This window comes from Elgaria multicarinata, chromosome 7 (assembly GCF_023053635.1).
Source record: "Elgaria multicarinata webbii isolate HBS135686 ecotype San Diego chromosome 7, rElgMul1.1.pri, whole genome shotgun sequence".
Taxonomy (NCBI): Eukaryota; Metazoa; Chordata; class Lepidosauria; order Squamata; family Anguidae; genus Elgaria; species Elgaria multicarinata.
In genome coordinates, this window is record NC_086177.1 from 27,462,558 (window position 1) to 28,615,990 (window position 1,153,433).

The 1,153,433-nt window shown below is 44.6% G+C and overlaps 8 protein-coding genes across 10 annotated transcripts; 5 read left to right on the forward strand and 3 right to left on the reverse strand.

Annotated features, from left to right (window-relative positions):
• Positions 1–15,978: 15,978 nt before the first annotated feature.
• Positions 15,979–48,772, forward strand: ZCCHC2 (zinc finger CCHC-type containing 2). Its single transcript, XM_063130008.1, has 14 exons — positions 15,979–16,421; positions 16,602–17,031; positions 20,200–20,305; positions 21,037–21,113; positions 22,891–22,962; positions 25,046–25,158; positions 27,312–27,406; positions 29,580–29,663; positions 31,727–31,784; positions 33,308–33,440; positions 34,979–35,043; positions 38,455–38,549; positions 42,417–42,545; positions 43,860–48,772. The coding sequence occupies exons 1-14, from the start codon at positions 15,979–15,981 to the stop codon at positions 45,326–45,328; spliced, it is 3,369 nt and encodes a 1,122-aa protein (XP_062986078.1). The 3' UTR covers positions 45,329–48,772.
• A 62,242-nt stretch (positions 48,773–111,014) lies between these two features.
• PHLPP1 (PH domain and leucine rich repeat protein phosphatase 1) lies at positions 111,015–299,766 on the forward strand. The gene is made up of 18 exons (XM_063130009.1): positions 111,015–111,827; positions 112,098–112,626; positions 200,733–200,929; positions 208,228–208,353; positions 222,514–222,680; positions 238,603–238,749; positions 242,600–242,830; positions 247,214–247,416; positions 252,517–252,577; positions 256,018–256,113; positions 260,952–261,107; positions 273,930–274,130; positions 277,029–277,191; positions 279,804–279,934; positions 287,061–287,165; positions 289,980–290,174; positions 294,635–294,863; positions 297,343–299,766. Exons 1-18 carry the CDS (start codon positions 111,015–111,017, stop codon positions 298,492–298,494), a joined length of 4,902 nt encoding a protein of 1,633 aa, XP_062986079.1. The 3' UTR covers positions 298,495–299,766.
• A 3,908-nt stretch (positions 299,767–303,674) lies between these two features.
• Positions 303,675–783,865, reverse strand: BCL2 (BCL2 apoptosis regulator). 3 transcript variants are annotated; one of them, XM_063130276.1, is made up of 4 exons: positions 594,366–594,380; positions 326,857–326,979; positions 319,917–320,068; positions 303,675–304,411 (listed from the first exon to the last, which is right to left on the reverse strand). In XM_063130276.1, the coding sequence occupies exons 2-4, from the start codon at positions 326,961–326,963 to the stop codon at positions 303,720–303,722; spliced, it is 951 nt and encodes a 316-aa protein (XP_062986346.1). In that variant the 5' UTR covers positions 326,964–326,979; positions 594,366–594,380; the 3' UTR covers positions 303,675–303,719. The 3 variants fall into 3 exon arrangements, with proteins under 3 accessions (XP_062986346.1, XP_062986347.1, XP_062986348.1); XM_063130277.1 differs by lacking the exons at positions 326,857–326,979; positions 594,366–594,380 and adding an exon at positions 782,256–782,342; XM_063130278.1 differs by lacking the exons at positions 303,675–304,411; positions 319,917–320,068; positions 326,857–326,979; positions 594,366–594,380 and adding exons at positions 630,516–631,493; positions 782,256–783,140; positions 783,409–783,865.
• Positions 783,866–833,664: 49,799 nt separating this feature from the next.
• On the reverse strand, positions 833,665–867,264 carry KDSR (3-ketodihydrosphingosine reductase). The gene is made up of 10 exons (XM_063130279.1): positions 867,007–867,264; positions 852,828–852,917; positions 851,050–851,106; positions 846,931–846,996; positions 846,703–846,798; positions 844,238–844,429; positions 842,806–842,889; positions 840,888–840,971; positions 837,062–837,163; positions 833,665–835,998 (listed from the first exon to the last, which is right to left on the reverse strand). The coding sequence occupies exons 1-10, from the start codon at positions 867,142–867,144 to the stop codon at positions 835,888–835,890; spliced, it is 1,020 nt and encodes a 339-aa protein (XP_062986349.1). The 5' UTR covers positions 867,145–867,264; the 3' UTR covers positions 833,665–835,887.
• Positions 867,265–874,952: 7,688 nt separating this feature from the next.
• On the reverse strand, positions 874,953–922,932 carry VPS4B (vacuolar protein sorting 4 homolog B). Its single transcript, XM_063130280.1, has 11 exons — positions 922,644–922,932; positions 915,680–915,791; positions 913,953–914,103; positions 912,809–912,876; positions 905,777–905,896; positions 903,460–903,616; positions 896,501–896,649; positions 896,192–896,273; positions 894,977–895,196; positions 892,359–892,496; positions 874,953–877,323 (listed from the first exon to the last, which is right to left on the reverse strand). The coding sequence occupies exons 1-11, from the start codon at positions 922,665–922,667 to the stop codon at positions 877,222–877,224; spliced, it is 1,323 nt and encodes a 440-aa protein (XP_062986350.1). The 5' UTR covers positions 922,668–922,932; the 3' UTR covers positions 874,953–877,221.
• Positions 922,933–962,526: 39,594 nt separating this feature from the next.
• Positions 962,527–981,655, forward strand: SERPINB5 (serpin family B member 5). The gene is made up of 7 exons (XM_063129752.1): positions 962,527–962,637; positions 969,267–969,444; positions 971,671–971,808; positions 973,470–973,587; positions 977,121–977,263; positions 978,278–978,445; positions 981,045–981,655. Exons 2-7 carry the CDS (start codon positions 969,277–969,279, stop codon positions 981,435–981,437), a joined length of 1,128 nt encoding a protein of 375 aa, XP_062985822.1. The 5' UTR covers positions 962,527–962,637; positions 969,267–969,276; the 3' UTR covers positions 981,438–981,655.
• An 11,034-nt stretch (positions 981,656–992,689) lies between these two features.
• On the forward strand, positions 992,690–1,003,020 carry LOC134401261 (serpin B11-like). The gene is made up of 7 exons (XM_063130010.1): positions 992,690–993,098; positions 994,526–994,636; positions 995,398–995,517; positions 996,713–996,830; positions 998,586–998,728; positions 999,346–999,501; positions 1,002,564–1,003,020. The coding sequence occupies exons 1-7, from the start codon at positions 992,913–992,915 to the stop codon at positions 1,002,966–1,002,968; spliced, it is 1,239 nt and encodes a 412-aa protein (XP_062986080.1). The 5' UTR covers positions 992,690–992,912; the 3' UTR covers positions 1,002,969–1,003,020.
• A 50,613-nt stretch (positions 1,003,021–1,053,633) lies between these two features.
• Positions 1,053,634–1,071,794, forward strand: LOC134401394 (leukocyte elastase inhibitor-like). The gene is made up of 7 exons (XM_063130290.1): positions 1,053,634–1,053,815; positions 1,059,237–1,059,368; positions 1,063,163–1,063,306; positions 1,064,144–1,064,261; positions 1,067,070–1,067,212; positions 1,069,858–1,070,019; positions 1,071,411–1,071,794. Exons 1-7 carry the CDS (start codon positions 1,053,648–1,053,650, stop codon positions 1,071,792–1,071,794), a joined length of 1,251 nt encoding a protein of 416 aa, XP_062986360.1. The 5' UTR covers positions 1,053,634–1,053,647.
• Positions 1,071,795–1,153,433: the final 81,639 nt, after the last annotated feature.

The window sequence follows — 1,153,433 nt, forward strand, 5'->3', positions numbered from 1 at the left end:
ATAGTATCTTATCTTAATAACATAATCAAAATTAACATACAAGTGCACCCCCCACCTCGGGATCTCATTCCTGATTCCAGAATCTCATACTTCCTTCTGCTGGTGGTTTCCCACTTCCTTTAGAAAACACAAATATTAGGAACTGTTTCCAAATTCCTTCAAAATCATTTTATTTAGCTATACCTCTTCTCCATTTAATATTACTTGTCAATTTATCATTAATAGCTATATCCCATACTTCTTTATACCATTCTTCAATAGAATATTCCCCTTGAATCTTCCAGTTCCTAGCTACAATCAATCTTGCTGCAGTCAACAAATTCGTTATCAGTTCCTTAATTTCCTTTTTACATTTAAAATCTTCTTCAAATAGTGACAGCAATGCAACTTTTGGTGTTCGTTCTATCTTCATTTCCACAATTTCTTCAATCTCCAAAAACACCATCTTCCACAATTTCTGAACATAGTTACATTCCCACCACATATGCAAATACGTTCCTTTAACCCCACAACCTCTCCAACAATTTTCTGATTGCTGATTGTTTCTGTTAAACCCCCTTTTAAAGCTATCCAGATTGGTGGCCATCACTACATCTTGTGGTAGTGAGATCCATAATCTAACTATGCGCTGTGTGAAGAAGTACTTCCTTTTATTTGTCCTGGATCTCCCACCAATCAGTTTCATGGGATGACCCCGGGTTCATGACATTATGAATACCACATGACATTCTGATTAACAAACTAGCTAAAAGTGGGCTAGATGGAACAACTATTAGGTGGATCCACAGTTGGCTACAGAATCGGACTCAAAGAGTACTTATCAATGGAACCTTCTCAAACTGGGGAGAGGCAACGAGTGGGGTGCCGCAGGGCTCAGTCCTGGGCCCAGTGCTCTTCAACATTTTTATTAATGATTTGGACGAGGAGGTGCAGGGAACGCTGATCAAATTTGCAGATGACACAAAATTGGGTGGGATAGCTAATACCCTGGAAGACAGAAACAAACTTCAAAGTGATCTTGATAGGCTGGAGTGCTGGGCTGAAAACAACAGAATGAAATTTAATAGGGATAAATGCCAAGTTCTACATTTAGGGAATAGAAACCAAATGCACAGTTACAAGATGGGGGACACTTGGCTCAGCAATACTACAAATGAGAAAGATCTTGGAATTGTTGTAGATCACAAGCTGAATATGAGCCAACAGTGCGATATGGCTGCAAGAAAGGCAAATGCTATTTTGGGCTGCATTAATAGAAGTATAGCTTCCAAATCACGTGAGGTACTGGTTCCTCTCTATTCGGCCCTGGTTAGGCCTCATCTAGAGTATTGCGTCCAGTTCTGGGCTCCACAATTCAAGAAGGACGCAGACAAGCTGGAGCGTGTTCAGAAGAGGGCAACGAGGATGATCAGAGGTCTAGAAACAAAGCCCTATGAAGAGAGACTGAAAGAACTGGGCATGTTTAGCCTGGAGAAGAGAAGATTGAGGGGAGACATGATAGCACTCTTCAAATACTTAAAAGGTTGTCACACAGAGGAGGGCCAGGATCTCTTCTCGATTCTCCCAGAGTGCAGGACACGGAATAACGGGCTCAAGTTAAAGGAAGCCAGATTCTGGCTGGACATCAGGAAAAACTTCCTGACTGTTAGAGCAGTGCGACAGTGGAATCAGCTACCTAGGGAGGTTGTGGGCTCTCCCACACTAGAGGCATTCAAGAGGCAGCTGGACAACCATCTGTCAGGGATGCTTTAGGGTGGATTCCTGCATTGAGCAGGGGGTTGGACTCGATGGCCTTGTAGGCCCCTTCCAACTCTGCTATTCTATGATTCTATGATTCTAGTATTTTGAGAGGGAGAAAAATGTCTTCCCATCCACATTCTCCATATCATGCATAATTTTATAGACCTCTATCATGTCTCACCTTAGTGTCCTTTTTTCCAAGCTAAACAATCCCAGTTGATATAACCTTCCCTCATAGGGAAGATGCTCCAGCCCCTTAATCATTTTAGTTGCCATTTTCTGCACTTTTTCCAGCTCTATAATATCCTTTTTAGGTGTGGTGACCAGAACTGTACACAGTATTCTAAGTGTGGTTGCACCATAGATTTGTATAAGGGCAGTATGATACTGCCCATTTTATTCTCATGTACTGCTGCTGCAAAGCCAGTGCAAGGTTAGATTTATTTATTTTTATTTATTTATTTATCATACTTATACCCCTAATTAGATGGAACTTTTCTGCATTATCTGCCATTTGTGGGTTATTTGGAGGGATGAATGCTAGCGGAGGAGGGGAGTTTATCACCACTGGCAACTTGGTGAGTGGATTTGTGGAGCCCTGGCCCAAAATGCAGTGAAATAGCTGTTGATCACGAGCCAATTGCCCATAATCTTCCACCCTCTGCATCATGTTTGCTGCATGCCTTCTGAATCTGCACTCTAGGAGTAACCCCAGCATAGCCTTTTGCTGGACTGTCTTACAGCTCACGAAAGTCAATTGGTCTAAGATAGCAATGCCCCACTGCACTCAATTGTAAACAAGCCTAAAAATGGACAGCACCTAGCCTAAAGCTATGCCCCGGTTTATATTACCTAACCAGCATAATAGGCAACCCCTGTTCCAGGGTTACTGTTGGGCCATTCTGGATATTATGTAAAGCTTTATGTCAGGTTGTGTGGTTACAGAACATGCCTATTGCACTTGCCTGATTTGATGGGCAAGACATCCTCCCCACTTTCCCATCGGGGTTTTAAAGAGTAAAGTGGTCAGTCTTCCTCAATGGTTGTGAGAACACTACAGATGTACTCATCTTGAATGAAGGACAGACATCTGGAACAAAGAACATGAAAACACACAAAATTGTGCACATGCTTTATATACCTTTTTCCTTTTGAACCTGGAGTGAATAGAGGCATATAAAATGTGTTTGAGGTAATTGTACGTTACTGCTGCATCTACTTTGTGCTGGTGATTGCAAGGACAGAATCAAGGAAGTGGAATTTATTTCATAATATATGGAATAAAAACGATTAATATTATAAAGTGCAAATGAGGAGTATAAAATGCACATGTTGTTCCACTGAAATATGAAGATCATTTGTATCTTCAGTATGCTACAGATGAGTCCCAGGGGGAAAAAATTCTGCCAGTGCTGGGTTCCCTGTTGCTGGCTGTGAAAACTAAGCCCTTCCATTTTAGTATCAGCCAGGAGCTGCCCTCTACCGGCCTTTTCCTTCACTTATTCAGCTGAGGCATTACTATCCACTAATAAAAGCAGCATATTGGGGCTGGGTGCCCTCCCTCCTCTCTCACTGTACAGCAGCATTCCCATGAACATGAGTGAATAAGGTTAGGAACCTTTTGGTGAGACATTCAGAAAGGTGCATGGCTCATTTCACACATTTTAAGAACAGGAATTTATGCTGCTGTTTGTTTCCTCTGAGTGAGCAAAAGAGGCCAAAGGCAAGGGGTGGAACCAGGAGTTGTGTGTCCAAAAGGATTTATTATTGCCAATATAATATTATTATGGCAATAATAAAGCCTTTCGGACACACAACTCCTGGTTCCACCCCTTGCCTTTGGCTTTTTTTGCTCACTCGTTATCTGGGGTTTCCTTTCTCTTTCGGCTATGTTTGTTTCCTCCAGACAGATCGCATCCACTGACGACATAGGAAACTGCTTTTAGATCAGACTTTCTAGCTCAGAAGTATCTACTCTGATTGCCTGTAGCTCTCCAGGGTCTCGGGCAGAGGTTTTCTCTATTGCCTGCTACCTGGTCCTTTTTCAAGTGGAGATTTCAGGTACTGAATTTAGGATTTTCTGCATGCCAAGAATGTGCTCTACCACTGAGCTATGGGCCTTCTTTAGGGATATTGCAGAATTTTCCTGAATACAGATTCCTGTAGAATTGCTAGATTCAAATCCAGAGAACTTGCCTGTCTCTTTAAAACCTCACGGCTGCAGCTTCTCCTGCATCACCCTAATCCTATGACCAACTTTTAATTTTTAAAAATTATGATGCAAGTGACAACAACCAGACCCCTTGGCATGCATGGCTAATACAGTTCAAGCTCAGTTTCACAAGTCCGCATGCTATTCCATATGCTGCTGTAAAACAGTCTGCAATGTATATGTAAACATACTGACTTACACTAATGATAGATGAGGCTATGAAATACCTTTGTTTCCATAACTTTCCTTCTGGCATCTAACATGTGAACAGGCCTGAAAACTTTTAATACAAAGCTTTTGATCAATTGTGATCAACTGTGGTGTAGTGGCTAAAGTGTTGGACTGGGAGTCGGGAAATCCGGGTTCTAGTCCCCACTCGGCTGTGGAAACCCACTGGGTGACTTTGGGCCAGTCACAGATTCTCAGGCCATCCCACCTCACAGGATTGTTGTTATGAGGATAAAATGGAGAGGAGGAGGATTATGTACTCCACCTTGGGTTCCTTGGAGGGAAAAAGGCAGGATATAAATGCAATAAATAAATTCAACATATCCCCTCACTCCTGATTCTTTGAGTGGTTTTTTTTTTTAAAAAAAAAACAAAAACACTGATGTGCCACCTGAAGTTTTTGTATTAAAAATAATTTACACAAACTGTAGTTGAGAGTGTAGGAAACACCTCTTCTAATACTTTTTTATTTTGCAAAACATACGTGCATTATCTAAAAAGGAAGAGTAAACTCATCTCCCCAGCAGAACTATTTGGTTCATATGCACATTTATGTAGATCTCATTATTCTAATTGATCAAATTTAAGTTAATCATGTGCCAATCCTATCTTTAAACCACATTTTAGCTATATTTACTTTTTACTAAATGCAGTTCAGACAAAGCAAATGTACTATGCACCAACTCTTGGCACAATTTGTCTTGGCACAATTCTGTCATACTCTTGAAAATGGTATGACAGAAAATGTCTTTCGATTTGGATTTATACATACTATTTGAATTCAGCCATGTATTTTAGATACAGTTTTTGGCTGAGAGAAATTGCTCAGCAGGGATTTTAAGCAGATTTGTCTGGTGTTCTGTATACACAGCATGAAGAGCTCAAGACACATGTTAAAAGGCTGAGAGAGAAAAGAAGGGAAGAACTGCTCTTATCTCAAGTTATTACAAAACATGTATTCAGGGAATGTGGCAAATGTAATTAACCGCAGTAAGTTTCCATTAAGGAGTCTATGTGCTGTACTCATTTATCTCCATTCTAACTTGGAGAACCAAATTCAAAGGTAAGGCACAGCATCAGAATTAACAAAAATGAAAAGAAAGTGTTTCTGCACCCCAACTCCCCCCTCCATCCGAACGGATAAAAGAATTACATGGCTTATATATTTTTTCAAATTATTTCCATAGGTAATAACTATTTTTTTAAAAAAAAAATCTCCAGGCAGTTGCCACAGTATAAAGTAATGCTCAGGATATGGTAACAGTGAACAGAAAAACGTGCTTGCTTTCTCATGCTTGAATTCAATAAATTAGGTATGCCTAAGAGCTAAACAACATGTAGCATGAAATGGATCATTTGGAGATGAATTAATATTTTTAAACTAAATAACGGAGGGGAGGCATGTTCAAGATTGGGAACAGGATGTGTGAAAATGTGATTTTTTAAAAACCATTTCCTCTACACCAGTCTTAATTTAAAAAATAAATCCTCCCCCTAGCAGCTGAGGCCTAGCTGCTAATTGGAACGGGAGAGAAGCTTTTACTGGCAACAACTCTGTATAGGATTGGATCTTGAAGACTGTGGTTCATGTGATTTACAATCCAATCTTTTGGATTGCTCAGGGCTCAACAGTGCTGAGACCTGGACAGACATGTTCACAGCTAGGAAGACTCGCCAGACCGAAAAAAAACATGATTGCTTTGGTTGAGACTATATGCATATGCCTCCAAGAGATGTGACAAGTCTATTAAGGCTGGCCTTAGTCACTTAAGGATGCAATCCTATGTAGCTTTAGACAGAAAAAAAGCATGCTGGGAGTTGTAGGATTTTCTGTCTAAACATGCACAGAATTCCACCATTTTCCTAAGATAAGCAAACACACTAATTGCAGCCTTTCACTCTAACAGGATCCCTAGCCCTACTGGCTCCTTTCTTTTCCCATTAGGATCCTTTGCCTTGTGCCTGACCTTTCCTCAGCTCCTACAATATTAGGTCACTGAAAAACAAAATCTAAGGCAGGGCTGCTCACATAAGGGACGTTCACAAGAGCCCCTCCAAATGTATCGCCAATGTGTGGGCAGTGGAATTGCACAATGTGCACAAGCTCCCTAGTCTCACTACCAAAATCTGCACGTTGGAAGAAACATTGGCCCAAGAGGAACCTATGCATCAACAGTTCTGTGCCGGGGGAACCCCTAGGGTGACCATATGGAAAGGAGGACAGGGCGTTGCATAGAAAAGGGAATTTCAGCGGGTGTCCTTTGCATGCATGCAGCACCTGGTGAAATTCCCTCTTCAGTACAACAGTTCAAGCTGCAGGAGCCCTGCCCTCCTTTGTGTCTGGTCACTCTAGTATAGCTCCTGCAGCTTTAATTGTTGTGATGAAGAGTGAATTCCACCAGGTGCTTTATGCCTACAAATGACCCCTGCTGAAATTCCCTTTTCAATGCAACTGTTACAGATACAGGAGACCTGTTCTCCTTTCCATAGTCACCCTAGGAACCCCCAATTTTTCAGGGTTGCCACTGGTGTTGAGAGCCATACACGCTTATAGCTGTACATCTATACAGGCACCCACTGACATTCCACTTGGAATGTCAAGAGGCAGTAGCCACACTGTCACGGACCAGGGCCCTGAACCCTCCTCTTCAGAGCATTCAGACCCCTTGTTCTCAGAGGAAGATGGTTGATGGTTCAGGTAGAAGGCACAGCTATGGAAAGACGTCATGAGGCTTCCATCTCCCCAGGACACCTCTCCAGAAATGCCCCAGGAGCCGGTTTCCCTGCATCTAGAGGAGGGTTGCATTACTATTTATTGTTCATTTATTTACAATATTTCTATTTATTTACCATCCTCTGACCCTGAGGACTCAGACCAGGAGGAAACTAACATGCCATAGCCACTCCCACCTCATCACAGCCTGAGCTTGTTAAGACAGGACAGGCCTCTTTAAGAGACAAGGCTTCCATCAACATGGATGTGAGGCCAACCAGCCTACCTCCAGCAGCACTTCCATGTTGCTTAAAACGGTACAGATGAAGGCATTAAGAGTGGGGCTGGTGAATGCAGTCCCTCTGCTCTCTCCACATGTAGGCTATACAATTGGAGTGAGCTCTTGCGTAAATCCTTACAGTAGCTGGTTCTACGGGACAAAACAAATGGGCTTCACTGAGCTAGGCTGTCAGTGAAAAAACCTTGCTGCCCTCACAAAACTGGAGTCACCAAAGGAGCAAACTACAACTGAAAAGTTGTGGTGGGAGGCAGCAGAATACACTTCCTAATTTAGAGTCGCCAAAAAGAGGTGGTTGTATTCCTTCTCCACTGCTGTCTTCAAAAGACCAGACCTCTCTACACTCCTGTTTTATTTCACAAGACAAAAATAAATGTTATTTGCCTCAAAACAGGCTAGATTGGTATCTTCTATATACCACCTACTGCTCACTGACAGATAAACCAGATCCATAATTAAAGAATGGGCTGTAACAGGGAAAGTTTATATTTCTGTCAGGTTGCAGCATATAGCATCCCCTAATGGCCTGCTTGTGGAATTGTTACTGAACTCTTGAGCAGGGCCGGATCTACACTATTGCTTTAAAGCGCTTTATAACAGTTTTAAAGCGCTTTAAAGCAGTTAAAGCGCTTTATAACTGTTATAAAGCGCTTTAAAGCAGTAGTGTAGATCCAGCCCAGGCCATATAATTGGGGCCAGCAATTAGCTTTACTGAAAGAGGGTAGGGTGACCATATGAAAAGGAGGACAGGGTTCCTGTATCTTTAACAGTTGCATAGAAAATAGAATTTCAGCAGGTGTCTTTTGTATGTATGGGGAACCTGGGGAAATCCCCTCTTCATCACCACAGTTAAAGCTGCAGGAGCTATACTGCAGGTATACTGTGACCAGATTTAAAAGAGGGCAGGGCACCTGCAGCTTTAACTGTTGTGATGAAGAGGAAATTTCCCCAGGTTGCCCATATATACAAATGACATCTGCTGAAATTTCCTTTTCAATACAACTGTTAAAGATACAGGAGCCCTGTCCTCCTTTTCTTATGGTCACCCTACTTTATGAAGGGAAGGGAAGATGATTTTATATTTATTTATTTATTTATTTCATTTGTATACCACCCTATATCTGAAGCTCTCCGGGCGGTTCACGTAAGAGAAAAAAAACACTTAAAAACAATATACAAAAATTAAAAACCACAAAAACATGCATGTATATTTGAAACCACTATAACAATTTTAAAATGATGAGCCCAAAAAACAGACCCAGGCTCATTACATATTGCTAAATGCCTGGGAGAAAAGTCTTGACCTGGGGCTGAAAAAAAGACAATGTCAACACCAGGCAGACCTCATCAAGGAGATTGTTCCACAATGGGGGGGGGGGGGCACCACAGAGAAGGCCCTCTCTCTTTTGTTGCCACCCTCCAAGCTTCCCTCAGAATAGGCACCCGGAGGAGGACCTTAGATGTTGAACGTATTGTTTGGGTAGTTTCATGTCGGGGTCAGGTATTGTGCTCCCAAGCCGTGTAAGGCTTTATAGGTTAAAACCAGCACCTAGTATTGGGGTAGGAAACATACAGGCAACCAATGCAAGTGGGCCAGAGTGGGTCTTATATGCTCGAACCTTCTGGTCCCGGTTATCAATCTGGCCACTGCATTTTGCACAAGCTGCAGCTTCCGAACCGTCTTCAATGGCAGCCCCACATAGAGTGCATTGCAGTAATCTAATTTGGAGGTTACCAGAGCGTAGGCAACTCCAGACCAGTAGTCACATGGACAGGGAGCCTGCAGAGGGGGATGGAGTTCCTATAGACCACATCACACACACCCCTCCCTGGTCCTCAGGTCTACCCTGATGCTGAACCAAGTACTCCAGTGGGCATAGCTGGGAAAGACTGACTCCTCCCTGCTCACCCACCCAGGTCTTGGTTATACATGCCATATTGGCTGCTTCATCCACAATTAAGTCATGAATGAGGGAGGTCTTATTATGCACCGCAGCATCCGGAGGCCTGAGGGCTGGCTGATTGGACAACCAACAAACCTGGGGGTGGGGGGAGGACCAGAACAAGGCACAGCTGTTAACTGACTGGGCCGCATTCCTCTTACCTGGCAAGTCCTCACAATGCCATATCTCCCTCTACCCATCATTACATTGATTGGGGGGCCCTCACATCCCCCCACTTGGCCCTGTGTCCTCCCTCTCAGGCACATAGCTCAGCCTGGAAAAGCAGGTAGGCAGCAGGAGCAGCAGCTGACTCCCCCCCCCCCCCGCAATAGGCCTCCCTCCCCTGCAGGCGATGGCTCTCCCACACCCCCTCAGCCAGCCAGCTTGTATATCCCTCCCAGGAAGGGAGGGGGGGCGATGATGAGCCAACTCTTCCCCCTCACCTGGAGTAAATGGCAAAAAAGCCCCATAGCCATAGCTATCACCCCTCCAATATCTCTTCCTTGTTTTGGAGCAACCAACATAGACCAATTTTTAGTACTGGGGCTTCCTGTTGCTGATAGTAGGGGATTCCACTCAGGCCCAACCAAGAGCCAAAGTTTCCCACTTCTGCACATACTACCATTTCCCTATTGCCTCTCAACACACCTACTTGGAACAGAAACGAGCCCCATCCACATCAGTATGCCTCACACTGTAAATGTATATGCTTATAGGTCCTATTGATTTATATGGAACTACTTTCCAAGTGAACATACTCAGGACTGCAGCCACAATTATGTGTTTTGCTTTGCTTTTTGGATGAGAGTCAAGTTGGGCATTAGACTTCCAGCCAAGCATCAAGTTATTTCTCCAGAAACAGCTCTGAGTTTCACTTTCATTTAACAGTTACTGCAGCAGTTTAAGTTTCATTTCTCTTTCTATGCATATGTCCACTCCCATCAAAAAAAGGGCACATCCCTTTTCTTCCCCATTCAATTCCCTTTTAACTCTTTGAGTTGTTGAGGAAAATTAATATACTCCCCAAATTCTGGTGCTTACTTTTAAAGCCCAATATGATTTATTGCCTGGTTCCCTAAAGGATTTCTGTTCCATGACATAGGTACCTGTGTCCAGAAATCTGAAATTGACAGGAGGCCTTTGTGGGCTTCCAATGTTTTGTGAGTGGTAACCACTGAGAGGGCCTTTGGAGCACTGGTGCCCCTTCTCTAGAATGTTCTTCTCAGCTGGGAGGCTCATGTCTTCTCATGCCTTTTTAGTGTCAGAAGACCTTTCTATTTTCTCACACCTTTCTAAACATCAACTGACAGCACCATCTTGCATGTTTGAACATGTAATCCTGCAAGTTTACTTAGACATAAGTCTCCCTTATTTATTTATTTATTTATTTATTACATTTTTATACCGCCCAATAGCCGAAGCTCTCTGGGCGGTTCACAAAAATTAAAATCATCATAAAACAACCAACAAGTTAAAAATACAAATACAAAATACAATATAAAAAGCACAACCAGGATAAAACCACGCAGCAAAATTGATATAAGGTTAAAATACAGAGTTAAAACAGTATAATTTAAATTTAAGTTAAAATTAAGTGTTAAAATACTGAGTGAATAAAAAGGTCTTCAGCTGGCGACGAAAGGAGTACAGTGTAGGCGCCAGGCGGACCTCTCTGGGGAGCTCATTCCACAACCGGGGTGCCACAGCGGAGAAAGCCCTCCTCCTAGTAGCCACCTGCCTCACTTCCTTTGGCAGGGGCTCACGGAGAAGGGCCCCTGTAGATGATCTTAAGGTCCGGGTAGGTACATATGGGAGGAGGCGTTCCTTCAAATAACCTGGCCCCAAACCGTTTAGGGCTTTAAATGTCAATACCAGCACTTTGAATCGGGCCCGGACCTGGACTGGCAGCCAATGAAGCTGGAAAAGGACTGGCGTAATGTGATCTCGCCAGCCAGTCCCTGTTAGTAAACGGGCTGCCCTGTTTTGTACCAGCTGAAGCTTCCGGACCGTTTTCAAAGGCAGCCCCACGTATAACGCATTGCAGTAATCCAAACGAGAGGTTATCAGAGCATGGATAACTGTAGCTAGGCTATCACTGTCCAGATAAGGGCGCAGTTGGTATATCAGCCTAAGCTGATAAAAGGTGCTCTTTGCCACTGAGTTCACCTGTGCCTCAAGTGACAGTTCTGGATCGAAGAGCACCCCCAAACTACGGACCCGATCCTTTAGGGAGAGTGCAACCCCGTCCAGGACAGGGCAAACATCACCTTGCCGGACAGATGAACCACCCGCTAACAGTACCTCCGTCTTGTCTGGATTGAGTCTCAGTTTGTTAGCCCTCATCCAGTCCATTACCGTGCCCAGGCACTGGTTCAGAACAGTCACTGCCTCACCTGGGTTTGATGAAAAGGAAAGGTAGAGCTGGGTGTCATCCGCATATTGATGACACCTCAGTCCACATCTCCGGATAACCTCCCCCAGCGGCTTCATGTATATGTTAAACAGCATAGGGGATAAAATAGAGCCCTGCGGAACCCCATGGCTTAGGAGCCACGGCACAGAGCAATAATCCCCCAGCACCACCTTCTGGAATCGGCCATCCAAGTAGGAGCGGAACCACTGCAACGCAGTACCTCCAACTCCCAGTTCAGACAACCTATCCAGAAGGATACCATGGTCGATGGTATCGAAGGCCGCTGAGAGGTCCAGGAGAACCAACAGGGTCGCACTCCCCCTGTCTCTCTCCCGACAGAGGTCATCCCACAGGGCGACCAAGGCAGTTTCCGTTCCAAAACCAGGCCTGAAACCCGATTGAAATGGATCTAGATAATCCGTTTCATTCAAGAGTGCCTGGAGTTGTCCTGCAACCACCCGCTCAAGCACCTTGCCCAGGAAAGGGATATTAGCCACCGGCCTGTAGTTGTTAACATCTTCCGGGTCCAGATTAGGCTTCTTCAGGAGTGGTCTAATTACCGCCTCTTTTAAAGAGGCCGGCACCACTCCCTCTCTCAAGGAGGCATTTACAACCTCCTGGACCCAGCCGGCGATCCCCTCCTTATTTGATGTAATGAGCCACGAGGGGCAAGGGTCAAGCACACAGGTGGTCGACCGGACTTGGCCAAGCACCTTGTCCACATCCTCGGGCCTCAATAACTGAAACTCATCCAATAAAACTGAGCCAGCTTACTCCACTGAACACTTACTCCCAGTGCCTGTTTACCCTACCCTGTGCCTGTTTGCATTCTCTTCCCCTCCTTATTGTTTTATTATGATTTTATTAGAATGTAAGCCTATGCGGCAGGGTCTTGCTATTTACTGTTTTACTCTGTACAGCACCATGTACATTGATGGTGCTATATAAATAAATAAATAAATAAATAAATAAATAATAATAATACTCCTAGTAAATGTGTCCAGGATTGCAGCCTGAATTTCTTTGTAGTCTTTTCTCCTGATGCTTATGTATGCTTTTATCGACATCTCTGCTATTTTAGTATTTTATTGTTATGAATTTGTTTTATTTTTTAAAACTGTTAAAAAGGGTATAAAACTAAAGAAATATTCAACGGTAGTTATGTTGACTGTATGATGATGTTACACCCAACACATGGTCATCACATCTAGAGGCAGGGTTCCAAAAAGCTTATGCTATAGTAAACACCTTATGGTGCTTCCAGACAGACAGCTCCTAGTAGTGCCAGTCAAAAGACATGGCATAGCTGTTCTATATTTCTCTCCTTAATTAGGGTGGCCATATGAAAAGGAGGACAGGGCTCCTGTATCTTTAACGGTTGTATTGAAAAGAGAATTCCTGCAGTTGTCATTTGTATATATGGAGAACCTGTGGAAATTTCCTCTTCATCACAACAGTTAGAGCTGCAAGTGCCCTGCCCTCTTTTAAATCTGGTCACTCTAGTATAGCTCCCTTTTCTATGGAACTGTTAAAGATACAGGAGCCCTGTCCTCCTTTTCATATGGTCACCCTACCTTAATGGATTTTCCGTGGTAAGAAAACTCAAGTGGTGGGAAAACATGGATTACAAACGGATGACAGATTCTGGATTCCACCCGCTAAAATTCCATGAATGAGGCAATGCTTGCACAATAAAAGCCTTGTCTAGAAGAACCATTAGACTTCGAGTTGTCAAAGGTTGTTTTGCCATTTGATGAGGCAGACTGATAGCCATTCTACATACATTTTCTTGAATTTTAGACTCACTGATTTCAGGGATTACTTCAGACTAATGCTTACAAATATAACCAATTATAATACCGTATTTCTTCGATTCTAAGACACACTTTTCCCCCATATAAACATCTCTAAAAACGGGGTGCGTCTTAGAATCGCAGGTGCAAATATTATTCTTAGAATCAAAGCTTTTTTTCTGTTGGTGGTACTGAAATTAGTGTGCGTCTTACAATAGATGGCGTCTTACAATCGAAGAAATACGGTAGTATTACTATTACATATCACCCAAATCTGCCTAGTATGTGCCTGTTTATTTATTTAAAACATTTATGCTCTGCCTTACCTCCAAATAGTTCAAGGCTGCTTACAGCAAGTCAGTAACTATTAAAAACATCCCAATTTAAAACATAGCAGAAGGGTACAGTCCAGTTGAAGAGGCTTTACTTTTTGGAGGCAGAAGTAGCATGAGAAACAAATAGGAATGATTTCTCCTCTTCATTCTCTACAATAGTATTTTTCCAGGAATATTGCTGTTAACAGAAGAAAAGAGAGGCTGCATTATATTTTGCAGCTAGTAACATGAGCCATAGATAAGAAGCAAATGACCTATTATATTTTTGCAACTGTAAAAGGGTGCCATTTAGGATTTTGTGCCTCAGACACCATGGGTATGTCTACACGAAGGGTTTGCCCCGGGGTGGATTCACAATAGCGGCAGATCATCTACATAATGCGGCCACCATTGCGAAGCCATTCAGGGGCAAACCCCAGAAACTCCGCTAGAAAAAAGTTGGGCACTTACCCCGACTTTTTTGGCAGTGGAGGTGTGTCACAGCCGATGGCGCCCCTTGATTGGTTGCCATTGGATGGAAAGGGAAGGAGATGGAGCTCAGGAGAGCCCTGGGACCCATGGTAAATAATAATTAAAAAATGGAGGGGGGAAGAGAGGAATGGGCCCCATGCCTCTGTAAAAATAAAAATGGGTGGGGGAAGGGACAGGCAGCCAGAGGGAGGTGAGGTGGTTTGGGGGCCCTGCGTCCCTCTCCTCATCACCCTCTGGCTGCCTTGTTCCTCCTACATCCCTCCTTGTGCTCAGATCAGCGCGGTAAGTTCGCACTTGTGTTCCTTCCCATGCAGATGCCAGGAAGGAATGCAAGTGCGGGAGCCAGGCACCTCGCAGTGCCAAAGCACTGTCAAGACGGGGCCATAACGGCCATGTTTGCACAGAATATCCACAAGAATCCTGCCTTATCACAAATAAGTGATGTGCTTGTCAATGCAGCACATTTGATTCTGTTTGGCTCTTCCCACTAGCGTGACCGGCTTCATAAACCACAAAAAGTTTTTTAGCATATCATCTGAAATAGGGATCCTAGTTTGTTTTCTCCACAAGCCAGGATTGCAAATCACGGTTTGTTCTTGGTTTACTAATCCTGGCTTGTTTGGGAATAACTAGCCATGTTCCCCATTTGGATGACACACTAAACAAACCTTTCCTGGCTTTTTTTAGCAGGTTGTACTAGCAGGAGCTTGTTCGCAGACTTCATTCCATGCAAATACAGCCACTGTTTGAGCCAGTCATTGTATTAGAAAAGTTTTTTTTTTTTAGAAGAACAAGACATATACGTTTATATTTTGTAAATATGTAACACTGTGCGCCATTTGCTTAAGGAGATAAGGCTTGCTTTTTGGAAATATTGTACAACGCCTAAATAAATGTATTTTAAAATTAAAAATTCCTTCCTGTCCATAGGATTACAACCACAGGCACATTTCTTTGGAGAGTGGAATCCTATGTATTTAGATAATGCAGTTATTCTTTAATAAATGAATTGTTTTTTTCTAAGGTCTAGGAAGGCTGTAACTATTAGGCATCTGAGCTATTTTCTAGCTCTGCTTTTTCACAATTAAAACCATGCGGAAGCATAATGTCTACTCAGAAGTAGGTCCTCAATGGGGTTTAGCCCCAGGTAAATAACTATAGGAGCTTCCGTTATATGTCTTTGAAGTGTGACCTACATCTCATTTTGCCCCCTGTCCATGTGATAGATGTAATGACTACTTGGAATGTCCATAATTAATTAGACAGGAGTTGGCCGCCGTGACTGTGGTTTCTCTAGGACCCAGGGGGAAGCTCGCCAACGAGGGCCGGGTGGTCAACACGAAGCTCTTAGAACAGGGCGAGGTGACGCAATTCGCGAACCTACCCTCTGATTGGCTGCCGCGGGACATTCTGCTTCTATCCCGCCCTCTCCTGTCTCTTACTTCCCCCCCGCCCGTCTCCCCCGCCTTCTTCCTCTCGTTCCGTTCAGTTCGCGCCCGTCGAAGCGAGGGGGGGAGGGTGAAGAGCAGTATTCGTGACCTGCGCACTTAAGTCCTCCCTCCATCTGGCTGTTTCGCTCCCCCCTCGCCCGGCACGCGGGTCTTCACGCGCTCCCTCAAGCCGCTGAGAGGAGGCGCAGGAGCGGCCGCCATTGCCGCCCCTCCAGCGAGCGCCGTTGCAAAAGCGCCCCTGCCCTGCCCTGCCCTCAGCTCTGGTTCGCGCTTCCCTCCTGGGTGGGAGGAGGAAGGCGATGAACGGCGGCTCTTGACGACGACAGCGGCGGCGCTGAGCCCGCCCCGTTCGCTCCCTTCCCCCCTCCCTTCATCTCGAGGATGCTGAAGATGAAGCTGCCGGTGAAGCAGCAGCAGCAGCGGCAGGCGATGAGCCGTAAGGAGGTGGAGGAGGAAGAAGAGGAGGGAGCGGCGGTTGGAGTGGCGCCGAGGGACTGTGGCGGAGGCGGCGGCGGTGGCCTTCCCAGTCAGCCGCGTCGGAGCGGGGCCGGGTCAGGGGCAGCGGTCCCGCCTGGCGGCGGCGGCGGCCCTACTTCGCCGCCGCCACTCCTGCGCTGCCTCTGCGGCTGCTCAGCCGGAGGCGCCCGCGAAGCGGTCTACGAGTGGTTCGGCCTGGCGCTGGGCTCGGCTCAGCGGCTGGAGTTCGCCGTGGGGCTGCTCGACCTGCTCAACCCGCTGGAGCTGCGCTTCCTGGGCTCCTGCCTGGAGGAGCTGGCCCGAAAGGACTACCACTGCCTGCGAGACTCCGAGGCCAAAGCCAACGGCGCTGGCGCGGCTGCAGGAGCCGCCGCCGCCGCCACCACCCTCGACGCCGCTGCCCCGGCAGGAAGCAATTCCAGCCCCCCCGCGACCGGCCAGCAGCAGCAGCAGCAGCAGCTCCTACTCCTCGCAGCGCCGCCGCCACCTTCTCCCCCGGGTGCTGCAGCTGCTGGTTCGCCCCCTCCCGCTGCTCCTCTCCCCCCGCTGGGCGGCAGCGACTTCCGCGACCCGGCGGCGCGCTCCAAGCTTATCGTCTACTTGGCGCTGCTGGGATCCGAGAACCGCGAGGCTGCCAGCCGCCTCCACCGCCTCCTGCCCCATGTGGACGCCATCCTGCAAAGCTGCCGCTCCCTCGGCCCGCTGCGCCCCAAGGAAGGCGGGCAGGAAGGCGAGGAGGAGGCGGCGGCGGCCCCCGCGACGGGGCCCGGGCCGGTGGAAGGGGGCCTGGGGCTGGTGGCTCAAGAGGAGCTGCTGTTGCTCTTCACCATGGCCTCCCTGCATCCCGCCTTCTCTTTCCACCAGAGGGTCACTCTCCGGGAGCACCTGGAGCGGCTGCGGAGGGCCCTCTGCCGGGACGCCGAGGAGCGGGACGGCTTCGCTTGCCACGCCAGCCGGGTAAGGGCACCATCCCTCGCGCGTTGCGGCCCCTTCGCAGCCCCTGCCTGCCGCTTGCTGGACCCGACCCTTCCTGCCACCATCTCTACTGCTTCTGTCGGCCAGGACCGGCTCCTAGAACCACTTTCCCGTGTGACATAATACGGTATAGAGTCGGGGTTGGCGACGGCAGGCCCACCGCGCTCCCTCCCCGTATCGAAGTGGCCCGCATTACATTAGCTGCTTGACGGGGATCGGGTGGGAAGGCAGAGCTGATTCTGCGCGTTTGTGAATCAGCCAAGTCCTTAGGGCTGCCTACGTTTTCCATAGCGTGGGGTACTAGAAGGACAGGAGGCTCGTGGCACCTTAAACTAGCGGGTGCATCCTTCCAAGGTGGTGTGTGTGTGTGTTTGTTTTCTCTCTAACAGACTTTCTTCCCTTGTAAAAAAAAATCTATAGAAAGGGGGCAATTTTCGTTTTCTCAGAGCCCTCCTAACTCACAGCTGCATTTAAAAAGCTTACTTTACTGTTTTTAAAACATTCTCTATTTTCACTTATTGTTAGCCAGTTTGGAGGCAAGTGGTTAGACAGAAAGGCAGGATATAAATATTTTGAATGAATACATATTTCTGGACTTACGGCTATAAAATTAAGAGATTCTGTCAGCAATTTCAGTTTTTAGGCTTTGTCGCATATGTTTAGATGGGTGTAGAAATTGGGGGCACAGGTTCGCTTTGGAAAGCTTAATTCAGGTCACGAGGCACACTTGTGTGGGTCTGAAATACTAACCTCCATTAAAAGTTTATTTTTATTTTATTTATTACATTTCTATATCGCTCAATAGCCGGAGCTTTATTTATTTTCTGTTCTTTCTTAAACAAGCTCTGTTGCACTGTTGAAGGTATATAAGTGCCAGGGTGCATATATGTAGGCAAGAAATAATTTCCAGCAGTGCCTTCCAGGGTCAAATCAAAGGTTTATCTAATCCAACATCTAGTTTCCAGTGGTGGCTAAGCAAGATGCCTCAAGGTACAGGCACACTCATTCATTCACAAACACATACACCCATTCACACCCTCCCTCCATTCTATTCTGTTTACTTTCTCTTTCTCTCCATCTTTTTCCTCCATTGTGTGAATGATACTTTTTGTGTGTGTGAAGTTCAGTTGCTGGGGGTGGTGGGGAGCCTGGACTGACGGTTCCCCACACCTGCTGTAGTGGATAAAGAGATACTTCTAGGATCATCCAGTCTCACAGGTGGATTCATGAAAAAGGGCACGTGCCAGAAGTATACAGAGCACTCCCTGCATATTTTACACAGTGTTGAATATCTCTAGTGTTGAATATAATGATTGAAATGCTTAGACTGCACATGTTTGGAAGGTCTTGAATTTGATACACATAATTTTAACTTTACTTAGATTAAGCTGTTGCACTAAGTTAAAAAAAATGGCTGTCTTTTGCTGTTTGTACCACATTAAAAAAAAACACCTCTCAAATGAAATAGTGAATTATAAAAATGTTCTCAAACTTTCCTCTCAGTACTTTTGTATTAGACACGGTTTTGGCAGTGTTACACCACTTTGCTTCATGTGTTTTTGGAATGGAAGTTGGGAGAGAAAAATCGCTTGAGTTTATTTTGTTTTGGTTAATAAATTTCAGTTTTGTTGTATAAGTAAGAAAGCTGAGGCATGTTTTCCAACATAATATGCTGGAGAACATAACCCACCATCTTACATCTCCTACTGAGGTTGCTTCAATTATCCACTGTGTGTTGTTTGGACTAGAAAGAAGTTCCAATCTCTAGCAAGTTCCTTAGCACTACTGTGAACCATGGGTTGTTGTGGAACTGTGGATTGTGTTGTGTGAACGCAGCCACACAAAGAATAGTTTGTTAACCATGAACAACTGACAGCTTGAAACCCAACAAAGCATGGATTTGCTTTGTGCTTTGTTCTTGGTTAACATAGTATGGTTTGTTAGAATGGTTGGGTTCACACAACAAATGTTCAACAACAACTCATACTTAGCCTTGAGTGTGGATGCCATGTTGTGTGAACACAGCCATCATGGGTTATGCAAAGGGCATCATATATCTTTCTTGCTGCCTGCCAAGGTGCCCTACCCCTCTCACTGCAAAATAAGGGTCCCTAGCTGCTCTCATTGTCTTTTCCCATTAATGCCTCTGGGCCACATGTGGGGCTCAGCAACATTCTTAGGAAATGAAGATGGCAGGTTTCTGCAGGCTGATGCTTTTACCTGCAGTGTGTCCATTTTGTGTTGGTTCCCAAGACAGTTTCCCAGATTGCCAAATGGCCCAATAATGTTGCCTACTCTTGCTTTAAGGGATTGTTCAAGGACATTTTGTAAAATAAACCAAGTAAGTGTTTAATAAGCAGTTTTGAAATTAGTGTTTTTTCTCTTAACATTTAAAAGTACCTGTTAAACTATTACAGCAAAAAGAGTCGCCATCTGAAGGCAGACGCTTGACTACAAAAATTTGTGCATAATAAATGTGTTATTAGATGGCGCAAGACTTTGTCTTTAAACTTTTAAAGTGAATGAATGAAGTGCAACTCAGAATCTAGTGCCTGAATTTGCTTTTCTTTTTTCCCCCTCCTCCCTCTCAATCCCCTTTCCTTTTGTGTCACGTTTTTTACATTGTAAGCCTGTGGGCAGGTACTGTCTTAAAAATATTTTTGTAAGCCGCCTTGAGAGCTTAAAAACATGATATAAAATACAATATAAAAGCACAAGCAGGATAAAATCAGGAGCAGTGCAGAAAAACAAATTTAAAACAGCCAAGTTAAAATTAAATTTATAGACTGTTAAAATACTGAGAGAATAAAAAGGTCTTCACTTGGCGTCTGAAAGAATATAGTGTAGGTGCCAGGCGAACCTCCTTAGGGAGCTCATTCCACAGCCAGGGTGCCACAGCAGAGAAGGCCCTCCTCTTAGTAGCCACCTGCCTTTGGCAGGGCCTCACAGAGAAAGACCCCTGAAGAGGACCTTAGGGTCTGGGCAGGTACATCTATTTATTAAAAATCAGATTTTTAAGTAGAGATCTGAATTGTTGATAGAGCATTTTGCTATTTTTTCACATGCACATTGTTTACTATTTCCGCTATTTGTTTTTTTATGTTGCTAAATTTTGTTTAACGTTTTGCTTTTGCTTTTTCCTCAATTTAGAATTTTCCCCATAACTGTATGCCAAGAAATGAGAGCAGTTTACTTGAACAAAGAGCAGCACATCGTGATAAGCTTATGGTGGCCTCCCATAGACCACAGCAAGAAGGTATGTATGTAAAATCTCAGCTTTTAGGACATTAAATACTTCGCAAAGTTCTTTCCCATCTTGTGTCTTCTGCACACTTTAGAGAATATGCTCACCATGGCAGGTATGGTACCACCTCTGGTGAGTCTGATGAGCAGCCAGTGTTCCTCCTATCTTTGAAGCCTCACAGGTTGCACAGTCATCTCTGCCAACTCCAAAATTGGGAGAAAGCCTGTGGATTGTTTGGCAGCTGTGTAATAAAGTTGCCTAAAAGCTTTAGCTATGTAGTGCCATTCCTTCCTCCTCTGCTAGTGACTGTAATTTTTGGCATGGCCCATAAGGACTGGCAAAAATTCTTGACCTTTGGCCTTCTGAATTCCAGTTACTTCATGTTGTGGGGTTGAAACATTTCCACGGCTATATTTTTTCACAGAAAACTTTCCATTGTTAGAAGTACAACTGGAATTGACATAATGTCCTGATTAGCCCCACCGTGGCTTAATTTGCCCACAGAGGCTGCCTGCAGGCGCTATTTTGCATGGCACCCAATGGTGCTCAGCTCGCCATGACTTGTTGGGTCGTGCGAACCCAGTAGACAATGGTGTGTTACTGGTACCTAGAAATCTTATTAACATTCTTATCTCTACAGTATATGGCAAAATAGTTAAGTACCTAATAGACATATTTTAAACCTAGGAAAGCACTTGTGAACTACTGTACATCTTCTCATCTCTAGTTTGTGTTTCTTTCAGCTGTACATATTCAGAAGATAATGCTGAAATGTGCCCCAAGAAAAAGATCTGACAAGCATCTGGAGTATACTTTCAATGTAAGCCATCAATGTGTGGGCTATAAATATATGTAATGCAGTTCAAAGTTCTTTGGGTATAAAATATTGTCATACGAGCTATGTTGGCACATAATACTAACCCATAGTTTAGCACTATGTGCATAAGTAGAAAGGAGCAAGTGCAAAGTACTGGGCTTGCATGCTCCCCACTCATCTTCCTGCATGGCGAGTGGAAGGAAGAAAGCAGGATTTCATTTTGCTATCGTCGAGTCCTGGCTAGTTGCATGAACCAAGGATTGTGGGTTATAACATACCACATTTTTTACCTCCTGAACCTCCTGGGCAGGGTGTTCCAGAGAAACCCCACTTCCAAGATGTTCTTTAGGAACCTTCTATTGATTGCCGAATGACCAACAAGACCTCTGAAGATCTTAAAGGTTGGCTGGATATATATAGGGGCAGGCGCTCTGCTAGGTATCCTGGTCCTGAGTTGTTTTGGGCTTAGTATGTCAACAACATAACCTTCACTTAGTAGCTAATAGGCAGCCAATCCAGTTCTATTAACAGGTATAATGTGAAGATGGCTGGGTATTTCCAACCCAGGTACAAAGACATCCCCACATAACATTATAGTAATCTAGTCATGAGGTTTCCAGTGCATGAATTACAGTAGGCTATTCCTATCCCTGAACAGATGTAGTTGTCGCACCAGCCGAAGTTGGTAGTAAGCCCAGGTGAGGTCACCTGGGCCTACAGTGGCAGAGATTGATGTAGGTGCACCCCCCAAACTACAGAACTGTTCATTCAATGTTGTAGGTTGGAGGGTAAAAGTTGTTAGCAAAACACATGCACTTCTCTGCCTGTAATTTCTCACCTGTAATACCACCTTGCTGGGCAATAAATACAAATGGGGCATTCACACTTTGCCTCTATACAGTAGGAAGTGAAAAAGCTGAGTCTTACTTGCCACTAAAAACAATGAATGGCTACTAAGCCAAGCCAGAACTTTTGGAACTTTGGCCGCTTTCTTGTATATGAAGAAAGATGTGAGAGAGTATAGTGGGTTGCATGGGGATCTGTAGAAGTAAATGTGTATTACTAAATAGAAAAAATCTTGTTAAAATGCCAGGTGGATGCTTTCACCTAATCAAGCAATGCTGCTCTGTACATGGATCCACAAAATTGGCCCTGTATATAAATTAGCCCTCAGTTATTTTTAGCAGCTTGTATATTCACCTTGTTTATAGTAAAACAGAAATCAAGTGTAAAAATCAAGTTTCTGCAAAATATTATAGAAAGTATCCACTTAATGTGAAAGCTCTAAAATATTCTAACGGATAAAAACAAGTTTTTCTATTCTCTGATTTTCATAACTTTTTATTACAAATTTTATTGCAAATTACTTGATACATGTTTCAGAGAAATTATTGTAGTGTGTCCATTTTAGAAGATAAGATAACAAAATATGAAATGAGCCAGCATTGGAATGAGACCCAGAGTTTTATTTATTTATTTATTTATTGCATTTCTATACCGCCCAATAGCCAGAGCTCTCTGGGCGGTTCACAAAAATTAAAAACATTCAAAGTATAAAACAACAGTATAAAACCATAATATAAAATACAATATAAAAGCTCAACCAGATAAAAACAGCAGCAATGCAAATTTGACTTAAAATAATTGAGATATTCCTGAATGCCAGAAACTCTTACTTCTATATGCTTCCTTGGTCACATGGTGCTTTAGCATCAAATGTATCATACTTGTCCTGTAAAAGCTAAGTATTGCTATATAATTGTATTTGTTTTCTCATTAGGTGATCTGGTCAGATCATAATATAACCTCTGTAAAAAAAACTCACCAGGAATTACAGGAATTTCTATTAAAAGTAAGTATTCAAAAGAAATTACATAATAAACATAGGCAATTTGTTTCACTGTACAATGCTATTGAGTACTTGATCCGTAAGCCTGACCCAAATAAGTGTTGATCTATCTGTGACCAAGTTCACACAACCCGACAGCCCACCATATCTTAATTTACCTATGGGGGCTGTTGTGTCGTGCTGAGCATCCACAGGCACCCAGCTTACCATGGCTTGCTGTGTCATGTGATCCCAGGTGGCAGGAGTTGTTTGAGGTCTAGACAACCCTCAGATAACCCTAAAATGAGCACATGACTTAAAAAGCACATACTGTTTTAACTCAGAGATGTTGTATACCTCTTGAGTTGGTGCTTGGTTACAGAATGCTGACCATTTTATTAAGATTGGCTAGAAGCAGTAATTTTGAATTGGCAAGTAATAAGTTTACATTTGGTAAATGCTCCTTCTTTCAGCTGTAACCACAGAAGTGCACAGTCCAGTTGTATACAACCACTATGTCAGAGAGCAATTCGGGTTTTTTTTAGGAAGGGATGATAGCACTGAGAGTGCTATAGTATGTAGGGATGTTATAAATGGGGAAACATGTCTGTATTAGGAATGCAGGGCTTGTGGTAGTAGAAGAGGAGCTTCCTACTATATAGAGAACATGATCGGGGGGCACTATTTTATTTTTATATCTGAATTCACTTTTGGTTAATTGTGATGTAGGGGGAAGTTAACAAGTTGGTGATTACTACAATATTAAAAGTGTTAATTTTCTTAGAGTTGTCACTGCAGTATGGCTGATTTGGAGAAGACATTGTCTGATGGACTTAGAAAATAACTTCTTAAACAATCCTATTATGTATTAAGAAACCATCTCTTAAAATAAAATATAATTAAAATGATTTTGTTAATAGTAATTTTGGTTAGTTCTCCATAAAAATGTGTGGGGAGTATAATAGCTATTAATAATGATCAAAATGTTTTCTGGTATCATTAAATTGTTTATTGCATTATGGTTGAAATGGAATTTTAGATCAAACCCCGGAAGGAGTCTGTATATTCAATTCAATGTGTGTATTCAATTCCATGGGAATGTCTAATTACTAGGTACTGAAAGTACGCTACCTTACTCTAAAAATGTAAGACACAAATTAGAACTGAAGATGTCTCTATCTTGATCGTTCCTGTATTTTTAAGAGCATTCTAGACATGGGAATGATGCTGGAATTTTCTGGCGTTAAAGATATGTATGTGTAAAACAATTCTGAAAAATGCAAAATCCACTGGAGAACAATTTGAGAATTTGGTTTCAAATATAAAATCTCACTACTAGTTAGTTTCCAAACAATTTGTTGTACTTTTCTATGAAATGCCAAATTTCATGTAGCCCACAGCATTGACCTACTGTGGTGGCTCCACCCCCTTCAGTCCTGAGTTGTTCCTTGCAAGAGATGGGAATTGTTCAGGGATTCCAAAATGAGTCCCAGAGAGAGAAGAGCACTTTGAAAGTACCAGTCTGATGGGTGTCTCTGCTCAGGGGGAGAGGGGAAGTGTAGGGAGAACAGGGAGTTCTGAATGGTCCCCACTCATGTGTAAAAGGGGAATGCCAGGGCACTTGGGTACTTTCATGATTATAGTGGCACCTGTACACCATTTGGGCAGGCCCTGGTGCTGGCTCGGGAAGAGGAGAGAAAGGGTAGAAGAGAATAGTTCTGTCAGTCACTGGGTAGTGTTCCCAGTTCACTTTTCAAATGGGTTACTGGCCTTCCACAGAAAAAAGAATATGTAGAATATGCACAGGATGAAAGCTTCTTTCCTGCCTGAAAGGGTTTTTACTTCTCATCAGAGAGTGGCTAACTGTGTTACACTTGAATTGTCTTAATTCAGGGTTAACATCTGGTTTTAGTTCTAGTCTAAAAAAGAAAAACAAACCTGAATAATTGATGTGTGTATTTCTGGGATGGGGCAGAGAGAAGGTCTGATAGTGCTGTTCTAATTGGAATTGGAGCTGTGAGGCCTTGCCTTTTAAAATATTTTTTCATGACTGCTTTGATACAAGTTACTTTTCTTTGCCAATAACTAACATTAGCCCTCTCATCAGCTTCCAAAGGATCTTTCTTCTGAGGCATTTGACAAGACTATTTTAGGAGCATTAAACCAGGGGTTCCAGAAGCAAGAAGAAAGGCGACACCCAGATTTAGAACCTATGATAAGGTAAAATTCTGAGCAATGAACATAATTATTTTTACTAAAAGACCTAATATGACTAGATTCTATGATTTCCCATATTCTTTATGTAGTTATTCTATATAACTAACCATCTGCATAGAAGGCTGACCACGTTAGTTTATTGGTCCATCTACTTCTTTATTAACTACACAGTATTGTCTATACTGACAGGTGGTGGCTTTCCAAGGTTTCAAATGTCCCAGCTCTACCAGGAGATGTCAGGGATTGAACCTGAGATCTTTTGCATACTGAGCATGTATTCTGCCACTAAGCTACAGCCCTTCCCACTAATCTGCAACTACAGAATCCAATAGGCAAGAAGTCAGTGAGTCAGCATAGCTATAGTTGCTTTTCATAACTCAAACTGGTGCCTCCAGAACTTTGAGAGTGCCCCCCCCCACACGCACGCACACACACTTTTTTTTTAATGGGGGAAGAAAGGGAAAAGTGAAACATTTTCCACCCCTCACCTGCTAAACGAAAGGGCAATCATTACTTTAAATAGTTTTCCCCAGCTTCCCGTCAGCTCCAGCCACCATGGCCAATGGTTAGGAATGCCGGGGCGTTTAATTCAAAACATCTGGAAGGCACCAAGTTGGTAAAGACTGGCTTAAACATCAGTAAGTAGAGTGGTGGCTTAGGGTTTATCGACATGGAGTTCCTGTGTTTCTGGTTAAGTCCTTCTATTCAAGGACATGCAGGAAAAATTCCTGGGCCAAAAACAGGGTCACTTCTCACATGTATTTAAACTGTACCCATAAAACTTCCTACATGTACACCTAAAAATGGTTAGTTGTACAAGGTTGCAAGTGCAAAAGAGCGTGCAAGTATGTGTGGGATCATTCCTGCCATCCCTACAGGGCATGCTGGCCCTACTTCCACATACCAGGTAATTCATGTGTTGGATGCAACACTTACATTGTACACATGTAGAACTTATGGACTGGGCCTGGGCCTAAAATGCATGCTGTTCAACTCAGTACTTGGAAACCACTGTGCAGTTTGGGCTGATGTGCATTAGATTTCATTCACATAGGCACTCCACAAATTTATTACTTTATTTATTTAAGGTGGCTCACACTAAAAGTTAAAAACAATACATTAAAATATAGTTAAGAATCATAGAACAACACCAGAAGATTATGTGAGAGCCGGTGTTTAAAATCGGTTAAATGCCATCTATCTATCTATATATCAGGGCTTGCTTAAAAGCCAGGAGGGCAAGGAAAACTCTTTTGGAAGTAGGGTGGCGGAGGTAATTTCAAAGATGTGAGATCGCAAACACTGATGTCTTATCCAACCCAAGAATGCCCAGTGCCTAGAGGCAGATGGGCATGTCTGGAGAGTGAGTGTGGTCCTCATCTCCCGTCACACATAGAATCTTAGCATCTCATTCAAACTGGTCCAGTATCAGTTGCAAATGTAACAGATATTCGTTCATCTCTGTATAATACAGGTGTTTATATGCCAAACACCTCTGTGCTACACATTCGGAGGCATGCAAAAACTTTTTTGTTACAGCAGGCTTTTTAATGTATTGGTTTTATTTATTTTTAATCTGTTACTGTTTTAGAAATTTTAAAATGTTTTTAATTTTACTGCAGGTTTAATTCTATTTTAACTTTTGTAGATTTATATTTATATGTTTTAATGTACATGTTTTAATCTTGTAAACCAGTTTGAGCCCCAGTACTGGGAAAAAGGTGGGAAGCAATAATAATAATAATAATAACAACAACAACAACAACAACAACAACAACGAGCAAGGGTTTGAACACGATGGCTTTATAGGCCCCTTCCAACTCTACTATTCTATGTTTCTATGACTACAGCTGTCCATTCTGTGTGCATGTGATGTCAAACAGATAATATGTGAAGTGAATTTTGTTCTGGGTCAAGAGTTGGGTTTTTAACATAACCCTAGATTCATGTCCCTCTGTGCTCCACCCACATAGGGTATGGAATAGAAAAGGGTGGAGTCAGATTAGTCATGGCCTGTCCTTCTCTTTTTCCCATTCTGTGTGATTTGAGTTTGAAGAAAATGTTCATTGAAATGATTAAAAAGTAATACCAATCTATAGTGTTAAATTAACCTTAGTTGAATTCTTTAATATAAATGTATTTCCATATATTTTTAGGCAGCTGTTTTCAACTACATCACAAGCTTTTCTGCAGAATCAGAGAGTAAACAACTTCTTTCAGTCTCTGTCCTCGGAATCTTTGCATGCTCACAGTAAGAAATCTAATTATTCTAATTGTATTATGAACTCATGTGAAGTGATAATGAGTCAGATAAGCTGACATGCTTACGTTTAAGAGACATTTCCATTGACTTCAGTGGGACTAAAGGTTAAATCCAAATTCTTCACTTTGGCTTGAGTTGTAGATCAAATGCTCTTGGTTACATCGGCCTGAGGATAGTTGCTTTGTGACACATTCAATTTTTGTGTGAGCAGAAGGCAGTTTGTACTTCCCCTGCTTCAGTCCCCCGTACCCCAGTCCTTTGGATAGTTGGAAGGGTGGTATGGGGCTGTTGTGGGAAGGTGGAATTGCCTGAAATTTGATGAAGGTTCTGCAGGGGAAGAGAAAGATCATTTGGACAAGCTGCTTTCCACTTGCATTACCATTGGATACAACCATAAATTTTCAATGCTGCAATTTTCTTTTATCCCCAGTTTTAACTTTTATGTTTCACACACACATACACTTTGCATGGAAGCTATGGATGCTCTAAGCCCTTGTTCCTGCAGACAAGGAGTGGGGAACATGTGGCTCTCTAGATGTTTAGCCAGTATAGCCAATGGTGAGGGATGATGGGAGTTGCAGTCCAACATCTAGAGGGGCACACATTCTCCATCCCTCCTGTAGAGCAGCAGTACAGGATATGTTCTACTTGGTGTAAGAACAAAGTCATCAGTTATTGGCTCCAGTGAGTGCCATCATGTGCTTTATTACTGTATTTCTTCGATTCTAAGACACACTTCTCCCCCCCCCCAGTATAAACATCTCTAAAAACGGGGTGCGTCTTAGAATCGCAGATGCGTTTATTATTTCTTAGAATCAAAGCTTTTTTTCTGTTGGTGGTACTGAAATTAGTGTGCGTCTTACAATCGATGGCGTCTTACAATCGAAGAAATACGGTAGATCAAATTGACTGGTCTTGCCTAGCACATGACCTAAGAGGTACTTACCAGAGTTCTATCAGGGATGATCCTTAATGATTACATACTTATTCTTCAGCTCATTAGAGATGGCACTAATTTATTCAGTAGGTGCTACTTCATGTATACTAAAATTGAATTCAAGTGAGCCGCTGACTGCAAAGAGTTAAGAGGAACATACAGAAGGACAATTCTAGCCTTTTTTTTTTTAAAAAAAAAACACCATTTGCCAGATTTGGATAATTAGCAGAGGAAAAGAAGCCACCATGGCTTCTTTTCCCTGGCCCATGTATGCTGCTCATGCACCTGCCATTTCCCTAATTGTCCTCGGTGCAGCACAGGTTGCCATTTTGTTCAAATCAAGTGAGATGTGCGTAGGAGTTTCCAAGCCACCCAGTAACCCCTACAATAAGCTATTGTTTGAGGAGTGGTTTTGAAGCCACCCTTTCCGCACACTTCCCCGGGTTTGGGTGACATGGCAACCTGTGCCATTATGAGGGTATTTAGGGAAATGGCAGAGATGGTGAAAAGAAGCCATGGTGGCTTCTATACACAGCCACTGTTTCAATTTTCAGAGTCATCAGTGGATGTGTTGCCACTGACTGATGCATTGGAATGAAGTTTTAACTGAAGAGAATTTGAAATAGAGAAGATGCAGAAGTATCTATATGTGCTTTCAGGGTGCTTTTTGAAGCTTTCAAAATGCTTTTTGTTTTGTTTTTTCAAAATTGTTAAATTGTCAACATAAGCTATAAACGGATACATCTGAACGGTATCCAAAGTCTTATGTTTGCATGTGTCAGCTTGAATGAAAACGAAGTGTGTCAACTAATAGGAATATATTATGGAATGAATACTGAAAACAAATGGCAAGTGTTAGAATAATAGTGTTTAATGAATTAGTCTGAAGGCCGTATTAGAGATAACAAGATAAAATACATTTAAAATTCCATATAAAATAAACATCCTAATAGAACCATCCTTTCGGCTCCTTACCAAGTTTAGGTGTTAATTTATTAGAGAAAGGTGACTTCAACTATTGTTGTCATTTAAATATACCATTTTCTTCCATTGTACCTTACAAAGTCAGTCTGATATTAGTGTCTTGGAGGAGATGAATGCAATTAGTTGCAAAATATACTCAGTTGCCTTAGCTTCTTTCATAGTTCTCTACTAATATAGCTGGCTGTTCTAATTTTGCTTTTGAAGTAATGCTTTTTGAAGTTGTTCACTGTTACCTTTTAGATAACTTCCAATCCACTCTGAAGACATCTAAGATGCCGGAGCACTTCAAGGAGGACAGTTCAGAAGCTTCAAGTCAGGAGGAAGGTAAGCCTTAAAATTTTGGGCTGTCATAGTAGTATACTTCATTTTGTGAAAGTACAGAGCATCAGGGGTGAAAACTACTGGGAACTGAAATACCAATGAATATTTCTACACTGCCTCATCAAATATTTGAGGTGAATTTTGGGGAAAGCATACTACTTTGCTCAGATACCTGAGCAAAAGACAAAAAGATACCTGAGCAAAGGACAGAGAAAACTTGACTGTTGTACTGCATTCTAAGTGGGACCGCTCTTGAAAAATGTTCAGAAACATCCTGTCCAGAAGGTAGCAAAAAGGATACCAGGGCATGTATACAAAGTATCCAATAAGAGTACTGGGGCAGAGAGTATATAATAGTTAATTTTACATTTAACTTCCCTGGTTCCTATTTGTTTTCCAAGCTTAATTCAGAATGTTAGTTTTGATATTTAAAGCCCTAAATGATCTATGACCAAGATACCTTAATGATCACCACCTCCACTACCTTTAATCATCATTTGATGCCTTGCTCTATACACCCCACCACAGTGCATGGCCACGCAAGGCAGGATCTTTTAGTGGTGGCCCTGACTCCCTTCCAGGGGAGATCTGCTTGGTGTGAGCTCCTATTAAATCAAAGGATCCCAACTATGGGGTGAGTCATCAGAATGCTGCTCTCTGACTCACTGACCCTTTTTGGCCTCACAGCACCTAGCCTAGCACTCTATGGCCACAGCTAGACCTAAGGTTTCTCCTGGGATCATCCAGGGTTCGCCCCTGCCTGAGCACTGGATCCCCTGTGTGTCACCTAGATGAACAGGTTTGACCCCTGTGCGATCCAGGGATAAACCTTTTCCCTACTCCTTCACTGCTGCCACCATTGAGCATTGTACCCAACCTTAGATACTCTTAAGAATCCACTCCAGTTTATGAATAAGTAAGGTTATGCGGTTACAAAGCTTATGGTTTCATCTGTTTCAATGCTTGTTTGTTTGATACAGTTTCATTTGCAATCCTGCCTACTCTACCCCGTATTCTACACTCTCTCCTCCCAATCATTCTGTTCTCAAAATAATAAAAGCTGTTGTTCCTACACTCTCCCTAAACCTTTCACAGACAAACCCCAAATCTTAACTTCAACAGACCCTAACTCTCTCCAGCTCTCTCACATACCATTCTACTGCTTCCCTTAACTCCTCCCCCTCACTACTAACAACCAATCCAGATCTTTGAACCACCATCCAATCAGCATTCACTTCACATCCTCTCCACTCTCTCCCACTAGATTTAACTACTTACTACTTATTTGCAGTCCACACAGCACTTACATCTTAAAGGGCAACTATAATTTAGACATTACAATATACTTATGTCATATAAATTGGCAACAAACAGTAAAACATGTACAATACATGCAGTCAATAACAATCTAAAAAACAGCAAGAACAGACTGGGAAAATGGGTAATATTTACAGTTGGTCTTAAGCTTGAGAGGGAGAACCCCATAAGAAATGCCAAAAACAAGCCAAAGGCAAAGGGGTAGAAAAAAAGGATATTTAATACAATAAAAGAACTTCAGCGCATTTGGACCCTCACGTCCTTCCTCGGGGTAATTTGTTTGAATATAAGGGGTATCATCTGCTTCATAACCCCCAGTCTCCTCTGCTATGTTCCCCTGAAAGCTTGAGAAGTTGAGCTAAGGTTGCTCAAGATCATGAACAGCGGGGCGTTCTTCGGATATCTTGCAGGGGTGGGGAATGAGGGACAACAGATCCTAGGCCTTAACAGATAGCTTTTCTACCTGATACTACATGGATCAGGGATTTGCCAGCTGATCTTTTCAGCACTTGATATACATGAAGGAGAAGAAATCAATATGGTACACTGAATCTAGGCCATGTCGGCTTTTAAGGGGGCTACCAGCACTTGGGTTGGCTATAGGTTCGAATAAAATAGTGACATACAGAATTTATTTTCAAAGTCTTACTCTATATAACCTCTTGGGGTTAAAATTCAGTGGAGGATGATTTTTGGTTTAGTTAAAGCTAATTTAATCAATAATGTGTATTTTCCCCTTTTCTATCCAGAAATGATACAGCACACAACGATTCATAAAAAACATAATGGGAAATGTCCTGTGGCCAAGTAGGTGTTAAATTTATGTGTGTTATACTTTTTCTCATTTAAACATTCATTTAACACTTGATTCCTGTCAGAAGTTTAGGATTATATTCACAACCTGTTAACCTAGGATTTAAATTTAGGCATCTCTAAAATGAGAATTGTTAGTCCAGAAGTTGGGAGACATAACCGGAGAGTTCTAGTTTGCAGTGCAGTGCATCATGTGATCTTGGCAGTCACAACTGCTGTGAACTGAACTCTACGTCTGAGGTATCGGGTGAATGGAAAAGTAGTGCAACTGAGAACTGAGCTTCTGACAGGAGGTTGTGAATGCAAATACTGGGGAACATCTTGTGATAATTTGTGAATCTGTCTCTAGTTTCAGGAACATTTTGGTGCAGTATATACCTTCGACACACATTGGTTCAAGCAACTTGAAACAGGGTCACTTGAGGAACAGTTAACATCAGCAAGTGTTGTTAGGAAGTTTGCAGTGAGCTATGCTGCCGCAGCTTTGCAAGTAAATAGTGTGGCTGAGTGCCTGACAATCTATGCAATGCATGAGCACACTTCACTAGCTTTCATACCCAGCATCTCATCTTTTCAGCTTGGCTTCGGGGCCATCCCTGATGTGGCAGTTCATATTAGTTTGGCTGCAACTCTCTTTAATCAGGAAAAACACATCAGTCTTACTGATGCATATTTAGACTGGGTTCAGACAACACAATAACCAATGGTGGTTTAAATAGTCAACGGTTGGTTATTTAACCCACCATGAATTATTGTGTTGTGTGGAGAGAGTTTTTTTAACCGATGGTTGGTTATTTGGCCGAAATAACCAACTCTGTGCAGAGTTGGCTATTTGAACCATCATTAGTTACTGTGTTGTGTGAAGGGCACCGTTGGTTATTTCGTCATTCACAGAGTCACAAGGCAAGAGCAGTCAAAGTGGTGGCTGCCACTCTAGTCCTGCTGGCAGGATAGTTTTTTCAGCAGCAATGGCTGATGGGATACTAGTGGGAGGACTGTGGAGGATGGGGATGGGTGAGTCAACTCAGTGTGGATTAATAGTCAACTCAACGCTGATCCTAATCCACACCATGGTTGATTATTATCATGTATGGGGAGTACCCCCTAGATAAACAACTGTTGAGTTGATTATTACCCCACCATTGACTATAGTGTTGTCTGAACGCAGCCTTACTCTCTTACACATGCTTGCTATGCTATTTTTATAAAGGCTACTCAAATTTGTATGTGTTGCTGCCTGCTTGCAAGATTGTTACAGTTAAAAGGCCAAGAGGCAGAATAACAGTGCTGAAAGGGATGAGATCACGTGGATGGACAAATGCAGTTGCTATGTGCCCCCCAATCAAGCAGATCAGTGGCACTTGCCATTTTGTGCTAGAGTAATCTATAGACAAGAACATGGTCTTTGAAATCTAGCAAGCCCAGTGGTCTTGGAAAAAGTGCATTTTGATTTCCCTGGATGAACTTGCAAGATTGGAGATACCTTCAGTCACAGAATCTTATGTCTTTTATACCAGCACTGGTAATACGAAATGTTCTTCACTGGATGGCTTTGACATAACACATTCCGAACACAATGGTGTGGCAGATTGGAGAAGAAAAGGCTGTGCTCTTCAGCAGCACCCAGAGCATTGTACATTACTTGATCAGGTATTTTATTTTTTATCCCAAAAATGCAGATTAATAAATGGTGGCAGAACTTCATATTAAGAGGCATGTGACTTCCAACTCTCATTGAATTCATGGGCTTCATTTTTAATATTACCTTTTTTTCCCAGTAGGAATTTATTTTTAGTGATTAGTTGCATTACTTTTCACAACTTAAAGAAGGGATGATTAAAAAAAAATACACCTGCAGGCTGAATGACAGATGCTTGGGGGCCATTTCTTAAGGGGATAAGGCGGTAGGGCAGTGGCCTTAGGGGAGCTGGGGGACTTGGACTTTTGGACCTTTTGCATTTTTTCAGACAAGGGCACGTAACAATCCATAATTAAGATGTGAGCCTTTTTATTCTATTTTTGCCATGGGCAGTGCTATTCCTCACCAGAAGCAGTGATGCCTCAATCAAACCTAGTGTGTGAGCCTATAATATGCTGCTTTTGGACTGTGTGAACTTGTGTTTGCCGTCACATCTTTCCAGGCTATTGGAAGAGAGAATTGGTACTTCCATGAGGATCACATTGCTGTTGTGATATGCATGACAGTAACAGCCTTCAAAATGGTGCCACTGTCTGAGCACTGCCAAATTGCAAGTAGCTCCTGCGTGTGCTCATGAGGGGATTAAATAGGAACCAGGTTTCACCTGAATTTTGAGATACAAAGTAAACTGCTTAAAGCAGTGTAAAATCATATCTGTCCAGTGCTGCAATGTCTTTTCTCAGTATCTACATAAATTTATTCAAGTTCTGCAGAGATAAGCTATGAATTAATGTATGCAGTTGCAGTGGAGTGCTTCTTAAACAAAATGGTAAGTGCGATTCTAAACAATTTGTGCACATTTGGCTCCCACTTAGTCAGTCTTGGGGCAGTATCCAATATGGTTCTCCTGTGCACAGCCAGCACCATTGGTTCCAATCAGCGCATGGTCAGCCCCACAGGTCCTGGTCTGCAAGCTGCCCCTATCGCTTGCGGTAGTGATAATAGTGCTTCCAGACGCAAGCCCCAAAACAAGCGGCAGTGCTCTTTTCTGGAAAGGATGGGTCATGCCCCTTCCAGAAATGAGTGTTTCCGCTAATTTCAGGGCTTGCCCCAGGAAGCGCTACTGCCCACACTACTGCCACAAGGGGCTGCTTGCGCACCAGGACTGGTAGGGCTGGCTGTGTGCAGACTGGAACTTGCAGTGACGGCTGTGCACGGGAGAACCCTCTTGGATACTCCCTCCACTTCCCCGATATATCTGGGCAATTTATTGTGACTGAACTATTTACCTCACGTTTTACAAACCCCAACCCTGAAAAATAACACCAAACATTGCTACTCAAAGAGCACCAGGGAGAATTTTAAAGAGTTGCGTATAGGTAGCAGGCTACAGCTGTCTTCGCGGTTGCCCATTGTCTCATTCTAAACTGGTAACATTACATGTTGGAAAGGTAACAATGTCTATGCTGTTCCTTTGGCCTAAGTGAAATTGTAGAATTTTTTTGACCTCTGAAATAGAAAGCTTCTGATCTGGAATTTTGTCATTTAGCATACAGCGGAGAAGAGGAATTTGCCTGCAATAAGCAAGAAGAAAGGAAAGCTGCAACCAGAAAAGTAGGTTTTAATTTCACATTTAAAAGAACCTGAATATTGCTTTATTAGCAACAATACAGCTATTATAAATGAAATCAAACGTGTAGGAAAACTGAACATTTGTAGGTTTCTTTTTAAAAGAATTAAATCCAGTGTAACTGATTGTCATCTACAATTTTAGGATGACAAACTAAACACATGTAGATTGTGGGGAGCTACAAAAACACTAAATTTAATTTGGAATTTGTAGAAAGTGTCCTCCCTTTGCTCCAGTTCAGAAATGTTCCTGACATTTTTAAATAGTGAGTGTCTTGGTAAGGCAGGATTTGGGCAATTCCTAAAGGAATTACCTGAAGCTATACTTTGCTTCATTGGATGTATTTTGGGGTTGTTAAAAGAATGTTATCCTAGGTTTACCGTGACTGAACTCTTTTTCAGTCACTGATTACTCTCAATGATTCAGGAGTTGAATCCAAGGTTGAAATAGAGTCTTGAGGCCTCTTGATACATCTCCCTTGTTCAAGGCGTGAGCATCTCTGACAACAACAGTGTTGTCAGAATCTTTAACCCACAGTCACAGTACATCATGACAATTAATGCTCCCGGAAGAGAGTAAGTAAGGAGACAGGAAGCCAGGTTTTACTACCCAGTTTTTACTACTTGAATACATGGTTTATTACAGAGAGAGGCAAAGAAAATACATATGCAGGATTTAGCTTAGACTGACAGAAAGTGGGTTGGATCATAAAGAAACAGGTGCCTCGGTGAACCAGGCAGGAAAGAAGAAAGAGCAGTAAGTATAGAGAAGTTTGAGAGAATTGGAACTTCTGCCAAATAAGAGAGAGCTATGGATTGGCAAGTGGGGAACTGAACTGGGTAGTGGAAGGTGCCAGGATAAATAAGAAAAGATTTTTTGCCCCCAGAAAAAGTCATTCTTATTGAGAAATATAGCAATAGACTTCAGGAGAAGGGGGTATTAAGAGTTTAAAAGCAGTGAGGAAATGGAAGAGAGAATGAACAGGGTGGCAGCCATGATGCTGATAGTACATAAATTTGCCCTTAGAACCATAAGGTTGAAGAAATAAAGATAAGTTCTTAGGTGATACTGGATGCTATAGCTTTCTGTAGGCTGCACATTTCTGTAGCTATAAACCTTTCATTGTCTAAACTACAAAGTTATTCATATATTTCAGTTTTAATTGAAATGTAGTGAATTAGGCAGCCATTTTTTTATTTTTAAATTTTTATTTTCTCAGTCTTTCAGTGTCACCAAAGACTAGTCTATGCACCAAACTATGTGTTATTTAATGTTTTATCAATAACACATTTGGTTTCATAATATATATCATATAGATTCTTTGGCATTGCCCAAAATAAATTTCAGTTGACTGCCATTTTGTAATTTTATACTTCTTTTTTTTTTTGGCCGCATATCTGTACCCCTTAAGATATGGGGGGGGGGGAAATCTCTCATATCTTAAGGGGCACTATTGGGAAGGAAAATAAACCATAGTAGCTTATTTCTCCAGCTGCAGCAATACCATAATTACCCTCACGGGGCACATTTTTTCCAAACCTGGCAAGGGGGCACGGCAGGTGGGTTTACAGATCACCCCACATCCGATGGCTTGTTCTAGGGTTGTGGAGTGCTTTGTAACCTACCCTCACCATGTTCGGACAACACAACAAACCATGCCCTGAGAGGGTAATTAGGCAGCACACAAGCGGTATGCATGGGGCAGAGAAATAATAAGCTATGATGGCTTATTTTTTCTTCCCCAACCGTGCGACATCTGGCCTTTGTCTTTCAGACTCACTATAGAATTAATCTTGTGTACTCGTGGTGCACAGATGCAGGCTTGTTACCTAGCGAGATAACTATAGGTTTCCAGACACACACAAAAATATATAATGTATATATAATGTTACTGTATTACGTTAATATAATTAAAATACCCACAGTAGTAGCGTTAATAGTTTTAACGCTTTTGGCCTGGCCAGCATGAACAGTTTCTTTGAAGTGCTTCAGCCATGATCCTAATTATCATGAACTTTATTACGGTCACTGTCCAGACTTTACACATACAAAAAGAGTAGGGAGAAATTACATACAGATTTGAGAATTATGCAACAAAATCAATTCTGGAGAGTCCTCTGTGTGCCTCTGTGGCCCTGAAGCAATGAAGGAGTGCATTAATTTGTAATCTGGTGTTAAGCAATATTTCTCTAATCTCTCTATAAAAAGAACAACGGAGTAGAACATGGATAACCGATCCAGTTCCATTGCTTCCACATGGGCATAAGTGATTAGGAAAACTGATTTTCTGAAACCTCTCCTGTAACAGAGCAGATGGCAGGACATTAAATCTTGCCAGAGTTAGTGGATGCCGATATTTGGGGATGTTAAGCATTGAGAAATATTTTGCTTCTGCCATTCCGTAACTCAAGTTAACGCCTACAAGGAGATGGGAGCAAGTTCTATCTGCTGGAGATCTTAAAACGTGTAGGTCACTGTGACAGAAGAGTTTTGGCCTGTTTTGCTTCCATTATTTATAGCAACTCGGGCATAAGCCCAGAGAGTTGATCTTATTCCAGAGTAATTCCATCCACTCAGTGATATATGGGTCATTACATATCTTGTGGAGATAGCCTGAAGAACTAGGGCCATACAAGCAAATCCAAAATTTGAGTGCACTCAACCAAGCTCTTGAAGTGATAGACTGTAGACCAGTTTCCAACAAGAAAGCAGGTGTTGCCACACACTTTGGGAGACCGAGGATAGAACATTCAAAAGTTGCTTGTACAGGTTCTATTGAAGGGTTAACAGCTTTGATCCAATTTGTAATTCCATATATCAGTTGCATATGGGGTTTGGCCTTAAAAACTTCAAGTGCAGCGAGTACAAATTGACCCCTCTGGTATAATAGAACCATATTATTGGTTATTACTCTCACCCTCTCTGCAAAGACCAATTAAGTGTTTTATGAAAGTATATACCCAAATATTTTTTAGCCAGAAACTTGTTCAATGTGGTTGTCATTCACAGACCATCCAAAGATCTTCTTGTGTGTTGAAAAGTCCAGCACTTTCAATTTATCGTAATTAATTCTTAATTGGATTGGTTTCACAGTAGCTGGTGAATGCTGCTAATTTCACCCTGGTTTGTGAAATTAGAACAGCATTATCTGCGTAAAGTAAAATGGGAATCTTTGAATTAGCCAGTTTTAGAGGATGAGAATAAATTATATTCAAAGCAGTTGGTAAATCACTTAAAATATTAAATAAAAATGGGGCTAAAACACAACCTTGTCTTATACCCCTAGTTGATACTATTGGTTTGGACCAACTGCCGGTGGGATCCTAATTATATGCCTCATGGTACCATGAGAGAATTACCAATTCCTTTTGTCAAATGTTTGTATTCCCATACAGAGATAAAGTAAAGAGATCTGACACCAGATTAACCATCAGAACTAACTGCGTAAGAGTTGCAGATGCTCACCATCTCCACCCAGCATTAGCAAAAGGTAGGAAATGTACTTAAGAGACTACAAGTACAATGGAGCTTCTCGTAAGAATTTTGTGTAGATTTATACAGTAAGTGATGTATTCATCCAATATGCAGTGTTCTCGAGGTACTCCTGCATTTGGAGATGCCCCTTAATCAAAATCTAATTTCCATCAATGAAATGTATGCTGATTCTACAAAAATAAATACCCCAAATTCTTCTGCGTGGTCTTTGTGCCATTAGTTCCACATATGGATTCTGCAACTATATAGAGCCAACTTGGGACCATTCCAGAGCTTCATCCAAGCTGCTGCTGCTCTAGCCCCTCTGCTCCAGCAGAGATCTTATACTATTTGTACATGCTTTGAGGGACCAAATGGGCACCATCCCATCCAGTTACCTTCTGATCACTACAACGGCTGAGGGAACTTATTTAGGGGGGACTTCTCTTTAGTGAACTATTCAACTGTTCATTTTTTCATTAACTAAGGAGGCTTTCCTATTTCTTATTCTAGCTAAGAGGGTAACAGCTTTATTTTATCAGTGATTCCATCTAGTTGTGTGCCAGTAGCACAATGGGAGATGTTCCAAAAAGTGCCATGGCTTTCAAAGTGGTGTCAAAGAAAGAGTACTTATTTTGGATGGATATGACCAGTATTTGGTCAATTTCTGGTAATATGGGGAACCATATACACAGTGTGCCTTTACCAAGACAAACTAAATCAGCCTGACATAACTGGTATTGCACTTGGAGCCTTGCTCTGAAAAAAGGCAACGTAGCTCTGAATATTCTTAAGGACCTCTGTTTGATCAGAATCTCACCACTGCCTCCCACTAAAATCGCCAACTTAAAGAGGTTCAAAATTACCAGACTTACCCAACCTAGTGCCCTCCAGTGGTCATGCTGGCTGGGGATGATAGGAGTTAGTCCCACGTATCTGGAGGACACCAGGTCAGGATAGGCTGCATATCACCATCCAAATCTGTGAAATTCAGGGTTTGAATTGGTGAGCTGTGCTTCTGCTGATCCTCTCTAGGAGTCACAGAGGAGGAAATGTCATGTTGAGCCACTGCACTGATCCCTTCTGCCAGCGTTCTCTTCTTCTGAACTAGATGACTAGGTTTATTTGGAAGACCTGGTTCTCAGCCAGTAGTCCCAAGTGACCTCCCCCACAATTCTGGACTCACGCCTCAATGATAGGACCATCAGAGTCCACCTTGCCAGAACAGATCCTGGAAAGACTTGAACACCTATTGCAGGAGGTGGGCAACTTCTGGCCCTCCAGATGTTTTGGCCTGCAACTCCCATCATCCCTAGCTGATGATATAGCCAAAGGTGAGGGAACATGGGAGTTGTAGGTCAAATGTTGCCCATTCCCACCTACTGCATCTTCCTAGAACACCCCCTCATGCACCCTCTCCTGTTGCATTTGATGTTCAAGTCTTATAATACTTCTCAGGGAGCAGAATGGGAAAAATATCCAGGCATAGTATCTCTTAAACAGTTTGTTCACCTCATCTAGAAGATAGTCTTCACTTTGACATTTTTATCCCACTATGTTTTTGGGACCATAAATGGCAAGAGCACATAGGTTATTGAGTTAACTCTTGCTGGAGCTGGAGTTAACGCATCCATTTTGCTCCTCACATTTCCTTATGGTTCAAACCCTAAGTATCAATCAGTCATTGGATGCATACCAAGATGGATGACTGGAACAGATACTCTTATGTGGATTCTGTCTTCAGGTCTGCACTGACAAACCCTCGGTGTCATGAAGTTTATCCTTAATACTATGGATTTGATAAACTCTGATAGAAGCATGTGTTATGATTGACCCCTTCCTTCAAGGCCTATCCAGTACTGCATGCTCATCATAAGGAGCTATGGAATGCCCATCATTAATCTTACCCCAAATAAGATTTAACAGGGCTCCAAAAGAGATAGATCAGTGTGATTTTTGGGTCTTGGTAATGGTTAAATTTCTAAAGAAGCATTGGGAAAGCAGTTTTGTGATTACTTTAATAACCCTCTAGATAAAATGGCCAGTGTTGATGATATTTGGCAGTCTGAATTTTTGCAGAAATAAAGTTCTATCTGTGGCATCTTGTAACAAGATAGGAAATAAAAGTCTCTCTTGGACCTAAAAGCAGTAAAGGTCCACCTGATAACAGCAGTTCTACTATCTCCACCTCTTAATGCTGCAATCCGAACATCCACTACAGCAGTCCCAGTGATATTCTTTTGATCCTAATAATTCCAGATCTTGCAGTAACTACAATCTTGGCATGTTTAGCATTAATTGATGCCTCTTCAACACCAAAGCCTATGGGTGGAGCAGAACATTTTTTTATTTTTTTGCATAATCTAGGTAGGTCAGTGTACTCTGCTCTACAATCCTGTTTCTTTCCATGCATAGAGACAAGCTCATGCTGTAACTTGGCTTTGCTTTGCCTTTCAAAGGTGATCTCTGACTTCCATCGGCCAGCTCCCCGCCTCTCCCCGCATTTTGTTTGCCATCTAGTGTGATGAAAAGTTCTGGAAAACATGGAAGCTTGCACACAATTTGATTGTAACATTTTGGTTGACCTCATAAAGATATTGCTGTAATAGGGAAATTGATTCCCCCCCCCTTATAGTCAGCTACTTTTGCCTTTTGTTAGCTTTCCTGATTCCAAGGAAGTTTCGCACACACTCTAAATGTGTGAAGAGCTCTTTTTTGGTAGACGTCATGTTTTAAAGAAGAACAACTTTTTCATTTGCTATATTAATCCTAAGAATGGTTTGTGGTCCCATTGAAGGCTAGTTGCTATGATAAAACATCCGTTATAAACTTGTCAAGTAACTGGTTCCATCTAGAGTTGAGGGGTAAGCTACCCCGAGAATGGCTGTACATGTTAAGGAAAGAAATACCTCTTGAAAAGGCAAACTTCCCTGCCTATGCCTTCCACCTTCATCAAATATGCACTGGACATACTTAGGAGAGTTGGCAAAGCATTTGGCAGAGTGATTCTTCACAGCTTCACACCTCTTCATCGCCTCTTCCAAGTGTCAGCAAGCCAATTACCCTTATGTGAGACTGTACATAGGCAATGAAGAAAATCAGTTTGCTTAGCTGTAACTCATGTTTGTCGACTGCTCATCTGCTCAGTCACGCAGTTACCTCTTGCTTTTGGAAGAAAGATCTGTATTGAAATTGTGAGTGAGAAGGCATTCTCTCCTCTTAAGGCATGTGTGTCAGTAATAAAGACATTTCCTCACAACAAGAGGGGCAAAAGAGTTGGCTCCCCGGCTAGCATGCTAGAATGTTCCTGGAGTTGGCTCTGTAGGGCTGTATAGATGATGACCTAAACTGTAGCCAACACAACTCATTCAAGGGCAAAGATGTATGACAGGGATATTCAGAGTTTGCTAGACTGAACTGAGGTCATGTATTTTGAAAATTGCCTAGTCCTGAATCTAAATAATCATGTATTAAGTCCATGCACACAAGGGAGGCTGGTTTTTTGCCCTTGAACACCAGCTGTCAATGTCAGTTAGACTGTTTTTGAAACAGAGAAAACTTTCAAAAGCATTGTTATATGTTAGGGAAATAAGCTGTTTGAGGAGAAGTTTTTTTAAAAAATCCTGAGCGTGCTGAAGTCCTTTGTGTCTAGTGTAGATCTTGGAATCTTAGCCATGAATTCTGTTATATTGCAACTCTGGTGTTGTGCAGTTTTAACGGTTTTTATGTTTGCTATTAGATAATGCAGTATTAAGTAGAACTGTGTTCAGAGGGTTGGGAACTCTGGTGTCCAGGGACCAGGTAAAAGCTTCAGAAGGATGCTAATATACATATTAGTTGATGGTGTTTAGCAGTAACCATGCTGATGTGAAATCTCTTCTAGATTCAAATTTAGACATTACAGTTGGACATGACACATGTGGAGAAACCTCTTCAGAGAGTTACAGTTCTCCTTCTAGTCCACGTCATGATGGAAGGGAAAGCTTTGAAAGTGAAGAAGAAAAAGACAGAGGTTGGATTTGTGTATTTTAAAATAATACGAACATATAGAATCCCTTTAGTGTGCATCTCCTTTCATTTGGATTGGTGTATCCAGGTAATAGACACCAAGAATAGACTTAGCAACCTAACTGGCAACAAGTTGGTATACTATAAATTCTAAATGGAGGTTCAAAATCTGGATTATGCTACAAAGAGGGAGAGACTTGCTATTAGATCCTCTTCCCCTCTCCTTCCCCACCCCTCTCCTTCCCCACCCATTTCAAACTAAATCATTAATATCTTTGAGAAAACAGCAATACATCTTCAGAAAGATTCAGAACATCTTGCTACAATATAACCTGCAACCAAGCTTGCAAAATTCTAAAATATAATACTGTATAACAATGTTGAGAGTGGTTTCAAATACTTAATTTGAAACCATTATTCGAGAGGTGGCCATTCTATATAGCTACATCTTTTACATCTATCTTTATCAATGTTGTTAAAAGCTCTTGCTTTATATTTATCTTCTAAAGTAAACTTAATTTAAAATCTGAACATAGATGTCCGTGATGGGCTTTTAGCTTTTCTTTCGCAGGGATTCTGAACTGCCTTGCCTGTTCTTGAATTGATGTAACTTGTTAAAAGTTTATATTGGCTAAGTTCGGATGACACGCTAATCAACTGGGGGATGGTAATAGGAACAGAATGGGAAACAACCGTTGATTAACGTGTTATCTCAACTCAGCCATTGACTTGGTTTACATGACACAGCTACAATTGGCTTGCCATGACTTACTGTGTTCTGCAAATCTAGGCAGTAGGGATTGTTCAGGGTTTAGACAACCCTCAAATAACCCATGGTTTGTTTTAGGGAGCTTTGATTATTGGGCGGCAAATAAATAACCCTTTCTACCTTGTGTTATACCATACGAAGCTAGGCACGTGTCATAATGCAACAGCCCCCAAGGTGGGCTGTCGTGACATGCAAACATCAACATTATGTATTAAAATCTTTAAAATATAATTTGGCTTTTCAATACTACTTAAAAAAAATAATTGCTTTATTTTCAATTATTTAAAAACACAATGGATTCATAACTACTTTATAGCTTTTTCATTTAAATGGTAATGGAAGATAAAGCTATTGAAGATGGTTACTTCCTGTAAGCAAATAATGGGAAATTGCAATACTGCCTGCACTAATCAGTGTAAATTAGAACCTTAATCTTTTCCCCCTTCACTACTGTGGAATAATCCTTGTGATATTTAAAGCTGGGGTTTAAGCTTGGGAAAGATGGGTTTTAGGAAGTTGAATTGTTTAATGATGCCCTATTTTCCACAGACACAGACAGCAATTCTGAAGATTCTGGGAACCAAAACGTGTTGAAGTTTGCTGGTTATGGTGCTACAGACCTCAATAAGCCACCTACACCGATTTCAGTGAGATCAGACAATCGAAACATTGTAGAAGATCCTTTGAGTTCACCATTTCAACACATTTCCTTTATGCCTGCCTTGCACTGTGTGGTGCTCAATGGTGCACCGAAGCCTGAAACAGTAGTTCCGCCACCCATATCTGCTGATGGAAAAACATTGGGAATGGTGGTTGCAAATTCAGCTCCTGTTGGAATGGGTTCAGCTGGTGAATCTGAAAAACACATTGAACTTCTGTCGTCCCCTTTGCCAGCCAATTTCGTCCCACCCACAGTCCAATCTGGTAGCCCTGCATTGCATTTATCAATACACAGAATGAAAATATCCTCACCACAGGCATCATCTGAAAGCTGTGCAGTTAGTGGACCCCAACAACAAACAGGAAACTTAAGTATTGGATCACCAAACACTGCCTTTATCCCAGTCCACAACCCAGGTAACTTCCCAGGACCTACGGTTCCCACTACAGAGCCAATCTCAAAACCTGCACCCCATATGATGGGCTTGAATCAAATGGTGCCTCATGTTGAAGGAAACACAGGAGTGATCCCTCAGCCTCCCAATCTAAAAGTAGTTGTTCCTGCAGCTGGTCTCTCCACAGCACTTCCACCAGCTCCTTTTACTGTACCAGTGACTCTTCACGCTACCAGTGTGTTGCCCAATCAAAGTACAACCGTGCTGAACACTGTGGCATCAACACCACCACCTCCATCATCTGGTTTATGTGTTAGTCAAGTCCAGCCTAATGTTCCTCCTGCAATACCTACCCATACACCAGGTCCTGCACCTAGTCCGAGCCCTGCTCTAACACACAGCACTGCGCAGAGTGACAGCACATCCTATATTAGTGCTGTTGGAAATACGAATGCTACTGGCACTCTACTGTCTCCACAGCAGTTGGGGTCTGGGCCTTGTGGGTCTTGTGGTCGCCGATGCAGCTGTGGGACCAATGGAAATCTTCAGATTAACAGTTACTTTTATCACAACCCACTTCCTGGACAAGTCTACAGAGTTCCACCTTTCGTCCATGTGCAATCGTTTTGCAGTAACTACCTCAACCAAGCACATCAAACCAATGGAACACAAATTCCTTTTTACATGCCTCGCGCCCCGTATGCAAATGGGCTGATGCATGACCCAGTAATGGGGAGCCAAACCAACTATGGTATGCAGCAAATGGCAGGATATGGGAGGTTCTATCCTGTGTATCCAGGTCAAAGTGTAGTTGCCAATACTAATGGAGCAGGTCCCAAGAAGAATGGGAATGTGTCCTGTTATAATTGTGGTGTTAGTGGGCACTATGCACAGGACTGTAAGCAGTCATCTATGGAGGCCAGTCAACAAGGTAATCATAACTCCCAACACAGTTGCTTCTAAGTTCACTTAGCTTATATTATTGGCCAGGCTGCCCCCATTCTGCTTTCTGTGAATTGTATGACTGTGTGTGTGTGGGCGTGCAGGATTGACTGTAAAAACATTTAGTAGTTTGTAATAGGTCCAAATAGTTATGTTGTCATAACAGAATGATGTAATGGAAGTCATAGATAAACAAGCAAATTGGACCATATGGCAGCAGTTAGGGGGGAAGCAACCCAAAACTTAGTGCATTTCCCTGGTTTATTAGAATTTGTGCTGCCAAAATGTGACTCTGTATCTCTTTAGTGTTACATTTCAAAGGAGTCCAGAAAAAAACACCTGGCTTTCAAAATTGATACTTCACACATGCTTTATATGTTATGTGCTTAATTAAAAAATAAGCAGGTCACTCATTGTACCTATGCATAGCTAGATCTTGTTTTCTTCCTTCCTCCCTACAAATGTGACTGACCAGAGACATTTTCAAAATATAGTTATGCATAAGTGTGAATAAACCGTTAAAATCAAGGGGTGCCATCAGTTTTATATCTTTATTCTTATTAACGTTTGTAATTGTAAAATGTATCCATTTCCACCCCCTCTGGTTTTTCTGGTGTGTGTTTTAACTGGTGAAACTTGAACAGAAAAGACCAACTTGGTAAGATAATAATTTGAAGCTATGTGCTCTATAGTAGTCTTAATGAAATCAATGGAATTGCTCCAAGAGTGTAAGTTGAATATAGTGGACTTTTACGGACCTAATACTATGAGAAAGAGTCTAGTCTCTTCCCAGGCTCACGTGCTACTGGCTCTTTCAGTGTGGCCATGAGGAGGAGTCCAGTTTGCTGTGTCATCAAAACCCAGAGAGACTGATTAGCCTTTATTCCGTTAGTGGAAACAAGCCAACTTCAAGCTGTACTTTATGAAGCTGGGTTGTTTTCACAAACCATAGTTAAGTTTAACCACAGTTTAGGGTTCTGATGACACCACAAGTAATCTGAAGTAGAAGCTCAGAATTCCTCCTTGTAGCTGTACTGGAGGAGGAGAGGATAAGGGGGAGCGTGTGAGTCCCAGCAGAAGGCCAGACTTACTTTTATAAAACTAAACCATAGTTTAGCATTATTTCTGAATGTAGCCACTGGTCTGGTTTACACAAAATGACAACCCAGGTTTTTTAAAAAATAAAACTGGATTATCATGAACAAGCCAGTGTGCTAACCCCTGTGGCTTGTTCAATCCCACTCGACTCCTCCTGCTAGTAGCAGCAGCTAAACAACCAGGACTGCTGTCTATTGTGGGGTTCAAACCCAGAACTGAGTTGTCTCCCCTGACAAGCCAGATCTGGAGCCCACTTTATTCTCTGGAGGAACCAACTGGGAGTGATCAAGCTGCAGGGAATTTAACTGGCCCACTGTGTGCTTGTTGGTGGTTCAGGAAAAAAACCCGTCATTTTCCTTATTTACAAACTGACTTCTAGGCAGGCTATATAGATATATAAACCTTTGGATAATAGAATAGCATTTTCGGAAGGGTTTTATAGTTGGGCTTTTATAGTTTTTTCTCATAATTTTATTAAGTGTAAGCAGTGACTTAGTAAGTTCTTTTTCCTGTTCTAGGCACTTACAGATTGAGATATGCACCTCCCCCACCCCCTTCTAATGATACGTTGGATTCTGCTGACTGAAACCAAGTAAACATTGCCTACATACCAAAATGAAGGTTGGGAAATTTGGGGAATTCTTTGGATTTGAGAGATTCCTTGTGTGTGTTTTATGTTCTGTTGCATTTTTTTTCATTGCTCATGAACGTCTGTTCTAATACGAAAGAAGAAAGTGGTTTTGCTCCTTTTCTAACTTGCATAAAGCATGTTGTTATCTTGGCCAATCAATCAAAAGAGCATTTGAATGAATAGACTTTTGCACTGAAGACTGGAGACATGCAATGTTTGCTCCATTTTATATATAAAAAAGAAAGATCATTTAACCTCTGACTACACTGGTTGAGCAGCCATATGGTTGAAAGGAGAAGCTGAGTCATGCTCCCAAAAGTCACCTTTCGCTTCCCCCTTTTTCTTACGCTGCTATTCTTCTCTCCCACCTTTGCTGAGTCTACCTATCTCCATGGGACTGGATGGATGTTCACCTGTTTAAATAAATCCTGCCCATAACTCTAGTAAATACCTATGCTTGTGAACAGATGGGGGCATTGCTTGCTTTTCTTAAGAGATTGAAAATTCACAATATATACAGCTCTTATGTGCCTAAATGCAAGAGAGAGAGAGAAAATCGGCAAGGTTTAAAATTGTGTGAACATAGCAGATTTCTGAAATGGAAATATGTTGAACAATTTTACTTTTGTTGTAGTGTTTTTTTTTTAAGCCTGTTGGTTCAAAGTGAGTAACTGGTATGAATGCCTTAGTTTGTGTGTTTGAATTTGTAATGGAAGTTGGCAGCAAGTACCTTTTTATCAAACATATTCTACTTTGTCAGTACAAAAGAAACATGATTAAGATTTTAACATCTTCCCCTTTAGGCTATTACAGTGTTGTGTTTAGAATGTAAATGATTTATTTCAATCTGGACAAAAACCTGTGTGTATTCTAAAAATTGGTCAAGTATTTGTATACTAGAACCAGTCTACCAAATAGCAATGTCACTTTCTTATGACAATTTACCACTGTGTGATCACGATATAATGTGAAAGACTCCAATGAGTGTGAAGATTGATCATGTTAGTGTCATATCACTAAGTTTAACGCTGCTGTATCTTCTAAAAGCCAAGGTGTACTAAATTGCTTCCAGGTAATATTTGATTTCTTAAGTGCACTGAGTTTATGTGGAAGAAAACTTACAACTGCTGAAATCAACACTGAACTACCACCATTTGTGTACCCATAGGTATCACAATTCATAGCAGAAATGTAGGTTTTACTTATTTAACAAAATAGATATGCAGCAGATGGAAACCAGTCAAAACATTTTTGATTAATTCTAATTGCTAAACAAGAAACTTGAAGAAACTTGATTTACATTTCTTCATAGATAGCATTTATATTTATAGCACCAATATATTTTGAAAGTGAGGGTGTAAAGGGGTAGATGAGAGCTTTAATTTAAAAGAAAATTAGCATAGACATTATTTTCGTTTAAAAAAATTATTTGCTCGGTATGTTGGACCATATAAAAATGAAATAACTGTTTCTGGGTTTAGTGAGGGTGTTCAAAGCACCAGTGGACTTGCATTCTCAATTATCTGCCAGTTTACTTTATGGAACTTATTTTATGATTTAAGATACTGTACTGTAAATAGGAGGTATGTTGCCTTCTCTTTATTTGTATGTTTACCATATACTTTGATATTTGAAATGTTATGTACTGGAAAGGTCACTTATATTTCTAGAAAGAATGGATTTTATGCAGCATTTTTTCCTTGGATTAACAGCAATAAAAAAAGAAAAAAAGCATATGTTTGCAAATACTGTACTTAATTATTCATGACAGTGAAATTAAAGTGCGTTACCCATTTCTTGTAGTAAGGGTTGGAGAGTTGTAATCATTTTAGCATGCACCAAAGATCTCAAACTTGGAAGGAAATTATTCAAATTATTTGGGAAGGTAAGAATGACTTCATAACTGAACTTGTTACTAGCTCAGAGTGGGTTGGAAATGCCGGAATAAAATGACTGTCTCATTGTTTAAAGGGATACCAGTAGTGTTGGAATGCAGAAGCCCTGCATTCTGCATTCTGCATAGGTTACAGCTGTTGGTATGGTAGTACCAACCCATGGCTGATCCACCACCACTTCTAGTTACATAATGCATCTTCTTCCACATTGTTAAGATATACTGTGTTGCTATGAACCACACTGGTTACCCATTAATGTGGAATAGATGGACTGTATAATGTCCATATAATAAGATTGTATACTATGGTATACAATATAACTTTAACCATAGGCAGTGGTTAAATATCTTCCTGGGACAAGCAGAGGAACATCTATAAGGCAGTAGCAAACAACCACTGTGAGTAACACATGAAATGAACCTTACTCTAGATTATAAATAGTAAATTGCAGAGCTTATGCGGGAAGACTAGCCATGATTAAAAACACAACAATATGGCTACTCCTGGCAAGTTGTTCCGTACAGTAATGGTGCATATGGATTTAGTGACCTCTATTGCATCACTGTAAACTACCAAAAGGTGCAAGCCAATTGGACCACCTGAATTAACCAAGCCCAAACGATTCAGGGTAGAGCAGCCACTGAACATTTATTTGTCTTACTTTGCAGCATGTATTGGGCTCAAAACAATGAATAGTTGTATATCCGAGGTTTGGCGTAAGGATTTTTTTATTTCATGTTTGCATGCAAAATGTGAAGAATTGTGGTTCTACCCAAAACAGTGGGTAATTAAATTCAGGTAGTTTTGAATTATGGTTTCAAAATGCATCCTGTGAGCGAGGGCTCTGGTGAAGAGGGGTTGGAATTCCCTGGTTCTCATCTCTGTTTGCTTTGCAGCCTCAGGCCCTTCTAGGTAAGAGCGAATACTGGCCCATCAAGCAGCTTTGTGGTATATGGATTCTGGCAGTAATGTGTGTGGAAGGTCTTCTTCCTAGAGTGAAGCCTGCTAGGCAGTGTGTTCTCCTATTTGTCCCTGCGCAGTAGGTTGGCCATGCTTACTCCACATGAGGAAAGAAAGTGCTCCGCTTAGGCTTCTGCTTGGCCAGCCTTGCTCAGCTCATTGTTCAAATGATGCTGCAGAAGCATGGGTTGGAAGAGGGAGCAAGCAGGAGACTCATCTAGGCTTTTCTGGCTCTCCCTGCCCACGCTAAGCCTGACTGAGATGTCTCCTGGCAAGCAGAGGTAGCTGCAGGAATCCACTCTCTGTCTGACCACTCATTCTCTGTGAGGCAATGCAACTTCCCCAAGTTCTGCTCACACTGACATTCTGGGATTGGTGCACCAGAAGCTGAAGCAAGTCAGGTGCTAAACTTGACTTCTGGTTTCACTGAAAATGTTTGAGGCCCACAAAAAGGCAAAATGAACTACTTGCAATATTAAGCCATGGCATTGAGACAATTTAGCATCTGGAGAGGAGTGCAAAGGTTTCTGTGCACAAATAAAAGCCCACATATTGACTACATGGTTTTGCTGCTGTGCTTAGGTATATTTATCCCCCAACTAGGAACTCAAACAAGTGTTAACTGACTTGACTGTTGCAGCTCAATCTGTTTTTGGGTTTTAAAATCTAGAAGACTTGAACTGTTCTGAGTAAATATCCTATACATATTTGCTTGGAAGGGAACCCAACTGATGAGTTGTATTAATTTGAGTGAGCACGCATAAGGCCAGGCTGCGCAATAGGTAATATGCTTGTTTCTGAACGGAGCAAACTAAATGGTAGCAATACTCAATTGGACTTGGTAAACCAGAGGCTAAGAATTTTCTGGTCAGCACAGAGGCAATGGACAGAAGAAAGGATGAAAGTAAAATTCTACATGTAAACCTTGTGCCTGCAACACACATACATTTCCTTTAGAAAGAAAGGAGTTACAATAACCAACATAAATGGCAGGATTTATATCAGATGATGCAGGAGCAGAACATATGCATGAACTCATAATCAATTTCAGTTTGAATTATGAAAAACATTAATTAGATTAAGGTTTGGGGTCATTACACATTCAAAAATTGTGAACCTAATAGATTCAACTTCCAAACCAATTCCGAGTCTTGGCAGTATCCCTTCCTTCTCATTGAGTTCAGCAGTGGCAGAACCCCAAGCAATGCTTTCACTCTTCCAGAAATTGACACACTGTCAGATGCAGGTGGGTAAGTGTCTTTGGCTGGCTGTAACCATCTGGAGAAACTCCACATGTTTTACTAGGTCAATGTGCAGGCCTGTGGGTAATCAAATTACAGCTGGCTCTTTTGGCTGCATCTAATGGACTAAAAGCCAATAGCATCATTTAAAAGTTGTGGCTGTTGCGGTTCAGGAGCAGGTGAAGTTGTATGGAAGAAGGGAGATAGATGCTATTGTGAGAAAATGAGCTGCTTACCTGTGCCATCTCTGGCTACGTCATCAATATGGGCAGTGAGGACTCTTCAACATCTTGCTAATATTACACTACCGACAGGCAGCACAAGGCAAATCCTATTAAATGATTTGTGCTGAAAGTTTGCTGGAATCCACTTTTTAATAAACACTTTGGTTCATGAGTTCAGTGGGGAAAGTTCTAATTTCTATGAGTAATAAGACAATAGCCTGTGGTTCCAAACTGGAGCCTATTCCTATTGTGCCAAGGTATGTTGGATTTAACTGAAGCTGCACAGAGCTGAACCTTGACACACGAAGAACAAAGTTACTGAGATTCTGCAGACGTCAGGAAAGGAGGGTCCTGCTTTCAGACAAAACTTGGAAGCACCACTGGCTCCTCTTCTGACCCCTCCTTAAAATTAAGCTGTCAAGATAATCAAATTGCTTAGCACCATTGTAATTTTCACTAGTACAGTCTGATCTTATTTTCCCAACCATCTTGACATAGGTTGTTCAGAAAAGTGTTTAGACCCATGCTATTTTTCCTGGTATGTTTCCTGTTGGAAGGGGCTGGAGAGATGTCATTTGCCAAAACATCCTTGTGTATTTAATTGGTTGTGATGTTCGCTTATTTATGTAAACTACTTGCATACTGCTTAATATCTTAAGGTTGCTAAGTGGTTAATTGTGATGTTTGCATTTTTCTTGGGACTTGGTACAAGGTAGGCAGCAAGTACACTTGAATGAAACTTGATCTATGGTCTCTAGTATTCACTAAAGAGTGCATGTGTGTGTTTATTTAATACAAATAAGTGTACCTAAACAGATCCTGGAATAGAAATGTCTGCACTTCGTTATTTCCCTTTCCAGGATAACTCTTGAAATAATTTTTAATAAAAAAAAGAGATCAGAGGCCATGTATGGAAAGGGTATTATAGAACAAATGCTGCAGTTCAAGTTTTCACATTGCCCCAGATATAATACTGGCTTGCCTTTATTGAAGCTAATAGGTCCCAAGAGATGTACGCACAGGGGTGAATCATCCCTTGTCAGAAATTGAGAGGTGGAGATGCTGTGGATAGGACAGAGAACTTCAGGAAAGATTTAGGGAAACAAAAGCATCCTGTTGACTGGAAGGATGAGTGGGATGTTTTTAACAGAGGCTTTCAGATGAAGAGATGGCCAGAAGAGGAAAAACAAAGTTACAGCAGCACAAATGTGACTGCCAGAATAGCAGTGGCAGTCTTAGAGTATACCCTTGGAGTATACGCAATGGGCTGAGGAAGCTTAAATTGGTGCTGGGGTGTTGGCAGTGTGGTTCCTAGGTACTACTCTAAAAACACAATTTGCACTTCATTTTTAAATCTTGTATTCTGTGTTGGTGTTCCATCAAATGCTATCTTCTCTTTAACTTTGAATCTTGTATTTTACCTTATGTAGAACGCACACTGTCCCTTTCAAGCCTAGCCGTCACAGAACTGCTAGTTTTCCATAGCAATTGTTCCTTCTCATTTTTATTTCAAAATCAATCCCAGCTTTCCTTTTGAACTCACTAAAGTATCTTACTTCAAGTGCCCTGTGTCGTGTTGCTTGTACTGCTTCTCTTTGATAGCTGTATCTCCCAACAAGTCAAGCATGATCTATTGCTGTTCTAAAGGGCGAGTAATATCCCTTGATATTTGCAAATTTTATTCTATTCAGAAATAGGCTTCTCCTATGCTCCACACAAACCTGGTTTTGTTTGCTTGGATGTTTGCATATTCCCCAGAAATTGTTTCATCTCTGCTGAAACATTATTTTTACAGCTGGCTGTGCCTTTGATATAAAGACACGTTAGGAGTTCTGAGGGACAGAGAGATGGGGGAGATCAACAGCTGTGTGATGATCAGCAAAGGAGTTTCTTTAGAGTTGCAGTGGGGAGTTGGGGGTGGAGGCAGTGGGGAGGAAGAAAAGGTGGGAAATCTTAGCAAAGCAAGAAATGGTGGCAATGTACATTGTATTAAAGCATCCACATAAAAGATGAGGCACAGCTCATTTTGAAAAGGCAGACACATGAACTTTCCCAGGGCTTTCTTGAAAATGTGTTTTAGTGCTGGTGTTGAAGTAGGACCTTGAGATGAACTTGGGAAGGGGTGTAGCTCAGTAGTGGAGCACCTGCCTTGCACGCAGACGGTCCCAACCTCACCTGGTGACAAACTGCAGAGCTGTTTCCCCGTCTTTGTGGAGAGTACAGAACTAGACGGGCCAATGGGGTAACTTGGTATAAGGCAGCTTTCTGTGTTCTAGTAGGTTATACAGCAAAGTGTAATTGGCTGTAATCCAAAAAGGCACCATAGTTCTTTGGAAGCATTGCAGCAAGGGGAAAGACACTGCCTAATCCATCCCCCTGAGCCTATAACTGGATTTGTTTCAGTGTTGTGCTGTGACTAAAATGATCCTTTCCCTTGGAAGGAATGGCTGTACTATCGAAGAAGATGGACTAATGGCATGACTCCATATAAGACAGCTTCTTATGTTTCTGGTCCTATCTGTAAAATGGGGCATAAGACCAAAATGATGCAAACCTGGACTGTGTGTAATGTCTTTGGAGTTACTGCACACCTGTAGCTTGTCAAATTGGAAGCACTCTCTTCCTTTGGCAGCTGTGTGACATGCAGAAATTCAACAGGTGAAGCATTTCACTTCATTGCACTTTAATATTGGACAAAGCTGCTCCTGCTACCTTTCTGCCCGACACTCAACACAGCTGGTTTCGTCTGTGCACTCCTTGCCTGTAGGATACTTATGCTTCCAATAGCCTGGGCCCTTTAAAAAAACAACAACAACACCTGTGGCTCATATGAAGTCACAGCCCAGATCCTTAGTTTATTTTCAATGGCGGGAGCATCCTGGAGAGGAATTCTCATGTCAGCTACTGCCCAATTGAGGGGAGAGTTGACTCCTACTCATTTCCCCTGCAGCGCCTTTTGACCTTGAAATTTTGCTCCAGAGGGCTGGGGACTCTGGAATGAGGCTGCAGAGGGAGAATCAGCAAAAGCTGCCTTCCACCAGCAGGTTCCTCTGCTGTATCTCAGTCTTGTCCATAAACAGAAGGACTTCTGCCATTCACAGATGCTTATCTAGGATCCACGCCCATGTTTCTGATTTCTCAATACATGTTGTAAGACATGAGGCAACAAGCAATTTTCTTCATGCACAATAGTCGCTAACAATTGAGAGGGAAGGTGAGTATTGATTAACAAACGCATGTTTGATGGGCAGGATTGATGGGAGTTGTAGTCTAACATCATCTGAAAGGTTGCAGCTTCCCCACCCGAAGTCTATTGAGTCAAATGAATCTTCTATAAGAATACGGTAGTTTGTAAGGCTTTATTACTTGAAATCTACCAGGCCAATTTTGCTCATTATTTTTTTTTAAAAAAAAGCTAAAGCTTGAGCAGTGTAAATGTGCAGAAAATTTTGAAAGTTCAAAAATGTTCAGAGCTCAAGCTTTAATATCCAAACAGTATGTTTCTGTGTCGTGGCCATGAGCTTGAGGTGGTTGGGGAACTACAGCTCCCACATAGCTCCACACCACGTAGGCCTTGCAGGGAGAAAAACATAAAAATGGAGGGGGGGCCTTGTGCTCTGCGAGTCGAGCCTGCACTTGAAGCGGCCATATTGGCAGCAGGGATGGTGGTGGAAGTGGCAGCAAACGCTCTGAGCCAGCAGCGGCAGAGGAAAAGACACATTTTAAAATGTGGGGGAAGAGGGAAGGAGGTGGGCTTGAAGCCTGAAGAGAAGAAGTGAATGTTGTTCAGCAGCAACGGATGTGAGAAAGCAAGGCCCATAAGTCCTCAGTTGTGTTGAAGGAAAGTAACCTCCATGCAGATGCTGGAGGACTAACGTAGGAGTCAAGGAACAGTATGTTTCGCCCTACTCAGACTACTAGCGCCCATGTTGACATGGAGTTTTACACTAGTGCTTGATAGAATATTTAATCACATGGTGAGTCTGGTTGTACTTACAGTTCCTATTAAAACACCTTCAGCCACTCCTATGTGGCTAAGGCAACCTTTCCCAATGTGGCATCCTTTGGATGTTTTGGACTACAGCTCCCTTCAGTCTCAGCAAGTATGGCCATGGGTTGGGGATTTGGGGAGTCTGAAACATCTCGAGGGCACTACATTAGGGAAGGCTGGGATGAGATATTATAGGAGATGGGAGGGAAATGTATACCAGAGAAGAGGGATGAGCTCCAATGGATTGATTGCTTAAATCTGCGTATATTTGCATATGAATAAAAGCAACAGTTCTAAGAGAGGGAAGCATATTTTCTCTTTAGATTATGTATGCACATGTCACAAAAGGCACCATCTTGGCATAGGCATCCTGTTCTGGATGGGAGAAAAGGGGGGGTGCCACCCTGCTCACACACAGTTGAACAGGCACCTTTCTCCTCTGTTAAAATCAACTAAACGTTGCAGCCCTATCTATTCATTACACTTGCATTCCTCCAACGACCTTGGAGAAGCTCTCGATATGGTTTTTGGATCCTCCCCCACCTGGAAAGTTTATGGAGCTCGAACGTGCTTAGCATCAGCACCAGCAGGACACTGTGTGTGTTAAGATGGTTCTCTGGGCCACAAATCATATGTGTACGGCCCCAGTTAGCTGAGGTATAAGAAAAGCAATTGCACAATATATTCCATCTGTTTATCCAACTCTGCCTTGAATCCAGACATGTTCTTTGCTCATGCAAGCATTCGGGGGAATCTGCTCACAGATTTCTCATATACTGTATTTATCAAAAGCAATATGAAATTGCTCTGTAGATACCTTTCTGTGGCAGAAGGGAATCTGCGCCAATATACAGGTAGGTCTTTATGGCAAATAATTCCTCAGCAGTGCACTGCAGTGGCAATTAAACTGCAGCGCTAGTTTGTCTATTCACCTGAGAGCTATTAAAAGGAAAGGTCTTGCACATTAAACCCAAGGCTAGAGGACATCTTTAGTTCATTCTGCTTTTCTAGAGAACCCAGATGACAGCACTACCGGGCCATTGTATTGCATCTTTTCTTTGTTACCCTACCATCTTTCTTTTCTCAGAATTGATTTGTGGTCAGTTTGTTATAATCAAAACGCAATTGTGATACTACACTGTCCAATGAGGCCTGGCAAAGCATTATTGTGGCCTTTCAGAGCATCTGTCACTTTAATAGACAGCTTCCTTCTTGCCCCTTTCATCCAAAGGGGCTACTGACCCTATATTTTGCAACTGTGTGATATATATTTTTTTAAAAAAATGAGAGCAATTCTTCTTGCTGAAGAAAGTAAACCAGCAATTGCCGCTGTCCCTGGCCCCACAGGGAAGAAGAACTGACTCCCTCAGGGTCAATTCTGAATGTGAATGAAAAAGAAACAATTAATTACAGGTGTTGAAGCTGCTTTTTAAAAAGAAAGGGCAAAGAGGAAGCTACTCATTAAAGAGGCTATCTGGGAGAAACCAGGGCCCAATCTACATGGAAATGTTTTCAGAAGCATTTTCAAGTTATATTCAGATTTTCACTAAATCACTTTGGCCCATCAGGGGTACAGGAAGCAAGAAAAGCAGAGTATATGCTACCTATAAACCCGCTCACACGGGTCAAACGCCACTTCAAACCAGGTAGGGTGGGTGTCCTGAGAGTAGAACTGAACCTCATAAGTATTTCTCGGTGGATAAGAGAGACTTGCTCCCTGTCTCTTTCAATGGTCTTCTGCTCAGGGAAGTTTAATGGAAGAGATGAATTACATTCCCATAGTTTATCCTATACCGCTCCCCTCACATCCACCATGGGAACATGGTGAGCTTACTTCCAAGGATGCACGCTTTATATTAGGTCTGTAAGGCTGCATTCCTTGACCAGGAAGTATGCCCTCATTGAACTCAGTAGCACTTACTTTTGAGCAGACACATCTAATTGTGGATTGCATTATAAGGCTGCACTTTTATCCACGGAACCCCATTTGAACTTGGGGCTTTGCTCTTCCTCTTCTGAAGGAAAGAGTCTCTTTTCCCCATTTTAAATCCCCTCCAACTTCGGTTTGAAGTACTACTCCCCACACTATTAGTCATTGCAACACTGGAGAGTGACTTTCTACGCCAGTACAGCTAAGGGCTCATGTACACCAAGCAGGATATTCTACTCTGAGAGCGGTATATAAAAGGTAGGATCTACACTACTGCTTTATAGTGGTAATGAAGTGCACTGACAACTCTTGGGGCCCATAACACATCTACACCAAGCAGGATATAACACTATGAAAGCGGTATGAAAGCAGTATATGGTATGTGTCAAGGGCCCCAACAGTTGTCAGTGCACTTCAATACCGCTATAAAGCAGTAGTGCGGCTCCTGCCTTTTATATACCACTTTCATAGAGGGATATCTGCTTGGTGTAGATGAGCCCTCAATTGTACTAGTGCAATATGTGCTATTACAGGACTGAGAAGTAGCAACTGTGGCTTGTTAACCACACTGTGGCTACGCAAACCGGGTCTCTTTCTTTTCAAATGGAAAGTTAGATAGCTGATGAATGAACGTGTGCTTCAGTGGAACTAAATTCTGCCATTTGTCCCATGGTCGTAGCCAGACAGCAAAATAAGCGGCTCTTATCTTAAATAGCCGAAGTGTAGAAATCAATAAATGTAATAATCTGATGTAATTATGGCTGCTGTCTGCGGGCCACTTGAAATGGATGCTGCTAAAAGATGATGTATAGATTTCTTTCGTTTACCTCTGAGTGCTCTAAAGCCTAATGAGGCTGCTTCAAATGTAAATTAACCAATTTCTCTTCCTTTTGAGCAGGCATTAGTGTGTGTCTTGGTGTGAAAAATAAAATAATAAAATGATAACAGTGGTCACCATGTGCCCTTCACCCACACTCTGAACTCACCTCTTCAACTTGCCATCACAGTTTCAAATCGTCAAGTATAAAACATGGTTGGGGTTCTGCTGGAGCTGTTGGGTCTGTCTCAGCCAGGCTAAGGGCCCCTAAGACTTGGGGGGTTTTCAGGTAAATTCTCAAGGCCTCTAGGTGGCAAGTTTAAATCTTGGGTTCACTGGCTAATCTCAAACAACTACTTTTGAATCATGGGTCACATTTCGCAGCAGTATTTTAAAAATGACTTTTAAAAATTTAACTCTTCATTCTGAAACAAGAGAGTGCAGCCTGTGGCCTTCCAGATGTTGTTGGACTACAACTGCTGTCATCCTTGCCTTGAAAGCCATTTTCTTGGTAGGAAGTCGGGGTACAAATCAATCAATCCTTCCCCGGTGTGTGGCCGATTGGCCTGGGCGAGGGTTGATGAGTGTTGCAGTCCAACATCAGGAGGAGCACAAGTTGCTCACCCTGTTCTAAAAGAAAGAAATATTGTGTAAGACACAGATGAGGAATCATTGATTCATGGGACTAATTTGGCCCGTAGTGGTTCCCATCTGGTCTGTGGAAGCTCGGGCTCCTTCTGTAGGCCCTTCCCCTTTCCCAATTGGTCTTGTGGCCACCAGGGGCTTGGAGAGGAAACGGAGTTTCCCCATGTGGCCTCTCAATCACAGACCATGGATAACAAGGGGATTCTCTTCTCAGTTGGGGAGGGGATCGATGTGCTTAGTGACGGACCCTCAGCAGGCATTTGGAGGAATTCCTGCAAGTGCCAGCCGAGTGCCCTTCGCTTGCCCTTTGCCTTCCTCACAGGGGGAAGGCGAGGGATGAGAAAATCTGACTTCCTGCCCAAAGCACCAACTGGAAGATCTGTAGCTGGTGCTTTGGCCAGGGATCTGATTAGTTCAGGGGGTGGGGCCAGCCCCTGATGTCACAGGCAGGGCCACACTTCCAAAAAAGATTCTGGAGAGGAAGTGGCACCCAGGGGGGAATAATAATAATAATGATGATGATGATGATGATGATGATGATGATGATGATGATGATGATGATGATGATGTCCTGAGGCTTACAAGCTCATGGACACAACACAAAAGGAAAAAGGGGTGTTTGGGGAGGGGAGAAAGCAAATTCCAGCAGTAGTTCTTAAACTTTAGGACCAGTTGTGATGGAACCAGCCTGATGGAATGGCGGGTGCTAAGTGACAGTTGAGGAAGAACCAAAGGCAGCAGGTGTCTCTAAAAGGTGTCTTTAAACAAGCATTTTGTAGCACCCTCGTAACTGGCCGCTCACGGATGCTTGTGGGTTCTACTGATGATACTGTCAGCCTCCTGTGCATCTCCCGCTCCATTTTCCTGTTTTAGCGCTAAAAATAAAACCTCAGCAAACCCAACTCTTCTGGGATCTATCAAAGTTTGTTGGGTTTTCTTGCCATGTGCAGGCAAAGCTGCGCTAAAAAATGCCCACTAAAAGGCACTGTCCCATTCAACTGCATTGGGGCTGTACTAGCATGGTTGCTACTCCCTTCCTTGTGTAATTACAGCTCATTGCAGAAGTGGAAGAGAAGCAGGAAGCAGAGCCATGGTAAGGGAACTCGATTCCTCCCTCCACCCCCATCTGAAAGAGCTCTCAGTAGAGCTGACAGAAATAGCCCTAGCTTGCCTTACAGGGTCATTGTACGGATTACAACTAGATAATGCTTGTGAGGCATATTGAATACTTGCAAGCGCCTTGCAAATATTAATTATTTTCCTTCCCTTGCCTTCCCCTGGTTCATGTTATGGTGTCACTGTTATCGATTCCTTTACGATCTTCTCGACAACAGCCCTTTTTTAAAAAAAGGAAAATGAGATTCTGGAGAGGCAATTGGGATTCTAGAAGCAGAAGAAGCTCAGTGCTTAAACACTTTTCTGTCTGCCATTTTCCCACTCCAAATGTCCACCCCTTGAAGAGGAAAAGCTGTGGAGAAGGATAGTTTGGAGCAGGGAAATGGCAGCTGGGGAAAAGGGTTAAACACCTCTGCATTGCCACTTCTTCAGTCCCAATTGATTTTTCAGAAGTATATTTTCCTGTGTGTGTGTGTGTGTGTGTGTGTGTGAGAGAGAGAGAGAGAGAGAGAGAGAGAGAGAGGTTTTTTAAAATAAAAAAGCTGTAGCGATAATGTGTTATGTGTATCTGTGTGTAATGTCTACTTTGGCCCTTCAGGTGGCAGTAAAGGCTCCTTCCTACTATTTTTCTGATTGCCCACCTCGAAGCATTTTTACTTGTTAACAAGGGTTGTCTCCGGCTATACTTTTCCGTGTAGTGTCTAATTTAGCCCTGAGTCAACACATTCAACAATATAAGGGGGTAGAGGCTTGGGGTGAAAGAGTAGACTGTAATACTTCAGATCCAGAATCACTTTTTTTTTAATGCTCCCACATAAAACCCCCACATAATGTAATTACCAAACTAGAACACCAGGAAAATGAGTGTTCTCCCAGTAAGGTGTGGAGAATGTGGATAGGGAGACATTTTTCTCCCTCTCTCAAAATACTAGAACCCCGGGTCATCCCATGAAGCTAATTGGTGGGAGATCCAGGACAAATAAAAGGAAGAAGTACTTCTTCACACAGTGCATAGTTAAATCACGGAATTCACTTCCACAAGATGTAGTGATGGCCACCAATTTGGATGGCTTTAAAAGGGGGTTGGATAAATTCCTGGAGGTGAGGGCTATCAATGGCTACTAGCCCTGTTGGCTGTGCTATCTCTAGTATTCGAGGCAGTAAGCCTGTGTGCACCAGTCGCTGGGGAACATGGGTGGGAGGGTGCTGTTGCACCATGTCCTGCTTGTTCCTCCCTGGCCAATGGCTGGTTGGCCACTGTGTGAACAGAGTGCTGGACTAGACGGACCCTTGGTCTGATCCAGCAGGGCTCTTCTTATGTTCTTATTCTACTTACAGGGAGTTCTGTGTTGTTGTTTTTTAAATAGTAAACTGTTCAAGAATAATATTCCTCTATAGCAGGGGTGGGCAACTTGTGGCCCTCCAGGTGTTTTGGCCTACAACTCCCATCTACCCCAGGCCAGCATTGCCCATGGTGAGGGCAGATGGGAGTTGTAGGCCAAAATATATGGAGGGCCACAAGTTGCCCACCCCTGTGGTTACATTTATTTATTTATTTATTTATTTATTTATTTATTGTATTTCTATACTATCCAATACCCGACACTCCCTGGTTAGTTCAACAAAATTAAAACCACAAAGTGCAGCATAAAAACTGTATAAATATAGAAGTTTAAAACTATAGCATAAAAATACAACCAGAATAAAACCTAGCAGCAATGCAGAGATTTAAAATACAGTAACAAATTTAAAACAGCCAAGCTTAAAGGCTATCAGTCTAAAATGTTGAGAAACTAAAAAGGTCTTTACCTCATGCCAGAAAGAGTACATTGTAGGCAAACCTCTGTAGGGAGTTTATTCCACAGCCAGGGTGCTGCAGCAGAAAAGGCCCTCTTCCTGGTAGCCACCCACCTCACGTCCTTTGTTCGGGGCTCCCAGAAAATGACCCCTGAAAATGATTTTAGGGTCTGGGCAGGTACACATGGGAGGAGACAATTCTTCAGATAACCTGGCCCCATGCCATTTAGAGCTTTGAATATTAATACCAGCACTTTGAATTGGGCCCGAACATGGACTAGCAGCCAGCGTGCAAGGACCCTGAAGTGTAAAAGTCCACTCTACCAGATCAGGAGTACCACCACCCCATCCTGCAGCTGAATATATAGATTCAGCCCGAATGATCTCCACTCTGTGTGTTACCTTCTGATGACAAATAATAAGGTGCAAAGTAAAGAAGAATGAGACCCTGCTATTGGGCAGAGTGTAGTGGCTACTTCAGGTAACTGATGTTGGGTGTCACGAAAGGACAGCAAATTCTTAGTTATTTACTTTTATATTTGTTGTATTTTTACTTCCAAGGAAAGGAACATGTGGAATTTTCTCCACAGTGTCAAAATAAGTCGGTCTGCTTTGCATCATATGCACCTTGTTTAGGGGAGGGGCACTTTTTGCTATTCCGCCTCTGCCTCTCAAATGCCTTGGCTCGGTTCTATATGTGAAAATGTAACTGCTATCCAAAATGCTTCTGTGTGGTCAGATTTCCCCACAGCTGTGTGGTCAGAACATCCACCATTAGCCACATCATGAAAGTCCTCCATGCTAAGACATCAGAATTGACAACACCCTGACAGGACCTGCTGATTATGCCTGGCCAGGACTTCCCTTAAAAAATAAATCTCCAAGCACCATTGAACAGCTGGGTTGAGCTTCCGTATTAATTTCCCATAATGCCCAGGAGTGGTCTTACATCAGGGACATTGTGTGAAATTAAAAAGGTAGCTAGATGCAGCTGTCTGGCATTGTTTAGAGTGCTGTGGTGGCAGCCAAGTAAACCTTCCAGGAGTTACCAAAGGAAGAAGGAGCCCAGACGCATTCTGCCGAGGTGGCCCCCCTCAAACCTGGAGCCAGCACTTTTGTGATAATTAATCTGTGGGGCTTATTGAGTAATTCATAACCAAGGGAAAACAGCTGCCCCACAAATCAAAGTGGTTTTGTACTGGAAGAGGAAGAAAAAATTATTTGGACAAATGTTAACAGCTTGTATTAACCATCCAATCAACTAGAATTGTTTTAAACCAAGCTGAAGACTGTTTTGTATGTAATACTGTACAGTGCGACCCGATGGGGGAAGGCCTCTTAAGTGTATAGCGGAGATGAAGAACCTTTCAGCCCATGGGCCGAATTCCATTTTGGTGACTGCATTCCAGGCCTGAGTTTCTGCACCCCTAGTATACACCTAAAACTGTTATGTGTAAAGTAGCCCTAATGGTTCGAGAGGTTTTTGTGTGTAATTTGTGCATTCCTTGCTAGGTATGGATAAATAGGCTGCCTAGATTCTACATCTTACTGCTGCTTATTGCAGACAGCAATCCTAACATATTCCATGAGCATTTTTGTCATTAAGCCACTGACACCACATGCTATGCTACTTCCTGCAATGCACATGCTGCCTAAAGAGCTTCAGAGAAGGGAGCACATGACAAGCTATTATGTGGTGCTCAGATGAGCTGTTATGTGGCTTGGGACTGTGGCACCCATAGGGGGGTCCTGTGCACTGCAGATGGTAGATCAGGTTTTCTAGTGATCTTCAGTAGATGGTCAAAAGGCTCTGACCCCTATTTTTTTTTTAGCAGCAGCAATGCGTGCGCACACACACATATGTATGTACATATTAATTAACTTAGGAATGCTAGGTTGTTTGCTTTATCATCCACAATGCTTTGTGAATTGTCACTGTGTATATTTTACATACATTTAAGATAATAACTGTTCATTTGTATTTTTGCAACTTCTCTCTGACTGGGTTCACACAACACACTAATCTACACTCAGTAGTTGAGTGTGGGTTGTTGTTGAACCATGGGTTGTTTGTTGAACTGTGGGTTGCATGTTGTCTGCATCCAGGACATTTCCCACAGGGTGCTTGTTAACCATACAGTGTGGCTTATTTTCTTCAACAAGCCACCTTGAGATCCCATGATTTGTTGTTCAGAGTGGTTAACAAGCCACACCACGTGGTTAACAACCAATGCTGTGGAAAATGTCCTGGGTTTGGATAACACACTAACCAACAGTTCAGTGAACAAGCCGTGGTTCAACAAAAATCCACACTCAACCGCTGAGTGTGGCTTAGCGTGTTTTGTGAACAGCTCCATGGTTTATTTCCCTCCTCTCACATCTGCTAAGCCACACTCAGTAGTTGAATGTGGGTTTTTGTTGAATGACGGGTTGTTCTCTCTCACACACGCACACACACACCTGTATATGAATGCATGAGGACTAAAAGTGGGGATAGGGTTCAGGGTCACAAATGTCCCACCTGGATGAATGTCCCACTTGAATGTTCATATCTGCTCCACCCTGACATTTCTGCATTTAGCGTGATGCAGGCTTCTATGTGTGTCTGATGAATGTATTCAGAAGCCTCTATGATTGAGAACCATACTTAATGAGGTTTCCTGATCATGCATTTAAGTGCGTTCACCCATACCTGCACAGAAACCCCCTTCAGACCTTCATGCCAAACATATAAAAGTCAGGCATGGAGTGGACCTTTGAAGCCTGTGTGCCCTCTCCCCATTCCCACTTCCATCCCTCATGCATTTAGGCCAGTACCTCAGCAGGGCAATTAATGGTGAGAATTACATTATTAACCATGGCCATTCACAAAACAGTCATTCTGGTTTCTCTTTATATGCCTCGTATGCACATAAAGACAAACCAGAATATGGATTGAGTATAGATGGTGGTTGAATCATGAGTTGTTTTACATGTGAACCCTGCCCTATGCTTTAACTATGGGTTGTTAACCATGGACAACCTAGTAAAAGAACCCCATAGCTTGTTGTTCAGTTGTGAAGTCTGGGTTGTTCATGGTTAATAACCCACAGTTAAACTATAACACAGATTTTGCATGTAACGACAACCCACAATTCAATTGTCGTTACGTGCAAATCAGACCAATGATTTAAAAACCAAACAATTTTTTTTAAAAAAAAAAACTGTTTCAAGTCACAGCCATTTTGCATCTGGCTTCAAATAGTTTCTTTGAAAAACAAAATAGATCCTACAGGTCTCAGGTCTACTCAGCTTTAATGTACTAGATCTAGAAAATCCTACTGGGTCATTGTTGTGAAAGCCTGCTTTTTTCTCCCTGTACAAAATCACCACCTCCCATGTCCTCCCTCTCCCCACATCCCAGTTTCCAGATGCGTATTTTTTCTTCTAAACATGCCAGGGGCAGTTCTTCAGGAGTTTGTTACGTGCATTTATGCCTACTATGTCATTTAAACTGATGTGGCTCTTTGTTTTATTTGTAATCTATGCTCTCTTCTTTTCATTACACCATGGAGAAAAGAACCTTTAGACCTGCCATTCTGTTGGATAAAGACCTTATCTGGTTTAAAAAAAACAATTCAGCTAATTTTAAAAGGGAAAAGAACAAAGTTTAGAGAGAAACAACCCTGCTATAAAGATGCAACAACTTTGATAACATAGCCGATGGAGAAAGGGGGTCATGTTAAATACATGGTTGCCATTTCTGTGGGTCATTTATTAACCTTTGGGTGGGGGACCTGTGTCAAATTAGTGCATCTCACACCCTTCTGAGTTGCTTAGTTTGGTCTCTTTACTTATTTTAGTCCACTAACTGGAGGATTCCATTTGGCGCTATTGGAATGGGGGGGGGGTGCATAGAAAATTCCACAAGCTCATCTTTCTTCCCATCCCTTCCCAAACTGGGGGCAAAGATCTGAACTGCCATAGCTTCCTCCAGCAAATTCCAGGACTGTGTGTCTCAGAAAAGGTAAATTATGGCCCTGTTCAGAAGGCACCTTAAACCACAGCTTTAACCATAGTGGTTAAGCCAGAAAGCAGGGCCCTGTTCAGAAGACACCTTAAACCACAGCTTTAACCATGGTGGTTAAGCCAGAAAGCAGGGCCATGTTCAGAAGACACCTAAAACCATGGCTTTAACCACTTGTTCTCGTGATCCGATTCCTTCTCGCGTCTTTATTAATCTTATTCCTGCTATCCTCCCTTCCTTGCTACATATTATTAATCTTTCTCTGTCCTCTGGTTCATTTCCTTCTGCTTTTAAACATGCTACAGTCTCTCCCATTCTCAAGAAACCTACTCTTGATAGGCTATCTCTGTCTAACTACCGACCTGTCTCTTTGTTGCCGTTTGTTTCAAAGATCCTGGAGTGTGCGGTCTACTCTCGCTTTCTTGACTTTCTTTCTAGTAACTCTGCTTTGGATCCTTTTCAATCTGGATTCCGTCCTTTGCATTCCACTGAAACAGCCCTTACTAAGATCACCAATGATCTCCTTACTGCCAAGTCTAAAGGCCATTATTCCGTTCTTATTCTCCTTGATCTAACTGCAGCCTTTGACACGGTTGATCATGATCTTCTCTTAGATTCCCTTCATGACCTTGGATTTTGTGGCTCTGTCTATAACTGGTTTGCCTCCTATCTAGCGGGTCGCTCTTTCAGCGTGTTGACTAATGGCAGCTCGTCTTCCTCCTTTCCCCTTTCAGTAGGGGTTCCGCAAGGCTCGGTGCTTGGCCCGTTGTTGTTTTCCTTATACATGTTGCCCTTGGGCAAGCTTATTCAATCTCATGGCCTCCAATATCATCTGTACGCCGATGATACACAACTATATCTGTCATCTCCGGAACTTTCTCCTGATGTTCACGATCGTATCTCGGCATGTCTTTCAGATATCTCAGCTTGGCTGCTTCATCGTCGCTTGAAACTTAACATGGCAAAGACTGAATTGCTTGTTTTTCCTCCTAAACCTTCTCCTCATCTCTCATTCTCTCTTACTGTCAATGATGTTACGCTTACTCCGGTCAAGGAAGCTCGTAGCCTTGGCTTTATATTCGACTCCTCGCTCTCCTTTATTCCTCATATTGAGGCAGTAGCTAAATCTTGTCGATTTTTCCTGTATAATATTGCCAGGATTCGATCATTTTTGTCTGTCTCTTTTGCTAAAACGCTTGTTCATGCACTGGTTATTTCACGGTTGGACTACTGCAACCTTCTTCTCTCTGGCCTTCCTTCTTCTCACATCAGTCCGTTGGTTTCTGTTCACCACTCTGCCGCAAAGATCATCTTCTTGGCTCGCCACTCCGACCATGTTACTCCGCTTCTGAAATCTCTTCATTGGCTTCCAATTCACTTCAGAATCCAATATAAACTTCTCCTGTTAACCTTCAAAGCTTTTCACGGTCTAGCTCCTTCCTATCTCTCCTCTCTCATCTCACACTATTGCCCTGCTCGTGCTCTTCGCTCCTCTGATGCCATGTTTCTCGCCTGCCCAAGGGCCTCTACTTCCCTTGCTCGGCTTTGTCCATTCTCTTCTGCTGCCCCTTACGCCTGGAATGCTCTTCCAGAACATTTGAGAACTACAAGTTCAACCGTAGCTTTTAAAGCTCAACTAAAAACTTTTCTTTTTCCTAAAGCTTTTAAAACTTGATGTTGTGCAGACTTCTACTGTTACTTTCTACTGTTAGTTTTACCCTACCCTGTGCCTGCTTACCCTACCCTGTACCTGTTTGCATTCTCTTCCCCTCCTTATTGTTTTACTATGATTTTATTAGATTGTAAGCCTATGCGGCAGGGTCTTGCTATTTACTGTTTTACTCTGTACAGCACCATGTACACTGATGGTGCTATATAAATAAATAAATAAATAATAATAATAATAATAATAATAATAATAATAATAATGGTGCATAAAGCCTTATTCACTGAGGTTAAAACCGTGGTTTAAAGTTTCTTCTGAAACAACCCGGCTTTCTGGCTTAACTACCATGGTTAAAGTCATGGTTTAAGGTGTCTTCTGAATAGGCCCTATGTATGCAGCAGCCACCCTTGTGTTCCCCTGGGGTCTTCTGAAGTAAACATGTAGGCTCTGATCAACTAGTGACTCCGGATGGGGGTCCACACACCCCACCCATATCAGAAAACTGATCTAGCCAGGTCAGCACTGCAGTAAGGAAGGGGAGTTTGCACAGGTGGAAATAAAACGCTGCTTCCTTACATATCTCTAACCCTGAAGTGGGAGCAGTAAAGTCTGCATAGTGGGCAAATGCCAGAGAGCTCTGTAGCCGTGATGTAGTGGTAAATTTTCATATGCAAGTGCTCATCATGACAGTTCCTTTACCCACGCCCCCCCACCCCCCACCCCACTGAGAGTTAAAAAATGCAGGCAGCTACGTTGATCCATAACAAACCAATTCTAGCAATTTTCATCTCGATCAGAAGTGGGTCTTTTGTAAAGCTGTGGGGTCTTATTTGCCCATTCACAACACCAAGTGATTCCAAGCTACTTTGTATTACTTCGGCTATGGGGCGGTATATAACTGAAACAACAACAACAAAAACACTACAGGGATAGCTCAGAACTATACATTGTTGCTGGGAAAATTCATTTCCCGCCCAGCTACTGTGAGGATTGAAGCTAAACTCCGAGAGAACAGGGAATTTTGAGGGTGGTGCCTGGCACTGACACTGTCCTCTTTTTGGCGCCAGGTAAAGACCAGCCTCTGTGTGCCCACCTGTTCAGTCTTCTGTCCAGTTGATGGGCACAGTTCTTATGGTTCATTATCCTTACACTGGAACTGGACAGGACAGTTCTTCAAATAGAGGACTGTCCTCTGTAAAGCATGACACATGGCCCCCCTATGCCCCCCAACAGGGCAGCCACTCCCATTTTGTCCCACCCCCTTTCCCCCGACTGCCAATCACTTGGTGATTTCCTGTCTTTTATGCAGGTTTTTCTCCATTCTAAAAGTTTGAGATGCCTTTCCTAAGACTTAAGGCTAGATCTACACATTGAGTCAAATCATTACAACCCCATCATGGTAACGCTACATCTCTCTTGCACATTTATACCTCGTAGTACACACACTGACATTTGTTGCGGTATTTTGGATAATGTGGAATACAAAACAGGAAATAACATGATGAAAGCGGTATATGGAATGTGCCCCAACTGTTATCAGTGCACTCCAATACTGCTCTAAAGCTGTAGCACAGATCTAGCCCCAGTTACTGGCATAAGAGCTTTAAGCTAAAATATGCAGGTATTTTATGTTTTAATTTTTGTATTTTTGGCCCCACCCACCCCTAGAACGCAGGACCCGAGAGCTCCTCAGATTCAACACCCCTTCTTTAATTTATTTATTTATTTCATTTCTATACCGCCCAATAGCTGAAGCTCTCTGGGCGGTTCACAAAAATTAAAACCATGAAGAGCATAATAAAACAACCAACAATTTAAAAACACAAATACAAAATACAATATAAAAAGCACGACCAGTATAAAACCACACAGCAAAAATTGATATAGGTTAAAATATGAAATTAAAACAGCAGAGTTTAAATTTAAGTTAAATTAGGTGTTAAAATACTGAGAAAATAAAAAGGTCTTCAGCTGGCGACAAAAGGAAAACAATGTAGGCGCCAAGTGAACCTCTATGGGGAGCTCGTTCCACAGCCGGGGTGCCACAGCAGAGAAGGCCCTCCTCCTAGTAGCCACCTGCCTCACTTCCTTCGGCAGGGGCTCACGGAGAAGGACCCTTGTGGATGATCTTAAGGTCCGGGCAGGCACATATTAAGAGCTGCATTGTAGGACAACATTCATCTGATGCAGCTTTTCTAACATTTATTTATTTATTTATTTATTGCATTTATATATTGCTCATAGCCGAAGCTCTCTGGGCAGTTTACAAAAGTTTAAAACAGTAAACATCAAAAACAAATTGGACATGCTGTAGCAGAAAAAGCAATACCTGTTGAATTTCTGCCTGTCATCCAGTTTTTAAAGGCACAGACATAGCCTCTCTTAGGGGGAAAGTAGCAGCCATGCCTCTAATTCTTATTTTAACAGCACACAGAGGTGAAGGTTGAAAGCTGGAAAATGGCACCTTCACAGAAATCTGTATGGCCAATTGCTTCCACCACTTCATGTTAAGGCCAGTAAATGTGCTGGAACAATACAATAATCACATTTCTTAAATGGAGGGTTTGGTACCTGCTATGCCAAGGGCAAATATTTTTCTTTATAAGATCTTTCTTTCTGTCATTCTGTAATTCCATTAGAAGATTAGTGAGTTGGCAGACACTTCTGTTCTAATTGGGAACAGTTTTGCTCTCTTGTAGCCCTGGGAGAGTTTCAATTTCAAGTATTTGAAATTTCTCTCGGAGGGGGCACATTTTTGGGGGGAGTGCTTCACTTTTAAACTAAAACAGCAGCACACAGGAACAGACAGAACAATTGCGACTTGGATCCAGAAGTGTCTAGCAATATATTGCAGGTTGCCACCTTTCTCGACAGGTAAAAGATTTTCCTGCTGTGGAGATGCAGGGATCCAGAAGCCTCATCGATGGAATTCTATCACATTGCTGTTGAATGCATAGAAGCTCAACTGGAAGGAAAGGAAAACGTTCTAGGTATTTATTGTACAGTGTATATATTGTACAGTGAAGATAGTAGTAGTATCCTATGGCTAACATTTGTGCAAGCAACACACCCCTTAATTAGGGTGACCATATGCGCTTTTTATATTGTATTTCATAATTGTGTTTTAACCTGTTGGGTGTTTTACTGTGGTTTTAATTTTTGTGAACCGCCCAGAGAGCTTCGGCTATTGGGCGGTATAAAAATGTAATAAATAAATAAATAAATAAATAAATGAAAAGGAGGACAGGGCTCCTGTATCTTTAACATTTGTATTGAAAAGGGAATTTTAGCAGGTGTCATTTGTATATATGGAGAACAGTTAAAGCTGCAGGTGCCCTGCCCTCTTTTAAATCTGGTCACTCTAGTTTAGCTCCTGCAGCTTTAACTGTTGTGATGAAGAGGGAATTTCACCAGGTTCTCCATATATACAAATAACACTTGCTGAAATTCCCTTTCCTATGCAACTTGTAAAGATACAGGTCCTCCTTTTCATATGGTCAACCTACCTTAATCCACGGGTGGCAGCCCACTCTTGCCCTATGCCTGGCTGATCAGCTATCAGCTGGGTGAGAGGAAACAGATTACTGTTCCGGTGCTGCTATTATAAGTGGGATCTTGCTTGGAATTGATCAGATTTTTCTATAAGAAAAGTGAGGGCTTTAACTTCACCCCACCCCCACCCCAAGAGATCCTGCTGCCAATAGTAGGAAAAAAGTGATCTTATTTATTAATTTATAATTATTGTAGATGTTAAAGATAGAACCTTCACATTCAGAGGCAGTGTATCTGTGATAGGGATCACTGGAAAATCAACAGGGTATTTTTTTTGTCATGCCTTGCTTGTGAGCTTCCTAAGGGGCATCTGGTTAGTGGAGCGAGAATCCGCTGATTCTAAATGGACATTTGATCCAGTAAAGCAGCTGTCATCTTTTTATCCTTATTATAGATTAGTCACAGGATGGAACTGGTGTGTGTTAGAGCTAGTCTGGATGAGAATTTGGGATACCATGAAAAAGTGTAATTCACTGTACTAACTCAAAAATTCCAACTGTGAACTGAAATATTGTTATGATTTGATTTGTAATTTAGAGCAAATAAAAATGGTATGTTGAAATTAAATGCATGCTATCTATTTCACCATATTTATTGCTGGGTGTGTATTGTGAACTCTTTAACTTTTTGGTTCCTACCAGTGAAAAAGAGGGGAAGAAGAGCTTTCCATTCGCTTTCTGGCCTGCATGGGTGGAAGCCAAATTTTCTATCTGCATTCATTGTAATAATCTGGGTGCAGAAAAGTGTTCCTGTTCTGAAAAGCAATATAGAAGAAGAGCAGGCGCAATAATCAAACCTAGGTGTCCAGGACCAATAAGGCTCCTGGAAGCAAGGGCAGGTTTTGAAACTGAAGTAATGTGCAGTTACCCATCAATGCCAGAAATAGGGGTGTCATCTGTGCAAGGGGCCTCTGCAGCTGTGTCTTCAGCATGCAAGAATTAGAGAAGCAGGTAGTGGAGGCTGATGGCTCCAATTTCGGCAGGGCTGTGATTCCATTCTGGGTTTTAGTTGGAACAAGCCAGGCTTCTGAAGAAGATATCCAAGATGCTGAAACGTAGCGCCAAAATGGGTTCAGCACCTTGGATATCTCTTGTAGAGCTCTGCCTGGTTATGACAGAACCCAGAATGGATTCACAGCCCCACCAAAATCGGTGCCACCAGCCTCCACTGAAGTGTTTTTTTTTAAAAAAAAAACCAAGGGAGATTGTTATCACCTGTTAATTGCCGCAGATGAAGCTGCCTTCCGGGCACAGCCAGAGGCAGTTTGCAAAGGTGGCAGTCCGAAAATCAAAAGGAAGCTTCTGCTTCTCTTTTTTTCTTTTCTTGCCAATTAAGCCACATCTTCATATATTGAGCATAGTAGAAAATACTATGGAAATTACAAACAGGAATCAAGTATGTGCTTAAGAGCAAACATCCCTGTTTCGATGGTGCGGATTGCTGTACATCGCTTCTCCTAGACAAGGCACAGAGCAGGTACGAAAGAGTTGACTTCGTTGTCCCGTTTTCTGTGGCTGAGCTTGAATTATTGCAGTGGTGGGGAGGTAGTGGGCCCCCAATAAAATACACAAGTCCCACCCTCTGCCCTCAGGTTTAGCCAAATCATTGCCCCACCTCACATACTTTAGCTTTCTAAAACAGTAGCCAAAGGGGACGTCACAGAAGCCAAGGCCCTGGACCCCCTGCAATTCCAGCACTACTCTTTTGTTTATGTGTACAATGTTACCAGGATATTGGCTATCGCCTTATGGCTTTCCATAAACTGTGAGTCACATGACCAAAACAGTCAACATCGTCTTTTTATTGTCCCATAATCACCCCTCCCTGTAACAGTAGCTGACTTTAGCTAACGATAACGTTAACTAATCTCTGTGATGTGCAAAGTGTCATCCGTTGGGTTCTGAAGATCTAGCTGCCCTTAAAGGCACAGGAGCAGGCCAGGATGGTGGGACGTTGGGTGTGTTTGTGGTCAATTGGCAATCCCGAATTCAGCACATTGATGCTAATGAATTTTGTAACTGATAGATGAATAAAAGAGCCTTTTATTCATCTATCAGTTACAATTACAAGCGAAGTCAGACCAGTATTAAAATAGCTCTTGTTAACACTTGCAATCTAAACTTCAACAGTTTCTCTTCAAAAGTGGCTTGATTTAGTCCTGCTGTTACTAGCTATACTTGTGCCATAATAAATAAAACTTTTATCTCGTGGTTATTTGTGGCCTGAAGCAGGAAGAAAATTACGCGAAGTTCTAACAAGTGTATCTTTACTGGAAACTCCTTGTTTGATTTGTTAAAGAAATTGAAATGGTGTATGGTCTTATTTTAAAAAAAATGTTTTCAATTCCATAATTCGTTAAATTGTTTGGTTCCGTGTTTTCCTTTCACGGTTCATGATGCTGTTTCTGTATGTCAGATATGGTGGGTGGTTTGCTGCTTATATTGGCTGTTGCACCCTTGACAAATAATGCAGGCAGGCGACTAGAGTGTGCAACGAAAGAACTTAACCAAGCTGTGCAACTTATATGGAGCTGCTTAATACCTGCTAGCCCATCTGAGGGTGGCCCATATGCAAAAGAGGGCTCCTGTACCTTTAATAGTTGTGTAGGAGACAGAGTTTCAGCAGGTGCAATTTGTCATGGAGGCTAGGCCTGCTGAAATTTTAGCTATAGCGCTATTAAAGGTGCAAGAGCTTGCATCTGGTCTTTAGCATAGCGTCAACACTGTCTGGCAGTGGCAATCCACATTTTCAGGCGAGAATGTTTCCCGATCCTATCAGGACCTGTCAGGGATTGAGAGTGAAATCTTTTGTATACAAAGCATCTGTTCTAGCCCTGAGATACAACCTTCTCTAGTGATGGTATGAAATTAGGCTATTCTCTTTCCTTTACTTAAGCCCTATTCAGATGTTCTACTTCCTGTGTTGTATGAATGTGTAGAGAGAGGGATGCTCCAGCCCTGCCCCTCCTCCATTGTCACATCTGTTGTCTTGTATGTGTGGAGGGTGACAGTCTGAACAGGAAAACCTCCTGTATCCACAATTTTGAAGCATGGAGGGGAAGAGTGCACAAAGTACAAGTAAAACAAGGAGCCACATCAGTTTAAATGACACAGTAGGCATACATGCACATAACAAACTCCTGAAGAACTCCCCCAGGCATGTTTACAAGAACAAATACGCATCTGGAAACTGGGATGTAGGGAGAGGGAGGACATGGGAGGTGGTGATTTTGTACAGGGGGAAAAAAGGCTTTCACAACAATGACCCAGCAGGATTTTCTAGGTTTAATACATTAAAGCTGGGTAGATCTGAGGCCTGTGAGATCTATTTTGATTTTCATTAAAAAGAAACCGGAGGTCCACTATTTGAAGCTTTGTTTGGTTTGGAGAGTGAGGGAGAAGACTCAATTTGGACTGGAGATGTGGCCCAGGAGAGGGTTTATTTTAGCCCTCCCCCCATGCTGCAGCTCTCTCCCAATCCAAATGCCCTCACTCTCTCCCCATCCTCACCCCCATCCTATTGGCTGTGGAGAGGAAAACATATAGGCCCAATATATGGGTGCTTTAAGCAACAAACAGTCTTCTGGTACCTTAACATAATACGGCACAAACTTTTATGGACTAGAGCCGACTGCACGAAAGTCATGAAGTGTTAAATATTGTCACTTGCCATTTCAGTCTTCCAAGGACATTTTCCTGTTGAACCGAAGGCTGCCATTCTTCAACAGAGGAACTTTAAAAGAAGACTCCAGGTCTGTAAAGGAAGCATCCAAGTAGGATTGCTGAAATTTGGTTTTATTTGTTAAAGCTGGAAATGAGACAATGATTTCCTGTCCCAGTAGAAGTACTGATTAACATCGCAAAGCTAGAATGATGATCACCAATTAATGATGAGGTAAATCGTCACTATACTCACCTTGTGTTCATTTAAGCTTATGTAAAATCGTCACGGTACTTTTTGTTTTTCATAGTCATTTGGCCCCTCTGTGTCAAACTTTTCCCCACTATATACATGTATACACAGAAACTGCCAACAAAGGATAACTGTTGACACATCTGAAAGCTTATGCCATAATAAATAGGTTCTGTGTTCTAGGTGCCTCAAGGCGCTCTCTCTTTTTCTTTCTGTTTTGCTGCAACAAACTAACATGGCTACCCCTCTTGAAGGTTTTGGTATGGGTTCCTATTATTCCCCCACCTGTCCATAGCTAATGGCAGTTCCAATTTGCATCAGGTAATAAGTGCAGGGGGGGAAGAGTAAAATGCACCCTCACCATGCCACAGTCCCAATCTCAGTTCAGGCCTCATAGTGGTGCATTTATTAAACAAACAAACAAAACACATTTTTGAAAATGCATCTACAAAATTTGACATCCCTTCTGGTTTGACCCTCAAAGCAGGAAGCAAAGTGTTCCACAGATGGTTGTAGTTAGGGAAACAGTTCCACAGAACAGCAAGTAAGGCAAAGAAATGTAGAAAAGCCCAATTTTATATTATCACTGTAAGAATTTGCACAGTTTAGTAAAGTTCCTTCGTTGCATATGCCAATCTCCTGCCTGCATTACTTATACAGATGCAATAGCAAACGGTCCATCAACAGGCCCCCTCCGCATGACTGCTTTTAGCCAGAACAAAAAGATCTGCTAGAGACACATTCATGCATCTTCAACATCATATCTAGATTAACCCTGAGACATTATCTCTAGATGGTATTCATCAGTATGGAGAAGTCACTGTACAGGAAGGTAGCTTTAACCATCTTTTTTCAATGATTTACTGTTTTCTTCTCATGCCTCTATTTTTTTTAAGTACCCAATTTCCTCTAGTGAGATAAACAAAATTAAGCTGTAAGTTGTGTGGTGAAAAATGCTTCCTTAAATATAAAGTCCCTTACTTGATAGACATTTTGATGCATTAGGTAACTGCAACTTTGGCCTGATCTACACCAAGCAGGATATTACACTATGAAAGCAGTATGAAAGTGGTATATAAATGGCAGGAGCTACACTACTGCTTGAAGTGCACTGACAACTGTTGGGGCCCATTGACACACACCATATACTGTTTCCATACCGCTATATCCTGCTTGGTGTGGCTCCTGCCTTTTATATACCACTTCCATACCGCTATATCCTGCTTGGTGTGGCTCCTGCCTTTTATATACCACTTCCATACCGCTATATCCTGCTTGGTGTGGCTCCTGCCTTTTATATACCACTTCCATACCGCTATATCCTGCTTGGTGTGGCTCCTGCCTTTTATATACCACTTCCATACCGCTATATCCTGCTTGGTATAGATTAAGCCTATAAATCTCCCTCTGGCTCCTTGAGTCCCAGTTTACCTCACACATTCTGAGTGTTTTTATGCTACTGTGTGAACTCTGCATGGTTCCAGACAGTCAGTTATACTGTCTGACATAAGTAGTTGGGTTTTCTTCTACTTCCTTTCCATTTTCCCAATGCATCCCTCTAGTTTAGGGGTATGTAACATGGTGCCCATTGGAACCTATGTCTCCCCAGACAACTTCCTTGCCATCCATGAAGGGGCTGTCAGCTGCTGCCATCTTCATTTCCCACAAATGTTTCTAGGTTACATGGTGGGATTCAGACATTTTTAGGAAATGAAGACAAGAAAGAGAGAGAGTGGAGAGAGGGAGGGAAGGAATTACTTGGCTGGCAGAGGGAAGGGAGAGAAAAGGAGTTTGCCTTCTGTAAAAAAATAGGAAACCATAAATAAAGTTTTCCAATATTTTTATGCATATACATAAAAAGAAGATTTTAATGCATTCTTCTAAATGGGGTTCACCACTTCTCCACTTACAATCTTATCTCATTCTTTTTAAATTGATAATCATCTCTTTATTGCCTTTCTGTACCAGATCGTCTATAATATAATCTGGTGGTCCTGCCCTCTGCTGGCATGTGGCCCTTTAAGTACTGGTCTGCGGCCAAAAGTAGCTCTATATATCCCAACACAAACTTCACTGGTGGTATCAGTAGAAAATATGAGGGTGATGGATATCTTAAAACATAAAGTGTCTCTACGTTAGGGGAAACTGTGTTGTTTACCGAGGGCTTTTGTGTTTCCTGGTTCTTTGGCACAATTCTTACAGGGTTGTATTATACAGGAGGAGGGGTCAACAAGGGGTTGGAATTGAATACTTCCCCTCCATTCAGTTCTATTGCGTTCTATTGAGACAGCTCCATCTAGTGGCAGAAGTTCCTGCTGTTTCCCAGCTATTACCACTTTAAAAGTGGTTCTTTATCCTGGGATTTCCAGAGGATTCCGTGGCAGATGTCCTAGTTGTGACATCATGAAATCAATCAAAAAACATCTGAGTGGCCTATCATGAACGTGCAATAAATTGCTCTTTTAGAGGAACTCATAGTTTAAAACAGGGGTGGGCAATACATTGCCTGCAGGTCTCCTGCAGACCCCATTGACCTCTGCCACAGCTGCGTCACCAAAATTTGCAAAAGAAGTGACTGTTTAGCACTATGGAGTGGTAAACAGGTCAAAATTAGCCTGTTCTCAAGCTAAATTTGACCTACTTAGTGCTCCAGAAAGATCGAATTTAGCTTGTGTAAAAGCTAAATTTGACTTCTTTACCTCTGTGTAGTGGTTTTCTGCTGAATTTCATGGGGGGGGGGTTAGTCTCTGGCAACCCATGGAATTCTGCAAACTGGCAGCAGGAGTATGTCCCACAGGTGGGTGTGAGGGTGCAGAGGGGGCAAAAATCACCATGCCCCATCTCCTGAAGTTGCCCATCCCTGGTTTTAAGACAAATATACTGTATGCATTGATATGCATAAATTTTAACTTTACAATTCTTACAAAATATATTTGTAAACTTTTAAAAACAGTTGAAAACCTTTTCAGAGGTTGGGGAAGGTGTATTGGTGGTGTCACAGGTGCTGTCCAATAGGCATGAACTACAGATGCTTTTTTCTCAACATACCAGAAACTTGCAGAATAGTTTTCGTTCTCTCTCTCTCTCCCTCTCGCTCTCCCCAGGATGTTACATTGGAAACAGTAAGCAGCTGCAGACCTACCATTCTGAGAGCCTCAGGGTTTGGGGGGCCCAGATCCTCTAAAATGGACAGTACTCATTTGATGGAGTAGGATGTACTGTCTACATTTTTTTTATTTAACCCAAGATAGTGTGATAGACTGTCATTTAATATATCACGGAAATAAAAATAGGGAAAGAAAGCTCCGCTAAATCTGTATCTGTTAGGTTCCCTTTTCCCTCCACCTCCCTCTGCTAAATAATTCAGAACTTACTTCATTTTCCATCATTCATAATTCTTCACTTGGGGGGAAAAGGGCAGGAGCAAGGGGAGGAAGCATTGCAGGTGGCCGGACATTGTCTTCTGTAAGGTCAGCCAAGTGTCCTCTTCACTCCTCTTGTTGCTGAAAGCGATGCAAATGTTAGTCTTATCAGAATTGGGACAATGACAAAAAAGTAATAACCTGCCATTCCGTAAAGATAAAATATTGTCCTGATTGCTTGGATGTGTGAAATTCATGTTTCAGCACAATCAAACATATGCCTCCTTAATGCAGGAGCGTGAGACACATCTGGGAATATGTAGCTATGGTTCCTGGAGTAAACAGCAATTTTTCTTCTCTGAATTATTAACAAAATGTGTTTCTCGACAGCCAAAGAGGGAAACATTCTGTGTGCATGTAAGAAAGAGAGAAATGGCCTTTCCAGATGTGTTTTCTGCACAAACAAAAATTGTGTAGTGCTTCCTCAGTTGTTGCGGACCACTTTCTACAAGCAATTTTGTCAAAAGGGAACAGTATTTTCCCAAGCACGCAGAACACAATTTTTATTGCAGTGAAATTTGATTTTTGCTGTGTCCCATCCCCTGGCCCGATCCTGCTGGCACACACTAATATTTTGATTGTGGTTGTGAGTGCTGCCTGGACTATAGTTGTGTGACTGTAATAGGCACCTACTGGTTAGTGCCCATACCGTCAGTACTGATGAATAACTTAGCTCCTCTCTTCAATAGCATAACTTAATATATACTTTTTAATCTTCAGAGGCACACCTGAAGGAGTGTGAGCTTGCTTACCTATTGAAATGGCCTTCAGAAGTCTCTTGTATGCAGGGCCAGCCCAATACAAGGTGGTGCATCCCTTCCACCCCACCCCCATTGCAACTACAGAAGCTGACCAGACAGGCAGTTGAATCTTATTTCAACATTGGTGATGGGACAGCATCCTCCACTGCTCTAAGAGCAGCAGGCTTGTTGGGGTGGATGAGTGTTTGCAGGGCAGGCTATGCAGCACACAGAGCCCTGTCTTCCCACACCTCACAGCTGCTTTGTGTCACAACTCTGCCTGGTGCCTACTTGTTCCCCATTCAGACAAAGGCTGCAGCGCAGCAGTAGCAGTGGCACTAGCGTGTGTCACAGGAGCAGAGCAACGCATCTTCATACACAACACCTACTGGAGCGTTTGTTTCGGATTGGCTGCCTCTCTACTTACTCAATCAAGTTGGGGGCCTTTCTCAATGCATTGGGAGAAGATGTCTAGGTGAGTCACCCAGCAAGTCAGCCAAGTTAGTAATAAGCAGATATCACCACTGCCAGTTCAGGAGGATGGGAACTCCTCAAAGGAGGCCACAAACAGATGTTTCCGTCCCGATGCCAGGTCTTTTTTGGCTTCTATCTTCAATTTCCCCACTGGAGTTGGTATTTAAGCATTTTTCACTTGGCCACCTAGGGCCACTAAAGACCACCCTCAGGACAATCTAGAAATAAGATGACCTCCCTTTTCTACAACCAGCTTGGCTTGAACCTCAGGTCCTTCGGGACTCTTGGGAGCCATGGAATGTTCATGTATCACAGCTGTAAGAGCTGCAAGTCTTGCATTAAATGGATGAAGAAGCAGGAAATATATCAGGATAGAACACATTTTTTGGAATCCTACTTCCTTCTCTTGGGTACTCCAAGACTTGTATTAACCTGTTCCTGATTTTCAGCTAACCTAATGGAAGTGTTGCTGCAGCCCTTCCCAACTCCCAATGTTCACTGTATAATAATCAACGCTATTTGTAGTCAAGCTAAGAAACTCAAGGGTCAATACTGTAAGTTACTCTATAGGTACAGCTCAACCTTATTTTGGGTTTTTGAACAGTACTCCAATACTGGGTATTAGAATTGCAATCATTATTTCTTAATGATTTTAAACAAAGCATCCTAACAATGACATCTTTTAGGAATTTCAAGGTTTCACAATGAAATGATTGACAATGGCTCAGTTTAGACAACACATTTTTCAATGGTGGTTGTAGAACTCCACGGTGGACCTATTTATTTATTTAGAATATTTATATACCGCTCCCCATTGAAAAATTTTGGAGCGGTGTACAAGATAAAATGAAAATAAAAACAGACTTTTTACATCACCGTTGAGAAATGTGTTGTCTGGAGGGAAAAGTCCATGCAACAGTGGAGGCTTTTGGGAAAAATACTCCATGCAGAATATCCACACTGTGCAGAGGAGAGTTCCTGCACAATGGTTGTGTTGAGTGTTGTGTGGCGGGCTCTTCCATTAAGTTGACTTTTCCCACTGACTACAGAGTCTCCTGGTAAGTGTGGTGAAAGGAGGGAGTGTGGCTTTAGGAGAGCCACCGGGATTGTTTTTTTACAGCAATGGCTGATTGGATGCCATCAGGAGGACTGGGGGAGGAGAGGATATGTCCCGTTGCCTTTTACCCAATTCTATGGGAGCCCACAGTCACACAGCAGTGGAGTTGGAACATGTTGTGTCGGGAGTACCTAATAAAAACTCGACCGTTGAGTGGAGTTTTCACACTGCGTTGACTTACGTGTTGTGTGAACTGAGCCGTTTTAGGTGATACCATAATGAATGTTAAGAAAAATACTTGGTACCAAATAGTATTCAAAATATCAAGGGGTGGAGGGAGAAAGAAATTCTTAAAAGTTAAGTTTTAAAAATTCAAGTGCTTTGCTGTTTGGCATACCTTGATTTGTTTTGATTTCAGTAAGACTCAAGTATTAAATTATACATTTGTCGTCAATATAAAAATACGAAACACCATTACTTGTCATCATTATCTGCTGCTTCAAGGACCCTGTTTTTTCTGGGAAAAATGATGTTCTGGCATTTTTTGCTTTATCAAAGTAATGCCAAAGAATCAACTGCCAAATATTTAAATCAAATCTCATTTGTATGGCAGATCTCAATATTCCATCAAATTGAATATTTCACAGAATATTGATATTTGCCATCCAAATATTGGGAGAAGATCTGGTGGATATTTGACAACAAAAACTCACAGAGGAGAAATTTGGAGGAGAATTGTTGGGAGAAAATTCACTTCAGTTGTAACCAGGATGTCTTTTCAATCACAGTATTGTATATCACTGTGACAGATGGGCAAGGAGTTCAGTGTCTAGGTCACTTCTGAACTGCTACAATTTTTTAAAATCTTTTAGGGGAAGAAAGTCCTAATGGCCACTTCTTGTTTTTAAAAACAACAGCATTTTTGTTTATTCTGGACTATCTTTATTTTATTTATTTAAAATATTTCCAGGCCACCTTTCAGCACTCTCAATAGCCAATTCATCAAATGCATGGTATATTATGGAGAGTTTCAAGTTTATATACAGTACATGTGCTACTGCTGCTGGTGCTGGTATATATGTACATATGTTTGAAAGAAACATAAACAGATTAGAAGGAAATTAAATGCAAAAAGTGCTGACCGTAACAATCGCATTATTAACAGTGGTCATTTACAGTGCAACTGTTGCTGACAACACAAATATCATAGCAATGGGTCACCTAATTTACACATGTGATATGATAAAAATCCTTTATCCTTATTAAAGATAGAATTAAACACTTTAATTTCCTTCTGTCTTCGCTGTTTACAATTCTTCCTCCCGCCCTGCATGTACTGTATATAAATTTGTAATTCTCCATTATACTCCTTGCATCTGATGAAGTGGGCTATTGTACCATGTAAGCTTATGCTAGAATAAAGTTTAACAACTTTTAGGTGCTACAAGACTTCTTCTTCTTCTTCTTCTTCTTCTTCTTCTTCTTCTTCTTCTTCTTCTTCTTCTTCTTCTTCTTCTTCTTCTTCTGCAATAGACAATCATGGTTGTCATTTTTGTTTTAAAAGAGCTTTGAGGTATTATTAACAAAATGAGCACATGTAAATTTTTATGTTTGATTTTTAAAAAATGATTGTGATCTGCTTTGGGGGGCATATTTTCACATGTGATAGAAATATAAATAATAAATGTATGATTTACCTTTTCAGCTCTAGTAGTGTCACCTGTCAAACTAAAGATCTCCATGTGAGATTGACCGTGTTTATTAAGTAATTAATAGCTATTTCACATGGCATATAGATTACACAATACTATATATTCTGTATTGGCATGAAGCATGTACTGTAATTATACCTGGAGTCCTTAACATTTTCAGCATCTAATGAGAGGTACTGTATGATCTATTTCAAACATGAATGAAACAGGCCTGGAGTTATTCTGTAATTAGAAACCACTTTGTCAACATCACTGACAGGGTTGTTATTTCCTAGTTAGATATTTGCAAAGTAAAAAATGAACTGGACACTGGATATTCTGCCTCATAGACTGCATTTAGTTTCACTTCCAAAAGACTGATTTAACAACTCTTTACATTATAGGGTTTCATGCCTACAAACACTATGTTAGCAATCTAGAGGACATTTCCGACCCATTTAAATTGGGATGTTTAAGCTGTTGTTTGTTTCTGGGATGTAAGGCTGGGTGGGTGGAGGCCAGCGGTTTTCTGAAAGAAAATCCTATCCCTTTGGTGGAAGGGATTTTCTCCCCTGCTGAGACTTAAGTAGGTAGGAGTTTGATCCTCAATCAAGGTCCTTCTACTAGCAACTTTTATACTTTATAAGAAGCCACAAAAGATGGTTGTTTCACCAAAACTAGACTATAATAAAGGGTTAGAAAATAAAGAACTGTGAATATTATGAATAATAATAATGTAATCATAATATACAGTGGGTTGGATCCAGGCTAAGGCTGCAATCCTATATATACTTGCCTAGAAGTGAGTCCAATTGAATACAATAGGACTTATTTTTGAATACCCATGCATATGATTGGACTGTAAGTCAGGTGAACTTAGGTCCCATTGATTTCAATGGGAACGAAGAGTAACTAACTAAGGCTACGATCCTATGGTCCCATGGGAGAGTACCTTAGGATCCATAGGATAGTTCAGCTCTCCCTGTCTGAAGGTTGGGGAGATACCATCTACCCTTGGAGGGAGGGAAATTACTCTAACCACTCTACAAAATTAGAACAGGAAGAAAGGAGAGAGAAACATGGCTCCTTTCCCCTTCCTTCCAGCCTGCTGGCATGAGAGTGACAGGGCACTGGATATGGCGGATCGGCTCCTGTTGGATCTCTCCAGTTTGGTAGGTAGAATTGCTCTCTCAGTCTGGGTCCAATCCAGTATGAATTCAAACTTGTCCTCCTCTCCTGGTGCAAACTCTGCAAGAGTAAAGGGAATGAGCAAATTCTGGGATTAGGCAGGGTAAGGAGGGATTGTCAGACTTCTTACCATAAAGAACTTGCGGACCAAGTCTGGCATTTCCTTTCCACAGTTGCTAGCCACCTCTGCACAAGAGAGCCAGTGGTCAACCAAGAAATGAACCATATGGAATTCCATCCATCCCCTTTCTGTTCCCTGCAGTTACTGAATTATGTTGGAAGGAACTGAGACACTCTGAGGGGAAAGGAATTTGGATCTGAACCAAATTCTTTTGTTATTACTCATATCGGTTTAATGATCACTAATATCTGGGAGAAATTAAACCTATGATGAAACTGCAGTTGAGTCACCTCAGAACAATAATTCATTCAGTTCTCAGTTACTCTGTGTGTATGTCTGCTCCTCCCCATCCCCCATCTTATGAAGTCTTCACCCTCTTTTCTGTTCTTATCAAACAAGAGGCCACGTCTGGTTTTAAGCATTTTGACACTGTTGGCATAGGACTTTATTAATTATTCATTTACTGTAGTTTTATCCTGGTTTTCAGACAATTATTCTCTCCCAAAACAGCTCATACCCGCTCATAACTATTAAAAAAGAGGCAGCCTTGCTGTCAAGTGTACAAACCTAAAAAGATAAAATGTGTTCTAGACCAATGCATCTAGAGGGCACCAGGTTGGGGAGGCTGTATTAAAATATTCCCCAGTCTTACAGTTTCTGACATCGCACTTATCCCAAACTGCATTCACATGAATAAACAAAAATGACATTAGGTACTGCTGAATTAATTGTTCAGAAAAGTGAAGGGCTTTCTTTCTATACTGTTCATCTCTGTGCCTTTTCCCACAAGGAGAAGCAATGTGGTGCAGAGTGGTTAGAGTATTACACTGGGACTCGGGAGATCTGGGTTCAAGTCCCCACTCAGCTATGAAACTCACTGAGTTAATCACTGACTCTCAGCCTACCTATTTTACAGGCTTGTTGTGACAATAAAATGGAGAGGAGGAGACTCATATATGCTACCTTGGGCTCCTTGGAGGAAAAAGTGGGATATAAATGTAACTAACAAACATACAAAGGAAGTTATCTAAGACCTGACCCACTTAAAAGTAGCAAACACGTATATGGGCTGTACCAAGTGACTTCAGACTGCAGTTGTGTGGGGTGGGGTGGGGGTCACACCATTGAATGCTCCACTATGCAAGAAAAGAAAGGGGAAAGCATTTTACATGGAAAATCAGATGTCAAGGAAGAGAATTCTGGTCTAGTCTTCTGCCTCACATCTTGTTTTCTATATAGAGTCCAGATCAGCATTCAATCAGCCAGAAGTGGTACAATCCAAGCACAGGTTTATCACGGTGTGTGGTAGGTCAAAGTCACATGAAGATACTGAGTTGTATCCAATGGGGCTTAAATTAGATTAACATCGGATACAGCCCACTGCAGATTTCTGGAACATACTGTACTCCAGGAATGGGGTACAGATGTTGTTGTACTACAACTCCTTTCCCCCTTGCTCATTGCCCATGCTTGCTGGGGCTGATGGGAGTTAAAAACCAACAACAACTGTATGGCCACAGGTCCCCCAGCTCTGCTTTATTGAAGTAGTTCAGGAACTAGCATTAGCTGTTATTTTTATAATGTATTAGTTTTATATGTTTTTAATCAGTTTGTGTATTTTATAGTATTTTTATATTTGATGTTGTTCCCCGCCTTGATCCAGAGGGAGAGGCGGGCAATACATTATCATCATTATTATTATTATTATTATTATTATTATTATTATTATTATTATTATTATTGAGACCATGTACACTTCTCTTTCAAATGAATTCTGTTGTATTCTATTGTCTTCCTTACTCCTGGCCAGCCTACCATTAGGTAGTGTGAGGCAGGCAACTAACCACAAGGGGCAGGTAGTAGGATACCATTAAAGACAAACAAACCTAAGCTCCATTTGTTTGTCTGCATCTGGCCATGTCCTCTGCTATCTCTTAAGTGAGCGCCCAATAAGAGATAAAGAGAAAGCCAGAAAGTATTGGAAAATAAAATAATAGGAAGCTTGCTAGCCTACATTAAACTCTTGGAGGAAAGTACTCACAAAACATAGGGATCATCTGGGTAGATTCAATACACAGCATCTTCCTATGGTCAAAAGGAGCTGAGAAAGGAATCTTAGTCCATTTTATGGTGTTTAGTCAGAGGGCGAGGCATCCTAGACAAACAGCACTGACCAATCAAATGAAGAGGAAGTAGTTAGAGAGTCTCTCTTCTCACCTTTTGGGATCTAGGAGATGAGCTAAAAAGCTGTTAATTAAAACAGATATTGCTCTGATTATCCCTGGCAGACTTAAAACATCAAAAGGCTACCCTTTTGTGATTTGGAAAAATGGGGAGAGACTTGGGGTTGTCTGGGTGGAGTTATAGATGCCAGGAATCTTGCAAACCAGTCCATACTCCAGGAAATAAAGCCAGACTGCTCACTTGAGGGAATGGCATTAAAGGCAAAACTGAAGTACTTTGGCCACATAATGAGAAGACAGGATACCCTGGGGAAGAGGCTGATGCTAGGGAAAGTGGAAGGCGAAAGGAAGAGGGGCCGACCAAGGGCAAGATGGATGGATGATATTCTGGAGGTGACAGGCTTAACCTTGGGGGAGCTAGGGGTGGCAACAGCCGACAGAAAGCTCTGGCGTGGGCTGGTACGAATAAACAGCAACAAAAAAATTTTCAAGAGGCAAGATGCTGGAATGGCAGGCCTGTGTCACAACCATTGAAGCAGTTAGCATACGAATGATACAATAAAACCGAAACAAAGACTCTTGTGGCACTTTAAAGACTAGCAAATTTATTCTGGTATAAACTTTTGTGGACACTCTCCATTTCACCAGATGCATGAAGGTTTAACCACAAATTGGCAGATTTATATATATATGCTGGGCTAGAGGGTGCGGAAAATATGAACTGTGTTGGCAGGTGGAATTCAAATGCAAGTTGTTCACAAAGTGTTGATGGGTGATAACACAGACATCATTGCTAGTGGTGAGCTGATTAACATACTAGTGTGATAAAAACAAAAAGAACCTTTGTGTTTATTCATATCACAAGAAATAGAGTTGAATTTCTTGATGAATTGTACTTCAGCAATTTCACATTGGGATCGGCCTTTGAATTTGTTTTTGTTCAAGAATGGACATTTGAGAGTCATTGATATGGGCCAGTTTTGCACATAAGGCACTTCCTAAACAACCCAGAGTTCCTGGCTCAAACAACCCAGGAATTATTGTTATGTGTGTACTGGGTCTCAGTGTTCTGGAAAGTTGAAATGTCCCCCCACTGATTTCTGAGCATTGGAATTCCTGATGTCAGATTTGTCTCCATTTATGCTTTTGCATATAGCCTGGCCCGTTTGTCCCTTGAAGAATGCAGTAGTGCATTTCTGACAAATTATGGCATATATTACATTGGAAGCTGAGATGAACCCTGGTGTTGTGGGTGGCATTGTTAGGTCCTGGAATAGTGTTGCCAGAGTAGATGTGGGGACAGAGTTGGCATCAGCCACAGGGTCTGGTTCTTGTGTCTATATCTCCATTGCAAGGTGTGTTGTCGCTGGTGAATAACTTTTTTGGATTGGGCAGCTGTCTGTAATTAAGTACAGGCCATCCAGGACAATAGCACCCCCCTCTCATAGGCCTTGGGTGATAGGCTTGTATTCGCTTACAGACAACCACTCAACCTAAAGAGGATACTCACTCACAAAGCTCACCATTGCAATTGAAACAACCACACCATTTCTGAAAGGAGCTAGAAAGCATTTGAAATTATACAGTAAACATGGCTCTGGGATCCTCTGCCAATCGCAGGGTGAGTATTTCCTGCACGTTCTCTGGTGTGCAAAAGCATTTCAAAAAGGCTGCAGGGAAGATGCCATCCGTCTACAATGTAACAGGTTGTCCTCAACCCAAGTCCCAATGTTCATCCACTTATCCACTTATATTTCATTGTCAGCCTGGAGGCTATTGGATTCCTCGCCAGCTCCTTTCTCAGTTGCAAACTCTTCCTGGGTTGCATTCCCAGAGTCACTACTGGGATTTAAGGGTGCAGCTAGACCGGAGTCCAAGTTGATGTCTTGTGTGGGTGGGGAAGGAATGAGAAACTGAAGCAACTAGATTTCCTTGGCAAATGTGCACAGTACATTCTTGGTACAGAAGCCTGTAAGAAACGGGCATACCAGGATATGCAGTATCATCTGGAGTAGTTTCAGGATCATGACCTACCTTGTTGTTTTTAGGAATAACCATGAAGCATTATCAATCTTTGCACCTGAAGAAATGTCTGGTTGTGAACGCATGTAATGTGTGTCACTTGTAAGAAGCAACTGTTTAGTTGTCTGTGGCTCAAACCTTCACCTATTTTCTCTGGCTCCATGTCAACATCCTCATTCTGTTTAACCCACAATGAGCAACAAAGCATTTAAATGATGTAAACAAACCTAGTTCAAGACATGGAAAGAAATCACGAGGAAATAACCATGCTAAGATCCCCCTGCTGTTCGGAAGCATCTCTCTTTCCCTAAAGTAGACTGCATAAATATTGATCTTGCCGTCGTGTGCCCTAGATTCATTTGCTTGGGCATTAATAAATATGTTTGAAAATGAAACCAATCTGGTTTTCCTCCAAGCAAATATATTCAGTTTTGCAAGCACAATGAATCCTTGAATGTCTTGGCACTTGATTATGTAACGCACACAAAAGTATTATTTGTAGCTACCCAATATTTAAAAAGCACTTTCATGACTTCCTATACAAACAATGCTAACCCTAATCACATTGCGTTTCAATTCATTCTTCCCTGACTAGAGTAGGGCGTAAAGTAGGGGAAGGAAATGTCAGGCCTGGGGTCTAGATTCATCCTTCCTGGGATCCCTTCCACGGATCCCACCCCTTTTCTCCCCACCACAGATCATTGGATGGCTTCCCAGTTTTTGCCCAGCTGTTTCCCCATTCTAAAAGGTTGAAATGCCTCTTCAAAGGTTTAGTTTATTTATTTATTTATTTATTACATTTTTATACCGCCCAATAGCCGAAGCTCTCTGGGCGGGTCACAAAAATTAAAACCACAGTAAAACACCCAACAGGTTAAAACACAATTACGAAATACAGTATAAAAAGCGCAACCAGGATAAAACCACACAGCAAAATACAGAGTTAAAACAGTAAAATTTAAATTTAAGTTAAAATTAAGTGTTAAAATACTGAGTGAATAAAAAGGTCTTCAGCTGGCGACGAAAGCAGTACAGTGTAGGCGCCAGGCGGACCTCTCTGGGGAGCTCGTTCCACAACCGGGGTGCCACAGCGGAGAAAGCCCTCCTTCTAGTAGCCACCTGCCTCACTTCCTTTGGCAGGGGCTCACGGAGAAGGGCCCCTGTAGATGATCTTAAGGTCCGGGTAGGTACATATGGGAGGAGGCGTTCCTTCAGATAACCTGGCCCCAAACCGTTTAGGGCTTTAAATGTCAATACCAGCACTTTGAATTGGGCCCGGACCTGGACTGGCAGCCAATGAAGCTGGAAAAGGACTGGCGTAATGTGGTCTCGTCGGCCAGTCCCTGTTAGTAAGTTAGTTACCAGCAGTAAGAACGTTCAGCTAAAATATACTGGTATTTCTTTGTAATTTTGGCCTCAACCTTTTGCCCTGCCCCCTTTGCCTTTGGTCCCGCCCATTACTGGAATTCTGCCCTCTGAAAACTTCTCCAGAATTTGTTCCCCCCTAATATTTATATACCACTCTCCATTCAAAATTTCAGAGAAGTGTACAAGATAAAATAAAAAACAGAATGAAACACTTTAAAATAGATTTTAAAAGAAGCAAAATGTGCAGTGAACCATGGCTGGCTGTTAAGGAAAGGCTTCCTGGAATAATGACATTTTCAGGAGGCGCTGAAAGGAATACAAAGTTGGTGCCTGCCTGTCCTCCAGAGGCAGGGAATTCCATAGCGGGGGGGGGGGCTACCATGCTGAAGGCTCTTCCCCTGGTGGACTCCAATTGGAAGATGGGTCTATGGCCTTAGCTGGACATAAGGATTATCCCAGGCAAATGGAGGGGTCATCCCTGCCTGCTCCCAGTATTCCCTGTGTGTAATTTAGATGTACAGGGATGACCCTGGGACAATCCTGGGATATAGGCCTGGTCTAGCCATGGCCTATGTGGAACCACCAGGAGCATGCCCTCGAATGACATCAGTGACTGGGCAGGTTGATAGGGGAGAAGGCGCTCTCTCAGGTATCCTGGTCCCAAGTTCTTTAGGGCTTGAATTTGGCTGTGGTCGGGGTTGAAACAGCTCCCCAACCACTGGGGCAAAGTTAAATCTTTTTCTTGATTATCTGCCATGTTCGTTCATTGAGGCAGGGTCATCCCTATCATTAGGCAGATTGATTAGATTGTGAACCGCCCAGAGAGCTTCAGCTATTGGGCGGTATAAAAATGTAATAAATAAATTAGATTGTCTCAGGTGACAGATACAGATGTGTGTGTTAAGGGGTGGCATTGAGGGCAGAGCTGCACTCCTTAATCTAATCTGCTGCCTTCAAGTGTGGTGGTGGACAGTGTCCTGCCACCAGGGTTGGCGAGTAAAATTCAACTACCAGTCTAGTTGGCGCCTGTATTTGGAATTGTCTTGGGCTGGCCCTGTAGAAGGATGAGCACCTGGTGGTCCACGGATCAAATCCAGCCCCAAAGGAATTTTATCTGGACCCCTAGTGACCCTACCAAATTTTAAGCAAGGCGTGGAGAAGACTTGCTTAGAATTTTATTCTTATGAAAAAGGAGGAAGGAATGATTAAAGTGTCAACTACATCTGTCTTAGAATCTAAAATGTTACATCTCTCTCTGGATTTTGAATTGTTATGCACCCACACCCCACTTCCGAGTGGTGAGGAGTTTCAGGTGTCCCAGCATTTACTCAGGGTTCAGTAATTTTAGATTAGAACAAGGTCCCTGGAGACTTATTTACACATATATACAGGTTGAACATAAGGTGAGGATCTACAGCATTAACACTCCAATAGATGCCTGTTCTCCATCAGATGTCCATAGGATTTCCTGCAGAAAACAAAGACATCTTTCTGCCTCCTTTTCAGTTAAGCTCCAGCACACACCATTACACATTCACACAAATGCACAGCTTGATTCTATTGTTCTCACCCCAGACTTAATCTGCACATTCCTTAGGGAGGGTGAAAAGAAATGGAAGCCCTGTTCTAGAATAGTCTGTCTCTGGTCATCTCTGACTGAGGACAGCCACCCCTCTCGTAATCTCCATAACAGTAGGGGATCTGCCAGGGAAAACATGTTCAACCCGTTTGATCCATTCTTACACTATTTTCACAACCAGACTCAGAGAGTTGAGGGGGAACCTTGAGAGATCATTTAGACTAACCCCAAATCCATCATGCTCTGTAAAGCTTTGACCCTGCCATAGCACATGTGCTCTGTAACTACAGAGCTCTTACTGTTAGATTAAGGGTGTAGAACCTCTTTCAACCCAAGAGCTGCATTCCATTTTGGAAAAGATTCCGGCAGCTCCATTCCAGTGGTGGGGGCAGGACCAAAATGCTACATAGTTTAGCTGGTTACTCCCAGTAACTCAGCCTTAGGAGAGGCATTTCAACCTTTTAGATTAGGAAACAAGCTAGGAAGCTAGGAAACAAGCAAACAATTGGTGGTTGATGGAAAGGGGGATGGACCAGGAGAAAGGGCGTGGCCTTCTGGGGAACTGTGGAGGATGGAATTGGGCCTCCCAGAAGGGCTGAAATACTTTACCTCTGTTTTAGATGGTGCCAACTTTTATTATATTGCTTGTCACTCATGAAGAGATCTGTTTGTTTGGCAAAATATTTTTCTAACCACACTCTGGAGAAGAGAGTGATTCCCAGGAAACCAGAGTCTGTTTATTCTAGATTGTTCAGGAGTCTTTGGCCAAATTTGCTGATGACACCACAATTTTTAGGGTGGTTAAAACAGAAAGAGCTTGTGAAGAGCTCCAAAATGGCGTGAAGAGTACGTCTTCACGCAGGGGATAGGTAAACTATGAAGTTTGCTAGCACAAGATGTGGATGGCCACCACTTTGGTTGGCTTTAAAAGGAGGTTAAACGCATTCATAGAGGATAAGGCTATCAATGGTGACAAGTCATGATGGCTATAGGTTACCTTTAATAGCAGAGGCAGTATGCCAAAGAACACCAATTGCTAGGGAACATTAATGGGATGGTGATATTTCACTCATGTCCTACTTATGGGCCTCTCACAGGCAACTGGTTGGCCATTGTATGAACAGAATGCTGGACTAGATAGGACTTTGGTCTGACCCAGCCTGGCTCCTCTTATATATTTAGCTTATTAAGTATTTAGCATCTTCTGTACCCACTTCTTTAAGTCTTTTAGTGTCTCTCTTGAGAACGCCGACTGGTTTTTCAGGGAACTGACCCAACAATACTTGTAGATTTATTATTACAAAAGTGATGGTGTTCTGCAACAAAAATGTACAGCAAGGGGTGCTGAATAACTAATGCATTTTCCTAATGTATTTGGGCAAAGGTCATTTGGCTGAAACAATACTTCAAAATTAGCTCACAACCCTGCTGCAATATAACAAAATAACAGCTTATTTGCCACTCTAAAACAAACCTTATAAATATATGGGAAGAGTGCAGGAACACCTTTTCTTTTCTTTTTGGTGCGGCTGCACCAGATCCATATACGTACCTCTGGATAAATTACCCCCATGTAATGATTTATCTCTCATCTGAATTGCCTCTTGTCTGAGAGTGATAAATTTTTTGCCAGACTTGGAAACAACATGAGGAGGTCTGGGGCAGGCCTACTATTGATTGCACACAAATATGCCATCTGAATATGACTAATGAAACCAGGCGATGCCGTGTCCTGCTATTTTTGCATGCCCAGCCTTTTCTTAAGGGTCTCCCATCCCTTTCCTTGATTAAGAAGCTGGAAAGGAAGCCACACAATATTCAAACCCTGAAAGAGAAGGGGAGGAGCAGCTGTTCCTGCTGTATTTTGCCTGCTGCCAGAGTGCACAACTTAAGCAGCTCCAAGGACCATTCTTCCATTTGCACCTACACAGGAGAACCACACCACTATAGCCCTATGCGGGCTTCTGAGAGGATCATCAGACTGAGGAGGGTCATTGCCTACTGCTTCTGTCCCACAATAGGGACAGGCAGCTTTATCTTTCTTCACACGGGGAAGAAAGAGGAAGCAAGCAACGACCACGTGGCCCATCCAGTGTATGTTTTTATCACACGGCTTCTCCTGCCCCCGGCAGGAAATGGTGGCAAGTTTTGTTATCGCCCCCAAAAAATCAGATTTGATGAGGCTCATTTTGTGATGGAAAAAAGAGCAGGAGTAGGAGACACGGCAGCGTCAAAATGCCCCGCGAACAACCATGAGTGGCCAGTCATGAGTGTGCGATAAAACGCTCGTCTGAAAAAAGCACTAAGTCTTACACTTGTACACTGTTTCCATGCCCCTCCTCATGTTCAGTGCAAACACCTGTTGCAGGGAGCCTTTTGTACCTGTGGAGGCTCACCCTGGGATACAGAAAAAGGAGGGTAACACAGCAGGGGGCAGAGGGGGCATGCTCATTCTCACTCCCCCTCCTTCCATACTAGAGTACATAAAACGTAGAAGGCGTGAATAGGGCTTACGTTAACCACAGGACAGCATTTTTGCCACACTGCAACTGGGTGTTTTATTTATTAATTATATTTCTAGTCTGCCCAATAATAAAGTTCTTTTAAACCTATTTTCTATACCACATGGTGCACACAATCATGTTCCCCTCTACACTACCACAGATCTATCTCCTGTTACCCATGGATCTCTCTGCATCCCATCTGCTTTCCCCTCTTTTTCTCTCTGCATCCATAACCTCTCTTTGCACCATCACAGGTCTCTCTCTCTCCATAGCCTAATTCGTTACCTTACCCTTTTTATCTCAGACATATTCACCCTGCCTGTATGCACTCCTCCTTGTTTCCACTCATTCACTCCATCTTTTTGTCCCCACCCCAGAGGTTCCATTGCATCCATTCCTGTGGTTCCAGCTTTCTTCCTTTAGTGTGTGTGTGTGTGTGTGTGTGTTTGTGTGTGTTTGTGTTTGTGTCTGTCTTTTGTTGTTCTGTTTCTGTGCTCCTTTCTACCTCTATTTCTCTTCACAGACATTTGTGGTAATAACACACAAGGCTTTCACTCTCCCAGCAATTCACACCCCTATAGAGAGCTTCTTTAAATGAGCACGCGTCATTCTGCCTCCTGTGCACCTCCCCCTTCATTTCCTGGTTTTAGCCTTAGAAAATAAACCTTAGAAAACCCAACTCTTGTGAGATATATCAACTTTTGTCAGGTGTGCAGACAAAATTGTGCTATGAAATGCCCACTAGAGGGCGTTGTCCCATTCAACTGCATTGAGCTGTACAAGCAATATGGTCGCTGCTCTCTTCTTCCTATATTTACAGCTTGTTGCAAATACGGAACAGAGGCAGGAAACAGCCATGGTAAGGGAACACAATCCCCTCCCCCCCATCTGAAGGAGCTCAGAGTCTCATATGAACCTAAGCCATGTAGAGTGACTGATTGCAACAGGCTATAGCAAATCAATGGAGTGCCTCTGACTCCGGAGATAGAAGGAGTAACATTCTTTTATCGTCCACCTCACATTTCTGAGTAGGGTGGCCACTTATGCATTGCCAAAAAATAAGAAATGCATAACAAAAAGGAGGACAAAAGAGGACACAGATTTGCATAAAAATTGCCTACATTAAATTATATGCATAGATACAAATTTAGGAATAAATAATCTAATTTAAATAGAAACCAAATACAGTGGGGAAGAGTGTGACCAGCTTACCTGTGTGCCTGAGGTCCAGGTGCTAGCTGTTAAAGTCAGCTTGAACGCCCCTGCTCTCCTTTCTTAGGATTCTTTATTATCGTTAAACCAGGCTTGGACTGGACAACCCTTCAAAGAGAGGGTACCTTCAAACAGAGGACTTCCCTCTGCAAAGTATGTTACATAGCCATTCTTCCTATGGGATTTGCAAATCAGGCCCAGAGAGCTTCGGCTATTGGGTGGTATAAAAATGTAATAAATAAATAATAAATAAAATAAATAAATATGCCAAAACAGAGGTGGGAACAGGCTATAAGGAACAGGTTTTTGGAATCTTCTCCCTCCGCCAGGGTTTCAAAGAGTCAGGGAGGGGTCTGCATATCTATCAGGCTCTGCAGATAGGGATGTTATGGGAGGATCTCAAATTCATCTCTGGGAGGAGTTATATCTGTGCCCACATCTTCGTGGTGTGTGTGTGCATGTGTGTGGTTCCTCCTCCACGTTTTACCATCTGTAAATGACAACTGGGGAGTGGGAGGGATCCCCCATTAAATTTATTTAATTTATTCCCCACCTTTCAGGATGCAAGTCCTTCCCATTTCCGCTGGGTAGGCATGTTAGTCAAGTGCAGCAGAAATAACAAAGTGTCGTGTGGCACCTTAAAGACCAACTAATGTATTCTGGCAAACAACATCAAAATGCATTGATAAAATTACACCGAAGAATAACTCCACATATAAAAAGTCATCAAGATTGTTGCTGTTTGAAGGCCCCGTGTGTAGCGGAGGGGGGCAGATCAGCTGGCAAAGGAATGGGTGCCTGGAGTTCTCCTTGCCTGCCTCTCTTGCTCTCCTGGAATCCTTTGCACAGGACAGTTCTGTGGGCTACCCCATTAGCAATGAATTACTCCCATTTTAGTCACACTGATAGGGAGTGTGAGGAGCTGCTTAACTGGGGTAAGGGGCAATTTAGCACAGAGATACTTTTTGAGATTACTTTCCCTTTAAGAGCCCAGCCATGTTCAAAATCACAGTGGCTAAACGGACATTAAAATGATCACTTCCAGCACAATCCTATACCTTTTAAAAACTTTATTTAATTTTATTTGCATCAACGTCACCGCCTATCACCATCATCATCATCATCAAAAAAGCATATGCATTCACAATACCTGTTCACAACACAATCTTTAAACCTGCCTGCACAGAATCATGAGTTCGTTGGGATTTACTCCCAGATAAATGGGTATACGATTGCCGCAAACATGAAGTATGAAGATAAGGAATCTTCCCCCAGAGATCGCAGGTATTTTATCACTATTTGCCTTAAGCAGGTTTGGGGGTGGAGGAGCTGCTCCCTCAGTGTGAGTAAGTTAGGTTGGGGAAGTAACTTGGCCGGGATGAAACACCCTTTCAGTGATCCCTTTCAAGATCCCTATCATGCTCACAGTTATACATAAACAATGTTTGTTTGTTTGTTTACTTCAGGGTCACTGATGGAAATTATAGTGATCTTGCAAAATCCACCCACTCAGCCAAACATTTTACTGCATTAACCAAAGGTCACCACAATTCCTTCTGGAGATAGAAGTTTACTTACAGAAAGAAAATAAAATTTTAAAGGATTAGAATTATGACCCCACCCTTCCCAATAGCACTTGTAACCTTGAGTAATTCTTGGCAAAAAGGAGGGGTGAATATGCCTTCATTATTGAAATATGAGGATTGTCACTGATGAAAGTTAGAGACTAGATTTTAAAAAAAACAGGAATAGAATGTCAGGAGCAGAATAGTCAATATCCATATTACAATGTCACTTTACGGTATCTTAAGAAAGATTATAAGGTCAAGACATTGAGGAACTCATGTGCTAAAGCAATTTATGAGGGATGGGCTAAACATACAGATAGGATCACACCGGCTTTATCATTGTTTATATCTTCTATATACAATAAACAAATTAATCAGAGAGAGAGATTTAAGGAGATATTGCTGCTTGGTAAGATAGAAAGGCATGTTCTATCAAAGAAGGTGTGGATGTCATCACTTTTGCACATGTGCAGCAATGGATAGTCCCAGGCCAAATAAGACTGTTCAACATTTCAGATAAGTTATGTGATCCAAGCACTTCTAAGGAAAGACAATCCACTTAGTGAGATACCACAATTTGAAATGCTTTTTACAGTCCCATCTGGTAAAGGCTTCATAGCAAAAGTTTATGCAGTCATAAAGGATATAAAAATCAGGATATCGGGTGGGGGGGAAATGGGAGAAAGATATTAGGCAAGGTTTTGTCAGCAGAGGTTTGGCTCTGGATATGAGATAACACCAGCAGAAATTTTAATAGCAATGAATTTAAAGCAAAGTATGTTTAAAATCAGGCTCTCGATAAAACAGAGTATTTTACCAATTATTGTTTGAATGATAACTATGTGTCACTCATAATCTATAGACTTAATTCTGTTTTAAATGGTCCACCACAAATGGCCATGTCCAACAGTACTATTCACAAGATAATTTCAGAATTTATATAAAAAATAATTCATAGTGTAGTGCAGGCAGTGTGGCCAAGTAAAGGGGCAGAAGTTTAAAGTTGTATGGTGAATGTCTTCTTCTTTCAATCCTGTCAGTGTATCTCTATGTCTGTATGTTTAACCTCATTCGGAGATAATGTCAAGACTAAATTTGAGGCCCTGTGAATTGGACACCCATGCCAAATGGCCCTCCTTCCCCCTCCTTCTGGTGATAGGCCCTGTTTAAAATATTATATCAACGGTACTTGACATTGTAAAAGATAAAAAAGATCAGAACATCATAGTTGCTGGAGGTGTGGATAATTAAGAGCAGATTATTTACACATCTGTTGGCTTTGTGAAAAAAATAGTCATATTGGGGTAGTATTTTACGATGACCTGGTCCTCACATAAGGACGAACAACCCAGAGTTCACAACCCAACAACAAAATGTGGGTTCTCTTCCTGTGTTCTTTGTGGTAAACAACCCATAATTAAACCGTAGTGCCGGGTTTGCATGTAATGTCAACCTATAATTCAACAACAGTTCATACTCAACCCATTTTTGGGGTTATTGTTACATGTGAACCAGGTTTATATGTTGAGAAAATCATTGGCTATAGAATATTGGCCGATCCATAGTGACTTTTGCTAAATTACCTTAAAGATTATGTATAGGATTGTGATAAAGAAATGCTTATTAATTTATTTATACCTGGTTTATACCCCCCCAAGAAAAGCCTTCAAAAATGAATGTGAATAAATACATCTCATTGAGAGAACCTATTACTTCACTTCAATTGGTTTTTAATGTTCCCTTCCTTTCTGAATCATGTGGCATTTTCTACTTTCCTCACCTTCTTACAAATATAGGATAGCCACAGATTTATTTGGGTGGGAGGGAAGATTTTGAAATGTTAGTCTTCTCTTCCGTCCCCTGTATGCAAAATGCTGTTGAGTTAAAAACTGGAGCCCTGTTGTCCAACTTGTTTTAATCACAGAGCCGTGGGTGGATGTGATGCAGTTCCAACTCTCATTAGGTTACAAATGAAAATGAAGCAAGCAAAGTGATCTCCCGAGAAGCCTTGTCCCGTTGATTAAATAACCTAATAATTCAATACTACTCTCATTAAGGATGGCCATTTTTCTTTACTATGTTATTGTTTAGCAGGACAGTGATACAGCTAGGTAATTTTAGACCCTGGAATTAACAGTCTTATGCCCCCACCCCCTTTTAGATGGCCACATATATTAATACAGTTGTGAAGCATAGAATTAATATTTATCTTTCCTGTCCTCACACACCATTCCATGCTTTACAACTGCTTCTACATTCAAAGCCTGATATGCTAGAATGTTCGCCAACCCTGATTTAAAAATAAATAAATAAAAATTGATCTGAACTTGTGCAGTTTTGCATTTTAAACTAATTTAAATCATAGCACCATCACAACTACTGGAATAAAATGGAGTTTGCTTCTGATGCTCTCATCACCTGCCACTCTCTGGGTGGTCATTCCCCACCCCACCCCCTTCAGGGGGTGGAATTTGGCCCCAAGGTCCAACCCTAGATGCACCACTGTATCAGGGGTATTTGTAAGTAATTATCAAGATTTCCGTGCCTGAGGAACCCAGAAGCCTCTGATTTCTTTATATTCTGGAGCACTAGAACCCTGTGCTTAAGAAATACACACATAGAAATACAACGCAACCAAAAGTAAAATAAATAAATGTTTTCTATTTGTTCCATGTGTGCAAATTGGGACCAGTAACAACATTTTGCAGTGCTGGAATGCTTCTGTTCAGGATTCCATACGAAGTTTTAAAAGAAGATGACATTATCCTACAAAAAATGAAGCAAACCAAACAAAATTACACAAGTAACAAAAATGGAATTGGGATAGTTTCACAAAGTATATCGCTATCTAATGATTAAGCTTCATCCCTAGAGGATCAAGACAAACACTGGCCCTGTTCAGACAACATGCTAAACCATGATGGTTACATGTTTTAAGCTAAACTTGATGGCTTAGCGTGTCATCTGAACCATGACTTAGTGGCTGTGTTCTGACAACAGGATAGTCAACTGTGGGGTAATAATCAACTCAACAGTTGTTTATCTAGAGTGTACTCCCCATACAACATGATAATAATCAATCATAATGTGGATTAGGATCAGTGTTGAGTTGACTATTAGTCCACGCTGAGTTGACTCACTCATCCCTTGCCTGTTCTCCCCTCCTCAGTCCTCCTGCTAGTATCCCATCAGCCATTGTTGCCAAAAATCTATCCTGGTGGCTGGACTACAGTGGCAGCCACTGCTTTGACCCCTCTTGCCTTACAACTCTGTGGCTGAGGAAATAACCAATGCTGCCCTCTACATGACATGATAACCAATGGTGTTTCAAATAGCCAACTCTGTACAGCATTAGTTATTTGTGTTGGTTATTTCGGTAAAATAACCAACTATTGGTTAAAAATCTTCTGCCATGCAACATAACCCACAGTGGGTTAAATAAGCAACCTTTCAAACCTAGTTATTGTGTTGTGTGAACCGTTCCTAACCATGGTGGCTATATAACCATAGTTTAAACACACTCACTAACCACTTGCTGCAAAAGGGTTAGTGGCCTAACCATGGCTTAGTGTGTTATGTGAACAGGCCCACAGAGTAACAAAAGGAGTCTGCTGTGAGTATAGAACAAGACAAGCAACTTTGCTTCTGGGAATTGTAGGACCTTTTTCTGTTGAACCGTGCATAGGATTGCACCTTCAGTTGATTATTTTCCTCTAAAGATTTTTTGTACTTCTGCAAACATTGACTCTGTTCAGATGACAAGCTAAGCCACAGTGGTTAAGCATTTTGAGTTAAATAGGGCTTAGCGTGTTGCGTGAATCATTTCTAACCACAGTAGCTACATAACCACAATTATTTTCATTTATAACATTTTTATACTGCCCAATAGCCGAAGCTCTCAATTATTTCAATGGGATTTACTCCCACATATAGGATAGTTGCCTAAAACATTTTATCCCACCAAATCTTTGTTTTGAGTTGAGTGGCTGTACAGTTTTCTTCTGCTGTTTTAATAAGTTTTAAGAGTTCAGAGGAGGGCAACCAGGATGATCAGGGGTCTGGAAACAAAGCCCTATGAAGAGAGACTGAAAGAACTGGGCATGTTTAGCCTGGAGAAGAGAAGATGGAGGGGAGACATGATAGCACTCTTCAAATACTTAAAAGGTTGTCACACAGAGGAGGGCCAGGATCTCTTCTCGATCCTCCCAGAGTGCAGGACATGGAGTAACGGGCTCAAGTTAAAGGAAACCAGATTCCAGCTGGACATCAGGAAAAACTTCCTGACTATTAGAGCAGTACGACAATGGAATCAGTTACCTAGGGAGGTTGTGGGCTCTCCCACACTAGAGGCATTCAAGAGGCAGCTGGACAGGCATCTGTCAGGGATGCTTTAGGGTGGATTCCTGTATTGAGCAGGGGGTTGGACTCGATGGCCTTGTAGGCCCCTTCCAACTCTGCTATTCTATGATTCTATGATATATGAGTATGTGAGCTGCCCTCCATGCTTTTTAGGAAAAATGTGAATATAAATTACACTCATGCAAATTTGTCCATGTTATGCCAATAGATACTTTTCATTTGGACTTTATGTCACATCTGTGCCTGTGTGGTTCTATTGCATAATGAAAAATTCTTTGACTAAATGGACATTGAAAGACATACAATGATATGGCCCAGAATTACCCAGTACAGATGCTACTAGTAACATAGCGCAGATGCTGATATGATTATTTCAGTAGCAATCATCTCTCCAGTCCATAATTGCATTCTCACAGGTCAACCATGCATCCCAAGTGTCAGTGTCCAACACAAACCACGTAAGTTAAGTTCTGCATAGTTATGCAGGCCAATTGTACAGCAGGCCTGAGGACTTGTGCCAAGGAATACACAGCCGCCGTGCTTTATATTTAGCTGCATCCTGATGATCTAGGCCTTGGTACACCTAAACAATCTTTTATTTTTAGCTGCATCTCAAATGCATTTTTAAAATTACATCATGGGATATAATCCAAGCTGATGCATTTGCTTACAGAATTTGCTTACTCTGGATAGTTGTCGAGCTCCGTTGCATTAAGGAATGAGTATGTCTTGCTAAAAATATATGATGTGATGAGAATCAAATGATGAGAGCTTGGATAGTAATATGATGTAACAACTATATAGCCAGACTGCAATTGAATGCAAAGCTATGGAGATACTGACTTACGATCAAGTCAGTGCTCACATTATAAAGCCACACATGGAGCAAGTATATACATTGAAATGTGGATTGGGTTATCCATCTGACTTTGCTGGAGGTAACCGCAGCAATTAATATAACATTTTATATGTATATGTTTATGAGATCACACTAAATAGCAATCCCATTGCCATTAACGCACAGGAACGAAATGAGGTTACAGTTGCATTGCGCTGGCCCTCAGAATGGCAGCCCATGTTACATTATCTCCACCCCCTTCCCATAACTTTAAGGCAAACTTTCCAATGATATTGTATCATCATCACGCCATGAATATCACTAGTTGTCACTCAGTGGTGCAGGGCCAACATCCCAGGTGTGCTATAACAACACAGAGAGGGGTAGGAGAACTTGACATGAGGTTGTGGTATTTGGTGGCAACCCCAAGTTGCTGTAACATCTAATTGATCCTAATATCTTTTGATTTGTTTGCTTCCTGGTATAGTATTGTGAATCTTTCACAAACACTCCCTAGAAAGCAACCCTATGCCCCCTTGATGGTGTCTGAGGAACCATAGGATGCGGCAGATCTCCTCCCCCAAGGCCAGAGATGGAGATCTGATCTCAGAGGAGGGGATCTAATTGTGAATCTCCTCTCACAACACCCCAAGCCCCTCCTAAGCTCCATGGTAGGTTCCTCTCCTGATGCTGCCCTTGTAATGCCAAACTAAGGAAGGGAGGAAATGGGTGTGTTGTGGGGAAGGCCAGTATGTGGGGAAAAGAGAGGTCCTTTACCTGCTGGGTCCATATTTGTCTCAGCTCCCACTCCCACCCTGACCAAGGTGAATATATTAGACAGGCTCAGAGGCCCACCTATGTGTTTTCTGAGGATGAAGAGGCCATAAAAGCCTCTGTTTCTCTTCTGCCTTGCTGAGCTCTTGCTGGAAGGATTTAGGATGGACAGAGGGCCTTCGAGAACAGAGCCCTTGGTCCTGTGGGTGTCTGTCCCATGGATTGCCCCCTTGCAGTCTTTATTTTCTATAATTTGTTAGGTTCAACTCTGTGTGTGTGTGTGTGTGCTGTGACTGAATGAGTTTTACTCAGAAAATGGCTAGAGAAGTGCCTGCATGAACAACCATAACGAAAGTTTTGTGGCATCTTAAGGACTAAAAGATTTATGGAGGGATAAAACTTCATGGGCCAGAGCCCACTTCACTGGAAGGATGAAGTGATCATTTAAGTGGCCAGATAGATAGATAGATCCTGAATACAGAGAGAAGGGGGCAGGGAAGTCATTTTACAAAGTGAGGTCAAAAAGTCAAGCAATGTGAAAGATAGCAGTAGGTGTGTTACAGTATTGTGCAGAGCACAAAATGAATACAGAATCCAATCAAACAGCAATGAAGCTTTCTTCCATTTCATTTTTAAGATGGATTGGCGAACATCCATGCAGGCACTTTCCAGAGAGGTAGCCATGTAGGTTTTTTGCAACAAAACTGACACCTCAAAAGACGAATACATTTACTGTAGCGTACGCTTTGGTGGTCCAGAGTTTGCTTTGTCGGATGGAAGTAGGTACCAATATGTGTGTCTAGTGTTAGTTTTAGAAATAGTTTTTATTTCTTTTTAATAATATTGTAAATAATTTTGGATACACATTGTACAGAAATATTTTAAATAAATAAGTACATAGTATACAGAGAAAGAAGAAGTGTATTTTTTTAAAAAACATTTTTACCAAAGTGAGCCCAAAAGGCCAAGCAATATCAGAGATAGCAGTATGTGTGGCTCAGTACTATGCAGAACACAAGTGAATATAGAATCCAATCTAATGAGTGCAAGACCCAATCAGTGTGTCTGTGACCACAGCCAAGTGGTGGTGATTAATAGTCGAAAGATCAATAGTGTCACTAAGAACATACGAAGAGCCATGCTGGATCAGACCAAGGGTCCATCTAGTCTAGCACTCTGTTCACTCTGTTGGTCCAGCCATCGGCCAGGGACCAACAAGGCAGGACATGGTACAACAGCACCCTCCCACCCAGCAACTGGAGCACTCAGGCTCACTGCCTTGAATACTGGCAATAGCACAAATAAACACCCAAAGAGGAACAGTTACATTCTATAGTGAGTTAGCCATCTCCAGTCCATGGTAGGGTTCATTAGCAACTAAAGAATGAAAAATGCAATGCCTAAAGTGGGGCCACATCTAGAATACAGGATGTCAAGAGCTGGGAAAGATACAGAAATGGGCAACCAAAACTGTCAGGTGCTTGGAACACCCCGTTAAAATCAGTGATGTAGTGGAGACAGGGCTCAAAGGGATGTGGCACTGCCACTTTTTAAAATTTTGTATACTTTTTAATGTTTACCATTTTTATTTATTTATTTATTTATTTATTTATTACATTTCTATACCGCCCAATAGCCGAAGCTCTCTGGGCGGTTCACAAATTTTTAACTGTTGTAAACCGTCCAGAGAGCTTCGGCTGTGGGGCGGTATATAAATGTAATAAATAAATTAGCAGGGATGTTAAGTTCCTTTGTCCCCCCCCCCCCCCAATTTCCTATATTGTTCATGTTGCAATGCAAAGTGTTTTGGAGTGGCTTGGTAGGAATGGGCCATTGAGATCCATTCACTTTACAAAAGACCTGCTCACAATGGAGCTGAACATTGCTAGAAGTGGTATGTTGACAAGGATCGACAAAGCTGCCTGCAGTTTTGGCTTCTCCTTGTGGGCGTGGGCTATGGGGACTCTCATAATGAGTGCCTGCACTTCAGAATTTACCACTACACCACTGGATACAATATGGCTACACCCAGTTAGATCATCTGATTGGGCTGTGTGTGTCTCCTCCGGCTAAAGTTATACATCCAGCTTTCACATGGATATAAGCTCTTTACTGGACTGGCTTTAATATGTGTTAGCTTGTTGGAATGGAAGCACCATAACAGGAAGATGACCAGCTTGCCTTGTCCAATGTATTACTGTGTTGCCCATAAAAGGTACTATACCTGTGCTGTTGCGGCAATAAAAAATATGAGGGCTGGAATACTAGTAAGAGAGAAGAATATCTTATGAATGCTGGCCTGGCCATACCTATTGTTAAGTAGAGGACTAGCTAATGGCCCCAAATGGCCAGTGGGTATTTTCTCAATAGCTAGGAAACAGCTAGTTCTGAATGGAGGAAGCCAATCAGAAAAAAAACCCCAAAGAACCCATAAAGTAAGTGAGATCTGGGTATGCTAAAAACACACAATTGAACCAGGTATAGAAGGAGAGAGTCTGCAATTGAGGAAGGGAAGAGCAGAGAAAATTAGTGAAAGGCAATAAGTCTCTCAAGGTACTGGGTACCTCTTCTCCAGGATTTAAAGTGAGATAGTGGATTTGCCATTATTAGATTGTAAGCCTATGCGGCAGAGTCTTGCTATTTACTGTTTTACTCTGTACAGCACCATGTACATTGATGGTGCTATATAAATAATAATAATAATAATAATAATAATAATAATAATAATAATAATAATAATAGAAGTGGTATACTGTCCGCTTTTTTCACAAGACTTACACCTTCACCAGTGCTCTGCCTGAATAGTAAAGTCAAATATTGCAGAAATGCCAAAAGTTTCCAGTAATCTCTTTCCAAAGGAAATCAAACCTGAGTTAGTGCTAGAATTTCTCACCATGAAGCAGGGAGTATTTGAGTATGCATTTTTTGGGGGTACTTACTAAGTACAGTAGGCATTTTTAAAATACTTTATCCTTAGGACATGTAAGGAAAAATGACTAGGGCTGATTCTGATGAAAGATGTTTTCATACACTGGCTACTTGCCTTTAAATCCATTATTCACTGCATCTAAATAAATGTGTGCACCACCAAAATCTCAACTTCAATGTCTTTTTGAGTGATAACTTATAAAATAATCAACAGTTACCAGTCGTTCTTTGAAGGAAAGATTGTCATTAATATATTATCTTGGACCCTATATTGCAGTGACATGACTGAGCAAAAATATAAACAAGTGTGTTCTTAACTTTCACTCCCACTGATTAAAACAGACTCCCAGTGATTAATCAGCTATACATAATTAGTGCCATTCTATGCACATATATACTAGAATGGACAGTTCAATGGGACTTACTCCCAGGTAGATGCATATAGTGTGGCAGCCTTATGGTGCAATCCTAGATATACTTTCTTGTGAATAAGTCCCATTGAACTTCTGAGTAGACATGTAAAGGATTACGCTGTCAGATGAATCATAGAGCTGGAAGGGGGGCATTTAGGCCTCAATGCAGGAATCCTGTTTAATGCATCTCTGACAGATAGCTAGCTGTCCACTCTCTGCTTGAATACTTCCAGAAAAACTACTTATTGATGATTGCAACCCTAATAACTAGTATAAATGCAGAGGGCAGAAGAAATCTTGTGTTCCCCTATCCCTACTTGGCGGTATACCTGCGATTCCCATGATTTCAGTGGCACTACAGCTCACACAGTTTAAGTGTCCTCAGAATTGCAGCCAATCTTTGCATTAAGTTATAGCCAGCCATGTTTTGCTGACTGAAAACATATTTAGAATGCTTGTTGGAGAGCAGTTCTTTTTCTGTCTCCTGTAATGATGATGTCTCTTGCTTGTTGCCAATATCTCTCACTTTAGGACAGAACGTAGCATTTTCGAACAAACATTTGGCAAAATGTTTTACTGCAGCCTTTACAAAATGATAGTCCGTAGGAGGAAACGCACACAGCTACAGGCAGAAGCTGCAGTTATTAATCAATCAGTGAACGGTGAACTCTGCAGACTTCCTCTAGAGGAAGATCTGAAAAGGACTTATGATTCCCCTGCATGTATTCCAAGAGGCATTTTTTTTTGCTAATTAATTGGTGGTGTCTTGGTCAAGTGGGAAAGGCAATAAAGGTTGGGGTTGCACTGATATATATATATTCTTTACTCAGAATGAATTTTATATGTTTGCTCATATTTTCATATATCGATATTTTTGCATTACCTGGCATCATAGACATCAGGGGTGGGGAAACTCATTCAGCCGGAGGGCTGAATTCAGTTTTGTAGATGCTCTTGGGAGCTGCATTCCGGTGGAAGGTGGGGCTGAAGATGAAGGCAGTGGGTCCAAAAATACACACATACACTGAATAATACCAGTTTATTTTAGCTTAAAGCACTTAGTGCCAGTAACTAAGCCCTTTAGAATAGGAGAAAAATGCACAAACTCCAGGAAACCCCAAACATTTGGTGGTTGGGGAAAGGGGTTGGGCCAGGGGAAGGAGGTACAGTCATCTCTGGGGCCCAGGAGGACAAGATTTGGACCCTGCCCGTTGAGGTTGCTCACCCCTGCTATACATCACAATATTGTTCAATAGAAGCAGTTCCTACCTTTCATTGCTGTCCATTACTATGACTCTTTTCCCCAAAGTTCTCAGTGGAACTTTGAGATTGTCCACACGTGCATCTTTACGATGATGCAGTGGTTCTTAAAGTTGGGGGGCAAGCTGTGCTTTGGAGGGTGAGAGAATACCTGGAAAAATGTGTGTATAATTCCAGGGAAGCATAGGACCCTGAGGCAGATGGTGTCTTCCTTCCCTACTAGCTAAGAACTGGGTAGATTGAATGCCTTCTGGCAGTAGGCAGGGTGAAACAATCCAGTTCAGGTGCACTGGGCGGGGGGGGGGGGATATAAATAATCGAAGGCAGGGATTGATTTCTGAATGGTGCAGCAAGACTTCTGAAAGCAGAACCACACATTTTAGCAATTGCTTGTTCCAACGTATGTGTTTGCTGAGCAGGACTGGCCCTACCATTAGGCAGAGTGAGTTGACTGCCTCAGGTGGCAGATGCTGGGGGAGGGGGCAGCGGTGACAGCTTACAGGCTGTTCTTCATGAACCCTCTGGGTGTTACCCATTGTTGGAGGATAGAACTGTTTACATTCCCACACAACCTGTCCTGGCCCCCCACCTGCTGCCTCAGATTTGGTGAAGGGCACTATCCCATTGCCATTTGAAGTAAGATTAATCTACCAATCCAGTCAGCTACTGTATGTGGACTGAGGAGGTGAGGCCATCTTGTCCTTTGCCCCAAGCAATGAAATATCTTGGGCTGACCCTCTAACTGAGATTTTGGGCCAGTTCACGCAATCAAATAAGCTAAGGTGGTTTGTTTTAATCCCTGGTGTGTACCAGCTGCCATTTCCCTACTTACACCCCCAGGTGCAGCGTTGTGTCATCAAAACCCAGGCAGCATGGATCATTTGAGGGGAAAACAATCCTCAAATAACCCGACAACACCCCTGCCACCCACCTATAGATTCTCTACTGCACGTGCTCCCTACACCTGCAGCCACATTGACATGGTTCTCATGATCCATGGGTTATTTGAGGGTTGTTGACCCAGATGGTGGTATGACATGACAAGCTTCAAATGGCACAACAAGCTGCATCCAGGCGGGTAATTAAGGAAATAGCACCCAGCATGTGCCAGTAGATGCTGGGGATCACAATAATCTACTGTGGTTTATTTAAGCCATGGTGGATAGTTTTGATCATGCGAACCAGGTCAGTGTGACTGCAGGTGTAGGGAGCACATGCAGTAGAGAATCTGTGGGTGGGTGGCATGGGTGTTGTGGCTTGAATAAGCAGTTTGGCACCCATGGGTACTGCAGCTTGTTGTGGCATAAATAAACCATGGTGAGCTGAGATGGTTGTGTGAACCAAGTTTTCAGGGGGCTGGAGGGGCTGCCATGGGAAGGAGAGGTGGGGATGGTCCACTTCCACCAGTGCAGTTGATCCAGCATAAGTCTGCTTCCAATCCAACATGAGTTCTGAAGCCTCTTTTACCAAGACAAATGTGTCTGAGGCCTGGGTGTTTCTGAACCCTTATACACACCAACTCATTTAATAACTTATTATTACAACTACAGCCTATATTCTCTGGGACAGAAACAGACATTGTCCCTGTGGCAGGTTTCCCCTGCCTTGAACCCCACCTCTGTTCCCTTCCCATTTTGCAAGCCTTGTGCTGACCCATTGCCTCTGAAAGAAAGGGTAGACGAACATCTGCATTACAGCACAATCTTATGCATGTCTACTCTAAACTAAGTGCCACTCAAAAGTAAATGCTAGATATTGTAGGAATAAAGATTGATGAGACACCAAGAGTGGCATTACTATCTCTATATGGAGATGTAAAGTGTACCAAAGAAACTAAAGAATTGATAACCAATTTGCTGACTGCTGCAAGATTAATTGTATCAAGGAACTGGAAGATTCAAAGAGACTATTCTATTGAAGAATGGTATAAAGAAGTGTGGGATATTGCTATTAATGATAAATTGACATGTAATATTAAAGTAAGAAGAGGTATAGCAAAAACGAATGAATTTGAGGGGATTTGGAGACAGTTCCTGGTATATGTGTTATCTAAATGAAGTGGGAAACTGCCTCCAGAAGAGGTCTTAAGGTTTTGAAATCAGGAATGATCTCGAAGGGAAGGGGGAGCACTTTGTTTTCTTTTTGATTATGTTTATGGATAAAATTATATGCTAACAGTTAAATAATCAAGTAATTGGTTATGTATTATGACATGTTTATGTGTGAGATGTTATGTTGATGTATTTTATTTAGTGTTTAATAAAATTATATTAAAAAAATAGTAAATGCTAGATAATGGATATAAGATTTCAGCCTAAGAGTTTCAGTGCTCTGTTTCAACTTTCAGAGGCAATAAACCTATGTACACCAGTTGCTGTGGAACATGGGTGGGAGGGTGCTGTTGCACTCATGTCCTGCTTGTGGCTGTCCTATTAGCAGCTGGTTGTCCACTTTTGAACAGAATTTCACATCGTTGTTGTGGGAATGAAGTAAGTATATATGTATAGGACCGGCCCAAGACATTTTGTTGCCTGAGACGGAATATTGCAAAGTGATGCTCCCCACACCCTCGTAGTACCAAGACTGGCCAAGTTACAGCTGAAATTAAAAAAAAAAATCCCCCAAGAACCTTTCCCTGGGAGTTAAAATGGATGAATAATAAATTAAACAAACATAATAATCTGGTGCCCTTTCATCACCCTCCAAATGAGCTACATAAGGGAGCCGCTCACTCTGCCTAATGGTACAGCCTGTCCTGATTATTGTAAACCAGTGTTTTCCATATTTCTGATGGGGTTGAGACACACTTTTGCACATTTTACTCTTATTGCTGAAAAGGGTTTACTTTGACAGTATATAAGGCAGGAATGGGGGAACCATTTTCCTGTCGAAGTCATATCTGAGTGGCGTCAGATTTGGTGCTGGGCATTCCCAGGATGGTTATCCTGGGGGAGTTCAGCAACCATGTAGAGTGGCCATAGCTCACTGGTAGAGCACATGCTTTACATGCAGAGGGTCCCAGGTTCAACCCCCAGCATCTGCAGATAGGGCTGGAAAAAATCCTGCCTGAACCCCTGGAGAACTGCTGCCAGTCAGAGTCGACAATACTGGGCTAGATGGACCAAGGGTCTGTTTCACTATAAGGCAGCTTCCTATGTTCCTGAAAGCTTCTGCATTCCAACAGTGGGTGTGGCCAGGGCTGGAGCCAAAGTCAGCCAGGGTCCACATAAAACTTGGCTGAGGTCTGCATATGGCCCTTGGACTGCAGATTCCTCACCTGTGGTATAACAGAGGTGAACAATAACAGGGTATATATGCATGAGGAGTGAGAAAACAAAGCCAGAAAAGTTAATCATAGGAATGTGGCAGGCAGACTCCAGCATAATTGGGCTGATGGGTTGTTTTAATTTATTTTCCAAAGTGTGGTAGTGTGCCCTGACACACAGTTTGTGAATTATTGTTGAAAATCCTGTCTGACCCTTCGCCACTGAAGAAATATTAGCAAGCTGATGAAAACCAATAATCACATCCATTAGCTTAACTTAAGTCCCATTCATTTCAAAGAGACTAGTCTAGGTAGGACCACCGATGGATTTCACGTCTGTTTACAACTGAAACAAACTTCCCTCGACCTCTGCGGTGCATTCAATGCTTCGGCTGTGAAGTATAAACCTCAGGCCGTTTTGTGAAGTTACGCTTTGCTTCCATTAAACGAGTCCCTACTTGACAACCTCTCTGGACTGTTACGTGCGGATGTTCGAACCCGCACAAAATCCTATGCAATTATACGTAGAGGTAAAGGGCGTCCAGGTACGGAGAAGAGTCAAGGGCAATTGCAACACAGGCACTAGGAACGGCAAGGGCGGGGGAGATTGGGCGGCAGGAAAAAAACGAAGAAGGGAGCGAACGCTTTCTCTCCCGCCCAGTAAATGTATGCGTGATGGTTTATGGGAAGTGTAGTCTACACTTCTCGCAACTTGCGGGGCAGGGCTGAAGCCGAGAACTACGTTTCCCGGCCACCCTTTCAGAGCTCGATTCCTTCCCACTTTTCTTCATCTTGGGCGCAAATTGTCACGTTTTGTTTATCACTGGAGCTCCGCCCTTCCCGACCTCACGAGGGATGGCGTCACCGCTCATGAATATTGAGAAGGCGTCCGAATGGCGTTGCTAATATAGGGAGGGAACGAGCAAGAGGAAAAAAAGAGAGAGAGATTACACCCCTTAGTGGGGCCTGCTTTAATTAATATTCATAAGGAGCCTCCGAAGGAGAGGCCAGGCTGGGTGGGAGGGAAGAAGGAGGAGGAAGAGGCGGTGGCGCTGCTGGCCGGCCGCGGCTACTGATTCTCTCTCTCCCTCTCGCAGTCCCTAATGGCGCTCGCGACAAGGGCGGCAGCAGCAGCAGCAGCTGTGCGGCGGCGGGGCTGAGCCGAATGGAACGCGGAGACACCGACGGAATGTTCGCAATGGCTACATAATCCCGCTCCCCCTCCCCCCTCCGGAACGCGGCGTGTCCGGGCGTTCTACAATGGAACCTGCGCAGCAACCCCAGCATGGGAGCCGAGAAGCGCCGCCGGCCCCGATGGTCGCCAAGGGGGAGCGGCCGGGCAACTTGGGCCAGGCAGCCCCCGGCGCCGAAAGCAGCGGCGGCATAGGGGGACCCAGCACACTGGAAGGCGGCAAAGGAACAGCCGCCACTGTCGTAGCACCGGCGGGTGTAGTCGGGGGCCAGCAACAGCCGCGGCGAAGAAAGCGCGGGGCCGTGGCTGCTGGAGCCGGCTGCGGTGCTTCGCTCGCCCTGGCGGCCAACGGGACTCCGGCGGCGGCTGTTCCCAGCGGCGCCAACTCCCTGCTGTTGCGGAGGGGACGACTGAAGAGGAACCTCTCGGCCGCCGCCGCCGCCTCCTCCTCGTCGCCGTCTTCCTCCTCCTCCTCCCCGGCTGCTCCGGCCGCCGCGGCTGCCTCGCTGGGCACCCGCAGCTTGGATCGGAAGACGTTGCTTCTGCTGCCCAAGCCGCCTCGGCAGCTCCAGCCGCTCCAGCCGCCCGAGCGAGACTGGGTGCGGCGGGACCTCCAGCGGGGATGCGTCCATGTCTACTACTACCACCACCACCACCATCACCACCACCAACAGCGGGGCGGCGGGGGCGGCGGTTGCTACCTGCTGCCGGTGCTTTGCACCCTGGAGACCACCGCGGCCGAGGTGGCGTCTCGGCTCCTGCAGCTCGGACACCGGGGAGGAGGGAGCAGCGCCGTCCGGGTCTTGGGGAAGGCAGCGGCGACAGGAGCGGAGGCTCGCCTTCCCCATGAAGGAGAAGAGGACGACGACGACGAGGATTTGGCAGCAGAACCGTCAACCGCCCCCGGCGGGAGAGAAGACCCGATGGAAGCGTCGGCTTCTCCGGCGGGCAGTCTAACCCCGGCCCCGGCCGGGAGAAGGCCGCGAAACCGCCGAGGGACCCCTAACGGCTTGGGGGGCGGGGAGGCGTTTCCCCGGCCCGGGCGCCTGGCGCTCAGCGGCGGGGAGAGCAGCCGGGCCGGGGGCCGGCCCAGCCTTTCGCCCTCCGATTGCAGCCCCGGACGGGCCTTCCCGCCGCTGCCCCCCACGGAGCTCTACCTGTCGGGCCCGCCGCTCTCTTGCCCATCCCTCCTGGGGGGTTCCGACACCGAGAGCTTCAGCCCCAGCGCCGAGAGCGCCTCCGACCGGCTGGATCCCTACAGCGGCGGCGGCGGCTCCTCGTCCTCTTCGGAGGACTTGGAGGCGGACCCGGCTCCGCCGGCCACGGCGGACGAAGAAGGGGAAGGATCGGGGCCTGGCAGGAGCCAGCGGCGGCGGCCGGGCGACCTGCCCTCGGTGCGCGCTGCGGACACGCGGGCGGGGAGAGCTTCGGGGGAGTCCCCCGGCGACGGCAAGGCGCTGGCGGGAGATTCCTCTCCGTCCGGGGAAGCCGCCTTTCCGAAGCCGCCGGCGGCCTTATATGTGCAACTCCATGGGGAGACCGCCCGCAGGCTGGAAGCGCACGAGAAGCCCCTACAGATCCAAAACGACTACCTCTCCCAGCTGGGCTTCCGGGACCTGTGGCGGGTGCAGGAGGAGGGCATGGACTCGGAGACGGGCTGCCTCATCCGCTTCTATGCAGGTGGGTGAAGAATGAATGGGAGGTGTGTGTGTTGGGTTCACTGGGGCGTGTGAATAATCCGTTACCGGCCGGCCGGCCTGCTCGTGGGGTTGTTACTTCTCTCTCAGTCTAACGCACAGGAGTGGAGGAAAGGAGGAGTTAAATCGGATCTCTTGCAGCTGCCCTGTCTGAACATTTACTACAGAATAATTAGCCCGATGGAGAATGAGTGTGTGTGTGTGTAGGCAATGTGTCAATGTGGGAAGCGAGAAGTTAAGCTTCGGGGTGTGTGGGAGTTTTGGGAGAGGACTGCAATCACGTTCTGTGATGCACACCACTGGTAAATGCTCATGATGGATTCTCCTGTCCCCGTGTTGGCTTTGTCAAGCTTTGGAAGCTTTCCAAGACAGAGGTTAGAAACGTTTGGGTTTTGATCCCTTTGTCTTCCTTTTTCAGACTGTTTGTAATTGGATAAGGAACATGGAGACGTAATAGTAGCTTTCTTTCTTTCTAAAGATTACTTAGGGAAGATCTTTTTAAAAATATAACCTTTTATACATTGAAACCTGTTTGCTCTTCAGGTGACTTTTTTTGGGTGCAGGTACCTTTAACAAATGTGTGAAGGTCTTTCCTCTGAGATTTTCCTTGTGCTACAATAAGTGGAGAAGATGAACTCCATTTGAATTGGGGTAGGGGTGGACTTGCTTCTGTGTAAATGTGGTTAGGATTGAGATACCATTGTATGGAACTACTTTACAAACACAACACCGCCCCCCCCCTTTAGGTGTAGCAGGTGAGCTTTACTTGTGAGGTTGCTTTGTTGGTCTTAAAAGATCAGACCTAAATCCCTTCATTGTGTTTTTTAATTGATACCTGTTTCTCTGGCCACCTGCGCTGGAATGAGCTAGTCATCTTTCAAGTTGTATGTGGCTTTCTCCTCTGGCCAAAATACATAGGGGAGACTTGTAGGTGGAAAGAAGGGTTTTTTGTTCCCTCATTACAAAAATGGCTTATTCCCAGTTTGTCATACATGTTGCTTGTACAGGGCAAAAGTACATACACATGGACAAACTAAGCCTTAGATTTGTCTGAAATTACTGGCCTGGTTCAGACAACACGCTAAATCATGCTGCTTAAACACAAAATGTTTAACAGAATGTATTGACTAGGGTGACCAAATGAAAAGGAGGACAGGGCTCCTGTATCTTTAACAGTTGCATAGAAAAGGGAATTTCAGCAGGTGTCATTTGTATATTTGGGGAACCTGGTGAAATTTCCTCTTCATCACAACAGTTAAAGCTGCAGGTGCCCTGCCCTCTTTTAAATCTGGTCACTCTAGTATAGCTCCTGCAGCTTTAACTGTTGTGATGAAGAGGGAATTTCACCAGGTTCTCCATGTATAAAAATGACACCTGCTGAAATTCCCTTTTCAATACAACTGTTAAAGATACAAGAGCCCTGTCCTCCTTTTCATATGGTCACCCTAGTATTGACCTTAGCATGTTGTCTGAACCAGGCCACAGAGCCTTACTGTATATAATGTATGACTACCTATCTTTTGTAAATGGATGGGCTTAGAAATCTAAGGCCAAAGTCCAGAAGTCAGCCCAGGCACTCCTGGGCTTGTGTTTCTTTAACCCCCTCCCCCCCCCCCCCCCCCGCTGAGTGGCAGATGGTAAGGAGCTCCTAAATAGGTTAATATGTCATAGAGGTCTCATCAAATGAACAAGACACTCAAAACATGCACTCACAACCCCTTCACTGCCTGAGTGCAAGTCCTCGGGCTAACCTGAGGTTGTGTGTACAGTTCCACCATAATTGCATGAGCGCATTCTACTGAGATGGTTGGACTTTACAGTTATGTGCAGTTAAGGTTGCCTCCTTAATAAGGACCAGAGACAGGGTTTTAGTCTGTGAGTGTGACTGAATAGGGTAGATCTGTGTAACAATTAACACAAGAGTACCCAAGTGAACCTTAGTTCACAAAAACATATGCCAGAATAATTTTGTTAGCTGTTAAGGTGCTGCAAGACTTTGTAGGTGATGACAGTGTTAGGTTCATGTGTATGACTGTTATAGGGGTGTCCTTAACTGTCTGAAAATTGCACATAGGAATGTGAATCATGCTCTAAATGACTCTTTGTATAGGAGAAGGAGAAACTGTGCTGTAGCATAATTGATCTTCCTCCTGTTAAGGCTCAGTAGATCTGGGGTTAAACTGGCTATACTGTGCAAAATGTGAAAGGCAAAACCTACACCTCTGAGCAAGCCAAGCTTCTTCTGACAAAAGCATGTGCTTTGATTTATTGAACTACTTTGGAATGTTGACATCCACAGAGGTGAATCAAGCCCACCAGCCTTTTATTTGTATTGAGAACCTGTTGGGTTCCTGATCATCTCCCCTGTTTTTTTCAGTCCCACTTCCAGGTGGGCTGATAGGTGAATCCAGACTGTGGCTGCACTGTATGCTCCTTGGAAATTCTCCTTTTAATAAGCTTCCTTTAAAGAATTGGGTTTTGTCTTAATAATAAGGCAGCTTGTGGCCCTCCAGCAGTTACACCTCCCATTATCCATCACCATTGGCTGTGCTGGCTAGGGCTGATTGGAGTTGTTGGCCAACATATCTGGAAGGCCATAAACTTGCCCACTTCTGGTCTTTACATAGATTGCAGAGAGTTGTAGAACAGGAAGCCAGGGTTCCAAATCTCATCTTGCATGTGTATTCATATGCAACTGATAAGATCTTCATATCTGAAATCTCAATGGCTTTCTCTTGTATACTGCTTTCTGTCCTATAAGCAGCTACAAGTATTGAGGCATTCTTTCACTATCTGTTAGAGGACCCTTTGAAGTAATCGGTAATGATGGACAGTGTGGCATAGTGGTTAGTGTTAGACTAGATAATGCTTTTGACCGCCATTATTAGTACCTCATGCCAGTCTCTCATCATAACCTAACTTACATGGTTGTTCTGAGGAGAAAAAAAAGGTGTGTGTGTATATATATATATATATATATATATATGTATGTATGTGGGGGTGGGGGAAAACTTTGTATGCCTCCTTGAGCTTCTTGTGAGAAATATCTATTGTTATAAGCTATGCCTGTATATCTATTGGGATATGCTGTGATCCCAAGTAATCCTCACCTAGCAAGACTACTCCACATGGTGTGAAACTTAGCAGTTGCTTGAATTTGTAGGCTTTTTCAGCTGATTAGTAGCTATTGCATAGTTGAATTATGAATATGATTTTTTTTTTGTCCAGTACATAAAATCCTTTGCCTTCTAGAGAGATAACAAATAAAATAATTACCTCAGTTGCTTCTGTTCAATTTAGTGCACATACGGGCATCATATAGCTTGCAGATGAAAGAATTTTGGCTATAGGTAGGGGTTGCTGATGCAAACATGCATCAGACTCCTGTACCTCTTTAATAGTAGCACAACAGTGGGGAGTTCAGTAGCTGTAACTACCAAAATTCCCTATACCCAAGTACTGAAGCTTCAGAAACCACATTCTCCTTTCAATCTAACTCTGTTAGTATGTGGTTGTGATGCTCCCAAGTGTGGATTTCACTGGCCCATTTAAAACTTGCTTAAAATAGCTGCATCCTATGGACTTAAGCGCACATGGGAAATTTTGTTTAATAAGTATTTTTACCCTCTTGCTTACTCTGCCAAAGAATAACTGCAGAGAGCTGTTTGCCTTTAGGTAGCTGCAAGCATAAGTTTAAAAGCTGTGGCTAGAGGTAATTCACCAGAATAAGGGACAATTTGCTTGTTATGGCAGCAGATCTTGAGTTAATTAACCCACAATTTGCTGAGATGCATGTTGCATGTGAAGTGCTTCTGTTTTCTCTTAACAACCTCCGGTCAGCCTGATTGCAAGTTGTGAGTGTGATGTACAGACCCAGACAACTGGATTGTTTGAGGGCTAAGGGACTGAACAGTTAACCCAGCAACACACCATGGGTTAACTGTTGGGTTGTATTGGAGGTTTTTTACAGATCCTCAGTCCCCTCACTCTGAAACGCCCCTTCCCTCTCCGATCCAGGAATCCAAAACATCCAATGTCCCCCAGACACTATCTAGGGACCGTAAGATTGCTCTCCTAGTGACTCTCTATTAAGGAATATTAGTATTCTTCTTGCTCTGTTGGAGCTGTCTTCTTCTGTTATTATTATAATTTATTTATCACTTGCCATCTCAAAAGACCTCTCTAAGCAGTCTCTGAATGAGGTGCCAGTTTGGAAGAACTGTCCATTCCCATTAACTGAGATCTCATTATTCAAATTGGGTACTTACAAGTATTAAAAGAGTTATAAAGATATTTACTGTTTTATTCCTGAGTCTTAGTCCTGTTTTTAATGCAGAATGAACTGTTTTGTTTTTAGAATCAAAGAGGTGTGCGCGCACATGTTAACCTAGAGACTTGTGTAACCTTTATTATAATGTTTTAGGAAGAAAAGGACTCATCAAAGATGAACTTTCCACTGCAAAATCTATTTATAACCACCAACCATGTAATACATATCATGACTTATAGATGTCATTCAACTTTGAACTGCTTGTTCAGCTATAGCTGTCTAGCTTTACGCAAAATGAGCAATTCAGATTTCTCCCCCACCCCCACTTTGAAATTCTTTATTTTTCAGGATGACCTGACTTAATTCTAGGGATGTTTTTGTGTCATGAAAAGGCTATATAGTCTGACAATGTCCTATTTTAGTCAGAATGAATGATGACTTAAATAGGTGCATGCTTTCAGTCATTCTCTCTTACGTGGCAGGCTTGATTTCTGAATTGCTCCGACCTCTCTTTCTCTTTAGCTTAATCCTCATGCAAATAGGTTTTTCAATGAAACTAGCAGTAAACAGCTTTACATTGCACAAGTTAAACTATGGAATTCACTGCCACAAGATGTAGTGATGGCTACTAATTTGGATGGCTTTAAAAGGGGGTTGGATAAATTTCTGAGGGAGCCTAGCAATAGCAACTAGTTCTGATGGCTATGTGCTACCTCCAGTATCAGAGGCAGTAAGTCTATATACACCAGTTTCTGGGGAACATGGGCAGTAGGGTGCTGTTGCACTGTGTCCTGCTTGTGAGTCCCTGGTCAACAGTGAGTTGACCATTGTGTGAACGGAGTGCTGGACTAGATGGACCATTGGGGTGATCCAGTATGGCTCTTCTTATGTTCTTAAGTGACTTCATGTATAGCCCTTATGGCAGCGGTACAAAGTCTCAGACCTGGGGGCCAAATCTGGACTGCCTGAGGACCCATTCTGGCCCTCCAGGGATCCCCTCTTGCCTCTTTCTGTCCAACCTTTGGTTTCCTTGTTTTTGTGCAATGTTCTCCCCCTTCTAAAGGTTGAAATGCATCTCCCAAGGCTTAGTGACTGGCAGTAAGAATCTTAGGCTGAAATATAAGGGCATTTATGGATCTGTCCCCTTTGTGTTTGACCCTGCCCAACACTGAAATATGCCCCCTCCCCCCCCCAGAGCTTCTCTAAAAATAAATTTCTCCTCGGGCTAAAAGACCTTCAACGCTACTGTCTTCAACCCTACTGCCTAGTGCAAGGCAGGCAACTGGTGGTCCTTGGCCTAATTTTATGCAACCGTTGTCTAATTATCATAGAATCATAGAATAGTAGATTTAAAAGGGCGCTATAAGGCCATCAAGTCCAACCCTCTGCTCAATGCAGGAATCAGAGAATCACATTACAAAAGTCCTCCACAAGCAATCAGCTCAGATCTCTGACAAGAATATTTTGTCTTTGTCAGGACTCCCTCACCTCAGGCCTTAGCTAGACCTACCTTTTGTTCCGGGACAGAGGAGGGGAGATCTTGTGTTGGGATTAACGTGAGATCTCTCCCCCATTTACACGTAAGGCACGACAACCTCAGGAAGAGAGGCATTGCGCCCGCCAGGCTCAGCCCAAACGGGAGAGCTATATCCTGGGGCAAGGGAGGGATGATCCCTCCCTGATCCCGGGATCCCCTGTGTGTCATGTGGACGGATCTAGCCTGGTCTAGCTAAGGCCTCAGACTCCTTTTTACCTTTCTCTTTAAAGAATCCTAACCGTGAATGCAGTGGGTATACGGCTGCCCACTCAGTGGATTATTTTTCCTTTCTGTTACCACCTCTGGGCATCACCCTTTTACTCTCCCACTGGTTATGTGATTCTCTGACCCTTCATGGTCCCACAGCAATCAGCTTGGCACTCTGTGCTCCTTTTTATTCATCCTTTTTCTTTACCGCTGCTACCATATAACTCAGTACCTTATCTCAGGTAGTTAAAGAATCCAATCCAGTGTGAAACAAAATATCTTTTATTTAACAAGAAGTAAGTTCATGCATTTTATCAATTTTGTGGTTTCATTTGTTTCAGTACTTGGTTGTTATAATGCAGTTGTCATGTGTCCTTGCCTACTCTACCCTCTGAAGTCAAATCTAACTCCTTTTCCCTCTTATTCCCACAACAATAAAACACAGACCCTACACTGATCTAACCTCTTCAGCACACTAACCCCAACGCTTTCTCCCTCCCAACTACTAACTACCAACTAACTGTCATTCCCTTCACACACTTGAAGGCAACAGCCAATCAGCATTCACTCCAACTTTCTATTCGCTCACTCTCCCTCCCAACAGAATTAACCACTTACTAGCCTTACCATACAAAGTCCAAACAGCATTTACATCACAGATAAATAGCATAAAACAGTGAAGCATCACATCCTTCCCTTCAGTAGCCCAATGAATAGAGAGGAAATGGGGCATGGGGGGGTGAGGGGGTGGCAGAAAGAGAGAAGTGGTGACCATGCCTGGTTTGGAGTCTAGCATTGAGCCCTGAGGTAGTTGACAGAATAAAAAGGTTACCTGCTCATCTCAGTCTGTCTGCTAGCTGGTGGGCAAAATTGCTAGATGCTGCTGCTGCTTTCACTCCCTCTCCATCCTTCACTGTTAATGCTGAGGTAGTAGGCAGCCTTCCAGAATGGGCTCATCAACTTCAGTGTTGAGTGCACAAAGTTACTAGTAGCATCCCATTTTTTAACACTATGGAAGTCTGTTACAATAAATGTCAAATCCACTTGATGGTGTAGAATGAGCACTTACCTGTGATATCAGACTCCTCGTCTTGAGGCATTTGTTCTCTGTTTGACACACCACCTTTGCGAAGTCAAAAAGTATGTTTCTGCTGTCCTCTCCTTTCTGTCTGCAGTGTGCAAGTATTTGACTCTTCACAGGCGACAGCAATAGCATGCGAAAGTGTTGTATTCTGGCTCTAAAGCTGTGTTTGTAAAGTTGAAGGAGTTACCTGCATGAAAGACATTTCGCTCAAAATCTCTGATGCTCTGCTTCTTGATAGGAAGTTCATGAGTGACTTTATATATAATGTTATATAGGTTTGCATAAACATTACTTATTTTAAGCTAGAGACCCAGTATTTAAAGCTTATTCTGTATGACCTGGGTTTGTGTTAACTTTATGTAAATGTGTTAGCTTTGTATTGATATCTAGTATATTTGTTAGCTGTTTGTTTTGTGTTAGTATGATGACTATATACAAATAAACAAACTTGATCTGGTCTGATGCTTCTTCGAAAGGGCCCTCATTGGTTTCAAGGAGAATAAGGTTAAATTCTGTTCCTTATGCTTCATTAGGTAGTGAAAGCTTTGAGTTTGGGGAGAGAATGGATGAGCAGTGAATAGCTTAAGAATGATGTGTTTCTAGGTCAGACAGTGGAATAGATAGACCCTGAACACTAATAAGGTAGCATTTAATAGGGCGTCTTCAGAGTACATGGTGATCAGTACATTAGTGTGTCTGGGAATTTTACTTCAGGTCTTCACCTTTCCACAATCTTCAAAATATTGTAGTTTTAACTTAACCATAATGACCTTTTCACCAGTATTGTGGCTGGATTATTTTTATGTACGTAATGGTACTTGATAGGAATTCGTAGTTCAGTTAGAAGCCTGATTCTGGAGCTGGGAGACAGAGTAGTTCAGGTTTAGCAGAATAATCCAGAAACTTAAAGAGTGGCTGTGAAAAATTGGCCATTTGGTACCCCATTGCTACCAAGTAAATGGGGAAAAATTGAGAAATAGATTTCTTAAATCTGACCACCACGATAGCAAATGTGGTAATCATTTTGCCTGTCAGTGGGTTTCTATCCTGCCAATTTATTTACTTACTTATTTTAGTTTTATTTTATTTCTAGACCACCCAATAGCCAAAGCTCTCTGGGTGTTTCACACACACACACACACACACACACACTGATGGGGGATGTAGCTAACAGTCCTTCCTCACTTTCTATAGGGAGTTAATCTTTTACATGACACACACAGTCATCATAAAACTTCAGCAAACCCTTCCTCCTAATACACGATTGGTATGATAGTAGTGAGCTTTTTAGGCCTTTGGCATGGGATGAACAAAGAATGATTTTAGAAATTATTTTAAAAATTAGTTCACATCACTAACAAAATTGTAGGCCAGTGATTCTTAACTCCACCCCACTTAGCTCCCCTAGAATAACACAGAGGACAAGACTTGTAGTTCTCCCTCTGTCCTTAGTTTCACTGAAAGGATGCTGGGTTGAACATAGTCCCTCAGCTGTCCCTCACAATGGACACTGACCTCCTTGTGGTTGGTGTACTTTTTCTGGACTCCTGAGGTCTTCCTTCTTGTTACTTGAGGGTCAGAGTGCAGCCAAGAAGAGGTCCCATTTGTGTTCTCGTCCTGTTTCGTGAAACCAGCTACCTTCTGCTATCATTATGCCCAGAAACTATCCTGAAGAACCACCTCTGGAGTCTCAGCTAATCTTCTGCCCCTTCTTAGACTCTCCTTTTTTGGATGTGGTCGGTGTTGACCACCAGATTTAAACTGTTCCAGCTGATCACTGAAACTTTGGAACTTCGCTGTACATGCAGTTTCACTCCGGTCTCTCCGACCAATAACTTGCAATTCCTCAATATTTGCCCTTCATAAGCCAGGGATGGGAAACCTCTGGCACAGAGGCCAAATTTGGCCTAGCAAAATGGCTTACCTAGCCCGTGGCGCCTCAGACAAGATCCTTTCCTAAAGCCCTGCCTCAGGGAGAGGGGGCAGGAGACCTTTTGCTCCTCTGTTGCCTTCCCTGCATAGGGAAGGCAATAAAGGAGTGAAGATGGCTACATCTTCTTCAGCACTCTGTTGCTTTCCCTGCAATGAAGCTAGCACTTCACCGGGCTTCACTTTGCCTGGCCTTTCCCTAGCTGGGGAAAGCCCAGGTGGAACAAAGTGGCTTCCTCACTGAGGTGTCAGCTGGAGGAGTGCTCTGACTGGAAAAAGCCTGAGGGAACAAAGCAGGCTCCACAATAAGGCGCCACGGCCTGCACTTCAGCCAGGGATCCAATAATATCAGGAGTACCATCATAGTTGGGTCTCTGCCCCTTGATGTCATCTGGCCTGGGAGGGGCAATTCTGACCCAAAATGGTTCGACAACTCGGTCAATGACAGCCAATAGAATATTTGTAAATGAACTATCAAAACTTGATCTTTGAATCCTCCTGTCTGATATATAAGCTGGCAAATCTTAATTGTAAACCATTAATGTCAGAACGGCTTCTTTGGTAACGACAGTGACAACTTTACTGGCTGTTGGGAGGTTGCCAACAGTAGGCCTCAGTTAGTGGTAACCTTTTCATCTCTCCCAAATAACCATTACAAATACATTTTTAGAAATGAATTTATAAATTTTATATGACAGTTTAAATATCTTTTTTTAATCTCGCCTTACATCTTCCTTTTTGAACTCAAATTATAAACTTGTAGAACATTTAATTTCTCCCAACAGTCTTAATACCTCTTAAAATTTAATAAATGGAGACAAACGAGAGATCACAGTGAGCAAAAGCTGAAAATGAGTGTTTTGCTGTCACAACTTACTAGAGATTTCAGAATAACGTAGGCGTTTGCCAAATAATGTTTCATCTGAAATGAGGATTTATCTGTTACAGGGCTTTGGGGTATCTTAGTTGATATTTGAATGATCTTGACTATAACAATTTGTCTTGTGTAATTAACTGGGAACCAGTGTTGTCCTTGGAAACGTGGATTGCTCTTCTGTAAGTTTGCCTGTGTGCTGAAGTCTCCAGTGCCAGTTGCACATTGTCTTTAGCTTTTATCTGATCACTTCATGGCATCCACATTTCTTAAAAGCAGCCTTCCTGAAATCTATAGTGCTCGATAGAATCAGCCTTCGCTCTTATGCTTCTTGACTTGGAAATCCAAGCCTCTAAGACATGACCGCATTAGTTAAGATATGATCTCTCATATGTTTGGTGCAATATGACCATTAGGCATAATGAGGCTTGCTAACTCTTCAATTGGTCCCTATATTATTGTTACTAACCCCCCCCCCCCGCCCGAGAAGGATCTATCTTACTTTGAAACCTCTTCTATAGCTGTGTCTTTTTAACAGCAATTTGATATGCAGTGGATGAATTCAGATGATGATTTTACCAAGTCAAGCTGTGCATGTAGTTACATAGCCTGGAAGTGGAATTATACTACTTTCCCAAATTTCTGATCAGATGCAGATGTGTGGGTAAATGATTGTCTCATCATGTGGATAAATGCAAACTCTGATAAATTCTCCTGGCAAATGGTTGCCTATGTTCTCCCAATGTTTTATCACCATGCTATGAAAAGCACCCATTCACTTCTGCAGACTAAGCACCGGCTCAGAACAGGCTGTTTTTCGGATCAGTTGGCAATCCCCTCCCCATTCCTATCTGCTGGTCGGTTTTATATATTTATTTCCTTACATTTATGGCCTACTTTTCACTCTACAGCTCTAGGGTACACACCTATTAATAAAAAAATGTAAAAGAGTTTGAAATGTGATTTAAAAACTCAATCCAAAAGATGGCTTCATTCCAGGGGCAAAGCAGCATAACCTCTTATCAGTCTTCCATTTCCAAAGGCCTGAGTAAAAGGTGCATCTTGATTTGCTAGTGAAATGCATATGATGAAAGTGCCAGATGCACCCCAGAGGAGAGGGAATTCCACAACCTTGGGGCCACCACAGTGAAGACCCTTTCATGCTCCACTGCCCCATAAACTTCTGAGGGTGGCGATACTGATAATGGGGACTCTTCTGCTGATCATAGCACCCAGGCTCTTCTATAGGGCAGGAGGTGCTCTTTCAGTTATTTGGGATCCATGTCATTTAATGTTTATATGTTAACACTGGATCAGCTTAAAACTAGCTGGAGAAGAATAAGGGCCTAAAACTGAAAGTAATTTGATTTAGAGGTGATGTCACTTTTTTATTGGATTGTCTTCAAAAGAACTTCTGTTGAACTCCTTGGACTTACTTCTTAAGGCACATGGTCATGATTGCAGCCATTAATGAATACAATACTCTGAGAGAAAATGGGTTGAGTTCTGTTCTTTCTGTCCAGTTTTGTCCAGTTTCACTTTGCTTGGGCTGTTAGTCATATCTGTTAAGAGCTGCAAGGCAGTCTGCTTGGTTGATGATTCTTTTGCCTTTCATCATTGGACACTATTACTTGAAATTTTGTAACAACTCCCCTCTTGGTGATAGTGGCATTGATATACCTCGGAGCTCTCTATGCAATTAAAATATCCATCTGTTCTGCTTAGAACATTAGACGCTTCATACAATCTGTCAGTGATGTACGGCCGCATGAAAGCCTTCAGAACAGGGTAAAAGAGAACTCAAAAGCTCTGATCCAGACATTTCCCACCATCTTTGTGCTCACTTTTTGTTTACTGAACAGTGTTATCTTATTGGCTAAGCTGAAACACTACTGTGTAATTCATTTTTCCTATTAAAAAGGAAATTTGGATGAAGTTTTGCCTTACAAGACCATTGCAAAGCCAAAATTATCTGGAAATGTACTTTTTCTGAGTTTGTTTTAACATGTGTTTTGTGGGGGGAGACGGAGCTTGACCTGTTGAAACAAATGTGTATAAGTCTGTTTCTGCTGTATTTGTTCTGTGTTACAAGTGCTAAAGTAGCACTCTGCTTTGTTGTTTGGAAACAATGGTTCAGTGTTCTGGAATCCTTTCCTGAGATTGTCAGTCTTTCATATCTTGACATTCTATGAATGTCTACCTCAATAGTCTAAATAGAGGGGAGTGAGAGAGAAACTTTAGATTTATGCACCGCTTATTTTGAAAATGTGGTATGGCAGCAATGAAAGTAGATGCAATGGGTTTTCCGTAGAAAGCCATTGCACCAGTTTATGCTATTGGCATGCCGCTAGAGGTCTTTTATGTTAGTGGTATGTCAATAGCATAAGCAGACGGCAATGTTGGATACTGCCCTATATATAAATATATGTCACCCAGTTTAGATGGTCATCTAAACCATGGTTTCAGCTTTCCTTAACCTTTAGATGTTTTGAACTATGCCTTCCATCATCCATGACAATTAACCATGCTGATTGGGGTTGATGGGAATTAGACAGTTGTTAGACAATTGGGAATCAGGAAGTCTTGCTGATCTATTGCCAATTAGCCAGATATCTACCAGTAGATTCTAATCTGCTTTCTGTCTACCATGAGTGGCTTATGCCTACTCAGTGTGTGAAAGGGAGCACTGATGTTGTAGTATCTGGTGTAACCTCTGTAGAATAGCAATTTGCTCCTCTAGGATGGAACAGTTGTCACTTTAACCCACTTGTGGGCAGCAACATTCTGTGAGCAGGAAGTGACTAATAACAGTGCTTTGTTCATTTTGAAATTTCAAGCGGATGTTGGGTAGGTGGAATAACTATTCCAATTACCACTTCCTTTTCACAAACACTTCTGTGATAAGTAGAAATACTACAGGGTGCCTGTGTTGTGCAAGTATTCACCCCATATCCCAATTAAAAATACTAATGATGCAAGCCTTCCCTGATGAATTCATGGTTGACCTTAGCCTTGGACCTGGGTTCATATTTAACAGTCCTATCCATTGGGCCACACTGCTTCACACGTTATAGGGTGGATGGATTTAAATCACTGACTTAACTCAGCAGGAACACTGATATTAATCAAATTCCACATTGACACCTTTTCATATGTTTCCTGAATAATGGTTCATATCTGACCACTAAACCATGTTAATTTATAGCCAAATAGAGTATTATTTATACTGTTTCATTTTTATGAAGAAGCAGGCTTTGTATATCTTTTTCTCACTGTATATGTTCTGCATGCTTTTCTCTTTTAGCCATAGAGGGAATGCCTTAACCCCCCCCCCCCCCCGCCATAGGGTCTTTTGTATGATTAGTGCCCACGATAATTTGAGGTTAACAGTTCCATTGAGTTCAATGGGGCTTAATCCCAGGCAAGCAGTTATAGGGTTGCAGCCTAAGTATGGGAATACAGGACTGAACACTGCACAATTTTGTCTTTTTTTTTTTCCTTTCCAGTGTGGATTCACTCTGTCTTGACTCAGTCTTGCCCTCACAAAAACAATGTAGACAACAGAAATAAAATGAGCTAGACCCTGGTCCCTTCATATGAGGGAGAAACATGCTGGCAGAGCAACCTCAGTGAAGATCTCTGTGCTTAGCAGTTGATATTTATTTATTTATTTAAGGATTTTTATGCCGCCATTCAGCCAAAAAAGGCTCTCACAGCAGCTTACAAAAGTATTTCTTGACAGTCCCTGCCCACAGGCTTACAATCTAAAAGACATGACACAAAAGGAAAGGGGATTGGGAGGGAGGAGGAGGAGGAGGAGGGGGGAAAATATCAGAGCCTCTAAAGGAGAAAGATTAAGGAGGCAATGTTGATTGACCAGCTGAAAGGATGAGATGAAACAAACCATGATGTTTATTAATTGGCTGTTGAATACATAATCTTTTCTTCCCTCACTGAGTTTTGGCCTGTTTCTGATTGGCTCTAGCTCGTTTTATAAATGGCAACTTGATGCACTATCATTGGTCATTCCTTTTGTTTTAGAGTTGTTACGTGATGTGCTCTCATTAGACCCATATACAAACTTGCACATGTTCTAATGAGACTTACACCTACTTATAAAGAATCTTTTGACATTGGCAGTAGAGCGTCTGTGACTAAGTAAGGCGATTCTTTCTCAAGAAATTTACAGCACTGAAGGGGATAACGCCACAATGGCACATTTATTGAGGATGAAACAAATACAAAGGCACAAGCTAGTTTTGGGGAAATTAGCTGAGCAAGTAGAGGCTTAGAAGCAGTTTCAAGACTGAAAAATAGACTTTTTGAGACTTAAGAGCATACACACACACATAGACAACAGGGGAAAGAGTAGAGGGAATCTTTAAAGGCAGTATACCTTTCCTTGGGCTGCAGCCCTTTCCTGTACACCAGAACTGGGGAGAGTTGCAACTCTTGGTCTTAAGTGAAGAGGAAAAGAATACAGCCAGGCAAAGCACTCACTCATGGCCGCTTGCTCTTGCAAGTTGGCATCTGTAGTATGCCCTGTGTTTCTGGTTTAAGAGACAGAGAGAGCTTTCTTCCCCCTAACTTGAGGTTTTTTTTTGAGTGTGATCTAATCTAAAGATCTACTTGCTATGGGAACAAAAGAGGGTGATTTGGGATGATGGCTGTACTTGATGCAGCCTGGAGTTCAGCAACAGGGCTACATTAGCATGTGTATAACCAGGTAAAACTCTTGCCATCCAGCATTCATATTCTGCTTAGTTTTACCCCTACCTTTGTCTCTGGGGAATGCATTTGAAGAGGTCTATCAGGAAATGGTTACTTGACCTAGGCCTTCTGTGAATGCTCTCAGTCTGTAGGCGGGGTTTTGGGTCGCTTCAAAATGGAGTCAGTACTGCTCACAGAAGCTACCTTGTAACAGAGTGCTGTGTCGTACATATCGCCATTGCCTATATATTGCCAATGTATTTTAATGTATTCATTAAAAATGAAATGCCCGTGATATGATTATTGATAGGCTAAAGCATGGTTTGATGGTTATTAGACAGACTAGTACAGATAATTTTATTAAATAAAAAGGACATGACTATGTAGAGAGTGTAAATATCCATAGTTGAGAAATGATCAGATTGGTTCTTTTCCATAGAAAAGCTTCCTTTAACATTGGCCCTTTCTACACCTAAGGATTATCCCAGGAAAATGGAGGGATCATCCTTGCCTGCTCCTGGGATCCCCTGTGTGTCACTTGCATGCACAGGGATGATCCCAGGACAATCTCTGGAAAAAAGGAAGGTGTAGAAGTGGCCTCCGTGTATCTGGCAGAGGTTTTGATTCAGTTTAGAGAGTAAGTGTATGGCTAATATTTGTATATTCAGATTATTTATTGCTATCCTAGTTATTAAGAGAAACATAGTATTTACATTTTAAAAAGCTATTACATTTTTTGAAAACCCACCTTTTCTGATTTTTAAAAAAACATCTTTGACTTTTTTCTTTTTTATAGCCACTGTGCTATATTCTCTTAGAGCGCAATCCTATGCATGTTTAGACAGGAAAAGATCCCAGTTTACGCTGGGCGTTGTATGACTTTTTCTGTCCAAACGTGAATAGGATTGCTGTCTTAAGTAACTCCACTGTCTTAACTTGGCCCCACTCCACCAGCCCATAAACACGGAACAACATTCCTAGCCAGCCTGTATATTTGCCCATGTGATTTTAGTCTGTGAAACACAATCTGAAAGTCCTGAACTTTGAACTAAAAAAGACATTGTAGAGCTGGGGGGAAAACAGCAGAAAGGGGGCAGCTAAAATGATAAAGGAAGTTCCCTATGAGGGAAGGTTACATCAGCTGGGATTATTTAGCTTGGAAAAAAGGTAAGTGGAGACATGATAGAGGAGTACAAAATTATTCATGGTGTGGAGAACGTGGATAGGGAAACATTTTTCTCCCTCTCCCATAATACTAGAACCTGGGGTCATCCCATGAAGCTGATTAGTGGGAGATTCAGGACAGATAAAAGGACGTACTTCTTCACACAGTGCATAGTTAAACTATGGAATTCACTTGCAGAAGATGTGGTGATAGCCACCTGTTTGGATAGCTATAAAAAGGGGCTGGATAAATTCCTGTAGGAGAAGGCTATCAATGGCTACTAGTCCTGATAGCTATGCACTACCTCCAGTATCAGAGGCAGTAACCCTGTATACACTAGTTGCTGGGAAACCTGAATAGGAGGGTGCTGTTGCACTGTGTTCTGCTTGTGGGTCCCTGGTCAACAGCTTGTTGGCCACTGTGTGAACAGAGTGTTGGACTAGATGGACCCTTGGTCTGATCTAATATGTCTCTTCTTATGTTCTTTAAATGCTTCAAGCCTTCAAGTTGGTCCAACTTGAAGGCTTCCAACTTCAAGTTGGTCCAATGCTTCAAGCCTTCAAGCTGGGAGTAGGAGGATTTTTTTCCTGTCTAAACTTGCATAAGATTGCACCCTTAGTCAGTGAATTATGTAAGTTGTAATTGATGATCACTTATTTTTGTATGTATTTGCTTATGATAAATATAATAATTTAAAGCATAGTTCTTATGTTCTTATGAAGAAGCAAGAGCTGGTATTGGGTTAGATAGAGCCATTTCCATGAGATGGAAAGCTGAAATGAATGCCCATGTTTGATTAGTAGGTGATTTAATCTGTGACTGTGACAGAGCTAGAAATATAATAGTAGTGTCCATCCCTCTAAATTCAATGCCCAGCTTTGGGCATCATTTTGTGATGGCATAGTGCTCCATTTATTTATTTTTACCATAGCGTTTGAAATACTTGTTCAGCAGCAAGCCAAATCAATTATTTGCACTTGAAGGCCAGTGAAACGGAAGAATCCACACTAGTTACTAAAACCAATTCCTAAGTTACCTTCTTTAGATGGTGATGAACATAGTTAAGAACATAAAAACAGCCATGCTGGATCAAAGAGCTGTGTGGTTGGCCACACAGTGCCAACCAGATACTTCTGGGATGTCTACAAGTCGGACATGAGTGCGTATACCAGCAACTGGTATATTGGAGGCATACTGCCTCTGATACTGGAGGTACCAGCCTTATCCTTCATGAATTTGTCTAATCGCTTTTTAAAGCCATCACTTCATCTCATAGCAAATCCCATAGTTTTAATTGAAACTATGAAAAAGTATTTTCTTCCATCTGTCCTGTATCTCTTGTCCTGATGGGGTGGGGAACCCTTCTGGTCCCCAGTACTTGAAAGCTGAGCCCATTCTCCATTTCACTGTTTTTCTGCTCTTCCCAGGCAAGTGAAAATAGGACTCACCTTGACTCTTTCCAGTATTAACACTCAAAACAAATCTTATCTAATAAGAGGAAGCCTGATGTTTAGTAAACAATATTAAGGCTGCAACGTGAGCTGCATCTAAATTGGAGTTCTCATTATGCATGCTCGCTGCTAAGATGATTGCTTGTGGCTTTCTGGCCATTTAGTCTGTCTTTAAAAGCTCTTCATTATGCAATTTGAAATAACGAACATATTAATCAATGCTGCATCACTCAAGTTGATTTGTTCTTTGCGCAATGGAAGAAATGATGCTATTGTGTATGACATACTCAAGTGGTCAGTTCACTTCCTGAATCCCCAAGCATAAAAGTAGCTTGCACTTAACCGTAGAACCATTGGATAGTAGAGTTGGAAGGGGCCTAGAACGCCATTGAGTCCAACCCAGAGTAGTGTTAGGTGATCCTGTTCAGACAATAGGCTAAGCCACAGCAGTTAAGCATTTTGAGCTAAACGTTATGGCTTAGCATGTTGTATAAACCATGACTAAAGCATGTCATGTGAGCCATTCCTAATCATAGTGGCTACATAACCACGGTTTAAACACATTCACTAATGATTTGCTGCAAAAGGGTTAGTGGCCTAACCATGGCTTAGCGTGTTCTCTGAACAGCCCTGATGTCTGCTGGGGTCTCCTCTACATACTGCTGTAGGATTTGTGTCAAAAAGTGCTCCTTTATTGCAGAGGTGTTTCAGCCTGAGGGTTGAATTCCATTTTGGAAAAGCACTTGAGGGCTGCATTCTGACAAGGTCAAAGGCACCGAGATGGGGCACATTGTAGCTTAAAGCTTTTCCTGCCAGTAACTAAGCCTTAGGAGATGCATTTCAGCCTTAATGACAGGGTGGGGGTAGGGAAACTGCACAAAAGCTGTGAAACTGTCAAATGATTGGTGGTTGGGGGGAAGGGGTGTGGCCTTTTGGGGACCCTAGCCTGAGGTTCTCCATCCCCGCTTTATTGCCATAACATTTCCTGTAAGTGCATTGACTATGCAACGTCTTCTTTCTCTCCCCCTGCTATAATGCAGCATTAATATCATCCAAATTATATGAAATTCTGAGGGGTCATCATGTTTCCATGGGGGACAGCAATGGAGCAAGCACTTGAGCTTAAAGGACTGCAGTTCATCTATTTTAATAGCATGTGACCATCATAAATGGCATATTTGTTCTTGTGCAGATTGCAAGAGATGATGTTTAGCTGAACATCTTGCACTGTTCTACAATATGCCTATTTTGAATTTTTATGTTTTTAAGAAAAATCCTATCTTAAGTGGGGCGGGGGGTGGGGAGGACAAAACAAAAAGACTGGGGAGAAGACAGTTGCAAATATCCAACCAGATTTATGGTCCAAGGTAAAACATAAACACATCTATAAATGCCAAACTGTGAAATGAAAACGGTTGGTTGCTAAACAGGCGAATGGGACCTGCACAATTCATTATCTTTGATAACCAAATTTGACCTTCCTGATCTGGATGTTTAAAATTTCTCCTGCCCTGAAATATTAATTTTGATTGGTTTCCTTGATTCTAATCCTATAGTACAGGCAGGCAATTTATGGCCATTGATATGTTGTTGGACTGCAACTTCTTTCATTCCTCACCATTGGCTATGCTGGCTAAAGCTGATGAAAATTGTAGGCCTCCAGATGTATTGGCCTACAAGTTGCCCACCCTGCTTTTAGTGTCATTTGCTGTCGTTTTCAAACTTGTGTGCAGTCATGTGGGTTTTAGAAACTCAAGTGGGAGGTAAGTCCTTTGAGTCTTGTACTTTGAAGCAATATTAAAGTGATTGAAAGTGGGGCGACCTGTAGACCACCAGGGCCATATGCAGCCAGTTTCAAAAGTCCTCTGCAAGCAATCAGGTTGGACCTCTGGCAAGAATTAATTGCGTCTCTCTTGGCTTTTGATGGGGAGGAGGTGGGGGGAGAAGGAAGTCCTCCCCCCACATCCACTTTTGGCTCTGGCCCCGTCCACCATTGCCATGCGTAGTGATTTCTTAAAAGTTTTGAATTGGAAAAAAAATCTCAGAAAACTTTCCAATTTTCAGTTTGCAATGGAAAACTTTCTGTTGCCCTCAAGTTGGGGTGGGGCAAATTGTAGCCCTCCAGATATTTGGCTTACAACTCTTATTAACCTTAGCCAGCATACTTGTTGGTGACAGGTGATGGGACTTGTAGGCCAAAACACCCGGAGGGCCACAAAATGCCTGCCCCTGCCCTACAGAGTGATCTAGTTTAGCATGCTTATTTTACTTGCATTAGTATGCAACAACCCCTCTTTTTTAAACCTGGTTTGCATGATACAGCCAGCTCATTGTGGGTTATTTAACCAAAGGTGAGTTGTAGTGTCTGTTGGGTGTATGCAGCCACCAGTTTGAATATGCAACCCCCAATTGGGATGATTAGGGGTCTGGGCAATTGGAGTCACACTGTGTCTTGTGGACTTGTCTATCGTGGGTTATTTGAGGGTTAAGCAATTTTGCATAGCCTTCAATTAGTAGTAGGTTATGTGAGGGTTATTAAGCCTCAAACAACCCCCGGGATGGCTGGTTTTGCATGACACAGTGGAAACCCTTGCTGGAGGTTATGTATTCAAAATGGTGGTTGTATGCGTTTGGCACTCACCGTGGCTCATCCTGTATTAAATAACCTCATGATGAGTCAGCTGTGTTGTGTGAGCCCTGTGTCTCAGCATACCATAACTATTTGACTTTAAATATTTGGGGGAAAAAGATAAAGCACACTTAATGTGATTTCAACGTTATATTGTGGAGATGTTTTTAATGGAATACTGAATTAGCTGAAAAGCATTAATTACAACTTTGAAATTGCCAGGCTGGCCTAATATTATATTTGGAATTGGCACCATTTCATTGCTACTGATTAATTTGGGAAGTGGAAAATTTTCGGCAGAAAAATAAATCACCTGAAAGTTTTCCGCCTGACACCACTTGCCAGTGCTGCCCCAAGCAGATTTTCCTTGATGAAGGTAAAAAGATCCCCACCCCTGTTCTATTGTAATAAGGAGAACTCCTAATAACAGTTTCCCAATCATCTTCAAATCCTGGTTATGACCGCAGCCATGGTTAGTGTTAACCAGAGTTGAAGTACATACAGATGTAACATTAAGGTTACTTAAGGTCATTGTGGGAAACGAGCATAGTTTTGCTGTTTTCCTCCTTGGAAAAGGAATAATATGTATGATTCCCACCCTGCCTTTCCACATAACTCAATTCATATTTTTGGACAAGCTATTAAAATTCATCTTGTGGCTAGCAGAGTAAACTCATGAAACAGAGATGTTGCAAAGATTCTTATTCCATGTGCTTACTCCAAGGGCTCTGAACAATTGATGTTTAAGACCTGTGGTAAAATGAGGATGCATCTTGCACTTAAAGTGGATTAGCATTCATCTTCAGACTTAGTCCCATTTAGATCTGAGAGATTAACATGATATATAGTGTCTGTGGTATGTTTCTGCTTTTATATATCACAACAGCAGGAGCTATTGAGAGTGTCTTGCGCATTAAGGTTTTTCTTCATGACTCTTGCGACAGCACTTGGCTAGATAAATGTGTACCAGAAGGCCTGAGCTGCTGCAGCAAAACCCAGGGCTTTTGTAGCTGTAATGAATTAAAATCCTGGCCTATAAAAGAACGCCACAAACTAGAATGTTCTTTCTAGTTTGTATGCTCCTGGTCATCAATGACTTTCTGTTGTCTAAAAACAGGGTACATGCTATTGTACACTCCTCTTTTATTCTCCAAGGCCCAAGAGGGCCATGGAGATGGGGCAGGGATGTGATGTCCTCAGACTGCCTTTAGACCAGTTGGTGCTCCCTGCTTTAGCATTCTTGCTGTCTCCCCTCTCATTGATTCAACTTCTGGATATCTTATTTTTAAATGGTGCACAATTTGCAGGCATAATTCACCTCTGGCATGCAAGATGATAAATTTACTTGCATGGATCTGATAGCACTTGCCATGCACACATCCTTTGAATGGGCACTAATGGATGATGATGATGATTGCATTTATATCCCGCCTTTTTTCCTCCAAGGAACTGAAGGCAGCGTACATAATCCTCCTCCATTTTATCCTCACAACAACAACCCTGTGAGGTGGGTTGGGCTGAGGGTGTGTGACTGGTCCAAAGTCACCCAGTGGGTTTCCATGGCTGAGTGGGGACTAGAACCCATATCTCCCGACTCCCAATCCAACACTTTAGCCACTACACCACAGTGGCTCACACATAAAAATGTTGTTTTATGTATGAGGAGATGTTTAACAGAATGGCTAGCACAATGCTGGCCATAAAGGTCATTGCTGTCAGCTTTACAAGTCCAAAGAGCCACTTCTTTGAGCACCTTGTCCAGGAAGGGAATATTCGCTTCTACTCTGTAGTTGTTAGCATCTTCACAGTTGAGGTTCATTTTCTTCAGGTGTAGTTAGATTATTGATTCTTTTAAAGAAGCTGAGACCACTCCCTCTCTAAAGGAGGGATTAACAGTCCTGCTGGAATTAATAACAGGAAAAGGTTAAGCGCACAAGTAGTTGGCCAGATTCAGCGAAACACCTTGCCTTCAGGTTCCAATAACTGAAAGTCATCCAATGAAACTGGATCAGATGGTGCTCTGGACACCTCTGCTGATGACACTGCATTAACCGCAGAGTCTGAGTGAAGATGGATGGGAGTGGCTTTAGCCTTGATTTGCAAATGTATCACAGTATGCTACCAAGGGTTCTGCCAAATCTCCCTTTGGGCCAGATTGCAAAAGACTTTGCACCATTTTAATGCCCCCCTCCCCATTGCAGAGGGATAAAGACACTGGCCCCGTTCAGACAGTACGCTAAACCATGCTGCTTAACCACAAAATGGTTAATGGAATGCAATGCATTCCACTAACCATTTTGTGGTTGAGCAGCATGGTTTAGCGTGTTGTCTGAACGGGGCCGGTGACAGGCTAAACCTCAACAGAAAATGATTGAACTGTGACCAGGGAACAGATGCAAATGGCAGCCATGAAAAGACGCACATAGGAAACTGCTTTCAGAACCATTGGTCCATCTAGCTCAGTATTATTGACACTGACTGGCAGTGGCTCTCCTGGATTTCAGGCAAGATTCTTTCTTAGCCCTATCTGGAGATGCCAGGGATTAAACATATTCTACAAAATATGTGCTCTACCAATGAGTTATGGCCACACCATGTGGATGCTGAACTCCCTCAGGATAACCATACTGGGAATCCCCAGCACCAAATCTGAGGTCATCTGCATCAACTCAGGCAGTTAGACTGCTGGGCATCAAGGTGGGTGGCACCTCAGAGGAATTCCCAATCTATCTTGGGAGTCCAATGCAAGGTAGGTAAACTCCAGATTAGTATCCAGCCATACCGGAGGCTTGGAGAGTGCTGGAACTCCTATAAAGACACTCAACACTCCCCCTCCCTGATCTCCCAGCCTTTGTTGATACTGTGCTAAATACTTGGAGGTAGGGGTGTATAGCCGAGAGAGACTAACTCCTTCCAGCTCCCTCACCTGCTGAATTTCTGGGTTCTCTCCCTCTCCCCTTTCTGGCTTTCACATCTCTATTTATCTTAATTGGACATATAACTAACCCACTAATCCTACAACAGTAGAGCTAGCTCCAGCAATAAGCTGGAGGTCGAAGCCTTGTGCAAACACTTCTTTATCTCCTCCAAATGTTGATCTGTTTTGGATATGGTTGGTTTTAAAAGCTAACCATGTTCTCATGCTAATCTCTTGTTGGTGACTTGAGCACTTGTCGATTCAGTGCCATAGGAATGCTGCTCCATTTATTTATTTATTTATTTATTTCCTATTTAATATTAGTTTTAGGTTGCCTTTTAAGAGAGGAACCCCTCGTAGGGCTAAAGAGATTTAACCAGCCTCTATATTGAAAAGAAAAACCTGTGAGTATATAAGTACTGGATTATCAGAAGGTGTCTACAAGAGATTTTATGACTCCGTTCGCACAATCATATTTTATTAACCATGGGTTGTCTGTGAGTGCGTGGGAGCGAGCGAATGTGCTGGTTCTCAACTGCTTGCCCACTTCTGCTTTATGAAACAACCCAGGAATGTGTTTCCAATAGAACATAAGGTATACTGAAGTATATAGATCGGGTTTCCCCAAATGTGTAGTCCAAAACATCTGGAAGGCACCATCTCCCAGCATTCCTGACCATTTTCCATGCTGGCTAGTGCTAGTGGGAACTGAAGTCCAAAACATTTGGAGGGCGCCAGGTTGGGGAAGGCTGACCTATGTGTTAGCTTTAGACCTCCTGTAGCTAAGGCTAGCGTGTATGTGCTAGCCACAGATAGCTGAGAAAAGAGGGGTGCAGTGATGGTTTCACTGCAGCATCAAGTGCAAAGTTCTCCTGCCTACCCTACTCTACGCGGCTGGAGAGGAGGAGGATTCCTTACCAGGCTTTTCCTATATGCTGGGCAATCTTGATGTGCATCAATCAGCTTCACATTCCATGACTGCATCTGTTGGGTAGTCCAAGCAGCTGCTACAAATGGACATCCCTTCCTCTTGGTCTAGTTCAAATCTGTGATAGTAAGAATTCCTATTGCTAAATGTTCTCATTATCCCGCATTTTTCCTCCAAGGAACCCAAGGTGGCGTACATAATCCTTCTCCTCTCCATTTTATCCTCACAACAACAACCCTGTGAGGTAGGTTGGGCCGAGAGTCTGTGACTGGCCCAAAGTCACCCAGAGGGTTTCCATGGACGAGTGGGGACTAGAACCCAGATCTCCTGACTCCCAGTCCAACACTTTAGCCACTATACCACACTGGCTCTCATACACACTCGCCCTTTCCCTAACCTGGTTCCCTCCAAATGCTTTGGACTTTAGTTCTCACTAGCCCATCAAGCATGGTCAGTGGTCAGGAATGCTGAGAGTTGTAGTCCAAAACATCTGGAGGGCAAGATGTTATAGTCAAAATATTTGTGCTTAATTCTATACAGAGCTATTGGAGTTATCATACATTGAGCAGGCCTGCCTTATGCTCTCTTGTGGCTAAGTTTACTCTGCTCTTCAAGAGCATGAAAGTGGCACATAAAATGGTACTGTTTTGTATGTGTATAACATTGAAAAAATATGAGCATTCTATGAAGACAATGATTGTAACTAGACGTTGGACCATTCTGGGTGATGCAAAAAAGGTTCTGCCCCTGCCCCACTATTCATTTACTTTGTTTGCTGTGACTCCTCATTTCTGAGTCTCTTAATTTGTTTTGTTCCTTTGTCCAACTTTTTGATATAAAAGTATTTAACTCTTTAAAAAAAAAAAAACTCAGAAAGTGGCAAAGTCCCACCCTCTCCCCATACCCTAGAAATCATGTCAACAAAGCCTGGGGATAGATTATTATTTTTTGGCAACATCGTCTACTTCTGTATAACTCTTTAAGTGTAAGTGGCAGGACTTGAAGGTAGCACAAGCCCTGAGAACAAACACTGAAAAGTTGAAGCTAATGAATTGGCAAGCGCTGAATGTCACTGTTTAATTGCACGGTGTTGGAAGAGAGAGATTCCCGTTTTTGGATTGTAAAGCAAGAGTGTACCTGTCTTATTTGCATACCTAACTATGTCATGCATTAAATCACTTTCTGTGTGGCTGCTGTATCGGGCTTCCTGTCATTCAGCAGTCGTAAAAGCGGTTGAACTCTATAAACCAGGCATGATGTTGAGGCATGCAGGGGCAGCTATATTATTAGAAGCCTTCTTGAACTTTGTTACGTATGCAGCGTTTCAGCCTTGTGCTATACTGGAATTACTCCTGTATTGCAATAATACATCATAGATATGGCTCACTTCATGTATTGGCATGCAGTTATCCTGATTATGACTACAACAGGGTCCATTTTGGAGAGGGATGCAGAAACTTAGGCCAAGGGCCAAATTCAGCTGTCCAGGGTTCTCCAGAAGGCCATGCCCTCTCCCCCCCCCGCCCACTAGTTGTTTGTTGGTGTCCTGATCTTTGTGCAGTCCTCCATCTCCATTTTTAAAAAGTTGAAAATGTCTCTCCTGAGGCTTAGTTACTGGCAGTCAGAGCTTTGCTCCTGGGCCAAGTTTAAACTTGCTCCTGGACCAGGTTTAAGCTTGCTTGTTTTCATTAAAAACAACAACAGCAGCAGAGGTATATATTGTTTGGTTTTTGTGAACCGCCCAGAGAGCTCCGGCTATTGGGCGGTATAGAAATGTAATAAATAAATAAATAAATAAATAAACAAACAAACAAGTCTTCCCTGACTGAACAGCTATGATTTTATTGCCTTAATTTGATTTTAAAAAAAAATTAATGCTGTATTTTCATTCTTTTCTTTTTCTTTTTACTGTTTGTCATTTAGGAAACCTATTAGATATAGTGGTATATAAATCCTGTAAATAAATAAAATAAATATTGGCAGAAAATAGATTTTTCTTTCTAAACTGAAGAAATGGAGAGTCATAGTTATGTTGAGTTTAAACTAGGATATTAAATGCCTAATATTGTATTAGTAATAGGAGTGTTAAATGTCCTGCTTGACCTCAGGTAGAGTGTGTGTGTGTGTTTGACTCACAGGCAGTGTGGGATAGTTATGTTGTTTTGCCACTAATAGAGCAGCTTTGTGAACCACTTCCTCATGTTTTAGGCTAGCTGTCAAAAATGGTTTCTGGGAAGTTCTGATTCTTCTTGTTGACCCAGTTGAATTTGTTGCCATCGACCCTTTTCTTTTTCTTGGCATCTGCAAAGGGTCAGATCTCCCTCTCTCTTTGGAAACAGGAAGCTGAAATTCTTGGTCTGTTGCCTTGCTGAGGGGAGAGAGAGAGAGAGAGTCTGGAAAGTAGCGCATCAGGTCTGCAGTCCAAGAGGTCTCCCTCAGATCTAGAGAATGCTCCAAGAAGGGTCCGTCTTGTTATGTTGTGCATCTTTTGAGCCTAGTATTTAGGAACATGGAATTGAGAACTGTGAGTGGAAGACTTAGTGGCAGGAGGGTGTTCACAGCCTTTTTGGGCAAGGGAAGGACACATCGTACAGTTCGGAATATTCCAGCAAAGAATCGTGAACCCTCTCTGTAAGTTTCTTCAAACCTACCTTGACTTTTTTTTAAAGAAAAGGTTTCTGCAGGCATGCGATAATAACATTGTCTCAAGGAAAAGGGAAGAGTGTCGGGAGAAGTCACTGGTAGGCTTGTTCAGCACAGACACTTGGGAAAGGCCTTTTTTCATTTGTATGCTGCCTAATTATATTATCAAATAAAAGGCTGAATCCATTAAATAGCCCGGCCTTTGTGAAGCCTCTGAATTGCTTTTAATTTAGCGGCTGCACAGAAGCTGAATTCGGGGCATTCATAGGCCTGTACTATCTCCTTGACTAGCTGCCAGGTCTATTCATGTTGTTCTGAGTGCAGGAAGTTCTCACATTCATTCAGGAGTGGACAAGGGGGAGGGCGGGTTGAGCTGTAAGCAAGTGAAGGCCTTTTAATAGGGGCGGATAGGAAGAAATGGAGTTTAAAGGAAAATTTTCAGTGGTTCCTTTGGACCTGTTTACAAACTGCTCAGCCTGTGAGTAAATTTTGGGCATCCAGAGTTGAAGTCTGATGAGGAAAGAGTTCTGTGGAGAAAGGAGAAGGTTCAGAGAGCAAGTCTAGTCAGGGAAGTCTGGAGGTTTGTAGCATGAAGGGGGGAATGTACCACCCCAAGAAGAGGTGGTAGGGGAACTAGGCTGTGTGTGTGTATGTCTACTCCAGAGTGTGCTGAACCCAATCCGCACCCTCTTCCCCCCAGCCACTGGTCCTTTGGTAGCTTCCTAGCTTTTTCAGTTTGTTTCCCATTCTAAAAGGTAGAAATGCCTCTCCTAATACTGGAAGTAAGAACTTTAAACTAAAATATGCTGGTATCTTGGCTCCACCCCTGAGCCCAGCCCACTAAAAGTAAAAGGAATGCGTCCCCCTATGAGCTTCTTTGAAATTGAATTTGGTCCTCAGTCTGAAAGAGCTTAGACAGCCCTGCTCTACTCAGTGGTGGGATAAGTGCACTCTGCTCATGCTCGGGGGCATTTTGCTCCATTTGTGCTTAATATGGCTCAGGATGGTGCTGATAACCAACGCTGGGACTAAGCCCCAAGGAGTACATGGCACACCTGGCCAGTTGTCAGAAGGGGAAGGGAGGAAGTGAAAAAGTTTTAATGTTGCCAAAATCTTAATGCAGATTCCTTTTTGACCTGTTGAAGGCATATAATTCAAAGAATGAAATTTCAATTTAGTACACAAATCCTACCTTGTTGGGAAATGTTCTCTTTGAATATTTTGATGCATTGCTTGTTGTAGTAACCACTACCAAAGAAATCATGAAAAATTAAGGAAACCTTCCCTGAACTTGCAGCCTTTCTGACTCGACGTTGGCCTCTGCTGATCGATCAACTGTAGCCTTAGTTGGTCCGTCTGCCAGTTTAGAGCTCACAGCCCTGATAGAAATAGGCTTGCAGCTTCATTTTTGTAACCAAGGTGCTATGCAATTTTAGCTTTAACCGTCCTAATGTGTTATCATGTCTGGAACTGAAATAGAACATACTAGCCAAAATAGGACCAATAGTGATCTGCTTTTGCTTGAAAGCCTTCCTTTTCTGCCTCCACGCCCCCCTCCAAATCCACCCTCAATGCTGGCCAGTCTCCAGCATTTCCTTCTGAAGGAGAGGACTGGTTTTGACACACCCTATAGAGTACTGGATAAGATGTAGCCCTTGTGAGTATTTTGTCTGTTCTCTTACTTCTGAGAGTTGGCTGGACGTTGGGGATTGGTTTTTTCAAAACAAAACACAGGATCATTAATTTGAATGAAAGCCTCAGCAGGCCCAGTTTAAATGTTGATTGTCTCTCTAGTTTCTTAGTAGCAGCGTGACTGAGAAAGTGTGCATGCATGGAAATTTGCATCTATTCTCATCATTTGGCACTCAGTGAAACATTCTTTTGGGATCATTCTTATAGGAAGAGGTGAGGAAATGTTATTTTGGGGAATGTGTAAGACTGTATCCTGTCCACCCACTATAATTATAGCTGTGTATGAAAGCCTTCCCTAGCCTGACTACAGCTTCTGTCATCCCCAGCCAGTAGGACTATGCTGGCTGAGGATGATGGGAGATGTAGTACACCATATCTAAGGTGGGCAGGTTGGGAAAGGCTGCTATAAAACTTACATAAATAAAATAGTCTTCAGTACACCTATCAAATGGTAACTGCTACTAACCTAAGGCAAGCTCTCCTGCTTGGGTGCTGCTGTGGAATAAGATACACAAGAAGAGGATACACAAGTAGAAAATCTGACAATTTAGTTGATATATGCAGTGAATAGTGGATTCTTATTTATATATGCTGGCCTAGAACCTAATGAGATATCACTTGTTGTTTTTAATGAGAACATGCATATTTGAAGTTTCTAGTCCATGTATAGGAGGGGATAATTTCTTTTAAAACTTGAAGGGCCATTTTTACTAAGGACATAGGCAGATATGATGAAAGAGTTCTACTACTAGAGCAAAGATGGACTCTGTGAGCCTCTTTTTTTGGTTGATCCAGGTTGGTTATCTATACATCTTCTTGCGCAACATGTCTTATAGGTAGGATTATGTGTACTTACTGCCTGGGTGGAGAAATATCAGTTCTACATCATTAGAAATGAAATTATGCAATAAGCAAATCATATACAAATCAAGCCAATTCTGAATGCTTCTGTTTCTCCTAGTCATGAAGAGTGAACAAGGGTTTAATCCGAACGACTCCCCCCCCCCTCTGAAAACAAGAAGCCTGGCTGAGTTGCCCTCTTGCTTCAAAGACTTCATCAAGGCATTTCACACATACTTGCTTTCAAGCCGGGAGGAAAGGCAGAATATAAATGAAACCAATAAATACATCTCTGCATAAGGGCTAGGAACTTGCTTTCCACCAGTTCCTAAAAAGTGTAAAAGCTGAGACTTTTGGGATGCTGAATTCTGTGCTCAGTACTAAAATCTTCTTGGCTTGAATTGTGGTTTATAGCAGGGTGTTGAAACTCAGGCCTCCGGGCCAAATCCAGCCTTCTTGGGGTCCAAATCCTGCCCTTTAGGTTCCCCAGTTGGCCATCTCCCCCTTCCCCAAGCTACTGATACTTGGGTGGTTTCCTGGCTTTTACAGTTTCCTCTGTTTTAAAAGGTTGAAATACCTCTCCTAAGGCTTAGCTGCTGGCAGCAAGAGCTTTAAGCTAAAATACGTTGGCATTTTTTATAATTTGACCTCAACCTCTTTTTCACTTGGCCCTGCCCACCTGTGGAATGTGGCCTCTTCCCACTGAGAGCCTCTCCAGAATGGGATTCAGCCCTCTGGCTGAAAGAGGTTGGTACCCCTGGACTACAGTAATAAGGGGGCATTCCTGGGCTGTTTTCTAAACCAGACGCAAAGCAGAAGCAGTGGGCGAGTGGGAGGCAGTGCACTCACTCATTCTTGCAAGGTGACTGCATATGGGTTAAACAAGCCATGGGTTGTGATTACGTGTTGAAACCTGTGATAATGTCTCTTTTTTGCAGGCTTCTCCTCTTTGATATTTACAACTGTTTGGTGAGACTGGATTTGTTTTGTGTGTATGTGTGCGTGTGCACGTGCGGAAACATGCCACTGATCTGTCTAGTAGGAGTATTCCTTGAGCAGTCTCCACTGCAAAATTTGCACAAATGCAGCAGTGCTATTGACTTCGTGGCAGCAAAGTCATGTGCATCTCTTTCGAAAATTCAGATCAGCAAAAGCTGCTGCCACCAGGTTTTTTAGACAGTTTTTAGAATTCTCTGACCTGGTTCGCACAGTTGACACAGCCCACTGTGGCTTACTTAAGCCATGGTTTGCGGCGGTGCATGGCGGGCAGGATTTGCATATTCACTGCACAGCCATGACTTGTTGTGTCATGTGAACCCAGGTGGCAAGGGTTGTGTGAGGGTTAAACAGCCCTTGCACAACTCCCGCCTCTAGGGTTCAAATAACATGACAAGCCACAGCTGGGTGCTGAATACTCAGAATTGCTGTCCGCATGTGCCAGCACATGCCACACCGCACTGTGGCTTAAATAAGGCATGTTGGGCTGTTCTATTGTGCTAACTGGTCCTCTAGCCAGAGAGGTCCGCTAGCTCCCCAGAGAGGTCCGCTTGGCGCCTACACTGTACTGCTTTCGTCGCCAGCTGAAGACCTTTTTATTCACTCAGTATTTTAACACTTAATTTTAACTTAAATTTAAATTTTACTGTTTTAACTCTGTATTTTAATCCTATATCAACTTTGCTGTGTGGTTTTATCCTGGTTGCGCTTTTTATACTGTATTTCGTAATTGTGTTTTAAACTGTTGGGTGTTTTACTGTGGTTTTAATTTTTGTGAACCGCCCAGAGAGCTTCGGCTATTGGGCGGTATAAAAATGTAATAAATAAATAAATAAATCTATAATTCTAGATCAGCCTTCCTTCAACCTCGTGCTATCCAGATGTTTTGGACTACAACTCCAAGCATTCCTGACCCTTGGCCATGCTGGCTAAGGCTGCTGGGAGTTGAAGTCCAATGTATCTGGAGGGCACCGGGGTGGAGAAAGCTGTCCTAGATGGTACATATACTTACTTGAAGATCAATAGTTAACAGCTAAGTGAAATCCCATCTCTTCCTCCTTCCTCTTCTTGCTCCTTCTAGCCCGTAAATAAAGGGAAAGAAGGGAGCAGGACTGAATAACAATTCTGCAATCTTTAGAGAACTATAATCCAGTGTGTAATGATCCCTATGGGCTTTCTCACAACTCTGCAGAGCCTGAAGCAGAGAGCGATTGGATGTCCTAAAGTGTGTGGAAATTGCTGAGCTGGTGAATGTCCCATGCAGTGAATTTTGCCTGTGACTGTGTAAATGCTCCTGCATATAAAGTGTCAAGGCTGCAGCTTGTCGCCTCCTCTCTTGCCTCATGGGTATGTTACTTAACTTCTCATGGCTTGAGGAATTCAAGAGGAATATTTGGCCTGACTATTGCAAAGCTATTGACTTGGATCCTGACAAGCCCTGACAAAAGGGGTGGGGGGGGGGGCTTTCCTGACCTCTCTTCCTCCCTGCAGCTGTTCAAAAATTTCTCCTGAGCGCTTTTGAATGGGGTGGTCTGTAGTGTGGAGGACTGAGAAGGAAGTGGGGAGTCACACCAAATCACTTGGAAGGTATGAATCCCCCCCTCCCCAGTACCACAGTCAACCCTTTTCTCTGAATGCTTCTCAAGATCTAAAGTGTTCTCTTCTGAGGGAATGTGAAAGGTTTTTGTCTGGGGCAACATTTGGCTCATGTGTCTATGCCTAGGTATCACTTGATGCTGCAGGTGTTAAGTGAACTGGCCCACATTTCAAAAGGATCCCAGGTAGTGGTGAGCTACAAGCTTATGACAGACATATGATGTCTTAGAGCATTGTCACACACGTGAACGGCACCGGATATCTCTCTGTGACTGCTTCACCATTTGTCTGAATCCTAGGAGCTACCATGGTGTTTTGACTGGCGTTCTGTGACTGCAATATATATGCTCTCAATGGGACTGACTTCTATGTAGACACGTGGAGGATTGCACTGTAATACCTGCTCATTTGCTTTCAACAGTAGTTAAATTCTTGGCCTGAAGGGGTAGTTTTTGCTACTTGAAATGGAAGTTAGCATTTACTCATCTGTAATAATTTCTAACTCTACATATAAGCAAGCAGAGCGGCTTAAAAACAACAACCGTGTTTTCCTATAAAAAGGCTAATTAGATTCTTGCTTATAGCTATTTTGTGTGAAGGCCATGTTGCAACTTTTATGTGGTTTAAGAAAGGCTGGTCAGGGAGATCTTTTCCTAACTGGAAGAATTTTTTTAAAAAAAATTGTTTTAAAAGGCTCCAAGGGTTATTAATAAAAAGCCAAGACTAAGAATATCAGCTGTTTCACAGCTCACGAGGGGATTTAAGAAGGACCAGGGGGAGGGGAAATGTAGATTCAAGGAGAGATTACAAATGTAATAAACCCTGTTGCCAGGCAGCCCAGGAAATTAGATCCGGCGTTCCTTGAAAACAAGAATAAATTGGGTGTTTGATTTTTTTGGAGTGGTGGAAAGAACACAGGAAGGCAGGCGTTGAATACTACTTTAAAGCCCCCACTTCCTACTTGATACTTAAGAGGAAAATGTGGTCTAGGCAGACTGAAGAATAATCCCCCAAGCATCTAGGAAAACTTGTGTAAATATGATGGAAATATGATGTCAGTTGACCATGTTTTTTTAAAAAGTCTCTTTTTAATGGCATTAACATACTTTTAGTATCCTATTTCTGTTCTCTCTCCCCTCCCCCCCGAAAGACGGTGCTCTCTGCTCAAACTATGCCTAGAGAAAAGAAGCATGCAGCTGCCGTGAAGGCTGTGCAAATCATGAGCTAGCAGATCTTCAGATGACTGACAGTGACTTATATATATATATATGTGTTTGTGTGTGTATAAAAATTTGGGTAGCATTTTTCACCTCTCTCCAAATGTGGGAAAGAGAGAGAGAGAGAGAGATGAGACCAAAGTTTGTTGGATATGTTGGACTTGAGATACTTTGTCTTTGTTGTCGCATTTGGGCTTAACAGCTCCCAGGCAGCTCTTCGTATCATCTTTAATTAGGCTTAAATATCATCATGAAATCACATCAAGAATTAATGCGTTGGTCTTTTATCCTAAGAGGGTCAGTTTCCATAGTGAAATGACCGTGGGCGGGTGTGTCTTGAAATCAGCACTGCAGCTGGACGGTCACATTTACAAATATGCCTCATATCATCAGACCATGAGTCCCTTTGTTGTTGACATGTTGTGTCATCTGACTGGTGCTGGTTCTCTGAGGACCCAGGCTGAGCTGCTACCTGATGCCAGTGATTTTACCTGTGGTCTTAGGTATACTGAGCTCTGGTTTATTGGAACTGTAATGGATGATAAAGAAAATCACGCTATTAGCAACAAATAATGTCTTCTACAAGACTTCAGAGATGGTCCTTTCTAGAGCATGGTTGGGGAACCCTTTTCAGTCCAAGGGTTGAATTCCACCCTGGCCAAGGTCTCAGGGGCCATATGCCATCTCTGGGCAAGACCAAAGGCAGACGTTGCAGAACCAAAATGTGATTCTTACCTGTCTACTCAGAATTAAGCACAAGCAGCTTGTCTACGCACAAGTAAGGAGGACATGGCTACTCACACATTAGCAAGAACGAATTACTCAGCAGCACTTTCAAATAGCATCCCAAACACCAAGCCTCTGCATGTCTACTCTAAAAGTAAGCATGCGCAGCATGTCTACTCACAAGTAAGCAGGGCATGCCGAGAAAACAAGCAAAACTGAATCACTCAGTAGTAGTAGTATTAATTACATTTATATACCGCCCCATAGCTGAAGCTCTCTGGGCGGTTTACAAAGATCAAAACAGTGAACATTAAAAACAAATATACAAAATTTAAAACCATAAAAAGCATAAAACAGACAATATCCATTTAAAACAACTATTCTGGGGTCCGTTTAAAAACTCGGCATATGCTGTTAAACGCCTGGGAGACGAGAAAAGTCTTGACATGGTGCCAAAAAGATAGCAATGTTGGTGCCAGGCGAGCCTCGTTGGGGAGATTGTTCCATAACTGGGGGGCCACCACTGAAAAGGCCCTCTCCCTTGTTGCCATCCCTTGTTGTAGCTTCTTCCCCATACTCCAACCAATGCTCTTAACTCCAATCAGCAGCTGATTGGAGATAGGAGCTTTTCCCTGCTGGGATAGGGGTCAGGACTTGGGGAAGAAGCTGGCGGGCTGAATGGGGGACCCTCATGGGGCGTATCTGGACCATGGGCCTGAGGTTCCCCATGCCCACCCTAGAGGATTACAGTACAGAGAACCACTGTAGCTCATACTGGAAGCCCCTCCTTCCCAGAGCAAATGCAATGGTTTTAGTGGCGGAATCTTGTACGCTAATGACCCATGCCAAAGTAGTGGTTGTTTGTATCAGGCTTCCTCTTGAGCCTTGTATTACAACACATTGCCAATAAGTGAAGCTAGGCCACGTGGCTTGAGGGTGTGTGGGAGGGTGGGGTGTGTGGGTAGGCGTGGAATAAGTTCCTGGGAAATTTTCTGGGCTTAAATCTTCTTAAAGGAAGGTTCAGGAGCTTGCATGATCGTGATTCCTAGAGGGCTGGGAAGCTAGACACCATCACTGCTGCCATGGCTGTAGGATGACCCCTCTTGCAATTATTTAATTTCTTTCCACATTGCCTTTTTGAAAACCCACTAATGTAGCATACAAATAATTAAAATAAAACCATAATCAGATTTTAAAAAAAGAAGTAAAAAGCCAAGTTCAAAAGATGTGTCTTGAGCCCCTTCCTGAATGCAAAGCAAGTGGGGACCACTTGCAACTCCAGAGGGAGCACAAAGTTTGGGGTGCTCACAGTGATCCTTTTTACATTTTATTATGGGGAGTATATCGTATTTCATAGTGTAGCAGAAATGCTGATGAGGCATTTAATAGAAGGCCCTTAACTACCACTTCTCATGGTGCTAGAAGATTGGATTGCCTGTGTTGCTTCCTGGGATCAAAATGGACACATTGGTAAGATTCTTGGTGTGTGTGTGTGTGTTTCTTGCTTGCCTCTCTCCTTGAATGTCTGTTGCCGCAACAGAATAGCTCTGTAGGAGAGGTAACTACAGCCATCTATAAACAAACCGTTCTCTATTTCATGGCCTGCTCCACACGTATTGAGGGTTAATGCACGTAGCAAGGTGGAGTCTTCATAGGGTGTATGAAACTACACTTGGTGTTCATGAACGAATGAATAATAAGGCCAGTGACAGTCATTTTGAAACTGGCTTACGTTTAATAGATTATAATATTGAGTCATGAAGGGTGGGGGAGACATCGTCAAAGTTCAGACAGAAGCGACTGGAGTGGAGTTCCCTTTATCATGGTCACTGCTAAACTTCCTATGCAAGGAGCAAAACAGCAGAGTCCCAACTGGAGTGTGTTGAGCTTGGCAGGTCTTGTGAAACCGTTTCCTGAAGTGGGGTCTCTGGCCATCTTGGCTTGGGTGGGGCATAGGGAGCACTGGTAGGCCTAGCCTGAAAGGTCAAGATGGCAGCCCTGTCTGTTGCCTCTGTAGCACTAGAAACGAATTTGAAAAGAAAAGGATGGGACTGCCACTGGTGAGGTGCAGCTTCTCTTCCGGCTACTTCCGTCAACTTTCCCTAAGTGTGTGTAGTGATTTGTAAGGTACAGCTATAGTTTTCTGACCTATCCAGACTATCTGGACAGGAGTTTTCAGAAGGGCCGAATTAGACAAGATGTTTCTTTTATTTATTTATTACATTTTTATACCGCCCAATAGCCGAAGCTGTCTGAGCGGTTCACAAAAATTAAAACCATAATAAAACAACCAACAGGTTAAATGCACAAATACAAAATACAGTATAAAAAGCACAACCAGGATAAAAACCACGCAGCAAAATTGATATAAAATTAAAATACAGAGTTAAAACAGTAAAATTTAAATTTAAGTTAAAATTAAGTGTTAAAATACTGAGAGAATAAAAAGGTCTTCAGCTGGCGACGAAAGCAGTACAGTGTAGGCGCCAGGCGGACCTCTCTGGGGAGCTCATTCCACAACCAGGGTGCCACAGCGGAGAAAGCCCTCCTCCTAGTAGCCACCTGCCTCACTTCCTTTGGCAGGGGCTCACGGAGAAGGGCCCCTGTAGATGATCTTAAGGTCCGGGCAGGTACTTATGGGAAGAGGCGTTCCTTCAAATAACATGGCCCCAAACCGGATCTGGACTGGCAGCCAATGAAGTTGTAAAAGGACTGGCGTAATGTGATCTCTCCAGCCAGTCCCTGTTAGTACATTGTTTATTCTCACGTGTTGATTTTCGTTTGACAAATAGCTGCCATATGGACTAGGGAGCCAGATTGGTACTGTGTGTATGTATGGGTGGTGGTTTTTTTAGCTCTTTGCCCCTGTTGTGGTCCTGATTGCAGTGGGGTGGGGTGTCCCTGTGGTTCATAACGCGAGGAAAGCTCCCAGTGGTACCAATGGCAGCTTTCTCTCCCATTGAGAATAGCAGGCATTTCCCCCCCATAGTCCCGATCAGGGTGGAGCTAGGGTGGGGTGTCTGTGCAACAGTACAAGGCAACAGTACAAGGGTGAGCAACAGTACAAGGGTGAACTACATAACAAACAACATGTCTTGTTTGTCCCAAATGTCTGCAATGTAATGCGGCCAATAAAGTTAATTTTGGGCAAATCATAGACATAGATGGAATTGTGGGAAGCACTTCAGGTGTAGATCTGTCTCTCTCTCTCTCTTGCCCCCCTCCCAACCATTTGAAAGTTAGCTGGCTACTCCTGCCTAATTAGAAAGCGTAGGATTTTTCTTGTACAATTTGAAATGATTTCCCCCCCAAGTGTATTTATTAGTTCAGGGAATGTAATTTTTTGTGGGTTTTCTATTAAACTACATTTCTGCGTTGCTTTCTAAGGCTAAACTAGATGCTTCTTATCTTCTCTTCCCCCGCCCCCTTCTTCAGCAAAGCACCTTTTTGCTCTCTGTGATATCTTTAATTGGTGTAATTAGCTTTGGCTAAATGACCTAGTGAACCATAAGGTGAATACCCATGTCTTACATAATTGTGCAGGATGTTCGGCCAAAGTTGTAACCGTGTCATCACCACTGAGGATTGTTGGGTTACATTCTCTCCCACTTGTCTCTTGCCCATTAATGGGGCTGGGGAAAACCCACTTGAATTAAGAACTTGTCAGGAAGCGGCTTTTTAGTTAAGGATTGAAAGATGTTTTTTTTTTTACCATGTATCTTTTTCTGTTCCCCTTTTGCCGTTAAGATGGGGCCGGGGGGACGGGACCTGAAGGGAAACTGTTGGTGTGAACCTCCCTCCCCCAGTGCAAACCAGGGGTAAGAGCAACATCTACTCAGTCCTATTGAAAGTAGTTTAATTGAACAGAACTGCATTGAATGGGGTGACGGTGCAAGCCATTGCAATTATAAGTACACATAGAATCCCAGAATCCTAGGGCTTAGCTACACCAAGCAGGATATTCCACTATGAAAGTGATATATAAAAGGCAGGAGCCACACAACTGCTTTATTTATTTATTTATTTATTTATTTATTTATTTATTGCATTTCTATGCTGCCCAATAGCTGGAGCTCTCTGGGTGGTTCACAAAAATTAAAACCATTCAAAATATAAAACAACAGTATAAAACCATAATATAACCATAATATAAAATACAGTATGAAAGCTCAACCAGATAAAAACAGCAGCAATGCAAAAATTACAAATTTAAAACACCAAGTTAAAATTTATTTATAGACTGTTAAAATGCTGGGAGAATAAAGGCATATAATGTAGGTGCCAAGCGAACCTCCTTAGGGAGCTCATTCCACAGCCGGGGTGCCACAGCAGAGAAGGCCCTCCTCCTGGTAGCCAACTGCCTCACTTCTTTTGGCAGGGACTTGCGGAGAAGGACCCCTGAGGATGTCCTAGCGGTATTGAAGTGCACTGACAATTGTTGGGGCCCATTGACACATACCATAGATGACTTTCATAACACTATATCCTGCTTGGTGTGGGTCCTGCCTTTTATATACCACTTTCTTAGTGGAATATCCTGCTTGGTGTAGATGAGCCCCTAGAATAGTAGAATTGGAAGGGACCTATAAGGCCATCAAGTCCAACCCCCTGCTCAGTGCAGGAATCCACCTTTAAGCATCCCTGACAGATGGATACATGGTGGATAAAGCTCTAACTCTGATGGCTATATGCTACCTCCAGTATCAGAGGCAGCATGCCTATGTACATCAGTTGCTGGGGAACATGGGTAGGAGGGTGCAGTTGCACTCAGGTCCTGCTTTTGGTTTTCCCACAGGCAAGCTGGTGGGCCACTATGTGATCAGAATCCTGGACTAGACGGACCCATGGTCTAATCCAGCATGGTTCTTATGTCCTTATATATGTCTACACTGATACATGCATGCAGTTGTTTTTAACAAGTGTGTGCATTAGTGTATTATACCATACATGTGTATGTTTATGTGTGTGTACACACACATGCATAATACAGTGAATATTCGTAGGGAGAATACTGTTCTTAGGAATGCAGATAAGGGTTGAGTTGTATGACCATTTTAAAATCATAGTGACTCGAATAGCTTGGCTGTGGTCGAGTGCAGACAAAACCTTCCTGGTTCCTAACCATAATTAAAAGATCAAAAGTGTGCTGTACACTTAGGATATTCCTCTCTCTCCCTTTGCATGGATTCCCTCTTCCTTTCTATAGTGTACTTGAACTATGGTGTAGTGTTTGGTCTGCATTGGGTTGAGGCATAATTAATACCAACCAGGATTACCCTTGCCAAACCCATTGGAAACCCTTGTTTCAAAGGTTGTGTGCTCTTGTTCCGTGTTAATCCAGTGACCTATAAAATAACCTTCTTTGCCATGGGTTCAGCTAGGATTTGATCACCAACTGTGAATACCGAACTTTTAGGCTGTAGAGGTCACGATTATTACTGGTTTTTAATGAGAGAGTGTGTGTATGAGTGTATGTAGCAGATTATACTGTAGATGAATATATTTTGATATTGGATACACCAAAAAGAATATTTTCTTTTTGCTGAGCAATACTGATTCATGGTGTTAATCATGCTTAGCTGATGCAGACCAAAGTCTATACCTAGGGAGGAGGAAGGGGAGCATACTGTTTACTTTACTGTACCTTTCTGTATTTTATGTTTTACTTCATTATATATGACTTCGATTTCACTCAAAGTAGAGTGATTTATAAATTCTATAATAAACAAACAAATAAATATAATAATAGAAGTCCACCATTTTACTACTGATCTACTGAATATTGCCTAAGGGCAGACTTGTGAAATCTACTTTGTTTTTGTATTAGAACTTCCAAGAACTCCCAAGCTCCACCAATCAGTGCCTGGTGCAAAAGACATCCAGTTAGAATTAAAGCATTCTGAGCCCAGGAATTTGTTTTGATTACCAGAACTGAACAGAACACGGAAGTCCCTCAACTCAAAAATCCACTCCTAGTTATCACAAGCTTCTTTAATTTTAGCAGTATAATTTAGAACAGTGGGGGAATCATTTTGCTGCTGCTGCTGTTAAAGAATTGAGAATCAATCTACTTCAAATTGGCCAGAGATCCAGATCTGCCCTGCCTAAGGTAGGGGTGAGCAGAAAGTAGATCTCCAGATGTTTTGGACTTCAGCTTCTAACATTCATGACCATTGGCCATGCTTCTGTCCAAAACACCTAGAGATCTACCTTCTGCCGAGGATATTGGGTATGTTATGCCTCCACGCGGGCCTGGGTGAAATGCTCTGTATCTTCCCCCACTCCACTCCAGAGGCAGTAAAAACAAGTATTTGTGTCCAATTTTTAGAAGAAAAGAGGAATTTTTTTTATTTCTCCCTCCCCCCCCTTCCCGGTTTGCTGGCCTTCCACTTGCACTTCAGCCTCAGTAGCCACACAGACATTGAAAAAGAAACCGCACAGTTACATATAATGTATAGTTGCGTGCTGAGTTCTTTGTATACTTGACACTTAGGCAGCATGAGCAGCCTGACTTTCTGGCATGGATCTTTCTCCCAAGTGTCCTTGCAACCTTGTGCCTTTTATACATGCAGGACAATATACCCACTGATGTTCTTTTCTTTTCTTTTTTCAAAAATAATATCTTTTGGAAAGGATTTGCTAGCCTCCAGTGAGTTTTCTCTAGGGTATCTCTGAGGCCTCCTTGTATTGTCTCTTGTGTAGGTATTTTCTATTCTCTTTTTCCCTGGGCAGGTAGCTTGACTTTTGAAGGAGAATGTCTCCAGACAGGAGTCTGCTTCCTGTTGGTTTTCCCCCTAGTTCTCCCTGGAGTCCAGGTGGATGCTGCTGCAAGCTAACGAACCAATTTGTGCCTGGGCACAGTGCCATCCTACCATGTGGATAGAACAACGATCAGCCAAAGTAGGCTCACGTCTGAAACAGCTGAGAATCCTGGGCAGGATTTTCATGACACCACTTTATTGATGGAGCTTATCACCTCTCTGAGCATCCATGTCTTAAGGTTAAGGGAATTTGTTGTGCACGATTCTCTTCATCACCTCTGCCTTGGTAGCTGGCTGCATGAAAGCAAAGTAGAGAGTGGTCATCGTTTTTCTTTGTTCATTGAAGATAGAAGAGATCTTTTGGCTAAAGGGGCCAAGGAGGTCTCCTTGCCTTGGTGGCTTTTTTGCATGCTCCCCACCCCCCTTTAAAAGAGGAATTGCACTCCTTGGCTTTTGAGTTTTTCTCTCATGTTGGTGTAAATTGAGTTGGGGGACCCAGGGGGGGGGGAATTTATTAGTTCCTTCTAAAAAAAATAGCTACTTAAGGTTATCTTGCTTCTAACTCTATGGTGATAAAGAGATTTCCTTGAAACACACTGGGAACAATACAGTGGTGTAGCTGTCTCTTATTTTGTTTGCTTTTCGTTTTTACAGTTGCGTTTTGAGGCTCTTATAGGGAATTCTGTGGTCCAGCTGTTGGACTACAACTCCCATCATCCTCCCATCTTGCTGGCTAGGGCAGATGGGAGTTGGGGCCTAGCAACATCTGGAGAGCCACAGATTCCTCACCTTTTGTGTAATTGACGTATTTTCCCAGTTTGGATGTAATGGGGGAACTCAGGCTTAGTGCAAGTCACAATTTTCATGCCTAATCTGGTTGCTGATGGGAGAAGAAGAAAGAATAAGGGGAGAAAATTGTTCCCAACTTCATAAACCATGGCTTATGAATCCTGGAATGATTGTCTGAACCAGGCCAATGAGGGCTAAAACAGGCATTACTTTTAACTCTGTGTCTAGCAGCAAAGTCTTTTGTTCATTTTACCTCTAGAGTAAGTGCAGGGCCCCCAATCCCCCATGCTAGAGTCCTGATCCAGATCAGGCACCATGCATCTACTTTTGAGTAAAAATCAAGCGCAAGGGAGACATAACTGCTAGACACAGAAGTAATGTATGTTTTGGTCCTTAGAATGGGCGGTGAAATGGAGTTTCATCTGATATGTGGGAAAGGACAGAGTTTTCTCATGCATTCTCTTCAGTTCTAACTACCAGTATTAAAAAGGGAGAATCCCTGGAACTGCTATGCATATTTCACGCCTCCTTTTCCCAACAAAATCTGTTTAGTTATATTTTCTGTTCACAGAAAAGCAAATAAGATGTTAGTGATTCTTCTCAGATGAAAGAAATGGCCTTTTAAGAGGGTTTGTAAAGAAGAATGTCCACATTTGGACTACCTCGCAGTTTTTTTAAAAATTAATCTACTTCTTTCAAAATGGGTATAATGGGATTAGAAATGGCTTTGTTATCTTTTTAATGTACAGTCGGGTAAATGGCACACACTTCATATAAGGAGAGGTGGAAAGACATGCAATTCAATCCTTTGCATGTTTACTTAAAAGTAAGTCTTGCTGAGTTTAGTTACTAGTGAAGTGTGTTTAGAATTTAACTTTAGGCTCATGCAGCCTATAAAAATGGAAAGTTAAGAATATAACAAAAAAAAAGTAGGTATTTGATAATGGTATATGAAGTAATTACAGCCTTCTTGAAAAAAAAGGAAAAGTTCTTACCTGTGGTAGTAAAGAGAGAGAGAAGAGTATGTTGGACAGTTAGTTTGATCTAGCAAGTTATTCTTTTTGTGTTGTTAAAATTTATTTAAGCTACTTGGATTGTGTGCATGGTGGTGGTAGTGGTTGTGGTTCTGTGTGTGTGTGTGTGTGTGTGTGTGTGTGTGTGTGTGTTTTCCGGAAGTAAATCAGCCTTTGGCCATGCTGACTGGGGATATTGGGAGTTGTAGTCCAACACATCTGGAGAGCACTGAGTTGGGGAAAGCTATGTAATACCTTCTCTCAAATTGTTGGCTTCCAGTTGTTTTCAACGATGTGGTAATTAGTGATCTTACCATGATAAAAAATAGTGGGGTCATGTTCTTTTGTTGAGACTCTTCTTCAATATCAAATATGGTCAGCTGAACTGGGGTATCTTATATAACATATTTAGCTTCACAAAGAAGGGCTTCTTGCTGGATTGAAGCTCAGGTGCAGGTGATGTATGATTTCCCCTGATGTAACGGAAAATGATTTGAAGAGAAATGTTCAGTGTTTCCAAACCCTACATTGTCTTGATTGCACTGTAAATGGTCTCTCAGATTGTGGAACACCATCTGCTTTCATTTAAAGATGGGTGTCCCCAGAGCTCTTGTTGGAGATAAGGAATTTTATGCACAAGGGTGTGCCCCTCTATTTGACCTGGCTAGTACTTACTCAACTTTCTGTGAAATCCGAACTTCCTTTCCTAACACCTGTACTTTGGAGAAAAATAACAGAAAAATGTCCAGATTCTGTAACTTGCAAAGTGTTTAGTAGTAACCAAGCCTGCATATTTTTTCAATATGATAAGCTTTATGATTGCTGCAATTATGAGAAATTTAGGCTCATCACAGACTTTGTAATCACACAGAGGTTACTTTGTGTTTGTGTTTATATTTATTTTAAATTGGAATTTAATTCCAATTAAATTGTTTAATTGGAATTAAACTTTTTTTTTTTTTTAAATCTCTTACTAAATATGACTAAATTGCTTTGGGCCTCTTCGTCTTGCTCTCTTGTGTGCCCTCACATACACATTTTTGAAAATAGTGTGTGTAACTTTCTTGAGTTATGGAAGATTATGAAATCTTGTCTTTGAGATGTTGACTCTTGGGTGAAGTCTACCACTGGAAAACAAATGATGGTGGTGATGATGATTAAAACATAGATTATGCATATGAAAATCTTCCTGCTTTTCTCCACTAACTTTGCTGACATGCTGTGCTGGCATTTTCCAACTATGCCTTAATATGTTTCTGTTCTGCTGAGTAAGTGCATGATATAATGGGGGATAATTCTATCCTTTGGTTCCGTGTTGCGGTACGGGCTTAAGCTTAGTCATTTTTCTAAGTAGGTTGAAGATGCTCTTCATGCTAAACAGACTGATATTAATGTCAGCTTTGAAAATGGTAGCTGGGTGTCAAACTGCATGTTACGTTAATTGTGTAATGTGTACCTGACCCCAATCTTTTTCTTTACTTTAGCAATTGTGTCTATTTTGTTTCCCAAAATCTGACCTCCACCCACCCACCCCACGCATGCAGGCATTAAAAAGAAAAATATGGATTCCCAATTGAGATGTCTTATTTTTTAAAAAAATCCCCACATGATGGCAGAAATTTCAGGAAGCAAACTGGAATTCAGGGATTTCTGCATGGCCTAGGGAAAGCTGAGCATGTTCATTTATTTTCGTTATTTCTAGGTCAAGCCCTCCTATGCTGCCTTGCTAAGATCACTGGGCTGGCTGCTAAACCCATAGCTAACCCTATCCATTTCTAAGCAGCAAGACCAGTCTTGACGTGGGGTGCATCAGAGCACATTGAGGGTGAGGCTTACAGTGGGACAGAGGGCAGAGCCCTTGGCAGGATGGAATGGCTCTGTATCTGACTGGCTCAACTCATAAGCTGTTGTTTGCTGGACTCCCATGTTTATGGCTAGGAGGGACACTAGGTTGCCCGGAGGCTTTTCATCAAGATGAAAGAATCTCTTGCTTTTCCTCCCAGGTTTGACAATTTGAGGCTCTTGCTGTTTGCCACCATTATGATTTATACGACATCTGGTTTTGCTTTACTGCTGTTTTTATTGTTAGTTTTGTGTTTAATTTTGTTGTGATTTATATTTATTATTGTAAGACACCTTGCATTCAGTTTTATCAGAGAAACTTGGGAAATAACGTACTCCCATCTTTGCGCTGGTGGCAAATTGATGGCGGGCAGTGGCTTAGTCAGTGCAGCTGCTCATCTGGGTATCTTGAGTTTTCAGGAATGTTGGCAGTGTGTAGCTTTGCTAGTGTTGGTTTTGCAGGGCTTGCTCTTTCCGTGCCCCTCTCTCCATGCCCCTTACCCTGAATCAAACCATTGCTCCATCTAGCAGCGAAACAGAGCAAGCGTGGGGAATATATGGCCTTCCTCGTGTTGTGGGACTACAGCTCCCATCAGCCAACTTAGCCAGTAGTGAGGGATGATGGGAGTTGCAATCCATCAATATCTGGAGGGACCCACGTTCCTTGCTGTCCTTGAAATAAAGGGATATCTTTGAATGAGTGCAGCAATGGCTTGGCACTCATTATATTCATGATAATTATTACATATTACATTTTTATCTTGCCCATCCTCCAAGGAGCTCATGCTGGCAGTTGTAGTATTCCCCCTCTCCCCCATAGTGCAGCTCAGTGGTAGAGTAAATGCTTTGCATGCAGAAGATGCCAGGTTTGATCCCCGCCAGCCCCAGATAGGGCTAGGAAAGAATCCTGCCTGAAACCCTGGAGAACCGCTGCCAGTCAGTGAGGACAGTACTGGGTTAGGCAGACCAGTGGTCTGACTCAATTTAAGACAGCTTCCTATGGTCCTGTGCTACCCCACATTTCATCCTCATGCGAACCCTGTGGGGTAGGATTAGAATGAGGAATGTTGACTGACCCAAGGCCACCCAGTTAATTTCGTGGCGTTCTTTGTAGGGGTTTGAACCCAGGTCTGCCTAGTCGAGCACTCTAATTAGACTTCTCCAGCCTGCTGCCTGTTGGACTACAACTCCCATCACTCCCACACAATCATGGGCATACTGTCTGGGCATGATGGGAGATGTATTACAACACTTTCCCCAGGCACAACTTGGGGAAAGCTGCTCTAACCAAAGTACTGGTTCATACATAACCACTAAGTTACGTGGCTAAGAACAGACCTAGCTCAATACCCTTCCCAGAGGTCTTTTCAGGGATGAAGCTGCTGTCCACTCCTGGATGAAACAGGGCGGTGTAACTAAGCTCATTGACTTGAATGTCTCATGATGATGCTAGCCTTGGCCCTGCTTCTTCCTAGTATCCCTTTGCCTGGATTCACTTTGAATGGAGGTATGCCTCTCTCCACCGTTCCTTTTCACAGACTGAGTTTTCTAGCCCTTTTCTCATGGCATCCCAGTTTTTGTCAGCGCCGCTTGCTGTGCTCTTAGATAAATGCTTCATTGTAACACTGATCACAACAAACAGCTATTGTACCGCACTCTTTTTTTAGAATGAATGTCTTCTGTGTTCTCCCAGTAGTAGGGGTAAAAAGGGGACGCTTCAGTCCTTAAGAGCAAGCCATTCTCTGTCTTTCTTGCCATTGCTTCTTTCATCTTATTTCCCCCCTCCCTCTTCTCACCAGGACGGCTATCTGCTAGGCTTCCAATAAATACTTGTGCATCTAGTGCGTTGCACTCTCCCCTTTGTGTGCTATGAAATGTGTGGCAACTGGAAACGAAACCTCTTTTTTGTGAACAAATTGCTACAGTGGCAGACAGAGTGTCTGTTCTTGCCGGAGAAACAATTCTGTTTTGCAGGATTCTATTTTGTTGCGAGAATCACTCAAACATATTTATACCCGGGCGTTCCCAACCAGATACGTCCTTGCCCCACCACAAGTATGCCCAAGCTTCTGTTTACCCCAGTGGGCACAGCAAGCAAGTGAAAATGTTAATACAGCAGTGAAGTAGAGCAGCAAACCATGGGCCACTATATTACTCCAGTTAAAAAAAAATCTCTTTCTATACATGCATTGTTTCATAAAATTTGCAATACTTAATGAATGACTCCAGATGTTTTGGGCTACAACTCCCATCATCCCAGGTAGCAAGGGCAATGGTCAGAAAGAAAATGAGTTGTAGTCCAAAACATCTGGAGGGCACCAGGTTGGGGAAGACTGGGCTACTGTATCCATTAAGTTGGCAACTTCAAACTTGTAGTTAACCCTTTTTACCCCCAAATGACTATCCCTAGGAATAGTGCATATATTTATAATAAATTGCAGCTCTATCTCAAAGTCTCTCTCTGTAAGTAGGGATGGGGTATGATAAACTTAAAAGTATATGTCATCCAGTTATTTTAGACCAGGGGCGGGCAGAAGGCAGCTCTCCAGATGTTTTGGACGTCAACTCCCAGCATTCTTTACCATTGACCAATGCTGGCAGAGGTTTCTGGGAGATGAATAGCTGAAAGAGGCTCAACACCTTTTTGGGGGTGGGTGGGTCTGCTTCAGTTTGTTACAACTGCTCTAGTTCCGATGTATAAAATCTTTATATCGGGTCAATCTCTGCATGCTGTGACTCCCAATAATTTATCAATAACAACAACAAAATGCTTTTCCCACCTGAATTCGGCAGCTCAAATGAAGAAAGGTTGGCATGGGGTAACCTGGAGTGGATTTTTGTGTGAAAGGACTGTGAGCTCAGTTTAGTTCTGCTACTGAAAACTAATTCCAAGGCTCAGAATGTGCTCGGGGCAATATTTTCATTTATTTATTTATTTGTAACATTTATATACCACTGAATATAGTAAAACTGGACAAGTCTGAAGTCTGCCTTATATAACCTGATCACATCATTAAGACAAATTAATATGATAATCCTGTTTCTTCACTTCATGCTTTCCGTGTGTGTGTATGTGTGTGTGTATACTGTAACTGTCCAATCTGACTGGTCCATCTGACACAACCATCCTTTTTGCTAGGAATGCCAGAGGATTTGTGTTTGTACAGCCAGCTGCACCCCAAACACCACATTGTTTTAGATGTGATTCAAGGATTATTGTGAGGAGGCTGAAATGGTTGAATAACTTTAGGAAGCTAAAGCCCAACTTAGAAACTTTTTTTTTTAACGTAGCATGTTCTTATATAGTCCTTCCATAGTAATTCTGAGCTCTTGCCCTAATCTCGTCTCTCCCTTTCCCACTTGAAATTCTCTCGTCTCCAAGTGTTGGGTGTATTTATTGGCTAGATCCTGTTGTGCCACAATCCAGCTGCCTTCCCAGCATGGTCCTATCTCATGTACTGATAAATGCTTAAGTAAAATGGATGCAGTCTTCTGCTATGTGATCTCACTGCTTCCGGAAGCTTCACTCCTTGCTTCTCCCAATCCCCGCCCGTCAACCTCTCCTCCATTAACTGACAGGTTTGCAGTTGTACACTGTGGCTGGCTCTCACGTGGTTGATAACAAATGATCCTTAATTGCCATGTGGAGTCACTTCGTCATCTGTGGCATCTGGCAATCAGCCTATCTAAAATGATTTCTAGGCTGCCATTAAGGGTGGAACCCTCTCAAGGAGACGGATCTGTTCTGGTTTTTTTTTCTCAGCCAAGTCCTGCTGCTATAACCCTTTTCCCTTTCAGTGGAGGCTGGTGGTTCTGATATCACTGTGCTCTGGGTTTCACTCAGAACTCAAAAGGAGCTATCCAAGGTGCGATTTACTGCCCCACTGACATCTGAACCACTAGCCTCCACTGCCCCCTTATGCTCAGAATGGGGCAAAAACAGAGTGAAAACCAGGAAATGGCCAAATGATCAGTAGTTGTGGGGAAGAGAAGGAGCTGAGGTTGGGGAAGGGTCATGGCCATCTGGAGAACTCTACAGAGTGGTCCAGATTTGGCCCCTGGGCCTGAGGTTCTGCACCCCTGTCTTAAATGTTACATTGGGGCAAGTACAGATGATTTTAAGACCTTGTTTATGTGTATGTGCAACAGTGTGCCTGATTTTGTGGAGAGATGGGGTGAAGGAATATACATAATTAGAGTGGCATGGAGGCAGGGGGCTTCCATGCCCCTGCGAATAATGCATAAAATGGCACTTGTAGCAACTTCTTATGGTAATTGGTAAATGGACGTCTGTGTTGACTTGAGTTAACCTGCTCATCAGGATAATAGCAGAAGGCAGCAGAAGGTCAGGTAGTATTGACATGGATATCTAATCTGTACCTGCCTGAAGGAGGATTGCTACAGAGAGTAGGAAAGAAAATAACTTTCCTCAAGCTATTGAAAATAAATAAATAAAAATATGGTGGAAGATTGAACTTCTGAAATCTCCTCCTGTGACTTTTCAAGCAGTTCACTTTCCTTTGTTTTCCTGCTGTTGCCTTCAGATTAAAATAAAAACCAGGAAGCCAAACTCCCTTGATTTAAATATATTATTTGAAGGCAGGCTGCAGCTTAGATTTGAATCTGGCTGCAGAAAGCAACCCAAAAGTAAGTCTGCAAAGAGCCATCGTGAGCCTCGAAGGCATTGACCTGACTATCTAGTGAGCCATAAAATAGACAAGGGATGGCATAGGTCATCAACTTTGCAGAAAGCAAATGTGGAAATAAATCTAGGCTGACCTCAAAGGCAGTACTTACATGGATGTGTGTGAAGCTACTGTGTGTGTGTGTTTACGTGTGTGTGTACACAAGCTAAAGCCGTGAAGCATAGAGTTTGAGGCAAAACAAATAGGATAGCTGACTCCTCACCCCTTTCCCTCCTTAGGATGGTAAAACATGCCAGATGGCATTTTAACACTCGTCTTCAAAACGGGAGCAGTGAATTTATAGACTGGGAAAGAAAATAAGGCAGTTGCCATACATCTTATGTTGCTCTTGGCTAGTGGTCACTAGTTTAGAAACTGGCTATGGAGTGAAAGCAAACAAGGGAAGGGGCATTCCTCCATGGTAGAGCCCGGATTTTGCATGCAGAAGGTCCCATGTCAGTCTCGTGGCATCTGCAACTGAAAGGATTTGTGGCTGCAGAAATGGGAGTGGCCTATGTAGCACAAGTTCCGGAGAGCAGCTTCTGGTTTTGCGGTAGGCAGTGCAGGGCGTTATGATGGGTCTGCCTTGGTTTAAGGCAGGGGTTGGCAGCTCTGCACCTGCCAGCTGATCTGGGCTACAACTCCCTTAACTATTGGTCATGCTGGTTCGGACTGTTGGGAGTTGTAGACCAAAACATCAGATTGCCTAGCCCTGGTGTAAGGCATATCCCTGTCATATAAAGCCTTTGGGGAAGTAATTTCATAGAATTAATTGCAATTTGGAGGTGCCATAAGACCAAGGCTTTAAAAATGATTTAGATGTTAGTATCGATCCACCCATGAACTCTCTCAAAACCATGTTGACTTGGTCAAGTAGTTCTACTCTTCTGCCTTAATGATGTTGAAATACCTGGTCTTGGATCTCATGTATTGCAGCCAGCCAGAAAAGAAAAGGATCAAATCACTTGGCTGAGCTCATTTTCAAGTTCCTGTATTCAGAAGCCTCCCAGATTAATATTTTAGTAATAACTTTTCTTCGTAGAATACCTGATCCTAGAACTTACTGCTGCGTCGTTGTTGTTGTTGTTGTTGTTGCCACCGCTTCTTAAATATTTATTTATTTATTACATTTCTATCCCGCCTTCTTTCCTCCAAGGAACCCAAGGCAGCGTACATAATCCTCCTCCATGTTATCCTCACAACAACAACCCTGTGCGGTAGGTTGGGCTGTGAATCTGTGACTGGCCCAAAGTCACCCAGTGGGTGTCCATGGCTGAGTGGGGAGTAGAACCCAGATCTCCCGACTCCCAGTCGAATACCTTAGCCACTACACCAACTGGCTAGTTTATACCACACTCTTTTAGTTTTATATTGGGGTGCTTTCAGGGAAAATTAAAAACAATTTAGGGGCTGGTATTTTACTAGTACCAGATAATGCACTAACTGGACCCTAATGCAAACGCACCGTGCAAAGAGGAAGACATTTTTTTGGCAGGGAGGATCGCCCAGTACCTAACCTAGCTCTAGTTGCTACCATAGATGCTGCTTTGAGGTACTTTTCCCTTCAAAAGTATGTGTGCTAGTGCTTGAATGATGGTATGTATGGTTAGATACTGACAAGGCTCCCCCCACTACCCCCGGCCACCCCAGTACCGCCTGACAACATGCAGTTTACTATCCCGAAACTGACTGACTGGGACTGTTTATCCTATGCGCACACTTAACTTGGAAGTGATTTGTTTAAATCACATCCAAGCTTAAATTGCCTTGGGTAGGTGCCTTCCCAGTAATTTTAGGACATTAAAAAAAATGTAAAACAGGTTGCAGAATCCATATTTTTAAATGGTGCAGAATGCAGCTCACCTTGGCACAGAAATGTTGGGGTATGTTCGTGGATGCAAAAATATACACAGCCTCAATGTATTGCATGTAATGTACGCAATTTATGAAATAATCTCCCCACTGAGGCCCACCTGGCGGCAGCACTAACATCTTTTCAGCAGCAGGTTAAGCCTGTCCTCCACTCCCAGGTATTTAATGGCAGATGATAGGGCATTTATTTGAACAGGTCTAAATATTTTATTGAAATTATTTTTAGCTGTTTAAACGGTTTTAAATTTTTGTATATTTCAATTTTTATGCTGCATTTTACTTTGTGAATTGTTGTGAACTGCTCAGAGAGCTTCGGCTGTTGGGTGGTATAGAGATGAAATAAATAAATAAATAAAATAAAAATAGGTCTTTGTTTAAAAAGAGTGAATCTTGAGTGGCTTGTGGAAAAGGATACATTACTGCTTCTGAACGACAAAACATTTTAAGGATGCTCCATTCCTATGGGACCTTCACATTTGAAGATCTGGTTTCAGTAATAAAGGACATGAATATTGAGGACTAATTCGAAGTGGCAACATCTGTTTGAGTTGGGTGGAGTTCTGTAGATCAGAGCTGTACAATAAATGTATAGTTATTTTCTGAGATTTTAAAGAAGTGAATAAACAGATTATGGGATTTAGTATTATGATAGCACATGTTGCATTGGTTCTGTTGTCGCTACCGTAATTTTAAAATTGAGGATAATTGCTTCAATAAATCTGATTTTGCCTGTTTACATCAGATCAATTTTAGGGTATATAAAAACAGTGAGCATGAGTTTCAGTGGATTCAGTGGGAAAGAAAAGAGCTATGCCTAATTTTTCTACTAAAATCAGTGGGCTGTAAAAATGCTTAAAACTTTGGCTGGATTATGTTTCCAGCCTGTGTGTTTAAATGAGATTTGAATTTAATACAAACGTAGTAACGGCTACATTTAAATTGAATGCATGGCTCTGTCATACAGATTGAGTTGAACAGGCTTCTTTTCTCTGTAAAGAAAGAAGCATGAGAGAAACATCTGCCTTTTGAGCTTAAGTGTTACAAATGGAGAGTGGTATATAAATATTGTAAATAAATAAATTAATGATAATGATAATTAATAATAATGTCACAGGCATTGGGATCCTGTTATAGCCTCCAGAAGAATATCCTCCTATGTTTCACTAGGATTATCCCCATAGCCTTTGTGGCAATTCCTTATTTTATGTCTTCAAACTGAATTCTGAAGTGTGGTCAGTTCTCAGAACTATAATATGTACCAACCAAACAATAGCACTTTTCTTCAGGAAAAAACGCTGACCTGCCTACTGGTTCCCCCCAGCATTGCTAGATTAAAGTTCTGGGCATTTTGCTGTTGAGTAACTTATTTTGCTTGATTTTCTTACATGCATACAAAGAGAGATCCAATAACTTCAATATTCCTTTTAAAGGCCAGGAGCATAATTGTGAAGTATAAAAGGCAAGTGGACTACATCTGCAAATGTTTTGCATTACCTTTTTAGGTGTAGTTTATAAAGACCCTGTTTATTTGAAAACCGATATGTTTTTGTTGCTATAACCAATTAGTATGCGCTTCTTGTTTAGGAAAACATCTGAATTATAAAACGGCAAACTTCTTGTTTTCATTTCGTTGGTCTTTTTTCTTGGTATGCTAAAAGAAGAAGGTAGAAATGTGTATCTGCCTTGCAGGAGATACATTATGAATTAAAGGAAGTCCTATGGAAATATTATTCTTTACCCTTTCAGGCACATGTGTGTTCAACACAGTAGATGAGTTGCATTTCATTTTTATAGCTGTTGGGCTTTGTGTGTGTGAAGTGTCTTAAAAAATGTGTCTGACAAAACGTGGGAAATTTTGGTAATTGGTAGCTTTCCTTTTTCTCTCTGATTAAAGATCGCTAACTGATATTTTTATTAATCACTAAATTATTGTCTAGATGATAGCTAGGGACTTTGATCGCATGCCAGTGGCATGCAGTGTGTTCTACCAATAAACAATTAATTACAGTGCAGCATTCTGCCAATGGTGATGTAATCACTGCTATACAAAGAGCCTTTAATGTTAACTGTGGCGAGAGAAATTTGGAAGGGAAGCTTTGGCACACAGTTTTATAAGATTTTGAAAAGGGTGAAAAGCCCTCCCTCTCCACTTCTCTTGTACTCGGTTTCCCCTCTTGTTTGCAAGGTACTATTGCAAGTCAAATACTTTTCTCAAATCAAGTATATATCACAGTATTTCAGTTGGTCGATCACTGGGCCATTATCTGCTCTTTGTGTATATCCCCTCCAAATGAAATTTAGTCTGATCGAGTCATCGTCTAATTTCCGGGTTCCCAGGCTTTTTCATGTGAAACCCCTCCTACTTAAAGAAGACTGAAAATCCACCAGTTACTCTGCTGAACTCTAAAACGATGCATGTTGAGACAAAAAACAACAACAACCCAACTGGTGGTTACCGACCAAGAAAGAGATCTTGGGGTTGTGATGGACAGCTGGATGAAAATATCAACCCAGTGTGCAGCCGCGGTCAAAAAGGCAAACTCCTTGTTAGGCATTATAAGAAAAGGAATTGAGAATAAAACTGCCAGTATCATACTGTCTTTATACAAATCTATGGTGCGACCACACTTAGAATACTTTGTACAGTTTTGGTCACCACACCTAAAAAAAGATATTTTAGAGCTGGAAAAAGTGCAGGAATGGGCAACTAAAACGATCAAAAGACTCGAACGTTTTCTCTATGAGGGAAGGCTGCAACAGCTGGGATTGTTCAGCTTGGGGAAAAAGGAGGCGAAGGATAGACATGATAGAGGAGTACAAAATTATACATGGAAATTATACATGGGAGACATTTTTCTCCCTCTCCCATAATACTAGAACCCTGCGTCATCCCATAAAGCTGATTGGTGGGAGATTCAGAACAGATAAAAGGAAGTACTGCTTCATACAGCTCATAGTTAAACTATGGAATTCACTACCACAAGATGTGGTGATGGCCACCGATTTGGACGGCTTTAAAAAGGGGGTTAGCCATTGATGGCTAAGTTCAATTTGTAGTATCAGAGGCAGTAACCCTGTATATACTAATTGCTGGGAAACCTGAACAGGAGGGTGCTGTTGCACTGTGTCCTGCCTGTGCGTCCTTGGTCAACAGCTTGTTGGCCACTGTGTGAACAGAGTGCTGGACTAGATGGACCCTTTGGTCTGATCCAGCATGGCTCTTCTTATATATTCTTATGTTCTATCTCTGTGCCTGCTCAGCCAGAATGTATGGAGACCTCTGATCTATGTTGTTGCTGCCTGCTTTCTCCCTCTTAAGTGGGTATCCTCACTATTGTGTTTGCCCCTTTGGCTGAAGTGGATGGTATACACTCAGGGTGCTTCCAGACAGACGGCTTGTATCACTAGCAGTCAAAAGATAACATGGTTTAACTCTTCCATCTTCCTCTCCTTATTTGGTAAGACAAAAGGATGAGAGATGCCGTGGGAAAACACAGGTGCATTACAATTGGAAGATAGAGTTGTCTGTACCCCCCTGTAAAATTCCATGAATGAACCAGGATGATTACATGATAAAACCCTAATCTGACTGGAAGCAACCTACTTAAATAAATAAGTAAATAAATAAATATTGGAAGAATGCAAATGAGCATAATGTTGAAACTGGATCTAGGTGCAGGTGGTCCTTCAAATTATCTGATCCTAAGCCATTGAGTGCTTTAAATTGGTACTGAATTCTACTGGCAACAGGTGCAGCTGGATGAGAATCTGTGTTTTGTGCTCTGATTGCTAAGCCCCCATAAGCAATTGAAGATCTGCATTCTGCACCACCTGATGCTTTCAAACTGTCTTTAAAGGCCGCCCCACACAGAACACTTTACAGTAGTCTAGACTGGATGTTACCAGGGCATGGATGACTGTACCTAGACCTGCTTTCTCCAGATAGAGACGCAGCTCACAAGCCAGCTGAAACTGATAAAAGGCACTCCTGGAAACTGATGACTCCATATAAAAACCAAGTCTAGGAGGACCCCTCCCAAAAATGGCACACTTTGTGCATCTTCACCCAATGCCAGTTGCATATTTCCATCCAGATCAGTGGGTTTGCCCATCCACATTCCCTCCATCTTAAATTGTTACCAGGGTTAAACCTCATCTTGTTCGTTCTCAGCCATCCCAGAACTCCCTCCATATACCTGTTCAGGGTTTCCACTGCCTACCCACCCCCGGGACTAGTTGGAGGAAGCAAGAGGTACACCTGTGTGCCATCTGTGTATCAGTGATACTTTAGCCCATGACCAGACTACACAAAGTCCTGATCCTTGCCTTGATCCAAGGAGTGAACCAATGAATTTCCCAGTCTTGCTTAAACAGGTTTCAATCTTCGCTGCTTCTTATTAATGTATTTACTGAAGCCATCACTCGGAATGCTGATTTCCCCCTTTGCTAAACAGTCTTCTGAAGAGCTTTGTGGGATGAAAGAGAAATGGTCTCTTGGGCATCATTTAGTGGCTGATGTTTAGCCGCCAGGCCCTTCTTAAAAGCTACTTAATTTTTAATAGCTGTTTATATATCTGCTGATCATTCATCTGGATAGATTTGTTATTTAAAAGAACTTCTGAAATCCATTGGAGGGAATAAGTAATGAAAAGGACAGAGCAGCCAGGTAGAGGAAAGGGAACCTGCTACTTCCAAAGCCCTCGTTCATTCTTAATTTCTTCTTTTGAGAGATGTGAAATGCTAATAGATGCAGGTCTTCATTTCTGAACCTGGTATAAGGAGGAAGCAAGTTGGTTGTGCAGGGTGATCTAGACCTGGTAGTTAACTTTAACGGTGCTGATTTCTCCTTCTTTTCATTAGTATTGGTAGGAATCCTAGGGGACGAGGGAAGAAAAAACCATTTCAACTGCATTGCAAATCACTTATGCCAGCTTTCCCCAATTTGGCGCCCTCCAGATGTGTTGGACTGCAAATCCCATCATCCACAGCCAACATATCCAATGGTTATGAGGGAGGACATGGGGCTTACTAATTAAACAAAACTGGAGAAAGTGGTAGTCGTGCTGGTTGTTTATTTATATACCACCCTTCATTAACAAATTCCAGGTGGTTAACAAAATTGAGATAAAAACCCACAATAACACAGAGAATCTAATACAGCTAGGTATTAAAACTAGGTTTTAAAATCAGTAAAGGCTTGGTTTGCTGCTGAAATGCCATCGGGTTGGTTCCCTTAGTACTGCAGAGCAGAGAAAATACCAATTGGAGGGTTCCACAGCTGAGAAGGAACTGAGTATATTTAGCCTTGAGAAGAGAAGACTCAAGGCTAAGAGGGGATAGGATAGCACTTTTCCAATACTTGAAAGGTTGTTGCACAGAAGAGGGCTGCAACCTGTTCTCTATCATCCAAGGCTGTAGGACATGAAGTAACAGGCTTAAGTTATACGAAGTTATTGATTTTGGTTGACCATCAAGAAAAACCTCTTTACGGTCAGAGCAGTCACACAATGGAACCAAGAGCCTACAGAGCCATCTGCCATGGATATTTTAATTTTAAACTTGGATTCCTGCACTGAGAAAGGAGGTTGGATTTGATGGGCTGAATGAGCCCTTTCAGGTTTTTGATTCGGTGAAAAGGCCCTTTTCCTGGTTGCTGTTGCACAACTGGCCTGATCTCTAGATCTCAATAAACAAGCAGGTTGATATATAAGAAGGTGCTCCTTCAGGTAACTTGGCCCGAAGTTGTTTAGGGCCTTGTATGTCCCATCACATCACCTTGACCCAGCAACATATTGGCAGCTCGTGCAGTTCTTTGAGCAAAGGTGTTGCACACTCGTGGTAGGCTGTCCCAGTCAACAAATTAGCTGCTGAGTTCTGCATGTTTCTTGACTTTTTTGGATTGACGTCATTGCCAAGATAAAATATATATCCCCCCTCCTGCAATTGTAACTATTTTATATTGAATTACTTACACAAAATTATCTCAAGATTGGTTCTTTAAAAAAAGGTTTTGTTGTCAAGTTAGTATCGCTGAATTTGCTACCTTTTGAATTAAAAACAATATTTTAAGGTGCAAAAATCTTGTAGTGAGTTACCCTGAAATATATCCACTGCCACAACCTACAACATTATACAACATATTAAAAATTCATCTATGAAATTGTCATGACCATCTGAGATGGAAACTACATTCAGTTGAATTCTGGCAAACCTTCCATCTTAGGTTTATATTGACAGGAGCACTGACAGGAGTGAACCTCTTTGTTCACTGAATTGATTCTGGTCCTCTCTACCCAATCTCCCCACCCTTGTTCCTTTGGGTCACTTTGCAAATAGCAAAATCCAATTCGAAATGGTGCATGTTGGTTCTTGGTGTTCCCCTTAAATCATTCAGATGGACAGGACTGCTGCCGGATTACTGTAGGAATTGGACGTGTAGCACAAGGATATTGGGATGGAGAGATGTCCCATTCCTCCACCATATAACAAAAGCATGTGTTCGCCTTCCCCAACTTGGTGACCCTCAGTTCCGTTTGAGTACAACTTCCATGTTCGCCAGTCAATACGGCCAATGGCCAAGATAGCTGGAGCTGATGAGAGTTGTAATCAACATGTCTGGAAGGTACCAAGTTGGGGAAGGCTAGTGTATGAATTAGCTTTAAGAGTGTATTCATGATGACGTTGCAGTTGTTGCTGTAGATCTTGTACTAAGGGAGTATTAAAAATATTCTAGCTGATGTTGGCAGATGTAGTACTAGCTTGTTCAGTCTGACTCTTCTTCACCCACACCCCACTTTCAATACAGAGTCATTATTAGGTCATTTTGCGCTACAGCCTTCCAATGTTTTGGTGGCGAAGTTATGGAAAACTTCTCAGTATTCATTCCCTGGAAGTGGAAAAGAAGAAAAATCAGATCGCAATTCTGAGCAAATGTGTTGAAAGGGCTGAGTGCATGCTACTACTTAAATTTTAAAAGGGAAGTTGGAAAGACATGGTCTGGATCTGAAGGGCCTCGAAACCAGTTCGAGGCAGGAGGAATTATTGTTGTTGGTTTCCCCCCTTTGAACAATAATTCTTCTTTGTTGCAGCTGTTAGAAGTTGATATGAAGTGTGTGTGTGTGTGTGTGTGTGTGTGTGTGTGTGTGATGTTTAAAAGAAGAGGGGAAGAAAGATTCCATTAGGCAAACAGCCTTTTCTAAACTGGTGCCCACTGGATATTTGGGTCTACAACCCCCATGCAAAGGTTGGAGAAGATTGGCCTAGCATCTGAGCCTTAGTAGCTCTTTAGACCATGTCTTTTTTATGATCTAAAAGTTCCAGAGAAGGATCAAGTATTTTGAATTGGTTGAAGTGCATTTTTTCCTCTTCCTCCCCTTAGGAGATGCTCTTAAGGTTCTCACGCTCTTGGCCCCGCCTTCCCTGTTTTTATCATTTAGCAAATCTGTTCCTGATTTTTGTCAGTCTGATGCTACCAGTTGAATATAGTCACGCATGAGGAAGAAATGAAGTGTGCATGTGCTGGCTGATCCGTTTCTTACGAGCAATGAGATCATGACTTCGCTGCTGAAACTGCATGCAATGTGGTTGCCACAGTTAGAAATAGAATGCAAAGTGGTTGTTATCCACACATGACCTCTGCCCCTGAGGTTTGCAGGTTCTTCTAACGAGACAATTTGATTGCACAAATTGTCGAGGAGAAGCTTTAAGGAATCTTTTTTTAAAAAATAAAGGAAAAAAAGGTGAATCCGGTGCATTACAGGATATTTTCTTCTATGCTTCCCTCCTCCGCTGCAAGTAATTGGTTCATCCTTCTATTTTAGAGTAGAAGTTAGGCTTTCAGGATTATCCATGATACAATAGTGGGTCGAGAATATCAGTAATAAACGGAGAGGAGAACACGTGATCCCAATTTTTGTGTGCATGTGTTAATGGGCAGGTGCGGGATCCAGAAATGCCCGTGGATACATCTAAATCCCTTCCTTGCACATCTGGAACCATTGTTGATTTCTTTACTTAGGACTGCAGCTCCATGCACTATTCCCATGTGCTACTTTACAGCTCCTTTTGCTTTCAAAGCTGGGTTTTCGGGTGGTGGGATCACCAGAGGCTGCATTAAGAAAGGAGAGTCTGAGGAGTTTAAGTGCTGCAAGCAGAAGTGTGTGTGTGTGCATGGCTCTTGGAATCTTGCTCCAAATGTGTATCATTAAAGTAGTTTCATCTGAAATGTTTTTGATGGTGGAATTGTTCCTTGTGTAGCTTCATTCGTGATTGTGGCAGCCTTTGCTAACAGACTAGCTGAGTTCATACAACATAACAGTGTGGCTTATCATTGAACTGTGGGTTCCCGTGTTGTGTGAACCCAGCCACAGTAACAAACCATGATTTGTTAATCATGAACAACTCACAATTCACAACCAATAATAAACCATGGATCCTTTTCGTGGATTGTTCAGGGTTAATAAACCATCGTTTGTTGGTGTGGCTGGGTTTACACAACACAACATCCCACAATTAAACAACATATTGCTCTTTGAGTATGGGTTGTCGTGTTGTGTGATTCCAGACAGTGGACCAGTTTATATGATCAAATGAGTCACTATGGCTTGTGTGGCGATACCCACCTTTCTGTCCCTTAGGTATGTCTGAATTTGTATGTCTAGCGAGTGCGGAATGTTTGACTGAGTGGGTGTGGCTAGTGATGCGGTGAGAGAGGGGGAGGGAGGAGTATAAATAGGTTGGCTGAGGAGATTGCGAGTTTAGGTTAGTTTAGTTTTGGTTTTAGTCTGTGGTTTTAGTCTGGCTTGTGCTTCATGAGAGTGTTTGGTGTGTGAGGAGTGAGAAGAGATAGGATTTTAAGGGACTTGGGATTGTTGTTTTAAATATAAAAATAAGCAGGTTTGATCTAAATTGAAATACCAAAGATCTGTTCAATTTCAGTAAACTTTACTTTGTGTTCCGTTACCACAAACCACGTGTCAGCTCGGATTTGTTACCTGCTATATTACACAGAGTAAAAACATCTAACAATACACCTGCAGTTCAGTACCTCAACAATAGAACCTATTTTTCAAAACCCTTGACCTTGTTGTGCTGTTTTTACCCTTTCCTCAGGCTTCTCAAGAGGTGGTGCTTGGCTTGAGAAGGGTGTGCTAGGCAAGGCCTTCTGTGTGAGGTCGGTGTCGTCACAGCTTGTTTTACTCCCGGTGCTGGGTGTCATTTCCCTAATTACCTGCTGGGCATGGCTTGTTTGAAGGGAAACAACCCTTAAGTAACCCCAGAACAGCCTGTGGTTTATTTCAGGGTTGTTTTCCCTCAAACAAGCCCACATGCATTGGGGATTACATCAAACCACCATGATTTAAGCCATGGTCATTGACAGTACTGAATTAGCCATGCTGTTTCCCAATCAGTATGGCTCCACATCCACTTTTCTGCTAAACTCCTACACTACTAATGAACATGAGCCACTTTTGATGCTGCCATTTGCAATACAGTCAAGCTTGCAGGTTGACTTCTAATGTGATCATTGTAGCTTTAATTTTATTGTTGATGATGTGTGGAAACTACTGGCCTGAGAGGACAGGAACTGTAGTCCAACATTTAGAGACCCTGGGTTGGGAAAGGCTGCTTCAACCCCTACACAACATTGTTGTTTAAGATATAGAATAGAAGCTGATTATCTGACTAAAGGGAGTTATTTTATCACAAAGGGGCACTAGGGCAGAGGTGAAGAACCTACTAGGTGTGTATTGATTAAGCTGATTGTTGGAATGCTTCAACTTCCCATGTTCACTTTCATAAATAACTTGTGGAATTTATTGCTACAAGATGTGGTGATGGTGACTAACTTAGAAAAATGTAAAGGGGGATTAGTCAGATTCGTGCAAGATAGGTCTGTCAATATTTGCAAACTGCAACAGCTAACTGCAATCTTAATCGTGAATGAACATGTTGTGTAGGGGTTGGAGCAGCCTTTATTTATTTATTTATTTTATTTATTTCATTTATATACTGCCCCCATAGCCAGGGCTCTCTGGGCGGTTTACAGAAATTCTAAAATTAAGATAAAAACGAGTATACAAATTTAAAATTCCAAACCTGGGGTCTCTATATGTTGGACTACAATTCCTATCGTCTCAGGCCAGCATGATCAGTGACCAGGAATGATGGAAGTTGTAGTTCAATAACATCTGGCTATTCCAGATTGGGGAAGGCTAGTCATGCTAGGATTAGGAGGACCAAGGTTCAAATCCCTTTTCAGCCAGGAAGTTCACTATTGACCTTGGGCCAGTAGATCTGTCTTTGCCTGAGGATAAATTGGGGGAGGTGAAAAGAACCATGTGCACCACCCTGAGCTGTTTGGAGGAAGGGTGGGTTGAACATGTAATACATATGTGAACCTCCACCAATAGAGGCCATTTACCTCTGCATAGCATATTGCATACTAGAGACAAACACATGATGACCATTGCCTTCAAGCTCATTTTTAAAACTGTGTTATTAACTAGCTCAGCCTTTGGTGACCTGGCACCCTCCAGATGTTTTGGACTTAACAACTCCATCAACCCCATCCAACCTGGCCAATAGGTAGGCATCTTGAGGGTACCATATTGGGGAAGGCTAACCAAGGCACATCTAGTCTGCCATTCTATTTTGTGGTCGGCTGGGTTTCTTTTGAAAAGTCATAAGCCGGAAATGGCCCACCGCTGCTTGTGAGTTTCCCAAAGCATCTGCAAACAGAGACCCAATTTGCATGACACTGTGGCACAACACTCTCGATTAACAGTTGGGTTAAGTGTCAGTTTTTAAATTCTAGATTAACCCGTGATGGCCAGGCTCGCACAATATGCTGCAACTGATTGTCCCGATCAGTTGCATATTTAAAACTGCTGCATGTGCCCTGCATGCACAGTAGGTAATCATGAATTAATTAACCCACAATAACCCACCATGTTGTATGAACCAGGTCAGAATGTTGGATAAAAGATGGGCCTTTGGTCTTACAGTGCAAGGCAATTCTTATATTCTAGGGCTTATCCAGTATTTTTAATAATACTGGTGCACAGTTCGTTCATCTTTTCCAAAAGGCGTGCCCTTATGAGGAAGTTAATGCTTTAAAAATATGCTCTAATTGCTTATGTTAATTAATGAAGGAAACCCAAATCAATAACATTGTACAAGAATATGCCAAAGACAAACTGCTGGCTTGATGCACCTTGGGAATTGATATTTGTTCCTCCGTTCCATCTGCCTCATTTATTGCTATTTGTGAATCTAGGTGTGCGACTAGTATGCACAGATTTCCCTGTAGGTGTTCCGTCTTTTAAACAGGCCTGCTGTTCAATTGCGATTGTCACCCTTGCTGCTCTGGTAGTTTTGAATCATATGCTAATAACCAAATAACTATTTAAAAAAAAATTCTAGTTTTATCTGGTATACTGTAATCAGATGAGTCACTCTTAAAATGTTACCTAACCCTCATGGTAGTCCCCTGTTTTATCCTCCTTTGTTCTTAGTAATGTTGACTATTCTGTTGCAATTTACACAGTGGCCTATCTAATATGGATGACAATGATGTAACAAATATTTACATACTGCAGTTCTCCCCAATCTGGGGTCTTCCAGATGTTTTAAGTCTGGAATTTCTGACAATTGGCCATGAATAAGGTCCAGAACAATTTGTATGTCCCCAGTTTGGGGAAGGCTGCCATAGTGCATGTTAAGCCTCCAAAGCGTTTTGTGTGTATGACCTTATTGGAATTGTTGAGGACCATTTTCTGTTATACTGGAAATATCACCTTGGGGCAAACAGGTCTTTCCAATTTTTTAACTAATGCAAAAACCTGTTTATTGCAGGTAAGCCTACCATGAATAGCAACCTCTCTTTCAGACGGTCTGCAGGTCTCTGGGAATAAGACAACTGATATCTTTCTCCATACTAGATCTAATTTTGTCTGATGTGGCTTTTATTATCTATATATCAATATTTGTATTGTTTTCCTTTATTAGTGCTTATGTAGAAGTATCTTGTGTCTGTGTATATACTGCCCAAAGAGCTTCAACTATTGGACAGTATAGAAATGTAGTAAGTTAAATGAGAAACATTCAGTTTCCAAGTATCTTTTTTTTCTTTTTCTAAGTTGAGTATGAACTGGGTGTATGCTTGATTCCTTAGGGCAGGGGTGGACAACTTGTGGCCTTCCCGTAGCCAGCACAGCTAATGGTGAAGGGTGATTGGAGTTGTAGGCCAAAACAGCTGGGGGCCACAAGTTTTCATGCCTGCATTACAACCATGAAAAAAGTTCAAATCTTTTGACTTGAGCCTAGGAAAACCTGTTCCCCTGCCCAACTTGTTATAAATTCTTGAAATTAGACAGATAGGGGAGATTAGAGATTTCTCTAAGGCTTGCCTCCAGTTATCTGCCAGCAAGGCCACGGATAATACCCAAGAATAGGAGTAGGGAGACAATGGATAAAAACAGGCTTGCAAAGATATGTTGTATATTAAGAGATAACCTTGAATCTAGATATACATAACAGTGAGTTTTTAAGAAGGGAAGGGAAACATTAAGAGCCCTTTTTAGTTCTGCGGTTGCAAAGAACAGTGCATAAGTTCCAAACAAGTACTCGCCTTCTGAGTAATCCTCAGAAGAGCTCAGGGAGAGAGAAAAGGGGCCAGGGAGGGAGGAGGAGGTCAGGATCCACAGGATACTAAAGCCTCTCCATCACTGGTCCACCCATGGCAAGTAGACTGAGGGCTGTGAGGCCCGGTCTTCCTGCTGTGTGTCCACATGACGCACTGGGGAATCCGGGCCCAGGCCGCGCTGAAGCCTGTTTAAAGCCGCCATAAGCAAAATCGCTTATGGCGCGGCTTTTCCGCAGTAAAAGCGAGTAGCCGGGAAAAGCCACGGACTGGGCACAGCAGCGCTGTGCCCATCAGGGCAGAGGGGGAAAGGCCGGACCCGGCAGGAGGGGGGGGAGAGCAGGCATCGGGGATGGCAAAGGGGGAGGGCGGGTGAGAGAGAGAGCGGCGGGCGCCGCTGCCTGGGCAATGCCTGGCATGCGGGTATACGCCGCCGCCTGGGGAAGCGGACAAGCGCCGCCGCCAGGGCAAGGCCTGGTGGGGGGGGCCCTTCATTTTTTAAAAAATGGACTTACCCCTTTAAACTGCGCGTCCTGCGTCTGGAAGCCGGGGCTAAGGTCAGCGCGCTGTCGCCCCGCCTCCAGGCCGGCTCAGCCGGCTTGGTCTAGCAAGGCCATGAGAGGCTTGTCTAGGTGAAACTATAAAGAAAAGGAGAAACAGGAGAGCATATGCCTGCTGAGAATTGGATGGACAGAGGGTGCTGATTTCGAAGCCCTTTGTCTTATTGAGTAGCAGTCCCTCAGGATTACATTCTTAACTCATGGTTTTAACAATGGGTGAGCTGCCCACCCTAACAAAATCTGCATTTTAAGCAACAAGCTTTTAAAAAATCCCAAACCAGTAGCGAGGGCAGCTTGAGTTTTGAAAGGGCTTTTTTATTGGGACCGCTTATTCGTTGCTTCTCCTGAAGGATTATTTGCTGGACTGTACCACTGCATTCTGCAGGCAGGGGCCTCAAAAATGTTGATTCTCCCTCATGCAAAAAAAAAAATCCCGTATATTCAAAAGTAGAATGTCAGAAAGAAGACTAGTTTAGAAGCAGTAGCCTTCAACCTTTCCAGGCCGTTGACCCACTTTTAACCCAAACCGTGGGATAAGTGATCTGCTTCTCTCTCATCCCCTGCTTCTTCTCTATTTACCATACATTGTGGCCATGCTGCTGTTGCAAGCAGTGGTATAGGGGAACCAGGGCTTATTAGCAAGGTTGCTGATGTGATCTGCCCAATCCCTTCAGAAATTCTCGTAACTTTGTGGAGGGTGGGGGAAATGATATATTGCTTCCTGTTGTAATGCAAAATAAGAACATAAGAGCCATGCTGGATCAGACCAAGGGTCCATCTAGTCCAGCACCAGCTGTCGACCAGGGACCCACAAGCAGGACACAGTGCAACAGCACCCTTGTAGCCATGTTCCTCAGCAGCTAGTGTATTCAGGCTTACTGCCTCTGATATTGGATGTTGCACTTAGCTGTCATAACTATAGCCATAGATAGTCTTTTTGGGAGTGTCTTGCTCTGCAATGGCCAATTAAGACCCAATAGCTTTACCAAAAAAAACAACAACCCACAACTTGCTCCTGGTGGAGATAAAGACCTGGTTCATATGTAAGGGCAATTCTTGAATTGTTAGTGTACAGCAGGAGTGAGTGTGTTCACATCTGCGTTACATCGGCATTGTAACAACCCAGTAACGCCCAGTTCCTGGGTAGTTGATGTGACCCAGAGTAAACAACCCAGAGTTTCAACCCGCCAGGAAATCATGATGAGCACCTGCACTTCAGAATTTACACTGCTAGTTGCAAACTACCAGAGGGGTCAGGCTGCTCCCAGACTGGTCACAGGTCCTAACCTACCAAATGAAGACCATGGTCACGTAGAGCTGTTGATTGTGCCCGGCGGCTCCAGGTTTACAAAATAAAAATAAAAATGGCGCACACCAGGACTTGCCTTGAGCACAGAGATGTTGTCTGCAAACTGCTCAGATTTAGATTAGTGTTTGCTACAGCCCATCAAGCACCCCTGTTGTGTAACCTCATCATTTTAATGAGGTTTGCATGGCAGCAATTCTTGGTGACTTGCTCCCTTAGCCTTCTTCCTTGGGAGACAGCTGGAATGCCATGCGAAGTCTGCTAAAACTCTGCATTATCCTCTCCTTTGCCCTGTTACCATTGTCCCTTTGCCTCCCTCTCTCTGCTGCTCATGACGGTTACTAGAATGCTTGCCCACCTGCCATATCACCTTATTATAAATATGATTTTAGTCTAACTCAACCCTGATGACCATGAGATACTCAGTGTCTTTGCATATAAGAGACTTGGGTTGCTTAGTAGAGACCTGTATCCCTCTCACATGCCTGACAACTGGAGTACAGAGAGTATGAGGGAGCGATACAAGGAATGTAAGGGTCTTTGGGTTTTCCCCATATCCCCATCTACTCCTTCCGGGTACCATGGAAATCACTTGCACTCTGGAGGACAGATCACTTGCATGGTGCAGAACCTGACATCTGGATAGGCCTTAAGTACAATTAATTGAGTCCCCTAGCATATAAATCATTGTAAAGTTTTATGAAAGTAATATCTGAAGGAACGCCTTCTCCCATATGTACCTGCCTGGACCCTAAAGTCATCCTCAGGGGTCCTTCTCCGTGAACCCCTGCCAAGGGAAGTGAGGCAGGTGGCTACCAGGAGGAGGGCCTTCTCTGCTGTGGTACCCCGGCTGTGGAATGAGCTCCCTAAGGAGGTTCACCTGGCACCTACACTGTATTCTTTCAGACGCCAGGTGAAGACCTTTTATTCTCTCAGTATTTTAACAGTTTATAAATTAACTTTTGCTGTTTTAAATTTGTGCTTTAAAATTGCATTTCTGCACTGCTGCTGATTTTATCCTGGTGGTGTTTTTATCTTGTATTTTATATCATTTTTTAAATACTGTTTGTTTTATATTTTGAATGGTTTTAATTTGTGTGACCCGCCCAGGGAGCTTCAGCTATTGGGCGGTATAAAAATGCAATAAATAAATAAATAAATAATACTGTAATTGACCATGTCCTAAGTGCTCCTCTGTATATTCTGTTTCCGATGTTACAGGTTCGGTGCACTGGGAGGGAAGGAAGGATGGGGGTGCACTGCTGAGACTGTGAGAGGCTGAAGCTCTTCAGCCAAGATATTGTGCACGGATGCTTCTTAGGTGCAGATGTGAGGTGACATCCCCAGGGCTGCAAGTCAGTGGATGTGTCAGTTCACCCAACAAGCTAACTGGATAGCCCTGCACTGCAGCATGTGCGTCTTTGTAAAATGGTCTTAATAGCCACACAGAAAGCCAAAGCAGACGTTACTTTGCACCTGAGTCTAGCAGCTATATCTTTTGTTCATTTTGACTCATAGACCCAGATGTTAAAAGACCCCTAACACACACACCCTTTCTTGGGTCCTCAGCCAAATTAGCCCCCTCCAATCAGCTAGAGTATTTTTTTAAAAAAAGTAGCTGCTAGACACAGCGTGATTAATACCCAGTGTTGCTCCTACAAAGACTAACTTAAGCCCTTTCTGCTCTGCTCTATGTAGGGCTAACATTGGATACCTCCCACAGATTTAATGTAATGTCTGTTTTGGCCCACCGTTCTTACAGCAGGGGTGAGGAACATGTAGCCTGCAGATGTTACTGGATGCCAAGTCCCATAAGCCCTAGCCAGTATAGCCAATGGTAAGAGCTGATGGGGGTTGCAGCCCAACAGCATTTGGAGGGCAGCATTTTCCCCATGTGTGTTTTTACTTACTTGGTCCTATTACAAATGCAGACACTTGGGCCTTTGAATGGTAATCTGTATTTCAGCTTCAGATTGGCGACATTTGAAACAGCCATGCTGTTTTGTGTGTGATTCTTTACAAAATGTTATTTAACAAATATGATTTGGAGCTAACGAAGCACACTGAGGAGAAAAAAACAACATGCTTGTAACTTCATTGCTAATGTGACTAATCGATTTGGACAAGTAACTATGAACTTCTGAATGGCGTATTAAGGGACGCTTGAGTAACTTGGTTGGTTAGAAACAACAACCTTTGTGTCGGCATGACAGTCCCCCCCCCTTTTTTCTTTTTTTACGTGAACAAGTGGCTACGGTTGCTTCAAAAGCAGGCTATTTTTGTTCTAGAACAGTTGGACGAGGAGCCTGCAGGCAAGGCATTAACAAAAAGGGGAAAAAAAGAACCCTCACTGCAGCTGAAGGCTGTAAAATATTATTTGGAGCATCAGCCGTGGATATATAGAGCACAGATGAGGTTGGCAGTGAAAGGGATTGCAGGGGGGGGGATGTGCGGAGGGGGCAGGGCGGGAAATTGACTGAAATAGAACTATAAGATGTATGTTTTAGTAATCAGATAAAATAGATGTGTTGGCTGTGACTCCCACTAAATTGAAAGAGGATATTTTTTAAAAGTCTCTTTGCTTCTGACGCCGTATCTGTAATACAAACACATCACTATATAACTATTAATATCCTGTTCTCTTGTCACCTGGCTTTACGTTGATCCTCTTAATATGAAAAAGGAGAGCTGAACGCTGGACAGTTTCACACCTCATTCAACTTTGTGTTCAGCTTTCCCTGCTGAAAACACACTCCCATTCTTCAATTGACTGTCCCCTATCTCTAATAGTACTTTATTTTGAAATGGGTTACTCTGTGTGTAGCATAAACTGCTGGCGTACTATAGCAGCTAAGGACACAAAGCACACACTGCTCTATTTTTCTTTTTTACTCTAGAATAAGTGCAGGGTAGGGTTTTTTTTTGTGGAGGGTAGTTGTGTGTGTGTGTGTGTGTGTGTGTGTGTGTGTGTGTGTGTTTTAAAAAAATCCCCTTCCCCCTTGCGGCAGTCCCAATCAGGATCTGCGCAGCAATATATATTGCCAGATAGTGACTCATTTGCTTTAATTGATCATTCTTTGGCAATATAAATTGCAGATGTGCCCACAACCTCCCAATGTGGATTGCAACCACCGTACATATGTGTGGGAAGTGGCTAAACTACCCTATCCTCCGTGCTATGATCCCAATCTGGATCTGGACCCCAGGATGGAGATCTGGGCCTTGGCGCTTAATCTACAGTAAAGAAAAATAGACATAGCTGCTAGCCATGGCGTTAAAGTAACGGGCTTTTTGGGTCTAAGCAGGCTAAACATCCCCAGTTTGCATCATAGTTCCATCGGTGGCAAGGAATTATTGTCCTCAGTCCCCTGTCTCTCTGTAATATTGGGATAATGCTAGTGTACTTTGCATAGTGGTGACTCCCACTAAAGTAGTGGTGGTTTGGGGTGTTGCTGAGTGTGTGTATTAAATACTCTTTGCTCTTAGACCAGATGCTTCAATACGATTCTAATTAACCCTTTTGGGGAAAAATGTTCCCTTTTGCTTTATGTCAAACTTTCTTTGTCATTTTAAAAAGCTGTTAATGTGTTGGAAATAATTGGAGGGCACCCGTGTTGGGGAAGGCTGCGTAACAATGTGCAAATTTAGCAAACATCGCTATCGTTTTTGTACAATTGCATTTTGGATTACCGGTTCATGTGATCACCAGCACGGAGCTAGGGTAGAAACCTGGGTTTTAATTGCCCAAGTCCTACTGGTGCAGTGTTATCTTGGCCTTAAGGAATAACAGTAAATTGAAATAGTTCATTTGGAGCTTTTCCGAAAAGCTGAACTTGGTAAATGTGCTTTCCCACATATTCCCACAAGTTATAGATTCATTGTTATGTGCACAATGATACTCCTTCACTCCTATGCAATTCGTTGTCATTTGAAGGCCGTCACCAGGCAACCTTACTAATTACCCTTGAGATACTTTGTGTTCTCATTTTTTAAAATGATGGTGACCACAACTGATGACTTAAATAAAGGATCTGAAGTGTTGGTATCCCATAATGAAATCTCTCTTCAGTGCTCCTCCACTTCTTTTTACCAACAATGTAGCACTTTTAAATGTTTGGATATGCAAATAGATTCCTCAAATTGTGTGCTTGCATTTGTGTCTCCCTCTTTGTTTTGTCCCCTCCCTTTCCCATGGGGCTTAAGCGTTTTTGCCAATTTGCCTTTGTCAGGAAGTGACTGTTGTCTCAAGGAGAATAATGAACAAAGAACAACTTGATTCCTTTAGTTCTCCATCTTTTTTTTGTCTTCCGTTAAACTTTTTGTACCTGAATGCATGTGCCAATGAACCCTTGAATTTCAAAGGTTTCTGGATTGTGATCTAGGATGCGCACTTGGTTCAGTAGCCAGGTCTGTTGGGGCGTCATTGTCACCCTGTGTGAACTGCGTGTTCATCCCAGAACACCTCCAGCAGTCTCTGCAAGTGTGCATGGCAGAAAGAGATCTGCGCTGCTGTTTTAAAACCATGGGCGAAGGAGCTAGGCTAGCCCTGTCTGTGTGTGCACGTGGAAATTTCCACGCCAATGTATCTTGCGAGGATGTAATACCAAAGCTGGTGAGCACCAGTGGCTGCTAGGCAGAGTTGGATCATTTAAACTTGTAAACTATGTGGAGTTACAGAATATGTTACAAAGTAACTGATCTATATTTGCCTATTGGCTTTTATACGCAGTGACGTTGAATAAATTTTCTAGTTTTGTTTCACTTGTTGCAGAGGTACAAGCTTGGCGCTTAAGGTTTGAGAAGTACGGACACAGTTTACAGAGCTGGCTCTCCTTAGAAAAACAGCAGTGATTTAATGGTAGCAGATTTTCGCGGTAGTATTGTAAGGCTTAATCTTCAAATAGTTGCTCTCTTTCTTCCCACTTTTTAGAGGTCTTGAATGCCGCAGCCTGGTTTAAGCACTGATGGTCCACAGAGGATTTCTTTTTTAAAATGTTTATATATTTTGAGTGTATCCCTTCCCCTTTCTTGCATGGGTGGAGGTGAAGAAATATGAAACATAAATAGATTGTATCAGAGTAAGATGACGTGTGTGTGTGTGTGTGTGTGTGTGTGTGTGTGTGTGTGTTTTAAAAAATGTTTTCTAGTTTTGAGGGGGGAAACACTGGGGAAGTTTCTTTTTAGCTAGACAAGCTGGATTATTTTTTCTGAAAAAGAAGGGGGTTTCCTTCGAAATAGATCTTGTGCTGAACATGGTACAAATGTCAGGGTTGCACCTGCTTTAGATAGAAATTTGGAGTTGAGGATGTAAAGGAAGTGGTATTTCCTCCTCTACTCTGCTCTCAGCGATGAATTTGGACAGAAACATGTTGTTTTTGAGTACCATGTTTAATGTCATGCAGGACTTGCAAATACCTTGTTGCTGTGTTACCATGGGAGTACTGAAAGTTTGCTCTTAATGCGGAGAGTGCCAGCTTCAGAATGCTGGAGCCGCTTGAAGGGACCAACCAAAGAATGGGTTGTAACTCAGTGGTACAGTGCATGCTTTGCATGTGGAAAGTCCTAAATTCAGCCACCAGGGCCTCCAGGCAGGATTGGGAAAGATCCCATCTGAAATCCTGGAAAGCTCCGGCAGTTCATGTAGACTGAGCCAGGCAGGCCAATGGTCTGATTTAGTAGAAGACCGCTTCCTGTATTCCTAAAGGCTGTCTGGTGCTTGTGCTCCCTTCCGACTCCTGCTTTGGTAGTGCAGTGGAATGTTTTGAAGGGCACATAGGCAGGCCCTGCACACACATGTGCAAGAAAGGGGAATAACACTCTGGGCTATCTTGGGGATTCTTGTAAAGGTTACTGGGAATGATGTGTGTGAACCACTTTAAGTACTCTAAAGCAGCTTTCTCTGACCTGGTGCTTTCCAGATGTGCTGGACTACAACTCCCATAATTCCCAGCCAGCATGGCCGTTAGTTAGGGGAAGGCTGCTTAGAGTAGACTCATATTTAGCAGCTTGCCTGCTTGATGTAAGTGCCAAGGAACTCAATGCAGGCGAGCCAGCTTTTGGTCAGCATGGAAACCTAACTCTGTCCCTCCTCCACCAGCCCATTTGGTAGAAGGCAAGGTGTCCCCACCCCTATTAGACTGCTAAGAGGCTGGTAGCCTGTGTTTCCATGCTTTGGTGGAGGGTGGGCTAATAAAAACAAAGAATTAAAGGCTAGTTAATAGGGGTCCCCGGCCTTTTATGTTGGGGCCACATCTGGAATTTTGAGAGTAAATGGCTGTCATGGCCAGTCACAAAAACGCCAGTTTCCCTGAAGGCAACCCTAATTACAAGGCAGTGAAGGGGGATGAGCTCCAAACCACAAAGCTACTCTTTTGCACCCAAATAAAGATGGCACTGGAAGGCATCACTTCGGTTTGCAGCATATCAATTTCCCAGCTTAAAAAAATTCTTAAGAAATAAAATAAAATCAGGAGGGGCAGGGAATCTGTCCAGCACGGAGAAGGTGCCCATGGGGATATTGGTGCCCACAGGCATCACATTGGTGATCCGCAGGGCTAGTAAATTTGGTAGCCTTGTTTACAAGTCCCTGCACAGAATTTTGTTGTTGACATGAGTGGCTAAAGGTGGAAGTCTGAAAGCTTGAGGGGCAGAAGTAAGAGATTGCAGGGTAGTTTGATGAAGCACAGTCAATTTTGGAAAGGACAGGTGCATTTATGGGATGCATTTATAGGATGTTTCATGATTGTGCTCACTAATAATTTAAAAACGCAGAGAAAGAGTTCTTGGGCCTGTTTCACATGTTCAGTTAAATCTGCAGTGACGACCCACAGGCTTGTTTCTTTTTTAACTTGTATGCGCATCCACAGTGTTCGACAGAGGTTAAAGTAAGGTGAAAAGGGCTTGCAATCTCTGGAAAGACCTGGATTGGGATAAAAGCTATGATACTACTGGAAACAAGAGAAAGGTTTTTATCTCTAGTGAGGGGTGGGGGGAGCTCACAGTTCTATTGAAAACACCACCCACCACCATGTCCTGTGAATGACCCAGTAGCGAGATGTACTGCTAAAACAGTCTGGGATTTCTTTGGTAGTGTAGGCCGATGCTGCTGTTTTCGCTGTCTCGTTCTCTGAATATTGATTAAGCAAATGCACACTCTTCAGCAACTCTGGTTCTAACCTGGAAGTCCCCATTCCTCAAAGCGTGCTGAAAGCTGCAAAGCTCAGCAAGGGAGTTCTTCGATTTATTCAGGTGACTCACTCTTATGGGTGTGTTAACATAAGCATTACTTAAACACTTCTGTGCTCTTCAGAATTTGGAAATATAGCAATCTGAGCATCATTCAGTTCTTCTCCCTAAGCATGAATAAATTTGCAAAGGTTGTTCTAAATTTAACTTAACAAGCACAAATGATGTAAACTAGTCCATTGTGGAGTTGACTTCTTGCCTGAAGTTCTGCTTTAGCCTAGCAGAGGTGTGGGGAAAGTCATTCAGCCAACATTCAGTGCCATTGAATCTTTATGGTTAATTGTATTTCCCCTTTGGTTTCCCCCCCCCCAAAGAGTTTTTGGGTTTCTGTAAACCTTGGGGCCTGCAAACCCCAATCAGTTACCTAGGGAAGTTGTGGGCTCTCCCACACTAGAGGCATTCAAGAGGCATCTGGACAAGCATCTGTCAGGGATGCTTTAGGGTGGATTCCTGCATTGAGCAGGGGGTTGGACTTGATGGCCTTGTAGGCCCCTTCCAACTCTGCTATTCTATGATTCTGATACTCCTCTGTTGTGCAGTGGTAGTTCCATTTTGGCCCCAGCTCCATGAGCACAGGAAGTCTTAAATTGGAAATAGATTAATTATGCTGGTGGCTGGCCAGTTCAGTAGAAATTCCACAATAACTAATGCCAACAACATATGGCTTACTACATTAGATTTATAATGTACTAAGTTAGATTTATGATGTTTGAAATCAAAAGTGGGATATTGGTTTGCTCTCACACATGGAAAACCACTCTTAATTAAATGCCTCTGATATCAGTGTCCTCTGGTGATGGATTTAACTGGGGCTGATGCTAGGCCTGAGTGCTGTAATGCTTCCCTCTCAAAACACCATCTCTCATGGAATGGGTCCCTGGTACCAGGATCCCACTGTTGGGACTACTTTGGTGGTGCAGATGCTATAGCTGCTAGACATCCCTTCCTCACCAGATGGGTTTGCACAGTGTGAATGCTCTGGGAGCCAAGTGGTGTCAGGCAGCCTCCACATTACACATTTCACATTACAATGCTCCACAGGGCACTGCATTGTGAGAGTTGTAACATGGCATCCATCCAGTTCCAACCTAAGTCGGTTGTCCACCCAGCCCCCAATAGCCCTGCTCACACAACACACTAAACCATGATAATTAAATGTTTTGAGCTAAACACTGTGGCTTAGCATGTCATGTGAACCATGACTTAGTGTGTCGTGTGAATCATTCCTAACCATGGTTTAAACATGCACACTAACCACTTGCTGCAAAAGAGTTAGCGGCCTAAACATCTCCATCATGCTGGATAAGCCTGACCAGGGGGGTGGAATGACTGGTAGACAGAGCATTGCCAGGGCTATCAGGGGAACCAAATGACAATGGTAGGAGCAGCCGGGCAAGTACTCTCAGTCTCATTGGACACATAGTCCTGCCAGCTGCCCCAATGTAGTCGGTGCTGACCTTGGGCCTGGATTTAGCATAACTAAACTAAAATTGCATTAAATACTTTTTTAAAAATTATAATTGAATGCAGTGATGTGTGTGTTTTTCCAGAAACGCTTGAATTGAAAAAAAATTCAGAAAATTTCCCTGTGCAAATTAGGGTAACTTGCATAAGGTCATTTGAATCGGAAACCTTTTCAGGTTGGACTGGAAAATTTTCTGATGCCATCGAGCAGTGGTTCTCAACCTTCCTAATGCCGCGACCCTTTAATACAGTTCCTCATGTTGTGGTGACCCCCAACCATAAAATTATTTTCGTTCTTCTCTACACGATCCATTGTCATGGGATGGTTTGCTAATGAAAATAATACATAACAATAGCTTTAATAATACAAAAGATGATACATGACATAGTTCAGTCAATACAGTTTCCTAAGACCATCGGAAATATGAGTTTTCCGATGGTCTTAGGTGACCCCTGTGAAAGGGTCATTCGACCCCCAAAGGGGTCCCGACCCACAGGTTGAGAACCGCTGCCCTAGAGTGATCTAATTCAGCATGCTTATGTTACTTGTATTTAGTAAACACACTTTTTGTCCTAATAGACCACAAGTATTTTAACTGAAATATTTGAGGGGGGAAATTAAAGCATATTTAATGTGAGTTAAATGTTATATTATGTATCCATTTGTATTGGAATACTTGTAAAAATTTAAAGATGATAGCAGGTACTTCCTTTACATTGTTTAAATTTAAGGAAAAAACAAAGGTACTGAAAACTGTTGACACAGTAATTAATTTTAGCAACCCAAAGAACTGTGCATGATATATCGACAACTACTCATCTGTTTCAACAGAGTTCAACTCTATTCCACTGAGGTTGCTGGAGCACCAACATTCACTGTCACTACTCATTCGTTCCATGTCACTCTGAGACATCTATGGATTTTAATGACATATATGTATTCTCTCACATACTTGCTAGGGATAATTACCTGAAAAACTTTAGTTACAGCTGGGAAACTACGCTTTCCTAATATTGTATTTGCAATTGGTATCCATTCTTCGTTACCAATGAATTTATGAAATGTACTGTGAGAAAAATAAAGCCTGAGGCAGAATGGACTTGAACATTTTCCATCCCACATCACTGATTGAACAACAATCCAATTTAAAGGACAATCGGATTGAAATATTGGGGTTTAATTGTGTATGTGAGTGTGTTTAAAATTGATACTTTCATAATCTACTTCGCCTGTTACCTGCCTTCATAAGAATGTAAGACAAGCCCTGCTTGTTCAGACCAAAGTTCTATCACACCTAGCATGGTTTCAAACAGCAGCCAGCCAGGTGCCTTGAGGTGCTCACAAGTAGGACCGCGAAGGGAATGGACTTCCCCCGTGTGTGCCTAGTTTCTGGTATTCAGAGGTAGGTAGGCAGCCATGGTACATCATAGGGGTTGTATTTGGCTCTCATTACTAAGAGCACTTGACAGACGGGCCACAAATGTTGGCTGGGGTTATTTTGACAAGCCACTCCTACTTCGTTTCCCCAAATCCTGTGCCATGGCATGTGTGGAGAACATGCAGAAGGGAAGAAATAGGCCCTCATTATTATTTTTCCTTTCCTTTCAGAAGGCATATGCAGTGCTATTAACTTCTGGAAACTTTCATTAGCAAAGAAGAAAAACCAGCTCCTTTTCTGTTCCCCCAAGTTATGAACAGAGAAAAGAGAGCTGGTGTCTCTCACAGGGGCTCCACTTGTGATAGAAATGCAGAGTTGCTCCCAGAGGGGAGGGGTCCTTGCAGCTTGCAAGCTGGTACATGAGTTTATAGGAGACTGTTGATTAGATAAATTTGCGGGGAATAGGCCTAATTCTTTTTGAAAACCATCTTTGTAAAACTGTTTCTCTCTCTCTCTCTCTCTCTCTCTCTCTCTCTCTCTGTGTGTGTGTGTGTGTGTGTGTGTGTGTGTGTGTGAGAGAGAGAGAGAGAGAGAGAGAGAGAGAGAGATCTCATGTATCCATATCTAGGTTGTGTTTGGACACTCTGAGGCCTAGCAAATGCTACCAGTGCTGCTAGAATATTGGGGTTTCTTTTTAATGCCTTTTCAACTTAAGATCCACACGAAATTCCCTCATGCTGCCCTGTTGTCTGGGCTTGCACACTGTCATTGTGCTTGGCCCTGTGTAGAATAGTTCTATTTTGTTTCAAAGTTAATCATCTGTTGGAAAAATGCAGTGATGTTCTGCTACCTGCATCTGTAGCATACCAGGTTTTATCCACAACTCTGAATTTTCAGTGGGTTGTAGTTATAATGAAATAGTGTTTTTGTCAAAATTCCCAAGTGGAAAGATTGTCCTGATTCCCCCGACATACAAACACACACACACACACACTGTTTACCAGATCTTCAAGCTGATGATCTCTGCCCAGCATTTGCAGTTACATAGTAAGGAACATGTCCTTTTAGAAAGCCTGGGATTTGAGTCAGCTTGTGGCTTCCTTAAAAATGTTGGGAGCTCTGTAAGTAAGGATCTGGTTTGCATGACTTAACAAAAATAAATGTGCATTCTCAGCGTTTGGTGGTTTTTGAGGGAAAAGTCTGAGATGTTACAGGAAGCAATCATACTGAAAACTTTTGTGTGAGCTGCTTCTAGCCAAGACATTCTTTCCAGATGGGTGAAGTTAGTTTTTCTTTTTCTTTTTCTTTTTAATGACCAACGGCTGACAAACTCCCCTTTACTATTGTATATGAATATGTAGATACAGAATTTGGAATCCTGCCACACACCTAGAGAAACTGTAGAATTTCCTTTTTGGGAGCTTTAAAAAGAGTTGTTGGAAAGGCAAATGGGATATTTTAGGTCTAGTGAAAGCTAGTACTATAGATCTGCAGTTCCACCAGCACTTCTAGATGTCTGTGATGCTGCTGAGTGAGTTAGAAAATTATGTTGGGTATGAAGCAAATTTCATCCAGAAGAATTTTTGATGTGGCAGCTGTTTCAAACAAAAACACTGCCCCTGATGATGGTATAGTCTCACCTTTTCTAAATTAATCTGGCACCATGGGTTGAATATCGCTAAGCATGTGCAGAGTTCCCTCTCCCTGAGGAGAATTTGAGATTTGTCCGGGGTGGCCCTAGGTTAGAATCAAATATTCTGCACCACCCCTCCTGTTATGGCACAAATCTCCATATGGCATCACCGAGAGTGTGTGTTCATATTCACAGCGCATGCCTGCACAAAGGCCAGCCATTACTCCTGCGTGACATCTTTAATGCATGTATGCATGTTATGATAGCCCATGCATCCTCCCTTGTGAAGAGCAAAAATGGCACAGATGGAAGTTACTTTGCCCTTTGCTTCTTCCCATTCTGACAACCAGCTTAATTTACTCTTCTACAGAAAAGGTGGAGAGATTTTAGAGTTACTAGGTGTTTTTTTTTTTTTACTGAATCCCCAAGATCCACTAACCAGAGCCATGATGCCAATTTACTTCAGATTATCCAGAGAACTACCAGTAGATCTCAAGCTTAATTTCCACCCAACCCTGTTATATGTCAGTGCTGTTCAGGTGGACCAAATATTTGTAAAAATTCTTTTAACAAATCTGAGCCATTTCATACTCCATGTAAGTAGTCCTCAACAGTTGTCCTGTGATGTTTCACCTCTCCCTCCCCACCCCACCCCTTCCATCTATATCTACCTGAGGCTCAATTTGCCCCTTTTGGAAAATAAAACTATCAAATGCCTAAGCCAGGGGTGTAGAACCACTTTTAACCCAAGGGCTGGATTCTATTTGGAGAAGCTCTCAGGGGCCACATTCTAGTGGTGGGCATGGCTAAAGGCAAAGAAGATGGTGACAAAGGCAAACTGGGTAGGCCCAAAATACAATAATATACCAGTTTATGGTACCTTAAAGCTCTTCCTGCCAGTAACTAAGGGCATGGATAGACGATGGGAGTTGAGGGGGATGATCTCGCGATTTTATGATCGTGAGATTGTCTCCCTTGTCTACATGCGGTGCGCGACATCGCGGCCGCCATTTTGGATTTTTTTTTAAAGGCAAAGGAGTGCACGAGTGTTTGAAAGACAGGTAATTTTTTTTTTTAAAAAACCCTCCCTCTCCCCCCACCCCACCCCCGATGGACATGGAGCTCCTGAGGAGCTCCGTGCCCAGTTCCTGGCTCCTCGCGTTTACTCGCGAGGAGCCAGGACAAACCAGCGACGGCATGCCACACATTCTCGGAATCATCCCGAGTCCACAGAAAAATCGGAATTAATCTGTAGGGCGATATCCCGGGCCAAGGGAAGGATCTTCCCTCTCCGCTCCCGGGATGCCCCGTGGGTCATGTGGATACACAGGGATAATCCCGGGGCAATCACCGGGATATCGCCCTGTCTAGACATGCCCTAAGCCTGAGGAGAGGTATTTCAACCTTTTAGACTGGAGAAAAAACTGCACAGAAGCTGGGGAAGCCACCTAATGATCAGTGGCTGGGGTAAAGAGGGTTGGGCCAGGGAGTGGGGTGGAAAGAGCCATCTGCGGAAACCAGGAGGCTGGATTTGGCCTCCAGGTGTGAGTTTCCCCAAGCCTGGCCTAACCCAACTTGAGCCAATTCTGTTGCTGGAAACGTCTCAAAATAGGGTAGGGAAAACTATGTCGCAGTTTGCCTGTATCATAAATTCTGTGGATAAATTCAGTTCTGACTGAACCCAAAGTGGATTCACAGCCTGACCGACATTGAAGTCACCAGCCTCCACTGGATTTAAGTAGTAGCTCAAGAGTTTTACAAAGAATCTTAACCGGTAAGCTGAGACAGCTGGAGGTTGTAGAGTCCTTTACACCAAGGGTGCAGATCCTTAGGCCCAGAGCCTAAATTTGGCCCATTTGATATCGTAATCTTGGCCCCTTAGGGTTTTACAGATGGCCATGCCTCCTTTCCCTGGCCCATTCCCTTTCCTTGATTGTTTGGTGGTTGATTGTTTTGCTTTCTTAGTTTTTCCTCCTGTTATGAAAGATTGAAAAGCCTCTCTTAAGGGTTAGTTACTGGCAGTTAGAGCTCTAAGCTACAATAGGCTGCCCCTTGGCCTTCAGCCCCACCCCATTTTGCCTTTAGACCCCGCCCACCACTGGCACACAGCCCCCAAGAGCTTCATCAAAATCAATTTCTACCCTCAGGCGAAAAGAGGCTCCACACACCTGCTTTATACCATCTGTTCTAGAAAATTGTCTCCAGTATCCTCTGTAATGAGATTATGAAAAGATTACTTCTGCCTGGTTCTGAGGCACTTAAAAACGTTGGTTGATTAATGCAATTATTTCTCTTCCTCTTTTCATGTTTTCCCTTTGGGACCAATTGTGTGTTTTCATTTGTTCCAAAACCATAGAAAGTAACACCGGCAGTGCCATTTTTAAGAGGTCATCTGAGACCCGGAGTCTGATTTCTGGAGGTCCACTCGATTTGGTCTTCCTGCTCTAAGTGCTAAAATCATTGTTGCTGAATGCACTACAATATTTCAGAGTTTTCATGCTCATAGTATGTGGTGTCCATAGAATGCGTTAAACACGTTTGCCACAAGTGAGGAGAATGTGGAGGGCCTATTCTGGCCAGCTATAGGCTTAATAGAACAAAATGTTTTCATAAAGGGGAAATCTGGTATATGGTCTATATTGTTCACCTTTTAAAAATATCCTTTGCTCAGGGGATGTGGCCGTAGATCCTTTTACTGCAGTGATTTTCAGGCATTGTTCCAGGGAACTCTGAGGTAGCTCAGAAGCTTCTCAATGGCTCCTCAAGAGAATGTCTGTAGTGGCCAACAAGCTTCTATAAAAGACAGCTGGTCCATCACAACTGATCCTTCCTTAAAATTGCTCAACCATTGAGGGTGTGTGTTGTGTGTATTGACTATATTCTACAGCCATTGGGTGTGTGTGTGTATAGACTGTATTCTATTCTCCCCCAATCTAATAACTCCCATAATTGGCTGGGAGCTATGGGAGTTGTAGTTCAAAACATCTGGAGAGTCCCAGGCTGCCCATCCCTGCTATAATGCTTCCTCAGTTCACTCAGAATAATAATGAGGCCAAAAAGTCCTGGTGGCTGCTGCATGATATGACTGGGCATCCTAAAGCATGTCCCAGAATCCCCTGCAGCTGGCAGACAACACTTGGTAGACAAGGCTTCCCCGGAGGTAGAAATTTGACAACAATTACGGTACATCATTCTTCACCAGAAGTGCTTGAGGTAAGCCCCAGTTCTTCTTTCCCTTTTACAGATGGGGAACAGAAAGTGAGCAGCTGGGTTTTTTTTTCTTTTTCTTTTCCTGTGGCTGACTTGGGGTTTTAATGTAGGCTTTCTAGGCTTCACACTGGTTCTCATTTTTTAGGGAACCATTTTGCATTTGTGAGTGAATGGCTCTTTTTTCAGTTCCGAGAGACAGCTAAAATTGATGTGTGTGTGGGGTCTCTGGACCTCAAACAATCATGCTCTTCTTACTGTTTTGTTTTTGGAAATCTGTGACTCATCAAGCCAAATGCAATCCCACCAGCCATATATTGTGGTCTGTCAGGGGCTTGACTATCTGCTTGTTTTGCAGTCCCAGGCAAGAAGCAAAACCAGAAAGTAAATGCAGACTTTAGCAGGCCATTGCATGTACCTGGTGAGCCATGTTCATCTTGGCGGGCCACAAATTGTACAGGCCTATTAAAATGACACATTGGCAACTAGCTTTTCAGCTTGTGGCTCCCTTCCATTAGGGTCCATGATAGCTATTTGATCAATTTGGTCATAAGCTGCATTAAGCCGCTTACTTGGAGCTTATATCACCCTTTGCAGTTTGATCTTCATGCTCTTTAAGTGTAATCTTAATACTAGGCACCAACCATTTTTACCAGTTGTAAAACCCATGGAAAGTGAACGAATTCAAACCATTGCTACCAGCAAGTTGCTTCTTCATCTATTGTCTTGCATAGCCAGCAGCAACCTCTTTCCCTTCCCTAATCTAAATGCTTAAATTAGAAATACCCACACAAATACATCTTTATGCATGTATATGTGAAAACAGCTGGAAGGATGGTGGTAAGAGTAAGCACAGCAGAGCTGGATGGTTCTGATAAATCTGTTGAAGGATGATGATGATGATGATGATGATATTAAGAATAATAACAATAACAGCAGCAATAACAACAACAACAATCTAGCATTGTATACAATGCAATGTGTACTCGGCACTAAAACAGTGTTGTAATCCTGTATAAATAGGTAAAATGATGAGAGTGACAGCACCGTGAATCTAGGAATGCTTGTCCTCCATTTACTAAATATTTTCATTTACTAAATATTTTCAATGGTTAGGTTATTTTGTTATGATTGCTTTGCTGTTATGTTGGTGAATTATGTGATTTCCAGGCAATAATTTTTCCATTTGTTGTAGCATGCTGTGAAGTAATGGCTTTCATACTGAACTTATGAAACCAAATGAAAATATTTCATGAAAAGCTGTAAACTTTAACAAAATATTACTTATGAAACCAGGCAATCAGAACTCTGTACTAACCAAAGCTGAAATCTTGACCCTCCAGATGTTTTCGCCTAGAAACCCCATCATGACCATTGGCTATGGCTAAGACTGATGAGAGTTTTAGGCCAAAACATTTGCAGGGCCACAAATTGCATACCCCAATCATATGCAAACTGATGAAGCTAGCATAACTTCTCTAGCTAGCATAACCCATCTCTGTTGGCTGACAGCATGGTCGGGGTTCCATCAGGGCTAGCAACTTGCCTTTTGTTTTAAGTAAAACTGGTGCTTCTTGGGGAGCTAAATCCTGTCCTTACCACCACGTTCTGTGCTTTTTCTGCTCTCCACTTTTAAAGTCTGCAGAGTGCTTGACCCCGCCTTATCCTTAGCATTCTCCTCATATTTGAATATGTGGGGAGTGAGAAAATAGCAGCTTTAGTGCTGACGTGAGATTTTAACCAGCAGCTGCCTATCTTGCATGGACATAAGAAGCTGCCTTAATACCTCGTCAGACGTGTGGTCTAACTAGCTCATTAGTCTTTACACTGACCTGCAGCAGCTTTCCAGGCTTTCAGACAGGAGTCTTTCCCATCTTACCTTGGCAATACAAGGGATTGAACCTGGGAACTTTTGCATGCCAAGCATATGCTCTAACTAAAGCCGTAGCTAGACCTAAGGTTTATCCCAGGATTGTCCTGGGGTCAAACCTGTTCATCTAAGTGCCACACAGGGCATCCAGCGCTCAGGCAGGGACGAACCCGGGATGATGCTGGGATAAACCTTAGGTCTAGCTACGGCCTAAGGCCTTAGCTTGACGGGGTTTTATCCCGGGGTGAACCCAAGGATTGTCCCTGTGCATCCACATGACGCACAGGGGATCCCGGGATCAGGGAGGGATCATCCCTCCCTTGCCCCGGGATATAGCCCTCCCCTTTGGCCTCCGTTTTCCCGCAATCCCGGGCTGAGCTCGAGACCGCAGAACATGTGGCCAGGTGCCGTGGGTTGGCCTGGCTCAGTGCGATTCCTCGCAAGGAGCCGGGAGCCGCACAGGAGCGTTGTGCCCATCGGGGGTAGGTGGGGGGAGCATGGAAAATAGTTTAAATTTTAAAAAGGACTTACCTTTAGCACACGAGCATTCGTGCGCTGCTGGTCCTTTAAATTTTTTTTTTTAAATGGTGGACGCGACACCTCTCCTGCTGTGGTCGTCATGTGTCACGTGTAGACAGAGGAGGGATCTCGCATTAAACACAACGTGAAATCTTCCCTCCTCTGTCGCAGGATAGCAAGTAGGTCTAGCTAAGGCCTAATGGCCCTTCTTGTACGAAGATTGTATGTTGCAATAACTCTGTTGTAGTGGTAAGATGCCCACTGACGTTTTTTAGAACGTTGTGTCAGAAACTATAGCCAGCATCCTTTTCTCCAGCGCCAGCCAGATGCAGATGCTTTGTAAGTACTGAGAAAGAATATTACTTGATACATTTCTATACTGCGCAATAGCTGAAGCTATTGTTAAGTTACTAATAGAATATTTCCATGCTTGCAAGTCATTTTTCCATTTTCCATTTTATACCTCAAGCCACCTAGAACACATGTGGCAGTAAGGAATGGCTATGTTTGTAATATCCAATCTGGGGTCTTTTCTCCCTCAGTTGATTAGGTATTGTAGTTTTTGCAATGGAAACCATGTGCTCTTTGGGTCTTCTTCTTATGGATCTCATAAAATTACAAAAGCATCTATGCATAACTGGGGAAATGAAAGTAGCAAGCTATTGATTGAATAACATTTATATACAAAACAATTATTGTAACACCAGCTAGCTTTCAGATATCGTTTGTTTACAGTAGTTAATTTTAAATCATTGAATAATTAGAGCTTTAAGTTGAGGCAGAAACAATTCTATAAAAGGCAACCAGTTTGCAATAAATTGATCCCACTTTTGTCTTTTTCCTCGTTAATCCTTATGTAATGGGTTAGCTTTGGCAATTTGTCATACGTTTGCAATAAATGTATTCATCTTTTGCCTCCCCCCTTTAACAAAGGGGAGGGCATTATTGGACAGTCTAGGACCCAGTTTTCTGCCCCCCCCCCCCAAATCCACTGTAGGCCGCAGTCCTACTGATGGCCAAAAAAAAAGTGTGTGTGTGGAGGGGGGAGAGAGAGTAGTTTGCTGCTGAATTTTGGTGACAAACCGCTATGGAGTGGACAAATTTAGCCTGAAAACAGGCTAAGTTTGTCCACTGTAAGGCGGCCTGCTACTACCCTCTTTTTCTTTATTGGCAGCTTGAGGGTGGGGTGAGGGGGTCACATGCAGGCCGAGTGCTGCTATTCTTGCTTTAACGCTTCTATAATTTGTTAGTTTTGTCCTATGTGCCTGTCCCGCTCTCTGACTTACATCAAAAGCATGTGCGCTCTACAATAATTTGTTCTTTCAAGAATCAGTTTTGAGGATGAATTATATTGGAAGCTGGAAAGCCTTTTCCCCCCTCTTCGTATTTGTCCACGATGATAGTGCCCATTCTTTGTTAGTATTCAAACAGTATATGTTCCCACCATTTAGCAGTATTTTTTGCAGTGGGTTATTTAATAGCTCAGAAGGCTTGGTTGTTATGGGGCCAAATATATTGCTTTCCCTTGTGACACGTTATAGCATCTCTATAGCACAGCTTTAAATAATATATATATATTGGGAGGGCAGTTGTGAATGTGGAATATATCTCATAATAATGGAAGGTGGATGGTGTGTCTGTTCTCTGACCTGTGAAGTCTCCATAAAACTTGTTTTTCATCTTGTAGTTTAGCCTTTTTTTTAAAAAAGAAAGAAAGTAAGAAAGGCTTCAGGACGCATAGCTGCTTTTAATAAATGGTGTAAAATATAGCTTTGTGGAAACGCAAGTAATAGACTCGGGGAGCAGAATTTTCTTCCATTTTAGATAAGGCCTGATGGTAATAGCAAGAAGTAGCTCTCAAACTGCTGGTGAATAAGTAGGATTTAAATGCCACTGTTCCTATTTACTTGTACAAAATCTTCCTGTGGGTGTAAAAGAAACAACACCGAAACAACTGAGGTCACCTTTATACACGTGGCACTGAAATAGATCAGACTTGCACAAGAGCGTGGATCTTCTTTCTTATGCCTGTTAGTGAATTCAATGGGGACATGCAAAAGAGAACTCCTGGTGGGCTGTGCCCATTGTTGTAGACACAGGAGAAACTGCGATCCAGGGCCAGAATCCATGGTAGGCATGATAGGGGACTTGCCAAGGGCCCATATACCTGTAGGGACCCAAAACTTTCTCCAAGAGCCCTTGGATGTCCTCTTCCTCTTCACCTTTTCAATCTGTTCATTCACCTGCCTCTTGTTCTGCCCCAGGCAATGGTGGTGGTGGTGGTGAGAAGGAGAAGCAGTACATGGCTATTATCTACTTGCTCACTGGCTCGCTCCCTTTCAAGTAAGGACATGGAAGCAATGATGAGGAAGGGGCGTAGCAACAAGAGCAGCTGGTGACAGTAATGGTGGGAAGGTCTGGAGCTGCCCCTTTCCAGCATGTAACTCCTCTGCTGAGGGAACTGCACTGGCTGCCTGTTTGCTACAGGGCCAGGTTTAAGGTTTTTGTACTTGTGTACAAAGCCCTAAACAACTTGGGACCAGGATACCTGAGAGAGCGCCTTCTCCCCTACCAACCTGTCCGGTCACTGAGGTTATCCGAGGGTCTGCTCCTGGTGGTTCCACATAGGCCCATCCTCCGATTGGAGTCTACCAGGGGAAGAGCCTTCAGCGTGGTAGCCCCCCTCCTGTGGAATTCCCTGCCGCTGGAGATCAGGGAGGCACCAACTTTGTATTCCTTTCAGTGCCTCCTGAAAACGTCATTATTCCAGGAAGCCTTTCCTTAATGACCAGCCATGGTTCACTGTACATTTTGCTTCTTTTAAAATCTATTTTAAAGCGTTTTTACTCTGTTTTTTTTTAAAAATCTTGTACATCGCTCCAAAATTTTCAATGGGGAGCGGTATATAAATATTGTAAATAAATAAATAAATAATAAATGAATAAAGTAGACTCCTTGTGGGTGGAGCCCATTGGGGGTGCCTTCGCCAATAGGCCTCAAAAGCCTGGAACCAGCAATACTGAAATTGATTACCTTCCTTGCCATGCAGCTGTTTAAAGGTACGGTAGCTTTCTTTGGGTTTGGAGTTGACTGGCCCTCATCTTGTAGGCAACAGCAATGGAACCCACTTTTTAAAATTCTAATATATCAGTCTTCTTACTTACCTTGGGAACATTTTGCACTAAACAAGAACAACAACAACAAAATACAGCTTGCCATGACAGACGTAGTCACTCATGTCCTAAATTTTCAACTTGTAATTTAAAAAAGAAAAGAAAAGGGAGGGGGCGGTGTAATTCTTATGGATGAGGTGAAATCTGACATTGCTGTTACAAATTACATGTGTGCGTGTGTGTTTGCTGGGGTGGTGAGTATTAATTATTTATTTGATTTATACACCGCCTTTCTATCAAAAAATGGCACTCAAGGAGACTTATAATAACAATTTAAAATAGATTAAAATAATAGAATTTGTTAAAATACAATAAAAGTATAACAAATTACAGAATAAAAACAGCAGCCAAGCCACAGGGCCATTTTAAGCCAAGGGCCTTCTTGAATAGAGTGGTCTTTTCCTGTTGTTGAAAGGATAGAGAGAGCGAATGAACCTAGGCTCTCTTGGGAGGAGTTCAACAACCTGGGAGCAGCCACTGAAAAGGCCCTCTCTTGTGTTGCCGCCAAATGTGCCTTTGATGGTGGTGGTCCTGAAAGAACAGCCTCTCTTGAGAACTTAAGAACTAGGAAGGCTTGTATGGAGGAAGGCAGTATTTCAAGTAGCCTGGTCCCAAACCGCACTGGGAACAAACACATCACTGAATTTTGACAGTGAATGATTTTAAACTCCTCTAAGCCTTCTATCTAAAATTTGAGCAAAATGGGTGCATGAGAGACAAAATATGAAGTTGCCATGGTTGTAGGGAGAAGGTGCTTTTTAAATTAAGCAAAGCTCATTATTCCACAGGTGCTGTGGTTTGCAAACAAAAACCAGTGGTCGAGAATGGAATTTAGACTGCTGGGGTAAAAAGAAGACGGCTTTTCTCTCCCTCCCCTCCTCAACATCCCCAAAGCCCACAGTTGTTAGTGTCTTTCCATTCTGACTCAACAGTGCCTCCCTTTCCACCCGCACTCTCCCAAGATCTTGTAGCATGAAATATAGTTTCTGCTTTCGGTTCATTCCTGCCTAATGTTAGGGCCGGCCCTTCATTTCTAACTTTGGCTGCGTAAATCGTCAGTGCAGATGAAGTTAGTGATATGACTCTCTGTTTTGTCTGCAAGCAGAAAAGAGTAATAGTAGCAGCAGCAACAACAATTCCCTATTATTTCCTTGCACTGAATACAGGAATAATAGAGAATACTGGTTTTGAAAAGGGGGCACTTAGATTCTCAAGTATTTCTTGGCCAGGAAGAAAGAAAGAACTCAACCTTGTGCATCTCTGGGGGGAAACAGCAGAAATGACTGCTGTTATCTCCCTTCAAGTAACTTAACACTATAAATGATTGGTGGTCAGGTACAATCCCTACAAATCTGAGGTCATACATCCTGTAGTATTTGCAGCAATAAACCAGTGGTAAACTACCAGTGTGGACAATACAGCCATAAAATGCTGGTCTACTTTCTTTTGTGCTTTGGAAGATCAGTACGTTGCAAATCTCAAGTCGAAGGCTTTATTTAATGTTAATGTTAAAACACAATATGAGTGAAAATTACTTGCCAAACAAAATTGGTAGTGTCAGCTGTGCATTGCTTCATCTCACTAATCAACAGCATCCTTACTTATCTCCCCAGGTAAACATACTATATAGCATTTTAGTATTTTTTTTTTTTGAATATTTTTATTATTGAAACAACAAACACAAATCAAAATCACTTAATACAAGATATTATCATTAGCATTTTAGTATTTTATATTATTTTGCTATTGGCTTTTACCATAAGGAAATAATCTGGATTTCATTTCTTCAGCGTGATGAGAAAAAGAGAAAAAAAAGCTCACGACAGCTTTGCCCCACTCCTTTTTTTCATTGGCTGTTTCCTCTTAATGCTAAATGTGGGTTCGGGGTTACGTCTTATGTGGAAAGAGTCTTGCTGCTTTAATTTAGGTGATATCCATTCCATGCTATTGAAATTCCTCTGGTGTTGTATGCTCCCTGTTGTGTTAAAGTGATGTGAGATGAAGCCGCCAGTGGTTTATCATCTTATTTTCCATGCCTTTTGCTTTTTTCCTAAGTTGAGCCATTAGATTGCTGTAGGTCCTCAATTAATTATGTAGTTCTTTCTCCAGAAGCCTTCTTAATAATCATTGGCGACGACTTTTCTTTTCTTTTCTTTTCTTTTCTTTTCTTTTCTTTTCTTTTCTTTTCTTTTCTTTTCTTTTCTTTTCTTTTCTTGGAGCTGTAGAAATTCATCTCCTGACATGGTTCAGGTAGCTTCCAATAAAACAGTTTTAGATTTTCAAAATGCCAGGAAAGTAGTATGGGTTGCCAGAACCTGTCTAAAATGTTTTTTTTAATAAAGGGCACCACAGGCAGGGGGTTCTTCCCTTGACTTGCGGTCTTTGAGGCACCTCCCGTGGTTCTTATGTGGCCCAGGTCCTTGCTAAAGCCCGTCAGGAAGCAGTCATGCAAATCTGCCTCAAGGCTTGGTGTTCGTGTGGCGATTTTGTGTGTAAAGATTATTGCTGGGTTTTTCCAGATTATTCCTGAAGCTGGATTTTTGGAGAAAGCAATTATGCAGACCAGTAATTCTCCATATATTGGAAGCTGTGGTGCCCTTTGAATCCATCCTTTTAGATATGCCCTTCATTTTGTCTCGCTGTCTCGTGCATTTTGAAGAGCAGTTGAAAGAGGAAAACATCCTTACTGATAAAGCTGCTTGCTGTTTCCATTTCAGGAAAGCCCCACAGCATTGGCAACTCTGAACGGATTCAGCTCTCAGGAATGTACAATGTTAGAAAAGGGAAAATGCATTTGCCGGTCAACAGATGGACAAGACGCCAAGTTATCCTTTGTGGGACGTGCCTAATTGTGTCATCGGTGAAAGAAAGTCAGACTGGAAAGATGCACGTGCTCCCCTTAATCGGCGGAAAGGCAAGTTGGACGCTCAGTTTCTCTGTATATATACGGAAAAGGGGCCTGATGGTATTCCAGAATAATAAACTGGAATTTAGACTCAAAGAGCTGTTTCCCACTGGGCATAGATCAAGCTATGGGTTTGTTGATGTAACTGCATGGATTTCCATTTGAATACAAAGGGGTGTGGCATGGTGGCTTTTTTCAATTTCACTGTAGCGTTTATTCTCTTCACGTTATGTAAAACAATGTGTGTTCATTGTTTGAAGGAGGGCTGTTCATTTTGCATTTTTTGAAAATTTTGTATGCATATCACAGCTTCCTTGAGCAGAGAGGCTGTGTTGCCACAGTACTGTGCAAGTTTGTGTAATTCCTGTCCTAAAAATGGCACCTCTTAAAGGCTGCAACTAGGCTAGGCTGTTGGGGCTAGGCTGGGACAACAAGTGCTTGTACTGCTCTGTTGACCCAGCAGAGGACAGAATGCCAGGATCCTAGTATTTATAGCAAGCCTAGCCAATCCAGAGGCTTCCTAGTTCCAGCTTCCTGTTGATACCCCTGTTCCTTCCTCAGCTGAAAAGTCCCAGTTAACTGATTAAGCTTGCCCTATCTTCAGGCTGTGAAGTTCCTTGTTTAAGCCCTAGAATCACTGACAGTGGAATCCAGAGATGCTCCGAGTGTGCAGGGAACTGTGGTATATTTTGTGAAAACCAGAAGAGCTCTGCCTCGTTAATGGGGAGTCTTCTGTAAGCCTCCCCATTAACGAGGATCAGATTTATTCTGGATAAATTATTGTCCTCAGTTGCTTCTTGTAGTCATTGAAGCCATAAGTTGGATGGAGATTCCCTGGTGCAGTAATACTTTGTACTGTGCTCAGCGTTTTAAGCAGGGGTGGGGAGCATATGGCCCTCTCAGTGTTGTTGGACTGCAACTCCCATCAGCCTTAGCCAGCATAGCCAATAGTGAGGAATGCTGGGAAATGCAGACCCACATCGTCTGGGACTCTACACATTCCCCATCCCTGCTCTAAATAATTGCCGGCAAGGTAGGAAAGGCTGGGTTGTAAGTCATCAGTAATCTCATTAAGACTACCCAGTGGATACCTATGACAGTTAAGCAGCCGTATAGATTCCTCCTTGCATTCACCACCACAGTGGATTTGCTTGCAGGAGGAGAAATCACATGTTCACCTGAAGCTTAGACACTAAATTAGTTAAATTGAAGAAATTGTAGCCTGTGTTCTGATATTTGTTTATTATTTATTTATTTATTATTGCATTTATATCCCGCCTATTTTCCTCCAAGGAACCCAAGGTGGTGTACATAATCCTCCTCTCCATTTTATCCTCACAACAACTACCCTGTGAGGTATTTATTTATTTATTACATTTTTATACCGCCCAATAGCCGAAGCTCTCTGGGCGGTTCACAAAAATTAAAATCATAAAGAGCATAAAAACAACCAACAATCTAAAAACACAAATGCAATATAAAAAGCACAACCAGGATAAAACCACACAGCAAAAATTGATATAGGTTAAAATATGGAATTAAAACAGCAAAGTTTAAATTTAAGTTAATAGGTGTTAAAATACTGAGAAAATAAAAAAGGTCTTCAGCTGGCGACAGAAGGAATACAGTGTAGGCGCCAGCCGACACTGGGCTGAGAGTCTCTGACTGGCCCAAAGTCACCCAGTGGGTTTCCATGGCTGAGTGGGTATTAGGACCCGGATCTCCTGACTCCCAGTTCGACACTTTAACCACTACACCACACTGACTTTGTGTATTTGTCTTGTATTTTAACCTGACAATATTTGTATTTGTTTGTTTAGCTACTGAAGCGCTGTGAAATTGTGATCCACTTGCTTGTTGGGAATTGCATGCGCGCCCTGTGCAAAAAGTAGTGTTGTCCAGAAGACTATGAGGGCACACCTTTGAGTTATATTATTTATCCTTGAGTTATATTATTTCCTGTTACGCATGCAAAGAGTTGCCCACATATAGAGAGTTAAGTGAAAGAGCTGTCTTTTTTTTAAAAAATGAAAGAACCATTGTGGGGATGAAGCCCAAAATACATACTTAATGCCTATATTGCAGGGGTGGGGAACCTCTGGCCCACGGGCCAGATCTAGCCCTCCTGGCATCCCAGTCCAATCCTCGGTTGTTCCTCTTTCTTGGCCACACCCCTTTACCCTGACTTGTGTCCATTTAGTGGTTTTCCAGCATTTTCATGTTTCTTTCCCCATTCTATTTATTTATTTATTTATTTTATTTATTGCACTTATATACCGCTCCCATAGCTGGGGCTCTCTGGGCAGTTTACAGAAATTCTAAAATTAAGATAAAAACGAGTATACAAAATTTAAAATTCTAAAACACAGACCATACACACATAAAGCATTAAAAACCGTTAAAAAAACTAAACATGTGGGTGATTAAGATGTGCCATCCTATGCCTGGGCAAAGAGGAATGTCTTAACCTGGAGCCGGAAAGATAGCAGCGTTGGTGCCAGGCGAGCCTCGTCAGGGAGATCATTCCATAGTCTGGGGGCCACCACCGAAAAGACCCTGTCTAAAAGGCTGAAATGCCTCTCTACTCTTTTGTACCGGCAGTAAGAGTTTCAAGCTAAAATATGCTGGTATTTTTTGGGCTCCACCCCCTTTCGCTTTCAGTCCACCCACCACCGGAATGTGGTGCCTGAGACCTTCTCAGAAATTGAACCTGGCCCTGGCTCCAAGAGATTCAGCACTCCTGCGCTACTAGTTAGACTAGTGCTCCCCACAGTCATGAATATTTCCTTTTATTACCTGCACAGCCTCCTCCGGAAGCTCTTGGTTCTCAAAAGGCACCTGAGACAGCTGTTTCTGAGCAATCGTAGCAAACCATAAGTTGTGTGAAATTGCTGGTGGATGGTCAGAATGATGCATTTGGCAGTATGACCTTGCAAAGCAGCAGACCAAAAATTTGACTGAAAGCTTGAAAATGAGGTTGAAATTTGTTTGTGCATGAGAGAGACAAAACCTCCAGAGATAGCAGGATCAACATAATTAAGGTGGATTGATTTAAATCAAGGCTATTGATTTAAAATCATGTTTTAAATCAGCAAGAAAAATAAGTTAATTCAAACCACCAATTTAAATCAAGTTTCCCATTGAAACTTTTTCATATATTTCTTGAACAATGGGGCATATCTGACCAATAAAATTTGTTAATTTACAATGAAATAGAGTATTATTTACACTGTTTCATATTTGCAAACTGGTTTCATACTTGCAAACTGCATCTTTTTGTCTCATGGTATATATTTTGCATGATATCCTTTTTTACCTATAAGGGGAATATGCCACATATTTTGTCCATAAAGAATCTACCGCAAGGAAGACCCTATATGGGAATGTTTTTAAATAAAATAAATATTTCCATATAGGGTCTTCCTCATGACCAACACCCATGAGAGTTTCAGGTTAAATACCTGTCTACTTAGAAATAGTCCATTGAGTTCAATGGGACTTAATTGCACGCAAATGGTTATAGGATTGTAGCCTAAGTGTAGAAAGACAGGCAGATGTACACCGGACATTTTTTTTTTTACAGTGTTGCTCTTTTCTGCTTCATTTTGTCTTGGCTGAGCCTTGTCCTCTCAAAAACTAAATAGGCAACAAGAACAAAATGCCTACACTGATAGGATGAAGCAATGTTTGATAGCTACTGGGCAGACAAGAACAGCTTACTTTCATCAGGAGAAAGTGAAAAGCCTGTGTTTGTGTAGAGTGTAAATATTTATATTTGAGAAATAATCAGATTGGTTCTTCATTTGGACAGAAAAGCCTCCATTAACCTAGTTCATCTATTAAAAGTGTTGATTTAGTTTAGATATTAACTATATGGCTTTTGTGCTCACATTTTATTTATTTATTATTTATTTACAATATTTATATACTATTCCATATCTAAAATAGATTCCAGATTGGTGAACATACAAAAAAGGCACTAAAAATTAAAAGCATTTAAACAGCAAATTAAAATAGTTCAATTTAAAACAGAATACCAATAAAAATGGTGGCTGATCAGTTGAGGATAAGAGTTGTTCTTCATCGTGGTCTCTGTGCATCAATGGGCTTTGCACAGGTGCAAAGCCCATGTGTGTGATTGCACAGATGTCAAAATAATGAGGGGAAAAAGACTACGTGCAACCAAAAAAAGGAAGAGAGAGTCTCTAGTGTTAAAAAGTAGAAAAGTTTTAATCTCTTTGTACAGGTGTCTCAAACGTTTAAAAATGTATTGTTGTTACAAGACTTTTTGAATAAAAGCTTGACGTTTTGGATCTGCCGATCCTTCTTCAGGAGCTGATATAACGGAATAACATGAACTACCAAAAAGTCCAAATGAAACAGTCAAAAGACTTCCTTGCGTTCTTTTTGCTGGCTATTGGGCGGTATAGAAATGTAATAAATAAATAAATAAATCTGCAGCAAACGTTTCTCTGCAGATAAAATAGTGTATTTAAAAAACACACAAATAAAAACAAATTTAAATCACATTTTTAAAAATTGTTAATTTTTTACCCATCCTGATATTAATACAACTGAAAATTCAGATTTCCATGGATGTTTTCTTCTTGGATGTTGTCATGCCCCCTGCCCCCCCCCCCCCCAGTATTGCCTGTTAGTGTCCTCTACTTCTGACTTAACCTCCCTCCAATCCTCAGTCTCCCTTTTTCTCTGAAGTTTAGAAAGGTCATTTCCTGTTCCTTCTCACCTATCCAGTTTTCTAGGTACCACAAGTCCCATCTTGTTTCCATTTCCCTGCCACCTGTTTGCATTGTTTTCCAATTCCTTCTAGCATCTCCAGGTGTGAAGCAAATGTCTAGAGCAAGAGTAGGCAACCTGTTGCCCTCCAGATGATTTGGACTACAACTCCCATCATCTCTAAACATTGGTTTTGCTGGCTGGGAGATGGTGGAAATTGGAGTCCAAATACCTTGGGGTTGCTGGGTTGCATATCCGAGCCGAGCCATGTTAGGTGGGGGTGATAGGAGTGTAGTCCCACAGATCTGGAGGGCACCAGTTTGGGGAAGGTTGGTATAGAACATTAACAGGGTTAGATAGTTGGGATTAGATATTAGATGGAACACAGGGCTGCCTCTGAAAACAGCAACCCTCATGTCAACTTCACCCTCTCTCTGTAAGTCTACTAATCATCATAGCTACGTAGTACCTCTAGGATCAGAGGCAGGATGCCTCTGAATACCAGTTGCTGGGGAATATCAGGGCTATTGCCCTCATGTCCTTGCGGCCTTCCCTGAGGCATCTCCTTGGCCACTGTGGGAGACAGGAGCCTAATGTAGATAGTCCATTAGTTTCATCTAGCAAGGTGCTTATTATGTTCTTAACCTGTGTTTCGACATTGTTATGACAAGTGTTTCCATGGCTCTGCCAGGAGCAGCCAATAATACTGAGTTGTGTGGTATAGAAATGGACATTGTAATGACATGGGATAAGTTGGGATAAGGCACGGGAAAAGTTGGGCTAGATGTTGAGCAGGAGGGGGATTGACACAGACCTGTGTTTTTGGTGACACCCTCATGTACTTTGAAATATGTAGTTCTGCCCTGATTACCGGCAGAGGTGGTTGGTGTAGTTGGGAAGGATTATAGAGTGCAGATTGTGTTTGATTCTTGGAAACTATGAGGAAAGTTAAACTTCTTTTTTAAAAAAGCGAAGGATATTGTGGTTTGAATGCATACCAAGATTTAGTCGTAGGTTTAGGAAAGCCTGGTCAACATTGACTTGTCTGTTTTGTATCAGTGCTTACTGGTAAAGAGAGAAGATGATATGACCTCGTATTACATTTTTTTGGAATTAGGCAAAAAGAAGTAAAATTTAAATGTACTACTGGGAGCTTTTTAAAACAACAACAACAAAACAGATATTGTAAGGGAGTTTAAAGGCACCTCCTAATACTTAGGTTAAGATTTTTTCTGTTAAAAAAAAAGCTTATCAGTACATTTTCTTATACATCAGGAGCACAAGCTGTACTCTTAGGTTCTACTTGCGCCTCATTAGCTTTGCATATCTGCTGCTCCGTTTCACCTGAGGAAGGGGTGTGTGGTGAATCGGAAAGACAGAAGTGGTGTTTCTTTGACAACTTGTTGGTTAAAAGATCTTATGGTAAAGCTAAAGGGAAATACTAAGAACTGTTACCAAGTGTTTTCAGGTTTGGCCTACAAATACTGCTAGATTGACAATGCAACCCTATGGCTGCGTTTGGACAACACAATAGTCAATGGTGGGTTAATAGCCAACTCCGTTGTTGTTTATCGAGGGGATAACTCCCCACCCAACATGATAATCAATCATGGTGTGGGTTAAGGTCAGCATCAAGTTGACCATTAGTTAATAGTGTGTTAGATTGACACATCCCCCCTCTCTTCCCCCCCCCAGTCCTCCTGCTGGTATCCCATCAGCCATTGCGAGTTCTGCCGGCTGGACTAGAGCAGCAGCCACCACTTTGGTTGGAATAATAATAATAATAATAATAATAATAATAATAATAATAATAATAATAATTTATTTCTTACCCGCCTCTCCGATTGGATCGAGGCGGGGAACAACAGCAAGCATAAAATACATAAAATACTGATTAAAAACATAGTATACACTGTAAAAAACATACTAAAAGCATACTAGAAGTATCCTATTGCCAGAGAACTCTGTAGTTGCTGAATATAACCAACTGTTTGCGACAAAATTGTCAACGGTGCCTGACACACGACACGATAACCAATGGTTGTTCAGATAAGAACTCTGCACTGGGTTGGTTATTTGGACTGAATAACCAACTGTGGTGTGAAAAGGTATTATAACCAACTGTTAACCAACCGAATAACCAACCGTTGACTATTTAACCCACCATTGACTATGTTGTCTGAACGCAGTCTGTGTGTATTTTCTTGGAAGTTATTCACATTGTAATCAGTGGGGGCTTACTCTCAGGCAGGTTTCCTTAGGATTGTATGCATTGTTCCATGGATTGTTGGAAGCATGCTTACCTCTAGCAGTACAATTGAACAAATGTGATCTGAGCTATTCAGTATATTCTTGATTTGTTTTGGCCCCAACAAAGCAACCACTTTCAGCACTCTAGAACTTTGAATCCTATTAAACATTGTTATACTGGCAGCCTTTTTTTATTATTCTTTCTTAAATAGATTCCTGGGTAATCAGTACTTTAGAAGCTCAACTTCTGTCTTAAAATTATACTTAGTTTTTTAATCCTGTCTTCTCTCCACCACCACCACCCCACACTCCCAATATAGGTTGAAGAAGTTAAAAAGCACCAGCACTGTTTAGCATTTAGCTCCTCTGGACCGCAGAGCCAGAGTTACTACATCTGTTTTGACACGTTCACTGAATACTTACGGTGGCTTCGGCAAGCTTCAAAGGTAAGAGGAACTGTAGAGTCTTTCTTTGCTATCTTCTAATTATGTAGAATCCTGGTAGGCTTGCATAAAACTGCCAGAAGTATTGACAAAATGGGTGTGGAACAGGTAATACTGAGTGAATGTTGGCCAACACGTTTATATTCTTGTTACAGATAGCAGGTGAAGGTTGGGAGAGAGAGTTGCTTCTTTAAGGTGGCTCAGTAAGGACATGGCAGAGGGAACTTTAGCTCACAGCCCATGCTCTCAACAACTGTACTATACCAGCTGATTCCAGCCAGGCAGCACTTTTTATGCACTATAATCATTTATTTTATTTCTGATGGGAATGGTAGATTCTTCTATATTGCTACTGTGGCAAATTTGATTATATTTTCATAGGCTCAGTCCAGGTACTATAACTGGGGTGTTGCATTTATGCAAATTTGCTCTCTGGAACTGGAACCCATCAACATGATTTTGTACTAGATCAGACATGGTTTGTTCCACACAGCTGTGTACATCAGGGCAGTCTATATAGAGACTTCATGCCAGTCTTTGCCAGCATATATGTTGGACCGCAACTCCCATCATCCTTTAGTCTTAACACATCTGGAGGGCACCATGTTGGGGAAGATTACTTTAGTGTTTGAACTGGGCCATACTCTGTTTATCCTGGGCTCACCTTATGCCTTTAATGTAAGAATGTTAGAAAGCTACACTTTTCTACATTGCCAACACTCAGTCTTGTGCTTGTGTATTAGTAGACCAGCCTTCTGCAACTGGATGCCCTCCAGATGTGTTGGACTACAACTCCCATCATCTCAGTGTCATTCCAGCTGAGGTGCTGGATGTTGTAGTTCAGCATATCTGGAGGGTAGCGGGTTGGAGAAGACAGCAGTGGATTTTTTCAGTATGTGTACGCACCTACACCCACACCTCCTATGGTGCTGGTTGCCTTAATGCGGGGGCTGGCAACCTTCCAGGCCCTGTGGGCACGTTTGAGAAACTATCCTGGACACCACCACAAAGTAGCTGTTGTGGGCAGCATGGCAAAGGACAAGCAATGTACCTGAAATACTGAGTACAAAGCAGATGTGTGTTTGGTATGAAAATGAGTTTTTGGTTTTTTTAAGTGGGAGGGGTAGGACACCTTGGCAGTGCAGTGAAATTTGTCCAGGTGTGCATTGCTGCCCGTGGGCACCACATCATCTATTCCCACCTTAATGTGAGGTGTGTGTGTGTGTGTGTGTGTGTGTGTATGTATGTATCTTTTCTGTTTGATCTTCTGCCCCAGCTCTCATCTTTTTCTTTAATTTTCCTTCTTTGCAAACTGAAGTGGCAGGCACGGTGCCAGGTAGAATCTCCTCAGCTGCACATGAGATTCCCCTTCTACTTTTCTTCCCCTCGGTGTTGCGCTCAACAGCATTGTAATACTGTGTGATGGATAAAGATGCACATTAGTTCTGGCTATCCTCTTTCTGGGAGAGCAGTTGTCTTATTATTTCCAACAGCTTGTCTCAGGAATTAAGGCAGATCGAAATGAAGGAAAGTGGCGTAAAACAATGCAATTTAGAAGTATGGGGAGAATGATTGAAGACTGGTTTTGTTTTTTTTAAGTACTGATTGCACGAGATTACTTTGTACCATCCTGTGTCTTCTCTTTCACTTTGTTCAGCTGTGTTGGGAAAGTTGCCAGTGTAAGCCTATCTTCATGTAATCAGTCACATCATCTTCTCTTTGCATGTTGATACTATATAAACGTGCTAGCTGTAATCCAGCAGAGAAATAGTTGAACTTAGAACCATTTTAAAGGAAAAACAAATTACTTGGTGGTATAGAAATGCATGTGCGTCGTCAGATTTGTAGTAGACGCTTAAGCTGTAAGCAGAGAGACACATTTATTTTATGAAAATGTTGTCTAGTGCCTTATCTCATGGCACAGTTTGCTTCTGTGATTGAAAATGGGTGAATAGAGAGGGAGTACAGCCAGCCATTTTGTCAAATGTTAACTTATTATAGTAGGCATATGACCAGTTTGTAAGCCTCCATCCTTCCCTTGCAATATTCAGCAAACCTTGGCCAACTTTGCAAGGTTTTTAAGGATTTCTGAGAATGCATGTGAAGTGCTGTGAAAAGAGGCTGTGAAATACCACCTAATGAGTTCAGGGTGAGAATTCATCCAGTGACTCTTGGCTCACACTCTGTCAGCCACTGTAGTGCACTTACTAAAATATGATCTAAATTTTTCTCTTTGTGCCCATTTCTAGAAAGGATGTAGGAATCACTCCTTGTCCTTGTACTGCTCCTGAACAGCACTGGAGCCCTAATGCCAAGAAGTGTCTCTCCCCGTTAACTGTGGTTGGGAATGAGTCCTTCCTGGGGACCTGAACGTTCCTTCCCACATAAGGGGGGTGTCAAAAGCCTTCAGTCAGTATCACTTGGCTTCATTAACCTTATGGTCACCTTGGTGGCTCAGCATTTTCACATGGAACCTCATAAAGAACTTTCCCTCCTTCTTCTACCTAATATTAATATAGTGTTGTAAGCAATGTATTCATGCCCATGTGTTGTGTACATACATAGAGACTAATGAAACTAACAAGGTAAAAGAGATTACAAAATCAGCCTACCCCAATGTGGTGCCCTTGAGATGTTTTGGACTACAATTCCTATTAGTCTCAAGGGGCATAGCCAATAGTCAGGGGTGATAGGATTTGTAGTCCAACACATCTGGCAGCCGCCAGGTTAGGAAAGATTGCCGTAAATGCAAATAACGCACTCTGGTAGCTCAGGACTTTGTATCTCACTGCTAGTAAATAAAGGACACTTTCCCAAAATTTATAAGCTCAGATAAATTGTTCTTTGTGTTGTAAGCTAACACAGTTGTGTATATAGAGAGAAAGCCTTCCAACTCCTTTTCTTAGTAAATGTAAAATAAAAATCAAGTAATTGAGCTAAGGAGGGAAAGGCTTAGATATTTGTTTACAGCTGTGTGTCTCTAAAAGTAGCTTAATAATGAAAGCATAGACATGGGGGAAATGGGAAGAGGGTGGGGGGGGAAAGAGGGTGGGGTGGGGTGAGTCATTTTGGGAGTCAGATTGTCAGGTCCTAGATGCGTATATCCACATCTATGCAGCTGCTGCACTCCCATAATTGGACAATTGTAGCTCTCTAGATGCATTAATTGTGTGGAGGGACTCCATATAATTAAAGGGGCAGTGAGGTTGCACTATTGGCTCCATCCTCAAGGTCAGTTGCATGGTTCCCCAGTGTTGAATGCAGATGACTGAGGAGAAGGAGACACCAATCACATAGACTACTACAGGAGCCAGAACCTTGGAATCAATAGACTCACTTTTAGGAATCTTAGCCCAGGTAGCTAGTTCAGTGCGACAGCCTGACTGAAGATATATCCATTTATTGTAGAACTTCAAAGGTAATGCTTTGCAACCTTGAAGAAGGAAGTGCTCTTCACTTATAGTGACTTTTGTCAATATTGATTTTACTATATCTCTGGTCATATTTACTGGAACAGATTGGTAAATGACATGGTCAGAGTGAATATCGCTTGTGGTTGTGTGTGAGCAGCAAGCTTTCTCACTATCTCATGTCACTTGCAAGCCCACGTAATGTACACCCGTACTAAATTCTGAACTCAGCTTTTATATCCAATACAACCAGTGGTTACTCCTTTACATAGTCTCCCAGGACTGAGTCAACCAAGAATGGAGGCTGATTTTTGAGTTACACGGAGCTATACTGCTGCTCCAGTAATGTTTTGAATAAGAAACTCCATGGATAGGATTGGGGCATGCCCTGTAGATAGATTCCTGAAACTAAATTGTGCTGGGGAGGTATGGCAAGAATACATGGGGAAATGACGCCATGTTGTGGCTAATATACAAATCAATTCTCAACCTTGGTTGAAAGAGAAGTGAATTGTGAACCCCTTACTACTGGGAGATGTATTCCCTCAATGTTCCCACACTTCCATCTTGGAGCAGATTGCATGAGGATAGTCTACACAGACTGGAAATTGAAAGGAGTTTAAGTAATTTTGTCTCCTACACAACTGTCCTTGATTTAATGATCACTTGGTTCTCAGGATGTAGAGATTTTTGTTTCTTGCGCTAACCATGCTGCCAACAACTCCACACTATTTTCTTTGCTCCACTTTGGCTTGAAAAAAAATAGAGTTAGTGGTGCTACCCACAGATAAGTACAGTTAAGATGACACTGATCTGTCATTTATAGAAGCTTATTGAACACATGAACGTTTTTTCTTTTGCAGAAGAAAAAGGGTTCACCTTCATGCTTGAGTATATAAACATGTTGTAATTTGAGAAAAGCCCAACCAAGGGTAAAATGTTTCACAGTTGGGCAGGGGCATAACAGAAAAATGATCATAGGTTGGATGAATAATTCATCTTGTTCTAATAAAGTATTTGGAGAAGGGGTGTCATTGGGAGAGTAGTGGATAGAACTTTATTTGGGGATTTCTCTTTGATTATGCACACACGATTGTGGACTACCTATTCCATGGCTTCAGATCTGAGGTTCTTAAATATTAGGTTCTGGTAGTTAGATTAGTATAAATGATTTGCTGGTATGCTCATATTCTGGAGTCCTTTAGAACGCTTAACTAAAGAACATGGCTAAGTTATGGTCTTGGTATAGAATAAGAATACCTTACACAATGCCTCCCTTTTGTTATCTCTCTGCTCCAAGAAACCTTGATAGACATTCTCCTGCAACCCTGTCATTAGTTTTAGTTTTGCTAGTAGCTCAAATTGTTTCTGGAGCCACCTTTTTAAAAAGAAAATTTCTTACCCAGGGCCTTTTGCTGTCACTTTCCTTATTGCCTAGCCATACTGACATTCTTTTAAAAGTTCTTTACGTATCTGTTTTTGCAACCTAGTTTACACATATCCCAGGCACACTATAAAATTCTCTTAAATTGCTGCAACCTGGACAAGTTCTCCCTATGTTGCAGCTCTGTGATATTAATAGTGTGTGCGTGTGTGTGCAGGTGCAGGATGGGTGGGTTTGATCTTCTATTGAAGCATTTAAAATATTGATATTTTCAGGTCTAATAAGGTTGAATTCTTTCCCCCAAATTAGTCACCTGTTTTTGTTATTAAGCCTGAAAAATGGAGGAGATGAAATTGGGATTCACTAACATTCTTGTGATAGTTTCCCTGGCTATTCAGGCAGAAAATAAAGAGTTTAATTCAGATACTTTAAAAAGCTCTTCATTATAATATTTGCTTGTGCAAAACTGTCAGGTTCTGATGTTTACGGAATTAATTTGACGGTACAAGGTCATGCATATGTTCCTGTCAACTTGTAATTTTCTGGTTGGTTAGCTTTCATATATGTAGCTTAAAGTAATCCTGACAAGCCAACTACTTTTCATTTGAACATTTCAAGTTGCTGTTACTGTTATACTATCTTTATTTAGACTGTGCAGTTTAACCCACGTAATCAAATTTTGTTGCCTCTCCAAATCTTGGAATGGGTCATGTCCTAAAATCCCAAGTGTTATACTTCGACCAGGAAGCTGTGGGTTCAGTGTTCTGCTTGGCCATAAACTCACTAGCTGACCCAATGGGGCAGTCTCTGGTCAGGTTCCGGCATGCTAAATCATAGCTTAGAGCAACAAGAAAGAGCTTCCACAGTCCTTGGGCTTGCATGCTCCTTCTTTCTTCTCTGGCACAGCCACAAGGAGGAAGCTTTCATTTCCAGTTTAGGTTAACTGCAGCTTGTTGTGTCATTCAGACTTAACAAACTGGGGGTTGGACTCGATGACCTTATAGGCCCCTTCCAACTCTACTATTCTTTGATTCTATGAAACTGTGATTACTGTTATCCTCTGTCTTGTTTGTAACAAGCCAGCTTCAATCCATGGCTTATGAAGCTGGTTTGTTTTAGCAAGCTGTAGTTCAGCCTTCCCTAACCTACTGTCCTTCAGCTATTTTGGACTACAGCCACCAGCATACCTGACTCTTGACTATGCTGGGTGGGACTGATGGGAGTTCCAAGTCCAAAACATTCTGGAGGATACCAGAATGGGGAAGGCTGTTGTAGTCAATGTTCAATGTGGTTTAGCATTTGTACATCACATTAAACTGTGGTTAATTGAAATTGGAAGCTTAAGCTTCCAATTATCTCTCTCTCTATGCTATCTCAAAAAGTTGAGAATAAGATGGGATAACTCTTATGTACTCCACCTGAGCCCTTTGTAGAGAAAAGTAGAATACAGAACTACGTATGTTGTTAATTAGTCTGGAACAATGGAAGCAATGGAGAGCAATAGAATGCAGGTAGAATGTGTGCAGTAGTGTCACTTCAACCTGATTACTTATTTACTTGAAAAAGCTGAGTTAAAAGTTGATTTACCTTCCCACCCACTTCCACACGTACACACACTGATGAAGGCTGACTGTGGGGAAAACAAGGGGAAAAGGGAGAGAACACCAGCTGTTATATAGAATTTTCCTTCTCAAGTATACAGGTTTATTACTAGGATGCTAGGTCGGGAGGCACTGTAAAAATTAAACACGACATAGGCAACTCTTTGGACATGCTCCGGAGTTCCTCTATAGAGTACAAGCACAAAATCAAGCATAAAGAGAGAGCCTGGACGCTTGCCCATGTGACTCCTCCGGTGTACAGGTTTACATGGAAAAGCCTCTGCTTGAACCAGTTCTGTTCACGAGGCACGCGATGCATTTGAGAGGGCCATCCAACTGTTCCAGTCGGTGTGTACCCACATCCCATAGGAGTGTGATGCACCTCCCCTCTTTGAAGAGTGGCCCACTGTGGTGTCTTGTTCTGATGCTCCCACATAATATGCAAAACTGCTCAGATTTATCATATCATATCAAATTCATGGGAAGAGCTAAAAAGAGTGCTGGTGTGATTTTTAAAAAACAAAACCAAATTGCCTCCATCCTTAACAATAATGTTTAGCACCTAGAAAATACTAGAAAGGATGTGGTTATGATGTGGTTATAACTTTGCTTTCTGAGGGTGAAAGCAAATGGTTTAAAAATCATAATAATTTACGAGACTCTGCACTCAGAGTGAAGGCTAGTAATTGGATATGCTTGAGTTACTTTCTTCATCTTTCAGCTCTCAGAGTTCCATGGTACTATTTCTTTTTCTAATTCCTCTTTCCTTAAAATAGTGCCAGTAAATTCAGTGTAGTATTAGAAACGTTGCTTCTTTGAGACTCACACCGTTGGCAATGTTCCACCCATTTACTAGCAATATGCTTCTAAATATAATGTATTATCAGAACTGTCACCACCTTAGGACCTGCACGATTGGCAGTGTTGGACCAGTGTTGAAATTGCTGGGCCCTTCTTCACTGAAGCAGTAGTTGTGGGGGAGTGATTTCTCCCACGAATTTCACAGATGCTAATTATTATGTTGCAACTCCGAGTTTGGCTGTAGTGCTGGTGTGGACTTTAAGAACATAAGAACAGCCATGTTGGATCAGACCAATGGGCCATCTAGTCCAGCACTGTGTTCACACAGTGGCCAAACAGCCATTGGCCAGGGATGAACAAGCAGGACATGGTTCAGCAGCACCCTCCGACCTATGTTCCCCAGCAACTGGTTCACATAGGCTTACTGCCTCGAACACTGGAAATAGCACACAACCACCAGGGGTAGTAGCCATTGATAGCCTTCGCCTCCAGGAATTTATCCAACCCCTTTTAAAGCCATCCAAATTGGTGGCCATCACTACATCCTGTGGTAGTGAGTTCCATAATTTAACTATGCGCTGTGTGAAGAAGTGCTTCCTTTAATTTGTCCTGGATCTCCCACCAATCAGCTTCATGGGATGACCCCAGGTTCTAGTATTTTGAGAGAAGGTTCTAGTATTTTGAGACTTTAAATGGGGCAGGCCTTCCTATTGCATCATTGGCTACAAACATTAGGGGCTCAGTGTTTAGCTGATGGAAATATTAGATTAATTGAATTTAAAAAAATGTTTACCAGCTAAAAAGCTGCTGCCTCTTAAAAAGAGTTACAAACACACACACACATCAACAACCGCGAGGTGGTGGCAGGTGCCATCTTTAGAAGAGGGATTCCTCTTTCTTTTCCTTACCAGAAAAAAATGCATGACTTGAGATAGCTGCTGCAGTGCATTACAGCATCATCTAAAAAAGAAAAACCCCAGACCCTCAAATGTGTGTGCTTTTCTCCTCAAAATCATTATCTTGTTTATATGCAAATATATTCAGTTTTACTCAATGAGAACTGGTATGATTAATAGACTATCTTCAATTACTTGCAGAAGTCATTAAAAAAAACCCACCCCACAATAGTTGAAAATGGCTCAAGTTTACATTTTCTTTTATGTTTTGTTGATTAGTAGTGGGCCCGTTCAGAAGACATCTTAAACCATGGCTTTAACCACGGTGGTTAAGCCAGAAAGCCAGGCCATGTTCAGAAGACATCTTAAACCATGGCTTTAACCATAGTGAATAAGGCTTTTTGCTTTATTCACTGTGGTTAAAGCTGTGGTTTAAGGTGTCTTCTGAATACAGCCAATGAAAATTCTCCTTTCCCATTTCAACCCACTATTTTCTAGACTTATTAAAACTCTAGAATAGGCGTTTTAGTAGATCCTTCAGCTTGTGCCTTCTGAATGGTACATGAATAGTGCATAAGGTTTTGTGTGTAGAACAAAACAATATCTAGTCTCGATGGTGCATAAATGTGAAGCCTGCTTCAAACAATACAAAATTAACATTCAGTCTTTGTCACGTGATGTGCAATCACATGTAGTGATCAAAAACATATACTAGTGACCAAAAACATGTACACTCATAATTCAGGTGTGCTGCATTGCATTCAGTCTAGTTTGCTTGTCTGTAGTGTGTGGTATGAAGATCGAATACCGCTTGGCCTGATTGCCAACTGTACATAATGGGAGAAAAGCAGAATCGAGGTTTTATAAAGCCAAGGGGCATTTTTCACATATGACACTAAAAGCACCATTTTACTGTTACTGTCTATGATACAAATGAAAAATGTGCATTAGCTGGTATATATGTTTGACTTAAAAGGATATCTCCTGTTTTCTAGCTTTTGTTTTGCTTTTCTTCTTATTTTCAGTCCTGGTTGGGACCATGGTCTAACAATATTTGCACATACACATGAGTGGGTTCAAAGGGCCTCTATTTTTGTGATGTGTGAAAATTTTCTATATTGGTGAGGGGGTAGCATTGTTCTTAAACTTAAATTGTTGCTCTTGTTTGCATGCTTTCCTTGAAGCGAAAATAGATGCTATTTCCTTTGACAAATATTCTTTGCTGGTTGAAAATCTAGGAGATGTGTGGTACTCTCCTACCCCATGAGTAGAAAGCTAATGTAGTGTAAATAACCATGAGTATGAGCCAAGATCAAGGAAGTCTTTAGTTCAAATCTGTCTCAGTCATGGACTCAGAGATCCATTTTAGGTGTAACGATCCCAACATGATTTATCAGTCTGGGAATAAACCATGTACCCACTCACTCTTCTCCTTGCATGCCTTGCTTCAGGGAAGTTTATCTTGGTTTCTTAAGCCATAGTTTCCCTTGACAAATGGATCAGGAAACTGGCTTAATGGATCCCTCAAAGCTGTAATAAGAAATCAAGATTGTGTCCTAGTTAAGGAGCCCTTAAACCATTGTTTCCTGCTTCAGACGTCAAGGAAAACTGAAGCCAGGTGCACAAAGTGAGGGGTCAGCACAGAGTTTATTGGACCCAGATTATTAGGTCTAAAACCGAGCCAGTGTGTGGCTTGCAGCAAGCCACCATCTCTCTGCCTGCAGAGTTTCCTTTAAAACATGGCTGGACAAACTTCAGGCTTGTGGGATCTACTTTGTTTTTCTACTAGAACCCCAAAAGACCAACCAGTTGGAGCCTGGGCAAAAAACATCCACTTAGAATTAAAGAATTCTGAGACCAAGAATTTTTGATTGGCGTATCAAAACTGAATAAACCTCACGGCTCTTCCCCACACAAAAATCCACTCCTGGTTACTCCAAGCTTTCTTCATTTTAGCTGTATAATTTATGGTGGTGGTGAGTCATTTTATTGCTGCTATTGATAAAATAATTGGGAGTCAGAAACCCTTGCCAATCCATTGCAAATCTCCCAGAGATCTACCAGCACCTTGAGATCTAATTTCTGCCCTGGCTCTAAATTATAGGAATATCTGTTAGGTCAGTAGAGCTAGGTCAGTATAGGCTGTTGTAAGGATTACTAGATAATGTATATCAGCTTTCCCCAAATTGGCACCCTCGAGATGTGTTGGAATATAACTTCCATGAGCTGTGCTGGCTGGGGGATTTTGTAAACTGTAGTCTGACAAATCTGAAGGGTGCCAGGTTGGGGAAAGGATGATGTGTATGAAGTCCTTGAAAGGCACTTCATTAATGCTCAATATTAGCATGTTATGACTTTTAGTGCCCTTTCTAGTTCCTGTTTGGGTTCTTTATTGTTCAGATCATGAATGTTTTTAAAAAATAATGAAACAAAACAAGCCAACCTTACTCACTGCCAGCTTTGAGCTATTAAGTTCTCTGAAGCAATGAACTCCTGTCCACTTTCCCTGGATACCGCCTGCAAAACCATTAATGTTGCAGCGCCTTTTTATTTCTGGCCAATTTAGATGTTGTGTTTGATTGTATTCTTAGTCGAGGTTTTAGAAAGCCACAGCAGTAAAAATGTCAAGTGTCTAGCACGGCTTTATTTGATGCCGGAATGAATAGCTGAAAGATCTGTAATCTTTCAGGGGACACTGATGAGACAGCGTGGTGGGCTAGCTTTCAGGACTTGCCCCTCTTTCATCCAGTCAGGACATACTCTGCTGGTTAGCACACCTTTCCAAAATAGGTGCCACCCCCCCCCCCCCCCCGGCCCAGAATCTGCAGTTATGCACAGAGAATCAAATCCTGGTATTGTTACTTTTACTTACAGAATGATTGTAATCTCACCAACTTATATGTGAAGAAGATTCCCCACTTGTCGTCCACATTTCTCTTTCAAGATTGCCTTTTCTGGGCCGTCCTAGAGCAGGAGTGCAGAACTACAGTCCCAATATGGCACCCCCGGGGTTCCCCCTCTATCCCCTTTCCTCCAATCGCCTTTCATTTGGTGATTGTGTGTGTGTGTGTGTGTGTCTATGTGTGTGTCTTTAGCCCCGCCCACCAAAAATAAAAGGGCTGTGTCCCCTTATGAGTTTCTCTGAAATTGAATTTGGTCCTCAGTCTGAAGCTTAGACAGCCTTGCTCTACTCTGTGCTGGGAAAAGTGCACTCCACTCATGCTCAGGGGCATTTTGGTCCATTTGTGCTTAATATGGCTCAGGATGGTGCTGATAACCAATGCATTTTCAGTATTTTTGCCAGCCTGTTTTGCCTTTGGTCCTGCCCACTGCTGGAATGCATCCGCTAGAGCTTCTCCGAAATTGAATTCCACCCTCAGGCTAAAAGGGACTCCTAAGGTCTCTGCTTACCTGCACAGCTGATGCAGTGTTGTCAGCTGGTTTAGATGTTTTCCCACTCCCTGGGGACACGTTCCTACAACATATACAAAACTCGTAATGCATGAAGGAGGTTTCCCACATTAATATAATAACGTGCTTACAATTCTCTCCCCGCCCCAGTACTGCATTAACAGCTGAGTTCTCAGTTTAGAAATGTTAATGACCTGAGATATACTTTTTGCAGGCTCAGCAAGACTCCTCCTGGAACCTAACAACAAAAACAAATTTCAACCAATACATGTAATGTTAAATTGCAGGCTCAGAGTTGAAAGGTTTTAGAAGTCGTAAAAGCCACGCTCCTTGCCCCCTTAAGGTTGCATGTTTATTCTTATGGAGAAGATGCAACTGTGCAGAAAAAGCACATGGTTCAGTCCTTCCTGGATGGTGGCATTTCAGCTTGCTGGTGAGGGAATGCATGCTTGCTTGTCCTTTGTAAAAGAAGCTTCCCGCCTGTGGAAAGGTAGCATTTAGGTGAGAAATATTTTCGCATAGCCCTCTTCCTTACGGTTTAGGAAACAGTTCCACCACGTGATATTCCTGCACATTCAAATCATGTTGAATGGGCAGGGTCCATAGCTTTTAGTGGCAAAGCATATATTTGCCCAGATTCTGTTCTCAGCCTTTCCATTGAATGGGTCTCAAATATAGGACTGAGCAAGACCTCTGAAGGCCTTGAACTTCTGCTAGTTGGAGGAGATGGTACTTGGCTAGATGGACCAATGGTCTGGCTAATTAGGAGGCTGATTCATATGTTCAACTCTAAATGTTCCTGTTACACACTAGAAGGAAGGGAACTTATCATATTAAGTTCCACTACGGTTGAGATAGCACTATCTAGACTACATTCTTAGTTAGGTTAGTGAAGAGAGGTGGCTTTTGTTGTACAGAACTCATTAGGCAGAAAAAAGGGAACATATAAGTCAGTGACAGGCAAATGTTTTGGGCTGCGGGCACATTTGGCAATTTTAGAAACTGTTTCTGCCCATCACCACAAAAATGGCTGCCATATGAAGCATGGCAAAGGACAAGTAACCTGCCCCCCAAACTGAATCGAAGGCAGAGGTGGGGCCTGAGCCATTAAACAAATCCTTTGAACCCACAGTTTCAGCCCCAACAAAAATCTATTTCATAACACTCTCAGCTGCTAGTAAGAAACTGTTTTTTTTTTTTTTTTTTTTTTAAAAGACACCTTGATGGGTGACAAAAAAGATGTATGGGGGCACATTGGTAACCAGGGGGCATCACGTTGCCTACCCTTGACATAAGCAATATGGTAGCCAGTCTTGCTCTAGAGAAAAGTAATTGTCAAGTAAAGACTGCTCTCTGAAATAATCTGTGATCATATTTCAGTAAGGCTCATGCAGGAGACCTGCGCCCTGGATCTCCATGAGCCATTTGGCTCCCACACTTGGCCTACTCAGATACCCCTCATTTTAGCATATAGCTGATGTTGAAGATTTATAGGCCACATAAATAGAATTGCAGCCAAGGAGAAAGTTGTGCCACTGTTGTGCTGCCATCCTCTCTTCCTCCCTACTTCCCCATACCACATTTTACCATCGTCCCCATGTTTTTACCCCTGGTTAGACGGTGAATACAGTACACCATTTAACATGTTGTAGCTTAACAGTGGTGGGCTTGCATCTTTGTGGGGAGGTGGCCGGCTTCTGGGTTCTATCATGTGGCAAGGGAGAACTTTACCACTCCCCTTCTTTCCTGGATTCCTGACTGGGAGCAGACATGGCAAAATACCTTCTGCCATATGGGTTGTGGTAGATGACTGAATTCCCATGTAGTCGATCGCATGTAGAAACTTTCTACATACTCACTTTTTAGTTAAGTGCTAAAATCAAGCTGGCATGGTCCCATACATGACACTTCTCTGTCTTTGCTATTGGCAACTAATTATTGCTATAGGCTGCTGTGAAGCAAGGATGAAGTCAAGTAATATGAGTTGTGAAGGGATTCCCAGCATCCTTGAAGAATAGCTGAATCTTCACTTCTTTTACTTACACCTTTATAACTACTCTATTAACTGGCGGAAGTTGGGAGGAACTTAATGTAACACCTTGTACGGATTGTGCATTTTCTACTACCCTTTCGCACACTGCTGCAGAAACCTGTCTCTGGCCTCTTTCATTTGTATCTGTTGTTCACCATCATTCTCTGGCTTTGGCCTTTGGTCACAGGAATGGATGTGTCAGGATATAGGTGCAGAGGGGCTAGGCCCTGGGACAAGGCCTCAGGGGATTTGGAAGCTAAGGACAAGAAGGTTCCAGAAGCCGACAGGAAGCCAATGAAAGGAATTTAAGGAGTGGAGTCACACAGTCAGAACAATGAGAGATTTCCTCCATGAAGTCTGTTGTTTGAGAACAGTAATGCGTACATTTAGCTTTTACAGCTCTGTTCTATTCTACTACTTTTACTCTGACTGCTCATCAAGCTAAAGGTGAAAATGTGTCACCAACTGAGTTGTTATAACCTTTTAGCTGTTTGGCAGAAGCCTCAACAGCCTTACCTTTGGGGTCAGTACAATAGTATTTGATGACCACTCGAGTATTAAAGTCCAAGCAAGAAACACGATGCCGGTGGTTTTCCCTGATTTAACATAATGGCTGTTTGCTTTGTAGATTGCATCTCAGCGGATAAGCTCAGTGGACCTCTCATGTTGCAGCCTGGAAGATCTACCTGCCAACCTCTTCTATAGCCAGGACCTCACTCATCTCAATTTGAAGCAAAATTTCCTGAGGCTGAACCCTGGAGCATCGACAGCTAGAGGACTTAATGAGCTACAAAGGTGAATCATTAAAACAACCACAATGCACACTCCTCCACTACAGTCACAATTGTTTTCCCCTTAAATTTTCTTTTCTTTTAGTATAGGTTCAGGCACTTCCTCAACATCTTCCAGCTGTGTTCCTTTCTGTGTTTCTCCAGGGCTAAACTGGGTGTTCCCACTGTCATTTTTCACGAACCGCACCCAGCTTACATAACATGATGGTACCATGGGAACTCACTGATGCAAGAGCATTTGACAGTGGGTGCGTTATGCTATTGGTAGAGTGCCCTGCCAAGATAGTTGGAGACTGGGAAAGAACAGCACAATCCTCCACAGAATATGTTTGACTTAATTACCCTTACAGATAAATTGACAAATGTTACTGGCTCACAAACGTTTTGCTAGCCCGTTGCTTGCACATACCTTTGTTGGTCATTTGTGGCACATCGACCGTTTAGAAGAGAAAAAGAGCCAGCCCTGTTTTCCCATTTGCAAGGCTTGCTTTCCAACTTGGTCTCTTTTCAAGGCAACTCTTATTTGCTACAGCTGTCCAGTCATGTGGTTATTACAAACCTGAATTGAACTTATACAAATTCTATAGCAGCCTTCCCCCCAACCTGGTGACCTCCAGATGTTTTGGACTACAGCTTCCAATATTTCTGACTATTGCCCATGCTGGATGGGGCTGATGGAAGTTGAAGTCCAAAACAACTGGAGGGCACCAGGTTAGGGTTGGCTGTTCTATATGAAAGACCCTCCCAAGAGTCTTTGGTGGGGTTTGTGTGCAACATCTGGCCCAATATATTATTCAACGTGCACTCCTTCCTTGATGCAAAGAGACAAATCTGTGTATAGCTATGTAAATTTGATTGTAATGGAAGCGGGGGGGGGGGGGGAGTTATTTAGAGTTAAGAAGAATATAAGCAGAGGAATATATTTAATATATCACTCCATTGAATGACTAAAATTATTACATAACTCTGTAATGAAGAGTTATGTTTTGATAATTGGTCTGACTTAAAGATACTTACATGATGAAGTAGCAACCGGTGCTTCAGTAGGAGCTTATTAAATCAGGAGCAAAAAGTTGATGTGTGCGTACAAAAAAGTACATGGAATATACATAGGTGCATTCACCAGACAAAGCAGTGTGCATGCCAGATACCCAGATTTTCCCACATATACATTATGTCTTGGGTGAAACGGCCCTGAGCAAATCTCAGTGCCTGGTTTGTTTCACTTTTTATCACTACTTCCTTTAATAGTGAACTCAAGTGGTTGGGTGCCAACAGGTTCCCCTCTCCAAAGCTATGCAGAAGCACAACAATTTTTTATTTGTGTTTTTAAAACAGCCTCAAGCAAAATTCGCCCACGCTCCCATCAGCAATAGTCCAGTGTGGACTGAACATGCTCCATGGCCTCCAGGAAGTGCAGAATGTTGAGGATCAGTTGGAAGCGAAAAATAGAAAATTGGAACCAGGGTGGGCAGTACAGTGAATTTGCCTGTTTAAGCCCCTTGCAACTTATTCTTTCCTAGAATGAGGACTTGGCTGGTTGGCTGGAATCCAAAACAGCAGTGTTTTGTTGCAGGCCTCACTTGTTGCTGCAGTTGCTCTTGGGGCCTCTACCAGCAAATTAAAATCAATACAAATGCCAGTAAATACTATGGCAGTATGAAAACCATAACAGCATCCAAGCCTGTCATCTTACTAATGCAGCAGCAGCAGCTGTCCAATCACCCAAACACCTTCATAATCAGAGAGGTTCTTTCTGCCTTCCTAAATGAGGTGGCTGATAAGTCGCTCTAGGCAGAGAATTCCATCAGGGATTTGCGATACGATTGCGACTGATTCTCGGAACTATCTTTTTTCAGTATCTTTTTTCAGAAATAACAGTCATATCTTGTTACTCAGTGGTTATCAAGTGCCAGTAAATGCCATGACTGCTTACCAGTAAAATAAAAATTAAAAAATCCCTTTGCTTAGGAGGGGTGTTGACCTGTGTGTCCTGATCAGAGTATGTAATCAGTCCGTGCATAAAATTACCCCTGCAGCTGACATTCTCTTGAGTATTTTTTCCCCATGTGAATATATACAGTCCAGGAGAGAGCCTGCTTTGTTGACTTTCACACTTCAACTTTAAGGCCACAATGTCATGGGTCCCTCATTCCCTAGTACAAGAAGAGGAATTGTCCAGTAGGGGTAATTGGGGGAACTGATTTAACAAGATTTCCCAGAGGCCTAATGCAGCTGCTGTGGACAGCCATTTCCCTTGAAGCAGGGGTCTAAGCTACAAGTTATATTGAAGATGTAGCTAGCAACTATGCCTTTCTTTCCCGCCGTTACTCTAAAGTAAGCACATTGGCAAAATAAATTACAGGGGTTGGGGCCTTATCCCAGATTGGGACCGGGGTGGGGTGGGAGGGAGGACAAAGGGTTAAAGCCCTCTTTGTGTAGTTTGGGTCTAAGAGTACTTTGGGTTCTTTGGCTGGTACAGGGAGTTGCAGGGTGGAAGTAATGCCACTGTTGCCACTAACCGTATTTCTTCGATTCTAAGACGCCATCGATTGTAAGACACACACTAATTTCAGTACCACCAACATAAAAAAAACTTTGATTCAAAGTAATAATAAACGCACCCGCAATTCTAAGATGCACCCCGTTTTTAGAGATGTTTATATGGGGAAAAAAGTGTGTCTTAGAATCGAAGAAATAGGTAGTTACATTCTTAGTGTCCCTGGGTCTGAACTACCCCATTGTGGGTGACGTAGGATCACTCCCAGGTATCTTCTTAATACTAGATTAAGTGGGTAGCTTTGCCTCGTGTGGCGCAGAGTGGTAAGTGGCAGTTACTGCAGCCGAAACTCTCCCCACGGCCTGAGTTCAATTCTAGCTGAAGCTGATTCTCATGCAGCCAGCTCAGGTCGACTCAGCCTTCCATCCTTCCGGGGTTGGTAAAATGAGTACCTAGCTAGCCTGGGGGAAAGGTAACTGCGACTGGGGAAGGCAATGGCAAACTACCCCGCTACGAAGTCTGCCAAGAAAACGTCAGTGAAAGCAGGCGTCCCTCTAGGAGTCAGTAATGACTCAAGTGCTTGCACGAGAGGTTCCTTTCCTTTTTCCTAGCTACCAAATACCACATGTCAGCTTGGCATTATTTACCTGTCTTACAGTTATTAAACACCCACTCCAGATTATACCCACAGTATATTTACAGAGATTCTGAATTAAACCTGTTTCCCTCATAGCTAGGGGAAAGGTTTTATTTAACCCTCCCTCAGGTTTTCAAGTGGTGGTGCTTGGCCTGAGAAGGGTTTATGTGATGGGCCTAGTGAAAGGGCTGGTAACTGTGACTGGGGAAGGCAATGGCAAACCACCCCGCTACAAAGTCTGCCAAGAAAACGTCAGCGAAAGCAGGCGTTCCTCTAGGAGTCAGCAATGACTCAAGCACTTGCACGAGAGGTTCCTTTCCTTCCCTTCCTTGCATATACAGGACACAAACACACGCTATTCTTGGATGGGGATGAAAGTGATTTTTTCCTACGATAATTAGTAAAGGTAAAATATGGTAGCCATTGAGTAGGCTTTATGGTCCAGTGGATAAAGCTGGACTTGGACTTACAAATGTCCCACGTCCTGCTGTCAACTCGCTGTATGCCTTTGGGCAACTCATTTCTCACAGCATTCCATCTGTTGAATGGTTATAGTAGTTGGTTTGCTACCACCTAGGTTTGCGGTGAGGATGACTACAGTAAATCTGCACTTCATATATTTATCAAGTGTGGTATGAAAGATTAAGAACAGTATCAGTATCAGTAGTAGTGGCATATTAGACCAGGTGAACGCAATTGATTCTTCAGTTCTGCCATGGAATTTTAGTTTAGCCAGTCATAGCGAGCCTTCATTGTCCTCCTTGAAAATTGAAATAGTGGTCTGTCTTGCAGGGCTCTTGAGAAAATGAATGAAATCCAAGGCAAAACTGGTCTGTGAAGGGTAAATAACAGTTCTGTGTCTTACTGCATTATACCAAATACCTCGTCTTGAAAGGAGTAATGCTCAGCATGCATGCAGTTCATTGGCCAACATGAATTTTGCAGACTTGATTTCTGAGGCTTACTAAACTCTTACTGATCTTGTGAACAATGCAGAATTGTTCACAAGATCATGAGCTGCAAAGATGTCGACTGAAAAAAGGCACCCCATGGGTTTTTAAAAAACCCAAATAGTGATGTGCATTCTTAGTGTAAGGAGTAATGGCTGCAGCCTTCTAATGAGCGTGTGAAATGGCCCTGTGCCCAAGTTGTGACACCAACTACAGTTTTACTAATCTGCTGTTGCAATAAAGAAAACACTACTATATTAAATCCTTTCATTGGATGGTTGTTTTGTTGTTTAACAACACTGCAGAAATCTGCTGTCAAAAGGTAACTAGCTTCCTTGCTGTTGTGCTAGCAGTTCCAAAGAGCTGAATGGCGTTTGCACGACACCCAAAGGGTCAAATTCTCCTTTTCTGTTTAGGAAGCAGGCTCGTTTCCAGCTCAAATGGAAATGTAGGGAGCTACCTTATAATTGAGTCAGACCATTGGCCAGTATTACCAACACTGACTGGCAGTAGGTCTCCATTGTTTCAGGCAGGGTTTTTCCTGCCCTACTGGGAGACACCAAGGATCAAACCTGGGACCTTCCGCATGCAAAGCATGTGCTCTGCCGTGAGCTACAGCCTCTCTCTTGGTAAAAGATAATTGAGCTGCAAACCTCAGCCCCAAGGAGAGACCCGTTGGACAAAACAGCATAGTGGTACTCAATGAATGTCATGTTTTAGAGTTTTCTTGAGTATGTGTTGGGGGGTGCAGGGAGGGAGAAAGAGAACCTGTTTCCCATCTGAATCATAAAATGCTCCCACTATGTAGGTTCATGTTATTTACATTAATGAAATGACTCTTGCATCTGCCCATTCTCCTTTCTTATCTTTAGACTCTTCTTGTCGAGAGTACAAAAGTTCTATTATCTGTTGAGCAAATGCTTGCAATTTGGATGTACTCCTAGTTTGATCTCTCATCTGTGGCCATTTGTCTGCTTTGAAAAGAAAGCAATTAGGCTTTTGTTGCTGTGCATGCAGTACATTATATTCCTTTGGCATTATCTCTAGGTAAGCATAACCCTGCTGTAACGGCGGCGGGGACGGGGACTGGACGGGATTCTTACGTTAATATGCAGCATAGCAGCAGCCTGTATCACGAGAGGCTTATCGTGAACCCTTATTGAAATATCAAGAGTGGAGTGGCTTGTGGCTTCCACATACTCTAAGCGTCTTAGCTGCTTGAGGCAAACTTTTAAATTGGGCAAGACTGTGAGCGCGTTCGAATGTGGAGTACACCTCTTAATACTGACTGTGATGGGGTGAATGCCCTGGTTGAATGTAGTAGATGGCATCAGTGGTCTCCTTCGTGGTTGGCAACCAACACAGCATAAGCTACTAATTTTAGTAGGATTGAATAGTATAAGCCAGGAGTCTACAACCTTGTAGCCCGCAGGCCCTGTGGGGCGGCCCCACAAGATGACCAGTTGCTGCTGAAAAAACTGTACTGCCACGTTCCAATTTCCTTTCCTTCTCCTTGTTGCTACTGATGCTGCCAATTCCTGCCATTTGCTTACCACCCCCATGCGATAGATCACCCTCCTACCCCTGGCTCTTCTAGTAATGGAGTCTTCCCACTTCTGGGAGGACACTCTAGGATTGCCAGTTAGAGGGCAGGAACCATAGAGCCCTCTGTGACTGGCTTCCAGATAGTCTCCTGAAGATGTTCTTGCCATTGTGGTCAAGAGGGCTCTCTGAATCTTTGCCCTCTGGGTGCAGCTGAGACTGTTTCTGCTGCTGCCAGGAGGCAGAGAGGAGCACACCTTTTGAAAGCAAAGCAAGTTGCAGAAATCAGAGAAATTAAAGAGGGGAAATGGTGAAGGAGATAAGAAATGAGAAACCAGTGTGGGAGCTCCGTGCCAACAGTTCCCTCACAGTCCTGTGGCCAAAAACGTTGTACTGTCATATAAGCAGAACATTTATAGGGTAACCAGCCCCTGTAGACAGGCTAGGCCTCTAATTTTGGATAATGCATATTAAAAACAATTGATTTTTCTGTGACACAGTGCCATGGAATACGTGTTCAGCCTTGTAATTTGCCTCTTATTCATTGCCCCCACCTATGTTCTCTCGTGTGGAGTGCCTCTGCTGCAGCTTCCATAGCACGTATGCTATGTTTAACTACCTTTATGGTGGCTGCATGTGTAGCCCACAGTAGGTTTCCAAGTCTATTGTATGGAATATATGAGCAAAAACATAGGGGGCCTAGATAATAGTACTGTTGACTATGACAATGAAAGTGAGGGAGAGCCAGGCAGTCGGCCATAAAGCACGCCCTTCTGTGATATTCGTGGCCATGAGTCCATTCAGACTTTGGGAGGGATTGCTAATTGGCATCGCTTCTGGAAGCAAATGGAATATCTTTTCCAGTAAATGTTAGCAACTCAAAATTCAGTGTCTTGGCAGCTGCATGCTTGCTGACCAGAGTACTTCAAAAAATCAATCCATCAATCTGTTAACTATATTGTTTATTTTATTGTAGTAAAGGTGCTCATCTTTTATTTTGGGCAGCTCATTTTGAGGCTGTTTAAAATGTCTCTCTTAACAAGAGTGGTGTTCCTCTTTCTTCCTTTTATATCAGAAAATAGAGGAACAGGTATTCCTAAAATCTCAGCTTAAAATATGTAACTGAAGACAGAAGATAAAGTACAGTGATTTATGGATGCTCTCCCCCACCCCACCCCCACCCCCCACCCTGGATGCCTGCAATGCAATGCAATGCAATGCAATGCAATGCAATGCAATGCAATGCAATGCAATGCAATGCAATGCAATGCAATGCAACTAGAACACAGGTAGGTAGGAATTCCATTAAGGCCCTTTTCTATGATACAAAAGGGAAATATGAATTCATCTTGTAAAGCAAAGTCCCAAAGTTAAATGCTCTTATATTTGGTAAAGGTTAAAGAAACGCACATACACAGCGTGGTATGTAATGATAAATCAAAAACTAAATTTTACAATGGGAAATTCAATAATATCAGAAAGTCATGAATTCAGTAACCATTTCCCCTGCATGACAAAACCAGGGAATATGAAAATATTTATGTATGGGAATGAAAAGACCTCCTTTACCATACTCCTTTGAAATTAGATAATGCTTTGATGAAATGAATAAGACAAAATGGAGTGAATTATGAGTTAACAGGTCTGGAAGAATCCTTGATACAGTTAACACAGGGAAAGGATTACTCAAAGCATTATGATATCTTGCTATGGGAATGAGTGGGAGTGAGAGACAGATGAAAGAAAGATGGACCTTAGATTGTGAAGTGATGACAATGAAAGATATCTCAGAATGAAATACATCATACAATTTCTACTAATCTCAGAGAAAATAATTTAAAATACTTTTTACATAGTACTTAATTCCTCTTGAGCTTAATAGATGTAATAGAAACATGCCAGATTTATGTTAGTGTTACATTGAACCCCTGGCAAATGATGATGATATGATATATGCTTGTGAGAGAGCACAGGATTGGGGGTGGGGGTGGGGGCGGCGGAATCCAATAGCTTTTTACTTTTTGCCCTTTGATCTAAGATGTTTACTTTCAGCTATATTGAAGATATTATGCCAAAGGACTCTCAAGGGTTGGTGATTTAACGATTATAGTAGCTAGAATAGAGTTAGCAAGTAAATGGAATACGGTACAGAATCCTCAATTTGGATAGTTAGTTTGAATGAATTTGGGCTATATTATTTATAGTGAATTTTACTAAAGGTTTGCAGAACCTATTCTATGTATATTTAAGCATAAGTAAATGCAATTGATTTAAAGAAGGCTTATTCCCAGGCAAATGAATATAGGATTGCAGCCTCAGAGAAGAAAGAGAGAGTAATTAAATTCAGAACTTCAGGTAATGGAATCGTCTTCCTTTTTGAAAAACCACAACAAATATCTGCTCCAGAGAAAATTAAGGGATGTTATAAAAATACAATACTATTTGTTTAGAGGAATAGAAGAAAAGGTATGTGGTAGTTCATTTTAGGAATCACTTACGTATATAAGGTTAGATCCAGACTTAGTCATATTTAGAGTAGACCCATTGAATTTATATTTATATCTTTTTAATATAATAATAAGAATATTATTAAAAGAGCTTTTTTGAGGTAGGGATGTAGGGATACTCATCTTCAAGACCAACAAGGAATGGCAAAACATTCAGCTATAGTTTTCTCATTTGCTTGAACCTTGTGTAACTATAATCAGGCCGTTGATGTCATTGACTGGGTTTGAACAACATGATAACCAATGGTGGTTTAAATAGTCGATGGTTGATTATTTACCCCTCTGTGGGTTATCGTGTTGCGTGGCGGGAAGTTTTTTAATTAATGGTTGGTTATTTGGCTAAAATAACCAACACTGTGCAGAGTTGGCTATTTTAGCCCCCATTGGTTATTGTGTAACGTGGAAGGCATCGTTGGTTATTTCCTTGGCCACTGTTGGTTATTTTGTCAGCCACAGAGTTGCAAGGCAAGAATGGTCATAGCAGTGGCTGCCGCTCTAGTCCAGCTGGCAGGATAGGTTTTCTGCAGCAGTGGCTGATGGGATACTAGCAGGAGGACTGAGGAGGGGAGAACAGGCAAGGGATGAGTGAGTCAACTCAACGTGGACTAATAGTCAACTCAATTCTGATCCTAATCCACACTATGGTTGATTATTATGTTGTGTGGGAGCACTCCCTAAATAAACAAGTCGAGTTGATTATTCCCCACCGTTAACTATCGTGTTGTCCGAACACAGCCATTGTCACTTTGGATTTGCCCATACCTCTCTCTCTTCTGCACTACTTCATCAAGTGTTAAGATTAATAGCAGCACTCTGAAATTGGCAGCTTTAGAGTATGGCTCTGTGGCATCTTTTCACTTGGCTTAAACAATAAGTATTTGTTCTCACTGTTCAAAGGTCTTTGTCAACATTTCAGTGTGGTGTGGTCTCAGTTCAGGGCAGAAGCAAAGTGTTTTGTTTTTAATTGCCTTGTTGCAAAATGCCGGAGTATTTTCACAATATTTAGGTGAGGAGGGTGATCATTTAAAGATGGAAAAAGCAGAGGCATGAAAACAACTTTTTTTTTAATAGAGAAGCTTTCTTGTACATCTGCTTCACTCCACCCCTCCTCCATCCCTCTAGTGGGATTTGTACATCTTGCCTGTGGTGAGATGTGAGCTTCTGGTGAAGTCTTGCAAATCCTGCTTTGTATAATATGCCAGAAATAGGAAATGCAGCAGCATGACTAACTTGTGCCTGTCTGCTCACCTTCATGAACATAAGCAGAAATATGCTGGATCAGACCAAGAGTCCGTCTAGTCAAGCATTCTGTTCACACAAACATCTGCCCACGGGAAACCCACAAGCAGGACTTGAGTACAACATGATGCTGTGAGCTCTTAGTGAAATGACACTTCCAGCATTTCTCAGCTTAACTATCCTCATAGATAGACTTAATTTGTAGATATACAATCCCTGTTTATTCATTCTTCTCAACATGGGAAGGCTAAAGCTGTGGAGATGCAGCCCCTCCACCAACATCCTGCCCCCTTAGACACCTAGCCTATGTTGAGTGGTAAGATTTGTTTTGTGTTCACTTGAACAAGACCATTGTGGAATCGCCTTGCCTGTTTCACACCCTAATCACGTGAAGAGTTCTACTCATTGTTCATGGAGAACTCCCCTCCAGTTCTTGCTACCTGTCATGGCAAGGTTGATGATCTTAGGGAGTGATGCTGGTACACTTGGGGATGTTGAGGGAGGAGGCCAGCATGCCCATCCCCTGTTTTCACCTCCACACATTCAGAAGAGCCCACAAATAGTCCTATAATCTTCCTGTGTTCCAATTTTTGTAAGACCACACCCCCTTTTCTTCCTCTATGGCAGAAGAGAGAGCTGTTGTAGAACACAATGGAGAAAGCTCAGATTTTATTATAACTGTCATTGGGCAGCGATGTCTTCCCCGACTCTTATTCATTCATTTATTTATTTAACGCCTTGAGGCATATAGTATAAAATTTAGAATTCTTTATCATAAAGCCATAAATTAATTTTGAAACTAATTTTAAAATGAGGCAGTACTAAAAACATAGTATAAAACAGTATCATAGAGGTGGAGTTGGAAGGGACCACCAGCATAATTTGGTCCAATCCTCTACAATGTGCAGGAAAACCTATTAAACCATCCATAAGAGGTGACTGTCCAGCCTCTTCTTAAAAACATCTAGAGCTGGAGAACCCCCAACCTCCATAGATAGACTGTTCCACTGTTGTACAGATCTTACCATCAGGAAGTTTTTCGTTACATTTAATCAAAATCTAGATAGCTGTAACTTATACCCATTATTTTGGGTCCTAATTTCTGTGGCTGGGATAAAGGACTTTTTTTTTTGCACTGTCTTCACTAGTGAGTAAGCTATTTCCTGTTTGCGTTAATGTGCATACTGTGATGAAGAACGTTATTACTGAGCCTAACACTGGACTAAATGGTTGTTTGAGAGGCTGGCTGGGAACACAAAGACGTGTTTTGGACATAATGACAAACCATAGTTTAACCATAGATTGTTGCTATGTGTGAACCTTGGAACTATGGGTTAACTATGGGTTGTTAACCACAAACAACCCATGAAGAGAACCTATGTTCCTTATGTGTGAACCAGGCCTTTGGCTTAATCCCTACTTTATTATTATTATTATTTATTTATATAGCACCATCGATGTACATGGTGCTGTACAGATAACACAGTAAATAGCAAGACCCTGCCGCATAGGCTTACAATCTAATAAAGTTGTAGTAAACAATAAGAAGGGAAGGAGAATGCAAACAGGCACAGGGAAGTGTAAACAGGCACCGGGAAGGGTGAAGCTAACAGTATAGAGTCAGAACAAACTCAAAGTTTAAAAGCTATAGGGAAAAGAAAAGTTTTTAGCTGTGTTTTAAAAGCTGTGATTGAGTTGGTAGTTCTCAGGTGTTCTGGAAGAGCATTCCAGGCATGAGGGGCAGCAGAGGAAAATGGACGAAGCCGAGCAAGGGAAGTAGAGACCCTTGGGCAGGCAAGAAGCATGGCATCAGAGGAGCGAAGAGCACGAGCGGGGCAATAGTGTGAGATGAGAGAGGAGAGATAGGCAGGAGCTAGACCGTGAAAAGCTTTGAAGGTCAACAGGAGAAGTTTATATTGGATTCTGGAATGAATTGGGAGCCAATGAAGAGATTTCAGAAGCGGAGTGACATGGTCAGAGCGGCGGGCCAGGAAGATGATCTTAGCGGCAGAGTGGTGGACAGAGACCAGCGGACTGATGTGAGATGAGGGGAGGCCAGAGAGGAGGAGGTTGCAGTAGTCCAACCGAGAGATAACCAGTGCGTGAACGAGAGTCTTGGCAGAAGAGACAGACAAAAATGGTCGAATCCTGGCAATATTATACAGGAAGAAACGACAAGATTTAGCTACTGCCTCGATATGAGGAATAAAGGAGAGCGAGGAATCAAATATAAAGCCAAGGCTACGAGTTTCCTTGAACGGAGTAAGCGTGACATCGTTGACAGTAAGAGAGAATGAGAGGTGAGGAGAAGGTTTAGGAGGAAAAACAAGCAGTTCAGTTTTTGCCATATTGAGTTTCAAACGGCGATGAAGCAGCCAGGCTGAGATATCTGAAAGACATGCTGAGATATGATCGTGGACATCAGGAGAAAGTTCCGGAGATGAGAGGTATAGTTGTGTGTCATCGGCATACAGGTGATATTGGAGGCCATGAGATTGAATAAGTTTACCCAAGGGCAGCATGTATAGAGAAAACAGCAGCGGGCCAAGCACCGAGCCTTGCGGAACCCCTACTGAAAGGGGAAAGGAGGAGGACGAGCTGCCGTTAGCCGACACGCTGAAAGAGCGACCCTCTAGATAGGAGGCGAACCAGTTATAGACAGAGCCACAGAGTCCAAGGTCATGGAGGGAATCTAAGAGAAGATCCTGATCAACCGTGTCAAAGGCTGCAGTTAGATCAAGGAGAATAAGGACGGAATAATGGCCCTTAGACTTGGCAGTGAGAAGATCATTGGTGATCTTGGTAAGGGCTGTTTCAGTGGAATGCAAAGTAAGTGGAATACTTACTAACCAGGGCATTAGTTACTAACCATTACTAACCATTACTAATCCCTACTTACTAACCCTTCAAAAGCAGGGATTATATCACAAGTTTTCTGCTTCGAATGTGAAGGAAAAGCTGTGGTTTAAACAAGCCCCTATATCCATGACGAAGCCTTGAAAGAAGGAAGCATGCGAACACGTGGCTCATTCGCAGGCCGAGAAACCATGGTTTATCGGCCCAAGTCCATTACATCTCAATAGAGCTCCAGCTATTGGGCGGTATAGAAATGTAATTAAATAAATAAATAAATAAATAAATAAATAAATAAACTAGGCCTATTTGGCCTCATGAAAAGTAACGTCCTGCTTGCCTGCTCTGTTTTTGTTTTTCTGCAGGATCAGCCCAGTTGAGCTCTATTCTTTCCATAGAGTTTCTTGTCCTTGTTCTCCTCAGCTGAAGAAGGCTGGTTGGTGGAGAAAGGCTGCTAACGTTGGGGAAGAACCCTCTTGACAGCAGATTTTTTTCAGGCTGCAGTGTTTGATTGATGCCATGGTTGCCTCTGTTTTGTGGAGATGTGTATTGATTCCATGACTCTCCCTCAAACAAAGCCTTCCAGTGAACCTTGTCAGGAAAAGAGCTTCCTCTCATTCATCTGAATCCTACACAGATCTTTTCATTCAGCCACTTAGTTGGTTGCCTGCAGGCACATCTCCCGGTCCCTGTTGTTAGGCAACCTGAACAATGTGGCTGCACATGCAGGCTGGATAACTGGATTGTCCCCTTTCTTCCTTGAGTAACGTTTCCCCCCCCTTCTTTTCTTGAAATTGATGCGCCTAGGATGCTGGGGAAAATTCTGCTTTTTGGGATGCAAGAGTCAGTGAGATGGAATTAAATAATAATTTCCTTGGCATTTCGAGACCAGTTTCTAAAGGATTTTTTTTAAGTAGTTACTTTCAGGTAGTGCGGTGCAGTTAAAGTGCTAAGAAACAATGCTTTTTGGCATGTACTGCTAATAGAAGATTTAACGATGATGCAGTTGCCATTTTACTAAAGCTTTCAGAAAGTCTCTGATGATTTTTTTATCTGATTGTAAAATCACGGCACATGAAAAGAGCCAAGATATGCAGCATATGTCTCATGTTCGAAGAGCTCTTAAGTATATTTCCTCTAGTCCATGAGACTTATAACTAATGCAATTGATTTCCAGAGGAGGAGGGTGTCTCTAGGGGCTTATATAATGCCACAGTCTCTTCCTGCAGAACATAAAATGCAGCCTTAATTGCAGCACCTGCCATGGGATGGGTGGCAACTTGAGAATGTGTTTAAATGCAGAGTGTGTTTCTAGCCCTCATCGTTGCAGAAAGAAGCTTGAGGAGGGCAGGGGGGGAATTGACTGTGATTTAGCTAAATATTGGGATAATTTGTAACAATAGCTCATTCATGGGAGGAGAGGACAAGCGGTTATTGAATCTAACCACTAATTTACGCACAAGGCATGAAAACAATATATTTGAATTACAGCAAGCTGGTAAATAGCCATCTTCCTATTTGCCAGGTGTAACAATAAGCTCCATGTGACCAGGTATGGAGCCTTTTGCAAATGGGAAGAGAGTTGGTTCCTTGTTTTTAGGCTGTTGATCATGTGTCAGAAACTGCTGATGTGTAAGTCTTTGGATTGCCACAAAACTCTGCCATTTTTGCTACTGTGGGCTTACATGACTACCATTCTGGGAAAGGTGGAAGTGTATGCAGGTGAGCTAGTAAAAAAAAAGTTTGTGGGCTAGTAACATTCCTGGACTTATTTGCAAGTTGACAGCCTGTGTTATTTTTGTGCCTGTGGCAAAAAATCCAAATAACACTCATCATGGTATAGAATTTATTGTCCTTTAATAGTACCTCTAGAATCGGCTATCTGAGGAGGTTGAGTTTGCCTTTCCTAATGGTAAGGATGGCCATGTTTACAAGGCTGAAATTAAAGTGAAGCAGATTTTGCCCTAAACGTGAAGGCAAACTTCCTGCCTTTAAAAGCCATTTCAGCTCTGCAATATATTGTTTTATTTAATTTTTACATTTCTGTACCGCCCAATAGCCGGAGCTCTCTGGGCGGTTCACAAAAATTAAAAACATTCAAAGTATAAAACAACAGTATAAAACCATAATATAAAATACAATATTAAAGCTCAACCAGATAAAAACAGCAGCAATGCAAAATTACAAATTTAAAACATCAAGTTAAAATTTATTTATAGACTGTTAAAATGCTGGGAGAATAAAAGGGTCTTCACCTTGCGTCTAAAAGCATATAATGTAGGTGCCAAGCGAACCTCCTTAGGGAGTTCATTCCACAGCCGGGGTGCCACAGCAGAGAAGGCCCTCCTCCTGGTAGCCACCTGCCTCACCTCCTTTGGCAGGGGCTCGTGGAGAAGGACCCCTGAGGATGACCTTAGGGTCCGGGCAGGTACATATGGGAGGAGGCGTTCCTTCAGATAGTTCTAGGGTGGCTGTGGAATATCTTCCTTTGAGACTTTCAAGGAAGAGCTGAACGGGTCCCTGTTAGTGCTATATAAATAAATAAATAAATAAATAAATAAATAAATAAATAAATAATAATAATAATAATAATAATAGGGTTGCTTTAAATCTTAGCCCTCCATTCCCAGTTAAAAGAAATAATAATTAGAACAGTTCCATGCAGCTCAAATCTTATTTATTTATAGCATTAATGCCCCCAAAAGGCTCCCAGAGCACCTTACAAAACAGTTCCACCCCACCCCCCACCTCCGGTTTAGCAACTGCAATGCTGCTGCTGCCATTTGTTCAAAATTGACTAGGTTTGGACGACATGCTGTGGTTTGTCATGGGTTATTTAACCTATATGACATGCTGTGGTCCTTGTAGGTGCCAAATTAATGTATCCAACCTTCACTTGTGGGTTGTCACGTCTTGCGAAGTTGGCAAGCTTGGATGACCTGAGTGTTTAACCCTTCACTTAACCCTAAAACAGCCCATGGTTTATGCGATACTTGTTTAATTCTCACATTACTCACGTTCGCTGGAATCACATGACACGACAACCCCCGAGTAGGAGTTGCATATTCGAAATGGGGGTCACACATGGTGGGCATTTGTGTCATGTGAACAGACCCGTTTATTTACCTTCAAATGTATCAGTGCATGATAAGCATAAGATTGAAATAACTGAATTAAAAATACATTTTTCCTACTTTGCATGTTATGTTTTCCTTCTTCCCTCACCACTTGTTATTCCTTTTGTGTCATGACTTCTATTTAGATTGAGGGCAGGGGCTGTCATGTTACTTTTGTAAGGTGCTCTGGGAGCCTTTTGGGGGGGCATTAATGCTCTAAATAAATAAGATTTGAGCTGCAACATAGATTTCAGACTGCAAATGTCTAGGATTGTAGGACATCATTGAGCCCTGCTGAACACATTTTCTTTTCTGTGGCATGCGCCAAATAAAAACCTGTGCACCTGATCCTTTCAAAATCTACTACTTTTGACAATATGGGAACACACTGGTATGAAATCACACTAATACTTGACCTTGGAGATTTCCCTATGGCCTATAGCTGACTGCCTTTTCAGTGCTAGGGAAAATGACAGTTGTCTGATTTTTTGAGTTAGTGGTGTTCAGATATTCTGAATAACATGGTATTCATTCCCCCCTTTCCCACCAACCCCCCCTTCTCTCTCTCTCTCTCCATGATAGGTTCAGCAAGCTGAGGAGCCTTAACCTTTCTAACAATCACTTAGGAGATTTCCCAATGGCAGTTTGCAGCATTCCAACCTTGACTGAGCTCAACGTGTCCTGCAATGCACTCCAAAGTATTCCAGCAGCCGTTGGTGATATGAACAAGTAGGTACACACTGCAGATGGCAAGGGCAACATGAACCTTGGGCGTTCTGACTTCTTTCAGTGGCTCAACTATAGGGGAGGGGGAACACTTGCGTTGAATTGCCTGTGTAATACCCATATATATATATATGACTGGCTATGTCTCACTTCCTCACATACAAACGACTTCCTCCTATAGACTTGTGTGGAAGAAAGTGAAGAGGCTGCATTTAGGGGACAAAACTGAGGTAGAGGTGAACCTGCCACACACCTTGATTGCTGTCAAATCTTGCCCTCCACTTCAACAGTCTGTTTTTCTGTAATGTTGACGTATGAAGGCCTGGTGGTGGTGATGGAGAAGACGTCTTCCCTTCCCCCTGCCTCAGGATCCTTGTTGCACTGGACTTGCAATATTTTTATGTCCTTTACAGGAGAGACAGCACGCTACACACAAATCCCAGTGTGATTAAGTCCTAGTTTTGCATTTTATGCAAGCAAATTTGTTTGTCATGTATATACCAGTGTTTGTGCAATGAATAGTGTAAAAAAGGAAGGTGAGGCATGCAGATGTAAGTTTGTGCAGGGGATATGCCAGAGACACACAGTAATCTCCTTTTCGGTGACTTGTTGCTATAGACGGTTTTACTTGTGGAGCTCTAGAATGAAGAAGCATATGTATTCAGATTGTTGCTGGAGAGGGCAAGTAATTTTCTTAAATCTGTTGGACCCTAATCACATTTGGCAGTTTTCCAGCATTAATTTCACCCCTGCTTTCGCATTTGGAGGTGTAGCAAACCCCTCTGCCACGTAAATTGTGAACTGGCATCAAGAGAGACAGAATGAAATTGGACCTCCTATGTCTGCAACCTCCCCTCCCACCACCAAGAATACACAGCTGCTTTTGTCACTAGGTCCTTTCGTCAGATTGTTTTTCATCCAAACTGTTTTTACACTTCCATTGCAAGCTCTGCTCTCGGTCTGGGTTCTAATAGTTGCTTAGTCTTCTACTCTGCATGGGACCATTCAACAATGAACATTCTGTGACATAATAGCAGTTTAGATAACTGGGGCAGCAAGCAGTTTGTTCTTAGCTTAATGTACTTGAACCTATGCCATTCCCATCTCTAGTTTTCATACGTGTAGGTCCATGCTAACGTAAGAGGTTGCTTGTTGTAACATGAGGACAGTAAGACTAGGGACAGATGGCCCTGTCAATCTTGTTCTTGCTGAAATAGTCGCGTTTTTAAGATCAAACATGTTCTGTTCCGTTTCTACATAAGTTTGCAAAAAAAAATAAAAAATTCTTTACTGCAATTTCCACTAAAGTATGCATTTTTGAAAACATTTTTTAAATATTCACATTTCTTCAGAGTACTTTCCATTGCTGTAATCCAGTTTTGCGCACACATTTCTCAATTATGTGCAGTTTGTGCAAACTTCCCTAATATATACATTTCCCCCGAAGCTTGTAAAAATGCAGATTCCGATATGCAACTCTGTCTCAGCTTGCTGATGGGCTCAAGAGGGATGAATGGTGCAAATCCATACCAAAAACAAACCTCTCAACAGAATGAATTTCTCATTCATCCCGAAGCAATACCAGACTGGCTTTTGTTTTATTCCAAAAGAAAAATGTTAGAAAGCCATACTAACGTTGAGTTGTGTTGGGACTAAAAACATTGTCGCCTCAAAGTTACAAAATACTCATAGCCCTGTGGTATGGATGTGGTCTCCATGTACAAAAACATCCCACGGTAATGTGACTTTAGTAACAAAAGAGATAAGAATTTCTGGAGATGTGACAATAACATGAAACTAGCTTATAAGAGTTAGGGAGTCTAAAAAAGCCACACAGTCTTTTCCTCCCTCAATACTCCAGACACCAACACAAATATTGCAAAAGGCGCATTTTGCAAGTTAACCAAAGCAAGATAACATTTTTATAGCTTGCCCTATAGTGAAGTGTATGAGTAGAATTTGGTTCAGTGAATTCCAGGTTCCACTGCACCATGAAGTAGCCTTGCAACCCCCCACTTTTGTTTCCAATGATTTAAGGGACTAGAAGCAGACTACAGGATTGTAAAAAAATTGAAATTTTTAAAGCCATGAACATTTTATGTTATTTGGGGGGGGGGTTGGGTTGGGGGGGGAGAACCTGAAATGTTTCGGGGAACAAAAAAAATATGTAATACTTTTTTGTATGTGTACTCTTTACAGATCAAAAATCACTTTGTTACATTAAGAACATAAAATATGTAACTTGGTTTGCTCATAAAATTACCATTAAAATAATAATAAAAAAACATTTAAGTAAAAGTAAACTCAGGCAGCAGACCTTTTTATCCCTAGATAGAGTCCCAGGGGCCATAGGATTCTGTGGAGAATCTGAGATCTTAGTCAGAGCTCCAACCTCGGAAGATTTTTCCCTATGTTCAAACCCTTTTCCTTGCTCTGCCCAGCTGCTATGGAGGTTTTTGCAGTGGCGCCCTCCATGTGGTCAAAACTCCAACCTTGTAAAGAGGGGAAGTTGGAGATGTCATGCTAGTGGGCAGGGTGGGAGTTGCTGAGGATCTGAGAGGTCCTAAGCCCTCCCAGCCCCAGTGACACCCATGGCACAGAGGGAAAATGGGATGAGCTCTAAGGCCCATCTGACTGATTTTCTATCTTTGGAGAATGAACAGGCAAAAAATGCCTCCACTCTTCTTTGGACAGGACAGAGCCTCTGAGATGAGAACATCTGTAGTTATGGCTCTTCACTCTTAGTATTGCACTTTGAGTTAGTAAACTTGTCTGAATAAACAATACTTTTACAATTAATATATCAGACATGACAATTTCGATAGCCCACTTTGTGAGACACTTTGTGGATAAAATCGATTGTATCTCTGCTGATTTGGATGCCATAGTTAATACAGGTCCAGTAGATGTTACTTTAGTCCCTGCTTGTACAGTTACAATGGATAAGTTTTCCAGCTATACAGCCCGAGGGTATGGACAGGTTCACACAACGTGACAGTCCTCCATGGTTGACTACCCATAGTGGGTTGTCATGTTGTGCGAACCCAATCTACAGAATAAAAGCCAACTGTCAAGAATGCACATTTTCTTTACATATTTATGATACAGTGATTCTAATCACCTTAATATCCCGCAATGTATATCAGTAAAATATACATTAGATCGATAATTTTAATACTGAGTGAATGAAATAACTATGATGGGAATCATGCGGAAAGGATTAGCATGCGCATACACACACACAGATGCTTCAAAATTTCTAGAAAGTTTGCTTCTCTAGCCTTAGATAAAAGCCTTACTATTACATAGTTTTTAGAAATAATTTTTGGCAAGTAAAGGCCAGGTAGAAATAAATGAACACCTTGTCTTAATCACTTTATTAATCATTCTGGACTGATTCTGGATTCATAATGGATCTGCTTTGGCTTAACTTCCCCTTGGAAACCTTTGGCCGCCCCCATTCATTTCCTAGACTTACTGGAGAGCTCCAGAAATCCATAGATGGCAGGCATAGCAGGGCCATGGGCTTTGGCTCAAGGCTGTATTCGTCAGCAGACAGGTATCAGTGTAGGTGTGCCTAGTATCTTGGGAAATGTGTGTGTGCGTGTGTAGAGGGGAATAGTCTATTTGGGGTAGGGGATTTTTCCTAAAAGTTGATGGAGTGGATTTTTATGAAAATTAGTAGGTAAGCAGGATGTCTATCTTAGTGCCTTGTCTTGGATCCAGACATTTGCAGGCAATCTGCAGTTGCTGCAAGACAGGCTTATAAAGAGAAAAGATTATGATGATGATGATTGATGATTGATTGATTGATTGATTGATTGATTGATGTCCTTCCCATTCTTCTCCACAGTTTACAAACCTTCTTGCTGGATGGGAACTTCCTCCAGAGCCTTCCTGCGGAGCTGGAAAGGATGCACCAGCTTAGCTACCTGGGCCTTTCTTTCAATGAATTCAGTGACATTCCTGAGGTATTGGAGAAGCTGCCTGCCATGGATAAGCTCTGTATGTCTGGAAATTGCATGGAGACACTCAGCTTGCAGACACTAAGGAGAATGCCACACATTAAACATATAGATCTAAGGTATGTACTCTCTGAGAGAACAAATAAACCGTAATGTGAAAAAGCTGTTTTAGTGGGTGACGATAGGCCCAGATTAGCTGTTCTAATTCTCAGTTATAATTCCCAGAATATTTTCAAAGTATCAGCCACGATTTAATCACAAACCTCAAGTGTACGTCTTAAAATCTAAGCATGGGTATTCCTTGCTAATGGCATTTGTCCAATGCATATTCCTCAACAATAAATTAATGCTTTGGAGCATTTGTCGAGATAACGATTTGATTAAACAGCCTCCAAAATGTAGTCTGTCTTGAGCAATGGAATATTTTAATCGATAAGAAATATTTTCTAGCACAAATGCTACTGCCCTTTTGGTTGGGGATTTACTCACCAGGAAGCCTTTCCTTAATGACCAGCCGTGGTTCACAGTTCACCTTTCATTTTGCTTTTAAAAATATTTTAAGGTGTTTTATTCTGTTTTTATTGTATTTTATCTTGTACACCGCTCCGAAATGTTGAATGGGGAGCGGTATATAAATATCTTAAATAAATAAACGCCTCAATACCCCCAGTTCCCCCAGTCTGAATGGCAGTTCGCTCATGACCAACTAGTTACAGCCAACCCCAGCCTCCCACAACCTCTGGTACCCTCCAGATATTTCAGACTGCAGCTGCCATCTGAACTAGCCAGTATTGCCTATGGTCAGGGATGATGGGAATTGTAGTCCAAAACAATTGGAGGGCACCAGGTTAGGGAGGGTTCTATAAAACTTTTTTTTTTTTTTTTTTAATGAAGCAGGTAACCCCATGACAAGGGTCAATGGTGGAACTACGGTGCAAACCATTCGCCATGTGGTAGGGCAGGCAGATGACCTGTTTGGTAGATTCTAAATACCTTTTGTGGAAAATGAATGAGAGTGGATAACCAGATAAATTATGGCTGTTCCTGTCTAAGTATTTGCTCACGCTGATAGAATCAGGCCATTTTTGCAAGTAATGCTTAAGTTAATGCTATTTGCATTTGCTGCACCAGTAAACCATGCGGGAGCCAGCAACACAGACCAGATTACCGTAAGTTTTAATTTTAAAACAGCTGCCTACATTCCCATGCAAGTCGTGATGCATTTCAGACTTAAAAGGTGTTTTTATTGTCACACTCTTATTCTTTTCCTGAGCATTCCATATTTTTGTGTATTCTCTCTGATGGAGGGGATTTGAACAAAAACAATAAAATCGAAGAATTGGATCTAAAAGATAAATGCCCTGCTATTCCTGCAAGCTTTGCATCCCTCTTAATAATTCCTCTACCATCTCAGAAGACAAATGTCATTCGGGGATACACAGTGTGATTCCCTAAATCAGATTTCATTGCCCAATGATATCAAATATAGTTGCAGGAAAATAGCCCCCTGCTGCATTTTACTTGTGCACGTTGGTTCCATGAAGAAGGCATGTGGACCAATTTAGGGAAAGAGAGTATATTATTTTTTGAATAGAGTACATTTGCTGTCCTGGTCCTTCAGAGCTTTCATTGCACCCCAAAGCATTGTTTTGATTATGTGATTTAAGCGAACTTGTCAGCTGAGTGCTGAGGATAAAACTGAAATCTTCAGAGTACAGTGAAATTGTCCAAGTGGCTGCTTTTTATAGATTGTCTTTTATTTCTGAAATAAGTCAAGGACTGGGCAAGACAAGTTTTCTTTGCTTGTCTGCATTGATTACAATATGTGCACATGTGAGAGTGGGTCGTTCTCCCATCCCCCACTTTCATGCTGAGCATTAGGCCACCTTGTTTGGTGTTAGGATATGTGTGGAATGAATAACTCTAATTATACTGCCTTGCCAAAGATGGGGAAACTTGAATACTTGTAGAGTCTCATGTTCATTTTACTACTTATTGCATATCTAAAGCCGTACATGGTTTGGGTCCAGGTTACCTGCGGGATCGCCTTCTCCCATACAGTCCGCCCCGCACACAAAAGTCATCTGGGAATGGTTTACTCCAGTTAGCCACAACGAGGCGGACAATCTTTTCTTCTGCTGCCCCCAGATTGTGGAATGGCCTGCCAGAGGAGAATCGTCAGCTTAATACTCTCTCTGAGTTTCAGACAGCCATAAAGACTAGTCTCTTCCGGCAGGCCTCCCCAAATGAATTTTAAACCTAAGAAATTTAAGATGTGATTTTTATTTTAATATTGTTTTGGTTTTATATGCTCTTTTAACTAGTTTTATGTGTTCTATTGTATTTAATGTTGTTCCTCACCTCAATCCAGAGGGGAGAGGTGGGTAAGAATTATTATTATTATTATTATTATTATTATTATTATTATTATTATTATTTTACCTTCGAAGGAATTCAAGGCAATGCTTCAGTATCTGATAGTGTTCTGGGATTATTAGCATGTGGAAGTCAAAATCTACCACCCTTTAGATGTTTTATTACAGCATAAATGTTTTGATCAACAAGGATTATTCAGCAAATGTTAACTATGTGCATCATCTTTTAAGGACACCACTTTGCTGCAGCATTTTTATCGCTCATAACAGCAACATCAAAAGTTATTTTTCATAGAAATGATCTCTTGTAAGAAATGGCAGGTGAATTCTAAAATTGTGGCCTGCCAACTTATGCCATAGTGAAATAAGCAAGAGGTGACATGGGAGCAATATTTGTGGTTTGCCTCGCAACATTATCAGTCAGTAGGTCCAGAGAGTGCTCTGGGAAGTACCTGATGCTGTAGGATTGTTTATTTATTTTATTTATTTATTTAAAGTATTTTTATCCCGCACCTCAGCCAAAAGGCTCTCGGAGCGGCTTACAATGAATCAATAAAGAAGACAGTTCCTACCCTCAGGCTTACATTCTTAAAAAAAAAAAAATACACGACACACAAGGAAAAGTGGATGGGGAGGGAAGAGGGAGAAAATAAAAAGAAATTAAGGAGACTGCTTAGGCTGGTGGGAAGGCCCTGCTCCGTCCTCTCATCTCCCAAATGGAGGGGCAAACCAACAGCTCCTTCTTCCCCTCAAGGTGAAGATGTTAGCCCTGTGGTGGTGGTGGGGGGGTCCAACTGAAGCAGGCTCCGATGGTGCCTGCCTGCTCCAGTCTCCCTCGTATCTTCTTCCCCACAGGGTGAAGATGGCAGTTAGCCCTGTGGGTGTGTGTGTGTCCAACTGAAGCAGGCTCCGATGGTGCCTGCCTGCTCCAGTCTCCCTCGCATCTTCTTCCCCACAGGGTGAAGATGGCAGTTAGCCCTGTGGGTGTGTGTGTGTCCAACTGAAGCAGGCTCCGATGGTGCCTGCCTGCTCCAGTCTCCCTCGCATCTTCTTCCCCACAGGGTGAAGATGGCAGTTAGCCCTGTGGGGGGGGGTGTCCAACTGAAGCAGGCTCCGATGGTGCCTGCCTGCTCCAGTCTCCCTCGCATCTTCTTCCCCACAGGGTGAAGATGGCAGTTAGCCCTGTGGGGGGGGGTGTCCAACTGAAGCAGGCTCCGATGGTGCCTGCCTGCTCCAGTCTCCCTCGCATCTTCTTCCCCACAGGGTGAAGATGGCAGTTAGCCCTGTGGGGGTGTGTGTGTCCAACTGAAGCAGGCTCCGATGGTGCCTGCCTGCTCCAGTCTCCCTCGCATCTTCTTCCCCACAGGGTGAAGATGGCAGTTAGCCCTGTGGGGGTGTGTGTGTCCAACTGAAGCAGGCTCCGATGGTGCCTGCCTGCTCCAGTCTCCCTCGCATCTTCTTCCCCACAGGGTGAAGATGGCAGTTAGCCCTGTGGGGGGGGGTGTCCAACTGAAGCAGGCTCCGATGGTGCCTGCCTGCTCCAGTCTCCCTCGCATCTTCTTCCCCACAGGGTGAAGATGGCAGTTAGCCCTGTGGGGGGGGGTGTCCAACTGAAGCAGGCTCCGATGGTGCCTGCCTGCTCCAGTCTCCCTCGCATCTTCTTCCCCACAGGGTGAAGATGGCAGTTAGCCCTGTGGGGGGGGTGTCCAACTGAAGCAGGCTCCGATGGTGCCTGCCTGCTCCAGTCTCCCTCGCATCTTCTTCCCCACAGGGTGAAGATGGCAGTTAGCCCTGTGGGGGGGGGTGTCCAACTGAAGCAGGCTCCGATGGTGCCTGCCTGCTCCAGTGTCCCTCGCATCTTCTTCCCCACAAGGTGAAAGCTAAGAATCTAAGAATGTTAGATGAGAGTTGAGGGAGAGTCCCCATGTAGGTCACTATGAGCTTTTCAAGAAATATGGAAATATTAATATAAAAACAGGGGGCTTATTTCAGTCCCAGAGTTCGGCCATTTTTTTGCCTAGGGCACTGTGGAATTAATAAACCGTGAACCTTCTGTTTTCCAACTTCTTAATCACATAAATATCAGTATAACTGATCCTGGTTGTTTTCCTCCCGTTCTTATGCCAGGTTAAATGTAATTAGGAGGCTGGTGGCAGATGAAGCTGACTTCCTACATCACGTGACCCAGCTGGACCTTCGGGACAATAAACTAGGCGAGCTGGACGCCACCATCTTCAATAATGTTGAAATACTGCACTGTGAAAGAAACCAGCTGGTAACCCTCAAAATCAGCGGATACTTGCTTAAAGCTCTTTACGCCACTTCAAATGGTATGTTCACTTTGAAGGCAGTTCAAACAGTGGTTGATGTTTGTTTATTTATTTTTGCATTTATATCCTGCCGTTTTTCCTCCAAGGAACCCAAGGTGGCACACATAATCCTCCTCCTCTCCATTTTATACTCACAACAACAACCCTATGACGTGGGTTGGGCTGAGAGTCCGTGACTCACCCAAAGTCACCCAGTGGGTTTCCATGGCTGAGTGGGGACTAGAACCCGGATCTCCTGACTCCCAGTCCAACACTTTAGCCACTACACCACACTGGCTCTGGCTGTTATTCTTGTAGTGGATTCGTATGTTGTATTACGTTCTGGATTCATCCAGGCCCTAGCACACTAGCACCATGTAAAACGGTTAGCAGGTAACGTTTTAGAGGACCACCATTCCAGTTGGGGTATTACAAGTCTGGAATGTATGATAATGCTTAGCACATATATTTCTTCTTTTTTAGCATCCAAAGTGCCTTGCATATCTAATCTAAATAAAAATTGTGAGCAATAACAGAGTGAGTGGCCTGGAAGCTTCTGTTAAGGTTATGGAATTCCATAGGGAACAGATTGCTTGGCCACTTGGAGTCAAGGTGAAATACAGCCCTTTCTCCTTCCTCTTTACACTCCCTAGTAAGTCACCTAACCTGCCTTTCTGCCAACACCATATAGTGCCCTTCCTTGCTACTCCTTCTGTGAGGTTCTTTCTCCGTCCCCCATTTCTCTTGCTCCTCCTGTGCTCAGGTTCTTGTCTCCTATGCCCCCCCCTTTCACCAGCCCACCCCTTAAGTTGCTGCTTCTCAAATCTCAGCCTGTTTTGCCTCCCTTTCTTCTACTACTCTGCCCAGTTTCACAGCCCTCCGCCTCCTCCAGAGGGTTCCGATGACCCCCATGTGGCAAACACACAAGGGACATTGCGAGATCACATGGGCTAGCCCTACTTCTCCTGTGTAAGTGGCCACACTCATTGCTGTCTGCCTGTTCATCCACTTGTGAAGGGCCTCTAGATGCATTCTAATATATGTGCATACAGCTTCTCCATAAAAAAGACCTGGGCCCCTGATTGGGCCAGGATCCCCACTTTTATTGGGGAGCCCTGCACACATACATTGACACGCGCATAGAGCCCCTTCCTAGGCCAGCTGAATGTGGGAGATGGGGGCACTGCATGCTGTGGAGGACAGGACAGGACTGGGCTGCACAGACTCACCACCTTTCTAAAGTGTTCTTTTATCTCATGGGAGGGTCGTTTGAACCCCCCCCCCTTACCTACCTAGCATTCTTTCCTCTTTCCCTGCCTTCCTGTTGCCAGACCATGGACCCATCTCTTTCATCACAGACACTACGCTGGCTAGCTACTGTATTCCATTGTTAGCCATTCAGCTCTGATAGCCGGAATGGTTGTGAACATGCCATGGCATCTGAGTAGCTAAACTGGTAGCTGAGTTGGTTTATAGGCAACATGCCTCTGGTGATGCTAAGAAGCGGTCTCCAATCTCAGACTGGAAAATGCTATGAGTGTATATGTTACATAACATTTCAGTTCTTTTTGTCTGAAGAGTGACATTGCAGGATGTTGCAGGAAACACTATCATCCTTTTCTTTGATTTAAAGGTTGGACTGAGCATAAAAGCCGAATTAGGGCAGATTATGCAAATAGTGCAAACAAGGTGGATTTGCACAACTGTATTTTGTATAAAGCTGCCTCTGCCAGGGAAGGGAAAAATCTGAATAGCCCCTGTCGGGTGGAAATCCTGATTAATTGGTTGAAATAAGCAGGTGAACTCAAGGAGTGATGAAGAGGCGGCAGCAGTATGCTACCTCTTACCCTTCCTTCTGCCATCTCCACCCCCATAATGACTGGTCTAGGAATGGGTTCTAGGTTCATGACCCCATAGTGATCAATTTATTGCCTAGTCTCTCATGTCTTTTGATCTATTCTTCCCCCCCCTCCTTTCTCTTCCATCTGTGATTTAAGACCGTCATCCTGTAACTTCATATACATAACTTTTTACAGCTGAGCAATGGCACTGGGATTTGAACACATTAAGCAGTGTAAAAGTTTTATAATAAATAAAAATAAATTCCAACAACTGGTAGCAAAACTAAGCTTTCTGTAACAATTATTTTTATCGCACCTTGGTGGATGCATGTGTTGTACCCATGGAGTGCAATTGTAGGTTAGGCTCTGTTCGTTTTGTGTATAAAAAATTATATGGCTGCTATTATTATTATTATTATTATTATTATTATTTATTTATTTATATAGCACCATCAATGTACATGGTGCTGTACAGAGTAAAACAGTAAATAGCAAGACCCTGCCGCATAGGCTTACATTCTAATAAAGTCATAGTAAAGCAATAAGGAGGGGAAGAGAATGCAAACAGGCACTGGGTAGGGTAAACAGGCACAGGGTAGGGAAAAAGTAACAGTATAACTAACAGTCTAAAGTCCGAGCAACATCAAGTTTTAAAAGCTGCGATTGAACTTGTAGATCTCAAATGTTCTGGGAGAGCGTTCCAGGCGTAAGGGGCAGCAGAAGAGAATGGGCGAAGCCGAGCAAGGGAAGTAGAGACCCTTGGGCAGGCAAGAAACATGGCACCAGAGGAACGAAGAGCACGAGTGGGGCAATAGTGTGAGATGAGAGAGGAGAGATAGGGCGGAGCTAGACCGTGAAAAGCTTTGAAGGTCAACAGGAGAAGGCTTGACATGGGGTCAGGGGGATGTTTGGGTAGACGGCTTGCCTATTAATGAAAGAGAGTATAATGTTATGTTACTAGTGATGCTATGTTAAGAATGGCCTTTGGAAATGATTGGGTGAAGGATCATTGATTTATCAATTTATTAGAGGCCTAGTTCTCACTAAGGGGATAAACCTGTGTCTGGGCTGTGTCACTGTAGCAGACTGCAGATGGGGGCTTATATATTGAACACTCCTCCATATCAAAACAAAAAACTACAGAAGTCTAAACATAGAAAACTAGGTGATGAGGAGGGCTTAACCCAAAGGTGGTGGTTGAGGACTGCACTCCCTGGGGGTAATCCATCAGGGTTTGCATGTGGTGGGGGTGGTCGGCGGGGCTGAAGATAAGTGGGTGGGTCCAGCCCTTCTCTCTCTCTCTGGCCTAATCTATACCAAGCAGGATACCGCACTATGAAAGCGGTATGAAAGCAGTACATAAAAAGGCAGGAGCCACACCAAGCAGGATAAAGCACCATGGAAGTGGTATATGGTATGTGTCAATGTGTCAAGAAGGACCGAGGGGACAGGAGCAGGCAGTAGTAACATCGGGGCCTGCTCCTGCTGGACTCTTCCCCCCCCCCCCACAGGGCAAACTGCCATCTTGGCCCTGTGGGGAAAAAGAAGGACCGAGGAGACAGGAGCAGGCAGAAGTAACATCGGGGCCTGCTCCTGCTTGGCTCTTCCCCCCCCCCCCCCCCACAGGGCAAACTGCCATCTTGGCCCTGTGGGGAAGAAGAAGAACCGAGGGGACAGGAGCAGGCAGAAGTAACATCGGGGCCTGCTCCTGCTGGACTCTTCCCCCCACACACACAGGGCAAACTGCCATCTTGGCCCTGTGGGGAAGAAGAAGGACTGAGGGGACAGGAGCAGGCAGAAGTAACATCGGGGCCTGCTCCTGCTGGACACTCTCTCTCTCTCTCTCTCTCTCTCTTTCTCTCTCTCTCTCTCTCTCTCTCTCTCTCTCTCTCTCTCTTTCTCCTCCCTCCCTCCCTCCTTGACTCCTTTTCCTTGTGTGTCATGTCTTTATTAGATTGTAAGCCTGAGGGCAGGGACTGTCTTTTTTCCTAAGTGTAAGCCGCTCTGAGAGCCTTTTTTGGCTGAGGAGCGGGGTATAAGTATGATAAATAAATAAATAAATAAATAAAATAAATAAATAAATAAATGGGCCCCAACAGTTCTCAGTGCACTTCAGTACCACTATAAAGCAGTAGTGTGGCTCCTGCCTTTTATATACTACTTTCATAGTGCAATATCCTGCTTGGTGTAGATTAGGCCTCTCTCCCTCTCCCTCCTTCCATCCATCCCCCCTTCCTTCCTTCCTTCCTTCCTTCCTTCCTTCCTTCCTTCCTTCCTTTTTTCCTCTGCTGGAAGAAGGGGTTCACTCTTGTCAGAGTTCTGAACTGATCACTTGCAGGACTTTTGAAATTAAGCCAAGGGCTGCAGGTTGGAAATTAAGCCAAGGGCATTTCAGGTCTAGCCTATAGAGGATTGTTTTCTGTGTGGAGGGGTTTTTTTTTTTAATCAGGGTGGATAAAAATCAATGATTTTTTTAAAAAATAAAATAAAATAAATGATTTTTAAAATTTAAATCGGATTTTTTTAATAAAATGCTTTTTGAGGAAAAATCTATCTAAATATAGTTTTCTATTTAAGATACATTATAGTCCAAAGGTTATTTAATCATGAAATAAGGATTAGTTTTTAATTATGTAGCATGAGACTGTATATTCATGCAATGTTTAATTTTTTTGGTAAATGAATTCCATTAATCCATTCACAATGTCATTCTCTTCCAGAGGTTTCTGTAAGATTATTGGGCAATTTTTCTGTCGAGAAGATATTATCACAGATGCTTGGTTTTACAGTTCTCAAAACTGTGAATTTGTGTCTGCAGAGATGACAATCCCATTGTTCCTTTGCAAATCTATGTACACAGAATCAACCCCTTACCTCTTAAATGTGAAGTTCCAAAAAATTCAATGAATAGAGTGCACTTTGGAGGGGGGGGGGAAGTCACATGATTAAATTGAGTCTTTCTGAGTAGTGATTTAAATCATGATTTAAGTCAAATTGATTTAATCAAATCCACACTGTTTTTTTATGTATGTAGAATAATTCAATAGTGGGAGCCCCCACCTTTACTCTGAAGTATTTCACCCCAAACAAGAAAATCCTATCTAGGGCATTATGTCTATTGAATTCTTTTCAATGCCGTTTCATATTTCTTATTGTATACTACTTTTACAAAATAGGCATAACTGATAAAACAAACTTGGGCAATAGAAAAAACTGTGCTTTTAAAACGATACTATATTTTCCTTATATTTGGAATATGTTATCTGTCTTCCCTTTCCAGAACTTGTTCACCTTGATGTGTATCCCGTTCCAAATTATTTAACGTATATGGATGTTTCTAGGTAAGCATAATGCCATTTAAATTACTTTATTGTCTCTTTTTTGTTTTGTTTTACAATGTAGAACTATCATGACTGAAACTAAAACCACTGTGAACAGTCTGTAATGTTTCTAAGGTTAATAGGCAGAGATGCAAGTAACTGGCATTACTGATTAGGGTTGGCCCATGAGATTGCATGAGCTTTTCTCATGATTCTTCTATCACTCCCCAGTTTGACATTACATGTAACAGTTGTCACAGCCCACAATAAAAAGAGCCTGAGAAATGTGAAAGCCTGGGGGAAATGGCGGGGGGAGGGGAGCGCAGAACCCCCCTATTTTCCCTAGGGATTTCTTGCCGGGGGTGGGGTGGGGGGAGAATTGGGAGAGGGGAAACATTTCCCCTGATTTTTTCCTGTTTTTTCCAGTCCTTCAGATCTTCCTAATGCCCATTTTAAGATCCCATGGCCTGTTTTTGATCTCTGAACTTCAGTTAATTTTAAGTGTCTGCATCAGTCGTCAGAGAGGCTGAAACAAGAGAACAGCAGGAATAAAAGTGTTTTTGTTAAGCTCCTAACTGAATGTGCATATGTGTGCACACACACGCATGAAGTGTTTATTTCTTTGTTTATCTGTTACGATGCCTGTTGAAATGTTGCACTTCATATATTCCTGTTTCCTAAAGATACCTTCCTCCTCTACATAGGTGCTCTTGTGAATCATGTTTTTATCCGAATGGGTATTAATGTTTTGTGAGGCTTAACGAAACAGCCAACTATATCTTGGCTAGGTTTGTTAGCTCCAATAAATATCCTGAATTTATGGGCTGTTCTGCTTGCAACATAGCAACAAACCTGGGTATTCACTCAGGAGGTACAGCGAATCCCAGCTGCCTGACGCCATGTCCAATACATTTGCTGTATTTGTTGTTTACAATTTTAGATTGCACTAAACAAACAAAACTTAGGTGTATGTTAAAGCAAGAACAACCTTTAACAGAAGTCATTAGCTTATGTATAGACTTTCTCTTGAATCACTGGGATTAATTCACAGTGATGAAGGAAAACGCCTTACAAATAATAATGTATAACCTCAGGGTTGTAAAAGCAGGTCTGTAGTAAGATAGGGCGGAAAGCACATAAAAAACGTGGATTCGCTCCCATGTCTTACCCATGAGCCTCTATTTCTTTTGTCCAACTTGGTGGGTCCATCCCCTTTCCCTCCTTTGGAACATTGACTAAAGGACATTTATCAGCACAGCTATGACAAAAAAAGTGTTCCACTTCCATGTATACAATGTTCTTTTCCGATCACAGTGGGCGGATGTTATTGATGCCTGTAGGACTTGTGCACCGAGGATTAAAACTGCATGATTCTAAGCACAAGAGGCCATTAGCACTTTTGAGCAGTGGTGTTATTAAGAGTATCGAAACTTGGTTTGCCATAAAAACCCAAGTGCATGTTGTGTCTAAACAAGAGAACCACTGAGACAAGGATATTGTCAGTGACTTGTAGTCTACAAGTGTATGAGTCAATGTAATTGCATGCTGGAGTCTCATCGGTTTGTTTGCATGGATAAGTAATTGTAATATATTGGGGAAAGCAGAGTTTTCTTTATTTCTACACATTACAGTAATGAAGAATATTTGATTTCACAATATATCTGAGACGTTTGTAATGGTTTGTTTTCATAATAAGACTGCATATTGAAAATCATAGAATAGTAGAGTTGGGTCTAAAAGGCCATCGAGTCCAACCCCCTGCTCAAAGCAGGTCTATGATGTGTAAATCCCCCCCCCCACCTCACGGAACAGGTTTGATTAACATGGTATTTATTTCAGAACTCTTGAATGAAGGATATATTGACTAACTAATACCAATACTGCTTGCCTCTCTGCAAACAGTTCCAGCAGAAAGCAACTTTAAAAGACAAGAAGAGCTTTTTTTAAAAAAAATCCTTTTTGTTTTTGCAACTGGAATTCTACTATAAAAACTGTAGAATACACTGTGATAGTATAGAGGGGAAAGTGGTAAGCCAACACCCTGTGTAAATATCCCCTAGTTAAGAGTAAGAAAATACTAGGAACCTTGGTCAGTTGCCTTAAAATCCATCAATGAAAGGGATATATAATGTGAGATGTACGTGTTCCATGGCCCGTTGATTATCGTTTGTAAGACAGTCCTTGTGAACCTGTTTAAATTACCATTTGGGTGTTCTCTTTGGCTAGAACTCTACAGTCTCTTGTGAAAATGCCATGTTGGAAGTCCTTAGGAAAAGTGGTTCAGAATTATTTTTAAAAGAAAATATTTTTCTTTTAAAATTACTTATTACTAAAAGAGAGTGAAACCTTTAAGACATAGGGGGTCTGTTTGCACAGCACAGCAGCATTCAGTGGCATGTCGTGGTTTAATTTGTGGGGACATGCGCTGTGCCGAAGCTGCCCCTGGTTTGCGCTAACAGCCTACAAGTGCATCATTTAAGAACATAAGAAATGCCATGCTGGATCAGACCAAGGGTCCATCTCGTCCAGCACTCTGCTCATACAGTGGTCATCCAGCCATCGGCCAGGGATGAACAAGCAGGACATGGCGTAACAGCACCCTCCCACCCATGCTCCCCAGCAACTGGTGCACACGGGCTCACTGCCTCGAATACTGGAGATAGCACCCAACCATCAGGGCTAGTAGCCATTGATAGCCTTTGCCTCCAGGAACTTCTCCAACCCCATTTTAAAGCCATCCAGACTGGTGGCCATCACCACATCCTGTGCTAGTGAGTTCCATAATCTGTAGGTTGTTAGCGTGACATCTGAACCGGGACACAAATCTTAGATTAATTTTGGGTTGTTTAACCCACAAACATCCTAAAATTTGGATATCACACTAAGAACCTGTGAAAGGATGCGGCTCACACCTAACACATGTCCTTGCAAATTGTGGGTTAATTAATGCCACTGTGACATGCGAACCCGGCCATAATTAGCCTATTAACATTCAAATATATATAGTAAATCCTCTTTTCAGTAAATTATTTGAAATAGAAATAAATGCAAACACAAAGGAAAAGCCACACTTTTGAAAGAGAACTCATGCCTGTAGTTCTGGTTTATTATTGGCATTTTCGACTGCATCTCTCTCACGCGCTTAACTTCGCTTTGCTTTGCATGTTCCTATCCAAGTGATGAGAGCAGCTAGCAAAACGTCGTTGGCACATATTAACGTAACATGCATCTGCAGTGCTCTGAACCAACAATAAGCTCAGTTGTCGTTTGATCAGCTACGTGACATCATTTTACACATTGTGGGTAGGGAGTGGCAGAAGCTTATTTTTGGTGACAAACTCCATCCACACATGTGTAAGAGGCCTCGATGCTTTCTCCTGTTGCCTATGTTTGTTAACAGTGTGCTTTCGTATCGCTTCATCTGTTCACTACCTAGTTCATTTGCTGTCTTTCTTTTGCAGAAACCACCTTGAGAGCCTTCCTGAGTGGGTTTGTGATAGCAGAAAGCTGGAAGTGTTAGATCTGGGCCACAATCAGATACGTGAACTGCCTGCCCGGTGAGTCCTGCAGACACACTTGACACAACCAGGAATAGGACGCACAATTTGGAAATAATTGCTGCGTCGGTGTTTAGCTTGTTTCAGTGACAGACGAGCTTGTGTTTTTGTTTTCTCTCCTGTTTGATGTTTTTTAACCTCATGGGGTGTCCTTGCGCCCTAAGCATCAACGCAGCCTTTCTTCTTCACAAACACTCGGCCCCTCTGGTTTCCAGACAGAAGTTCTAATGCAGCCCATGCAGCTGTTCAAAATTGTGAAGCGCCATTTCTTAATCATTAATTATATACGTTGCCAGCAGCTGAAAAATTTACTGCAGTTTTTAATTTCCATTGGTCCAATACGGTGTGAATGGGTGAACCCACTCTGTGGCTGGATGGCAAAAACAGAGTGATCTGTAATGACACTTAACAAATGGATTACATGATGGATGGTTTTGGAGCCAGAGGTTGTGCTCAAGCCAATTGGTCATTGCACGGTGGATTCTGTTCCCTAAATGTAGACATGGTTTCAAAAGGTTTAGACTTGATTGCTAGAGACCCTGTATAATTTTGATCTATCTGTAGAGTAATGGGGGAATTAGGTAATGTAGATGGCATATGAATAATTGTTAGGAGGAAAATGGTAGCTTGTGGATTCAAGCATGAAAGGCAAGATTGAAAATATTAGCATGGAGAGCTGTGTATGGGTGTGGGACCATTGAATTCTTTGGAGTTGTAATTTACAATGATGTTGGGAGTGCACCCATCCCTTCCTTGTTTGGAACATTACGGACGTCTTGTGTTGAGTAACAGGCAGGGCTGTGCATAGATTTCAGTCCTTCGTAGTCAAATCATATGTTTTTTAAAAGCTAGCATACTAAATCCACCTTTTACTGTTTGTTTCCATTGTGAAGGGATATTTTCTTCCTACTCCTTTTTTTTCCTTATGGCTATCACAGAAATTTATTTGATTGATTGATTGATTTGATCAATTTGTACCCTGCCCTTCTACCAAGAAAAATGGGATTCACGGCAGCTTTGTTATACTAAAGCTACAGTTTTAAACCCTTGGAAACTTGATCATTTTATAGCAATTTATCCAACAACTCGCACACATTTGCAGAGATCATATAGCTGATTTTGATGTTGTGGTTTAAATGGGCCACAATTGCCTTCACTCTGGATTTCCAAGTTTTCACCAGGCGTAGCTCTCACGGCATCTTTGTAAGGGCTTTAAATTATCTTTTCTGTTTTTTAATTAAACATCCAAAATTCAAAAGTTGGGTCTTCAGTAATAAACACTTTGTTTTCACAATATGTACAGACTTGACTAAACCTTAGTACAGGGGGGCTTGGGCAAGTTTGTATGGTTTTCCCATACTTGGAAAGCTACTACTATCTTGGTCCAAATGCAATGAAGCTGCCTTATGCTGAGTCAGACAAATTGATCCTTCCAAGCCAGTATTGTTTTCTCTGACTGGCAGCAGCTCTCTAGAGTCTCAGGCAGAAAAGGGTTTTCCCCATTATCTGCTACCTGATTCTTTTAACCAGTGATACCAGAGATTGAACCTCAGGCCTTCTGAATGCAACATTTGTGCTTAACCACTGAGCTATAATCCCTCTGCAGATGTATAATGTAATGTATGAATGTGTATGAGCCAAGTCAAAATTATTTGGCTTACATCATAGTTGTCTCTTCCACTCTCTCTCTCCTGCAGGGCTAAGTTCCGTTAAGTTTGTCTTTTAAAAATATTTTAGTGATAGATGACTTGTAGTCTTTTTCCCCACTCGTAAAGATCTAATTCATTTGTTGGCTTTCTGTATAGATTAACTCCACACCCTTAGTTTTGGCAGGGTGGCCGTCTGCTATTAAACTTATTTAACCCATGGTTGACCTATGATTTGTTGTCCAACCCAGGGTTTATCTATCAGATGATTGAATAAACTGAGATTTGTTTTCTCAATCCCTGGGTAATTTGTTTCCCTCCCTCTTCGCATGCTCCCTCCCTGTATACCAAATGCCTTTTTGGTGCTGTAGTACTGGCATATAAAGTGGCTGTGGGTGTTTTTTGTTGTTGTTGTTGTTGTTTACTACTCCTGCCTGCTGCCTCTGTAACTTTGCAAAACAACCCATGATCCTGGGTTCACATGTAACGACAACCTATGATTTAAACAACCCAGAGTTCACAACCCAACAAAACCTCAGCCATACTCTGCATTGTCATTATGTGTGAATCACTGTGGATAACACTGTTGGTGAGAGACGATGCTCTCTCTCTCCCCCCACCCCCCCGGCCTCAAGTTATGCTCCAGCAAAGTATTTGGAAATTTGCAAAATCTGAATTAATACCTCCTGACATTACTTTGGAAGGCAAATTGCATAAGTTTTCATTTTATTGCAGAATTTGAGATGTTCCCTTTAAAAAAAAAAAGTGAGAGGGAGAAGCAAACCTAGCAGCCACACCCACCCATGCCTTCTTTTAGCAGTGAAACTAAGGTTACTGACTTGCATCCTCAATTGTATAATATAACCAAGTCTCATCCTGAGACAACAACTGTGAATTCTGGCACTTAGATTGTAAACCTATGCGGCAGGGTATTGCTATTTACTGTTTTACTCTGTACAGCACCATGTACATTGATGGTGCTATATAAATAAATAAATAAATAAATAAATAAATAAATAAATAAATAATAATAATAATAATAATAATAATAATAATAATAATAATAATGTGGATTATCTGACAACTTCCACCAGGGAAAACTCAGCCCTTTATTGATTTCTCTGGCACGATAGTCCTGATGACGCATAGTTTTTGACCTGTTTAGGTTGGTTTGGTTTAGTTTGATGGGGGTGGGAAAGTGCAAACCGCTCTCCCCAAAGCAAGAGTCTTTGTGTTTGTTGTTGTTTTGCATGTGTTTTCCAGTACGTTAAAGGGTAGAGGAGGTTTCTTCTGCAGTGCTGAGTAATTTTGTGAATCTTTTATTGAAAGACGGGTCAGCTGTGGGGCACAAGCGTCTCCTGATTAAAAACGTGCTGTCACAGGAGGAACAAGGCAGGTGGCAGACAAGAATAATCTCCCTTCTTCAGCAAGAGATTCCCCACCACCACTGCCCAATTCAGAATTGGAGCTTGACCACTGAAAATGCAGATTTCATTGTGGTTTTTTTTTTGTTTGCAGCTATAAACTTGCTTAGTTTAATTGGTTCTGCAATCGCCATATCACCCATTAACGTGTCTTGTAAAGCTACCCTCTTTCTCTCTCCATTCCCTTCCTCCTCCTCCTCCTCCTCCTCCTCCTCCAGACAGAACGGTTGGCTACCCATAGCATGTAAAAGCTCAAGACAGTAAAGCGGATTAGATAAATTTCATTCCCTGTAGAACTGGAAGGAGGCTTTATGTTAGTCTGGTATTAAGGGGTGGGTGGGGGGATAAGGAGCGGGGAGACGAAGGTTATAAGAAGGGAAAATCATTCTGAGTCAGCATATGATGGTGGGACAATGTTTGTTGAGTCATAGGGTGAAATAGAAAGGTGGGAGGAAATACTTCCCACCTCCTTTCTTTGTTTAGTGTCCTGTCAAGTGGCGAGAAGAAACCTTTTCATAGATAAATAATATTTAAGAGCTGATTTTTCTTGACCAATAAGTTTCTCATGTCCAAAGAGACTTTGGCCCTTTCTACACCTAAGGATTATCCCAGGAAAATGGAGGGATCGTCCCTGCCTGCTCCCGGGATCCCCTATGTGTCATTTGAATGCACAGGGATGATCCCGGGATAAATGGCTGGTGTACACATGCCCTTTGGCCAAACAGCCCCTTCAAGCCAAGAACCTGCTTAGGCTTCAAGGGGCTGTTTGGGGGCTGTGTATGAGAACTGTTTCCTACATTGCACAGCAACAAATCCAGGTTTCATCCTTGAGTACACGAAGCAGAGAGCCACTGATTTGCTTGTTCTCAGACGTTTGCTTCTTGCATTCATGCTACATCTAAAATGCTTTCAGAGTCCATCTAAAAACATTGTGGCCCGGGTCAGATAGAACTCTAAAGCAAGCCTTTAGAGTGCTCACATGCTTCTCCCTCTTCTCCCTTCTCCCAGCACAGCTGTGAGAAGATCGGAAGCATCTGCTTCTTGCTTTAATTAGCCACGGTTTGTTCTGTCTAATCTGGGCCAGATTGTGGTTCGTTTGAACTGTGGTTGAAACAAGCCAAGATCAAACCATGGTTTCTGATCTTGGCATAATTAGTGATTAGTTTAAACCAAGAAGCAGATGTTGTGATAAAGTGTTACGTCTGAACTGGGCCACTGTGTGAAGACTGCCCTTCTGCGTGTCACACCACCAAGAGAGGTTAAATTTGTGAGAACATGGGATAGGGCATTTCTGGCAGATTCACTTGAACATTATTTTTTAATGTTGCATTTTGTAAATGATGTTGCATGCACCTTTGGTTGTGTGTGCGCATTTAACTGTGAAGCCTTTACTGCTGCATGATGCTGAGACTTCATTTTATAACCAGGCCACCAGCGAAGAGGTTGTTTTGTGTGGCAAAATGTGCTTCTGGCCCCTAGAGCACTGTCTGGAATACAGTGGGACCCTGCCAAGAACACAGGAATTGCCACCTCTGGTGTTGGAATAAAATTTTCTTTAGTGCACAGAACTGGGCAAAAAATAAATTGATCTCCCCATCCCTTCTTTCTTTCATCGAGTAGAATCATTCGCATGGTGAACGGGTTGGCTGCAATGCTGGATATGATTTCCCTTGCAGAATTGCTCAGTTTTTTCGGTATCTCTTTGTTGTAAGTTTGCTTTAATTGGCGTTCCGTGCTTTATTGTTTGTGTGTGTTTTTCTATTTAAAGGTTATTTTGCAATGTCAGCTTGCGGAAGCTGCTTGCGGGACACAATCAATTAGCAAGGCTACCCGAGAGGATTGAACGAACCCATGTGGAGGTCCTGGATGTGCAACACAACCTGCTTACAGAGCTGCCATCTAATTTGCTGCTGAAAGCTGACAGGTAACCAGAAAGCAAGAAAAGGTGTTGGTGGTACTTGGGCAAAACCCCTACAGCAGTGCTTTTTTTAAAAACTTCTGATAGCTGAAGTACTTCTTTTAAAATAATAATAATAATAAAAAAATCGAGTTATATTGGAGGCACTACACTCTTATAGACCTGGTTTGCACATCATGGTGGCAATTACTGGGTTGTTTAAGCCAGGAATTGCTGGGAACAAGCGCCATGCATGAGCCACATTAGATTTTAATCAACAGCCCAGAATCCCCCCATTCCTGGGTTGTTTCATAACATCCAAGCCAAAATTAACCTAACACTAAACAATGCAGATTAAACCCAACAGTTCACCAAAGTTTGCTGTTGGGTTAACTCTGGATTGTTTTACCCTTTAACAAACCATTTTAATCAACAGCCCAAGAACCTCCCATTCCTGGGTTCAGACATCACAAAACCATCCAGGACCCCAGGAATTGCCACCGTGATGTGCAAACTGAGTGATAGAGTGTATAATATTAGAAATTATGAGTCCTCGTAGGAGTTTGTGAATCACTATTCTAGTTGTGTCTCATTATTATTATTATTATTAATAATAATAATAATGATATATTTATTTCCTGCTTCTCCCTTTGGATCGAGGCGGGGAATAACATAGAATACAAAATATTATAAAATACATAAAACTGATTAAAACACATAAAAACTAATACATTATTAAAATAACAGCCAGTCAGTCATCTTAAAATTCGACTGGGTAGGCCTGCCAGAAGAGATCAGTCTTTATTGCTTTTTTTATATTCGGAAAGACTGTTGAGTGGCGAATCTCTCCCAGCATGCTGTTTCACAATCTGGGGGCGGCAGCAGAGAAGGTCCTCTGGGTAACAGTTGTTAATCTAGTTTTGCTGGCTGAAGTAAATTCTTCCCATAGGACCTTAGTGTGCAGGGCAGATTATATGGTTACTATAAGCACAGGATGTCAACTCATTCAGAGATGCAAAGGATAGTCTCTTCTTGAAGGTGAATATGGCGGCAATCCTTTGCACACTTGCCTGGGAGTAAGCCTCTTTGCTCAGAGGAACTTACTTCCAAGTATACATGCATCAGATCGAGCTGAAATTCTGCTCGCTCACTCTTTGCATTGGGAATGTCTGGATTTCTCTGTTCCACCTGGTGCAGCATTACTGTCGTCACCCCTGGAGATGGGTTGGTTCACGACTCTGGCCTAGCAACCTCGCAGTGATTCAATAGGCAACCTTTTCTTCGGTGGAAACTTTTGTAGCACAGGAGTATTTCATTCCTCTTCTTTTTTTCACACGGCACCTTAGTGTGCTTTGGCAGACATAGTTTGGGAATTATTGGTCTGTATGGTACATTTCTTTTCTTAACTTGATGGTGAGAAAAACATTCCTGTGGGGCCACATGTTCCTCTTCTAGGATTTTGGCATGAACTTTGGACTCTTGTTAGCATCTTGAAAGGATCTCGTTTTTTTTTTTTTTAATTTTAAACCAGCCTAATCCTCAAGATTGACAGCTGAGCCAAAGGTTGGAGGTGGGTGGGGGTGAGGGTACTTTGTGGCTCAGCTACTAGAAAACCATTTTTTAAAAACACACACTCAAACTTGGAATCAGCCCAGCATATATTTTTCTTGGGGTACTCTCATGCATTTGAACATTTGGCTTTAGTAGCAGGATGGCATCTGGTCACTTAAATGTCCCCCAGTGCTGCGATTGCTGCTCGGCCCACCACAACTTTCACACAAATCAAAATACACACATTATGATTTCATGAGTACGAACAGTAACCTTTGCTGCTGAAGCTAATAGTCAAGTTGACATCTTATTTTATTCATTGACTCAAAAACATCCAACGCACTGTCTCTTTGAGGGAATTCTACCCAAAATTTTACGATTGTGCACCAGATGTTGTCTATGTTTGTGCAGATTACATGTAATGTATGGGGGGTTTTCTTGTAAATGAGAAGATTAGCACTGGCCTTCTGGTGTCTGATAGATTGCAGTCCTCAGTGATAAAAAGTGCATTTTTCTAGCCCAAGGATGTAGGAAGCTGTCTTGTATTGAGTTAGATCGCGGGCCCATCTACCTCAGCATTATCTACTACACTGACTGGCAAGCAGCTCTCCAAGGTTTGACAAGGGTTTTTCCCCAACCCTATCTGGAGATCTGGTAATTGAACCCAGGACTTCTGCATACAAAGCATATGCTTTATCCCTGAGCTTCACCCCTTTTCCATACGATTCTGGATGGCTCTGGCTGAGTCATTATCATAGGACTTGATTGCTCGCTAGGCTAGTTTCAGTTCAAAAGCTTTTTGAGGTTCTAACACGTATGTGGAGTGTTGAGGGAGCAGAGCTATCCTTCCATTCTCTTTCTCTGTGGGTTGTTCCCCACAATGAAGAATGTGAGATGATGGGCATAAGAACATAATAAAAGCCATGCTACATCAGACCAAGGGTCCATCCCATGTTCACAACATAGTGGCCAACCAGCTCTCTGTGAAACCCACAAGTAGAGCATGAGTGCAATTCCTCCCTCCTGCTTATGTTCCCCAGCAACTGGTGTACATAGACCTACTTCCTCTGAAGCTATAGTGTGTAAACATCATGACTAGCAGCCATGTGGGTTAGAGCCTCCACTTCTACCCTGGAGCCTGTGAATTGGGGAGATAAATCTGCAGCAGACACTGGGAGAGCAGGTTGCTTCTGCCATCTGACTGCGAGGAAGTCCTGGTACAGCTTCCATCCCTGCTATAAAATCCATTTGACACAAAGTACTGAAGTAATGGATTATCCGCTTTCCAGAACCTGGGGTCCTCCATACGTTTTGGACTAAAACTCCCATCAATCCCAGCCAGCATGGCCAATGATTATGAATCTTGGGAGTTCTAGTTCAAAATATCTGAAGGGTACAAAGTTGGGGAGGGATGGTTTATTGGAATCTTGGAAAACCAGCTGATGATGGGGCCACTGAGGAGGTCTTGTCACATATTTCCTTGCTTCCACCTGTTGTTTCCTTCTGGTCCTTTTTTCCTAGGGCTGAGAATATATCTTCCCTCCATCCCCTCCCTTCTTCCAATAATTTTCTCTCTACCCTCATTACATTTAGTAAATTTAATATTTACTAAATTTACTAAATTTAATATTTATTCATTCAATTCAGATCAATTCACAAATTGCTCAAGTACTGTGGTGGTTTGAAATTCCAAGCAGTTTGGTGTTCTAGATTTATTAGCTGGGCATCTTCCTGCTTTCATTTCACTTCGTCATAGCTTCTAGCTACCCTAAAATGATGGAGCCCTAGAAAGACCAGTTTTCTGCTTTCACATAAGGTTACCTTGCCTTTCAGTTTGTGAGCCATTTGTTGGGAAGAACAGATGTTCTGTCTTATTCATTCAAATAGAAATAATTCATCTTGTAGTTTAAGCTTTAAAGGGGGTGGGAAAGTACTAGCTCTTCAAATTGAAATATATTGTTTTAAAGTGTTTCCAACTTCCCACCACAAACTTTTTTTTTGTTTTAAGCCAGCTTTGCACTGAACTGTAAAATCCAAAATGATTTCCTGTAGCTTTTTATTGGTGAGCCTTCTGATTTTTTGAGACAATGGAATTTTGCTTTGGTGAATTTATACTTGAAACTTTTTTACTAAGTATGAGCTGCAACTGGGTATGTTCAGAATACCAGGAACTGCTCCCCCTATGGTCAATAAAATAGGTCAACAATAGAATATATAAAAGCAGCATAAGAACATGTAGCAAAGATAAAACTGATTAGACCTGGAGCAGTTTGAAAGGCCTGTGGAAATAAAACTGTCTTTGCCTGGCACCGAAGTGTATCAAGCTAGGTGCTAAGTGAACCTTTAAGATAGGCAAGCTTCTCACCATTGAGAAGGCCTCTCATGCCACTAGCCACCCCCACTAGGGGGCAGCCTCTGGAGAACATCTTAGGTACATTCTTCCCTGGTCCTAAGCCAGGAAGAGCTTTAAAGGTCAAAATCAGCACGTTGCATGGAAAAATGCAGTAGAACGCTGTGATGATGGCAAAGCACCAGTGTGATGTGCTCATACTACTCAGTCTTAGTTTCTGATCTTGCTGCATTCTGAACTTACTGAAGTTTGTGGACCATCTTCAAAGGCAGCCCGTGCAGTTATTCACATAGGAGATTTGCAGTGAATGGATAACCGAAGCCAGGTGCACTATGCACAGACACCACTGAATCTTTTTTGTGCGAAATGCTATCATTGCTAAGAGACGTTAATAATATGTACTCTTGTAGGACAGCTAGGTTATCTTTTAGCTCCTCTTCCTCTCCAACCAGTCCTGAAGTGGAAAGTTGGAGAAGAAATAGAAAGATCATCCCTCCATAAGCCGCACGGTCACTCACCTGCACAGAATTCCTTGTTGGCACTGGCTGCGTTGTTAAGTACAAAACTGGACCATGTGCTGTCCCTGCTTGGACTTCATGCCACATTCCCTGATGAAAATGGAAAGCTCATTCATTAATTTTATTTATTTATTACATTTTTATGCTGCCCATTAACTGAGGCTCTCTGGGCAGTGCACAATTAAAACCATAAAATGTAACAAGTAACCTTTACAGTCACCTTGTAAAGACTTCTCATCAACATGGATAAATTTAATTAACTGGGAGTACATAATGGATCCTCTGCCTGGGTACTTGAGGCTGGGGCTGAGCTTTAGGAGTTTCCCCAAAATGCCTGGGGAATCCACTGGAGTATATTGTTAATGGTCCTTTCAAGAGAGATGATCTCTCATGCCATCCGCCTATGGAGAAGATCACTTTCTCAGTTTGTTTTAATCTAGTTTTCTTCTTCCAGCCTACTTTTACTGGGACTGTGTGGGAGGGGAAGGCTTGGATTTTAATCAGGCCAATATTTATAGCTTTCCAATGACTTGCAGCCTGTCACAGCACAGACGATACTCAAGGTGGCTTAATTACAGTATCTCCCCCTGTTCTTGCCTTATGAAATTTTCATGCTTTTCATGTTTATTGCTTGAAATCTGCAGCCTTACTTGTTTTGATTTTTGCCTTTTCAACTTCTGCATTTTGGAATGTCTGTGTTGTTTTCTTAATACGTAAAATTCTACAGTAATCTTTAATGCGCTCATGACTATAGTGTGTTTTTGTGTCTGTCGCTAACATTTTTTTGCTCCAGCTATCTTCCGCAGCAATAACCTTTAGGGTCACCTTGTAAGGACTTCTCATCAACATGGATAAATGTGTTGTCATCAGAATGCTTTCTGTTGAACCCACTGGGATCTGTCCAGATCTCAGTCATTCGGCAGAAATCTTCCATGCTAGGATGGGATGGGTAAGAGGGACTTAACTTGACAGAACAGTGGGGAGCTACAGATAATCACTTTGGTTATGAGTAGCAGATGGTGATGTGAAAATGGAGAATTCCTCTGGGTGTTAGGGTTGGTGGATAGACTACCAGAAATCTGTCTCTTTCATCTCTGTACCAGCGTCCTCACAACTTGCCATGCCTACAGTGGTTTCTTTTAGAAAATAATGACCAGATTCTTTCCATTCCTTCACTTATATCTATTAAAATCTCTCTTTCCCATTTAAGCTGCTTATTTCTTAACTCAAGAGATCAAATACTGAGTGCATTGAGAAAGGCTAATGTAGTGAGTAGAATATTTGGCCACAAAACCCGCTGGGGATCCTTTGAGAAGTCATTGTTGACATGGTGCAGGCATAATATTTCCCAGTCCCTTAACTGTTGTTCAGAGATTTAGAAATGTTAGCATCTGTACTCAGGCTTAAATCTCTTAGCCTTGCTTATTTCACAATGTAGTTGTGAAGCTAAAACTGTTGCTGTTATTTCCTTTGGAAGAAAGGCAAGTTAATGTAACACAACAAATTGCTCAGGCGCATTATTCATTCACTTCTGGTTATTAATAAAGAAAACATGCAAATCTGGGCCATTTCAGGGGCACTTTCAGTGTCTTCTGCATTTATTTGATCTAGCTGCAAGGCTTTGTTTTCTCGGTTTTATTTGATGTTCTGTGTGTAGCCTGTCACTTCAGGTTAATACTTGCATCCCTTTGTGTGTTATGTGGTAAACACAGAAGTGTGTGTGTGTGTGTGTGTGTGACAGAGAGAGAGAGATATTAATGCATTTTTCTTTTATTTTGTAAGTGTGGAACATGATAGTCTGTATTGCAGAGGTGGAAAAGACTGTCCAGTGATAGTCCCTACAAGCATGATTTAATTTTTAATTCCAACTAGGTCTTCATCTATACATAAAGTTCTTACACCAGCCCAGTGGTGGAGGCTTCCCACATGGTATAAAAAGCAGTAGATGTGTTGAGGAAGCGCGTGGAGGGATTGTTCTCTTCTATAGTTGGGGATTTGCACAAGCAATGACCCGATGACCTTACGTTCCCATGAAACATTCTGATGTCCCTATAAGCAGGTCTTGGAAGGATGTTGGTTCTTGAGAATCTGAGTGCCAGCTTTCTTCCTCAGATCAGGATGGATTTAATCTCAACAGCTTCTGCTGATTAAAAAAAATGTTTCTATAACATAAGGGAAGACATAGACTGTTATTTCCAGTGGCCCTCTAAATGTTTTGGCTTTAGCCTTCTTTTCAAAATGGGTACAAGAGAACTGTGCAATGGAACGCTTCATATGACAATTGCACCTTCTTGGCCACCACTCCTCTTCCAGCAGCATTTCTAGCTTGTTAGGGGGGAAATCTGGCAGCCAACAACAGACTTTTCTGAAAATAGCGTAAAGCCCATGTCACTGTGGGCAATAGTAATCTCAGGTCCAAACGTACTGCTCCTTGACATGTACTATGTCAGTCCTCCAGAAGTAATAAGGAGGTTGCTATTCTTCAACGCTAATGAAGACTTTTGGCCTCACTTCCTCACACTCATTGCCGCTGAATGACATTCGCTTCTTCCTCTCAGACCTCAAGCCCGCTTCCTTCCCTCTTCCCCCACATTTTAAAACCTGGCTTTTCCCAGGGCTGCTTCTTCTCCTCCTCCTCCGCTGCCTCAGAGCATTGGCTGCCACCTCCACCACCATCCCTGTCAGCAATATGGCTGCTTTGAGAGCGGGGTTGACTTGGAAATCCCAAGGCCCGCCCTGCGTCCCCACCTTTGTGTTTTTCTCCCTGTGGCCCTGTGTGGCGCGGGGCTACATGGGAACCGTGGTTCCCTGACTGCCTCAGGCTCATGCCCAGGGCACAAAACATACTGTTTGAAAGCTCGAGCTTTGAATATTTTCAAAGTGCAGAACGTTTTGAAACATCTACACTGCTCAAGCTTCAATAAAAATGAGCAAATTTGGTCTGGTAGATCTTGAGCAATAAGCTTTAATACTACCGTATTCTTATATAAGATAGGAGGGGTCTGTCTAAAATTACTTAGACCAGCCTTCCTCAACCATGTTTCCTCCAGATGTTTGGACTTCAGCTCCCATCAGCCCCATCCACCATGGCCAATAGTCAAGACTTATGGGAGTAGTACTACAAAACATCTGGTGGGCACCGGATTGCCTACCCCTGAGCTATACCTTCCTAGAACAGATTCATGTATGAACTTTATGTGTCTCAGCAAGTCTTCCCTCTGAGGTGCAGCAACGCATGGAAACTGTCTCCATTAAAAATGTGGTATTTGGTCTGTGCTGACTGTTCTATACATACAAGGAACCACTTCTTGTTGCAGGCAGAGTAAAAAACCCTGCGTGTGAGAGGGTTCATTCCTTAGGTGGAGGGATGGTTGGTGACCCAATACTGAATCAGTTGTGTTCACTGCCCCTAGTCCAGACAACCACATAGGAAGACCGACATGCTGCAGGACTTTGGTATTTTTCTCTACACCAGTCTACATTGAGGTATTCAGAAGCTATTGGTAAAATGCCTAGGCAAGAGGAGCTCTGGTACATATTTGCAAGCTTGTGTGTATTTTGATCAAGACCGTTAACTAAATAGGAGAATAGAAAGTATGCAATTATTTTTATTGATTGATTGATTATATTTATTTATATCATGCTTTTTCCCCAGTACTGGGACTCAAGACGGTTTACAAGATTAAAACATGTACAATTAAAACATATAAATATACATTTACAAAAGTTTAAATAAAATTAAACATGCAGTAAAATTAAAAACATGTTAACATTTTTAAAAACAGTAACGGATTAAAAGGGGGGAATCCAATATATTAACACTGGTCCAGAGTAGTTCCAAAAGCCTGCTAGAACAAAAAAGTTTTTGCCTGCCTCTGAAAGTATAGGACAGAGAGAGCCAGCCTAGCCTCCCTGGGAAGGGGAGTTCCAGAGCCTTGGAGCAGCCACCAAGAAGGCCCTCTCCTGCGTACCAATCAGGCGTGCCTGGGATGTTGGTGGGACTGAGAGAAATGCATATATGAGCATTTTCTTGCTTGTCTATGCATTTTCTTCCCCAAAGTTTCCCCCCCCCCCCCCCATATCAGAATTTGATGTAGAGAGAAAGATTCTTGCCTTTATTCGGTTTGGCTTTATTTTAGAATGAAGGGCATTCACAAGTCTGATATTTTATTTTTACGGTCATTTGTGAATGGACATATGTGTTTCCGGATACTAGATGGAAGGATTAAGTCAAGTGGCTTCCCCCTTCTCCTCATAACCTTGTAAACTTCAATTCCCCCATCCCCACTCAGCCTGACCCCGTGAAGGCGCACAGCTCTTGTTAAATAATGAATGGTCTTGATGATTAAGCTCTGTTTTTCTGAGAGAATGACTTCTCTGGAATGTGTAGAGCTAACCTAGTTTCAGTTCTCTTCAGCTCCCGGAGGTTTTTATTTTTAATGGAAAGGCTTTTACACATGGGGAGGGTGGGGGGACCCAGTGCCATCCACGTGACTGCTTAGTCGTGTGTTTGTCCTTTTATTTGCAGAAGGCAAGTTTCAACAGGCTGGTGGGGTTGGATATATTTATGGGGGAGGGGGTTGAATTTATTCTTTAGTAAAATCTTTCAGTATTTGGTGTAGATGTCTATATATACTTTATCTCAAGAGAGAACTGTTAATATTCCCCTGCCCTTTTTTCTGGTAGTATACCAACATCTAGACCACAAATATTTCAAGTTGCAATCGAAGGGTTACTTCCACTGTTGTTCGTTTTCCTGATTTGCTTCGTTGTTTTTCAAGCAAACAGTCTTGTTTCACCTCTGTCAGATAGCTTCCTGATTGTCTCCACTTTAATTTCTCATTGGCAGAACAGACTAAGTCCGAGTGTCCTTCAATCTGCACTATGGGGCCCATTCTTAGCTCCACTGCCCTATATTCCGTCTCCTTCCTGTAAGAAAACGTAAACCGTGACAACAAGCAGTGGTGTTCCTGCTGGAGCAACACCCTTAGGTCAAGCTGTGTGACTCCCCAGATGGCCACGCCTCCTTCCTCTGGCCATACCCCTTTCTCCCAACCGCTGATTGGTTTTCTCGTCTTTTGTGCATTTCCCCTCCATTCTAAAAGATCAACGTACCTCTCCTAAGTCTTAACTGCTGACAGTAAGAGCTTTAAGTTAAAATATGCTGTTATTTTTTGTATTCTTCCTTTTGCCACCACTGGAGTGTGGCCCCTGAGATTTCCCCCCTGCAATTTCATTTGGCTCTGGGCTGAAAGAGGTTCCCTGTGCCTACTATGGATTGGGAAAAATACATCACACTGATTCTACAATATTTTTCTATTAAACTTTTAATTTTGCTAAAATAGAGGAACTTCGAGCTGGGCCTTGCAGGTGGGGGTTTAGGAACAGGGACGAATGCAACCATGTAGACTATATGGACATGCCAGATAGAAAATATAATGAATTTTCATTTGTTTTTGTTTTTAATTTGAATGTTCTTAAAAATGTGTTTGCCTTCATAACCTCAAGCATGTCATTGCAACCATGACAGCTAAGGATTTTAAAACCAAAAAACAACACACAGCCGGGGTCCTTGGAATTCAAGCAGAACTGGCAAACTGCCTACAAACACCTCAGGGGATCTATTTCCTGCATGCAGGAGTTGCTCTGGGCAAACATGATCTGCATGTTAGGTATTAAAATTATTTATAGATCGCCTTTGTGCCCACCAGGGCCATCAAGGCGATGTACAATTTGAAACAACGATACTGACAACAACTAAATTAAAAAGCAAAATGGATGTATCATAAAAGTAAACCAGGGAGCAACATTAAAATACACTGAAACCCAGGAGGAGTAGAGCAGTTTTTACTGCTCACCTAAAGTAAGAGAAAGGTGGGACCCATCTGAATTCCTTGGGAAACAGGAGTTCCACCGTACAGGTGCTGGTACAGGAACAACCCTGCCTTTTGTAACCACCAGCCTAACCTCTCTTCTGGGGTGGGCATCGGAGGCAAAGAACAGGGCCTCTGGTGAAGATTGCAAGTTTCGGGGAAGTTCATGCAGGAGGAGTGTTTCAGATATCCTGTCCGTAAGCCGTTTTCCACGATAACCCGAAATTTGTACTTGAATTAAACTGAAAGTATTTGTAAGAATAGTTTTGTTTGCAGTATTTCAGTAATTTTAGAAATCTGAATATTTGCCAGATTTAGAGAGAGAGCAAAGAAGTGGGGAATGATGGGTCAGGGGTCAGGGGGAGTCAGAGAGTGGGGAAACAGCCGTGGGAAGAAATACTTGCTAGCTCCTGAATTCTAGAAGCCCTGTAAACTAGGATTCTGCCCTTGTAGTGAAACCTGTGCTCCACATGTTTTCATGCTCAATTATGTGAATGGTTTAAATTATAAATTATAATTGAGATTTTCAGAAAAACGAAACCCATCTGCCAAATTTTCGGTATCATGCAACTGAGAATGGAAGAGAAAAATGGACCGTGTCTAACTTTGGTTAAGGAAATGCTAGACTTTGTTAGATGCTCGGAAATAGTGAAGTCTGAAAACTCGGCTGCTGCTATCTCTCTACAGCTCAAATAGTGCTGGAGAGTCCCTTGGTTGCACTTGGTACCACTTTACAGTTTGCACATTTCCAACACAGAAAAAGCCACCACATGCACTGACCTTGTTTGCACAATCAGAAGAAGCCACCGTGGTTTATTGAGGGATTGTTTCGCATTCCAACAAGCCACGCCGCCCAGATTCGGATGACACAACACGCCCAAGCAGTGTGTAGCGAGCTAAAAATGGTGAAGAGTCAGGTCTGGTGTTGAACTTACACAGCTGTACTGTATGGTGTTTATTAAATGTATGAAGGCCTGTTTAAAGGGCAGTTTTCTTGCTTCTTAGAGTAGGCCCTAGATATATTGGTCAGCTTCTGCAGCCTTTTCCTAGGGAGAGACGGGTATCAAGCAACTAGGCACCAATACACTTGAAAGATTGCTAACTGCCTGATGCTGATAATGATGTAATCCTCAGGCCTACCCAGCTGAATTTTAAGATGCCTTTTTTAATGGTGTGCTGCTTTTAATGATGCACTGGTTTTAAATGTTTGAATTAGTTTTCTGTATTTTATGGTGTTTTTATTTGTGTTGTACCCCGCCTTGATCAAGAGGGAGAGGCAGGTAACAAATAAATTATTATTATTATTATTATTATTATTATTATTATTATTATTAGTAGTAGTAGTAGTAGTAGTAGTAGTAATTATGCAGCTGCCTAATTTCCTCTGTTTGCATTACTATTCTATCTTGCTGAGGAAATGAAGAGGATCCCCACCCATGTTGGGAATGTTCGAATTTCTTAGTCATAGGACAGGTAACTCATTACCTTCCTGCAACGCTTTGGAACACGTACTCGAATATCAGAAAGAGTATAAATGACAGAGCTGAGGCCTAACCAATTTGGCCTCACTCCAGAGGGAATATGCACGCCAACCTGGAGAACTTGGGGTTTGAAAGAACAATCTCTGTTTGCTGTTGATTTGGGGCCCCAGCAAATGCCAGCCCTTTGAGAGTTGCCAGTTCTGTGGGCTGAAGAGATGTGTGAGCTTTCTTTGCAGTGTTATTCTGCATCCATTTTCTTATCAATAAATTTATTTATTTATTTATTTGTTGCATTTATATACCGCCCCATAGCCGAAGCTCTCTGGGCGGTTTACAAAAGTTTACTGATTAAAAACAAATATACAAAGTTTAAAAACATAAAAAGCATAAAAACAACAGTATCCCTATAAAAACAGCTGTTCTGGGGTCTGTTAAAAACAAACAAACTCAATAAACTGTTATTCCTTTCACAAGTGGTCTAATTTCATCTTGGCAATCCATAGAATCTACTTTGACAGGGTCCTGAATAGATCAGGCCTCCAGAATACTACACGGTGGTTACGGAAATTGCATCCTGTACAAGCCATGATTTAATTAAGTGGCTTATTTTGATTGTCCGAACTAGCCCAATGTTTGTTCCATTGGGTGTATGCATCATGGCTTCCTACCATTTTTTTTCCAGGTAGCACAGCTTTCCCCAACGTGGACTACAACTGCCCTCCAGATTTTTTGGACTACCACTCTCACCATCCCCAGCCATCTTGTGCCATGCTGGATGGGGATGATGGGAGTTGCAGTCTGATATACCTGGAAAGCACCAGGTGGGGAAAGGGTGATATGGCACTAAGTATGTGTAATCCTCACGCATGGATTTCAAGCTGTTTCCTACATGATTCCTTTCTTGATGTGTGCTTTTGATTCATTTAAAGTTCTAGTCTAGAACTCTTTGAATTTCTTTTGTCAATTCAGTGATAGGTCAAGTGGTTCTTCCCATCCCACCCCTCAACCCCGTTGTTTCTTAATTAAGCGAGATGAACAAGAGTACAAATTTTACCTACAAATGCCTTGTATTACAGCTTGAGGTACCTGAACGCTTCTGCCAACAAACTGGAAATGCTGCCTCCAGCCACTCTTTCTGAAGAGACGCGCAGCATTTTACAGGAACTGTATTTGACCAACAATCACCTCACGGATAAATGTGTGCCCTTGTTAACGGGCCATCCGCACCTGAAGATCCTGCATATGGCTTACAATCGCCTGCAGAGCTTTCCCGCAAGGTAGGAAAACACGGTTGCATTGGCTGTTTTTGCAGTTTACGGGACAGTTTTGAAATAGTTACTGATGGCTCTAATATTGATTATACAGTGTTGTTGTATGTGCCTGCCCCTTTTAAAGGCTAACCAAAGCGCGCGCACACACACACACACACAGAGAGAGAGAGAGAGAGAGAGAGAGAGAGAGAGAGAGAGAGAGAGAGGTCTTTGCCTCATGTTGCTTATAATCTAAAATTCAATGACATAGAAGGGAATGGTAGGGAAAGTCAGAGGTAGCAAGCAGAATGGAGAAAAAAGAGAGGAAAGGTTAAGATGGACTGTATGTGAGTAAATCAGTTAAGCTTCATCTCGGGAAGCAAAACATTTTGTTTCTACATGGCATAACATTTTTATATGCATAGTAGTTGGAGCTTTTGAAAAGGGGAGGCGGGAAGTAAGCCAGTATTATTTATGTATTTATTACATTTATATCCCGCCTTTTTTCCTCAAAGGAATCCAAGGCGGCATACATAATCCTCCTCCTCTCCACTTTATCCCCACAGCAACAACCCTGTGAGGTAGGTTGGGCTGAGATCACCCAGTGGGTTTCCATGGCCGAGTGGGGACTTGAACCCAGATCTCCCGACTCCTAGTCCAACACTTTAGCCACTACACCACACTGGCTCTATTACTTTCTCTCATACACAAAGCCGTAGCTTGGCTAGCCTGGACAGATGTATGTGACTGTAATCCTTGTAGGAAGGGGAAAAACGTTTTTGTATTATGGACACAAAGGCAGGCAGAGTGGCTGATGATGCTCGCTGTTTGCCTGCGCCTGGCAGATCAAAGGACGAAAGAAGACATGCATGGCATGTTTTATTTAAAAAACAGAAAACAACCCTGAGAAAGAGGGAAGCAGAGAGGTGAGTTTGCCCATAGCAGTTTCTGCCGGTTCAGGAAGCCCAAGGGCAAGGTTGGAAAGAAGAGGGAGACGTGGCCTGCCTGCCTGCTGGCCTCATTGTTAGACATGTGCAAGAGTTAAGGCAGAGTGTAACACAGCTGCATGCAGTTCTTGAGAGCTATGGACAGGAGGCACAAATTTTATGATTAGGTAGCTACAGGCAAAGAATATTTTGAACCTCTATGAGAAATTCACCCTTCTCCTCTCTTCCTTTACCCACCAGTCATTTCCTTCGGACACTGTGGGATCTCTCTCCTCCCCCCCCCGCCCCCCCCTTAAATAATCTTTTCCTCTTACGTGAATACCCTAGCCTTCCCAGTCTCTCTAGCCCCACATCCACATAAAGCCCTGCCTGAGGTGGGGTGGGTTTCTCTCAGCCAAGTTGACCGTTCACTATTTTGTATTCATAGCAGCTGCGCTGTTTTTGAGGCTTCTGTCACTGGCTATTTCCCCATAACACTTGGGGTGTTTGTGTTTATGCAAGTAGCTGTAGGGTGGTGATGAAAGGAGACTGTTTTTGTAATATATGGCCCAAGAGGGACATGTTTAAAAATACAGAAGATGAGTATGTGGTATGAGCTCTACTGTTGAACTAATGTCTGTCTGGCCTCCCCACTCGTTCATCTACCGCTGGTGTTGCTGCCTCCTCTGGCTGGGAAATGAAGCACGTCTCCTCCTGGGGCCTTGGGTGGGAGGACTGGGCTCTGCTTATCTCTTGGGCCCCTGGCAGCAGTGTGCTTCATTTCCCAGCCAGAAGAGGAGGCTCCAGCAATAGCGCCCATGGAGGCAAGCTGGTAGGAGGAGCAAGACTGATGCGTCCACTTCTGATTCACTAGTGCACTAAAGACAGACATTAAGGTAGGAGAAGAGCAGAGCTCATGTCCTGTACACAGTGCAGCGAGTCCTCGTGTTGCATTCATATTTTGTATTCAAGTATCCGAAGAAGATGGAGCAGACTTGTGCTTTGTTTCCCCAGAAGGCCAGGCTAGAACCAGTGGGTAGAAATTGCAGTTTTTGCTAAATGTTTGGAGAAACTTCTTAACAGAAAGAGTCGCTTGACCGTGGAATACTCTGCCTCAGGAAGTGGTGGTCTCTCTTTCCCTGGAAATATTTAAAGCAGGGGTGGGCAGCACAGGGCCACATGTGTCCTCCTTGGGCTTTTTTGTGGCCTCCCTGGTGCTCCTGAATTTCCTCAGGCAGTGGCAAAACGGCCGCCGATTTTGTGTGGAAACAAGGGCACCTTTTAATGATACGAGATTTTTCATGGAAGCCTCCTGGGAGTGCAATTCGACTTGCAAGCACGGTGCATCCTCCCCATGCACTTTGTTTCCTTGCAATATCTCCGCTTTTATTGCTTCCAGAGCAGCAAATTCAACAGCAGTAGCAATTTCGGCAGGAGTGAAGTGCAGCTTCTCAAGGAGGCAATGCGACCCCCGACCCCCCGGACATTGGCTATTCCTGATCCGAGCAGTCTGTCGTTGCATCCTCAGCATAGATCCTGTATTCAGGAGGAGAGCTGAATGTCTTCAAAGCCACCTTCCAATTCCTATATTTGAGCCTGAAACAAACTATGTTTTTATGGTGTGCACAACACTGATTTGCTTCTTTGACCGTATACAATAACCCTTTGAGGTCATTATTACTTCCATTTTATGAGTGGGGAAATTGGAGTGGAGGGATGTGATCTGTCCAGCGCTTCCCCCAGTGAAAATGATATCAGCAGCCCCTGTCCACCCAGCCAATGCCAGCTACCAATAGACCTGCTGCCACCTTCTGCAATGGACACATCCATGGTCTCATGTTAGTTCAAACAGCTGCACTCCAGGATGAAACCAGGCCTGGAAAGGTTGCCAAACAGATTTGGAGGGAATTGGCCTGTTCATTTAAAGCCATTGTTCTGAGATAAAAGCTTTTGAGTACTTAAAAATAAATCAAAATATGCCCTTTGTTTTTGTTTGTAGTAAAATGGCCAAACTTGAAGAGCTGGAAGAAATCGACGTTAGTGGAAATAAGCTGAAATCCATTCCCACAACCATCATGAACTGTAGGCGTATGCACACTGTGATCGCGCATTCTAATTGCATCGAAGTCTTTCCTGAAGTCATGCAGCTCGGTGAAATCAAGGTACAGATTTTGTGTTAAATGGTTTATCCTGAAATGGTTGGGGGTTTTTTTGGTGAAGCCCAGTTGTCAGAGTTCTCATGTGATCAATGCAGTGGTGAGGCTACATTAGAGAGTCCCAGTAATATTCCATGTTATCTGCATCCAGAGAGAGAGAGAGAGAGAGAGATGCTGGGCAACTCCAGATAGCTAATAATATATTTGAAGTGGCGGGGTGTTTTGTGGCGGCGTGGGGGTAGAGATGTAAAATGTCCAGAAATTTTGAAACCATGGGAAAAAAACTGTTTTTTCCCCCTACTTTTTTTTCGGGGGAAATGGAAATTTTCAGATTTATTTTTGTGTGTGTGCAATATTAGCACATTTTACAGATTGAAAGTCACTTTGTTACTTTAGGAACATAAAATGTATTTATGTACGAGTTGGTTTGGCATAAAATGATCACATTTGGTATATTAAAAGTACAGTGCATTCAAACAATTATTACAGATTGAATTTGGGTGTTTTTTTTACATTTTTACTTTTTTTTTTTCTTGTAACAAATGGAGCTATGAGCTCCTGAACTGTAAGGAACCTCCTTGGTTTTGCCAGTTTATGAGGAGCAAGCAAACAACAATTAAAACAAAAATTGAAGAAACCATCAACATTAGTAACAAAGGAAATTATTTATGTCTTAAACAATTTATTCATCATGCTAAAATAAAACGTTCCATAATCCATTTTCTTCATTTTTACCCCATTTTTTTTTTGGGGGGGGGAAATAAGCCTTCAGGGGAAAAATGGAAAAAAAACCCCAATTTTTTCCTAATTTTTCTGGGTTTTTTTCCAGGCCTTCACATCTCTAGGTGAGGGGAGGGGACATAAAGTTATGAAGGAAAACACAAAGCTATAAATTGGGATATTTTGCTTCATTGTGTCTTGGAAGAACCTTGCAGCTTCCTCGACAGGACAAGGCACCCTCTTTGCAACCAGCTGGGCCATCTGGCATGCCTCTGTCAATTTGGAATAGCTTTGCCCACTTCTAATGCAAATTGCCTACCTGCGCAGCTGAAACAAAAACATTCTGTGGGTCACACAATGTGCAACCCCAAAAGCTTATGTCGGAATGCCATGAAAGAAGGGTTGGCAGGTTGAACATGGCTTTGAACCTGCATTCCCCCCCACTCATGTTCTGTGTGTTCTGGATTTTTTCACAATGACACGTCTTGCAATAAATTCATTAAGCATCTCTGCAATGCAAGAGGAGTGAGTAATCTTTTGAACAAGTTAGACTTTTATTATCTATAATACCTTTCCTGTGTTGCTAACCCCTTTCTTTCTCCCCCCCCCTCTTTTTACTGTTATCACTAGTGTTTCCACTTGACTATGCACTACGTAGTCGAATATGTTTGGCAGTGTTCCAGTTCATTACTGTTTGTTTGCTTTTCCTCTGTAACTTCTTAGATTTTGTTTGATTTTTCAGTGTAGACTAGCGATTGAATCTGCTTTTGAATACACTTTTCTTTTAATAGCCTGCCCTATACAGAGGGCTTATGGTTGGTGACAATAGTTCTGTCTAAATTAAGACGAATCCTTCTCCCCAAATGGCTCCCGATCTATGTACTCATGAAATTACTTTTAATTAAAATTCACTTAACACTGATGTGCTCCATTAGCTTAAGGAGAATAATTACTCTGATAACACAGACAAGCAGGCAATTACTTCTTGTTCTGCAACATGCATGAAGGTTGAAGTGGGGTAGGGAGGGGGAGAAATATACGTTTTTAACAATGTCTTCTGATGGTGTGAAACATTGCCTAAGGATTATTTTATGGAGTATGTATATTAAAAGGGACCTGGTGCTTTTGCAATGCAGTCCTGTAGAACTCCCTGCACTGAGGACAGCTTTGGCCTAGTTACCTCAAAAGTCAGAGGAAGTAGTAAAACAGTGGGCAGTATCCAACATTGCCTCCGTGTTAGCAGGACCTACTGCTAAGTTGCTTCCAGAAACTAGCATTTCAGGATTCCTCTAGGAAACATATGTTGTTGTTGCGCTGGTAGTGGGTCCTGTGAGTGCAGCAGAACCAGTGGAGGCACAGCAGCAGTATTGGAAACTATCCAATGTCTGAATTGGACTAGTTCAAACTTCAGGTGTAGGTTCACAACTTAGATTTCAAGAAGGAAGGTTCAAGACCAGTGGTCTTCAACTGGTTGGTCGCAACCCAAAAGTGGGTCACAAGACCAGTCCAGATGGGTTGCGGCAAAGCTGCTCCCAGCATGTTGGGCATGGAGAAAATTGTGAAAGTGGGTCCCATGTTGCAGGTTGGGAGTCCGAGGTGGGTCTCGGGTCTGGACCAGTTGAAGACCACTGCTTTTGACTATACTTCTCATTAATGCATTCGTTTTTTTACTTGTAAGAATGTTGCTTGGTGTGGGTGTATTCTATCATGTCTGCTCCTGTCTGTGGTCTGAAGTGGTACAGGCCAGACCCTGGTTTACCACCACCTCTTGAAACCCAGGCCTTCGCTATTTTATGCCATTCCATTTAGCCAAAAATGTAGAAGGCCGTGTGATCAAAGCAAACTGTTTTCTCATGTCCATTCTCTGATTTCCTCCTCTCCCCCTCCCTTTTCTTCAGTGTGTGGACCTGAGCTGCAATGAACTGACTGAAGTCACATTGCCTGAAAACTTGCCTCCAAAGCTGCAGGAACTAGACCTAACTGGAAACCCCAGACTTGTCCTGGATCACAAAACCCTGGAGCTATTGAAGTAAGGAACCGTCAGTTTTATTACACAGTAGGCAGAAGGGAACACAAAGCGCTTGGGAAAGAAATACACCCAGTATATAAACATCAGGTGCACATGATTTCAAAGGGGGTGTGTGCTGCTTTTTGTCTTTCATTGCTACAGTAGTTAAATGACCTGGCAGATTTTCTGGGTTGGGAGGAGGGGAGCAGAGTGCCCCAGCCCCTATCCCAAAAATGTCCCATATGTTTTCTCCTAAGCCTAAGCCCTCTTTCCACCCAAAAATGCAGTTTCTTTTCTGCCCGCCACCCTCTCCCCTCAGTTCATGACCTGGTGATGGCTATAGAGGCCTGCCTGCCTTTTCCTATTGGTAGCTGCAGCAGCTTCGATTGCCTGGATGTCCTCTTGTGGTCACGGCAACTGCTAACATCCTTTCTTTATTTGGCTCAGAGCACCACTCTGGTCCCAGCATCGCTTGCAGATAACAGGGGGATTGTGCCCTTTGCCAGGCTCTGACCTTTCCACGTAGAAGATCAGGAAATTAACGCACACTATTTGGTCCCCTTTCTTCCCGCTGCTTATTTCTGTTTATTTTATTTATAACCTGCCTTTCTTCAGTTCAGGTGGTATAACCAGTTCTCTCCCCCCTCCCCCAATCCATTTTATCCTCACAACAACCCTGTGAGGTAGTTTAGGATGAGGGAGAGGGTGACTGGCTCAGGGTCATTCAGAGCCAAACTACACATTATGCTTACTGTGCGGCTGAGGCTTGTGTTCTGTTTTACTCTAGTGTAAGCAGGCATGCCCCCAATTTGTACTGGAACCGCTAGGCTTCAGGAGGGGAGAGTTAAATCTTCTTTCCATCATATTTCCCCCCTTGAAATTCTCCTCACTGCTGGGTGAGGAAGGGGGAAAAAGTATCTCCGCCTGTTAGGGCTGGGGGGAGGGGGAGGATTTCAGGGGTGGGGGAGCATAATGGTCTTGATCCAAATTGGGGCTCCCACACTTACACTAGAGTAAACAAAAGGCAAGTCTCAACTACACACTATTCAATTAGCGTAATGTGCAGTTCACCTTTCAGTAAGCTTCGTGGCAGCATGGGGATTTGAACCCAGGTCTTCCTGTTCCTAGTCCAACATGATAACCAATATGCTATCTCAGTGGCTGGCATGGGCAGAGAAACCTAGCCACCAGGGCAAGCCATGAAAAGCACGTTACTTCTGTTGATAGGAATGACTGAGTTGGCTGAAAACTTTGGTAGAAAAAGAGGTTACAGAGTCTTGGAGAAGGAAAGGAATATAAGTGAAGTTCATAAAGATACAGTCAAGTTGTAGGTGGCAAGTTGTTGTTTTTTCCTGAATGTGCTGCACGTAAGGCTAAGCAGGCCCACTTTCCTCACAAGACATGAAAAGGCAATTCGGTCAAAGTTCTGTTTCTTCTACAGAGAAGAATTTGCAGAAAGACATTCAAGCTACTTATGTTAGCCCCAAAGTTCTTCTATATGAATATAACCTTCATCTGCATGGACAAGCCATTTGTGTTTTGGAAAGGTTGTAAAGTTGTGTGGCTTTCAACAGAAAGAAGCAGTGGTGTGCTCGCTATCTTCCCTTTTGACCCGTTCAGATACAGGGTGATCTAAATTCACTGACTCATGACGTCAGGCCCTGGCAAAGTTCTCCTTCATTGAAATTTATGGCTACCATTTAGACCCAAGAAAATAACTGCTGTTGCTTTTTAATTTATTCTTGAATTGCACAATCGTTTCTTGTGCAAATAGTTCTCCAGGATTCTTCCTCCTTCTCCTCATCTGAACGCCTTTTGAAGCCGGTAGTTGAACATTGGCCTTAAATGGCTCTTGTTACCTGCAGGTTCCAAAGGGTGAAATTGTCAGCAAGTTCATATCTATCTCCTCTTTAAAAAAAAAACTCATCAGAGATCACTTTCCTCACTCCCTGTAAACATCTGCATTGCCTTTGAGCCACCTTGAGAACTTGTATAAACACGCCCTGGACGAATTACAGTTGCCATAATACTGCTGCCTAGAACAGAGCCTTCCTGCTTGGTCCGTCAAGCTGTCTTTCTTCAGATCCATCTCTTCTTTTGCAAATATGCCCAGGCCCACTGTAGACAGACTGCAATGACCGTGACAATTAATTACTTCCTGCTCCCAGTTGTTGTTGTTGTTGTTGTTGTTGTTATTATTATTATTATTATTATTATTATTATTATTATTTATATAGCACCATCAATGTACATGGTGCTGTACAGAGTAAAACAGTAAATAGCAAGGCCCTGCCGCATAGGCTTACAATCTAATAAAATCATAGTAAAACAATAAGGAGGGGAAGAGAATGCCAACAGGCACAGGGTAGGGTAAGCAGGCACAGGGTAGGGTAAAACTAACAGTATAAAGTCCGCACAACATCAAGTTTTAAAAGCTTTAGGAAAAAGAAAAGTTTTTAGTTGAGCTTTAAAAGCTGCGATTGAACTTGCAGTTCTCAAATGTTCTGGAAGAGCGTTCCAGGCGTAAGGGGCAGCAGAAGAAAATGGACGAAGCCGAGCAAGGGAAGTAGAGGCCCTTGGGCAGGCGAGAAACATGGCATCAGAGGAGTGAAGAGCACGAGCGGGGCAATAGTGTGAGATGAGAGAGGAGAGATAGGAAGGAGCTAGACCGTGAAAAGCTTTGAAGGTTAACAGGAGAAGTTTATATTGGATTCTGAAGTGAATTGGAAGCCAATGAAGAGATTTCAGAAGCGGAGTAACATGGTCAGAGCGGCGAGCCAAGAAGATGATCTTTGCGGCAGAGTGGTGAACAGAAACCAACGGACTGATGTGAGAAGAAGGAAGGCCAGAGAGAAGAAGGTTGCAGTAGTCCAACCGTGAAATAACCAGCGCATGAACAAGCGTCTTGGCAGAAGAGACAGACAAGAATGATCGAATCCTGGCAATATTATACAGGAAAAAACGACAAGATTTAGCTACTGCCTCAAATGGACACAGTTCTTGCCCTGTGTCCATTTGACCCTGTGATCTCCCTTTACTTGCCCAGATGATACATCGCTCTTGCCTAGCGTTACGACACACCGTTGTATTGCTGAAACCTAGACCTCCGGACAGGGCTCTACAAATAAGAGGCTGCCTTGATCCTCCATGGCTCCCACTAAGTTCTGTGGGGCAAAATGAAATAGGCTGCAGCTTGGGAGGCTGATGAGCAGGGCCTGAAGTTGCTTCTCATTCATGGCACTGGGGGGAGGATGTCCCAGGTTCATGCCTTTTAAATTTTCTCCCAGATTAAGTGAGTGGCAGTCGTTTGCATCTGGGAACTGTGTTGTGATGGGGCAAAAACTACCCAGTACCCATAACACTGGATGGCTCAGCCACCACTGAATTGGTGTGTGTGTGTGTGGGACAGGGGTAAGAAATAAGGGATTGGGGATGAAGAAAAGTCTAGTATTTCCTGTCCTTCCCCAGCACACAAACCTTCCCCAGGAGCTAGTTCTTTTGCTAGCTTATAAGTAAAGGAGAGTTATGGGGGAATTGCAAATGGCTGCTTTGCTATTTGTGGAGCGTGGTTTCTGAAGGGCAGAATGTGTCTCTCTTATTTATTTATTTATTTAAATTCTATACTACCCAATAGCCAAAGCTCTTTGAGCACTACCATTTAAACAATAAAATACAACATGATAAAATACAATGTTTAAAACTACAGATAATCATCATCATCATCCTAGCAGAAGTGCAAAGATTTAAAATATAGTAAGGGGGCAATCATGCATAGAAACAAGTCCTACAACTCCCAGCATTCCTCAGCCAGCCATGCTGGGAGTTGTAGAACTTTTTTTCTGTTTAAACGTGCACAGGATTGCATCCTATCAGATTTAAAACAACAGGAAAAAAAATAAAATTAAAATGCCTGGGTAAACAAGGTCTTCACCTGGTGCCGGAAAGTGCTGGGCATAAGCTCTAGATGAGCCTCTTTGAGATGCTCATTCCACAACCAGGGTACCACAACAGAAAAGGCCCTCTTCTGAGTTGCCACCCACCTTACCTCCATTGGTGGGGGCTCCTAGATCACATGGTTTCAGAAGGACAGATGTTTATACAGCTTGGCTTTTCCCAACTTTGGGTACCAGGTACTGGTGGACTTCTTTTCATACCTAGCTAACATGACCAGCGGTCAGTGGAGTTCATAGAATCATAGAATAGTAGAGTTGGAAGGGGCCTACAAGGCCATCGAGTCCAACCCCCTGCTCAATGCAGAAATCCACCTTAAAGCATATCTGACAGATGGCTGTCCAGCTGCCTCTTAAATGCCTCTAGTGTGGGAGAGCCCATGACCTCCCTAGGTCATTGATTCCATTGTCATTCTGCTCTGACAGTCAGGAAGCTTCTCCTGATGTTCAGCTGGAATCTGGCTTCCTGTAACTTGAGCCTATTATTCCGTGTAGTTGTAGTCTACCAACATCTGGAACGTGAGGCTGTGAGGATGGCATTATCTTGCCTTGTAAAGTCTTCTGAACTGCTACTGTGCCACAGCATGCAGCGATTAAGCAGTTGACTGGATCTCCCCCCCCCATCTTGAGTGCACACACCTGCACACACACACACACACACACACACACTAAAAGAGCTGTCATGAACAAAAAGAGGGTGGTTCCTTGGGCTGCCTGTGGTTTCAGATGACTGAAAGTTCAGACCAAAGGTTAACTACTAAACTTGGGGTTATACAGTTTCTTTGAAAGGGGAGGGAGAAGTGAAGGGTTGCTATAGTTATAATACACTAAAAAAAATCTACAAAGAATTTCATTGTGAAATATAGGGTCATTGGGGTCATTGCGTAGAGAGGCGGGTGGCAGAGTGGGAGCTTTGGAATTTTATAATGCCAAATGGGGACAGGGAGAGATAAGATAGCAATCTTCACCAGGGTAATAATGGGCGTTGTTGTTCAGCACATCTGTAGGGCACCAGATTGAGGAAAGATGCATCATAAAACTCAGAAAAGGTCCCTATTCCTTCCCTCATCACCTCAAGCTAGTGACAAAGTTGTATTTCTGCCTGGCCAGGGTTAGGTTTGAGTTAAAATGTGTTTTCTATAGAAAAGCAGAAAAGTTCATTTAATCCATTTTTAAAATCTACTGAAAAGCTGTGTTGTGCACACGCAAAACCGTGTCCTTGGATGGAAGTTTTTCTTTCTCAAGTTGTTTATGCATTTCCTCTAATCCTTTTGTATAATCATGTTCTAGCTTGTGTTACTTTGTGTTACAATGTTACCTGGCTTCTGTTTATACAAGGCCGGACTCTGGCATTAGCATTCATTGTGAAAGGTGGCAGCTGAATTCAATGTTTTACCTTTCCATTCAATATTTTACCACGGATTATCCATTCAATGGGTTACCACGGATCATTGCTGCATCCATTGGTTATATGATTGGCCAGCTCCACGTGCACGGCCTGTTCAGTGGTGGCATCACAATTGTGGAAATTCCTGCCTTTGAAGGTCCAGCAGCCCCCCTTCTTTACCCACCCGTAGCATTTCAAGTTGGAAAGTTGTCTTGTTTTTGTGTTCTGTTGGTTTTATTCATTGATTTCTGTTACAATTGATTTTAATTATACATTGCTTTGAATACACATGTACAGAAAAGCAATCCATGAATAGTATGAAAACAAAAGTTGAAGTTCTTAATATCTTCTGGAGAGGCCCTTCTTTTGAGACCGTTGCTTTCAGAGGCACGTTCTGTGGTGACATGAGAGTGGGCCTTTTCGGTGGCTACTCTCAGGCCGTGGAACTCCCACCCAAGGGAGGCTAGTTTCATTCCCTTTCTGCTATCCTTCCAATGGCAGGCAGGCAAAGACCGCTTTATTCAAGAGGGCCTTTAGCAAGGGACAGACCCAGTGGTCTGGGTGCTGGTTTTGATTGATAGATTTTTTAAATTCTGTAGTTGTTATGTTTTTATTATATTTTAATGTATTGTTTTATTGTTTTCATCTATTTTAATTGTGCTGATAGTCCAACTTGAGTGTTATTTTTGGGTAGAAATGTGAGGTGCAAATAAAATAATAAATAAATAAATAGTTGGCCTACAACTCCCCATCAGTCTTATACAGCATAGCCAATGATGAGGAAGCCATGGGAGTTGTTGGTCCACGAGTCGTCCTACCCTGCGCTATGGCTGCAGTCCAAAATAGCCTTCCCCATCGTGATGCCCCCACCAGCCCCAGGAATCACAGGAGTTGTCGTTCAAAATATCTGGAGAGCTGCAAGTTGGGGAAGGCTAGTCCAGAGTGTGTGTGCACCCAAATTTCCTTGAGAATTTACCTCTTGATAAGCTGCCTATCCAGAACCCTGAAACCTTGATCTTTGTTGAATTCAGAAACAGTCTGGAGAGCTGGCACAAGAGCTCTTTAAATGGAAAATTTGAGTGCAGGTGGTTGTGGCATTTCTCTCTCTCCCCTCCCCTTTAAAAGCTCTCATTCCAAGTTTGCAAAATTGCTGTGTTGAACTTCAGCATTTAAATAGAAGTTTCAGGGTTTTGGAAGTGGGGCTGCAGCTAAAATTCAGACAAGCAGGCAGGTGATGCATGGATTGCAAGCGCTTATGATGACTGTGTATCAAGGGATAGCTGTTAATAACAGACGTCTAACATATGGTGTGACATTGCCTAGGGTGTGCCGGTGCATCTCTGGCATTTTTCTGCTGGTGCATCTCCATGTGAACAGGACTATACATTGTATGAAAAAGATATTAAAGATCAGTGAAATGTTTGGAATATAGAAAGTGGAAGAAAAACATTAAGTTTTCATCTGTGTACACCTGTACATTTTTCTTGCGATGCAGTATCCAGGCAACTAATTGACTGGTCTTCTTTTTTAAAAAAATAAAAATAAAAGTTTTGTCATATTTAACAACACTGTTTTTTGGTTTCGTTTTTTGTTTTTTTACAAAAGCAAAGTAAAAAGCACAGTAACTCCTAGTGACTATTTGTTTGCCCCTTTGTGTATTCAGGGACACACAACTGCTGTGCTAAATACATTCTTATGAAGCTGCTTTAAGTATAGCAAGTGTAATGGAATAGACGAAGCAAAATGTACTGAGGCTCTTTACTTGGCTTCTGAAGCGCTCATTCTTTGGGTGGTTTATTTCTCATTGTAGCAACATTCGCTGTTTCAAGATTGACCAGCCTTCGGCCGGGGATGCATCTGGCGCCCCAGCAGTGTGGAGCCATGGTTATACTGAAGCATCAGGAGTGAAGAACAAGTAAGTCCTTCCTATTGCTAGAAAGGCTATTCAGCTTCTCTTTGCCCTCCTTGTCAATATAATAAAATATAATAAAATTAGGGATGGGGGAGCCATGCGGTTTCAATCTTTTCCAATTTAAGACTTAGTATGACATACAGTTGCCTCCAGGGGAAGATTCTCCCTCAGGGACCTCTACAGAGATTTGGATTATCTTTGGTTTATCCAATCTGTGGCATGAAGAGAGTGGGCATATATGGAAGGAAACCACGTACCTTCTTACAGAACTGCCTGTGTTGGTCACCCCGTTTGTAAAGGCATCTGCGGAAGACTCAATCCCACTTAGCCCAGAGGATTAGGTAAAAAGCTGGCCTTGTCTGCCTCACAGATGCAGCCGTCGGAGGGGAGCAGGTTTTGTTGTGCCCTGTCTGTATAAAACTTCACTCTCTGATAAGCTCCCTGCTGCCCTTCCCAAACAACATAATTTATTCTGGGGTTAGTAGTCATGCGGAGGGGTAGTGAACTATGCTCAGCAGGAGAAGGCTATCAATGGCTACTGGCCCTGAAGGTTATGTGCTACCTCCAGTATTTGAGGCAGTAAGCTGGTGTGCACCAGTTGCTGGGGAACATGGCTGGGAGGGTGCTGTTGCACCATAGGTGCGAAGGTGCTGTTGCACCATGTCCTGCTTTGTTGGTCACTGGCCAACAGCTGGTTGGCCACTGTGTGAACAGAGTGCTGGACTAGAAGAACCCTCGGACTCATCCAGCATGGCTCCTCTTACGTTCTTACGTCATTGGAGCGCCAAACACTAGAAGATCTGATTCTGCCATCTCTGTCTTCTTATATGTCAACAGCTATGGTCCATATACTTGCAAGCATATTTTCACAACCATAAGGCCTAGAAACCTTTATTTTAAATGCATGCTAAGTAACTCATATGAATTCTGCACTTATTACCAACTTTTGTGCCTTTACTGCGTTCACATAGAATTCTAGTGTGCCTGTAGTCCTATTTATACTATGGCCTAGTTCACACATAATGCAAACTCATGGTTTATTTACACCATGGTTTGTTGTCCTACCCAGGGTTGGTCTAGCAGACGATCAAACAAGCTGTGATTTTTTTCCTAGTCTCTGGGTGGTTCATTTTCGTCCTCTTTTGTCCGCTCCCTTTCTGTATCCCAACTGACTTTGTGGCACTGCAGTATTGGCATGTAAAGAAGCTGGGTTTTTTTTGTTTTTTGTTTTGTTTTTTAAAAAACATTTCTTGCCCACTGCCTCTGTAGCCCAGTGAAACAACCCATGAACATCCCACGAATCTGGGTTCATACACAGTGACAACCCATGTTTTAAACAGCCCACAGTTCACAACCCAGCAACAAAACATGATACTGTTCAGACCTAACATGGCTTTTGGTGGCAATTTGTGGGTTAATGAATCCATAAATTGCGGAGATATGTGGTTTCCTGTTTCCAGTAACAACATTACTGTTGTTACTGTTTCCAGTAACAACATTCCAGCATTCTAGGTCTGTTACTATAATGTCTGAACCTGGGCACTTTGAATTGTTCGTGGGTTAAATAACCCCAAGTTAACCCATGGCTTGCTCTAGGAATTGAAGCCCAATACATCTGGAAGGCATGTGGCCGGAGGTGGCTGGCCTAAATGGATCGCTCCTTTTGTTGGTTGCTATATTGTTGCCCGTAACCCAGAGATGCCGCTCTGGCTGTGGCCAATGAGCTGCAGTCGTCATATGAAGGTTTTGTCATACCCATTTCTAAAACAAGGCTAAAACAGATCTTGACATCTCAAGGAAACACATATTCCAGGAAGCTAACCACAACAACAATAAAGAGGAGAACATTCAGTGGCTGTATAATTTCTCTTTAAAATTGTCCTGCAGTTTCCCATAGGAAGCTTTCTGAAGCTCAGGTCAACCACCAGCAGAATTGTCCTCTGTTGATCTCATGCTTGGCACTGTGGCTTTAAATTGGCCAAGAAGCGCAAGTAATAATCACGCTGAGCAACACTGACAGCCCTTGTTGAGGTCTAGAGGGTAAATGCAATGTAAGCCACAACGTCCTCTTTCCATCCCTCCTGTTCATTGCTGCATACTGAATAAGCCATTGAATGGAAAACAACAACTGAGCTGACAATCAGAAGTATAATTGCATTCAGTTGGAGCACCCAGGAAGGAACAGGTCCTCTTGTCTTTGGGGTGTTTTGTAATTAAAGCAGATGTTGGCTTTCGTTTTGCAGATTTTGGGTCCTTAGCGTTGATCCCCAAATTCCTAATTTTGTGTAATGCAAAAAACAAAACAAAAAAAGGAAGAAAAAGAAACAAGGAAGAAAAACTGCTAGTATGTCTGTTCTATAAAATACAGTGTGGCAGCTGCATAATTTGGGGAGGAGACATTTATAGGTTTGAAATTGGTCAAGTTATTTGATTTATTACATGTGTAATTAAGTTGGAGAGAGAACAGGGTGATGCCATTTAATTTTGTCTCAGACACTAAAATAACTTGGGCCCCGCCCTCTGTATTCCACTGGAGTGTAATTTTTAGATGGATGCAGATTTTCTGACCAAGTATTTAATTCTCTGTCTTGGTTTCAGATTAAATACCTCTTTTCCTATTGGGCTCTGAGAGAGTCCAACAGACTTGTGTGCTAGCCCAGTTTGTCTTCAACATCTGCAAAATGGTGGTGTGGTAGGGTGAAGCTTGCTGGCATTGAGGTAGAAACCGTTGGTGTGGGAAATTCCCATGTGGAGTGCAGTCTTGCTAAATAAATTGGTGTTCCTTGTTCATCCCCACCCCCACTTTGTTTTCTACAGGCTCTGTGTGGCAGCTCTTTCCGCCAATAACTTCTGTGAGAACAGGGAGGCCCTCTACGGAGTCTTTGATGGAGACCGCAATGTGGAGGTACCTTATCTTCTGCAGTGTACCATGAGTGACATCTTGGCAGAGGAGCTGCAGAAAACCAAGAGTGAAGAGGAGTACATGATCAACACTTTCATTGTAATGCAGAGGTTGGTTTTTCTGTCTTGTCACACTGGACATTTCCCATCAACTCCCATTTCCTTTGGATCCATTTGTTTCCTTTCATTCCTACTCATCTTTCCCATGTTCATCTTGAGAGCAAATTTGAGATGTGGCAGCTCCTCATGGAATGCCAGTGAATAGCCCCTATCCATGGTGGCACTTGCCATTGCTTCTCCATCATTTTAAAAGTCCTGAGGCTGTGCACAGGCCCATATGCATTCAGTGCTCTCCTCCCTGGGCCACTCATCACTGGGATACAGGCACAGTGTGCATTTGAGCTGGTACATGGGTGAGGACCTTCCTATATGGTATGGCAGCTGTGGACATAAGAAACTGCCTTACTCCTGAGTCAGACATTGGTCTCCATAGCTCAGTTTTGTCCGCTCTGACTAGCAGCACCTCTCTGGAAGCTTGGCAGACGTCTTTCCTGTCATCTTCTGCCTGATTCCTTTAGTTCAGAGATGGGCAACTTATGTCCGTTCAGACGTTGTTGGACTGCAACCTCCCATCAGCCCTGGCCAGCATAGCCAATGGGATTACGGGAGTTGCAGTCCAACAACATCTAGAGGGCTACAAGTTGCCCAACACTGCTCTAGTTAGAGATGTCAGCGATTGAATCTGGCACCTTCTGCATACAAAGCAGGTACTCTACCACTGAACTCTGGGAAGAGCTGCTCAATAGCACCACACAGTGGCCCAGTTCGCATGACACAACATTCCGGCATGGGTTAATTTACTCTCAAGGCACTGTGGTTCATGCCGTCCACCATCATGAATGTACAAGCCCCGGGCAGGGCTTGTCAAGTTGTCTGAACCCAGGTGATGGGGTTCATCTGAAAGTTAAACAACCCTTGCATGACCCCAAAATACCATGGATTATGCGAGGGTTGTTTAACCCTGAAATAACCCCTTCTTTCTGGGTTTGGGCTACATGGCAAGTCCTAGCTGGGGCATGCATATTCATAACGGTGCCCCAGGGGTTAATTAACCCACGGTGGGCTGTTGTGTCTTCCAAATCAGGTCTTTGTGTCTCAGTTAACCCTTAAGAGGTTTTACCTTGGGCCCAAAGCAGTTAAAACGTTCATGATAGATCTCGATGTTTTATAATCTGGGCCTCTCGGCAATTCCTAATATTTTAGAGAAGCAGCATTGCGATTTAAAGCCTCACCAGGTGACAGTCCTTTGGCTTCCTCCTTGAAAATGCCAGCATGGTGTGGAACAGTGGCTGGGGGCCCTTTCTCCACCCCTAGTCTGCTAAGGAACTCCTGAAAACTAGGTTTCCCAATAGACCCTTGTGCATTGACAGTTAGAAGATACAACCAGCACTTCACAATGGCACACATGCCAGGCAAGATATCCCCCATTTTCCCAGAAACAGTAGTGACTTCACTGCTGCATTATCTAGATAAAAAAATAATGCATGGAGTTGGCACCGGTGCTTTGCTGTGCGTACCTATACTCAAATGCTATTTGTCGCGGCACACTTTTCTCTTATTCGATTTTCCAAGTCCTAATCTGAAGGGCCTTTAAAACATTATAAAAATAAATGTCATTTTCTTCTTCCTGTATTCCCCACCCATCCCACAAAACAAAAACAAACATACAAGAGAAGGAAGAGAAATGGCCCGTCTTATATAGAGATAATATCAAACATGAATACAGTTGCCTAACTCCATTGCAGCTCATCCAAGTATTATCCCAGACTGATTCGTTGTAGACAAATTGTTTAAATTATAGCCTGAAGAGGCTTTGGGGAAGGAAAAAAGAAAGAAAGAATGTTATAATGCAATGTTTATGTAGGCTTGACAATCCTGAGATGATTTGGAAAGGCCTCATTTTAGGAGATGTGTAGAATTAAAAGGGTTTCAGTAATGTGCAATTTTAATCATGATCTGGGTGTCAGGTCAGTTCACAAATCCTTGTCCCAGTTTTTCTTCATGCCATACAGCAAGGGTCTCCAACCTTTTTGGTCCTTTGGGCACCTCTGCGAATTTGAGAACCTGCTGTGGGCACCACCACAGATGATCAGTGCATCCACACTTTGGTGTCTACCTGTTGTGACAATGGATCCTAGGCTGCATCTTATTCAGCAAAAACTTTTATTTCATGTCTATTTAACATTGCAACGTCTCTTTCATAACGAATTGGCTAATTCAATACAGCCAATGCTTCTTTTAAACATATGTTTTGGCAATGTCCAGTACTTGCTTCTTTTTGCTGGGCATTTATTACACAGATAAATGTTGTACTGGAGCCTTCTTTAATCTTCACTGATGTATATATACTCCTTTAAATTATTTACCTCCCCCATGGAAATTAATAAATGTTTATTGTAAATGGATTCTCTGCACCAGTTTGACAACTAAAACACTGATATTATAACACTTTCTATACTGCAATGGATTGACGACCTTATGACACTTTCAACATTTGAATGGGTGGCATATAGACACCACCTTCAAATGGATAATTTAAATATTTGGTCCCTGTTTGTTGAACCCGATGTATAATAGTTAGAAAGTTATATGCATTTCATACAAATCCATATACAAATATTGAAAAAATGGGAAGAACTATATTTAAAAAAAATGGGTGCCCACGAGCGCTGCGTTGTGAGCCCATGCCATACAGCAAGGAGTGCATAGAGTTAGAATTGGTGCCAAACACCAGTAGTGAAGAAGATGCCTTGCTGGATATTTTTACTAATATTTATTTATTTATTACATTTTTATACTGCCCACCAGCCGAAGCTCCCTGGGCAGTGCACAATTAAAAACTATGCAATACCATACAATAAATTTAAAACATTAAAAGTTTGAAAGGCAATATAAAACTAGCTGCATTAAAAACCAGGGAAATCCTGCATAGAAAATATGACTTCAGGAGACATTTAAAAGATGTTATGTTTTCCACCTCCCAAATTGCATGAGGGAGGGTCCTCCAGAGGGTGGAGATTGGCACAGAGAAGACCCGCCGCCAAGGTTCTTCATGGTGGCATTCTTTTCGATTCGGAATGGCGAGTAGGGCAGAAGCGAAAGACAGCTACCCCCACCAAAAACAACAACAGCAACAGCGTTCTTTTGGCTTCCCCCAGTTTTTCAAGTATTTTGCATTAGGGAAACTTCCAAATATGTGTTGACTCTTTTGGAATGCCGGAAGCAGCCTGCAAGTCAGATTATTTGTTCATCTAGCTCAGTGGTACCCAAAGTGGGTGGTACCACCCCCTTGGGGGCAGTGGGATTGCAAAGGGGAGCATTAAGAGGCAAGATGGTGGCAGGGGGGCGCTAAGAAGCAAAGGGGTGGCAGGGGGCGCTTGAGGTGGTCTTTTCCGAGAAGCACCTCTCCAGAAGGTCTTAAAACCCAGGGACATTTTTATGGGAGAAGGTAGTTTGGTCCCAAGCCATACAGGGGAAGAATCCATACATGTATTAATACCATTTAAGAAGAGTCCTTTTAACAGTGAATTGAAATGTTTCAAAAGCACCAAAATGCTAATGAAGAGACATACCCTGCTTGGTGTGCCCCGCCACGCTGGCTGCAAAACAGAGGCGTCCACTCTCTTTTCCCTCCCTCCCTCTGCAAGCCTGCGGTGGGTGCTTCCCATTTAAAGGGGCTATGCACAGTACGACCCCTTTTTCATTCTCAGCTCAGCTCCTCCACCCAGCCGCCACTGCTCAGCCCCAGTGCCCAGACCAGCAGGATCCAGAGGAGCATGGCCCCTTCAATTATGTTTAATTGAATAAACTAAAAAAATTAATTGGATTTTGAATAAATATTCAATTAATTGTTACTGTTTTGAATTTTATTGTTATCTTCCTTAGTGGTTCATTGAAAACCGCTATTCTGAATAATGATTTTTATAGGGTAGGGTAGGCGGTACTAGGCATGAGTTTGTGGAACAAAGGGGGCGGTTACCTGAAAAAGTTTGAGAACCACTGATCTAGCTCCATATTGTCTATTCCAGCCTCCCCCCAACCAGGCCCCTCCAGATGTGTTGGACTTCAACCCCATCATCCTCCGCAAATGTGGCTGGTGGACATGGTGGGTGGGGGTGCTCAGACAGCCCAACACATCTGGTGGGCATTGGGTTCTGACTGTCTGTGGTTCTTCGGAGTGTTTCCTATCCACTTTTTATCTTATCGCTTGAACTGGAGGTGTCAGGAACTCAGTCTGGGATTCGTGCAAAGTATGTCTTCTACCATTGAGCAATGGCCCCTCCCAGAATGCCAGGTGAAATTTCACTAGGGCCTCTATCAATAATGTTGGATTTTATCTGGAGCTCACCTGACTGCTTCATGGGACAATGTGGTATGAATGCCATTGGTCCTGAATCTTGAAAAATCTTATATTTGGATTGACTTTGGCCACCTCTAGTTGTGTGATCTTTGTCCTTCTCTGTCCCCTTTTAACCCTCAAAAGAGCCAATGTTGATTTCTTGAAATTTCAGGAAACTCGGAACGGCTGGGCAGAAGCTTGGAGGCTCTGCTGTCCTTTGCCATATAAAACATGATCCAATAGACCCAGGAGGATGCTTCACATTAACCTCTGCAAATGTGGGGAAGTGCCAATCCGTTCTCTGCAGGAATGGGAAACCTCTGCCTTTATCCAGGTCCTACATGATGAGCTGTGAAGAAGAGCTAAGGAGGATCAAGCAGCACAAGGCCATTATCACAGAAGTAAGAAATTGGGCTTCTGGGTGGGCAGGAGACAACCTGCAGGTTGTAGCTTTGGAAAGCAAAGCAAAGGAAACTGAGTTCCTTTCTGGTCGCCTTGCACCATTTTAAGCTGTAGCTGAAAGTCAGGAACCATAGTGGAACTGAAGCAGCTTTGCCCCCTTCCATAATGCTGAAGTATTGATTGCCTTCCTTGCTCTGCTGATCTGTGCATAGTAGCTTGGAACGAAGCCTGCTGCTTTAAATAAACTGAGAGATGATGAGGCCCTTCTTCTGTCTCAAGCAGGGGGCAAGAGCCCAGCGAAAGCAAGGATGTCCTCTCCTATGGTGCTTTGGATCTTCCTAGGAAACATATTGGAAAGGGGGTGGGGTGGGGCTACTGGGTTTTGGCTCAAAGGACTCAATTCCGAATCTGTTTGCTAAAAGAGACATGCACACTTTCTACGGAGGCAAACTTAGAATTGAAGGTAACGGTACTTTACCGAGGAAGAGGCCTAGATGCTGTGTGGCAACTAATGAGAGAAACATGGTCCCTCTCCATACGGTGATCTAGCAGAGAGGTGAAAAGTTCTGGGGATCGCAGCTCCCTAAAGAAGGAGTTGCATGTAGAGGGCTGAGGGCTGCTTCACGCTAATAGATCCCCTGAGTACTCACTGATATGCATGTGATGGATAACACAAGTTTTTCACAGTGTTCTCTTATATGGGGAAATTAAATACACGTCCCACTCATCCATTAAGGGTTACACAAAGGTAACTTGTATCTGCTTGAACAGCCTTCACCATTCTGGTGCCCAATTGATGTTTTGAGACTACGACTGCTACCAGCTACAGACAGCTTGGCCAATGCTTAGGGGTTATGGGACTTGTACACCAAAACATCTGGAGGGCACCAGGTTGGGAAAGGCTGTGCGAGGACTTTAAAGCAGGTCCTAGGCAAAGCAGCTACTAACTGTGTGTGTGAATGAGGGAGAAAGAGCCCTTCATTTTCCTTTCCTGATAAACTAAATATGAATGTATAGTTGATACATTTATACATTGTGCTCATTAGAAAAGGGAGGAAGGTCCAGAGCTGTTTACATCTCTGCTTTAAATCATACCCAGAAAACCAACTGCTTCACTCAACATGCCAAGAGAACTAAAAGGGAAGAAATGAATAGGATACTGAAATTATTTATTTATTTATTTATTTATTTATTTATTTATTTATTTATTTATATAGCACCATCAATGTACATGGTGCTGTACAGAGTAAAACAGTAAATAGCAAGACCCAATGAGTGTGTGATATTATTCTGCCTATAAAATCAAGAAAGAGATCCCTTCTCAAGTTCTCATATTATTGATAGCCTATAAAGTTCATCTGATATACAGGAGACGACTTAAAAAACACAAGATTTCTCTCAGTTTTACCTTCTGTTCATGTCTGTTCCAGCAGACACATGGAAATTAGCAAACATAGCACTATAGAAACTCCCTGTTCTTACCTTGATTTGCTTGGATCATAACCCAGCCAAAACCTGGGGATTTGAACATATATATAATATTGATTTCTCGAAGACCTTTATTTTTAAACAGTGTTTCCCCCTGTAGATGTTAACCCTTCTCCCTTCTGGAATGCCATATCTAAAACAGTAGTAAGTAATTGGAACATGTGAAAACATTTTCACTACAGTGCAGCTGACTGGAAAAAAAGAGTCCACACACACAGAGACCCTTTCTCTCCCGGCAGTTCTGCCTGCTTGATGTAAATTTATAGTTTTCTCAAATACAGATGTATAATTTTGGCTTGGTTTGGCAGAAGAAGAAAAAGCTAGAGCCAAATGATCCTCCAGTTGTTTGTAGAGAGCATGTGTCCACAGGTACATTTATGTAAAACTTTAAATATATCTGGAGCACAATAACAGTTGTGACTAGTGATTAAATCCTTAGGTCAGTCCATTTTCACTATGCTATTGATTAGCCATCTACATGTGTGTGTGTGTTTGTAGGCCAGGGGTGGGCAGTTTGTGGCGTTCCACATATTTTGCCCTACAACTCCCCATTCCTAGTGTCTGCGTCCTAGCAGATACTGTCAACATACTTGCATGCCTCAGCTAAAATGTTAAGCATGGCCATTTGTTTTCCACTGTGATGTCAAATGAGTACTCCCTTCATTCTGAACCATCAAGACATGCCAGCAACTTTTATCTCCCTCTCAGACATTGCAGCTTGTCACAGAGCCAAAAACTGAACCAAACCAACAGGAGTAACTAGCAGCTCGAGATTCTTGAACCCAGCTCTGCTACTTACCCATGTAGTAGTTTGATTTTCCCACACTATGTAGCTCCCTTTCTGAGATGGTGTGAGGACTGAAGGTTTACAAAAGCACGCTTGGGAAGCCCCCTTGGCTCCTCTCCCACCCACCTTGCAGAAACATTGAGAGCTGGGTATTGTTAACAGTTAAGTGTTTACCATAATCCATTTTTCTTCCTTCGTTCCAGGATGGCAAAGTAAATGGTGTGACGGACTCCACGAGGATCTTGGGATACACCTTCCTTCACCCGAGCGTGGTTCCTCGCCCCCACGTACAGTCCATCACTTTGACTCCTCAGGATGAGTTCTTTATTCTGGGCAGCAAAGGCCTGTGGGACAGCCTCTCCATCGATGAAGCTGTGGAAGCCGTCAGGAACGTGCCTGATGCCCTGGGAGCGGCGAAGAAACTCTGCACGTTGGCCCAGAGCTATGGCTGCAATGACAGCCTCAGCGCCGTGGTGGTTCAGCTCAACGTTACCGAGGACAGTTTCTGCTGCTGTGAGCTCAACGGCGCCCCTCCTCCCAGCCCTGGCATTTTCCCCCAGTCTGTCAATGTCGTCATTAAAGATAAGCCTTCCGACGCGTTGGGGATGCCCTCTTCTAGCAGCGGGATGGCATCCGAGATCAGCAGCGAGATCTCCACCTCGGAAATGAGCAGCGAGGTGGGGTCCACGGCCTCCGACGAGCCGCCTCAGGTCACCATGAATGAAAACAGCCCCGCCTACCCCAGCGAACAGCGCTGCATGCTCCACCCGGTCTGCCTCTCCAACTCTTTCCAAAGGCAGCTATCTAGCGCCACGTTCTCCAGCGCCTTCTCGGACAATGGCCTTGACAGCGACGACGAGGAGCCCATCGAAGGGGTCTTTTCCAACGGCAGCAGGGTCGAAGTGGAGGCGGACATCCACTGCGGCCGGGCGAAAGAGAAGCACCTCCTCCTGCAGGCTCCTGTGGAAGCCAGCGACGAAGGCATCGTCATCAGCGCAAACGAAGACGAGACGTGCCTCTTTCGGAAGGGGGACCCTTCCGCCACAGGTACCATGGGGCGTCGCCGCGGCAACGGCTCCGTGGCCCCTCAGGAGAGGAGCCACAACCTGATTGAAGTAGCAGCTGACGCGCCGCTCAGGAAAACGGGGGGCTACTTTGCAGCCCCAGCTCAGCCAGATCCAGATGATCAGTTCATCATCCCACCGGAGCTCGAGGAGGAGGTCAAGGAGATAATGAAACAACACCATGAGCAGCAACAACAGCAGCAGCAGCAGCAACAGCAGCAGCAGCAGCAGCAACAGCAGCGGCAATACCAGATGGACCAGCTGCCCGATTATTATGATACACCGCTATGACCGAGCTTCCCGACACGAGCTAACGAGACGTTGAGAGCTGGAAGCTCCTAGGTTTGTATTACACTAGCGGGATGGGAAGAAAGAAAGCTTTTGTTCCACTTTCTCTTCCAGACCCTTCCCTTCTACTGAGAACTGCAGCTGCTGCTTCTTGTTTGTTAGCTGTAATAATCACCCATTCTTTTTTCTTCCTTCCCCCCCCCCCCCCCACTTAGTGATGCTTCACCGGTTAGAATTAAAAACTAGTTTAACTCTTCCCCTTCCTTAACATATCAAATGTAAAAAGAAATGGAGAAAAAAATTAAAATACAAAAGGTTTAATATATTGCAGAGAAAACTGATGATGACGTTGATGTAATATTTTTTAAAAATCGTCCTGGTTTTTTTGTTTTTGGTCTGTTTGGAAAACAGGGCAGTATTGCCAGTGCTAAATGATTAAGTAATATTGTAATACTGTATTTCTTTGAGAGAAAAAAAAAAGGCTTTTTTGGTCTTGAAAATGGATAGACATTTGTAGAATTATGGAGACTAACTCCTAGGAGTTGCTTTTACTCTTTCAGGTGACTTTAAGTCACTGAGATTCACTAATTTTCTCTGAGAGAACAGCTGATTGGGAAATTCCTGTAAATAACTCAGTGTTGTATAGTAATGCTTCAAATGTTTTGTAGTCTTGGCAGGAGGACGCAACCTGATAAACTGACAATTTGTCCCCCACCCGCCCACCCTGGGTGCTATCGCATGTGCGCCCAAGCTCCCTCCGGCAAGCTGTGATGCAACCAAATCCGGAGGGCAGGGAAATCAAATAAACATGATGCTCTCCGAACGGTTTAGCTGATTCGAAGAGTCTGGGGCCTGGTTGACCCATTGAGTCTATGCCACCATTTCCAGTTGCCATCTGGGTTGGCTGGGTCCAAGTCACCAAGGGTGTGTTTCTTCACCTGTGAAATTGCCCCTCAGTGATTTGATCCTTCAGGCTAACCATCCGTATAAAGTTAGCAGGAGCAGCTGTACAAGCTGTGTAAGAATTAGGTGGGTATTGGGGCCACAAATACCTGAGTTATTTTTTTATTTTATTTTATTTTTTTGGTCTTTCTTCACCATTAACTTTTGCAGGCACATTTTTGTGTGTGTGAACCTCCCTGCCGCCACAACCAGCATGATTGTATAGAGTTCATTTACTGTAGATCATTTACATACCAAGAGTTATATTAAAGAAGAATGCACAAATGAACATGTCATAATTTTTGTTATAATAAATATAAAAATTTACAAATACTTGCAGTCTGCTGTCATGTCTAGGCACGTGTGCGCAAATACATATATACACATATGTACCACTCAGTTCGCTTGATGCTGGAGAAGTCAAGTTCTCACTCACATTCTTTATCGTAGCAATTACTTGTTGTAGAACTAATCTGCATGGCTGTGTCCTCTATAAGGCTCTTCCCCACATATGAATTGAAGAATCCCCTTGTTAGAATTTTAGGGGTGGGAGAGTCATCCATATCGTTAATATAGAGAAGGTGGATAAGAAAGATACTGTGTTAGCAGCTAGATGAGATAATGGAAATTGGCACTATGGCAATGTATAATAATGGTTAGAGCTTGTGGATAACTGGTCTTGGGCTGGGGCTTCTACCCTAGGGCAAACCTTATTACCAAATATGGAGGATCACCTACCACTGGATAAGCCCTCCCTCCACTTCTGCTGCCACCATTAAACTACACCCCTTTTACTTAACGAACACCTTTTTTCTTAGATAGCTGGTCATTAAGGCATGAAACAAAACAGATCACGGGTACCAGAAAAATAATCAAATATGTATAGTATTTTATTAAAAAGAAAACAAGAAAGCTTATTATTTAAAAGGGTGCTATTACTTTTAAACAAGGGTTTCTGTACAGTTACTTTTACTACCCATCAGGGCCAAATCTACACCAAGCAGGATATAGAACTTTGAAAGCAGTTTGAAAACGGTATATGAAATGTGTCATCGGTCTCAACAGTTGTCAATACAGTTATAAACCATTATACAGCAGTAGTGTAGATCCTGCCCAGGTGTTAGAAGCCGCAGTTCTTAACCCTAGCTGAACTTAAGCCAATTCTTCTATCAAGCTCCATCCCAGTTAACTCACAGGACTAACATGAGGGCTTGAATGGCAGTCTTCCTTCTGGTCAGGTTTAACTTCCACCTGGATCCTTCAGGGTTGTTCACCAGGCTTCTCCTGAAATCTTCCTTTGGTCCAGCAGCTGCTCAGTCTTCAGACCCCTGCCACCAGCTGACACTCAGGCTGCAGCTCTTTCCAGGAGCTTTCCTTTCCTCACTTGCAGACCTTCTCCAGCTTCTGCCTCACATGCTCTCAGACCAACCTCCTGGTCTTGTAGCTGCTCTTCTTCCTGGCTGATGTTTACTTCAGGCTCCCTAGACACCTTCTGACAGACTCCCCCAGATGCCTCTCCACAGCTCCTTATATATGCTCCAGTCAGAACATTCCAGCCAATCAGCTTTGGTGTGGCCAACATTCCGTCACCCCACCTCTATGTAAACTTAGGTCCAATAGGAATCTTTAAAATGTTCAGTTATTCTCCAATCAGATCGTGCCAGTTTCAATCCCACCTTCCCATATAAAAAGACAGAACCAGGCTTCACTTCCTAGTGGTAACACTAAATGTCAATTTGCCAGCACATCATATTTACATTGTGGCTCTCCTCAGCCACTAGCCTAGAGTAAAATGCATACATTTTTCTTCTGTTAACTGTTCAATCCCTCAGCGGTGGAAATAAAACAAAACAGTTGTATTTCCCACAGTCTCTGATCTATTAATATTATCTATTGGTGCCAATGGAAGGTATCTTTCTCTTAGTTTAATTGCCACACAAGGGGCAGTATTCAAGGGGGATTGTAGAGGGGAGGGATTGCAGTGGGGGGGATTGCATTCTACATGGAACACACACACACAGCAATGAAGTTGGAGGGGAAACCTAATGTTTGTGCTAATGGAAGCTTTTCCTCTAAATTTAATTGCATGAGAATGGGAGGTTTTTTTTCTCTGTGAGGATGGAGATCAAGATGGAACAATGAGTTACATTGAAATTTGAATATATAGATATAAATTAGCCTATGCAAATTTTATGCAGATTTGTGTCCTATGGGCCTTTTCAGTGCCCAGCAACACCCCTGCAACCTGGTGCCTCCCAGATGTTTTGGACTAAAATTCCTGACCATTAACCATGCTGTCTTGCGGTTATGGGAGTTATAATGCAAAACATCTGGAGGGCACTAAATCCCTTGACCTAAGATCTGGGAGATCTAGGTTCAAATCCCTACTCAGCCATGAAGTTCACTGGATGATTTTAGGCTAATTGCTGGCTCTCAGTTTAACCTACCTCACAGGGTGGTTTTGAGGATATAATTTGTGTGTGTGGAACACTATGTACACTGTCTTGAGCTCCTTGGGGGAAAGTCTGGATATAAACAAAAAAGTGAAATAAATTATTGTCTAGGAAAGATGCATTAAAAAAAACCTGCTCAACATCCAATTTTCTTCCGCTCCCAAAACAACAAAGGATCTGAGAAACATAATGGGAAGATCTTGGAGCCAAGGAGTGAGCAAAGTCAGTAGAGAACATGTAGGGTTGTATCCAGTGTTAATCCTACTTAAGAGTAGACTCATTGAAATAAATGGGAGTAACACTGAATTCAAGCAATTGGTTTACAACCCACAGTCTTGTGAATGACTGAAGCACTCTGTGTGTGTGTGTGTGTGTGTGTGTGTGTGTGTGTGTGTGTGTGTGTGTAGGGGAGGGCATATCTGGCAGGATGGTCAATGGAAATAGGAGTTAATGCAGCAATAGGTTATATAATATTAATAATTTTATTGGCAATATGCAAAAGTTAAAACAGCTACTTGAATATCCAAATGCTTAATTTTACTCTTCCTATTCTGGCTTGCTTGTTCTTTGTGGACCACTACACTTCCTTACTGCTGCGGAGGATTCTTGAGAATTATCTTCCTTACTGCTGTGGAGGATTCTGGAGAATTATCTTCCTTACTGCTGTGGAGGATTCTGGAGAATTATCTTCCTTACTGCTGTGGAGGATTCTGGAGAATTATCTTCCTTACTGATGTGGAGGATTCTGGAGAATTATCTTCCCAGTTGTCTCCCACCTGGTACTGGTTTCTTCCCCCCTTCATTCCATTCCATTCCTTGTCCTTCCAGTGGAGTCACTTGCACTGATAAAGAGGCAAAGCCACGCTGCAGTTTTCCACGCCTCTGCATCTTGTTACTGCACAGGCACATTTGGCAGCCTACCGAGCAACTCAACTAGTTTTATTGCCAGGATCCAGCTCAATGCAGGCCCAGTTTCAGTATGAAAACGAACTTCATATGCAGTGGTGGAAAACTTCTCCCATTTGAGGAAACGTTCTACCGAATTGTGCCACTTTAGAGTAAACTTAGTGCTTTCCATTACTAATATTTGGCCTGGCAGTGCCCAGTGGGTTTTTTCCCTTTAGATTAAATCAAGGAAAAAAGACTAACCAGAGTTTCTTGGGGAGAAGGGCCTTACAGACTAAGTTTGCCTATCAGCACTGAGCTCTTCTACTTGATAGCACTTGAGTGTACCAAGTGCTGTATGAATCTCAGAAGAGATGCTGCATTTTTAAATTTGCAGACTACAACTTTGGATGTACTGCGAGGTAATGGGGAGGAATGGTGTGTTTCTCTCAGCAACTTGTCCAGCGATCCTAAAACCCTTCTACATTTTGAATATTCCAGAAAGCACTTAATTTTTCAAGCTGTGAACAGACATAATACAGGTTTTGGAGCAGTGTGGATGGTGTAGCATCCTTGTCATCCCCAATCCATGTCTGTCCCACTGCATTATTTCATTGTATGTCCCTGCACCACAGTCTCTGGTCAGCCTAACCTGCAGGTTTTTGACGAACATACTTCAACCCAATTCTTCCTCCCTGGCTGAATCTGCATATGTCCTTACAGCTGTTACAACACCACAAATAAAGTAAATATGGAATTGCTTCCATGGATGTTTCCATTTTACGTGAAAAGTATTTTGTACGACTCTGCCCCACTGCCGAGAGGAGTTTGTTTTTGAAAAGACACCTCTGGTTTTGTACCGCATGGCTACGCTCTACAGAGCAAAAACTAATCCATTCCCATTGTAATTCTTCACGCTGTTTTTGTATGTACCTGGCATAACATAAGCTACACCAGCGTGGCAAAAGTTCTTGCCGCCTGGTTGCTTTCTGGGCTCTTGGAGGCCTTGCCACGGTCTCCCTCCCTGTCGGTTCTTGCAAGGTTGTCTTGAGTCTTGGCCTCCTGCTTTTGGAATTCCTGTACGCTCCGAATGGTGAGAACGGTAACCACGGCGCTTGCGCAATACAAGCAAGCCGCCACCAGGCCAAAGAGTCCCACAGCTGCGTCGCCGCCCTGCACCAGGCAGTTCCTGGAGGTGTAGCCTCGCCTCGCATACAGCCTCTCCCGCCTTTTGCAGACGTCTGTGGCATTGACTTGCATGACAAAGTGGAGGTAGAGGCCCACAGCTGCTATGTACCCGAGGCAAGCGAGGGCGTCAAAGAGGCATTCCGCAAAGAGCAGCTTGCTTGAGAGACGATGAATCGGCTTCGCTCCGCTGACCAGGAAGAGAAGGGTGAGGCACAGCAGGCTTATGCTGAAGGCCACGCCGCCGTAGACGCAAGGAGCTCTCATCTGGTTGTACGCCATGTCCAGGTCCCTCACTTCCTGGAGCTCCGTCCCTTCAAATGGACTGTAGGCCGAACCGAGACTGAAGGAGCCGAAACCTCCCATAGAGCTGAAACCGGAAAGGCTGGCCTGGGTGGCCCCTATGCAGATCAGCACCATAATGTTGACTATAATTTCGACAAACTGCAAGATACCTGCAGCGAAGGAGAAAGAAAGCGAGGAAATGAATGTTCGTAGAAGTCCTGGGCTTCTCATATAGCTGCCTGCAGTATGCAGAAGCACACCTGGAAAGCTGGCCTGCGATTTAAAATAACATGGCACAGTTGTGCAGATGATTGAATGAGGTATAGATATCATGACTTTCTTTTCTTTCTGTTTGTCTTTTTTGTTCTATTTTTTTTACCAAGATACACACTATTTCTGGGATTTCCAGAATAGCTATGTCTCTATGTCTCTCTCTCTCTCTCTCTCTCTCTCTCTCTCTCTCTCTCTCTCTCTCTCTCTCTCTCTCTCTCTCTCTCTCTCTCTCTCTCACACACACACACACACACACACACACACACACACACACACACACACCAATTAAATGTTTTCCCATATTTTAGCAAAATCACTACATGCAGAAAGTTAGATATTAAAAGAATGGTTTTAAGCAAGGTTTCTCCCTTGAATGCTTGTATGTGTAGAACAGAGTGCACAAGCAGAAACTCACCAAGGTTTTAAGTGTGCCCCCCCCCCAGGAGTACCCTGACCAACCCCCCATCACTGCTGAATTCACTCCTACCCATAGAAATCACTCTTTCTTGGCTGCTGCTAGCGGTGTGGAAAGAGCCATTTGTTTCAGGACTGCTGGGGGAAGGGTGGGGGAAAGGTGCCCCACTCCTTCCCAGCAAGGAAAGAGGTTCACTGGGCTGTGTGCATGTGGCCCCCAAGCTACCATCACATGCACACCTCAGAGCCCAAAAGGTTGTGTGCTCCTGACACAGAGTGACCTTTTTCCCCCACAAAACCCACCCACATGTAGAATCCGCCACCTCTAGTCTGGATTGGAACTATTCTATTGCCTAATCGGCTCTTTGTCCTGGGCTAGGACTGAGTCCTCCTTGTACTCTCGACCCTTCTTCACAACCACAGCACCTTGTGCAAACCCTGTAATGAGCGTAGCTCTCAGTTGATGCTACAGGATGAAGAGTACATTCAGACTCTTGTGTTGGTGATGCGATGGCTAGCTGTCACAGAGTAACTTGGCCATTGGAAGCTTTCACCACTGAGTGACTGGAGATGAATTTTTTTAAAAAAAATCTAAATGCTTAAGCTGTTTTTATGCCTGACAACATCAAAATGGTAGGGAAATGCCAGCGTTCAAAAAGAAAAGAAAAATAGAAAAGGAGAAACAACCCAATAAATCATAATAAAATCTTGGAGCAGAAAAGAAAACACAGTTTCAAGACTCAACAAGAAAGCCCTGCTGCACCTTCAGAACCATACAGCAGAGGTGGGCAAAACACCTCCAGATGTTTTGGCCTACAACTCCCAGCATAACCCATGATGAGGGATCCTAGGAGTTGTAGGCCAAAAGACCTGAAGGCCCACAAGTTGCCCACCTTGCCATATAGCCTGGGGTGGGATGGGGGAAATTAACCAATATTTACAGCATGACTCCACACACATAACGGATACTCTTCATCAACTGACTAAATGGGAAGGGGGCAAATGAGCCTCTCTGGAAGTTCACAGTCTGGGAGCTGCCACACCACAGACCGTGGGGTACAGAGCAACCCCTCACACACATAGGCAGGTCTCAACAGGTGGGCAGGATCATGTGGGCGCAGATAGCCCTTGTAGAGCAAATAATAGCAGAGTTCTCTGTTCTGCAAACAGGCTTCTGTTGGCTTTCTCACTACAGCATTCTGCCAAATCCCCAGTAGCTTTCTTAAATTTTACTTTTTTAATTCTTCCTTCAACAGAGATTTTATTTTCTGCATTGTAACGTCACCCCCCGACTCAATGACAACCCATACTCGGGGTTAACGCAGCATACAGACTTTGAAGACTCTGGTACTGTGTGTCTGAAAGAGCAAATTTCCACAATAGCCATTCGTGGGCATTTCGAACACCGCTTACAATCTTCTCGTCTGACGGTCCTGCCTCAGAGTGGAGCAGCATCAACAGCCAGGATGCACCGAGGGCTTTCTAAAGTCATTCAAGCATGTCTTCCGAAAAACAAAAACAAGAAAGCCTTTTTGGTGGAGTTAAGTGACTCTTCCAGGAACTGAATCAGTACCCATTGGGAATCCAAACGAAGCCAAACATTACGGCCCTTGTGCTAAGTCACTCCCCCACCCCCCAAAAAAACATTGACAAAGCAGGCCTGAGCACATTTGACCTACATTTATGCTCAAGAATAATCTTCACAGTTATTTTTGTACTGCTGTGCCAAAACCAGTAATTGAGCACTTTGTCTTGGGGGAAACCAAGGGCAGGAGTTGGCAACCTGGTGCCCTCCCGATATTTTGGACTACAGTTCCCAGCAGCCTCACTCAGCGTAGCCAAGGGTCAGGAATTGTGGAAGTTGTGATCTGAAACATCTGGAGGACATCAGGTTGCCTACCCGTGACCTAAGGCATAATGGTACGATTATACAAGGCTACAGTGTCCATGCATAGAGGGGTCCCCAGAAGGCTGAGACCTTATGGGTTCGCTCTAACTCATCTTTCCCCGTGTGATGATTTGGGAGCTCAGCAGAGCCCGGTTTCTGCCTTGCTCACACTGTGGAAGTTTATTTACTATTTATTACATTTCTTTATCACCCAATAGTTGGAGCTCTCTGGGCATTCACAAAAACCGAAGACTTGGAGCTTGAGTAACTTGCCATGTGAAGAAAGGGAGGGCCAGATAATCTCAGAAGCACAGGCAGATCTCTCATTCCTGTTAGGTTAGTCCTAGGAATGGGAGATCTAAATGTGCTTCGAAAATTATCTTGCCCTCTCTCTACACACAGTGAATTACTCAAGCTCCAAGTCTTGAGTAACTTCCACAGTGTGAGAAGGAACAGGGCTCTCTTGAGCCCGTGTGCTAAAACATGGGGAAATATGGTGTCCCTAACATTGTGGCTTTAAACAACAAAATTAGCGCGCCTCCGTAGACATTAGTGGAGGAAAAAAATTAAGGAAAGCCTATCAGGACAGCAACTTAACATATTGAACAAGATTAGTAATATTATTTTAGAATTTGAGAGTTTGTGTTCAACTGTCATCTGTTTAGCACAAACAATTGATGGAAGAATGTAACATTTGCTGCTTGAGGATAATGGAAGTTGTAGCCTCACATTTCTGGAGGTTGCCCGATTGGCGAAGGCATTATTAAAGCAATAAGCAGCAGCTAGATCTGGTGAAAGGGTGAGGTAAGAAACCACTAGCCCTATCGCTACAGTGACCCTGTTCAAGCAACATGCTAAGTTGTTGAGCATTTTGAGCTAAATCGTATGGCTTAGCATGTCATGTGAACCATGACTTGTGTCATGTGAACCATTCTTAATCATGGTGGCTTCATAACCACAGTTTAAACAGGCTCACTAACCATTTGCTGCAAAAGAGTTAGCGGACTAACCATGGCTTCGGGTGTTGTCTGAACAGACCTAAACAAACAACAAATCTTCTAAACTTTGAAAGAAATGTGACTTGGCAGCTTAAAAAAGTTGGATGAACCTAAGCAAGCAATCAGCAGCGAGCCTGCAATGCTTTAAAAAAACCAAAACAAAGACTTTACAAGCATGCTGTAAATGTGCCTTGTGGAAAGCCACTCACACCTATAACTAGTTAGGTTCCCCCCCCCCCCCACATCATGTGCAGGAAACTGAAATGGCTGCAGAAATTATGTTCTAAAACCAGTCCTGCAAAATCAGCCCAGTTCAAGTGTGTAACTGACTAGACCTTACCTAGACTTATAAGAGCTAGCCACCAGGGGGCAGGTTGAGATTAGCAGAGGTCCACCTACCCTTAAGACCGTCATACTGCAGTCAAACCTGGCGGCTTGAATTCTCACTGACTCCCAGCTGCTAGTTCTACTTGTGTGATTGTTTTTTCCCCTTCCATGTAGGAACCTTGCAAAACCAGTCTGGTCTTTATTAGCTGCTGCTAAGTGTGAAAAGCCAGTAAGGATGCAATCATAGGCATGCTTAAGCCAGAAAAAAGTCCTGGTTGGCTGGGGAACGCTGGGATTTGTAGGACTTTTTTTTCTGTTGAAGTGTTCATACAATTACGGACTAAATTGATGATATACCTGAATAACTTCATAGCTCTAGTAGTCTCTGCTGCTATTCAACTTTTCAGTCGGAAGAGGGGGCCCTCCATATTGTTTAAAAACAAGCTCACAAAAAGCTACAGAAACAATTTAAAATAAAACAGGGCCCATCAGTCTCATTCCCAGAGGCTGAAATTCTGTGTTTTATACACTGTGTCTGCAGTTCTATCTATTCCCAGTGCTTATTTCTCAGAGTCGACCTGAGGCATTTTGCTCCCTGAGGTGAAAGACGGCATGGTCATCGTCCCCCACCCCCGCTGCTCCCAATTCTACATACAGAAGCCAAGCATATTGCTGAAAAGACAACATTGTCTTCTATACCTGAGGGCAGCAGGCTAGTTGAGGGTGTGTGAGTGTTCAGGGCCTCCCGCATAGCACAAACAGCTCTGTCTTCCAACAGCTTGCCTCTATTCCCTGTCATCCGGCAGTAGCCACCTAACCCGGGCACCTTGCTCTGCCTAATGGTAGGGCCGGCCTCATTGTTGCCAGTTCCCATGAGCTTCTGACACATCATATTTCACTGCCTCAGAAAGCTGAGGAAGTGTACGCAAGGCCCAGATTCAAACTCCTCCCACTGACTTAAGCTGCCGTTTTATGACCAGACCGCGGGTTTGCGAGTCCAAAGAAAGGAGATTCTGGTTAGGCAGGTCTGCAAGGGTGCAAACATGATCAAGAAGGGTAGGTCTAGTAGCGTCGGCTTCCGTACTCCACAAATTCCTCTGTGATCTGCTACAGTTGCTCGGTAACACCTGCAATAAGCAGTTAATAACTAAGCTGTATCTGGACGTGAAGCAGGAACACAGGTGTAAGCCAAGTTCATGCAGCCCTGTGAAAGCGGACGAAAGCGACAGGGCCAAGCCTTCCGGGCGATGTACACAGCTAAATACAAGCCCAGGAATACACGGACGTCGGCTTCCACCGGGCCCCAGTAGGCAGAGGCACTTCCTCTTTCATGTGGTTGCAAACATCCACTCCTCTATTACCGTCCTCAAGGTAGCAACCGAAGACTGCATTTCTAACAGAATGTGATCCATTTTTTCTACAGTAAAGCAACTTTCTTTTGACGAGAAGAGCTCAGGCTGGGCTACAAAAACCCGCTGCCCTTTCCTGCCAACTTCAGTCTCAGATGAGAGCAAAAGAGTAGGGGTGTGATCCGCTCAGATTAGGAGCGTAGAAGCAGTAGCGGATTGGCCTGCTCCGCCTTACCCAGAGGCGGAGTAGGAGCGGACCGCGGACCCCTAGAAGCAAGGCGAAGAGAAGCGGCCATTTTCGGAGCGCTTCTCTTTCCGCGGAGCACTCCGATCGCCATCTTGAAAACATTTCGCCATAGGATTGCATTGCGGCAAATAATCGTGGATAACTACGTTCTTTTTGAAGCTATCGTTCTGGAAATTCTTGTGCTCAGAGAGTCATGGATGGGGGTCATTTTGAGACCACTCTCACCTCTCTGCGTCGTGCGGGTCGCGTGCTATATTTTTTTGAAAATCTGGTCAACCGCGCGGCTCAAACGGCGTTTTCGGCTTTTCGCCCATAGGATTGCATTGCGGGAAAGACTCGGGTATAACTGGGTTGGTTTTTAAGCTATCGTTCTGAAAATTCTTGTGCACAGAGAGTCGTGGATGGGGGTCATTTTGAGACTACTCTCACCTCTCTGCGTGGTGCGGGTCGCGCGCTAGAATTTTTTTAAAAATCGGCGGGAAAAATACCTTTTTCAAAGGGCTGAGGGGCAGAGTCAGCTCCCGGTCATGATCACATGATCCCAAAGTTAGAGGAGAGCATAGGCAAAACGGGTAACTTGGGATTCTGGGAAACTTCTCTTTCTTCATCTGAACGGACTTTTCCCAGTGTTTTTTAACACAGTAGCCCCACCAAATGCACAAACACAACCTGAAATCATATACTAAGCCAAGAATAAGAGATAGAAACACAGCACTGCTACCCACCCTAACTTTGGGGAACAACTGAAAAGATGTGGTGCAAGGGGATGAGCTCCCCTAGGGCATCTCATCGTGGACGTGCCCCCACTCTCTCCTGCACTGGAAGGCCATTAGAGCCTTCCAAAGAGAGTAAAACGGTAGAGCAATGCCTATCATGAGTCTAAGTGAGCGTTTACTTCTTAGTGGTGGAGCGATGCCTATTATGAGTTGAAGTGAGCGTTTACTTCTCAGAGCTCTTGGTGAAGCAATGGCTGTCTTGAGTTGAACTGGCAGCTACTTCCCCCTCCCCCGGGCACGTCCCCCTATTGCTGGTAAAAGACAGATATAGCCTTTTAAAAAAAATTCTTCTTGCTGTTTATTGAGCAACACTGCTGCTTTTAATTCCACCCCTCCTTTGTTTATTTATTTATTTATTCCATTTTATATGCATTACTGGCTTATCCTTGGCTCACTTCCTTATGCCCCCAGAAATGCCAGCTGCATGCCTGCCTGCCTTCCCTCCTTCCTCCCCTGCCCACCTCGCAGGGATGTTGTGTGTGTGTGGCTTTGACTCAGGGGAGAAGTCCTTCCTGCGCTCACTTGGAGTTTTGGAAGTTCCAAATTTTGCAGGTTTAAACCCCGCCAAAAAACAGGGGATGATGGGACTGCCTTGAGTCTCGGCGTGCGGCGTATGTATCCCTGGATAAGCTGTCATGGTGGTGAGTTTGAGGTTTTTTTTTAACGTGCAAAATTGACGGAGCTATGGAAAGGGGTGTTGGATTTTCATAAATTCCCCAAAAATCAGGGGATGATGGGACTGCCTTGAGTCTTGGCGTGCGTATGTATCCCTGGATAAGCTTTCATGGTGGCGTGTTTATGGTTTCTAACGTGCAAATTGACGGAGCTATGGAAAGGGGTGTGAATGGGGTGCCTGATTTTCAAAAATTCCCCAAAAATCAGGGGATGATGGGATTGCTTTGAAACTTGGCGTGCGTGTGTATACCCCCATGAGGTGTCATGGTGCCAAACGTGAGGATTCTAACTTGAACAGAAAAAAAGTTGTATAATTTTTTAGCTTTCAATGCAAGCCTATGGGGGGAAAAAACGGAGCTCCGATCTGGATCCGGAGCTCCGAGCGGAGCGGAGCGGAAGTGGGCGGAGCGGGGGTGGGGCGGAGCGGCCCGATCCAAAAAATGGCGGATCTGCAAGTGAAGCGGAGCGGGGGGTCCGTGCACACCCCTACAAAAGAGGTTTCATTCATCACCCAATTTCTTTTCTTCCTCCCCCACCCCATGTACTGTCCCCAGGGGTCTCAAGAATTGTGGGGACACCTCCTTAGCTTCCTCACCCTGTTTGCTCTCGCCCTCTCTTGCCCCAACTCCTCTCTGAGTGCCCAATCCCTAAATTGGGTAGCAGGAAAGCATCAATATTGCCCCTTTTTTCTGAGATACTGCTGGCCTGAAATCATGTCTCCAAATCATGCCACACGTCCAGCACGCTAAAGGCCTTCTGTTTGCCATGGGCATCCTTGCCCCCCTCCCCCGTTGGCAGTGCCTGCCAATGTCTCACTCCTTCCCCGATGCCTCACACTGGGCACCATGCCCGCGGGGTGGGGGGTCAAAGCAAAAATGGCCAGAGTCACCACACACATACATACTCCCCTCCCTCCCTTGCAACAATTTAACTTGGAAAAGAGCTTCCCACTGGAGGAAATGGGAGGCTTCTTTTCAAAGCCAATGGCCGGTATGGTGGTAATCTTGGGATCATTGCAGCATGCGGAGAAGAGAGGGATAACTCTTCCATCCCCAGCTACACCGCCTGCAGTTCCCTCACATACAGTTATTAGGCTTGAGAAAAAGCCTCCCATTTGAGGTTGGTTTTTTTACCAAGTATAACTGGTGTGTGTGCATGGGGGGAAGGTGATGTGGGGTCACAGCACACAAGCAATGGGAGGTTATATATTATATAAGTGCTCCTGTATGCACCGGGATAGTTTTGTTTGGGGGGGGGAGGTGTGCATCATGCCTGTCCTGCTCTAGACTGAGTCCTGGCTCTTTGCAAAGGAAATACAGGGAGGTATACAATACAGTAGTCAATTTAGCAAGCAAATGGTCAAGCACACAGGTTTCAGTTCAACTGGGTTCAGGCTAAGGCAGGAGCAGTCAAGACAGCAGACAAAGGTCGGAGCACAGAGATACGTGGGGTCAGATACATGGGGTCAGACTAAGGCAGGGGTAGTCAAGATGGCAGGCAGAGATCAAAACACAAGAAGTCAGATATGTTATGCAGCCCAGAAGGAGAGTTAAGAAAGAGTCCAAGGGTCAGGAGCACAGAGCATCAATCACAGGGCAAGGTCCAGGAGCCAAGGTTCAGCAGTTGAAGGGACATCAATTACAGGGCAAGGCATGGGAGACAAGGTAGCAGATGCTGGAGCAGCTCTGAAGTTATCAGTGAAAGCTGATATAGTGATTGCTACCAGAGCCCCACCCAGTGCTCAGCTGCACCCCATTAGACAATTGGCAGATGTCCTCCTCATGAAGACAGACTAACTCATGAGTAGTTCTCTTCAGTAAGCAAGCACTCCTTTGCCTGGCCCACCATCCTATCATGGATTTTAAGGCACTAGCATTTTGGGGGGCTAGGTGGTGGCCCAGGATCTCTCTCTGCCTCAGAAACTGAACTCTCTGCCTCTCAAGGATGCAGATTCAAAGGCATCACTCCTGAGGGCCCCAGACCATCTAGCTAGTGTCAGGGTCTCCTGAGGAGCCAACTGACAGTGGTTCCTCCTCTGAAGACACCTCCAGTAGCAGCATGACATCTGGGACCATGACAGTCCCCAACTTGGAACTTCAGAAAACAGCCCAATTTCCCTTGGACAGATTTGGAGGCTGTCCACTTTGACTTGGGTACAAAACCCAAACCAAGATTAGGAAAACTGAGACTTTGCCTCGGGAAGCACCAGAAATGGTCCGAAGGGGCCCAATTCTGTTCAGTCTTCTGACTTCATCCAAATTCAATGCACATCCCTATGCTCTGGCTTATCTCAGATATTCCACGAGAGACCACAGATGCTGTATTTCTCTAGAGACTGAGAAATATAGATTAAGTAAAGATGCACATTGCACATAGATTGCAGTTCCCTTGTATAAATTAGGAACCAATTATACATCTTGATCTATTTATGTTAGTATGTGTATACAATGACAACACCGTGTGCAGTCGGAAGTGCTGCTGTCTAGTATTCCGGTCAGCCAAGTCTGCTTTCCCAATTCTATTCCTCCTCCCTCTCAGTTTTCCATTTTGCTTTCAGACAGTCAACATCCTGTGCCCATTGGGCCACCTCAGTCCTCATTGGCCTGTTCTCAGGGTCTTTAGTGGAGGGAGGGAGGGAGATATTTTGTACTTCTGCAAGACTTCCAGTTTCCCAAGCCTAGTGTTACCTCTGCTTCGTGCATGGATGGTGCAACGACACTCCTATCTAAACAGCAGAAATAGAGTAAGTAACAAATGATAGGTATGTCAGTGCTGGGCAAAAAAAATACAGATTGGATCCAGACTATGTTAGCTGCACTTAGTTCCCATTGAAATCAATGTGAAAAATTAGTAATGATTTGACTCTCACTGATTTCAGTGCAACTAAGCTATGACTAACTACTTTTCAAATTGATTTCAGTGTATTCTACATCAGCTGTATCCTTCCATAAATGTTCAGGATATGCCTACTGACCCCCAATTCATTAGAAAAAGAACAAACCAGACACTGGCTTCCCTAAATATGACTGAAGACAACAGAGAACCTCAGCTCTGCTTTAAGCTGTTCCAATGCAAAGAAAGTTCAGCTAAGGACTGCCCATGCCATAACAATAGTTCCAATATTCATTCCCACAGTTGATGTCTATCAGTATTGAAACACTTCCCTGATTCAGAGACGGTCAACAATGATGCTGTGTGTTCCAGTGCATGACTAGAAGAGGAATCCAGAGAATTTTGAAGGAAAACTTCCTAGTATCTTCACGCTGAAGCTATGGCCTTGAGGGAGGGTCCCAAAGGAGCAGATCTCAAAGGATCTCACGAGTGACATACGTGGTTCTCCTCCTTCCATTCAATCCTCACAACCACCCATGGGCCGTCCATGTAGTCAAGCATTCTATTCACACAGTGGCCAACCAGTGGCTTGTGGGAAACCCACAAGCAGAACATGAGTGCAATAGTGCTATTCCACTCATGTTCCCAAGCAACTGATGTACATAGGCATGCTGCTTCTGATACTGGAGACAGTGTATAGCTATCCAGACTAGTAGCCATTGATAGCCTGAACTTCCATGAATTTGTCCAATCCCCTTTTAAAGCCATCCCAATTGGTGGCCATCGCTACATCCTGTGGAAGTGAATTCCATAGTTTAACTATGCACTGTGTGAAGAAGTACTTCCCTTTATCTGTCCTAAATCTCCCACCAATCAGCTTCATGGGATGACCCTGGTTTCTAGTATTATATGAGAGAGAGAGAGAGAGAGAGAGAGAGAGAGAGAGAGAGAAATGTCTCCTTATCCACCTGATGGAAAAGATCCCTCCCTGGACCCAGAAAATCCAAATTATATAAACCCTCTACATCCATTTCAGTCGGGGTTCAGGCCAGGTTTTAGCATGGGAACAGCCGTTGTTGCCCTGTGGGATGACCTTTGCCAAGCGAGAGACAAGGGCAGTGTGACCCTGTTGAGTCTCTTGCACCTTTCAATGGCTTTCTATACCATCAACCATGGCTTCCTTCTGGGATGACTGTCTGAGCTGAGAGTGGGAGGTAGTGGTTTCACTCATACTCAGATGGTCAGCTCCAGAAGGTGGGGCTTGGGGGTAATCTTGCACCCTGATCCATCCAATTCTACCACAGGGAAGGCCTTAGCTCAGTGGCAGAGCACACACTTTGCATGCAATAGACCTCAGGTTCAATCCCTGGCACCACCAGACAGAACAGAGAAAGACGCCTGTCCAAATCCCTGCAGAGGATTCCTGCAGAGCAGACTTCCACAAGCTGGGGCCCACCAGGTGTTTTGAACAACAACTCTCATCAGCTCCAGTATCCATGGCTAATGGTCATGAATGATGGAAGTTGTAATCCAGAAACATCTGGAGGGTACTATGTTGAGGAATGCAGGCATAGAAAAAGATCTTGCTTGGTAGAAGACAGCTTCCTGTGTCCCAGGCAAAGCCTGATCCTACGTAATAGCATCCTGGGGGCTGGGGTTGACCAACCAAATAGAGGAGAGTTCCAGCATGTATAAAAAGGTTCATATTCATATTACCTGGGAAACAGATAGAACCTGTGAATAGAAAGCGTGTTTCTTTGGCTCCAAGATTTTGAAAACTAGACCAGGAGTGGGCAACTTGTGGTTCTCCTGAGTTTGTTAAGACTGCAAATTCCTATCAGTCATAATCAGCATAGAAAGTGATGAGGGATTATGGGAACTGCAGTCCCACAACACCTGGAGAGCCTTACGCTGCCCACTTCAACCTAGATCTTGGGAGTTGAGTAAACTCTAACAACAACAACAACCACACAAGCCGATATACATATTGCATCCATCTGCATAATTCACTGTCAGCTCTTTGTAGATGATCATAGAACTTGGGTTTTTTTAAAGGCTGAAATCTGGATATTTTGGCATGTTACCCTGGATCCTATAGATAAGGAGGTTCATATTCTTAGGACAGGATGACCTCTGCTCCAATTAGCTTAAGATTTTGTTTAGCTATCTGGAAACAGAGAGGGGAGAAGAGTAACTCTCCAGACACACCGGAATTCATGCTGGTTTATTAATGCACAAGCATATCCCAGGGGAGGAACCAAAAATCACTTTATAGCAATCTCCTAATTTTATTTGCTGCTGGAATTCAATTTAGTTCCTCACTAATTTGCAAATGGCAAGTGCCCTTGTTGAGGCAAACAGGTGACATCCGAGAATGAGAGCAGCCACTATACTCAACAGGAGAGCTGAAGTTTGAAACGTGCGTTCCGGAACACTGTTATTGGAGAGATTTGCTTACAGGCAACATTAAGGCATAGTTTTGGGAGAACTGAGAAATCTGCTCAACTCACTTGGGGAAGAAACAGCAGCAAAGATACCCAGGCAAGGGGGAGTGAATAATGTGGGAAGACACATCATTGAAACAAAGTGGATTAAGACCTGGGGTTAGATCAAATTCCCTTGTTGTGCCTGCAGAATGGATGCCATCGGGGACTTCTGGGTCCTCTCCTACCACCCACATCCCCAAAATCTCCTTCAGAGACAACACGCCAGAGTAGACTTGAAGGGCGCACAGGTAAGGGGGCTGACAGAGGAGAGGATGTGGAAGTCCTGCTCCGCCAGTGGCATCCGTTTCATGGGTGCCATGAGGACGTTGGATCCAGCTCCTGGATGGTGGACCACCAGGAATGCCACAGAATCTAGTCTGAGATTTATAAAGGCTGTATGAGCAGTATTGAAGTAAAACTCATATTTGTTTCGCTTCTCTGAATAAGCGGGACAATTGCAGAGAAAATAAAAGCTGCTTTAATCTTTCGGAGGCTCTTAACGGGCACTGCAGAGCTCAGGTGCCACCAGGGCTGATGATCAGAAGTGAGAACAGAGGAAGCTGCCTTTGTCTGTCCAGCCCAGGACCATCTGCTCTGACCAGTGGAATCTCTCCCTCCCATCACGGGCTACCCAAGAGCCTCTTCACCTGGAGGTGCCAGGAACTGAACCAGGAACCTTCTGCTTACAAAGCAGGTGCTCTGCTACTGAGCTACAGTTCCTCCCCAAGCCATTTAAGAACATAAGAAGAGCCACGCTGGATCAGGCCAAGGGTCCCTCTAGTCCAGCATTCTGTTCACACAGTGAACCAGCTGCCTATTCAAAACCCACAAGTTAACAGTGCAACAGTACCCTCCTGCCCATGTTCCCCAGCAACTTGTATACATAAGCATCTACCTCTGATACTGGAGCGATCAGTATGGGTAGCCATTGATAGTCCTATCCCCCTTGAATTTGTCCAATTCCCTTTTAAAGGATTGGTTGCCATCTTGTGGTAGCGAATCCTATAGTTTTAACTATACACTATGTGAAGAAGTGCTACCTTTTATCTGTCCTGAATCTCCCACCAGTCAGCTCCATGGGATGACCTTGGGTACTAGCTTTATGAGAGAGGGAGAAAATGTCTCCCTACCAACTTTCTCCACGCTATCCACAATTGTGTACACCATGCATAGTTTTGTACATTTCAACTGGATCTTTTGCACATCTTCTGCTAGAGTTAAGAAAATGTTGCAGGGTTGGTGAGTGCTAACCCTCCTCTTCTAGACCAGTGGAGGCTGTGGCTCCGATTTCAGTGGGGCAGTAAACCCGCTCCAGGTTTCAGTCAGAACCAATAAGAACTCTAAAGGATTCTGACCGCTTCACACCTTGTGTAGCTCCTTTAGAAATCTGGCCAATTTTGACTGAAACCCAGGGCATCGGAACCACCAGCCTCCACTGGTCCAGACCCAAGGACTTCTAGTCTCTGCCACTGGTAGTCTGGCTCTCAGCCTTATGGGATAATTAATTTTTTTTAAAAAAAACTAGGGTCATTTATTAGGGCAACGGGGAGAAAACGGGTTACAGTTTCAGGAAAAAGAATACCCGACAATGGCCTTGTACATGTCTACTCAGAAGTAAGTCCCACGGAGTTCAATGGTGCGTATTCTTAGGAAAGTGGGCATAGAAATGCCGCCTCAGAACCCAATAGTGTCTGCAGAACAGACTGTAAATTGGCTGATGGTAACAAAGCAGAAATTCTGTTTGTTTGAAAAAAATCTCATCCGAATTTAGAATTTAATTCCCTGCAGTATTTTTCAAGATAAATCCATGTGATGGAATCTGTCCCAAACTCACAAGATGCCCCGAGAGGCTATTTTTTGTTTTTCTATTTTCAAATTACCGAAAGAGTCCCCTTTGTTCTTGCCTCCCACCTATAACACAGGATCCAGGCTGTGCTCATTCTATCAAAGAAGTCTCCAAGTAAGCAGCGTTTAGACATGTGCTTGACTGTTTGAAACTATTAATGAGATTGGGTGTTTTTGGTAGGACTAGCTTTTCAAACATGGAAAACAATGCACCAGTTTAAAATAACACTGTAAACCAGGGGTGGGCAACATGCTGCCCGCAGGCTGAATTGGGGCCCCAAGAATGCCCCCCCCCGGAAATCACAGAAAGAGACTGGGACAGCCTCCAACACAGAGTTAGAAAGGACCTTGAGGGTGATCCAATCCAGGGGTATCAAATTTCAGGCCTGAAGGCCCAATTCTCACCCACATGGAGTCTGAATCCAGTCCACCTGGGGTTGCTCAGATGATTCCTCAGGTCCACCCTGCCCATTATTGTCAACAATGACTAACAGTGGTCTTCTGGGATTTCAGACAAGGTTCTTTCCCAGCGCTACCTGAAGATTGAACCTAGGACTTTATGCTAGTGACTATCACTGAGTGATGACCCCTTGTTGGCGCAGGGTGTTGAACCTCATTCAGCCCAAGGCCCCAATTCAGTTTCAGAGACGCTCTCAGGGCCAGCATTCCAGTGGTGGGTGGGGTGAAAGGAAAAAGGGCGGGGCCAGCATATTGTAGCTCAAAGCACTTCCTGCCTGTAATGAAGCCTAAGGAGTGGCATTTCAACATTTTAGAATTGGGTGGGTGGAAATTGTGGGAAAAACCAGGAAACTACCGAATGATCAGCAGCTGGGGCATGGGGCCAGGGAAAGGGATGTGGAGAACCCTGAAAGCCAAATTTTGGATCACAGTTGGGCCAGTTTAAGCCTCAGGTAGGCCACATGCCCCTGCCCTACAGAAATGAGGTGCGACATTGGACACGTTTTGTTTTGTAACTCCAATTTCCATGGTATTTTTCCATGGTACATTGCCTTTACGACTGTTAGCTAGGAAGGGGGAAAGAGAGAGGTGTGCTGTGTTAGTTCTAGAGAATGAAAGGGACTCAGTATCATGATTACCATCCTTCCAGAATGCCCACTGAAATCTATAGCCATGCAGAATTCCCCTAAATAATAGCTTAAACGACAATTTTGGTTCCTAGGGTCACCACAGATAAATGTGAAAATCTGCTGCTCTGTAAACCATCATCAATGACTATTTTACATGCTAAGGGCTTCCTACTCAGGTGTTGTTATCTACTGGAGGTAGTAAGTGTTCCCATTTGTTTACAAAATGGATTTGGCTGCAAGCTGTGAATTTAAGTTGCTTCCCTTCCTGCTGTTCTTTATCCTCCCTGACAAAGAATTCAGGGAAAGCTGAAACCTTTTATTCTCCCCACCACCACCCCAATCCCATCCCATCCCATCCCAATGAAAGACTGGCATCAATGGAAGATCCTATCCTCATATACTTCTCTTCAACTCAAGTTAACAGTGTTTGCCTATCAAAGGAGGTGATTGATCAAAGTAAGAAAAACATTTGCCTACCTCTCCTTGAGCAGAAGTTTGAGAATTTCTGAGAAAAGGTCTCTTTGCGAGAATAAAATTGGGGGGAGGAATCGAGACCTCCATGTGTTGCTCCAGGGTAGTGTTGGGAAAGGTCCACAAGAGATCTTGAACGTTCAGTTCCTGGCGATGATCTACAGATGGTGAGGGATAAAGAGATTAGGGTGGCGCACATAATGGTAGGTAGGTGTGCTACCATGGTGGTATTTCTAGGGGACAAAGTTCATCTGAAGTTCAGTGCTACTAACTATGAAAGTCTCAGGTTAACTCTGAATTAGATAACCAGGGCTCTCCACTTCGGGAGTAGGGAATAGTCCCGAAATATTACAAAGGTACATATATCAGCAATTCTTTCTCTCTTCCACAACAGCTAATGTTCTTGCCCCAAAGTTGAGTAGGTCATATAGTTACAATTGTTACAAATTGGCCCTCCCAATCTGCTTTCACTTCAGTTATTAATTTTCATTTAATATACTTGGTATTTCCTATCATCATCATCTCAGTTAACAAGTCAACGTATAGTCAAACCTGTCAGGGTGACATAGGCAATAAAATAAATAAATACAACAAACCAATGATTAAAAAACAGCAAAAGATTTAAAAAAAATTTTTTTAAAGCAGCAACAATCATATATTGTTTATTCATTCAAATTTTCCACTCCTAGCCTCTTCTACTTTCATCTGTTCTCACTGGCACAAATACAAGTACATCAATTCACTGTAATCTACAAGCATTAATTACTGGGGTCCTACATATGAGCCATGTTCTCGCCAATTACGAGCATCATCCATTTTGCCTCAAGCTTTCTCTCTTTTAATGGAGATGGTATATAGGAACAAGCTTAATCAATTGATTATAATCATAGTTGCCAAGGTGTTTGGGTCTGTCTGGACAGTAACCCTTCCCTGCCTCTGCCGCCCTTGACTTTTGGGTTGTGAGTGTGTGCGTACACATTGAGCAGCTGGACCACTTAGGCCGTGTGATTTATAAGTCTTTTCCTCTAAGCAGAAAGCAATCCCTTGGACACCAGCAATGCAGCTGCCTCCTTCCTTAACAAGCTATTTGCCAGAAGGAAAAAAAAATGCTCCACAAATTGAGAATGACAGTGATTGCCAAAGTATGCTCAGTCTATCCCAACTTCCATGTTGGCTGGTCTATTTCCAGGGCCAAGTTGATTTCTCCTCTTTTTAGAGAAAATAAAAGTTTCTGGGAGACTTTGAAATTGCCTCCTTTATAAACTTGATGGAACGGTTGCTGCAGCTTATCCTTTCTAGTCTCTTTTAGAACTTTAAAATTATGTGGTTCCATTAATGGACTGCTGTTTTAATCTCCGCTTGTAAGCTTGTTGCCTGTGCAAGGAAAGGTAGGGTGTCTATATTTTAAACTACCAAATGGACCCAGCTTCGCACTGGTTGGAATAATCCTTCCTTTGAGGCAGTGAAAATGGCAAGCAACGTTACGCAGCTGTCAAAGTAGGACACATTGTGCTCACCCTGTGTGAGTGAAACCATGGCCACTAGCACCCCTAGGCACAGTCTCTGCCATGGTGCATCCCTGGGCGAGTGGTCCATCCACTCCATTTCTCAGGGTGGCGTGGGTGGGGGCTGCCACACAACAGGGGGCGGGGTAGTCCGATAACTCCTTTGCCTACCTCCCCAGGCTTCAAACTGTGTTGATTGCAAAGCTATGCACTGGCTAAGGACATCTGCCACTTGTAGATGGTACTACAGGCTTCAAACATACTCACACATTTAAATAAATTAAAATAAATTAATCTATTTTAAAACCTAAATGATCCTGTAGTGCACACCCTTAAGAGTTGGATCTAGACTTAGTCACACGTAGAGTAGACCCACTGAAATCAATGGCACTTTGGTCATAGCTAACTTAAGTCCGATTAAGTACAGTGGGTCTCATATGACTGAGTTTGGATCCAATCCAATGTTCCTCCTCTCCTGGAAGAAACTCTTTGGCTCCTATGCTGTGGACACCATTTTGTTCCCATCAACCACACCGTTCTTCTTTCCTGGCTCCTGACCAGGCTCTTTCTGCATGCCACGTCCTCGTGAGGTAGCTGGGTCCAAAGGACATGTGACTCCCACACGTCTCTTTCAGTGATCCCAACAGGGTGTGAACCACACATTGGTAAACCTAGAACCTTGGCCATTTTATGGGCCCACTACCAACAAAATATGCAAGCTTGTAGACAACTTGACCCATCTCCTCCTTCCACAATGGAGCCTTGCCCACCACTTTATAGTAGGGGTGTGCACGGACCCCCCACTCCGCTTCACTTTAAGATCCGCCATTTTCAGATCGGCCCGCTCTGCCCCGCCCCCACTCCGCCTGTGCCCACTCCGCTCCGCTCGGAGCTCCGGATCCGGATCGGAGCTCCGGTCCCCCCCATAGGGGGGGGTTACCGGCCCCTGCCGCCATCGCCACCCATGCGGCGACGGCGGCAGAGCCCGGTAAGGAGGAGGGGGGCCTTACCTGCCTCCATCCGTGGTCCGTCGCCGTCTTCAATAGAGCCCGTGGTTCCACCAGGAAGTCTGGGCTGCAGGTGCAGCCCAGACTTCCTGCTGGAACCACGGGCTCAATTGGAGACGCTGACGGACCGCGGACGGAGGCAGGTAAGGGAGAGGAGGGCGGGGGGGTTACCGGGCCCTGCCGCCATCGCCGCCCATGCGGCGACGGCGGCAGAGCCCAGTAAGGGACCAAGGGGGAGGGGGCCTTACCTGCCTCCGTCCGCGGTCCGTCGCCGTCTTCAATTGAGCCCGCGGTTCCACCAGGAAGTCTGGGCCGCAAGTGCGGCCCAGACTTCCTGCTGGAACCACGGGCTCAATTGGAGATGCTGACGGACCGCGGACAGAGGCAGGTAAGGGAGAGGAGGGCGGGGGGCGTTACCGGGCCCTGCTGCCGTCGCCGCATGGGCGACAGCGACAGCGGCAGGGCCCGGTAAACCCCACTTACCTTTCCGGCGGAGCTCCGGATCGAGGCGAAGGATCCGCCTTCACCTCGATCCTCCTCGCCACGCTCCGCCGGCCCCCCAATCCTCTTCGCCTCCGCCTTAAGGGCAGGCGAAGCCCCCCGCTCCGCTACTGCTTCTCCGGTCCGATTAGAAGTGGAGCACATCCCTACTTTATAGTATCAATAAGGAACCAATTTCTTCACACAGTTGCTTAGATATTCCTTCATAGCTAAACAGAGGCAGAAACCCAAGAGTTCAAACCTACAGCCAGATACACCATCCAACAACCTAAGCCAAGATTACCCACTCATAGAAAAAGGCCCGGCTTCAGGTTTTGGAGGCCCCTGGGAAGTCTGTCCTTTGTGGGGGCCCTAGCACTGGCTGAGCCACCACAAACCAATCAGGTGAACTTATCCAGTGTTGGCTCTTCCCACTCGGCTCCCATCCTATTACAGCACCACTAGCCAGCCAGCCTGCCTGGAGCAAAGTGTTGGTGGTAGTGTTGCCAGGATCAACAGCATCCGCCTAGCCAGGAGACCCAAGGGGCAGTTGAAGATGGGACATAGGATCATAGGAAACTGCCTTACACCGAGTCAGACCATTGGTTCTATCTAGCCCAGTACTGTCGACACTGACTGGGCTAGATGGAACTTTCCAGGTTTTCAGGCAGAATTCTTTCCTTGCCCTACCTGGAGAAGCTGGGGATCAATCCAGGGACCTTCTGCATGCAAAGTATGTGCTCCCACTGAGCTATGCCCACCTCCCACAATGCTATTGGGTGGCAGCAAGAGCCCAGGCAAGGTATCTGCCTTGATGCCCCCTAGGATGCCCAAGTATGCTAGGCCCTGAGTCAACACTGCTGACGCCAAGCCTGCCTTAAAATTTTGGAGGTGCAGATATTTCCAAACTGTTTTATTTTTTCAGAATGTCAGCTAGGAAATAATAAGACATTAGCGGTAGTTATATATTTGATATAGTTATTGTCTTCTTGCTGTCGTCTTGTAGATTTTTTATGGTTTAGGATTCTATTGGGAGATTGTAGCCAGCCCCTTTCCCTCACAGAACTATAGTTCCCAGGGTTCCCCGGGAAGGAGGAATGACAATGAAGCGAGTTTACATCTTTAGTGGAACTAGGCCCTGGTGGTTTATGCTAGGCTGTCACTTCCAGCTGTCTGGCCCAATGGGACTGAAAAAGACATCCCAACAGGGATTTTTGACTGTTCACATTACGCAGCAGAGAAGAAAGTGAGAGGATGACCATGGAAAGTTCACTTTCAAGTAGGCATAGAATTGCTGCTATCTAATTTTATATAGAAAGGTGGCACAAAGAATAAGCACCTGGATTTTAAGACACATATTAAAAAGGGGGAAGGGTTATTTTATCCTGTTTATGTGGAGAAACTAAAAATTATTAAAATGTTTTTAAAAAATCATAAAGAAATGTGTGTTATGTAACATAGCATCGTTGAGATTATAAGTGGTTAAAGGTGAGAGGTGAAAAGATTACCTTCAACTGTAGCTTAATAGTTACTTTGTAACTTAGGCCTAACATTAGCATCCTGTTAGCTGTCAGCAAACCTACTACTGTTGTTACCAAGAGGGCAGTTACGACTGTAGCAGGTTTACAGTTGGGTCAGCTTGTTTATGAACATTATATTTACTCTCATTGGCTCATAGTTATAGGCCTAATGGACTGGCAACCAATGGTATGTTAAAAGGTCATTGGTAAGAGGGTTCTGCCTAGAATGTATAAAAGACAGTCCCAATACTGTCTAGGACAGACAGAATGTAGATCTGCAGTAGATCAACCTTATTGACAAATTGAAAGCAAATAAATCACCAGACCTGGATGGTATCCATCCTAGAGTTCTCAAAGAACTCAATTATGAAATTGTGGATCTTCTAACCCAGCGGTCCCCAACCTTTTTGGCACCAGGGACTGGTTTCGTGGAAGACCATTTTTCCACGGACTGGGTGTGTGTGTGTGTGTCGCAGTTGAGGGAATGGTTTTTGGAAGCACCGTTCCGAAGCCACCCCGCCCCACCCCAGCGTCCTGGTTTCGCTTCGACTGGGCAGGTGAGATGGCACCCTGTGCCCAGGTATGCTGGGGTGGGGTGGGTGAAAGGAGCTCACCTGCGCAGCCCGGTTCCTAATAGGCCATGGACAGGTACCAGTCCGTGGCCCGGGGGTTGGGGACCCCTGTTCTAACCAAATATGCAACATGTTCCTAAGTTCAGCCTCTGTACCAGAGCACTGGAAGATGGCCAATGTCACACCAATTTTTTAAAAGGGATCCAGGGAGGTGGCCCATGGAATTACAGGCCAGTTAGTGACATCTGTTCCAGGTAAATTGGTTGAAAGCATTATTAAAGACAAAATTAGTAAGCATATAGAAGAACATGTCCTACTGGAAAAAAACCCAACATGGCTTCCACGAAGGCAAGTCCTGTCTCACTAATCTTCTGGAATTCTTTGAGAATATTAACAAACATGTAGACAGGAGTGATCTGGTGGGCACTGTTTACTTGGACTTCCAAAAGGCTTTTGATAAAGCCCCTCATCAAAGACTCCTGAACAAACTGAGCAGTCATTCTCCCAATAGAGGGAAGTAAACAATGGGGTCCCCACAGGGATTGATTTGGGTACCAATTCTTTTCTACTTGTTCATAAATGATCTGGAAGTAGGAGTGAGCAGTGAAGTGGCCAAGTTTGTTGATGACACCAAATTGTGTAAGCTTGTTTTAAAAAAAAAGGGATTGTGAAGAGCTCCAAAAGGATCTCTCCAAAATGGGAGAGTGGGCATCCAAATGGCAGATGTGGTTTAATGTAAGCAAGTGTAAGGTGAAGCAAGATGGGGCAACAACCCAATTTCAAGAATAACCTGATAGGATCTGAGCTGGTGGTGACCAAACAAAAAAGAAATCTCGGGGTTGTGGTGGACAGATCGATGAAAATGGCAACCCAGTGTGTGGCCTCTGTCAAGAAGGCAAACTCCATGTTATGCATTATTAGAAAAGGAATTGAGAATAAAACTTCCAGAATCATATTTGCAATCTGGAGGAATTTACAGCACACTCCTATACATGCCTACCTAGAAGCAAGTCCCACTGAGTTCAACGGAGCTTGCTCCCAGGTAAATGGATATAGGCCTATAGTCAACTAACGAAATGTTATTAGCCAAGGCTGATTCTTCTTTTGTTTATTTCAGAATCCAGTTGTTAGCTTTCACCCTCTCTTCAAATAGCTGTATTCCCCAAGTCCTCCCCTTTCCCCACACGTTTTTTAGTTTAATTTCCGGTTAAGCATTCTTAAACCTCCTCCTCCTCCTTCCCACCCTTCCTTTCTTTTAAAAATACATGTCTGCTGTTCATATTCCTCCACCCCCACCATGCTCAGGATTCTCATCTAAATTGATAATCACATGAGTGCAATATGCTGACAAAGTATAATAATGAATGGTATTTTGCTTTGTTGGAATGATGATGTTATGTTCATCTTACCTGGTTTCAGGAACTCATTTATAAATCAAACTAAGCTGTGTTGGTCTATAAGAAAAATGCCAAAACCCACAGTTAGGCCATACCTGTATTTTGTGCATTTTGGTTAGTCCTAATAAAGGCTTTGTCTGGCTGTGGATTTTAGAATTTTTCATTGATAAAAGGAGGCAAAATAGAAGCTGGTGCCAATTCATATCGCTTTACAGTAGCTAGGACTGCAGCCTCAGTCACTTTTGTGGATGAGAATGTACTCCTTTCTAGTAAAGTAGAACTATTGTAATGCCATACAATGGGGAAAGGTTAGAGACAGTTGTAACCATGGGGACAGTGAACAACTTCATTTTGCCCTAGATATATCCATGATGGAGAAATGTGACACAGAATAGGCACCATTGTGGATTATTTCACTCCCCACTTCTGGCCTATTTTCTTTAAAAAGAAACAAGAACATCTTACCTTCGATTTGATAGGCACGGTTTCCGACTTCTTTCATCTATATATCTGCTGGCACTCTCCCTATGTCTGTAATCTTTGTCTCGATGAGGTCTCTCCGAATGAGACATCTGTCTTGCAGGAATTCTGTGGCAGTGCAGAAGACACAGATTTGCTTATAGCCTTCTGATTCAATTTGTAGAATTTTGAGTATTTGCAAAACAAAGACACTGTTACTCAATAAGGAAGACAGAGGAAGGTATATTAATTATATGTAAGAAAGTTTATTTATTTATTTCATTTCATTTATAGCCTGCCTTTTTCCTCCAAGGAACCCAAGGCAGCCTACATAATCCTCCTCTCCATTTTATCCTCAAAACAACCCTGTTAGTAGGTTGGGCTGAGAGTCTGTGACTGGCCCAAAGTTACCCAGTGAGCTTCAATGCCCATGTGGGGACTAGAACCCTGATCCCAGTCCAACACTCTAACCACTACACCACACTGCCTCTCAAAGTTGTGATTTTAGTTTTTAAAGCTGCTAATGTAGCATATGTTCAAGTGAGCAGAAGATCTGCTCAGCCTTCAAAAAATGCCAAAAGATCCACTCAAATGTAAAGGTTAGGAAAATGTCAAAAGGCAGAAAAGTACAAGATGGAGCCATTCCTGTTTTCAAGGGACAGCAAAAAATATACGCTGTGGTGAATGGGACAGAGATCTTCCAAAATCCATAATTAAAAATGTTTAAAGTTCACAAATTATTATGTCAAATTGTCCCCAAGAATACAGTTTATTTGGCTGAAGTTTCTGCACCTTTTGCCAGAAAGGTCCAGTTTACACGGGGCCTGTTCAGACAACACACTAAGCCACTAAACCCTTTTGCACCAAATGGTTAGTGAGTGTGTTTAAATTGCAGTTATGTAGCCACCATGGTTAGGAATGGTTCTCATCACACGCTAAGTCATGGTTCGCATGGTATGCTAGGCCATAATGTTTAGCTCAAAATGCTTAACCGCTGTGGCTTAGTGTGTAATCTGAACAGGGTCGCAGTTTATTTTAGCTCTCTATAGGATGGATTTTAGCTATACCTATGTCTACTGAGTTCACACATGCACACATGTCACCTGATAGCTAAATTAGGGTGACCATATGAAAAGGAGGACAGGGCTCCTGTATCTTTAACAGTTGTATTGAAAAGGAAATGTCAGCAGGTGTCATTTGTATATATGGGGAACCTGGGGAAATTTCCTCTTCATCACAACAGTGAAAGCTGCAGGTGCTCTACCTTCTTTTAAATCTGGTCACTCTAGTATAGCTCCTGCAGCTTTGACTGTTGTGATGAAGAGGAAATTTCCCCAGGTTCTCCATATTACAAAGGACATCTGCTGAAATTCCCTTTTCTATGAAACTGTTAAAGACACAGGAGCCCTGTCCTCCTTTTCATATGGTCACCCTAGCTAAATCACAGCTGAATCTGAGAAGAAGTTCAGTGAATAAACATTGGCTGAGTTCTGAAGACACGCTAATCAAGGGTTGTTTCCCATTCTGTTCCGATTACCCCACCCTGTTGATTAGCGCGTCGTCTGAACTCAGCCATTGTATCTGAGCTAAGAGGAAGTTCTATTGTTGGCAATGAATAAATATTTTCTAAGATATATCCTGGGCCCCACCCCTTGCCCTTGGCTTTCCTCCCTTGTTATTTTGGGTGTCCTGCTGTTTTTCCTGACTTCACCTGCCAGTACTTTCCCTTCCAGTAGCTTCAACGGCTTCACTTGCCAGGACCTTCCATGTCAGTAGCTTCAATTGCTTCACCTGCCAGTACCTTCCCTGCTAGTAGCTTCAACAGCTTCACTTACCAGTATCTTCCCTGCCAGTAGCTTAAATGGCTTCACTTGCAGGTACCTTCTCTGCCAGTAGCTTCAACGGCTTCACTTACCAGTATCTTCACTGCTAGTAGCTCCAATTGCTTCGCCTGCCAGTATTTCAGCTGCCAGTAGCTTCACCGGCTTCACCTGCCAGTCCTTGCCTTGCCAGTACCTTCAACGGCTTCACTTGCCAGTACCTTCCCTGCCAGTAGTTTCAACGGCTTCACTTACCAATATCTTCACTGCTAGTAGCTCCAATTGCTTCGCCTGCCAATATTTCAGCTGCCAGTAGCTTCACCAGCTTCACCTGCCAGTACTTGCCTTGCCAGTAGCTTCACCAGCTTCACTTGCCAGTACCTTCCCTGCCAGTACCTTCCCTGCTAGTAGCTTCAACAGCTTCACTTACCAGTATCTTCCCTGCCAGTAGCTTCAATGGCTTCGCTTGCCAGTACTTGCCTTGCCAGTAGCTTCAACGGCTTCACTTGCCAGTACTTGCCTTGCCAGTAGCTTCACCAGCTTCACTTGCCAGTACTTGCCTTGCCAGTAGCTTCAATGGCTTCATTTGCCAGTACCTTCCCTGCCAGTAGCTTCAATGGCTTCACTTGCCAGTACCGTCCCTGACAGTAGCTCTAATTGCTTCGCCTGCCAGAATTTCAGCTGCCAGTAGCTTCACCGGCTTCACCTGCCAGTACTTGCCTTGCCAGTAGCTTCAATGGCTTCACTTGCCAGTACCTTCCCTGCCAGCAGCTTCAATGGCTTCACTTGCCAGTACTTATCTTGCCAGTAGCTTCAACAGCTTCACCTGCAAGTATTTCAGCTGCCAGTAGATTTGCCGGCTACTGGTACAGGCACGCAAAGCTGTTGGAGCTACTGGGTAGGGCATGGACCTGCCAGTAGGGTTGTGCACTGCTCTGGATCCGAAACTCAAAACTGATCCAGATCGGGGTGATTCGGACCTCTCTAAAGCAGATCAGGTCGGTCCAAATCGTTGCAAGGTGTGTCGGGTCGCTCCGAATCGATTCAGATCAATTCAGAAATTCAGACTTTTTTTCAAAGACTACACGTAGGAATTTACAAAAAAACCCATTAATCTCTTGTTTTTTAAGGTAAAGACATGAAATTTATCAGTATAACACCACAAGTAGGGCTTTAGATTGGCAAAATTTGAAGCACATCTGTTCATACCCTGATGTTTATATGATTTTCCCTTCAACCGCTCCTCTCCCCGTTTACAAAAATGAAATATTTTATAAGCCATATCCTTGGTTCCAACCCCTGCCCTTGGCTTTTTTTGACCAGCCAATAGTTTCACCGGCTTCACAAAGGGGATCACTTTGTGAACCACACATTTATTTCAAATTCCCTGAAGAAGGACTTCAATAGTCTAAAACACATTGGCAAGGAATAAATATTTTCTAAGATATATCCTGGGTTCCACCCCTTGCCCATGGCTTTCCTCCCTTGTTATTATGGGTTTCCTGCTCTTTTTGCTGACTTCACATGTCAGTACTTTCCTTGCCAGTAGCTTCAATGGCTTCACCTGCCAGTACTTGCCTTGCCAGTAGCTTCAACGGCTTCACCTGCCAGTACTAGCCTTGCCAGCAGCTTCAACGGTTTCACTTGCCAGTACCTTCTCTGCAAATTGCTTCAATGGCTTAATTTGCCAGTAACTTCTCTGCCAATTGCTTCAATGGCTTAATTTGCCAGTACCTTCCCTGACAGTAGCTCTAATTGCTTCGCCTGCCAGAATTTCAGCTGCCAGTAGCTTCACCGGTTTCACCTGCCAATACTTGCCTTGCCAGTAGCTTCAACGGATTCACTTGCCAGTACCTTCCCTGCCAGTAGCTTCAATGGCTTCACTTGCCAGTACCTTCCCTGCCAGTAGCTTCAATGGCTTCATTTGCCAGTAGCTTCCCTGCCAGTAGCTTCAAAGGCTTCACTTGCCAGTATCTTCCCTGCCAGTAGCTTCAATGGCTTCACTTGCCAGTACATTCTCTGCCAATTGCTTCAATGGCTTAATTTGCCAGTACCTTCCCTGCCAGTAGCTTCAACGGCTTCACTTGCCAGTACATTCCCTGCCAGTAGCTTCACCAGCTTCACTTGCCAGTACCTGCCTTGCCAGTAGCTTCACCGGCTTCACCTGCCAGTACTTACCGTGCCATTAGCTTCAACGGCTTCACTTGCCAGTAGCTTCCCTGCCAGTAGCTTCAATGGCTTCGCCTACCAGTACTTGCCTTGCCAGTAGCTTCAACCGCTTCACTTGCCAGTACCATCCCAGCCAGTAGCTTCAACGGCTTCACTTGCCAGTACCTTCTCTGCAAGTAGTTACAATGGCTTCACTTGCCAGTACATTCCCTGCCAGTAGCTTCAACGGCTACACTTGCCAGTACCTTCCCTGCCAGTAGCTTCAATGGCTTCACTTGCCAGTACATTCTCTGCCAATTGCTTCAATGGCTTAATTTGCCAGTACCATCCCTGCCAGTAGCTTCAATGGCTTCACCTGCCAGTACCTTCCCTGCCAGTAGCTTCAATGGCTTCACTTGCCAGTATCTTCCCTGCCAGTAGATTCAACTGCTTCACTTGCCAGTACCATCCCTGCCAGTAGCTTCAACTGCTTCACTTGCCAGTACCTGCCTTGCCAGTAGCTTCAATGGCTTCACTTGCCAGTAGCTTCCCTGCCAGTAGCTTCAAAGGCTTCACTTGAAAGTACCTTCCCTGCCAGTAGCTTCAATGGCTTCACTTGCCAGTACCTTCTCTGCCAATTGCTTCAATGGCTTAATTTGCCAGTACCGTCCCTTACGGTAGCTCTAATTGCTTCGCCTGCGAGAATTTCAGCTTCCAGTAGCTTCACCGGCTTCACCTGCCAATACTTGCCTTGCCAGTAGCTTCAACGGCTTCACTTGCCAGTACCTTCCCTGCCAGTAGCTTCAGTAGGACTTAAATAGTCTGAAACACATTGGCAAGGAATAAATATTTTCTAAGATATATGCTGGGCTCCAGCTCTTGCCCTTGGCTTTCCTCCCTTGTTATTTTTGGGTTTCCTGCTCTTTTTGCTGGCTTCACCTGCCAATACTTTCCCTGCCAGTAGCTTCAATGGCTTCACTTTCCAGTACCTTCTCTGCCAATTGCTTCAATGGCTTAATTTGCCAGTACCGTCCCTGACAGTAGCGCTAATTGCTTCGCCTGCCAGAATTTCAGCTGCCAGTAGCTTCACCGGCTTCACCTACCGGTACTTGCCTTGCCAGTAGCTTCAACGGCTTCACTTGCCAGTAGCTTCCCTGCCAGTAGCTTCACCAGCTTCACTTGCCAGTACCTTCCCTACCAGTAGTTTCACCGGCTTCACTTGCCAGTACCTGCCTTGCCAGTAGCTTCACCGGCTTCACCTGCCAGTACTTGCCGTGCCAGTAGCTTCAACGGCTTCACTTGCCAGTAGCTTCCCTGCCAGTAGCTTCAATGGCTTCACCTGCCAGTACTTGCCTTGCCAGTAGCTTCAACGGCTTCACCTGCCAGTACTTGCCTTGCCAGTAGCTTCAATGGCTTCACCTGCCAGTACCTGCCTTGCCAGTAACTTCAACGGCTTCACTTGCCAGTACCTTCCCTGCCAGTAGCTACAATGGCTTCACCTGCCAGTACTTGCCTTGCCAGTAGCTTCAACGGCTTCACCTGCCAGTACTTGCCTTGCCAGTAGCTTCAACGGCTTCACTTGCCAGTACCTTCCCTGCCAGTAGCTACAATGGCCTCACTTGCCAGTACCTTCCCTGCCAGTAGCTTCAATGGCTTCACTTGCCAGTATTTGCCTTGCCAGTAGCTTCAACGGCTTCACCTGCCAGTACCTGCCTTGCCAGTAGCTTCAACGGCTTCACTTGCCTGTACCTTCCCTGCCAGTAGCTACAATGGCTTCACTTGCCAGTACCTTCCCTGCCAGTAGCTTTAATGGCTTCACTTGCCAGTACTTTACTTTACTTTCTTTATTGCGATCTATAGATCCATAAATAGAAAACAAACAAACAACAAACAACCAAACACAAGAATCAGACATGAAATCATACAATTAGAGCTATTATCAACTTTAGTCTAATACACAAAGAGCTCTAATCTTGGCCGCCACTGTAAGAAATTTAGCAACAGCCAAAGTTACACTTGAAGACTTGTCTTCCAACAGAAACTTAACATAAAATTTGCCTGAAGTTCTGGGCAGTTTGCTCAACAATGGGGTAATCATAAGATGGCGGGCCTGATTATAAAAGCTACAGGACAGAAGGATATGCTCCATCGTCTCCACTTCCGTATTCCTACAGGGGCACCGTCGTTCCTGATAAGGGATACCAGCATATCTGCCCTGAAGTAATTCAATAGAGTAAACATTGCATCTGGCCTTGGAGAAGGCAATACGATATTTAGCGACCGACAAGTTCTTTAGATAGTCAGCCAGCTGAAGAGGCCCAACGTAATGAACGTGCAATGCACTGGGAGAGCAAGAAACATGAGAGCGAGCACGTAAGTCGCAGAAGGCTATATCCCACAGTCTTTGTTTGATAGCTTTAAAAGCAAAATTCAAGCCCAGATTAAGGAGGAGGGAAGAGGAGAGACCTATTGAAGCTGCCTTCCTGGCAAGAAGCTTGGACCAGCTGTTCACGTAGTTGTCCTGAGCCAGACAGGGAAGCAGACCTGAGCCCCTCCCAAAGAGACTAACTTCCATCCAAAATTTTAAGGCAGACCACCAAGCCCTAAGCGAAAGAGAGCTTTCCCCGGTTTCCAACAAAAGTACCGAATTAGGGACACACTTTGGGAGTTGAAGAAGGGTCCTCAAAAACCTTGTCTGCAGCCTATCTATCTCAGATGTTAATCCCCCTATCCAGATATTGGAGGCATATAAAAGCTGGGCTGCAGACTTGGCATTAAACACTTTGATGGCAGACGGTATAAACATTCCCCCTTTAGTAAAGAAAAAGCGTGTTATTACAGCTGAACTGACTGAAGCTTTATTAAGGGTGGCCGATCTATGGGCACTCCAGGACAGGGTATGATGGAATAGCAGCCCCAGGTAAGAGAAAATTTTCACCTGTTCCAGGATATGCCCATCAAGGGACCACCGACGTTGAGAAAATCTATTTTCAAAGACCATGACTTTAGATTTCTCAAAATTAATTTTCAGTTCGTTGGTCAAACAAAAGTTGGAGAATTTCATTAAAAGATGTTTCAAACCAGGTCTAGAGCGGGAGAGAATAACAGCATCGTCTGCGTAAAGTAAAATAGGAATTTTCCTTGCGCCAAGTTTGGGCAAGTGTCCTTCATGGTCAGACAGGGCCTCCTCAATATCATTTATGTATAGGTTAAATAGTGTAGGCGCGAGGATACAGCCCTGTCTTACTCCTCTAGACATAGGAATTTCATTAGAAAGCTGTCCCTGTGTGCCACATCTAACTTGCATCCTGCTGTCGCTGTAAAGAACCATTATAAGATTAAGAAGTCTTTTGTCCACCAGGATTTTATCTAATTTCTCCCATAGTTTAGTTCTAGGGATGGAGTCGAAAGCGGACTTCAGATCCATGAAGGCGACAAACAGTTTGCTACGTAGAAACTTAAGATGTTTCTCGGCTAAGTGAAAAAGAATCAGACCATGATCAGAAGTGGAATGATTCTTTCTAAAGGCAGCTTGGGCTTCCGTGACAACATTATTGGCCTCGAGGATGTCAGTTAGTCTATTAGATAGAAATCGAGCATAGAGCTTGCCTATTATTGAGAGGAGGCTGATAGGTCTAAAATTCCCAGGATCCTTTGGATGTCCCTTTTTGTATATCGGAACCACAATTGCGTGTCTCCAACTGTCAGGGATTTTGCCAGATTGATTTATAACGGTAAAAAGAGCAGCTAACAAAGGGGCCCACCAATCCTGATTGATTTTAATAAATTCAGCAGGGATGAAATCTATGCCGGGTGCCTTACCCCCTTTAAGTTGTTGGATTAATTCAATCACTTCCTCCTTAGAAACTGAATTCCAGGGGGGGAGGGAAGAGAAAGTGACATCCTGCATATCAGCCTGAGCTGATTGTATAGTGTCTGGGTCGGTGAAAATGGCTCTGAAATGATCCTCCCAGACCTGAGCTGGAATTGTACAACTGGGTGCTTGGCAGTTGGATCGTAAGGCGCCCGACACAATCTGCCAAAACATTTTTGAGTCATTATTCAAGGAGGCGTTTAACAGCAGGGACCAGGAGTTTCGTTCAGCTTGGCGTCTTTTTTGGGCTATGAGGGACTTATATTGCTTTTTTAGCTGAAAATAGGTCGAAGGGAGATAATTGTAGCCCGATTTTCTGTAGGTTATATAAGACTCCCTTAACTCATTTTTCTTCAGGTAACATTCTCTATCAAACCAAGTAGGGCCCTTATAGATCGTAGGGGCAGTATTGTCTGGGGCTGACCTGCCTGCATGAGTTAAAGCATCTTGGAAGGAGTCGATTAAATCATCATATGCTTTTATAGAGGATGCAGCCGATTCCTTGCACAAAATTGCTGATCTTAATCGAATTATTGAATCGGAGTTTAATCTTTCCTCTAGAAGACTGCTTAATTTATCAGACCATTTTACCCTTATTCTGTGTGGGCACTCAAACAGGATATCAGTTAAATGGGTATGGGGTGGTCTTAAATTAGGAGTTGGGGCACATAAAGTAAGGGTTAAAGGCTGGTGATCGCTACAGGTTCTGGTACCTATATAAAAATGATAAACTAACTGGAAGGCATTTCTAGACGCCAGCCCATAATCTATTGTGCTTGAACCAAATAAATTTGAGAAGGTAAATTCACCTGAGCCTTCCCAAAGGTCCACCCCATTTAAAATAATTAAATCTAGACTGAGCTGAAGTTGAGCCAGGCAAAAGCCAGCATAATTCAGAAACTGATCTTTTGAGTTTCTGTGTGGAAAATTTCGATTTTCCCTAAGTTCGCTCAAGATAGGGTATCTTGCTTCTAGATCGTTGTTATTGGAGCCAATCCTGGCATTAAAGTCACCCAGAATATATAAATATGCATCAGGGAACCTAATAATTTGAGTGGATAAATAGCTCTCTACTTTATGCCAGAGTTTCTTGATCTGCTCATTGGATTTAGCAGGAGGGATATAAACATTCACAAAAATAAAGTGACTAGCATTAATTTCCAAGCAAATTCCAAACACCAGTTGTTCACAGTTTTCTAATTCAGTAACCTTAGCTATCAGTGAAGAGGACACCAGAATGGCATGGCCACCCCTTGGACGGCCTTTCTTATTTACCCGGTGAGCATTCAAAGAGTAGGAGGAAAATCCATTAACAACAACAGTGTCCATGGCCCAGGTTTCCTGAAGCAAGATTACATCAAAGCAAGAGATATATTGACAAAAGCAGCTATCCCAACGTTTGTTTGCCCAGCCTGCAATATTCCAGGATATGATCCTGAGGTAGGAATCACCCTGGGGCCACTGGCATCAATCCAGTGGGGTAATCCCGATCAGTGATCCATCCATGTCCCTCTGAATGCAGCCGTTCCTTTTTGCTGTCATGTGGTTCGATGGAAGCTGTGGGTCGGAATCGATGATATTGGGCAATATTAACTCTGATGCCGGCCCTACTTGATTAGCATTAGGCAGCCCTCCAGACAGCTGTGGCAGTTGGCAGGATGGGATGGATGACGTCTTGCTCCCCACTGATGTATGCAGCACTCCTGGATAGAGGCACGACGTCGGACGAACATTGTCAACTTTCACAGGAGTGTCTTGGCCAAAAGTTATCAGATCTTGCAAGGTAGAGATGGTATGTTGCCCTTCGACCAAGGGCTGAGCACAAAAGAAATCGACCTCCACCCCCGAATGAAGTGAATCAGGAGACAGTTCCTGTTCCAAGATAAGGGAGTCGGAGGGCCTGCTCGGAGATTGCTGAATGCTTTGAGGCTGGTCTTCACACAGTAGGCAGGAGGATGGTATAAAGCTTTTGGGTGGTAAATCTACTTCTTCAGTCACCGCAGTTGAAAAAGCCATGGATTTGCTGCTACTCAGTTTGGGGGCATTACACTGCAGCTGGAGGGTAGAATTAGAGCGGCTTTTGATGGATATTAATGGTTTAACCTGGAGATCTTTAAAAAGCCGTGATGGGTAGATCCCCACAGTGTGCAGAAAAAGTTTTTCCTTCATTAGTAAATTTGGGGTGGTAGGTTTAGTAAACTTCAATAGGTACCTCTTATAAACAGGTGAAGAGAAAAGTAGTTCCACAGCCAATAAATATGATGGCTGAATATTTAGCAGCCATTTGAGGTTTAAGTTAGCACTTTGAACCGATGCCCAGAATGGGTGTTGTCCTCCATGGGGATGTACATCTATAACCATCGAGCAGGGCTGAAGAACTAGGCCACCATTTTTTCGCTCTATTATTCCAATATCTGGTCCACTATTGGGGGTTGTAGATAAACAGCCTCCATTATTGCAGTGAGGTTCGAAGACCAGATCTAAACGGGGAGGGCGGGGTGGAGGTTGAGCCTGGATGCCTTGGCAGAGAAGCTTTTCTGGGAGCCAGGTCAACAGTTTATTTAAAGAGCTAAGCACAGTTTCTAAGTTAGAGCTAATCGATTGGAGTGTCCTCGCTGTTAGAAAACATTGCTCAGCCAGTAATTCAAAGGAAGAAGCTTCACTTTGGGAGTTTTCCGTGGATTTGTCAGTTGGCTGGTTTGTTTGAGAAACGCCAGCGTCCCCTAAGATAGACTCACCGGTAACTTCGCCTCCCTCGGCCAGAGGAGCATATCTGTTAGACAACGTGATTTCATCTCTCGGAGAAGCAGCAGAGACGGCAAGAGGAGGCTGCCGAGCAATAAAACTGTCGAGCCTGCACTGTTTAGCACGAGGCACGTTACTTGCATTTTGTGGAGGTGATAAAACTCGTTTCCTTCTCATGGTCAGTCAAATGACCAAGAGGTAAGCAAGCTAAAAAAGTCCACCCTACTAAAAAGTTTAAAACCCCTTTCAGGGAGTGGCAACTAAAACTCGAAAGCTGCCAAGTATTAATTAAATTCTTGATAAAAAGCAGTTTGCAGTTCAAGGAAGGAGGCAGCACGTCAAGAGCTGCAAAACTGCAAGCTGGAAATGCAGAGGCAGTAAGAGCAATTAAAAACAAGTGAAAGAGTAAAACAATAAAACAATAAAACTGCTTAAAATAGGTCAATAAAACAGTAAAACTTCTAAGCTAAATTCTATTGAGTCGCGGAGACTCACACAGCACTGCAGCCTCCAACGCCATTTTCCCGGAACGGCTTCACCTGCCAGTACTTGCCTTGCCAGTAGCTTCAACGGCTTCACCTGCCAGTACCTGCCTTGCCAGTAGCTTCAACGGCTTCACTTGCCAGTACCTTTCCTGCCAGTAGCTTCAATGGCTTAATTTGCCAGTACCGTCCCTGACAGTAGCTCTAATTGCTTCCCCTACCAGAATTTCAGCTGCCAGTAGCTTCACCGGCTTCACCTGCCAATACTTGCCTTGCCAGTAGCTACAATGGCTTTACTTGCCAGTACCTTCCCTGCCAGTAGCTTCAATAGTCTGAAACACATTGGCAAGGAATAAATATTTTCTAAGATATATGCTGGGCTCCACCTCTTGCCCTTGGCTTTCCTCCCTTGTTATTTTGGGTTTCCTGCTCTTTTTGCTGGCTTCACCTGCCAGTACTTTCCCTGTCAGTAGCTTCAAAGGCTTCACTTTCCAGTACCTTCTCTGCCAATTGCTTCAATGGCTTAATTTGCCAGTACCATCCCTGATAGTAGCTCTAATTGCTTAGCCTGCCAGAATTTAAGCTTCTAGTATCTTCACCGGTTTCACCTGCCGGTACTTCCCTTGCCAGTAGCTTCAACGGCTTCACTTGCCAGTAGCTTCCCTGGCAGTAGCTTCAACGGCTTCACTTGCCAGTACCTTCCCTGCCAGTAGTTTCACCGGCTTCACTTGCCAGTACCTGGCTTGCCAGTAGCTTCACCGGCTTCACCTGCCAGTACTTGCTGTGCCAGTAGCATCAACGGCTTCGCTTGCCAGTAGCTTCCCTGCCAGTAGCTTCAATGGCTTCACCTGCCAGTACTTGCCTTGCCAGTAGATTCAACGGCTTCACCTGCCAGTACTTGCCTTGCCAGTAGCTTGAAAGGCTTCACTTGCCAGTACCATCCCTGACAGTAGCTTCAACGGCTTCACTTGCCAGTACTTGCCTTGCCAGTAGCTTCAACGGCTTCACTTGCCAGTACCATCCCTGCCAGTAGCTTCAACGGCTTCACCTGCCAGTACCTGCCTTGCCAGTAGCTTCAATGGCTTCACTTGCCAGTACCTTCCCTGTCAGTAGCTTCAATGGCTTCACTTGCCAGTACCTTTCCTGCCAGTAGCTTCAATGGCTTCATTTGCCAGTACCTTCTCTGCCAATTGCTACAATGGCTTAATTTGCCAGTATCGTCCCTGACAGTAGCTCTAATTGCTTCCCCTGCCAGAATTTCAGCTGCCAGAAGCTTCACCGGCTTCACCTGCCAGTACTTGCCTTGCCAGTAGCTTCAACGGCTTCACTTGGCAGTACCTTCCGTGCCAGTAGATTCAATAGGACTTCAGTAGTCTGAAACACATTGGCAAGGAATAAATATTTTCTAAGATAAATCCTAGGCTTCACCTCTTGCACCTTGGCTTTCCTCCCTTGTTATTTTGGGTTTCCTGCTCTTTTTGCTGGCTTCACTTGCCAGTACCATCCCTGCCAGTAGCTTCAACGGCTTCACATGCCAGTACTTGCCTTGCCAGTAGCTTCAACGGCTTCACTTGCCAGTACCATCCCTGCCAGTAGCTTCAATGGCTTCACCTGCCAGTACTTGCCTTGCCAGTAGCTTCAACGGCTTCACCTGCCAGTACTTGCCTTGACAGTAGCTTCAACGGCTTCACTTGACAGTACCTTCCCTGCCAGTAGCTTCAATAGGACTTCAATAGTCTGAAACACATTGGCAAGGAATAAATATTTTCTAAGCTATATCCTGGGCTCCACCTCTTGCCCTTGGCTTTCCTCCCTTGTTATTTTGGGTTTCCTGCTCTTTTTGCTGGCTTCACCTGCCAGTACTTTCCCTGCCAGTAGCTTCAACGGCTTCACTTTCCAACACCTTCTCTGCCAATTGCTTCAATGGCTTCACTTGCCAGTAGCTTCCCTGCCAGTAGCTTCAAAGGCTTCACTTGAAAGTAACTTCCCTGCCAGTAGCTTCAATGGCTTCACTTGCCAGTACCTTCTCTGCCAATTGCTTCAATGGCTTAATTTGCCAGTACCGTCCCTGATGGTAGCTCTAATTGCTTCGCCTGCCAGAATTTCAGCTTCCAGTAGCTTCACCGCCTTGACCTGCCAATACTTGCCTTGCCAGTAGCTTCAACGGCTTCACTTGCCAGTACCTTCCCTGCCAGTAGCTTCAGTAGGACTTCAATAGTCTGAAACACATTGGCAAGGAATAAATATTTTCTAAGAGATATCCTGGGCTCCACCTTTTGCCCTTGGCTTTCCTCCCTTGTTATTTTGGGTTTCCTGCTCTTTTTGCTGGCTTCACCTGCCAGTACTTTCCCTGCCAGTAGCTTCAATGGCTTCACTTTCCAGTACCTTCTCTGCAAAATGCTTAAATGGCTTAATTTGCCAGTACCGTCCCTGACAGTAGCGCTAATTGCTTCGCCAACCAGAATATCAGCTGCCAGTAGCTTCACAGGCTTCACCTGCCGGTACTTGCCTTGCCAGTAGCTTCAACGGCTTCACTTACCAGTAGCTTCCCTGCCAGTAGCTTCAACGGCTTCACTTTCCAGTACCTTCTCTGCCAATTGCTTCAATGGCTTAATTTGCCAGTACCGTCCCTGCCAGTAGCTTCAATGGCTTCATCTGCCAGTACTTGCCTTGCCAGTAGCTTCAACGGCTTCACCTGCCAGTACCTGCCTTGCCAGTAGCTTCAACGGCTTCACTTGCCAGTACCTTCCCTGCCAGTAGCTACAATGGCTTCACTTGCCAGTACCTTCCCTGCCAGTAGCTTCAATGGCTTCACTTGCCAATACTTGCCATGCCAGTAGCTTCAACGGCTTCACCTGCCAGTACTTGCCTTGCCAGTAGTTTCAATGGCTTCACCTGCCAGTACCTGCCTTGCCAGTAGCTTCAACGGCTTCACTTTCCAGTACCTTCTCTGCCAAATGCTTAAATGGCTTAATTTGCCAGTACCGTCCCTGACAGTAGCGCTAATTGCTTCGCCAACCAGAATTTCAGCTGCCAGTAGCTTCACAGGCTTCACCTGCCGGTACTTGCCTTGCCAGTAGCTTCAACGGCTTCACTTACCAGTAGCTTCCCTGCCAGTAGCTTCAACGGCTTCACTTTCCAGTACCTTCTCTGCCAATTGCTTCAATGGCTTAATTTGCCAGTACCGTCCCTGCCAGTAGCTTCAATGGCTTCATCTGCCAGTACCTTCCCTGCCAGTAGCTTCAATGGCTTCACTTGCCAGTATTTGCCTTGCCAGTAGCTTCAACGGCTTCACCTGCCAGTACTTGCCTTGCCAGTAGCTTCAACGGCTTCACCTGCCAGTACCTGCCTTGTCAGTAGCTTCAACGGCTTCACTTGCCAGTACCTTCCCTGCCAGTAGCTACAATGGCTTCACTTGCCAGTACCTTCCCTGCCAGTAGCTTCAATGGCTTCACTTGCCAGTACTTGCCTTGCCAGTAGCTTCAACGGCTTCACCTGCCAGTACTTGCCTTGCCAGTAGTTTCAATGGCTTCACCTGCCAGTACCTGCCTTGCCAGTAGCTTCAACGGCTTCACTTGCCAGTACCTTCTCTGCCAATTGCTTCAATGGCTTAATTTGCCAGTACCGTCCCTGACAGTAGCTCTAATTGCTTCCCCTGCCAGAATTTCAGCTGCTAGTAGCTTCACCGGCTTCACCTGCCAATACTTGCCTTGCCAGTAGCTACAATGGCTTCACTTGCCAGTACCTTCCCTGCCAGTAGCTTCAATAGGACTTCAATAGTCTGAAACACATTGGCAAGGAATAAAAATTTTCTAAGATATATCCTGGGCTCCACCTTTTGCCCTTGGCTTTCCTCCCTTGTTATTTTGGGTTTCCTGCTCTTTTTGCTGGCTTCACCTGCCAGTACTTTCCCTGCCAGTAGCTTCAACGGCTTCACTTGCCAGTACCATCCCTGCCAGTAGCTTCAACGGCTTCACTTGCCAGTACCTTCCCTGCCAGTAGCTTCAATAGGACTTCAATAGTCTGAAACACATTGGCAAGGAATAAATATTTTCTAAGAGATATCCTGGGCTCCACCTCTTGCCCTTGGCTTTCCTCCCTTGTTATTTTGGGTTTCCTGCTCTTTTTGTTGGCTTCACCTGCCAGTACTTTCCCTGCCAGTAGCTTCAATGGCTTCACTTTCCAGTACCTTCTCTGCCAAATGCTTCAATGGCTTAATTTGCCAGTACCCTCCCTGACAGTAGCGCTAATTGCTTCGCCAACCAGAATTTCAGCTGCCAGTAGCTTCACAGGCTTCACCTGCCGGTACTTGCCTTGCCAGTAGCTTCAACGGCTTCACTTGCCAGTAGCTTCCCTGCCAGTAGCTTCAACGGCTTCACTTGCCAGTACCTTCCCTGCCAGTAGTTTCACCGGCTTTACTTGCCAGTACCTGCATTGCCAGTAGCTTCACCGGCTTCACCTGCCAGTACTTGCCGTGCCAGTAGCTTCAACGGCTTCACTTGCCAGTAGCATCCCTGCCAGTAGCTTCAATGGCTTCAGCTGCCAGTACTTCCCTTGCCAGTAGCTTCAACGGCTTCACCTGCCAGTACTTGCCTTGCCAGTAGCTTCAACGGCTTCACCTGCCAGAACTTGCCTTGCCAGTAGCTTCAACGGCTTCACTTGCCAGTACCATCAATGCCAGTAGCTTCAATGGCTTCACCTGCCAGTACTTGCCTTGCCAGTAGCTTCAACGGCTTCACCTGCCAGTACTTGCCTTGCCGGTAGCTTCAACGGCTTCACCTGCCAGTACCTGCCTTGCCAGTAGCTTCAACGGCTTCACTTGCCAGTACCTTCCCTGACAGTAGCGCTAATTGCTTCGCCAACCAGAATTTCAGCTGCCAGTAGCTTCACCGGCTTCACCTGCCGGTACTTGCCTTGCCAGTAGCTTCAACGGCTTCACTTGCCAGTAGCTTCCCTGCCAGTAGCTTCAACGGCTTCACTTGCCAGTACCTTCCCTGCCAGTAGTTTCACCGGCTTTACTTGCCAGTACCTGCATTGCCAGTAGCTTCACCGGCTTCACCTTCCAGTACTTGCCGTGCCAGTAGCTTCAACGGCTTCACTTGCCAGTAGCTTCCCTGCCAGTAGCTTCAATGGCTTCAGCTGCCAGTACTTCCCTTGCCAGTAGCTTCAACGGCTTCACCTGCCAGTACTTGCCTTGCCAGTAGCTTCAACGGCTTCACCTGCCAGTACTTGCCTTGCCAGTAGCTTCAACGGCTTCACTTGCCAGTACCTTCCCTGCCAGTAGCTACAATGGCTTCACTTACCAGTATCTTCCCTGCCAGTAGCTTCAATGGCTTCGCTTGCCAGTACTTGCCTTGCCAGTAGCTCCAACGGCTCCACCTGCCAGTACTTGCCTTGCCAGTAGCTCCAACGGCTCCACCTGCCAGTACTTGCCTTGCCAGTAGCTTCAACGGCTTCACTTGCCAGTACCTTTCCTGCCAGTAGCTTCAATGGCTTCACTTGCCAGTACCTTCTCTGCTAATTGCTTCAATGGCTTAATTTGCCAGTACCGTCCCTGACAGTAGCTCTAATTGCTTCCCCTGCCAGAATTTCAGCTTCCAGTAGCTTCACCGGCTTCACCTGCCAATACTTGCCTTGCCAGTAGCTTCAACGGCTTCACTTGCCAGTACCTTCCCTGCCAGTAGCTTCAATAGGACTTCAATAGTCTGAAACACATTGGCAAGGAATAAATATTTTCTAAGATATATCCTGGGCTCCACCTCTTGCCCTTGGCTTTCCTCCCTTGTTATTTTGGGTTTCCTGCTCTTTTTGCTGGCTTCACCTGCCAGTACTTTCCCTGCCAGTAGCTTCAATGGCTTTACTTTCCAGTACCTTCTCTGCCAAATGCTTCAATGGCTTAATTTGCCAGTACCCTCCCTGACAGTAGCGCTAATTGCTTCGCCAACCAGAATTTCAGCTGCCAGTAGCTTCACCGGCTTCACCTGCAGGTACTTGCCTTGCCAGTAGCTTCAACGGCTTCACTTGCTAGTAGCTTCCCTGGCAGTAGCTTCAACGGCTTCACTAGCCAGTACCTTCCCTGCCAGTAGTTTCACCGGCTTCACTTGCCAGTACCTGCCTTGCCAGTACCTTCACCGGCTTCACCTGCCGGTACTTTCCTTGCCAGTAGCTTCAACGGCTTCACTTGCCAGTAGCTTCCCTGCCAGTAGCTTCAACGGCTTCACTTGCCAGTACCTTACCTGCCAGTAGTTTCACCGGCTTCACTTGCCAGTACCTGCATTGCCAGTAGCTTCAACGGCTTCACTTGCCAGTACCATCCCTGCCAGTAGCTTCAACGGCTTCACTTGCCAGTACCTTCCCTGCCAGTAGCTTCAATAGGACTTCAATAGTCTGAAACACATTGGCAAGGAATAAATATTTTCTAAGAGATATCCTGGGCTCCACCTCTTGCCCTTGGCTTTCCTCCCTTGTTATTTTGGGTTTCCTGCTCTTTTTGTTGGCTTCACCTGCCAGTACTTTCCCTGCCAGTAGCTTCAATGGCTTCACTTTCCAGTACCTTCTCTGCCAAATGCTTCAATGGCTTAATTTGCCAGTACCCTCCCTGACAGTAGCGCTAATTGCTTCGCCAACCAGAATTTCAGCTGCCAGTAGCTTCACAGGCTTCACCTGCCGGTACTTGCCTTGCCAGTAGCTTCAACGGCTTCACTTGCCAGTAGCTTCCCTGCCAGTAGCTTCAACGGCTTCACTTGCCAGTACCTTCCCTGCCAGTAGTTTCACCGGCTTTACTTGCCAGTACCTGCATTGCCAGTAGCTTCACCGGCTTCACCTGCCAGTACTTGCCGTGCCAGTAGCTTCAACGGCTTCACTTGCCAGTAGCATCCCTGCCAGTAGCTTCAATGGCTTCAGCTGCCAGTACTTCCCTTGCCAGTAGCTTCAACGGCTTCACCTGCCAGTACTTGCCTTGCCAGTAGCTTCAACGGCTTCACCTGCCAGAACTTGCCTTGCCAGTAGCTTCAACGGCTTCACTTGCCAGTACCATCAATGCCAGTAGCTTCAATGGCTTCACCTGCCAGTACTTGCCTTGCCAGTAGCTTCAACGGCTTCACCTGCCAGTACTTGCCTTGCCGGTAGCTTCAACGGCTTCACCTGCCAGTACCTGCCTTGCCAGTAGCTTCAACGGCTTCACTTGCCAGTACCTTCCCTGACAGTAGCGCTAATTGCTTCGCCAACCAGAATTTCAGCTGCCAGTAGCTTCACCGGCTTCACCTGCCGGTACTTGCCTTGCCAGTAGCTTCAACGGCTTCACTTGCCAGTAGCTTCCCTGCCAGTAGCTTCAACGGCTTCACTTGCCAGTACCTTCCCTGCCAGTAGTTTCACCGGCTTTACTTGCCAGTACCTGCATTGCCAGTAGCTTCACCGGCTTCACCTTCCAGTACTTGCCGTGCCAGTAGCTTCAACGGCTTCACTTGCCAGTAGCTTCCCTGCCAGTAGCTTCAATGGCTTCAGCTGCCAGTACTTCCCTTGCCAGTAGCTTCAACGGCTTCACCTGCCAGTACTTGCCTTGCCAGTAGCTTCAACGGCTTCACCTGCCAGTACTTGCCTTGCCAGTAGCTTCAACGGCTTCACTTGCCAGTACCTTCCCTGCCAGTAGCTACAATGGCTTCACTTACCAGTATCTTCCCTGCCAGTAGCTTCAATGGCTTCGCTTGCCAGTACTTGCCTTGCCAGTAGCTCCAACGGCTCCACCTGCCAGTACTTGCCTTGCCAGTAGCTCCAACGGCTCCACCTGCCAGTACTTGCCTTGCCAGTAGCTTCAACGGCTTCACTTGCCAGTACCTTTCCTGCCAGTAGCTTCAATGGCTTCACTTGCCAGTACCTTCTCTGCTAATTGCTTCAATGGCTTAATTTGCCAGTACCGTCCCTGACAGTAGCTCTAATTGCTTCCCCTGCCAGAATTTCAGCTTCCAGTAGCTTCACCGGCTTCACCTGCCAATACTTGCCTTGCCAGTAGCTTCAACGGCTTCACTTGCCAGTACCTTCCCTGCCAGTAGCTTCAATAGGACTTCAATAGTCTGAAACACATTGGCAAGGAATAAATATTTTCTAAGATATATCCTGGGCTCCACCTCTTGCCCTTGGCTTTCCTCCCTTGTTATTTTGGGTTTCCTGCTCTTTTTGCTGGCTTCACCTGCCAGTACTTTCCCTGCCAGTAGCTTCAATGGCTTTACTTTCCAGTACCTTCTCTGCCAAATGCTTCAATGGCTTAATTTGCCAGTACCCTCCCTGACAGTAGCGCTAATTGCTTCGCCAACCAGAATTTCAGCTGCCAGTAGCTTCACCGGCTTCACCTGCAGGTACTTGCCTTGCCAGTAGCTTCAACGGCTTCACTTGCTAGTAGCTTCCCTGGCAGTAGCTTCAACGGCTTCACTAGCCAGTACCTTCCCTGCCAGTAGTTTCACCGGCTTCACTTGCCAGTACCTGCCTTGCCAGTACCTTCACCGGCTTCACCTGCCGGTACTTTCCTTGCCAGTAGCTTCAACGGCTTCACTTGCCAGTAGCTTCCCTGCCAGTAGCTTCAACGGCTTCACTTGCCAGTACCTTACCTGCCAGTAGTTTCACCGGCTTCACTTGCCAGTACCTGCATTGCCAGTAGCTTCACCGGCTTCACCTGCCAGTACTTGCCATGCAAGTAGCTTCAACGGCTTCACTTGCCAGTAGCTTCCCTGCCAGTAGCTTCAACGGCTTCACCTGCCAGTACTTGCCTTGCCAGTAGCTTCAACGGCTTCACCTGACAGTACCTGCCTTGCCAGTAGCTTCAACGGCTTCACTTGCCAGTACCTTCCCTGCCAGTAGCTACAATGGCTTCACTTACCAGTATCTTACCTGCCAGTAGCCTCAATGGCTTCGCTTGCCAGTACTTGCCTTGCCAGTAGCTCCAACGGCTCCACCTGCCAGTACTTGCCTTGCCAGTAGCTTCAACGGCTTCACTTGCCAGTAGCTTCCCTGCCAGTAGCTTCAACGGCTTCACCTGCCAGTACTTGCCTTGCCAGTAGCTTCAACGGCTTCACCTGACAGTACCTGCCTTGCCAGTAGCTTCAACGGCTTCACTTGCCAGTACCTTCCCTGCCAGTAGCTACAATGGCTTCACTTACCAGTATCTTACCTGCCAGTAGCCTCAATGGCTTCGCTTGCCAGTACTTGCCTTGCCAGTAGCTCCAACGGCTCCACCTGCCAGTACTTGCCTTGCCAGTAGCTTCAACGGCTTCACCTGCCAGTACCTGCCTTGCCAGTAGCTTCAACGGCTTCACTTGCCAGTACCTTTCCTGCCAGTAGCTTCAATGGCTTCACTTGCCAGTACCTTCTCTGCTAATTGCTTCAATGGCTTAATTTGCCAGTACCGTCCCTGACAGTAGCTCTAATTGCTTCCCCTGCCAGAATTTCAGCTTCCAGTAGCTTCACCGGCTTCACCTGCCAATACTTGCCTTGCCAGTAGCTTCAACGGCTTCACTTGCCAGTACCTTCCCTGCCAGTAGCTTCAATAGGACTTCAATAGTCTGAAACACATTGGCAAGGAATAAATATTTTCTAAGATATATCCTGGGCTCCACCTCTTGCCCTTGGCTTTCCTCCCTTGTTATTTTGGGTTTCCTGCTCTTTTTGCTGGCTTCACCTGCCAGTACTTTCCCTGCCAGTAGCTTCAATGGCTTTACTTTCCAGTACCTTCTCTGCCAAATGCTTCAATGGCTTAATTTGCCAGTACCCTCCCTGACAGTAGCGCTAATTGCTTCGCCAACCAGAATTTCAGCTGCCAGTAGCTTCACCGGCTTCACCTGCAGGTACTTGCCTTGCCAGTAGCTTCAACGGCTTCACTTGCCAGTAGCTTCCCTGGCAGTAGCTTCAACGGCTTCACTAGCCAGTACCTTCCCTGCCAGTAGTTTCACCGGCTTCACTTGCCAGTACCTGCCTTGCCAGTACCTTCACCGGCTTCACCTGCCGGTACTTTCCTTGCCAGTAGCTTCAACGGCTTCACTTGCCAGTAGCTTCCCTGCCAGTAGCTTCAACGGCTTCACTTGCCAGTACCTTACCTGCCAGTAGTTTCACCGGCTTCACTTGCCAGTACCTGCATTGCCAGTAGCTTCACCGGCTTCACCTGCCAGTACTTGCCATGCAAGTAGCTTCAACGGCTTCACTTGCCAGTAGCTTCCCTGCCAGTAGCTTCAACGGCTTCACCTGCCAGTACTTGCCTTGCCAGTAGCTTCAACGGCTTCACCTGACAGTACTTGCCATGCCAGTAGCTTCAACGGCTTCACTTGCCAGTACCTGCCTTGCCAGTAGCTTCAACGGCTTCACCTGCCAGTACTTGCCTTGCCAGTAGCTTCAACGGCTTCACCTGCCAGTACCTGCCTTGCCAGTAGCTTCAACGGCTTCACTTGCCAGTACCTTCCCTGGCAGTAGCTACAATGGCTTCACTTGCCAGTACCTTCCCTGCCAGTAGCTTCAATGGCTTCACTTGCCAGTACCTTCCATGCCAGTAGCTACAATGGCTTCACTTGCCAGTACCTTCCCTGCCAGTAGCTTCAATGGCTTCACCTACCAGTACTTGCCTTGCCAATAGCTTCAACGGCTTCACCTGCCAGTACTTGCCTTGCCAGTAGCTTCAACGGCTTCACCTGCCAGTACCTGCCTTGCCAGTAGCTTCAACGGCTTCACTTGCCAGTACCTTCCCTACCAGTAGCTACAATGGCTTCACTTGCCCGTACCTTCCTTGCCAGTAGCTTAAATGGCTTCACTTGCCAGTACCTTCCCTGCCAGTAGCTACAATGGCTTCACTTGCCAGTACCTTCCCTGCCAGTAGCTTCAATGGCTTCACCTACCAGTACTTGCCTTGCCAGTAGCTTCAACGGCTTCACCTGCCAGTACTTGCCTTGCCAGTAGCTTCAACGGCTTCACCTGCCAGTACCTTCCCTGCCAGTAGCTTCAATGGCTTCACTTGCCAGTACCTTCCCTGCCAGTAGCTACAATGGCTTCACTTGCCAGTACCTTCCCTGCCAGTAGCTTCAATGGCTTCACTTGCCAGTAACTTCCCTGCCAGTAGCTTCAATGGCTTCACCTACCAGTACTTGCCTTGCCAGTAGCTTCAACGGCTTCACCTGCCAGTACTTGCCTTGCCAGTAGCTTCAACGGCTTCACCTGCCAGTACCTGCCTTGCCAGTAGCTTCAACGGCTTCACTTGCCAGTACCTTCCCTGCCAGTAGCTACAATGGCTTCACTTACCAGTATCTTCCCTGCCAGTAGCTTCAACGGCTTCACCTGCCAGTACTTGCCTTGCCAGTAGCTTCAACGGCTTCACCTGACAGTACTTGCCATGCCAGTAGCTTCAACGGCTTCACTTGCCAGTACCTGCCTTGCCAGTAGCTTCAACGGCTTCACCTGCCAGTACTTGCCTTGCCAGTAGCTTCAACGGCTTCACCTGCCAGTACTTGCCTTGCCAGTAGCTTCAACGGCTTCACCTGCCAGTACCTGCCTTGCCAGTAGCTTCAACGGCTTCACTTGCCAGTACCTTCCCTGGCAGTAGCTACAATGGCTTCACTTGCCAGTACCTTCCCTGCCAGTAGCTTCAATGGCTTCACTTGCCAGTACCTTCCCTGCCAGTAGCGACAATGGCTTCACTTGCCAGTACCTTCCCTGCCAGTAGCTTCAATGGCTTCACCTACCAGTACTTGCCTTGCCAATAGCTTCAACGGCTTCACCTGCCAGTACTTGCCTTGCCAGTAGCTTCAACGGCTTCACCTGCCAGTACCTGCCTTGCCAGTAGCTTCAACGGCTTCACTTGCCAGTACCTTCCCTACCAGTAGCTACAATGGCTTCACTTGCCAGTACCTTCCTTGCCAGTAGCTTAAATGGCTTCACTTGCCAGTACCTTCCCTGCCAGTAGCTACAATGGCTTCACTTGCCAGTACCTTCCCTGCCAGTAGCTTCAATGGCTTCACCTACCAGTACTTGCCTTGCCAGTAGCTTCAACGGCTTCACCTGCCAGTACTTGCCTTGCCAGTAGCTTCAACGGCTTCACCTGCCAGTACCTGCCTTGCCAGTAGCTTCAACAGCTTCACTTGCCAGTACCTTCCCTGGCAGTAGCTACAATGGCTTCACTTGCCAGTACCTTCCCTGCCAGTAGCTTCAATGGCTTCACTTGCCAGTACCTTCCCTGCCAGTAGCTACAATGGCTTCACTTGCCAGTACCTTCCCTGCGAGTAGCTTCAATGGCTTCACCTACCAGTACTTGCCTTGCCAATAGCTTCAACGGCTTCACCTGCCAGTACTTGCCTTGCCAGTAGCTTCAACGGCTTCACCTGCCAGTACCTGCCTTGCCAGTAGCTTCAACGGCTTCACTTGCCAGTACCTTCCCTACCAGTAGCTACAATGGCTTCACTTGCCAGTACCTTCCTTGCCAGTAGCTTAAATGGCTTCACTTGCCAGTACCTTCCCTGCCAGTAGCTACAATGGCTTCACTTGCCAGTACCTTCCCTGCCAGTAGCTTCAATGGCTTCACCTACCAGTACTTGCCTTGCCAGTAGCTTCAACGGCTTCACCTGCCAGTACTTGCCTTGCCAGTAGCTTCAACGGCTTCACCTGCCAGTACCTTCCCTGCCAGTAGCTTCAATGGCTTCACTTGCCAGTACCGTCCCTGCCAGTAGCTACAATGGCTTCACTTGCCAGTACCTTCCCTGCCAGTAGCTTCAATGGCTTCACTTGCCAGTAACTTCCCTGCCAGTAGCTTCAATGGCTTCACCTACCAGTACTTGCCTTGCCAGTAGCTTCAACGGCTTCACCTGCCAGTACTTGCCTTGCCAGTAGCTTCAACGGCTTCACCTGCCAGTACCTGCCTTGCCAGTAGCTTCAACGGCTTCACTTGCCAGTACCTTCCCTGCCAGTAGCTACAATGGCTTCACTTACCAGTATCTTCCCTGCCAGTAGCTTCAATGGCTTCGCTTGCCAGTACTTGCCTTGCCAGTAGCTCCAACGGCTCCACCTGCCAGTACTTGCCTTGCCAGTAGCTTCAACGGCTTCACCTGCCAGTACCTGCCTTGCCAGTAGCTTCAACGGCTTCACTTGCCAGTACCTTTCCTGCCAGTAGCTTCAATGGCTTCACTTGCCAGTACCTTCTCTGCCAATTGCTTCAATGGCTTAATTTGCCAGTACCGTCCCTGATGGTAGCTCTAATTGCTTCGCCTGCCAGAATTTCAACTTCCAGTAGCTTCACCGCCTTGACCTGCCAATACTTGCCTTGCCAGTAGCTTCAATGGCTTCACTTGCCAGTACCTTCCCTGCCAGTAGCTTCAGTAGGACTTCAATAGTCTGAAACACATTAGCAAGGAATAAATATTTTCTAAGACATATCCTGGGCTCCACCTGTTGCCCTTGGCTTTCCTCCCTTGTTATTTTGGGTTTCCTGCTCTTTTTGTTGGCTTCACCTGCCAGTACTTTCCCTGCCAGTAGCTTCAATGGCTTCACTTTCCAGTACCTTCTCTGCCAAATGCTTCAATGGCTTAATTTGCCAGTACCCTCCCTGACAGTAGCGCTAATTGCTTCGCCAACCAGAATTTCAGCTGCCAGTAGCTTCACAGGCTTCACCTGCCGGTACTTGCCTTGCCAGTAGCTTCAACGGCTTCACTTGCCAGTAGCTTCCCTGCCAGTAGCTTCAACGGCTTCACTTGCCAGTACCTTCCCTGCCAGTAGTTTCACCGGCTTTACTTGCCAGTACCTGCATTGCCAGTAGCTTCACCGGCTTCACCTGCCAGTACTTGCCGTGCCAGTAGCTTCAACGGCTTCACTTGCCAGTAGCATCCCTGCCAGTAGCTTCAATGGCTTCAGCTGCCAGTACTTCCCTTGCCAGTAGCTTCAACGGCTTCACCTGCCAGTACTTGCCTTGCCAGTAGCTTCAACGGCTTCACCTGCCAGAACTTGCCTTGCCAGTAGCTTCAACGGCTTCACTTGCCAGTACCATCAATGCCAGTAGCTTCAATGGCTTCACCTGCCAGTACTTGCCTTGCCAGTAGCTTCAACGGCTTCACCTGCCAGTACTTGCCTTGCCGGTAGCTTCAACGGCTTCACCTGCCAGTACCTGCCTTGCCAGTAGCTTCAACGGCTTCACTTGCCAGTACCTTCCCTGACAGTAGCGCTAATTGCTTCGCCAACCAGAATTTCAGCTGCCAGTAGCTTCACCGGCTTCACCTGCCGGTACTTGCCTTGCCAGTAGCTTCAACGGCTTCACTTGCCAGTAGCTTCCCTGCCAGTAGCTTCAACGGCTTCACTTGCCAGTACCTTCCCTGCCAGTAGTTTCACCGGCTTTACTTGCCAGTACCTGCATTGCCAGTAGCTTCACCGGCTTCACCTTCCAGTACTTGCCGTGCCAGTAGCTTCAACGGCTTCACTTGCCAGTAGCTTCCCTGCCAGTAGCTTCAATGGCTTCAGCTGCCAGTACTTCCCTTGCCAGTAGCTTCAACGGCTTCACCTGCCAGTACTTGCCTTGCCAGTAGCTTCAACGGCTTCACCTGCCAGTACTTGCCTTGCCAGTAGCTTCAACGGCTTCACTTGCCAGTACCTTCCCTGCCAGTAGCTACAATGGCTTCACTTACCAGTATCTTCCCTGCCAGTAGCTTCAATGGCTTCGCTTGCCAGTACTTGCCTTGCCAGTAGCTCCAACGGCTCCACCTGCCAGTACTTGCCTTGCCAGTAGCTCCAACGGCTCCACCTGCCAGTACTTGCCTTGCCAGTAGCTTCAACGGCTTCACTTGCCAGTACCTTTCCTGCCAGTAGCTTCAATGGCTTCACTTGCCAGTACCTTCTCTGCTAATTGCTTCAATGGCTTAATTTGCCAGTACCGTCCCTGACAGTAGCTCTAATTGCTTCCCCTGCCAGAATTTCAGCTTCCAGTAGCTTCACCGGCTTCACCTGCCAATACTTGCCTTGCCAGTAGCTTCAACGGCTTCACTTGCCAGTACCTTCCCTGCCAGTAGCTTCAATAGGACTTCAATAGTCTGAAACACATTGGCAAGGAATAAATATTTTCTAAGATATATCCTGGGCTCCACCTCTTGCCCTTGGCTTTCCTCCCTTGTTATTTTGGGTTTCCTGCTCTTTTTGCTGGCTTCACCTGCCAGTACTTTCCCTGCCAGTAGCTTCAATGGCTTTACTTTCCAGTACCTTCTCTGCCAAATGCTTCAATGGCTTAATTTGCCAGTACCCTCCCTGACAGTAGCGCTAATTGCTTCGCCAACCAGAATTTCAGCTGCCAGTAGCTTCACCGGCTTCACCTGCAGGTACTTGCCTTGCCAGTAGCTTCAACGGCTTCACTTGCTAGTAGCTTCCCTGGCAGTAGCTTCAACGGCTTCACTAGCCAGTACCTTCCCTGCCAGTAGTTTCACCGGCTTCACTTGCCAGTACCTGCCTTGCCAGTACCTTCACCGGCTTCACCTGCCGGTACTTTCCTTGCCAGTAGCTTCAACGGCTTCACTTGCCAGTAGCTTCCCTGCCAGTAGCTTCAACGGCTTCACTTGCCAGTACCTTACCTGCCAGTAGTTTCACCGGCTTCACTTGCCAGTACCTGCATTGCCAGTAGCTTCACCGGCTTCACCTGCCAGTACTTGCCATGCAAGTAGCTTCAACGGCTTCACTTGCCAGTAGCTTCCCTGCCAGTAGCTTCAACGGCTTCACCTGCCAGTACTTGCCTTGCCAGTAGCTTCAACGGCTTCACCTGACAGTACCTGCCTTGCCAGTAGCTTCAACGGCTTCACTTGCCAGTACCTTCCCTGCCAGTAGCTACAATGGCTTCACTTACCAGTATCTTACCTGCCAGTAGCCTCAATGGCTTCGCTTGCCAGTACTTGCCTTGCCAGTAGCTCCAACGGCTCCACCTGCCAGTACTTGCCTTGCCAGTAGCTTCAACGGCTTCACTTGCCAGTAGCTTCCCTGCCAGTAGCTTCAACGGCTTCACCTGCCAGTACTTGCCTTGCCAGTAGCTTCAACGGCTTCACCTGACAGTACCTGCCTTGCCAGTAGCTTCAACGGCTTCACTTGCCAGTACCTTCCCTGCCAGTAGCTACAATGGCTTCACTTACCAGTATCTTACCTGCCAGTAGCCTCAATGGCTTCGCTTGCCAGTACTTGCCTTGCCAGTAGCTCCAACGGCTCCACCTGCCAGTACTTGCCTTGCCAGTAGCTTCAACGGCTTCACCTGCCAGTACCTGCCTTGCCAGTAGCTTCAACGGCTTCACTTGCCAGTACCTTTCCTGCCAGTAGCTTCAATGGCTTCACTTGCCAGTACCTTCTCTGCTAATTGCTTCAATGGCTTAATTTGCCAGTACCGTCCCTGACAGTAGCTCTAATTGCTTCCCCTGCCAGAATTTCAGCTTCCAGTAGCTTCACCGGCTTCACCTGCCAATACTTGCCTTGCCAGTAGCTTCAACGGCTTCACTTGCCAGTACCTTCCCTGCCAGTAGCTTCAATAGGACTTCAATAGTCTGAAACACATTGGCAAGGAATAAATATTTTCTAAGATATATCCTGGGCTCCACCTCTTGCCCTTGGCTTTCCTCCCTTGTTATTTTGGGTTTCCTGCTCTTTTTGCTGGCTTCACCTGCCAGTACTTTCCCTGCCAGTAGCTTCAATGGCTTTACTTTCCAGTACCTTCTCTGCCAAATGCTTCAATGGCTTAATTTGCCAGTACCCTCCCTGACAGTAGCGCTAATTGCTTCGCCAACCAGAATTTCAGCTGCCAGTAGCTTCACCGGCTTCACCTGCAGGTACTTGCCTTGCCAGTAGCTTCAACGGCTTCACTTGCCAGTAGCTTCCCTGGCAGTAGCTTCAACGGCTTCACTAGCCAGTACCTTCCCTGCCAGTAGTTTCACCGGCTTCACTTGCCAGTACCTGCCTTGCCAGTACCTTCACCGGCTTCACCTGCCGGTACTTTCCTTGCCAGTAGCTTCAACGGCTTCACTTGCCAGTAGCTTCCCTGCCAGTAGCTTCAACGGCTTCACTTGCCAGTACCTTACCTGCCAGTAGTTTCACCGGCTTCACTTGCCAGTACCTGCATTGCCAGTAGCTTCACCGGCTTCACCTGCCAGTACTTGCCATGCAAGTAGCTTCAACGGCTTCACTTGCCAGTAGCTTCCCTGCCAGTAGCTTCAACGGCTTCACCTGCCAGTACTTGCCTTGCCAGTAGCTTCAACGGCTTCACCTGACAGTACTTGCCATGCCAGTAGCTTCAACGGCTTCACTTGCCAGTACCTGCCTTGCCAGTAGCTTCAACGGCTTCACCTGCCAGTACTTGCCTTGCCAGTAGCTTCAACGGCTTCACCTGCCAGTACCTGCCTTGCCAGTAGCTTCAACGGCTTCACTTGCCAGTACCTTCCCTGGCAGTAGCTACAATGGCTTCACTTGCCAGTACCTTCCCTGCCAGTAGCTTCAATGGCTTCACTTGCCAGTACCTTCCATGCCAGTAGCTACAATGGCTTCACTTGCCAGTACCTTCCCTGCCAGTAGCTTCAATGGCTTCACCTACCAGTACTTGCCTTGCCAATAGCTTCAACGGCTTCACCTGCCAGTACTTGCCTTGCCAGTAGCTTCAACGGCTTCACCTGCCAGTACCTGCCTTGCCAGTAGCTTCAACGGCTTCACTTGCCAGTACCTTCCCTACCAGTAGCTACAATGGCTTCACTTGCCCGTACCTTCCTTGCCAGTAGCTTAAATGGCTTCACTTGCCAGTACCTTCCCTGCCAGTAGCTACAATGGCTTCACTTGCCAGTACCTTCCCTGCCAGTAGCTTCAATGGCTTCACCTACCAGTACTTGCCTTGCCAGTAGCTTCAACGGCTTCACCTGCCAGTACTTGCCTTGCCAGTAGCTTCAACGGCTTCACCTGCCAGTACCTTCCCTGCCAGTAGCTTCAATGGCTTCACTTGCCAGTACCTTCCCTGCCAGTAGCTACAATGGCTTCACTTGCCAGTACCTTCCCTGCCAGTAGCTTCAATGGCTTCACTTGCCAGTAACTTCCCTGCCAGTAGCTTCAATGGCTTCACCTACCAGTACTTGCCTTGCCAGTAGCTTCAACGGCTTCACCTGCCAGTACTTGCCTTGCCAGTAGCTTCAACGGCTTCACCTGCCAGTACCTGCCTTGCCAGTAGCTTCAACGGCTTCACTTGCCAGTACCTTCCCTGCCAGTAGCTACAATGGCTTCACTTACCAGTATCTTCCCTGCCAGTAGCTTCAACGGCTTCACCTGCCAGTACTTGCCTTGCCAGTAGCTTCAACGGCTTCACCTGACAGTACTTGCCATGCCAGTAGCTTCAACGGCTTCACTTGCCAGTACCTGCCTTGCCAGTAGCTTCAACGGCTTCACCTGCCAGTACTTGCCTTGCCAGTAGCTTCAACGGCTTCACCTGCCAGTACTTGCCTTGCCAGTAGCTTCAACGGCTTCACCTGCCAGTACCTGCCTTGCCAGTAGCTTCAACGGCTTCACTTGCCAGTACCTTCCCTGGCAGTAGCTACAATGGCTTCACTTGCCAGTACCTTCCCTGCCAGTAGCTTCAATGGCTTCACTTGCCAGTACCTTCCCTGCCAGTAGCGACAATGGCTTCACTTGCCAGTACCTTCCCTGCCAGTAGCTTCAATGGCTTCACCTACCAGTACTTGCCTTGCCAATAGCTTCAACGGCTTCACCTGCCAGTACTTGCCTTGCCAGTAGCTTCAACGGCTTCACCTGCCAGTACCTGCCTTGCCAGTAGCTTCAACGGCTTCACTTGCCAGTACCTTCCCTACCAGTAGCTACAATGGCTTCACTTGCCAGTACCTTCCTTGCCAGTAGCTTAAATGGCTTCACTTGCCAGTACCTTCCCTGCCAGTAGCTACAATGGCTTCACTTGCCAGTACCTTCCCTGCCAGTAGCTTCAATGGCTTCACCTACCAGTACTTGCCTTGCCAGTAGCTTCAACGGCTTCACCTGCCAGTACTTGCCTTGCCAGTAGCTTCAACGGCTTCACCTGCCAGTACCTGCCTTGCCAGTAGCTTCAACAGCTTCACTTGCCAGTACCTTCCCTGGCAGTAGCTACAATGGCTTCACTTGCCAGTACCTTCCCTGCCAGTAGCTTCAATGGCTTCACTTGCCAGTACCTTCCCTGCCAGTAGCTACAATGGCTTCACTTGCCAGTACCTTCCCTGCGAGTAGCTTCAATGGCTTCACCTACCAGTACTTGCCTTGCCAATAGCTTCAACGGCTTCACCTGCCAGTACTTGCCTTGCCAGTAGCTTCAACGGCTTCACCTGCCAGTACCTGCCTTGCCAGTAGCTTCAACGGCTTCACTTGCCAGTACCTTCCCTACCAGTAGCTACAATGGCTTCACTTGCCAGTACCTTCCTTGCCAGTAGCTTAAATGGCTTCACTTGCCAGTACCTTCCCTGCCAGTAGCTACAATGGCTTCACTTGCCAGTACCTTCCCTGCCAGTAGCTTCAATGGCTTCACCTACCAGTACTTGCCTTGCCAGTAGCTTCAACGGCTTCACCTGCCAGTACTTGCCTTGCCAGTAGCTTCAACGGCTTCACCTGCCAGTACCTTCCCTGCCAGTAGCTTCAATGGCTTCACTTGCCAGTACCGTCCCTGCCAGTAGCTACAATGGCTTCACTTGCCAGTACCTTCCCTGCCAGTAGCTTCAATGGCTTCACTTGCCAGTAACTTCCCTGCCAGTAGCTTCAATGGCTTCACCTACCAGTACTTGCCTTGCCAGTAGCTTCAACGGCTTCACCTGCCAGTACTTGCCTTGCCAGTAGCTTCAACGGCTTCACCTGCCAGTACCTGCCTTGCCAGTAGCTTCAACGGCTTCACTTGCCAGTACCTTCCCTGCCAGTAGCTACAATGGCTTCACTTACCAGTATCTTCCCTGCCAGTAGCTTCAATGGCTTCGCTTGCCAGTACTTGCCTTGCCAGTAGCTCCAACGGCTCCACCTGCCAGTACTTGCCTTGCCAGTAGCTTCAACGGCTTCACCTGCCAGTACCTGCCTTGCCAGTAGCTTCAACGGCTTCACTTGCCAGTACCTTTCCTGCCAGTAGCTTCAATGGCTTCACTTGCCAGTACCTTCTCTGCCAATTGCTTCAATGGCTTAATTTGCCAGTACCGTCCCTGATGGTAGCTCTAATTGCTTCGCCTGCCAGAATTTCAACTTCCAGTAGCTTCACCGCCTTGACCTGCCAATACTTGCCTTGCCAGTAGCTTCAATGGCTTCACTTGCCAGTACCTTCCCTGCCAGTAGCTTCAGTAGGACTTCAATAGTCTGAAACACATTAGCAAGGAATAAATATTTTCTAAGACATATCCTGGGCTCCACCTGTTGCCCTTGGCTTTCCTCCCTTGTTATTTTGGGTTTCCTGCTCTTTTTGCTGGCTTCACCTGCCAGTACTTTCCCTGCCAGTAGCTTCAACGGCTTCACTTTCCAGTACCTTCTCTGCCAAATGCTTAAATGGCTTAATTTGGCAGTACCGTCCCTGACAGTAGCGCTAATTGCTTCGCCTGCCAGAATTTCAGCTGCCAGGAGCTTCACCGGCTTCACCTGCCGGTACTTGCCTTGCCAGTATCTTCAACGGCTTCACTTGCCAGTACCTGCCTTGCCAGTAGCTTCAACGGCTTCACTTGCCAGTACCTTCCTGCCAGTAGCTACAATGGCTTCACTTGCCAGTACCTTCCCTGCCAGTAGCTTCAATGGCTTCACTTGCCAGTACTTGCCTTGCCAGTAGCTTCAATGGCTTCACCTACCAGTACTTGCCTTGCCAGTAGCTTCAACGGCTTCACCTGCCAGTACCTGCCTTGCCAGTAGCTTCAACGGCTTCACTTGCCAGTACCTTCCCTGCCAGTAGCTTCAACGGCTTCACCTGCCAGTACCTGCCTTGCCAGTAGCTTCAACGGCTTCACTTGCCAGTACCTTTCCTGCCAGTAGCTTCAATGGCTTCACTTGCCAGTACCTTCTCTGCTAATTGCTTCAATGGCTTAATTTGCCAGTACCGTCCCTGACAGTAGCTCTAATTGCTTCGCCTGCCAGAATTTCAGCTTCCAGTAGCTTCACCGGCTTCACCTGCCAATACTTGCCTTGCCAGTAGCTTCAACGGCTTCACTTGCCAGTACCTTCCCTTCCAGTAGCTTCAATAGGACTTCAATAGTCTGAAACACATTGGCAAGGAATAAATATTTTCTAAGAGATATCCTGGGCTCCACCTCTTGCCCTTGGCTTTCCTCCCTTGTTATTTTGGGTTTCCTGCTCTTTTTGCTGGCTTCACCTGCCAGTACTTTCCCTGCCAGTAGCTTCAATGGCTTCACTTTCCAGTACCTTCTCTACCAAATGCTTCAATGGCTTAATTTGCCAGTACCCTCCCTGACAGTAGCGCTAATTGCTTCGCCAACCAGAATTTCAGCTGCAAGTAGCTTCAACGGCTTCACCTGCCGGTACTTGCCTTGCCAGTAGCTTCAACGGCTTCACTTGCCAGTAGCTTCCCTGGCAGTAGCTTCAACGGCTTCATTAGCCAGTACCTTCCCTGCCAGTAGTTTCACCGGCTTCACTTGCCAGTACCTGCCTTGCCAGTAGCTTCACCGGCTTCACCTGCCAGTACTTGCCGTGCCAGTAGCTTCAACGGCTTCACTTGCCAGTAGCTTCCCTGCCAGTAGCTTCAATGGCTTCACCTGCCAGTACTTGCCTTGCCAGTAGCTTCAACGGCTTCACCTGCCAGTACTTGCCGTGCCAGTAGCTTCAACGGCTTCACATGCCAGTACCATCAATGCCAGTAGCTTCAATGGCTTCAGCTGCCTGTACTTGCCTTGCCAGTAGCTTCAACGGCTTCACCTGCCAGTACTTGCCTTGCCAGTAGCTTCAACGGCTTCACCTGCCAGTACCTGCCTTGCCAGTAGCTTCAACGGCTTCACTTGCCAGTACCTTCCCTGCCAGTAGCTACAATGGCTTCACTTGCCAGTACCTTCCCTGCAAGTAGCTTCAATGGCTTCACTTGCCAGTACTTGCCTTGCCAGTAGCTTCAATGGCTTCACCTACCAGTACTTGCCTTGCCAGTAGCTTCAACGGCTTCACCTGCCAGTACCTGCCTTGCCAGTAGCTTCAACGGCTTCACTTGCCAGTACCTTCCCTGCCAGTAGCTTCAATGGCTTCACTTTCCAGTACCTTCTCTGCCAAATGCTTAAATGGCTTAATTTGCCAGTACCGTCCCTGACAGTAGCGCTAATTGCTTCGCCTGCCAGAATTTCAGCTGCCAGTAGCTTCACAGGCTTCACCTGCCGGTACTTGCCTTGCCAGTAGCTTCAACGGCTTCACTTGCCAGTAGCTTCCCTGCCAGTAGCTTCAACGGCTTCACTTTCCAGTACCTTCTCTGCCAATTGCTTCAGTGGCTTAATTTGCCAGTACCGTCCCTGCCAGTAGCTTCAATGGCTTCACCTGCCAGTACCTTCCCTGCCAGTAGCTTCAATGGCTTCTCTTGCCAGTATTTGCCTTGCCAGTAGCTTCAACGGCTTCACCTGCCAGTACTTGCCTTGCCAGTAGCTTCAACGGCTTCACCTGCCAGTACCTGCCTTGCCTGTAGCTTCAACGGCTTCACTTGCCAGTACCTTCCCTGCCAGTAGCTACAATGGCTTCACTTGCCAGTACCTTCCCTGCCAGTAGCTTCAATGGCTTCACTTGCCAGTACTTGCCTTGCCAGTAGCTTCAACGGCTTCACCTGCCAGTACTTGCCTTGCCAGTAGTTTCAATGGCTTCACCTGCCAGTACCTGCCTTGCCAGTAGCTTCAACGGCTTCACTTGCCAGTACCTTCTCTGCCAATTGCTTCAATGGCTTAATTTGCCAGTACCGTCCCTGACAGTAGCTCTAATTGCTTCCCCTGCCAGAATTTCAGGTGCTAGTAGCTTCACCGGCTTCACCTGCCAATACTTGCCTTGCCAGTAGCTACAATGGCTTCACTTGCCAGTACCTTCCCTGCCAGTAGCTTCAATAGGACTTCAATAGTCTGAAACACATTGGCAAGGAATAAAAATTTTCTAAGATATATCCTGGGCTCCACCTTTTGCCCTTGGCTTTCCTCCTTTGTTATTTTGGGTTTCCTGCTCTTTTTGCTGGCTTCACCTGCCAGTACTTTCCCTGCCAGTAGCTTCAACGGCTTCACTTGCCAGTATCATCCCTGCCAGTAGCTTCAACGGCTTCACTTGCCAGTACTTTCCGTGCCAGTAGCTTCAATAGGACTTCAATAGTCTGAAACACATTGGCAAGGAATAAATATTTTCTAAGAGATATCCTGGGCTCCACCTCTTGCCCTTGGCTTTCCTCCCTTGTTATTTTGGGTTTCCTGCTCTTTTTGCTGGCTTCACCTGCCAGTACCTTCCCTGCCAGTAGCTTCAATGGCTTCACTTTCCAGTACCTTCTCTGCCAAATGCTTCAATGGCTTAATTTGCCAGTACCCTCCCTGACAGTAGCGCTAATTGCTTCGCCAACCAGAATTTCAGCTGCCAGTAGCTTCACCGGCTTCACCTGCCGGTACTTGCCTTGCCAGTAGCTTCAACGGCTTCACTTGCCAGTAGCTTCCCTGGCAGTAGCTTCAACGGCTTCACTTGCCAGTACCTTCCCTGGCAGTAGTTTCACCGGCTTCACTTGCCAGTACCTGCCTTGCCAGTAGCTTCAACGGCTTCACCTGCCAGTACTTGCCTTGCCAGTAGCTTCAATGGCTTCACCTGCCAGTACCTGCCTTGCCAGTAGCTTCAACGGCTTCACTTGCCAGTACCTTCCCTGCCAGTAGCTACAATGGCTTCACTTGCCAGTACCTTCCCTGCCAGTAGCTTCAATGGCTTCACTTGCCAGTACTTGCCTTGCCAGTAGCTTCAACGGCTTCACCTGCCAGTACTTGCCGTGCCAGTAGCTTCAACGGCTTCACTTGCCAGTAGCTTCCCTGCCAGTAGCTTCAATGGCTTCACCAGCCAGTACTTGCCTTGCCAGTAGCTTCAACGGCTTCACCTGCCAGTACTTGCCTTGCCAGTAGCTTCAACGGCTTCACCTGCCAGTACTTGCCTTGCCAGTAGCTTCAACGGCTTCACTTGCCAGTACCATCAATGCCAGTAGCTTCAATGTCTTCACCTGCCAGTACTTGCCTTGCCAGTAGCTTCAACGGCTTCACCTGCCAGTACTTGCCTTGCCAGTAGCTTCAACGGCTTCACCTGCCAGTACCTGCCTTGCCAGTAGCTTCAACGGCTTCACTTGCCAGTACCTTCCCTGCCAGTAGCTACAATGGCTTCACTTGCCAGTACCTTCCGTGCCAGTAGCTTCAATGGCTTCACTTGCCAGTACTTGCTTTGCCAGTAGCTTCAATGGCTTCACCTACCAGGCCTTGCCTTGCCAGTAGCTTCAACGGCTTCACCTGCCAGTACTTGCCTTGCCAGTAGCTTCAACGGCTTCACCTGCCAGTACCTGCCTTGCCAGTAGCTTCAACGGCTTCACTTGCCAGTACCTTCCCTGCCAGTAGCTACAATGGCTTCACTTACCAGTATCTTACCTGCCAGTAGCTTCAATGGCTTCGCTTGCCAGTACTTGCCTTGCCAGTAGCTCCAACGGCTCCACCTGCCAGTACTTGCCTTGCCAGTAGCTTCAACGGCTTCACCTGCCAGTACCTGCCTTGCCAGTAGCTTCAACGGCTTCACTTGCCAGTACCTTTCCTGCCAGTAGCTTCAATGGCTTCACTTGCCAGTACCTTCTCTGCTAATTGCTTCAATGGCTTAATTTGCCAGTACCGTCCCTGACAGTAGCTCTAATTGCTTCCCCTGCCAGAATTTCAGCTTCCAGTAGCTTCACCGCTTTGACCTGCCAATACTTGCCTTGCTAGTAGCTTCAACGGCTTCACTTGCCAGTACCTTCCCTGCCAGTAGCTTCAGTAGGACTTCAATAGTCTGAAACACATTGGCAAGGAATAAATATTTTCTAAGACATATCCTGGGCTCCACCTGTTGCCCTTGGCTTTCCTCCCTTGTTATTTTGGGTTTCCTGCTCTTTTTGCTGGCTTCACCTGCCAGTACTTTCCCTGCCAGTAGCTTCAACGGCTTCACTTTCCAGTACCTTCTCTGCCAAATGCTTAAATGGCTTAATTTGGCAGTACCGTCCCTGACAGTAGCGCTAATTGCTTCGCCTGCCAGAATTTCAGCTGCCAGGAGCTTCACCGGCTTCACCTGCCGGTACTTGCCTTGCCAGTAGCTTCAACGGCTTCACTTGCCAGTACCTGCCTTGCCAGTAGCTTCAACGGCTTCACTTGCCAGTACCTTCCCTGCCAGTAGCTACAATGGCTTCACTTGCCAGTACCTTCCCTGCCAGTAGCTTCAATGGCTTCACTTGCCAGTACTTGCCTTGCCAGTAGCTTCAATGGCTTCACCTACCAGTACTTGCCTTGCCAGTAGCTTCAACGGCTTCACCTGCCAATACCTGCCTTGCCAGTAGCTTCAACGGCTTCACTTGCCAGTACCTTCCCTGCCAGTAGCTTCAACGGCTTCACCTGCCAGTACCTGCCTTGCCAGTAGCTTCAACGGCTTCACTTTCCAGTACCTTCTCTGCCAATTGCTTCAGTGGCTTAATTTGCCAGTACTGTCCCTGCCAGTAGCTTCAATGGCTTAACCTGCCAGTACCTTCCCTGCCAGTAGCTTCAATGGCTTCTCTTGCCAGTATTTGCCTTGCCAGTAGCTTCAACGGCTTCACCTGCCAGTACTTGCCTTGCCAGTAGCTTCAACGGCTTCACCTGCCAGTACCTGCCTTGCCTGTAGCTTCAACGGCTTCACTTGCCAGTACCTTCCCTGCCAGTAGCTACAATGGCTTCACTTGCCAGTACCTTCCCTGCCAGTAGCTTCAATGGCTTCACTTGCCAGTACTTGCCTTGCCAGTAGCTTCAACGGCTTCACCTGCCAGTACTTGCCTTGCCAGTAGTTTCAATGGCTTCACCTGCCAGTACCTGCCTTGCCAGTAGCTTCAACGGCTTCACTTGCCAGTACCTTCTCTGCCAATTGCTTCAATGGCTTAATTTGCCAGTACCGTCCCTGACAGTAGCTCTAATTGCTTCCCCTGCCAGAATTTCAGGTGCTAGTAGCTTCACCGGCTTCACCTGCCAATACTTGCCTTGCCAGTAGCTACAATGGCTTCACTTGCCAGTACCTTCCCTGCCAGTAGCTTCAATAGGACTTCAATAGTCTGAAACACATTGGCAAGGAATAAAAATTTTCTAAGATATATCCTGGGCTCCACCTTTTGCCCTTGGCTTTCCTCCTTTGTTATTTTGGGTTTCCTGCTCTTTTTGCTGGCTTCACCTGCCAGTACTTTCCCTGCCAGTAGCTTCAACGGCTTCACTTGCCAGTACCATCCCTGCCAGTAGCTTCAACGGCTTCACTTGCCAGTACTTTCCGTGCCAGTAGCTTCAATAGGACTTCAATAGTCTGAAACACATTGGCAAGGAATAAATATTTTCTAAGAGATATCCTGGGCTCCACCTCTTGCCCTTGGCTTTCCTCCCTTGTTATTTTGGGTTTCCTGCTCTTTTTGCTGGCTTCACCTGCCAGTACCTTCCCTGCCAGTAGCTTCAATGGCTTCACTTTCCAGTACCTTCTCTGCCAAATGCTTCAATGGCTTAATTTGCCAGTACCCTCCCTGACAGTAGCGCTAATTGCTTCGCCAACCAGAATTTCAGCTGCCAGTAGCTTCACCGGCTTCACCTGCCGGTACTTGCCTTGCCAGTAGCTTCAACGGCTTCACTTGCCAGTAGCTTCCCTGGCAGTAGCTTCAACGGCTTCACTTGCCAGTACCTTCCCTGGCAGTAGTTTCACCGGCTTCACTTGCCAGTACCTGCCTTGCCAGTAGCTTCAACGGCTTCACCTGCCAGTACTTGCCTTGCCAGTAGCTTCAATGGCTTCACCTGCCAGTACCTGCCTTGCCAGTAGCTTCAACGGCTTCACTTGCCAGTACCTTCCCTGCCAGTAGCTACAATGGCTTCACTTGCCAGTACCTTCCCTGCCAGTAGCTTCAATGGCTTCACTTGCCAGTACTTGCCTTGCCAGTAGCTTCAACGGCTTCACCTGCCAGTACTTGCCGTGCCAGTAGCTTCAACGGCTTCACTTGCCAGTAGCTTCCCTGCCAGTAGCTTCAATGGCTTCACCAGCCAGTACTTGCCTTGCCAGTAGCTTCAACGGCTTCACCTGCCAGTACTTGCCTTGCCAGTAGCTTCAACGGCTTCACCTGCCAGTACTTGCCTTGCCAGTAGCTTCAACGGCTTCACTTGCCAGTACCATCAATGCCAGTAGCTTCAATGGCTTCACCTGCCAGTACTTGCCTTGCCAGTAGCTTCAACGGCTTCACCTGCCAGTACTTGCCTTGCCAGTAGCTTCAACGGCTTCACCTGCCAGTACCTGCCTTGCCAGTAGCTTCAACGGCTTCACTTGCCAGTACCTTCCCTGCCAGTAGCTACAATGGCTTCACTTGCCAGTACCTTCCGTGCCAGTAGCTTCAATGGCTTCACTTGCCAGTACTTGCTTTGCCAGTAGCTTCAATGGCTTCACCTACCAGTACTTGCCTTGCCAGTAGCTTCAACGGCTTCACCTGCCAGTACTTGCCTTGCCAGTAGCTTCAACGGCTTCACCTGCCAGTACCTGCCTTGCCAGTAGCTTCAACGGCTTCACTTGCCAGTACCTTCCCTGCCAGTAGCTACAATGGCTTCACTTACCAGTATCTTACCTGCCAGTAGCTTCAATGGCTTCGCTTGCCAGTACTTGCCTTGCCAGTAGCTCCAACGGCTCCACCTGCCAGTACTTGCCTTGCCAGTAGCTTCAACGGCTTCACCTGCCAGTACCTGCCTTGCCAGTAGCTTCAACGGCTTCACTTGCCAGTACCTTTCCTGCCAGTAGCTTCAATGGCTTCACTTGCCAGTACCTTCTCTGCTAATTGCTTCAATGGCTTAATTTGCCAGTACCGTCCCTGACAGTAGCTCTAATTGCTTCCCCTGCCAGAATTTCAACTTCCAGTAGCTTCACCGCTTTGACCTGCCAATACTTGCCTTGCCAGTAGCTTCAACGGCTTCACTTGCCAGTACCTTCCCTGCCAGTAGCTTCAATGGCTTCACCTGCTAGTACCTTCCCTGCCAGTAGCTTCAATGGCTTCTCTTGCCAGTATTTGCCTTGCCAGTAGCTTCAACGGCTTCACCTGCCAGTACTTGCCTTGCCAGTAGCTTCAACGGCTTCACCTACCAGTACCTGCCTTGCCTGTAGCTTCAACGGCTTCACTTGCCAGTACCTTCCCTGCCAGTAGCTACAATGGCTTCACTTGCCAGTACCTTCCCTGCCAGTAGCTTCAATGGCTTCACTTGCCAGTACTTGCCTTGCCAGTAGCTTCAACGGCTTCACCTGCCAGTACTTGCCTTGCCAGTAGTTTCAATGGCTTCACCTGCCAGTACCTGCCTTGCCAGTAGCTTCAACGGCTTCACTTGCCAGTACCTTCTCTGCCAATTGCTTCAATGGCTTAATTTGCCAGTACCGTCCCTGACAGTAGCTCTAATTGCTTCCCCTGCCAGAATTTCAGCTGCTAGTAGCTTCACCGGCTTCACCTGCCAATACTTGCCTTGCCAGTAGCTACAATGGCTTCACTTGCCAGTACCTTCCCTGCCAGTAGCTTCAATAGGACTTCAATAGTCTGAAACACATTGGCAAGGAATAAAAATTTTCTAAGATATATCCTGGGCTCCACCTTTTGCCCTTGGCTTTCCTCCTTTGTTATTTTGGGTTTCCTGCTCTTTTTGCTGGCTTCACCTGCCAGTACTTTCCCTGCCAGTAGCTTCAACGGCTTCACTTGCCAGTACCATCCCTGCCAGTAGCTTCAACGGCTTCACCAGCCAGTACTTGCCTTGCCAGTAGCTTCAACGGCTTCACCTGCCAGTACTTGCCTTGCCAGTAGCTTCAACGGCTTCACCTGCCAGTACTTGCCTTGCCAGTAGCTTCAACGGCTTCACTTGCCAGTACCATCAATGCCAGTAGCTTCAATGGCTTCACCTGCCAGTACTTGCCTTGCCAGTAGCTTCAACGGCTTCACCTGCCAGTACTTGCCTTGCCAGTAGCTTCAACGGCTTCACCTGCCAGTACCTGCCTTGCCAGTAGCTTCAACGGCTTCACTTGCCAGTACCTTCCCTGCCAGTAGCTACAATGGCTTCACTTGCCAGTACCTTCCGTGCCAGTAGCTTCAATGGCTTCACTTGCCAGTACTTGCCTTGCCAGTAGCTTCAATGGCTTCACCTCCCAGTACTTGCCTTGCCAGTAGCTTCAACGGCTTCACCTGCCAGTACTTGCCTTGCCAGTAGCTTCAACGGCTTCACCTGCCAGTACCTGCCTTGCCAGTAGCTTCAACGGCTTCACTTGCCAGTACCTTCCCTGCCAGTAGCTACAATGGCTTCACTTACCAGTATCTTACCTGCCAGTAGCTTCAATGGCTTCGCTTGCCAGTACTTGCCTTGCCAGTAGCTCCAACGGCTCCACCTGCCAGTACTTGCCTTGCCAGTAGCTTCAACGGCTTCACCTGCCAGTACCTGCCTTGCCAGTAGCTTCAACGGCTTCACTTGCCAGTACCTTTCCTGCCAGTAGCTTCAATGGCTTCACTTGCCAGTACCTTCTCTGCTAATTGCTTCAATGGCTTAATTTGCCAGTACCGTCCCTGACAGTAGCTCTAATTGCTTCCCCTGCCAGAATTTCAGCTTCCAGTAGCTTCACCGGCTTCACCTGCCAATACTTGCCTTGCCAGTAGCTTCAACGGCTTCACTTGCCAGTACCTTCCCTGCCAGTAGCTTCAATAGGACTTCAATAGTCTGAAACACATTGGCAAGGAATAAATATTTTCTAAGAGATATCCTGGGCTCCACCTCTTGCCCTTGGCTTTCCTCCCTTGTTATTTTGGGTTTCCTGCTCTTTTTGCTGGCTTCACCTGCCAGTACTTTCCCTGCCAGTAGCTTCAATGGCTTCACTTTCCAGTACCTTCTCTGCCAAATGCTTCAATGGCTTAATTTGCCAGTACCCTCCCTGACAGTAGCGCTAATTGCTTCGCCAACCAGAATTTCAGCTGCCAGTAGCTTCAACGGCTTCACCTGCCGGTACTTGCCTTGCCAGTAGCTTCAACGGCTTCACTTGCCAGTAGCTTCCCTGCCAGTAGCTTCAACGGCTTCACTAGCCAGTACCTTCCCTGCCAGTAATTTCACCGGCTTCACTTGCCAGTACCTGCCTTGCCAGTAGCTTCACCGGCTTCACCTGCCAGTACTTGCCGTGCCAGTAGCTTCAACGGCTTCACTTGCCAGTAGCTTCCCTGCCATTAGCTTCAATGGCTTCACCTGCCAGTACTTGCCTTGCCAGTAGCTTCAACGGCTTCACCTGCCAGTACTTGCCTTGCCAGTAGCTTCAACGGCTTCACCTGCCAGTACTTGCCTTGCAAGTAGCTTCAATGGCTTCACTTGCCAGTACCTTCCCTGCCAGTAGCTACAATGGCTTCACTTGCCAGTACCTTCCCTGCCAGTAGCTTCAATGGCTTCACTTGCCAGTACTTGCCTTGCCAGTAGCTTCAATGGCTTCACCTACAAGTACTTGCCTTGACAGTAGCTTCAACGGCTTCACCTGCCAGTACCTGCCTTGCCAGTAGCTTCAACGGCTTCACTTGCCAGTAACTTCCCTGCCAGTAGCTACAATGGCTTCACTTGCCAGTACCTTCCCTGCCAGTAGCTTCAATGGCTTCACTTGCCAGTACTTGCCTTGCGAGTAGCTTCAATGGCTTCACCTGCCAGTACTTGCCTTGCCAGTAGCTTCAACGGCTTCACCTGCCAGTACCTGCCTTGCCAGTAGTTTCACCGGCTTCACTTGCCAGTACCTGCCTTGCCAGTAGCTTCACCGGCTTCACCTGCCAGTACTTGCCGTGATAGTAGCTACTACGGCTTCGCTTGCCAGTAGCTTCCCTGCCAGTAGCTTCAATGGCTTCACCTGCCAGTACTTGCCTTGCCAGTAGATTCAACGGCTTCACCTGCCAGTACCATCCCTGCCAGTAGCTTCAATAGGACTTCAATAGTCTGAAACACATTGGCAAGGAATAAAAATTTTCTAAGATATATCCTGGGCTCCACCTTTTGCCCTTGGCTTTCCTCCTTTGTTATTTTGGGTTTCCTGCTCTTTTTGCTGGCTTCACCTGCCAGTACTTTCCCTGCCAGTAGCTTCAACGGCTTCACTTGCCAGTACCATCCCTGCCAGTAGCTTCAACGGCTTCACCAGCCAGTACTTGCCTTGCCAGTAGCTTCAACGGCTTCACCTGCCAGTACTTGCCTTGCCAGTAGCTTCAATGGCTTCACCTGCCAGTACTTGCCTTGCCAGTAGCTTCAACGGCTTCACTTGCCAGTACCATCAATGCCAGTAGCTTCAATGGCTTCACCTGCCAGTACTTGCCTTGCCAGTAGCTTCAACGGCTTCACCTGCCAGTACTTGCCTTGCCAGTAGCTTCAACGGCTTCACCTGCCAGTACCTGCCTTGCCAGTAGCTTCAACGGCTTCACTTGCCAGTACCTTCCCTGCCAGTAGCTACAATGGCTTCACTTGCCAGTACCTTCCGTGCCAGTAGCTTCAATGGCTTCACTTGCCAGTACTTGCCTTGCCAGTAGCTTCAATGGCTTCACCTCCCAGTACTTGCCTTGCCAGTAGCTTCAACGGCTTCACCTGCCAGTACTTGCCTTGCCAGTAGCTTCAACGGCTTCACCTGCCAGTACCTGCCTTGCCAGTAGCTTCAACGGCTTCACTTGCCAGTACCTTCCCTGCCAGTAGCTACAATGGCTTCACTTACCAGTATCTTACCTGCCAGTAGCTTCAATGGCTTCGCTTGCCAGTACTTGCCTTGCCAGTAGCTCCAACGGCTCCACCTGCCAGTACTTGCCTTGCCAGTAGCTTCAACGGCTTCACCTGCCAGTACCTGCCTTGCCAGTAGCTTCAACGGCTTCACTTGCCAGTACCTTTCCTGCCAGTAGCTTCAATGGCTTCACTTGCCAGTACCTTCTCTGCTAATTGCTTCAATGGCTTAATTTGCCAGTACCGTCCCTGACAGTAGCTCTAATTGCTTCCCCTGCCAGAATTTCAGCTTCCAGTAGCTTCACCGGCTTCACCTGCCAATACTTGCCTTGCCAGTAGCTTCAACGGCTTCACTTGCCAGTACCTTCCCTGCCAGTAGCTTCAATAGGACTTCAATAGTCTGAAACACATTGGCAAGGAATAAATATTTTCTAAGAGATATCCTGGGCTCCACCTCTTGCCCTTGGCTTTCCTCCCTTGTTATTTTGGGTTTCCTGCTCTTTTTGCTGGCTTCACCTGCCAGTACTTTCCCTGCCAGTAGCTTCAATGGCTTCACTTTCCAGTACCTTCTCTGCCAAATGCTTCAATGGCTTAATTTGCCAGTACCCTCCCTGACAGTAGCGCTAATTGCTTCGCCAACCAGAATTTCAGCTGCCAGTAGCTTCACCGGCTTCACCTGCCGGTACTTGCCTTGCCAGTAGCTTCAACGGCTTCACTTACCAGTAGCTTCCCTGCCAGTAGCTTCAACGGCTTCACTAGCCAGTACCTTCCCTGCCAGTAATTTCACCGGCTTCACTTGCCAGTACCTGCCTTGCCAGTAGCTTCACCGGCTTCACCTGCCAGTACTTGCCGTGCCAGTAGCTTCAACGGCTTCACTTGCCAGTAGCTTCCCTGCCATTAGCTTCAATGGCTTCACCTGCCAGTACTTGCCTTGCCAGTAGCTTCAACGGTTTCACCTGCCAGTACTTGCCTTGCCAGTAGCTTCAACGGCTTCACCTGCCAGTACTTGCCTTGCCAGTAGCTTCAATGGCTTCACTTGCCAGTACCTTCCCTGCCAGTAGCTACAATGGCTTCACTTGCCAGTACCTTCCCTGCTAGTAGCTTCAATGGCTTCACTTGCCAGTACTTGCCTTGCCAGTAGCTTCAATGGCTTCACCTACAAGTACTTGCCTTGCCAGTAGCTTCAACGGCTTCACCTGCCAGTACCTGCCTTGCCAGTAGCTTCAACGGCTTCACTTGCCAGTAACTTCCCTGCCAGTAGCTACAATGGCTTCACTTGCCAGTACCTTCCCTGCCAGTAGCTTCAATGGCTTCACTTGCCAGTACTTGCCTTGCGAGTAGCTTCAATGGCTTCACCTGCCAGTACTTGCCTTGCCAGTAGCTTAAACGGCTTCACCTGCCTGTACCTGCCTTGCCAGTAGTTTCACCGGCTTAACTTGCCAGTACCTGCCTTGCCAGTAGCTTCACCGGCTTCACCTGCCAGTACTTGCCGTGATAGTAGCTACTACGGCTTCGCTTGCCAGTAGCTTCCCTGCCAGTAGCTTCAATGGCTTCACCTGCCAGTACTTGCCTTGCCAGTAGATTCAACGGCTTCACCTGCCAGTACCATCCCTGCCAGTAGCTTCAACGGCTTCACCTGCCAGTACATGTCTTGCCAGTAGCTTCAACGGTTTCACTTGCCAGTACCTTAACTGCCAGTAGCTTCAATGGCTTCACTTGCCAGTACCTTTCCTGCCAGTAGCTTCAATGGCTTCACTTGCCAGTACCTTCTCTGCCAATTGTTTCAATGGCTTAATTTGCCAGTACCGTCCATGACAGTAGCTCTAATTGCTTCTCCTGCCAGAATTTCAGCTGCCAGTATCTTCACCGGCTTCACCTGCCAATACTTGCCTTGCCAGTAGCTTCAACGGCTTCACTTGCCAGTACCTTCCCTGCCAGTAGCTTCAATAGCACTTCAATAGTCTGAAACACATTGGCAAGGAATAAATATTTTCTAAGATGAATCCTTGGCTCCACCTCTTGCCCTCGGCTTTCCTCACTTGTTATTTTGGGTTTCCTGCTCTTTTTGCTGGCTTCACCTGCCAGTACCTTCCCAGCCAGTAGCTTCAACGGCTTCACTTGCCAGTAACTTCCCTGCCAGTAGCTTCAACAGCTTCACTTGCCAGTACCTGCCTTGCCAGTAGATTCACCGGCTTCACCTGCCAGTACTTGCTGTGCCAGTAGCTTCAGCGGCTTCACTTGCCAGTAGCTTCCCAGCCAGTAGCTTCAATGGCTTCACCTGCCAGTACTTGCCTTGCCAGTAGCTTCAACGGCTTCACCTGCCAGTACTTGCCTTGCCAGTAGCTTCAACGGCTTCACCTGCCAGTACTTGCCTTGCCAGTAGCTTCAACGGCTTCACTTGCTCTACCATCCCTGCCAGTAGCTTCAATGGCTTCACTTGCCAGTACTTGCCTTGCCAGTAGCTCCAACGGCTCCACCTGCCAGTACTTGCCTTGCCAGTAGCTTCAACGGCTTCACCTGCCAGTACCTGCCTTGCCAGTAGCTTCAACGGCTTCACTTGCCAGTACCTTTCCTGCCAGTAGCTTCAATGGCTTAATTTGCCAGTACCGTCCCTGATGGTAGCTCTAATTGCTTCGCCTGCCAGAATTTCAACTTCCAGTAGCTTCACCGCCTTGACCTGCCAATACTTGCCTTGCCAGTAGCTTCAACGGCTTCACTTGCCAGTACCATCCCTGCCAGTAGCTTCACCAGCTTCACTTGCCAGTACCTTCCCTGCCAGTAGCTTCACCGGCTTCACCTGCCGGTACTTGCCTTGCCAGTAGCTTCAACGGCTTCACTTGCCAGTAGCTTCCCTGCCAGTAGCTTCAACGGCTTCACTTGCCAGTACCTTACCTGCCAGTAGTTTCACCGGCTTCACTTGCCAGTACCTGCATTGCCAGTAGCTTCACCGGCTTCACCTGCCAGTACTTGCCATGCCAGTAGCTTCAACGGCTTCACTTGCCAGTAGCTTCCCTGCCAGTAGCTTCAACGGCTTCACCTGCTAGTACTTGCCTTGCCAGTAGCTTCAACGGCTTCACCTGACAGTACTTGCCATGCCAGTAGCTTCAACGGCTTCACTTGCCAGTAGCTTCCCTGCCAGTAGCTTCAACGGCTTCACCTGCCAGTACTTGCCTTGCCAGTAGCTTCAAAGCTTCACCTGCCAGTACTTGCCTTGCCAGTAGCTTCAACGGCTTCACCTGCCAGTACCTGCCTTGCCAGTAGCTTCAACGGCTTCACTTGCCAGTACCTTCCCTGCCAGTAGCTACAATGGCTTCACTTGCCAGTACCTTCCCTGCCAGTAGCTTCAATGGCTTCACTTGCCAGTACCTTCCCTGCCAGTAGCTACAATGGCTTCACTTGCCAGTACCTTCCCTGCCAGTAGCTTCAATAGCTTCACCTACCAGTACTTGCCTTGCCAGTAGCTTCAACGGCTTCACCTGCCAGTACTTGCCTTGCCAGTAGCTTCAACGGCTTCACCTGCCAGTACCTTCCCTGCCAGTAGCTTCAATGGCTTCACTTGCCAGTACCTTCCCTGCCAGTAGCTACAATGGCTTCACTTGCCAGTACCTTCCCTGCCAGTAGCTTCAATGGCTTCACCTACCAGTACTTGCCTTGCCAGTAGCTTCAACGGCTTCACCTGCCAGTACTTGCCTTGCCAGTAGCTTCAACGGCTTCACCTGCCAGTACCTGCCTTGCCAGTAGCTTCAACGGCTTCACTTGCCAGTACCTTCCCTGCCAGTAGCTACAATGGCTTCACTTGCCAGTACCTTCCCTGCTAGTAGCTTCAATGGCTTCACTTGCCAGTACCTTCCCTGCCAGTAGCTACAATGGCTTCACTTGCCAGTACCTTCCCTGCCAGTAGCTTCAATGGCTTCACCTACCAGTACTTGCCTTGCCAGTAGCTTCAACGGCTTCACCTGCCAGTACTTGCCTTGCCAGTAGCTTCAACGGCTTCACCTGCCAGTACCTGCCTTGCCAGTAGCTTCAACGGCTTCACTTGCCAGTACCTTCCCTGCCAGTAGCTACAATGGCTTCACTTACCAGTATCTTCCCTGCCAGTAGCTTCAATGGCTTCGCTTGCCAGTACTTGCCTTGCCAGTAGCTCCAACGGCTCCACCTGCCAGTACTTGCCTTGCCAGTAGCTTCAACGGCTTCACCTGCCAGTACCTGTCTTGCCAGTAGCTTCAACGGCTTCACTTGCCAGTACCTTTCCTGCCAGTAGCTTCAATGGCTTCACTTGCCAGTACCTTCTCTGCTAATTGCTTCAATGGCTTAATTTGCCAGTACCGTCCCTGACAGTAGCTCTAATAGCTTCCCCTGCCAGAATTTCAACTTCCAGTATCTTCACCGCCTTGACCTGCCAATACTTGCCTTGCCAGTAGCTTCAACGGCTTCACTTGCCAGTACCTTCCCTGCCAGTAGCTTCAGTAGGACTTCAATAGTCTGAAACACATTGGCAAGGAATAAATATTTTCTAAGATATATCCTGGGCTCCACCTGTTGCCCTTGGCTTTCCTCCCTTGTTATTTTGGGTTTCCTGCTCTTTTTGCTGGCTTCACCTGCCAGTACTTTCCCTGCCAGTAGCTTCAACGGCTTCACTTTCCAGTACCTTCTCTGCCAAATGCTTAAATGGCTTAATTTGGCAGTACCATCCCTGACAGTAGCGCTAATTGCTTCGCCAACCAGAATTTCAGCTGCCAGGAGCTTCACCGGCTTCACCTGCCGGTACTTGCCTTGCCAGTAGCTTCAACGGCTTCACTTGCCAGTACCTGCCTTGCCAGTAGCTTCAACGGCTTCACTTGCCAGTACCTTCCCTGCCAGTAGCTACAATGGCTTCACTTGCCAGTACCTTCCCTGCCAGTAGCTTCAATGGCTTCACTTGCCAGTACTTGCCTTGCCAGTAGCTTCAACGGCTTCACCTGCCAGTACCTGCCTTGCCAGTAGCTTCAACGGCTTCACTTGCCAGTACCTTCCCTGCCAGTAGCTTCAACGGCTTCACCTGCCAGTACCTGCCTTGCCAGTAGCTTCAACGGCTTCACTTGCCAGTACCTTTCCTGCCAGTAGCTTCAATGGCTTCACTTGCCAGTACCTTCTCTGCTAATTGCTTCAATGGCTTAATTTGCCAGTACCGTCCCTGACAGTAGCTCTAATTGCTTTCCCTGCCAGAATTTCAGCTTCCAGTAGCTTCACCGGCTTCACCGGCCAATACTTGCCTTGCCAGTAGCTTCAACGGCTTCACTTGCCAGTACCTTCCCTGCCAGTAGCTTCAATAGGACTTCAATAGTCTGAAACACATTGGCAAGGAATAAATATTTTCTAAGAGATATCCTGGGCTCCACCTCTTGCCCTTGGCTTTCCTCCCTTGTTATTTTGGGTTTCCTGCTCTTTTTGCTGGCTTCACCTGCCAGTACTTTCCCTGCCAGTAGCTTCAATGGCTTCACTTTCCAGTACCTTCTCTACCAAATGCTTCAATGGCTTAATTTGCCAGTACCCTCCCTGACAGTAGCGCTAATTGCTTCGCCAACCAGAATTTCAGCTGCCAGTAGCTTCAACGGCTTCACCTGCCGGTACTTGCCTTGCCAGTAGCTTCAACGGCTTCACTTGCCAGTAGCTTCCCTGGCAGTAGCTTCAACGGCTTCACTAGCCAGTACCTTCCCTGCCAGTAGTTTCACCAGCTTCACTTTCCAGTACCTGCCTTGCCAGTAGCTTCACCGTCTTAACCTGCCAGTACTTGCCGTGCCAGTAGCTTCAACGGCTTCACTTGCCAGTACCTTCCCTGCCAGTAGCTTCAACGGCTTCACCTGCCAGTACCTGCCTTGCCAGTAGCTTCAACGGCTTCACTTGCCAGTACCTTTCCTGCCAGTAGCTTCAATGGCTTCACTTGCCAGTACCTTCTCTGCTAATTGCTTCAATGGCTTAATTTGCCAGTACCGTCCCTGACAGTAGCTCTAATTGCTTTCCCTGCCAGAATTTCAGCTTCCAGTAGCTTCACCGGCTTCACCGGCCAATACTTGCCTTGCCAGTAGCTTCAACGGCTTCACTTGCCAGTACCTTCCCTGCCAGTAGCTTCAATAGGACTTCAATAGTCTGAAACACATTGGCAAGGAATAAATATTTTCTAAGAGATATCCTGGGCTCCACCTCTTGCCCTTGGCTTTCCTCCCTTGTTATTTTGGGTTTCCTGCTCTTTTTGCTGGCTTCACCTGCCAGTACTTTCCCTGCCAGTAGCTTCAATGGCTTCACTTTCCAGTACCTTCTCTACCAAATGCTTCAATGGCTTAATTTGCCAGTACCCTCCCTGACAGTAGCGCTAATTGCTTCGCCAACCAGAATTTCAGCTGCCAGTAGCTTCAACGGCTTCACCTGCCGGTACTTGCCTTGCCAGTAGCTTCAACGGCTTCACTTGCCAGTAGCTTCCCTGGCAGTAGCTTCAACGGCTTCACTAGCCAGTACCTTCCCTGCCAGTAGTTTCACCAGCTTCACTTTCCAGTACCTGCCTTGCCAGTAGCTTCACCGTCTTAACCTGCCAGTACTTGCCGTGCCAGTAGCTTCAACGGCTTCACTTGCCAGTAGCTTCCCTGCCAGTAGCTTCAATGGCTTCACCTGCCAGTACTTGCCTTGCCAGTAGCTTCAACGGCTTCACCTGCCAGTACTTGCCGTGCCAGTAGCTTCAACGGCTTCACATGCCAGTACCATCAATGCCAGTAGCTTCAATGGCTTCAGCTGCCAGTACTTGCCTTGCCAGTAGCTTCAACGGCTTCACATGCCAGTACCATCAATGCCAGTAGCTTCAATGGCTTCACCTGCAAGTACTTGCCTTGCCAGTAGCTTCAACGGCTTCACCTGCCAGTACCTGCCTTGCCAGTAGCTTCAACGGCTTCACTTGCCAGTACCTGCCTTGCCAGTAGCTTCAACGGCTTCACTTGCCAGTACCTTCCCTGCCAGTAGCTACAATGGCTTCACTTACCAGTATCTTCCCTGCCAGTAGCTTCAATGGCTTCGCTTGCCAGTACTTGCCTTGCCAGTAGCTCCAACGGCTCCACCTGCCAGTACTTGCCTTGCCAGTAGCTTCAACGGCTTCACCTGCCAGTACCTGCCTTGCCAGTAGCTTCAACGGCTTCACTTGCCAGTACCTTTCCTGCCAGTAGCTTCAATGGCTTCACTTGCCAGTTCCTTCTCTGCTAATTGCTTCAATGGCTTAATTTGCCAGTACCGTCCCTGACAGTAGCTCTAATTGCTTCCCCTGCCAGAATTTCAACTTCCAGTAGCTTCACCGCCTTGACCTGCCAATACTTGCCTTGCCAGTAGCTTCAACGGCTTCACTTGCCAGTACCTTCCCTGCCAGTAGCTTCAGTAGGACTTCAATAGTCTGAAACACATTGGCAAGGAATAAATATTTTCTAAGATATATCCTGGGCTCCACCTGTTGCCCTTGGCTTTCCTCCCTTGTTATTTTGGGTTTCCTGCTCTTTTTGCTGGCTTCACCTGCCAGTACTTTCCCTGCCAGTAGCTTCAACGGCTTCACTTTCCAGTACCTTCTCTGCCAAATGCTTAAATGGCTTAATTTGGCAGTACCGTCCCTGACAGTAGCGCTAATTGCTTCGCCTGCCAGAATTTCAGCTGCCAGGAGCTTCACCGGCTTCACCTGCCGGTACTTGCCTTGCCAGTAGCTTCAACGGCTTCACTTGCCAGTACCTGCCTTGCCAGTAGCTTCAACGGCTTCACTTGCCAGTACCTTCCCTGCCAGTAGCTACAATGGCTTCACTTGCCAGTACCTTCCCTGCCAGTAGCTTCAATGGCTTCACTTGCCAGTACTTGCCTTGCCAGTAGCTTCAATGGCTTCACCTACCAGTACTTGCCTTGCCAGTAGCTTCAACGGCTTCACCTGCCAGTACCTGCCTTGCCAGTAGCTTCAACGGCTTCACTTGCCAGTACCTTCCCTGCCAGTAGCTTCAACGGCTTCACCTGCCAGTACCTGCCTTGCCAGTAGCTTCAACGGCTTCACTTGCCAGTACCTTTCCTGCCAGTAGCTTCAATGGCTTCACTTGCCAGTACCTTCTCTGCTAATTGCTTCAATGGCTTAATTTGCCAGTACCGTCCCTGACAGTAGCTCTAATTGCTTCCCCTGCCAGAATTTCAGCTTCCAGTAGCTTCACCGGCTTCACCTGCCAATACTTGCCTTGCCAGTAGCTTCAACGGCTTCACTTGCCAGTACCTTCCCTGCCAGTAGCTTCAATAGGACTTCAATAGTCTGAAACACATTGGCAAGGAATAAATATTTCTAAGAGATATTCTGGGCTCCACCTCTTGCCCTTGGCTTTCCTCCCTTGTTATTTTGGGTTTCCTGCTCTTTTTGCTGGCTTCACCTGCCAGTACTTTCCCTGCCAGTAGCTTCAATGGCTTCACTTTCCAGTACCTTCTCTACCAAATGCTTCAATGGCTTAATTTGCCAGTACACTCCCTGACAGTAGCGCTAATTGCTTCGCCAACCAGAATTTCAGCTGCCAGTAGCTTCAACGGCTTCACCTGCCAGTACCTGCATTGCCAGTAGCTTCAACGGCTTCACTTGCCAGTACCTTCCCTGCCAGTAGCTACAATGGCTTCACTTACCAGTATCTTACCTGCCAGTAGCTTCAATGGCTTCACTTGCCAGTACCTTCCCTGCCAGTAGCTACAATGGCTTCACTTGCCAGTACCTTCCCTGCCAGTAGCTTCAATGGCTTCACCTACCAGTACTTGCCTTGCCAGTAGCTTCAACGGCTTCACCTGCCAGTACTTGCCTTGCCAGTAGCTTCAACGGCTTCACCTGCCAGTACCTGCCTTGCCAGTAGCTTCAACGGCTTCACTTGCCAGTACCTTCCCTGCCAGTAGCTACAATGGCTTCACTTGCCAGTACCTTCCCTGCCAGTAGCTTAAATGGCTTCACTTGCCAGTACCTTCCCTGCCAGTAGCTACAATGGCTTCACTTGCCAGTACCTTCCCTGCCAGTAGCTTCAATGGCTTCACCTACCAGTACTTGCCTTGCCAGTAGCTTCAACGGCTTCACCTGCCAGTACTTGCCTTGCCAGTAGCTTCAACGGCTTCACCTGCCAGTACCTGCCTTGCCAGTAGCTTCAACGGCTTCACTTGCCAGTACCTTCCCTGCCAGTAGCTACAATGGCTTCACTTACCAGTATCTTCCCTGCCAGTAGCTTCAATGGCTTCGCTTGCCAGTACTTGCCTTGCCAGTAGCTCCAACGGCTCCACCTGCCAGTACTTGCCTTGCCAGTAGCTTCAACGGCTTCACCTGCCAGTACCTGTCTTGCCAGTAGCTTCAACGGCTTCACTTGCCAGTACCTTTCCTGCCAGTAGCTTCAATGGCTTCACTTGCCAGTACCTTCTCTGCTAATTGCTTCAATGGCTTAATTTGCCAGTACCGTCCCTGACAGTAGCTCTAATAGCTTCCCCTGCCAGAATTTCAACTTCCAGTATCTTCACCGCCTTGACCTGCCAATACTTGCCTTGCCAGTAGCTTCAACGGCTTCACTTGCCAGTACCTTCCCTGCCAGTAGCTTCAGTAGGACTTCAATAGTCTGAAACACATTGGCAAGGAATAAATATTTTCTAAGATATATCCTGGGCTCCACCTGTTGCCCTTGGCTTTCCTCCCTTGTTATTTTGGGTTTCCTGCTCTTTTTGCTGGCTTCACCTGCCAGTACTTTCCCTGCCAGTAGCTTCAACGGCTTCACTTTCCAGTACCTTCTCTGCCAAATGCTTAAATGGCTTAATTTGGCAGTACCATCCCTGACAGTAGCGCTAATTGCTTCGCCTGCCAGAATTTCAGCTGCCAGGAGCTTCACCGGCTTCACCTGCCGGTACTTGCCTTGCCAGTAGCTTCAACGGCTTCACTTGCCAGTACCTGCCTTGCCAGTAGCTTCAACGGCTTCACTTGCCAGTACCTTCCCTGCCAGTAGCTACAATGGCTTCACTTGCCAGTACCTTCCCTGCCAGTAGCTTCAATGGCTTCACTTGCCAGTACTTGCCTTGCCAGTAGCTTCAATGGCTTCACCTACCAGTACTTGCCTTGCCAGTAGCTTCAACGGCTTCACCTGCCAGTACCTGCCTTGCCAGTAGCTTCAACGGCTTCACTTGCCAGTACCTTCCCTGCCAGTAGCTTCAACGGCTTCACCTGCCAGTACCTGCCTTGCCAGTAGCTTCAACGGCTTCACTTGCCAGTACCTTTCCTGCCAGTAGCTTCAATGGCTTCACTTGCCAGTACCTTCTCTGCTAATTGCTTCAATGGCTTAATTTGCCAGTACCGTCCCTGACAGTAGCTCTAATTGCTTTCCCTGCCAGAATTTCAGCTTCCAGTAGCTTCACCGGCTTCACCTGCCAATACTTGCCTTGCCAGTAGCTTCAACGGCTTCACTTGCCAGTACCTTCCCTGCCAGTAGCTTCAATAGGACTTCAATAGTCTGAAACACATTGGCAAGGAATAAATATTTTCTAAGAGATATCCTGGGCTCCACCTCTTGCCCTTGGCTTTCCTCCCTTGTTATTTTGGGTTTCCTGCTCTTTTTGCTGGCTTCACCTGCCAGTACTTTCCCTGCCAGTAGCTTCAATGGCTTCACTTTCCAGTACCTTCTCTACCAAATGCTTCAATGGCTTAATTTGCCAGTACCCTCCCTGACAGTAGCGCTAATTGCTTCGCCAACCAGAATTTCAGCTGCCAGTAGCTTCAACGGCTTCACCTGCCGGTACTTGCCTTGCCAGTAGCTTCAACGGCTTCACTTGCCAGTAGCTTCCCTGGCAGTAGCTTCAACGGCTTCACTAGCCAGTACCTTCCCTGCCAGTAGTTTCACCAGCTTCACTTTCCAGTACCTGCCTTGCCAGTAGCTTCACCGTCTTAACCTGCCAGTACTTGCCGTGCCAGTAGCTTCAACGGCTTCACTTGCCAGTAGCTTCCCTGCCAGTAGCTTCAATGGCTTCTCCTGCCAGTACTTGCCTTGCCAGTAGCTTCAACGGCTCCACCTGCCAGTACTTGCCGTGCCAGTAGCTTCAACGGCTTCACATGCCAGTACCATCAATGCCAGTAGCTTCAATGGCTTCAGCTGCCAGTACTTGCCTTGCCAGTAGCTTCAACGGCTTCACCTGCAAGTACTTGCCTTGCCAGTAGCTTCAACGGCTTCACATGCCAGTACCTGCCTTGCCAGTAGCTTCAACGGCTTCACTTGCCAGTACCTGCCTTGCCAGTAGCTTCAACGGCTTCACTTGCCAGTACCTTCCCTGCCAGTAGCTACAATGGCTTCACTTACCAGTATCTTCCCTGCCAGTAGCTTCAATGGCTTCGCTTGCCAGTACTTGCCTTGCCAGTAGCTCCAACGGCTCCACCTGCCAGTACTTGCCTTGCCAGTAGCTTCAACGGCTTCACCTGCCAGTACCTGCCTTGCCAGTAGCTTCAACGGCTTCACTTGCCAGTACCTTTCCTGCCAGTAGCTTCAATGGCTTCACTTGCCAGTTCCTTCTCTGCTAATTGCTTCAATGGCTTAATTTGCCAGTACCGTCCCTGACAGTAGCTCTAATTGCTTCCCCTGCCAGAATTTCAACTTCCAGTAGCTTCACCGCCTTGACCTGCCAATACTTGCCTTGCCAGTAGCTTCAACGGCTTCACTTGCCAGTACCTTCCCTGCCAGTAGCTTCAGTAGGACTTCAATAGTCTGAAACACATTGGCAAGGAATAAATATTTTCTAAGAGATATCCTGGGCTCCACCTCTTGCCCTTGGCTTTCCTCCCTTGTTATTTTGGGTTTCCTGCTCTTTTTGCTGGCTTCACCTGCCAGTACTTTCCCTGCCAGTAGCTTCAATGGCTTCACTTTCCAGTACCTTCTCTACCAAATGCTTCAATGGCTTAATTTGCCAGTACCCTCCCTGACAGTAGCGCTAATTGCTTCGCCAACCAGAATTTCAGCTGCCAGTAGCTTCAACGGCTTCACCTGCCGGTACTTGCCTTGCCAGTAGCTTCAACGGCTTCACTTGCCAGTAGCTTCCCTGGCAGTAGCTTCAACGGCTTCACTAGCCAGTACCTTCCCTGCCAGTAGTTTCACCAGCTTCACTTTCCAGTACCTGCCTTGCCAGTAGCTTCACCGTCTTAACCTGCCAGTACTTGCCGTGCCAGTAGCTTCAACGGCTTCACTTGCCAGTAGCTTCCCTGCCAGTAGCTTCAATGGCTTCACCTGCCAGTACTTGCCTTGCCAGTAGCTTCAACGGCTTCACCTGCCAGTACTTGCCGTGCCAGTAGCTTCAACGGCTTCACATGCCAGTACCATCAATGCCAGTAGCTTCAATGGCTTCAGCTGCCAGTACTTGCCTTGCCAGTAGCTTCAACGGCTTCACATGCCAGTACCATCAATGCCAGTAGCTTCAATGGCTTCACCTGCAAGTACTTGCCTTGCCAGTAGCTTCAACGGCTTCACCTGCCAGTACCTGCCTTGCCAGTAGCTTCAACGGCTTCACTTGCCAGTACCTGCCTTGCCAGTAGCTTCAACGGCTTCACTTGCCAGTACCTTCCCTGCCAGTAGCTACAATGGCTTCACTTACCAGTATCTTCCCTGCCAGTAGCTTCAATGGCTTCGCTTGCCAGTACTTGCCTTGCCAGTAGCTCCAACGGCTCCACCTGCCAGTACTTGCCTTGCCAGTAGCTTCAACGGCTTCACCTGCCAGTACCTGCCTTGCCAGTAGCTTCAACGGCTTCACTTGCCAGTACCTTTCCTGCCAGTAGCTTCAATGGCTTCACTTGCCAGTTCCTTCTCTGCTAATTGCTTCAATGGCTTAATTTGCCAGTACCGTCCCTGACAGTAGCTCTAATTGCTTCCCCTGCCAGAATTTCAACTTCCAGTAGCTTCACCGCCTTGACCTGCCAATACTTGCCTTGCCAGTAGCTTCAACGGCTTCACTTGCCAGTACCTTCCCTGCCAGTAGCTTCAGTAGGACTTCAATAGTCTGAAACACATTGGCAAGGAATAAATATTTTCTAAGATATATCCTGGGCTCCACCTGTTGCCCTTGGCTTTCCTCCCTTGTTATTTTGGGTTTCCTGCTCTTTTTGCTGGCTTCACCTGCCAGTACTTTCCCTGCCAGTAGCTTCAACGGCTTCACTTTCCAGTACCTTCTCTGCCAAATGCTTAAATGGCTTAATTTGGCAGTACCGTCCCTGACAGTAGCGCTAATTGCTTCGCCTGCCAGAATTTCAGCTGCCAGGAGCTTCACCGGCTTCACCTGCCGGTACTTGCCTTGCCAGTAGCTTCAACGGCTTCACTTGCCAGTACCTGCCTTGCCAGTAGCTTCAACGGCTTCACTTGCCAGTACCTTCCCTGCCAGTAGCTACAATGGCTTCACTTGCCAGTACCTTCCCTGCCAGTAGCTTCAATGGCTTCACTTGCCAGTACTTGCCTTGCCAGTAGCTTCAATGGCTTCACCTACCAGTACTTGCCTTGCCAGTAGCTTCAACGGCTTCACCTGCCAGTACCTGCCTTGCCAGTAGCTTCAACGGCTTCACTTGCCAGTACCTTCCCTGCCAGTAGCTTCAACGGCTTCACCTGCCAGTACCTGCCTTGCCAGTAGCTTCAACGGCTTCACTTGCCAGTACCTTTCCTGCCAGTAGCTTCAATGGCTTCACTTGCCAGTACCTTCTCTGCTAATTGCTTCAATGGCTTAATTTGCCAGTACCGTCCCTGACAGTAGCTCTAATTGCTTCCCCTGCCAGAATTTCAGCTTCCAGTAGCTTCACCGGCTTCACCTGCCAATACTTGCCTTGCCAGTAGCTTCAACGGCTTCACTTGCCAGTACCTTCCCTGCCAGTAGCTTCAATAGGACTTCAATAGTCTGAAACACATTGGCAAGGAATAAATATTTCTAAGAGATATTCTGGGCTCCACCTCTTGCCCTTGGCTTTCCTCCCTTGTTATTTTGGGTTTCCTGCTCTTTTTGCTGGCTTCACCTGCCAGTACTTTCCCTGTCAGTAGCTTCAATGGCTTCACTTTCCAGTACCTTCTCTACCAAATGCTTCAATGGCTTAATTTGCCAGTACACTCCCTGACAGTAGCGCTAATTGCTTCGCCAACCAGAATTTCAGCTGCCAGTAGCTTCAACGGCTTCACCTGCCAGTACCTGCATTGCCAGTAGCTTCAACGGCTTCACTTGCCAGTACCTTCCCTGCCAGTAGCTACAATGGCTTCACTTACCAGTATCTTACCTGCCAGTAGCTTCAATGGCTTCACTTGCCAGTACCTTCCCTGCCAGTAGCTACAATGGCTTCACTTGCCAGTACCTTCCCTGCCAGTAGCTTCAATGGCTTCACCTACCAGTACTTGCCTTGCCAGTAGCTTCAACGGCTTCACCTGCCAGTACTTGCCTTGCCAGTAGCTTCAACGGCTTCACCTGCCAGTACCTGCCTTGCCAGTAGCTTCAACGGCTTCACTTGCCAGTACCTTCCCTGCCAGTAGCTACAATGGCTTCACTTGCCAGTACCTTCCCTGCCAGTAGCTTAAATGGCTTCACTTGCCAGTACCTTCCCTGCCAGTAGCTACAATGGCTTCACTTGCCAGTACCTTCCCTGCCAGTAGCTTCAATGGCTTCACCTACCAGTACTTGCCTTGCCAGTAGCTTCAACGGCTTCACCTGCCAGTACTTGCCTTGCCAGTAGCTTCAACGGCTTCACCTGCCAGTACCTGCCTTGCCAGTAGCTTCAACGGCTTCACTTGCCAGTACCTTCCCTGCCAGTAGCTACAATGGCTTCACTTACCAGTATCTTCCCTGCCAGTAGCTTCAATGGCTTCGCTTGCCAGTACTTGCCTTGCCAGTAGCTCCAACGGCTCCACCTGCCAGTACTTGCCTTGCCAGTAGCTTCAACGGCTTCACCTGCCAGTACCTGTCTTGCCAGTAGCTTCAACGGCTTCACTTGCCAGTACCTTTCCTGCCAGTAGCTTCAATGGCTTCACTTGCCAGTACCTTCTCTGCTAATTGCTTCAATGGCTTAATTTGCCAGTACCGTCCCTGACAGTAGCTCTAATAGCTTCCCCTGCCAGAATTTCAACTTCCAGTATCTTCACCGCCTTGACCTGCCAATACTTGCCTTGCCAGTAGCTTCAACGGCTTCACTTGCCAGTACCTTCCCTGCCAGTAGCTTCAGTAGGACTTCAATAGTCTGAAACACATTGGCAAGGAATAAATATTTTCTAAGATATATCCTGGGCTCCACCTGTTGCCCTTGGCTTTCCTCCCTTGTTATTTTGGGTTTCCTGCTCTTTTTGCTGGCTTCACCTGCCAGTACTTTCCCTGCCAGTAGCTTCAACGGCTTCACTTTCCAGTACCTTCTCTGCCAAATGCTTAAATGGCTTAATTTGGCAGTACCATCCCTGACAGTAGCGCTAATTGCTTCGCCTGCCAGAATTTCAGCTGCCAGGAGCTTCACCGGCTTCACCTGCCGGTACTTGCCTTGCCAGTAGCTTCAACGGCTTCACTTGCCAGTACCTGCCTTGCCAGTAGCTTCAACGGCTTCACTTGCCAGTACCTTCCCTGCCAGTAGCTACAATGGCTTCACTTGCCAGTACCTTCCCTGCCAGTAGCTTCAATGGCTTCACTTGCCAGTACTTGCCTTGCCAGTAGCTTCAATGGCTTCACCTACCAGTACTTGCCTTGCCAGTAGCTTCAACGGCTTCACCTGCCAGTACCTGCCTTGCCAGTAGCTTCAACGGCTTCACTTGCCAGTACCTTCCCTGCCAGTAGCTTCAACGGCTTCACCTGCCAGTACCTGCCTTGCCAGTAGCTTCAACGGCTTCACTTGCCAGTACCTTTCCTGCCAGTAGCTTCAATGGCTTCACTTGCCAGTACCTTCTCTGCTAATTGCTTCAATGGCTTAATTTGCCAGTACCGTCCCTGACAGTAGCTCTAATTGCTTTCCCTGCCAGAATTTCTGCTTCCAGTAGCTTCACCGGCTTCACCTGCCAATATTTGCCTTGCCAGTAGCTTCAACGGCTTCACTTGCCAGTACCTTCCCTGCCAGTAGCTTCAATAGGACTTCAATAGTCTGAAACACATTGGCAAGGAATAAATATTTTCTAAGAGATATCCTGGGCTCCACCTCTTGCCCTTGGCTTTCCTCCCTTGTTATTTTGGGTTTCCTGCTCTTTTTGCTGGCTTCACCTGCCAGTACTTTCCCTGCCAGTAGCTTCAATGGCTTCACTTTCCAGTACCTTCTCTACCAAATGCTTCAATGGCTTAATTTGCCAGTACCCTCCCTGACAGTAGCGCTAATTGCTTCGCCAACCAGAATTTCAGCTGCCAGTAGCTTCAACGGCTTCACCTGCCGGTACTTGCCTTGCCAGTAGCTTCAACGGCTTCACTTGCCAGTAGCTTCCCTGGCAGTAGCTTCAACGGCTTCACTAGCCAGTACCTTCCCTGCCAGTAGTTTCACCAGCTTCACTTTCCAGTACCTGCCTTGCCAGTAGCTTCACCGTCTTAACCTGCCAGTACTTGCCGTGCCAGTAGCTTCAACGGCTTCACTTGCCAGTAGCTTCCCTGCCAGTAGCTTCAATGGCTTCACCTGCCAGTACTTGCCTTGCCAGTAGCTTCAACGGCTTCACCTGCCAGTACTTGCCGTGCCAGTAGCTTCAACGGCTTCACATGCCAGTACCATCAATGCCAGTAGCTTCAATGGCTTCAGCTGCCAGTACTTGCCTTGCCAGTAGCTTCAACGGCTTCACCTGCAAGTACTTGCCTTGCCAGTAGCTTCAACGGCTTCACATGCCAGTACCTGCCTTGCCAGTAGCTTCAACGGCTTCACTTGCCAGTACCTGCCTTGCCAGTAGCTTCAACGGCTTCACTTGCCAGTACCTTCCCTGCCAGTAGCTACAATGGCTTCACTTACCAGTATCTTCCCTGCCAGTAGCTTCAATGGCTTCGCTTGCCAGTACTTGCCTTGCCAGTAGCTCCAACGGCTCCACCTGCCAGTACTTGCCTTGCCAGTAGCTTCAACGGCTTCACCTGCCAGTACCTGCCTTGCCAGTAGCTTCAACGGCTTCACTTGCCAGTACCTTTCCTGCCAGTAGCTTCAATGGCTTCACTTGCCAGTTCCTTCTCTGCTAATTGCTTCAATGGCTTAATTTGCCAGTACCGTCCCTGACAGTAGCTCTAATTGCTTCCCCTGCCAGAATTTCAACTTCCAGTAGCTTCACCGCCTTGACCTGCCAATACTTGCCTTGCCAGTAGCTTCAACGGCTTCACTTGCCAGTACCTTCCCTGCCAGTAGCTTCAGTAGGACTTCAATAGTCTGAAACACATTGGCAAGGAATAAATATTTTCTAAGATATATCCTGGGCTCCACCTGTTGCCCTTGGCTTTCCTCCCTTGTTATTTTGGGTTTCCTGCTCTTTTTGCTGGCTTCACCTGCCAGTACTTTCCCTGCCAGTAGCTTCAACGGCTTCACTTTCCAGTACCTTCTCTGCCAAATGCTTAAATGGCTTAATTTGGCAGTACCGTCCCTGACAGTAGCGCTAATTGCTTCGCCTGCCAGAATTTCAGCTGCCAGGAGCTTCACCGGCTTCACCTGCCGGTACTTGCCTTGCCAGTAGCTTCAACGGCTTCACTTGCCAGTACCTGCCTTGCCAGTAGCTTCAACGGCTTCACTTGCCAGTACCTTCCCTGCCAGTAGCTACAATGGCTTCACTTGCCAGTACCTTCCCTGCCAGTAGCTTCAATGGCTTCACTTGCCAGTACTTGCCTTGCCAGTAGCTTCAATGGCTTCACCTACCAGTACTTGCCTTGCCAGTAGCTTCAACGGCTTCACCTGCCAGTACCTGCCTTGCCAGTAGCTTCAACGGCTTCATTTGCCAGTACCTTCCCTGCCAGTAGCTTCAACGGCTTCACCTGCCAGTACCTGCCTTACCAGTAGCTTCAACGGCTTCACTTGCCAGTACCTTTCCTGCCAGTAGCTTCAATGGCTTCACTTGCCAGTACCTTCTCTGCTAATTGCTTCAATGGCTTAATTTGCCAGTACCGTCCCTGACAGTAGCTCTAATTGCTTCCCCTGCCAGAATTTCAGCTTCCAGTAGCTTCACCGGCTTCACCTGCCAATACTTGCCTTGCCAGTAGCTTCAACGGCTTCACTTGCCAGTACCTTCCCTGCCAGTAGCTTCAATAGGACTTCAATAGTCTGAAACACATTGGCAAGGAATAAATATTTCTAAGAGATATCCTGGGCTCCACCTCTTGCCCTTGGCTTTCCTCCCTTGTTATTTTGGGTTTCCTGCTCTTTTTGCTGGCTTCACCTGCCAGTACTTTCCCTGCCAGTAGCTTCAATGGCTTCACTTTCCAGTACCTTCTCTACCAAATGCTTCAATGGCTTAATTTGCCAGTACCGTCCCTGACAGTAGCGCTAATTGCTTCGCCAACCAGAATTTCAGCTGCCAGTAGCTTCAACGGCTTCACCTGCCAGTACCTGCATTGCCAGTAGCTTCAACGGCTTCACTTGCCAGTACCTTCCCTGCCAGTAGCTACAATGGCTTCACTTACCAGTATCTTACCTGCCAGTAGCTTCAATGGCTTCGCTTGCCAGTACTTGCCTTGCCAGTAGCTCCAACGGCTCCACCTGCCAGTACTTGCCTTGCCAGTAGCTTCAACGGCTTCACCTGCCAGTACCTGCCTTGCCAGTAGCTTCAACGGCTTCACTTGCCAGTACCTTTCCTGCCAGTAGCTTCAATGGCTTCACTTGCCAGTACCTTCTCTGCTAATTGCTTCAATGGCTTAATTTGCCAGTACCGTCCCTGACAGTAGCTCTAATTGCTTCCCCTGCCAGAATTTCAGCTTCCAGTAGCTTCACCGGCTTCACCTGCCAATACTTGCCTTGCCAGTAGCTACAATGGTTTCACTTGCCAGTACCTTCCCTGCCAGTAGCTTCAATAGGACTTCAATAGTCTGAAACACATTGGCAAGGAATAAATATTTTCTAAGATATATCCTGGGCTCCACCTCTTGCCCTTGGCTTTCCTCCCTTGTTATTTTGGGTTTCCTGCTCTTTTTGCTGGCTTCACCTGACAGTACCTTCCCTGCCAGTAGCTTCAATGGCTTCACTTTCCAGTACCTTCTCTGCCAAATGCTTCAATGGCTTAATTTGCCAGTACCCTCCCTGACAGTAGCGCTAATTGCTTCGCCAACCAGAATTTCAGCTGCCAGTAGCTTCACCGGCTTCACCTGCCGGTACTTGCCTTGCCAGTAGCTTCAACGGCTTCACTTGCCAGTAGCTTCCCTGGCAGTAGCTTCAACGGCTTCACTAGCCAGTACCTTCCCTGACAGTAGTTTCACCGGCTTCACTTGCCAGTACCTGCCTTGCCAGTAGCTTCACCGGCTTCACCTGCCAGTACTTGCCGTGCCAGTAGCTTCAATGGCTTCACCTGCCAGTACTTGCCTTGCCAGTAGCTTCAACGGCTTCACCTGCCAGTACTGGCCTTGCCAGTAGCTTCAACGGCTTCACCTGCCAGTACTTGCCTTGCCAGTAGCTTCAACGGCTTCACTTGCCAGTACCTTCCCTGCCAGTACCTACAATGGCTTCACTTGCCAGTACCTTCCCTGCCAGTAGCTTCAATGGCTTCACTTGCCAGTACTTGCCTTGCCAGTAGCTTCAATGGCTTCACCTACAAGTACTTGCCTTGCCAGTAGCTTCAACGGCTTCACCTGCCAGTACCTGCCTTGCCAGTAGCTTCAACGGCTTCACTTGCCAGTACCTTCCCTGCCAGTAGCTACAATGGCTTCACTTGCCAGTACCTTCCCTGCCAGTAGCTTTAATGGCTTCACTTTCCAGTACTTGCCTTGCGAGTAGCTTCAATGGCTTCACCTGCCAGTACTTGCCTTGCCAGTAGCTTCAACGGCTTCACCTGCCAGTACCTGCCTTGCCAGTAGTTTCACCGGCTTCACTTGCCAGTACCTGCCTTGCCAGTAGCTTCACCGGCTTCACCTGCCAGTACTTGCCGTGCCAGTAGCTACTACGGCTTCGCTTGCCTGTAGCTTCCCTGCCAGTAGCTTCAATGGCTTCACCTGCCAGTACTTGCCTTGCCAGTAGATTCAACGGCTTCACCTGCCAGTACCATCCCTGCCAGTAGCTTCAACGGCTTCACCTGCCAGTACATGCCTTGCCAGTAGCTTCAACGGTTTCACTTGCCAGTACCTTAACTGCCAGTAGCTTCAATGGCTTCACTTGCCAGTACCTCTCCTGCCAGTAGCTTCAATGGCTTCACTTGCCAGTACCTTCTCTGCCAATTGTTTCAATGGCTTAATTTGCCAGTACCGTCCATGACAGTGGCTCTAATTGCTTCTCCTGCCAGAATTTCAGCTGCCAGTATCTTCACCGGCTTCACCTGCCAATACTTGCCTTTCCAGTAGCTTCAACGGCTTCACTTGCCAGTACCTTCCCTGCCAGTAGCTTCAATAGCACTTCAATAGTCTGAAACACATTGGCAAGGAATAAATATTTTCTAAGATGAATCCTGGGCTCCACCTCTTGCCTTCGGCTTTCCTCACTTGTTATTTTGGGTTTCCTGCTCTTTTTGCTGGCTTCACCTGCCAGTACATTCCCAGCCAGTAGCTTCAACGGCTTCACTTGCCAGTACCTTCCCTGCCAGTAGCTTCACCAGCTTCACTTGCCAGTACCTGCCTTGCCAGTAGCTTCACCGGCTTCACCTGCCAGTACTTGCCGTGCCAGTAGCTTCAACGGCTTCACTTGCCAGTAGCTTCCCTGACAGTAGCTTCAATGGCTTCACCTGCCAGTACTTGCCTTGCCAGTAGCTTCAACGGCTTCACCTGCCAGTACTTGCCTTGCCAGTAGCTTCAACGGCTTCACCTGCCAGTACTTGCCTTGCCAGTAGCTTCAACGGCTTCACTTGCCAGTACCATCCCTGCCAGTAGCTTCAATGGCTTCACTTGCCAGTACTTGCCTTGCCAGTAGCTCCAATGGCTCCACCTGCCAGTACTTGCCTTGCCAGTAGCTTCAACGGCTTCACCTGCCAGTACCTGCCTTGCCAGTAGCTTCAACGGCTTCACTTGCCAGTACCTTCTCTGCCAAATGCTTAAATGGCTTAATTTGCCAGTACCGTCCCTGACAGTAGCGCTAATTGCTTCGCCTGCCAGAATTTCAGCTGCCAGGAGCTTCACCGGCTTCAAATGCCGGTACTTGCCTTGCCAGTAGCTTCAACGGCTTCACTTGCCAGTACCTGCCTTGCCAGTAGCTTCAACGGCTTCACTTGCCAATACCTTCCCTGCCAGTAGCTACAATGGCTTCACTTGCCAGTACCTTCCTTGCCAGTAGCTTCAATGGCTTCACTTGCCAGTACTTGCCTTGCCAGTAGCTTCAATGGCTTCACTTGCCAGTATTTGCCTTGCCAGTAGCTTCAACGGCTTCACTTGCCAGTACCTTCCCTGCCAGTAGCTTCAACGGCTTCACCTGCCAGTACCTGCCTTGCCAGTAGCTTCAACGGCTTCACTTGCCAGTACCTTTCCTGCCAGTAGCTTCAATGGCTTCACTTGCCAGTACCTTCTCTGCTAATTGCTTCAATGGCTTAATTTGCCAGTACCGTCCCTGACAGTAGCTCTAATTGCTTTCCCTGCCAGAATTTCAGCTTCCAGTAGCTTCACCGGCTTCACCTGCCAATACTTGCCTTGCCAGTAGCTTCAACGGCTTCACTTGCCAGTACCTTCCCTGCCAGTAGCTTCAATAGGACTTCAATAGTCTGAAACACATTGGCAAGGAATAAATATTTTCTAAGAGATATCCTGGGCTCCACCTCTTGCCCTTGGCTTTCCTCCCTTGTTATTTTGGGTTTCCTGCTCTTTTTGCTGGCTTCACCTGCCAGTACTTTCCCTGCCAGTAGCTTCAATGGCTTCACTTTCCAGTACCTTCTCTACCAAATGCTTCAATGGCTTAATTTGCCAGTACCCTCCCTGACAGTAGCGCTAATTGCTTCGCCAACCAGAATTTCAGCTGCCAGTAGCTTCAACGGCTTCACCTGCCGGTACTTGCCTTGCCAGTAGCTTCAACGGCTTCACTTGCCAGTAGCTTCCCTGGCAGTAGCTTCAACGGCTTCACTAGCCAGTACCTTCCCTGCCAGTAGTTTCACCAGCTTCACTTTCCAGTACCTGCCTTGCCAGTAGCTTCACCGTCTTAACCTGCCAGTACTTGCCGTGCCAGTAGCTTCAACGGCTTCACTTGCCAGTAGCTTCCCTGCCAGTAGCTTCAATGGCTTCACCTGCCAGTACTTGCCTTGCCAGTAGCTTCAACGGCTTCACCTACCAGTACTTGCCGTGCCAGTAGCTTCAACGGCTTCACATGCCAGTACCATCAATGCCAGTAGCTTCAATGGCTTCAGCTGCCAGTACTTGCCTTGCCAGTAGCTTCAACGGCTTCACATGCCAGTACCATCAATGCCAGTAGCTTCAATGGCTTCACCTGCAAGTACTTGCCTTGCCAGTAGCTTCAACGGCTTCACCTGCCAGTACCTGCCTTGCCAGTAGCTTCAACGGCTTCACTTGCCAGTACCTGCCTTGCCAGTAGCTTCAACGGCTTCACTTGCCAGTACCTTCCCTGCCAGTAGCTACAATGGCTTCACTTACCAGTATCTTCCCTGCCAGTAGCTTCAATGGCTTCGCTTGCCAGTACTTGCCTTGCCAGTAGCTCCAACGGCTCCACCTGCCAGTACTTGCCTTGCCAGTAGCTTCAACGGCTTCACCTGCCAGTACCTGCCTTGCCAGTAGCTTCAACGGCTTCACTTGCCAGTACCTTTCCTGCCAGTAGCTTCAATGGCTTCACTTGCCAGTTCCTTCTCTGCTAATTGCTTCAATGGCTTAATTTGCCAGTACCGTCCCTGACAGTAGCTCTAATTGCTTCCCCTGCCAGAATTTCAACTTCCAGTAGCTTCACCGCCTTGACCTGCCAATACTTGCCTTGCCAGTAGCTTCAACGGCTTCACTTGCCAGTACCTTCCCTGCCAGTAGCTTCAGTAGGACTTCAATAGTCTGAAACACATTGGCAAGGAATAAATATTTTCTAAGATATATCCTGGGCTCCACCTGTTGCCCTTGGCTTTCCTCCCTTGTTATTTTGGGTTTCCTGCTCTTTTTGCTGGCTTCACCTGCCAGTACTTTCCCTGCCAGTAGCTTCAACGGCTTCACTTTCCAGTACCTTCTCTGCCAAATGCTTAAATGGCTTAATTTGGCAGTACCGTCCCTGACAGTAGCGCTAATTGCTTCGCCTGCCAGAATTTCAGCTGCCAGGAGCTTCACCGGCTTCACCTGCCGGTACTTGCCTTGCCAGTAGCTTCAACGGCTTCACTTGCCAGTACCTGCCTTGCCAGTAGCTTCAACGGCTTCACTTGCCAGTACCTTCCCTGCCAGTAGCTACAATGGCTTCACTTGCCAGTACCTTCCCTGCCAGTAGCTTCAATGGCTTCACTTGCCAGTACTTGCCTTGCCAGTAGCTTCAATGGCTTCACCTACCAGTACTTGCCTTGCCAGTAGCTTCAACGGCTTCACCTGCCAGTACCTGCCTTGCCAGTAGCTTCAACGGCTTCACTTGCCAGTACCTTCCCTGCCAGTAGCTTCAACGGCTTCACCTGCCAGTACCTGCCTTGCCAGTAGCTTCAACGGCTTCACTTGCCAGTACCTTTCCTGCCAGTAGCTTCAATGGCTTCACTTGCCAGTACCTTCTCTGCTAATTGCTTCAATGGCTTAATTTGCCAGTACCGTCCCTGACAGTAGCTCTAATTGCTTCCCCTGCCAGAATTTCAGCTTCCAGTAGCTTCACCGGCTTCACCTGCCAATACTTGCCTTGCCAGTAGCTTCAACGGCTTCACTTGCCAGTACCTTCCCTGCCAGTAGCTTCAATAGGACTTCAATAGTCTGAAACACATTGGCAAGGAATAAATATTTCTAAGAGATATCCTGGGCTCCACCTCTTGCCCTTGGCTTTCCTCCCTTGTTATTTTGGGTTTCCTGCTCTTTTTGCTGGCTTCACCTGCCAGTACTTTCCCTGCCAGTAGCTTCAATGGCTTCACTTTCCAGTACCTTCTCTACCAAATGCTTCAATGGCTTAATTTGCCAGTACACTCCCTGACAGTAGCGCTAATTGCTTCGCCAACCAGAATTTCAGCTGCCAGTAGCTTCAACGGCTTCACCTGCCAGTACCTGCATTGCCAGTAGCTTCAACGGCTTCACTTGCCAGTACCTTCCCTGCCAGTAGCTACAATGGCTTCACTTACCAGTATCTTACCTGCCAGTAGCTTCAATGGCTTCACTTGCCAGTACCTTCCCTGCCAGTAGCTACAATGGCTTCACTTGCCAGTACCTTCCCTGCCAGTAGCTTCAATGGCTTCACCTACCAGTACTTGCCTTGCCAGTAGCTTCAACGGCTTCACCTGCCAGTACTTGCCTTGCCAGTAGCTTCAACGGCTTCACCTGCCAGTACCTGCCTTGCCAGTAGCTTCAACGGCTTCACTTACCAGTACCTTCCCTGCCAGTAGCTACAATGGCTTCACTTGCCAGTACCTTCCCTGCCAGTAGCTTAAATGGCTTCACTTGCCAGTACCTTCCCTGCCAGTAGCTACAATGGCTTCACTTGCCAGTACCTTCCCTGCCAGTAGCTTCAATGGCTTCACCTACCAGTACTTGCCTTGCCAGTAGCTTCAACGGCTTCACCTGCCAGTACTTGCCTTGCCAGTAGCTTCAACGGCTTCACCTGCCAGTACCTGCCTTGCCAGTAGCTTCAACGGCTTCACTTGCCAGTACCTTCCCTGCCAGTAGCTACAATGGCTTCACTTACCAGTATCTTCCCTGCCAGTAGCTTCAATGGCTTCGCTTGCCAGTACTTGCCTTGCCAGTAGCTCCAACGGCTCCACCTGCCAGTACTTGCCTTGCCAGTAGCTTCAACGGCTTCACCTGCCAGTACCTGTCTTGCCAGTAGCTTCAACGGCTTCACTTGCCAGTACCTTTCCTGCCAGTAGCTTCAATGGCTTCACTTGCCAGTACCTTCTCTGCTAATTGCTTCAATGGCTTAATTTGCCAGTACCGTCCCTGACAGTAGCTCTAATAGCTTCCCCTGCCAGAATTTCAACTTCCAGTATCTTCACCGCCTTGACCTGCCAATACTTGCCTTGCCAGTAGCTTCAACGGCTTCACTTGCCAGTACCTTCCCTGCCAGTAGCTTCAGTAGGACTTCAATAGTCTGAAACACATTGGCAAGGAATAAATATTTTCTAAGATATATCCTGGGCTCCACCTGTTGCCCTTGGCTTTCCTCCCTTGTTATTTTGGGTTTCCTGCTCTTTTTGCTGGCTTCACCTGCCAGTACTTTCCCTGCCAGTAGCTTCAACGGCTTCACTTTCCAGTACCTTCTCTGCCAAATGCTTAAATGGCTTAATTTGGCAGTACCATCCCTGACAGTAGCGCTAATTGCTTCGCCTGCCAGAATTTCAGCTGCCAGGAGCTTCACCGGCTTCACCTGCCGGTACTTGCCTTGCCAGTAGCTTCAACGGCTTCACTTGCCAGTACCTGCCTTGCCAGTAGCTTCAACGGCTTCACTTGCCAGTACCTTCCCTGCCAGTAGCTACAATGGCTTCACTTGCCAGTACCTTCCCTGCCAGTAGCTTCAATGGCTTCACTTGCCAGTACTTGCCTTGCCAGTAGCTTCAATGGCTTCACCTACCAGTACTTGCCTTGCCAGTAGCTTCAACGGCTTCACCTGCCAGTACTTGCCGTGCCAGTAGCTTCAACGGCTTCACATGCCAGTACCATCAATGCCAGTAGCTTCAATGGCTTCAGCTGCCAGTACTTGCCTTGCCAGTAGCTTCAACGGCTTCACCTGCAAGTACTTGCCTTGCCAGTAGCTTCAACGGCTTCACCTGCCAGTACCTGCCTTGCCAGTAGCTTCAACGGCTTCACTTGCCAGTACCTGCCTTGCCAGTAGCTTCAACGGCTTCACTTGCCAGTACCTTCCCTGCCAGTAGCTACAATGGCTTCACTTACCAGTATCTTCCCTGCCAGTAGCTTCAATGGCTTCGCTTGCCAGTACTTGCCTTGCCAGTAGCTCCAACGGCTCCACCTGCCAGTACTTGCCTTGCCAGTAGCTTCAACGGCTTCACCTGCCAGTACCTGCCTTGCCAGTAGCTTCAACGGCTTCACTTGCCAGTACCTTTCCTGCCAGTAGCTTCAATGGCTTCACTTGCCAGTACCTTCTCTGCTAATTGCTTCAATGGCTTAATTTGCCAGTACCGTCCCTGACAGTAGCTCTAATTGCTTCCCCTGCCAGAATTTCAGCTTCCAGTAGCTTCACCGGCTTCACCTGCCAATACTTGCCTTGCCAGTAGCTTCAACGGCTTCACTTGCCAGTACCTTCCCTGCCAGTAGCTTCAATAGGACTTCAATAGTCTGAAACACATTGGCAAGGAATAAATATTTTCTAAGATATATCCTGGGCTCCACCTGTTGCCCTTGGCTTTCCTCCCTTGTTATTTTGGGTTTCCTGCTCTTTTTGCTGGCTTCACCTGCCAGTACTTTCCCTGCCAGTAGCTTCAATGGCTTCACTTTCCAGTACCTTCTCTGCCAAATGCTTCAATGGCTTAATTTGCCAGTACCCTCCCTGACAGTAGCGCTAATTGCTTCGCCAACCAGAATTTCAGCTGTCAGTAGCTTCACCGGCTTCACCTGCCGGTACTTGCCTTGCCAGTAGCTTCAACGGCTTCACTTGCCAGTAGCTTCCCTGGCAGTAGCTTCAACGGCTTCACTAGCCAGTACCTTCCCTGCCAGTAGTTTCACCGGCTTCACTTGCCAGTACCTGCCTTGCCAGTAGCTTCACCGGCTTCACCTGCCAGTACTTGCCGTGCCAGTAGCTTCAACGACTTCACTTGCCAGTAGCTTCCCTGCCAGTAGCTTCAATGGCTTCACCTGCCAGTACTTGCCTTGCCAGTAGCTTCAACGGCTTCACCTGCCAGTACTTGCCTTGCCAGTAGCTTCAACGGCTTCACCTGCCAGTACTTGCCTTGCCAGTAGCTTCAACGGCTTCACTTGCCAGTACCTTCCCTGCCAGTAGCTACAATGGCTTCACTTGCCAGTACCTTCCCTGCCAGTAGCTTCAATGGCTTCACTTGCCAGTACTTGCCTTGCCAGTAGCTTCAATGGCTTCACCTACCAGTACTTGCCTTGCCAGTAGCTTCAACGGCTTCACCTGCCAGTACCTGCCTTGCCAGTAGCTTCAACGGCTTCACTTGCCAGTACCTTCCCTGCCAGTAGCTTCAACGGCTTCACCTGCCAGTACCTGCCTTGCCAGTAGCTTCAACGGCTTCACTTGCCCGTACCTTTCCTGCCAGTAGCTTCAATGGCTTCACTTGCCAGTACCTTCTCTGCTAATTGCTTCAATGGCTTAATTTGCCAGTACCGTCCCTGACAGTAGCTCTAATTGCTTTCCCTGCCAGAATTTCAGCTTCCAGTAGCTTCACCGGCTTCACCTGCCAATACTTGCCTTGCCAGTAGCTTCAACGGCTTCACTTGCCAGTACCTTCCCTGCCAGTAGCTTCAATAGGACTTCAATAGTCTGAAACACATTGGCAAGGAATAAATATTTTCTAAGAGATATCCTGGGCTCCACCTCTTGCCCTTGGCTTTCCTCCCTTGTTATTTTGGGTTTCCTGCTCTTTTTGCTGGCTTCACCTGCCAGTACTTTCCCTGCCAGTAGCTTCAATGGCTTCACTTTCCAGTACCTTCTCTACCAAATGCTTCAATGGCTTAATTTGCCAGTACCCTCCCTGACAGTAGCGCTAATTGCTTCGCCAACCAGAATTTCAGCTGCCAGTAGCTTCAACGGCTTCACCTGCCGGTACTTGCCTTGCCAGTAGCTTCAACGGCTTCACTTGCCAGTAGCTTCCCTGGCAGTAGCTTCAACGGCTTCACTAGCCAGTACCTTCCCTGCCAGTAGTTTCACCAGCTTCACTTTCCAGTACCTGCCTTGCCAGTAGCTTCACCGTCTTAACCTGCCAGTACTTGCCGTGCCAGTAGCTTCAACGGCTTCACTTGCCAGTAGCTTCCCTGCCAGTAGCTTCAATGGCTTCACCTGCCAGTACTTGCCTTGCCAGTAGCTTCAACGGCTTCACCTGCCAGTACTTGCCGTGCCAGTAGCTTCAACGGCTTCACATGCCAGTACCATCAATGCCAGTAGCTTCAATGGCTTCAGCTGCCAGTACTTGCCTTGCCAGTAGCTTCAACGGCTTCACCTGCAAGTACTTGCCTTGCCAGTAGCTTCAACGGCTTCACATGCCAGTACCTGCCTTGCCAGTAGCTTCAACGGCTTCACTTGCCAGTACCTGCCTTGCCAGTAGCTTCAACGGCTTCACTTGCCAGTACCTTCCCTGCCAGTAGCTACAATGGCTTCACTTACCAGTATCTTCCCTGCCAGTAGCTTCAATGGCTTCGCTTGCCAGTACTTGCCTTGCCAGTAGCTCCAACGGCTCCACCTGCCAGTACTTGCCTTGCCAGTAGCTTCAACGGCTTCACCTGCCAGTACCTGCCTTGCCAGTAGCTTCAACGGCTTCACTTGCCAGTACCTTTCCTGCCAGTAGCTTCAATGGCTTCACTTGCCAGTTCCTTCTCTGCTAATTGCTTCAATGGCTTAATTTGCCAGTACCGTCCCTGACAGTAGCTCTAATTGCTTCCCCTGCCAGAATTTCAACTTCCAGTAGCTTCACCGCCTTGACCTGCCAATACTTGCCTTGCCAGTAGCTTCAACGGCTTCACTTGCCAGTACCTTCCCTGCCAGTAGCTTCAGTAGGACTTCAATAGTCTGAAACACATTGGCAAGGAATAAATATTTTCTAAGATATATCCTGGGCTCCACCTGTTGCCCTTGGCTTTCCTCCCTTGTTATTTTGGGTTTCCTGCTCTTTTTGCTGGCTTCACCTGCCAGTACTTTCCCTGCCAGTACCTTCAACGGCTTCACTTTCCAGTACCTTCTCTGCCAAATGCTTAAATGGCTTAATTTGGCAGTACCGTCCCTGACAGTAGCGCTAATTGCTTCGCCTGCCAGAATTTCAGCTGCCAGGAGCTTCACCGGCTTCACCTGCCGGTACTTGCCTTGCCAGTAGCTTCAACGGCTTCACTTGCCAGTACCTGCCTTGCCAGTAGCTTCAACGGCTTCACTTGCCAGTACCTTCCCTGCCAGTAGCTACAATGGCTTCACTTGCCAGTACCTTCCCTGCCAGTAGCTTCAATGGCTTCACTTGCCAGTACTTGCCTTGCCAGTAGCTTCAATGGCTTCACCTACCAGTACTTGCCTTGCCAGTAGCTTCAACGGCTTCACCTGCCAGTACCTGCCTTGCCAGTAGCTTCAACGGCTTCATTTGCCAGTACCTTCCCTGCCAGTAGCTTCAACGGCTTCACCTGCCAGTACCTGCCTTACCAGTAGCTTCAACGGCTTCACTTGCCAGTACCTTTCCTGCCAGTAGCTTCAATGGCTTCACTTGCCAGTACCTTCTCTGCTAATTGCTTCAATGGCTTAATTTGCCAGTACCGTCCCTGACAGTAGCTCTAATTGCTTCCCCTGCCAGAATTTCAGCTTCCAGTAGCTTCACCGGCTTCACCTGCCAATACTTGCCTTGCCAGTAGCTTCAACGGCTTCACTTGCCAGTACCTTCCCTGCCAGTAGCTTCAATAGGACTTCAATAGTCTGAAACACATTGGCAAGGAATAAATATTTCTAAGAGATATCCTGGGCTCCACCTCTTGCCCTTGGCTTTCCTCCCTTGTTATTTTGGGTTTCCTGCTCTTTTTGCTGGCTTCACCTGCCAGTACTTTCCCTGCCAGTAGCTTCAATGGCTTCACTTTCCAGTACCTTCTCTACCAAATGCTTCAATGGCTTAATTTGCCAGTACACTCCCTGACAGTAGCGCTAATTGCTTCGCCAACCAGAATTTCAGCTGCCAGTAGCTTCAACGGCTTCACCTGCCAGTACCTGCATTGCCAGTAGCTTCAACGGCTTCACTTGCCAGTACCTTCCCTGCCAGTAGCTACAATGGCTTCACTTACCAGTATCTTACCTGCCAGTAGCTTCAATGGCTTCGCTTGCCAGTACTTGCCTTGCCAGTAGCTCCAACGGCTCCACCTGCCAGTACTTGCCTTGCCAGTAGCTTCAACGGCTTCACCTGCCAGTACCTGCCTTGCCAGTAGCTTCAACGGCTTCACTTGCCAGTACCTTTCCTGCCAGTAGCTTCAATGGCTTCACTTGCCAGTACCTTCTCTGCTAATTGCTTCAATGGCTTAATTTGCCAGTACCGTCCCTGACAGTAGCTCTAATTGCTTCCCCTGCCAGAATTTCAGCTTCCAGTAGCTTCACCGGCTTCACCTGCCAATACTTGCCTTGCCAGTAGCTACAATGGTTTCACTTGCCAGTACCTTCCCTGCCAGTAGCTTCAATAGGACTTCAATAGTCTGAAACACATTGGCAAGGAATAAATATTTTCTAAGATATATCCTGGGCTCCACCTCTTGCCCTTGGCTTTCCTCCCTTGTTATTTTGGGTTTCCTGCTCTTTTTGCTGGCTTCACCTGACATTACCTTCCCTGCCAGTAGCTTCAATGGCTTCACTTTCCAGTACCTTCTCTGCCAAATGCTTCAATGGCTTAATTTGCCAGTACCCTCCCTGACAGTAGCGCTAATTGCTTCGCCAACCAGAATTTCAGCTGCCAGTAGCTTCACCGGCTTCACCTGCCGGTACTTGCCTTGCCAGTAGCTTCAACGGCTTCACTTGCCAGTAGCTTCCCTGGCAGTAGCTTCAACGGCTTCACTAGCCAGTACCTTCCCTGACAGTAGTTTCACCGGCTTCACTTGCCAGTACCTGCCTTGCCAGTAGCTTCACCGGCTTCACCTGCCAGTACTTGCCGTGCCAGTAGCTTCAATGGCTTCACCTGCCAGTACTTGCCTTGCCAGTAGCTTCAACGGCTTCACCTGCCAGTACTGGCCTTGCCAGTAGCTTCAACGGCTTCACCTGCCAGTACTTGCCTTGCCAGTAGCTTCAACGGCTTCACTTGCCAGTACCTTCCCTGCCAGTACCTACAATGGCTTCACTTGCCAGTACCTTCCCTGCCAGTAGCTTCAATGGCTTCACTTGCCAGTACTTGCCTTGCCAGTAGCTTCAATGGCTTCACCTACAAGTACTTGCCTTGCCAGTAGCTTCAACGGCTTCACCTGCCAGTACCTGCCTTGCCAGTAGCTTCAACGGCTTCACTTGCCAGTACCTTCCCTGCCAGTAGCTACAATGGCTTCACTTGCCAGTACCTTCCCTGCCAGTAGCTTTAATGGCTTCACTTTCCAGTACTTGCCTTGCGAGTAGCTTCAATGGCTTCACCTGCCAGTACTTGCCTTGCCAGTAGCTTCAACGGCTTCACCTGCCAGTACCTGCCTTGCCAGTAGTTTCACCGGCTTCACTTGCCAGTACCTGCCTTGCCAGTAGCTTCACCGGCTTCACCTGCCAGTACTTGCCGTGCCAGTAGCTACTACGGCTTCGCTTGCCTGTAGCTTCCCTGCCAGTAGCTTCAATGGCTTCACCTGCCAGTACTTGCCTTGCCAGTAGATTCAACGGCTTCACCTGCCAGTACCATCCCTGCCAGTAGCTTCAACGGCTTCACCTGCCAGTACATGCCTTGCCAGTAGCTTCAACGGTTTCACTTGCCAGTACCTTAACTGCCAGTAGCTTCAATGGCTTCACTTGCCAGTACCTCTCCTGCCAGTAGCTTCAATGGCTTCACTTGCCAGTACCTTCTCTGCCAATTGTTTCAATGGCTTAATTTGCCAGTACCGTCCATGACAGTGGCTCTAATTGCTTCTCCTGCCAGAATTTCAGCTGCCAGTATCTTCACCGGCTTCACCTGCCAATACTTGCCTTTCCAGTAGCTTCAACGGCTTCACTTGCCAGTACCTTCCCTGCCAGTAGCTTCAATAGCACTTCAATAGTCTGAAACACATTGGCAAGGAATAAATATTTTCTAAGATGAATCCTGGGCTCCACCTCTTGCCTTCGGCTTTCCTCACTTGTTATTTTGGGTTTCCTGCTCTTTTTGCTGGCTTCACCTGCCAGTACATTCCCAGCCAGTAGCTTCAACGGCTTCACTTGCCAGTACCTTCCCTGCCAGTAGCTTCACCAGCTTCACTTGCCAGTACCTGCCTTGCCAGTAGCTTCACCGGCTTCACCTGCCAGTACTTGCCGTGCCAGTAGCTTCAACGGCTTCACTTGCCAGTAGCTTCCCTGCCAGTAGCTTCAATGGCTTCACCTGCCAGTACTTGCCTTGCCAGTAGCTTCAACGGCTTCACCTGCCAGTACTTGCCTTGCCAGTAGCTTCAACGGCTTCACCTGCCAGTACTTGCCTTGCCAGTAGCTTCAACGGCTTCACTTGCCAGTACCATCCCTGCCAGTAGCTTCAATGGCTTCACTTGCCAGTACATGCCTTGCCAGTAGCTCCAATGGCTCCACCTGCCAGTACTTGCCTTGCCAGTAGCTTCAACGGCTTCACCTGCCAGTACCTGCCTTGCCAGTAGCTTCAACGGCTTCACTTGCCAGTACCTTCTCTGCCAAATGCTTAAATGGCTTAATTTGCCAGTACCGTCCCTGACAGTAGCGCTAATTGCTTCGCCTGCCAGAATTTCAGCTGCCAGGAGCTTCACCGGCTTCAAATGCCGGTACTTGCCTTGCCAGTATCTTCAACGGCTTCACTTGCCAGTACCTGCCTTGCCAGTAGCTTCAACGGCTTCACTTGCCAGTACCTTCCCTGCCAGTAGCTACAATGGCTTCACTTGCCAGTACCTTCCTTGCCAGTAGCTTCAATGGCTTCACTTGCCAGTACTTGCCTTGCCAGTAGCTTCAATGGCTTCACTTGCCAGTATTTGCCTTGCCAGTAGCTTCAACGGCTTCACTTGCCAGTACCTTCCCTGCCAGTAGCTTCAACGGCTTCACCTGCCAGTACCTGCCTTGCCAGTAGCTTCAACGGCTTCACTTGCCAGTACCTTTCCTGCCAGTAGCTTCAATGGCTTCACTTGCCAGTACCTTCTCTGCTAATTGCTTCAATGGCTTAATTTGCCAGTACCGTCCCTGACAGTAGCTCTAATTGCTTTCCCTGCCAGAATTTCAGCTTCCAGTAGCTTCACCGGCTTCACCTGCCAATACTTGCCTTGCCAGTAGCTTCAACGGCTTCACTTGCCAGTACCTTCCCTGCCAGTAGCTTCAATAGGACTTCAATAGTCTGAAACACATTGGCAAGGAATAAATATTTTCTAAGAGATATCCTGGGCTCCACCTCTTGCCCTTGGCTTTCCTCCCTTGTTATTTTGGGTTTCCTGCTCTTTTTGCTGGCTTCACCTGCCAGTACTTTCCCTGCCAGTAGCTTCAATGGCTTCACTTTCCAGTACCTTCTCTACCAAATGCTTCAATGGCTTAATTTGCCAGTACCCTCCCTGACAGTAGCGCTAATTGCTTCGCCAACCAGAATTTCAGCTGCCAGTAGCTTCAACGGCTTCACCTGCCGGTACTTGCCTTGCCAGTAGCTTCAACGGCTTCACTTGCCAGTAGCTTCCCTGGCAGTAGCTTCAACGGCTTCACTAGCCAGTACCTTCCCTGCCAGTAGTTTCACCAGCTTCACTTTCCAGTACCTGCCTTGCCAGTAGCTTCACCGTCTTAACCTGCCAGTACTTGCCGTGCCAGTAGCTTCAACGGCTTCACTTGCCAGTAGCTTCCCTGCCAGTAGCTTCAATGGCTTCACCTGCCAGTACTTGCCTTGCCAGTAGCTTCAACGGCTTCACCTACCAGTACTTGCCGTGCCAGTAGCTTCAACGGCTTCACATGCCAGTACCATCAATGCCAGTAGCTTCAATGGCTTCAGCTGCCAGTACTTGCCTTGCCAGTAGCTTCAACGGCTTCACATGCCAGTACCATCAATGCCAGTAGCTTCAATGGCTTCACCTGCAAGTACTTGCCTTGCCAGTAGCTTCAACGGCTTCACCTGCCAGTACCTGCCTTGCCAGTAGCTTCAACGGCTTCACTTGCCAGTACCTGCCTTGCCAGTAGCTTCAACGGCTTCACTTGCCAGTACCTTCCCTGCCAGTAGCTACAATGGCTTCACTTACCAGTATCTTCCCTGCCAGTAGCTTCAATGGCTTCGCTTGCCAGTACTTGCCTTGCCAGTAGCTCCAACGGCTCCACCTGCCAGTACTTGCCTTGCCAGTAGCTTCAACGGCTTCACCTGCCAGTACCTGCCTTGCCAGTAGCTTCAACGGCTTCACTTGCCAGTACCTTTCCTGCCAGTAGCTTCAATGGCTTCACTTGCCAGTTCCTTCTCTGCTAATTGCTTCAATGGCTTAATTTGCCAGTACCGTCCCTGACAGTAGCTCTAATTGCTTCCCCTGCCAGAATTTCAACTTCCAGTAGCTTCACCGCCTTGACCTGCCAATACTTGCCTTGCCAGTAGCTTCAACGGCTTCACTTGCCAGTACCTTCCCTGCCAGTAGCTTCAGTAGGACTTCAATAGTCTGAAACACATTGGCAAGGAATAAATATTTTCTAAGATATATCCTGGGCTCCACCTGTTGCCCTTGGCTTTCCTCCCTTGTTATTTTGGGTTTCCTGCTCTTTTTGCTGGCTTCACCTGCCAGTACTTTCCCTGCCAGTAGCTTCAACGGCTTCACTTTCCAGTACCTTCTCTGCCAAATGCTTAAATGGCTTAATTTGGCAGTACCGTCCCTGACAGTAGCGCTAATTGCTTCGCCTGCCAGAATTTCAGCTGCCAGGAGCTTCACCGGCTTCACCTGCCGGTACTTGCCTTGCCAGTAGCTTCAACGGCTTCACTTGCCAGTACCTGCCTTGCCAGTAGCTTCAACGGCTTCACTTGCCAGTACCTTCCCTGCCAGTAGCTACAATGGCTTCACTTGCCAGTACCTTCCCTGCCAGTAGCTTCAATGGCTTCACTTGCCAGTACTTGCCTTGCCAGTAGCTTCAATGGCTTCACCTACCAGTACTTGCCTTGCCAGTAGCTTCAACGGCTTCACCTGCCAGTACCTGCCTTGCCAGTAGCTTCAACGGCTTCACTTGCCAGTACCTTCCCTGCCAGTAGCTTCAACGGCTTCACCTGCCAGTACCTGCCTTGCCAGTAGCTTCAACGGCTTCACTTGCCAGTACCTTTCCTGCCAGTAGCTTCAATGGCTTCACTTGCCAGTACCTTCTCTGCTAATTGCTTCAATGGCTTAATTTGCCAGTACCGTCCCTGACAGTAGCTCTAATTGCTTCCCCTGCCAGAATTTCAGCTTCCAGTAGCTTCACCGGCTTCACCTGCCAATACTTGCCTTGCCAGTAGCTTCAACGGCTTCACTTGCCAGTACCTTCCCTGCCAGTAGCTTCAATAGGACTTCAATAGTCTGAAACACATTGGCAAGGAATAAATATTTCTAAGAGATATCCTGGGCTCCACCTCTTGCCCTTGGCTTTCCTCCCTTGTTATTTTGGGTTTCCTGCTCTTTTTGCTGGCTTCACCTGCCAGTACTTTCCCTGCCAGTAGCTTCAATGGCTTCACTTTCCAGTACCTTCTCTACCAAATGCTTCAATGGCTTAATTTGCCAGTACACTCCCTGACAGTAGCGCTAATTGCTTCGCTAACCAGAATTTCAGCTGCCAGTAGCTTCAACGGCTTCACCTGCCAGTACCTGCATTGCCAGTAGCTTCAACGGCTTCACTTGCCAGTACCTTCCCTGCCAGTAGCTACAATGGCTTCACTTACCAGTATCTTACCTGCCAGTAGCTTCAATGGCTTCACTTGCCAGTACCTTCCCTGCCAGTAGCTACAATGGCTTCACTTGCCAGTACCTTCCCTGCCAGTAGCTTCAATGGCTTCACCTACCAGTACTTGCCTTGCCAGTAGCTTCAACGGCTTCACCTGCCAGTACTTGCCTTGCCAGTAGCTTCAACGGCTTCACCTGCCAGTACCTGCCTTGCCAGTAGCTTCAACGGCTTCACTTGCCAGTACCTTCCCTGCCAGTAGCTACAATGGCTTCACTTGCCAGTACCTTCCCTGCCAGTAGCTTAAATGGCTTCACTTGCCAGTACCTTCCCTGCCAGTAGCTACAATGGCTTCACTTGCCAGTACCTTCCCTGCCAGTAGCTTCAATGGCTTCACCTACCAGTACTTGCCTTGCCAGTAGCTTCAACGGCTTCACCTGCCAGTACTTGCCTTGCCAGTAGCTTCAACAGCTTCACCTGCCAGTACCTGCCTTGCCAGTAGCTTCAACGGCTTCACTTGCCAGTACCTTCCCTGCCAGTAGCTACAATGGCTTCACTTACCAGTATCTTCCCTGCCAGTAGCTTCAATGGCTTCGCTTGCCAGTACTTGCCTTGCCAGTAGCTCCAACGGCTCCACCTGCCAGTACTTGCCTTGCCAGTAGCTTCAACGGCTTCACCTGCCAGTACCTGTCTTGCCAGTAGCTTCAACGGCTTCACTTGCCAGTACCTTTCCTGCCAGTAGCTTCAATGGCTTCACTTGCCAGTACCTTCTCTGCTAATTGCTTCAATGGCTTAATTTGCCAGTACCGTCCCTGACAGTAGCTCTAATAGCTTCCCCTGCCAGAATTTCAACTTCCAGTATCTTCACCGCCTTGACCTGCCAATACTTGCCTTGCCAGTAGCTTCAACGGCTTCACTTGCCAGTACCTTCCCTGCCAGTAGCTTCAGTAGGACTTCAATAGTCTGAAACACATTGGCAAGGAATAAATATTTTCTAAGATATATCCTGGGCTCCACCTGTTGCCCTTGGCTTTCCTCCCTTGTTATTTTGGGTTTCCTGCTCTTTTTGCTGGCTTCACCTGCCAGTATTTTCCCTGCCAGTAGCTTCAACGGCTTCACTTTCCAGTACCTTCTCTGCCAAATGCTTAAATGGCTTAATTTGGCAGTACCATCCCTGACAGTAGCGCTAATTGCTTCGCCTGCCAGAATTTCAGCTGCCAGGAGCTTCACCGGCTTCACCTGCCGGTACTTGCCTTGCCAGTAGCTTCAACGGCTTCACTTGCCAGTACCTGCCTTGCCAGTAGCTTCAACGGCTTCACTTGCCAGTACCTTCCCTGCCAGTAGCTACAATGGCTTCACTTGCCAGTACCTTCCCTGCCAGTAGCTTCAATGGCTTCACTTGCCAGTACTTGCCTTGCCAGTAGCTTCAATGGCTTCACCTACCAGTACTTGCCTTGCCAGTAGCTTCAACGGCTTCACCTGCCAGTACTTGCCGTGCCAGTAGCTTCAACGGCTTCACATGCCAGTACCATCAATGCCAGTAGCTTCAATGGCTTCAGCTGCCAGTACTTGCCTTGCCAGTAGCTTCAACGGCTTCACCTGCAAGTACTTGCCTTGCCAGTAGCTTCAACGGCTTCACCTGCCAGTACCTGCCTTGCCAGTAGCTTCAACGGCTTCACTTGCCAGTACCTGCCTTGCCAGTAGCTTCAACGGCTTCACTTGCCAGTACCTTCCCTGCCAGTAGCTACAATGGCTTCACTTACCAGTATCTTCCCTGCCAGTAGCTTCAATGGCTTCGCTTGCCAGTACTTGCCTTGCCAGTAGCTCCAACGGCTCCACCTGCCAGTACTTGCCTTGCCAGTAGCTTCAACGGCTTCACCTGCCAGTACCTGCCTTGCCAGTAGCTTCAACGGCTTCACTTGCCAGTACCTTTCCTGCCAGTAGCTTCAATGGCTTCACTTGCCAGTACCTTCTCTGCTAATTGCTTCAATGGCTTAATTTGCCAGTACCGTCCCTGACAGTAGCTCTAATTGCTTCCCCTGCCAGAATTTCAGCTTCCAGTAGCTTCACCGGCTTCACCTGCCAATACTTGCCTTGCCAGTAGCTTCAACGGCTTCACTTGCCAGTACCTTCCCTGCCAGTAGCTTCAATAGGACTTCAATAGTCTGAAACACATTGGCAAGGAATAAATATTTTCTAAGATATATCCTGGGCTCCACCTCTTGCCCTTGGCTTTCCTCCCTTGTTATTTTGGGTTTCCTGCTCTTTTTGCTGGCTTCACCTGCCAGTACTTTCCCTGCCAGTAGCTTCAATGGCTTCACTTTCCAGTACCTTCTCTGCCAAATGCTTCAATGGCTTAATTTGCCAGTACCCTCCCTGACAGTAGCGCTAATTGCTTCGCCAACCAGAATTTCAGCTGTCAGTAGCTTCACCGGCTTCACCTGCCGGTACTTGCCTTGCCAGTAGCTTCAACGGCTTCACTTGCCAGTAGCTTCCCTGGCAGTAGCTTCAACGGCTTCACTAGCCAGTACCTTCCCTGCCAGTAGTTTCACCGGCTTCACTTGCCAGTACCTGCCTTGCCAGTAGCTTCACCGGCTTCACCTGCCAGTACTTGCCGTGCCAGTAGCTTCAACGACTTCACTTGCCAGTAGCTTCCCTGCCAGTAGCTTCAATGGCTTCACCTGCCAGTACTTGCCTTGCCAGTAGCTTCAACGGCTTCACCTGCCAGTACTTGCCTTGCCAGTAGCTTCAACGGCTTCACCTGCCAGTACTTGCCTTGCCAGTAGCTTCAACGGCTTCACTTGCCAGTACCTTCCCTGCCAGTAGCTACAATGGCTTCACTTGCCAGTACCTTCCCTGCCAGTAGCTTCAATGGCTTCACTTGCCAGTACTTGCCTTGCCAGTAGCTTCAATTGCTTCACCTACAAGTACTTGCCTTGCCAGTAGCTTCAACGGCTTCACCTGCCAGTACCTGCCTTGCCAGTAGCTTCAACGGCTTCACTTGCCAGTACCTTCCCTGCCAGTAGCTACAATGGCTTCACTTGCCAGTACCTTCCCTGCCAGTAGCTACAATGGCTTCACTTGCCAGTACTTGCCTTGCGAGTAGCTTCAATGGCTTCACCTGCCAGTACTTGCCTTGCCAGTAGCTTCAACGGCTTCACCTGCCAGTACCTGCCTTGCCAGTAGTTTCACCGGCTTCACTTGCCAGTACCTGCCTTGCCAGTAGCTTCACCGGCTTCACCTGCAAGTACTTGCCGTGCCAGTAGCTACTACGGCTTCGCTTGCCTGTAGCTTCCCTGCCAGTAGCTTCAATGGCTTCACCTGCCAGTACTTGCCTTGCCAGTAGATTCAACGGCTTCACCTGCCAGTACCATCCCTGCCAGTAGCTTCAACGGCTTCACCTGCCAGTACATGCCTTGCCAGTAGCTTCAACGGTTTCACTTGCCAGTACCTTAACTGCCAGTAGCTTCAATGGCTTCACTTGCCAGTACCTCTCCTGCCAGTAGCTTCAATGGCTTCACTTGCCAGTACCTTCTCTGCCAATTGTTTCAATGGCTTAATTTGCCAGTACCGTCCATGACAGTGGCTCTAATTGCTTCTCCTGCCAGAATTTCAGCTGCCAGTATCTTCACCGGCTTCACCTGCCAATACTTGCCTTTCCAGTAGCTTCAACGGCTTCACTTGCCAGTAGCTTCCCTGCCAGTAGCTTCAATAGCACTTCAATAGTCTGAAACACATTGGCAAGGAATAAATATTTTCTAAGATGAATCCTGGGCTCCACCTCTTGCCTTCGGCTTTCCTCACTTGTTATTTTGGGTTTCCTGCTCTTTTTGCTGGCTTCACCTGCCAGTACATTCCCAGCCAGTAGCTTCAACGGCTTCACTTGCCAGTACCTTCCCTGCCAGTAGCTTCACCAGCTTCACTTGCCAGTACCTGCCTTGCCAGTAGCTTCACCGGCTTCACCTGCCAGTACTTGCCGTGCCAGTAGCTTCAACGGCTTCACTTGCCAGTAGCTTCCCTGCCAGTAGCTTCAATGGCTTCACCTGCCAGTACTTGCCTTGCCAGTAGCTTCAACGGCTTCACCTGCCAGTACTTGCCTTGCCAGTAGCTTCAACGGCTTCACCTGCCAGTACTTGCCTTGCCAGTAGCTTCAACGGCTTCACTTGCCAGTACCATCCCTGCCAGTAGCTTCAATGGCTTCACTTGCCAGTACTTGCCTTGCCAGTAGCTCCAACGGCTCCACCTGCCAGTACTTGCCTTGCCAGTAGCTTAAACGGCTTCACCTGCCAGTACCTGCCTTGCCAGTAGCTTCAACGGCTTCACTTGCCAGTACCTTCTCTGCCAAATGCTTAAATGGCTTAATTTGCCAGTACCGTCCCTGACAGTAGCGCTAATTGCTTCGCCTGCCAGAATTTCAGCTGCCAGGAGCTTCACCGGCTTCAAATGCCGGTACTTGCCTTGCCAGTAGCTTCAACGGCTTCACTTGCCAGTACCTGCCTTGCCAGTAGCTTCAACGGCTTCACTTGCCAGTACCTTCCCTGCCAGTAGCTACAATGGCTTCACTTGCCAGTACCTTCCTTGCCAGTAGCTTCAATGGCTTCACTTGCCAGTACTTGCCTTGCCAGTAGCTTCAATGGCTTCACTTGCCAGTACTTGCCTTGCCAGTAGCTTCAACGGCTTCACTTGCCAGTACCTTCCCTGCCAGTAGCTTCAACGGCTTCACCTGCCAGTACCTGCCTTGCCAGTAGCTTCAACGGCTTCACTTGCCAGTACCTTTCCTGCCAGTAGCTTCAATGGCTTCACTTGCCAGTACCTTCTCTGCTAATTGCTTCAATGGCTTAATTTGCCAGTACCGTCCCTGACAGTAGCTCTAATTGCTTTCCATGCCAGAATTTCAGCTTCCAGTAGCTTCACCGGCTTCACCTGCCAATACTTGCCTTGCCAGTAGCTTCAACGGCTTCACTTGCCAGTACCTTCCCTGCCAGTAGCTTCAATAGGACTTCAATAGTCTGAAACACATTGGCAAGGAATAAATATTTTCTAAGAGATATCCTGGGCTCCACGTCTTGCCCTTGGCTTTCCTCCCTTGTTATTTTGGGTTTCCTGCTCTTTTTGCTGGCTTCACCTGCCAGTACTTTCCCTGCCAGTAGCTTCAATGGCTTCACTTTCCAGTACCTTCTCTACCAAATGCTTCAATGGCTTAATTTGCCAGTACCCTCCCTGACAGTAGCGCTAATTGCTTCGCCAACCAGAATTTCAGCTGCCAGTAGCTTCAACGGCTTCACCTGCCGGTACTTGCCTTGCCAGTAGCTTCAACGGCTTCACTTGCCAGTAGCTTCCCTGGCAGTAGCTTCAACGGCTTCACTAGCCAGTACCTTCCCTGCCAGTAGTTTCACCAGCTTCACTTTCCAGTACCTGCCTTGCCAGTAGCTTCACCGTCTTAACCTGCCAGTACTTGCCGTGCCAGTAGCTTCAACGGCTTCACTTGCCAGTAGCTTCCCTGCCAGTAGCTTCAATGGCTTCACCTGCCAGTACTTGCCTTGCCAGTAGCTTCAACGGCTTCACCTGCCAGTACTTGCCGTGCCAGTAGCTTCAACGGCTTCACATGCCAGTACCATCAATGCCAGTAGCTTCAATGGCTTCAGCTGCCAGTACTTGCCTTGCCAGTAGCTTCAACGGCTTCACATGCCAGTACCATCAATGCCAGTAGTTTCAATGGCTTCACCTGCAAGTACTTGCCTTGCCAGTAGCTTCAACGGCTTCACCTGCCAGTACCTGCCTTGCCAGTAGCTTCAACGGCTTCACTTGCCAGTACCTGCCTTGCCAGTAGCTTCAACGGCTTCACTTGCCAGTACCTTCCCTGCCAGTAGCTACAATGGCTTCACTTACCAGTATCTTCCCTGCCAGTAGCTTCAATGGCTTCGCTTGCCAGTACTTGCCTTGCCAGTAGCTCCAACGGCTCCACCTGCCAGTACTTGCCTTGCCAGTAGCTTCAACGGCTTCACCTGCCAGTACCTGCCTTGCCAGTAGCTTCAACGGCTTCACTTGCCAGTACCTTTCCTGCCAGTAGCTTCAATGGCTTCACTTGCCAGTTCCTTCTCTGCTAATTGCTTCAATGGCTTAATTTGCCAGTACCGTCCCTGACAGTAGCTCTAATTGCTTCCCCTGCCAGAATTTCAACTTCCAGTAGCTTCACCGCCTTGACCTGCCAATACTTGCCTTGCCAGTAGCTTCAACGGCTTCACTTGCCAGTACCTTCCCTGCCAGTAGCTTCAGTAGGACTTCAATAGTCTGAAACACATTGGCAAGGAATAAATATTTTCTAAGATATATCCTGGGCTCCACCTGTTGCCCTTGGCTTTCCTCCCTTGTTATTTTGGGTTTCCTGCTCTTTTTGCTGGCTTCACCTGCCAGTACTTTCCCTGCCAGTAGCTTCAACGGCTTCACTTTCCAGTACCTTCTCTGCCAAATGCTTAAATGGCTTAATTTGGCAGTACCGTCCCTGACAGTAGCGCTAATTGCTTCGCCTGCCAGAATTTCAGCTGCCAGGAGCTTCACCGGCTTCACCTGCCGGTACTTGCCTTGCCAGTAGCTTCAACGGCTTCACTTGCCAGTACCTGCCTTGCCAGTAGCTTCAACGGCTTCACTTGCCAGTACCTTCCCTGCCAGTAGCTACAATGGCTTCACTTGCCAGTACCTTCCCTGCCAGTAGCTTCAATGGCTTCACTTGCCAGTACTTGCCTTGCCAGTAGCTTCAATGGCTTCACCTACCAGTACTTGCCTTGCCAGTAGCTTCAACGGCTTCACCTGCCAGTACCTGCCTTGCCAGTAGCTTCAACGGCTTCACTTGCCAGTACCTTCCCTGCCAGTAGCTTCAACGGCTTCACCTGCCAGTACCTGCCTTGCCAGTAGCTTCAACGGCTTCACTTGCCAGTACCTTTCCTGCCAGTAGCTTCAATGGCTTCACTTGCCAGTACCTTCTCTGCTAATTGCTTCAATGGCTTAATTTGCCAGTACCGTCCCTGACAGTAGCTCTAATTGCTTCCCCTGCCAGAATTTCAGCTTCCAGTAGCTTCACCGGCTTCACCTGCCAATACTTGCCTTGCCAGTAGCTTCAACGGCTTCACTTGCCAGTACCTTCCCTGCCAGTAGCTTCAATAGGACTTCAATAGTCTGAAACACATTGGCAAGGAATAAATATTTCTAAGAGATATCCTGGGCTCCACCTCTTGCCCTTGGCTTTCCTCCCTTGTTATTTTGGGTTTCCTGCTCTTTTTGCTGGCTTCACCTGCCAGTACTTTCCCTGCCAGTAGCTTCAATGGCTTCACTTTCCAGTACCTTCTCTACCAAATGCTTCAATGGCTTAATTTGCCAGTACACTCCCTGACAGTAGCGCTAATTGCTTCGCCAACCAGAATTTCAGCTGCCAGTAGCTTCAACGGCTTCACCTGCCAGTACCTGCATTGCCAGTAGCTTCAACGGCTTCACTTGCCAGTACCTTCCCTGCCAGTAGCTACAATGGCTTCACTTACCAGTATCTTACCTGCCAGTAGCTTCAATGGCTTCACTTGCCAGTACCTTCCCTGCCAGTAGCTACAATGGCTTCACTTGCCAGTACCTTCCCTGCCAGTAGCTTCAATGGCTTCACCTACCAGTACTTGCCTTGCCAGTAGCTTCAACGGCTTCACCTGCCAGTACTTGCCTTGCCAGTAGCTTCAACGGCTTCACCTGCCAGTACCTGCCTTGCCAGTAGCTTCAACGGCTTCACTTGCCAGTACCTTCCCTGCCAGTAGCTACAATGGCTTCACTTGCCAGTACCTTCCCTGCCAGTAGCTTAAATGGCTTCACTTGCCAGTACCTTCCCTGCCAGTAGCTACAATGGCTTCACTTGCCAGTACCTTCCCTGCCAGTAGCTTCAATGGCTTCACCTACCAGTACTTGCCTTGCCAGTAGCTTCAACGGCTTCACCTGCCAGTACTTGCCTTGCCAGTAGCTTCAACGGCTTCACCTGCCAGTACCTGCCTTGCCAGTAGCTTCAACGGCTTCACTTGCCAGTACCTTCCCTGCCAGTAGCTACAATGGCTTCACTTACCAGTATCTTCCCTGCCAGTAGCTTCAATGGCTTCGCTTGCCAGTACTTGCCTTGCCAGTAGCTCCAACGGCTCCACCTGCCAGTACTTGCCTTGCCAGTAGCTTCAACGGCTTCACCTGCCAGTACCTGTCTTGCCAGTAGCTTCAACGGCTTCACTTGCCAGTACCTTTCCTGCCAGTAGCTTCAATGGCTTCACTTGCCAGTACCTTCCCTGCCAGTAGTTTCACCAGCTTCACTTTCCAGTACCTGCCTTGCCAGTAGCTTCACCGTCTTAACCTGCCAGTACTTGCCGTGCCAGTAGCTTCAACGGCTTCACTTGCCAGTAGCTTCCCTGCCAGTAGCTTCAATGGCTTCACCTGCCAGTACTTGCCTTGCCAGTAGCTTCAACGGCTTCACCTGCCAGTACTTGCCGTGCCAGTAGCTTCAACGGCTTCACATGCCAGTACCATCAATGCCAGTAGCTTCAATGGCTTCAGCTGCCAGTACTTGCCTTGCCAGTAGCTTCAACGGCTTCACCTGCAAGTACTTGCCTTGCCAGTAGCTTCAACGGCTTCACCTGCCAGTACCTGCCTTGCCAGTAGCTTCAACGGCTTCACTTGCCAGTACCTGCCTTGCCAGTAGCTTCAACGGCTTCACTTGCCAGTACCTTCCCTGCCAGTAGCTACAATGGCTTCACTTACCAGTATCTTCCCTGCCAGTAGCTTCAATGGCTTCGCTTGCCAGTACTTGCCTTGCCAGTAGCTCCAACGGCTCCACCTGCCAGTACTTGCCTTGCCAGTAGCTTCAACGGCTTCACCTGCCAGTACCTGCCTTGCCAGTAGCTTCAACGGCTTCACTTGCCAGTACCTTTCCTGCCAGTAGCTTCAATGGCTTCACTTGCCAGTTCCTTCTCTGCTAATTGCTTCAATGGCTTAATTTGCCAGTACCGTCCCTGACAGTAGCTCTAATTGCTTCCCCTGCCAGAATTTCAACTTCCAGTAGCTTCACCGCCTTGACCTGCCAATACTTGCCTTGCCAGTAGCTTCAACGGCTTCACTTGCCAGTACCTTCCCTGCCAGTAGCTTCAGTAGGACTTCAATAGTCTGAAACACATTGGCAAGGAATAAATATTTTCTAAGATATATCCTGGGCTCCACCTGTTGCCCTTGGCTTTCCTCCCTTGTTATTTTGGGTTTCCTGCTCTTTTTGCTGGCTTCACCTGCCAGTACTTTCCCTGCCAGTAGCTTCAACGGCTTCACTTTCCAGTACCTTCTCTGCCAAATGCTTAAATGGCTTAATTTGGCAGTACCGTCCCTGACAGTAGCGCTAATTGCTTCGCCTGCCAGAATTTCAGCTGCCAGGAGCTTCACCGGCTTCACCTGCCGGTACTTGCCTTGCCAGTAGCTTCAACGGCTTCACTTGCCAGTACCTGCCTTGCCAGTAGCTTCAACGGCTTCACTTGCCAGTACCTTCCCTGCCAGTAGCTACAATGGCTTCACTTGCCAGTACCTTCCCTGCCAGTAGCTTCAATGGCTTCACTTGCCAGTACTTGCCTTGCCAGTAGCTTCAATGGCTTCACCTGCCAGTACTTGCCTTGCCAGTAGCTTCAACGGCTTCACCTGCCAGTACCTGCCTTGCCAGTAGCTTCAACGGCTTCATTTGCCAGTACCTTCCCTGCCAGTAGCTTCAACGGCTTCACCTGCCAGTACCTGCCTTGCCAGTAGCTTCAACGGCTTCACTTGCCAGTACCTTTCCTGCCAGTAGCTTCAATGGCTTCACTTGCCAGTACCTTCTCTGCTAATTGCTTCAATGGCTTAATTTGCCAGTTCCGTCCCTGACAGTAGCTCTAATTGCTTCCCCTGCCAGAATTTCAGCTTCCAGTAGCTTCACCGGCTTCACCTGCCAATACTTGCCTTGCCAGTAGCTTCAACGGCTTCACTTGCCAGTACCTTCCCTGCCAGTAGCTTCAATAGGACTTCAATAGTCTGAAACACATTGGCAAGGAATAAATATTTCTAAGAGATATCCTGGGCTCCACCTCTTGCCCTTGGCTTTCCTCCCTTGTTATTTTGGGTTTCCTGCTCTTTTTGCTGGCTTCACCTGCCAGTACTTTCCCTGCCAGTAGCTTCAATGGCTTCACTTTCCAGTACCTTCTCTACCAAATGCTTCAATGGCTTAATTTGCCAGTACACTCCCTGACAGTAGCGCTAATTGCTTCGCCAACCAGAATTTCAGCTGCCAGTAGCTTCAACGGCTTCACCTGCCAGTACCTGCATTGCCAGTAGCTTCAACGGCTTCACTTGCCAGTACCTTCCCTGCCAGTAGCTACAATGGCTTCACTTACCAGTATCTTACCTGCCAGTAGCTTCAATGGCTTCGCTTGCCAGTACTTGCCTTGCCAGTAGCTCCAACGGCTCCACCTGCCAGTACTTGCCTTGCCAGTAGCTTCAACGGCTTCACCTGCCAGTACCTGCCTTGCCAGTAGCTTCAACGGCTTCACTTGCCAGTACCTTTCCTGCCAGTAGCTTCAATGGCTTCACTTACCAGTACCTTCTCTGCTAATTGCTTCAATGGCTTAATTTGCCAGTACCGTCCCTGACAGTAGCTCTAATTGCTTCCCCTGCCAGAATTTCAGCTTCCAGTAGCTTCACCGGCTTCACCTGCCAATACTTGCCTTGCCAGTAGCTACAATGGTTTCACTTGCCAGTACCTTCCCTGCCAGTAGCTTCAATAGGACTTCAATAGTCTGAAACACATTGGCAACGAATAAATATTTTCTAAGATATATCCTGGGCTCCACCTCTTGCCCTTGGCTTTCCTCCCTTGTTATTTTGGGTTTCCTGCTCTTTTTGCTGGCTTCACCTGACAGTACCTTCCCTGCCAGTAGCTTCAATGGCTTCACTTTCCAGTACCTTCTCTGCCAAATGCTTCAATGGCTTAATTTGCCAGTACCCTCCCTGACAGTAGCGCTAATTGCTTCGCCAACCAGAATTTCAGCTGCCAGTAGCTTCACCGGCTTCACCTGCCGGTACTTGCCTTGCCAGTAGCTTCAACGGCTTCACTTGCCAGTAGCTTCCCTGGCAGTAGCTTCAACAGCTTCACTAGCCAGTACCTTCCCTGACAGTAGTTTCACCGGCTTCACTTGCCAGTACCTGCCTTGCCAGTAGCTTCACCGGCTTCACCTGCCAGTACTTGCCGTGCCAGTAGCTTCAATGGCTTCACCTGCCAGTACTTGCCTTGCCAGTAGCTTCAACGGCTTCACCTGCCAGTACTGGCCTTGCCAGTAGCTTCAACGGCTTCACCTGCCAGTACTTGCCTTGCCAGTAGCTTCAACGGCTTCACTTGCCAGTACCTTCCCTGCCAGTACCTACAATGGCTTCACTTGCCAGTACCTTCCCTGCCAGTAGCTTCAATGGCTTCACTTGCCAGTACTTGCCTTGCCAGTAGCTTCAATGGCTTCACCTACAAGTACTTGCCTTGCCAGTAGCTTCAACGGCTTCACCTGCCAGTACCTGCCTTGCCAGTAGCTTCAACGGCTTCACTTGCCAGTACCTTCCCTGCCAGTAGCTACAATGGCTTCACTTGCCAGTACCTTCCCTGCCAGTAGCTTTAATGGCTTCACTTGCCAGTACTTGCCTTGCGAGTAGCTTCAATGGCTTCACCTGCCAGTACTTTCCTTGCCAGTAGCTTCAACGGCTTCACCTGCCAGTACCTGCCTTGCCAGTAGTTTCACCGGCTTCACTTGCCAGTACCTGCCTTGCCAGTAGCTTCACCGGCTTCACCTGCCAGTACTTGCCGTGCCAGTAGCTACTACGGCTTCGCTTGCCTGTAGCTTCCCTGCCAGTAGCTTCAATGGCTTCACCTGCCAGTACTTGCCTTGCCAGTAGATTCAACGGCTTCACCTGCCAGTACCATCCCTGCCAGTAGCTTCAACGGCTTCACCTGCCAGTACATGCCTTGCCAGTAGCTTCAACGGTTTCACTTGCCAGTACCTTAACTGCCAGTAGCTTCAATGGCTTCACTTGCCAGTACCTCTCCTGCCAGTAGCTTCAATGGCTTCACTTGCCAGTACCTTCTCTGCCAATTGTTTCAATGGCTTAATTTGCCAGTACCGTCCATGACAGTGGCTCTAATTGCTTCTCCTGCCAGAATTTCAGCTGCCAGTATCTTCACCGGCTTCACCTGCCAATACTTGCCTTTCCAGTAGCTTCAACGGCTTCACTTGCCAGTACCTTCCCTGCCAGTAGCTTCAATAGCACTTCAATAGTCTGAAACACATTGGCAAGGAATAAATATTTTCTAAGATGAATCCTGGGCTCCACCTCTTGCCTTCGGCTTTCCTCACTTGTTATTTTGGGTTTCCTGCTCTTTTTGCTGGCTTCACCTGCCAGTACATTCCCAGCCAGTAGCTTCAACGGCTTCACTTGCCAGTACCTTCCCTGCCAGTAGCTTCACCAGCTTCACTTGCCAGTACCTGCCTTGCCAGTAGCTTCACCGGCTTCACCTGCCAGTACTTGCCGTGCCAGTAGCTTCAACGGCTTCACTTGCCAGTAGCTTCCCTGCCAGTAGCTTCAATGGCTTCACCTGCCAGTACTTGCCTTGCCAGTAGCTTCAACGGCTTCACCTGCCAGTACTTGCCTTGCCAGTAGCTTCAACGGCTTCACCTGCCAGTACTTGCATTGCCAGTAGCTTCAACGGCTTCACTTGCCAGTACCATGCCTGCCAGTAGCTTCAATGGCTTCACTTGCCAGTACTTGCCTTGCCAGTAGCTCCAACGGCTCCACCTGCCAGTACTTGCCTTGCCAGTAGCTTCAACGGCTTCACCTGCCAGTACCTGCCTTGCCAGTAGCTTCAACGGCTTCACTTGCCAGTACCTTCTCTGCCAAATGCTTAAATGGCTTAATTTGCCAGTACCGTCCCTGACAGTAGCGCTAATTGCTTCGCCTGCCAGAATTTCAGCTGCCAGGAGCTTCACCGGCTTCAAATGCCGGTACTTGCCTTGCCAGTAGCTTCAACGGCTTCACTTGCCAGTACCTGCCTTGCCAGTAGCTTCAACGGCTTCACTTGCCAGTACCTTCCCTGCCAGTAGCTACAATGGCTTCACTTGCCAGTACCTTCCTTGCCAGTAGCTTCAATGGCTTCACTTGCCAGTACTTGCCTTGCCAGTAGCTTCAATGGCTTCACCTACCAGTACTTGCCTTGCCAGTAGCTTCAACGGCTTCACCTGCCAGTACCTGCCTTGCCAGTAGCTTCAACGGCTTCACTTGCCAGTACCTTCCCTGCCAGTAGCTTCAACGGCTTCACCTGCCAGTACCTGCCTTGCCAGTAGCTTCAACGGCTTCACCTGCCAGTACCTGCCTTGCCAGTAGCTTCAACGGCTTCACTTGCCAGTACCTTTCCTGCCAGTAGCTTCAATGGCTTCACTTGCCAGTACCTTCTCTGCTAATTGCTTCAATGGCTTAATTTGCCAGTACCGTCCCTGACAGTAGCTCTAATTGCTTCCCCTGCCAGAATTTCAGCTTCCAGTAGCTTCACTGGCTTCACCTGCCAATACTTGCCTTGCCAGTAGCTTCAACGGCTTCACTTGCCAGTACCTTCCCTGCCAGTAGCTTCAATAGGACTTCAATAGTCTGAAACACATTGGCAAGGAATAAATATTTTCTAAGAGATATCCTGGGCTCCACTTCTTGCCCTTGGCTTTCCTCCCTTGTTATTTTGGGTTTCCTGCTCTTTTTGCTGGCTTCACCTGCCAGTACTTTCCCTGCCAGTAGCTTCAATGGCTTCACTTTCCAGTACCTTCTCTACCAAATGCTTCAATGGCTTAATTTGCCAGTACCCTCCCTGACAGTAGCGCTAATTGCTTCGCCAACCAGAATTTCAGCTGCCAGTAGCTTCAACGGCTTCACCTGCCGGTACTTGCCTTGCCAGTAGCTTCAACGGCTTCACTTGCCAGTAGCTTCCATGGCAGTAGCTTCAACGGCTTCACTTGCCAGTACCTTCCCTGCCAGTAGTTTCACCGGCTTCACTTGCCAGTACCTGCCTTGCCAGTAGCTTCAACGGCTTCACCTGCCAGTACCTGCCTTGCCAGTAGCTTCAATGGCTTCACTTTCCAGTACCTTCTCTGCCAAATGCTTAAATGGCTTAATTTGCCAGTACCGTCCATGACAGTAGCGCTAATTGCTTCGCCTGCCAGAATTTCAGCTGCCAGTAGCTTCACAGGCTTCACCTGCCGGTACTTGCCTTGCCAGTAGCTTCCCTGCCAGTAGCTTCAACGGCTTCACTTTCCAGTACCTTCTCTGCCAATTGCTTCAGTGGCTTAATTTGGCAGTACCGTCCCTGCCAGTAGCTTCAACGGCTTCACTAGCCAGTACCTTCCCTGCCAGTAGTTTCACCGGCTTCACTTGCCAGTACCTGCCTTGCCAGTAGCTTCACCGGCTTCACCTGCCAGTACTTGCCGTGCCAGTAGCTTCAACGACTTCACTTGCCAGTAGCTTCCCTGCCAGTAGCTTCAATGGCTTCACCTGCCAGTACTTGCCTTGCCAGTAGCTTCAACGGCTTCACCTGCCAGTACTTGCCTTGCCAGTAGCTTCAACGGCTTCACCTGCCAGTACTTGCCTTGCCAGTAGCTTCAACGGCTTCACTTGCCAGTACCTTCCCTGCCAGTAGCTACAATGGCTTCACTTGCCAGTACCTTCACTGCCAGTAGCTTCAATGGCTTCACTTACCAGTACTTGCCTTGCCAGTAGCTTCAATGGCTTCACCTACAAGTACTTGCATTGCCAGTAGCTTCAACGGCTTCACCTGCCAGTACCTGCCTTGCCAGTAGCTTCAACGGCTTCACTTGCCAGTACCTTCCCTGCCAGTAGCTACAATGGCTTCACTTGCCAGTACCTTCCCTGCCAGTAGCTACAATGGCTTCACTTGCCAGTACTTGCCTTGCGAGTAGCTTCAATGGCTTCACCTGCCAGTACTTGCCTTGCCAGTAGCTTCAACGGCTTCACCTGCCAGTACCTGCCTTGCCAGTAGTTTCACCGGCTTCACTTGTCAGTACCTGCCTTGCCAGTAGCTTCACCGGCTTCACCTGCCAGTACTTGCCGTGCCAGTAGCTACTACGGCTTCGCTTGCCAGTAGCTTCCCTGCCAGTAGCTTCAATGGCTTCACCTGCCAGTACTTGCCTTGCCAGTAGATTCAACGGCTTCACCTGCCAGTACCATCCCTGCCAGTAGCTTCAACGGCTTCACCTGCCAGTACATGCCTTGCCAGTAGCTTCAACGGTTTCACTTGCCAGTACCTTAACTGCCAGTAGCTTCAATGGCTTCACTTGCCAGTACCTTTCCTGCCAGTAGCTTCAATGGCTTCACTTGCCAGTACCTTCTCTGCCAATTGTTTCAATGGCTTAATTTGCCAGTACCGTCCATGACAGTGGCTCTAATTGCTTCTCCTGCCAGAATTTCACCTGCCAGTATCTTCAACGGCTTCACCTGCCAATACTTGCCTTGCCAGTAGCTTCAACGGCTTCACTTGCCAGTACCTTCCCTGCCAGTAGCTTCAATAGCACTTCAATAGTCTGAAACACATTGGCAAGGAATAAATATTTTCTAAGATGAATCCTGGGCTCCACCTCTTGCCCTCGGCTTTCCTCACTTGTTATTTTGGGTTTCCTGCTCTTTTTGCTGGCTTCACCTGCCAGTACCTTCCTAGCCAGTAGCTTCAACGGCTTCACTTGCCAGTACCTTCCCTGCCAGTAGCTTCACCAGCTTCACTTGCCAGTACCTGCCTTGCCAGTAGCTTCACCGGCTTCACCTGCCAGTACTTGCCGTGCCAGTAGCTTCAACGGCTTCACTTGCCAGTAGCTTCCCTGCCAGTAGCTTCAATGGCTTCACCTGCCAGTACTTGCCTTGCCAGTAGCTTCAACGGCTTCACTTGCCAGTACCTTCCCTGCCAGTAGCTTCAATGGCTTCACTTTCCAGTACCTTCTCTGCCAAATGCTTAAATGGCTTAATTTGCCAGTACCGTCCATTACAGTAGCGCTAATTGCTTCGCCTGCCAGAATTTCAGCTGCCAGTAGCTTCACAGGCTTCACCTGCCAGTACTTGCCTTGCCAGTAGCTTCAACGGCTTCACTTGCCAGTAGCTTCCCTGCCAGTAGCTTCAACGGCTTCACTTTCCAGTACCTTCTCTGCCAATTGCTTCAGTGGCTTAATTTGGCAGTACCGTCCCTGCCAGTAGCTTCAATGGCTTCACCTGCCAGTACTTTCCCTGCCAGTAGCTTCAATGGCTTCTCTTGCCAGTATTTGCCTTGCCAGTAGCTTCAACGGCTTCACCTGCCAGTACTTGCCTTGCCAGTAGCTTCAACGGCTTCACCTGCCAGTACTTGCCTTGCCAGTAGCTTCAACGGCTTCACCTGCCAGTACCTGCCTTGCCAGTAGCTTCAACGGCTTCACTTGCCAGTAGCTTCCCTGCCAGTAGCTTCAATGGCTTCACCTGCCAGTACTTGCCTTGCCAGTAGCTTCAACGGCTTCACATGCCAGTACTTGCCTTGCCAGTAGCTTCAACGGCTTCACCTGCCAGTACTTGCCTTGCCAGTAGCTTCAACGGCTTCACTTGCCAGTACCATCCCTGCCAGTAGCTTCAATGGCTTCACTTGCCAGTACTTGCCTTGCCAGTAGCTCCAACGGCTCCACCTGCCAGTACTTGCCTTGCCAGTAGCTTCAACGGCTTCACCTGCCAGTACCTGCCTTGCCAGTAGCTTCAACGGCTTCACTTGCCAGTACCTTTCCTGCCAGTAGCTTCAATGGCTTAATTTGCCAGTACCGTCCCTGCCAGTAGCTTCAATGGCTTCACCTGCCAGTACTTGCCTTGCCAGTAGCTCCAACGGCTCCACCTGCCAGTACTTGCCTTGCAAGTAGCTTCAACGGCTTCACCTGCCAGTACCTGCCTTGCCAGTAGCTTCAATGGCTTCACTTGCCAGTACCTTCCCTGCCAGTAGCTTCAACTGCTTCACTTGCCAGTACCTTCCCTGCCAGTAGCTTCACCAGCTTCACTTGCCAGTACCTGCCTTGGCGGTAGCTTCAATGGCTTCACTTGCCAGTAGCTTCCCTGCCAGTAGCTTCAAAGGCTTCACTTGAAAGTAACTTCCCTGCCAGTAGCTTCAATGGCTTCACTTGCCAGTACCTTCTCTGCCAATTGCTTCAATGGCTTAATTTGCCAGTACCGTCCCTGATGGTAGCTCTAATTGCTTCGCCTGCCAGAATTTCAACTTCCAGTAGCTTCACCGCCTTGACCTGCCAATACTTGCCTTGCCAGTAGCTTCAACAGCTTCACTTGCCAGTACCTTCCCTGCCAGTAGCTTCAATAGGACTTCAATAGTCTGAAACACATTGGCAAGGAATAAATATTTTCTAAGAGATATCCTGGGCTCCACCTCTTGCCCTTGGCTTTCCTCCCTTGTTATTTTGGGTTTCCTGCTCTTTTTGCTGGCTTCACCTGCCAGTACTTTCCCTGCCAGTAGCTTCAATGGCTTCACTTTCCAGTACCTTCTCTACCAAATGCTTCAATGGCTTAATTTGCCAGTACCCTCCCTGACAGTAGCGCTAATTGCTTCGCCAACCAGAATTTCAGCTGCCAGTAGCTTCAACGGCTTCACCTGCCGGTACTTGCCTTGCCAGTAGCTTCAACGGCTTCACCTGCCATTACCTGCCTTGCCAGCAGCTTCAACGGCTTCACTTGCCAGTACCTTCCCTGCCAGTAGTTTCACCGGCTTCACTTGCCAGTACCTGCATTGCCAGTAGCTTCACCGGCTTCACCTGCCAGTACTTGCCGTGCCAGTAGCTTCAACGTCTTCACTTGCCAGTAGCTTCCCTGTCAGTAGCTTCAATGGCTTCACCTGCCAGTACTTGCCTTGCCAGTAGCTTCAACGGCTTCACCTGCCAGTACTTGCCGTGCCAGTAGCTTCAACGGCTTCACATGCCAGTACCATCAATGCCAGTAGCTTCAATGGCTTCAGCTGCCAGTACTTGCCTTGCCAGTAGCTTCAACGGCTTCACCTGCCAGTACTTGCCTTGCCAGTAGCTTCAACGGCTTCACCTGCCAGTACCTGCCTTGCCAGTAGCTTCAACGGCTTCACTTGCCAGTACCTTCCCTGCCAGTAGCTACAATGGCTTCACTTGCCAGTACCTTCCCTGCCAGTAGCTTCAATGGCTTCACTTGCCAGTACTTGCCTTGCCAGTAGCTTCAATGGCTTCACCTACCAGTACTTGCCTTGCCAGTAGCTTCAACGGCTTCACCTGCCAGTACCTGCCTTGCCAGTAGCTTCAACGGCTTCACTTGCCAGTACCTTCCCTGCCAGTAGCTTCAATGGCTTCACTTTCCAGTACCTTCTCTGCCAAATGCTTAAATGGCTTAATTTGCCAGTACCGTCCATGACAGTAGCGCTAATTGCTTCGCCTGCCAGAATTTCAGCTGCCAGTAGCTTCACAGGCTTCACCTGCCGGTACTTGCCTTGCCAGTAGCTTCAACGGCTTCACTTGCCAGTAGCTTCCCTGCCAGTAGCTTCAACGGCTTCACTTTCCAGTACCTTCTCTGCCAATTGCTTCAGTGGCTTAATTTGGCAGTACCGTCCCTGCCAGTAGCTTCAATGGCTTCACCTGCCAGTACCTTCCCTGCCAGTAGCTTCAATGGCTTCTCTTGCCAGTATTTGCCTTGCCAGTAGCTTCAACAGCTTCACCTGCCAGTACTTGCCTTGCCAGTAGCTTCAACGGCTTCACCTGCCAGTACCTGCCTTGCCTGTAGCTTCAACAGCTTCACTTGCCAGTACCTTCCCTGCCAGTAGCTACAATGGCTTCACTTGCCAGTACCTTCCCTGCCAGTAGCTTCAATGGCTTCACTTGCCAGTACTTGCCTTGCCAGTAGCTTCAACGGCTTCACCTGCCAGTACCTTCACTGCCAGTAGCTTCAATGGCTTCTCTTGCCAGTACTTGCCTTGCCAGTAGCTTCAACGGCTTCACCTGCCAGTACCTGCCTTCCCAGTAGCTTCAACGGCTTCACTTGCCAGTACCTTCCCTGCCAGTAGCTACAATGGCTTCACTGGCCAGTACCTTCCCTGCCAGTAGCTTCAATGGCTTCACTTGCCAGTACTTGCCTTGCCAGTAGCTTCAACGGCTTCACCTGCCAGTACTTGCCGTGCCAGTAGCTTCAACGGCTTCACTTGCCAGTAGCTTCCCTGCCAGTAGCTTCAATGGCTTCACCTGCCAGTACTTGCCTTGCCAGTAGCTTCAACGGCTTCACCTGCCAGTACTTGCCTTGCCAGTAGCTTCAACGGCTTCACCTGCCAGTACTTGCCTTGCCAGTAGCTTCAACGGCTTCACTTGCCAGTACCTTCCCTGCCAGTAGCTACAATGGCTTCACTTGCCAGTACCTTCCCTGCCAGTAGCTTCAATGGCTTCACTTGCCAGTACTTGCCTTGCCAGTAGCTTCAACGGCTTCACCTGCCTGTACTTGCCTTGCCAGTAGCTTCACCGGCTTCACCTGCCAGTACTTGCCGTGCCAGTAGCTTCAACGGCTTCACCTGCCAGTACTTGCCGTGCCAGTAGCTTCAACGGCTTCACATGCCAGTACCATCAATGCCAGTAGCTTCAATGGCTTCAGCTGCCAGTACTTGCCTTGCCAGTAGCTTCAACGGGTTCACCTGCCAGTACTTGCCTTGCCAGTAGCTTCAACGGCTTCACCTGCCAGTACCTGCCTTGCCAGTAGCTTCAACGGCTTCACTTGCCAGTACCTTCCCTGCCAGTAGCTACAATGGCTTCACTTGCCAGTACCTTCCCTGCCAGTAGCTTCAATGGCTTCACTTGCCAGTACTTTCCTTGCCAGTAGCTTCAATGGCTTCACCTACCAGTACTTGCCTTGCCAGTAGCTTCAACGGCTTCACCTGCCAGTACCTGCCTTGCCAGTAGCTTCAACGGCTTCACTTGCCAGTACCTTCCCTGCCAGTAGCTTCAATGGCTTCACTTTCCAGTACCTTCTCTGCCAAATGCTTAAATGGCTTAATTTGCCAGTACCGTCCATGACAGTAGCGCTAATTGCTTCGCCTGCCAGAATTTCAGCTGCCAGTAGCTTCACAGGATTCACCTGCCGGTACTTGCCTTGCCAGTAGCTTCAACGGCTTCACTTGCCAGTAGCTTCCCTGCCAGTAGCTTCAACGGCTTCACTTTCCAGTACCTTCTCTGCCAATTGCTTCAGTGGCTTAATTTGGCAGTACCGTCCCTGCCAGTAGCTTCAATGGCTTCACCTGCCAGTACCTTCCCTGCCAGTAGCTTCAATGGCTTCTCTTGCCAGTATTTGCCTTGCCAGTAGCTTCAACAGCTTCACCTGCCAGTACTTGCCTTGCCAGTAGCTTCAACGGCTTCACCTGCCAGTACCTGCCTTGCCTGTAGCTTCAACAGCTTCACTTGCCAGTACCTTCCCTGCCAGTAGCTACAATGGCTTCACTTGCCAGTACCTTCCCTGCCAGTAGCTTCAATGGCTTCACTTGCCAGTACTTGCCTTGCCAGTAGCTTCAACGGCTTCACCTGCCAGTACCTTCACTGCCAGTAGCTTCAATGGCTTCTCTTGCCAGTACTTGCCTTGCCAGTAGCTTCAACGGCTTCACCTGCCAGTACCTGCCTTCCCAGTAGCTTCAACGGCTTCACTTGCCAGTACCTTCCCTGCCAGTAGCTACAATGGCTTCACTGGCCAGTACCTTCCCTGCCAGTAGCTTCAATGGCTTCACTTGCCAGTACTTGCCTTGCCAGTAGCTTCAACGGCTTCACCTGCCAGTACTTGCCGTGCCAGTAGCTTCAACGGCTTCACTTGCCAGTAGCTTCCCTGCCAGTAGCTTCAATGGCTTCACCTGCCAGTACTTGCCTTGCCAGTAGCTTCAACGGCTTCACCTGCCAGTACTTGCCTTGCCAGTAGCTTCAACGGCTTCACCTGCCAGTACTTGCCTTGCCAGTAGCTTCAACGGCTTCACTTGCCAGTACCTTCCCTGCCAGTAGCTACAATGGCTTCACTTGCCAGTACCTTCCCTGCCAGTAGCTTCAATGGCTTCACTTGCCAGTACTTGCCTTGCCAGTAGCTTCAACGGCTTCACCTGCCTGTACTTGCCTTGCCAGTAGCTTCACCGGCTTCACCTGCCAGTACTTGCCGTGCCAGTAGCTTCAACGGCTTCACTTGCCAGTAGCTTCCCTGCCAGTAGCTTCAATGGCTTCACCTGCCAGTACTTGCCTTGCCAGTAGCTTCAACGGCTTCACCTGCCAGTACTTGCCTTGCCAGTAGCTTCAACGGCTTCACCTGCCAGTACTTGCCTTGCCAGTAGCTTCAACGGCTTCACTTGCCAGTACCTTCCCTGCCAGTAGCTTCAATGGCTTCACTTGCCAGTACTTGCCTTGCCAGTAGCTTCAACGGCTTCACCTGCCAGTACTTGCCTTGCCAGTAGTTTCAATGGCTTCACCTGCCAGTACCTGCCTTGCCAGTAGCTTCAACGGCTTCACTTGCCAGTACCTTCTCTGCCAATTGCTTCAATGGCTTAATTTGCCAGTACCGTCCCTGACAGTAGCTCTAATTGCTTCCCCTGCCAGAATTTCAGCTGCTAGTAGCTTCACCGGTTTAACCTGCCAATACTTGCCTTGCCAGTAGCTACAATGGCTTCACTTGCCAGTACCTGTCTTGCCAGTAGCTTCACCGGCTTCACCTGCCAGTACTTGCCGTGCCAGTAGCTTCACCGGCTTCACTTGCCAGTACCTGCCTTGCCAGTAGCTTCAACGGCTTCACCTGCCAGCACTTTCCTTGCCAGTAGCTTCAATGGCTTCACCTGCCAGTACCTGCCTTGCCAGTAGCTTCAACGGCTTCACTTGCCAGTACCTTCCCTGCCAGTAGCTACAATGGCTTCACTTGCCAGTACCTTCCCTGCCAGTAGCTTCAATGGCTTCACTTGCCAGTACTTGCCTTGCCAGTAGCTTCAACGGCTTCACCTGCCAGTACTTGCCGTGCCAGTAGCTTCAACGGCTTCACTTGCCAGTAGCTTCCCTGCCAGTAGCTTCAATGGCTTCAACTGCCAGTACTTGCCTTGCCAGTAGCTTCAACGGCTTCACCTGCCAGTACTTGCCTTGCCAGTAGCTTCAACGGCTTCACCTGCCAGTACTTGCCTTGCCAGTAGCTTCAACTGCTTCACTTGCCTGTACCATCAATGCCAGTAGCTTCAATGGCTTCACCTGCCAGTACTTGCCTTGCCAGTAGCTTCAACGGCTTCACCTGCCAGTACTTGCCTTGCCAGTAGCTTCAACGGCTTCACCTGCCAGTACCTTCCCTGCCAGTAGCTACAATGGCTTCACTTGCCAGTACCTTCCGTGCCAGTAGCTTCAACGGCTTCACCTGCCAGTACCTGCCTTGCCAGTAGCTTCAACGGCTTCACTTGCCAGTACTTGCCTTGCCAGTAGCTTCAATGGCTTCACCTACCAGTACTTGCCTTGCCAGTAGCTTCAACGGCTTCACCTGCCAGTACTTGCCTTGCCAGTAGCTTCAACGGCTTCACCTGCCGGTACTTGCCTTGCCAGTAGCTTCAACGGCTTCACTTGCCAGTAGCTTCCCTGGCAGTAGCTTCAACGGCTTCACTAGCCAGTACCTTCCCTGCCAGTAGTTTCACCAGCTTCACTTTCCAGTACCTGCCTTGCCAGTAGCTTCACCGTCTTAACCTGCCAGTACTTGCCGTGCCAGTAGCTTCAACGGCTTCACTTGCCAGTAGCTTCCCTGCCAGTAGCTTCAATGGCTTCACCTGCCAGTACTTGCCTTGCCAGTAGCTTCAACGGCTTCACCTGCCAGTACTTGCCGTGCCAGTAGCTTCAACGGCTTCACATGCCAGTACCATCAATGCCAGTAGCTTCAATGGCTTCAGCTGCCAGTACTTGCCTTGCCAGTAGCTTCAACGGCTTCACCTGCAAGTACTTGCCTTGCCAGTAGCTTCAACGGCTTCACCTGCCAGTACCTGCCTTGCCAGTAGCTTCAACGGCTTCACTTGCCAGTACCTGCCTTGCCAGTAGCTTCAACGGCTTCACTTGCCAGTACCTTCCCTGCCAGTAGCTACAATGGCTTCACTTACCAGTATCTTCCCTGCCAGTAGCTTCAATGGCTTCGCTTGCCAGTACTTGCCTTGCCAGTAGCTCCAACGGCTCCACCTGCCAGTACTTGCCTTGCCAGTAGCTTCAACGGCTTCACCTGCCAGTACCTGCCTTGCCAGTAGCTTCAACGGCTTCACTTGCCAGTACCTTTCCTGCCAGTAGCTTCAATGGCTTCACTTGCCAGTTCCTTCTCTGCTAATTGCTTCAATGGCTTAATTTGCCAGTACCGTCCCTGACAGTAGCTCTAATTGCTTCCCCTGCCAGAATTTCAACTTCCAGTAGCTTCACCGCCTTGACCTGCCAATACTTGCCTTGCCAGTAGCTTCAACGGCTTCACTTGCCAGTACCTTCCCTGCCAGTAGCTTCAGTAGGACTTCAATAGTCTGAAACACATTGGCAAGGAATAAATATTTTCTAAGATATATCCTGGGCTCCACCTGTTGCCCTTGGCTTTCCTCCCTTGTTATTTTGGGTTTCCTGCTCTTTTTGCTGGCTTCACCTGCCAGTACTTTCCCTGCCAGTAGCTTCAACGGCTTCACTTTCCAGTACCTTCTCTGCCAAATGCTTAAATGGCTTAATTTGGCAGTACCGTCCCTGACAGTAGCGCTAATTGCTTCGCCTGCCAGAATTTCAGCTGCCAGGAGCTTCACCGGCTTCACCTGCCGGTACTTGCCTTGCCAGTAGCTTCAACGGCTTCACTTGCCAGTACCTGCCTTGCCAGTAGCTTCAACGGCTTCACTTGCCAGTACCTTCCCTGCCAGTAGCTACAATGGCTTCACTTGCCAGTACCTTCCCTGCCAGTAGCTTCAATGGCTTCACTTGCCAGTACTTGCCTTGCCAGTAGCTTCAATGGCTTCACCTACCAGTACTTGCCTTGCCAGTAGCTTCAACGGCTTCACCTGCCAGTACCTGCCTTGCCAGTAGCTTCAACGGCTTCATTTGCCAGTACCTTCCCTGCCAGTAGCTTCAACGGCTTCACCTGCCAGTACCTGCCTTGCCAGTAGCTTCAACGGCTTCACTTGCCAGTACCTTTCCTGCCAGTAGCTTCAATGGCTTCACTTGCCAGTACCTTCTCTGCTAATTGCTTCAATGGCTTAATTTGCCAGTACCGTCCCTGACAGTAGCTCTAATTGCTTCCCCTGCCAGAATTTCAGCTTCCAGTAGCTTCACCGGCTTCACCTGCCAATACTTGCCTTGCCAGTAGCTTCAACGGCTTCACTTGCCAGTACCTTCCCTGCCAGTAGCTTCAATAGGACTTCAATAGTCTGAAACACATTGGCAAGGAATAAATATTTCTAAGAGATATCCTGGGCTCCACCTCTTGCCCTTGGCTTTCCTCCCTTGTTATTTTGGGTTTCCTGCTCTTTTTGCTGGCTTCACCTGCCAGTACTTTCCCTGCCAGTAGCTTCAATGGCTTCACTTTCCAGTACCTTCTCTACCAAATGCTTCAATGGCTTAATTTGCCAGTACACTCCCTGACAGTAGCGCTAATTGCTTCGCCAACCAGAATTTCAGCTGCCAGTAGCTTCAACGGCTTCACCTGCCAGTACCTGCATTGCCAGTAGCTTCAACGGCTTCACTTGCCAGTACCTTCCCTGCCAGTAGCTACAATGGCTTCACTTACCAGTATCTTACCTGCCAGTAGCTTCAATGGCTTCGCTTGCCAGTACTTGCCTTGCCAGTAGCTCCAACGGCTCCACCTGCCAGTACTTGCCTTGCCAGTAGCTTCAACGGCTTCACCTGCCAGTACCTGCCTTGCCAGTAGCTTCAACGGCTTCACTTGCCAGTACCTTTCCTGCCAGTAGCTTCAATGGCTTCACTTGCCAGTACCTTCTCTGCTAATTGCTTCAATGGCTTAATTTGCCAGTACCGTCCCTGACAGTAGCTCTAATTGCTTCCCCTGCCAGAATTTCAGCTTCCAGTAGCTTCACCGGCTTCACCTGCCAATACTTGCCTTGCCAGTAGCTACAATGGTTTCACTTGCCAGTACCTTCCCTGCCAGTAGCTTCAATAGGACTTCAATAGTCTGAAACACATTGGCAACGAATAAATATTTTCTAAGATATATCCTGGGCTCCACCTCTTGCCCTTGGCTTTCCTCCCTTGTTATTTTGGGTTTCCTGCTCTTTTTGCTGGCTTCACCTGACAGTACCTTCCCTGCCAGTAGCTTCAATGGCTTCACTTTCCAGTACCTTCTCTGCCAAATGCTTCAATGGCTTAATTTGCCAGTACCCTCCCTGACAGTAGCGCTAATTGCTTCGCCAACCAGAATTTCAGCTGCCAGTAGCTTCACCGGCTTCACCTGCCGGTACTTGCCTTGCCAGTAGCTTCAACGGCTTCACTTGCCAGTAGCTTCCCTGGCAGTAGCTTCAACAGCTTCACTAGCCAGTACCTTCCCTGACAGTAGTTTCACCGGCTTCACTTGCCAGTACCTGCCTTGCCAGTAGCTTCACCGGCTTCACCTGCCAGTACTTGCCGTGCCAGTAGCTTCAATGGCTTCACCTGCCAGTACTTGCCTTGCCAGTAGCTTCAACGGCTTCACCTGCCAGTACTGGCCTTGCCAGTAGCTTCAACGGCTTCACCTGCCAGTACTTGCCTTGCCAGTAGCTTCAACGGCTTCACTTGCCAGTACCTTCCCTGCCAGTACCTACAATGGCTTCACTTGCCAGTACCTTCCCTGCCAGTAGCTTCAATGGCTTCACTTGCCAGTACTTGCCTTGCCAGTAGCTTCAATGGCTTCACCTACAAGTACTTGCCTTGCCAGTAGCTTCAACGGCTTCACCTGCCAGTACCTGCCTTGCCAGTAGCTTCAACGGCTTCACTTGCCAGTACCTTCCCTGCCAGTAGCTACAATGGCTTCACTTGCCAGTACCTTCCCTGCCAGTAGCTTTAATGGCTTCACTTGCCAGTACTTGCCTTGCGAGTAGCTTCAATGGCTTCACCTGCCAGTACTTTCCTTGCCAGTAGCTTCAACGGCTTCACCTGCCAGTACCTGCCTTGCCAGTAGTTTCACCGGCTTCACTTGCCAGTACCTGCCTTGCCAGTAGCTTCACCGGCTTCACCTGCCAGTACTTGCCGTGCCAGTAGCTACTACGGCTTCGCTTGCCTGTAGCTTCCCTGCCAGTAGCTTCAATGGCTTCACCTGCCAGTACTTGCCTTGCCAGTAGATTCAACGGCTTCACCTGCCAGTACCATCCCTGCCAGTAGCTTCAACGGCTTCACCTGCCAGTACATGCCTTGCCAGTAGCTTCAACGGTTTCACTTGCCAGTACCTTAACTGCCAGTAGCTTCAATGGCTTCACTTGCCAGTACCTCTCCTGCCAGTAGCTTCAATGGCTTCACTTGCCAGTACCTTCTCTGCCAATTGTTTCAATGGCTTAATTTGCCAGTACCGTCCATGACAGTGGCTCTAATTGCTTCTCCTGCCAGAATTTCAGCTGCCAGTATCTTCACCGGCTTCACCTGCCAATACTTGCCTTTCCAGTAGCTTCAACGGCTTCACTTGCCAGTACCTTCCCTGCCAGTAGCTTCAATAGCACTTCAATAGTCTGAAACACATTGGCAAGGAATAAATATTTTCTAAGATGAATCCTGGGCTCCACCTCTTGCCTTCGGCTTTCCTCACTTGTTATTTTGGGTTTCCTGCTCTTTTTGCTGGCTTCACCTGCCAGTACATTCCCAGCCAGTAGCTTCAACGGCTTCACTTGCCAGTACCTTCCCTGCCAGTAGCTTCACCAGCTTCACTTGCTAGTACCTGCCTTGCCAGTAGCTTCACCGGCTTCACCTGCCAGTACTTGCCGTGCCAGTAGCTTCAACGGCTTCACTTGCCAGTAGCTTCCCTGCCAGTAGCTTCAATGGCTTCACCTGCCAGTACTTGCCTTGCCAGTAGCTTCAACGGCTTCACCTGCCAGTACTTGCCTTGCCAGTAGCTTCAACGGCTTCACCTGCCAGTACTTGCATTGCCAGTAGCTTCAACGGCTTCACTTGCCAGTACCATCCCTGCCAGTAGCTTCAATGGCTTCACTTGCCAGTACTTGCCTTGCCAGTAGCTCCAACGGCTCCACCTGCCAGTACTTGCCTTGCCAGTAGCTTCAACGGCTTCACCTGCCAGTACCTGCCTTGCCAGTAGCTTCAACGGCTTCACTTGCCAGTACCTTCTCTGCCAAATGCTTAAATGGCTTAATTTGCCAGTACCGTCCCTGACAGTAGCGCTAATTGCTTCGCCTGCCAGAATTTCAGCTGCCAGGAGCTTCACCGGCTTCAAATGCCGGTACTTGCCTTGCCAGTAGCTTCAACGGCTTCACTTGCCAGTACCTGCCTTGCCAGTAGCTTCAACGGCTTCACTTGCCAGTACCTTCCCTGCCAGTAGCTACAATGGCTTCACTTGCCAGTACCTTCCTTGCCAGTAGCTTCAATGGCTTCACTTGCCAGTACTTGCCTTGCCAGTAGCTTCAATGGCTTCACCTACCAGTACTTGCCTTGCCAGTAGCTTCAACGGCTTCACCTGCCAGTACCTGCCTTGCCAGTAGCTTCAACGGCTTCACTTGCCAGTACCTTCCCTGCCAGTAGCTTCAACGGCTTCACCTGCCAGTACCTGCCTTGCCAGTAGCTTCAACGGCTTCACTTGCCAGTACCTTTCCTGCCAGTAGCTTCAATGGCTTCACTTGCCAGTACCTTCTCTGCTAATTGCTTCAATGGCTTAATTTGCCAGTACCGTCCCTGACAGTAGCTCTAATTGCTTCCCCTGCCAGAATTTCAGCTTCCAGTAGCTTCACTGGCTTCACCTGCCAATACTTGCCTTGCCAGTAGCTTCAACGGCTTCACTTGCCAGTACCTTCCCTGCCAGTAGCTTCAATAGGACTTCAATAGTCTGAAACACATTTGCAAGGAATAAATATTTTCTAAGAGATATCCTGGGCTCCACTTCTTGCCCTTGGCTTTCCTCCCTTGTTATTTTGGGTTTCCTGCTCTTTTTGCTGGCTTCACCTGCCAGTACTTTCCCTGCCAGTAGCTTCAATGGCTTCACTTTCCAGTACCTTCTCTACCAAATGCTTCAATGGCTTAATTTGCCAGTACCCTCCCTGACAGTAGCGCTAATTGCTTCGCCAACCAGAATTTCAGCTGCCAGTAGCTTCAACGGCTTCACCTGCCGGTACTTGCCTTGCCAGTAGCTTCAACGGCTTCACTTGCCAGTAGCTTCCATGGCAGTAGCTTCAACGGCTTCACTTGCCAGTACCTTCCCTGCCAGTAGTTTCACCGGCTTCACTTGCCAGTACCTGCCTTGCCAGTAGCTTCAACGGCTTCACCTGCCAGTACCTGCCTTGCCAGTAGCTTCAATGGCTTCACCTACCAGTACTTGCCTTGCCAGTAGCTTCAACGGCTTCACCTGCCAGTACCTGCCTTGCCAGTAGCTTCAACGGCTCCACTTGCCAGTACCTTCCCTGCCAGTAGCTTCAATGGCTTCACTTTCCAGTACCTTCTCTGCCAAATGCTTAAATGGCTTAATTTGCCAGTACCGTCCATGACAGTAGCGCTAATTGCTTCGCCTGCCAGAATTTCAGCTGCCAGTAGCTTCACAGGCTTCACCTGCCGGTACTTGCCTTGCCAGTAGCTTCCCTGCCAGTAGCTTCAACGGCTTCACTTTCCAGTACCTTCTCTGCCAATTGCTTCAGTGGCTTAATTTGGCAGTACCGTCCCTGCCAGTAGCTTCAATGGCTTCACCTGCCAGTACCTTCCCTGCCAGTAGCTTCAATGGCTTCTCTTGCCAGTATTTGCCTTGCCAGTAGCTTCAACGGCTTCACCTGCCAGTACTTGCCTTGCCAGTAGCTTCAACGGCTTCACCTGCCAGTACCTGCCTTGCCTGTAGCTTCAACGGCTTCACTTGCCAGTACCTTCCCTGCCAGTAGCTACAATGGCTTCACTTGCCAGTACCTTCCCTGCCAGTAGCTTCAATGGCTTCACTTGCCAGTACTTGCCTTGCCAGTAGCTTCAACGGCTTCACCTGCCAGTACTTGCCTTGCCAGTAGTTTCAATGTCTTCACCTGCCAGTACCTACCTTGCCAGTAGCTTCAACGGCTTCACTTGCCAGTTCCTTCTCTGCCAATTGCTTCAATGGCTTAATTTGCCAGTACCGTCCCTGACAGTAGCTCTAATTGCTTCCCCTGCCAGAATTTCAGCTGCTAGTAGCTTCACCGGCTTCACCTGCCAATACTTGCCTTGCCAGTAGCTACAATGGCTTCACTTGCCAGTACGTTCCCCGCCAGTAGCTTCAATAGGACTTCAATAGTCTGAAACACATTGGCAAGGAATAAAAATTTTCTAAGATATATCCTGGGCTCCACCTTTTGCCCTTGGCTTTCCTCCTTTGTTATTTTGGGTTTCCTGCTCTTTTTGCTGGCTTCACCTGCCAGTACTTTCCCTGCCAGTAGCTTCAACGGCTTCACTTGCCAGTACCATCCCTGCCAGTAGCTTCAACGGCTTCACTTGCCAGTACTTTCCGTGCCAGTAGCTTCAATAGGACTTCAATAGTCTGAAACACATTGGCAAGGAATAAATATTTTCTAAGAGATATCCTGGGCTCCACCTCTTGCCCTTGGCTTTCCTCCCTTGTTATTTTGGGTTTCCTGCTCTTTTTGCTGGCTTCACCTGCCAGTGCTTTCCCTGCCAGTAGCTTCAATGGCTTCACTTTCCAGTACCTTCTCTGCCAAATGCTTCAATGGCTTAATTTGCCAGTACCCTCCCTGACAGTAGCGCTAATTGCTTCGCCAACCAGAATTTCAGCTACCAGTAGCTTCACCGGCTTCACCTGCCGGTACTTGCCTTGCCAGTAGCTTCAACGGCTTCACTTGCCAGTAGCTTCCCTGGCAGTAGCTTCAACGGCTTCACTTTCCAGTACCTTCCCTGGCAGTAGTTTCACCGGCTTCACTTGCCAGTATCTACCTTGCCAGTAGCTTCAACGGCTTCACCTGCCAGTACTTGCCTTGCCAGTAGCTTTAACGGCTTCACCTGCCAGTACCTGCGTTGCATGTAGCTTCAATGGCTTCACTTGCCAGTACCTTCCCTGCCAGTAGCTACAATGGCTTCACTTGCCAGTACCTTCCCTGCCAGTAGCTTCAATGGCTTCACTTGCCAGTACTTGCCTTGCCAGTAGCTTCAACGGCTTCACCTGCCAGTACTTGCCTTGCCAGTAGTTTCAATGGCTTCACCTGCCAGTACCTGCCTTGCCAGTAGCTTCAACGGCTTCACTTGCCAGTACCTTCTCTGCCAATTGCTTCAATGGCTTAATTTGCCAGTACCATCCCTGACAGTAGCTCTAATTGCTTCCCCTGCCAGAATTTCAGCTGCTAGTAGCTTCAACGGTTTCACCTGCCAATACTTGCCTTGCCAGTAGCTACAATGGCTTCACTTGCCAGTACCTGTCTTGCCAGTAGCTTCACCGGCTTCACCTGCCAGTACTTGCCGTGCCAGTAGCTTCACCGGCTTCACTTGCCAGTACCTTCCCTGCCAGTAGCTACAATGGCTTCACTTACCAGTATCTTACCTGCCAGTAGCTTCAATGGCTTCGCTTGCCATTACTTGCCTTGCCAGTAGCTCCAACGGCTCCACCTGCCAGTACTTGCCTTGCCAGTAGCTTCAACGGCTTCACCTGCCAGTACCTGCCTTGCCAGTAGCTTCAACGGCTTCACTTGCCAGTACCTTTCCTGCCAGTAGCTTCAATGGCTTCACTTGCCAGTACCTTCTCTGCTAATTGCTTCAATGGCTTAATTTGCCAGTACCGTCCCTGACAGTAGCTCTAATTGCTTCCCCTGCCAGAATTTCAGCTTCCAGTAGCTTCACCGGCTTCACCTGCCAATACTTGCCTTGCCAGTAGCTTCAACGGCTTCACTTGCCAGTACCTTCCCTGCCAGTAGCTTCAATAGGACTTCAATAGTCTGAAACACATTGGCAAGGAATAAATATTTTCTAAGATATATCCTGGGCTCCACCTCTTGCCCTTGGCTTTCCTCCCTTGTTATTTTGGGTTTCCTGCTCTTTTTGCTGGCTTCACCTGCCAGTACTTTCCCTGCCAGTAGCTTCAATGGCTTCACTTTCCAGTACCTTCTCTGCCAAATGCTTCAATGGCTTAATTTGCCAGTACCCTCCCTGACAGTAGCGCTAATTGCTTCGCCAACCAGAATTTCAGCTGTCAGTAGCTTCACCGGCTTCACCTGCCGGTACTTGCCTTGCCAGTAGCTTCAACGGCTTCACTTGCCAGTAGCTTCCCTGGCAGTAGCTTCAACAGCTTCACTAGCCAGTACCTTCCCTGCCAGTAGTTTCACCGGCTTCACTTGCCAGTACCTGCCTTGCCAGTAGCTTCACCGGCTTCACCTGCCAGTACTTGCCGTGCCAGTAGCTTCAACGACTTCACTTGCCAGTAGCTTCCCTGCCAGTAGCTTCAATGGCTTCACCTGCCAGTACTTGCCTTGCCAGTAGCTTCAACGGCTTCACCTGCCAGTACTTGCCTTGCCAGTAGCTTCAACGGCTTCACCTGCCAGTACTTGCCTTGCCAGTAGCTTCAACGGCTTCACTTGCCAGTACCTTCCCTGCCAGTAGCTACAATGGCTTCACTTGCCAGTACCTTCCCTGCCAGTAGCTTCAATGGCTTCACTTGCCAGTACTTGCCTTGCCAGTAGCTTCAATGGCTTCACCTACAAGTACTTGCCTTGCCAGTAGCTTCAACGGCTTCACCTGCCAGTACCTGCCTTGCCAGTAGCTTCAACGGCTTCACTTGCCAGTACCTTCCCTGCCAGTAGCTACAATGGCTTCACTTGCCAGTACCTTCCCTGCCAGTAGCTACAATGGCTTCACTTGCCAGTACTTGCCTTGCGAGTAGCTTCAATGGCTTCACCTGCCAGTACTTGCCTTGCCAGTAGCTTCAACGGCTTCACCTGCCAGTACCTGCCTTGCCAGTAGTTTCACCGGCTTCACTTGTCAGTACCTGCCTTGCCAGTAGCTTCACCGGCTTCACCTGCCAGTACTTGCCGTGCCAGTAGCTACTACGGCTTCGCTTGCCAGTAGCTTCCCTGCCAGTAGCTTCAATGGCTTCACCTGCCAGTACTTGCCTTGCCAGTAGATTCAACGGCTTCACCTGCCAGTACCATCCCTGCCAGTAGCTTCAACGGCTTCACCTGCCAGTACATGCCTTGCCAGTAGCTTCAACGGTTTCACTTGCCAGTACCTTAACTGCCAGTAGCTTCAATGGCTTCACTTGCCAGTACCTTTCCTGCCAGTAGCTTCAATGGCTTCACTTGCCAGTACCTTCTCTGCCAATTGTTTCAATGGCTTAATTTGCCAGTACCGTCCATGACAGTGGCTCTAATTGCTTCTCCTGCCAGAATTTCACCTGCCAGTATCTTCAACGGCTTCACCTGCCAATACTTGCCTTGCCAGTAGCTTCAACGGCTTCACTTGCCAGTACCTTCCCTGCCAGTAGCTTCAATAGCACTTCAATAGTCTGAAACACATTGGCAAGGAATAAATATTTTCTAAGATGAATCCTGGGCTCCACCTCTTGCCCTCGGCTTTCCTCACTTGTTATTTTGGGTTTCCTGCTCTTTTTGCTGGCTTCACCTGCCAGTACCTTCCTAGCCAGTAGCTTCAACGGCTTCACTTGCCAGTACCTTCCCTGCCAGTAGCTTCACCAGCTTCACTTGCCAGTACCTGCCTTGCCAGTAGCTTCACCGGCTTCACCTGCCAGTACTTGCCGTGCCAGTAGCTTCAACGGCTTCACTTGCCAGTAGCTTCCCTGCCAGTAGCTTCAATGGCTTCACCTGCCAGTACTTGCCTTGCCAGTAGCTTCAACGGCTTCACTTGCCAGTACCTTCCCTGCCAGTAGCTTCAATGGCTTCACTTTCCAGTACCTTCTCTGCCAAATGCTTAAATGGCTTAATTTGCCAGTACCGTCCATGACAGTAGCGCTAATTGCTTCGCCTGCCAGAATTTCAGCTGCCAGTAGCTTCACAGGCTTCACCTGCCAGTACTTGCCTTGCCAGTAGCTTCAACGGCTTCACTTGCCAGTAGCTTCCCTGCCAGTAGCTTCAACGGCTTCACTTTCCAGTACCTTCTCTGCCAATTGCTTCAGTGGCTTAATTTGGCAGTACCGTCCCTGCCAGTAGCTTCAATGGCTTCACCTGACAGTACTTTCCCTGCCAGTAGCTTCAATGGCTTCTCTTGCCAGTATTTGCCTTGCCAGTAGCTTCAACGGCTTCACCTGCCAGTACTTGCCTTGCCAGTAGCTTCAACGGCTTCACCTGCCAGTACTTGCCTTGCCAGTAGCTTCAACGGCTTCACCTGCCAGTACCTGCCTTGCCAGTAGCTTCAACGGCTTCACTTGCCAGTAGCTTCCCTGCCAGTAGCTTCAATGGCTTCACCTGCCAGTACTTGCCTTGCCAGTAGCTTCAACGGCTTCACATGCCAGTACTTGCCTTGCCAGTAGCTTCAACGGCTTCACCTGCCAGTACTTGCCTTGCCAGTAGCTTCAACGGCTTCACTTGCCAGTACCATCCCTGCCAGTAGCTTCAATGGCTTCACTTGCCAGTACTTGCCTTGCCAGTAGCTCCAACGGCTCCACCTGCCAGTACTTGCCTTGCCAGTAGCTTCAACGGCTTCACCTGCCAGTACCTGCCTTGCCAGTAGCTTCAACGGCTTCACTTGCCAGTACCTTTCCTGCCAGTAGCTTCAATGGCTTAATTTGCCAGTACCGTCCCTGCCAGTAGCTTCAATGGCTTCACCTGCCAGTACTTGCCTTGCCAGTAGCTCCAACGGCTCCACCTGCCAGTACTTGCCTTGCAAGTAGCTTCAACGGCTTCACCTGCCAGTACCTGCCTTGCCAGTAGCTTCAATGGCTTCACTTGCCAGTACCTTCCCTGCCAGTAGCTTCAACTGCTTCACTTGCCAGTACCTTCCCTGCCAGTAGCTTCACCAGCTTCACTTGCCAGTACCTGCCTTGGCAGTAGCTTCAATGGCTTCACTTGCCAGTAGCTTCCCTGCCAGTAGCTTCAAAGGCTTCACTTGAAAGTAACTTCCCTGCCAGTAGCTTCAATGGCTTCACTTGCCAGTACCTTCTCTGCCAATTGCTTCAATGGCTTAATTTGCCAGTACCGTCCCTGATGGTAGCTCTAATTGCTTCGCCTGCCAGAATTTCAACTTCCAGTAGCTTCACCGCCTTGACCTGCCAATACTTGCCTTGCCAGTAGCTTCAACGGCTTCACTTGCCAGTACCTTCCCTGCCAGTAGCTTCAGTAGGACTTCAATAGTCTGAAACACATTGGCAAGGAATAAATATTTTCTAAGATATATCCTGGGCTCCACCTGTTGCCCTTGGCTTTCCTCCCTTGTTATTTTGGGTTTCCTGCTCTTTTTGCTGGCTTCACCTGCCAGTACTTTCCCTGCCAGTAGCTTCAACGGCTTCACTTTCCAGTACCTTCTCTGCCAAATGCTTAAATGGCTTAATTTGCCAGTACCGTCCCTGACCGTAGCGCTAATTGCTTCGCCTGCCAGAATTTCAGCTGCCAGGAGCTTCACCGGCTTCACCTGCCGGTACTTGCCTTGCCAGTAGCTTCAAGGGCTTCACTTGCCAGTACCTGCCTTGCCAGTAGCTTCAACGGCTTCACTTGCCAGTACCTTCCCTGCCAGTAGCTACAATGGCTTCACTTGCCAGTACCATCCCTGCCAGTAGCTTCAATGGCTTCACTTGCCAGTACTTGCCTTGCCAGTAGCTTCAATGGCTTCACCTACCAGTACTTGCCTTGCCAGTAGCTTCAACGGCTTCACCTGCCAGTACCTGCCTTGCCAGTAGCTTCAACGGCTTCACTTGCCAGTACCTTCCCTGCCAGTAGCTTCAACGGCTTCACCTGCCAGTACCTGCCTTGCCAGTAGCTTCAACGGCTTCACTTGCCAGTACCTTTCCTGCCAGTAGCTTCAATGGCTTCACTTGCCAGTACCTTCTCTGCTAATTGCTTCAATGGCTTAATTTGCCAGTACCGTCCCTGACAGTAGCTCTAATTGCTTCCCCTGCAAGAATTTCAACTTCCAGTAGCTTCACTGGCTTCACCTGCCAATACTTGCCTTGCCAGTAGCTTCAACAGCTTCACTTGCCAGTACCTTCCCTGCCAGTAGCTTCAATAGGACTTCAATAGTCTGAAACACATTGGCAAGGAATAAATATTTTCTAAGAGATATCCTGGGCTCCACCTCTTGCCCTTGGCTTTCCTCCCTTGTTATTTTGGGTTTCCTGCTCTTTTTGCTGGCTTCACCTGCCAGTACTTTCCCTGCCAGTAGCTTCAATGGCTTCACTTTCCAGTACCTTCTCTACCAAATGCTTCAATGGCTTAATTTGCCAGTACCCTCCCTGACAGTAGCGCTAATTGCTTCGCCAACCAGAATTTCAGCTGCCAGTACCTTCAACGGCTTCACCTGCCGGTACTTGCCTTGCCAGTAGCTTCAACGGCTTCACCTGCCATTACCTGCCTTGCCAGCAGCTTCAACGGCTTCACTTGCCAGTACCTTCCCTGCCAGTAGTTTCACCGGCTTCACTTGCCAGTACCTGCATTGCCAGTAGCTTCACCGGCTTCACCTGCCAGTAGCTTCCCTGTCAGTAGCTTCAATGGCTTCACCTGCCAGTACTTGCCTTGCCAGTAGCTTCAACGGCTTCACATGCCAGTACCATCAATGCCAGTAGCTTCAATGGCTTCAGCTGCCAGTACTTGCCTTGCCAGTAGCTTCAACGGCTTCACCTGCCAGTACTTGCCTTGCCAGTACCTTCAACGGCTTCACCTGCCAGTACCTGCCTTGCCAGTAGCTTCAACGGCTTCACTTGCCAGTACCTTCCCTGCCAGTAGCTACAATGGCTTCACTTGCCAGTACCTTCCCTGCCAGTAGCTTCAATGGCTTCACTTGCCAGTACTTGCCTTGCCAGTAGCTTCAATGGCTTCACCTACCAGTACTTGCCTTGCCAGTAGCTTCAACGGCTTCACCTGCCAGTACCTGCCTTGCCAGTAGCTTCAACGGCTTCACTTGCCAGTACCTTCCCTGCCAGTAGCTTCAATGGCTTCACTTTCCAGTACCTTCTCTGCCAAATGCTTAAATGGCTTAATTTGCCAGTACCGTCCATGACAGTAGCGCTAATTGCTTCGCCTGCCAGAATTTCAGCTGCCAGTAGCTTCACAGGCTTCACCTGCCGCTACTTGCCTTGCCAGTAGCTTCAACGGCTTCACTTGCCAGTAGCTTCCCTGCCAGTAGCTTCAACGGCTTCACTTTCCAGTACCTTCTCTGCCAATTGCTTCAGTGGCTTAATTTGGCAGTACCGTCCCTGCCAGTAGCTTCAATGGCTTCACCTGCCAGTACCTTCCCTGCCAGTAGCTTCAATGGCTTCTCTTGCCAGTATTTGCCTTGCCAGTAGCTTCAACAGCTTCACCTGCCAGTACTTGCCTTGCCAGTAGCTTCAACGGCTTCACCTGCCAGTACCTGCCTTGCCTGTAGCTTCAACAGCTTCACTTGCCAGTACCTTCCCTGCCAGTAGCTACAATGGCTTCACTTGCCAGTACCTTCCCTGCCAGTAGCTTCAATGGCTTCACTTGCCAGTACTTGCCTTGCCAGTAGCTTCAACGGCTTCACCTGCCAGTACCTTCACTGCCAGTAGCTTCAATGGCTTCTCTTGCCAGTTCTTGCCTTGCCAGTAGCTTCAACGGCTTCACCTGCCAGTACCTGCCTTGCCAGTAGCTTCAACGGCTTCACTTGCCAGTACCTTCCCTGCCAGTAGCTACAATGGCTTCACTTGCCAGTACCTTCCCTGCCAGTAGCTTCAATGGCTTCACTTGCCAGTACTTGCCTTGCCAGTAGCTTCAACGGCTTCACCTGCCAGTACTTGCCGTGCCAGTAGCTTCAACGGCTTCACTTGCCAGTAGCTTCCCTGCCAGTAGCTTCAATGGCTTCACCTGCCAGTACTTGCCTTGCCAGTAGCTTCAACGGCTTCACCTGCCAGTACTTGCCTTGCCAGTAGCTTCAACGGCTTCACCTGCCAGTACTTGCCTTGCCAGTAGCTTCAACGGCTTCACTTGCCAGTACCTTCCCTGCCAGTAGCTACAATGGCTTCACTTGCCAGTACCTTCCCTGCCAGTAGCTTCAATGGCTTCACTTGCCAGTACTTGCCTTGCCAGTAGCTTCAACGGCTTCACCTGCCAGTACTTGCCTTGCCAGTAGCTTCACCGGCTTCACCTGCCAGTACTTGCCGTGCCAGTAGCTTCAACGGCTTCACTTGCCAGTAGCTTCCCTGCCAGTAGCTTCAATGGCTTCACCTGCCAGTACTTGCCTTGCCAGTAGCTTCAACGGCTTCACCTGCCAGTACTTGCCTTGCCAGTAGCTTCAACGGCTTCACCTGCCAGTACTTGCCTTGCCAGTAGCTTCAACGGCTTCACTTGCCAGTACCTTCCCTGCCAGTAGCTTCAATGGCTTCACTTGCCAGTACTTGCCTTGCCAGTAGCTTCAACGGCTTCACCTGCCAGTACTTGCCTTGCCAGTAGTTTCAATGGCTTCACCTGCCAGTACCTGCCTTGCCAGTAGCTTCAACGGCTTCACTTGCCAGTACCTTCTCTGCCAATTGCTTCAATGGCTTAATTTGCCAGTACCGTCCCTGACAGTAGCTCTAATTGCTTCCCCTGCCAGAATTTCAGCTGCTAGTAGCTTCACCGGTTTAACCTGCCAATACTTGCCTTGCCAGTAGCTACAATGGCTTCACTTGCCAGTACCTGTCTTGCCAGTAGCTTCACCGGCTTCACCTGCCAGTACTTGCCGTGCCAGTAGCTTCACCGGCTTCACCTGCCAGTACTTGCCGTGCCAGTAGCTTCACCGGCTTCACTTGCCAGTACCTGCCTTGCCAGTAGCTTCAACGGCTTCACCTGCCAGCACTTTCCTTGCCAGTAGCTTCAATGGCTTCACCTGCCAGTACCTGCCTTGCCAGTAGCTTCAACGGCTTCACTTGCCAGTACCTTCCCTGCCAGTAGCTACAATGGCTTCACTTGCCAGTACCTTCCCTGCCAGTAGCTTCAATGGCTTCACTTGCCAGTACTTGCCTTGCCAGTAGCTTCAACGGCTTCACCTGCCAGTACTTGCCGTGCCAGTAGCTTCAACGGCTTCACTTGCCAGTAGCTTCCCTGCCAGTAGCTTCAATGGCTTCAACTGCCAGTACTTGCCTTGCCAGTAGCTTCAACGGCTTCACCTGCCAGTACTTGCCTTGCCAGTAGCTTCAACGGCTTCACCTGCCAGTACTTGCCTTGCCAGTAGCTTCAACTGCTTCACTTGCCTGTACCATCAATGCCAGTAGCTTCAATGGCTTCACCTGCCAGTACTTGCCTTGCCAGTAGCTTCAACGGCTTCACCTGCCAGTACCTGCCTTGCCAGTAGCTTCAACGGCTTCACTTGCCAGTACCTTCCCTGCCAGTAGCTACAATGGCTTCACTTGCCAGTACCTTCCCTGCCAGTAGCTTCAATGGCTTCACTTGCCAGTACTTGCCTTGCCAGTAGCTTCAACGGCTTCACCTGCCAGTACTTGCCGTGCCAGTAGCTTCAACGGCTTCACTTGCCAGTAGCTTCCCTGCCAGTAGCTTCAATGGCTTCAACTGCCAGTACTTGCCTTGCCAGTAGCTTCAACGGCTTCACCTGCCAGTACTTGCCTTGCCAGTAGCTTCAACGGCTTCACCTGCCAGTACTTGCCTTGCCAGTAGCTTCAACTGCTTCACTTGCCTGTACCATCAATGCCAGTAGCTTCAATGGCTTCACCTGCCAGTACTTGCCTTGCCAGTAGCTTCAACGGCTTCACCTGCCAGTACTTGCCTTGCCAGTAGCTTCAACGGCTTCACCTGCCAGTACCTGCCTTGCCAGTAGCTTCAACGGCTTCACTTGCCAGTACCTTCCCTGCCAGTAGCTACAATGGCTTCACTTGCCAGTACCTTCCGTGCCAGTAGCTTCAATGGCTTCACTTGCCAGTACTTGCCTTGCCAGTAGCTTCAATGGCTTCACCTACCAGTACTTGCCTTGCCAGTAGCTTCAACGGCTTCACCTGCCAGTACTTGCCTTGCCAGTAGCTTCAACGGCTTCACCTGCCAGTACCTGCCTTGCCAGTAGCTTCAACGGCTTCACTTGCCAGTAGCTTCCCTGCCAGTAGCTTCAATGGCTTCACCTGCCAGTACTTGCCTTGCCAGTAGCTTCAACGGCTTCACCTGCCAGTACTTGCCTTGCCAGTAGCTTCAACGGCTTCACCTGCCAGTACCTGCCTTGCCAGTAGCTTCAACGGCTTCACTTGCCAGTAGCTTCCCTGCCAGTAGCTTCAATGGCTTCACCTGCCAGTACTTGCCTTGCCAGTAGCTTCAACGGCTTCACATGCCAGTACTTGCCTTGCCAGTAGCTTCAACGGCTTCACCTGCCAGTACTTGCCTTGCCAGTAGCTTCAACGGCTTCACTTGCCAGTACCTTCCCTGCCAGTAGCTACAATGGCTTCACTTGCCAGTAACTTCCCTGCCAGTAGCTTCAATGGCTTCACTTGCCAGTACTTGCCTTGCCAGTAGCTTCAACGGCTTCACCTGCCAGTACTTGCCGTGCCAGTAGCTTCAACGGCTTCACTTGCCAGTAGCTTCCCTGCCAGTAGCTTCAATGGCTTCAACTGCCAGTACTTGCCTTGCCAGTAGCTTCAACGGCTTCACCTGCCAGTACTTGCCTTGCCAGTAGCTTCAACGGCTTCACCTGCCAGTACTTGCCTTGCCAGTAGCTTCAACGGCTTCACTTGCCAGTACCATCAATGCCAGTAGCTTCAATGGCTTCACCTGCCAGTACTTGCCTTGCCAGTAGCTTCAACGGCTTCACCTGCCAGTACTTGCCTTGCCAGTAGCTTCAACGGCTTCACCTGCCAGTACCTGCCTTGCAGTAGCTTCAACGGCTTCACTTGCCAGTACCTTCCCTTCCAGTAGCTACAATGGCTTCACTTGCCAGTACCTTCCGTGCCAGTAGCTTCAATGGCTTCACTTGCCAGTACTTGCCTTGCCAGTAGCTTCAATGGCTTCACCTACCAGTACTTGCCTTGCCAGTAGCTTCAACGGCTTCACCTGCCAGTACTTGCCTTGCCAGTAGCTTCAACGGCTTCACCTGCCAGTACCTGCCTTGCCAGTAGCTTCAACGGCTTCACTTGCCAGTACCTTTCCTGCCAGTAGCTTCAATGGCTTAATTTGCCAGTACCGTCCCTGCCAGTAGCTTCAATGGCTTCACCTGCCAGTACTTGCCTTGCCAGTAGCTCCAACGGCTCCACCTGCCAGTACTTGCCTTGCCAGTAGCTTCAACGGCTTCACCTGCCAGTACCTGCCTTGCCAGTAGCTTCAATGGCTTCACTTGCCAGTACCTTCCCTGCCAGTAGCTTCAACTGCTTCACTTGCCAGTACCTTCCCTGCCAGTAGCTTCACCAGCTTCACTTGCCAGTACCTGCCTTGGCAGTAGCTTCAATGGCTTCACTTGCCAGTAGCTTCCCTGCCAGTAGCTTCAAAGGCTTCACTTGCCAGTACCTTCCCTGCCAGTAGCTTCAGTAGGACTTAAATAGTCTGAAACACATTGGCAAGGAATAAATATTTTCTAAGATATATCCTGGGCTCCACCTGTTGCCCTTGGCTTTCCTCCCTTGTTATTTTGGGTTTCCTGCTCTTTTTGCTGGCTTCACCTGCCAGTACTTTCCCTGCCAGTAGCTTCAAAGGCTTCACTTTCCAGTACCTTCTCTGCCAAATGCTTAAATGGCTTAATTTGCCAGTACCGTCCCTGACAGTAGCGCTAATTGCTTCGCCTGCCAGAATTTCAGCTGCCAGGAGCTTCACCGGCTTCACCTGCCGGTACTTGCCTTGCCAGTAGCTTCAACGGCTTCACTTGCCAGTACCTGCCTTGCCAGTAGCTTCAACGGCTTCACTTGCCAGTACCTTCCCTGCCAGTAGCTACAATGGCTTCACTTGCCAGTACCATCCCTGCCAGTAGCTTCAATGGCTTCACTTGCCAGTACTTGCCTTGCCAGTAGCTTCAATGGCTTCACCTACCAGTACTTGCCTTGCCAGTAGCTTCAACGGCTTCACCTGTCAGTACCTGCCTTGCCAGTAGCTTCAACGGCTTCACTTGCCAGTACCTTCCCTGCCAGTAGCTTCAATAGGACTTCAATAGTCTGAAACACATTGGCAAGGAATAAATATTTTCTAAGATATATCCTGGGCCCAACCTCTTGCCCTTGGCTTTCCTCCCTTGTTATTTTGGGTTTCCTGCTCTTTTTGCTGGCTTCACCTGCCAGTACTTTCCCTGCCAGTAGCTTCAACGGCTTCACTTGCCAGTACCATCCCTGCCAGTAGCTTCAACGGCTTCACTTGCCAGTACTTTCCATGCCAGTAGCTTCAATAGGACTTCAATAGTCTGAAACACATTGGCAAGGAATAAATATTTTCTAAGAGATATCCTGGGCTCCACCTCTTGCCCTTGGCTTTCCTCCCTTGTTATTTTGGGTTTCCTGCTCTTTTTGCTGGCTTCACCTGCCAGTGCTTTCCCTGCCAGTAGCTTCAATGGCTTCACTTTCCAGTACCTTCTCTGCCAAATGCTTCAATGGCTTAATTTGCCAGTACCCTCCCTGACAGTAGCGCTAATTGCTTCGCCAACCAGAATTTCAGCTACCAGTAGCTTCGCCGGCTTAACCTGCCGGTACTTGCCTTGCCAGTAGCTTCAACGGCTTCACTTGCCAGTAGCTTCCCTGGCAGTAGCTTCAACGGCTTCACTTTCCAGTACCTTCCCTGGCAGTAGTTTCACCGGCTTCACTTGCCAGTACCTGCCTTGCCAGTAGCTTCAATGGCTTCACCTGCCAGTACTTGCCTTGCCAGTAGCTTTAACGGCTTCACCTGCCAGTACCTGCCTTGCCAGTAGCTTCAACGGCTTCACTTGCCAGTACCTTCCCTGCCAGTAGCTACAATGGCTTCACTTGCCAGTACCTTCCCTGCCAGTAGCTTCAATGGCTTCACTTGCCTGTACTTGCCTTGCCAGTAGCTTCAACGGCTTCACCTGCCAGTACTTGCCTTGCCAGTAGTTTCAATGGCTTCACCTGCCAGTACCTGCCTTGCCAGTAGCTTCAACGGCTTCACTTGCCAGTACCTTCTCTGCCAATTGCTTCAATGGCTTAATTTGCCAGTACCGTCCCTGACATTAGCTCTAATTGCTTCCCCTGCCAGAATTTCAGCTGCTAGTAGCTTCACCGGTTTAACCTGCCAATACTTGCCTTGCCAGTAGCTACAATGGCTTCACTTGCCAGTACCTGTCTTGCCAGTAGCTTCACCGGCTTCACCTGCCAGTACTTGCCGTGCCAGTAGCTTCACCGGCTTCACTTGCCAGTACCTGCCTTGCCAGTAGCTTCAACGGCTTCACCTGCCAGTACTTGCCTTGCCAGTAGCTTCAATGGCTTCACCTGCCAGTACGTGCCTTGCCAGTAGCTTCAACGGCTTCACTTGCCAGTACCATCCCTGCCAGTAGCTACAATGGCTTCACTTGCCAGTACCTTCCCTGCCAGTAGCTTCAATGGCTTCACTTGCCAGTACTTGCCTTGCCAGTAGCTTCAACGGCTTCACCTGCCAGTACTTGCCGTGCCAGTAGCTTCAACGGCTTCACTTGCCAGTAGCTTCCCTGCCAGTAGCTTCAATGGCTTCACCTGCCAGTACTTGCCTTGCCAGTAGCTTCAACGGCTTCACCTGCCAGTACTTGCATTGCCAGTAGCTTCAACGGTTTCACCTGCCAGTACTTGCCTTGCCAGTAGCTTCAACGGCTTCACTTGCCAGTACCATCAATGCCAGTAGCTTCAATGGCTTCACCTGCCAGTACTTGCCTTGCCAGTAGCTTCAACGGCTTCACCTGCCAGTACTTGCCTTGCCAGTAGCTTCAACGGCTTCACCTGCCAGTACCTGCCTTGCCAGTAGCTTCAACGGCTTCACTTGCCAGTACCTCCCCTGCCAGTAGCTACAATGGCTTCACTTGCCAGTACCTTCCGTGCCAGTAGCTTCAATGGCTTCACTTGCCAGTACTTGCCTTGCCAGTAGCTTCAATGGCTTCACCTACCATTACTTGCCTTGCCAGTAGCTTCAACGGCTTCACCTGCCAGTACTTGCCTTGCCAGTAGCTTCAACGGCTTCACCTGCCAGTACCTGCCTTGCCAGTAGCTTCAACGGCTTCACTTGCCAGTAGCTTCCCTGCCAGTAGCTTCAATGGCTTCACCTGCCAGTACTTGCCTTGCCAGCAGCTTCAACGGCTTCACCTGCCAGTACTTGCCTTGCCAGTAGCTTCAACGGCTTCACCTGCCAGTACTTGCCTTGCCAGTAGCTTCAACGGCTTCACTTGCCAGTACCATCCCTGCCAGTAGCTTCAATGGCTTCACTTGCCAGTACTTGCCTTGCCAGTAGCTCCAACGGCTCCACCTGCCAGTACTTGCCTTGCCAGTAGCTTCAACGGCTTCACCTGCCAGTACCTGCCTTGCCAGTAGCTTCAACGGCTTCACTTGCCAGTACCTTTCCTGCCAGTAGCTTCAATGGCTTAATTTGCCAGTACCGTCCCTGCCAGTAGCTTCAATGGCTTCACCTGCCAGTATCTTCCCTGCCAGTAGCTTCAATGGCTTCACTTGCCAGTACCTTCCCTGCCAGTAGCTTCAACTGCTTCACTTGCCAGTACCTTCCCTGCCAGTAGCTTCACCAGCTTCACTTGCCAGTACCTGCCTTGGCAGTAGCTTCAATGGCTTCACTTGCCTGTAGCTTCCCTGCCAGTAGCTTCAAAGGCTTCACTTGAAAGTAACTTCCCTGCCAGTAGCTTCAATGGCTTCACTTGCCAGTACCTTCTCTGCCAATTGCTTCAATGGCTTAATTTGCCAGTACCGTCCCTGATGGTAGCTCTAATTGCTTCGCCTGCCAGAATTTCAACTTCCAGTAGCTTCACCGCCTTGACCTGCCAATACTTGCCTTGCCAGTAGCTTCAACGGCTTCACTTGCCAGTACCTTCCCTGCCAGTAGCTTCAGTAGGACTTAAATAGTCTGAAACACATTGGCAAGGAATAAATATTTTCTAAGATATATCCTGGGCTCCACCTGTTGCCCTTGGCTTTCCTCCCTTGTTATTTTGGGTTTCCTGCTCTTTTTGCTGGCTTCACCTGCCAGTACTTTCCCTGCCAGTAGCTTCAACGGCTTCACTTTCCAGTACCTTCTCTGCCAAATGCTTAAATGGCTTAATTTGCCAGTACCGTCCCTGACAGTAGCGCTAATTGCTTCGCCTGCCAGAATTTCAGCTGTCAGGAGCTTCACCGGCTTCACCTGCCGGTACTTGCCTTGCAAGTAGCTTCAACGGCTTCACTTGCCAGTACCTGCCTTGCCAGTAGCTTCAACGGCTTCACTTGCCAGTACCTTCCCTGCCAGTAGCTACAATGGCTTCACTTGCCAGTACCTTCCCTGCCAGTAGCTTCAATGGCTTCACTTGCCAGTACTTGCCTTGCCAGTAGCTTCAATGGCTTCACCTACCAGTACTTGCCTTGCCAGTAGCTTCAACGGCTTCACCTGCCAGTACCTGCCTTGCCAGTAGCTTCAACGGCTTCACTTGCCAGTACCTTCCCTGCCAGTAGCATCAACGGCTTCACCTGCCAGTACCTGCCTTGCCAGTAGCTTCAACGGCTTCACTTGCCAGTACCTTTCCTGCCAGTAGCTTCAATGGCTTCACTTGCCAGTACCTTCTCTGCTAATTGCTTCAATGGCTTAATTTGCCAGTACCGTCCCTGACAGTAGCTCTAATTGCTTCCCCTGCCAGAATTTCAGCTTCCAGTAGCTTCACTGGCTTCACCTGCCAATACTTGCCTTGCCAGTAGCTTCAACGGCTTCACTTGCCAGTACCTTCCCTGCAAGTAGCTTCAATAGGACTTCAATAGTCTGAAACACATTGGCAAGGAATAAATATTTTCTAAGAGATATCCTGGGCTCCAACTCTTGCCCTTAGCTTTCCTCCCTTGTTATTTTGGGTTTCCTGCTCTTTTTGCTGGCTTCACCTGCCAGTACTTTCCCTGCCAGTAGCTTCAATGGCTTCACTTTCCAGTACCTTCTCTACCAAATGCTTCAATGGCTTAATTTGCCAGTACCCTCCCTGACAGTAGCGCTAATTGCTTCGCCAACCAGAATTCAGCTGCCAGTAGCTTCAACGGCTTCACCTGCCGGTACTTGCCTTGCCAGTAGCTTCAACGGCTTCACTTGCCAGTAGCTTCCATGGCAGTAGCTTCAACGGCTTCACTTGCCAGTACCTTCCCTGCCAGTAGTTTCACCGGCTTCACTTGCCAGTACCTGCCTTGCCAGTAGCTTCACCGGCTTCACCTGCCAGTACTTGCCGTGCCAGTAGCTTCAACGTCTTCACTTGCCAGTAGCTTCCCTGCCAGTAGCTTCAATGGCTTCACCTGCCAGTACTTGCCTTGCCAGTAGCTTCAACGGCTTCACCTGCCAGTACTTGCCATGCCAGTAGCTTCAACGGCTTCACATGCCAGTACCATCAATGCCAGTAGCTTCAATGGCTTCAGCTGCCAGTACTTGCCTTGCCAGTAGCTTCAACGGCTTCACCTGCCAGTACTTGCCTTGCCAGTAGCTTCAACGGCTTCACCTGCCAGTACCTGCCTTGCCAGTAGCTTCAACGGCTTCACTTGGCAGTACCTTCCCTGCCAGTAGCTACAATGGCTTCACTTGCCAGTACCTTCCCTGCCAGTAGCTTCAATGGCTTCACTTGCCAGTACTTGCCTTGCCAGTAGCTTCAATGGCTTCACCTACCAGTACTTGCCTTGCCAGTAGCTTCAACGGCTTCACCTGCCAGTACCTGCCTTGCCAGTAGCTTCAACGGCTTCACTTGCCAGTACCTTCCCTGCCAGTAGCTTCAATGGCTTCACTTTCCAGTACCTTCTCTGCCAAATGCTTAAATGGCTTAATTTGCCAGTACCGTCCATGACAGTAGCGCTAATTGCTTCGCCTGCCAGAATTTCAGCTGCCAGTAGCTTCACAGGCTTCACCTGCCGGTACTTGCCTTGCCAGTAGCTTCAACGGCTTCACTTGACAGTAGCTTCCCTGCCAGTAGCTTCAACGGCTTCACTTTCCAGTACCTTCTCTGCCAATTGCTTCAGTGGCTTAATTTGGCAGTACCGTCCCTGCCAGTAGCTTCAATGGCTTCACCTGCCAGTACCTTCCCTGCCAGTAGCTTCAATGGCTTCTCTTGCCAGTATTTGCCTTGCCAGTAGCTTCAACGGCTTCACCTGCCAGTACTTGCCTTGCCAGTAGCTTCAACGGCTTCACTTGCCAGTACCTTCCCTGCCAGTAGCTTCTATAGCACTTCAATAGTCTGAAACGCATTGGCAAGGAATAAATATTTTCTATGATGAATCCTGGGCTCCACCTCTTGCCCTTGGCTTTCCTCCCTTGTTATTTTGGGTTTCCTGCTCTCTTTGCTGGCTTCACCTGCCAGTACCTTCCCAGCCAGTAGCTTCAACGGCTTCACTTGCCAGTACCTTCCTTGCCAGTAGCTTCACCAGCTTCACTTGCCAGTACCTGCCTTGCCAGTAGCTTCACCGGCTTGTCCTGCCAATACTTGCCATGACAGTAGCTTCAATGGCTTCACTTGCCAGTACCTTCCCTGCCAGTAGCTTCAATGGCTTCACCTGCCAGTACTTGCCTTGCCAGTAGCTTCAACGGCTCCACCTGCCAGTACTTGCCTTGCCAGTAGCTTCAACGGCTTCGCCTGCCAGTACTTGCCTTGCCAGTAGCTTCAACGGCTTCACTTGCCAGTACCATCCCTGCCAGTAGCTTCAATGGCTTCACTTGCCAGTACTTGCCTTACCAGTAGCTCCAACGGCTTCACCTGCCAGTACCTGCCTTGCCAGTAGCTTCAACGGCTTCACTTGCCAGTACCTTTCCTGCCAGTAGCTTCAATGGCTTCAATTGCCAGTACCTTCTCTGCTAATTGCTTCAATGGCTTAATTTGCCAGTACCGTTCCTGACAGTAGCTCTAATTGTTTCCCCTGCCAGAATTTCAGCTTCCAGTAGCTTTACCGGCTTCACCTGCCAATACTTGCCTTGCCAGTAGCTTCAACGGCTTCAATTGCCAGTACCATCCCTGCCAGTAGCTTCAATGGCTTCACTTGCCAGTACTTGCCTTGCCAGTAGCTCCAACGGCTCCACCTGCCAGTACTTGCCTTGCCAGTAGCTTCAACGGCTTCACCTGCCAGTACCTGCCTTGCCAGTAGCTTCAACGGCTTCACTTGCCAGTACCTTTCCTGCCAGTAGCTTCAACGGCTTCACTTGCCAGTACCTTCCATGCCAGTAGTTTCACCGGCTTCACTTGCCAGTAGCTTCCCTGCCAGTAGCTTCAATGGCTTCACTTTCCAGTACCTTCTCTACCAAATGCTTCAATGGCTTAATTTGCCAGTACCCTCCCTGACAGTAGCGCTAATTGCTTCGCCAACCAGAATTTCAGCTGCCAGTAGCTTCAACGGCTTCACCTGCCGGTACTTGCCTTGCCAGTAGCTTCAACGGCTTCACTTGCCAGTAGCTTCCATGGCAGTAGCTTCAACGGCTTCACTTGCCAGTACCTTCCCTGCCAGTAGTTTCACCGGCTTCACTTGCCAGTACCTGCCTTGCCAGTAGCTTCACCGGCTTCACCTGCCAGTACTTGCCGTGCCAGTAGCTTCAACGTCTTCACTTGCCAGTAGCTTCCCTGCCAGTAGCTTCAATGGCTTCACCTGCCAGTACTTGCCTTGCCAGTAGCTTCAACGGCTTCACCTGCCAGTACTTGCCATGCCAGTAGCTTCAACGGCTTCACATGCCAGTACCATCAATGCCAGTAGCTTCAATGGCTTCAGCTGCCAGTACTTGCCTTGCCAGTAGCTTCAACGGCTTCACCTGCCAGTACTTGCCTTGCCAGTAGCTTCAACGGCTTCACCTGCCAGTACCTGCCTTGCCAGTAGCTTCAACGGCTTCACTTGGCAGTACCTTCCCTGCCAGTAGCTACAATGGCTTCACTTGCCAGTACCTTCCCTGCCAGTAGCTTCAATGGCTTCACTTGCCAGTACTTGCCTTGCCAGTAGCTTCAATGGCTTCACCTACCAGTACTTGCCTTGCCAGTAGCTTCAACGGCTTCACCTGCCAGTACCTGCCTTGCCAGTAGCTTCAACGGCTTCACTTGCCAGTACCTTCCCTGCCAGTAGCTTCAATGGCTTCACTTTCCAGTACCTTCTCTGCCAAATGCTTAAATGGCTTAATTTGCCAGTACCGTCCATGACAGTAGCGCTAATTGCTTCGCCTGCCAGAATTTCAGCTGCCAGTAGCTTCACAGGCTTCACCTGCCGGTACTTGCCTTGCCAGTAGCTTCAACGGCTTCACTTGACAGTAGCTTCCCTGCCAGTAGCTTCAACGGCTTCACTTTCCAGTACCTTCTCTGCCAATTGCTTCAGTGGCTTAATTTGGCAGTACCGTCCCTGCCAGTAGCTTCAATGGCTTCACCTGCCAGTACCTTCCCTGCCAGTAGCTTCAATGGCTTCTCTTGCCAGTATTTGCCTTGCCAGTAGCTTCAACGGCTTCACCTGCCAGTACTTGCCTTGCCAGTAGCTTCAACGGCTTCACTTGCCAGTACCTTCCCTGCCAGTAGCTTCTATAGCACTTCAATAGTCTGAAACGCATTGGCAAGGAATAAATATTTTCTATGATGAATCCTGGGCTCCACCTCTTGCCCTTGGCTTTCCTCCCTTGTTATTTTGGGTTTCCTGCTCTCTTTGCTGGCTTCACCTGCCAGTACCTTCCCAGCCAGTAGCTTCAACGGCTTCACTTGCCAGTACCTTCCTTGCCAGTAGCTTCACCAGCTTCACTTGCCAGTACCTGCCTTGCCAGTAGCTTCACCGGCTTGTCCTGCCAATACTTGCCATGACAGTAGCTTCAATGGCTTCACTTGCCAGTACCTTCCCTGCCAGTAGCTTCAATGGCTTCACCTGCCAGTACTTGCCTTGCCAGTAGCTTCAACGGCTCCACCTGCCAGTACTTGCCTTGCCAGTAGCTTCAACGGCTTCGCCTGCCAGTACTTGCCTTGGCAGTAGCTTCAACGGCTTCACTTGCCAGTACCATCCCTGCCAGTAGCTTCAATGGCTTCACTTGCCAGTACTTGCCTTACCAGTAGCTCCAACGGCTTCACCTGCCAGTACCTGCCTTGCCAGTAGCTTCAACGGCTTCACTTGCCAGTACCTTTCCTGCCAGTAGCTTCAATGGCTTCAATTGCCAGTACCTTCTCTGCTAATTGCTTCAATGGCTTAATTTGCCAGTACCGTTCCTGACAGTAGCTCTAATTGTTTCCCCTGCCAGAATTTCAGCTTCCAGTAGCTTTACCGGCTTCACCTGCCAATACTTGCCTTGCCAGTAGCTTCAACGGCTTCAATTGCCAGTACCATCCCTGCCAGTAGCTTCAATGGCTTCACTTGCCAGTACTTGCCTTGCCAGTAGCTCCAACGGCTCCACCTGCCAGTACTTGCCTTGCCAGTAGCTTCAACGGCTTCACCTGCCAGTACCTGCCTTGCCAGTAGCTTCAACGGCTTCACTTGCCAGTACCTTTCCTGCCAGTAGCTTCAACGGCTTCACTTGCCAGTACCTTCCATGCCAGTAGTTTCACCGGCTTCACTTGCCAGTAGCTTCCCTGCCAGTAGCTTCAATGGCTTCACCTGCCAGTACTTGCCTTGCCAGTAGATTCAACGGCTTCACCTGCCAGTACCATCCCTGCCAGTAGCTACAACGGCTTCACCTGCCAGTACATGCCTTGCCAGTAGCTTCAACGGTTTCACTTGCCAGTACCTTAACTGCCAGTAGCTTCAATGGCTTCACTTGCCAGTACCTTTCCTGCCAGTAGCTTCAATGGCTTCACTTGCCAGTACCTTCTCTGCCAATTGCTTCAATGGCTTAATTTGCCAGTACCGTCCATGACAGTAGCTCTAATTGCTTCTCCTGCCAGAATTTCAGCTGCCAGTATCTTCACCGGCTTCACCTGCCAATACTTGCCTTGCCAGTAGCTTCAACGGCTTCACTTGCCAGTACCTTCCCTGCCAGTAGCTTCAATAGCACTTCAATAGTCTGAAACACATTGGCAAGGAATAAATATTTTCTAAGATGAATCCTGGGCTCCACCTCTTGCCCTCGGCTTTCCTCCCTTGTTATTTTGGGTTTCCTGCTCTTTTTGCTGGCTTCACCTGCCAGTACCTTCCCAGCCAGTAGCTTCAACGGCTTCACTTGCCAGTACCATCCCTGCCAGTAGCTTCAATGGCTTCAATTGCCAGTACTTGCCTTGCCAGTAGCTCCAACGGCTCCACCTGCCAGTACTTGCCTTGCCAGTAGCTTCAACGGCTTCACCTGCCAGTACCTGCCTTGCCAGTAGCTTCAACGGCTTCACTTGCCAGTACCTTTCCTGCCAGTAGCTTCAATGGCTTAATTTGCCAGTAACGTCCCTGCCAGTAGCTTCAATGGCTTCACCTGCCAGTATCTTCCATGCCAGTAGCTTCAATGGCTTCACTTGCCAGTACCTTCCCTGCCAGTAGCTTCAACTGCTTCACTTGCCAGTACCTTCCCTGCCAGTAGCTTCACCAGCTTCACTTGCCAGTACCTGCCTTGGCAGTAGCTTCAATGGCTTCACTTGCCAGTAGCTTCCCTGCCAGTAGCTTCAAAGGCTTCACTTGAAAGTAACTTCCCTGCCAGTAGCTTCAATGGCTTCACTTGCCAGTACCTTCTCTGCCAATTGCTTCAATGGCTTAATTTGCCAGTACCGTCCCTGATGGTAGCTCTAATTGCTTCGCCTGCCAGAATTTCAACTTCCAGTAGCTTCACCGCCTTGACCTGCCAATACTTGCCTTGCCAGTAGCTTCAACGGCTTCACTTGCCAGTACCTTCCCTGCCAGTAGCTTCAGTAGGACTTCAATAGTCTGAAACACATTGGCAAGGAATAAATATTTTCTAAGATATATCCTGGGCTCCACCTGTTGCCCTTGGCTTTCCTCCCTTGTTATTTTGGGTTTCCTGCTCTTTTTGCTGGCTTCACCTGCCAGTACTTTCCCTGCCAGTAGCTTCAACGGCTTCACTTTCCAGTATCTTCTCTGCCAAATGCTTAAATGGCTTAATTTGCCAGTACCGTCCCTGACAGTAGCACTAATTGCTTCGCCTGCTAGAATTTCAGCTGCCAGGAGCTTCGCCGGCTTCACCTGCCGGTACTTGCCTTGCCAGTAGCTTCAACGGCTTCACTTGCCAGTACCTGCCTTGCCAGTAGCTTCAACGGCTTCACTTGCCAGTACCTTCCCTGCCAGTAGCTACAATGGCTTCACTTGCCAGTACCTTCCCTGCCAGTAGCTTCAATGGCTTCACTTGCCAGTACTTGCCTTGCCAGTAGCTTCAATGGCTTCACCTACCAGTACTTGCCTTGCCAGTAGCTTCAACGGCTTCATCTGCCAGTACCTGCCTTGCCAGTAGCTTCAACGGCTTCACTTGCCAGTACCTTCCCTGCCAGTAGCTTCAACGGCTTCACCTGCCAGTACCTGCCTTGCCAGTAGCTTCAACGGCTTCACTTGCCAGTACCTTTCCTGCCAGTAGCTTCAATGGCTTCACTTGCCAGTACCTTCTCTGCTAATTGCTTCAATGGCTTAATTTGCCAGTACCGTCCCTGACAGTAGCTCTAATTGCTTCCCCTGCCAGAATTTCAGCTTCCAGTAGCTTCACTGGCTTCACCTGCCAGTACTTGCCTTGCCAGTAGCTTCAACGGCTTCACCTGCCAGTACTTGCCGTGCCAGTAGCTTCAACGGCTTCACATGCCAGTACCATCAATGCCAGTAGCTTCAATTGCTTCAGCTGCCAGTACTTGCCTTGCCAGTAGCTTCAACGGCTTCACTTGCCAGTACCTTCCCTGCCAGTAGCTACAATGGCTTCACTTGCCAGTACCTTCCCTGCCAGTAGCTTCAATGGCTTCAATTGCCAGTACTTGCCTTGCCAGTAGCTTCAATGGCTTCACCTACCAGTACTTGCCTTGCCAGTAGCTTCAACGGCTTCACCTGCCAGTACCTGCCTTGCCAGTAGCATCAACGGCTTCACTTGCCAGTACCTTCCCTGCCAGTAGCTTCAATGGCTTCACTTTCCTGTACCTTCTCTGCCAAATGCTTAAATGGCTTAATTTGCCAGTACCGTCCATGACAGTAGCGCTAATTGCTTCGCCTGCCAGACTTTCAGCTGCCAGTAGCTTCACAGGCTTCACCTGCCGGTACTTGCCTTGCCAGTAGCTTCAACGGCTTCACTTGCCAGTAGCTTTCCTGCCAGTAGCTTCAATGGCTTCACTTTCCAGTACCTTCTCTGCCAATTGCTTCAGTGGCTTAATTTGGCAGTACCGTCCCTGCCAGTAGCTTCAATGGCTTCACCTGCCAGTACCTTCCCTGCCAGTAGCTTCAATGGCTTCTCTTGCCAGTATTTGCCTTGCCAGTAGCTTCAACGGCTTCACATGCCAGTACTTGCCTTGCCAGTAGCTTCAACGGCTTCACCTGCCAGTACCTGCCTTGCCAGTAGCTTCAACGGCTTCACTTGCCAGTACCTTCCCTGCCAGTAGCTACAATGGCTTCACTTGCCAGTACCTTCCCTGCCAGTACTTTCAATGGCTTCACTTGCCAGTACTTGCCTTGCCAGTAGCTTCAACGGCTTCACCTGCCAGTACTTGCCTTGCCAGTAGTTTCAATGGCTTCACCTGCCAGTACCTGCCTTGCCAGTAGCTTCAACGGCTTCACTTGCCAGTACCTTCTCTGCCAATTGCTTCAATGGCTTAATTTGCCAGTACCGTCCCTGACAATAGCTCTAATTGCTTCCCCTGCCAGAATTTCAGCTGCTAGTAGCTTCACCGGCTTCACCTGCCAATACTTGCCTTGCCAGTAGCTACAATGGCTTCACTTGCCAGTACCTGTCTTGCCAGTAGCTTCACCGGCTTCACCTGCCAGTACTTGCCATGCCAGTAGCTTCAACGGCTTCACTTGCCAGTAGCTTCCCTGCCAGTAGCTTCAATGGCTTCACCTGCCAGTACTTGCCTTGCCAGTAGCTTCAACGGCTTCACCTGCCAGTACTTGCCTTGCCAGTAGCTTCAACGGCTTCACCTGCCAGTACTTGCCTTGCCAGTAGCTTCAACGGCTTCACTTGCCAGTACCATCAATGCCAGTAACTTCAATGGCTTCACCTGCAAGTACTTGCCTTGCAAGTAGCTTCAACGGCTTCACCTGCCAGTACTTGCCTTGCCAGTAGCTTCAACGGCTTCACCTGCCAGTACCTGCCTTGCCAGTAGCTTCAACGGCTTCACTTGCCAGTACCTTCCCTGCCAGTAGCTACAATGGCTTCACTTGCAGGACCTTCCGTGCAAGTAGCTTCAATGGCTTCACTTGCCAGTACTTGCCTTGCCAGTAGCTTCAATGGCTTCACCTACCAGTACTTGCCTTGCCAGTAGCTTCAACGGCTTCACCTGCCAGTACTTGCCTTGCCAGTAGCTTCAACGGCTTCACCTGCCAGTACCTGCCTTGCCAGTAGCTTCAACAGCTTCACTTTCCAGTACCTTCTCTGCCAGTAGCTACAATGGCTTCACTTACCAGTATCTTACCTGCCAGTAGCTTCAATGGCTTCGCTTGCCAGTACTTGCCTTGCCAGTAGCTCCAACGGCTCCACCTGCCAGTACTTGCCTTGCCAGTAGCTTCAACAGCTTCACCTGCCAGTACCTGCCTTGCCAGTAGCTTCAACGGCTTCACTTGCCAGTACCTTTCCTGCCAGTAGCTTCAATGGCTTCACTTGCCAGTACTTGCCTTGCCAGTAGCTCCAACGGCTCCACCTGCCAGTACTTGCCTTGCCAGTAGCTTCAACGGCTTCACCTGCCAGTACCTGCCTTGCTAGTAGCTTCAACGGCTTCACTTGCCAGTACCTTTCCTGCCAGTATCTTCAATGGCTTAATTTGCCAGTACCGTCCCTGCCAGTAGCTTCAATGGCTTCACCTGCCAGTATCTTCCATGCCAGTAGCTTCAATGGCTACACTTGCCAGAACCTTCCCTGCCAGTAGCTTCAACGGCTTCACTTGCCAGTACCTTCCCTGCCAGTAGCTTCATCAGCTTCACTTGCCAGTACCTGCCTTGGCAGTAGCTTCAATGGCTTCACTTGCCAGTAGCTTCCCTGCTAGTAGCTTCAAAGGCTTCACTTGAAAGTAACTTCCCTGCCAGTAGCTTCAATGGCTTCACTTGCCAGTACCTTCTCTGCCAATTGCTTCAATGGCTTAATTTGCCAGTACCGTCCCTGACAGTAGCTCTAATAGCTTCCCCTGCCAGAATTTCAACTTCCAGTATCTTCACCGCCTTGACCTGCCAATACTTGCCTTGCCAGTAGCTTCAACGGCTTCACTTGCCGGTACTTGCCTTGCCAGTAGCTTCAACGGCTTCACTTGCCAGTACCTGCCTTGCCAGTAGCTTCAACGGCTTCACTTGCCAGTACCTTCCCTGCCAGTAGCTACAATGGCTTCACTTGCCAGTACCTTCCCTGCCAGTAGCTTCAATGGCTTCACTTGCCAGTACTTGCCTTGCCAGTAGCTTCAATGGCTTCACCTACCAGTACTTGCCTTGCCAGTAGCTTCAACGGCTTCACCTGCCAGTACCTGCCTTGCCAGTAGCTTCAACGGCTTCACTTGCCAGTACCTTCCCTGCCAGTAGCTTCAACGGCTTCACCTGCCAGTACCTGCCTTGCCAGTAGCTTCAACGGCTTCACTTGCCAGTACCTTTCCTGCCAGTAGCTTCAATGGCTTCACTTGCCAGTACCTTCTCTGCTAATTGCTTCAATGGCTTAATTTGCCAGTACCGTCCCTGACAGTAGCTCTAATTGCTTTCCCTGCCAGAATTTCAGCTTCCAGTAGCTTCACCAGCTTCACCTGCCAATACTTGCCTTGCCAGTAGCTTCAACGGCTTCACTTGCCAGTACCTTCCCTGCCAGTAGCTTCAATAGGACTTCAATAGTCTGAAACACATTGGCAAGGAATAAATATTTTCTAAGAGATATCCTGGGCTCCACCTCTTGCCCTTGGCTTTCCTCCCTTGTTATTTTGGGTTTCCTGCTCTTTTTGCTGGCTTCACCTGCCAGTACTTTCCCTGCCAGTAGCTTCAATGGCTTCACTTTCCAGTACCTTCTCTACCAAATGCTTCAATGGCTTAATTTGCCAGTACCCTCCCTGACAGTAGCGCTAATTGCTTCGCCAACCAGAATTTCAGCTGCCAGTAGCTTCAGCGGCTTCACCTGCCGGTACTTGCCTTGCCAGTAGCTTCAACGGCTTCACTTGCCAGTAGCTTCCCTGGCAGTAGCTTCAACGGCTTCACTAGCCAGTACCTTCCCTGCCAGTAGTTTCACCAGCTTCACTTTCCAGTACCTGCCTTGCCAGTAGCTTCACCGTCTTAACCTGCCAGTACTTGCCGTGCCAGTAGCTTCAACGGCTTCACTTGCCAGTAGCTTCCCTGCCAGTAGCTTCAATGGCTTCACCTGCCAGTACTTGCCTTGCCAGTAGCTTCAACGGCTTCACCTGCCAGTACTTGCCTTGCCAGTAGCTTCAACGGCTTCACCTGCCAGTACCTGCCTTGCCAGTAGCTTCAACGGCTTCACTTGCCAGTAGCTTCCCTGCCAGTAGCTTCAATGGCTTCACCTGCCAGTACTTGCCTTGCCAGTAGCTTCAACGGCTTCACCTGCCAGTACTTGCCTTGCCAGTAGCTTCAACGGCTTCACCTGCCAGTACCTGCCTTGCCAGTAGCTTCAAAGGCTTCACTTGCTAGTAGCTTCCCTGCCAGTAGCTTCAATGGCTTCACCTGCCAGTACTTGCCTTGCCAGTAGCTTCAACGGCTTCACATGCCAGTACTTGCCTTGCCAGTAGCTTCAACGGCTTCACCTGCCAGTACTTGCCTTGCTAGTAGCTTCAACGGCTTCACTTGCCAGTACCTTCCCTGCCAGTAGCTACAATGGCTTCACTTGCCAGTAACTTCCCTGCCAGTAGCTTCAATGGCTTCACTTGCCAGTACTTGCCTTGCCAGTAGCTTCAACGGCTTCACCTGCCAGTACTTGCCGTGCCAGTAGCTTCAACGGCTTCACTTGCCAGTAGCTTCCCTGCCAGTAGCTTCAATGGCTTCAACTGCCAGTACTTGCCTTGCCAGTAGCTTCAACGGCTTCACCTGCCAGTACTTGCCTTGCCAGTAGCTTCAACGGCTTCACCTGCCAGTACTTGCCTTGCCAGTAGCTTCAACGGCTTCACTTGCCAGTACCATCAATGCCAGTAGCTTCAATGGCTTCACCTGCCAGTACTTGCCTTGCCAGTAGCTTCAACGGCTTCACCTGCCAGTACTTGCCTTGCCAGTAGCTTCAACGGCTTCACCTGCCAGTACCTGCCTTGCAGTAGCTTCAACGGCTTCACTTGCCAGTACCTTCCCTGCCAGTAGCTACAATGGCTTCACTTGCCAGTACCTTCCGTGCCAGTAGCTTCAATGGCTTCACTTGCCAGTACTTGCCTTGCCAGTAGCTTCAACGGCTTCACCTACCAGTACTTGCCTTGCCAGTAGCTTCAACGGCTTCACCTGCCAGTACTTGCCTTGCCAGTAGCTTCAACGGCTTCACCTGCCAGTACCTGCCTTGCCAGTAGCTTCAACGGCTTCACTTGCCAGTACCTTTCCTGCCAGTAGCTCCAATGGCTTAATTTGCCAGTACCGTCCCTGCCAGTAGCTTCAATGGCTTCACCTGCCAGTACTTGCCTTGCCAGTAGCTCCAACGGCTCCACCTGCCAGTACTTGCCTTGCCAGTAGCTTCAACGGCTTCACCTGCCAGTACCTGCCTTGCCAGTAGCTTCAATGGCTTCACTTGCCAGTACCTTCCCTGCCAGTAGCTTCAACTGCTTCACTTGCCAGTACCTTCCCTGCCAGTAGCTTCATCAGCTTCACTTGCCAGTACCTGCCTTGGCAGTTGCTTCAATGGCTTCACTTGCCAGTAGCTTCCCTGCCAGTAGCTTCAAAGGCTTCACTTGCCAGTACCTTCCCTGCCAGTAGCTTCAGTAGGACTTAAATAGTCTGAAACACATTGGCAAGGAATAAATATTTTCTAAGATATATCCTCGGCTCCACCTGTTGCCCTTGGCTTTCCTCCCTTGTTATTTTGGGTTTCCTGCTCTTTTTGCTGGCTTCACCTGCCAGTACTTTCCCTGCCAGTAGCTTCAAAGGCTTCACTTTCCAGTACCTTCTCTGCCAAATGCTTAAATGGCTTAATTTGCCAGTACCGTCCCTGACAGTAGCGCTAATTGCTTCGCCTGCCAGAATTTCAGCTGCCAGGAGCTTCACCGGCTTCACCTGCCGGTACTTGCCTTGCCAGTAGCTTCAACGGCTTCACTTGCCAGTACCTGCCTTGCCAGTAGCTTCAACGGCTTCACTTGCCAGTACCTTCCCTGCCAGTAGCTACAATGGCTTCACTTGCCAGTACCATCCCTGCCAGTAGCTTCAATGGCTTCACTTGCCAGTACTTGCCTTGCCAGTAGCTTCAATGGCTTCACCTACCAGTACTTGCCTTGCCAGTAGCTTCAACGGCTTCACCTGCCAGTACCTGCCTTGCCAGTAGCTTCAACGGCTTCACTTGCCAGTACCTTCCCTGCCAGTAGCTTCAATAGGACTTCAATAGTCTGAAACACATTGGCAAGGAATAAATATTTTCTAAGATATATCCTGGGCCCAACCTCTTGCCCTTGGCTTTCCTCCCTTGTTATTTTGGGTTTCCTGCTCTTTTTGCTGGCTTCACCTGCCAGTACTTTCCCTGCCAGTAGCTTCAACGGCTTCACTTGCCAGTACCTTCTCTGCCAAATGCTTCAATGGCTTAATTTGCCAGTACCCTCCCTGACAGTAGCGCTAATTGCTTCGCCAACCAGAATTTCAGCTACCAGTAGCTTCGCCGGCTTAACCTGCCGGTACTTGCCTTGCCAGTAGCTTCAACGGCTTCACTTGCCAGTAGCTTCCCTGGCAGTAGCTTCAACGGCTTCACTTTCCAGTACCTTCCCTGGCAGTAGTTTCACCGGCTTCACTTGCCAGTACCTGCCTTGCCAGTAGCTTCAATGGCTTCACCTGCCAGTACTTGCCTTGCCAGTAGCTTTAACGGCTTCACCTGCCAGTACCTGCCTTGCCAGTAGCTTCAACGGCTTCACTTGCCAGTACCTTCCCTGCCAGTAGCTACAATGGCTTCACTTGCCAGTACCTTCCCTGCCAGTAGCTTCAATGGCTTCACTTGCCTGTACTTGCCTTGCCAGTAGCTTCAACGGCTTCACCTGCCAGTACTTGCCTTGCCAGTAGTTTCAATGGCTTCACCTGCCAGTACCTGCCTTGCCAGTAGCTTCAACGGCTTCACTTGCCAGTACCTTCTCTGCCAATTGCTTCAATGGCTTAATTTGCCAGTACCGTCCCTGACAGTAGCTCTAATTGCTTCCCCTGCCAGAATTTCAGCTGCTAGTAGCTTCACCGGTTTAACCTGCCAATACTTGCCTTGCCAGTAGCTACAATGGCTTCACTTGCCAGTACCTGTCTTGCCAGTAGCTTCACCGGCTTCACCTGCCAGTACTTGCCGTGCCAGTATCTTCACCGGCTTCACTTGCCAGTACCTGCCTTGCCAGTAGCTTCAACGGCTTCACCTGCCAGTACTTGCCTTGCCAGTAGCTTCAATGGCTTCACCTGCCAGTACGTGCCTTGCCAGTAGCTTCAACGGCTTCACTTGCCAGTACCATCCCTGCCAGTAGCTACAATGGCTTCACTTGCCAGTACCTTCCCTGCCAGTAGCTTCAATGGCTTCACTTGCCAGTACTTGCCTTGCCAGTAGCTTCAACGGCTTCACCTGCCAGTACTTGCCGTGCCAGAAGCTTCAACGGCTTCACTTGCCAGTAGCTTCCCTGCCAGTAGCTTCAATGGCTTCACCTGCCAGTACTTGCCTTGCCAGTAGCTTCAACGGCTTCACCTGCCAGTACTTGCCTTGCCAGTAGCTTCAACGGCTTCACCTGCCAGTACTTGCCTTGCCAGTAGCTTCAACGGCTTCACTTGCCAGTACCATCAATGCCAGTAGCTTCAATGGCTTCACCTGCCAGTACTTGCCTTGCCAGTAGCTTCAACGGCTTCACCTGCCAGTACTTGCCTTGCCAGTAGCTTCAACGGCTTCACCTGCCAGTACCTGCCTTGCCAGTAGCTTCAACGGCTTCACTTGCCAGTACCTCCCCTGCCAGTAGCTACAATGGCTTCACTTGCCAGTACCTTCCGTGCCAGTAGCTTCAATGGCTTCACTTGCCAGTACTTGCCTTGCCAGTAGCTTCAATGGCTTCACCTACCATTACTTGCCTTGCCAGTAGCTTCAACGGCTTCACCTGCCAGTACTTGCCTTGCCAGTAGCTTCAACGGCTTCACCTGCCAGTACCTGCCTTGCCAGTAGCTTCAACGGCTTCACTTGCCAGTAGCTTCCCTGCCAGTAGCTTCAATGGCTTCACCTGCCAGTACTTGCCTTGCCAGCAGCTTCAACGGCTTCACCTGCCAGTACTTGCCTTGCCAGTAGCTTCAACGGCTTCACCTGCCAGTACTTGCCTTGCCAGTAGCTTCAACGGCTTCACTTGCCAGTACCATCCCTGCCAGTAGCTTCAATGGCTTCACTTGCCCGTACTTGCCTTGCCAGTAGCTCCAACGGCTCCACCTGCCAGTACTTGCCTTGCCAGTAGCTTCAACGGCTTCACCTGCCAGTACCTGCCTTGCCAGTAGCTTCAACGGCTTCACTTGCCAGTACCTTTCCTGCCAGTAGCTTCAATGGCTTAATTTGCCAGTACCGTCCCTGCCAGTAGCTTCAATGGCTTCACCTGCCAGTATCTTCCCTGCCAGTAGCTTCAATGGCTTCACTTGCCAGTACCTTCCCTGCCAGTAGCTTCAACTGCTTCACTTGCCACTACCTTCCCTGCCAGTAGCTTCACCAGCTTCACTTGCCAGTACCTGCCTTGGCAGTAGCTTCAACGGCTTCACTTGCCAGTAGCTTCCCTGCCAGTAGCTTCAAAGGCTTCACTTGAAAGTAACTTCCCTGCCAGTAGCTTCAATGGCTTCACTTGCCAGTACCTTCTCTGCCAATTGCTTCAATGGCTTAATTTGCCAGTACCGTCCCTGATGGTAGCTCTAATTGCTTCGCCTGCCAGAATTTCAACTTCCAGTAGCTTCACCGCCTTGACCTGCCAATACTTGCCTTGCCAGTAGCTTCAACGGCTTCACTTGCCAGTACCTTCCCTGCCAGTAGCTTCAGTAGGACTTAAATAGTCTGAAACACATTGGCAAGGAATAAATATTTTCTAAGATATATCCTGGGCTCCACCTGTTGCCCTTGGCTTTCCTCCCTTGTTATTTTGGGTTTCCTGCTCTTTTTGCTGGCTTCACCTGCCAGTACTTTCCCTGCCAGTAGCTTCAACGGCTTCACTTTCCAGTACCTTCTCTGCCAAATGCTTAAATGGCTAATTTGCCAGTACCGTCCCTGACCGTAGCGCTAATTGCTTCGCCTGCAAGAATTTCAGCTGTCAGGAGCTTCACCGGCTTCACCTGCCGGTACTTGCCTTGCAAGTAGCTTCAACGGCTTCACTTGCCAGTACCTGCCTTGCCAGTAGCTTCAACGGCTTCACTTGCCAGTACCTTCCCTGCCAGTAGCTACAATGGCTTCACTTTCCAGTACCTTCCCTGCCAGTAGCTTCAATGGCTTCACTTGCCAGTACTTGCCTTGCCAGTAGCTTCAATGGCTTCACCTACCAGTACTTGCCTTGCCAGTAGCTTCAACGGCTTCACCTGCCAGTACCTGCCTTGCCAGTAGCTTCAACGGCTTCACTTGCCAGTACCTTCCCTGCCAGTAGCATCAACGGCTTCACCTGCCAGTACCTGCCTTGCCAGTAGCTTCAACGGCTTCACTTGCCAGTACCTTTCCTGCCAGTAGCTTCAATGGCTTCACTTGCCAGTACCTTCTCTGCTAATTGCTTCAATGGCTTAATTTGCCAGTACCGTCCCTGACAGTAGCTCTAATTGCTTCCCCTGCCAGAATTTCAGCTTCCAGTAGCTTCACTGGCTTCACCTGCCTATACTTGCCTTGCCAGTAGCTTCAACGGCTTCACTTGCCAGTACCTTCCCTGCCAGTAGCTTCAATAGGACTTCAATAGTCTGAAACACATTGGCAAGGAATAAATATTTTCTAAGAGATATCCTGGGCTCCAACTCTTGCCCTTAGCTTTCCTCCCTTGTTATTTTGGGTTTCCTGCTCTTTTTGCTGGCTTCACCTGCCAGTACTTTCCCTGCCAGTAGCTTCAATGGCTTCACTTTCCAGTACCTTCTCTACCAAATGCTTCAATGGCTTAATTTGCCAGTACCCTCCCTGACAGTAGCGCTAATTGCTTCGCCAACCAGAATTTCAGCTGCCAGTAGCTTCAACGGCTTCACCTGCCGGTACTTGCCTTGCCAGTAGCTTCAACGGCTTCACTTGCCAGTAGCTTCCATGGCAGTAGCTTCAACGGCTTCACTTGCCAGTACCTTCCCTGCCAGTAGTTTCACCGGCTTCACTTGCCAGTACCTGCCTTGCCAGTAGCTTCACCGGCTTCACCTGCCAGTACTTGCCGTGCCAGTAGCTTCAACGTCTTCACTTGCCAGTAGCTTCCCTGCCAGTAGCTTCAATGGCTTCACCTGCCAGTACTTGCCTTGCCAGTAGCTTCAACGGCTTCACCTGCCAGTACTTGCCATGCCAGTAGCTTCAACGGCTTCACATGCCAGTACCATCAATGCCAGTAGCTTCAATGGCTTCAGCTGCCAGTACTTGCCTTGCCAGTAGCTTCAACGGCTTCACCTGCCAGTACTTGCCTTGCCAGTAGCTTCAACGGCTTCACCTGCCAGTACCTGCCTTGCCAGTAGCTTCAACGGCTTCACTTGGCAGTACCTTCCCTGCCAGTAGCTACAATGGCTTCACTTGCCAGTACCTTCCCTGCCAGTAGCTTCAACGGCTTCACCTGCCAGTACCTGCCTTGCCAGTAGCTTCAATGGCTTCACTTGGCAGTACCTTCCCTGCCAGTAGCTACAATGGCTTCACTTGCCAGTACCTTCCCTGCCAGTAGCTTCAATGGCTTCACTTGCCAGTACTTGCCTTGCCAGTAGCTTCAATGGCTTCACCTACCAGTACTTGCCTTGCCAGTAGCTTCAACGGCTTCACCTGCCAGTACCTGCCTTGCCAGTAGCTTCAACGGCTTCACTTGCCAGTACCTTCCCTGCCAGTAGCTTCAATGGCTTCACTTTCCAGTACCTTCTCTGCCAAATGCTTAAATGGCTTAATTTGCCAGTACCGTCCATGACAGTAGCGCTAATTGCTTCGCCTGCCAGAATTTCAGCTGCCAGTAGCTTCACAGGCTTCACCTGCCGGTACTTGCCTTGCCAGTAGCTTCAACGGCTTCACTTGCCAGTAGCTTCCCTGCCAGTAGCTTCAACGGCTTCACTTTCCAGTACCTTCTCTGCCAATTGCTTCAGTGGCTTAATTTGGCAGTACCGTCCCTGCCAGTAGCTTCAATGGCTTCACCTGCCAGTACCTTCCCTGCCAGTAGCTTCAATGGCTTCTCTTGCCAGTATTTGCCTTGCCAGTAGCTTCAACGGCTTCACCTGCCAGTACTTGCCTTGCCAGTAGCTTCAACGGCTTCACTTGCCAGTACCTTCCCTGCCAGTAGCTTCAATAGCACTTCAATAGTCTGAAACACATTGGCAAGGAATAAATATTTTCTAAGATAAATCCTGGGCTCCACCTCTTGCCCTTGGCTTTCCTCCCTTGTTATTTTGGGTTTCTTGCTCTTTTTGCTGGCTTCACCTGCCAGTACCTTCCCAGCCAGTAGCTTCAACGGCTTCACTTGCCAGTACCTTCCCTGCCAGTAGCTTCAATAGCACTTCAATAGTCTGAAATGCATTGGCAAGGAATAAATATTTTCTATGATGAATCCTGGGCTCCACCTCTTGCCCTTGGCTTTCCTCCCTTGTTATTTTGGGTTTCCTGCTCTCTTTGCTGGCTTCACCTGCCAGTACCTTCCCAGCCAGTAGCTTCAACGGCTTCACTTGCCAGTACCTTCCTTGCCAGTAGCTTCACCAGCTTCACTTGCCAGTACCTGCCTTGCCAGTAGCTTCACCGGCTTGTCCTGCCAATACTTGCCATGACAGTAGCTTCAACGGCTTCACTTGCCAGTAGCTTCCCTGCCAGTAGCTTCAATGGCTTCACCTGCCAGTACTTGCCTTGCCAGTAGCTTCAACGGCTTCACCTGCCAGTACTTGCCTTGCCAGTAGCTTCAACGGCTTCGCCTGCCAGTACTTGCCTTGCCAGTAGCTTCAACGGCTTCACTTGCCAGTACCATCCCTGCCAGTAGCTTCAATGGCTTCACTTGCCAGTACTTGCCTTACCAGTAGCTCCAACGGCTTCACCTGCCAGTACCTGCCTTGCCAGTAGCTTCAACGGCTTCACTTGCCAGTACCTTTCCTGCCAGTAGCTTCAATGGCTTCAATTGCCAGTACCTTCTCTGCTAATTGCTTCAATGGCTTTATTTGCCAGTACCGTTCCTGACAGTAGCTCTAATTGTTTCCCCTGCCAGAATTTCAGCTTCCAGTAGCTTTACCGGCTTCACCTGCCAATACTTGCCTTGCCAGTAGCTTCAACGGCTTCACTTGCCAGTAGCTTCCCTGCCAGTAGCTTCAATGGCTTCACCTGCCAGTACTTGCCTTGCCAGTAGATTCAACGGCTTCACCTGCCAGTACCATCCCTGCCAGTAGCTTCAACGGCTTCACCTGCCAGTACATGCCTTGCCAGTAGCTTCAACAGTTTCTCTTGCCAGTACCTTAACTGCCAGTAGCTTCAATGGCTTCACTTGCCAGTACCTTTCCTGCCAGTAGCTTCAATGGCTTCACTTGCCAGTACCTTCTCTGCCAATTGCTTCAATGGCTTAATTTGCCAGTACCGTCCATGACAGTAGCTCTAATTGCTTCTCCTGCCAGAATTTCAGCTGCCAGTATCTTCACCGGCTTCACCTGCCAATACTTGCCTTGCCAGTAGCTTCAACGGCTTCACTTGCCAGTACCTTCCCTGCCAGTAGCTTCAATAGCACTTCAATAGTCTGAAACACATTGGCAAGGAATAAATATTTTCTAAGATGAATCCTGGGCTCCACCTCTTGCCCTCGGCTTTCCTCACTTGTTATTTTGGGTTTCCTGCTCTTTTTGCTGGCTTCACCTGCCAGTACCTTCCCAGCCAGTAGCTTCAACGGCTTCACTTGCCAGTACCTTCCCTGCCAGTAGCTTCACCAGCTTCACTTGCCAGTACTTGCCTTGCCAGTAGCTTCAACGGCTTCACTTGCCAGTAGCTTCCCTGCCAGTAGCTTCAACGGCTTCACTTGCCAGTACCATCCCTGCCAGTAGCTTCAATGGCTTCAATTGCCAGTACTTGCCTTGCCAGTAGCTCCAACGGCTCCACCTGCCAGTACTTGCCTTGCCAGTAGCTTCAACGGCTTCACCTGCCAGTACCTGCCTTGCCAGTAGCTTCAACGGCTTCACTTGCCAGTACCTTTCCTGCCAGTAGCTTCAATGGCTTAATTTGCCAGTAACGTCCCTGCCAGTAGCTTCAATGGCTTCACCTGCCAGTATCTTCCATGCCAGTAGCTTCAATGGCTTCACTTGCCAGTACCTTCCCTGCCAGTAGCTTCAACTGCTTCACTTGCCAGTACCTTCCCTGCCAGTAGCTTCACCAGCTTCACTTGCCAGTACCTTCCTTGGCAGTAGCTTCAATGGCTTCACTTGCCAGTAGCTTCCCTGCCAGTAGCTTCAAAGGCTTCACTTGAAAGTAACTTCCCTGCCAGTAGCTTCAATGGCTTCACTTGCCAGTACCTTCTCTGCCAATTGCTTCAATGGCTTAATTTGCCAGTACCGTCCCTGATGGTAGCTCTAACTGCTTCGCCTGCCAGAATTTCAACTTCCAGTAGCTTCACCGCCTTGACCTGCCAATACTTGCCTTGCCAGTAGCTTCAACGGCTTCACTTGCCAGTACCTTCCCTGCCAGTAGCTTCAGTAGGACTTCAATAGTCTGAAACACATTGGCAAGGAATAAATATTTTCTAAGATATATCCTGGGCTCCACCTGTTGCCCTTGGCTTTCCTCCCTTGTTATTTTGGGTTTCCTGCTCTTTTTGCTGGCTTCACCTGCCAGTACTTTCCCTGCCAGTAGCTTCAACGGCTTCACTTTCCAGTACCTTCTCTGCCAAATGCTTAAATGGCTTAATTTGCCAGTACCGTCCCTGACAGTAGCGCTAATTGCTTCGCCTGCCAGAATTTCAGCTGCCAGGAGCTTCGCCGGCTTCACCTGCCGGTACTTGCCTTGCCAGTAGCTTCAATGGCTTCACTTGCCAGTACCTGCCTTGCCAGTAGCTTCAACGGCTTCACTTGCCAGTACCTTCCCTGCCAGTAGCTACAATGGCTTCACTTGCCAGTACCTTCCCTGCCAGTAGCTTCAATGGCTTCACTTGCCAGTACTTGCCTTGCCAGTAGCTTCAATGGCTTCACCTACCAGTACTTGCCTTGCCAGTAGCTTCAACGGCTTCATCTGCCAGTACCTGCCTTGCCAGTAGCTTCAACGGCTTCACTTGCCAGTACCTTCCCTGCCAGTAGCTTCAACGGCTTCACCTGCCAGTACCTGCCTTGCCAGTAGCTTCAACGGCTTCACTTGCCAGTACCTTTCCTGCCAGTAGCTTCAATGGCTTCACTTGCCAGTACCTTCTCTGCTAATTGCTTCAATGGCTTAATTTGCCAGTACCGTCCCTGACAGTAGCTCTAATTGCTTCCCCTGCCAGAATTTCAGCTTCCAGTAGCTTCACTGGCTTCACCTGCCAGTACTTGCCTTGCCAGTAGCTTCAACGGCTTCACCTGCCAGTACTTGCCGTGCCAGTAGCTTCAACGGCTTCACATGCCAGTACCATCAATGCCAGTAGCTTCAATTGCTTCAGCTGCCAGTACTTGCCTTGACAGTAGCTTCAACGGCTTCACTTGCCAGTACCTTCCCTGCCAGTAGCTACAATGGCTTCACTTGCCAGTACCTTCCCTGCCAGTAGCTTCAATGGCTTCAATTGCCAGTACTTGCCTTGCCAGTAGCTTCAATGGCTTCACCTACCAGTACTTGCCTTGCCAGTAGCTTCAACGGCTTCACCTGCCAGTACCTGCCTTGCCAGTAGCTTCAACGGCTTCACTTGCCAGTACCTTCCCTGCCAGTAGCTTCAATGGCTTCACTTTCCAGTACCTTCTCTGCCAAATGCTTAAATGGCTTAATTTGCCAGTACCGTCCATGACAGTAGCGCTAATTGCTTCGCCTGCCAGAATTTCAGCTGCCAGTAGCTTCACAGGCTTCACCTGCCGGTACTTGCCTTGCCAGTAGCTTCAACGGCTTCACTTGCCAGTAGCTTTCCTGCCAGTAGCTTCAATGGCTTCACTTTCCAGTACCTTCTCTGCCAATTGCTTCAGTGGCTTAATTTGGCAGTACCGTCCCTGCCAGTAGCTTCAATGGCTTCACCTGCCAGTACCTTCCCTGCCAGTAGCTTCAATGGCTTCTCTTGCCAGTATTTGCCTTGCCAGTAGCTTCAACGGCTTCACCTGCCAGTACTTGCCTTGCCAGTAGCTTCAACGGCTTCACCTGCCAGTACCTGCCTTGCCAGTAGCTTCAACGGCTTCACTTGCCAGTACCTTCCCTGCCAGTAGCTACAATGGCTTCACTTGCCAGTACCTTCCCTGCCAGTACTTTCAATGGCTTCACTTGCCAGTACTTGCCTTGCCAGTAGCTTCAACGGCTTCACCTGCCAGTACTTGCCTTGCCAGTAGTTTCAATGGCTTCACCTGCCAGTACCTTCTCTGCCAATTGCTTCAATGGCTTAATTTGCCAGTACCGTCCCTGACAGTAGCTCTAATTGCTTCCCCTGCCAGAATTTCAGCTGCTAGTAGCTTCACCGGCTTCACCTGCCAATACTTGCCTTGCCAGTAGCTACAATGGCTTCACTTGCCAGTACCTGTCTTGCCAGTAGCTTCACCGGCTTCACCTGCCAGTACTTGCCGTGCCAGTAGCTTCAACGGCTTCACTTGCCAGTAGCTTCCCTGCCAGTAGCTTCAATGGCTTCACCTGCCAGTACTTGCCTTGCCAGTAGCTTCAACGGCTTCACCTGCCAGTACTTGCCTTGCCAGTAGCTTCAACGGCTTCACCTGCCAGTACTTGCCTTGCCAGTAGCTTCAACGGCTTCACTTGCCAGTACCATCAATGCCAGTAGCTTCAATGGCTTCACCTGCAAGTACTTGCCTTGCAAGTAGCTTCAACGGCTTCACCTGCCAGTACTTGCCTTGCCAGTAGCTTCAACGGCTTCACCTGCCAGTACCTGCCTTGCCAGTAGCTTCAACGGCTTCACTTGCCAGTACCTTCCCTGCCAGTAGCTACAATGGCTTCACTTGCAGGACCTTCCGTGCCAGTAGCTTCAATGGCTTCACTTGCCAGTACTTGCCTTGCCAGTAGCTTCAATGGCTTCACCTACCAGTACTTGCCTTGCCAGTAGCTTCAACGGCTTCACCTGCCAGTACTTGCCTTGCCAGTAGCTTCAACGGCTTCACCTGCCAGTACCTGCCTTGCCAGTAGCTTCAACAGCTTCACTTGCCAGTACCTTCCCTGCCAGTAGCTACAATGGCTTCACTTACCAGTATCTTACCTGCCAGTAGCTTCAATGGCTTCGCTTGCCAGTACTTGCCTTGCCAGTAGCTCCAACGGCTCCACCTGCCAGTACTTGCCTTGCCAGTAGCTTCAACAGCTTCACCTGCCAGTACCTGCCTTGCCAGTAGCTTCAACGGCTTCACTTGCCAGTACCTTTCCTGCCAGTAGCTTCAATGGCTTCACTTGCCAGTACTTGCCTTGCCAGTAGCTCCAACGGCTCCACCTGCCAGTACTTGCCTTGCCAGTAGCTTCAACGGCTTCACCTGCCAGTACCTGCCTTGCTAGTAGCTTCAACGGCTTCACTTGCCAGTACCTTTCCTGCCAGTATCTTCAATGGCTTAATTTGCCAGTACCGTCCCTGCCAGTAGCTTCAATGGCTTCACCTGCCAGTATCTTCCATGCCAGTAGCTTCAATGGCTTCACTTGCCAGAACCTTCCCTGCCAGTAGCTTCAACGGCTTCACTTGCCAGTACCTTCCCTGCCAGTAGCTTCATCAGCTTCACTTGCCAGTACCTGCCTTGGCAGTAGCTTCAATGGCTTCACTTGCCAGTAGCTTCCCTGCCAGTAGCTTCAAAGGCTTCACTTGAAAGTAACTTCCCTGCCAGTAGCTTCAATGGCTTCACTTGCCAGTACCTTCTCTGCCAATTGTTCAATGGCTTAATTTGCCAGTACCATCCCTGATGGTAGCTCTAATTGCTTCGCCTGCCAGAATTTCAACTTCCAGTAGCTTCACCGCCTTGACCTGCCAATACTTGCCTTGCCAGTAGCTTCAACGGCTTCACTTGCCAGTACCTTCCCTGCCAGTAGCTTCAGTAGGACTTGAATAGTCTGAAACACATTGGCAAGGAATAAATATTTTCTAAGATATATCCTGGGCTCCACCTGTTGCCCTTGGCTTTCCTCCCTTGTTATTTTGGGTTTCCTGCTCTTTTTGCTGGCTTCACCTGCCAGTACTTTCCCTGCCAGTAGCTTCAACGGCTTCACTTTCCAGTACCTTTTCTGCCAAATGCTTAAATGGCTTAATTTGCCAGTACCGTCCCTGACAGTAGCGCTAACTGCTTCGCCTGCCAGAATTTCAGCTGCCAGGAGCTTCACCGGCTTCACCTGCCGGTACTTGCCTTGCCAGTAGCTTCAACGGCTTCACTTGTCAGCACCTTCGCTGCCAGTAGCTTCAGTAGGACTTCAATAATCTGAAACACATTGGCAAGGAATAAATATTTTCTAAGATATATCCTGGGCTCCACCTGCTGCCCTTGGCTTTCCTCCCTTGTTATTTTGGGTTTCCTGCTCTTTTTGCTGGCTTCACCTGCCAGTACTTGCCTTGCCAGTAGCTTCAACGGCTTCACCTGCCAGTACTTGCCTTGCCAGTAGCTTCAATGGCTTCACTTGCCAGTACTTGCCTTGCCAGTAGCTTCAATGGCTTCACCTACCAGTACTTGCCTTGCCAGTAGCTTCAACGGCTTCACCTGCCAGTACCTGCCTTGCCAGTAGCTTCAACGGCTTCACTTGCCAGTACCTTCCCTGCCAGTAGCATCAACGGCTTCACCTGCCAGTACCTGCCTTGCCAGTAGCTTCAACGGCTTCACTTGCCAGTACCTTCTCTGCTAATTGCTTCAATGGCTTAATTTGCCAGTACCGTCCCTGACAGTAGCTCTAATTGCTTCCCCTGACAGAATTTCAGCTTCCAGTAGCTTCACCGGCTTCACCTGCCAATACTTGCCTTGCCAGTAGCTTCAACGGCTTCAATTGCCAGTACCTTCCCTGCCAGTAGCTTCAATAGGACTTCAATAGTCTGAAACACATTGGCAAGGAATAAATATTTTCTAAGATATATCCTAAATATTTTCTAAGATATGTTATTTTGGGATTCCTGCTCTTTTTGCTGGCTTCACCTGCCAGTACCTTCCCAGCCAGTAGCTTCAACGGCTTCACCTGCCAGTACCTTCCCTGCCAGTAGCTTCAATAGCTTCACTTGCCAGTACTTGCCTTGCCAGTAGCTCCAACGGCTCCACCTGCCAGTACTTGCCTTGCCAGTAGCTTCAACGGCTTCGCCTGCCAGTACTTGCCTTGCCAGTAGCTTCAACGGCTTCACTTGCCAGTACCATCCCTGCCAGTAGCTTCAATAGCTTCACTTGCCAGTACTTGCCTTGCCAGTAGCTCCAACGGCTCCACCTGCCAGTACTTGCCTTGCCAGTAGCTTCAATGGCTTCACCTGCCAGTACCTGCCTTGCCAGTAGCTTCAAAGGCTTCACTTGCCAGTACTTGCCTTGCCAGTAGCTCCAACGGCTCCACCTGCCAGTACTTGCCTTGCCAGTAGCTTCAACGGCTTCACCTGCCAGTACCTGCCTTGCCAGTAGCTACAATGGCTTCACTTGCCAGTACCTTCCCTGCCAGTAGCTTCAATGGCTTCACTTGCCAGTACTTGCCTTGCCAGTAGCTTCAATGGCTTCACCTACTAGTACTTGCCTTGCCAGTAGCTTCAACGGCTTCACCTGCCAGTACCTGCCTTGCCAGTAGCTTCAACGGCTTCACTTGCCAGTACCTTCCCTGCCAGTAGCTACAATGGCTTCACTTGCCAGTACCTTCCCTGCCAGTAGCTTCAATGGCTTCACTTGGCAGTACTTGCCTTGCCAGTAGCTTCAACGGCTTCACCTGCCAGTACTTGCCTTGCCAGTAGCTTCAACGGCTTCACCTGCCAGTACCTGCCTTGCCAGTAGCTTCAACGGCTTCACTTGCCAGTACCTTTCCTGCCAGTAGCTTCAACGGCTTCACTTGCCAGTACCTTCCCTGCCAGTAGTTTCACCGGCTTCACTTGCCAGTACCTGCCTTGCCAGTAGCTTCACCGGCTTCACCTGCCAGTACTTGCCGTGCCAGTAGCTTCAACGGCTTCGCTTGCCAGTAGCTTCCCTGCCAGTAGCTTCAATGGCTTCACCTGCCAGTACTTGCCTTGCCAGTAGATTCAACGGCTTCACCTGCCAGTACCATCCCTGCCAGTATCTTCAACGGCTTCACCTGCCAGTATATGCCTTGCCAGTAGCTTCAACGGTTTCATTTGCCAGTACCTTAACTGCCAGTAGCTTCAATGGCTTCACTTGCCAGTACCTTTCCTGCCAGTAGCTTCAATGGCTTCACTTGCCAGTACCTTCTCTGCCAATTGCTTCAATGGCTTAATTTGCCAGTACCGTTCCTGACAGTAGCTCTAATTGCTTCCCCTGCCAGAATTTCAGCTGCCAGTATCTTCACCGGCTTCACCTGCCAGTACTTGCCTTGCCAGTAGCTTCAACGACTTCACCTGCCAGTACTTGCCTTGCTAGTAGCTTAAACGGCTTCACCTGCCAGTACCTGCCTTGCCAGTAGCTTCAACGGCTTCACTTGCCAGTACCTTCCCTGCCAGTAGCTACAATGGCTTCACTTGCCAGTACCTTCCCTGCCAGTAGCTTCAATGGCTTCACTTGCCAGTACTTGCCTTGCCAGTAGATTCAATGGCTTCAACTGCCAGTACTTGCCTTGTCAGTATCTTCAACGGCTTCACCTGCCAGTACCTGCCTTGCCAGTAGCTACAATGGCTTCACTTGCCAGGACATTCCCTGCCAGTAGCTACAATGGCTTCACTTGCCAGTACCTTCCCTGCCAGTAGTTTCACTGGCTTCACTTGCCAGTACCTGCCTTGCCAGTAGCTTCACCGGCTTCACCTGCCAGTACTTGCCGTGCCAGTAGCTTCAACGGCTTCGCTTGCCAGTAGGTTCCCTGCCAGTAGCTTCAATGGCTTCACCTGCCAGTTCTTCCCTTGCCGGTAGCTTCAACGGTTTCACTTGCCAGTACCTTCACTGCCAGTATCTACAATGGCTTCACTTGCCAGTACCTTCCCTGCCAGTAGCTTCAATGGCTTCACTTGCCAGTACTTGCCTTGCCAGTAGCTTCAATGGCTTCACCTGCAAGTACTTGCCTTGCCAGTAGCTTCAACGGCTTCACCTGCCAGTACCTTCACTGCCAGTATCTACAATGTCTTCACTTGCCAGTACCTTCCCTGCCAGTAGCTTCATTGGCTTCAGTTGCCAGTACTTGCCTTGCCAGTAGCTTCAATGGCTTCACCTGCCAGTACTTGCCTTGCCAGTAGCTTCAACGGCTTCACCTGCCAGTACCTGCCTTGCCAGTAGCTTCAACGGCTTCACCTGCCAGTACATTTCCTGCCAGTAGCTTCAATGGCTTCACTTGCAAGTACCTTCTCTGCTAATTGCTTCAATGGCTTAATTTGCCAGTACCGTCCCTGACAGTAGCTCTAATTGCTTCCCCTGCCAGAATTTCAGCTTCCAGTAGCTTCACCGGCTTCACCTGCCGGTACTTGCCTTGCCAGTAGCTTCAACGGCTTCACTTGCCAGTACCTGCCTTGCCAGTAGCTTCAATGGCTTCACTTGCCAGTACCTTCCCTGCCAGTAGCTTCAATGGCTTCACTTTCCAGTACCTTCTCTGCCAAATGCTTAAATGGCTTAATTTGCCAGTACCGTCCATGACAGTAGCGCTAATTGCTTCGCCTGCCAGAATTTCAGCTGCCAGTAGCTTCACAGGCTTCACCTGCCGGTACTTGCCTTGCCAGTAGCTTCAACGGCTTCACTTGCCAGTAGCTTCCCTGCCAGTAGCTTCAACGGCTTCACTTTCCAGTACCTTCTCTGCCAATTGCTTCAGTGGCTTAATTTGGCAGTACCGTCCCTGCCAGTAGCTTCAATGGCTTCACCTGCCAGTACCTTCCCTGCCAGTAGCTTCAATGGCTTCTCTTGCCAGTATTTGCCTTGCCAGTAGCTTCAACGGCTTCACCTGCCAGTACTTGCCTTGCCAGTAGCTTCAACGGCTTCACTTGCCAGTACCTTCCCTGCCAGTAGCTTCAATAGCACTTCAATAGTCTGAAACACATTGGCAAGGAATAAATATTTTCTAAGATAAATCCTGGGCTCCACCTCTTGCCCTTGGCTTTCCTCCCTTGTTATTTTGGGTTTCTTGCTCTTTTTGCTGGCTTCACCTGCCAGTACCTTCCCAGCCAGTAGCTTCAACGGCTTCACTTGCCAGTACCTTCCCTGCCAGTAGCTTCAATAGCACTTCAATAGTCTGAAATGCATTGGCAAGGAATAAATATTTTCTATGATGAATCCTGGGCTCCACCTCTTGCCCTTGGCTTTCCTCCCTTGTTATTTTGGGTTTCCTGCTCTCTTTGCTGGCTTCACCTGCCAGTACCTTCCCAGCCAGTAGCTTCAACGGCTTCACTTGCCAGTACCTTCCTTGCCAGTAGCTTCACCAGCTTCACTTGCCAGTACCTGCCTTGCCAGTAGCTTCACCGGCTTGTCCTGCCAATACTTGCCATGACAGTAGCTTCAACGGCTTCACTTGCCAGTAGCTTCCCTGCCAGTAGCTTCAATGGCTTCACCTGCCAGTACTTGCCTTGCCAGTAGCTTCAACGGCTTCACCTGCCAGTACTTGCCTTGCCAGTAGCTTCAACGGCTTCGCCTGCCAGTACTTGCCTTGCCAGTAGCTTCAACGGCTTCACTTGCCAGTACCATCCCTGCCAGTAGCTTCAATGGCTTCACTTGCCAGTACTTGCCTTACCAGTAGCTCCAACGGCTTCACCTGCCAGTACCTGCCTTGCCAGTAGCTTCAACGGCTTCACTTGCCAGTACCTTTCCTGCCAGTAGCTTCAATGGCTTCAATTGCCAGTACCTTCTCTGCTAATTGCTTCAATGGCTTTATTTGCCAGTACCGTTCCTGACAGTAGCTCTAATTGTTTCCCCTGCCAGAATTTCAGCTTCCAGTAGCTTTACCGGCTTCACCTGCCAATACTTGCCTTGCCAGTAGCTTCAACGGCTTCACTTGCCAGTAGCTTCCCTGCCAGTAGCTTCAATGGCTTCACCTGCCAGTACTTGCCTTGCCAGTAGATTCAACGGCTTCACCTGCCAGTACCATCCCTGCCAGTAGCTTCAACGGCTTCACCTGCCAGTACATGCCTTGCCAGTAGCTTCAACGGTTTCTCTTGCCAGTACCTTAACTGCCAGTAGCTTCAATGGCTTCACTTGCCAGTACCTTTCCTGCCAGTAGCTTCAATGGCTTCACTTGCCAGTACCTTCTCTGCCAATTGCTTCAATGGCTTAATTTGCCAGTACCGTCCATGACAGTAGCTCTAATTGCTTCTCCTGCCAGAATTTCAGCTGCCAGTATCTTCACCGGCTTCACCTGCCAATACTTGCCTTGCCAGTAGCTTCAACGGCTTCACTTGCCAGTACCTTCCCTGCCAGTAGCTTCAATAGCACTTCAATAGTCTGAAACACATTGGCAAGGAATAAATATTTTCTAAGATGAATCCTGGGCTCCACCTCTTGCCCTCGGCTTTCCTCACTTGTTATTTTGGGTTTCCTGCTCTTTTTGCTGGCTTCACCTGCCAGTACCTTCCCAGCCAGTAGCTTCAACGGCTTCACTTGCCAGTACCTTCCCTGCCAGTAGCTTCACCAGCTTCACTTGCCAGTACTTGCCTTGCCAGTAGCTTCAACGGCTTCACTTGCCAGTAGCTTCCCTGCCAGTAGCTTCAACGGCTTCACTTGCCAGTACCATCCCTGCCAGTAGCTTCAATGGCTTCAATTGCCAGTACTTGCCTTGCCAGTAGCTCCAACGGCTCCACCTGCCAGTACTTGCCTTGCCAGTAGCTTCAACGGCTTCACCTGCCAGTACCTGCCTTGCCAGTAGCTTCAACGGCTTCACTTGCCAGTACCTTTCCTGCCAGTAGCTTCAATGGCTTAATTTGCCAGTAACGTCCCTGCCAGTAGCTTCAATGGCTTCACCTGCCAGTATCTTCCATGCCAGTAGCTTCAATGGCTTCACTTGCCAGTACCTTCCCTGCCAGTAGCTTCAACTGCTTCACTTGCCAGTACCTTCCCTGCCAGTAGCTTCACCAGCTTCACTTGCCAGTACCTTCCTTGGCAGTAGCTTCAATGGCTTCACTTGCCAGTAGCTTCCCTGCCAGTAGCTTCAAAGGCTTCACTTGAAAGTAACTTCCCTGCCAGTAGCTTCAATGGCTTCACTTGCCAGTACCTTCTCTGCCAATTGCTTCAATGGCTTAATTTGCCAGTACCGTCCCTGATGGTAGCTCTAACTGCTTCGCCTGCCAGAATTTCAACTTCCAGTAGCTTCACCGCCTTGACCTGCCAATACTTGCCTTGCCAGTAGCTTCAACGGCTTCACTTGCCAGTACCTTCCCTGCCAGTAGCTTCAGTAGGACTTCAATAGTCTGAAACACATTGGCAAGGAATAAATATTTTCTAAGATATATCCTGGGCTCCACCTGTTGCCCTTGGCTTTCCTCCCTTGTTATTTTGGGTTTCCTGCTCTTTTTGCTGGCTTCACCTGCCAGTACTTTCCCTGCCAGTAGCTTCAACGGCTTCACTTTCCAGTACCTTCTCTGCCAAATGCTTAAATGGCTTAATTTGCCAGTACCGTCCCTGACAGTAGCGCTAATTGCTTCGCCTGCCAGAATTTCAGCTGCCAGGAGCTTCGCCGGCTTCACCTGCCGGTACTTGCCTTGCCAGTAGCTTCAATGGCTTCACTTGCCAGTACCTGCCTTGCCAGTAGCTTCAACGGCTTCACTTGCCAGTACCTTCCCTGCCAGTAGCTACAATGGCTTCACTTGCCAGTACCTTCCCTGCCAGTAGCTTCAATGGCTTCACTTGCCAGTACTTGCCTTGCCAGTAGCTTCAATGGCTTCACCTACCAGTACTTGCCTTGCCAGTAGCTTCAACGGCTTCATCTGCCAGTACCTGCCTTGCCAGTAGCTTCAACGGCTTCACTTGCCAGTACCTTCCCTGCCAGTAGCTTCAACGGCTTCACCTGCCAGTACCTGCCTTGCCAGTAGCTTCAACGGCTTCACTTGCCAGTACCTTTCCTGCCAGTAGCTTCAATGGCTTCACTTGCCAGTACCTTCTCTGCTAATTGCTTCAATGGCTTAATTTGCCAGTACCGTCCCTGACAGTAGCTCTAATTGCTTCCCCTGCCAGAATTTCAGCTTCCAGTAGCTTCACTGGCTTCACCTGCCAGTACTTGCCTTGCCAGTAGCTTCAACGGCTTCACCTGCCAGTACTTGCCGTGCCAGTAGCTTCAACGGCTTCACATGCCAGTACCATCAATGCCAGTAGCTTCAATTGCTTCAGCTGCCAGTACTTGCCTTGCCAGTAGCTTCAACGGCTTCACTTGCCAGTACCTTCCCTGCCAGTAGCTACAATGGCTTCACTTGCCAGTACCTTCCCTGCCAGTAGCTTCAATGGCTTCAATTGCCAGTACTTGCCTTGCCAGTAGCTTCAATGGCTTCACCTACCAGTACTTGCCTTGCCAGTAGCTTCAACGGCTTCACCTGCCAGTACCTGCCTTGCCAGTAGCTTCAACGGCTTCACTTGCCAGTACCTTCCCTGCCAGTAGCTTCAATGGCTTCACTTTCCAGTACCTTCTCTGCCAAATGCTTAAATGGCTTAATTTGCCAGTACCGTCCATGACAGTAGCGCTAATTGCTTCGCCTGCCAGAATTTCAGCTGCCAGTAGCTTCACAGGCTTCACCTGCCGGTACTTGCCTTGCCAGTAGCTTCAACGGCTTCACTTGCCAGTAGCTTTCCTGCCAGTAGCTTCAATGGCTTCACTTTCCAGTACCTTCTCTGCCAATTGCTTCAGTGGCTTAATTTGGCAGTACCGTCCCTGCCAGTAGCTTCAATGGCTTCACCTGCCAGTACCTTCCCTGCCAGTAGCTTCAATGGCTTCTCTTGCCAGTATTTGCCTTGCCAGTAGCTTCAACGGCTTCACCTGCCAGTACTTGCCTTGCCAGTAGCTTCAACGGCTTCACCTGCCAGTACCTGCCTTGCCAGTAGCTTCAACGGCTTCACTTGCCAGTACCTTCCCTGCCAGTAGCTACAATGGCTTCACTTGCCAGTACCTTCCCTGCCAGTACTTTCAATGGCTTCACTTGCCAGTACTTGCCTTGCCAGTAGCTTCAACGGCTTCACCTGCCAGTACTTGCCTTGCCAGTAGTTTCAATGGCTTCACCTGCCAGTACCTGCCTTGCCAGTAGCTTCAACGGCTTCACTTGCCAGTACCTTCTCTGCCAATTGCTTCAATGGCTTAATTTGCCAGTACCGTCCCTGACAGTAGCTCTAATTGCTTCCCCTGCCAGAATTTCAGCTGCTAGTAGCTTCACCGGCTTCACCTGCCAATACTTGCCTTGCCAGTAGCTACAATGGCTTCACTTGCCAGTACCTGTCTTGCCAGTAGCTTCACCGGCTTCACCTGCCAGTACTTGCCGTGCCAGTAGCTTCAACGGCTTCACTTGCCAGTAGCTTCCCTGCCAGTAGCTTCAATGGCTTCACCTGCCAGTACTTGCCTTGCCAGTAGCTTCAACGGCTTCACCTGCCAGTACTTGCCTTGCCAGTAGCTTCAACGGCTTCACCTGCCAGTACTTGCCTTGCCAGTAGCTTCAACGGCTTCACTTGCCAGTACCATCAATGCCAGTAGCTTCAATGGCTTCACCTGCAAGTACTTGCCTTGCAAGTAGCTTCAACGGCTTCACCTGCCAGTACTTGCCTTGCCAGTAGCTTCAACGGCTTCACCTGCCAGTACCTGCCTTGCCAGTAGCTTCAACGGCTTCACTTGCCAGTACCTTCCCTGCCAGTAGCTACAATGGCTTCACTTGCAGGACCTTCCGTGCCAGTAGCTTCAATGGCTTCACTTGCCAGTACTTGCCTTGCCAGTAGCTTCAATGGCTTCACCTACCAGTACTTGCCTTGCCAGTAGCTTCAACGGCTTCACCTGCCAGTACTTGCCTTGCCAGTAGCTTCAACGGCTTCACCTGCCAGTACCTGCCTTGCCAGTAGCTTCAACAGCTTCACTTGCCAGTACCTTCCCTGCCAGTAGCTACAATGGCTTCACTTACCAGTATCTTACCTGCCAGTAGCTTCAATGGCTTCGCTTGCCAGTACTTGCCTTGCCAGTAGCTCCAACGGCTCCACCTGCCAGTACTTGCCTTGCCAGTAGCTTCAACAGCTTCACCTGCCAGTACCTGCCTTGCCAGTAGCTTCAACGGCTTCACTTGCCAGTAGCTTTCCTGCCAGTAGCTTCAATGGCTTCACTTGCCAGTACTTGCCTTGCCAGTAGCTCCAACGGCTCCACCTGCCAGTACTTGCCTTGCCAGTAGCTTCAACGGCTTCACCTGCCAGTACCTGCCTTGCTAGTAGCTTCAACGGCTTCACTTGCCAGTACCTTTCCTGCCAGTATCTTCAATGGCTTAATTTGCCAGTACCGTCCCTGCCAGTAGCTTCAATGGCTTCACCTGCCAGTATCTTCCATGCCAGTAGCTTCAATGGCTTCACTTGCCAGAACCTTCCCTGCCAGTAGCTTCAACGGCTTCACTTGCCAGTACCTTCCCTGCCAGTAGCTTCATCAGCTTCACTTGCCAGTACCTGCCTTGGCAGTAGCTTCAATGGCTTCACTTGCCAGTAGCTTCCCTGCCAGTAGCTTCAAAGGCTTCACTTGAAAGTAACTTCCCTGCCAGTAGCTTCAATGGCTTCACTTGCCAGTACCTTCTCTGCCAATTGTTCAATGGCTTAATTTGCCAGTACCATCCCTGATGGTAGCTCTAATTGCTTCGCCTGCCAGAATTTCAACTTCCAGTAGCTTCACCGCCTTGACCTGCCAATACTTGCCTTGCCAGTAGCTTCAACGGCTTCACTTGCCAGTACCTTCCCTGCCAGTAGCTTCAGTAGGACTTGAATAGTCTGAAACACATTGGCAAGGAATAAATATTTTCTAAGATATATCCTGGGCTCCACCTGTTGCCCTTGGCTTTCCTCCCTTGTTATTTTGGGTTTCCTGCTCTTTTTGCTGGCTTCACCTGCCAGTACTTTCCCTGCCAGTAGCTTCAACGGCTTCACTTTCCAGTACCTTTTCTGCCAAATGCTTAAATGGCTTAATTTGCCAGTACCGTCCCTGACAGTAGCGCTAACTGCTTCGCCTGCCAGAATTTCAGCTGCCAGGAGCTTCACCGGCTTCACCTGCCGGTACTTGCCTTGCCAGTAGCTTCAACGGCTTCACTTGCCAGCACCTTCGCTGCCAGTAGCTTCAGTAGGACTTCAATAATCTGAAACACATTGGCAAGGAATAAATATTTTCTAAGATATATCCTGGGCTCCACCTGCTGCCCTTGGCTTTCCTCCCTTGTTATTTTGGGTTTCCTGCTCTTTTTGCTGGCTTCACCTGCCAGTACTTGCCTTGCCAGTAGCTTCAACGGCTTCACCTGCCAGTACTTGCCTTGCCAGTAGCTTCAATGGCTTCACTTGCCAGTACTTGCCTTGCCAGTAGCTTCAATGGCTTCACCTACCAGTACTTGCCTTGCCAGTAGCTTCAACGGCTTCACCTGCCAGTACCTGCCTTGCCAGTAGCTTCAACGGCTTCACTTGCCAGTACCTTCCCTGCCAGTAGCATCAACGGCTTCACCTGCCAGTACCTGCCTTGCCAGTAGCTTCAACGGCTTCACTTGCCAGTACCTTCTCTGCTAATTGCTTCAATGGCTTAATTTGCCAGTACCGTCCCTGACAGTAGCTCTAATTGCTTCCCCTGACAGAATTTCAGCTTCCAGTAGCTTCACCGGCTTCACCTGCCAATACTTGCCTTGCCAGTAGCTTCAACGGCTTCAATTGCCAGTACCTTCCCTGCCAGTAGCTTCAATAGGACTTCAATAGTCTGAAACACATTGGCAAGGAATAAATATTTTCTAAGATATATCCTAAATATTTTCTAAGATATGTTATTTTGGGATTCCTGCTCTTTTTGCTGGCTTCACCTGCCAGTACCTTCCCAGCCAGTAGCTTCAACGGCTTCACCTGCCAGTACCTTCCCTGCCAGTAGCTTCAATAGCTTCACTTGCCAGTACTTGCCTTGCCAGTAGCTCCAACGGCTCCACCTGCCAGTACTTGCCTTGCCAGTAGCTTCAACGGCTTCGCCTGCCAGTACTTGCCTTGCCAGTAGCTTCAACGGCTTCACTTGCCAGTACCATCCCTGCCAGTAGCTTCAATAGCTTCACTTGCCAGTACTTGCCTTGCCAGTAGCTCCAACGGCTCCACCTGCCAGTACTTGCCTTGCCAGTAGCTTCAATGGCTTCACCTGCCAGTACCTGCCTTGCCAGTAGCTTCAAAGGCTTCACTTGCCAGTACTTGCCTTGCCAGTAGCTCCAACGGCTCCACCTGCCAGTACTTGCCTTGCCAGTAGCTTCAACGGCTTCACCTGCCAGTACCTGCCTTGCCAGTAGCTACAATGGCTTCACTTGCCAGTACCTTCCCTGCCAGTAGCTTCAATGGCTTCACTTGCCAGTACTTGCCTTGCCAGTAGCTTCAATGGCTTCACCTACTAGTACTTGACTTGCCAGTAGCTTCAACGGCTTCACCTGCCAGTACCTGCCTTGCCAGTAGCTTCAACGGCTTCACTTGCCAGTACCTTCCCTGCCAGTAGCTACAATGGCTTCACTTGCCAGTACCTTCCCTGCCAGTAGCTTCAATGGCTTCACTTGGCAGTACTTGCCTTGCCAGTAGCTTCAACGGCTTCACCTGCCAGTACTTGCCTTGCCAGTAGCTTCAACGGCTTCACCTGCCAGTACCTGCCTTGCCAGTAGCTTCAACGGCTTCACTTGCCAGTACCTTTCCTGCCAGTAGCTTCAACGGCTTCACTTGCCAGTACCTTCCCTGCCAGTAGTTTCACCGGCTTCACTTGCCAGTACCTGCCTTGCCAGTAGCTTCACCGGCTTCACCTGCCAGTACTTGCCGTGCCAGTAGCTTCAACGGCTTCGCTTGCCAGTAGCTTCCCTGCCAGTAGCTTCAATGGCTTCACCTGCCAGTACTTGCCTTGCCAGTAGATTCAACGGCTTCACCTGCCAGTACCATCCCTGCCAGTAGCTTCAACGGCTTCACCTGCCAGTATATGCCTTGCCAGTAGCTTCAACGGTTTCATTTGCCAGTACCTTAACTGCCAGTAGCTTCAATGGCTTCACTTGCCAGTACCTTTCCTGCCAGTAGCTTCAATGGCTTCACTTGCCAGTACCTTCTCTGCCAATTGCTTCAATGGCTTAATTTGCCAGTACCGTTCCTGACAGTAGCTCTAATTGCTTCCCCTGCCAGAATTTCAGCTGCCAGTATCTTCACCGGCTTCACCTGCCAGTACTTGCCTTGCCAGTAGCTTCAACGACTTCACCTGCCAGTACTTGCCTTGCTAGTAGCTTAAACGGCTTCACCTGCCAGTACCTGCCTTGCCAGTAGCTTCAACGGCTTCACTTGCCAGTACCTTCCCTGCCAGTAGCTACAATGGCTTCACTTGCCAGTACCTTCCCTGCCAGTAGCTTCAATGGCTTCACTTGCCAGTACTTGCCTTGCCAGTAGATTCAATGGCTTCAACTGCCAGTACTTGCCTTGTCAGTATCTTCAACGGCTTCACCTGCCAGTACCTGCCTTGCCAGTAGCTACAATGGCTTCACTTGCCAGGACATTCCCTGCCAGTAGCTACAATGGCTTCACTTGCCAGTACCTTCCCTGCCAGTAGTTTCACTGGCTTCACTTGCCAGTACCTGCCTTGCCAGTAGCTTCACCGGCTTCACCTGCCAGTACTTGCCGTGCCAGTAGCTTCAACGGCTTCGCTTGCCAGTAGGTTCCCTGCCAGTAGCTTCAATGGCTTCACCTGCCAGTTCTTCCCTTGCCGGTAGCTTCAACGGTTTCACTTGCCAGTACCTTCACTGCCAGTATCTACAATGGCTTCACTTGCCAGTACCTTCCCTGCCAGTAGCTTCAATGGCTTCACTTGCCAGTACTTGCCTTGCCAGTAGCTTCAATGGCTTCACCTGCAAGTACTTGCCTTGCCAGTAGCTTCAACGGCTTCACCTGCCAGTACCTTCACTGCCAGTATCTACAATGTCTTCACTTGCCAGTACCTTCCCTGCCAGTAGCTTCATTGGCTTCAGTTGCCAGTACTTGCCTTGCCAGTAGCTTCAATGGCTTCACCTGCCAGTACTTGCCTTGCCAGTAGCTTCAACGGCTTCACCTGCCAGTACCTGCCTTGCCAGTAGCTTCAACGGCTTCACCTGCCAGTACATTTCCTGCCAGTAGCTTCAATGGCTTCACTTGCAAGTACCTTCTCTGCTAATTGCTTCAATGGCTTAATTTGCCAGTACCGTCCCTGACAGTAGCTCTAATTGCTTCCCCTGCCAGAATTTCAGCTGCCAGGAGCTTCACCGGCTTCACCTGCCGGTACTTGCCTTGCCAGTAGCTTCAACGGCTTCACTTGCCAGCACCTTCGCTGCCAGTAGCTTCAGTAGGACTTCAATAATCTGAAACACATTGGCAAGGAATAAATATTTTCTAAGATATATCCTGGGCTCCACCTGTTGCCCTTGGCTTTCCTCCCTTGTTATTTTGGGTTTCCTGCTCTTTTTGCTGGCTTCACCTGCCAGTACTTTCCCTGCCAGTAGCTTCAACGGCTTCACTTTCCAGTACCTTTTCTGCCAAATGCTTAAATGGCTTAATTTGCCAGTACCGTCCCTGACAGTAGCGCTAACTGCTTCGCCTGCCAGAATTTCAGCTGCCAGGAGCTTCACCGGCTTCACCTGCCGGTACTTGCCTTGCCAGTAGCTTCAACGGCTTCACTTGCCAGCACCTTCGCTGCCAGTAGCTTCAGTAGGACTTCAATAATCTGAAACACATTGGCAAGGAATAAATATTTTCTAAGATATATCCTGGGCTCCACCTGCTGCCCTTGGCTTTCCTCCCTTGTTATTTTGGGTTTCCTGCTCTTTTTGCTGGCTTCACCTGCCAGTACTTGCCTTGCCAGTAGCTTCAACGGCTTCACCTGCCAGTACTTGCCTTGCCAGTAGCTTCAATGGTTTCACTTGCCAGTACTTGCCTTGCCAGTAGCTTCAATGGCTTCACCTACCAGTACTTGCCTTGCCAGTAGCTTCAACGGCTTCACCTGCCAGTACCTGCCTTGCCAGTAGCTTCAACGGCTTCACTTGCCAGTACCTTCCCTGCCAGTAGCATCAACGGCTTCACCTGCCAGTACCTGCCTTGCCAGTAGCTTCAACGGCTTCACTTGCCAGTACCTTCTCTGCTAATTGCTTCAATGGCTTAATTTGCCAGTACCGTCCCTGACAGTAGCTCTAATTGCTTCCCCTGACAGAATTTCAGCTTCCAGTAGCTTCACCGGCTTCACCTGCCAATACTTGCCTTGCCAGTAGCTTCAACGGCTTCAATTGCCAGTACCTTCCCTGCCAGTAGCTTCAATAGGACTTCAATAGTCTGAAACACATTGGCAAGGAATAAATATTTTCTAAGATATATCCTAAATATTTTCTAAGATATGTTATTTTGGGATTCCTGCTCTTTTTGCTGGCTTCACCTGCCAGTACCTTCCCAGCCAGTAGCTTCAACGGCTTCACCTGCCAGTACCTTCCCTGCCAGTAGCTTCAATAGCTTCACTTGCCAGTACTTGCCTTGCCAGTAGCTCCAACGGCTCCACCTGCCAGTACTTGCCTTGCCAGTAGCTTCAACGGCTTCGCCTGCCAGTACTTGCCTTGCCAGTAGCTTCAACGGCTTCACTTGCCAGTACCATCCCTGCCAGTAGCTTCAATAGCTTCACTTGCCAGTACTTGCCTTGCCAGTAGCTCCAACGGCTCCACCTGCCAGTACTTGCCTTGCCAGTAGCTACAATGGCTTCACCTGCCAGTACCTGCCTTGCCAGTAGCTTCAAAGGCTTCACTTGCCAGTACTTGCCTTGCCAGTAGCTCCAACGGCTCCACCTGCCAGTACTTGCCTTGCCAGTAGCTTCAACGGCTTCACCTGCCAGTACCTGCCTTGCCAGTAGCTACAATGGCTTCACTTGCCAGTACCTTCCCTGCCAGTAGCTTCAATGGCTTCACTTGCCAGTACTTGCCTTGCCAGTAGCTTCAATGGCTTCACCTACTAGTACTTGCCTTGCCAGTAGCTTCAACGGCTTCACCTGCCAGTACCTGCCTTGCCAGTAGCTTCAACGGCTTCACTTGCCAGTACCTTCCCTGCCAGTAGCTACAATGGCTTCACTTGCCAGTACCTTCCCTGCCAGTAGCTTCAATGGCTTCACTTGGCAGTACTTGCCTTGCCAGTAGCTTCAACGGCTTCACCTGCCAGTACTTGCCTTGCCAGTAGCTTCAACGGCTTCACCTGCCAGTACCTGCCTTGCCAGTAGCTTCAACGGCTTCACTTGCCAGTACCTTTCCTGCCAGTAGCTTCAACGGCTTCACTTGCCAGTACCTTCCCTGCCAGTAGTTTCACCGGCTTCACTTGCCAGTACCTGCCTTGCCAGTAGCTTCACCGGCTTCACCTGCCAGTACTTGCCGTGCCAGTAGCTTCAACGGCTTCGCTTGCCAGTAGCTTCCCTGCCAGTAGCTTCAATGGCTTCACCTGCCAGTACTTGCCTTGCCAGTAGATTCAACGGCTTCACCTGCCAGTACCATCCCTGCCAGTAGCTTCAACGGCTTCACCTGCCAGTATATGCCTTGCCAGTAGCTTCAACGGTTTCATTTGCCAGTACCTTAACTGCCAGTAGCTTCAATGGCTTCACTTGCCAGTACCTTTCCTGCCAGTAGCTTCAATGGCTTCACTTGCCAGTACCTTCTCTGCCAATTGCTTCAATGGCTTAATTTGCCAGTACCGTTCCTGACAGTAGCTCTAATTGCTTCCCCTGCCAGAATTTCAGCTGCCAGTATCTTCACCGGCTTCACCTGCCAGTACTTGCCTTGCCAGTAGCTTCAACGACTTCACCTGCCAGTACTTGCCTTGCTAGTAGCTTAAACGGCTTCACCTGCCAGTACCTGCCTTGCCAGTAGCTTCAACGGCTTCACTTGCCAGTACCTTCCCTGCCAGTAGCTACAATGGCTTCACTTGCCAGTACCTTCCCTGCCAGTAGCTTCAATGGCTTCACTTGCCAGTACTTGCCTTGCCAGTAGATTCAATGGCTTCAACTGCCAGTACTTGCCTTGTCAGTATCTTCAACGGCTTCACCTGCCAGTACCTGCCTTGCCGGTAGCTACAATGGCTTCACTTGCCAGGACATTCCCTGCCAGTAGCTACAATGGCTTCACTTGCCAGTACCTTCCCTGCCAGTAGTTTCACTGGCTTCACTTGCCAGTACCTGCCTTGCCAGTAGCTTCACCGGCTTCACCTGCCAGTACTTGCCGTGCCAGTAGCTTCAACGGCTTCGCTTGCCAGTAGGTTCCCTGCCAGTAGCTTCAATGGCTTCACCTGCCAGTACTTCCCTTGCCGGTAGCTTCAACGGTTTCACTTGCCAGTACCTTCACTGCCAGTATCTACAATGGCTTCACTTGCCAGTACCTTCCCTGCCAGTAGCTTCAATGGCTTCACTTGCCAGTACTTGCCTTGCCAGTAGCTTCAATGGCTTCTCCTGCAAGTACTTGCCTTGCCAGTAGCTTCAACGGCTTCACCTGCCAGTACCTTCACTGCCAGTATCTACAATGTCTTCACTTGCCAGTACCTTCCCTGCCAGTAGCTTCATTGGCTTCAGTTGCCAGTACTTGCCTTGCCAGTAGCTTCAATGGCTTCACCTGCCAGTACTTGCCTTGCCAGTAGCTTCAACGGCTTCACCTGCCAGTACCTGCCTTGCCAGTAGCTTCAACGGCTTCACCTGCCAGTACATTTCCTGCCAGTAGCTTCAATGGCTTCACTTGCAAGTACCTTCTCTGCTAATTGCTTCAATGGCTTAATTTGCCAGTACCGTCCCTGACAGTAGCTCTAATTGCTTCCCCTGCCAGAATTTCAGCTTCCAGTAGCTTCACCGGCTTCACCTGCCGATACTTGCCTTGCCAGTAGCTTCAACGGCTTCACTTGCCAGTACCTTCCCTGCCAGTAGCTTCAATAGGACTTCAATAGTCTGAAACACATTGGCAAGGAATAAATATTTTCTAAGATATATCCTGGGCCCAACCTCTTGCCCTTGTCTTTCCTCCCTTGTTATTTTGGGTTTCCTGCTCTTTTTGCTGGCTTCACCTGCCAGTACTTTCCCTGCCAGTAGCTTCAACGGCTTCACTTGCCAGTACCATCCCTGCCAGTAGCTTCAACGGCTTCACTTGCCAGTGCCTTCCCTGCCAGTAGCTTCAATAGGACTTCAATAGTCTGAAACACATTGGCAAGGAATAAATATTTTCTAAGAGATATCCTGGGCTCCACATCTTGCCCTTGGCTTTCCTCCCTTGTTATTTTGGGTTTCCTGCTCTTTTTGCTGGCTTCACCTGCCAGTACTTTCCCTGCCAGTAGCTTCAATGGCCTCATTTTCCAGTACCTTTTCTGCCAAATGCTTCAATGGCTTAATTTGCCAGTACCCTCCCTGACAGAAGCGCTAATTGCTTCGCCAACCAGAATTTCAGCTGCCAGTAGCTTCAACGGCTTCACCAGCCGGTACTTGACAGTACCCTCCCTGACAGTAGCGCTAATTGCTTCACCAACCAGAATTTCAGCTGCCAGTAGCTTCACCGGCTTCACCTGCCGGTACTTGCCTTGCCAGTAGCTTCAACGGCTTCACTTGCCAGTAGCTTCCCTGGCAGTAGCTTCAACGGCTTCACTAGCCAGTACCTTCCCTGCCAGTAGTTTCACCGGCTTCACTTGCCAGTACCTGCCTTGCCAGTAGCTTCACCGGCTTCACCTGCCAGTACTTGCCGTGCCAGTAGCTTCAACGGCTTCACCTGCTAGTAGCTTCCCTGCCAGTAGCTTCACCGGCTTCACCTGCCAGTACTTGCCTTGCCAGTAGCTTCAACGGCTTCACCTGCCAGTACCTGCCTTGCTAGTAGCTTCAACGGCTTCACTTGCCAGTACCTTTCCTGCCAGTATCTTCAATGGCTTAATTTGCCAGTACCGTCCCTGCCAGTAGCTTCAATGGCTTCACCTGCCAGTATCTTCCATGCCAGTAGCTTCAATGGCTTCACTTGCCAGAACCTTCCCTGCCAGTAGCTTCAACGGCTTCACTTGCCAGTACCTTCCCTGCCAGTAGCTTCATCAGCTTCACTTGCCAGTACCTGCCTTGGCAGTAGCTTCAATGGCTTCACTTGCCAGTAGCTTCCCTGCCAGTAGCTTCAAAGGCTTCACTTGAAAGTAACTTCCCTGCCAGTAGCTTCAATGGCTTCACTTGCCAGTACCTTCTCTGCCAATTGTTCAATGGCTTAATTTGCCTGTACCATCCCTGATGGTAGCTCTAATTGCTTCGCCTGCCAGAATTTCAACTTCCAGTAGCTTCACCGCCTTGACCTGCCAATACTTGCCTTGCCAGTAGCTTCAACGGCTTCACTTGCCAGTACCTTCCCTGCCAGTAGCTTCAGTAGGACTTGAATAGTCTGAAACACATTGGCAAGGAATAAATATTTTCTAAGATATATCCTGGGCTCCACCTGTTGCCCTTGGCTTTCCTCCCTTGTTATTTTGGGTTTCCTGCTCTTTTTGCTGGCTTCACCTGCCAGTACTTTCCCTGCCAGTAGCTTCAACGGCTTCACTTTCCAGTACCTTTTCTGCCAAATGCTTAAATGGCTTAATTTGCCAGTACCGTCCCTGACAGTAGCGCTAACTGCTTCGCCTGCCAGAATTTCAGCTGCCAGGAGCTTCACCGGCTTCACCTGCCGGTACTTGCCTTGCCAGTAGCTTCAACGGCTTCACTTGCCAGCACCTTCGCTGCCAGTAGCTTCAGTAGGACTTCAATAATCTGAAACACATTGGCAAGGAATAAATATTTTCTAAGATATATCCTGGGCTCCACCTGCTGCCCTTGGCTTTCCTCCCTTGTTATTTTGGGTTTCCTGCTCTTTTTGCTGGCTTCACCTGCCAGTACTTGCCTTGCCAGTAGCTTCAACGGCTTCACCTGCCAGTACTTGCCTTGCCAGTAGCTTCAATGGCTTCACTTGCCAGTACTTGCCTTGCCAGTAGCTTCAATGGCTTCACCTACCAGTACTTGCCTTGCCAGTAGCTTCAACGGCTTCACCTGCCAGTACCTGCCTTGCCAGTAGCTTCAACGGCTTCACTTGCCAGTACCTTCCCTGCCAGTAGCATCAACGGCTTCACCTGCCAGTACCTGCCTTGCCAGTAGCTTCAACGGCTTCACTTGCCAGTACCTTCTCTGCTAATTGCTTCAATGGCTTAATTTGCCAGTACCGTCCCTGACAGTAGCTCTAATTGCTTCCCCTGACAGAATTTCAGCTTCCAGTAGCTTCACCGGCTTCACCTGCCAATACTTGCCTTGCCAGTAGCTTCAACGGCTTCAATTGCCAGTACCTTCCCTGCCAGTAGCTTCAATAGGACTTCAATAGTCTGAAACACATTGGCAAGGAATAAATATTTTCTAAGATATATCCTAAATATTTTCTAAGATATGTTATTTTGGGATTCCTGCTCTTTTTGCTGGCTTCACCTGCCAGTACCTTCCCAGCCAGTAGCTTCAACGGCTTCACCTGCCAGTACCTTCCCTGCCAGTAGCTTCAATAGCTTCACTTGCCAGTACTTGCCTTGCCAGTAGCTCCAACGGCTCCACCTGCCAGTACTTGCCTTGCCAGTAGCTTCAACGGCTTCGCCTGCCAGTACTTGCCTTGCCAGTAGCTTCAACGGCTTCACTTGCCAGTACCATCCCTGCCAGTAGCTTCAATAGCTTCACTTGCCAGTACTTGCCTTGCCAGTAGCTCCAACGGCTCCACCTGCCAGTACTTGCCTTGCCAGTAGCTTCAATGGCTTCACCTGCCAGTACCTGCCTTGCCAGTAGCTTCAAAGGCTTCACTTGCCAGTACTTGCCTTGCCAGTAGCTCCAACGGCTCCACCTGCCAGTACTTGCCTTGCCAGTAGCTTCAACGGCTTCACCTGCCAGTACCTGCCTTGCCAGTAGCTACAATGGCTTCACTTGCCAGTACCTTCCCTGCCAGTAGCTTCAATGGCTTCACTTGCCAGTACTTGCCTTGCCAGTAGCTTCAATGGCTTCACCTACTAGTACTTGCCTTGCCAGTAGCTTCAACGGCTTCACCTGCCAGTACCTGCCTTGCCAGTAGCTTCAACGGCTTCACTTGCCAGTACCTTCCCTGCCAGTAGCTACAATGGCTTCACTTGCCAGTACCTTCCCTGCCAGTAGCTTCAATGGCTTCACTTGGCAGTACTTGCCTTGCCAGTAGCTTCAACGGCTTCACCTGCCAGTACTTGCCTTGCCAGTAGCTTCAACGGCTTCACCTGCCAGTACCTGCCTTGCCAGTAGCTTCAACGGCTTCACTTGCCAGTACCTTTCCTGCCAGTAGCTTCAACGGCTTCACTTGCCAGTACCTTCCCTGCCAGTAGTTTCACCGGCTTCACTTGCCAGTACCTGCCTTGCCAGTAGCTTCACCGGCTTCACCTGCCAGTACTTGCCGTGCCAGTAGCTTCAACGGCTTCGCTTGCCAGTAGCTTCCCTGCCAGTAGCTTCAATGGCTTCACCTGCCAGTACTTGCCTTGCCAGTAGATTCAACGGCTTCACCTGCCAGTACCATCCCTGCCAGTAGCTTCAACGGCTTCACCTGCCAGTATATGCCTTGCCAGTAGCTTCAACGGTTTCATTTGCCAGTACCTTAACTGCCAGTAGCTTCAATGGCTTCACTTGCCAGTACCTTTCCTGCCAGTAGCTTCAATGGCTTCACTTGCCAGTACCTTCTCTGCCAATTGCTTCAATGGCTTAATTTGCCAGTACCGTTCCTGACAGTAGCTCTAATTGCTTCCCCTGCCAGAATTTCAGCTGCCAGTATCTTCACCGGCTTCACCTGCCAGTACTTGCCTTGCCAGTAGCTTCAACGACTTCACCTGCCAGTACTTGCCTTGCTAGTAGCTTAAACGGCTTCACCTGCCAGTACCTGCCTTGCCAGTAGCTTCAACGGCTTCACTTGCCAGTACCTTCCCTGCCAGTAGCTACAATGGCTTCACTTGCCAGTACCTTCCCTGCCAGTAGCTTCAATGGCTTCACTTGCCAGTACTTGCCTTGCCAGTAGATTCAATGGCTTCAACTGCCAGTACTTGCCTTGTCAGTATCTTCAACGGCTTCACCTGCCAGTACCTGCCTTGCCGGTAGCTACAATGGCTTCACTTGCCAGGACATTCCCTGCCAGTAGCTACAATGGCTTCACTTGCCAGTACCTTCCCTGCCAGTAGTTTCACTGGCTTCACTTGCCAGTACCTGCCTTGCCAGTAGCTTCACCGGCTTCACCTGCCAGTACTTGCCGTGCCAGTAGCTTCAACGGCTTCGCTTGCCAGTAGGTTCCCTGCCAGTAGCTTCAATGGCTTCACCTGCCAGTACTTCCCTTGCCGGTAGCTTCAACGGTTTCACTTGCCAGTACCTTCACTGCCAGTATCTACAATGGCTTCACTTGCCAGTACCTTCCCTGCCAGTAGCTTCAATGGCTTCACTTGCCAGTACTTGCCTTGCCAGTAGCTTCAATGGCTTCACCTGCAAGTACTTGCCTTGCCAGTAGCTTCAACGGCTTCACCTGCCAGTACCTTCACTGCCAGTATCTACAATGTCTTCACTTGCCAGTACCTTCCCTGCCAGTAGCTTCATTGGCTTCAGTTGCCAGTACTTGCCTTGCCAGTAGCTTCAATGGCTTCACCTGCCAGTACTTGCCTTGCCAGTAGCTTCAACGGCTTCACCTGCCAGTACCTGCCTTGCCAGTAGCTTCAACGGCTTCACCTGCCAGTACATTTCCTGCCAGTAGCTTCAATGGCTTCACTTGCAAGTACCTTCTCTGCTAATTGCTTCAATGGCTTAATTTGCCAGTACCGTCCCTGACAGTAGCTCTAATTGCTTCCCCTGCCAGAATTTCAGCTTCCAGTAGCTTCACCGGCTTCACCTGCCGATACTTGCCTTGCCAGTAGCTTCAACGGCTTCACTTGCCAGTACCTTCCCTGCCAGTAGCTTCAATAGGACTTCAATAGTCTGAAACACATTGGCAAGGAATAAATATTTTCTAAGATATATCCTGGGCCCAACCTCTTGCCCTTGTCTTTCCTCCCTTGTTATTTTGGGTTTCCTGCTCTTTTTGCTGGCTTCACCTGCCAGTACTTTCCCTGCCAGTAGCTTCAACGGCTTCACTTGCCAGTACCATCCCTGCCAGTAGCTTCAACGGCTTCACTTGCCAGTGCCTTCCCTGCCAGTAGCTTCAATAGGACTTCAATAGTCTGAAACACATTGGCAAGGAATAAATATTTTCTAAGAGATATCCTGGGCTCCACATCTTGCCCTTGGCTTTCCTCCCTTGTTATTTTGGGTTTCCTGCTCTTTTTGCTGGCTTCACCTGCCAGTACTTTCCCTGCCAGTAGCTTCAATGGCCTCATTTTCCAGTACCTTTTCTGCCAAATGCTTCAATGGCTTAATTTGCCAGTACCCTCCCTGACAGAAGCGCTAATTGCTTCGCCAACCAGAATTTCAGCTGCCAGTAGCTTCAACGGCTTCACCAGCCGGTACTTGACAGTACCCTCCCTGACAGTAGCGCTAATTGCTTCACCAACCAGAATTTCAGCTGCCAGTAGCTTCACCGGCTTCACCTGCCGGTACTTGCCTTGCCAGTAGCTTCAACGGCTTCACTTGCCAGTAGCTTCCCTGGCAGTAGCTTCAACGGCTTCACTAGCCAGTACCTTCCCTGCCAGTAGTTTCACCGGCTTCACTTGCCAGTACCTGCCTTGCCAGTAGCTTCACCGGCTTCACCTGCCAGTACTTGCCGTGCCAGTAGCTTCAACGGCTTCACCTGCTAGTAGCTTCCCTGCCAGTAGCTTCAATGGCTTCACCTGCCAGTACTTGCCATGCCAGTAGCTTCAATGGCTTCACCTGCCAGTACTTGCCTTGCCAGTAGCTTCAACGGCTTCACCTGCAAGTACTTGCCTTGCCAGTAGCTTCAACGGCTTCACTTGCCAGTACCATCAATGCCAGTAGCTTCAATGGCTTCAGCTGCCAGTACTTGCCTTGCCAGTAGCTTCAACGGCTTCACCTGCCAGTACTTGCCTTGCCAGTAGCTTCAACGGCTTCACCTGCCAGTACCTGCCTAGCCAGTAGCTTCAACGGCTTCACTTGCCAGTACCTTCCCTGCCAGTAGCTACAATGGCTTCACTTGCCAGTACCTTCCCTGCCAGTAGCTTCAATGGCTTCACTTGCCAGTACTTTCCTTGCCAGTAGCTTCAATGGCTTCACCTACCAGTACTTGCCTTGCCAGTAGCTTCAACGGCTTCACCTGCCAGTACCTGCCTTGCCCTTGGCTTTCCTCTCTTGTTATTTTGGGTTTCCTGCTCTTTTTGCTGGCTTCACCTGCCAGTACTTTCCCTGCCAGTAGCTTCAACGGCTTCACTTGCCAGTACCATCCCTGCCAGTAGCTTCAACGGCTTCACTTGCCAGTGCCTTCCCTGCCAGTAGCTTCAATAGGACTTCAATAGTCTGAAACACATTGGCAAGGAATAAATATTTTCTAAGAGATATCCTGGGCTCCACATCTTGCCCTTGGCTTTCCTCCCTTGTTATTTTGGGTTTCCTGCTCTTTTTGCTGGCTTCACTTGCCAGTACCTTCCTTGCCAGTAGCTTCACCAGCTTCACTTGCCAGTACCTGCCTTGCCAGTAGCTTCACCGGCTTGACCTGCCAATACTTGCCATGACAGTAGCTTCAACGGCTTCACTTGCCAGTAGCTTCCCTGCCAGTAGCTTCAATGGCTTCACCTGCCAGTACTTGCCTTGCCAGTAGCTTCAACGGCTTCACCTGCCAGTACTTGCCTAGCCAGTAGCTTCAACGGCTTCGCCTGCCAGTACTTGCCTTGCCAGTAGCTTCAACGGCTTCACTTGCCAGTACCATCCCTGCCAGTAGCTTCAATGGCTTCACTTGCCAGTACTTGCCTTGCCAGTAGCTCCAACGGCTTCACCTGCCAGTACCTGCCTTGCCAGTAGCTTCAACGGCTTCACTTGCCAGTACCTTTCCTGCCAGTAGCTTCAATGGCTTCAATTGCCAGTACCTTCTCTGCTAATTGCTTCAATGGCTTAATTTGCCAGTACCGTTCCTGACAGTAGCTCTAATTGTTTCCCCTGCCAGAATTTCAGCTTCCAGTAGCTTTACCGGCTTCACCTGCCAATACTTGCCTTGCCAGTAGCTTCAACGGCTTCAATTGCCAGTACCATCCCTGCCAGTAGCTTCAATGGCTTCACTTGCCAGTACTTGCCTTGCCAGTAGCTCCAACGGCTCCACCTGCCAGTACTTGCCTTGCCAGTAGCTTCAACGGCTTCACCTGCCAGTATCTGCCTTGCCAGTACCTTCAACGGCTTCACTTGCCAGTACCTTTCCTGCCAGTAGCTTCAACGGCTTCACTTGCCAGTACCTTCCATGCCAGTAGTTTCACCGGCTTCACTTGCCAGTACCTGCCTTGCCAGTAGCTTCACCGGCTTCACCTGCCAGTACTTGCCGTGCCAGTAGCTTCAACGGCTTCTCTTGCCAGTAGCTTCCCTGCCAGTAGCTTCAATGGCTTCACCTGCCAGTACTTGCTTTGCCAGTAGCTTCAACGGCTTCACCTGCCAGTACCTGCCTTGCCAGTAGCTTCAATAGGACTTCAATAGTCTGAAACATATTGGCAAGGAATAAATATTTTCTAAGAGATATCCTGGGCTCCACCTCTTGCCCTTGGCTTTCCTCCCTTGTTATTTTGGGTTTCCTGCTCTTTTTGCTGGCTTCACCTGCCAGTACTTTCCCTGCCAGTAGCTTCAATGGCTTCACTTTCCAGTACCTTCTCTACCAAATGCTTCAATGGCTTAATTTGCCAGTACCCTCCCTGACAGTAGCGCTAATTGCTTCGCCAACGAGAATTTCAGCTGCCAGTAGCTTCAACGGCTTCACCTGCCGGTACTTGCCTTGCCAGTAGCTTCAACGGCTTCACTTCCCAGTAGCTTCCATGGCAGTAGCTTCAACGGCTTCACTTGCCAGTACCTTCCCTGCCAGTAGTTTCACCGGCTTCACTTGCCAGTACCTGCCTTGCCAGTAGCTTCACCGGGTTCACCTGCCAGTACTTGCCGTGCCAGTAGCTTCAACGTCTTCACTTGCCAGTAGCTTCCCTGCCAGTAGCTTCAATGGCTTCACCTGCCAGTACTTGCCTTGCCAGTAGCTTCAACGGCTTCACCTGCCAGTACTTGCCATGCCAGTAGCTTCAACGGCTTCACATGCCAGTACCATCAATGCCAGTAGCTTCAATGGCTTCAGCTGCCAGTACTTGCCTTGCCAGTAGCTTCAACGGCTTCACCTGCCAGTACCTGCCTTGCCAGTAGCTTCAACGGCTTCACTTGGCAGTACCTTCCCTGCCAGTAGCTACAATGGCTTCACTTGCCAGTACCTTCCCTGCCAGTAGCATCAATGGCTTCACTTGCCAGTACTTGCCTTGCCAGTAGCTTCAATGGCTTCACCTACCAGTACTTGCCTTGCCAGTAGCTTCAACGGCTTCACCTGCCAGTACCTGCCTTGCCAGTAGCTTCAACGGCTTCACTTGCCAGTACCTTCCCTGCCAGTAGCTTCAATGGCTTCACTTTCCAGTACCTTCTCTGCCAAATGCTTAAATGGCTTAATTTGCCAGTACCGTCCATGACAGTAGCGCTAATTGCTTCGCCTGCCAGAATTTCAGCTGCCAGTAGCTTCACAGGCTTCACCTGCCGGTACTTGCCTTGCCAGTAGCTTCAACGGCTTCACTTGCCAGTAGCTTCCCTGCCAGTAGCTTCAACGGCTTCACTTTCCAGTACCTTCTCTGCCAATTGCTTCAGTGGCTTAATTTGGCAGTACCGTCCCTGCCAGTAGCTTCAATGGCTTCACCTGCCAGTACCTTCCCTGCCAGTAGCTTCAATGGCTTCTCTTGCCAGTATTTGCCTTGCCAGTAGCTTCAACGGCTTCACCTGCCAGTACCATCCCTGCCAGTAGCTTCAACGGCTTCACCTGCCAGTACATGCCTTGCCAGTAGCTTCAACGGTTTCACTTGCCAGTACCTTCAATGGCTTCACTTGCCAGTACCTTTCCTGCCAGTAGCTTCAATGGCTTCACTTGCCAGTACCTTCTCTGCCAATTGCTTCAATGGCTTAATTTGCCAGTACCGTCCATGACAGTAGCTCTAATTGCTTCTCCTGCCAGAATTTCAGCTGCCAGTATCTTCACCGGCTTCACCTGCCAATACTTGCCTTGCCAGTAGCTTCAACGGCTTCACTTGCCAGTACCTTCCCTGCCAGTAGCTTCAATAGCACTTCAATAGTCTGAAACACATTGGCAAGGAATAAATATTTTCTAAGATGAATCCTGGGCTCCACCTCTTGCCCTCGGCTTTCCTCACTTGTTGTTTTGGGTTTCCTGCTCTTTTTGCTGGCTTCACCTGCCAGTACCTTCCCAGCCAGTAGCTTCAACGGCTTCACTTGCCAGTACCTTCCCTGCCAGTAGCTTCACCAGCTTCACTTGCCAGTACTTGCCTTGCCAGTAGCTTCAACGGCTTCACTTGCCAGTAGCTTCCCTGCCAGTAGCTTCAATGGCTTCACCTGCCAGTACTTGCCTTGCCAGTAACTTCAACGGCTTCACCTGCCAGTACTTGCCTTGCCAGTAGCTTCAACGGCTTCGCCTTCCAGTACTTGCCTTGCCAGTAGCTTCAACGGCTTCACTTGCCAGTACAATCCCTCCCAGTAGCTTCAATGGCTTCACTTGCCAGTACTTGCCTTGCCAGTAGCTCCAACGGCTCCACCTGCCAGTACTTGCCTTGCCAGTAGCTTCAACGGCTTCACCTGCCAGTACCTGCCTTGCCAGTAGCTTCAACGGCTTCACTTGCCAGTACCTTTCCTGCCAGTAGCTTCAATGGCTTAATTTGCCAGTACCGTCCCTGCCAGTAGCTTCAATGGCTTCACCTGACAGCATCTTCCATGCCAGTAGCTTCAATGGCTTCACTTTCCAGTACCTTCCCTGCCAGTAGCTTCAACTGCTTCACTTGCCAGTACCTGCCTTGCCAGTAGCTTCAACGGCTTCACTTGCCAGTACCTTTCCTGCCAGTAGCTTCAATGGCTTAATTTGCCAGTACCGTCCCTGCCAGTAGCTTCAATGGCTTCACCTGCCAGCATCTTCCATGCCAGTAGCTTCAATGGCTTCACTTTCCAGTACCTTCCCTGCCAGTTGCTTCAACTGCTTCACTTGCCAGTACCTTCCCTGCCAGTAGCTTCACCAGCTTCACTTGCCAGTACCTGCCTTGGCAGTAGCTTCAATGGCTTCACTTGCCAGTAGCTTCCCTGCCAGTAGCTTCAAAGGCTTCACTTGAAAGTAACTTCCCTGCCACTAGCTTCAATGGCTTCACTTGCCAGTACCTTCTCTGCCAATTGCTTCAATGGCTTAATTTGCCAGTACCGTCCCTGATGGTAGCTCTAATTGCTTCGCCTGCCAGAATTTAAACTTCCAGTAGCTTCACCGCCTTGACCTGCCAATACTTGCCTTGCCAGTAGCTTCAACGGCTTCACTTGCCAGTACCTTCCCTGCCAGTAGCTTCAGTAGGACTTCAATAGTCTGAAACACATTGGCAAGGAATAAATATTTTCTAAGAGATATCCAGGGCTCCACCTGTTGCCCTTGGCTTTCCTCCCTTGTTATTTTGGGTTTCCTGCTCTTTTTGCTGGCTTCACCTGCCAGTACTTTCCCTGCCAGTATCTTCAACGGCTTCACTTTCCAGTACCTTCTCTGCCAAATGCTTCAATGGCTTAATTTGCCAGTACCCTCCCTGACAGTAGCGCTAATTGCTTCGCCAACCAGAATTTCAGCTGCCAGTAGCTTCACCGGCTTCAAAAGCCGGTACTTGCCTTGCCAGTAGCTTCAACGGCTTCACTTGCCAGTAGCTTCCCTGCCAGTAGCTTCAACGGCTTCACTTGCCAGTACCTTCCCTGCCAGTAGTTTCACTGGCTTCACTTCCCAGTACCTGCCTTGCCAGTAGCTTCACCGGCTTCGCTTGCCAGTAGCTTCCCTGCCAGTAGCTTCAATGGCTTCACCTGCCAGTACTTGCCTTGCCAGTAGATTCAACGGCTTCACCTGCCAGTACCATCCCTGCCAGTAGCTTCAACGGCTTCACCTGCTAATTGCTTCAATGGCTTAATTTGCCAGTACCGTCCCTGACAGTAGCTCAAATTGCTTCCCCTGCCAGAATTTCAGCTTCCAGTAGCTTCACCGGCTTCACCTGCCAATACTTGCCTTGCCAGTAGCTTCAACGGCTTCAATTGCCAGTACCATCCCTGCCAGTAGCTTCAATGGCTTCACTTGCCAGTACTTGCCTTGCCAGTAGCTCCAACGGCTCCACCTGCCAGTACTTGCCTTGCCAGTAGCTTCAACGGCTTCACCTGCCAGTACCTGCCTTGCCAGTAGCTTCAACGGCTTCACCTGCCAGTACCATCCCTGCCAGTAGCTTCAACGGCTTCACCTGCCAGTACATGCCTTGCCAGTAGCTTCAACGGTTTCACTTGCCAGTACCTTAACTGCTAGTAGCTTCAATGGATTCAGTTGCCAGTGCTTTTCCTGCCAGTAGCTTCAATGGCTTCACTTGCCAGTACCTTCTCTGCCAATTGCTTCAATGGCTTAATTTGCCAGTACCGTCCCTGACAGAAGCTCTAATTGCTTCCCCTGCCAGAATTTCAGCTGCCAGTATCTTCACCGGCTTCACCTGCCAATACTTGCCTTGCCAGTAGCTTCAACGGCTTCACTTGCCAGTACCTTCCCTGCCAGTAGCTTCAATAGCACTTCAATAGTCTGAAACACATTGGCAAGGAATAAATATTTTCTAAGATAAATCCTGGGCTCCACCTCTTGCCCTTGGCTTTCCTCCCTTGTTATTTTGGGTTTCTTGCTCTTTTTGCTGGCTTCACCTGCCAGTACCTTCCCAGCCAGTAGCTTCAACGGCTTCACTTGCCAGTACCTTCCCTGCCAGTAGCTTCAATAGCACTTCAATAGTCTGAAACGCATTGGCAAGGAATAAATATTTTCTATGATGAATCCTGGGCTCCACCTCTTGCCCTTGGCTTTCCTCCCTTGTTATTTTGGGTTTCCTGCTCTCTTTGCTGGCTTCACCTGCCAGTACCTTCCCAGCTAGTAGCTTCAACGGCTTCACTTGCCAGTACCTTCCTTGCCAGTAGCTTCACCAGCTTCACTTGCCAGTACCTGCCTTGCCAGTAGCTTCACCGGCTTGACCTGCCAATACTTGCCATGACAGTAGCTTCAACGGCTTCACTTGCCAGTAGCTTCTCTGACAGTAGCTTCAATGGCTTCACCTGCCAGTACTTGCCTTGCCAGTAGCTTCAACGGCTTCACCTGCCAGTACTTGCCTTGCCAGTAGCTTTAACGGCTTCGCCTGCCAGTACTTGCCTTGCCAGTAGCTTCAACGGCTTCACTTGCCAGTACCATCCCTGCCAGTAGCTTCAATGGCTTCACTTGCCAGTACTTGCCTTGCCAGTAGCTCCAACGGCTTCACCTGCCAGTACCTGCCTTGCCAGTAGCTTCAACGGCTTCACTTGCCAGTACCTTTCCTGCCAGTAGCTTCAACGGCTTCACTTGCCAGTACCTTCCATGCCAGTAGTTTCACCGGCTTCACTTGCCAGTACCTGCCTTGCCAGTAGCTTCACCGGCTTCACCTGCCAGTACTTGCCGTGCCAGTAGCTTCAACGGCTTCACTTGCCAGTAGCTTCCCTGCCAGTAGCTTCAATGGCTTCACCTGCCAGTACTTGCTTTGCCAGTAGCTTCAACGGCTTCACCTGCCAGTACCTGCCTTGCCAGTAGCTTCAATAGGACTTCAATAGTCTGAAACATATTGGCAAGGAATAAATATTTTCTAAGAGATATCCTGGGCTCGACCTCTTGCCCTTGGCTTTCCTCCCTTGTTATTTTGGGTTTCCTGCTCTTTTTGCTGGCTTCACCTGCCAGTACTTTACCTGCCAGTAGCTTCAATGGCTTCACTTTCCAGTACCTTCTCTACCAAATGCTTCAATGGCATAATTTGCCAGTACCCTCCCTGACAGTAGCGCTAATTGCTTCGCCAACCAGAATTTCAGCTGCCAGTAGCTTCAACGGCTTCACCTGCCGGTACTTGCCTTGCCAGTAGCTTCAACGGCTTCACTTGCCAGTAGCTTCCATGGCAGTAGCTTCAACGGCTTCACTTGCCAGTACCTTCCCTGCCAGTAGTTTCACCGGCTTCACTTGCTAGTACCTGCCTTGCCAGTAGCTTCACCGGCTTCACCTGCCAGTACTTGCCGTGCCAGTAGCTTCAACGTCTTCACTTGCCAGTAGCATCCCTGCCAGTAGCTTCAATGGCTTCAGCTGCCAGTACTTGCCTTGCCAGTAGCTTCAACGGCTTCACCTGCCAGTACTTGCCATGCCAGTAGCTTCAACGGCTTCACATGCCAGTACCATCAATGCCAGTAGCTTCAATGGCTTCAGCTGCCAGTACTTGCCTTGCCAGTAGCTTCAACGGCTTCACCTGCCAGTACTTGCCTTGCCAGTAGCTTCAATGGCTTCACCTGCCAGTACCTGCCTTGCCAGTAGCTTCAACGGCTTCACTTGGCAGTACCTTCCCTGCCAGTAGCTACAATGGCTTCACTTGCCAGTACCTTCCCTGCCAGTAGCTTCAATGGCTTCACTTGCCAGTACTTGCCTTGCCAGTAGCTTCAATGGCTTCACCTACCAGTACTTGCCTTGCCAGTAGCTTCAACGGCTTCACCTGCCAGTACCTGCCTTGCCAGTAGCTTCAACGGCTTCACTTGCCAGTACCTTCCCTGCCAGTAGCTTCAATGGCTTCACTTTCCAGTACCATCTCTGCAAAATGCTTAAATGGCTTAATTTGCCAGTACCGTCCATGACAGTAGCGCTAATTGCTTCGCCTGCCAGAATTTCAGCTGCCAGTAGCTTCACAGGCTTCACCTGCCGGTACTTGCCTTGCCAGTAGCTTCAACGGCTTCACTTGCCAGTAGCTTCCCTGCCAGTAGCTTCAACGGCTTCACTTTCCAGTACCTTCTCTGCCAATTGCTTCAGTGGCTTAATTTGGCAGTACCGTCCCTGCCAGTAGCTTCAATGGCTTCACCTGCCAGTACCTTCCCTGCCAGTAGCTTCAATGGCTTCTCTTGCCAGTATTTGCCTTGCCAGTAGCTTCAACGGCTTCACCTGCCAGTACCATCCCTGCCAGTAGCTTCAACGGCTTCACCTGCCAGTACATGCCTTGCCAGTAGCTTCAACGGTTTCACTTGCCAGTACCTTAACTGCCAGGAGCTTCAATGGATTCACTTGCCAGTACCTTTCCTGCCAGTAGCTTCAATGGCTTTACTTGCCAGTACCTTCTCTGCCAATTGCTTCAATGGCTTAATTTGCCAGTACCGTCCATGACAGTAGCTCTAATTGCTTCTCCTGCCAGAATTTCAGCTGCCAGTATCTTCACCGGCTTCACCTGCCAATACTTGCCTTGCCAGTAGCTTCAACGGCTTCACTTGCCAGTACCTTCCCTGCCAGTAGCTTCAATGGCTTCACCTGCCAGTACTTGCCTTGCCAGTAGCTTCAACGGCTTCACCTGCCAGTACTTGCCTTGCCAGTAGCTTCAACGGCTTCATCTGCCAGTAACTGCCTTGCCAGTAGCTTCAACGGCTTCACTTGCCAGTACCTTCCCTGCCAGTAGCTTCAACGGCTTCACCTGCCAGTACCTGCCTTGCCAGTAGCTTCAACGGCTTCACTTGCCAGTACCTTTCCTGCCAGTGGCTTCAATGGCTTCACTTGCCAGTACCTTCTCTGCTAATTGCTTCAATGGCTTAATTTGCCAGTACCGTCCCTGACAGTAGCTCTAATTGCTTCCCCTGCCAGAATTTCAGCTTCCAGTAGCTTCACTGGCTTCACCTGCCAATACTTGCCTTGCCAGTAGCTTCAACGGCTTCACTTGCCAGTACCTTCCCTGCCAGTAGCTTCAATAGGACTTCAATAGTCTGAAACACATTGGCAAGGAATAAATATTTAATAAGAGAGATCCTGGGCTCCACCTCTTGCCCTTGGCTTTCCTCCCTTGTTATTTTGGGTTTCCTGCTCTTTTTGCTGGCTTCACCTGCCAGTACTTTCCCTGCCAGTAGCTTCAATGGCTTCACTTTCCAGTACCTTCTCTACCAAATGCTTCAATGGCTTAATTTGCCAGTACCCTCCCTGACAGTAGCGCTAATTGCTTCGCCAACCAGAATTTCAGCTGCCAGTAGCTTCAACGGCTTCACCTGCCAGTACTTGCCTTGCCAGTAGCTTCAACGGCTTCACTTGCCAGTAGCTTCCATGGCACTAGCTTCAACGGCTTCACTTGCCAGTACCTTCGCTGCCAGTAGTTTCACCGGCTTCACTTGACAGTACCTGCCTTGCCAGTAGCTTCACCGGCTTCACCTGCCAGTACTTGCCGTGCCAGTAGCTTCAACGTCTTCACTTGCCAGTAGCTTCCCTGCCAGTAGCTTCAATGGCTTCACCTGCCAGTACTTGCCTTGCCAGTAGCTTCAATGGCTTCACCTGCCAGTACTTGCCGTGCCAGTAGCTTCAACGGCTTCACATGCCAGTACCATCAATGCCAGTAGCTTCAATTGCTTCAGCTGCCAGTACTTGCCTTGCCAGTAGCTTCAACGGCTTCACCTGCCAGTACTTGCCTTGCCAGTAGCTTCAACGGCTTCACCTGCCAGTACCTGCCTTGCCAGTAGCTTCAACGGCTTCACTTGCCAGTACCTTCCCTGCCAGTAGCTACAATGGCTTCACTTGCCAGTACCTTCCCTGCCAGTAGCTTCAATGGCTTCAATTGCCAGTACTTGCCTTGCCAGTAGCTTCAATGGCTTCACCTACCAGTACTTGCCTTGCCAGTAGCTTCAACGGCTTCACCTGCCAGTACCTGCCTTGCCAGTAGCTTCAACGGCTTCACTTGCCAGTACCTTCCCTGCCAGTAGCTTCAATGGCTTCACTTTCCAGTACCTTCTCTGCCAAATGCTTAAATTGCTTAATTTGCCAGTACCGTCCATGACAGTAGCGCTAATTGCTTCGCCTGCCAGAATTTCAGCTGCCAGTAGCTTCACAGGCTTCACCTGCCGGTACTTGCCTTGCCAGTAGCTTCAACAGCTTCACTTGCCAGTAGCTTTCCTGCCAGTAGCTTCAACGGCTTCACTTTCCAGTACCTTCTCTGCCAATTGCTTCAGTGGCTTAATTTGGCAGTACCGTCCCTGCCAGTAGCTTCAATGGCTTCACCTGCCAGTACCTTCCCTGCCAGTAGCTTCAATGGCTTCTCTTGCCAGTATTTGCCTTGCCAGTAGCTTCAACGGCTTCACCTGCCAGTACTTGCCTTGCCAGTAGCTTCAACGGCTTCACCTGCCAGTACCTGCCTTGCCTGTAGCTTCAACGGCTTCACTTGCCAGTACCTTCCCTGCCAGTAGCTACAATGGCTTCACTTGCCAGTACCTTCCCTGCCAGTAGCTTCAATGGCTTCACTTGCCAGTACTTGCCTTGCCAGTAGCTTCAACGGCTTCACCTGCCAGTACTTGCCTTGCCAGTAGTTTCAATGGCTTCACCTGCCAGTACCTGCCTTGCCAGTAGCTTCAACGGCTTCACTTGCCAGTACCTTCTCTGCCAATTGCTTCAATGGCTTAATTTGCCAGTACCGTCCCTGACAGTAGCTCTAATTGCTTCCCCTACCAGAATTTCAGCTGCTAGTAGCTTCACCGGCTTCACCTGCCAATACTTGCCTTGCCAGTAGCTACAATGGCTTCACTTGCCAGTACCTGTCTTGCCAGTAGCTTCACCGGCTTCACCTGCCAGTACTTGCCGTGCCAGTAGCTTCAACGGCTTCACTTGCCAGTAGCTTCCCTGCCAGTAGCTTCAATGGCTTCACCTGCCAGTACTTGCCTTGCCAGTAGCTTCAACGGCTTCACCTGCCAGTACTTGCCTTGCCAGTAGCTTCAACGGCTTCACCTGCCAGTACTTGCCTTGCCAGTAGCTTCAACGGCTTCACTTGCCAGTACCATCAATGCCAGTAGCTTCAATGGCTTCACCTGCCAGTACTTGCATTGCCAGTAGCTTCAACGGCTTCACCTGCCAGTACTTGCCTTGCCAGTAGCTTCAACGGCTTCACCTGCCAGTACCTGCCTTGCCAGTAGCTTCAACGGCTTCACTTGCCAGTAGCTTCCCTGCCAGTAGCTACAATGGCTTCACTTGCCAGTACCTTCCGTGCCAGTAGCTTCAATGGCTTCACTTGCCAGTACTTGCCTTGCCAGTAGCTTCAATGGCTTCACCTACCAGTACTTGCCTTGCCAGTAGCTTCAACGGCTTCACCTGCCAGTACTTGCCTTGCCAGTAGCTTCAACGGCTTCACCTGCCAGTACCTGCCTTGCCAGTAGCTTCAACGGCTTCACTTGCCAGTACCTTCCCTGCCAGTAGCTACAATGGCTTCACTTACCAGTATCTTACCTGCCAGTAGCTTCAATGGCTTCGCTTGCCAGTACTTGCCTTGCCAGTAGCTCCAACGGCTCCACCTGCCAGTACTTGCCTTGCCAGTAGCTTCAACAGCTTCACCTGCCAGTACCTGCCTTGCCAGTAGCTTCAACGGCTTCACTTGCCAGTACCTTTCCTGCCAGTAGCTTCAATGGCTTCACTTGCCAGTACCTTCTCTGCTAATTGCTTCAATGGCTTAATTTGCCAGTACCGTCCCTGACAGTAGCTCTAATTGCTCCCCCTGCCAGAATTTCAGCTTCCAGTAGCTTCACCGGCTTCACCTGCCAATACTTGCCTTGCCAGTAGCTTCAACGGCTTCACTTGCCAGTACCTTCCCTGCCAGTAGCTTCAATAGGACTTCAATAGTCTGAAACACATTGGCAAGGAATAAATATTTTCTAAGATATATCCTGGGCTCCACCTCTTGCCCTTGGCTTTCCTCCCTTGTTATTTTGGGTTTCCTGCTCTTTTTGCTGGCTTCACCTGCCAGTACTTTCCCTGCCAGTAGCTTCAATGGCTTCACTTTCCAGTACCTTCTCTGCCAAATGCTTCAATGGCTTAATTTGCCAGTACCCTCCCTGACAGTAGCGCTAATTGCTTCGCCAACCAGAATTTCAGCTGCCAGTAGCTTCACCGGCTTCACCTGCCGGTACTTGCTTTGCCAGTAGCTTCAACGGCTTCACTTGCCAGTAGCTTCCCTGCCAGTAGCTACAATGGCTTCACTTGCCAGTACCTTCCGTGCCAGTAGCTTCAATGGCTTCACTTGCCAGTACTTGCCTTGCCAGTAGCTTCAATGGCTTCACCTACCAGTACTTGCCTTGCCAGTAGCTTCAACGGCTTCACCTGCCAGTACTTGCCTTGCCAGTAGCTTCAACGGCTTCACCTGCCAGTACCTGCCTTGCCAGTAGCTTCAACGGCTTCACTTGCCAGTACCTTCCCTGCCAGTAGCTACAATGGCTTCACTTACCTGTATCTTACCTGCCAGTAGCTTCAATGGCTTCGCTTGCCAGTACTTGCCTTGCCAGTAGCTCCAACGGCTCCACCTGCCAGTACTTGCCTTGCCAGTAGCTTCAACAGCTTCACCTGCCAGTACCTGCCTTGCCAGTAGCTTCAACGGCTTCACTTGCCAGTACCTTTCCTGCCAGTAGCTTCAATGGCTTCACTTGCCAGTACCTTCTCTGCTAATTGCTTCAATGGCTTAATTTGCCAGTACCGTCCCTGACAGTAGCTCTAATTGCTTCCCCTGCCAGAATTTCAGCTTCCAGTAGCTTCACCGGCTTCACCTGCCAATACTTGCCTTGCCAGTAGCTTCAACGGCTTCACTTGCCAGTACCTTCCCTGCCAGTAGCTTCAATAGGACTTCAATAGTCTGAAACACATTGGCAAGGAATAAATATTTTCTAAGATATATCCTGGGCTCCACCTCTTGCCCTTGGCTTTCCTCCCTTGTTATTTTGGGTTTCCTGCTCTTTTTGCTGGCTTCACCTGCCAGTACTTTCCCTGCCAGTAGCTTCAATGGCTTCACTTTCCAGTACCTTCTCTGCCAAATGCTTCAATGGCTTCACTTGCCAGTACCTTCCCTGCCAGTAGCTTCAATGGCTTCACTTGCCAGTAGCTTCCCTGCCAGTAGCTTCAATGGCTTCACTTGCCAGTTATTGCCTTGCCAGTAGCTTCAACGGCTTCACCTGCCAGTACTTGCCTTGCCAGTAGCTTCAACGGCTTCACTTGCCAGTACTTGCCTTGCCAGTAGCTTCAACGGCTTCACTTGCCAGTACCATCAATGCCAGTAGCTTCAATGGCTTCAGCTGCCAGTACTTGCCTTGCCAGTAGCTTCAACGGCTTCACCTGCCAGTACTTGCCTTGCCAGTAGCTTCAACGGCTTCACCTGCCAGTACCTGCCTTGCAAGTAGCTTCAACGGCTTCACTTGCCAGTACCTTCCCTGCCAGTAGCTACAATGGCTTCACTTGCCAGTACCTTCCCTGCCAGTAGCTTCAATGGCTTCACTTGCCAGTACTTGCCTTGCCAGTAGCTTCAATGGCTTCACCTACCAGTACTTGCCTGGGCAGTAGCTTCAACGGCTTCACCTGCCAGTACCTGCCTTGCCAATAGCTTCAACGGCTTCACTTGCCAGTACCTTCCCTGCCAGTAGCTACAATGGCTTCACTTGCCAGTACCTTCCCTGCCAGTAGCTTCAATGGCTTCACTTGCCAGTACTTGCCTTGCGAGTAGCTTCAATGGCTTCACCTGCCAGTACTTGCCTTGCCAGTAGCTTCAACGGCTTCACCTGCCAGTACCTGCCTTGCCAGTAGTTTCACCGGCTTCACTTGCCAGTACCTGCCTTGCCAGTAGCTTCACCGGCTTCACCTGCCAGTACTTGCCGTGCCAGTAGCTTCTACGGCTTCACCTGCCAGTACCTGCCTTGCCAGTAGCTTCAACGGCTTCACTTGCCAGTACCTTCCCTGCCAGTAGCATCAACAGCTTCACCTGCCAGTACCTGCCTTGCCAGTAGCTTCAACGGCTTCACTTGCCAGCACCTTCCCTGCCAGTAGCTTCAGTAGGACTTCAATAATCTGAAACACATTGGCAAGGAATAAATATTTTCTAAGATATATCCTGGGCTCCACCTGTTGCCCTTGGCTTTCCTCCCTTGTTATTTTGGGTTTCCTGCTCTTTTTGCTGGCTTCACCTGCCAGTACTTGCCTTGCCAGTAGCTTCAACGGCTTCACCTGCCAGTACTTGCCTTGCCAGTAGCTTCAATGGCTTCACTTGCCAGTACTTGCCTTGCCAGTAGCTTCAATGGCTTCACCTACCAGTACTTGCCTTGCCAGTAGCTTCAACGGCTTCACCTGCCAGTACATGCCTTGCCAGTAGCTTCAACGGCTTCACTTGCCAGTACCTTCCCTGCCAGTAGCATCAACGGCTTCACCTGCCAGTACCTGCCTTGCCAGTAGCTTCAACGGCTTCACTTGCCAGTACCTTCTCTGCTAATTGCTTCAATGGCTTAATTTGCCAGTACCGTCCCTGACAGTAGCTCTAATTGCTTCCCCTGCCAGAATTTCAGCTTCCAGTAGCTTCACCGGCTTCACCTGCCAATACTTGCCTTGCCAGTAGCTTCAACGGCTTCAATTGCCAGTACCTTCCCTGCCAGTAGCTTCAATAGCACTTCAATAGTCTGAAACACATTGGCAAGGAATAAATATTTTCTAAGATATATCCTAAATATTTTCTAAGATATGTTATTTTGGGATTCCTGCTCTTTTTGCTGGCTTCACCTGCCAGTACCTTCCCAGCCAGTAGCTTCAACGGCTTCACCTGCCAGTACCTTCCCTGCCAGTAGCTTCACCAGCTTCACTTGCCAGTACCTGCCTTGCCGGTAGCTTCACCGGCTTCACCTGCCAGTACTTGCCGTGCCAGTAGCTTCAACGGCTTCACTTGCCAGTAGCTTCCCTGCCAGTAGCTTCAATGGCTTCACCTGCCAGTACTTGCCTTGCCAGTAGCTTCAACGGCTTCGCCTGCCAGTACTTGCCTTGCCAGTAGCTTCAACGGCTTCACTTGCCAGTACCATCCCTGCCAGTAGCTTCAATAGCTTCACTTGCCAGTACTTGCCTTGCCAGTAGCTCCAACGGCTCCACCTGCCAGTACTTGCCTTGCCAGTAGCTTCAATGGCTTCAACTGCCAGTACCTGCCTTGCCAGTAGCTTCAAAGGCTTCACTTGCCAGTACTTGCCGTGCCAGTAGCTCCAACGGCTCCACCTGCCAGTACTTGCCTTGCCAGTAGCTTCAACGGCTTCACCTGCCAGTACCTGCCTTGCCAGTAGCTACAATGGCTTCACTTGCCAGTACCTTCCCTGCCAATAGCTTCAATGGCTTCACTTGCCAGTACTTGCCTTGCCAGTAGCTTCAATGGCTTCACCTACTAGTACTTGCCTTGCCAGTAGCTTCAACGGCTTCACCTGCCAGTACCTGCCTTGCCAGTAGCTTCAACGGCTTCACTTGCCAGTACCTTCCCTGCCAGTAGCTACAATGGCTTCACTTGCCAGTACCTTCCCTGCCAGTAGCTTCAATGGCTTCACTTGGCAGTACTTGCCTTGCCAGTAGCTTCAACGGCTTCACCTGCCAGTACTTGCCTTGCCAGTAGCTTCAACGGCTTCACCTGCCAGTACCTGCCTTGCCAGTAGCTTCAACGGCTTCACTTGCCAGTACCTTTCCTGCCAGTAGCTTCAACGGCTTCACTTGCCAGTACCTTCCCTGCCAGTAGTTTCACCGGCTTCACTTGCCAGTACCTGCCTTGCCAGTAGCTTCACCGGCTTCACCTGCCAGTACTTGCCGTGCCAGTAGCTTCAACGGCTTCGCTTGCCAGTAGCTTCCCTGCCAGTAGCTTCAATGGCTTCACCTGCCAGTACTTGCCTTGCCAGTAGATTCAACGGCTTCACCTGCCAGTACCATCCCTGCCAGTAGCTTCAACGGCTTCACCTGCCAGTATATGCCTTGCCAGTAGCTTCAACGGTTTCATTTGCCAGTACCTTAACTGCCAGTAGCTTCAATGGCTTCACTTGCCAGTACCTTTCCTGCCAGTAGCTTCAATGGCTTCACTTGCCAGTACCTTCTCTGCCAATTGCTTCAATGGCTTAATTTGCGAGTACCGTTCCTGACAGTAGCTCTAATTGCTTCCCCTGCCAGAATTTCAGCTGCCAGTATCTTCACCGGCTTCACCTGCCAATACTTGCCTTGCCAGTAGCTTCAATGGCTTCACCTCCCAGTACTTGCCTTGCCAGTAGCTTCAACGACTTCACCTGCCAGTACTTGCCTTGCTAGTAGCTTAAACGGCTTCACCTGCCAGTACCTGCCTTGCCAGTAGCTTCAACGGCTTCACTTGCCAGTACCTTCCCTGCCAGTAGCTACAATGGCTTCACTTGCCAGTACCTTCCCTGCCAGTAGCTTCAATGGCTTCACTTGCCAGTACTTGCCTTGCCAGTAGCTTCAATGGCTTCAACTGCCAGTACTTGCCTTGTCAGTATCTTCAACGGCTTCACCTGCCAGTACCTGCCTTGCCAGTAGCTACAATGGCTTCACTTGCGAGGACCTTCCCTGCCAGTAGCTACAATGGCTTTACTTGCCAGTACCTTCCCTGCCAGTAGTTTCACTGGCTTCACTTGCCAGTACCTGCCTTGCCAGTAGCTTCACCGGCTTCACCTGCCAGTACTTGCCGTGCCAGTAGCTTCAACGGCTTCGCTTGCCAGTAGGTTCCCTGCCAGTAGCTTCAATGGCTTCACCTGCCAGTACTTCCCTTGCCGGTAGCTTCAACGGTTTCACTTGCCAGTACCTTCACTGCCAGTATCTACAATGGCTTCACTTGCCAGTACCTTCCCTGCCAGTAGCTTCAATGGCTTCACTTGCCAGTACTTGCCTTGCCAGTAGCTTCAATGGCTTCACCTGCAAGTACTTGCCTTGCCAGTAGCTTCAACGGCTTCACCTGCCAGTACCTTCACTGCCAGTATCTACAATGGCTTCACTTGCCAGTACCTCCCCTGCCAGTAGCTTCATTGGCTTCACTTGCCAGTACTTGCCTTGCCAGTAGCTTCAATGGCTTCACCTGCCAGTACTTGCCTTGCCAGTAGCTTCAACGGCTTCACCTGACAGTACCTGCCTTGCCAGTAGCTTCAACGGCTTCACCTGCCAGTACATTTCCTGCCAGTAGCTTCAATGGCTTCACTTGCCAGTACCTTCTCTGCTAATTGCTTCAATAGCTTAATTTGCCAGTACCGTCCCTGACAGTAGCTCTAATTGCTTCCCCTGCCAGAATTTCAGCTTCCAGTAGCTTCACCGGCTTCACCTGCCGATACTTGCCTTGCCAGTAGCTTCAACGGCTTCACTTGCCAGTACCTTCCCTGCCAGTAGCTTCAAAAGCACTTCAATAGTCTGAAACACATTGGCAAGGAATAAATATTTTCTAAGATATATCCTGGGCACAACCTCTTGCCCTTGGCTTTCCTCCCTTGTTATTTTGGGTTTCCTGCTCTTTTTGCTGGCTTCACCTGCCAGTACTTTCCCTGCCAGTAGCTTCAACGGCTTCACTTGTCAGTACCATCCCTGCCAGTAGCTTCAACGGCTTCACTTGCCAGTGCCTTCCCTGCCAGTAGCTTCAATAGGACTTCAATAGTCTGAAACACATTGGCAAGGAATAAATATTTTCTAAGAGATATCCTGGGCTCCACCTCTTGCCCTTGGCTTTCCTCCCTTGTTATTTTGGGTTTCCTGCTCTTTTTGCTGGCTTCACCTGCCAGTACTTTCCCTGCCAGTAGCTTCAACGGCTTCACTTGCCAGTACCTTCCCTGCCAGTAGCTTCAATGGCTTCACTTGCCAGTACTTGCCTTGCCAGTAGCTTCAATGGCTTCACCTGCCAGTACCTGCCTTGCCAGTAGCTTCAACGGCTTCACTTGCCAGTACCTTTCCTGCCAGTAGCTTCAACGGCTTCACTTGCCAGTACCTGCCTTGACAGTAGCTTCAACGGCTTCACCTGCCAGTACTTGCCGTGCCAGTAGCTTCAACGGCTTCGCATGCCAGTAGGTTCCCTGCCAGTAGCTTCAATGGCTTCACCTGCCAGTACTTGCCTTGCCACTAGATTCAACGGCTTCACCTGCCAGTACCATCCCTGCCAGTAGCTTCAACGGCTTCACCTGCCAGTACATGCCTTGCCAGTAGCTTCAACGGTTTCACTTGCCAATACCTTCCCTGTCAGTAGCTTCAATGGCTTCACTTGCCAGTACCTTTCCTGCCAGTAGCTTCAATGGCTTCACTTGGCAGTACCTTCTCTGCCAATTGCTTCAATGGCTTAATTTGCCAGTACCGTCCCTGACGGTAGCTCTAATTGCTTCCCCTCCCAGAATTTCAGCTGGCCGTATCTTCACCGGCTTCACCTGCCAATACTTGCCTTGCCAGTAGCTTCAACGGCTTCACTTGCCAGTACCTTCCCTGCCAGTAGCTTCAATAGCACTTCAATAGTCTGAAACACATTGGCAAGGAATAAATATTTTCTAAGATGAATCTTGGGCTCAACCTCTTGCCCTTGGCTTTACTCCCTTGTTATTTTGGGTTTTCTGCTCTTTTTGCTGGCTTCAACTGCCAGTACCTTCCAGCCAGTAGCTTCAACGGCTTCACTTGCCAGTACCTTCACTGCCAGTAGCTTCACCCGCTTCACTTGCCAAACCTGCCTTGCCAGTAGCTTCACCTGCTTCACCTGCCAGTACTTGCCATGCCAGTAGCTTCAAGGGCTTCACTTGCCAGTAGCTTCCCTGCCAGTAGCTTCAATGGCTTCACCTGCCAGTACTTGCCTTGCCAGTAGCTTCAACGGCTTCACCTGCCATTACATTTCCTGCCAGTAGCTTCAATGGCTTCATTTTCCAGTACCTTCTCTGCCAAATGCTTCAATGGCTTAATATCCCAGTACCCTCCCTGACAGTAGCGCTAATTGCTTCGCCAACCAGAATTTCAGCTGCCAGTAGCTTCACCGGCTTCAAAAGCCGGTACTTGCCTTGCCAGTAGCTTCAACGGCTTCACTTGCCAGTAGCTTCCCTGCCAGTAGCTTCAACGGCTTCACTTGCCAGTACCTTCCCTGCCAGTAGTTTCACTGGCTTCACTTGCCAGTACCTGCCTTGCCAGTAGCTTCACCGGCTTCGCTTGCCAGTAGCTTCCCTGCCAGTAGCTTCAATGGCTTCACCTGCCAGTACTTGCCTTGCCAGTAGATTCAACGGCTTCACCTGCCAGTACCATCCCTGCCAGTAGCTTCAACGGCTTCACCTGCTAATTGCTTCAATGGCTTAATTTGCCAGTACCGTCCCTGACAGTAGCTCAAATTGCTTCCCCTGCCAGAATTTCAGCTTCCAGTAGCTTCACCGGCTTCACCTGCCAATACTTGCCTTGCCAGTAGCTTCAACGGCTTCAATTGCCAGTACCATCCCTGCCAGTAGCTTCAATGGCTTCACTTGCCAGTACTTGCCTTGCCAGTAGCTCCAACGGCTCCACCTGCCAGTACTTGCCTTGCAAGTAGCTTCAACGGCTTCACCTGCCAGTACCTGCCTTGCCAGTAGCTTCAACGGCTTCACCTGCCAGTACCATCCCTGCCAGTAGCTTCAAAGGCTTCACCTGCCAGTACATGCCTTGCCAGTAGCTTCAACGGTTTCACCTGCCAGTACCTGCCTTGCCAGTAGCTTCAACGGCTTCACCTGCCAGTACATTTCCTGCCAGTAGCTTCAATGGCTTCACTTGCCAGTACCTTCTCTTCTAATTGCTTCAATGGCTTAATTTGCCAGTACCGTCCCTGACAGTAGCTCTAATTGCTTCCCCTGCCAGAATTTCAGCTTCCAGTAGCTTCACCGGCTTCACCTGCCGATACTTGCCTTGCCAGTAGCTTCAACGGCTTCACTTGCCAGTACCTTCCCTGCCAGTAGCTTCAATAGGACTTCAATAGTCTGAAACACATTGGCAAGGAATAAATATTTTCTAAGATATATCCTGGGCCCAACCTCTTGCCCTTGGCTTTCCTCCCTTGTTATTTTGGGTTTCCTGCTCTTTTTGCTGGCTTCACCTGCCAGTACTTTCCCTGCCAGTAGCTTCAACGGCTTCACTTGCCAGTACCATCCCTGCCAGTAGCTTCAACGGCTTCACTTGCCAGTGCCTTCCCTGCCAGTAGCTTCAATAGGACTTCAATAGTCTGAAACACATTGGCAAGGAATAAATATTTTCTAAGAGATATCCTGGGCTCCACCTCTTGCCCTTGGCTTTCCTCCCTTGTTATTTTGGGTTTCCTGCTCTTTTTGCTGGCTTCACCTGCCAGTACTTTCCCTGCCAGTAGCTTCAACGGCTTCACTTGCCAGTACCTTCCCTGCCAGTAGCTTCAATGGCTTCACTTGCCAGTACTTGCCTTGCCAGTAGCTTCAATGGCTTCACCTGCCAGTACCTGCCTTGCCAGTAGCTTCAACGGCTTCACTTGCCAGTACCTTTCCTGCCAGTAGCTTCAACGGCTTCACTTGCCAGTACCTGCCTTGACAGTAGCTTCAACGGCTTCACCTGCCAGTACTTGCCGTGCCAGTAGCTTCAACGGCTTCGCATGCCAGTAGGTTCCCTGCCAGTAGCTTCAATGGCTTCACCTGCCAGTACTTGCCTTGCCACTAGATTCAACGGCTTCACCTGCCAGTACCATCCCTGCCAGTAGCTTCAACGGCTTCACCTGCCAGTACATGCCTTGCCAGTAGCTTCAACGGTTTCACTTGCCAATACCTTCCCTGTCAGTAGCTTCAATGGCTTCACTTGCCAGTACCTTTCCTGCCAGTAGCTTCAATGGCTTCACTTGCCAGTACCTTCTCTGCCAATTGCTTCAATGGCTTAATTTGCCAGTACCGTCCCTGACGGTAGCTCTAATTGCTTCCCCTCCCAGAATTTCAGCTGGCCGTATCTTCACCGGCTTCACCTGCCAATACTTGCCTTGCCAGTAGCTTCAACGGCTTCACTTGCCAGTACCTTCCCTGCCAGTAGCTTCAATAGCACTTCAATAGTTTGAAACACATTGGCAAGGAATAAATATTTTCAAAGATGAATCTTGGGCTCAACCTCTTGCCCTTGGCTTTACTCCCTTGTTATTTTGGGTTTCCTGCTCTTTCTGCTGGCTTCACCTGCCAGTACCTTCCAGCCAGTAGCTTCAACGGCTTCACTTGCCAGTACCTTCACTGCCAGTAGCTTCACCCGCTTCACTTGCCAGTACCTGCCTTGCTAGTAGCTTCACCTGCTTCACCTGCCAGTACTTGCCATGCCAGTAGCTTCAAGGGCTTCACTTGCCAGTAGCTTCCCTGCCAGTAGCTTCAATGGCTTCACCTGCCAGTACTTCCCTTGCCAGTAGCTTCAACGGCTTCACTTGCCAGTACTTGCCTTGCCAGTAGCTTCAACGGCTTCGCTAGCCAGTACCTGTCTTGCCAGTAGCTTCAACGGCTTCACTTGCCAGTACCTTCCCTGCCAGTAGGTACAATGGCTTCACTTGCCAGTACCTTCCCTGCCAGTAGCTTCAATGGCTTCACTTGCCAGTACTTGCCTTGCCAGTAGCTTCAATGGCTTCACCTGCCAGTACTTGCCTTGCCAGTAGCTTCAACGGCTTCACCTGCCAGTACCTGCCTTGCCAGTACCTTCAATGGCTTCACTTGCCAGTACCTACCCTGCCAGTAGCTACAATGGCTTCACTTGCCAGTACCTTCCCTGCCAGTTGCTTCAATGGCTTCACTTGCCAGTACTTGCCTTGCCAGTGGCTTCAATGGCTTCACCTGCCAGTACTTGCCTTGCCAGTAGCTTCAACGGCTTCACCTGCAATTACATTTCCTGCCAGTAGCTTCAATGGCTTCACTTGCCAGTACCTTCTCTGCTAATTGCTTCAATGGCTTAATTTGCCAGTACCGTCCCTGACAGTAGCTCTAATTGCTTCCCCTGCCAGAATTTCAGCTTCCAGTAGCTTCACCGGCTTCACCTGCCAATACTTGCCTTGCCAGTAGCTTCAACGGCTTCACTTGCCAGTACTTTCCCTGCCAGTAGCTTCAATAGGACTTCAATAGTCTGAAACACATTGGCAAGGAATAAATATTTTCTAAGATATATCCTGGGCCCCACCTCTTGCCCTTGGCTTTCCTCCATTGTTATTTTGGGTTTCCTGCTCTTTTTGCTGGCTTCACCTGCCAGTACTTTCCCTGCCAGTAACTTCAACGGCTTCACTTGCCAGTGCCTTCCCAACCAGTAGCTTCAATAGGACTTCAATAGTCTGAAACACATTGGCAAGGAATAAATATTTTCTAAGAGATATCCTGGGCTCCACCTCTTGCCCTTGGCTTTCCTCCCTTGTTATTTTGGGTTTCCTGCTCTTTTTGCTGGCTTCACCTGCCAGTACTTTCCCTGCCAGTAGCTTCAATGGCTTCATTTTCCAGTACCTTCTCTGCCAAATGCTTCAATGGCTTAATATCCCAGTACCCTCCCTGACAGTAGCGCTAATTGCTTCGCCAACCAGAATTTCAACTGCCAGTAGCTTCACCGGCTTCAAAAGCCGGTACTTGCCTTGCCAGTAGCTTCAACGGCTTCACTTGCCAGTAGCTTCCCTGCCAGTAGCTTCAACGGCTTCACTTGCCAGTACCTTCCCTGCCAGTAGTTTCACTGGCTTCACTTGCCAGTACCTGCCTTGCCAGTAGCTTCACCGGCTTCGCTTGCAAGTAGCTTCCCTGCCAGTAGCTTCAATGGCTTCACCTGCCAGTACTTGCCTTGCCAGTAGATTCAACGGCTTCACCTGCCAGTACCATCCCTGCCAGTAGCTTCAACGGCTTCACCTGCTAATTGCTTCAATGGCTTAATTTGCCAGTACCGTCCCTGACAGTAGCTCAAATTGCTTCCCCTGCCAGAATTTCAGCTTCCAGTAGCTTCACCGGCTTCACCTGCCAATACTTGCCTTGCCAGTAGCTTCAACGGCTTCAATTGCCAGTACCATCCCTGCCAGTAGCTTCAATGGCTTCACTTGCCAGTACTTGCCTTGCCAGTAGCTCCAACGGCTCCACCTGCCAGTACTTGCCTTGCCAGTAGCTTCAACGGCTTCACCTGCCAGTACCTGCCTTGCCAGTAGCTTCAACGGCTTCACCTGCCAGTACCATCCCTGCCAGTAGCTTCAAAGGCTTCACCTGCCAGTACATGCCTTGCCAGTAGCTTCAACGGTTTCACTTGCCAGTACCTTAACTGCTAGTAGCTTCAATGGATTCAGTTGCCAGTGCCTTTCCTGCCAGTAGCTTCAATGGCTTCACTTGCCAGTACCTTCTCTGCCAATTGCTTCAATGGCTTAATTTGCCAGTACCGTCCCTGACAGTAGCTCTAATTGCTTCCCCTGCCAGAATTTCAGCTGCCAGTATCTTCACCGGCTTCACCTGCCAATACTTGCCTTGCCAGTAGCTTCAACGGCTTCACTTGCCAGTACCTTCCCTGCCAGTAGCTTCAATAGCACTTCAATAGTCTGAAACGCATTGGCAAGGAATAAATATTTTCTAAGATGAATCCTGGGCTCCACCTCTTGCCCTTGGCTTTCCTCCCTTGTTATTTTGGGTTTCCTGCTCTCTTTGCTGGCTTCACCTGCCAGTACCTTCCCAGCCAGTAGCTTCAACGGCTTCACTTGCCAGTACCTTCCTTGCCAGTAGCTTCACCAGCTTCACTTGCCAGTACCTGCCTTGCCAGTAGCTTCACCGGCTTGACCTGCCAATACTTGCCATGACAGTAGCTTCAACGGCTTCACTTGCCAGTAGCTTCCCTGCCAGTAGCTTCAATGGCTTCACCTGCCAGTACTTGCCTTGCCAGTAGCTTCAACGGCTTCACCTGCCGATACTTGCCTTGCCAGTAGCTTCAACGGCTTCACTTGCCAGTACCTTCCCTGCCAGTAGCTTCAATAGGACTTCAATAGTCTGAAACACATTGGCAAGGAATAAATATTTTCTAAGATATATCCTGGGCCCAACCTCTTGCCCTTGGCTTTCCTCCCTTGTTATTTTGGGTTTCCTGCTCTTTTTGCTGGCTTCACCTGCCAGTACTTTCCCTGCCAGTAGCTTCAACGGCTTCACTTGCCAGTACCATCCCTGCCAGTAGCTTCAACGGCTTCACTTGCCAGTGCCTTCCCTGCCAGTAGCTTCAATAGGACTTCAATAGTCTGAAACACATTGGCAAGGAATAAATATTTTCTAAGAGATATCCTGGGCTCCACCTCTTGCCCTTGGCTTTCCTCCCTTGTTATTTTGGGTTTCCTGCTCTTTTTGCTGGCTTCACCTGCCAGTACTTTCCCTGCCAGTAGCTTCAACGGCTTCACTTGCCAGTACCTTCCCTGCCAGTAGCTTCAATGGCTTCACTTGCCAGTACTTGCCTTGCCAGTAGCTTCAATGGCTTCACCTGCCAGTACCTGCCTTGCCAGTAGCTTCAACGGCTTCACTTGCCAGTACCTTTCCTGCCAGTAGCTTCAACGGCTTCACTTGCCAGTACCTGCCTTGACAGTAGCTTCAACGGCTTCACCTGCCAGTACTTGCCGTGCCAGTAGCTTCAACGGCTTCGCATGCCAGTAGGTTCCCTGCCAGTAGCTTCAATGGCTTCACCTGCCAGTACTTGCCTTGCCACTAGATTCAACGGCTTCACCTGCCAGTACCATCCCTGCCAGTAGCTTCAACGGCTTCACCTGCCAGTACATGCCTTGCCAGTAGCTTCAACGGTTTCACTTGCCAATACCTTCCCTGTCAGTAGCTTCAATGGCTTCACTTGCCAGTACCTTTCCTGCCAGTAGCTTCAATGGCTTCACTTGGCAGTACCTTCTCTGCCAATTGCTTCAATGGCTTAATTTGCCAGTACCGTCCCTGACGGTAGCTCTAATTGCTTCCCCTCCCAGAATTTCAGCTGGCCGTATCTTCACCGGCTTCACCTGCCAATACTTGCCTTGCCAGTAGCTTCAACGGCTTCACTTGCCAGTACCTTCCCTGCCAGTAGCTTCAATAGCACTTCAATAGTTTGAAACACATTGGCAAGGAATAAATATTTTCAAAGATGAATCTTGGGCTCAACCTCTTGCCCTTGGCTTTACTCCCTTGTTATTTTGGGTTTCCTGCTCTTTCTGCTGGCTTCACCTGCCAGTACCTTCCAGCCAGTAGCTTCAACGGCTTCACTTGCCAGTACCTTCACTGCCAGTAGCTTCACCCGCTTCACTTGCCAGTACCTGCCTTGCTAGTAGCTTCACCTGCTTCACCTGCCAGTACTTGCCATGCCAGTAGCTTCAAGGGCTTCACTTGCCAGTAGCTTCCCTGCCAGTAGCTTCAATGGCTTCACCTGCCAGTACTTCCCTTGCCAGTAGCTTCAACGGCTTCACTTGCCAGTACTTGCCTTGCCAGTAGCTTCAACGGCTTCGCTAGCCAGTACCTGTCTTGCCAATAGCTTCAACGGCTTCACTTGCCAGTACCTTCCCTGCCAGTAGGTACAATGGCTTCACTTGCCAGTACCTTCCCTGCCAGTAGCTTCAATGGCTTCACTTGCCAGTACTTGCCTTGCCAGTAGCTTCAATGGCTTCACCTGCCAGTACTTGCCTTGCCAGTAGCTTCAACGGCTTCACCTGCCAGTACCTGCCTTGCCAGTACCTTCAATGGCTTCACTTGCCAGTACCTTCCCTGCCAGTAGCTACAATGGCTTCACTTGCCAGTACCTTCCCTGCCAGTTGCTTCAATGGCTTCACTTGCCAGTACTTGCCTTGCCAGTAGCTTCAATGGCTTCACCTGCCAGTACTTGCCTTGCCAGTAGCTTCAACGGCTTCACCTGCAATTACATTTCCTGCCAGTAGCTTCAATGGCTTCACTTGCCAGTACCTTCTCTGCTAATTGCTTCAATGGCTTAATTTGCCAGTACCGTCCCTGACAGTAGCTCTAATTGCTTCCCCTGCCAGAATTTCAGCTTCCAGTAGCTGCACCGGCTTCACCTGCCAATACTTGCCTTGCCAGTAGCTTCAACGGCTTCACTTGCCAGTACTTTCCCTGCCAGTAGCTTCAATAGGACTTCAATAGTCTGAAACACATTGGCAAGGAATAAATATTTTCTAAGATATATCCTGGGCCCCACCTCTTGCCCTTGGCTTTCCTCCATTGTTATTTTGGGTTTCCTGCTCTTTTTGCTGGCTTCACCTGCCAGTACTTTCCCTGCCAGTAACTTCAACGGCTTCACTTGCCAGTGCCTTCCCAACCAGTAGCTTCAATAGGACTTCAATAGTCTGAAACACATTGGCAAGGAATAAATATTTTCTAAGAGATATCCTGGGCTCCACCTCTTGCCCTTGGCTTTCCTCCCTTGTTATTTTGGGTTTCCTGCTCTTTTTGCTGGCTTCACCTGCCAGTACTTTCCCTGCCAGTAGCTTCAATGGCTTCATTTTCCAGTACCTTCTCTGCCAAATGCTTCAATGGCTTAATATCCCAGTACCCTCCCTGACAGTAGCGCTAATTGCTTCGCCAACCAGAATTTCAACTGCCAGTAGCTTCACCGGCTTCAAAAGCCGGTACTTGCCTTGCCAGTAGCTTCAACGGCTTCACTTGCCAGTAGCTTCCCTGCCAGTAGCTTCAACGGCTTCACTTGCCAGTACCTTCCCTGCCAGTAGTTTCACTGGCTTCACTTGCCAGTACCTGCCTTGCCAGTAGCTTCACCGGCTTCGCTTGCCAGTAGCTTCCCTGCCAGTAGCTTCAATGGCTTCACCTGCCAGTACTTGCCTTGCCAGTAGATTCAACGGCTTCACCTGCCAGTACCATCCCTGCCAGTAGCTTCAACGGCTTCACCTGCTAATTGCTTCAATGGCTTAATTTGCCAGTACCGTCCCTGACAGTAGCTCAAATTGCTTCCCCTGCCAGAATTTCAGCTTCCAGTAGCTTCACCGGCTTCACCTGCCAATACTTGCCTTGCCAGTAGCTTCAACGGCTTCAATTGCCAGTACCATCCCTGCCAGTAGCTTCAATGGCTTCACTTGCCAGTACTTGCCTTGCCAGTAGCTCCAACGGCTCCACCTGCCAGTACTTGCCTTGCCAGTAGCTTCAACGGCTTCACCTGCCAGTACCTGCCTTGCCAGTAGCTTCAACGGCTTCACCTGCCAGTACCATCCCTGCCAGTAGCTTCAAAGGCTTCACCTGCCAGTACATGCCTTGCCAGTAGCTTCAACGGTTTCACTTGCCAGTACCTTAACTGCTAGTAGCTTCAATGGATTCAGTTGCCAGTGCCTTTCCTACCAGTAGCTTCAATGGCTTCACTTGCCAGTACCTTCTCTGCCAATTGCTTCAATGGCTTAATTTGCCAGTACCGTCCCTGACAGTAGCTCTAATTGCTTCCCCTGCCAGAATTTCAGCTGCCAGTATCTTCACCGGCTTCACCTGCCAATACTTGCCTTGCCAGTAGCTTCAACGGCTTCACTTGCCAGTACCTTCCCTGCCAGTAGCTTCAATAGCACTTCAATAGTCTGAAACGCATTGGCAAGGAATAAATATTTTCTAAGATGAATCCTGGGCTCCACCTCTTGCCCTTGGCTTTCCTCCCTTGTTATTTTGGGTTTCCTGCTCTCTTTGCTGGCTTCACCTGCCAGTACCTTCCCAGCCAGTAGCTTCAACGGCTTCACTTGCCAGTACCTTCCTTGCCAGTAGCTTCACCAGCTTCACTTGCCAGTACCTGCCTTGCCAGTAGCTTCACCGGCTTGACCTGCCAATACTTGCCATGACAGTAGCTTCAACGGCTTCACTTGCCAGTAGCTTCCCTGCCAGTAGCTTCAATGGCTTCACCTGCCAGTACTTGCCTTGCCAGTAGCTTCAACGGCTTCACCTGCCAGTACTTGCCTTGCCAGTAGCTTCAACGGCTTCGCCTGCCAGTACTTGCCTTGCCAGTAGCTTCAACGGCTTCACTTGCCAGTACCATCCCTGCCAGTAGCTTCAATGGCTTCACTTGCCAGTACTTGCCTTGCCAGTAGCTCCAACGGCTTCACCTGCCAGTACCTGCCTTGCCAGTAGCTTCAACGGCTTCACTTGCCAGTACCTTTCCTGCCAGTAGCTTCAATGGCTTCAATTGCCAGTACCTTCTCTGCTAATTGCTTCAATGGCTTAATTTGCCAGTACCGTTCCTGACAGTAGCTCTAATTGTTTCCCCTGCCAGAATTTCAGCTTCCAGTAGCTTTACCGGCTTCACCTGCCAATACTTGCCTTGCCAGTAGCTTCAACGGCTTCAATTGCCAGTACCATCCCTGCCAGTAGCTTCAACGGCTTCACTTGCCAGTACCTTCCCTGCCAGTAGGTACAATGGCTTCACTTGCCAGTACCTTCCCTGCCAGTAGCTTCAATGGCTTCACTTGCCAGTACTTGCCTTGCCAGTAGCTTCAATGGCTTCACCTGCCAGTACTTGCCTTGCCAGTAGCTTCAACGGCTTCACCTGCCAGTACCTGCCTTGCCAGTACCTTCAATGGCTTCACTTGCCAGTACCTTCCCTGCCAGTAGCTACAATGGCTTCACTTGCCAGTACCTTCCCTGCCAGTTGCTTCAATGGCTTCACTTGCCAGTACTTGCCTTGCCAGTAGCTTCAATGGCTTCACCTGCCAGTACTTGCCTTGCCAGTAGCTTCAACGGCTTCACCTGCCATTACATTTCCTTCCAGTAGCTTCAATGGCTTCACTTGCCAGTACCTTCTCTGCTAATTGCTTCAATGGCTTAATTTGCCAGTACCGTCCCTGACAGTAGCTCTAATTGCTTCCCCTGCCAGAATTTCAGCTTCCAGTAGCTTCACCGGCTTCACCTGCCAATACTTGCCTTGCCAGTAGCTTCAACGGCTTCACTTGCCAGTACCTTCCCTGCCAGTAGCTTCAATAGGACTTCAATAGTCTGAAACACATTGGCAAGGAATAAATATTTTCTAAGATATATCCTGGGCCCCACCTCTTGCCCTTGGCTTTCCTCCATTGTTATTTTGGGTTTCCTGCTCTTTTTGCTGGCTTCACCTGCCAGTACTTTCCCTGCCAGTAACTTCAACGGCTTCACTTGCCAGTGCCTTCCCAACCAGTAGCTTCAATAGGACTTCAATAGTCTGAAACACATTGGCAAGGAATAAATATTTTCTAAGATATATCCTGGGCTCCACCTCTTGCCCTTGGCTTTCCTCCCTTGTTATTTTGGGTTTCCTGCTCTTTTTGCTGGCTTCACCTGCCAGTACTTTCCCTGCCAGTAGCTTCAATGGCTTCATTTTCCAGTACCTTCTCTGCCAAATGCTTCAATGGCTTAATATCCTAGTACCCTCCCTGACAGTAGCGCTAATTGCTTCGCCAACCAGAATTTCAGCTGCCAGTAGCTTCACCGGCTTCAAAAGCCGGTACTTGCCTTGCCAGTAGCTTCAACGGCTTCACTTGCCAGTAGCTTCCCTGCCAGTAGCTTCAACGGCTTCACTTGCCAGTACCTTCCCTGCCAGTAGTTTCACTGGCTTCACTTGCCAGTACCTGCCTTGCCAGTAGCTTCACCGGCTTCGCTTGCCAGTAGCTTCCCTGCCAGTAGCTTCAATGGCTTCACCTGCCAGTACTTGCCTTGCCAGTAGATTCAACGGCTTCACCTGCCAGTACCATCCCTGCCAGTAGCTTCAACGGCTTCACCTGCTAATTGCTTCAATGGCTTAATTTGCCAGTACCGTCCCTGACAGTAGCTCAAATTGCTTCCCCTGCCAGAATTTCAGCTTCCAGTAGCTTCACCGGCTTCACCTGCCAATACTTGCCTTGCCATTAGCTTCAACGGCTTCAATTGCCAGTACCATCCCTACCAGTAGCTTCAATGGCTTCACTTGCCAGTACTTGCCTTGCCAGTAGCTCCAACGGCTCCACCTGCCAGTACTTGCCTTGCCAGTAGCTTCAACGGCTTCACCTGCCAGTACCTGCCTTGCCAGTAGCTTCAACGGCTTCACCTGCCAGTACCATCCCTGCCAGTAGCTTCAAAGGCTTCACCTGCCAGTACATGCCTTGCCAGTAGCTTCAACGGTTTCACTTGCCAGTACCTTAACTGCTAGTAGCTTCAATGGATTCAGTTGCCAGTGCCTTTCCTGCCAGTAGCTTCAATGGCTTCACTTGCCAGTACCTTCTCTGCCAATTGCTTCAATGGCTTAATTTGCCAGTACCGTCCCTGACAGTAGCTCTAATTGCTTCCCCTGCCAGAATTTCAGCTGCCAGTATCTTCACCGGCTTCACCTGCCAATACTTGCCTTGCCAGTAGCTTCAACGGCTTCACTTGCAAGTACCTTCCCTGCCAGTAGCTTCAATAGCACTTCAATAGTCTGAAACACATTGGCAAGGAATAAATATTTTCTAAGATAAATCCTGGGCTCCACCTCTTGCCCTTGGCTTTCCTCCCTTGTTATTTTGGGTTTCTTGCTCTTTTTGCTGGCTTCACCTGCCAGTACCTTCCCAGCCAGTAGCTTCAACGGCTTCACTTGCCAGTACCTTCCCTGCCAGTAGCTTCAATAGCACTTCAATAGTCTGAAAGGCATTGGCAAGGAATAAATATTTTCTAAGATGAATCCTGGGCTCCACCTCTTGCCCTTGGCTTTCCTCCCTTGTTATTTTGGGTTTCCTGCTCTCTTTGCTGGCTTCACCTGCCAGTACCTTCCCAGCCAGTAGCTTCAACGGCTTCACTTGCCAGTACCTTCCTTGCCAGTAGCTTCACCAGCTTCACTTGCCAGTACCTGCCTTGCCAGTAGCTTCACCGGCTTGACCTGCCAATACTTGCCATGACAGTAGCTTCAACGGCTTCACTTGCCAGTAGCTTCCCTGCCAGTAGCTTCAATGGCTTCACCTGCCAGTACTTGCCTTGCCAGTAGCTTCAACGGCTTCACCTGCCAGTACTTGCCTTGCCAGTAGCTTCAACGGCTTCGCCTGCCAGTACTTGCCTTGCCAGTAGCTTCAACGGCTTCACTTGCCAGTACCAACCCTGCCAGTAGCTTCAATGGCTTCACTTGCCAGTACTTGCCTTGCCAGTAGCTCCAATGGCTTCACCTGCCAGTACCTGCCTTGCCAGTAGCTTCAACGGCTTCACTTGCCAGTACCTTTCCTGCCAGTAGCTTCAATGGCTTCAATTGCCAGTACCTTCTCTGCTAATTGCTTCAATGGCTTAATTTGCCAGTACCGTTCCTGACAGTAGCTCTAATTGTTTCCCCTGCCAGAATTTCAGCTTCCAGTAGCTTTACCGGCTTCACCTGCCAATACTTGCCTTGCCAGTAGCTTCAACGGCTTCAATTGCCAGTACCATCCCTGCCAGTAGCTTCAACGGCTTCACTTGCCAGTACCTTCCCTGCCAGTAGGTACAATGGCTTCACTTGCCAGTACCTTCCCTGCCAGTAGCTTCAATGGCTTCACGTGCCAGTACTTGCCTTGCCAGTAGCTTCAATGGCTTCACCTGCCAGTACTTGCCTTGCCAGTAGCTTCAACGGCTTCACCTGCCAGTACCTGCCTTGCCAGTACCTTCAATGGCTTCACTTGCCAGTACCTTCCCTGCCAGTAGCTACAATGGCTTCACTTGCCAGTACCTTCCCTGCCAGTTGCTTCAATGGCTTCACTTGCCAGTACTTGCCTTGCCAGTAGCTTCAATGGCTTCACCTGCCAGTACTTGCCTTGCCAGTAGCTTCAACGGCTTCACCTGCCAGTACATTTCCTGCCAGTAGCTTCAATGGCTTCACTTGCCAGTACCTTCTCTGCTAATTGCTTCAATGGCTTAATTTGCCAGTACCGTCCCTGACAGTAGCTCTAATTGCTTCCCCTGCCAGAATTTCAGCTTCCAGTAGCTTCACCGGCTTCACCTGCCAATACTGGCCTTGCCAGTAGCTTCAACGGCTTCACTTGCCAGTACCTTCCCTGCCAGTAGCTTCAATAGGACTTCAATAGTCTGAAACACATTGGCAAGGAATAAATATTTTCTAAGATATATCCTGGGCCCCACCTCTTGCCCTTGGCTTTCCTCCATTGTTATTTTGGGTTTCCTGCTCTTTTTGCTGGCTTCACCTGCCAGTACTTTCCCTGCCAGTAACTTCAACGGCTTCACTTGCCAGTGCCTTCCCAACCAGTAGCTTCAATAGGACTTCAATAGTCTGAAACACATTGGCAAGGAATAAATATTTTCTAAGATATATCCTGGGCTCCACCTCTTGCCCTTGGCTTTCCTCCCTTGTTATTTTGGGTTTCCTGCTCTTTTTGCTGGCTTCACCTGCCAGTACTTTCCCTGCCAGTAGCTTCAATGGCTTCATTTTCCAGTACCTTCTCTGCCAAATGCTTCAATGGCTTAATATCCCAGTACCCTCCCTGACAGTAGCGCTAATTGCTTCGCCAACCAGAATTTCAGCTGCCAGTAGCTTCACCGGCTTCAAAAGCCGGTACTTGCCTTGCCAGTAGCTTCAACGGCTTCACTTGCCAGTAGCTTCCCTGCCAGTAGCTTCAACGGCTTCACTTGCCAGTACCTTCCCTGCCAGTAGTTTCACTGGCTTCACTTGCCAGTACCTGCCTTGCCAGTAGCTTCACCGGCTTCGCTTGCCAGTAGCTTCCCTTCCAGTAGCTTCAATGGCTTCACCTGCCAGTACTTGCCTTGCCAGTAGATTCAACGGCTTCACCTGCCAGTACCATCCCTGCCAGTAGCTTCAACGGCTTCACCTGCTAATTGCTTCAATGGCTTAATTTGCCAGTACCGTCCCTGACAGTAGCTCAAATTGCTTCCCCTGCCAGAATTTCAGCTTCCAGTAGCTTCACCGGCTTCACCTGCCAATACTTGCCTTGCCAGTAGCTTCAACGGCTTCAATTGCCAGTACCATCCCTGCCAGTAGCTTCAATGGCTTCACTTGCCAGTACTTGCCTTGCCAGTAGCTCCAACGGCTCCACCTGCCAGTACTTGCCTTGCCAGTAGCTTCAACGGCTTCGCCTGCCAGTTCCTGCCTTGCCAGTAGCTTCAACGGCTTCACCTGCCAGTACCATCCCTGCCAGTAGCTTCAAAGGCTTCACCTGCCAGTACATGCCTTGCCAGTAGCTTCAACGGTTTCACTTGCCAGTACCTTAACTGCTAGTAGCTTCAATGGATTCAGTTGCCAGTGCCTTTCCTGCCAGTAGCTTCAATGGCTTCACTTGCCAGTACCTTCTCTGCCAATTGCTTCAATGGCTTAATTTGCCAGTACCGTCCCTGACAGTAGCTCTAATTGCTTCCCCTGCCAGAATTTCAGCTGCCAGTATCTTCACCGGCTTCACCTGCCAATACTTGCCTTGCCAGTAGCTTCAACGGCTTCACTTGCCAGTACCTTCCCTGCCAGTAGCTTCAATAGCACTTCAATAGTCTGAAACACATTGGCAAGGAATAAATATTTTCTAAGATAAATCCTGGGCTCCACCTCTTGCCCTTGGCTTTCCTCCCTTGTTATTTTGGGTTTCTTGCTCTTTTTGCTGGCTTCACCTGCCAGTACATTCCCAGCCAGTAGCTTCAACGGCTTCACTTGCCAGTACCTTCCCTGCCAGTAGCTTCAATAGCACTTCAATAGTCTGAAACGCATTGGCAAGGAATAAATATTTTCTAAGATGAATCCTGGGCTCCACCTCTTGCCCTTGGCTTTCCTCCCTTGTTATTTTGGGTTTCCTGCTCTCTTTGCTGGCTTCACCTGCCAGTACCTTCCCAGCCAGTAGCTTCAACGGCTTCACTTGCCAGTACCTTCCTTGCCAGTAGCTTCACCAGCTTCACTTGCCAGTACCTGCCTTGCCAGTAGCTTCACCGGCTTGACCTGCCAATACTTGCCATGACAGTAGCTTCAGTGGCTTCACTTGCCAGTAGCTTCCCTGCCAGTAGCTTCAATGGCTTCACCTGCCAGTACTTGCCTTGCCAGTAGCTTCAACGGCTTCACCTGCCAGTACTTGCCTTGCCAGTAGCTTCAACGGCTTCGCCTGCCAGTACTTGCCTTGCCAGTAGCTTCAACGGCTTCACTTGCCAGTACCATCCCTGCCAGTAGCTTCAATGGCTTCACTTGCCAGTACTTGCCTTGCCAGTAGCTCCAACGGCTTCACCTGCCAGTACCTGCCTTGCCAGTAGCTTCAACGGCTTCACTTGCCAGTACCTTTCCTGCCAGTAGCTTCAATGGCTTCAATTGCCAGTACCTTCTCTGCTAATTGCTTCAATGGCTTAATTTGCCAGTACCGTTCCTGACAGTAGCTCTAATTGTTTCCCCTGCCAGAATTTCAGCTTCCAGTAGCTTTACCGGCTTCACCTGCCAATACTTGCCTTGCCAGTAGCTTCAACGGCTTCAATTGCCAGTACCATCCCTGCCAGTAGCTTCAATGGCTTCACTTGCCAGTACTGGCCTTGCCAGTAGCTCCAACGGCTCCACCTGCCAGTACTTGCCTTGCCAGTAGCTTCAACGGCTTCACCTGCCAGTACCTGCCTTGGCAGTAGCTTCAACTGCTTCACTTGCCAGTACCTTTCCTGCCAGTAGCTTCAACGGCTTCACTTGCCAGTACCTTCCATGCCAGTAGTTTCACCGGCTTCACTTGCCAGTACCTGCCTTGCCAGTAGCTTCACCGGCTTCACCTGCCAGTACTTGCCGTGCCAGTAGCTTCAACGGCTTCACTTGCCAGTAGCTTCCCTGCCAGTAGCTTCAATGGCTTCACCTGCCAGTACTTGCTTTGCCAGTAGCTTCACCGGCTTCACCTGCCAGTACCTGCCTTGCCAGTAGCTTCAATGGCTTCACTTGCCAGTACCTTCCCTGCCAATAGCTACAATGGCTTCACTTGCCAGTACCTTCTCTGCTAATTGCTTCAATGGCTTAATTTGCCAGTACCGTCCCTGACAGTAGCGCTGATTGCTTCGCCTGCCAGAATTTAAGCTGCAAGTATCTTCACCGGCTTCACCTGCCGGTACTTGCTTTGCCAGTAGCTTCAACGGCTTCACTTGCCAGTAGCTTCCCTGCCAGTAGCTTCAACGGCTTCACTTGCCAGTACCTTCCCTGCAAGTAGTTTCAAAGGCTTCACTTGCCAGTACCTGCCTTGCCAGTAGCTTCACCGGCGTCACCTGCCATACTTGCCGTGCCAGTAGCTTCAACGTCTTCACTTGCCAGTAGCTTCCCTGCCAGTAGCTTCAATGGCTTCACCGGCCAGTACTTGCCTTGCCAGTAGCTTCAACGGCTTCACTTGCCAGTACCTTCACTGCCAGTAGCTTCACCAGCTTCACTTGCCAGTACCCGCCTTGCCAGTAGCTTCACCGGCTTCATCTGCCAGTACTTGCCGTGCCAGTAGCTTCAACGGCTTCACTTGCCAGTAGCTTCCCTGCCAGTAGCTTCAATGGCTTCACCTGCCAGTACTTGCCTTGCCAGTAGCTTCAACGGTTTCACCTGCCAGTACTTGCCTTGCCAGTAGCTTCAATGGCTTCACCTGCCAGTACCTGCCTTGCCAGTAGCTTCAACGGCTTCACGTGCCAGTACCATCCCTGCCAGTAGCTTCAATGGCTTCACCTGCCAGTACTTGCCTTGCCAGTAGCTTCAACGGCTTCACCTGCCAGTACCTGCCTTGCCAGTAGCTTCAACGACTTCACTTGCCAGTACCTTTCCTGCCAGTAGCTTCAATGGCTTCAATTGCCAGTACCTTCTCTGCTAATTGCTTCAATGGCTTAATTTGCCAGTACCGTTCCTGACAGTAGCTCTAATTGTTTCCCCTGCCAGAATTTCAGCTTCCAGTAGCTTTACCGGCTTCACCTGCCAATACTTGCCTTGCCAGTAGCTTCAACGGCTTCAATTGCCAGTACCATCCCTGCCAGTAGCTTCAATGGCTTCACTTGCCAGTACTTGCCTTGCCAGTAGCTCCAACGGCTCCACCTGCCAGTACTTGCCGTGCCAGTAGCTTCAACGGCTTCACTTGCCAGTAGCTTCCCTGCCAGTAGCTTCAATGGCTTCACCTGCCAGTACTTGCCTTGCCAGTAGCTTCACCGGCTTCACCTGCCAGTACCTGCCTTGCCAGTAGCTTCAATGGCTTCACTTGCCAGTACCTTCCCTGCAAGTAGTTTCACAGGCTTCACTTGCCAGTACCAGCCTTGCCAGTAGCTTCACCGGCTTCACCTGCCGTACTTGCCGTGCCAGTAGCTTCAACGGCTTCACTTGCCAGTAGCTTCCCTGCAAGTAGCTTCAACGGCTTCACTTGCCAGTACCTTCCCTGCAAGTAGTTTCACAGGCTTCACTTGCCAGTACCAGCCTTGCCAGTAGCTTCACCGGCTTCACCTACCGTACTTGCCGTGCCAGTAGCTTCAACGGCTTCACTTGCCAGTAGCTTCACTGCCAGTAGCTTCAATGGCTTCACCGGCCAGTACTTGCCTTGCCAGTAGCTTCAACGGCTTCAACTGCCAGTACTTGCCTTGCCAGTAGCTTCAACGGCTTCACCTGCCAGTACTTGCCTTGCCAGTAGCTTCAACGGCTTCACTTTCCAGTACCATCCCTGCCAGTAGCTTCAATGGCTTCACCTCCCAGTACTTGCCTTGCCAGTAGCTTCAACGGCTTCACCTGCCAGTACTTGCCTTGCCAGTAGCTTCAACGGCTTCACCTGCCAGTACCTGCCTTGCCAGTAGCTTCAACGACTTCACTTGCCAGTACCTTCCCTGCCAGTAGCTACAATGGCTTCACTTGCCAGTACCTTCCCTGCCAGTAGTTTCAATGGCTTCACTTGCCAGTACTTGCCTTGCCAGTAGCTTCAATGGCTTCACCTGCCAGTACTTGCCTTGTCAGTAGCTTCAACGGCTTCACCTGCCAGTAACTGCCTTGCCAGTAGCTACAATGGCTTCACTTGCCAGTACCTTCCCTGCCAGTAGCTACAATGGCTTCACTTGCCAGTACCTTCCCTGCCAGTAGCTTCAATGGCTTCACTTGCCAGTACTTGCCTTGCCAGTAGCTTCAACGGCTTCACCTGCCAGTACTTGCCTTGCCAGTAGCTTCAACGGCTTCACCAGCCAGTACCTGTCTTGCCAGTTGCTTCAACGGCTTCACTTGCCAGTACCTTTCCTGTCAGTAGCTTCAACGACTTCACTTGCCAGTACCTTCCCTGCCAGTAGTTTCACCGGCTTCACTTGCCAGTACCTGCCTTGACAGTAGCTTCAACGGCTTCACCTGCCAGTACTTGCCGTGCCAGTAGCTTCAACGGCTTCGCTTGCCAGTAACTTCCCTGCCAGTAGCTTCAATGGCTTCACCTGCCAGTACTTGCCTTGCCACTAGATTCAACGGCTTCACCTGCCAGTACCATCCCTGCCAGTAGCTTCAACGGCTTCACCTGCCAGTACATGCCTTGCCAGTAGCTTCAACGGTTTCACTTGCCAGTACCTTCGATGCCAGTAGCTTCAATGGCTTCACTTGCCAGTACCTCTCCTGCCAGTAGCTTCAATGGCTTCACGTGGCAGTACCTTCTCTGCCAATTGCTTCAATGGCTTAATTTGCCAGTACCGTCCCTGACAGTAGCTCTAATTGCTTTCCCTGCCAGAATTTCAGCTGGCCGTATCTTCACCGGCTTCACCTGCCAATACTTGCCTTGCCAGTACCTTCAACGGCTTCACTTGCCAGTACCTTCCCTGCCAGTAGCTTCAATAGCACTTCAATAGTATGAAACACATTGGCAAGGAATAAATATTTTCTAAGATGAATCCTGGGCTCCACATCTAGCCCTTGGCTTTCCTACCTTGTTATTTTGGGTTTCCTGCTCTTTTTGCTGGCTTCAGCTGCCAGTACCTTCCCAGCCAGTAGCTTCAACGGCTTCACTTGCCAGTACCTTCACTGCCAGTAGCTTCACCAGCTTCACTTGCCAGTACCCGCCTTGCCAGTAGCTTCACCGGCTTCACCTGCCAGTACTTGCCGTGCCAGTAGCTTCAACGGCTTCACTTGCCAGTAGCTTCCCTGCCAGTAGCTTCAATGGCTTCACCTGCCAGTACTTGCCTTGCCAGTAGCTTCAACGGTTTCACCTGCCAGTACTTGCCTTGCCAGTAGCTTCAATGGCTTCACCACCAGTACCTGCCTTGCCAGTAGCTTCAACGGCTTCACTTGCCAGTACCATCCCTGCCAGTAGCTTCAATGGCTTCACGTGCCAGTACTTGCCTTGCCAGTAGCTTCAACGGCTTCACCTGCCAGTACCTGCCTTGCCAGCAGCTTCAACGGCTTCACTTGCCAGTACCTTCCCTGCCAGTAGCTACAATGGCTTCACTTGCCAGTACCTTCCCTGCCAGTAGCTTCAATGGCTTCACTTGGCAGTACTAGCCTTGCCAGTAGCTTCAATGGCTTCACCTGCCAGTACTTGCCTTGCCAGTAGCTTCAACGGCTTCACCTGCCAGTACCTGCCTTGCCAGTAGCTTCAATGGCTTCACTTGCCAGTACCTTCCCTGCCAGTAGCTACAATGGCTTCACTTGCCAGTACCTTCGCTGCCAGTAGCTTCAATGGCTTCACTTGCCAGTACTTGCCTTGCCAGTAGCTTCAATGGCTTCACCTGCCAGTACTTGCCTTGCCAGTAGCTTCAACGGCTTCACCTGCCAGTACCTGCCTTGCCAGTAGCTTCAACGGCTTCACCTGCCCGTTCCTTTCCTGCCAGTAGCTTCAATGGCTTCACTTGCCAGTACCTTCTCTGCTAATTGCTTCAATGGCTTAATTTGCCAGTACCGTCCCTGACAGTAGCTCTAATTGCTTCCCCTGCCAGAATTTCAGCTTCCAGTAGCTTCACCGGCTTCACCTGCCAATACTTGCCTTGCCAGTAGCTTCAACGGCTTCACCTGCCAGTACCTTCCCTGCCAGTAGCTTCAATAGGACTTCAGTAGTCTGAAACACATTGGCAAGGAATAAATATTTTCTAAGATATATCCTGGGCTCCACCTCTTGCCCTTGGCTTTCCTCCCTTGTTATTTTGGGTTTCCTGCTTTTTTTGCTGGCTTCACCTGCCAGTACTTTCCCTGCCAGTAGCTTCAAAGGTTTCACTTTCCAGTACCTTCTCTGCCAATTGCTTCAATGGCTTAATTTGCCAGTACCCTCCCTGACAGTAGCTCTAATTGCTTACCCTGCCAGAATTTCAGCTGCCAGTAGCTTCACTGGCTTCACCTGCCAATACTTGCCTTGCCAGTAGCTTCAACGGCTTCACTTGCCAGTACCTTCGCTGCCAGTAGCTTCAATAGCACTTCAATAGTCTGAAACACATTGGCAAGGAATAAATATTTTCTAAGATGAATCCTGGGCTCCACCTCTTGCCCTTGGCTTTCCTCCCTTGTTATTTTGGGTTTCCTGCTCTTTTTGCTGGCTTCACCTGCCAGTACCTTCCCAGCCAGTAGCTTCAACGGCTTCACTTGACAGTACCTTCCCTGCCAGTAGCTTCACCAGCTTCACTTGCCAGTACCTGCCTTGCCAATAGCTTCACCGGCTTCACCTGCCAGTACTTGCCTTGCCAGTAGCTTCAATGGCTTCACTTGCCAGTACCTTCTTTGCCAATTGCTTCAATGGCTTAATTTGCCAGTACCGTCCCTGACAGTAGCTCTAATTGCTTCCCCTGCCAGAATTTCAGCTGCCAGTAGCTTCACCGGCTTCACCTGCCAATACTTGCCTTGCCAGTAGCTTCAACGGCTTCACTTGCCAGTACCTTCCCTGCCAGTAGCTTCAATGGCTTCACCTGCCAGTACTTGCCTTGCCAGTAGCTTCCAAGGCTTCAACTGCCAGTACCTGCCTTGCCAGGAGCTTCAACGGCTTCACTTGCCAGTACTTTCCCTGCCAGTAGCTTCAATGGCTTCACTTGCCAGTACTTGCCTTGCCAGTAGCTCCAACGGCTCCACCTGCCAGTACTTGCCTTGCCAGTAGCTTCAACGGCTTCACCTGCCAGTACTTGCCTTGCCAGTAGCTTCAACGGCTTCACTTTCCAGTACCATCCCTGCCAGTAGCTTCAATGGCTTCACCTCCCAGTACTTGCCTTGCCAATAGCTTCAACGGCTTCACCTGCCAGTACTTGCCTTGCCAGTAGCTTCAACGGCTTCACTTGCCAGTACCTTCCCTGCCAGTAGCTACAATGGCTTCACTTGCCAGTACCTTCCCTGCCAGTAGCTTCAATGGCTTCACTTGCCAGTACTTGCCTTGCCAGTAGCTTCAATGGCTTCACCTGCCAGTACTTGCCTTGTAAGTAGCTTCAACGGCTTCACCTGCCAGTAACTGCCTTGCCAGTAGCTAAAATGGCTTCACTTGCCAGTACCTTCCCTGCTAGTAGCTACAATGGCTTCACTTGCCAGTACCATCCCTGCCAGTAGCTTCAATGGCTTCACTTGCCAGTACTTGCCTTGCCAGTAGCTTCAACGACTTCACTTGCCAGTACCTTCCCTGCCAGTAGTTTCTCCGGCTTCACTTGCCAGTACCTGCCTTGACAGTAGCTTCAATGGCTTCACCTGCCAGTACTTGCCGTGCCAGTAGCTTCAACGGCTTCGCTTGCCAGTAGCTTCCCTGCCAGTAGCTTCAATGGCTTCACCTGCCAGTACTTGCCTTGCCACTAGATTCAACGGCTTCACCTGCCAGTACCATCCCTGCCAGTAGCTTCAACGGCTTCACCTGCCAGTACATGCCTTGCCAGTAGCTTCAACGGTTTCACTTGCCAGTACCTTCCATGCCAGTAGCTTCAATGGCTTCACTTGCCAGTACCTCTCCTGCCAGTAGCTTCAATGGCTTCACTTGGCAGTACCTTCTCTGCTAATTGCTTCAATGGCTTAATTTGCCAGTACCGTCCCTGACAGTAGCTCTAATTGCTTCCCCTGCCAGAATTTCAGCTGGCCGTATCTTCACCGGCTTCACCTGCCAATACTTGCCTTGCCAGTACCTTCAACGGCTTCACTTGCCAGTACCTTCCCTGCCATTAGCTTCAATAGCACTTCAATAGTATGAAACACATTGGCAAGGAATAAATATTTTCTAAGATGAATCCTGGGCTCCACATCTAGCCCTTGGCTTTCCTCCCTTGTTATTTTGGGTTTCCTGCTCTTTTTGCTGGCTTCAGCTGCCAGTACCTTCCCAGCCAGTAGTTTCAACGGCTTCACTTGCCAGTACCTTCACAGCCAGTAGCTTCACCAGCTTCACTTGCCAGTACCCGCCTTGCCAGTAGCTTCACCGGCTTCACCTGCCAGTACTTGCCGTGCCAGTAGCTTAAACGGCTTCACTTGCCAGTAGCTTCCCTGCCAGTAGCTTCAATGGCTTCACCTGCCAGTACTTGCCTTGCCAGTAGCTTCAACGGTTTCACCTGCCAGTACTTGCCTTGCCAGTAGCTTCAATGGCTTCACCTGCCAGTACCTGCCTTGCCAGTAGCTTCAACGGCTTCACTTGCCAGTACCATCCCTGCCAGTAGCTTCAATGGCTTCACCTGCCAGTACTTGCCTTGCCAGTAGCTTCAACGGCTTCACCTGCCAGTACCTGCCTTGCCAGCAGCTTCAACGGCTTCACTTGCCAGTACCTTCCCTGCCAGTAGCTACAATGGCTTCACTTGCCAGTACCTTCCCTGCCAGTAGCTTCAATGGCTTCAATTGTCAGTACTTGCCTTGCCAGTAGCTTCAATGGCTTCACCTGCCAGTACTTGCCTTGCCAGTAGCTTCAACGGCTTCACCTGCCAGTACCTGCCTTGCCAGTAGCTTCAATGGCTTCACTTGCCAGTACCTTCCCTGCCAGTAGCTACAATGGCTTCACTTGCCAGTACCTTCCCTGCCAGTATCTTCAATGGCTTCACTTGCCAGTACTTGCCTTGCCAGTAGCTTCAATGGCTTCACCTGCCAGTACTTGCCTTGCCAGTAGCTTCAACGGCTTCACCTGCCAGTACCTGCCTTGCCAGTAGCTTCAACGGCTTCACTTGCCAGTAGCTTCCCTGCCAGTTGCTTCAATGGCTTCACCTGCCAGTACTTGCCTTGCCAGTAGCTTCAACGGCTTCACCTGCCAGTACTTGCCTTGCCAGTAGCTTCTACGGCTTCACCTGCCAGTACTTGCCTTGCCATTAGCTTCAACTGCTTCACTTGCCAGTTCCATCAATGCCAGTAGCTTCAATGGCTTCACCTGCCAGTACTTGCCTTGCCAATAGCTTCAACGGCTTCACCTGCCAGTACTTGCCTTGCCAGTAGCTTCAACGGCTTCACCTGCCAGTACCTGCCTTGCCAGTAGCTTCAACGGCTTCATTTGCCAGTACCTTCCCTGCCAGTAGCTACAATTGCTTCACTTGCCAGTAACTTCCCTGCCAGTAGCTTCAATGGCTTCACTTACCAGTACTTGCTTTGCCAGTAGCTTCAATGGCTTCACCTGCCAGTACCTGCCTTGCCAGTAGCTTCAACGGCTTCACTTGCCAGTACCTGCCCTGCCAGTAGCTTCAACGGCTTCACTTGCCAGTACCTTTCCTGCCAGTAGCTTCAACGGCTTCACTTGCCAGTACCTTCCCTGCTAGTAGTTTCACCGGCTTCACTTGCCAGTACCTGCCTTGCCAGTAGCTTCAACGGCTTCACCTGCCAGTACTTGCCGTGCCAGTAGCTTCAACGGCTTCGCTTGCCAGTAGCTTCCCTGCCAGTAGCTTCAATGGCTTCACCTGCCAGAACTTGCCTTGCCAGTAGATTCAACGGCTTCACCTGCCAGTACCATCCCTGCCAGTAGCTTCAACGGCTTCACCTGCCAGTACATGCCTTGCCAGTAGCTTCAACGGTTTCACTTGCCAGTACCTTAACTGCTAGTAGCTTCAATGGATTCAGTTGCCAGTGCCTTTCCTGCCAGTAGCTTCAATGGCTTCACTTGCCAGTACCTTCTCTGCCAATTGCTTCAATGGCTTAATTTGCCAGTACCGTCCCTGACAGTAGCTCTAATTGCTTCCCCTGCCAGAATTTCAGCTGCCAGTAGCTTCACCGGCTTCACCTGCCAATACTTGCCTTGCCAGTAGCTTCAACGGCTTCACTTGTCAGTACCTTCCCTGCCAGTAGCTTCAATAGCACTTCAATAGTCTGAAACACATTGGCAAGGAATAAATATTTTCTAAGATAAATCCTGGGCTCCACCTCTTGCCCTTGGCTTTCCTCCCTTGTTATTTTGGGTTTCTTGCTCTTTTTGCTGGCTTCACCTGCCAGTACCTTCCCAGCCAGTAGCTTCAACGGCTTCACTTGCCAGTACCTTCCCTGCCAGTAGCTTCAATAGCACTTCAATAGTCTGAAACGCATTGGCAAGGAATAAATATTTTCTAAGATGAATCCTGGGCTCCACCTCTTGCCCTTGGCTTTCCTCCCTTGTTATTTTGGGTTTCCTGCTCTCTTTGCTGGCTTCACCTGCCAGTACCTTCCCAGCCAGTAGCTTCAACGGCTTCACTTGCCAGTACCATCCCTGCCAGTAGCTTCAATGGCTTCACTTGCCAGTACTTGCCTTGCCAGTAGCTCCAACGGCTCCACCTGCCAGTACTTGCCTTGCCAGTAGCTTCAACGGCTTCCCTTGCCAGTACCTGCCTTGCCAGTAGCTTCAACGGCTTCACTTGCCAGTACCTTTCCTGCCAGTAGCTTCAATGGCTTCAATTGCCAGTACCTTCTCTGCTAATTGCTTCAATGGCTTAATTTGCCAGTAACGTCCCTGACAGTAGCTCTAATTGTTTCCCCTGCCAGAATTTCAGCTTCCAGTAGCTTTACCGGCTTCATCTGCCAATACTTGCCTTGCCAGTAGCTTCAACGGCTTCAATTGCCAGTACCATCCCTGCAGGTAGCTTCAATGGCTTCACTTGCCAGTACTTGCCTTGCCAGTAGCTCCAACGGCTCCACCTGCCAGTACTTGCCTTGCCAGTAGCTTCAACGGCTTCACCTGCCAGTACTTGCCTTGCCAGTAGCTTCAACGGCTTCACTTTCCAGTACCATCCCTGCCAGTAGCTTCAACGGCTTCACCTCCCAGTACTTGCCTTGCCAGTAGCTTCAACGGCTTCACCTGCCAGTACTTGCCTTGCCAGTAGCTTCAACGGCTTCACCTGCCAGTACCTGCCTTGCCAGTAGCTTCAACGGCTTCACTTGCCAGCACCTTCCCTGCCAGTAGCTACAATGGCTTCACTTGCCAGTACCTTCCCTGCCAGTAGCTTCAATGGCTTCACTTGCCAGTACTTGCCTTGCCAGTAGCTTCAATGGCTTCACCTGCCAGTACTTGCCTTGTCAGTAGCTTCAACGGCTTCACCTGCCAGTAACTGCCTTGCCAGTAGCTACAATGGCTTCACTTGCCAGTACCTTCCCTGCTAGTAGCTACAATGGCTTCACTTGCCAGTACCATCCCTGCCAGTAGCTTCAATGGCTTCACTTGCCAGTACTTGCCTTGCCAGTAGCTTCAACGGCTTCACCTGCCAGTACTTGCCTTGCCAGTAGCTTCAACGGCTTCACCAGCCAGTACCTGTCTTGCCAGTAGCTTCAACGGCTTCACTTGCCAGTACCTTTCCTGCCAGTAGCTTCAACGACTTCACTTGCAAGTACCTTCCCTGCCAGTAGTTTCACCGGCTTCACTTGCCAGTACCTGCCTTGACAGTAGCTTCAACGGCTTCACCTGCCAGTACTTGCCGTGCCAGTAGCTTCAACGGCTTCGCTTGCCAGTAGCTTCCCTGCCAGTAGCTTCAATGGCTTCACCTGCCAGTAGTTGCCTTGCCACTAGATTCAACGGCTTCACCTGCCAGTACCATCCCTGCCAGTAGCATCAACGGCTTCACCTGCCAGTACATGCCTTGCCAGTAGCTTCAACGGTTTCACTTGCCAGTACCTTCCATGCCAGTAGCTTCAATGGCTTCACTTGCCAGTACCTCTCCTGCCAGTAGCTTCAATGGCTTCACTTGGCAGTACCTTCTCTGCCAATTGCTTCAATGGCTTAATTTGCCAGTACCGTCCCTGACAGTAGCTCTAATTGCTTCCCCTGCCAGAATTTCAGCTGGCCGTATCTTCACCGGCTTCACCTGCCAATACTTGCCTTGCCAGTACCTTCAACGGCTTCACTTGCCAGTACCTTCCCTGCCAGTAGCTTCAATAGCACTTCAATAGTATGAAACACATTGGCAAGGAATAAATATTTTCTAAGATGAATCCTGGGCTCCAAATCTAGCCCTTGGCTTTCCTCCCTTGTTATTTTGGGTTTCCTGCTCTTTTTGCTGGCTTCAGCTGCCAGTACCTTCCCAGCCAGTAGTTTCAACGGCTTCACTTGCCAGTACCTTCACTGCCAGTAGCTTCACCAGCTTCACTTGCCAGTACCCGCCTTGCCAGTAGCTTCACCGGCTTCACCTGCCAGTACTTGCCGTGCCAGTAGCTTCAACGGCTTCACTTGCCAGTAGCTTCCCTGCCAGTAGTTTCAATGGCTTCACCTGCCAGTACTTGCCTTGCCAGTAGCTTCAACGGTTTCACCTGCCAGTACTTGCCTTGCCAGTAGCTTCAATGGCTTCACCTGCCAGTACCTGCCTTGCCAGTAGCTTCAACGGCTTCACTTGCCAGTACCATCCCTGCCAGTAGCTTCAATGGCTTCACCTGCCAGTACCTGCCTTGCCAGTAGCTTCAACGGCTTCACCTGCCAGTACCTGCCTTGCCAGCAGCTTCAACGGCTTCACTTGCCAGTACCTTCCCTGCCAGTAGCTACAATGGCTTCACTTGCCAGTACCTTCCCTGCCAGTAGCTTCAATGGCTTCACTTGCCAGTACTTGCCTTGCCAGTAGCTTCAATGGCTTCACCTGCCAGTACTTGCCTTGCCAGTAGCTTCAACGGCTTCACCTGCCAGTACCTGCCTTGCCAGTAGCTTCAATGGCTTCACTTGCCAGTACCTTCCCTGCCAGTAGCTACAATGGCTTCACTTGCCAGTACCTTCCCTGCCAGTAGCTTCAATGGCTTCACTTGCCAGTACTTGCCTTGCCAGTAGCTTCACTGGCTTCACGTGCCAGTACTTGCCTTGCCAGTAGCTTCAATGGCTTCACCTGCCAGTACCTGCCTTGCCAGTAGCTTCAATGGCTTCACTTGCCAGTACCTTCCCTGCCAGTAGCTACAATGGCTTCACTTGCCAGTACTTGCCTTGCCAGCAGCTTCAATGGCTTCACCTGCCAGTACTTGCCTTGCCAGTAGCTTCAACGGCTTCACCTGCCAGTACCTTCCCTGCCAGTAGCTTCAATAGGACTTCAGTAGTCTGAAACACATTGGCAAGGAATAAATATTTTCTATGATATATCCTGGGCTCCACCTCTTGCCCTTGGCTTTCCTCCCTTGTTATTTTGGGTTTCCTGCTCTTTTTGCTGGCTTCACCTGCCAGTACTTTCCCTGCCAGTAGCTTCAAAGGTTACACTTTCCAGTACCTTCTCTGCCAATTGCTTCAATGGCTTAATTTGCCAGTACCCTCCCTGACAGGAGCTCAAATTGCTTAGCCTGCCAGAATTTAAGCTTCTAGTACCTTCACCGGTTTCACCTGCCGGTACTTGCCTTGACAGTAGCTTCAACGGCTTCACTTGCCAGTAGATTTCCTGCCAGTAGCTTCAACGGCTTCACTTGCCAGTACCTTCCATGCCAGTAGTTTCACCGGCTTCACTTGCCAGTACCTGCCTTGCCAGTAGCTTCACCGGCTTCAGCTGCCAGTACTTGCCGTGCCAGTAGCTTCAACGGCTTCACTTGCCAGTAGCTTCCCTGCAGGAGCTTCAATGGCTTCTCCTGCCAGTACTTGCCTTGCCAGTAGCTTCACCGGCTTCACCTGCCAGTACCTGCCTTGCCAGTAGCTTCAATGGCTTCACTTGCCAGTTCATTCCCTGCCAGTAGCTACAATGGCTTCACTTGCCAGTACCTTCCCTGCCAGTAGCTTCAATGGCTTCACCTGCCAGTACCTGCCTTGCCAGTAGCTTCAACGGCTTCACCTGCCAGTACCTTTCCTGCCAGTAGCTTCAATGGCTTCACTTGCCAGTACCTTCTCTGCTAATTGCTTAAATGGCTTAATTTGCCAGTACCTTCCCTGCCAGTAGCGTCAATGGCTTCACCTGCCAGTACCTTCCCTGCCAGTAGCTTCAATGGCTTCTCTTGCCAGTATTTGCCTTGCCAGTAGCTTCAACGGCTTCACCTGCCAGTACTTGCCTTGCCAGTAGCTTCAACGGCTTCACTTGCCAGTAGCTTCCCTGCCAGTAGCTTCAATGGTTTCACCTGGCAGTACTTGCCTTGCCACTAGATTCAACGGCTTCACCTGCCAGTACCATCCCTGCCAGTAGCTTCAACGGCTTCACCTGCCGGTACATGCCTTGCCAGTAGCTTCAACGGCTTCACTTGTCAGTACCTTCCCTGCCAGTAGCTTCAATGGCTTCACTTGCCAGTACCTTTCCTGCCAGTAGCTTCAATGGCTTTACTTGCCAGTACCTTCTCTGCCAATTGCTTCAATGGCTTAATTTGCCAGTACCGTCCCTGACAGTAGCTCTAATTGCTTCCCCTGCCAGAATTTCAGCTTCCAGTAGCTTCACCGGCTTCACCTGCCAGTACCTGCCTTGCCAGTAGCTTCAATGGCTACACTTGCCAGTTCATTCCCTGCCAGTAGCTACAATGGCTTCACTTGCCAGTACCTTCCCTGACAGTAGCTTCAATGGCTTCACCTGCCAGTACCTGCCTTGCCAGTAGCTTCAACGGCTTCACCTGCCAGTACCTTTCCTGCCAGTAGCTTCAATGGCTTCACTTGCCAGTACCTTCTCTGTTAATTGCTTAAATGGCTTAATTTGCCAGTACCGTCCCTGCCAGTAGCTTCAATGGCTTCACCTGCCAGTACCTTCCCTGCCAGTAGCTTCAATGGCTTCTCTTGCCAGTATTTGCCTTGCCAGTAGCTTCAACGGCTTCACCTGCCAGTACTTGCCTTGCCAGTAGCTTCAACGGCTTCGCTTGCCAGTAGCTTCCCTGCCAGTAGCTTCAATGGTTTCACCTGGCAGTACTTGCCTTGCCACTAGATTCAACGGCTTCACCTGCCAGTACCATCCCTGCCAGTAGCTTCAACGGCTTCACCTGCCGGTACATGCCTTGCCAGTAGCTTCAACGGCTTCACTTGTCAGTACCTTCCCTGCCAGTAGCTTCAATGGCTTCACTTGCCAGTACCTTTCCTGCCAGTAGCTTCAATGGCTTCACTTGCCAGTACCTTCTCTGCCAATTGCTTCAATGGCTTAATTTGCCAGTACCGTCCCTGACAGTAGCTCTAATTGCTTCCCCTGCCAGAATTTCAGCTGCCAGTAGCTTCACCGGCTTCACCTGCCAATACTTGCCTTGCCAGTAGCTTCAACGGCTTCACTTGCCAGTACCTTCGCTGCCAGTAGCTTCAATAGCACTTCAATAGTCTGAAACACATTGGCAAGGAATAAATATTTTCTAAGATGAATCCTGGGCTCCACCTGTTGCCCTTGGCTTTCCTCCCTTGTTATTTTGGGTTTCCTGCTCTTTTTGCTGGCTTCACCTGCCAGTACCTTCCCAGCCAGTAGCTTCAACGGCTTCACTTGACAGTACCTTCCCTGCCAGTAGCTTCACCAGCTTCACTTGCCAGTACCTGCCTTGCCAGTAGCTTCACCGGCTTCACCTGCCAGTACTTGCCTTGCCAGTAGCTTCAATGGCTTCACCTGCCAGTACTTGCCTTGCCAGTAGCTTCCAAGGCTTCAACTGCCAGTACCTGCCTTGCCAGTAGCTTCAACGGCTTCACTTGCCAGTACCTTCCCTGCCAGTATCTACAATGGCTTCACTTGCCAGTACCTTCCCTGCCAGTAGCTTCAATGGCTTCACTTGCCAGTACTTGCCTTGCCAGTAGCTTCAACGGCATCACCTGCCAGTACTTGCCTTGCCAGTAGCTTCAACGGCTTCACCTGCCAGTACCTGCCTTATCTGTAGCTTAAACGGCTTCACTTGCCAGTACCTTCCCTGCCAATAGCTTCAATGGCTTCACTTGCTATTACTTTCCCTGCCAATTGCTTCAATGGCTTAATTTGCCAGTACCGTCCCTGACAGAAGCTCTAATTGCTTCCCCTGCCAGAATTTCAGCTTCCAGTAGCTTCACCGGCTTCACCTGCCAATACTTGCCTTGCCAGTAGCTTCAACGGCTTCACTTGCCAGTACCTTAGCTGCCAGTAGCTTCAATAGGACTTCAATAGTCTGAAACACATTGGCAAGGAATAAATATTTTCTAAGATATATCCTGGGCTCCACCTCTTGCCCTTGGCTTTCTTCCCTTGATATTTTGGGTTTCCTGCTCTTTTTGCTGGCTTCACCTGCCAGTACTTTCCCTGCCAGCAGCTTCAATGGCTTCACCTGCCAGTACCTGCCTTGCCAGTAGCTTCAACGGCTTCACTTGCCAGTACCATCCCTGCCAGTAGCTTCAATGGCTTCACCTGCCAGTACTTGCCTTGCCAGTAGCTTCAACGGCTACACCTGCCAGTAATTCCCTTGCCAGTAGCTTCAACGGCTTCACTTGCCAGTACCTTCCCTGCCAGTAGTTTCACCAGCTTCACTTGCCAGTACCTGTCTTGCCAGTAGCTTCACCGGCTTCACCTGCCAGTACTTGCCGTGCCAGTAGCTTCAACGGCTTCACTTGCCAGTAGCTTCCCTGCCAGTAGCTTCAATGGCTTCACCTGCCAGTACTTGCCTTGCCAGTAGCTTCAACGGCTTCACCTGTCAGTACATGCCTTGCCAGTAGCTTCAATGGCTTCACCTGCCAGTACCTGCCTTGCCAGCAGCTTCAACGGCTTCACTTGCCAGTACCTTCCCTGCCAGAAGCTACAATGGCTTCACTTGCCAGTACCTTCCCTGCCAGTAGCTTCAATGGCTTCACTTACCAGTACCTGCCTTACCTGTAGCTTAAACGGCTTCACTTGCCAGTACCTTCCCTGCCAGTAGCTTCAATGGCTTCACTTGCCAGTACCTTCCCTGCCAGTAGCTTCAATGGCTTCACTTGCCAGTACCTGCCTTACCAGTAGCTTAAACGGCTTCACTTGCCAGTACCTTCCCTGCCAGTAGCTTCAATGGCTTCACTTGCTATTACCTTCCCTGCCAATTGCTTCAATGGCTTAATTTGCCAGAACCGTCCCTGACAGTAGCTCTAATTGCTTCCCCTGCCAGAATTTCAGCTTCCAGTAGCTTTACCGACTTCACCTGCCAATACTTGCCTTGCCAGTAGCTTCAACGGCTTCACTTGCCAGTACCTTCGCTGCCAGTAGCTTCAATAGCACTTCAATAGTCTGAAACACATTGGCAAGGAATAAATATTTTCTAAGATGAATCCTGGGCTCCACCTCTTGCCCTTGGCTTTCCTCCCTTGTTATTTTGGGTTTCCTGCTCTTTTTGCTGGCTTCACCTGCCAGTACCTTCCCAGCCAGTAGGTTCAACGGCTTCACTTGACAGTACCTTCCCTGCCAGTAGCTTCACCAGCTTCACTTGCCAGTACCTGCCTTGCCAGTAGCTTCACCGGCTTCACCTGCCAGTACTTGCCTTGCCAGTAGCTTCAACGGCTTCACTTGCCAGTACCTTCCCTGCCAGTATCTACAATGGCTTCACTTGCCAGTACCTTCCCTGCCAGTAGCTTCAATGGCTTCACTTGCCAGTACTTGCCTTGCCAGTAGCTTCAACGGCTTCACCTGCCAGTACTTGCCTTGCCAGTAGCTTCAACGGCTTCACTTGACAGTACCTTCCCTGCCAGTAGCTTCACCAGCTTCACTTGCCAGTACCTGCCTTGCCAGTAGCTTCACCGGCTTCACCTGCCAGTACTTGCCTTGCCAGTAGCTTCAATGGCTTCACCTGCCAGTACTTGCCTTGCCAGTAGCTTCCAAGGCTTCAACTGCCAGTACCTGCCTTGCCAGTAGCTTCAACGGCTTCACTTGCCAGTACCTTCCCTGCCAGTATCTACAATGGCTTCACTTGCCAGTACCTTCCCTGCCAGTAGCTTCAATGGCTTCACTTGCCAGTACTTGCCTTGCCAGTAGCTTCAACGGCATCACCTGCCAGTACTTGCCTTGCCAGTAGCTTCAACGGCTTCACCTGCCAGTACCTGCCTTATCTGTAGCTTAAACGGCTTCACTTGCCAGTACCTTCCCTGCCAATAGCTTCAATGGCTTCACTTGCTATTACTTTCCCTGCCAATTGCTTCAATGGCTTAATTTGCCAGTACCGTCCCTGACAGAAGCTCTAATTGCTTCCCCTGCCAGAATTTCAGCTTCCAGTAGCTTCACCGGCTTCACCTGCCAATACTTGCCTTGCCAGTAGCTTCAACGGCTTCACTTGCCAGTACCTTAGCTGCCAGTAGCTTCAATAGGACTTCAATAGTCTGAAACACATTGGCAAGGAATAAATATTTTCTAAGATATATCCTGGGCTCCACCTCTTGCCCTTGGCTTTCTTCCCTTGATATTTTGGGTTTCCTGCTCTTTTTGCTGGCTTCACCTGCCAGTACTTTCCCTGCCAGCAGCTTCAATGGCTTCACCTGCCAGTACCTGCCTTGCCAGTAGCTTCAACGGCTTCACTTGCCAGTACCATCCCTGCCAGTAGCTTCAATGGCTTCACCTGCCAGTACTTGCCTTGCCAGTAGCTTCAACGGCTACACCTGCCAGTAATTCCCTTGCCAGTAGCTTCAACGGCTTCACTTGCCAGTACCTTCCCTGCCAGTAGTTTCACCAGCTTCACTTGCCAGTACCTGTCTTGCCAGTAGCTTCACCGGCTTCACCTGCCAGTACTTGCCGTGCCAGTAGCTTCAACGGCTTCACTTGCCAGTAGCTTCCCTGCCAGTAGCTTCAATGGCTTCACCTGCCAGTACTTGCCTTGCCAGTAGCTTCAACGGCTTCACCTGTCAGTACATGCCTTGCCAGTAGCTTCAATGGCTTCACCTGCCAGTACCTGCCTTGCCAGCAGCTTCAACGGCTTCACTTGCCAGTACCTTCCCTGCCAGAAGCTACAATGGCTTCACTTGCCAGTACCTTCCCTGCCAGTAGCTTCAATGGCTTCACTTGCCAGTACCTGCCTTACCTGTAGCTTAAACGGCTTCACTTGCCAGTACCTTCCCTGCCAGTAGCTTCAATGGCTTCACTTGCTATTACCTTCCCTGCCAATTGCTTCAATGGCTTAATTTGCCAGAACCGTCCCTGACAGTAGCTCTAATTGCTTCCCCTGCCAGAATTTCAGCTTCCAGTAGCTTCACCGACTTCACCTGCCAATACTTGCCTTGCCAGTAGCTTCAACGGCTTCACTTGCCAGTACCTTCGCTGCCAGTAGCTTCAATAGCACTTCAATAGTCTGAAACACATTGGCAAAGAATAAATATTTTCTAAGATATATCCTGGGCTCCACCTCTTGCCCTTGGCTTTCTTCCCTTGATATTTTGGGTTTCCTGCTCTTTTTGCTGGCTTCACCTGCCAGTACTTTCCCTGCCAGTAGCTTCAATGGCTTCCACTGCCAGTACCTGCCTTGCCAGTAGCTTCAACGGCTTCACTTGCCAGTACCCTCCCAGCCAGTAGCTTCAATGGCTTCACCTGCCAGTACTTGCCTTGCCAGTAGCTTCAACGGCTACACCTGCCAGTACTTCCCTTGCCAGTAGCTTCAACGGCTTCACTTGCCAGTACCTTCCCTGCCAGTAGTTTCACCAGCTTCACTTGCTAGTACCTGTCTTGCCAGTAGCTTCACCGGCTTCACCTGCCACTACTTGCCGTGCCAGTAGCTTCAACGGCTTCACTTGCCAGTACTTGCCTTGCCAGTAGCTTCAACGGCTTCATCTGCCAGTACTTGCCTTGCCAGTAGCTTCAATGGCTTCACCTGCCAGTACTTGCCTTGCCAGTAGCTTCAACGGCTTCACCTACCAGTACTTGCCTTGCCAGTAGCTTCAATGGCTTCACCTGCCAGTACCTGCCTTGCCAGTAGCTTCAACGGCTTCACTTGCCAGTACCATCCCTGCCAGTAGCTTCAATGGCTTCACCTGCCAGTACTTGCCTTGCCAGTAGCTTCAACGGCTTCACCTGCCAGTACCTTTCCTGCCAGTACCTTCAATGGCTTCTCTTGCCAGTATTTGCCTTGCCAGTAGCTTCAACGGCTTCACCTGCCAGTACTTGCCTTACCAGTAGCTTCAACGGCTTCGCTTGCCAGTAGCTTCCCTGCCAGTAGCTTCAATGGTTTCACCTGCCAGTACTTGCCTTGCCATTAGATTCAACGGCTTCACCTGCCAGTACCATCCCTGCCAGTAGCTTAAACGGCTTCACCTGCCGGTACATGCCTTGCCAGTAGCTTCACTAGCTTCACTTACCAGTACCTGCCTTGACAGTAGCTTCACCGGCTTCACCTGCCAGTACTTGCCTTGCCAGTAGCTTCAATGGCTTCACTTGCCAGTACCTTCTCTGCCAATTGCTTCAATGGCTTAATTTGCCAGTACCGTCCCTGACAGTAGCTCTAATTGCTTCCCCTGCCAGAATTTCAGCTGCCAGTAGCTTCACCGGCTTCACCTGCCAATACTTGCCTTGCCAGTAGCTTCAACGGCTTCACTTGCCAGTACCTTCGCTGCCAGTAGCTTCAATAGCACTTCAATAGTCTGAAACACATTGGCAAGGAATAAATATTTTCTAAGATGAATCCTGGGCTCCACCTCTTGCCCTCGGCTTTCCTCCCTTGTTATTTTGGGTTTCCTGCTCTTTTTGCTGGCTTCAGCTGCCAGTACCTTCCCAGCCAGTAGCTTCAACGGCTTCACTTGCCAGTACCTTCCCTGCCAGTAGCTTCACCAGCTTCACTTGCCAGTACCTGCCTTGCCAGTAGCTTCACCAGCTTCACCTGCCAGTACTTGCCTTGCCAGTAGCTTCAATGGCTTCACCTGCCAGTACTTGCCTTGCCAGTAGCTTCCAAGGCTTCAACTGCCAGTACCTGCCTTGCCAGTAGCTTCAACGGCTTCACTTGCCAGTACCTTCCCTGCCAGTAGCTACAATGGCTTCACTTGCCAGTACCTTCCCTGCCAGTATCTTCAATGGCTTCACTTGCCAGTACTTGCCTTGCCAGTAGCTTCAACGGCTTCACCTGCCAGTACTTGCCTTGCCAGTAGCTTCAACGGCTTCACCTGCCAGTACCTGCCTTACCTGTAGCTTAAACGGCTTCACTTGCCAGTACCTGCCTTACCTGTAGCTTAAATGGCTTCACTTGCCAGTACCTTCCCTGCCAGTAGCTTCAACGGCTAAACCTGCCAGTACTTCCCTTGCCAGCAGCTTCAAAGCCTTCACTTGACAGTACCTTCCCTGCCAGTAGTTTCACCAGCTTCACTTGCCAGTACCTGTCTTGCCAGTAGCTTCACCGGCTTCACCTGCCAGTACTTGCCGTGCCAGTAGCTTCAACGGCTTCACTTGCCAGTTGCTTCCCTGCCAGTAGCTTCAATGGCTTCACCTGCCAGTACTTGCCTTGCCAGTAGCTTCAACGGCTTCACCTGCCAGTACCATCCCTGCCAGTAGCTTCAATTGCTTCACCTGCCAGTACCTGCCTTGCCAGTAGCTTCAACGGCTTCACTTGCCAGTACCATCCCTGCCAGTAGCTTCAATGGCTTCACCTGCCAGTACTTGCCTTGCCAGTAGCTTCAACGGCTTAACCTGCCAGTACCTGCCTTGCCAGCAGCTTCAATGGCTTCACTTGCCAGTACCTTCACTGCCAGTAGCTACAATGGTTTCACTTGCCAGTACCTTCCCTGCCAGTAGCTTCAATGGCTTCACTTGCCAGTACTTGCCTTGCCAGTAGCTTCAATGGCTTCACCTGCCAGTACTTGCCTTGCCAGTAGCTTCAACGGCTTCACCTGCCAGTACCTGCCTTGCCAGTAGCTTCAACGGCTTCACTTGCCAGTAGATTTCCTGCCAGGAGCTTCAACGGCTTCACTTGCCAGTACCTTCCATGCCAGTAGTTTCACCGGCTTCACTTGCCAGTACCTGCCTTGCCAGTAGCTTCAACGGCTTCACCTGCCAGTACTTGCCGTGCCAGTAGCTTCAACGGCTTCACTTGCCAGTAGCTTCCCTGCCAGTAGCTTCAATGGCTTCACCTGCCAGTACTTGCCTTGCCAGTAGCTTCACCGGCTTCACCTGCCAGTACCTGCCTTGCCAGTAGTTTCAATGGCTTCACTTGCCAGTACCTTCCCTGCCAGTAGCTACAATGGCTTCACTTGCCAGTACCTTCCCTGCCAGTAGCTTCAAAGGCTTCACCTGCCAGTACCTTTCCTGCCAGTAGCTTCAATGGCTTCACTTGCCAGTACCTTCTCTGATAATTGCTTCAATGGCTTAATTTGCCAGTACCGTCCCTGCCAGTAGCTTCAATGGCTTCACCTGCCAGTACCTTCCCTGCCAGTAGCTTCAATGGCTTCACTTGCCGGTACATGCCTTGCCAGTAGCTTCAACGGCTTCACCTGCCAGTACCATCCCTGCCAGTAGCTTCAACGGCTTCACCTGCCGGTACATGCCTTGCCAGTAGCTTCAACGGCTTTACCTGCCAGTACCTGCCTTGCCAGTAACTTCAACGGCTTCACCTGCCCGTTCCTTTCCTGCCAGTAGCTTCAATGGCTTCACTTGCCAGTACCTTCTCTGCTAATTGCTTAAATGGCTTAATTTGCCACTACCGTCCCTGACAGTAGCTCTAATTGCTTCCCCTGCCAGAATTTCAGCTTCCAGTAGCTTCACCGGCTTCACCTGCCAATACTTGCCTTGCCAGTAGCTTCAACGGCTTCACCTGCCAGTACCTTCCCTGCCAGTAGCTTCAATTGGACTTCAGTAGTCTGAAACACATTGGCAAGGAATAAATATTTTCTAAGATATATCCTGGGCTCCACCTCTTGCCCTTGGCTTTCCTCCCTTGTTATTTTGGGTTTCCTGCTCTTTTTGCTGGCTTCACCTGCCAGTACTTTCCCTGCCAGTAGCTTCAAAGGTTTCACTTTCCAGTACCTTCTCTGCCAATTGCTTCAATGGCATAATTTGCCAGTACCCTCCCTGACAGGAGCTCTAATTGCTTAGCCTGCCAGAATTTAAGCTTCTAGTACCTTCACTGGTTTCACCTGCCGGTACTTGCCTTGCCAGTAGCTTCAACGGCTTCACTTGCCAGTAGATTTCCTGCCAGTAGCTTCAACGGCTTCACTTGCCAGTACCTTCCATGCCAGAAGTTACACCGGCTTCACTTGCCAGTACCTGCCTTGCCAGTAGCTTCACCGGCTTCACCTGCCAGTACTTGCCGTACCAGTAGCTTCAACGGCTTCACTTACCAGTAGCTTCCCTGCCAGTAGCTTCAACGGCTTCACCTGCCAGTACCTGCCTTGCCAGTAGCTTCAATGGCTTCAATTGCAAGTACCTTCCCTGCCAGTAGCTACAATGGCTTCACTTGCCAGTACCTTCCCTGCCAGTAGCTTCAACGGCTTCACCTGCCAGTACCTGCCTTGCCAGTAGCTTCAACGGCTTCACCTGCCAGTACCTTTCCTGCCAGTAGCTTCAATGGCTTCACTTGCCAGTACCTTCTCTGCTAATTGCTTCAATGGCTTAATTTGCCAGTACCGTCCCTGCCAGTAGCTTCAATGGCTTCACCTGCCAGTACCTTCCCTGCCAGTAGCTTCAACGGCTTCACCTGCCAGTACTTGCCTTGCCAGTAGCTTCAACGGCTTCGCTTGACAGTAGCTTCCCTGCCAGTAGCTTCAATGGTTTCACCTGCCAGTACTTGCCTTGCCACTAGATTCAACGGCATAACCTGCCAGTACCATCCCTGCCAGTAGCTTCAACGGCTTCACCTGCCGGTACATGCCTTGCCAGTAGCTTCAACGGTTTCACTTGTCAGTACCTTCCCTGCCAGTAGCTTCAATGGCTTCATTTGCCAGTACCTTTCCTGCCAGTAGCTTCAATGGCTTCACTTGCCAGTACCTTCTCTGCCAATTGCTTCAATGGCTTAATTTGCCAGTACCGTCCCTGACAGTAGCTCTAATTGCTTCCCCTGCCAGAATTTCAGCTGCCAGTAGCTTCACCGGCTTCACCTGCCAATACTTGCCTTGCCAGTAGCTTCAACGGCTTCACTTGCCAGTACCTTCGCTGCCAGTAGCTTCAATAGCACTTCAATAGTGTGAAACACATTGGCAAGGAATAAATATTTTCTAAGATGAATCCTGGGCTCCACCTCTTGCCCTTGGCTTTCCTCCCTTGTTATTTTGGGTTTCCTGCTCTTTTTGCTGGCTTCACCTGCCAGTACCTTCCCAGCCAGTAGCTTCAACGGCTTCACTTGCCAGTACCTTCCCTGCCAGTAGCTTCACCGGCTTCACTTGCCAGTACCTGCCTTGCCAGTAGCTTCACCGGCTTCACCTGCCAGTACTTGCCTTGCCAGTAGTTTCAATGGCTTCACCTGCCAGTACTTGCCTTGCCAGTAGCTTCCAAGGCTTCAACTGCCAGTACCTGCCTTGCCAGTAGCTTCAACGGCTTCACTTGCCAGTACCTTCCCTGTCAGTAGCTTCAATGGCTTCACTTGCTATTACTTTCCCTGCCAATTGCTTCAATGGCTTAATTTGCCAGTACCGTCCCTGACAGAAGCTCTAATTGCTTCCCCTGCCAGAATTTCAGCTTCCAGTAGCTTCACCGGCTTCACCTGCCATTACCTGCCTTGCCAGTAGCTTCAACGGCTTCACTTGCCAGTACCATCCCTGCCAGTTGGTTCAATGGCTTCACCTGCCAGTACTTGCCTTGCCAGTAGCTTCAACGGCTTCACCTGCCACTACCTGCCTTGGCAGCAGCTTCAACGGCTTCACTTGCCAGTACCTTCCCTGCCAGTAGCTACAATGTCTTCACTTGCCAGTACCTTCCCTGCCAGTAGCTTCAATGGCTTCACTTGCCAGTACCTGCCTTACCTGTAGCTTAAACGGCTTCACTTGCCAGTACCTTCCCTGCCAGTAGCTTCAACGGCTACACCTGCCAGTACTTCCCTTGCCAGCAGCTTCAACGCCTTCACTTGCCAGTACCTTCCCTGCCAGTAGTTTCACCAGCTTCACTTGCCAGTACCTGTCTTGCCAGTAGCTTCACCGGCTTCACCTGCCAGTACTTGCCGTACCAGTAGCTTCAACGGCTTCACTTACCAGTAGCTTCCCTGCCAGTAGCTTCAACGGCTTCACCTGCCAGTACCTGCCTTGCCAGTAGCTTCAATGGCTTCACTTGCAAGTACCTTCCCTGCCAGTAGCTACAATGGCTTCACTTGCCAGTACCTTCCCTGCCAGTAGCTTCAACGGCTTCACCTGCCAGTACCTGCCTTGCCAGTAGCTTCAACGGCTTCACCTGCCAGTACTTTTCCTGCAAGTAGCTTCAATGGCTTCACTTGCCAGTACCTTCTCTGCTAATTGCTTCAATGGCTTAATTTGCCAGTACCGTCCCTGCCAGTAGCTTCAATGGCTTCACCTGCCAGTACCTTCCCTGCCAGTAGCTTCAACGGCTTCACCTGCCAGTACTTGCCTTGCCAGTAGCTTCAACGGCTTCGCTTGACAGTAGCTTCCCTGCCAGTAGCTTCAATGGTTTCACCTGCCAGTACTTGCCTTGCCACTAGATTCAACGGCATAACCTGCCAGTACCATCCCTGCCAGTAGCTTCAATGGCTTCACCTGCCAGTACCTGCCTTGCCAGTAGCTTCAACGGCTTCACTTGCCAGTACCATCCCTGCCAGTAGCTTCAATGGCTTCACCTGCCAGTACTTGCCTTGCAAGTAGCTTCAACGGCTTCACCTGCCAGTACCTGCCTTGCCAGCAGCTTCAATGGCTTCACTTGCCAGTACCTTCCCTGCCAGTAGCTACAATGGCTTCACTTGCCAGTACCTTCCCTGCCAGTAGCTTCAATGGCTTCACTTGCCAGTACTTGCCTTGCCAGTAGCTTCAATGGCTTCACCTGCCAGTACTTGCCTTGCCAGTAGCTTCAACGGCTTCACCTGCCAGTACCTGCCTTGCCAGTAGCTTCAATGGCTTCACTTGCCAGTACCTTCCCTGCCAGTACCTACAATGGCTTCACTTGCCAGTACCTTCCCTGCCAGTAGCTTCACCAGCTTCACTTGCCAGTACCTGCCTTGCCAGTAGCTTCACTGGCTTCACCTGCCAGTACTTGCCTTGCCAGTAGCTTCAATGGCTTCACCTGCCAGTACTTGCCTTCCCAGTAGCTTCCAAGGCTTCAACTGCCAGTACCTGCCTTGCCAGTAGCTTCAACGGCTTCACTTGCCAGTACCTTCCCTGCCAGTAGCTACAATGGCTTCACTTGCCAGTACCTTCCCTGCCAGTAGCTTCAATGGCTTCACTTGCCAGTACTTGCCTTGCCAGTAGCTTCACTGGCTTCACGTGCCAGTACTTGCCTTGCCAGTAGCTTCAACGGCTTCACCTGCCAGTACCTGCCTTACCTGTAGCTTAAACGGCTTCACTTGCCAGTACCTTCCCTGCCAGTAGCTTCAATGGCTTCACTTGCTATTACCTTCCCTGCCAATTGCTTCAATGGCTTAATTTGCCAGTACCGTCCCTGACAGTAGCTCTAATTGCTTCCCCTGCCAGAATTTCAGCTTCCAGTAGCTTCACCGGCTTCACCTGCCAATACTTGCCTTGCCAGTAGCTTCAACGGCTTCACTTGCCAGTACCTTCGCTGCCAGTAGCTTCAATAGGACTTCAATAGTCTGAAACACATTGGCAAGGAATAAATATTTTCTAAGATATATCCTGGGCTCCACCTCTTGCCCTTGGCTTTCTTCCCTTGATATTTTGGGTTTCCTGCTCTTTTTGCTGGCTTCACCTGCCAGTACTTTCCCTGCCAGTAGCTTCAATGGCTTCACCTGCCAGTACCTGCCTTGCCAGTAGCTTCAACGGCTTCACTTGCCAGTACCATCACTGCCAGTAGCTTCTTTTTTTTTTATAATAATTTTTTTATTCATTTTCAACACTATATAAACATAGATAAACATTTCCAAAATATAACTGAAACAAACACCCTGTACCATCCCTGCCAGTAGCTTCACCAGCTTCACTTGCCAGTACCTGCCTTGCCAGTAGCTTCACCGGCTTCAACTGCCAGTACTTGCCGTGCCAGTAGCTTCAACGGCTTCACTTTCCAGTAGCTTCTCTGCCAATTGCTTCAATGGCTTCACCTGCCAGTACTTGCCTTGCCAGTAGCTTCAATGGCTTCACTTGCCAGTACCTGCCTTACCTGTAGCTTAAACGGCTTCACTTGCCAGTACCTTCCCTGCCAGTAGCTTCAATGGCTTCACTTGCCAGTACTTGCCTTGCCAGTAGCTTCAATGGCTTCACCTGCCAGTACTTGCCTTGCCAGTAGCTTCAACGGCTTCACCTGCCAGTACCTGCCTTGCCAGTAGCTTCAATGGCTTCACTTGCCAGTACCTTCCCTGCCAGTAGCTACAATGGCTTCACTTGCCAGTACCTTCCCTGCCAGTAGCTTCACCAGCTTCACTTGCCAGTACCTGCCTTGCCAGTAGCTTCACTGGCTTCACCTGCCAGTACTTGCCTTGCCAGTAGCTTCAATGGCTTCACCTGCCAGTACTTGCCTTCCCAGTAGCTTCCAAGGCTTCAACTGCCAGTACCTGCCTTGCCAGTAGCTTCAACGGCTTCACTTGCCAGTACCTTCCCTGCCAGTAGCTACAATGGCTTCACTTGCCAGTACCTTCCCTGCCAGTAGCTTCAATGGCTTCACTTGCCAGTACTTGCCTTGCCAGTAGCTTCAACGGCATCACCTGCCAGTACTTGCCTTGCCAGTAGCTTCAACGGCTTCACCTGCCAGTACCTGCCTTACCTGTAGCTTAAACGGCTTCACTTGCCAGTACCTTCCCTGCCAGTAGCTTCAATGGCTTCACTTGCTATTACCTTCCCTGCCAATTGCTTCAATGGCTTAATTTGCCAGTACCGTCCCTGACAGTAGCTCTAATTGCTTCCCCTGCCAGAATTTCAGCTTCCAGTAGCTTCACCGGCTTCACCTGCCAATACTTGCCTTGCCAGTAGCTTCAACGGCTTCACTTGCCAGTACCTTCGCTGCCAGTAGCTTCAATAGGACTTCAATAGTCTGAAACACATTGGCAAGGAATAAATATTTTCTAAGATATATCCTGGGCTCCACCTCTTGCCCTTGGCTTTCTTCCCTTGATATTTTGGGTTTCCTGCTCTTTTTGCTGGCTTCACCTGCCAGTACTTTCCCAGCCAGTAGCTTCAATGGCTTCACCTGCCAGTACCTGCCTTGCCAGTAGCTTCAACGGCTTCACTTGCCAGTACCATCACTGCCAGTAGCTTCTTTTTTTTTTTATAATAATTTTTTTATTCATTTTCAACACTATATAAACATAGATAAACATTTCCAAAATATAACTGAAACAAACACCCTCTACCATCCCTGCCAGTAGCTTCACCAGCTTCACTTGCCAGTACCTTCCCTGCCAGTAGCTTCAACCGCTTCACTTGCCAGTACCATCCCTGCCAGTAGCTTCACCAGCTTCAATTGCCAGTACCTTCCCTGCCAGTAGCTACTGGCAGGGAAGGTACAAGCCATTGAAGCTACTGGCAGGGAAGGTACTGGCAAGTGAAGCCATTGAAGCTACTGGCAGGGAAGGTACTTGCAAGTGAAGCCGTTGAAGCTACTGGCAAGGCAAGTACTGGCAGGTGAAGCCGTTGAAGCTACTGGCAGCTGAAATTCTGGCAGGGAAAGCAATTAGAGCTACCGTCAGAGACGGTACTGGCAAATTAAGTCATTGAAGGAATTGGCAAAGAAGGTACTGGCAAGTGAAGCCATTGAAGCTACTGGCAGGGAAGGTACTGGCAAGTGAAGCCGTTGAAGCTACTGGCAGGGAATGTACTGGCAAGTGAAGCCATTGTAACTACTAGCAGGGAAGGTACTGGCAAGTGAAGCCGTTGAAGCTACTGGCAGTGAAGGTACTGGCAAGTGAAGTGGTTGAAGCTACTGGCAGCTGAAATACTGGAAGGCGAAGCCATGGGCGTTACTGTCAGGGATGGTACTGGCAAATTAAGCCATTTAAGCAACTGGCACGGAAGGTACTGGCAAGTGAAGCCGGTGAAGCTACTGGCAAGGCAAGTACTGCCAAGTGAAGCCGTTGAAGCTACTGGCAAGGCAAGAACTGCCAAGTGAAGCCGTTGAAGCTACTGGCAGGGAAGGTACTTGCAAGTGAAGCCGTTGAAGATACTGGCAAGGCAAGTACTGGCAGGTGAAGCCATTGAAGCTACTGGCAGCTGAAATTCTGGCAGGGAAAGCAATTAGAGCTACCGTCAGGGACGGTACTGGCAAATTAAGCCATTGAAGGAATTGGCAGAGAAGGTACTGGCAAGTGTAGCCATTGAAGCTACTGGCAGGGAAGGTACTGGCAAGTGAAGCCGTTGAAGCTACTGGCAGGGAATGTACTGGCAAGTGAAGCCATTGTAACTACTAGCAGGGAAGGTACTGGCAAGTGAAGCCGTTGAAGCTACTGGCAGTGAAGGTACTGGCAAGTGAAGTGGTTGAAGCTACTGGCAGCTGAAATACTGGAAGGCGAAGCCATGGGCGTTACTGTCAGGGATGGTACTGGCAAATTAAGCCATTTAAGCAACTGGCACGGAAGGTACTGGCAAGTGAAGCCGGTGAAGCTACTGGCAAGGCAAGTACTGCCAAGTGAAGCCGTTGAAGCTACTGGCAAGGCAAGTACTGGCAGGTGAAGCCGTTGAAGCTACTGGCAAGTCAAGTACTGGCAGGTGAAGCCCTTGAAGCTACTGGCAGGGAGGGTACTGGCAAATTAAGCCATTGAAGCAATTGGCAGAGAAGGTATTGGAAAGTGAAGCCGTTGAAACTACTGGCAGGGAAAGTACTGGCAGGTGAAGCCAGCAAAAAGAGCATGAAACCCAAAATAACAAGGCAGGAAAGCCAAGGGCAAGAGGTGGAGCCCAGGATATATCTTAGAAAATATTTATTCCTTGCCAATGTGTTTCAGACTACTGAAGTCATTCTTCAGGGCAATTTGAAATAAATGTGTAATTTTCACTAGAGCCAAGTGATCCCCTTTGTGAAGCCGCTAAAACTATTGGCTGGTCAAGAAAAAGCCCTACTTATGCTGTTATGCTGATTAATTTCATGTCTTTACCTTAAAAAACAAGAGATTAATGGGTTTGTTTGTAAATTCCTACGTGTAGTTCTTGAAAAAACGTCTGAATTTCTGAATTGATCTGAATCGATTCAGAGCGACCGGATACACCTCGCAACGATTTGGATCAACCTGATCTGCTTTAGAGAGGTCCAAATCACCCCGATCTGGATCGGATTTGAGTTTCAGATCCAGAGCAGTGCACAACCCTACTGGCAGGTCCATGCCCACCCAGTAGCTCCAACAGCTTTGCGTGCCTGTACCAGTAGCCGGCAAATCTACTGGCAGCTGAAATACTAGCAGGTGAAGCTGTTGAAGCTACTGGCAAGGCAAGTACTGGCAGGTGAAGCCATTGAAGCTACTGTCAGGGACAGTACTGGCAAATTAAGCCATTGAAGCAATTGGCAGAGAAGGTATTGGAAAGTGAAGCCGTTGAAGCTACTGGCAGGGAAAGTACTGGCAGGTGAAGCCAGCAAAAAGAGCAGGAAACCCAAAATAACAAGGGAGGAAAGCCAAGGGCAAGACGTGGAGCCCAGGATATATCTTAGAAAATATTTATTCCTTGCCAATGTGTTTCACACTATTGAAGTCCTATTGAAGCTACTGGCAGAGAAGGAACTGGCAAGTGAAGCCATTGAAGCTACTGGCAGGGAAGGTACTGGCAAGTGAAGCCGTTGAAGCTACTGGCAGGGAATGTACTGGCAAGTGAAGCCATTGTAACCACTGGCAGGGAAGGTACTGGCAAGTTAAGCTGTTGAAGCTACTGGCAAGGCAGGTATTGGCAAGTGAAGCTGGTGAAGCTACTATTAGGGAAGGTACTGGCAAGTGAAGCCGTTGAAGCTACTGGCAGGGAAGGTACTGGCAAGTGAAGATGTTGAAGATACTGTCAAGGCAAGTACCGGCAGGTGAAGCCGATGAAGCTACTGGCAGTTGAAATTCTGGCAGGCGAAGCAATTGGAGCTACTGTCAGGGACGGTACTGGCAAAATAAGCCATTTAAGCAATTGGCAGAGAAGGTACTGTCAAGTGAAGCCATTGAAGCTAACGGCAGGGAAGGTACTGTCAAGTGAAGCCTTTGTAGCTACTGGCAGGGAAGGTACTGTCAAGTGAAGCCGTTGAAGCTACTGGCATGGCTAGTACTGGCAGGTGAAGCCGGTGAAGCTACCGGCAGCTGAAATTCTGGCAGGCAAAGCAATTAGAGCTACCGTCAGTGACGGTACTGGCAAATTAAGCGATTGAAGCTACTGGCAGGGAAGGTACTGTCAAGTGAAGCCTTTGAAGCTACTGGCAGGGAAGCTACTGGCAAATGAAGCCGTTGAAGCTACTGGCATGGCAAGTACTGGCAAGTGAAGCCATTGAAGCTACTGGCAGGGAAGATACTGGCAAGTGAAGCTGTTGAAGCTACTGGCAAGGCAGGTACTGGCAGGTGAAGCCGTTGAAGTTACTGGCAAGGCAAGTACTGGCAGGTGAAGCCGTTGAAGCTACTGACAAGGCAAGTACTGGCAGGTGAAGCCATTGAAGCTACTGGCAGTGACGGTACTGGCAAATTAAGCCATTGAAGCAATTGGCAGAGAAGGTACTGGAAAGTGAAGCCGTTGAAGCTACTGGCAGGGAAAGTACTGGCAGTTGAAGCCAGCAAAAAGAGCAGGAAACCCAAAATAACAAGGGAGGAAAGCCAAGGGCAAGAGGTGGAGCCCAGGATATATCTTAGAAAATATTTATTCCTTGCCAATGTGTTTCAGACTATTGAAGTCCTATTGAAGCTACTGGCATGAAAGGTACTGGGAAGTGAAGCCGTTGAAGCTTCTGGCAAGGCAAGTATTGGCAGGTGAAGCCGGTGAAGCTACTGGCAGCTGAAATTCTTGCAGAGGAAGCAATTAGAGCTACTATCAGGGACGGTACTGGCAAATTAAGCCATTGAAGCAATTGGTAGAGAAGGTACTGGCAAGTGAAGCCATTGAAGCTACAGGAAGGGAAGGTACTGGCAAGTGAAGCCATTGAAGCTACTGGCAGGGAGGGTACTGGCAAGTGAAGCCGTTGAAGCAATTTGCAGAGAAGGTACTGGAAACTAAAGCCGTTGAAGCTACTGGCAGGGAAAGTACTGGCAGGTGAAGCCAGCCAAAAGAGCAGGAAACCCAAAATAACAAGGGAGGAAAGCCAAGAGCAAGAGGTGCAGGGAAGCTACTGGCAAGTGAAGCCATTGAAGCTACTGGCAATGCAGGTACTGGCAAGTGAAGCCGATGAAGCTACTGGCAGGGAAAGTACTGGCAGGTGAAGCCAGCAAAAAGAGCAGGAAACCCAAAATAACAAGGGAGGAAAGCCAAGGGCAAGAGGTGAAGCCCAGGATATATCTTAGAAAATATTTATTCCTTGCCAATGTGTTTCAGACTATTGAAGTCCTATTGAAGCTACTGGCAGAGAAGGTATTGGCAAGTGAAGCCGTTGAAGCTACTGGCAAGGCAAGTATTGGCAGGTGAAGCCGGTGAAGCTACTGGAAGCTGAAATTCTGGCAGGGGAAGCAATTAGAGCTACTCTCAGGGACGGTACTGGCAAATTAAGCCATTGAAGCAATTAGCAGAGAAGGTACTGGCAAGTGAAGCCATTGAAGCTACTGGCAGGAAAGGTACTGGCAGGTGAAGCCGTTGAAGCTACTGGCAAGGCAGGTACTGGCAGGTGAAGCCGTTGAAGGTACTGGCAAGGCAAGTACTGGCAGGTGAAGCCATTGAAGCTACTGGCAAGGCAAGTACTGGCAAGTGAAGCCATTGAAGCTACTGGCAGGTAAGGTACTGGCAAGTGAAGCCATTGTAGCTACTGTCAGGGACGATATTGGCAAATTAAGCCATTGAAGCAATTGGCAGAGAAGGTTCTGGAAAGTGAAGCCCTTGAAGCTACTGGCATGGCTAGTACTGGCAGGTGAAGCCGGTGAAGCTACTGGCAGCTGAAATTCTGGCAGGCAAAGCAATTAGAGCTACCGTCAGTGACGTTACTGGCAAATTAAACCATTGAAGTCCATGCCCACCCAGTAGCTCCAACAGCTTTGCGTGCCTTTACAAGTAGCCAGCAAATCTACTGGCAGCTGAAATACTAGCAGGTGAAGCTGTTGAAGCTACTGGCAAGGCAAGTACCGGCAGGTGAAGCCGGTGAAGCTACTGGCAAGGCAAGTACTGGCAGGTGAAGCCATTGAAGCTACTGTCAGGGATGATACTGGCAAATTAAGCCATTGAAGCAATTGGCAGAGAAGGTATTGGAAAGTGAAGCCGTTGAAGCGACTGGCAGGGAAAGTACTGGCAGGTGAAGCCAGCAAAAAGAGCAGGAAACCCAAAATAACAAGGGAGGAAAGCCAAGGGCAAGAGGTGAAGACCACGATATATCTTAGAAAATATTTATTCCTTGCCAATGTGTTTCATACTATTGAAGTCCTATTGAAGCTACTGGCAGGGAAGGTACTGGCAAGTGAAGCCGTTGAAGCTACTGGCACTGCAAGTACTGGCAGGTGAAGCCGTTGAAGCTACTGGCAGGGAAAGTACTGGCAGGTGAAGCCAGCAAAAAGAGCAGAAAACCCAAAATAACAAGGGAGGAAAGCCAAGGGCAAGAGGTGCAGGGAAGCTACTGGCAAGTGAAGCCATTGCAGCTACTGGCAAGGCAGGTAATGGCAAGTGAAGCTGGTGAAGCTACTGGCGGGGATGGTACTGGCAAGTTAAGCCGGTGAAGCTACTGGCAGGGAAGGTACTGGCAAGTGCAGCCATTGAAGCTACTGCCAAAGAAGGTACTGTCATGTGAAGCCATTGAAGCTACCAGCAGGGAAGGTACTGGCAAGTGAAGCTGGTGAAGCTACTGGCAGGGATGGTACTGGCAAATGAAGCGTTTGAAGCTACTGGCAGGGAAGGTACTGCCAAGTGAAGCTGGTGAAGCTACTGGCAGGGATGGTATTGGCAAGTGAAGCGATTGAAGCTACTGGCAGGGAAGGTACTGGCAAGTGAAGCTGGTGAAGCTACTGGCAGGGATGGTACTGGCAAGTGAAGCGATTGAAGCTACTGGCAAGGCAAGTACTGGTAGGTGAAGCCATTGAAGCTACTGGCAAGGCAGGTACTGGCAAGAGAAGCTGGTGAAGCTACTGGCAGGGATGGTACTGGCAAGTGAAGCCATTGAAGTTACTGGCAGGGAAGGTACTGGCAAGTGAAGCTGGTGAAGCTACTGGCAGGGATGGTACTGGCAAGTGAAGCGGTTGAAGCTACTGGCAGGGAAGGTACTGGCAAGTGAAGCTGTTGAAGCTACTGGCAGGGATGGTACTGGCAAGTGAAGCCGTTGAAGCTACTGGCAAGGCAAGTACTGGTAGGTGAAGACATTGAAGCTACTCGCAAGGCAGGTACTGGCAAGTAAAGCTGGTGAAGCTACTGGCAGGGATGGTACTGGCAAGTGAAGCGGTTGAAGCTACTGGCAGGGAAGGTACTGGCAAGTGCAGCCATTGAAGCTACTGGCAGGGAAGGTACTGGCAAGTGAAGCCATTGAAGCTACTGGCAGGGGAGGTACTGGCAAGTGAAGCCAGTAACTTTCTTGGCAGTAGCTTCAATGGCTGCACTAGCCAGTACCTTCCCTGCCAGTAGCTTCAACCGCTTCACTTGCCAGTACCATCCCTGCCAGTAGCTTCACCGGCTTAACTTGCCAGTACCATTCCCGCCAGTAGCTTCACCAGCTTCACTTGCCTGCCATTACCTGCCTTGCCAGTAGCTGCAATGGATTCACTTGCCAGTAGCTTCCCTGCACCTCTTGCCCTTGGCTTTCCTCCCTTGTTATTTTGGGTTTTCTGCTCTTTTTGCTGGCTTCACCTGCCAGTACTTTCCCTGCCAGTAGCTTAAACGGCTTCACCTGCCAGTACTTGCAGTGCCAGTAGCTTCAACGGCTTCACTTGCCAGTACCTTCCCTGCCAGTAGCTTCAATAGGACTTCAATAGTCTGAAACACATTGGCAAGGAATAAATATTTTCTAAGATATATCCTGGGCTTCACCTCTTGCCCTTGGCTTTCCTCCCTTGTTATTTTGGGTTTCCTGCTCTTTTTGCTGGCTTCACCTGCCAGTACTTTCCCTGCCAGTAGCTTCAACGGCTTCACTTTCCAATACCTTCTCTGCCAATTGCTTCAATGGCTTAATTTGCCAGTATCGTCCCTGCCAGTAGCTTCAATGGCTTCGCCTGCCAGTACTTGCCTTGCCAGTAGCTTCAACGTCTTCACTTGCCAGTACCTTCCCTGCCAGTAGCTTCAATGGCTTCACTTGGCAGTACCTTCTCTGCCAATTGCTTCAATGGCTTAATTTGCCAGTACCGTCCATGACAGTAGCTCTAATTGCTTCGCCTGCCAGAGTTTTAGCTGCCAGTAGCTTCACCGGCTTCACCTGCCGGTACTTGCCGTGCCAGTAGCTTCAACGGCTTCACTTGCCAGTACTTTCCCTGCCAGTAACTTCAACGGCTTCACTTGCCAGTATCTTCCCTGCCAGTAGCTTCACCAGCTTCACTTGCCAGTACCTGCCTTGTCAGTAGCTTCAACCGCTTCACCTGCCAGTACTTGCAGTGCCAGTAGCTTCAAAGGTTTCACTTGCCAGTATCTTCCCTGCCAGTAGCTTAAATGGCTTCGCCTGCCAGTACTTGCCTTGCCAGTAGCTTCAACCGCTTCACTTGCCAGTACCATCCCAGCCAGTAGCTTCATCGGCTTCACTTGCCAGTACCTTCCCTGCCAGTAGTTATAATGGCTTCACTTGCCAGTACATTCCCTGCCAGTAGCTTCAACGGCTTCACCTGCCAGTACTTGCCGTGCCAGTAGCATCAACGGCTTCACTTGCCAGTACCTTCCCTGCCAGTAGCTTCAATGGCTTCATTTGCCAGTACCTTTCCTGCCAGTAGCTTCAATGGCTTCACTTGCCATACCTTCTCTGCCAAGTGCTTCAATGGCTTCATTTGCCAGTACCGTCCCTGACAGTAGCTCTAATTGCTTCGCCTGCCAGAATTTCAGCTGCCAGTAGATTCACCGGCTTTACCTGCCAGTACTTGCCTTGCCAGTAGCTTCAACGGCTTCACTTGCCAGTACCTTCCCTGCCAGCAGCTTTAATGGCTTCACTTGCCAGTACTTATCTTGCCAGTAGCTTCAACAGCTTCACCTGCAAGTATTTCAGCTGCCAGTAGATTTGCCGGCTACTGGTACAGGCACGCAAAGCTGTTGGAGCTACTGGGTAGGGCATGGACCTGCCAGTAGGGTTGTGCACTGCTCTGGATCCAAAACTCAAATCCGATCCAGATTGGGGTGATTCGGACCTCTCTAAAGCAGATCAGGTCGGTCCAAATCGTTGCGAGGTGTGTCTGGTCGCTCCGAATCGATTCAGATCAATTCGGAAATTCAGACTTTTTTTCAAGAACTACACGTAGGAATTTACAAACAAACCCATTAATCTCTTGTTTTTTAAGGTAAAGACATGAAATTAATCAGTATAACAGCACAAGTAGGGCTTTTTCTTGACCAGCCAATAGTTTTAGCGGCTTTACAAAGGGGATCACTTGGCTCTAGTGAAAATTACACATTTATTTCAAATTGCCCTGAAGAAGGACTTCAATAGTCTGAAACACATTGGCAAGGAATAAATATTTTCTAAGATATATCCTGGGCTCCACCTCTTGCCATTGGCTTTCCTGCCTTGTTATTTTGGGTTTCCTGCTCTTTTTGCTGGCTTCACCTGCCAGTACTTTCCCTGCCAGTAGCTTCAACGGCTTCACTTTCCAGCACCTTCTCTGCCAATTGCTTCAATGGCTTAATTTGCCAGTACCGTCCCTGACAGTAGCTTCAATGGCTTCACCTGCCAGTACTTGCCTTGCCAGTAGCTTCAACGGCTTCACCTGCCAGTACTTGCCTTGCCAGTAGCTTCAACAGCTTTGCCTGCCAGTATTTCAGCTGCCAGTAGCTTCACCGGCTTCACCTGCCAGTACTTTCCTTGCCAGTAGCTTCAACAGCTTCACTTGCCATTACCTTCCCTGCCAGTAGCTTCAATGGCTTAATTTCCAGTACCATCCCTGACAGTAGCTTCAATGGCTTCACCTCCCAGTACTTGCCTTGCCAGTCGCTTCAACAGGCTTCACTTGCCAGTACTGTCCTTGCCAGTAGCTTCAATAGCTTCACTTGCCAGTACCTTCCCTGCCAGTAGCTTCAATGGGTTCACTTGCCAGTACCTTCCCTGCCAGTAGCTTCAACGGCTTCACTTGCCAGTACTTCCTTGCCAGTAGCTTCAACGGCTTAACTTGCCAGTACTTGCCTTGCCAGTAGCTTCAACAGCTTCACCTGCAAGTATTTCAGCTGCCAGTAGGTTTGCCGGCTACTGGTACAGGCACGCAAAGCTGTTGGAGCTACTGGGTACTGGTAGGGCATGGACCTGCCAGTAGGGTTGTGCACTGCTCTGGATCCGAAACTCAAATCTGATCCAGATCGGGGTGATTCGGACCTCTCTAAAGCAGATCAGGTCGGTCCAAATCGTTGCGAGGTGTGTCGGGTCGCTCCGAATCGATTCAGATCAATTCGGAAATTCAGACTTTTTTTCAAAGACTACACTTAGGAATTTACAAAAAAAACCATTAATCTCTTGTTTTTTAAGGTAAAGACATGAAATTTATCAGTATAACAGCACAAGTAGGGCTTTAGATTGGCAAAATTTGAAGCACATCTGTTCATACCCTGATGTTTATATGATTTCCTATTCAACCGCTCCTCTCCCCGTTTACAAAAATGAAATATTTTATAAGCCATATCCTTGGTTCCAACCCTTGCCCTTGGCTTTTTTTGACAAGCCAATAGTTTCACCGGCTTCACAAAGGGGATCACTTTGCTCGAGTGAAAATCACACATTTATTTCAAATTGCCCTGAAGAAGGACTTCAATAGTCTGAAACACATTGGCAAGGAATAAATATTTTCTAAGATATATCCTGGGTTCCACCCCTTGCCCTTGGCTTTCCTCCCTTGTTATTTTGGGTTTCCTGCTCTTTTTGCTGACTTCACCTGCCAGTACTTTCCCTGCCAGTAGCTTCAAAGGCTTCACCTGCCAGTACTTGCCTTGCCAGTAGCTTCAATGGCTTCACCTGCCAGTACTTGCCTTGCCAGTAGCTTCAACGGCTTCACTTGACAGTACCTTCTCTGACAATTGCTTCAATGGCTTAATTTGCCAGTACCGTCCCTGACAGTAGCTCTAATTACTTCGCCTGCCAGAATTTCAGCTGCCAGTAGCTTCACCGGCTTCACCTGCCAATACTTGCCTTGCCAGTAGCTTCAATGACTTCACTTGCAAGTACCTTCCCTGCCAGTAGCTTCAATGGCTTCACTTGCCAGTACCTTCCCTGCCAGTAGCTTCAAAGGCTTCACTTGCCAGTACCTTCCCTGCCAGTAGCTTCAACCGCTTCACTTGCCAGTTCCTTCCCTGCAAGTAGCTTCACCAGCTTCACTTGCCAGTACCTGCCTTGCCAGTAGCTTCAATGGCTTCACTTGCTAGTACCTTCCTGCCAGTAGCTTCAATGGCTTCACTTGCCAGTACCTTCCCTGCCAGTAGCTTCAACCGCTTCACTTGCCAGTACCTTCCCTGCAAGTAGCTTCACCGGCTTCACCTGCCAATACTTGCCTTGCCAGTAGCTTCAACGGCTTCACTTGCCAGTACCTTCCCTGCCAGTAGCTTCAATGGCTTCACTTGCCAGTACCTTCCCTGCCAGTAGCTTCACCGGCTTCACTTGCCAGTACTTGCCTTGCCAGTAGCTTCAACAGCTTCACCTGCAAGTATTTCAGCTGCCAGTAGATTTGCCGGCTACTGGTACAGGCACGCAAAGCTGTTGGAGCTACTGGGTAGGGCATGGACCTGCCAGTAGGGTTGTGCACTGCTCTGGATCCGAAACTCAAATCCGATCAAGATCGGTGTGATTCGGACCTCTCTAAAACAGATCAGGTCGGTCCAAATCGTTGCGAGGTGTATCCGGTCGCTCCGAATCGATTCAGATCAATTCGGAAATTCAGACTTTTTTTCAAGGAGTACACGTAGGAATTTACAAAAAAACCATTAATCTCTTATTTTTTAAGGTAAAGACATGAAATTTGTCAGTATAACAGCAAAAGTAGGGCTTTAGGTTGGCAAAATTTGAAGCACATCTGTTCATACCCTGATGTTTATATGATTTCCCATTCAACTGCTCCTCTCCCCGTTTACAAAAATGAAATATTTTATAAGACATATCCTTGGTTCCAACCCTTGCCCTTGGCTTTTTTTGACCAGCCAATACTTTCACCGGCTTCACAAAGGGGATCACTTTGCTCGAGTGAAAATCACACATTTATTTCAAATTGCCCTGAAGAAGGACTTCAATAGTCTGAAACACATTGGCAAGGAATAAATATTTTCTAAGATATATCCTGGGTTCCACCCCTTGCCCTTGGCTTTCCTCCCTTGTTATTTTGGTTTTCCTGCTCTTTTTGCTGACTTCACCTGCGAGTACTTCCCCTGCCAGTAGCTTCAAAGGCTTCACCTGCCAGTACTTGCCTTGCCAGTAGCTTCATTGGCTTCACCTGCCAGTACTTGCCTTGCCAGTAGCTTCAACGGCTTCACTTGCCAGTACCTTCTCTGCCAGTAGCTTCAATGGCTTAATTTGCCAGTACCGTCCCTGACAGTAGCTCTAATTACTTCGCCAGCCAGAATTTCAGCTGCCAGTAGCTTCACCGGCTTCACCTGCCAATACTTGCCTTGCCAGTAGCTTCAACGGCTTCACCTGCCAATACTTGCCTTGCCAGTAGCTTCAACGGCTTCACTTGCCAGTACCTTCCCTGCCAGTAGCTTCAATGGCTTCACTTGCCAGTACCTTCCCTGCCAGTAGCTTCAATGGCTTCACTTGCCAGTACCTTCCCTGCCAGTAGCTTCAATGGCTTCACTTGCCAGTACCTTCCCTGCCAGTAGCTTCAATGGCTTCACTTGCCAGTACCTTCCCTGCCAGTAGCTTCAACCGCTTCACTTGCCAGTACCTTCCCTGCAAGTAGCTTCACCAGCTTCACTTGCCAGTACCTGCCTTGCCAGTAGCTTCAATGGCTTCACTTGCCAGTACCTTCACTGCCAGTAGCTTCAATGGCTTCACTTGCCAGTACCTTCCCTGCCAGTAGCTTCAACCGCTTCACTTGCCAGTACCTTCCCTGCAAGTAGCTTCACCGGCTTCACCTGCCAATACTTGCCTTGCCAGTAGCTTCAACGGCTTCACTTGCCAGTACCTTCCCTGCCAGTAGCTTCAATGGGTTCACTTGCCAGTACCTTCCCTGCCAGTAGCTTCAACGGCTTAACTTGCCAGTACTTGCCTTGCCAGTAGCTTCAACAGCTTCACCTGCAAGTATTTCAGCTGCCAGTAGGTTTGCCGGCTACTGGTACAGGCACGCAAAGCTGTTGGAGCTACTGGGTACTGGTAGGGCATGGACCTGCCAGTAGGGTTGTGCACTGCTCTGGATCCGAAACTCAAATCTGATCCAGATCGGGGTGATTCGGACCTCTCTAAAGCAGATCAGGTCGGTCCAAATCGTTGCGAGGTGTATCCGGTCGCTCCGAATCGATTCAGATCAATTCGGAAATTCAGACTTTTTTTCAAAGACTACACTTAGGAATTTACAAAAAAAAACCATTAATCTCTTGTTTTTTAAGGTAAAGACATGAAATTTATCAGTATAACAGCACAAGTAGGGCTTTAGATTGGCAAAATTTGAAGCACATCTGTTCATACCCTGATGTTTATATGATTTCCTATTCAACCGCTCCTCTCCCCGTTTACAAAAATGAAATATTTTATAAGCCATATCCTTGGTTCCAACCCTTGCCCTTGGCTTTTTTTGACAAGCCAATAGTTTCACCGGCTTCACAAAGGGGATCACTTTGCTCGAGTGAAAATCACACATTTATTTCAAATTGCCCTGAAGAAGGACTTCAATAGTCTGAAACACATTGGCAAGGAATAAATATTTTCTAAGATATATCCTGGGTTCCACCCCTTGCCCTTGGCTTTCCTCCCTTGTTATTTTGGGTTTCCTGCTCTTTTTGCTGACTTCACCTGCCAGTACTTTCCCTGCCAGTAGCTTCAAAGGCTTCACCTGCCAGTACTTGCCTTGCCAGTAGCTTCAATGGCTTCACCTGCCAGTACTTGCCTTGCCAGTAGCTTCAACGGCTTCACTTGACAGTACCTTCTCTGACAATTGCTTCAATGGCTTAATTTGCCAGTACCGTCCCTGACAGTAGCTCTAATTACTTCGCCTGCCAGAATTTCAGCTGCCAGTAGCTTCACCGGCTTCACCTGCCAATACTTGCCTTGCCAGTAGCTTCAATGACTTCACTTGCAAGTACCTTTCCTGCCAGTAGCTTCAATGGCTTCACTTGCCAGTACCTTCCCTGCCAGTAGCTTCAAAGGCTTCACTTGCCAGTACCTTCCCTGCCAGTAGCTTCAACCGCTTCACTTGCCAGTTCCTTCCCTGCAAGTAGCTTCACCAGCTTCACTTGCCAGTACCTGCCTTGCCAGTAGCTTCAATGGCTTCACTTGCCAGTACCTTCCTGCCAGTAGCTTCAATGGCTTCACTTGCCAGTACCTTCCCTGCCAGTAGCTTCAACCGCTTCACTTGCCAGTACCTTCCCTGCAAGTAGCTTCACCGGCTTCACCTGCCAATACTTGCCTTGCCAGTAGCTTCAACGGCTTCACTTGCCAGTACCTTCCCTGCCAGTAGCTTCAATGGCTTCACTTGCCAGTACCTTCCCTGCCAGTAGCTTCACCGGCTTCACTTGCCAGTACTTGCCTTGCCAGTAGCTTCAACAGCTTCACCTGCAAGTATTTCAGCTGCCAGTAGATTTGCCGGCTACTGGTACAGGCACGCAAAGCTGTTGGAGCTACTGGGTAGGGCATGGACCTGCCAGTAGGGTTGTGCACTGCTCTGGATCCGAAACTCAAATCCGATCAAGATCGGTGTGATTCGGACCTCTCTAAAACAGATCAGGTCGGTCCAAATCGTTGCGAGGTGTATCCGGTCGCTCCGAATCGATTCAGATCAATTCGGAAATTCAGACTTTTTTTCAAGGAGTACACGTAGGAATTTACAAAAAAACCATTAATCTCTTATTTTTTAAGGTAAAGACATGAAATTTGTCAGTATAACAGCAAAAGTAGGGCTTTAGGTTGGCAAAATTTGAAGCACATCTGTTCATACCCTGATGTTTATATGATTTCCCATTCAACTGCTCCTCTCCCCGTTTACAAAAATGAAATATTTTATAAGCCATATCCTTGGTTCCAACCCTTGCCCTTGGCTTTTTTTGACCAGCCAATACTTTCACCGGCTTCACAAAGGGGATCACTTTGCTCGAGTGAAAATCACACATTTATTTCAAATTGCCCTGAAGAAGGACTTCAATAGTCTGAAACACATTGGCAAGGAATAAATATTTTCTAAGATATATCCTGGGTTCCACCCCTTGCCCTTGGCTTTCCTCCCTTGTTATTTTGGTTTTCCTGCTCTTTTTGCTGACTTCACCTGCGAGTACTTCCCCTGCCAGTAGCTTCAAAGGCTTCACCTGCCAGTACTTGCCTTGCCAGTAGCTTCATTGGCTTCACCTGCCAGTACTTGCCTTGCCAGTAGCTTCAACGGCTTCACTTGCCAGTACCTTCTCTGCCAGTAGCTTCAATGGCTTAATTTGCCAGTACCGTCCCTGACAGTAGCTCTAATTACTTCGCCAGCCAGAATTTCAGCTGCCAGTAGCTTCACCGGCTTCACCTGCCAATACTTGCCTTGCCAGTAGCTTCAACGGCTTCACCTGCCAATACTTGCCTTGCCAGTAGCTTCAACGGCTTCACTTGCCAGTACCTTCCCTGCCAGTAGCTTCAATGGCTTCACTTGCCAGTACCTTCACTGCCAGTAGCTTCAATGGCTTCACTTGCCAGTACCTTCCCTGCCAGTAGCTTCAATGGCTTCACTTGCCAGTACCTTCCCTGCCAGTAGCTTCAATGGCTTCACTTGCCAGTACCTTCCCTGCCAGTAGCTTCAACCGCTTCACTTGCCAGTACCTTCCCTGCAAGTAGCTTCACCAGCTTCACTTGCCAGTACCTGCCTTGCCAGTAGCTTCAATGGCTTCACTTGCCAGTACCTTCACTGCCAGTAGCTTCAATGGCTTCACTTGCCAGTACCTTCCCTGCCAGTAGCTTCAACCGCTTCACTTGCCAGTACCTTCCCTGCAAGTAGCTTCACCTGCTTCACCTGCCAATACTTGCCTTGCCAGTAGCTTCAACGGCTTCACTTGCCAGTACCTTCCCTGCAAGTAGCTTCAATGGCTTCACCTGCCAGTACTTGCCTTGCCAGTAGTTTCAACGGCTTCACCTGCCAGTAGCTTCCCTGCCAGTAGCTTCAATGGCTTCACTTGCCAGTACCTTCCCTGCCAGTAGCTTCATCAGCTTCACTTGCCAGTACCTGCCTTGCCAGTAGCTTCACCGGCTTCACCTGCCAGTACTTGATGTGCCAGTAGCTTCAACGACTTCACTTGCCAGTAGCTTCCCTGCCAGTAGCTTCAATGGCTTCACCTGCCAGTACTTGCCTTGCCAGTAGCTTCAACAGCTTCACCTGCCAGTACTTGCCTTGCCAGTAGCTTCAACGGCTTCACTTGCCAATACCTTCTCTGCCAATTGCTTCAATGGCTTAATTTGCCAGTACCGTCCCTGACAGTAGCTCTAATTACTTCGCCTGCCAGAGTTTCAGCTGCCAGTAGCTTCACCGGCTTCACCTGCCAATACTTGCCTTGCCAGTAGCTTCACCGGCTTCACCTGCCAGTCCTTGCCTTGCCAGTAGCTTCAACAGCTTCACTTGCCAGTACCTTCCCTGCCAGTAGCTTCACCGGCTTCACTTGCCAGTACTTGCCTTGCCAGTAGCTTCAACGGCTTAACTTGCCAGTACTTGCCTTGCCAGTAGCTTCAACAGCTTCACCTGCCAGTATTTCAGCTGCCAGTAGATTTGCCGGCTACTGGTACAGGCACGCAAAGCTGTTGGAGCTACTGGGTAGGGCATGGACCTGCCAGTAGGGTTGTGCACTGCTCTAGATCCGAAACTCAAATCCGATCCAGATCGGGGTGATTCGGACCTCTCTAAAGCAGATCAGGTCGGTCCAAATCGTTGCGAGGTGTATCCGGTCGCTCCGAATCAATTCAGATCAATTCGGAAATTCAGACTTTTTTTCAAGAACTACACATAGGAATATACAAACAAACCCATTAATCTCTTGTTTTTTAAGGTAAAGACATAAAATTAATCAGTATAACAGCACAAGTAGGGCTTTTTCTTGACCAGCCAATAGTTTTACCGGCTTCACAAAGGGGATCACTTGGCTCTAGTGAAAATTACACATTTATTTCAAATTGCCCTGAAGAAGGACTTCAATAGTCTGAAACACATTGGCAAGGAATAAATATTTCCTAAGATATATCCTGGGCTCCACCTCTTGCCCTTGGCTTTCCTCCCTTGTTATTTTGGGTTTCCTGCTCTTTTTGCTGGCTTCACCTGCCAGTACTTTCCCTGCCAGTAGCTTCAACGGCTTCACTTTCAAGTACCTTCTCTGCCAATTGCTTCAATGGCTTAATTTGCCAGTACAGTCCCTGCCAGTAGCTTCAATGGCTTCACCTGCCAATACTTGCCTTGCCAGTAGCTTCAACGGCTTCACTTGCCAGTACCTTCCCTGCCAGTAGCTTCAACTGCTTCACTTTCCAGTACCTTCCCTGCCAGTAGCTTCAACCGCTTCACTTGCCAGTACCTTCCCTGCCAGTAGCTTCAACGGCTTCACTTGCCAGTACCTTCCCTGCCAGTAGCTTCAACGGCTTCACTTGCCAGTACCTTCCCTGCCAGTAGCTTCAATGGCTTCACTTGCCAGTACCTTCCCTGCCAGTAGCTTCAATGGCTTCACTTGCCAGTACCTTCCCTGCCAGTAGCTTCAATGGCTTCACCTGCCAGTACCTTCCCTGACAGTAGCTTCAACAGCTTCACTTGCCAGTACCTTCCCTGCCAGTAGCTTCAATGGCTTAATTTCCAGTACCATCCCTGCCAGTAGCTTCAATGGCTTCACTTGCCAGTACCTTCTCTGCCAATTGCTTCAATGGCTTAATTTGCCAGTACCGTCCCTGACGGTAGCTCTAATTGCTTCGCCTGCCAGTATTTCAGCTGCCAGTAGCTTCACCGGCTTCACCTGCCAGTCCTTGCCTTGCCAGTAGCTTCAACGGCTTCACTTGCCAGTACCTTCCCTGCCAGTAGCTTCACCGGCATCACTTGCCAGTACTTGCCTTGCCAGTAGCTTCAACATCTTCACCTGCCAGTATTTCAGCTGCCAGTAGATTTGCCGGCTTCACTTGCCAGTACCTTCTCTGCCAATTGCTTCAATGGCTTAATTTGCCAGTACCGTCCCTGACGGTAGCTCTAATTGCTTCGCCTGCCAGTATTTCAGCTGCCAGTAGCTTCACCGGCTTCACCTGCCAGTCCTTGCCTTGCCAGTAGCTTCAACGGCTTCACTTGCCAGTACTTTCCCTGCCAGTAGCTTCACCGGCATCACTTGCCAGTACTTGCCTTGCCAGTAGCTTCAACATCTTCACCTGCCAGTATTTCAGCTGCCAGTAGATTTGCCGGCTTCACTTGCCAGTACCTTCTCTGCCAATTGCTTCAATGGCTTAATTTGCCAGTACCGTCCCTGACAGTAGTAGGGGTTTGATCCGCTCCAATTAGGAGCGTAGAAGCAGTAGCGGATTGGCCTGCTCCGCCTTACCCAGAGGCGGAGTAGGAGCGGACCGCGGACCCCTAGAAGCAAGGTGAAGAGAAGCGGCCATTTTCGGAGCTCCTAGTTCAGGCGGAGCGCTCCGGTCGCCATCTTGAAAACATTTCGCCATAGGATTGCATTGCGGCAAATAATCGTGCATAACTACGTTCTTTTAGAAGCTATCATTCTGGAAATTCTTGTGCTCAGAGAGTCGTGGATGGGGGTCATTTTGAGACCACTCTCACCTCTCTGCGTCATGCGGGTCGCGTGCTATATTTTTTTGAAAATCGGGTCAACCGCGCGGCTCAAACGGCGTTTTCGGCTTTTCGCTCATAGGATTGCATTGCGGAAAAGAATCGGGGATAACTGGGGGGGGTTAAGCTATCGTTCTGAAAATTCTGGTGCACAGAGAGTCGTGGATGGGGGTCATTTTGAGACTACTCTCAACTTTCTGCGTCCTGTGGTTCACGTGCAATATTTTTTTAAAAATCGGTGTTTGGGTTTTTTTTTTTTTTTTTTTTGGAAGCGATGACAGGCACATTCAACTCCCAATCCTGATGAGAATTGATCTCCTCAGAAAGTATCATCCTCCAATCCCAGCGTTGGAGGGGGAACTAAGGCAGACCCACCCTGAGAACTTTCTGTTTTGTGTCTCTTTGTGGGTTGGCGTTCGTGGAGGGAACACTTAGTTAGTTAGTGCTCCTGCTTTGGACTTTGGAGATAGATTAGGATAGATTTAGTTTGGCGCGTATGTGTGTGTTTGTTTGCTTCTTTCTGACTTATAGCTTAGTTTGCCCTGTGTTTTTCCCTTACTTTGATTTAATATAAACTTTATTTTAAATTTTGGATTGTGTGTTTGGTGGGTTGGGTTGGTTGCCCCCCCCCCGACTGTTCTGCTTTTGTGAAAGCTTTCTATTGAAAGCATACACACACTTCTTGTCCCATTTCCCTACATTTATTAGTAATATTCTTAAACATATTTTATTATATTCTTTTACATATTCTTAGTAGTATTCTCATACATATTATTAGTAGTATTAACATTTTATTCTTCTTATACATATTAGTAGTAGTGTTTGGTTGGTTCTTTTCCCCCTCCCCTCTCTTAAATCCTGATTGTGTTTCCTTCTATCTTCTATATACCAAAAAATACCAAAAAATACCAAAAAAATTTATTCTCTTTTTCTTGTCTGTGTAACTTGGACTGAGTGTGCTGCTTTTGTGAAGTGCAACAGGCAGCCACAGATTGAGAATTTTGGGGAAAGAATACACACACTTCTTGTCCCATTTCCCTACATTTATTAGTAATATTCTTAAACATATTATTATATTCTTTTAGATATTCTTAGTAGTATATATATTAGTATATTCTCATACATATTATTAGTAGTATAATATTTTATTCTTCTTATACAGCATACACACTTCTTGTCCCATTTCCCTACATTTAAACATATTATATTCTTCTTATACATATTCTTAGTAGTACCTTATACATATTATTAGTAGTATTAATATTTTATTAGTCATCATGAAAAGAGGGAGCAGGCGTGCTGAAAGCAGCAAGGCTCAGGCTGGCACCAGTAAGCAGGTTGCCTCTCCTGCTGGGAGCCATCCTTGTGAGGTAGCTGGATCTGCTGGGACTGACTCCCCCGCAGATCTATGGCTTACTTGTGCAAGGTACCAGCTTTTCTGGGCCCGCCAACCCATGCCTGCATGCCTGCCTGTCTGCCCGCCTCCCCCGGGGTGCTGCTGTGGTGGGGCATCTGCCAGGACTGACTCCTCGCCTGCTCTGCCTGCCTCTCTGCCCGCCTGGTGCCTGGGAGATGAGCTTTGCGGTTCGTGCCCAGCACCCTCCGGCACGCTTGCTCCCAGTCGTCCTCCTCTGTGCCCCTCAAGGCGTAACTGCTGGCTTAGAACGAAACAACCAGGCATCTTTGCCTCACTTGCTCCTTGTGCCCGCTTACGGGTTGGTTTGCTATGCGTTAGTGCTCAAGCCATCCTTGCGGCACTACAATGCATGCTGCCTGCCTGCTTTCCCTCCCTTCTTCCCTTCCCGCCTTGCAGGGATGGTGTATGTGTCTTGCTTTGACTCAGGGGAGAAGTCCTTCCTGCGCTCACTTAGACTTTATCAAGTTCAATAATCCCTTTTTCAAATGTGCAAGAAGATTTAGGGTTATCTCGTGGCATGTTGGGATTTCCTTGGAACTGGCCCCATTGAGCTGTCTGCAATTGCAACTTTAAATCCCTGACATACTGGAGTGCCCGATTTTCAAAAATTCCCCAAAAATCAGGGGATGATGGGATTGCCTTGAGTGTGGGCATCCCTGTGGACACATGGATAAGCTGTCCTGGTGCCGAGTTTGAGGTTTCTAACATGCAAATTGACAGAGCTATCCCAAGGGATCTGAATGGGGTGCCCGATTTTCAAAAATTCACCAAACATCAGGGGATGATGGGATTTGCTTGAAACTTGGCGTCCATGTGGACACGTGGATAAGCTATCATGGTGCCAACTTTGAGGTTTCTAACATGCAAATTGACGTAGTTGTAGAATGGGACAATTTGGGGTGAGTTAAGCCGTGCCAAAAATCAGGGGATGATGGGAGTGCCTTGAGTCTGAGCGTCCATGTGGACACATGGATAAGCTGCCCTGGTGCCGAGTTTGAGGTTTCTAACATGCAAATTGACGGAGCTATCCAAAGGGGTCTGATTGGGGTGCCCGATTTTCAAAAATTCGCCAAAAATCAGGGGATGATGGGATTGCTTTGAAACTTGGCGTGCGTGTGTATACCCCCATGAGGTGTCATGGTGCCAAACGTGAGGTTTCTAACTTGAACCAAAAAAAAGTTGTATACTTTTTTAGCTTTCAATGCAACCCTATGGGGGGGGAAACGGAGCTCCGATCCGGATCCGGAGCTCCGAGTGGAGCGGAGCGAAAGTGGGTGGAGCGGGGGCGGGGCGGAGCAGCCCGCTTTGAAAAATGGCGGATCTGCAAGTGAAACGGAGCGGGGGGTCCGTGCACACCCCTAGAAAGTAGCTCTAATTGCTTCGCCTGCCAGTAGCTTCACCGGCTTCACCTGCCAATACTTGCCTTGCCAGTAGCTTCAACGGCTTCACTTGCCAGTACCTTCCCTGCCACTAGCTTCAATGGCTTCACTTGCCAGTACCTTCCCTGCCAGTAGCTTCAATGGCTTCACTTGCCAGTACCTTCCCTGCCAGTAGCTTCAATGGCTTCACTTGCCAGTACCTTCCCTGCCAGTAGCTTCAATGGCTTCACTTGCCAGTACCTTCCCTGCCACTAGCTTCAATGGCTTCACTTGCCAGTACCTTCTCTGCCAATTGCTTCAATGGCTTCACTTGCCAGTACTGTCCGTGACAGTAGCTCTAATTGCTTCACCTGCCAGAATTTCAGCTGCCAGTAGCTTCACCGGCTAGTACTTGCCTTGCCAGTAGCTTCAACGGCTTCACTTGCCAGTACCTTCCCTGCCAGCAGCTTCAATGGCTTCACTTGCCAGTACTTGCCTTGCCAGTAGCTTCAACAGCTTCACCTGCCAGTATTTCAGCTGCCAGTAGATTTGCCGGCTACTGGTACAGGCACTCAAAGCTGTTGGAGCTACTGGGTAGGGCATGGACCTGCCAGTAGGGTTGTGCACTGCTCTGGATCCGAAACTCAAATCCGATCCAGATCGGGGTGATTCGGACCTCTCTAAAGCAGATCAGGTCGGTCCAAATCGTTGTGAGGTGTATCCGGTCGCTCCGAATCGGTTCAGATCAATTCGGAAACTCAATATTTTTTTCAAGAACTACACGTAGGAATTTACAAACAAACCCATTAATCTCTTGTTTTTTAAGGTAAAGACTAGGGGTGTGCACGGACCCCCCGCTCCGCTTCACTTGCAGATCCGCCATTTTTCGGAGCGGGCCGCTCCGCCCCGCCCCCGCTCCGCCCACTTCCGCTCCGCTCCGCTCGGAGCTCCGGATCCGGATCGGAGCTCCGTTTTTCCCCCCCATAGGGTTGTATTGAAAGCTAAAAAAGTATACAACTTTTTTTCGGTTCAAGTTAGAAACCTCACGTTTGGCACCATGACACCTCATAGGCGTTTACACATGCACGCCAAGTTTCAAGGCAATCCCATCATCCCCTGATTTTTGGCAAATTTTTGAAAATTGGGCACCCCATTCAGACCCCTTGGAATAGCTCCGTCAATTTGCATGTTAGAAACCTCAAACTCGGCACCAGGGCAGCTTATCCATGTGTCCACATGGACGCCCAGACTCAAGGCAGTCCCATCATCCCCTGATTTTTGGCGCGGCTCTAACCTCTAACGCACCACCCATCACACCCCTTTCGATAGCTCCGTCAATTTGCACGTTAGAAACCTCAAACTCGGCACCATAATAGCTTATCCATGTGTCCACATGGACGCCAAGTTTCAAGGCAATCCCATCATCCCCTGATTTTTGGGGAATTTATGAAAATCGGGCACCCCATTCACACCCCTTGGGATAGCTCCGTCAATTTGCATGTTAGAAACCTCAAACTCTGCACCAGGGCAGCTTATCCATGTGTCCACATGGACGTCCAGACTCAAGGCACTCCCATCATCCCCTGATTTTTGGCGTGGCTTAACTCACCCCAAATTGTCCCATTCTACAACTACGTCAATTTGCATGTTAGAAACCTCAAAGTTGGCACCATGATAGCTTATCCACGTGTCCACATGGACACCAAGTTTCAAGCCAATCCCATCATCCCCTGATTTTTGGGGAATTTTTGAAAATCGGGCACTCCAGTATGTCAGGGATTTAAAGTTGCAATTGCAGACAGCTCAATGGGGCCAGTTCCAAGGAAATCCCAACATGCCATGAGATAACCCTAAATCTTCTTGCACATTTGAAAAAGGGATTATTGAACTTGATAAAGTCTAAGTGAGTGCAGGAAGGACTTCTCCCCTGAGTCAAAGCAAGACACATACACCATCGCTGCAAGGCGGGAAGGGGAGAAGGGAGGGAAAGCAGGCAGGCAGCATGCATTGTAGTGCCGCAAGGATGGCTTGAGCACTAACGCATAGCAAACCAACCCATAAGCGGGCGCAAAGTGAGGCAAAGATGGCTCGTTGTTTCGTTCTAAGCCAGCAGTTACGCCTTGAGGGGCACAGAGGAGGACGATTGGGAGCAAGCGTGCCGGAGGGTGCTGGGCACGAACCGCAAAGCTCATCTCCCAGGCACCAGGCGGGCAGAGAGGCAGGCAGAGCAGGCAATGAGACAGTCCTGGCAGATGCCCCACCACAGCAGCACCCCGGGGGAGGCGGGCAGACAGGCAGGCAGGCAGGCATGGGTTGGCGGGCCCAGAAAAGCTGGTACCTTGCACAAGTAAGCCATAGATCTGCGGGGGAGTCAGTCCCAGCAGATCCAGCTACCTCACAAGGACGGCTCCCAGGCAGGCGGGCAGGCGCCTCCACTGTAGTGGCTGTGCTCAACTCGGCGGGCGCACTACAAGACGAGTTGAAGTGAGAGCTCACTTCTCAGGAAACGTAGTGGCTGTGCTACGGGAGATCGGTCGACTGCTGGAGCTTAGCTTTTTCTCTGAGGGGAAGTCCATGAGTTTCAGTGACAGCTTGCTTCTCAAAGAGAGGGTTACAGCGGAAGAGGGGTGGGACGAGACCGGGGAGAGAAGCTGGACCAGCTTCTGCTACTAATCCTCACCCACATCCTGGAGGACCACAGCATCCAACACAAAGTGGCTGTGGTAAAGTCAATGGCTGTCATGAGTCGAAGTGAAAGCTCACTTCTCAGGAGGAAACTTAAACTGTCCCTATGCAGACAGTGGTTGGGGAGAGAGGCACGGCCAGCTGCGCCTCGACCGTAGGGGCTGTGCTCAAGTGTCTGAACTTGAAGTCGAAGTGAGAGCTCACTTCTCAGGAAACGTAGTGGCTGTGCTACGGGAGATCGGTCGACTGCTGGAGCTTAGCTTTTTCTCTGAGGGGAAGTCCATGAGTTTCAGTGACAGCTTGCTTCTCAAAGAGAGGGTTACAGCGGAAGAGGGGTGGAACGAGACCGGGGAGAGAAGCTGGACCAGCTTCTGCTACTAATCCTCACCCACATCCTGGAGGACCACAGCATCCAACACAAAGTGGCTGTGGTGAAGTCAATGGCTGTCATGAGTCGAAGTGAGAGCTCCCTTCTCAGATACCTTTAATTGCAAGACTGGGGAGAGACGCTCGACCAGCTGCTGCTACGAACTCCACTTCAGGGAAAGGACAACATGAGGAACAGTTAAGTGGTGAAGTCAATGGCTGTCATGAGTCGAAGTGAAAGCTCACTTCTCAGGAGGAAACTTAAACTGTCCTTATGCAGACAGTGGTTGGGGAGAGAGGCACGGCCAGCTGCGCCTCAACTGTAGGGGCTGTGCTCAAGTGTCTGAACTTGAAGTTGAAGTGAGAGCTCACTTCTCAGATACCTTTAATTGCTCCATATGAGACTGGGGAGAGAAGCTCGGCCAGCTGCTGCCTGCAACTAATCCTCCTCAACCAAATCCTGGAGGACCAAAGCATCCACCGGAGTGCCTGTGTGGTGAAGTCAATGGCTGTCATGAGTCGAAGTGAAAGCTCACTTCTCAGGAGGAAACTTAAACTGTCCCTATGCAGACAGTGGTTGGGGAGAGAGGCACGGCCAGCTGCGCCTCCACCGTAGGGGCTGTGCTCAAGTGTCTGAACTTGAAGTCGAAGTGAGAGCTCACTTCTCAGATACCTTTAATTGCTCCATATGAGACTGGGGAGAGAAGCTCGACCAGCTGCTGCCTGCAACTAATCCTCCTCAACCAAATCCTGGAGGACCAAAGCATCCACCGGAGTGCCTGTGTGGTGAAGTCAATGGCTGTCATGAGTCGAAGTGAAAGCTCACTTCTCAGGAGGAAACTTAAACTGTCCCTATGCAGACAGTGGTTGGGGAGAGAGGCACGGCCAGCTGCGCCTCCACCGTAGGGGCTGTGCTCAAGTGTCTGAACTTGAAGTCGAAGTGAGAGCTCACTTCTCAGATACCTTTAATTGCTCCATATGAGACTGGGGAGAGAAGCTCGACCAGCTGCTGCCTGCAACTAATCCTCCTCAACCAAATCCTGGAGGACCAAAGCATCCACCGGAGTGCCTGTGTGGTGAAGTCAATGGCTGTCATGAGTCGAAGTGAAAGCTCACTTCTCAGGAGGAAACTTAAACTGTCCCTATGCAGACAGTGGTTGGGGAGAGAGGCACGGCCAGCTGCGCCTCCACCGTAGGGGCTGTGCTCAAGTGTCTGAACTTGAAGTCGAAGTGAGAGCTCACTTCTCAGATACCTTTAATTGCTCCATATGAGACTGGGGAGAGAAGCTCGACCAGCTGCTGCCTGCAACTAATCCTCCTCAACCAAATCCTGGAGGACCAAAGCATCCACCGGAGTGCCTGTATGGTGAAGTCAATGGCTGTCATGAGTCGAAGTGAAAGCTCACTTCTCAGGAGGAAACTTAAACTGTCCCTATGCAGACAGTGGTTGGGGAGAGAGGCACGGCCAGCTGCGCCTCAACCGTAGGGGCTGTGCTCAAGTGTCTGAACTTGAAGTCGAAGTGAGAGCTCACTTCTCAGATACCTTTAATTGCTCCATATGAGACTGGGGAGAGAAGCTTGACCAGCTGCTGCGACTAATCCTCCTCACCCACATCCTGGAGGACCAGAGCATCCACCGGAGTGGATGTGCTCAACTCGGCGCACTACAAAACGAGAAGTGGCTGTGGTGAAGTCAATGGCTGTCATGAGTCGAAGTGAAAGCTCACTTCTCAGGAGGAAACTTAAACTGTCCCTATGCAGACAGTGGTTGGGGAGAGAGGCACGGCCAGCTGCGCCTCGACCGTAGGGGCTGTGCTCAAGTGTCTGAACTTGAAGTTGAAGTGAGAGCTCACTTCTCAGATACCTTTAATTGCTCCATATGAGACTGGGGAGAGAAGCTCGACCAGCTGCTGCGACTAATCCTCCTCACCCACATCCTGGAGGAACACAGCATCCAACACGAAGTGGCTGTGGTGAAGTCAATGGCTGTCATGAGTCGAAGTGAGAGCTCACTTCTCAGGAAACTTAAACTGTCCCTATGCACTAAGTGGCTGTGCTATGGGAGTTCGGTGGACTGTTGGAGTACCAGCCGCAATTGGGGAAGTCCATGAGTTGAAGTGACAGCTTGCTTCTCAAAAAATCACCAGACTGGATCACGAATAGTGCATCTGATCCCTGAGCTCTCCAAAGGGCGACCCATGGACTGCTGGAGTTAACCTCCCTCAATTGGGGAGTGACGGGCAGGCGGGCATGGGCAGGCAGGCAGGCAGGCAGGCAGGGAGGCAGGCTAGGGCCGGTGGGCCCAAAGGAGCTGGTACCTTGCACAGGTATGCCATAGATCTCTGGGGGAGTGAGTCCCAGCAGATCCAGCTACCTCACAAGGACGTCCCAGGCAGGCGGGCATGGGCAGGCAGGCAGGCAGGCAGGCAGGCAGGCCCAAAGGAGCTGGTACCTTGCACAGGTATGCCATAGATCTCTGGGGGAGTGAGTCCCAGCAGATCCAGCTACCTCACAAGGACGGCTCCCGGGCAGGCGGGCATGGGCAGGCAGGCAGGCAGGCAGGCTAGGGCCGGTGGGCCCAAAGGAGCTGGTACCTTGCACAGGTATGCCATAGATCTCTGGGGGACTGAGTCCCAGCAGATCCAGCTACCTCACAAGGACGGCTCCCAGGCAGGCAGGCAGGCAGGCAGGCTAGGGCCGGTGGGCCCAAAGGAGCTGGTACCTTGCACAGGTATGCCATAGATCTCTGGGGGACTGAGTCCCAGGAGATCCAGCTACCTCACAAGGACGGCTCCCGGGCAGGCGGGCATGGGCAGGCAGGCAGGCAGGCCGGCCCAAAGGAGCTGGTAACTTGCACAGGTATGCCATAGATCTCTGGGGGACTGAGTCCCAGCAGATCCAGCTACCTCACAAGGACGGCTCCCGGGCAGGCGGGCATGGGCAGGCAGGCAGGCAGGCAGGCCCAAAGGAGCTGGTACCTTGCACAGGTATGCCATAGATCTCTGGGGGAGTGAGTCCCAGCAGATCCAGCTACCTCACAAGGACGGCTCCCGGGCAGGCGGGCATGGGCAGGCAGGCAGGCAGGCAGGCAGGCAGGCAGGCAGGCAGGCCCAAAGGAGCTGGTAACTTGCACAGGTATGCCATAGATCTCTGGGGGAGTGAGTCCCAGCAGATCCAGCTACCTCACAAGGACGGCTCCCGGGCAGGCGGGCATGGGCAGGCAGGCAGGCAGGCAGGCAGGCAGGCAGGCAGGCCCAAAGGAGCTGGTACCTTGCACAGGTATGCCATAGATCTCTGGGGGAGTGAGTCCCAGCAGATCCAGCTACCTCACAAGGACGGCTCCCGGGCAGGCGGGCAGGCAGGCAGGCAGGCGGGCAAAAAGGAGCTACTAGTTATTGAAGCAGTTACTTTGAATATGGAAGATTTGTGTGCATGCTTGGAGGATTAACGTTGCTGCTGAGCCCTCCAAAGGGCGACCCTTGGACTGCTGGCCTTTACCTCCCTCAATTGGGGAAGTGAATGATGAGTTTAAGTGAAAGCTTGCTTCTCAAAGAGGGGTTACAGCAGGAGGGGAAGAGGAAGAGGGGTTGGATGAGACTGAGGAGAGAGAGAGAAGAGAGCATCCACTGTAGTGGCTTTGCTAGTGGCTGTGCTACGGGCGATCGGTGGACTGCTGGAGTACCTCCCGCACATAGGGGAAGTCCATGAGTTGAAGTGAAAGGTTGCTTCTCAAAATCAGCACACAGATCAAGGACTCCATTTGATCCCCGAGCTATCCAAAGGGCGACCCGTGGACTGCTGGAGTTTTCCTCCGGTTCCCGGTGGCTGGGATGGGTCTCGGCTTCTCAAAGCCATGGCACTGCTGCATATGCAGTGCAGCTTCTCGTAAGAGAGCTGTCCCACGGACAAACGGTGCATTACTGGAGCTTAGCTTTTTCTCAAAGGGGAAGTCAATGAGTTGAAGTGAAAGGTTGCTTCGGAAGTCTATGGCTTTCATGAGTTTCAGTGACAGCTTGCTTCTCAAAGAGGGCGTTACAGCGGAAGAGGGGTGGGACGAGACCGGGGAGAGAAGCTGGACCAGCTTCTGCGACTAATCCTCACCCACATCCTGGAGGACCACAGCATCCACAGTAGTGGCTGTGGTGAAGTCAATGGCTGTCATGAGTCGAAGTGAGAGCTCACTTCTCAGGAAACTTCAACTGTCCGTACGCACTAAGTGGCTGTGCTACGGGAGATCGGTGGACTACTGGAGTACCTCCCTCAATTGGGGAAGTCCATGAGTTGAAGTGAAAAGTTGCCTCTCAAAATCAGCAGACTGGTCGAGTAGTCCACTTGATCCCTGAGCTTTCCAAAGGGTGACCCGTGGACTGCTGGAGTTTAACCTCCCTCACCCTCAATTGGGGAAGTGAATGAGTTTCAGTGAAAGGTTGCTTCTCAAAATCAGCACACTGATCGAGTCACCCAGATCCTGGAGGACCACAGCCTCTACGTAGTGGCTGTGCTGAAGTCAATGACTTCCATGAGTTCAAGTGAAAGGTTGCTTCTCAAAGGCGAGGACTCGCCTGTTTCATTTTCGCAGCGAGACAGGCAGCTGCAGTAACACTCACAACCACACACACAATGACAGCTTTTGCACAGAGGCTCATGAGTTCAAGTGACAGCTTGCTTTTCAAAACCATACTTCTGGATCAGGGAGTACGTCTTCCACTCCCAGCCAAGGGCACTCCAAAGGGCGACCCGTGGACTGCTGGAGAGAGGCAGCCTGGCTAGTGGTGGTGGTGCCAGGCATTGCCTTGCCCCCTGCTTGCACCTCACCTAAACACATGCAGTCAATCATGGAGTCTTTTGGAACTGGGTGGAAAACTATCCGGATGAGTTGACTAAGCTGTACCGGACGCCACAGAAATGAAATGAACTCAAGTGCGGTGCTTTGCCCTCACAGTCAGTCACACACACGCACGGTGACAAACTCTGCCTAGTGCCTACAGAGACGAATGTAATGATTCAGAGTTGATGTTGTGAACTGTAACACAGCCACTAAATAATAATAATAATAAGAAGAAGAAGAAGAAGAAGAAGAAGAAGAAAAATATAATAAAAATAATAATAAAAAGAAAAAACCAGCCTGCCTGAACTGTAGTGTGCCTGCCAACCAAAGGAGGGGTGGAATTAAAGGGAGGGGAGCCTGCCTGTCACTCCCACGAGGGCTTGAGGGTGGGGTATCCCAGCAGGGGGAGATTGCCCTTCAGAAAGACCAGCTGCTCCACCAAGTCCGGCTCCAAGCGAGAGCGGTGAGGGGTCACTATGTCGCCCGCCATAGAGAACACCCTCTCGCTTGGAACACTGGTGGGTGGGCAGCTGAGTCGATCCATGGCCACCCGCGCCAGGTCCGGCCAAATCTGAAAGCGGGATGACCAGTAGGCCAGGGGGTCCATGGAGCAGTCCTCCATGGGCTCTGACAGGTAACGCTGCACGGTGGTTGCAGCGTCATCCTGGCCGGTGGCTGGGGAGGGTCTCTGCCCAACCACGGCGTGCAGAGCCTCTTCCCAATACTCCTCGCCTGTGCTGCTGCTGGGAGGGATGCAGGTGAGGCTGCTGCTGGTGCTGCTGCTGCTGCTGCGGGGAGGGGTGGCCTGCTCCTCTGCCTCACTCTGCCCCACCCTCTTGGCCCATGCCGCCCGCACTTCGCCCACCAGCATTTCCACCCAGTGCTGCCTGCTATTTGGCCCACAAAGCCCATCCTTCACACGAGGGTCGCACATGGCTGCCAACATGTGGACCCTGTCGGTTTGGATGGGCTCCAGCCTCCGCGTCAGGCCGTCCCTCAGCCTAGTCACCACTTCGTGGAAGTCGGGCTCGAAGCGCCTGCCGGTGACGGGATCCCTGTACTCCAGAAAGTCGCCCATCTGTTTCTGGAGATGCCTGCATACAGGGATCACCTGGCTGAGGAGGGCAGAGCTTTGCTCAGGGTCTCGGTGGCGTTCAGGAACGGCTTGAGGACCGCCACCAGCTGGGACATGGCGTCCCACTGCTGCTTGCCCATGTGGTGGACGCCCATGTCCCTGACCATGAACAAGTCGTGGATGGCACGCTGTTGCTCCACCATCCGCTCCAGCATCAGGTAGGTGGAGTTCCAGCGTGTCACCACATCCTGCACTAGCCTGTGCTGCGGGAGATTCAACTCCTCCTGCTTCTCCCGCAGCAAGCGACTGCCCTTGATGCTGTGGTGGAAATGGCCTGCCACCTTTCTGCAGCTCTCCAGGAGGTAACGGATCCTGGACAGGGGACCGAGGTTGGGCTTGCTGCTGCCCATCCCAAGGCCATCCCTCACCACCAGGTTCAAGACGTGCGCGATGCAGCGGACGCCCTCGAATCTGCCGTCACGCACCGCCTTCACCATGTTGGCTCCCCCGTCCGTGACCATGTAACCGCGGGTGACCTTCTGCCCAGCTAGCCACCCATCCACCATGCGGTTCATGGCCTCCATAATCTCCGCTGCCGTGTGGGACTGGTCCATCACTTGCGTGTGGAGGAGGGCCCAGCAGTAGCCCTCCTTGCCAGTCCCTGTAGTGCTGGATCCTTCCTGCCCCACGGCTGCCCACCAGTGTGCCGTCAGGGACAGGTAAGCGTGCACTCCGCCCTCGCTGGACCAAATGTCCGAGGTGAAGTGCACCATCCGTGCCTCTGCCTGGCACAGACCCAGCACTAACTCCCTGCAGGAACGGTACAGGGAAGGCACCACCCGCCTGCTCAGGGTGGTGCGACACGGCAGCTTATAGTATGGCACCACAAGTGCCATCAGCCTCTTGAAGCCTGCGTTGTCGACGAGGCTGAATGGCTGGTCGTCCAACGCCACCATCTCACCGATTGACGTGGTGATCTGGGAGGGCGTTGGAAAATGCCATCTTGTGGTTCCATACTTCCCCCACCCCATTTCCGGCAGGGTTGCCTGCCTAACCCTTGTGGGGATGGGAGATGGAGAGCTGAGACTGGAAGTGCCAGCAGCAGCAGCAGCAGCAGCAGCAGCCTTCGGCTTTCCCCTGGAACCAGTCGCCTTGCCCGCCTCTTTCCCCAGCAAGACCGACTGGTGCTGCCTCTGAAGATGCATCTTCATGCTGCTGGTTCCATAATGCCCTGTCGATGAACCCCTGCTTAGGCTGAGTTTGCAGTGGCGACAGACAGCAAAGCGGGGATCCGCTCCCAACTCAAAGTGGTCCCACACGATGCTTGTCTTTCGTTTCCGTGGTGACACCACCAATTACCCGCCTGAGCTCTCTGGTGTTGCCACAGAAACAGGGGTGTGGGATGAGACTGGGGAGAGAGCCTCGGCCTGCTGCTGCTGCTCCTCCTCCTCAGCCCCCACATCCTGGAGGCCCACCGCCTCCGCCTCCTCCCCCTCCACCTTGTCTAGGTCCATCAGCGGGCTCATGGGCTGAAAGAATAATGAAGGTGTTGGGGATACTCCTCCTCCTCTAATGCCACCTGCCTCTTGTAAAGGGGCACTTTTCCCATTCCCACCCTCAAAAAGAGAACGCCGGGCACAAGTTGCAGAAGAGAGTGGCTCTGCCTGCTGCTTGTCCTGCTTCTGTTTTGGAGCAGTCAGCCAAGGAGTTGCCCGTTTGATTTTCACAGGAGGAGAGGCAGCCTGCTTACTGGTGCCAGCCTGAGCCTTGCTGCTTTCAGCACGCCTGCTCCCTCTTTTCATGATGACGAATAAAATATTAATACTACTAATAATATGTATAAGGTACTACTAAGAATATGTATAAGAAGAATATAATATGTTTAAATGTAGGGAAATGGGACAAGAAGTGTGTATGCTGTATAAGAAGAATAAAATATTATACTACTAATAATATGTATGAGAATATACTAATATATATACTACTAAGAATATCTAAAAGAATATAATAATATGTTTAAGAATATTACTAATAAATATAGGGAAATGGGACAAGAAGTGTGTGTATGCTTTCCCCAAAATTCTCAATCTGTGGCTGCCTGTTGCACTTCACAAAAGCAGCACACTCAGTCCAAGTTACACAGACAAGAAAAAGAGAATAAATTTTTTTTGGTATTTTTTGGTATATAGAAGATAGAAGGAAACACAATCAGGATTTAAGAGAGGGGAGGGGGGAAAAGAACCAACCAAACACTACTACTAATATGTATAAGAAGAATAAAATATTAATACTACTAATAATATGTATGAGAATACTACTAAGAATATGTAAAAGAATATAATAAAATATGTTTAAGAATATTACTAATAAATGTAGGGAAATGGGACAAGAAGTGTGTGTATGCTTTCAAAAGAAAGCTTTCACAAAAGCAGAACAGTCGGGGGGGGGGCAACCAACCCAACCCACCAAACACACAATCCAAAATTTAAAAATAAAGTTTATATTAAATCAAAGTAAGGGAAAAACACAGGGCAAACTAAGCTATAAGTCAGAAAGAAGCAAACAAACACACACACACGCAAACTAAATCTATCCTAATCTATCTCCAAAGTCCAAAGCAGGAGCACTAACTAAGTGTTCCCTCCACGAACGCCAACCCACAAAGAGACACAAAACAGAAAGTTCTCAGGGTGGGTCTGCCTTAGTCCCCCCTCCAATGCTGGGATTGGAGGATGATGCTTTCTGAGGAGATCAATTCTCATCAGGATTGGGAGTTGAATGTCATCGCTTCCAAAAAAAAAAAACCCAAACCCCGATTTTTTAAAAAATATTGCACGTGAACCACAGGACGCAGAAAGTTGAGAGTAGTCTCAAAATGACCCCCATCCACGACTCTCTGTGCACAAGAATTTTCAGAACGATAGCTTAACCCCCCCCCAGTTATCCCCGATTCTTTTCCGCAATGCAATCCTATGGGCGAAAAGCCGAAAACGCCGTTTGAGCCGTGCGGTTGACCCGATTTTCAAAAAAATATAGCACGCGACCCGCACGACGCAGAGAGGTGAGAGTGGTCTCAAAATGACCCCCATCCACGACTCTCTGAGCACAAGAATTTCCAGAACGATAGCTTCAAAAAGAACGTAGTTATGCACGATTATTTGCCGCAATGCAATCCTATGGCGAAATGTTTTCAAGATGGCGACCGGAGCGCTCCGCCTGAACTAGGAGCTCCGAAAAATGGCCGCTTCTCTTCGCCTTGCTTCTAGGGGTCCGCGGTCCGCTCCAACTCCGCCTCTGGGTAAGGCGGAGCAGGCCAATCCGCTACTGCTTCTACGCTCCTAATCGGAGCGGATCACACCCCTAGTAAAGACATGAAATTAATCAGTATAACAGCACAAGTAGGGCTTTTTCTTGACCAGCCAATAGTTTTACCGGCTTCACAAAGGGGATCACTTGGCTCTAGTGAAAATTACACATTTATTTCAAATTGCCCTGAAGAAGGACTTCAATAGTCTGAAACACATTGGCAAGGAATAAATATTTTCTAAGATATATCCTGGGCTCCACCTCTTGCCCTTGGCTTTCCTCCCTTGTTATTTTGGGTTTCCTGCTCTTTTTGCTGGCTTCACCTGCCAGTACTTTCCCTGCCAGTAGCTTCAACGGCTTCACTTGCCAGTAGCTTCCCTGCCAGTAGCTTCAAAGGTTTCACTTGCCAGTACCTTCCCTGCCAGTAGCTTCACCAGCTTCACTTGCCAGTACCTGCCTTGCCAGTAGCTTCAATGGCTTCACTTGCCAGTACCTTCCCTGCCAGTAGCTTCAAAGGTTTCACTTGCCAGTACCTTCCCTGCCAGTAGCTTCAATGGCTTCACCTGCCAGTACTTGCCTTGCCAGTAGCTTCAACGGCTTCACCTGCCAGTAGCTTCCTTGCCAGTAGGTTCAACGGCTTCACTTGCCAGTACCTTCCCTGACAGTAGCTTCACCAGCTTCACTTGCCAGTACCTGCCTTGCCAGTAGCTTCACCGGCTTCACCTGCCAGTACTTGCCGTGCCAGTAGCTTCAACGGCTTCACTTTCCAGTAGCTTCCCTGCCAATTGCTTCAATGGCTTAATTTGCTAGTACCGTCCCTGACAGTAGCTCTAATTACTTCGCCTGCCAGAATTTCAGCTGCCAGTAGCTTCACCGGCTTCACCTGCCAATACTTGCCTTGCCAGTAGCTTCAACGGCTTCACTTGCCAGTACCTTCCCTGCCAGTACCTTCAACCGCTTCACTTGCCAGTACCTTCCCTGCCAGTAGCTTCAATGGCTTCACTTGCCAGTACCTTCCCTGCCAGTAGCTTCAATGGCTTCACTTGCCAGTACCTTCCCTGCCAGTACCTTCAACCGCTTCACTTGCCAGTACCTTCCCTGCCAGTAGCTTCAACGGCTTCACTTGCCAGTACCTGCCTTGCCAGTAGCTTCAATGGCTTCACTTGCCAGTAGCTTCCCTGCCAGTAGCTTTAAAGGCTTCACTTGCCAGTACCTTCCCTGCCAGTAGCTTCAATGGCTTCACTTGCCAGTACCTTCTCTGCCAATTGCTTCAATGGCTTAATTTGCCAGTACCGTCCCTGACGGTAGCTCTAATTGCTTCGCCTGCCAGTATTTCAGCTGCCAGTAGCTTCACCGGCTTCACCTGCCAGTCCTTGCCTTGCCAGTAGCTTCAACAGCTTCACTTGCCAGTACCTTTCCTGCCAGTAGCTTCACCGGCTTCACTTGCCAGTACTTGCCTTGCCAGTAGCTTCAACGGCTTAACTTGCCAGTACTTGCCTTGCCAGTAGCTTCAATAGCTTCACCTGCAAGTATTTCAGCTGCCAGTAGATTTGCCGGCTACTGGTACAGGCACGCAAAGCTGTTGGAGCTACTGGGTAGGGCATGGACCTGCCAGTAGGGTTGTGCACTGCTCTGGATCCAAAACTCAAATCCGATCCAGATCGGGGTGATTCGGACCTCTCTAAAGCAGATCAGGTCGGTCCAAATCGTTGCGAGGTGTATCCGGTCGCTCCGAATCGATTCAGATCAATTCAGAAATTCAGACTTTTTTTCAAAAACTACACGTAGGAATTTACAAAAAAAACCCATTAATCTCTTGTTTTTTAAGGTAAAGACATGAAATTTATCAGTATAACAGCACAAGTACTTGCCTTGCCAGTAGCAGCAACCTTCCAGAAATTGGAGGAAGCGGAAGACAGAAAACTGAAATCAGCCTTCCCTGACCTGGCACCCTCCAGCGTCAGCCAGCATGGCCAATGGGCAGGGATTTGCAGTCCAAAACACCAGGAAGGCACCAGCTTGCGGAAGGCTGAATTTTAAATGGATTCTAGTTGTGAGTGGTCAGAAGGGAACGCAGGATCTGCTGGTGGGGTGGTGGTGTGGAAGATCTGACATCACTTTCCTGAATCTCAAAGTCGGAGTGGGAACTTGGTAATGGGTTTGGAAACCGCTCAATCCATGCTCAAACCCCATGCCTTAAAGCCATGCTCCAACTCCATGCTTAAAGCCCTAAAGCTTTGTGTTATTTTACACCAACACACTCTCTTACCCCTTTCTGTCCCTATTGATCTGCTTGGATAACTTCCCCCCCTCCGTGATTTCCCTGTTACTCACCTCTGGGTCGGGTTAAGAAGAGGCGGGTTGAAGGACCTCCCTCGCTCATCGACGTTCGGAAAAACTCAGGCCCTTTGTTCCATAGCTGCTGCTCCGGACAGCGCTAAGAATTCTGCCTGAAACTCTTCCGAGCCTCCTTTCTTTCGACCGGAGCGTCCCCGGTGAGTTTGCTCCGTGGACAATCACGAATGCGTTTCCTTGTTTGTGCGTGTGTGAGGGGGAGAGGGAGGGAAACGGGGCTGGGGCGGGCAGAAGGCGCGCTCAGGTGGAAGCTCAGCGAGGTTGCCGCCTTGCCCTGCCCCTCCTCCCCCCCGCCCCGACCTTGTGGGGAGAGTCGGGTTTCACTCGCCATCGCTCGCAGTTTCAGGCGCTCGCAAGGCGAAGAGGAACGACCTGGTGAACCTGGAAGGACCATGGCGGGGCGGGGCGGGAGAAGGCGCGGCCAGGCTGCGCGGCTCGCTGGAGCTGGCGGGGCAGGAGGCTGGCGCGAAGTCAGCGCGCGGCGGCGGCGGCTCCAGCAAGACGTCGAAAAGGCTGGCATGCTAACGTCGTAAAGCCGCCTTCCCCAGCCGGGGGCTCCCAGATACGTTGGACTTTGTGTTGTTTATTCGTTCAGTTGCTTCCGACTCTTCGTGACTTCATGGACCAGCCCACGCCAGAGCTTTCTGTCGGCCGTCGCCACCCCTAGCTCCCCCAAGGTCAAGCCTGTCCCCTCCAGAATATCATCCATCCATCTTGCCCTTGGTCGGCCCCTCTTCCTTTTGCCTTCCACTTTCCCTAGCATCAGCCTCTTCTCCAGGGTATCCTGTCTTCTCATTATGTGGCCAAAGTACTTCAGTTTTGCCTTTAATGCCATTCCCTCAAGTGAGCAGTCTGGCTTTATTTCCTGGAGTATGGACTGGTTTGATCTTCTGGCAGTCCAAGGCACTCTCAGAATTTTCCTCCAACACCACAGTTCAAAAGCATCTATCTTCCTTCAAGCTGGGGGCTGAAGAGTTATGGGTGTTGGGGAAAGGCTTAGGGTTTTGTTTGTTTATTGGCGGTGGTGGTTTTGCATAATTTAGCAGACAGAGACACACAGCTTGGCCCCAAGTTTTCATAAAGAAAAGGAGATGTACTGGATTACAAGCAGATCCTGCAGGAGCATAAAAATTAAAAAAAGTGAATGATTTCAGACATGCATGAGCAACAGCAGTCCATCGAACACGGGTAATTCCAATCAAATGAAAAAAGAAATAAGCCACAGTTGGATCTACAGGGATCTTCATGATTTTTATGTAGAGGCACGCCCACCCCCAGATCCACAGCTGAGTTCATATCTCTCTCGTCTGCATGATAAACAGCCACCAATGCAGCACTATGGTGTGAAATCAGTGCTCCGAGACATGGATCCACATGATTCTGACACGCAAACCACTCACACACAGAAACCCAATTCAGCCTGTTTCAATCTGGTGCTTTCCAGATGTTTTGGACTACAACTCCCAGCATTCTTGACCACTGGCCACACTGGCTGGGGCTGATGGAGTTAAAGGCCAAAAGATCTGGAGGACACCAGCTTGGGAAAGGGTAACACCATTTAACACAGGGGTGGGCAACCGCCCAGAGAGCTTCGGCTATTGGGCGGTATAAAAATGTAATAAATAAATAAATCCAGATGTTGTTGGGAAGCAACTCCCATCAGCCCTAGCCAGGGATGATTGGAGTTGCAGTTTAACAACATCTGGAGGCCCAAAGGTTTCCCATCCTGGAACTAACAGCTGCTTACATCTATGCCAATATAATACACCTGTAACATAATACTTCTGTAAACTGCCCAGAGAGCTTCAGCTATGGGGTGGTATATAAATGTAATAAATAAAATAATAATAATAATAATAATAATAATAATAATAATAATAATCACCAATCCAGACGCTGATGGTGTCACAGCAGAAAAACTAGATACAACACATCGATCTTCATACTCCAGGGGCATGTCTACACAAAGAGTTTGCCCCAGGGTGGCTTCGCAGTAGCGGCATGTCATCTATATGATGCAGCTGCCATTGTGAAGCCATATAGGGGCAAACCTTGGAAACTCCACTCCAAAAATGTCCGGTGGCCCCTGTAAAAGTTTTTTTTTTAAAAAAAAAACTGAGGGGAGGAGAGGAACAGGGCTGTTCCTCCCACCTTTTTATATATGTTTTTTGTTATCTGTATCTTTGCAGCTGCGCAGATACAGCTAATAAAAATAAAAAGAAAGGGGGGGGAAGGAACGGGCAGCCTGAGGGAGGAGAGGTGGTTCACCCCGAGTCCCTGCCCCCTCTCCTCGCATCCTCCCTCTGGCTGCTCATTCTTCTCCCCCCACTGGTGTTTTCTTTCTTTCTTTTTTTTAACTTTTAAACACTGGGAAAGTTCGCACTTGCATTCCTTCCCATGCAGACATTGGGAAGGAACGCAAGTGCGGGTGCAAGATGCCTCACGGTGCCACAGTGCCGCTGTAAAGGCGGGGGCCAGAACAAACACCCTAAATCATGGGTTCTCAACAAGGTGGGAATTTCCCCGGGGGGGGATTTTAGGATTCCAGGGGGGGAATTGGGACCACTATTCAGCAAAATATGATGTCCTGTAGATTATGTTTTCCTACACATGTTATTAAAAACGTTCATTGAGGTATGCTTCAGTAAATTTAGTAAAGTTTAGTCTGTTAAGTAATTAGTTCTGAATATTTTTAAAAAACTATTTTTATTCAAGTTTTAAATTAAAATCTATCAACATTTTCTATTGCTATTAAATTTGTAAAACTCTACTATAAAAATAATCCAAATAAATGTATATGTACTGATATAGGAAAAAAAAGATTTTCAATATTATATGCATATTATTTGGAATGCACCTTTTGAGTTAGGCTATCTTGGGAAGGGGGGAATCATATTCTGAACAATGGTGAAAGGGGGGAATGGAGCAAAAAAGGTTGAGAACCACTGCCCTAAATTTACCATACTGCTCACTGTACTTCCCAAGCAGCCGGAAGTTCTAGGACTGGAGTCTTTACAGCGTTTGTTCCCTTGCAAAGATAGCAAATGGTGGAGACTTATCGTGTCTTGTAATATCTGTCCATTTACAAATATTGCAAGAAGAGTATTTTGGGAGCTAACAGGTTCCTATAAGCAGAGGGCAAAGAACTGCCCCATAGAGCAAGCAACATCCGCTTGGAGCATTCTCAGAATTCTCCTTGCTCCTGGGGGAACTGAGGCGCCTTTACAGATGAGCGGGGTTTGGTTTTCGGCTCTCCCATGCTCCATGTAGTATGCATATTTGTAAACACACCAGTCATAAAAGTTTTGCAAGTCTAAACTATTCCCCGTAGCATTGCCCTTGAAGCTTCTCACAAGTACAAAAAGAATTTCAAAGACAGATATCAAGGCGAAATTGCTGAAGTAGTGCATGCGCTGGTAACTTTGAGGCTCAACTTCTGCAATGTGCTGTACATAGAGCTACCTTTGTGCCTAGTCTGGAAATTTCAACTAGTCCAAAATATGGCAACCAGGTTGGTCACTGGTATACCTAGGGGTGACCGTATTACACCAATTTTAATATCACTTCACTAGCTGCCAATTAGTTTCCGGGTGAAGTATAAAGTGTTAGTTATTACCTTTAAAGCCCTACTTGGTTTGGGTCCAGATTACCTGTGGGATCGCCTTCTCCCATACAATCCGCTCCGCACACTCAGGTCCTCTGGGAAGAATTTACTTCAGCCAGCTAAAACTAGACTGACAACTGTTACCCAGAGGACCTACTCTTCTGCTGCTCCCAGACTGTGGAATGGCCTGCCAGGAGAGATTCTCCAACTTAACTGTTTTTCTGAATTTAAAAAAGCTATAAAGACTGATTTCTTCTGGCAGATCTACCCAGCCGAATTTTAAGATGCCTGGCTGTTATTTTAATAATATATGAGTTTTATATGTTTTTAATCAATTTTACATATTTTGTGGTATTTTTGTATTTGATGTTGTTCCCCGCCTTGATCCAGAGGGAGAGGCGGGTAAGAAATAAATGTAGTAGTAGTAGTAGTAGTACAATTCATCAAGAGATTCAACCCTTATTTCCAGTGGTTTGAATAAGGACAAATGTGTGTGTGTGTGTTTAAAAACTGCACTACATATGTTAATCGGCTCGCCATTGTAATGATGTCTACGTTCTCACCCGGCAACATTTTGTGAATGGGGAGCATTAAGGCAATCATCACTGTCTGTACTTATTGTATTTCAATTCCCTCTGTCAACACAGTTTACATCTCTCCCCAACACCCTACACATGTGTATATAGGTCTGTCTGTTTCAGATTAACACTTCATGCCTCTGATGAAGCAGACAGTGTCTATGACGGTTTATGCCAGAACAAGGGTGCAATCCTACTGTGATGACTGTAAGCCTTGTAACTTGGAGGCTTACGGTCATCTTATGTGGGGCAGGAAGAGGAGCAGAGGCAATTTTCACCTCTTTGTCCTCCCTCCCTGCACTGTCACTAGATGGGGTTTTTTTTTGCCTAGCTGGAGAGGTCTCAAGATAGCTTGTATCCTGGCCTCCCTAGTCTCCTCCCCTTCCTGTCCACAAACATGCCCCCTTTGCTTGCCCCCCAAGGTCATGTTCCTCGGACAGCAGGCAGTGTAGTTGTTCCTCCACAAACTGCGAAGGTGATGGGGGAGCTCCAATTCCCAGCTCGAAGGTCCAAGTGCTGTCTCCAACCTTGGATCTGGGAATCCTATCCGATGGCCCCTCAGACACTGTCTTGGGCCCATAGGAGCATTCCCTAAATTGGTTGGCCTTTAAGGTGCCACAAAACACTATATTATTTTAAAACTGACACATAATAATAGTTAAAAAAAACCTTTTGTCAGTAATCAGAAAAAATCAGTAAAATACCAAATATAAATCCATGCTAGAAGAAATCATAAATAGATTGCGAGACATCTGCTCAAGTCCAATCAGGCTGTTCCAAACTTCCAATACTTAAAAAACAGTAATCACCACCATTCCTAATTCTCACAAAAACCCAATCTTATGCATATGTTTAGATCATGGGTTCCCCCCTCTGTGGGGGGGATTTTAGGAGTTTTTTGGGGGTGAATTTGGACCACTATTCAGCAAAGTATGATGTCTTGTAGATTATGTATTCCTACACATGTTATTAAAAACGTCCCAGAAAAGTGTCATGTTGTCTGCAAAAGCCAGGCCTTTGCTCTCTTTTCCCTCCCTCCCTTGCAATCCTAGAAGTTTCAACCTTCCCATTGAAAGGGGCAATGCAAACAATGGGAACTGAGAATGTAAAAGGGGCCGTGCTTTGCATAGCCCCTTTAAATGGGAAGGTTGAAACTTCTAGGATGGCAAGGGAGGGAAGGAAAAGAGAGCAAAGGCCTGGCTTTTGCAGATGACATGACACTTTTCATGTGTCCAAGAACTGGCAAAGAAAAAACAATCAGGTTTCTCATTGACTGTAATCTTCATAGAATAAAATAAACTACATTACACTGGAATTCTATTGAACTTTTTGTTCATTGAAGTATGCTTCAGTAACTTCAGTAAAGATTAGTCTGTTAAGTAATTAGATCTGAATATTAAAAAAACTAATTTTATTCACTGGTTTAGATAGAAAAAAGTTCTACAACTCCCAGCATTCCTCATGTAGCATAGCTGGTTGGGGAATGCTGGGATGTGAATGCTTTTTTCTCTAAACCTGCATTGGATTGCTTCTTAAGCTGGTCTTGTTTAAGAAGAGGAAAAAATTAAGTAGGTTGTCAGCAGGGCTGCTGGAATGGCCCTTCTTTGTCTCTCAAATCTGTATTAGAGTATACCTTTATAGGTCCACTTAAAGGTCACAAAAATGTGCAAGCTTTTGAGATATCCAGATCTATTCATCAGGCAAGATGTTACAAAGAGCATGTGGGCAGGGGGGATAGCAGGGGAGACTAAAGGTGCAATCCTGTGCATGTTTTGACAAAAAAAAAAAAGTACAACTCCCAGCATTCCCAAGACAGGGAGTTGTAGTACTTTTTTTATGTCAAAACATGCACAGGATTGTACCCTAACTTGATGCTGAAGTCACACATTTCATCCTCTCCAACTGCTAGGTGAAACTAACCCAATTTACCTTTCTTTAAAAAACCTACCAGACCATCACATCCAGCTTTGTTAATATAAAAGACTGTCCAGTTTCTCTCTACTGCTCTTTTCCACCATCCAGTGAACCTAAGGATGGAGACAGCTCCGAGTCATGGCTGGATTTGAGCTTTACAAAAACGGGAGGGGGGATGTCAACTGCTATTAGTTGGCTTCACCTTCCTAGTAGTCCTAGGGGCAATCCCAGGAGCAATTTCAAACCATCACATCACCTGGATGAACCACAGCTGCATGTCTGCAGCCTCCTACTCCATTTCATCTTAAGTCTTAGACCCTGCTGACATCATGAGTTCAACATTGTCAGACATCCCCACCCCTTTCTCTTTATAATTCTGTCATCCTCTCCCTACTCTTGATGGGCTTGAGTGGGCCTTAGACGTTTACCACAGTGTTGGCAAACTATGGGAATTTGGAGTTTCCTAAATTGGTCGGGGTGTGGGGTGGAGTGGGGAGCTGCAAATAGATGGAGAGGGGAATATTTGGGCCACGTGTGGTTTATATTGTGTAGGCCTGATCTGGTCTCTAAGGTAAGACAAGGTGTACAAAAGAAATGAATGATAGAAGAATAGGTGTGTATCATACATACAAAAAGACCCTGGCATTTAATAAGGAGCCATCGAGATTGTGACTCCTTAAGGCAAAATAATGCTTTCAATCTGACTTTTATGGCCATTGTAAAATGCAGTACGATTGTGACATCTTGTGGCTTATGTGTCTCATAGCAACCATGAGAGATGTCCTCTTGTATTTCCATTCATAAGAACACCAGTGGGTTGCTTCACACATGCACACTCATTTGATGCGATGTGGTGATCTTCAGGTGTGCAAAGTCCATCATGGATCTAATAAATGAAACTTATCTGTCCTCTGACATCACTGTAGAATGACTGGATACAAAAGAGGGCAGGGCTCCTGCAGCTTTAACTGTCATGAAGAAGAGGGAATTTCACCAGGTGCTGCATGCATACAAATGACACCTGCTGAAATTCCATTTCCTACACATACAGGTGCCCTTCCATATGGTCACCCTAGACATCACCTCAAATGCAATGCTTCTTTATGGAGAAGGCTCATGGATAAGGTTTAGAAAACTCCAGTGATGTTGATTTATTTAATGAATTGTCTTTATTTAAATAATTTCTATGCACCTTTCTAGACTGACGTATATTCATAGCAGTGTACAATAAAATAACAGACCATATGCATGTTTGAAGTGGTGAGCACTTATCCACTGGAGCAGTTGTCTTCATTTTTTCAGGACCAAGGCCAACTTTTTTAACTACAACCTACACTACAGACCCGGATCTATTTTTTTTTAATCCTCCACACCCATCATCCTGCTTTTCTCTTCTACAGATGTGTGAACCAACCCAATGCCCCTTAATAATAATAATTTTTAAAATGAGCATATTCTTTTTACAAATCCCTAGAAGAATCTAAGAACTTCGATTTTTTAAAACTTGCACTAACGTACTAATTATTCTAACTTAGCACATTCTGATTTTAGGATACATGTACAGTGGCCCATGGACTGTATGCAGCTTCCCTGGATTTTTTTGATTTTTTTAATTATTATTATTATTATTATTATTATTATTATTATTATTATTATTGCATCCCCACTGCCCTCTGCCACCACAGCTATCAGATTTGTCACAGTGGCAGCAAAAATCTTTGCTTGGAAACAAAGCACTGCTTTTTGGCTGCAGCTGCAAAATTTGGCAGCAAATTTGGTGGTGGCTGCAGAGGGCAGGGCTGTGGCTACTGCCCTCTGCAGCAGGTTCCAGGGGGTAATGTGGGGCCCCAAATCCCAGAAGTTGCCCATCCCTGAATTAGAGGTAAGAAAATCACACACACACACACCCCTGAATTTTGAGTTCTACATATACTCAGTACTATCAGTTCCAAAAATACATGGGAAAGAAATGTTGAACAACAAGGCCAGCCCTACCATTAGTCGAAGGGAGACAACTGCCTCAGGAAGCAGATGCTGGGGGCGGGGAGCTGCGGTGAGGTGAATGGGCCATGTGCACGTTGTTTACTTCCTCTTTCAAAAGAGGAAGTAGTGATAGACCAATGCACGGGCGGAGAAGCAACAGTAAGCAATTGCGATTTCCCCTTGCATGATGACGCTCTAAGGCCGTGGCTAGACCTAAGGTTTATCCCAGGATCATCCCGGGTTCGTCCCTGCCTGAGCGCTGGATGCCCTGTGTGGCACTTAGATGAACAGGTTTGACCCCAGGACAATCCTGGGATAAACCGTATGTCTAGCTACGGCCATAGTCTCTGGAACTGAATAACTGCCATCCACCTATGCAGAAGCAGATTAGTTTTCCAGGCAGTGTTTGTTTTGGAACACTAGGTGGCGACGATTGTGAAGGTTGCCCTTTCTCCAAGCTTTACATATTTATTTATTTATTTTGGCCTGCCTCTATTTTGCCCTTCTCTGCATGATCTATTTTCTTACACGGCACACGCTTGGCAGCACCCAAGCGAGGAGCTTTTACCTCTGGAAATTTGTCATCAGTCCTGAAGCATTCATATGTTATAACGCAAAGGCAGAAACGAATGTTGCACTTGTCACAGCTCGCTGTTTAACTCCATGTAAATTCAGACTGTGATTTGTGGCAGGAGGAGACAGTCATTGCGTGAGAAGAAGAAAATGGAACAAGTCTGGAAAGTAAGCCAAGGTTTCTCAATCTGTGTCGCAGTGGCACTCTGTAAATTAAATGATTTGGGTGGGATCCAGAGTTGCTCTGAATCAACGGCGCTGAGGGATTTGGATTCCCTGCCTCTTCTTCTCCTGGCAGCCTCTCTAGCTCCCTGAAAACACTACATAGAGCCAGTGTGGTGTAGTGGCTAAAGTGTTGGACTGGGAGTCGGGATATCCAGGTTCTAGTCCCCACTCGGCCATGGAAACGCACTGGGTGACTTTGGGCCAGTCACAGACTCTCAGCCCAACCCACCTCACAGGTTTGCCTGGACTTTGCTTCTTCTTGGCTTCAAGAATTTCCCTGTCACAAAGTCTACGCATGTACCTTTGTACACAAGACGCCTCCCCACCCCACAGACACACACACAACCTGTCAGTTACCAGAAAGTGATAGATGAAATATGCGAGTTGGGCATATGCATGGAGAGATGGATGCACATAGTCATTGGATCACAAAGCATGTCCTTCACATGAGAGGGCCATTCCCATGCAAATCCATCATTATCCTCAGTTTATTTCCCAGATGCTGGTATGAACTGATCCTCATTCTCTATTCTGTTCCATTTGCTTAGTACAGGGCTAAGCAGCCTGGTGTCCTCTCGATGTTTTGGACTACACCTCCCATAATCCTGACTGTTGATCATGCTGGCTGGAGCTGATAGGAATTGTAGTCTAAAACATCTGGAAGGCACCAAGTTGTCCACCCCTGTTGCAGTGATCATCTTGTGAAGGACTTAGGTGGTTTGACAGAGAATCCTCTGATGAGAAGCTTCTCTAAATCATTATTCAGGATCTGTCAAATCAAACCAAAGCCTCTCTAGTTCTGTCCCCTGTTTCCCACAGTGGCTAATCAGGCACCTCTTGGGAAGTCCACAAGCAGGACATGAGGGCAAGAGGCTTCTCCTGCTGTTACTCCTCAGCAACTGGTATTGAGCTACAGCCTCTGTTTCTGGACGGAGTGAAGAGTCATCTGGATTAGTAATAACCATGGATAGCCTTCAAGAAGTATTCCTCATTTCATTTTGTGTTTTTAAAGTCCTTTGGAATCTCTTGAAGGAACCTGAAGGAAAAAGCAGCAACACTCATTTCCAAATGGATCAAAACAATTATGCACAGGTGAGGTTGGGTGGGGAATGGATGCCTCCTTATTTATTTATTTATTTATTTATTTATTTATTTATTTATTTTCTATCCCATCATTTCACCCCAAAATGATGCCCAGATTAATTTTTTTTAAATTAAAACATAACAAAATACCCCCCAAGAAACATTCAAAACACACTTAAATGGCACCCAGCCCAATAAAATTCCCTTCAACAGCAGACAAGAGTACATGCCAAAGGCTTGCTTGAATAGAATTGTTTTTGCCTGCCGGCGGAAGGGCAACAGAGAGAGTCCCAACAAGGCCTGGGAGCAGCCACAGAGAAGGCCCTCTCTCGCGTCAGCACCACACATGTCTCTGATAGTAGTGAGACTAAGAGAAGGGCCTCCCCGAAAGATCATAAAACCCGAGCAAGGTTTAGCCAGATGTTCTTCCTTGTCCACTGTGTTTCAGGTCACCACCGTCCGTTGAGTCTGTTAATCCTACTCTTGAGGCTAGAACAGCTGGGGATTATTTCAACAAAACAGTTCACATGCATGAAAGGAGAAATTCGGGGAGAGACGCCCTAGAGTAAACAAAACTATATCTCACCCACCCCCCGCTACTCTGTGACATAGAAAAAGTGGGTCACAGGCATCCCTTCCCCCCACACCCTGTCAGAGTGATTTGAGTTTCTATTGAAAACACTACAATAGGAAAGTTGGTTCCCACGTTCGCTGAGCAAAACTGGATTGTTTCTTGGACAAAAGCGCCGGATGATTTTTTGCACGTTAATGCAGTAGCATCAAGCTGATTGCAGCGGGGTGGTGGTGGTGGAATGCGAGATGGTGGTATAATAGTTTGCTTTGTTTTTAATGGCATGCTGCAGCTTCTGTTTGCTTTTGCTTTTCAGTTTTGCACTAATGTCAACCTTGTGGGTTGACTTCAAAACCCAAGAGCTTGTGTCGTATAATGGGCGGCAAGGTGTCATCCACTTCTATTAGTTTTGCCCTAAATCCATGAAGATATTACTCATGAGGCTACCCTGTTCAGTCCATCACTTTTCAGGGATGGCCCTACCAGGAAGGACAGTGAAGCAGCTGCCTCAGGTGGGAACTTCTGGGAGGGGCAGCAGCAGCAGCCCCCTCCTGCCATTCTTCCTATGTCCCCAGTTGTTCCAGCAAGTCAGAGCTGTGTGTACTCCTTAAGCTAGCCTGCTGCCCTCAGGTGTGGTGGAGTACGCTGTCTCATGACCAGGGTTGAAGTTTGTTCAGCTTCTTGCATGGAATGGGTGGGTGGATGGGGGAACCATCTCATCTTTTGTCTCAGGCAGAAAAATGCCCGAGTATGATAGTCACAGGAAAATCCTACACATGCAGCTCTTGGCTGGTTGCGTGCATCCACTGCCGTGCGCAGCTCTTGGCACTTCACCTCTGACATTGGAAGAGCCATTTCAAAGGTGAAACTTTGAGCATAGGTGGAGAATGTGCTTCATCATCTGGCCGTGGATCTGGCATATGCAGGATTTTCATGGGCTTTTCCTGCAGTGAACATGCCCACAATAACTATTTCAATACGCTTTTAATTGGGCCCGTGGTGTGCTTGTTTGGCTGATGTGCACAGTTCTGAAACAAGAAAAAGGGTGTTTTAATGTCCCTCTAGCTCTTGGTGTCCTTGTTGTGCTAAGTACATTTTGTCGCCCATAAGGAATACTTTTTCAGATACATCTCAGGCAACATAACCAGTGCAGTAGGGACATTTCAGAAATGAGTCATCATTCTCTGGACTATGCTGTTTTCCCTGCACCAAAGAGGGCTATTTCTTGGCCTTGTCTCTAGACTCTTCCAGATGTAGATGGGGGAATTGAATTGGGGAAGACGTTTCAAGCCTTTCAAGCCAATGGGTTTATCTAGCCAAAAAATAAAGTGCACTTCTTGATCATTGGTTGCATGGGGTGCAGATATATTCTACCAAAGGAAGCATTTCCTGTCTGGGAAACAGCAACCCTACCGTAGTATATTGCCAGACTTGGAAGATTCCACTTTGCCTCCTCATCCGAAAATAGAACCGTTGCTAATCTATGCCCGTGTGATTTCCGTATGTCTTGACTACTTGTGGAGCATCATGCACAACAGATCGATAAAAACTGTGAAGGGCTGTGCCATGGGTAAATGCTAGGACTTGGGATGTTAACGGTCAGGTGTTTGAGAGCAACCTTTCTCTCCCCCTCCTTATTAAAATTGTATTTACTGAATCCATCTGGGTCCTGAAATATAAGGGCTCCTGAGACCTATCAGAATCCTCGTGAACTGGACAAGGAGAGGAAATTTGCCGAGATAACCCCATTGCACGTTGAAGCTCAACAGCGGAGTGACAGTTCCATCTCACTGTCAACATTGATCTCTAGCATTTTCTGCCCTTGGCAAATGCACGATCTCAAATAATCAAATTAGTGCATGCAGAAAATGGGTTTCTGACAGAATGCTATTGCTTCATAATAATGTGTGGACATAAACACACAGACAATATCTTTGCAATTAGCCTTCTGTCTCAGAAGTTGGACGGGATCTTTTTTGATTCACCAGGGGCTGGCAGCCAACTCAGTTATCTAATTGGATGGAAAACTCCTGCTTTCTTCAATTTGGACAATGTCTGCTTTTGCACAAAGCCATTAAACGCAGCTGTGCTTAAATATATAACAGCAGCCTCACAGAAAGAAGAAAAAAAAGCATAGTCTGAAGTTAATAACTGGTCTGTCCTCTTCTCTCTGTCTGATCTCTCAGATCTCTTTGATTATGGCTGAAACATGCCCCAAACTTGAGGATGCTTTACCTCCTCCCCTTGGCAATCCACTATCTCTTCTGTTTCTCCCCTCCCCCATATCATCATCTTCTTTGCAAACTGTTTACTGTCAATTGCTATGGGGTTTTAGATCTTTCCCCTCTAGCTCAAGTGCACAGCAATCTCTCTCTCTCTCTTCAAATTCTAAATCAATTAGTTGCATACTCCCACACAGGGCTATTTTTTCTCTTGTTGTCCCCTTAAATGTTTGGGAAGGACTCCAAAGTTTTAGATGACGATGATGATAGTGACTTTCTATGAAGAACCAGGGAAGAAGGTGGGTGGTCATATCCGAATCTTTGTCAGGTCAGTGAGGAAAACTTGAAGGAGGAGGAGTGGGAAGTGAAACTCTGAAGAACAGCAGGTACTGCTGTACTGACAAGACAAGAATAAAATGCCATCCTCCAGGTATTTACATCAGCCCTGGCCAATCCAAAGGCTTCATACAGCCTGCCAAATTCTGCATCCCCATTCTCTTTGGAATGTGAAGAACCTACATTAGACCTTCAACTGGGTATTGGATGCCTTCTGAATCTCATTCCTTCAGCCTCAAGAGATTGTCTCAGCTATTTAGGAGTAATAGCCATGAAGGCCTCATGTTGCCAGTAAGCTGCTGCAATCTAAGAGCCTTACACTGGGATAACCAATATATACAAGTATAAATCTACATCTGAGTTGTTGTTGTTTATTCGTTCAGTTGCTTGCGACTCTTCGCGACTTCATGGACCAGCCCACGTCAGAGCTTTCTGTCAGCTGTCTAAAACTGGCCAGCAGAACTGCACAAAGGCCTGGTGAAAGGCAATCAGTTAATCTTCATATTTTACAGGTGAGGGAAGTTGAGACTTAGCAGTTAGCACAAAGTCAACCAAGGTAGAGTTTTGTTTCTTTTTAATCATCATCATCATCATCATCATCATCATCGTCGTCAGTATTAAGGATCAGCAAGTTCAGCCGGCACTCTTAAAGTATAAAGCCCCATTTTAAATCTGGGGAACACTGAGGCTCAGAGTTATATAACTTGCCTATGGATTAGGAAAGTAAATTTACAGTCTTTTTGTAATTGCTCTTGTTAAACAACTTGTGAGTCAGAACTACTTGCTGATATGCTGCAAATTACCCTGAGATCCATCAGTAGATCCTAATCTACCCTCTGTTTGCCCTTGACCTAAACAACCCAGCTCATCTTTTGTGGATAGGTTATTCCCCCATCCCACCTCCTGAGCCATTTTTGCCTGAAGAAATGCTGTGTGGCTTGAAAATATTATGGGTTTGGAGGGGAAAGGGGAGGAGGTCCACCAACAAGTTGGCCCAGTAAAAGGTATCACCTGAACTTGATTTCTCTGGCAGAGTTTTTCTCTTGCAAAAGAAACTACCCTTTTGACCTAAATGCAAAAGTGGCGTCTGTGACTCCAGTATAATTGGCAGTGACGACTCCCAGCTATGGTTACAGTGAAAGCAAGTCTGAGAAGTTGCCTTGCATTTGCAGTTACAGGTGTTTTCTGCATTTCCATCAAAGGTCCTTCCAACAACAAAACGACCTTGTCTTCATCTAATTGTAGGAACCTATTGGCACAGGAGGCCAATGAGTGGGCTGCTTCTCTGTCTGTGCTGACTTAGTTGAAGTGTTACAGCACAGGCCTGGAGAACTACGTTGACAGAAGACTGCTCGAGGGAAGCAGGTCTTTGCTGTTATCTTCCTCCCAGTTAATTGACCATTGTTCAATCCTAGACATGTCCTACTAGACTTCCAGTGACTAACACGGAATCAACAACCAAGGCAGACTAACTCAGCAAACAGAGGGGATTAAAGATGTGGATTGGGGTGCAAGCAGGGTGATCAAAGGACTTTCGGCTGAGAGGGAGGGGGAAGAAAGAGCAGAGATTTTCCTACTTAAACTCTGTGTATGCTCAATAAACTTCACTCAAGTGGCTCCGGTCGCTTCGAGTCACTTCAACTCTCAACCCTCAGATGTGTGCGTGAGTATTTACTACACTTAGTGAATGGGGCCAGATCTACACCAAGCAGGATATAACACTTTGAAAATGGTTTGAAAACTGTATATGGAGTGTGTCTTGGGCCCCAACAGTTGTCAATGCCGTTATAAACTGTTTTAAAGCAGTAGTGTAGATCCTGCCTGGGATGGGGTGGGCTTAACTACCATGTTTTGTTTGTTTGTTTTTGATTAATTTCAATCATACTTTCCCACAAAATTCCACACACTTGGTCTTTCACTTCTTTGCAAAACCACAATGAAACGATAAAAAACCCTTTATCAAAAGAATGATAAAATGAATAGATAAATAGCAACCAAATCAAAATAAGCATCGAGTGAAAAACAAAAGCTGTACTTGTAGTGGGAAGAGGCTGCAGAATTATAAACTATCGCTGATGTATAGCGCTAGGCCAAGACATTTTGCGGCTTGAGGCAAAGGACAAGATGGAGCTCCCACCACCTACAGACGCTACCTGGACTGACAGTTGAATTTTACTTCGGCACTGTTGACGGGACATGCGACGTAACAGACCCTTAGGGCGACCATATGAAAAGGAGGACAGGGCTCCTGTATCTTTAACAGTAATGTAGAAAAGGGAATTGCAGCAGGTGTCAATTGAAGAGGGTGAAATTCTCTCTTCATCACAACAGTTAAAGCTGCAGAAGCCCTGCCCTCTTTTGTATCTGGCCACTCTACTATAGCTAGTATAGCTTTAACTGTTGTGATGAAGAGGGAATTTCACCCACTTCAATTGACACCTGCTGCAATACCCTTTTCTACATTACTGTTAAAGATACAGGAGCCCTCTCCTCCTTTTCATATGGTCACCCTACTTACACTAGGCCTGTCACATAAACCCTTCTCAGGCCAAGCACCACTACTTGGAAACCTGAGGGAGGGTTAAATAAAACCTTTCCCCTAGCTATGAGGGAAACAGGATTAATTCAGGATCTCTAAATATACTGTGGGTATAATCTGGTGTAGGTGTTTAATAACTGTAAGGCAGGTAAATAATGCCAAGCTGACACATGGTATTCGGTAGCTAACAAAATAATAAAGTTTATTGTTACTTAAAAGCTTTAAATAAAAATAAAATACTTTCAATCCTGCCTACTCTAAACTCTCCACACACCAACCACTTCATTCTTTTCACACCAATCCTAAGTCCCTAGAATCCAAACTCTTCAATAAACAACTCTCCTCACACACTCTCAAACTCACACACATACAGTACCTCACAAACTCCCAACACTCCCCTTATATACTCCTCCCCCCCACCTATTACATCATAAACCACACCTACTCAGTTCTAGCATTCCATACTTACCAGACATACTTATCTAGACATATACAAGATACTCAATTGTGGGGTAACACCACAGGACACTGTCCTCTACTGCACCTGAAAGCAGCAGGCTAGCTTTGTGGGTGTAGGGCAGGCCACACAATACACACCTCTGTGTCCTTCAACACCTTGCTGCCACTCCATACACACAGCATCCACTTGTGAGAACCACCTCAGTCTGCCTAATGGCAGGACTGGCCCTGCTAATGTTACTGTCCCATTCCAGCCAGGCTATGAGGCTATAGAGGACCAAGCTCAACTTAACGGGATGATCTTCAGGTGGAAGTCATTTGGTCGCAGACTCTGTAAGAGATTCTAGATAATAGGTCTGAAATAGAAGGTTAACTGAAGCAGGGGCAGGGCTCATGGGAGCTTCCAGGGAAGGCAGATCTCAGTCCAACAGGTTGTAGAGTTCAGTTCTTACAATCCCTCAGCAGAGCCTGTCAGAACCTGGCCCCTCAAGTGAAGTTGCAGAGAACTGATGTGGGTGGAACCCTCAAACTGTGGGATCACCTAACTTCTTCAGACTGTGCCCTCTGGAATTCCTTGAAAGGCTAAATGGCTTGGGTGGCAGGAGACCCAATTTGGACTTCGAAAGGTCTGAGCTGCCCCTCTTTTATTCAAACCAGGTAATTCCTCCTTGTCTTCTGAGACCTCTTCAGAGAGTCCCATCTTGTATTCCTGGTCAGGTGGCTTCCGGGGCCACGAGATCTCCTGGATAAACTGTCCTGGCTTGAAACTAGTGTCTAACTCAGGCATGGGGAATGCGTGGCTCTCCGGATGTTGTTGCAATGCCACTCCCATCATCCTTCACAATTGGCAATGCTACTAGGACTGATGGGAGTTGCAGTCCAACACATCTCCCCCCTGCCCCCCAGTCTATCTAGAATCACTTCTAGTGTGATGTCACTAATTGAGGCATCTGGGTCTTGAGTTGCAGCAGTAGCATCCTTGGTGAAGTGACTACTGGTGGTACATGGCAATAGGATTGTAGCCTAGTGTTTTCTTTACAGTTGAAGATGACGGATATATGAAAAAGCAGGGCTGGGCCTGGCCAGTATCTTTATGTCAGCCTGCCTAAGGACTTTGTGTACTGAGGTCCATATTTAACTTGTGTCTGTATCTGTTACAAACACAACGAGAAAGACTACATGGGTGATTTTAATGCAGATTTGGCACGATTGAAGTGTTCTATTTCAAGCAACAATACTGATCTGATAATGTATCAGATCTGAGGGGCTTTGGAATTATTGATTACTTACACAACTCCTAAAACTAATAGGCAATGTACAAAAGTTAAAGCTCAATCTAGTCCTGCCCACAGGTTTTATGATTTAACAATCAGAGACAAAGTATGCTAGGGAGGAAAGGGAAGGAAGGTCAATCAGGGAAAGCCAGGAAGAAAAGATGCCTCTTAAGGAGGTGCTTGAATGTAATAACAGAGGAAGAAGGCTGAGTGTCTGGGAGAAGAGAAGTTTAGCATTAGGCAGCTGCAACGGAAAAGGGATGCACGCAGGGGTAAAAAGGGTAATTTTAGATTTGTTTGTTTAAAATGCAGTTCTTTCCTCAAAATAGATCAAAGCGCTCTACAAAAATAAAAGAGCACCATCTTAAAATTAGAAAATGACACAAAGAAGATCATAAAAGAGAACAACCGCTAGTCATGGAGGAGGAGGGGGAAGAAGAACAAGGAGGAGGAGGAGGATCCAGAACAACCCAATGCCAACTGAACGTATCAGCATAAGAAGAGCCCTGCTGGATCAGTCCAAGGGTCCATCTAGTCCAGCATTCTGTTCACACACAGTGGCCATCCAGCTGTCGATCAGGAACCTACAAGCAGGACACCCAGCAACACCCTCCCATTCATGTTCTCCAGCAACTGGCAAACATAGGCATACTGCCTCTGATACTGGAGTATCAGAGGCAGTAAGCCTATATGAAAATGAAGCATCTTTCAACCACTCCAAAACCCTAAGACGGAGGGAGGTTTCAAAACTGCATCAGATGTTTCTGAAGCTTTGGGGCCATTTCCATAAAGACTAACTTGTTAGATACAGCACATGGGGCAGTGAGCTGTGCCTGATGACTGGATCTCAACCGGTGGGTGGACTCTTTCAGGTAGAGGGACCCCAGACTGTAAAGGGCTGAAAGAGCCAAATTCAGCACCTAGAATTGGACCAAAAAGAAGCCTGGCAGCCAGTGTAGTGGCGCAGAAGAGGCTATATGTGTGCATGTCCTCTGACTATTCTCCTAGCTTTAGTAGGGGAATGGTACCCACAGAGTAAACATGACCACAGGCATGTGTTCCGGTCAACTCTTAGAAGGCAAAATGCCCAAACAAACCACATTTTCTGAGGGCTCATACTGAGTCTTGAATTGGCCAACACCAAAGTGTTGGCCATCATCATCATCCATTTGGAACCTTCACAAGGAAAAACTCCCAGCCTCACTCTTGTGTCTGCCAGTACAACTGTGGAATGTACCCAGTCCTGCCTTCTTCAAAGCATGGCAATTGCTATACTACACAGTGTCCAACTTGCCACATGACAAATTGTATTAACCTGTTGCATAGATAATCCAATGGGTTCTTCTTGCACAATCTTTTGCCCTATGGAATCATACCCAGGTAAGGTTCCATACCCTGCCATAAAAGTAACAGATAAGAGCCCATAACAGCCAGGAAGTATGATATTTTTAAAAGTCAAAGTTGAGGGAGAATACACTGTCTTATCAATCCTCTGCATTTCCCCCCTACATTAAGGGGAAATTGCATTGTTTACCTGGGGCTTTGTGCTTCCTGCTTCTTTGGCACCATTGTTATGGGTTGCATTACATGGGCAGAGAGGAGAGACCATATGGTTTGAATTGAATACTTCCACTCTCTGTTCCATTCACTTCCATTGATGCACCACAATCTAGTGGTGGAAGATCTTGCTTCCTCCCACTCCAGATATTACCACATTAAAATTGGTTCTTTTAGTAGTGGGATTTCCAGTGTAATAGACCTGCAAATTTCTTGTTTAGAGGAGCCCTTATTCAATAGGAGCAGAATATGAAGTATGCCTTTGTTTGCCTTGCATAGCTTCAATATCTATGCATTTTTCTGAAGGGTGACGAATAAAAATAAACAACCTTATCCCTAAATTATGTACATAGTTTCTATCTTTCTAAGAGTTCAGTGATCAGAGCTGCTTCTGTGGGTTGCCTGCACCTGTGTCAGCCTTCCCCAACACAGCACCCGCCAGATATGTTGGACTGCATCTTCCATAACCCCATCCAATGGACATGCTGGCTTCCAACACATATCGAGGGCACCAGGTTGGGGAAGATTATGTATTTTCCAATGACAGACTCCACAGAAGTCACATGAAAGAGTATTAAGGGAGAGACTATGAGCTCCATCAGATGGGGTGGAGGGGAATCATGCTTGCCTCCTGTGGCTTCTCCACCCCTGCCTTCATTGCTTGATACTTCATCTTTCTCTCAGGGTGAGGAAAGAGGAAGTAAAAAGTGCACGTGACCCATTCAGGGGTCGTCTTTATTGCGCTGCTTCTCCTGCACACAGCAGGAGATAGCAGCAACTTACACGTTTATTTTATTTATTTATTTATTACATTTTTATACCGCCCAATAGCCGAAGCTCTCTGGGCGGTTCACAAAACCGTAAACGGTTTAAAATAAGTTGGACTTGCTGGGGTGTTTATTTGTGGCGTGAAGAAGGCTAGAAGGGGAGGGAGGCAGACAGTGTCGTGAGAGGGACCCGCAAAAATGCGCAAGTGCCCAGCAATGAGTGTGCAATTAAATGCTCATCTGATGGAGCTCTATGGACACATTTGCCATTAGCATGAAGCCAGTGAAAAGACCCATGTGAAGGGGTGAGGTACGATCAGAACAGGCGGCATTTAAGACCAAGTGGAGAAACTGAAGACCAGAAGTGGGGAGAGCATCAAGAAGATGGTTATAGTAGTTGATATGGGGAATAATTAGAGGATGAAGTAAAAATATCTGTTGTGTCTGTAAAGAGAGAAAAGTAAATTCTAGTTCCACTGATCCACTGAAAGTGGTAGGACCTTGCAAGAGCATGCACAGAATGGGGAAGGGAAAAAGGAACTATCAAGCAGCGTCCCGTGATTCTGAGTTTGAGGAGAACAAGAACCATTCCCAAGGGCAAGCAAAAGCAACGCTGAGAGAAGCTGAGGGGAACAGAAAAGCAGAAGCTCCATTTTGGCAGAGTTGTTTAAGGAAATGGGCATTCATCCACTGGGAGAGAGCAGAGAAAGCACAACTAGAAAGATGGGCAAGAGAAGAAAGAGAAAAATCAGGCGTAGAAGGATAGAGTTGTAAATCCTTAGCATAAAGGTGATATTGGAACCAAATCAGTGAGTAATAGAACCCAGGGGGGAAATGCAAAGAGATTAAAAAGAGGACCTCCTATGGAAGAATGATCCAGTTACCTGAAACTTTCTTTATTACACTCGTAACCCACCTCCCCTTTGGAAAGATCTAACTGGGGAGTTCCCAAATAGTCTCAGTCCACACTAAGATCTGCCAAGCGTGACTACTGTCAGAGCTTCAGATGCCCTCAAAATCTGGATCATTCTTATCAGCTTGGCTGTTTCCCCCCACATTACATCTGTTCAAACATAGCTTTACTGTTATGTTTTCAAACACAAGTCAAGGTTAGCTGATGCTTATTGCTAGTGGCGTTAATGACTTGGGACCCAACTTTGCTGTAACAATATTATCAATCTGCCCAAAGCCTTTTTTCTGCAATCTGGTCTGCTCCAAATGTTTTGGATTACAACTCCCATAATCCCCAGAGAGTTTGGCCAGTGATCAGGAATGATGGGAGCTGTAGCCCAACATATTTGTAGAGTAGCAGGTTGGGGAAAGCTGGTCTAAAGGTTTTATCTGCTGCTGTAATTCTGGTCATGTGTTTTATTGTATTACTCGTTTTTATTTGTAGATCGCCCAGAAATTGAATATGATGCAGGGTGATATATAAATGGTTTAAACCAAGCAAAGAATAAAATAATAGAAGTGGAGCCTAAAAGTGATGACAACCTGGGGTTACATGGAAGAAAGACGGTGAATTTTAGTTGATCAAGGCTGCAGAACAAGTTTACTCTCAGATGTGTTATAACAACATTATGTCAAATATACACTTTTCTCACATCAAGCCATGTTTAAAAGTTTAAAGTCTAAGAGCTTTTGCTAGAGAAACCTACGTGCGAACCATTTGTGTTTTGTTAACAACTGAATTATACAATGGAAAGCGCATGGCGGCTTTGAGGGGAAAGGCGGTGGGAGGGGGGGAGAACCTCTAATGTTACTTTGGAGAAGTAACAGCTGTTTTTTGTGAAAACAGAAAACTGAAGGGTAAAGAAAATCTCCCTTGTAAAATTCAAGGGCTTGGACAGGAGGAAGTCAGTAATGAGGAGAGGATGTGGAGAGAATGCCTCACCTGCTTTATCCATACACGTTAAGGGAATTCTGTGTTGAGGCTCCAGATGTCGAGCAAAACTCTGATTCGCGGGAGTTTCCTGTCAGTTTCCACCAGTAATGTTAATTTACAGCCACATGAGAGAGCACTTTGGTTTTCTGCCAGGCCCGCCTTTGCATAACAGCAAATGGAAGGATGCAAGTGCAGTCAGCAATCCCTTCCAGACAATGACCTAGAAGATACCAGATGCAAGGTCTAATTAGACAGCATGCTCTGGTCTGGCAGCTAACATGCAAACTTTTCCTGCGTTCCAGAGCCTTGGTGGTTTATTCTCCATACATGGCCGTGGAGTTATTTGCCTATGGGGGTGGGGTGGGTTGTCAGTTCTTAGCATGGGGCTTTCAAATGGGGGAGAAACCATTGCTCAGTGGAAGAGCACAGGGGTTGTATGCAGAATGCTCCAGGTTTGATCCTTGGCATCTCTACCTATAAAGCTGAAAGTATGTGTGTGGGATGTTTGTCTGGAAATGTTTACCCACTTCCACATGAGTTAGAAACTTGAAATGTGGCACGCTGATAGGTCTGGCTATACAATGTAACAGAAAAATCTAAAAACACAATTTTTGGGGTTTTAAGTATCTTTAAATAATTTAATTAAAAAAAACTAGTCTTATGCCTATGACTTCCAGCATGCCTTGGGTGTAACTCACAGCATGCCTTGGGCAGGAAGACAGACTTGCCAGCCTTTGGTGGCCATTGTGAGTGTGTGGACGGGTGGCTGCTGCATGCCTTTCACACCCCAGACTCCTAAGGTTGGTTTCGAGCAGTCAACCCAATTCCACATAAAAGGAAACAACCCACATAAATGGGCTGCATCCATTTGCAGTGTCTCCTTCCACCCACTTTGTGTGTTTTAAAATCTGAACATGCTCAAAGGCACCCCGTCCTGATATTGCGGTTTTCTCAGAATCTAGGGGAAGTGGTTCTCCATCCCTAGTGATCTCTGGCAGAATCGAGGAAAATATCTAGTGTGAATCCATAATGAAGATCCTGTAGTATCCAGGATATTCTACAGGAAGATGGCTAGCCAGCACTCCCACTGAGATCCACATGCTTAGGCAACTCTTCTCCCTGTGTTTGTGAAGTCCCAATAAGCTATTTTATACTCAGCCCAATTCTGTTACATGTGGTTGCTGTTGCATTTGGGAATATCATCTGGCATCAATGGTTTTCCACTCATGGTGAACTCCCTCCCCAAGGAGATACAACAGGCCTACTCCATGGAAGCTTTCAGGTAAAGATATGTCTGTCTATTCCACCCTTCATTGTAAAAAGACCCCAAGGCAGTCACAATATACAATATATTATCATGACACAATAAAATAAAATATACAGAAGTCAGTATCAGTACACTGCCCTTCAACTAACCCAAGAGCCAGGAGTGTGTTTTGATGGTTTTAAATGCTGCTCTTTTCTTTAAAAACTCAATCACACCAGAGGTTAGCACGCTGCCTACCTCACTTCTCCACCCGTGTTTTCCTTCCTCAAGTTACTTCCTCTTTCAAAGAGGACGTATCCAATGAACATGAGGCCCATTGAGTCTGCTGTTCTAATGGTGCTGCTTCTCCTGCATACAGCCAGGAGAGAGCAGCAATTCCAAGTTTAAAAACCATCAGACTTAATAAGGGTGGGCAGAAGGCATGCAGGAGGCAGACAACATCATGTGAGGGACCTGAGCAAACTCCGTGAGTGCCCAGTAATAAGTGTGCAATAAAATGCTCATCAGATGGAACTTAGAGTATGTGTGTATTGTTGTTTTTTTAAAAAGATATGAATTGGATTTTATTTATGATACTATAAATGGCTTTGAGGGTCATATAGTGAAACAGTGCAGGATATGTTTAGAGAAGTAAACAGCTTCACTCAAGCTGTTGTTGACACTGTAAACCTTATAGCAGTCTTTGCCAACCCGGTGTCCTCTAGATGTTTTGGATTACAGTTCCCAGGATTCCTGACCATTGGCCACGCTGCCTGGGGGTGACACGTGTTGCAGTCCAAAATACCAGATGGCACCAGGTGGGGGAAGGTTGCCTAGAATTGCCATCCTCATTAACTGGCTTTGCTCTTGTGCTTTTAATAAAAGGCCAAGGCCAGACCTAGATGTTATAGAGAATGCATGGGAATCATTGGATGCAAGAGCCGCCTTCTCTTCTTCCTCCATGGCCCTTTCTACACCTAAGGGTTATCCCAGGAAAATGGAGGGATTGGCCCTGGCTGCTCCTGGGATCCTCTGTGTGGCATTTGGATGCACAGGAACAATCCCAGGACGATCCTGGGATATAGGGCTGGTGTAGACATGCCCCATGTCTATTATAATGTGTGATATTAAGCCATTGTATTGCAAATTATACTTACCTGAACTCTGCTTGGCTTCATTTGCTGTCACTTGGTGGTGGGGATTTGTAATATGATGGTTTCACTCTCATAGTTTATTTATAGGCAGTGTGATGTAGTGGTTAGAGTGTTGAACTGGGGACTTGGGAGGTGCGGGTTCCAATCTTTATTTGGCCACTGGGTGACTTTGGACCAGTCACCGACTCTCAGCCTAATGTACCTCAGAGGGTTGTTGTGAAGATAAAATGGAGAGGAGGAGGACTATATAAACCTTTTTGGGTTTCCTCCTTGCAAGAAGGAAAATGGCAGGATATAAATGTAATAAATAAATAAATAAATGTACCTTTTTTTCCTTTTCATTTTTACAATATTTGGGTTGGATCCAGATTTATGCTGGATCAACTGCACAGATGGAAGTGGACTTCCGTGTCCCCTCAGGGCAGCCCCTCCAGCCCCTGAAAATACTACACAGAGTCAGGAGACCCTGATGAATATGGGGAGCTGTGGTGTGTGTGTGTGTGGGGGAGAGGGGTTCCTCAAAAATTGGGCAGAGAGACTTTCCATGAGTGGAAATATTCATTGTGTGGAACGGCATTCCTGGATTCAGCCTTTTATAAAATGCCTTTGGACCATATTGGATCTCAGAGTGATTTAACAGTGAATAAAATCACATTTATAGAAAGCAGACAATATCACCATCATGATAATAGATCCACAAGATCTCTCCACCTCTGATTTAAGCCCTCACACATTTTTTTTAATGTCTGAACAGGGCTTAAGTGAGATATTTATCACATCCTAGCTGCCTCATATAATTAGGACTAAACTGACTGATACAGAGTATGATATGTGATATGTGTATTTTCCACAGGTTCAAAAAACAAACCAACCACAACGTTTGGTGATGTTACAAAGTGGAAACGGATGCTTTTGACACATTTGAGGTATTAGGCATCTGTTTAAGGAAGTATTCATTTAACTCTCCAGTACTCAGGATCAAACTGGGAAGGTTCTTGACAATCAGGAATAAGCCAGAACGCCAACATCTCACAGTGTGCTTTATTTTATTTTTCTCACAAAATTAGCTGAATGGAATGTTTAATGGCAGCATGATTTATGGCAACTTTAAAACAAAACAATGCAATTATTGTAATAAATGATAATAGACAGGCAAACTATTTTTTTTTTACTTTTTCATACAACATCCAAAGCAATGAAATAAATTCAGACCTGTGTATTACTACGATGCTGGTGCTAATTAAAATTCAAATTGTCAGAAGAAAAACATGGGCATAATTCACTTGCATTGCTTACTGGAAAACTGGGGAGAATGGGAACTCTGTGTGGCTTCCATGTCCTCATCTCATTGCAGTTTTCAAACGCAATTCCTCAGGACATTTGCCAGGTATTCAAAGGGATAGCTAGATGGGGATATGGAAGATGAGGGGCATCATCAGATGAGTGTTTTATTGCATGCTCGTTACTGAGCACTCATGGATTTTCACGGGTCCTATTCATGACATCATCTGTGTCCCGCGGCCCTCCCACCCCTTGTAGCCTTCTTCGCATGGCAAAAAAAGACCCCAGTAAATCTGAATTATTTTTGAGATGGAACCTGCGGCTATCTCCTGCTGTGTTGCGGAGAACCAGTGTGGTCAAAACAGCCCACTGAACTGACTGTGTGCACTTTGTTTACTTCCTCTTTCGAAAGAGGAAGTAATGAGGGACAAAAGCGTGGGCGGAGAAGCGACAGTAGGGAAACGCGATTATCCCCCATGCGATGACGCTCACATACAGAGTTTCCATTCCCCCTAATGCTCCATGATACCAGTCTTCCCCAGCCTGGCAACCCTAGATGCGTTGGACTGCAACTCCCATCACCTCCCAGCCAGCACGGGCAGGAGCATAGGTGTAGAGGCAGGGGAAAAACAGTTTTCTATTATGTTCTGTTGGGATCCTCTGTGCATGGGTGTTGTGGATGCATTGCGAGTGGATCATGACCATTATATTTTAACCGGAAAGTAGACAATTCTGTCAGATGAAAAGTGTATTTCAATGCAGTTGAAAGATGGACACAAACAAAGGTGCATTAACTTTAATCAAATAAAGTTGTGTTTTTTAAAAAAAATGTTGGTTAAATTAACTCCCCTTTTATTTCTTCTTTCTATTCAGTCTAAAAAAAACCCAAAACAAAATTGTTCCTGTTTCATAATATTTTGGCCTCTCTATTGATGCAAACAATGTTTATTTTTCTACACAAACACAAGATTTACAGAAGAGCAGCCCTGCTGGTTGAGACTAAAGACCCATCTAGTCCAGCTTTCCCTTTCCAACAGTAGACTAACCTGATCTCTCTGGGAAAGCAATGCCTTCTATGCCCAATTGTTTGTTTCCAGCATCTGGTATTCCAAGGTAGACCGCCGCTGGACATGGAGGACCAGTTTACCTTACATACATGAGTCACCTTTGCTAACTAATAAAAATAGCCCTGGTTAGCGAACCCTAGACAAGTGGCATTGTTGAACTTTATTTCCATTTGTTGCTGAGCATTTGAAATTGGACCATCCACGTGGCTAGTTATACTGCAATGCTTTGGGATCCAGCTGAATCAAGTCTGCACATAACTGGTATTGAAAAATGGGGCTTACATATGGAGGGATTGCAGTGTCTTCCAGTGTTTGAGGAAAGACACCCCCCAGTGCCAACTTAGCAAATGGTTCCGAGCTACACAGAAGCTCAGAATCAAACGAGATGTGATGCTAAATGTCTGAATGCATTTAATCTATTTAGTTTCCATGCACTGAGCATTACATCATGTTTGACTCTGGGCCTCTCTGTAGGTCAACCGTTATTGCATTGATGGATCCTGGTGCCTCCTGCTCATGAGGATAATTAGGGTACATGAGTAGGGGCGGTTATCTCTTCCCCTCAATGAAATCCAATCCCCCAAAGCTGTTTATAGTAGGCAAGCTTCCACTGGCACCAATGAGAGCTTCCCTCCTGCAACTAACAGCAGCTGCAGACGAGCAATTTTTATCAGAACCGTGTGTGTCTTAAATCCCCTCCCCATTCACCATGGTTTCCATTCTGATTTAGATGGATCTGTTAAATGCATTCACTCGAACATCGTATCTAGTTTAGCCCTTGGAAGCCTATAGAGGGTGAAGTAAAACAGAAGCAATGCATGACCAATGCATTGTTCATTACTCTTTTAGAGTCACTTGCCATCTTTAAATATGTAATACTAGTTTTAGTACATCTAGAAATTTAGTACATCTAGTATTGGTGCCAATGCTTGTAGCTCAATGTAATGCTGAAGCAATACAGCTCTAGAACAATTATATAGTGAACCTCGCCCATTCAGGAGGTGTACTGAAGACTTCACCCTTGGTAGATGGACCCTTGGTCTAATCCAGCATGGCTCTTCTTATGATCTTAAATTCACTGCTGTCACTATCCTGTGCACTTTTAGTTTCTAATGGCAGAAAAGCTACAGCTGGACCAATGCCATGTACTCATCCTAAGCAGTTATTTTCTAGAATGCCTAATTTTAGAATTGACCCAGTTGAATGGGTGGGAGATTATGCACAAGATCAAAGAGAGACAACGTGGTCAAGTAGATGAAGAATTGGCATGGGAAGCAAAGGACTAATGTGCAAACCTCAGCTCTGTCATGATGGTCTTGGGAGAGTCCCCATCAGCGCAACCCTGGGTATGTCTATTTAGAAGTAAGTCCCATTGAGTTCAATGCCCCGGTAAATGTGTATAGGATTGCAAACCGAGCCTTTGTTCCCCAGATATAAAACAAAAGAGACTTACTTTGCAAACTTGTAATGAGGGGAAAATGTGATGGAAATTGTAAAGCACAATGCAAACTGAAGGTGCTGTATAAATGTTTGGAGCAGCAGCAGTGTTCCTGTGTTTTACAGAGTTTTCTTTGTCTAAATCTGGGATAGGCAACTTGTAGTCCTGCAGATGTTTTGGCCTACAACTTCCATCAGCCCTCACCATTAGCTATGCTGACTAGGGCTGATGGGAGTTGTAGGCCAAAACATTTGGAGGGCTACAGGTTGTCAACCCGTTTCAAACCATAACAATGTACCAGAGGGGAACCCCACCCCCACCCCAGGAAAGACTGTCAAGTGTCATGGTGAAAAAGCTGGGGGAAGGACAACTTCAAGCTTTTATATACATTCAACTTTTCTAAATACATTTACCATGAATACTAGCAATATCAACTGTCTTTATAGCTAGTGCAGCCACAATACTGTACACTTCTGCAGCAAGCGAGATGATGGGAGGAACACCCACTGATCACACAGACTATCAGCAGCCACCTGGACTTCTCTGGCATACAGCTAATACTGAGAAGCCCAGTGGACAGAGACACAATAAAACATCCATCGGCAGCATCTACCTAAATGCCTGTAATGTGACTACTTCAAAGGACAACTAAAGCAGCTTTGAAAGATCTTGGAACTGGGTGATACACCAAAAATAAACTTTGTTCAAAGAATCACGGTCGTATATAGCAGCACAGGCATTTTTATAGGACTTTTATCATTTTATTTTGACAATGTAAACCTTTCGTTAAAAAATAAGCAATCCTTTACAGATCATCTTTAGAGGTCCACAATCCAGTACTGATAATTAGGAGTTTAGGGTCACCAGCTGAAAATCAAGGGGAGTGCATGAAATTGGAAGGGTTAAAAAACACACCCCTCTCCCTGCTCTCCAGGCCAAGAGCTCAAGCCTCCGTGCTGGGATGGTAGCACTGGTGAAGAGACCCCCAGGGCCTTGGCATCACACACAGAGAGTGGGGAAGGGACTTCGTTCTGCCCCATGCAACATGCATTGGATGCTGCTTTACTCCTGCTTCTGCCACTCCAGCTAACGCCGCTCCTCACAATTAGCCTGCCCATTCTGTTTGCTAGTTCAGCCTTCCCCAACATGGTGCCTCCAGAATGATGGGGCTGATGCTGGCTGGCGATGATGGGGGTTGTAGTCTCAGCCCATGTAGAGGGTGACAGGTTAGGGAAGGCTGTGCTAGTTCAAAACAACCAAGCAGACCGTTGGCCTGATCTATGCTCCGTGCTTGCCTTGGACAAGTGGGGAGGCTCTGCACCAGATCCGATGTCTGCCTGAAGGTACTATGGTAGTGCAAGGGCGCGAGCGTTGGGGAGGAAGCTCGTTTCTACAGCCTGGATGCATCACTTTCTTCTTGCCCCATGTTCTTTTGAGCATGGGTTGCACAGGTTGCTCTCATGCTATCCTCCTTCACTGCTCCCTTAGAACTCCTGGATAGCATTCCAGGGTGTGTTCGAAGAAGGGCTCGTTCAAATATGCACAGTTGTTACATGTTGTTTGTGACGACTAGTATGGATGGATGACCCATCACAAATGAATCGCCACAAACAGAACTTTGCTATCCTTCAGTGCCAACCCAAACACAGCACTTTTAAGTGGAGACAGTTTATACATTGAATCAACAGCTTGATCCTATTAGAGTCAGGGGTGCTCAAGCCCATTGAGTGCACATCACTCAGCATAGGATCGGGCTGCAAAAGGCTTTACGTGCTGAGTAACCGAGTGATGGGCACATGTGTTTGAACCCACCACATCTCATTTAGATCTTGGTAAAACTGTTGGCATGCAACACTGATGCAAATCACTGAATACTGGCGCTTCAGTGGTGCATGGAAGGCTCTTTCAGGCCCACATGGTTTAACTGAAGGGGCAGGTTGTACAGTCTAAAGGCCACTGACTCTGGTACATCAGTGCACCTCAGTTTTAATATGTATGAATAAACAGTTTAGCTTTAGCAAAGCTAAATATTTTAACTTAGTGAAGCTGAAACACACATTGCCCAGGATCTAGAACATCTGCCAAAGTTTATACGTTTATTTCTGATGTGAAACATAAGAGCTTACTTCACTGATGCTCTTGAAATGCTAGGTGCAAGTGCCATCATGACGGAGTAGCTACTGCAATGCTGAGATGCATAAATACATTGAGGGCAGTCCACCGGGAAGGTCTCCTCTGCATGCTCCACTGAAGTGAATAGGAGCTGAGCAAGAGTAGCTTCCTTATAGATTCTGTCCATTTTAAAGCAGCTTTGAAGACACAGGGCTGAATCTTGACTTAGATATCCTTACAGTAAACCCACTGAAATAATGGAACATACATTAATTATGACTAACCTAAGCCCCATTAATTTCAATGGGTGTACTCTAAGTATGAATAGGTCTGGATCCACACCATAATATGAAACTATTAGCTATGAAACTATTACATTCCCTAGAGCTTTTTTTTTTTTTTTGCATATAATGCCACAAATTAAGATATTTCACTTAGATCTGTTTTATTTGTAGTATATATGTGTGTGTGTGTGTGTGGGGATGTTACACATCACCCCAAGCAACCCATCAGTTGAGACTGTAGGTCATTTTATCACTGGATGAATATGAATTAATAAATTCTATTTTTTTTTACACTTTTATAAACAGAGAAATAAAAACCAATTTGAAAGAAAACAGAAATAAAGAGACACAGAAATTCATTAGAAGTCAAACATGTCCACCACATCTCATTTAGATCTTGTTCCTTTTTGACTTGTACATCTTCTGGAAACTTACTCAACCCCTGCTTTAATAGTCACCACACTGATTCTCAACTCATTGGCTGGGATCCAAAGAGCAAACCATGACTTGGCATCTTTGCATATGCTGGGACCTTTCTGGCTCTATCCTGCAGTGCTGCCCCCCACCCCCCACCCCACCAGACAGCTAATTGTAAAAGCCAATGCAGAATCCTATATAATATGACGGGCAGCTGCTGCTAGCAAAAATTGGTAAAGTCCTGAGGATGTGCAAAAGCACTAGCTGTTCACATGGAATTGGTTTTTTTTACCCTGTCCATTGATTTATCTTATTGATACCAATAGACCAATTATTACCTAGAAGTAATGGTTCATTGGAATGAATCCTACTTAGAGTTGCCTTTGAGCCTCCCTCCATGCTTTTGTCCTGTGATCAGGTCCTTTACATGATGTTGTCAAGCTCCAGGGCCTCTCCCATGCTTTCTGACCTTTATCCCTTTTTAAAAAAAATTGGGGATAATGAGCTATTTAAATATTGCGAGATGGATTTCTCTGTGTAAAGAGGAAGTTGCTTTGTAACAGCAGCTATACAACAGTGCCATCTAGTGGCTATATAATGAAACATATGGAATTTGCAGGTAAAGGAACTCCCTGGGAGAAAAAAGTGGAAGTGGGTGTAAAGGGCCAATTTTAATCCTGCAAAGAATTTGGAAATAGAAGCCACAGTAAAACTGCAGGATAAAAAGCCTCTGTGTAGAGAAGAGCGTCCCATCAATTATTTTGCTTTAGGGCTTGAGTCCACCTGAGGCAACCCAACCAAATGTGTATCTAACTTGCTCTTAAAGAATGTCAGCAGTGAAGAGTCCACTACATCCCTAGGTACTGTCAGTTTCAGTTTTCTGGAGGGAGCGTGTGTCCTTGGGCAAGAGGCCTTCATTGGGCACTCATTCTTGGTTGGGCCTACCTCCTTGCCAATGTCACCATTTCCCCATTTGCTTGCATCACTGCCCAGAAGGAGAGGTGAAGGCAAATGGAGGATCCTCCTCCTCCTCCTCCTTTCCCTTTCCTCCTGCTCTTGCTTGCATGCTAGGGAGGACAGGTGGACATGCAGCAACAGCAAGGAGGAGAAACAGGGCCAATGGGCTCTGGCAATCAGCAGTGGGCCTCTTCATGGGGTGTGGGCCTTCGTGGATACCTGACAATACTGACCCTTGGTGCTCCACCTGTCTTCACCTATATGTTTAGGACCAAAGAACAAAATAACGTACTTTCACAGAAAAGCTGCCTTATTAAGTACTCTGCATTCACCTTATTTAAAGTTATTTTAAATAGGAATCCTCTGCTCCTCTTCCTTCTGATGAAGAAAGACAATAGGCACCTCCAGGAGCTAGGGTTCTGTAAGTCTCTCCTCCAGATGGAGGTGTTGGGCGGCTTCTTTGTCTTCCTTCCTTCCAAATATGGTCTTAAGAAATAACCGGCATGCAATACTTCTGAGGGGAAATAAAGCTCCAATCAGTAGGAGTGGAGTGGATGGAAGAGGATTTAATTTTGGTGTTCATTCTGACACGGAGGGAAAGTCAGAGCAAATCTCTGTCAGCTGATCATTTCTCCTTGCGAAATGAATCTTGAGCCTCTTTGACTCTGAGATATTATTAAGCAACTAAAGCAAATTCTTTTTCAAGACCCCGCCCCCCAAGAAGTATTCAGGAAGTAAAGCAGGATCAGCTATGAGTAAACGCTCACTCCAGTGGGGATGCGAGCTCCAGGCTCCAGATCTGCGAGGCAGGCACAAGCACAGGCACTTACGGCTTCCTGATGGTTGTGTGTTAACGGTAAAGTTACTGATGAAGAATATGTTAAGTATATGAAAAGAAATACTTGCTTAGTCATTAAATTGTGTGTGTATGGCTATTTCAGGGTTAAATAGAGAAAGACTATCTGTGAGCAATTACCTTGAGATAGAGGCTGTTCTGGGAACCTTGCCAAGATTCTAAGTTAGCCTCATCACAGCTGTATGTAATGTAGATAAGAATTGTGTAAGATGTGTATATAGTTTCTCACTTGTGTAAAATGGAACTGATCACTGCTTACTGATCACTGCTCTTGGATCACTGCTCTCTGTGTATGCCTCAGTGTGTTGATCTGAACTGATCTGAATTGAACTGCACAGAAGCCTGAAGGAAATAAACCAGCTCTGCTGTGTAAGACCTGCGTGATGTGTGTTTGTTTCTGAGCACAAACAGAGTTCCAGAAGGAGAAAAGTTCTGGCACAATAACCCAACAAAGGTTATGGGCCCAGTCCAGTCCAGGCAAGTCTACGCCAGCCTAACCCAGGCAGAAGAACCAGAATTTGGTGGGAACGGTGCAGTATCAGAACCAGAACCAGGAGTCTGCTAAAACAGAAAACTGTTGATGAAGGAAGACATCAAGCTAAAGCCAGTGCTGCAAAGTGAGGAAAAATCTCAGTCGGCTGACTCTGAGGAGGACTCTGAGCAGGAGGACGGTGAGATACCAATTCCTAAAGCAGAGGGAATGGCAGGAGCTAATATGTCTGGTTTGCATCAATTGTTGGAAAAGCTGAATGACTCTAACTATGCATTATGGTCTTACAAAATGCAAATGTATCTGATTCAGGCTGAACTGTGGTATGTAGTCACAGAGGATCCACCAGATAGAGCAGATCCACAGAATGCTAAATGGTTTAAGGACGATGCAAAAGCAATGGCAGTTATTGCATTAGCTGTGGAAGACTCTCAAATTTCCTTCATTCAGTTTTTGAATACATCAAAAGAGTGCTGGAATGCGCTACAAGCTGTATATCAAAGAGAAACAGCGGGCAGTAAAATAATTCTAACCCGGAAGCTGTATGGAATGAAGCTGAAACCAGGGGAGTCTATGTCAAACCATTTGAAAAGCATGAGAGAAATCTTCAATCAACTCAGGGCACGAGGGATGGAGTTTACAACTATACACCAAGTCTATGTGATTTTGTCAAGTCTTGATTCATCGTACGACGCGGTTGTCACCATGATGGAAAGTCAAGAGGAGAAAAATTTAACCCTCGAGTATGTAGCTGGAAAACTACTGGAAACCTATGAAAGAAGACAAGCTTCAAAACAACAGAGCCTTAAACTTCCTGTGGCTGAATTTCAACAAAGCCATAAATCTTCTGACGTGGTGGCTGCATTAAAGGCAAGGAAATGCTTTAACTGTGGTTCCACAGAACACTTAAGGCGGGATTGCAACAAGAAGAAGAAAAAGCAGTCGACAGCAAAGTGGAGAGAAGAAAACAACATGAATGAAGCTGAATCAACAAAGAAGTGTCTTCTAGCAAGAGTCAAAGAAACAATGAATCCTTGGTTTTTGGACTCTGGGGCTTCAATAAGTATGGCAAAAGACAAACTTTCATTTGTAACCTTGGAAACTTCTACTTCAAAGCAAAAGTGTGTTACCCTTGCAAATGGAACAAAAATCCAGATTTGTGGTGTGGGTAATGTATATTTTGATTGTCTGGGAGTTGAACTACAAAGTGTTTTATATGTACCAGAATTAGAAACAAACCTTCTAAGTGTGTTTCAGTTAACAGAAATGGGGTATGAGGTTTGTTTTACTGAAGAAAATTGTACTATAAAACAGGGAAACAAGGTGTGTGTGCAGGGAATAATGAAAGATTCTTTGTATGTGATTAATACTTGTACAGAAAATGAAGTTGTAGCCAGCAAAGTCACAACAAAAACAATAGCCAATTGCAAACCACACCAAGAGTGTATCCATTTAACTCATAAAAGGTTTGGTCATGCTAACTATAAAACAATTTCTAAGATTCCAGAATTGTGTGAAGGGGTGAAAATCAAACCATGTTCTAACTATGTAGAATGTAATGTATGCAGTGAAACCAAGTGTCATAAGTCAAACATTCCAAAACATAGTGAGAGAACAACAAAAAGAATTTTTGAATTAATTCATGCAGATCTTGCAGGTCCTTTTGAGACAAGTCAAGGAGGAAACAGATTTTTCTTGTCTATTGTTGATGATTACAGTAGATTTGGATTTGTGTATGTGTTAAAACAGAAGAGTGAAACTTTTGGAAAGTTTAAAGCCTTTGTTAAGTGGAGTAAAAATAGATTTAAAGAACCTATAGCTAATCTAAGAACGGACCGGGGAGGTGAATTTCTTAGCAACCAATTTAAAAAATTCCTCAGTGATGAGGGTATACAACAAGACCTTACTGCTCCATATTCACCATTTCAAAATGGAGTTGCAGAAAGGAAAAACAGAACCTTGCAGAACATGTTAAGAGCTCTATTGAAAGAGTCAGGATTGTCTAATCTGTTCTGGGCAGAAGCTTTGTCCACCTCAAATTATTTGTTAAACAGGCTTTACCACTCTGTACATGAAAAAACTCCATATGAAATGTTTTACAAAAGAAAACCTAGAGTGTCACATATAAGGGTTTTTGGAAGTAAATGTTTTGCTCATGTTCAGAAAGAAAACAGACCAGGAAAACTAGCTCAAAGAGGTTTGGAATGTAAACTGTTGGGATATGATACACAAACAAAAGGCTATCGTTTGTGGTCTCCATATCACAAAAGTGTAATTGTGAGCAGAGATGTAGTTTTTCATGAACAAATGCAGGAAACAAAACAGTATGTAAGTTTGCCTGTAGAACAGAAAGCTGTAGAAACAGAAGAAATTCCTGAACAATCTCAGCAAGAGAGGGAGGGGGAAGAAACTGTAGAGGAGGAAACTATGCCTGTAACTATGCCAAGACGATCAGAAAGGGAACGCAAAGCTCCAATTCGTTACTCAGATGAATACCAAAGCAAACAGGTTTCTCATAGAGCTTTACTAATAGCCTATGAACCTACTTCATTTGAGGAAATTCAGGAAATGGAACCTACAGAAGCTCAGGGCTGGCATGAAGCAATGTCAGAGGAAATCAGAGCAATGGAAAAAAATGAAACGTGGGAGCTAGTACCTTTACCTGAAGGTCGTAAAGCCATTAACAGTAAATGGGTATTCAAAGTAAAACAAAATGAGGAAGGACAGGTGGAAAGTTCAATGGTAAAACACAAAGAGATGCTTTTAAAGCTGGGTCTCAGATTGTAACACAATTTAAACAACATGCGCAAGAGGAGGACTGTTAAGTATATGAAAAGAAATACTTGCTTAGTCATTAAATTGTGTGTGTATGGCTATTTCAGGGTTAAATAGAGAAAGACTATCTGTGAGCAATTACCTTGAGATAGAGGCTGTTCTGGGAACCTTGCCAAGATTCTAAGTTAGCCTCATCACAGCTGTATGTAATGTAGATAAGAATTGTGTAAGATGTGTATATAGTTTCTCACTTGTGTAAAATGGAACTGATCACTGCTTACTGATCACTGCTCTTGGATCACTGCTCTCTGTGTATGCCTCAGTGTGTTGATCTGAACTGATCTGAATTGAACTGCACAGAAGCCTGAAGGAAATAAACCAGCTCTGCTGTGTAAGACCTGCGTGATGTGTGTTTGTTTCTGAGCACAAACAGAGTTCCAGAAGGAGAAAAGTTCTGGCACAATAACCCAACAGAATACACTGAAACAGCAATTCCTTGCAATTCCAAAATTTGTCGTTCCTAGCTTTAAAAACCATCACTTGAAGACCCACCGACGGTCCTCTCCCAATGACAATCAATTGGGTGTGTGTGTAATAATGGCACAATATGTCAAGTAACAAGATGCTTCAGAGGTTACATGAAACAGTATTTCCAGCTGTTGTCCCATCGGGGAGCCTTCCAGATGCAGCCGTTGGCTTTGGGGATATGAGCTATTACTGGCCTGAATCTCGTGTCGCTTCTTGCTCCAGAAGTACCGTGTTGAATCACTACATCCCAAAGGCGATACTGGCTGGAAATGGTCCTCATCTCATCCATGCTACATTTCAGGATTCCCCCTTCCATAGGCAAAGTTGAAAAAATCTAACTGCAACATTCCACTGCTGCAAGCAGCCCGTTCATTGACTTCCCTAAGAAGGAAACACACGTGTCTCTGTGCTTGTTCTTCAGTCTATTGTAACAAAATAGTCTGTCGAATGACACGTTGCTAGAAAACTGAAGATCTTTGGAGACTCCTTAAACTTCATTACAACAACATTACGGCATACGTGCGTATAGCTTGCAGAATTTCAGGAAAATAGCAGGTTAAATGTAAAATATCTTTAATAAATAACTCTTCTCCGGCAATGTAGAAAATAAATGAATATTCCCTTTGGCAGTAATAGCTGATTTAATATTTAGACAGAAAGATACTTGGCTCATAAAATAATAGCATTATGCTACAGGAAAAACAAACAAATATTATTTTCTTCTCTCCCTTCCCTGCTCTTTTCAGTTCCTTTAAAAAGGGCTTTTCATCAGCTCATCGTAAATTGGTTGAAGTCACTTATGGCCCAGATAAGCACCAAGGGTGATGCAGGCGCCCACAACAGCCAGACTCAGGATTGTCTTCAGAGGCAGCCATGAGAAATCGAACAAAGGCCTCATGTTGTTACTGTACAGCTCCACAAAGGCATCCTGGGGGGAAAAAAAGAGGGAAGGAAGAAAGAAGATGAGAATCTTAGAACACAAATGGCTGCAAACATTAATAAATGAAGTTGCTCCTCACAAGCTGAACATTAAAACTAAACTGGAAGTGGAAGTTGAGAACAAAATATTTTGGCATAATTCCTTCCTTCCAGGGAAGAGCTCTGTGTTTGGGCTTCTGTGTGGGAGGGGGAGACTCCCCAGGAATTTTGCAGAAGACCCACTTCCCCTGCCAGTCAACTGAATGTGCTGCCAGTGGAGTAGCCCATTGTCAGGCAAAATTCTGGGCAACAAGGCTGGGATGATTCCAGCAGGAAGTGAGATAACATGGAGATTCTCCCAAATCAGCTTTCCTCACTCAAAAGGTGTTAGACTGCAACTGCCAGCATCCCCCAACCCCAGGTTGGGGAAGGCTGTACTACTGCTACCCTATTTACCCCTCCAGCACTCAGTCACAGTATGTGAAGGTCCTATATAGCATGTATTCAATTATTGCTCCCTTAGGCCGTTGCTAGACCAGGCTATATCCAGATGACGCACAGGGGATCCCAGGCTCAGGGAGGGATCAACCTTCCCTGGCCCCGGGATATAGCCTACACCTTTCAGTTCGATTTTTCCCACGGTCTCGGGCTGAGCCTGAGACTACGAGCGTGTAGCCCGTTCCGCGGCTTTTCCTGGCTCCACGCAATTATCAGGGGCAAGGTGGGGGGAGCGGGGAAATCAAATTAATTTTTTTTAAAAAAAAACTTACCTGAGCGCACGAGCATTCATGTACATCGCCCCTTTAAAATTGAAAATAATAATAATGGCGGACGCAACAGGTCTTTCCTTCAGTTCATCACATCTGACATCTAGACTAGGGCGACAGCCCGCGATAGTTACATCGCGGGCTCTCCCCTCCTCTGTCGCGGATTTTATGGTAGGTCTAGCAAAGGCCTTAATCATGGTTTTTGGCACTCCTTTGCTTCTCCAAACTAATGAGCTGGATCTACTTTTGGTTTCATCACAGAATAGAGATCCAAGCTCTACACAAAGAGCGTTCCCACTACATCACCTCTAAGTGGAGCTGTGCTATAGTGGAACAGTGCAAATACACAGGTAGAAACAGGGCTTTTAGAAATAATACTAAATTTTCCCCATTCTAAAAAAACCCGGGAAGGTGCTCTGAAAAAATAGAAACAAACCCTGGGGTATCATGACATTATCTAAAGAACCTGTAAACAACCATGAGTAAGGAATCACAAGCACACAATAAATGACTCATGTAGAAAAATTCAGTATTTCTGGAGTTGCTCCTGCTACCAAATTATTTTAGTTGCCTGGCCAGCAATGTCTTTCCCAAACCAGATTTTTTTTAATTTATATTATTTATTTGATTTCTATAGCCAAAGCACTCTGGGCAATTCACAAAAATTACCAACCACGAATACAAATGCAAGATAATAAAGACATAATATAAAACCTTCAACATACAATATTTAAAACAATTTAAACAGTTAAAACAGTTACAATAAGATATGGGACCTGATAAAACCAACATACATGCCCCATCACATGCTGTCAAATGCCTGGGAATAAAAGACAGTTTTAAGATGGCATCGAAAAGATGACACTGCTGGTGTCAGTCAGACCTCAGTGTGGAGAGCATGCCATAATTTGGGGGGCCACCACTGAGAAAGCCCTTTTTCTTATCACCACCTTCTGAGCCTTCATCAGAGGAAGGCAACTGCAATGCTCAGATAGGTTCATGTCAGGAGAGGTGCATGGTCAGATATTATGGTCCCGAACCATGTAAGGCTTTATACGTTAAAGCCAGCACTTTGAATTGAGGTCAGAAACGTACAGGCAGCCAATGCAGGTGGGCCAGAATTGGTGCTACATGCTTAGACCTTCTGGTCCCTGTTATTATCCTGGCTGCAGCACTGTGCAGCACATTCTGAACAGTCTTGAAGTGCAGCCCCACATAGAGCACATTGCAATACTCTAATGTGGAGGTTACCAGAGCATAGACTACTGAAACCAGGTTATTCCTGTCCAGATAGGGGCACAGCGGGGCCGCAAGCCAAATCTAGTAGAAAGCACTCTGTTCCACGGAGGCCACCTGAGCCTCAAGTGACAAAGATGGTACTAGGAGAATCCCCAAGCAACTAACTGAGCTGCCAAGACAGGCATTTTCTCCATTCAGTGTGCATGTCAAAACACCAGACTGAAGCCAGTAACTCAGCCCACCACCATGCGAGTTCCAATTTAGCTTCCTGCTTTCTCTCTTGCTGCTGAGGCAAGCGGAGGAGCCTTGGGAATGACTGTGGCAGGAGCTCGGAGCCTTCCTAGTAAGGTGATAAAGGCAGAGGATGATGGTGTCTTGGGGATTTTCCCACCTTCACTTCAGTTGTACTGACCCCCTCCCCACATGCTTCCCTTCCCCACTGCTAGAGAGAAGATACACTAGTAATTTCCAGTGATGAAGGGTACCTCCAAAACATGAGGGGTGCTACAAGTCCCACCCACTCTGCCAAGCCACGTTCATAAACAAAACCTGGTGGGTTAAGAGCGATGTGCCAGAGCCTGGTGGTGCCATGGGCACATAGTTATAGATAATAATCAACTATCTGATTCCAGATCCAGGAATACTTCTCATTGACACATTTAACAACTGACACAAGATGGCGCATCAAGCTTCTTACACTGTACAACTCAAATCCTGTGGAGCTGGATTCTTAAAAGAGACACACGTGCACAGAGAAACAGAGATAACTTCCACAATTTCTCTCTACAACAAGCAAACAAACAAAAATAGCCTGACTGATATCCTGTTTGTCACCTTTTAAGACACACAAATAGGAAGAATGAACTATTCTGGACCTAAAGATTGTTTTTAATACAAAATATATGTGCTGGCCTTAGTCTGGTATGTTCAATCCCATTTAAATCAGAATTAAAGTATACTTAAGACTGCTGAAATGAATGGACTCAAAAATACTTAACTTTGGGCTGGATTGTGGCCTCTGTGTGCAGCTTCTCCACAGTGATACCCATAGATTAAAAATTTCCACAAATGGCAAACGTAAAACACACAAATGGAGGGTTTGGGGTAGTTTTTTTTAGCTTACAGACAGAAGGGAACTAATAGGATAAGTGACGTTTTGGAACTTGGAGGGGAACAGGTAAGTCAAGTAATTAATGATAAAAACATTAATACAACAAAGAAGGACAGCTATTAAATCTATGAGCAAGCAAATGCGTTTCTAAAATTACCCTTTGTTTTACCTACTGTTTCCAGGCTGCAACCCCGAGAAGGTTGCCGTGCCTTTCGAGGCATAGTTTCTTGTTGTACTTGGTTTACACAAGCGACATGTTCGATGTGAAGATCAAGGAGAGAGAGGCCAGCTAAAGAGATGGCAAAGTTTGTCTAACCCATGCCATTGCCCGCACAAACGTATTGGCAAACCACTGCACAGGTCAAGATTCAATTGGGCCAAAAGCAGACTCTGGTCTCCCTTTGGTCCAGGCCCTCCTATTCAACCATCACTCAATTGTGGCAGGGGAGAGGGGTGGAGCATGTGCTTCCCACTTGCGAGGAGATGGGTTTTTAGAAGAATAAGGGCCCTGGTGGCTCATATGGTCTCCCTGGCCACTAACTGCTGCCAAAATGAGAGCCAGTGTGGTGTAGTGGCTAAGGTGTTGGACTGAGAGTTGGGAGATCGGGGTTCTAGTCCCCACGCGGCTATGGAAACCCACTGGGTGACTTTGGGCCATTCACGGAGTCTCAGCCCAACCCACCTCACAGGGTTGTTGTTGTTGTGAGGATAAAGTGGAGAGGAGGAGGATTATGTATGCCGCCTTGGGTTCACTGGAGGAAAAAAAGGAGGGATGTAAATGCAATAATAAATTAAATAAATAAAATAAAATGGAGGACAAACAAGGGCCTTGTTTGTGACAGGGCCTGCCCTACCGTCAGGCAGAGTGAGGTGGCCACCTCAGGCAGCTGCTTTAGAGTGTCGTCAAAGGGAAGCAAATGTTTAGTTATTTAATGTATAATGCCTGCAAGAGGGCGAGGTGCTTGTGAGATTTTCTGCCTCAGGTGCCAAAATGATTTGGCTGGCCTTGGGTATTAGACACCTTTACTTGAGGAGGGCAAAATGACTTGGGGCTGCCTGTGGTGTGACATGGGAAAATCTTGTAGCACTGGCCCCACAACTACCTCCATCTACAATGTTAAAGTGCAGGGGACCTAGGAGCTATCACAGATCAGTCACCAGAGAACTTTTACATCACCTCAAACACAGGTCTTTCAGAGGAGCCTATTCACTTATTTATGGGTACGTTACCATTGCTTTCCCAAGTCAAGGTGCTGGCTTTGATCACAGAACCCTAAATGGCCTGGGTACTGGATATGTCCCATTTCCTTTTCCTAGATGTGCCTTCCCAAAATCTAAGGTCAGCTGAAGAGCCCCTGCTACATGTCTCTATGTCTTGAGATGTATGAACAGGGCATCAATGAACTGGCCCAAAGCAAGTCCTATCAAGACTGGCTTGGCTAAAGAAACTCCCACAAATTTGAAAATGAGAGCCTTAATCTTTGTTGCTTGGTAGTAAAAATGAAGTTACTTCACTACACTATTTGGCTAACAGATGCCTCATACCCCCTCAGGTTTGAAGAATAGATACTGGTGCCATAATGTACAATGTGAACTCCGAGCAAATTTTTCAGAACCCTGCTGCTTTTGCTAAAGGCTTTCCCCCATGATGTTTTCAGTCAGAGCTTTGCTTTGGGCAGAAAGTAGAAGAGCTTGATTAAAAAGACAAAGCAGGATAGCTAATGGCAAAACCCAGGTACAAAGAGATTGCAATGCTAATCAAGGGAATTTAAAAATGCAGAGGAAATACAAGTCGTAGAAAGCATAGATGCTCATGTTTAGCGCATGGGTTCTTACAATGACGGAAGTCAACAAGAAGATGAAGTCATTAGAATAGCAGATCTTTAATTTCTGATTTGCTTGTTCCCACTGTTATTAATCTCACAGGTAGTGGAGGCTGTTTGTGCTTCGAAGGAGTGCAAACCAAGGCTGGGCTGTAATGACTTTAAGACAACGTTAATGCTCTGAATTATGGTGAAGTATAAGAAACATCAGCAGAAAATGCACAGCGGGAAATCCCCGCTCTCACTGACAACAATAACATCAGCGTCTACCTTATGGCGACTGCTCCATATATTCTAAGTAACTGTTTTATGGGTCCTCTCTTTCCTCTCTGCTGCTTTCTCAAACATCCTGATTAGACTTATTTCCGAAGCTTGTTTGAACAGCCTGTCCCTATTTGTTTAAGTTTGAAACCCAATTTAAACAAACACCCAGACCTATTTTATGCACTAAACTGACAGAGAGCCAGAGGCGGGGAGGGGGGAGGGGAGGAGAACCCACAGAAAGCTCAACATGTAAAGTCAAGTGAATGCTAATCTGTAGGTGTCTCAAGACGACGAGCCCTTGGGAGGGCTGAGCTGAGGCTGGAAGGATTTGGGGGGAAAGACCAACCAGTTATACCTGAAGTCCCCCTCTTCCATCCCTTGTCAGAGGTGGAAGGGGAGGAGATGATCAGACACAAACCATTGCTGATGTCCGATCTTAATCATATCAAAACATATAGGTTCTACGTCTATGCCTACACATGTATGAGCCTGACCAAACATTAAGATAAGTGTATGATGCTGTAGTTTCTGGCCCTTCAGCATGAGCCATTAAGCTGGCCAGTACTAGGGATAAGGCTTTCTCAGTGGTGGCCCCAAACCTTTGCAACTCCCTTCGAGGGAGATACAAATGATATAATCACTTCTGGCTTTAAGCCAGGGAAACACATTTACACCAGTCTGCAACTGGTGCTTAAAAGTCATCGGATGCTGATGCTACTCCTGCGTGTGCGTTTAATTGTAATTTGTATGTTCCTGTTTTTGTATTATTGTAAGCTACCTGGTGAGGGCAGTGTGTGCTGAAAGACAGGTAAAAAAAACCCCTTTAGATGAACAAAGTTGCTTTATACCAAGAGATATACCAACACAGTACTCTTTATACTAAGAGATATACCAAGGCCAGATCTACACGTCGTTGTGAAGTCGCTTCCGTGTGCGGGTTTTTAAGATGCACCTAAATGAAGCGCGTCTTTCTTTGCTGTCTCTGGCACTTTTTCTTTCGTTTCCTTTCGTTGGAGTGGTTCACACTCCTCTAAATTGCTGTCCCTTCCGGATACTTGTGGTGGGGGTGGGGGGACCGGCATTGTTGAGCTGAAAGCCAGCTCAGCACATCCCTGAGCATCAGAGTAACTGACTCTGTTCTCCCTTGCTCCCCCCCCCCATTTTTTTAAATCCGTCTCAGGGAGTTTAGGATTGGGCTATACATATATTTAGGACTGAAATGGAATTTCGCTTGAAGTAGGGGCGGGTGGGTAGAGCCATTGAAACACACAAGTTTCAGGATTGCTACTGTGCAATCCTGTGCGTGCCTTCTCTAAAGTAAGTCCCATTGAACTCAATGGGCTTTACTCCCAGGAAAGTGTCTATAGGATTGCAGTCCTTATAACTGGAAGAATAACATCGAGGCAATCAAGCTTAGAAACTAGGACTCTTTTATTGCTGGAGAGATTGATTGCTGAAATCAATGGGACCGAGGGCGGCAGGCTTTAGAAGAACACCTCCAGAAAATAGGGGGGACCCTCAAGAGTTCCAGCGCCTCCTCAGTGTCGTTTCCTCAAATCCCGGAAATGTCTCCGTGTGTGTGTCCTTTGTCTCTCCCCCTCCCTCCCTCCCTGCTATAATTAGCCCCGTCCCCAAACACAGAGCCAGCTTGGTTTGGTTACAGCTGGGGTAGCCCCTCTCTCCTCCCCATAGGCCTGGGGGGTTGCACGGATTAGCCCGCTGGGTCGACCTGATATAAACGCGATTGGGGGGGGGAGGAAAGCAGGTGTTGGAAGGTTAAGGTTGCTTCTCATAGCTTGTGTCCTTAGTTGAAAGTTACCCAGCGGTGATAATGATTGACCAAACTGAGGCGCAGGGAAAGAGCCTGGCTGGGATCGGAAGTGGAAAGGCAACAAAAAATCTGGGTGGAGCGGGGCAGTGAGGAAACAGCGAAGAAATGTCACACACGTTGGAGGAAGGAAGGCATTAAATTCACTTAAGACGGAGTAAATAACAGCGCTCAAAAGCCGGGAAACTGCGATTTGAAAGTAAGGCTGTGTGTCTCGAGAAGCTTTCAGGCGCACTCGAGGCGCATGGAAGCGACTTCACAACGACGTGCAGATTGTCCCCAGCACAGTACTCTCTAGCTTGACTGGCATTGGCTCTCTAGGACCACCAGGTTTTTGAGTCTTCCACCTGAGATCTTTTAAATGAAGATGCCAGAGTTTCAAACCTGGATGTTCTGCACGGAGAGTAAGTGCTCCACATCTGAGCAACGGCCTTTCCCCACTGTGACAATTGATTATACCCCGCAATTGATTATATTGTATATGTCTAGATTAGTATGTCTGGTAAGTATGGAGTGTTAGAACTGAGTGGGTGTGGTTTATGATGTCATAGGTGGGGGGAGGAGTATATAAGGAGAGTGTTGGGAGTTTGTGAGGTAGTTATGAGTGAGTGTGAAAGAGTTGTTTATTTGTAGAGTAAGAAGACTTTGGATTCTAGGGATTTAGGATTGGTGTGAGGAGAGAGAGGTGGTTAGTGTGTGGAGAGTTTAGATTAGGCAGGATTGGAAGTATTATAGTTTTATTTAAAGCTTTTAAATAACAAAAAACTTATTATTATTTTGTTAGCTACCAAATACCACATGTCAGCTTGGCATTATTTACCTGTCTTACAGTTATTAAACACCCACACCAGATTATACCCACAGTATATTTAGAGAGATCTTGAATTAAACCTGTTTCTCTCATAGCTAGGGGAAAGGTTTTAATTAACCTTCCCTCAGGTTTTCCAGAGGTGGTGCTTGGCCTGAGAAGGGTTTATGCAACGGGCCTAGTGAAGTCGCACTCACCATTTTGATTAATGCTACATGTGTGTTGGTTTAGGGCAAGTGCACCTGACTAGTCTGTGAGAGAGAAGTGCAGCACCATCCAATGGAAGTTCCAAGGAATCCAACTGGGGCTTATCCACAAGCAAGGACTGCAGCCCCTCACAGATATACCGTAAAAGATTTGCACAACTAACTGTATCATCTGGACTTCCCCAAACCAACACCTTCCAGAAGTGCTGAACTACAAATCCCACCATTCCCAGTCAGCATGGCCACTGGGTTGGATCATTCACTGAAGGGCTGTATCTACTGTTGCAAGATTATTTATATCCTAAATATAATTACTTGGAAGTAAAGGCCCATTTAAATGTGATACATGTGCTACTTCTAAAAACGTTCTTCTCCCTGGAGGAATTCCCACCATCCCCAACTTGTCGAGGATGATGGCATGTGAAGTCCAAGACATCTGGAGAGCACCAGGTTGGGGAGGGCTGGGGCAGTGCATGTTCTCAGCGTGCAGTTCAACCCTTGGCATCTCTGGCTGAAAAGACCCCAGGTAATGGGGGCCTAGAAGGCTGCTGCCACCGGACCAGCACTCCAGTGAACCAATGGAAGCTTCATTCTCATGATTTGTCCAATTGGCTGAAATGCAGCTCCCACTCTGCAAAGACCCAACACTTCCTATTGGTTGTAGCTCAATGGGATGCTATTGATCTGCGCTGCATATAAAACAGGGTGGAGAAACTGGTTTGCACGATGCTGCATTTTGCATTTATGAGTGAGTGGGTGGTGGACAGAGTGTACACCCAGAGGAAGTCGACTTCCTCTCTCTCTCTCTCCTTTTCTACCTGAATCAAGCAGCTGTTGAGGAAGTGATTTTATTTCCCTCATTATCACTGGTCCAACAGGATATCCTCTTCAGCCACACTGTGCTGAATGAAGAGCTGGCGAGCCTTCCAAGGCTTGGTGGAGCACAACCGCCCTGCCTTGCTGCTCTTTCGTGCTGCCCCATCCATGACTCACGAGTAAATAATGCAAACGCCAGCTTCTGAAGAAATTCACGTGAGGCTGGGTGACATCTCTTCAGCTCCCGTTAATCAGACAGAACAAGAAAAGTGTGACATCATGCAAGTCCTGTGCATTAGTATGTGCTTAGCCTATGTGTGAGAAGCAAAAAACAAACAAAAAAACCCCAAAAATCTCCCCACTACCTCATAATTTCATATGGTAGAAGCCTAATTGCACAGATCTCTGTTGGTTGTCTTATTGTGGTCGTATCTACGTATCTGTGCATTTTATGCTGATGGCTTTTGGGTTGCTTTATTTATTTATACAGAGTGGCACTTTTTTGCAATACTTTCTAAGCCACACTTTGTAAGCTCTGTGGCCTGGGAAGCAGTGTATCACAGACTTCCTCAGCCACATGGCCGATGGGCATGAATGCTGGGAGTTGTAGCCCAAATCAGGTCCATCTACTCCAGCATGGTCCACTTTGGGTGTCTTCAGAGGGGGCATTTTCTCCTACGATTTACTGCTGCTTCCTTTCTGGAATCTTTTCGGGATTTAAACGGGGTCTTTATAAAGCCAGTTTTTCTTTTGATGCATAACGTTATATGCCATTTACAAGGGTGGGTGGAGCCTGGCAGGATGTTATCGGTTGTCCACCCCTCTGGCGTAGCCCCTCCCCTCTCCTGATGTGAAATGAAACACTCCTTCACAAGTTCAAAAGCCCACGTCATTGGAGATCCGCCACCACCCTATGCAAGTCCGTATTGTCCCTGTAAAAGCAACAGTAACACTTTTCTTGTTTGTGTATACAGTGGGAGAGGGAACTGTGGGGAAGGGGATTACGCTTCTCTCCTGTGCGTGTGCACGGGAATTGAATAGAAAGACTAAAAGTTTTCCAACCAGGACATGCACAGCAGCCCCCATCCCATTGTTAAGTGCTGATTCTGCGCAAGTTCAGAAGTCCGCGTCTTCAGAGGTCCACCTCCCCCAACCCCACATGCAAATCGGTATTGTCCCTGTAAAAGCAACAGTAACACTTTTCTCATTTGAGTTTACACTGGGAGAGGGGATTGCATGTGTTCACGTCCCTTGCAACAACTGGAGATGTCGGAGGACTGAACCAAGGACTTTCTGCATGCAAACCATGTGCTCTACCATTGAGCCACAGCTTCTACATTTTAGAAGTAAAAAATCAATAATATAAGCAAGTGCCCCCATGCTCTGCCCTGGAGGAATAATTGAGTTCAGAGATGATACTGCAAGGAGTGGCAGGAAAAAGCCAGCTCAGCAGTCTGTTGCTTTATTAAATCAAAACCGTGTTAAAATGTAGTCCCAAAAATGACACACACGTACTTCAGGAACAATGCTGCTTTTAAAAAGAACTTACGTGGTATGTAGTTCTCTGTGTGTTTAATGCAAATAACAGCCTCAGCTTGCATGTAAATTAGGACAGGTCTGTCCAACAATGGCCTGTTGTTGGGTTATTTGAGGGTTGCTTCCCTCGCAAACAAGCCCGGCTGCCCAGGTTTGGACTACAGAACAAGCCACGTCTGGGTGGGTAATTAGGCCCACACTGACACTTAAGCAAAGTACCGCAGCTTAAAGATTGTATGTATGTATACATATATGTCCCTTTATCTTTATTGGATTTCTAAAAGATTAGTTCTTATTTCAAATTGTTGCAGATCCACATAATAGAACACATCTTCTTTATATCAGCTTTATAGCTCAGATTTTGAACTAGTAGTCCAACAGTTCACATACGCTGGTGTGATAAAGATGAGAGAACAGGGCCTGTTTTTGTTCTATTGGACATTGCCAAGACATCAAAGCAAGAAAACAGTTTCTAGATTCTATTTTCTACTGCATTTTGATACAATATATATCTTCTTTAAAATGAAATATTCATCTAGGCATTGGGAAAGTCATATATTTAGTTGATCTAAGGACTCAGAACAAAAAGCCTTCCTGGGTAGGGCGACCATATGGAAAGGAGGACAGGGCTCCTGTAACTTTAACAGTTGTATAGAAAAGGGAATTTCAGCAGGTGTTATTTGTATGCATGCAGCACCTGGTGAAATCCCCTCTTCATCACAACAGTTAAAGCTGCAGGAGCCTTGTCCTCCTTTCCATATGGTCACCCTAGGGTTGCAACATGTAAATCATTTTATTCACAAGCAAAAAGGCCAACATACGTAGCTGTATCTCCTTCACCATTACCTCTCCTTCTGTCTAGTGCATTATGAACCAAGAGCTCTGGGTTCCATACCTGCTCTGTGTTGTTGTTTTAAGTGAAATCTCCAAATGTCATCTCAGCCATGGTCTCACATGGTCTTTCAGCCTCCCTTGTCCACAAGATAGGCACAATGATGGCAGCCTACTTTTCAAGGAAGTTTTAAGGATTTCCAAGACATTGTCTGAGAACACACTGAAAGAGCTACATAAACAAGCAATATTATTTTGATGTTCTCTCTTCCCTTTCCTTCAGCAGCTCCAGGTTGTTTGGGAGCTATTCAACATACCAATGAGGTGGAAGCTGAAAATGTAGGGGAGGCTTGTGAGACTGAGGAACATCTGTGGTTATGTTACAAGACGGAAGTCCTGGTGCTGTTGTTCCTTGGGAGGAACACTAGAACACTCTGAGGATGCTAGATGGGAGGGAGAGACTTGCAATGACCAGAGAGGCTGGAAGTCTTTCCCTTGATTAAGAGAGGGGGTGTCATTATATGACAGTCTGAGACCCCCACCCCACCCAGTCTTATGCTTGCTAAGCTAGGCTCGCCTGGGAAACGTTACAGCAATTAGTCTTGGCGTCTCCAACTTAATTCACTTACACACTGTTTTGCAATATCCAAAAGACAGCTCCTGTGGGGGATTGCTTTCTTTTTTTGCTTCCATTCTTGGAAAAGCCACCTCTTAAAAAAATGAAAATGAGATTATACATCTGACACCAGCATAGCAGCTGCAATGGTATTATGAAATCAACAGTTAATCATGGTTGTCTGAGGATGAAAATCCACTTTGGTGGGATCAGTGCTAACCCCAACGATTTAAAAGAAGACAACAAATACAGCAACACACACATACACACACAGAACAAAGGGCACATCATTGCAGTTCTCAATTTTGCGAGTGGTTCACAGAAATATAATAACTTCCAGATCAATGCTAAAGCGGCAATTTGATTTGTTTCCAGATGTGAAACTGCAGGCCAAGCGTGAGAATCTTTCCTGCATTGTGTTGAGCAAATATGAACCACTTATACTCCTTACATGTCACAGCTGCCAGTGCCTATTACTTCCAAGCAATCATAAAAAGAGTTAATTCACAAAGCAATTTGAGAAATGGGAAGTGAAAGTTGAATGTCCCAAAAGCAGATTGAGGGCACGGTTGCCGTCAGCAAGCTGCTGCCACAGAGAGGGGACATATTCATTAAATACGTTCAGTGCTCGTAGAAGACCAGTGGTTGCAACTGGAGGGACCTTTCAGAGACCAGAGAGAGGAAAAGAGCATTAACTTTGCAAGTCACCTCCATGGGGACTAGTAGCATGCCCAGTTAAAGAATTTTTGCAATACTCTATACAGAACAGACACTACATAGATTTCTGACTGAGGAACATCTCACTCATCAAATACAAAACTGTCATACTTTCAAAACCTGGAAAAGCTGGTGAGATCACATCTGGCAGGCAAGCTCAAGTTTTCTGATACGGATTCTACTCACTCCAGCAACTGGACATGCATAATGAAATGTGCCAACCCTATTAAATTACTGCAGGGTTTGTGATCGATGGATGCAGAATGAGATTTTTAAACGATGATGACAACAACCACAACGAGAAGGACAAAAATCAATGTGGAAGAAATCCGCAGCAGAACGCCGGATTCCTAACAGGAATGTGCTGAATCTGGACTCTGAGCAAGCAAAAAACAACATGGAGAGACTGGAGCAGAACCGGGTTGAGCAGGCAGTATTATCAGCTGAGCAGCATGAGGCTCCAGTCACGCATTTCTCTGCCTCTTGCTTCTCCAATAAAACATTTGCTCATTCCCTTAACATCCAGATGCTAAGTTGTCTTGTGAGATAAGTGCCTTTGATCCATCCTCACGTCCTACCCATGACAGGCTTTGAGCTCATGTGGAACTCTAGTGCAGCACTTCCTGAATCTTTTTTGTTGTTCCCACAGAGATCATGTCCTGCAGCTCATAGCTCCCTGTCAGAAACTTGTCCAGCACAGCACAGTTGAAAACAGAAGTGGCCTCTAATTCCCGTTCTCAAAGCAAGGATCCTTTCACAAGCTCCACCCCCTCCGCTACGACGTGTCATTGATGGCTTCTCATAGGGTGGCTTTTCATAAATGCATACGTTTATTCTGCACTCCCCCAATTTAAAAGCCAAGAAGTTGATTTTGGTAAAGCCATACAACAGTCTTCCCAAACCTGGGGCCTTCCAGATGTATTCAACTACAACTGCTAGCGTCCCCCAGCCCACTGGGCATCAGGCTGGGGAAGGATGGTATTCAAGAAAGACTCAAGGGTCCTACAATAGATTATCAACATTGCTGCAGTTGCAGTGTATGGAAGAACAGGCAATGTTGCCTTACTGCCCATGCCCGTGTATTTACGTGCATGTGCGCTTGAGAAAGATGCAACCATGCATCAGTCCTGCAGAGGGAGCTGAAGAACAGTAAATGTAGCAAATCACATCATTTTTTTTTCAAAATAAGACACCCACAAAAGGCCAAAATATGGACTAAAGAGGGACAGCGATATTTAAAATAAAAATAAGGGCTATCCTGGTAGATGGGGCACAAGCAGAAATGGTGCGTGGCCTGTAGCAGATCTCCTTCCCTGGGAGGCCTTTTGAACTGCCAAGAGGCTCACAGGCAGAATCCCTAAGAAGCAAACAAACAAAATGCCAAACCAATAACTACCATAAGAGATACAGGCTGGGTTCAGACAAAGGGGAAGCCATGGTATCCCGCTATGTGAATGAGCCATGGTGAGCCTTGGGCTCATGCATTTCCTCCCCTCATCTTTTGCCACCACAAGAGGACAGGAAGCTTCTGCTTTTGAGTGTAAGCTAACCACAGTTTCCAAATCTTGGGTAACTGTGGTTTGCTTAAACTATGGTTAGTAAGAATAAGCCAGGATAAAAACTTGTTTTTGGCTTGTTCTGAGACACCACCATGGTTTCCTGTAAACTGGGTCAATGTATGGAACTGTTGCATCAGACCCAATTATATTCTAGAGAAGGCAGGAGGGGATGTGGTAAATGAAAGCAATGGCACCTCAATACATTACTAGGTTAGTAGGTACCTCTTACTTAATTCCTCTTTAAAAAAACAACAACTTTTAAGTGTGTCTTCTTCCTTCCTTCCTTGAAATTGCTTTAGTAATAGCTAAGAATGTGGGCTAGGAAATCCCACATTCATTTTTTATCTTAGCAGCTTGATAAAAAGCTACCATCCCTAGGCCTCAGCATTCCCTTCCCATTTTTTGCAATATGGAATAATAGCATTGCCCTACTTCAGAAGGTTATTTTAAGGATTGTGAGAAATGCACGTGAAATGTTTTGAACCCTCTAAAGTAGTGAACTTCGACCTGTCCAAACCCAAGACCCACCTCTGATTCATAATCTGTATCATGGGATCCATTTTCACTTTTTGTTATTTCAGGGAGGGGTGGCAGCAAGTTCACACAAAGCCACACAAAGCCACTGCTTTGGACCCACATTCTCCTGTTCCACCAACAACTTCGGTTGCTCAGAGAATCAAATTTAAGACCATGAGTGCAAAATGAAAAGGGGGGGGGAATCCACACAGCCACACAGAAAAGCAGTCTTTGGAACCCAGTAGCAACTTCTAAAAGCATCAAAATCCACCTCTTGACATGCAGTAGTAGTAATAATAAGAATAAGAATAGTATTTTCAGAGTGGTGACATAGAAAAGCAGTCTTTAGAACCTAGCAGGAACCCACTACAAAAGGAGACACTGAGAGATGATAATAATAATAATAATTATACCTTTAGAGCCACACAGAAAAACATCAAAAATCCATTTCTTCCACTGAATTTCTCCATAGCCACCCATCTCCAAAATTCAGAAGTAACAGTGAAAAGAGGTACAGTACAAAAATCTAGCGTATGAAAACCGTATTCACAAGTAAGAAGGGCTGGATTACTCAGGAATACTTGCCCAAGCCACACATAGAGATGAACACTCCCCCGCCTCCCCGCAAACCAAACAAACCAAAAGAGGATGAATGTCAGCCAGAGGCTCCATCCACACTTAATCCATCATACACAAATGGCTTTTTTAAAAAACACACACAGTCACTTTCCCATCACATGCTGACGGTCAACAAAAATAAGTTTTAGTTTGTTCTCTATCTTGGAGAGCGTGACTGCTGCTGCTATTGCTAGATGGACAAATGTGTTCTCAGAGAGGGACAGGTCTGTTGTTTCACTACCACCGCCTGGAAAATTTATTATTATTATTATTTATTTATATAGCACCATCAATGTACATGGTGCTGTACAGATAACACAGAAAATAGCAAGACCCTGCCGCATAGGCTTACAATCTAATAAGTTGTAGTAAACAATAAAGAGGGAAGGAGAATGCAAACAGGCACAGGGAAGTGTAAACAGGCACCGTGTGAGGTGAAGCTAACAGTATAGAGTCAGAACAAACTCAATATTTGAAGGCTATAGGGAAAAGAAAAGTTTTTAGCTGAGTTTTAAAAGCAGTGATTGAGTTTGTAGTTCTCAAGTGTTCTGGAAGAGCGTTCCAGGCGTAAGGGGCAGCAGAAGAAAAAGGACGAAGCCGAGTAAGGGAAGTGGGGGTCCTTGGGCAGGCGAGAAGCATGGAACACAGAGTAGTTGGAAAAGCTGAGGAAGGGACTGACACTGACAACTAAAGGTGTGCATGGTGCCACAGAAACACACAGTAAAACCAAAACCAAAAAGTTCACTTTTAATTGTGTCTGGGGGTTGTTTGATGAAGGCAGTAAGAAGCCTGGGACCCACCTGATGAGATTTTATGACCAGCGTCTGGATCCCCACCCACTGATTGAAGACTTCTACTCTAAAGAGCTATATAAATGCTCATTATTAATATATTGCCCCTCTATCCATGGTTCTCTCCTCTCCCACTCCACAAACTGGTAGAATCTACATTTGAAGCTCTACTGTTTAATTATTTAGCTTGTGGGCTATCCTAGTTCTGTCGGCTTGAAGAGGGCAAATACATTTTTAATCTTTCATCCTTAGCATCAGCCCTGCCGAGGAAGGTTACTGATGCAACCTCAACTGAGAGCAAAATTTCTCATCTGGCATGTGAGTATCCTCCAATTGCCCTGCTGAATTCAATGGGTCTTGCTCCCCAGTCCAACCTTTCCCAACCTGGTGCCCTCTAGATGTGTTGGACTACAGCTCCCAGCATCCCCCAGCCAGGTATTGTGAGCTGCAGTCCAACACATCTGGAGGGCACCAGGTTGGGGGAGGCTGCTCTAAGGAGTGCAGCTGGACTGTTCTTTAATGCTTCCTTAGGAGAAGGCCCAAAGCTCACTGGCAGAGCACACTCTCTCCATGAAAAAGATCCCAGTTTCAATCCCCAGCACCTGCATCTAGGTCTGGAAAAACTCCCTTCCGAAAACCAGGAGAGCCACTGCCAGGCAGTGTAGGCAACACTGAGCTAGATGGACCACTGGTCTGATTCGATATAAGGCGGCTTCCGATGGCAGTGGGGGCATTTCACAATGCTTATGGTTAAAGCACTATATGACTTAGGACATAGGTACCTAAAGCAATGCCTGCTCCCATAGCAACCTACCAGTGCAATTAGGTCACCATCACAGGTTCTCCTCCAGGTGCCCCATCATCTGTGGTAAGGTGGGTGGCAACCAGAGAGTGAGTGAGAGCGAGAGAGTACTTTCTCAATGCTGTCCTCCTCTTTGTCGAATTTTCCTCCCCAAAAAAGGCCCACCCAATATCAAACTGTTCTTTTGGTGCCAGACAAAGACATTTTTATTCTCCTAGGCTTTGTTATGTATATATTTATCTTGTTTTTGTAAGGCGTCCTGAAAACTCTGCTGTGAAGGCAAGCATCTAAATCTCTTAAATGTGTTCCTGTGAGACCTCCCTGCACAGCCAGTCTATGAGGGTTTGGCTTCAAGTCTCCAGCATGTGGCCTAGTGATCAGATTATAGCAATCCCCCTGGCATGGGATGCCCCCTTCTCAGCACACAGTGTCCCATTTTCTACAGTACTCCTGCCCACAGTGCACCTTTGGTCAGAGGTGCAGAGGAATTCCTATTGCTGTGCTATGACCAGCTGGACAGGTTTGCAGTTTATTTATTTATTACATTTATATCCCACCTTTTTTCCTCCAAGGAACCCAAGGTGGTGTACATAATCCTCCTCCTCTCCATGTTATCCTCACAACAACAACCCTGTGAGGTAGGTTGGGCTGAGAGTCTGTGACTGGCCCAAAGTCACCCAGTGGGTTTTCATGGCCAAGTGGGGACTAGAACCCGGATCTCCCAACTCCCAGCCCAACACCTTAGCCACTATACCACACTGGTCTACCTAACAGAGCCGGCTGGCCTTTTAGGTAGAGCAAGACTTCTACCTCAGGCAGCAGTTGCTGGAGTATGGGGAGTGGTGGTGAGGTGTTGGAGGACAGAGTTGTGCGCCACACATCACCAGCCCTGTGCTCCCTGCTAGTCTGCTGCTCTCAGGTGTGATGGAGAGTGCCGTCCCATTACCAGTGATGAAGTAAGATTCTACTGCCAGTCCGGCTGGCTTCTGTATGTAGAATTGGGAAGGGGGGGTGCCATCTTGTCTTTTGTCTCAGGTAGCAAAATGTCTTGGGCCAGCCCTGGTGCCAGGCATGTGTGTGATACGAGCAGATTGTCCCCAGTGTACCAGGTTGGAGAACGAACAAAACAAGTAATTTGAAACGCTATTCATTCTTTTCCCATCTGTGACTCAGGGACAGAGATCAAATTAAAGTCCACCTCTTCCTCAACTGATCATAAACATTGCAGTGCCTCCATAAAGCCTCCAGTTTCATGATTCCCTCAGAACTGAACTAATAAGGGATGATTAGAGACACAGCTTTCCTGACCTACTTTGCTGTTCTGGATGATGATTTCCTAGCTCCAGGTCAGAGTATAAATAGAGAAGCATATGACTCTCCCACATAGATGCAAGGGGACAGCAAGAAGTGTGTTGAATTATTAAGCACCTTAAACAGAAAGCAATGGACCTAAGAGCATTTGTGAAAACTGCCTGCTAGAATAGTGAATCAGATTTTGCCCTTGCAGTCAGGTATTCGTACATACTACGCAAGGATCACCCATGCCTCGCCTTCTGTTTCCCTCTCTTCTCACTCCTATACTTCTGTCGAGATTTCGCCTGAATATTCCTTAGAGTATCGACCTGAATTTTGCTTAGGATATTTGGTAAAGTGCCATGTAACGTGATGGTGCAATATAAATGAGCAATGACACTAACAGATGGAGCACCATCAGGCACCATAGGCAGACCACAGATCAATGCTTGTAATGAAAGAGTACGATAAACATGGAAACTGAGAAATTTTGATGCATTATTCAAATAGTCTTCATCATTTATTTGCATCTGTAATTGTAGCCCATTGCCTATGACAGCTAAGCTTATTCAGGTGATTTGCAAAAGTGGGTTATGAGCTCTTTCTTTGCATCTATGGGTCAGGAACAATGGGGGTCATTCCTTAGTATTTGCCCACTTGTCTTTTATACTATGAAGTCTTTGGAGCTTTTTTCCACTAGTACTCTAACAATCCAGCTAAGGAGATATGCAAGCAAGCTTCTGGCTATGTTGTAGCTTAATGTTGCATGAAAGAGCTTTGAGCACCCTCTCCAATGCAGTCACAAGGAAGGGATTGAAAGCATTCACTGGGCCTGTTCAGAAGACACCTTAAACCATGGCTTTAACCATGATGGCTAATCCAGAAAGCCAGGCCGTGTTCAGAAGACAGCTTAAACCACGTTTTTAACCATGGTGAATAAGGCTTTTTGCTTTATTCACCATGGTTAAAGGCATGGTTTAAGGTGTCTTCAGAACACAGACTGGCTTTCTGGCTTAACCACCATGGTTGAAGCCATAGTTTAAGGTGTCTTCTGAATGAGGCCACTATGATTTTCAACTAACCACAGTTTGTTTTATCTCAGGTGGGGCAAACTGTGGTTACTTTGAGCTATGGATAAAACACAACTATGGAACAACCGAAGTTCAAGCTGTCATTTTTGATCCTGGCTTATTTCAGTAAACCTCAGTCAAAACTAACTACAGGTCCCAGTTTAGATAAAATGGCAGTCACCGATCTCAGCTCGTCTGTGACAAAAAATGAAAGGGGTGTGCAAGTTTGAGCACAGAACCTAGTTTTAGCACTAGGCCTGAACCAGGTCTCTATGGATGGCTTGCTGGACACATTTAAATGTGGATCAGAATGTGCATGCCATGCCAATGCATACATCCGTAATACAATAGGATGAACACTCTTAAAATGCTTTCCCATCTATATTCCAGAGAAACGTGAGTTGGATCAGGTATTTAAATGTGCAAATACATTGATAAAAAGTAAAACACATCTAGAACTGCCTAGGATCTTTTTCTAGTCTAAAATTACTTATCTGGTCCATGTTTGAAGCAACTTTGACAACAAACTTCGGCATGACACAAGATTTTGGGATCTGACCCTTTTGTTTGATACAGATTTGTTCTAGCTACCAAACCTATGGAAGATTATACTGCAAAAGAATTTTTATCTTACATTGTACCTATTATATTTAATACTTTTATTTTGATGTTTTGGTATAGTCTATGTTGTTCATTATTCTATTTTGTAGTTGTAGCCAATAACTAACACAATAGTCAATAAATCTTATGTAATCAATGCTGCTGTGAACAATCAAAACAAGCTCTGGAAAATTATCCTGGGGAATAAAATTAATGTGCTTCTCATGTACTTTAATCATAAAAAGATTCATCTTTCAATGGATATTAATGTGAAACATCAGGAAGTTTCTGGAATACCTAAAGTACCAAACATGGCCTACACTATAGCAAGTTGGACCATGAGATTAGCAGCTCTGAGCTCACATGTTGTCCCTCTTGCTGGGTTGTGACACTTTATTCTACAAGTGGGGGGGAAAGGGGGTGTTAAAAACCTTTCGTGCCAATTCAAAACTACATTTTCCATTGCACTCGAGATTGCTCATACTAGCGCTATGTCAATGGCATAGGTGGAGGGGCAGTGTTGGATAACTGCCTGAAGTGTGCATAAAACTGGGAAATTAGGCCCTTAAGAGTAACAAATTAGAATACATCTAATATTATTTAAACCTGTCATTGTGATTTTTCAGCTGGATTTGATTGCTTTGGCAAGAGAAAATGATAAAATTTATCTCATTTGTCTGGCTTCTACCACAATGAATAAGAGATTCGTGTGAAATATCACATCAAAAAGAGGGCAAGACATGAAAAACAAGAATAGCACATAAACCAGCAATTAAAGAAATAGATATATAGCAGTATATATCAACATAGCGTCAGAAGTGGTTTCTGCACTACATGAACAAACACAACTTTACGATCTAGAGCCATCCATCAACCACTAAGTGCTTCAAGCCTACCCAGCTAATTCCTTAATATTGTTATACTTGACAAACCGTAGCACCTTCTTCTCATAATGTGCATGTATAATTTAGAATGAGCACTAATCCACTGCACTTAAGTGCCATTTATTTCTATATAGTATAAAAAACGAATACCTACCTGTTTATGGATCTCAGAAAAGGCCATCTGGTGTCTTGTGGGCCAAATTTGGCCCCCAGTGGGCCAAGTAAATCTGAACTAAGGTGTGGAAAAATGAAAACTATTCTCCAAAATAGTAGGTGTGTTGTATGTGTATATGAAAGAGAGGGGGGGGGGGGGAAACAGGCAAGATGCGAGAGAGATATTCTGTAACTGGATCTCCTACGTTAGGGGTGAACAAAAAGTATATCTCCAGATGTTTGTGTTTCTACTCTCAGCATTCCCAACCAATGGCTATTCTGACAAGGGCTTCTGACTATTCCATTCTATGTCATGTGTCATCAGAGAGAGAGATTCCATATTTTAATCATAGAATCATAGAATAGTAGAGTTGGAAGGGGCCTATAAGGCCATTGAGTCCAACCCCCGGTGCAATATTACATCTCTCTTTAGCTGGTCATGGTTGGAAATAGAAAATTGGTCAACACAGACTTCGTCTGACATAGCAAAGCAATTCTAATGTTTTGAATGTTCATTGCAAATTTATTATAATGCCAAGTTTGCTCTTTGCAGTCAGATATCAAGCATTCCATCCAATTAACTAATGTTTCACAAGAACAGAAAACTATTTATGACCCCAGATGGACAGCAATACAATGGGAGTAATTCAGAATTCTAATTAGACAAGGAATAACAAAGAATACCTTAAAAGGAAGGGAAAAAATGATCTGCCTGGCAGCATTGTTCTACATAACTTGCAACAAAAGATGCACTTGTTCTGCCAAGACTTTCCCTTTGGTCAGCATTAATCATGGAACCAAAATGCAAAACATCACACTAAATCTTTCGAGCTAATTAACCATTCACAAAGATGATTATATCACTGTCTGCAGTTTATGCACCTGTAGCGACCGAAAACAAAAAGTCCATGGGCAATATATTCAGATTAAAATAAAGAGATTGGATGAAGATTTCTATCTTTTAAAAGGCATCTCTGAAACTTTCTCCGTTAAGACAACAGAGACAGGGGAACAAAGGATCGCAAGAGTTTCACAAAACACAATTCATTAACTTTAGGGAAAGTGTTTTATTATTTTTAATTTGGTTTCTACAAAAAATCATGCCACCATTTTAGTTTGTAAGGTGCCATAGGATGCTTTAGGGCAGCCTTCCCCAAACTGGATCCCTTCAGATGTTTTGGACTTCAACTCCCAACGTTCCTGCCCATTGACCATGCTGGCAGAGGCTTCTAGTTGTTGAAGTCCAAAACATCTGAAGATCTACCTTCTAACTACCTCGGCATTAGGGCATAATTACATCACAGACCTGAACCAATTTAAGTACATCACAGACCTGGGGCTTTTCTATACAGCTAGTTTACCCTGACCTAAATGTGCATATTCGTGTTTTAGGTTACATGACGCAGACGTCCATTCGCCGCAGTGCCGGGTTTTAACTGTGATAATGTGCATCTTCTCATTCGTGATTTACCACGACTTTTAGATCACGTCCGAGTTTGCACTGCATTATGGCTATGTGTCTTTGGGGGAGTTAAATCAGATTTTGACATGTGGGCGGAGCTTTGAGGGTAGGACAACATGATTGGCTGATTTCCCGATTTCGCACCAATCGGCTGCCTCGTTCGTGAAGATTTTAGTTTGAAGTCTCTCTGTGGTGCTCCGCAGAGAAAACTTCTTAAAACAAATATATTTATGTATTTATATATTTAGTGCATTTCTGTACCGCCCAGTATGCGAAGCTCTCTGGGTGGTTCACAAAAAGAAAGCAGGGGAAATGGGCAGCCAGACGAATGAGACATGTTCTGCTGCCTCATTCCTTTCTGTCTGTAGCCTCGTTCCTTTCCCTGTGCTGTGTCTTTCCTTTCCCCCCATCGCCGCTCACAGTTTGTCTGTTCTGTGAATCTGTGGAGCTCCGCATATAAAATTTATGGCTTCGCTCCTCTCTCCTCCATAGCTTCGTATATGCGATAATGCAGTAATGTGCATGTGCGCATTTATAACTCACTATAAAAAATAATAAATTCAGGAAATAAATCACTGTTGCTGCTGCAGTGTGACGCTCTTTACCTACATTTGAATCAATGAAAATTCGGGTTTATATTTAATGAGATATCCCGTTGTCGTATAGATGGGGGCCCAAACTGTTTCTGGGAACAATCAGTGTGTGTGTGTGTGTGTGTGTGCGTGTGTGTGTAGCTAAGGGTCAACAGAATTCTCAGCCATCCTCAGTAAAGTACAATTCCCAGCATTCTTTCAGTGAAACCATGATAGTAAAACTGTGATAAAGTCAAACTGTATAATCAACTGTACAAACTATAATCTTTATTGGGGGATCAACTTTGGGAGCTTCTTGTCTCCAACCCAATGCCCCAATTTATATTCTGTCGCTAAGCAAAATATGCATTAACTATGTATATGTACAAAATATGTACAAAATAATGGGAACACGGTAAAGTTAGGGGTGAGAAAGATCACACATTTCTCCCCTAGCCAGCTGCAATATAAATCAGAAAGCTATACTAATGAAAAAGGAATAGGGAAGGGCACACCATACTTGAATTTCTAAAAATACAGTGTAATTTCAATGAGCACATCAAAATAACTCATTTTGTTTGATATAAACGGGTGGATGGGAAAAAGACAGGTTGCTTACCTGTAACTGTAGTTCTTCGAGTGGTCATCTGTGCAGTCACACATATGGACTCTGCGCCTGCGCAGGGCAAGGTTCGAAACTTCTATAGCTGAAATCTTTTTAGGCAGGAACCCCTCCCCCACCGTCCACTGAGCATGCTCAGGGGTTCCCGCCTAACTCCCCAGTTCCTGGAACCGCCTAAGTCTCACTGAGGAGAACCACCAGGTGACCAAATAATTAATGACACCATAGTGGGGACAGTGGGAGGGTTGTGTGACTGCACAGATGACCACTCGAAGAACTACAGTTACAGGTAAGCAACCTGTCTTTCTTCTTCGTGGTCTCTGTGCATCACACATATGGGCGAATAACAAGCTGACTTACCGGAGGTGGGTGGTGTCAGGTCATAGATGAATCTCACAGAATTGCGGATAGGACGGCCCACCCAAAAGCGCAGTCTCTACGCGATCTGACATCCAGACGGTAGTGGCTGGCAAAAGTCAGTGGAGTTGACCAGGTAGCTGCTTTACAGAGGTCTTGCAAAGCGATCCCCTTTTCAAAAGCTGTAGAGGTGGCCACTCCTCTCGTTGAGTGGGAACGCACCTTACCCTCCAACGGGAGGCCAGCAAGTTCATAGGCTAGCTTAATAGTCTGAACCACCCAAGCAGATATTCTCTGCGGGGATGCCTGGTAAAAAGCAAGGGCCCGTCTTACATCCAGGGTATGTAGACCAGACTCAATAGGGGACGTCGGCGAAGGAAAGAAACTTGGAAGCATAATGTCCTGCCCAAGATGAAAGGAAGACACAACCTTCGGCAGAAAATCTGGTTCCGGTCTAAGGACCACCTTGTCAGCATGAAACACTATGTATGGTGGGTCTATGCGAAATGCCGCTAGCTCGGATGCACACCTAGCAGATGTGACTGCAACAAGGAATGTCACCTTAAAAGTTAGTAGCCGCAAGTCCGTCCTTGCTAAAGGTTCAAAGGGCTTGGCAGATAGTGCCTTGAGCACCACCGAGAGGCTCCATTGAGGGACAAAGGAGCAAAATGGTGGGATGGTGTTTTTCATGCCCTTCATGAACCGCTTTGTCAAGGGGTGTGTGAAGACCGAACAGCCCTGAATCCAATGGTGTGAGGCAGAGATAGCTGCTAAATAAGGAAAGCACTGTTGCTATTGGTGCTGAAAACGGGTTCTCGTTTCTACTGAGGGCAAAGGCAGAAAATGCTATCCATTTTTTTGCGTATGACCTTCTAGTAGCTGGTTTCCTAGCTGCTAGGATAATGTTCTATATGTCAGTAGGCAGTGGTTGGTTGTCTAACATTGCCTTATCCGCCAAGCTGTTAGGTTTAGGGACTGGACATCCGGATGGAAGATGAGTCCCTTCCCCTTCGATATGAGGTTGTGGCATTGAGGCAGTCTGATAAAGTTGTGCAGGCACATGTGCAGACGTGCCCAAGGGACGACGTTGACAGTCGCTGCCATGAAACCCAATAACCTTTGCACCTAGAAGGCAGAGGTGATTTTAGAGCGGAAGAGCTTAATTGCAAATTTAATTAACGTATTAGCTCTATCCTCTGGAAGGAAAGCCCTGGAGCGGGTTGAGTCCAGAATTGCTCCAAGAAATTTAATCTTTTGGGTTGGAAGAAAATTTGATTTTTCTTTGTTGATGCAAAGGCCTAATTCGTTGAGGAGGTTGATGGTGAGGTGGGTATTATGGGCGGTTTCCTGCTCCGTATTAGCCACTATCAGCCAATCGTCCAAGTAGGGGTAGATCTCTACCCCTCGAGTCCTCAGAAAGGCACAAACTGGTGCCATACACTTAGTGAAGACTCGGGGGGCACTAGAAAGCCCCAAAGGAAGCACTTTGAATTGGAAAACGTCTTCCCCTACTATGAACCTGAGGTATTGGCGATGATCGGGATAGATTGATACATGAAAATATGCATCCTTAAGGTCGATAGACGTGAACCAATCCCCTTGGGAGAGGAAAGGTAGGATGCTTGCTAAAGAGTTCATCCGGAATATTTTAGGGTTGTTGAACTTGTTTAGCTCCCTGAGGTCCAAAATAGGTCTCAGCCCCCCATCCCGTTTCGGAACCGTAAAGTAGCGGGAGTAAAAACCGCCTCCCAATGCGCTAGTTGGTAATCGCTCTATGGCGCCCTTCTCTAACAGGGACGTAGTCTCTTGCAACAGAGCGTCTGTAGGTGGTGAGAACCTTGTGGTTCCGAGGGGAGGGGGGGTGGAGAACTCTATTTTGTAGCCCTGAGAGATGATGTTAAGGACCCATGTGTCAGTTGTAATAGTGGTCCAATTGCAGAAAAAAGGGGCAAGGATGTCACCAAACTTAGGTGTTAGGCTGTTTGGTGTATGACAGTCAAAGACGCCATCTTTGATTCGGGTCAGGCTTGCTCTTGTTTTGCTTAAACTGTCCTGGGTACTGTTGCCTCCTATACTGACCCTGAGGTTGGTATGTAGTGGGGCGGTCTTGCAGTTGGAATTGCTGCTGCCTTGGTGGGAACTGCTGCTGCGTTCTAGGCCAGCATCTCTGGCGGAATGGTCTCTGGAGCTGTTGTTGCTGCTGACCAATCCCCATTTTCTTAGCCGTATTTTTGGCTTTTTGGATGCTCTCCATGGACTCGTCCATGGACGAGTGGAAGAGTCCTTCCCCGTCAAAGGGAAGGTCCTCTATCCGGGTGCACGCTTCTTGAGAAAGTCCTGCAGACACAGTCAGTGGCATGCCTCGCTGTGTTGAGTTGTTGGCGTGACAGCCTCATGGCTTCTGTGTAAAACACATTTGACAGCTCTCTTTGATCGTCTGGCAGATATCCAGAAAGAGATGGCATTTTTTCCCATAAAAAGGACTGATATTTTGCCATGGTGTCTTGGTAGTTGTGCACTCTTAGTGACAAAGATGTGGAAGAATAAATTCTTCTTCCCAGGCCGTCCAGTCTTGTCAACCAGAGCATTATGTTTTCTCTGAGTGCGTCCTTGGGATGCCTCAACTATGATTGAATTAGGCTTGGGGTGGGTGAAAAGGAACGGCGCTGTCTTTTCTTGGATTTTGTAGATGTTATCTAACTTCCTCGACGTTGGTGGCATAGAGGAGGGCATTTTCCACGACAGTTGGGCTGTGCGTAATAGCACGGGTAAGTATGGAATTGCCGCTGGGGTAGATGACTCGCAATATAAGTCGTCGTAAACGGGGTCATTTAACTTCTCTATTGGTTGAGAAGTTTCGATCCCCAGGAACCTCGCCATTCTTTGCACTTGATCAGTGAAATGGCTCAAGTCCTCAGAGGGAGAGATTACATCTGTCGCTATCACTAAATCATCTGGTGAAGGGATTGATGGTGATGGTTCCTGAGAGGAGTCTGATTGATATTCATCATCAGAGGGCTCATTCAACGCACTTCTCCTCATTCTAGCCGCGGGCAAGGATTGCAGAGCCTGTGACGGTACCGACGTTGTCGGTGCCGTAGTTTGCACCCGTTGAGGTGGAGGCCTCGGTACCGAGGGCTGCGGTGGCGGTGGCATAGCGGCAGCATCTTCCACGGGTGGAGGGCGGGAAACTGTCTCCGATGGAGGTTGCCGGAAGCGCGGGTACGGGGCATAATGTTCCTGGTAATAATAAAAGTCTTGGTCCCGTCTATACCTCTAATCCTAGTAGTAGTAAGGAGGATACTGCGGAGGGTGCCAGTATTGAGTAGAATGAATCGAAGCTGGTGAACGATCCCGGTTGTAGGCATACGGTGACATGGGGCGGTACCGACGGCCGTCGGTATCAGGGGATGGCATATCTCGATACCGATGTGTGTCGGTATCGAAGTCTTGGTACCGATGTGTGTCGGTGTCAAACATCGGGCGTGAATCATGTCCTTGTCGGTACTGATGTCCATCGGTACCGATGGTTGATTGTTGGCTTTGGCAGTATCAAGGGGAGGGAGGACCCTCTTCCGCCATTGTTGGATCTTGTGAAGAGCCTCTAATCTCTCCTTCCGAGATTGATGCCCTTAAACTTGTCTCCTCGGTCGGTACCGTAATGATATTGAGAGACGGTACCGGGGAAGCCATTATTTGCTCCGTTCGTGACGGCGTTGAAGACGGAGTTGCCCGTCTCGGTATCGAGAAGGCTCTTAGTACCGAAAGTGTCGGTATCGGGCTTGCCGATATTGGAGGCGTTTTCTGCAAGGACAGCCTCGATATCGGACTCCTCGGTGCCGTGGGACGCTTTGGTATCAAAGTCGTCGGTACCGGAGTCTTCGGTAACGGAGGGTTCGACTTTGTTGATTTTTTCTTTCCCTCCTTTAATTTTAGTTTGCTTTTCTTTCGTTGGGGTTCTTCGGACCCAACATGCTCTCTCGCTCTCTTAGAAATTTTCCTGAACGCTTTTGATGAGGCGGAAAGAGAGGAGGAGGGGGGAACCGATAAGGCATCACTCCGTGATGGAGGAGGTTGGGGCACAGACTCCATTGTACTGGGAGATTTGGAGCATCGAGACGTACTCGGTTTCTCCACTGCCTCCAACGCCTTTTCCCAAAGTAACGCCCAAAGGCGATCAGATCGGTTCTTCCTGGTTTGCCTCGAGAATTTCAGGCAAAAACAACAGGACTTGACAACATGCGTCTCCCCCAAGCACAGTAAACACCGGGAATGTCCGTCGGTTTGGGATATTTTCTGCCCACAACCGGAGCACTTTTTGAAGAGGCCTTGTAGTGCCATAGGCACCAAGGCTGAGGTAACGAACAACAAGAATAATCCTTTTTTTTTTTTTTATAAACTAGATAGAAAAAAGTTAGAAAACTGTAGAAGTAAGAAAAAGGATGAAAATAGTATAATTCAGCTAGGTCTAAAACGATACCAAACACAGAAGTCTCCAAACGCTGTTGACCCTACAGGCGGTTGAAGAGAACTGGGGAGTTAGGCGGGAACCCCTGAGCATGCTCAGTGGACGGTGGGGGAGGGGTTCCCACCTAAAAAGATTTCAGCTGTAGAAGTTTCCGAACCTGGCCCTGCGCAGGCACAGAGCCCGTATGTGTGATGCACAGAGACCACGAAGAAGAACAGCTGGCTTTTGTAACTGTTGTTCTTGTCAACAGTAAATAGGTACAGTTTACATTAGGATAAGCAGAATTATATATCATGTGTATATGCAGTATCTTATTCAAGGATCATCAGTTCAGTAGTAACTACTTGCATCAGCATAAGATGGAGTAATTGACTAACCTGCCTTGTAGCAATACAGATTGATTGGTAGCAACTAAGAGTGAATGGCTGTGTTCAGAAGACCCCTTAAACCACAGCTTTAACCACGGTGAATAAGGCAAAAAGACTTATTCAACGTGGTTAAAGCCGTGGTTTAAGGTGTCTTCTGAACAGTGCCAATAGATGATAACAAGATCAGATTCTAATAGCAAAAAATCTCAGAATACTTGGGAATGGGAAAGAATGGGGAAAGAATATTTGGCACAGAGTATCAATGCATAAGAGCTCATACTATAAAAATATGGGAGGGTCACGTTACAGAACAGGACTTTAGATCAATGGGACAAATTTATTCAGTATTGGAAACAAAAGAATCATTATTGGAATATAGGGAAAGAGGCCTTAGAAGCTGTTTAACAGCTATAAATGAATATGATATACATTTGACTAGAAAAGAAATCAAGAGAAGTACTGAATTGAGAAAGCATGCTTATTAATTGATGGTATTAAGACTTTCCCACTTTTGCAATCATCTTCTCCCTTTTGCATTAAATGATATTGTCAATAATTAAAAAAAAAATTAAAGAAAAAAGGAGAAGAGAGAAAACTGGGCTAAATAGACCTAGGGCTTGTCTACACGGGCGCTTTACCCCAGGGTAGCTTCGGAGTGGTGGCAGGTGATCTACACGACGCAGCCGTCACTCTGAAGGGATCCAGGGGCAAAGCCCCAAAGCTCTGCGCTAAAAAAGTTGGGTACTTAACCCGACGTTTTTAGCTTGAAGCCAGGCTCCGCTCCTCTGTGGAGCCTTTTAAAGAAAAAAAATATATTAAAGGGGGTGTTGGAAGGGGGCAGACAGGGAGCTCAGGGCTCCACACTAATACATTTTAAAGAAATGGGGAGGAACAGGGCAGCAGGGAGTCAGCCGCTGCTGCCGGAACAAGCACTGGGGAGGGGGGAGGGACAGGACAGCTGGCTCTCCTCCCTCTGAGCTTGCTCTGGCTGCCCTGTGTCCCCCCCCCCATTTTTTATTTTTAATCTTTAGATGTGAACCTTCTCATCTAATGATTAAAAATAAAAAAATGGGGTGGGGAGAGGAACAGGGCAGCCAGAACGAGCTCAGAGGGAGAGCTGGCTGCCCCGCTCCTCCCCAGTACCTGGTGCATGTTCTGGCAGTGGCGGCTGAATTCCTGCTGCCCCGTTCCTCTCCCCCCCCATTTTTATTTTTAATCTTTAGATGCAAACCTTCGCATCTAAAGTTTAAAAATAAAAAAATGGCGGGGGGGGGGGAGAACGGGGCAGCTAGAACAAGCTCAGAGGGAGAGCCGGCTGCCTCGTTCCTCTCCTCTCTTTGGTTCTACCAATGGCGGCAGCGGCAACTCTGAATTGGCGCACCTTCCCATGCAGAACAGTTGCACAGAGGAGACTCCGCCCCCTGAGAAGATGTCGCTCTGAGCTCTCCGTGTTAGCTCTGAACATGGAGTTAATGAAACAGCTTCTAAAACCGCCGTGAGATAACTCTGGCTGGAAATCTCCCCAGATTAAAAAGGGAGATTGTGAAGGGAATGTCATTTTTTATTTTTAATCTTTAGATGTGAACCTTTGTGTCTAAAGATTAAAAATAAAAAAATGGGGGGGGGGGGAAACGGGGCAGCTAGAACGAGCTCAGAGGGAGAGCCGGCTGCCTCGTTTCTCTCCTCTCTTTGGCTCTGCCAGTGGCGGCAACGGCAACTCCGAATTGGCGCACCTTCCCACGCAGATGCTGGGAAAGACCACCAATTTGGGAGCCTGGGGCCTTGGGGCACAGACCTGAGGCCGTCAAGACAGGGACCAATACTGTCGTCTGCTCTAATGCAGCGTCCTACGTATGTTCCGAAGGGCTCTTCAACCCAACAGAGGCTTTGGTGAAGCTGCTTGACTTTTAGGTCCCTCAGATGCACACTGTCATTTGTTTTGTGTTTTGGCTTGTAGGAAGGACTGGGTGGCAGAGGTGCATCAGGGACAGAACTAGGGTGACCATATGAAAAGGAGGACAGGGCTCCTGTATCTTTAACAGTTGCATAGTAAAGGGAATTTCTGCAGTTGTCATTTGTATATATGGAGAACCTGGTGAAATTCCCTCTTCATCACAACAGTTAAAGGTGCAGGAGCTATACTAGAGTGACCAGATTTAAAAGAGGGCAGGGCACCTGCAGCTTTAACTGTCGTGATGAAGAGGGAATTTCACCAGGTTCCCCATATATACAAAGGACACCTGCAGAAATTCCCTTTTCAATACAACTGTTAAAGGTACAGGAGCCCTGTCCTCCTTTTCATATGGTCAGCCTAGACAGAACCTTTGTCGCTGTTCACACAAAGGGAAAGAGGAATAAGGAGCCCCTTGCCTGTGGCTCTGCTTGGAAAAACTGGCTGAGTTGCACGACTGTGTTTGTGTGATGGAAAGACTGAGGTGGGGGCTTGGGACCCCAGCTATGCTGGGGACCAGATGGGAACTTTTTTTTGGTCAGGATTGGTCAGTCAGGCCTCCAGTAGCCTATCTGTAGTCTAAGCTGTGAGTCAAGAAGTCCCCACTTGAAATTTCACAAACCTGTCGGGTGACCTTATACAAGCCACAAACTCTCAGTCTCGAACGCCCACCTGCACCATGGGGATAAAGAGAAAAAAATAATATTGACAACTTACAGAACTGTTCTCAGGATTACTGCAGTAATATATGTGAAGTGTTCTGATCGCTCAAAAAAAAAAAGCTATGTTAACGCTAAGTATTTCTTTAGCCTATTTAAAACAAAAGTCTGGGTTTGTTTAATAAATGAGTTGCTCTTTAACACCAAGCTGATTTTGTCATCAGCAGTGTTTTGTCTCTGTGGAGAAAGAGCCACAAGACCTTTCTGTTTAACCTGGATTTATGATTTGGGTCAGGAACTAGGGCGAATGTTTTCAGTGAACAGTGGGTGGTAACAGGCAGAACTGGCTGACAACAGACATGGATTGTTCTTGTTGTTTTGCTTTGATATACATGTCCAGATGGATGTGTTTTTAATTTAGTAAATACATTTCCAATATGCTAAGATGACATATTTTAAACCTGCCCAGTTTCATGGTGTTCTTTGTACTGAAATGCCTGCCCATTGTTTTAAACTAAAATAATAAATAAAGGACATGATCCAGCCAATCAGCAGGACTTACTAGTGCTAACACTGGATCATGGCTGTAATGTTTTAAAGAGATGCAGTAAGTTCAAAAATGAGAGGTCATTTGCTCCATGAAAATATATCTTACAAATGGGATTAGCAACAAAATACTGCAGTGTGGCATGCTTCTTTTCAGGGTTCCAGACATGCCCTTTTTCAGGACACTCCATTCCACCCTCAATGCCCATTTTTTTCTGTTCTCCCTAATAGGGTGACCATATGAAAAGGAGGACAGGGCTCCTGTATCTTTAACAGTTGTATTGAAAATGGAATTTCAGCAGGTGTCATTTGTATATATGGAGAACCTGGTGAAATTTCCTCTTCATCTGAACAGTTAAAGCTGCAGGAGCTACACTGCAGCTATACTGTGACCAGATTTAAAAGAGGGCAGGGCACCTGCAGCTTTAACTGATGAAGATGAAATTTCACCAGGTTCTCCATATATACAAACGACACCTGCTGAAATTCCCTTTTCTATGCAACTGTTAAAGATACAGGAGCCCTGTCCTCCTTTTCATATGGTCACCCTATCCCTAACAGAGACTTTGCATTCCTTGTAAAAGCTGAGCACGCTGAGTCCTCGATGGACTCTTTTTGGTGTTGTTTGCCTTAATATTGTGTCTCCCCCACCTTAATGATTATTTTGTGGTTTACCCAAAGAAGCTGATACTTCTCTCTTGTTTCTCAGCAGTCCCATTTTGGCTATAATCCTGTCAGCACTCAGCACTTGAGTTCACTACTAGAAGGAGCAATGTATTAGATTTACATAAACATGTGACACTCCTTGCTAACTACATTACTTTATGTCATATGAAATTGGCATGAATTGTTCTCACAATATTATCTTAAATATAAGCCTGGTGGTGGCTAATAGTTGCCAATGTTTTCTTTTCAACAGGATTCGCTTCTGTTCCTTTAACAGAAGCTTGATCTGCAGGTGACAATGTTTATCTCAATGCAAGGGGGGGGGGGATCTTTCCCTGCTGATTTCTACATATCAAATTTCTATTAAGGGCACCAGAGCTGGATTTTGTTATGGTCAGTTGACAACCCTGCTGGTAGCTTCCTTTCTTCAACTTGCACAAAAAGAAGAAACCCATTTTACCCAAACATATCACGTTAATTAATGGTTTGTTTTTGTAGTGCAACCAGAGCAACCCGTAGCTACAGTAAACTAGAATCTCTGAAAAAGGGAATTTCCAACAGTCACTGATATTAGTAGTCACCCCTTCATTACCTTCCTTTCTAGTTTCAAGATGAGATTATTTTAAAAGGCGGATTTGTCATAAAAAATGAAACTACATGAGCTAATTTGCAAATTGATACAAACTGGCCAAGGGGATTCCCATACCTGCACACATGCATATTTTTGTGTGAAACAAAAGCACTCCCTCCACACACACACACACACACACACACACTTTGCCACAATAAACGAATTTAACTGTTAAATGTGATTCTTGGTGCTCACTTGCTTGCTTACTCTTTCAATGTATCTGACATGTTGGGACTGATCTCAGTTGCATGAACCATATTGATTTGATTTTGGGGGGAGGGAGGTGTACCTCTTTCAGCTAGTTCAGGAAAGCAGAAGCCAAGGCATGGATCAATGACGCTCCTGTGTATTTATGTGGGATGGTTTGGTGGATGAGGACTCCAGGGAAACCAGCTGGGGTCTTTGGGCAAAGAAAGAGGTTTATTATTTCAGAATTCACTATTAGTGGACACAGTGAGTCATACTCTTGCATTGAGGCAAAACATTTGAGACATCAAGCTGCCAGTAAACGTACTACAATATATTTCTGAACCTCCTTGCCAGTCATCCAGTGCTATTAAACCACTATGAGTCTTGCTCTTTTCTAATGAAGTCACTGGATTGTGGTTGGGCAACTGAAAACAACTTGGCCCCTACCAGCAAGCAAGCTGAACTTAGACTGACATTTCTGGTATATTGTTCTTGAAGATTTGGGTCCTATTTTGGCCACTGCCATGAAATCTGTGCCTTGAATTACAGTTGTGCAGCAGATTGTGAGGAATGATGGCAGGCAGACTTGTTCAAATGGGTGCCTTCCACATGTGTTTACACTGCAACTCCCATCATTCCCAGTCAGCATAGCCATTTGCAGTTCAACACATCTGGAGGGCACCCAGTTGGGGGAAGGCTGACTTATGGAGTCATTACAATTGTGGAGAAGCTTCAACCACAGTACCATTTGGATGGATAAAATTATATAATTCTCCCGAACTAAGCAATAAACATTCCATGGACAGTTTACACCTATCTCAGAGCACTTCCACATTTTATGAAGCAACTGAGTTTCTCACAGTTCCACCACTGTTTCAGTAATATGATGGACAAGACCACTTCCTTAAACATCTGTGTGCATGTATCCAAGAGCCCCTATTCATCCAATAAGGGGGTGCATTGGGTTGCCCATGGTACCCCAATGCACACACATACAACCATTTAAAGGTGTATAACTGTTGTGCACACTTTTATGCTTCCACTGTAATGCCTGAATATCTGTCGCTTATGTGACGACAGCCATAGAAAATATGGAGCTGGTCTTACATTCTAGCGAGGGTGTTGAACCTCTTATACCTCAAGGGATTTCTGCAATTTCTGTAAACCGCCCAGAGAGCCCTGGCTATGGGAGTGGTATATAAGTGTAATAAATAAATATAAATAAATAAATAAGGGACACATTCCATTTCAGAGAAACTCTCGGGGACTGCATTCCAATGGTGGGCGGGGCTGGAGGTAAAGGAGGTGGGACAAAGGAAAAAGAGGATGGAAAACTTCAACATACTTCAGATTAAAGCTCTTAGGGCCAGTAACTTAAGCCTTAGGAAAGGCCTTCCAATTTTTTAGAATGGGGAAAAAGACTGCACACAAAAGCCAAGAAACTACCAAACAATTGGTGGTCAGTGGAAAGGGTGTGTGGCCAGGGGAAATGGTTGTGGCCATTTGGGGAACCCTGGAGGGCCAGACTGGGACACCAGCAAGCTGGATTTTGCTTCTGCCCTACCTCTGGTTCGGTATTTCTCAAGTGAACACAACCTTACTCCCAACACAGTGTGGCTGAAATGCCTGTCTTTAAGCATTTTGTTTAGGGGGAAGAAAACAAAGATAATTAAAGGAAGACATTATAACAACGTTATAAAATTATGAACGCTATGGGGGAAAGTGGAGAAAGAGAAAACGTTTTCCTCTGGCTCTCATAATACTCTTGCGGAAGGTCATTCATTAAAATTGATGGGCAGTAGTAGATTGAATCCTGACAAAAGAAGGTCCTTTCCCACACAACACACAATTAACTCTTGGATTTGCTGTCATAAGATGTAGTGGCAGCAGCTGGCATTAATTCATGAAGGACTGTGATGTGTGGAGGATGGCCACTAGCCACAAAAGCTAACTGAACTACACGGTAAATTTCTATGCCACGGGCAACTACCACTGGGAACGTGCATTGGTGATAGAGGTAACTTTCCATTTGATGTGAGCAATTCAGATATGGCAAAGCTGTGCTGCTCATTACAAGTATTGTATGGAGAACTCACTGTGTGGATGGTATATCCACCAATCTCCTGACAGTGATAGTAACTTCTATATTGGTCCTCAATCCCACTAAAATCAATTAAAATAAATTGGCCAAGAGCTTACTATCTTCTAAACACAACAGAAAAAAACACACCAAAATGCCTTTGCTGTGGTGCGAACGCTTCAGTGGAAGGGGGACTTCCAATGGCAATTGCAGTAATAAACCTGCTATAATTTACCAGCACAAATATATCTGTGGATTGCAGACTATGGGGTGTTTAGACATTCCTCTGCTGCATATGCTGTAGGAAAGTGCTTACTGATGGCAAAAAATACCTGTGGGAAGAGTAATGTGCACAGCCCCAATGTTAACTGGGTAGCAAGTAGTTTAAAGTTACCAGATGCCAGGGCTTGATTTAATCATTTCTTTCTTCAACCAAAAAAGGTTGTTTGACCAAAGGCTATTGCCAGCTACACTGCCTAGCTAAATATAGTTAAAGTATATCAGGCCTTATCAGGGGTGTAGCACTGATCTACACATTCAGAAAAATCCCATGGTACAGCTCTCATTTTGATGTGGACTCTACCAAATCAAAATGCAGGTGGGGGAATCACATAACTTAATGCTCCCCTTTCTCAAACCCACCCTTGTACACAAATTATTATTATTATTATTATTATTATTATTATTATTATTATTATTTACATTTATATACCGCCCCATAGCCAAAGCTCTCTGGGCGGTTTACAAAAGTTAAATTAGCATGTTAACTATCTTTTTCCCAGCATGTTTTCCCTTCCTGATCCCAGCCTCCCAAGGTGTTTCATGCTATGTCTAGTTAGGTCCTAAGATTTCTCCAAGGAATAAGAGTTAATTGCTACTGTCTCCTAGAATTCTACCTGAGAATCTCTCTTTCCCTGTAATACAACAGGAACATTGCTGCTTTATGAAAGGAAAGGTATAGTTCAGTGGTAGAGCACAAACTTTGCATTCCAAAGGTTCCACTTTCTACCACCATCTTCTGCAGGGAAAGACCCCTGTCTGAAACCCTGGAGAGCCACTGGTGGTCTTCTCCATGTTGTGCCCTCCACATATTTTGGACTACAAGTCTCAGGATTCCTAAACATTGGCCAAACTGGTTGGGGTTGGATGGGAAATGAAGTCGAAAACATCTGGAGAGTACCAGACTGGGGGAAGGCTAGTGTAAACTGCATTCAGACAACACTTTAGTCAATGGTGGGTTAATAGACAACTCACAATTGCCTTTTTTGCAGGTGCTCCCCACACAACCTGGTCCTACACAACTGTGGAGTGGTTGGAGCTGGCACTGACTGAGTTCTGACGACATGCTAATCTATGGGGGGGGGGCGGTAATAGGAACAGAATGGGAAACAACTGTTGATTAGTGTGTCGTCCGAACTCAGCCATTGAGTGGACTAATAGCCAACCTGGCATTTGACTGACACAGCCCTGCCCCTATCCCCACCCTTCTCCTCCTGGTGCTATCCCAGCAGCCTCTGCGTTGTGCTGGCTGTAGCAGAGTGGCCAGTGCAGTTTTGGCCACTCTTCCCCGGGAACTGTGTAGCCAGCTGAAATAGTCCACACAACTGAGCCCAACAGACAACACACTAACCAACGGTTGTGCAGATAGTCAACTCTGCAGAGCGTTGATTGTCTCAGTTGGTTAGTTTGGGGAAATAGTCAACCATGTGGTGGCTTTTGCCCAACAGATAACACAATAACCAACCGTTGACCACTCAACTGATGGTTGACTACTTAAACCACCATTGGTTATCATGTTGACTGAACCCATATTGAGCTAGATAGACAAATGGTGTGACTTGGTATAAGACAGCAACTGGGTTCAGACGTCACAATAAGCAATGGTTGATTTCAATGTCCTTCCTATTACCCACCCCCCTGTTGATAATCTTGTCATCCGAACTCGGCCTGCTTCTTGTGCCCCCATGCGGTATGCTCCAATGATGCAGCAGTACTGACTTCATGTTAAGTGGAGATCTAGACTGATGGCACAAACAAGGATCAGGTGAGCTGGAGAAAGAAGATGGCAGCAACAAAGCTAATCAAGGCAAATGTCCTTGGGAACCCTTGCTATCACTTGCTAAACCCACTCTGCGAGAACAGGCCCTTCGGGACCTTTGATGATCCTAACAATGTGGTTTTTAATGCATTGTTTTGAAAGGTCAGCTTTACCATCAACCCCTCCACCCCAGAACATTGAAAGCATAGAGGATACACTGAATCATACATATTGTTCATTGTCTCATTTGCATTTGGTGAAATCCCTGCATGGGCCCAATTTAGCGAGTACTGCACTGATATTTCCCCAGGCAATACATACTTTCTAAATGTAGCTTCTGTGCTTCTCTAAAACAAACACTTGCCCCATCCTGCCTTGCTAAATCATCCATGGTTTGAGTTTTGCTGTTATAAACATGTGGGTTAGTACACATTCAGAGAGAAAGAGAGAGAGAAGACAGGCAAGGAGCAAACTAACATTTTGGGGCACATATTTTGCTCCCCCCAACATAGAAAATATCATCAGATAATCAGTAGTGAAATATGTTAATCTCCTTGAAAAAGTGGATGGGGGAACAGCTGTTGTATCATTTTAACCTATCCTTACAAACTCTCTATACCGAGCTCAGAGTTGGTGCATCCACTGACTTTTCATTTCTGCCTGGGCTTCCCAATGTGGAACCCATGAACCCTGACTGTCAGGCTTCCTGACTCTTCTAATTTTTAAAACAGGAGGCTGGCATTTCTCAAAGCAAAGCACTAGCCTCCACAGTTATTTCTAAGAATACCTACGGTCCCCACATAGGCCCCAGAGGGATTCTTAGAAAATGAAAATGGCAGGTGGCTGTAGCCCAGTGGTTTATTTTGAAATGTGCCCAGCCACCCAGAAAATAGAAAGATGGGTGGTGGTAGGGAAATAGGGTGCTAGCGAGTAATGTGTGTGTATGTGTGTGTTGCCTACACACTACATGTATTTATGTGTGTGTGAGGCGGTGTTGGCGGTTTTATTTTTTTAATATGGTATGCATGTATTAACTGGTATATTTTGTTTTGCTGTGGTGTGTGTTTTGCCTGGGGGGAGGGGTGTTTGGTGTATTGGTTTTGCCTGGTGTCTCTATGTGGTGTTTCACCTTGGTCTTTTTGGGTGTAGGTGTGTGGTGTGGCTGGGCATTTCGCCTGTGTATGTGTGTTTCTCTGAGCATCACCACAGAGCCTTCTGTGAAATTGATATTTTGTTGTGCTTTGTGGGGGACAAATATGTAACTTAGCAGTCTCAGATCTCACCTCTGCATTGTATTAACCTTCTTGGTCAAGTAAAGCTTAGCTTATGTGAAATGGGTGTTGGAGCAGAAAGCTGTGGGTTCAAAAGAGTTCTTTTGTGTTTTGGAACTCAAAACACACTTATACTTAAGAGTCCTGGGCAAGTTAAGTTCTTTTAGCCTTACCAGTATCTTTCAGCCTTCTGGAAAATACGTATTTTGTGACTAGTCATACCCACCATGGCAGCCATTCTGGGAATGAGCATGCCCCCTCATGGCAGCCATTTTGTGAGAGAACCCACGATACACCACAAAATTCTAAATGTGCCCACTGCCGCAAAAAAGTTGGAGGCTCCTGATTTATGCTAAACCCATTTGTAGTGGCTAAAGTGTTTGATTGAGAGTCGGGAGATCCAGGTTCTAGTCCCCACTCAGCCATGGAAACCCATTGGGAGACTTTGGGCCAGTCACAGACTCTGAGCTCAACCTACCTCACAGGGTTGTTGTTGTGAGGATAAAATGGAGAGGAGGAGGAGGATTATGTACGCTGTCTTGGGTTCCTTAAGAGGAAAAAAGGTGGGATATAAATGCAATAATAAAAAAATAAAAATAGAAACAACCATTTCCCAGGAGGTAGCATGTAACTACTTGGTAAGCTGTCTGCCTGAGCCTATTCTAACAACATATATGTTCCTATTATGTAAGATAAAGTCATCCTTACAACTTGGCAGGTTGATACAAATGATCAGCCATTGGAAGTGACCTGTTCCATCCACACTCAGATGAATAGCCCAGTTGAGTCTTTCCAGTTTTTCCTATTTCAATATGTGCTGCTGCCAAAAGCATTCAGATTCAAGTTTTTGTACAATAGGGATTCATTGTCCCTTATAAATAGTGATGGCAGTTGTTGTGCTCCATACTTTCTTATGGTCTTGTTAGTCATCTTGTCCAAAAGTTTAAGGTCTTGGTCCTAAAATCCAGTTACTGTAGGGGAAAACAGCCGGATATGTATCATAGCACCCTGTCCCCCACATCCCCATCCAGCATTCTGATGGTGCGGACTTATTATAACGACATAGCCTATGTGGGATTGACTTATGAAGTAGTATTTGATCTTAACACTTAAGTGACCCTGTTCAAACAACACACTAAGCCACAGTGGTTAAGCATTTTGAGCTAAACATTATGGCTTTGCATGTCATGTGAACCATGACTTAGCTTGTCGTGTGAACCATTCCTAACCATGGTGCCTACATAACCACAGTTTAAACTTGCTCACTAACCATTTGCTGCAAAAGGATTAGCAGCCTAACCATGGCTTAGCGTGTTGTCTGAACAGGCCCAGTAAATTATCGTTTGTAACCCCACTGTATCAGAATCCTGGGGAAGCACTCAGTATACAGACAACTAGCTTACTAAGTGGTAACATGCACATCATTGCACATTACTACTTGGTAAACTTTCAACTATTTCACCCATAGTTTAATCATAACAACTTTGAGAAAAAGAGGAAAGGCCCAAAGTTCTTAGCTCAAAGTAGCCTGCTGGTAGCCAGGGGCCGCCGCTTTATTTTTTTCATAACCCCATCAAGAATGACTACCTCTTCAAGACTGTATTTGGTCTGGCGGCCACCAGTTGTCTACCTATAGGCTACACTGGTAACAGCCAGACTGAGCTAAGGAGAGAGCTTGAATGAGTCTTGTGGCTCATTCAAGCCCAGTAATATGGAAGTATAGGATTGAGCCACTTTGTTTTAGAGCCCTGGTTGTAACATCCAAATGTGTTGCTTTATGCCCCATGTCTTCCTCTGCAAGGGTTTATGTTTTCACATTGTCATAGAGTACCACTAGCAGCTGCTCTCTTAGAAGCTGTTGCTGCTTTTCCGGGGAGAGCCCCTAACCATGGGGATCTTCGTAGTTTTCAAGATCATATGATTAGCGGCGAAACAACAGACACATATCTAGGTTTGTAAATGACACATCTGCGACCAGTACACATTTCACTCACCCATTATAGTCAGCCAGGAATATATTTTTCCTTTCAGAAGAAAAGGCATGGGGTTGTTTTGTGGTCCATTTTTCTCATAAACCAAGAACATAATGAGTATTAGGTGAAAACAAAGAAACAAAACCCTCATATTTTGTATAGACATGCCATTCAGAATAGATCCCAAAAGCCAAATGGATTTCAGGGCAACAAAAGGGAGGCATAAGACTCTTCCTTGTTTTTGCCACAGCCGATGAACATGGCTACCCCACTGGAAAATGTTTCAAAAATGAATATTTTAGGATTGTTGGAAGATAGGCTTTGCTTATTCCTTAGAATGGTAAGGTATTCAATGGAAGAGGTAATCACGTGTTTAAATCTTGGCTGCACTGTGTCATATCTAGAAGTATCTTTTGATCAGGGAGGGGGCCAATCAATGGAAGCTGGATCCAGACATGATGGAGATTTTGATGATGAATGGCACAGGTGTCTAAGCTTTTGTGGATGGACAGGGTTGGGCAGAGGGTGGGGGGCAGTGGGGCCAGTTAGTGTGGGCCTATGATTTTGGGGGGGCTTACTCCGAGTCTCCCTGGACAAAGTTGCTTGATTTTTCTGTTGTTGTTGATGAATTTGCCCAAAGAAAAGCATGTAAAGCATTTCTGAATGTGAAGAAGTGATGTCTTATATACATCTTGAATAAAAGTGCTTGCCATTACCTTTTTAATAAATTGTTCTAGTTCATATGTATTTAGAACTTATTAAAAATGCTTAATGAGCAGTTTGAAATGGGGCCTACATTTCCTATCTGGCCCAGGTCTATTACCAGCTTTGCCCAGCCCTGTGGATGGATACCTGTACTTCTCCTTAAGGATAAAGTTTGCAGCTTGGGCGTTCTACTAAACTGTGTCAAGGAGTGCCTTAATTATTATTTCTGTATGGTATGCTAATTGCATCCTGTCTTTGGAACCATGGATCTAGACGTCATTATTCTCCATTTCTTTTAGGCGAGACTACTGCATGTAGATCAATGCCCTTTAGGTTGGCATGACTTTGAAGAATATTTCAAAAGGGCAACTAGTTCAGAATGTGGTAGCATGGGTATGAAAAGCTCACTGGAGGGACTGGAGCATATTTTGCCTGTCCTCCAAACGTCCCTGCTGACTGGTTTGTTTCTGGATCCAATTTTAAGTGACTTTATATTGGATCAGCATACCAGCAAGACTCACTATCTCTATCTGAATTGGTCTGGATGCTTAGGCCCTGCTCTGATGACACCAATTGAGGCTATCCCCTGAGTGCACATGTATGTAATTTCGGCAACCAAGCAGCTGAGAGGGAAATATTTAAACCTCCTCTCTTGGTGTGCAGTGGTCCTTACCTGGATTGGGGCTTCATGCACTTATTCTAGAGTAAAAAGAAGAAGAAGGGTGACTTGCATTCTACATAATTAGTGTAGCATGTAGTATTACCATGACTCTGACTTGTCCTGCCTTCTGATGTGAAATGGGTGGTTATTAGTGTCAAAGCTTTTCAGGAGAGGAATGCTAGTGTGGCCCATTCTCATCTCTCCTTCTAAACCCAAATATAAATGTTCTTTTATAGGAAAGCCTTTGAGAGAGGATAGCAGCTTGTGCTATACTATTTGTGGAGTATTTATTATCTATATACTGTTATTTTTATACTGCTTTATCTTCAGACCAATGATAACTGGGTTTTTTTAATTATATGGTTTTTAAATTGTAGTATAGTTAGGGTGACCATATAGAAAGGAGGACAGGGCTCCTGTATCTTTAACAGTTGTATAGAAAAGGGAATCTCAGCAGGTGTCATTACTATGCATGCAGCATCTGGTGAAATCCCCTCTTCATCACAACAGTTAAAACTGCAGCAGTCCTGCCCTATTTTGTAGAGTGACCAGATACAAAAGAGGGCAGGGCTCCTGCAGCTTTAACTGTTGTGATGAAGAGGGAATTTCACCAGGTGCTGAATGCATACAAATGAGACCTGCTGAAATAGTCTTTTCTAGGCAACTTTTAAAGATACAGGAACCCTGCCTGCCTTTCCATATGGTCACCCTAGTACAGTTAAATTATGGGTGCCTGAGAACAGGCAGAAGGGGGGCATATAAATATTTTAATCAAAATAAATAAACAAATAAATGATGTTGGATAAGGCTCTGATTTTCTGGAATAATGTAACATAAAATATATACAATTTATACAGTACATTTTTTATGTGATCAACATACACAGAAGCAAAGAATCATAGAATAGTAGAGTTGGAAGGGGCCTATAGAGCCATTGAGTCCAACCCCCTACTCAATGAAGGAATCCACCTTAATATCTTGAATGTATCTTGAATGTCTCTAGTGTGGGAGAGCCCACTACCTCCATTGTTGTACTGCTCTAACGGTCAGGAATTTTTTTCCTGATGTTCAGCCGGAATCTGGCTTGTAACTTGAGCTTATTAGTCTGTGTCCTGCCCTCTGGGATGATCAAGAAGAGATCCTGGCCCTCCTCTGTGTGACAACCTTTCAAGTGCTTGAAGAATGCTATCGTGTCTCCACCCCCACCCCCCAGTCTTCTCTTCTCAAGGCTAAACATGCCCAGTTCTTTCAGTCTCTGCTCATAGGCCCTTGTTTTCTTTGTTTTACAGGGTCAATAATCCTGTAAACTCGGCTAGATTACCTCCATATTATTGATATAAGGAATGGGGGGAATTGGCTCTGAGATAGCAGCTTGCCTAAGGGCACATTGCGGCTACCATGATGTAGCACATTTGGCGTAAAATGTATTAAACTAAAATCAAATACTGGCTAACCTTGGGTAGAAGCATGTAGGTTTGCATTTGCAGAGTTTGCAGGAATGAGGAGCAAAGACAATTGTGAGTATATATAGCATATTGTTTTGTAGAAGGGAAATCCATTCCCACAAGAATGGGAATGAGACAACATTTTATTGGACCCACATGTGGTTTAGCTACTTAAAATGCTACATTATGGCGAAGGGAGGAAGTGCCATTGTTAACAATATTCGATCCAGTCAGCTGGACTCAATAAAAGAAATTAAAGCAAAACCCCAACCTAAGCAATGTTGTTTTAATTGAATCAAATCCTTAAACATGAAAAGAATTCTTTCCAACTAGTTCATGATGTAGACAAAGTATTCTAAAGACATCCTACTAATCCAGCAAAGCTGGGGTTTTGCTACACACTACAAATCTAACAATCACACAGGTCTTTTCTGACCAATATTTTATATCATACATTTGATATCATACATTTATATGTTGTACAAATGGATGTAAAATCTTGTCACCTTATCTGCCCTGGTGCAGTATGCATGCTGTAATGCGCCCATGAAACTTGCATGGGTGGTCCACCCCATTCACTTCAACACAGGTCAGCTCTGTTGTACCAAAGGACATGTGGGGATCTTCACACCTATTGAAATGAATGGGGCTGCCCTGTGGATGGATGAAGCTCCTTGCACACAGCAGGGTTATTGCATTGGGATGACTGCCGCTATTCCGAGTTCATGAAAAAGTCAATATTAAAAGACATTCCTTTGAAATCCACAAACTGAGAAACTTTGGCTGTGACCTCTGAATGCACACCAGGAAAGACCATGACTAGAGAAAGGGGGGGGGGGGGGAAATTAGCCAAACGTGGATCACTCTTGAAGACTTTTCTTAGTGAACCACCAAGGTGACTATCTGTGGTTGATAACATATGGCCCTCACAGTTGTTATATTATTCACCACTTCTTTGCTCATATCTCCTCCTATCATGTTCTGTGCATTTGACACCCAGATGTCAAATTTACACCCACCTGGTTCTGTCTATATGTACAGGCTAAGTTTTCCTATAGATAACACTTTTTCATATCATAATCATCCTACTGACATAATAAAAAAGGGGGGTTGATGTTGGGCAAAATAGGCTTGTATCCTCTTATAGAAATCAAAGAGGAGTCAATCAAGGTGTCACAAAGGTTTTAAATAGCCCACTGACGTTTTTCCTCACTGTAAGATCCATTCAGCTCCTGTACGTAGGTGGTGTGAATAAAAGAGATTCATTGCTGAGCAAACAGATATGGCTGAGATTGCAGGAACTGATCAATACATTAGTCTATGGTGCAACAAGAATATCTAGCAACCTCTGCCTTTGTCAATGTCAGGGAGATGAATGAATTAGGAAGGTGGAGAAATGTTTGCATCTTTAAAATGGCAGTTTAACTTCCTGCTCTGATTTAGTACCTAGTGTTGCAGAATGTTAAAGAGAACGAACTCAGAGAGCCAGGAAGTCTGTGGTTTTTTGAATATCAACTTAGCCATGAATTCACTTGGTGGCCTTAGGGAAGACTCTGTAGCACTATTCATGCATTTATAGCATGTACAGTGAATGTGTACATGTGGGACTGAGGGTATAGGTTGCTCCCAACCTATACTTATTATTATTTTATTTATTAATAAATAAATAAATAAATACTTGTATATCACTTAATAATAAAATATTTAAGCTGTTTATATATTAAAATATTTTAAAAGCACTTTTTAAAATACACAATTAGTAAGCAATGCACCTACAATAACAAAATTAAATAAAAAAGCAATATCAAAAAACAAAACAAAGCAACAAATAAAACCAGTAAAATGGAGCAGCAGTTTGATGGTCCATTATGCATTCACTTGACCAACTGTATGGTTCCTATGCATGTACTAAGTGTATGAGCAAACTCTCTACTCTGGTTCTTTCTTTCTTTCAGCAACCTGGAAACCACCTACTTTGGGTCAGTTAGGGTGAGATCACTTCAAAGTGGCCCAATTCAGGCATACAATTAGGACGCCCAAGTAAAAAAGCAACAACCCACACTAGCCATACACTTCACCCCGAAAGGCAAGATTAAAGTAAATAACCACCAATTACTAAGGATAGTAATCATGAATATGGTCCTCTTTTGATCATCCAACCAAACTTGGCCCTCATTAAATAGAATCCCACTAACAATGAATAGGATCTTTATACCTGTCAGCAGAGGGAAAACTAGGACACCATTTGGTTATAAAACAGCCTTTGAGGAAGGAGTTAGTTGCGTTAGCAGGGCTGTGTTGAATTGCCTTCTCTGTTTTATTTCAAACAGCAGCTGAGTAGTTTAAAATAATAGAAGAAGAGGGCCTGTTTTGAGTAGAGCCTGGAAATTAGACTCTTACCTGAATGTTCTGTATCCTTTACTTGGCTTCATTTGTCTGTTTTTCTTAGCAAATCTAAACAAGCTTTTCCTGTTCCTCATGTTTGTGTATATAAAATAGATTTTTTTTTAAAAAAACTTGGGTCATGGAAGAAAATATCTAGAACTACTGAGTTAAAATTCTTTTTCATTCCCACAAAAATGAAAGAATGCAAAACCAGAAAAGTATCTGTGTCTGCTTAAATTCTGCCCCCCCCCAGCCCCCATTATCTACATTGTAATGCATGAAAGGATTCGTGGTAGTTGTTGGAAATCCTCCTACAGTGATAGGCCGAGCTGCTGTGATGACAGAGAGGTGTGGCAGGTAGAGAAGCACAAGTGCCCTCGTGGGGCTGAGGTGCTCAAACCTCCAAACAAGGGTAACACGAGGAATGCTACATAGCTAAGGAGCGGTTGTTGGGCCTAGGGAAAGAGTGGGCAGAGGCTTAGAAGCCAGCAGGCCTACGGCAGCAGGGTTAACAGGCAGGCATTTGTAGCAAGAGGAAAAGGCCAGGGGTGGATCTACACAGCGTCGTGAAGGCGCTTGGGTGCGCCTCCAGTGCGCCCCGAAACTCATTGTGTAGATCCTGCCCTAGGCAGGATCTACACAATGAGTTTCGGGGCGCACTGGAGGCACACCCAAGCGCCTTCACGATGCTGTGTAGATCCACCCCAGGAGGAGGAGCCAGAGAGGAAGAGCAAACTAGCAGAGCAAACAGGCAGGGAGGTGAAGTGAATATGACCTGGAATAGCAGAGGTGAGGACAGCTAAAATCCACATATCGATTTGAAATAACCAGCCAAGTCTTTTTGTTTGGATAACACATTTGGTATAGGACACTTACCTGATGCTATCAGCAAAAGGTTACAAAATGTACCGACAAGAAATACAATTTACTTTCTCACAGAACTGGGCAGATGGAAGATAGCCAAAGGCCACTGGTTCCAGTTCCATGTAGTGATTCTATTATATCCTAATGCTCCTAACAGGAAAGCCATCTAGACTGTAGTGCACCAGAAACCGAAAGTAAGAATCTGCAAAGGGCACCATCCTAAAGGAGACTGTGTGACCACAGTGAGTTTAAAGAAAGAACTCTGGTGCAAATGCTACAATGGAAGAAGCAGTGGTTGGTCTGTAACAACAGCAACAACAACAAATGTGGCAACAGAAAAAGGTCACAATTATCTCATTCATCACATCAGTCACTGGCATCACATCAAAAAACTATATAGAAAACCTTCAGAAACTGAGCCTACCAAAATACATCCACACCAACGTTCAGAAAGCAGTCATACTTAAAACATGTTCAATTGTTAGGGAATTCCTGAATCAGTAAAAGCCTGTCATGTCTGTCTAGAAAAACTGCCATGAGTGAGAAAAGAGACAATAATAATAATAAAAATATTTTCTCCATTGAAATGAATGGTAAAGAGCCTGTAAGACCCTGCACATTCAAGCAAAATGTTTGATCCAGGCTATGCTGCAATCTTATACATATGTAATCTGTTGGTAAGGTCCACTGAACAGGATTTCAATGGGAATTGTGAGTAACTTACAGCACAATCCTATACATATCAACTCAAAACTAAGCCCTGCTGAATTCAATGGGATGCTTCTCAAGTGTCCTTCAGATGTCTTGGACTATAATTTGGACTACAGTTCCCAGTATTTCTGACCAGTGACCAGGCCGGCAGAGTTGAAGTCTAAAACATCTGCAGGGAGGGCACCAGGTTGGGGAAGGCTGATATATAAGATTGGCACCTCTGTCTGGATCCTTCCCAAAGTATTACATTTCATAAGCTAAGCAACTCTCTCCCTTAACATTCTGGTTGCACCAATCTGGGCCAATAAAATATCAGTGGTAGGCCTTTCCAAGATGTGTGTGGCTGCAACTCCCACCATCCCCAGCCAACGTGTACAAATGATTGTGCTGGCTGGGGTTGATGGGAGTTGTAGTCCAACACAAGTGGAAGGTGCTAGATTGGGGAAGGCTGTCATAGGTACAAACCTATATTCTGCGATTAATAGTATCCACCTATTCAAAAAACATGAGTCAGTTTCTACCTACAGATTAGGACATTTCATATATGTTACACACAGGGTTTACTTGATTTGCTTTCTCATGTTAAAGGTTTAGCTTACACTTGGGTTGTGTTTTCCAATTTTTTCTTGGCAACCATAAGGTCAAGGTACTTTTAAAAAAATTGTAATCGGATAGTCTCACCCAATTACATAACTCCAGGAATTGAGGCTTAAAGAATACCGTTAAGCACCATGAGACTGAGGATAAAATTGGAACTCTGGCAACACTGCTATTTCTTGGCAAATCACATCAAAGAGTTTCAGGCCAACCTGTGGCTACTATGAAGCTGCCTTCAGATAGCTGCACTGCCAAGTGCCACAGCAACATAATTCACAAAAAGTAAACTTAACAGTAAGACCGGAGTGACCTTATGCAGAGTATAACATGTACTGTGGGTATGTGTTTGGATCTATGTGTGTGAAATCCCAAACTTATGACTTTTAGTAACAGGTGCCATGGCAACACAACCATAAGGCTATAATTGTTCTGTTCAGCAAATGACAAATCCTTGGATTTAAGAGTGATGGCTAGTTCCAAGATTTCTAGAATTGTTCAGTTCCCATTCCACAAACAATGAGTGTCAGCTTGTTTCAAATGTTGTGGTAATCACTTAGCACAGCTATGTGCCCAATCAACAATGCCACATTGTGTAATAAACAGTATGTCATACTTCAGACTGCTGGTCAACATTTTGTCTTGTTGACAACACTTACTTAACTGCCCAAGTCTTCCCTTAAAAATTAGCCTAGCTGCCTGATCCTAAACACTAAGAGTGCAATCCTATGCATGTTTACTCAGGCATAAATCACACTGTGTTGAATGGCTCTCACTTCATAGGCTATGGCTAGACAAAGGGGGGGATGATCTCATGATTTTATGATCGCAAGATCCCTCCCCCCCCCAGTCTACATGCAGTGCGCGACCTCCAGGGATGAAGAGGACGTCACGCCCGTCATTTTTTTTTAAAAGGAGAAGGAGCACACGAGTGCTCAAACAGAAAATGTAAGTTTTTTTTTAAAAAAAAAATCCCCGCTCACCCCACCCCACCCCCGATGGGCACAGAGCTCCTGAGGAGCTCTGTGCCCCATGCCCAGCTCCTCATGGTTACTTGCAAGGAGCCAGGACAACCCGCGACTCCCAGCCACACGTTCCACGGTCTTGGGCTAAAAGGGTAGGGTGATATCTCAGGCCAAGGGAGGGATCATCCCGCCCTGCCCCCGGGATCCCCTGTGCATTATGTGAATGCACAGGGATGATCCCGGGGCGATCCCCGGGATATCGCCTGGTCTAGCCATGGCCATAGTAAGTGTGTTTAGGATTGCAGCGTACATCATTCTTCCCATCCCCTTGCTGTTCCTTATGCCTTAAACATTCTCTCCTGAGCTATGTGGCGTCATTTTTCTCTCTTCCTCAAAATTCTCTCTCAAAAGCTACCTTTTCTATGAAACCTTCGGATTTACTCCTAGGTCCTCATCCCAAAACTACATGCAACTTATACTGGCATACACGAATCCCTTATTAATGTTGCCTTTCCCATGCTTTCCCTTTATTATTTATTACCATAAGAAGAAAAGTTGCAACGTCTGGGACTATTTTGCTCAGAAAAAGCTGAGTAAGGGAGACATGATAAAGGTGTACAAAATAATAGATGATATGGAGAAAGCAGACAGGGAGACATTTTTCTCCCTCTCTCATAATACTAGAACATTCCATGAAGCTCATTAGTAGATTCAGGATAGATAAAAAAGGAAAACTTCTTCAGATAGCGCATAATTAAACTATGGAATTTGCTACAACAAAATGTAGTGATGGCCACCAATTTGGATGGCTTTAAAAGGAGATTGGACAAATTCATGGAGGAGAAGGCTATCAGTGGCTACTAGTCCTGATGGATAGCTTATAAAATATAAATAAATATAAAGGGGAATCAGCCATTATGTATCTGTTTGTCCCTATAGTCCTAAGCGTAACCTAAAACATCTAGTGGAGCCTAATGTTGCAATCCTATGTACACCTAGATGGAAAAAAAGTCCTTCATCTCTGAAAGTTGTAGGATTCCCCCACCATCTGAACATGCATTGGATTGTGTCCTAATCCATCTATCTTAAGACTCTGAGCATACAGACTTCATGACTTCAGCACTGTCAGCCCTCTTGCCTTCCCCTTGCTTTATGTAGCAGCTTGCCTGATGAAGGTATCTAGAGATATCAAAGGTTTGCCCACAATTTGGTGCATATTTGGTTGGTCCTAATAAAACCTGCGATGGAATGGGGACTGTTTATTCAGAAAACTTACCCAATTTAATGGCATTTACTTCTGGGTAAGTATGCTTAGAATTGCATCCATCAGCCAAAGAAAGTTGCTTTGAGATATTTAGGAAATGTTTAGAGGGTGTCTGCCCTGTAATTTCTCAAGAATAAGCAACAGTAAAGATGCCAAACTCAAACACCTATTATAGCCTTTCACAGATGGATATTGGCCCAATCATATGAGGTCCCTTCTAGTTTACCTAGGGCTTCTTCACTTATTCAGATGCACCAAAATTGTTAATTTAGGCTGATAAGCTTAAATCCTCTATGTTGGTTTGGGTTTAAGAGGCAGCTTTCCCATTGGAGTTTTAGTTGCAAACACCTTGCTTATAATGCAACATCAGCGTGGCTAGGCACTCTGCATTCTGCCTTCTGCACTCTGCATTGTATCCTTGCCCCAAGTTAGCTATCTTGAAGCCAGCGTATTTCAAAATGTAGGGCAAGCCCTCATCTAAAGGTGCAAGCAATGACTCTTTCTTTCATGATTAATTCCTTGAGTAACCCAGAATTTGAGGTTGCAAACAACACATGCATACTCTGCTGCATGGGAGTTACTTCATGCCTGGTTGATTGGGGTTCTCTCTCCTGGAACTGCTGTTGATTCCATGGGAAAGACCTGCATGGATTGGCTCTTTCCACATCGTCATGCTGTTCACATATATATCCCTTTGTTCAAGCAGCTCCCACATTGCAGAACATACATGCAGTGAGATTTTGAATATAACTAATTAGGACAAAAAATGGAATATGAACTCAAGAGGAAGTCACTTTCTGGAAGGCGTTTAGACTTAGTAGGAGAGAAGATGTCTTCCTCTCTTTTTCTGTGATCACCCTTGTCTTTGGCTTAGGTCAAAGAAGAAACTCTTCCAATTGATTCATCCTAGGACCAATTCATGTGCTACTTGAGTGACTTGGGAGGCTCATCTGTAGGGCTGGATCCCTTAATTGCTCTAGTATGACCAGTTAGGAAGAGCCAGTTGAGACTGGCATGGTTCCTCCACTAGTATCACAAATAGGGAGGATTAAACCATTTTGGGTGCTTCCAAATGGAGGGTTCCTAGCACTACCAATCAAAAGACATTGTGCAGCTGTTCTGTCTTTTCTTCCTTAACATATTTTTTGGTGGAAAGAAAAAAGACAGAAGACGTAGTGGGAAAGCATGGGTTACAAATAGAAGATGATGTTGTCTGGACCACTATAAAATACTCTGAATGAGGTAGGGTGATGACATGCTAAGTTCCTCATCTGGAAGCACCCTTTGTTGCTTCATACATGATAGTTCCCACTACCTGCAGTGTGATAGAGCAGCTTTGCTCTATCACAGTATAGAACAGCTGTCTTGAGTTGACAAAACAACCTTTCTTTCTTTTTTTCAGTCTCTTCCTATATTCCTTCCATGAATCATAGAACCTTGTCAGAGAAGGCTATCCATTGTGTGTCCGTATGAATCACTGTCTGCCTCCTTTCATGTCAAAAATGCAGAAACATGCAGGAACATAGTGAATGAAGAGCATCTGTAGTGGTTAGAATGTTGGACTTACACTGAGAGACATAGGTTCAAATCCCAACTCAGTAATGAAGCTCCATGGGTCTTGGGTCAATTAATCTCTCAGAGGCCTAATCTACACCAAGCAGGATATAGCACTATGAAAGAGGTATATAAAAGGCAGGAGCCACACTACTTGAAGTGCACTGACAACTGTTGGGAGCCATTGACCCATCCCATATACTGCTTTCATACTAATTTCATAGTGCAATATCCTGGTTGGTGTAGATTAGGCCTTAAGACTAACCTAACTCACAGGACAGCAATGAGGATTAAATGGGGAGGAAAGCGAACCATGTACATCACCTTGACCTCTTTGGAGGCAATCTAAATGTAATAATAAATAAATAGTATTACACACTCTGAAGGAAAAAAAGGTCTAAGAATGAGTTATTCCTCCAATTTCAATTGAGAAAAATATTCCTAACTATAAGAAGTTTAGGAAACACTGCCATAATTAATATGTGAAGGTAAAATGCTTTAAGAAACTGCTTTCCCTCAGCAGAAATGGTCCCATAAGCAACACTTTTTCTCTTTAATGTCAGGGATTGCTTTAAGGTACCATACAGAGAACTCCATGGTCCGAGGGCATATGATGCCGCCCCCTGAAACTAAGCAGTTTCAGGCCACCTGGATAAGAGATTGTCTGAGAACTCTTGAGTTCCATGATGAAACAAAAGTGGGATATAAATCTTCTAAATAGACATGCTCCAGGTGCTGTTGTTTTGTTAGTAACAAAGCAGGTGGAACCACATCAAAAACTGATATCTTAATGCCTCCCTATCTGCTTGACTTCCAGAGTGGGAGCAGCAGAGAGAACACTATCTTGAATGCTCCAGCTCGATCTACTAGAGACTCACTAGGCAATAGAGCAGTAGCCCTCCCACCTCCCTTCACTCTCTCCCCCATTAATTATGGCTGGGGGAGGAAACCCCATCTCCTGGTCTAGTTCTGTTTGTCCAAGTATCAACAAACACTTTTCACAGCAGCTGTGTTGAAATCCCAGCTTCCCCCTCAGTCAATCAGACTTGTAACAAAGCCCGAAGCTGCCCCTGTTTAGAGCAGTTTGTTACCTTCACTTCAAGGTCCATTTTACCATTGCCCAAATGTAGAATGGGGGTCATAAAATTTAGTGCATTTATGCAGTATAGTAACTTTTCACCGTAAATGCACCCTTGGCGATAGGTTATTGCTTACTTAGCCAAGAACGCCCAGTTAAATGTACTGAAATGCACACCCACCATGATCTGCATTTATTCGGCATGATTGGGCCCAGTGGTTGAATTAGCAGGAATTCTGGCTGGTCTGAACTGGTTTTTAATGAAATATCATGTTCTGTATCTCAACTCATTATTTTCTACATATTTAGATCATGAGGCGATGTTATATATATTTCAGTTTCTGTGAAAGGAGAGTATTTTTAAAATCCTGTTTAAACAGCTATTTCTTTTGCTAATAATCCATGTTTACCTCAGAACTAGATTACAGAAATATTTTTCCACCTCACAAAGCTGTGAAAGGGAGTGGGAAATCAAAAGTGATAGAGGTACTGTGTAAAGCTAGAGAACAGACATCATGTCAGACCAAAAGGGAGTAATATAAAGTAGCACTGAATGAGCAAGGGCAACAGAGAAGTTGAAAAATGTGTTATTTACTTCAGATATAAACACTGAAGAAGAACAATATTAATCTTACTAGCAAACATTGGACATGATCATGCCAAAGTCAACTTTCCTTATTTTATATATTCCCATCACCAAAGGTATTTTGCTAAGTATGTAGCTGACTATTCCCCTGACAAACAATGATGCTGGTTTTATAATGGCCCTGTACAGAAGACACCTTAAACCATGGCTTTAACCATGGTGGTTAAGCCAGAACGCCGGGCTGTGTTCAGAAGACACCTTATACCATGGCTTTAACCATGGTGAATAAAGCAAAAAGCCTTATTCACCATGGTTAAAGCCATGGTTTAAGGTGTCTTCTGAACATGGCCCGGCTTTCTAGCTTAACCACCATGGTTAAAGCCATGGTTTAAGGTGTTTTCTGAACGGGCCCAATATGTGATAGAATTATGATTTGTGATTTTATATATACATTATATATTATTTTAATTTCTTATGGTATTAATGCCAAATGCCTGCTCAGAGCGCACACTGGAATACCTCTGGGCATCTACAGGGTATGTTCTAAGCATCCCTTCCAGTATTTATGAGACATCCTGGGAAGTGTCTTTACACACACCTGCTGAAAAGGGATGAAGAACCAAGCACACCTCCCATACCTTACTAGCACTTGGTGGTGGTGAGAATGGCTTGGGTGAAGGGTTGCATGGGGTAGAAGTGAGGCCAAAGGCATTTTTTCTACCTCCCTCCCTCTTTACCCTCCATGGTGTTGAATGTGAGTACTCAACCCTAGAACCAGTCTTTCTGGACTAGAACTTAACATTGTGTGGATTATGATTGACTAGAGCTCTCGATTCAGATCACTGGTAGTATCTCTGAAAGCCTGAGAACTCAAGTGATAACTTGACAGACACACAATTTTTATGCAGTTTTGTTCTCTCAAGTTCCCTTTTATGGTTGCCACAAAGTACAGCCTGTTATTTTTAACTTCTGAGATTTGACGGGAAGGGAAAAAAACCTCATCAGATTTATCAAAGCCCAGCTCAAACTGTATGGCTTTCTTCCACAATTCACATCAATGGAACTGGATGAACACGGAATATCAAATGTCATCCCCTCACCCACCTCCTCCTCAGATATTTAACTATGTGAATTTGAAAATGACATTAACAACCTTTTAAGTTCAAACATTGTATCAGTGTTGTGTGGAAGTTTACAAGAAGTTCTATATTTCAGCCATCTGATTATATGGCTATTCTACAATTATGGCCATTATATTTCCATAATAGCATGATTTTGTCAAATGCCACCCTTAAAAATAGTTCACCAGGGGCCCTTCCACACGCCGTACTGAAGGTGCATGCATGCGCCCCAAGTACGACCCCAAAACGATAGTGTGTACTAGAGCCAGAAGAGACGGAGGAGGCGGCGGCTGGGGAATCCGGGCGCGTCCTTGCCGCCGCCGCCGCCTCCCCGCCGGCCTCCTGCTGCCTGGGTAAGAGCGACCCGGGTCGGAGAGCTCGGCTTCCGCTTCCGCCGAGCTCTCCGACCCAGGTCGCTCTTACCCAGGCAGCAGGAGGCTGGCGGGGAGGCGGCAAGGACGCGCCCAGATTCCCCAGCCGCCGCCTCCCCGCCGGCCTCCTGCTGCCAGGGTAAGAGCGACCTGGGTCGGAGAGCTCGGCGGAGGCGGAAGCCAAGCTCTCCGACCCGGGTCGCTCTTACCCAGGCAGCAGGAGGCCGGCGGGGAGGCGGCGGCGGCAAGGACGCGCCCGGCTTCCCCAGCCTCCTCCTTCTCCGTCTCTTCTGGCTCTAGTACACACTATCTTTTGGGGTCGTACTTGGGGCGCATGCATGTGCCTTCAGTACGGCGTGTGGAAGGGCCCCAGGACTTAGGAGAAACCCAAAGGACCAAATGAAGGCATCTTTTATTCAAGAGATTAAGCTAGTATAATTATGTATAGCCTAGGATTTCCCAATGTGGTTCACCAGACCTTGGTGTGTGTGTGTGTGTGTGTGTGTGTGTGCGCGCGCACATGTGTGATACCATGGGAAAGAGGTGAATTTCTATGATACATAAATTGCACTTTATAAGGGAGAGAGTGCTGAAGTCTTTGAAGGGCAGAAAGGGGATTGGTGTTTGTGTATGGGACAAGAAAATGTCTTCAAATCAAAATATCCTGCATATGTTTGTGTATGGAGCATGAATAGGAACATATGAAGCTGCCTAATGTTGAGTCAGGCCATTGATCTATCTAACACAGTATTGTCAACACTGACTGGCAGTGGCTCTCCAGGTTTTCAGGCAGGATTTCTTCCCAGCCCTACCTGGGGATGCCAGGGATTAAACCTGGGACCTTCTGCATGCAAAGCAGTTGCTCTTCCATTGAGATGTGTTTCTTCTGTTCTTTTTATATGAATACTTCTTCAAATAAAAAAAATTCTGCACATAGTCAACTAAGGCCTTAGCTAGACCTAAGGTTTATCCTGGGATTGTCCCGGGGTCGTCCCTGCCTGCCTGCTCCTGGGAACCCCTGTGTGTCATTTACATGAACAGGGATGATCCTGGGACGATCCCGGGATAAACCTTAGGTCTAGCTAAGGCCTAAATATCAAGGAGATGACCATGACATGCTCCTTCTCTCATTTTGTGAGCATTCACACATGTGAGTCTCACCTGCAGCCTGAAGTGGTACAGTCCAGGAGGAATTCTGCAGGTGTGCTATCATAATGTGCCAATTAATGCAGGTGCTAGCATTCTGGGTAAAGATAACCATCAGCTAGCACCCAAATCCCTCAAAAACACATCTCATTCTTCTTCTGTGGAAAGCAGGCATAAAATGGCAAAGATCTTGACAAGTCTGTTTTCACAAATATAAACATGGCACATTATAAAATTAACCATATGCCATGTGACCTTTGTCCCTATGTGTGTGTGACAAATGACAAACAGGGCAGAAACAAGAAAACACAAGGTGGAAAACTTTTCAAAGAAAACAGAGCAGAAAGCTTGATGTGGAAATAATATTTTAAATACGTTTCTGAGAACTATATATTTTACTGTTTTCTTTTCCTTACGATAAAACACACACTTTGAACTAATGGACATGCACAGTACAGAATTTCATTTGCTTGTTCATTACTGAAATACTGGGGTTCACTTTTTCTTTTTGCTTTGTATGGTATTATTGGCTTCTCTTGGCTTGAAACAAGAGAAACATATACTCAACTTTGATTAGTTTCCCGAGACCATTACTCTAGACAGACTTAATACAATGAAACCAAAGTTCTCCAATACCTAATTAGATACAGGTGGAACCTGAGAAAGTTACAGGAAGAGAGAGGAAACCATCCTGGGTGACCTATAAAGAGGTGCTTAGGTGAGAAGAATTCAAAACAGCACTAACTTAATTAGGAGATGGGGTTGAACTCACAACACAAATACCAAGAACTGTACAGGTTGAACTGGCAATATACCAGTCAAATGGCCCAGAATTCTGTATGCTACCTACTATGACCATGATCCAGCCACACGTTACTCACGTCACACATTACTCATGTGAAAGGTGCATTACACAATTACTAGGGAGTGGGCCATATTCCTGGCCCTAGCCCCTGGGTATGGTATCTGACATCCTCATTCTCTACCCTCTGTTACCTCCGCCACTACATTTCTCACCAGATTCCTCCAGTAGCAGCTGTATCCAGGTGGGAAGTACTTCCAAGGTAGTACCTGCACATAAGGTTCATCTGTTTTCAATGCCAGGGGTCAACAACAACAACAATAAATTTATTTGTTACTCACCTCTACCTTTGGATAGAGGTGGGACACAACACAAATGCAATATCATACAACTAATTAAAACAATATCATACAACTAATTAAAACGAATATATCACTAAAAGCAGCACATTATTAAATCAACCCCTAGTGCCCTCCAGATGTGTCTGACTACAGAACCCATTGTCCCCACCCAACATGGCGATGGGTATAGTCTGAAACATCTGGAGGAAGCCAGATTGGGGAAGGCTGCCCTAAAATGTATTTGTTTATTTCGTAGATTTATATCCCACTTATCGACCAGACTCCTCACAGCAGCTTACAACATTTATAAACTACTAGAGACACACCGAGAACCACATGCTCAACAAACAAACCCAAAATGGCACAAAAGAATCAGTCCCACTGGAGCAGGAGCTGGTATCTGTTGTTCCTTCCCATGAAACAGTGTCAGTTGGCTGTTGTGGGGAGGAAGGGACAAACCAAATGGAGCAGGCCCTCTGATGTTGTCTATACTTGTGTCTGCCTCCCTTGCTTTCTTCTGCCCCACCCCCCCCGGGCAGCTGATGTCAGTAGCATATGATGTTGACACAAATGAAAGTGCCCCTGAGTAGGTACAGAATGGAGTTCCTTCATACTGACTGAATAAAAGGGTTCCCAAAACATCTGGAATTAATGGGGGAAGGGCTTCCAGATCAGAAGTTTGTGCTTACAGATAGCCCTAAGCCTCCCCTTCATCTCCCCTCACCCCATATACAAGAAATTAAATGCTTATTTGTTCAGTATTGCAATGAGTCTTGGCAAGCATAAAATAACTGCTACAGCAAAGTCGTATCCAGTGAGTGGGTCCCAGTGCCCTTCTGTAACTAGCTAGTTTGTTGCCTAAAGGAGTACAGAAACCACGTTACAGTTGAGACATATGTTATCAGTTTCTGTCTCAGACATTTTCCTTTTCTTTTTCGTTCTTTCTTTTTCTTTTAAGAGCAGGAAGCCTCAATAGATGGGGCAGGATGATTTAATTCTTAGAACGTAAATATACACCACTTGATTTAATTCTTAGAATGTAGATACGCACCACTACCGGTGTTCTTGGAGTTCAGAGTATTTCACTGAATAAATATAGTATAATACAAGACACATTTCCCCTGGAAACACTAGTTTATAGTCATTAAAGCATTTTCCTTAGAGACTGGAATGAAATACATCAGACAGAGATCAACAGACAGGCAGATGTACATGCATTTACAAATTTGGGCTGCACATAGCATGAAATTTACACTGGTGCACTCACTTATTTTAAAAGGACTACTTTGAAGTAAACAGGTTGTAGATTGCATTTTTTAAGTACAGAACTATAAAGAACTGGGGGTGGGTACAGAGTTACTTCTTAGCCTTATGATCAACACCCTGGTCCTTTTCTGGGCTTCCACAGAGCCCCCAAATTTAGGGGGGAAGGGGAAGACTTCAGTAAAATTGGACCCACTCTGGGTATTGTTGTATTCCAAGCCCCAGAGACATTTGATGTAAATCATCTTTTTTTAAAAAAAGAACCCAAGTCCCTAGTATTCATGGGGAGTTCAAAGGTTGGTAGCAAACAGCCAAAGCAAGCATGGATGAGCATTGGGCAAGGGAGAAGGGATTCCAGTCAAGGAAAAGCCAGTCTAGAGCCCTCTTGGACTAACAAAGGGCTCCATCACACCTATTTTTCTTCCTTTGGTTTGTCTCCGAGTTTTTGTTATCTCCGTTTCATAAGCGCTGCAAGCGCTCCCTCACTCATGCTCCCTTTCACGTGGGTTTTCGCTTGTTTGCTCTTCCATTCCATTCCACCTCGCCCTTTCTCCTTCTTCCTCCATTTCATTGGTTGTGGCGCTCTGATGGGTGTGGGCTCTTACCCCCCCCCCCGTCCCCCGCTCTGGCTTTGTTATCTAGCAATTAAAGGTTTCATTTGGGCTCTCTTTCTGTGAGCAATGAGGGGTGGTGGTGAAGCACTAAAAAGTCAATTCAACTGACTAACAAGTCCCTGTGACGACGTGCTGGAGGAGGAGAACCACCCCACCCTCCCCTTTCATCATCAAGACTCCATTAGCACACGCCCCCAACAAAGGAAAAAAACAAGAGGGGGAAATAATCCAGACTTTCCCTGCAGCAAAATAAAATGCAACAAGGGGGGGGCACATGAGTGCACCACAGGGATGACATCATGTGAGTACCGCGCTGCAAATCCACATACCAGTAATGGTGAGTGTGCGATAAATCGCTGGTGTGATGGAGCTCAAAATTAGTTTCATGCTCTTTGGATCCTGGCCACTGGGCTAATAAAACAAACATGCTCATATATACTTGCGGGTATGGCATTTGTTTTTTTAAAAGTTAAAACAAGTTTAAACTCCTCTCTTGACTTATTTGTAAAAATATAGCGACCCTAAGATTGGTTTGCATAAAACACTCGCCAGAGTGCATTATAGGAAAAACATTCCCAAACAACTCACAGAACTGCAAGACCTTTAAGCCTGGGAAGAGGAATTCTCTTTAAAAAGAGAATTAACGTTGTGAAGATTTTAGTTTTCTCTAATACTATGCAGTGGAGGAAGTGGTGGGGACATAGAATGGGTGTCCCACGCGCTTATATTATGTGGGTCGTGGAAGCCAGAGCTGGCTGGAAGACCACTTTGGAGCTGTTAAAAGGCCAGCAGTGCCTAGCATGGATGAGGCACCACTGTGCTGGAGGGGATCACTGGGACGCCTATGTAAGAGCAGACACCGAATTAATATTGTGCTTGAAACAGACTATATGCTAGTTAGGGTTATACATTCCTTATACCAAGTCTGCACAATGTGGGGACCACCAAGCCTAATGTAGACCTCTGCCCATGTGTTGTGGACTGCTTGACAACTCTCTTGTTTCACAGTCCTAATCTCAGGCAAGGCGTTACCACACAAAGAGGAATGAGCTCCGGGTGGGTTATCATACATAGCTTCTGTAGGCCAGGGATGCAGAAACTCAGGCCCAGGGGCCAAATCTGGCTGGCCTCAGCAGTTCCCCTGAAAGCTACGCCTCCTTTCTCCTGGGCCTATTTTCCACAACTACCGGTTGTTCTGTAGTTTCCTGGCATTTGTGTATTTTTTCCCATTTTAAAAGGTTGAAATGCCTCTCCTAAGGTTTAGTTACTGGCAGTAAGAGATTTAAGCTAAAATATGCTTGTAGTTTGGGATTTTGGCCCAAACCCTTATGCCTTGCCCATGGGGACTGTCCAATAAGACCATTTTTTTGCCAGTACCTTTGCAGCTGCACTGGATGACAGTCCATGTCTGGGCCCAATTCCAAGTGCTGGTATCAATACTCAAAGACCTAAACCCTAACATAATCATCAGGGGTCCTTCTCCAGGATCCACTGCCAAAGGAAGTGAGGTGGGTGGTAACCAGGAAGAGGGCCTTTTCTGCTGTGGCACCCCAGCTATGGAATGAGCTCCCTAGAGAGGATCACCTGGCGCCTAAGTTGTACTCTTTTTATTTAACCAGGAATGTAGCATTTTAACTTTCTAGACTTTCAGATCTGCTGTTTTAAATCTGTATTTTAAATCTCTGCATTGCTGCTAGGTTTTACTCTGGTGTACTTTTATATTGTAGTTTTAAGATTTTATATGTTTTATGCTGTACTTTGTGGTTTTCATTTTTGTGAATCACACAGAGAGCTTCAACTATTGGGCGGTATAGAAATGTAATAACTAAACAACAGAAGGTGCCCCCCCCCCCCCGAGAGTTTCACCAAAATGGAATTTGGCCCTCGGGCTGGAAGAGCTTCTGCACCTTTGCTGTAGGCTGCATTTGGCACAGAAGGTCACAGGTTACATAGACCTGCCCTATACAGAAAGTAGTGATGGACCAGTTGAAAGGTGAATCAAGGCTTAGACTTGAGGGAAACCTGATGGTTGGAGTGGAATGTTACTGTCCATGGTGACAGTGATTCAGGTTTGAGGAGCAAGTCAGAGCTAGAAGCTTGATGGATGGAGCAAACACCTATAGTGAGCAGAAGGATCTGTGGTTGCGCCTCTAGAGACAGTATCTACTACTCACTCAAATTAAGGCTGCTATAGTTGCTGGACAGGACAGAAGCTGCTTTTAATGAGGAAATGGTTACAGATTCCTTTCTGTATGTGCTTGCATGTGGGCAGACAGCAGGATCAAGTGGCATGATCCATCCCTGTGCTGGTATAGTTTTGACCAAATAGATAAACGAGCTCAAAAAGGAGGAAAAAATTAAATGAAGTACTGCTGGCAATTCACTGTGTGCATTCATTGTAACTCCTTTGGCCCCAAACTCAAGATGGTGTGTGAGCTTGTCATGGAGTGTTGACCGTTTAAATCTTACAATTTAAATCTTACAATTTTGGCGATCCTAAATCCTTTTTTTTTTTTTTTGGAAACGTAATGGTAAATTTGTCAGGTCCACTCTCTGTAATTATTATTATTATTATTATTATTATTATTATTATTATTATTATTATTATTATTATTTATTTATTTATATAGCACCATCAATATACATGGTGCTGTACAGATAACACAGTAAATAGCAAGACCCTGACGCACCCCCGCTCCGCTTCACTTGCAGATCCGCGATTTTCAGAGCGGGCCGCTTTGCCCCGCCCCCGCTCTGCCCACTTCCGCTCCGCTCCGCTCGGAGCTCCGGATCCGGATCGGAGCTCCGTTTTTTCCCCCCATAGGGTTGCATTGAAAGCTAAAAAAGTAAACAACTTTTTTTCTGTTCAAGTTAGAAACCTCATGTTTGGCACCATGACACCTCATGGGGGTATACACATGAACGCCAAGTTTCAAGGCAATCCCATCATCCCCTGATTTTGGGGGAATTTTTGAAAATCGGGCACCCCATTCAGACCCCTTTCCATAGCTCCGTCAATTTGCACGTTAGAAACCTCAAACTCGGCACCATGATAGCTTATCCATGTGTCCACATGGACGCCAAGTTTCAAGGCAATCCCATTATCCCCTGATTTTTGGGGAATTTTTGAAAATCGGGCACCCCATTCACACCCCTTTCCATAGCTCCGTCAATTTGCACGTTAAAAAAACCCCTCAAACTCACCACCATGACAGCTTATCCAGGGATACATACGCCGCACGCCGAGACTCAAGGCAGTCCTATCATCCTGTTTTTTGGCGGGGCTTAAACCTGCAGACCTCTCAATGGGGCCATTTCAAAGGAAATCCCAACATGCCATGAATTGGGGAGTAGAGATAAACCTATGAATCTTTTTCCACACTTGAAAAATGGATTTGGAACTTCCAAAACTCCAAGTGAGCGCAGGAAGGACTTCTCCCCTGAGTCAAAGCCAGACACACACAACATCCCTGCAAGGTGGGCAGGGGAGGAGAGAGGGAAGGCAGGCAGGCAGGCAGGCAGCAGACATTTCTGGGGGCATAAGGAAGTGAGCCAAGGATAAGCCAGTAATGCATATAAAATGGAATAAATAAATAAATAAACGAAGGAGATGTGGAATTAAAAGCAGCAGTGTCGCTGAATAAACAACAAGAAGAACTTTAAAAAAAAGGCTATATCTGTCTTTTACCAGTAATAGGGGGACGTGCCCGGGGGAGAGGGAAGCAGCTGCCAGTTCAGCTCAAGAAAGCCATTGCTTCACCAACAGCTCTGAGAAGTAAACGCTCACTTCAACTCATAATAGGCATTGCTCCACCACTAAGAAGTAAACGCTCACTTCAACTCATGATAGGCATTGCTCCACCGTTTTACTCTCTTTGGAAGGCTCTGATGGCCTTCCAGTACAGGAGAGAGTGGGGGCACGTCCACGATGAGATGCCCTAGGGGAGCTCATCCCCTTGCACCACATCTTTTCAGTTGTTCCCCAAAGTTAGGGTGGGTAGCAGTGCTCTCTTATTCTTGGCTTAGTATATGATTTCAGGTTGTGTTTGTGCATTTGGTGGGGCTACTGTGTTAAAAAACACTGGGAAAAGTCCGTTCAGATTAAGAAAGAGAAGTTTCCCAGAATCCCAAGTTACCCGTTTTGCCTATGCCCTCCTCTAACTTTGGGATCATGTGATCATGACCGGGAGCTGACTCTGCCCCTCAGCCCTTTGAAAAAGGTATTTTTCCCGCCGATTTTTAAGAAAATTCTAGCGCGCGACCCGCACCACGCAGAGAGGTGAGAGTAGTCTCAAAATGACCCCCATCCACGACTCTCTGTGCACAAGAATTTTCAGAACGATAGCTTAAAAATCAACCCAGTTATCCCCAATTCTTTTCCTCAATGCAATCCTATGGGCGAAAACTGCCGTTTGACCCGCGCTGTCCGTTTGTTTACCCGATTTTTTAAAAATTCTAGCACGCGACCCACACAACGCAGAGAGGTGAGAGTAGTCTCAAAATGACCCCCATCCACGACTCTCTGAGCACAAGAATTTCCAGAACGATAGCTTCAAAAACAACCTAGTTATCCGCGATTATTTCCCACAATGCAATCCTATGGGCGAAATGTTTTCAAGATGGCGACCGGAGCGCTCCGCCTGAACTAGGAGCTCCGAAAAATGGTCGCTTCTCTTCGCCTTGCTTCTAGGGGTCCGCGGTCCGCTTCTACTCTGCCTCTGGGTAAGGCGGAGCAGGCCAATCCGCTACTGCTTCTCCGCTCCTAATCGGAGCGGAGCACATGCCTAGTAATTATGTATTGCTGCCTTAGTTATAAACAGAATTTCCCTAGTTATAAACAGAAAAATATTCTGGCAATACACGTTTGTTTCTCTAAAATGATATTACACAACAGCATCTACACCTTTTATTTCCCAATTTCTGATCTAGACTTTATGCTTTCCAAACATGCTGTTTAATTTCATTAGCAACTAATTGTGCAGCTTAAAAAGAAAGCTCTTGTCAGTTTCTGTCTTAGGAAAATGATGCATATTTTTGAAGATGAGTAAGGGATTTTTTAAACTGTTTCATTTGGTCTGTGGTTTCAAATCAGCCAGTTTATTTTTGCATGTAAATAGTGTGAGTGTGAATAAAATACTTGTGCAATCTCCATGCAAACCAAGACAAGCTGCAGAGCACATTTCTGCTAATAAGTGAAGACTGAATGACCCATTTACTGGAAATAGAACAAGGGAATAGCAGGTAGACAGATTTTTGCTGACTTAATAAATGAAGGGGATTTATTATATTTTATTTTGCACCATAAACACATGGCGTTCATGCTCCCAAGCGGAAAGCTTGTCTGAGGGCCTCATTTACGGACCTAGAAGGACAAGTTAATCCCTTATCCTTGCTGCCAGTTTTAGCCACGCTTGCGTTTTTCTTGGCATGTGCTCAAATGTAATGTTGGTGTCATGTGCTTAAATGCTGCTTCAGTCAATATAATTTCTGTCCAGGTCACCTGCAGTGTGAATTGAGGGACTGTTTGGCTTTATTACCACCAAACAGTTATTTTAAACCGAAATCCTCACAGCTGACAAACTGTCAGAAAAAGGCCTTTGGCTTAGATATGCAGCAGGAAGAGACCATGTTCTTAGAAAAGCATCCTTCTCAGTAACTGATAAACCACAACAGCTACTGGGTTCAGATTACAGTGCACATTAAACCACAAGAATAGGGTTGTTGTTGTTGTTTTTAATATTGTGGAAGGTCTGAAATCACACTCTCCCTTCTCTTCCAGTCTCAGTCACCATAAGGAAGTTGACACTTAAGTCCAGAATTGAAGTCTTCAGCCTCCTTCCTATTTCCTTGGTGTTAATTATTCCAATAATGTGAGATTTAGGTCTTTTAATGCTTTCAGCATTTATCATCATCATTACTGTTTGCTTAAATAAGGCCTTAGCTAGACCTAAGGATTATCCCAGGCAAATAGAGGGGTCGTCCCTGCCTGCTCCCAGTATCCCCTGTGTGTCATTTGGATGTACAGGGATGATCCTGGGATGATCCTGGGATATAGGCCTGGTCTAGCCATGGCCTAAGAGGCTCCATTGTAGAGTTGTACAGTTCTACATTGTACAGTTGTACATTGTACAGTTGTACATCGTACATTGTACAGTTGTACATTGTACATTGTACAGTTGTACATTGTACAGTTATATAGCAAGAGATGGTCCTCTTATGGACTGGTAAGTAGTTAAATACTTCATACAGCAAGATTCAAAGACCCACTGGTACTCCCATGAGAACATGGAAGTCACTGTGAACATGAGATCTTCCACTTATTGCAATGTTACGGAGCACCTCCAGGAACATATGAATCCAGCTGGTGCTGCTGTGAAAGGAAAGGCAGAAGGAATTTGTGTGTGCGTGAACACCAGGGTTCTCTGGAGGGGTACAAATATGCAGGCCAAATGTAGTTCTGAAATAAATAAGATAAATTGTGTCCCTTCATCCAGACAAGTCTCAGCGTAGTCAGGGAGACTGCAAGGATACGAGTTTGTGCTCCCAATTTCATACAGTTCAGGGAATAGTTGAAAGGCACATGATAAGGGTCATTAATTGCATCTCAGATCTGGCTCCAAGCAGTGCTTGGATGGGGGTTCTCCTGGGGCCCACCTGTACAAGCATAATAAATAATATACATTTTAACTCACAAAAGTCAACTTTGTTAAAAATTAATATTATTGTTGAGATTATTTATAAAAACACTCAACCCCCCTCCCAAAACAAGAACAAGCAAGATAAATGGAAATTGTTTTGAAAGAAATGTCAAAAGCTGTGTTGCTGGTTTTTGGATGATGCTACTGGTTGGAAAGCTAATGAGAAAAACAACAGCATGGCATAGTGCTGCAACATAAGATTGTAAGATTATCTTTGTTGCTCATGCAGATTTCCAGTTCAGAAAAACCTGACCAAAGAGTAAAGTACAACATGTCATTGTATTTTGGGAACACAATTGTAGGCTACAAATATTCCCCCATCCCAGTGGTTAGAGCTACTACATGATCAGTTTTTAAGTGGCTTCCAGTTTGTCTTTAAAAAGAGATCAAGGAGAGATCTAGGAAATGACAGGCCATTACCCTAATATCTCCTGGATAAATTAATGGAAAGCATTATTAAAGACAGAATTATTAAATATATAGAAGAATGAGCCTTGCTGAGAAAAAATAATGGGGTACCTCCTTCATGTGTCAAAAAAAATGTACATAGACATCAGGATGTATGGATTTCATTAAATCTGTTCTGCCTGTGTTTCACAGATTGTCAGGTGTCTTTCGTTCTGTCATCAGTTCATTGACAAAACTGGATTTTTTTGTACCAGAATTTCATTCATTTACAAATGTGCACTTGCTCTAATGCAAAGTAGTGCAAATCCCTCCGAAAAGTAAGAAAAAAGTTTTAAAAAATTAAAACAACAACAACAGATCTATAACTCTGCAGAATTTGCACAACTCAGAAAATGCTGGTCCACTGCGGAACTCACCAGAAATCTGACCTCATTTTAATCCATTACAGATTTCTCCAACACCCCTAGATAGTTAGTCATTATGTAGTCATTATGTACTTGGACTTCCAAAACAGCTCTTGACAAATTCCTTCACTTAACAGTTATATAGCAAGAGATGGTCCTCTTATGGACTGGTAAGTAGTTAAAGAAAAGGAACCATACAGTGTACTGTATAAGTAAACTGACATTTTTCATAATAGAGGGAAGTAAGCAGTGGGATCCCCAAGAATCTATATTGGGACCAAATTACTCAGGCTGGTGGAAACCTAAGCAGACTGCAAAGTGCTCTAAAACCATTTATCTAATGTGGGCGAATTGCCAATAAAATGGCAAATGAAATCCCATGAAACTAAGTGTAAAGGGATGCACACAGGGTAAAAAGAAATCTTAATCAGGCCCTATCACATCAACTGGTAGTGATTGATAAGGAAAGATCTTGGGGTTGTGATGAACAGTTCGATGAAAATATCAATACTAGCTGTTGGCTTCAAAAATTAGTTCTATTACCATAGTGTAAATTTCTCATTTATACATTTCCATACTTAATTATATCTTTGTAAACTGCCCAGAGAGCTTTGGCTATGGGGCAGTATATAAATGTAATAAATAATAATAATCTCGGTCCTTCAGTAACCCTATCATTCTGTCGGCCCTTCCTTTTTCTCTCCTCTTTCATATAATGAATTTTAGGGTTCAAAATATTCCATTAGAAATTAAATTGGGATTTCTACTGGTAACAGAATTAGACCCTAAAGTTCTAAACCAGACCTCTAAAACCTGGAATCCACCAAGCCAAACACAGTCCACCAGGCTTGTATGGTAGCTCAGCAAGAACTCAATAAACCCCCTGGGGACCACAAAGAAAAGAAGAAAAAGAAAAGTGTGTGTGAAACACCACAATACATAACCGGTAGGTTGCATCCAGTTTGGTAGTCAGAAGTCTAAACTATTGCTCTCATAGGTTCATTTTAGTTTTAATCAACTTCTGCACAGCTTTCTCCAGAAGTCTGGAGCAACTTTTGAGAACTCGGTAGAATTCAGAGGGACCTTTATAGGAACTCAGGAGACATCCAGAAGGCTCTGCCAGAGAATGTGCTTAGATTTGGTTTGAAACTTTCCATCAATTTGCACCATCTCCTTTGAGTCCAAGTTTCTTTGAGACACTCATTTTTAAATTACCAAGGGGGAAAGAGCTGAAAAGGCATAATTCCACCTCCACCCCAGTCATTTAGCTGGATACGAACACTCAGACAGTTACAAAAAAAATAAAAAATAAAATAGAGATGTGGCTTGGATCAGTACTGCTATATGTTGAAAGAAAAATCCCAGCTTCTTGCGATCATTGTAATTCAAAATCCCTTATTTGGATTTTTTTTAAAAAAAAACATCTCCACTTTGCACTGAAATAATACATGCTTCATGGTGGATTCCACCCCCCCCCTCCACCCCATCGGCTTAAACAGTGAATGGCTGGGCTCCGAGTCTGAATAAACAGTGTGGGAGGTGACTGTTCTGTGAGGCCCATGTAAAGGATGCAATCATTCTTCTTACTTAGCCTGTTCAAGTATTAAATCATGTGAAACTAGCTCAATTACTACATGCGACATTCACTCCACCAACTGAGGGCCAACGTACCGCATATTATTCTTTCCGAAATGAGTGGGGGGGAAATACATATTCAGTAACGAATTCTCCCGGCTTCTGGTGTCTAATTGTGTATAAAGTTCATTGACTCGCTGGTTGCTGTCAGACGATCTTGCTAAAGCCTGTGAAAAACATTTCAGGAATGCAGTGATGTGGGCAGAAACAAAGTGAGTTCATGCCACAGGCCAGTTTAAATGAAACAAAAATCAGCAAGCCACCCAGAGGGGGGAACTCACCAAAGAGAGGGCTGTGGGATAAGCGCTGGTTTAACCTCACCTAAACGCTCCAGAAGCCATTATTATAAATCTTTCTTTCTAACTACAGTACTTTGCTTGTACAGGGGGAAACCAACAGAAGGAAAATGAGGAAGGAAAAAGGGACAGAGGGAAAATGGGGGGAATGCCCTACTGATTAGATTACTATGAACTGGGAAGTCCCTACTACAAATTTCAACTCAGCTATGAATTCAGCTCAGTAACCTTAGGCAAGTCAACATCTCTAAACTTCCTTCCTCCATCTGTAAAATAAAGATCTTGTCTAGTAATGTCCGATACCTCTACCAATCTGTCTGCCCACCATTTCCTAAGAATTGAATTACTGATGGGCATTGCTTTATAACAACGGAGACCACTATTTTTATAACAAGGTACTGGAGAACTGAATGAAGCTCATTGAACTTTGTGTTCAAGATAAGGCTGGGTAATATTTTCTTATGTCGTCATCTGCAACACAATCCCGTGAAATAAGCCATTTCCCCTATTTTTATGCAGATAAGACACTTGAGTGAATATATGGTCATTTGCCACCCCGGGGAGTCTAGAGCACAGCTAGGAGTTGAACTTGAGTCTAGCCAATTCAGTTGGCTTTGCATGATTACCGGAAATAGCTGGGTGGAGTAAGGGTTACTTGAATACCAATAAGGGACTGAATACAGCATCTGGTTAAACAGTCTCACTTTAGTGCTACTGGTGTTTCTGGAGAGTCTGGCTACAATGGATCACAGAATATAATGCATTGCAACTTGGCATGCTTCGATTTGATGCAGTGTGTCTCTTTGGCAGTAGTTACCCATTTAATAGAGAAAGGGGCCTATGGCTTGTTGATAATATAAAGGTAAGGCGTTTAGTTACCTGAAATCAAGGTCTAGAAAAAAAAAAGTTAGTCAGTGGTGCAGCTAGTTAATTTTAGGTCCTGGACTTAATGGTTTTGATGGGGAGGGGACGGGGCTTTAGATGGCCATGAGTGTTACTGTATTACTTCAGCTGTGAAGCACACAGCTAACATTTGTGTTCTCCCTGCCCTTCGGCTAGCCACTGCTTTACAACTGCGTCTCCATCCTGATATGAAGGGGGGGGGGAGCAACTGTTTGCCAACCCTCATTAAAAAGAAGAAAAACTGAGCATGTGCAGTTTTGCATTTCAAACTCACTTAAGCCACAGCACCATCTAGACTACAGGAATTAAATGGGAGTTTGCCTCTCCTGCCCCAATGCTAAAACATTTTATTTGGTAATTAGCGCCATTTTGTTTTTAGAAAAGGATAGTGTATATTTAAAATAAAAGCAATACAATGAGTAGTTGTACCCATGCCCATGCCTGGTTGTCTGTTCCCTAACTATGAAATCCTTTAAAAAAGAAGGAAGAAGGATGCTGTGGGACTGCCCCCTTCACCTGCTGCTCACTGGCCAGTTGCCCCCACCATGTGCTGTAGCGCCCTGGAGTTTGTCCTTGAGGTTGTTCATCCACCCCAGCTGCATCACTGTGGCTAGCAGTAATTACTGTAGTGCTACCTCAGTGGTCCAGTGGCAGCTGTAAATGTACATCACAATGTACATCGCAATCCCCATGGCAGCTGTTAATGTACATCATTCCCATGTTGCATTTTGCATGTCACTATCCCATTTTGTTTTTAATAATATGATTCATCACCCCACCTTGCGGGAGGGGCCCTCAGGGGAGGGGCGATAGCTCAGAGCCCCTGCATTGTATGCGGAAAGTCCTAGGTTCAATCCCAGGCTTCCCCAGGTAAGGCAAAGAAAGAATCCTTCCTGAAACCCTCAAGAGCTGCTGCCAGTCAGTGTCGACAATACTGGACTAGATGGACCAGTGGTCTGACTCAGTATAAGGCAGCTTCCTATGTTCCATATATGTCCTGTGAGGTGCAAATGCTTTTGTCTGTTGCAGGCACCATATAAAGGCACCATATTTTCCAGTGAGGAAAACACTTCTCCAGCTTGTAGGTCCATTACTATTGTGAACGTTGTGTGGAACCGTTTTCAGGATGCTCTGGGCCCTCAGTGGCATGCATAATAGTCCTATGTTTGGTCGCTGGCATCTCCAGTTAAAAGAAAGAGCCAGAGAGCAGGTGATAGGAGCAAACTCTGCCTTGAGGCCATAGAATGTTGCTGCCATCCAGAGTAGGTGATATTGAGCTAGTACTGCCAGATAAACAGTCTGTCCAGCTATAAGGCAGCTTCCTATGTACTGGATGGGGCCTCTAACATCAGAAAGCTTCAGATACTGGGTGGCATAGAAATGTAATAAATCAATACATAAAAATAACCACAACTCCAGGCCCACACAGTGTCATGACCACTTTTTAGCATTATTTCTATGGTGGAACCATTCCAGCGGAGCAGCACTCCCTAGCTCTTTAAAAACAAGGTGGCAAAACAAAAGCCAAGGTTCTTCCCACAGCAATGCATTTCCATCAAGCTTCCAGGGCTATTCCACCAAGACTAGAGGTGCTTCCTGGCTTTTACCACGCATCATCCTGCCTCATTCATAGAATTTTATTGGGGGTGGGGGATGAGTCTCAAACATCTTCCATTTGTAACCTTCTTGCGTTTTCCTACCACTTCTTCCAGCTTTTTTCTTTCCTTGAAAAATCCACGGAGAAGTAAAAGACAGAATAGTTGCACATTGTCTTTAGATTGGTAATGCTAGGAGCCATCTGTCTGGAAGCACCCATGCAGACAATCTGAGCGATCTGGATAAAGCTTCAGGTTAGTCGCTTAGTTGCTCACATTTTGGTGAGCACAGTAGGCTTGGATTATAACTTCAACCATCTGGAACATAATCTTCTTCACAGACAGCTAAAACCAGATCATTGTCATATTAAATTCTAAATTATGGTATATCTCAGTATTAAATGATAAAGCCTTGCCTTAAAAGGCTAAGGAAGACCTAGAATATTAAAGTGTACTGGAAAGGATGTGCTCTCATTTCTCTCCTTTTAAAAAAAGTCTGATCCACTCAGGACAGACTATGATCATGTTCATAATCCATTTTATGGAATAGTTTTCACAGTTTTACGTAGTCCATGCATTAATGAAAATTCATTTTCCTTTATATTTTCCCTTGTTTCCCTTGTAACAGACACGCAGAACAAGGATTGGAAATGAAGTCTGTAAACTGTTCCCACTCTATCACCCCACCTCCCTGTTCAACAGCTCTAAAAAATCAATTGGTTCCAAAAATTTCCCACAACTGGATTCATATTGGAAAGCAACGTACCAAGAACTAAAATTCTTCTGCTTAAAAGTTGCAAAGTCCTAAAGAGATTGCAAAGCACGACGGGTTATCTTCAGAGAAGCTCTTTCCAGATAGAAGACTTATTTCCAGTTTACTTCGTTATACATGAAATTTTAAAAATGGAAATATTGATGCAGCATAAACCTCAATCCTAAGCACAGAAATAACTTACCAATGTACCAATTACATGGAAATAAAGTACCACTGATGTCAGTGAAACATATTTTCCACATTTATCTGATGAAGAAGGCTGTTGTATTTGAATGCGTATTCAACAATAAACCAGCTAGGTTACAATCTCATATAAAGTTATAAAGTTAGACATACTTAAACCCATGAATTCAATGGGCACTGACATGAGTTCAATGGGCATTGGCATGCCTAAGGCTTTATGGGATGTGGCTTTAATCTTAGACATTTTTTGCCCTACTTCAGAGATTTCAGAGATTTATTATTAAAACCTTTCAGAGATTTATTATTAAAAGCTCAGTTATGAACATTCCTAAGCATATTCTAAGTGTTCAATTCACCCCTTTTTTGGTAATTATATGATCCCACTTCCCCATCCCAACAATAATTTTTAATTGCTTCCACAGCTTGCCAGTCTTCCATAACAAAGCACACTTTGACTTCCCAGAAATAGCAATTCACTGGATTGCTATGGAAAATCTTTTAAAAGGCTGTGATATTCACATGGCTTCGTAGCCAATGCCTGCAGTCAGGCCAGGATCACAGCAAATCATAGTATGGCTGAAATAACGTTTGGGAATTCAGACTTAAGGTAAAGAAATCCTACATTCAAAGATTTCACCACAGATTTCAGGAAATGGAAGATTAAAACAAAAATTAGAGTTTGCTCCAGTTCTGATGCAATGCTAAACCACAGGAAAATAGGACAATGCCTTCTATCAAATAGGACCACCGGTGTCTCTAAGCTCAGTATGGTTTGCAACGATGGGCAGCACCTTTTCAGGGATTTAAAAAAGGAGTCGTCCTCTGCCATACCCAGACATTCCAGGGATTGAATCTGGCACCTTTTGCATGCAAAGCATGTGCTCTACTGCTGCCATTCATAGTTTAACACTATACAAATGAGCCTGCTCAAACAGGCCCTCTCTTCCTCAACATACATTACAATATGCTGGATAGTTTAAATTAACTGTGGTTTGTTATTACATCCAACAAAGGCAAAATTATTCATTTAAACTGTAGTTTATTGGAATAGGACATGATCAAACCATGGTTCTGGATTCTGGCTTGTTCCAATAAAACATAGTTTAAATTAATTAGTTTGTCCTTATCAGATGCAATGACAACCCATAGTTTCTTCAATGAGTCTGTAATGGATCAGTAGGTTAATAAATAAATACATAAATAAATTAGTAAATAACTAAATAACTAAAAATAACTGATTTTTTTTTCTTACACCACAGCACTGCTTTTTAAATACAAAATAGAGTATATTCAAGTTTGAAGACCATGCCTGTAAACGACATATTAGTGGGGAAAAGGAGCAGGATAGTCTATCCATCAAGAGGAGGATCTTCTATTTAATCTTCAAAAACTGCACCATGAAACTTAATTTGCATTCAAATCCTTTGCATGACAATTACCACCATTTTCATTATATTGTTTTGACCAAGGGCTAAAAGATAAGAGAATCTAAGCCAAAATTGTGGACACTTCTTTAAATTTTCATGTTTTGCAACTTTTTGCATGCTTATAAAAAATGTTCTGTTTCATGAAATTCGAATGTTTATATATCAATTGAAAGAGAATTTAATGCTGAATTCAATACAAAAAAACAGAATGCAAATATCTGCAGTACAAAAAAAGTTATGCTTACTTTAGTCTAAAAACAAACAAGTGTGATTGAGTGAAGAAGCAGATTGGAAATGCAAACCCAACTGTCCCCTTGTTCTGGGGACCAATCACATGGCAGTAGCTGCGATACATCATGTTTCCAGTTAGAGAAAGTCAGTTTTGCTGTTTGTTCTGTAAATGAAGCGCAATTGGAGATTGTGTGAATATTTGAAGTATTTCTCAAATTAAAAGTGTACGTACGTACATCATAAATAGAGCAATGCCCCCAAAGCAAAGAGTTGATTGGAAACCCAGGAAAAGAAGCATGATTGTTGTATTACGTGAATCAGGTCTTTTAATTGATATATAAACATTTGAATTTCGTTAAACAGAACATTTTCTAGAAGCATGCAAAGTTGCAAAACATGAAAATTTCAAAAAGTGTCCACAATTTTGGCCACCACTGTATCTAAAACCTTGCATTGAAAAAAGAGAGTTCATCAAATCTGACTTAGGCCCTTTCTACACCTAAGGATTATCCCAGGGAAATGGAGGGATCGTCCCTGCATGCTCCCGGGATCCCCTGTGTGGCATTTGAATGCACAGAGATGATCCCAGGATGATCCGGGGGGGAAATGGCAGGTGTAGAAACTGCCTAAGAAAAGTTGATATAAGTAGGATTTGTCAGCCTCACACTGCTCCGCAAGCCTAATTGTAGGACTCTTAGAGGACTTTGAGGAAGGTCTTTTCTCATGTTACACCACTGCTGCAGAGTTCCCCAGACCATTAGAGTACAGATTTGGTGGGTGCAAAGATGAAGTGTTGAAATGAAGAAGGGGAAGGAACTTTAGCTTCTATGATTGGTCATGGCAGGTATTGATGATGCCGTCCTTTGACATAGGAATTCAGCGACATTGGTACAGCTACTATTGCCAAATATAGGAGCTCCATACTGTCCATATTGCTGGTAAGGCTTAAGGTTGGCTCTGCCTGTGCAGATCACTTGGCTTTCTTAGATCTGTTTTGGAGAAGTGACTAGCGCTCTCTCTGTGCTTCCCGGCTTTGTCCAAATGGGGGAGGAGGACACATGTTCAAGCTCCAAAGTCCACACTAAAAGAACACACATCTTCTCCCTTCAGATGAAAAATGAAAATGACCTGATGGCTGAAAGCATCAACCCTGATCTCTCAATATGCTGCACCTTCAAACTGTTGCTATTTTCTTTACTGTTGCCACAGTTTCAGGATTGAAAGTACTCTAAGATCTCAGGTCTTTAAAATATTCGTTTCCTTCCTATCGTGAATGAAAGACAGAGGATAACTCCTTAAAAAAAAGGGGAAAAAAGAACATATTGCTGTTGCTGTAGAAACACAATATGGAAGGAGGCTCAAGAGTACCAAAGGCAATAAGCCTATATATACCATGGCCATTGCTAGATGAGGGTTTAGCCCAGGCTGATACCCGGGCTCACCCCTGCGCGTCCAGATGACGCACAGGGGATCCCGGGGTCGGCCTGGGCTCACCCCTGCGCATCCAGATGACGCACAGGGGATCCCGGGGTCAGCCTGGGCTAAACCCTCCCTTGATCCGGGATAACCGGATCAACTTGTGGCCCAGTATTTCCGCAGCCCCGGGCCCAGCCCGGGGCTGTGGAAGGTCTAGCTGGTTCCGCAGCTTTTCCCAGCTATGTGGCTTACTCGCGAGTAGCTGGTAGAAGCCGCGCTGTGCCCATCGGACCGGGGGGGATCACGGGTGGGAGATGGGGACCGGGGGGGGAAGAGTGGACCCAGTGGGAGAAATGGGGGGAAAGAGCGGAGCCGGGGGGGAGATCACGGGGGGGGGGCAGAGGGGGCATTGGACATGGCGGGTGATTGATCAGGTGGGTGGGTGATCAGGTGGGTGGGCAGGGGGGGCACAGACATGGCAGATAGGGGGGAAGGAGAATGGGGCCAGGGCGAGGAGATCAGGGACGGGGGGGTGGGGAAGGAGAATGGGGCCAGGGCGAGGAGATCGGGGACAGGGGGTGGGGAAGGAGAACGGTGCCAGGGTAAAGAGATCGGGGACGGGGGGTGGGGAAGAAGATTTTTTTTAAAAAAATAAAAACCCACTTACTTTTCCTGGCTCCTGCTGGTGCTTTAAAAAAAAATGGCGGACACGACGGCTCACCTCCAAAGCTCATTACGGCTCACGTGTGCATAAGGGTGAGATTTCACATTAGTCATAACGCGAGTTCTTCCCTCCTCTCCCCTGGATTTTTGACCGGGTCTAGCAAGGCCCCATATAACATGGGTGGGAGGCTGCTGTTGCACCGTGCCCTGCTTGTGGGTCCCTGATTGACAGCTGGTTGATCATTGGGTGAACTGAGTGCTGGACTAGATGGACCCTTGGTCCATAAGCAAGTCTCCTCTTATGTTCTTAAGAGTGCACAATCTGAAGCAGAGCAGTTCTTTTTAGTGACCATTTTTATATAAGTGGAGGATCTGGACCATAATGGGGGGAAATGGATTCTCAATGAGGTTTAATATTTTGCCTAGAATACAAAGCCACAATTAACTTGAAGGAAGGGCGACAATATATAAGAGAACAAGGATTAAAGAACGTATAGCTCATTGGATAAGACTTGTCTGGCCTTTTAATCCATTTTCCAGGTCTGCATAAAATGAATTGTGATGAAACCTGCATAGCGGTTCAACTTTAAACATTCCTTTCCATTTTAAAGCAATAAATCTTCTCTGCCTTAAATGCATACTACTACTACTACTGTGTGCGCGCACATGCATGCGCACACGCACACAGTCAGCATCCTCATATCTACAAAATTAGAACTTCTGAAGGGAAGAGAAACAATTAAGTACTTGAGTCAGAAAAAGAGACAAGATTAATTGAACAAGGGAGACAGCAGGGTTACAAGACAGAATGATTAAACTGAAAGCCTTCCTCTGTATATTTGCACCCAAGATTAAGCGTGTTTAATCTTTCTATACTGGTGCAGTGGAAAGAGTGATAAAAGAAGCCTAGGCAAGATTGGAAAATCTTACTAATTTTTTCCCCTTCCAAAACAATTGGCCAAAAAAGAAGTGTTTTAGTTACTGCTTTCTATCTAATACTAATATTAGGACCAGGAATCTAAACATGTTGGCTTGGCCAGCCAATCTTTGCTGTCGCCACCAACCCCCTCCCCTCCCTTAGTCCTCTCACATTCACAGGGGGGGCTTGAGAGAGAGCCCAGGGGAGTCTGCTCAGAATGCTGTTTCTTACCTGCTTGAAAATTGCAGTCAAAATGGGATCATCAGGGCAGGGAGCTGTGTGGTGTCAGATCCCCTGCTTGCCAGAGGGCTGGGTGCATTTGCCCCTGGCAAGCTGGTAAGTGGATTTGTGGATGCCTGACTGGATGTAGGTTTTAGAGGGCAATACCTACCAAGATTCCTCTCCGTGCTTTCACAAAGCATAGGCTAGTATCCAAACAACCACTTAAGTCAGCCACATGGATTGCAGTGCTTCTGGTATGTCACAACTGAGTTTCAAAAACTGTTTGCCATGTGTCACCCTTTTGGCTTAGGAGGAGTAACTACCCGGTTGTTTAGATCCTGACCATTATGACTTTGAAACAAAACCCTGCATGTATATTTGGATCCTGAGCATTATGGTTGTTGTTTTACATATATCTTACTAATAGTATCTGATGAGACAAGGAGCTCTAAAGGCAGCACATAGCCTTGAACACACATCTTTGAAAAACCTTACTCTTTAGGGACTCAGAGCTGCGATTATACAAACAACAGTGATATATAAAATAAGGTAAGCCATGTTATGTTGGACCATTAAAAAAATCCCCAAAGGCAATACCTTTTCTAGGACCAACCAAATACATACAGAATTGTGGGCAAGCATCTGAGATCTCCATATCCCATCATCAGGCAAGATGATGGCTATTTACTCATTGGATATTGAATGGAGTTCCACTCATGGGAGACTCCCACTTAAGAAAGGAGGGGAGGGGATTGCCACTGATTCCTCCTTCCCCAATGCCTCCTGAAAATCTGCTCTGAAGAGAGTTGGGAGACTCGCCAGAATAGTCAGGGGGCACATAGAGAATTAGGAACACCCTCCCTTTCCAGTGAAAGTCTCCAGTGGATTGCAATCCCTTCCATGAATGGAAGGAGCACTTCCATTTGTGGAAGGGAAACCACATATGTATGTAAGAAAACAGAATAATAGACTGCAAGAGCTGCAAATCCCTTTGTTGTTGTGGATTTTCAAATATTTGGAACTGATCCATGCATAAGAACATTATTCTGACTATACAGTGGTACGAAAGCAAATAGCACACATTTTTGTGGTTAACCACACCTCCTCCCCCTACCCCAAATGTCTGAACATATATAATATTGTTGGGACTTCAAATGTTGTAGCCATTGAGAAATTACTCAATAGTTCCAATAGTTTCTCAGACAAGCATGCTTACTTTCCTTTTTCTCGGTTATTCAAAAATATAGTCTTTTCTGTTCAAAAATCAAAAATGTTGCCCCTCATTAGCGATAAACTACAATGGAGATTAAAATTTATCTAAGCTGCAACACACAGTTTACTGTTTACATTTCTACAGCCCAGCCTTCCTTTTCTGCCTCATAAGAATATTCCTTTCCTTCTTCTATCATACGCAGAGCAAGACGGTGTGACCTCTGCTTGGATGAATTTGAGTTTTTCTTCAAATGGGTTTTGCTAAGTAAAATGCTTAACGACCATTTTCCATTTGATACGTTCAGAGAGCAGGAAAATAATTCCTTGGAAAACAACACTTATATTTTTACATCATAACCACAGTGCATATGTAACCATAACACTGCAATTTCACCACACAAATGCGAGACCAGATTTAGATTTAGTCCCTTTCTTCTACTGAAGGGAGCATTTTGTGGCAAAAAGGTGGGTCAATATATTATCACAGAATAAAATGGATACATTTACATCCCACTCTTCCTCCAGGAAGCTCAGAATCAGAGGCCATCCTCAAAGCTCACAAGAACCATGTGGTTTGGGACAGGCTGAGAAAGCAACTTGCCCGTGACCACCTATTTCGTAACCGGGTAGGGATTTAAACCTATATTACCCACGTCCAGACTCATCCAGCATTCCACTCGAGCAACTCAAGCAATGGCTTGGAGCTTAACTTTCCTTCGGTTCACATTATGAGGCTTTTCCTGCCTCCTACGTCCCCCTGTTGCTCCCTGGAGGGAGGGGTTGAGGACCCTTGGGAATGGTGTGGGATACGGTGCAGGAGGCTGCAGACCTATCTTTAAAAATCAACCTTCAGCTTTCATATATATATGCTCAGGTAACTCTGAATTATGGGCAAACTAGGGCCAACTTAATGTTGTCCCATCCCTGATGAGGGGAAAAGGCAATGGGGTAGAATTCAAAGAGAAACTCAGGCCTTAGCTAGAACTAAGGTTTATCCTGGGATCATTCTGGGGTCGTCCCTGCCTGCTCCCGGGATCCTCTGTGTGTCATTTACATGAACAGGGATGACCCCGGGACGACCCCGGGATAAACCTTATGTCTAGCTAAGGCCTTAACCTCTCCCCATGACCCCTCCAGTTTTTCTTTTTTAAATTCAAAGCCTTGAGACTGTAAATAATGCCTTAGAATCAAAGCAATGCACTTTACCATTCCTTGTGTTGTACTCACATGACAAGGCGCTAAAATATCATGTGAAACAGGTTAGTTGAGAGAAAGTGAGAGGTTCATAAATAGGATGCTGCAATTATCTGCAATTTCACACTTTCCGTGTGAAAACCTCATATTGATTGTTGCAGATAGGTATTCTGAATGGACAGTAGTTTTTGAGGATCCTAGTGGTGGATCTGTGAAAAGAAGGAAACTGCAGTACATTTAAGCCAGCTGCGGATAACAGTAAGCATGTCATGTGTGACTATGATTCAGAGCTGCATTACTATTGTTCAGAGAAGCATCTGGGCTTTTGAATGTGCAATTAATCCAATTGTAGAAAACAATGCAACAATGATTGGATCTGAATAGTGAAAATGCCATTTCTACTTGTGCAGATGCATGCCCGAACATGCGATAACATTGTAGTGACGGGGCCGGGGGTTGCAGAGATACATGCAGAAATACAAAGATGTTTATTTTGCACACCCTTAATCATATTAATGTTTCTATGAACTTATTCTAAAAATGCAAATAATTCCTCCTTTAATTTTTTTTTTAAAACAAGACTGCTCCTGTGAAAAGGACTCTCAAAACAATAGTTAATCTATCTGGTATTACCTATTCTTGTGAATTTCCCTAAAACTATTGACTAAGATTCCAATTCTTAGTGAATGATTGTGGGGAAAACAATTGGAGGCTGGTAGCTGTTCTCAGTTAATGGAATAATAGCAAACCTACCAGCCTTGCCTACATTCTTCTATTAGATCTGTAATCTAATTTCACTTTCTAAGTGCAACTCTATCTTCCTGTGCTGCTTGTGTGCATTCCACAAAGCCCATCTGTACTACAGACCTAAACCACTTTTAAACTTGTTTAACAGTCTTAACTTCCCCTAAGGAACCCTGGGAATTACAACTTTGTGTAGTTGCTGAGAGTTCTCAACACTATCATAGGGTTATAATTCCCAGGGTTCCTGAGGCAGGGTAGGGGGGAATTCAAGGCTGTTTTAAAGTGGCTTAGGTTTGTAGTGTAGAATTTCCTCAGTCTCTGTGCAGCTAAGTGTCTGTGTTAATCAGGAACACGTGGAGACATTTTACTTAAACTTGAAGTACATTATATACTTCTCATACCAGAGGTTGACAGGGACATAATAGGCTGAATTTCAGAGCCCCTGGCTATGTGTCACACAGGATGGCCATTACATAGCAAAACAATTACAATGCAGCAAAACTTAACTATGCCTACTTTTTGTAATTTCTACTGATCTTTATTCTGTAAGATTATAGGTGACTTTAAATTTAAGGTGTGGGGAGGGGTCACAGAGACAAAACACGTAAGAACTACTGTTCCATTCCTTCTTTCTACTTCCCACCCACCCAATCTGCTTAAAGACAATGCTAAGCTTAATTTGGAAAGAACACTAACCAATTAACACTAATGAATGATTAAAACAGATATAGGCCCTTTCTACACCTAAGGATTATCCCAGGAAAATCCCTGCTCCGGGGATCACCTGTGTGTTATTTGCATGCACAGGGATGATCCCAGGACAATCCCTGGAAAAACGGCAGGTGTAGAAACAGCCATAGTTTCACAGTTAAAAGCTGAAATGTGCCTTGAGATCCCTACAAGTTGTTTATACTCATCTAAAGATCCCATTATAACTTATGATCACAACCTCTTATTTGGCCCAGTGTATGTATGTATATTGCATGTGCTCTTGCACATGCAATTTTTACTCATTCCCATGCTCTTCTATCTTTGAGAATACAACACAGAACCAGAGAAGTGTCCACGGAAACTAGGATTTAAGGATCAGGCCATGGAATTGTGAGCACCCCATTCCATTCCTCCCCTCTTGTGCAAAATTGCTTCTCCTCTCAAAACTGGTTTTAGTATCTTGTGCCACTATCACCAATGTGAGTTAAAATGAAACAAGGGGCATGTCTAGACCTACTGGGTGTAAAGGGACAGAGGGGGGAGGATCTCATGATACAGTGATCACAAGATCTCCTCCTCTGTCTACATGCGGTGCACGACGTCTAGGGAGGAAGAGGACGTCACGTCCGCTATTTTATTTGTTTGTTTTCATTGGAGAAGAGTGCACGAGTGCTCCTGCTCAAAAGGTCTTTTTTTTAATAAAAAATATTTTCCTGCTCTTCCCACCCCACCCCCAATGGGCACCCTATGCCTGGTTCCCGGCTCCTCGCAGTTACTTGCGAGGAGCCGGGACAAACTGCAATGCCCGGCCACACATCCCACGGTCTCGGAATCATCCCGAGACCCCATGAAAAGCGGGGGAAAAGAGTATGGCAATATCCCAGGGCAAGGGATGGAACATCCCTCCCTGTTCCTGGGATCCCCTGTGCATCATGTGAACGCACAGGGACGATCCCTGGAATATTGCCCTGCCTAGCCATGCCCAAGGTGTGTTCCTCTACTCCTTTTGAGAACCTAGGTTTAATCAGTGTTTCCCAAGTGAGAGCAGCTCCATACTTTACATGGCAATTGTGTTTGTTGTGCATGAGTTACACATGTAAAGTCTGAATGATAGATGTGCACACTTAAGCACACATAAACACTAAACCCAGGTAGAGGAAGGTAAGGGGAATTTGTATATGAAAGGAGGAAGGCTGCATTCAATCCCATGCTCCTGATGGCTGTGCAAATGTATGCACTGGGCCACAGATATTCAAGAGTCTGCTTAGTTGTACGGACTATAATACTCCACTCCTTTTCCTTTTAACCAACATCTTATGTGTCAAGGAGAAGTATTGAACAACTGATATTACAACCTGTTTATCACCAGAGGAACTTAATCTTCCAGCCCAGTAGGCATAAGGGTTAGCTTCCAAGCAATCTTGCTAATTCTATTAAAACATGGAGCTTAATATACTGGCTGAACCATTCAAAGTAATTTTAGTGGATACTCCTGTAGATGGAGATCTGAGAAGATGGTGTAAAAGAGCAATTATTGAAATTAGGCAAAAGTGTTTCCCCCCCTAAAGTTAAAAACATTTTTCTCAGTTCCTAGGTTGTTTCTTTCCTCCTTTGCCCACTCTCTCCCTGTATCCCAAATGACTTTGAGGTAAACGCCTATTATTATTATTATTATTATTATTATTATTATTATTATTATTATTATTATTATTTTACCACCACTCTTGCCTATGACCTCTGTAGCCTAGCAAAACAATTCATAATTCTACGGTCTCTTTTTGGGTTGTTTGTGGTTACGGAGTCTCTTTTTGGGTTGTTTGTGTAGGAAATCATGGCTGCATTCACACATCACAACAACCCAGAATTCAACAATCCAACCCCTGGGTTAGCGTTAAGTCTGAAACAGGCCACTTTGCCTCACACCTCTATTGTGGGAGTTTCCACCATTGTTCTAGGTAATTGAGTTCCATTGTCAGATGGTAAGAGCAGTTGACAATCAAACCAATTCCTTAGAAGGGTGGTGGGCATTCCTTTAATGGAGTTCTTTAAGCAGAAGCTTAAAGGGTTGCTCTAATTCTGGATTTCCTGCATTGAGCAAGAAGCTGAATTAGATGGCCAACAAGGCTCCCTCCAATTCTATGAATATATTAAGAAATCATGTTCATGGATTTGATTAAACATGATATTAAACAGTCTTATGTCAGAAAAAGGGTACACAGCATCACACTGAACACACACACTGTATTATTGAAACATGCACATTCTTATCTGATGCACACTGATCTTTCATTTGCTTTTGGGCAGGATGACGTGAGCACTACACAGCTTTTAAGAGCACAGAGCACTCTGAGCACTTTAGGAATAACGAATCACTGATTACAAACAGCCAGTAACGCCTTTTGGCAAAATGTTGTTGTATGCCTATTCTCTGATGTTAATGGGCTTACTTATGAAACAGGCAGAACACAAAGCGAAGGAACAAGCTAACACTATAGATATCTCATCAAGACAGTGTTTCCAGTATAACCTAGGAAAGAATTGGGCGTTCTAGTCCATCAGATTACAGAACCTGCCTCGAGTACATGAATCAGTATGGGAAAGTGAACTATATAAAATATAATTGTTTCATTTGTATTATTTGAATTTTAATTGCTTTTGTATTTTCTTTGTATGTAACCCTGGGAATTTTTATGAAAGGGTTGCATATAATTATAGAAGGAAACTGTGATTGGCATGATCCACCCAAAACTAAGTTCTGTAAAAAAATAAAAATAAAAGTTCTTACATGAAATTAAATTGATATATGCCCCTTGAGCTGTTAAACGTATTACTTGGTCATCTGAAAGGCAGAATTTGTAAAATAATCAACAACAATTCTGAGATCTATTAACATCAGTAAACATTTTATTTGTACCAAAACAGTGGGATTTTGAGTTCTCACTTGATGTGAATGAGCTACAAGAGGGAAACTTACTGAACACATAAAAATAAGGAAGCCCAACAACATACGGAATGCTTCATAAAAGTATGATCTCTATTTGTTCATTGTTGGGGAGCAAAGCAAGTTATGAAAGCCATAATATATGTTTTCCATTGACCCTGTTCAGATGACATGCTAAGCCATGGTGGTTACGCATTTTGAGCTAAACATTATGGCTTAGCATGTCGTGTGAACCATTCCTAACCATGGCAGCTACATAACAATGGTTTAAATAAGCTTACTAACCATTTGCTGCAAAAGAGTTAGTGGCCTAACCATGGTTTAGTGTGTTGTCTGAACAGGCCATTGTAATTCTCTATTTGATTGTTAATATGCTTAAATCTCTCCCACCTAAATCAACGGGGCTTAGAAGGGTGCAGCTCCTGCTGTATTGTACTCAATGTTTAACATTTCATCATATATTTAATTAATTAATCCCACCTGCCGCCACCAAATATTGTACTGATAAGACCGGTGTAGCCTTGGCATTGATATAACTTAAGTCTAGACTAGGCAAGTTTGTTTTTTTTATTTCATCCTGCAGGCCTTCAAAGACCTTTTGCTTTTTAGTACCCCAAATCTGTTCTTTAAAAAAGAAAAATCTTTCTCCTACACCATGATTTTGTATGGTGCTAAAGTTAAACCACATGAAAGTCCCAAGAAATCCTACACATGTGAATCCAAGTTTAACCAAGGAATGGTGTGGAGGGGGATGGGGAAGGGAGAGAAAGAGCTCAGATTTTTATGATGTGAACTTTATTGGAAAATTCCCTTCATGTCCCTACATTCAGAAGAGAGTCTGGATTCAGTTACAGCCGTGCTGACTCCCACACATCTGCTTTCCTATTGTTAGAATTACCTTTCCCTTACTAGATACCTTAAAAACACACACATTAAAGATCACCTTTAGATACATGAAGTTGGAGATCAAACGCTTGGGCTTCAGATGTTCCAGCAGAGCTACATGACGAGATGTATCTGTTATGCTTTGAAGCTGCTTCAATGCCTCTCCTCATCTGATTTTGTTTGAAAACTAGCAATACCATATAATTACTTTGTTTTCTCATATCTGCCACATTGGGCTGTATCTAGGAGCTTAGATTCTCCTATAAACTTAGACCATTGCAGGATCATGGTAGGTGTATTAAGCGTTGCTCACGCAAATCCGGAGCGGCTCAGGACTTCATGGCTGCCATGACAACCATGGGGCTGTCTCAACATGTCATCGGCCCAACACATGCAAAGGGACACACGCTTGACTTGGTTTTCTCGACTGGGCAGGAGGATGGTGATCTGGAAGTGGGGGAACTAACATCTACCCCCTTGTCATGGTCGGATCACTTCCTACTGAGGTTTAGACTCTCGGCGGCCTTTCCCCTCTGCAAGGGTGGGGGGCCTATTAAAATGGTCCGCCCCTGGAGGCTAATGGACTCCGATGGATTCCAGAGGGCTCTGGGGGATTTTCCTGCTGATATGGCCGGTGCTCCTGTCGAAGCCCAGGTCGCTCTGTGGAATGCAGAGATGACTCGGGCGGTTGACACGATCGCACCCAAGCGTCCTCTCCCTCTGAGCAGAGCCCGGTCAGCTCCTTGGTATACACCTGAGCTGAGGGCAATGAAGCAAGTGGGGAGACGGCTAGAACGCAGGTGGAGGAAAACTCGTGCTGGGTCTGATCGAACACGGGCTAGAGCTCACTATCGAGCCTACTCTGTGGCGGTGAGGGTGGCAAAGAGGCAGTTCTTTTCCACCAGCATTGCGTCTTCTCAGTGTCGTCCGGCGGAGCTTTTCCGAGTGGTTCGCGGCCTGTTACACTCTGGGCCAGGGCGAGAGATGGTGGAACCCTCGGTAGCACGCTGTGACGAGTTTGCATGGCACTTTGAAGATAAAGTCGCTCAGATTCGTCATGAATTGGACACCACACTTAATGCAGCACCACTAGTAGAGGTGTTCAGAGCGCCGTCCGGTTCAGTTTTATTGGATGAGTTTCAGTTTTTGAGGCCCGAGGATGTGGACAAGGTGCTTGGCCAAGTCCGGTCGACCACCTGTGTGCTTGACCCTTGCCCCTCGTGGCTCATTACATCAAATAAGGAGGGGATCGCCGGCTGGGTCCAGGAGGTTGTAAATGCCTCCTTGAGAGAGGGAGTGGTGCCGGCCTCTTTAAAAGAGGCGGCAATTAGACCACTCCTGAAGAAGCCTAATCTGGACCCGGAAGATGTTAACAACTACAGGCCGGTGGCTAATATCCCTTTCCTGGGCAAGGTGCTTGAGCGGGTGGTTGCAGGACAACTCCAGGCACTCTTGAATGAAACGGATTATCTAGATCCATTTCAATCGGGTTTCAGGCCCGGTTTTGGAACGGAAACTGCCTTGGTCGCCCTGTGGGATGACCTCTGTCGGGAGAGAGACAGGGGGAGTGCGACCCTGTTGGTTCTCCTGGACCTCTCAGCGGCCTTCGATACCATCGACCATGGTATCCTTCTGGATAGATTGTCTGAGCTGGGAGTTGGAGGTACTGCGTTGCAGTGGTTCCGCTCCTACTTGGATGGCCGATTCCAGAAGGTGGTGCTGGGGGATTATTGCTCTGTGCCGTGGCACCTAAGCCACGGGGTTCCACAGGGCTCTATCTTATCCCCCATGCTGTTTAACATATACATGAAGCCGCTGGGGGAGGTTATCCGGAGATGTGGACTGAGGTGTCATCAATATGCGGATGATACCCAGCTCTACATTTCCTTTTCATCAAACCCAGGTGAGGCAGTGGCTGTTCTGAACCAGTGCCTGGGCACGGTAATGGACTGGATGAGGGCTAATAAACTGAAACTCAATCCAGACAAGACGGAGGTACTGTTAGCGGGTGGTTCTTCTGTCCGGCGAGGTGATGTTTGCCCTGTCCTGGACGGGGTTGCACTCCCCCTAAAGGATCGGGTCCGTAGTTTGGGGGTGCTCTTGGATCCAGAACTGTCACTTGAGGCACAGGTGAACTCAGTGGCAAAGAGCACCTTTTATCAGCTCAGGCTGATATACCAGCTGCGCCCTTATCTGGACAGAGATAGCTTAGCTACAGTTATCCATGCTCTGATAACCTCTCGTTTGGATTACTGCAATGCGTTATACGTGGGGCTGCCTTTGAAAACGGTCCGGAAACTTCAACTGGTGCAAAACAGGGCAGCAAGGTTATTAACAGGGACTGGCCGGCGAGATCACATTACGCCAGTCCTTTTACAACTTCATTGGCTGCCAGTCCAGGTCCGGGCCCAATTCAAAGTGCTGGTATTGACATTTAAAGCCCTAAACGGTTTGGGGCCAGGTTATCTGAAGGAACGCCTCCTCCCATATGTACCTACCCGGACCTTAAGATCATCTACAGGGGCCCTTCTCCGTGAGCCCCTGCCAAAGGAAGTGAGGCAGGTGGCTACTAGGAGGAGGGCTTTCTCCGCTGTGGCACCCCGGTTGTGGAACGAGCTCCCCAGAGAGGTCCGCCTGGCGCCTACACTGTACTGCTTTCGTCGCCAGCTGAAGACCTTTTTATTCACTCAGTATTTTAACACTTAATTTTAACTTAAATTTAAATTTTACTGTTTTAACTCTGTATTTTAATCTTATATCAACTTTGCTGTGTGGTTTTATCCTGGTTGCGCTTTTTATATTGTATTTCATAATTGTGTTTTAACCTGTTGGGTGTTTTACTGTGGTTTTAATTTTTGTGAACCGCCCAGAGAGCTTCGGCTATTGGGCGGTATAAAAATGTAATAAATAAATAAATAAATAAATAAATACTTGATGTATCATGTCCTGCAGAAAATATATTCAGATTGCTATGTGCTTGGGCGTGCATCTACACACACATACAAATAGGCCTATACGTCTGCAAATCATTTCCTACTTAGACCTAGAGAGGCACAGCATAAGTTCCCTAGCAACATTTTTACAAACATCCAAATAAACCTTGATTCTGCTAGGTTCAAATTTACTGCATAAGCTGTTTTGCAGGCTGTACAATGGAAAGCAGCAGATGTCCGAACCTGAAAGGCACCGAACTGTTTACAGTGAAGAGCTGAGCATCTAAGGCTCCAAACAATGGCAGTGATGATGCCTCATGTGCACAAATGGATACAGAGTGTTGGGTTTACATGCACCAGCGTGAAGTATTTAGATCTAACAACTGGACAATCCTATCCAGATGATCTGTCACTGCTAGCCAGGAGGTGAGGGTTTCGTTCTTGCCAGAGAGTTCCTCTGTCAGTTCTTCCCTCTTGCCAATCCCCCCTCCCATTTAATGAAGAGTAAATTATCCACACCACTTTCAAGCTGGGCTAGGTAATGGGCCTGATCTGGGGGCTTTTTGAGTAAGCAAAAAGGTTTTGGATTCAGTGGATGACACTGTTTGGGGCCCTGATGCTAACAGAACACCACCAGTTGTAGATCTGTGCCCAGAAAGCTTTTCACATGTATACCCCCAACAACAGCTCCCATTTCTACGAGTAGAGGGAAAAGCAACAAAATTAATGAAAATAAAAAAGTTCATTCCAAATATGTGGCCTAAACCAGCTAAAGGGATGACATCCCATTGACTTCAATAGGAGGGTTAAAGCACATCCTTTCAACTCTCCTGCTGAAATCAGTAGGGCTTTAAAATGTGTACTTCTTTCATTTCAAGAAGCACTGATGTAATAGTACTGCTCTTTATAAAAGCATCACTAATATCCCATAACAACCACTCTTTCTCATGGCAAACTTGGATGGTGCGTACCAACAGGATTGTAGCCAAAATGGGGGACAAGAGGGAAACATCAGCCTGGTTGAGGGAACCCCTTTAAAAACAAAACCCTCAGTGGGGTACTCCCTGCCCCTCCTGCAAGAATACTCCAATGAAAGCAAAGGACTTTCAGTAGCCATGGAATCTAGAGTTACAGGGCATGTCTACACCTAGGGTCTGGAGGGGGAAGATCTCGTGATATGGTGATTGCGAGATCCCCCTTAGTCTACATGTGGCGTGCGATGTCCCAGGAGGAAGAGGACGTCGTGCCCACCATTTTATTTTATCTGAAATGAGCGGAGGAGTGCGCCTACGAAAAAGGTATTTAAAAAAACCAAAAACCTCCAGCTCCCCCCATCCCACACCCGATGGGCACAGAGCTCCTGAAGAGCTCCATGCCCCGTGCCTGGCTCCTGGCTCCTCGCAGTTACTCACGAGGAGCTGGTACGAAACCAGGATGGTGGCCCACACCTCCCGTGGTTTTGGGACGATCCCGAGACCATGGGAAAAACCAGGATTAAAGTGTAGGGCCATATCCCAGGGCAAGGGAGGGATCATCCCTCCCTGCCCATGGGATCCCCTGTGCGTCATGTGGACGCACAGGGATGATCCTGGGGCGATCCCGGGATATCGCCCCATCTAGCCATGTCCAGAGCTAGAGGAACATGAGGGTGGGAGGTGAGCATGGAATGCTCTGCTTAGAGAGAGCAGCTATCTGGAATCCTGAACAGGTAAACTCCGTTTAGGAAGGATGAGCTGCAATATTGTGCTGCATGATCCCACTTGAACCCTCTTAATGTCAAAAAGTACTGACCTCACAGACTAAATGGAGATGTGACACTGCCTTATATGGAGTCGGCCCACTGGTCTATCTAGGTAAGTCTAATCTACTTTGGTCAGGTGGTGAAGCCCAGCATCCTGCAAATCTTTTTAATCAAGAAACCAGTGATTAGATCCAGGGCCTTCTGCATACACAGCCTGTGCTCCACCACTAAGCTGTACCCCTCCTCTTGATGTTACAAATAGTAAAAGCCACAATCCAGCTGCAGAAAAGCTAAACGTACACTCAAATCTCTACCATTGAGCTCAATGGGGACACAGAAGTGGAACATGTCCAAAGTGAAGGGGATCACAATGTTCTTTGTGAAACCCATACAAATCTTATTTTTAACAGCTGCCATTTTGACTTGGCTATAAATAATTGGTGGGTTGCATTTTGCCTGTATCCTTCCTTTCCTAATAAGAAATGCAACCAACTCTGCACCAGATGCATAGTTTCTTTCATCCCAAGTACATTTTTATGTGTTGCTATAGTGCTTGGATTTGATTCTTTTTTTGTGTTTTAAATCATCATATTTCCGTGGAAAGATACTATGATCCAATGTTATGGAATTCCTCCCACACTTCCTTCCTTTAGCCAGCAGTAGCAACAGAGGGAACAAACTGTGCGCCACTGTAAATCAGTTCTCCAATATGATTTGTTTCAGCTTTCAGTTTTGGACTCCATGTCCTCATGCCTCTCTGATGTTCCCTATGCCTGGAACATCAATTCGTCTCGTCTCGATTTGTTGTGTCACTTTCCTTTCCTTGTTTAAGCCTCTTCTGAAGGCCCAGTTCTTTAGCAAAGCCTTTAGGTTCACAGACTACTTGCTTTTTAAAATAATGGTGGTGGCAGAGGTTTGGATGTAGGCTACCAAGGCTGGAAAGCTGAGGTTACACAGTCACCCACAGTGTCAACAACAGCCGTGTATGCCAATAGCAGTACAATCAAAATGACAACAGGAGAAACACAAGAATGCAATAGTTTGAAAAAGCACGATTTGGACTCACAGGAATAAATGAGTGAGCCAATGATGGTCAATGTTGGAGAAAATGGTCAATATAAGTGAACCCAAGGACTTGGTAAGTTTGTCAGGGGTTAGATAAGAACACAAGAAGAGCCATGCTGGATCAGACCAAGGGTCCATCTAGTCCAGCACTCTGTTCACACAGTGACCAACCAGCTATCGGCCAGGGACCAATGAAGCAGGACATGGTGGTGCAACAGCACCCTTCCACCCATGTTCCCCAGCAAAAAATAATAATACTCTAAATCTAACATGGGTTTATATGTCCTCCTGCTGAGATAATCTCTAAACACCAACCTGAAACTGAAAAATGATCAACAGAGGTTGCCTACACAGTTACACACTCCCTCTGCAGCATCAAACATTGGTCACTGTTATTGTCAACACTCACTGGCAGCAACTTTCCAGGGTTTCAGAAAAGATTCCTTTCCTTGCCAGGGATTGATCCTGGGACTCTACATGCAAAGCACGTGTTCTAACACACTGAGCTATGGCCTCTCCCCTAACAGATGCAAGGCCAGTCAGTCTGGGGAGTTTAACTAATCCTTAAGTCTGATCCTTAATATTTCTATGGGGAGGTAAATCTTGCTGAGTTAAATGAAAGCTACTTCCTAGTAAATATGCTTAGCACTCAAACCCAAGGCCTGCTTGTTTGTTTATTTATTCAAACTGGTTTTATACCACTTTTAAGGACAAAGCCCTCAGAGAAGATAACACCTAGTCCCAATGCTGTACTGAATATTCTTCAGATTTGAATTCTGATATGAAAAATGGAATTCAGAAGTCAAAATATTTCCGAATCCCTCCCCCAATCATACCCTCTTTAATGTCAGTTTGCTAATATCAATTTCAGAGCCCTGATCAGCCGCTGTTACAACTCCAATTGTCTTTAAGTTGGCTTTCTACTTCCCATATCTATTTTATATTTAGTACATCTATTTGCTACCATCTTAGACCTCAAGGTGGAGGTTTCCAGGCGGTCTATATGACATTACATGCTACATGATGGCATCACTGAGGGCAAGAGAAGCTATTTTGAGTGAGGGCATTGCCCAAGACGTTCATTGTCCCTCAACGGCATCATAATGTAGCTAAATGTGCCTGTCTATGAAGGCCAACCCCAAAATGGTGGAGCAGGAAGCACATTTCACCGTGTGTGTGTGTCTGCTTGTGTTCACAAAACACACATCCATTTCAGTTTCACTACCATCTGAGGCCATAGCTAGACCAGGCCTATATCCCAGGATCATCCCGGGATCATGCCTGTGCATCCAAATGACACACAGGGAATCCCGGGAGCAGGCAGGGACGACCCCTCCATTTGCCTGGGATAATCCTTAGGTCTAGCTAAGGCCTGAGAGTCCAAGGTTCTGCCATAGCACTGTCTTTTTCAAGAAAAGGCAAGGGAAATATACAAGCAATCTCTCTTTTCTGGGGCCCATAGAGTGCTCCTATATCAACGCAGTGATAGGTGAATGATGTTTTAATGAGCTTTTTGAACAGTATTTTGTTGCAATCTGAAAGCTGGTGTGGTCCACTGACAAAGGATGTGAGCCAGAAGTCCCTGGTTCAGATATTGCCCTTGGAGCCTCAGCCATGAACTGACTAGACAGATATCTATACATTTGACTCCCTGTCTGTAAAAATGGGATTCTGTTCCTCATCTACCTTGCAAGGTTATTATAAGGACTGATGAGATAATGTATTATTTATTACATCTGTACCTCAGCTTTCCTCCAAGGAGCTCATGGCAGCATTTCCCAATTTATTCTCATAACAATCCTTTATCTCCCAACAATCGGTTGGGAGATGAAGTGAACTTCATGTCTGAGTGAGGATTTGAACTCGGATCTCTCCAGTTCTAGATAGCACTTTAATCCTCTGAATGTTAGGCATTATTATTATTATTATTATTATTATTATTATTATTAATCTGAAGGAGGCTTACACAATTGCATTTTGCTATTCAGCCCAGAATTTGTCATAGGCTGTTGCAGCTGAAAAAGTGGGAAAGGCTAATAGAAGCAAATTAAAATGTCATAAAGTATTAATTTTACATATTAGAGCAGCAAGTAATTACTTTTTTTAACCACTTGATCTTTAGTTCTCACTGCTCTAAGCCAACTTCATTCTTCCATGATTATTGCCAGAAAAGATAAATTTGGCATCCTTTTCATGTCTACTTACAAAAACCTGCACTATAATCTGTCAACTAGTCAGGTTATTAGAAGATAAGTGCATTTTTTCTCTTGTAGTCAAACAATATTCCCACTGAGCTACTGTTCCCAAATGCAAAAATGTTCTCATTTTGTATGAAATAAATCACACTAGTCTGCTCAATCTATTGGATTAAATTTATACACCCAGCATTAAATGCTCCTCCTGAAAAATACAAAGCGTCTTTACATTCTGAATGTGCATAATCTAAAGTAGCTGAAATGAGATGTATAGAATTGTTTTCGGATAAAGATGTATCTGCAATTGTTTCCCATCCATCTGCATATGTTTCAAAGCAGAAGTGCAGCCTGGCCTCATCCAGGGTGGTACCCTGAACATAGGAAGAGCCCTGCTGGATTAGATAAAGGATCCATTAAGTCCAGGGTCCTGTTACCAACAGTGGACAGCTCAATACTTCTGGGAAACGCACAAATAGCATATGAAGGCTACATCTTTCCCGGTCTACAAAATTCTGGGGGCAACACCTCTGAACATATACAGCCTTCCATGATCTGGTACCCTCCAGATGCTTTAGACTACAACTCCCAACTTTCCTGGCCATTGGCCACATTGGCTGGGGCTCATGAGAGTCTGAAGTCCAAAGCATCTGGAAGGCACGTGGTTGGGGAAGGCTGATATACTGTGTGGGTCCATTTCTGGCCTTATTACAGGAAGACCATTCTAACAACCCTGCAACATTTCATGTAATGTCTGGTTCTGGACAGATTGGATGAACGACATTGGCTACTGTATGGGTTCTGCTTAAAACAGCAGGAGGCGTGCTTAATCACCCTGCTCACAGGTAGGTACTTTAGAATGATGCTTGAATCATAGAATCATAGAATAGCAGAGTTGGAAGGGGCCTACAAGGCCATCGGGTCCAACCCCCTGCTCAATGTAGGAATCCACCCTAAAGCATCCCTGACAGATGGTTGTCCAGCTGCCTCTTGAATGCCTTGTCATGATCTACTTGCAAGTAAGTGGCCCAGCCTGTCTTATCAAGTGGGAGGATAGTGCACCTTCCCTATAGGCAGATTTATTCACAAGGAAATGCCAGGCAAGCAACAGCAGGCTGATTATGCACTTATCCACCACCTAAAACAGCATGTCCTGGTGCCTACCCATGCATATTTCTGTCCTAATCTTTGTACATGTGGACAACAAACACATAAACAGCAGCCCAGGAAATGGATAGCATCTGCTCCAGCTTTTGGAGGGCAGCTGGGCAAGATGCACTCATTGGTCCTCCTCCCTCAGCGAGTTTATCTTCTTATTGACATTGTCACCAGCTGCTATTGCTCCTCAACCTATTTCTTATCTTTGTGGCCACTTTCTGGCTTGACAGGTGGCATCTACTGCTTCTCCTCCTCACCACCACCATTCTCTGGGCCAGAATGAGAGGCAGGTAAAAAAGCACGTGGCAATGATGAAGAGGAGAAGCAAGTACAGGGGGCTGCTTAGTGGTTAAAGCAAACCCCAACAATCTTAAGGAATGATTCCACTAAGGAAATGACAGCTAGAGGAGCCAGGCAGCCATTTTATTTTCAGCATACATCTAGCTGAGACAGGAGGGAGGGGGAGAGCGACGCTAGTGAGCATGTGCGCGCTAAGTTTGAAAAAGGCCTTTGTATTCGCTCTAATGGGGCAAAGAAATATTCATTAAGAATCAACCGAAGGGAATTTAAAAGAAAAGAAAAGCCATTCCACCAACTAGAAGGAGGGAGGAAGAAGAACCCACCACTGGATTGATGGGTAAGGGTCTCAATTCCCTGAATTTTATGAGCACATATTCTGACCACCCTATGTTTTCAGTGTCATTTTGATTCAGAGAGGTTTTTCTCTTTCTTTTGTATTTTAAACTGCCATCCTTTCTTCAATCTTTCACCAATCTTCTTGAAATTTTCAGGGTATGTAAAACCAACATTTCTTTCTGGCACATGTAAAGTTCAGCAAGATTGGTGAAACGTTTTCGATTTTATGAACGTTAGAATGACCCCCCACCCCCCAATTACTGCTGTGTAATGGCAGAATGCAGATCTACTCACCGCCTTTAACTACATGGACGCTGCAGGGAACCCCTTCTGGGGTGTGGGCCCTCACAGGTGCCTGGCCATTTCTCCCCTTTATGTCGGCCCTGGAAATACATTCTCTTTCTTTGCTACTTCTTTACAAAATATATCAGTGTATGATATCATTCCACAAAATGTGTGGTGTTTGATAACAAATGTCTTTTCAAAAGGTTTATACATATTCCTGGCTGGAGGACAAGTTTATCAGCAGCTGTTAGCTATGAAAGCTAAAAAAAAATCCAGATGCTGGGTACAAAGGAACAGGGAACGACTACAACATCATCCCTGGGAACTACTGGAGGTATCTGGCTTGGAAACAGAACACTGGACCAGTTGGACCTTGGTCAAAATGAGCACAGAATATCCTAGAAAAATTAGGTACGAAAAGGAAAGAAATCAGATTGAATATTAGTGATAATGTTTCACATGTGTTATACCAGGAGGAGGAAGACAATGACCACACCTCATATAAGTTACACATTGATATTCAGGAATGAAAACCTGGATTCAAATTAAATACAGAAATTGTGTCCTTCTCAGACATCACTATAAGCATGACAGTAGCAGCTGACTAACTTTAACTGTTATTAACTGTTATAGCTCTTTACTCCCACAACCCATCCACCCCAGAACTACAATTCCCTGGATTTTCTAACTGGGGGAAAATCATAATTGTTTGAAACTAGTATACATTTTCAGTGTAGATATGCAAAGTGTTTTTTCCTCATTACTATCAGTGCTAATAATGAAATAGTAATCTGGAGGTTATTAAACTAAATTAACTGCTTCTCTCCTTCCTCATTCCACTGGGAAATTTTCTGCTTGCCTGCTTCAGCATCCACAAATAGGACTGTCATCTTGCCATGATCATCATCCATGCACTGGTAACCTCCCTTATCGATTACCTAAGTGAACTCTACATGGAGCAGCTGATAGAGAAGTAGCTGTCAGGCTCTTAAAAGGTGTTGGCCCGAGAGATCGTACTTTTGCTGGCATGCTCATATTGCTTTGCCTATGAGCTTTATCACACCAGCATTATACTGTGCAGTCACTGCGAACTGTGTGCAAAGGACTCAGAAATTTTCCAGTTTATAATCTACTTTTATTGTGAAGTATTCTGAAGTTTTCCAGTTTATAATTTGCTTTGACTGTGAAGTACTCCCATGCTTCCTGCTTTAATTGTGCTTCAAAGGCAAAAGAACCGACCTATTTTGGTACTACTTTTGGAGCGAATCATTTGTTGTTTTCCGAGCGGCCACTGGGGGCGCAGGTGCAGGATTTGATATGTTTAAAGAAAAATTTAAAAATGCTTACATCTGCATAAATTTTAAAGATAAAGACATCAAAATTGGCACAGTAATAGTTATTAAGGAGAGCTTTAAGCATACCAAATTTGAATAAGATTGGGTCATCTGTTGATTTTTTTAATGATTTTTTACATTTCCCTCTTAAACCCATTTCCTGGTATGCAAAGGATCTTAGGAGCGCTGCCAAACGGGGTGTGATTTAGCTAGCAACAACAACAACAACAATGACAGCTAAACACTGTAGGGGATATTCGAGGGAAACAGGTACGTGGGATGAAGCTTTATTAGCAAAGGATCAACACTTGCACAGGTCAAGGTGCAAGTGTTGATCCTGAAGGAGCCATAAGGCCTGAGCCCAGCATACCCCAGGGAATATCTTCTCCCATGTGACTTCTGCCATGGAGATTGGTGAATAAAGACTTGCTATGTGCAAGGGCCTCTTCCTTGCAAGGTTAGATCAGCAGGGTATGGCTTTTTCCATCACAACTGTGGAACTCTCTCTCTAGAAAGATCAACTTCCACCATTTTTTTTAGTTTTTCATGGGCTTTCACATATCAATAGTACGTTGCTTCTCCTGATAATTTGTGATACGGGTACTTTAATTGTAAAATTTATTTTTATGTATCATTTGTAAACTACCTTGAGCAAAAAGGTGGCAAAAGCATTTTTAAAGCACTAGATAGATGATATATAACACAATGCTACCGGTCACATCCCTGATGGAAAATTATACCAGTTTGAAAAGATCCAGTCCTATCCAAGTGCAAACTCAGACGGGTGATTGGGACACATTTCTTTGTTAAGAGTAATTTTCTGTTTTTGTCATTACTATGTGTAACTTTTGAAAAACAATTCAGTATGAACTCTACCACTTAGACACATATTGCTCATATATGTATTCATAAATCAATCCTTCCCGCCTTGTGACCCATTTTTATTTATTCCCCGGCCTCTGATCTCTTTCCAGCTAGTCCACATTTGGATGGCAGTGACATGGAGTGGCAATATGTCAACTGAAGGAGCTGAATGCAACCGCAGTCATTCCTTAAAGAGGGGATAATCACTTCACGACTCCTCCTATAGGCAGCCTAAAATTATATCAGCTGTTTGTGCCAAACACTTACGAATTAGTTTTAACTCCCCTCCCCAAAGAACAGCAAAAGCTAATTTAAATTGTAAACAATCAAACAATAGCTTTCATCTGAGAGTATGATTCTTTAGTGAACTAGAAACCTGCACAAATGCATTTTATACAAGTACAATGTTACGTGATTGCCACTTGATGGACAGAGGGCTCGGTTTATCTAAAGGCCTGCTGGAAAGAGCCAGCCAGAGCAGGAGGAGCCTGTTTACCAGGGAGTGAGTGGGGATGACAAACAAGGGCAAGCAAATCCAAGAGCAAGCGAATTCAGGACTTTCCTCCTCCTTCCCCTCCCTTCATACTGCTCCATTTTCCCTGTCTCAGATCTCTTTGCTGTGACCTCAGAAGAGAAGCTGAAGCAGAGCTTTCCAAGGCTACTGGGAGGGGTGGGAGATCTCCTCCTCTGCAGTTGTAGCTCTGCCCATGACCATGTTTGAGGAAAACTGCATCATTCTAGGGCTCCCCACATGTTCTGTGGGAGTCTTGGGCCCTTTCTACACCTAAGGATTATCCCAGGAAAATGGAGGGATCACCCCTGCATGCTCCCAGGATCCCCTGTGTGTCATTTGCATGCACAGGGATGATCCTGGGACGATCCCTGTAAAAAGGGCAGGTGTAGAAATGGCCTTGGTTTGCTTTGCCCATTACTTTAGATTCTAGTTCATTTTCTCTTAAAATAAAAACTCTGCTGGATCAGACCAAAAGCCCATCCAATCCAGGATTCTCTGTCCAACACTGGCCAGCCAGAAGGTTCAGGAAACGTACAAGAAAGGGATGAAGGCCATCAGTCTACCTGTTTACTACACTCATTGTCTAAGGGCCTCCTCCAGGTGCCTTGTCCAAGGGAGGCTTTTGACTTTACTTTTTTGTTGTGTGTAGTTTATAATTTTAATTTTTAAACTACCCTGGAAATATTTATATTGAAGAGTGGCCTATTAATTATTTAAATAAATGAACAGGCCTACTAACCTGAAAGATTTAATAACGTCTTTACACAAGGAATTGTTTCCTAAAGACAAAGTCTGGACAGTGGGGGATGCATTGCTGGTATCAGTCTTGGAGGTCCAAAGAGCAGAGAATAAGCTCTTCTTATTCCGAGTTCTAAACAATGGCAATCATGAAAAGTCATGGTATTCCTATATCAAATCTGAAGATTTTATTAATCATTGGCAGTCCAACTGGCTTTTGTGAAATAGTTGAATACATGAGCTTTTAAGGTTTAGTAATGAATGCAAATAGAAATGAAATGCTTTTTTAGAAGTTCCATTCATTTTAACCCAGTTTTGTTATTCTACAATCTGGTAGGAGATGATAGAATAACAAAACTCTCAAGTCCAGGCATTCTGTATGGTAGCATTTTACTATTTACAATTGATTCTATCAGACGGGGCTTATGTCTGTCAAAGCGTATTAAATTTCTAATTACTATGATCCAGGTTGGTTTCCTATGCCTAACTTTGAGGTTGAAAAACTAGTTTTGGAAAGTCTTATTCTTTCAATATGAACCAAGAAAATACATCCCAAATGGCCACCTCCCAAAGTGCTGAACACAGCCCAATCCCCAATGGTCAGAATTCTGTTTGCATGCAAGGACTGGATCTAATGGGGAAAGGCTTGGATGCAGGCCATAGCTCTAAATTATGGCAAGATTGTCTTAAGTTCCAGGGTACAATGCCTTGTGGACGAACAGGAAGGGTGCATGCAATAGGAGAAACGTATTTCACCAACATTTTCAGGTTGACTCTGGCATTCAGATAGATTAAAGTGGTGGATAAGACCATTTTAAAGTGATAGTTTCATGGTGCAGCCTCCAAGAGTCAAATTTTTAACGGATTTGGCCTAATGAACCAATCTTATGAAAGCTCCAATAAGTATTGCGATTATACGCCCTGGAATAACCACACAAAAAGCTTCCTTTTTTTCTTTTTTGCTCCCATTGCTTTCCCCTTTAATTTGCAAGATCGGCCTGACCGGTAAACATTTTCAAATATAATGCAATTATTTTCGTGCAAACTATAAATATTTTCAGGCATGACATCAGTGTTGTATGTTTTCCACTGGTGTTTAGATCTTTTTTAATTAGGAAGGGGTCTTTGATACTCATACTTGGCAAGCAAATTCAGTCTCTTTCAGTGCACTCCCCTTTTCCTGCAGTACACATTTGCTTTTTTGTTATTTACTGTCCTTGAAAATTGGCCTCATCTTCTGTCAGAAGATCTGATTATCATGGAAAAAAGAAATAAAACGGCCAAAAAACCATTATGGAACTTATTTTACATCTCCGAGTCAGAAAGGCAGTGAAAATAACCAGAAGGATGAGATAAGTGGTAATTCTAATCTGAGTGATAAAACCCCCCACTTAAATCTTTAGTGAAGTTGATACTACTCTGAACTGGAATTATTTATGACCACTTATGCTAGAGCTTGTGCTTAAAGCAGATGCTAATTATAAAACAAAAATAAAATGTTATTTTAAAGCATCTCTGTAACTCTGAAGCTCAGTTCCCAGGGTCGCCAGTGGCAAAGCACTGACTATTGAGTTCCACAAAAGAAAGAATATGGACCCATTAATGTATTACCAGAGCAATGTGGGAATATTTTGGAGTATGAGGATGTGGACAAGACGCTTGCATCTGTGTTTCCCACTACATGTTCTCTTGATCTTTGCCCTTCATGGCTTCTTTGAGCTAGCCAAAGGGGACTGACCAGAGATACATCAAGGGAGTGCTGAACACATCACTCTCGAAAAAACTCTCAACCCAGAGATTCATGTCAACTACCATCCGGTCACCAATACCCCCTTTCAAGGTAAGGTGCTCAAGAGAGTGGTGGGATCCGAGCCCAGCCACTCCTGAATGAAACTGATTAACTGGATCCATTCCAGTCTGGGTTCAAGCCTAGTTTGGGTACAGAATTGCCCTTGTTTGCCCTGATGGATAACTTTGTTCAGGAGAGGGAGAGCACAACCCTGTTAATTTCTCTTTATCTATCATCAGTTTTGATACTGTTGATCATGGTATCTTCCTGGACCGCCTTCATGACTTGAAAGTTGGGGGCACTGTTTTACAGTGGTTCAGCTCTTACTTACACGGTCAGTTCCAGAGAGTAATATTAGATGACTATGCCTTGGCCTCCTGGCACTTGAACTGTGTGGTGTGCCACGGAGCATGATTTTGTCCCCAATGTTAGTTAATACCCATGTGAAGCCATTGGGAGTGGTCAATAGGAGACGTGGGGTAAGGTATCATCAGTATGCTGATGATACCCAGCTCTATTTCTCTGTGACGTTCTGAACTGCTGCCAAGATACAGTTATGGGTTGGAAGAGAGCTAATAAACTGAAGCCAGATCCTGATAAGACAGAGACTCTATAGATGGGCGCTTCCCAGGCCTGGGAATTGTGGTGTTCATCTGGATGGGGTTGCACTCTCTCTCTGAAAGAGTAGGTCAGTAGTTTGAGAGTGCTCCTGTCACAATGATTGGTGGATGTGGCCACTGAGGAGTTCAATCCGCTTAGCATGGCTACAGCACTCTTCATTCATTCCAATGGAGGTTGCCTGAAACTCCTGCATGCATCTCCATTGCAATGAGTGGAGGGTGCACACCAGTAGCACATGGTGAATTGCTTTCTGGATCATATCTAGAGTAGAGCTTTATGACTCAAGCTTTAAGTAGATTAGAGTGGGAAAACCTTGCTACAATAAAAAGTACAATGTCTGGGTACTTTCCAAGGCCACTTAGAAACATATACAGTAACAGTAGAGCTTAGCAAAAAAATATGTAAAGTATAGTATGAGGAAAAGCCCCATCCTTTAAAAATGTACTATAAGTCTTCAAAGCCATCCTGGGGGATGCCCCAAGATTAGTATTAGTCTGCAATTTTTGATTGCTCTTTTGTGGTCACAGCACATTATGAGTCAAACTAAACACTGAACTGACCCAGCGTCAGAAAACATGAAAAAAATGTTAATTAGAGAGAAAGTGGATCAATGAGAACAGTAGTGTAGAGTAAGAATGCAACCCTTTTTATAACCCAGTGCATCAAGGTCAGCTTGTTTTGGAGCCAAGTATTTAAAGACATAAATCAAAACTCCCCAGAAGAATACTTTTTGAGTGGAAACAAATGTATAGAATTATATAGCAGTATTTTTTTATAAGGATTCCTAGAAATAGAAATGTACAGGTCAAGAGTAAACACAAAGAGAATCATGCATCTTTGGGCAGAATCATGTGAACATCTTCAACGGAAGGTGTCTATTCACATATGTATGTTCAGAATTTACTGCTTGTGTGTAAACATGAACATAGACTTCAGCTTCATCCCGATCAAAGTGTTTGAATTATTCTAGAAAGCTAACATGATCTTGCTTCGAAAGCTAACATGATCTTGCTTCCAATCACATGGTAAGCATTGCTTGCACTGTATTGCTTCAGGCTACCAGTGCAAGATTCTGCCGTGTAACAAAATACTTCGAAGATTGGAAAATCAGAGGGAAATGTTCTAGCTTTAGTCTTCTTCTCCCTGATGTGCTTGTTTCCGAAGGATGTAATCCTACACTTATCTACTTTGGAGAAAGCTCCACTAAACTCAATGGGAGGGATTTCTGAATAAACACACATAACAGTTGCACTGTTAACTTTTTACAGGAGTGACTTTTCAAACATGCAGTCCTTGACAGTTTTTTTTTAATGTAACTTGATCACAAGAAATGATCAAGAAAAAAAGTTTATTCGCATATTTTAAAACAGAAAAATTGCAGATCAATCAATATATATCTGTCAAGTGGTATATTACTGCAGTGTAAGTTCCAGTGCATAATAAAGGGTGGTACCCAATGTTAGTCCTACTTACATTGGGTACTACCCTTTGAGTAGAACCATTGAAATGAGAGTTAAGTTAGTGTCATCCCGTTTATCAGCCACATGAACATTTTGTTGTACGTTACTTCTTCTACAAATAAGATGTATTACCTTCTCCACTTCCACAATATCCAAATATTTCAGTAACTATACATCAGTAGAATCAGAGGATATTTCCAGTGTTTTGCCAGACACTTTTGAGCTCCTCCATGCAGCCAGTCCAGTTCTAATACACCAATCTTTCTGCCTTCATCTCCAAGTGGGAGAGTGAATGCACAACATTTGAAACAGAAGAGTGCAGCCCTAAACTACCATTGCACTGACTGACAGCCTGCCTCCACCACTCACCATCTTCCAATGTGCCACAGCGTAGGTGCCAGCGTGATTCTCAAAGCCAGCCCAATAAGGGCAGGAGAACCCACATTGTGTTCATATGCTAAGCAGCATACTGGCAGCAGTTTATTTTGAACCTCAACACTCCCCCTCTACAATCTCTTAAAGAACAAATACAAGTCATATACATGCGCAGTCTCGGTACACATGATAAAACGGAGCTGCCACTGCAATTAAGACATCCTTCAAAATGGGTTACTCAGCTGGACCAGCCTCCTTTTTAGCATCTCAGTAGCTGTGAGACTTGGGCCTTAGCTAGACCTACCAGTCTAACGGGACAGAGGGGTGAAGATCTCACGATATTTTTATCGCAAGATCTCCTGCCTCTCAGAGGCAGAGGCGCGCGCACCATTTTTTTCTTAAAGGGGAAAATGCACACGAGCGCTCGTGCACAAAAGGTAAGGTGTTTTTTTAATAAAATATGTATTTTCCCCACTCCCCCCATCCCACCCCAGATGGCCGCAGTGCTCCTGAGGAGCTCTGCGCCCCGTGTGGGGGTCCTGGCTCCTTGCAAGAAACCAGGACAAACCACAACGCCTGGCCACACATTCTGCAGTCTTGGGATCAGCCCGGGACTGCAGAAAAAACTGTCTCAAAGGGTAGGGCGAGATCCCGGGGCAAGGGAGGGATCATCCCTCCCTGTTCCCAGGATCCCCTGTGAATCATGTGAACGCACAGGGACAATCCCGGGGATCGCCCTGGGATTTCGCCCCGTCTAGCTAAGGCCTTGAGCATGTACTAAGAAAGCAATTGACTTAACTGAGCTGCTGAAAGCCTTTCTGTAAGTGTTGGTTTTGTATTCAGTAGAAGAGGCTTTTGATATTGTTATTCAGCTGATGTATTATTTGTTATCAATCCATGCTGTCACGTAACGTTTTGCAGGATGGCACCCATTCATTGTTTCCTGCAGCGCACACACAATTGCCCCCCACAACATAAACATTATTACATTTCTTCATATTTCCCTTCTTTGGGGAGTCTGTGAGTTTGGAATTACTTTCCTCATTGCTTTTTATGGTCTTGGATGAGGACAGAAAATACTTCTTAGGAGACTAAAAATAATAGTATCGATTTGGAAAACCAAATTACATGTAATGCGTGAAATACAATTTTAAATAGTTCTATAAAAAAAGATGACAAAAGCTGGAAGGATAGGCAGATGAGCAGCACTGATAAATTATTTAATCCTTTTATTCTGGAATTTAAAAGGGATTAAATAGTTTAGACTGTCTGGTACGCTGTCTAAATTTTCCACAAATGAGTCTAGAATAGTACACTAAATGACAGTGATTAATCTGGTTGGAAGCAATATGCAACCCAGTCCTTTTATTGGTATTATTGTTACTTTAAGATAGGCTATTCAGACGCAAACACAATTTGTTTATCTTCAGAGAAAGGGCTCTCTGGCTAGATACATTTTTGAAAGTAAAGCCCAATTAGTTTTCATTATTGAAGGGAAATTAAATTTCTTTTCTTTTGCTCTTTCTCTTCTTTACTGGAGGAGTTCCTTGGTGTATCACTATTGCCAGGCATGTTTACTTCCAGTAATAGAATACAGCATAAGCATGAAATTGCATAGAGAGGAAGGAATTACAGGGGAAACTGCACAACCACGAAGACATATGATACTGGACAAAACGTACTTCGCTGCTAGCTAATGTTTATTTATTTATTTATTACATTTAGATCCCGCCTTTTTTCCTCCCAGGAACTCAAGGCGGCATACATAATACTCCTCCTCTCCCATGTTATCCAAACAACAACGACCCTGTGAGGTAGGTTGGGCTGAGAGTTTGTTACGGAGTCCACCCAGCGGATTTCCATGGCCAAGTGGGGACTAGAACCCGGATCTCCTGACTCTCAGTCCAACACCTTAGCCTCTACGCCACACTGTTGAACATATAACATTGGGGAAGATGGTACAATGGCCTCTTCTGTTACAATCCAGCAGGACAGTGACTATGTTCTATGACTGCAGGGAAAGAGCATCTAGCTCAGCCTTCCCCAACCTGATGTTTTCAACTATAACTTCCATAAACCCATGCTGTCTGGGGCTGACGGGGTTTTGAGTCCAAAACATCTGGAGGGCACCAGGTTAGGGAAATCTGATCTAGCTTTTCAAGACAAAGCATCATGGTATCTAGTTCTCAGCTCCGCAATGAGGAAGGTTACAAACACTAGTGATTTCATAAGATAAGCTTACCATGCTCTGAAAATAAAATACTCGTAAATAAGCATCAACACCTTACACTTAGCAGCTGGACAGGCATTTGGTGCAGCTTTTGCTATGATGTATCATTTCTAACTGTTGGTGGGCAGAACTTTGTGTTTAAATGCTCCCCTCATATATGTGCTGTACATACAAAACCAACACAATAGAGAGATGGCTAAGCTAGGACCGTTCTTCCTGACTTGCTACTTTTGTACACACATCATTTTCATATAGTGGAGCACTGAAACCACCTTTCTCCAATCTGGTGCCCTACAGATGTTTGGGACTTCAACTCCCAGCCAGCATGGACAATGGCCAGGAATGCCGAGAGATATAATTCAAAATATCTGGAGGACATCAGGTTGGGGAAGGCTGATTTAAACTATCAGTACAAAAGAGTATGGTATAGCCCAGCAAAAGCTGGACCACATCACTGTTTCGATTACCTCTTGTTTCAGCTGTAAGAGTGCTTCCAGATGGAGGGCTCCTAGCAATAATGATTAGAAGGCCCCTTTCCTTCTTAACACATTTTCTGCAGCAAGAGAAAAGATGGAAGAAGCGGTGGGAGAATACAGGCGTGTTATGAGATGATGATATCTGGACTGCCCATAAAATTCTGGAAATGAAGCAGGGTGATGGAGCCATAAAAGACTTATCTGGAAACACCCTAAACCCAAGGTCAAGGCTGTAGGATGGTAGTCCAGCAGCAATGAGTGCCGCCATGATCAAGTCACACAATGTGTGTGGTATAAACATAAATGGACGTAATTCTGGACATGTTGCGCAAACAAGAGTACTGTAGCGGATGGAATGGCAGCAAACTGCCATAGGTGGTGAACTCTGCTTCCTATCCCTTCCCTGGAAGTGGCTTATATTTGTTTTGTTATTACTTCTTTATTGAAAAGGCCTCAAGGTGAAGGCCAATGTGGTGTTTAAAGATTAGAAAACAGCAGGTTCTCCACCTATTTTTAACCTGGCTTCCTAATTTACACAAAAGATATAAATATCAACCAGTCAAATATTAGTTCTGTCATTGGTCTAGACCCTACTCTTTCCAAAATTCAAGTGCGCTGCCTGCCTGAGCATATCTTTGGAGGTCCTTCCAGGTGTTCTTGCCAGATGAGGAGAGTGGGTATCTACCAGGATGAGGAGCATTCCAGTTTCAGAATGGGATCATCCTGGTTACAGGATATCCTCTCCAGAAAGGCTTGCCTTGCATCCATTATCATTTTTATGTCATCTTTATTTTACCAACACAAGTAATGGAAGGCAGTAGTTATTAAGTAGTACTATATAAAGTGCCCAAAAGGCACACAACTACTCCAAACACCAATAAAAGGTGATAATTATCAAATAACCCATTTATTTACAATTTATAAAATCAACTGATATGTCTCAAAGTGGTTAATCATCACAATGTTGGGTATTATAACAACCAATCATATATATCATATATGCAAGAATACAAATCTAATACAGTCCAACGATATTACAGACTTTCATAACATTTAGCACCTGAGACAATACCATCAATAATATAAGTACAGAAATAGGGTTTGTTCTCTTTTTCTATTCTTGTCTGCGTTGTCAATACATTGAATGACAGGAATTTGCAATTAAACTTCCTGTTTACGCTGCCTGTTTGGTGGCTCTTATGGTGCAATCTTATACATTTCTGCTCAGAAATAAGTTCCATTGAGTTATATTGATATAGGATTCCAGATTAGGGCACAATCCTATGCATGTTTAGACAGGAAAAACCCTACAGCTACCAGCATTCCCCATCCAGCAAGGGAGTTGTAGGGCCTTTTTCTGTGTGAACATGTAGAGGATTGCACTCTTAATGGATTTTTAATTAAGATCTGTTGCGTTGCTTGAGAGCTGTGTTGGTTATGGGAGAGCATATAAACGTTCCTAGGTGAACAAAAGTAAACAATTTCAAAATCATATGTATTTTATTAATTCAACTTTTGCCTTATTGAAAAAAACGCCATCATTTTAAAAACAGGTTAAACTCCTCCAGATTGGGGGCACTAGCATCATAGGTACTAGCCAGTTTGTACCTTACAGAGATGCTTTTCTTTGGGTCAAACTAAGCCATGATGCAAATTGGCAAACCAGTTTTTCCCCTCACTGATAGGAATGCATGGAAATTAGCTACAGCAGGCAGCTCCAGGGCTGTTATAGCTGACAGATATGGATTGGGCCTATCTGGGGGAACAGAGCTGCTCTGAATCCATTGGATTCAAAGTTGGTTCCTCTCTGCCCCGACCCTGCCCACAGAATTTCCCATTTCAGGCTGGTCTGCCTGCTATCTACAACAGGTGAACTGCTGGCAGAAACTGTTCACCCACAACATCAAAGTCTGCCCTGCTGGCACTTCTCTCTCTAAGTTCCTCCAACCATCACCATTCGGGGGTTAAAACTGCACTCTGCCAGTGCAATTCTATACATGCCTACCAAAAAGTAAGCCCCATTGAGTTTTAATGGGGCTTTCTCCCAGGTAACTGTGCATAGGATTGCAGTTTAAAAGTACAAAATGCACCAAAGGCACTTTCACACTGGCCTCTGCACTCTGGAAAGATTATGTCTCTATTCAGCTTAGCTTCAAAAAGAAAAACCTATCACAATCAGAGTCTGTTCCTTATCACTTTCCCCACAGAACTAAGCCATGTCGACATTTCAAAACCACCTTTTATTTTATTATTCAAGAACTTGCTGGCAAGCCTCAGGTATAGAGAGTTTTATTTACAAGCTTCCCACAGAGATCTACTTCTATATCTAACCAAAGGCTCTGACCCTATATATGTTTGTCTCCTTAGTGACACATACTGTAATGTTGAACACAGCAAGCTTAGATCATATGTTAAACTTGGGACGGGGGGGGGGTGCAGGGTGGAGAGGAGAGGAAAGGAGGAATCTACCACTGAGTTTAATTATTAAATTAGTTCATTATTTTTTAAAAAAAAATAATGAAAGAAAAATATACTTAAGTAGTTTCATATGTAAACAAGAAAATACAGTTCATCTGGGAGAGATTCATGCACTGTGCACAGAACAATATGCAGTTCTCCTTATTGTTTTGTAGTTCCCAGCTTAGAATTTATCCAATTATATATCTATTGTGCGACGGGCCTGGCATGAGGGATTCCATTTACAGGAAATATTTCTGAGATCACAAACACTCCAGGCTAAATGCAAACACTGGAGCAGATGGTAACTGATTCAGTAGGACTGTGCCTTGGGGTGCTAGAAAGGGGGAAATCTTGGAAAGTAAACTCTGCTGACAAAATAACCTTATTATTATATAAGAAAACAGAAATACAGCTTCATCAGATCAGCAAGCAGCTAGGGACTCAATTACACAACAACACATCACATAGTTCTGTTGGCTCTTTTTTCAGAAGAAAGCAAAAGACTACCAGGGCCGTACAGTTACCCATCTAAAAAGATGGCCACTCCTTTCAGGCATTACCTTGTAGGAGTAAGCATCATTGATTTGAGTAGACTTTAATATAATTTTAGGGGAATTGTTTTGATTTAGTTGGGGGCGATTTTTTTTTTAATGTTACTTGGATGCAGGAAGGCGCAGAGGAAGCATGAGGGAGTTGTGCTTCCTGTTTTTGTGGCTGGCATAAATTTTCCAAAAAGGAACTTGCAGGGGCAAGATGCACAAGATCTTGATGTGGAAACAAATTGCGCATCTCCCTGATTGAAGTTCCTTTTTTGAATGTTACACTAGTTGCAACCAGGAACATGAAGAGGTACCTCCAGCAAACAATCTAAGGCTTACCTCAAACTAAGTCCCACTGAATGTAGTCGGACTTACTTTTGAGTAAACATACGCTGTAAGGCACCCATTTGCTTTCTTTTCCATCTCCACAATTCAACTGAAGGGACTTGAAGCATTTTAGATGGACATCCTTAATTTCATATACATTTTATTGCTCCAACATAATCTGTCCGCTTTACTATTCAACAGGGGAACCAGTTTTGACCATCGGATGCCACCCACAAGAAATAATAATAGTAACAAAAACCAAAAAGGAAATGCAATAGGCAGGGCTAACAAAATGTTAGCAAGCTGCCAGGGAGGTAGACTGATGTAGCCATGTAGACATTTTGAACCTATTTCCCCAACATAAATATTTTAAGGCTTTTTCTTCCTTTTTAACACTGGGATCTTACAGATGTCAGCAGGCACTTTGCCTTGGAACTGAATGATTTCATTCTATGCATCAAAAAGCTCTGGTTCAGATAAATTTATGATATCAGATTTATTGCATTCCATTGAACCAGTGCAGTCAAGAGTGTGATCCAGATTTGTTAAAACTTATTGTATCCAATTGGGCATAATCCACAATGTACTTAAGAAATTGGCAACATCATCTTTTGTTATATTTATCACATCTGTATTCCACCATCCCTTCAAGGCGCTCCAGGGAGAGTACATGGGCTTATCTCATTTTATCCTCACAGTAACTTTACTAGATAGGCAAGGCCAAGAAGCAGTGACTTGTCCAAGGACACCCAGGGAACCTCTTGGCTAAGCAGGGATTGAACCGTGGGTTGCTTCCACACTAGCCCTTTTTTCTGGAATTGCCATCTTTTTATGGGGAATCTACACAATGTTGTTGTTGTTGAATTGTTGTATTCCACTGTTTTCTGTGTTGTCTTCCAATGTGTTTTGATTCATGATATGTGGTGATTTTTAATTTTTATTTTGCTATAAAACACCACTGCAGCAACAGCCCGTCCAGTATGGAGAGCAAAACGCTATTAGGGTCTTTAAAGAGAACTGTTCCTTTAAATTGAAAGCTTCCTGTTCACAGTTTCAACCTGATTGCTTCTTTGGTCAACCCAGCTGGGAGATTAATGCTGAACTGTCCCTTAACTAAACTGTTGCTACAATGAAAAGAAAAGAAGAGGGAACTGAAAGAAATTAAGTAATTTAATTGTCTCCCACCCTTTACCTGGAATAAAATAATGTCTCAGCAGTAGTGAACAAGAAAGCAATAACTGGGCTGAACCTGTGAACAGGAAGATTTTAATACCATTTAAAATTACTTTTGCTGAATGGAACTTACTTTTGAGTAGACACATTATAGAAGGATCCTGGCTAGGGAGATGCTAATTAATATAGTGTCAGATTAAATGCTGTGTGGACCCTGTTTTCATTCTTGACTCAGGGAACTGCAGAAAAACAAAGACTCAGCAGTGCTAAGCAACACTGGTTTCCCACCAGAGCTTCTTGAGTTTCCAGCCTTTGAAAGTAGCAAAATAAATAAATAAATGGGTCAGTAAAACAAGAATATCTATGAGGTTGGTCTATGCTGGAAATGTCTATATATTGATAATGTAAATAAACATTGTTCACTACGCAATCATATGCACTTTTACTCAGAAGACCCATCATGGTCAGTGGAGCTTACTCCCGGGTCAGTGTGTATTGGATTGCAGCCTTTAAAATACATTTGAGAAGTATGTGTTTTTGTAACAAACAGTTTCTGCTGTATCTAACACAGTAGCAGGCAACCTGTAGCCATCCAGATGTTGTTGGACTCCAGCTCCTATCAACCCCAGCCAGCATCACCAATGGTCAGGGATGATATAGTCTAACAACATCTGAAGGTTCCCCACCACTGACTTGGATGATAAATTGGTTAAAAGCTACAAAGAATCAACTATATTTTGAAAATTGGTCAACAGCTTTTGTATTCTAGCCCTTCAAGAAGAGAAATCAGTTAGTGACTTTGTTGGCTACTAACCTACAAACATAATAGCTGATTTTCCATAGTCTTAGTTTGAAGTTCTACACACATCTTCTACAAAAAGGCAAACCTTTACAAACTCTCAGAAATATTCAAGATCCAACTGCATACTGCCTGTGTTTGAGCACTTGTGAAGTTCTATTGAAGGCTTCCATGTTGGGACAGAAGAACTGGATCAATTCAAGTTTTTCACAAAATGATGGCAATTATCACACAAGTGTTAGTTTGTTTGAAACTTCCATTATGTCAGCTCTCTTTGATAGAGCCTTTCCATCATCAGTATGCAATACCCATCAATAAGGAGAGAAGCTCATATACAATAACAGCATGAGCCACTTGTTCCATCCATGTTTAGCAAGTGTGATCTGGTTGTATAATTAGCAGCTCTGTCATTGACACTTTTAGGGCTTATTGCCAAGCTTGTCTTATTTTAACTACAACGGCTGGATGAATCCCACCCCCCATCTTAAATGATAGGCAAAACAGTCTAGCAAATATCCCTGTAAACCACCTGATAAGTCATATCACTACAATAACAGCTACAGTTAAGACTGTTACGTTCTCACTATGACTTTGATACACTAAAGAGGGGTTTTCATATTTTGTTGTCCCAAATTGCTGACATTATGAGAACAAAAACTCAGCAGGGGTGTTTCCCACTGAATATATCTAAGGGTTAATCACATAAAGCAAACCTGAGTTTACCATGGGGAAAATAGCAGGTTTCCAAATAAACAATAATGATGGATGTATTTGAATGACACCTCAGATTTGTTTAAAAACACACACACACACACACACACACTTTCTTGGATAGTTTCCTATTCTGTCCATCTACTTTAATCACGATGTGCTATGTGTTAGAGCGCGTCTTGAGCCCTTTGAGTTTCCTAGCACATTGGATGGAAAGTATATTTCCATCAACCTGTATTGTAATAAGGAACCTTACGATGGGTGTTGATAAGGAATGCCTCTTGACTCTGAGGTGAGGTAAGTAGAAGGAGTTCAGGCTGCCATTGGGTGACCTGTTCTAGGAGGCAGAAGGAACAAAAGCGCCTAGGAAAAGAAAGGTAGGAAAAACATGGCCGTACAAGATCAGAAGCCAGGAGGACAGAATAGTTTGTGTGCTCTTGGCATGCTGTTCAGACTGAACATGCTGAGGTAAACAGCAGAGTGACACGGATCTTATGTCACAGCAACAAATCATGAGTAATTTAACCCACAATTCAAGGGGATGTGTGTCACCTACCTGCGAATAAATCATGAAAAAATTAATATGGAATATTTTTCATAATAAACAGAATTTCAATTAGATGTCTGGCAATCAATAGGATAAAAAGTAACAGATGTGTAGATTAATGAAGTAAGTCCTGGTGCTGAACCCGCGATGGCTCTCCTCCTGCATGATAGTATTAAGTATAATTTATCCGATCAAACCAGGAGCATTAATCATGGTTTGAAGTTGGCTTGTTCGAGCAAACCATAGCTGATACTAGCCACCATCTGTACTGGTTCAGACATAATGACAAACCATTATTAGTTTAAAACAAGAACCGAACACTTCCAATCTCCTCACTCCAGTGGCACCAAAGAAAGAGAAGAGCGTGAGCCCAAGGGTCACCAGACTCATTCCTGTAATGCTAAACTATGGCCTTATATTCAAATGCAGCAGTCTGCCCAGCACAAGCGCCTCCCTGTTCATAAGTCAGTTGCTGTTTTTAAAAAAAGGTCTGAACAAATTAGCTTTCACCTGCGTTTAAGCAAACAGAATTCCATTTACAATACCCTTCAGTGGGACAAACATCTTGGCCTGTGTTCTTAAGAGAGGAATGGTATTTTGGTAACAAATCCTTTATAATGAACGTGTGTTTCTTTAAGCACTTATGGGTCACGTCACAAAGGAAAATAAGTCTTTCATCCTGTCATTATTGCAGCCATGAAAAATGCACACTGTAGAAGGCTGTGTAGTCTTGCGTATCTAAACCTCTGCTCTTTTTTGCCATTCCCTCTGGCTACGGCAAATGTAAAAGAGCATATCACCTGTAGTCTTCCAGGCAATGAAGCTAGTCACAACTGCAACTGCATCTTCTTGGGTTATGCATGGAATAAGGCTTGACAACTGCTTCTGTACCCAAAGCTATTTTCCATTCAACAATAGGAAGAAAACAAACGACCTAATTGTTTCTTTGAAGACAGGCCATTCTTTTCCCTGAAGCAAATGGATCTGACACCTACTCCTGATTCAACTGTCACCCACACACAGCTTGTCACAAATAAAGCTGCTTTGCTAGTTGGCTTCATTGTTTAAAGAAATGCTTTCAATTTCTCCTGGGCTTTATATGTGTGTGTGTGTGTGTGTGTGTGTGTGTGTGTGTGTGTGTTTGTGACTGCCTTCTGTTTCTCTGATGGGAAGTAATGTAGCATCTGATCTGAAAGATTTTATAACAGGACTTGTAACATATTCTAGCCCAGCCTTCCCCAATCTGCTGCCCTCTAGATGTTTTGGACTTCAATTCCCATCAGCCCTAACCTGCATGGCCAGTGGAGAGCAGTACTGGGAATTGTGGTCTAAAACATCTGGAGGGCACCAGGAAAGCTGCTCCAGCCCAACACATAATGCAATTCAAAGTTGAGTGTTTGGCCATGCGAACTGCAACTCATTTCTTCGTCTGAGCGAATGCCGATTTACCCTATGAGCAGCTGGGAGGCAAACGTACTTACTTGTCCATTCTTCTTACTGCTTCTGCCTGCTTAAGCCACTCCCAGCCTGGCAGTTTCTGGAGTGCTGGGTATTGTTTCTCTTGGCTGAGCAAGGCAGAAGACGGAGATAGGCAGTAAGAGCAGCGGATGGCAACTACTCCCTTGCTACTTATTTGCAAAGCATTTAATGCACGCTGGTTGACTGCACGATGTCTGAGATACAGTAAGAAAGAATATCTTCAGAATGCCAAATTATTATCTAAAAAGTCATAGACATCATTCTGGTACCTTCGAAGTCACTGCATGTTCTTCCCAGTCTCAAGGCAGAAAAGGCCTGATTTCATTAGTCAGAGCCACCTGATATCAATCAGCATGTCAGTTTGATTCTGTTGCTCCAAAAAAGAAAGAGAGGTTTCTTTCAGGTCATTTTTAAAAGGAGAAGATAAGGAATTATATGCTTCAGAGGATCCCAAACAGTAGATTCCCCGAAGCAGCTGAAAAACACAAGTATTTTCAGCTACTTATTAAAGGAAAGAGGGGAGAAACAGACAAAAATCTGGAGTTAGCAATATGTAACTGTGGATTCTGCCATGGCAAAGACATGGTTGCCCACTAACGAAAAGCTTGTCCTTACTATAAGGGGGCCATGTAGTTTCTGCTCCTCCATGGCTCCATGCCACTGTTAGGATGAGGCCTAGTCTCCCAGGTGTGGATTGTGAACTGGAGGTTACAGCTTGAAGGCCCTCCCTGAAGGAGGGGTCCAGTAATAGCCTGTCGAGCATGGTGGGAAACCATCCATTAAGTTGATAAACAATTGCCTTGCTTTGTTAAACTAATTAAGCTTAGAGGATAGCTCCTAGCATTCACACTCCCTTCAGGTCTTTTACTAAATAAAGCATTTGTGCATTGCACAGCAGACCTCTTTATTGTCTCACATCTCAGTGGTAGGGCTACCACACCCTCTACCTACCCTCTACCACACCTACCACACCCTCTAGAGCAAGATTGGAGGGCTGCCCACATGACACACCACCTGCAGGAAAGGCCAATGCTGGCATGGAAGGTAATAACAGCGAGACTTGGGGCACCTTAAAGACTAACAAATTTAATATGGCATATGCTTCCCTGGACTAAGAAATTAGTTCGTTTTTAAGGTGCTACAAGAGTCTTAGTGGGCTTTGCTGAAACAGACTAACATAAATACCCCTACAGAAATGGAAAGTAATCCCATTGGCAGACCTCCCATGCGTTTCCCCTATTCTAACTTTATTCAGTGATGTGATCCCCAAACTACTGATACAGCCTGATCATAGACAATCCCTATAGTGAGTCTGAAGTAGTAGATCTCAAAATGAGGACTTAATATCACCCAGGTCCTTTAACCAGCATTCTAGTCTCTTAATCTACATAGATTCTATTTAGTATTCATCTCCTGTTATCGTTTCTTCCCACCATTTGAGTCTGGTTCATCCTGTAGTGTAGCCTTCTCCAACTTGGTGCACTCCAAGTGTTTTGGACTACAACTCCCAGCATTCTTGACCACTGGCCATGCTGGCTGGAGCTGATGAAAGTTGGTCCAAATCTGTGTGACTCTTAACCCATCACCTTCTCAGCCTATTTATAATCGTATGTTGCCTATGAAAGGTTTTGCCAAAATAAATTAATACATCAAAGAATTCACAGAAAGTTTTGTCTTTTTCTTTCTTTAGCTATATTAATACTTAAAGATGCAAAGGTATATCTTCTAGGGAAAAAGGTGGGAACCACGACAAGAAAATGTTCTTATGTTCAGCAATCTCATCAATGTAAATTCACAGTTTAAATCAGTCTTTCATCCAACCAAGGTAAACACTTTTAAATCTCATTGATTTGAATGGGGAAGTTAAGCACATGCTTGATTCTCCCACTAAAATAAAGAGGATTTTAAAAGTACTGAACTTGGCTGGATTGTGCCCAAAGTCATAAACCTTTCTGGAGGAAAATGGGATAGACATTGTTATTGTATAAAATCAGTATAACCCTTTAATTTTAATTTTAAAAGCACTATTCACTTCAGAATCAATTAAGAACATAGCATGTCTGCTATTTTTTAAACCTGCTGTGTTTTCTCCCAAACAGGATGTCACCACTATTTTAGGGCTTTAACCTCTAACCACCAGAGGGCAACATGAACACACCCACAAATGAAAAATGCAGAAATTACACCTTTTATTAAGGCAGCTGGTCCTTTAAATTATAATTTTTCGGCTACACACTTGTCATCAGACATAGCTTGTTCAAGGAAACTCAACCCCCAAAAATCCCAAAGCCAGAGCGCATTATTTGCTCACATGTGTGTTGTTATTTAGAACAAAAGCAAAAGAGGCTAGAGCAGAAAGTGACATTGAAGATTGTCATTTCATTCTGATGCTCACCCAGCTGAATGTTGTTAATGTGATAAGAAAAAACTTAATTTTGCTGGTTGAGCGCAATGGCACTCTGTCTCAGTTCCAGGGGGAGGGGGGAATGGCGGCTGCAATGTCCCTCTTCCCTAACGGGACATCGCACGGCCGTCAAGACACTTGGGGAGGATCGTGGAAGCAGGTAAATCTGCAATCCTTCCCCCTCCCTCCCTCTACACCCTTAGGTATAGACATGCTCTAGGTTGCAATCAGATTAGGTGTGCTCAGAAAAAAAGTTCCTTTGTTGAAGTTATCTACATTCTCCAGAGACAAAAAGAACAAGATAAAATGGGCAATAAATAATCAAAATAAAACAGTTATTTTCATTGGATTTTCGCACAATCTTTTAAAAAGCATTGAATTTACATGGGAAGAAACTAAGCACATGGCTTTTCAGTGGTGGCATCCCATTTGTGGAATGCTCTCCCCCAAGAGGCTGACCCAGTGCCTACACTACGGCCTTTGGGGCACTATTTGTAGACTTTTTTTTAATTCTCTGAAGCATTTAAAAACTGTTTTAAGTCCTTTTAGTACTTTATTCTGCTGCTGGTTTGAATTTGGCTTAATGGGCAGGAATGGTTTTATTCTTTTTTCCTGGTTACATTCCGCACTGTTTTTATTCCTTGTTTTCATGTTTGGATTTTATGTTGCTAATGTGTTGTACACCACCCAGGGAACTTCGGTTATTGGGTGTTGCTATAGTGAATGGAAATCCACCTGTTAGCTGGACTGTATCAATGTGTCTTTAGCACATTATAGTTATTCACAATTACCCTCTAGTGCCATGAAACAGACTCAGACTGTGTTCGGATGTCACTTTAAGTCATGATGGGTTAATAAAATACTCAAAGTAGCTTCTTTTGAAAATAAGCTACTGTTAGCTCCCACACAATCAGACAAATAAGCTACTGTATGTTGTTTATTAAGTTACTGTTTATTAGATTGTAAGCCTATGCGGCAGGGTCTTGCTATTTACTGTGTTATCTGTACAGCACCATGTACATTGATGGTGCTATATAAATAAATAATAATAATAATAATAATAATAATAATACTGTGTGTAAACTGAGTCATCCCGCCTCTTGTCCTGCTGTCTTTCCCCCACTGCAGGGGCACTGTTTCACCCATTGACATCATCGCACCAGCCTATTTAAACCTTCCACAATATCCCAATGAGAGGGGAAAGCTTAATTCAGCACTTCTAGTATCACCTGACAAGGTGGTGGTGGCTGTAAAACCCTGGAAATATGAAGGATTGGGACCAAAGTTCATGCACAACTTCCCCTAGTTGGGAGGGACCCGATGCACCATCAAAATCTTATTTATTATTATTTATTTATTATGTTTATATCTCCCCTTTTTCCTCCTTAAGGAACCCAAGGTGGCATACATAATCCTCCTCCTCGCCATTTTATACTCACAACAACAACCCTGTGCGGTAGGTTGGGCTGAGAGTCCATGACTGGCTTAAAGTCACCCAGTGGGTTTTCATGGCCAAGTGGGGAGTAGAACACAGATCTCCTGACTCCCAGTCCAACACTCTAGCCTCTATGCCACAAAGGAGCAAAACACCCGGGTGCACCAAAAAAGGGGGTGGCACAAATAAACCATTGGAAGTTTGCAAGGATCATGACCAAAATTCCTACGCAGGTTCCCATACTCAGGAGACACCCAATGCACCATCAAAACCTTGTGTAATTACACACAAAGGGATGAAAACCCTGGGTACACCAAAAAGGGGGTGGTGCAAATAAATACTTGGAAGTTTGCAGGATTGGGACCAAACTTCACCTCCCCTCCCTTAGCAGGGAGGTACATTGAAAACCCTGCACATTGACAAAGCCATGTGAGTGAAAGCACCTTTTCACCAAAAAGGAGGTGGCGGTTTTAACTCCATGGAAGTTTGCAGGTGCAGGACAAATCTTTAATCACAAATCCCCTGGCAAGGATGCACACAAGGCAAAATGACAGCCATGCACAACTGCTGCCACCCAACCAAGATGTTGTTTGATACTTGGGGAGTTTGTAGAGTGCACTGCCGGGGGAAGGGTTAGGGTGGGGCCGGGCTGTGAATGCAATCAGTTGCTAGGCAGATCATAGAAAGAGAGGTCTACTGGCTGGAGGAGAGCAGAGACAGCTGTTTTGACTGCTCTTGCCAACATGACCACCACAGAACACGCTATCCCATGATGTGTTAAATAACCCACTCTGCAGCCCATAGGTTATCAAAGTGGGTTATTTTAAGACATCTTGGGTTAAAAAAATCCACTCCTGACAGATGACATGGTAATCTACGATAAGCCCTAAAGCTTTTAAAACTTGATTTTGTTCTGACTTTATACTGTTAGTTTTACCCTACCCAGTGCCTGTTTACCCTACCCTGTGCCTGTTTGGTGCATTCTCTTCCCCTCCTTATTGTTTTATTATGATTTTATTAGAATGTAAGCCTATGCGGCAGGGTCTTGCTATTTACTGTTTTACTCTGTACAGCACCATGTACATTGATGGTGCTATATAAATTAATAATAATAATAATAATAAGTCATCAATAATACTCATTATTGTCTTCTTCCATTCTGCCATCTGGATTTTATTTTTCTCTTGCTGGATTTAGGTAGCCATTTGCAGGTAGATGTTGAGCAGGGTTTCATTTTTGTTTTATTTTGTCAGAACACACTTAACAACACAGATCTCAGAATGATTTTGTCATCTTGTCAATTTAAGAATGTGAGATTTAAAATTTCATACTTTTTGTCCGGTTTTGGCTGATAGTGTAATGAAACGATTACCTGAAGCATCACGTAAAATATAAAACAAAAGTGCAAAGTGTGTACAACATGCACATAAGAAGAATCTCAATTCTCAAATTTTACTTTTGGTTAATTTTTTTATGGAGCCCAGGGTTTTGGTGCATCTACTGTGTATGATACGAAGATGTGGAAAGTAAAAATAAATAAATGAAAGCAAGCATAAAACCATTCTGCATATTTTGCCAAATAAACTGTATCTCATGCTATGAAATATCCATGAAGATGTTGCCTTTCTGGCATTGCCACTTCATTTGTTCAGAATACACTAACAGGATTCCTTTGTCATCACCAAAATGTCATGTCAAAGGATCAATCAACGCTCCTTCATTTTTATTCAAATTAAATTTACAAGGAATCTTGACCAGCATCTCACACATCTTAAGCCATCATGAATCAAACATCCTTCTTCACATACCGTCTCCTTCAGCTGTGTACAGTGCATCCCAGCATCCAGCCCAATACAATGAAGGCCTCTCAAAAAGGCTGCCATGGGGATTGACTGAAACATGGCATGGAAAAAAAGAGTTTCCTGTAAACATTGGCAAGAACACACTGTGTCAAATGTGCTCTTTGGAGTAAGACATTCTGGAGACACAAGGATTTCCCCACTCCTCTTTCGGGATGTAAAATATGCAAAGCTAAGAGTAAAAGCATACCTCTTGTTTAGCTAGTTTTTTTATTTTCTTAATTCATCCACTAGCAGTAAAATTCAAAAGGAAATTAAAAAGTAGTGGAGGGGAGTAACTGCTTATAGTTAAAATCTCAGGCTGGGAAATAGTTGTCTTCATTGGCACAAACATGAACTTTAAAATCCAAGTTAAAAAAGCTCCATTAGAAGAAGTCATTACTAAACAATTCCAAAATGAGGCCTCTGTACTTTTTAAAGACACTGTTCGGTAATCTTGTTATGGAGCCTGACATTAACTGTATTTATTTATTTATTTATTTTATTACATTTATATACCGCCCCACAGCCGAAGCTCTCTGGGCGGTTTACAACAATTAAAAATAGTAAACATTAAAAGTATACAAAATTTAAAAAACATAAAAACAGTATAAAAACATATATACTGTTTATGTACATATACATTTACATATTACCCTTGTCAGGCCACCACTACAGGAATCAGTGTGACATTCTGCTACAGAATTATTATAATTGTACAGCCTCAAAATGTACCTCTGGAAATATACAGGGATTTCTGACAATTGCAAGTGTGCCTCATAGTAACTGATATTTTAACACCTTAAACTATGGCTTTAACCATGGTGAATAAAGCAAAAAGCATTATTCACCATGGTTAAGGCCATGGTTTAAGGTGTCTTCTGAACATGGCCTGGCTTTCTGGCTTAACCACCATGGTTTTGGCACGTCTGAGTATCCTTGGTTCTCTAAGGGCCTAGTTTGGCCCTAACAAAAAGACTAGACCAGCCAAACGTTCAGACCATTCAAGTTCTCCTTTGTGGTTCTGATGGAAATCCCACTACTTTCTGAGATCCTTGCTTTTAGGGATTCTGAAGTGAGCAGAAATTTCCTTGAGAATCAGGCCAATTCAGGAGAGACCCTGATCCAGGAGTTGCATATAAACAGGTTATTAACATGCATGTAAATGAGTTGTGCAGAGAAAGTGGATGGAGATTCACATTCAAATGCACACCTTATTCAAAGAAGTAAGTCTGTATCCTCTTGTTAGCAGAGGTCTCTCCATTTTTAACAGGAAACTGTAAAGTAGCCATCAAATTGCAAGCAAAATGTCATGATGTCCTGTATGCGAGAATGTCTCCTTGAGTGCATCCTTCTTATCTAACATAAACAAGAGCTCCGGCTCCAGTGCTGCTGTGTCAAAGTTAACTTTTGTAACTTACTGTAAGGCCAAAGGTATTGTTTACAGAACAGAGAGAATTGTTTGGCATAATTAGCTATGCCCCAGTGTTATGTTCTGATTGGTTAATGCTGCAACTGGGCTCTGCCCCTTGCAAGCTCAAATACTGTACTGTATTCCCTATGTCTTTTGTCTGATTGCTCCCTTTGAAGAGGCCAGGCCTTGATTACTAATCAATAAAGCGCTTTTGAACCCTCTGTCGCTGGAATGGTGGAGTCGTGCTTAAGGGCTGTATGGATTTCGTCCTTGGGTGAAAAGAACATTGATCTAACACTCTCTCAAATGCACATTTGCAAGCACATTGGAAATGCACTTCCAATTTATGCCCAGAATTCCTATACTTAATTTACATATATTAAAATATTTATATTTGGTATTTCAAGTAAAAATCCATAAGGCAGTTTAACAAAATTCTTACAATCCAGAATGCAAATTTTAAAAATGATCAAAACCCAAGAAAATACAACTCCCTCAGGTAAATCAGCAGAACAGCCAGAAAAAGAAAAAGAAAAACTGAATGTCTGCCCCAAAAAGATGACTGAAAGAAAACCACTTCACTTGGGGCTTTTAAGACAGCAGGAATAGAACTTTCGATGGAGCTTTCATCAGTCAAGCAAGCGATATGCATACTCAAGTCTTTTACATGTATAGGTCTCCATAGCTGGAGTCAGGCCAGGTAATTTTACCACTGAATTATAACATCTAAATTGGCTAAATGGAAGCCTTCATTGCCATCTGGAAGGGACCCAGATTAAGATGTAGAGAGATTACCCCTCTGGAAATCAGGAACATTGCCGTTGCTTTCCTTCCAGGTTAACAGCTGGATTGTTTAGCCCCTGAATAACCCATTGGTCCGGGTTGGCACATCATTCTCAACAACCTACGAACAAGCTTATTATAGATAGTTGACTAAAAGTGGAAGTAGAGGGCAAGCAGGAAGCACCACACTCATTCTCTCCCACTTATTCATGACAGCTCATAGTTTGTTTAACCCATGGGCTGTCGTTATGTGCAAACAAGTATTTTGGAGCCTATCATTCTTCTCAATCATCCCACTGTCATCAGAAACAAGGTCCTGTATTTCCTCACACAACAAGAGGTTGCTGGTGTAGGAACTGAGGTTACATGCACATAGGATGACTTTTAACCTAGGATGGAGAAAATAATCTGAATTGGACATTTATGTAAACCTCTTACTTCCTTTTCAAAATGACTGGTTTCAACTCTCAAAAATTGGATAGCTTACACACATTTGAAATAAGACATATTTTAAACCAACTGTTTATCATAAACAATACTTTTTTCAAAAACATTAAATCAGCCACCTTACACTGTAGTTTTGCCTCAAACCACAATTTACTGTTATAAATTATCCCTTGCTCTGACTGCCATGTATCAAGGAAGAAGGGGAAGAAGTTCTGGTTCCATCATGCCTGGACCCAGAACTAGCTAAGAACACAACAGCATTTTGGCAGAACACTATAATTTTCATTGAACTGCTTTGGAAGTCAATAAAAATAGAAATAGAAAAAAAAATTAAAAAATAACCTGGGGAATATTCAACTATGCTCAGAAAACTGGTTTGCATCAGTAAAAATGAATCACTGGTCAACACGAATAATTAGCTCCTATGAAAATTCAGTGGCTTGAGGTTTCAAAAGCTTGAATCATTTGGATAAACTGGAATGCTAATACCAGTTATTTGAATAGTGATGTTCTAGTACACTCAAGTTATTCCCCAAATTAAGTCATTTTTAGACCTTTTCTTGGGGTTTGTTAGTTTGTTTAGAATGTGGTATTCAGTTCCACCCCTACTGATTCTTTGGTCTCGATGCCCTATGTCTTCCGGGCCCAAACACCCATGGCCTCTGAGTCCTTGCCTGTCAACTTCATTCCTGCCAAAAGCATCCAGCCATTTTGGGTGCTTCCAAATGAGGCTTTTATCCTGCAACTGACTGGCCTCAAACACAGGATTTTACTGGTGAAGGGGTTCGTGGAAGCAGCCAACATCATCTTCCATTTGTGTTTTCCCATGGCTTCTTCCATCTTTTTTCTTTCTACAAAGTATCTGTTAAGGGTGAAACTATAGAATAGCTGCATTATGTCATCTTTCTAGAAGCTGTCTGCCTGGAAGCACACTTTGTCTCTAAACTCTGCAGGAGGATTTTTTTTTTAGCCCTCCACCCTCGTGCATCCAAATCCTTATTGGTGCCAAACAGTATAGCTCATATTCATCCTATTGTCTTTTACTCTCTCTAATTCTAATTGGCTGTTTACTTTTGGCATGATCAGGCTGAAGGTACACAAAGTACACAAGACAACTATTGGCGGTAGTTATTGTTGCATTTTAACTACAGTACAGTCCATTAACATCCCAGTCTGTAATATGATTCACTGTTACAAATCCATTAAAAAAAGTATTCTCGAAGGACTATATTCTTATTTGGTCCCTAATGTTAGAACAACAAACACATTCAAGATTGAGAAGGACAACGCAAATTAACGTTTTAGTCCAGGCTTTCTGAACTGAACATAACCTGACTTCCACCCCAGCAAAATACAAAAAGAAACAATAAATTATGTGGCTTGTTTGCTTGTAAATTCTGTTTAAGCTGACTAGAAAGGATATATCACTTGGCTTTTCATTAAGATCAAATTAATTCACTGTTTGAAAGACATTCCAGGACTAATCCAGAATCCCTTGGAAGTTAGGGAAAGGCTTGCATTGATTTAGTAGACTATGAACTAGGCTACCAAGAACTAGCTCTTTACAAGGAAAACTAAAATAGCTAGCTAACAGTTTTCCATCAAATGTACAAACCAAGACTTTATATCGACTGGGTTCAGATGCCATGATAACCCATGATGAGTTAAATAAGCTACAATTGTTATTGTGTTCTGTTTTGGGAATTTTTTAATCCACAATTCTTTATTTAGCCAAAATAACCCATTCTCATAAACCATGGTCTGCAGTAGAGGTTATTTAACCCACCATGGGTTATTGTATTGACTGTTATTTTGCTTGCCTACAGAATCACACAGCAAGAGCGGTTCAGATCATTGCTGTCACTCCGTACTTCTCGGGAGGCACCCGATGCACCATCAGAGCCCTGCACAAGTACTCACAAAAGAGCAAAAATCCCAGTGCAGCTATAAAATCTTGGAGGTTTGCAAAATCAAGACCAAACCTCATACAGAGCTGCAGGGCTCTTTTGCTTATTTACTAAAGTCTTATAATGTTCATTCGCTAAAGTGCAATTGTGCATTTCTCCCCCATAGACATTGCTGGCAGACATAATTTAATGTGTCCCCAATCCCCCAATTGTGTGAAGTGTATGAAGCTCTGTTTGAAGTGTGATCCTGATCCTGTAAACCTCCAAGGTTTTATAGATGCCTTTTTAATAATGTGCTGCTTTTAATAATGTATTAGTTTTAAATGTTTTAATCAGTTACATGCATTTTATGGTGTTTGCATTTGTGTTGTGCCCCACCTCGATCCAGAAGGAGAGGCGGGTAACATCATCATCATCATCATCATCATCATCATCATCATCATTATTGCCACACCCGGGGTTTTCAATCATTTGTGTGTACTTGTGCAGGGTTTTGATGGTACATCCTGGTGCCTCCTGACTAGAAGAGGCTGTGTATGGAGTTCGGTCCTGATCTGGCAAACCCGCAAGGTCTTCTAGCTGCCACCCCCGTGGTGCACTAGGTATTTCACTCCTTGTAGCCCCTGCTGTGATATAATCAACGGGGAAAACAGTGCCACTACTTGGGCGAGAAGACTGCAGCAGGACAGGGGATGGCAGGGGAAGGATGAGGCACGGTAGCCTAATAAGTTACACATAGGAGCTTATTAGCTCCGTTGTGTTGTGAGGCATCGTGGACTAATTCTAAAATAAGCTACTGTGCTAGGTTATTAAGTCATCATGTACTCAAGTGATGTCTGTATGTGGCCACTGCCTACTTTTCATCTGCATTCAAACCAGTTTTAGATGGAAAAGGAGCTTGCTCATTTTGTTGGGTCATGCAGCAAAGATTTTCAGAGCACTTCCATTTGTGCAAATGCTTCTTCCTAGCTCGTGAAGGACTTCAGCGACTTTTCATTCCTTATCCTAAGACTTTATTGAATAGTATCTCATCTTGTGAACCAGACAGTTGTTGTTGTTGTTGTTGTTGTTCACAATATTTATATACCACACCATACCTAAAATAGTTTCCAGAGTGCTGACCATAGGAATAAAACAATAAAAAGTTTTTTTAAAAACCCCACAATCTTGCCTTCAAGAATCTACATTTGCTTTTCCTATATCTGTAACAATCTGACTAACAGAGACAAATAGGAAGCTTTGCATATACAAAGTAATTACATGCACCTAAATAAGTAGGACTTTTACCAATATGTACAAGCAAAAAGAAACTTATCAGTGCTCTCACCAAACCACAGTTCCCAGGATTCCTTGAGGAAAGCCACAGCACGTTAATGAATATAAAACTTCCTTCAGCCATCTCTCTTCAGCCTGAGGGATACCAATCCAGTCTCTCCAGTCAGACTGTTCAGAGTTGTGATTTGCCACCTTAAGCTATCTGTATTTAAATCTTTCAGGTTCTCTCCCTCAATAGCATTTATTTATTTAAGCCACCTTTCAGTGCAAGACTCCCAGTGCAAGACTTCAGTGGAAGACACTTTAAAATTGTAAGAAGTACAATAAAACTCCAAATAAAAACACTAAAAGCACAGGAGAAGCAGCCATAAGGATTAATAAAATTCAGTTGACCGATGAAGACAATTACTAAAATCCCAAGCATACAGTGCATTCCAGCAGTCCATTTGAGAGGTTACTAGGGCAGATATCATTGCAGGCAAGTTATTTATGTCCAGGAGGGGTTGCGCCATAATGCCACGCCATCCAGTGACAATGCTGGATCTACCAATACCACTCAAGCTGTTGACCAGAACCTTTAGAGGGAGTGCAAACCCGTTCAGAACAGATTGAGCACCATCTCTCTAGTCATATAAATCACCTACCGACAGGACCTCCATCTTATCTGCAGTGAGCAACAGTGCACTGAACCTTATCCAATCCATTACTGCTTCCAGATACTGAAAAACAGAGTCAGAAGTCATCATCCTATTGATGGCATCTGTAGATAATAAAAAGATGGAAGACTGTTGTACCCCATAGTATACGCTGTGGAGCCAAGCAGCTGTCTCCTTTTGGACTGAGCCATTAAAACAGGAGTGGAACCACTGAAGTACTGTGTCCCAAACCCAGACATCATCTCTAGAAAGATATGATGGTCTATGGTAGGTTTAGGAAACCTGGTGCCCTCCAGCCATTCTGGACTGCAGATCCCACCAGCCCCAGCCAGCATGGCTAATGGTCAGAGTTTATGGGAGTTGGAGTCCAAAACGTATGGAGGGCATCAGGTTGCCTATCCCTGGTCTATGGTATCAAAGCCGTGGAGAGATTCAAGGGAATTATCAGAGTCATACACCTTCTATACTTCTCATGGCACAGGTCATCCTTCAGGGCAACCAATACCATTTCTGTACCAAACCCAGGTCTGATATGGATTCAGAATAATCAGTTTCATGCAAGATTGACTGAAATTGCCCAGAAAGCTCACAATGAAGCAATTTGTCCAAGAACCAAATGGTTGTTACAAATGTGGGATTCAAAGAGCGGTCTCGCAACTGCCTCCTTCAAGAGGACTGAGGCAATAATTACTACCCCCAGCCCTGGACACAACTGGTCAATCCACTCCTGCTAGCTATAGTAAGTCATGAAGGGGCAAAGTTTGAGCAAGTAAGTGACTTGCCTCACTCCACAAGCAGCTTATTCACATCCTTAGGCTGTAACAAATACCTTTGAAACATCAAATTTTAGATATTTGTGATAGCGTATGATCATATTCTTGACTTGATTAATAGCTCCTCACAATCCTGTACTTTCGCATTCTTTTTTATATGCTTTTCCATAGAAACATATAGAACAGGTCTTTGGTCCTTAGGACAGAATGGATCATAAAACCTTCAGAAAAAATTCTTATAAATATTTCTCTTTTCCCCACTTCAAACAAAACATTTAAACAAGAATAATCATTACTATATTTCTTTCATACTCAGATCTCTCTGCATATCCCTACACCCACGAGTTAAACTTCCAGTTTATTATATGAGGTTTGCTGGCATTGGTTTTTTGGCATGCCTTCTTCCTGGCAGTTTCTTTTATTTGGTTTGAATCCTACGGTTGAGCTTTGCTAAACCCATGTTACTTTCTAAAAGCCAAGGCTCTGAATGCAATCTTAATGCTTTTGGAAAGAATGGAAGCGCTCAACCATCTTACGGATGAAATACCAATGATCTCACAATTTCACAGTTAGCAAGGAATCCTTTGGTTGGAACCAGCAATTCCAGTTCCAGCCCCCAAACTTAGTATCAGCTGCAGACTCTATTCAAGGAACCACAGATCAGCATAATAATGTGGGATATGCTAGCATGGGGCATTAGACCTCAAATTATTTTAAGTTGCATTCACACATTATAATGTACTGATGCATCTTGAATCACAAATTACCACAAACTTGGTACAGCTGCCATTTCAAAAAGAAGAGGACAAGATGTTTGGGGATATATTCAATAAATAATTTTAAAAGTAATGTGTTTATCAGTTGATCAGATTAACTGATGAAAACATTTTGAGGCACAATCCTATAGGGTGTACTCCCAATAATCAAAGGTCCCTGAACTTGGAGGTTTACAATCATCCAAGGAGGAGCGGTGGAGGTGATCTTCCCCTCCTGGTCTTCCACCCTGCATTTTTTTGCTAGACAGGCTTTTTTTGCCTTGGGTCTTTTGCCCATCTAACTGGGGTGCTTCAGACAGGGAGGCAAGGAGGCTGGAGAGGTAACAGGATATCTCATATCTTGGCATCTTCAGTCTCCTCTCCTTCCCTCCCTGCCCATCAAAAAGCCCCCTTCTCTAAGGTTGAGTTCCCAACCTCAAAGAGCAGGCTGCGCAGAGCTCCAGTTGTGGATCAGGGAATCTGAAATATCCTATGGCTCCTCAGATTCTGTCTGGGGGTCACAGAGTTACTCCCTTAATTGTCTAAAAACTGCTCTTCATTAAGCAGGCAGAAACAACAACAACAACAACAACCACAGATGGCAAGCAGCATTCCCCCTTCTCTCACACACAGGAGAAATGCTTCTTCTAGGATGATGTTATAACACATGCATGATCATCAGAAACATTGGTTGATCTCAATGCAAATTTAATCACGAGATTATCTGACTAAAACTCATACAATTAATTGAGTTAAATGTCTTTAATAACATCGCGGTCCTGATTTTTTTGCTGTGCTTGCGAATTTATAACCCATTTATAAATATAGGAAAGTTAGCAACAAAGGTCGCTTTTTTATTTAGCTTAAATGAGTTGAGATTTGGCATTCCCATTGGCACAGCAATTCTAAGTGGGGGTCAGGGAAGAGTTATGGAGTGGCAAATTTACTGCCACATCCAAAGTCCTGTCAGCCAGGGCTGGAGGGGTGTGTGTGGGGGCAGAGTTATCTCCCCCCACCCCATGATGCAGGGTTTTGGAGAATCTAAAAATGTCTGTGCCCTACTACTGGAATGCCCCACTTCGGAGCCTCCACTGTCTACTTCTGGCAGGAACACTGCCATTAGTAGCTTCACAACTACAGAACTTTCCACAGCCATAACAGGGGCCTCTGCAATGGGGGAGCCTTCTCCATCCCAGCAGAGGGGTACCTCCATCAATTCCTAAACCCACTCCAGCACACAACATCAAGGAGATACAATCACACTGTTATAACAATAGTCACCAACCCAAGTTTTATTTAAGCCATAGTTTGTCTCCCTAGACAGGATTTGTTTGGCAGATGGTCAAAGAAACTGTAGTCCATTTTCTCAATCCCTTGGTTGGTTGTTTCCCTCCCTACATCCCAAATGCCTTGTGACCCTGTAGTATTGTCCTATCCAGCGGCTGAATTTTTGGCCACTCTTGCCTGCCAGCTCTGTAGCCTGGAGAAACAGCCCATGAACAATTCATAGTTCTGGTTTCACATGTAACAACAACCCAGAGTTCACAACCCAACAATGAACCATGGTTTCTCTTTCTGAGTTGTTCATGGTTAATGAACCATGGGTTGTTAGCACAACTGGGTTTGCACATCATGACAACTCAGGTGCTCTTGAAAAATAATCAGATGAGCTCTGAAACCTTAGCAGAGGGGGTGTACTTTCAGAATGTGTGTAGTTGCTGGTAATGGATCAAGGACAATGCTGGTAATGGATCAAGGTTCTATAAACTAAGGTAGTGACATGCATATTAAACAGAAATCTTACATTACTTGCAGGAAATTATCAAATGAATCTCCAAGGGAAAGGAGTTCCACAGCTATACAACAGTAGCAACAACAAAACTATGTTCTTTCCTGTTCATACTTGGCAGGTTATTTAAGAGGGTCATTCTGCCTTGCTCGAAAGATATAATGGGATATAAACAAAAAAGTAGAAACAAAGAAAAAAGAAACTACAGTTTAAAGAGTGAACATAAAAGAACACTGTGAAAACACAGGACAATATAAATACAGCCCTTTCAAATAAAACTGCATAATAATTGGCAAACCCAATACCAACCCACATCCCACCAGTAAAAGAGCAAGCTATAAAAATTAAGCCATAAATGTCTGATGAAGCCTCCTATGTTAATTTGAAAGGGTGCATATTCCCATACCAATAGAAATTAGTCCTATAAAAATACTACTTAATCTATTTTGTAGCTCATTCTCTGACGCAAACAGTGCAGCAGATGCCTATACTAAAACTTCTAAAGATAGGAGTACAAGGTAAGTTAATTTTCACATGTTTTAGCAGCAGGAACTGCAGCTGTCAGAAACACTGGCACTTCTGAATCTGCACTAAAAATGTAATAGCCAAACTGCTAATCGATGGATCTGGTTCATGGTCAGATCTTGTGTTCATTTTAGAACATTAATATGACAACAAATGAGGTCATTAGGTAAATCTACACCAAATATTTAAATGGGTGTAACAGTCATCCCCTTTCTCCAAGAAACCCTGGTAACTGTAGCTAGCAAAGATTGCTGAGTATCCCCAATAAACTACAACCTGAAGGATTCTTTGGGGGAAAGCCATGACCATTAAAGTGGTATATAGACTCAATATAAATTTATAGTGTAGATGCCCTTTTCTGACAGTGTTTTAGGTGTTATATTTTCAGGAGGCCTTTAGACTCAAGAGAGTAACCTTGCACTTCAAATCCCACCTAATAATGTAATGTCTGAATTGGCCCAGAATTATTCAGCTCTACTCTTGTTTGCATTAGTGGATTCAAATACATTTTGCACTACAAAGTCTTAACATTTCAACAATTCTACTACACTCAGCCTTAAGATCCTTCCCTTCTCCAGGGCTAAACTGAAGGGTAGATCTGCCAGTATGAACAAAGGTGACATGCACAGTTACCTCTTGCTACCTTGAACCCTATGGTCTGATTAGATCAGGGCATTATGCTTTTCTCATATGAAAGAGCGGGTGGGTGGGGGAAGGGTAGTGTCTACAAAGAAAAAGCAAAATATAATGAAAACCCATGAGGCACATAATAGCTTACTGGCAGATGTTTCAAAAATTGTGTTGATTGTTGAAAACGTGTCTAGGTTTCCCTTCACCATTTAATTTCCTGGCAAAATGTTTAAACTCACTTTCAGACTGCATGTCAACATAGCAGGCATCCTGTTGCAAATGATTTTATGGAAATACTGCACTGGGTTTTTTGCCAATTTTGTATAAATTGAACCAGGCAAAATGGAAATACTTCTGCTGAATAGGTGGGGACTGCACATGGTGCCTTTGTTTATCAAGAGAGTAAACGTATAAAAATAGACATTAGAATATTGTGAACAACATGCCATTTGGACTCTCTGTACAGTGGAAAGAACATGAAGGGTGTGTCTAAAATAAGATCAATGCTTAAGAAAAGCAACCTCTTTTAGAGGTAAAATTATAATTGTTCCCCAACTTTAAACAAATGAGCTGGTATCCCAACTTGAGTTGGTATTCCCCTCTCCCCGCCCCCAAAACACTTTAAAGATAATTCAGTAATTTGCTGTATCCATGGTGATTATTCATTGTTTTGGTCAATTAGAAGGATAAAACATATTGTTTTGTTGCATATTTATCACTGCATTCACATTTCATCCTGCATAAATCTTAAATGATTATTCATTTTCTCAATCCTCTAACCCTAAAAATGCAAAGGACCAAGTAGTTGCTTAGAATTTATTATATGACCAACATCACTAAGTGTTTCAATATACTTCAAGATCGCACCCTATCTCCACAGTAAATATGTTTTCTTATATCTAGATACCTGGGAGACATCCAAATGTTGGGTGTTCTGATATATAAATGGAAGAAATTGTGTCTTCAGATAATGTACTCAGACTGCCCCAACATTGATCAATGTTATCAGAGATGTTTCTGCTGAATTCTCTTCTACACATGTGAATTTAGATCTAGGGGTGGTGGTGGGGAAACTCTCTTTCTCAGATTGCTCTTCAGGGATCAGGATGCATAGAACTAATTGTATTACTTCGGTTTAACACTATTAATCAAAATATATACACAATGATATCAATACACTATGCTGAATCCAGTCTCCCCTGTATCAGAGTTTGGGAACCTGTGGCCCTCCAGACGTTGTTGAATTACATCTCCCATCATCCCTTACCATTGGCCATGTTGGCTGGAATCCAACATCTGGCAGGCCACTGGTTCCCAACTTCTGCCCTATGCATTGCACTAGGTCTGTGCAACCTTCCCATGAGCACAGCTCTCTCTGCACTGGAGGGCTGAAGAAAGGGAAGAGGAGTTCATGGTAGAGGATTCCCAAGCACAGAAGGTAGAGAGGAGGATGCAGAGAGGGACTGCATTCTCCCTTAAAGTATGTTCCATTGCTAACTTTGAGAATGCTAACGTAATAATGCTAATATATTGGACAATGGGTTGGGTCCAGACTTAGTCATGCTTAGGGTAGACCCATTGAAATTAATTGGACAAGATACTCATGACTAACTTGTTCCATTGACTTCAATGAGTCTACTCTAAGTATGACTAAACGTATATTTAATCCAATAAGAAATGTATCAGTTCTCTACTTAAAAATACCAGAGGCTACATACGCTAAAGTACAAAATTTATTATTAATAACCACAAAAACCAAAAACAAACAATAATAACCTAAAAGTTGGGGAAATCTCAAAAACAGTAGAACAAAACTTTAAATGTCAGCACGCAGATGCATTTACAAATAGAAATTACTTTAATTAGTGAAAGGAGCGAAAGGGGTGCATTAAAGCATTGGTGCCAACGCTAAGGAGATCCTTACCTTCCACTCTAGTGGATCCAAGGACCCCTTGCTGCCTTTAAACTAAATAAGAGCAATGACGGAATGCAGAAAGTCATTCCCAAATGCTTCAGCTATCCAAAGCTTGAGCATCTTATTGGAGAAACAGAAAATGCATCATGAACTGCATCATGTTCAAGGCAGAAATTCTTGAAGAAAGACATAGGGTTGTATCCAATGACGTCTGTCTTCTAATGGAATGGTCATGGCTAAGGGGATAGATTTCCCCCACAAAGCTCTCCACGTGTATCCCAAATCTCCTCCAAAGGGTTGGCACTCTCAAGAGTACATGGGGGTGGGGGGTGGGCACATGGATGCAAGAGCAAGAACAGGAAGGGGAAGTCACATTGTGTGATCAGAAATCTGCTTCTGTGACATTGGATGGAGTCCATAACTCTAAAGACAGATAAAGGCTAATAATAACAATAATAATGGTACTTTTACTTTTTATTAAACACGTACTGTATCTATAATTTCAGGGCTTCACAAGCATTCATTAAACACATGTCTTAAAATATTATTTAAATATTGAATGGATTTTTAAAAACCAACAACTATTCTTATGAATCTCAAAACCTTTAGCAATAGAAAAGTCAGGCACAGTTATGCAATATTAAAAGTATGTCGCATGTATCAGCAGTACGAGAACAGTTTAAATGTTTATAGGGCACATAAATCCATACAATTCCTTAGTCAGTTATATTTTTATTCATCCTTTACATAAAAGCTGCAGTAATGAAATGGTCTTATAAAAACTGCATCACTGTAAAATCTTAGACATTAACTGAAAGAGGAGGAGGAAGCAAAAGGAAAGTAATATTAGCAGTTGAAATTTGCATTTATTTCATCATGTAGGGCTACTTCAGATGTTTAGTCCCTGCCATGGTACGGTCTTCTCATGTCACTGTATTACCTCTGATTTGGGGTAGGGGGCGGATTGGTTTGAAAGAACCTCCATTATCAAACCCATGACTCATATGAAAAGATTAGCCTCCATGTTAGCTTTTCATGTAGGGTACACTATTGACTGAAGTGGGGTGGGAAAGGGGTACTTTCAAACAGTGAACTCCTACCACAAGAAAGCTCAGGTGAAACATTTCAAGAGAAGTTATGCTGGGGACATGAGCCGGAACAAAACAAAAGGTCAGAATTCCCTCAATTGGTGAAACCATCTAGAAACAGAGAACAAAGGGGATTGATTTCTAACCCCTTAGCTCAGCCTTCCACAACCTGTAGCCATCCAGATATTTTGAACCACAAGTCTCATGATCCCTGAACATTGCCTGTGCTGACTGTGGTTGATGGGAGTTGCAGTCAAAAACATCTGGAAGGAAGGCTGCTTTCACTAAAGCCATAAAGCTGCTGCAGCAGCTCTGTACCACTTATCCATATGTCTTAGGCCAGATCTACACCAAGAAGGATATTGCACTATGGAAGCAGTATGAAAACAGTATATAAGAGGCAGGAGCCACACTGCTGCTTTATAGCAGTATCAAAGTGCACTGACAACTGTTGGGGCCCATTGACACATACCATATACCACTTTCATACCGCTTTCATAGTGTTATATCCTACTTGATGTGGCTCCTGCTTCTTATATACCACTTTCATACTGTTTTCATAGTGCTATATCCTGCTTGGTGTAGATCTGGCCTTAGATGAGTCAAAAGGAGTAATCAAACCAATGCACACTTTTACAGGGTCCATGGCAACTGGACTTTCAATTAAAGCTCCATCCGACGAGCGTTTTATTGCATGCTCATTACTGGGCATTCACGGAGTTTGCTCAGGTCGCTCACATGATGTCGTCTGCCTCCCGCTCCTTCTGGCCTTCCTTGCACGACAAAAAAAACCCTGGTTAAGTGATGTATTTTTAAACATGGAATTGCTGCGCTCTCCTGCTGTGTGCAGGAGAAGCAGCGCCATTAGAACAGCGGACTCAATGGGCCTCATGCTCGTTGTGTACTTCCTCTTTTGAAAAGAGGTAATAACTGAGGAACGAAAACATGGGTGGAGAAGTGATGGTAGGGAGCGTGTTATCCCTCAGTGTGATGGTGCTTTACGAGTGCATCCCAACTATTGGCATTCGCCAAGGAATTATTCAGAGTATATTCTTTATAGAAAGAGTATTGCTCAGATGGGCAATTTAAACATTTGTAAGATCTGGCTGGTGAATTGTAGACTTGACACCCTGAAAGCCAAAGAACTGTGTGCACGTTTTTAAGAGAGGGAGGATATGGTTATAACATTCTGAAGAATTCCCCAACTGATGCCCCATGAGTATGTGATTTCCCACAAGCATAATGTAGGTAGGCTTACAAGTTCTTGCTTTACTTTGTTTTTATTTGATCACAAAACTATTCATAGAAAAAAAAATCTCTTCACTCTTCTTGTAATCAGAAATGTTCTTAGATTCTCACCATTATTATTTTTTGGTGTGCTGTTGGAAAAGAGAACTATGATCAAAACTACTATCAGGAAAAAACACATAACACAACTGCTGATTTTGGAAAGAATCATACTTGGAAAACCCATAAAGGTAAAAAGTATCTGCTTAGATATGTTCCTCCCTTGTTTGTAACAAAGAACAGAGTGGAGAGAAGTCATAAGCATCTAACTCGTGATAAGGAAGTACGGGTGAAAATCATCAGCTGATTATTAAGACAACAAGCATGGCTTTAATATTTAAGTCGAACAAAACGAAAGGAGAAATTTGAAGGATCACACTAAAAACCCACAGCAGCTCAAAAGCAATAAAAATAAAACATTTCTACATAGAAAACATATTGCCACAAACAATATGGCAATATTGCTATTTTTATTAAATCCAGGCTTCTGGTAATCCAAACTATTTATTCAAGTGGCAACCTTTGCAATGTAAATACCACAGGCAAATCCAGTCAAAATGTTTCTACATAACCTAGTATTTTCTCCCTCTTGATTGCCTTTTAGTATCACTAGTCTTAAGAAGGCTTAAGACAGCTAATTCTGGTTTAGCGTTATTGATGGGGGAAAACGACCATGTAAGAAGCTTGAGATCCTTCTCCCTTAACATGTTAATCTATTTGCAATGTATTATACCACTTCTTGTTAAGGCCAATGAGAAATTCTTATTTAAACAAAGATATTGTTTGGCATGGTGCTCCCACATCTACCAATTCAAATTCCATGAACTGCCTTCCGCACTCATAAAAGTGATTAGATGATGATGAGTTGACAGCACTGGGTTTTGCTTTTCATTCCAGAAGCTCAGAAATGTTGTTGCCTTGGTTTCATTCAGTCTGATTCTCAGACATCATTTTACCTATCAGGCTTTTTAAGTACCAAGACTGCAACCAGCAACATATAAAAAGTAGGATGTAATCACTGGCTGCTTCCCACCTGATGGACAACATTTACGATTGCCAGCATAGTTGTATCCAAAGACTACAGCCAGCAGTGAATTTATCTTGACAATGAAAGGAAGTATAAAACACCATAGCTGATGTTGCCTTCTAAATTTCATCAAATCTTTATAGCTATTGATTGGCTAAGAGAAGGAACAGTTTTGCGCTTCTCTGTCTTGGATGCATTCATACAAACTCAGCCATGTTTCTAAAAGATAATTCACCCCATAGCTGTTGCATCAAGTTCTAGTATTCCACAAAACCTTACCCATTTTCTGTTCCACTAATTACAGGGACAGCATAATCCATGCAGGATTGTCAACTCTCATGTTTCTTTTGCCACTATCAGTTGTGAAGAAACGCTTGAAAAAAAATTGCTGTTTTAAAGTCAATTTTTACCAGAAATTGGCAGTTATGTGCTGGGGCCAAGCAAAAGCTTGTTTTATTTCTTGCACGTCCAGTCTAAATTAATGAACAGTCAATTTACATCAATTGCATCCAAATACTAATCAAGTAAAAATAGTCCCCATATTCAGCGTCCCAATCTTCTGGATTACCAAGCACTTTACCAAAAGATATCCTTTACTGCATATCTCAGAAACTCTGGGTGCTTCCAGATGGAGAGCTTTTAGGCATTGTGCTGCTATTCCATCTTTTCTTCCTTAACAGATTATTTTTCTAGTAAGAAAAAAGGATGGGAGGGCTACAAATTGAAGATACTGTGATTAGAACCCCTTAGTAAAATTCCGAAGCCCTGCCCTGAATGCAGCACTGGCAATTTAGAAAATCCTTCATCCACATTCCTACTGAAATAAAATGGAACATGCAGCTCAGTAGTCCACATGTTTACTCAGAAGTTGTCATGCTGACATCAATAGAATCTACTTTCAGGTAAATGTGCACAGAAACTATAGCCTACAACACTGTAATCCTATACATGTTCACGGAGAGGTAAGTGCTGCTGTTTTCAGTGGGGCTTAGTCTCAGGGAAACAGGTACGGAATTGCAGCCTTCAGCACCCTGTTATAGTCCACTGATTTCAATAAGTCTCACATTCCCTAAGGGCAGAACTACATGTTATGCTATCACACACACACATTTCCCAAACATATGAGGGCTACTGGTTAACAAAGAATGCAGGGGAAGCGAGGGCCTTTGCAGGGAGAATCAACAAGAAGAAACATGTGCAGCTACATCATGCGAAGGTCCAGGACTAAGAGAGAAAAAGAAAAAGAAGATGATCCTATGTGGAAACATTTGCTGGGGAGATTTACCATTACAAGACAAAGCATGTGTTTGTTTTGTAATGTTTAGTTCTGCCCTCAGATGCATGCAACTAGTATTTTTGTAATCCAGAAAGGACCACCAGCACACACTGTGGGAGTGTTTGGACGATCAAAGGAGCAAAAGAAACTATCATGGCTTCTCCTCCAGCCCCCATGCATGCGACAGCAATTTGCATAATTATCCATGATGTAGCGTGATTTGCCATGTCATCCGAAGCTGCTGCGCAGTGCAGTGGGGGTGTCATAGAATAGTAGAGTTGGAAGGGGCCTATAAGGCCATTGAGTCCAACCCCCTGCTCAAGTGGCAGGTTGTAGGGTAGGTAGGGTAAGCCTATGCGGCAGGGTCTTGCTATTTACTGTGTTATCTGTACAGCACCATGTACATTGATGGTGCTATATAAATAATAATAATAATAATAATAATAATAATAATAGTAAGAAGCCAAACTCGCCATGTGCCAGGTTCAAACAACACAGCAACACACACTGCATCATGGGTAATTATGCAAATAGCAGTCACACACAGGGTCTGGGGGAGAAGCCACAAACACCATGTACATTGATGGTGCTATATAAATAAATAAAATAATAATAATAATATTGAGACTTGTTTTTATTCAGTAGTTATCACAATTGTGAAATCCTGCTAGGCTTGCTAACTGTTATTGTTTTTGCTTTTGTTTTGATTCATAGCCTTTATCGTCCCTATCCTAGGGATCAGAGAGAATAATAATAATATTTTATTTATTTATTGCATTTCTATACCACCCAATAACTGAAGCTCTCTGGGAGGTTCACAAAAATTAAAACCATTCAAAGTATAAAACAACAGTATAAAACCATAATATAAAATACAATATAAAAGCACAACCAGGATAAAATCAGCAGCAGTGCAGAAATACAAATTTAAAATGCAAATTTAAAACGGCAAGGTTAAAATTAATTTATAGACTGTTAAAATACTGAGAGAATAAAAAGATCTTCCTGGCGTCTAAAAGAATATAGTGTAGGTGCCAAGTGAACCTCCTTAGGGAGCTCATTCCACAGCTGGGGTGCCACAGCAGAGATGATGATGATAATAGTAATAATAATAATAATAATAGGAGGAGGAGGAGTTGTTGTTGTTTGGCAGCCCAGTTAAAACTAGTAAGTAACTTTTAAAATTTATTGTCTGAATAGTAACAATGACGAGTGGAAGGGGAATTCTCTAAAAAGCTGTTCTCTTCACTAACTTACGTAAGAGGTTTCAACACTAGAAGCGCTTCCCCCCTTTGGCTTAGCCACTTGTAATAAAACCCTGAAAATTTCAATTTCCAATTGAAAAAGTAGCATTTCTGCCATTAATATCCAGGCGCTTTTCATAAGGAAAATATAGTCAACAGAAAGATGTTTACATATGAGCATTGCTGTCATGATATGTCATTATTGCACATGCTAGCCAGTTAAGGGTACAGTACTATGCATGTTTAGACAGCATTCTGGGAATTGTAGAAGGGCTTTTTTCCTGTCTAAACATGCATAGGATTGCACCCTGGGAACTTTAACATCTTTTGCCCTTTAAGCTATGTGTTGACTGAATGTATTACTCAAGTCAAGCTATCTGATTTCTTTGTAACTCAGTTCATCATATAAAGACTGATTCACCTAAGTTGATGCCCTGAACCAGAGGTGGGAAACTTTTCTGAAGATCTAGTGGTAGTAGAATTGTTCTCATGAGAACAAATAATTTGGAAAGCTTCTTCATGGCACGTACATCTCCTTTGACAGTCATTTGGCCGCCTAAATTACACCCACAAAGGGGGATGGTGAGGGGGAAATAAGCTTTGATCAGAACATGACTGTAAATAGGCTTTTCAAAGTGAATAGCTCAACTCAAATTGTTTCAGCCTTAGAAGTTTGATTATTAACAATTCTGAATAGGCAGATTTCTAATCATTTATTTTTAGGGTTGTCAGATCTGCAACCTGAAAACTCTTTTGTTCTTCAAAGTTTCCGACACAGCCAATGAAGTGTGGGATGGGAGTTAGGAACTCTGCTGCCACCACTAAGCAGCAAGTGAGGGAGAAGAGGACGCCATAACCTAACCAGCAGGCATCCAGAGACAGTACTGAAGCAGAGGGAGGCTGGAGGCCTTGCTAGACGAGGCCTTAGCATGTTTTGAGGGCCGGTTTCCCTGCTGTGTGTCCACATGACACACAGGGGAATCCAGCCCCAGGCCACACTAAAGCCTCCCTTAACGCACCATAAGCGAAGTCGCTTATGGCGCGCCTTTTCCGCAGCTCCGGCCTGAGGCCGGGGCTGCGGAATGTCTAGCGACTTCCGTGGCTTTTTGTGGCCACTCGCTTACTCGCGAGTAGCCGCAAAAAGCCACGGACTGGGCACAGCGCTGAGCGTTGTGCCCATCAGGCCGGGGGGGGATCCCGGGGGGCGACACGGGAGAGGGGGAGGGAGGGCTGGCACAGGGCGACGAGGGGGAGGGAGGGCTGGCACAAGGCGACGAGGGGGAGGGAGGGCTGGCACAGGGCGACGAGGGGGAGGGAGGGCTGGCACAGGGCGACATGGGAGAGGGGGAGGGAGGGCTGGCACAGGGTGACACAGGAGAGGGGGAGGGAGGGCGGGGAAAGAGGGGGCAGGGGGCTTAATTTTTTAAAAAAACCTTACCTTGTCCACAGTCTTCGGGGTGCATGTGGCCCCTTTAACAAAACAAAAAAAATGGCCGACGCTGCAGGGCTTCCGTCGCCCCTGCGCGTCGGCCGTCTAGGAGGCGGGGCGGCGCGCGCTGAAGTCAACTCACCGTCGCCCCGCCTCCCTGCTGGCTTATCCGGCAGGGTCTAGCAAGGCCCTGGGTTAGAAACATGCATTTCCACACCTGCTGAATGCACCTGCATTGTGGTGAAGTTAGCGCCCTCCACTTAAACAGGGTAATACTGGTTGGGATCAACAGTAGCAGCAATACGGCATGGTGATGAACCCAGCCTCCAGTGCCACTTCTCAACACCCACCAGTAAATACACAAGGCTCAGTGGTGACGTTTCAGGACTCCCTCTCTTCTCACATCACTCTGGTTGCATTGATAGATTTAAAAGGAGCATAAAAGGGCCCATTTTACCAACTTGGCAACTCTGTTTCTGTTTGCTTGCGTACTTACGGGAACCTTGCCGGCCAAAATAACCAGAGGTCCACAACTCCTACCATCCCTCACCATTGGCTATGCTGGCTAGGGCTGATGGGAGTTGCAGGTCAAAACATCTGGAGGGCTACAAGTTGCCCACCTATGTTTGTTTTTTAAAATCACAAAACACCTTAAAGTATGTTTTATAACCCCTCAAGGTTCTCTGTTTCAAACTTATACAGCACAAAAGCAAGGATAAGTTTTCTTTAAAAACACATGAAGAAGTCAAGGCGCTACCTGACCCTGATTTAGAGCCACCTGCACAAGACGGACTCTGCATGAGGCTCAATGTAGCCCTTTAATTCCCCCCCTCCCACAATGGCCTTGAAGCAGGTGTTCACAGTGCTGGCACACTGCAACATCCCTGCTCTTTACTTAGAATGGGAAGGTTGTAATGCTCCGAAAGTATGAACCTGTTCAGATGACACACTAAGCCATGGTAGTTAAGCATTTTGAGCTAAGCATTATGGCTTAACTCAAAAGGAATGTGAACCATTCCTAACCATGGTGGTTATAGAACCACGGTTTAAACATACTCACTATTTGCTGCAAAAGCGTTACCGGCCTAATTACGGCATAGTATGTTGTCTGGACAGGCCCTAAGAGGCCCTGTTCACCCCATAGTCCTAGTCTGCAGATTACACTTTCTGAGCAAGACCAGCCTGTGCATATGTAGCCCAGGGAACAGTGAGACTGCACTATGGGAATGAGGGATCACCCATTGTATATAATGGCCAGGGATGGTGTGCAGTGCTAGCACTATCTGCACCCACCTGAGATGCTGAGGGATGGAGGAGTTAAAAGGGCTTAATTTTGCCCTATGGGGGACCCCTCTCAAATGACACAATGGGGTGCACTCAATCTTTTCCTAATTCATTAGACTACAACAGAAAGAACCCCCAGTGATAAAAAGTCAAGTTCTTTATCAGCAATGATATATTTTATATCATTGCTGATAAATGTCTGAATGACCTCCTAATGACTGCACCATGCTTCTATGCATATTTACTAAGAAGGAAGTCCCACAGAGTTCAATAGAACTCACTCACAAATAAGAAAGGCAACAAGTCTTTATCAGGAGGCAAGTTAAAAACTAATTTGTTACTCAAGCTTTTCATCTTATTTAGTTTTAGAATTTTATCATCCTGCTGCTGCTACCTTGAATTTTAATTGCATTTTGTTTGCTGTCTTTTACTTTACTTTTCAGTTTCAGAACAGTGTATTTATCCTGCTGTCTTGTACTGCTATTTTCTTCTTTTGTACACACTTTCAATATTTCTTAACAGAAAAAAACAGAAAATAAATGTTATAAACAAACAAAAGACTGCAGCCTTACATTTATTTAAACTACTAAGCATGCTCAAGGAAATGCAGGGATTGTTACCAAGTAACTGTGCAAAAAATTTCAGACAGGTTGCAATCATTGGACAGGTTCATATGTCACTTTAAGCTATGTTGGCTTATAAACTACTCATAGTGGCTTACAAACCACTGTATCCCCCACACTATCAGGCAAATAAGCTACTGTGCATAGCTTATTTTCCCAGCCCTCCTGTTTGGCAGGTGGCAGCAGTAAACCCTTGGATGTTTGCAGAATTGGGACAAAGCTTGATACACAGTTTGCCCCAAAGGGAGACACCCAGTGATCCACAGTTGAGTGCTTTTCTCATTGGCTATCTGCAACTGCTAGAGCAGTTTTGACCGCTCTTGGCAAGCGACTCTGTAGGTGCTCTTAAAACCACTCTTTAAACCACTGTGGAGTGCCAGACAACATAATAAGCCACCATGGTCTAAATAAACCTCCCTGTAGACATGGCTTATCAGGATGGCTTATTTTGGCTAAAAGCGCTCCCAGATGATACAATAAACCATAGTGGTTTATAAGCTACTGTGAGTATCTTATAAACCACCATGGCTTATCATGACATGTAAACCCAGTCATTCTCTATTATTTTAGCAAATAATGGGCAGATCTATAAGCAACATTTAAAATCTATATGATTAAATTTGCACAGAGACTCTGTTCATAGTTTTAGATAGATTTAAGTGCTATCATGTAATTCTGGCTACTAATAGCATCAAATTTTGGGTTCGTTTAAAATCAAGTGAGGTGTGCAAGAATTCTATCATTATTCCATATATACATTAAAACACAGACAACAGTCAAATAATGTGATTTGTGTCACAGGGCATATCTGCAATAGAAACATAAGCTGATTTACATACAGGATAGCTTTATCTGAAGCACTTTCATTTAACTGCTGTTTTCACTTTTCCAGGAGTTATAATAGTTAAAGAGGTTTAAATCATTTACAGTGTTATTGCGTAGACATGCCCATAGCCTTTTAGCTATCTGTATGGTACTACATGCATCTTACTGCACATGTCTAGCCTCCCAAATCTTAGGTTGCTTTTTTTTAAAAAAAAGAAAGAAAATGAACTCTTTTTTTTAGTATTGAAATTGTCTCAAGCAATGAAGTGGATCAAAACAAAGTTAGTTGAACTAGTTAGTCATGGCAAGTCCCACTGATTGTAATGGGAACTAAGAGGAGCTAACTTAGTCTGGATCTATACTTACGTGTATACCAAATTTCAACTTGCTATTTTTATGGAAGTACCCTAACAGTTTTGGCTCACCTGTGAGCCCATCAGTCTGTGAGTGAGGCTCACACATGTGGAAGGAATGCAGTTCAGTGGGCTGGTTCCCATGATGGCGAAGGGGGAAATAAGCCATGGTGGTTTATTTCCCCATCCACCTACTGGGGATCAGCATAATTATCCTCAGCAGTACAGCTTGTCATGTTGTGCGAACCCAGTGAAGGTGGTTTCCTGCTGTATGTAGGTTCTGAGTGGCTTGTTACCTATGGCAACAAGCCACCCTCACCAGATTCACACAATAAGACAAGCCATGCTGCTGAGGGTAATTATGCTAATCCCCCCAGGACATGCCAGGCTTATTTCCCCCTCCATGGTTGTGGAAACCTGTTCAGTGGCACCACTTTGCATGCAAAATGTTCCAGGTTCAATCCCCAGCATCTTCAGGCAGGGCTGGTAAAGACTCTAGTCTGAATTTCTGGAGAGGCTCTGTGAGTTAGCGTTGATAATACCAATGGCCTAATGCAGTGTAACGCCACTTCCTATGTTCCTATATAAGTGATATATCTAATGTGCCTCCAAAAGGAATACAAGTAAATTGAAAATAGAGCGGGTCTGAAATGATAATGGCAGTATTAATCCCAACTATAGTGTTAACTCAATCGGAAAGCAAGAATTCATTCATGGTGGCACTTCAAAAGTTGTCAAGCTGTGTGCACTTTCAGGAGCCAAATTTTAAAGAAATGTCATTATTAATTAAATCAAACAGCCAGAACATAATAAAATCTCTAACCCATTACCAACATTTGCACTTGCCAAGTATTTGCAGATGCTATTCCTGTTGCGGAGCAGAAGATTTATAACACTCTACACCTCCATCTATCGTATTGTTATACATGGAATGAAAAACACTGTCCCAGAACTGCCCTGAGAAATAAATGTGTGCTGGATTGCCAACAAACTCTGCTCCCTCCTCATGGTTATGGTATTTATTACTGTTTGGTCACAGACCTCCAGAACCAGCATTTGCTGCATGGAGATAATAGGTGAAGCATAAACTTTATTCTCTAGTTTGTGTGAGAAAAGAAGATGAATAACAGCTCAGTTCATAGTTCACAAACTACATCAAAAGTTATTTCATTGCTCACATTTAGTGCCTGATTGGTAAATTTGGGGTTGAAATGTTGCCCCAAGTAATAGACATCTTATGCTTCCCCTGGCTGCCTACTCTTTAACCAGTCTCCTCTTTACCCTCATGTTATTAAATTAACTGCCTGAATACAAGTATTTTCTTTGAGAAGCTGCTTGCATCAAACTGGAAGTTATTGTTTTGTAAGTGCATACATGCCCTGTCCCCATTGCAAACAAAACGCTTCTCGTATGGCAAAAAATCATTGTCTGGTCAAATAAGTCATTTTGAACCACTATTCGCAATGTGGTTTCCAAATATTGGGGTGAATTCAACACAAACATATGAACATGCATACACACACCTTAGCCTGCTTTCTGAAATAAAATCTCAGGCCTAATTCTCCTTTGCTATATCCCAGTGTTCTACTATTACAGTTCTATTTGTCCCTGATGCAGTTATCCTTTATTTATACCACTGTGTGGGAGCTGAAAGTACGGCTTACAAGTTTAACATTCCATGGATCTTATCCAATACCCACTGAAAGCTGAAAAGTTCCCATCAGGTTCAATAAACTCTAAATCACAGCCCATGTGGAAAAGGTGCAATTATATAACTTCACTAAACTTTTAAACTTCATGTACTCCATCTCTGAAACGAATTCCAAACATATCATGCAACAAAGACACTTCTATTTTCTTTAATCACTAAAATGCTTTCAACTGTATCACAGCATTGCTGAACCTCAGGTATAGGAGTCAGAGTGTACTGACAAGATAAAAACTTCTAATCCCATGGGTCCCACGCATTCTGTGTGTGAGTATGAGTGATTATCTAGCAACCATCTAAGATGGGAAAAAGGAGAGGAAAAATGATGTTACGGCTGCAATTTCTGAAAAGCTTATGGTACTCTGTGACATTTAGGAGACTGGAGCTGCGTCAGTGACTAGAAAGCACAACAGAAAGTTGGAGAGCACATTAGGCAATCCGTCAACTGGAACAAAAGAGAACTACAGTTTAGTAACAGCAGAATAAAAGCGTGTAAAAACAGGCCAAACATAAAATCAGCAGGATCAGCATATGACTCTAAAAGGCACTCTTTTTTTCTGTCAGAGAGCTTTCTCTCTTTTGACCTTCCTCACAAACACACACATACTCACAGCATGATAATCAACATTATTATAAAAATGCATGTTTGTTAAAAAGCTTAATTCCCTTTCATTCAAATAAGGCAAAAATGTGCAGTATGACTCACCTTGGTAGGTTACAGAGATCGGTGCATGATATTATAATTTTTTTAAAAATAATTCATTGCACCAGTGTTACAGCATTGTCTGAAGAACAAAACATTTATACCACTTATTGTTCTCCATACAGCAGCGCTCTGAAGATCTCCATAAATATTAAATAAAAGTAGGAACTAAAGACTTTGATAACCTGATTATTTAAGTCTTGCCTCCTGTTTACTCTTCTAGGCTGGCCCTGGGATCTGTTCCCTACCTCTTCTATGATACAAATCCATGTACATTGATGGTGCTATATAAATAATAATAATAATAATAATAATAATAATAATAATAATAATAACTCAAAGTTGTACATTTGTAGGTGTATCAATATCTCAGTTCCTTGAATAGCATGGCTTATTTTAGGGAGATATACTTATGTGGAGAACTTTACCAGAAAAGTTCAGATCTATATCAGATGGAAGTGTGTGAATACTTATGGTAACAGACACTTCCTGTGGGCAAAGGAGACTCAGCACTACTGGCTCTTTAAAGAGAATTCAGAAGTAGCTTGGAATTTTTTTCAGTCAATCAAGGAAAACAGAAGCCCAGGAAGACTCTGGGTAACCCAAGATTATGCAGTAAAGACCCCCCCCCCACGACATACATCCACTAGAGATTAAAAATAAACATGGTCTGGTGCACATCTGGAGGGGATCTACACTACTGCTTTTAAAGCGCTTTAAAGCACTTTGAAAACGTTTTGAAAACTGTATATGCAGTGTGTCCTGGGCCCCAACAGTTCTCAAAACCGTTATAAAGTGCTTTAAAGGAGTAGTGTAGATCCTGCCCTGATCTCCCCACTTCCTTGTGCTATGCATGTGACCAGAACTTCTACATTTTATTAGAGACCATCAGTGGCTTCCACCTGAAGCAAAGCTGCACAACAGATTACAGATGAGGATCAAAACTATAGTAGAGCTAACCCAGGTTTGGCAATCTCCCCTTTCCCTTGTTATCTTATCAAAGATAGGAGCATACAGTCAGGGAAGATACGTTTATACATATACTAAGACCATTCTTCATGGGGCATTTACTCACTTGCAGGGCTTGATACCACCAATGAGATGACAAAGCTCCATTAAACTGGAATATCTGGTCCTTGCAGTTCACTTACTGGAAAATGCTTCCGCTTATAATTTTGCATACCAGTGCATGAATCCTATGACTCTTTTGCTGTGTTATCTTAGGACAATTTGGAAAAGCACTTTGCTTAATGCTAATACACACTCAACTTGGGACATAATGTCAAATTTGCTATGTAAACCAAGTCATCATAATTATTCAAGATTTTTTAAAAAAATGTTTGAAGTCTTTTCTCCCTGTCTCATATTCTGATCCTATGGATCATCTTGCATCAGAAACATTAGGGCAGAAACGTCTTCTTTGGGCCCTGCATGGATCATGAAGGCTTTAAGGGGGACATGGTATCTTCCCAGCAGTATGAGATTTGTTTAGTGTGTCAAAATCACAAATAAGGATACTAAATCCTAGTAATTGAGCAGGGATTTGGCTTGGGTCTCCCATATCCAAGCAATTCCTTTCTCCCATCTTGTACCTTTCAACATATGTATAGAAAGAGGGAGAAAATGGCAGAAGACACGACTTGTTCACATTCACAAACTGATGTGAACCTGTGGTGGCCCATTCACACATCTTCTCTTATCAGGTCAAACACAATGCTTTCCCATTACATCAACTTACACATTCAGCTGTTGGAAAGCAATCAAGTGATATACATGCAAGTGTGAATCAAACCTTGGTCATATTGGCTCCATCAGATATAAATCTGACCTACTCATGAACAGCTTTCCAAAGTGTTTGCCAGCTGCCAAACACATACACACACAACAAGGCACCTCCAAAGAAATGCACAACCAACTGTACACAAAGAACACAGGGTTTGGACCTCCTTCAAACCTCAGCTCCCTGAAGTTATGAACATTTAGATGCTGCCTAAAACATCTTTTGCAATCATGGAAACAGCCTGGAGGAAACGTCCAAAATGACAAGGTGAGAAGACATATCTACACAATAATTTAAAAGTGGTTTGGCAGACAGTCTCTCTTCCCAGAAACCTTGAAAACTGAAGTTACACTGTAGCAGCTAGAAATCTTTAATTGCTTTGCTCAGCACTGTCACCAGACTACAAATCCCAGGATGCTTCTTGGGGATGGCTTCACTGAAATGTGTAAAGCCCCAATACAACTTGGTAAATGTAGTGGTACTTGTAACACAATATTGCAATGTTAAGTGCTTCTGTTCAGAGTTCAAGATACTTTATTCACCCCATTTTCCATTTCTAACCCACCCACCCCAACAGTCAATCAGCATTCCATAGCCCCTTATTAAGTTGTTGAGGAGAGGGTTCTCTGGGGATCTTTTTCCTGAAGAAATTTTGTTTTTTGTTTGCATAAGTGGTGTCATTTTGGCTACTTAAGGACTGATGCTTGGAGAATTAGTATATACAAGCAGACACTGTAACAAAATCTTTCAGTGTGAAAAGTTTCCCCTTAGGATTCCACCAACTTCATCCCATCCCCCCACCCCAAATGCAAAAGTTAATGACCATTCTATGGCCACTGAGCACACTCAGTTCTCATTTGGCTGTTTGGGGTCTCTCCCCCAACCCAACCCACCATTAGGTTTTCTTGTACTTCTGCAAAACTTGGGGCTTCGGCTATGTAAGCAATGGCACTTGCAGCTAGATATTAAAAACAAAGAATGATAATGCAATGATAGCTGAAGCCAATAAAAATAACCACATAACAGTGTAATCCTATGCATGTTTTCTGAGAAGAAAATCCCACTGTGCTGAATGGGACTAGTAAGTGTGGTTTAGGATTGCAACCTAAGTGAAGAATTATTCAGTGGCCTTGTATGTCCCACTATATTAATACCTTCCACTCAAGAAACATTTAGGGTCTATGCCATGGAGGCAAAATCAGGTTTTCTTCAACTGACTGGGTGAGAACTTGCCAGGATACGCTTAACTGCATTTCTGTGTTGGTTTTTAATTTCTCTCTGGAATACCTCAAACACGGAAAATAAGAGCCACCTACTGGACTATGAAGGGCCACATCCTGAGCACTGCTGATATGAAATCCACTCAGTACCGTCACACTTGACTTGTCAAAGAATGCATCTTCCAAGAAAAATACAAGTTTTTCCCAAAGGTAATCACATTCCATATCTCCTAACTCATAAATGGCTATTCTGCTTTCATCACTTCTAAAGAAAAGCATTCTCAGAGGTGGGGTTGGGGGTTGGGGGTTGGGAGAAGAGTACTAGACACTGGAATTAAAATCAAACATCCAATTGAGAAATGTTTAAGGAATGCAGCAAAAACTTCAAAGATGCCTAGTACATATTAAGCTTCTACTGTGATTAATGTCTTGTTTGCAAGAGCAATACTGTGATATTTTAAATTGGCATGCAAATCATTTGTGTTCTCCTGTGCCACCCAGAAAGTTTCTCTTTCTTCTGGTGAATAATAGCTGATTTGGGGTAGAAGGATAAATAAAAGCATTACCAAAAACTAGGGTGAAGGCATGCTAAGTATAGTAAATCTCCATGTCTTTAATTTAACGGCTGCTTCTAATTCCAAAACACATCAGCCTTGTAGTGGAAATGTGTTAGCTCAGAATAAGGTTGAAGACTAAGGCCTGGTTCAGACATGCATTGGTAGCACTTGATTAGTATGCTTCTGTTGGCTGGAAGCTGAATATGTGAACCTGGAGAATTGTGTTCTAGATGATGTGAGGAGAAAGGACAATTCCATCTGTGATGATCTACTCACACCTACAAGTCATCATTTGATGTTGCAGTGCTGAACATACATGTGAAAACTAGCCCTGAGGTCATAAAGCATATCTTGCAGACCACAAACAGGCAACACTGGAACAAGTGGTCACTTTTGGTACCTATTAAGGTTCATAATAGTAAGCAATGAAGGTTGTAGCTCCTTGCAGTTCATATTCTGATCCACAATATTTTCAGCATTTTCTTTTCTGTCTGTAAAGACATGCAAGATCTCTACAGAATGTGTGCCCTGTTATGTATTGTAAAGTTGTGCTGGAGCAACTGCCCATCTGCTTTGTCTTAAGCTCCACCGGAGGCACTACACTTAGGATCAGAATACCAGCATTTTAATAGTAGTATATGCTTGGTTAAAAAAAAAAAGTTGGCACATATATTATCAACAGTAATTCCAAGAGCAGGTGTGGAGCTGATCCAAAAGAAAAACCTGGCAGGACCTAAAATGGTTTTTCTGGTTATATCTTGAGGTGAAGTTAGGGCTGGTGTGAGTAATAGGAAAGCTTGCTGTCTAGAGATAAAGAAAGCCCAATAAAAGATGTAATTGGGGGGAAATTTACTTTCTAGTCTATATTTAAATAATCTAACTAATTTCTTTTTCTACTTAATAGAAGACAATTCCAGAGCTCATAATTAGTGTCTCAACAAGAGAAATTGGGGGTATATAATTAGTTTTAGCACTGCTATTCATAAAAAGTCAAGGAATCGCCTAAAGAAGGGACTGGGTGGGAGGGTATCATAACCCAAGTAAGCCCACCTTTAAACACCAAAGTTACTCCCTCTTTCCCCCCTATATTTCTAGTTCTGTGTTGTCTTCAGTTCCATTGTTTTTTCAATGAAGACACTCCACCAGCGAATCTAAACCCATCAGTTGGGCATCACTAGTTTAATAAAGCAAGAAGATGAGATGTTGCAGTTAATGAAATAACACTACAGTGACGTTGGTTGAAAACAGAAAGGGATGAAGCTACATTGCTATAGACAGGAAAAGGTAACACTATCTGCTTATGTAAGATTCATCCTTCCTGAGCACTTCCACTTTCCCTTCCATCGGTGACTTTTCTATGTAGAATTCATCTTTTCTTAGAACTACAGTAGATCACAACAAACGTCATACACTTTCTAAGAACTAGTCAAAGAAAATGTAGATTTCCTACATGAGGTTCATTTCTTATTTACCCTTCAAATAAGTCTAGAGAATCTTTAAACAAGATATTTTTTAAAGAAATTAAAAACTTGCTTCGTTATCTCTGCTATTATAAAACATGATACATATACTCATTTTTTTCCTTGTAAAAACTTTGCCCATCAATATGAACTTAACCTGCTTAATATGGTTGCACTGGGTACAAAGGCACACATGCAGAATTTCTGTTACCCAAGTAGTTTATGGAGCATCCCAAACATATAAACAAAGAATTTCAGCAACAATGGAAGCATTGTGAAGCATACCAACAAGGATTATGGGACATGCACACAAAGGGTTGGATCCAGATTTACCCTGGATCAACTGCGCTGGTTGAAGTGAACTCCTACCTCCTCCTTAGCACAGCAACCCCTCCAGTCCCCTGAAAATACTGCACAGAGAGCCAGGAGACCCTTCTGAATGGGGGGAGATATGGTGTGGGGGGATCCCCAAAAATTGGGTGGAGGGACTTTCCATAAGCACATCCCTTCCTCTCACAGAAGGCAGATCCTGGATCCAACCCAACATTTGTGCATGTAGGAGTCTGAAATAATCAAAGTTCGGATAATGAGTATTCTACCATGGTATATAGTGATAATCTGCTTTTTGTATTTCCCCCCCCCCCTTGCTTCTTCAGGCTCACTCAAGAAATAGTCCATGCATAATGTGAACTAGCTGCAGCATCATTAGTTTTCCTCCTTCATGCTTTTAAATTGTGACCTCATTTTACCAGTAAGTTTCACACAACCTATGAATGACATCAGTGATTAAGGCTTGATTGAAACAAGATGAGGAGTTCTCAGTGTAACTTGAGAGAGCAGGGCTCAACACAGCCATCAGCAGACCACAAGGACTTACAGTGACATCACCCCTGAAACACCTCACTTTTGACATCTACCTTGACATGGCATGGCCACTGATGTTCAGTGACCATTGCCAGTTGAACTAGCAAAAGTAGTATCAGACCCACTGCAGATGTGAAATTATTGTGTCTAGTATACGAGGTCAATGGTGTGAGAAGCAGTCATAGTGACCATTCTCTATGGTAAGTGGTTATCACATTTTGTCCTGAAGCAAACTGCTTAAAACAGTTATGCACAGAATAACCGGAGCCACTAACCTCTAACAGTGACACTCTCAATGAGAAAAGCTAGCCACACAAGCCACACTTGACCCCGCTGCAAATATATCAGCAAACTGTAATCTCGAAATAGTGACGTTACTGTATATGAGAAAGGAAACACATACACAACTGGCCACATACCCAGCCTCCATTGTCCTGGATCCAGTTGTGCAGGTGCCTGTTCAGGTACTCGGTCATCCATGCAGCGATACTGTCCACAAGGGGTGACATCTCCCGACTAACACTCTCCACACTCAGCATGCCACCAAATTCAAAGAAAGCCACAATCCTTCCCCAATTGACCCCGTCTCGGAACAGCTCTTCCACGACTGCAACAAAACGACTTCTGGCAGTGACAGGGGTCAAGTGGAGCTGGCCAGACATTTGAGCAAAGTCCCTCTGGTAACGCCGTGAAAACTCATCTCCAGCTTGGCGTAAAGTTGAGTGGACAACCTGTGGCACTGGGTGTTGTTCATCAACAGGAGGAATGCTACTGACAGCAGCAGAGCCTGGCAGCTCAGAAGGCAGGGATGCCAGCCCAGCAAGGTTAGGGAAGGTCCCAGCAGCAGCAGCAGCAACAGGAAGGTTTTCTCTGTCTCCACTGGCAACCCAGTCATATCCTTTCTGTGACAGCTTGTAATGGATGTACCTCAGCACTATCTCCCTGTTATCGTAACCTCTTATCCCAGGGTGAGCCATCATTTGTAATGAGTTGGATAGAGAAAAAAGGAAATCAGAAGTGGATGAAATGTCCCCCACACACACACCCAAAAAATGAAGCAGCAAGTAATAATAAGTGCCAGTATTTATATATGATCCAGTTGTTTCATTCTATGCAGTTCCATTGGCTAAGGTATGGGGGAGTCCTCGGGGTCTCAAAGGTATTTCCGTCTTCCCAGCGTTTCTTCCTCAGTGTGTTACACGATGGAAACTGGATTTAAAATGCACCCAGTACTGTATTCCAAATGTAATACTGATTGTAACATTTATTTTCAGGAACCTTCCCTCCTCTGTGTTGAAATACATCTAAAATAAGAAAATCAGATGTTTATTCAAAATCAGGTGCATTTCCCGCACCCCCTCTCCTACATGCTGAACTAGGATACAAATGAAGAAGCTGCTATGCACACATTCCCCAAAAAAAACCCTGACATTCAAAATGATTTACTAAGCAGAGGAGCTTCCAATGCGAATTCATGTAAAGCACATTCAACTAAAAACTCTCAGCTGTTTTTTTTTAATTTTTAATTAAAAAAAAGTTACATAAAGTAAATTTCCTGTGGAAAATACTTACTTGAATTAGAAATTTGCTTTTCTGTCAAGCTTCCTTAAAGGAAAACAAAATAAAATAAAACATCACAGGTCTTCTAAAAGATTAAATGCAAGTTTGTTTGATGATTCCAAAAAATGAAACAGCCTTCAGATATTGTTGAATTACTATGATTTCCAAAAATAGGCTCCTGTTTGAATGACATTTCCAAAGATATGTCAAAACTCAGAAATCCTGCCTCTGAACTTCAGGAAAGAGAACCACCCGAAATAGAGACTGAAGGGGAGGGAGCGAATCTGAAAAGCATCAGAGAAATGCATATTTAAATCCAGGCACTTTAATTAGTGCTATGCTCCAGTGCAATAGATTTCAAGATGAACGTAGGTTCATTCAGACAAGAATCTTGAGGTCAATATCCACCACATACAAACAAAAATAAAAAGAGGACTGATTCCCAACCAATACCCCCTTCACTGTTCAACTCCAGGGGGATTTAAAAAAAAAAAACAGTCCCCCTCCCCTCCAAAAAACAGCTTTCTTTTTTTGCTTTTTTTAGAAAAGGTAACTGCCCCACGAGGCAAAGGAGGGGGGGGAAATGGGGCGTGTCTGAAGTATTAATTGATCCTGACCACCCCCCACCCTCGCTCCCCAGTGCCCTTGCTACCCCGGGTAGCCGTGCAAAGCTCCCCAGTCACGAGGCGCCTCCTCCTTCTCCAGCGAGAGCTGCAGATTGGATGCGCTGCGTCCGGCGCGGCGGCGGCGGCTGTTGGGGAGGTCCCGGGGGCAGGCGAAGCATATTCAATGCAGCAGCAGCAGCAGCAGCAGCAAAAGGGGGAGGAGACAGAGGAGGGCAGCTTCTAACACTTCACGATCCGCAAATGGGGGAGCTTCTCTCTAGCCCCACCTCATTGTTCATTCAAGAAAAGGGGGAAAGAGAAGGGAGGGGGAAACACCCTTTTCTCCATAGCAGCCGCCGCCGCCGCCGCCTCAGGCGAGGCTTCCCATGGCTGCTCGGAGCCGCCTCTTCCGAGTCGCATTCTGCCCGCATGTAATCGTCCTCCGCGCGAGCTTTTCAGTCGAAGGTGGGTGGTCCACCGTGGGAGGGTTGGGCTGAGAAAGAGGCGGCAAACCGGCTTTTCATTTATACACATAACATACACTCGGACTGTATCCACGAAAGCTTACGCCAGAATACATGTGTTGGTCTTTACGGTGCAACAAGAGTATTTGTTTTTTCTTCTTCTTGCAACACACTTAACCCGGCCAGCACCCCACACCCGAATCTTTCTATTTGCCTTGGCTACTTTTTATTCATTTCTATCCACCCACCCACCTACTCCTCTTTTTTTGGTGGATCGAGTTTGAAGTTATTATGGATTGTTTTGGGAGGGGGTAGGAGAAGGAATATAAATACTTCGAGAAGATCTAGAGTAAGCGTGTTTCAGCCTTTTACTAGCCCAGCAACCGCCCCGGAATGTCAAAGCCGCGGTGTTACAGAGAGGAAACTGAGGCCGACAAAAAAAAAAAAAAAAAAAAAAGGTGGGGGGAGCGGCTGGACGCACTTGTCTAAGACCACCCAGGCAGTCCGTGCGTAAGGTGGAATTAAAAAGCAAATTTTAAAAACTTTAAAAACAGTTGGGACCCACTGGTAAAAAGTGAATTTTGGGCGAGAAAAAGTGATGCAGGTTTCCCCCTGGGGAGTTTCCTTAAGGGAAACACACTCCAATAACTTGATTTAGGAAATGTGCTGTGCGCAGCTCCAGAAAGAAAAGATGCTCACGCGTTTTGCTTTCGAAATTCGCACACACCTCTTCTGCCCGACAACACTTTTGAAGCACGCAAAGGTTTGCACCACCACTCGTTTTCTTAGCCAACATGGTAACCCGCGAACGCGCACGACTATTTGGCCTGACGATTAGCCGCTTCTGAAAAGTGAGGCGAGGGCTGGTTTCGATAGTTTGATGAAAAATCCTCCTTCTCCCACCGTCACACATGCACAGAGCCGAGTTGGGGTTTTCCCCTCCCCCGCATGGATGGCAATTTAAAAGCTGCCCGAAGAAAATGTCACTATATAAACACATTATCGAAAATAAAGAACATTTTGCCCGGAGAGGGGGTGGGGGAGTTCGCAGTTCTTCTGAAGCCGCGTGCTTGGGCGGGGGGAAGGAATTCCCAAGTTGTAGGGGGACCGACCCGTTCTGGCGGCAATCCCCATCGATATCAATAGGGTGCCCCCTGGCTTCTAGTTTGGGTGGCTCCGCCAGGCATTTCCCCGCCCTCTGTTCTGAGGAGAGTTTATTTCCGCCTTCTCTGGAAAGCGCCGCTCGTGGAGAGGCAGCTGCGGTGTTGTCCTTTTCTCAACTGGCAGTAAGGGCCAGGCTGACTTAGCTTGTTTCGGTCAGTGGGTGCAGCTAAGACTAATCCTTGGGGCCAAAGTCTAGGGCCCCACAGATCAGACCACCCGCTCCCCCAAATGACCACCCAGACAGTGGCAGTTGAGAGCAGTGGAAGCAAACCCCGTTTTATTCCTGTAGTTGTGACGGTGCTGAGTTAAGTGAGATTAAAATGCAACATTGCAGGTGCTCAAATCTTATGTATTTCATCATAGTTGGCAAACAGCCTCCTCCTCCTAAATCAGGAATGTAGATGCAGTCGTAAAACATGGCATGAAAATGCGCGTGGGTGGGGTAGGGGAGAGAAATGTTGGCAGAGTATTTCACATCTGAAGTAACCATCTAATCGCCCTTCTCTTAAAACGCAACCCTATGTATGTTTAGAGAGAAATCCTACAATCCCCACAGCATGGCTGGGTGGGGCATGCTGGGAATTGTAGGATATTTTTCTGTCTAAACATGCGACGGTTTGCACCTATGACCCTGCCATTAAAGAGCTTTGCACTCTCACAGATAAATTATGGTGGTCTGTGTACATCATATCCCCGTGCTTATGAGACACCCTCCAACATTAAAGAGAAAGAAATGGACATGATTGTAATGCTCCAATTCTTAAATTGAGGAGCACTGCCAGACTCCCACCCTGCTGCACATTGCTGAGTGTGTTCTAAATAATCAACTTGGAATATATGATTCATTTATTCTGCAGCAACCTGTTTATTTTTTATTTTATTTATACTCTGCTCTATCCCATGGGCTCAACAGCTTTTCTGAATGTTAATAGTTCGGTTCCCAAGGGGCTCACAATCTAACTAATAAGGAGTTCTTGTTGAATGTGCCAGACAGAAAAACATAATTGTTTATCTGTAATAGCATGTGAATTGGTGAACTGCATGCACCACGTGGCCCTCAAAAGTCATGCATTTGTGCTCTACCTGCAAGCACGTTAGGAACAAGATGCATCCTCGATACCAACACAACCCCAAATCATGTATTCAGCCCTATGAGCCCAAACTTAATTGGAAAAAGGTCATAGCTCTGGTAAAGCGCATTATTTTCAACCAGAAGTTCCCAAGTTCAATTTCCAGCCTCTCCAGTAGAGATGGGGAAAGCCCTTACTGAAAGCCTGGGTTAAATGAAACTTATTCCCAAGGAAGTGCGTAGAGGATTACAGCCTTTGACGTTTTTGGTTGGAGTTATTGCTTGTGTAAAAAAAAAATGTCTTGAAAAACCTGTGATGTTCATGGACTTTTAAATTCTACCCCTGTGATGGGATTAGCAGATGGACAGCAAAAGTGAAAGGAGAGAGCCCTTACAGTTGCAAAGAGACTTAAACTTCAGGCTTGGAAGGATAAACACCCACCACCCATCATTCAATGGCCTGAAGATCTTACTGCTCTTGCTACATTTGACCGTATCTCCTATAGCCATCAGCCTCATATGGATGCTTATTTAGACATATGGACTGCATATATCAATATTTGTTTTTGAAGTGGAAATGTTACATTCTTCTTTATCCCTGCTTTTCTTTTTGTATTAAGGATGATGTAAATGATTATTGTGCATGGATATGTTGTGTTTTTGTTTTTCCTCTTTCGTGCTTTCCCCCTCTTTTTTGTTTTTGTTTTTTGTTTGTTGTTATTATATTTTCAGATTAACGTTTTGGGTATTTTTTTAAACAGCCTTTGACATGTTTACTTCTACAGACCTGAAGTGTGGGACTGAATCTTGAAGAATGGCAAATCTAGCAACTCTCACTAACAAAATTCTAATGGAAGCATCATTACCAAAAGGTTAAAATAGGGGTTATGCTCCACTAGGACAAAGGACCTCAAAACATGGGCATGCTATAATATACAGATTTGGCATACCAGTCTAAGCTGTTAATAAGCATTCCAGGCCACTACCACCTGAGCTTCCGTACATAGTGTCAAGTCCAGAAGAATACCTAAACTGCAAACTTGGGCCACAGCTAGACCTAAGGTTTATCCTGGAATCATCCAGGATTCGCCCCTGCCTGAGCACTGGATCCCCTGTGTGTCACCTAGATTAACAGGTTTGACCCCTGGACGATCCAGGGATAAACCTTAGGTCTAGCTATGGCCTTGGTCTTCCAGGGGGAATGCAACACTGCCCAGAATCTGATTGCACCCTTCTACCCAGACTGTGCAAACACTTTCCTGAAATGCTCCAACCAATGTTAAATTCTGAGTGGAGAGATGGTGGGGTGCAAGTCTGTCAAAGGTCACATCCCCACCCAGAAAACAGGCTATGCAAGAATCTCCGTGACGTGCTAGTGTTTTCTGTACTTGCAAATGTGACAGGGAGTTTCAGCATTCTAGTTATAAGCTTCTGAACAGTGTAATGTCAGGATAAAATTGGTACAGGCATTCTGGGCACAATTCAACATTTCAGTTCAAATACCAACTTAGCCATTGTGGTTTTGACTGTAAACAAATAGAAATAAACTTCGTTATTTAATTATAAAAAATCATACTGTCTGTGATCAATTTTAACCTCAGTTTGCCTTCACCTGCAGTATCTCTTATTTTAAAAAGTAATAGGGCTGTATCCAAAGGTTTGAAAGTGGAACTGATTCTCCCTCCCCTTTGCATACACCACACATCTCCTCCGGGAGGTTGGGGGACTCTCCAGAGCAGATTTGAAAGACATGCAGAGGATATGGTGGGCAAGGGAAAGTGCAAAAATGGAACATTTGCTTGAATAATAATAATAATAATAATAATAATAATAATAAATAATTTTATTTCTAACCCACCTCTCTGTTCTGATCGAGGCGGGGAATAATAGCAAGTATAAAATACATAATGTGAAGGACCAAGGGGTGGGTGGGGAGTGTTGTTGAGTTTTGAATTATACCAACTTCCCTGTCCAGCAGTAAATTTGTTTTGAAATGCATCTGCTTTCCTGTTGAATAGTAAACTACGCCTTTCTGCTAGGTAGTAAACCATAGTGGTGATAGTAGATAAAAGAATAGTTTGATATGTTTATGGGAGGTATCTGGCCAGCCTGTTGTTTATGGTCCCGCCGGCACCAAGACCCAGTTGACATGTGGGAAAAGGTGGGAGTCAAACTTCCCGAGGTCAGGCAAAGGCTTCACACCTGCGGGCTATCTCCTGCCCGGGCTAATTGGCCTTTGTGTGTGAAGAAAGATCAAGTACCCTCGTCAAGGATAAAAAAGGCTAATTGGATTAAGTTGGGGTAGGTCTTCAGCCTGGAGGCTATGGACATTTGCAGTTGCCCAGTCTGGGAGCTGAAAGAGAGTTAGGGTGTTGCTGTTTGCTGTGGGCTGGTTTTCCAGAGGCAAGTTTTGGTCGCTTTGGCCGAAGGGTGGAAGGGAAGTCTAGTGGAGAGAATGCCTGTTCTTTTCTGAATGGATTTGTGGGTGGTTCTGCCTGATATCTATCTACCTCATTTATTCTCTTCCCCTGTGTCCCCGTATTACGCTTTTTATTTGCATTTCTGTAGTTGCTATCAACCAAGCTCTTATTTAGTAATTGTGTTTCCACAATAAACTTTTATCTTGGTTATTTTGGGTGTCTGTGTGCCTTTATTCCAAAGCTATACCGGTCCCGTGGTACGGGAGTTGGGGGAAACACCCCAGAGGGACCCTTGGGAAGGACTGATTGACTCAGGCTTCCTTTAGCTGGTGGCTTAGCGGTGACATAAAGAACCGGCATTTTTGGAATAAAAGCGGTGTGTGGGGGGGAATAGGAGACTTTGGAAAACCAGACGCAGTTTAAGGTTGGTTAAGATGCAGGCTGCAACGAATGAGCCTGGAAGTACAGCGAGGCTTATTCCTGCTGCAAGTTCGAGCGCACCAGAAGGATTGCTGGTGACGTTGGCCGACACGGCGGGAAGCCCACCGTCGTCTGTGCCGCCGTCGGAGGCCGGTGAGGAGGCTGGTGCGGCGGGGCAAGTGTCGAGGCGAACAGCAGATGCTGGCCCGAGTTTGGAGCAAAGCCTCTTGGACACGGATAGTGGAAGCGACCAGGAGGAGTCACGGAGGGACGCGGAGTATCGCCGCCGGGAACGAAGGAGGCAACGGCGGCAGGAGGAGTTCCAGCACCAGCAGATGGTGGCCATGCAGTTGCAGATGAGGGCGTTGCAACTCCAGCTGGAGGAAAGCGAGAGGAGCCGGGGGGCTATGGCGGTTAACCGGAAGCTGTTCCCCACTTTTCGATCTGGGCAAGACATGTTTTCTTTCTTCTCCTTGTTCGAGACGGCGTGTGACGACCAGAGGGTGCCCCTGACGCAGCGGATGGCGGTGTTGCGGGCACAAGTGAGTGGGGAACTGGCGGATGTGTTGGGCACCATCCCGAAGCAGGACGTTCAGGACTATGAGAAGTTTAAGGAAACGGTCCGCCAACGCTTTGCTCTCTCCGCGGAAAGCTGCCGCCAGAAATATCGGGCAATTAGACTAGAATCGAAAGAGACTTGTGTTTCGCTGGCGGATCGGATTACGAGAGCAATGGATCAGTGGGCGGCAGCCGCGAAGTTTGTCCCTCTTCCTCCCATGGCGGAGGTGCTGAATATGGAACAGTTTTATGCCGCCCTCCCCGAGGACCTGGCTGCACTGGTGAGTGACCATCGCCCCACCACCTTACGGGACGCGGCCCTGTTGGCGGACCAGATGGGAGTGTACCGGCGGAAGGAGGCTGGTCAAAACAGCTTGCCCAAGCGGGGGGGAAGCGGGGCCGTGCCTGTGACGCCACCGGTGAGCGGAGCGAAGAGCGGGGCTGCCAATCCGGCTTGGCCGCCCCGGAGTGAACGACGAGGAGGAGAAGGCCCCCCAAAAGTAACATCTACTCCCGTAACGTCGGGGTGCTTCTACTGTAAAGAAGAGGGCCACCTGAAGAGAGACTGCCCCAAGCTAGCAGCCAGGAAGCTTGGAGAGAACCCGGCTGCGCCTAAGGTGGGCAGAGTTTATGCTTCCCCGGATGAGGGAGGAAACGATGGACCCAATTGGGAAGCCGAGCAAGGGAGGGAGGCGGCTGGACCTCCCCACCCGAGGATGGGACGACCCGGTTCAGATGTGGCGGTGATGGCCCTGATCCAGCCCGGGCAAGGGAATGAGGCAGCGGGGGCTCTGGTCCAGCCCGGGCAGGTGGAGTGGAGTCAGTTACATTTCTGTAAGTCCATCAAAATTAACGGGACTACGCGGAGGGGTTGGCGTGACACTGGCGCATCCCTGTCCGCTATCGACCAAAAATATGTTCGACCGGACCAGATGCTCCCGGGGCAGAAGTACACCGTTACTCCCTATAGTTCCCCCCCAGTTGCTCTACCTTTAGCCAAAATCCCCGTGGAGTACGAAGGGTGGAAAGGGAAGACGACTTTTCTGGTGCACAGAAACTCCCCGTGGCCTGTTCTATTAGGGAATGATTTGGTTTATTTGGCAGCTAAGGTGGGGGTAGCGACTTGGAGTCAGGCGCGCCCCCAGCCTCCGGAGCAGGGAGAACAAGAAGCCCCCGAGAGCCGTGAGACCAAGCAGGCGCAGGAGGAGGAAGAGGCAGGATCGACCGGTGTGGCAGATATGGACATAGCTGTCTCTTTCCCCAACAAGCCTGGGTCCCTCCGACAGCCAACGACCGACGCGAGGTGTCACGAGGAGGCTGAACAGAGAATGTGCCCGGCTCTTTTGTCGGAAAGAGACCCCGGATTTGTTTCCCAGCTGCTGCAAGAGTTGGACTTGGGCGGGGTGGAGCATGCTTTTTCTGTCCCCTACCATCACCCAACTAATGGACTGGTGGGAGAGTTTAATCAGACATCCGGGGAAAGGGTGCGAGCGTTTGCCGCAGAACATCATATGGGTTGGGATCCAGGACTCCCCCTGCCAGTTTTTTCCTACCACGATGCAGTCCAGAAGAGCGTCAAGTTTGCTCCGAAGGAACTAATGTTTGGGAGAAGGGTACGGAGCCCGCTTACCCTCCTTTGGGAGGAGTGGGAGGAGAAAGTAGAAGGAAGCTCGCCGTCTGTTGGTGGGTTTAGGCAGAAACTGCAGTCTGCTGCAAATTATTTGGGAGGTGACGCAGCAGAACTTGGAGGGGGCCCGGGAGGACAAAAAGGGGTGGTATGCCCAGGCAGCCCGAGCCTATGTCTTCCAGCCAGGGGACCAGGTGTTGGTTCTCAAGCCCGTGAAATCAGACAAATTATCTTGGAAGTGGGAGGGCCCTCTAGTGGACAAGCAGCGCCTGGGAGATGTAGATTATTTGTTAACCTATCCTGGGACAAACCGTCAGCCTAACGTGTTTCCTGTAAATATGTTAAAACGTTCTATTAATCGACAAACCTTTGTGTGCGGACTGCAGGGGGAAGTGGAGGGGTCTACAGACTGGTCGGAGAAGGTAGAATGGGTGGTTTTGTCATCCTCCCTGTCGGTTGTACAGCCAGCTGGGCAGAGGCGGGTGTGGGAAGAATTTCAGGTTTTGTTCTCCAACCGTCCGGGGTGGATATCCCAAGCTAAACCTTTCATTTATACGAGAGATCATCCCCCCATTCGGTCCCCACCCTGTTGGGCGGTCAGGCAGCGCTCTCTCGGCGGTGAGTGGGAGCTGCGGGAGGTGCTGGATGAGGGGGTGGCGGAGAGGTCAGCTTTTGTGACTCATAGAGGGTTGTTTGAGTTTACAGTTTCACCCTTTATGAGATTCATAGATGGGTTATTAGATGAGCTAAGGGTTTTTGCCTGTGCCTCTTTAGATGATTTGATTACATCCTCCCAGGTGTGGGAGGAGCACCCCTCACCAGTTCGGCACGTGCTGCAGCAGGTTCAGAGAGCCAACTTGACCGTAAAAGCGTCAAAATGCCATCTTGGATCGGAGGAGCGAGTGCCTTTGAGGCAGAGGGGGGGGCTAGCTCCGTAGCTGCATCTGATGGTGTATTAGGGCAAGAGGTTGTACAACGAGAAAAGCGCCTTGTCCACCATAGAAGAAAGAGTGTCCGGATATTGTCTGGGCCCTGGCAAGCCTCAGGCAGATCATTCCCCTTTATGTTAGGTGCCCCAGACTTATGGAAGGTTAGAGAATCAGATTTAAAGTAGCTAAGTTAAGATTTGAGATGAGGATCTTGAGGGATTATCCCTCAAGACTCATCTTTTAAAAGGGGGCGTGTGAAGGACCAAGGGGTGGGGTGGGGAGTGTTGTTGAGTTTTGAATTATACCAACTTCCCTGTCCAGCAGTAAATTTGTTTTGAAATGCATCTGCTTTCCTGTTGAATAGTAAACTACGCCTTTCTGCTAGGTAGTAAACCATAGTGGTGATAGTAGATAAAAGAATAGTTTGATATGTTTATGGGAGGTATCTGGCCAGCCTGTTGTTTATGGTCCCGCCGGCACCAAGACCCAGTTGACATGTGGGAAAAGGTGGGAGTCAAACTTCCCGAGGTCAGGCAAAGGCTTCACACCTGCGGGCTATCTCCTGCCCGGATAGCTCTTATTTAGTAATTGTGTTTCCACAATAAACTTTTATCTTGGTTATTTTGGGTGTCTGTGTGCCTTTATTCCAAAGCTATACCGGTCCCGTGGTACGGGAGTTGGGGGAAACACCCCAGAGGGACCCTTGGGAAGGACTGATTGACTCAGGTTTCCTTTACACATAAAATATTAACCAAAACACAATATACATTGTTAAAACGTCCTAAAAGTATCCTAAAATTCCACTTGAATATAGCCCCAAAAGTTCCTCTGCAATGAACAAAATGGGTATGATGCCTTTTCTTTAATCAGCATTTATTTGATTATGAATTCCAGTTTCTGAGTTACACAAATAATAATAATAATAATAATAATAATAATAATAATAATAATAATAATAACAACAACAACAACAACAACAACATTTTTTACCCGCCTCTCCCTCTGGATCGAAGCGGGGAACAACATTGAATACAAAATATTATAAAATCCATAAAACTGATTAAAATCATATAAAACTAATATATTATTAAAATAACAGCCAAACAGCTTAAAATTCGACTGGGTAGGCCTGCCGTAAGAGATCAGACTTTATATAGGTTTTTTTAAATTCAGAAAGACTGTTAAGTTGGCGAATCTCTCCTGGCAGGCTATTCCACAGTCTGGAGTGGCAGATGAGAAGGTCCTCTGGGTAACAGTTGTCAGTCTAGTTTTTGCGGCTAAAGTAAATTCTTCCAAGAGGACCTGAGTGTGCAGGGTAGATTGTACAGGAGAAGGCGATCCCGTAGGTAATCTGGACCCAAACCATGTAGGGCTTTAAAGGTAATAACCAACACATTATACTTCACCTGGAAACTAATTAGCAGCCAGTGAAGTGATATTAAAATTGGTGTAATATGGCCATCCCTAGGTGTACTGGTGACCAACTTGGCTGCCATATTTTGAACTAGTTGAAGTTTCCAGACTAGGCACAAAAGTAGCCCTATGTAGAGCCCATTGCAGAAGTCGAGCCTCGAAGTTACCAGCACATGTGCTACTATCTTTAGGTCTTCCCACTCTAGGAAGGGGTGCAGCTGGTGTATCAGCCTTAGCCGATAATGGGCACTCCTGGCTGTTGCATCTATCTGGGCTGTCATTTGGAGCAACAGACCCAGGAGCACCCCCAAGCTGAGAACGCAGACTTTCAGGGGGAGTGTAACCCCATCCAGAACTGGTTGACACACCTCCAAACCCAGGTGCCTTTGACAGTAAGCACCTCCATCTTGTCTGCATTCAGCTTCAGTTTGTTTTTCCTCATCCAGACCATTACCGTCTCCAAACATTAATTCAGAGGAGACACTCTATTCTTAGCTGACGCTGTTGTCAAAGGTATAGAGAAATATATTTGGGTGCCATCGGCATTCTGACAGCACCCCACCAAATGCCTCTGAATGATCTCTACCAGCAGTTTCATGTAGATGTTAAACAGCATTGGGGATAGGATGGTGCCTTGTGGTACACCATACAACAGCTTATTCTTTGAGGAGCAGCTATCCCCAAGCATCACCATCTGAAACCTGCCTGAGTGATAGGACCGGAACCACTGAAGTACAGTGCCCCCGATTCCCAAACCCCTCAGGTGTTCCAGAAGGATACCATGGTCAATGGTATCAAAAGCTGCTGAGAGGTCCAGAAGTACCAGCAGGGACACACTCCCCCTGTTAATACTCAAGAGTAGATCATCTACTAAGGCAACCGTAGCTGTCTCAACTCCATATCCTGCCCTGAAGCTGGTTTGAAATGGATCTAGAAAATCTGTATCATCCAAAACTGCTTGAAGTTGGAAGGCAACTGCCCTCTCAATCACCTTGCCCCAAACCAGAAGATTTGATACAGATCCATAGTTATTAAGGTCCAGGGGGTCCAAGGAAGGGCTTTTTTTAGAAGCGGCTGTACCACCACTTTTTTAAAACATGATGGAAAACTCCCCTCCCTGAGAGATGCATTAATATTATGTTGTAGTTGTAATCTAACTGCATTTCCTTCCTGGATGACCAGCCAAGAAGGACAGGGATCGAGAGGGCAAGTTGTCCTCATTCTTCCAAGTAGTTTGTCCACGTCGTCAGTACTCACCAACTGAAACTTATCCAGTGTAATCCTAGCCACTGAGTTGCTGGACACTCCATTGTCAGCTTCTGCTGTAATGATGGTGTCTAAGGCCCTTTCTACACCTAAGGATTATCCCAGGAAAATGGAGGGATCATCCCTGCCTGCTCCCAGAATCCCTTGTGTGGCATTTGGATGCACAGGGATGATCCCGGGATATAGGCCTGGTGTAGACATGCCCTTAGTCGGCTCTTATCCGAGAGATTTTATCTGTGAAATGATCGTTAAAGGCATCAAAGCGAACTAACTACCAGAGGCTCTAAAATCGGGTTCAGGGGGGAAGGTGCCTGAGTTAGACCCCTCACCACCCTGAACAGTTTTGCTGGACACAAATTCACAGATGCAATGTGTGCAGAGAAGAAAGCTTTCTTCACTGCATGTATTTCCACCATATAGGAACAAAGATGTTCACAAGTTTGCTTTCACCAGTAGATAGGTTTTACTGTTTTACATCACATTTCACTATGACAGAAACACCAACAGCTTAAACAACTGTATTAAACAACTTTCAGAGCCATTTGTAATCAGATTTTAGAGCCTTAGTCTAATGATATTTTTAGTAGCATTGGGAAATAGCCACCCTTATTTAAAATGCCTGCCCTGTTCTAATTTATTTACTATCTGTCAGTAGAAGCCATACCATAAGCCCTGTCCAAAATGCTGTTCTGTTAGAGAGCTGATGTTGAAACAAATTTAAGTGGATGCTGCAGTGTTGCAACATTTAATGCTTCATTGGTTAGATTAAACGTTAGATTATTGGAACCACGTGGAATGAAGCAAAGGGAGTTTTCACCACTATCATGTCCAAATATTGTTAAACATCAGTCAGAACAGAGTCAGACACTGAAATGAATTACTGAAGGATTCATTGCCAAACTATTTTATGATTAAGCAATTCAGATTTATAGGTTGTGCAAGGTGAACTCTTAAAACCATTTGAGAAAATGTAAGTAGCTAAAAAGGTGTCTCACTCCTACAGCTGGGTACAGAGCCCATAAGACATCACAAACTATTATGCTTGGCACATTCTCTCTCTCTCTCTCTCTCTCTCTCAGTAGTGTATGTGTGTGTGTATAAAGGTGAAGAGGCAATTAAGTACTGCTACAGCTAACGGGAAAATCTTACAGGAACTTTCCATTTCTTGTCTTCTCTCCTCCTTAGAAATGTTTAAAAGATTTCAGAGGATTTAAATAAAATAGTCATTGAGCCATGTTGGTTGAGTCACTTTTAGTGTTCTTTGTAGGACTAAGCAGAATTAGTGAAAAAGAACGATGGCTCTTTCATTTTACTTTCCTTGTTGAATTTGGAAGCAGTGTTTTCCCCACCCCTCCTCACTTCATAGACAGGAAACACTTTCCTTGCTGCATGTTACCCCCTAGTGGTGATTCCTTAATTTTACACTTTGCTAGGGTGTGCTATTATATTCTGTTTAAACAGCAGTGACCCACCACGAAAAGATGCAGTGCATCTAAGATAGCCACTTATGTATCACCCCACTGGGACAAAACTGAATGACAATTCACATACAATTTGCCTGACCATGGGACATACTGACTTGCAATGATGGATCGTCGCAGTCCAACACCTTTGGAGGGCACCAGGTTGGGGAAGGGCTGCTCTAAACAAAAAAAGAAGTAGGTGGCTCTAAGTTGTTTGTCATCAGTTTTCCACAACCCCACAGTCACCTCTGCATATCCTATTCTCCATCCTGTCCTCATGGTTTATCTGCTTTGGGAGAATGAGAATTTCACTGGTACTTTCTGCCTCCTTAGGGAGGATGTGGCGTTAAGGCTGGTGAGCCTTAACTCCCAATTTCCCCACTTTTTGTTACTTGGTTGAAAACTGTACATCTTTAAAGTTGTTTTGTAAACCGTAGGTTCTTCTTTGTGGTCTCTGTGCATCACACATATGGGCGATTAACAAGCTGACTTACCGGAGGTGGGTGGTGTCAGTTGATGGATGAGTACTCATAGAATTGCCGATAAGACGGCACGCCCAAAGGCACAGTCTCTGCACGCCCTGATGTCCAGGCGGTAGTGACTGGCAAAGGTCAGAGGTGTCGACCAGGTAGCTGCTTTGCAGAGGTCTGGTAAAGCAATCCCTTTTTCAAAAGCCGTAGAAGTGGCCACTCCTCTCGTGCAATGAAAGCGCACTTTACCCTCCAACGGGAGGCCAGCGAGTTCATAGACTATCTTAATAGTCTGAACCACCCAAGCAGATATTCTCTGCAGAGATGCCTGAAGTCCCTTTTGGCTGCCCCCGTAACAAACAAAAAGTCTTTGGGATCTCCGGAGGGTGGCAGTTCTGGACAGGTAAAAGGCAAGGGCCCGTCTTACGTCCAGGGTATGTAGAGCAGACTCAATTAGTCGGCGAAGGAAAGAAACTTGGGAGCGTAATGTCCTGTCCAAGATGAAAGGAAGACACAACTTTCGGCAGAAAAGCTGGGTCCGGTCTAAGGACCACCTTGTCAGCGTGAAACACCGTGTATGGTGAGTCTATGCGAAGTGCTGCTAGTTCGGATGCACGCCTAGCAGATGTGACTGCAACAAGGAATGTCACCTTAAAAGTTAGTAGCCGCAAGTCCGTCCTTGCTAAAGGTTCAAAGGGCTTGGCAGATAGTGCCTTGAGCACCACCGAGAGGCTCCATTGAGGAACAAAGGAGTGAAATGGTGGGATGGTGTTTTTCATGCCCTTCATGAACCGCTTTGTCAAGGGGTGTGTGAAGACCGAACAGCCCTGAATCCAATGGTGTGAGGCAGAGATAGCTGCTAAATAAGGAAAGCACTGTTGCTATTGGTGCTGAAAACGGGTTCTCGTTTCTACTGAGGGCAAAGGCAGAAAATGCTGTCCATTTTTTTGCGTATGACCTTCTAGTAGCTGGTTTCCTAGCTGCTAGGATAATGTTCTATATGTCAGTAGGCAGTGGTTGGTTGTCTAACATTGCCTTATCCGCCAAGCTGTTAGGTTTAGGGACTGGACATCCGGATGGAAGATGAGTCCCTTCCCCTTTGATATGAGGTTGTGGCATTGAGGCAGTCTGATAAACTCCGCTGAGGACAGTTTGAGTAGCGGAGTGAACCACGGCTGCCTTGGCCACCAAGGCGCTACTAAGATGGCGTTGGCGTTGGCGCTGCGTAGCTTTATAATAACTCTTGAGAGGAGTGGTATGGGGGAAAACAGGTACAGGAGCTGTCCTGTCCACGTCCTCTCGAAGGCATCTCCTAGAGATGCTGCTCCGTGGCCCGCCCACGTGCAGTATTGGCTGCAGATGGCGTTCTCTGGTGAAGCAAATAAATCTATTACAGGCTGTCCCCATGCCTGAAAGATCATGTCCAGAACAGTGTCTTTCATCTGCCACTCGTGCGTATCCACAAAAGTGCGGCTGAGGTCGTCTGCCAGGATATTGTCCTGGCCTGCGATATGAATGGCAGACAAAGTCATGTCGTGGGCAATTGCCCAATGCCATATGTCCAGAGTGAGGGAGATCAGGTCCATAGACCTCGTTCTACCTTGCTTGTTTATATGCCAGACAGCAGCCATATTGTCTGTATGGATCTGGATTACATGACCCGATAAGGTCTGCTGAAAAGCATACAGTGCTTTTTGGATAGCCATCAACTCCAGGATGTTGATGTGTCTTTTCCTGTCGAGGGAGCTCCAGCGCTCCTGGATGGTTAGATCCCCGCAGTGGGCTCCCCAGCCCAATAGGGATGCGTCTGTCATTAGATGTTGCGATGGTAGTGGGGGTTTGAAGTCCAAGCCTTGTGTGATATTGGACAAATCCGTCCACCAAAGCAGCGTGTCCTTTATTTTGGCAGGGAGCGACAATTTCACTCGATGAGCGTCCAATGTATTGTCGTACTCCTGCAGAAGCCACAACTGTAGAGGTCTCATGTGCAGACATGCCCAAGGGACGACGTTGACCGTCGCTGCCATGAAACCCAATAACCTTTGCACCTGGAAGGCAGAGGTGATTTTAGAGCGGAAGAGCTTAATTGCAAGTTTAATTAACGTATTAGCTCTATCCTCTGGAAGGAAAGCCCTGGAGCGGGTTGAGTCCAGAATTGCTCCAAGGAATTTTATTTTTTGAGTTGGTTGAAAATTTGATTTTTCTTTGTTGATGCAAAGGCCTAATTCGTTGAGGAGGTTGATGGTGAGGTGGGTATTATGGGCGGCTTCCTGCTCCGTATTAGCCACTATCAGCCAATCGTCCAAGTAGGGGTAGATCTCTACCCCTCGAGTCCTCAGAAAGGCGCAAACTGGTGCCATACACTTAGTGAAGACTCGGGGGGGGGGGCAGTAGAAAGCCCAAAAGGAAATACTTTGAATTGGAAAATGTCTTCCCCCACTATGAACCTGAGGTATTGGCGATGATCGGGATAAATTGATATATGAAAGTATGCATCCTTTAGATCGATAGACGTGAACCAATCCCCTAGGGAGAGGAAAGGTAGGATGCTTGCTAAAGAGTTCATCCGGATTTTTTTAGGGTTGATGAACTTGTTTAGCTCTCTAAGGTCCAAAATAGGTCTCAGCCCCCCATCCCGTTTCGGAACTGTAAAGTAGCGGGAGTAAAAACCGCCTCCCAGTGCGCAAGTTGGTAATCGCTCTATGGCGCCCTTCTCTAACAGGGACGTAGTCTCTTGCAACAGAGCGTCTGTAGGTGGTGAGAACTTTGCGGTTCTGAGGGGAGGGGGGATGGAGAACTCTATTTTGTAGCCCCGAGATATGATGTTAAGGACCCATGTGTCAGATGTAATAGTGGTCCAATTGCAGAAAAAAGGGGCAAGGATGTCACCAAACTTAGGTGTTAGGCTGTTGGGTGTGTGGCAGTCAAAGACGCCGTCTTTGATTCGGGTCAGGCTTGCTCTTGGTACTGTTGCCTCCTATACTGACCCTGAGGTTGGTACATAGTGGGACGGTCTTGCAGTTGGAACTGCTGCTGCCTTGGTGGCAACTGCTGCTGCGTTCTCGGCCAGCGTCTCTGGCGGAATGGTCTCTGAAGCTGTTGTTGCTGCTGACCAATCCCCATTTTCTTAGCCGTATTTTTGGCTTTTTGGATGCTCTCCATGGACTCGTCCGTGGACGAGTGGAAGAGTCCTTCCCCGTCAAAGGGAAGGTCCTCTATCCGGGTGCGCGCTTCTTGAGAAAGTCCTGCGGACACAGTCAGTGGCATGCCTCACTGTGTTGAGTTGTTGGCGTGACAGCCTCATGGCTTCTGTGTAAAACACATTTGACAGTTCTCTTTGATCGTCTGGCAGATATCCAGAAAGAGATGCCATTTTTTCCCATAGAAAGGATTGATATTTTGCCATGGTGGCTTGGTAGTTGTGTACTCTTAGTGACAAAGATGTAGATGAATATATTCTTCTTCCCAGGCCGTCCAGTCTACGACCTTCTTTGTCAACTGGAGCGTTGTGTTTCCTCTGAGTGCGTCCTTGGGATGCCTCAACTATGATTGAATTAGGCTTGGGGTGGGTGAAAAGGAACAGCGCTGTCTTTTCTTGGATTTTGTAGATGTTATCTAACTTCCTCGACGTTGGTGGCATAGAGGAGGACATTTTCCACGGCTGTTGGGCTGTGCGTAATAGCACAGGTAAGTATGGAATTGCCGCTGGGGTAGATGACTCACAATATAAGTTGTCGTAAACGGGGTCATTTAACTTCTCTATTGGTTGAGAAGTTTCGATCCCCAGGAACCTCGCCATTCTTTGCACTTGATCAGTGAAATGGGTCAAGTCCTCAGAGGGAGAGATTACATCTGCCGCTACCATTAAATCATCCGGTGAAGGGATTGATGGTGGGGGCGATGGTTCCTGAGAGGAGTCTGATTGATATTCATCATCAGAGGGCTCATCCAACACACTTCTCCTCATTCTAGCCACGGGCAAGGATTGCAGAGCCTGTGACGGTGCCAACGTAGTTTGCACCTGTTGAGGTGGAGGCCTCGGTACCGAGGGCTGCGGTGGCGGTGGCATAGCGGCAGCATCTTCTGCAGGTGGAGGGCGGGAAACTGTCTCCAATGGAGGTTGCCGGAAGTGTGGGTACAGGGCATAATGTTCCTGGTAATAATAGGAGTCTTGGTCCCGTCTATATCTCCAATCCTCGTAGTAGTAAGGAGGATACTGCGGAGGGTGCCAATATTGAGTAGAATGAATCGAAGCCGGTGAACCATCTCGGTTGTAGGCATAAGGTGACATAGGATGGTACCGACGGCCGTCGGTATCGGGGAATGGCATATCTCGGTACCGATGTGTGTCGGTATCGAAGTCTCAGTACCGATGTGTGTCGGTTTCAAACATTGGGCGTGAATCATGTCCTTGTCGGTACCGATGTCCATCGGTATCGATGGTTGGTTTTTGGCTTTGGCGGTATCGAGGGGATGGAGGACCCTCTTCCGCCATTGTCGGATCTTGTGAGGAGCCACTAATCTCTCCTTCCGAGATTGATGCTCTTAAACTTGTCTCCTCGGTCGGTACTGTAATGATATTGAGAGACGGTACCGGGGAAGGCATTATTTGCTCCGTTCGTGACGGCATCAAGGCCGGTGGTGAAGACGAAGTTGCCCGTCTCGGTATCGAGAAGGCTCTCGGTACCGAAAGTATCAGTATCAAACTTGCCGATATTGGAGGCATTTTTTGTAGGGAAAGCCTCGATATCAGGCTTCTCGGTGCCGTAGGGCGCTTCGGTACCGAAGTTGTCGGTACCAGAGTCCTCGGTATCGACGGGTTTGACTTTGTCAATTTTTTCTTTCCCTCCTTTGATTTTAGTTTGCTTTTCTTCTGTTGGGGTTCTTCGGACCCAACGTGCTCTCTCGCTCTCTTACAGATTTTCCTGGCCGCTTTTGACGAGGCGGAAAGAGAGGAGGAGGGGGGAACCGATAAGGCATCACTCCGTGATGGAGGAGGTTGGGGCACAGACTCCATTGTATTGGGAGATTTGGAGCGTCGAGACGTACTCGGTTTCTCCACTGCCTCCAACGCCTTTTCCCAAAGTAACGCCCGAAGGCGATCAGATCGGTTCTTCCTGGTTTGCGACGAGAATTTCAGGCAAAAACAACAGGACTTGACGACATGCGTCTCCCCCAAGCATAGAAAACACTGGGAATGTCCGTCGGTTTGGGATATCTTCTGCCCACAACCGGAGCACTTTTTGAAGAGGCCTTGTAGTGCCATAGGCATCAAGGCTGAGGTAATGAACAACAAGTAAATTTATATAGATAGATAGATAGATAGATAGATAGGAAAAGATTAGAAAACTGTAGAGGTAAGAAAAAGGATGCAAATAGTATTATTCAGCTAGGTATAACGATACCAAAAACAGAGAAGTCTCCAAACGCTGTTGACCCTACAGGCGGTTGAAGAGAACTGAGGGGATTAGGCGGGAATCTCTGAGCATGCTCAGTGGACGGTGGGGGAGGGGTTCCCGCCTAAAAGAATTTCAGCTATAGAAGTTTCCGAACCTGGCCCTGCGCAGGCGCAGAGCCCATATGTGTGATGCACAAAGATCACGAAGAAGAACCTAAAGTGCCTCACAGACACGATGCTCATAAGAACAGGGCATCAACGTCGACAACGATGCACGTAAAGACACCATTATCGACAGCCCGACTGGCATCGAAAGCAACCCTTCCACTAGCTTCAATACCCAATCTGATAACGACTACGTTATTATCAGAGGGCGAGATCAGAGATGCTGCATCCATCCGTAGCAATGATCCCCTACGATTACCAACAGGATCGGTTAGGGCTTCGTCTCCGACAAACTTAACTAACTCAGACCGACGCAGACTACAGTATCGAGAGCGGACATCGAGTCGACGTCGATCTCCGGAATCGGTGCACTCCTTTGATTCTCGATATCGAGATTCCGACCTATACCATTACTGAAGGCAACAACGCTCTAGATCTCCTATGAGAGACTGGGAGAGAGAGTCACAATGGTCACTCCCGCCAAGACCTACATACTGTTATGCAGACTGGCGTGGGCTCTCCCACACTAGAGGCATTCAAGAGGCAGCTGGACAACCATCTGTCAGGGATGCTTTAGGGTGGATTCCTGCATTGAGCAGGGGGTTGGACTCGATGGCCTTGTAGGCCCCTTCCAACTCTGCTATTCTATGATTCTATGATTCTATGATATCGAAGGCACACTCGACTATCACCTCCTCGACGTCGACCTTCGGCAACAGTCTCGGCACCCGAACCGACACTTGAGCACCAAATAGCTAGATTACCTGAAGATAACAGGTACTCGCCACGGGCTGAAGAAATTACAATTCAACAACCCCAACATACGGATGTCTAGACTATACAGATTCCCTCCTCTCCCCAATCGGTAGAGGATTATTGCTCAGATTCGATTTCCGTCACCTCAGCAGCACCATTGATACTGTCACCTGACTCTATAGTCGAGGCGCAAGGATCTGTTTCCCCATCAGAGGGATTAGGACATTTCGCTGATATTATCCAAAGAATGGCACAAGCTTTGGGAATAGAAACAAAACAAATGGTAGAAAAAATAGTAGACCGAGTTTTTGAAGCAATATACACAGAAGCAACAACTCCGGTAGCCATCCCTTTTCTTCCAACTCTAACAGTAACGGTCAAAGACCACTGGAAGGACCCCGCGGCACTCCAATCATCTTCAAAGCGCCTCGATAATATGTACAGAGTCTTTGAAAAGGATGCTGAATTTCTATTCACGCACCCTCAGCCTAATTCGATAATAGTTGAGTCAGCGCAAGGTCGATCACAGAGGCTGCACACTGTGCCAGTCGACAAGGAGGGCCAGCGCCTAGACCTGATGGGGCGTAAATTTTACTCTACAGCATCTCTAAGTTTAAAAGTGTCAAATTACCAGGCTACAATGTCTAGGTACCAGCTCTTTTTATGGGATAAAATGATGTCGCTTTGCGACAATTTAGGAGACGACCAAAGGGAACTGGCTAGGGTTTTCCACTCTGAGGCCACGCGGATGGCACGACAATAGATTGCAACAGCAAACCACCGGTCGGATTGTGCAACAAAAAACATGGTAGGGGCAGTAGCCCTATGGAGACATGCCTGGCTTAGATCAGCAGGTCTTTCCCAAGAAGTCAGAACCAGAATCGAGAGTCTACCCTTCAATGGTACAGGCCTCTTTCACGCAACAACAGATGAGGCTATGGATACTGTCCAGAAGGCTAGAGTGACAGCCAGGAAAATGGGAATAGGCACAACCCAGCAACAACTATTTAAAACTAGAAGGTGGTATAGACAACCAACCACCAATACCATAAGGTATCAACCTGATATGCAACAGTTTAGACAGCCACTGTCAACCCAGCAAGGGAAGAGACAGTTTATTTATTTATTTATTTAAGGATTTTTATGCCGCCATTCAGCCAAAAAAGGCTCGCACGGTGGCTTACAAAAGTATTTCTTGACAGTCCCTGCCCACAGGCTTACAATCTAAAAGACATGACACAAAAGGAAAGGGGATTGGGAGGGGGGAGGAGGAGGGGGAAAAGGAAAGCAAATTCAGGCACTACAATCTTAGTTGCAAATTAGTTTCCATTATCAAAGGCTAAATTCCAATGCCGTAAACCGGACTATCAGCAGAACCGACGTCTTTGACTTCCCCACCATACACAAAATAAGTACCCCTTTTGGCAACCGCCTCTCTATGTCAACAGAGGCCTGGACTCGAATAACCTCAGACAAATGGGTACTATCTATAATCGAGAGAGGTTACAAAATAGAGTTTGATTCTCTACCACCCACAGGGATCCTAAAAAGAACTACACCATCTGCACCTCTACAACAGGAAGTCCGCTCACTATTAGAAAAGGGAGCAATACAACCAGTACCAAAACAACAACTAATGCGGGGTTTTTACTCTCGTTACTTCGCCGTCCTGAAGACCAATGGAGGAATCCGTCCCATATTAGACCAACGGGATGTAAACACCCATATTACACCAAAGAGATTTCATATGGTCTCACTCCCTACAATACTACCACTCCTCACAAAACATTCATGGTTCACCTCCATCGATCTAAAGGATGCTTATTTTCATATAGCCATTTACCACGACAGCCAACGTTACCTCCGCTTCATCGTCGGCAATCAAGCCTTCCAATTCCGAGTACTACCTTTCGGACTCTCAACAGCCCCCAGGGTTTTTACGAAATGTATTGCGGTGGTATGTGCCCATCTCAGAAACCGAGGAATACAGATCCACCCTTACATCGACGATTGGCTCTTGGTTGCAGACACGAAACAAACCCTTCAACAGCATATACACTATGTTTGCAATCTTATGCTTCAACTAGGACTCCTAATAAATATAAACAAATAAACACTTTCTCCAACCAGGACTATAAAGTTCGTAGGAGCAATCCTAGATTCACACACTACCAAGGCATTTCTACCCTTAGACAGGGCCATTGTCCTCAAGACTCTGGCAATCCAAGTGATAAAACAACAGACAACAACTGCCTATACAATACAAAGGCTACTAGGATTGATGGCATCAACAACCATGGTAGTGCTCTTTGCAAGACTCAAAATGAGAGGGTTACAACTTTGATTCAATACACTATTCAACCCTCTGCAGAATGCCAGACTTACCATCCTTACTGTACCACTAAACGTCATAAAGTCCCTGAGATGGTGGACAAAACATCACAACCTAATAAAAGGAGTGCCTTTCCAACCCTCGATGCCAACCAAGTCGATCACAACAGATGCCTCCCGCAATGGCTGGGGAGCTCATCTAAACTCCTTAAAAGCAGAAGGATTCTGGTCAACAAAAGAAAAGAAGGCACACATCAATTATCTTGAACTGCTGGCAGTCCAGAAAGCACTCAAAGCATTCGAGATGGAAATATCCAACCGACATGTCCAAATAACTTCAGACAACACAACAGTCGTGTTTTACCTCAACAAGCAGGGGGGAACAAAATCCCCATCCTTGATAAAACTTACCATACACATATGGGAATGGTGCATTCGACGCCGAGTGTTCCTCACAGCGGTTCATATAGCGGGATTAGACAACACACTAGCAGATTTCCTCAGCAGGCATGCGTCAGTAGTCCACGAGTGGAGAATCCATCCCCTGGTCATCAGGAAGATATTCCAGATCTGGGGGAAACCAGAAATAGATCTCTTTGCAACACAGGACAACACAGTGTGCGACCTATTCTGCAGCAGAGCAGGAATAGGGAGGAAATCACTAGGCGATGCGTTTCTCTACAAATGGAACCGCTCCTTCCTATACATATTCCCCCCATTTCCTTTAATAACGAGAATATTATCCAAGATTATTCAGGACAACGCAAACTGCATAATTCTAACACCCTGGTGGCCCAGGCAGAATTGGTTCGCGACACTGTTGAACAGGTCGCGGGGTCTCTACAGGAAGCTCCCAATGAGAAGGGATCTTCTTTTCCAGCACCAAGGTCAGATATATCATCCAGACTTAGACACACTTCACATGACTGCATGGAGACTAATCCCTCAATAGTGGACAATGACTTGAACGCCAAAATCCAAACAGTTTTGGATGCTGCACTAAAATCTTCTACACGGATAAACTATAATAGAAAATGGTCTGCATTTAATGCTTTTTCATCCAAAAAAGGGTTTTCACCCACAAGTTGCTCCGTTCATCAGATCCTGTCCTTTTTATTGGTTTTTGTTGACAGGGGCCTGAGAGTTTCCTCTTTAAGAGTATATTTGGCGGCAAACTCCTTTTTCCATGATTGCGTTGACGGTTTCAGGGTTTTTCCACACCCTACAGTTAAACGGTTTTTAAAGGGCCTAGGGAATTTAAATCCACCTGTAAGGACTTTTGCACCATCATGGAGCTTATCCGTGGTTCTACATGCACTCTCAATGCCACCTTTTGAACCATTGGTAACCACGAACTTGCAGCTTCTCACATTAAAAGTGGTGTTTTTAATAGCAATCACATCTGCAAGACGTGCAAGTGAACTATGTGCACGAAGGATAGATGAGCCTTACTTGGTGTTCCACCTTGACAAGGTGGTACTTCGCCCTGACATTCAATTTCTGCCAAAGGTTGTATCTAGTTTCCATGTTAACCAAGACATTATTTTACCAGCCTTCTTTCCTTTCCCCTCATCTGCATTAGAAAGAACCTTACAGTCACTAGACGTTAGAAGGGCCTTAGATTTCTATAAAGATCGCACTGCTCCCTTCCGCCAGTCACAACGACTCTTCGTATGTCATGAAGAGAACAAGAAGGGCCTACCAGTATCATCTCAAAGACTCTCCTCATGGTTGGTCCAATGCATTACCAGCTCCAGAAGTTGGAACCCCCAGCATCAGTCAAGGGGCATTCCACTAGGGCTGTTTCAACATCAACTGCCTTTCATCGTGGCATCACTGTTCCAGAGATATGTAAGGCAGCAACATGGGCTCGACCAATGACCTTTGTGTCACACTACAAACTGGACATCAGGTCGAGATCCGACTGCTCCTTTGGCAGAGCAGTGTTGTCATCTGTATTCACCTAAGGACACCAACCCTCCTCTGGTGAGTAAAAGCTTGCTAATCGCCCATATGTGTGATGCACAGAGACCACGAAGAAGAAGGACAGGTTGCTTACCTGTAACTGTGGTTCTTCGAGTGGTCATCTGTGCAGTCACACAACCCACCCACCATACTCCCCTCTTGGTGTCCTTCAAATATTATTAATGCTTATCTAGTATTTTTTCAGAAACACCTACAGGTGTCCATATTCCTCAGATGAGGCCTTCAGGTCTCAGAAGAACTAGGGAATCTGGGCGGGAACCCCCTCTGCTTATGCACAATAGAGGGGGAGGGGTTCCCGCCCAAAATGCCTCTTAGCTATGGAAGATTCCCGAAGCGGGGCTTCGCGCAGGTGCAGAGCCAATATGTGTGACTGCACAGATGACCACTCGAAGAACCACAGTTACAGGTAAGCAACCTGTCCTTTTTTTTGTTTATTGAATTAAAGATAGTGGATGCACCAGCCATAGTACATTTTCCAGTGAATGTTTTTGATGAACTTAGTGAAAGTCATTGTGGAAAAGTTCAAATAGCAAATGGGCAAGCTATGAAGGTTCAAGGCACTGCTAATTGCCTAATAAAAATGTTGCAAAGCAAATGATAGGGTATGTTGTTCTTGCCTGAGTTGAACTGCAAGATGCTAAGTGTGTCTGTATTAGGCAAAACAGGTTTTGTAATTTGCTTTGAAGACAAAAAGAGACAGCTGCACTAATTGTGTTTACAACGCATTTCAACACAGGTCTTTTTCAAGGGAAAAACTCTTTATAGGGTGACCATATGAAAAGGAGGACAGGGCTCCTGTATCTTTAACAGTTGTATTGAAAGGGGAATTTCAGCAAGTGTAATTTGTATGCATGCGGCACCAAGTGAAATTCCCTCTTCATCACAACAGTTAAAGCTGCAGGAGCCCTGCCCTCTTTTGTATCTGGTCAATCTAGTATAGCTCCTGCAGCTTTACCTTTTCCATCTCCCACCCAATTTTCCATTCCTCCCCAAAACAGGCAGTCAACATTCTACATCCTTCATGATGCAAACTGTTTTTGGGGTACCCTCCCTTTTAGGGGTTCTCTTCTAGAGAGCTTTTGTAGCTGTACTTTTGTACTTCTGCCAATTATGAGGTTACCCCAAGTCTGCTGATGCTTCCCTCTTGCGTGTGAGTGGCATTAAGCTTGGCTACATAAGCAACGGCACTTACAGCCTGAACACTGGAAAAAGTGGAATGATTAATAATACAGATTTACAATGTAACGTTACAGCCTTAACAGAGTGATAACTGATTTGAATTCTACATGTAGAATAAAAATCAATTATTACTACCCTATAATTTTTTTAAATGCTATAAAACCAAAACCAACATTTGTAATTATTACAGAGCTGCAATTATTATAGAACAGCTCTATAGTTAAGGTGTGCATTTTTTCTCTATGATCTACAATTATACAGTCTGAAAATTCTATTTGTATAAAATAAAAACTTCTCTGATCCATATGAAATTGGGCACACTCCCTGGCTGTGGGGAGTAGGGGTATAATTTGGCATCATTTGAGAAAAATCCAATTAAATGTTATCCTGTACTGTTTCATGTTATACTCATTACAAGTTAGCCCCCACACTTCCAATATGCTTTGAGGCTTGATCCTCAATCATAGAATCATAGAATAGCAGAGTTGGAAGGGGCCTACAAGGCCATCAAGTCCAACCCCCTGCTCAATGCAGGAATCCACCCTAAAGCATCCCCGACAGATGCTTGTCCAGCTGCCTCTTGAAGGCCTCTAGTGTGGGAGAGCCCACAACCTCCCTAGGTAACTGATTCCATTGTTGCACTGCTCTAACAGTCAGGAAGTTTTTCCTGATGTCCAGCTGGAATCTGGCTTCCTTTAACTTGAGTCCATTATTCTGTGTCCTGCACTCTGGGAGGATCGAGAAGAGATCCTGGCCCTCCTCTGTGTCACAACCTTTTTAGTATTTGAAGAGTGCTATCATGTCTCCCCTCAATCTTCTCTTCTCCAGGCGAAACATGCCCAGTTCTTTCAGTCTCTCTTCATAGGGCTCTGTTTCCAGACCCCTGATCATCCTGGTTGCCCTCCTCTGAACACGCTCCAGCTTGTCTGCGTCCTTCTTGAATTGTGGAGCCCAGAACTGGACGCAATACTCTAGATGAGGCCTAACCAGGGCCGAATAGAGAGGAACCAGTTCCTCACGTGATTTGGAAGCTATACTTCTAATAATGCAGCCCAAAATAGCATTTGCCTTTCTTGCAGCCATATCGCACTGTTGGCTCATATTCAGCTTGCAATCTACAACAATTCCAAGATCCTTCTCGTTTGTAGTATTGCTGAGCCAAGTATCCCCCATCTTGTAACTGTGCCTTTGGTTTCTATTTCCTAAATGTAGAACTTGGTATTTATCCCTATTAAATTTCATTCTGTTGTTTTCAGCCCAGCACTCCAGCCTATCAAGATCACTTTGAAGTTTGTTTCTGTCTTCCAGGGTATTAGCTATCCCACCCAATTTGGTGTCATCTGCAAATTTGATCAGCGTTCCCTGCACCTCCTCGTCCAAATCATTAATAAAAATGTTGAAGAGCACTGGGCCCAGGACTGAGCCCTGCAGTACCCCACTCATTGCCTCTCCCCAGTTTGAAAAGGTTCCATTGATAAGTACTCTTTGAGTCCGATTCTGTAGCCAACTGTGAATCCACCTAATAGTTGTTCCATCTAGCCCACTTTTAGCTAGTTTGTTAATCAGAATGTCATGTGGTACTTTGTCAAAAGCTTTGCTGAAGTCAAGATATATGACGTCCACAGCATTCCCATGGTCCACAAGGGAGGTTACCTAATCAAAAAATGAGATCAAATTTGTCTGACAGGACTCGTTCTTGACAAATCCATGTTGGCTTCTAGTAATCACTGCATTGATTTCAAGGTGTTTACAGATTGACTTCTTTATAATCTGCTCCAGAATTTTCCCAGGAATGGATGTCAGACTGACTGTACATTGGGCAAAGGCTGTAGACCTGTAAATACCTAGATGCAAACTGACCCTCTGCTTTCCCTGTAGGTTTTATTTTGGGTTAAAGAGAATGTGATACATTAGTAGCAATTGCGAAACAAAGTTGATGGAAGGACGATACAGTGAGGGAGCAAAACCAGGAGCAGATTGGGCAAGTCTTTAGGCAATGTATAAGTCCGCAAGATAAAAAGAATATAAGAATATCATTAAGAAGGAGCTTTGCTGAATCAAATCTAAGGCTTATCTAGTCCAACATTCTGTTCCCATGGTGGCTAATGAGATGGATCTGGGGCCCTACAAGTAGGACATAGCACTCTCCCACTCATTAGCCCAGGAACTGGTATAACAGAGGCCATAGTAGGACATAGCACTCTCCTACTCATTAGCCCAGGAACTGGTATAACAGAGGCCATAGCTAAGGATAGCTTAGGATAGACCTAAGGTTTATCCCTGGATTGTCCAGGGGTCAAACCTGTTCATCTAGGTGACATACAGGGGATCCAGTGCTCAGGCAGGGGTGAACCCTAGATGATCCCAGGATAGGTCTAGCTGTGGCCAGAGGCATACTACCTCTGATTCTGGAGGAATGCCCATCCCGATGATAGCCATTTATAGCCTTATCCTTTATGAATTTAACTAATTCTCTTTTAAAGCCATCCAGGTTGGTGGCCCTCACTACATCTTGTGGTAATTTAACTACATGCTGTGTGAAGACATACTTCTTTTTATCTGTCCTGAAACTCCCACCATTCAGCTCCATGGGACCTTGGGTTCTAGTAGTGTGTGTGTGTGTGTGTGTGTGTGTGTGTGTGTGTGTGTGAGAGAGAGAGAGAGAGAGAGAGAGAGAGAGGGGGGAGAGAGAGAGAGAGAGAGAAGTCTCCCTATACAATTTCTTTACACCATGTCTACCCTTGCTCACCTCTTTTCTAGCCTAAGAAGTCCCAGATATTGTAACTTTTCCTCATAGGGAAGATGCTCCAGCCCTTTGTTCTTTTAGGTCGCAGCTTTCCTGCACCTTTTTCCAACTCTGCAATATCCTTTGGGTCAAACTGTACACAGTATTACAAGTGTGATTGCATTATACATTTGTATAAGGGTGGTATGGTACTCGCAGTTCTATTTTCAATTCCTATTATAATGATGCCCAACATGGAATTTGCCTTCCCCGCCCCCCCGCCCCCACCCCACACAGCAGCCACACACTGGGTTGTTATTTTCATTGAGCAGTCCTCCATAACCCCAAGATCTCGTTCTCCGTCAATCACCACCACCTCAGATACCATCAGCATACAAGTAAAGTTGGGATGTTTTTGCCCCATCAGTTGCTTTACAGTTGCTTACATTGAACTGCAGTTGTTGTTGGTCGTGATGGTGGCTGTTGTTGTCAGAATTAAAATTTCAGGACTTATGAGAATATATCCTATTAAAGAGTGTCATACCATTACTGCAACTTCAATTCACCACAGGCAACAAAGGATGAGGGTTGGGGCTGAAAGATCAAGGGTTAGGCATGATCTGAATTTATAAATTCCATTGTTTGCTTGAACAAATATATTTTGCTCCTACAATTTACCATCAGTTAAATAAACGTGTTGCTGAATCTGAAGCTGTTTTTTCTAGGGCTGTGCACACCCTCCCGGAACCGTTTCAGATCCCGATCCAGACCTTCCGGATTGGGCCTGAACCGGTTTGGATCTATCCGGACCTCCCCTGAACTGCTCTGGAACCAGAGCAAGATCTGGAGGTCTGGATCGATATTCGGACGCCATTTTGCCCCGTTCCCCACTTACTTGCTTCCACAGCGGATGGTGGAGGCAGGTAAGTGGGGAAGGGGGGACAAAATGGGGGCCTAATAAGCACCCCTCCCCCCTTACCTGGCTCTGCCATCCACCGCCACATGGACCATGGCAGTGGTGGATGGTGCAGCCAGGTAAGCCCCCCTCACCCACTTACCTGGCTCCATCAACTGCCGCCGCTGCAGTCTGCGCAGCGGCTTCAACTGCCGCCCAGGCCGAAGGCCTATTTCTGGCCTTAGGCCTGGGCGGCAGTTGAAGCCACCACACGGACCATGGCAGACGATGGAGCCAGATAAGCCCCCCTCCCCCTTCCCCACTTACTTGGCTCCACCGCCATCGCCGCACGGGCTGCGGGGGAGCCAGGTAAGCTCCCCTCCCCACTTAGCTGGCTCTGAAGCTTCAGAACAGTCTGAATCGCTTTGGACCATTCTGAACCGCTTTGGGCCGATCTGGACCTCCCCCGATCCGCTCTGGAACCGGGCTTAGGAGGTCCAGATCGGCCTGCTCTGCTTCGGATCTGGAGGTCAGGATCGATATTCAGACGCCATTTTGCCCCCCTTCCCCACTTACTTGCCTCTGCAGTGGATCCCTAGTTTTTTCTACATCAATGTCAGGTATCAGTTATTTGTTACCTGACATTGATGTAAGACATTCCATATGCAGATAACATACTATTTCAGGGATCTTTCACACTCACATCATGTTAAGAGAAAATCAATTTTTACTGCAACAAGTGAGGAAACTACGTAGCCAGGTTTGTATATACTTTCAGTTCATCCACAAAATGGCTTGCTTTGGATGTAATACTGTTCCTCACTATAGATAGAAGTCGCCCCCTTCTACTGAGTTATACAACCGGTTCCTCAAGCTCCGTATTGCCGACCTTACTTGGCAGTGGTTCTGCAGGATTTCAGATGGGGCTTCCTCAGCACTGCCTGGAGATGCCAGGGATTGAACCTGGGACCTTTTGCATACAAAGCAGGTGCCCTGCCACTGAGCTATGGCCGTTCATTGTGGCTTGACGTAGCAAGAGTGACCAAAGTGCTCCTTTCTCCTCTTTCCCCCACCCTCCTCTTGCATGCCCAGGTTCAGAGGAAGCTTCCTAGTTTGTTAGACCAAATGGCCCCATTATGTCCAAACTGAGAAATTGTGGTTTTAAGTGCTGCCTATAAACCAGGATTTCAAACCATGGCTTGATCATGGCTTGGAGACCAGTACTATATGCACTACTTAAACTATACTTCCGCCATTCATATATCATGGGAAACTTCGGCTGAACAAGGGAAAGGTGGGTGTGGGTGTGGGGAGAAAAGAAAGTGCTTAACCTGGTTTCTACTGTAATGAGTCATGATTTCTTGGTGTGGCAGCATTAGCCACAAGACTATTTAATTTATTTAATGTAGGGGTGTGCATGGACCCCTCCCCGATCCGCTTCTCTTCCAGATCTGCAACTTCCAGATCGGGTCCGCTCCGCTCCACTCCGCTCCACCTATAGTCCACTCCGCTTCGCTGCGAAGCTCCGGATTGGAGCTCCGCTTTCCCCCCATAGGCTTACATTGAAATCCCTACAACTTTTTTTCTGTTAAAGTTAGAAACCTCAAGTTCGGCACCATGACACCTCATGGACGTATACACATGCATGCCAAGACTCAAGCAAATCCAAGCATCCCCTGATTTTCAGGGAATTTTTGAAAATCGGACACCCCATTTTCAGACATGGGATTTACTCTGACATTTTGACAGATAAAAACTTGGAAGCAGGCACCCTCACAGCTGCCATCTAGATCTACATTTATGCAAGTTTCAAGCAAATCTCATCATCCCCTGATTTTTGGCGGGGCTTTAACCTCTAACACATCACCCGTATCCCCAATTCACACCCCTTTTGATATCTCCATCAATTTTCATGTTAGAAACCACAAACTCGGCACCATGATAGCTTATCCATGTATACACATGCATGCCAAGACTCAAGCCAATCCAAGCCTCCTCTGATTTTGGGGGAATTTTTGAAAATCGGACACCCCATTTTCAGACATGGACTGTTCTCCAACATTTTGACAGATAAAAATGTGGAAGCAGGCACATCCACAGTCATGGCAAGTTTCAAGCAGATTCCATCATCCCCTGATTTGGGGGGGCTTTAACCTCCAACGCAGCACCCCTAACCCCAATTCAAACACCCCTTTCTATATCTCCGTCAACTTTTATTTTAGAAACCTCAAGTTCGGCACCATGCCACCTCATGGACGTATACACACGTATGCCAAGGTTCAATCCAATCCAAGCCTCCCCTGATTTTTTGGGAATTTTTGAAAACCGGACACCCCAGTATCTCAGGGATTTAAAGCTGCAGACAGCTCAATGGGGCCATTTCAAAGGAAATCCCAACATGCCATGAATTGGGGAGTAGATAAACCTATATGAATCTTCTTCCACACTTGAAAAATTGATTTGGAACTTCAAAAAGTCTAAGTGAGCGCAGGAAGGACTTATCCCCTGAGTCAAAGCAAGACACACACAAACCATCCCTGCGAGGCGGGCAAGGGAGGAGGGAGGGAAGGCAGGCAGGCAACAGACATTTCTGGGGTCACAAGGAAGTGCAGCAAGGATGGCTTGTTTCTTTCTAAGCCAGCAGTAACGCATTGCAAACCATCCCTGCGAGGCGGTCACAGAGGAGGAGGACAGGCGGGCAGAGAGCCAGGCAGAGATTTGCCGTAGATCTAGTATGGGGGAGTCAGTCCCGGCAGATGCCCCACCACAGCAGCACCCCGGGGGGAAGGCAGGCAGGCAGCAGACATTTCTGGGGGCACAAGGAAGTGAGCCAAGGATAGTTTCAAAGCCAGTAATGCAAACCATCTCTGTGAGGCGGGAGCAGCACAGAGAGATGCCTTTTCTTTTGCATCCCATAACTAGAAGTCTAGGAGGATAAGAGTAAAGCTTTGTGATCCTTGCTTCAGAGTTGATTGACTGCACTGTGATCACAGCCATTATTAAATAACAACAACAACAATAGTAACGTTAATAATAGCAGTACTAATTAATATTAATAGCAATAATAACAATAACAACAACAACAAGGAGTTGAACCACAATGAAAGCCTGCCTGACTTCACTGAAGAGGAAAAGCCAGGAGAGCTTGGGCTATGGGGTGTAAATATAAAATGGAATAAATAAATTAGTAAATAAATAAACAAACAAAGGAGGGGTGGAATTAAAAGCAGCAGTGTTGCTGAATAAGCAACAAGAAGATTTTTTTAAAAAGGCTATGTCTGTCTTTTACCAGTAAGAGGAAAGTGGACGTGCCCAGGGGGAGGGGGATATGCCAATTTTTGACTGGCTCTAAGTAAGGACTGTAGAGGAAGACTGAGTCAATCAATCTTTCCCAAGGGTCTATTCCAGGGCTCTCCCCGGGTCCCCCCTCAATGCTCTGTACTACGTGACCGGTATATTTCTGGAATAAAGGCACACAGACACTCAAGTAAACCAAGATAAAAGCTTTAATGCATAAAAACAATGATTAAATGAAGACTTGCTTGGTAGCAGCTGCACAAATAGCAAATATAGGGAAAAGAGGGAAAAAGGGGAAAGGGGAAAAAATGAGGTAGATGCGTATCAGGCCAAACCACCCATAAGTCCATCTAAAAAGAAACAGGCAGCCTCTCCGCTAGTCTCCCTCCCTCCCTAGCGACAAAACTTGCCTTTTGGAAAACCAGCCTCTGAAAACAATAACACTCTAACTTCCCTTAAGCTCCCGGACCGGGCAGCTTCAGACGTCCATCGCCTCCAGGCTGAAGACCTAGCCCAACTTAATCCAATCAGCCTTTTATCCCCATTCTCCCTAATGAGGGTGCTTGATCTTTCTTCGCACTCAAAGCCCAATTAGCCCAGCCAGGAGATAGCTCACAGGTGCGAGGCCTCTGCCCGACCTCGGGAAGATTGACTCCCACCTTTTCCCACATTCCAAGTTGGGTCCTGGCGCCGACTGGCTCATAAACAAGCTGACCAGATACCCCCCCATAAACACATCAAACTACTCCTTATCTACCCGTCACCACTATGGTTTACTACCTAGCAGGAAGGCATAGTTTACTACCTAACAGGAAAACAGATATAATTCAGAATTCAACTGCACTTTACAGGCCCCTAGTCCTTCACAAGTACCAGTCTTAAGAAGCTACCTGTCACTTCAACTCATGATAGGCATTAGTCTCCACTGGTTACTCTTTGGAGGGCTCTGATGAACGTCCAAGGGCAGCACACAGTGTGTGTGCACTGGGCACGTCCACATGCCCTAGGGGACCTCATCCCCTTGCACCACATCTATTCAGTTGTTCACCAAGGTTAGGGTGGGTAGCAGTGCTGTGTTTCCTATCTGTTATTTATTTGCTTAGTATATGATTTCAGGTTGTGTTTGTGCATTTGGTGGGACTACTGTTTTTTAAAACACTGGGAAAAGTCCATTCAGACTAAGAAAGAGAAGTTTCCCAGTATCCCAAGTTACTAGTATCCCATTTTGCCTATCCCCTCCTCCAACTTTGGGATCATGTGATCATGAATCTGCCTCTCAGCACTTCAAAAAAATACCTCTCCTGCTTTTTTTACCTGCTTTTTTTAAAAATATAGCAAGCGAACTGCACCACACAGAGCGCTGAGAGTAGGCTCAAAATGACCCCCAGCCACAACTCTCTAAGCACAAGAAATTTCAGAAAGATAGCTTTAAAAACAACACAGTTATGCCTTAATCTTTTCCGCAATGCAATCCTATGGGCAAAATTATCCAAAATGGCGGGCGGATCGCTCCGCAAAAAGAGAAGCGCTTCTCCTATGGCCACTTCTCTTCGCCATGCTTCTAAGGGTCCGTGGTCCGCTTCTACTCCGCCTCTGGGCAAGGCGGAGCAGGCCAATTCGCTTCTGATTCTCCGATTCTAATCGGAGCAGAGCACATCCCTAATTAAATGTATTTAATATACATCTTTATAGTTTTTTGTTTGGGGAAAAAATACTCTAGGGACTTCAATTCCTTTCTACCACTATGAATGAAGTTGTGGTTCCCAAGAGCCTTCCAGCTGGAGTCTGTCTGAACTTCTTTTGGAATCAGGGAGGTTGGCTGGCTGCTGACTGAGATGTCCCCAATTCTCAACACTTACTTCGACTTTGAAAAACAGGAACAAAATGACAAATCCAATCAACTCATGTTACACATGTTTTTTATTGTTTCCAAACACCAATAAATAAAAAACACTACAACGCAAAATATAATACATATAAGCAGACACACACAAAAATCAAACAAAGCAAAAACAAACAAACAAAACAAAAATAAACTTATGCTACAAAATCAATGCAGAAATACTCTTTAAAAACAACAACTCCCAATTGTACAATCACATGCAGTCTCTATATATTGACATGCAGAAAATGCTGGATGTTAGGCAAGCAATTTTCAAGCAAGGGATGACTTACGTGGCTTTGCCATAAAGTCTTTATAAGGGAATGAATTTGTGTGTGTAAGCTCCATCGGACGAGCATTTTATTGCATGCTTGTTCCTGGGCACTCATGGAGTTTGCTCAGGTTTCTCACGTGTCATCTGCCTCCGGCGTGCCTTCCGCCACTTCTGGCCTTCTTTGTGCGACACCCCCCCCCCCCCATAAAGTCCGATGTTTTTTTAAACTCAGAATTTTGCTGCTCTCTCCTGCTGTGTACTGCTTTAAAACGCTTTATAACAGTTTTATAGCGCTTTAAAGCAGTTAAAGCGCTTTATAACTGTTATAAAGTGCTTTAAAGCAGTAGTGTAGATCCTGCCCAGGAGAAGCAGTACCATTTGAACAGCGGCCTCAATGGGCCTCGTGCTCGTTTTGAAAAGAGGATGTAACTGAGGAACAAAAACAACGGCGGAGAAGCGAAGGTAGGGAGCGTGTTGACCCCTGGTGTGATGGAGCTTTGTGTGTGTGTGTGTGTGTGTGTGTACGCACACGAGCATGTCTCAGTCATATAATGTCAGCATTTTAACTCACCTGCAAATAGTCTCTGTGATTTACAATAGTGCTTCCAATAGAAGAACAGGTTGCTTACCTATAACTGTGGTTCTTCAAGTGGTCATCTGTGCAGTCACACATATGGGCTCTGTGCCTGCACTGAGCCTCATTCTGGGAATATTTTCTAGCTGAGTATCACTATTTTTGTTGGGAACCCTCTCCCACTGCCTCAATTTGCATACTCCAGCACGTTCCTGCCTTCCCCTCAGTTCCTTTGTAACCGTCATGACGTCAGTCTAGATACCAAGAGGAGACATCCATTCAGGATCAACATATTGACACTGAAAAGGGGACAGTGGGAGGGGGGTTGTATGACTGCGCAGATGACCACTCGAAGAACCACAGTTACAGGTAAGCAACCTGTTCTTCATCATGGTCTCTGTGCATCACACATATGGGTGACTACCAAGCTAATCCACTTACCAGAGGTTCGTCGCTATAAAACTGAAGACAGCACCGCTCTACTAAATGAACAGTTGCTTCGGGAACGGATGTCCACGTTATAACGCCTAGCAAATGTAAGAGGTCAAGACCACGTTGCCGCCTTATAGATGTCATCAAGCGATACACCACTGGCAAACACTGTCGATTTAGCTACGCTTCTAGTGGAGTGTGCTCTAACTCTGTGAGGAAGTTGTAGCTTTGACAATTGATATACCAACTTGATTGTATGTACAATCCAAGAAGAAAGTCTCTGATTTGACACTGAGTGATCTTTTTGTTTCCCCCCATAACAAATAAAGAGTTTCTAAGTTGAACGAAAACTTTGTGTTCTATCTTTGTAGAAGGCAAGCGCTCGTCGTATGTTGAGGGAATGTAATCTCTTTTCCAAGTCCGTAGTTGGAGAAGGGAAGAACGCAGGCAGGACAACAAGGGCGGATCCACACTTAAGTTTTGGGACGCCCTGATGGCGCATTAGGGCGTCCCGAAATCGATAATGACCCAGGCGGAAGCCGGCAGCAGCTTGTTCCGCGAAGCTCTCCGACCCGGGTGGGCCCCGGGTGACTCTTTCGCCGGCCAAAGGAGGCCGACGGGTAGTGGGCCGCAGCTGATTGCCCGGCGAAGGCGCCGGGCGCGGTTTACTCTTTATCCCGTCCCCGCGAGGGGCGGCCTCCTCCTCCGTCACCGCCTCTTCTTGCAACGCTGAAGGTAGGGTACACATTATCGATTTCGGGACGCCCTAATGCGCCGTCAGGGCGTCCCAAACCTTAAGTGTGGATCCGCCCCAGGTTGGTTAATGTGAAAATCCGATAGTAGCTGACTTGGAGTTGGGGGTTCTCTAATTTTGCCCTCCGAGGTCGTCAAAAGTAGTTCAATAGCCAGGTGCTTTACCGGATTTGAACTCTCCATTACGGCAAGCAGGGGTGGCACTGCCAGGGGATCCCACAAAGAAGAAGGTGTTTTCTTTTTCTTTTTTGAGTATAAATCAGGAGGCGATTGAACCTCCTTCATCTTTTTCGTAATCTTAGCAGTAGAGACAGAGATAGAGCAGCCTGGAGTAGGTGGTTCTGTTCTAGTGGTCGACATCGAGGGCTCAGTCAATGTCAAAGCCTGTAATGATGCCATTGTGATAGTGGAGGAGGCTGTGTGAGTTGGATATTTTTGTACGGCGGAATTAGGCCTGTCCACTTTTTGAAAAGTCTGTTTCCACAGCAACGCCTTGAGCTGATCAGATCTGTGCCTTCGCGTCTGTTTTGAGAATGATTGGCAATGGTGACAGGCCTCCACTATGTGTGACTCTCCCAGGCACAAGAGGCAAAGCGAGTGCCCACTGCAGCAAGTAATTTACTACCACAGTGGACGCACTTCTGAAACAGTTTCTTCAAGGCCATACAAATAAAATACTAAAAACCTTAAAAAGAAATATATATATAGAGAGAGAGAGATTAAGAAGAATACTAAGAAAAAGTAGAAATTAAAGCAAAGTCGGCTATAGCGATCTGTCCACAGAGAAACTTCCCTATGAAGCACCAGCTAAGGAAGATGCAAAAGAACTGAGGAGAAGGCGGGAACATGCTGGAGTATGCACATTGAAGTGATTCGGGAGGGTTCCTGCCAAAAATAACAATACTCAGCTAGAAAATATTCCCGGAACGAGGCTCAGTGCAGGCACAGAGCCCATAGGTGTGACTGCACAGAGACCAAGACGAAGAACAAACAAATGACACTGACATGCTTGACAAAAGGGAAAACTGGTTCTACAGACTCAATGTGCTCTAAACCGACCTTAATCTGGAGTGCAATTTGTAAGTATTATACCAATCATACCTCTATTTTCCCTCCTCCTAATTAATTTTCATCTCTAGGCTTTCCAAACTGCCACTCTTGGTATGCATTAACAACACAGCTACTGATGAGGAAGCCAAAATGTTTAGCTTAAAATAAATGTTTTAAAATACTCTCGTTAGTCTTTCTATCTTACAAATAAACACCACACTGATTGAACTTCGTCAACACTAGATGTTTAAAGCATGGGTAAGTGTGCATATTTCTATTTAAGATCATAAAGAGCAAATGCCAAGATACCTTTCTGTGAATAATAGAAGCTCCCTGGAGCAGTTCAGAAATGCATACCAATAGGCATGTGTTTTTAAGAAGACAAAAGCAGTGAGTCAGAACAAAATTGTTCAAATTTGAAGACCATCGACTGGGATCCAAACAGGTACTGTATTTTGCAGAGAAATTATGGGTGTTGCACAACTGGAATCCTTTCACTATTGTAACATAAAGGAGTGGCATTTAGTACTTAATTGAACTTAATTGAGTGGGCTGTTCCTATGAAGCAACCTCAGGTTTTACAAGTTAGTGTAGCTTTTTATCATCCTCCAATTACTTTTTTGGGTTTAAAAGTAGGAGGGGAAAACACTTCAAGGTGAGTAGATTGTGATGAGGACAAGTGAAAGGTAAACTACAATGAACTGCAGTAATAAAGGACAGCTGTAGCCGTAGTAGTGGCCATGTCAACATTGCTTAGGCTGCAACCTGTAACCACTTACCTGGTACTATATTCCATTGAATTCAATGGGACTTACTTCTGAGTTGACATGTAGCGTACTATAGAGACACAATAATAATTAAGCAGTAGGATCTACATTAGGGTGACCATATGAAAAGGAGGACAGTGTTCCTGTATCTTTAACAGTTGCATTAGAAAGGGAATTTCAGCAGGGGGGATCTACACTACTGCTTTAAAGCGCTTTATAACAGTTTTGACAACTGTTGGGGCCCAGGACACACTGCATATACAGGTTTCAAAACGTTTTCAAAGTGCTTTAAAAGCAATAGTGTAGATCCCCCCCAGGTGTCATTTGTATATGTGGAGAACCTGGTGAAATTCCCTCTTCATCACAACAGTTAAAGGTGCAGGAGCTATACTAGAGTGACCAGCTTTAAAAGAGGGCAGGGCACCTGCAGCTTTCACTGTGGTGATGAAGAGGTCGGACTCAGCATGGGTTGTTCTCCCCCTCCTTGCTCTACCTGATATCCCAGGGTCCTGTGCAGCAGAACCTGCCTTGGCTGTCCATTCCATCCCCTCACTTCTTGGAGCGTGACCCCTTTTAATTTACTAGCTTTTAAAATTATTATTTGCGTCAGTCTTTCGCAATTGCGGAAGAGTGCATGTTCGTCCGCTTGATACGTGTAGCCTTGCTAGGTCAATGTCCTTCTACAATTCTGTTCAATGGGTGCAGCAAAGTGAGATACATGGGTGCACCAAAGGGGGACACACTTAGCAAGGTGATCCTCTGGTTTTTAAATGTTGAACTGACACTTGCCAGTGTCCTTCTCCCAGTCAACACTTCCTCCAGTCACTAGCAAGTCATTTCAAGGTAGATCCTGGGTCCACCCCCTTTTTGAATCTCCCATTTGGAGCAATTACTGCCACAACCACAGCAATTACTGCTCCCTTCGCTAATGTTTTTTTAAAAAATCTATTTCTTCATATCCTACTTGTGCAATGCCACTGGAGCGACTCTCAGCTGTCTGTTAAAATTCTTCCACATTCTACTGCTCCTATGTGATTTTTATCCTACTTCCCCCAGTTCTGTCAATATCCTAGACAATGTTCCCTACATTTGGCTCCCTGCTTCTGATTCCTTAGGTTTCGCTATAGAATTCAGTTCCCCAAGTTGCAGTGATGGCCACCAATTTGCAAGGCTTTAAAATGGGATTGGTCAAATGCAGCAGAATAAGACTGTCAGTGCCTACTAGTCATGATGACTATCTCCACTACCGCTACTCTTGCTATCTCCACTACCAGAGGCATTATGCACAGGATTGTGTCCTTAGTCATGTCATTATAACAATGTTCCACTGAAGGTGCATTTGAATTTTATAACGTTGCTGTAACTTGTCTGGCTACCACCATTATCCCTTCAGTTGAAGCTTTTCTCAGTGAGGCTGAAGGACTGGGACTGTTTAGGTTAGAACAAAGGCAAGTTAGGGGAAACATGATAGAGGTGTACAAAATTATGTATGGTGTGGAGGAAGTGGATAGGGCGATTCCGACCTCCCACTCTGCAATGATACCTGGGGTCACCCCAGGAAGCTGTTTGGAGGGAGATTCAGGACAAATAAAAAACAAGTACTTCACACAATGCATAGTCAAACAATGGAATTCACTTCCACAAGTTGCAGTGATATTCACCTATTAGGGTGCCTTTAAAAGGCGATCGGACAAATTCATGGAGGATAAGGACATGAATGGCTACTAGTCCTGATGGCTACGCTACCGCTAGTGTCAGAAGCAGCATGCTTATGTACACCAGTTGCTGGGGAACATGGGTGGGAAGGTGCTGTTGTGCTTATGATCAACTTGTGAGTTCCTGAGGGTGGGGGCAGCTGGTTGGCCACCGAGGGAACAGAATGCTGCACTAAAGAGGTCCTAAGTTTGATCAAGCATCAGGGCTCTTCTTATGTTTATGCTTCTAGGGCAGCCTTATTTACCTGGTGCCCTGCAATGCCCACCATTCTCTGCCATACCTTCTAACATTCCCTGGCTTGGAAAAATGGAAACTTGCAATGAGAGGCTTTTTTACAGCCATAGTCCCAGGTTTGGAGGGTGAGCAGGGAGAAATCTTTATTGCAGTCACAGCATTCAGGTAGGGGAGAGCTAACTCTTGCTTTCCCAGCTGCAATCTTAATTAAGACCCCCCCCCCCCATGGCACTGCAATTAGGTTTGGAAAAAAGACTCCATTTTGCTTTGATGGGATGTTTTTTAAAAAGTACAGTTGCAGAGGGGAGGCTGCAGACCAGATCTGAAAGCTCCATACCACAGGCTGACAGTATCCACCCATGATATGGAAGAAATGCTTGTTACAAGGATTTTGAACTACTATTTCTGGTTTTCCTTCTTGGCAATCTTGCCAGCAACTGAGTTAGCCATCAGTTGGCACAGCTGACTTGCATGACAGCATGTGACTAGGTCAGTCATTTGCAAGAAAACTGTAGTCACTGGAAACACTCTCCGCAAATGCCATGGTTTTACATTTACACTAAATACCCAGATCAAAAATCTTGTAATGTACAAAAGCCCAACGTGCATCTGAACATCAAGCTGGTGCAATGGAAGATCACATCCTTTATTCCATCTTGAGAGAGGAAGTAAAGTCAGTAATTAAAATTGATAGACTGTAGTTTGGAAAGACATTTGGTTTTCATGTTCCATTTAAAGAAATATCAATCCTTTTAGAAGCCAACAAGGGGGGGGGGAGAAGACGTCGAGGGGGACATGGTTAGTTGTGTGCGCACACGCCTACCTTTTGAAGCAGCCCAGAGAATGAAGTTGTAACTGAACCAACCAGTTGGCCCACATGGCATTTTGTAAACTTTTCTAAGGCATTTCTTCTACAATGGATCTCATGTTATTGTAAATACTCTGCGGAATGTCTCTTCTAAAGGCAAAAGGTTATGTAAATCAACCATTTCTTCACCTCACTATTTTATTAGTGGAAGCAGGTATAGCTGAGTCAATCACAATTCATTTTGACCTTTTGTTTATCACTTTATAAAGTATTCTAGAACTGTGGTGCAGTAGGGTGACCATACGAAAAGGAGGACAGGGCTCTTGTATCTTTAACAGTTGCATAGAAAAGGGAATTTCAGCAGGTGTCATTTGTATATGGAGAAATTGGTGAAATTCCCTCTTCATCACAACAGTTAAAGTGCAGGAGCTATGTTAGAGTGACCAGATTTAAAAGAGGGCAGGGCACCTGCAGCTTTAACTGTTGTGACGAAGAGGGAATTTCACCAGGTTCCCCATATATACAAATGACACCTGCTGAAATTCCCTTTTCAATACAACTGTTAAAGATACAGGAGCCCTGTCCTCCTTTTCATATGGTCACCCTCGGTGCAGCCATGCTTGTCCATTTACCCCTTTTTCAGAGGGTGCTTCTTTTTGGTTTTGATGGCAATAGAATTGTTTTGATATCGATACTTTATTATACACACTTCTTATGAATTTCTGAATTTTCTTTAATATAGGTAGAATGTATTTTTTTTATCTTGCATGAGTGTGTTCCATCCTTAAAGGCTGCCTAAAAAGAATTTAAAATAGATCAAATGCTTTGTTGTGAACCACTTTGAATGTACTCTATAAGGAAAAGCAGCATATTTTATTTTATTAGTCACCTTTTTGCCCAAATAGGGCTTCCAATGCAACTTACACTTAAAATGTGCAAATAAAGTGACTGGTTATATCCAAATGCACCTTCGCAACCATTAGAATCGGGTCTGAGCTAGATGATATGTTCCATGTGTCAATGCTCTTTTGTGTCTGTTGGTTTCACTTAAAAAAAATGGCAACTGTGAAATAGAGATGGGGACTGTGGATGGCGGAGAGAAGAGGGCTTAGTCCTTCTCCTCTGTACCACAGTCCTTGTGCTCTGAAGCTGCATTTTCTTCTGGGAAGAAAGTGCTGCAGTTCAGATCAGGGCTCTCCCTGCACCATAGTGACATTTTAAGTTAACGGTAAGAACAAGACACAGGCATTCACACATTTAAATGTCTAGTTTTGCTCTACAGTAAGTACCTGTATTAATGCCTTATTTTTAAGTTTCCTGATTTTTTCATCTTTACTTGAAGTAACAAACTGAGAGGCAGAGCTGATCATCTCCCTTCTTTATATTAAGAATGACCAAGTTTTGTAGTATTTTTAGACACAATTTCCCAAACAATGATGCAGAGCATTCATAGTAGTTATCAGATTCATAGTAAAGTTCTAGCAGTAAAGGCTTCATAGATAAGGAGAATCAGATATGGAGGCCCATGAAGCCAGGAATAGGATTACATAGAAATATTTTACACAGACATCATCATTCCTTAAAATGTGATTTCTGGATGGTTCACCATAAAACAACGAAAAATGCAGCCCAGTCAAACCATGATCTGCATTAATTCATATTATATTCAAAATCCTGCAGGAAAAATGCAGGTTGCTTACCTGTAACCGTAGTTCTTCGAGCAGTTATCTGGGCATTCACACTTAATGGAGCTCTGCGCCTGCACAGAGCCTAGGTTGAAACTTCAATAGCTGAGAAGGATTTTAGGCGGGAACTCCTCCCCCACCATCATGCATATGTATACTATGTTCCCGCCCTATCCCTCAATTCCTTGAGACCGTCATTTCAATCTCGAACCTTAGGATAGCCCACACCTCGGTACCGACAGTTTAACTGACACCGACGTGGGGACGATGGGTGTGTGTGTGTTAGTGTGAATGCACAAATGACCACTCGAAGAACTATGGTTACAGGTAAGCAATCTTAATGGGGCAATTAGCGAACTGACTTATCGGTGGTGGATAAGGTGTCTATTGAAGGACTGATGAAAGCACAGCTCTTCCGAACTGGGAGCTGGATTTGGCGTGCATGTCCAGTTTGTAGTGTTGAATAAAGGTCAACTGTGATGTCCAAGTAGCAGCTTTGCACAAATTGGACAGGGGAACTCCTCTGGCGAAAGCTGTTGAGGTTGACACTCCACGCATGGAGTGGGCTTTGACCTGGGATGGGAGTTCCCAATTGGATATTTGGTAGGCAAGTTGGATTGTCTGTCGAATCCAAGCTGCTATTTGTTGCGCTGAGACTGGGGAACCCCTTTTGGGTTCAACGTAACAGATAGATAGTTTTTGCATGGACCTGCAGGTTTGGGTCCAGTATTTGTAAGACGAGAGCCCTCCTTACATCGTGAGTGTGGAAGTTTCTCGAGATTGGAGGTTGGGTTGGGAAAGAAAGCTGGTAGTGAGATAGGCTCGTTAAGGTGGAAGTCGGATGCTACCTTGGGTAAAAAGGAGACATTGGGGCGTAAAGATGCTGATTCCTTGTGGAATATTAGGTACGGTGCGTTAACTCGTAGAGCTGACAGCTCACTGACTCATCTGGCCAAGGTGATGGCAACGAGGAATGCCACTTTCCATGAGAGAAGTTGGAGGCTGAAGCGGCCAGTGGTTTGAAGGCTTTGGACATCAACTCCTTCAGAACTAGTAGTAGGTCCCATGTCGGTGCTTGGTTCTTATGGGCGGTGCGAGATTGTTCAAGCCTTTTAGAAACAAGTGGACTAGTGGATGAGAAAAAAGTGTGAGCATGAATTTGAGATAGCAGCAAGGTAGACCCGGATTGATGTGGGCTTGAGGCCCTTGTCGAAGAGGTTTGTAAAGAACTGTAAGATGTCTGTAACGGGACCCTTTTGTGTGTCGAGTCTGTTGTCAGCTGCAAATCGGAGAAAAGCTCTCCATTTGGAGAAATGGGAACAAATGATGCCGCCAAGCAGAGCTACGAAGAAATCATTTCAGACTTTGAAGCTCTGGGAAGGAAACTGAAGAACTTTGGGGCCCAGGTAGTTTTCTCATCCATCCTCCCGGTTCTTGGAAGAGGATTAGAAAGGGAAAGAAAAATTCTCCGGATGAACGACTGGCTTCGAAGGTGGTGCCATCATGAGCGTTTTGGATTCTGGGACCATGGGCTACGCTACTTGGAACATGGACTGCTGGCAAGGGATGGGTTGCACCTCACAAGGGCTGGAAAGAATGAGTTCGGCCACAGCATGAAGAACTTGATCAGGAGGGCTTTAAACTGAATCTTATGGGGGCGGGAGACGTAAATTTCGAGGCAACAATGGATGAAGGCCAATGCACCACAGTACAGAGAACAGCTCCAACAGTGTCCCAAAATAGTGTCTGCAACAATGTAGGAACAAAGCCAGACTATAAAAAACATGGTCTTCGATGTCTATATACTAATGCTCAGAGCATGGGAAACAAACAGAATGAACTTGAACTCTTATTACATGAAGGCAAATACGACTTGATAGGTATAACTGAAACTTGGTGGGATGACTCCCATGACTGGAATATAGCAATTGAAGGATATAACTTGTTCAAAAAGAACAGAAGAAATAGAAAGGGAGGTGGAGTTGCACTATATGTTAAAAATACCTATCCCTGCACAGAAATACAGGCGGATGAGCCTGGGAGCCCTGTCGAAAGCATCTGGATTAAAATAAATGGGGCTAGGAATAAAAAGAATATGATAATCGGAGTCTACTACCGACCACCCAATCAAGGAGAAGACGAGGACGAAACTTTTGAGAAAGAAATTGCCAGTGTTTCAAGGAAGTGTGATGTACTAGTGATGGGGGACTTCAATTACCCTGATATCTGTTGGGAGACCATTACTGCCAAAAGCGGCCCTTCCAAGAAATTCCTGACATGTATGGGTGATAACTTTCTCCTACAGAAAGTGGAGGAAGGAACTAGAGGATTGGCAATCCTTGACTTGTTATTGACCAATAGGGATGACTTAGTGGATAAAGTGGCAGTTACGGGAACTCTGGGGGAAAGTGACCACGTCATACCTGAATTCTTGATTATGAAGGAGACAAAAGTCGAGCGTAGCCATACACGTACTCTCGATTTTAGGAAAGCTGATTTTAATAAACTCAGAACTATAATAAGTAAGGTCCCGTGGCAAGGGAGCCTAATGAGAAAAGGAGTGCAGGATGGGTGGGAGTATTTAAAAAATGAAATTTTAAAGGCACAGTTACAAACAATTCCAACGAGGAGAAAAGATAGAAGACAAGAGAGGAAACCAATGTGGCTCCACAAAAAGCTTAGAGATGACCTGAAAACAAAAAGGGATACATATAGGAAGTGGAAGGAAGGTCAGGCTACAAAAGAAGAGTACAGACAAGTGGCGCAGAAGTGCCGAAATGGCGTCAGGAATGCTAAAGCTGTGAATGAGCTGAGATTAGCGAGGGATGCTAAAAGCAATAAAAAGGCTTTCTTCAGATAAGTGAGTAGTAAAAGACAGAGGAAATAAATGGTGGTTCAACTGCTTAATGAGGATGGCAAATTGATAACAGAAGACAAAGAAAAGGCTGAAGTGCTCAATTCCTACTTTGCCTCGGTCTTCTCCCAAAAGCGGGTCTATGACCCCCCTGGAAAAAGTGAAGCAGAAGTTGAGGGGGCAGGATTACAGTTTGAGATTGATAAACAAATGGTCAAAGAACACCTAATTTCCTTGAATGAGTTTAAATCTCCAGGGTCCGATGAACTGCATCCTAGAGTAATGAAGGAGCTAGTGGAAGAACTCTCAGAACCTTTGTCTATTATCTTTGCAAAATCATGGAAGACGGGTGAGGTGCCGGACGACTGGAGGAGGGCTAACGTTGTCCCTATCTTCAAAAAGGGCAAAAAGGAGGAACCTGGGAACTACAGACCAGTCAGTCTGACATCCATCCCTGGGAAAATTCTGGAGCATATTATAAAGAAGTCAATCTGTAAACACCTTGAAATCAATGCAGTGATTACTAGAAGCCAACATGGATTTGTCAGGAACAAATCCTGTCAGACTACTTTGATCTCATTTTTTGATAGGATAACCTCCCTTGTGGACTGTGGGAATGCTGTGGACGTCATATATCTTGACTTCAGCAAAGCTTTTGACAAAGTACCACATGACATTCTGATTAACAAACTAGCTAAAAGTGGGCTAGATGGAACAACTATTAGGTGGATCCACAGTTGGCTACAGAATCGGACTCAAAGAGTACTTATCAATGGAACCTTCTCAAACTGGGGAGAGGCAACGAGTGGGGTGCCGCAGGGCTCAGTCCTGAGCCCAGTGCTCTTCAACATTTTTATTAATGATTTGGACGAGGAGGTGCAGGGAACGCTGATCAAATTTGCAGATGACACCAAATTGGGTGGGATAGCTAATACCCTGAAAGACAGAAACAAACTTCAAAGTGATCTTGATAGGCTAGAGTGCTGGGCTGAAAACAACAGAATGAAATTTAATAGGGATAAATACCAAGTTCTACATTTAGGGAATAGAAATCAAAGGCACAGTTACAAGATGGGGGACACTTGGCTCAGCAATACTACAAACGAGAAGGATCTTGGAATTGTTGATCGCAAGCTGAATATGAGCTAACGGTGTGATATGGCTGCAAGAAAGGCAAATGCTATTTTGGGCTGCATTAATAGAAGTATAGCTTCCAAATCATGTGAGGTACTGGTTCCTCTCTATTCGGCCCTGGTTAGGCCTCATCTAGAATATTGTGTCCAGTTCTGGGCTCCACAATTCAAGAAGGATGCAGACAAGCTGGAGCGTGTTCAGAAGAGGGCAACCAGGATGATCAGGGGTCTGGAAACAAAGCCCTATGAAGAGAGACTGAAAGAACTGGGCATGTTTAGCCTGGAGAAGAGAAGATTGAGGGGAGACATGATAACACTCTTCAAATACTTAAAAGGTGGTCACATAGAGGAGGGCCAGGATCTCTTCTCGATCCTCCCAGAGTGCAGGACACGGAATAACGGGCTCAAGTTAAAGGAAGCCAGATTCCGGCTGGACATCAGGAAAAACTTCCTGACTGTTAGAGCAGTGCGACAATGGAATCAGTTACCTAGGGAGGTTGTGGGCTCTCCCACACTAGAGACATTCAAGAGGCAGCTGGACAACCATCTGTCACGGATGCTTTAGGGTGGATTCCTGCATTGAGCGGTGGGTTGGACTCAATGGCCTTGTAGGCCCCTTCCAACTCTGCTATTCTATGATTCTATGATTCTATGAAATATGATCTAGTGGAAGGACATCTGCATGCGTCCAGTATTCTTTGGATCTGGCTCGGAACAGTCAAGGGGTTTGTGTCTGGTGTATCCTCCACTCTGTTTGCTTCAGGGTTTTTATGTCTGTATGATGGACTTTGCCCCTGCTGTGGGACAGGAGGTTGTGTTGTAGTGGGAGATGCATGTAATGTCCCTGAGCCAGACAGAGCAGCATGGGAAACCAGGCTTGTTGTGGCCACCATGGTGCTATAATGATGCAATTTGTTTGTTCCCTGGTGATCTTGGATATAATTTGTGTCAGTAGGGGGAATGGTGGGAATAGATAGAATAGGGTTTCTAACCATTGGATGGAGAACACATCCCCTATCAAAACTCAGTTCAGACCTCCTCTGGAGCAAAATTTGCAGCAGGCTGGGTTCTGTGCTGTTGCAAATAAGTCCACTGTATGGCCCCACTTCTGAAATAGTTTGTCAAATGCAAGGGAAGAGTTCTCATTTGTGGGATGCTTTTGTTGATTGGCTCAGTGAGTGTGCTAGGATATTGGAGGTGCCTGCTATATGTACTGCCGAGAGACGGATGTCTCTGGGAATTGTCCAGGTGAAGAGTTGTAATGTGAGATTCACTAGGCAGGGAGAGTGTGTTTCCCCTTGCTTGTTCAAGTGCCATAGGACTGACGTATTGTCTTTGAGGGTTTGGATTTGTTGTCCTTGGATGTCTGAAGGCAATCAATGCTTTCCATACGACCAGTTCTAGCATATTGATATGCCATTGTCTTTCTGACTCGGACCATAGTCCTTATGTCTGGAGGGGGCTGCAGTGGGCTCCCCAGCCATTGAGAGACGCGTCGGTTACTAAGACTCTGGTGTGGGTAGGGCGGAGGAATGGGACGTCTTGGGTTAGGTTGTCTATATCCACCCACCGTAACAGTGACCGTGTTGTATTGGTTGGTATGGATATGTGGACCCAACGGCTGTCGAATTTGAAGTCAAAGACTTCTGCTAACCAGAGTTGGAGGGGCCTCATCCTGAGTCTGGCCCATTCCACGACTGTCACTGTCGCTGCCATGTAGCCCAGTAATTGTTGGATGATGTGCGTTGTTGTTGAAGAGTGCAGTCGCCATGGTGACAATACCATGTGCATGATTCTTGGGAAGGTATGCCCTTCTGGACAGTGAGTCCAGTGTTGCTCCAATAAATTGCATGCTTTGAGATGGGGTCAGGTTGGACTTCTCGGTATTGATGCAAAGGCCAAGTGTTTCCAGGAGATCGAAAGTAAGTTGTACTGCACATTCTATTGAATATTTGTCCGGTGCCACGACTAGCCATCCATCCAGGTAAGGATATATCTCCAGTCCTCTGGTTTGGAGGAATGCACATACTGGGGCCATACACTTGGTAAAGACCCTGGGGACCGAGGATAGTCCGAATGGGAGGACTCAGAATTGGAATATCCTGTGGCTGACAGCAAATGAGGTATTTCTGGTAGATTGGATATATTGCAACATGGAAGTATGCATCCTGAAGATCTACAGATGTGAACCAGGCTCCTTGATGGAGTATTATTATTATTATTATTATTATTATTATTATTATTATTATTATTATTATTATTATTATTAATATATCACCAACAATGTACTTGGTGCTGTACCCAGTTTTGTACCCAGAATGTTCATTCTGAACTTTTTGGCAATGATGAGTTTGTTTAGGGGGCAGAGATCAAGGATTGGGCATAATCCACCATCCTGTTTGGGGACTGCGAAATAACGGAAGAAAAACCCGTTGGTCTTCGCATCCATGGTAACTTGTTCTATTGCCCCCTTCCAGAGAAGAGAAGTGGTCTCCATGGTCAGGACTTGGGTTGGAGCTGTGGTTTTTATGACACCCAAGGGGGAAGGCACTGGAACTCTATGCAGTATCCATGTGCTATGATATCCAGGATCCAGGAATCTGTTATTGTGGTTCATGCATGTAAGAAGTGGGAAAGTCTGTTGCCAAATTTGTGGACCGCAATTGGGTGACCATCAAAGTTGCTGCTTTTGAGGTGGCTCGGTATGGCCGCAAGATGGTTGTAGTTTCGCTGGCTGGTATTGTTTCCTCTGGTGTTGTGGTTGTTAGGGAGGTGAGCGGTCACTGTATTATCTAGCATAGAATGGGTTTTGCAGCCAGAACCATTTCCGAGGTTTGGCTGTTGAGTGTGGTTGTTGTTGTTGGCCAAGGCTCATTTTCTTTAGCCTTTGTATTTACCAGGTTCATCACCTGCATAGGGTTATTGTGTCATCTATTTTTCCCCTTTTAAAACAGTGGTGGAAGAACCTGGATTGGAGGCTGACTTCACCTCCCCATACCACTTTCCTAGCAAAAGTCTCGCCCCTGAAATTTTAAATGACAAGAACCACAACAGAGATAATGTACCACATCTAGTATGAGCCTTTGAAAGCAGCATAAAAAGAGCAGGTACACTGAACCTAACTAATCACTCCTCACCCCTGGGCTGAATTGCTTAGGTCTATCCAAGTAGGTTACTTTGTGGCCAATGCTAAAACTGCTCCCTCATTTAGCACTACAGCACTTGGGGTGTGAGGGGGGCAATGTTTCACCTTCCATCTGCATTGTACTGTTTAGGTTGGGAGTCACCCTCCACCAATTCCTTCTCAACAACATTTGATGGGAGATGGGAGGCAGAGCCTTCTACCTTCCTCAGCCTCACTGAATCTTTACAGACCTCTGGTTTATGAAAGTCATTTTACAAATGATTAATTTATAAATCCATAGTACTGTAACAAGCATTAATAGAAATACATTAGGGCCAGGAACAATAATTTGAGCCAGTTTTTAAGAAAGATACAGATGATGTGAAACATAACTTTTTTATTTATTTAATGAAATACAAAATATTAATTTTTATAATTCTGGTACAACGCTTTGAGAAGCAACAAGCATAAGCAAGCTATGGGTTTAAGCCATATGTGATGTTAACATTAAAAGTGCATAACATTTTTCACAGTATATAATTGTAGGCTCGTTACACATTTTCTTCCTTTTTTAGTTACTATTAAATCTGTGTAAAACATGAAGTGTAATTCTATGTCACATTAGAATGTTTAGTATTCAGAGTTAAAGAGCAACTGGGACATGTGACATGACACTGGCCCTGTTCAGAAGACCTCTTAAACCATGGTGCTTAAGCCAAAAAAAACCCCTTAAACACTAGCCTCATTCCGAAGACACCTTAAACCATGGCATTAACTATGGTGGTTAAAGCCAGAAAGCCAGGCTGTGTTCAGAAGACACCTTAAACCATGACTTTAACCATAGTGAATAAGGCTTTTTTGCCTTTTTCACTGTGGTTAACGCCATGGTTTAAGGTGTCTTCTGAACACGGCCTGGCTTTTTGGCTTAACCACCACGGTTAAAGCCGTGGTTTAAGGTGTCTTCTGAACAGGGCCACTGTTGTTAAAGCCATGGTTTAATGTGTCCTCTGAGCAGGGCCACTTTTTTACAACTGTGAAGAGACTGAGAGCAGAATTAATCCACAGGTGAGCACACTAAAGCCCCATTCATTTCAATGGGAGAGTTAAACATGCCCTGAAGCAGCTGCACAAGTTATACATGCTTCTTTAAACTGCTGCATTATTTGGCTTCTGAAGGCAGACATGCTGGGAATAAATACTAATACTAATAATACTAATAATATTTCTTACCCGCCTCTCCATTTGGATTGAGGCGGGGAACAACGATAAGTATAAAATACATTAAAATCGGGGGGGGGGGGAATAACTGTAAACTGCACTGTCACCAGAGAGGAAACATAATCGGTTCCTTGGGCTACATTTCATTCTCTCCAGCACCTGATTTAGTATTTCCATTTCTAGTGTGAAAGCTACCTCTGGTGCTTACTGAACAGGCAAAGATAAACATGAATGTAAGTGATAGCTAATGAAAAAGTGTTCCAACTCTTTAATTTATATCATTGTTTGCTTATACAGATAGACTGACATTCTTGGTCCGACAGAAAACAGTCCTCCCAATATCTCACTTAGAAATGGGTCCTTCATCTCCTCTGAAGTTCAAAACTATATATAAAAAAGCATATTTCATTGCTCTTGCACAGAGAACTTAAGACCATATGGATAAAGCTCTGCCATCGAGTTCCATGTTTAATATAATATAGTGCTTCACAAAACTTACTATGCACTCTTATGTCAGGAAAGATAAGTAAAAATATTGTGTTAGTCTAGACATTAAAGAGCTGGTAGAGGAAAAAAAGACTCAAATCAGTCTCAAATGAGCTTTCTTATAGGCAAATTCAAATGTTGATTCTCCAACTCGATTAATACTCTCATGCAACTTTCATCACTTCATATTTCAAGGAGGGAGCTGATCACTTAAAGAGTACTCTAGCATCAAAGTTTCATGCTACATTAAACATTACAATCTAACAAAGAGACTTTGGCCCAATTTATGCATTATCCTAGAGGTGAAATACTTAATTTTTGGCCAGTTCTTTTGTAACTAGACTTGGCCAAACCATTTGAACTAGTTCACATAGATGGCCAACCATGTAGGAACAGTCTTCCACATGGATCAGACTCCTGGAAGAAACCACATTGCCAGGATAACATATGAATTGGGCCTTCTATCAAGATCTGAGTCAGTACAATTGTGTGGGAGATCTCTACCAAATCACAAGATGTGTGTTTGAAACAGCCCTTGGATTAAGAAATGCATCACAGAATCAAACCGTTCATCAAACCTTTCATCAAGAATTACCAACAAATAGGCCACTCTGAAGCTCTGCTCTCCCCAAAAGCTCACTTCTAAGGCAACAATATGCTTATTACTTCAGGATCACAGAAAAGAACAAAAAGCGCAGTCTTCTTCATTATAGCCCCTTTTGCATAGTCTTTTTTTCCTGGAGTTGTTAATTTCTTTCCTTCTTTCACCACCGAAGATCATCACTTCTTCCACATATATAGCGTATATCTATGAGACACATTCAGGCCACAGATACAATCCCATTTAGCAGCACAGTCCAACTTTTTAAACAGGACTCAATTTTTAAAAAGCCATTATCCTTCAGTCAGTCTTCTCAGATTTTTCTTTTTGTAGCATGCAACGGTGAATTATGCCGTCAAAACTTGCTATAAAATACAGGCTAATGAAACGAAAAATACCTATGCAAAGAATCTGTAAATTTGAAAGAGAGAGAAAGTAATCTTATTCAACATACTTTGCCAATCCATTCACTTAATCAGTTACCTGCTGTTTAGCTGGAGTTTTAAATACTGATGCATTTTCATGTTTTAACTATTTATTGTTTTAATGGGTGTATTATTTTACTGTCTTGTTTTATTTCAAGTGGGACCAGCAACAAGATGTTGCAATGTGGTATGCTCCTGTTCCAGCCAGTCTCTTCTGAGTACTTCATTCCATTTAACAATTACCATTTTTGGCAGAATTATGGAATATAAATTTAAATCAGTCAATTCCCATCCCCCAGCTTTCCATTTCCCCCCTGGATACTCAGCATTTTGTGGCTACTGAGCTGTTTTTCACACTTCCTTATGATTAACCCCATGAAGACTGTTTTGCTTCAGCAAACCTTGGGATAAGCCTGAGAATGCTGGTAACTCCATCTTATTTATCAAAGGTGTCATTTTAACTACAATTCTGTTGGAAATGGCCAGGTAAGTTTGCTATTTAGAGCAGGTGCGGGCAGAAAGTAGATCTCCAGATGTTTTGGAATTCAACTGCCTGCATTCCTGACCATTGGTCATGCTGGCATGGGCTTCTGGGACATCTGAAGAGCTACGTTCTGCTTACCCCTGATTTAGAGAAAGTAATTTTATATTCCTTTTATTATAAGCCACTTTGTTATTCTTTTAACAGAAAAGAAAGTGGGGTATATGTTTTTTTTTTAAAAAAACACAAGAGCTAGGAGCCCATGGCTTGCTAGAACATTGAGCAAGATCAAGTAACAGGCAATCAACTGATACAAGATCAAAGACTGCCTGCTTTCCAAACCTATAGTTAACTACTTTCAGACACACCAGTTTGATCCAATAAATCACTGGATATGGCAGCCTTTGCTACCCAGAAGCAAAATACTTCATTATTGTTCTTTACCTTACAAAGCTGCTGCACTACAGGCCACTGATTTTGAATTTCATAGACCCAATAAACCTGAAAGTTCTACAGCACTAGAAAAAATCCAAGAGAAAAGTCAGTTGGTCTGACTTTTGTTTCTTACCACTTCTAGGGCTTCAGCAAGTGAAGAGATTGGCGACATTCCACTAGTCAATATTGCCAACATATGACCATTTGTACCAACAGAACAGCTGAATTTTCCATGCTGGGTGGAGTAAGAAACGAAAATGTAAGTAGGTTGGCCGAACAATTCCATCAAAATAAGATTAGTTCCTTAGGTACCTCATGCAAACTGTTAACATTTAAAGTTATCCTATCACACTGCACAAAGGTAAAGCAGCCTCAGACAATGCAAGTATGGTGACCCACACTGATAAGTTAGTCAATATTGCCACTATTCTTCTACATAAAAAACATTGCTGTTAAATCTATTTTCTTCTTCAATGTGATGAAATACAGAGAAACACCAGTAAAGAACACAAAGAAGTCAACTTAAAACAATAGTTATTGTCCCCTCCCTGCACGCACCCCACCCCATCCAAACTTAAATCAATGGTATTTCCAGTTGAGCATTTTAAAGACACATTTGTTTCAAAAAGATGACTTGCGCACATGTTCAACTCACTCCAAATTAAAGTCAGTACGACTTAGAAAGTGATGAACTTTGACAGGTGAAGCCAAGAATTGCTAAAGCCTGTTCTAAAAGTTTCACAGCAAAATTTAGAATAGTTTCAAAGCTATGATTCCTGATTATGAATGATCAAGTATTCAATTTCAGGGTACTCCTAGATCCAGCACCATTCATGAATTCTCAGGCTACAGCAATAGCTTGCACAGTATTTTGAGTTGGCCTAATAAAGGTATTAAGATGATATTGATTTTAGATGTTTTGTTTTGGAATTTCTCTTTTGGCCAAAGCATTATCTTTGCTTTTTGTGTGATCAGTAGCTAGGAATGCCTTTTACCAACTTTGACTAGATTGCCATTTGTGGGCTTACCTGGAGAAGGTGGGTTTGGCCTCAGTTACACATGGACTAATTTCATCCAGGATGAATTGAAGTGGTATTTGTGTGGGGCTGGCCCTTATAAACAGTTCTGCAACTAGAACCGGTACAAAATGCGGCCACTGGAACGTGGGTAAGAGCAAGAAAATTGGAGCACACCACACTAATCTCATACCAACTGTACTGGCTACCTATTCATTTTCCAGACTCAATTTAAGTACTTCAAACAGTTTTGGTACCAGGTTATCTTAAAGACTTTAAGAACCTGACCCAAACCCTTAAAATGGGCTTAGAAGGCCAGCTCTCTGGATGTCCAGTTGGTGGATACCAGGGACAAGACCTTTTCAAGTCACAGTTATAGAATTCCTTTCCAGGAAAATCAGATAAGGCTCCCTAGCACCTTTTATAGATGGGGCTTTATTCCTTTTTATTCTGGTAGACATTTGATTTGATTTCTGTTTTTAACAACAACAAAAGATATTTTATACTCATCTTCATGCTGCTATGTGTATAGGAGAAGGAGCAGGGGGAATACTAACAGGGCAGGGTGAAGGCTTTTTTCCTCTTTGGAGGGGGGATATTTCTGCCTATTCGCTACTGGGCCAGGTTTGAGGTTCTTGTACTTGTGTATAAAGCCCTAAACAACTTGGGACCAGGATACCTGAGAGAGCGCCTTCTCCCCTACCAACCTGCCCAGTCACTGAGGTCATCTGAGAGCATGCTCCTGGTGGTTCCACATAGACCCATCCTCCGATTGGAGTCCACCAGGGGAAGAGCCTTCAGCGTGGTAGCCCCCCTCCTATGAAATTCTCTGCCTCTGGAGGTCAGGCAGGCGCCAACTTTGTATTCCTTTCAGCGCTTCCTGAGACCGTCATTATTCCAGGAAGCCTTTCCTTAACGACCAGCCATGGTTCACTGTACATTTTGCTTCTTTTAAAATCTAGTTTAAAGTGTTTTATTCTGTTTTTAGTTTATTTTATCTTGTACACCGCTCCGAAATTTTCAATGGGGAGCGATATATAAATATTGTAATGTCGCGGAAATTAAACTGGTTCTTTTACCTAATGCCCACAGATCTAAGAAAACTAGCTTTATAACACATACATCATAAAGTTTATATCTTCTTGCTTAATTAAAACCTATTTTTTTAATGTTACACTTGCTGCACTAGCTGCTGTTGAAATAACATGTCACAAGATAGTTAAACCGTTGTAGTACATTTTGTAAGGCAAGCTAACCACAACTAGGAAACAGATGGAGATGTAGTTCCTGTAGCTATTACAATACCCATTATGGTGTTGTAAGCCTATGCGGCAGGGTCTTGCTATTTACTGTTTTACTCTGTACAGCACCATGTACATTGATGGTGCTATATAAATAAATAATAATAATAATAATAATAGTCAGAGAAATACCTGAACTCTGTATATGCCTAGGTGCTTTGCTATTTCATTGGTTGTTGTGTTGCTGAGCTGTATTCTATATGATGATTTGGTATATTATGATTGGTAGGAAGGTTCTGCCATTGTATCTGAGGGGACCTGACCCTATAAAAATGTTAACCTTTCCTGAAATTGTTGGGCAGTTCCTCAAGTCTTCTGAGACTGTCACCTTGCAGCACTGCAGGCTGCTCGTAATAAACCTTCTAAGGAAAGAGAAATTGTGTCTTGAGAGTCTTTGACCACCACTCAGCGAACCACAGGAACCCGTGGTTTCGGGTTCCGCGACAGTAAATAAATAAATAAATATTCTTTTTTCCTTTAACATTTCCCTCCTATCAATTCCAATGCAAATGAAACAAACTACACCAGCTCCAGTACAGGTACAGCTCTTCTCCCATACTGGAAGCATACCAGGATGATGGGGTGGCTTAAGATTTTGCAGATCCTCAGTCTCTCCAGGCATGCTCATAAAATGCCTTTTTGTGTTTGCCAATGTTCAAGAACCAGCTGTGGAGCTTTCCCAGGAACCAAAAGACAGAAGCCTTGCACCGTTCGTACTGTTTGATTTTAATAGTTAAAATCATTTTGATTACAATGGTGAAAACCCAAATAAATTGAAAAGCACTGCTGGGTAGAAAAGATGCTTACATTTACTCTAATGTGAAATGAATTGTGTTCTAAATAAATGGAACTATTTTTTCTATTCTGTTCTTCAGCAAACAAGGACTCACACATACCATTATTTATATCCCACTTCTCCCAAAGACTGACTCCCAAAGCAGCTAACAATTAAAATGCAGTTTGCCAAATTTTGGATTCAGTTAGCCCATGTGTGCAACGTGTATTTAAACAGATCCTTTGAGGTTTGGCATGTTGTCCAACACCAATGATTAAAAAACCAGGAGCAAAATGTTAATCTGTGCTCCAAACGCTATCTTGCTCCCTTTGCTAGTGGTAAAATATGTGTTAACTAAATGAGAATGCATGCATAAAGTGAACAGTAATTTAAAACAGAAACAACAACAACCCAAGACAGTAAATCATCAAAAAGGATTTCCAAGAATAAAAATCTTTTTAAAGAGTTAAACAAAAGATACTCAAAGCCCATCAACATGTTTATTTATTTATTACATTTCTATACTGCTGAATAGTTGAAATTCTATGAACAGTAAACCCATATTTCAAAGCAAGAAAACAATTTTCCTGTGTTTTCTTCATTGCTTGTTTTAGGTTTATAAGCTCCTTAGGAGCAGGACCCTATTTTTGGCTGAATAAGAGCTTGCATACTACTACTACTACTACTACTAATAAAAATAATAAAAATAAGGACTTAGGCTCTCTAGTATTAAAGAAATAAATTACAGTTTTCAGAAAAGATACATGAAAACTGTTTTTAAATATGTGACTTGCTTTACCCCGAAAAAGTAAGCCACATATGATTACTTTCGACCCAGAAAAACACTTTATTCAGTATTTTACTTACAATGGCATCTTTAACAATGGCTCTGGCAACATGATCAGGATGGCAAATTGATGTTGATTCTGAAATAAGCTTTGTCTCTAAAATCTTGAAAAAAAGCAAATGCAAATACAAAGATTATACAAATATAAAACATAAAAACATGAGATTGAACATCTTAATGTACCAGACCTGTTGAGAAACATACCAGTACTATTTGAATTTCTTTTCTGTAAAGCAAAAGCAGCTCAACAGAATTGTGTTTTAAGTGCTTTATAGTTGTGATAAGGTGTTTATATTACATCACTGGATTTCAGCTTAAGGCAAATCATATGCTTAAAAGCTTATATTCTTTTTAATACTATAAACAGTGAAATTAAACTTAGTGAAGCACTTCAGAGTTTCTGCTGAACACTGCCATGATCTACATTCATAGAATCATAGAACAGTAGAGTTGGAAGGGGCCTATAAGGCCATCGAGCAGGAATCCACCTTAAAGCATCCCTGACAGATGGTTGTCCAGCTGCCTCTTGAATGCCTCTAGTGTGGGAGAACCCACAACCTCCCTAGGTAAATGGTTCCATTGTCGCAGTGCTTTAACAGTCAGGAAGTTTTTCCTGATGTCCAGCCGGAATCTGGCTTCCTGTAACTTGAGCCCATTATTTCATGTTCTGCACTCTGGGAGGATCATTCATACTCATACACTGTTTTTTCCCCTCAGTTCCAGCAGGGGTGCCTCTGACTAACTGGGGTTTTAAACTTCCAAAAAGAAATGGGAGAGGGCACAAAATGGATCTCAGGCAACAAGTTGGGAAACATGCTATCAGATAATCTGACCATTTAGCTGCATAGATTTGGAATCATAATTGTAAATACAATGAACTTTTAAAACAATGAACTTTTAAAACAAATCAAATCAAACTCTAACCATGAGGAAGTAAAACAAGGAGACTAGAAGAATGTGTGATTCATGAGGATACAGCTATCCTGCCATTAATTCAAAAGTAATATTAATGGCAAATTCAAAAGCCTCCAGTGCACTGGCTAATTAAAAGCAATCTGAAGATTGTCTGTATGATTTAAATAGAAGCCATTACACAACTTTTATTACTGCAGGAGTGTTAAATGAGCAACAGAAGCTGGAGTTAAGAAAGCTCAAGATTAATTTCATGAAGACAATACTGTTTTGTGCAACACACACTATGAATATAAAACCAGTTATCATTTGAGAACACAGTGCTTTTCAAAACAAGGTGCCTGCAATTCCGTTTCAACCACCTCCATTAATTTCCTACTTAAAAGCATTACATAAATATAAACGGAGCTGGTGCAGTGGACTGAACACTGGATTTAGATACAGGCCACTGAAGTTCAGATTCCTAATCAGCCATGAAGAACTCAGGAGAAACTGAAGTTACTCTGCAGGTTTTCTATGAAGATAATGACTGGGTTCACACAACACGATAACCCACACTCAAGGGTTGAACCATAGGTTGTTGTTGAAACATGGGTTATTGTGTTGTCTGAACCTAGCTACGTTAACAAACAAACCAATCATAGGTTCACTTTGTGGATTGTTTGTAGTTAACAAACCATAGTTTGTTAGCACAGTTGGGTTCACACAACACAACCTATGGTTCAATGACAACCCATACTCAACTTTGAGTGTGGCTTATTGTGTTGTATGAACCCAGACACGGCATGTTTCATCACGGCATTCAAGAGGCAGCTGGACAACCATCTGTCAGGGATGCTTTAGGGTGGATTCCTGCATTGAACAGGAGGTTGGACTCGATGGCCTTGTAGGCACCTTCCAACTCTGCTATTCTGTGATTCTGTGAACTTGCTCTACCGATCAGAGATGTCAAAAAGAGGGACAAAATGTTTGAGGAGAACTGGATGTCTGTACATAATATTTGATTGAAAGGAATGAACAAGTTACCTTGGTCTCATTTTCTTCTGCATAGCCAGGCGTGTCTGTATCTGGAGGATAGGCAATTGTTACGTAGATATTATAGGGCTTTACCTGTTTTGTTGAGGAAAAGATTTATGTCACATTGCAATATATTGAGCTCTTCCATACTTACTAGTCATGAACAAAAACATAAGATGTGACATACATAAGCATAAACAAACATATTAGTTGTCTAACTGCCAAGATTGATGGCCAGATAGGGGGCATGTCTATACCATGCCTATATCTTGGGATAGTCCTTGGATCGTCCCTGTGCGTCCGCATGACGCACAGGGGATCCTGGGGGAAACCCGGGACTAGCAAGGACTTACCCTGGGATATCAGGAACCGCGGAAAACCCAACTTTTCCGCAGTTCCAGGACCATCCCGAGTAGTGTGGGTTGTGTGGCCACTGCTCCTGGGCTGTTCTGTCCTCCCTATGAGTAGCGGGGACCATAAAATGGGCATGGAGCTGCACGGTGGCAGTCCGTGCCCATTGGGGATAGGTAGCGGGGTCGTGTTTTTTTCCTTACCTGGTGCTGGAGCAAGTGTGCTCCTCTCGTTGTTGTTGTTTTTAAAAATGGCGGCCGCAGCGTCCTTCTGGGACGTCGCATGGCCATCTAGACACCCAGGGAGAATCACGGTAAGTCCATGATCCTCCCCCTACACCCTTGTGGTGTAGACATGCCCATATGATGCCTCAGAATGTACTGTCACTTTGTTGAGTGTCCCCTTTCTCCCTTTCTATGGAATTCCCTGTATGTGGATCTCAAGCATGCAACAACATTGTGTTGTTTTCGGTGTGTTGTGAAAACATCTTTATTTCAAGAAGCTTCCCTTTGTTGACCAGCCACAGTTTTTATTGGTATTCTGGTTTTGTTGACCAGCCACAGTTTTTATTAGTATTCTGGTTTGTTTTGTTATGGTGTTTTATCTATTAATTTTTAATCATTCACCTCTGCGGAAACTGTTTAGATGTGGAGCAGTGTATAAACGTCGTAAATAAATAAATTAAAAGCAGCAACAGTTTTGAAAAATGTCAATGCACGTTGATATTAAATGCATCAAGTGCTGCAGACATCACACTGTAAGTCATTTTCCATCCAGAGCGTTGTCATTTGCATGAGTGTCATATTCAAGCATTTTTGTCCGGAGCAACAAAGTTTCAGCACAAAACTGGCTTTGTTTTGTAAATGAAATCTTTTCATCAAAGCTGAAGGAGGGGGGCCCTTTTACAACCATTTTTTTTTTAAAAAAAAAATTTGAATTGTAACAATTAACCATTTCAAGAAACACTGATAGTTCTAATACTTCGTCCTTCACTTGGACCAGCTGTACAGATAAGTTTTTGCATTACAGAGAAAGCTATAAAATTATGGTCATTTAAAAAAAGAAAAGAAAAAAGAAAGACAAAACACACCTCCATTTGCAAAGCTTCAGCTAATCCTCGAAGAGCAAACTTCGTTGCAGAATAAGCTGAGTAGCCAAATACACCAACTTGCCCAGCCTGGGATGACACAAACACAATCCTTCCCATCCTTCGTTCCTTCATGGTTGGAACTACAGCACGAGTTGGATAAACACTGCCCAAGTAGTTGATAGCCATCAATTGCTGTTGAGGAAATATTCAATTAAGAGAGAAATTTCACAATAAAGTGCTCATAATGACTCTAACTCTGACTTGGTATAAGGCAGATTTTTACATTCACTTATGTAGTTGTGGTCCTTCTCCAGGAACAGCTGCCAAAGTAAATGAGGTGGGTGGCTATTAAGAAGAGGGTCTTTTCTGTGGTGGCACCCCAGTTGTGGAATGATCTTCCCAAAGAGGCTCATTGGCACCTACACTGTACTCTTTCCAGTGCCAGGTGAAACACACACACACCCCAAAAAATAGGGCACATGTTGAATAAAGGCAAAAAAGCTGTGCATGGCAAAACAGGACTAAAACCAGATTCTTGTAAAATCTTTGCTCATCTATGTTTAATAACATTCATTCTTTGCTATTATCTAGTGTTTGCATAATATCCATCATGTGTGTTTTTGTGTACTTGTTTAATTACCTTGTGTTACACTTAACCATCTTTGCCTAATTTGTTACATTGTTATATATCATTTTTCAATTGTATTGGTTTGCCTATCTCCCATTCTTTGTCATTCACCACAAACATTGCTTTACTGTATTTTTGTGCAGTTGTATATTTTTTGGAACTTATTTTCCCAGGAACTTATTCTTTCAGCATCTGTTTTCAATCTTTTACTGCATTTTAAATCTTTGCATTGCTGCTTGGTTTTGTTTTGAGCTTTACTTCTATTTTATACTGTTGCTTTAAACTTTTATAATGCATCTTATGTTATAGTGCGTTTTATGGTTTTAATTATTGTGAACTGCCCAGAGAGCATCAGTTATTGGACAATATAGAAATATAATAAATAAATAAATATTATCACAAGCAAAGCCCAACAGTTTTGTACTTCACACTGATTAGAGATGAGTAGCTACTAGAAAACCATACCTGCAATGTTGCAGCTTCTAAAAATGGCACTAGTATATTCTTCCTTAAATAATGAATACCAAAAGGAATGGAGCACAAACTTGTCTAAATGTCATCATGAAGCAAAACTTTTACATTTGTGTTCAGCTACAGATTACCAAAATGGGCCACCAAAATTCAATTACACTAACATTCAGAAGAAGTTATTTTCACCACATGAAACTTATTCTTCCTTTAATGTCAATAGTGAAGTTGTACAGCCTTCCTATAGCAGCTAAACTGTTTCCTTTGTGGAGAGCTATATTGACTCTGCCTAATTAAGGGGATCAAGTACACAATATACTTTAGGTAGTTGCCATCTTATTCTTTTCAGCCTGAATTTGGGGGATTCATGTTAATTTAAGCCCTCGTGACATAAAATACAACATACCACGTATGCTTTGGCATAACCTTCTTTCATTTCAGTGAAGTTTTTTAGGTGTTTCCACACAGGCATTACCGAATGAATGGAAGTTGTGAAGCAATATTGCTTTATGGACTTTGTTAATTAACAGACCTTTATAATCACATTTTCTTTAGATCATGCAAGCCTTTTATCTTTCACAATATACACTTAAGGTAACAAAACCTTTTAATGCATGAGAAATATCCAGCAAGAATTATTGTATCTATGATACAGGGAGAAAACATTCAAGCCTATGGAAAACAGAGTAGTGTTCTTTTTTTAATCTTTTCCGGCAGGCCTACCTAGTTGAATTTTAAGATGCCTTTTTAATAATTTGGTGCTTTTAAAAATGTATTAATTTTAAATGTTTTAATTAGTTATATGTATTTTATTGTGTTTGTATTTGTGTTGTGCCCTGCCTCAATCCAGAGGGAGAGGCGGGTAACAAAATTATTATTATTATTATTATTATTATTATTATTATTATTATTATTATTTTACATTAGGCCACTGGTTAGTAATGAACAACACAAAATGTGTTGCTACTAATTAGATGTATAATTAGACGTATTTTATACAGTTTTGTTAGATCAATGTTCTTTTCACCCAAGGACGAGATCCAAACAGCCCTTAAGCACGACTCCACCATTCCAACAACAGAGGGTTCAAAAGCGCTTTATTGATTAGTAATCAAGGCCTGGTCTCTTCAAAGGGAGCAATCAGACAAAAGACATAGGGAATATGGTTCCCCGTCGGGGAATCGAACCCCGGTCTCCCGCGTGACAGGCGGGGATACTTACCACTATACGATCACGGCCTTGGTGAAAAGAACATTGATCTAACAGTTTGATACTGAAAGCTTATCAGTTCCGCCATTCTGATGTTATTTGTCAGGTGCAGCTAGACTATTATTTCAAAACGCATCCAGACAGGAAAAAAATACCTTACCTCAAACTTACTGATGTCAAGGTCTTCAAATCTTCCATTAACCGAAGTTCCAGCACAATTTATGAGCATGTCAACTGGACCCAACTTCTCTTGAGCCTGAAAAGGACTATTTAGTAAGTGAAATAAAGAATTGGTGCCTACAAATACAAGTTACTTTCACCAGAACACTTCTGTGATAAGGAGTCATACATACAACAAAAGCTTTGTAAAAGCCAGTAATTCCCTTACTTGTTTTAGGGCCCTCGCCACAATTGCATCATCTTTGGAAACATCAACAGAGATAGACTGCACAACCTATATCAGAAAGGGGGGAATAAGAGTTATATCAATACAGTAATTTGACTCAGTGACTGTTAAAGTCATTTTAGGTAACATTTTTGTTACACAGGTTAAGAGGCATCATGGCCCCGTGTCTGGAAATATCAGAACATAAGAAGAGACATACCTGATCAGACCAAGGGTCTATCTAGTCCAGCACTCTGTTCCCACAGTGCCCACCCAGCTGCTGACAGGGACCCACAAACAGCATCCTCCCGCCCATGTTCTCCAGCAACTGGTGTACATAGGCTTATTGCTCTGATACTGGAGATAGCACAGCACCATCAGGATTAGTAGCTGTTCACCCTTCTCTCAAGATCATCCTTTCTCTCAATTGTAAGATTAAGGGAAGGTTTACCTTAATCTTTCACCCTGAAGGCAAAATTCCTTTTTGGAGAAGCTAATGGTTTCGGAGAAGCTAATTTGTGTGTGTTTGTGGATAATATCCTAGTTGTAAAAGCTTTCACAAAACTTTGGCTTTTGGAAAGGTATTGGGAATGCTCATAAGCCAGAATACATGGGACTTAACATTCCATTGGAAACTAAGAATATGATAGCTGCCAAATATGGAATCCGGTGGACTCATAAGCCAGTGAAATATCTAGGTATTGGGCTAACTCCAGAAATAGATGAACTATATCAATGTAACTATCAGCCTTTAATTGATTCTGTTACTGCAGATTTTTTTAAAAATGGTATTCCTTGGGAATTTCATGGATGGGCAGAATAGCTATTATCAAAATGAACATTATACCTAGGATATTGTTCATCTTTGAAAATATGGTGATACAACTACCATTAAAAGCATTAAAGAAATGGCAGGCCATATTATTAGATTTCATTTGGGAAGGGAAGAGATCAAGAGTATCAGTAAAGACCTTAGAAAAACCTTACGAAAAAGGATGACTGAAAGTTCCTAATGTGATAGCATACAATAGGTTTAAAGGTGCTTGCACAATGGACTAATGTATGTTCAACCATACCATGGTATGTGATTGAGCAAAAATAAACTGAACAATTAATTTATGAAATAAAGAAATGGAAAGGCTTGTTATCACAGATTTATTTGTTGATTATAGAGAGAGACCGAAACAAGGGCAACAGCTTTAAAACTAGATGGGAAAGAGCAACAGGCCGCCCAATTACATCACAGATCTGGAGGAAAATATTCTTACAAGGACCAGCATACTCCCATTGTGTCAACATGAAAGAGAACCATTATAAAATACCATACCAATACTATCTGACCCTTAACCGACTGAGTCATGTTTACAAGAACTGTGAAGATCAGTGTTGGCGACGTGGAACTGATAAAGCTAACTTTATGTGTATTTGGTGGGAGTGCCCTCTGATCAACCATTTCCAGGGGGAAATTGTACATGCAATATCTACAATAACACATATTTCTGTATCCTGGGACCCTCTAAGAGTCTTGCTTGGTTACGTAGAGGAACAGATAGACCCCATTTATAGAGAAATAGTTCAGAATCTCTTGATTGCTGCCAGGATTTTGGTTGCCAGAAACTGGAGGAGTAATGCTATCCCCACGCTAAAAGAATGGCTGTGCAAAGTCTGGAAAGTAGCAGAAATGACCAAGCTAACCGAATATGCTCGTCTAAGGGACGGAAGTCTAAAAACTGCCTGTTTTTCCAATGCTTGGCACCGTTTTATTGTCTATATGGGAGACAGATATAATTTAGACATCGATAGATATAACTGTTTCTCCCTGTTATAGCTTGACCAAAGGGGGAAGCTGAATATAACCTCTGCAGTCAGCACCACTTTATACCTTTGTTAATTTTAAAATCTATTGATCTTAAACACTATTGCGACTTTTCTATTATTAATTTTGAAAGAAATCAATTCTCATTTTTTTCGTTGCTCTTATTTAAAGATCTGCTATTGGATGTAAACAAAGATTAATCTGAAGCGAAGCCAGGACGCTAGAGCAGGCAGGCGGCTTCGGAATGGAGCGCCCAGAAGTGGGTGGGTGAAAGCAGCTTACCTGCGCGGCCTGGTTCCTAACAGGCCACGGACCGGGACTGGTCTGTGGCCCGGGGGTTGGGGACCCCTGCTCTAGTAGATGACTGTTCTAAGCTGTTGTGTTTCGTTTGGATTCTTGATATGAAACTTCTGATGAATAATTTATGAATGCCAAAATGTATATATGAAAATTATTAATAATAATAAAACCTTAAAAAAACCGACCACAAATTGTTCTTCTTTTTATCAAACAGAGGCTACTGATACTGTAGATCATGTATTTTAACCTTGTTGCTTTCATTTTATGTGGCATTAAAAACAAATTAGCAGCTTTCTTAAACTGCAATAGAAGCATTGCCACTGTAGAGGCGGATAAGAAATAAACATATTACCCAAATGACGCATTTGCCTGTGTTACCTTGTTATCTAGTAAAAAAAGGAACAGCCTTTAGAGTGCATAGGAGGAAGTAGTGCTACTACTTATTGAGGGGATGGAAGTAGTGCTACTACTTATTGAGGGGTTGAGGGGATGGTTTTGGGAAGCCACGCCCCCCCCTCCAGTGTCCTGGCTTCGCTTCGGCTGGGTGGGCACCCAGTCGAAGCAAAGCCAGGACACTGGGGCAGGCGGGCGGCTTTGGAACGGTGCACTCGAAGTTGCTCTCCCAGAGCGGCTTCTGGCCGGGCGCGCTGTTCCAAAGCCGCCGCCCCCCCCCACCCCAGCATCCTGGCTTCGCTTTGGCTGGGCAGGTGAGATGGCACCCTGCGCCCAGGTATGCTGGGGTGGGGGTGGGTGAAAGCAGCTCACCTACGCGGCCCGGTTCCTAACAGGCCATGGACCGGTACCGGTCCATCTAGAGCACAATTATATGTGCTGGAGTTCAGCACAACTGCAGATTAATCTTTGTATACAAAGAACTTAAGCACTGGCTGATGGTCGAGTGTACCTGACAATGCCCCCACTCCCAGCAATTAAGAAATATTTTATCGGCTTAACTTTTATCAACCCACACTTAATATTTATTTATTTAAAACATTTGTATCCTGCCCTATATCTCTAGGATGTCAGGGTGGCGTACAGATAAAAACACAAAATATAAAACAATGAATATACGAAGCTAAAAACAAATTAAACCATTATGACAAGTTAATCTTGTAAGAGCTGTTACCATGCATCCAAGATTTATAGTCAGTTTCCACGAAGGCTGCAATAAGGACTGCAGGTGGTTTCTGGTCACCTAAGGTATGCAGCCCACATATATGAACTTCATTTATTTAAGGCAGCTTATTATCGTAAAATTAATACAATAATAATAATAATAATAATAATAATAATAATAATAATAATTTATTTATTTATATAGCACCATCAATGTACATGGTGCTGTACAGATTACACAGTAAATAGCAAGACCCTGCCGCATAGGCTTACAATCTAATAAAGTTGTAATAAACAATAAGGAGGGAAAGAGAATGCAAACAGGCACAGGGAAGTGTAAACAGGCACTGGGTAGGGTGAAGCTAAACAGTATAGAGTCAGAACAAACTCAATATTTAAAAGCTATAGGGAACAGAAAAGTTTTTAGCTGAGTTTTAAAAGCTGTGATAATAATAATAATAATAATAATAATAATACAGCAAAAATTCATAAAATTACAACTAACACCAACAATAAAACATCTGGCCTAGAAAGTACTACAAACAGACAACAGAAATGCAACTACAAACCAGAACAGTCTAGTAAAACATCATCAGTGGAAGGTCAGAGAAAATACAATGGGGTATCGAGTGGTCCATCTTTTCTTGTGGATTCTTACAGATTCCCAATAACCCAAAAAATGCTCTGCTGGGTGACTCTGAGCAAAATGTTCTGTATAATTTCTTAGAACACAACATATTTTAAAGAGACATCAAATTTTCCTTTTATGCACATACACTTCAATTCAAGTATTGCTGCTCTACCTGAACCTGTAATTATTAGCAGATAGGGATATGCATTCTCTTACAATCGAGACACTCCTTGTAGTGATAGGGAGACAGCAATCTTACCTGCTTACTATTAACTGAGAACTTTTCAATTTCTTTCTTTGCCTCTGTCAGACGGTTCTGGAATTAAACATAATTTTAAAAACTCTATTAAAATCATTAAGATGGGTAAAATTAAAGTACTTTTGAAGTTATTTAATAAGTCTATTTTTAAAAAAGCAGATAGCACCTAGTATTCAGGTGCTTTACTGAAGGAAAAGACAGGAATTTAAGGAAGTAAAAATAGCTGTGTTGGATCAGACCAAAGGCATGTCTAGTCCAGTTTTCTGTTCCCACAGTAGCCAATCAGTTTTCCACAAGCACAGCATGAGTGCAATAGCACCCTCTTCCTCAAGTTCCCCAGCAGCTGGTATTGAGATGCATGCTGCCTCTGATACTGGAGATAGCATGTAGATATTCGTAATTAGTAGCCATTGACAGCTTTAACTTCCCAAGTCTACAAATATTAAGAATTCTGCTTTGCCAACTTCAACCAGATCAACCATTATACTTCGTTTTCAGAAGTTTGTTTTAGGTTTGCCTTGATTACAGCACAGTGCAATCCTTCAAAAGTACGTACCACCGTGTTCACTGGGACTTATTGCCAGTAAATGCGTACAGGACTGCAGCCTTCATTCTTAAACTACCACTTCCCAAATCATACTGCATCATAAGAGAACTGTCCAAAACCCATTATTAGTCAAAGTTCCCAATGGCAATGTGTACCAATTACAGGGATGCAGGAATAGGTGGTACAAGTTACCCTTTAATTGAAAACATTTGTCACAGCCTACACAGTCCCCAACCTGGTGCCCTCTTGATGTTCTGGACTTCAATTCACATCAATCTCAGCCAGTATGGCCAATGGTCACGAATGATGGGAGTTGCAATTTAACTTATCTGGAGACTGGTTCACAGCTAGGCCACCAGTCCCCAATATCCAGTCTTATGTTAAGAACTGGAATTCTGTCCATCACTGCTCAAAGGAAATGGACCACATGCCATTGAAACATCACACACACCTACAAACAAAATTTATTTTGGTGGCCATTTTTAGCCAAGCTGTTTTAGTTCAGCTGCTACTTATATGGTTATGATGTTCGTGGCCCTTTTAAAAACTGTTATTTGCTCTTATTGTTAGGTTTTATTTAAATTTTAGTGATTTATATTTTTATTTGTGAGCTGCTTTGAATCCAAAGGAAAGTTATTTTAAATGCAATGAAATAGAAACAGCAACTTTTCTTTTACTTAAATATTTTAGCAAGCTGGAACGAAATATTCAGAATCTAAGTTAAGAGCAGTGCTTCTTTATTCTAGAAAAAACAAAAGGTACCCAAATCCAGCTAAAGTTAGTATTCACTCACTTAAGCTCCAGTTGCTTTCTCAACGGGCCTTCGTCACAGCTAACTTTAGTTGGATTTGAACCAGAAATTTAACTATTTAACTAAATAGTAGGGCCTTAGTTAGAATTATTGTTTCTTAAAAACCTCTCATTAAATGCTTAAGGGCATCACAGTTGCAAAATTCCTATGGAATTCCCTGCCTCTGGAAGTCAGGCAGGTGCCAACCTTGTATTCCTTTCAGTGCCTCCTGAAAACGTCATTATTCCAGGAAGTCTTTCCTTAATGACTAGCCACGGTTTACTATACATTTTGCATCTTTTAAAATCTATTTTAAAGTGTTTTATTCGGTTTTTATTTTATTTTATCTTGTACACCGCTCCGAAATGTTCAATGGGGAACAGTATATAAATATTGTAAATAAATAAATAATATGAATAAATAAATATGCTACAAATTTACCTCATTTCTTGCAATTAATGTTATGAAAGCACCTTGTTTAAAGCATTCAATAGCAATGCTTTTCCCAATGCCACTGGAGCCACCAGTTACCTTGTAAAGAAAAGAAAAGAACACATCATTATCATTATTATTATTATTATTATTATTATATTTGACTATATTTTATTTTCAAAAACTTAATACTTTGTTTCATAAATTCTTTTGGGGTTCCTCTCCACCAAGAATATCCCTGAAAAGGATGCAACTTCCAATCAAAGATGGTGGGTTTGGCTTTCCAGACCTTGCTATATACCATTGGGCTTATTTGCTCACCTGCACCAAATTTTGGTCCTTTCCACTTAGATTCTATTTTCCACCTTGGTCAGTTTTGGAATCATCCTGTTTGGAGCCTCTTTCCAAATGGATGGCACTAGGTTCTCAGCATATTAAAGGGGAAAGGGCTCTTCTCACAATCTTAGCAGTTAAGAGATGTGTGACATATAATGTCATGCCAATTAGTTTGATCCATTGTCTCATGCCAAACTGACTATATGGGGGAATCCTGATTTAAAAATAGGAAAATGTTTTTATGGCGGACTTGGACAGATGGAATGATTTTTACCCCGGATCAATGATTGGGTGCAGATGATGAGTTTGTTATTTTCCGCTCTACATAATAAAGTTAAATTACCTGCCATAGCTAAATGGCAGTATTTGCAACTGTAAAATTTGTTAGAGTCAAGATTTGACCCTGCAGCTTTTACTGCTTCAGAATCACCTTTGCTATTGAAAGCAGTTATTGAAGCTCACCTGGTAAATCCACCCACGATTCATGTTTATAAATACTTATCAGTAAATATGATACAACGGGGCTTCAGCAGGAATGGAATAGGGAATTGCAATGCCTTATTTTATCGAATCAATGGACCACTGTTTTGGCATCGGCATCTGATATGTCCATCCTGCTCGTCACAGCAGCAGAACCTTGTGTGCCCCTCCATTGATGTTATTTCCATAGCAACAGGATAGTGGGTGTTGTTGTAGCAACCTCTTCCCTGTTGCTATGGAGATGAGGGTGAAGGATGCGCCAATGCGGAGAGAACTTCTCCGCTGAAAGGGCATCATTTATCTTGGCGGTTCCTCTTCCGTCTCCATCTAGTTTTGAGGCAGAGCGTGGGGAGACCGGTGATCATCAGCTCTCTATGCTCTCCATCTTGAAACTAGATAGGGATGGAAGAGGCACCGCCAAAACAAATGATGCCCTCTCAGTGGAGTTCTCTCTGTGTCAACCCCCGTCAGAACCATGGCAACAGAGAAGGGGGCAGCATTGCTAGAGCTGCCCACTTCCCTGTTGCCATGACCCCAACAGAGAAGAATGTGTTGGCACCGAGCCATGGGATTCCCTTTGAGGGATGACGTTGTTCGTTGGTGACGTGTCCTTCACCGGAGGCTGGATCACGAGCCCCGACACAGAGGAGTCAGTTCCAAAGCCTCTTGCTTCTGCATGTTTCTGCAAGTGGTGCGTGTTTCTCCACGCGCTGTTGCCGCAGAACCGAGAGGCTGTTATGCCTCACCTTGGGAAAGATTCTTCCTCAGAGGAAGAAGGCCAGTTAGCTGTGCTGCAGCCAGAACCAGGGAAAGAGCTGGAAGATTTAACGGCCAAGCTGTCAGAGTTACAGGAGGCTGAGAAGCAACCTGAGACTTCCAGCCACATTCCTGGAATGCCACAGCTATCAAAGACAGAGCTGGAGATCATAAATCCAATACAGTGGCGGATGAGTAAGAGACTGGAACAGAAGCAGGAAAGAGCCGGAGGCTGTCGGGAGCAGCAGTTAAATACCTCACGTGGCGTTAATAAGGCAGCTGAGCTAGATTAACAGCTTGCCATAAATGAGCCTCAAGCCAGTCTCACTTTGCTGAAGACAAACCGTTTGGCTCTTTGGCTTCCTGGCAATCTTCTTGGTAACTCAGACTTCTAGACCCCTGCCATTCTTCTGGTCGACTCCCTTTGACAACCTGGACCGGCTCGGCATTTGGCTTCACAGCTCTTGACCTTTGGCTTGACTGGACAATGACATCTGGCATCACAACCTTGTGGCTCCTGACCCTTGGAATGGACTTGACAAAGTTTTGGACTCTGTTTGGGCACTGAGACTTTGTGGAACAGGACAGAGGCTTTGAAACGGTCTCCTCTTGTGTGAGGGCATGTGATCCAGCCTCCGGCAAAGGACGCATCAGCACTGAGCGACATCCCCATTGCCTGTCCCTCCATACGAGGTGCAGCGAGAACTGGCAGGCGCATTGGCTCCAGTGATAGGGGAGACATGGCATGCCTGCTGCCAAGCAACAGCCAAGGCGGCAGATGAATCCCAGCTCCTCTGCCGGCCATGGCCATTGCGTGGTGTGTCTCTCCTCCCCTGGGAATGGTGGTGCTCCAGTAAGGTGAGCAGTAACCACTGCCACCATTCAGTGGGTAGGGCCAAAGGGGGGGGAGAGAGAACAACTCCACGGAGTGGAAATAGTCCACTCCACGGTGCAGCACTTCCGTGTCGTCCAAAGGCGCCCCAGAAATAGCCATCCATGCAGTGGACTATTTCCACTCAGTGGACTAAAGTGTTGTCAGAATGCACCCTCTGTGTGTGTGTGTGAGAGAGAGAGTGTGTGTGTGTGTGAGAGAGAGAGAGAGTGAGAGAGTGTGTGAGAGAGAGAAGGGAGGCTTGTTTCATACTCACAAAGAAATTGCCATAATTGTTTGAAGCCTAATTTGACTTTTCAAGCAAATAATTGCCCACAAAAGTCCTTCAGAGATCTTCCGCCAGGTGCTTCCACCAAATGAAGTGAGATCAGTGAAGGAAGCCTTTTCAGTGGCGACACTTTGGCTGCATTTGGCACAAAGAGCTTTGGTGATCGGGCGGTATCGAAATGTAATAAATAAATACAACAGAATGCGTACAGGGGAGCAAAAGAAATCAATTGATTTCATATTGTCCCTTGGTCTAAGCAGGTATAGTTCTGTGATGCAAAAGATACACGGGCTATAGCTGCAAGATCAAAGGTTTTTAAGGCAAACTTCTACATAATATAAAAAGGCTCTTTAGCTGAAAAGCTTAGCAACTAGTTTGCAAGCATGTTTTTAGGAAGCATATGAGTTACAAAAAGGGAAAATTAATTTAAAAACAGTTTTTAAATAAATATACCAAGACAAAAACTTTAAAACAATAATATAAAAAAGACAGACGATAGTAATATAGCATTTAAAATCAAATGCTAAGTGGTTCCCATAAAAGTGGGAGTTCCATAAAAGTGGGACAGCTCATTTTAGTCATCAAAAATTGAGTTCTGAAGAAAAATTCTCTTTGGTACAAGATAAGCAAGTACACCTAAAATATGTTTGTTTACAACTATAAATAACCATATTTGAAGGGACAGAAAACAAGAAGTGTCTGGTTTATAAGCTGTATGCCACCCCCACCCCCTTTGAGACAACAGCAGGAAGCTTGATATTATAGCCTCTTTATGACCTGGCATCTGATTACCAAAATGCATCTAAGGACTACATACTTGGAAGCATTCAGTCTCATTTGGCCCCAAGCTAGTCAAACAACTTGATTTAAAAATATATATATCAGACAATAAGATTAGCATTGCTATAAATAGTATAATTATTATGTATGTCTTTACTGTAGTAGCTGTTTTTTAAAGGCTTCAAGCATTTCTGGTGTCACTGCATAGCTGCAACGACACATTTTTAAATTTTACCATATCATCTTATAATATCTAGCATTATTCTTACTGAAATATCTTGAGAATGAAAGGAGCCTGCTGCAGATCAGCTTTCTACACACATCCCTCTCACCCAAAAGGGTTTGCTAAACTAGGCCATCAGACTTCTCACAACCTTTGCATCTGACCCTAATGGTATTGTATCTGAAATGCATGAAATAGTATCAGGATCAACTAGAATGTTGGAAGGATTAAAAGATATTTGGAAGAGAGTTGAAATAACCCATGTATAGATCTGTTATCCTACATCAATCCTTCAAACACCATAAATGCAAGTTGCTTACCTGTAACTGTAGTTCTTCGAGTGGTCATCTGTGAATTCACACTTAATGGGGCTCTGCGCCTGCGCAGAGCCTTAGTCGGACTTCTAATAGCTGAGAACTTTTTGGTCGGGAACTCCTCCCCCACTGTCATGGTATATATATATGGTGTTCCCGCCCACTCCCTCAGTTCCTTGAGACCAAAGTCGATCCCGGGCTTTGTGAGAACCCATTCCTCGGTACTGACAGATTTACTGACACCAAAGCGGGGACGGTGGGGGGTTCGTGTGAATGCACAGATGATCACTCGAAGAACTACAGTTACAGGTAAGCACACTCTTATGAACACTCTAGTCCCGATAAGGCGAAGGCGGTTGAAGAGGAACTGAGGGAGTGGGCGGGAACACCATATATATACCATGACGGTGAGGGAGGAGTTCCCGCCCAAAAAGTTCTCAGATGTTAGAAGTTCGACTAAGGCTCCGCGCAGGCGCAGAGCCCCATTAAGTGTGATGCACAGAGACCATGAAGAAGAACTGGAATTGTTGAAGCTTATTTTTGTTGTCAAACAAGTGAAGTAACAGAATGGGGATAATGGGAGATGGGTCAGGCATGGGGTTGTTCTTCCATTTATGCCAAGCTAGTAATATACACTTAAGGACTGGGTTTTCATTAAACTGTTCTTTATATCAAGCCTTGTATTTCTTCCATAGAATTAAAGTCTCTTCCCATGTTAATCAAGATTTCCCCCCTTTTGTTTTATAATTTGCAGCGTCTGCCTATTTTTGGTAATCTGCATAATAATTTTCTTTATCGGGTATCCCAATTCCCCCTGCATTATTTTGTCAAAATAATGAGTTACATGTAAATCCTGATGTTTTCTTCATTTTCTGAATAAACCGCATAATTGTTGCCATTTTTTTTCAGTTAACTGTGTGACGAATTGCTTGGAAGGGTTTGAAACAGATAACACAGTTAGGGAGAAAGTCACAGTTAGCGTGACTTTGGGTCAGTCACAGACTCCCAGCCCAACCTACATGTCAGGGTTGTTGTTATTGTGAGGATAAAATGGAGAGGAGGAGGATTATGTATGCCGCCTTGTGTTCCTTGGAGGAAAAAAGGCTGGATAGAAATGCAGTAATAAATAAATCTCTTCTCTTCTGCCATCTCACTGGCCAAACAGCAGTACTACTCAACGCTGATCCAGTCAAATGGTAGGCATCCTCAGCGGCTCTTTGCGTCCTTCAATTCTCTTCTGAAGCCTAATCCGCCATCTCTCCCCGCCTCTCTGTCTGCTAATAACTTTGCCTCTTTTTTCAATGCTAAAATCCAAACTATCCGCTCTGATCTGGCCAGCTCTGCTCCTCTTCCACTTCCTGTTCCTCATCTGTCAGCTCCTCCTGCAAATTTCTCTGTGTTTCCTTCGGTCTCTGCGGATGAACTGTCTACAATACTGCGCTCTTCGAAGCCTTCCACTTGTTCTCGTGATCCGATTCCTCCTCGCGTCTTTATTAATCTTATTCCTGCTATCCTCCCTTCCTTGCTACATATTATTAATCTTTCTCTGTCCTCTGGTTCATTTCCTTCTGCTTTTAAACATGCTACAGTCTCTCCCATTCTCAAGAAACCTACTCTTGATAGGCTATCTCTGTCTAACTACCGACCTGTCTCTTTGTTGCCGTTTGTTTCAAAGATCCTGGAGCGTGCGGTCTACTCTCGCTGTCTTGACTTTCTTTCTAGTAACTCTGCTTTGGATCCATTTCAATCTGGATTCCGTCCTCTGCATTCCACCGAAACAGCCCTTACTAAGATCACCAATGATCTCCTTACTGCCAAGTCTAAAGGCCATTATTCCGTTCTTATTCTCCTTGATCTAACTGCAGCCTTTGACACGGTTGATCATGATCTTCTCTTAGATTCCCTTCATGACCTTGGATTTTGTGGCTCTGTCTATAACTGGTTTGCCTCCTATCTAGCGGGTCGCTCTTTCAGCGTGTTGACTAATGGCAGCTCGTCTTCCTCCTTTCCCCTTTCAGTAGGGGTTCCGCAAGGCTCGGTGCTTGGCCCGTTGTTGTTTTCCTTATACATGTTGCCCTTGGGCAAGCTTATTCAATCTCATGGTCTCCAATATCATCTGTACGCCGATGATACACAACTATATCTGTCATCTCCGGAACTTTCTCCTGATGTTCACGATCGTATCTCGGCATGTCTTTCAGATATCTCAGCTTGGCTGCTTCATCGTCGCTTGAAGCTTAACATGGCAAAGACTGAATTGCTTGTTTTTCCTCCTAAACCTTCTCCTCATCTCTCATTCTCTCTTACTGTCAATGATGTTACGCTTACTCCGGTCAAGGAAGCTCGTAGCCTTGGCTTTATCTTCGACTCCTCGCTCTCCTTTATTCCTCATATTGAGGCAGTAGCTAAATCTTGTCGATTTTTCCTGTATAATATTGCCAGGATTCGATCATTTTTGTCTGTCTCTTCTGCCAAGACGCTTGTTCATGCACTGGTTATTTCACGGTTGGACTACTGCAACCTTCTTCTCTCTGGTCTTCCTTCTTCTCACATCAGCCCGTTGGTTTCTGTTCACCACTCTGCCGCAAAGATCATCTTCTTAGCACGCCGCTCCGACCATGTTACTCCGCTTCTGAAATCTCTTCATTGGCTTCCAATTCACTTCAGAATCCAATATAAACTTCTCCTGTTAACCTTCAAAGCTTTTCACGGTCTAGCTCCTTCCTATCTCTCCTCTCTCATCTCACACTATTGCCCCGCTCGTGCTCTTCGCTCCTCTGATGCCATGTTTCTCGCCTGCCCAAGGGCCTCTACTTCCCTTGCTCGGCTTCGTCCATTTTCGTCTGCTGCCCCTTACGCCTGGAACTCTCTTCCAGAACATTTGAGAACTACAAGTTCAACCACAGCTTTTAAAGCTCAACTAAAAACTTTTCTTTTTCCTAAAGCTTTTAAAACTTGATGTTGTGCAGACTTCTACTGTTACTTTCTACTGTTAGTTTTTCCCTACCCTGTGCCTGCTTACCCTTCCCTGTACCTGTTGGCATTCTCTTCCCCTCCTTATTGTTTTACTATGATTTTATTAGATTGTAAGCCTATGCGGCAGGGTCTTGCTATTTACTGTTTTACTCTGTACAGCACCATGTACATTGATGGTGCTATATAAATAAATAATAATAATAATAATAATAATAATAATAATAATAATAATAAATACTCTTATCTTAATAGCTGCAATGGATTTGTTTGTTTTAGTTGTCAGGTATCAAGTAACCCCTTCCCTTATTCAGAAGCACATATATTGTAAACCGCCCAGAGAGCTTCGGCTATTGGGCAGTATAAAAATGTAATAAATAAATAAATAAATAAATTAAGGTTGAAAACCTCATCCGTCTACAATTTACACCTTGAAAAGAAGTTGAGTTCTGAGATGGTCACCAAGCTTTTCCCTTAAAAGTCCATTTCCAGTGCACAGACAAGACACTTTCCTGCTGACTATGGAAAGAATAAGTGGCAAAGATGACCGAAGTACCTCCTCCACTTAAGAGCACTCCATGCATTTTGTCTTTAAACACTATTAGTGTCACTTCTGAATGAAGAAACATAAACTCTACTGGAAATAATGTGTGTGACTAAAATATGACGAGCATAAGGAACCAAGTTTAACAGCAGCAGAACTATTATTATTATTATTATTATTATTATTATTATTATTATTATTATTATATTTATTTGTATCCCGTCTGTTGCCTAATGCTGGGCCTCAAGGCGGCCTTACAAAGTTTAAAACATACATTAGGGGGAAAAACAACAACAACCAGAAACGTTTAAAATACACAACAAAATTATAAGACATTAACATAGATGGAGGACCAGATTATTTTCCATAGGCCTGCTCGAACAAAAAAGTTTTAGCTTGCTTCCGAAAGCCCATCAAGGAGGGAGCCAGCCTAGCTTCCCCGGGAAGAGAGTTCCAGAGCACTGGAGCAGCCACCGAGAAGGCCCTCTCCCATGTTCCCACCAATGACTAGAATGATTATTTGTTTAATCAAGAACAGAGATAAACAATCATTACCTTGAAGCACAAAGACAACTGCATTTCTTACACCTTAAATAACCTCACTATGTACTAGCTTAATCATAGTGTGTTTCAAGTATTCAAAGCGCTTCATACCTTCTCAGTATGAATCAGTGCATCATCAGTGCTCTTGATGATGCACTGACCTCTAAGATTATTATCAGGCCTTGGACTACATTGTACACATGAAGGTTTGTATGAAGTAAGGTATGATGTAAAGAGATCTACCCTTTTCAGTATCAATTGTCTCTTGGATTTAAATTAGGTAATAAATATCACCAAGCACAGAACTTGCCATTTTAAAATGTAAAATATGCAGCTTGTTTGCAGGACTGACTTTCTTTATATTTGCACAACTTAGCTTCCTTCAAACAGCCCAGCAAATCTTTTAGCTGTTTTAGCCTTGATAACAGCCAGGAAGAGTAAAATATTTTAACTGCCAATGCCCCAGGATAATCCTTCCACGCACCAGTCTTGTAAGGCTTGGTAAGACCTCAAATTCATAGGCATTTATGCAAAGGCCAATGGCCAAAATCAATAAACTTGACTGTTAGCATAGGCATCAGCATCAATTTAAGTACTTGGGCATCTGGGATTTTTCCAGGCCTGATTTTTCAATGACAACTTCTTTTATATCCTTTGGGCTCCGAAATACATATAATTAACCTACCCTGACATCAAAATAAAATAATAATAAAAAAAGCCACTTAAGAAATTTAAAATATTGGTATCTGTTCAGTGGGTGAGGATATCACAGAATAACTTCTCCCCAGAAGAGTGAAGACTTCTGGATTTTTCCACTACAATTGTCCCATTCCCACTGACTCATGTCAATAAGGCTAGCTTGGCTACAGTGGTTCAGGCACTAGTAATCTCAAGACTAAATTACTGCAATTCATTTTATGAGCCTGTTCAGACGATACACTAAGCCATGGTGATTAAGCATTTTGAGCTAAACATTATGCTTAGCATGTCATATAAACCTTGACTTAGTGTGCCGAGTGAACCATTCCTATCGTGGCAAATGGCTGAGGTTTAAACATGTTCACTAACCATTTGATACAAAAGGTTTAGCCTAACCATGGCTTAGCATGTCGTCTGAACAGGCCCTATGTGGGGCTTCCCTTAAGGCTTCTCCAAAGCTGGAGCTAGTGCAGAACCCAGCGGCTTGGCTATTGTCAGGAGCTGCCCTTTCAGCACGCAACTCGTTTGCGGACGGAATTGCACTTGCTGCCTATCTGCTACCAGGCTAGATTTAAGTTATTGGCATTAGGGTACAAAGCCCTAAACAACTTTTTTTTTTTTTAATTTTTACTACAATAATAACGATAAAGAAAAAAGAAAAAACCTACTTAATACAATAATCTAATAATGATAATAACAATAATCATAATAACCATAATAAAAATGATAATAATAAAAGGTGCAACCCACCCCCTGGGACCATTATTCTCCACTCCAAAATTGTAACACATCTTGTGACGGTTTATACCCTTTCCCTTTTCCTAATACAAATTTGACAAATGGTTTCCAAATCTCCTCAGAATTGTTCTGCTTTAATATTCCTTTCTTAACTTTCATACACCCCATTAGCCTATCATTAATAGCAATATCCCAGACTTCTTTATACCATTCTTGTTTTATATTCTCTTTGTTCTTTCTAATTACTAGCAATTATCAGTCTAGCTGCTGTTAGTAAATTAGTTATTAATTCTTTACTATTTTGCGTACATTGGAACCCTTCATATATTGATAACAATGCTATCCTTGGGCCTATTTCTGCCTTCCATCCCATTATTTCATTTATTTCTTTAAATACCATTTCCCAAAACTTCTGAATATTTTTACAATCCCACCACATATGAAAATACGTACCTATTTCCTGACACCCTCTCCAACAATTTACTGAATATTTCTATCTATCTGGTGTAATCTTACTGGTGTTAAATACCACCTCCATACTAATTTGTAGTAATTTTCTTTTATTCTTGTCGACATACTCTTTAATATATGTTGACTCCATATCTTCCCCCACTCTTGACCACTTAACTGTCCTCCCATATCTTGGTCCCATATCATTTTAATATGTTCTTGTTGTTTCTCCATGCTCATTAGTATCTTATACACCGCACTCATTATACCCCTACCAACTAACTTTCCATTTTTGTTTTCTCTTTGTAAAATCAACCTTTCCATTTCTGTACACTCTCTACACTCTATTTTCCTCTTTCCACGTTTTTGTCCATTGTTCTAGTTGTGGTGCCTCCATCCAAGCATTTCGCCTCTCTCTTACGAACTCTTTTATTTTGTCTTTGTCCATTTCCTTCATCCAATCTTTTAATTTATTTATTCCCTTTCCCCTTAAATCTTTCTCCAATTCTTTCTTCAAATTCTCTGGGAAATTCCCCATCATCACCACTGGCGTTAGGGGTGATATCTTTGGCATTAATTTTTCTTTATATTTGGCCCAAATCTCTTATATTTTTCATCAGGGGGTTCTCTATTCCCCCCATTTCTTTTTTTTAAAAAAAATATTAAAAAAATGTTCTCCAACCTATACTTCTTCTCTTGCGTCTCCCATTCTAACCATTCCAAATCTTTATTTCCTATCATCCTTAATATATCTTAATCACACACCCTAAACAACTTGGGACCAGGATACCTTAGAGAGAACCTTCTCTCTTACCGACCTGCCTAGTCATTAGGTTATCAGAGAATATCTTGGCTTAGCCTCTGATGACAGGACTAAACTATGAATTACTTCTTTCCACCCACTCCTTGACTTTGTTAGTGCTTTAGAAAAATGAATGAGATGGCAGCACACAAGAGAAAACAGAAGTTCAAAAAACATTGCTAGAACAAGCAGAGATACAATCTCCTTTCATGGCTTCCTGTGATGGGAGCAAGACTTTTGCACTCCCATAATGCATATTGCACAACCCTATTAATATCCCCCATTAGAAACCCTAGAACATTATTTCTCAAATTGCCACTGCAAGCTTGTTTGTAGGCCATATGCCTGTTGGTTATTACGCTTTTCATGGTTTTAATTTCTGTGAACCGCCCAGAGAGCTTCGGTTATTGGGCGGTATAAAAATGTAATAAATAAATAAATAAAATCTGAGGTTTGTTATGAGACAATCCTTGTCTATGCAAATAACAATTCCACGTTGTTTCTACCACACATCTTTGTGGCAATAATGGAGTAGATGTAGCTAGTAAGAGAGTGTAGGAAGATAAAATGATTTCAAGGACAGTTTTAGTTCCTTACAAGCCACAGTTAGAGGTGTAAAATTTCTGGAAATGTTTAAGCCATGGGAAAAAAAACATTTTTCTGGGGGGAAAAAACCTGAAAATTTTCAGAAAAATTGAAAAAAATGCAATGTTAGCACCTTTCCAGATTGAAAGTCACTTTGTTACTTTAGGAACATAAAATGTAATTATGTAGAAGTTGGTTTGGCATAAAATGATCACATTTGGTATATTAAAAGTACAGTGTATTCAAACAATTATTACGAATTGAATTTACTTATTAAATTTTTTACTTTTTTTGGTAACAAATGGCGCTACAAGTTCCTGAACTGTAAGGAACACCTGAACTGTAAGGAAAAGGAACCTCTTTGATTTTGCCAGTTTATGAGGAGCAGGCAAAAACATTTTTTTTAAAAAAAAGAAGAAGCAACCATCAACATTAGTAACAAAGAAAATTATTTAAGAACTGAGAAAAAGGAGGGACCAAGATTCAATGAATATGCATCCGAGCTACAGCTATCACTCACAGTTTCAGTCTCTGCTTTAATGGCAGTGTCCCTTAGAGGCAGAAATGCATCTTGCTCTTGCATTTCCGAGTTGTAGTATCAGTTTGCAACCTGGGACTTGGTGCACAGAAATTGGTGCACAGAAATTGTAATAATCTGATACTGTACATAGTTTTTGGAAATCATTTAGAAAAGTAAATACAAACACCTTGTCTTAAATATTTTATTCATCATGCTAAAATAAAACTTTCCATAATCCATTTTTCATTTTTTCAGGAAAAAATAGGGAGAAAAGTCCCCCCACTTTGAATTTTTGTGGGTTTTTCCTGGGCCTTCATATCTCTAGACACAGTGGGAAAGAACTCTATTAAGTATAAATATTAAGTATTTAAGGGTATATGCATTTAAGGTACATGTTTAGGGAAAAAAAGTCTAAACTGGCTGGGGAATGTTGGGAGTTGTAGGCCTTGCTGTCTAAACGGATTGATTCCTGAGCATTATAAAAAACAAAAGAATTGGAGTGTGAAGTTATGAACTCTTCCAAGACAAGGATCTACCTTAACTGCTACCTTAACTGCTGTACCCCTTCCAAGCCCTGGTTAACATCTTATATGTACTGTCTCAAAACTGAAGACTTATTTGCTCTTAGGCAAGTGTTTCAACTGATTAGAAGTATTTGTATTAGCAATTTCCCTCACATACTGCATGATTTGTTAGTAAGATATCTGTAAATTCTGTTAATAGTCTAACAAAGCTATAACTTTATAAAACTTCTATATGCATACTAGTAGTCCTTACTATCACATATCCACCCAGAATCCCTAGTTTTCAATCAAGAAAAGTCAAGATAACTCCCTCCTGTGATCCTTGGTTCTTTCATTGCACATGTATATAAAAATCCACAGAAAAAAAGAGGAAAAAACAAAAAGCTACATGCAGGAAAGGGGAAGCCTTATCTATTACATGAGAAGGCATAACCAAATTAAGAACCTGAAATAATGCATTCAGTTTACTTCACTGTATGACCACCATTTATATAACTTACATAATACTTTTCATGGATAAAATGCATTATTTTATCTTGTAGTGTACATTAGAAATGGGTAATTAGGGCTAAGAATTTGCTTGGTTCAGATCACGCACCCTTTGCAGCAGCAAGAATTTTTGCCCAGTGGAGGATTAGGTTTGCATCTGTCCTCTCCACTACATTCATAATGCAAAGTAGTTTCTCCACAGAGGCCCAATTCATCAATTGTGTTGTTGTTGTTGTTTAAAAAAAACATTGGGAAGAGGGCACAACTCATATTTTCATATGTATCAGGCTCCATGTGGAGTGCTTACATCACACAATACTTTAGGTTCATGGTAAAGTACATTACTTTAGGAGCATGGCAACAGAGTTGCTCCACCATTCAAAACCTGTAGCAGGTAAGTATAGCTGATGTAAACTCCTCCAGGACCCTGCTCACTTAAAATGCACAGAAAGTAAAACGTGAACTGTTGCCTGAATGGATAGCAAGCTGAATCAACTTCAACTCAGGTCTTCCACATACTACAAAATACTCTATTCCCTCTATAGAGGGGAAGTACATTTATACAGTCAGAAATCCTACATACATGCTTAAGGGGTTTAAAGCATAAACTATTTTAAGACTAACTGGTTATAAACAGGCACTGCACTTGCATAGATTTCAAGAAGTAGCAATTTAAAAACATACAACAGGAGATATTAAACCTAAGCTAGTATAAATACACCTTGTGTGGTTCAGAATTTGTAGCTTACATTTCATCCAAGGAAGAGGAGGGAAAGGAAAAATAAGGAGGGTCTAGTTTGACAATTTGGTCATCAGAATTTCAGCTCATTTCTTCTTCAAAGCACAAAAGAGGAAGGCTCAGAAAGAAAATTCAGCGGATTTTTAAATCAAAAGAGAACATCTTTCGCCCAACTTTCATCCAACACCATTCACCCCTTAAAAACTGAAGCCTAATACAATTACTTTGCTGTAGGCTAAACATAACCCAGTGCATTCACACCCTTTCTCATTCCTAGCCAAGCGAAAGAGCTCACGAACCCTTTTCCACGGGATAGTATTATGCTTAACTCTCCTCCGAAATGCAATTTTACCCGCGGGGTTAACACGCTCCCACTTATTATTTGCAATATTACATATTGCTATAGACAAAGCACCACCTGCACATAAAGAACTGAAAATAAAGGCTTTGTTGGGAAGGAGAGCAGGCTTGACGTCTCCTGTCACACCTCTTACACTAACCCCAGCCCGCAATACTCTCAGCTAACTTCTCACCACGACGTGAGCGCCGGACAACGACAGCGGTTTTGGGCTAGTCAAAGGCGACATCAGGTACAGGAGGAACAGCAGCAAGAAGGCCATGATGAAGGCGACCCCGGTGGCCGCCGCCGCCAGCAGAACTGCCCCCGACATCTCCGCGAACCACACCGGGGAGTCAGAGAAGGCTTGAAAGAAAGCTCGGCGAGAAGGAAGGAAGGAAGGAAGCAAGCGCGCGCCTCCCCTCTCTTCCCGCTTGGCGGACAGTCGCGGTCAGCAAGTGAAGGCGCAAAACTACTCTCTTCTCAGGGAAGCCGCAAAAAAAAAAAAAAAAAAAAAAGGCTGGGACGAGGGAGGGAAGAAAGCCGGCTCTGCCGCGCTATTGGTGGGAGAGAACGAAAGCGCGTCACGATTGGCTCTCTGCGGTGGGCGGGGGGAAATAGGAATGGGAAACGGTGACGTCTTCGCGCGCCGATTGGCCCGCCGCTGCGGCTTGAAGGTCGACGGTGCCTGAGTAAGAGTAAGGAGGCGGAGGTGGCGCTCACTGTTTGTAGTTGGCTTCGTTTCCCGCTGGCGATAGTGGTGGCGGAGGCACCTACGCAAATAGCTTTGCCGCATCTCAACCCCAGCGCTGATATGAAAGCCATGTTCTTTTTTAGGACTGTAAGCGCCCTGCATATTTTAGGCAACAAAAGCCTTTTATACTTAAAAACAAAAAAAAGAGAGAGAGTGAGTCACTGGGTACTTTTTGGGATACACAAACGTTAGTGAGAACAAGTAAGCGAGCGAGCTCTCCCACTGAAATAAATGTGACCAAAAGTCCTGTTCTGCAGCTGTACTGAGACCAACATTATGATGATTATAATGATGATTATGATGATGATGATTCCACCCCATAGCCGAAGCTCTCTGGGTGGTTTACATAAGATTAAAACACTTAAAAACAATATACAGAATTTAAAACTACAAAAACATACAACGTACATAGAAAAATACATTTAAAACAGCTATAAACAGCTTTAAAAACAAATCTCAGATCAGTAAAGCTCACATATTGCTAAATGCCTGGGGGGGAAGAAAAGTCTTGACACGGTGCCAAAAAGATCTCAGCGTTGGCGCCAGGTGGGCCTAGTTGGGGAGATCATTCCATAATTGGGCCACCACAGAAAAGGCCCTCTCCCTTGTTGCTGTCTTCCGAGCTTCCCTCAAGAGTAGGTACCCGTAGAAGGACCTTAGACGTTGAACATAATGTATTTATTTATTTAATTACATTTATATACTGCCCCACAGCCGAAGCTCTCGGGGCAGTTCACAAAAGCTAAAACCAGTAAACATTAAAAATATTCAAAATTTAAAAACCATCAGAAACAAAAACAACAGTATAAAAACAGCAGCATCCATTTAAAACAACAATTCTGGGTTCCATTAAAAAACAAACTTCGCATTCAATGCCTTTAAATGTCTGGGAGAAGAGGAAAGTCTTGACCTGGCGCCTGAAAGATAACAATGTTGGCGCCAGGCGAGCCTCATCGGGGGGATCATTCCACAGTTGGGGGCCACCACCGAAAAGGCCCTCTCCCTTGTTGCCATCCTCCGAGCTTCCCTCGGAGCAAGCACTCGGAGGAGGACCTTAGATGTTGAGTGCAGTGTACAGGTAGGTTCATGTCGGGAGAGGCGTTCCATCAGGTATTGTGGTTCCCAAGCCATGTACAGGTAGGTAAAGGCGTTCCGGCAGGTATTGTGGTCCCGAGCCATGTAAGGCTTTATAGGTTAAAAACAGCACCTTGAATCGGGCTCAGAAACATACAGGCAGCCAATGCAAGCAGGCCAGAGTTGGTCTTATATGTTCGAAACTTCTGGTCCCCTTTATCAATCTGGCTGCCGCATTTTGCATAAGCTGCAGTTTCTGAACCGTCTTCAAACGCAGCCACACGTAGAATGCATTGCAGCAATCTAATTTGGAGATTATTAGAGCATAGACGACTGAAGCCAGGTTATCCCTGTCCAAATAGGGGCATAGCTGGGCCACCAAACGAAGTTGGAAAAAGGCACTCCATGCCACCAAGGCCACCTGAGCTTCAAGTGACAGAGATGGTTCTAGGAGAACCCCCAAGCTATGAACCTGCTCCTTCAGGGGAGTGCAACCCCATCCAGAACAGGTGGAACACCATCCGCTCAGCAGAACCACCCACCAGCAGCATCTCAGTCTTGTCTGGATTGAGTTTCATTTTATTAGCCGTCATCTAGTCCATTGTCGCAGCCAGGCACCGGTCTAGCACATCCACAGCCTCACCTGATGAGGATGAAAAGAGAAATAGAGCTGCGTGTCATCAGCATGCTGATGACAATGTCCTTCATTATTATTATTATTAATAATAATTTATATAGCACCATCAATGTACATGGTGCTATACATAGTAAAAGAATAAAACAGCAACACCCTGCCACATAGGCGTGGTCTCAGTACTGCCTCTTTCAGACGGCCCAAGACCATTCCCTCTTGCAAAGAGGCATTAATCACTGTCCTGGCCCAGCCAGCTGTTTCATCCCTGTTAGCTTTTATTAGCTAGGAGGGGCAAGGATCCAATACCGAGGTGGTTGCACGAACCAGTTCAAGAACCTTGTCAACGTCCTCAAGCTGTACCAGCTGAAACTCATCCAAGAAAACAGGACAAGGCTATGCTCTAGATACCTCACCTGATTCACCTGCTATATCACTGGAGTCCAAGTCCTGGCAGATGCAGAAGTTTTTATTTTGGAAGTGCCTAGCAAATAAATTACAGCAGGACTCAGGAGGTTCTACAGTGTCCTTGTGGTAAACATGTAATAGCCCCTGGACAACTCTGAAAAGCTTTGCTGGGCGGCAGAGGGATGATTCAATAGCGGCAGCAAATTATTATTTTTTGCCCCTGAGCATGCCTTGCATCCACCAGGAGTTCTTCACCTGCACTCAAGCTGTCTCCTATTTTATTTCATCACTTTCAGCTCTGGGGTATACCATAGAGCCATACGAGCTATACATAGGAGAGGGCACTCAGGAGCAATCGTGTCAAGCACCTGGGTCATTTTTGCATTCCACATATCAACCAGGTTTTCAACAGAAGAGTCAGCCCTATCAGATGGAAAACTGCCCAGAACCCTTTGGAAACCATCTGGATCCATTAGCCTCTGGGGGCAGACCATCTTAATGGGTCCCCAACCCTTGCAGAGGGGCAAAACTGCTGTAAGTCTAAACCTCAGCAGGTGGTGGTCTGACCACAACAAAGGGGTTGATGTAAAGTCCCCCACTTTGAGATCACCATTTCCATGTCCAGTTGAAAAAAACAGGTCTAGAATATGCCCTGCTACATGCGTTGGGCCAGTGCTGCGTTGGGACAGTCCCATGGTTGTCATGGAAAGTATAAAATCCTGCGCCGCCCCAGATAGTGCCCTCGGCATGAATGTTGACATCTCCAACATGACTTTGTTGACATGACCTCAACAGTGCACCTGAGACCACCTCTGTCAGCCAAGCTAGGGAGTCTGTTGAGCAGCGGTACACCAACAGAATCCCTAATCTGTCCTGTTGGCCCAACAAAAGGTGCAAACACTCCAGACCAGTAAAAACATGGACAGGGAGCTTGCAGAGTGGGATGGAGTTTGTATAGACCACAGCAACCCCCCTCCCCAGCTCTCAAGTCTACCCTGATGCTGAACCAAGTACCCCGGTGGGCATAGCTGGGAGAGACTGACTCCTCCCTGCTCACCCACCCAGGTCTTGGTTATACATGCCAGATTGGCTGCCTCATCCACAATTAAGTCATGAATGAAGGAGGTCTTATTATGCTTTAAAGGCTGCATCCAGGGACCCGAGAGCTGACTGATAGGGCAACCAACAAACCTGCAGGTATGCAGAGGACCAGAACAAGGCACAGGTGTTAACTGTCTGGTCTGTGTTCCCCTTAACTGGCAAGTCTTCCTCACAACACCATATCTCCTTCTATCTGTCACTACATGGATTGGGCAACCCTCAGATCTCCCTCCCAGGCACTTAGCTCAAGCCTAGAAAAAGCAGGTAGGCAGCAGCAGACATTGTATTTATATAGTGGGTTTTTTTGGGCAAACCTCTTGTTGGACTGTACATAGTATTTGCTAAATCAATTATGAATTTTATACAAAGTAAAATCTGTTAACAAGTTTTTAAAATAATACACTTAAGTCACAAATGTTTAAAAAGTCATTCTCACTAAATTGAATCAATAGGTTTTACTCAAGTTGTGTAAAGTAACACTGACCTAGGAGTAAGCCCTTTTGAATTCAATGGGACCTCCTTCTGAGTAGACATGTTAGGATTGCACTGTAAGTATATCTACTCAGCTGCAAAATTTAATTAGTTTGAACTCAGGAGCAAACAAGATGCCAAATGCATAAGGAATCCCCGATCACCTGTTTTACAAAAGGCTTTATGTTTCAGTCAACATGCTTGGGGCTGTGTGTTCATTACAGGAAGCTACTACAGCACCTGTGGGGAATGTATCATATGATCCTTGCTATGCTATTTGTCCTTAGACAATTATCATTATCATTTGATTCACTGCAACAAAATGTAAATAGCATACCTTTCCTGCAAGATGTGAACAAGATGTGATTCCCAAATATGAAGGGGGGGAGGGAATCCATAACAAATATGAGATGCCAATCATAGTTTTTGGTTTGCAAGGAACTCTCATATAAACTGGATGTTTTTTAAAAAATGCCCAAGGTAAAATGTTTTTCTGAATTTGCAAAATGGTGGCAAAGTGGTGGTATTCCTCACTACCCTTCTCTACTCTGCCAGGAACAGGGTTACAGTCTAAACAGTTTGTTGTGTTGTCTGAACCCAGGGACCATGGGTTAAGCAAGGGTTAGACTCACAGTCTCTGGTTTTGGACAACATGACAAGCCACAGCTTCAACATTCAAAAACCATCCAGCACATGCCATTACCACAGCTTGCCGTGGTTTAAATAAGTCATAAAAGTCAGTGGTGATCAATGAAAATCAGGCCAATCCGAACCTTCTCATGTCCATGAAAACAACAGAGACCAAGAAGTATCTTTTTTTCCAGTGAATGGAACTGAACCTGAGCCAAAACATCACTTGTTTACTTTGAAGACGTACACATATAAATAGCTCTAATTAAACAGCTTCAATAAGCAGAAGCATAGGATGTTCTTGCACAGTTAAAAAAGTACCTTTCTCTCCTTCTCCTCAAACATTAGAGAAGCGAGAGACAATGGAGCTGTTCACACAAGTGTGGTTTGTTGTTGAACCGTGGGTTAGCTTGTTGTCTGAACCCAGGGCATTTTCTGCAGGAAGGCTTGTTAACCGTGCAATGTGGCTTGTTAATCACCCTGAACAACTCAACAACATCCTACAGTGGATTAGCATGTTGTACAAACTCAATGACCTGCTTCACGTAACATGATAGCCCACCATGGTTTAATTTACCCCTAGGGTATGTTGCATTGGGCCGGGCGCCCAGCTTGTTATGTCATGCAAAACTAGGCTACAGGGTTTTACATAACCTTCACATAACCATGACTTGTTTTAAAATTAGTTGAGGGTTGTCTAACCCTCAAAGAACTCCTGATGTTTGGGTTCGCAAGCCACAGTAAGTCAGGTACCCTGCATGATACAACAGCACCTGTAAGTAAATTAAATCATGGTGAGCTATTGTGTCATGTGAACCAGGTCACTATAGCTCTTACCTGGGTGTAGATGTTGTGTGCTATGGATTATTCAGTGTTATTATTCATGCTATTTAATTATACCTTGACTTTCTACCAAGGAAATAGGATTCAAGGTGGCTACTAACTCAAATATAAAATAAAAAACTCAGTTAAAACACTAACGATATACATTAAAGACACAATAAAAGAATAAAAATGGCACCTAACCCAAAATACCAGTTTACAGTCCAAAGACATGATTGAATAAAAAAAAAAGCCAACAGAAGGAGAGTAGAGAGAGCCAACCTAGCCTCCCTCGGCAGGGAGTTACAATACCTGGGAGCAGCCATCAAGAATGTTCTCTCTCGTGTCTGCACCAAACACATCTGATAGTGGTGGTACTGAGAGAAGGGTCTTCCCAGAACCTCTCATGACCCAGGCAAGCTCCAATGGGAGAAGGTAAATTTAGGCATCCTGTTCCCAAGCCCTATAAAGCTTTATAAGTCATAATCAGCCCTTTGAATTGTGTCCAGAAACAGACTGGTAGCCAATGAGGTTGTTGTAACAAGAGACACAAGCTCTCTGTAACTAGCTCCAGTCAACAGTCTGGACCAGCTGAAGTTTGAATGGTTTTTAAAGGCAGAGCCATAGAGGGTGCATTACAATAGTCCAAATGGGTTGTAACTAAGGTATGCATGTCTGTGGCCGGGATCAGACATCTCTAGGAATGTGTGCAGTTGGCTCACTAGCTTCAGCTGTACCAACATACTCCTGGCTACCCAAATTCAGGAACATGACCAGGAATATATCCAAACTGTGAGCCTGAGTCTTCAGGGGAAGTATAACTCCATTCAGCAAAGTTTGAATCCCTGTTCCCTGATCTGCCTTTTGATTAACCCGGTGCACCCCTGCTTTGTCTGGATTAAGCTTCAGTTTGTTTGCTCTTCCCTCAAATTCTATGAAAGCTGTAGCTTCGTAAGGAACTGAGAGTTCTTAGCATTCCCTAGCTCTCCTAAAAACTCCCAAGGAAAAATAACAAACCAATTTAAATTCATAATGTAGCCTCAAAGTTGACAAGGGAATAAGCGTGGATTCAGACAACTGCTGACAAGAATGGATTCCTTACATTTTGTGAATTATACATAGAAAAGATAGAGAGTTAAATACTAGATCATTGGTTCTAACCTTGATCTCTCTTCCTGCACCATATTCAGATCTCCATTCTGCTTTCAACCATACTTCACCTCACACCAAGGGCTGAACTTGAAGTTACTGCTCCAGACCTATGGAGCACTAGTTGTGTCCAATAGCTTGCAAAGTAGTGTAGAGAGGGGGGAAATTTCAGGTGGAGAAGCCAGCCTTCCCCAACCTGGTGCCCTTCAAATGTATTGGATATCAGTGCTCATAATCTCCCAGCAGCAAGGCTATAGGCCATGTGGGGTTGTAAACCAACACATCTGAAAGGCATCAGGATGGCGAAGGTTGGGAGAAGCAATAGGGTACCTAAACCCTTCCCCCAGAACCCCCTTCTTCCAATGTCTCTCTTCTTTGGCCTTTTAAAATTGAACATGAGCACAGCTGGAGGATAAGGTGCCCCCCCCCTTTGTAACTTGTCTCCACTCTACCACTGTTTGACTTGACCCACAGTCTAAGATACTGCTTTTCAATTGTATGTCTAGTTCAATCCTGAGAAGCCAGAGCAAACTTATCTTAAGGAAACTGGCTCGTCATTACCCAAGCCCCATCCATACTAAAAATGGGTTAGTTGTCTAAAATTGCAATTCTGTGCATACTTATCTGCGAGTAAGGCCCAATCTAGACATTACCTGACCCGTAACCATTTCCCTAGGGAAGATTGGAAAGGATACATCGAATTTCAGAAAACTATAAGCAGATGTGAAGCTTTCCCATAGTCAATACTTAGTTATTGAAAATATTATCAGGCGTTATAGCCTTTATTATTGTCAGCTAGTTCCCCACCCCTCGCAATAGTTTCTTAGCTTATTTTCTCTATGTACTATGCACTTTTCAGATATTGCAGAATTCAGGAACTGAAGTGATCTGAAAGAATGAATAGCTTGAAAACCTGGTGATGCAATGGCAGAAAAAGCATTTACCACCTTTACTTGGAATCAAGTAAGAGTTATGTTATTGGTATAGGCAAATTTGAGATACAGCTCTCCACAAAACCTTATTTGAATATTGCCCAACTAATATCTTGCAAAAATTGATAATCATTGCAGAAACCTCACAAGTAGTTATTAAAGCAATGGAATTAGAATATCAGATTTCTTTATTTCATTTGGGATTTTAAGCTGTTACAGAATAGCTTTAATCGGTGACCTACAGTTTCTATGATGTAAGTGCCAAATGTTTAAGAGAACACACATAACAGTTATGTAACGTGAAACTCTACATGTTGCATCAAGCCTCAATCTTTCCAAGGGTGTACATTTTTGAAAGCAGATATAATGCAGCATTCACCAGAAGCAAGTTGTAAGAAATCAGGTGAGAAGGACAGAAAAGAATTCTAAGTGCTCTGAAAAATGAAAACATAAATGAAAACAAAATACTGCAGTAGTAAAATGCAGTTTTGAGGATGTGTTCTCAAATAAATCTTCTTTTACCAGATCTCAAACTGCCATTTGAACTGCCATTTGGAGCAGAATATGTGAAAAACTTCATTAAACAAATATTTTGACAATTTAAAGTATAATTGATGCCCAAAGAGAAAATAACTCTCGAAACATACACTAGTGTTGTATTGTAATGTTTTACTTCATTCAGGAACAAATTTCAACCAGTCCTATGATTTTAGAAAGTACACAAAATCTGTACATAAAAAGAAAAACAAAGCCTATGAGGTGACCATACAGTACTTCACATGGAAATTTGTAACGCACAAAGCATCTATAATGTCCACTTCTATAACAGTAATGCAATGTATTATATTGGTAATAGAGTGATTGCTCATCTACAACCAGGGCAAACCTAAAAGGCACAAACTCAGTGCTGTCACTGGCTGCATTGATCAGGCTAAACCACAGTTTAGTGTGACATAAAAAGCCACAGCAAGTCCTGGGCTCTAACACTTCCTGTTCCCCTTCACTTGTTATGGCTGAGAGGTTGGAAGCTTCCACTTCTGATTTCCATTAACCACAGTTTAGTATAGTATAGTATAGTAGCCAAGCCCTAAATTATTAATGTCAACCATGGCTTGCTTAAACAATGATCTAAGGATGGATTGTTTCAAACAGTCAACACTTATTAACCAGAATCTGGCATGTTTAGAAGACTTGACAAGCTGCAGTTAATCTAAACTAGAATCAGAGGCTTCCAAACTCCTCCTTGGAGCCACATTAGAGAAGAAGCACACTAACCCAAGGCCTGCTGTACCTTGTCCTTGTCATACTAAAGTAAGGTTTGGCATGATATCTGAATCGGGCAACAGAAGTGTTGTAAATTACATTCAGGCACTTCTCTAAGATGCATAATTCTTAGCAAAGGCCTTTGAAAAAACACCTGTGCTACCCTTATACCTTTTAAAGGAATGCCAGCCCATTTCCAAAATAATTAGCTATATATTACGAATAAGCTAGATGTTTCTAGGTTGACCGTATGGCACCTCAGAACTGTTTCACTAGGCCCATCTGTACTTGATCCCAACATTTCTTTGAAAATAAGGTAAAGTCCTGGACACCTTCCCTTCCCCTTATCAAATGGCTGGCAAAAATTCTGTTTGTAGGCTTGCCTATGGATTCTTATCAAACAGAATATGTTCCATACTTAAGTTTAAATTCCTACAAAGAATAAAGCTGGATGAACCCAGAGTGGGAAAAACCTTCCACAATATTTACATTTAAAGTCTATTCTCTGGTAGATTGCACAGTGACAGGTGTCTATTGGTGAGTTATTAAAAACAATGTTTTTTTGCTTTTAAGGCAATGTCTAAATAGCACACAGCAGAAAACAAAACAAGTATTAGTTGGGGGTCGTACTCAGTAAGTGCTGGCCTATATTTAAATACAAGGCCTCCTTTTCCTCTTCCCAACCAATGTCTTTGTTGTATTTTTAACTCCTATTCGCCACACATACTACCAAATTCTGATGCATAAGTCCAGATGAAGAATGTTTTTGCAGGCAAACTGACTGACCCTGAAAACACCTGGCAGCCAAACAGATCTTCCGCGCCCCCCCTTTACGTTGTTTTCTTTTAGGCCTATAGAAGTTTATAAATATTTATAAACTAGAAATAATATATATTACCTAAAATCTAAACTAAAATAACTGCAATTATACCTGAAGGGGCTGCCAATTTTTACAATAAATTTATGTGTTTTCCTTCTTCTTTGCCACCAAGGTCCTAGTATCAGAAGAAGACATTTAATAGATATTTCTGGAAAGTGATATACAAAAGCTCTCAACGGTCCTCGCAAATGGCTCTTCAGTTCATATTGAAATAAAGGAAGGAGTGATTCATTTGTTGGCAATAGAGAGGCAGGAATACCAAAAAAAGGAAGTTTAGCGTCACAACGGTCTTTGGATTAGCCTTCCTGTCCAAAGTCTTCCGTGAACTTCTTTAGTTTTTCCAGGTCATGTTCATTCACAGTGGGTTTTGTGTTGGCTAATGACCTCAACATATCAGCCTGTCACATAGAGAAAAAGAATGGTCAAGAGCTGCATATTTCTCAGTGTACACACAAACGCCATAAACTCAAATAAAAGAGAGCATATGGTCCATAATTTCACAGTTGATTTACCCAACAGGGGGAAAAAACTAAGGAGAAGCCACGAAGATAAAGAAAAAACAGGCTAAACATGTCTGTACATGTTTTTCCAATTGCTCAGAGCATTACTGTAGAGATAGAAGTCTTCCAATGATTTTAATAACTTTTCTTCTGTATTTGTTATTTGCTTATTGTATTTTTAATGCAGTGTCTATTGTTTTAATCAATTTTAATTGTTTCTGTAAGCCACTTTGAATGCCATGTTTTTGGCAGTAAGGCGGAGTAAAAATAAAATAAATGAGTAAGTAAAGTAATAAGTATTATTGGGAATTAAAATAGTGACAAATGGGTCCATGAAATTTAGATGCCATGATATCCACTTCAAATTACAGGTAGTTAAAGGGGAATACATTTGTCATAATACTTCAGCAGGAAGCAGGACAATTCCACAAGCCCAGCTAAAATACTAGTTCTATTCCCACCCGCTTCCCTTCCCTATATCTTTCCCTATTGTGTCTTTTTAAGACTGTATGCCTATGGGCAGGGACTCTGTTTCCAAACTCATTGTTTTTTGTAAACTATTCTGGAAGACTTCTTTGCTGAGAATTGGGACAAAAATACTTTTAAGTAAATAAAAATAATTATTTTGTCAATTACTAGTTGATTAACAATGCAATCTCATACATGTTTACTCAGAAGTAGCTATTCATACATTAGGCAGTAGCTATGCATACATTATGCATATATTATGCATAACACCCGTGTTTTCTGTTGCATCACTACAGAAACAGAGATTCTGGGGTTGTTCGAATCTTAGCCTCTTCCCTGACATTTTTATACATGTCTCTTCCCTGCTCTCTTAACATGTAGAACTGCCCAACCTGTTAAATCATGTTCGTAAAGAAACAAAACCAAAAGACGCAATTTGCACATTGACCAAGTATGCGTGTCTCCGAAGAACGAGCCTCATTCTAGAGCATTCTAGAGCATTTCAGAGGGAAGCCATTTTGTCTTGGGAAACAATGGAACTAGACTAAAGCAGCTCCATTCTGTTTGAACTTCATCCAAATCTGATGTACGTTCCCAATACATAGCTTTTAAGCACATACTTTGTTATTGTAGTGTAGTTTTAACAAGATGTTCAAGCCAACATAAAAGTGCCTTTAAACACTTTCCTAAACACCAGAAATACTTTAAAGCTTAAGAGACAGTCAATAACAACACAGATTTCATAGTGACTTTCATTGCAATTTGATGCATAAAATTTTGCCAATTAATACAAGCAGTAGATCTACAGAACTGTTACTGGGTATAAGCACAGAAGCACTATTTACCAAGCACTTGCCAGTTCAGAAAGCCTACCACTACTGTTTAGGACACACAACCCGGTGCCCTTCTGATGTTTCAAACTACAACTCCCATCAGGACTAGCCAGCATGGCCAATGCTCAGGACTTATGAGAGTTGTAGTCCAAAAAATCTGAGAGTGATGGGTTGCCTAGGCCTCATGGACATAAGGATGTTTTCATTGCTCCCACCCCTGCCCCACCTCTGGACAAATAACAGTAATTAAGTGTTCATGTATGTTAAATACATCAATTATATTATTGCAGGGAAGGGCAAGGGAAATTAATTGGTTTGTATTTTTTTATACCAGAATTGAAAAACATAGAAAAACACTGCCTTGTTATGTATAAGCAGTAAAGAGCTTACTGAGCCTTTGTGAGTAGGAATTTGAAGCCCTAGCAAGCAAAGCAGCAGGTGAGCAGCAATAGTACAGGTATTTTAACTGCAAAGTGCCCTAACAGAGCAAAAATCAGTGATCTTTTCAAGCTCTTGGTTATATTAAACTTTTAACAGGCATCTTAACTTCAATCTCCAGGTATGCTTCTGCACTAAAATCTTATATAGTACGAATGCAACAAGCATTACATCTCCAGTCAACCTTTAGTCCCTTCAAAACCAATGGGAAGAGTGTCTAATCCGATCAGGATCATAAGATTAAGGGTTTCTGAACAGCAATATCTGCACTGGAGATACATGAGTTTTGGTTAGGACAATAAGCAAAAATGTTGGAACTCTTGGCTACATTACACAGCAGACAAAATTTAATAGTTCTTAAAATCAGACTACAGAAGTAATTAGTCTACCTCAAAAAAAAAGCACTAGAAGTTATCTAAAACTATGGTGCTTATGCTTGGCTGGGCAACAACAGGTACAATTTGTTACTTGATAAACCCGGGATGGGGCAAGTTGTTAATAAGGCTTAGGAGTCACTGCCCAAAGCCAGCTTTTGCTCTGAGAACCTACGTGTGCTATTTTGCAAGTCCAGTTATTAAATGATGAACTGGAACACAACAGGGTAGCAAAAATATTTAATTAGTATTTAGCAATAACTACTACCCTGTTGAGGAAGACATGTTTTTGTTCGTGGCAGACAAGTGGAGTCATAACATTGCTGCCTGCCCTTCTATAAATAGGGACCTCAATTTTTGTTGATTGTACAGGCTTTAACGAAACAACTCAGAAGGGTAATTATAACATGTATATGTACCTCCCTATCCTGGCAAGTGAATGACATAATAATTTTTCGTATTTTAACAGGACAGATTAGCTCAAATTCAAATTGTGTAGGTGTTGAGGAAGCCAAGCATTCCTTAGAGGGATACTTTGTTCAGTTAAACTATTTATGCTAGTCAATTGGAACAAGCTGAGAACTAGATTGAAAAGAATGGGGAATGGAGGGTTGTGGTGTCACCTACCTCAGTGATGCCTATTATCAAACCTCTCTATCGCTGCCACCTCCCTATTCTTTATTTTCCAAAAGAATGAGGGAATAGTATACTTTTGTGTGTGAGAGTGTGAATGTATTGTCTACCCGAAGTAGTGCCAATGACAGAACAGACATGGATTTTTTTTAACAAACTAAGAACAAAGTTTATTCATATAAAAACAGATTTTAAACAACACTTTGAGAATTATTCTACTAAATCTCACTCACTCCTAGCCTCACTAACTCCTCAACCCTGACTCCACAAAACCCTGACTAACTCTTCCGACTCTCTTTAACTAACTGCCCAACTCTGACAGTCCTCTCACTCCCCCTCCTCTCTCTCCATTCCAATCAACCAACCAATCAGACGACACCATTCACACTGCTCTCCATTCTAACTCCCCCCTCCCACTTACTTACCATTTCCTGAAAATAAAAGAATTGGCCACAGCAAATCCAAACCTGAACCAAACACTTAAACATACACATAGAAACAATAACAGAAATCATCATTTCGTCACAAGGGTGGAACATGAATCTTTCAGCCTGCAATCCTTCCAGTTGCTAAGAAGCGTTAGAATGGAAATATTTCTCCCCCCGCAACTGTAATGGACAAAATGCCGGTAAAGACACAGTTGAAAAATATCTAATTTAACTGTTCAGGGGTCAGATTCTACAAATGGAAGATGATGAATATCTACCACCTTTGCTGTTTGGGCTGGTATGCATGATCCCCATATTATTTGCTTAAGCTATGGCATGTGTCAAGAGCCATTTGCCTAATTACTTGGCGCGGCTTATGTTGTTTGAACTTGGGTAGCATGGCTTGATGGGAGGGAAAAAGAACCCTCAAATAACCCAGCAACAACCTTGCTTGTTTAACCCACAGTGATCATACCAGGTCATTGAAGATTATCTTCCCTTTAACTACTAGATAACACTATCCACTGATTCTTTTTACCTTTTTCCAGAGGGGTAGCCATGATACTCTGCTGCAGCAAAAACTTGTGGCGCCTTAAAGACTAAAACATTTATTCTGCACAAATTTGGGGACACTGCATCTGATGGACACGAATGGTATATGTGTGATGCACAGAGACCATGAAGAACAATCAATAATAACTTTATTGCAAATTGTTAAAGCTAATGGCTCCAACTAATGTTTGAAATTCAATTAATTTTCTCTTAAAAGATGCAGAATTGAAGATTTTTGTTTCCATAAAGCCATATTTTTGTATGCTGTGATTTTTTTTTTAGGGTAAAATTGGTTCAAACATCGCATGAGCCCAGTTCTGTCCATGCAGGACTGGCCCAAGACCTTTTGCTGCCTGAGGTAAAGAACAATATGGCACCCCCTTCCCACTCCACATTCCGAAGCTGACCGGACTGGCAGTTGAATCTTACTTCAGCACTGGTGGTAGGATACTATTGTGCACTGCACCTGAACAACGAACTAGTTCAAGGGGCTCAGGTCAGGTTGTGCAGCATACACAGTTCTCTCCTCCAACAGAGGGGGATGGCCCAGGGGCTTAGGAGAAAGAAATGCACGTTGCTTACCTGTAACTTTAGTTCTTTGAGTGGTCATCTGCGCATTCACACATTATGGGGGTTCTGTGCCTGCGTGGAACTTCTTTCAGAATCTTCCAAAGCTGAGGAGAGTTTTGGGCGGGAACTCTTCCTCCACCGTCCACTGCGCATACGTAGCTGGGTTCCTGCCTTCCCCTCAGTTCCCTGAGACTGACTAGGCAGCCTCAAGGTACAGAGGTGACACCCTCGGCATTCATCACAAAAACCATTGATGCCGAAAGTGGGGATGGTGGGAGGGTTGTGTGAATGCACAGATGACCACTCAATTATTATTATTATTATTATTTATTTATATAGCACCATCAGTGTACATGGTGCTGTACAGAGTAAAACAGTAAATAGCAAGACCCTGCCGCATAGGCTTCAAAGAACGGAAGTTACAGGTAAGCAACCTGCAATTCGTTTTCATGGTCTCTGTGCAACACACATTATGGGCAACTAATTAGCTCACTTACTGGAAGGAGGGTAAGCAAGATGTCTTAGGCCAAGATTGCTGAAAGGACCGCTTTTCCAAAGAACAATCTTCTCTTGCTCTGGTGTCCAGCCTGTAGTGTGTCATGAAGGTGGACGGATTGGACCATGTTGCAGCCTTGCCGATGTCTAATACTGACACACCTCGTCCAAAACCCGTTGATGTTGAGACTGATCTAGTAGAGTGGGCTTGAATTGGCTGGACGAGTTCGGTTTGTACAACCCAGGAGGAAAACCTCTGTGGGGAAATGGGGGCTCCTTGCTTAGAGCCCCCATAAGCAACAAACAGCCCTTTCGAAAGGGCTCAGTTCTAGATTTGTAGAATGCTAAGGCCCTTCGCACATCGAGCGCATGTAATGATGATTCAAGAAGCATCGTTGGTTGTGGAAAAAAAGTTGGTAGTATATCCTGATTGAGATGAAAGCTTGAAATTATTTTTGGTAAAAATGTTACATCCAGTCTTAGTACTACTTTGTCCCGGTGGAAAATGGTATATGGAGCGTCTATTCTGAGGGCACAGAGCTTTCCTGCTCTTCTGGCAGTGGTGAGAGCCATGAGGAGTGCTACTTTCCAGGAAACTAAGCACATATCCAGGAAACTAAGCACATATTTGACATAGGCTCAAATGGTTTTGAAGAGAATGATTTTAATATGACGGAAAGACTCCACTGAAGCACTTGGGGCCTTAGTGGAGGTTTCAGGTGGCAAATTCCCTTGAGAAATTGACATATCACCGGTTGAGTGAATAGAGATGTGGATTTTAGAGGATTTCTGTGTGCTGAAATTGCTGCAGGACTGAGAAAAAGACTATATAGGAAGGTAAGTATGTGTTGTATAGAAGCCTGGAGGGCATCAATGTTCTTCTCCTGAGCAAAAGTGACAAAACTTTTCCACTTTGACAAGTAGGACTTCCTTGTTGAGGGCTTCCTTGTGGCCTGAACGATGCGCTCAATGTCAGGGTCCAAGTTAAAAATGGCTAATGGATTCTCCATGCTGTTAACCTGAGGGCTTGGAGGTTGTGATGGTGAATGAGCCCCCCATTCCTGGTGAGGAGGTCTGGTATCAATGGCAGCCTGTGGTAATTGGCTTGTGCCATCCTTAACAGAAGGGTAAACCATGGTTGTCTCGGCCACCAGGGAGCTATTATAATGCAGTTCGTGTTGTCCCTGAGAATAAGCTGTAGTACACGGGACATTAAAGGAAACGGCAGGAATAGGTAAAACAACTTGCCCGTCCATTGTAGTTGGAATGCATCTCCCTCCGAATTGCGGCTGATCCCAACCCTCAAGCAATAGTAATTGCAAACTGAACGCAGTTCTTGGTGGCTAAAAGATCCATTTCTGGATGGCCCCACCCCTGGAATATTGGCCTCAGGCCACTATTCAGGGCACGAGTTGCAAATCAAAATATTGCATTTTAATTTGCAACTCGTGCCCTTCTGAGAAGGTACGGCTGAGGGAATCCGCTAATATATTGTCCTTGCCTGCTATATGCACTGCAGATCATGTGATCCTCTTGGTATTGTCCAATTGAAGACGTTCATTGTTCCTCAGAGAAGTTTTGAGGATCGGGTGCCCCCCTCTTTGTTCAGATACCAAAGGACTGCAGTATTGTCTGTCTGTATCTGAATATGCTTCCTTGTTATGCTGTTCTCGAAGGAGGCGAGGGCCTTCCGAACTGCAATAAATTCCAGGATATTGATACGTTGCTTTTTGTGTACATCGTCCCACTGACCTTGGGTCTGGAGTGGCCCAAAAGGTGCTCCCCAGTCCGTTAGCGACGCATCAGTGACTAGAGTTGTGGTCAGTAGCAAGGTGAAGAGGGGAAGACTGTGAGATATATTCTGGTGTTGTGTCCACCATAGTAGCGAATGGGCGATGTCTACTGGTTTTGTTAGGAGAAAATGCCTTGCATTGCTTGCACTTGCAAAGTTTTTTGCACTTGCAAAATATGCAGTGGACGGTGGGGGAAGGGTTCCTGCCCCAAATGCTCCTCAGCTTTGGAAGATTCCGAAAGAAGCTCTGTGCAGGTGCAGAAACCCCATAATGTGTGATGCACAGAGACCATGAAGAAGAACCAGAGGGCTACTGCCCCCAACATCTGTTGTCAGAGGCAACTGCCTCTTTCTGCCTGGATTCATGTTTACTTGCAATTAGGTTTCACTGAGTCCATCCCAAATGAGTATATTTAGGCTTGTAGTTTTAAGATGAGATTCAAAGAACTGCACAATTGATTCTGTAACCCTGAGAAGCATTTGAGCAAGGGCTTCTAAAACAGGTGTTCAAACTGCTTTTAAATAGAGGTTACTTTAAAAAAACTGCTTTTATGATATGGAATGGGATCTGTTCAAAATGGCAAAACTCCCCACTGGACACACTCAACCTTCAGGCATATCTAACGTAGATCTTGGTCTCTCAGCCCTTGACACGTATATTGTTTGTGCACAAGCTGTCTTGATATTCTCCCCCCCCCCCACTTTTTTAAAATATAAATGTATATGCTTTTAAAAGTTGTATAAGGAATATTGGAGCTTAGCAAAAATGTAAAGCAAAATGAAAATAATAATAATGTGACTGGAAAGTCCGCATTTAAACTGACTCTAAATAACGTCTCTTCACCAACTTTGTCCTGCCTAGGCTATCTGATTTAATATACAAGTACCAGTGTTTTATGCTGGATTTCATTATAATATAAAATGCCTAATGATTAATCCTTAATGACTCATACTAATGCTCTCATTATATTCTTCAGTCAATACACTGAAGTTTGCGGCTTTGCACAAACCATCCCCAGGGTTTAGAAGATTTACAATAGCAACAGCTGTCTGAGGCATTACGTTTCGTAGCTGTGGTTGAATTTCAAAGGGAAGGAGCAGGTGGTTTTATATGTAATTACGAAATTTAAATTAAATACGACTTATACTGAAAGAATAAAAGAACAACATGCTACAAGTATTTTTTGAAAGACAGTGAGGTGGTAACGCTTTTCCTCTTAAGCACTGTCAACAGCTCAAGGCAGTGATAGAGTGCACCCTTTGCATGCAGGAGCTCAGAGGTTCAATCACTTGCATCTCCACCCAGGAGTGGGAAAGTCTCTTCTCTAAAACCAGAGAAAGCCACTACCAGTCACAATAGACCATACTGAGCTACGTGATCAATGGTCTGACTTGGTATATTATTATATATTAAAAACCTTTCTATACTGCTTTTTAATCAGAGACACTTGCGGCAGAATATATTTTAAAACACACACACACACTTTACAACCCACAGAATTTAAAAGCTAAGAAGCAAAGCAACACATTTAAGAACAAAAAGAGTAATCAATTCATGAACAGTCATGGAAAGCGAAGTCAAATAACACAATAAAAAGGCTGTACTGAGGGAGATGAGTGTGGGAAGCAGGGTGATTCCACCAGCTAGGCTAAGAGACTGAATTTTCCTATTATATTCCTTTTTCCTTGCGTGTCATGTCTTTTTAGATTGTAAGTCTGTGGGGGCGGAGCTGGCCGCCTGAGCAATGGCGGGGTTCTTCTGAGGCTCTAAGCGGCGTTTGCCGGAAAAAGCAATTATCTCTCTTCTAATGGGCATAAATCTTTGAGCAAACGACAGAAAATGATTATAAAAGTTACAGGAGCTGGAAAAGTGGAGAGATTTGAAGAAGGGAGGTGAGATGATTGATGTTTAATACAATGTCTGTGTAAACGGCAACACTATCGAAACCGAAAGTAAAGAGCAAACACTGACGCAGTTTAAAAAGAAGGAATTTATGCTTGCTGGACATTGATTTGTGTTATAACCTTTCATTCTTATCTCACATGGGAACGATTGAAATGCTGGCTTTGTAAGGTGGAAGTTGTTGATTGGATTTATTGGCGTGGTGAGAAGGGGGGGAGAGAAGGTGGAAGAAGCTGCATTCGGCATTCGGTGAGGGAGATGTGGGAAGCTGAGAGGCTGTGAATGATTAAACTGATCCCCTCTAGTGAATGCTGTTGTGAACTGGATATTCCCCCCCCCCCCCTCATGAAGAAGGAAAAAGTGTTTGATATATAACAGAGAAGCCAGCATAAGTTGCTAAGGAAGTGAGTTACACTCTAAGATTTATGCCCTACCCAGAAGAGTCCCATGCCTAACGTTAAAAGAAAGATCAAAAGTTGGGCAAAGCTTAATATACAAAAAAAGAAGAAGAAAAGAAAAAAAAAAAAGAAAAAAAAATAAGAAACCTTCAAATCATAAAAAAAGGAACTTTCAAATCATAATTTGGCATACCTCTCCCTCCTGGAAAGGACAGCCCCTGGAGTTGAGCAAGAGGAGGAAGATAAAGACCCAGTCCCTTTGGATACAATACCAAATAAAGAAAAAAATATGACTGAAGGAGGAGAAAGTGGTAGCAACCCTCCCTCGTTGATGGAGATCAGGGCCATTATAGCTGAAAATAACATTGTTATATTTTAAAAAAATGGATCAGCATATGAGTGAATTTAGACATCAATTGTGTATTTAGCGGATAAAACGGCGGAAAATTCGGATAAGATCAAAAAGATAGAGGCTAAAGCGGATTTGGACCAGAAGAAATAAGAGGCTTTTGAGAAATCAACTAATATACAATTTAAAGAATGGGTACTGTGATCGATTGCCTTGGAAGATTAATCTAGTAGATCTACTTTTTGAATAAAGCAGCTAAAGGAGTCGCAGGGAGAAGATCTTAGAGAAATCATCGTGAACTGGTTCAAGGAGCTGATGCCTGATATATCAATAGACGGATTGGATCGAGTCCATCGTGTGGGGGGGCAAAACCACTAAGGGGCTAGAGACATTTTGGTGAAATTTGGTAATTATTATAAAAAAGAGCAAATTATGAAAGAATTGAGATTTAAGAATCAGATATAATATAAAGACAAAACAGTGCAAATTTTTAATGATTTTTCTCAACACACATTAAATTGGAGACGAAGTCTTAAACTAATAACGGAAATATTAGTGAAGAATAAAATTCCTTATGTATGGGGTTACTCGGTTTCCCTTTTTTTTTTTTTTTTTTTAAGATCTACATATGGGAGGAGGGAATACAGAGTAACCTCATTGGGTCAAGGTAAAGAATTGCTGAAGAGGCTGGGTCTGGATGGAGAAACAAATGGGGCTGGAGTGGGTGGGGGAGGGAACGAAGCTGGGACATCTGGAGAGTAAGAGAATTGTTAATTATGTTTGGAGATAATTGCAAATAGAAATGCCAATAAAGAGACCTGCCGGCCAGGCGCAGCACTGCCTCCCCCCCCCTTTAAAGTAGATGGCTGGAGTATTAGACTCACGGGGATATGGGGGGGATTAGAGTGGGGGGGTGGGGAGGGGGGGAAGGTAGGAGAGGAGGGATTGGGGTAGGAGGGTGGGGGGTTTATGTATGGGGTTTGTGTTTTTATGTAAGCAAGTTTGAATTGCTGAGCACAAGGGATCGGAAGAGGATTCAAAAGGGTGATTATGGATAAAAAGATAAAGGTATCAACACTCAATGTTAAAGGTTTGGGGGCAGTCGTGAAAAGGAAGAGAATAGAACAAATGTTTAATAAAGAGGGATCAGATATTATAATGGTTCAAGAGACACACCAAGGCTCCGAGAATTCGAATATGATAAAATTAAAGTGGTTAGCCTATTATGAAAAGTCATTAGGGACATCGAAAAAAAATGGAGTGGCCACTTTGATTTCAAAAAAAAGTGGGTTTATATTAGAAGAAGTAAAAAAGGATGATAAGGGTAGATATCTCATGTTAAAAGGTAAAATTGAGGGAAAGGTATATACTTTGATTAATGTTTATGCCCCAAATGAGAGGCATAGAGAGTTTTTTATAAAGTTATTTAAAGAAATAGAAGAATTTAAGGAGGGGTATGCTATATTAGCTGGGGATTTTAATATGGTTATGGATAATAAATGGGACAGGTCAAATCCCACTAATGCTGAAAAGAGGAATAATATGACTATATTGAATAAATTAGTAAAAGAAAATGATTACTTAGATTCGTGGCGTTTACTTAACGGGAATAGGCCTGGATTTTCATATTTTTCCCCAGTACATCATACATACTCCAGGATAGATTATATATTTATTTCAAAAGATTTTGCAACGAGGATTTGTAAAATGGAAATGGGGGTAATAAAAGTAACTGATCATGCCTTGTTAAGTTTAGAATTTACAGTTAAGAAAGATTATAAAGAGGCATATAGATGGAAACTGAACACAAGGATATTGAAATATAATAAAGTAGTAGAGAAAATTCGGAACGAATTGTCGGAGTCATGGGAAATTAATGAAAAAGGAGGAACAGCTGGATCAGTCATTTGGGACACCATGAAGGCTGTAGTAAGAGGAATCTGTATTAGAGAAACATGTAGTTTAAAAAGACAACAATGTGTAGAGCAGGAAAAGTTAGAGATAGAAATTAAAAACTTGGAGGAAAGTTATTGGCGAGTTAAAGATAAATATAAATTAGTGGAAATACAAGCTAAGAAGAAACAATTAGAAAATTTAAATATAGAGGAGGTTCAAAAGAATTTAATGTATATGAAAAGGGAATACTTTGAAAACAGTAATAAGAACTCGAGGTTGCTTGCCAAGCTCACACAAAAAGAAAAAGGGAGGAATGGGATAGAAACGTTGAAAGATAGCCGAGGGAATTATTGTTATGCAATGAAAACTAAATTAAAAATTTTTCAGGAATTTTATCAGGAATTGTATAAGGTTAAAGACATTCAACAAGAAAAGGTGGAGGAGTATATTGGAAGGTTTATAAAGAAGGGAATAAAACCAGAATATAAGGAGTTAATGGAGTCAGTAATAAGTCAAAGAGAAGTTGAAGAGGTTATTGATAAGTTAAAAGTTGGTAAATCACCGGGAGCAGATGGTTTGGGTCCGGAATGTTATAAGGTCTTCAAAGATTATTTAGCTCCAAAATTAATGGAACTTTATAATAGGATATTATCAGGAGAGAAGATACCTGAATCATGGGAACATTCAGTGATAATTCTGATCCCAAAACCAGATAAAGATTTGACTAATCCCGACTCTTATAGACCTATTTCGTTAATAAATCAGGATGCAAAAATTTTCACATCTATTATGGCCAAACGGCTAAATAAATTTTTATCAGAATACATAGGAGTAGATCAATGTGGGTTTGTGGTAGGAAGGCATATGCATAATTTAGTGGGAAGAGTTTTAAATGTAATAAATGTAATAAAAAAAGAAAATATTAAGGCAGGTATTATGGCATTGGATATTTTTAAAGCTTTTGATTGTGTGAGCTGGCAGGCACTAAAGAGTATTATAGATAAATTGGGATTTGGAAATAAATTTAAAAATGTAATAGAACAGCTATATTCCCAAAATACGGCGGTAGTGGTGGTAAATGACGGATTTACTGGAAAGATACGACTAGCCAGAGGAACAAGACAAGGATGTCCGCTCTCGCCGGTCCTGTTTGTAATGGTTATGGAAGTTTTGGCGAAGGCACTAAGGGAGGATGAAGAGTTAGAAGGAATTGGAGAGGTAAGGGAAATAAAGTTAAACATGTTTGCGGATGATACTTTATTGACCATTAAGAATCCATTAAGAAAATTAGAAAGAATTAAATATCATCTGAGGGAATTTGAGGAAATTACAGGGTTAAAAATAAATTGGTCTAAATCAGAGATGATGTTGTTTAACTATACCAAGAAGGAAGAAAAGGATTGGGAATTGAAGGGAATGGAATTGAAAGTTAAGAATGAGATTAAATATTTGGGAATTAAAATTACAAAAAATTTAGAGAATCTAGAAAGGGAAAATTTAACGAGGTTAAAGAAGGAGGTACTAGAGAAACTGGAGAAATATAAAAGATTAAACTTATCTTGGTTTGGGAGAATAGCTTTGATAAAAATGAAGATATTAGCTAAAATTAATTTTGTATTTAGGATGTTACCTATAAAAATATCAGAAACCGAGATAAAAAGTTGGCAAAATATAATTAATAAATATTGTAATGGAGGAAAGCAAGCAAGAGTGAATAAAAATAACTGGTACCTAAGCCAAAAAAAGGGGGGAATGGGTCTCCCAAACATAAAATTATATTACGTAGCAAATAGATTAAGACATGTTGTAGAAGCAATTATGGGAGTAGGAGATTTACATTGGATGGAAGAAAAAACCATAAGTAAGGTAGAGATGAATTTGGAGAATGTTTTTTTTAAAGACGGAGGAAGAAAGTGGGTTGGAAGTATAGATAATCCACTTCTGAGGATGCAATGGGAAATTTGGAGTAAATTTAAAGGGAAGCTGCTTCCGAGCAACTCTCCCCTAGTACCGATAATAATGTTAAAGAATTTCCCAGAGGATCTAAAGGGTAGATTATGTAAAATATTAAAAGAGAAAAATAAAATAAAATTAAAGGATTGGGTAAGAGATATTAAAACAAGAGAGGATATGGAAAATTTGTTAAAGGAGAAGAAGCTATCGTGGCTAGAGTATGGTCAATTAGATCAATGGAATAAAAAGTGGATTAAAGATAATAGAATGTGCAGAAAGATGACGAGGTTTGAAGAATTAGTAGGAAGTAAGGAGGAAGGAAAAGGAGGTAGTATAGTTTTAAAAGGATTAATGAGTGAAATATATAAAATATTGTTAGAGACGGAGTTTAGAGAGAATACAGAGAAAATGGTTTGGGAATCAGATTTGAAGATACAAATAGGGCGACAGAGCTGGGAGGGACTATGGAAACAAAGAGTGTTGAGAAGTTTATCAGTAAGAATAAAGGAGAATTATTTTAAAATTTTATGGAGATGGTACCTAACCCCGGTTAGATTGAATAAGATAAGTGATCAACATTCAGCGAATTGTTGGAGAGGTTGTGGGGAAAAAGGAACGTATTTACATATGTGGTGGCAATGCAAATATGTACAAAGATTATGGAAGATGGTGTTCTCAGAAATTGAAGAAATAGTGGGAATGAAAATAGAACAAACACCAAAAATAGCATTGCTGTCACTATTTGAAGATATAAAGTGTGGAAAAGGAACTATAGAGCTGGTATCGAGTTTGTTGGTTGCAGCACGACTGATGGTAGCTAGGAACTGGAAGATTCAAGGGGAATATTCTATTGAGGAATGGTATAAAGAAGTATGGGACATAGCCATTAATGATAAACTGACATGTAATATTAAGTGGAGAAAAGGCGTAACTAAAATAAATGAGTTCGAAGGAATCTGGAAACAGTTCCTAGTGTTTGTGTTTACTAAGGGAAGTGGGAAACCACCAGCAGAAGAAACGATTAGATTTTGGACTCAAGAATGATCCCGAGGTGGGGGGTGCACTTTTATGTTAAGAACGAAGATGTTGTAGTGTGATAAGGTATATGTAATAGTTTTTGATATTTGTACTCAACAATTATTCAATATGTATGTAGCAGATGTTTGAAGTTTTTTTTTTTTCCTATTGTGTTGTTTTAGTTATATTTTGGAATGTTTTTTTTTTATGTTTATATAGTGTAGAAAATGAATAAAAAATTTTTTTTAAAAAAAGATTGTAAGTCTGTGGTCAGGGACTGTCTTGTTTCACTGTAAGCTGCTGTGGGAGCCGTGTGTGTGTGTGTGTGTGTGTGTGCGTGCGCTGAGGAGTGGGATAAAAATACTTGAGTAAATAGAAATACATACATTTGGATAAAAGCCAAATGGATGCAACTGCTTTCTGCCAAGGGAATTCACCAATAATTTCTTTCTTAGGCTTCCTCCTGTGTGTTTTATAGCTTTGAATGTTCCAAATCCAACATGTAATGTTGTGCTGATGCAACAACGAGAAGCATTTTGTGTCAATGTGGCAAGGTTTAGAACAGCTTTGCATGCAAGACGAAGCATCCACAATTCTTGACTTGCGAATAGGGAAGGACAATACATATATGACTTCTACAGGGGCAAACAATAGGAAGGAGCTAGACTAGGTATTTCGCAATGTGGCACGCTACTATTGTAATACGCTAAGATTTATCAAGTAATTACTGCTTCTGTAAAATAGGACACTGATTCAATTTTTCATCACAGTTCTATAATTGACAAAGCAGTCAACTAAAATATTAAAAATATCCATAGCAAAGTAAAGACTGACCATGGAAACAACAGGCTCCTGTAGTTTATCTCCTGGCACATCCATCCATGTCATTTCAATGGCACTGGGTTCTCCTGGAGAGCATGGGGTGAACAGATCTACTAGAACATTTGGATCAGATAATGATGGTCCTTTCACCTTTGGAAAAAAGTGACATTTTTTAAGTTGCAGGAATGAATTTTTTTTAGGGGGTACAGGCCAGCAAGAGGAATTGTAGGAGTTACATCTGTTTATCAGCTGAAAGGAAATATTTCTACACTTTGTTTCTAGAATGTGGGTGTCCGTGTTGTGACACAGGTTGTCAAAGGTCAACGTGACTGTGGTAATCTTGGATGTGAGCGAGAGACTCCCTGATCTTTCTATGGCTAATTAAGCCTCTGCTTTTGCTTGCCTCTACACTGCTGCCTGCTCTCCAACGCTAGAGGCAAAACCATACCAAGGCAAAGGGTGCCTGCATAAGTGACACCTAATAAGGTTTGGGCCTTCCTTTTTTGTATACTAGCCAACAAGCTTGGCCAGTACTGTTGTACTGCGAAGGATAACCTATTTTGTGGAAAGCTAGACAACAGTAATTCAACTCAGTGTGCAGCCTCTGAAAAGAAGGCAAATTCCACGTTAGGCATTATAAGAAAAGGAATTGAGAATAAAACTGCCAGTATCATACTGCCTTTATACAAATATATGGTGTGACCACACTTAGAATACTGTGTACAATTCTGGTCCCCACACCTAAAAAAAGGTATTATAGAGCTTGAAAAAGCGCAGAAAAGGGCAACTAAAATGGGGGAAGGTTACAACAGATTCAGTTGTTTAGCTTGGAAAAAAAGGAGACTGAGGGGACACGTGATAGCCATGTCCAAAGGTTACGCATGGTGTGGAGAATGTGGCTAGGGAGACATTTTTCTCCCTCTCTCAAAATACAACACATAGCATCCCATGAAGCTGATGAGTGGGAGATTCAGGACAAATAAATGTATTTCTTCACTCTACGCATAGATAAATTATAGAATTCACTACCACAAGATGTAGTGGTGGCCACCAATTTGGATGGCTTTAAAAGGGGGTTGGATAAATTCTTGGAGAAGGCTATCAATCGCTACTAGTCCTGATGGTTATGTGCTACCTCCAGTATCTGAGGTAGCTGGGGAACATGGGTGGGTGGGTGCTGTTGCACTATGTCCTGCTTTGTTGGTCCCTGGTTGACAGCTGGTTGGCCACTGTGTGAACAGAGTGCTGAACTAGATGGACCCATTGTGTGATCCAACATGGCACTTCACACTATTCTTAATTCTGGATAACAAGAAAAGGAACTTCTCGCCTAGCAAATAGAAATATATCCACTGGGACAGAAGCTTCTGATTTTGCCAAGAGGACCCATCAATAACTACTTTGTTACACTTCTTCCTGTGTCTTTTTAATCCCCAAGTCACACTCTCCTTCATACCACTGCACAGCACCCCAAATCTACAGTTAGCCACCTATTTGAATGTCCCAGTAAGGACTAGGTGCACTGCATGCCATACAGCTGTTGAAATACAAATTGAACATGACTGAGATTAGGAGAGGGTGGAGGGAAGAATCCTTCCAAAGAATGATCTCAACATTTTGGTTGGAGAATCAAAGAGAACTCCAGACTATAATGCCCACTCTTTAAACCAAGTCTGGTTTCACTTCTTAATATAGAGCATTACATAGATCTGGGGATAACTAATGGGCAAAGAAGATTGTGGCTACATGGTTAAATTGTATTGCTAAATCTGCAACAAATTAAGAAAAAATAAATAAATTCTGCAAGGTAAGGTACTATTCCATTTTACAGGAGAACGAAGTCTGAAAGAAGGTACTTCAGGTACATATGGGGAAGCAGGCTAACACATTTTGTAGATTTGAAAGGATGCTCCATAGTTTGTCTATGGTTATGGGTGCTTTGGTCTACAGCTTTTTGGAAGAGATCTAAGTAGAGTTTTCCCCCCCACAAACTTGCAGCCCCAACCAGGCAGCAATAGCAATTGAGGGTCGAGGAGGACAGCAGGCAGTCATTTTACATCACTGTTTCCCTGTCACCTCCAACAGCTTCCTCCGCTGAAAGTTCTGAGATCTAGGAACAGTTCATACCATCTGCCCAGAAAGGCCTACAGGATTCTGTGGTGAGGCTCTAGTGAGCAAAATGAGCTAAAAGCTTCCTCTGAACCTGGTACTAAAGAGGTTACAAGATGAATCCAGCCTCAAATTCCAACTGAAGCCTGGGATTCGTTTTACCTCTTGCCAGGTGCAAGCACAGACAGCCACAAGTCTCTGCCTCCAGTCGCCAGCTTCAAGCTGGAGGGGGAAATGTGAAGGAGTCTCGGTTTCTCTTGATACCAAAAGGATCAAAAGCAGGAACAGATGAGGCTCTGCCTCTCCCTTCCAACAATGAGCTAAAAGTGGAAAATGCATCAGTTGCTGTTGCATCTGGCAGGTACTCTATGTACCTGTGACGCACAAAGCAAACCTCTAGCATCCCTCCAGTTTGGAGCTGTGGGAGGAAAGCTAGGCTTGTTGTCTAGAAGCTAGCCAAAGCTTGTTAAAGCCTGTAGAGTGTGCAAAAAAAGGAGGAATTAGAAGGTCCAGTTACTCACTTTTTTGAAGTGTGTAGCCGACTGAACTTTCCTGACAGGCTGCATTAGGGCATCTCTTACTATTATACTGACATCAGCACCCGAGTAGCCATCAGTTCGCTTTCCCAGCTCTCGATAATCTGATTCAGTCAAGCTGTTTTGTGTAGTGCCAAGGTGAAGCTTAAACATTGCACTTCTTGCATGATCCTCAGGTAAGGGAATGTAAATGCGCTTCTCAAACCTTATTAGAAAAAATTATAAACATTAATAATTGTTCATACCTGCGATAAAACATTACATGCAAATTTAAGGTGTGTTTTTCCAACACAGCTATCTTTACACAGCAGTTCTTGAAAAATTGGCCATAAGATGTGAAACGTGGACACCATCCTGTCTGGAAAAGCACTCAATATTGCAGGGGTTTTGAAAGCATTAAGCTTTTCAATTATTCAGTTCTTTGCTCATCCTCCCCCTGCCCCTCCACTCTGGAAACACATTCAAAATTTCTGGTAATTTTACATCTCTACTTAAGGCTAAGGTTTTAAAAAAACTCACAACGTATTTCTTATGTTTTCTTACAATATTACACACACACACACACACACCAGCAAAAAGTAACGTCTCAACGTGATCGTCCTACTCTCTCCATGATTGTAAATAAAATGTGCAATCAAAACAAATACAGCAAGACAGTATTAAAGTAATTGTTTAAACAAGTTTAATCAAAGGTCATTTGGGATGAAACATTCTTAGTTTGATAAACCATACACTAGGAACAAATGTTCATTGCTATACATCCCCCCCCCACACACACATATGCAGGTTTTGGTGCTTCAATCCTGGTCTCTTTAAACTACTGTTTTCCATTATATCTGAACAGGGAAATGTGGCTCAGTGCCTGTTTACCAAGCAGGATTAGAGAGAAGGGTGTGGGTGGACACAATGTTCCTTCCCAGTTTAATAAGCCATGGCTAATTAAACCAAGAATGTTAAAGCTCAATTGTCCCAATGGATGTGGCCTACAAAGTGATTATTGGGTATTGATGCAACAGATCTTGGAATTATTTTTATAAACAGAATGATGCAAATGGTTTACAACACCTAGCATTTAGCAGCCAAGTTCCCCAGAATTGGGACAAGTAATTCTCCAATCCTGAGTGCTCTGAAATCCCAGTGTCAGTATCTGGGATCAAGCTATGGGAGAGCAATGAATTTAGTTATGTTAATATACATTACCTTCTTCTGATGGCAGAATCTAGAACCCAAGGTATGTTTGTAGCTCCCAGAACCAAAATCCCTTCGTTGTCTGTTCCAACTCCTAATCAGGATGGGTAAATTTAATGAGTGACTTTAATTACATGGTCTCTGAGCAATGTACAACACGGAGAAGGCAAAATACGGAGTTCAGTCAATTCTGACATTGTTAAAAGCTTTCACCTTCACAGATTATCCTGAGCAGGATTATGTGTGCTAGTTCACAGTTGATAATTTTCTATATTAATTACTTTTAGCTAAACATCTATGACAGAAAGTCAATAATCTTACCTTGCATCTGAACTAGAAACTCGGTCTTAATCCGTCGAGCTGCCTCACTTTCATTTTCACTTCGGGACCCACACAGAGAATCAATTTCATCAATGAAGATAATCGAAGGCTTATTTTCTCTGGCAAGCTGGAATAGATTCTTCACCAGCCTGTAGAACAATTTTTGTTAAATTACAGGAGGAAAGTGTGATGACACTACATCATACCTTTTCCAAGATTCAATCAAGTACTTAGCTATTAACCTCTCATGTGTGGTGATATACTAAAACCTTTATCACTAAATCTTAATCTTGTTTAAGAAATGCTGAACTGCTTCATTTGGGTTTAGAGAAATTAAATGCTAAAATTGTAAGTTTAGAAATGTTAACAACAACAACTGTCACCAGGATCACATAAAAAAACTATAAAGAAAACCCTCAGAAACTGGGCCTACCAAAATACATCCACACCAACATCCAGAAAGAACAGGTTGCTTACCTGTAACTCTGGTTCTTCAAGTGGTCATCTGTGCAGTCACACATATGGGCTCTGCCCCTACGCGGAGTCTGGATTCGGAAAAAAACTTCTATAGCTAAGAGTCTTGGCGGGAACCCCTCCCCCACGGCATAGTGCGCATGTCCTGAGGGGTTCCCGCCTAGTCCCTCAGTTCGTGTGAGACCCATTGCGGCCTCGGTACCGAGGGATACTTCTTTCACTTATACGAAGTGAATATGTAACGTGTCTCCTTCTCCACCTAGAGGGGTAGGTGGGAGGGTTGTGTGACTGCACAGATGACCACTCGAAGAACCAGAGTTACAGGTAAGCAACCTGTTCTTCTTCGTCGTGGTCTCTGTGCATCACACATATGGGCGATTAGCAAGCTGACTTACTGGTGGTGGGTAGGTGTCTGTGTTAGTCACAGATTGAGGACAGTACTGCTCTGCCAAAAGTGCAGTCTCCACGAGCCTGCACATCCAGTCTATAATGCCTCACAAATGTAGTAGGCCTCGACCATATAGCTGCTCTGCATATCTCCGGAACTGATACTCCTCTCTGAAAGGCAGATGAGGTAGCCATAGCCCTAGTTGAGTGGCCTTTTACTGCTCTTGGAGGTTCCAGCTTTGCCAGTCTAACTGGATCGTCTGCACCAACCAAGAGGATAGCCGTTGAGACGATACAGGCAGGCCCTTTTTGCATTGCCCATAACAGACAAAGAGACGATTACCAAGACGGAATTGTTCCGTCCTTGCTTTGTAAAAGGCTAGGGCACGTCTTACATCGAGCATATGCAGAGTTCTTTCCAGCTGTGACACTGGAAACGGAAAGAATGCAGGCAAAATGATGTCCTGGTTAAGGTGGAATGTAGACACTACCTTTGGCAGGAAGCGTATATCAGGTCTGAGCACAATCTTGTCTCTGTGAAAGATGAGGTATGGCTCATCTATTCGGAGTGCACATAGTTCACTGGCTCTTCTGGCTGATGTGACTGCTACTAAGAAAGCCATTTTCCATGTAAGCAGTTGCAAATCGATCGTAGCCATTGGTTCAAATGGTCTTTGAGTAAGTTGATTCAATACTACTGAGAGGCTCCATGATGGGCATGGTTCCCAAGTAGGAGGAATAAGATTCTGCAGTCCTTTGAGAAATTGTTTTACTTTAGGATGTGAGAAAAAAGTGTGTCCTTCCACGTGTTTGTGAAAAGCTGAAACGGCAGCTAGATACACTTTAATTGACGAAACTTGCAACCCTTTGTCAACTAAACGTAACAAAAAGGACAGGAGTTGCTGAACGGAGCAGTTCGATGGAATGAACGCCTCTTCTCTGGCAAACTGGGTAAATAGCTTCCATTTTCTCTCATATGATGCCCGTGTTGAAGGTTTTCGGAATGCATCCATAATGTCCTGAATCTTTTTTAGGGTAACATCAGTTACTATGGTAGAATTCTCCATGCCGTAAGATGGAGAGTGTCGAGATCCGGGTGCTGAATTTGACCCCGATTCTGACTGAGGAGGTCCCGTCTTGTCGGATCTGTGTTGAGACCTGTGTAAGAGTGTTGTGAACCAGACCTGCCTGGGCCACCATGGTACTAGGAGTATGCAATCTGTGTTGTCCATTGCTATCTTTGCTAAGACTCTGGTGATCAGTGGGAATGGGGGAAATATGAAGCTTAGCTGGTTGGACCACGTGTTCATGAAGGCATCCCCCATCGATCTCGACCCGACTCCTCCTCTGCTGCAAAAGAGTCTGCAGACCGTGTTGTACTGTGTAGCGAAAAGGTCGATTTCGGGTTGTCCCCACATTGCCACGATGTCTGCAAGGACAGCTGGGTGGATCTGCCACTTGTGTGTTGTGGCTGTTCGTCTGCTTAGGAGGTCTGCTAGGCAGTTGTTTTGACCCGGAATATGTATCGCCATTAAAGATATACTGCAGTGGATACACCATTCCCAAATGTTTAAGGTTAGTCTTGTTAGAGGAAGGGATTTTGTTCCTCCCTGTTTGTTGATATAATATATGACTGTTGTATTGTCCGAGGTCACTTGCACATGGTGGCCTCGGAGGCACACTTTGAATGCTTTCAGCATCTTTTGAACTGCAAGGAGCTCTAGTCGATTGATATGTGCCCTCTTCTCCTTGGGTGTCCATGTGCCGTGTACCCTGAGGGGGCCGCAGTGTCCTCCCCATCCGGAGTTGGACGCGTCTGTGGTTACTGTCTTCGATGGCGTGGAGATCCCGAAGGGAATTCCTCTGGAGAGGTTCGTTTGCAGAGTCCACCATTGGAGTGATCTTTTGACTCCTTGTGGCAATTTTAATTTGAGAGACCTTGTGTCATGCCATGGCTTCAGAATTCTTGTGAACTATAGTTGTAGGCGTCTCATCTTGAGACAAGCGAAGGGTATGATCAAGACCGTCGATGCTATAAATCCTAATAATCTTTGAATTTCGTGGGCGTCGGTGTTCCTTGGGTTTATCACCTTGAGCACTAACGTGATGATAACCTGAGCTTTTTCTTTTGGTAGGAATACTTGACCGGATGGGGTGTAGAGTATTGCCTCCAATGAAAAGGATGGATCTCGTGGGGCTTAAGCAGGATTTTTCTTCGTTTATTATCAGTCCCAAGTCATGCAGCAATTCTATTACTTGGTCTATGTCCTGGAGAAGACTTTTCCTTGAATGACCCACCAACAACCAGTCGTCCAGATATGGGTGCACATGGATGCCTTGTTTTCTTAGATGCGCGCATACCACTGCCATACATTTTGTGAATACACGTGGCGCTGTTGACAGTCCAAAGGGAAGACGGTGAATTGGATTGCCTTTTTTCCGACTGCAAATTGGAGGAACTGTTGCCTGTGCGCATGTATATCTATATGGAAATATGCGTCTTTTAAATCTATGGAAGCGAACCATGCATGCTTGGTTAGTAGGGGGAGGATAGTGGTCAGGGATATCATTCTGAATTTTTTGGTTGTTATGAATGAATTCATGTCCCGAAGGTCTAATATTGGGCGGAGTCCTCCGTCCTTCTTTGGGATAGCGAAGTACCATGAGTAAAAACCTTGATTTCTTTGCTTGTGTGGAACTGGTCTTATTGCTCCTTTTTGAAGCAATGAGGTGACTTCTTTTTTTAAGGTGTGTGAAGGGGAGGTTATTCTCACTATTCCTGATGGAGGCATGGAATCGAATTGTAGGCGATAGCCATTTGCTATGATGTTTAACACCCAATTGTCTGTAGTTATTTGCTTCCATGCCTGCATGGCTATAGTGAGTCAGCCTCCGAATGGGGTGGTGGGTTCGGCTCGGTGTGGTGAGGTGGGTGGTGTTGAGTCAAAGGCGCCACTTGTCGTTGTCGAACTTCCTACGTTGGTAGAGAGATTTTGATGGTCCTGTAAATTGACGTCTGTTCTGTTGTGTAGGCTGCTGCTATTGGTGCTGTGATCTAAAGGCAGCCCGGTTTGGTTGGTATCTATTATGCTCAAATGTCTGCTGACGGTACCAGCGCCTGGGTTTGGATCGCTGTGTTGATCCAATGCCCATTTTCTTTGCCGTCGTCTTTGCTTTTTGGACCGTGTCCATCGCTTCGTCGGTCTTAGCGTTGAATAGTCCTATTCCGTCGAAGGGCAGATCTTCGATGCGTGATCTGGATTCTTGCGACAAGCCTGCTGATCTTAACCACGCGTGCCGCCTTAAGGCGATGGCTCCGACCATAGCCTTGGTGCCGCAGTCCGCTTGGTGTCGAGCGGTGTGTATTTCTTGCCTTGCTAATTTGGTAGCCTCTGCTTGAAAAACACACGCAAGCTCTCTATAGTTCTCTGGGAGATGGTCGCAAAGTGTTCCCATCTTCTCCCAAAGGAAAAGTTGATAGCGACCCATCGTCGCTTGATAGTTTGACACTTTCAAACTAAGTGCTGCTGAAGAGTAGGCTCTGCGTCCCATCAGGTCTAGCTTCCGTCCCTCTTTATCTACTGGCGGTGAACGTATTCTTCGTGTGCGACTTTGTGTCGCTTCCACAATGATTGAGTTTGGGGGGGGGGTGAAAAGAAATTTCACATCCTTCTCTAAAATTCTGTACATATTATCTAGGCGTTTTGATGTCGGTGCCATAGATGCTGGGTTTTTCCATGACTGCTGAACTGTTTGTAGCAGCGTGGGGGAAAAGGGGATTGCCACTGGTGCCGTAGTTTCTGTGTGGATCACATCAAAGACCGGGTCCGTTAGCCTTTGAATTGGCTGGTGTGTTTCCATGCCTAACGACTGCGCCATTCTTTGTATCTGGTCAGCGAAATGCCCTAAGTCCTCCGAAGGGGAGATTGGCTCGCTGGGTCCTACGATTGCGACTGGTGAGGCTATTGACGGCGCCACAGAAGAGAACGAGGTCGTATCTGAGCAATAGCCGTCCGTGGCGGAGCCTGGCGATGTTGGTTGTTGGTGTGGTTCTTGGTTGTCGATGCCCTGCTGCTGATCTGGAGCTGGTAGCGGATCCCAGGTCGACGATCGATTACTTCTGGTTGCGTACTCTGCTCCGGTATGCGCATCGCTGTCGATAGCGTCGGCTCGATATCAGTGGCGGTGCCAGCAGTATGAATGTATGCTCTTGTACAGGGCGAGTTGCAGTAGCCGCTCTCGGTCTGGTGTACATATGATATCCATAATGATACTGGTCATCCTGCCAGTTGTCTCAATATTGGGGCGGTCTTGGTGGCATAGAGTGGTGAGATCGTCTGTCCCACTCGTAATGTGGGGAACAGGGTCGGTATCGTGGATAGGGATGGTGGCATTCGTCACACTGATGGTAACGACTGCTCGTGGAGCGTACTGACTCTGGCAGGCTACGTGCTTCCCTTGTATGGGTTTCGTCTTGTGCTGGCAGCCTTAAAACTCGGGGCGAGTCTCTAATCGATGTACTTGCCAATGGGCTGAGATTTCCCCTCTGAACAGGTGGGGAGTCACGAATCTCGCCCTCTGAGATCGAAGTACGGGCTACAGGATCGACTCTTGGTGTCAATATCGGTCTCGAAGACGGCGGTGGTACCGTCGATGTGGATGGTGGGGAATTTGGCGGCGTAGCCATTGGCTGTGATCTTTTGTTTTTCGCTAGCTGTTCTTGTCCTGAACGCTTTCTTTTCCTCTTTTCTGATTCTGCTGTCTTTGGCTGTCTCACCTTTTTTGACAACTTTTTTGCCAATGAAGCTGTTAGCACTCTCCCTGGGGTCAGCGGTATACTTTCTTCTATACCTGACCTCGCGGGTGAAATGGGAGTAGGGGCTTGTACTGCCTCCAGTGCTGCGGGAGCGGTTGGTGTCGCCATGTTTGGCCTATCTACCGCCTTTAACGCTCTGTTCCAGAGTTCCGCCCGCAGTTTGTCTGCCCGATGCTTTCGAGTTTGTCTCGAGAATGCTTGGCAGGCTACACATGCTTCGAGTTTGTGGCCTTCTCCCAGGCAGAGGAGACACAAACTGGCCGTCTGAGGCTGGGAATTTACTTCCACAGCGCGTGCACTTTTTAAACGGGGCCCGGAGGGCCATGCGCCCTAAGGCGGCGATCGGAAATCGTAATCCAAAGAAGAAAGAACGAAAGATTATATGGAAATTTTGAAGTTAGAAATTGATCTCAGCTATTTTCTTTATTGTAGATCCAGCAAAGTTGTTCCCGACGATGCAGCCACAATGGCAGTCGAAGAAGAACTGAGGGACTAGGCGGGAACCCCTCAGGACATGTGCACTACGCCGTGGGGGAGGGGTTCCCGCCAAGACTCTTAGCTATAGAATTTTTTTTTCCGAGTCCAGACTCCACGCAGGCGCAGAGCCCATATGTGTGATGAACAGAGACCACGACGAAGAAGCAGTCATACTTAAAGCATGTTCAATTGTCAGGAAATTCCTGAATCAGTAGAAAGGCAAAGCCCATCATGTCCATCTAGAAAAACCGCCACAAGAGAGAAAAGAGATGTTGGTGATGATGATAATATTATCACACAGTCACTAGAATTTCAGGAATCTTTGCGATAAGGTTATGTAACTGAAAAACAAAATTCTCTGTAGTTATACAGAAACATAAAAATATAGATGATATATTGAAAGCATATTAAGTACTTTTAAGATGATGCACTCAGGAGTTAATCAGAACTTTCACTGCCACTGCTGTTTCTTTCATTCATGGCAGTCATATATGCCTACATTTCCCTTTTTTTTTCTCATTCACTCACCACCACAAAGCTTTGTTATTCCCTCTCATATCCAGGTTTCACACCTGGACCATTCATGAATAGCATAAGAGTTGCCCTTCATTTCCCAAACCACAATCTGACATAGCCAGTCCTGAGAATCAACTATGCTGAAGACTAACACAAGAGTGAGTGGGCCACTAGAACAGCCCCAAGCGTTTTGCTCTAGGCCAACACAGGCTATCAAGGCTTATATGTAGTTTTAAAATCCAAATGAAAAAAGTTGGAAGCTTCCATCATATGAAGTACTACTACTTACTTTTCACTTTCCCCCAACCATTTTGAGACAAGGTCAGAAGAAGATACCGAGAAGAACGTAGAATTGTTAGCTTCTGTTGCAACAGCTTTTGCCAAGTAGGATTTCCCTGTTCCTGGGGGTCCAAACAGAAGGATCCCTCTCCAGGGTGTTCTCTTCCCTAAAAATAAATATTTTTAATACAAGAAAATGTATTGCATGTGGAATTACACTTAGTTTGGCATTGACTATGGTACAAAAGAAAATCCTCACCTAATAATCACTTGTGGCACATTTAGTGGATCAGCTTCCATGTTTTAGTTTTTTTTAACTACAAGTGTGGATTCCTGTCAGCAGGATTGTACCAGAAAAATCCATATGAATAATTCTGATCCCCTTGATAAATGTTGGAAAAGCATGATTGAACATTTGTTGAAAAAGTCAATTCAGCACCAGTTATCCTGCTTATGGAAACAACAAACAGGCCAACAGAAAAAATAGCACTGAATACTTAAGTGGCACATCTGTATCTTGAAGTGCTATATACCAGCTCAGGTTACTGTGGAAGCAGCAACCACTTCCAGATAGGGATAACCTCACCAGTGTCATCCATGTTTAGATAACATCAGATTGGAGAACCATAATATATTTTATGAAGACTACTGCAAAGACAGCTGTTAGGCTTTTGACCATGACTTGCTATCTGTAACATCTTGAAAGTTCTTAAACAATTTCATAGGCTGCTGGTCAGTTTCTGGCCAAAGTCAAAGAGCTACTTTAACCTTTACGTGTTGACCAATCACCTTTATATTTAAAAACAAGTTCAAAAGTTGAGGAAAGCATCTTAATTAATCCTAAGAATAGCAACTTCTGCATTCAGTGGTTTTCCAGAAACTGTCCCAATTTCACAAGTAGTAGTTGTATCATTTTAATAGGATTAATAGTTTTTGCAAGCACAAGTAGAATTCATCCTCAGATAGTAAACATCTTGTTTACCTGAGGAAACTTCCCACTTGAGCATTTATGTTTCCATTTATTACATTTTATCCTGCTCTCCTTTCAAGGTGCCCAGGATAGTATTTAATAGCAGTCCCTAACTCATTTTATTCCCATGACAACCATGTGAATTAGGTTAGTCTGAGGGGGAATATAAATCCAGGTCTCCCTAGACCGAGTTGGCTGTCAATAGCCACTATACCAACTTTGGTTATAATGAATAATAGGCCTTGTATTTTTGACAGAAATACCCAGCTTCCTGTAATTCCATAAGCAAGCAAGACTAGAACCTTCTGACTTTCGATCAGGCTCAGAATAGCCAGTTCAGGAGATCAGAAGTCTACGGCTCAGTTCAGACAACACGTTAGTCAATGCAGTGTGAAATCTCCACTCAATAGTTGAGTTTTTAGGGGGTACTCCCCACACAACATGTTTTAACTCCAACGTTGTGTGGCTGTGGGCTACCAGGGAGTTGAGTAAAATTCATAGAGATGTTTAACTTACAATTCCTCTGTCCTCTCTCCCCCCTGATCCTCCCAGCGGATCAGCCACTGCTGCAAAAAACCCAATCCCGGTGGCTCTCCTAGAGTGGTACTCGCCCTTTTTGCCACTTTTGCCAGAGAACTCTGTAGCCAGTCAGAAAAGCCAACCCAACGCAAAAGCCAACTCAACTCCACAGAGCCTGCCACACAACACAATGATTGTGTAGGAAGTCTCCTCTGCCCAGCATGGATATTCTGTGTGGAATATTTTCCAAAAAAAACACCTCCACCATTGTGTGGAGTTTTCCCACCAGACAACACATTTCTCAAAAACTCCACCATGGAGTTCTAAAACCACAATTGAGAAACCTGTTGTCTGAAATGAGTCTAACACATGGCAAAGGGATATAAATCTAGATCCTTACTCTAACATTTCTAACAGAAACCATTTCTAAACATTTCTCTAGGTTTACGTTTAACATCAGAAGAGGATTAAAGGCAGCCAGCCAGGTGATATAGAGACTTCTACATTCTTTTATTTAATCCACATCCATTACCATTTCCCCTCATTATCAGATTTACACACTATGAGGAGCGACTTCCATAGTTTGAACTAGTTTTCTTTCCATTTCTGTTACTACAAACTTCAGTTTCATGTAGTGGTTCCCCCAGCAGATCAAACACAGCTTGGACATCCAAGTACAGATTCTTCAGTAGAGCAGCCTGCCATATTGGAGATGCCCTTAAAGCCATCCCCGATTATCCAAACGTTTGAGGATTTTTAAATTGAATGACAGTATATAAATGTTAAAAGAAATAAATCAACCATTACTGACATGTAATTTATATTCAATTGGTTTTACCTGTGAAAAGATGAGGAAATTTAATAGGCAATATTACTGCTTCTTTAAGGGCTTCTTTTGCTCCTTCTAGGCCAGCAACATCATTCCATTTCACATTTGGTCGCTCCATGACTATGGCCCCTATGAAACAAAACACTCCCATTAAAAAAGTTCCGTTCCTTTCTATAGTTTTTTTAAAGGGACATTTCTATATCACTATTAAAACAGATCCCAACTAATTTCTAGTCTAATATTCAGTTCAAGCGTATCAATTTCGGGCTACAGTTTGGGCAGCTAAACTTGAGAAGAAACAACTGTGGTACACTTAAATTTATTTATTTATTATTTATTTATTTGTTACATTTTTATACTGCCCAATAGACGAAGCTCTCCGGGCGGTTCACAAAAATTAATACCATAATAAAACAACCAACAGGTTAAAAACTTAAATCTTTACAAAGGGGCGTCTTCATGAGACCAGTGCTACTAGGTAAATTAATTATGCTTCTTGCTAGCAGAGAAAAACATCCTAATCAAAAACAAGTGCAGATTGCTACTATAGTACTTTGATTAATAGACCAAATGATTTGAAGAAGCTGAATGTTTTCCTTTGACATTTTCTTTAAACATGAGCATGGTTTTGATTAGGGCTGAGGGAGGGGACATTCATGAAATCTCTTTTAAGATCTCTGGATGATTTCGGGGGGGGGCAGGAAGAAACTACTCATTCCTTGTGCAAGTGCCCCCACTTTGCTGAGGCAACCATGAGACAGCTTCCTACATTGTGCTACATAGGTAGTGTCATTACCCACTGCAGTTCAATAAGATTGGGAATTTGCCCCTTCATCGATGACACAACTGTGAGACACTCCTAGTTTTCCTGCACTGCAAGGGGAAATGAAACTACCATACAAAATAGGAATGGGAAGAGAGAGACTGTCAAAGCAGGGGTGTATTCTCCCCTTGTCCCAGGAGGGCAGTCCTGCTTTATTTCAGTGACAATGCTAAGTAGCCAAATCAGATAGGCTCTGCAGCACAATGCTAGGATCTTGATCACTAAGATTCCTGACTGGCTAGGATCAAGTAGTGACAGAAAAGAAAATGGTGCCAGAAAAGCAGCAGAGATGGGGGGCAAAGTATCTGCAAACAACCAAGAAAGCAAAAAAGTAAAAAAGTACATCTGTTCTTTCTTCTTTTCTTTCTTTTACAGGTAGAGGCACCTTCCTTTTAATTTCAGCCCCATCATTAGACTGACCAAACATCTAATTAATTGCTACTAAAATCTCTTGTAGCTCTTGACATGACAAATGCAGGTTGCTTACCTGTAACTGTAGTTCTTCGAGTGGTCATCTATGCATTCACACGTATGGGCTTTGCGCCTGCGCGGAGACCAGACCAGAACCTTCTATAGCTGAGTGGAACGTTTTTGGCGGGAACCCCTCCTCCACGCTACCGCGCACGTCCATGGGGTTCCCGCCCTTACCTCAGTTTACAGGAGTCCGACATTGTGCCCCCATAAACATGAGTGTAATTTCAATAAAGTACATTCCACGTATAACTGTGTAATTTGTAAGTCTCACACCACCAAGTGGGGATGGTGGGTGGGTTGTGTGAATGCATAGATGACCACTCGAAGAACTACACTTACAGGTAAGCAACCTGCATTTCTTCTTCGTGGTCTCTATGCATCACACATATGGGCGAGTAGCAAGCTGACATATCTTTGGAGGTGGGTTGGTGCATCATCTGAAGATCTCCGAGAGCACTGTCCTTCCAAACGAGCAGTCGTGCCTAGCACGGGTGTCCAAACTGTAGTGCCTAACAAACGTGGATGGAGTGGACCACGTTGCAGCTCTACAGACTTCTGTCAAGGGAACACCTCTGCTGAAGGCAACAGATGTTGCGACAGCTCTGGTAGAATGAGCTGTCACAGGTTTCACAAGCTCTAGTTTAGAGATAGAGTAAGCAAGTTCAATTGTCTCTACAATCCAGCGTGACAGTTGCTGGCATGAAACAGGGAGTCCCTTATAAGGCTCACCATAACAAATAAACAATTGCTTTGTTTTCCTAAAACTCTCTGTCCTAGCCTTGTAAAAGGCAAGAGCTCTCCTTACATCAAGTGTATGTAAAGAAAACTCAACAGGTGTTGTTGGATTCGGAAAGAAAGCTGGTAGAGTGATATATTGGGACAGATGAAAGGTTGACACTACCTTAGGCAAGAAGGCAGGGTCTGTGCGTAACACAACCTTATCTTTGTGAAAGATAGTGTAAGGAGCATCTATCCTGAGAGCTCTAAGCTCACTTGCATGTCTAGCAGAAGTGATGGCTACTAAAAAGACAGTCTTGAATGTCAGAAGCCTAGGGTCAGATAAGGCCATGGGCTCGAAGGGCGTCTTTGTCAATGCTTGTAACACCACTGATAGGCTCCACGGTGGAACGATACTCTTTACTGTCGGTATCATATTTTTAAGCCCCTTTAAAAATTTCCTCGATGTTGGATGTACAAAAGGTGTAAAACCATCCATGCCTCGATGAAAAGATGTAATAGCCGCTAAGTGAACTCTGATGGAAGTGAGTTCGAGTCCCTGCTGATAAAGTGCCAATAGGTATTTGAGAATCAATGACAAAGGGCAAGATTCAGGTGCTTGATCGTTTTCCAAGGCAAAAGTTTGAAATCTCTGCCACTTTGCCGCGTAAGATTTTCTCATTGAAGGCTTTAGTGATGCCAACAATATATGGTCTACAGTTAAATCCTTGGTACGAGAGGAGGAATGGATGATATTCTCCATGCCGTCATCTTGAGGGTCGACAGGTTTGCGTGTCGAACCCTGCCCTGGTGTCAAGACAACAGTGTCGGTATCGGCGGGAGTCTGATGTAATTCCCGTCCGACAGTCGAAGGGCGTGGGAGAACCATGTCTGTCGAGGCCACCACGGTGTGATAAGGATGCAGTCCGACCTGTCCGACTGGATTTTGGCCAGCACCTTCGTCAACAGTGGAAACAGAGGAAAGATGTAAAGAAGATTTCCTTTCCAGGTTCTGGTGAAAGCATCTCCTAGCGAGTGCTTTCCTCTTCCTGCTCTGCGTTTTCTTCGGTAGCTAAGACATCGACAGCAGGGAGGCTCCAGTACCGAAAGAGAACGTCTCTTACTTCGGTATCGAGCTCCCATTCGTGGTCGACGTGGAAAGACCTGCTGAGGGCGTCCGCGATGATGTTTTCCTTGCCCGCTACATGGATCGCCGTCAGGTGAGTATTTCTCTTTATGCACCAGTTCCAAATCCTGAGTGCCGATCGATTCAGAGGATGAGACCTTGTCCCACCTTGTCTGTTGATGTATGCCACTACCGTGGTGTTGTCCGTCGCGATCAGGACGTTTCGGCCCTCGATCATTTGTGAAAAAGTTTTTATTGCATTTTCCACCGCTAGCAGTTCTAGGTGGTTGATATGATGTTCCCTCTGGGAAGGAGGCCAACGGCCCTGAGCTGTGAGGGAGTCGCAGTGTGCTCCCCATCCGATCAACGATGCATCCGTCATGATCGTTACCGAAGGAGTTTCTTGCTGGAAGGGAACTCCTTCTAGGAGCGTCGACATCGAAAACCACCATTTCAGAGATGCCCTTACTTGCGTCGGGATCGACAGGTAAGTTCGCCGGGCATCGTGTCGAAGATCGAAAGTTCTTAAAAACCAGGCCTGCAATATTCTCATTCTGAGTCTTGCAAACCTGATGACTGCAGTTGTAGCTGCCATCAAGCCTAATAGCCTCTGAATTGTCCATGCCGAGACCTTTCGGCGGCTCTCGGTAGCGATGGCTAACTCTTGAAGGGTGCTTGCTCTGGTCAAGGGCAGGTATGCTCTCCCGTCCTGAGACGATAGGGTTACCCCTATGAAGTCCAGCTTCTGCTGTGGGGTCAAGATGGATTTCTCCTCGTTGACCCACAGACCCAACGAGACCAACAGGTTGAGGGTGGTTGAAATGTCCGCTACCAGATCTTTTTTTTGGACCGTGAAGTATCGGGAGAAAAACCCCTGGTTGAGTTCCTCTGCGGGTACTGGAGAGATGGCTCCTTTCGCTAGGAGGGTCTGTACCTCGAGAAGCAGAGGAGGGGATGGCGCCATTACTTTCACCCCCGAAGAAGGAGGAAGGACATCGAGCTCGATGGCATACCCCGAGTTGATGATAGTGAGCACCCAGGAGTCCGATGTTATTGACTCCCAGTGATGGTAATGTGGTGCTAGGCGGTTCGCAAAGGGAGGTGGATCTGGGATAAAGAAGTCAAACCCGCTGCTTCTTAGAGAAGTCGGGCTGACGTTTGCTTTGGAGCTGTTGTTGCTGCTGCCTCTGCTGACCTTTCGCTGTCGACAATTGTTGCCTGGCTATGGCTGAGGCCTCGTTCTGAAAAACTCGTGCCAGCTCTTTTTTGTCCTCTGGGAGATGTTCACATAGTGATCCTATTTTCTCCCAGAGGAAGAGCTGGTATCGTGCCATGGTAGCCTCGTAGGCTGATGCCCTGATGCCCAAAGAGGCAGAGGAGTAAATCCTCCTGCCCGTATGGTCCAACTTTCTGCCTTCTCTGTCCACGGGTGCAGAATGTGCCTTCTGTGAGTGGCCTTGAGCCGACTCCACTACGATCAAATTAGGTTTGGGATGTTGGACCAGAAACTGTACATCTTCCTCTTGGACTTGATAGAGGGTCTCTAGCCTTTTCGATGTGGCTTGAGTCATAGCCGGTGTTTTCCAAGATAATTGAGCCGTTTGCTTTAAAGCATGTGGAATAGGGATGGCAAGTCGTTGGTTGGTTGTGGACTGGAAAACGTCGTAGATTGGATCGACGACAGATTCATCCATTTGCTGGATCTCCAGTCCTAATGCCTGAGCCATTCTAAGCATATGGTCAAAAAATCTGACCATATCGTCGGAAAGGGAAGAAGGGTCCTTGTCATGAACCTCATCTTCTGGTGAAGGCATCGATGGAGTAGCCGACAACCCCGACTCAGAATCCGATGGGTAATTATCCTCAGGCAAGGATACTGTAACCACCTGGAGGTCTACATGCTCCGTCGGTACCGTGGTAACCACGGCAGTCGATGCCGATGGCTGCGTACGGTGTCGAGGCGTCGACACCGTGGACGTTTGGTGGGCGGGCGGTGGAGGCAGCAGTAGATGACACATCCTCGTAGGCGGAGGGTGCGCATAATATTCTTCTTGAGGGTACTGGTGGTCACCCTGGAAGTATCGTTGTGGGCGATATCAATCCCATACATAGTCGCCACATACTGATTGGGGATAAGAGTATTGAAAAGCTCCTTCCCATTGACGCCTTAGAATGTGCCTTGGCGAAGGCGGTAGAGGGATTAGTCCCTGAACTTCTTGCAGCCTGGCAGGCTCTCGGAAAGAGGCCGCTGAAGCCGAATCCCGCAACTCGCCCTCCGATAGACTGGGAGGATGTGTCGGTACCGTAGCCATCGGTACCGACTGGGATCTCGATACCGAGGGAGGCCTCGGTATCGAAGCGGTCGGTATGGCAGGAGGAGTAGAGTGACTCCTAGCCAGTTCCGCCGTGCGGGATGACCCTAACGAGGGTTTTTCCGCGTCTCGCTTCTTCTTCTTCTTCTTTTTCTCCATTTCAGAAGAAGATTTGGGAGTCCGGGCCTTTTTGGAGATTTTCCTGGCCGCGGAACTCGCCAGTGACCGTCCAGGCGTTAGGGGTATCTGAGCCCTATTAGCCGCTCTGGAATGTTCAGGCACCTCAGTGCAACGGTCATCAACGGACTTACTGGCTGCCGTTTGTCCAGGCGTTAGGGGTATCTGAGCCCTATTAGCCGCTCTGGAATGTTCAGGCACCTCAGTGCAACGGTCATCAACGGACTTACTGGCTGCCGATTGTCCAGGCGTTAGGGGTATCTGAGCCCTATTAGCCGCTCTGGAATGTTCAGGCACCTCAGTGCAACGGTCATCAACGGACTTACTGGCTGCCGTTTGTCCAGGCGTTAGGGGTATCTGAGCCCTATTAGCCGCTCTGGAATGTTCAGGCACCTCAGTGCAACGGTCATCAACGGACTTACTGGCTGCCGTTTTGTGCATCCTCGAAGATTCAGCCAAGACTCAACTTTATAGCCTTCACCTAGGCACAGGATGCACAGGGAGTGCCCGTCAGTTGGAGGGAGCTTAGCTCCACATTTCACACAATTGCGAAATGGGGCCTTAACTGTCATACGGCTAAGCGCCGCGATCGAAATCGCTGAGGAAAATCTAACTACTAAAAAAAAAAATTTTTTTTTTTTAGTTAGAATAGAAGAAAAGATGTTAAGAAGTGAGAAATAAGCGAAAAGAGGAAAGATTTGAAGTAAAAAAGGATTTTAAAGTAGAAAACACTAAGAGGTTTGGTTCTATGGTCTAAGCACAATGGCGGACGACGAAGAACTGAGGTAAGGGCGGGAACCCCATGGACGTGCGCGGTAGCGTGGGGGAGGGGTTCCCGCCAAAAACATTCCACTCAGCTATAGAAGGTTCCGGTCTGGTCTCTGCGCAGGCGCAAAGCCCATATGTGTGATGCATAGAGACCACGAAGAAGAACTAGATAAATTTTTATTGATCATTTATTAGCTTGATATCCTGCTTTTTCACCAAAAGATGGTGGCTAACAATAAAATTGAAATCAAAACACAATAAAAAACAAAACATTAAAATAAACGAATTAAACACAGTTAAAACAACAATAATAAAAGAAATAGACAGCACCCAATCCAATAACGCCCCCTTCAGTAGGAGACCAGTTTACATGTCAAAGGCCTGCATGAATAAAAATGCCTTTGCCTGCCAATGGCAGGACAAGAGAGAGGAAGCTACCCTAGCCTCCCTCAGCAGGGACTTTCAGAGGCTGGGAGTGGCCACCATGAAAGCCCTCTCTCATGTCCCTACCAAATATGCCTCCGATGGTGGTGGAACCAAGAGAGGGGCCTCTCTGGAACATTTTAAACCCAGGCAGGCTTGTATGGGAGAATGCCTGTTTTTCAATAATTATTCAAGTCATTAAGAGAATGATGCAAGACTACCTTGAAGTTGATTCTGCAGCTTCTTTTTCTCAGGATCATCTGATTCGCCTTCCCCATCACTATCATTCCTAATTTGGGTATAAGTAAACATACACAACTAGAACAGAGAGACTCTTCTGTTCAAGTATAAAAATGACGTATTTGTAATAAAAGACCCTTCCCCCACACACAAAATGTTAAGAAATACTAGAAATTAAAAAATCTGCCTTAAGAATAGGCAAAAAGTTTAATGGAAAAGTAATTTTTTTGTAGATAAAAGTTAGATTTAAGATAGATCATTCTCAAGAAACTTATTTGTCAGACCCGGGTAATTTTTCATTCATCTCTCCCAGAAACACAAAAGTAATGAGTTCCACGGAGCTGCACTTTGGCTGATAAGAGATATAGAATACATGCCAGCCTTCAAAAGAACAGGAGTTATTTGCACTCCTAATTATCATCACACTGAGAAAGGGACGTCCCCTAGATTTTACCTGAATTTGCTTTTCAAGCATGTTTATGGTAATAGCAGTGAAAGTTTCTGTTACAGGGAAGAACCAAACTAAATTAGAAATAATGTGACAGTGGGATCTTCCCACCCAATATGAGGTTTTGGCTCAGTTCAGACAACACATTTCTCAATGGTGGTTTTAGAACTCCAAGTATGATTAAGTCTGGTTTTAACCCAATATTTTCCTGATCACTTATTTTGTCCCTGTAAACGGGTGCTCTAAAACATGGCTCAGATAAATATGTAACATTCACCCACCCTACATGAACAGGGAAGCAATCCCTAGGCCCCATAACTATGTAAAGGAAAATAGTGATGAAATTGTAACATAACTGCAACACTCACTAAGGGCACAATCTTATGCATATTTAAACAGGAAAAAGTCTTACAACTCCCAGCATTACCCGGCCTGTTTGGGTAATGTTGGGAATTGTAGGACTTTTCCTGCCTAAACATGCATAGGATTGCACCCTAAAATTGTCGTAATATCCACATTTCAAAACCAATATAGAATATGTCCTAATGAAGTCGTAAGTCACCAAAAAGCATGCATCTTGTAATATGGAATTTTTAACACAATTCTTTTACCACCACTAAAAGCATTAAATAAACAAGCAAACTTGTAAAATATTTTGATAAATTAAGTTAACATACCCTTTTTCATCAGCTGGACCAGATTCTTTCACTGGTTTGAGGGGAGCTTTTTCTTTTTTTTTCAGATATTCCTTCAGCTTTTCTGCTCTGTCCAGATACTCTGTACACTTTGCTCTTATGCTTTGTTTTGCTTTATCACCCTGTGCTTCATCTAAGAATGAGAAAATATTCTGTTTCACAATATGAGCCAACATTATAGTGTAATTTTAAAAACATAGTATATCTCAAAAAATCAAAACAAAAACACCTTTCAAATTAAAATTGTTTATGATGTTACCAATGAACAGATTACTCATTTTTCTATTGATTGTTAATTATGAATACGGAATACTTTAAAGATTACTTGATTTGGAATAATGTATGACTACTGTCTTGGCCTTGGAGGCAATAATATCTCTTTAGAGACCAACGTAACAATAATAAGATGGCAACTTTTAAACTTCCATGAACTCTTCATCAGGCTATATGAGGTTCTTCCAAGGCCACAGAAAACAAGCTAGACATATTAAGAAGGCCCAATAAAAATGAATGAAAGCATAAAATGCAAATAGAAATTAAATTAAACGACTGAATATGTTTCATGGCTTAAATAATACTTGAAAACCATTTGCGAGGGATTAATGTCTTATTACAAGACATTTAATATAGAAAAGAACACATTTAAACCTGCAAAAGAAGCAGAGGTTTTCTTGGGGGTGGGTACATGTACTCATGAGCGGAGGAAGTTGGCACCACCAATGAGCAAGCTCAGCCCCTTCCAACAGCTTGGAATGAGGGGGCAGAAATTTATAAAAGCTCCTAGCAAATATTGGGCCTGTTCAGACAACACGCTAAGCCATGGCTAGGCCACTAACCCTTTTGCAGCAAATGGTTAGTAAGCATGTATAAACCATAGTTATGTAGCCACGATGGTTAAGAATGGTTCACATGGCGTACTAAGAATATTTAACTCAAAATGCTTAACCACTGTGGCTTAGTGTGTCATCTGAACAGTGCCAGACAATTTCCTAGACTCCTAAGGAAATTGGTCCTCTAAAGAAATGGGCAGGCTTTAAGTAATTGTAGAATTTCGTTGGTCCCAGCAATCAGATTATTAGCAAGACATGCCAGCCTTTTAATGGTGCTTGAGTGTTCACTTGACTTTTCTTTGTCCCTTCCTTCTCAGCTTAGCTTGTGTCCTGCCCATAGTCCTTCTTCCTGTAAGGTTTCTGATAACCTTACAATTGCTTCTCCTCTGGGCTTCCTTCGGCCATTTGCTCTCACTGGTAGCCAGCTTCCATTTCTTTAACTCTTTCATCCCCATCCAACTACCAAGTTCTACCATTGAACTCTACAAAGATCTTGTCAACTGAGACCCTGAGAATTCACAAATCAGCTCTTAAAATGGAATCTTTAGTATTCTGTGGACTGTCAGAGTGCGGTTTCAGTCTATGTTTACTTTTCCTACAGAATTTGCAGTTTCACTTAAGCCCTGAAACAAGTCAATAAAACATCAGGAAAAGCATCAATTAGGATAAACATTTGGTTAATTTTGATTAGATAGATACATTTCTCAACAAGGAAATCATTTCTTCCTCCAACACTCCCGCCCATATAGTTCCAGATATCATTAAGAGGATTTTTTGCGTAGAATTTGGAAACCAGTTCTATAACATCGCAAAATTTAAAAATTTGTTTAAAAAACAACAATAAATCCAGCCACTTAAATTTAGTGAAGCAGTTCTTACATTTGACAACATGGAGGAAATATTGGACAGCATGTTGATACAAACGGAGGGCTTCCTCAAAGTTCCCTGCTTTATCTTCTTGTGCCGCCTTGCTAGCAAGGTCTATTGCTTTCTATAAAAAAAAAAAGGAATATGATTACAGTTAAAATTATTATGTGAATTCTCTTAACGTTTCCAATATAGAAATACAGATAATTGGGGAAATGGGATAAGAGCAGCATCTTAGCAAAGTTATCCTTAAGTTTTAAAATATGAGATTTATCATTGGAGGTCTCCCCTACCATTCCACCACTTCCTGAGTCTCCCCTAAGTAGTTTTAAGGGTGATCTAGAGTCCACCCCTTTTTTGGAGCTCCCCTGTTACTGTAAGTGGGAGCTTTGAAAATGGGGTGGACTCTACACCCTCAGAGAGTAATGGAATGGAAGGGGAAACCCCCACAGGTAAGAAGCTCCACACTTCAAACCCTAGTGATCAGGTTAAGGGTGAGATCTGATCCTCTTTTCTCAACTTGACAAATGTTAGTGTACCCAAATTACAATATGAGTCAATGACAGGATGCAATTTTTTTTTAAAAAAAGCTCCTAACACAACAGAGGTCACAATCAGAGCAGGGAGGATGACTTGGTGGTAGATGAGAAGGGTTCTGCCACCATGCCCCCAGGATATGTGCTGGAACCAGCTGGCGGAAGGAGGGGGAAGGAGAGGCTTACCATGGGTTGATCCAGCAACAACCTAGACTATGTAGCTTATTTCACAAGGTGGGTTGTAATATGATGCAAACTCACCCAATAGGACATTTATCCTGTTTTCATTACTCATACATAAGGGATAGTTCCCACTGCCACATATGTGTTTGTTTTTGTTTTTTCTGTGACCACTGGGCAAGTACTATGACTAGGATCCACAGAACTAATTTAAGTAATCCCAAGAATTTGCAATCTCATAATGGGAGTTTTCACACCACTATCACACAGTATCATAGGCTGCTTTTGAAACTCCCCTCCCTTAAAAAAAATGATTTGCCACATGAAATGGGGGCTACAGTTTGAAAAACAAAGCCACCTCAAGTGGAAAGAACTATTTTGTTTGTTTGATCTGTCCCCCACCTTTCTAACATGAAAAATGGCACTCAAGGCAGCTTACAAGCATAAATTAAACTTAATTAGCTAGTTTTGCATTTCTTGGATCCTTGCCTATAGTCATTTCAATTTAAGGCAACCATTTCCATATTACAATTAAAAGCCATGAAATCACTCCTGGAATCCCTCATGAATCTGAAAACATATTGTAGAAATTATTTACACAGATTACCATCAGAAAAGACACAACTGTGAAACTCTAGATGTAACTTTACAATTCAACACAGCCGACCTCCCAAAGGGAACCACCCAACATGCAAAACACAAACAAAACCCCACCCTGCTTTAAAAGGTGCACTTTCATAGTAGCTTCTGTCAAAACCAATTTCCCAATGGAGTCTTGGATCTTAAAATAGGTAAATAGAAAGGTTCACTGAAGGAAAGTTTCCTGTGCCCTCCCCACCAGCCCACATCCTCCAAGGAGTCTCTCAGGAGGGTTGGGGGGATCTTTCCTGACCAATCTACGCTAGCGTGTAAGGGGCAGCAAGGAAAATCACCCAAATCAGGCAGAGCCCCTTTAGGTTGTGATGCTGTGATACTATCATGGGAGCTGGGGGCGCTTTGAAGCTATGGCTGCCAACTGCAACCCACTGGGCTAGAAGCTTCATTCTCCGTACCGAAGTAAAATATGTGTGCCAGAAATTCAAAATATTAAATACAGACCCTTTAAAAATATTACATATATAAAATTAAAACAGGCCATGCCTACACACAAATATTGTTTCCGAAAAGAAGCAAACTGTTCTTTAAACAATCACAGAAAAACTTTTATTGGAAGAATAATATGGGTAGGCACAAAACAATCTATATAAACAACATTGCAGGAAGTTGTACAAATATATTTTTACATATGCAAACATACAACAAGGAATACAATGGGGCAAAGGCATGGGTTACATTCCAACCCCACATTACCAATTAAATATCCATTGAGATCTTAAGAAATAAAAATGAACAGCAAACTACGATGTTACTGTCCTTCCAACGACTGAACAGTCAGTAATGCTGAACTCCAAAATAAGTCAGGTAGTCAAAAGAATATGAATAGACATGTCACACCTGCTTTTGGGTTGGGCTAGAATGAAGTTACATAACCACTTTTTCTAGTTGTAAGAAACAAAACTTTAACTTGACATAACAGTGAATTTGTGCAAGTAAGATTACATATGCACATTATACTTGCTATCTGAATCCTGAAAGATATGAGATATTCTCGGAGAACACTGATAACCTACAAAAGTGCAAATGATTATACAATGGGGCAAAGGCGTGGGTTACATACAAAAGCTTTTCCTTTGCATAAAAAGGCTAATTCCTCTCATAGAACCTGATTTGGATTCTTGAGTTCTCTGAAAGAAACCTTTGTAAAGTTCATCAGTGGCTAGAACTAGGTCCAAACACCAAGCTCCTTTCTTCTTCGCCCTGTGTGAATAGGTTTAAAGCAGAGGTTGTGCCAAATCCGACTCTTCAGGGCTCCCAAACTGGCCCCACACTTTTCGACTCATCCCCTTCCTCCCCAACTGCTATTCGTTTGGTTGTTTGCCAGTCTTTGCATGTTTCTCACTTTTTAGAATTTGGCCCCACCCACTATTGGAATGTGGCCCCCAAAATCTTCTCTGAAATTGAATTCAGCCCTCAGCTTGAAAAAGGCCCAGCACTGGTTTAAAGCTACTGCCTTCAAGCAACATTTTGTTCACTTCACACATCTTTTCTCCAGAGTTATTTTATTTATTTATTTATTACATTTCTATACCGCCCAATAGCCGGAGCTCTCTGGGCGGTTCACAAAAATTAATTTTTGCATTCATAAAAAGTTATGAATGCAAATTGCTTATATCTATTTTAAGAAGTGATTCTGAGGTAATGAACTCCTCGTTACAACATTTGCAACCTTTACACTATTACACTGAACTATGAATCCCCCACTCTACCATGCACAAACTCCTCCTTACAACTTACAAACCCAGTCACCATCACAAACCTTCTAATTCCTACCTCTTAGGTTGAAAACCTCTTACACCAGAGGTGGGCAACTTGTGGCCTTCCAGATGTTTGGCCTACAACTCCCACCAGTCCTAGCCAGCATGACCAATGCTGAAAGATGATGGGAGTTATCATCTTTCAGCATTGTTAGGATGGGAGTGCCCATCCCAATTCTACAGTTACTGGAGAGAAATCCCCATTAAACTCAGTAAGACTTACTTCTGCCCACAAATGCATTGGATTGTGTTGTTACTCTTCCCTCTCCATCGCTGAAGAGGCATTCACAAAATCATATACTCTAGATTACGTAATCCAGTTCCCTATCCCTTTCTTCCCTATGGGTTCTATGATCACAATTGTTAAAGTGAATTTGAATTCCTTCAGATATAATCGTAGAATTACCAGACAACTTATTTTACTTATTACATTTTTATACCGCCCAATAGCCGAAGCTCTCTGGGCGGTTCACAAAAATTAAAACCATAATAAAACAACCAACGTCTAAAAACACAAATACAAAATACGGTATAAAAAGCACAACTGGGATAAAACCACACAGAAATTGATATAAGATTAAAATACAGAATTAGAACAGTAAAATTTAAATTTAAGTCAAAATTAAGTGTTAAAATACTGAGAATAATAAGGACTTCAGCTGGCGATGAAAGGAGTACAGTGTAGGCACCAGACAGACCTCTCTGGGGAGCTCATTCCACAGCCGGGGTGCCACAGCAGAGAAAGCCCTCCTCCTAGTAGCCACCTGCCTCACTTCCTCTGGCAGGGGCTCACGGAGAAGGGCCCCTGTGGATGATCTTAAGGTCCGGGGAGGTACATATGGGAGGAGGCACTCCTTCAAATAACCTGCCCCCAAACCGTTTGGGGCTTTGAATGTTAATACCAGCACTCTGAATCGGGCGCGGACCTGGACTGGCAGCCAATGAAGTTGTAAAAGGACTAGCGTAATGTGGTCTCACTGGCCAGTCGCTGTTAGTAAACGGGCTGCCCTGTTTTGTACCAGCTGAACTTAAGTTAGCCTGAATATGGTTTGCTCATGGAATCAAGGTGCAAAAAGCGTGGTTCAAGAATGGTTCCTCTTTGAAATGGCTCACTCCTACAATCCACTGCTAAAATTTGTGAAATGTTTCGTACTGGATAAGTCTGAGTGTCTGCACAAAGCAGATCAAAAACATCTCTACAAATGTGGAAATAAGGGGCCCAGTAAATGCTCTGAGAACATCAGATGCTGCGGCTTTGCTGATGTTGAGTGCACATAGACCTGATCAGGAATCAAGGCAGGAAACGGCTAGAAGTTCCATTTAAGAGCAGAATATGCATATAATATTTTTTAAAAACCAGCAATAGTGGAAATAGTGACACACACCATTCTAACCAATTTAAGTAGCCAAATGCAACCCCCTGGGCAGCTGAAGAGAATAACACAATCACAAAAAGCAGCACATAAAACACATAACCATCTTTGTCACTTGAGGCTCAGGTGGCCTCGGTGGCACGGAGTGCTTTCTACCAACTTCGGTTGGTGGCCCAGCTACGTCCCTATCGGGACAGGGATAACCTAGCTTCAGTTGTCCATACTCTGGTAACTTCCAAATTAGATTACTGCAATGCCCTCTACATGGGGCAGCCTTTGAAGACGGTCCGGAAGCTGCAGCTTGTGCAAAATGCAGCGGCCAGATTGATAGCTGGAACAGGGAGATTTGAGCATGTAACACCGATTCTGGCCCGCTTGCATTGGCTGCCTATATGTTTCCGAGCCCAATTCAAGGCGCTGGTCTTAACCTATAAAGCCCTACATGGCTTGGGACCACAATACCTGATGGAACGCCTCTCCCGACATGAACCTACTCGTACACTGCGCTCAACATCTAAGGTCCTCCTCCGAGTGCCTACTCCGAGGGAAGCTCGGAGGATGGCAACAAGGGAGAGGGTCTTCTCAGTGGTTGCCCCTCGACTGTGGAATGATCTCCCCGATGAGGCTCGCCTGGCGCCAACGTTGTTATCTTTTCGGCGCCAGGTCAAGACTTTTCTCTTCTCCCAGGCATTTTAACAGCATTTAACAATGTTAAGTTTGTTTTTAATGGACCCCAGAATTGTTGTTTTTAAATGGATACTGTTTTTATGTTTTTTTTAAAGAAAAAATTGTATACTTTTAATGTTTACTATTTTTAATGTTGTAAACCGCCCAGAGAGCTTCGGCTGTGGGGCGGTATATAAATGTAATAAAATAAATAAATATAAATAAATAAATAAGTGCTAGGAGCATATTTTGATTACCCTGGATTATAAACAGTAACACTGAACTAAACTGAATAAATGCTAGAAGCAGAATAGGCTTGCCTTTTTTTCAAATTAATAACCACACACTGGAATAAGGGGAGTCCAGAAGGTGGCAAATGCATCCGGACAAGTTCAAGGGCATGAAGAAGTGGCAAAGGCTGTTAACAGAATTTCTAAGAAAAGAAAACTGGGGGCCATGGGTTCATGCTGTATCATCTTCATTCAAGGGTATGGAACCTTTAGGCTAGCCTTACAACTAATTACTAAGGAAGTGCCCAACCACTACTGCTCAACTACTTACTCCTCCCCACCACATCCTACACAAATTCTAATCTTCTTTGTTATAGCTTTAAAGATTAAATAGGAAGTGCCACTATGAACTTTAGCCCTGCTGGATCAGACCAAGGCCTACCAAGTACAGCTCCCGTTTCCCTACACTGGCCAACCTGATGCCTATGAGAAGACCACAAGCAAGACAGGAGGACAAGGGCAATAACTCTCTTCTGCTCCTGTGCAACTCCCCTAGTTGCAACTGTGTGCAACAGCAATATAGAGTTGAATGTGTAGCTTCTATGTAGTCTCTGCTAGCACACTTTTTTTTTTTGAGAATTACTTTCCCAGAGAGTACAGGAAGTAGCTTGTTACAGGAAGGGTCATAGCTCAGTGGTACAGCAGATACTTTGCATGCAATGGTCATATATATGATCTATGGCATCTCCAGGAATCCTAACGAAGATCCTGAGAAGCCACTGCAGTTAGTGTTAAAAAATACTGAACTAGATAGACTGATGGTCTGACTTGGTATAAGGCAGCCTCCTCCGTTTCAGTACTAGAAATTGTTTACTTGCCTAGTCAATGATATATCAAGCATGAATATAGACTTGCCTCAGAAATAATGGAAATGCGTTTTGTGCATGTTCAAAGACACACACACCACCTTTTATAAGAACATTAGGAACTGACATGCTGGATCAGACCAAGCTCCAAATACTTCAGCAACCTATTTTATTCTTACACTGCCAGGGAGGTGCTTCCAGGAAGTTTCATAATCATGCTTCACAGATGGTGCATGACAGCACCTGCTATTTGTTCCTAACACCTCACATTTAGAGCTATGCTGCCTCTGAGAAAGAATCATTCCAGCAGCATTCCTCAACCTACTGCATTCCAGATGCTTGGGACTTCAAGCCCAGCCAGAGTGGCAACAGTCAGAGATGCTGGGTAGTGTAGTCCTCAACGTCTGGAGAGCAGCAGGTTGAGGGAAGGCTTCCTCAACCTGCCCCATCCGGGGTGTGGCCAAAGTGTCTGGGCATGATAGGAATTCTAGCCCAGCACATCCTGGTTGGGGGAAGGCTGATCTAAACCTCTGAGCCTTCCCCCTCCCCCACCTATCTAATCTGACAACGACTAATTCTATAAATTAGCGACAAGGTGATTTTGAGTTTTAGCCATTCTTCGAAGGCCTCGCAGAGCCCCTCCCAGCCGCCTTCGGGGCTTTGGCGGAGCTTCTCCCACACGCCCACCCGGCTCCGACAGAAGATGCTCACCTGCAGGTTAGATGAAGCCGCCATGATGGGCGGGGCGGACGGGGAGGGGGCGAAGAGAGAATGGGCCAAGGAAGCTGAAAGGGCCCCCTACTGAGACGTTACCCGCTGAAGCCCCCGCAAAAACCTCCTCCGTTGCGCGGAAGAAGGGCGAAAACAATATACTTATATGTTTTCAAAAAGTTCTGGGCCTCTTCCTACTTCCTCAACCCAATCCCACAGCCGGTCGGGATGAAAACCAAACTGTTCTTCCGCTTCCGCTAGACCCTGCTGACGTCACGTACCGCAGCCGGCGCCGCAAATCGGAGATGGCCTGGTGGAAAGCCAAACCGGAACAAGGAAGTGAATGGACTGGGGGGGCGGAAGGATCAGCAAGGCGGCTGCGTCCGTTATACGCATGCGCAGCGGTCTGCTGACTCCTCCCTCAAGTCCTTCGGCCGTCGTGAGTCATACCAGCGGATGCCGAATGTTGTTTGCTCGCGCTTTACCGGCGGGTGCTTTGAACAGCCGATTGGCTGACCAGTAACCTCTCCGCCCCCGCCCAAGTATGACGAGCCACATTAACGAAGACGCCCTTTTCATCAAGCTAAATACTTTGTTTTGTTTGTGTTTTTTTCTCTGCTCACATCTCGTTATTTACTTAATTGTGTGTGGGGATGGGACGCACCTTAGCCTTGCAAAATCCTTTGTGCGTGCCTATTGCTCATTTCAAAATTAAGGCTGCAATCCTCCTGACCTCAATAGCACTTAGATATTTAGGGTGACCATATGAAAAGGAGGACAGGGCTTCTGTTTCTTTAACAGTTGTATTGGAAGGGGAATTTCAGCAGGTGTCATTTGTATGCATGCAGCACCTGGTGAAATCCTCTCCATCACGACAGTTAAAGATGCAGGAGCCTTGTTCTCCTTTTCATGTGGTCACCCCACCCATTCTAAAAGGTTGAAACTCCTCTCCTAAGGCTTAGTTACTGCCAGTAAGAGCTTTAAGCTAAAATAAGAGCTTCGGCTATTGGGCGGTATAAAAATGTAATAAATAAATAAATATGCTGTTATTTTTGGTACTTTGGCTCCACTCTTTTGCCTTTGGCCCTACCCACCACTAGAATGTCCACCCATGCCTGAAAACTGAAAACTTCCCCCCAAAACAGCCCTCAGGCTGAAAGAGATTCTGCCCTGATACAGCAACCCCTGGTATTTTGTGATTTGGGCTTTACATTGACCCTGTTAAGCATTTTGAGCTAAACATTATGGCATAGTGAACCATTCTTAACCATGGTGGTTACATAGCTATGGTCTAAACACAATAACTAATTGTTGCAAAAGGGTTAGCGGCCTAACCATGGCTTAGTGTGTTGTCTGAACCAGGCCCATTAGCTTCATAACCTCAGTCATTGTCCCAGCTACACCAGTCCATGCCCCCAGCTATGGCTATGTAACACATGTGTGAAGTATGAGATCTGGAAAGGGCACAAGCCCCTTCAGCCCCACTAAAGCATTTTTGGAACTAGCTGTGGAGCCTAATACAACCTTGTCCTAGCCTCAGATGAGAGTGCAGGGCTAGAAGAGACATCCTTTTCTGTTGTGTAATAGTTTTGACATTCTTAGCAGGTATATAAACTGTGGAAAATATTACTTGAGCCCTGTAGCTACTGGTAGCACCAAATGACAAGAATTTACAGATGCATAAACCCAAACAGGAATTGAGGTGAACTGAAATGATTGATATTTATGACTCACACTCATACATTATACTTAAGTATGGAGCAGTTTATTACATCTGAGGTATACTTACTAGGTGTTTCCTGGTCTATAATTTGGCATGTCATTTCCTTTTATATAGGATAGCAACATATTCAAGTGTAAAATTTCACTATTGTCATTGGCTGAAACAGTGCCTATTAAATTGAAATTCTGTATTCAACATTCATAGCAGGTAACAGACTGTGACCAAATAAAGGGTTTCAATACAAGTTGATATAGATTTTAGAAATCTGTAAATTATATTAATTGTTGGCAGCTATACCCTATTATTATTATTATTTATTTATTTATATAGCACCATCAATGTACATGGTGCTGTACAGATTACACAGTAAATAGCAAGACCCTGCCGCATAGGCTTACAATCTAATAAAGTTGTAGTAAACAATAAGGAGGGAAAGAGAATGCAAACAGGCACAGGGTAGGGTGAACAGGCACAGGGTAGGGTGAAGCTAACAGTATAGAGTCAGAACAAACTCAATATTTAAAAGCTATAGGGAAAAGAAAAGTTTTTAGCTGAGTTTTAAAAGCTGTGATTGAGTTTGTAGTTCTCAAGTGTTCTGGAAGAGCGTTCCAGGCATAAGGGGCAGCAGAAGAAAAAGGACGAAGCCGAGTAAGGGAAGTGGAGGTCCTTGGGCAGGCGAGAAGCATGGCATCAGAGGAGCCTAGAGCACGAGCGGGGCAATAGTGTGAGATGAGAGAGGAGAGATAGGCAGGAGCTAGACCGTGAAAAGCTTTGAAGGTCAACAGGAGAAGTTTAGCTCATGGAGGCCTACTAAATCATAGACATTAATATAATTCTTAGACATTTTTAATTAAGACTAATACATAGTCACTCAACATTGTATAGGAGGATACTTCAGAAATATACTTATAGCTTTTCTATGTTTAGCTTCAAAATATTTTAAATCTTGTAAAAATGGCTTTGTCATGGTTGCCAACTCTTGAACTCAAATGTTATCTTACATGGGCAGAGCCTGAGGGCAGAGCCATCTGGGTCTGAGGGTGGAGCGCAGAGAACGTCCATCTTGGGGGAAAGGTGAATAAGCGGAGACATGATAAAGGTGTACAAAATTATTCATGGTGTGGAGAATGTGGATAGGGAGACATTTTTCTTTCTCTCTCAAAATACTAGAACCTGGGATCATTCCATGAAGCTGATTGGTGGAGATTCAGGACAGATAAATGGAACTACTTCACACATTGCTAGTTCAACTATGGAATTCACTATCACCAGATGTGGTGATGGCCACCAAGTTGGATGGCTTCAAAAGGGGGTTAGACAAATTCCTGGAGGAAAAGGCTTTCAATGGCTATTAGTCCTGATGGCTATATGCTGCCTCCAGTATCAGAGATAGTATGCCTATGTACACCAGTTGCTGGAAAACATGGGTGGAAGGATGCTGTTGCATCATGTCCTGCTTGCTGCTTGGCCACTGTGTGAATGGAATGCTGGACTAGATGGACCTTTGGTCTGATCTAGCATGGAGAAGAAAAACTGCACAAACAACCAAATAATCAGTATTTAGGGGAAAGGGCTGGGCCATCTGGGGAACCCTGAAGGGCCAGCTCGGGATCAGGAATCCCGAGGCTGGATTTGGTCCTGACGTTAGGAACATAGACTACCTTATACTGAATCAGACCCTTGGTCCATCTATCCCAGTCTTGTCGACACTGATTGGCAGCAGCTCTCCAGGGTTTCAGGCAGGATTCTTTCCTCGCCCATCCAGAGAAGCTGAGGATCGAACCTAGCACCTTCTCTGTGCAAAGCATGTGCTCTATCACACTGAGGTGTGGTCCCTCCCTGAGCTATGGCCAGTTCCCTGGTATAGCAACTCATTAGGTGATGTACTGAAACAATTATAGAGACTTTTTTGTTTTGGAAAATGTAGACATCTTTCCTCTTATTTTCTCATCACATCTGATTCTGTTTCACAATCCATAAGACGTTTAATCACTTCTTCCTTGAGGTATTTTATTTTGTATGGCTGTTACCGTGGTTCAAATTTATGACATCCAATCTATTGCTTCCTGTTGTGTTGCCTTCTGGGTACTTGACAGCAATCATTGTCTAGTCATCCATTACTGCCTTCTGTGGAATGCTCTGGTCACTAAATTCATAAATATCTCATTTCTACATACCTATGCTTTTAAGTCACTTTGTAAAATGTTTGAGTGGCTACCTTGGATGGAATAAGTGGATTAAAATGCTTGAAAATGTTTTTAAACAAGCATGTCATTATGATGATGAACTTTATTTGTATCTGAGCCTCAAGGTGGCTTTACAAAATTAAAACATACACACAGGTAAAAGCTATAAGTAAAAATATACAAAAGTTAAAAATATAATTAAATACATTTCAATATCAAAACATTTCAACATTTAAAATACATATTAAATTTAAGAGTCTGAAACATAGATGGAGGTCCACATTATTCAGCAAAGGCCTGTTGGAATAAGAAAGTTTTTACCTGCCTCTGAAAACACATCAAGGAGGGAACCAGTCTAGCTTCCCTGGGAAGGCAGTTCCAGAGCACTGGAGCAGCCACCAAGAAGGCCCTCTCCCGCATTCCCACCGGGCATTCCTGTGATGGCGGTGGGACTGAGAGAAGGGCATCCCCTGAAGATCTCAAAACACAGGCAGTCTCATAAGGGAGAATAGTTTTTCAGATAACCTGGACCCAAGCCGTATAGGGTTTTATAGGTCATAACCAGCACTTTGAATTATGCCCAGAAACAGACTGGAAGCCAGTGGAGCTGTTTTAACTAAGGAGTTGTATGCGCCTGTAACCCTATTAAATTAGTACTATAGCAATTAACTAATTGGTTCAACATTGCACACCTCCTTAATTTTGCCTCTGTGTCAATGAAGATACACAGGATTTTTTTCAGAAGCAGCAGGATAAGTACTTAGGTTACAATCCTATACTGCTTAATTGGGAGTAAGCCTCATTGAACTAAATGGGACACTATTGCACGAAGTCAAACTGAATGCATTGGGAGGTTTGACTCGGTATATCAAGTTACTTAGTAAAAACTGAGGCATTGTTCTTGAATTTGGTTTTTGAGTTACTACCCATCCAGAGAAATGAATGGGTAGTAACTCAAAAAAGCCATCTTTATTATCCTAAAATAATTAGGCACTTAAGTTCTTGGCAACAGTGGAAGTTTCCTTCCAATGCAAATAGCTTCAGAGAAGGATTTTTTCTCAGCACTGCAGCAGAGGAAGAAGGGGTGGAATTCCCTGTGATTTAATTTGGAGGTTACCAAAGCAGAGCATAGACAACTGAAGCCAGGTTATCCCTGTCCAGATAGGGTGTAGCTGGGCCACCAACCGAAGCTGGTAAAAGGCACTCTGTGCCACTGAGGCCACTTGGGCCTCAAGTGACAGAGATGGTTCTAGGAGGACCCCCAAGCTACGAACTTGCTCCTTCAGGGGGAGGTTGAACACCTTCCATCTGGTCAGCAGAACCACCCACTAACAGCATCTCAGTCTTGTCTGGATTGAGCTTCAATTTATTAGCTCTCATCCAGTCCATTGTCACAGCCAAGCACTGGTTCAGCACATCCACAGCCTCACCTGATGAAGATGAAAAGAAGTAGAGCTGCGTGTCATCAGTGTACTGATGACAACGCACTCCAAAACTCCGGATGGCCGCACCCAACGGTTTCATGTAAATATTAAACAGCAAGAGGGACAAGACTGACCCCTGCGGAACCCCATACTGGAGAGTCCACAGGGCCGAGCAATATTCCCCAAGCTCCACCTTCTGGAACTGACCAGCCCAAGTAAGAGTGGAACCACTACAATGCAGTGCCTCCCATTCCCAACTCAGCCAGTCGTCCCAGAAGGATATTGTATTATGGTCAGTGGTATCGAAAGCCGTTGAGAAATCAAGGAGAATCAACAGAGTCACAACCCCTCTGTCTTTCCTGACATAGGTCATCATACAGGGTGACCAAGGCTGTTTCCGTACCAAAACCAGGCCTGAAACCCGACTGAAATGGATCCAGATAATTGGTCTCATCCAAGAGTGCCTGGAGCTACCCTCTTCTATAGAACCATTAAAGATACAGGAACCCTGTCCTCTTTTCATATGGTCACCCTACTTTAATGCACTTCTTAAAGCTCTCACCAGGAACCATTGCCTTGCTCTTAAGGTGCCCTAGTTCAGCACACACAGAGGCCTATGCATATTTTCTCCTTCCTCAGTCCCTAGCAAAACTTATTCCTGTATCTCATGTATCTCCTCATTCCCTTTATATAGGGCAGCTAAAGCTAGCACTTCCTCATCATCTCATCTTCCTCTCCCACAAGCAGTGATTGCTGAGCAATGGCAACAGCAGAAGCCTTTGATCTTAGATTGAAGCATGCTACATTTTCAGTTCAAGGGTAGAAATTGCTGACTGGTCTAGGTGTTCCAAATGCATCCACTTCCTCTAAATGAGATTGAGCTTCAATCCAATTTAGATGTAGCAGCCAGTCAGCCAGCCAAGATCTTCCAGACCAGTTTGTGACAGGAGTTCTTCTCTCTTGGAAGGAGAATGTGGTGTGGTTCAAAACCAAACAAACTCCAAACACTTCAGGGCGGGGGTTTGCTGCTCTGAAAGTTATCTGCTTTCTGTTGGGCAAGGAATGGGCAGCATGCTGGAGTTTGGAGTGGGGGGTCGGGAGAGAACAATGGTGACCCAGTGTGGCAGTTCCACAGTTCTAAGAGAGGGGAGGGTCCCCCTCCCCATTACACAGCAGCTGCGGCTTTCTCTCAGGTGAAGGGGGCGATCATGGGAGATAAAAGAGGCAGGTTACAGCAAACAATCAAGGCACTTCAAACAATGCTTCTGTGCAAGGCAAGCAGCAAACCCCCAGTCAACTGTGTGGTGGTTAGGAGGACAGCTGTGGTGATTGTCAAGACTGGAGAGCAGTGGTGACCTTCTGACCCCAATCTACTGCTCTTCCAGATCTGCCACCTGAGTGACACTTCAGTCTGCTTCATGAAAGGGCTGGCCCTTGTTTTGATCATGGCAGCAATGTCTTAGCCCAGGATTGGGAAGACTTCAGGCTTGCTGCATCTATTTTGCATTTTATTAGAAACTTGAGACTCCTGTTCAGTTAGCACTTATTCACAAGGAATTGTCAGGATTGTGCTGGAGGGGATGCAAGGAACTAGGATCCACCCAGCATATTTGGTGGTCCTGTTTAACAGTGGCAAAGTTTTGGATTGCTGTCTTCAAAGAAATTGATAAGATACTTAGCAGTCAGAGAGAACACTGGAGTTGGCACTTTTAGTACTGTTTCTGGAAAATAACAGAAATTGCTCCTTCAAGCTGTTGGCTGGACTTTTGTTGGCAGCAGCTAGAATGGTCATTGGTCAATTTTGGAAGGACTTAAAAGTTTTATTGGCTGCTTGGTGGACTCGTGTTTGGAAGATTGCCTTAAAACGAAAATTAACAAATAAGTTATGACTGGAAAAAGGAAGTAGGAAACAAGACACATTCGTATCAATTTCTTCTGTATGTTGATAACACTCAATTTCATAATACTCTGCCTGTAGCATATTAGTCTCTCTGGTTCATGTGAACCAGATCATGCCTTGATTTATTATAATCATTGATGTGCCTGGACTATCGCATATAAGGGGGTGAGTGGGTATGAATAAATAAATGAAGCCTGAAACCCACCAAACAGAGGTGGGTGCAAAACAGTGGCTTAGCTGGGCAGACAAATGCTACAGATTAAGGAACAGGGTGCCTCTGAGTACATGCTCAGCAAGTTCACACATCCACTCTGGTTTTCACCCAAGCATTCTTTTCAGGTGCCCTAATTGGGAGATGGGGAGGCTTTTAGTTGTTATTATTGTTAGCCAAGTATGAGTTGGAAATTCTTGCCAATTTATTTATTTACTACATATATATACTGCCCAATAGCCAAAGCTCGCTGGGGAGTTCACAAAAGTTAAAATCCAAAAATACAACATGATAACATAGAAAACGTTTAAAGATTTAAAATGGCATAAAACCAAGGTAAAAACTAGAGTAAAAATCAGCAGCAGGATAAAGATCTAAAATACAACAACACAATTGCAAACAAAGCTGAAGGACTAAAAGGCTTGGGAAAATGAAAAGATCTCCACGTGGCTCCAAAAAGATCTCAATGTAGGCACCAAGCTGGCCTTTCTAGGGAAATCATTTAATAATTGAGGTGCCTCACCTCATTTACCAAGAAGGGCCTCTGAAAATGATTTTTAGGGTCCAGACAGGTATATATCTACTGCAAATCACCCAGAGATGTACTAGGAGATCCTGAACAGCCTCTGCCCAAGCTATAAATACCTGTGACACTTGCACCAGTGAGGGGGTACATCATCTCAGTAAATAAATAAAAACGACCCCAAGCAAAACCTGACATATCAATTATATATTTATATAGTCTCACATTGATGTGAAGAATTAGTGTGCCATCTGCTGGTTTCCAAATTTTGAGGGTGCTTGGGCAAGGCATCATTGTGTTGGAAGAAGTGGAATATACAAACCAAGAATTCTGTCAAGTTTCTTGCGGTCTTGAAGGCTCTGTGCAAAATAAGCATAGCAGTGCTGGTGGGAGGGTGGGCCCCTTGGTGGCCTTGGGGCACTGGCAAATGCCTGACCTCTTCACCCTTTAGAGCTGGCCTGCATTGCTTTGTTACAGGGAAGGGAGCTCATCTTTTGTATTCTAGTCAAGTAATGGTGCCACCTTGTGTCTAGCAGGAGAAGAACAATTTCTGTTGTTTGTCCGAACTTTTATACTCAAAAGCATGCATCTATAGATGCAGTGTGTCATCTCTGCCTCAGCCATATTTTCCCTCACAATTCCCTTTTAAGCAGGTGCTTGTAAAGATCACCAGCATCCTGCTCCTGCAGTTGCATTTGAACACAATCATTTTGGGATTTGTCATGAGAACTATTTTAAGTTTATAGTGTAGGGTGACCATATTTTGGAAACCAAAAAGGAGGACAAAATGGCCGCCCTCAGGAGGCGTGGCCACCCCAACATGCCCACCCCCAAGGCGGAGCCAACTCAACATGTCCGGCCCCCAAGGGGGTGTGGCCTCGGGCACATTTATTTATTTATTACATTTTTATACTGCCCAATAGCCAAAGCTCTCTGGGTGGTTCACAAAAAGTAAATGATAGCAACCAATGAGTGCCAAAGGCACACAACTACTATAATAATGTATTAAATACTAAAAAAAGAATTAACACTTATATAAAACTATTTCTTTATTTTTATAACTTAATAAACAACCACAACAGTCATAGAACACATTAGAATAGTGGTTCCCAATTGGTGGTCTGCGTAACCCACCCAGGAGGTCCACCATGGCTTGGCATTTGAAAAACAATATACAATTGTAGAAACATATAATCACAAAATCTCAGCAATATTTTATCAATTGCCATAAACTTCTTTCAATAGGCTTTCAGCCTGTATTGCCACAAAAATTGAAACCATAAAAAAGTAATAAAACATCAAGACTAAAAACACAAATACAATTCACAGGCAAGTTCCTTTTAAATGCAATCTCAAACACGTCACTTATTTCAGCTCACCCTAAAAACCGTGCCACTACACAGTATAGCATAAGTATATGGATTTAAAGCATCCATTTTTCAGAAGCAGGTAAGATTCAAGGCTCAAGTACATTTTACACAACTGTTTCACATGCTAAGGAAATTTTGCAGAACTGCATCACATGCAAGTGAAATGGCCCAAAGTTATTTCCTTGTCTGGAGAGCTATGTAGAACCAGTGAGTAGCAATGAAGATGCAGGGCAGTTGTTAGATATCAAGATGTCTATCACATGAAAACACTTTCAGACAACATGTAAAATTACTGGCAAGAAAATGATAAGGTTTAGAATATGTCTAAAGTCATGAATGGCCACCTTTATAACTTTGATCTTGCATTTGCAATGCAATGCATAGCTACTGGGTTTAAAGGCCCAGAGCAGTTTCCATTAAAGATAATGGTTTTTGCAGGTTCAATGCTAATCTATTATCTCCATGGCACAAGGAATTATATTAGGGCGTGGAAAAGTAAAGGATAACTGGCATTATTAATATCATATTATCAGCATCAACAGCAAGAGACGGAGCCTTATTAATATTAAAATCACCATGCATTACACACCCGCAAGAGACGGAGCCTTATTATAGCATCACCACCCATTATCAACAGCAAGATTATTATTATTATTATTATTATTATTATTATTATTATTATTATTATTATTATTATTGTTTATTTATATAGCACCATCAATGTACATGGTGCTGTACAGAGTAAACAGTAAATAGCAAGACTCTGCCGCATAGGCTTACAATCTAATGATTGTAAGGAGCATTTTTAACATTATCACCACCCATTATCACATCACTAGCAGAAGGAGTTTTATTAGCATCACCACCCATTATCTGGACACGTAGATACTGGGAAATAAGTTTGCATGGTCTTGCAACCCGGGCTAGTTTCCCTGGACCCCAAGCCTTGGTCAAATGTATCTGTTTCCCCACACATCCAGCATGGGAGCCCAGCCATCTAGCATGGGGAAAAGTCCTGCAATAATAATAATAATAATGGAAACACACTCTGTGTACGCTCAGAGGAGCTTTAATATACTTCATTGTATTTAGCACTTTAAAAATATGGACAAATGGAAGAGAAGGAGCATTTTTAACATTACATCACCATTATCCATTTTTCAGGGACAAAACTTGTAAAATAGCCATTTTAAAGTGGCTGAAGCAATGAAGCCCCTCTCTCAAGCTCTAGCCTCCCCCCCCCCGCCTTTCCCTAGCCCTGTGTCCCAGCCTCTCCCCCCTCCACCTCACCACCCCCATGCCAAATTAGGGAGGATGGTGGCCTTGCCTTGTCCTACCTTTTCCCACGTTGTCGTCGTTGCAGAGTTGCCTCCTCCCTCCTCACCTCGTGTCCTGCTGCTGCTGCTGCCTGGTGCGTGGCTGGTGGATGTCCTCCGCCTTCCTTCCGCTTCCGCTTGACCGGCCCACGCACGCCTTGCCCTGCCAGGTTGTCCTGGGACCTGGCCCTTATGGCTTCCCTTGTCCTCCTGATGACCACCTTGGTCCGCCACCACGCTGCTTCCCCCCCCCACTGCTTGTTCTGTCCCCCCCCCATTGCCTTGCCATTTGCCTTGGTGCCTCCGGCCTGCGCCGCCCGCCTCGCTGCTTCTCCTTGCCGCTGTGCCTGTGGCCGCGCCAGGACGGGGCGCGCCGCCCGCCTCGATGTTTCTTCTTGCCGCTGCGGCCGCGTCGGGACGGGGCGCGCCGCGCCGGGCTGTGCTGGGCTGCGCCGTCCGCCTCGATGTTTCTCCTTGCCGCGCCAGGACGGGGCGCACCGCGCCCGGGCCGCGCCGCCTGCCTCGATGTTTCTCCTTGCCGCTGCGGCCGCGCCAGGCCGCGCCGGGACGGGGCGCGCCGAGCCGGGCTGTGCCGGGCCGCGCCGCCAGCCTCGCTGCTTCTCCTTGCCGCTGCGGCCGCGCCGGGCCGCGCCGCCCGCCTCGCTGCTTGCCCTTGCCGCTTGTGTGTTCTTGGCAGCGGCGGGCCGGTGGTGACAGCGGCCGCGGCGGCACTTGCCGCAGATTGCCCTCCATCTCACCGCCTCCACCCGCCTCTGCCTCGCTTGCCTTGCCAGGGCAGGGCCTGTGTTGTTTGGATTCTAAAGATGGCCGCCGCTGCACCCGAAAAAAATGCTGCAGAAAAGTAAGTTCGGCCGCGGCCGAGTCCCCCCCCCCGCCCCGGTGTTTCAGCGGCCCACTCCGGATCCTCCGGATTGTGTGGTTTCCCCGGTGGTTACCGGAGTAAACCGGTGCCTACGGTCACCCTATTATAGTGCAACGTACCACTGAATGAGCCATGTGATTTGGCAAGGAAGGAAAGTAACATCTTGTGCAAACACTGAGTCGTTACTGACTCTTGGAGGGATGCCAGCTTTCGCTGACGTTTTCTTGGCAGGCCTTATATAGTGGGGTGGTTTGCCGTTGCCTTCCCCGGCCATTATTACCTTTCCCCCAGCTAACTGGTACTCATTTTACCGACCTCGGAAGGATGGAAGGCTGAGTCGACCCGAGCCGGCTGCCTGAAACCAGCTTCCGCTGGGATCGAACTCAGGCCGTGGGGAGAGTTTCAGCTGCAGAAACTGCTGCTTTACCGCTCTGCGCCACACGAGGCTCAGTTGATTTGGCAAAGGGAGCATGAAAATAGTTTGATGATTCACTTTAAAGACTTCTGTCATCCAGCTGCATAATTCCTCCACTCATCTCAGGATTTAGAGTCTGTATCATTGTTTTGGAAGTCCCTGCCTCTATTATTATGTTTCCCTCCATCTCTTTTTTAAACTATTATTCTGCGCCTTGTATTTTACAAGCTACATTTCCCATGTGAGAACATATTATTGGTAATTTATAGTGGTGGTGTTTTTTTTGGGTAATATTTTTATTTACAAACATATGTTGAGCATGGGAAAGCACACCGAAAGAACAGAGCTGGTCTTTAAAGTATGATCAGTTTATCATGCCAAAAGCAAACAGCATGTACTAATAGCTTTCCACAAAGCTACTCCCTCCCAGGAGCGGTGTGATAAGCCCCTACTGCGAATATTTTTATGATCCTATGTATAGTGGGTGCCATTTTGAAGTTCTATTGTACAAAGTGGGAGGGGGGTTGTGACTAATCCAGCGTTAAAACTTTTCCAGGGTATTGCTTATCACCATAGCTAGATGGGGCTTTTTCATATGTTTCGAACTCTATTTGAGCAAATGCCTTAAGTTTATGTGACTTTGCCTTATATTACTTACTAAGTAAATAGTTGTTGTTAAAACCTGGTGATCTGGAGTGTCATTTACCCCATGCCTAAGGCCTAAACCCCACGTTACTGAGAGGGGAAGGTAAAAACTTGACATTAGATGGAAAAAAGGGCTCTTAAAGTGGCAAAATATCTTTACGAAGCTGATCAAGGAGTCCAGTTAAAAGAGGAACCTTGACACATGCATTTCATCTTGTCCACTGCTTTGCTGCCTGAACAAACTTGAGTAATGACGGTCCACATTAAGCAGGACCGTCACACTAGTGACGCACGCTAGGAATCTTTCAATGGGGCCACTGTGGGATGTATCCAGTACAAGATGACTGAGTGTTTCTACACTTTGAATGGATGACTAAGACAGCAACCCTATGCATGTCTCATCAGAAGTCAGTCCCATTGCATTCAATGGGTCTTACTCTCAGGTAAATGGATGCAGGATTGTAGTTTATAATGGCTAAAAGTCACAACTTTCTGGATGGCACACTGGTGCAAAGCTTTAGGTTGGATCTGTTTTGCACTGGTATAAGGCATTTGTTCCAGATGGAACATAGGGACAGTGCATCAAGTTGTTATGCAACAAGAGTGGAAAGGAATGCCTAAGGAAGCCCTTCCTACACCCCAAGGACTATAACAACTATCATCTGGTCACTAACACCCTCTTCTTGATCAAGGTACTGATGTGGTGGGTAATTGACCAGCTCCAGATGCTCATAAATGTGATTGATTATCTGGACACATTTCATTCTGGTTTCAGGCCTGCTTTTGGTACACAAATGGCCTTGGTCACCCCCAAGGATGACAGTAGTATATGGCCCTACTTCCTGTCAAATTTATGCAAATGAGCCATGTGGCTTTGTTTTGGTCACGTGACCAAAACAAACACCACGTGACCGGAAGTGACGTCACTAGCTGTCAAAACAAGCAGCACGTGGCCGGAAGTGACGTCACCAGCTGTCAATACAAGCAGCACGTGACCGGAACTGACGACACTAGCTGTCAAAACAAAACAGCACATGACCGGAACTGACGTCATCAGCTGTCATAACAAAACACCATGTGCCCAGAAATGCTGGCACTACCTGTCAAAAGAAAGGCCACGTGGCCGGAAGTGACGTTTTTTTCTGTGGCGACCGGAAATGATGCTTTTTGCAGGCGACCGGTGGAATATGTCCAGGCATGTCTCCCCACAGCCTCTCAGCGGTTGGCTTAGGAATATCACATGGCCTGCCCCGCAACCTATAGGAAGAGTTTTCAGAACCCCTAAAGGATTCACCAGGGTGTGCAGTGCTTTTCAGACTTTCAACCCGTCGGGAACAGTTGCTGATTTTAAGCAGGAGACAACATGGAAACCCCCAGCACCCCGATGAGGCCTATAGAGGTGTCTACCCCGCTGGCACCAGAGAGGCCTAAACCCAGAAAGCGTTATCTCAGCACCAGCTCTGACGATGAACAGTTCCCACCAACAAAGACCCCACAGGAGGAAGATGAGGAGATCTCACAAATATGGCAAAGCTTGTTGGACTCTATCTCGATACCAAACTCTATAATGCAGGTAAAACTTTTTTTCCTGACATCCTATTTATGTGCAAAAACAACTTGTAAGAGTTACAGAAAATTACATTTCCCCCTTAAATTTCCAGGAGCCAGCAGCAGAGGCTGTAACAGCTGAAGAACCTGAGAAGTGCATCAATACTAGCATCCCGCCGTCACCTATTGAGCTTTGGAATATGGCTTCTGCAAGTAACATTCACATTCAGGTGTGTGTGTTTTCAGTGTTCTGTCTAAAAAGTTTTCCAAATAGATTTAATGTTAATAGTTTTAAAATATCTTTTAGGCTCCTGAAGCATTGGCAAACAAAATGACATTTCCACAAAACTACGCATTCTTTGTGCAAAACTCTGGTTTCAGCCTGTGTTGCATGTTGTTATCCTCATTGGTTGTTCTCTAAATTGTCTTGCTTTGACCTCAGAGAATGTGGACCAGGTCTTAATTCTGACTACAGAAATTAGTAGAGCTATAACTCCTCGAATGCACCTTGAAAAAATTATGAAGACCACCGACCAATCCTTTCTTCAGCATGTCGAACGCGTAATCAAAGATCGGCCCTATAAGTCATTTCTTACGTCTGTAAATGCTGTTTTTAGAAATTCTGTCTAAATTCCTTCATTGTTAAATTGTTTTGCATCATTGGGAATTAAAAAATAAAGAAAACTTTATTTCTTTATGTAAGCAATAGTTTTATTTTATTTCACACCACAGGTACATAATCCCATCATGGAAGGAACTAAGTCAGGGTGGGGGTCAGGGAAGGAAATGAACAAGGGCAAATCTAATCACTGTTGCATGGGGCAGAAGGAACTAAGCCATTGTGGAGTCAACAAGGGCATACCCCAGAGGCAAATCTAATCACTGTTGTATGGGGCAGAAGGAACTAAGCCATTGTGGAGTTATCATAGGTTTTCATCAGGGGCAAAACTAATCACTGTTGCATGGGGCAGAAGGAACTAAGCCAGGATGGGGGTAAGGGAAGGAAATGAACAAGGGCATACCCCAGAGGCAAATCTAATCACTGTTGTATGGGGCAGAAGGAACTAAGCCATTGTGGAGTTATCATAGGTTTTCATCAGGGGCAAAACTAATCACTGTTGCATGGGGCAGAAGGAACTAAGCCAGGGTGGGGGTCAGGGAAGGAAATGAACAAAGGCATACCCCAGAGGCAAATCTAAACACTGTTGTATGGGGATGGAAGTCTCAGCCAATGACAGTCTTCAAAACTAGAACCTGAAGGACAACGCCCAGAGCCAAAAAGTATATAGAATCAGAGCAATGCAGAAACCATCTTTGGTGCCCATAGGGATCTGAAGTTCTCTGGCATGTAAATGGTGAGTGATTTTTTCTTTCCCTTCAACCACACTTATGGCTTAAGGTTTTTTAATTCATAGACACAGCTGAAATTTCTATACAGGAAAAAACAGCCATTTCAGAGTGTAACATTTAAGAAAAAAGGACAGACATTTTTCTCCCATGCGGTAGGACGGTTTCTCGGCCTTAACCACATTGAATAATCCATTTTCCAGTGGTAAAGAGAGTAAAACAGTTTCAGTTAGGATATACAGTACTAATATAGTTTGCCTTTTACCCCGTTTCTTCAAAGGAGTCATACCCAGCCGCCATTTTCATTGATCCACTGCGCCTTGGTGTTGTGGATATATTCTGCCATGAACTCTACCATCTGTCTTGTGTTTTCATGAGTCATAAGAATCCCACATGCTTGTAGTTTCTTTAAAAGAGCAAACCCAAACAGAATAATTGATAATAAACGTCCAAAATTAATTTTTCCATCAGAAAATTCTTCTTTCATCACAAGATTGAAAATTCTACAGCCGTCCTCCATAGAACACAGTTCAAGTGTATCCATAAGCGTCAACAGCTCCTTGTTAGCAAAATCGTGATACATAGAGGTAAGTTTCTGTAAAATCAGAGTTGTTCTGTATTGTGATGTTTTAGGTGAGGGTTGTCCAGAAGTACAGTTCAAATAGTTTACAAAGAGTTTGTAAACATAATCAAATGATACAGGATCCATTGGCCTTTGAAGCATAGTAAAAAAAATGTCCGACGCTCTTTTGGGTTGTATCTGGTCATATGTGGGCTAGCCCCGACATGTCCTTGAGGACACCGCCCACTGTTGTGTATTCAAACTACTTGTGTTTTACAGAGGGTGTTTGTGAAATGTCGCAACAAAAGAAAATCGCTCAACCAGGGAGCCAGAGCCCCATTCATGAACCTACCCATACTGAAAATCAGGGTAAAGACAAATATGATTATTATTTCATTTTTATTTTGGGGGTAGGGTTGTCTTGTCATAAAAATATTGTGTAAATGTTGAATGTTTATTTTTCCCCAGAACAATCTGATGACCACGCACCCAATGAGAATGTCAAACCTCAAGATTCAAAGACTGAGACAACACATGAGGGGCCCCAAGCGTCAAAGGCCGACAGACCTGGAGGCCACGGTAAAGCCAAACGAAAACTCAAACACCTCACGGGGAACACTTTAAAGCCGTTTAAAAAACGGAAAGTGGGCACTTCTGCTTCTGATAATTTAGATGACGTGCTTGAAAAGTACAAGCAATGTGCTGAGGAGGCTATGGCAGCTTTGAGTGCCAGCTTACTGAGACCCCATACGTCAACAAAATATTTGGAAACAGCCCAGGCTAAAATTTCTTTTTCTTTTTTTTTATTAAATTTTTTATTTTTATTTTTCTTCAACAACAACAACAAAAAGAACATAATACCTAAACATAAAACACCCTTTATATCATATATTCAAGCTTAATCTATTAAACATATTCATAATCAACATAACAGTGCACCCCCCACCTCGGGATCTCATTCCTGTTTCCAAAAACTCATAGTTTCTTCTGTTGGTGGTTTCCCGCTTCCCTTAGAAAACACAAACTCTAGGAACTTTTTCCAGATTCCCTCAAAATCATTCGTTTTTACTATACCTCTTTTCATTTTAATCTTGCATGTCAATTTATCATTTATAGCAAGGTCCCACACTTCTTTATACCATTCTTCAATACAATAATCTCCTTGAGTCTTCCAGTTCCTAGCTACGATTAACCTTGCAGCCGTCAGCAAATTCGTTATCAATTCCTTAGTTTCTTTACTACATTTAAGATCTTCTTGCAGTGAGAGTAATGCAATCCTTGGTGTGTCCTCTATTTTAATTCCAACAATCTGCTCAATCTCGAAGAACACCATCTTCCACAACTTTTGCACATATTTACAATCCCACCACATATGTAAATACGTTCCTTTTTCACCACAACCCCTCCAACAATCTGCTGAATGCTGATTATTAATCTTATCTAATCTAACCAGAGTTAAATACCACCTCCATAAAATTTTATAATAATTCTCCTTTATTCTTACTGACGTATTTCTCAACACTCTCTGTCTCCATAGTCCATCCCAACTCTGCTGTCCTATCTGTATCTTCAAATCAGTCTCCCAAACCACTTTTCCTACACTCTTCAACAATCCTTTCTCAGCTAATATATTATATAATTGACTCATTAACCCTTTTGTCCCTATATTTTTGTCCCTTATCGATTTCTTTTTTTCCTATTAGTTTCTCGAACTTCGTCATCTCTCCACACTCTCCATTTTCTCTTACCCAATTTTTAGTCCATTGTTCCAATTGCCCATAGTTTAACCACGTTAATTTTATATCTTTTAAAACCTCCTCCAACCTCTCTCTTGTATTCATCCCTCTTAGCCATTCTCTTAGTTTAATTTTATTTTTCTCTATTAAAACTTTACTTAATCTGTTCTTTAAATCTTCAGGAAAATTCTTTAACATTATCACCGGTGTTAAGGAGGAGCTGCTTGAAAGCAGTTCCTTTTTATATTTGTTCCAGAGTTCCCAGTGGAACTTCAAAAACTGATTATCTAAATCATTAACCCATTTTCCTTTCCCTCTTTCCTTAAAGAATACATTATGCAATTTTAATTCTATATTACTTGTTGATTTTTTCTCCGTCCAATCTAAATCACATACACCTAAAATTGCTTCAACAATATGTCTTAACCTATTTGCTACATAATAAGAATTAATATTTGGGAGTACCAATCCTCCCTTTCTTTGGCTTAAATACCATTTACTTTTATTAATCCTTGATTTCTTCTCTGCATTACAATAATTATTTATAAGATTCTGCCAACTTTTTAACTCTAAATCTGAAATTCTTATTGGTAGCATCCTAAAAATAAAATTAATCGTAGGTAAAATTTTCATCTTTATTAAAGCTATTCTACCAAACCGTGAAAGGTTCAGTCTCTTATATTTCTTTAATGTTTCTACTATCTCTTTTTTCAATCCATTTAAATTCTCGCTTTCCAAATCTTCTAAATTTTTTAGTAATCTTAATTCCCAAATATTTAATTTTTTCTTTATTTTTCAAATCTGTAACATTCCCTTCCCACTCCTTTTCTTCCTTTTTAGTGTAATTAAATAACATCAATTCCGATTTTGCCCAATTTATTCTTAACCCCGTAACTTCTTCAAATTCTTTCAACTGCTGTTTAATTCTTTCCATTTTACCTATAGGATCTCTAATAGTTATTAACGTATCATCTGCAAACATATTCAACTTTATTTTATTACTGCTACCTATCCCCTCTAGATCCCCAACTTCTCTTATTACATTTGCCAGCAATTCCATCACCAATACAAACAGGACTGGCGAGAGTGGGCAACCTTGTCTTGTCCCTCTGGCTAGTCGTATCTTATCCGTAATTCCATCATTTACTACCACTACGGCTGTATTTTGGGAGTATAACTGCTCTATTATTGCTTTAAATTTATTTCCAAATCCCATTTTATTTAGAACCATCTTTAATGCTTGCCAAGCTCACACAAAAGGAAAAAGCTAAAAATGGGATAGGATCAGTAAAAAATAAGCAAGGTAATTATTGTCACATGATGAAGGATAAAATAAAAAAATTTCAGGAATTTTTTGAAGATTTATATAAGGAAAAAGATACCCAAAGGAAGAGAATGGAAGTGTATGTGGATAAATTCTTGAAGAAGGGATTAGAAAAAGAGCATAAGGAAATAATTAACAAAATTATACTGCAAAGTGAAATAGAGGAGGTTATAGACCAGCTTAAAGTAGGGAAATCACCTGGGGCAGATGGTCTAGGAGTTTTATAAAAAAATTAAATCATTAATAGTGCCAAAGTTATTGAAATTATATAATGCAATCATGGAAGGGGAGAAGATTCCAGAATCATGGGAGCACTCCATAATGATTTTAATTCTGAAGCTGGATAAGGATTTGACTCTCCCTGATTCATATAGACCGATTTCATTAATAAATCAAGATGCAAAAATTTTTTCAACTATTTTGGCTATAAGACTAAACAAATTTATAGCTAAGTATGTAGGGGAAGACCAATGTGGTTTTATAGCAGGAAGACAGATACCCGCTTTAGTGCTGTACAGAGTAAAACAGTAAATAGCAAGACTCTGCTGCATACACTTCCATTCTCTTCCTTTGGGTGTCTTTTTCCTTATATAAATCTTCAAAAAATTCCTGAAATTTTTTTATTTTATCCTTCATCATGTGACAATAATTACCTTGCTTATTTTTTACTGATCCTATCCCATTTTTAGCTTTTTCCTTTTGTGTGAGCTTGGCAAGCATTAAAGATGGTTCTAAATAAAATGGGATTTGGAAATAAATTTAAAGCAATAATAGAGCAGTTATACTCCCAAAATACAGCCGTAGTGGTAGTAAATGATGGAATTACGGATAAGATACGACTAGCCAGAGGGACAAGACAAGGTTGCCCACTCTCGCCAGTCCTGTTTGTATTGGTGATGGAATTGCTGGCAAATGTAATAAGAGAAGTTGGGGATCTAGAGGGGATAGGTAGCAGTAATAAAATAAAGTTGAATATGTTTGCAGATGATACGTTAATAACTATTAGAGATCCTATAGGTAAAATGGAAAGAATTAAACAGCAGTTGAAAGAATTTGAAGAAGTTACGGGGTTAAGAATAAATTGGGCAAAATCGGAATTGATGTTATTTAATTACACTAAAAAGGAAGAAAAGGAGTGGGAAGGGAATGTTACAGATTTGAAAAATAAAGAAAAAATTAAATATTTGGGAATTAAGATTACTAAAAAATTTAGAAGATTTGGAAAGCGAGAATTTAAATGGATTGAAAAAAGAGATAGTAGAAACATTAAAGAAATATAAGAGACTGAACCTTTCACGGTTTGGTAGAATAGCTTTAATAAAGATGAAAATTTTACCTACGATTAATTTTATTTTTAGGATGCTACCAATAAGAATTTCAGATTTAGAGTTAAAAAGTTGGCAGAATCTTATAAATAATTATTGTAATGCAGAGAAGAAATCAAGGATTAATAAAAGTAAATGGTATTTAAGCCAAAGAAAGGGAGGATTGGTACTCCCAAATATTAATTCTTATTATGTAGCAAATAGGTTAAGACATATTGTTGAAGCAATTTTAGGTGTATGTGATTTAGATTGGACGGAGAAAAAATCAACAAGTAATATAGAATTAAAATTGCATAATGTATTCTTTAAGGAAAGAGGGAAAGGAAAATGGGTTAATGATTTAGATAATCAGTTTTTGAAGTTCCACTGGGAACTCTGGAACAAATATAAAAAGGAACTGCTTTCAAGCAGCTCCTCCTTAACACCGGTGATAATGTTAAAGAATTTTCCTGAAGATTTAAAGAACAGATTAAGTAAAGTTTTAATAGAGAAAAATAAAATTAAACTAAGAGAATGGCTAAGAGGGATGAATACAAGAGAGAGGTTGGAGGAGGTTTTAAAAGATATAAAATTAACGTGGTTAAACTATGGGCAATTGGAACAATGGACTAAAAATTGGGTAAGAGAAAATGGAGAGTGTGGAGAGATGACGAAGTTCGAGAAACTAATAGGAAAAAAAGAAATCGATAAGGGACAAAAATATAGGGACAAAAGGGTTAATGAGTCAATTATATAATATATTAGCTGAGAAAGGATTGTTGAAGAGTGTAGGAAAAGTGGTTTGGGAGACTGATTTGAAGATACAGATAGGACAGCAGAGTTGGGATGGACTATGGAGACAGAGAGTGTTGAGAAATACGTCAGTAAGAATAAAGGAGAATTATTATAAAATTTTATGGAGGTGGTATTTAACTCTGGTTAGATTAGATAAGATTAATAATCAGCATTCAGCAGATTGTTGGAGGGGTTGTGGTGAAAAAGGAACGTATTTACATATGTGGTGGGATTGTAAATATGTGCAAAAGTTGTGGAAGATGGTGTTCTTCGAGATTGAGCAGATTGTTGGAATTAAAATAGAGGACACACCAAGGATTGCATTACTCTCACTGCAAGAAGATCTTAAATGTAGTAAAGAAACTAAGGAATTGATAACGAATTTGCTGACGGCTGCAAGGTTAATCGTAGCTAGGAACTGGAAGACTCAAGGAGATTATTGTATTGAAGAATGGTATAAAGAAGTGTGGGACCTTGCTATAAATGATAAATTGACATGCAAGATTAAAATGAAAAGAGGTATAGTAAAAACGAATGATTTTGAGGGAATCTGGAAAAAGTTCCTAGAGTTTGTGTTTTCTAAGGGAAGCGGGAAACCACCAACAGAAGAAACTATGAGTTTTTGGAAACAGGAATGAGATCCCGAGGTGGGGGGTGCACTGTTATGTTGATTATGAATATGTTTAATAGATTAAGCTTGAATATATGATATAAAGGGTGTTTTATGTTTAGGTATTATGTTCTTTTTGTTGTTGTTGTTGAAGAAAAATAAAAATAAAAAATTTAATAAAAAAAAAGAAAAAGAAATTTTAGCCTGGGCTGTTTCCAAATATTTTGTTGACGTATGGGGTCTCAGTAAGCTGGCACTCAAAGCTGCCATAGCCTCCTCAGCACATTGCTTGTACTTTTCAAGCACGTCATCTAAATTATCAGAAGCAGAAGTGCCCACTTTCCGTTTTTTAAACGGCTTTAAAGTGTTCCCCGTGAGGTGTTTGAGTTTTCGTTTGGCTTTACCGTGGCCTCCAGGTCTGTCGGCCTTTGACGCTTGGGGCCCCTCATGTGTTGTCTCAGTCTTTGAATCTTGAGGTTTGACATTCTCATTGGGTGCGTGGTCATCAGATTGTTCTGGGGAAAAATAAACATTCAACATTTACACAATATTTTTATGACAAGACAACCCTACCCCCAAAATAAAAATGAAATAATAATCATATTTGTCTTTACCCTGATTTTCAGTATGGGTAGGTTCATGAATGGGGCTCTGGCTCCCTGGTTGAGCGATTTTCTTTTGTTGCGACATTTCACAAACACCCTCTGTAAAACACAAGTAGTTTGAATACACAACAGTGGGCGGTGTCCTCAAGGACATGTCGGGGCTAGCCCACATATGACCAGATACAACCCAAAAGAGCGTCGGACATTTTTTTTACTATGCTTCAAAGGCCAATGGATCCTGTATCATTTGATTATGTTTACAAACTCTTTGTAAACTATTTGAACTGTACTTCTGGACAACCCTCACCTAAAACATCACAATACAGAACAACTCTGATTTTACAGAAACTTACCTCTATGTATCACGATTTTGCTAACAAGGAGCTGTTGACGCTTATGGATACACTTGAACTGTGTTCTATGGAGGACGGCTGTAGAATTTTCAATCTTGTGATGAAAGAAGAATTTTCTGATGGAAAAATTAATTTTGGACGTTTATTATCAATTATTCTGTTTGGGTTTGCTCTTTTAAAGAAACTACAAGCATGTGGGATTCTTATGACTCATGAAAACACAAGACAGATGGTAGAGTTCATGGCAGAATATATCCACAACACCAAGGCGCAGTGGATCAATGAAAATGGCGGCTGGGTATGACTCCTTTGAAGAAACGGGGTAAAAGGCAAACTATATTAGTACTGTATATCCTAACTGAAACTGTTTTACTCTCTTTACCACTGGAAAATGGATTATTCAATGTGGTTAAGGCCGAGAAACCGTCCTACCGCATGGGAGAAAAATGTCTGTCCTTTTTTCTTAAATGTTACACTCTGAAATGGCTGTTTTTTCCTGTATAGAAATTTCAGCTGTGTCTATGAATTAAAAAACCTTAAGCCATAAGTGTGGTTGAAGGGAAAGAAAAAATCACTCACCATTTACATGCCAGAGAACTTCAGATCCCTATGGGCACCAAAGATGGTTTCTGCATTGCTCTGATTCTATATACTTTTTGGCTCTGGGCGTTGTCCTTCAGGTTCTAGTTTTGAAGACTGTCATTGGCTGAGACTTCCATCCCCATACAACAGTGTTTAGATTTGCCTCTGGGGTATGCCTTTGTTCATTTCCTTCCCTGACCCCCACCCTGGCTTAGTTCCTTCTGCCCCATGCAACAGTGATTAGTTTTGCCCCTGATGAAAACCTATGATAACTCCACAATGGCTTAGTTCCTTCTGCCCCATACAACAGTGATTAGATTTGCCTCTGGGGTATGCCCTTGTTCATTTCCTTCCCTTACCCCCATCCTGGCTTAGTTCCTTCTGCCCCATGCAACAGTGATTAGTTTTGCCCCTGATGAAAACCTATGATAACTCCACAATGGCTTAGTTCCTTCTGCCCCATACAACAGTGATTAGATTTGCCTCTGGGGTATGCCCTTGTTGACTCCACAATGGCTTAGTTCCTTCTGCCCCATGCAACAGTGATTAGATTTGCCCTTGTTCATTTCCTTCCCTGACCCCCACCCTGACTTAGTTCCTTCCATGATGGGATTATGTACCTGTGGTGTGAAATAAAATAAAACTATTGCTTACATAAAGAAATAAAGTTTTCTTTATTTTTTAATTCCCAATGATGCAAAACAATTTAACAATGAAGGAATTTAGACAGAATTTCTAAAAACAGCATTTACAGACGTAAGAAATGACTTATAGGGCCGATCTTTGATTACGCGTTCGACATGCTGAAGAAAGGATTGGTCGGTGGTCTTCATAATTTTTTCAAGGTGCATTCGAGGAGTTATAGCTCTACTAATTTCTGTAGTCAGAATTAAGACCTGGTCCACATTCTCTGAGGTCAAAGCAAGACAATTTAGAGAACAACCAATGAGGATAACAACATGCAACACAGGCTGAAACCAGAGTTTTGCACAAAGAATGCGTAGTTTTGTGGAAATGTCATTTTGTTTGCCAATGCTTCAGGAGCCTAAAAGATATTTTAAAACTATTAACATTAAATCTATTTGGAAAACTTTTTAGACAGAACACTGAAAACACACACACCTGAATGTGAATGTTACTTGCAGAAGCCATATTCCAAAGCTCAATAGGTGACGGCGGGATGCTAGTATTGATGCACTTCTCAGGTTCTTCAGCTGTTACAGCCTCTGCTGCTGGCTCCTGGAAATTTAAGGGGGAAATGTAATTTTCTGTAACTCTTACAAGTTGTTTTTGCACATAAATAGGGGGCGTTGCTAGACCTACCGGGTGTTCCGTCGTTGAGGAGCGGTGAAAGCGGCTTTTCCCGTTCAGCCGTGACGCCTCATGATCCACACCTGCCTTCGATTTATGGCGGAAGTTTGCGCCGGTTGTGCTGCTGCCGCCGCGAGCACGGTTGCGCAGCCACACCGGCCTGATTGCCGCGGCTTTTTTTTTCGCTCGCTGCACGGTTTGCGCACGTCCGAAAGACCGCAAACTTGCGCAGCCGTCAGCGATGCCGCCGCCGGCCCTGGCGGCGGCAGCGGCGGCAGTGCCAGTGCCAGCTGAAGTGCTGCTGGTGCTGTTGAGGGTCAACATTGATGCGCTCACTTCCTGATGGGGGTCGTGGCGGGTGTCATATGACCCGAGGTCAATCGTCTGCATGGCCACTGTGCCTACATCTCCCATCATGCCTCTGAGGTGTCGGCGGCGATGACCGCCTCTGTGCCCTGTGCCCCATCCCAAGGAGCCAACCCACATCTGGCCGTAGCCATGGCAGCAGCCCACAAACAGCTCTGCCCTCTGCCAGCCTGGTACCCACACTAACAGGCAGCGTACAGCACCGCCATTATGCGGCCACGGTAGCTGCCCACCGCAAGGAGTCACCAGCCACTTTTCCGGTCCTCCGTTCCTGCGCAAACTGTCACTGGGGAAATAAAAAAAAAAAGCCGCTCCGCCGCGCTGCCCCAGCTGCCGGACTGCGCGCAAATGGCGGAGGCGGCTTGACCGAAGCCGCTGACCACTCCCCCTTAGCACGCCTTTTCCTGACCAGTGCCGACCGCAGTGACCTCACATCCTCCCACACGTACTCCAAATTACCGCGGGACAGCAGGAAAAGGCGCACTACAACTCACTTTTTTAAAGTCGGGAGAAAGAGGCTTCACCGCAGGATAACGGCGGATCCTCGTGAACGTCATCTGGAAGCCTCGACGTGGCTGCGGAAGGTAACGCGCGCTAGAGCCTCGTCTAGTAACGCCCAGGATGTCAGGAAAAAAAGTTTTACCTGCATTATAGAGTTTGGTATCGAGATAGAGTCCAACAAGCTTTGCCATATTTGTGAGATCTCCTCATCTTCCTCCTGTGGGGTCTTTGTTGGTGGGAACTGTTCATCGTCAGAGCTGGTGCTGAGATAACGCTTTCTGGGTTTAGGCCTCTCTGGTGCCAGCGGGGTAGACACCTCTATAGGCCTCATCGGGGTGCTGGGGGTTTCCATGTTGTCTCCTGCTTAAAATCAGCAACTGTTCCCGACGGGTTGAAAGTCTGAAAAGCACTGCACACCCTGGTGAATCCTTTAGGGGTTCTGAAAACTCTTCCTATAGGTTGCGGGGCAGGCCATGTGATATTCCTAAGCCAACCGCTGAGAGGCTGTGGGGAGACATGCCTGGACATATTCCACCGGTCGCCTGCAAAAAGCATCATTTCCGGTCGCCGCAGAAAAAAACGTCACTTCCGGCCACGTGGCCTTTCTTTTGACAGGTAGTGCCAGCATTTCTGGGCACATGGTGTTTTGTTATGACAGCTGATGACGTCAGTTCCGGTCATGTGCTGTTTTGTTTTGACAGCTAGTGTCGTCAGTTCCGGTCACGTGCTGCTTTTATTGACAGCTGGTGACGTCACTTCCGGCCACGTGCTGCTTGTTTTGACAGCTAGTGACGTCACTTCCGGTCACGTGGTGTTTGTTTTGGTCACGTGACCAAAACAAAGCCACATGGCTCATTTGCATAAATTTGACAGGAAGTAGGGCCATATACTACTGATGACCTATGCTGGGGGACCTCTCAGTTGACTTTGAAGCCACACTGTTCTTCTGGATAGACTTACTGAGTTGAGAGTTGGAAGCATAGTGTTGTGGTGGTTCTGCTCTTATATGGAGAGCCAGTTGCAGAAGGTGGTGCTGGGGGACCACTCTCCCCATGACATTCATGTGCTAAGGGGTTTATAGCTTGTCCCTCAGTCTTTTTAACATGAAACTGCTAGGAAAGGCCATTCAGGGATCAGAGCAAGGTAGCATTTGTATGCTGGTGACACCCAGCTCTAGCTCTTTTTTTCTATCAGAGTCAGGTGAGTCAGTGGAAGTGCTGAACTGGTGTCTGGAATCAGTTGTAGGCTAAATGACAGCCAATAAACTGAAACTCAGTTCTGAGAAGTCAGCTTCTGTAGTAGGTGGTTTGTCTGCTTACACAGATGGTGCTCATCCTGTTCTGGATGATGTTGCACTCCCCAAAAGCAGGGGTGAGCAACACAGGTGCCACTGCCACCTCCTTGTACATCCCTGCCACCACCTACCACACCTGCAAATTTGGTGACGGTGAAACAGCATTTTTCCCCTAGCAGCAAACTGCTTTTTTTAAAAAAGGTTATTTCTGGATACAGCCATTTTAATGTTTTTTTTTAAAAAAAAATTATGTAGTTGATGTTTATTTATTTATTAGACAGCCAGTGTAGTGTAGAGAGCCAGTGTGGTGTAGTGGTTAGAGTGTTGGATTGGGAGTTGGGAGATCTGAGTTCTAGTCCCCAACTCAGCCATGGAAACCCTCTGGGTGACTTTGGGCCAGTCACAGACTCTCAGCCCAGCCTACCCCACAGGGTTGTTGTGAGGATAAAATGGAGAGGAGGATTATGTATGCCGCCTTGTGTTTCTTGAAGGAAAAAAATATAAATGCAACAATACATTTTAAAAAGATCTACTGAAGAGCACAATATAAATCTTTAAAACAAAACAATAAAGGAATACAGTTAGGTGTGGGTATAAGGCACTGAGGACTCAAACAGCAGGATCCAGAAACCTTACTCAGCACAATAGCTGCCAGGCAAAACAAAAGGAGCTGTAGGTTCTTGCTGTTCTGTAGCGCCACCCAGATAATGGCCAGAAAGGTGTCATTGCAGCTCAACAGCCTAGCCTGGGAACCAACAGGTCTGACTTGCCTGATAGAACTGCTGTGTCAGTCTTGGTATCTTAGCCTGAGGTAGGGATGAGGGAACAAATTAGTTTATTTCATATTTCTTGGTGTCTGCCCCCAGGCTTTAGAACTCCTTGTCGATGTAGGCTAGGCTGCTGCCTATCAGTTGTTCTGGAAGCAAGCAAATACATTTTTATTCAGGCAGGTCTTTGGCATGGCAGTTAGGGCCTTGCTAGATGAGGCCTTAGCGCGCTGTGAGGCCCGGTTTCCCTGCTGTGCGTCCAGATGACGCACAGGGGAATCCAGGGTCAAGGCACGCTGAAGCCTCCCTTAATGCGCCATAAGCGAAGTCGCTTATGGCGTGCCTTTTCCGCAGCCCCGGCCTCAGGCCGGGACTGCGGAACGTCTAGCAAGATCCGTGGCTTTTTGCGGCTACTCGCTTACTCGCGAGTAGCCGGGTAAAGACACGAACTGGGCACAGTGCTCAGCGCTGTGCCCATTGGGCCGGGGGGATCCCGTGGGGGGGGGAGATGGGGGGGAAGGCTGGACCGGCAGGAGGGGGGGGAAAGCCAGACATCGGGGATGGGATGGGGCCGAGGGACAGACAACCGAGGATGGGGTCAAGGGGCAGACAACTGGGGATGGGATGGGGGGAGGGACGGATAACCGGGGATGGGGCCGAGGGACAGACAACCGGGGATGGGATGGGGGGAGGGACGGATAACCGGGGATGGGGCCGAGGGACAGACAACCGGGGATGGGATGGGGGGAGGGACGGACAACCGGGGATGGGGCCGAGGGACAGACAACTGGTGATGGGATGGGGGCGAAGGACAGACAACTGGGGATGGGGCCGAGGGACAGACAACCGAGGATGGGGTCAAGGAGCAGACAACTGGGGATGGGATGGGGGGAGGGACGGATAACCGGGGATGGGGCCGAGGGACAGACAACCGGGGATGGGATGGGGGGAGGGACGGACAACCGGGGATGGGGCCGAGGGACAGACAACCAGGGATGGGATGGGGGCGAGGCACGGATAATTTTAGAAAAAAAAACCACTTACCTTCTCCGGAGTCTTCGGGGCGCATGTGGCCCCTTTAACAAAACAAAACAAAAAAATGGCCGACGCTGCAGGGCTTCCGTAGTCCCTGCGCGTCGACCATCTAGGAGGCGGGGCAGCGCCCCGCCTCCCTGCCGGCTTATCCGGCTGGGTCTAGCAAGGCCCAGTCTGCTGATGAAAGGGTTTTTTATTGGGTTAGGTATTACCTATTTCTTTTATTGTTATGTTTTAAATTTTATTGTTATGTTTTAAATTTGCTTTTTATGTTGTTTCAAGTTTTTGTTTTAATCTCACTTTTATTATTGTTAGCCACCTTGAGCATCGGTTTTCAGTGGAAAGGGGGGATAAAATGATAAGTAAATGAATAATCATACCTGATTTTTCACTTTTGAAGTAGTACAAAAGCCCAAACTCAGTTTAAGTTCCAAAATTCACCCTTTCTCGAATTTTGCAATAGAGTTCTCCAGTTAAAAAAACCACATACAAAAATGTGCACATTAGTGAAAAGAACATTAAAAAAGGAATTCTATTAGAAGTGCTTGGGAAAATATGCACATGACACAAAATAGCATTCAGAAACGCATGTGTGAAGATAAATGTGTACAAATATTGATGTAACCTGTTAAAATAATTCTCAATGTTAGACAAACTGAATTTAAGATTGGGGACAACGTCGATGTCAGGTCAACTTCTCAGATGTAGGAATTGCTCCGGAGAGGTATGAGTCTTGCAGTCTTTTGGAAACCACATCACCTGTCTGTGTCAGATGAGATTGCTTCTGGCTTTCCTAGCCTTTCTGGTGATGGCTTATCTATATACTTGTGCAGGTGTTTCAGCCACCCCAAGCTTTCCAGCCACCATAAAGACTTTTAGGAGGCCAAACAACATATTTGCCCTAGAATTCTGGCCATGAGCATAGCTGTAAGGAATTGACCTACTTCCTTCAGCCACACTATCAAGCATGCTGTCATAGCTACGGTCGTGTGAAAAAGAAAGTACACCCTCTTGGAATTGTATGATTTTACATATCAGGACATAATAACAATCATCTGCTCCTTAGCAGGTCTAAAAATTAAGTAAATACAACCTCAGATGAACAACAACACATGACATATTACACCGTGTCATGATTTATTTAACAGAAATAAAGCCAAAATGGAGAAGCCATGTGTGAAAAAGTAAGTACACCCTTACTGCTTCCATAGGAATTAAGATGCTAAGTAGCAGACAGGTGCTGCTAATCAAATGCCCGTGATTAATTGATCATCAGCAAGTATGACCACCTCTATAAAAGCCAAAGTTCTTTCAGTTTGCTGATCTGGAGCATCCAGGTGTGTGTTAACACAATGCCAAGGAGGAAAGACATCAGCAATGATCTTAGAGAAGCAATTGCTGCTGCCCATCAATCTGGGAAGGGTTATAAGGCCATTTCCAAACAATTTAAAGTCCATCATTCTACAGTGAGAGATTACTCAAAAGTGGAAAACATTCAAGACTTGCCAATCTTCCCAGGAGAGGACGTCCCAGCAAAATCACCCCAAGGTCAGACCGTGAAATGCTCAGAGAAATTGCAAAAAACCCAAGAGTTACATCTCAGACTCTACAGGCCTCAGTGAGTATGTTAAATGTTAAAGTTCATGACAGTACAATTAGAAAAAGACTGAACAAGTATGGTTTGTTTGGAAGGGTTGCCAGGAGAAAGCCTCTTGTCTCTAAAAAGAACGTGGCAGCACGGCTTAGGTTTGCAAAGTTGCATCTGAACAAACCACAAGACTTCTGGAACAACGTCCTTTGGACAGACAAGACCAAAGTGGAGATGTTTGGCCATAATGCACAGCACCACGTTTGGCGAAAACCAAACACAGCATATCAGCACAAACACCTCATACCAACTGTCAAGCACGGTGGTGGAGGGATGATGATTTGGGCTTGTTTTGCAGCCACAGGACCTGGGAACCTTGCAGTCATTGAGTCGACCATGAACTCCTCTGTATACCAAAGTATTCTAGAGTCAAATGTGAGGCCATCTGTCCGACAGCTAAAGCTTGGCTGAAATTGGGTCATGCAACAGGACAATGATCCCAAGCACACCAGCAAATCTACAATAGAATGGCTGAAAAAGAAAAGAATCAAGGTGTTGCAATGGCCCAGTCAAAGTCCAGACCTCAACCCGATTGAAATGCTGTGGCGGGACCTTAAGAGAGCTGTGCATAAACAAATGCCCTCAAACCTCAATGAACTGAAGCAACGTTGTAAAGAAGAGTGCGCCAAAATTCCTCCACAACTATGTGAGAGACTGATAAAGTCATACAGAAAACGATTACTTCAAGTTATTGCTGCTAAAGGTGGCTCTACAAGCTATTGAATCATAAGGTGTACTTACTTTTTCACACATGGCTTCTCCATTTTGGCTTCATTTCTGTTAAATAAATCATGACACGGTGTAATATGTCATGTGTTGTTGTTCATCTGAGGTTGTATTTACCTAATTTTTAGACCTGCTAAAGAACAGATGATTGTTATTAAATCCTGATATGTAAAATCATACAATTCCAAGAGGGTGTACTTTCTTTTTCACACGACTGTAAATATAATCTTAGAATTGGGGTCAGTTAGTTTCTATTATCTATGCTCTTTCGGAGTGGCCCTTCAAGAAGTCCATTCTGCTTATCGGCCTTGGGTTTTTCCTACATTGTTGTATCCATAAAGCTAAAAATAAATAAATAGAGTGACACACGCAGCCATTAATGCGTATCCCTGTTTGAAAGCTGCCATCTTTCGAAAGGCAGCACAACCTTGACACAGAAAGAGGGAATTGTTCTACCATGACAGCTCTGTAACACAAATCCTATTTGAGGGAGGGACTATACACAGTTCAGTGCAGGCCCTGCATGTGGAAGTTCACAGGTTCTCTTGTTGAAAGGGTCAGCTAACAGGTAATGCGAAAAACCCTGCCTGAGACCCTGTACAGTAGGGTTGCTGAGCCTCAGGCCAAATCCAGCTCATCTGAGATCCCAGTCTGGCCCTCTGGGCACAGCCTACCCCAACCCCCTTTTTCTCCAACTGCCAACTATTTGGCGGATTCCTGCTTGCTGTATAGTTTTCCTCCCATTATAAAAGGTCCAAATGCCTCTCATAAGGCTTAGTTGTGGGCAATAATCCTTTAAATCTAAAATATCCTGGTATTTTGGGTCACACTCCTTTTGCCTTTAGCCCTGCCCACCACTGGAATGTGGCCCCTGAGATCATCCCAGAAATTGACTTCGGCCCTCGGACTGAAACAGGTTCATCACCCTTGCTATATAGCCCCTGCCAGTCAGAGTAGCTAATAGTGGGCTAGACAGACACACCATCTGACCATTTCTAAGGCAGCTTCTTGGTTCCTGCTTGCCACTCATAGCTGTGTTCACCTAGAAAATTTAAAACCACATTTATTTATTTATTTTATTTAATTTATTACATTTTTATACCGCCTCATAGCCGAAGCTCTCTGGGTGCTTTACATATTGGGAATATGAGGCCAGAACCCCTTGTTCTTTAGGTTTTATGGTTTTTAATTGTTGTGCACTGCCTCAATGGCTTATTTATTTATTTATTTATTAATTATTGCATTTATATTCCGCCTTTTTTTCCTCCAAGGAACTCAAGGCAGCGTACATAATCCTCCTTCTCTCCATTTTTCATTCCTACGTTACTTCCTCTTTCAAAAGAGGAAGTACACAACAAGCACAAGGCTCATTGAGTCTGCTGTTCTAATGACGCTGCTTCTTCTGCACACAGCAGGAGAGAGAGCAGCGATTCTGAGTTTAAAAATACATTGGACTTTACCAGGTTTTTTTTGTTGTTGCGCAAGGAAGGCCAGAAGGGGCGGAAGGCAGACAATGTCAGGTGAGGGACCTGAGCAAACTCCGTGAGTGCCCAGTAACGAGCGTGCAATAAAACGCTCGACGGATGGAGCTTTGGATCTACTTCAGCATGGAGGAGCCTGGTCGTGCAGCTGTCCAATATTAACTTGTTTCCTTATGCGGAGGTGCGCCCACAGTGCTGGTTAAACTCAAGGGTATCCCCCTGCTCCTGTGTTTAATTTATTGATCTTCTGTCCTATTCTGAGCCTTGCCCACGTGGCTGAAAACTGACAGTAGAGATAGACAGAGCAGGCCCAGCCCAGCAGGTGCTGTTGCTGCTCTCAGAATGGCAACATGACCGGAATTTGGAGTGGGGGGGGCAGTTGTACTCCTTTGTCACTATGAGTAGATGCCCATGTTCCTTTATGCTATGCTCCAGTATATTCTCTGGTATGGAAGACTGACCTGTACTCCCTGAATCTTACTTTCCCTCACATTTTGAAGATTGGGACAATATTTGCCTGAGTTCTACTGTTTCTGTCTTCTTCCTCAGATATACCTCAGATATACCTGAGAATGCCCTTTTTAGTATCCCTTGCCAGGCCAAACGTGTTCTGAACTTTAGCTTTCTTGACATTGCCCCACAAATCTGAGTTACTTATCGTTCTCAAAGCCCTATTGGCTTTTTGTATATGTCTCTCTGTCAAGGTTCCTTCCATGTCCTAGACCCTCTGAGCAACTCCTTAAGAATCTCTTGCCTCCTTAAGAGTCCCACCTTCCTTCCTTTTTTCTTTTCTTTTCCCAGTTACATGGGGTTTAAACTGTAGACATGGGGTGATTGGCACACCAGATGTATTAGGTTTAACACGTCTACTAGTATATTAAAACAACCATATTACAAATAAAAGTATTTAGTCAATAGACCTGAGTGATACAAAAGGCATTAAAAGAAAAAAAAAACATTGCAAAAATGCAAATGTCTGACAACCTCTCGTTTGGATTACTGCAATGCGTTATACGTGGGGCTGCCTTTGAAAACGGTCCGGAAACTTCAGCTGGTATGAAACAGGGCAGCCTGTTTACTAACAGGGACTCAAGACCACATCACGCCAGGCCTTTTACAACTTCATTGGCTGCCAGTCCAGATCCGGGCCTGATTCAGAGTGCTGGTATTAACATTCAAAGCCCTAAACCGCTTGGGGCCTCCCATATGTACCTCCCCGGACCTTAAGATCATCCACAGGGGTCCTTCTCTGTGAGCCCCTGCCAAAGGAAGTGAGGCAGGTGGCTAGTAGGAGGAGGTCTTTCTCTGCTGTGGCACCCCGGCTGTGGAATGAGCTCCCCAGAGAGGTTCACCTGGCACCTACACTGTATTCCTTCCATCGCCAGCTGAAGATCTTTTTATTTTCTCAGATTTTAACACCTAATTTAACTTAAATTTAAATTTTACTATTTTAATTCCGTATTTTAATCTATATCAATTTCTGCTGTGTGGTTTTATCCTCGTTGTGCTTTTTATATTGTATTTTGTATTTGTGTTTTTAGACTGTTGGTAGTTTTATTATGCTTTTCATGGTTTTAATTTTTGTGAACTGCCCAGAGAGCTTCGGCTATTGGGCGGTATAAAAATGTAATAAATAAATAAATACATTATTTTACTCTAGGTGCATTTAAACGTCTTCAGGCTGCTGCTTCCTGCTCTTGTGTTTGGTCTTTTCTTGTTCATGGCTGTCTCTTTTTTCTCTTTTTATATCCACTTCCCCCCAACAGAAAGTACTGTTTCAAACCCGAAGAAATGAAACTTAACTGGAGAAATGAAATGGAACCAGTGAAATGAACCTTAACTGGAGAAATCAAACTAATCCTCTCGGTGATATCCCCTCCCCACAAAAAACCTCAGGACTCTAGGCCCAACCTTATTATCTTGTCTTTGTAGGCTAACCATATGGAAAGGAGGACAGGGCTCCTGTATCTTTAACAGTTGTATAGAAAAGGGAATTTCAGAAAATATCATTTGTATGCATGCAGAACCTAGTGATATTCCCTTTTCTTCACAAGACTCTTGACCAGATACAAAAGAAGGCAGGGCTCCTGCATCATCATCATCATCATCATCATCATCATCATCATTATTATTTTATATAGCACCATCAATTTTCATGGTGCTGTACAGAACAAAATAAAACAAAATACAAAACACCCTGCCATATGGCTTACATTCTAAAATCACAGTAACAAACAAACCAACCGGGAGGGGAAAGGTTAACCAGCATGGGGGACAATAAAATAGGGTGACCAACTGTCAGGATTTCCCCGGATTTGTCTTGGTTTTTGTTCTTTCCATGGTGTCAGGGGGGATTTTCTATAATTTTCAATAATGTCCTGGAATGACACACCTTCCCCTTTAAGGCTCCCATTAGCATGGCAGGAGGGAATGACATGCTTTCTTGAGGCACATCATTCCCCCACCCCGAGCTCCAATTGAGGTCTTAAAGGGGAAAGTGGGTCATTCGTGGACATTATAGAAAAGGCCCCAATTGGAGTGGATGGTAGTGGTGCAGAATGAAATCCTTTCCCCTCCTCCACTCCAATCGGGTTCTTTAAGGTGGCGGGGGAATAACGTACTTTCTGCAGGACTCAGAAAGCTGCTTCCCCACACACACACTAGGTGTCCTCTTTTTTGGTTTCCCAAATATGGTCACCCTAAATAAAACAAACAATAAGAACTAGTATCGTCACACTACAGCAGCTGTAATTGTTGTGATGAAGAGGGCTGCATGCATACAAATGACACCTGCTGAAATTTCTTTTTTTCTACAACTGTTAAAGATACAGGAGCCCTGCCCTTTTCATATGGCCACCCTACTGTAGGCCTCAAACCTTCACATCCTCAATTCTCTTTCTCATTGGATTTATTTGCAATTGGGCCTTTACTAACTCCTTCAGGAACTCCCACCCACCTTGGGATGGCAAGAAGCCACCTAATCAGTTCACGGAAGAGCCAGTCCTACCATCAGGCAAAGTGATCCAGTCGCCTGAAGCAGCAGATGTTGGGAGGTAGCAGTAAGGTGGTAAGAGGAGAGAGCTGTGGGCCACAGCCTGTCCTGTACCCCCTAAGTTAGCCTGTGGCCTTCAGGTGTGGTGGAGGATCCTGTCCCATCATTAGTATTGAAGTAAGAGTTAACTCCTAGTACAGTCAGCTTTTGTACATAGAATGGGAGGGGACACCATCTTGTTCTTCACTCCAGGCACTAATTCTTTTGGGCCAGCCCTGGTTTGCGGCAATCTCTGACATATTCACCAGAGACTGCTGGGAGGGCATGCCTATGGGCTGCTACCTCACCAGACCTCAGCCCTACTAATACACCCATCCAACCCAAAAGATCTGCCTGGAAAATTGGCAGGATGGTTATAGAACCCCACTGTAATGTGTTGGTTGGAGATGTTGTTCTGAAGCCACTGTCTACACTTATTTGCTGGAGAAGCAAGTCTGCCTGATCATCATTAACTATCCCCTTAAATTACCCAACAACACCAAGCTCTTTTCCTGCATTAAAACATAATGTGTACTACTAGGTTAAATATTTTTCTACTGTGCCTGGGAAGCCTTCAGTGCCTTTGCTGTTTAACAAGTAGGTGTTTGCTGAGGGAAATGCTATTTGGATGGTATAGTCGTAACATTAATGTACAAATAAACAACCTGCATGTCTTTGTCAGTAGACAAATGGATGCCATCAGCCCAGAGCTGGACCTGCCAAAGTGGAATAGAGAGGTAGTTGGTGAATTGCTCCATTTGCCATGCTGGTGTGTCAGTATCTTTTTAATTCTAGTAATTTGCTTCTTTACCCTGAAAGCATTATACTTTCATCATTTACAAAGGTGGTCATAAAATCCTGCAAGATTATGCTTATTTTAATAAGTTCATAGCTCATAGATGTCATTTTACAATATATTAAATCTGTAAATCACAGTAGAGCAATATGTTGAACACTTGTCAAGCTGAGCATTTGTGTCACCAGCAACACGTAATTAGCAATATCAAAGGCTCCTGGAAAATCTAACTTCAGATATTATTTCATCTGGCAGTTGGCAAACATCACACAAACAGGAAAAGTTGGAAATGAGCAACTGCTGATTGGTTAACTGATGCCCATTATCCGTAGCAAGTTCCCAACTATAGCCGTTTTGTCACTCTCCTTTCTATAATGGAAGATCTGACTATATCTATACCAAGCAGGATATGACACTTTGAAAACGGTTTGAAAACTATATATGAAGTATATCCTGGGCCCCAACAGTTGTCACTACTGTTATAAACTGTTTTAAAGCTGTACTGTGGATCCTGCCCAGGAAGGAGTTGAAAAGCATTAAAATGCAGGACATTCAGACTGTTTAAGACTAGGTGCTTGAGTAGTTTATACATAGCTTCCAATCAATCTATTAGGAAAGCCAGAAAAATGAACTAATTAGGGTCAAAGAAACATGCACAGGAACTTGAAAAGCTGGACTTTTTTTTTCTGTCTAAGCTTGCATAGGATCGTGCCTTAAAGCTATTTAATTTCACCCATGCATCTCACTACTTGACCATTTATGATGACTTTCAGCTGTCTCCAGTGACAGGTAGTGGGCTTGACTTGACACTGGATGATAATGAAATTATATCTGTGGTGATTAAGATGTAATGGTTCTTTCACACACTTTGCTCTTGATGTTAAAGTTAACAAGCAAAGAGCATTTAATAGAATCCAGTCATTAACACTGGTTGGTTTATAATGAATTAATACTGATTTTGGCTTGGTAGAGCTGTGCAGGGATCAGTTGCAGCGATTGTTTTATTGGTTTTATTGTCGCTTTTATTGTGGTTTTGTTGTGTTTATGTTTTATCGCTTTTAACTGTTTCTGTGTATTTTATTGCTGGAAGCCGTCTTGGGCACTGCTGCTGCCCTGAAAGGTGGGCAATAAATATTTTAAATAAATAAATAATAAATAGTGGAATAGAGTGTGTAATGCAGAGCTTTTCAAACTTTTCATGTTGGTGACACACTTTTTCGACATGCATCATTTTGCGACATAGTAATTCAGTTTTACTAGCAAACCGGAGGTTAAACTAACCCCTTATAAGAGACATGGACACATACATAAATTGTAATAATGAAATGTATGGGGACACAACATATCTCATGAAAACCTTTCATTTATATTTTTTAAAATATATGATTTGCAAGATAATAACATACATTTCCAAGACTTTTCACATTGAACCAATTTTGTCGAGCTGCGATCGAGCGGCGGTTGAGATGGTGTTCTATCAAAAAATTGGACCCATGGAATTTCTCAAATGCGTCACTTCAGGTTCAGCTGTGTCACTGGAAGTGACGCGGAATCAGGTGTTTCAACCCGATTATGCATACTGCCCATGCGCAGTACCTGTATGATCCCTCGACCGTGGTGTGCATACATGGATACAACGGAAGGAGAAAATACTAGTGCACCATACTAATTGGCACCTTTGCTGCGCAAAAATGCATGCAAGTTGGTATTGCTTATTCCACATAGACTCAGAGGTTTCTTGTTACGTTCGCGTGACACACCTACACACTGCAACCGACACACTAACGTGTCACGACACACAGTTTGGAAAGCTCTGGTGTAATGTATTTGTTATGATGTTTGATTGATTGGCTGTGCCTACTATCAATTGCTCCTGTTTTGATTGTTTGGGGCTGCGAGCAAGCAGTTGCCAGGCAAGCCCCTTTTACCATTTTGTCAGTTGGGATCCAGTAGCTTCCTAATAAAGATGTATATTACAAATAAATAATAAGGACACAACAGAGTGGAGTGTTGAAAACAGAACATTTCAGAGCCAGCTATTTATCCAAACTGAGGCCACTTTCCCTAAGAAATGCTTTTATTGAACTGAGATTCCAAATGATGCCAACTGCAATTCTGGATGGATGCTACCACAAGGTGCCATTTGAATGCAGACTATGCATCTGTGGCCAACATCAAGTGGAAGACATTGTTCACTACATGTTAATTTGCCCTCTGTATAAGGACCCAAGAGAGAGTTTCCTGAACCCCTTGTTAACCCATGATATAGGAATGCCCTTGCAGAAACAGTTCTTTTTCTTCTGAGTGATACCAACAGTTACGTGACACAAAATGGCTTTGTTTGCACTGGCAGCAAAAAAGGTAAGGAAGAGAGAACTAGACAAAATTGCCATAAACTGCCATGGAGATTCAGGCCATAGCTAGACCTAAGGTTTATCCCTGAATTGTCAAACCTGTTCATCTAGGTGACACACAGGGGATCCAGTGCTCAGGCAGGGGCGAACCCTGGATGATCCCAGGATAAACCTTTGGTCTAGCTGTGGCCTCAGACTGCTGAGTGAAAGCTGAGTTTTAGTTATGGTAAATTTCAAGTTATTTGTGTAATTTCGAGGTATTTGTATTACTGTATATATGTAAGGATGCTTTCTTTTGATGTATTTGTCATGGTCTTTGGCTAGTACAATAAACTTTGGATTGATTGAATAAGTACTGTGTTATTTAGGACAGCCCATTGAATTAATACTATATGGCTAAAGTGCATTTGAGGAGAATAGAATGAATTCTCAGCATGTTGGAACAAATCACTCTAGCTCCTCCTGGGGTGTGGCCAGGCATTAGTTGGCCTGAAAATGAAGTGATGAAACTGATCAGAGGTCTACAGTTTTCATGCAATGCCAGATCTCCAGTATAACAGTTCCTTTCACTGGGATATCTGCAGTTTTGTATCTAGCACTGGGATGTTCACTCCTAGGGACATCATGCTTTGCTTTTACAAGATTCTGCACACAATGGCTATGTATTTTGTAACGTTTAATTTTTGGAGGGCCAGGTCACACACAACATAGGAGATCTATGATCATATGACTGCGATATATGTGAATGTCAGATAATAGCTCCCAGTATGCATCAGTTTCTGACTGCTTTACCCGATCGTAGGAATATTTTCCAGGCTGAGCTGGACTGAAAGTGGACTAATCCGATTTGTTTCACAGGTGTTCATTTTCTTTTCTTTAGGGCATAGCTCTGCTCTTGTCAAAGGCAGCAGCAATGTCTCCAGTTAATTTCATAGTTTTCGGATTGTGCATGTGTTTGCCTCCCCAGACTTCTTGCCAGAACTCTTCTTTGTAAAATTCACCTGAGGGGGGGGGGGGAAGGTGGAGCATTTGTAAAATGGCTCCTTCCTGCTGGAGCATGTTACAGACTTTTGGAGCTTTATACTCAGCAAGTCCAGCCCCAATTCCCTTTTCTATCATGGGTAAATTGCCAAGAGGGATGATTAAGAGAGAGAGAGAGAGAGAGAGAGAGCAACCACAAAAGAGGGAGTGGTGTCAGAATTGAAGTAAGAGAGTGCTTTCTTCCTGCTCCGTAGTGTCACCAGTAACACCAGTTCTTTGGGCTGTGCTTATTTCAGCATATATTTTTCTCAGTTCAGTGAGTGGGGTCGCTGCATAGGGAGGTAAGTGTTGATTGCATGCTCTTCTTCTTTTTTTAAAAGAAACACGCCTTAATCTAGCAAGAGCTTAGGTTTCCTTGTGAAGTGTCCACTGGTTTGAAGGAAGAAGGAAGGGAAGTGGTAGGCAAGGCTTGGGGCTTTGAACCAGTACAAAATGCAGGAAGCCTTTTCCATTCAACAAAAGCTCATTCAGTAAATGGTGTTTTCAAAGATAAACAGGTTTTTGTTGAGTTACTACGGCTTCCTTGTCAGTTTGCAAGAATAATTAGGTAACCTGATCTAGCCATGCTAAGAACCCAAATTATGCCTCATTCCCCCCCTGACAACAGGGAGATTTCTAAGCAATATAATAATAATAATAATAATAATAATAATGCCATCTGTTCTGGTACAAGACGATAATAATAATGCCATCTGTTCTGGTACAAGACGATTACTTATCTGGCCGAATCCACTTTTTGTGCATGTGTGTTTTTTTACGGAAGAGGGTGCTTCCAGATGAGGCTTTGATCATGCTATAATTCATGGGATCTTACAAGGTTTCGGGACAATGATGTCTTGCACTTGTAATCCTCCCACGTTCCTCCCATTTCTTCCATCTTACCACCTAAAAGAATCAATTGAGCAGCGAAAGACAGTCTAGCTGCATAATGGCTTTTGATTGGCAGCGCTAGGAGCCCTCCGTCTGGAAGCAGCTACAGACTGTGAGATTTCTAGAAGAGACTCCCTCTCAGGTAAAAATAATTCCACATGGGTGTGTATCTCCGACGCGGCTTTCTGTATGCTGTTAATCAAATGACTCATGCTTGTTCCTTGGAGCTAGGAGGATGCCAAAACAAGTCTTCCCTCTTGACATGGGTAGAATTTCTACCTTTTGGGGCTTTTCTATACATAGGACATTACAAATAAATAGGCCCTGTAATGGTTCACCCAAATGGATTGGTTCTTTATACCAGGGATGTGGCCTTCCAGATGTTGTTGGACTGCAACTCCCATCAGTCTTGGCTAGCATAACCAATGGTGAGAGATGATAGGTTGCAGTCTAGTAACATCTGGAAGGCCTCACTCCTGCTTTTTGCAATGAAAGAGGGAGGTCGTATGTACTATCTGATCTGTTTAGTTTATATTTAATTCATTCTTGGATGTTTTGTGTGGTGTTACGAGAATTCAATATATTTGATACTAAATTTACTTAGCTCACTCTTAGATGTTTACATGTGGTGTTATGATGGGTGCTTTTGTTGAGTAGCTAAAATAATTGATAGTGTATCATGATTGTGTTGTATAACAATGTATATTTTTTCATTAGAGAAAGAAAGAAAGAAAGAAAGAGGGAGGTCAGGATTGAGGGATTGCTTCAGCAGGTCATCTGCCACATGCTTAGAAGTTGCCCCTTGCCACCCATTCTCTTTCCTAAAGAACTTCCAGCATGGGGAAGGGAAGCCAGTATGAGACTGTGGCTGATGGGGACCCAAAACTGTATCTCTTTCTGCATGTGTAAGGGGGAAATGCCTCTGAATTTGAATCATAGGAGGGGAAAGATTTTCCTCTTCAGCTTTTATTTTCTTCTCCAAAGATGCATTCTTTTAAATATTCCCTGTATAGTAGGGGTGGACAACTTGTGGCCTTCGAGATGTTTTTGGACTGCAATTCCCATCAGCCATAGCCAGCATAGCCAATGATGAAGGATGATGGGAGCTGAGTCCACCAACTTCTGGATAGTCACAATTCCTTATCCCTGCCATATAGGATGCAATATTAACATCTCATAATAAATGTATAGCCAGGCTCTTAATTTGAGCTTTTCTACAGAAGGCTGTTAACAGCTGTATCAGCTTTTGGTTTTGTCACAGAATTGCAATCTGAGGCCATTGCTAGACCACTCTATATCCCGGGCTGATACCCAGGATCGCCCCTGTGCGTCCAGATGACGCACAGGGGATCCCGAGCTCAGGGAGGGACCAACCCTCCCTGGCCCCGGGATATAGCCTACCCCTTTCAACCCGATTTTTCTCACAGTCTTGGGCTGAGCCAGAGACCGCGAGTGTGTAGCTCATTCCGCAGCTTTTCCCGGTTCTGCGCAATTACTCACGAGTAGCTGGGAGAAGCTGCACACGGGGTGCAGTGCTCCCCAGGAGCACTGCGCCCATCAGGGGCAGGGTGGGGGGAGTGGGAAAAACAAATTAATTTTTTAAAAAAAACCTTACCTGAGCACATGAACGTTCGTGCGCATCGCCCCTTTAAGAAAATTTTAAAAATGGTGGACGCAACGGGTCTTTCCTTCAGCTCGTCGCGTCTGATGTCTAGACTAGGGTGACAGCCCTCGATAGTTGCATCGTGGGCTCTCCCCTCGTCCATCGTGGATTTTAAGGTAGGTCTAGCGAAGGCCAGAGTTCTACACAAAGAGCTTTTTCTTTCCTGCTTTTCTGCTACATAACCTCTTGGTGGTTCTGTGATATACCAGAATAGCCCAAATATACAAGTAGGAAAATGCCTTTTCTTTCACCATCAGAAATAATAATCCATTTTCCACGCTCTAATCCCGCTCCTACAGGAAAAACATAAAACTCTTAAAAACAGAAGTGAAACTGGAGGATCATGACGTTGTCTAAAGAATCCATAAACAACCATGAATAAGGAATCATGAGTGCACAATAAATGCTTTGTGGAGAAAAGCTTTGTGTATATGTAGCTAAAAGCCAATGGTAGAGATACAGGCATCCCACCCACCCCTTCCCGATGATTTCGCTTCTTTTTACATGTCAAATGGATTTGCCAACAAAATAATCAGTATGAATTTTTAACGAAGGGACTCCTAGATCTTACATTTGGAAACAGTTCACTTAAGACACCTTTCCCCAATCTGGTGCTCTCCAAATGCACTGGACTGCAATTCCCATCATTCCCAACCAACATGATGGAACCTGATCCTGTGAGCCAATATGCTGCTCTGTTACGTACCAATAAATTCTGGGTTTTCTGAAGGCAATATTATTCTGATCACCTTATTTTCAAGAAGATCCATAAATTACCCACTTCAGTTAGCTGGCAAGGGCTGGTAGAACAATGAACGTGCAGGAGACCAGGTTAATGGTGCCAGAGAATGGCCTGAAGGAACATGGTGCAGCAACCTTGCTGAAGGTAGGCAAGTTAGGTCCTGGATGGGTGACCACCTCAGAAATAGGAGTATTTTCAGATCCAGGTGAATCTCAAACCAAATCAGCCTGATTCAGACAGATTTAGGAGATGTCTGAATAAAAGTGGGACTCCCCCAAAGTGGATTGAATCTGAATCAGTAGGCTCCTGAAGATTCAGGATTTGGAAGGATTTCTCCAAAAATTGATACAATTCTCCCGAAGTTCTCCAAACAAGGAAAACACTAGGGTGGGAGGAGGGGGTGTAGATATGTAAGTAGCAGCCCTAGCTTCTAAACATAGTGAATAGTTTTAGCTGTCCAATCCCAGTGGGATGCTATATCACAGCTTTTTGCCAGTTCTCTCTTACACGAGCATGAGCATTTAAAAAAGCTTTGTGGAACCATGGGGTCTGGAAGGGTGCAGCACTGCTTGCTTGGAAAATGCTGGGTGTTCAAGTCCCTCGTCCTCTGCCGCCATATCATCCACCATGTCCTACTAGACTTTCTGTAACTTTGATGCCAATTGAGCAGAACACAAAATAGTTTTAAACTGCTTTTCATTCAACGTAACTCCCTAGCCCCTGCACCTATTTTTCTGAAAATTTTCTGGTTTCTTCCCAAGGCTCTTGTACAAACAAATATAGGGTGGCTGGGGAACTGCTGGACTTTAAATTAGAACATGTGAAATAATAACAACAACAACAACCCTAAACTGGCTTCTAAAAGTTGAGCTCCAGACTAAGAGCTCTTAATATCTGATGATCCATGTTTTATTCACAGACCTTCAGATAAATTATATATATGTTGCCTATTTTATCAATAATTTTATTTGTGGATATTGGGTTTACCACCCATAAAGAGTGTGGATTCATCAACAGGACTAAAGAATGAATTTAATCAACATTTCTTAAAGATGTTCCAAACAGAAAGTGCAGGGAAGCAGAATGTCTCATGCTAGATGTTTTAATACTATATGGGCGGGTCGCAAGCTAACTGTACTTCAAGGATGCCGCTATGCCGTGGGCGACTGTTAGATGCTGACTCAATACTTCTCTAGTGTGAAGGAAGAAAGAATGTGGCCCAAGCTTGTAGTGCAGTTTCTTTAACTGGTGTTTCATTCCCCCCCCCGACTCCACCCCACTTGAGATTTCCCAGTGACTAATGGCTTAGTAGTTGTGATTTTTTTTGGATATTGCTTCATTGGGAATCAGTATTAAAATTCTGCTTTGAGGTCTACTGCTAAGTGTTACCATTCCCAGAGGTCCTCACCCTCCTGACGCCACTGCTTCTTTCCCGGGGGAAGGTTAGACAGGGGAAATTGTCTGAATGTACCATTGGAAAAAAATGGGCCTTTTCTGACTGTCGTTTTACCAATCCCACGCTGGCTTGGTTTATTTTCTTCTGTTGTTGCTCCCTCTTCTGACACGCCTCACCCTTGGCCTGTTCAGAAAACTGTTTAGATTTCTTCTTTGAAGAGCTGACTCAAAAGTACAAGTGGCTACAGCCCTCCTTGCATGGGGATTGTAACACATAGCAGTGTTCACAGGAGGAATCTTATCAGAAACACTTTCATGGGAAACATACCACATCAGAAGGGCAGTTTATAGTCAAGCCCCCTTTCTGTCATTGTATAGTTTCATGTGGTCTGTGATTTTCAGATGCTTTCAAATACTCTCGCCCCCAATACTGATATGGTACTGTCCTTGCAGCAATGCTGTACCATCTCAATTAAGCAACTACTCATTATATTTGAGATCAAATTCCCCACCCAGGTCACATTGTTTGGCTGCCATGTTTATTCCTCAATTTTGCACAGAGTGTTAGCAGTTCATTTGCTCGAGTCATTTGGGCAAATGATACTAAATTATCCCCCCGTTTGCTGAGGGTGAGAGGATCCAGGGGCATAGCACTAACCCAGGTTTGGTTTTCTTTGGAAAGGAAGTCCCTGGAGGCTTATTTATGTTCTATGGCATTTGCATTTCTGTACAAAAGTACAGGTTGAGCCTAGGTATGGAAGCATCACACTCCAACAAATGCCCACTGTTCTCCTATCACATCTCTTAGAACAGGACTGGGAACCTCCCACCAGTGGGCCTCATCTGACTCATGGATGACTTACATCCAGTCCACTGGGTTCCTGCAGGTGGGCAGAGCTTGGCCAGCACTGAGAAATGCGTGGAGAAAGATAAAATGTCTGTGGGGGCAGAGATGATGTTACTGAGTGTGGCCACATCCACTGTTATCATAAGGCCTGTGAGGGGTCTGGTGGAGAGCAATTTGGGCCTCCACCGCAAAATGGTTCTGAGGCAACCAGCTTCCTGAGGAAGTTATAGAGTCCCAAACCCAGCTATCTATATCTCTGAATTTTTCTCAGTCTCTCCCTCAACTGCAGTCTATCTTCCCACCTTCACAGGCACCTAGATTACAGTGGCCTTATTCAGAAGACACCTTAAACCACGGCTTTAACCACAGTGAAAAAGGCAAAAAAAAAAAAAGCCTTAAACCGTGGTTAAAGCCATGGTTTAAGGTGTTTTCTGAACATAGCCCTGCTTTCTGGCTTAACCACCATGGTTAAAGCCCTGTTTTAAGGTGTCTTCTGAATGGGGCCACTGAGTAGGGGGAGAAAGAGATGCTCTCTTGTGCCAAAATTGATTTCTCCTTCTAGAGGGCATCTCTACCTATTTCTTAGTCATTGTGAATCACTGACTTGCTATTCCCCTAACAAGGGAGATACAAGTTGAGACAGTCTCCAGCAGAACCCCTGGATCCTCCAGTCCAAATCTCCAATCTTACAGCAATATGTTACTTATATTTCTAATCTGACCTGCTCTTTTAAAGGAGTTATAACACAGGCTAATACGTTAGAAGTATTTGGGTACCTAACTGTCCAAAGATGTGAGGCTTTCTTTCACATAGGTGTATAAAGTTTGAAAGGTTGTGGAGATGATTAAGAAATGGTAGACAAAAAATGCCTTTTTCTCTTAATATCTGGAACTTTTTATTGACTTCATGAGCATTAACAGATATAAAAGTATTTTCTTGTTATAATTCATTTCAGTTGGAAAATTTGTTTCATTCTTGCCTCCCTTTTTGTATTTGATCCTATACCTTATAATTGTTTGTTTGTTTTTCTCCTATTGTGGCTGGAATTTTGTGATGTGACAATCAGAAAAGCGCAATGAGAGCTTAGAAGGGAACTGAATTTCATATATCTTTTGAATTAACCAATCATTTCCTTGGCTAAGGGCTTCTAGGCTTAAAGAAACATGAAAGTAGAATGAGGCTGCAACCCTATACACACACATCTGGGAGTAGGTCCCATTGAACTCAATGGGACTTACTTCTGAGTAGACATACATAGGCAAATGCTGTTAGGCCACAATCCAATGTAGAGTTCAGTGTACTTAAGTCTGTTGACATGAATAGGTTAAGTATACTTAACCCTTTTGAGAAATGATTGATTGGCTGACTAATACATCTATCTTTTTTGTTTCAGAACTACAGCAATGGAGGCCATACAAGTTGCAAACACTGCTTTTGCTGTTGATATATTCAAAAAATTAGCTGAAAAGAACAAAAATGCAAATATTATTTTTGCTCCACTTTGCACTTCAACCTCTCTAGCTCTTGCATATAAAGCTGCCAATGGTGACATGGCAAACCAAATGAAACAGGTAGGTGTGCCTTCAATTTGGATGTCAGGTAATGTAGCTGTGAAAACTCTTTGTATGTGTGTGCATCTCCCTTTTCTTTGCTAAGTGGAATTTGTCTTGTTTACATATATTAGGTGACAGCATTCCTCCATATACATTCAGATGTCTTTGTGTGTATTTGTTAGGTAGGGATTAGTGGAAGAAAGTTGGCGTCTCTCAACAGCAAAGGTTCTCAACATATGATAGGAAACAACTCAATAGAACAAAAGACTATATAATGACAGGTGATATAGGGTTGCACCAAATGTTTACCTGTGAAAGTGTTTGAGATAAAAGTGAGAGTTTGAAGAACTCAACATGTTTCTTAAAAGACAGTACCCAATCCTTGTACCTGTTGTTGTTGTTGTTGTTGTTGTTGTTGTTGCTGTTGCTGCTGCTGCTGCTTGTAGCATTATTCCCCCTTTCTGTTGCTGTTTTGGTACCATTTCCTCCCACTGCCCCAGACTGCCTTCCTTTCCTGAGTAATCCCAACCAATCAGGAATCACATTTAGTCATACTTAGATTAGTCCCATTAAATGTAGAGTGTCTCTACTTTAACTGTGACTAAATCTGGAACCAACCCATAAAAATCCACCTTCATGCCACATAGCCAGTAAGGAAGCATTATCCTTGTCCTGAATGGGTATTGGGGAGGAAGCTGTGCAGCAAAATGATTTCAGCCCTGTTCTCATGTCCCCTGTGGACAGGGAGCTATCCACCATGATCCAATCTTGCCTGAATATCCCAAGATATCTTGCCTGGATATACAGACCCCACCAGCTTGTAAGTAAGTTAGCAAATGATCTGGAATTAATGACGAACACTGAAGTAGTCAAGTTAGCAGATGGCACTAAATTATTCAGGGTGGTAAAAACAGGAAGGGATTGTGGAGATCTACAAACTGGGTGAATGTGCATTAAAATGACAAATGTGGTTCAATGTAAATAAATGTAAAGAGATGCACCTTGGGGCATATATATTGATGGGGTCTGAGCTGGTGGTGACTGACTAGGAAAGGGCTCTTTGTTCTCATGGTGAATAGTTCAATGAAAATATTGAACCCATTGTATGGCAGCTGGGAAAGAAGTGAATTCCATGATGGGGATCATTAAGAAAAGGATTGAAAATAAAATTGCCAGTGTTGCAAGACCTATATAAAAACCTATGGTGTGGCCACACTTGGAATATAGTGTACAGTTCTGGTTGTTGCAGCTCTGAAAGGATATTGTAGAGCTTTAAAACTGCAGAAAAGGCCAGTTAAAATGATCAGATGACTGGAGGAACTTTCCTACAAAGAGAGGTTGCAATGTTTATCACTATCTAGTTTAGAAAAAAGACAAGCAAGTGGGGACATGATAGGTGTGTATAAAATTATGCATGACGTGGAGAAATTAAATAGAAAGGTTTTCTCTCTCCCTTTCTTATAATACTAGAACCTGAGTCATCCAATGTAACTCAATGGTGGAAAATTCAGGCAAGACAAAAGGAAGTATTTCTCCACATATTATCATATAATTAAGCTATCAAACTTGATTCCACAAGATGTGTTGATGGCCACCAACATAGTCAGCTTTAAAATGGGATGGGTTCAATTCATGGAGGTGAAGGCTAAAAATGGCTGTACAATACTACCTCCAGAGTCAGAGCCAACAAGACTCTAAATACCAGTAGCTGGGGAATAACAGTGAGATGTCCTTCTTGTGGGCTTCCCATAGGTAGGGTGACCATATGGAAAGGAGGACAGGGCTTCTGTATCTTTAACAGTTGTATAGAAAAGGGAATTTCAGCAGGTGTCATTTGCATGCATGCAGAACCTGGTAAAATTCCCTCTATATCATAACAGGTAAAGCTGCAGGAGCCCTGCCCTCTTTTTTATCTGGTCACTCTAAGAGTGCAGGGCTCCTGCAGCTTTAACTGTTGTGATGAAGAGGGAATTTTATCAGGTGTTGCATGCATACAAATGACACCTGCTGAAATTCCCCTTTCTATTCAACTGTTAAAGAATCAGGAGCCCTGTCCTCCTTTCCATATGGTCACCCTATCCATAGACATATGGTCGGCCACTGGGGTAACAGAATGCTGGAATAGATAAGTTAGTAGTCTGATGCAGCATGGCTCTTATATTCTCATTTGGCTGGATAGCACATCTGTACTTCCAGAGATCTCTGCCGAAAACAATGTTTAAACTGAATCTTGTTTATTAACAGGGACTTCATTTAGAAGATGTTAAAGACATTCCTTTTGGATTCCAAACAATAACAACTGATGTTTCCAAGCTTAGTTCTTTCTATTCACTGAAAATGGTCAAACAACTGTATGTAGAAAAGTCTCTTAACCCTACTATGGTAAGCTACTAAAGAGATAATTGCTATTTCTCTCTGGGCCAACTGGTTGACTGTTGGTCTAAATCCCATCATTATTCATGAGATTATGGTCTTAGTTACTATATTAATCTTTAAACTATAATATCTGCATTTTATTTTATTTTTAAATTGTACTTTATTATTTTTAAAACACTTTAAATAACAACATAGTTCTTATTGCAAAGTTGCTTAATGTTTTGCTTACAGATTTTCAATCAAAATTCAAAGCCTAGTCTTAAAGTAGGTAACAAATATCTCATAGACATATCCTTCCTCATCTATGTGTTATTTCAGCACAATTATGGCAGATTGCTAAACCAATAATGTATTGAACTTTGATTGAAGCACAATTTCCCCTTCTTTCACCTGTTGTCATCTGCAGGATTTTGAAATACAATTTTTGAGAGTTTGTTTCATGAGAAAGCTATGTTGGTGCTAACAAAGGTGTTATATGAATCTATAGTCCAATTCAGAATCTGGTTAAGACTTGTTTTTAATTACTGGTTTTGTTATGGAAATAAGTGATATCGAATTGTCACAGATTGTGAGTTGTATCCAATTAGTGTCCCCGCGCTGATAGAAGGCCTTTTGAGCCAGTGAAGACTTTAATTAGCAGAACAGGAAGAGAAGTGATTTTTGATCATTTCCCACCCCCTCTGCAGTCCCCTGCACAACATCCCACTTGAGGATACCCAACTCTCTGGAGCAGATTTTGGGATGGGACTGGAGGAGTACAGGTGAGATGGTGAGTCACTGAAAATTGCCTCTCTCCCTTTCTGCTGATGGAAACTTTCACTAGATCAATGCGCCTTATGTCATTGGGGAGACATTAGTTGGATACAACTCTGTACTTTTTGCATCTTTGCATTGCGTTGCCATTTAATTCCAACTTTTATTTTTCCTTCACATCCATGTCTCATATCTGGCAATTGAGGATTTCACTTCATGCCTCTGATGAAATGGACTCTCGTTCATGAAAGCATATGCCATAATAATTTTGTTGGTTAAGGTGCCACAAAGACCCATTGTGGGCTTTTTTGGGGGTTGTTTTTATTTTTACTGTAACATAACTCTGGTGCAAGCAAATGTTTAGTCTTCTTCTTCTTCTTCTTCTTCTTCTTCTTCTTCTTCTTCTTCTTCTTCTTCTTCTTCTTCTTCTTCGTGCCAGCTATATATATTCATCACAACTAGAATCTTGGAAAGTTCTGTGTTATAATATTGTGCATTGGGTGGAAAAAATACACAAAATGTGTGTATGTGTGCCCTTTTCATCTTAGTTCCTTTTGAATACATCCATCACCTCTACAGCTGTTCTCGCTCTGAACTGGAAGCTCCAAGTTCAGAGACTTATGAGCATTGGGCATGGAAATAATATGACTGCATCCTCACTGAATGAAGATTGTTTTTCATGGATGGTTGAAAAAAGTTCAAATTATGGTGGGAGAAAGTGGTTTTACAAATCTAGTTTCTTGAAATAGTGTAAATCCCATTTGGGGGGCGGGGCGGCGTGCGTTGTGACCAAATACAACTGGACATGGGTGGAGGAGGATGGGAATTGTGAGCCAGAAGATCTGGAGGGCACAGAGGTTAGAAAAGGACGGCATAATACACCAGGGCTTAATCTGGCTGCTTGTATCTTTCAGGAATTTGTCAGCTCTATCAAAAGACCATTCCCATCACAATTTGAACAAGTAGATTTTAAAGACAAAACAGAAGACACCAGGCTGCAAATCAACAAATCTGTTTCTGATCTTACTGATGGCAAGTGAACTCTTAATCAATGACTGCTTTACCTCCTTAATTACAGAAGTGAATTCCAATGTCCTTGAATCGGGGATCGTGTTAGCAGAGATATGGGCGGAGTTTGCCATAGGTATTTTAACAGGCTAGGCCAAATATTAAAATATTAAAATGATGCTTTCAGTTTTGCTTTGAGTCTTGCTGGGTCTTTCTTTCCCACCTTGGCCTTGTCTTGATGAGGGGAAAGCCCTGGGGGTGGTTACTCAGTGGCACTAGGTCATTTATATGATGCAGCAGCCATCGCGAGGCTTTCCCTCGAAGATATGGAATAAAAAAATTGGGGACTTAATCCCAACTTTTTTCTCTTGCAGTGAGGCGACGACAGTGTTGGCCGTCTGTCGCCTTGCTCCGGAGTTGCATCAGAGGCGTGTCCGGGCAGATGGCAGCCCCTGATTGGGTGCCATCTGCCCAGATGGGGGGGGGCAGTGAGCCAAATGGCCACTGGAATGCCTCTGCATAGGGTGACCAGATGACAGGAAAAACCTGGATTTGTTAGGATGTTTGCTAACAAATCTGGGAAGTGGGGGATTATGACATTTGAAGAAAAACCTGGATTTCCCCCCTCCTCTCCACCCAAAGGGCAGCTCCACTTTAATGGGAATTAACAAAAATGCTTACAGCTCTGTCATTTTTAAAGATAAAGAGATGAAACTTGGCACCATGATAGGTCTTAGGTAGGGCTTTAGCCATACCAATTTTGAAACACATCACAAGGGGGCCAGCATTAGGGGTAGGCATGGTAGGAGACCTGCCAAAGGTCCACACCCTAACAGGGGCCCAGTGACAAGAACCTCTTGGAGTTTTCTCCTCTTTGCCATTGCAACCTGCTTTTTTTTAACCTGTCTCTCACTTTGGCCAATGGTGGTGTTGAGAAGGCCAATGCTCAATTGATTTCTGACTGTCAAACAAGGAATCTGTAGCAATGATGAGAAAGAGGATGAGGAGCAATAGCTGCTGGTGACAACGGGGGCGAGAAAGTAGACTCACTGGGGGAGGGGGGCCATTGAGGGTGTCATTCCCAAAGCCCCTCAAAAACCTGGAACTATCATTGCATCACAAACCAGAGCTATTTCTCTTAGGCATAAAGAAAGTCCCAAACCATGCTATTGCTTAGATCAGTGGCCTTCAACTGATGGGTCCAAATGGGTCGCAGTGAAACTGCTGCTGCCATGTAGGGCATGGAGAAAATTGTGAATGTTGCAGGTTGGGAGTCCGAAATGGGTCTCAGATCTCAACCTATTGAAGACCAGTGGCTTAGACGTTATGGAGGGTGGGTTTTTCAGTTATAGGTTTTGAGTTTTTGATTTGTTAATGGTTGACAAAGAAAATAGTTGGGAATGTGTGCTAAGGCAGCCTTCCCCAACCTAGTACCCTCTAGATGTGCTGGACCATAACACCTAGCATCCTCCAGCTGACATATCTTGAGGACACCCGGTTGGGGAAAGCTACATTAAAGTGTATGAAAAGCTTTTCTGGGTAGTTGAAGATTAATGCTGGAAAGTCATCTGCCGCCTAGTGGTGTCTGGGGGCTAAGCAAGATGAGGCACTGGAGATTCACCCAAAGCAACCACACATTTGGACCATGGCAGTGGAGCGAACGGGATTCACTCTTTGCCAGATGCCATTTTCCTGATGTAAATTGGCCGCTGTAACCTGTTTTTTCCCTTTTTGGGTACATGCACAATTTCCCTAACAGGGCAAAAGGTGAAGGAAGAGATTGACTGAACCAAGTTAAGAGAGATGGGGGAACTGATTATGGGTCTCCAGTGTCTCATCTAGTTTGGCCCTGGGAAAACAAAAGCCAACAAAAAGGGAACACCCCCTCCCCCCCCAAAAAAGCCAAGGGCAAAGGGGTAGAAAAAAAGGGTGTCTAATATAAAAGAGCTCCAGTGCATTTTGGATCCTCAGGTCCTATTTCAGGGTAAAATTGTTAGAATGCAATGGGTATCATTTTCTCCACTTCTCCAGTTTCCTATGGCAAAAGACAACTGCTGAAGTGCATGGCCTGCTGTATTGTTTTTGTGAAAGGCTTCTGGCCTAGTTGTGCATTTGTCATGAGGTAAACTCTACCCTTGCTCTTACCTGGCTAAGTCTTTTTCTGACAAACCAAGAAGTTTACCTCCCCGAGGCCTGGCCCTCCAATCCTAAAGGGATTCCCAAGGTGATGAACTAGATCCTTACTACATACGTCTGGCATGTCAGAACATTCACACAATCACTGTGCCCTGCCCCCTTCTCTCAAACTGGTCGTTAGTGGCTTCACCACCTCCACCCTACATCCACCTTGCATGTGAAGCTAACACAAACTTAGTCAGACCATTGGTTCATCTAGCCCAGTATTGTCAACCTTGACTGGCAGAATCTCTGCTACTTGAGATCCTGGAATTGAACTTGGGGCATTCCACAAAGCATGTGTTGTGCTACTATGCTAAGGCTATGTCAGTGGAAGCTGGTGGCTCCAATGTCAGTGGGATGGTGAATCTGCTCCAGGTTTCAATTGCAACCCATCAGAACTCTAAAGGAGCTGCTCAAGGTGCTTCAAACCTTGGATAGCTTTGTATGTTGATAGGTCCTTTAGAATTCTGACTGATTCTGACTGAAATCTTGAGCCCCACTGACATTGGAGGCACCAGCCTCCAATGGGATAGGTATGGTACATTTGGGAGCCTAGACAAAAGTGTAGCAGATTTGTTATATAGCAAAGACAAATTCTTTTCCATACGCCACGTCTTCAGCAACTAGCAGTCTTGCATATCTCAGGGCATCTAAGAGCTTCATCCTACGTACCTGTTTCCCTCGAATTATCCCCTACAGTGCTAAGCTGTCACCGTTGTTGTTGTTGTTGTTGTTAGCTAAATCACACCCCGGGCGGCAGCGCTCCTAAGATCCTTTCCATACCAGGAAATGGGTTTAAGGGGCAAAATGTAAAAAATCATTAAAAATCAACGGATAGCCCAATCCAATTCAAATTTGGTATGCTTAAAGCTCTCCTTAATATCTATTGCTGTGCCAATTTTGATGTCTTTATCTTTAAAACTTACGCAGATGTAAGCATTTGTTTAATTTTTCTTTAAACATATCAAATCCTGCTCCTGTGCCCCCAGTGGCCACTCGGAAAACAACAAACGATTCGCTCGAAAACTAGTACCAAAATAGCTCGACTAGTACCCTTTATAGCACAATTAAATCAGGATGCATGGGAGTACTTCACAGTCAAAGCAGATTATAAACTGGAAAACTTCAGAGTACTTCACAATAAAAGCAGATTATAAGCTGGAAAACTTCGGAGTCCTTTGCACGCAATTTGCAGTGATTGCACAGTATAACGCTGCTGTGATAAAGCTCTAACACTCTCTTTAAGATTCTAGACTATTTTGGAGATACCCCAATTACAGTTGCCTAGAAGTACGAAGTTGGGCTGACTCTTGCCCTGCCTCTGTGATATTTGGGGTGGATATTCTTTTAATAAAGTATTCTTGTTGATGGGTCTACAGGTAAAATGGAGAACATTTTGATCGAGGGAAGTGTCAATGACCAGACGAAGATCCTCTTGATCAATGCAGCCTATTTTGTAACTAACTGGATGAAGAAATTTCCCCAGGAGCAAACTAAGGAGTGCCCTTTTAGAATAAACAAGGTATGAAAGAAGCCATTTCCCACTCAGAATTACTGCATACTCATGTGTTTTACCAAAACACTCAAAACAGAAGTTAAATATTGCATGCAAGTCCTTGGGTAGTAGGATCCAGTGTTGGCAGGCCAAAGATTCCACCGCTAGTACAATTTCATCATTTAGTGGCAAATCACTGCTTTTACCCTTTGCATTAGCAAGCGCTAATGACATTGCGTCAGAATTGAGTTACACTAGCACAATGTCATCTGTGTTAGCCCAGTGTCGCTAAATTAGATATTGCCCCCAGATTCTTTTCTGGGCTTTTAAACCAGTCTTTGGTTCTATTCCCACAATCCCATATCAACTCTAAATAGACATGGCTATGTGGTTAATACAAAGGGGAAAAGCGGTGATTTGCTGCTTATGCTTCATCTCACACAGAATTTTTTTCGGCATATGACATGATTAGAAGTCATCACAATCTTCATCACAAACTAAAACTGATTTGCTATAAGATAGTGCAACCAGATGACTACTTTAGCACATTACAGTTGAGCATGTTGTCAAGAGATGATTTGGGGCAATGGCGCAGGTCAACTGAGTTGTAGTTAAGTTTCAAAGAGTAACCATTCTTCTTCACCTTTCTTAATAGTGGTTCTCCTCAATCCCTCTTCACTTGTACTTTGTTCCTGGGTTCCATGAAAAACGATGTGGGGATTAATGTACTTGCTTGCATGACAATAACTAAGGGAGTATAATTTCTTTGTTTGCACAACATTAAAGTTCTATGTAAAGAATTTTAATCAAAGCAAAGCCACTGGGAGAACCATGTTCTTTAAAAGGATTTTTTTCCATCCCCAAAGCATTGCTTAAAGTGTATGCACATTTACATGTAGCTGTAGAATAGTATAACAGAACTCCTTCCTTGAGGCACATTTCCCATGTGTGAATGCAAATGTGCACATGCTCAACAGGAATCTTGAATCACAACTCTAGGATTCAAGCAAACTCCTTCCAATTTCTATTTATTCTTTACAGACTGAAACCAAACCAGTGCAGATGATGAACCTGGAAGCTACATTTTGCCTGGGCTACATAAATGATTTAAAAGTCAAGGTTCTGGAACTCCCCTGTTATAACAAACACATGAGCATGATAATTTTGATGCCTAAAGAGATAGAGGATGATACCACTGGATTGGAACAGGTAGGAAACCCTTTGGCAGATGGAATAACATCTGCATGTTGGTCATTCTCGACCTCGGGATCAGTATCGTATCTTCTGAGCCACTGCACCAGCAAAAAGTTGTAGGATCTAGTGCATGAACAATTGCATCAGCTAATGTCACAGGAACTAGTGGAATTTGTCAAAGTGAGTGTCTTTAAATGAGCACTTTATAGCACTCTCCTACTGGCCGCTCACGGGCGTTCAAGGGTCATTCTGACGATGCTGTGTCAGCATCTCCTGCTCCATTTCCCAGTTTTAGCGCTACTAATAAAACCTCAGAAAACACGACTCTTCTGGGATATATTGAGATTTGTAAGGGTTTCCTGCTGTCTGCAGGCCAAGTTACACTATAAAATGCCCACCAGAGGGCACTGTCCCATTCAACTGCATTGAGGCTGTACAAGCTACGTGGTCGCTGTTCTCTTCCTCATGTAATTTCAGCTTGTTACAGAAGTGGAAGAGAAACAGGAAGTAGAGCCTTATGGTAAGAAAATGCAATCTCCCCCATCTGAAGGAGCTCAGTGTTGTGCAAATACAGCAGATGACAACCATCAACACAAAATGAGTTGTGTACACAAAGCCATTGCATGGGCAGATCAGTGTGAGACCGCTATCAACAAATTGTGATCTACTGAGCCAGACGAACTCCTTCATCTATGTATCATGTCTTATCAAGTGCTTGACAACCTCACCGTTTGTGCAGTCCCAGACAACTCCTGGATTTGCTGCCACACATGGTTGATGGTCTATCGTACCTGGCTGAAGGGCTGCATCCAGTATGGCAAATCATAAGTTGTATAGGCTTGCCATAGATCAGACATAAGAACATAAGAAGACCATAAGTGTCCATCTAGTCCAGCATTCTGTTCACTCAGTGGCCAACCATTTGTTGACTGGTAACTCAGAAGCAGGACACTAGTGCAACAGGACCCTCCTGCCCATGTCCCCCAGCAACTGGTTTACTGTCTCTAATACTAGGGGTAGCATATAGCTGTCAGAACTAATAGCCATTGATAACCTTCCCCTCCAGGAATTTATCCACCTCCCTTTTAAAGCCATCCAAATTGGTGGCCATCACCACAACTTGTGATAGTGAATTCCGTAGTTTAACTATGTGTTGTGGGAAGAAGTACTTCCTTTTATCTGTCCTGAATCTCCCACAAGTCATATCAGTACAGCTCCACATTACTGGTAGTTTGTAAATAAGTTGTCCTAAGTGGTTTGCAGCTGGTGGGTATGTAGGAGGAATTTTCTGGTGGTCTTTTATTTTAAGAGGTACTGAACATAGGCATGGGTTCCTGCAATATCTTGCAGCAGTACTCAAATTCCCTACTATAGTAGGTGTAAAGAAGATCTGGAGATAGACATCCAGAATGATTGACTTCACTCAAACTCACACACACAATGAAACTGTTATAACTTTAAAACATTTATTAAAACAATTTAAGTCAAACAGATACACAAACCTCCATTCAGCAAAGCAAATTAAAAGAACATACAAATCTGGCAGATTTCTGGAGAACAAGACAAACATAGACAAACACAGACAATCACACCCCCAATGACAACATGACAATACCACTCATACTGACTCTGTGAAGGAGCCTTGCCTGAGGGAAACCTTGCCTGAGGGAAAGGGAAGACGTCTTATCCCTCTGTTCTCAGCCTTAAATGCCCAACCTGGCACCATCAATTCCTTCTACTGATGTCTTCTAAACCCCTAAACCCATTGGACCACCCCATAATTTAGACTATCCTCTCCTGAAAACCTCCTCCCCTTTCTGACATATTTGTTTATGACATCGAAAGGTCAAATTCCCTGTTCTTGTGGTTAACCTGTCTGGGTTACTTCACTGTTCTTAGGTACACGTGGATTTTTCCAACCACGACCTCACCTGCCCTTAACTCTGGACCCTTCTCCTAGTCAGTTAGTATATGTCACAAGTTCTTATGACTAATGTCTTTTGAGCAATACCAAGTTGCAAGTCCCCATGAGTAACGTCACTGAGCAATATCAAATCATATTTCCAAATCATTTTCTCATCGGGCCTTCTCCAAACTAAATAATCTAAACCCTTGATAAAGTGTTCTATGTGTGTGTGCTTACTTGCCTATTTAATATTTAAACATTACGCCATCCCTTGTACACCCATTTAAACCCTTCTATGCCCCTAAAACCTTCTTTCTTTATGCTAACAAACTTTTATAACCCCAATCTTACACATACTTAGTAAAATTTCAAATGAAGAAATAATCTTACAGGTAGCACTACAGGATGGATTTGTGCTCATTTCCTTGCATGAGAACTTGTATAGCTTTGTTGTACACTACTGATCATGCTGGCTGTGGTCCAACACACCTGAAGGACACCAGGTTGGGTAAGGCTGGCTGCAGCATTAAAATTGTATATAATTTTGGCTGGTATACATTGTCATAGCTATAGATACTTGTAAGATCAGGATATTATACAGCTCCACAGCTGTCAATTGTGGCATCCTAAGCAACTAATTGGACAGTGGGTGGAGCACTGTGCGCAAAGATATTCTAATTAATTTGCTGTCTTCTCTTACATCTTCAGCTTGAGAAGGAGCTCACCGGTGAGAAGCTGTTACAGTGGACCAATCCGAGTGCGATGGCAAACACAAAAGTGAATGTGTTTCTTCCCAAATTCAAAGTGGAAGGGGAATATGATTTCAAGCCCATTCTAGAAAACCTTGGCATGACCCACATGTTCGATGAAAGTGCATCAGATTTCTCCAAAATGTCAGAGTCCAAAGGGGTAGTTCTGTCCCAGATCATCCACAAAGTCTTCCTGGAAGTAGTTGAAGAAGGGGCAGACTCCCGAGATGTGCCAGGATATAGGATCCTGCAATACAAGGATGAATTCAAAGCTGACCATCCATTTCTTTTCTTCTTTAAGCACAACAAAACCCGCAATATTGTTTTTGTTGGCAGATTCTGTTCTCCTTAAACGGAATCATTAATTAAGAAGTGTTTGATTTATGTTATCTGTTACTACCATTTTTCTGTAAACCTTTGAAACCCCAATATAAAATATTGAAAGGGTATCTAAGCAGTTTTGTATGTTAAACAGGCTATACAACTTACTTTCTATATGATGTCATTCTTCAAAACCGATTGGACAAAATATACTCTTCATATGCAGCATTAAAATTGTATATAATTTTGTATTATGTCTTCAAAATAATGCAGTTCATTTCTTACTTATCCATGGTAATTAATGTCTTTATTGGAATTTTGGCCTAGGTATGGCAATGCTCACAGCAATCTCAGACCTTAAAAAACTATGGAGCTAAAACACCAGTATGTTACCGGAATAAGAAAAACCTTATATCTGGCCTTTGTTAGATACTGTTTCTGGCACTGGGGAAAGAGACTCTTTCTGAAATAGGAAAACTGTAATAATGCTGGAATCGACTTCAGTCTGCTAGAGCTGTACAACATCTTCACTCTTCTTTTATTTACTGCCTTCCTGCTGCTTTTGTGTTTGATAACTTAGATTACCTTAAGGCACTCCAAATAAAGCATTACAAAACTTGAGTGTCTTTTTCTCATTGCCAAAATTAAAAGAGCATCACTGGGTTTGGATGACGTGATAACCCATCATGGGTTATCATGTGATCTGCTTTTTAACCCTTGGTGGCTTATTTGGCCAAAATAACCCACTTTGATAACCCATGGTCTGCAGAGTGGATTATTTAACCCATCATGGGTTAGTGTGACATGTAGTGGTCACAGTGGGTTATTTTGGCTGGCTTCAGAGCTGTGTGGCAAGATCAGTGAAAAAGCTGCCACTCTGCTGTTCACCAGCTTACTGATTAGGAACATGTTAAAGGGACCAAGCCAGCAGTGTAGAGGAGGCAGGCTATGAAGTTTGGTCCCAATGCTGCAAACCCCAAGGTTTTCTAGGCATCTCCTCCTTTGGGATTTTTGTTCCGCTGGAGTAAGTGCACAGGTCAATTGGTTGTCTCCTGACTAGGAGAGGCTGTGTGGGGAGTTTGGTCCTGATCTTGCAAACCCCCAAGTTTTACCAATTATCCCTCCTTTTGGGGGCACTTGGGGTTTTCCCTCCTTGATGAGTTACTGTACACAGGTTTGATGGTGGTTCAGGTGCCTCCTGATTGGGGAAGGCTGTGTATGAAGTTTTGTCCCAATCCTGCAAACGGCCAGCACTTCAGAGATTAAACAGTGCCGCTGCTTGGGTAGGAGGACTGCAGCAGGATAGAGGGTGGGGAGATGACTCAGATTACGCATAGTAGCTATGCACAGTAGTTTATTTGTCCAATTGTGTGGGGTATAACAGTAGCTTATTTTCAAAATAAGCTACTGTGAGTAGCTTATTAACCCATCATGGCTTAAAATGATGTCCAAACACAGCCTAAATGTATTTAGGAATAAACTTGCCCCCGTAAAATTTGGTCTCAGATACCAGGGGCGGTTCTACACTACTGCTGTAAAGCGCTTTATAACAGTTTTGAAAACGGTATATGGAGTGTGTCCTGGGCCCCAACAGTTGTCAAAACTGTTATAAAGCACTTTAAAGCAGTTGTGTAGAAGTGGATTTTATCATCAACACTGTCATTTGTTCTGCAGGAGGTGGAAAATAGGATCTAAAATCTTGCCTTTTGAAATGACCTAGTTTTTTAGGAAACCCCCCCCCCCCCCCCCCCAAGTCTGAATTTCTTGAATGAGAAGTACTATAGACTTGAAAAGGGCAAAAAATACCGATGGCAAGTTTGGGCTTCTTAACCAGAATCTGTCTCTTAATTTATCTCCCCCAGATTTTTAAGTAGTTTCTGTATTATATATCTCAGGAAAATATTTGACTAAGGGAGCGATCCCATACTCCATGGGAGGTTGACTGAGGCCAGATCTACACCTTGTGTCAAAACATTTCGATCCCAGCATGGTAACACTATATCCTTCTTGCCCATTTATACCTTGTAGGACACACAATGACATTTGTTGCAGTATTTTGGATAGTGTGGAATAAAAAGCAGGAAAGGACACCATGAAAGCGGAATGTGTAATGTAGTCCAACAGTTATCAGTGCACTTCAATACCATTATAAAACAATAGTGTAGATCTAGCCTGAGAGACCGTAGGATGCTTCAGACCTCCTCTGCAGGTGAGAGGGACGTCCACGGGTGGAGGACTGCCCAGTGCAGAAAGTTACACACACACACACACTGACCTAGTTGCAGTGTTCTGTGGGTTGTGAAGGCCAGGAAGAAGCATTCTGGGGGATCCTTTGATTCCTGTTGTTGGACACAGTACATTTTGTCAGAAAATGATTTAAGGTGCTATTTCAAGCAGGCAAAGGGAAATTCCCATCCCTGTGCATCCATCCCATGAGATTATTCTGATATGTCTGGCCATCTTATCATCCATAAATAAATAGGCCCGTGTATGACTAGCTTTACATGTCAAAAGCACAAGTCTCCTTTTTTCTTTTTTTTTTAGTTCTTTTCAAAATCATTCCGTACGTTTGACCTGTAATTTGACCCTGTAGCTGCTAAGAGTGCCATTTTGTTTGACTTTTTTAAAAAATGGGGGCACGAGGTTGGGGGACATGGGGCACATGCTTGAATAGGCTTGTGCAAACTAGTTTGTCAAGTTTGGATGTGCTGTAGTAAAATGAAAAATCGAACTATGTGGGAGGAGAAGGGAAAAAAACTTTTCCAGAGAGCACAAAATCATGGTTTGGCATTCATATTTGAATTAAGCCATACGTGCACGGTCATAAAACCTACAGTTTATAGTGTTGCCAGAGAAATGCACAGTGCTGAATATCAATTCTGTTTCAAATAGTTCCAAGGTGTTCCACACAGATGTATTTATCACATGATGTTGGAAGCATCAACTGTGACTTGCCTGTGTGCATGAATTGTCACCAATCAAATACTAGAGCCGATACCTTCATTTTGTGACACTTCAACTCAAATACAAGTTTTTCAAGGTTAATATATTCAAAAGTCATCAAATGTGAGGCACATGCATGTATAAGGCACGTTACAGAGAGATTCTTGCATTTAGCAACTAAAGTCTGTACAACTTGTCTGATCTCTCAGTTCACAGGGTTCAATGGCATGTAAATGAGCCATTGCGTTGCCACAAACCACTTAAGGTGCAAAGCTCTCTGAAGATTCATTTATTTATTACATTTATATCCCGCTTTTTTCCTCCAGGGAACCCAAGGCGGCATACATAATCCTCCTCCTCTCCATGTTATCCTCACAACAACAACCATGTGAAGTAGGCTAGGTTGAGAGTCTGTGACTGGCCCAAAGTCACCCAATGGGTTTCCAATGCCGAATGGGGACTAGGACCTGGATCTCCCAACTCCCAGACCAATACCTTAGCCACTACACCACACTGGCTCTCCATTCTCATAGTCAGCTATGATTCACCAAGTGATGAGAAATGCACATGCTAGGGTGACCATATGAAAAGGAGGACAGGGCTCCTGTATCTTCAACAGCTGCATAGACAAGAGAATTTCAGCAGGTGTCATTTGCATGATTGCAGCACCTGGTGAAATTCCCTCTTCTTCACAACAGTTGAAGCTGCAGGAGCCCTGCCCTCTTGACCAGACACAAAAGAGAGCAGGGATCCTACATCTTTAACTGTTGTGATGAAGAGGGAAATTCACCAGGTGCTACATGCATACAAATGACACCTGCTAAAATTCCCTTTTCTATGCAACTGTTAAAGATCCAGGAGCCCTGTCTGCCTTTCCATATGGTCACCTTAGCACATGTGCTACAAGTTTCTGCTTTTCCACACCATTACAGTTTAAATAGTAAGGCCTTTGACAACATGGATAGCAGCATCTCAGATCTCACACAATAGCATGTTTGGAACTGGCTGGTATCGGTATGGAGACATCACAAAGCAACACCCACACAAGTGGAAGAAGGAAATTGTCTTGGTAATTGGGTTAGCAGCATTTCTCTGTTGGAGATTGGTTACCTGAATTTATTTTGTTATTCATTTTATTTATGAAAACATTTGTATCCTTCCGAATATCACTGGGATCTCAGGGTGGCATACAGATAAAATCATACAAACAAATCATACACATGGTATAATTCCATGCTTGTCTCATATTGTATGGCAGCTTTCACATGGAAATACAAAGAAATTGAGTGGGGGGAGGATCAGTTTCCTTTATGATGGGAACCATCTGGGAAGGAGCTTGTGAATGGGTATTTCTTTACCAACCACAATTTCATATTATCCATAACCGATGAAGAAATCAAACCCATTTCCCCAAAACAGAAATCTTCAATGTATTCCTTTTTACATATATATTTATATACAGAGAAGCATCCTTAATCTATTAGCTACTGAGTTGTGCTACTGAAATCAATGGAATTATTTGGGTGTAAGTAAACTGAATGTGATAGGCCCAGTTAGGCATGTCTTCTAGTGCCAGCCAACAACTCCCAGGCATTACACACTGTTTATCATATCAATGGGAATGGCGTGTGGCACGCAAATAGACTTAGACAGAGCTGGGAGCAATGGCTGAGTTGAGCATCTCTTTCATATCCTTCTCACCATCCAGATTGGAGATGGCAGAGGTGTGTGAAGGAAGGCCTTCCTGGAGGGAGGGAGGGGGGAGGATCTCACAATATTCTGCTCGCGAGATCCTCCCCCTGGATCCATATACATGTGCAACATCCCGGGAGGAAGGAGGGATATCGCGCCCACCATTTTAAAAAAATAAATAGGGGAGATGAGCGCAATTGCACTCCCATCAAAAATGTAAGTTTTTTTTAAAAGAACACCTGACCCTGCTCCCCACCCCACCCCTGATGGGCACGGAGCACCTGACGTGCTCCATACCTGTTTCCTGCCTCCTCGTGTTTACTCACAAAGAGGCGGGATGAAGCAGGGGTAGGTGCCCACACATCTCCCGCTGACCCGGGATGGTCCTGGGACAGCAGCAAAACCAGGAAATCCCCATTTTCCGTTTCTCTGGGGTTGTCCCCAGTTGACCCCAGGATCCCCTGTGCATCATTTGGGACGACCCCGGGAAAAACAATGGTGTAGAAAGGGCTGAAGACTCATCCGGTGCTGAGAGAAGCTTCTCCTGGGAGCAGCCAAGTCCTGGCTTCATGTGCACCCAAATTCCCCTTGTTATCACTGCTAGATGGAGCCACATTACACCAATTCTGGAAGAATTTCATTGTACTCCCTTGGGCTTGAGCCCCAAATATCTGAAGAAGCATCTGGTCCATTATCAGCCTGCCCTTGCATTAAGATCTTCAGAGGAGATCCTTTGCCAAGTTACCATTGTTGTGAGAAGTATGCTAAGCATTTACAAATAGGAGGGCCTTCTCTGTGGTGGTACCCCTGACCCTGGAATGGCCTTCTGAGTAGGGGTGTGCAAAGTGGGTCTCCTCCATCTCGAAATTTGAGCCAGACCTCCATTGAGGTGATTCTCTGCCCTGATTTCAGAGTGGCTACCCTTACTCCACTCTGTCGGATTACCCGTCAAATAACAGCCTGTTTTCGGGCACGTGATATTAATTGATGGGTTTGGAAGCAGCCAATCTCCACTCTGGAAGATCAAATGCTCCACAAATGTTCGGGGTTACCAGATAATTCTGGGGCAGAGTGCACATCCCTACTCCTGAGGGTGTTAGCATTGGCACCAACTTTGTATTATTTTTGGCTCCAAATTAAAACATTTGATTGAGATTTTTTTTTATTTTATTTTTTAATTTCTGCCTAAATTTTTATGCAATGGAGTGTTTATTTGTGGGATGAGTGGTTTGTATGCCTCTTATTCTTGTAATTTTATTATGGTTACTACTGCCCTGGGAACCTTTGTAGATGAAGGAGTGGTTTAGAAATTTACTACTCTGCTACTATTACTGATGATGGTGGTAGTGATGATGCCAGGAAGACTGAGATACTAATGTGATAAAAACAAGTTTTTTCAGCTATCTAATCTATTATCATTAAACTTTAAAAATAATAATCTTATACAAACATTTCATCCCTAGCTTTGATAGTTGGGTTTATGCAAAGAGGTATTTCTAATTAAGACGGCAATCCTATAACACTTATATGGGAGCACGTCTCATTGAATTCAATGGGATTTTCTTCAGTATAGACATGTATACTGAATTGAATGGGATTTTCTTCAGTATAGACAGTACTGGGGTTGACCTGTAAAAAAATTTATTCTTAATTTTTATTGTTTTAAACATCATAGACATACATACCACAAAAAATTACGAACAAACAATACAAAAACAGTACAAACAACAATACAAACAAAAAAATACTAACAACGATACAATAAAAGACATCTAAGGTTAAAGTATACTTTCGGCTCTCTTCCTATCAGAAATGTGAACTATCTTCTCTCATTTCTTAATTACATTTAACACAATAATCAAATTCTTTTCTTATTTCTGTCTTAACTATATCTCATACATTGAATCCACAGATATATATATATATATATATATATATATATATATACATCGTTTCTCTCTGTTTCCTGCAAAAATTCTATCAAAGATTTCCATTCAGATATAAACGTGGTTGTTGACCTTTCTCTCATTATCGATGTAAGTTTTGCCATCTCTGCCAACTCCAACATCTTCAACACCCATTCATTCATTGTTGGTATTGTTTCATTCTTCCAGTTTTTGTGCATTTAACAGTCTTGCTGCCGTTGTCATATATAGAAATAAAGTTCCCCCTTCTCTTTCAATTGTTTGTCCATTAATCCCAGTAGGAAGGCTTCCGATTTCAATTATAAATTGGTCTTTAGTATTTTTTTGAATTAAATAATCAATTTGTATCCAGAATGCTTTGGCTTTTTTACAAGTCCACCAAAGGTGATAAAAGGTTCCTTCTTCTTCCTCACATTTCTAACACTTTCCCGAGGCACCCTTATACATTTTAGCCAACTTTACAGGAGACATGTACCATCTATACATCATCTTATAGAAATTCTCTTTAAGTCTTGCACATAATGTAAATTTTAAACCCTTCCCCCACATATTCTCCCACTGTTCCATTGAAATGTTGTATCCAAAGTTTTGACCCATTTTATCATACAATCTTTTACCTGCTCATCCTCTCTCTTGTACTTTAATAAAAGTTTATACATCTTTGAGATGTTCATCATTTGTACTTAATGCTATTTCAAATTCAGATTTTCATTGCTCAAACCTACAATTCTTTTTGTCTATTTTAAATGTTTCCATAATTTGTGCATAAGTAAACCATTGACATGTATACCCTTCTTTCAGCAGTTCCTCCCTTGATTTTAGCTTATATTCATCTTGTGACATCTCTAATACATCATTATATGTCAACCATTTAGGCATGTTTTTCAATTCCCTTCTATGCATAGCCTCCTGCAAATATTTTAATTTCAAGTAAAAACAAAGGTTTCATCACTTTAAAAGGAATAAAGAGAGATGCTACTCAGGATAGTGGATGGAAAATTAATTCTGCTCAGTCTCTTCATTCTTATAGTTTATTATAACTTGTTTGGGCAAGTTCCTGCTTCCATACTCCCTAATACCATCTGCTGAGTTTGGTGTGATTCTGTGCAATTGCAGGAAACTTATCCAAAAGGACATTCATTGTAAGAACAGATTCAGAATAGGGAGAATTCTCTAAACAGATACAGGCAATCAATCAAATCTAAGTTTGAAAAATGTCATGGGTGTGGCAAGAGCATCAGAAAGTCATCTGCAGAGGGAATATTAATTACCAGGCGTGGCAATCACTTTTATATTCCAGTTTCCTCAGGAAGCTGAAGAGAGAGCACCGAGTAAAGTTGATCTCCTAACTCCAGAAGTCAAGGAGGTAAATATTATTTTGATTTTCTAAGCATTAATATGCCTAAAGGTTTTAATTTTTCAAAGCAAACTCTTTTATAAAATGCTAACAGTGGGATGCTATATATGTCTACTCAGAAATGACCCCCACTGAGTTCAATGGGACTTAACTCCTTGATATAGCAGCCTCCCTCAAGCTGGTGTCTTCCAAACGTTTTGGACTTCAACTACCATCAGCCCTAGCTAGCATGGGCATTGGCCACGACTCCTGGGAATTGTAGTCCAAAATAACTGGAGGACACCAGGTTGGGGAAAGTTGGTCTATAGGATTGCAGCTTAAAGATAGCTGTGGGGAAGGAAAGAAAATGCTAACTTATAAATTCAGAGCATGATGCAAATTCAAGTCTATAATGCTGGAATCAAGGGGGTGATGCACAAAAGATGTTTATGCTTGCAGCCACATGACCCAAGAGGAACCCTTCCCTCATTTGTATGTGGGCGCTCTAGTATGGATCCTGTAGCTTTAACTGTTGTGATGAAGGTGCTGCATGCATACAAATGACACATGCTTAGGGTGACTATGACAGGAAAAACCTGGATTTGTCAGGATTTTTGGTAACAAATCCAGGAAGCTGGGCAATTATGAAATTTGAAGAAAAAAACCAGATTTTTCCCATCCTTCCCACCCAAAGGGCAGCTCTACTTTAATGGGAATTAACAAAAATGCTTATTGCTCTGCAATTTTTAAAGATAAAGAGATGAAAGTTGGCACCATGATAGCTCATAAGCAGGGCTTTAGCCAACCTAAGTTTGAAGCAACTCTCTTGATTTTTAGGATTTTTTAAAAAGTTTGAGGTTTTAAAATTATTATTATTTTTTTTAAAAAATCATTTGTAAAGTTAAAGAGATGAAACTTGGCATTATGGTAGCTCTTGAGTAGGGCTTAAGCTATGCCAAGTTTGAAGCAAATCTGTTCATCTGTTGATCTTTAGGAATTTTTTTAAGTTTGAGATTTTAAAATTATTTTTAAATTGTCATTTTTACAGGTAAAGAGGTGAAACTTGGCACCTTGATAGTGCATATGTAGGGCTTTAGCCATGTCATGTTTGAAGCAGGTCCATTTATCCATTGATTTTAAGGAATTTTTTAAAGTTTGAGGTTTTAAAATTATTATTTTTAAAAAAATCTGCTGGAGCCATACCCTTCAAATTCAGGTTGTCAAATCTTCTCTTTAAAGTCTTCCACCTTTAGCAGTTTCAGCCTTTGACATCAAGGGGATCTCCAGTTTTTAGCTAAGAGGTACTAGGCGAGGAGGGCACCTTTCCTGTCGCAGATTTGGTGGGCAGTCAGGCACTAGCTGAACAAAGGCGAGGTGTGCACAGATCAAAATGTGGGAAGGGAGAGGTCAGTTGAGGCAGCCCACAGGGCAAGGTGGAACAAGCCAGAGGCCTTTTTCTCAGAGTTCCACATAATGGGTGATGAAGGGTCATCCTCAGAGAAAAACTCCAACAATGAAGTGTCAGTCAAGAGAGATGCTCTCATCCTTGTGGATGTCCTCTTTGCTGCAGATGTTGGAACTTGGCATGTCATTGCTTTGCTTTGCTACCCCTTCCCTTCTACTTTACTCTGTTCACTTGTGAGCTAGGCTCTGTCTGCACTGCTGGCATGCAACACAGAACATTTGAAGTGTGTGTCAGAGAAAAATAGATTTGTGGCTTTGGCTGGCTGGAAGATCTCTTAGAGATGGAGTTAGACTGAAGACACAATTCAGAGATGGTTGTAGCTGAGCCCTGAGAGGCTGGTGTGCCACACAGAGCCTTTCAGGAGCATCTCAGAATCAAATGTTGGTGCAGGCATTGGCTGGCTGGAGGCATTGGCTGGCATCAGTTTCAGACAGTCACAACTCAGATGGCTGTAGCTTAGCCCTGAGAGGCTGGTTTGCCACCCAGATTGTTAAAAAGGTTTTAAAAGTAAGAATCACCGGACATGACCAAGTAATAAGCAGTGCCCCTGGCCACAAGTGCACAGCCTGGCTGGACCATTGGGAGAAATTGGCAGAGTGAGAGAGAGAGAAGAAGAAGATAGTTTGAGGCTAGAGGCTTTGGTTTGGCTGCAATAACTTAGAGAAAGGGACAACAGAGGCTGCACAAACAACCCAGAGACATCTGTTGTAACTTAGCCCCACAGTGCTGGCATGCAATGCAGGGCATTAGGAAGAGGGTCTCAGTCGTCTGTTTGTGCAGGAAGTAGATAGGAGTTCAAAGTCTGAATGTGTGGTGCCAACGCACAAGCCTTGAGAAGCTAATAGATATAAGTGAAAAGTGTGAATGGGCAAAGTAGTGTCCGCCGCCCAGAACACCCACCCTAATGTTAGAGTAGAGAAACTTGTGACAATCTTACACAAGTTTCAAAAAACCCTCTGAAATTTAAAAATAAAAAAGCCAGCTGGCTGGCAGCAAGCTGCATTAGCAGCAGCAGCAACTTGCAGCGGAGTGAGGCTACAGTCAGAAAAGATATTTTTGGGAAGGGGAGAATGTATCACACAAAGTATAGCAAAAACTTCCAAGTACAGCAAAAGCTACAAAAGCAGGAGTGAGTGAAGTTCATTTCAGATACGTTGAATGCCTCACTTGTTCTTTATTTCAGTGATTTTAACATTAAGATGTTATGTAGAACAGGTTTGCCTTAATTGTGTGCTGTAAAATCAGATATGTGACCAAGGCTATGTTCGGGTGGACACGCCCCTTGGGGGCTGGACATGTTGGTGGGCACGCCCCCTTGGGGGCTGGACATGTTGGTGGGCACGCCCCCTTGGGGGGCTGACCATGTTGTCCTCCTTTTCGTTTTCCAAAATATGGTCACCCTACATCTGCTGAAATTCCCATTTCTATACAACTGTTAAAGATATAGGGGCCCTGTCCTCCTTTTTTCATACTGTCACCCTAATTTAATAAAAGCCAGACAGTAAATCTATGGTCAGTTGAGCTCAGATACAATGCTAAATCTACCCGCAGATGGTAGGAATCTGTCCCTCCCTCCAGTTGCTAACCTCAAAAACTCAGTAAAACTATCAACCAGTTTCATGATTTCTTTCATGATTATTTTAACTCCTGGAGCAATGGACTGCCATTTCAATATAATGTCTTTTACTATTATTTTGCTTAAAGACATTTCCAAGGAAAGTCATTTCAAAAACATCAGTTGCACCTTTGATTTTGCACAGTAGTCTCCCCCCCCCATTGTCCCCCCCCCTCCCTCGCCCGCCCGTGCCAGCCCTGGCAATTTAATTGCATAGTAATTCAAAATCAAAAACAATTGTACATTTGAATTGAAGGTGTAGCGTGAGGATCTGTAGCAGATATGTTTCAGCCTGTTTATCTTTTAATCTCTATGCAAAGATGATCCTAATTATATTACACCATATCCAGTACCTGGAAGGTTGGAAGGTTTGGAAAATCTCTTGCCTGGAAAAAAAGATGTTTCATATTGGGTGTATCTTTCCAAGCCTATGTTTGCAATATAACAAAACCAGTTCAACAACTAACCTGAGCATTCAGTTGCTTTCATATCTACTCATACTTTTTTCTCTCTTTTTTTCCTAGCTAGCCATGGATTTTCCTTTCACCAATGATTCCCTTCCTAAAGCAATTACTTCATTTGGCCTTGATCTTTACCATAAACTGAACAAAAGTGGCATTTGCAAAAACCTCTTCTTCTCTCCCATGAGTATTTCAGCTGCCCTGGCCATGGTTCTTGGAGGTGCCAGGGGAAACACTAAAAGTCAGATAGAAAAGGTAAGCATCAACAAAAATGTACCGCTGCGTGGTTCCTATAAAGACCTTTCGTCAGACTGTGTCCTCTCTGATGTCTGATGCTGATTATAAATGAGCAGAACTGAACAATCCTGACCCTTGTATATGCCTTAAAGCACCTTATCCACCTTGAGCTAACCCCAGCCTCCTCCAACCTCCCTCTCCAGAGCACTAGAGCTTTATCACACCAGCGTTACACTGTGCAATCAGTGCGAATCTGTGCACAGCATTACACTGTGCAATCACTGCGAATTGCATGCAAAGGACTCAGAAGTTTTCCACCTTATAATCTGCTTTGTTTGTGATGTACTCCCATGCATCCTGCCTTAATTGTGCAATAAAGCCAAAAGATTTGCCGTATTTAGCCCCTACTTTTTGTTAAGGGCCATAAAAAGTACAAAATTTAATACAAAACAAGTTAATTAAAATTGAAAATATTTTCACATAAGAGCAGTTGTATTTCTAAACTGAACATCCAATGATATGATAAAAAATGCTCTTTTTCTAATGGCCAGACGCATTTCGACTGAAAGGTCCTCTTCAGTGGCCCAAAATCTAGGCTTTTATGTGCAAAAAAAAGTTTATCAGGTGGGGTTGACTGTTTTTTTAAATTATTATTATTCCTAAATAGAACCAGTAGTGTACAGAAGCAAAACATTTCAGTCAAGCCTCAACTGTAGCACATCATACAGCAAGCCTAGGGTGTTGATGGGAGCAATTCTATGGCACCTATACATTGTCCGAGGGGGCATTTGATAGTGAGGATTCCCCCTCTCCGAGACAGTGCTCTAACCTTGGAAGGGGGAGTCGGAGATCCACTCCCTCCCCCTTGCAGCTGGCATAGAAAGTGCCAGGCCAGCTCTCCTTTGAGTTTGTAAAATCAACCCTGGAGAGGAAAAAGGTGATGTTCCGGTAGTCAAGGAGGGGAGGAGACAGAAGAGGTCAGGATACGAGCTGTCCTGAGCCTCTTCCAGCCACCTTCCCTCCCACTTTGAAGCACTGTCGCTAGCTAAAGTGCCTGTCTAGTGCAAAATGAGGTTGCCTTTGCTGCTGCTCCCGCCCTGCATTGGATGATCAGAAGCCTCCAAGTTTAGGGGCCTTCCAATCATCGATGGCGCAATCAATAGGACTGTGCCCTAAATCCTATTTTTCAAGCATTTGTAACAACCTGCTATTGGAAACAGGCCATTGGTTATGATCCTGTAACTTGTTTACTGTATTTTTCATAGTTATACCATGTCTTATTTTTTAAAAACAACAACAATGGCCATGACCAACCGGTGCAGCTGTCTTTGCTGTAATAATCTTTTTAGGGTTTAGAATCTGTCTACCTTAAATTGCCATCAATGGGATTTCGCCAATCTTTCATATCCTGCTTTCCATTGCTTATCACTGTTTTCTGCTTACAGGCTCTGCACTTTAATAGAACTCCAGGAGGTACAAAACTACCACCTGCTTCTGAGAGGACAACAGAAGATGGGTCAGAGAGTGCCCGTCACTTCCCAGTGGAAAATCCACAGGTATTTTTTGTTTAAACATCCGTAGGATTAAGTTGTGGATTAAACCGTTTTTGTGCCATCCAGCCCCATAGCCAGACATTTTGTGTTGAGCAAGTCAGGTTGAGCAATCCTATACACCAGGGCGGGCCCAGCCCAAGGCAGGTCTTTGCCTGAAGTGGGGAATCCACTATGCTGCCTCTCCTCTGCCTCCTCATCCCAATTTGTGCACCTGCCTGTTGCCAGATAGCTTATTTTTGCTCTCATGTACATGTCCATCCACCTTGCCAGTGTGCTGCCCTTAAATTGTTTCCACCTTTAGGAGCCCTACCATGCCTGCACGTCTGGCAAAGTATCACGAGAGATCCCAAACTTCTAGCGATTGCCCGACCTTGTGCAGGCACCGCATGGCTCTTGGCGAGGCAGGCAGGCATGTCTGTGCCAGGAAGAATAAGCTGGCTGGCCTGCAGCCAGGCTGGAGGGGCCAGCTGGGTCAGGAAGCGCAGGAGCAGGGCACATGCATGGGTGGGAGATGAGGCGGGAGGCTGTGGGCCAGCAAGCGGCTGCTTCTTGTTCCTGCTGGCTATCTGCATGACTGGCCATCTAGGTGGCCAGCAGAACCAAGAAGAAGCAGACCTTTGGAGGGGGAGAGCTTAGCACTGTAAAATAAATAGAGCCTTTTAACGAACTACTTATGCCATGTATTTATTTATTTTTACATCTGAGGAGACATTAATGTATTTTTTAAAAAAATGTCTGTAACCTATCTTCCATATTGTGATTAGGAAGGAGAAATTTCCTCAGAGTTCAAGAACCTCCTGTTTCAACTGAATCAACTCAGTCACGGTTACCAATTGAGCCTGGCCAACAGTTTGTTCATACAAAAAGGTTATACGTTTTATCAGGTAAGTGCTTTCTCACTCTGAAAAGAAGGCCTCAGCTCATTGGTAGAGCGCACACGTACTGTACACGAAAGGATCCAGGTTCAGTCCCCATTATCTCCAATTAGGGCTGGGAAAGGATCCTGCGATTCCTGCCTGAAGACCCTGGAGAGCTGCTGCCAGTCAGTGTAAACAATATTGGGCTAGATGGGCCCATGGCCTGACTCAGTAGAAGGCAGCATCCTATGTATGCCTTAGATTAAAAAGAAAGAAAGAAAGCATCCACTATGGCCAAAAAGGAGAACTATAATGCTTAAAGCATCTTCAATAGTTCGATGGTTCAGTGAATCATCTGTATACCTTTGCCTTGCAACAGTGTTTAGTGCAGCCTTTTCCAAACTGTTGCCCTCCAGATGTTGGGATGCTGGGAATTGTAGTCCAACTGACCTGGTTGAAAAAGGCTGGTTTGGTGGCTAAATGCCCCAGAAGAGGAGGCTCAGATCAATACTGTATTGCAAGTGCTGCTCTCGCAGGTCTGAAGGTTCCCTTTCTTTGGGAAGGCCAGACACATCACCCATCTTCTCCTGGCAAGCTGACTTCAGCAGGGCACTGGGGAAAATTACTCATGCCAGGGTACTCATGCCAACTCTAAACCAGGGTTGGGGAAGTGGATTGATTCTGAAAGCCAGATTACCTTTGGGAACCTTCCGAGGACTGGATGTCATCAAGGCTGGGCCCTCTTCTTTCTAAAGCCCCACCTCTGGTGTCATCTGCTCTCCTTCCCCTTTCTCCAATCACTCCATTCCTTTCCTTGCACTGAGGAAGGGACTTTCCCCTTCTCCACACGCAGAGAGAAGCATAGTGTGATTGCTCCATGCCTCTCTCTGCCTGGACAAATGGCCAGCCTGCCTCTTGCCTTCCTGAGTTGGTGAGGGAGGAGCAAAGCAGACTCAGTGAGCTCCTCAAGGTGTAGGCCGAGTCCTGAGCCAGCTTTGCTCCTTTTCCCTTCCTAATCAGGGAAGGTGAGGGAGGAACAAAGCCAACTGAGCGTTGGTCTTGAGGAACGTTCCTTGACGCTATGGCACAGTGACTCTCTCAACATATCTCCCTCCTTGGAAGGGGCAAGGCCCACAGGTTGGAGTTTCCCAACCTGGTTGTTTAAAACACATCATTGAGTAAATATACAAAAATTATGATTATATATTTTTTAATTCTACAGCAATATCTCACACACACTAAGGAAACTTACGAAGCTGTGTTGCAGACGGTTGACTTTTCTAAAGCTGTTGAAGAAGCAAGGGAGGCCATTAACCTTGAGGTGGACAAACAGACCCATGGTATGAATGCCTGAGGGTATATTGCCTTTCTGGAGCTTGGGGCGTGCAGCAGAAGTGAAAACAGGAAACCGAGCAGGTGGAGCCAGGCAAAGGCAAGGCACTTGAAGCAGAAGTCAGGACCATAGACAGCTCCCAGTCAGGACAACAGGCAGTTCCCATACAAGGCCCTGCCTTATTTATTTATTTATTTATTTATTGCATTTCTATACCGCCCAATAGCCGGAGCTCTCTGGGCGGTTCACAAAAATTAAAACCAATCAAAATATAAAACAACAGTATAAAACCGTAATATAAAATACAATATAATAGCTCAACCAGATAAAAACAACAGCAATGCAAAATTACAAATTTAAAACACCAAGTTAAAATTTATTTATAGACTGTTAAAATGCTGGGAGAATAAAAAGGTCTTCACATGGCGTCTAAAGACATATAATGTAGGTGCTAAGCGAACCTCCTCAGGGAGCTCATTCCACAGCCGGGGTGCCACAGCAGAGAAGGCCCTCCTCCTGGTAGCCACCTGCCTCGCTTCCCTTGGCAGGGGCTCACGGAGAAGGACCCCTGAGGATGACCTTAGGGTCCGGGCAGGTACATATGGGAGGAGGCGTTCCTTCAGATAACCTGGCCCCAAGCCGTTTAGGGCTTTAAATGTTAATACCAGCACTTTGAATCGGGCCCGGACCTGGACTGGCAGCCAATGAAGCTGGACAAGGACTGGCATAATGTGGTCTCGTTGGCCAGTCCCTGTTAGTAAATGGGCTGCCCTGTTTTGTACCAGTTGAAGTTTCCAGACCGTTTTCAAAGGCAGCCCCACATATAACGCATTGCAGTAATCCAAACGAGAGGTTTTATATGGTTGTATGGTTTTGTAGCTGCTGAATTCCATGAGGAAGGAGATGGTAATTGGGGGCTCAACCTCAAAGTCTGAGGGAGGCGGAAGGGCCATGTCCTCTGGCTGCAAAGGCACTGGAGGAGATGCTGAAGATTCTCCCCTCAGTGGACCAATCTGACAGATTCAAGGGGTGATAAGGCTATCAATGGCTGCTAGTCCTGATAGCTATATGCTACTTCTAGTATTAGAGGAAGTATGCCTATGTACACCAGTTGCTGGGGAACATGGATTGGATGGTGCTAATGTACTCATGTCCTACTTGTGGGTTTTTCACAGGCAGCTGGTTGGCTATTGAGTGAACAGAATAGTGAACTACATGAACCTTGGTCTGATCCAGCAGGACTTTCCTTATGTTCTTAAAGTGAGAAGAATATGTGAAGGCCTGGAAAATGCCCCCAGGGAAAACAAGCCTATTTTTTAAACTGTTTCTTTCCCTTAAAGGCAACCAAAAGGACTAATTTCCCCTTGTGTTCAGGGTAAACAAACTGCGGTGTACAGCCAAGTTAGAGAGACAAAACAGGAAAATGTCAGCTCTTTCTTGTTGTTGTGCAAATTGCCCAACCTTGTTTTAAACGAATGACTAAAAGCATAAAAAAGAGGAGGCTAGCTGGAACTTCCAAAGCAAGGGCGTTTCATAGCCTGAGCTATTGTCACAGGGAAGGCCCTCTTCTGATTCACATCTGCCCACCAGGTGTATCTTAGAGGCAAATTCACATAGAGATTCTTATTGTACTTCCTGACAGAGAGCGATGTTTGTGCAATGCTTAACATTCAAGCAATGACACCCACTTGACTATATGCAAAAGGCATGCAATTTCTTTGTTAACTTTTCCATATTAACTTCAAAATTCTTTTTCTCTAAGGAAAGATCAAAGAACTTTTTGCTCCACATGCAATTGGGCCGGAAGCTGTGTTGGTGCTAGCAAACGCCATCTACTTTAAAGCAACTTGGCAACACCAGTTTGATCCAGATGACACCGTCGAAAGAGCTTTTAGGCTGAATGAGGTATTGCAGCAAAAACAAATGTATTAATGTTTAGGAACATGTGGCCTTTCAAGGTGGATTCAAGTATGTTACGAAATGACACGAACGAAGTGTCGATTTGTGTCTCACCATGAATCTGGCTGAATGTATCACAGAACACCCATAATTCAAAAACATTCAGCAACGTTTACCAACTTTGTAAACATTTACCAAAATCTCACCAAAAGAAATAACAGGGATGGTGTTTTGACCACAGGTGGGAAGCAGAAAATAGGGACTGCCTCTGGTAAAGAGGGACAGCTGGAGCACAGATCGAGCTCATATCACATGTTCAAAGAACGTCACATGCATTAGCTCAGTAATCCAACAACAACCCTGTGAGGTAGCACAACACCACCTAATTTGTGGTTGAAGTAAAATGGTTAAAATCAAGGTTTACAGTTTATATCCTGCCAGCTGCAGCCACTTGAGAAAATGGCTTGTATAATGTGACCAAATAGTAGCTTAGCATTCATACTATCAGCTTACAAAAGAAATGAATGTTAGCAGCATGTAGTCTTCTTGCTTGATGAATCGCAGCCTGAGAATATGTGTGTATTTGCTAAACATGTATCTTTCTGTTTTAATTTTCAAAACAGAATGAAAGTAAACCTGTGCACATGATGCATCAGAAAGGTATTTTTAAGTTGGGACGCATGGGAGAGATGAACGCACGGATTCTTTGCCTCCCGTATGTTGAAGAAGTGCTGTCCATGCTCATTATGCTGCCAAATGACATCGGTGATCTGGAACAGGTAAACCAAAAGCAAGCACCATGTTCATCCTGTAAAACATACATCACGGAGATGTAAATAATGGCTCAGTTCAGATTTACATTTCTCAGCTTATTACGCCTCTGCTCACTTCTTCCATCCTCCTTTCTTAGTGTGCTATGATTGTAGAGTTCCTAGTTTAATTAATCCACTGGACCTGTTCAGACATCATGCTAAGCCATGGTTAGGACACTAACCCTTTTGCAGCAAGTGGTTAGTGAGCATGTTTAAACCATGGTTATGTAGCCACTCTGGTTAGGAATGGTTCACACAACACATTAAGTCATTGTTCACATGATACGCTAAGCCATAATGTTTAGCTCAAAATGCTTAACCATCATGGTTTAGAGTGTTGCCTGAACAAAGCCGTTATGTCTGAACCAGGGGGTTACACACAAGCCAGTATCAGAACAAAACAAATTCTGAATGGTTTTGGATCCTGCTTTGTTGTGTTCTTGGTAACCATTGTCTCCTGATTCAGACATAATGAGAAACTAAGAATTAAAGCAGGAAGCATCACGTCATGCCACATAGAGAAAGGAGGAAGGAAGAAGTGCCACGCACAGACAGAAGGCATGTGTTTCTCAGTTTAGCAAGCCAAGATTCGTATATCTAAACCATAAAGATATGTATGCCTAAATCTTCGTTAGAATCCACCTGGGACAGAAAAGAAAATGAGGAACCACTTTTTGAAACATGAAAGCAACTTCACATTAATTAAATCCTACTGATTTATTTAATTAATTCAGACAATAAAGAAAGTGAGGAAAGACATTTTATTTATATCAGAACAGCAGCCTTTTCTTTATAAATCAAAATGCACTTGATCTATGGTTATTGGAATAGGTATAAATCCTCTAAAAGCCAATGAAAGCTCTCTTTAATTTTAATCTACCTGGACAGTACGTCAAAACTCCACTCTTAGACCCCATTACACTGCTTAAATCCCACTGAAAAAAATGGAATTTAAGCTGCAGTTCCAATTACCTGGCTCCATTAAATTCAGTAGGGCTTACTTTAGAGTAGATATAGACCTGGTTTGTATGTGATGACCAACCATGTTTAACTCACAATTAGTTGGGGCCGTTCAGGAGGGAGCGAGTAAGTGCTGCCTCCCAGCTGCACACAATTTTTGCTTTGTTTCCTGTTATTCCTGGGTTGTTCGTGTGATACATGAACTCAGTACTCTGGGTTCTTCAGGGAGAAGCAACCAGAGTTTTAACCCAACAACAAACCACAGGTTAAGACTGGGTTGTTTCTCTTGAACAACCCAGAATTCTGGGTTCACACATCTGGGTTGTTTTGTAAGCTGGAACAAAGTGGAAGCATTGCACCCGTGCACAACCCATGGAGTGTGCTGCTGGTTAGCACCTTAATAGTGTTCTTGCAGTGATAGTTGTAAAAGTTGTGCACCTTTACAGACACTAGATGGGGTTGATGGAACATAGTATGTCGAGAAGACAAAATTGAAAGAAACACCTCTTTGCATTTGTTTCATAAGGAATTCCAATTTATCTCCATTTACCCCCTGTCATTTAATATGTAGCACATTTAATTCAAGAATTGAGGTCAGATAAAATAAATCAGAGTTTAATTGAAAAAACAAACAAAAAACCTCCAATAGCATGACCAGTTTCCTGTCACATATAATTCTAAGTATGTTAATGCGGATGAGGTTGATGAACAAATTATTGAACAAATATGACCTGTACATGTTCTCAGCGTACATTGGTGCTAGCATTTTAACTATACTAATAAACCTAACCCAGAAGAGGATCTTACAACTTTTTAACATCAATTTGTATAGCAGTCTCAGCATGCCAGTGAAGTAATTCTGAGATGGCAAGAAATTATATTGGATAATTAGTGCTCTAATTAGTACATTGCCCCCCCACAAAACAGAAATAAAACAAAAAAACAAGGAATGCATCATCAAAAAGGATGAAAGAAGCTACAGAATTGCATATCATTTACATATGATAATTTCTATATTTATATGCAAATTTAAGAATAATTGATACAATTTAAATAGAAATACAATACATCTTAACATATGGGAAAGACTGTGACCAGTTATCCGGTGTGATGAGCAACATCAAGATCCTGTTCTCCTTCTTATGGGTCTTCATTTTTGAACTGGACTTGGACAGGACACCTCTTCACATAGAGGGTGCCTTCCAGTAGAGGGCTGTCCTCTCTGAAGTAGGACACATTGGGTCAGTTCACATGACCAAACAGCCCACTATTGCTTATTTTAGGGTTATGTGAGGGTTGCTTAGCCCTCACACAACCCACCATCTCCGATACCACAACAAGCTGCGGTTGCGGCTTGAATATTCAAATTCTGTCCTGCACATACTGCAACCCAACTCATTTAAGCCATGCTGGGCTACATTGTTTGTATGAAACAGATCATGATCACACTGATTTTTAATGCGCTATGTACTACTTCCTCTCTCCACTATGTTAACTCCAATTCTGACTCAACAAAGTGAATATAACTGTTCTGAGCATGCTCAGGCCTTCATTTCCTGCTGGGAACAACTATGTGTCCTCTTCTTCTGTCAGGAAATGAAGGTTTGAGGATGCTTACAGCTGTTGTTTTACTTCTGCAGCTGGGCAGCCAAAACAGAGACCCACCTGGCTGGTGAGATGGGCCTCCTCCCACAAGTGGTTTCCCCCACTTCACTGGATAGGGGGCTTGGATTTTCCCCATCTCTTCACTTTAGGGTATCTTTATCACTTCAAAATGATTCATGAGGAGTTAGATCCAGACTTAGTCATATTTAGAGAAGACCCACTGAAACCAATGGGGCTTAAGTGAGACCTGAGTAAACTAAATCCCATTGATTTCAAGAGATCTAATCTGGATCCAACTTAAAGTGCTTTTTTAAAAAAAAGTAGAGGGCTTGCATTTTTGAGCTCTTCTCTTCTTGAAAAATTGCCTCAACCCTACCTCACATTTAAAAAAATAAATAATCTGTCAGTTCTGAGCTTCTCTGATATGATTTGCACTAATTGTGAATTCTGTTTTTACCCCACAGGTTGAGAAAGCAATGAGCTGGGGAAATTTATCCTGCTGGAGTGCCTCTGAAAATCTGACAGAGGATCATGTGGAGGTGTATATACCTCGGTTCAAGCTTGACGATGCTTTTGACCTCAACTTGACTTTGAAATCCCTGGGGGTGACAGACGTGTTTGACGCATCCAAGGCCAACCTTTCTGGAATGTCTCCCTCCCGGCTGCTCTTCTTGTCCAAAGTGGTTCACAAAGCCTACGTGGATGTCAATGAAGTAGGCACCGAAGCGGCAGGTGCAACAGGTGCTGCGGTCTCCACCAGATCCTTAATATCTTATGATCTATTTTTGGCTGATCACCCATTCCTTTTCTGCATCCGACACAATCCTACCAATACCATCCTTTTCATTGGCAAACTCTGCTCTCCTTAAGGCTCAAGTCAGCTTCCTTCTTTAACCTTATTAAAGATTTATCTCACGATGATCTATTTTCATTTCTTTTGCAATGGTGCAGTGTGTGGGCCTTTTATACCAAGGTTCTTTCCCATGGTGGCAGTGTTCTTTTCAGTTAGTGCTATATCAGAGCTAACCATTTGGGGATCTTTTTCCTCTCTTCACCTATAATGGAAGGCAGGCAGCAGAAATACCTCAGGGGTGGCTCTCACTGTCGGATGAGGAAAGGCAGAAGGTATCTCTGAGGCACTGGAACAGGTTAGGACAAACCTAGAGGTTCCAAAGGAGGAAGGAAACAAGGAAACAGGAAAAGAAGATTACAATGTGTGGAATATTAATCACTGGAAAAATAAAGGGAAAAAAGGAGCGCTCCCAAACAAACCCATCAAAACAACATGAGTACAATCTGGTAGACTGTGTCTAGTTACGTCTTTCTTTCTGTCCAGTGTAAATGGGCCATCAGTGAGGGGTACATCTAAGCCCCCTCGATCCATTTTTGTGAACCACCCAGAGAACTTCGGCTATTGGGCGGTATATACATGTAATCAATCAATCAATCAATCAATCAATCCAGAGGTTCTATGAAAGAAGGGGCACTTGGTTGCTGCTTAACAAGAGTATTAGGGTGCAATCCTATGCATGTTTAGACAGAAAAAGTCCTATAACTCCCAGCATGCCCATAGAAGCATGGCTGGCTGTGGCATGCTGGGAGTTCCCCCCTTTCTAATCATGCTCTAGATTCTTCCTGTATTGACTTAAGTTAAGATTACTTAAGTCACTGGCTTTAACTGTTCCCAACAAACCAACCCCCCCTTTGATGGTGAGTCTCCTGGGTTCCAATCAGCTTCTCCAGGGTTCTCCAGATGGTCATACCTCTTTCCCCTGACTATCAATTATTTTGTGGTTTCCTGGCTTTTGTGCAATCCTCCCCCCATTCTAAGGCTCCTTCATGATCCTGCCTCCTACCGCATTTTCCTTCTTCCAAGGCAAAACGTTGTCTTCATTGTGGCCTTTCTAACAATTCGCCCCGTTTTCCCAAGTGACGTTTCATCTCAGTTACTCTTCCTACTGCAACAGCAGGGAGGTCCAGAGAAAAAGAGCAACCTCCCCTGTGCTAATGTCATCTGCTAAAGCACCTGATTTTTTTTTTAAAAAAGCCAGCACTCTGCGCAAACGCACATGTGTGAAAAGTACCCCGTTCTGCGTATTGCGAGAACATCATTCATTCCTTTTTCTCTGAATAAGGATGGATTCCCTGCTGGCTTTGGTGGAATTCATACAGCAAATCAACAGTATTGCCCTCTCTGTAAATGTTTTGCTGTCTGCTCTTCAGGGTCTGAGAGTGAGCAAGCACAGCGAAGGCGAGCATTCCTCAGGATGCTGAAATGGTTTTGGCGAAGGGCGCTGTTCTTCAGGGCTCGGATCCAACACAACATGAGGTACTTTGCAAAGTGTACTTGGTTCCTGAGCTTTCTTTCCATCTTCCGCCGCTACTGTGTCCATCCAAGCAGCAAAGACTGTTGGGAAAATGTCGTCTTAAAGGTTTGGAGCAATATGCATTAGACTGAGAATTTCGGAATGTCTAGAGACACCCTGTTTGAAACAGTTGTGGAGCTAACGCCGGCACTTCAAAGACAACATATGGCAATACGGGAGCTGGTCAGTGTTGAAAAGTGGGTGTCTATCGCAACTTGGAAACCCCAACTTCTACAAGACAGCCACAGAACAGTTTGAAGTTGGAAGATGTACTGTCACCAAAATTTTCATTGAGGTTTGCCTTGTGATGGAACACCTTCTCCTGCACCGGACTGTGCATCTCGGGGATTACCATGAGGTATAATAGCTGGCATGCCTCTCCTAAGGAGTTACTGGCATAACCATCTTTGTCACTTGAGGCTCAGGTGGCCTCGGTGGCATGGAGTGCCTTTTACCAGCTTTGGTTGGTGGCCTAGCTACAACCCTATCTGAACAGGGATAACCTGGCTTCAGTTGTTTATGCTCTGGCAACCTCCAAATTAGATTACTGCAATGCACTCTACGTGGGTTTGGAAGCTGCAGCTTGTGAAAAATGCAGCGGCCAGATTGATAACCAGGACCAGATGTTTTGAGCATATAAGACCCACTCTGGCCTACCTGCATTGGCTGCCTGTATGTTTCTGAGCCCAATTCAAGGTGCTGGTTTTAACCTCCTCTGCATCCCACCAACACAACACATATGCTATAGTTGGACATCGGAGAGGGCTTTCTCTGTTGTGGCACCCCGACTGTGGAATGCCCTCGCCTTGGAGGCCCAAATGGCACCAGCACTGACTTTGTTCTGGCACCAAGTAAAAATACGGCTTTTTAACAAAGCCTTTAATGGTTAAATTCACCTGTCTTGCACATTGTTTTAACTGTTTTAATTGTTTTACTGCTTTTAAATTATATACTGGTTTTAACTTCATTAATGGTTTAATTTGTTTTTAGCTGTGTATATTTATTGTTTTATATTGTATGATTTTATCTGTACGCCACCCTGAGATCCTAGCAATATAGGGCAGGATACAAATGTTTTAAACAAATAATAAATAAATAAAGCCTTACACAGCTTGGGACCACAATACCTGACGGAATGCCTTTCCCGACATGAACCTACCCAAACACTACGTTCAGCATCTAAGGTCCTATTCTGGGTGCCTACTCCAAGGGAAGCTTGGAGGGTGGCAACAAGAGAGAGGGCCTTCTCTGTGGTGGCCCCCAATTGTGGAACAATCTCCCTGATGAGGCCCACCTGGAGCCAACATTGTCATCTTTTTGGCGCCCGGTCAAGACTTTTCTCTTCTCCCAGGCATTTAGCAATATGTAATGAGCCTGGGTCTTTTTTTGGGTGGGTGGGTGGGGCTCATTGATTGTAAAGTTGTTATAGTGGTTTTAAATGTATGTGCATTTTGCATGTTTTGTGGTTTTTAATTTTTGTATACTGTTTTTTATGTGTTTTTATCTTATGTGAACCACCCAGAGAGCTTCAGCTATGGGGTGATATACAAATGCAATAAATAAATAGATAAATAAATAACCTTTAAACTACAATTTGCTGGTATTTGGGGGATATTTTTGTCCTCAGCTGCCATTGGAATGCAACCCTCAGGGGATTCTCTTGTCTCAGTCACCTATGTCTCAGTCACCTATGGAGATTGAATTTGTCGGGGCAAGAATAACTTGATTGAAAACATGGGTTTGGGGACTGAGTACCAGTAAATATTTCCAACAAATGTAATAATACAACAGAAAAGGGTGCAACTTAGCAGCTACCACAAGGGGGAGCGCTTGACACATGGAGCTGAAGAGAGCTACATTGGTTAAGCAGCCCTGCTTTCCTGAGACTAGGAAAACAGATGGTAGCAAATTTTAATCCAAGCCAGCATAATTTGGGACTCAGCATACTGAATGCAGCTTGTAAAGCACGTATAGTGGCCTGCCCGGTAGTTTTGCTGGCGGAATCCCCTCAAGTTCTTTTCAAACTTTATGAATCCACACTTGATCACGCAATTTTATGTCCTGCTTTGGATCTGATGATGGAGTTTCTTTGACATCCACAGTCAAACTCTATTTAAGAAATCTTTTAGCCTGTACATGGGTCTGTTGGTTTGGGTGCTCTTTATAATATTCCCACCCTCCCGTAACAGTTACATTTTTATTGTGCTTTAATGTATTGTTTTATTGCTTTAATCAATTCTTCTAATTGTTTGGTAGAAAGACGGTGTAGAAACAAAATAAAATAAACAGTATAATATGCCTACAGCTTGTGCCTGGATTGCTACAGGCTCCTTTCTGCAGGGCACCTGTTCCTTCTTTCTAGCACAGTGTAGTCTGCTGCATATATGTATTGGCAGGCCTGGAGGTGCAGGGGGCTGCCGTGATGCAGTTAGGGCTGAGGTCCGGGCAGTGGTGAACTGGAGCCAGGGCTCAGAGGGATGCAGCACCGGCACGTTGGGATGATTTATTTATTCAGTTATTACATTTCTATACTTCCTGACAGCCGAGGCTCTGCAGGCAGTGCACAAACCCCATAAAAATACAACAAGCAGTTGGGCTCACAGGGATACAGCACCAGTACTTTTTCATTAGCAGGAGTGGTGATGTCACCTGCCACCCCCCCTCTCAGAATTCCCAATTCCCTCTGAGTTTATCTGCGATTCCCTCAGTAGTTGGGGGGTGGAAATGAATATTCCCAGCAACAATATATTGTTCCCTGTTGTAATGCAAAAGTCTTTTGGGGTGGCTTGGTCTTGAATGGGCAATTACGACCCAATAGCTTCACCAAAAACCTGCTCCTGGTGGAGATGAAAAATGCTAGAAATGGTTTGTTGATATGGGTCAACACCACTGCCTGGATTTTTGGATTCTCCTTAGGGGCTTGGCTATAGGGACTGTCATGATGAGTGCCTGCACTTCAAAATGTACCACTACACCACTGGAGAAGAGAAACATTTTGTGTGCTTCACAACTGTAGGAATAGACATGGTCACCTAAAGCTCCCCCCCCATAAGCCTCCACCCAGCTAAAATAAATCTGTAGGTCCCAAAATTACCTAGCTGCACCACTGGAGGGCAAGAAAGACCAGTGAACCTTTGGTAAGATATTAGAGGCCTGTGTAGGAATGATAAACCATACTGCTGAAGCATCTTAGAAGGCAGAGTGTGATCATGCTCCCTGGCACCTCTCCTAGCATAACTTCTAAATACACACAGAACCTGTACACTTTGCATGAGTACAGGCTTTGTGTGTGAAGTCAGGGCAGATTCCCAGTCATGAAGGCAGGCGCTTTCAGAAGTCATGGTGGACTTGCCTAGGAGGCCTGGGGGAGCCAGTGTGCACAATTCCACACCACCCTAGTGTGTTGAATTTGAAGGCTTGTGACATCTGCCCTGGTTAGGCTGCTAACCCTGGTTAGGCTGCTAAGCCATGGTTAGGCGGCTAACCCTTTTGCAGAAAATGGTTAGTGAGCATTTTGAAACCATGCTCACTAACCACCATGTACCCACCATGGTTAGGAATGGTTCACATTACACACTACGTATGTCATGGTTCACACGGCACACTTAGCCATAATGTTTAGCTCAAAATGCTTAACCAAGGTGGCTTAGTGTGTTGTCTATATGGCCTTTACTTTTTTCTAATGTTCTACTACAGCAGAAACTGCTCAATATCAATCTCCCTTGCTGATATAATGTTGGCGTCCAGTAACTTCTCTCTTGCTGCATTGTATTATCCTATATACATACAGATCTGATACTGCAACACCCTTGGTACCAGTAGGCATCGCATGGGCCACCCATGTGTGTCTCCACTCCCTAACGCCCGCACTTCGCGTGAGTTGATTTCCATTACAAAGCATGTCAGGTGCTAGAGAACATTTGGTAACATTTACATCTGTTCAAGCACAGTCTAGGGTTTTTTTAAAAGCAAATTTTCCAGCTGCACAAATGCCCTGTCAGACCGCACCACCTTGACCCCACTGAAGCCAAACACATTATTTCTCTTTCACGACTGGACAGATGGTCACCAACACTAGTAGCACCTTAAACTTAAAGACAGATTGACAGGGCCATACGGATACCCAGGAAGGACGACAGACCAAAAGAACTACACCACTGGTTGTCACCTACAGCCCCCAATTGAAACCACTGCAACAAATCATCAGTGAGCTCCAACCCATCATCAGCACAGACACTTCTCACCCACAAGCCTTGGAAGGCAGATCAGTCCTGGCCTACAGACAACCTCCCAACCTGAAATGGGTGCTGACCAACAATTGTAGATAGGATAGAGACACAGACAGAGGGAGAAAACCATGCAATAGACCCACAGGGCAAAGCATGTCAGGAATCACGCTTCTTGCTTCTGTTTCATTTTGTGCCAACAAGGCAGTTGCAGCAGAGACTGATAGATCCTGTGCTAATCTGCATTAATGATAACTTAGGGATCATGAAGCAATTAGCTTTCATTAACTTTCATGGTTATTCAGAGATTAAAAAAAGGAAAAGAAAAGAAGGTGAAAGGCTTTTAAAAAGACCTTTTAGAGCAGCCTAGAAATACTTTACATAAATATATTAAATTAAACATTTACTTACCTCCCTTCTGTTGTTATATAGATGCCTCCTTTTGACCCCAGTTTTATTTCAGAGCTTCTCTATAATTCCCCCTCCAGGCCAGCAGCCATAACGAAACAAAGTGAATCAGCAACCTCATACATGTGCAATCATATTATGTAACCATTTTTTTTTTAAAAAAAAATGTTTTTATTAAAGATTTTCACATATTCAACACATCACAAACATTACAACATAATATAGTATAATATAATATATCTCCCTCCCTCCCCTAAATAATAATAATAATAATAATAATAAGAAGAAGAAGAAGAAGAAGAAGAAGAAAATTAAGAAAAAAATGGAGTGAAGCTTATTGCCCTTATTACATTTTTAAATTCTTGATATTATTGTAACTTTACTATACATTTATTCTATATCGGAAATTTCATACCATTTATACAGTCCATATATCCCTAGCTGTGTTCGACATATATGTCAACATCTCAGAATCAGTTGTGTGTGAAATGAATTTCCACCATATAGCACTAAATACTAGTGGCTCATCTTTGCCTTGTAGTACTCGTAACTTATGTGTTATTTTTTCACAAACTGCAGTAGACTATATGTTTTTATACCATGCCTCTTTGTCAAGTTGATCCAATTTTTTCCACTGTTGTACTATTGTTTGTCTTGCAGCTGCTATTAAGAAAGTTACTAATTGTTTAGCTACAATAGGTGCATTTTTATTATAATACAAGGATAATAAAAATAATTCTGTGGTAAAATGAATATATTCCTTTATTATCTGTAATAATTCCTGATGCACCATATGCCAAAACTGTTGAACCTGCAGGCATTCCCACCAGAGGTGATAGTATGTCCCTCTGGTGGAACACCCCTGCCAGCAGTCAGTCTTCCCATCTGAGGTGATGTGAGCCATTTGCACTTTGGTTCTATACCATCGGTGCAGCGTCTTCAAAGATGTTTCCTTAATGGCTGTGGAGACTGACTTATACGGTTTTTGTACCCAAAACTGATTCCATTGGCTATCTGGTATATTAAAGCCAAAGTTAGTCTCCCATACCATTTTCAGTCCCTGTAAAGAGCCTGTTTGTACCTCAACTAAAATACTGTACAGATACGATACAATTCCCTTCCCTGTGAATCCTTTTGAAAGAATGATTTGTTCAGTTGCAGTAAATGGCCGAGTTGCATGTAATTTGGTAATTGCATCCCGCAGTAGGTGCATTAATTGTATTTCTTGTATCCAATTTAAGTTCCATTGTCATACTTTGGTTTTCAGCTGATCTATCGTATAAGGAAGGTTTTGTATATAAAAATCTCTTAAACGAAACAGGCCATAGTCTGCCCATTGTGCTATTTTTCTTCTCAGCCCTTCATCTAATATTCTAGAGTATATTTGTAGTGGAGCCATTGGAGAACACACTGGTGCTAATTTGGTCTGCCATCTTTTCCAAACAGTAAAAGGTGTAAGTGTATAAGGGTTTTTAATTTGGCGGATATCTCCTATCTTTATTATTCCATGAGGTACAGACCACTTTCATAATGCAATATCCTGTTTGGTGTAGATTAGGACCAGGTCAATTTAAACAAGGATGGGGGAGAAATTTGCTTGCTTTGCATTTCAATACAAACTTACCTAATTCACACTTCCCAAACCAACTCATGACCAAAATTACAGGTATATGTTGATATTCACCTTTTTCCAAATTTTGTGACGCCCTTCACCAACACAATGCATGTATTAGGGGGAAGTATGCACTGCTTTATATAATTGGAGGACTGATCCTGCTACCTCTGGATCGCTATTCAATAGCCCTCTCAATTCAGTCAGCACATCCCTTGAGCACGCCTATGTTATCTGTGCATTCACAGAAATGGATTTTTTTTTAAAGAGATATATTAGAATTTTGTTCCTGGTTGCACTTATGCAAATGCACATTAATGTGCATTGGCACTAATTTGCATTGTCACCCATCAAAGTAAAACAATGACCTGCATAGAATCCACACAACTTGGAAAGAGCTGTACCATTGTGGAATCTGCAGGCTGGATTAAAGAAATCTGAACCCATTTGAATCTGTTGCGGAGTCCTCCGACATCCCTAATGTATGCAGAGTTTATTATTAAAGTCTTTGTGGAAATATGTTGCTAACACAGTTAGCAAAATGCTATTGACCTACGTGCCAGAGATACTCAGTGTTGCAAGAACATTTGCATTTAAAATTAAACAGAAAAAGAATGAACTTGCTAATTGCATAGCTTGCCACATAGCACATTTGTCCTTCTAAGTAAGGCATCATGGCTTATTACATTATTATTAATCACATTTATATTCCACCTTCCCTACAAGAAGCTCGAGGTGGCATAAATGCTCCCCATCCCCATACATACTTTATCATCACAACAACCCACCATGTAGGTTAAGATGAGAGAACATGACTTGTTCAAGGTCACTTGGCTAGCTTCATAGTTGAGGAGGAATTTGAACCCAGAACTCTTCAATCCTAGTTGGACTGCATCACACTGGCTGTCATTGCTATACACAGTTCCCAAGAGGAAAACATTCTATTCTAAGCAGACAAGCCATTATTTCTGAGCTTCAGTCCTATAATCTGTAATATGGGGATAATAATAAAACTGGGTAGCTGTAGAATCAATTGAGATAATCTATGTAAAACTCAGTGGTGTAGTGCTAAATGTTGAAAAGCAGGCACTTTTCACGCCAGTTCCCATAGCTACATCTGCAAGGAGGGTCCAAAACTGCAGATTTATTTTCCCAGCACCAGGGAGAAACATTCCCAGGACCAGGGAGAAACAAAGTTAACAAACTAGTTCTAGTAATTTTCATCATCAGTAGTGATGATGATGATGATGATGATGATGATGATGATGATTGCAAAGCTAATGGATCTTAATTGTTCATTCAAGACCAAACCACCCTGAAAAGGTCACCCAGTGAGCTTCACAGCTGGGTGGGGATTTGACCTGATTCTCTGTCCATCATATCACACTGAACAGTCCAGCACTTCGGTTTCACACTGTCTCCCATATTAGCTGGATGTCTGAGAAGCCCAGTGTAGCTTCTGAAGGATCATCTTCTGTATATACCTGCCCAGACCCTAAGATCATCTTCAAAGGCCCGTCTCTGGGTTCCCCCACAAAACCAAATGAGGTGAGCCGCCGGATACTATGGAGAGGGCTTTTTCAGTGGTGGCATCCTGGTTGTGGTGTGCCCTCCCCAGAGTGGCTCTTCCCTTGCTTACCACTGTCTGCATCCTGCACATAATCCTCCATTGTTTTCCTGTGCCTAGCTTAGATTGTAAGCCCGTTGGGTAGCGACCTGTCAAACCTGTTCTTTGTAAAATGCCATGTATTCAGATGACACTGTATAAATAAATAAACACACAATCCTAGACATTTATTTGGTATGTTTTCTTCCAAGTCTCCAGCTCCCCCTCATACAAAAAGCATCTTGGCAATTGTAAAATTACTTTATTCTAACTAGGGCCTTAGCTAGATGGGGAGAAATCCTGGGGTGATCCCCGGGATCATCCCTGTGCATTCACATGATGCACAGGGGATCCTGGGATCAGGGAGAGATGATCCCTCCTTTGCCCCGGGATCTCTCCTTACCCTTTGAGCCTGGTTTTTCCACAGTCCTGGGCTGAGCCTGAGACTGTGGAATGTGTGGCCAGGCATCGCAGTTTGTCCTGGTTCCTCGCGGTTCCTCGTGAGGACCCAGGACCTGCGCATGGGGTGCAGAGCTCCTCAGGAGCACTGCGCCCATTGGGGGTAGGGTGGGGGGAGCGGAGAAAATATATATATTTTTAAAAAGATTACTTTTTGTGCATGAGCATCCATGCACATCTTCCTCTTTAAGAAAAAACAAAACAAAATGGCGGGCATGATGCCTCTCCCTCTGAGGTTGTCACGTGTGACGTGTGAACAGAGGGGGAGATCTCATGATAAAAATATCGTAAGATCTTCACTCCTCTGTCCCACTAGACCGCTAGGTCTAGCTAAGGCCTATATTGTAAGCCAGTTCACAAAATTTAGGGTGGTTCCAGACGTGCATCTCCTAGCACTACTAATTATGCAACTTTTCCATCTTTTCCTCCGTAATGGATTTGTGTGTGTGTGCACAGACAAAAAGATGGGGAAAGTGGTGGGAAAATGCACAGGAGAATTACAAACTGAAGATGACATAAAGATTCCATGAATGAGATTGCATGATCCAAGCCTTCCCTAGAATTACCTTTGGTGTGAGGAAATTCAGGATTCCTCCATCTTTCCCCACATTTATAGATTTCAAAAACAAAACAAAACCCTATGTTGCTAGGATATATTTAAAACATCGGTGAGATTAAGATGCAGATGAACTTTTGTTGTGCAATTGAAACAGATTTCCCCTGCGGCTATTTCCCGATTTTAAGTGGAAACAACCCTGAACAGGACTTACACCAACAATATTAAAGTTTTTTTTAAAAAATAGAAGAGATAAATCATGAGACATCTTTTAATTTCTAAACAGTAGTCCACTTCTTGACTGTTATGGCCTGTGGCTAAACAATAAAGTACAAGTAGCTTAGACAATAAAGTTATTGGATAATAAAGTGCTTGAAAAATAAAGTGTTACTTGATCCTTTATTGGATTTGCAGTTTCTTGCAAAGGTGCTACAAAACCATGGAGCTGATGCATTGCTGAGGCCAGTATAAAATGTACACGGTTGAAGGGTGTGAAGTACAGGCATAGGCACTTGAAGCTGCTTGTCAAGATAAGGATCTGAATATCTTCATACTATTGACAAAAGGCTGCAATCCCAATTCTCTTCAACCTGCAAAGAAATTGCTTTAACTATAATGCTCATGCTCTTTAATATTCTTTTACAATCGAATTTATGGGCATGGGCATATTCCCATGAATTTCTAATGTATGAACCTACTACAGGACTTTACCAATGGGAAAGTCAGTCATGAGGGCTGTTGCTAGACGAGGGTTTAGCCTGGGCTGATACCTGGGCTCACCCCTGTGCATCCAGATGACGCACAGGGGATCCCAGGGTCAGCCCAGGCTAAACCCTCCCTTGGCCTAGGATAACTGGCACCGGTAGTGGCCTGGTATTTCCAGAGCCCTGGGCTGAGCTCGGGGCTGCGGAAGGTCTAGCCTGTTCCATGGCTTTTCCCAGCTATGTGGCTTACTCGCGAGTAGCCAGGAGAAGCTGCGCTGTGCCCATCGGGCAAGGGGAGAGAGATGAGGGCCGGGGGGGGGGGAGGCGGACCCAGCGGGAGAGATGGGGGGGAGAGTGGAGCCAGGGTGGGGAGATTGCGGCTGGGGGGGATCGGAGATCGTGGCCAGGGGGCTGGAGGGGACATCGGACATGGCTGACGGGCGGGTGATTGGACATGGCGGATGGGGGGTGAGGGTGCAGGGGGGGCGATCAGACATGGTGGGCAGGTGGGGGGGGTGGGCAATTGGACATGGCTGGCAGGTGGGGGGTGATCAGACATGGCGGGCGGGTGGCATTGGACATCGCGAGGGGGGAAAATCGGGGGCAGGGGGAGCAGGGAACCCTTTTTTAAAAAACAACAACCTACCTTTGTCGTTGGTGCTCTCCTGCGCACATGGCCCCTTTAATAATAATTAAAAAAATGGCCGACGTGATGGGGCTTTCCTTTACCCCATCGCGTGTCATGTGTAGACTGGGGCAACGGCCCACGCTAGCTGCAGCATGGGCTCGCCCCTACTCCCAAATTAGACAAATTCAATGAGGTAAGGCTATGAATGGCTACTAGTCCTGATGGCTATATGCCTCCTCCAGTATCTGAGGTAATATGCCTATATATACACCAGTTGATGGGGAACATGTGTGGGAGGAGTCTATTTCACTCAGCTCCTACTTGTGGGCTTCCCACAGACAGCTGATCAGCCACTGTATAAACAGAATGGACAAAATGGACCCTTAAGGGGGAGGAGAGGAATGGGGCTGTTTTCCCCCCTTTTTTTGGCTGTATCTGCGCAGATACAGACAAAAAAGGGGGGGGGGAGAACGAGGCAGCCAGAGGAGGATGTGAGGAGAGTGAACCACCTCTCCTCCTTCTGGCTGCCCATTCTTCCCCCCACATTTTTTTTTTATTATTATCTTTAGCTGAGCAGCTGCGCAGATACAGATAATAAATTCTAAAAAGGGGGGAGGAATGGTGCTGCTCCTCTCCTCCCCCGTTTTTATTTATTTATTACTTTTACAGAGGCGCAGGGCTGCCCCCTTCCCTGTCCAGTCCATGGCGACCAATCAGAGGGCGCCAGGGGCTGTGACACACCTCTGCTGCCAAAAAAGTTGGGGTAAGTGCCCGACATTTTTGGAGCGGAGTTTCCAGGGTTTGCCCCCAGATGGCATCATGTAGATGACGTGCCGCTACTGCGAAGCCGCCCTGGAGCAAACCCTTCGTGTAGACATCAGAGTTCACAGCAGAGCCTGCCAGTAGAGCTTTCTTTTTTCTTTTTAATTTAATTTAATTTGCAAAGATAGCAACAACAACATGGGGAACAACAAACACCAACACCAACAAATAGAACATAACAACAGCAGCAGCAGCAGCAGCAGCATATCCATTCACAATATCTATTCACAACACCACTACTTTAAAAAAGAGGGCAGAAATTGACAATTCCATTTTAAATATATATTTTAATATAAGCCCCCAGAGCTTTCTGTGTAAAGCACAGTGTGAGGGCTGGCCCAAGAGATTTTACTGCCTGGGCGAAAGGGGATTGGAATGGAATATCCTTGGAAAGGGACTGCCTGGTGGATAGAACCCCCAAAAGAACATTGTACATTGCAATATTTGTTGCCGGTCCAACTTGTTGCTTTTTCAAAGCAAAAGCTGAACATTCAGGGAAAGGGTTGGAATATCCTTTAAAAGCCCACCCACCTATGGCTTTCCATGTGCCTCATTATAGGGGTGGGCATAAGATACTTCTCCAGATGTTTTAGATGTCAACTTCCAGTATCCCTGACCATTGGCCATGCTGGCAGGGGCTACTAGGAGTTGAAGTACAAAACATTTGGCGATCTACCCACTCCCCACTCCTTCCCAAGAAGATAGGATTACTCTTTCAAGCCACACTCACCAGACAAATTGTAGTTGTCAGCAAGTAAACATCCCCTATCACTTTGGACCCAAAGGGCATGGAACATCAAGCTCCATCAGTCAGCAGTGGCGGGGGATCACAGTTCCCTACCATTGCTTCTCTACTCCTGCTTTTGTTGCTCAATACTTCATCTTTCTCATGGAAAAGGAAGAGGAAGTAAACAATGTCCACATGGCCCATCAGTGGGCTGTTTCTATTGCACCACTTCTCCTGCACACAGCAGGAGATGGCAGCAAGTTCTTTCTCTAAAAATAAATTGGACTTACTGGGGTCTTTTTTGTCATGGGGACAAGGCTAGAAGGGGCAGGACATGCACGGGAGGCAAACGATGTCATGAATAGGACCTGCGAAAATCCGTGAGTGCCCAGTAACGAGCATGCAATAAAATACTCATCTGATGACACTCTGAATCACATGAAGGATCCACTATGCACTCAGGCAGTGAAGCAACACAGATGTGTTAAGCCTAAAATGAGGAAATGGTGGGAAAGACCAATTACTGCACAAAATTATAAAGGCAGGCAAGATGTTTTGGCAGACCACACACGACTATCATTTCTATCTCTCTAAATCCACAGGCAACTGACCAGTGTGTCTTCTGTCAGGTCTGGCAAAATTTGCCAAATTTTAGTGGCAAATCTCTCTGACTTTGCCTGCAGGTATCAAACAAAGCCCCAGGGAGAATGAGTGCAAACGTAACTTGGGAATGTATGTGTGTGCAAAAGAATTGGTTGCCTAACTTGTCCATTTTGCTCTTATCCTTCTGGAATGGAGATCCAACATTCTGCCCTTTGGCACTGGTGATGGCCAGCATATGTCCCATGATTTTGAGGCACGCTTATTGTTACTTTGTCTAAAAACCTCAGGCCATAGCTAGACCTAAGGTTTATCCCTGGATCGTCCAGGGGTCAAACCTGTTCATCTAGGTGACACACAGGGGATCCAGTGCTCAGGCAGGGGTGAACCCTGGATGATCCCAGGATAAACCTTAGGTCTAGCTGTGGCCTCAGTGTGGTTTAGATTGAAGGTTCCTCCCCTCTCCAGTTTTATCATCACAACAACCCTGTGTTGTGTGTTTTTCTGAGGGGTTTTGAGCTTCATAGGTAATGATGTAGATTTGAACCTGGGTTTCCCCACTCGTACTCTGACACTTTTTATGATTTAGTATACTTTGCCTGGCACTCTTACAGTTCATCAACTTCTGTCCATCTGCATATTGTTTGCCATATTCTTCTGGGTGGTCATTATGTTAGGTAGGCTAGGCTCAGTTGGAGGCCCTGACTCATATGCCCTGCCTCTTTAAGCTGAGGGTTACACCTTGGGTTGGAAGGATATTGCTTAGCTAGCTGTCTCCAAAATGTCTGTGAAGTCTGTTTTTCAGAAAGATCTGTCTTGATTATACTGTATTATAATGTATGAAATAGGGCTAGAGATGAATATAGTTCTTCTCACTGTATTGGAGGCACACAAAAAACAAACCTGTTGATTAAACATGCTATTTTCTCTTTAAGTATTATTTATATTTATTTATATATTTAGCCTGTACTTTAGAGATTATGTGTATTTCAAAACCCCCACATATGAACTAGAACAGGTATCTCTCATCCTAATAATGAACTCATTCTCTGAGTGCTGAACTTCACGTAGCCCAAACTGCAACTCCCACAAATAACAGCAAGGTTAGCTTCATCACACCAGGGTTATACTGTGCAATCACTATGAATTGCGTGCAAAGGACTCCGAAGTTTTCCAGCTTGTAATCTGCTTTGACTGTGAAGTACTCCCATGCATCCTGCTTTAACTGTGCTATAAAGCCAAAAGACTCGACTTATTTTGCTACTAGTTTTGGAGCGAATCATTTGTTGTTTTCCAAGCAGCCACTGGGGGCGCAGGAGCAGGATTTGATACTTTTAGGCATTCAAATTAAACAAATGCTTACATCTGCATAAGTTTTAAAGCTAAAGACATCAAAATTGGCACAGCAATAGATATTAAGGAGAGCTTTAAGCATACCAAATTTGAATCAGATTGGGTCATCCGTTGATTTTTTAATGATTTTTTACATTTTCCCCCTTAAACTCTTTTCCTGGCTTGCAAAGGATCTTAGGAGTGCTGCCGCCTGGGGTGTGATTCAGCTAGCAACACAACAACAACAACAACAACAACAACAATGACAGCTAAATGCTGTAGGGAATAATTTGAGGGAAGCAGGTACATGGGAGGAAGCTAGGTATCTTGGGGAGACGCCAAATTCCACAGATGTATAAAAAATACTTCAGCAAAACCAAAACCAAAAAGCCCATTAAAGGGGAGGGAAACCTTAAAACAACCCAATTAGAACTGGACATGCTCAGGGGCCACAGAATTCTTAGGCCACAGCTAGACCTAAGGTTTATCCTGGGATCATCCAGGGTTTGCCCCTGCCTGAGCACTGGATCCCCTGTGTGTCACCTGGTTGAACAGGTTTGACCCCTGGATGATCCAGGGATAAAGCTTAGGTCTAGCTATGGCCTAAGTGTCTGCTGGGGGAGGGGGAATGGAGTATCTTGGAAGAGGGCATGTCAGGCTGGCTGAAACCCTGAACAGGAATACTTCATTACTGCCAAAAATAAATTAAAATAAATTAAAAAAAATTGCAGTTCCCACTCAGCAGAATTCTGATTGCCTTCGTAACATTCCACTGCCAAGCTAAAAGTGGTTACTAAGGGGAATTAAAAACTGTGGTATGATTTCTAGTTCCGTATTTGTACTTAGTGGTATTACAGGCCAGTATCAAGTTTGCACAATTGGATTTGGGTGACCACAGCCAGGAGGAAGAATACTGTTTTTACACTGTTTTTTATGTTTTTTAAAAATTTTGTGTACTTTTAATGTTTACTATTTTTAATTGTTGTAAACCACCCAGAGAGCTTCGGCTGTGGGGCGGTATATAAATGTAATAAAATAAATAAATAAATAAAATAAATAAATAATGTTTGGATGGGAAGGATGGGCGTGACTGCCCATGGGGTGGCCAATTTTTAAATATAGCGGTGGCGTGGGATGAAAGAAAAGTGACAGAAGCATATGAAAAGGTCCTGTAGCATGGCTTGAATTACCGTCTTTTCCACATGTGTGCTGAAATATCCATCATCTTTACCATAGACACTGCTTTGCATGGTCAAATACCAGCACTTTATGTGTGCTGCCATCTTGGAACCAGATAATGCCCATGCCACTGAACAAGTAGAGAAAGAAATCAGGCAGTGTGGTCTTACTCAAGTCATTGCAACTGGCTCAGTTAAGCAGATGCCTCCTCAGTCTGTCCTCATTATCCAACCATATCATACATGCTTGTCCTCATTATCCAGCCAGCCATATCATGCATGCATGACTTGAAACCTACCAAGTTGTGCAACTTGCTGGCCATTTATAATGGGCTATAAGAGTTTATCAAGAGGATGTGTGTGTGTGTGTGTGTGTGTGTGTGTGTGTGTGTATGTATGTGTATAAACCCTGAAGGTGTTTCATTACAAGCCAACAACTACTTGATGTTGTTTAACTCTCATTATCACTAAGGGTGGAGTTAAAGTAAGTAGATATATATTCTACTTTCTACTTACTTTAACTCCACCCTTAGTGATAATGAGAGTTAAACAACATCAAGTAGTTGTTGGCTTGTAATGAAACACCTTCAGGGGTTGTTGCCTTCACCACAGAAGTAGGCAGAGAAATGATCACCTCATACCAACAAGGCAACAACATCCCAGCGATAGAACTATTACTTGTATCGTGTTGCATTTCATTTATGTAAATAATTGTGAATGAAATCACCACTGAACTCTAAAATTCAAATGATGTTGAAGGTAGAAAGGGCTGTCTATATAGCTGAGACAAACAGACCTGGCTGGCCACTTCTGAACTTCACTGTAAAGGGAAAGGTAAATACATTTGAAGAACTTTTCTTGGTGATTCTACAAAACAGAACATGGATTTGGAGATAAAGGGAGCCCTGGTTTGTGGCTGCTGCACACAGTCTGACTGGCAATGCTGCTGTTTGCTGCTGGTAGATCTTGAGTGGGTGTGATTGGGTTGGGTGACTTTAGTATTCGCTCTGTCCCACACTTTCCGTGTGATCTTAGGAAAGTTGGGATGACTATAATCTCCCAGATGTACCATGGATTTAAGTGTACTTAGATGTTTCTGGATTGTGAATCAACTGTTCCAGGTGTATATGATGAAACAATAATAATAATAATAATAATAATAATAATAATAATAATAATAATAATAAATAAATGTATTTCTTACATGCCTCTCCATTTTGATCGAGGTGGGAACAACAGTAAATGGTAAAATACATAAAACTGAATTAAAACTGAATCAAAGCAATTATCTGGAATGGGCTCCAGACTGCAGAGATGTTTATTTTAATATTGTATTGGTTTTATATGCTCTTTTAACTAATTTTATGTATTATATTTTATTTAGTGTTGTTCCCCGCCTCAATCCAGAGGGAGAGGCGGGTAATAAAATTATTATTATTATTATTATTATTATTATTATTATTATTATTATTATTATTATTATTATGTTTCTAGTGGAACACATCTCTGCTATCTAGTTGACTTTGGCTATTTGTGATTCTTTTCAACTGGTTCACTAGCATATGCTTACTGTATCAAAAGTTGATAAAAAGTTGTTGTACAATAAGGATGGATTAGGGGGCTTAGTTTGCCATTTTCGTTGAACTCTCAGTATCATTCAGAAGTGACAATTAAAAAAAAGAAATTTAAAAAATTCATATGAACATTTTTTTAAAAAATCTTCATAAGAGATCTATTGATTCTAGTCAGTTTGGGGTAGGCTGATGTATACTTGATCAAAGGAATGGCATTACTTCTGATGTTATCATCCACGTATTTTCTTTATAAGCCAAGATCTCTAAGAAATTCATCCGTGAAATTTGAATTAAAACACACACACACACACACACACACACACACACACACACACACACATACACACAGAGTATCGATTACACAGTATCTATCTAATTTGCTTTGTATCTTTTGCAATGTGTTGAATTTGGCAAATAGTTAAAGAGATACTGATTGGATTTCTGCTTATTTCTAGATTGCACAATGGACTTCTCCAGTGAAGCTCATGCCAAAATGTGCCTTGATCTCTTTCGTGTGCTGAGAAATGATGACGCCAATGAAAATATCTTGTTTTCACCTTTAAACTTTTCAGCAGCATTGCTTCTACTCTGCAGTGCTAGAGGGAACTCTGGAGGCCTGATTGAAATGGTGGGTATTTATCAACAAATAAATCCTTCCTTCCTTGGTTTCATTGGCGTGCGCACAGCAGGTTCAAGAGGTTCAAATGAACCCCCTAATCCGCTGCCGCCGCCATGTTTGCCCCGCCTGCACAGTGAGCCACTTGAGGGAGAGAGAACAAGCGAGGCGCCGCTGCTCTGGCCCGAGCTCCTCTAAGCGCGGCCCAGCCCCGCAGCTGCTCTGCAGCCTTGCTTCCCGGCTGCCCAGCCAACTTTCACAGGAAGCAGGAAGGCTTGCAAGAGTTCCTGCGAGACTTCCCAGCCAGCAGCCGAGATCTCGCGCGATTCAAGAGCGCGCCAAAGACCCCGGCTGCTGGCTGAGCTGCACAGCAAGAAGCACGAGGCGCGGCGGCGCGAGGGCCAGAGCTGTGGGCAGCGCGAGGAGGGAGGATGAGAAGCAGCAGCAGCAGCAGCAGCAGCAGCACCTTACGAGGCGGAGGGAGTAGCAGCGGGAGGCCAGCAGCGCTGCCAGGGAAGGTACGTGGCCCCCGTGTCCATTCCCCATCCTCAGCTGCTTGGTTTTCGCCCGCCTCCCCCTCCGCAACCTCTAATAATGCCCAACCCAGATTGCTTCTCCTGCAAAAGCCCCCTAGAACAAACGAAGCTCTACTCCAAGGGAGGCTTTGTGTAGGAAACCTGGGCTTTGGATTGTGTTTGTGCCGTATTGCTATCCTGGGGATAAGCACACGTCAGGAGGTTCCCACCATCTGTATCTCTCTCTTTTTCTTTAATGTAAAATGTCTTGTCTTCTGTGAGCTCAGCTTAAATACTTTCCAGAGAATAAAATCTTTGCCTATTCTTCTGTTATATTTTTTTTCCAAAAGGTTACCGGTGGCTTTCTTTAATATGTTTTGGTAGTCTTCATATGTGGCAATTAGGTTCCCAATTCTGACAAATTTGGGAGAGATAAAAAGCTGTGTTTTATTTTTGTTTTTAATTTGACAAGTATTACTTGGAAGCAAATCCTCTCCAAGGCGGTGGGGAGTTACTTCTGAGTAAGCCTCTTGGTATTGTGGTGTTAAGCACATTTCAGCTGTTGCTGTATTGATATTTTTGAGAACTGGAGGGAGGAAGGGGAGGAACGCCTCCTTGAAAAGCTGAGGCTGTTGATCCGATGGTCTACCCAGTAAGATTGCCCGGAGCTGCAGATTGGGGCCCTCCCCCCTTCAGAGCTGCTGCCCTCCTTTCCCCATCAGCCCTGCAGGTACTGTAATGTTTGGGAGAAAGAGGGAGAAGCTGCATGTTTGCGTGCCTTCTCTCCTCATCGCTGCCCCACCGCCCACCCCAGTCTGGTCTCCAGCAAGAGAAAAGAAAGGGGGAAGAGGGGAGAACTGCAATGCCCCCCCCCCCCAGGACCTCCTGGCTAAGGAGGGTTCATTCAGCAGCACCTTTTTCAGAATGCATGCAAAAACAATTCCTATCTGTCCTTGCTTATTTTAGGGTGTCCAACCCCCTTCTTTCAAGCCATTCTTTTGGTAAACATTGGATGTGTGCATCTTGTGTCTCTTTAAAACAGAGCTGCAGCACAATCCTATGTATGTCTACTCAGAAGTAAGCCCCACTGAGATCAATCAAACTTACTCTGAGGTAAATGTTCACCAGATACAGCCTGAAAATGAAGAGAGGATGAAGAAAGGACAGGAGAAAAAGAATGGTAGAAATAGAATTGCAAGGTAACTGTGGGATATTTAACCATATTAAGTACATCCCACACTGGGATATTTAACCATATTTAAAGACATTAAGTACAGCAAAATTAGTGCCCCTCTACTTCAGTCCCAATCAAATAATTACAACAGTGAACCAGCCAGGTCTTCCATAGGAAAACTCTGTACATATGTAATAGTCTTATAGACCCCTTTATGTCTTAAAATGCATTGCTTCAGTTCAAATGGCAGATATATCTTCCACACTGACAGCTGCTACATTCCTGATACTAGACCAATAGTATATATATGATTCAACACATGTGAGGAGTTTCACATTTTAAACTCATTTAAGGTGCAAGCCTGTGCATATTAGAATGTAAGCCTATGCGGCAGGGTCTTGCTATTTACTGTCTTACTCTGTACAGCGCCATGTGCATTGATGGTGCTATATAAGTAGATAATGATGATACCAGGTGATAGTTATTTTTAAATTTTAATTAAAAAAATATTATCCTTTCCTATAACAAAATGGTACTTACTCCTAAGTAAGTGAGTCCCACTGAAGAAGGAAATCCTATTTGATTCCTGTATTCCTGTTAGTGTGACATGATAAGTTAAAGGCACAATTTTATGCATGTTTAGACAGAAAAAAGTCCTTCAACTCCTAGAATCCCCTAGCTGGCATGGCTGGCTGGGGTATGCTGAGAATTGTAGGACTTCTTTTCTTTCTAAATATGCACAGGCTTGCACCTTAAATGAGTTTAAAATGTGAAACTCCTCACATGTGTTGAATCATATATATACTATTGGTCTAGTATCAGGAATGTAGCAGCTGTCAGTGTGGAAGATATATCTGCCATTTGAACTGAAGCAACGCATTTTAAGACATAAAGGGGTCTATAAGACTATTACATATGGTTTCTAAAATTGCTTTACACCATTGTAAGCTACTACCTGATTATGCAGAGAGAGATGCCCAGGCAATTACTATACTTTGCCATTATAGGCAGCGTGACTCCTGGCAAGGGGAGGAGTGGGTAGACTGGCTGTTGACATGTTCAGTGGAGTGCCAGAGGCCTTCTTTACTTGTTGCTTCTTCCAAGCTGCCCAGGCCCCTTATCTGGGTCAAGGGGGCAGAAGTGGCACTGCAGCAAAAAGGAATATGAGCACCAATGTTTGGACTGGGGCAAAATAATACAGTATGTGGGTATGTGGTGTGGTTTGGCTTGAATTGCTTGTGTCTGGATTTCCTTTCTGGACTGTACTTGCTGGTTACATGACCCACAAGGCTAGGCTGTGGTATAGTCCTCTTCTTCTTTTGTGTTCAAAAGCCGTAAAGTATCCTGTGAGATCTGGAAGACTCACAACTTTATTATGGCATAATAAGCTATTGTCCACTGGCCTCAAGTGCCAAAATGACTTTACTGGCTTTGCACTGTGAGTTTGGGGGTGGGGTGGGGGGTCATGTCATTTGCTATTCCACTTTGGGCAGCAAAATATCTTGGGCCAGCCCTGGCAAGAGCTGGCTATAATTTAGATACTGAACAACATACATTGGGTTTCCTAGGTGTACAGGGCCCAGGTGTCTCAAGCAGGATCTACACTACTGTTTTCATAGAATCATAGAATAATAGAGTTGGGAGAGGTCTATAAGGCCATCAAGTCCAACCCCCCACTCAATGCAGGAATCCAGCTTAAAGCATCTCTGACAGGTGGTTGTCTAGCCGCTTCTTGAATGCCTCTTGTGTGGGAGAGCCCACAACCGTCCTAGGTAACTGGTTCTACTGTCATACTCTAACAGTCAGGAAGTTTTTCCTGATGTCCAGCCGGAATCTGACTTCCTGTAACTTGAGCCCATTATTCCGTGTCCTGCACTCTGGGATGATCAAGAAGAGATCCTGGCCCTCCTGTGTGTGTCAATCTTTCAAGTATTTGAGGAATGTTATCATGTCTCCCCTCAGGCTTCTCCTCAAGGCTAAACATTACCTCTGTTTCCTCTCCCCTCCGGGACACTCCTACCTCTCCTGTCTGCACCCTCTCTCCCTCTTCTACCCCCACACATAGGGGCATTTCTCTCTCTTCTTTCCCCAGGGCTCCCCCTACGCCAATCCTCTTCTTCTGCCCTTATTTTATTTAGAGTATTTTTATTTAGAGTATTTTTATCCCGCACCTCAGCCTAAAAGGCTCCCGGAGCGGCTTACAATTGATCAGTAAAGAAGATTGATGTGCCCTTGTGACGGTTTCCCATCCTCTCTTTTCTCCTTCATCTCCTGTCTTCTGCCAATAGCCCCTTCGCGGCCTTCCAGAGATGTCCCTACTTCCAGATCTCCTACACTCCCACAAGTTCTCCAAATCTTGCCAGCCAGCCCTCTCTTATGCTAGGCTCGCAGCCACCCCTCGTCCTCACTATATTCACCCCAGAAGTCTCTCTCCTGGACCTCATTCCAAATTCTTTGCTCAGCAGCACACAGGGCAATCTTTTAAAATCATTATTAGGGCATTTTATGTATGGTGTATTCTATGTATGGTGCTGGAACTTAAGATGACACTCGTTGTTAATGTGATAGAATCTGTTTTAAATGTGAATCTGTTTTAGAAAGTTTGGATTAGGTCATTATCTGATTAAATTTAAAGATGGTGAAAATTGACTGTGTCTTTATATATGCCTGGTTATCACTACAGCAAAAAAATAGTATTCAGAGTCTCCATTTTAAAATGTGTATTTTTAAAGTACAGATTACTTGTTAATTAAAAAATACAGTTTACTTCAGTTTTCATTTATTTTGTTTGTTTGATGAATGAAAAAAAGTCCTTTATTACTGTATATTTAATCAATGTTTACCTTTAAAAAAATCCCTGGCTGAACCCCCTAATGAAATGTGCTGCGCACGCCTATGCTTGGTTTATTGGTCTTTTGGCCTTTACAGACAATAAAAACATGTTTTTATTGTCCAGGGGACAAACCTGTTCATCTAGGTGACACACAGGGGATCCAGTGCTCAGGCAGGGGCAAACCCTGGATGATCCCAGGATAAACCTTAGGTCTAGCTGTGGCCTGGATTTCACTTGAGGGCTGGTCCACTTCCATAAGTTTACTGTGAGTTTTTGTGTTCCTTTTTTTGGAAACAAGTGGTAGCAAAGTGCTACAGAGAGGGATACACACCCACTCTGAAGTGAAGGATGATCTATCTATCATCTATCTAATCTCTGATTTACACAAAATTGTTATGGCATTGGCAGGTCAGATTGTTTTGACATTACAGGCACTGTCCAAAAGGTGTCTGTCAGTGCAATCCTACGCACACTTTGTCCGAAGTAAGTCCCAAAGTGTTCAATGCAGCTTATTGTTAGGATTCCACCTGCAGAATTTATTTATTTATTTATTTATTTAAGTATTTTTATGCCGCCATTCAGCCAAAAAAGGCTCTCATGGCGGCTTACAAAAGTATTTCTTGACAGTCCCTGCCCACAGGCTTACAATCTAAAAGACATGACACAAAAGGAAAGGGGATTGGGAGGGAGGAGGAGGAGGGGGGAAAGGAAAGCAAATTCAGGCACTACAATCTTAGTTGGAAAGTTCAGCAGTTACAGGGGACAGCAGGAGGGAGGGGGCTCTCGGCTGGAGCTGGACCCAGGCACGGTGGAGAGGTGCCTGGCTGCTGCTTCCTCCCTCATGGTGGCCTCTGCAGTGACAGTTGGTAGCAGGAGGGAGGGGGCTCTCGGCTGGAGCTGGACCCAGGCACGGTGGAGAGGTGCCTGGCTGCTGCTTCCTCCCTCATGGTGGCCTCTGCAGTGACAGTTGGTAGCAGGAGGGAGGGGCTCTCAGCTGGAGCTGGACCCAGGCACGGTGGAGAGGTGCCTGGCTGCTGCTTCCTCCCTCATGGTGGCCTCTGCAGTGACAGTTGGTAGCAGGAGGGAGGGGGCTCTCGGCTGGAGCTGGACCCAGGCACGGTGGAGAGGTGCCTGGCTGCTGCTTCCTCCCTCATGGTGGCCTCTGCAGTGACAGTTGGTAGCAGGAGGGAGGGGCTCTCAGCTGGAGCTGGACCCAGGCACGGTGGAGAGATGCCTGGCTGCTGCTTCCTCCCTCATGGTGGCCTCTGCAGTGACAGTTGGTAGCAGGAGGGAGGGGGCTCCCAGCTGGAGCTGGACCCAGGCACGGTGGAGAGGTGCCTGGCTGCTGCTTCCTCCCTCATGGTGGCCTCTGCAGTGACAGTTGGTAGCAGGAGGGAGGGGGCTCTCGGCTGGAGCTGGACCCAGGCACGGTGGAGAGGTGCCTGGCTGCTGCTTCCTCCCTCATGGTGGCCTCTGCAGTGACAGTTGGTAGCAGGAGGGAGGGGGCTCTCAGCTGGAGCTGGACCCAGGCACGGTGGAGAGATGCCTGGCTGCTGCTTCCTCCCTCATGGTGGCCTCTGCAGTGACAGTTGGTAGCAGGAGGGAGGGGGCTCCCAGCTGGAGCTGGACCCAGGCACGGTGGAGAGGTGCCTGGCTGCTGCTTCCTCCCTCATGGTGGCCTCTGCAGTGACAGTTGGTAGCAGGAGGGAGGGGGCTCTCGGCTGGAGCTGGACCCAGGCACGGTGGAGAGGTGCCTGGCTGCTGCTTCCTCCCTCATGGTGGCCTCTGCAGTGACAGTTGGTAGCAGGAGGGAGGGGGCTCTCAGCTGGAGCTGGACCCAGGCACGGTGGAGAGATGCCTGGCTGCTAATGGCCAATCTGGATCCAACCCTCTGACTAGAAAGTGTGAGTTTCAAACTCCCAGGGACCTAAAATGAAGTGAACCCAAACAAGTTCAATTTGCTGATTAATTTACTGGTTTGGGCTATGATCCAAAGGAACCATTTCGTTTTAAACCTGAAAAGCTGCTTGCTTTATTAAACTATAAAGAATGCTCTGAGTATGTGTGTTGTTCCATTACAGGCATGTAAACTCCTTTGGATAGCAGCCTATAACAAAGATGATCTACTATATTTATTTAAAATGTTAAAATTAACATTTGTTTTATACTGTCGCTCACTGCTTTGATGTATATTTATTAGAGTAAAGCAATGCTGTTATTTTGTTTTAGCTGTCTAGTTTCAATCAAGATAATGAGGATGTGAGTTCAGAATCCAGACAGTGTTCAGAAGAGCCAATGAGAGGTAATGTGTCAGAATCCAATTGGAGAAAACACTTCGTGTGTGATTTATATGGTGCGTAAGAGACATTGATTTTGCCTCATGATGGCCTTACTAGATTTTAAATATAGAGCTTTTCTACGTGAGGCTGTTAATCACTGTAACTACTTTCGGTTTTGTCACAGAATTCAGATCTGAGCGCTACACAAAGAGCTTTTCCTTTCCTGCTTCCCACTACTTAACCTCTAGTTGGCACTGTGCTGTAGCAGAAATAACAGAATAATACAAGTAGGAAAATATGTTTTCTTTCAGGAATAATACTCCCTTTCCCTCACTCTTAAAAACCCCATATAAGTAGTCTTGGAAAACAAAAGTGAAACTGGGGAGTCATGTAATTGTCTAAAGCAGTGGTTCTCAACCTACCTAATGTCGCGACCCTTTAATACAGTTCCTCATGTTGTGGTGACCCCCAACCATAAAATTATTTTCGTTGCTACTTCATAACTGTAATTTTGCTACTGTTATGAATCGTAATGTAAATATCTGATATGCAGGATGTATTTTCATTGTTACAAATTGAACATAATTAAAGCATAGTGATTAATCACAAAAACAATATGTAATCTCGGTTCCTAAGACCATTGGAAATATGTGTTTTCTGATGGTCTTAGGTGACCCCTGTGAAAGGGTCGTTCGACCCCCAAAGGGGTCGCGACCCACAGGTTGAGAACCGCTGGTCTAAAGGAACTTATCATATTTATCTTTGTGATAGTCCATATTGTTTGTATCTAATCAGTATTTAAACTGGGGGGGACAAGTCAGGGCTCACAGGGACACAGCACTGGCACTTTTTTTTTTATTAACAGGGACTCTGATGTCATCTGCGACCCCCTTGGGCTTTCCCGTTTGCTCTGAGCATAGTTGTAATTCTCACAGTAGCTGGTGGGAGGGGAGAATTAATTTCCTCAACAAGAAGACGTGCTCCTGGTAGAAATGAAAACTGCTAGAACTGGTTTGTTGATGTGGCTCACCACCACTGCCTGCATTTTTGGCCCCTCCTTTAGGGTGTGTTCATGTGGACTATCATGAGGAGCTTCTGTACTTCACAATGTAACACAATGATCCCATTCAGAAGACACCTTATACCACAGCTTTAACCATAGTGGTTAAGCCAGAAAGTCAGGCTGTGTTCAGAAGACACCTTAAACCATGGCCTTAACCACAGTGAATAAGGCTTTTTTGCTTTATTCACTGTGGTTAAAGCCATGGTTTATGGTGCCTTGTGAACACAGCCCTGCTTTCTGGCTTAACAATCATGGTTAAAAATGAGGTTTAAGGTGTCTTCTGAATGGGGCCAATGTAACACTACACCAAAAGGCAGCAAGGGGAGCAGTAATGAAATCTGCCTTCCAATTTTAGCCAAATTGTGCCTACTTTGTAGTATTTTTAAAAAACAGCAGGTAATGAAACCTTCATATATGGTAAGGGAGCTAGCCCCCCCACCCGTTGCTCACCCTGCCCCATAAATTGAATACTGTATCTGATGATTCTTCAAGCATATTATTCCAATGATGTGGCTGCAGGGAGAACCCCTTGAGGAAGGCTTCTAGTGAAAACAGAGTCGTTTTAAACAGAGTTTGAGCAGAAGGGAATCAATGATGTGGATCTGATGAGGTGGAGGCTCATAAACCTGCAGAATATATGTGTTGAGTGTTGGGATTGAAACCCAGTGCAAAGCCATCCAATGGTGGCTTTGCACTAGGAGAAAGCACAGATGTTCATGCAAGACGGGACCTCATTTTTTTGGATTTCCCCCCATCCCACTTGCAGCTGCATGCACCATCCAAAATGCTGTTCCTGGGAGCAGGGGGAATAGTATGGGATATGGCACTGAGGGTTGCTTCACATGAGAAATGCTTTTTGCTAGTGCAAAACCACCATTGGGTGCAACCCATTGTTTCTGAATTATAACATTTGAGCTGGAATTATTTTACATTTCCAGCCCACCTCCAACCATGAGGCTTGGGACAGTATACAATTTAAATTGAGCCATATACCCAGAAAGGAACACAAATAGTGCCTTAAAATGCATTTTGCATTGTGCAGTTATATCGTAACAGCAAAGTGTAAGCATAATGAAATGTCTTTCCTTCAACCTGTCAACATCATTGTCGTTTTCCATTTTTCTGTTTCTGTAGGTGAACATTCAATGAGCTCTGAAACTCCTGAAAAGGCCTTTCAAGAGGACGATGAGAAAGAAGGTGGAAGAGGTACACATAGGAATGAGGGAAAATTTAGTTCATTTTGCTATGAACATACCAAATTACACTTCCTGAATTAATATATGATCTGGAACACAACTAACTCACAGTATTCACACTTTGCAGAATTTTGCGATGTACAAAAATCCTCTACAGAAATGCATATATTGATGAAAAGTGCACATAAAAATGGCCATACTCATGACAAAAGCATCACATTAAGAAAAACTCCTGCAAAAAGGAATATTTTAGGTAAACATGCATGTGTATGTTAGGAGAAATATGCACAAAAATGCATACAAATGTTCATGCAGCAGAATTTAAGATGGGATTTTTTTTTGAAACAGATTGAAACTGAATAACCAATTAATCTGTACCGAGGTATAGCTCAGAATTTGATGCCCTGGCCTATTCTTAGTTTCTTTTTAGGTCATGTTTGGTGCAATATCTATTAATAGCTAAATATGTCTGTCTAGTTTGATTCTTATTTCCCTGTTTTATTATTATTAGCAAGATCATTTTACAAGAAAAATCAAATAAAATTCCAAAAGAGGGTGAGAAAAACATCTTAATGCAAACTAATATCAAGTTAAGTACAAGACAGCATTTATTTAATAACCATACTGAATTGAATTTCACATTTTCCTCCTGTGTACAGCTCAGGAGGCTCTACAGAAGCCTGTGGTAGAGGAGTATGGGGCATGTGAAGCAAAGAAAAGCCCTTCCTTTCCAGCTCCTGAGCAGATGGACAGCAATTTCACCCATGTTCTCACATCTACAGTTTCTCAATCTAGCAACAATGAAGGAATTTCTTCTAACCATCTTCCTTGGAGCAAAGACACTCCAAAACACGAAGCAGTGGAGATTCTAATCCAAGAAGAGACTTCTCCAGAAGGTGAAGCTTTTCCCAAACTGACCAACAGTCTGGACATCAACACTCCCACATCTACTACTTCTCAATCTAACAATGATGAAGGGATTTCTTCTGAATGTTTTCCTTGGAGCAGAGATACTCCAAAACAAGAAACAGTGGAGGTTCAGAGCTTAGAAGTGACTTTTCCAGAAGGGGAAGCTTTTCCCAAATTGACCAACAGTCTGGACATCAACACTCCCACAACAACTGATTCTCAATCTAACAATGAGGAAGGGATTTCTTCTGAATGTTTTCCTTGGAGGAAAGGCATCCCAAAACACGAAGCAGTGGACCTTCAAAGCCAAGAAGAGATTTCCCCTGAAGGGGAAGCTTTCCCCAACCTGGCCAGCAGTCTGGAAAATCAGGTACTATCATTCACAAATAGAAAGTTGGCTTCTGAAGATGTAAGGTTACCTTCTTTCTACTGTCTTGAAACAGCTGCCAAAAAAGCATGCAATACTTCATTACAGGCACTGAGATATCCTGCAAAATGTGAAGAGTGCCAGGATCATGGAGCAAAGCTTGGCACCTCTGTTCTAGTGTCCCTTCCAACTTCTGAGATCTGTCATGGACCGTCAGCAATAGAAAGTCACTCTATGGCAGGAAATACTCCTCTATCTAATAATGAAGATGTTGCCTTGCATTTAATGAGGAGAGAAGATGATGAGGTTCTAAACCAAGAACAGTCTTCTCTGGAAGGGAGAGTGGATCAGGTGAACCCATTTCAGAGCCAGGAAGAATTATCTCAAAGTGAAAGCATGACTGTTTCAGATCAATGTTCACCTTCGCCTACGGAAGTGGTTGCAGAAAATTCACTCAAGAGTCCATTTCAGGAATTCAGAAATGGTGTTGACTCTGTGGAATCTATAGAAAGGAATGATTCCGGCACAAAAGGTGCATCCTCATCTTCAGTTGCTTTTCATCCTTGTGGGATCAATGATGGAACAACACACTACAATTTGATTCGGACTCCAGAAGATACCAGTTCCCAGCTGGGTTCGGAAGAAGATATTTCTTCAGACTTTCTTCCATGGAGTGAGGATTTTCCAATGAGAGAGGAGTATGAGATGATAAGCCAAGAAGAGTCATCTTCAGCAGATGAAGTGTTTCACAGTCAGATCCGATCACCTGAAACCCCAAAAGAATCATTTTTAGTTTATGCATATTCCCAAAACACATCTTGCTCCTGTGATCTGGAAGGTGCTGAAGGAACTATCAATGCCTCTCTGAAGGTATTCAAACACATCATGAAGCAGATAAAGAGGGAAGAGTCTTTGGGGGAAGAAGGAATCTCCAGTCCAGTTTCTCCAACAAATGTCGGGCTGTTGGAGAGCAGTTTGGACAGCAATGTGGACTATAGTTTCAGTCAGCCGGCACCTAAATTAGCTTCGTCATACTGCCTTCCTTGGACTAAATACCTTTCAGGAAGGGCACAAAGGGAAGCTCTAATACATTCACGTTCTCCTTTGAGACAAAAGGACTTCACATATCTAACGGCACCACCTGAAAGCAGGAAATATAACAGACACGCCTGGGTGCCAAATCCTCACCTTGCTTCAGGAGTGGACGTGCAATCCTCCACGTGTCTACTCAGAAGTAAGTCCAATTGAGTTCAGTGGGGTTTACTCCCAGGTGATATAGGATTGCCACCTGAGCTTGCTGCTTTAGCTTCAGAAACAGCTTGATGTATACAATCAAATGTATGTTCTTGAACCAGAACTCTGTATGTTTTCAAACTATGCATTTAGCGCTTTGCAAGAATCATTTACCTGTTTTCAGTGGGTATTTTCAATGAGTGCTACTGGGGGGAAAAAGGTATTATGTAGCCATTTTGGCAGGATGCCCAAGGCCAAACGAGGTGTGATGGTGAGACCCAAGTGCAGAATCAAGTCTGCTGCTAAATCTCGATAAAGCGGTGGGGTATGATTAGGGAGTCAATCATCCATGCAAAACTGTTTCCTAAAAGCCATTTTTCTTCCAGTGGTTCTCTTAGATCAGAAGTAACCCTGCTGGGAGGCAAACACTTTTAAAAAGCAGTTTCAGGTAGAAGATGCAGGCAGGTTCACTTTGCACCTGCCCATCTATGCTGCACTTAAATCACCTCCAACACACATGGACCCTGCTTTATAAGGATCTGGTATGGCTCCTGCTGCTGTCATGTCTAGTTTTGCTCTAAAGGAGTCATGCCGAGAAGGGCGATATCCCGGGGATCGTCCCTGTGTGTCCACATGATGCAGAGGGGATCTCGGGAGCAGGGAAGGATGATCCTTCCCTTTCCCTGGGATATGGCCCTACACTTTAATCCCATTTTTTCCTGTGGTCTCGGGATAATCCTGAGACTGCAGGAGGTGTGGGCCGCCATCCTGGTTTGTCCCAGCTCATTGCAAGTAAGTGTGAGGAGATGGGAACCGGGCAAGGGGCGGGTGGGGGGGGGAGCGTGATCCATTGGTGTGTTTTTTTAAAAAGAAAACCCTTACCTTTTGTGTTTGAGCTCTCATTTGCGCTTTTTCGATAAAAAACAAAAACAAAATGGCTGTCCGACATCCTCTTCCTCCCAGGATGTCGCGCGCCGCGTGTAGGCACAGGGCGACAATCCCGGAAGTAGGTAAGTCCAGGATCACCCCCTCTCCGGCCCTCTACACCTGTAGATGTAGACATGCCAACAGTTCTGGATGAAAAAATATTTTTAAAAAGCTTATACCCCAACTTTTCTCAAAAAGACCTTAAGGTGGCTTATAGTACTAAAACATCATACAAAATATAAAACCATACACACCAACCATACATAAAACAGCAGTCATGGTAGAATAGCACATAAGAAGAGAAGAGCTCAATTAAATATTAAGAGCAGTGATTCATAAAACAGTAATAAAAAGGGAACAGCATTAATATTACATACAGATCAGAAAAATACCCATCCTTCTCCAAGCACTTGAAAACATATGCTGTTGACAGATCTCACCTGAAGGGGCATTCTGTGAGGTGGGTGCAACCACTGAGAAGGCCCTGCTGTTTGAAACTGTCCACAGTTCCTCAGATCCCTGAGGAATCTAGGGCGAGGCCTCAGATGCTGAACAGAGAATGTAGGAAGGACTATATGGAAGAAGGCAGTGTAACAGAGATGACCTGTGAAGGTTTGTTTATCTTGGAATCCAAACATTTGCTAAAGAAGGGAAGAAGATGGACTTAGTAGACATAGATATAAGGGATTTTTACATGCATGATATAGAAAATAAACTCGCTCTTTGAGGTTGCTTTAATTGACTTGGGCTACTACCCTCCATGCACCTCTGATCCTATATTTTAATTGCATGTAAGGCTATATTTTAATTGCATGTAAGGTAACTGCGACTGGGGAAGGCAATGGCAAACCACCCCGCTTCAAAGTCTGCCAAGAAAATGTCAGCAAAAGCAGGCGTCCCTTTAGGAGTCAGCAATGACTCAAGCGCTTGCACGAGAGGTTCCTTTCCTTTCCCAAGGCTCTTGTATATGATTCTGTTCTGATCAGTCTGGACAGAAACCATGCTCTGATTAGGTTTCAGTATAATAAATGTAAATAAAGAAGGAAAACACACATTCTGAGTGCATTTGTGCAGGGTGTTTTTAATTTCAAATTTCTTTGGCTGATTTCAATGGGCCGTTTAATAAAGTTACTCAACAAACATCTGGTATCATCAATTTTGCTTTGGGTGAGGTGGATTTAGAATCCCAGTTGGAGAAGTACAGTTTCAGTAGGATAAGTAATCAGCCCAAGGGTGTGAGTATTCTAGAGTGACCACTTTGCAAAGCCAGATGGAAGTCGCAGCCACATATTCCAGGATTTCACCACCACCACCACCAAAAAATTAATAATGCTAGGATCCCTTCAGTTTGAGAAAAAACCTAAATTGTGTATAAATTCACTCATGCACCAAAAATAATGTTAAGTAGACGTTAAGGCACCTGCCTTAACTTCTGTGCCATGTAGGCGGTAAACTTGTTCTACGGTAAGGGTGGGCAACTTGTGGCCCTCCAGATGTTTTTGTCTACAACTCCCATCATCTTTCACCATTGGCTATGCTGGCTAGGGGTGATGTGAGTTGTTGGCCAAAAACATCTGGAGGCCTACAAATTATCCAGCTCTGTTTTACAGTCCCACATATTGTGCTTGCTTACAACTTAAGACTCCATGCACCTATGCTTTCCCTTGATCTTTCAGCCCCAATCCTCTTCCTCTGAAGAATCCAAGTGACTTTAATACAGCATGCATTGGACAAGAACCCTGAAATTTAGTATACATGCAAGGCACCCCAGCTGCAAGAAAAATCTGAAAATGTATCAGCTAACTTTTCTCCTACAAAAAAAAGGGTACTCAAAGTATACACCAAGATTTCAAGCTATTCCCGTATTCGCTAAAAATCTAGAAACTGGTATGCACATAGGTCAAGACGCTTAGGACACAACCCTGAGTACACTTAGACCCCCCCCCAAAAAAGTCTTCCAACTCCAAACATCCCCTAGCCAGCTATACAGGCTGGGGGATGCTGGGAGCTGAAGGACTTTTTTTAATGTCTAAACATGCATAGATTGTGCCCTTAAACAGTCCAAAGAGCAGCATTTGTACATAGGGTGACCATATGAAAAGGAGGACAGGGCTCCTGTATCTTTAATAGTTGTGTAGAAAATAGAATTTCAGGAGGTGTCAATTGTGTGCATGTAGCATCTGGTGAAATTCCCACTTCATCACAACAGATAAAGCTGCAGGAGCCCTGGCCTCTTTTGTGTCTGGTCATTTCATACCAGTTGAAACCTGAGGCATGGAGTTTACCACAGAATAGACCCGAGCACTCCAGCCCAGCACAAGCCAGGCTGGAGTGCTCTATTGGGGTGAAGCAGTTCCATTCCTTCTTCAGGCTTGGGATGGGTGAAGAGGGCACGTCCAGTAGCAGCCAGAAATTATTGTACAATGCAAGCTCCCTTTACTAGTATTGCAGTACAGCAGCCTTCCCTGACTTGGTGTGTCCTGCAGATGTTTTGGACTACAACTTTCATGATCATCAGCCAGCATGACCAATGGTCAGGAATAATAGGAGCTGTAGTCCAAAAGTTCAGAGAAGCCCTAGGCTGGGGAAGGCTGCTACAAGATGCTCTCCAATACCCCCTCCCAACTAAATGCTTGGGACCGCAATACCTGATGGAACGCCTCTCCCGACATGAACCTACCCGTACACTGCGCTCAACATCTAAGGTCCTCCTCTGAGTGCCTACTCCGAGGGAAGCTCGGAGGATGGCAACAAGGGAGAGGGCCTTCTTGGTGGTGCCCCCCCCGACTGCGGAATGATCTCCCCGATGAGGCTCGCCTGGCACCAACATTGTTATCTTTTCGGCACCAGGTCAAGACCTTTCTCTTCTCCCAGGCATTTTAACAGCATTTAACAAAGTTAAGTTAGTTTTTAATGGACCCCAGGATTGTTGTTTTTAAATGGATCCTGTTGTTTTTATACCTTTTTTTTAATGTTTTTGATGGTTTTTAAATTTTGTATACTTTTAATGTTTACCATTAAAAGCTTCGGCTGTGGGGTGGTATATAAAGGTAATAAAATTAATTAATTAATTAATTAATTAATTAATTATTGGAATTCCCAAGTCTGAAATCCCTTCACTCATTCATGGCCCCGGTGCTCGTTACTTTATAGTAATAATAACTTTTCCTTTTATTGATTGGCATTTATTTTGAATGTGGGCTTCTTTGTTTACAGCATCTCTTATTTGGGGCAGCCTGATTCCTGCCACCTTTCCCCCGTTCAGCTGATCAGAGCATAATTTTGAGGTGCTTCGAAGTGAGTCGCAAACAGGGCCGGCGCTACCATTAGGCCAACTAGGCAGCCACCTAGGGCACAGATGTCAGAGGGGTGCAGACTGCCCCCTCTACCCACTCCTGGGGTTGGAGGTTTTGCGGGGTGGGGGCTTGGCTTGCGTGCACCCCTGCATGGCCAGCCTTCTTCTGCAGCTGCAATAAGAGGCGCCAGAGAGGTGCCGCTCGTTTCCACTGTCCATGGGTGTGTGTGTGGATGTTTGTTGCAAAACCCTCAGAGACGACATGGAGGAGACAGAAGAGGAGCAGGCTGGGGGACAGACAAAGGCTCTGTGGGCCGGGGAGGCGGGTGAGGAGGACGCACCACATCCCTGTTGGGGGCTTCAGCCACTGGAGACTGAGCGGAGGCTGCGGGGCAGAGACCACCCCACCAGCCAGCCAGCCAGGGCTCAATCACAGCCCCTCCTCGCAGGGTGCGCAGAGGCTCAGACAAGCTGCCCTTCCAGAGCTGGGCAGGGGGGTGGACTTTGGGGAGGCATGGAAGAAATGGCACCCACAGGCTGAGCCTCAGAAAAAGGGGCAGGGCTGCACCCCCAATAAGCTTTGGGACAGCACAAGTGATACCCTCTCACACACACCACTGGAAGGCAACCCCCCTCCGTGCCCAGAGCTCGCCTTGCCTAGGGTGCAAAATAATCTGGCACCGGCCCTGGTCGCAAGACCGCTTTTTTGGCAGCAACAACCCTAGGCAACATCTGCCTTCGACTGTGTCTGTGGAAAGGGTAGGACTAACAAACAGAGCTGGTTGCAATGTTACACCTGGATGAGCAGTTTTTTTTTTTTTTTACTGCTATGGATGGCTAAACTCCAAGTTAGCAAGACTCAGACACAAATGAATCAGCAGGTTAATTTCAGCTGAGTTATACTGGCAGCGTATATTGTTCCATTTATAGATTTGTTGCACAAGTTCTTCGCCCAGGGACAGGATCCGATCAGCCCCAAAGCACGACTCCACACTTTAGCGACAGAGGGTTCAAAAGCGCTTTATTGGTTAGTAATCAAGGTCTGGTCTCTTGGAAAGGTGAGCAGTCAGACAGAGAAGCAGAGGATTCAGTACAGCATTTGAAGCCTGCAAAGGGCAGTGCCCAGTAGCAGCATGAACCAATCAGAACGTAACACTGGAGCGTAAGTAATCTGTGTTAAACAATCCCTTTGCTCTACTGTAAGCTAACTTTTGCACTGGAGCCGAGGCTCTTGTTTTTGTTAGATAAGACAGACACAAGGAGACACCCTCGGGTACGTGACGCCTCGCTTGCTGCATAATGGCTGCTTCATAGTTTCCTTTTGAAAATGGAGTCACCTATGCTAACAGATTCATTAATGGTGCCATAAATACATACACTAGAATAATGACATAAGAATAGCTATGCTGAATCAGCCCAAATGCCTAGCTAGACCAGTATTCTGTTTACACAGTGGGCAGCCAGATATGTATGAGATATCCAAGAGCAGGATGTGAATGCAAGAGCATCTTCCTGTTCCTGCTCTCCACCAGCTGGCAGTCAGAGGCCTGCTGCTTCTGATGCTGGAGGTTAATAACCTAGGGTGACCATATGAAAAGGAGGACAGGGCTCCTGTATCTTTAACAGTTGCATAGAAAAGGGAATTTCAGCAGGTGTCATTTGTATATATGGAGAACCTGGTGAAATTCCCTCTTCATCACCACAGTTAAAGCTGCAGGAGCTATACTAGAGTGACCAGATTTAAAAGAGGGCAGGGCTCCTGCAGCTTTAACTGTTGTGATGAAGAGGAAATTTCACCAGGTTCCCCATATATACAAATGACACCTGCTGAAATTTCCTTTTCAATACAACTGTTAAAGATACAGGAGCCCTGTCCTCCTTTTCATATGGTTAGGATGGCAGTTTTAGTGTGAGATACACCATTATTTCATTCTTTCGGACGTCTTAACATGTGGGATACAGCCTGCCCACCTAGAAATATACTTTGCCCCTTCTGTGCCCCCCCTTGATTTTTTTTCCTGGTGCCACCACTGTTTACAGAGCCATCATGACTAGTAGCCATTGATAACTTTATCCTCCATGAAAAAGGAGACTGAAGGCATTTTCCAGTCTTCATTGCCCAACCAGCAAGAATTAGCTAACAGTGGCCTACATTATAGGGTTGTTATAAATAGGCATGTGCTCTGCTCCGATTAGGAGCGGAGAAGCAGTAGCGGATTGGCCTGCTCCGCCTTACCCAGAGGCGGAATAGAAGCGGACCGCGGACCCCTAGAAGCAAGGCGAAGAGAAGCGACCATTTTTCGGAGCTCCTAGTTCAGGCGGAGTGCTCCGGTCGCCATCTTGAAAACATTTCGCCATAGGATTGCATTGCGGGAAATAATCGCGCGTAACTAGGTTGTTTTTGAAGCTATTGTTCTGGAAATTCTTGTGCACAGAGAGTCGTGGATGGGGGTCATTTTGAGACTACTCTCATCTCTCTGCGTCGTGCGGGTCACATGCTAGAATTTTTTAAAAATCGGGTCAACAGCGCGGCTCAAATGGTGATTTTCGGCTTTTCGCCCATAGGATTGCATTGCGGGAAAGAATCAGGGATAACTGGGGGGGGTTAAGCTATCGTTCTGAAAATTCTTGTGCTTAGACAGTCGTGGATGGGGGTCATTTTGAGACTACTCTCACCTCTCTGCGTGGTGCGGGTCGCGTGCTATATATTTTTAAAAATCGGGTCAACAAACATTACAAACAGGGACAATGCGGGTCAAACGGAGGTTTTCGCCCATAGGATTGCATTGCGGAAAACAATCGGGGATAACTAGGGGGGGGTTAAGCTGTCGTTCTGAAAATTCTTGTGCTTAGACAGTCGTGGATGGGGGTCATTTTGAGACTACTCTCACCTCTCTGCGTCGTACGGGTCGCGCGCTAGAATTTTTTAAAAAATCGGCGGGAAAAATACCTTTTTCAAAGGGCTGAGGGGCAGAGTCAGCTCCCGGTCATGATCACATGATCCCAAAGTTAGAGGAGGGCATAGGCAAAACGGGTAACTTGGGATTCTGGGAAACTTCTCTTTCTTCATCTGAACGGACTTTTCCAAGTGTTTTTTAACACAGTAGCCCCACCCTATTGGAAAGGGGTGTGAATGGGTGTTGGATTTTCATAAATTCCCCCAAAATCAGGGGATGATGGGACTGCCTTGAGTCTCGGTGTGCGTATGTATCCCTGGATAAGCTTTCATGGTGGCGAGTTTGAGGTTTCTAACGTGCAAATTGACGGAGCTATGGAAAGGGGTGTGAATGGGGTGCCCGATTTTCAAAAATTCCCCAAAAATCAGGGGATGATGGGATTGCCTTGAAACTTGGCATCCATGTGGACACATGGATAAGCTATCATGGTGCCAAGTTTGAGGTTTCTAACGTGCAAATTGACGGAGCTATGGAAAGGGGTCTGAATGGGGTGCCCGATTTTCAAAAAATCCCCAAAAATCAGGGGATGATGGGATTGCTTTGAAACTCGGCGTGCGTGTGTATACCCCCATGAGGTGTCATGGTGCCAAACATGAGGTTTCTAACTTGAACAGAAAAAAAGTTGTATCATTTTTTAGCTTTCAATGCAACCCTATGGGGGGAAAAAACGGAGCTCCGATCCGGATCCGGATCCGGAGCTCCGAGCGGAGTGGAGTGGAAGTGGGCGGAGCGGGGGTGAGGCGAAGTGGCCTGCTCTGAAAATCGTGGATCTGCAAGTGAAGCGGAGCGGGGGGTCTGTGCACACCCCTAGTTATAAAGGTTCGGGAAATAGGAACATAGGAACCTGCGTCATAGCCTGTCAGACCATTGGCCCATCTAGCTCAGTATTGCCTACACTATAAGAAGTGGAAGCTGGTGGCTCTGATTTTGGTGGGACTGTGAATCCATTTTGGGTTTCACTCAGAATGAGACAGAACTCTAGAGGAGTTATTGAAAGTACTGAACCCATTTTGGGTAGAGGGTTCAGCAGTTTAGCTAATGCCTGCACAGGGCTAAAGTGGAATTCTGTCCTATCAGAATCAATAATAATAATAATAATAATAATAATAATAATAATAATAATAATAATAATAATAATAATAATAATAATTTCTTACCTGCCTCTCCATTCTGATCGAGGCAGGGAACAACAATAAACAATAAAATACATTAATTCATTGCTATTTGGTTAGGCTTCAACTGTGAAGAAAGGAAGAAGGAGCAAAGGATAAACACAACATGATTCTCAGCATGTTTTTGCCCGAGACCAAATTAATTTGGATATTTTGGAGGGGGGAGCTGAATGTTATCTGCAATGAAATAATAGGTGACTTAATCATTAAGATAGATGAAAGTCTTATAAAAGAAAACCCTTCTGGACTGCATTAATTTAGGCCTGTATTGAAACATCAGATTCAAATTAGCCAGGTTTTTACCAAGGTCTATTCAAATGCAAATTATATTTTTTGCTCCTATAAATAGCATTGAAGATAATTCTAGACTTTAAGTTCTCTGTTGTTTAGCGACTTTTTCTTGAATGAAATAATTCCTCTCACTCTGCTATTAACATCCCAGATTAATTCTCTCTCTCTCTCTCTCTCTCTCTCTCTCTCTCATTCAAATGTTCTCCTCACCTAAACTAAATATGCCATGTTAAACCTTTGATATTGGTTGCAAAATTCCAGTTGACTTTGATGTATGATGAGTTTCAAAACATCAAAAGGTAAATCCCTCATATCCTTTTAATAGCTATAGGTGTACAAGTCTCCTCCAATAATTAATTATAGGTCCTTCAGGGTTTGCTTTTTTGTCATTGCTGCCACTGCTTGGATTCGTTGCCTACAGAAATATTCCTTTTAAAATATAACCAGAATTGAACACTGAATGCCAAAAGAAATTCTGTTAGTTCCTTAAACAGTGGTATTAATGCCTCCCTGACCAGGTTGAAAATGATTTAATTGGTGCATTCTGGAAATACATCTAAGCCTCTGATCCACATATTTATTTATTTATTACATTTTTATACCGCCCAATAGCCGAAGCTCTCTGGGTGGTTCACATAACCATATATCCTTCTTTAGTACAAAATGTGTTACATTTCATTGTCCCACTGAAGTCAACAGGAGTTCTCATGAGTATATTTGCATAGTTATATCTTTATGCTAAGTACCTAATCAAACTTTGAATTTTCAAACATAGCTTCCCAAAGAATTATTTACTTCATGGATAGACAGATTCCATCATTGGCTGCAGTATTTTCGTAGGCATGGCATTTGACATTTGACATTTGACATTGAAGTCATCCCCTTCAAATGGGAACACAACTATTTGTTGAACTTTATCTTCACAAAAACTTGGGATGAATGGGAAAGTCATTTTTTTAGGCTGGTTTTGTTGTTGCTGATTTCTCCAAATCCATCTTATGGGAGGATGAAGAGACCAACCAGAGAAAAAACTAGTTTGTTTGTCAATACTCAGTATTAGCCCTAAATAAAACAATATGAACACACAATGGCATGTGAAGGAGAGAAACTTCATAAAAAGTCATAAGGAACAGACCTGGTTGCCTTAAGAGCAAAATATCAGGAGCACTGTTATGTGGAATGTTAACAAATGTGAGATGTCAAAGGTGTCCCGTCGCTGTCTGAGAGGAGAACACATGCTGTCACTGCTGCTTCCTGCCTTCCCTGAACATAGGGTGACCATATGAAAAGGAGGACAGGGCTCCTGTATCTTTAACAGTTGTATTGAAAAGGGAATTTCAGTAGGTGCTATTTGTATAAATGGAGAACCTGGTGAAATTTCCTCTTCATCACAACAGTTAAAGCTGCAGGTGCCTGCCCTCTAAAGAGGGAATTTCACCAGGTTCTCCATATGACATAGAGCAGCCCTGTCCTCCTTTTCATATGGTCACTCTACTGAACAACCCTCCCCTTTGCCAGCTGTGGGACTCTCTTGAAAGCTTGGCCATTTGGAGATGGAAACAGGGTGGGCAGCTGCTCTAGAGAGCCCTGCCAGCTGCTTTCTCACTGTGGCAAATGCCACAGCAGGAGAGCACTCGGTGGGGCTTCCCAGAGCACTTGCTGGAGGTGGTGGCCAGCCCATCTGGTAGGGTGGGGGGAGCGACACAATTCACCGCTTCTCTGCCTAATGTGGGTGCCTCAGTTTGCCTGATGGTAGGGCTGGCCCTGAGTGCAAACAAGCCAAAATCAAATATGGAGATCAACCCTTGAGCTATGTATGAGTCAGTTTTCAATGAGTTAGTTGTCCACATGCAGGATGTGTATAGCCTCATGTTTCCTGTCTTCATGTTATTACACCTTGCCGCACTTATTCATGATCATCTCCATTGGCTTTAGAGACAGCAGCATCAACAAAATGCATCTGGAAAAACAACACTTGTCCCGGTTCTTCATGGGGGTAAATTTGGCCGAGACAGAGGTTGTGCACAGACATGACACAGATATCCATAATCCTGGGTGTAACTCCAATAAAATGATGCCATTAGAGATGGGAACAGCCTGTACAGCAGGGATGGGCAAGTTTGGAAGACTTGGGGGGCATTTTTGCCACATTTCCTCCTCCTGCACTGCAGAAAAAAATAAATGAAAAATAAGAATACAAATTTAAAAAGTTGCGTCTGGAATGGCTATGGAGTTCCAAAAGGCTCACAATTAACTTGTTTTCAATCTCATTTTGACCCTTTTGGTGCTCCATGGTCAAAACAACCAACTTCAAAATTATTATTTTTTAAAACACAGTACCAATAAAAACCAAGGTTGTTCAGGAGGTACCAGAGGCAGAGAGTTCCATGGAAAGGGGGCCACCATACTGAAGGTTCTTCTCCCGGTGGACTGTAATTGGGCCGTAAGTCCATGTGGGACTACCAGGAACATGCTCTCTGATGACCTCAGTGACCAGGCATGTTGATAATGGAGAAGGCACTCTCTCAGGTATCCTGGTCCAAAGTAGCTTAGGGCTTTTTACACCAATAGCAAAACTTGGCCTGGTGGCAAATAGGCAACCAATTCAGTTCCTTCAACAAAAGAGTTGCATGCTGAAAAGGAGCAGCAACTGCTAGCTAAGCTGCTGCATTCTGTACCAGCAATAGCTTCTAGAGCAGCTTTAAGGGCAGCCCCACATAGAGTGCATTGCAGTAATCTAGTCTTGAGGTTACTAGCACCTGTACCACTGTGGCCAAGCTATCCTTGTCCTGGAAAGTCTGTAGCTGGTGAACCAGCCTAAGTATTAAAAGGGACTCTGAGCTGCCATGGCCACTTGGGCTCCAGTGATAGTGATGGATCTAGGAGTGCCCCCAGGCTATGAAACTGATCTTTCAAAGCGAGTGCACCCCTATCCAGAACAGGCAATGAGCCTATCTCCTGGACTTTGGCACCATTCAGCCAATGGGATGCTGTCTTGCCAGGATTCAGCTTCAAATGTCACAGAGAGACAGAGTTGTGTGTCATCAGCTTACTGATGGCACTTGGCTCCAAATCCAGTAAGGACCACTCCCAGCAGCTTCAACCACATTGGGGACAAGATGAGACCCTGCGGAACCCCATAGCTCAATTACCAAGGGGCTGAGGAGTGGTCACCCAATGTGACTTTCTGAAATCAGCCCCATAGATAAGTCTGGAACCACTGTAATACACAGAGTCCAATGCCCATCTGACGGAGTCGGTCCAGGAGGATACCATGGTCTATGGTATGAAAAGCTGATGAGAGATCAAATACAATTTACACGATTCATACCTCTCTCTCTCTCTCTCTCTCTCTCTCTCTCTCTCTCTCTCTCTCTCTCTCTGTGTGTGTGTGTGTGTGTGTGTGTCTGTCTGTCTGTCTGTCTGTGTCTTGTGCACTTACCAGAGGGTAAGCCATAGCCAAAATTGCCATCATCAAAGTTGATGGAGGTAGCAGAGGCAATGCTGCAAGTGTGAGCTGTGCCACACAGATAACACAACACAGTGCCTGAGGGGGGGGGGCAACAGAGTACTAAAGTTGCCCAACAATGGTCTTGGTGGCCATTGTGCAGGTCCTCCATTATGTTGCATAAGCTATGTAACATGTACCCATGCCCTTCCTCTTCCTCATCTGATATTGCAGGAGGTGTGTCCATGCTGTGATTAAGAGGACCCAGGCAGCCTGGCACACTGAGCCCAGGGCGGGGGGGATCTACACTACTGCATTAAAGCGCTTTATAACAGTTTTGACAACTGTTGGGGCCCAGGACACACTGCATATACAGGTTTCAAAACGTTTTCAAAGCGCTTTAAAGCGCTTTAAAAGCAGTAGTGTAGATCCCCCCACCCTGGGCTCAGTGTCTGGATGTCTTACCTGAGTCCCAACCAGTGCTCAGTCATGATCACAATTATTGCATGTCCTAACCAGGCTGGGATGTGAAAAGGTGATGTCTGAGAGTACTTTAACTTCTATGCTTTAGCAGCCTTGACTTTGTTTCTGCAAATTGATCTACACCTTTTAGCTTTGCAAGGCCAAATGTCTGTGTTGTTGCCAGACATTCTTACAGTACGGCCGTGCTTTGCAAATAATGTCATAACAGCACATAATCAAGACGTCAAAGGGATGTGGAAAGAACTTAAATATTTGCTTTGCTAATGAACTTGGCTTTTATGCAAGCTACTTTATCACACCCCACTTTTCCTCATTCATCCATTAGCCCTTCCATGAATATAGCTATAGTGTCCAACAGAAAAGGATCAACACCACTGTGGCAACTGAGTTCCCCCATAGAAAGCAGCTGCAGCATCTAAAAAGATGGAATATAAAGTCTTCATAATTGATCACACTGTTCATACAAGCTTATTAGTATCATTTCTGCTTCTATAACAGTCGCAATGTATTGGGGGTCCCATTACCCCCCTTTATGGTTCACATATTGTATTTGACCAGTTGTCCAAATGACGGTAGTTATGAGTAATCTACTTATCAGAGAATTGCATCGCAAAATTCTGAGAGGAGCAAATGCCAAAGAATAACCACGTTCCACTTCACGTATTGATTCAGGAAGTGCAAAATTGATAAGTTTGTATCAAAGCATGTACTGCACAAAATTCTCCCCCATCCCTAATTGACAGTCTTTCCACGCACTCAAGAACACCGCATAATTTTTGACTGCATGGAGAGTGTACACATTTGTAAATGTGTGGGCTTACTTTTCAAATTTGTATTGAACAGTGGATGTCAGGATGGGGGTATGTGATGTTGTGGTGACTCTGGGCTCTATGTTGGATATATACATGAAGCTGCTAGAGTGGACAGGCCACCCTTTATATCCTGTCTTACTTCAACATCAGATTTAGCCCTAAATTTTACAAGCCTATCCAAGAGTCAAACAACACATTATGGTAATTGTGCAGCATGTAACTGATTATAATTTCTCTCTTTTAAAACTCTACAGTAAGTGGGCATGTCTCTGATTTAGTTCAGGATCACTGCATACCTAGGGTGACCATATTTGGGGAACCAAAAAAGAGGACACCTAGTGTGTGTGTGTGGGGAAGCAGCTTTCTGAGTCCTGCAGAAAGTACGTTATTCCCCCGCCACCTTAAAGAACCCGATTGGAGTGGAGGAGGGGAAAGGATTTCATTCTGCACCACCACCATCCACTCCAATTGGGGCCTTTTCTATAATGTCCACGAATGACCCACTTTCCCCTTTAAGACCTCAATTGGAGCTCGGGGTGGGGGAATGATGTGCCTCAAGAAAGCATGTCACTCCCTCCTGCCATGCTAATGGCAGCCTTAAAGAGGAAGGTGTGTCATTCCAGGACATTATTGAAAATTATAGAAAATCCCCCTTGACACCATGGAAAGAACAAAAAACAGGACAAATCCGAGGAAATCCTGACAGTTGGTCACCCTATGCATACCAGAAGGGGTGCATTAGACTCCTCCCCACAATTTTTTGATGCCAACAGAGGCTTTGGGAAAAATGGTGAAGGGAAGGTTTAATTCTCCCCTCCCAATGCAGTGGTTGTGCACTTACTCCAGGAATAACTAAATAAATAATGATTACTACATACTATGCACTTTCTTTCTTTCTTTCTTTCTTTCTTTCTTTCTTTCTTTCTTTCTTTCTTTCTTTCTTTCTTTCTTTCTTGTTTCTTTCTTTCTCTCTTTCTTTCTCTCTTTCTTTCACTTTTATACCGCTCAATAGCCAAAGCTCTCTGGGCAGTTAACATAATGTGTAGCTTGACCCCAAGATGAAGTACATTTAAGGGAGGTTGATATATTGAGCTAAATAGTTCAGTAACCAATGATGTCACCACAGAGGTGTAATATTTTGTTATTTACGTATCCTATTTTCTGCTGATGGCTTCTGCTTTGGTGGTTGGAGATGTGTTTACCTGCATGTCTCCAGATTGTCGGGAACGAATATCTCATGAGTGTATGTTATGAAATACAGACAGAATTGTATCTCTTACTGCAATTACCTCACACACAAAAGAGCGTGTGTGTTTGTTCAGAAGGCATCCTTTAATTAGTATAAATTGCTCACATATTGACTAATGCTTGAAGTGTGCTAAGATCAATTTGTAACTGTTTAACAATGAGGAACATTTCTTTAATGTCTGTCTGTCTGAGCTTTGATCATGAATGTACCACTGAATGTCCTTGAAGATGAGCAAGGCACAATGAGGTTATTATTCCAGAATTTATTAGTCTCTGCAAAAATTGTTTAGGCCCAGCATTTGAAAGCATCAGGTATCTCCACCAACTGAGAAATAGGTAACTCAGGCATTCTAGGAGATTATAGAAATTGATTTTTGACATCAACAAAATAGTTTTATGTGTTTCAGCAACTTTCCATGAAAATTAGATTCCTTTGATCATGTACTGGAATCTTCCTTATCAATATATTAATTTGGAAAGGCACGTCTTTGTGTAAACTATTAATGAGAAAATAAAATGCACACAAGAGAGCAATTTGGGGGTTCCTGGGTGAGTGTCCTTGGGGCAATAGGATTGTTTGGATTACCCCTTCCAATGTCAGAGACCCCAGAAGGCGGAGTCAGATATTTGACCCTCCTCCCTTTGCAGCTAGCATGGAAAAAACTGCATCAGCTGCCCTCTGAGGTCAGAAAAGCAGCCTCAGAGAACAAGGGAAGGAGGCGTCCCAGATAATGCTGACGGTGAGCGGCAGGAACAGTAGATGCCGCTGCCTACTTGCTCATTGCCTCTCTGCCTGTCAAGCAAGCAATTGGTGGCAAGGGTAAGAACTACGATGACGAGCAATCGCAGCTGGTGATGATGGCGGCAAGAAGCTTGGCTATATATGCCTAAATCCGGATCCAGTCCTGTGTCTGTCCAGTATGATCCCATACCACTTTTTTTTGGGTGGCCATATGAAAAGGAGGACAGGGCTCCTGTATCTTTAACAGTTGAATAGAAAAGGGAATTTCATCTGGTGTCGTTGTATGCATGCAGCACCCAGTGAAATTCCCTCTTCATCACAACAGTTAAAACTTCAAGAGTCCTACCCTCTTGACCAGATACAAAAGAGGGCAATGATACAGCAGCTTTAACTGTTGTGATGAAGAGGGAATTTCACCAGGAGCTGCATGCATGCAAATGACACCTGCTGAAAATCCCTTTTCAATACAACTGTTAAAGATACAGGAGCCCTGTCCGCCTTTTCATATGGTCACCCTACTTTTTTCCAAAATGGCAAGTGTTTTTTCAGCAGACCACTCTAACCCTAGCCCATAAATTTCCACATGCTTAATAGAACTCCTGTAATGATCTGTGCAAGGCAAGCATTTTGCCACTTGGCATTTGCACTAACTGCCCATCTCCATATCCTCATTACTATTTTATTTATTTTATTTATTACATTTCTATACCGCCCAATAGCCGGAGCTCTCTGGGCGGTTCACAAATATATACATTCTGAATATATACATTGCCAGTACAAGACTGCACCCATGATTGGGAGACAGGAGTGCTCTGATAATAATGTCTTGAACTGATGTAGCAAATTTCAGCTACTGAAAGCGCTTTACATACATTATCTTATCAGGTGTTACATTTGTCTTGTAAACAACTGGCCACTGTTATTATAACTCCCACAACACAGGTTGGTGGCTTTTCCACATCTGGTACCCTTGAGATGTTTGGAGCTTTAATTCCCATCGGCCCCAGCCAGCATGGCCAATAGTCAGGAACCCTGGGAGATGTAGTCCAAAAATCTGGAGGGCACCAGGTTGGGCAAGGCAGCCTAGTGAGAGTTTGTGGCTCCAGTGGGATTTGAACCAGGGATTACATGGTTTACAGCATTCACATATGACTATCATAGGAATCGAGGAAGTTCCCTTATATTGAGTCAGACCACTGGCCCGTCTAGCCCAATACCATCGACTCTAACTGACAGGGGCTCTGCAGGGTTTCAAGCAAGGTTCTTTCCTCACCCTACCTGGAGATGCCGGGGATTGAACCTGCTGCATGCAAAGCATCTGCTCTGCCACTGAGCCACAGCCCTTCCCTTGAGCCCTGGCCCTTCCCTTAACAGGCTAGACCAGCTCAAATGGGTTTTGGGATTTGAAAGTCCTTGAAAAATGTGGTGGCTTCTGTGGTTACTGTACCAGATCAGGGCATGGAATCAATGCAGAGCTATCTCAGCACACCAGGAAAGTTTAGGATTTGGCTGCTACCATTCTGTCAAATTCCCACAGGAGCTAAGCAGCATTGTTTGGTGTGCATGTGTTGGGGTGGGGCGGGGAGCTGCCGAATCTGGGGGGGGGGGGATCTACACTATTGCTTTTAAAGCACTTTGAAAACGTTTTGAAACCTGTATATGCAGTGTGTCCTGGGCCCCAACAGTTGTCAAAACTGTTATAAAGCACTTTAAAGCGCTTTAAAGCAGTAGTGTAGATCCCCCCTGCTTTCCATCCCTGTACAGGCCCTCTGATGTGAATCAGGAACAGTGAGAGTAAGTGATGAAGATGGGTGGCCAATGGGCATTTGAAATGTGCCACCTTCTTCCAGGGTTGGCCCTCTCGTTCAACAAAAAGGAGGAGCAAAATGAACTGCGACGCAGTTGAAGCTCCGTTGTTCCCCCACCCCTTCTCCATGGGGCAGGGCTTCAGGGAGGGGAGGGCCCCCACATGAGGCATCTGTGGACCAGATGGGTCAACCTCATGGGCTTAATTTGGCCCACAAGCTGGAGGTCCCCAATCCCTGGCTTACTAGAACATGCTTCATAGTTGTCTTTAAAACTCAAGGCTCCATGGTTGGAGTCCAACAGCAGATAAGTGAATGCCAAAAGGGTTCCTTGTAGACAGAAATTGTGACAGTCACTACAGTGAGACAACTCTGTTAATTGTAGGGTGACCATATGGAAAGGAGGACAGGGCTTCTGTATCTTTAACAGTTGTATTGAAAAGGGAATTTCAGCAGATGTCAATTGTATATATGTAGCATCTGGTGAAATTATTTCTTCATCACAATAGTTAAAGCTGCAGGAGCCCTGCGATCTTTTGTAGGGGTGTGCACGGACCCCCCGCTCTGCCCCGCGGGCTGATCCGAAAATTTCGGATCGGCCTACTCCGCCCATACGCTACTCCTTTTCGCCGCGGAGCTCCAGCTCCGAATCGGAGCTCTGCAGTGGAGGGGAGTGGTGCCAGGTAAGGCCGGGAGAGGAGGGCGGGGGGTTTACCGGGCCCTGCCGCTGTCGCCGCCCGTGCGGCGATGGAGGCAGAGCCAGGTAAGGGACCAAGGGGGAGGGGGGCCTTACCTGCCTCCATCCGCGGTCCGTCGGCTTCTTCAATTGAGCCCGCGGTTCAGCCAGGAAGTCTGGGCCGCAAGTGCGGCCTAGACTTCCTGGTTGAACCGCGGGCTCAATTGAAGAAGCTGAGGGACCGCGGACGGAGGCAAGTAAGGGAGAGGAGGGTTTTTTTTTACCGGGCCCTGCCGCTGTCACCGCATGGGCGACAGCAACAGCGGCAGGGCCCGGTAAACCCCACTTACCTTTCCGGTGGAGCTCCGGATCGAGGCGAAGGATCCGCCTTCACCTCGATCCTCTTCGCCACGCTCTGCCGGCCCCCCAATCCTCTTCGCCTCCGCCTTAAGGGGAGGCGAAGCACCCCACTCCGCTTCTAATTCGCCGGTCCGATTAGAAGCGGAGCACATCCCTAATCTTTTGTATCTGGTCACTCTAGGTGCTGCATGCATACAAATGACACCTGCTGAAATTCCCTTTTCTATACAACTGTTAAAGATACAGGATCCCTGTACTCCTTTCCATATGGTCCCCCTAGTTAATTGTGAATGTGCTGTCTATATAGCTTGTTGACACAAAGACTATTCTCATAAAATGGAAAAAAACCAACCCACAATTGTTCTCAAAATGTTTTCATTGGAGTATAAAGCTGCTGTCCTATATCTACTTACCTGGGTGTTAAGTCCCATTGAATTTGGTGGGGCTTTTTTCTGATCAGAAACCTCTGTGGGCAAGGCCAAGATGTGGCATAGAACATCATAACTCTTCTGCGCTCTGCTCCCAGTGCTAAATATTCAGTGACAGAGAGGGCTGCCATCAAATGTCTTTTGTGTCTCTTATGCCAGCATGTTTAGTCAGATTAGACTGATACACATCATTATGGATTTGTAGTCGCAAGCTGGTTTAGTACAGCAGGTTGGAAAGGGATCACCATATAAATGACAGAAGCTCACAGAAGAATGTATCACACACTACTAGACTCCTTGAAGACAAGGTAATTTTGGCTTTTGGAAGGTGCCTCATGCCAAGTTTAGTTAAGGGATTTTCCTAGAGAATTTGCTTAAACTGGGAATGGGGAGATGATTAGCAGGAGGGGTCGTAGATCAGGGCCATGGCTCAGTGGGAAAGCACCTGCTTTGCGTGCTGAAGGTCCCAGGTTCAATTCCTGGCATCTCCAGACAGGGCTAGGAAAGAATCTTGCCTATAACTCTGGAAAGCTGCTGCCAGTCAGTGTCAACACTATTGGGCCTCATGGACTAATGTCCTGGCGCAGTGTAAGACAGCTTCCTGTGTTCCTATCACTTCCAGTCAGGTGAGTGGACTGAGGCTGAGAAGGAGAGGCTTGCCTAAGGCCAACCTTCTCTAACCTGATGCACTCTAGATGTTTCCCAGCATTCCTGGCCATTGGCTATGCTGGCTGGGGCTGATCGGAGTTGAAGTCCAAAACATGTGGAGGGCACCAGGTTGGGGAAGGCTGCCTAAGGCCATCTAGTGGGCTCATGACAGAAGCAAGGTTTGAACCAGGGAGGAGACCCTGATTTGGCCAGATCTGCACCAAGCAGGACATGACACTTTGAAACGGTTTGAAAACTATATTTGGAGCATGTCCTGGGCCCCATTATAAATTGTTTTAAAGCAGTAGTGTAGATCCTGCCTCAGCCTTTTAGCTGCAATGCTATATTGTATCAATTCTATTCTTTGACTAAACCATTTTAGGCTCTGTGTGTGTCACTGTGTGTGTGTGTGTGTTGGCTGCCTGTTTGAGTGCTTCCTGATGAAACCTGTCTGAATAAAGCACATTTTAGGACTGTTCCCCCCATCATGCTAGCTCTCTACATGCAAGGAGAGTTTTGGGGAGTTGGTGCATATTCAAAGATTCAGTAATCTGAATGTTTGAATATGCACCAACTCCCAGGAAAGGCCGTAGCACTTCAATCTGCTGAATGCATGAATTGGCCTTTAGATGGCTGTCAACCTTTAATGCGAGCAGCAGTCTGTATGTTTGTGAGTGAATGTATCTAGTTTGCCATAAGTTTTAGGGTTTTAATTTTTGTGAACCGCCCAGAGAGCTTCAGCTATTGGGCAGTATAAAAGCGTAATAAAGAAATAAAGAAATAAATAAAAGTTGGCTGAAACCTTTTGACACTTGATGCAGCAGAAACCCATAAAAAAATCCTTTCAACGAATGAACAAACAAACAAACATCATGGCTTGAATCCAGAATCCTTGTTCCAGAAGCAGAAGGATGCTACTAGTGGAACAGAAGAACTGCATCCTCTCCTCCCTGCTGTAGTCCCCCAGGCACATTCTGGGGGGCAGATCTGTACCAAGCAGGTTATGAAACTTTGAAAACAGTTTGAAAACTGTATATGGACTGTGCCCCAACAGTTGTCACTCTTCCAGAAGATCCCCCATGGATTTTCTGGAGAGGACACGGAAGTCCCATTCTGCAAGTGGTGGCCTTCCGCTGGTGGAATGTGGCTTCTGCATCCAAGCCTTGATCTCTCTTGCACAGATTATATTTTTTTCTGTTCTTTGTTTCCATTATTATTATTATTATTATTATTATTATTATTATTATTATTTACAGGGCATTCAGATTTCACAATGATGACCCTCAGTGAAGCAAATGCCAAGTTTGGTGTTTACTTTTACCATCTGCTGACCCATGAACACCCATCTGAAAATATCTTGTTTTCTCCTATCAATCTCGCAATCGCTCTGGGTCTGCTCCTTCTTGGATCTGACTGTGATGCAGCAGCTCAGATAGAAAAGGTAAGTATCAAAGCGCTCTGCTTTGGATTTTACAAGGGCAAGATAGTTTTCATGGGTTACATCAGTGTATTAATTGTCCTCTAACACAAACCTTTCCACACATACACAAAACAGCAACAACAGCAACATTACCTGATGTAATGAATGGCCCATCAAGAATGAGCTGGAGATATCTGAAGACATTGTCATGCTGGGCTATAAAACATAGTGGCAGAGCATAGGCAGAGCGTTCTATGAGAAGGTTCCAGGTTCAATTCCCAGCAACTCCAGTTTTTTTTAAAACAAGGGGGGCAGGTAGCAAGTGATGCACAGTTGTTGCTGCCAGCCAGAGTACACAATACTGCTCTAGATGGACAAATGGTTTGACCTGGTCTAAAGACATCTACTTAAATGTATTGTTGCTGTTGCTGTGAACAAGCAACTGCAGGTTCCCAAACAATTCAACAATTGGGAATGATCTGAATGTACACAATACAGTTGTATTGCTAAAGCTAAGCAGGTCTGGACCTGTAAGATGCTTGGGGGAACTGTGTGTTAGCCACTCTATGCTCTTATGAACTAGAACGGAGATTAATAGCAATTTAAAAACAAACCCTTAATGTTCAAAGTTCCATTGAAATCCAAATGAGAGGCGGTTGAAACATTCAGTATGATCCAGCTGGTTTGCACCACTTTAGACTGCAGTTGAGTGTGTGTGTGTGTGTGTGTGTGTGTGTGTGTGTGTGTGTGAATGCTCCATCACATAAAGAGCTCCCCCACTTTGAAAACTAGTATGAGAGTGTATTGCCCGTGGGCTTTCAGGTTGTTTCAGGGCTGCCAAGGAGACAAAGGTAGCCAGACTCACAGGTTTGCTTACAAAGAGACTAATTTATTAGCGTATTGCACATATCCTAATAAAAGCAGACTAGCCTGCAAAAGTTTCTTGCACAGAAGACCCTTCGAGCAGTCTGGACACCCACCCCTGGGCACAAGAACAATTATAGCATAACTGAACTTGGCATGGCTGCCAAGTTAAGAGAGTGATTACTCATACATGGGGATTAATAACAAAGCAGCTCTTGTCATCATAAGAATCTATAGCATGAGGTTACATGTTTTTGACAAACAAGGCACTACTTGGCAGTTCTTTGGCACACATAAGGATCCTCTTCACCCAGGTGCACTCACTAATTGGATGAAGAGACTGGAATGTCAGCTCATTAGAGCTTCCAGATTCAGTGGCCTTAGCTAGACAGGGCTTTATCTCAGGGTGATCCCTGGGATCGTCCCTGAGTGTCTACATGATGCACAGGGGATCCTGGGATCAGGGAGGGATCATCCCTCCCTTGCCCCAGGATCTTGCCCTCCCCTTTAGGCCCGCTTTTTCCGCGGTCTCGGAACGTGTGGCTTGGTGCCGCCGTTTGTCCCAGCTCCTCACGATTCCTCCCCAGGAGCCAGGACCCGCGCATAGGGCGCAGCACTCCTCAGGAGCACTGCGCCCATCGGGGGTGAGGTGGGGGGAGTGGGGAAAGTATTTTAAAAAAAATTTACTTACCTTTTGTGCATGAACGTTTGCGTGCTGCTGTCCCCTTAAGAATTTTTTTTTTTAAAATGGCGGGCATGACGCCTCTCCCTCTGAGGTTGCTGCTCACCACGTGTGTACTGAGGGGGAGATCTCAAGATAAAAATATCATGGGATCTTCACCCCTCCACACCGCTAGACCGCTAGGTCTAGCTAAGGCCAGTATAAGGCTACACAGATATGGCACTTGCTGTTCTCATGAAATCACTGTAATTGTTCTTTGACTAATCTTTCCCATAACACAAAGGATTGTTGCTGACTGGTACAGAAGGAAAACAACAGTTTGCTAGCTTAGAAGCAGAAGCAGCCACTCACCCAGAAGCCTTTGCAGGCAGCCATGGTTTGCCAGCTACCAGGCCATACAATGAGAGAGGAAAGTTCTCTCTGAAGCAGTAGTAGACAATCTTGAACTCACCAAACACTTTGGACTATAACTCCCTCAGCCCCAGGTAATGGTTAGACTCTGCACTGCAGGAGGCAGCTACATCCATAAGAGCTGGCCATCCAGTCTCTGCTTAAATGCCTCTAGCGAAGGAGAGCCCATCGCCTCAAAACAGCTCTTACCAATAATAATAATAACAACAACAACAACAACAACAACAACAACAACAACAACAACTTATTACCCACCTTTCCCTCTGGATCGAGGTGGGGAACAACACTAAATACAATATAATACACAAAATTAATTAAAAGAGCATATAAAACCAATACAATATTAAAATAACGATCACAGCATCTTAAAATTCTTAGGTTTAAAATTCATCGGGATAGGCCTGCCGGAAGAGACTAGTCTTTACAGCTGTCTTAAACTCAGAAAGCTCAGAAAGATTAGGATGCTTCTCCTAATGTTTACCCCAAATCTGCTTACCTGAAATTTCTTCCCACTGATTCTAGTCTTTCCCCCTGCAGGCAAGGGGAGCGGTAGAGAACCGGTCCAGATCTACACCTTGTGTCAAATCATTTCAAATGTGGAATAAAAGGCAGGACATCACACTAGGAAGGCAGTATATTGAATGTGTGTAATGTGCCCCAACAGTTTTCAGTGCACTTCAATACCGCTATAAAGCAGTAGTGTGACTCCTGTCTTTTATATACTGCTTCCATACCACTTTCATAGTGGAATATCCTGCTTGGTGTAGATGAGTCCTAGGAAGCCAGATTCCAGCTGGACATCAGGAAAAACTTCCTGACTGTTAGAGCAGTACGACAATGGAATCAGTTACCTAGGGAGGTTGCAGGCTCTCCCACACTAGAGGCATTCAAGAGGCAGCTGGACAACCATCTGTCAGGGATGCTTTAGAGTGGATTCCTGCATTGAGCAGGGGGTTGGACTCAATGGCCTTGTAGGCCCCTTCCAACTCTGCTATTCTATGATTCTATGATCTAGCTCAAGTTCACTCCACAATTAACATGACAGCCTTTCAGGTATTTGAAGACTGCTGTCATGTCTCCACTTTAATTATTATTATTATTATTATTATTATTATTATTATTATTATTATTATTATTATTATTTAGGGCGACCATATTTTGGAAACCGAAAAGGAGGACAACATGGTTGGCCCCCAAGGGGGCTTGTCCAGCACCAAGGGGGCGTGCCCACCCGAACATAGCCTTGGTCACATGTCTGATTTTACAGCAAACAATTAAGGCAAACCTGTTCTACATAACATCTTAATGTTAAAATCACTGAAATAAAGAACAAGTGAGAGATTCGATGTAACTGAAATTAACTTCACTCACTCCTACTTTTGTAGGTTTGCTGTACTTTGAAGGTTTTGCTATACTCTGTGAGTTACATTCTCCCTTTCCCTCAAATATCTTTTCTGACAGTATCTTCACTCATTGCAAGCTGCTGTTGTTGTTAACAGGGACTGCTACTGGCCGGCCGGATGGCTGGCTTTTTTAAATTTCAGTTTTTTAAAAAGCTTGTGTATAATTGTCACAAGTGTCTCTACTCTAACATTAGAGTGGGTGTTGTGGCAGTGAACACTACTTTGCCCATTCACACTTCTCACTTATATACATTAGCTTCTCAAGGCTTGTGTGTTGGCACCACTTGGCACATCCAGAATTTGAACTTCCATCTACTTCCTGCACAAACATGCAACTCTGGGACCCTCTTCCTAATGCCCTGTGTTTCATCCCAGCACCATGGGGCTAAGTTACAATAGATGTCTCTGGGTTGTCTGTGCAGCCTAGCTCACAAGTGTACAAAATGAAGAGGAAAGGAAGTGGTAGCGAAGCAAAGCAATGATATGCCAGGTTCCAACATTTGCAGCAACAGGGCATCCGCAAAGAAGAGAGCCTCTCTCTCGACTGGCACCTTACTGTTGGTCGTGAGAGTTTTTCTCTAAAGATGACTCTTCATCGCCCATGATGTGGAAATTTGAGGAAAAGGCCTCTGGCCCATTCTGTTTTGCCCGGTGGGCTGCTTTGACTGACCTCTCCTTTCCCACATTTTGATTTGTGGATGCTTTGCCTCTGCTGAGCTCCAGGTACCCAACTGCCCACCAAATCTGCAACAGGAAAGGTGCCCTGCTTGCCCAGGACTTCTTACTTAAAGACTGGAGATCCCCTTAATGCCAAGGGCTGAAACTGCTCAATGTGCAACACCCCAAAGAGGAGGTTTGACAACCTGAGTTTGAAGGATATGGCTCCAGCAGTTTTAAAAAACAATAATTTTAAAACTTTGAACTTTAAAAAAAAATCCTTAAAAAAATGGATGAACAGAGCTGATTCAAACTTGGCATGGCTAAATCTCTCCTTAAGAGCTATCATGGTGCCAACTTTCAGCCCTTTATCTTTAAAAATGTCATTTAAAAAATAATAATTTTAAAACCTCAACTTCAAAAAAAATCCTAAAACTCAATGGAATGACAAATCTATTTCAAACTTGGCATAGCTAAAGTCCTTGTTAAGAGCAATCATGGTGCCAAGTTTCATCTCTTTATCTTTAAAAATAACATTTTTTAAAGATAATCTTTTTAAATCCTCAAATTTTAAAGAATTCCTAAAAAATCAATGGATGAACGGATCTGTTTCAAATTTGGTATGGCTAAAGCTCTACCTAAAAGCTATCATGGTGCCAAGTTTCATCTCTTTATCTTTAAAAATGACAATTTAAAAAATAATTTTAAAACCTCAATTTTAAAAAAAATCCTAAAAAATCAATGGATGAACGGATCTGTTTCAAATTTGGTATGACTAAATCCCTACCTACCATTGTGCCAAGTTTCATGTATTTATCTTTTAAAATGACAGAGTTATAAGCATTTTTGTTAATTCCCATTAGAGCTGCTCTTTGGCTGGGGAAGATTGGAAAAATCTGGATTTTCCCTCCCCTCCCGGATTTGTCATCAAAAATCTGGGCAAATCTGGTCATATGGTCACCCTATTTTTCCTCCTCCTCCTCCTCCTCCTCCTCCTCCTCCTCACTAGGCATAACCAGCACTTATGTAAATAGCAGCCCACTAAGAGCTACACAAAATGCCACCATCTATAGTGGTCCATTAAGGGCTCAATAAACATCTTGGTTTTGCCTTGGACAGTTTGGCAAGCACTAGCTAAGTGGGCCTGTTTGCTGGGTAATGAGTTGAGTGAATCAGTGTGAGCAACTTTGGTTGTAGAAATAATTCACTCACAGTCTCAAGAAAACACACTTAACACACCCACCCCTGCACAGTATTATGTAGTTCAACATGCTTGTTTGAAAGAATCTTTTGTGTGTGTGTGGAGAGGAAGATATCCCTACTCTTAAAGATTTAGATAATATGTTGACTTTCCACAATTAATAAACTAACAAGTCTTGTCTCAAAGTTTACTTCCATGCCCACAGCTGTCTTATTCCATTACAGATACTTCATTGGGATGAAGTTAAAGGGTGCAATAGTCCTGGGAGAAAAAGAACTTTAACAGCATCAAGAAACTATGCTCAATTGGGAGATATGCGAAGAGCTAATTTGTTTCATCAAACCTCTCCCACAATGGTATCTTCAACATATTTTTATTGCATTGTGCTTGTGAAAGTTGGCGCCTCATACTGATTGGTTGAATTAGAGAGGTAGCTCAGAATATTCTGCTGTCAGGAGAACAAGCAGTTTATAATCCAGTTTATGAGATAGAAGGGAAAGTTGTCAGTTTGGCTGGGATTAAAACCACAAACAGAGGGTGGTAAGTACTGGGAAGAAGTCCTAGGGCGTTGCTAGACCTACCGGGTGTTCCGTCGTTGAGGAGCGGTGAAAGCGGCTTTTCCCGTTCAGCCGTGACGCCTCATGCTCCACACCTGCCTTCGATTTGTGGCGGAAGTTTGCGCCGGTTGTGCTGCTGCCGCCGCGAGAACGGTTGCGCAGCCACACCGGCCTGATTGCCGCGGCTTTTTTTTTCGCTCGCTGCACGGTTTGCGCACGTCCGAAAGACCGCAAACTTGTGCAGCCGTCAGCGATGCCGCCGCCGGCCCTGGCGGCGGCAGCGGCGGCAGTGCCAGTGCCAGCTGAAGTGCTGCTGGTGCTGTTGAGGGTCAACATTGATGCGCTCACTTCCTGATGGGGGTCGTGGCGGGTGTCATATGACCCGAGGTCAATCGTCTGCATGGCCACTCTGTGCCTACATCTCCCATCATGCCTCTGAGGTGTCGGCGGCGATGATCGCCTCTGTGCCCTGTGCCCCATCCCAAGGAGCCAACCCACATCTGGCCGTAGCCATGGCAGCAGCCCACAAACAGCTCTGCCCTCTGCCAGCCTGGTACCCACACTAACAGGCAGCGTACAGCACCGCCATTATGCGGCCACGGTAGCTGCCCACCGCAAGGAGTCACCAGCCACTTTTCCGGTCCTCCGGTCCTGCGCAAACTGTCACTGGGGAAATAAAAAAAAAAAGCCGCTCCGCCGCGCTGCCCCAGCTGGCGGACTGCGCGCAAATGGCGGAGGCGGCTTGACCGAAGCCGCTGACCACTCCCCCTTAGCACGCCTTTTCCTGACCAGTGCCGACCGCAGTGACCTCACATCCTCCCACACGTACTCCAAATTACCGCGGGACAGCAGGAAAAGGCACCCTAAAACTCACTTTTTTAAAGTCGGGAGAAAGAGGCTTCACCGCGGGATAACGGCGGATCCTCGTGAACGTCATCTGGAAGCCTCGACGTGACTGCGGAAGGTAACGCGCGCTAGAGCCTCGTCTAGTAACGCCCCTAGTTGATGGTGATGTGAAGGGACAGAGAGCCCAGAGCCAAAGAGACTAAAGGGAGAATGCAGAAGTGGCAGTGGACTGAGAACAAGGAATTTGAAAGAAGAAGGATAGGGATTCAGTTACAATCCAGGTCAATGAGAAGGCTTTATTTTCATTCTGAGGAGATAGCAATCTGAAAAGTGAGCTGATGCAAGTCAGTAGCTCAACATTTCAACCACATCATCAACATCTATGAAATGTGTAACGAAGATCACGGAGGCAGTTGCTATTGAAATCTGTCAGCTCCTAGACACAGGTTGAGAATAGATGATCTCATGAGTGGAAAATTTGCCCACAGTAATGCATTAATGCAACAACTGGCTGTTGTTGCTTTAAAATAAGAAAGGCCATTGCATAGTGCCAATTGTTTGCTTCACTGCAGTACTTTAAGGATGCAATTCTATGCAGCTTTAGACAGAAAGAACTCATACAGCTCCCAGCATTCCCCAGCCAGAGTTGTAGGACTTTTTTTCTGTCTAAGCCTGCATAGGATTGCACCCTAAATGAACTGCAGTGCAGATGGCATTCCTATGAACTCAGCAATAATACAGTTCCATTATGGTGTGTGTGTGTTGCTCTCAGGATGTTCAACAGGGCTTGCGTCTGGGAGCAGCCCCACATGGTAGTCCTACAAACAACAGGCGAAGATGTGAGCCTCCATGCTGTCCATGCCATGAGTTAGCGTAACAGAGATTGGGTGTGTAGGGGAATTTGGTAAGATGAAATAGCTGGTGAGAATTGGGGGGGATCTGCACGTCGCTCCCAGAGCGCTTCTATGCGACCCCAGTGCACCCCGAAAATGCCGAGAGCTCTCCTCGGCGGCGGCGGCAGCATGGACGGCTCTTCCTCGTTTCTTTTACAGGGAAGTCAGACTATCGTTTTCGGGGTGCACTGGGGTCGCATAGAAGCGCTCTGGGAGCGATGTGCGGATCCCCCCTAGGTGAGTGGTGTAGTGGCTGACAGCACAATCCTGTGTAACTCAAAAGTTAGTCTCATTGCATAGAAATATAGAGTTGGAAGGACTTTGGGTAGATGGATCACCCTGTTTCTGGTTCATGTCAGTGTCACATGTGTTCCAAAGTTTGTCCCATCCCCTTTTTGCATCAAATGCTGAAAAAACTATATTATTTCACTGTATTTTTAATACACAGGGCAAAATCCAATGGGGCTGCTCTGCCTCTGTGGGTTCTGTTGCACTTGCTGGATCCACCGGTTGCACAATAGGGCTTTTGAACTCCTAAAAATAACCAGTGGAAATGCTAATTTCTGGATTAGGACAGATCTGCAGAGCTCCCTCCTGTGAGCCTACCCTTTTCTAGAAACAAGTGTTTTTTCTTGTTTCAGGATATTTTTCGAATTACAAAAGCCCCATTGCGAAAGCAAAGGGGCATGTGAGCACATGGGCACAATAGGATATTACCCATCTTTACATAAAATATGCTCTTGAAAAATTCATTTTACCCATGGCAGCAGAGAAAGGCATTGGAGGCGAGCAGAGGGGGAGGAAGAAGAGATGCCTGCTGTGTTGGGCAGGTGATCACTGCGTGGTGGAGGAGGAAGTGAGTGTCGTGGTGGTGAAGGAAATTGAATAGGTGGGCAAGGTGGGCAGGGGTGGGGAAGGAAAGCAGGTGGGCAGAGGATGAATGTCATGCATGGCAGTTGGGAGAAAGAAGAGGAAGAAAGGGGAGGCGGTATGGGAAGGAAATCCCCAGCAGAGAGGAGGAGGAGAAGGAGCAGGGCAGGCAGAAGAAAACAGAGAATCCATGGAGGGGGCAGAAAAGAGAGATTCCTGGGTAAAAACAAAAAAAAGTGCCTGTGGAACCCAAAAGGTTGCCTAACCCTGTTGTAGGCCATCCAGTCCAACCACCTGCTCAATGCAGGAAATCCAGAGTTAGAGCACTCCCAAAAGATGGTTGCCTAGCATAGGACTGCAGCCCAGGAGAATGAGCTATAAATCAGGAAGCGCCTGGTTTGAAGCTCACCTCCACCATGAACTCATCCAGTAGCCTTAGGCAAGCTGCTCATCCGTCCAATTTGCAATATGCAGATAATAAAGCTCACTTACCTTGCAGGGTTGTTACGGAGATTGCAACAAGATAGTATACGTGATGTGCATTGAACACTTTACAGTACTAGACAAACACTATTATATGTCATTACTATGTGAGAGAGTAAAGCAAATTGCAGGAAATCATAGCCAGGGTAAAATAAATGTCACAGAGAAATATCAGGTCTCCTGGTACTCAGGGCTGTGCAACAGGGTGAGCAAAGCTGCCGAAAGCTGGAAATTTTAAATGATCAAACGGAGTCTAATTTTTCTTTTAAAAGAATTAATTATACGCCTTGGGTGAGATTCCACACTTGCATGCCTATCACTTGATCTCTCACAGCAGGATGTGTGAACTGACTCCACAGAAAATGGTTATATTTGAGACAAGAAAGTTGGCCCACTCGTACGTGGTGCACGTCGGTGACGATGATTAGTTTGTGGACCAGCCTCCAGACTTTCATGTCCGCTCATATATGATACAATAAACCTTAATTTTGTTTCTTGAAGGTCCCCGGTTATGAATGTGAGACACCTGAGGGCATCCATACTGCTTTCCACAAAATCCTTGCAGAACTCGACAGGCCCAGCACAGGCTATGTGCTGAGTTTCGCCAATCGACTCTATGGAGACCAGGCCATTGGTTTTCTCCAGGTAACTTCAGTTAAAGGGTTGTTGTAGAGGAGTTGAACCTTTTCCAGCCTGAGGGCCCAGTTCCATTTTGGAGAAGGTCTCTGGGGCTGTATTCCAGTGGTGGGTGTGGTTGAAGGCAAAAGGGGTGGGGCCAAAATGCCTGCCTATCTTCGCTTTAAGCTCTTCCTGCCAGTCACTAAGCCTGAGGAGAGGCATTTCAACCTTTTAGAACAGGGCAAAAACTGTGCAAAAGACAAGAAAGCACTAAGTAATCAGTTGTTGGGGGAAAGAGGGGACTGTAGCCATCTGGGGAATGGCACAAAGGCAGATTTGGACACCAGGCAAGCCAGAGCTTACACACACCTGCATTACAGGATCCAGGTTTCAAACAGGAGTGTGATAGCTCAAACATTTGATGATGGCATTGACTGAGTTATTATATCTCTACTGCACTTTTCCTTTAAAATGTCCAAGGTGGACAACAAGGGTCTAAAGTGCGCGCGCGCGCACACACACACACACACACACACACACACACACACACATATATATATATATCACCGGCCTCATAACACATCAGTAAAGTAAAATACAGGTTCCAACACAGAGCAGCAGAATAAATAAATCAGCTATATTAGGCTCAACACCTGTTTAAATATGTATATTTTTTACCTGCTGGAGGAAGGTCATTAACCAGTTGGCCATTATTCAAATACATTGAAACTAAATGTGAATGATAATTGTTAGTTACATTCTTTGAAGTGCATTCCAGGCATGGAGAAATAGTCCACATTCTCATCTGGAGAGTGATATATTTTCTGATTTATTAGGTCCAACGTTGTTCTTATTTTTGTATAGAAATTCCTTTACTGTGCTCTGAAATTGTACCTGACGGATGTGGACAGAGTCAACCTTCGTAATGCCCCAGAGGAAGTCCGGAAGCTGATAAACCTGTGGACTGAAGTTCAGACACATGGTATGTGTATCTTGTGGTTAGAGTTTCTCCCTTTTATGATACAGAGGTTATGCTAGATGCTGATGTGCATGTAGCAACCAAGTATTTAATATACTTCTTTTAAAAAGGAAACCACTTCAAGATTTGTTCAATGAGAAGTAGGATATAAATATTGATATTGATAACAATGATGACGACAACAATAATAGAACATTCACACACACCCAACACACACATGATTCCCCTACTTAAAGCATGAATATATTTCCCATAATCTTATTATTATGTGGACATGATCCCATTTATAGATGGAAATACATTTTAAATACATAGGCCTAAGTTTATGGGAGAATGAGTGATTGTATTGATTATCTCTATAATGGTCATAATGGTATTCTGTCCAGGGTATTTTTTCTTAAACTTAAATCTAAAGTGAGTGACGTTATCGGAGCACCGAGCAAATCTTTTATACAATGATAAGTTATGTGTTGGATCCTGACTGACTCATAGCAGATCCATTTACAGGTTCGTGGCCTGTTACACTCTGGGCCAGGGTGTGAGATAGTTGAACCCTCGGTAGCACGCTGTGACGAGTTTGCACGGCACTTTGAAGATAAAGTTGCTCAGATTCGTCATGAATTGGACACCACACTTAATGCAGCACCACTAGTAGAGGCGTTCAGAGCGCCGTCCGGCTCAGTTTTATTGGATGAGTTTCAGTTATTGAGGCCCGAGGATGTGGACAAGGTGCTTGGCCAAGTCCGGTCGACCCCCTGTGTGCTTGACCCTTGCCCCTCGTGGCTCATTACATCAAATAAGGAGGGGATCGCCGGCTGGGTCCAGGAGGTTGTAAATGCCTCCTTGAGAGAGGGAGTGGTGCCAGCCTCTTTAAAAGAGGCGGTAATAAGACCACTCCTGAAGAAGCCTAATCTGGACCCGGAGGATGTTAACAACTACAGGCCGGTGGCTAATATCCCTTTCCTGGGCAAGGTGCTTGAGCGGGTGGTTGCAGGACAACTCCAGGCACTCTTGAATGAAACGGATTATCTAGATCCATTTCAATCGGGTTTCAGGCCTGGTTTTGGAACGGAAACTGCCTTGGTCGCCCTGTGGGATGACCTCTGTCGGGAGAGAGACAGGGGGAGTGCAACCCTGTTGGTTCTCCTAGACCTCTCAGCGGCCTTCGATACCATCGACCATAGTATCCTTCTGGATAGGTTGTCTGAGCTGGGAGATGAAGGTACTGCGTTGCAGTGGTTCTGCTCCTACTTGGATGGCCGATTCCAGAAGGTGGTGCTGGGGGATTATTGCTCTGTGCCGTGGCTCCTAAGCCATGGGGTTCCGCAGGGCTCTATTTTATCCCCCAGCACCACCTTAACATATACATGAAGCCGCTGGGGGAGGTTATCCGGAGATGTGGACTGAAGTGTCATCAATATGCGGATTATACCCGGCTCTACCTTTCCTTTTCATCAAACCCAAGTGAGGTAGTGACTGTTCTGAACTAGTGCCTGGGCACGGTAATGGACTGGATGAGGGCTAACAAACTGAGACTCAATCCAGACAAGATGGAGGTACTGTTAGCGGGTGGTTCATTTGTCCGGCGAGGTGATGTTTGCCCTGTCCTGGACGGGGTTGCACTCTCCCTAAAGGATCGGGTCCGTAGTTTGGGGGTGCTCTTGGATCCAGAACTGTCACTTGAGGCACAGGTGAACTCAGTGGCAAAGAGAACCTTTTATCAGCTTAGGCTGATATAACAACTGCGCCCTTATCTGGACAGTGATAGCCTAGCTACAGTTATCCATGCTCTGATAACCTCTTGTTTGGATTACTGCAATGTGTTATACGTGGGGCTGCATTTGAAAATGGTCCAGAAGCTTCAGCTGGTGCAAAACAGGGCAGCCCGTTTACTAGCAGGGACTGGCCGGTGAGATCACATTACGCCAGTTCTTTTACAACTTCATTGGCTGCCAGTCCAGGTCCGGGCCCGATTCAAAGTGCTGGTATTGACATTTAAAGCCCTAAACGGTTTGGGGCCAGGTTATTTGAAGGAACGCCTCCTCCCATATGTACCTGCCAAGACCTTAAGATCATCTACAGGGGCCCTTCTCTGTGAGCCCCTGCCAAAGGAAGTGAGACAGGTGGCTACTAGGAGGAGGGCTTTCTCCGCTGTGGCACCCTAGTTGTGGAATGAGCTCCCCAGAGAGGTCCGCCTGGCGCCTACACTGTACTCCTTTCGTCGCCAGCTGAAGACCTTTTTATTCACTCAGTATTTTAACACTTAATTTTAACTTAAATTTAAATTATACTGTTTTAACTCTGTATTTTAACCTTATATCAATTTTGCTACGTGGTTTTATCTGGTTGTGCTTTTTATATTGTATTTTGTATTTGTGTTTTTAACTTGTTGGTTGTTTTATGATGGTTTTAATTTTTGTGAACCGCCCAGAGAGCTTCGGCTATTGGGCGGTATAAAAATGTAATAAATAAATAAATAAATAAATAAATTTAAATCATCACTAACATAAATCCCATTGATTTTAAGAGGCCTACACTTAGGGCTGGTGAGAAACAATGTTTCTACCATAAATTCACAAAATGAAGCCTGCACATTGAGCAGAAACCTTTCAGAGAATTTATCACAAACACCACTATTTTGCTGAGTGAATAAGTAAACAGAGGGGTCCTTGCTCCCAAAAGGTTATAGTGTAAATGGTAATGTTTAGGAAGCCAGACTCTTCAGTGGGTAACAAGGGCAGGATGTGAGTTTTCCTTCATAAACTACATTAGAAAAGCTCTTACTCCAAATTGTGTTTCTGTTGCTTATAGGTAAAATCAAAGATCTCTTCCCCAAGGACAGCTTTGATTGTCTTGCTCAGCTGCTGCAGGTAAATGCTCTCTACTTCAAAGGACAATGGGATGTGAAGTTTGACAAAGCAGTCACACAAGAAGGCCCATTTTACTTGAATGAGGTGAGTTCCAGAAATATATACAGAGCATTATATCTTTTCCTAAATTCTTCTTCTTCTTCTTCTTCTTCTTCTTCTCATTATTATTAATTGCATTTTTATACTGCCCAACAGCCAAAGCTCCCTGGGCGGTTCACAAAAACTCAAACCATTCAAAGTATAAAACAAACAGTATAAAAACATGATATAAATACACATTAAAATTGATTAAAAATATACCATACCTGATTAAAGCAACTTTAAAACATTAAAACATCGTTAAAACATACTAAAATTTCACTGGATAGGCCTGCCGGAATAGATCAGTCTTTATTGCTTTTTTAAATTCTAAAAAACTGTCAAGTTGACAAATTTCTTCTGGCAGGCCATTCTGCAGTCTGGGAGCAGCAGAAGAGAAGGTCCTCTGGGTAACAGTTGTTAATCTAGTTTGTACTAGCTGAAGTAGATTCTTCCCAGAGGACCTGAGTATGTGGGGCAGATTGTACGGGAGAAGGCAATCCCGCAGGTAGCCTGGACCCAAACCATGTAGGGCTCTAAAGGTGATAACCAAAACTTTGTACTTCGCCTGGAAACTAATCGGCAGCCAGTAAAGAGATTTTAAAACTGGGGTAATGTGGTCACTTCTGGGTGTACCAGCGACCAGCCTGGCTGCCATATTTTGGACTAATCGAAGTTTCCGGACTAGGCACAGATGTAGCCTCATGTAGAGTGCATTGCAGAAGTTGAGCCTCGAAGTTACCAGCACGTGCACTACCGTCTTTAGGTCTTCCAATTCTAGGAAGGGGCACAGCTGGTGTATCAGCTGAAGCTGATAGTAGGCACTCCTGGCCGTCGCATCTATCTGGGCTGTCATTTGGAGTGACGGATCCAGAAGAACACCAAGCTGTGAATGCAGTCTTTCAGGGGGAGTGTAACCCCATCCAGAACTGGTTGACACATGTCCAAACTCAGGTTGTGGCCTTTGACAGCAAGCACCTCCATCTTGTTTGGATTCAGCTTCAGTTTGTTTTTCCTCATCCAGCCCATTGCCACTTCCAAGCATTCATTCAGAGGAGACACCCTATTCTTAGCTGACACTGTTGTCAAAGGCATAGAGAAATATATTTGGGTGTCATCAGCATACTGATAGCACCCCTCCCCATGCCTCTGGATGATCTCTCCCAGCGGTTTCATGTAAATATTAAATAGCATTGAGGAAAGGATGGCACCTTGTGGTACACCACACAGCAGCTCCTTTTTTGAAGAGCAGCTGTCCCCAAGCATCGCCATCTGGAACCTGCCCGAGAGGTAGGAACGGAACCACTAGAGCACAGTGCTCCCGATTCCCAATCCCCTCAGGCATTCCAGAAGGATACAATCAGCCTTCCCCCACCTGGTGCACTCCAGGGGCACGTCTACATGGGCGCTTTCCCCTGTGGTAACTTCGGAGTGGAGGCAGGTGATCTACATGATGTAGCCACCACTTCGAAGAGATCCAGGGGCAATGCCCCCAAACTCCACACTAAAAAAGTCAGGTACTTACGCCGACTTTTTAAGCTTGGAGCCAGGCTCCATGCCTCTGTGGAGCCTTGTTAAGATTTTTTTTTAAGGGGGGGATTGGAAATCCCTCCAGGGAGGGAGCACCACATTCCTCCCCCCTTGTTCCCCCTCATTTAGCTGTAAATGCAATCCTTCACATTTACAGCTTAAAAACAAAACAAAAACAACAACACTTCAGTCCCATTTTTCCTAACCTCCCCCCCACTAACCTTAGAAGAGGGTGTGTGGATGTTCTCGGGTGCCCTGGACCTGCCTCATGAGTGCTCAGGTGGGTGGGCGCAGCAGTGGCGGTGCCTACCAGTAAGCCCGCCACTGTGCTCCTTTTGATGTAGATGGTTGAAAGGAGTGTCACTGTGCCACCACCGCATGTTGCGCTGCCATGTGCAACATTACCGACATTGCCAAGATGGGGGCCAGATGTTTTGGACTTCAACCCCAAGCCAGCATGGCTAATGATCAGGAATGCTGGGAGCTGAAAACATTTAGAGGGCACAGGGTTATAAAAGGCTGTTCTAAATGTTTTAGAGAGCACAGAGGGTTGTAAGAAATAGTATCTATATGACATCAGTGCTGTTTCCATACATGTTTTAAGTTGCCTCATGCCAATGGGATGCTTAGGAGCCACACCTGCACAATACAACACACCCTGGGCAACCAGGTTCAAAGCGAACACAAACTCTACTTTCTTAGTTGATCCCATTGGGTAAGATCGAGATTTAGTAATTCTTAGAAAAGACCCATTGAGATCAATGGGACTTAAGCTAATCACGATTATCTTGTCCATTGATTTCAAGGATCTACCCTAAGAATGTCTAAGTTGGGATCCAACCATATGCAACTGGGGTTTGAAATGTCCATAATCGATGTTGGATTGCCCACTATATGGATTTTATCAGCACACAAAGAGGAAAGGAAAACAAATGGTCAGAATCCATCTCGAGCCAAAGGGGAGTTATGAAACTCTGAAAGGGTTCCATTGTGCCTGAATGTACAATGCCAATGATAAATTCACATTTTCTTCCAGACTAGTTACTAACAACAACAACATAGCTATTCTGCAGAGCACAAAGATTCTGGCGTTCTTCTACTTTTCTTCATGTTTCTTACAGAGGGACTGCACAACAGTGCAGCTGATGTACCAGAAGGGCCAGTATAAGACTGGCATCATTGAGGGATGTGGCGTGCAAGTGCTTGAGCTCCCCTACAGAAACAATGAGCTGAGTTTGTTCATCCTGCTCCCCAAAGACTACCACCCCAAATCTCTCCAACGGGTAATTTTCTTATTCCCGTGATATTGATTTTTTCATAGCATTAATTGGTATCTCCTTTACAACCAGTTTATGAAACTGGGTTATCCTTTTCATAGAACTTTGGTCCTGTTAACTCAGATAATCCAGGACTAAAGAATATTTGCAGCAGCCTTTTCCAGCTATTATGAAGTCACACTCCCTTTCTTAATTTGCTGCTAAACTCTGCCTGACAAGCAAAACTCACCCACCCCAAACACTTACCAGCTTCAGAAGAGGGTTTTCCTAAAGACTAGAGTAAAGGGTTCAATTTTCTTTCCATACCTGCTGCACTCCTGGTAATGATATCAGCCCCACCCCAGCTGGTGCTGTTTTACTTTATTTATTTATTTATTTATTTATTTATTTATTTATGTATTACATTTTTATACCTCCCAATAGCCGAAGCTCTCTGGGCGGTTCACAAAAAATTAAAACCATAATAAAACAACCAACAGTCTAAAAACACAAATACAAAATACAGTATAAAAAGCACAACCAGGATAAAACCTTGCAGCAGAAATTGATATAAGAAATTGATACATTGAATTTTTTTAAACCCTGCACATTAAATGTAGCACAGATGCAGTTAATATAGCATCTAGTTTGGCTCTCAAATTTGTGAACAGGCAGACACTGTGAGGAGGAGACCAGGGGAAAGACCAGGGGCTTAAGGGGTTGGACGTGGATCCTCTGCTGGCACATGAGCCTTGGCAGGCACCCAGTGATGCTGACCTCTGACCCTTCAGAAGGTATTTCTTACATTATGGTGCCTTGTGGTATGTGTGTGCCACCATTTTGAATATTCTGCCCTGGTAGAGGGCTGCCATGGTTTATTGTGTTGTCCGAACCTGGGCAGCAGGGGTTGTTTGTGGGTTAAACAACCTGCAAACAACCCATGGATTGAGGGTTAAACAACCCTCAAATAACCCCTGCCACCTGGTTTTGGATGATACAACAAACCATGGCAAACATGCACTGCAACCCAAATCATGCAAACCAGCCCATAGTCTATCCTGGATCAATTTAGAGAAATCACTGGGGACTCACAAACTTATTCCTCCTTTTCGTTGAGCCTATTGGTTGTTTGCGGGTCATGATGTGTTGCGGGTCATGATGTGTTGACAGTTTATAAACTTGTTGCCAATATGGCATATACATTTGTATCCTCCACCCCACTGATGTCCCACATGGACTGCTAATTTGACCTTCTCTTGCCCTGTCCCCCAATTATTGCTAAAAGTATTTTAGAGGATAGATCATGCTAGTCTGTCCAATACTCTTGTTTCCCATGAAAATTCATTTTGCAATGAAGTGTGATCCTGGTTTCTTTTACTGACATATTGATAGCATCACTGCAATTTGTCCCCCTCCAGTTGGAAGATGAACTTAGTGACCTCCTGCTCGACTGGTCTTGCATTCTGAAGCTGGAAGAAACTGAGGTGGTAATACCCAAGTTCAGCTTAGAGAAGAGCCTTGAAGTCAATGCGTACTTAGATCTGTCAACCCTGACTGATCCCCAAAACCCCAATTTCTCTAAGGCAACAACCACAGAAGGTGTGGCTCTGACTCAGCTTGTCCATGATATGTTTATTGAAATTGATGAGGAGGGTTGTAAAAAAGCCCCTCCTTGTCCTCGGGATAAGCACCAATGTCGGAAACCTCTGAAGTTCATAGCCATCCATCCTTTCATCTTCTATGTCCTGCACAAAGTTACCCAAACCCTCATTGCTTTGGGTAAATTCACAAAGCCAGAGTAAAGGAACATGTCCAATTAGCAGAAGGGGAGATCTCTAGACTCATGTACAGAAAATATCGATAGAAGTGACAATGGGGTTATCAGACTGATTCCTCCCTGCCCTGGCACCCACTTGGGGAAACCCGCCTCAAACCTCTAACTGTGTTGTTGTCCTGATGCTGCTGTGGTCCTCTTTGTCTAACACTCAGTTCCTGGGAGGAAACAGATGGAGGGCAAGAGTGGCACTCTGGTGGGAAGCACACAGAGCCAATAATTTAATAATATTAGGACATCCTTTACTCCCAGTGCTTGAAACCTAGCAGCACCTCATGTGGAAGAAAACCTCCATCACCCCTAAATATGTATACTTTCCCTTTCCCATTCAACCTTTTACATTACATTGTTATTGGTGAAAAGCTTTTGAAAAATGGTGGTGATCCTGATTTTCTTTTACTTGTTGGTAGACTTATGTTGTAACAGGCTTTTGGTGTCTGACAGTGTATAACTTGGTTCATATTGCTGACTTCTGATTAAACTCAAGCATTCAAATACAACCTTGTTGTCTCGTTGTATGTGTTAAGAAACAAGATGTATGTACAATGTTTCACTCAGTAAACATGCTCAGATATTACAAGTGGGACCTGCAACAAAATGTTGCAGCATGGGACGCTCCCATTCAGGGATCCAGCTAGCCACGTCATCTTTCAGGATATTCCATTCCATTTCCCTCCCACCCATTTTCCATTCATCCTTGTCAAACAGTTAGTCAGAATTCTGTATCCACTGAGCATTGGGCTTTTTTTTGGTTTCTATCTCTCCTTCTGTAGTACAATAAGTTTTGTATTCTCTTTTTTAAAATGTTTACTAAAAGTTAAGACATCACCAGGAGGAGCCTGCTAGTGTTAGTTTTCTTTCTTTCTTGTTACTTTTAAAGAGGTATATGAACGTTCCCAAGATGGAATAATGCCGTGAAAAGCACTCAGCCTCTACAGAAGCTTAAACAAATGTTTCGCATTAGGGCTGTGCACTGCTTCAGTCCTGGATCTGGATCCCAAACTGAAGTGGGGCGATTTCAGCTGAATCAGTCCGAATCTGGATCAGTCTGAAGTGATCCAGAGTGGGTCAGGTTGATCCAAAGCACTTCGGACTGATCTGGATGATGGTGAGGCACTGTCCCTGCCCACTGAGCCACATGAGCTGACAGGACTTATTTATTTTATTTATTTAAAACATTTGTCTCCCGCCCTATATCATTAAGATCTCAGGGCGGATTACCCCACCCATCCACTTATGCCTGCAGCCACGTGTACTTTATGTGAGCCACCATTTTTATGGAAGGTGGGTGCTCTGTATTTTCTTAGATCTAATGTTGAGCCAAGCGGCGGTTAGGGACAGCAGCTCACTGGGTTCGGGAGGAGGGGGGAGTCTGATGGACTCCCAGTCAGGTACTCATGATAGTTTGCCTCATGCCTGGGGTACTGCAAATTCCAACCCACTTCAGATCTGGACCCGAAGTGTATCGGACTGGGTCTGAAGAGCGCCGAGGCAGGTCAGGACCAATTTGAAAGCTCTGAATTGGACTCTGAAATAGGGTGGGTATCTGTGAACAGCCCTACTTTGCACAATCAAGAAGTGGCACAGATATGGTGGAGGGGAAAATGTCACATCATCATTATTATTATTATTTATCATACTTATACCCTGCTCCTCAGCCAAAAAAAGCTCTCGGAGCGGCTTACAATTAGTTAGCAAAAAAGACAGTCCCTGTCCTCAGGCTTACAGTCTTACTTGTCACTGAGAGCATGGGAACTAGCCAATAGGTGCTCCGTAATATTTATAGAACTACAGTTAACATAGGTTTGCAAAACTGTAATGAATTCATTGCCTGGGCATCATATGGGAATATATTTTCCCACTCATGAATACATCTTTACAGCTGGAAAAATGAAACACTCCAGCAAAAGGTACACTAGCTGTTTGAAAGATGCTCAGACTCCCTGTAGAACAAGCAAGGAACAACTGAGGAAATGCTTGTGGGCCTGGACTCCTGTGACTCCCCCCCCCTTTTTTACATACTATTGGAAATGAAGGGGGGGAAACAGGAAAGAGGGGATTTATTAGAGTCAGGCTTTCAAGTTAAAAGATTAGGTCTTTTCCAGGACATCACCATATTTCCTCAAATGGATGTTTCCTCCATTTGTCCCTGTTGCTGCTAAATTATGTATGCAAAATGATGTATGAAATACAGAGGAATATGTAACTATGTCTGTTAAAACAAAAACAAGACACACATTTGATTTACATACATTTACTATATGCAAAAGAAACATGTTAAAATATGCATTCCCATTTCTAAACCTACTTCCTTCATCCTGCCACTTCCAAACAACTTAAGCAAATATATTACACAGTCAAAATATATAAATAAATAAATAAAAATAAATAAACTATTGTTGCAGAACTGGCTTTTTACAAATGTGTGGGTTGTAAGTCACACATTGGAAGATGGCATTTATAATGTAGAAAGGAATTGTTTAACCAGAGCTGATACATTTTTGGGTTACACTGCTTAAAAATGTCAAACTATAATGCCAATAAAATCCTAAACAAGGATCTGTTATTACATTATTACCTAAAGGGCGTTACTAGACGAGGCTGTAGCGCGCGTTACCTTCGGCAGTTGCGTCGAGGCTTCCAGATGACGTTCACGACGATCCGTCGTTATCCTGGGGTGAAGCCTCTTTATCCCGACTTTAAAAAAGTGAGTTCAAGTGCACCTTTTCCTGCCGGGCCGCGGTAATTCGGTGTACGTGTGGGAGGATGTGAGGTCACTGCGGTCTGCACTGGTCGGGAAAAGGCGTGCTAAGGGGAGTGGCCAGCGGCTTCGGTCAAGCCGCCTCCACCATTTGCGCCCAGCCCACCAGCTGGGGCAGTGTGGCGGAGCGGCTTTTTTTATTTATTTCCACAGTGACAGTTAGCGCAGGAACGGAGGACCAGAAAAGTGGCTGGTGCGCTGCTGGGGCATGTGCGCCTGTTTTTTCTACTGCAACCTCTGCGTGGGTCAGTTTTCGGAAAGCCGGGCATCCCACATTCCGCCTCCATGGGGAGTTGGTGACTCCTCACGGTGGGTAGCCACCGTGGCCGCATAATGGCGGTGCTGTACGCTGCCTGTTGGTGTGGGTACCAGGCTGGCAGAGGGCAGAGCTGTTTGTGGGCTGCTGCCATGGCTACGGCCAGATGTGGGTTGGCTCCTTGGGATGGGGCAGAGGGCACAGAGGCGGTCATCGGCGGCGACACCTCAGAGGCATGATGGGAGATGTAGGCACAGAGTGCCCATGCAGACGATTGACCTCGGGTCATATTACACCCGCCACGACCCCCATCAGGAAGTGAGCGCATCAATGTTGACCCTCAACAGCACCAGCAGCACTTCTGCTGGCACTGGCACTGCCGCGGCCCCCGCCAGCTCCGGCTCCGCCATCGCTGACGGCTGCGCAAGTTTGCGGTCTTTTGGACTTGCGCAAACTGTGCACCGAGCGAAAAAAAAGCCGTGGCAATCAGGCCGGTGTGGCTGCGCAACCGTGCTCGCGGCGGCAGCAGCACAACCGGCGCAAACTTCCACCACAAATCAAAGGCGGGTGTGGATGATGAGGCTTCACGGCTGAACGGGAAAATCCGCTTTCACCGCTCCTCAACGGTGGAACACCCGGTAGGTCTAGCAAAGCCCAAAGACACTAGAGCATGTGCAGATAACTTCGAGGCTCAACTTCTGCAATGCACTTTGTGCAGTCCCTTTGTGCCTAGTCAGGAAACTTCAACTAGTTCAAAATATGGCAGCCAGGTTGGTCACCGGTACACCTAGGGGTGACCATATTACACCAACTTTAAAATCACTTCACTGGCTGCCAATTCATTTCCGGGTCATGTATGAAGTGTTGGTTATTACCTTTAAAGCCCTACATGGTTTGGGTCCTGGTTACCTGCAGGAGCGCCTTCTCCCATACAATCCGCCCGGCACATTCTGGTCGTCTGGGCAGGGTTTACTCCAGTCAGCCACAACTAGGCTGGCAACTGTTACCCAGAGGACCTTTTCTTCTGCCACCCCCAGACTGTGGAATGGTCTGCCGGAGGAGATTCGTCAACTTAATGCTCTCTCTGAGTTTAAGACAGCCATAAAGACTAGTTTCTTCTGGCAGGCCTACCCAGATAAATTTTAAACCTAAGAATTTTAAGATGCTGTGATTGTTATTTTAATATTGTATTGGTTTTATATGCTCGTTTAACTAATTTTATGTATTATATTTTATTTAGTGTTGTTCCCCGCCTTGATCCAGAGGGAGAGGCGGGTAATAAATTATTATTATTATTATTATTATTATTATTATTATTATTATTATTATTATTATTATTATTATTATTATTTTACTTACTGTGCAATCCTCTGTATATTTAGACAGTAAAAAGCCCTACACAACTCCAAGCATTCTCCAGCCAGCATGGCTGGGTGAGGAATGCTGAGAGTTGTAGGATGTTTTTCTGTTGAAACATGCATAGGATTGTGCCCTTAATTAAATAAATGTATGTCCTGCTTTTCTGCCAAAGAAACGGCAGAATACTGCCCTCTCGTATCTCATCCTTTTCCCAAGGAGATCAGAATCACATCTTGACAATGGCGCATTGGCGTCATGAGCCCTCAAAACCCCACGATTTCGCTCCTGAGGGGTTGTGCCATGTGATTCCCACTTGCAGGAGCAAGCGTGGGGTTCATATTGATCATCGTGGGGGTCTGGGAGAGCTGCCCCCACCTTCGTCCCCAGCCGTCTGGCTCCTTCTTCCAAATGGGGCTCATGTTCTCTTTGCACACAGGGAGGAAGCAAGTGAGCACCGGTTGCCCACACTGATGCAGCCAACTGGCAGCGCTGTCCCAGTGCCTCCGCCCTGGCCTGCTTTCTTCAGCACGCCGCTGCTGCCTGTCCCTCCCTGGAACTTTCCAAAAGGGAGATTCTTCTCCCCACTCCAGATGCACCGGTGGCCATTCAGCTCACTGGCCTGCTGGCCCACCCACTTCCCGGGTGGATGGCAACCAATCAGAGGTCACCATTCGCCCAACCACGCCTCCGCCGTGACCCTGGAGCCCAACAACAGATGGGGATGCACCATTCTTACCGCACTCTGGACAAAAAAGTTGGGGTAAGTCCCCAACTTCTTTATTTTGGAGCTTCAGGGGAAAGCCTTGGGATGGCTCCGCAGAGGCTTCTGTGTTATATAAATGACACACTGCCACTGCAGAGCCACCCTGGGACAATCTATACCAGCCCATTTTAGCATCACAAAAATGCTCTGACATAGATTAGGCTGCAACACATCCCCTACATAGGCATTAAAAAATTGAAACTGTGGAGGAGACCTAAGGATGTGTACCCCCTTCCTGCCCCTCTCATTCCCAACCTCGCTTCAGACCCTCCCTGTCAAAGTGGGGAGGTCAGGCATATAAAGGGTGGTGCTGTGTCCCACACCCCCTCCATGAGTTCAATTTTTTGATGCCTAAATAAGGCTTTGACGACTGGCTGAAGGTTACTCAGTGAACTTCATAGGTGAATGGAATTTTGAACCCAGGATGCTCTAGTCAAAACCTTCGAGATGATCAGTCCCCTTGATCATCCAGTTTATATACTTGCAAGGCACCACTTCTCAGATTTTATGGTACAACAGCAAACTAGACCTCTTTGTTGGTCATGTGTTGATCTTGCTTATTCAGCAAAAATGATACTTTTTGTTAACTCATCCTCACTCAACAACCGAACCATTAATGGCATCAGAACTTTTTCTTGAGTAGCTACATATATCGTATAATGTAAGTGGGGAGAGTGGGGTGGAGGGGTTCCCATCTGACCGTTGTGACTTAATTACTAACCCCCACCCCCACTACTGCCTACTGCAGTGCTGGTAAGGAGGAATGATGTATTTAAGGGATGTGAGATAATATTTTTTAGCTTGCATTTTAGTGGGGACTTAAAATATTTCTTTCTTTCTTCTTTAATTTTTTTTTTAAATTGCAAATATATAATAATAACAAGCACAAGAATGAAACAAAAGGGGAAGCCCCTAATAGAGAAGCAGGAAAAAATAAGAAAAAAGGGGGGGGAGTAAGAACTAGGGGTGTGCACGGACCCCCCCGCTCCGCTTCACTTGCAGATCCACAATTTTCAGAGCGGGCTGCTTTGCCCCGCCCCCGCTCCGCCCACTTCCGCTCCGCTCGGAGCTCCGGATCCGGATCGGAGCTCCGTTTTTCCCCCCCCAATAGGGTTGCATTGAAAGCTAAAAAATTATACAACTTTTTTTCTGTTCAAGTTAGAAACCTCACGTTTGGCACCATGACACCTCATGGGGGTATACACACGCACGCCAAGTTTCAATCATCCCCTGATTTTTGGGGAATTTTTGAAAATCGGGCACCCCATTCACACCCCTTTCCATAGCTCCGTCAATTTGCACGTTAGAAACTTCAAACTCGGCACCATGAAAGCTTATCCACGTGTCCACATGGATGCCAAGTTTCAAGGGAATTCCATCATCCCCTGAGTTTTGGGGAATTTATGAAAATCGGGCACCCCATTCACACCCCTTTCCATAGCTCCGTCAATTTTGCACGTTAAAAAAACCCTCAAACTCACCACCATGAAAGCTTATCCAGGGATACATACGCACGCCGAGACTCAAGGCAGTCCCATCATCCCCTGTTTTTTGGCGGGGCTTAAACCTGCAAAATTTGGAACTTCCAAAACCAAGTGAGCGCAGGAAGGACTTCTCCCCTGAGTCAAAGCCACACACACACAACATCCCTGCGAGGTGGACAGGGGAGGAGGGAGGGAAGGCAGGCAGGCATGCAGCTGGCATTTCTGGGGGCATAAGGAAGTGAGCCAAGGATAAGCCAGTAATGCATATAAAATGGAATAAATAAACAAATAAATAAATGAAGGAGGGGTGGAATTAAAAGCAGCAGTGTTGCTGAATAAACAGCAAGAAGAACTTTTTTAAAAAGGCTATATCTGTCTTTTACCAGCAATAGGGGGACGTGCCCGGGGGAGAGGGAAGCAGCTGCCAGTTCAGCTCAAGAAAGCCATTGCTTCACCAACAGCTCTAAGAAGTAAACGCTCACTTCAACTCATAATAGGCATCGCTCCACCACTAAGAGAGAAGTAGAACGCTCACTTCGACTCATGATAGGCATTGCTCCACCGGGTTACTCTCTTTGGAAGGCTCTAATGGCCTTCCAGTACAGGAGAGAGTGGGGGCACGTCCATGATGAGATGCCCTAGGGGAGCTCATCCCCTTGCACCACATCTTTTCAGTTGTTCCCCAAAGTTAGGGTGGGTAGCAGTGCTGTGTTTCTATCTCTTATTATTGGGTTAGTATATGATTTCAGGTTGTGTTTGTGCTTTTTGTGGGGCTACTGTGTTAAAAAACACTGGGAAAAGTCCGTTCAGATGAAGAAAGAGAAGTTTCCCAGAATCCCAAGTTACCCGTTTTGCCTATGCCCTTCTCTAACTTTGGGATCATGTGATCATGACCGGGAGCTGACTCTGCCCCTCAGCCCTTTGAAAAAGGTATTTTTCCCGCCGATTTTTTAAAAAAATCTAGCGCGCGACCCGCACCACGCAGAGAGGTGAGAGTAGTCTCAAAATGACCCCCATCCACGACTCTCTGTGCACAAGAATTTTCAGAACGATAGCTTAAAAATCAACCCAGTTATCCCCGATTGTTTTCCTCAATGCAATCCTATGGGCGAAAACCGCTGTTTGACCCGCGCTGTCCATTTGTTTACCCGATTTGTAAAAAATTCTAGCACGCAACCCACACGATGCAGAGAGGTGAGAGTAGTCTCAAAATGATCCCCATCCACGACTCTCTGAGCACAAGAATTTCCAGAACGATAGCCTCAAAAACAACTCAGTTATCTGCGATTATTTCCCGGAATGCAATCCTATGGGCGAAATGTTTTCAAGATGGCGATCGGAGCGCTCCGCCTGAACTAGGAGCTCCAAAAAATGGTCGCTTCTCTTCGCCTTGCTTCTAGGGGTCCGCGGTCCGCTTCTACTCCGCCTCTGGGTAAGGCGGAGCAGGCCAATCCGCTACTGCTTCTCCGCTCCTAATCAGAGCGGAGCACATGCCTAGTAAGAACATGTCATGAACCATATTCATACACCATAGACATTTTTATAACTCTTAATAAAGAAAAAAAAGAATAATAATGATACAAATAATTGATACAAATAATTAATGAAACAAAAACATTTCAAGCCTCTGATTCCCATACCTAGTATTCCAGAACTGAACAAAACATGCCCACCTATCCATATACTCTGTGCCTCTTAAAATTCCTTTCCTCCTTTGTATATAGTCAGTCAGCTTATCCATAACTGCAAGTTCCAGCCATTCATTTTCCTCTGGAGATTGTACCGCTTTCCGCCTTCTGGCCCAAATAATCTTAGTTACAATTATCATTATTGTAACCAAGGACTTTAAATTACCAGGAATTTTATCAGGAATAATCTTAAAAATTATCAACATCAAGTTTGGCCTCAATGGGTGGCCAATTATATCTGCAATGGGTTGAGTTATCTGAGACCAATATATTGAGGCAAAGGTCAATCCCACCACATATGTTTAAGATTAGCATTAACTACATGGCACTTCCAACACTTAAAAAAAACAACAGACTGTATTTTATTTAAAAGTTCTGGTGTTAGGTACCATCTTAACATTAACTGGGATTCCTGAACTGAGAGTGAGTAAGAGCTCTTATCAATCGATTCCCCAAATTTTCAGCCACATTCCCTCTGAAATAAGTCTTCCTAGATCTTTCTCCCAACTTTTCCTCAAGATAGGTTCCTTAATTTTCAAATTCAACAATATTTTATAATTAACTGGTAACAATCTTCTCCCACCTTCGACTGTCTTCTCCCAGTTTGTTAGTTCCCTAAGAGTCAACCTTAGGCCCAGTATTTTAATCAAAAAAATCCTTATTTGAAAATACTGGAACCAAGGTGGAATCCATCCTGATGTTTTAAATGAAATTTCCTGCCTAGTCAATAATCTGCCTTGCATAATAAGATCGCCTAATCTTGAGATTCCTTTAGCCTCCCAATTCTGAAAATCCTCTAACTGAGCATTACTATGCAAATTTGGGTGCTTTATGATTAACGTCCATGGTGAAACTCAAAATATTTTTATATTTATCCCAGGTCCTCAGCTGCTGCTGTGGAACAAGAGTTTGTAGAATAGATGTACCTCGTTTTCTTTTAGGACACCATAATGTAGAATCCAATGGGATACCCACAAATTGTTGTTCTAAATCATATAACACCGTATTCTCCCCTAGAAACAGCCATAAATGCAACCATACAAGTTGAGTGGCGTCATAATAAAGCCCCAAATTTGGGACAGCAAGTCCTGCCCTTTGCTTTGGGCACTGCATTGTATTAGAATCTATTCTAGGATGCTTTTCTTGCCAAATAAATTTGTCTAAAATTTTCTGCCAACTTTTCAGTTCCCTAGAATCAATGCACAGGGACAATATGCCAAACAAATACAGAAATCTTGGAACTATTGACATTCTAATTGCATTTATCCTTGCAAGCCAAGATAACTTTAGTCTCTTCCATCTACCAAGCTAATTTTTAAACATTTGGACCAGACTATTGTAATTTATCTTAGCAACTTTCGCACTTTCAAACCAATATGTGACCAGTTATCTTTTGCAATTTGTAGTTCTCCGAATTTTACAGTGGAGTTAACCAATAATTCATTTAAGAAAAAAAAGATACATTTCTATACTGTATATATCTATAAAAAATGTGTACATTAGGAGAGATCATTACATTGCATTATGTTAGGGAAATTGCTTGCAAAAACTGTATCTTCGGCAAAGTCACATATAAAATGAATTCAAAAATTCATGTATTAGGAGAAATGCATACAAAAATGTGTAGGAACTTTTATACAAACTTAAAGAAAAAGTTCTCAAAATTCAGGAAGAACTGAATTTAAGTTTGGAAATATTTATTTAACTTTATTTATTAAAACATTTGTATCCCGTCCTATATCATTGGGATCCTGAAGTTTGGAATGAATGGAATTTAAGACTGGAAAAATGAGGAATGGAGAGAAATTGAAATTGACAGATTTGTCCATTCCTAAGTGCATGGTAGGTTGGTGAGCAACTTGAGGTGTCATAATAGGGAATGGAGGTTTTGTTTTTCAAGCCAACCTCTCACAGCTTACTTGTTTATTGGGATCTGGGATGGTAGCCACACTTGGGCACTGACAATGTCTTTGAATCCAATGCTCATCAGCTGGGAGATGTGATAATCCTATTGGAAACCTCCATGGCACATCTTTAAGACACGTTGGTCATAAAAAACACAGAGCAGTCTCCAGGGCTGCTTTGAGACTTGGAGCCAAGTCAGTGTGGGCTCACCCACATGGAGTAGACAGCAGCAGGCATTCTCTCCTAGCACTGATCTTCAAAGAAAAGGAACCACACCGAGGGAGGAGATTTCAGTTAACTATATATCCCATTGCAATGCAGTTGTGGCCCCATAGTTCAACTCCGTACCCTTCTCTGCCTTCTTCATTCTATGGTGTGGGGCCAATATAAAAAAATCAGATGTTCATTCCAATTTTGCAATATGTCATAGCCATAGGAGAACCAGCACAGAGTTAAGCTACCCATAAAGGGCTCTGCTATTCACTTTAATGGTGGGGACACCTTTGTGCATGCAAAGGGGTATGAAGAGGAAGTCCCCTTCCATTCTCTGAAATTAATTGGGAAGTCACACAGGATCTCAGTGTTCACACAGGCCTCTGGATCAGAAAAAAAACCCTACATTGTTTTTATTAGCAGAAAATACTCTATTCTTAAACTGTCTCTGCCTTTTTACTGCTTCATTTAATTTATACTATTTATTTATTTATATCCCACCATTTTTCCTCCAAGGAACCCAAGGCAGTATACATAATCCTCCTCCTCCTCCTCCTCCTCTCTATTTTATCCTCACAACAACAACCCTGTGAGGTAGGTTGGGCTGAGAATCTGTGACTGGCCCAAAGTCACCCAGTGGGTCTCCATGGCTGAGTGGGGACTAGAACTCGGATCTCCCAACTCCCAGTCCAACACCTTAGCCACTATACCACACTATTTGTACAATCCAATCCTGGGCACCCTTATTCAGAAGTACTTTCAACTTAGGAAGCACATACAATTCCAATGTAGATTGGGCAACTGGTGAAAAAACCACAGAGTGGCTACATTAAAGGGGCAATGTTATGTAGGGTGACCATATGAAAAGGAGGACAGGGCTCCTGTATCTTTAACAGTAATGTAGAAAAGGGAATTTCAGCAGGTGCCAATTGAAGAGGGTGGAATTCCCTCTTCATCACAACAGTTAAAGCTGCAGAAGCCCTGCGCTCTTTTGTATCTGGCCACTCTACTATAGCTTTAAGTTAAAGCTGACCACTGTTGTGATGAAGAGGGAATTTTGCCCTCTTCAATTGACTCCTGCTGAAATTCCCTTTTCTACATCACTGTTAAAGATACAGGAGCCCTGTCCTCCTTTACATATGGTCACCCTATGTATATTTAGATGGAAAAAGGCCTACATTTCCCAGCGTTCCCCAGGTAGTGGCGCTGGCTGGGGGATACTGGGAATTCTAGGATTTCTTCTGTATAAACATGCATAGATATCTGACCTATGCCTCTTTATTTACCATATGTATTTTATACTATGCAGTGGCATTTGCATGAGATTACTGAGCACATCCAATATGTGTAATGAAAGCTTTCATTAGCTTTCATTATGTAAACTATCTTAAATCAAATCATGATCTCACTATAAATGAAAACTGAAATAATAACAGTGGAGCTGTACAAAGCTTTCTATATAGCTTGTTGCATTCTAGAAATACAACACCAGAGTCATCAAGGCACCTCTTGGAAGAGAAGGTAAACTTTTCTATTCTCAGGGTTTTAGAAGATTTCTTCAGCAAGGATTGGGAAGGAAGAATTGGGATTCAGAGTGGTAAGAAATTATTTACTAATGATCATCAGGCTGACTCAATGAAAGCTGAGTGAGTGGGAGTCTGCATTTAATTTGGGTTCCACCACTTCAGCTGAAGTTGATTAATTCACAGTTGTCCCACTGATTTTACGAGGAAAGCTCTGGAGATAGGAAATAGTTTGTCTAGAAGTTGTTGACAGTGCAAGCCTATAAATCAGGGGTGGGGAAAAAGTGGATAGGGAGACATTTTTTTCTCCTTCTCTCATTATTCTAATACTTGGATCATCCCAAGAACGAGCATCCACCTGTGGTCTGCCATGCACCATCCTTACAGGCTTTTAAGAAGGGCTTAAAATGTTTTATTTTACTATGGCCTTCTCATAAATGAATACTGTTTTGCTGCTACTAGTCTTGTTGTTTTTATTGTTAGCTTTTATTATTTGCTTTTGTTTTTAATGGATATTTTACTGTCTATGCTTTTCATGTTTATGCTGTTTTATGTATGGTTGTAAGCTGCCTTGGGAGAGTTTCTGCTCTGAAAGGCAGCTAAGAAATGTTTTTTAATAATAATGCTGCTGCTGCTAATGCTGATTGATGGGAGATTCAAGACAGATAAGAGGAAGTACTTCTTCACACAGTGCATAGTTAAACTATGGCATTCCCTACCACAAGATGTAGTGATGGCCACTAATTTGGATGGCTTTAAAAGAGGGGTAGACAAATTCCTGGAGGAGAAGACAATCAATGGCTACTAGTCCTGATGGCTATATGTGACCTCCAGTATTAGAGGCAGAACAGTATGCCTATGTACACCAGTTGCTGGGGAACATGGGTGGGAAGGTGCTGTTGCATTCATATCCTGATTGTGGGTTTCCTGTTGGCAGCTGGTTGGCTGCTGTGTGAACAGAACGCTGGACTAGACGAACCCAGCATGGCTCTTATTTTCTTATGTGTCCATCTGCAGACAGATTATGTTCATACACACTGTCGCATGTTCAGAGGTTCCCTTAAAATATGTTATCCGTATGTAGGGAACCCTAGGTTACCTGCTTAACTATATATATCATGATGCCATCTTAGAGTAAGATTAAATTCTTCGTGCTAGATAGGGCACAGAGGTTTCTATTTTTTAGAAATCACTGTCTCAGACAAGATTGGTCTCTTGTTTCTTTACTATAAAAGTATCAGCATAACCATGTTTAGTTTTAGGCTTACCAGGGTTGTCTATAAGCAATAAGTTGGGGACAGATGATCCAAAAGGATACATCCCAGTGTTGTTTTCAAAATCTTCTTTATATACTTTCCCCCCTCGCCTTAAACATGCCTAGCTTCTTTTACTCCATTTATTCATGTCCCATTAAAATACATTCTTAAGGATACATTTTTAATACCTAATTTACTTATGTCTAAACAATTTTGGTAAACTTCAAACTTCCTAATAAGATTGATGCTTATGACCACACACACATAAAAACATCCCAGGATCTCATGACATGTTACAGATGTGTTTGTGACTCCAGCTATTTTGGAGTTTAGCTCCCAGAAGCCCCTGACAGCATGGCCAATGGTTAGGGATGCTGGCAGTTGTAGTCCAAAATAGCTGGAGATCTATTTTTTTTTCCTTTTGGAAAAAAATAATGAGCAAGCTTTTCAGTTGAGGTCTTCACCAGGCTAATGAAGATTAACAAAATGGAGGTGGGTGGGTCGGGTGATATGATATCATTCAGATGATATGCTAAGCCATGTTAGGTAAGCATTTTGAACTAAACATTATGGCTTAGTCTGTCATGTGAACCATTCCTAACCATGGTGGGTACATAAGCACGGTTTAAACATGCTTACTAGCCATTTGCTGCAAAAGGGTTAGCGGATTAACCATGGCTTAGCACGTAGCCTGAACAGGCCCATGTTGAAATCTTGTTTTATAATGGTGTAGCCAGTCAGCTTTGATTGGCAGAAAATATTTTGGGTAAAAAGCACAGTTACCTCGGTGAGGAGCAGGCAATGAGATTTCAGCAGTGAGATATGTTCAAGAATGAATTGAAAAAAAGTATATTTTTAAGAACACTTGTTGCAGTTACTTCTTTATACTTCATAATTAAGTTGGTTAAGCACAACATTATTTTGCTCTGTTCCTTTCTAATGATGTAATTAACTAGCATTTATTGGTGAGAGTGAGGGCTACACCAAATACTCACCTACCCATTTTTATTTGAAGGCTCAAAGAAGTGCTTTTGGGGGAAGAAGACTCCTTAATTGCGATAATATTCACCTTCGTCAATCCTGTTCACTGACATAGTTACCCCTCTGGTGGTGCCAGGGGGCTCAACTGGATGATGGCACTTTGGCGCTACGAGCCCCCAAATCCCTACATTTGTGCTCCTTCATGTTATCCCCATACAAAGGATCAAGCACAAGGGGTTTGCTTGCGAGGAGAGCACGCCTCCTCGGGTCCCAAGTTTTTAAAAACCTTTTCTTTGGAGGAGGTGCCATGCCCATGAAAGGCTGATCTGTATCAGGATCATTGGGGAAAGAAATTTGGTGGTAACAGGTAGATCAGGGAACCCATGGTGGTCTGAGATTAAGGCCTTGAGGGGTACAATGCTGCTTTGCCTACTGATACCCCCCCCCCAAACCCTGAAACATCACTGCTGCAAAGCAGTATTGATAGGGTTACATGGCAGGAATCAGTGTGGGCAATCTAACCAGGAAAATTCCCAGCACCACTGTCAGATTATGGTAATGGGCAGCAAATATCAAGGGACCCCAAAAAACCGCAACAGCCTTTTTTTTGTTTTTTTGTTTTGTTTTCTGGCAACTCTGTACAACATTTTAGCTTTGAAAGCTTGCAGCTGCGCATATGCTATGCTACTGTTTATGGAATTTATGCATTATACACCACAGCTGCCCTTACTTTCATTCCCCAGGCTTCAATATTGCCATGGCGGCCATTACTAGGTTTGTGGAGTCACTCTGCTGCCCTATATTCCTTCACCTACCCAGCACTGGGACCTGCCCCTAACTATGGCCACTCTTTTAATCCGAACTGAAGCCACCATTGATAGATGAACAACCGTGGTGATATCGGAGCAATGTAAAAAGTTGCGGGAAAACAACGCATCGGAGATGGGCAGCTACAGGCTTTCAAGATGTGGGTGTGTCATATAAACAACAGGGCACAACTGCGCAGCCACAACAGGGTGTACAGAATACAAACAGTTTGTAAGCAAGCAAATAAAACCTTGTTCTTGTGATGATGATGATGATGATGATGATGATAATAATGATAATAATAATTTATTTCTTACCCGCCTCTCCATTTTGATTGAGGCGGAGAACAACAGTAAATATAAAATACATAAAACTGAATTAAATCATAATATACATTGTTAAAACATCCTAAAAACATTTAAAAAACATCCTAAAATGATTCTGAACAGAGTTCAGAAATGTGGTTACAGGATCTGTTCTCCTGTTGTTTCTTTAGGGCAGACTGATTTCACAATGGCCTCCCTCAGTGAAGCAGAAACTAAATTTATCTTCGATGTCCTCCATCTGATGAGCAAAGATCTCCCATGTGAAAATACTATGTTTTCTCCACTGAATCTCTCTGCTGCCATGGGTTTGCTACATTATATGTCACCATGTGACACAAAAGCTGGGACAGAAAAGGTAGGATGCACATTTATTTCCATTCTTTCCTTAAGGCAGGGGTGGGCAGAAAGTAGACGTTTTGTACTTCAACTCCCAGCATTCCTGACCACTGACCATGCTGGAAGCGGTTTCTGGAAGTTGAAGCCTGAAAGAACTGGAGATTTATCTTCTGCCCACCCCTTCTGCCCAAAGATGCTCAGGAAGAAAATTTAACTTCATGAAAATCTAGGGGTGATGTATCTGTCACTTTCAGTTTTTTCTCAGTTTCTCATTTTTCCAATATTGTTAGATTATTTCTGAATTGAATGAATTTCTCCCATATCCCTATGAAAATCCTGTAAATGAGTTGCCCAAAGCCACCCTATGAATTCCATCACTGCAGATATTTGAACCTGGGTTTCTCCATATGAACACAAGAACTTGCCTTTTAATGAGTCAGTTGTTTGGTCCATCTATGTCATTAACATTGGGTCATGATGGGAGATGCCATTGTATTAATCTTGTTTCTTATTGAGAATTTCTTCAATCTTAAATTCAATAAGAACATAAGAAGTTCCATGCTGGATCAGACCAAGGGTCCATCTAGTCCAGCATTCTGTTCACACAGTGGCCAACCAGCCATCGGCCAGGATTGAACAAGCAGGACATGGTGCAAAGCACCCTCCCACCCATGTTCCCCAGCAACTGGTGCACACAGGCTTACTGCCTTGAATGCTGGAGACAGCACACAACCATCAGGGCTGGTAGCCATTGATAGCCTTTGCCTCCAGGAATTTATCCAACCCCCTTTTAAACCCATCCAAATTGGTGGCCATCACTACATCTTGTGGTAGTGAGTTCCATAATTTAACTATGCGCTGTGTGAAGAAGTACTTCCTTATATTTGTCCTGAAACTCCCACCAGTCAGCTTCATGGGATGACCCCAATATTTGACAGTTTTTTTTACTAAGCTTTTTTCTTTTTTCTTGTGAAGGTAACAAAACAAAAAACAAATTGTTAAAAGAAGAAAAGGAAAAGAACAAGAAATTACATGCATAGAAACATCAATTTTCTATCAAGCACAACATTCTAAAAAAAGGGGGGGATTATGCTTAACTTTCAAGAAAAGCACACAGACCAAATATCCGTATCTATTCGCGAATGGTGCCTATGGAGCATGAAAAAGCAATCTCCCGTGCAGGAGACAAGTTCTTGGCTTGACAGAAGCATACAGTTAATGTAACCCCAGGTTCCAAATTAAGACACTTAAAAAAAAAAAGATTAGGGCTAAGGGAGAAATCAGATAGGTTGCATAAAAAGCAACAAAACTATTTACTCTCTTAATAGCTAGAAAATCTTAAAGAGACATGTTAAACTTACTTGCAAGGGACAATGGTTTCATAGGGAAGAAACCTCATCCCATCAGTTGTGTCCACCTATCAGTTGTGACCATGGTAACCTTAATGCACCCAACACATAGGCAAGGAATACCAGGGAGATGGCCTATTGACATTTTCCCAATTCATGAAGACAGAAGTAAAAAGATGCGAAGATTTAGGAGATCTTTCCTCTCTAATACTGGTAATTGGGGAGTGGGGGCTGGGGGAATTCCAGTCTGACCACCTGGAAAATGCTTGAGAGATGTGAAAGGACAGCTGTTGCATAATAGGGGACATAGACAATAATAATAATAATAATAATAATAATAATAATAATAATAATAATAATAATAATAATTTATTTCTTACCCGCCTCTCCAATTGGATTGAGGCGGGGAATAGCAGCAAGCACAAAACACATAAAATACTGATTAAAAACATAATATACACTGTTAAAAACATCCAAAAAGCATACTAAAAGTATCCTATTGTGTCAGATGCCCTAGATTTTTAAAAAGGCAGGCATTTTCCAACCCATTTTCCAATCATTTCTGGCATTCACAGAGATTCTTTTCAACTGGAGATGCAGATGGTAAACATATGAACCCAACACTTTAGCCAACAGCCCTTCCGTGCCTCCAAACCTGCCGTGGAGATCCATTCCCCCAGCTCTCCAGAGCAGATTTTGAGAGTGTGGAGGAGATGTATGAGTGTGGAGGAGATCATGGAAGGCATTCTTCAGCAGGAGGGAAATGGATACCGTTGGTTTAACAAGAATGAGCATCTTTATATTATTTGTCAATGCTTTATACTGAAATCTCTTCATTGGCTTCCATTTCACTTCAGAATCCAATATAAACTTCTCCTGTTAACCTTCAAAGCTTTTCACGGTCTAGCTCCTTCCTATCTCTCCTCTCTCATCTCACACTATTGCCCCGCTCGTGCTCTTCGCTCCTCTGATGCCATGTTTCTCGCCTGCCCAAGGGCCTCTACTTCCCTTGCTCGGCTCCGTCCATTTTCTTCTGCTGCCCCTTACGCCTGGAACGCTCTTCCAGAACATTTGAGAACTACAAGTTCAATCGCAGCTTTTAAAGCTCAACTAAAAACTTTTCTTTTTCCTAAAGCTTTTAAAACTTGATGTTGTGCAGACTTTATACTGTTAGTTAGGGTGACCATATTTTGGAAACCAAAAAGTAGGACAAAATGGCCGCCCTCAGGAGGCGTGGCCAACCCAACATGCCCACCCCCAAGGCGGTGCTAACTCAACATGTCCGGCCTCCAAGGGGGCGTGGCCTCGGTCACATTTATTTATTTATTACATTTTTATACTGCCCAACAGCTGAAGCTCTCTGGGCGGTTCACAAAAAGTAAATGATAGCAACCAATGAGTAGCAAAGGCACACAACTACTATAATAATATACTAAATACTAAAAAAGGAACTCACACTTATATAAAACCATTTCTTTATTTTTTATAACATAATAAACAACCACAACAGTCATAGTACTAGGGTGACCATATTTGGGAAACCAAAAAAGAGGACACCTAGTGTGTGTGTGTGGGGAAGCAGCTTTCTGAGTCCTGCAGAAAGTACGTTATTCCCCCGCCACCTTAAAGAACCCGATTGGAGTGGAGGAGGGGAAAGGATTTCATTCTGCACCACCACCATCCACTCCAATTGGGGCCTTTTCTATAATGTCCACGAATGACCCACTTTCCCCCTTAAGACCTCAATTGGAGCTCGGGGTGGGGGAATGATGTGCCTCAAGAAAGCATGTCATTCCCTCCTGCCATGCTAATGGCAGCCTTAAAGGGGAAGGTGTGTCATTCCAGGACATTATTGAAAATTATAGAAAATCCCCCCTGACACCATGGAAAGAACAAAAACCAGGACAAATCCGGGGAAATCCTGACAGTTGGTCACCCTACTGTTAGTTTTACCCTACCCTGTGCCTGCTTACCCTACCCTGTGCCTGTTTGCATTCTCTTCCCCTCCTTATTGTTTTACCAGGATTTTATTAGATTGTAAGCCTATGCGGCAGAGTCTTGCTATTTACTGTTTTACTCTGTACAGCACCATGTACATTGATGGTGCTATATAAATAAATAATAATAATAATAATAATAATATTAAGTGCTTTCCCCCCTGTTTTAGATGGTTCACCTCAACGAAGCTATAGAACCTGAGAGTTCAGGAGCCAGAAACCACTCTGAAACAGCAACAAGAGCGGATAGTTTGGGAAGTAAGCAAGGAACGGATATCTCAAAATTGCAAAGTGGTGTGTATTCCTGAACTGGCTCTTTCCCTTAACATTTCTGCAAAGAAAACATCTTCTATACCAAGGATTGGATTCCTCAAAACTGGGGGTGATCAACTTGTGGCCCTCCAGATGTTTTGACTTACAAGTCTCACAAGCCCAAGCTCCCATAGCCAATGATGGGAGTTGTAGGCTAAAACATCTGGAGAGTCACAAGTGGCCCAGCCCTGCTCAGAAACCTTACTTTACATGGACTGCTCCCTTTCCTGGGCTTTACCTTTTGATTTAATTTTTTAACAGAGAGTTTTATTTTGAAATAACAGTCAACAACAACAACAACAACAAAACAACATAAGCTGAGGTTTTGTTTTAACTGACCCCAGAATAGTGGTTTTAAATGGATATTGTTGTTTTTATGCTTTTGATGGTTTTAAATTTTTGTATATTTGTTTTTAATGTTCACTGTTTTTAACTTTTGTAAACCGCCCAGAGAGCTTCAGCTATAGGGCAGTATATAAATGTAATAATAATAATAAATACATGAGCAAAGATGTACCTTTGGCATAGGCCCCAAAACAGCCTTGGATCCACTGGATCTAAAGCAACCTTGTTTCACTTGACTGGCTTCAAATCTATGCCAGCCTTCAGCAGGTGTAGTAGTTTCCCCTTCCATTGGTTTCAATGAGAGCATTTTTTAAAAAAGAAAAGACAAACTTCCAAATCAGGTAGGGATCCGCTCCCCGGAATTCCTGCCCTTGTCACTATGAGCTTTGAAATTTTGCATAACTCTAAACTTCATCAGGTAGATGCCATGTTTCACATTCTTAGCTAAACAGGTGTCATTTTTATAAGCAATAGAAATTTGTGGCTTATAATGGCAGAATCTTTATTTTGTGACTCAGGCCATGGCTAGACTAGGCCTATATCCCAGGATTATCCTGGGATCATCCCTGTGCATCCAAATGACACACAGGCGATCCCGGGAGCAGGCCTCACTTTCACTAAAGGAACACTCCTGTACCCACTTAATATCACGGGTAGGTCTGTGGGACAGTTAGGACTGCTCTTGCTGTCCCATCCTCTACATTCCCCTTCCCCTTGGAGGCCCGACTGGCACCGATGCTGCTTCATTTTGGTGCCAAGTTAAAACATGACTATCAAAGCCTTTGAGGGATAAATTCTCCATGGTTATGCATAGTTTTAATTGTTTTAAATTGTTTTTATTGCTTTTATTTTTTTTCTACTGTTTTTAATATGTTAATGATTTAATATGTTTTTAGCTGTGTATATTACTTACGTTTACATTGTTCTGATTTTATCTGTACAGCTGCCCTGAGATCCCAGTGATATAGGGCGGGATACAAATGTTTTAATAAATAAATAATAAAAATGAATCCTTGCCTTTCCCAGAGAGAAGCCTCAAATGAGGCTTTTCAGAATGGTATAGCCTTAAATATAATTATACATTCACTTTTACTGTTTGCAGTTCCCGACATGGTGAGTGAGGCTGTGTGGGAGGAAGAGGAAGGGATCTTTTCACTTAAAACATCTGGAGAAGAGGAGAGACAAGCAGAAGACGAGAGACAAGCAGAAGAGGAGAGACAAGCAGACACCAACTTGGCTTTGTCAGCAGCAGAAACCATTCCCCAATCTGATGATGAGGAAGATGCTTGCTCTTACTTTATTCCTTGGAGGAAACACCTCTTGGGAATAGAAGAGTTTGAAAAACTAATTCAGGAACAGGTATCTCCGGAAGGGAAACTGCCTCTAAATCCAGCTGGTCTACAAGAAAACCAGGAAGAACTGCCTGGAAACGAAAGAATGGCAGTTGCAGAAGAAAGTCTGTCTATGTCTTCCTTGAGTGCAGATGCAGCCACTGAAAATATTAGCACCCTGTTGCATGAGTTCAAACATACGGTGGAACATGCAAATGTCAACATGGAAGCATGCAAGGAAACTTGGAATATTTTGAAAGAGTGTTGTGAGAATTTGTGTAGTAGCATGTCAAAACTGCAAGGTGTTTTAGAAACTCTAATTAAAATTTTGAGAGAGTAGAGAGGAAACAGCTCTTAGGGGAACAAAGTATATTAAATCCATTTGACTTATTTGAAGATAAGTCAAATAAACGGACAAATTGTATATGTGTTGTCCTTTCACAATGGAATAACAGAGGGTGGATAAAGTTGACCATTTTATTTATCTATTTATTTATTTTAAAAACTTATAACTTCACCCCTTGATCCACAGGATGGTAAATACAACATGAAAAATAAACGACAACCCCCAAGCCTAATATAAAAGCAAATACAATTATACATTGAAATGCAAATTAAATTTTACTATTATCTCTAGGGTGGTCACCCACTCATTACCAAAAGAGAAAGAAAGGAAGAACAGAAAGATGGATCCAATTTCTCATTTACATATAATTTACATATGCTAATATATGCAAATTTAGAAATTATGACTATACTAATAGTATATTATAATAAAAACAGTGAGGGTTTTTTTTAGTGGTGCCCACCCACTTTGGAATGCTCTCCCAGGGGAAACTTGTCTGATACTCAACATTCTATCTTTTCTGCACTAAGCTAAGACATCCATGATCTCCCAAGTTTTTAAAGTCCTTTAGAGAGCAGTCCTATGTTCCCTAGACAGTATCTAGGGGGGTAGGAGTATAGTTTGGTTACCTGTATCCAAGCTTGAAGACAGGGCTCCGAGATTGGAGCAAGGAAACTGTGCTCCCCCCCTACCTGCAGTGGACCGAACCACACTAGCTAAATTTCCATGCTCGCAAAACAGAGCATGGGAATGGGGGAAAGGGGGCATTAGGGAGGGAAAGACCTGGGGTCAGCTGGTTGAAGCCTTTTCCTATTGCCCTCCCCCCCAGCCTCCCTCCCTACCCCTTGCCTCTGCTAGATGGGTGAAATTACCATCTAGCTAACATGCAGTGTGGGAGGCACAAGGCACTTCCCGCTCTGCATTTGATGCACAAGTTCGGAGGCTTACATGCCATAAGGTTGCACCCTTAAATACCACCATTGCAGCATTTTTGTGTCTTATAGCTTTACTTGCTGCAATGTAATTTTTACTCTTATACCCAATATTGTATTTTGTGCTGTGTTGGCATGTTTATTAGCTTTACATTGTTGATGTTAGTGCAGGATGATGATGATGATGATGATGATGTTTTAAACTGTAAATTGTAAAATTATTTTAAGACACATTTAATAAATTCAATACATAAATAATTTCAGCAGAAATACAATACATCTCACCAGTGTGTGGTGATCAGATGGGCCCTGGGCCTGCTCAGCCTGCTGTCCAAGTGCTAACAATGGATGGACAACTTCAAAGCCCCAGTTCTCCCTTGTCATGCTTCCTTTTTTAATCTTTCAACTGGACCCAGATTGGACAGCCCTTCAAAGAGAGGATTGTCCTCTGCCACCTCTTCAAATAGAGGACTTTCCTCTTTAAAGTAGGACTCATGGGCACCCTACACATATGTATCTGATTTAAGGCAAATTCTCCTTACCACTTGCCGGATGATGCAGAGGATTCATTCAGATTAATACTTCCCAAGGTGCCTAAGAACATAAAGAAGAGCCATGCTAGATCAGACCAAGGGTACATCTTGTCCAGCACTCTGGAGGCGTGCCCACCCCAACATGCCCAGCCACCAAGGTGGAGCCATCTTGACATGACTGTCCCCCAAAGGGGCATGCCCTTGGTCATGAGTCTAACTCTACACCTCACAATTAAGATAAACCTGTTCTAAATAATATGTTAATGTTAAAATCACTGAAATAAAGAACAAGTGAGACATTCAATGTACCGTATTAGGAATTAACCTTTATTGTTAGTTGCTGTACAAATTTTAAGTCTCTGCTTCCTCCCAATGTGTCCAGGAATATTTTTCAGTGGATCTTATTTTTCTTAAAAGGGGTGGGGTCTTAGATAGGAAATGGTGGAATTCCTTACAAGACATTTTCTTATAATTAAATTGCACCTGTAAAAACCCTTTCAGTGTCTCCACAGAAATCTGGCTCCTTTCTTTTGTCCACTGGCCATATTGTCCTCCTTTTTGGTTTCCAAAATATGGTCACCCAAGGACAGGGGCATGGGTTTTTAGTACAATCTTTGCACATGATTGCAGGTATCATTTTCTCAAATATATTCTCACCAAACCATTCAGATGTGAAAATGACTTCCCCTCCTTAAGCTGCATTAGAACATGCAAATAAGATGTGTTTGCATCTCCTCTGTTGTATTATCGGGCAAAAATTACTGTAGATTGAAACAAGGTTTAAGAGACATTTTGAGCAGATAATGTGCTCAAGACAGAGGGGATTCCTTAGCCTTTTCCTTTAAAAGGGACTTAACCTGAATTAGCCATAAATGCAAATATTTTATCATTTCATTGCAGACACAAGAAAAAAATTGCACATGACCCCAGATCCAGACCCATTCCAGAACCAAAAGGCCCCATACTAAGACCCCATCCTGAACCAGTGCTCCCTGGTGATAGCAGGTGGACCATTCACCAGTCAAGCCCGGAACATGAGCCTGAGTTCTGTCCTGCAAGAGTAAGTGGTAAAATATTTAGGGAATTTGATTTTGATTTTTCCTCCTCCCCCTTTTAAAATAATAATAATAATAATAATAATAATAATAATAATAATAATAAGGTTTCTTCCTAAATATACAAAATGATGTAACAAAAGTCATGATTAGATTGAGAGAAAAGTTAGACATAACAAATTAAAGTGAAACTCAGATTTAAAATGCCTTTTCAGCCATCAGCATCAATGGGTTACTATGGGTCAGTCATCATGTTACTTCAGAGAGTTGCAGTGGACATCAAATTGGATAATCTCCATAGATGCTCCTCTGAACGAAGATTGGGATTCAAATGCAATCATTGTGTACTTCAGAGTAAACACCACTGAGTTCAATAGGTCTTCCACGTAAAAGTGCTGAAGATTAGAATATTGCTTTTTTTAAAAAAAAAAAATCTTGAGAGAAAAGTTATTAACAAACCTAAGCTGTCCCTTTATTTAGATTTCTATGTTAAAATAAGCAACACAATGCAAATAGAAAATACTGGAGCCTTTTATGAATCCATATTGGAGCCTTTCATGAATCAAATTGAATATCTTTAAATTTAAATTAGCATGTTCCAGACTATGAGTGTGAGAAACCTGAAGGAGTCCATACTGCATTCAACAAAATCCTGGCAGGTCTTAACAAACCCAGCAACAACTATACACTGAGTTTTGCCAACACGCTCTATAGAAACCTTGACATAGAATCATAGAATAGTAGAGTTGAAAGGGGCCTATAAGGCCATCGAGTCTAACCCCCTGCTCAATGCAGGAATCCACCCTAAAGCATCCCTGACAGATGGTTGTCCAGCTGCCTCTTGAATGCCTCTAGTGTGGGAGAGCCCACAACCTCCATAGGTAACTGGTTCCATTGTCGTACTGCTATAACAGTCAGGAAGTTTTTCCTGATGTCCAGCCGGAATCTGACTCCCTGTATTATTATTTATTATTATTAATATTTATTTATTAATTATTATTATTATTATTATTATTATTATTATTATTTATATAGCACCATCAATGTACATGGTGCTGTACAGAGTAAAACAGTAAATAGCAAGACCCTGCCGCATAGGCTTACATTCTAATAAAACCATAATAAAACAATAAGGAGGGGAAGAGAATGCAAACAGGCACAGGGTAGGGTAAACAGGCACTGGGTAGGGTAAAACTAACAGTATAAAGTCAGAACAAAATTTATAAAGCGCCATCAAATTTCATGGCGCTGTACAGAATAACTTGAGTCCTTTATCCAGGTTGCCTTCATCCAGGTAACTCTAATTTTTCATTATGTATTTTTTATTTAGTTCCCCAATACAGTCATTCAAGAAAGTTACAATACTTCAACGACACATATGTAGTATATCTATAGTTATGGTCCATTGCATCGTGAGAAGCATACCACTATCTGGGCATCACTGAACTGTAGTATAAGTAGATTCATTTTCTACCAGCATCAGTAAAAGTGTGCCTCATTCCCAGGCCACTAGAGGGAACTGTTAATGATTGCCTGTTTTACAAAGTGCTATTGGAACAAAACCCAGTGTACTGAAACCTTAAAGAGGCATAGTATCTTCTGTAGCTAATGAGTAGCAAGATCTTTTCAGTGGTTGTTTCTGCTTTGCCTAATTCTCAGCAAAAGCCATTTTTCCTGGATTGTAGGAGACAAACAAAAACATTACTATTCATAAAGTCTTTGAAGACATGAGGTTGTACTCTTAATAATTCTAAAGTTAGGTAGATCCTTCAGATTATTTTTCTGTATTGGTATTATTATATTTACTGATAAATGGATCCATTTTTTCTCCCTCTACCCAGAAATTCCTTTTCTGTGCTATGAAACTTTACCATACAGATGTACAGAGGGTTGATCTGCATAATGCCCCAGAGGAAGTGAGGAGATACATAAACCTTTGGGTTGAAATCCATACACATGGTAAGAGCAGACCATTCACTGTATGCTTCTTACAGTATTTAGTGAAAAATTAGTAAAAATGAGCTACCAACTGATTTTTTGTGAGACAAGAGAAAGGCTTTTTCAAGACCAGTAAAGGCTTTCTTCTCTAAGGATACATATGTCTGTTCTGTAAAATTGTACCAATAGTTGTAATAACAACCCATTATGATATGACTTATATTTCCCCCAAAATCTCAGAAAAGTTCAAATTGATGAAGTCTTTCATCTACTCAAGCTGCTCCATTTATCTTTCACAAATAGTGAGCTACAATCGTATCTCTTTTTATTTGCAATGCTATATAAACTGAACAAACTAAAAAGCACTGTAAATAAGCTACTGTAAATAAGCTACAAACTGAACAAACTAAAAAGCACTGTACCCATTTCTTTGTAAGGTAAAATCAAGGATCTCTTCCCAAAGGACAGCTTTGATTGTCTTGCTCAGCTGCTGCAGATGAATGCTCTCTACTTCAAAGTACAATGGGAAGTCAAGTTTGACAACACACTCACATCAGAAGCCCCATTTTATACCTATGATGCAAATGAAGTCAGATATATAAACATAAAGGTTCTGTATGTTTTGTAGAGCCATGGAGAGGAACTGGTTCTATGGCTACCTTGCACCTTTCAGCAGAGTGTTGTTGTCCCAATGTAGGCAATTGAAGTAGGCAATTCCGACAACTGGGTGCAAAGATTGCTCTGATCAATGGTCTTTTTGTTCAGAGAGGATGACCTCCATACAAATGATTTGTGCTACTGTCCCATTGGAATTAGTGGGTCATAACTCAGCCACTAATAGCCAGTCCCATCAATTTCAATGAGAGGAAAACAGGGCTGGTTGTACAAGGAGAGTGGCATTGAATATCACCATTATTATGTATTCCAATTCAGATCCATGGAGCACCACTAAAAAGAAACCCTGATTCCAAAAGCAAGTTGTTTTTCACTTCTTAAATGTGCATTTCTATTTCTTTTCAGAAAGACAACCAGATTGTGCAGCTGATGCGCAGGAAGGGCGTTTACAACACAGCAACTATTGACATAGGTAACATGGAGGTGCAGGTGCTTGAAATCCCCTACAAAGACAATGAACTGAGCTTCTTTGTATTGCTACCAAAAGACTACAGCCCTGAAGCTCTTCAGCAGGTAATACATATTCTGACTCCCATGACAAAATCAATGGCATTTATCCACGTAACTCTTATGTGGACCAAGTCATCACTCATCTCTGGCTATGAAATCAGATGATGCTAGTGCAAAGGTATTTCTTGTTCAACATAGCTGCCCTTCCTTTGCAGTCATGACTGAATTTTGAGTAATCTTGAACTAAAATTATATCAATGCAATTTCTTTTTGTTCATCCAGCTGGAAGAAGGTCTTATCTATGAGAACCAGCTTGACTGGTCCCATAAACTGAAGCTTGAAGAGGTGGATGTTGCTATTCCCAAGTTCAGTATGGAGAAGAACTTCTATCTCCAGGAATACTTCAATCAGCTGCATCTGATTGATCCTGAAAAGGTGATTTCTCTGGAGTGGCAACAATAGAAGGTGTGGCTCTGACTCAGTTTGTCCACCATACTTTCCTTGAGATTGATGAGGAGGGTGGTGAGAAACCAGAGGCACCCCATTCCCTTCGGAACAGGCATGCACATCAGGAACCTGTGCAAGTCTGGGCTGATCATTCTTTCCTGTTTCTCATCCAGGAGAATTACACTGAAGCCATCCTTTTATTTGTTAAAGTCGCTAAGCTGGAATAAAGGAAAAACTTTGATCTATACAATGAAACTGATGGAAAGCGAATATGGAAAATGCTTTTTTAGAAAAATGCATTCTTTCTTCTCTTTGCCTTAGGCCATGGCTAGATGGGGCGATATCCTGGTGATCGCCCCGGGATCATCCCTGTGTATTCACATGATGCACAGGGGATTCCGGGAGCAGGGAGGAAAGATCCCTCCCTTTCCCCGGGATACCACCCTACCCTTTTAGCCCACTTTTTCCATGGTCTCGGGTTGATCCCAAGACAGTGGAACGTGTGGCGAGTCATCGTGGTTTGTCCCGGCTCCTCATGAGTAACTGTGATGAGCCATGACCCAGGGGTGGGGTGGGTGGAATGGGGAAATTCATTTTTTAAAAAAATACTTACATTTTGTGCAGGTGCGCTTGTCTGCTCCTTCTCCTTTAATAAAAAAACTCCAAATGGCAGGTGTGATGTCTTCTTCTCCCTGGGACGTCGCGCGCCACATGTAGACGAGGGCTATGATCTTGTGATCATAAAATCATGAGATCGTTGCCCTCAACCCCTCTCGTCTAGCCATGGCCATGTGGGCAGATAAATCTAATATTTGGTGGTGGGTCTTATCTCCATGGTTTAACAATGGTGTTTTAAAAGCCTTTCCTTGCCCTAGCTCTCTGGAATTTGCTTTACATGAAATCATCTTTTTAAAGAATATCTGTCTTCCTCTGGCTATTGTCCCAGCTCTTGAAATCCAGGTCTTCACATGGTAGCCAATCAGATAAAAATGGCTACATCCAGAAAGGAAGAGATCTTCTGCCCCTTTAAAATTTCTGAAGAAGGGCAATATCCAGGAGGTACTTTCCTGTATCAGGTTAACATTGCTCTCCCTTCTATGGGCTTGTTAAAGGATCCTGCCTCTTTTAGGTTAATGCCATCATGAATAAATTGCATGGGAAACTGGCCTTTCAATCAATCACAGTGCTACCAGCAGATATTTTTTACAACTGGTGCAAAAAAGGCCAAATGATGCCCAAATGTCTTTGGACTAGAGTTTATTTCTTTAAAATGACTCACAAAGGTAGAGCCTGGAGGCATGAATGTCGCCTTCTCTGGAATCTGCTTCTTGATGCAAGTCTTCATGTCACAATCTGCCTGAATATCTGAAAGACAACTGTTCAGATTGCATTGCCTAAAGTCAGCATGTTACTGTCATCTTATATCTAGTGACTTCAGAGTAAGCCCAACTGAACTCAGTGGAAATTACTTCTGAGTAGTCTTGTATAGAGCACACTATTCACCTGTAAACTGTGGTGTACCTTTTTTAAAGAGCAAAAGCAGACAGTGAAAATCATTGTATTTAGCTAGTGAGACTACGGCATTTGTTTGAAACATATAGAACTCTCTTGCATCTTTTTTCACCCTGATGCTGAACTGCAGCTGCACAATATCTTAATAAACAAGGCATTTAATAAAACCGTGGTTTTGTAGTTTTCACTGACCGGGTGGCGTGTGTGTGTGTGTGTGTGTGTGTTTGTGGGGGGGGAGGGTATTACAGTGTCTGTGTTCCTAAGCATTGTCATAGCTAGCTTCCCCAGAGTACTGAAACAATAGTTTAAGCCACAACCAATGTGAAAAAGTCAAACCATAATGCAAGAGAAAAATCCTTTGAAGAAAATTAGGGTATTGGACTGCATGAGACAATGTCTTGCTAGGGACCATTCCACTGTGCTGTTGGGGGACATGTTCAGTGGGAAATATGTCTTTTGTAGATATTTTGGGGAAACCTATTGGTTCATAATTACCTAATTAAGACCAAGCCACTTTGGAACACTTTGCATCACAACAGGTAGCTCAACAGATAGCTCACAGCAATATATTGTTGCTAGGGAAATTTACAGTGTAGGAACAGGGAAGGCTGAGGGTGGTGTCAGTTGATGTCATCATCCCTGCTAATCAAAAAGGTGCAATGCTTTGACTTTATGAGCTCTGGGTCTATTACACCACATCTTATTGTGTATCTCAGGGTTCCATTTTGTCCGCCATGCTATTTAACATCCACATTGTACCACTGAGGGAGCTCAGCCAGGCATTTCAGGTTCATTGTCACCAATTGTTTTCCTAATTAAGGTTCAGATTTCAGACGCGATCACAACATGTGGTTAAAAGTCTATTGCTTTATTATCTAGCAAGCTAAAGAAATACATAGAAAAGGCTAATAAGGAAAGCTGAGCAAACATCTTATACTTCCCCATTCAGTTGTTGGGAACTCCAAAAGGCAACGGAGAGACTCCATCTGCTGGACAATCAATTCCACTGCACCACTGACTGCAAGCTAGGTCAGTGGCGAAATTCCAAAAAACAGATGCTAGTGTCTCACTGTGGTGTTGGAGGAAAATTCTGAGAGTGCCGTGGACTGCAAGAAGATCAAACCAGTCCATACTCCAGGAAATAAAGCCAGACTGCTCACTTGAGGGAATGGTATTAAAGGCAAAACTGAAGTACTTTGGCCACATAATGAGAAGACAGGATAACCTGGAGAAGAGGCTGATGCTAGGGAACGTGGAAGGCAAAAGGAAGAGGGGCCGACCAAGGGCAAGATGGATGGATGATATTCTGGAGGTGACAGACTTGACCTTGGGGAAGCTGGGGGTGGCGACAGCCGACAGAAAGCTCTGGCGTGGGCTGGTCGGAAACGACTGAACGAATAAACAACAACAACAAAGTGTCTCATATTTCTGTGATGAGATCTTCCCTGTCTATTAAAATCCTCAGGAGATGCCCTTCTTTCTGTCTTACCACCATTTATGGGGGTCAGATATACATTGCCCAAAGTAGGACCTGCATTGCTAAGGGAAAGGAAAGGAAAGGAACCTCTCACTGCCCCTTACGCCTGGAACACTCTTCCAGAACATTTGAGAACTACAAGTTCAACCGCAGCTTTTAAAGCTCAACTAAAAACTTTTCTTTTTCCTAAAGCTTTTAAAACTTGATGTTGTGCAGACTTCTACTGTTACTTTCTACTGTTAGTTTTACCCTACCCTGTGCCTGCTTACCCTACCCTGTACCTGTTTGCATTCTCTTCCCCTCCTTATTGTTTTACTATGATTTTATTAGATTGTAAGCCTATGCGGCAGGGTCTTGCTATTTACTGTTTTACTCTGTACAGCACCATGTACACTGATGGTGCTATATAAATAAATAAATAAATAAATAATAATAATAATAATAAATTGATGTGCATTTGGAAGTAATTATTATAATTCAGAAAGGAATAAAGTACAAATCACCAGAGTGGGGAAGACAGTGTGTAGATCTATACTTCTGCTTATATCAATTTTTTGAGCCGTTGTAACTTGTATCGCTACCTTGTATACCATTGCTCAGTAGTGTTACTTAACTTTTCCTGTAACGTTGTTGTGGAACACACTGTTCGTTGCTCTGTTGTCTGTGTTGTTTCTTCTTCTTGTTTCTGTGACCCTTGCAATTCCCAGACTGTCGTTTCTCTGTGCCTCCCACTTCCTTGTTTTTGTATTTTCCGCACCTCTCTAGCTAACATTCCTTTATGCGCATGCTCTTAATTTCAAATCTTTGTGGCCGGAGTTCTTCTCAGAGAGAGTGGTTTGTGGATTGTCGGAGTTGTCTGTCTCTTGAGGAAAGTGTAGAGATGCCTGGTGAATGGAATGTGTTAAATCTTTGTCATTTTTTAAACATTATTTCCGTGGCATTACATGCAACCTACCTCAGGTAAAAAATTTTTTTTAAAAAAAAAATTATTAAAAGATGTGCATATGCGCATCCTTAATTTATTTTTTTAAAATAAATTAAATTAGAAATTGGCTATGTGCATATGCGCATCTATATAAATAAAAATGAAAAAGACTGTTCGTTACTGTCGTTATATCTCCGAAAGTTCTTCACCGAAATTGCTTTGAAATTTTGACACAGCGTTGCGTTCGAAAACGCGAGCGTTGTTATGTAACTATGTTCTCTATGGGGTCAAAGGTTTGTCTTAAAATCGAAGAAATAGGCCTCCTCAAAACCAGTCCTGCTGATCATTGTGACATCACCAACCAGTAGGCCAATCCGCTGCCTCTGCTTCCTCTCCTATTTGCATGTACTCTCGCAACTGGCTGAGTGAATATAGATGTCACACCTGTGACAGTTACACGTTCTGAAGAAAGGTAACTGCCAGGAGTTTCCAGTAACCTCCTCACCGTAAAAACATGCTTTTATATCTCCGAAAGTTCTTCACTGATTGCTTTGAAATTTTGACACAGCGTTGTGTTCGAATACGCGAGCATTGTTATGTAACTATGTTCTCTATGGGGTCAAAGGTTTGTCTTAAAATCGAAGAAATAGGTCTCCTCAAAACCAGTCCTGCTGATCATTGTGACATCACCAACCAGTAGGCCAATCCACTGCCTCTACCTCCTCTCCTATTTGCATGTTCTCTCCTATTTGCTCTTATAGGTCATTATGACATCGCCAACCAGTAGACCAATCCACTGCCTCTGCCTTCTCTCCTATTTGCATGTTATCTCCTATTTGCTCTTATAAGTCATTGTGACATCGCCAACCAGTAGGCCAATCCACTGCCTCTGCCTTCTCTCTTATTTGCATGTTCTCTCACAATTGGCTGAGTGAATATAGATGTCACACCTGTGACAGTTACACATTCTGAAGAAAGGTAACTGCCAGGAGTTTCCGCTAACCTCCTCACCGTAAAAACATCCTTTTTTAAAAACCAAACAATTTGCTTTACTTCATCCAAATAATGCCTCACAGAAGATCACACTTAGGTCATCGTACTCGCAGAGCGGAAGCACTGCGACGAGAAATTGCAAATCAGACTGAGGAAGAACGGGCATCAGCAAACGAGAAAAAAAGAAAAAGAATGCCTCAAATACGTGCCAAGGAACCAGGCAAGCAACGTTCAACCAGACTTGAGGATGCACGATCGCGAGCACGGCAATCGCGTTCTACAGCTTCAGATCTGCTTTGTTCTCAACAGAATGAACGCAACAGGCTGAGAGTGGCTGAAAGACGTCAACGAGAAACAGCACATCAACGTCAAACACGACTCCGTGGTAAACAATCACACGATTACAATCGCCTTGCATTCCGGTACAACCCAGCTGATGATTATAGTTTGAGGCAGCATGTTCTCATCGGCACTATGACTGAAGTGTGTCCTTATTGCAGGGCTCTTAAATTTAATGGAGAAACAAAAGGAATGTGTTGCGCTGCTGGAAAAATTAAACTGCCTCAACTTGGAGAACCACCAGAGCCATTACAAACTTTGCTTGCCGGATATACCACAGAATCAAAGCATTTCCTATCTAACATCAGGAAATACAACTCATGCTTCCAAATGACGTCGTTCGGTGCAGAAATCATCACAGCTCTATTTATGCCAACTTTCAAAGTCAAAGGACAAATTTATCATAAAGCCGGCTCCTTCCTTCCGTTTCAAGATAGTCAACATAAATTCCTACAAATGTATTTCATTGGTGATGGCAATGATGAATTGAATGCACGCTGCGGAATTTATACCGGCATAAAAAGGTCCGTCGTTTCAAAACTGCAACAGCTACTTCACGAAAGAAACAATTTAGTACATTTGTTCAAAACAGCAATTGACATGATGCCATCTGATACACACAAGATTGTTATTCATGCTGACAAAACGCCTGCTGGAGAACATGTGCGAAGATTCAATGCTCCAACTATAGACGAAGTGGCAATTGTTATAGTCGGAGATCAATCTTGACAGGACCTTTCAAAGGTGAAGATGTCCTCATTCCTTGCATTCCTATGATTCCAACAGATATGCCATTTCAATTTAAGAGATTGCAATTCCCAATTCGATTGGCGTTTGCAATCACCATCAACAAAGCTCAGGGCCAATCTTTAGAATTGTGCGGTTTAGATCTAGACACAGATTGCTTCTCACATGGACAATTATATGTTGCGTGTTCTAGAGTCGGCAAACCAGACAATCTCTATATCTACACAGACAATGGAACAACTAAAAATATTGTATATCCACAAGCATTGTGAAATTAAACATATTAGAAACATCCGCTTTGTCTTTTCTTTCTTTTCAATTTAACCAGACTGAGCCACAGCAACGCGGCTCCTCTCCTATTTGCATGTTCTCTCTTATTTGCTCTTATAGGTCATTGTGACATCGCCAACCAGTAGGCCAATCCACTGCCTCTGCCTTCTCTCCTATTTGCATGTTCTCTCCTATTTGCTCTTATAGGTCATTGAGACATCGCCAACCAGTAGGCCAATCCACTGCCTCTGCCTCCTCTCCTATTTGCATGTTCTCTCACAACTGGCTGAGTGAATATAGATGTCACACCTGTGACAGTTACACGTTCTGAAGAAAGGTAACTGCCAGGAGTTTCCACTAACCTCACCATAAAAACATCCTTTTTAAAAAACCAAACAGTAGGCCAATCCACTGCCTCTGCCTCCTCTCCTATTTGCATGTTCTCTCACAATTGGCTGAGTGAATATAGATGTCACACCTGTGACAGTTACACGTTCTGAAGAAAGGTAACTGCCAGGAGTTTCCACTAACCTCCTCACTGTAAAAACATCCTTTTTAAAAAACCAAACAAAATGCTTTACTTCATCCAAATAATGCCACAGCAACGCGTGGCAGGGTACAGCTAGTCCTTTAATAAAAAAAAGTTTTTTAAAAAGTTTTTACCCGAGGTAGGTTGCATGTAATGCCACGGAAATAATGTTTAAAAAATGACAAAGATTTAACACATTCCATTCACCAGTTCTAACAACGGTTACTGAAGGCGCGTAGAGGAAGTTACATCAGACAGGAAGCCCGGTGAGGGATCATGTGATATTAGTTTCGCAATGCGACACAGAAGACATCATAACAACGGAGCACATTGAATGACGTCTAACGACGCAAAAGTGTTACAACGAAAAGTAAAACGGTACAAAACCTTTCTGTATAACGTTATAAGGAACGCATCATGTGATCACTGCTGTCATCCAGAGCTATCTATAATGTTACAGCTACAGTAATGTAGATTTGGCCAGGGTCCTACAGATTCCCCTCAGAGGGCTAAAGTAATTAAAACACACACACACACACACACACACACACACACACACACACACACACAAACAAACAAACACAGCAGTGAAGGAAGCAAATCTTGCCATACCTGAGAAAAAGTAAAGAACCAGATGGGGAAGTTAAAGGAATAGATGCATTTGAGGGAAAGGGGAGGGGGAAATGCAAGCAATTTTTATTTTCATATGAAAAAGACTGGAAGGAACATGTTATGCTTGAATGAGTGATGGGGTGGGGTGGCATAAAATATTTTCAAATAATCTCAGAACCACTAATTCAGAGGAATAAGTTTGGGATTGAACTGACTGATATGTAAATGTTTATCTTTATCACACCTTCAGCTCCAGAAAGACTGAGCACTTCCTAGCTTTCCTTCTACTTCTTCACTCCATGGTTCTTCTTTCCTCTTCCTGAGATAATCTCATGTACCTCTTTCCTCCACCCACCCACCTTCCTTCCACACTGTCCGTCTCTTTCTCACCTTGCCACTCTGCTGATCGGTGTCATTTTGAAGCAGCCAGGGCTGCTGAGGCCATTCACCCTCCTCACTATCACTGGAAGGCCCTCTCCCACACACATCCAAAGCTTGCTGAGATTTGCAGTCTGGTGCTAAAGAAAAGAATGCCAGCTCTCAGAATACACTGTGTTCTCCACCCTAATCTTAACTCATAGAGATAGACAAAGTTTAGATTTATATACCACAGCAGCATCCAGATCTAGAATTCTGGCAGAGAACAAATTGGAATCCAGACTCAAAAACGGACAGGATAAAAGAGAACATCTGGTTATTTTATCACCGTCTGAAGCACATTTGCTGGGGACTCAAGAGAGGACCTTCTTGATGGCTACTTTCAGGCTTTAGAAGTCCTTGCTAAGGGAGACAGGACTAGCCTTGGCTCTGATTACCTTCTTCTGGAGGGCAAAGAATTTTTTTATTTAGACAGGCTTTTGGCCCATAACCTTAATTGTAAATATGTAGTAATTTACTTTACCTGGATGTTTTCCTCCATTTTATTGCTGTTTTACCTGTTTTGTTTTTATTTTGTATTTTGTTGCTGGTTTATCGTATTTTTAGTACCACCGTTAGCTGTGTTGAGCAATTTTTGGTGGAAAGAAAGGATACAGATTTAACAAACCAACAAACAAAAATCACATAACACCACAATAAGCACATTCCTAACAAGAGGCTTAGGGTTACCTCACAGGATTGTTGTTGTGAGGATAAATGGAGAGGATGATTTTGTACTTCGCCTTGGGTTCCTTGGAGCAAAAAAGATGAGAGATAAAGGAAATAAATAAATAAATAAATAAATGGCACTCCGCAGCCTCCAATGACAGAGAGCCCCATCATATCTTGGTCAAAACGCATGGCTCCCATCGCTTCTCTGACATCGCTTCCTGAAAGTAATTAGGCCCATTCATTCTGGTAGGAGAGAGCAGCAACTGGACTTTTTCTGGTGTGTGTGTGTGTGTTTGCGGCACAATAAAGGCCAGAAGGGGCAGAAGACGTGCAAGAGGCAGATGATGTTATGTGAGCAATCCATGAGTGCCCAGTAATGAGCATGCAGTAAAATGTTCGTTGGATGGAGCTTAGAGATGGTTTAATGAGTACCCCTAAGCTACAAACCTGATACTCCACGGTTACCTAGAAGAGGTAACCTCCCTAACATGGAAACTGTCCACAGAGTCTCCAGCTTGTCAAGTTTCAGCCTCAACATATTGGTGTTCATCCAGTCCACCATTACATCCAGATACAGGACGTGCACAGCCACACCTGACTCAGATGTCACAGAGTAATAGAGCTGGATATCATCAGCATCCTGATGACATCATGCCCCAAAACTCCTCATAACCGCTCCCAAGACCTTCATATAGATGTTAAACAGCACTGGGGACAAGACAGCGCCAACAATAGGGCACCACAAACACAATGACATCAACACACAGGAGGGGTGCAGAACCAATTAACCTTGTTGGAGTTGGCCTGCCTGTGGCTACCTGCCTTACAACATTGTGCTATTTATAGCTCTTTGGTAAGGTGTTCATTGGCAGATGTCCCAGAGCTTCACATGGCCTCTTTTTCTTGATGGTTCTACTGCATGTATTCTCAGTAAGGTGGGGATAGCAACGGACCAAAGAAATAACCAATAGAAGTCACTAAGAAGGGACCTTCTCACGCGCGATGTGACATTCTGGCTTGGATAGTTCTTTATGAGTTCTGACTGAAACTTGGAGCGGATACACTGCCCCACTGACATCAGAGCAGCAATGTTCTACAAAACTAATTATCAGGAAAACTGGAGTAGAGGTCCAAATCAACCCCCCACAGGAACCCTCTTAGCTCAAAAGTCCTAAATAGGCAATGAACTTTTCTCCAGAATCCCGAATGTCCAGAAGTTCAGCTCTTAAACCCAACTCCCTTGCAAAGCATCAGGTGTTTTTTTTTCTGCTTTGCTATGAGCATGGTTTGAACAGTTACCCCATAGAACATGCAGATGGGGTGGGAGTGTTTCCTCCCCCACAGGGAATCCTTGGGCTAAGAAGGTCCCTTACATGTTGAGGGGAGGGGAAGTTCTTTGTCTCCAGTGCATTTTTCTGGGTTCAGGTCTTCAGCTAGGAAGTCTTCTGCAGGTCCGATTTTAATCAAGAATTCAGGGGCTTCTAATGCTTGGTTGTCCTTTGATCCTACTCTGATCCAGCCATCACCCCTAAGATAAACTCTATTTTCCATAAGACACAAGAGACTTGTGTCCTTGACTTCTCATCTAATCCTTCCCATCTCAAGAAGCAACCAGGAGGAAAAATGTAGGGTGTATCATCAGTGCTCTCGGGGAGGTCAGACATTCTGGCAAGCTTTCTGTGTTGTACAAGCAGCAAGATGCCCAAAGTGTGTCTAGTGTACAAACCCGAGGCTCAGTAGGTTCCGGAGCTTGAACTAGGAAACTTTGCATTTGTGTGTAGCTCTCCCAAGTGGTAAGCTCCAGAATTACATATTGTTGGAATGGATTTTGCAAAATACTCGTCCCAGCCACACTACTGCTGCTTGTTTTGAATCAAAATCCCACCCCTAACAAAACTGCACAGGAATGTCACTAGACCAGAAAGACATTTTATTTGGATAGAAAAGTCAAGAATATTAAAATGATGATTTGCTTCTATAGGAAATAGTTTGGGTTCATATACTAAATGTTTTCAACTACACTGTGAAGAGATGGATGAATTCTGTGGATATAGTGTCATATTCCAGTATTTAGCAGATACTGAGTATGCCTGAAATCTGTGCGCCTTTAGCACGAAACCTCCAGACTACTTGCTTCTTAGGATGGATCTCAACATTCATCAGAATGAAGGGGTGGAATCTTGTGTTCATAGGGTGGATTTGACTATTTCAGACTGCCAATGAGGGACATACTAAATGAGACACCATTCATGTAATTAGCAATTAGTGAATGGTGCCTGGTTCAAAACAGGACACAGGTGGGGGGAATGTAGAAGGCCTTTAACCCTTTGTCCTCCAAATCAGCCTGCGCCAGATATTTCTGTTGGGAAAACAGCTCCAATTTTCCCCTGGCAAAATGCAGATAGCAAAGGGTAAGAGCCTATGGAGATAAGGGACACATTGGAAGGCAAAGGGATTAGTCCCCTTAAACCTTTGCCAGGGCACCAGTCCACATCAGTCCATGCCTATATATTCTTTTTAAAACCATATATATATATTACACACTTTCCAATACTAGCAAATCAGTGAAAACCAAGCTCTATTCTATGTTCACTGATTATCTTACTGCTGAAAACATTTCCGCCTTAAAGTAATGCCTTTACCTGAACTGGCACCTGGGGGGGGGGGATCTACACTACTGCTTTAAAGCGCTTTAAAGCACTTTATAACAGTTTTGACAACTGTTGGGGCCCAGGACACACTGCATATACTGGTTTCAAAACATTTTCAAAGTGCTTTAAAAGCAATAGTGTAGATCCCCCCTAGGTGTTCCCTCATCCCAGGACTCTACCACTTCATTCTCTGTGTGTATGAATCTAGAAGGCAATGGAGCAGATGAGCAGAGAAAGTTTGATGATCCATTCTTCAGAGCAGCTGAAGAAGACACACAAAGAGGTTTCAAAGGACACCATATTTATTTTCTAGTCATAGGATAATGAAATGCCTGGACATGCAGATCAATAAAGATCTCAGAACAGCTTGCATGATCTTGGCTCTGGGTATCACCCTGAGAGCTGTTTGGAAATATGTAGTATTTTAAAATGTCTTCTTCTGACATAATTTTCAGGCTACCCCAGGGTGGATTATTTATTGTGAATTGAAAAAGCCCAAAGCAAACATATAGCAAATGATTGTAGAAAGAAGCCCCACATTTATCTGTAATTTTTATTCACTTGTAACTTTCATATGCCGCTAAATATAATAGAATCTCCCAGAAGTTCACAACATTAAAATACAATATCCAAACACAGGATTAAAACACTTCCAGATACAATAAAGGAGCAGTGAAATGGAAGCAGTAAAATGGAGTGTTAACATAAGATGTTAACAAAAGAGGAATTCTGCTGGTAGTAGAATGAAAGTTCCATCTTGTTCATCGTTGGTCACATGCATGGCACAAAGAGCACAGATTCCATATGTTCTTCATTCCCAGCATGTTGTATTGCATGAATGTTGGGGTACACATGGACCTCCAGGTGTTGTTCCATCAACTTTCATCAACCCCAGCCAGCATGCTCATTGGGCAGTGATGGTGGGAATTGTAGTCCATACAAATCTGGATGGCTGGTTCTCCACTCCTACTGCATTTCTTTTTCCCGTCATACACTGCCTCTGGACTCTGCACTCAGAGGTTCCATTCAGTTACCACAGCTGATGGACCATGATAAATGTGTCAAATCCTTCTTTAGAGGCATCTAAGGTAGTGTCCATCACCATGTCCCATGGCACTATATTAACACACAGCAAGCTAAAGTATCAGTTGCAACTTTGCCACACATTTTTCACAGCACCAATTGGCATTCAAGGTAACCCACTAGATGCAGGGAATATGGAAGTAAACCTCAGCATTTCCTCCCTATGGGGACATCCTGGCAATCCATTATTACTCTGCATCTACATTGTTTTATTGGATCTTTCTGCAAAATCTTAGCTTTAGGGGATACTGATAGAATGGAAATATTTTCAATGGTTACGATTTGCAGTGCCCTTGACACACAGGCAATACAAAACACACCTGAAAGGATGTGCATCTTGGTGTTGAAATCCACGTGCTGTTCTGCCATACAAGTAAACCTAATTGTACAACGTCACATATAATCATCTTTGATTAATTACATTTGAAGATTGCAAATGTCCAGTTTATGCACTGCACTGTTTTCATTATGTAAATTAGATTTAATCAAATCATTGCTGATTTAGAAATGCAAGCTTGTTTAATGATCATGGGTGTGTAAGAACCTGACTATAAATACCAGCACCTCACAGGAGGAGAGCATTACAGTCACCTGGCAGTCTCTGATCAGCACTCCTGAAATCAAGGTAAGGAGCTTCCCTTTGGACTACCTTAGGTCTCCTTGTGTTTGGCAATGTGCATCATTAGAGAGAATGAAATGTATTTGTCTTAGGCAGTTCTTCCAAACTGTGGTTGTGAGAGTGTGGGTATTGCTAGGGTGACCATATGAAAAGGAGGACAGGGCTTCTGTATCTTTAACAGTTGCATAGAAAAGGGAATTTCAGCAGATGTCCTTTGTAATATGGAGAACCTGGGGAAATTTCCTTTTAATCACAACAGTTAAAGCTGCAGGAGCTATACCAGAGTGACCAGATTTAAAAGAGAGCAGGTCCCCTTCTCAAACATTTGAATAGTAAACCGAGAAACAAAAAAGGATTCTGACAGATCATGACGTAGTGACTTGCTTTCTTCTTTCCTTAGACATTTTGAATTTCATCATGGCCACCCTGCCTGAAGCCGATACTGAATTTACTGTTGACATTTACCAACGGTTGGCCAAAGAGCACCCAGATGAAAACATCATGGCCTCCCCTTTGAATATTGGTGCTGCCCTGGGCATGCTTAATTTAGCATCTGGAGGTGAAAAAGGAGCTGAGATCACAACGGTGGGTGTAATCAAGCAGCAGAGTGACAGCCTTCAATTTGGGTTCCTTGGCAAATGACTTACCACCAGTGTCCTTGCTGTTATTGTTATACTGTTAAATGATTAAGTTTGTTCATATTTGATAAAATCAAACCATTTCCTTTCTGAAACTGCTTTAAGTAAGAGCATAATTGAGATGTGTAGATAATTCTTGGTCAAGTTATTATTGCAAGGCCTTAAGCCACAAAACTCAATGCTTTGTTCTCGGGTTAAGCACATCACTGGCAAGTATATAGCTATTTCAGAGCTCTCATCTGCATTGAGAGGTCTATGCCTCAGTTCCTCTCATACTGACTGTTCTTATATGACCTACACACATATAAATTACACTCTGATGGTACATTTAACTAAGGCTGTCCATGGACTCGTCATACCGCTTTGGGGGCTGAATTGGAACTTCTGAATACACCTTGGCCAAATTCAGACCCAGTCTGACATGCTTTGGGTCCATGCACAGATAAATCAAACCCATTTCAGAGTGCTTTGGACCAATCTAGACCTGCTTTGGATCTGAACCGCTTTGGTCCGTATCACCCCACTTCGGTTCAGAATTCAGATCTAGATCTGAAGTGGTGCACAGCCCAACATTTTACCTTTTGCTATATGCATCTACAAATTTTGTCATTTGTGTGAAAGGTGCTACTTTTATTGCTTCTCTTTGCAAACCCTGTACATTTTAAAATCCAAAATGTCTGGGCTTTTTCATATGTATTTGGTTGATTCAAGAAGCATCTTTTTCTTTTATTTTTTAACATTTACTTTATTGATACAATCCTTTATTTTTATTTTTAAATAGTTTTTATTCTTTCCAAAACTTAAACATACATCAATACAATGACAAAAATAATAATAATACATAAAATTGAATAACCTTCTAACATTTTCTAATTTAATATTTTAACATAATCATATAACATAAAGTGCACCCCCCACCCCGGGATCTATTCCTGTTTCCAGAATCTAATTGTTTCTTCTGGAGGTAGTTTCCCACTCCGCTTAGATAGAACATATTCTAGGAACTGTTTCCAAAGTCCCTCAAAATCATTCATTTTTGTTATCCCTCTTCTTACTTTTATATTACATGTTAATTTATCATTAATAGCAATATCCCAAATCTCTTTGTACCAATCTTCAACATGATAATCTCCTTGAACCTTCCAGTTCCTAGATATGATTAACCTTGCTGCTGTCAGCAGATTAGTTATCAGTTCTTTTGTTTCTTTATTACAGTTTAATTCTCCATATAATGATAGCAATGCCACTGTAGGTGGCTCTTCAATCTCCATTCCAACAATTTCTTTTATCTCATTAAACACCATTTTCCACAAATTTTGAACAAATTCACATTCCCACCACATATGTAAATATGTTCCTTTTTTTTGACATCCTCTCCAACAATTTGCTGAGTTCAGCTTATTTATTTTATTTAATCTTACTGGGGTTAGATATCACTTCCATATGATCTTATAATAATTTTCTTTTATCCCCACTGACATATTTCTCAACACTCTTTGTCTCCATATTCCCTCTCAGCTCTGTTGCCCTATTTGTACCTTCAAATCAGTTTCCCACACCATCTTACCCATATTTTCTGTCTCCCCCTTCCCAACTAATATTCTATATATTTCACTCTTTAGCCCTTTTATCATTTTATTTTCTCCTTTCTCAATTTCTCTCTTTAAGATCAACTCCTCAAATTTCGTAATTTCTCTACACTCTCCGTTATCCTTTAACCATTTCTTCATCCATTGTTCTAATTGACAATAATTTAACCACGATAAATTCTTCTCCTTTAATACCTCTTCTAATTCTTCTCGAGTGTTCATCTTCCTTAACCAATTTTTTAGCTTCATTATATTCGTCTCTATTAAAGTTTTCCCCAACTTATCTTTTAAATTTCCTGGAAAATTCCGTAACATTATCACTGGTGTTACTGGGGAAATACTTGGAAGCAAGTCCTTTTTATATACACACCATATTTCCCAGTGATTTTTTAAGAGGGGTTCTTCCCCCCATTTTTTATTATATTCTCTAAAAAATATATTTTCCAGTTTCCATTCTTTGTCCGCTCCCTTTCTATCCTCCAGCCAATTAGGTCTCCTAATCCTATCATACTTTCTACTATATGTCTTAGCCTATTAGCTACGTAATATAATTTTATGTTTGGGAGTCCTAACACTCCTTTTTTTTTTGCATTATATACTATCTTTTTTATTTATTCTCGCTTTCCTAGCCCCATTACAAAAATGATTTAAAATATTTTGCCAACTTTTAAACTCTTTTTCCGATATTCTTATTGGTAACATTCTGAATACAAAATTTACCTTTGGTAATATCCTCATTTTTACTAAAGCTATTCTTCCAAACCAAGATAAATTTAGTCCTTCATATTTTTCTAAGTTATCTATAACTTTTTTCAAATTATTTAGATTCTCCTTTTCTAAATCCTCTAAATTTTTTGTAATTTTATTTCCCAAATATTTGATTATTTCTTTAATTTTCATGTTCTTCTCTTTACTTTCCCAATCTTTCCCTTCCTTTTTACTATAATTAAATAACATCATCTCTGATTTTGTCCAATTTTTCTTAATCAAGTCACTTCCTCAAACTACCTCAGATGGTACTTTATTCTTTCCATTTTCTCCAATGGATTCTTAATTGTCAGCAATGTATCATCTGCAAACATTTTTATTTTTATTTTTTTGTTGTATCCTACTCCCTCAATATTATCATCGTCTCTTATCACGTTCGCCAATAGTTCTATAACCAATACAAACAGGACCCGTGAGAGCGGGCATCCTTGTCTTGTTCCTCGGGCCAGTTGTAACTTTTCTGTAACTCCATCGTTTATCACAACTGAAGCTGTGTTTTGTGAGTATAATTGTCCTATTAAACCTTTAAATCTATCTCCAAACCCCATTTTTTCTATTATCATCTTAAGTGCTAGCCAGCTCACACAATCAAATGCCTTAAATATATCCAAAGCTATTATTCCTGCTTTTATCTTTGTCTTTTTTACTCCTGTACTGTATTTAAAACTCTTCCAACTAAATTGTGCATTTATCTTCCTGCTACAAAGCTACACTGATCCTCCCCAAAGTATTCATCCGCCTTGCCATTATAGCTGATAGAATTTTTGCATCCTGGTTTATTAAAGAAATAGGTCTATAAGAGTCTGGGACTGTTAGGTCCTTATCTGGCTTTGGAATTAATATAATTAATCATTGTTCCCACAGTGGTGGTATCTTATCTCCTTCTATTATTCCATTATACAATTTCAATAATTTTGGTACTAACATTTTTAAAAATGTTTTATAATACTCAGATCCCAATCCATCTGTACCAGGGGCCTTACCCCCTTTCAATTTATCAAAAGCTTCTTCTATTTCCCTTTGAGATATACCTCTTTCCATTAAATCTTTATCTTCTCCTATTAGACCCTTCTTTATGTGTTTATCTATATCTTTCTCTATCTTTACCTTCAGTGTGTCCTTTTCTTTATATAGTTCTTGATAAAATTCCTGAAATATCTTTATTTTCCCTTTCATAATACTGCATGGTTTTCTTAATTTATCTTTAACTGTCCCTATCAAATTCTTTGACTTTTCCTTTTGCGTGAGTCTTGCTAGCACCTTTGAATTTTTATTACTATTCTCAAAATATTCTCTTTTCATATAAATCAAATTCTTCTGTACTTCTTCTAAATTCTTATTTTCTAATTCCTTCTTTTTTGCTTGTAATTCTATCAGGGTTTGTTTATTTCTGCTTTGCAAATACTCTCTTTCAAGCTTCTTAATTCCATCCTCTAAATTTTTCTGTATTTCCTCTTGTTGCCTCTTTAAATTACATGTTTCTCTGATACAAATCCCTCTAACCACAGCCTTCATTGTATCCCACAAAACTGATGGTGAACGTTCCCCATTCTCATTAATTTCCCATATTTCTGACAATTCTTTCCGCATTTTCTCTACCACCTTATCATATTTTAATATCCTAGTATTTACCTTCCATTTATTCGCTTCCCTATAATCTCTTTTTACTTTAATATCTTAACTTACCAGTGCATGGTCAGTTACTTTGATTACCCCTAATCTTGTGTTACATACCTTTGTTGCTAAATCCTTTGAGACAAAAATATAATCTATCCTGGAGAAGGTTTTGTGAATTGAAGAACAATAAGTGTATCCAGGCTCCCCCATTCTAGTTAATCGCCATCCATCAATATAATCCTTTTCTTTTATCATTTTATTTAAAATTGTAATATTATTTCTCATTTCAGAAATGGTAGGGTTAGACCTGTCAACCCTATTGTCCATAACCATATTAAAATCTCCAGCTAAAATAACATATCCTTTTTTAAATTCCTTTATTTCCCTAAATAATTCTTTATAGAATTCTTTTTGTCTTTTCATACCACACTGACCACTTTAGATGTAGTTCATTCGCGCCTTCTTTAGCTTGATGTGTTTCCTGTAGAAAGAAAAAGTCAGCCCCTTCTTTATTTAATAATTGTTCAATTCTCTTCCTTTTAACAACTGCCCCCAAACCTTTGACCTTGAGTGTTGAGATTTGTATCTTCTTATCCATAGTATTTTTGTTTAATTTCTTGTAGATCCCTTGTGCACACCAACATTATTAACAAAATCAAAAATTTAAACTTATAACAACTAACAGATACACTTTTTTTTCCCACCCCTCCCCTTCTCACCCTTAATCCCCCTCCCTCCCCTCCCCTCTCCCCCTATTTCCCCCCTTTTTTACTCCATTGGTGAAACACCCCAGTCATGCCAATCAACCTTTAAGGGGGTGGAGATGGAACCCACAGTTCCGATACGGCAAGCCTCTTACTCATTGTTTATTCTTATTATCTCCTTTATTTATTTATTTATTTATTGAACCTTTAACTCCCACTTGGGCCAGGACCTTCTTCATCTCTTCCTTCCTGCTGGGTTGACAGTTCACCATCCATCCCCAGACTTCTCAGCAGCTCCATTCCCTGTTCCAGCGATGTTACTCTATGTTGTTTTCCATCTCGCATAAACCTCAGGAACACCGGATAACCCCATGAATAAGCAATTCCCTCCCTCTTAAGCTTTGCTATTACGGGTCTGACACTTCGCCTCCATTCCACGGTTTGCTGAAAAAGATCATTGTAGATTTGAACTGGTGTTTCTTGAAACTTCAGCGTAGATATTGACCTTAATTTTTTCATGAATTGCTCTTTCTTATAATAATTTCTGAATCTGACAAAAATATCTCTTGGCATAGCCCTTGATCTGTTTCCAGGTACTCTGTGGATTCTCTCGATGTCCTGCTGTGTTAAATCCATATCAGCAGCCAGCTCTTTAAACCATCTTAAAATACTCATTCTCAATTTTTCTCCTTGCATTTCTGGGAAATTTTTTATCCGAACATTTCCTCGTCTTGATTGAAGTTACAAACGAATCAGCCTCAGCTAATATTGATCAGATTTAATATTATGCTGGGTTATTTGTTGTTTGTTCAAATCCACTTGCTTTGATATTTGGTTAAGTTCTGTTTTAGTCTCTGCCAAATCTTTCTCAACTTTTACTACTGAAGTTTGGAGCATTTGCATTTTTTTGATAACTTCTTCTTTAATCGATTTCATTTCTTGGAGCATTGCTTCGTTGTTGCTTTTAATAAACTCCTTCATATTAGTCTGCAATTCATCAAGTGCTGATTTTGGCCCAATGCCAGCTTTGGCCGCCATTTCATCGCTGTGCTGAGGATTTGTTTCTGAGCCGTTTGAATCCTCTACACTCCCACTCTCCTCTACCTCTGTTAATCTGGCCACCGATTTATCAGAGGGATGTGATTTTGCCCTTGACCAAATAGGATTTTTGCTCTTATTATTTTTCTTTCTTGGCATTAAGTCTCACGTTGCTCTTTCAGTTCACTGGGCAGAAGTCAGTCGCATCAACAACTCACAAGCTTTCACAACCCCTCCTTTGCCTCAGTAAGTTATTTTTGAGCAACTAATTTATTCCTCTTAGGTAATGATTGAGTTACTTCTTAATGTCTTTGCATTCCTTTAAAGCTGTTATTTACAGCTTGAGAAACTCTCCCTTAGGAACAGCTGCAGCTATTAGAACTGTCGAAAGCAAAAGTAGATCTTATAAATCATTTCACAGCTCTCCGAGAGACGTTTCAGCTTCCTCCGAATGCAGAAGGATTTCATAAATCATTTTTGTAAATTATACTTGCATATTATGCCGATTAAATGGAGATAAATACGCTTCTAGGCTTCCTTATCAGGAGCTGAGAAAAAGCTTACCGCTCCATCGAACTGTCAGGCTCCGCCCCCCCATTGATACAATCCTTTAAAAATAATCTAAAACAAGGATGTTTGAGAACGTACATGCCTGGAACAAAGTCTGTACATAAGATCCCATAAATGTGTAGAGATGTAATAATACTGAATTGCGTCATTGACAATATATACACGTATAGACAATGCTCTTTCCCCCAGTGCTCTGAAGGTGGTTATCTAGATTGCCTAAATAGGTCATCATATGTTTTATTCACTAATTCATATATTGTGTGGTGAGCAGGTAAAGTCATTCAGAAGGTTGGGATGCATGAGAATATCTTTATTATAATCAACTACATATATTTTGGTATAAGAGTCATATGAATCTAATGAAACACACATATCAAGTCAAGAAGTGTTGTTGTATTATCGGAGCATCTTAAGCAATGTTACAATTTTATTCAAGGTCCTGCACTGGGATAAACTAAAAGAGAGTGACAGATCCAGCAACCAAAGACATTTAGAAACTTCCAGGAGCTTTGGACATTCAGCAACCAGTCTAAAGGTACCTACAAGAGGGCATAAATAGAGCTTTGGAGTATCCCCCATCCCATCTTTAAATCCAATTTGCATATTGGCATTATTTCCAGTTAACCTCAACATTAAACTCCATGCCATTTGAAGCTGCAACAGGAGCTATGGATTTTCAATGAAATCTTTACACATGACTGCGGATGTCATTTCCCCAAATGCATTCTCACTAACAATTTAGATGTGAAATTGACCTCCCTTTCTTCTGTTGCATGGGTATCAGAACATGGGTATCAGAAAAATATAAATATACAACCTCACTCGGTACCAAACACTAACGGTAGTGATACCGAAGAGGGGATGGTGGTGGGTTGGATGAATGCACGGATGACCAAGCGAAGAACTACAGTTAGAGTTAAGAAACCTGCATTTCTTCCAGGGCTGTACAAATCTACCTGTGCCAGGCTCAGGTGCATTTGCTGCCATCCATGAGGACAAACCAGGTGGCACAAGCCTCTTTTGATAACCCCATGAATAAGCAATTCCCTCCCTTTTAAGCTTTGCTATTACGGGTCTGACACTTTGCCTTCATTCCACGGTTTGCTGACAAAGATCATTGTAGATTGAACTGGTGTTTCTTGAAACTTCAGCGTAGATATTGACCTTAATTTTTTCATGAATTGCTCTTTCTTATAATAATTTCTGAATCTGACCAAAAATATCTCTTGGCATAGCCCTTGATCTGTTTCCAGCTACTCTGTGGATTCTCTCGATGTCCTGCTGCGTTAAATCCGTATCAGCAGCCAGCTCTTTAAACCATCTTAAAATACTCATTCTCAATTTTTCTCCTTGCATTTCTGGGAAATTTTTTATCCGAACATTTCCTCGTCTTGATTGAAGTTACAAACGAATCAGCCTCAGCTAATATTGATCAGATTTAATATTATGCTGGGTTATTTGTTGTTTGTTCAAATCCACTTGCTTTGATATTTGGTTAAGTTCTGTTTTAGTGTCTGCCAAATCTTTCTCAACTTTTACTACTGAAGTTTGGAGCATTTGCATTTTTTTGATAACTTCTTCTTTAATCGATTTCATTTCTTGGAGCATTGCTTTGTTGTTGCTTTTAATAAACTCCTTCATATTAGTCTGCAATTCATCAAGTGCTGATTTTGGCCCAATTCCAGCTTTGGCCGCCATTTCGTCGCTGTGCTGAGGATTTGTTTCTGAGCCGTTTGAATCCTCTACACTCCCACTCTCCTCTACCTCTGTTAATCTGGCCACCGATTTATCAGAGGGATGTGATTTTGCCCTTGACCAAATAGGATTTTTGCTCTTATTACTTTTCTTTCTTGGCATTCTCACGTCGCTCTTTCAGTTCACTGGGTGGAAGTCAGTTGCATCAACAACTCATAAGCTTTCATGACCCCTCCTTTGCCTCAGTAAGTTATTTTAGAGCAACTAATTTATTCCTCTTAGGTAATGATTGAGTTACTTCTTAATGTCTTTGCATTCCTTTAAAGCTGTTATTTACAGCTTGAGAAACCCTCCCTTAGGAGCAGCTGCGGCTATTAGAACTGTCGAAAGCGAAAGTAGATCTTATAAATTATTTCACAGCTCTCCGAGAGACGTTTAAGCTTCCTCCGAATGCAGAAGGATTTCATAAATCATTTTTGTAAATTGTACTCGCATATTATGCCGATTAAATGGAGATAAATACGCTTCTAGGCTTCCTTATCAGGAGCTGAGAAAAAGCTTACCGCTCCATCGAACTGTCAGGCTCCGCCCCCCCATTGATACAATCCTTTAAAAATAATCTAAAACAAGGATGTTTTAGAACGTACATGCCTGGAACAAAGTCTGTACATAAGATCCCATAAATGTGTGGAGATTTAATAATACTGAATTGCGTCATTGACAATATATACACTTATAGACAATGCTCTTTCCCCCAGTGCTCTGAAGGTGGTTATCTAGATTGCCTAAATAGGTCATCATATGTTTTATTCACTAATTCATATATTGTGTGGTGAGCAGGTAAAGTCATTCAGAAGGTTGGGATGCATGAGAATATCTTTATTATAATCAACTACATATCATATTTTGGTATAAGAGTCATATGAATCTAATGAAACACACATATCAAGTCAAGAAGTGTTGTTGTATTATCGGAGCATCTTAAGCAATGTTACAATTTTATTTAAGGTCCTGCACTGGGATAAACTAAAAGAGAGTGACAGATCCAGCAACCAAAGACATTTAGAAACTTCCAGAAGCTTTGGACATTTAGCAACCAGTCTAAAGGTACCTACAAGAGGGCATAAATAGAGCTTTGGAATATCCCCCATCCCATCTTTAAATCCAATTTGCATATTGGCATTATTTCCAGTTAACCTCAACATTGAACTCCATGCCATTTGAAACTGCAACAGGAGCTATGGATTTTCAATAAAATCTTTACACATGAGTGCGGATGTCATTTCCCCAAATGCATTCTCACTAACATTTTAGATGTGAAATTGACCTCCCCTTCTTCTGTTGCATGGGTATCAGAACATGGGTATCAGAAAAATATAAATATACAACCTCACTCGGTACCAAACACTAACGGTAGTGATACCGAAGAGGGGATGGTGGTGGGTTGGATGAATGCACGGATGACCATGCGAAGAACTACAGTTAGAGTTAAGCAACCTGCATTTCTTCCAGGGCTGTACAAATCCACCTGTGCCAGGCTCAGGTGCATTTGCTGCCATCCATGAGGACAAACCAGGTGGTGCAAGCCTCTTTTGAGGCTCAGCTGGGCTCAGCTTCCTGTGCACCTTCCTGTGCACCAAAATTGTGCGCTTCTCCCTTCTTGTGGCAGCTGTGGCTCCCATTGATGCAATCAGGGTAGAGTGTGCATTTTTGGGAGCTTCCATAAATTGAGCATTTGCCCCCTTAGCCAATGGTGGCCTTAACGGCACCATTTATGCAATTGCAAAGGTGCAAATGCTCAATTTGTGCCTTTATTCTTGCATAATTGGGGCCTCCATGGCCACCATTTATGCAAGGGGGGGAAATGCTTGGCAGCTGGGGTGGCAGCATGGGACTCCTTTTGTGCTTCAGAACCAATGAGGGCAGGAGTCTCTGCCCCTCTGCCCTAGCCACTTGTTCTTTCCTCCAAGGACTCCTGTCCCCACCTGCTCTGAAGTCCCCATGGGCTCTCCTTGCTTACAAGGAAGGGGAGCCCACAAAGGCTTCAGAGCATTGGAGAAGCACCTCCTTTCTCCCCATCCTATCCATGCAGTGGTGAGGACAGGGCCTAGTTGTTTTACGTAAGTGTCTAGCACATGTGTAAACCAACTACAGGGCTATCCTCACCACAGCAGGGATCGGAGGGAGAGAAAGGAGATACTTCTCTCTCCCCACCCCATCCCTGCTACTAGAGCCTGTCCATACTTGCATCAATGGGGTATTTAAGGCCCCAATTGATGTGGAAGGGGAAAAGGCATGATTTTGTGAGTGACTGAGGGTGGCTGACGAGCACTTGCCAAGCCATCGCAAGCCCTCAGCGGTGGCCTGTGCTCCCACTTGGGTCATCTGAAGGAGTCCAGGAGCCGGGGGGGTGGTGTCTGCCAAGTGTTTTTTATTTGAGAGAAAATGGGTAGTAGAAGAACTCAATGATGCAGACAAGGAAAGAAAAATATGGAAAAAAAAACTCAGCATACAACAAGAAAACAGTGTTCTCTAAATGTAGTGGTCAAAAAAGGACTGAGGGCAGGGCAGGGAAACTGTCAGAGCATGTGCTGTATGACGGTGGCAGAGGGCTCCTGCAAAAAATAATCCCTAGCTCTGGAATGTACCTGAAGCTAGATTCTGCACAGGTGGAGAGCCCATACATATGATGCACAGAGACTATGAAGAAGAACAAGCAGATATTCTGAAATGTTAATGGGTTTCCATAGAAAGGGGACTCCTTAGCCCATTCGGTTAAGAGGAACTGAACTTGAAATACCTATGAATGCTAAAATGAAATTGTTTCATTGCAGAAAGAAGAAAAAATTGAAAGCCGTGCCAAACCCCATCCAGACTCAACACAACACAAATCATGCCCCTGTGATGTATCAGCCCAACATGAACTAACTGATTCTGAAACAGAAGGAGACAAACCAAAACCCGGTCCTGAACCAACACATCCACATCCTGAAACAGCAGATTCTGAACCAACAGGTGACAAACCAAAACCCCATTCTGAACCGACACGACCCCAGCCAAGACCGCATTCAGATGAAGCTCATCCTGAACCAGCTGATTCTGAAGCAGAAGGTGACAAACCAAAACCCCGTCCTGAACCAACACACCCACATCCTGAAACAGCTGATTCTGAACCAACAGGTGACAAACCAAAACCCCATTCTGAATCTACACGTCCCCAGCCAAGACCGCATTCAGATGAAGCTCATCCTGAACCAACTGATTCTGAAGCAGAAGGTGACAAACCAAAACCCCGTCCTGAACCAACACACCCACATCCTGAAACAGCTGATTCTGAACCAACAGGTGACAAACCAAAACCCCATTCTGAATCTACACGTCCCCAGCCAAGACCGCATTCAGATGAAGCTCATCCTGAACCAACTGATTCTGAAACAGAAGGTGACAAACCAAAACCCCGTCCTGAACCAACACATCCACATCCTGAAACTGCTGATTCTGAACCAACAGGTGACAAACCAAAACCCCATTCTGAATCTACACGTCCCCAGCCAAGACCGCATTCAGATGAAGCTCATCCTGAACCAACTGATTCTGAAGCAGAAGGTGACAAACCAAAACCCCGTCCTGAACCAACACACCCACATCCTGAAACAGCTGATTCTGAACCAACAGGTGACAAACCAAAACCCCATTCTGAATCTACACGTCCCCAGCCAAGACCGCATTCAGATGAAGCTCATCCTGAAGCAACTGATTCTGAAACAGAAGGTGACAAACCAAAACCCGATCCTGAACCTACACGTCCCCAGCCAAGACCGCATTCGGATGAAGCTCATCCTGAAACAGCAGATTTTGAAACAGAAGGTGAGAAACCAAAATCCCATCCTGAACTAACACGTCCCCAGCCAAGACCTCAACCTGATTCAACTCATCCTGGACCAGCTGATTCTGAAACAGAAGGTGACAAACCAAAACCCGATCCTGAACCAACGCGTTCCCAGCCAAGATCGCATCCTGAACCAGCTGATTCTGAAACAGAAGGTGGGAAACCAAAACCCCATCCTGAACCAACACATCCCCAGCCAAGACCGCATTCAGATGAAGCTCGTCCTGAACCAGCTGATTCTGAAACAGAAGGTGACAAACCAAAACCCCGTCCTGAACCAACACGTTCCCAGCCAAGATCGCATCCTGAACCAGCTCATTCTGAAACAGAAGGTGGGAAACCAAAACCCCAATCTGAACCAACACATCCCCAGCCAAGACCGCATTCAAATGAGGCTCATCCTGAAGCAACTGATTCTGAAACAGAAGGTGACAAACCAAAACCCGATCCTGAACCTACAGGTCCCCAGCCAAGACCGCATTCAGATGAAGCTCGTCCTGAACCAGCTGATTCTGAAGCAGAAGGTGACAAACCAAAACCCGGTCCTGAACCAACACACCCACATCCTGAAACTGCTGATTCTGAACCAACAGGTGACAAACCAAAACCCAATTCTGAATCTACACGTCCCCAGCAAAGACCGCATTCAGATGAAGCTCATCCTGAACCAACTGATTCTGAAGCAGAAGCTGACAAACCAAAACCCCGTCCTGAACCAACACACCCACATCCTGAAACAGCTGATTCTGAACCAACAGGTGACAAACCAAAACCCCATTCTGAATCTACACGTCCCCAGCCAAGACCGCATTCAGATGAAGCTCATCCTGAACCAACTGATTCTGAAACAGAAGGTGACAAACCAAAACCCCGTCCTGAACCAACACACCCACATCCTGAAACAGCTGATTCTGAACCAACAGGTGACAAACCAAAACCCCATTCTGAATCTACACGTCCCCAGCCAAGACCGCATTCAGATGAAGCTCATCCTGAAGCAACTGATTCTGAAACAGAAGGTGACAAACCAAAACCCGATCCTGAACCTACACGTCCCCAGCCAAGACCGCATTCGGATGAAGCTCATCCTGAAACAGCAGATTTTGAAACAGAAGGTGAGAAACCAAAATCCCATCCTGAACTAACACGTCCCCAGCCAAGACCTCAACCTGATTCAACTCATCCTGAACCAGCTGATTCTGAAACAGAAGGTGACAAACCAAAACCCGGTCCTGAACCAACACGTTCCCAGCCAAGATCGCATCCTGAACCAGCTCATTCTGAAACAGAAGGTGACAAACCAAAACCCGATCCTGAACCTACACGTCCCCAGCCAAGACCGCATTCAGATGAAGCTCGTCCTGAACCAGCTGATTCTGAAGCAGAAGGTGACAAACCAAAACCCCATCCTGAACCAACACGTCCCCAGCCAAGACCGCATTCAGATGAAGCTCATCCTGAACCAGCTGATTCTGAAACAGAAGGTGACAAACCAAAACCCCGTCCTGAACCAACACATCCACATCCTGAAACAGCTGATTCTGAACCAACAGGTGACAAACCAAAACCCCATTCTGAATCTACACTTCCCCAGCAAAGACCGCATTCAGATGAAGCTCATCCTGAACCAACTGGTTCTGAAACAGAAGGTGACAAACCAAAACCCCATCCTGAACCAACACATCCACATCCTGAAACAGCTGATTCTGAACCAACAGGTGACAAACCAAAACCCCATTCTGAATCTACACGTCCCCAGCAAAGACCGCATTCAGATGAAGCTCATCCTGAACCAACTGATTCTGAAGCAGAAGCTGACAAACCAAAACCCCGTCCTGAACCAACACACCCAAATCCTGAAACAGCTGATTCTGAACCAACAGGTGACAAACCAAAACCCCATTCTGAATCTACACGTCCCCAGCCAAGACCGCATTCAGATGAAGCTCATCCTGAACCAACTGATTCTGAAACAGAAGGTGACAAACCAAAACCCGGTCCTGAACCAACACATCCACATCCTGAAACTGCTGATTCTGAACCAACAGGTGACAAACCAAAACCCCATTCTGAATCTACACGTCCCCAGCAAAGACCGCATTCAGATGAAGCTCATCCTGAACCAACTGATTCTGAAGCAGAAGGTGACAAACCAAAACCCCGTCCTGAACCAACACACCCACATCCTGAAACAGCTGATTCTGAACCAGCAGGTGACAAACCAAAACCCCATTCTGAATCTACACGTCCCCAGCCAAGACCGCATTCAGATGAAGCTCATCCTGAAGCAACTGATTCTGAAACAGAAGGTGACAAACCAAAACCCGATCCTGAACCTACACGTCCCCAGCCAAGACCGCATTCGGATGAAGCTCATCCTGAAACAGCAGATTTTGAAACAGAAGGTGAGAAACCAAAATCCCATCCTGAACTAACACGTCCCCAGCCAAGACCTCAACCTGATTCAACTCATCCTGGACCAGCTGATTCTGAAACAGAAGGTGACAAACCAAAACCCGGTCCTGAACCAACGCGTTCCCAGCCAAGATCGCATCCTGAACCAGCTGATTCTGAAACAGAAGGTGGGAAACCAAAACCCCATCCTGAACCAACACATCCCCAGCCAAGACCGCATTCAGATGAAGCTCGTCCTGAACCAGCTGATTCTGAAACAGAAGGTGACAAACCAAAACCCCGTCCTGAACCAACACGTTCCCAGCCAAGATCGCATCCTGAACCAGCTCATTCTGAAACAGAAGGTGGGAAACCAAAACCCCATCCTGAACCAACACGTCCCCAGCAAAGACCGCATTCAGATGAAGCTCATCCTGAACCAACTGATTCTGAAACAGAAGGTGACAAACCAAAACCCGGTCCTGAACCAACACATCCACATCCTGAAACTGCTGATTCTGAACCAACAGGTGACAAACCAAAACCCCATTCTGAATCTACACGTCCCCAGCCAAGACCGCATTCAGATGAAGCTCATCCTGAACCAACTGATTCTGAAGCAGAAGGTGACAAACCAAAACCCCGTCCTGAACCAACACACCCACATCCTGAAACAGCTGATTCTGAACCAACAGGTGACAAACCAAAACCCCATTCTGAATCTACACGTCCCCAGCCAAGACCGCATTCAGATGAAGCTCATCCTGAAGCAACTGATTCTGAAACAGAAGGTGACAAACCAAAACCCGATCCTGAACCTACACGTCCCCAGCCAAGACCGCATTCGGATGAAGCTCATCATGAAACAGCAGATTTTGAAACAGAAAGTGAGAAACCAAAAAACCGTCCTAAACTAACACGTCCCCAGCCAAGACCGCATTCAGATGAAGCTCGTCCTGAACCAGCTGATTCTGAAACAGAAGGTGACAAACCAAAACCCCGTCCTGAACCAACACGTTCCCAGCCAAGATCGCATCCTGAACCAGCTCATTCTGAAACAGAAGGTGGGAAACCAAAACCCCATCCTGAACCAACACGTCCCCAGCCAAGACCGCATTCAGATGAAGCTCATCCTGAACCAGCTGATTCTGAAACAGAAGGTGACAAACCAAAACCCCGTCCTGAACCAACACATCCACATCCTGAAACAGCTGATTCTGAACCAACAGGTGACAAACCAAAACCCCATTCTGAATCTACACTTCCCCAGCAAAGACCGCATTCAGATGAAGCTCATCCTGAACCAACTGGTTCTGAAACAGAAGGTGACAAACCAAAACCCCGTCCTGAACCAACACATCCACATCCTGAAACAGCTGATTCTGAACCAACAGGTGACAAACCAAAACCCCATTCTGAATCTACACGTCCCCAGCAAAGACCGCATTCAGATGAAGCTCATCCTGAACCAACTGATTCTGAAGCAGAAGGTGACAAACCAAAACCCCGTCCTGAACCAACACACCCACATCCTGAAACAGCTGATTCTGAACCAACAGGTGACAAACCAAAACCCCATTCTGAATCTACACGTCCCCAGCCAAGACCGCATTCAGATGAAGCTCATCCTGAACCAACTGATTCTGAAACAGAAGGTGACAAACCAAAACCCGGTCCTGAACCAACACATCCACATCCTGAAACTGCTGATTCTGAACCAACAGGTGACAAACCAAAACCCCATTCTGAATCTACACGTCCCCAGCAAAGACCGCATTCAGATGAAGCTCATCCTGAACCAACTGATTCTGAAGCAGAAGGTGACAAACCAAAACCCCGTCCTGAACCAACACACCCACATCCTGAAACAGCTGATTCTGAACCAACAGGTGACAAACCAAAACCCCATTCTGAATCTACACGTCCCCAGCCAAGACCGCATTCAGATGAAGCTCATCCTGAAGCAACTGATTCTGAAACAGAAGGTGACAAACCAAAACCCGATCCTGAACCTACAAGTCCCCAGCCAAGACCGCATTCGGATGAAGCTCATCCTGAAACAGCAGATTTTGAAACAGAAGGTGAGAAACCAAAAAACCGTCCTGAACTAACACGTCCCCAGCCAAGACCTGATTCAACTCATCCTGGACCAGCTGATTCTGAAACAGAAGGTGACAAACCAAAACCCGGTCCTGAACCAACGCGTTCCCAGCCAAGATCGCATCCTGAACCAGCTGATTCTGAAACAGAAGGTGGGAAACCAAAACCCCGTCCTGAACCAACACATCCACATCCTGAAACAGCTGATTCTGAACCAACAGGTGACAAACCAAAACCCCATTCTGAATCTACACTTCCCCAGCAAAGACCGCATTCAGATGAAGCTCATCCTGAACCAACTGGTTCTGAAGCAGAAGGTGACAAACCAAAACCCCGTCCTGAACCAACACACCCACATCCTGAAACAGCTGATTCTGAACCAACAGGTGACAAACCAAAACCCCATTCTGAATCTACACGTCCCCAGCCAAGACCGCATTCAGATGAAGCTCATCCTGAACCAACTGAATCTGAAACAGAAGGTGACAAACCAAAACCCGGTCCTGAACCAACACATCCACATCCTGAAACTGCTGATTCTGAACCAACAGGTGACAAACCAAAACCCCATTCTGAATCTACACGTCCCCAGCAAAGACCGCATTCAGATGAAGCTCATCCTGAACCAACTGATTCTGAAGCAGAAGGTGACAAACCAAAACCCCGTCCTGAACCAACACACCCACATCCTGAAACAACTGATTCTGAACCAACAGGTGACAAACCAAAACCCCATTCTGAATCTACACGTCCCCAGCCAAGACCGCATTCAGATGAAGCTCATCCTGAAGCAACTGATTCTGAAACAGAAGGTGACAAACCAAAACCCGATCCTGAACCTACACGTCCCCAGCCAAGACCGCATTCGGATGAAGCTCATCCTGAAACAGCAGATTTTGAAACAGAAGGTGAGAAACCAAAATCCCATCCTGAACTAACACGTCCCCAGCCAAGACCTCAACCTGATTCAACTCATCCTGGACCAGCTGATTCTGAAACAGAAGGTGACAAACCAAAACCCGGTCCTGAACCAACGCGTTCCCAGCCAAGATCGCATCCTGAACCAGCTGATTCTGAAACAGAAGGTGGGAAACCAAAACCCCATCCTGAACCAACACATCCCCAGCCAAGACCGCATTCAGATGAAGCTCGTCCTGAACCAGCTGATTCTGAAACAGAAGGTGACAAACCAAAACCCCGTCCTGAACCAACACGTTCCCAGCCAAGATCGCATCCTGAACCAGCTCATTCTGAAACAGAAGGTGGGAAACCAAAACCCCGTCCTGAACCAACACATCCACATCCTGAAACAGCTGATTCTGAACCAACAGGTGACAAACCAAAACCCCATTCTGAATCTACACTTCCCCAGCAAAGACCGCATTCAGATGAAGCTCATCCTGAACCAACTGGTTCTGAAACAGAAGGTGACAAACCAAAACCCCGTCCTGAACCAACACATCCACATCCTGAAACTGTTGATTCTGAACCAACAGGTGACAAACCAAAACCCCATTCTGAATCTACACGTCCCCAGCAAAGACCGCATTCAGATGAAGCTCATCCTGAACCAACTGATTCTGAAGCAGAAGGTGACAAACCAAAACCCCGTCCTGAACCAACACACCCACATCCTGAAACAGCTGATTCTGAACCAACAGGTGACAAACCAAAACCCCATTCTGAATCTACACGTCCCCAGCCAAGACCGCATTCAGATGAAGCTCATCCTGAAGCAACTGATTCTGAAACAGAAGGTGACAAACCAAAACCCGATCCTGAACCTACACGTCCCCAGCCAAGACCGCATTCGGATGAAGCTCATCCTGAAACAGCAGATTTTGAAACAGAAGGTGAGAAACCAAAAAACCGTCCTGAACTAACACGTCCCCAGCCAAGACCTGATTCAACTCATCCTGGACCAGCTGATTCTGAAACAGAAGGTGACAAACCAAAACCCGGTCCTGAACCAACGCGTTCCCAGCCAAGATCGCATCCTGAACCAGCTCATTCTGAAACAGAAGGTGGGAAACCAAAACCCCGTCCTGAACCAACACATCCACATCCTGAAACAGCTGATTCTGAACCAACAGGTGACAAACCAAAACCCCATTCTGAATCTACACTTCCCCAGCAAAGACCGCATTCAGATGAAGCTCATCCTGAACCAACTGGTTCTGAAACAGAAGGTGACAAACCAAAACCCCGTCCTGAACCAACACATCCACATCCTGAAACAGCTGATTCTGAACCAACAGGTGACAAACCAAAACCCCATTCTGAACCTACACATCCCCATTCAAGACCACATTCTGATGAAGCTCATCCTGAAACAGCAGATTTTGAAACAGAAGGTGAGAAACCAAAAAACCGTCCTGAACTAACACGTCCCCAGCCAAGACCTGATTCAACTCATCCTGGACCAGCTGATTCTGAAACAGTAGGTGACAAACCAAAACCCGGTCCTGAACCAACGCGTTCCCAGCCAAGATCGCATCCTGAACCAGCTGATTCTGAAACAGAAGTTGGGAAACCAAAACCCCATCCTGAACCAACACATCCACATCCTGAAACAGCTGATTCTGAACCAACAGGTGACAAACCAAAACCCCATTCTGAATCTACACTTCCCCAGCAAAGACCGCATTCAGATGAAGCTCATCCTGAACCAACTGATTCTGAAACAGAAGGTGACAAACCAAAACCCCGTCCTGAACCAACACATCCACATCCTGAAACAGCTGATTCTGAACCAACAGGTGACAAACCAAAACCCCGTCCTGAACCTACACGTCCCCAGCCAAGACCGCATTCAGATGAAGCTCATCCTGGACCAACAGATTCTGAAACAGAAGGTGACAAACCAAAACCCGGTCCTGATGCAACACGTTCCCAGCCAAGATCGCATCCTGAACCTGCTGATTCTGAAACAGAAGGTGACAAACCAAAACTCCGCTCTGAAGCAGCACTCCCTAAACCTTTTCATGGGAAGCATTCTGTTCACCCTTCATGCTCTGAAAGTGTAAGTGTAATGTTTTGGTATTTGATTTTGATCTTTTCGCTTCCTTCTATTATGATTAAATGTTATCACTAAATATACTAAATGATCTAACAGGTCTAATGGTCAGATGGAGTGAAAAGAAGGAGATTTTAAAAAGTGAAATCTAGATTTAAAATTCCCTGCTCAGCAATTAAACTCACTGTGAACCCATTCAGAGGACTCCTTAAACTATGGCTTTAAACACCTTTTGCCTTATTCACTGTGGTTAAAGCCATGGTTTAAGGTGTCTTCTGAACAGGGTCTTTGTGACTTAGGTCAATCACACTCTCCCTCTCTAGCCTTCTTTACAGAGGTGTTGTCAGCATCAAATTGGAGAAACCCCATAAATGGTGGCAGCATAACTGAGAACAGTAAGCTATAGTCGGGGGAGAGAGACAGCAGAATTCCTTGGAAGAGAAGTTATGACAAAACCAATACTATTCACATTTTTATTTTGGATTTTAATAAGCCACATGACTCCAACTGAAAACAAAATGAATCATTTACTTTATAGGCTTGGGTTTGAAAACAACAGTTATATCTCCAGTTATCGGGATTGTGACTTAATTAAGAACCTGTTTGGTGGGAATTGTTGGGACTCAATGATACCATTGATTTCACTGGTGCTGGTAATGCAGAAATGGGCAGTTTCAGGCCCTGGGGACAAACTTGCCCCCTGCCCGGGGTTTCACAGATGGCCATGTTCCTGTTCTCTGACCTCATTCTGTCTCCCCAGAGCATTGATTATTTGCTAAACCCCTTGCTCTTGTGTAGTTCTACAAGTTGAAATCCTCTCCTAAAACTTAGTAGCTGGCAGTAAAAACTTTAAGCTAAAATATGCTGATATGTTTCCCCACTCCCTATTTTTGGCCTTTGGCCCCTCCCACTGCTACTATGCAGACCTTGAGTGCTTCTTCAAAGCTATATTTGTCCCTCAGAAATAGCTTCCCCACCCCTGGGCGAGAACATGAGTGCTAGAAATGAGAATAAAACAGAGGCAGCAGGCAGAATGTTAGTATAGAACAAGACTTTAAAATATTTCACTGTAAGGTGGGGGGGGGGAGAACCACAATCACAGCAGGACATAGTCGACTTCATCTGAGTCCTTCACACTTAACATAGACTATAACGTCGCCGTCATTTGAGTCTTTTGCATAGATTTTTCTGCAACAGCACAATATAAGGCTGGTGGGATGAAACTGTTTAGCTAAGGGAAAAGGTTGGATTTCCCCAGCTGCCCCTTCAGTTTTACGGCACTGGTGCTTGTTTTTAAGTCTATGGGATTGTCTCAACCACGTAAGAAGACAGGAAGTAGAAAGAGCTGAAGTAGTTATGGTTTGGAGAAAAAGAGGACTAACATTTGTTTAGGACCTATCAGGAAAGCGTTGTTAGTCCTAACCTTCCTTTTTTATAATTAGCATGTGCTAGACTACGAGTATGAGAAGCCTGAAGGAGTCCATACCGCATTCAGCAAAATCCTGACAGCTCTTAACAAAGCCAGCACCAACTATACACTGAGTTTTGCCAACAAGCTCTATGGAGACCTTGGCATTGCCTTCATCCAGGTAACTCTAACTTTTCATTATGTTATTTCTTATTTTGTTTCCCGGTACAGTCATTCACGAGTGTTACTATTCTTCAATTTAACACTCACATAGGCCCTTTCTACACCATAAGGATGTAGAGGGATGCAGGGGAGACGATCCCGGACTTACCTGCTTCTGGGACCATCTTTTTAAAGAAGAAGAGCTGGAGCACACTTGTGCTCCAGCAAAAATTAAGGTTAAAAAAAAGCACCCTTTCTGCTCCTCCCCACCCCTGAGTCCTCCTGGCCTGGTTCCTTTCCTCTACTGACCCCCGCTACTTGCCGGAAGGAGGGAAGAAGCTGGGATGGGCACCCAAATGTCCTGTGGTTTGGGGACGATCCTGAAACTGCAGGAAGAATTGGGTTTCCCCAGGGATTATTTATCCCTGTGAAAATCCCTTGCCCCCGGGAGTCCCTGTGTGTCATTTGAATGCACAAGGACTTGGCCGTGACCAGACTGAGTTTTCGGGCTGGTGTAGAAACAGCCATAGTATATCTATAGTTGATGAATCTCCTGGCTGGAACTTATTCCAATAATTTATAAATGGTACCCAACTTAATTGGGAAGTCTGAATGGAGTTCATTCTTCCCTGCCATGGCAACTTATACCTCATTATTTTATTCATTACCATGGCAGTCCAAGGCCTAATCTACACCAAGTGGGATATTGCACTATGAAAGTGATATATAAAAGTCAGGAGCCACACTACTGCTTTATAACGGCATTGAAGTGTACTGGTAACTGTTGAGGCCCATGACACATACCATATACTGCTTTCATCCTGTTATATTCTGCTTGCTGTGGCTCCTGCCTTTTATATGCCACTTTCATAGTGCAATATCCTGCTTGGTGTAGATTAGGCCTAAGTCTTCTTTTTCTATTGTACCAGAGATGGTATGCATGTGGATTGACAAGCTTTTCCTACAAGGATCCTTGGAACTATTAACATATAACTCACTATCATGACTAAAACTCTTGGGATCTGATCTTTAATATCACCCAGGTAACTCTAATTTTGAACTGCACGAGTAGTCCATTGCATTGTGGGAACCAAAAGCACTGACATTCTGAGATTGACTGAATTGTAGCATGTATGTTTGTTGTGCTTTTATATTGTATTTTATATCATGCTTTTATACTGTTTGTTTTATACTTTGAATGGTTTTAATTTTTGTGAAACGCCCAGGGAGCTTCGGCTATTGGGCGGTATAAAAAGGCAATCTATATATACAAAAGCCCAGACTGCTCCTCCAAGCCAGTTATAGTTTTTGTCCTCTGGTGACATCTAGGAACGTTCCTCAGAACTGCGGCTTTCTACGGAAGTTCCAAGTTCCGAGAAATAGGTTTTGCCCTCTGGTGCCATCTAGTGATGTTTCTCAGAACTGCGGCCTTCTAGGGAAGTTCCAAGTTGCGAGAAAGATAACTGCCAGGAGCTTCCGGCCTAGCAGAGGGGCAAAACCCCACTAACCTCCTCACCAGACTGCTCCTCTACACCTGTCGTATGATGGGCTTTTTTGCTAGTAAATAAATAAATAAATAAATATGTGTTTATCTTCTACCTGCATCAGTAAAAATTGCTTCATTCCCAGGCCACAGAGGGAACTCTTACTGTAATGGTTGCCTGTTCTACAATGTGTTCCACCAGCAAAATCCAATGTTAAGAGGGATAAAATCTCAGATAGTTAACAAGCAGTAGTTGCCCCTGCTTTGTAGAACTCTCTTCCTAAGGAAACCCATCAAGCTATATCTCTCCTGGCTTTTAGGAGGCTAACAAAAACATTCCTATTCATAAAGTCTTTGAGGGCACTGGGCTGTACTCTTAATAATTCTAAAGTTAGGCAGATACTTCAGAATATTTTTTTATATTATTATTGTTATATTGACTGATCTATGGATCCAATTTTTCTCCTATCTAGAAATTCATTTTCTGTGCTCTGAAACTGTACTTGACAGAAGTACGGGGAATTGATCTGCATAATGCACCAGAGGAAGTGAGGAGAATCATAAATGCGTGGGTTGAAGTCCAGACACATGGTAAGAGTGCACCATCCACTGAATGTGTCTTCCTGTATTTAGAGAAACATTTGACAGAACAATCTACAATTCTTCCTCCTCATATTGCTGTTCTAAAAACCAGCAACCAAGTGAATATCTGTTAGAATAATTGAAAAGGATTTTTTCAAGACTGGTAAAGGCATTTCTTCATTAAGGATAACTATGATTCTTTTGTAAAGTTGTGTTATAGCGTATACTTCCCCCCAAACCTGGGGAAAACAGTAAAATTGCTATGAAATCCTTCATCTACTCAGCCTGCTCCATTTAACTTCTACAAATAGTGAGCTACAAGTTGTATTGTCACTTAGGGCTTTTTTATATGAGGCATTTATCATGCGCTTGTCATTTCCTACTCACAGTTGTTTATAGGTTCTTTTGATTTTGTTCCAGTTTCATATTGGAGCATTTCCCATGAGGTTTGTTTTTTAGAGCAGGGTAAATGTGTCATTCAATTGTGAAAGTGAAAGAACGTGTTTTTACTTCTGTATTTGTGCTATTCCACTATAGCACAACACCACCTAGAGGTTATGTAGCAGGCAAGCAGGAAAAGCAGGCAAGGAAATGTGCTCAGATCTCAATTCTGTGATGAATGAGACCTTACCGTGTGCTTGTGTTTGGTCACTCAAAGAAGTTTGTGGGTCCTTTGCATGATGTCGTTAACCTCCAGAGGATTGCTTTAATTGTTGCATGAAGTTCTATAATTGCCCTATACCACAGTGCCATCTAGTGGCTGTATAATAAACATGTAGAACTTGTAGAAAAAGACACCGCCCCTCCTGCCGATAAACAGCCCACGTCAGTTTATGTAAAGGAGCCAATCTTAACCCCACAAAGAATCCAGAAGCAGAAACCCCAGTAGAACTGTGGGATAAAACCCTGGTGCAGAGAAGCCCTGAAAGTAGATACAGCAGATGAACAACCTCATGTAGAAAAGCTCATAATAGCAAAGGTTAAATAAAAATGCATTTTATCTATTTCTTTGTAAGGTAAAATCAAGGATCTCTTGCCCAAGGACAGCTTTGATAATCTTGCTCAGCTGCTGCTGGTGAATGCTCTCTACTTCAAAGGACAATGGGAAGTCAAGTTTGACAAGGCACTCACATCAGAAGCCCCATTTTATACCCATGATGCAAATGAGGTGAGATATATAAACATAGAAGTTCTGTTTTCCTGCTTTGCAGGGCCATGTGGAGGAGTTGGATCAATGGCTACCTTGAAACTTTTAGCAGGGATATTTTAAGGAAGTGTGGGAGTTGTGTTGTTCCTATGGGGACAGTGTTGGGGCAGATCTACACTACGCTGGATATATTGCTTATAAATGTTTTTTATTGTGTATTGAGTCTTATCTCGCCACATGACACTTGCCTTGTAATGTCGTTTTATTTTCTAATCTTATCCGTAAAAGTCATATTTTCTCTTATGTGGCTGCTTGCATCGTAAGAAACCTTCCTTTTTTCATAAGCTTTCCCTTAGCCAATCACCTTCCTCGGTGAATATTTCCACGCCCAAAGTAGCAGCCGTTTTTCCTCTTTCTTGCTTCATTTCCTCTTTGCAGCCACAACCTCCCTCCCCCTTCCATGATTTGCATGTGTATGGCATTGTTCTATATGTGTTTACTCAGAAGTAAGACTCTCTCTGTTCAATGGGCTTTCCTCAAAGGTAAGACAGCATGTGATAGCAGTTGAAATCAATGGGATTTACTTTGGAGTAAGGGAACCAGCACACCTGCAGTTCATGAAGATGCAAGCAAGCAGGGAGGGAGACTCCAGGCAGGGTTAGTGGATTTACTTTACTCAAAAGTAAATCCCATTGATTTCAACTGCTAACATGACATGCTGCTCCTTGGTCTGTGCTTAGGAAAAGGGTGCAGAAAGAGGGGGAAACTTTCCAGCCCCCCTTCTCTCCCCTCTGAGCACAGACCAAGGGGCAGCAGGTTGTGTTAGCAGTTGAAATCAATGGGGTTTACTTTTGAGTAAAATAAATCCCCTAACCCTGCCTGGAGGCTCGGAAAGAAGGAAATCTTTCCACCTCCATCCTTCACCGGAGGAGGAGGGACAATGGAAGAAAAGAGGAAGTGGGAGGAACAATAAGCAGAAATGATGATTCAGCTATTTTGGTTAGAGATGATGGTTCTCACAGAACTGAAGGTACATGCAGCAAAGTCCCATTGGAATCAACTCAGCTATTAATAGCAATCTCATGGATTTCAACAAGACATAACAGGCCTGTTTTCTCCAATTTTTCATCCCCTGTCAGTTGTTTTAAACAGTGCTGAATCATTTTGCTTTACAAAGGATCATTTACCCTTTGTATGAAAAAGACAGGAGATCTACAATACTTTCATATGGCTGTTCTAAAAACCAGTAAAATTCTATCCAGTAGAATTTTAGGATATGCTTTTAGGATGTTTTTAACAGTGTATACTATGTTTTTAATTAGTATTTTATGCTTGCTGTTGTTTCCGCCTCGGTCCAGTCGGAGAGGCGGGTAAGAAATATATTATTATTTCATTTTTTTCATATTTACAAATCCAGAAAAAAATACCAGGCTTCAGAACTTTCTTCACGATCTTGCATAACTTATTGATTTTGGGGACTAAAAAATGTGCTTAATGGACTGTATCCATTGATAACCGCCCAGGGAGCTTCAGCTATTGGGCAGTATAAAAATGCAATTAATAATAATAATAATAATAATAATAAAATTCTGATTCTGCTCTTTTTGACATGCGCAGACGCTCAATTGGTTTTGAATATCACCGTTATAACTTAGAGACATGATGCACTACCAAAAAACCCCACCCCTATTTCCAAAAGCAAAAGAAGCCATTTTCCACTCCTTAAATGTCCATTTCTATTTTTTTTCCTTATCAGAAAGACAACCAAACTGTGCAGCTGATGCACAGGAAGGGTGTTTACAACACAGCAACCATTGACATAGGTAACGTGAAGGTGCAGGTGCTTGAAATCCCCTACAAAGACAAAGAACTGAGCTTCTTTGTATTGCTGCCAACAGACCACAGCCCTGAAGCTCTTCAGCAGGTAATACATATTCTTACTCCCATGACAAAATCCATGGCATTTATCCACATAACCCATAGGTGGACCAAGCCACCATTTCATCCATTCCTGGCCAACTAAGTAATCAGACGATGCTGGTGCAAAGGTACTTCTTTTTTTGCCATTTTCTCATGTAGCCACCCTCGCTTTGCAGTTGTCAAGGATAAAAAAATTACTTTGGTTGTAAGGCAACTCTGTTTTATTGAGTGTAATACAGCAGTATGGAGAAAGTCCTACAGGCAAAGAACTCCCCTGGCAGTGTGAAAAGCAGTTATATTTATACACAGTAGCGCATTAACCAATTAGCAGTTGGCAAAATTCTAAAGCAAAACAAAGACAGATTAACCTGGCTGGTCAGTCCTCCTTATCAAGCTAGCTTATTTGTCTTATACTATATCAAAATCCTTGACAGTTAGAAATTCCAATGAAGTATTTCCTTCCAATTAAGCAGTTTCAGTGTTACAGCACATTCAGGCACATATATCATTCCAATCCCATCATGCAGTTCACTTGCAAGAACCAAACTACATACAGAGGCCTACATACAGAGCAGGTATATCAAGGCTTGTGGCCTGGCTTTCTCACAGTCATGACTGAATCTTGAGTAATCTTGAACTGAAATGAGATCACTGCAATTTGTGTTTGTTCCTCCAGCTGGAAGAAGGTCTTATCCATGAGAACCTGCTTGACTGGTCCCATAAACTGAAGCCTGAAGAGGTGGATGTTGCCATTCCCAAGTTCAGCATGGAGAAGAGCTTCTATTTCCATGAATACTTGAATCAGCTGCATCTGACCAATCCTGAAAAAGCTGATTTCTCTAGAGCGACAACAACAGAAGGTGTGGCTCTGACTCAGTTTTTCCACCATACATTCCTTGAGATTGATGAGGAGGGTGGTGAGGAACCAAAGGCACCCCATTCTCTTCGGAACAGGCGTCCACGCCGGGAACCTGTGCAAATCCGGGCTGATCGTCCTTTCCTGTTTTCCGTCCAGCATAATCACAGAAACATCGTTATGATTGGTAGATTCTGTAAGCCAGAATAAAAGAAAAAATGTGATCCATGCAACAAAATTGATGGGAAATGAATATGGAAAACGCTTTTTAGAAAAATGCATTCTTTCTTCTCTCCGCCTCAATCTCTGCAATGGCAATTATTGCATTGGTTTGGACAGAGAAATCAAATATCTGGTGGTGGGCCTAATCTCTGTGGGATGCCAATGATGTTTGAAGACTTTTTCTTGCCCTACCACTTTGGAATTTGGTTCAACCTACTGTTTTACATCAGGTCATCTTTTTAAAGCATAACCTTCTTCCTCTGGCTATTCTCCCAGCTCTTGAAATCCAGGTCTTCACCTGGTAGCCAAGCAAACTGGAATATATACATCCAGAAAATAAGAGATTTTCTGTCTCTTTTAGTTCCGTGAAGAAGGGCAATATCCAGGAGGTTCAGTATCCCTCACCAGGGTAACACTGTTCTGGGAGAAATTTCTTTGGATTTTTTAAGGGGTCTGTCATTATTAATAAATTGCAATGGGGAACTAGGGCTCATTGATTAATTACAGTGCTGGCTCTAAATGTTTTTCTATCCAATGTGAAATGGCCAAGTGATGTCCACAGATCTCTAGACCCCTTCTAAGTTCTTAAAAAATGACGCAGTAGAGATTAAGCCAGGAAAATGTCACCCACTCTGGAATCTGCTTCCTGATTCAAGTTGTTATGTTGTTTCATGCTACAATCTACCTGAATATTAGGAATACATTTGCATGTAATCTACTGCCCTGCCTAAAGTCAGTATTAGGCTATCAACCCATATATACACTGACCTGTATTTGTACTTAATGAGACTTACTTCTGAGGATTACATAGGAATGCACTGTTGAGCTGGAAAGAAAAGGGCTAACATCAACAGTGAAAACCTTTCTAGGTAGCAAGTGAGACTATGGCATTTCTTTGAAACACCTAAAACTCTATTGCATCTCCACCCCCTGATCCTCTGACTTGAACTGTAGCGGCACAGTATCTTAATAAAGCATTTACTAAAACTGCAGTTCTGTCATTTTCATTGATGGGGATATTTTGCAGAGTACATGTTCTTAAGCATTGTGGAGGCTAGCCTCCCCACGGCACTGAAACAATAGTTTAAGCCTTAGCTAAAGTGAAAAAGTGGGACTGTGACACAAGAGAAAAATCCTTTGAGGAAAATGTAGTAGTAGTAGTAATAGTAATAATCTATCAGACTACATAAGATGTTGTCTTGTTGGGTACCATTCCATTTTACTGCTGGACAACGTAGTCAATGGGAAATCTAGAGCTTTGCAGTAGAGTCTCCTTTGGCTTCTGAGCCTGAAATTGAGGGCTAGCCCTTGGCTTTGGATACCCTCTGCAAAATGCTGTCTAGTCAATGGGGCTGTCTAAATGCATGGAAAGCCACAGCCGCCACTGTGCACCTAGCCCAGGGCTTTCCGTCGAAGCTGTACAGAGAAAAAATCAGGGACTTACCTGGACTTCTTTCTCCAGAGCAAGGCGAGTATGGTGTATCCGCTGCCTAGCCTCGCTCCCAAGTCACAGCGGAGGCGTGGCTGGGCAGATGGTGACTCCTGATTGGTCACTGTCTGCCTCGGCAGAGAGTGGGTTGGTGAGCCTAATGGCCACCGGGAAGCCTGCACTGCCTCCTTTTGTATAATTAGTCACCGCCAAATCAGAGGGTTTGGCGGCAGAGCAAGGCCAACTCAGCATTGTGAAGGCAGCCCCAATGACGCTTTTTGGATAGTATACCTGTGGCAGCAACTCTTCCATCACAGGACACAGAGAAGATAGTGGCTGCTGCTTTTACTTTTATTTTATTTATAGTCTACCTTTCTGTATTATGTTCCTGGTGTTTCACATCCAAACTGACAGAAAATAATAACAGTGGCCCTGGCCGAATCTACATGACTGTAGCTGTAACGTTATAGATAGCTCTGGATGACGTCAGTGATCATGTGATGTGTTCCTTATAACGTTATACAGAAAGGTTTTGTATCGTTTTACCTTTCGTTGTAACACTTCTGCGTCGTTAGACTTCTTTCAATGTGCTCCATTGTTACGATGTCTTCTGTGTCGCATTGCAAAACTAATATCACATGATCCCTCACCAGGCTTCCTGTCTGATGTAACTTCCTCTACGCGCCTTCAGTAACTGTTGTTAGAACTGGTGAATGGAATGTGTTAAATCTTTCTCATTTTTTAAACATTATTTCTGTGGCATTACATGCAAACTACCTTGGGTAACACCTTTTTTTAAAAATTTTTTATTAAAGGATGCGCATATACGCATCCTTAATTTAATTTTTTTTAAAATAAATTAAATGATGTGCGTATGCTCATATAGTTTTTACCTGAGGTAGGTTGCATGTAATGCCATGGAAATAATGTTTAAAAAATGAGAAATATTTAACACATTCCATTCACCAGGCATCCCTACACTTTCCTCAAGAGACAGACAACTCCAACAATCCACAAACCACTCTCTCTGAGAAGAACTCCGGCCACAAAGATTTGAAATTAAGAGCATGCGCATAAAGGAATGTTAGCTAGAGAGGTGCGGAAAATACAAAAACAAGGAAGTGGGAGGCACAGAGAATTGCAAAGGATCACAGAAACGAGAAGAGACAACAACACAGACAACGGAGCAACGGACAGTGTGCTCCACAACAACGTTACAAGAAAAGGTAAGTAACGCTACTGAGCAATGGTATACAAGGTATACCATTGTATACAATTGTATACAATTGTAACTTGTGTACAATACAAGTTACAATGTTACAAAGGCTCAAAAAATCGATATAAGCAGAAGTGTAGATCCACACCATGTTCAGAAGACACCTTAAACCACGTCTTTAACCATGGTGAATAAGGCAAGAAGCCTTATTCACCATGGTTAAAGCTGTTTTTTAAGATGTCCTTTGAACAGGGCCAATTTGTACAGCTGAAGGATGTGGACAAGAGCTTTGGAGGGGAGAGGCCACATGTGTGATTGACAGGTTATAAAAGCTACCAGGGAGTGGGTATTTCCCTTACGTAAGGGCAATAGTGAATGTGTCTATACAAGAAGATGTGACTCCATCATTCCTAAAAAGGTGCTGATGAAATCTTTAAGCCTCACCAGATGAGCGTTTTATAGCACACTCATTACTGGCCACTCATGTATGTTAGTGGGTCCTTTTGACAACGCTGTCTGCCTCCTGTGCATCTCCGGCTTCTTTTGTCAATTTTGGGATCACGAAATAAACCTATTTTGTTGTTGTTGTTTATTCGTTCAGTCGTTTCCGACTCTTCGTGACTTCATGGACCAGCCCACGCCAGAGCTTTCTGTCGGCTGTCGCCACCCCTAGCTCCCCCAAGGTCAAGTCTGTCACCTCCAGAATATCATCCATCCATCTTGCCCTTGGTCGGCCCCTCTTCCTTTTGCCTTCCACTTTCCCTAGCATCAGCCTCTTCTCCAGGTTATCCTGTCTTCTCATGATGTGGCCAAAGTACTTCAGTTTTGCCTTTAATACCATTCCCTCAAGTGAGCAGTCTGGCTTTATTTCCTGGAGTATGGACTGGTTTGATCTTCTTGCAGTCCAAGGCACTCTCAGCATTTTCCTCCAGCACCACAGTTCAAAAGCATCTATCTTCCTTCGTTCAGCTTTCCTTATCGTCCAGCTCTCGCAGCCATAGGTTACTACGGGGAATACCATTGCTTTAACTATGCGGACCTTTGTTGTCAGTGTGGTGTCTCTGCTCTTAACTATTTTATCAAGATTTGTCATTGCTCTCCTCCCAAGAAGTAGACGTCTTCTGATTTCCTGGCTGCAGTCAGCGTCTGCAGTAACCTTCGCGCCCAGAAATACAAAATCTGTCACTGCCTCCACGTTTTCTCCCTCTATTTGCCAGTTATCAATCAAGCTGGTTGCCATAATCTATTTTAATCAGATTCTTTTGAGGCTGCACTATAAAATGCCCACTAGAGGGTGCTGTTCCCATTGAAATCTACAGGCCACATGATTGCTGGGCTCTTCTCCCTGAAAAATGCTCATTTCAAAGGAGGAAGAGAACCAGCAAGAGAGCCCATGGTAAGGAAACATGGTTTCCCGTGATTTCTCCCCATCTGATGAGCCTCTATGTTTTGGGGGTTTGTGTGTGTGTGTGTGGGGGGGACTCTCAGAATCCCATCATACTAGATAATTTCTATCCAATCTTCAATGTTTAATTTCATTCTTGGCTTATTGTGCACCTCAAGGCTCTATCTTGTCCCCCATGCTATTTAACATCTAAATAAAATCACTGAGGAGAGTTCATCTAGGTATTTCAACTTTAGTTTCACTCATACCTTGATGATACCCAGCTCTGTATGACCTTTCCATCTAACTCCTGAATGAGTGAGTGATTGATCACAGCAATTAACTGGATGAGGGTGAACAAATTGAAGCTTAATTCAGACAAGGCAGAGGTGTTCCTGGTCAGTTGAATGGCAAATCAGAGAACAGGGATTCAAACTGACTTGAATGCAGTTACACTCCCTTTGATGACTCACGTTTGCAGTTTCAGTGTAGTCCTAGATTCTGCCCTGTTCCTGAATGCCCAGGTTTTGGGAGAGGCCAGGAGTGTTGTTGCACACCTAAGGCTACTATGCCAACTGTAGCTATTCCTTGTTGGATCTGGCCATCAAGACACATGGCCATGTTCCATCAAGGGCATGTGTCACTGTGACACATGCCCTTGTTACATATGATCTGGCCACAGTGGCCTTAGCTAGACTGGGCAAAATCCCGGAGCGAACCACGGGATCGTCCCTGTGTGTCCACATGACACACAGGGGATCCCAGGATCAGGATCGCCCTTCCCTTTGGGCCCGCTTTTTCCACGGTCCCAGGCTGAGCCTGAGACTGCAGAACATGTGGCCCATTGCCGCGGTTTGACCCAGCTCTGCGCGATTCCTCGCAAGGAGCCAGGAGCTGCGCCTGTGGCGTTACACCCCACAAGTCAGTTCCCAAATGTATGTCTGCAGTTTGTAAGTCTGTGGTGAGTTTAGAATGTTGGCCTGAGTGGGCGGAGTTAGAATGTCTGAGGAGGGGGGAGGAGTGATATATAAGGGAATGACTGGGGATTGAGGGAGACTTGTTAGGTACTCTTAGAGTCGTTAAAGCTCTCTGTGCTTTAGCGCTCTGTGTTTAGAGTACTTGGGTCTTTAGAATTTGAGGTTCAGTGTAGAGAGTGGTGTCTTTGGAGTGTGGTGTGCACATAGTTGATGTATATTAAACAATACTGATAATAAAGAAAGCTCAAGAGTGATTGTGTGCGAGAAAGGAAAGCGTGTATGTGAATGGGTGAAAGGATTGGATGAAAGGTTTCAAAAAGGTTTTTAAATGGTTTATTTTGAAACAAAGCTTGTGAACTTCTAAAATAAATTTTAATTATTTTGTTTTTAACTACTCCACGTGTCTGTTTGAAGTTTATACATTTAGCACCCACTCTGACAATAATTCACCTCAGCACATATAACTCACAGTGTATTCCTTCTCCATTTAAACCCCTTTCTCCACATAGTTTGGAGGAAGGTGGTTTTTATTCCTCGCCTCAGGCGTATCAAGCAGTGGTGCTTGGCTTGAGCAGGGAGAAGCCGTGGCCAGGCCTTGTGTACAGAGCCTGTGTCGTGGCAGTGCCCATAGGGGGTAGGGTGGGGGAAGCGGGAAAAGTAATTAAAATTTTAAAAAAGCATGTACCTTTGCGCACGAGTGTTCATACACTCCTGTTGCTTTAAAAATTTTAAAAATGGCGGGCGCAATGCCTCTCCTCCTGAGGTCGTTGCACCTCACGTGTAAATGGAGGAGGGATCTCGCGATAATCACATCACAGGATCTTCCCTCCTCCATCGTAAATTAAAAGGTAGGTCTAGTTAAGGCCAACTACACATGCCCTTGTTACATCTTCGACTATTGTACTGTGCTCTACTCAAGACTGCCTTTGAAGAGTGTTTTGAAACTTGAACTTGTTCCAGATGTTGCAGCCAGACTATGGATTAAACTGGGTTGAAGGAGTGTGTGATTCCCATGTTCTAACGGAAGCACAAAAACAGAGACAGCAGTTGCAGTTACCCAACAAGAAAAAATGCTAAACAGCACACAAAGGCACAAAAACTGAATAACAGCCAAGACAATGGGGGTAAAGGAACTGATAGACTGTGTGAGCAAGAAAAAAATTATAAGAGACATATAACATCATATAATGTAACATTAGTATAGTTATGTAAAGTACAAAAACAGGTTCATGTATTTGGCAATGAACTGTGGAGTGAGATAAGACTTTTAACAGGACTCCGGATTTCACACCTGTTTACATCTTTGACAGCTGCTCAAAAAACTCACCACCCCTGAAGCTTTCTGAAAATTTGCCTGAGATTTGAATCAATCCGCCTTGGAGGATATTCAAAGATGTTTGGGGGCTGAGGAACTGTTTAAGAATTGCTTCACCTTTTCTCCCACGGCACAAGCTTATTAGTGGTGTAATTATAGCGAGGTTCTGAGAAAGCTGCGGTGAAACAGTTGTGAAAACTGGAGACCTGTTAAAAGCATTATCTCGCTCAGCAATTCATTGTCAAATACATTAACCTGTTTTTGTACTTTACTCTGTCATACGTATACTAATGTTATGTTATACGATGTTATTAGCGGATAGAGAAAGAAGCTCAGAAATAACGACAGACACCAGAGCTTGGGATAACTAGGGCCTCTTTATTTAATTGGGTAATTCACCCTTCCCTGAATTTGCATGTGAGAGTGCAGGAATCTAATTAATCCTTTCTCCAGGCAACCAGCCTGCATTATGGGCGAGGCTGGCGGCCAAGCCACAAGTCGGATAAAACATGGCTCCTTTCTTGAGCTACACTTTCGTGCTTGGGGGAACCACTCCATGTCAACCCTGCTCAGAGTTGCACAACTCTGTGTAGGTGAGACAGAGAGGTCGCCAAAGGCAAGACAGAGGGGGATTCTACACGTCGTACTGAGGGCGCTTCCATGAGCCCCCAGTGTGCCCCCAAAGCGATCGTGTAGCTTGCCTGAAGAAGAGACGAGGAAGAGGCGTCCTTGCCGCCGCCGCCACCCACCTACTTCCTCGCTGGCCGGGTTGGAGAGCTTGAAGCTCTCCACCCCGCCTTCTTCCGCCGAGCTCTCCGACCCAGCCGGCGAGGAAGTAGGTGGGTGGCGGCGGCGGCGGCAAGGACGCCTCTTCCTCGTCTCTTCTCCAGGCAAGCTACATGATCGCTTTGGGGGCGCATGGAAGCGCCCTCAGTACGACGTGTGGAATCCCCCATATATCCTGAGTCATGAGCCATATAGCCCTCGAGAATCAGGCCTCTATAACCTACTGGGCCATTGACAAAGTGACAAAAGGCGAACCTCTATGAGCAAGAGAGAACTATTTTGGAACTTATCCCTAAACTCTCTGGTCCCACAGGGACTCAATGAATCTCTGGAATGGAATTTAAATTTAAATAGATAATCAACAAATAAAAGAAACAGACATTAAAAACACGATACAGTCCCTTCAAAATCCTGCCCATGACAACAGAACAAAGTTTGGGCAGGATTCCATCACCAGAACTCTGTGCCGTTTCCCTGAGCCTGCTGATACAATTAACCAGCATAAAAGACACCTGACCTTGGCTTGAAAGTACAAGCAGCTTTCTGGATAGAAAACACAGCTTTCGACAAAGACACCCCACAGAAAAAGTATCAACATTTGGTAATTATGATAAAATTTATGTCCCAAACAGTTAGTATTTGTTAACAGGTCAGCTGCTGTGGCAAATATAGTTTCTTAAGACATTATTTTCTTGCCTAGCAGTAGCATTATGTAATCAGTACCTTTTATCTGCTTATTGTTTTCTAGCTCTGCTAGCTGATAGCGCAGAGCATTCTTATGTAATTAAAAACGGGCATGCATCTAGGAAAGGAATTGTACCACACTGGTAATACAAAAGATTTAACAATGGATATAACATTTAGAACAGTACAACAAAACCGCTGAGAAAAATCAAGTTTAATATTCTCCTAAGTATAGGGTTTTTTTGTATACTTATATGCTATTTGTATTATATTTTGATTGTAGCTCCTGATGAAGGAACTTGGCATCCAAAACGTTGAGCTTTTTGGATCTTTTAAATAAAAATCTTATTTTTGACAATACCATAAAAGACTTTTTATCCTACACAGCACTAGAGCCAGTCTCTCTTTTCATACAAGACAGTGGTGCTTTTTCTCTTTTTTTCTCATTTTCATTCCAGTGGAGATGACATGGAACAATGCCCTCAGTATTTCCAAAGAACATCTGGATCAACTTCTAGAAAGACCCCCTATTTTTGAACAAACACAAGCTCCAGATCTGAGCTCCTGGAACGATCTACAGAGACTACACAAAAGCCAGATCAAAAATGAACTTCATGCATCCACTTTAATAGAATATTGTAGACATCAACGAATCCCACATGGGCTCAGAATACAAAAAGAACCTAATATGTATTGCGACAACGCAGAGTTTGTAAAACAATGGTGTGCCATCCTTAACAAATGCTCGCAAGACCTCATGATCTTACTGATAGACACCTCTCTACAGACAAATGTGTTGTTACAGAACACCATAGACAAAGAGACAGCAGACCTAAAGACATTGTATAACTACAAGGAACTTGAGCACAAGTTAGCCACCATGGACAAAGAACTTACAAAATTCCATGAACTCAAGGAGTTCAAACACAAGAAATTCATGAGAGATAAAAAGGATTATGAAAAGAACAGAGTATACCCGTGGACACAGGGACCAAAAAGAAAAAAAAGTTTCCTTTGCACACTACTTAGACATCTGTTCAGAACACACAGAATGGGAATCATCCCTGGGCGAACATAGTGACTCTTCTACCAGTACGATCTGAAATCGTTATTTTCAAGACTGCCCCAGAAGAACTGGTCAATTCAAACACCACACACAGGGTCCATCCAAGAAAACAGAAATGCTCTCAACCAAACAGTTGAGAAGGAAGAAACGTTAATCATCAGTTTATCGAGTACAGAAATATCAGTGATGGAAGAGAAAGTTCTTAATAAAGGTCTTTCCTTTGTTCCACCTCCTAAATATGATATAGCACAGACTCGTTTTGACCTCTTTCGATTTTTAAGAAACATCAAACGAAAACATCATTTCTACAGTCAAGATGCTATATCCAGAGGCACACAATCAAAATTCAGAGTCCCATCCAACTTCATGCCACCAGAACCCATAAATCCAGCCATCCAGGTGTTTGAGTGGCGTGTGCTGAAACAACTGGACACCTTAGAATCCTCCACATATCCAACATGGCACAACATGACAAAATCAGAAATGGAGGCCCTACATCGCCTGTCCAATAACAAAGATATTGTTATAAAAGAGGCAGACAAAGGAGGAGCGATAGTTATGACTATGAGGCGGAAGTCACATGCCAGCTACAGGATAAAAGAACTCCTTCAAATCCATCTCACATGATCCAAGTTTGACAATTATTTCTGAAATCAAAACTATTCTGGAGGAAGGATTAAATATGGGGTGGATTAGTCTCTCTGAGTACAACTTTCTTGCTCAGAAAGAACTATAGAGTCCCCCTTTTCTACATTCTACCTAAAATACACCTCCAGGCTGGCCCATAATCTCTGGGATCGGATCCATTCTAGAACTGCTGTCACAATACATGTATCTCTCCCTTAAACCCTCTATTCCAACTATGAGATCCTACGTCTGGGACTCTATACATTTCTTACAATTAATAGACGCTGTGAACATACAGCTTGAAGATCTATTGGTCACTGTGGATGTCAGGTCCTTGTATACAAGTATTCCTCAGGATAAAGCATTAGACATTGTATTTCAAACTCTACAAAAATGTGAACAACGAGATCCTCCCTCACACTTCCTTGCCTCTCTGGCAGACTTAGCTCTACAAAAAAATTTTTTTTTTCATTCGATAGGAAATTCTTCTTCCAGACAAAAGGTGTGGCCATTGGATGCTTTTTGAACCTGTTAAATAAAAATCTTATTTTTTGACAATACCATAAATGACTTTTTATCCCACAAAGCACCAGAGCCAGTCTCTCTTTTCATACCAGATAGTGGTGCTTTTTCTCCTTTTTTCTCATCTGTGGTCTCCTCTGCCAATCTGTCAAAGGAACACAAATAACAACACTGAATCAACAGTAACTGCACTCATCTTCCTTTCAGAATGTACTCTTATTCATGTCCAAGACTGCCATCTCTCTATGTTCCAGATCTTGGCATCCCCCAGCCGCGCTGCACTAGCAGCAGCCCAGTTTTGAATGGGTGTCCAAATGGAATAGTTCCCATAGGCCTGATGTCTGAAGGGGCCTCTTGACTACCATCAAAATGGTACCAGATAACGGGCATCCCCATCCTGTGAACAAATAGCAGTCTGTGTTCTTTGCCCCATAGGGCAAAGTAGGGTCAAAACTGCAAATAGGCATATACCCTCAATCAAAACCAGTGAGTTTTACCATGGCACCGCTAGCCAGGTTCCATAAGCCTGATATCTGAAGTATCTACTTGGCTACTGTATAAATGGGACTGATTAAGGAGCAGCTGTGATAAAACAGAAAGCCAAATTCCTTTCTCTGGAGGGAGAAGTAGAAGCTCAGACTGCTCAAAGGCATATCTCCTCACTCGAGGCTGCCACAGGCATTACCATGGCAACTCAGCCCCTCAGGCCAAGTGCTCTGATTAACTACTCTGATTAACCAAGCATCAGAAAATTGAAAGGCCCTACCAGCTCACACAGGCAATTCTGCCTACCCTATCCAGCATCCTTTAAACATGGAAATTTGCTATGCCTCTTACCCCATGGTAGCAAAGGATGGGCTGGCCAGCTTACCTCCTAGCCCCTTGAGGTGAAGTATCACCCGAAATTCCAGCAGGTATTTGACTAGGATATTTGACTATGATGGGCCATAAGGTCTGAAGCTCTTCTCTCAGCACTGAAAAAAGCTGAATTTATGTACCTGCTCACTGGTAGAATGCCCATGTGCCAGGGGGCCACGGGTCGTATGGCTTCTATCAATTGCCTCTCACAGATCCAAAGCACACTGTGCATAGGGTCCTGATTCTGTCTGGCTGCAAGGGCCAACTTCAGGAACCTGGACTTCTGGCTGTGTGTCAAGGTGTCACCAACTCCTTTCGTCACCAGCTGAAGACCTTTTTATTCTCTCAGTATTGGAACACTTAATTTTAACTTAAATTTAAATTTTACTTTTTTAACTCTGTATTTTAATTTTATATCAATTTTGCTGCGTGGTTCTTATCCTGGTTGTGCTTTTTATACTGTATTTTGTATTTGTGCTTTTAACCTGTTGGTTGTTTTATTATGGACCGCCCAGAGAGCTTCAGCTATTGGGTGGTAAAAAAATGCAATAAATAAATCAACCTCGGGGTTGCCTCGGGGGTTGCCTCGACGCTGAAGCCGAGATGAAATTCAGGCCCTCCGAGGCGACTCAGACTTTTATGAGTGCAAGCTGCCCTTCCCCACTTACCCGGTGCCTCTGCCATCCACTGCCAGGTAAGCCCCCCTCCCCACTTACCTGTGTCTGCTGCCACCGCCGGCTGTCTGGCAGCTTCCACTGCCGATGACACAGAAGCCTGGGAGTAGGCTGTACATTGCTATTTAGATAGGCTTTTGACACATAATCAATTGTATATATGTGGTAATTGGATTTAACTGTTTCTTTTTATTGGTTTCAATAATAATAATAATAATAATAATAATAATAATAATAATAATAATAATAATAGGGCCAGGATCTCTTCTCGATCATCCCAGCGTGGAGGACATGGAATAATGGGCTCAAGTTACAGGAAGCCAGATTCTGGCTGGGCATCAGGAAAAACTTCCTGACTGTTAGAGCAGTACAATAATGGAACCAATTGCCTAGGGATGTTATGGGCTCTCCCATACTAGAGGCCTTCAAGAGGCAGCTGGACAGCCATCTATCAGGTATGCTTTAAGGTAGATTCCTGCAATAAGCAGGGGATTGGACTCGATGGCCTTGTAGGCCCCTTCTAACTCTACTATTCTATAATTCTATTATTCTATTAATAATAATAATTTATATAGCACTTTGTAACAAAGCACTGTACATGAAATAAAATAGGTCAGCGGTTTACAAAAATGCAATAAATGCAATAATTCTAAGAAAATACCTTGACTGGATTTAAAGGAATATAACAATAAAACCTTAAAATAAAACCCATATAAAATGGCCACCACAAAGACAATCAGCATGCTCTACCTCAGGAACAACCAGCCCCCCCTCTATCCAAAAAGAATGGTTTTCCAAACCTTCCTTGAACACCACCAAACTCTTGGTTAACCACAGTGGCAGGGGGAGTGAATTCCACAGCTGAGGGTCAAGGTCCTGGAATGCACGATACTGGGACACCGGGATCTGTGAGGTAGAACAGGTCAGGAGGGCCTGACTCATGGACCTGGTGGCCCAGCCTGGGACATACCAGGACAAAAGGGAGGAAAAGTAAACTGGGTTGTACAATCATATGGCCTTAAAGTCCAGGACTAAGATCTTTAAAAGTTTTATCTTCCTTGTTTTTGTTTTTTAATTTGCATTTTACTGCTGTTCTACTGTATTTTATTGTGGTTTTGTTATCAGTGTTAGCTGCATTGAGCACTTTTTGGAAGACAAACAGGATGCGACCCTTACAAATAAATAAACAGTCACACGAAATCTCACCATTTGGAATACATTAAACAAATCCACATCAGAAGGCAATACATCAACAACAGTCCATCAGAATATAGCAACACATTAATACAATCAAGCCATAAATCAAGACATAATTCCTAACTCAGCACAATATTCCAATTTAATTAGAAACATAAATGTGATCAAACCAACAAAAGTAATATCTTCCAATAGGCCAAGGATTACACAATGGGGATCTCTGAGAAGGGTTCCCTTCCCTGATGGTGTGATGTTCCAGCGACTCTCAGTTCATCTCTTGGACTGCTTGGGCAGCGCCAGTATTGGAGATTGGGGAGCAAGTTGTGCCCTCCATCCTCAGATAGTCTGGGACGGCTTCATTATGGAATTCAGGAATATATAAACATCACTCCCCTCAATGGAAAGTACGGTGCATTAGCATTTGCCATCTGCCTCGGCTTACATGAACCAGTAGCTAACGTTTATATATCCCTGAATTCCGCTCCCCACCCTTTTTAAATAATTCTGAAGTGCATAACAGCCTGGCTAATTGTCACACTGGCCAAAATGTGTCTGGCCTAGGCTAATTGTGATCACTGAGCATAGTTTTAATTATATTATTAGTATTGGATGTGTATAAAAAGTACTCTCTGAAAATTATATTGTGTGTTAATATTAAAATAACATGTATTAAATATTATTTATTATTTAGTTCTTTAACTTTTTCATTACCTATTGTTTCGTTTTTGGTTAAGGCTAGCGCTTGCTTTTTGCGCTATTGTTTCATTATGGAACAGATATGGATTTATTTTCTTTTATCTATTTTACAAACATCTATCCTGCTATTTCATCACAAGAATCCTATGATGTTGTTGTACATG

Excerpts from the sequence above, each read along its gene's own strand:
- SERPINB5 (XM_063129752.1), top strand. The coding sequence starts at position 969,277 with ATGGAGGCCATACAAGTTGCAAACACTGCTTTTGCTGTTGATATATTC. Across the intron at positions 971,809-973,469 it reads AGTCTCTTAACCCTACTATG|GAATTTGTCAGCTCTATCAA; the intron begins GTAAGCTACTAA and ends TGTATCTTTCAG. Across the intron at positions 978,446-981,044 it reads ATACCACTGGATTGGAACAG|CTTGAGAAGGAGCTCACCGG; the intron begins GTAGGAAACCCT and ends TTACATCTTCAG.
- PHLPP1 (XM_063130009.1), top strand. The coding sequence starts at position 111,015 with ATGGAACCTGCGCAGCAACCCCAGCATGGGAGCCGAGAAGCGCCGCCG. Across the intron at positions 252,578-256,017 it reads ACGTATATGGATGTTTCTAG|AAACCACCTTGAGAGCCTTC; the intron begins GTAAGCATAATG and ends TTTCTTTTGCAG. Across the intron at positions 294,864-297,342 it reads ACAAGGCCATTATCACAGAA|GATGGCAAAGTAAATGGTGT; the intron begins GTAAGAAATTGG and ends CCTTCGTTCCAG.
- KDSR (XM_063130279.1), bottom strand. The coding sequence starts at position 867,144 with ATGTCGGGGGCAGTTCTGCTGGCGGCGGCGGCCACCGGGGTCGCCTTC. Across the intron at positions 851,107-852,827 it reads CATTAATTGCAAGAAATGAG|AACCGTCTGACAGAGGCAAA; the intron begins GTAAATTTGTAG and ends GTTTAATTCCAG. Across the intron at positions 844,430-846,702 it reads TTGACATCAGTAAGTTTGAG|CAATTGATGGCTATCAACTA; the intron begins GTAAGGTATTTT and ends TTTCCTCAACAG.
- LOC134401261 (XM_063130010.1), top strand. The coding sequence starts at position 992,913 with ATGGATTTTCCTTTCACCAATGATTCCCTTCCTAAAGCAATTACTTCA. Across the intron at positions 994,637-995,397 it reads TCCCAGTGGAAAATCCACAG|GAAGGAGAAATTTCCTCAGA; the intron begins GTATTTTTTGTT and ends TATTGTGATTAG. Across the intron at positions 998,729-999,345 it reads GAGCTTTTAGGCTGAATGAG|AATGAAAGTAAACCTGTGCA; the intron begins GTATTGCAGCAA and ends TTTTCAAAACAG.
- ZCCHC2 (XM_063130008.1), top strand. The coding sequence starts at position 15,979 with ATGCTGAAGATGAAGCTGCCGGTGAAGCAGCAGCAGCAGCGGCAGGCG. Across the intron at positions 27,407-29,579 it reads GGAATCTTTGCATGCTCACA|ATAACTTCCAATCCACTCTG; the intron begins GTAAGAAATCTA and ends GTTACCTTTTAG. Across the intron at positions 31,785-33,307 it reads GGGAAATGTCCTGTGGCCAA|CACTGGTAATACGAAATGTT; the intron begins GTAGGTGTTAAA and ends CTTTTATACCAG.
- BCL2 (XM_063130276.1), bottom strand. The coding sequence starts at position 326,963 with ATGTCTCATTCGGAGAGACCTCATCGAGACAAAGATTACAGACATAGG. Across the intron at positions 320,069-326,856 it reads CCGTGCCTATCAAATCGAAG|ATCATCGCCAGGAACTGAAC; the intron begins GTAAGATGTTCT and ends CACCATCTGTAG. Across the intron at positions 304,412-319,916 it reads AAACTTCTGCTCAAGGAGAG|GTATCTTGCAGTTTGTCGAA; the intron begins GTAGGCAAATGT and ends CCTTCGCTGCAG.
- LOC134401394 (XM_063130290.1), top strand. The coding sequence starts at position 1,053,648 with ATGATGACCCTCAGTGAAGCAAATGCCAAGTTTGGTGTTTACTTTTAC. Across the intron at positions 1,063,307-1,064,143 it reads AGGCCATTGGTTTTCTCCAG|AAATTCCTTTACTGTGCTCT; the intron begins GTAACTTCAGTT and ends ATTTTTGTATAG. Across the intron at positions 1,067,213-1,069,857 it reads GCCCATTTTACTTGAATGAG|AGGGACTGCACAACAGTGCA; the intron begins GTGAGTTCCAGA and ends TGTTTCTTACAG.
- VPS4B (XM_063130280.1), bottom strand. The coding sequence starts at position 922,667 with ATGGCGGCTTCATCTAACCTGCAG. Across the intron at positions 914,104-915,679 it reads TTTCCTCCATGTTGTCAAAT|ATGAAGCACAGGGTGATAAA; the intron begins GTAAGAACTGCT and ends TCTCATTCTTAG. Across the intron at positions 896,274-896,500 it reads GTTTCTAGTTCAGATGCAAG|GAGTTGGAACAGACAACGAA; the intron begins GTAAGATTATTG and ends CATCCTGATTAG.